Raw genomic sequence first — 987,436 nt, 5'->3', positions numbered from 1 at the left:
TTTCCCCATTATGTATTCTTGCCTCCTTTGTCTAAGATCAATTAACTATAGGTGTGTGGGTTTATTTCTGGACTCTTTATTCTGTTCCATTGATCCATGTGGTTTTGTGCCAGTAGCATACTATTTTAATTTTTGTAGGTTTGTAATATGGTCTGAAGCCAAGGAGCATGATTCCTCCACTCTATTCTTCTTTCTCAAGATTTCTTTGGCTATTAGGAGTCTTTTTTGCTTCCGTACAAATTTTAGAATTATTTGTTCTAGATCTATGAAAAATGCCATTGGTATTTTTTTTAAACATCTTTATTGAGTATAATTGCTTTACAATGGTGTGTTAGTTTCTGCTTTATAACAAAGTGAATCAGTTATACATATACATATATCCCCATATCTCTTCCCTCTTGCATCTCCCTCACTCCAACCCTCCCTATCCCACCCCTCTAGCTGGTCACAGAGCACTGAGCTGATCTCCCTGTGCTATGCGGCTACTTCCCACTAGCTATCTGTTTTACATTTGGTAGTGTATATATGTCCATGCCACTCTCTCACTTTGTCCCAGCTTACCCTTCCCCCTCCCTGTACCCTCAAGTCCATTCTCTAGTAGGTTTGCATCTTTATTGCTGTCTTGCCACTAGGTTCTTCATGACCATTTTTTTTTTTTTTTTACATTCCATATATATGTGTCAGCATACAGTATTTGTCTTTCTCTTTCTGACTTACTTCACTCTGTAAGACAGACTCTAGGTCCATCCACCTCACTACAAATAACTCAGGTTCGTTTCTTTTTATGGCTGAGTAATATTCTATTGTATATATGTGCCACATCTTCTATATCCATTCATCTGTTGATGGACATTTAGGTTGCTTCCATGTCCTGGCTATTGTAAATAGAGCTGCAATGAACATTTTGGCACATGACTCTTTGAATTATGGTTTTCTCAGGGTATATAACCCAGTAATGGGATTGCTGGGTCGTATGGTAGTTCTATTTTTAGTTTTTTAAGGAACCTCCATACAATTCTCCATAGTGGCTGTATCAATTTACATTCCCACCAACAGTGCAATAGGGTTGCCTTTTCTCCACACCCTCTCCAGCAATTATTGTTTGTACATTTTTTATGATGGCCATTCTGACCAGTGGGAGATGGTATCTCATTGTAGTTTTGATTTGCATTTCTCTAATGATTAATGATGTTGAGCATTCTTTCATGTGTTTGTTGGCAATCTGTATATCTTCTTTGGAGAAATGTCTCTTTAGGCCTTCTGCCCATTTTTGGATTGGGTTGTTTCTTTTTTGATATTGAGCTGCATGAGCTGCTTTTGAATTTTGGAGATGAATCCTTTGTCAGTTGCTTCATTTGCAAATATTTTCTCCCGTTCTGAGGGTTGTCTTCTCATCTTGTTTATGGTTTGCTGTGCAAAAGCTTTTAAGTTTCATTAGGTCCCATTTGTTTATTCTTGTTCTTATTTCCATTTCTCTAGGCGGTGGTGGGTCAAAAAGGATCTTGCTGTGATGTATGTCATAGAGTGTTCTGCTTAAGTTTTCTTCTAAGAGTTTTATAGTGTCTGGCCTTACATTTAGGTCTTTAATCCATTTTGAGTTTATTTTTGTGTATGCTGTTAGGGAGTGTTCTAATTTCATTCTTTTACATGTAGCTGTCCAGTTTTCCCAGAACCACTTATTGAAGAGGCTGTCTTTTCTCCACTGTATATTCTTGCCTCCTTTGTCAAAGATAAAGTGACCATATGTGTGTGGGTTTATCTCTGGGGTTTCTGTCCTGTTCCATTGATCTATATTTCTGTTTTTGTGCCAGTACCATACTGTCTTGATAACTGTAGCTTTGTAGTATAGTCTGAAGTCAGGGAGCCTGATTCCTCCAGCTCCATGTTTCCTTCTCAAGACTGCTTTTGCTATCTGGAGTCTTTTGTGTTTCCATACAAATTGTGAAATTCTTTGTTCTAGTTCTGTGAAAAATGCCAGTGGTAGTTTGATAGGGATTGCATTGAATCTGTAGATTGCTTTGGGTAGTAGAGTCGTTTTCACAATGTTGATTCTTCCAATCCAAGAACATGGTATATCTCTCCATCTGTTTGTATCATCTTTAATTTCTTTCATCAGTGTCTTATAATTTTCTGCATACAGGTCTTTTGTCTCATTAGGTAGGTTTATTCCTAGATATTTTATTCTTTTTGTTGCAATGGTAAATGAGAATGTTTTCTTAATTTCACTTTCAGATTTTTCCTCATTAGTGTATAGGAATGCCAGAGATTTCTGTGCATTAATTTTGTATTCTGTTACTTTACCAAATTCATTGATTAGCTCTAGTAGTTTTCTGGTAGCAGCTTTAGGATTCTCTGTGTATAGTATCATGTCAACTGCAAAGAGTGACACCTTTACTTCTTCTTTTCCAATTTGGATTCCTTTTATTTCTTTTTCTTCTCTGATTGCTGTGGCTAAAACTTCAAAAACTATGTTGAATAATAGTGGTGAGAGTGGGCAACCTTGTCTTGTTCCTGATCTTAGTGGAAATGGTTTCTGTTTTTCACCATTGAGGACAATGTTGGCTGTGGGTTTGTCATATATGGCCTTTATTATGTTGAGGAAACTTCTCTCTATGCCTACTTTCTGGAGGGTTTTTATCATAAATGGGTGTTGAGTTTTGTGAGAAGCTTTCTCTGCATCTGTTGAAATGATCATATGGTTTTTCTTCTTCAGTTTGTTAATATGGTGTATCACATTGATTGATTTGCATATATTGAAGAACCTTTGCATTCCTGGGATAAACCCCACTTGATCATGGTGTATGATCTTTTTAATGTGCTGTTGTATTCTGTTTGCTAGTATTTTCTTGAGGATTTTTGCAACTATGTTCATCAGTGATATTGGCCTATAGTTTTCTTTCTTTGTGACATCTTTGTCTGGTTTTGGTATTAGGGTGATGGTGGCCTCGTAGAATGATTTTGAGAGTGTTCCACCTTCTGCTATATTTTGGAAGAGTTTGGGAAGGATAGGTGTTAGCTCTTCTCTAAATGTTTGATAGAATTCGCCTGTGAAGCCATCTGGTCCTGCGCTTTTGTTTGTTGGAAGATTTTTAACCACAGTTTCAATTTCAGTGCTTGTGATTGGTCTGTTCATATTTTCTGTTTCTTCCCTGTTCAGCCTTGGCAGGTTGTGCATTTCTAAGAATTTGTCCGTTTCTTCCAGTTTGTCCATTTTGTTGGCTTATAGTTGCTTGTAGTAATCTCTCATGTTCCTTTGTATTTCTGCAATGCCAGTTGTTACTTCTCCTTTTTCATTTCTAATTCTATTGATTTGAGTGTTCTACCTTTTTTTCATGTTTTGTTTTGTTTTGGTTTTTTTTGGGCAGTACACGGGCCTCTCACTGCTCACTGTTGTGGCTCATGGGCCTAGCCACTCTGCAGCATGTGGGATCTTCCCGGACCGGGGCACGAACCCGTGTCCCCTGCATCGGCAGGCGGACTCTCAACCACTGTGCCACCAGGTAAGCCCTTCCTTTTTTTCTTGATGAGTCTGGCTAATGGTTTATCAGTTTTGTTTATCTTTTGAAAGAACCAGCTGTTAGTTTTATTGATATTTGCTATCGTTTCCTTCATTTTCTTCATTTTCTTAAATGACAAAGGCTTGATATGTGACCCAAGATATGATGTATCCTGGAGAATGTTCCATGAGCACTTGAGAAGAATGTGTATTCTGTTGTTTTTGGATGGAATGTCCTATAAATATCAATTAAGTCCATCTTGTTTAATGTATCATTTAAAGCTTGTGTTTGCTTATTTATTTTCATTTTGGATGATCTGTCCATTGGTGAAAGTGGGGTGTTAAAGTCCCCTACTATGATTGTGTTACTGCCGATGTCCCTTTTTATGGCTGTTAGTATTTGCCTTATGTATTGAGGTGCTCCTGTGTTGGGTGCATAAATATTTACATTTGTTATATCTTCTTCTTGGATTGATCCCTTGATCATTATGTAGTGTCCTTCTTTGTCTCTTGTAATAGTCTTTGTTTTAAAGTGTATTTTGTCTAATATGAGAATTGCTACTCCAGCTTTCTTTTGATTTCCATTTGCATGGAATATCTTTTTCCATCCCCTCACTTTCAGTCTGTATGTGTCTCTAGGTCTGAGGTGGATCTCTTGTAGACAGCATATATACGGGTTTTGTTTTTGTATCCATTCAGCCAGTCTGTGTCTTTTGGTGGGAGCATTTAATCCATTTTCATTTAAGGTAATTATCAATATGTATGTTCCTATTACCATTTTCTTAATTTTGGGGGTTTATTATTGTAGGTCTTTTCCTTCTCTTGTGTTTCTTGCCTAGAGAAGTTCCTTTAGCATTTGTTGTAAAGCTGGTGTAATGGTGCTGAATTCTCTTAGCTTTTGTTTGTCTGTAAAGGTTTTAATTTCTCTGTCAAATCTGAATGAGATCCTTGCTGGGTAGAGTAATCTTGGTTTTAGCTTTTTCTGCTTCATCACTTTAAATATGTCCTGCCACTCCCTTCTGGCTTGCAGAGTTTCTGCTGAAAGATCAGCTGTTAACCTTATGGGGATTCTCTTGTGTGTTATTTGTTGTTTTTCCCTTGCTGCTTTTAATATTTTTTCTTTGTATTTAATTTTTGATAGTTTGATTAATACGTGTCTTGGCGTGTTTCTCTTTGGATTTATCCTGTATGGGACTCTCTGTGCTTCCTGGATGGGATTGACTATTTCCTTTCCCTTATTAGGGAAGTTTTCAACTATAATCTCTTCAAATATTTTCTCAGTCCCTTTCTTTCTCTCTTCTTCTTCTGGGACCCCTGTAATTTGAATGTTGGTGCATTTAATGTTGTCCCAGAGGTCCCTGAGACTGTCCTTAATTCTTTTCATTCTTTTTTCTTTATTCTGCTCTGCAGTAGTTGTTTCTGCTCTTTTATCTTCCAGGTCACTTATCCGTTCTTCTGCCTCAGTTGTTCTGCTATTGATCCCTTCTAGAGAATTTTTAATTTCATTTACTCTGTTGTTCCATCTCTGTTTGTTTGCTCTTTAGTTCTGGGTTCTTGTTAAACGTTTCTTGTATTTTGTCCATTCTATTTCCAAGATTTGGGATCATCTTTACTGTCATTACTCTGAGTTCTTTTTCAGGTAGACCGCCTATATCCTCTTCATTTGTAAGGTCTGGTGCGTTTTTGCCTTGCTTCTTCATCTTCTGTTTGTTTCTCTGTCTTCACATTTTGCTTAACTTACTGTGTTTGGGGTCTCCATTTCACAGGCTGCAGGTTTGTAGTTCCCGTTGTTTTTGGTGTCTGTCCCCAGTGGCTAAGGTTGGTTCAGTGGGTTGTGTAGGCTTCCTGGTGGAGGGGACAGGTGCCTGTGTTCTGGTGGATGAGGCTGGATCTTGTCTTTCTGGTGGGCAGGTCCACGTCTGGTGGTGTGTTTTGGGGTGTCTGCGGCCTTATAACGGTTTTAGGCAGCCTCTCTGCTAATGGGTGGGGTTGTGTTTCTGTCTTGCTAGTTGTTTGGCATAGGGCCTCCACCACTGTAGCTTGCTGGTCGTTGAGTGGAGCTGGGTCTTGGCGTTGAGATGGAGATCTCTGGGAGATTTTTGCCGTTTGATATTATGTGGAGCTGGGAGGTCTCTTGTGGACCAGTGTCCTGAAGTTGGCTCTCCCACCTCAGAGGCACAGCCTTGATGTGTGGCTGGAGCATGAAGAGCCTGTCATCCATACAGCTCAGAATGAAAGGGAGAATAAAAAGAAAGAAGGAAGGAAGAAGATAAAATAAAATAAAAATAAAGTTATTAAAATAAAAAATAATTATTAAAAATATTTTTTAAGTAATAAAAAAGAAAGAAAGAAGAGAGCAACCAAACCAAAAAACAAATCCAGCAATGATAACAAGTGCTAAAAACTATACTTAAAAAAAAAAAAATGGACCGACAGAACCCTAGGACAAATGGTAAAAGCAAAGCTATATAGACAAAATCACACAGAGAAGCATACACATACACACTCGCAAAAAGAGAAAAAGGAAAAAATATATTTATATCGTTGCTCCCAAAGTCCACCTCCTCAATTTGGGATGATTCGTTGTCTATTCAGGTATTCCACAGATGCCGGGTACATCAAGTTGATGGTGGAGATTTAATCCACTGCTCCTGAAGCTGCTGGGAGAGATTTCCCTTTCTCTTTGTTCGCACAGCTCCCAGGTTTCAGCTTTGGATTTGGCCCCGCCTCTGTGTGTAGGTCGCCTGAGGATGTCTGTTCTTTGCTCAGACAGGACGGGGTTAAAGGAGCAGGTGCTTCAGATCCTACCGAAGCCCGAGCCTCAGCTCCCAGCCCCCTCTCAGGCTGGTGAGTGCTGGTAGGCACCAATCCTCTGTGCGGGAATCTCTCCGCTTTGCCCTCCGCACCCCTATTGCTGTGCTCTCCTCCAAGGCTCCGAAGCTTCTGCCACCCGCAGTCTCCACCCATGAAGGGGCTTCCTAGTGTGTGGAAACTTTTCCTCCTTCACGGCTCCCTCCCACTGGTGCAGGCCCCGTCCCTATCCTTTTGTCTCTGTTTTTTCTTTTTTCTTTTGCCCTACCCAGGTACGTGGGGACGTTTCTTGCCTTTTGGGAGGTCTGAGGTCTTCTGCCAGCGTTCAGTAGGTGTTCTGTAGGAGTTGTTCCACATGTATATGTATTTCTGATATATTTGTGGGGAAGAAGGTGATCTCCACGTCTTACTCTTCTGCCATCTTGAAGCTCTGCCGCCATTGGTATTTTGATAGGGATTGCATTGAATCTGTAGGTTGCCTTGGGTAGTCTGGTCAATTTAACAATATTCTTCCAGTCTGTGAATGTGGTATCTTTCCATCTGATTGCATCATCTTCGATTTCTTTTATCAGTGATCTTATTTTCAAAAGAACTTATTTTTATAAAAATATTAAGGCATTTCTGTCATTTTCATTTTCTCATGGGTATGCTGTGAAATATTCCACAGGTTACATGACACGTGATGCCACAACAAACTAAATGCAGAACTGAGAGTCTAGCTGTCTTCTATTGTTAAACTTTAAAGAGATTTGCAAAAATGTAAAACAATGCCACACTTTTCACTGAATTGTTTTATGTGTTATCTTCCACTAAAAATTTTGTTTACATTAACATGTAATGGATTCATGGTTGCTTTAAAATAAATATTTAAATGTTCTCACTTCATATCAAGCATCATGAATATCAATAGATAAATTAAAGCTCTTTGAGGTCCTCAATTTTTAAGAGTTTAAAGGAATCCAGAAAGCATAAAGTTTGAGTATTAACTGCCCTAGGATGTTTCCCTCATATGTAAGGTTGAAGTGGGCTCATACCATGTCCATGTTCCAGGTGAAGGGAAGGGAGGCAGAGGAAGTGGAGAGAAAGCAACTTTCATTAAGGATATTGCCCAGAACCTGCTCTCAGTGCTTTTGCTCACATCTCATTGGCCAGAATATCATTCCATGGCCATGCCCAGTAAGGAAGAAGATTGGAGTTTTGCAGCAGCAGAAATTGCTAGCAAGCTATCTGAAGCTAGGAGAGGCATGAAATAGATCCTCTCCTCACAGCCCTCAGGAGGAACTAGCCCTCCTGACATGCTGAACTAGGACTTCTAGCTTCCAGAACCGCGAGAAAATGAACACCTATTGTTTAACCACCCAGTTTGTGGTATTTTATGGAAACCCTAGCAAACTAATACAGAATGTAAAGTAGCTTAAGAAAACTGCCCACTCAACCAATGAAAACAACCAGACATGGCAGAGATGCATTGGAGGAAAAAAACTTCTATGTTAAAAAAAAAGTCTTTAATGTCTGTGTGTGTTCAACTGGCTTGTTGATGACAGAAAGTCATCTGAATAACACCACTCTACTGGTCATGCATATTTATACTTATGTGCATTGCTTTGCCTCTTCTCTGGCTCCCAGACTAAGTATAAATGCAGGAATTGGATGTCTCCTTAAGGTCCCATTTATCTGTGCTCAGTTTCCTGTCAGGAATGTAATGGATGACACATGCTAATATATTAAGTGCTCTCTCACTATAAACATGTTATGCTAAACAAGCATAACTGAGCTTCCAAAGCAAAAAAATAAACTCTTTTTATACATGAGAATGTGCCTGGTAAAATGTTTTTCTTCTGCTACTCTAGCACTGTCATTTTAGATTCAATATTATTTCTTAACAAGGTATTTTCTTTGTGATTGAACCTTGTAAAATTATAAGCCAGCATAAAAAGTTTACCATGTAGATCACTTCACAAGGTGTATGTATATCAAGACATCAAGTTGCTAGACCTTAAATACATATAATTTTTGTCAGTTATACCTCAAAGCTAGAAAAGAAAAAGAAAAATGTTTACCATGTAGTCAGCTACAAAAAGCGTGTCAAATGTGAACTGATCAGGTACCAGTGGTCAGCTTGGTGGGTTCATTCAAGGGTCTATCATTCGGGACTCTGGAAGAATCACAGTTAACATGATGCATGATTATACACTGCCTCCGTGTATCATTGAGGTATTCCCTTTACTAATTCCTCAGATGACTCAGCATTTATAGAAAACCAGCAAGTCACTGGAGTAGTATGGGAGGGATAATGTAGTTAAGGCTGCCACACCTGTCACAGTAAAGAGAAGGCAGCATGGCACAGTGGGAAGATCATGAGCCTGAAGGTAAAATTATTTAAGTTCTTGCCTTGGCTCCGCCCCTGCCAAGCTGTGTGGGATGCAGGCCCTGAGCTTCACCTCTCTGGGCCCGGCTTTCTCCATATGCGAACAGACAGGACTAGAGCATAGAATTTCTCAGATTCATGACTTCTGTCAAAATATTCTCCTGAATCTGAGCTCTCAGGCCTTATAATGTGTCTATTATTTGCAAGAGCCAAAAAATGGGAAGACACATTTTAAAGAGCTTAGTTTGACTCTTTTCACTGTTGGTGAATAAAAGGAGGAATCGATGAATATTTGGTGGGTGTCTACTTGTTTGGCGTAGCCCGTAATTAGCTTGGAAAAACTCAATTACTATGTCATCTCCAAAGCTTGCTTCGGTTCTATGTTGGTAATTGAGATTGTGGATGAAAAAGCAGATGTATAGCTTCAGTTCCATTTATGCACGATTCTAACAAAATGCTTTGAACAGAAAAGCAGGTTTATGGTAGACTTTATGGTGGACCAGTTTAGATTTTTTTCTTTCCCCTACTCTTTCAATCAAAACTGAAAATCCTGAACATTTATGTTCCTTTTAGTTAAATGGAGAGATTTTCTGGCTAGACATTCTTTATTTCCTAAAGTTCTATATATCAGTTTCTTTTAAAACATCAAGGATTCTTGGTACTCAGTTTAGGTGCTGTATAGAAATAATTGTTGGCTGTACACATTGTAATACAAGCAAAAAGTACATATCCACCAAAATATACGTAGACCTAGTTCCAGGCTAGGATGGTAGGAATAAAATAAGAGTGAACAGCGCTCTCTATTTAGGATTGTCACAGACAAAAGGCTTAATGCCTTCACTAGAGAACAGTGTTTCACTACCACCTGGTTAGTTTGGCCTTTTGAAGTTGAGAAATATTGTACTTATGTGACTTTTCAGAAAAATTAAAATACTTGGAAATATATATGCTTCATTTCTGAGTTGTGGGCTCTTGTGGTTTTCATTATGGATTGATTTTTACATCTTGTGTTTAATAGTTTTTTTTAAAAAAAACACCCTGTGGCAGCTGTACCACATAAATAATACCAAGAGAAGTATATGGAGTAAAGAAATTCTTCAAGAAACAGTCAAATAGATCCAGGGCATTTTATGGGTAAAGAAAAAAATTAAGAGAACTTTCACTCTTTATTTTTTCATTTGTTCATGTCTTGTTTTATAGCCTTTCTAATTCAACTTCCTTTCTGCACTACGCAATGGCATGAATCCTTATAAAGCTTACCGTTAAAGTCGAACATATACTTAATTTTTAAAGACATGGATCTTCTCCAGAAGCCCTTCCAAATTACAGCACACTAGGGCAATTACATCCTGTCCCTGTTCAATCAAAGAGAAGCATTTATCTGAGAGATTTCCCAATTTTTACCCAAATTATTCATTTTCACATCCCTGAAAGCATTTGGCAACAGAATTGTAATGTTCATTCACATTAATGTATTCTGAAAACATTTAAGGAGACAGCGTGAGTCGCCTAAACCCTATATCAGTGCTACCAACTAATGACAACTCTCTGGGTTCTTGCTTCAGAAAACATTAGCTTCACTTTGTGAAGGAAACAGACTGAGACTTTGCCTCATCTGCTTGGCCTTTTATTCCTTAAAAGGGACGAATGGTGAGGGTGCTTTGCTAAATGACGATAGAAAGGCAACTCTAGAAATTATCAAAAGAATAATGTCTTGATCGAAAGCCAGACAAAACTTGTGATAAACAGTCTACCTTAGACTAAGAATAAACACTTTTTATTTCCAAAAAAGCTCATCTTACTCCTCCTATGTTAGTGAAATATACATCCCAGTGAATTCAATTATTTTTTATATGAACCCTTTTGTCCCCCACCAAACACCTTTTTTATTTATTCAACTATTTTTTCCAGTTTTATTGGGAAATAATTGACATGTACCATGGTATAAAGTTTAAAGTGTACAATATAGTTTGATTTACATAGATTTTGAAATGATGACAATAGGTCTAACATCCATCATCTCACAGACACAACAAAAGGAAAAAAATTTCACCTGGTAATGAGAACTCTTAGGGTCTACTCTTTTAACAGATTTCCTATACTGTATATCATACAGCGGTGTTAACTATATCATGTTGTAGCTTACATTCCTAGTACTTGCTTGTAACTGGAAGTTTATACCTTTTGATCAACTTCCTCCAATTCCCCCTCCCCTCACCCCTCATTGTCCCTTCTAATAACCAGTCTGATCTCTGATCTTTTTGTATGAGTTTGGTGTGTTAGTTTTTAGATTTCCTGTATAAGTGAGATCATACAGTATTTGTCTTTCTCTAATTTATTTCACTTAGTATAATGCCTACAAGATCCATCTATGTTGTTGCAAATGGTAGAATTTGCTCATTTTTTAAATAGCTGAACAATATTCCATTGTATATGATACCACATCATCTTTATCCATTCATCCCTTGATGGACATTAGGTTGTTTTCATGTCTTGGCTGTTGTAAATAATGTTATGAACCTGGGATTACAGATATCTGAGTTAGTGTTCTCATTTCCTTTGGATATGTTCCCAGAAGTGGACTTGCTGGATCATATGGTAGTTCCGTTTTTAATTTTTTGAGGAAACTTCGTACTGTTTTCCAAAGTGGCTGCACCAATTTACAATCCCACCAACACAAGGGTTCCCTTTTCTCCACGTCCACGTCAGCATTTGTTTCTTGTCTTTTTGATAATGACCATTATAACAGGCATAAGGTGATATCTCATTGTGGTTTTAATTTGCAATTCCCTAATTACTAGTGATATTGAGCATCCCTTCATGTACCTATTGGCCATTTGTATATCTTATTTGAAAAAATGTCTTTTGAGGGTTTTTTTTTTTTGCCCATTTTTATATTGGATTACTTGGTTTTTTGCTAAACTGTATGAGTTCTTTATATATTTTATAAATAACAGATACATGGTTTGCAAATATTTTCCTATTCCATAGGTTGTCTTTTCACTTTGTTGAGAGTTTCTTTTGGTATGCAGAAGCCTTTTAGTTTGATGTAGTCCGTGTATTTATTTTTGCTTTTGTTGCTTGTACGTTAGGTATGACTTCAAAAAATTCATTAACAAGACCCATGTCAAGGAGCTTTTTTCCTGTGTTTTCTGCTAGAAGTTTCATGATTTCAGTTCTTACATTTAAGTATTTCATCCATTTTGAGTTAATTGTTGTGAGTGGTATAAGATAGGGGTCAAGTTTGATTCTTTTACATGTGAATAATCTATTTTCCCACTGCCATTTATTGAAGAGACTCTTTTCTCCATTGAGTATTTTTGGCTCCATTGTCAAATATTAGTTGGCCTTATATGATTTATGATGTTGGCTGGGTGCTTGTCATTTATGGCCTTTATTATGTTGAGATATGTTCCTTCTATGCTTAATTTGTTAGGCATATGCTTGATTCGGTTCCATTGGTCTCTTTGTCTTTTTTTAATCCCAGTACCATACTATTTTAATTACTATAGCTTTATAGTATAGCTTGAAATCAGGAAGTGTGATGCCCCCTTCATTGTTCTTCTTTCTTATTATTTTGGCTATTCAGGGTTTTAGGTGGTACTAAACAAATTTTAGGAGTGTCTTTTTCTATTTCTGTAAAAAAAATGCCATTAGAATCTTATTTTTTTAACTTTTATTGAAATATAGTTGATTTACAATGTTGTGTTAGTTTCAGTTGTACAGCAAAGTGATTCAGATATATGTACATATATATATATAGATAATTTTTATTTATATATATTTAGATTATTTTCCATTATAGGTTATTATAAGATATTGAGTGTAGTTCCCTGTGCTGTACCGTAGGACCTTGTTAGTTATCCAATTTGTATATAGTAGTGTGTATATTTTAATCCCAAACTCCAGGGATTGCATTGAATCTACAGGTGGCTTTTGGTAGTACTGACATTTCAACAATATTAATCTTCCAATCCATGAGCATGAATACCTTTCCATTTATTTGTGTCTTCTATTTCTTTCATCAATGGAAATGTAATTTTCAGAGTAGAAATTTTTCACCTCTTTAGTTAAATTTATTACTATTTTATTTTTAATGCTATTATAAATGGGATTTATTTATTTTTCATAAAATTCATTGTTAGTGTATAGAAACGCTGCTGATTTTTGTGTTAATTTTGTATCCTGCAACCTTACCAAATTCATTGATTAGTTCTAACAGTTTTTTGGTGGAGTTTTTAGGATTTTCTATATATAAAATCATGTCATCTGCAAATAGAGACAATCTGACTTCTTCCTTTTTAATTCTGATGCCTTTGTCTCTCTTGCCTGACTGCTCTAGCTAAGACTTCCAGTACTATGTTGATTAGGTGTGGTGAGAGTGGGCACACTTGTCTTTTTCCTGATCTTAGAGGAAAAGCTTTAAACTTTTCACCATCGAGTATAGTATTGGCTGTGGGCTTGTCACTTGTTGTCTTTTATTATGTCAAGTTATGTTCCTTCTAGGCCTAATTGTTAAGTGTTTTTATCATGAATAGATATTGAATTTTATCAAATGCTTTTTCTTTGTCCATTGAGATTATCATATGATTCTTTTCTTTCATTCTGTTAACATAATGTATCACATTGATTTACGTATGTTGAACGGTCCTTTCATCCCAGGGATAAATTCCACTTGATCATGGTGGATGATCCTTTTAATGTGCCTGCTAAACTTGGTTTTGCTAGTATTTTGTTGAGAATACTTGCAACTACATTCATTAGGGATATTGGGCTGTAGTTTTCTTTTCTTGTAATGTCCTTATCTGGCTTTGGTATCAGGATAATGCTGGCCTTGTAAAATGAGTTTGGAAGTGTTCCCTCTTCAATTTTTTGGAAGAGTTTGAGAAGGATTTGTCTTAGTTATTCTCAAAATGTTCAGTAAAATTCACCAGTGAAGCAATCTGGCCCTTGGCTTTTCTTCATGGGGAGGTTTTAGATTACTGATTCAATTTCCTTACTAGTAATTGGTCTATTCAGATTTTCTATTCCTGATTCAGCCATGGTAGGTTGTATGTTTCTAAGAATTTTTCCATTTCTTCTAGATTATCCAGTTTGTTAGCATATACTTGTTCACAGTATCATCTTATGATCTTTTGTATTTCTGTGGTATCAGTTGTAATGTCTCCTTTTTCATTTAAAATTTTGATTTGGATCCTCTCTCCTTTCTCCTTGGATAGTCCAGCTTAGAGTTTGTCAGTTTTGTTTCTTTTCAAAGAACCAACTCTTAGTTTGCTTAATAGTTTCTATTTTCCTGTTCTCTGTTTCTTTAATTTCTGCTCTAATCTTTATTTCCTTCCTCCTGCTAACTTTTGGCTCAGCTTGTTATTTTTCAAGTTCCTAAGGAATAGAATTAGTTTGTTTATTTGGGATCATTCTTGCTTCTTAATGTAAGTGTTTATTGCTATAAACTTCACGCTTAGAACTGCTTTTCTCTGCATCCCATAAGTTCTGATATATTTTGTTTACATTTTGCTTTGTCTCAAACTTTTCTATCTTTAATTTCTTCTTTGATCCATTGGTTGTTCAGGAAAGTGTTTAATTTCCATGTATTTGTGAATTTTTTCCAGTTTTCCTCTTGTTATGATTTCAGTCTTATTGAAGAATTGTTTTATGGCCTAACATTTGGTCTCTCCTAAAAAATGTTCCATGTGCACTCAAGAATAATGTGAATTCTGCTGTTGACTAGCATGTTCTACATATGTCTGTTAGGTCATTTGGACTGTATTGTTGTTTAAATACACTGTTTCCTTGTTCTCCATCAGAATGATCTATCCATTGTTGAGAGTGGAGTATTAAAATCTCCAACTATTATTGTATTGATGTTTATTTCTCCTTTTAGATTTGTTAGTTTTTGTTGTGTGTATTTTGGCACTTTGATGTTGGATGCACAAATATTTACAATTGCTATAACATTATGGATTGACTTTTAAAAAATTATATAATGGATAATGACCTTCTTATTTATTTTTATGATTTTTAGTTTAAAGTCCATTTTGTCTGCTGTAAGTATAGCTACCGCCACTTTTTTTTGTGGGGAGTAGGGGGGTTACCATTTGCTTGGAGTGTCTTTTTCCATTCCTTCTCTCTGTTTGTGTGTGCCTTTATGGTTAAAGGGAGTCTCTTTAAGGCAGCATATTTTTGGAGCTTGTTTTCTTATCCATTCAGCCATTCTGTGTCTTTTGATTGGAGAATTTAATATGTTTACAGTAATTATTGATAGGCAAGAACTTATTATTGCCATTTTGTTGTCTTCTGGTTGTTTTGTAGATTCATTGTTCCTTGTTTCTTACCCTGCTATCTTTTTTCATGTTTTGATGTCTTTTGGCATCAGTATTCTTTGACTTCTTTATCTTGTTCTTTTGTGAAATTGTTACTGATTTTTCCTTTGTCATTACCATGAAGATTACCTAAAATATCTTAAAATTATAACACTCTATTTTAAATTGATAACAACTTCATTTCAGTAGAATTCCTAAACTTTACACTTTTACTTCTCCTATCCCTCACATTTTAGATTATCGTTAAAATTTACATGCTTTTACATTGTAAAACTAAGAACAGGTTTTTGTATTTATGGGTATTTTTACTACATTTATTTTTAACTTTTAGTGTTGTTAGTATATTATACACCCCCATTAATATATTGTAGACTCTAACTTTCACTACATATTTATCATTACTAGTGAGTTTTATGCTACCTTTTTATGTTTTTATGACACTAATTAGCATCCTTTCACTTGCAATCAAAACTGCCTTTCACCATTTCTTGTAAGACAGGTCTAGTGATAATGAACTCCCTCAGCTTTTGTATGGCAAACTATTTATCCTTCCTTCATTTCTGAAGGACAGCTTCAAAGAGTATAGAATTCATGGTGAGTGTTTTTCTTTCAACATTTTGTATTTGTCTTCCCATTCTCTTCTGGCCTGAAAATTTTCTGTTGAGAAATATGCCAGTAGTCTTATGCTGGCATATTTCTCAGCAGAAACCCTTTGTGGGAGTTCCCTTGTATGTAACTCCTCCGTTTTGCTACTTTTATTTATGTTCTTTTATTTTTTATCAAGGTATAGTTTAAAATGTCATAATAGAAAAATATCACAATAGTTTCAGGTGTTCAACATAGTCATTCAAAAATTTTATAGACTATACTCCATTTAAAGTTATAAAATATTGGCTATATTCTCTGTGCTGTGCAATATATCCTTGTAGTTTATTTATTTTAATCATAGTAGTTTGTACTTCTTGTTCCCATACTCTTTCCTTTTTTTAAAAAATTTTTTGAATTTTATTTATTTTTTTATACAGCAGGCTCTTATTAGTCATCAATTTTATACACATCAGTGTATACATGTCAATCCCAATCGCCCAATTCATCACACCACCATCCCTACACCCCCACCGCTTTCCCCCTTTGGTGTCCATACGTTTGTTCTCTACATCTATGTCTCAACTTCTGCCCTGCAAACCGGTTTGTCTGTACCATTTTCGTAGGTTCCACATACATGCGTTAATATACGATATTTGTTTTTCTCTTTCTCACTTACTTCACTCTGTCATACAGAGTCCATCCACGTCTCAACAAATGACTCAATTTTGTTCCTTTTTATGGCTGAGTAATATTCCATTATATATATGTACCACAACTTCTTTATCCATTCGTCTGTCAATGGGCATTTAGGTTGCTTCCACGACCTGGCTATTGTAAATAGTGCTGCAATGAACATTGGGGTGCATGTGTCTTTTGGAATTATGTTTTTCTCTGGGTATATGCCCAGTAGTGGGATTGCTGGATCATATGGTAATTCTATTTTTAGTTTTTTAAGGAACCTCCATACGGTTCTCCATAGTGGCTGTATCAATTTACATTCCCACCAACAGTGCAAGAGGGTTCCCTTTTCTCCACACCCTCTCCAGAATTTGTTGTTTGTAGATTGTTTGATGATGCCTATTCTAACTGGTGTGAGGTGATACCTCATTGTAGTTTTGATTTGCATTTCTCTAATGATTAGTGATGTTGAACAGCTTTTCATGTGCTTCGTGGCCATCTGTATGTCTTCTTTGGAGAAATGTATTTCTTTGGAGAAATGTATTAAGGTATTCTGCACAGTTTTGGATTGGGTTGTTTGTTTTTTTAATATTGAACTGCATGAGCTGTTTATATATTTTGGAGATTAATCCTTTGTCCATTCATTTCTTTGCAAATATTTTCTTCCTTTATGAGGGTTGTCTTTCTGTCTTGTTTATGGTTTCCTTTCCTGTGCAAAAGCTTTTAAGTTTCATTAGGTCCCATTTGTTTATTTTTGTTGTCATTTCCATTACTCTAGGAGGTGGATCAAAAAAGATCTTCCTATCATTTATGTCAAAGAGTGTTCTTCCTATGTTTTCCTCTAAGAATTTTATAGTGTCCGTTCTTACATTTAGGTCTCTTATCCATTCTGAGTTTATTTTTGTGTATGGTGTTAGGGAGTGTTCTAATTTCATTCCTTTACATGTAGCTGTCCAGTTTTCCCAGCACCACTTATTGAAGAGACTGACTTTTCTCCATTGTAAATCATTGCCTCCTTTGTCATAGGTTAGTTGACCATAGGTGCATGGGTTTATCTCTGGGCTTTCTACCTTGTTCCATTAATCTGTGTCTCTGTTTTTGTGCCAGTACCATAATGTCTTGATTACTGTAGCTTTGTAGTATAGTCTGAAGTCAGGGAGTCTGATTCCTCCAGCTCTGTTTTTTTCCCTCAAGACTGCTTTGGCAATTCGGGGTCTTTTGTGTCTCCATACAAATTTTAAGATATTTTGTTCTAGTTCTGTAAAAGAATGCCATTGGTAATTTGATAGGGATTGCATTGAATCTGTAGATTGCTTTGGGTAGTATAGTCATTTTCACAATATTGATTCTTCCAATCCAAGAACATGGTATGTCTCTCCATCTGTTGGTATCATCTTTAATTTCTTTCATCAGTATCTTATAGTTTTCTGCATACAGGTCTTTTATCTATCTCCCTAGGTAGTTTTCTTCCTAGGTATTTTATTCTTTTTGTTGTAATGGTACATGGGAGTGTTTCCTTAATTTCTCTTTCAGATTTTTCATCATTAGTGTATAGGAATGCAAGAGACTTCTGTGCATTAATTTTGTATCCTGCAACTTTACCGAATTCATTGACTACCTCTGGTAGTTTTCTGATGGCATCTTTAGGATTCTCTATGTATAGTATCATGTCATCTGCAAACAGTGACAGTTTTACTTCTTCTTTTCCAATTTGTATCCCTTATATTTCTTTTTCTTCTCTGATTGCCATGACTAGGAGTTCCAAAAGTATGATGAATAATAGCGGTGAGACTGGACATCCTTGCCTTGTTCCTGATCTTAGCAGAAATGCTTACAGTTATTCACCATTGAGAATGATGTTTGCTGTGGGTTTGTCGTATATGGCCTTTATTATGTTGAGGAAAGTTCCCTCTATGCCCACTTTCTGGAGAGTTTTTATCATAAATGGGTGTTGAATTTTGTCAAAAGCTTTTTCTGCATGTATTGAGATGATCATATGGTCTTTCTTCTTCAGTTTGTTTATATGGTGTATCACATTGATTGATTTGCCTATATTGAAGAATCCTTGCATCCCTGGATTAAACCCCACTTGATCACGGTGTATGATCCTTTTAATATGTTGGTGGATTCTGTTTGCTAGTATTTTGTTGAGGATTTTTGCGTCTATATTCATAAGTAATATTGGCCTGTAATTTTCTTTTTTTGTAGTATCTTTGTCTGGTCTTGGTATCAGGGTGATGGTGGGCTCATAGAATGAGTTTGGAAGTGTTCCTTCCTCTGCAATTTTTTGGAAGAGCTTGAGAAGGATGGGTAATAGCTCACCTCTAATGTTTCATAGAATTCACTTGTGAAGCCATCTGGTCCTGGACTTTTCTTTGTTGGAAGGTTTTTAATCACAGTTTCAATTTCATTACTTCTGATTGGTCTCTTCATATTTTCTATTTCTTCCTGGTTCAGTCTTGGAAGGTTATACCTATCTAAGAATTTGTCCATTTCTTCCAGGTTGTCCATTTTATTGGCATAGAGTTGCTCATAGTAGTCTCTTAGGATGCTTTGTATTTCTGTGGTGTCTGTTGTAACTTCTTTTTCATTTATAATTTTATTAATTTGAGTCCTCTCCCTCTTTTTCTTGATGAGTCTGACTAAAGATTTATCAGTTTTGTTTATCTTCTCAAAGAACCAGCTTATAGTTTTATTGATATTTGCTATTGTTTTCTTTGTTGCTATTTCATTTATTTCTGCTATGATCTTTATGATTTCTTTCCTTTGGCAAACTTTGGGTTTGTTTGTTGTTCTTTCTCTAGTTCCTTTATGTGTAAGGTTAGATTGTTTATTTGAGATTTTTCTTGTTTCTTGAGGTAGGCTTGTATAGCTATAAACTTTCCTCTTAGAACTGCTTTTGCTGCATCCCATAGGTTTTGGATCATCGTTGTTTTCATTGTCATTTGTCTGTAGGTATTTTTTGATTTCCTGTTTGATTTCTTCAGTGATCTCTTGCTTATTTAGTAATGTATTGTTTAGCCTCCATGTGTTTGTGTTTTTTAAGTTTTTTACCCTGTACTTGATTTCTAATCTCATAGCGTTGTGGTCAGATAAGATGCTTGATATGATTTCAATTTTCTTAAATTTACTGAGGCTTGATTTGTGACCCAAGATGTGATCTATTCTGGAGAATGTTCCGTGCGCGCTTGAGAAGAAAGTGTAATCTGCTGTTTTGGGATGGGATGTCCTATAAATATCAGTTAAATCTATTTGGTCTATTGTGTCATTTAAAGCTTGTGTTTCCTTATTAATTTTCTGTTTGGATGATCTGTCTATTGGTGGAAGTGAGGTGTTAAAGTCCTCCACTATTATTGTGTTACTGTCGATTTCCTCTTTTAGAGCTGTTAGCAGTTGTCTTATGTATTGATGTGCTCCTATGTTGGGTGCATATATATTTACAGTTGTCATATCTTCTTGGGTTGATCCCTTGATCATTATGTAGTGTCCTTCCTAGTCTCTTGTAACATTCTTTATTTTAAAGTCCATTTTATCTGTTATGAGTATTGCTACTCCAGCTTTCTTCTGATTTCCATTTGCATGGAATATCTTTTTCCATCCCCTCACTTTCAGTCTGTATGTGTCCCTAGGTCTGAAGTGGGTTTCTTGTAGACAGCATATATATGGGTCTTTTTTTTGTATCCATTCAGCAAGCCTGTGTCTTTTGGTTGGAGCATTTAATCCATTCACGTTTAAGGTAATTATTGATATGTATGTTCCTATGACCATTTTCCTAATTGTTTTGGGTTTGTTTTTATAGGTCCTTTTCTTCTTTTGTGTTTGCCTCTTAGAGAATTTCCTTTAGCATTTGTTGTAGAGCTGGTTTGGTGGTGCTGAATTCTCTTAGCTTTTGCTTGTCTGTAAAGCTTTTGATTTCTCCATCGAATCTGAATGAGATCCTTGCCGGATAGAGTAATCTTAATTGTACGCTGTTCCCTTTCATCACTTTAAGTATATCATGCCACTCCCCTCTGGCTTGTAGAGTTTCTGCTGAGAAGTCAGCTGTTAACCTTATGGGACTTCCCTTGTATATTATTTGTCATTTTTCCCTTGCTGCTTTCAATAATTTTTCTTTGTCTCTAAGTTTTGCCAATTTGATTACTGTGTGTCTCGGTGTGTTTCTCCTTGGGTTTATCCTTATGGGACTCTCTGCTCTTCCTGGACTTGGGTGGCTCTTTCCTTTCCCATGTTAGGGAAGGTTTCTACTATAATCTCTGCAAATATTTTCTCAGGTCCTTTCTCTCTCTCTTCTCCTTCTGGGACCCATATAATGCGAATGTTGTTGCATTTAACATTGTCCCAGAGGTATCTTAGGGTGTCTTCATTTCTTTTCTCTTTGTTCCACGGCAGTGAATTTCACCATTCTGTCTTCCAGGTCACTTATCCGTTCTTCTGCCTCAGGTATTCTGCTATTGATTCCTTCTAGTGTAGTTTTCATTTCAGTTATTGTATTGTTCATCTCTGTTTGTTTGTTCTTTAATTCTTCTAGGTCTTCATTAAACATTTCTTGCATCTTCTCGATCTTTGCCTCCATTCTTTTACCGAGGTCCTGGATCATCTTCACTATCATTATTCTGAATTCTTTTTCTGGAAGGTTGCCTATCTCCACTTCATTTAGTTGTTTTTCTGGGGTTTTATCTTGTTCCTTCATCTGGTACATAGCCCTCTGCCTTTTTCATCTTGTCTATCTTTCTGTGAATGTGGTTTTTGTTCCACAGGCTGCAGGATTGTAGTTCTTCTTGCTTCTGCTGTCTTCCCTCTGGTGGATGAAGCTATAGAGGCTTGTGCAAGTTTCCTGATGGCAGGGACTGGTGGTTTGTAGAGCTGACTGTTGTTTGGTGGGCCGAGCTCAGTGAAACTTTAATCCCCTTGACTGCTGATGGATGGGGCTGGGTTTCCTCCTTGTTGGTTGTTTGGCCTGAGGCAAACCAACACTGGAGCCTACCTGGGCTCTTTGGTGGGGCTGATGACAGACTGTGGGAGGGCTTACACCAAGGAGTACTTCCCATAACTTCTGCTGCCAGTGTCCTTGTCCCCACTGTGAGCCACCGCCACCCCCTCCACCCCACCCCCCCACCTCCCCGTGCAGGAGACCCTCTAACACTAGCAGTTAGGTCTGGTTCAGTCTCCCCTGTGGTCACTGCTCCTTCCTCTGGGTCCTGATGTGCACACTACTTTGTGTGTGCCCTCCAAGAGTGGAGTCTCTGTTTCCCTCAGTCCTCTCAAAGTCCTGCAATCAAATCCCACTGGCCTTCAAAGTCTGATTCTCTAGGAATTCCGCCTCCTGTTGCTGGACCCCCAGGTTGGGAAGCCTGACGTGGGGCTCAGAACCTTCACTCCAGTGGGTGGACTTCTGTGGTATAACTTTTCTCCAGTCTGTAGTCACCCACCCAGCAGTTATGGGATTTGATTTTACTGTGATTATGCCCCTCTACCATCTCATTGTGGCTTCTCCTTTGTCTTTGGATGTAGGGTATCTTTTTTGGTGAGTTTCAGTGTCTTCCTGTCAAATGATTGTCCAGCAGCTAGTTGTGATTCTGGTGTTCTCACAAGAGGGAGTGAGAGCACGTCCTTCTACTCCACCATCTTGGTTCAGGGGTCACTTCCACTCTCCCCATACTCTTTTTTGCCCTCACTCCTCCCTCTCCCCACTGGTCACCACCAGTTTGTTCTGTAAATCTATGACTTTGTTTCTGTTTTATTATATTCATTAGTTAGTTTTATTTTTTAGATTCCACTGTAAGTGGTAACATACAATATTTGTCTTTCTTTGTCTGACTTACTTTACTAAGCGTAATACCCTTCAGGTCCATCCATGTTTTTGCAAATGACAAAATTTCATTTTTTTCTAAGGCTAAATAGCATTCCACTATGTGTGTGTGTTTAATATATATCTATATTTAGATATAGATGTCTCACATCTTCACCCATTTGTTGATGGAAAGTTAGGTTGCTTTCATGTCTTGGCTATTGTAATAATGCTGCTGTGAAAATTGGTGTGCATGTATCTCTTCAAATTAGTGTGTTTGTTTTCTTTTGATCTATACTCAGGAGTGGAATTGCTGCATCATTTAGTAGTTTTATTTTTAGTTTGTTGAAGAACCCCCATACTGTTTTTGATAGTGGCTGCACCAATTTACACTCACACCAACAGTAGACAAGGGTTCCCTTTTCTCCACATCCTCGTCAACTTTTGTTATTTGTGGTCCTTTTTGATCATAGCCATTCAGACAGGTGTGAGGTGATATTTCACTGTGGTTCTGATTTGCATTTCCCTGATTAGTGATGTCAAGCATCTTCTCATGTGCCTGTTAGCAATCAGTATGTCTTGTTTGGAAAAATGTCTATTCAGGTCTTCTGCCCATTTTTTGATTGAGTTTGCTTTTTTGATATTTAGTAGTATGAGCTGTTTATATATTTTAGATATTAACCCCGTTATAGTCATCACCTGAAAATATTTTCTCCCAGTCTGTAGGCTGTTTTTCATTTTGTCAGTGGTTTCCTTTGCTGTGCAAAAGCTTTTTAGTTTAATTAGGTACCATTTGTTTATTTTTGCTTTTGTTTCCTTTGCCCTAGGAAACAAAAAATATTACTGTGATTTATGTCAAGGAGTATTCTGCCTATGTTTTCTTCTAGGAGTCTTATGGTTTCTTGTCTTACCTTTAGGACTTTAATCCATGTTGAGTTCATTTTTGTATAAGATGTGAAGAAATGTTCTAATTTCATTCTTTTACCTGTAGCTGTTCAGTTTTCTCAGCACCACTTATTGAAGAGATTGTCTTTTCCCCATTGTAAATTCTTGCCTCCTTTATCATAGATTAGTTAACCATAAATGTGTGGGTTTATTTATGAACTCTCTGTTCTTTCCCTTTGATATATGTGTATGTTTTTGTTCCAGCACTATACTGTTTTGATTATCGTAGCTTTGTATTATAGTCTGAAGTCAGGGAACGTGATACCTCTAGCTGTGTTCTTCTTTCTCAAGATTGTTTTGGCTGTTCAGGGTCTTTTGTGTTTACATACAAATTTTAGAATTATTTATTCTAATTGGGTGAGATATGTTCAGTATTTTGGTAGGAATTTCATTGAATCTGTAGATTGCCTTGGGAAGTATGATCATTTTAACAGTATTAATTCTCCAAGTCCATGAACATGGTATATCTTTCCATCTGTGTCATCTTCAGTTTCTTTCACAGTGTCTTATAGTTTTCCAAGTACAAGTCTTTTTATCTCCCTAGTTAGACTTATTCCTAGGTATCCTATTTTTTTGATATGATGATAAATGGGACTCTTTTTAAAATGTCTTTCTGATTGTTCATAATCAGTGTACAGAAATGCAACATATTTCTGTATATTAATTTTGTATCATGCAACCTTGCCAAATTCATTGAACTCTAGTAGTTTTTCAGTGGTGTCTTTAGGATTTTCTATGTATAGTACCATGTCATCTGAAAACAGTGACAATTTTACTTCTTTCTTTCCCATTTTTCTTATCTGATTTCTGTGGCTAGGACTTCCAATACTGTGCTGAATAAAAGTGGGGAGAGTGGACATTCTTGTCTTGTTCCTGATCTTAGAGGAAATGCTTTCACCTTTTTATCAGAGTATGATGTTGGCTGTGGACTTCTCATATATGGCCTTTATTACATTGAGGTGTGTTAACTTCACAAAGTGGGTATAAAGGATTAATCATAAATGAATGTTGAATTTTGTCAAAGGCTTTTTCTGCATCCATTGAGATTATCATATTATTTTTATTCAATTTTTTAAACAGTCATAATCAACTTCTATTGATTTTTACATAAATAGATTATAGAATATCTTTGCAAACCATGTTTTCCCAACATATTTGTTGTAACACATGACATTTCTTTATAAAAGTATTTGTTAAATCGTTTTGTAGAGGAAATGGGGAAAAGTGAAGAAAGAGGAGGGAAAATAATATTTCAAAACTAATCTTCAGTGATAGGCCTAAATATTTGGCAACTATTTCCTTTTATGGAAAATCATAGGATTGTAACTTTGAAACATAAATGCATCAATTTAATTAAAAAGTCAGTAGGATCAAATATATTATTTGGGCATCAAATTTCCCTTTCTAAATATATTCAGTCACATAATTTTACACTTATTAAATAATGGTTTAAAACAGTAACCATCAAAATCTTTAAATAATCCCAGATCTGGATTAAATCATCAGAGTATTAATATTTTCTAAAATTTCAATTTATTTGTTCATCATTAAAATGTAATATTTGACAGCGTCTCCAGAAAATAAGTTTTCTATGCGTAGGAAGACAATAATTTTATAACACCTGCTATTAATCAGGCCATTGAGCTGCTAATACATTATATAACAATTTTTTTCACACCAGTGTTTCCACTTGAACAAAATACTACAAGTAGTCGTTATCATACAAATACTGAATAGTTAGTCATTCCTGAAACAAGGAACAATCTTTATATTAATATTTCTTTGTTGTGGTGTTTAGTCTTGATACCATTAAGCACAATGAATTTTACTTAATGAATATGGATGAATTAAGGCAAAAGGGCATAACCTAGTCCCCTTGATAATTTATCCTCTATCTTTTAAAAAATCATTGTTCAAGCTATTCAAATTACAGATCTGCTGGCTAGAAAGACACAACTTGTCCCTTAGACCAACGTCCATTATTTCAAGCATGAGGTTAAAATCTTGGTATTCACGACATGTTCCCTTGACCTACCATTATGATTATTACTCAGCTATACCCACAATACTGATTTTCAAATGATACTATTCACTTGCTATGCCTCTTGGCTGTATGTATGTAGATTATTTTTCTTGACCAAAAATATTTAATAATTGGGCAATAATCTACTCAGTCTTGTAAACTCTACATTGAATAATTTTTCATTTTTACAACCATTTCCTGCATGGCTCTTGCTCTCTTCTTCTGTCATCTTCACATGACTAATTGGTCCATTCCCTTCAAAGGAGGAGGGATTTTTGAAGGAGCCTCCAACTCTATCCCACAATGTGAAATACTGTCCATAGTTATGGTCAAAGAGCATGTGGTTGTCTGTATGATGAGCTGAGCCACTAATAAATGGCCTTAAGATTTGGGGAACATGAAAGTCACCATCATGAATGGAAATTGTCCAGATATTGACCAAGACATACAAACCTAAATAAACTACCGTGTGTAAGGGGAAAATAAAAAGGTATATGTGGCAAGGCAGACTCTGAAGGACGCCAGCCAGATGGTGAAAAGCATGACTTGTAAATGGAGTCAGAATCTTCCAGATGTGATGAGGTTTGTGTAAGCACTTATATACAAGTCTGTGATGAAGATCTCTGTGAATCCAGTAGATCAGCATGTCAGTGAAAAAGAGAAAGAGCAGGATAACAGCAATGAGTCAAAACCAGCCGTATGGAAACTCTTTATGCTGTCATACAATTTGCTGTAACCTCTATCAGGAACAGTGAAACTCTGGGGATGCTGATCCATGGCATTGACTGGACAGAGTGCATAATCTCTTGATAGACTTGATTCTTGAAAGATTGTGAGTGTTTCATTAATGAATGATCATAGACAAAATAATAACTCAGTGTTGCAAAGAAGAAATAAAGGTTATATGCACTGAGATTTGTTATAATCAGGAGACTGATAGCTTGTTGGAAGATGTCATCCTCTGGCCATGTGGCCGAATATATGTATGGTGTAAAAAAACAATTGGGTACAAGATCCATCTTAGGCCCTAGAGAGGGTCCACTGCCAGCTGCCAATTTGGTTCCTGCAGGGCTTCAGCTGCTCTGGCTAGTCTTTTATTCAATTTTTTATGTGATATGTCACATGAATTGTAGATATTGAACCATTCTTGCATTCTTGGGATAAATCCCATTTGATCATATTGTATGATCCTTCTAACATATTGTTGGATTCAGTTTGTTAATTTGTTGAGGATTTTTGCATCTATGTTCATCAGTAATCAGTAATTAGACAGTAAATTTCTTTTTGTGTGATATCTTTGTCTGGTTTTGGTGTCAGGGTGATGCTAGCCTCATAGAAAAAGTTTGGAAGTGTTCCTTCCTCTGCAATTTTTTGGAATAGTTTGAGAAGGATAGGTATTAACTCTTCTCTAAATGTTTGATAGAATTCTCCTGTGAAGCCATCTGGTCCTGGACTTTTGTTTGTTGGGAGTTCTTTTCTTCTTTATTACTGATTCAGTTTTATTACTGATAATTGGTCTGTTCATATTTTTCCTTTTCTTTCTGGTTCAGTATTGGGAGATTGTACATTTCCAGGAATCTATTTCTTCTATATTGTCCATTTTATTGACATATAGCTGTTCACAGTAATCTCTTGTGATCCTTTATATTTCTGTGGTGTCAGTTATAACTTCTCTTTCATTTCTAACTTTATTGATTTGGGGCCCCTTCCTTTTTTTCTTGATGAGTTTGGCTAAAGGTTTATCAGGTTTGTTTAGCTTTTCAAAAAACCAACTCATTTTTATTTTTTTAATTTTTATTTTATGTTGGATATAGTTGAATAACAATGTTGTGTTTCAGGTGTACTGCAAAGTGATTCAGTTATATATATACATGTTTCTATTCTGTTTCAAATTCTTTTCCGATTTAGGTTGTTACAGAATATTGAGCAGAGTTCCCTGTGCTATACAGTAGGTCCTTGTTGGTCATCTATTTTAAATATAGCAGTGTGTACATGTCAATCCCACACTCCCAGTCTAACCCTCCTCCTCACCCTTCCCCCTTGGTAACCATAAGTTTGTTCTCTAAGTCTGTAAATCTGTTTCTGTTTTGTAAATATGTTCATTTATATCATTTTTTTAGGTTCTGCTTATAAGCGATATTATGCAATATTTGTCTTTCTCTGACTTACTTCACTTAGTATGATAATCACCAGGTCCATCCATGTTGCTGCAAATGGCATTATTTCATTCTTTTTAATGGCTGAGTAATATTACATTGTGTGTACGTACCACAGCTTCTTTATCCATTCATCTGTCGGTGGACATTTAGGTTGCTTCCTTGTCTTGGCTATCGTAAACAGTGCTGCAATGAACATTGGGGTGCCTGTATCCTTTCAAACCATGTTTTTCTCTGGATATATGCCCAGGAGTGGGATTGCAGGATCATATGGTAGCTCTATTTTTATTTTTTTAAGGAACCAAAGAACCAACTCTTAGTTTCATTGATCTTTCTTATTGTTTTTTAGTCTCTGTTTCATTTATTTCTGCTCTGATCTTTATGATTTTTTTTCCTTCTGCTAACTTTGGGTTTTGTTTGTTCTTTTTCTAGTTAGTTTAGATGTAAGGTTAGGTTGTTTGAGATTTTTCTTATTTCCTAATATAGGCTTGTATTGCTATAAACTTGCCTCTTAGAACTGCTTTTCTGATCTGTGTCCCACAGATTTTGGATTTTTTTTTTATTTCATTTGTCTCCAGCTATTTTTTTATTTTTTTCTCCTTTGATTTCTTCAGTGCTCCCTTGGTTGTTTAGTAGCATGTTGTTTAGCTTCCACTTGTTTTTTGCAATTTTTTTTTCTTTGTAGTTGATTTCTAGTCTCATAGCATTGTGGTCGGAAAGATGCTTTATATGATTTCAGTTTTCTTAAATTTACTGAGACTTGTTTTTGCGCCCTAGCATGTTATTTATCCCGGAGAATGTTCCATGTGCAATTGAAAAACTGCATTCAGCTGCTTTTGGTTGGAATGGTCTATATAGATCTATTAAATCCACGTGGTCTAATGTGGCATATAAAGGCCAGTGTTTCCTTATTGATTTTTTTCTTTTTTTGGTCTGAATGATCTGTCCATTGTAAGTGGGATGGTAAAGTCCCCTACAATTATTGTTACTGCCAATTTATCCCTTTATGTCTGTTAATATTTTATGTATTTAGGTGCTCCTATGTTGGCTGCATATATACTTGTAATTGTTATATCTCATTGTATTGATCCTTTGATCATTATGTAATGTCCTTCTTTGTCTCTTGTTACAGTCTTTGTTTTAAAGTCTATTTTGTCTGATAAGTATTGCTACCCCAGCATTCTTCTGATTTCCATTTGCATGAAATACGTTTTTCCATCCCTTTGCTTTCAGTCTGTATGTCTTCCGATCTGATGTGAGTTTCTTGTAGGCAGCACATATATGGGTTTTGTCTTTGTATCCATTCAGCCACTCTTTCCTTTGATTGAAGCATTTAGTCCATTTAAAGTAATTATTGATAAGCATGTACTTATTACCATTTTGCTCATTGTTTGGGGGTTGTTCTTTTTTGTCTGTTTCTTCTTTTGTTCTCTTCCCTTGTGATATGATGACTACGGTACCTCTAGTGTTATGTTTGGATTCCTTTATCTTTTCTGTATTATAGACTTTTGGTATGTGATTACCATGAGGTTTAATACACACATGATTATTTTAAATTGCATATCTCTCAATTTCAAAGGCCTTTTAACAACCCTGCATTTTTACTCCCCTTCCTCCATGAATGTTTTTGACATAATATTTTACATCTTTCTGTTTTGTTTTGGTTTTTTCTTGGCTGCGCTGCAGGCAGCTTGCGGGATCTTAGTTCCCCAACCAGGGGTTGAACCCAGGCCCCAGCAGTGAACATGCGGAGTCCTAACCACTGGACCTCCAGGGAATTCCCGACATCATTTTGTCTTGTGTATTCCTTAACTACTTATTGCAGATGTGTAGATGGTGTTTACTGCTTTTGTCTCTTAACTTTCCTACTAGCTTTGTATGTGGTTAATTTATAACCTTTTACTGTATATTTGCCTTTACCAATGGGCTTTTTCCTTTGTAATTTTCATGTTTCTAGTTGTGTCCTTTTTTTTTTTGCCTAGAGAAGTCCCTTTAATATTTCTTATAAAGCTGATTTAGTAGTGATAAATTCTTTTAGCTTTATCTTGCCTGTAAAACTTTGATCTCTCCTTCAAGTCTTAAAGTCTGGCTGGGTAGAGTATTCTTGGTTGTAGGTTTTTCCTTTTCATTACTTTAAATATATCATGCCATTCCCTTCTGGAGTACTGAGTTTGTGATGAAAAGTCATCTGATAGCCTTATGGGAGTTCCCTTATATATAACTTGGTTGCTTTTCCCTGCTGCTGTTAATAGTCTGTCTTTATCTTTAATTTTTTACAATGTGTCTGTGTATGTTCCTCTTTGGCTTGATTCTGTTTGGGACTCTCTCTGCTTTCTGGACCTGAATGCCTATTTCCTTCCCTAGGTTAGGGAAGTTTTCAGCTATTACGTCTTCAAATATATTCTCTGCGCCTCTCTTTTTTCTTTCTGGGACCCCTACAACGCAAGTGTTAGTACGCTTGATGTTGTCCCAAAGGTCTCTTAAGCTGTCCTCATTTCTTTTTATTCTTTTTTCTTTTTTCTGTTTGGCTTCAGTGATTTCCATTACTCCCTCTTCCAGCTCACTGATCCATTCCTCTGTATCATTTAATCTACTGTGGATTCCTTCTAGTGTACTTCTCATTTCAGTTATTGTATTATTCATCTCTGTTTGGTTCTTCTTTATATTTTCTAACTCTGTTTAAAAACTTCTAACTTCTCACTCTGTTCATCCATTCTTCTCTCAAGCTCTTTGATCTTTTATGATCATTGCCTTGAACTCTCTATTGAGTAGATTGCCTATTTCCACTTCACTTAGTTATTGTTCTGGGGTTTTATCTTGTTCCTTCGTTTGAAACATGTTCCTCTGTTACCTCATTTTGCCTAATTGCTGTTTTTATTTCTATATATCTGGTAGGTTTACATTTCCTGACCTCGGAGAAGTGGCCTTTCATAGGAGACATCCTATAAAAAGGATGTATGTAGCTGGTAGGCTACATACCAGTTGCACACTCCCCTCTGGTCACCAGAGGTATATGCTCTAGGGATATCCCCTATGTGGGCTACATGGGTCCTTCTCTTGTGGCAGACTAACTACTGTGGGTGGTCTGGTAGGTGTCACTGACCTCCAGTCCAATTGGTTTTCAGGACTTATCTCATGCTGAGGCTTCCAGCTTCTGGTTCTAGGTTTGGGAAGTTTTCAGCTGTTATTACTTTAAATATACGTTCTGTCCTTTTAACCTTCTGGAAATCCCATAATGTGAATATTGTTTTTTCAGTTGTGTCCTATATGTCTTTTAGGCTTTCTTCATCTTTTTTATTTTTCTTTTTGTTCCTCTGATAAGGTAATTTCAAATTCCTTGTCCTCTATTTCACTAGTTCTGCATTTTCAAGTTTGCTTTTTAAACTTTTTATTGTATTCTTCAGTTTAGTTATTATATTTTTCAACTGTAGGGTTTCTGTTGGGTTTTTTTTTTTTTTAATGGTTTCTACTTCTTTGCCCAGCTTCTTGTTTTGTTCATGCATTTTTTTTCTTATTTTGCTTAGTTGTCTGTCTGCATGTTCTTATAGTTCGCAAAAAATAAAAAAGGTCACGAAGAACCTAGGGATAAGACAGGAATAAAGACACAGACCTACTAGAGAATGGACTTGAGGATATGGGGAGGGGGAAGGGTAATCTGTGACAAAGTGAGAGAGTGGCATGGACATATATACACTACCAAACGTAAAATAGATAGCTAGTGGGAAGCAGCCGCATAGCACAGGGAGATCAGCTCAGTGCTTTGTGACCACCTAGAGAGGTGGGATAGGGAGGGCGGGAGGGAGGGAGACGCAAGAGGAAAGAGATATGGGAACATATGTATAACTGATTCACTTTGTTATAAAGCAGAAACTAACACACCATTGTAAAGCAATTATACTCCAATAAAGATGTTAAAAAAAACAAGAAACAAACAAAAAAAGGATTATTCTGAATTCTTTGAAAGTTCATAGATCTCCATTTCTTTCGCAGCAGTTGTTGGAGCTTTACTTGTTTCCTTTGATGTCATGTTTACATGATTTTTTGTGACCCTTGAATCCTTATGTCATTAGCTGCACATTTGAGTAATTAGACATTAGAGGTTTGCATTGACAGAGACAGATTTTCACTAGTCAGCTCAGTTTGGGTTGTGGGTGTGTCTGCTGGTAATACTCTTGGGCAGGTGGGACCTGCTATTATGGTTTATTTGGGGGCAAGGCAACTGTTCAAGCTCTTTGACTGGGGATGGGGACCTATTAGTTGAGTACTGCTGGCTTGGTTCTCAAGTGAGGTTATAGAATGGGCTCCATGTTTGCCTGGATTCTCTGGTCAGGCTTTCTAGATCGTTGGGACTGACTACTATATTCAGTAGTAGATAGGGCTATAAATTAGCTTCCTTGCTATGGCAGGGCAGTAGGATGGGGCCCAGGGCCTCTAACACACATTGTTTGGAGACCCATGTCAGGCAAGAATGTACACTTAATTCCCTGGTCAGGTTAGGTCACCAGTTTTGTCCTGCAGACAGGGAAAGCCATGAGCTATGCTCTCTGTTCAAGTGTCAGTGTAAACAGGCCTGTTGGATGGGCTACACTGCATCCCATGTGCTCTAGTTAGGTTCCTGGTTAGGCAGGCTGAAGGCAATGAGTGGTATTCAGCAATGAGTGGGGCTATGAATTTGTTTCCCTGCCCAGGAGCATTGGAATAGCAGCTCTAAAACTGGTAAAACTCTTTATTTGTTGCCTTAAGCCAACCCATGCCCCAAGTTCCCTGGCCAAAAAGGGCCACTGGCTCTGCTCTGCACATTATTGGCTATGCCTCCCAGTCCCTTAGCGCAAACTTTGCTGGGTTATGCAGGCTCCAGGTGTTCTCACCAGCCCTTCTTGACAGATGGGACCAGGAAACACCTTCTACAGCAGGTAGGGCTGCTGTGTTTCCATTCCCTTGTCTGGCGGAAGAGAGAGGGGCCACTCCAGGCCTCTCCAGTTTTTTCCAAGCAGGCTTTCTGGTTGCGAGGGGTTGAGCCACCCTCAGCCTTGGCTATGAATGAATCCTCTGCCTGGGCGTAGTGGAAGAACTCCCTGTATTGGCTTTGCTCTGTGGGCAGTTGGCTCCCACTCACCTCTCAGCTAGAGCAGTGCTGGGCTACCCAGCTCCTAGGTGCTCTTACCAACCCCTCTGGCCAGATGGGGTCAGGCAACACTCTCCCCAGTGAGTGGGGCTATGACTCGGTTTTTTTCATGGGTGTAGGCAAACCAGACTGTACGAATGGTAAAATTCCTCATTTGAGGACCTAGAGGCAGGCAGATCTGCCTCCCAGTGGGTTCCCTGGTCAGAGTGGACCACCAACTTGGGTCTACAGGTGATCAAAGTTGCTGGTTGATAATGAGCTCCATCTGCCAAGATCCAAGTGCTGGTTGTTGTGAGTCCCCTCCCCCTTCTCTATCATAGTTTCAGATTCCCAGTGATTCCCCTGCAGTCCGCAAGGGGTAGACCAGAGTAGGGGCTCCCACAAAGTGACCCGCAGTGTTGGGAGAGAGGGTTGAAACCCCTGTGCTCTTTTCCCATTGGAGGAATCAAAGGCACCAGGGAGACTTCTCAGCAGGGTGCTGGGCTGGCCCGAGAGAGAGGCAATGCAGTCATGTGTAACTGCTTCTCTTATCCTTCTAATGCAGTATCTCTTGGTCTCTGTGGTGGAGGAGGGTGCTTCAGCCTCACCCCCATGTTCTAGGATTCCCTTAGTGCTGTCTTGTTCACGAAGAGTTGTTGTTCTTGTGACGGGGAGCACAGTCAGGGATGACCTATGTCGCCCTCTTGATGCCTTCACTCTCCAGGTATAACCTGCAGCCCTCTCCATGTGAAGCTTATGGCACTGAGCAGCAGAGAAGAATGTATGTTTCCTGTGGGCAGCTGGTTGCCCAGGTGGGAGGAAGAGGTGGGGTCCACACCACTCTTCTTGTCAGAGGGCTTGATAAGAAGACAAAGATGAAGGGAATTCTCAATCTGAAAGCTGACTCCATGCTCTAATGGGGGAAATTTCTAGTGTAAAACAACTATCTTGAAATCCTCTCTCTAGACAGTGCCAAGAGACCCAGATACCCTTCATGGTTCCTCTGTGGGGACAGTGTAATGAAGTGAGGAAGCACATGCATGTTAGCTCAGCCACTCATTTGGGCTCTGATTCTGCCCCTTCCTTATTTTGGGAGCCTGGGCAGATATCCAATGAGATATTTGTTTTCATCTGTAGAACAAAGATAACAGCCATCTCTAGGGAGCTATCATGAGGATCAAATGCAACCTTACATATACAGTGCTTGACAAGGAGTACACATTCCATAAATGGCAGCTGGAATAATATTCCGTAAATATTATTTATTGTAGAAGACTTTTAATCCAGAAGAATCTGCAGAGGAATTTTCAGCTTTTCTGTAAAGACATCCCTCCATTTGACTCACAGGGACACAATGCCTTGAGAGTCAATAGCTTTCTCATCCTATCCTTTCTTGTTTTCTCAAATCTCAAATTGCACTACAAATAATCATTTGGTATCCAGGAGAGATGGGAGGAAAATGATTTCATTAAGCTTCTGCAGCCTTAGAATATGAATAACTTTAATGGCCACAAACTTTTAAGCTTGAGTTCAATACACCACGGCTTATACCAACCCCACACAGCCCCTCAACCATTATCCCAAAGTTGTTTGGTTCAGATCTTTGATTGGTTCTGAAACCCCTGGACACCACGGACTGATGTGTTGACTCTGAAAACAGCTTGACTGTCAACCATCTAACAGCCATAAAATACCCATAAAGTGAAGTTTGTGTAGGCTATAATGTTTATGTTATTCACGGCAGCCAAATAAATTATAGAAGTGCCGCAATGTTGGGCGGTGAAATCTGGATAGCTAATCAGCTGGACCAGCCTGTAGAGAGCTGCAAGGGAAACACAGAACCATTCTTTCTAGATGAAGCAAATCTGATAAGCATTTTTAGCCTCTTGGCGAGAGACACAGTGAGAGATCCAGGAAACCAAATGACCATCCCTGTTCCCATTTATTCCTTTAAACAAGCTCCTGCTGGGCACATTTTGGGAAGTAGGCTCTACTTGGCCAACAGAACTTACTGATTTAAGGGAAGAGGTCATTGATCTAAACAACTTTTCTTCGAGGGATTTTTGAAAAGATCATCACAGAAACTAAACATTAATACGTAAATGTGGATTCCCATCCCTAGAGGCTGAGCCCTATTATACTGCCTTAAACCTACCCACTTTGGTGCCCACCGAGGGCTTCCATACTCCCTAAAGTCATTGTGTTCCAAAATGTCCTAGCTTCCTCTACCATTCTTGTCCTCATCGGGAAGCTGGTCTCCATTAGAAACTGGGAGAGAGTGACTGAACTCAAACTGATTCACAATAATGTATTAGTAACTGACAGTCCTTAGCATGAACACCACAGTATTTGCATTTTAAAAGATAATATCCCTTATATGGAATCTAACAAAGAAAAAAAAAATGGTTCTGAAGAACCTAGGGGCAGGACAGGAATAAAGACACAGACGTAGAGAATGGACTTGAGGACACAGGGAGGGGGAAGGGTAAGCTGGGACGAAGTGAGAGAGTGGCATGGACATATATACACTACCAAACGTAGGGTGGATAGCTAGTGGGAAGCAGCCGCATGGCACAGATCAGCTCGGTGCTTTGTGACCACCTAGAGGGGTGGGATAGGGAGGGTGGGAGGGAGACGCAAGAGGGAGGAGATATGGGGACATATGTGTACGTATAGCTAGTTCACTTTGTTATAAAGCAGAAACTAACACACCATTGTAAAGCAATTATACTCCAATAAAGATGTTAAATAAAAGATAATATCCCTTATGTCAAATAAATCTATAATTGGTAAAATTTCAGGCTGAGTGGAAAGAGAACATAAAAAGCTCCAGATGGAGCTCCCTTGGTTAGCTTCTCTGAGCTGTTGCTGTTGTTTCACAGCTTTTCCTAAGTTTTTTCTTAAGAATTCATTCGTTTATTCATCAACAAGTATTTGCGAACCTATAATATCATTACTGTTCTGGGAGTTTTAAATGCATTAGTAAACAAAGATCTTTAACCTTGGAGGGCAGAATGAGAGAATATATACTAGACCTAATAAGTACATTTTATAGACTGTTAGAGGGTGATACGTGCTTTGGGGAAAAAAGTAGCAGAGCAAGGGGGATTAAGAGTGCCAGGTAATTGGGTTGAAGGTTGTAATTTTAAATGTGGAGTTCGGGGAGGCCTCATTAGTAAGTAACATTTATGCAAAGACTTAGAGAGGAAGAGAGAATTAGCCAAGGGGGTCTGGGAGAACCCTGTCTCTGAAGGAATGGATAAAGCAGTGCCTGGTGTGTTAAAGGAACAAATAGCAGGGAGGCCAATGTGGCTGAAGTCAAGAGAGCATAGAGGAGGATAGTAAGAGATGAGGTCATAGAGATGATGGGAACCATCATCTTCAGGCAGCTGAAGGATCCTTAGCTCTCCACTTCTACTCCCAGGACAGCAAGGGGGTCTTTGGAACAAAACACGAATGGGGAAAGGGAGACAGAGGATTCAACTTGTATGGAAGAACTTTTTTTGTAGACCAGTAACTATCTTCTCAAGATCAGTAGAAGGTAATAAGAGCTTTATATCCATATAAGAAAAGGAAGTTGAAAAAATATTGAAATCGACACTTTCATCCTCATGTGTTCTGAGCTAGGTGGACAAAATGCTGCTCTTTGAATAATGTGTTTGAGGAAAAAGTCATCACAGATGAGTACTTGGCTCTCTTTCCTCATTTTGGACTGGCTTTGGTCAATGGGCTCCTTTGAGGTTGGCTTTCCAAATACGGCCACCTCATCGTCATCAGCTGCAAACTCAAGGATAAGGAATGAATTCAAAGCCTCAACAGTCTTCAACACAGAACATGGGTGTAGGGAACTTTCCCTTGCTCAGTCATTGTTGAAAAATTAATCGTTTCTCTGCAACTAAAAGCTTCAAGGTGATTTGGTGAAACTTTATCAAATTACGTCCCTGTGTACTTATGTGCTTATTCCAGACCAGGAGTTTCTGGGGGTCATATTTTGGGTATCACCTTACATTTAACGTATTCTCTCTGATTAAAACCTTCAAAAACACAAACCCTGGCCCACTCAGAAAACTGTCTGGTCTCCTGTTTTCAAGCTCTTTCTCCTTTAATAATAAGGGAAATTCTTTTTATATAGAGTATAAGAAATACAATGCTGGGAGTTAGAAAGCTTGGGTTCCAAGGATGATTGCCAGGAGATTAGATTAGATGATTCCGAAGTCCTGTGATCTTTTAAGAAGTATATTCAATGAGTCTAAATTTGAGAGAATTGGTATAAGTCAGCCATGACATTCATTCATTCAACAATTATTGCATAATTACGCTAAGTCTTGTGTGTAAAGTTGTTAATAAAATAGGCATGAGGCTCTTGTTTTCATGGCTTAGCTCACTTCACAAGTGCCTAATTAGTCGGGGTTGTCTGAATTGCTGTGTTGAAAAATACTGAGGCTCAATGAAGATAACTGTGATTGATTAGCCATGTCTACCATGAGCAAATGCAAAGTCTCCTTGTACAAATGGAGCCCAGTCACTGATGAGACTCTTTTTCAGAGGCAATCCCAAACTATTTCCTGAAATTTACAGAGCTCTACCATATAGAGCCCATATAGAGCCCAACAATATAATAGCTCTACCGTAGCTCAACAATACAAAAGCTCTACCATATAGAGCCCAACAATATAATATGGTAGAGTCTCCTAACCAGTCTCCTATCTTCCTGATGAAGGGAAAGAGCTATATACAGGAGACAGAAGTGAGTTAGACTCAAAGGTCGTCTTTGTATGGTAGTGAGCATTGTCCAGGTGACACTTCAAGGAGAAGTTTAACCTTATTCAGTATAAATATCCCTGCTGGTTCTGAGAAGTTCAAGAAATACTTGACTGATCTCCCAAAGTGGCTCTAGTGATGGACAAGTCAACTCTTTCTCTTTTAACCCACACTGAAGTATCATTTTATGTTTCACAGTTCTGGGCTGATCTTCTTAGCAATTTGCTACTTCAATTCTACTTATCTGTCAATCACTCTTAGATTCATTTTGCACAGCTGACTGTGGTGTCATCACAGTCTTCCTTATACTAATGCATTTAACGGTTGTGTGGCTTTGAAAGGCTGCCAACATAGAGGAACAGCTGAAAATGCTACTTCCCAGCCAGACTGTCCTTTTCTTGATCAGCCTGCAACTACCATTCGTACTTTTTATAGCTTGGATTCTTTGCTGGTCTGACTGCAGTCATTGGTTTTCAACAATATATTTCTCCTGATGGACTTTTTTTTTTGGATTTTCCAACACATATTGAGTGTAAATTGTACCAGACAATTTAATATTACAAGCTTCAGTTGAAACAGCCCCTGTAAGAAACTTATAATCTACTGGATTGAAAGGCAATCAAATAACATTTTAAGCAATACAGGGAAAAATGCAGATTTAACTGAGAGGCAAAGTGATGTGGTAGGAAGATACAGGCAAGTTCAAATTCTGGCACTGCCGTTTACTAGCTGTTGACCTTGGATAAGTTACTTAACTTCTCTGAATTTCATTTCTTTTATCTGTAAATTGGACATAGGCATACCTACTTGGCATAGTTATAAGATGAAGATATAATATGTATGAAAAGCACCTAGAATATGGTTACTTGGGTTACTATTTTAGGTAATGGTAACTATTTTTAATAATTTTAATATTAACTATTCAGAGAACAAACATGTTAGAAATATTAGGAATATGCAATTTCAAGACTTTGGTTTTGACTTAGATCCTGGGATCAGTAAGGATGCCATGGCTGTTGTTATTCAGGGTTGGCAGGGTGTGTGGTTGGGATCATTTGTTAGGTGTCTCCCTCCCTGCCTCTCCTTCCACCATACGTCCTGCCTCTTTTCCTGTAAGGGGAGCTCTGTGGAGAAAGAAAGGGCTTGGAGGAATGGCCCCTGCGGAGTGCTGTGTGCTTAGGGTATAGCTCCAGAAATGTAGATATTTAAAATATTTTAAGACCATGTCCACTGGCTAATATAACATTCAGAGAAAATACTTATGAAGATAAAGTGCCCAGAGCTCAGTGATGCTTCCTGCAGCCTGAAGATTGTGCTGTCTCCTTCCCACCAGCTCTCTTCCCACCCATCAGCTCTCAAGAGGCTCCGGGGGAAGAATCAGAAAGCATTAAAGCTGCGTTGTAGAACAATGACCCTCCACCTCTTTTTTTGCTCCCCAGCTTTATGGAGGTGTAATTGACAAATAAAAATTGTGTATATTTAAGGGGTACAACTTGACGTTTTTGATATACACATACGTCATGAAATAATCACCACAATCAACTTCATTAACATACCATCCTTGTAACTTCCAGTAGGTGAGTCCTGACTCCCTACACGACTCTTTGCTGTAACAAAAGATCCTAATTAGCTGATTAGAATGTTGAAAACCCAATTCCACCAACAGCTCAACTGTTACAGCTGAATGGATGGCCAGTTCAGTCAAGCAGCAAGCGGTTTATTCGTTCCTCGCCTCAATTAGGTCCCTAGAATGTTCAAAGTTAATGATTAACTAATTAATTCCCCTCAATCTAAAATTGAGTAGGGACTTCCCTGGTGGCGCAGTGGTTAAGAATCTGCCTGCCAATGCAGAGGACACGGGTTCGAGCCCTGGTCTGGGAAGATCCCACATGCTGCAGAGCAGCTAAGCCCATGCACCACAGCTACTGAGCCTGCACTCTAGAGCTCACAAGCCACAACTACTGAGCCCTCATGCAACAACTACTGAAGCCCGGCGCCTAGGGCCTGTGCTCTGCAACAAGAGAAGCCACCGCAATGAGAAAAGCCTGCGCACCGCAATGAAGAGTAGCCCCCACTCACCACAACTAGAGAAAGCCCATGTGCAGCAACGAAGACCCAAAGCAGCCAAAAATAAGTAAATAAACAAATAAATAAATAAAATTGAGTAGACTGAGGCTTAGTGGAATAGAACTTGGGTGAGGTCATGCTGACAGTCAGCAACAAAGCCTGAGCAGAAGCCATTTTGGTTTTGATATTTTATTAATGTAAAAAGAATGTAATTTGTTTTCTTATTTTGGGTTTTTAAAGACTTTAAGATAAAAATCAAACTGAAACTGTCCCTTCTCAAACAACTATTTCTGATTCTTTGATCCTGGGAAAATTACTTACCTTCCTGGATTCGGAAGCCACACCACAAAAGGTTCTGATGAACATAAAAGTTAGTTATAGTACAAATCATGAATGTAAATCAAGTGCAACATCTATGGCTCAGGGGCAGAATTACCAGGAATAATCTTCAGGTCCCTTTGTGTGACTCAGTACCTAATTTTCCATGAATGATTTTGCACACAAAACTTAAGAGTTTCCTACTCCAAAGTGTATACACTTCAGGACCCACAAAATCTGAATTTGCCCTTAGGCATCTCTCTAAGGGATATAGTGAGAATGCTTTGGAGTCGGACAGACTTGGGTTCAACTCCCCTCTGTCACTTACCACCTGGCTGACCTTGGAGAGGTTACTGAAGATCTTGGTACATTTATTTCCTCATTTATAAAAGGCGGATAATGAAACTGATTTCCTAGAGCTCTTGCATGGCTTAAGCAAGGTAAGGTGGGAAAACTCTTTGGTTTAGTGCCTGGGCCAGAGCAAACCTGCAATAAAGGCGCTCTCGTATTATGTAGGGAGGTTGTCTGATATAGCGATGAAGAAAGTGGGCTTTAGAACCAGATATACCTCTATTCAAATTCCTGCTTTATATTCCAATACTTACTGTATTATCTTGGGCAACTTAGTATTTCTGAGCCTTAGTTTTCTCATCTTTAAGATGGGGTATTAAAACCTAATCAATAGAGTTGTTTAAGATTAAGTGAGATGTTTAAAATTAAGTTTAATCAATAGAGTTGTTTAAGATTATGATTAACATATTTTTCTCTGTCTGACTTATTTCACTAAAACCTAATCAATAGTTGTTTAAGATTAAGTGAGATGATATAAAGTGCTTATCAGAGTGATTGCTTTTGGCTGCAAGTAACATCAAGAACAAACATTTAAAATAGCTTAAAACAGTGGGTGTTAACTTTGTGGCTACAGCCCACAATAAAAAATAGATCTTACATTGTTTCTCAGTGTACAAATGCACTTTATCACAGGACTAATGTGTGAATCAAATTTGATTATATGACCAAGCTTCATACAATATTCTAGAATGGGAAAATAAGAGTGTGGAATCCGAATTCAGGCTTTCTCCAAAATATGCAAGAATAGCATTGGCAACCCAGTATGTGATATGCTCACTTACATTTTTATTGAAGTATAGTTGATTTACAATATTAGTTTCAGGTGTACAACATAGTGATTCAATATTTTTATAGGTTGTACTCCATTTAAAGTCATTATAAAATATTGGCTGTATTCCCTGTGCTGTACAACATATCTTTGTAGCTTATTTTAGTTTATACATAGTATTTATTTGTACCTCTTAATCCCCTACCCCTATTTTGCTCCTCCTGCCTTCTCTCTCCCCAGTGGTAACCACTAGTTTGTTCCCTATATCTGTGAGTCTATTTCTGTTTTGTTATATTCATTCATCTGTTTTATTCTTTAGATTCCGTATATAAGTAATAACATACAGTATCTGTCTTTCTCTGTCTGACTTATTTCACTAAGCATAATACCCTCCAGATGCATCTGTGTTATTGCAAATGCCATATCCAAGTTGCAAATGGCAAAATTTCACTTTTTCATGGCTGAGTAATATTCCATTTATCCATTCAACTATTGATGGACACTTAGGTTGCTTCCATATCTTGGCTATTTCTAAATAATGCTGCTATGAACATGTATCTTTTCAAATCAGTGTTTTTATTTTCTTTGGATATGCATCCAGGAGTGGAACTGCTGAATCATATGTTAGTTCTATTTTTAGTTTTCTGAGGAACCTCCATGTTGTTTTCCATAGTGGTTGCACAAATTTATAGTCCCACCAATGGTATATTAAGGTTCCCTTTTCTCCACATCCTCACCAAAATTTGTAATTTGTAGACTTTTGGATGATGGCCACTCTGACAGCTGTGAGGTGATATCACATTGTGATTTTGATTTGAATTTCTCTGACTAGCAATGTTGAGCATCTTTACATGTACCTGTTGGCCATCTGTATATCTTCTTTAGAAAAATGTCGATTCTGGTCTTTTGCCTACTTTTAATTTTTTTTTTTAATATTTAGTTGTATGGGCTCTTTATATATAGTTTAGATATTAACCCCTTGTCAGTCATGTCATTTGGAAATTTTTCTCTCATTCACTAGGTTGTCTTTTCATTTTGTTGATGGTTTCTTTTGCTGTGCAAAAGCTCTCAAGTTTAACAAGGTCCCGTTTATTTGTTTTTGTTTCCTTCACCTTAAAAAGAGATCCAGAAATATTACTGTTTATGTCAAAGATTGTTCTATGTATTTTTCTAGGAGTTTTATGGTTCCTGGTCTTACATTTAGGTCTTTAATCCATTTTGAGTTTATTTTTGTATATGATGTGAGAAAATGTTGTAATTTCATTCTTTTACACATAGCTGTCCAGTTTTCCCAGCACCACTGTCTTTTCTCCATTGAATATTCTTGCTTCCTTTATTGTAGATTGACCTTAAGTGTGTGGGTTTATTTCTGGGCTCTCTATCCTATCCCCTTGATCTATGTGTCTGTTTTTTTGCCAGCACCAAACTGTTTCAATTACTGTAGCTTTGTAGTGTAGTCTGAAGTCTGGGAGTGTGATACCTCCAGTTTTGTTCTTTTTCTCAAGATGTCTTTGGATATTTGTGGTCTTTTGTGGTTCCATATAAATTTTAGGATTATTTTCTCTAGTTCTGTGAAAATGTCCTGGGCATTTTAATAGATATTGCATTAAATCTGTAATTTGCTTTGGGTATTATGAACATTTAACAATATTAATTCTTCCAATCAATGAACACGAAATATCTTTCCATTTCTTTGTACCATCTTCAACTTCTGTCACTAATGTTTTATAATTTTCAGAGCATAGGCCTTTCACTTCCTTGGTTAAGTATATTCCTAGGTATTTTATTTTTTTCATGTGATTTCAAACTGGACTGTTTTTTTGCTTTCTCTGAAAGTTCATTATTAGTGTATAGAAAAACAACAGATTTCTATATGTCAATCTTGTATCCTGCAACTTTACTGAATTCATTTATTCTAATAGTTTTTTTGTGGCAACTTTAGGGTTTTTTTATATAGAGTATCATGTCATCTGCAAATAGTGACAGTTTTACTTACTTTCCAATTTGGATGCCTTTTATTTCTTCTTTTCCTGCCTAAGTGCTCTTATATCGAATAAAAGTGACGAGTAGACATCCTTTTCTTGTTCCTGATCTTAGAGAAAAAGCTTTCAGCTTTCCACCTTGAGTATGATGTTACCTGTAGGCTTGTCTTTTATGGCCTTTGTTATGTTGAGATACGCTCCCACTCTACCCACTTTGTTGAGAGTTTTTATCATAAATGGATGTTGAACTTGGTCAAATGCTTTTTCTGCATCAACTGAAATGATCATATGATTTTAATCTTTTGTTAATGTGGTGTGTCACATTGACTGGTTTGTGGAGGTTGAACCTTCCTTGTATCCTTCGGATAAATCCAACTTGATAACGGTGTATGAGCCTTTTAATGTATTGTTTAATTCAGTTTGCTTAATATTTCTTTGAGGACTTTTGCATCTATGTTCATCAGGAATATTTACCTGTAATTTTCCTTTTTTGTGGCATTCTTATCTGGTTTTGGTATCAGGGTAATGCTGGTCTCATAAAATGTGTTTGGAAGAGTTTGAGAAAGATTGGTATTAATTCTTTTCTGAATGTTTGGTACAATTCCTCTGTGAAGCCATCTGGTCCTGGACTTGTGTTTGCTGGGAGTTTTTATAAAATTAAAAATTCAATTTCATTACTATTGATTGATCTGTTCAGATTGTCTATTTCTTCCTGATTTAATCTTGGAAGATTGCATGGTTCTAGAAATCTACCCATTTTTTCCCTAGGTTATCCAATGTGTTGGCATATAACTGTTTGTAGTATTCTTATTTTTTTTGGTATCTTTGTGATATTTTCTCTTTTTCCTCTTTTATTTCTTAACTTACTTGGATCCTCTCTGTTTTACTTGATAAACCTTATCAATTTTGTCTTAAAAAAAACCCCAGGGCTTCCCTGGTGGTGCAGTGATTGAGAGTCCGCCTGCCGATGCAGGGGACACGGGTTCGTGCCCCGGTCCGGGAAGATCCCACATGCCGTGGAGCGGCTGGGCCCATGAGCCATGGCCGCTGGGCCTGCGCGTCCGGAGCCTGTGCTCCGCAACGGGAGAGGCCACAACGGTGAGAGGCCCGCGTACCGAAAAAAAAAAAAAAAAAACCCCAAAAAACACAGCTCTTGGTTTCACTGATCTTTTCTTTTCTTTCTTTTTTGTCTCTATATTATTTAGTTTCTCTTTGAAATTTATTATTTTCTTTCTGGTGACTTGGGGCTTTGTTCTTTTATAAATTATTTTAGATGTTAGGTTGTTTATTTCTAATTTTTCTTGTTTCTTAAAGTAGGCCTGTTATCACTATAAACTTCCCACTTAGAACTGCTTTTGCTGCACCCCATAGATTTTGGAAAGTTGTGCTTTTACTTTCATTTGTCTTGAGGTATTTTCTTATTTCCTCTTTGATTTCTTCATTTACCCACTAGTGTTTGTTTGTTTGTTTGTTTTTGAAGTATAGTTGATTTACAATGTTGTGTTAGTTTCAAGTGTATAGCAAAGTGAATCAGTTATACATATACATACATCCACTCATTTTTAGATTCTTTTCCCAAATAGGCCATTACAGAGTATTGAGTAGAGTTCCCTGTGCTATGCAGTAGGTCCTTATTAGTTTATCTATTTTAGTAGCATGTTGTTTAGTCTTGATGTGTTTGTGTTTTCCCCATTTTTCTTCCTGTAATTGATTTTTAGTTTCATACCACTGTGGTCAGGAAAAAACTGTTTGATAGAATTTCTATCGTCTTAAATTTATTGAGACTGGTTTTGTAGCATAGGATGTGATATGTCCTGGAGAACATTCCAAATGCACTTGAAAAGATTGTGTATTCTGTTGTTTTTGGATATAATGTCCTATAAATATCTACTGAGTCCAACTAGTCTAATGTGTCATTTAAAACTACTGTTTCCATATTGCTTTTCTGTTTGGTTGATCTATCCATTGATGTAAGTGGGGTATTAAAAATCTCTACAATTATTGTATTATTGTCAATTTCTCCCTTTATGTCTGTTAACATTTGCTTTATATATTTAGGTACTCCTATAGTAGGTGCATATATATTAACTAATGTTTCATCCCCTTCTTGTATTGATCCCTTTATTATTATATAATGCCCTCCTTTGTCTTTTGTTGTAGACTCTGTTGTAAAGTCTACTTTACCTGATATGAGTATTGCTGACACAGCTTTCTTGTCATTTCCGTTTGCATGAAATATATTTTTCCATCTTCTCACTTTCAGTCTGTGTGTGCCTTTAGCTCTGAAGTGACTCTCTGGTAAGCAGCATATACATGTATTTTGTCTTTTAATCTGGTCAGCCATTCTATGTCTTTTTTCCTCATTTTACAAATTTTATTTTTGAATTTTAGTTTTTATACAGCAGGTTCTTCTTAGTTATCTATTTTATACATATTAGTGTATATATGTCAATCCCAATCTCCCAATTAATCCCATCCTCCCCCACTTTCCCCCTTGGTATCCATACGTTTGTTCTCTATGTCTGTGTCTCTATTTCTACTTTGTAAATAAGATCATCTATACCAATTTTTTCAGATTCCACATATACGCGTTAATATACAATATTTGTTTTTCTGAGTTACTTCACTCGGTCTGACAGTCTCCATGTTCATCCACGTCTCTACAAATGACCCAGTTTTGTTCCTTTTTATGGCTAATATTCCATTGTATATATGTGCCACATCATCTTTACCATTCATCTGTCGATGGACATTTAGGTTGCTTCCATGTCCTGGCTATTGTAAATAGAGCTGCAATGAACATTGGGGTGCATGTGTCTTTTTGAATTATAGTTTTCTCTGCGTATATGCCCAGTAGTGGGATTTCTGGGTCCTATGGTAGTTCTAGTTTTAGTTTTTTAAGGACTCTCCATACTGTTCTCCATAGTGGCTGTATTAAAATGATTATAGATACATATGTACTTATTGCCATTTTGTTAATTGTTTCCTGGTTGTTTTATAGTTCTTCTCTGTTCTTTTCTTTTTCTGTTTCTTCCTTTGTGGTTTGATGATTTTCTTTAATGGTATCTTAGTGTTCATTTCTCTTTAGGTTTTGTGTATCTATTGTAAATTTTTGATTTGTGATTATTATGGAATTCATACATGTTGACCTATACCTATATCTATTTGTTTTAAACTGGTAGTCACTGAATTTCAAATACTTTCTAAAAGATCTTTTTTTTACTCCCCTCCCCCCCATTTTGTGTTTTGGATGTCATATTTCATATCTTTATGTTTTAACTGTTTGTTGTAGTTATAGTTGATTTTACAATTCTTTGTTTTTCAGTCTTTGTACTAGCTTATTAAAGTGGTTGATCCACAGCCATTACTATGTGCTTGCCTTTACTAGTGGGATTTTTTCCTTTCCTATAGATTCTAACTTCTTGTTATATAGCCTTTTCTTTTCTACTTAGAGAAGATCCTTCAAAATTTCTTTTAGGGTTGGTGTAGTACTGATGAGCTCTCTCTCTCCTTCAATTCTGAATGATAATCTTGCTGAGGAGATTATCCTAGGTTGTTGGTTTTTCCCTTTCCACACTTTAAACATGTCATGCCATTCCCATCTGGTCTGCAATGTTTCTGCAGAAAAATCATCTCATAGACTTATGGGGGTTCCCTTGTATGTGACTCCTTGCTTTTCTATTGCTGTCTTAAGAATTCTCTCTTTAACTTTTGCCATTTTAATTTTGATGCCTAGGTGTGGATCTATTTGGATTCATCTTGTTTGGGACTCTCTCCGCTTCCTGTACCTGGATGTACTTCCTTCTTCAGATTCAGGAACTTTTCAGCCATAATTTCACTGAATACATTTTCAACCCCTTTTTCTCTCTCTTCTCCTTCTGGGACCCCTATAATGCAAATGTTGGTACACATGATGTTGTCCCAGAGTTTCCTTAAACTGATTTCATTTTTAAAATTTGTTTTCTTTTTGCAATCCTGATTGGGTGATTTCCACTATTTTATCTTCCAGATCACTTATATGTTCTTCTATATCAGTTGGTTTGCTGTTAATTCCTTCTAGTGTGTTTTTCACTTCAGTTATCATATACTTCAGTTCTGATTGGTTCTTTTTTATTTTCTAGTTCCTTGTTATAATTCACACTGTGTTCATCTATTCTTTTCCCTAGTTCAGTTAGCATCTTATTATTAATGCTTTGAACTCTTTATCCGGTAAATCATTTATGTTTCATTCATTTTTTTTTTTAAATTATTTTTGGCTGCACTGGGTCTTCGTTGCTGTGCGTGGGCTTTCTCCAGTTGTGGTGAGTGGGGGCTACTCTTTGTTGCAGTGCGTGGGCTTCTCATTGCGGTGGCTTATTGTGGAGCACAGGCTGTAGGCATGTGGGCTCAGTAGTTTTGGCTCGCCGGCTGTAGAGCGCAGGCTCAGTAGTTGTGGCACATGGGCTTATCTGCTCCACAGCATGTGGGATCTTCCCAGATCAGGGCTTGAACTCATGTCCCCTGTGGCCAGTGGATTCTTAACCACTGCGCCACCAGAGAAGCCCCAATCTCTGTTCCATTCATTTTTTTTCAGGTTTTTTTCTTTCTTGTTCTTTTATTTGAAACAAACTCCTCTGTCTTCTCATTTTGCTTATCTTTCTCTGTCTCTATGAAATTAGATGAAACAGTTACCTATCTTGGTCCTGACGGGGTGTCTTTGTGTGGGAGTATCCTTATGCAGTCTGCATGTGCCCAGTGGCTTTTGTGGGTGAGCTGGATCTGAAGTGAGCATGAGTCACATTCCTCTTCCAGGTGTGCTGGCAGCTATCACCTTGCTAGGAGGTGGAACATGGAGATGGCAGAGATGGGGGAGGGCTAGAGCTAGAGCCAGGTGTGACAGGGGGTTTCTCCTCTGCCCAGTGGCCAACATCACCCTATCGAGGGAGGGGGCGGGTCTAAAGTTGCTGGAGCAGAAGCCCTGAGGGTCAGGTAATGTTCCCTCTAAGTGTGTGCTCTCTTCCCTCCCAGCATGGGCACCTTTGCCCTGCAGGGGAGCATTGCGGGAGTAGGTGTCCCGTGCAGGCCAGGGTGTGAGCTGGGGTGTTCCATTGCTTTGACTGTTCCACACCAAAGCTCCAGATCACTCCCAATCTGCTGCCTCTGCAAGTGCCAGTGATGGCCATCCTCACCCTGTTCAGCTACAGTGCTGGGTCCAAGCTGGTTCCATCCTCCACGACTGTATACTCTGCCCAGCAGCGGCAGCCTTTGCCTTAGTGGGGAGCTGTGCTGTGGAGCAAGAGGGGCCACAGTGTGCGCTGGGGTGGTCCCGGCACCAGTCAGAGCACTGATCTTTCACCCCTGTGAATACCAGGATGGATGCCTTGCCAGGTCTGAGCAGACTCTGTCCCTGACAGCTATGCACTTAACTACAGCAGCCTTTGCCCTAGTGTGGAGCTGCTCTGCAGAGCAAGAGGGGCCACGGTGGGTGCTAGCTTGGCCTTGGGCCTGCAATGGGGCAGTTGCAGAAAACCAGCCAAAGTCCTGGGTCATTTCAATCTGCTTCCACTGCCTTGTTGAGGGAGTAAGCATGCATGCACGTTTCGTAAGAGTAGTCTAGGTTTCTGGCAGCCCTGCTGTCAGTCTCCTTGGCCTTCAAACCTGCTAAGGGGATCTTTCCTCCCAGTGTTGGACCCCAGGGATGGGGTGCCTGATATGTGGTTCAGACCCCTCACTCCCCAGGGACGATCTCTGAGGCTGTGTAATCCCCCTCCTCTTTTGTGTCCCCTCCCAGGGGCACAGGTCCTGACCTGATTGCTTCTCCCCTCTTCCTGCCTGACTCTGTGTGGATCTCTCTCACAGCCTTGGTTGTATAAGTCATTCTGCCAGTCTCCAGTTTGTTTCTAGTGAGAATTGCTCCACATGTAGAGGTATTTCTGATGTGTTCATGGCGGGGAGGTGAGCTCCGCATCCTCCTACTCCGCCATCTTGATCTCCTCCTCTTAATTCACTTCTTTCTTTCTTCAGAATCCCATAGAGTTTGCAGAGAGAAGAAAACTACTTTTGTATGTGAAAAATCTACCTGAATGTACTCAATCTCACTCTGAGCACCTGCTAATTTTGAACGTAATGTTACTTTACACATCTAAGCGCTGCTGCCAGAATCGTTCAATACCAAATTGTCCATCTGGGTGGAGGTTGGACTGGAGTGTTGTTTATACCATTTAAAAAAAAATTTAGTTTTTAATTTTTGGCTGCGTTGGGTCTTCACTGCTGCTTACGGGCTTTCTCTAGTTGCGGTGACGGGCTTCTCATTGCGGTGGCTTCTCGTTGCGGAGCACAGGCTTCAGTAGTTGTGGCACGCAGGCTCAGTGGTTGTGGCTCACGGGCTCTAGAGCGCAGGCTCAGTAGTTGTGGTGCATGGGTTTAGTTGCTCCGTGGCATGTGGGATCTTCCTGGACCAGGGATTGAACCCATGTCCCCTGCATTGGCAGGCTGATTCTTAACCACTGCACCACCAAGGAAGCCCTCTATACCATTTTTTAAAGGGCGCTATCCTACTTCTTCCAGATTATAGACTCATTAGTTTACTGAACATTTTACCTAAACAATAATACCTGTCTTCATTCTGTAGCAAATTCAAATAATAGCATAAGATGGTAATTTTAAATAATATTCCTTGCCCTTTGAGTTATAAGCTGCATTATACAGGTTCAGCAAACCTCTTCAGCCAATGATGCTCATTTTGTATGCTACAATTCATGTGGGGAAGTTTTATGTACCTTTCTTAGCATCCATTGGTTTGACATAGATGCACAGTAGCTGGTATGCTAACAGTGCAAATTTTTCTCCTTTTTTTTAGGTCCCCAAACCAGCCATACATGCTGAGCAAGGTATAAGAAGACAGGTAAAGAAACATCACTGTTATTGGACCACGCTTTTTCTCTGTGGCAAAATAGCACCGAGGCAACCACTGGGACCTTCTGGAAACAGGTACTTTTGACTGTTTTTTATGGCGTGTCTATTCCAGTGGAGTGCCAGCTCCTTTCATGTGGTGTTTTTGGGTGTTGATATTGTGTCTAGGGTCCCTGAGGGAGTCAGTCACTTAATATTTTTAAAATATGCCTTTACAGTCTCCACTCTTTATATGCATTAAATATTTTACTCATTCTTGGTAGTGCACATCCTAAGCAGCTAATTCTAGCAAGTATTGCATCAGCTTAAAGGAAACACTCTCGTATGATCAAAGCTCATTACTTGAAATTTTAGTTCATGCCAATATACAATGGAAACTGTCACTTGAAAACCAGTTGTTTATGCCTATTTGGCCTAGTAATAGACCTCTTGAAACTTAGAACCCTAGAAAGCATTACATAGTTCTAGGTTGGGACATTCTGGCCCTAAGGGTAGTTTCTAGTACCACCCACCCTGGCACACCACTTATACTTAAACCCAACCTGCCCCTTAATGTCCTGGTGAGAGTATGAAGTGGGCTAGGATTTCCTAACAAATTAGACAATAAATGTGTGCAGCAGAAAAATGGGGATATATTTGAGTTCCTTTAATTGTATCATAATTGGCTAAAGCCACTTTTGGATGAGCTAGAAGCATGCTCTCTGCTATATGAATGGATAAATATTTTAAACTGATCGTATGATTGTACTGTCACAAATTTAATGGGCCTCACTAAGTGACAGCTTCTCTTATCAAATACACCTCTAAGGCAAAAGAAGACCTAAGATTATTTACTATCAAATGCAAATCCTAACTGGGCAGAAGTCCTCCAATGTTAATTAGCTCATGTTCATCATCTCTGTAATTTAATTACTTAACTGTAGATTCTGCTTACCAATTTAACTTGGAGGGTTCACCAGGAAGGTATATTGCTCAACACAAAATAGACCACAGGTGCACTGTTGAGATGAGTGAAAATCCTGATATAAAAATTCCCCATGCTAGGATCCTATATGGGACTAGATTTGTTTTTTGAGAGAATTCTTGGCTCTTCCCCTAAAGACTGCTACTTCACCCTACTCCCACATGAAGAAGAGGCAAGAAGATAGACCATATTTACCAGCATGTATGTAACAACACATAGGGAAATTTATAACTTTACACAGATAATTATTTGGAAAAAGAAATTAAGTTTTCATCACACACGATTTGTAGGTGTCTCTAAAAGCTGTCTTATATACAGAAAACCATTTTGTTCATACAAGAACAATATATTGGGGCTTCCCTGGTGGCGCAGTGGTTGAGAGTCCACCTGCCGATGTAGGGGACACGGGTTCGTGCCCCAGTCCGGGAAGATCCCACATGCCGTGGAGCAGCTGGGCCCGTGAGCCATGGCCGCTGAGCCTGTGCGTCCAGAGCCTGTGCTCCGCAATGGGAGAGGCCACAACAGTGAGAGGCCCGCGTACCACAAAAAAAAAAAAAAAGATAATGATAACTTCCTTCTATTTTAGATCTTTGCAAGTTGACCACAGTAGAGACACATGGGATGTGGGACAGTTTTTGTATATATTTAGGTATGAGATGTGAGTGCCTTGATTTTACGAAGAAATGTAAACCCTCCTGTTTGTCACAGCATGTGAAGCTGTCCAAATATCTGTGTTAGCGAAGTTTAGGTCTTTGCCAGTGAGCACAATCACAATGTGTCAGGTTTAATCAAAAGCCTGATTGATTAGGAGAAACAGTCACAGAGCATTGCCTAAAGGAAACGTAGCCCACTCATTCCACTCAGTTTTAAATGTGTTTTATCTTTCTAGACCACAAGTGAGAGCAACTGCTTGGATCACACTCAGCTCCTGGCTGACCAGCATTTCCTATCATATACCCTACCCATCTGGGCCCCCACAGAAAGTACTAGAAAGGGTAAGTAAGTGTTCAAAACTTGCGATATATGTATCAATGCTTTGAGAGTTTTTAAGTTTCTGAATACATAACTCAAACTTCCAAGAAGAATTTCATCTCAGGGTTTAGTACTAGGAAAAATCGTGTTTCTCCTTGAGAGAAAAGAAAAGTGTTCCTCTTCACTGTTGCTGTGTTGGAAGCTCTAATCCCAATCTGTGTGCTGCTCTAGCAATGGTGCAGGACCTCATCATGAACTTGTGTCCTAACTTCATACTTGCATTCATCTTGTTAGCCAAATCTTACTGACCCTTCATCCTAATTTGTTTATGTGTTTGAAAGTCTGTATCTTGGTATATAAATATATGTAAGCTCACTCAGATACCATTAGGAAACATATGGGAATATGGGCGTAAAGAAAATATAGCATTATTCTTTACTATATTGCAAAAGAGAGCGCTACAGTTCCTCATGTACGTTTTATTCTGAGAAGAATATGAGGGTCTTTTCTTACACTGTTTTTTGGCCACAAGTTGTGCAGTGGATGTCAGGAAGCCAGGGCCCTAGGAGGCCAGCTCTGCAGGAAGCTCTGAAAGGCCCTGGACAAGTCCTATAACCACTCCTGCCTTAGCAGTTGGAAGGAATTCTTCTCACTTGTCCCCTGCAGCCCTGTGGTTTTTGACTTAAAGACAGACTGTCTACATGGAGCGTGAATGTTTGTCTTTCATTCTTTTATCAAGCAATTGTCATACCTGATTTTCTGTGACTGGACGGATGCCTGATGGATGCCTTAGTCTTCCTCCGGGGCACTTTTCACCAGTTAATTCTCACTAGGCATTTTATGAAAGCACTAAATATCACTGCAGCAATGCAGACACTGCCTAGAGGAGGAATGAAACAATGTGACACTACCTCTTTGTGCAATAATACACTTTTATTTTCCTTTTACCTTTGCAGTCATCTTTGAGTAATTGTTGTGTAAACAATAGAATGGAATGAAATTACATTAAATTGTATGCAAATGGCTCTAGAACACCTTAACAATTATGACAAGGCAATTATAAATAACTTTTTTGTCCTTAGTAATATATATTTGCTTTTTAAAGTACATTAAAGAGCTGCCGTATCTAGGGTTAGCTAGGAAAGAGCAAATGCTACCATCTGGGAGCCACCTCCCTGAAAGTTTAGACTCCAATTTTGAAAATCCTAAGGTTTACTATTCCATAATGTACAGTCAAGCAGAGGGCTATTTGGGTTGAAAGTATTTATTCTTGAAACTTAACAGCGTTTTACCTTTTGGTCATTGCACAAAACCCTTTCTATTATTTTTTCACTCCATCTGGGTATTCTGCAGAATTTCAAGTAAAACACGGATTCTGGTATATGTTCAAGTTTATCACCTTTGGAACGACAGATCCTATCACTTCAGGAGATGTCAAATCAGAGGTGGGTACATAATTAGCAAGCTAATAGAATGGCAACGTTTTATATCCTAAACGTCCCAGTGAAGCAAAACTTACATATGCCACTTTATGTAGAGGAAATTTTAGATCTGAGACTATTCCAGAGTAAAGCAGCCTCAGGCACATTCTTAATGTGAAAGTTTTTTTGTTTTTTGTTTTTGCAAGGCACCTCCCTCTCCCAAGAGACAATCAGCTTGTGGACTGGTTTTCAGGCAAACCAAAAAGAGTAAGCATCCTAGTTCCTAATTCAGTCATTTCAAAAAATCACAAGTTATAAATACTCCAAAGATAGACCTGAAACTTTTTGTTTAAATAACGAGAGAGTAACTGCAAGAAGCATATATAATCAAAAACGTTTTTCTCTTTCTTCTAGCTAAGGTGTGTAATGCATAAATATATGAAAAATAAAATTCACAGTCAGTTTTAAAACTAGAATTCAAGTTCGGCTAATAAATCTTAATTTTATATTAATTTCTAAATACAACAGAAGAGGCAGTATTGTCAGATGTACAATAAAGTATTATAACAGAAAGGAAGGACAACAATGAGAGAAGAAATAGGCTTCTGATAGAAAAAAATTCCTTTCGTTGCCAATAAATAGGACCACCTGAGTGTGTTTCAGATTCTTTTCACGTAAGGGAGATCCGAATTGACTGCTGAGGGTATTAAATAGCTTTTGGAAAAATGAGCAACAGTCGTGCAGCTGTGGTGTTTGCTTGTTCTCGTACTGTGGGTTGCTATAGAATAAAGCAGAACTCAGTGTTGTTAAGTTTAAAAAAATTCTTTTTTTATCCCGTTATGTTGAAGCCGGCCTCTTCACAATCCTCTGATTTTGCTAGGGGGTGGGAGGAAGTGGCAGGGGAGGGAAAGGTTGGGGGGAGGGCACGGCGAGGGGGAGGCATGGCAGATCAGGGCGACATCAAGGGACAGACATCAGCTGACACTCAACTGAGCAAACCCAATCAGCTTCACTTCGTCGGGAATCTCCGACCCATCACAGCCAGAAGCCTGAAAAGGGAAAAAGAAACGCTCAGTGCTGGTTGGTTGCTACTGGTTTTTTACAGACTTGTTCGTGTGACGGCAGATCCAAGCACCGTCTTCATGGGGCCACGTGTCCCATCTCTTCCAGGAGACATCCTAAGAATCACTTTCTTCAGTGACTACTGGGCGCTAACGACCCTGAGAAATCTGGACCTCCAGTACAGAGGGGATTTGTTACCCGTGAAACCACCACCACTGGAACCACCGATGAACCACAGGACTGCGCAGAAGGTACATACACAATCTCAACAACTAAGTAAAATGCTTTTAAATATGCTTTACTTTTAAAAGAATATTATGAAAGTGAGCAGAAGAGATCTAACAGGTCACACTCAAGGGTAATTTGGTTTTTATCAAAATCACTTCCTTTGTCAAACTGGCCAAAAAAAAAAGTGGTCACCAAGTAGTGGAACAGCTCATGACAGACAACTGTTGTTTAAATATGTGTAATTTTTACACGGAAAGGTACCATAACAAGTTTTTCCATAAACAATTTATAATAATCTAGGACATATTATTTATTACCAAGTTATAGAGTGCCAAATACTTTATCATTGCAAAATCCAAAGAAACTGCAAATAAGCCATTGCCCATCAAAGCTTTCACTGGCCCTAATTCAGCTTATTCTCCTCTTTTTGACCTCCCTCTCCTACACACGCACACAGAGTACTCAGATCACCATTCTAAGTTGCCTCTTCACTCTGTAGTACAAAAATCACAACTGGACATTATGTAAGTACTACGAGTGGGGGGAAGGAAGTTTGAATGCCTGGGAATGGGCAATTAATTACCAAAGGGCCATACAAACCTTTTCTTGGCCTAATGCCTGCTAAATTATTGTTGAAACAATTAGTTTCCCAGGGTACGAAGCCCTTTCCAAAATCATCACGGTGAAGCTCTTAGCATTGCTCCAATAAAATAAGCAGCTAATTAGAACATATAACTTAATATTTTAAAATAATTATCCTTAAAATAACTGTGAGCAGTTATGCTTAATAAAATCCATAGCCTAAAGAGTAGGAATATTAACAAACTTTGTGTCTGTCTAACGATGTCTCTAGCTTCACTTAAGATATTCAGTAAAATACCATTTCCAATTTCCATTGTTTGCATTGCCAGGGTCAGAAGGGTCAGAAGTGCTTCTTTCCTTATCACTGAACAAAGCAGGCATACTGATACTGTAATGCTTACCATACCACCCCACCAATTTTCTCCTTCTACTACCTCTGTTTCTTGATCTATCCTCCCTTCCCTAAACCTATCCTATCCTTCCCTAAACCTTCCCTTCTCTCCTTGTCGCTATTGCTAACAAACAGCGTCATTTACTCAGCCCACTGATGCGGGCAGAGACAATCTGTGTAGACAACTGACAAACATCTGAGGTCAAGCTATTGCTGCTGCTGTTGACAAAGGTCAGACTAGCAAGTGTGAAGCACGTCAGTGCATTTGAAAGCTACATCAGAAATTTGTAAATGTGAATAGCAGGAGGTTAAAATGGCTAGAAATAAAAACATTAAAATCCTTCCAGTGAAGAGTAACAGAAGTGAGAATGTGTAGTCAGTCAAACCAGTGATTATGTGGGTACACGGCATAGGGGGCCCGCGTCCCGTCCTATGTTCTGTTTCCTGGCAAAGAGGCACAGGCCGGGGGTTTGGCTTTGCTTCAAGGCACTCAGCCCTCCCTCCTCCAACTATCTTGCTAGCTCTCTCTTAAGGCCAAGTCCTTGCCTCTTGGCGGCTTGCAAAATGCTCACGAGGGCAACATGCATCTAGAGAAAAGTGACCAGAAACCCTTAACGCAGCAGTTCTCAAACTTTATCAAGAACTCCAAACAGTTCTGTCTCTGTGGGTTACATTTATTGTACCGACTTAGAGATGTTAAAAAAATTATTTTTATAAACAAATGGGACAGAGCCAAACTTACAAGCTTTTGCACAGCAAAGGAAACCATAAACAAAGCGAAAAGACAATCTACAGAATGGGAGAAAATATTTGCAAACAAACAATGCCACCGACAAGGGCTTAATTTCCAAACTATACAAACAGCTCATACAATTCAACAACAGAGAAACAAACAACCCACTCAAAAAATGGGCAGAAGACCTAAACTGAGATTTCTCCAAAGAAGACATACAGATGGCCAACAGGCACACGAAAAGATGCTCAATCGCTAATTATTAGAGAGATGCAAATCAAAACTACAATGAGGCACCACCTCACACCGGTCAGAATGGCCAGCGTTAAAAAGTCTAAAAATAACAAATCCTGGAGAGGGTGTGGAGAAGAGGGAACCCTCCTACACTGTTGGTGGGAATGTAAGTTGGTGCAGCCAGTATGGATGTTCCTCAGAAAACTAGAGTTACCATATGATCCAGCAGTCTCACTCCTGGGCATATATCCAGATGAAACTAATCCAAAAAAGATACATGCACGCCTATGTTCATAGCACTATTCACAACAGCCAAGACATGGAAACAACCTAAATGTCCATCAACAGAATGGATGAAGAAGATGTGGTACAATATATACAATGAAATACTCAGCCATAAAAAAGAATGACATAATGCCATTTGCAGCAACATGGACGGACCTAGAGATTATCGTATTAAGTAAATCAGAAGGAGAAAGACAAATACCATATGGTATCATTTACGTGGAATCTAAAATATGACACAAATGAACCTATCTGCGAAATAGAAACAAACCCATGGACATGGAGAACAGACTTGTGGTTGCCAAGGGGGAGGGGGTTGGGGGAAGGATGGAGTGGGAGGCTGGGGTTAAAGTTATTATAGATATAAATGGAGAAACAACAAGGTCCTACCGTATAGCACAGGGAACTATTATATTTAGTATCCTATGATAAAACCATAATGGAAAAAGAATGTATCACTTTGCTGTATAGCAGAAATTAACACAAAGTTGTAAATCAACTATTTCAATAAAAAATATTTTTAGTAATGTTAAAGTACTAAATATATTTTAAAACATAAAACATGTTTATGTAGATTATCTGCTACTGACCATCTTAGAAAATAGTTATTTCTAAAGTATTCATTTACTGATTCATTAAACATTATAGAAATAAACCCACTGTGTGCTAATAAAATCTTCATGAAAAATAAATAATCAAAACAAAAATATGAGAAGAGTGGCACTACTTCTTCCATTTTTGCAAATCTTTAATCTTTTGCTTAATAGAAGATGGCTGGCTTCTTACACCTGCATCTGCATTCACTCTATTGCTCTATTGCTCTAGTGTATAAAGAAAATCCAGTCTTTCACAAAATAGGTAGTTGGAAAAGGGAAGAGTATCTTAATAGCTTTTCCAGATAATTGTGGATATCATTTGTTACTATGCCGAAACTTGCCAAGTGGTATTTTCTTTTTTCTTTTTTTTTTTTTTCAGATTCACGTTCCTTTTTATTCAGGAGCACGTCTTTTCATAAGGCCAATGGTGAGCATTGTCAAGATCCATTCATTCATCAGGGGCTGCAAAATGATGATATTCTATCATTCCTTCCTTATTTGCTAGCTGAATGCTTCTACAAAAAGAAACTTCTCCTCATCAACTATTTGGTTACCCTTAATGGCAGTGTCCATATATACTCCAGTTGCTGAGGCCTCCATGGGCTGCGAGCCTGCAGACAGTCGCCGTCACTCCGTCGTGGAGGTGGGATGGGGGAGGGAGGTTCGCTGCTGCTTCAAGGCCCGGGCCCAGCCAGTGGGTGGCCATTGAGAGGACGCCGGGGGACACAGCCCTGAGCCTGTCCCCGGGCCCCTCAGCTCCCCTGCTGGCCCCGAGGCAGGAGGACCTGGAGGGCCCAGGGAAGAAGGCCGGATCTTCCTCTCAACTGCACTCTCTGCCATGGGGACCACTGCGAGGCTGACTGCCAAGTGGTATTTTCTTAAAGCTTAGTTGCAATGTAGAATGTGAAACCATCACATTCAACTTTTCATAACTCTATTATAGTAAACAGTGGTCTATTTTACCTTTGAATGGATCTGTTACCTGTGTATGATGTTTTAGCATCACTGAGCTATGCAAACCTTCCAAATGTTGACATTAAACAATATCAACAAATCATATTTATTAATATTACCCATCCCCAATCTCATCAGAAATGCCTTTTAAGTACTGGGGGTCGGGCGGGGGGTGTTTCTCTCAAGCTTACCATGGCAGATACAAGTTTTCTAAAATCCTGTTTTTGCTTGAAATCTGAAGTTTCTTATCGACAACAAATATTGTCAGTTGTTTTCCTTAAAGTGTCAGGCTTACTTGGTTCATTTCGAAAAACAAGTCTGCCAAATCCCTAGTCTGAATAGCCAATGTCTGTCAGTTGTTCTTCCAAGTAAAAGTGATATTCCATGAAAAAAAAAATGTGGCTAGTTCGGCTCTCAACTCAAACAACTCACCAGTGCTCTTCCTGGAGACAACCATCATACTTCAGTACTGAAGAAATGCTTCCCGCCTCATCACACAGAATACTAAAAAGATGTGTTCTCAAGTGGGGACTTGAGCCAGGTCCACTTATTTCTTAAAATTTTATTTACTTGCTGAGTGATGGAATGAGTGCTTTGAAGACGATGCCTACTACTACGGTTTGATGTTCCTGCCTTGATGTGTGCCAACATCAGTAGCTTTAACCACAATGGCTTTTACACCAAATGTCAACACAATGGAAAAGGCCAAGTAACACCTTAGTATTGCTATGAAAAGTTTTGACACTCAGGGTCCCTTAAAATGGTTTCAAGGAATCCCAGAAGTTCAGTACCCTCACTTTGAGAACTCCGCTTCAAAGGAAAATGTATCCGTTATCAGGACTGTAGCATGATAGTGTAACACCACTGCTCTCACTCAAGTGTCTGTACTGATTCCTGAAAGCCCCCACTTCCCCATCCCTCCTGACACACCAGCAGGTGTGGCCCACATCCTGCGGAGGAGTTGAAGATGCGGTTGTCCAGCATCGATCATAAGGATTCCTCACCACCTGGAGAGTTTCTGACCTCCTCAGGTGATTCAAAGGTTCAGCAGTTTGAGAACCTCTGTTCTACCCTAGTGTGCCACAAAGTGTGAACCTCCCTTTCCTTTAGAACGGGGGTTCTCAAACGTCAGCATCAGAATCACGTGGGGAGCATGTTAACACATGGATTCCTGTGCCCCATTCCCCCAACATTCTGATTCCTTAGGCCTGGGATGGGGCCCCAGAATTCACATTTTTATCAAGTTTCCAGGTGAAGCTGATACTGTCCATCTGGGGACCACACTGCAGAACCATTGTTTCACACTGAACAGGAGACAGCTGCTATGCTACATGGACCTTCTTGAACTGACAGTTTCAGCAGGGGGAGTAAGTTTAATACTCTCAGCTAGTTTTTATATCATTTCAGTCCTGGCTTTACCTGTACTTTGGGGAATGTTGCCTTAGTTGTGCAGCCTCGGGAAATAAGGCTCTTTAGTCATTAATTACCAATGCTTATAAAATTGCTATCTGCTGCTCACCGTCAGTAATTACTAGAGAAATGCAAATCAAAATTATAATACAATGAGGTAACACCTCACACCAGTCAGAATGGCCATCATTAAAAAGTCTACAAATAACAAATGCTGGAGAGGGTGTGGAGAAAAGGGAACCCTCTTGCACTGCTGGTGGGAATGTAAGTTGGTATAGACGCTATGGAGAACAGTATGGGGATCCTCAGAAAACTAAAAATAGAGCTACCATACGATCTAGCAACCCCACTCCCGGGCACATATCTGGACAAAACTCTAATCCAAAAAGATACATGCACCCCTATGTTCATAGCACCACTATTCACAATAGCCAAGACATGGTAACAACCTAAATATTCATCGACAGATGAATGGATAAAGAAGATGTGGTACATATATACAACGGAATACTACTCAGCCATAAAAAAGAATGAAATAATGCCATTTGCAGCAACATGGATGCAACTAGAGATGATCATACTAAGTGAAGTCAGAAAAAGAAAGACAAATAACATATGATATGACTTATATGTGGAATCTAAAATATGACACAAATGAACCTACCTACAAAACAGACACAGACTCACGGACGTAGAGAATTGTCTGGTGGTTGCCAACAGGGAAGGGGGTTGGGGGAGGGATGGAGTGGGAGGTTAGGGTTAGCAGATGTAAGCTTTTATATATAGAGTGGATAAACAACAAGGTCCTACTCTAATAGCACAGGGAACTATATTCAATATCCTATGATAAGCCATAATGGAAAAGAATATTAAAAAAGAATGTATATATGTGTAGAACTGAATCATTCTGCTGTACAGCAGACGTTAACACAACTTTGGAAATCAGCAGTTTTTTAAATTGAAGTATAGTTATCTGCAATCTATGTGATTAAACTTCAGAAACTAAAATCTGTACGGCTCATGTAAATGTGTACCAACTGGATGTTAATTACATGCACAGTTGACCCTTGAACAATGCAGGGGTTGGGGGTTCCAACCCTCCAAGCAGTGGAAAATCCAAATGTAACTTATATTTGGCCCTTCTTAAACATGGTTCCTCTGCATCTGCGAATTCAACTAATCACAGCTTGTTAGTACTGTTGTAGGTGTTTACTGAAAAAAGTTCGTGTCTAACTGGATTTGTGCAGTTCAAACCCATGCTGTCCAGGGGTCAACTGTACTTACAATTTGTGTTGTTTCTTCAAGAACAAATTAAATATTTTACATTTTCACTAACACGATTTTAAAAATCCCACACTGAAAGCAGCCAAGACTTACCTACTTTACAAAACTGCAAGGTAGCATGACTTAAAAAAATTTATGAAGACTTGCCTTGAGGCTTACAACGATAAAACCATACTGATATGTCAAACTCAAAGCACATAGTACTTGAGCTGAAATGCCGCCTATGCCTGAACCACTTTGTTGAAAGTGTTAAGAAGGTTTACTGATCTCCCGGCTCCCAGCCACGTCAACAACGGAAATCATACTTCACTTATTATCTTACCTGTCAAAGGAAGCTAAAGATCTCATTGGGTGGAGGAAAAAAAGTACATGTACTTCTTTAAATAACCAATATCCTTGCCCCTCAGGCCACTGTCCTTCTTATATAAGCAGATATATAAGATAAGAGACACCTTTTCAAGCCTGAGGCCTTTTCAAGCCTTTTCAAGCCTACATTGTGGTGGGAGCTGGGAGAGGAAAGAGATTGGAGAAGGAGTCATCTACAAATAGAATGCTTCCCAGCCTCGGCTAAACACTGGAATCATCAGGGGCGCCTTCCAAGTTCCCAGAGCCCAGACTCCACGAAAAACAATTAAATTAGGCTATGTGGAACGGGACGCAGGCATTCGTAATTTTTTAAAGTGTCTCCACCATTCCTTGAGTGAAACCACTGTGCAGCCAGGTGAAGAACCACAATACTAACTACTACTCTTTAGATAATTTTCAGGCCCCTTACATTCTCCTTTAGAAAGCAAAGAAAGCGCTGAGATTAAAATGATAAACAGCTGAGAGATGAAGGGCTATAAGCAGTAGCCGCTTAGGAGGAAAAATGCTTCCGAAACACTTTGATCTTTTAGTCTTCAATAAAATAACCAAATTGGATCTCTATGGTTTTACCAGGATGTTATTAGTGTCCGACAGAAGATTAAGGCAAGGAGCACTTCAAATGAGCTCCGTCAAATGGGTCTCAAACTGGCTGGCAACCGACAGCCACAAAGAAACCCTCTCAGGTTTTAACTAGGGATGGATGGAGAGTTAACTGACAGAAACAGAAGGTCACTCCTGAGTTTGGCTTTATTTAACACCTTTAACTGTCTTTGGGGGGAAAGCCATCAATTTCCATTTACTGAGAATGCCACACATTCCGATCCATTCTCAAGCTATAAGGGGAAAGAAAAACTTGCACGGCTTCTCCTGCAGGTCTCCTGCGCCAGACAGGCCAACATTACTCACTCTGCTTAAGGTACAAAGGAGATCTGGTCTCAACCAGTGTAAGTGTGTCTAGTCATCCAAAAGGTGAATCCACAAACAGAAACCTGTAAAACCATAAGGCTGCAAGGTCCCGCCTGTAAGACTGAATAGTTGTTGAGCTCTGGGCCGTGATGCTAGATCAGGGTTGAATTCCCAGCTTCTGCACTGCTTGATCCTGGGCAAGTTAACCTCACAGAGCCTCTGATTCCCAAGACATAAAATGGACCCAACGACATCACCATCTTGGAGGCTCGTGAGGACTAAATTAACTGAGCTGAATGAAGTAGGTAAAACACCTCATGCAATGGCCCGCAAACGGTGGATGCACATGAAATAGCAGTGATTCTTGTTATTTCTGCAGGCAAGGCCAAGGCATTTTGAGAGAAATTTTCCTAAATGAGGTTTGTGCTCTGATATATTTTATTAATTATGATCAAGTCCCTACTACGTGCAGGGAATCCAACAGAAGTCCCTGCCTGCCTGGAGCCTCTAAACTTATTAGAGACACAAATAAGATTCTACACAATTTCAATATAATATAACCTTTCGGGGAGAGAATACAGGAGGAGCACCGAGGCCAAGATCGGATGCCAGAAAAAAGCTTGCTGGAGAAGTGAAATTAAGGCAGAAAACTGGAACTTGTCTAGGTGTTGGTGACACAGCGAGCAGGCCTGGAGAAGTTGGGAGAGAAGGGTATTTTAGGGAAGAGTACATACAAAGGGTCAGCTGATGAAAATAGGAGGAGAGAGGACTAGGGGAAGAAGTGAATGGGGGGATAAAGAAAGGTGGCGCAGGACCTAAAAGGAAGTCTGATTGGGGAGGACTTCCTTTAGCCATGATCAGGGTTTGAGTTTCAGAAGAGGACAGTGGAGAGCCAGTCAAGTATTTGGGGCATTTTGGAATTAAGGAAGAATTACGCGGGCTAGAGCCCCAGTGTAGTAAACAGAGCTGGAGGCTGGCAAGTTGTAGGCAGGAAGCTCAGTTTGGGAAGATAAGAGGATCCCGCTAGGGGGCTGAGAATGGGGATGAGAAGGACAGACTCAAGAGAGCGAATCCAGGGAACTAGTTTCACAGGGACAGTATAGTGGGTGTTTCTACAAAACCTTCAGTACTATGAAAGGCCTGGGGTTGCTACTCCTATTTTATAGGTAGGCGAGTTTAGAGACAATGGGAATAAACCAGCATAAAAGTTTTAATCTCTTATCTCTAGGTTTACATGTTCAAAATTGGGAAAATGTTCAGGAGGTGGTATGTTGTAACTTCTTTTTTTGCAGTAGAAAAAAACCGAAGAAACATTACTACTGGCTTGAAATGCAGACACAGGGTGTCATCTTTCTCATCCATATATCCTCATATAAGTGAAACATGTTTGTGAAGATGCAGGTGAATTAGAAACATAATAGAGGTGACAGAGGAGCCCCAAGCCAGAAGATGAATTTTTCAGTTTGTTAATTTCTCACTCTTTGTCTGACTAAAATGTTCTTTTGTTATCAAAAGAAAATGAATTTCTTCAGCTAAATTCTTTCTGTGAAAATCTTTGTGTTTTTCTTTTATCACTCAGCCTGGCCCTCTGAATTTAGCTGAGGAGCAAGACCCAGAAAGTTAATTAGCACCAGGTTAACATTTGCTGTAACGAATCATTTAGCATTTTCTGGCCATGCACATTTTCCATTAAATTTTCACGAGAAATAAAAAAGACAGACCATCAACGTATGTTGTGCAAAAACAAAGTGTTGGTCATCTAGATCTTAAATTGCTTGCAGCATTCAAGACTGGCCCTTGATAAGAATAATTTATAATTTAAAAAATGAGTCATTTAACATCCTGCTTGCAAAAACCTTCAGGAAAATCGTCACTTTTGACTACTTGGACTTCTCTCCATTTCTGGCCATGATCACAATCTCTTAGTTTCACAAGGACCTCAGAATGCTCAGTATCTGTATCTCTATGGCTACTCTAGTTCTTACATTTAAAATCTGCTAGTGCAGAAAAACTGCTGGAATATCTCCTCTCCACAAGAATCTGTTACCGTGATTTGAAATGTGGAGTTAAAATGTTATGTCATTGCTCACTAGCCTTCAGAGGGCTGTTCTACAATCGCTTCCAATTACTTAAACCACTTCTACAACAATCGGCCTCAATTTTTAAACGTTAGAACCACTTGGCTTTTGCTTCAGGAAAGCTTTATTAAGAGTGCTGCTTCAAACTCAGTTTAATTTTGTCTTTATGGTCAAGTTGCCATACAAACTGGAAGCAAAAGGGTACAGACTTCAAGACTTCTCAAATGGCCACTCTTATTAAAGATGTGATGGTAAAAGAACAAGCTATGCTCATGGGAGAGGAACTTTCCAGTCACGATCAGAAACTGTTCCCAAGCCATAAAAAAGAACAAAATAATGCCATTTGCAGCAACATGGATGGACCTAGAGATTGTCATACTGAGTGATGTAAGTCAGACAGAGAAAGACAAATATCATATGATACCGCTTATATGTGGAATCCAAAAATAAAAAAAGGGTACAAATGAACTTATTTACAAAACAGAGTCACAGATGTAGAAAACAAACTTATGGTTACCAGGGGGGAAAGGGAGGGGAGGGATAAATTGCGAGATTGGCATTGACATATACACACTACTATATATAAAATAGATAACTGACAAGGACCTACTCTGTAGCACAGGGAACTCTACTCAATAACCTATAATGACCTATATGGGGAAAGAATAAAAATAAAGTAGATATATGTATATGTATAACTGATTCACTTTTTGCTGTATACCTGAAACTAACACAACACTGTAGATCAACTATATTCCAATTAAAAAACAAAACAAAACAAAACACCCCAGAAAATCTTCCCAAATGTTGACCAGGTAAATGACGAATGCAAAAATGGACGCCCACCCCCAAAACCAACAGCAGAATTACGGGACAGGTTAATAATGATATTATTCCTTATTGGCACAGCATGGCGAAATATTTACCTTCGTTCCATAACTTTCCACTTACCAACTTAAATGTCAATGTTTTTAAAGCTTTGGGATCATCTACAATCTTCTGTAAATTAGCAGCCACTGTAAAATACAAACATGGAGAAAAAGCGTCCAAATTATTTCCAATAACTGGATTTTCACATCAATGATTCAGAAAATCTGACTAATGATGCAATAACCTGCAAAATCATCTCTTTCACAGTCATTACAAAGTCCATACAAATGACCAAACTACTCTCATAAAGACGTTTTCTATCACAACCTACATCTTCAGCACATCTGAATTAATCACTATACACTGACCCCACGTTTTCTACAATAAAATGAGAAATTACTTTCTAGTGGAAAGTAGAAATGATAGTAGCCCCCCATTGTTTCCACCACCTGGTTTTTCTCAACACTCATTATTAAGAGATCTGTTAGCCAGGAGAGGGCAGTACAAAGCAGAGGAGGGGTATCACAACGACCCATTTCTCTGGAAATAATAGGTCAGCATTTCGAAGGCCTGTCCCTATAAATTCACTCAATTCTCTGCACCCATTTTTATCAAAGCAACAAAATACAGTGGATAACCTCTACGACTCAGGCATGTGTTTTAGTGCTTTCAGGGCACGATGATCTGTCAAAGCAGTGAAGTACCACCTTGAGCAACCCAGGAACTGGCTGAACAGGGTCAAGCACTAGAGGCTGTCCGTTTGGAGCTCAACAGTGCAGCTATGTTTTTAGTATTGGCCAGATTCATCAGAGACCCGATCCTGCTCTCTGTGGCGCCGTGACGTATTTGAGGCTGTCACAGAGAAGTCAGCCTTTCTTGCTTTGGGTACTGTTTATGAACAGAATCCTCAACAGGCGATGCCGATGGAAATTTAACACCTTCCTCTTTCCACGACCAAACCTGAACGTCAGGTAAGTACTATTGGTCAAAGAAAGTGAAGTTACTACTATATTGAAGAAATTAGGAGAGAGGTCCTCTTCATCATTTTTATTTTTCATGAGGAAAACCCCCTGCTGCTTCAGTAATTAGGCATCTGAAAAGTTATCTGAATATTTTAAGGAAAAAGAAAACCAATTTAGGAGAAAATAGTAAACATATAAATATTTTGAGAAGAGTGTTTCAAGTAGCAAGTTTGTAAGTAGAAAGAAATCTGTGCCAATTTTATTTTTCTCTAAGGTTGACTGAAAACAACCCAGACACAAGAATTTCTCGGCAGATTAGTTTCATTTAATCCATCTGCTGTGGAGGGAAAAAAATTATATATTCAATATGGCCTGTTTCTCTTTTTTTTAATTTTTAAAATTTATTTTATTTATTTTATCTTTGGCTGCGTTGGGTCTGTTGCTGCATGGGCTTTTCTTTAGTTGCAGCGAGCGGGAGCTACTCTTCACTGCAGCGCATGGGCTTCTCATTGCGGTGTCTTCTCTTGTTGCAGAGCATGGGCTCTAGGCACGCGGGCTTCAGTAGTTGTGGCACACGGGCTCAGTAGCTGTGGCACACGGGCTTAGTTGCTCTGCAACAATGTGGGATCTTCCCAGACCAGGGCTCAAACCCGTGTCCCCTGCATTGGCAGGCAGACTCTTAACCACTGTGCCACCAGGGGAAGCCCTGGCCTGCTTCTCTTCATAAACCACAATTACAAGCACCATTTTATCTTCATCTGTTGCCCTCTTAATACTTCCAATCTTAGTAACAAAGTTTCATTTTTGTTAACACCCGTCTCCCCCACTCATCTTTTTCTCTCCCTCGTTTTTGCCCACGCAGCAAACTTACACACATCATGTACAGACCCTGGGCCACCAACCTCAATCTTCTTTTGGCCTCCTCCACAGTTTCCTAAACTTATCTCAGATACTAAAATCATCTAGTAGTCTACACAAGAAACATTGGCTCATGGAGTGAAAAGCTCTGCTGTAAAATCCTGCCCACTAAAGCCAGTACTGATGGTGTCAGGGCATTCTGACTATATGAAAATTGCAGCAACTGAGCAGAGTCACCCTTTTCTTAAAGCATGAAAGTGTTCTAATAGTTCCTTGGATTTGGGCTGATTTCACGAGTGGCCGTAAAGTCTTCACATGAATTTCAGTTCTTTCATCCCCGTAAATGTGGATGACTTACTGCCTTGTTCTGGTCATCTATTTCCAGTCTGCTCTCTAATGTTCCACCCAAAGCAGAGCTGCGTCCTACACTAATTCACAACCCTCTCTCTGGTGGACACGCATCTGTGGTAGGGCCAATTTCTAAGAAACATGGCTACAAGCAAGTTGTAGCCTGGAGGGCAACAATGACCTGCTGGCATCTTAAACAGTCATCCCAGAAACCATGTCCCCTTCTGTGAACCCTACACCTCGGGGGACATTAGAAATTCAAATTCTGTCTTCAGCTCAAAGCAAAAATAGCAAAACTGGCCACTTACCTGATTACTCATCCCAGGTGCTACGCTTATTTTCAATTTCGTTGATTCTAATTTGTTATAAAGTGCTACAAAATACCTTCATTTAACTGATGTCACATAAAATTCAGGGTGATGCTAACTTCTCTTCTAGTAGCAATGCTCATTAAAAAAGATGGGTGTCACTGTTTCCTCCCTTCTCCTGACTGCACCCGGATTTCTAAAATAAAAACGCTCCTTACCCAGAACGTGAGCTGAGAAGGAAGGGCTGGGTAGGGCTGGCTGTTACTTTAGAGCTCCTCAAGTATATGCTTAATGTTTTAAGATACCCTAGTTTCCAAAAATAAATTATGGGGCTTCTGAACCCTGCTTACTCAGTGGCCATCAAGTCATTTCTGATCCCTCCTGGCTTTCCCAAATAAAACTCATTCCCCTTTATTCAACATAGTTTTGGAAGTTCTAGCCACAGCAATCAGAGAAGAAAAAGAAATAAAGGGAATCCAAATTGGAAAAGAAGAAGTAAAGCTGTCACTGTTTGCAGATGACATGATACTATACATAGGGAATCCTAAGGATGCTACCAGAAAACTACTAGAGCTAATCAATGAATCTGGTAAAGTTGCAGGATACAAAATTAATGCACAGAAATCGCTTGCATTCCTACACACTAATGATGAAAACTCTGAAAGTGAAATTAAGAAAACACTCCCATTTACCACTGCAACAAAAAGAATAAAATATCTAGGAATAAACCTACCTAAGGAGACAAAAGACCTGTATGCAGAAAATTATAAGACACTGATGAAAGAAATTAAAGATGATAAAAATAGATGGAGAGATAGACCACGTTCTTGGATTGGAAGAACCGACATTGTGAAAATGATTCTACTACCCAAAGCAATCTACAGATTCAATGCAGTTCCTATCAAACTACCACTGGCATTTTTTACACCTAGAACAAGAAGTTTCACAATTTGTATGGAAACACAAAAGACCCCAAATAGCCAAAGCAATCTTGAGAACGAAAAATGGAGCTGGAGGAATCAGGCTCCCTGACTTCAGACTATACTACAAAGCTACAGTAATCAAGACAGTATGGTACTGGCACAAAAACAGAAAGATAGATCAATGGAACAGGATAGAAAGCCCAGAGATAAACCCACGCACATATGGTCACCTTATCTTTGATAAAGGAGGCAAGAATATACAGTGGGGAAAAGACAGCCTCTTCAATAAGTGGTGCTGGGAAAACTGGACTGCTCCATGTAAAAGAATGAAATTAGAACACTCCCTAACAGCATACACAAAAATAAACTCAAAATGGATTAAAGACCTAAATGTAAGGCCAGACACTATCAAACTCTTAGAGGAAAACATAGGCAGAACACTCTATGACATAAATCACAGCAAGATCCTTTCTGACCCACCTCCTAGAGAAATGGAAATAAAAACAAAAATAAACAAATGGGACCTAATGAAACTTCAAAGCTTTTGCACAGCAAAGGAAACCATAAACAAGACCAAAAGACAACCCTCAGAATGGGAGAAAATATTTGCAAATGACGCAACTGACAAAGGATTAATCTCCAAAATTTACAAGCAGCTCACGCAGCTCAATAACAAAAGAACAAACAACCCAATCCAAAAATGGGCAGAAGACCTAAATAGACATTTCTCCAAAGAAGATATACAGATTGTCAACAAACACATGAAAGATGCTCAACATCATTAATCATTAGAGAAATGCAAATCAAAACTACAATGAGATATCATCTCACACCAGTCAGAATGGTCATCATCAAAAAATCTGTAAACAGTAAATGCTGGAGAGGGTGTGGAGAAAAGGGAACCCTCTTGCACTGTTGGTGGGAATGTGAATTGGTACAGCCACTATGGAGAACAGTATGGAGGTTCCTTAAAAAACTACAAATAGAACTACCATACGAACCCAGCAATCCCACTACTCAGCATATACCCTGAGAAAACCATAATTCAAAAAGAGTCATGTACCAAAATGTTCATTGCAGCTCTGTTTACAATAGCCAGGACATGGAAGCAACTTGAGTGTCCATCATCGGATGGATAAAGAAGATGTGGCACATATAGACAATGGAATATTACTCAGCCATAAAAAGAAATGAAATTGAGTTATTTGTAGTGAGGTGGATGGACCTGGAGTCTGTCATACAGAGTGAAGTAAGTCAGAAGGAGAAAATCAAATACCGTATGCTAACACATATATGTGGAATCTAAGAAAAAAAAAATGTCATGAAGAGCCTAAGGGTAGGACGGGAATAAAGACACAGACCTACTAGAGCATGGACTTGAGGATATGGGGAGGGGAAAGGGTAAGCTGTGACAAAGTGAGAGAGTGGCATGGACATATATACACTACCAAACGTACGGTGGATAGCTAGTGGGAAGCAGCCGCATGGCACAGGGAGATCAGCTAGGTGGTTTGTGACCACCTAGAGGGGTGGGATGGGAGGGTGGGAGGGAGGGAGACGCAAGAGGGAAGAGATATGAGAACATATGTATATGTATAACTGATTCACTTTGTTGTAAAGCAGAAACTAACACACTATTTTAAAGCAATTATACTCCAAAAAAGATGTTAAAAAAAACTCATTCCCCTAGTTTCTGATGCAGGCTCTGTGTTATTCCTTGAACTTGTCCCTTCCGTGCTCCACAGCCCACTGTCTTTGGTCTCAGTGCTTTCTCTGTCTCTTGACCACACAGGACACAGGTGACACTCACTAAGGCCCCAGGGACTGTGGGCCTCTTGCCCTACCACTGGGAGTACATGATACCTTTGTGTGAGCCATCTATTTCTTGCTTTTTTTTTTTTTTTCGGTACACGGGCCTCTCACTGTTGTGGCCTCTCCCTTTGCGGAGCACAGGCTCCGGACGCGCAGGCTCAGCGGCCATGGCTCACGGGCCCAGCCGCTCCGCGGCATGTGGGATCCTCCCGGACCGGGGCACGAACCCGCGTCCCCTGCATCGGCAGGCGGACTCTCAACCACTGCGCCACCAGGGAAGCCCTGTTTCTTGCTATTTTTGTGTCCCTGCATCACACTTCAGGCTTGAATCTCTGTCAGGGCTGGAAGTCTCTGTTTGCTCTTTTGGATAACATTTGGCCTAATGTACAGTAAGTACTGCCCTTTATGAAGCTGTAATAATATCATTAACAACCACATGGAACAAGATGCTGATGCTCAATACCCTCCTGAATCTAAACAGAGAAGGAAATAGAGAGTCTCCCAGGGTTTATCTACCAGAGGCCAGGCAGCAGAGGGGACATTTCTCTGGCAAACTAAGTCAGGCATTCTCCAGACACTGTTTTCTCTACAGTCTCCCTGTACTACTCCAATTCTGCACATTTTGACAGTTAGGAAAAGTAGCATTTAGATAATGACTATTTACAGTTTGTGTTTGTATTCTGAGTGATCATTCAAAAGATACACTTTTCTCCCTACGCACCAGCGTATTCAATCTCATATAGTACTGATGTTCTCATGGAGGTGACTGAATTTAATTTGAGCTCTTCTCAGACAAAAGCTGTGGGGAAAAGCACACCAAATGAACCCCAAGGCTGATGTATTCCCCTAGTAAGAAATTCTAAGGTGAGACAAAAGCGTAGACCTGGGTTGCCTGACGACGATAATGTCACAATGTGTTTTACTCAAAGACACACTCTGTAGGTTGCATTGGTGCAGAAAGGCAGCATGAAATTGCGAAGAAAGAGACATGGGTGCCAAAAGAGAATCCAAGCTCTAAGGAGAAAAGGAGAGGCTAGGAGAGTGAGTTTCTTATGGATACTGCTATAACAGTAATGCAAAATTAGGGCTAATTAACAATTCAGTTTGGGACAAAATAAAAGAGATTTGCCCTTTTATTTCCCCCTAATCTCTGGCGCTTATCTTCAGGAGATGCAGTGTAGCACAGTGTGCAACAGCCTGAATTCTCCAGCCAGACTGCCTGTGTTCAAATCCTCCTGCTTAGAGCTGTGTGGCCCATGAACTTGGGCAAGTTTCCTTGGCCTCTTCGTGCTTGAAGTTATACATCTGTAAAATGTGGATATTAATGGTGCCTACCTGACAGCGTTGTTTTGAGGATTAAGTTACTAACAAAGCTCTTAGAATAGTGTTTGATTTATAGCAAGTACATAATAAACATTAGCTTATTGCCTCTACCCTGGACAACTGTGAATCTTAACCGGTTTCCTTGCTTTCAGTCTAAACTTCTCAAGAGCCCTGTTTCTCACACCTGAGTTACCTGGAGAATTTAAGTCATAAATTGGAACGTGTTGCCTCCTTAGGTAATACTGTTTAACTGTTCCCATCAACTCTGGGATAAAGCTCAAGTTCTTAATGTGGTCCAACAGACCCTCTATGGTCCTACCTCCCTGGTTTACTTTTTGTCATTTCCTACCCCGAATTTCCCCAGGAAGGGTTCTGTAACCCCCATTCTCCTCTACACCTCTACCACTGTGTGCTGAAATTATCTGTTATAGACCTGATTTCCCCACTAAACTCTTTGATAACCCAGGCAAAATCTTACCCACCTCTGCAAAAGGTTTACCTTTGACATATATGTGTGTGTGACATATATCCACATACACAGAAACTGACGATTTCTCACCACCTCCACTGCTACGACACAAGTATAGCCACCATCATCCTGTCGAGATTCGTACAATCACCTATCGTCTCCCTGCTCCCATCCCAGTCCCTCAAGTCTGGCCTCCACCCAGCAGTCCGATGAGCCTTCTAACATATAATAAGACCACGTGACTTCTCTTTTCAAAGCCCCCTGCCAGCGGTGCAGCTCAGACTAAAAACCACAGTCTCTACAATGAGCAAGTCTCCTGGTCCATGTCTGACCTCATCCCTCACCATTCTTTCTGGCTGCCCCTACTCCAGCCACAATAGCCTCTGTGCTGCTCCTTGAGTGTTCAAAGCAGGCTTCCACCGGAGACCCTCTGTACCTGCCATTCCCTCTGCCAGAAACGCTGCTTCTCCATGGCTCTCCCTTCCAAGTTGCTGCTCACATGTCTCTGGCCACCCTATCAACACCCCTCCACAGCTGCACTCTCTACTTCTTTACCCAGAAGTTTTTTCATAGCACTTATCATCACCAGACATGCTATATATTTATGACGTTTTGGATATGGCTTTTCACTTATCCCCGCACGAGGCACATAAGCTTCGATGAGTCCAGGAACTCTGTCTGTTCACTGCTATGTTGCTACTGCCTGCCACATAGTGTCAATATAGAGGGTTCTAAGATTCTAAAAACCCCAGGTTAATATCCTTTTATAGAAGAATTATTCATATCTTAGAAGAAGTTCTACAAATGTGTCTCCTGAAATAATCTAGTTTATTTTCCCAAAGCAAATCAATTAACTCTTGGCTCATCTCAAATGAATACTGAGTATCCTAGGCAACCATGACTTTGAAGACTGGCTGTCAACAGGCACATGAAAAGATGCTCAATCACTAAGTATTAGAGAAATGCAAATCAAAACTACAGTGAAGTACCACCTCACAGCAGTCAGAATGGCCATCATCAAAGTCTACAGATAACAAATGCTGGAGAGGGTGTGGAGAAAAGGGAACCTTCCCACACCGTTGGTGGGAATGTAAGCTGGTGCAGCCACTATGGAAAACGGTATGGAGGGTCCTTGAAAAACTAAGAATAGAACTACCAAATGATCCAGCAATCCCACTCCTGGGCACATATCTGGACAAAACTGTAATTCAAAAAGATACATGCACCCCTATGTTCATTGCAGCACTATTCTCAAGAGCCAAGACATGGAAACAAATGTCCATTGACAGATGAATGGATAAAGAAGATATGGTACATATATACAACAGAATACTACTCAGCCATAAAAAAGCACAAAATAATGCCATTTGCAGCAACATGGATGGACCCAGAGATTGTCATACTGAGTGAAGTTGAGTCAGACACAGAAAGACAAATATATGATATCACTTATACGTGAAATCTAAAAAAAAAAAGGTACAAATGAACTTATTTACAAAACAGAAGTAGAGACAAGGATGTAGAAAACAAACTTATAGTTACCAGGGGATAAGGGGAGGGAGTGATAAATTGGGAGATTGGGACTGACATACACAAACTACTATATATAAAATAGATAACTAATAAGAACCTGCTGTAGAGCACAGGGAGCTCTACTCAATATTCTATAATGGCCTATATGGGAAAAGAATCTAAAAAGAAAAAGTGGATATATGTATAACTGATTGACTTTGCTATACACCTGAAACTAACACAACATTGTAAATCAACTATACGCCAATGAAAATCTAAAAAAAAGAATGAAATAATGCCATTTGCAGCAACATGGATGGACCTAGAGACTGTCACACTAAGTCAGTCAGAATGAGAAAGACAAATACCATATGATATCACTTATACGTGGAAACTAAAATATGGCGCAAATGAACCTATCTACAAAACAAACAGACTCACAGATATAGAAAACAGACTTGTGGTTGCCAAGGGATGGGGGGTGGAGTGGGAGAGGGATAGACCGGGAGTTTGGGATTAACAGATGCAAACTATTATATATAGAATGGATAAACAACAAGGTCGTACTATATAGCACAGGGAACTATACTCAATATCCTGTGATAAACCGTGATGGAAAAGAATATAAAACGAATGTTTATATATATGTTTAACTGAATCACTTTGCTGTACAGCAAAAATTAACACAAGATTGTAAATCAACTATAATAAAGATTAGCCATCTTTAAAAAAATTGAGATATAATTGACATATAGTACTATATTAGCTTCAGCTGTACAAGGTATTATTTCAATGTATGTATATATTATGAAATCATCGCCACAAGGGGTCTAGTTAACATCCATTATCACATGCTGGGCCCTGGCTGTAGCCACGGTGAGTCCCGTAAGCCCTCTGACAACTGTTTCTCAGTCCACTATAGTCTTGTGTGTCTTGCAGACACCAGCCTTTCAAAGCTAGATGGTCTGGGGGCTCATCTCTCAGGAGCGGGTCTTAAAATCTGGGGTGCCAGGTGTGGGGTTCAAACCCTCTGCTCCTCAGGGAGAAGCTTGGAGTTCAGTCCCCTCCCAATGTGGGTCATGGCAAAATTGTGTCTCCACCCCTTCTACCCGTTTCAATGTGGATTTTTCTCATTTGCCTGATATGAAGCAGTCGCTCAGCTAATTTTGGGGCTTCTTTCAGCGGAAATTGTTCCACAGGTGGCTACAGATTCAGTGTGTCTGTGGGGAGGAGGTGAGTTCAGGATCCTCCTGTGTCAACATCTTGAACTGGAACCCAGGATTTATCTTGACCTATTTCTGTCATCTGTTACGTCTAAGCCATCCGCAATTTCCTACAGTTTTGCCATTAATACAGACGTGCAACGGTTTACTTCTTTTCATCTCTGCTACCTCCACCCCATTTCATCTACAAGGAACCACCAAGATTGGCCGTTTTGCATTCATTTTTTCCAGAGAGGAGAGTCTAGGTCACTCTCCAGGTAAACCAGCCAGACTAGCATGGGGGGTCCCCAGACAAAGAAAATCTACAGTGGGTAGTAGAGGATGGACGTGGTGAGTATCACTGTGACCTCAAGACCAGCTGCCACAGTGGGGACTAAAAGTCACACCACTAACCTTCCCTGTTTCAGCTCTCCCCCAGGAAATGAGACCAAGCACTCCTGGAGGAATGATTCCCAGGTGGGTCCACGCAGCGCCAGTGCAGAACAGAGTGAATACTATTTTGTGCTGTCCAGATCTTCTCGTTAGGAATGAGGCAACTGTCCTCCTATCTGCGGGGGTTATTGGTGGCTCATGACCCTCAGCCTCGCCCCTCTTTGGGAATTCCCTTTGCCAAAGAGTACTATCTCACCCCGAGTCTTTGCCCTCTCCCCAAACGCTGCCCGCATCAGTGACTGCCCACGACAGCAGAAAAGGCCCTGGTGCCTCGAGGCAGGACAATCGCAAGAGTCAGCTCAGATCCAAAGCTCCTCGTGGGATTAGCGGAGGGTTTGGCTGTGGTTGAATCCTAGTTTGAATTCCTCCATCTGCAAAATTCTACTTCCTTTACGCCCTCACAGACGTCAATCATGAAAGCACTCCTCGAAAAACCACCTGCATGCAAACCTATGCCTCCGAGTCTTTTCCCTGGGAAACCTTAAGACTCCACGCACGGACAGACATGGTAAGATCACCTTAGAAGGCGTTTTCATTAACGAAATTTTAAGACGGTACAAACGATAAATAAAATGTTCAAGGAAAGGGGGGAAATCAGTGTGTCATACGACATTTTTCTTTGCATTTAGCTCAGAATCAGGATCCTGGATGATGAGAAAAAGCAGTAGTTGGAAGAGATTTTAGGAATGTTACAGGTACTACAAGCAAGCAACCTTTGAGGTCAAAATTTTAAACAGAGCTGAGTATTAGTGTTACTTACATATAGCAGGAAGGGATTACAGGATATAAAAGAAACAGAAATACCCTTGCCGTCCTCCTTAAGGTTTGGGCAAATTCCAGCTTGTTACTATTATCTTGGCGTAATGGGAAAGTCTGAAACAGTATGGAATAGCTCAAGTGGCTGGTATTCAATGTGTCCTCTAAAATATAATAATAAAATTGGCATTTTTATCCTGAATTTCCTTTACTGTGCCTAAGGTAGAGTTTTCTGAACTGGACAACAGCATGGTAATGAAAGTGTCCAATAAGCATTGTTATTATTGTTCATTTTGAAAGCAATGAAATGGTACCATCAATGAAACTGCAGCCTCATTCAGCTGGTGGAGGTCACGTGCCAGTACGTTTATAGTTAACCGTGAAGAACGGCTAAACTTTACAGTCGTGCTTGCCAAGAATACCCAGCATTCATCTGAGATGAAGGTAAGAATTAATTTATTTGCTTTGGAAAAGAAAAGAGGATATTGCTTAGGAGACACAGTTGTTGGGAAGTGCTTTAGTTCTTCCAAAAATAGGAAGAATTCGATAGGTGTCTTAACCTGGGGCTTTTAGTCGTGGACCCCTCTAAACTGTAGGCAAAATTTTGTGACTACATTACTGGAGAAAGGGTGTTTACCTTTTACCAGATTCTTATGGGGTCATGTGCTTTATAACCTTAATAATCACTGTTCCAAATGCTTACTACCATCTTTTCTTACACTAACGCAGGCAGCTTGGAGGTGGGGCCTTTTGTTTCTCTTTATAACAGCCTTGCTGAAGTATAACTGACATACAATAAACTGCACATATTTAGAGTACAACGTGGTAAGTTTTGACACATGTATACGCCAGTAAAACTATCACCACAAGCAGGATAACGAACATGTTCGTCACACTCCAAAACTTCCTCAGACTCTTTATGATTCTCCCCACCTTCCCCTCTTTTGATTCTCTCCAGGAAACCACTATTCTGTTTTCTGTCACGGTAAACGCGCTGTTTGCATTTTCTAAAATTTCATTCCAGTGGAGTCTTAGAGTATGTACTCATTTTGTTATGAAATAATCATCATTATTTTGAAATCCGTCCATGTTGCAGCGGTATCAAAAGTTCTTTCCTTTTTATTGCTAAGAAGTATTCCATTGTATGAGTATATGGAAGTTTGTTTATGCATTCACTTCTTGATGAACATTAGGACTGTTTCCAGGGTTTGCTGTTACAAATAAAGCCGTCATCAACATTCAAATACAAGTCTTTGTAGAGACGTACTTTCTCCTTTCACTTGGGCAGACACCTAGGAGTAGAAAGGCTAAATTATATGGTAGATATATGTTTAACTTTTAAAGTGGTTGCCAAAATGTTGCGGAAGGTGATTGTGCCACTTCTGTACTCCCACCAGCAGTGTATGAGAGATCCAATTTCTTACACACTTGTCAACACTTAGTATGATCGGTCATTTTAATTTTAGCCATTCTAATTAATGTGTAGTGAAATCTCACTGTAGTTTTAAATTGTACATATTTAGTGAGGTTGTGTTACAGCCACTTTCTGACAATGAAAGTATTTAGGAGTTCCACAAATACAAGTGTGGCTTTTCCGGGTTAAGTCGAAGGCTTTTTCTAAAAAGAATCAAAAGCCTTTGTTGAGGAACCATACGCATTTCTTCATCTGAGAGGTAAGATATGCAGAGTGTCTATCAGATCTTCTTCTAGATCATCCAGTAAATGAATAAAAAGCATTTATACAGGTATCAGAGCGCAGGCAGTACCAGCCCACGTCTTGGAAAATCTAGAGCTTCCTGTACAGTGCAGAAACCTCAGCCCTCTTCCACTAGGGATTTTTTTTAATGTGTAGGTCGTTAAGTCTGAGTTGAATTAAAGGAAAGAAGGAAATGATCATACCATGGAAGGCAGAAGACACAGGAAATTCATCCAACTTTGATTTCTAGAGGCATCAAGAAAAGCCTTTCCAGGTCTACAGCAAAAAGGTTTTACTGAATTATCTAGATGTCTGGATTCCAAGAGAAGAGTCTTACACCCAGGAGCACATTCTGGAAATATTAACAAGACTACGTGTGTATAAAGCACGAAGGCAAAACATACTCTGGGATTCTGATGACAATCTCTCAGCCACCGTGGAGGGAAGACTTGTAACCCAGCAAGTATTAACTAAGGACAAACTAAGACAAAAGGGCGACTGCTCTCCAATGTGTGTAAGACTAAAAACAATTTGTGTCTCCCTCAGTGCCTATAATCCCTTGATTAAAAACAAAAACACTTACAGAAATAAGTCTGTACAACCTAAGTCTGTGTATGTCTTTAAGCTGTCTTTACAACCTTGTAAAATCATACACATTTTAGAAAAATTCTCATCAGCCAGAGGAAACAGGCCAAAGGGAAATAAAACACTTAACTTCATAGGACTTTTTCTTATTGTCACTCTTGCTTTACCTTAATCTGTTTTAGAAAGAGGTTTTCCAATAATCGTATATTAATAAGGCGCACACAGCTTGAGATTTAACCCAGTAGCTTCTGAACTGGGAAAAGCTTTGGAAAAGTTAAAATTAATGAGACAGTAAACACACTGATATGAGGAATGCTACTTAAATTATGGGCCAATGCAGCCAACTGAGGCAGAGCCATCTGGCATGAGCACAAACAGCAGTGAGATCTGAAGGACTCTGAGCCTGGAACGTGGTGGTAGCCTTCCAAAGACAAACATTCCTCACACATGTGGCCCGCCCACGCAGAGGAGGAGCGAGCTGGCCTTCTGTTCACATCACCTGGCACTGCTCCAGAGACGGACACCTCTTTTGTCTTCACTTCTTGAGGTTTCTTTCTTTACTTGTGGTATGTTCCAAAGCATTTAACGTAAGGGTTTAGTAGCCAGTGAAAGGTACAGAGCAAAGTTGAATAAGTTTCTTCTTTAATAATAAGAAATCAAAGCAATTCATGGGTTGACTGGGTCTTCACTCTAGGTTAGGCCATAGCCTAAAAAATAAAGGACATGGTCGCCCTACTTATTACAAGGGAGCTAGACTGAGGCTCCCTGAAAGCAGACACCGTCAAATCACCTGTAGATCTCCAGTCAGTACCCGGCACTGGGCCTAGTGCCCAGCAGGCACTAAACGAATGAACAAAGGAAAGATTGGAAAGTGCCCTGGTTGCCATGATTAGAAAGTATTTTTTCAGAAGCTGATATTTTCCCCCCACAAAGATGAAGAAGATAAGCAGAGCTGATCAGGATGAAGTTATAAAAGCTTGTTGTATCAGACCTTCCCCCTTCCACTGTACATGACCATCTCATCCCACAGAAGTCACCTCTTCGACCTTATTAGGTGCTTAACAAACTCTTCCCTCTCCCCAAGTGGCAAAGGCCAAGGAGGCATGGAGAGAGAGAGACAAGGTCTGTTTAGCTCACTGTTGTACACCCAATACCCAGCACAGGGTCTGCCTCAAAGAAGGTGCACATAACTAATGATGGGATGAATGAAAATAAACTAGTGGCGTAATTTTTTTCAAAGATAACATGTTAACTCTTCTAGGAATCTGCAATTAAATCTGAGCCTTGATTTCTCATTATGGATAGGACAGATTTCACAGTAAGGAAATGTTAGGTAATCAGAAATGAGTGGAGATGGAATTATTCTCCTTTATTGTGGAAGGAAAGGGTAAAGCTCACTGTTGTGGCCTCTCCCGTTGCAGAGCACAGGCTCCGGATGCGCAGGCTCAGTGGCCATGGCTCACGGGCCCAGCCGCTCCGCGGCATGTGGGATCCTCCCGGACCGGGGCACGAACCCGTGTCCCCTGCAACGGCAGGCGGACTCTCAACCACTGCGCCACCAGGGAAGCCCTCAAGTGTACCTTCTGATTATAGTACACTGAACTTGAGACATCCCCGTCCCTGCCTCCTAAATTAGGTCTCCCAGATGCTGGAGGCTGGGTATGACAGCTCACACTTATCCCACCTTCTAATTATGCTAGATATGTAGCCTAAGGCCCAGAGGTCTCCTCTCCCTGAACCATAATACGCGACTTGGACTATGTTCTCCTACTTCCCTGCGCCTGCTCCCATCCCAACTTGAAAGCTCAGAGCCTTCTGGACTCTAATTTCTGCTGTTTTCAACCCTCCAGAGTCTCGAGGGGGGAGGGGGGAGCAGTAGTACTAACTCAAAGATCCTTCAGATGTATATTTCATCATCAGAAAGTAGCTCACGAGGAGACAGGCTATTGAGAACTCAGCTCCTCTGTGTTGTAGGGCAAAGGCTGCGGGGGGAGGGCACGGAGTGTGAGAAGCTGGGGATGAGAACATTCAAGTTACTGCCTGTTAAAATCCGAGACTTTTTAAAAGCAGGTGTGTGTTCCAGCCTGTATACCGTAAGCACTGCTAGTAAACTCATTCTTACAAAAGTGTGTGCCCCAAGCTGGTGTTCCTGCTAGATTTGGGGGAGGTACAGACTAGAGTAATGCAGACCTTGCCTTGCTTAGTGTATGGGCAGATTCATAAAGGAATGGCTACATGAGTGCTGCTGGCCGGGGAGGAATACAGAGCAAGGACGGCACAGAGGCCAACTGCCTGGAGAGTTCTGGGCAGGATTCTAGGAAGAGGTGATACTTGAAAGAAGAGGAGGAGTTTGCCAGGTGACCGGGAGCATTCCAGGCAGAGGAAGAGCACGTGAGAGGCGGGAGGGAGCACAGCAAGGCTGAGCGCCGAACTGCAGTGGTCCAGTGCCCCGGAGCGAGCCTGGGCTGAGGGACGAGGGGAGACACAGGTGAGGAGCTGGCAGGGGCCAGTCGTCTACGCCTGGTCCACCAAGGAGTGTGGACTTCATCTTGTAGGAACAAGGTTTTAAACATGACACCAGGTAATAACGATGTTAACTGTACTCACTCATTATTTATGAAAGTCTGGAGAAATACAAACTTTGGGTTTGGCTTTGTAAAAGGAAAAATATTTTAACAGGCATGTGATACACGCTGATTAGAACTGAAAATATCATTAAATATGTCAACTTTTTAATGCATTTTTAAATGCAAAGCTTTATACATGTACAGCAGTGTTCACATTTACTGCTCATGGAAACTGATGTTCTCACATAGACTGCGAAAGAGGTTCATAAATAAAGTACACTGTCTGGGTTAAGAGAAATTGAAGTGGGCATTAAAATACCCGACTTTAGTACTCTCACGCAGGCAGCTCTGCCTCATATATTCTAAGATGCCTGTGTGCAAGGGATGTGGGTTTTAACGCAACTAATCTTACGTAGAGGAGCTTTTTTCCTCCAGACGATTCATTAATTGAGAAATCACCGTATCTCGCTATGTTAGTTGCCCTAATTGGACAGATAAGAAACCCCCTATGAGGGAATTCATTTTTCTTTCCTGATATTGTTCTCTTACCACCAGGGTAATGGAGAAGTAAGAGCTATCATTATAAACAGATAAAAAATAAACAGGAGTGGGAAAAGAAATCTTCGGTGGAAGAAGTTCGGAATTTTTTGTTTGTACATTTGTTTGTTTTACCACAATACTGTATGAATAAAGGTGTCAGTGGAAAAGCAGCTTACAGCGTGTCCTGATGTGAGAAGGGGCATCCAGGCCTTTCTTCTTCAGGCAGGATTGCTGTACATCATTCAAGACTGGGAGGAAGTTGTTTATCCTACATCTGAGATTGACTACCATCAGAAGGACGTTCTGATCCTTCTTCATTACCCATTTTCATAGCACACCAGTTACAACTTTATGACATGGTAGTGCATCCTTTTTTGTTTTTTAACATCTTTATTAGAGCATAATTGCTTTACAATGGTGTGTTAGTTTCTGCTGTATAACAAAGTGAATCAGTTATATGTATACAGATATCCCCATATCCCCTCCCCCTTGAGCTTCCCTCCCATGGTAGCGCATCTTAATGAAACCAGCAGCCTTACTGAATTCTTGGTGGATAAATGACATTAATTTAGGGGGAACAGTGGCTGTCTAAATAGTAACACATAGCCTCAAGGACTCCACAAGTGCATTACTATTATCAATAATAAATATTAAATTGCATGCTTTGGGGTATCAAGACATTTGTTCAGCACCTACTATAATCCCTAAGAAGGTACTTTTAAAAAGTAAATATCGTAAAAATCCAACAGCTTCAAAACAACCTTATATTGAAAATTGTTATAATGGGCCTGAACTTCTATCTTATTCATTAAATAAAATGCAGTATTTGGGGGAAGAAAGAAAATACAGAGTATGCCAGACACTTATATCACAGAGTCCATAATCACAGCCTTTCTAAATCTTTAAACCACTAATATTTCTCTAGACTGGAATTCACCAGTTATAATGTGCACAGCCAGCACTGCCTGCTTGCACAATACACTGATCTATGAGACATTCCAACCCTGTTTGGGGTGGAGAAAGCAGAGATAATCTTAAATGTATGCTTCAGGAACATTGCTTTTAATGCCAACCCCAGTCGAGATAATTATCAAAAAGATACTTTTTGTTGCTGTTATCAGAAATTATTTGAAAGAATGCCAGGGGAAATAAGACAGCCCGCAGGAAGGATGTGCTGGGTCTCTAAGGACTGAAGGGGGACTAAATCATTCTTATGCTTAAAAACAGCAACCCAAAGCAATCTGGGAAACGACGACGGAAGTTTTTGCTTCGGTCCTTGCAATGATATTGGAACTTCTGAAGGAGAAGATTATCAACCTTTCAGAGATGTTATACATTTATAAAGGGGTCAGCTGTCACAAGTTCCTTGCACGTACATGAAACATAATAAAACGAACTGAATTTCAGATTTCCATCCTGTCCCCAATAAAGAGAGAAGAGATCAACTTGCTGTCTTTCAACCTTAGCTACCTGAGCACAACAAATGGATTTCGACTTTTACGACAGATAGCAGGTAAAAAATAAGCCGAAGAGATATCACATTGATTTGGGGAACAAAAACTGGAGGGAGACGAACAAAACACTTTTGGCAAGGGAACAGACAAGAAAGGAACACCGTGAGGTCATGAAGCGCAGGTAGCTTACTATCCATATAAATAAGGCTTCCGATTGTCTTTGCGTTTGTCAGAGGACGCGAGCGGGGGCTCACGCTGAGTGCCGTAATGAGACCGAGGACTCAGAGGAGTCACAGACAGTCAAAATACAGAAGAGGAGCCAGAAAAGAGATGCTGACTTGGGGATGATCATCAATAATGCACTAAGGAATAAAAAATCAGAAGAATGTTTGGCAGCAGTGAAAACAGCAAACAAGACTGTGGACTGTGTGTGCAGCCTCGGAGAACAGGTCTGTGCTACTTATTCCGGGGCTGTTTAAGGCAGCAAGATCTCATTCACTCTGGGCAGGCCTGGCTTTTCCTACCCACTGGAAGAAATCGAATGAAATGCTGCGAGATGCAATGAAAGTCGATTCCAGGTTCAAAAGACCGGGGTTGGGGGCGGGGGGGGGGGGGGAAGGGGGGCACGGCGGGCACGGGGCCGCAAGCAAAGACAATGCAGTTCCCAGCCTCACTGTAGTTTTACTACAAGCCCTCTGTTCCCTTTCCCTTCCCCGGGCTTATCATAATCCTATACTTTTAGGACGTGAAGAAGAGGGTTAACAGACTTAGATTAGCCAACTGTGAGAAGAGAAAGGTCGTACAGACTGCAGCCTTTGTAAACTCTGTGATAACATCACTCTTCATAGAAATTTCTACGGCAGCAGAGCATGCATGAGAAAAATATGACATGCTAATCCTGAGGCAAAAGGTAAATAATATTTCTCTTTCTTACTGGTGTATTTTGTTCATGACTGTCCAGTCATTTAGTAGAACAGATCATTAAGGAGATGATCACTGAACTTCTAATCAGGTCCTGGGAAGGGCACGGCAGAGGTAAACCCCAGCTGGCTGAGATCCTGATGTTTTCACAATCAAAGAGCATTCTGCAACTAAGCCACCCAGGGAATACTGAAACCTCCAAATAACGCCCAGTTAATCATGACTTCCTGTGTTCCTTTTAATGAGATTTTAATTTCACTGATTGCTAGCGACCACTGGTTGAACGAGCCCCGGAGCTGCTTTTGACTTTGAGGAATTCTGCAAACTGGAATAATGAAGTGGTTCTATTTCTAAACTATTATTAATGATAACATGTTTACTGAGATTTAACATGCTCTATATGTAACAACTTGTAATCCTCGCAGGCGCTTGCCCTGTGAGGATGGAACTAGCATTTGCCCCGTTTTACAGAGGACACTGAGAGAGAAAGCACTGCGTGCCCAAGGTCACGCAGCTAGGGAGGGGATGGGGGGAGGACCTGAACTCCAGCAATATGGCTCTCCAGAGCTCGTGTACACAGCCACGGTGCGTGCTGCCTCTCAGATAGCTACCTCCTTAAAACATACAGTTACTGTTTGAAGATACTTAAAACCTGGGATTATAAGAAGCACTATTGGTGCCCTTCACGTATGGATCCTCTCCCCTACATCAAAGAGCAGGCGCCAGTGAAGCTTCCAACTCATCGAAAAGCCAATTTTGCTACTGCAAAGCAATCACGAGGCTCCTATGAAGATCCCCTTGGGGATCCAAATAGTGAACCAAGAGAAGCAGCAAAGCAAAACACACATCGCAAAGCCCTCTGTGCCCTCCAGCTTGACTGTTCTAGAAAGAATTGGGGCTAATACTTCCCAACAGAACATACCATCATCTTTTTGATCTTAGTGTCTTTCAGCCAAAAATTTTCAGATGCCTCAACACTGAAAACACTCGACAGCTGGTCCCAGTTAAAGTAGTAGAAAAGTAAGCTTTGAGGATTATTTTGTTATTGATGTTTCTATGTCTTTTTTCCTGTTTTAAGAAAAACAAAACAAAACTTTTTCCTTAGATGAAGGCTTCATCTTGTCAATGTAAGGGGGAAAAAAGTGTTGCCTGAATAGAAGATGGTAACAGAGTCGATTTAGTTTACATTAAATGACAATCTTTAGAAATTCACACATAAAATTCGTGAGAGATGAGTGTGTTTAAAACCACCTAAAAAAAACTGTGGTATTTGTATATATTGAGAAAAATGCCTCTAGCAGGCAGAGGGGGTGAGGAGATAGGCAGCTTCACTGCTTGCTTATGCTCTGTGCGAGGGCAGCCACACTGATAAATAGGGTGCAATTAACAACCTATGGCTTTCGCCTAGAGCACACTGAAGACCTCACCATCCTCAGACCAGAGTGTTCAACGCCCAAAGACCCAGGGTGAGAAGTACTCCCAGCTGTTACTTTTCTTCCTCAACACTGACATCCCTTAGTTAATACGGCTGAGACTAGGCTAGGGCAGGGCTGAGGATGTGACCAATGGTCCATCACTCATTAGCTGCTTCAGGGCTTTGAACCCACTCCCAGTCATCGTAAGGAGCCACCATATGGACGGATCATCCTCTAAGCAATAAAGCCAGTCATTCTCCAAAACAAGGAATAAGAAAAACTGTGGTGAACGCAGGATCATGCGTGTGGTTTTGAAAGTCCAGTGCTTGGTAATAACATCAGGGAACTGACCCTTACAGCGAACTGTCAGGTAAATTGTCTTCACTAAATAGCCATCCTCTGGTGGAATTCCCTTGCTACCCAATACATTCCTGTCCATCGTCCCTAAAGAACCAGCAGCAACTGGTTCAGGGAATTTGTCTGCTTTTTATGCAAGAACAAGTAAAACAAAATCAGGATGCTAAACATTCAACCAATGCTGGAAGAGAGGGGGGGTAAATTCGACACCTAAGAGGTCCTTGGCAAGGATGGCCAGGCAGCAAGTGGGTAGTGGAGTGACTGGGACTGAGTTGAAGGTTTGGACTCCAAAGTGCAGAATGGTTATTCAAGAAACTTCAAAAGGATATTGTTTGTAAGTTTTCATCCCTATTTATATATCCAGAAACAGGTATTTTTTTCTAGAAGAGCAAAAATGAAATAGTCACCTGGTCCCATTAAATGTTATTTCCATCATAGACATTAGGGACAGGGACTTTTTTAAATTGCAGGAAACTCTGAACTAAAAAAAGAAAACACATCAATCACCCATTAGAAGCATAACTAAGTAAACAGGGTGTTAGGCAACAGGAAAAGCATGATCCAAGTTGCCCACGCCGATGCATAAGAGAACTTATTTTTAAATGTAGTGATGGTAGATTAAATAATTTCTAGCTGCTATTAGAATAGAATTGAACGTGAGATATAATACCAAGTCTAACTGAAAAGAAGCAATAGGTTGAAACCTTAACAACAAATTAGAAACATGGTCAAACACCAACTAAATGGTTATTAGAAACTAAACTAAAAAAAAAAAAAGACAAAACCTCATCCAACATATATTTCAATAAGGTAAGAATGCAGCTAATGACAAAGTAAAGGAGGACAACTATATCTCTTCACCAATGCACCTTATCCAAGATGCAGCTGCCTGGGATTACAAAAGAGAAGCAGAAAAGACTGCAGGGCCCTGGCATTTGATATGCAGGCTCTCATAAGACAAATGAGGCGCCCTGTTCACAACCAAATGACATTGTGGCAAGATTATACAGGGGATTTATTTCTGGCTGGCTGGAGGTCAGTCAAATATATATGTTTTCCATTTCCCAAAAGTTGATCTGCCATAGGCCCACAGTGCGCTGTTCGAACATACATTCAATCCTTACTGTAGCAGAGTCCGAAATTTGGCAGTGTTCTAGATGAGATACGGGCATGAGGCTTTTAATGAGAAATGGTGAGATAAAAATGATGAATTCATTCTTGCCTGGGTAATGCAGTAAAAAATGATTGCCTTCCAGCTTCTGGTTTCCGAGACATAAAGCTCCAGGATGCCCATCCGGCTTAGCCCATGAATCTGAACAGTACAAATGCAGACCCCAATTTCGGCTGCTGACACATGCCGGCAATTTGACTGAGACCAAAACAACCCAACAGCAAAGAAGAACCTCATACATTTTTATAGCATGTACACGGGTATGTCTTCAGTGAACTCGATCATTCATTCATCCAAGAAATCAACAAATATTTACTGGTATCTACTAAGCACTCAATATTATTTTATTCTTCTAGTGTTCTAAGGTACACCTGTCAAGAAAACAGAAGAAAACCCTGTGTGCATGGAGCTGGGTCCAGTAATGAGTGTACTTTCTCAGCAGAGCCACTGAACGCCCAGCATTTTCCAGAAACTACCTTTTACCAGGCATTACTAGCCACAGTGCCCAAACAGAGTCCCAAGTGGCAGAAACCTAGGAACCTGGACTAGGAGGGGATGCCATAGTGAAATAATGGAGAGGAACTAGCTTCAGTTGTAAGGACCACCCAGATTACCTAGATGGGTAAAGTAACAAGCACTTACTATCTGGGATTACTGAGTGGATGTTATAAACACTTTCAAAACTTGCTGGTCTGCACAATCCTATTAATCATAAAAGTGTTATAAATCACTACTGGGAGAACATAAGAGTTTCCTTCAACTTACACACTTCTCCAGTGATGGAACTTCCCACGACAAACATCTAAATCAGACTAGAAAAACAAAGCCAAGAACAGAGCATTACTCTAAGTTGTGTGCCTGGTCTGAGACTATCATTAGCGTTGGAATATTCAGCTCCTGGTTAGGAAGTGGGAGAATGGTGACCTAAGAAATGACAGTCTGCCTAAAAATAATCTAAAGGGATGTGAGTTAGAGTTTCAGTACGAGTTTGTCTGATGGGGGTGGGAGAGGTCTTGGAGGTAGTTCAAAACTATAATCCTCAAGAGCAATCAGGGGATGTTAGGATGACACTGTAATCAACGTTGAACAAGAACACCATGTGTTGCTGCTGCCGCCTGATTACCGAGTCACAGGAGTACGGCATGTAAGTTCACGCTGCAGTTTTACATGTCAGATGGGGAGCACATACTGATTGAGCTCTATCAATAAAGAATTAATGAATGAGCAGGGAATCTGTATAGGAGACAGAATCCCAGGAGGGGTGACCCCACAGTGGGGGTTCTTACAGGGGGTGCTCCTGCAGGCACTGGCTGCGACCGACCGAGGGCCTGGCCCCCTGAGAAGTCTGTGTAAATCCTCGTGATTACAGATGGCTCCTCCTCCCTTATGGGAAATGGTGTAGGACTTTATGATCTACTGGTTCGGTATTAAATCGTTTCCCAAACTGGCCAATTAGGTGCCTACTGAATTCTTCTGGTCCAAGATCACATCTAAGCATGATGCTGATTTCCAACGAGTTATAAGGGAGATGCGAGGCTTTAAAAAGCTGTAGAGCCTTATGTCAATAGCCTGCTTCAAGAGGAAACAACTGTACCTGTATTTTGCTCAGAAAACTACTCTTAAGCTAACTTTATCTAGGTCTGCAGAGCCGATATGCTATGATGAAGGAAGAAAACAGGATGGCGCACTCTACAGGGGTCAGAAACTCAGATGTCTCCAGGGGCCAGGGAGATCATGTGAGTCATTCAGAGAGGAGGGGGCAGAATTTTTCCATCTAGGAATTTATGCCAGTTGTTTTCAGATCTGGTTTTTCTAAGACAAGCCAGAAGTGGACCTTACGTCCACTCTCTCTCTATATTTAAATGTTGGCAACTGATCCCCCAATTTAATAACATTGTCTAAGCCAGACAGAATACATTTGTAGGGAAGATCCAAGCCTGGGCCACTAGGTGGTAACCTCTGCAGTACAGCAAAAGGAAAAAAAAAAAAAAAACAGAAGGAACTGCTGGGAACCGGAGCCGGGGCAGAAAAAAGGATGCGGGATGGACTAATGACTAAAATGTGGTTCCGAGGCTCTGCAGTAAAAACTTGAAGCTCAACAGATTTCAATTTTGGGATGCCAACAGAGGAAAAAAATTCCACAGGCAGAGAGACACTCAATTAAGACTGCCTAGGCTCATTTCCTCAAGAACTGTGATTAAATTAAGACATGAGATAGAAAATGCAGGCTGAAGTAATTTTAAAAATCAGTTTTTCACAGTTTGGGACTTATTTTTTAACATATTCCAACACAAGGCGTCATGGTTTAAAGTCAGGGGAAAGTGTATAATACATAATGAAGGTTGAGCTTTTGCATACCAAATGCAGTTAAAGAAATGGAACAAAACAACACAGTCAGCAGTGAGGCACCAAGTGTGCACCAACTTGAAAAGAGGGCTTGTCTATTAAAAAAAACCTATACAGCATGCAGAATCCCAAAACGGGTGCATACACAACCTAGATTCTCCTCTTCTGTCAAGTATGAGGCGCTCACCAATGAAATATGAGCACAAAGGAAGGCACATTTTGGTTCTTCTTCCTCTTTAATATTCCTTGCTTTTGAAAATGGGCTGCAAATAGCACATCTCAATAGCACATTTGAAAGATATGTTACGCTACCATGGCATAACCTAAACACAGCACGATAAATATTTCTTGTCTACACCAAGAATGTAGACAGTTTAAAAGAAGACAATTTTAAAAGATAGAAGATGGGGCTTCCCTGGTGGCGCAGTGGTTGAGAGTCCGCCTGCTGATGCAGGGGACACGGGTTTGTGCCCCGGTCCAGGAATATCCCACGTGGCACGGAACGGCTGGGCCCGAGAGCCATGGCCGCTGAGCCTGCGCTCCGCAACAGGAGAGGCCACAACAGTGATAAGCCCACGTACCGCAACAACAACAACAACAAAAAGATAGAAGATGGGCAAGAATACCACAGGGCCAGCAGTGGCTACTGTGGCTGATGCCCCACAATCAGTTCATGGGTATCTCAGCGCCCCACCCCCATGGGGCCTGTTTAGGGCTGGGCAGATGGATGGTAAGCCAATGTGGACCAATGACAGAGGGGGAAAGGCTTGCTGGGGGCTTCTAAGAGAGAAACTTTCTTGCTCCTTAGTAAGGACCACAAAAAGCCAAATGTGAAGTAGGAAACATGCAGCACTTTTTGCCCCAGACAGCCTCTTAGGACAGTGACTTGGGATAAAAGTCAAAGCTGTGGAGAACCGGGCTAAGAGAGGAAAGACCGGAAGGTCCTGATTGATGTTGCTGCGATGCTTAACAACCCTGAAACCTTCCCTTCCTCTAGGCATTTCCAGTTGTATAAGCTAGGAGTCCTTCTTGTGAAAACCATTTTAACAGCCTTTTCTGCTACTTGTAGCTTAAATCACTCCAACTGAAAATGCACTTTCCCCTGGAGAATCATTCAAATTCTTCAAAATGTTAAGAGTCCATTTTCACCCAGTGTGGTTTCTGGGTGAAAATCAGTGATAGGCACTGATTTTGTTCCTACAAAAACATAGAACTACAGAGAAGAAGATTCCCTTGGTCTTATCAGTTTCTTAAAACACTGTAATCTGCCAGGAATGATGTATTTTATTTGGAAATGAATGTCAACAGGCTAAATACAAATGGAGCCATTTTTTCACACTATCCGAGAGAGATTCCTTTGGAGTCTCCACAATGGAAAACCTTCTGGGTTTGACCCAACCAATTTCTTTTGCCAGTTCTGGAATACAGTCTTACACCAACCCGTGAACAGCTTAAGTGAATGGCAAGAGTACATACCAGTACCCAAGACATTAATAAAGACAGAACTTTCATTGCTATGAGCGCAAGGAAATGACAGCCTCAAATATTATACGAACATAATTTGTTCTTAAAACACTATCTACAAGAATTGCTACACCGTCAATAACCATCTTCCCACCTACCAAGAAAAAAGCAGTACTTGAGGTTAGGTGTGTAGTAAATGATACTCATAATACAGTTACTAGTAAAGAAATATCAACATTGCTGATTTCAATATTTATACACAATGCTCAATGCAAATATTTAAATATCATTTCATGGGCTTTTTTTTTTTTTTTTTTTTCTTTGCGGTACGCGGGCCTCACTGTTGTGGCCTCTCTCGCTGCGGAGCACAGGCTCTGGACGCGCGGGCTCAGCGGCCATGGCTCACGGGCCCAGCCGCTCCGCGGCATGTGGGATCTTCCCGAACCTGGACACGAACCCGTGTCCCCTGCATCGGCAGGCGGGCTCTCAACCACTGCGCCACCAGGGAAGCCCTGTTTTTTTTTCATTGAGATGAAATTCACATAACAAGTAACTCTTTTTAAAGTGAATAATCTGGTGGTATTTAGTACATTCAAAATGTTGTGCAACCACAACCTCTATCTAGTTCTAAAACACTTTCATTTCCCTGTAAGAAAACCCCACACCCATTAGGCAGCCACTCCCCATCCCCATCTCCTGGCAACCACTAATCCGTTTTCTGTCTCTGTGGATTTATCTATCCTGGATATTTATATGAAATGGAATCATATATAATATGTGACCTTTTGTGTCTAGTTACTTCAGTTAGCATAATGCTTTCAAGGTTCATTTCATAGAATTTAAATAAACTTAAAAATTATGCCAGAAAGAGTGTTCATTTTAGAACTCCCACAGCTACAGAGACCCTGTATGGGCCCAAACAAAGAAAACTAATAACAGACAAAGTTAAAGCCTTCAGGTCATAAAAATCAACTGTACAAACGCAGAATAAGAGCACACTGGGTAAGTAGCATCCGGAGGGAAAAAGATTTTAAAAGGGGATGCAGGAAGGGAGTGACATGCAATAAATATGTCAAAAACAATGAGATCTCAGTGATAAGTGCGTACGTCTACAGTAATTTACAGACTTCTCTGGATATTTGAAATAATAATAAAAACATGAAAAAAATTAAAATAGAGTAAATAGTTTTTTGGCTGAGAAGTTCAATGTAAAACAATGACATCTATTTTATTTAAATTTCTCATATAGTATTTGATGCCATTAGCTGAAATGTAGTATTCCCCTCACAAATGAGGCGTCCCCAAGCCCTGCAACCCCCCTATCGCATTAGGAATTGGGAGTGCGTATACAATACTGACAGGCACTACCCTTCAGGAGGATTCAGAAAAACTACAGGGCATCAAGAGAGATGAGATAGAGGCGGTTTTAAAAAGGATATTGCCACCCAAGAAAGTTCATTAAGAAAAGGAGATAAGGGGAAGCTTTGGCAGTTTTAAATATTTGAATAAATACTTGAAAAAGGGATTAGATGTGTTCTGCATTGCTCCAGAGGCCAGAAATTAAAGAGACTGCATCTGGCTCGGGATAAAGACCTTCCAACCAGTAATTCACAACAATGGTGCCTCTCACCAGGGGAAGCTCCTCAGCAGTAGAGACAGTCAGAGAGCTAGTAAGCCCCTCGACCACCTCTCCTTCCCCGCCCCCTCGGCCCGTCCAGACACACAGGACCCCAGGCTTAGAAGGGCTCTGTGCTTGTTTTAATGCTCCGCAGTCACCATTTTGAGCTTATTAATTTTAGAACAAGGGACCCTGCATTTTCATCTTGCACTGGGCTGTGCAAATTATGTAGTCAATCCTGTGTGTAGATGCAGAAGAAATACTATAATATGACGAAGTTGGCAGTGGTATTTGGTTGGTTAATGTAAAAAGGCAGTTTAAGCAGGGAAACATAAAACTGTGATACAAATAAACCTTAAGATTAATGTTTTAACTTAAATCACATTAATGTACACTCCTTTACCAATATCCAGATGTAGGGTCAAGGCCATTTAAAATATCCTAGAGGGCTTCCCTGGTGGTACAGTGGTTGGGAGTCCGCCTGCCGATGCAGGGGACACGGGTTCGTGCCCTGGTCCGGGAGGATCCCACATGCCATGGAGCGGCTGGGCCCATGAGCCATGGCCACTGGGCCTGCACGTCCGGAGCCTGTGCTCCGCGATGGGAGAGGCCACAGCAGTGAGAGGCCCACATACCACACACACAACAAAAATCCTAGATTTAAAAAATCTCTTCTTTTACAATTATCTTTTCTATACAGAATTTAATAACAGTTTGTGCTTAACAATTTATCTTTTTTTCTTAATGAATTGTTTTTTGGTTTTTTTAAAAAATATTTATTTCATTTATTTATTTTCCCTGTTTTTGGCTGCATCGGGTCTTAGTTGTGGCACACGGGATCTTTGTTGAGGCATGTGGGATCTTCTTCGTACGGCGTGCGGTCTGCTTGGGTTTCTCTCTAGCTGCAGCATACGGGCTTCTCTCCACTTGTGGTGTGTGGTCTTTCTCTAGTTGTGGCGCGCAGGCTCCAGGGTGTGTGGGCTCTGTAGTTTGCGGCACGCGGGCTCTCTCTTTGAGGCGCGTGAGCTCAGTAGTGATGGTGCATGGGCTTAGTTGCCCCGAGGCATGTGGGATCTTAGTTCCATCACCAGGGATCGAACCCGCATCCTCTGCATTGGACGGTGGATTCTTTACCACTGGACCACCAGGGAAGTCCCAACCATTTGCCTTTTTAAAAAATAATTTTTATTGGGGTAGAGTTGATTTACAAGGTTGTATTAGTTTCTGGTGTACAGCAAAGTGAATCGGTTATACATATATCCACTCTTTTTTTAGATTCTTTTCCCATGTAGGTAACAATTTGCCTTTATTAATAGATTTCCCCAAGCATCCCACTTGGTTTTTTGAACAAACAACTCACTTTTGGAACTAATCTTTTATCACTTATTTAAATGATATAATTTTAGTAAGAAGTAAACCTGCATAAACAAACATGGGAACAAACTCTTGTTAAACATGGACCTTCCCTGGTGGGAGCTGACATGGGGGTGGCGCTGGGGGGACAGACTAGAGTGTCATCTCCCAGCAGTGAGCGGCCGGCACGCCCTGGGCATCACCAGTGCATTTTACAGAGGGAACTGCGAGCACCACTTAATTCAGCGGGTCAAGTTCATGGAGGCTGGCTATCCTTCTGCAGAAGCATCAGGCTTATTGCACTGTCTCCCGTTTGGGCTGTCCTGCTGAGGCTGATGAACACCGCCACACGCCCATGAGAAAGCAGTGTGTTTCCTTGAGGCAGGCGTGTAAACTCCTCCTGAAGCTGGTGGACATTCCTGCCGCCAAGTTCAGAGAAAGAGGTAGGTCTTTGGTGAAGGAACTATAACTCAAAAGGTGATGGAGAAAGAGGCAGCTCACTGCTGTGGAAATAGAGCTCAAAGGCAAGCTTCAGGGAGACAAGGGAATTCACATTTCTCTCTGGACCTGTCTTCTTAGGCCACCCGGTACACATGTGTGTGACGTCTTCCCAGGCAGTAGGAATGAGAAACTTCAGTCCCAGGGAAGCAGGCAGAAAACTCAACAAGGAGGTGTCCTCAGAGTCACACACCAGGCTGACCTCCAGTAAACAACTGGGTAGGACCAGTTATCTAGTTGCCTGTTCCTGCGTGTCACTGTTCATTCTGTTGTTTTTACACCACTTTCTAGCACTGCTTGGGCCAGAGCAGTAACGGGGGAAGGTAACTCCCAGTGCTAGCACAGAGGCGGCAGAGGTGACCAACAGTGACTCTCATGAACCCTATGTAGACCGCAGTGTTTCGGTCATTCTCCCCAAAGCGGAGTTTCTACCTCCAGCCCCCGCCAAGGAACTCCCATCTTATTCTGGGAAACTGCAGGACTGCCTTACATTCTCCGACTGGCATTTCACAGAAGAAGTATCATAGTGGATAGGAGGCCAGATGAATTCACTCCAAAACAGAAAGAGGAAAGAACTTACTGAGTGCCTCTGTGGGCCCGCTATCACACCAACCTCTCCACGTAATCAAGTAACACTCATAACAGCTCTACGAGTTAAGTGGGTCCCTCTATGGGTAAAGAAGAAACTGAAGACTAGAGAGAAGAACTAACTTCCCAACGTCACACCTAATAACTGACAGAGCTGGGATCTGAACTCGAATCTGTCTAATTCGAAAGCGGTCACTCCCTTCCCTACACCACGCGGTCTCTATATGCTTCGGATTTGGAGAGTCTAAGCAATAAGATGGAGGATGTTTTATGAGCTTAATCACAAAAAGCAGGGACTGTGGAAAGCAGACACTCAAGAGACAGGTAAAATTTGATTTTACCCAAATTTACCAATAACCAATCTGAAATCGGTTATTTAAATAATTATAGGAGATGTCGGTAAAGGAGCCTGGAAGCTTGTATAGTAATTTCTATGCCATTTAATGTTTTTATTATCTCTACTTCTCAGAAGTTTGAAAAGATTTTTTCCTAGAAAGAACTCCATAGAGAATAAAGCCAATAAAGGGGAGAGGGTAAAAAAGGCACGACCAGCACCGTCAGACAGCTTTACTAGTTGATAAACACTCTAGAAATCGCCACTGTGAGAAAACAGTCACAACTCTATAGCCAGTTTACCAGGACAAAGGGTAGCTAAACAAGAAGTTATTTTACCACGCCTGCATTCTGAACATGAGGCCACCTGAAAGCCTACTTTAGGTATTAGAGTATTAGTCCCTGAAAACAAATTTACCGAGTTCAACTGCAATTAATGGACTTGAAATGGCAAGTTTTCTTTAACCCAATGAACATGAAGATTTTACGTCTTCTGTACTCTATTATAATGATAATAGTTCTACTGTATGTATAGTACTATCTCAGCCCACTCCATAATTTGTGTGAGAATTAGGCAATATTATAAAATGGAAAATATACTTCATCCTCTTTGGGAATATACATGAAGGCCCCTTGGTTACAATTAACATAAAGAAAATGTCTGCAATTCATATCCAAGTTTTGTCTTTTCTAGGAATCCTTATTTCCCTTTGATGGAATAACTGGATTCAGAATTACTGGAAGATATCTCTGAAATTCTCCTGATCCCCAAACAATAAATCACAAGTCACTTATCTGATGCCCTCAAACTTAAATGAACCTAGAATGTTGAAACACCATTCAGTTTTTATTTCTCAAATCCTCCAGGGCTACTGTCCTTTCCTTCTGTGGTTCCTACTCACTTTGGTCAAAATGGGCACCAAGTTCAGGCAGCAAAGGGATCCAAACTTTCGTAAACTGCTTAGATTCCCTGGCAGAATAAATGAGGCTAAAGGAAAGCATTTATTTGCCCTGATAGGAAAAAGGCAAGAAAGGCGCAGGATTTCTACTTTACCTACGTAGAGACAATCGAACTTGAACAACTAGAACTTGGTATTCACAAGGCGTTATGACTAGTGGCTACTTACAAGGTCCTACACTATCCAGCCCTCGCTCCTACCTGGCTTTATTTCATATCACCCTCTCCTCGCTCACCTCTTCTGGCCACACTGGTCACCTTTTACAAAGCTCATCATCTTTGCACAGGCTGTGTGTCTGCCCGGGATGGCCAGGCTAAATCCAGGACTTCACTCAAATATTTCTCCCTCAGAGTGGCTCACTCTGCTCTTGAATCTAAATGAGAAGCACCCCCAGACCCCCACTATTGGTTACTGTCTCTGTAGCACATTGTTTTTCCTGCACACTCCTCACAATTTGTAATTTCACTTCTACCTGTGTACTGACTTAATGTCTGCCTTTCCTGTGAGACTGGAGGCTTCATGCGGGACAAGAACCCCGTCTCTTTCGTTCACCTGGTGTACCCAGCACAGCGTAGATGTGACGCTTTATTTATGGAGTAAATGAAGGAGGGCAGCTTCAGGGCCTGGATGACAAGTGTGGTAGAAGGCGCTTCTCCCCACTTCTGCATGAAAGCAACCACCACTCTGGCTGAATCGCAAGAAGGCCCCTGGGGCCTTCTGGAAGCAGCACCCCTGAGGTGAGCACTCAGGCCCTCATGCTGGCTGGTGACGCTGGTGAGGCTTCTTCAAGAGTCTCTTGGGCAGGGAACAAGTGGGAGCCAATGAGCCTGCCACATGGTAACCAGCACTAACAGAGCGATTTAAGAACCCCTGGGACACATTCCTTTGGAGACTCCCAGTAATATCCCAGAGGAATATCTGTTATTATTGGCTAAGAACTATTTAGTCTGCAGACATCTGATCTGCATGGATATTTCAGGGTACGCCAACAAGCCTGAGCTGTTCTATTTAATTATTGCAGATGAATCATGTAAACCCACTGTTCAGAGCTCTTTCAAGTGCAGAATTCTGTATTTATGATGTTAAAAAAAAAATCCATCCTGAAAAAAAAAATCAAGTTAATTTCTCATCCCCATTCCTCACCTGATGACAATTTTCACGAGCACTAAATTAAAAAGCCAACTTTTCATCTTTTTGTTTTTTGTTAAAACTCCATGTGTTTTTATTTTTTAAATTATTTATTTATTGGCTGCGTCAGGTCTTCATTGCTGTGCGCGCGCTTCCTCTAGTTGTGGAGAGCGGGGGTTACTCTTCGTTGCGGTGCACGGGCTTACTTGCTCCGCAGCATGTGGGATCTTCCCAGACCAGGGATCGAACCCGTGTCCCCTGCATTGGCAGGCGGATTCTAAACCACTGTGCCACCAGGAAAAATCCCCAACTTTTCAGTTTTAAAGAAATCCTTAGAGCTCCAGTCTACTGTGCCAGGGCCAAGAATCCCATGAGTCAGATAACCTTTGGCATTTTATGCTTCCCAAGAGTTGTGTTGTCCAAATCATGTCCTCTCACCTGTATTCTACCTTTCTGTTAGATACCAGATTTCCAGTGTATGCCATTCTCACCTTATCAATCAGTCCCACTGACAACTGCAAGAATTAGAAGCAGAACAGTGAGAAGTCTGTGTGAGGAATGAACAGTCAGCTCACAGGGGAGGAAAGCAAGGCTACTGCCTATGCCATTTGGAAGTCTCTCCTGTCCTTCTGACCCTGCGTATCACAGACAGATTAGAAAGTGCAGAGACCTGGCAGCAGAATTCTGACCCCGGATCCATCCCTCCAATGAAGAAAAGGATCACGAGCACACTGAGTTTCTAAAGACCCGGCTAACAATCACAGACCGGTAAGGAGGCTCAAAATCCATTATAAATCAGACCTCCTGGGGGCCTATTACTGAAAAGATGCTTTGAATCTGGCATTCTTATTTCAAGTAACAATCTTCTCATGGCTGACCAAGTTCCCTAAGGGTGAAGATTAAGGCATTAATCTTTGCCTATTAAAAAATTCGGCAAAATTTTTAAAAAAACTACCCAAACCTGTCTGCCAGGTCTAATGGACAGCCTCTTCTTCACTTTCTGCCATAGTGTACTCTGGCCAGAAGGGGCATGGAGCCAGCCCGCCGGTTTACACCCATGGCTATTCAAATGATATCCTGACAACAGATTCCTGCTGGGTGGGTCTATGGCTCCTCAGACATGGGCGTGTGTCTATTAGAATGTGACCAATCAGGGCCTAACCTTGTTTTAAATGAATCTGGGGTGAAACATTCTTAGACACCTTTTGGATGCTAAACGTAAGTAGTGCAGGATTAAGAAGAAGGTATTCTTAAGAGTCAGCAGGAAGGAACTCTTTGTTTTAGAAAAATGCTAACCAAATACAAGATATAGGATCAAGGTTAAGAGTGTAATTGGATATGAAGCCAAAAATAAAAGGATAATAAGCCCACATTTCGTCAAAAATGTTGACCTAATTTTCTTTCTTGGCTTTAAAATGTTCTTGAATGGATCTACAAGTTTATTTTCTGTTATAGAAGAAATTAGGAGGCAGTGTCTTTTTTTTTTTTACTAATAGAGTAAAAAATGCAGCAGAGATTTGGCTTGGTATTAAGAGATCTGCTTGTCAATGTACTAACAAGCACAACTAAGAATCTACTTATATCTGCAATATTGTACTATTGATGGAATAGTTAAAATTCCATGGGCCAGAGATTTCTGAAGTGGGTAAACACACACACACACACACACACACACACACACACACACAAACACACTACAGCCCAAAACAGATCAATCTACTAATGAAATAGGTTGTTCAGCAAAAGAGCCATTTCCTTTAAATCCTATATACTTGGTAGTGTTAGAAAAATATATAATATCAGAAAAACTAGGTTTCCTGCACCAGATTAAACCTACTTTACTTCCACCAGAAAGACATTCTCAGTACAAGTAGGGATCGGTATTTGGGGTTTATGGTAATACTTTAGTCAGAAAGTTTGGCTGGATTGAACGTAATCCTCAGGCGTTATCTGATTCTAGACTTACAAGACAGATTAACATAAATTAAAACAGGACAATTTAAAGTAATCGAAAACAGCAAGACTCTGACAGTGGATGTCTAAAACTAATCCACTAGCAAGCTCTTGTTTCACTTAAGTGAAATTAAGCACAGATCTTAACTGGAGTCTAACTTTATCAGTGGTTTTAAAGAGGATCCACAACTCCTAACTAAATAAAAAGTGACAAAGTTAATTAGAAAATCAGAGCTTACGGTGTGGTCTACTGATGTACTGATTCACAATCATGTGATACAGAAACTGAGAACACCTTTGGGGGTAATTACAGATTTTATGCTTTTTAGAACTTCCTGGAAATAACCTTTGCCCACATTTTGAAAAGTAATTTTGAATCACCCCCCACACCCCCCAAATCAGATGTCTTTGTAAACAATAAGTCTGCCAACCCTTATCAGGATAGTCAGTCATTTTCCATTGGAATCTGCAGATAAGTAAGCAGAGGGGGTGGCTAAGGCTGGCAGTGGGTTCAGCCATAGGAGTAGGCAGCTTCTTTCAGGGTTCTGATTTGGTTTGCTAGGAAAACTTTCCTTATGTTTAATTTCCTTGAATTTTGGGGGACAGGAGGAGTATGGTCAAAAAGACTATAAAAATGATACTTTGTTAAAACAAAAATTGTATTTTACTTCAGTCTGTCTTCCTGTTGCACTTAAACAAACTTAAAAAATGTATTAACTTTTAGGTCTCTGACCAAATTAATGCTGAGTGTGTGTATGTGTACGGGCTTGTTCTTTGCATATTTATTCAGGCCTGGCTCCCAGCGTTCGACAGAGCAAACAGCTCTTTAAATATTTAAACAGCAAAACTGTGATTCTACCACCTTGCCAAAGAGTACAAATGCTGAATAAGATGGTCAGTCATCTAATGCATGGTATATTTTTTATATATATTAGATGGTCCAGCCTACCACTTGTAGATATTTTAAAATAATTTCTGTACACTATTTTTTCATATTAAAATTAAAAATAAATTTTCCTACTTAGGCATTAATACCTCAATAAGGATTTTTTTTTTTTTTTTTTTTTTTTTTTGGCGGTACGCGGGCCTCTCACTGTTGTGGCCTCTCCCGTTGCGGAGCACAGGCTCCGGACGCGCAGGCTCAGCAGCCATGGCTCACGGGCCCAGCCGCTCCGCGGCATATGGGATCTTCCCGGACTGGGGCACAAACCCATGCCCCCTGCATAGGCAGGTGGACTCTCAACCACTGCACCACCAGGGAAGCCCTCAATAAGGATTTTTTAAAGAAAAAATGGTATTTGGAAAACCAGGAGCAATGAGCTACAATCAAATGGGCAGTGGCACATTTTTGAAAATGGTAACCCTGCGCCATATCAAACTGTTCAACATTTCTAGTAAATATATACAAGGAAAGTAATCAGTATAGTTCTCCCAAGCCACTTATAGTCCCTAATTCCCTAGCCTATTAAACTTAACATACAGACAACTTTTAATCAGGAATCACTCGACTGTACTTATTGACATCATTTAACTAACACTAAGCCTGTCTAAACCCAGGAAGGGCTTACCGAATTTTCTTCCTTTTTAAAATTACCTGCCACCATTTAAAAATCATAGTACAGTTAGTTAACAGAGACACTATTTTTTAATGACAGTTTTCCTTCATTGAATTTCAACATCAATAAACATCACAGAATAATCACTGAACTGAATGTAAGATAGAATATGTTCACTCTTTTCCAAGACTTGCATTGTAAAAGTGCGCGGCTGCTCAATAAGTCCTGGATCTCTCACAACAGACTTAAATATCCCTGGCTATAGCTGGGGGAACAAAGCACTTCACACATCCAACCATATGCTCACGAACGAGCAAATATTCTGTTGCTTGCATACTTTGGAGCCTAAAGATACGTTGCCATTGTAGAGAAACATAAAAGGTGAAGGCCACCTGGAAGACCTACTGCACCCCAAGCAACAATAGTTTTAATAAAACTGTAATGACTCATTATGGTAAAAATTTATACCAATGAGGCTCCTCCACGCATCTACACCATTTATACACACACAGTTTTTAAAAGTTAACTGGCACAGTTTTAAAAGAGACTCCTAAAGGGAGAAGAGAATCCAGGCAGAAAAGCAAAGGAGATTAGTGAGACTGAAAAGGAGATACAGATGATAAAATGAGCTAAAACAGTCTCCAAAGTTTACCACAAGCAGAACTGAAGAAGTAACCACAAAATTCTACTGTGTTTAAGAATCACATGGGATGCTTGTTAAAAATGCAAATTTCCACCCTCTATGCTCAAGACTCCAGATTCTATAACTCTAGGCTGGAATCAAGAAATGTGCATTTTATGGGCTTCCCTGGTGGCGCAGTGGTTGAGAGTCTGCCTGCCGATGCAGGGGACGCGGGTTCGTGCCCCGGTCTGGGAAGATCCCACATCCCGCGGAGCGGCTGGGCCCGTGAGCCATGGCCACTGAGCCTGCGCTTCCAGAGCCTGTGCTCTGCAATGGGAGAGGCCGCAACAGTGAGACGTCTGTGTACCGCAAAAAAAAAAAGAAATGTGCATTTTAAATACGTACCCAAGGTAAGATTCTGATGCAGGCCATCTCACAGTCTATACTTCTGAGACAAACATTGTAACTCCAGCAAGCACTGGAAGACAGAAGGCCTTCGAGAGCAACCACATTTCCTACCCAAGAGGCAAGACTCAAAAGTCATGTGAAAAGTCAATTCTTAAGAAAGAGAGAAAGAAGGGGAAGGTGGGCAGAGAGAGAGAGAAAGAGAGAGAGAGAAACCAATCATGGTGAATTACTCTTCAGTTTTGAGAGGGTACAATAATATTTGTGTTGCCCAGGTCATCAGTTCATGAACTATTCCAGTGTTAAATTGCCCAAATGGAATTAAAATTATTCATTTATCCAAAAACATATTTAAGTGCCTATGTGTGGCAAGGATGGTAGAGATTCAAAAAAATAGAAAACAGGCCTTTCCCTAAAGGTGCACTCAACCTCCTCACAAAGAGAAGGTCGGTGCCAGGAGCAGAGAAGGATGAAAGACACATGTTGCTAAAGGTAAAAATAGTTCTCTGGTGTTCAGGCCAAGAAAAAACTGTCCTCTAGATTTCGTTAGGGAGGGGGTGAGCATCAGGGAAGGCTTCCTGGAGGTGGCATTTACAGTGAATCTTTGAGGGCAGACAGGTTTTGAAAAGGATTCTCCATGTGCAGGAAAACAGCATGCCAAGGACATCAACAGAATGTCCAAAAGTCCACTGAGAGAGCTTATGGGAATATATATAGCTAATATTAGATTCCAGGGCCACGCTAACTAGTTACCTAGGCACAAAATCCCTCAAAGGACAATTGTATAAATAAATGCAGAAACAGAGCTCCCTTCTCAGGACACAGAAATTCCAACATCTGGTTCTCAACCCACTAAAGGGGAAAAGAAAAAAAGATATATGTTACAAAGCCAGGAAACGGTGGTGTAAAAACCCAGCAAAGAGCCGTCAGTAGGCACTTTCTCAAAAGGAAGCTGCCAGCGGCTACCTCTTCCACATTCACTCACTGTCAAATCTTGGACCCTGGAACGGGCCATGGAGATAGAAGGAGGAGAGGTAACCGGCTAGCTTAACACACTCATCAGCGTTCCTTCCACTGCTGAGGTCCTAACACTCATTCAACAGAGACTCAAAAGTATCACGTAGCATAAGACGTGAAGAGAATTCAGAACTTTTGCTTTCTTTTCTACATGAATTTGTTTTTAATTTTCTCTCCTCTCTGCTTCTACTGCTGAGAAAACTTCAGATGGGCTGTTTCTGAACTAGGAGGCAAAGGGACCAAGTATCTCTGCTGCCTCACTGAGGGTCCCTCTTTGAAACAAATGGATCAAGGACTCACATCTGGTCTATTTGTCAGCCATCCCAGCAAGGCAAGAGAAGCAAATTCATACATGCATCAAGTTTTGCATCTTGCAAAGTTAACTTACTTTAAACCAACACCCACCCAGGAGGGCTTGTCATTCTTAGTTCTGATTTACACAAGGCCTAGATATATTTTCTGTTTCTTGCCTAAGGTAGTGCTGCATTGAAGCACAACTGAACTGGGTTTATGATTTCAGTCTACAAATGCTGCATTTAATTTCTGTGCTGCTCTGCTTGTGTGAGAAAGCAATCACTCCATGTCACTAAACTGCTCCTTCAGTCTAAATTCTGCTTTGTGAAGGCTGGCACTAAAGGCAGATTACCCTGAAGCTGGATACTGAAAAAATTTTTTGTAACATTCTGTCTGCCACATTATAGTAAAAGTCATAACACTCACTGCACCGTAACATATACTATTGCTTTATTCAGTTTTTTTTATATTGCCCGAAGCATTTACTCTGATTCAAGAGGAAATTCTGGTGGGGGAAAAAAAGGAATGTTTAATCTATTTAAATGTTAGCTGTTTTATATTATGGAAACTGAAAAAATACACACACAAGAAATCACCCAGACCTCTACGTGCCAATGTTCTCAATTGAACTGGACTATTTTTGATGCAAACTTTGTCAAGTGAATGTACTTCGTACTTGTGAAATGCCACTCGAATTCTGTACTCTTGAAAGCAAGATTCTTAAAATAATGGAATCCTATACTTAAAATAGCCTTCTTTAGAAAGTGTTAACGAGATATCTCTATATTTCAAGGTAGTATTTGTTTATCTCTAACAAGTTACTGAGTGGCTACTACATGAAATGTAGTTTGGGGCACTGGGAAAATAGCACTTAACAAAACAAAGATCCTGGCCTTCAAGAAACTCATGCTCAAGGGAAAATCCTATATAGTTAAATAATGAATAAATGAAATATAGCCTATTAGATGGGGAGAGACTAGGTAAAGTACTTAAGTAAGGATGGGGGTAGAGAGTTGGGAGCGGGTTGCAATTCTAAGTAGCCGGGCAGGGAAGGCCCCTTTGAGAGGCAGCATTTAAGCGCTAGGAGATACCCAGGTGTACCTGGGGAAGGAGAATCCCAAGTATAAAGGCCAGTGTGGCTGGGGTGAAATGGGGAAGAGGGAGAGCCAAAGAGAGGGAAGGGTCTGAGAAATGACAGGGGACAGATCATATAGAGGATTGTAAGCCACTGAGATGTGGGATGGAAAGCTATTAGAGTTTGATTTAAAGCATTAATGTGATCTCGCTCACACTTTTTTATTGAGATGTAATTCATATATCATAAAACTCACCCTTTTAAAGGGCACAATTCAGTGGTTTTTAGTATAGTCACAAGGCTGTACAACCGTCACCACTTCTAATTCCAGAATGCTTTCAGCACTGCAAAGCGAAGCCCAAGACCCCTAAGCAGTCACTCCCCTTCTCCCTGTCCCTCTCAGGCCCTGGCAACCACTACTCTATGTCCTGACTCTACAGACTTGCATATTGTGGTCATTTCATATACATGGAATCATAATATGTGTGGCCTTTTGTATCTGACTTATGTTTTACTTGTATCTCTCTGGCTGCTGTGATGAGAATAGGCTGAAAGGAGGCAAAGTCATAAGCAGGGAGACCAGTGACTAGATGAAGGCAATAATTCAACTGAGAGATGAGAGGGGTTTGAAACAGGATGGGAGATGGTGAATAAGGGCTGGGTCTCGGGTACATTTAGATAGGCTGGATATTGACTATGAGAGAAAGAAAAGTCAAGGACAACTCTTAGGTTTGGGGCTTATGCACCTGAAAAGATGGAGCTGACATCAACTTAGGGTACAAGGCTGCTGGAGGGGCAGATTGGGAGGAACAACAGAGGCTGGTTCTTGGAGATGTTAATTAAACCTGGGACAGTGATTAGCCTTCTATGTGAAGATGCCAAAAAGAGAGCTGAATATGAGTCTGGAATTCAAAGGATAGGTCTGTGCTGGAGATACAAATGTGGGAGTTAGAGAGTGGAAGGCATTAATACCATGAAACCAGATGGTATCACCAAGGATGTGAGTGACTAAAGAGGAGAAATCCAGGGAAAGAGTCCTTGGACATGTCAATATTTCTGGGTCAGAGAGATGAAGAGGAACCAACAAAAAAGACTAAAGGGCTTCCCTGGTGGCACAGTGGTTGAGAGTCCGCCTGCCAATGCAGGGGACGCGGGTTCGTGCCCCGGTCCGGGAAGATCCCACATGCCGCGGAGCGGCTGGGCCCGTGAGCCATGGCTGCTGAGCCTGCACGTCCGGAGCCTGTGCTCCGCAACGGGAGAGGCCACAGCAGTGACAGGCCCGCGTACTGCAAAAAACAGATGCAGGAGGGGCTGAGAGGGGTTAGAGGGGACAGAATTAAACACATTTCACCTGTCTATCAAATAGTCAACAGTTAGAATATAAATCATCTACTGATACAGGAAAAACAGGGCAAGCTATTTTTTTTTTTTCCCCCCAAGAGACACCGAAACCAGTTAAAATTATCTAGGTCCCTTCTTCAAGGCTAAAGATATTGGATTAATTGTACACAGAGTGTCAGGTTCAGGATTAGGCTCTGGGCTTGGAATCACAAGATCCAAGTTCAGGGACTATGACAAGTTATAATAACCCAGAAACTTCTTTTGACCTCCCTTTTTTGTCCATAAAATATTGATTAAAACCTGTCCTTTCTACCTTATAGAATTGATGTGATGATCAAATGAAATATGCAGACATTGTAACTCTTAGGTGAGCTGTCCCTGTGAGGTGTGGTCAGTACTGCTAGATAAGGAACAAGTGCACACGCTCAGTCTCACTCCAACACTCTACACTTCAGCTCTAAGAAGGGGAAAAAGGCAAAATAAAAAATTTGGGGAAGAATAAATACAGCATAGAAAAACAGAAGCTTTCTGGTTATTTATTTATTATTATTATTTTTTTTGCGGTACGCAGGTCTCTCACTGTTGTGGCCTCTCCCGCTGCAGAGCACAGGCTCTGGACGCGCAGGCTCAGCGGCCATGGCTCACGGGCCCAGCCGCTCCGCGGCATGTGGGATCGTCCCAGACCGGCGCACGAACCCGTGTCCCCTGCATCGGCAGGCGGACTCTCAACCACTGCGCCACCAGGGAAGCCCCAAGCTTTCTGGTTATTTAAATCACACTCAATAATTTGGATGTGAATTATGCCTTAATTTCCACTTTTAAAAAACTCAACAATCCAAAATCCTCTAGCTTAGCTGAGCCTGGGGCGAAAAAAGAAGTACACTAAATTTGACGGTAGGCCTGAAGCAAGATCATGCTTAAATAAAGATGTGACCTGATACTTCTCCACGAATCTCTTTCATTCTTCCTGCGCCCTACCACCTGCCACGATGACCTCAAATCAAAAGACCACGTGCTCCTCAACTTTTTTGCCAAATAGGAGACATTAGTGGGTGTTTTAAAATTATTTTTTATTTGTTAATTAATTTTAAATTCTGGCTGCTTTGGGTATGGACCATAGCTCTCTTTAAGGAAAATATACCAATACCTTACAGGGTATCGTGATCTAGCCGTTAACTTTTCTCCTTATTTCTTCAGGTAAACTAAGACACAGAGGTGTGTGCTCATTTTTTCAAATGAGAGAATCTACGTTTATCAACTGTTAACATAAAGAATTCTGAGATGGAACTTACTGATACAATAGATGCCAAAGTTGAATTGATCTTATTACTCATCTTCCCCTCACTTTGATCAGAAAACTGAGGGAAGAACTCAGCTGGCCATGGGACCTCACAAGGTTTTAAAGTAAAGTATGAAAGACAATATACAAGGAAATATATACACACACCTGTAGGTCCATGTGCATGTCACTTTCCTTTAAAATATGTCTCTATCTCTTTACACATGTACCACTTGGCAAAGGAAACAGAGCTCCCTTGTGAGGCCAATGTGTACACTTCATGTGTAATTAATCAGGAAAAGCTTACTTTTTTCTAATTACAAAGATATCTTTGTACCTACATTTATGAATATTTGTATACCAATAACATATTAGGTACTAATTCTTTAGTCAGAATTCCAATCTCCCACTAAACTCCCTGTTACTCTTATTTACATAAAACAATTCACTTTATTTTTTAATAAATTTATTTATTTTTGGCTGTATTGGGTCTTCGTTGCTGCGTGCAGGCTTTCTCTAGTTGCAGAGATCGGGGGCTACTCTTCATTGTGGTGCGCACCCTTCTAATGGCGGTGGTTTCTCTTGTAGCAGAGCATGGGCTCCAGGTGCACGGGCTTCAGCAGTTGTGGCACATGGACTCTAGAGCGCAGGCTCAGTAGTTGTGGTGCACGGGCCTAGTTGCTCCGTGGCATGTGGCATCTTCCCAGACCAGGGCTTGAACCCGTGTCCCCTGCATCGGCAGGCGGATTCTCAACCACTGCGCCACCAGGGAAGCCCAAACAATTCACTTTATAATGATGTATATTATAGAGATTCTAAGAACAAACTATTCTTTTTTTTTTTTTTTTTTTTTTGTGGTACGCAGGCCTCTCACTGTTGTGGCCTCTCCCGTTGCGGAGCACAGGCTCCGGATGCGCAGGCCCAGCGGCCATGGCTCACGGGCCCAGCCGCTCCGCGGCATGTGGGATCCTCCCGGACCTGGGCACGACCCCATGCCCCCTAGATCGGCAGGCGGACTCCCAACCACTGCACCACCAGGGAAGCCCAGAACAAACTATTCTGATGGGTAAGTATATCTACCTCAAGCTCCCTCTTAGTGACACACTCCAGTATTTTGGGGGAAGGATTATTTCAAGTATGTGATTTTTTTAAAAAGTTAAAACATATCATTTAAGGGGCCCAGGCTATTTCAGGGATTGGTTTTGATTTGAATATTTTTAAAGAAACTTTTACCATAATACTATTATAGTGTTATTATAATTATATATAATTAACAATATAATGAACATAATGTCATAATTAATATTAACTCATCCTTATTACTTAGGGTCTTCATTACCAATATGCAGTAATAGGCTACATTATAAAATCTTCATAAACTCAGAATTTGCTGAAGAGTGTGGAGCCCTTCACCCTCACCCTCACCCTAGGTAGAATCAGGCTATGCTTTTTCTTAGATGACACTTTCTGCCTCTACACAGCTTTTCTGCCTTGCTTGGCCAGCAGTCATTTCTTGCTCCTGTCAGCATGCCTAGAGCTAGCAGGCTCCCCTAGTTCCAACGCAGCCTTTTCTTGATTCTAAAAGTAGTAGAAAGAGCCACAGTCTCAAAGTGTGGTGGTTCTGCCACAACCCAGCTGCATGGCCCTGGACAAACCACTGAATCACTTTAGGAATTCGCTTCCTGGTCTACACAATGGTGGAACTGGCCTGAATGATCGTTAAGTCCTAACCAACCTTAAAACTTTATAATGAATGAACCTTACTAAGAGCTAGGAAAAAGAATAGAGAAACTCAGAGAAAGGACCTCAGAAGTTCCCATACTTTGCTGCATGGAATTTATAGTATCTTGGGTTTGCTATGTCATGGACGTTTCGGTCTTCTAGGTTCTTTGTTTTATCTCCAATAAGTGACGTTCTGCATTGGATAAATCACATCCAGACAAATGGGACAGAATTACATTTAAGAGCTTTTGAAACAGGAAGTTAAATATGACTCTTAAATATACCTATTTCACATAAAAGATAAGAATTCAAGAAATTTTCAGAAATTCACAGAATTATTCCTTTATGAAAACTTTTGTTTCTAAGTGCATTTCCATTTGATGTATCAACAAAATGACACTACATGCATTAAAAAGTGACTTACCTATAACTACATCATGACCATCGACTAAGCCAGCAGAGAAGAGCTCCTGAGAAACGCCGTCTGCCGTATCTGCCCAAACGTGAAATGAAGGTGTATCAGTAACCATACGATAAAACCCCAAAATCCAGTACAATGTAAAATATAGATTTTTCATTTAGAAAAATCATCCATGTGTGTTTCAATTCAACAATTCAGATTCTATCAGGAGGAAAAATCAGAAGCAAAATGTGAAATACTTTTGCCACGTACAATTTGCATCCTGCTCTTTATTCAACAGAGGTTTTACAAACTTATTGTTTCATTTTTGTTGAACCAAAAAACTATTACCCTTTGTCTACTATCTGAGTTATTCTCAAATGCCCCTCTAGAAGTTAGCTCATAACTGTTCCCTATGAACACTGCTCTTCTTTCTTGCCAAGGTAAACTCCAGCCACCATCAATCCTTTTCTATCATTAGTAGCTACTGAGTTAGAATTTATGGCAAACGTTGAAGACGTAGCATTTGATACAACCTTATATTTGGTACAAACAGCCTATGAGCTTGTTGGACTATTAAGATGAGCTCTTTAAATTTATGCTATTAAGAAAATCCTTTAACATGACTTTGATCATTTGATAGCAACAGACTCATTCTCTTAGAAAATGTGGTTGGATAAAAGAATGTAGTTTCTCAATGGTAAGTGACAGGAGTTAGCAATCTCATAAAGATGGGACTGAACAGGCTGTAGCAAGTGAATATAACTGAAATTACTTAATTGAGAGGTTATAGACGAACACGACAATAGTGAGAAGTCTGTATGAAGACTTTGTAAAGGGAAATTGATAAATTGCCATGTGCTCAAAGAACCATTATGAACCCCTATGTTTTCACAAGGGAGATGACATGGTCTCCATGGCGGCCTGATATTCTCACAAATAGCCCATACTATAGCTGGATAAGAAGAAACTGGGAAAGCATAGCTCCTGAATCAAACAAGCACCTAAACTGAATTGCAGTTTGCTATGCTGAAGCCTGCCCTCAACACAGACTGGGTTTCCCTGCTTAGCCTGTGTTTCACATGTGGTGATTATGTAAGTGGGCTCAGGTAGGGGGTGTGTGTGTGTGTGCGTGTGTGTGTGTGTGTGTGTGTGTGTGTGCGCGTGCGCCTGCGTGAGCACATAGCTGAAGGTATAATTATCTTTCACACTGGGCTTTAATGTGCTTATTAGCCCAGGGTCTGACTCATAGTAATTACTCAGCAAATGGTAATTGATGATGATGAGGCAGCCAAAGGTCACGTGAAATGCTGCTTACACCCTTGTGCTCTTTCTCCCTCATACATGGCCCTATTTCCTAAATCTCCAATAAAAATTTGAGAGCTGATATATATTCTTTGTACTTTCAGAGAATCTGTGGTATTCTATCATTTTACTCATTCAGTGAAATGGAATGAAGAAAATGGAAAAGAAAAACATAGGACTCTTACTAAACAATGAAATTCCATACAAGGTGGGCTTAAAAAAAAAAAAAAGGTGGGCTTATCTTGGGCCTTGTCCTTAACTGTCAGAAGTACAAGAAACACCTTATAAAATTCTCTCAGAGATAAAACCTCTCATAGCATGGAACCCAAGGTAGCAGAATGAAAGGCTCTACTCTGAAAATGATGTAGCTTTAGAACATTCAGCCTCACAATCGCCATCTCCCTGGATGCCACTAGAAACTGCAGGAAAAGAAGCCTATTGAATTAAAGTGCCTGCCTCGTAGACACCGGGCACAGAGTAGTCAGTGGTTAAAAGCAACTGGATGTGTTACCACCATCTCTAAAGTATCAGTGAGATCTTACACTTGAGTAAGGAGCTATAATCAAAGAAAGTAGTTGAGAATGGAATAATCAACAAAGTCACATTGAGGGCTAGCACTAAAGCCGTACGGAAGCAAATTAACGTTCCCAAATGAGCAAAGTGTACAGCACCTCTGACTATTTTCAGGACTCTTGGGTACCAAATGAGTCATATTAAAATAGCAAAAGGGTTGTGCTGGTTGGTCAAAATGGAAATATTCCTTGTCTGTGTGTGTGCCATTAAGCAGTTATTTTTCATGCAAGTTAAGTAACATATCAGTAATAGTTTAGAACAAAAACTTGAAGGTAATTGGTAATTTATTTTTCTTTAAGCTGCTTGACGTTCCTAATGTGTAAACGGGTTAAATAATCATAATCACGTACGCCCTGCTTTCTAGATCATTACAGCAACATAGTAAACACAAAGGGCTTGCCCTCAAATGACGACAGAATATTTGATATGTTCATATTACACACTCAATGACGTATATATTTATCTGTGTATACGCCAGAGACATAGTACACATGGTATGCATGCACAGATCGAGCGCAAACAACATCTCAAATGCAGACAGCATCAGTAATCACAGAGGTACAGTGATATAGCTATGGTGTTTCTGAAACTAAACGGCTGTGCTCGCTCCCCAGGGAAGGCCAGCTATCATCAGGAAGCGAGCACTATGGTTTCTGTCTGGGCCACAAAAGCAGAGACTCTGAATCTAACCATGGCAAATGAGGTTACCAAAGCTAGCACAAAGGGCCAGGTAACGCTGATAAGGCCGTCTTATCCCCAGCAATCCTCAACTCAGAAATTCATTTCCTTGGTACCTTTGAAATTAGAATTGATTCTTATTGCCACTGTCAATCTGACACAATCAGATGAAAAGAAACCCTTAAAATAAGAATTCTTTTACTTACTATACTTGAAACATTTATTATATAACTGCTAGATTTTATTACAGTATTGGCTGCTCCATATCTTTATATTATGACAAAACAGCTTTTTGATAACAGCAACCGGCAACTGTTCAATTTCACAGACTGACTCTAAATTGTCAAAGACTGCCCCCGGAAAGAAAGATCAGTTAGCAAATTCACCAGGGCCTTATTCACATTTCTTTTGTAAAAAGATATGTTTAATTCAAATATACTGGAAATCATGAAATCTTTGTGTTTACAGGGGACTAGACATCAGGGCCAATGAATCTATGACTGACCACCTATGGCCCAGGAACATATTTTGTTTGGTGGGCACTGAACCCGAATGTATTTAGACTGAACTCTTTGGTTTTCTGAAGTTCCCACCATTCACTTTGGCTCCTGTAAGCATTTGAGTTTGTGGCTTCTTACAGTTGATAATAGCAGGGAGGTCAAGCAGTTAACTGACTGACTAGCTATCAAGCTAGAAAGTTTCGGGTTTTCAAAATTTTAGCAAATACAATTTATTTAATTGAATAAAAATTTACGTGGAGTTCTAATACATAAAATAGAGAATGTTATTAGCTTACATATATTAATATGTTCAAATGTATAAGACTAATGAGACATCGAAGCTGTTTTCATGTATATAAAAGTCTGAAACCAGAGATCAAGGTCAACAGCTCCAGTCTTAGCATTAGCATCTGTTTTTCACTTCTCTAGATTGTTTTGGTTATGCACTAAAGAGTGCAAAGAGCAATTTTTGTTTAACAACTGATGTCGTGATCTCCAAAGCCTGTATCCAATAATTAACCAAAATGACTTGAGATTCTCGTGCATACCAGGCACCTGCCAGGTGCTAGAGACACCAAGAAACAGGACATGGCTCAATGACTTCCAGGCATCCAGGCGCTAAAAGAGCAACCAGTCTAGCCTTGAAACTATTTTAATAACTACTCAAAATACTAAAATTATATTCAGCTGCAAGACTAGCACTGTTCCTACCAAGTTTCCTAGCGGTGCCTGCAGCAAGTAGAGGCCCAGATACTCCTCAGCACAGGCTTCGTGTAATCTGAACCGACAACAGAGAGGCAAAGTATGCTACCTTTTGGTCTGATGTCACTGTTTGTTGCTCAACCCTAATTAAGACTGCTACGCGCGTCTCATCACACTCATCATAATGTCCTTTAGGCCCCGAATCACCACGCCAGCACTTCTTTTCATGGTTGAGCTCACAGATGTAATTTATAAGTGCGTATATTCTGTGCAGCACGTGTCACTGGAATTCATGCAGTCAGTAGTGGGTTCGGTTTGGATTCCCCACAATTATTGCAAATCCTTCCTTTCTTCCTTCCTGCCCTCCTTTGTTTTTAGAGAACACATTTTTGAATAGCAAATTATAACCACATGCTAGTAATCAATTTCTGAAATGCTCTTGGTAGCAATAAAATGATAATTTCAATTAAAGCTTACCTCTTCCTGGAGTAAACTCAAATCGTATATCATTAAGTTCCTTTCTGGAGTTCCTGAAATACATAACGAATAGCACATTAAAATCTAATGAAGCAGAGTTTAACCAAACTAAATGTATTCCAATTTTTACAAGATGCTACTGACATATAGATAGCATTTAATAGTTTTGGGTTACTTCTAAATACTTCTTCCACTAGAAGAGGCAGTTATGACAAGAATAAAGGGAGATATTGTTTAACTGATTGAATTTACCTTATACAAACATGATTGTATCACAAAATTCCAAAACTAAATGTTCCTTTTATAAAATCTACACTAAATCAGTAATCTTAAATTTAATTCCATAATTAAAAATTTCAGAAGCTTTTAGTCTAGCATAAATAGTATTCAATACATTTTTCATATTTTTTCCTGGGAAAATAATATTTTATCAAATTATTTTTTTTAAGTTTTTTTTTTTTTTGATGTGGACCATTTTTAAAGTTTTTATTGAATTTGTCACATATTGCTTCTGTTTTTTGTTTTGGTTTTTTGGCCGTGAAGCCTATGGGATCTTAGCTCCCCGACCAGAGATCGAACCCACACCCACTGCATTGGAAGGCAAAGTCTTAACCACTGTACCACCAGGGAAGTCCCCTCAAATTATTTTTAAAAGTGAAACAAACAAGGAAGATAGCCTTAGCGATAAACTTCACAACAGCACTGTACATTAAATCATACAACAAAAATGTCCAGAATAAGATGTGTATTTTGTTGTTAAAAATTTTATCTAAATAAATAGAGGGGGACCTCTGAATGTTATGAAATTGCCCACTGAATATATAAAACTTTTAAGAAATTTAAAACGCTTACATAAAACTACAATAGACACATATATGTACATTCAATCAAAATATCAAATGACACTGGGGAAATATGGAACAAATAAGTATCTAAGATACAATTTTTCCATTCATATTAATTTCAAGACATAACAGTAAGGGCCCGTGAGTTATGATTAGAATGGCTTTATTTTCTCATAAGAACACTAAAATATTATGAGTAACTCTCGACAGATGCTAGAATTAAAGTTAATTAAAAAAAAACTTTTAAGAAACTGCAGTAGGACATATGAAATAGTAATTTCTGTATGCATTCAACCTTTTGCTCAGCTGCCAGGAGTGCCAGAGACAGAGACAGAGATGGTGTGAACACCAAGCCCTGAACATCCTCCTTCCAGTGCCAGGCAAGTCTGATCAAACCCTTTGATACTCTAAAACTCTGGTAATATCTCCTGGTCTCTAGGTACAGTGCCCGAATCTTGATGATGTCAGTCTATGGGCCCTTTTTGGTCCATAGCCTGATGGTGGTTCTTGATGTCCTACCACATCCTATGACACAAAGTGTGAGGAGGCCCAGAACGATGACAAAGGCATGGTACCAACTGAGAGAAAGCCCTTCTCCCAGTGCCTAGAGAAGCTGACCCAAGTCTAATACCTCCCACAACCAGAGAGGTAAAGGGTCAGGAACTCCAGAGACAACCAAGCCCAGGCTACCGACATGAGAGCCTGGAACCTCAGAATCTCCTCTCGGGTGTCCGCACCACGACTTTATCGTTACTCCTCTCGAAGACAGAATGGGAACTAGCGGACATTAGCAATTCCTATAGCTGTGCTTCTTTCAGGACCTTCTGAGAATCTGAAAACTGTGAAAATTGTGAATGCTCCCACTAAAAAAGCAGACACATGACCGACACGTGAAATTGCAGGCAACTGTAGATGGTTCAGAGATCATCTTGGACCCCAGGGAAAGCAAGCCTGCCCTGGAGGTGGAGTGAGCAACCAGTGCCTGCACTGGAAGGGCTGTCTGCATGTTGCCTGAATTTTCTTCATAAACTACAATGTCACCACACATTACACAGTGTTTTCATATCCGTTGGCAGTTCTCAAACTTTTTGGTCTTAGGACTCTTTTACATTCTTAAAAAGTATCAAGGACCCCTAAGGAACTTTTGTTTATGTCGGTTGTATCTATCAATACTTACTGTATTAGGAATTAAAACTGATAAGTTTTAAAATATTTATTAATTCACTTGAAAATGAAAATAATCAGCCATCACATGTTAATGTCAAAAAAAATTTTTTTTTACATAAAATTATTTTACTTTCCAAAAGAAAAACAAATCAGTGAAAAGTATGCATTGTTTTCTATTTTTGTAAACCTCTGTAATGTCTGTCTTCAGGTAGCTGGATTCTTATATTTGCCTTTGTATTCAATCTGCTGCAATATCACATATCATGTAGCCAGCTACTGGAAATTCTACTGTATGTATGTGAAACAATGAGAGAGAAAAAGGCCGATACTTTCTTAATATTATAAAAATAGTTTCCACCTCATAAGCTCCTTGAAAGGGTCTCAAGGACCCCCTGGGGGTTACAGGACCACACTTTGAGAAATACTGATACCAGATTTCATCTGATCCTGATAATAAACCTTTGAAATATACAAAGCAGGTATTACTTGTTTCCCATTTCTTGGTGAGTACATTCAATGGTTTTGTTTTACAAAGTTAATGAGTGGCAGAGTGAGGAGCAACAATTCCATACTGGAAATACCTAATGCAAATACAAATGTTCGATTCCCTTTAACTTTTGAGTGAAAACAAATATTCCCCAACATTTTACATGCTACTGTAAAAAGATCAGCAAGCATTCGTTTACACCTTCGTTTTGTGTGTTGTGCATCAGCAAAGGTTGAATTAGGACAACAATTCAAAAAGAAAAAATAATCACTAGGAAAGCAAGTATTTATAGTGTGTTTAATAATGAAATGACAGAAGGAGAAAAAAAAGAAAAGGAATTAGGTGTGACCATAATTTATGCCATTGTTCCTTTCCTCTTTTTCTTTTGATCAGGCTTGTCTAAATTAGTTTGTTCTACTAAGGTCATGAGCGGAGAGGTATGAGAACCACATCCAACATATCATGATGCACATCCTTATTCTTTACGTATCAATCCCACAGAAGTAATACATACCCAACATCCATAATCTTGATCTACATCAACGGTGGCTCAAGTTATGGAGGTTGCCTAGTCACGTCATTCTTTTATGACCCTGAACCTAAAATACCCACCTTTGAAAAGATCACAGTGATTCATTGTGTGTAGTAGACTTGTCCCATCAGGATGAAATATAGTTGGAAAACTGCCTAATTGGATCTAACTACTGAAGGTCATCCTTTCACAAAGAATTAATCTTTTTTGGACTCATACTTAACACCTTTAATTGAAAGGACACTTACTTTAATTGATATGGCACAAGATACTCCTGATGTAAGGGAAGCTGAAAATAGGTATGATTTAAAGCCAGACACTATGTCTGTGCAACTTTCCAGAGGAAACGTTAATAACTTGAGAGCAACAGTTTCAAGACCCAGGGGACCTTTAATAACTCTTATTAAAAAAAACTCTTTCAATCCTAAAAAAAAGTCCCAAAACAACCAACTCTTAAACTTGGTAAGGCACAATCCCTTATTTCTTATTGGAGTATACACTGCATCACAGACGCAAATGCCTACAGGGCTCAGGCAGAAAAATTTCTTTCTTAAAATAGGTAATACAATCATATGGCTTAAGAATCGCTTAAAAATCAAAAAGTACAATAGGGTATTCCATGCAATCTAGCCCTCTCAACTGCTGTCACTCATCTTCCTGGTCTACCTCACAGAGGCAATCATGCTGTAGGCTTTCTGTGCATCCTTCCTGAGATTTTCTACGTGTGCTCTAGCAAATACACATACAGAGTTCCCTCTAGCCTGTTTAATTCAAGTGGGAGATGGCAGTAGCATTCTATATGCTGCTCTGCACCTTGCCTTTTATTTAACTTAATAATATACCTTGGAATTTCTCCGTATAGGTTCACAGAGAGCTTTCTCATTCTTTTCTGCTCGTTTATAGCGACGTAGTATTCTGTTGTATGCCATATCCTTCTTTAACCAGTTACCAGTCTATGAATAGATTGTTTCTAGTCTTTCACTATTATAAATAATGCTTCAATGAATAACCTTGTTCTTATGTCACGTGGCAAATATGTGAGTATAAAAATAAATTTTCTAGAAGAAAATTGCTTGGTCAAAGGATACATATATTTACAATTTGCTAGATACTGTCAAATTCCCTTTCATTTACGTTGTATCAATTTATACTCTCACAAGCAATTTGAAAGCACTACTGCAGGAACGTTAAAGGAGTATGGCAGAAAGTGTATTTAAAACAAAAACCAGGGAAATGTGGGGACTACGCCAGCCGGAAAACTTATTCCCCACTGAAAGGGGGCAACCTCTACTCAGCACCACCCGGTTACGACGAAGCAGGATTGGGGCTTAATTTCGTTAAATTTTATTTTTTGCTATGTCCATTCAAAGTGAGAAGTTCCAAGATACAGACTGGCATGCGTAGGGGTTTTCTTTTTGCTCTTTCAATTCATCTGCAAGGGACACAGTGAACACTCAATGGAGGCCTCTGGCTAAGAGGGTGGTGACGACAAACACATGAGTGAACACGTACCCTTCCTGGTGGTGGAGGTGCAGGAGGCCTGGACAGTTGAAGTATATATTTTCCAGGATGTAGCACTTTCCTGCACCTCTTAATTTACCATGTCAAGACAACCTGAAAGAGTTACTGCTTTTGGAGGGCTCCCAAACTAAAAGGCCAGCTCAGAACTATTTGCATTCCTCAGCTGCACATGAATGTCTCTTAGTCCGTGCCAACAAACACATGGGGGCGCATGCACCCCCCCCAAGAACCAGATGGAAGCAAAACGCTTAGAAGTCCAAAGACCACTCACTGCCAAAGGGCATCATAAACTCTAAGTGCCATTGGCGCTGTGTATCCTCCATCACAGGGTGCTCTGGAGTGAGGCTGAAAGTCAACCAGTTCCCCAAGCCCTGAAGTTGAAGGATGTAGTTGGAGTAACACCACTCAGGATCCCTGTAAGGGCAGTAGGTACAGTGTTTCCCAGGATCCAGAGGTGGCCCCTCCCTCCTAAGCAGCAGGGGATTTTCTTAGCCAACAACATGCCAGGTGAGGGGAAAGTTGCTGGTGTCCAAGGAAGTCCAGAGGGACTCCTGGACCCCTAGAGCGTCTCCCCCTCTCGGGAGCAGGATGGGGACCTTTCAAACATGTTGGGCTAGGAGTCAGCTGGAGCATCACTCAGCTTGCTTCTTTCCTACTCTTGGCACTGAACTGACATCCTGACATCCTTTCCCACGGGTTTAGGAAGAGACACAGGACACCTCTCCGTAACAGGAGGCAGCGAGGTGCTAAGGAGGTGAGCCTGTGAAACTGTGGAGAGAGGTCTGAGCTCAGATCCACCTGCTGCTTGTCTGGCCTCTGGAATCCGTTTCCTCAACTATGAGGTGGGGAAAATAATCATTAATAACATTTACAACCTGCTGGTACGTGCTTCGGGCTTCACATGTGTCACCTCATTCCATGCTCAAAACAACCCTTCAGGTAGGGATGACTATTACCCCTATTGTTTTACAGATGAGGAACTGGAGGGGGCTCAGAGAGGGTAAAGGATATATCCAAAAGCAGGTGTCTGAACAGCACGTCTGGACTAGATCTAGAACTTAATAAACGTTACACATCGTCTTTGCCAGCGCACAACCCTTACCTGAGGCTCTATCAGCCCCGCCCTGAGTCTGCAGGGGCTCCTAACTGGTCTCTCCACATTCAAGCTCACGGTCTCCAGAGGAGAGGAGAGTCAGCTTGTACCTGAAAGAGTCAGCTTGTACCTGAAAGAGTCAGCTTGTACCTGAAAACCCAGTCAGGTCACTCCCTTGCTGAAAAACTCCATTTCCGTCTCCTTATTCTTAAAGCAAGATTCCAAATCCTTAGCATGACCCTCTGAGACCTGCTCTTGTCCGTCTCCCCACCATGACCAGCCACCTGCCATGACCCGTGGGCTATACCTTCCTCAAGTTTCTCAGGTCATCCATTTCTCTAAGACGCCACTACTACTGACCAAGGGCAGGTCACCACCATTATCTGCTGCACATGAGAATAAATGGTTTAATGACCAAAGAGTATTTTATCCACACTCACAGGCACCATGCAGATATACACAGAGAAAGCTGCTGCTAAAACTAAAGATGTACAGCAGAAGGGAAAAGGGCCACAAAAGGTGAGAGAGCTAGTACTCAGGGTGTGACCTTTGGTAGATGAATGTGTAGCCCAGGAAGAAAACTGCTGTACTTCATGAGATGTGAAAAATGCCAACGTAGCGATAAGTTGAAGGACACCTACAGCGTAAGGCCAGTGACAAAAGAATCAGGAAGAGAAAAAAGAAGCTTCCTATGGCCAGGCCACGTTTACCTCACCCCGGGCTTTCCCAGAACGGGGTCTTTAAGTCAGCTAACTAGACTGCCGTAAAAGCTGGAGCCTCACCTGGACTCATCCAAGCTCACTTTGCAGTTCAGACCCTCACCAGCTGCTTCCCCTGCCTCACCTGCAGTTTCCTCAGCTTCCCTCACAGATTAAACGAACTGTGTGAAAGCACCACGTGGCTCCCTCACGCCACTAACAGGCATTGTGATGCCTTAAATTTTGAGGCACACAGAAGTGGGCAGAAAGCCATGGTTCCAGTCCTGAATGAGTTTACGATCTGCCCAGAGAATGACAGCTGATCTACGTAAAATCACCGGGAAGACCCCAAGGTAAACGCGTGCTTTAAAAATAGGGGCATAAAAGGAAATATCAGACTGATTCAGAGGAAGGAGCATCCCCCACCTCTTGGCTCTCACTCTATCCATCCTTCATACTCCTGTCAAATTAATCTTCCTCTGGGGTAAAGGTCCAATCACAGAATCATATAATTTTACAACTGAAAGGGGCCCTGGAGGTCATCTAATCCATTTCCCTCATTCCTCGGGTGAGGAAACAGAAGCCACAGAGATTAAGTGGCTTGCTTAAGGCTACACAGCTGGTTAATTCACTCAACACTCCCTAAATCCGTATTGATCACCTACTAGGTATCAGCCCTATCTTAGTAGCCACTCGTGGCGGAAAGGACACCCAAACCAGGGACTGAGATTCCTAGATGACTGCTCTTTATTCTCCACCTGGTGGTTCTCAAGCTGCAGGCAGGGGACGGATGCACAATCTCTAAAGAAAGAAGTTTTTGCCCCCAGTAACCCCCTGCCCCTAGTTAAGAATTACTGCATGCAATGACAGTGTTGTTGATGGGAATTTGTTTCACGTATGATGGATGTGATGGCAGAAGTAAAGGTGGAGAGCCACCGCTGTACCCACCAGCACCGTGCCCCAAAGGCCTGCCTGAAACCAAAGCTCTCCTATACGTATGTATCTCCACGTACCACAAGCCACATGCTCCAGGAGTGTGAGAATAGTAACTGAGTCCTATACCTCCCTCTCCCCTCCAACCCCTGGCCTTGCATTTGACTTGCCTCAAAAGAGCCTTTTAGACCAGTGAGTGTCCTAAAAAGTGAAAGTGAAAATTCCTCTCAGCCTTATACCTCGACACCCAGAATTATGCCTATAGTCTAGAAAGTATATAAGTTCGTAGCATCCAGAATTCTAGTCTACGTGAAGCCATGCAGCATCACATAGCTCATGATCAATGTCAAATAGATCAGGATATCATACTGTTCCCTTTAACCAAAAAAAAAGAAAAGAAAAAAAAAAAACAAGAGCGGTGACAAACATACACATGCATATGTGCAAGCGGACACACCTGCACACGCACAGACACGGGTTCCTTTAAATAAGGTATCTTGACACACCAAAAAATGTGACCTTACGTGCTGGTTGTCTGCAGGTTTTTCTGCAACTAAAACCACAGGCTAAGGACTCTGAAGCCTCCCACTGCTGTGGGGCGTGCTGAAGGACCCTTTTAGATTTGCAGCCCGCAGGGAGCAGACAATCTGGCTGCCTATGATTTCACACAGCAGACACTTAAATTAGAGGTGCATATGCAGAGCCTTGCATACAGAGATTTCTGATGCTCTCTACCAGGCTGACACCTATGAATAAATCACATGCAAAAAATTATCATAAATAATCGCCTTTCCTGTCTACAAACAATAGTTTTCATCTGGCAAGAGTCCACACTAGGTTAAGGTTTTGTTCTTTAACAGAAACCTCTTGAAAATCTCCATGCCCGCCAAGAAGAGGATACAGCTGTTCCCTCTCCCCAACCCGATCCACTCTCCAACCTACACACACACATCTGGTCCGGTTTTCTCCAGTACATGCTTTCAAAAATCATGACAGACACAGAGGATAGTGCCAAGAGTAACAAAACAAATACACATGTACCTACCACCCAGAAATTTTAAAATGGTAACATTTTTGTCATATTCTCTTCAGAGCCTAATCGTAAAATTTTAATAATGTTTGACCTACACAGTACAAAATCAGTTGTGTTACATCTGAGCTGTGGTAAATCATGAGCAAACAGATTCCTGTGTAAGGGCTCTGCTTCCTGTCAAGACTGTGGAACCATATTTCATGGGTAGCAGTCCTTTTCAGCATTCAGAATGTCCGGCGAACATATTTACTGAACCCATGTTCACCCACAGGGAAAAGGGAGATGCAGTGTAGGGCTGGTGAGAACAGAAACTTAGTCGAGTCGGAGTTCACGTGTCTTAGTAGCAGGAAAAAAATATTAAGCACACTTCTTACTTAGGGGTTTTGTGTATGCCTCTTGATTATAATCCACTGATGTAAGTATAGAAGCAGCCTTTGTTAACATCTGTGCCTGAAAGTTTGAAGTGTGTTAGGGTTTACTGCAGAAAACCCAGACTCATCAATGTTTTTGTGATGGAAACCTCTCTTCAATGAATCAGGATCCTGCATCAACACGCCAAGTCAATTATACAATAAAAACATAAAGGTACCCCTAAGACATGAATTCAATAAATGTGCAACTGGGCTCTAGACATCAGGTTAAGGCAGGTGTATTTATGCAGTTGGATATAGTATGTGGGGAGGTGGGCGGGGCTGAACGTATTTACAGGGTTCCAGAATGAGTAAATTTGCAAGACAATGGAAGCTTACTTCTTTAAAGCACCAAATGCTACAAACTCTATTATGGCCAAGTATCATCTCCCTTGCTAACTATTGATTTGGTTCGTTTAATTCTTGCAAAAAAAGGATGCAAGTACTTTCAAAATAAATCAAGTATGTAACCAAACATTTGATTATTGAAAAGAACAGAAATTAGTTAAAGGGAACATTACACATGCTTGAGATGTCAAGTACTCCAACAGCGCACCGAACTTAGCTCTGTTTGCTTGCAGCTAAGACGAAAAAAGGAAATACTGCATGACACAGTTCTTAATTTACCAAAAAGGAAACATGCAAGGCACATTTCCCCCCCTTGGCATTAATATCACGGAGACATTTTTTATGAAAGCCCCTTTATCAGGGACACTGAGTAACGTCTTCAGATCTATGGTGTAAAAGACAGAAACTTTTTTTCATACAAATGTCTTCAACTATGTGGTGCAAAAGATGGGATTTTTTTTCTCCCATGTGCTGAAGGCACAATATTAAATCTTACCTGAATGATGGCATTTCTGCTGGGAGCTGAAATAATATAGCCAAGGTACATTGTTTCCTGATGATTTACCTCAGTAGAGGGAGCTCAAAGAACCTGGAGAAATGAATGGCCTACGCGGACAGCTTCCTGATGCCCCCAGAGTGTCTTTGCCAAGTACTGCAATGGGCGATTTCATGACTGAACTCTGGCAAGTACTGGAAGGAGTCTGATGGTCTGTGTGCTGATGAAACACAGATCTTTCACGTGAGCTAAAACACACATGGGAAGCAGAGGTAACACTCTGCTGTGAACCTGTAGGAGACTGACTTATGTCCTCCCCATGAGAGCTGGCTAACTAGCTGCTAAGGCAGGTGGGCTGCAGGCTGTCTGAACTTCAAAAGGAAGCTCTGTGTCTGGCCAAGAACTTGCACATGTGCTGAGCTGAACACCAAACTTTGTTGCTTCAGAACACAGAAAGGATAACTTTTTGCTTAAAAGCTTTAAAGAATTTGTGCTACTAATCAAGAGAGTCAGCCATAAAAGAACATTAGTAGAGTTGCAATAAATATAAAGTGAGTAGATGAAAACAGAAGTCTTTAAACCTTAGGGGATCACAAAAGGAGCAAGAACCACGCTTTATTTTAACTTTCCTATTCTTGTAATGTTCCTATTGATTTATATGTATAACTGAATCCAGGGAAAGCTACATTAAAGATTAGCAAAACAAGCAAAGAAACAAAACAAACCCAAGCTCATGAACACAGAGAATAGATTGGTGGTCACCAGAGATGGTGGTGCGGAGAATGGGTGAAGGGGGTCAAAAGGTACACACTTCCAGTTATAAAGTAAATATGCCATGGGGCTGTAATGTACAGCAGGGTGACTATAATTAATTATACTGTATTGTATGGAATATTACTCAGTCATAAAAAAGAAGAAGAATGCCATTTTCAGCTACATGGATGGACCTAGAGATCGTCATCCTCAGCAAACTAGGGCAGAAAGAGAAAGATAAATACCATATATCACTTATATGTGGGATCTAAAATATGATACGAATGAATGTATCTGAACAGAAACAGACTCACAGACACACATAACAGACTTGTGGTTGCCAAGGGGGAGGAAGGGGGGAAGCATTGGTTTGGAAGTTTGGGACTAGCAGATGCAAAGTACTGTATATAGGATGGATAAACAACAAGGTCCTACCGTACAGCACAGGTAACTGTATTCAATATCCTGTGATAAACCATAATTAAAAAAATGAAAAAGAATACATATATATGTATAACTGAATCACTTTGCTGTACACCAGAAACACAACACAGTAAATCAACTATACTTCAATAAAATTTTTTTAAAATAATAATACTCTATTGTATATTTGAAAGTTGCTATGAGAATAAATCTTAAAAGTTCTCATCACAAGAAAAAAAAATTCTGTAACTATGTACTGTGACAAATGTTACTGTGGCGAACACTTCACAAAAATATACAAATATCAAATCTCTATGTTGTTGGGGCTTCCCTGGTGGTGCAGTGGTTGAGAGTCTGCCTGCCAATGCAGGGGACATAGGTTCGAGCCCTGGTCTGGGAGGATCCCACATGCCGCGGAGCAACTGGGCCCGTGAGCCACAGCTACTGAGCCTGCACGTCTGGAGCCTGTGCTCCGCAACGAGGGGCCACGATAGTGAGAGGCCCGTGCACCGTGATGAAGAGTGGTCCCTGCTCGCCGCAACTGGAGAAAGCCCTCGCACAGAAACGAAGACCCAACACAGCCAAAAATAATAAATAAATAAATAAATAAATAAATAAATAAATAAATAAATAAATAAATAAAAAGCTGATGCAGCCATAGATAAAATAAATTAAAAAAAAAAAACCTCTATGTTGCACACCTGAAACTAATATAATGCACGTCAATTATACTTCAATAAAAATAAAACAAAATACCCATCCAATGAAGGAGAAAACTATAAAGGCCTAGTGAATAATAAGTGTTAATTCCAGTGTCCTCTAGGTTAGAAATGTAAGCATAGTTCTCCTTGGTTTTTCCACAGGTAAGATCTGAAGACAATTATATTTAATGATAAATGAGGTTGAGCAATATTTCCCCTTTTGATCCATTTCAGAGAAATGGCCTACAATTAAATGTATTTACAAGCTAGTGTGGATGACCCTTTGTCAAAGATAGCATAAATCCTCAAGTTGGACATTTCTGAAATTACTTCCGCAAATGGCTCTTTATAAAATACACAGCTGCACAGAAAATAATCTTGTTACTAGGCATTTGATAGGTTGTTGATGGGCATCTGAAGGAAATAAATGTATATTAGAGTACATCAGGCCACACTTGTCAGGAGGCTGGATTAGGACAGGACCTTTGTTCAGGGTAATGTGAAAACAAAAATTAAAAAATTCGAAACCTCTCTCAAGGCCAAAAAAAAGCAACCACTTGTTGTGTTCTGAGACTTGGCATTACGTGATTCTCCAATTCTTGGACCTAATAGGGCTGAAACGGCACAGAGAGCAGAGTGTGAGAGGCTTCATTCAGATTAACATATTCCAAAAAGGCAAAGGGCTGTGAAGGAGTTCATTATTTGCATGATATGACTTAAAGTGAGGGTAAATACCTGGAAGTGTTTACAGGTATTTTTACAAAATTGATTTTCTTTTTTAAATCTGAAGATCGCCACGAGCAGGAAGACGGAAATCTGTAGTTGATCTTATCTGCTTTCCATGGACGCCCTTTTGAAAACCCCCGTGATGCTCTTGAATGCATGACTCTTATTACTGTAAAGTGGCCCTTAAAACGCAGCCACCGCGTGATGCCTTCTTCCTTCTCATCTGATCCTGGCAAATCTTTAAAAGTTAACATTTACAATAAACTTTAGCAACCACTAAATTTGTTCTTGGCCTCTGGAGCACTAATGTATGGCACTCATTACAGTGTTTCAGGAAGAAACCATCCCTTCAACAGTCCCAGAGAAAGTAAATAAAATGGCACTGATGACCCAGAAATCCAACCGTCCTTATTGGAAAATTCCAAGTATCCGCAGTTCACCAAAATTGGAAAGACCCGTAGCTGAATCATGGAGGCTACCCTGCAATGGTGCCACGCTGTCTCCTCCACAAAAGGCATATCTGAGGACAAGACTCAAAAGCAGACTGGTGTAATATATCTTATTCCAAATGCTCCAAACAGTCGTTGGCCAGGGTTCAAACACATGCTGTACAAATCGTCAAATAGTAAAACTGATTTTCATGTGTGAGTCTTGGAACCATTTGGAGCCATAACTCAAAATTCAGTGATTCTGAAAAACATGCTGGGAATGTTTATTAATCAACACCCACGTGTGTAACTGCACCACAAAGTGAAGGACTTAGCGTGACTGCAGGTTTCATACATTTTCCGTATCTTAGAATCACTGATTGAAAAGATATATCCAAGGATTTCCTTCACGATTTTTTTTTTTAAGTGACTGATCTTTAAACCAGGTCTGTTGATCTTTGACAAGTTTTTGGGACTGACTTAGCTTTTTAGATCTCTTAAGTAAAAATACAATAAAGGAGGTCAAGGGGCTTCCCTGGTAGCGCAGTGGTTGAGAGCCCGCCTGCCGATGCAGGGGACACGGGTTCGTGCCCCGGTCCGGGAAGATCCCACATGCCGCAGAGTGGCTGGGCCCGTGAGCCATGGACGCTGAGTCTGCGCGTCCGGAGCCTGTACTCCGCAACGGGAGAGGCCACAACAGTGAGAGGCCCGCGTACCGCAAAAAATAAAAATAAAAATAAAAATGAAGGAGGTCAGGCTGGATAAAGAAGAGTTCTCACTCTACAGAAATATTTATACGGTACATCCTGCAAAGTACTTGCTGTTTGTTTTTTTACTGTAAGGTGGACAGATGTGCTTTTCATAAAGGAAGTCCAAAAAATAAGTGCCGCTACACTAGGGAGGGGGTAGGGGTTCAGAAAGAAAAGTCAAGGGGCCCTTTCCAATATGATTAACGTATCAGGAGAGCCTCCTTCCATTGGTGTGAGGCAAAGTAAAATAATCATTGATTATCTGTCAAGTGTAATGTAATGTCAGAGAATTAGTTGATAACAAAAATAAGCAAGCCACTAAATATCCATAAGAAAGATAAAGAGATGGTAAAGGTGAACAATCATGGGCGTTCTAAGCTAAAGAACAGAATCCAAAGGATGGGCCAGAGGAGCCGTGATGCGATGTCATGTCTTCCCCATGGTGTCTGCCACGTAAGTTCTCAATAAATATTCAGGATATCAAACTGACTCAAATGGTACACTATTCCTCCTTACCAGCTGCATGACATTGTATTAAATGTAAGTACACCTGACAAAACTCCTAGGTATGGAGTTAACCAACCCTACGTAAATATCCAAATAACCTAAAAAATGAGCTTCTGGGCTGTGGGCATTTAAGTAGCTATGTGGGCCAGAGCTATGATTAAAAGAGCAGATGTCACGTTAGGAATGAATCTGGGAGAGGGAAGCAGGGTCTGTTATACTGAAGAGATTTCTGGCCAAGAAGCTATCTGTCGTGAGCAGTGAGCCAACAGTCAGCATCCAGGGGGTGGGCTCAACCTGGACAAGACTCACGTTAAATACGAGCTGTGGGCTCAGCTGCCTGGCGCCAAGGCTCTGGGTGGCGGAAAAGTCGTTAGGAAATGCTGCTGCTACGGCACCTGTGCACTGTGCTTCAGGCTGCTGTAATGTCAACAGCAGACTTATTTGTATTTCAGTAAAAAAAGGCAAGGGAGCACGTCTCCTTATAACTGGCTTCTTCTCTACCTCATGTCCTTTCCTACCCTCTATCTGAAATCTGAGTTGGTTTCATGGGGAGTCAAAGGGCACAAAACATACTTTTCTTGCTTGGTCCACTAAGCCTATCATAGCTTGGATTCTGGAGACAACATTCTTGAGTTCACATGTCAACTGTAACACTGACTTGCAACACTGACTACTTATGACATCTTCTGGCAATTCACCTAACTATCCAAGTCTTAGTATCGCTCTCTGTAAAATAAGGTAGAAACAGTAAGTACTTCGTAGGAGGATCAGAGAGAAGGCATGGGAGGGCCGGGCACACAGCAAGCATTCTAGTCAGTATTCGTTAAATATCAACAACAGTAGTAATAAGTACACTCTTTCGCCATTGAGTTCTTTATGTCTGTTATTAGCCCCTGCCCTGAGATCTGTTCTTTCTTATGCCTTCACCTAACCTGAGCAGTAGTATAGGTATCCAGTCCTCCACTGAGTCCTACAGTAGATTCTAACCATAAGACCCAACATACATAAGAAGATTTCATTCAGTGGGGTAAAAGTCTCTATTTCTCCTTAAGAATCCCAATAATGCTTGAATCGATGGGGAGGAGGAGACTGGCACTCTCCAGCTGAGCTTTTTTTTTTTTTTTTTTTTTTTTGCGGTACACGGGCCTCTCACTGTTGTGGCCTCTCCTGTTGTGGAGCACAGGCTCCGGACGCGCAGGCTCAGCGGCCATGGCTCATGGGCCCAGCCGCTCCGCGGCATGTGGGATCTTCCCGGACCGGGGCACGAACCTGCGTCCCCCGCATCCGCAGGCGGACTCTCAACCACTGCGCCACCAGGGAAGCCCTCCAGCTGAGCTTTTGAAGGAGACAAAGCGACTGGTAACTGGGCCTGCTTTGGAATCCTCCATAACCCTCAGAAAGTGAAATAAACCCATGAAGAGCTGAGAATTCTCTTGATAATCCAGCCCATATCTCTTTCTCTTCTGAATAATTTAAATTCTCCACTTTGTTCGGTTAAATCAAAGATCACAGTTTACGTGAAGGTAGAAAGACACGCAGAAGAATGAAACAATGCCTAAGGTACGCAATCCTGTCTGTGGGATTAGGGGAATTTCCTGAGGAAGGAGACACGACAAAAGCACCCATTTTGCAGATGCTTTGACCAGCATTTCTGACAACTTTCTTTCCTTTGCACCAGGAGACAGCACACACATGTCATTCGTATTATATACTCTCCACCACTGAGGGCCTCCTTGGACTCAGGAAGGCCTGAAGGAACAGTGCTCCAAGCTCAGAGTGCTATTTAATTGTGACTCTCATCATCACCGTTATTACAGATCTGTCATCGGAAACGCTCTCGGCTATCAGTGAGAGCATGGCGCGTTATGAAGATGACACTTCCATGTTTTGTATTCTCAACATTAAAAACCAGTTTGGCTCACCAAGTGAGCAGCGGGTGTCAAGCCAATTATATAACTTTTTAGAACACTAATAGGATCTCCCACTGAGCCAACTGGGAGGGGGAAAGAAATACAACACTAATTTTTATCTGCGCCTCAGCAAACGGATCTCCTCCAGCCCGTTGATGTGGCCATTAATAAAAATGACCTGAAAGGCTTCCTACGAACTAGAGCCTCAATCTGGCTGCCACACAGCTGTGTATGTGAAAGACTTGGAGTTGGTATCAAAGTTGGCTGTTGATGATTCAAGCTTGTTCTGGGAACCTCCTGTGCCCAGAAGGTTATTCATGCTTTTGATTGGTTACGGATGAAAAAATGATTCCCACTCTTGAGGAGTTTTAAAAGCTGGAAATAAGGATGCCTGTGATGACGGTCTCGCTTTGCTTGGGATGCATAAAGACTTGATTTCATTTCACTCCAGTTATCTTACATGTGATCACCAGCATGCTTTCTTACAAACTCTTGTTAATGTTAGAATAATAAAGTAATATTACTACTTTTGCAATTCTAAAACATCCTAGTGGGGAGTTCTTGAAAGCAAACCAGAGAGAAGAGTTTGATCCTTTCTTACCTCGCCCTCCCTTTCTTCTGACAAAAATAACATAAGTAAAAATATGCATCAAATATGTAATTCTTTCAACTTCAAACAATATTTTACAGGCCATTTAACTGAGAAGATGTGATCAAATGTATCTGGGTGAGTTTTAAATGAGGCAAGCAGAGAAATTCACTCATTCAACTCAGATACACATAGAGGACACACGTAGGCAACGTGGAGTCTTGGGAGGAGAGAGCGTACAGAGACAAAATGATGAACAGACTGTGCCCAGTGGGTTTACGACCAGTCACAGCATTCAGAGCTGGAGAGAAACTCTACAGGTGAGCGAGCTGAGGTGCATCAAAGGTGTCTGATGTGCTGTCCTTAAGAGAATTCCCATCTCAGACGTTGGGACCAGGAACACCTCTTTCTTTACCTTCCAAATGCCTACCCCATTCTGCTACTCTCCATCCCTACCACCCTCTCCTTAAACACACACACTTAAATAGCAAGGGAACTGCTGCTACTATGAAGGCAGCGGTGACAGAACGGAGGTCATCCCCAGACTTCACATTTCCTAAAATAAAGTGGCAAATAAATGCTCAAGCACAGAGAAAATTCAGATCTCTCAAGCCAGGAAGAAAATGACTAAGGAATTTCAATACCCCTTTGCGGGTTTCTTACGTAAAACCAGACAAGGGCAGGTTTACCAAAGATCAGTGCATAACTTCAGAATATTTTTTCTGTGAGATTAGCCCAGATCTGTGTGGCTACTGTGCCGTGAGCAAAACTGCGGTACTGTGAGGGCTGCACAGGGGAAGGACTCGCTGCCCGGTGGCAAGAGGATGAACAAGACTCACAGAGTGGGCTCCCCACCCTCGCCCATTCCAGTGCTTGTTAGTCATTTGGAGGTTACACTCCAGGACTCCATCAGAGTCAGAAACATGTCGCCATGTGCCTTTGTGGGAAAACAGATGCCGTATTGTTTTCTCCGTGGCATCAGGCAAGCCTAAAGATTCTGGCCCTAGAGTGGAGAGCTCTGCTAAGCTCTGTCTGAAACTGGGCTTACAGTTCTTTTTTTTGTGGTACGTGGGCCTCTCACTGTTGTGGCCTCTCCCGTTGAGGAGCACAAGCTCCGGACGCTCAGGCTCAGCGGCCATGGCTCACGGGCCCAGCCGCTCCGCGGCACGTGGGATCTTCCCGGACCGGGGCACGAACCCACGTCCCCTGCATCAGCAGGCGTACTCTCAACCACTGCGCCACCAGGGAAGCCCTGGGCTTACAGTTCTTAAGTGGAGCAAAACTGTCTACCCGTATCAACAGACAACAGGCTCAGGAGCAGAGATTTTAAGGGGAGAGGGTGACATATAGTTCCAGGCTTATCTGGGTATCTCTGTCTGGTTGAGCGCTCGGAAGAGCAGTACCCCCGGATACTCGTAAGTCAAGGGCTTCCCACAGATGCCCTGCTTCTGCTTCCTAAAAGCCCGCAGGGAAACCTAGCCACTAGATTCCTACTGCCCACTATAGAGGAAGGGTGAGGGCAAGAGCACGCACACTGTCTTTTTAGGGAAAAGTTAGGAAAGGAGAGGGAACAAAGAGACTGCTATGGAGAAGCTGCTCCTCCACATTTCGTTATTAAAGGGATAAGGTGAGAGCACTCAACGATCGCTGGACTTCAGCAGGTAAATCGCTAAGAACAGATAAGTTCGGAATAACCTAATTTCTTTTCTTTGCTATTTTAATAAACTTTTCAATTTCAAGGGAAAGCCTTAGGCTTGCTCTGTTAAGACTAAAACACATTTTGGAAGGTGGTGTGAATTCTTTCAGGGTAATAATAGAAATTTCAATTTCTTCTTATAAAGGGGTAAGTTATTTTACTGGGCTTGGACACCCTATAGCAATCAAATGGTCTTTTCATGCCCTCCCTGACTTTGTCTACCTGGGGATTTTGAGATTTGGCTCAACAGAAATGCAAACTAAAAATCCAATTACTACTTTTTTAATCTACCAAATTAAATTAGCAAAGCGTGAAACGCTTGCAAAGATACAGCCCGTTAGACTTTCTTTCACTGCTATTGGGAATATAGATTGATACTCTCTTCTGAGAAGGTTGTTTGGCAATATGTTTACAAAATTTCAAAAATACCCCTTGATCTACCAATTCTACATCTATGAATTTGACATACAAAATGAGAAAGTTGACAGTTTTCTGTATAAGGCCAGTCTTTACAGCATTTTGGGTCCAACAAAAATCTGGAACCAAACTAAATCCCCAATGATAGGGAGACAGTTAAATAAACTGCAGTGGAATAACCACAGGATGCAATATTATGTAGCTATTAAAATGTTGTCTGTAAAGGATTTTTAATGATATGAGAAAATGGATCTAATGTAATATTAAAAGCAGTATTAAAAGCAGAAAACAAAACTGCATATGTAGCATAATTGGAACAACAAAAAAATATATGTGCAGAGTAAAAGAAGTAGAAAGAAATACACCAAAACCTTAATTGCGCTTATCTCTGAGTGATGGGCAATCATTTTCTTCTTTATAATGTTCTGCATTTTTCAATTTTCCTCTAATGAGTGTGTATTACTTTTATAATGCAGGGGGAAAAAAATCTCTTTAAACGATCCACTAAGATTTGAAAGAGATGATGTGCTACAAGAACTCATCATCATTTGGGTAAAAAAGACTTAAAAGAAAAGGCAGAACTGAGCTCAAACTTAAAAAATAAAAGCAACAACTAGGTAGGTATTTTTGGTCACCAATGGAAAAAAACAGTGAAATAGGGATCCTTGAGTGAGGTTGAGATGATAATCTAAAAACAATTGGAGGAATGTTACCTGAAGCTAGGTTACAAAGCCATGTCTATGGCAATAATTAAAAACACATATGCAAGCAGGGAGATAGTGCTTGAAAGAAAGACACCAACATGTAGGTGTATGGTTTAGATGGGAAACAATCTTTCAGTTTATTCTTTTGAACCCTCCCCCCCCAAACATTATTTTTATTATGACAAATAAACTTTTGACAAATGTTCAGCTCATCGAACAAATGAGGCTGTAACTGTGTTATCTGTAAGAACAACAAAGATGAGAATTGACCTTTACCTTACACCATACACAAAAATTAACTTAAAATATCCACAGACCTAACGGTAAAAGCTAAAATGATAAAACTTCTGGAGGAAAACAGGGTAAAAACAAGAAAATATCTGCAGCCTTGAGGTAAGAATTTTACCTTGAGGTAAACAGTTATTCAAAAAGCACAAACCATTAATAAATTGAACTTTTTATCAAGATTTAAAACTTTTTTTAAAGGACACTATTAAGAGACCAAAAAGCAAGCCAAAGTATGAGAGAATATAATCACAATACATATATTTGTCAGAGGACATATTCAGGACATACAAAGGATTCCTACAACTCAGTAATAAAAAGACAATTCAATAAAATACTGACACAAGATTTTAAAAGATATACAAGTGGCTATTAAACACATGAAAAGACGCTCAGTGCCCCTAATCAGAGAATGAAAATTAAGACCATAATGAGATCCCACTACGCACCTATGGCTAAAATTTAGAAGACTGACCATACCATACAGCAGGGCTGTAGTGGAACTAGAACTCACATATACTGCTGATGGAGTACAAAATGGAAAATCCACTTATGAGAACTGTTTTCGCAGTTTCTTAAAAAGTTAAACAGAAACCCACCATCTGACCCGACTGTTCTACAACTAGGTATTTTCCCAAGAGAAATCAAAATATAGTCCACATTAAGATTTGTATATGGATGTCCATAGCGGCATTATTCATAATAGTAAAAAAAAAAAAAAAGGGGGGGGGGGAGAAACAAATATTCATAAGTAGGTGAGTGAATAAACAAAGTGAGGTATATCCATTAAATAAAATACTACCCAGCAATAAAAGGGAGTGAACTGTTTATACATGCAACACGCGTGAATCTCAAAATAATTAAACTGAGTGAAAAGAGCTTTCTTTTATTACATGGCAGCTGCTACCTGATAAAGGTGCACAGGTCCCATACACGTGCCCCCTTATATTTTATGTATAATCGAAATGGAAAACACAGTATATCTCCTAATATAACCTAACATCGATTTCACTCTCAGAAGGGATTCTTTCCAATTTCTCTTTCATTAATACGTCTAAATAATGCCTTGGTTTTTAAATTTTGTGGTGTCGTGCCCTTTTAACACAGCATAGAGGAAGGTAAGAATCTGCTTCATTTATCCTTTTAACAAGTGTTTTAATAAGCTCTTCTAATGGCAGGAATGTGTGAGGCACAGAACATACAGAGATGAACAAAACAGACCTATAGTCATGGTGACTAAAGTTAATCTCGATAACTAAAGTTAATAATACTGTATTGTATACCTGAAAGTTGATAAGAGTAGATCCTGAAAGTTCTCATCACAAGAAAAAAAATTGTAACTATGTGTGGTGACGGATGTTAACTAGACTTCCTGGGGTGATCATTTTGCAACACAAATATTGAATCATTATGCTCCACACCTATAACCAATATAATGTGTATGTTAATTATATCTCAATAAGAAAATAAAGTGAATGTTAATCATATACACAGGTGAATGCTTAGTTAAGCATTTAATGTAATTTAAATAAAAAAACAGACCTGGTTCTTGTCTGCCTGGAGCTTACTGCTTGGTAGGAAGAAGCCAGGATTGAAATTACTAGGAGCCTCCCAGAGCAGATGATTCTTTTCATTTTGTTTAAAAAAAAAGGATTCTAAAACCAACATGGAGTGTTTGTGATGAACATTTGCTAACGCTAAAATAAAAAGTATGCAATCCTTCCGACCCTCCGGCAAAACTCTTGGAGATGTATTGAAACCACAGCATTTAATATAATCAAAGTTCTAAAGGATGTACCTTAGGCTTATAGAAGAGGAAGCCATTAATCACATCTACTTGTGAAATAATTTTGCTCCAGTTAAAAACACTTCTTCTGTATTGTACGGTTCAGAATCATGGAGTATAAATTGAATACTTGGGGGAAAGTATTAGAGGCCTTTTGTTCCTTCTCTGCAGCAGGTTTGCAAACGAGGACTCCTCCATATGGGTGCTGTACAAATCAGCTTCTTGAATATTCCTATGAGAATGGCAACAGTGCTAGTTGCACATCTAATATCTATACATAAGAATTTTCTTTGAACAACGCGCTGCAAAGGAGCACTCCGGTTGTCAGACTCTTAACTTGGACTAACTGCTATCCTCTCCCTGCCAAAAGCATCTCCTTAACTTCCCTAAGCTCAGGGCCCTCTCTGAGCTGATGAGCAGAAAGAATATAAACCTGAACCTGGTTTAGCCCCTGAAGAGATAACTTTATGCTGTAATTCAAAGAGGACAAGCCCTTGACTTATAAGGAGGGTCTATCTAAGAAAAAAACAATTCAACACCACTTCTTGCACTTTTTGCAAAAATACAGGGAGTCGAGTTTTCTGCTCTGTTATCCAAGGTTCTTTATAGAAAGAACCATGAGATTAATTTCTCTTGAATTTAGTTTCAAGCAAAAGCTTACCTCTCTATATAATCTTTTAATGGTACAGGTTTACTTTTATCAGGAAAGGAGAACTACATAGACTACTATAATTTCCTGGTTGCTAAGAAGTTGAGACCTAAATTTACCTCTCAATGGTTGTAATTATATCACTTTGGGTTCCTGGTCCAATTCTCTTTCCACTCTCAAAATAGTTTTAAAATCTCATTTTAGTTTCATTTTATTTCTCCTACTTGATGTCTTCCTATTTTAAGTTATCTCAAGTCTTCTCTGGAAAAAAGGCAAGGTAGAAATAAGAAGTCATTCGTGTATATCATGTGGTTAAACCAACACTTGAGTTCTGGTACCTCTAAATATCTCTATGGCACATGACACCAATCCCCCTTTTCCAAGTCACTATTCAATACGTTGTTTTCCACGAACATCACAAAGCTCCTCTAGTTAAGTAACTCTTGCTTGGTTTAAAATGACACAATTTAAAATTATTTTTTTTCTCACAACGTTTACTCCCCCATTTCTAACAGGAGATATACTCTCAAAACATATTATGTAGCACTTATGGGCCTATTCATAATTTTACATGAATTACATGTCCAAGTCCACCAGCACTCCTTCCATAGAGAACCTGGGGACTGGCCCGTGTGGGATGTTTCTGTTCTCTGACAAAGGAGGACACAGATCCAGAGAGGAAAGTAGAGGGGAGAATTAGGCAGGAACCAAAAGCAACTCAGGAAGGAAGTCCAAGGGGCTCACCAAAACCAGATCAGCCAAAAGTAAGTTGAGAAGCCAGAGTGCGACCTAAGACTCTGGGAATGGAGTCAGGGAAGAAAGCAGTAGACCTAGAGCAAATGGGGATGGATCCTGGGCAAAGGCCTACAGTGGAGACCACTGACTGAAGCTTATGGGGCTTCAGTGGGCGCCTGGATTCAGTTTAAATGCATGGGTTTTACTGGAGGATTTTAAATCTCTCTTCATGCATCCTGGCTTGAATCGGTGCTTACATCCTTCACTGCTCCATTTTTCACAAATACCTAATTGTTTCAATGAGCAATAAGCAGTTCAAACTGCAAAGGGGTCAAATGCACAGAACTTATTTTCTGAACACTTATGGCAGTGTCCATTCATCTGTTCTGCCACTGCGTTAATATCACCCCATCGATCTACCTACCTATCGCTATCTATCTATCATCTACCTACCTACCTATCAAAGAGTTCTCTCTTTACAAATCGCATTTGCACATAGCCTATACTCTATGGTAGAAGTGAGCAATCTTCCTTTTGCACATTCAAAGCAGCAAACAAATATGTTATGACATAATTAATATTTCAACTCAGGTTAACACAGTTCAAAGGTAGGGGTTACAATGGAGCCTGGACATTCACAGAAAGACAACAACAACAGTAACAACAGGTTATAAGGATTCTAATTCTAGCTCCCTGCTTTCTAATCGAGGAGACCTGTGGCGTCTACGAAGGGTTTCTGAGCATCAGCAAACCCACTTAAACTGCATGCAAAATGCTGCTAAATATGCACATTGGGGTGGGGGGGGGAGCAGCCCATAGCTTGAATCTGATTTTTAAGTCTATAACCATCCCGAAAATGGTTAAGAGCTATTACCCTTTCGACCCCTCTGGCCCCCACTGCCCAACTCCACCTAATCAATCTGCAACTACAGAATCCTGACCACAAATACAAAACATAGCTCAAAGGCCACTTTCTACTCAGAAACCAGAGTATGTTTCCATTTATCTTTTGGCTTGTTTTATTCATTTCTGTCTGCCTAGCACAGTGCTGGACATATGGTGAAAACGAAAAAAAGAAAAAAAATTGTTGAGCAAATAGAATTAATCTGAGGAGTTCTATGTATTAGTCACTGATAGCAAAGAACCACTCACCAATAACTAATAGTGATAAGCCTAATCTGGAGTCCTAATTTTTTAATTGAAAATGAATATAAACCATAGTAATAGGAGCAATTAAGTGTGTATGTACAGAAAAGAGGCAAACAAACAATCCCCTAGATATAACTAAACAATATTTCCCTGCTTGATTATGTCGTGTTGCAGCGGTTTCTAAACCTTAAGACACGGAAGCAATGCAAATGTGGATTTCCCCTGCAAATTCTCCTTGCAAGAGTGAGGCAGCAAGAAGGGGTACATGAGCTTACAATGAAGTCAAAGCACAAAGCAGGAATAACTTTTCACCACCGTCAAAGATGCGGGCCACTGCTAACACCACCACAGTCCTTTTGCAATCCTTTCCCTGGTTTCTCCCCCCACCGCTGTCAAAAGCACATCCTGGAGGATGAACCAAGATGGCGGAGTAGAAGGACATGCTCTCACTCCCTCTTGCGAGAACACCAGAATCACAACTAGCTGCTGGACAATCATAGACAGGCAGACACCGGAACTCATCAAAAAAGATACCCCACATCCAAAGACAAACGAGAAGCCACAATGAGACAGTAGAAGGGGCGCAATCACAGTAAAATCAAATCCCATAACTGCTGGGTGGGTGACTCACATTTATACCACAGAAGTCCACCCACTGGAGTTAAGGTTCTGAGCCCCACGTCAGGGTTCTCAACCTGGGGGTCCAGCAACGGGAGGAGGAATTCCTAGAGAATCAGACATTGAAGCCTAGTGGGAATTGATTGCAGGACTTCGACAGAACTGGGGGAAACAGAGACTCCACTCTTGGAGGGCACACACAAAGTAGTGTGCGCATCAGGACCCAGGGGAAGGAGCAGTGACACCATAGAGACTGAACCAGACCTACCTGCTAGTGTTGGAGGATCTCCTGCAGAGGCAGGGGGTGGCTCTGTTTCACCATGGGGACAAGGATCCTGGCAGCAGAAGTTCTAGGAAGTACTCCTTGGTGTGAGCCCTCCCAGAGTCTGCCATTAGCCGCACCAAAAAGCAAAGGTAGGCTCCAGTGTTGGCCTGCCTCAGGCCAAACAACCAACAGGGAGGGAACCCAGCCCCACCCATCAACAGTAAAGTGGATTAAAGTTTTACTGAGCTCTGCCCACCAGAGCAACAGTCAGCTCTACCCACCACCAGTCCCTCCCATCAAGCCTCTTAGATAGCCTCATCCACCAGAGGGCAGACAGCAGAAGCAAGAAGAATTACAATCCTGCAGCCTGTGGAACAAAAACCACATTCACAGAAAGACAGACAAGATGAAAAGGCAGAAGGCTATATACCAGATGAAGGAACAAGATAAAACCCCAGAAAAACAACTAAATGAAGTGGAGATAGGCAACCTTCCAGAAAAAGAATTCAGAATAATGATAGTGAAGATGATCCAGGACCTCGGAAAAAGAATGGAGGCAAAGATCGAGAAGATGCAAGAAATGTTTAACAAAGACCTAGAAGAATTAAAGAACAAACAGAGATGAACAATAAAATAACTGAAATGAAAGCTACACTAGAAGGCATCAATAGCAGAATACCAGAGGCAGAAGAACGGATAAGTGACCTGGAAGACAGAATGGTGAAATTCACTGCTACGGAACAGACTAAAGAAAAAAGGATGAAAGGAAATGAAGACAGCCTAAGAGACCTCTGGGACAACATTAAATACAACAACATTTGCATTATAGGGGTCACAGAAGGAGAAAAGAGAGAGAAAGAACCAGAGAAAATATTTGAAGAGATTATAGTTGAAAACTTCCCTAACATGGGAAGAGATTATAGTTGAAAACTTCCCTAACATGGGAAGGGAAATAGCCACCCAAGTCCAGGAAGCGCAGCGAGTCCCATACAGGATAAACCCAAGGAGAAACATGCCAAGACACACAGTAATCAAATTGGCAAACACTAAAGACAAAAATTATTGAAAGCAGCAAGGGAAAAATGACAAATAACATAGAAGGGAAGTCCCATAAGGTTAACAGCTGATTTCTCAGCAGAAACTCTACAAGCCAGAAGGGAGTGGCATGATATACTAAAAGTGATGAAAGGCAACAACTTACAACCAAGATTACTCTACCCGGCAAGGATCTCATTCAGATTCGATGGAGAAATCAAAAGCTTTACAGACAAGCAAAAGCTAACAGAACACAGCATCACCAAACCAGCTCTACAACAAATGCTAAAGGAACTTCTCTAAGTGGGAAACACAAGAGAAGAAAAGGACCTACAAAAACAAACCCAAAGCAATTAAGAAAATGGTCATAGGAACATACATATCGATAATTACCTTAAACGTGAATGGATTAAATGCTCCAACCAAAAGACACAGGCTTGCTGAATGGATACAAAAACAAGTCCCATATATATGCTGTCTAAAAGAGACCCACTTCAGACCTAAGGACACATACAAACTGAAAGTGAGGGGATGGAAAAAGCTATTCCATGCAAATGGAAATCAAAAGAAAGCTGGAGTAGCAATATTCATATAAGATAAAATAGACATTAAAATAAAGAATGTTACAAGAGACAAGGAAGGACACTAATAATGATCAACAGATCAATCCAAGAAGAAGATATAACAATTATAAATATATCTGCACCCAACATAGGAACACCTCAATACATAAGGCAACTGCTAACAGCTATAAAAGAGGAAATCGACAGTAACACAATAATAGTGGGGGACTTTAACACCTCACTTACACCAAAGGACAGATCATCCAAAAGGAAAATAAATAAATAAACAGAAGTTTTAAATTACACAATAGACCACATAGATTTAATTGATATTTATAGGATATTCCATTCAAAAACAGCAGATTACACTTTCTTCTCAAGTGCACACAGAACATTCTCCAGGATAGATCACATCGGGGTCACAAATCAAGCCTCAGTAAATTTTAGAAAACTGAAATCATATCAAGCACTTTTTCTGACCGCAACGCTATGAGATTAGAAATCAATTACAGGGAAAAAAATGTAAAAAACACAAACACATGGAGGCTAAACAATACGTTACTAAGTAACCAAGAGATCACTGAAGAAATCAGACGAAATCAAAAAATACCTAGAGATAAATGACAATGAAAATACGACGATCCAAAACCTATGGGATGCAGCAACAGCAGTTCTAAGAGAGAAGTTTATAGCTATACAGGCCTACCTCAAGAAATAAGAAAAATCTCAAATAAACAATCTAACCTTACACCTAAAGGAACTAGAGAAAGAAGAACAAACAAAACCCAAAGTTAGCAGAAGGAAAGAAATCATAAAGATCAGATCAGAAATAAATGAAATAGAAACAAAGAAAACAACAGCAGAAATAAATAAAACTAAAAGCTGGTTCTTTGAGAAGATAAACAAAATTGATAATCCATTAGCAAGACTCATCAAGAAAAAAAGGGAGAAGACTCAAATCAATAGAATTAGGAATGAAAAAGGAGAAGTTACAACACACACCGCAGAAATACAAAGCATCCTAAGAGACTACTACAAGCAACTCTATGCCAATAAAATGGACAACCTGGAAGAAATGGACAAATCATAGAAAGGTATAACCTTCCAAGATTGAACCAGGAAGGAATAGACAATATGAACAGACCAATCACAAGTAATGAAATTGAAACTGTGATTAAAAATCTTCCAACAAGCAAAACTCCAGGACCAGATGGCTTCACAGGTGAATTCTATCAAACATTTAGAGAAGAGCTAACACCCATCCTTCTCAAACTCTTCCAAAAAATTGCAGAGGAAGGAACACTCCCAAACTCATTCTATGAGGCCACCATCACCCTGATACCAAAACCAGACAAAGATACTACAAAAAAAGAAAATTACAGACCACTATCACTGAATATAGATGCAAAAATACTCAACAAAATACTAGCAAACAGCATCCAACAACACATTAAAAGGATCATACACCATGACCAAGTGGGATTTATCCCAGGGATGCAAGAATTCTTCAATATACGCAAATTAAAAAATGTGATACACCATATTAACAAGTTGAAGACTAAAAACCACATGATCATCTCAATAGATGCAGAAAAAGCTTTTGACAAAATTTAACACCCATTTATGATAAAAACTGCCCAGAAGTGGGCAGGGAAGGAATCTACCTCAACATAATAAAGGCCATATACGACACACCCACAGCCAACATCATTCTCAATGGTGAAAAACTGAAAGCATTTCCTCTAAGATCAGGAACAGGACAAGGATGTCCACTGTCACCACTATCATTCAACATACTTTTGGAAGTCCTAGCCACGGCAATCAGAGAAGAAAAAGAAATAAAAAGGAACACATATTGGAAAAGAAAAAGTGAAACTGTCACTGTTTGCAGATGACATGATACTATACATACAGAATCCTAAACATGCCACCATAAAACTACTAGAGGTAATCAATGAATTTGGTAAAGTTGCAGGATAGAAAATTAATGCACAGAAATCTCTTGCATTCCTATACACTAATGATGAAAAATATGAAAGAGAAATTAAGGAAACACTGCCATTTACCATTGCAGCAAAAATAATAAAATGCCTAGGAATAAACCTACCTAGGGAGACAAAAGACCGGTATGCAGAAAACTATAAGACACTGATGAAGGAAGTTAAGGATGATACAAACAGATGGAGAGATATACCATGTTCTTGGATTGAAAGAATCAATACTGAGAAAATGACTATACTACCCAAAGCAATCTACAGATTCAATGCAATCCCTATCAAATTACCAATGGCATTTTTTACAGAGCTAGAACAAAAAATCTTAAAATTTGTATGGAGACACAAAGGACCCCGAATAGCCAAAGCAGTCTTGAGGGAAAAAAACGGAGCTGGAGGAATCAGACTCCCTGACTTCAGACTACACTACAAAGCTACAGTAATCAAGACAATATGGTACTGGCACAAAAACAGACACATACATCAATGGAACAGGATAGAAAGTCCAGATATAAACCCACGCACCTATGGTCAACTAACCTAAGACAAAGGAGGCAAGGATATACAATGGAGAAAAGACAGTCTCTTCAATAAGTGGTGCTGGGAAAACTGGACAGCTACATGTAAAAGAATAAAATTAGAACACTCCCTGACACCATACACAAAAATGAACTCAAAATGGAATAGAGACCTAAACGTAAGACCAGACACTATCAAACTCTTAGAGGAAAACATAAGAAGAACACTCTTTCACATAAATCACAGCAAGGTATTTTTTGATCCACCTCCTAGAGTAATGGAAACAAAAGCAAAAATAAACAAATGGGACCTAATGAAACTTCAAAGCTTTTGCAAAGCAAAGGAAATCATAAACAAGACAACCATCAGAATGGGAGAAAGTATTTGCAAACGAATCAACGGAGAAAGGATTAAATCTCCAAAATATATAAACATCTCATGCAGCTCAATATTAAAAAAACAAACAACCCAATCCAAAAATGGGCTGAAGACCTAAATAGACATTTCTCCAAGGAGGATATACAGATGGCCAAGAGCACATGAAACGCTACTCAACATCACTAATTATTAGAGAAATGAAAATCAAAACTACAATGAGGTACCTCCTCACACCAGTTAGAATGGTCGTCATCAGAAAATCTATAATCAACAAATGCTGGAGAGGGTGTGGAGAAAAGGGAACCCTCTTGCACTGCTGGTGGGAATGTAAATTGATGCAGCCACTATGGAGAACAGTATGAAGGTTTCTTAAAAAACTAAAAATAGAATTACCATATGATCCAGCTATCCCACTACTGGGCATATACCCAGAGAAAACCATAATTCAAAGACACATGCACCCCATTGTTCATTGCAGCACTATTTACAGCTGTCAGGTCATGGAAGCAACCTAAATGCCCATCGACAGACGAATGGAATAAGAAGATGTGGTACATATATACAATGGAATATTACTCAGCCATAAAAAGGAACGAAATTGAGTCATTTGTTGAGATGTGGATGGATCTAGAGACTGTCATGGAGAGTGAAGTCAGAAAGAAAAAAACAAATATCGTATATCATATATTAAATAAAAATGGTATAGTTGAACTGGTTTGCAGGGCATAAGTTGAGACACAGATGTAGAGAACAAACATATGGACACCAAGCGGGGAAAACCATGGCTGGGTGGGGATAGTGGTGTGCTGAATTGGGCAATTGGGATTGACATGTATACAATGATGTGTATAAAACTGATGACCAATAAGAACCTGCAGTATAGACAAACAAACAAACAAAACAACTAATAATAAAGTTTCTTTGGGTTATTTGTATGGAATGTTAATATAATGTTTCAGACATTACATGAAATTTCTAAAAATCTTATATTTTCTGGTATAATGTTATGTCATAATTCTAGTTATTACTTTAAAATGTATATCTCAGAAATAACTAAATTTCCTTGTCAACTGAATTATTATGAACTTTCATCAAATCTTTAACCGTGGCCATTTTTAAATCTTTTGTCATTTACAGACAGTTCTGTGTGAAGTCTGATGCTTTTGCAAATATGTTCCTATAAAAGGGTTTCATCTTCAAGGAATTCATGGAAAAGACTCCAACAAGTACAGGTTTCTGGTAACTGACTATATTGCTGAACTGAATGAATAAGCATTTTCAGAACTCGAATGGAAAACTGATGAATTCATAAAAGTGCTAACAAAAGATCAAGATAAAAAAAATTACATGGGAGTGAGTGAACTGATGAGTACGATTATAATTTTTGTGACTTTCTGTTTGAATTAAAAAAATTTGTATTCTCTATTCATTTATTCATTACATATATTTAAACTGTTAATCATGTTATCAAAATTTATAAATTTGATATTTATTTAATCTTATATGAGGATGATTTGTTAAAGTCAACAACTATTTATTTTTCTTGTCATTTTTTTAGGTTCTGTTTTATGTATCTGAGAGGAATTTATTTAGTGTACATGTATTTCAAAATAAAATCATCTTCTTAATAATAATAAAAAAAAAGCACATCCTACTACTTTGTGAAGATTTTTACGTTCTCCAAATTTCTGACCTTGTAATTTTGGCAGATTATGTATACTTGAAAACTAGAGGGTTCTAATTTCCATTTTTTAAGTGACTTCAGGAGGGTGCAGATTAACCAGTATCGAAATCCCCTAGAATGGGGATCTCAGCATTTTATAAAAATTCTTATACCTTTCTCTGGAGAGGCTGTTTTAAAGCCGCAACGTGTTAAAATGCACTGTTTATTTATTCTTCTTTGACTCAAGTCATTATCTTTAAATTTTCCATTCAATTTATTTAAACCCATAAAACAAAACAGAACCATAGTTCATCAACTTCTAACCCTCTCCAGCTCTTGCAACCATCGGTCAGTTCTCTGTATCTTTGACCTTGTTATTTGTTTGTTTGCTTTAGATTCCACCTATAAGAAAGATCATGTGGTCTTTGTCTTTTTCTGTCTGACTTTTTCACTCAGCATAATACCCTCAAAGTCGCAAATGTTGTCACAAATACCAAGATTTCATTCTTTTTATGGCTGAATAATGTACTGTTGCATGTATATACCTCATCTTCTTTATCCATTCATCCATTGATGGGCACTTAGAAGATTGTTTTCATATCTTGACTACTGTAAAAAATGCTGCTATGAATATGGAGGTGCATACATATTTTTGAATTATTAGTTTCATTTTCTTCAGATGAAAACCCAGAACTGGAATTGATGAATCATATGGTAGTTCTATTTTTTTATTTTTTGAGGAAGCTCCATGATATTTTCCATAATGGCTGCATCAATTTACATTCCCACCAACAGTACACAAGAATGTCTTCTCAACATTCTCAAGAACACTTGCCATTTCTTGTCTTTTGGATAACAGCCATTCTGACAGGTGTAAGATTTTGGTTTTGGTTTGGTCTCATTATGGTTTTGGTTTGCATTTCCCTAATGACTGATGATGTTTAGCATCTTTTCACACACCTTTTGGCCATCTATAAGACATCTTTGGATAATTGTCTATTCAGTTCTTCTGCTCATTTCTTAATGGGATTTTTTTTTGCTATTGAGTTTTATGAGTTCTTTGTACATTTTGGATATTATTAGCCCTTCATCAGGTATGGTCAAAACTTGGAGATATTGCAGGTTCAGTTCCAGACCACCACAGTAAAGTGAATATTGCAATACAGCAAGTCATACAAATTTTTTGGTTTCCCAGTGCATATGAAAATTATGTTTATACAGTAGTCTATTAAGTGTGCAATAACATTATGCCTAAAGCAATACACCTCCCTTAATTAGAGAAGACTTTATTGTTAAAAAAAATGCTAACCATCATCTGACAATGCAGGGTTGCCACAAACTTTAATTTGTAAAAAATGCAATATCTGTGAAGCACAATAAAGCAAAGCAAAATAAAACTAGGTATGCCTGTGTATGACTTACAATTATTTTCTCCCATTCAGTAGGTTGCCTTTTCATTTTGATGATGGTTTGCTTTGCTGTACAGAAGCATTTTAGTTTGACATAGTTCCACTTGTTTATTCTTGCTTTTGTATTGAAAAGACTGTCCTTTCCACATTATGTATTCTTGGCTCGTATGCTGCAAATTAACTGACCATCCTGTTCCATTGATCTATGGGTCTGTTTTAATGCCAATACCATACTGTTTTAATTATGACAGCTTTGTAAGATCATTTGAAATCAGGGAACACAATACCAACAGCTTTGTTCTTCTTTCTCAAGATTGCTTTGGCTCTTTGGGTTCTTTTGTTCTTCCATACAAATTTTAGAATTGTTTCTTCCATTTTTGTGAAAAATATCATTGGAATTTTGATAAGAATTGCACTGATTTTGTATATTGCTTTGGATAGTACAGACGTTTTAACCATATTAATTCTTCCAATCCATGAGCACAGGATATCTTTCAATTTATTTGCATCTTCTATTTCATTAACATCTTGTGCTTTTCAATAGACAGGACTTTCACCTCCTTGGTTAAATTTATTCCTAGGTATTTTATTCTTTTTGATACAATTATAAATGGGATTTTATTTCTCTTTCTGACATTTTGTTATTAGCATAAAGAAATGTAACAGGTTTTAGTGTACTGATTTTGTATCCTGCAACTTTACTGAATTTATTAGTTCTAACAATTTTTGATGGAGTCTTTACAGTTTTCTACATATATCATGTCATCTGCAAATAGTGAGTTTTACTCCTTCCTTTCCAATTTGAATGCCTTTTATTTCCTTTTTCTTGCCTAACTGTTCTCCCTAGGACTTCCAATACGGTGTTGAATAAAAGTGGAAGAGTAGACATCCTTGTGTTGTTCCTGATCTTAGAGAAAAAGCTTTCAGCGTTTCACTGTTAAGTATGATGTTACCTGTGGGCCTGTCTTTTATGGCCTTTAGTATGTTGAGGTATGTTCCCACTATACCCACTTGGTTGAGATTTTTTAATCATAAATGGATGTTTAATTCTGTCAAATGCTTTTTCTGTATTTACTGAGATCTATGCTGCATCTACTGAGATGATCATATGACTTATTTTTTGTAAATATGGCATATGACATTGACTGATTTGCAGAGGTTGAACCATTCTTGCATCTTTGGGATAAATCCAACTTGATCATTAATGTATTGCTGAATTTAGATTGCTAATATTTTGTTGAGGACTCTTACATTTATGTTCATCAGGAATACTGGCCTGTGATTTTCTTTTTTGTGGCATCCTTTTCTGGGTTTGGTACCAGGGTAATGCTGGCCTCATAAAATATGTTTGGAAGTATTCCCCTCTCTTTTATTTTTTGGAAGACTTAAAGAAAGATTGGTATTAATTCTTTTTTCAATGTTTGGTAGAATTCACCAGCAAAGCAATCTGATCCTGGACTTCTGTATGTTGGGAGGTTTTTGATTACTGATTCAATCTCCTTGCTAGTAATTGGTCTGTTCAGATTTTCTATTTCATCTTGATTTAGGCTTGGCAAGTTGTATGTTTCTAGGAATTTATCCATTTCTCCCATGTTGTCCAACTTCTTGGCATATACTTGTTCATAGGAGTCTCTATGATCCTTCATATTTGTTTGATACCAGTTGTAATGTCTCCTCTTTCATTTATGATTTTATTTATTTGAGTTCTATCTCCTTTTCTCTTGGTGAATCTATCTAGAGGGTTGTGAGTTTTGTTTCTTTTTAGAGAACTAGCTCTTAGTTTCATTGACCTTTTCTATTGTCATTTCAGTCTCTATTTCATTCATTTCTGCCCTAATCTTTATTATTTCCTTCCTTCTACTAACTCTGGGCCTATTTGTTCTTCTTTTTCTAGTTTTCTGTGGTGTCAAGTTAGGCTGTTTGAGACTTTTCTTATTTCTTTATTTTAAAGTCTACTTTGTCTAAGTATAGTTATTCCAGATTTCTTTTGGTTTCTATTTGCATGGAGTATCTTTTTCCATCCCCTCACTTTCAGTGTGTGTGTTTCCCTACACCTAAATTGTGTCTCTTGTAGGCAGCATATAGGTGAGTCTTGTTTTTTATCCATTCCATCACTCTATGTCTTTTGACAGGAGGATTTAGACCATTTATACTTAAAGTAATTATTGATGGGTATGTGCTTATTGCCATTTTGTTAATTCTTTTGTAGCTGTTTTTGTAGCTCCTCTCTGTTCATTTCTTCTCTTGCTCTTTTTTGTTGTTTGATGACTTTCCTTAATGGTATGCTTGTATTCCTTTCTCTTGATCATTTGTACTTAGTATAGGTTTTTGCTTTGTGGTTACCATGAGACTTACATATAACAACTTATAGCAGTCTATTTTAAGTTAATAACAATTTAAAATTGATTCCATTCTAAAGCTCAACATTTTTACTCTCCCCCACCACATTTTATGTTTTTGATCTCACATTTTACATTTTTATCTTGTGAATCTCTAACTATTGTAATCATGGGGTTTTTTAAAAAACTACTTCTTCTTTAATCTTCAAACTAGCTTTATAATTAACCCACTACCTTTAATGCATATTTACTTTTTTCAGAGAGATCTATTCTTTCATATGTGTTCTTGTTACTGTTTACAGTGTTCTTTCTTTTCAGCTTAAACAAGTCCCTTATACATTTCTTATACAGCCAGTTTAGTGGTGATGAACTCCTTTAGCTTTTGCTTGGGTGGTAAACTTTTTAATCTATCCTTCAGTTCTGAATGATAACTTTGTCAGGTAGACTATTTGGGGTTGGAAGGTTTTTTTTCTTTCAGCACTTTGAATTAATTGTGCCACTCCCTTATGGCCTGCAAAATTTGTGCTGAAAAATCGTCTGAGAGTCTTATGGGAGTTCCTTTGTATGTAAAAAGTTGATTTCTCCTGTTGCATTTAATATTTTCAACTTGTCTTTAACTTTTGACAAGTTAATTGTATCATGTCTTGGTGTGGGTCTCTTTGGGTATTTGAAATTTTCTGGGCTTCCTGAATCTGGATGTCTGTTTCCTTCTCCAAGTTAGAGAAGTTTTCAGCCATTATTTCTTCAAATAAGATTTCTGCCCCTTTCTCTCTCTTCTCCTTCTGGGAGTCCTATGATGCAAATGTTAGTCTGTATGATGTTGCCCCATAAGTCCCGTAAGCTATCTTCACATTTTTTCATTCTTTTTTCATTCTGCTGCTCTGATTGGGTCAGTTCCACTGCCTTGTCTTTGACTTGAGTGGTCCTTTCTTCTGTTTCATCTAGTCTACTACTGACCCACTCTATTTTTCAGTTCAATTATTGTATTTGTCAACTCTGGGACTTCTACTTGGTACTTCATGTATTTTTTGTCTCGTTGTTGAAGTTCTCACTGTGTTCATCCATTCATCTCCTCAGTTCAGTAAGCATCTTTATGACCATTACTTCAAACCCTTTATCAGGTAAATTAACTTATCTCCATTTCATTGAGGTTTTTGGTACCCCCCTGAGGTTTTATCTTGTTCTTTCATTAACATATTCCTCTGTTTCTTTATGTTGCTTGACTTTCTGTGTATACAGAAGATGAAACAACCATCTCCGCCATCTTGAAGGAGTAGGAGATGAACTATTTTGCCCAGCCATGCCCCGGCTCTTCATCTCTTAAACCTCTGTGCTTGACCAAGCAGCCTATTATATTTTTAATGGCTCCCAGATGTTGAGGGTGTGCCAAGACCTGTCAGTGTCCCAAAGGGGAGGATCTCAGCACCTAGGCTCATGCTGACTAGAAGCCAGACCCTCAGGCAGTAGCTTTTAAAAGTATACACATATATACAATTCTGAGGGGCCACAAGTGTAAGCCCTGCTGGCTACCTGAGCCAGACAATCTGAAGGTGTCCCCTGGACAGCAGTCACAAAAATTAGGGTTCCAGACAACTGTACACGCTCTTTTCTGGGTGTTATCGGCAAGCTGGAGCAAGGCCGTGGGGCGAGTGCAGAGACGGTGTCCACAGTCCACCTTCCACTTTCCTTGAGAGCAGCTCCACAGGCCACTAAATGTATCCATAGGCTGTTTAAAGTGTATCATTTTTATGTGGCTCCTTTCTTCTGAGTTAGGCAGGAATGTCAGTAAATAATAATAGCTGACTTTTGAGGGACAGAGGAAAGGTCCCTGAAATACTATTGAGGACATCAAGGGTATTGTCGGGGTAATGGCTGAGATAGACTCCCTTTAAGGTAAGCTTAAACTTAATGAACCTTCCAGCTTCAACAGTAGTAATACAGTAGAGAATAAAAGGGGGAAAAAAAATGTCTTTTCCTTATCACTCAACACACAACTTGAAGTCCAAGGCCACTAAGATAAATCTCGAGTCCTTAAAACATGGTGATTTAATGAATGTCATAAATTCAATTCTAGGCTTAGAGAGGTTACCGAGCAGCAGCTTGGTTTGTCTTTAAGGTAGTCTGGATACAATACTGGAATATGACCCAAAGGCTGTTTTATATAAAAGATGACAACAATGAAGAGAGTAGCCTCTAATAATTCTCTAAGAAACAAAAAGGAAAGGACAGAAAGACCAGGAGCTTACAAAAAGAAAAGAAAGCGGAAGAGTAAAAGGTACATGCTACTAAGTCCATCAACACCCCGAATTCATACACTGTCTCTGCTGCACTGTAGTGGGGCAGACTCAGCGAAACCAGTGACAGCTTTTTTAGGAAGGACAGTGAAGACTGTATCAAGTGAAAGGAGAGGTGATAAGCATGTTGGGCATGGGTCACAGAAGACAAATCAGACTGGGGGAAGGAGGCCGAGAATGCAGCAAGCCGCAAACCGGGGGCAAAACCACCAACCGTATCCGAAAACCCAAGCACAGTGACAATTTTAGCAGAACCATTACCAAAGAGGGTGGGCATTTTTCATTCCCTATCAATTAAATACAGTGAAAAATGAATCAGTACACCGCATAGGAATACACCTGGTAACAGAGACAGGCAAGAAAAGCAGTGAGCAAACAGCAAGCTCCTTGCAATTTCTATTAAAAAGGAAAAGCAGTTCTCAAAGGTACATTTCTCATTCGCACCTTCGCAAGTATGACAGACCCCTCTCCCCCGCCGAAAAAGTTGCAACCGAGAATGTAATAATATTTCAAAATTCAGCTTGCTTTTTTTATTTTTAAATCAAGTTAGTCTTAAAACTGTGCATTAGGGGGCTTCCCTGGTGGCGCAGTGGTTGGGAGTCCGCCTGACGATGCAGGGGACGCGGGTTCGTGCCCCGGTCTGGGAGGATCCCACATGCCGCAGAGCGGCTGGGCCCGTGAGCCATGGCCGCTGAGCCGGCGCATCCGGAGCCTGTGCTCCGCAACGGGAGGGGCCACAGCAGTGAGAGGCCCGCGTACCACAAACAAAAACAAAAAAAACTGTGCATTAGTACCTTTTCACATTTCCTCTTTCACTCCTCCCATTCCTCATAGTCTGTAGAGCACAGCTAGCGGCTGCACAGCACAGCTGGAAGGCACCCCACACAGTCACCTCCTCACTCACCCCCTGCCACAGCCCTTGTAACAGGTCAGAGATGTGGTCTTGGTGGGCTAATCCAGTGGACACTGCACCACTGCACCATTATCCTCAATTACTGCACCATTTATCCTCAATTACATTTATTTGAACAATTCATCACACGATGCCCGATACAGCTACTTAATATTTCCTATGTTTCTATTTTTATTTCCTTAAATTAAAATGTAATATGATCCTCAAAGGCCAAGGGTTATGTTTCATGATATTCCCTAGGTAACTTGCCCAGAAGTAGTTCTACATGGAGATGCATGCCTGTATCAGCAGACATTGAGTGGATCTCTTCCTGTTACTCCAGAATTGGTTCCCAGGATGCTAAGGCAAGGACAGACAGGCATCAGAAACCACGTATTCTAAAGAGTGCTGCAAATATTAGAGGTCAGCCACTCCAACCCTTATTAATAACTTACCACAATCACTCTACTAGCACCAGTCATGACCTATGACTCCCTCGACCCTTACCTATATGAACAAAATTCGAGGGTGTGGGTGCAGAAGGTCAAACAATCTTCAATGGTGAATTACTGGTCCAGAGAATGTGCTGGGACAGCCCCAATACCAAGCCAACTACAGAAGTCTCCCAGAGCATCACTTAACACATCAGAGGTGCCTGTAAGGAGGAAAGGTGGGCATCTCACTCCACATGTTTATCTGCTTATGGGGCAAATGTATCAACTTTATCAGCCTACTCCTAACTCCCTGAGCAAAGAGAAGAGAACTGGGGAGACACAGCAGCGTGGAGAGAAGGAGCGGCCGTAGAGCCTGTATACACACTCACGCTTGGTTTGCCAAAGGAGTCAAGGGGAAGGCAGCCAAAACCAAGCCATCCTGCCACGGTCCTACTCCTGAGGACCTCCTGCCCACCCGCCCAGGTGAAGGGAAGAAGGGGCTGGATCAGAACTCTTCAGAGAGTCCCAGCAGGGTCCCCACCAAAGAGGACGCTGGCAGCCAGTTAGCGTTTTCGAAGCAGTGACAACCGAGAGGAGAAAGCAGTGCAGAAAAGGGAGGGTGGAATGGGCGAAAGAGCTGAGTGTGTCCCCTACTCAGCCAGAGGGGACAAGTGGGGGAGGGGAGGAGACATAAAGGCTAAATTGAATAGAGACTGAAGTTTCAACTAGACTTGACTTTTTTATGTCATAGCTCACCGGAGAATTATGGCCTACAGCCCAAGACACCATTAAAAGATGGCAAAGGAAGACTCAACGAAGCCCTTTGAAAATGGTGACGAAAGAAAAGTAAAACTTTCATTTTTACCCCAGACGGTACTGAGTATTCAACAATCTGATTAAAAAGAATGAAGGAAGGATTATTAAATATCTTCTAGCCCTGCTTTTTTCACCTCCTCATTTTCTTCTAGATTTTCTGAGAGGGGGTAGTGAGGGAGACAGAATATTTTGAGAAAGGAAAAAGACTTATCTTAGCTACTCGCATATTGCTCAGGGAACTCTGAGCAAACACTACACTTTCCTGCCACACAGCAGGTAGCCTAATGCAGGCAAGAGGCCCACCTGCGGAGGATCGTTGGTGTGACTTACAACGCAAGAGTTTAAAATGGTATAGTCCTTGCTGTGGTCGTAAACATTCATTTTAAGCCTTTTAAAGGACTAATACTTCATCTGAACATTCTCAGAGAAAGACCTCTCTTTGAGCGAGGGAGCAAAATGGTTCAATCAAGCCATAAAAAGAGAATGGATCAAAGTACAAAAACTCCAATACCTTTTTCACCGAGCTGACCTCGTACCCACTCCGCTGCATGAAAATCTAGAACCAACTCCAGACAAATGTGCAGTTTGATTTTAATGAATCCCCAGAGGTTCTCCATTCAGACAACAAAGGCAACCAGCTGGCAAGTGGGCAAACCTCCATTCAGGAAATTGACGAGTCATCACAGAGAACCCACCGAAGTGGGCTCTGACTTACACACGACGAGCACAGGTAGAGCCCCAAACCAATGGGCGTGAGAGGGGCAACCCCTGGTCCTGGGGGCTCCCTGTGTCGGAGAAAGTGGAAACCACCCAGGGCAGAAGCCCTCCACCACTTCCTTGATAAGAGACATACCTCTGCAGATAAAAAGGAGCCGAGGGTGCTGAAGAAGACTTACATAAATATGTTGTGGCCAGATGTGCTTTCCAGCATCTTCAGTGTCCAAATGCATTCAAAACTCCACCAAAACTCATACTTTCTTCTGGAGATTAAAGTTACTTAACTACATACCTCACTGGGAAAACTCACAGAGCTAAGCAGATTATCAGAGGAAAGGATAGAGTTTTATTTTCTGAAAAATTTTAAGAAGACTAGTTCCCGTATTTGGGTAACGGTCCGATTTCCACGTGGCCCAGAGGCTGGGAACTCGGAAGATAATCTCTAGTTTCTCTATGCAGTGAAATTCTGATTAAATTAAGAGCCTTATCACGTGACGAGCTTTCATTTTGCTGTGGTCCCCTAAAATCTAGTGAGTATTTTCTACCTCTTTCTCAGACTATGCTTTTAAGTTCAGGTAAGTTAATGTTTTTCATCGTCTTTCATAAACACTGGGCCAAGCTTAGCCATTTGTGAAAGGCCACCTCCAGCCCCTAGCCACACACCTTCCTTTACCTATGTTACAGTCTCAACAGCAGCCCTCAGACTAAACATCGTCAACTCCAGCAAACAACCCAATACATCATGCTATTGAGAAGATGATTTTTTTTTTTTAATCGCCATTTGCAAAAGGAGTAACTAGTGACAGCACTGATAACCTGTGGTGACTGAGCATCTTATAAACAGGCAGGCCCTTGCCCAGATGCTCTGTGAACTGTCAGCTGATGCAGAGTCAAGGAGAAACAGTGTGAAACAAGCACTGCAGAACACTCCAGGTCTATGAGAGTGAACTGGAGAAGGCAAAGACTCCCCGAGTTAACCAATTCCCTCCCAGCCACCGCTTAATACCTAGGAAACATAAGTAATGTTGGATAATGACATAAATGAAAGCAGCAAGAAAAATAAACTCCAATTTCTGAGTAAGTGAAAGCCCTGATGATCGTCTTACTAGTTTGCATCCTGGAGATGACCTTGGGTATGGTGATGCCTATTTAGATACAACACCAAAGGCACAGTCCATGAAAGAAATAATTGATAATCTGACTTCACTAAATTTAAAGACCTCTGCTGTGCGGAAGACAATGTCAAGAGAAGGAGAAGACAAGCCACAGACTGGGAGAAGATATTTGCAAAAGATGTATCTGCTAAAGGACTACTGTCCAACATATACAAAGAACCCTTGAAGCTCAACAATAAGAAAAATAAAAATGGGCCGAAGACTTTAACAAACACTTCAAAGAATATACACAGATGGCAAATAAGCATAGGAAAAGATCCTCCACATCACATGTCATCAGGGAAATGTAAATTAAAACACAGATACCACTACACACCATTAGAAATGGCCAAAATCTGGAACATTGATAATGACAGCACCAAATGCCGGTGAGAATGTGGAGCAATAGGAACTCTAATTCATTGCTGGTGGGAACACAAAATGGTGCAGCCACTTTGGAAGACAGTTTGGCAATTTCTTACAAAACTACGCATACTCTTACCATACGATCCAGCAATCATGCTGCTTGGTATTTACCCAAAGGAACTAAAAACTTATGTCTACATAAAAACATACACGTGGATGTGTTATAACACCTTTATTCGTAATTGCCCAAACTTGGAAGCAACCAAGATGTCCTTCAGTAGGTGAATGGATAAACCAACTGTGGAACATACAGAAAATGCACAGTGCTCATGGCTACAAAGAAATGAGCTATCAAATCATGAAAAGACGTGGAGGAACCTTAAATGCACATTCCAACTATATGACATTCTGGGAAAAGCAAAACCACAGAAACAGTAAAAAGATCAGTGGTTGCCAGGAGTGTGGGAGGGGGCTAACAGGCAGAGCCCAGAGGATTTTTAGGGCAGTGAAAACACTCTTCGTGGTACTATAATGGTGGATACATTTGTCCAAAATCATAGCATGTACAACATCAAGAGTGGACTGTAATGTACACTACAGGACTTTGAAGAATACGGACATGTCACTGTAGTCTCCCGGACTGTAACAGATGTACCACACTGTTGGGGGTGTACACGGGGAAGGCAGCTAAGCATGTGTGGGGTCCAGGGGTAAATGGGACACTTCCACACCTTCCTCTTAGTTTTGCTCTGAACCTGAAACTGCTCTTAAAAAATAAAATCTTCGGCTTCCCTGGTGGCGCAGTGGTTGAGAGTCTGCCTGCCAATGCAGGGGACACGGGTTCGTGCCCCGGTACGGGAAGATCCCACATGCCGTGGAGCGGCTGGGCCCGTGAGCCATGGCCGCTGAGCCTGCGCGTCCGGAGCCTGTACTCCGCGACGGGAGAGGCCACAACAGTGAGAGGCCCGCGTACCGCAAAAAAAAAAAAAAAAAAAGTCTTTAAAAAAAAAAAAAAAGTCAAGGAAACATATTCTTCTCTAGAGGCTCCTGAAACGGCACAGCCCTGCCGACGCTGTGATTTTTTAGCCCATTGAGACCCATGTAGACTTCTGACTTACAGAACTGTAAGATAAGAATAAATAATAAAGATGATAAATTTGTGCTGTTCTAAGCCACTAGGTTTGTGGTAATTTATTACAGCAGCAATAGAAAACTAATACAAAGACCAATCAATGAATTTCACTGGGCAGCAGAGACTTCCCACGACACCACCAGTTAACAACTGTATCAATTTTACAAGAAGAACAACGTTTTCTAGCACTCTGAGAATTGCAAAATAAAGTTGAAAGTATATTCCAGGGAGTCTGGTTTCAATGGGGAAAGAAAAGTTAATGCAGAGAAAGCCTCCAAACTGAAATATGCTTGTTGCTTTTCCAAGACTCAACATTTTGAGGAAGAAATCTCACCGCCCGTTATCTCCAGGAATATGGTAACTGAAATAACTTTGCAAACAGACCTCAGAATTATTCAGCTCTGATCAAGAGGACGCGTCCTAAGAGAAAACCTTCCGTGATAAAACTGGAGAGGAGAATTCTTAGAATGCTAAGAGCATCAGGTTACGTCATCAGCAGCTAGGAAAGGTGGAATATAAAAAAGGATAAGAGACAGACTCTGCAAAGTGACAGAAAGGATAACTTAAAACACTCAGGTGTTTGCTAAAATTTCAGGCTATTGCCAGCCAAGGTATCTCAGGTAATTAACATTGACTTAAATGACACCAAATCTTCTTAAGGTACCCACTATTTTAAGACATTTTCTCTTCATGCCTATCTGTTCGATGACATTAAAAAAGCTCATGAGAAAGATGCAAGAGTTCAGGGGAGACGTGTAAGTCCCAGAAATGTGACCAAACAATTGGTCCAGCAATTAAGACTGACTGCTGGCCAGAGCATGGCGGAACTTACGATGAGGGAGAGGACGGCAAGGAGGCAACCCCTCCGCAGGCTGATTTTGGGGTTCTATTCTTGGCACCGATAGTGACTGGTCACGTGACACTGCACAATTCACTGCCCTTCCGAGGTTAGATGAGAGCTGCCCTGAAAACATTCTGCAACAGAGCTGCAGTTGTGGGTAAGCTCCACAGAGACACGCCAGCTGCCACCTTGAAGCTGCCTGTAGGACTCAGGAAGACTTTTTAACAGGGAAACTTCTACTAGAGAGGAGTCTGGAGGAAGAAGCGTAACACACCGACACTTCAAAACTCACAAGTTGAGACCTGGTGCTGAGACCCAGAGGCAGGTATGGCCAATGGATGCTGGTGACAACCCTACAGGAAGTAATCCAAGCTGGATACATAGGCAGGGCAGAGGATGCTCCTGTAAGGATCCTCTTTCAGCATGACTTTGTTCACATCTCTGCCACAGAAACCATCTTGCAATTCTTATAGCACGGAGTCCGTATGTATTTTAAAAAATAAAATAGATTATACCTAAAGTATTATCTCACGTGGGAATTTCTGTAGAGAAAATCTAGTAAAGAAGTACTTTTTGTACACATTTCCACTATAACATCAAAAACTATTGTTCTACTGTAACATCTTTAGCCACATACATACATACAAATCTTGGGAGGCATCTTGATATTCAAAGTTTGTGGAAAATGCCTTTAGTTAAGAATCATTCCGTTGGCACTTGTGCAATACACATGTATTAAGGGTCTATCGCATGCTAGGCACTGTGTAAGGCTCTAAGAGAATAAAGGCAATCTGTCATCTCCTCCAACAGTTACGTCCCACACACATGTCACTTCCTCTAATCCCAGGCTGCTCACAGCAAGCAGCCAAGGGAGGATTTCTTAAAGAACATGCACTGGAGGGAAGAACCCAAAAGAATGGCTGCAAAATGGAACTCGGTGTTTGTGTTCTACTGTTGTTAGCATGTTACACTCAGGAATCATTCATTTTGATGGCTTCTCAGTGCAGTGCCTAAGAACTCAGCCCTAACGAAGAGTAAGGAAGCAGTGTCAGCTGCCACATGGACAGTGACACCTCTGGCTGGCCCAAGTGCCACAACCAGCCCCTAGAATCCCCAGGTGCTTTGATACTGGGCTTACTCCGTTTTATATCTCCAGGTTTCTCAAAGTCTGAGAGCACTTCATCAAGGTCAAAATCCAATGCTAAAGGGGATTTTTCCACTGGGCAGTTTTAAAACATCATTTTTGCACATATAAGGTTTCATATACTGCCATACTGAAAAACTGGGAATTCCGTAAATATCAAATAATACTTTTAAAGTAACATGTTTTGGCACACTCAGTCAAAATATAAAGAAGCCATCCAAAAGGACTGTGTAGATTTATACTCAAAGATATGAAAAGATATCAAAGACATTACTAAATAAAGCAGACCATAAAACATTATGTGTTTTGTGAAATAAAATATTTATACTAGGGCCTTCCCTGGTGGCGCAGTGGTTGAGAGTCCGCCTGCCGATGCAGGGGACATGGGTTCATGCCCCCGTCCGGGAAGATCCCACATGCCGCGGAGCGGCTGGGCCCGTGAGCCATGGCCGCTGAGCCTGCGCGTCCGGAGCCTGTGCTCCGCAACGGGAGAGGCCACAGCAGTGAGAGGCCCGCGTACCGCAAAAAATAAAAAAATAAAAAATAAAAATTTATACTATAACATTATTAACCTAAGTGTAGAAAAGAGTAGAAGAATATTTGTCAAGAGGCTAGTAATGACGTATCTCTGGGTAGTGAGATATAGAAGATTTTATTTCTTGTTCTTTTAATTTACTTTGATTTTCTAAATTTCTAAGATGACCATATATTGCTTGAAAATACAGAACTCTATACATTCCCTATTGCTGAAAGTATTTGCACTTGCAAACATCTGCTTGCTCCACTGTCAGAAAGAAAATGACATTATCTCACAATGAATGGCTTTTAATTCTTCTATTTTGCTTCTCATGCATTACCAAATTTTTCGGAATACAAATCTTCCTTCCTTTAGCATGTTTACCAGCAGAAGGATTTTGTAAATGCAAAAGATCTACACCCTGCACTACCCTGTATCATCTCTACTTATACCATCTACCTATACCACACCACCAATAACACTGGATTAACATCAGAAGACCCAGTCTCCAGCCTAAGTGTACTATCTCTGTGACTGCAGGAAAGTTACTTAACATCCCTGATCTTGCTTTTTCACCTGTAAGCAGCAAACACAGGATGAAAGAAAAAAATTAAATCAGGCAAGTGATGTGACCGTGCTTTTAAAGTTGTAAGACACTACAGATGCTGACTGCTGTTTTCATCATCAACTTTAGTATCTCCTCTAAAATAATATTTTCAGGTATTCCTGTCATAATATTTAATGATGGGCATAACAGGAAACACTGTTAAAAGAATACTTAGGTAAAATGTCAGTGAGAAGACAGGTAAATGTAACAATCTTAAAAATACATGGGTTTCTAATGGCATTCAGAATGGAACTGAACAGAGCACGGCCACGGGGTCAAGTGGTAAACAGCAAGGACCAGCATGCTCAACAGACCCAGGTTCAAGACCCATCTCTGCTTCATCTGAGCTGGAAGGTATTGGACAAGTAACCCCCACGACTTTACGCCTTAGTCTCTCACCTGTGAGATGTCAGAAACAACAGTATCGACGTTGCAGAGGTTTTGTGATGATTAAACACGAAAATGCATACACAGTGCTTATCGCTGTGCCTGGTCCCTTGTGGGAACCTCATCTTTCTGAAGGACCTCACTCACAATATAGCCAAGAAGTACAACAGCGACTCCAATTCTCAGAGGAAAGGAAATTACCGGAGGAGAACATTCCAAAAAAATTAAATGCTAAGTATTTTTCATACTAAAGAACAGTATTTCTAATAACTTGGCACCTACATAATAATACACACCACTCTACTGAAAAACAAACATAGTCTTCTCAGGAATCATTTAAGTCTGATAAGGCCTGTACCAAAGACCACAGCCTGACACTGCCCCTGGATTCAACCCAACCATTACTCTTCGCAAAACGTGGGTGTTGAAAAAAATAAACACTGGTTACTATGGGAACAAGTAATCCAAAGATAACATTCAGACACAAGGGCTCTCACCTTCCTTTAACTACCCAGAGCTCTTCTTTTCATCCGTCTTCTTATGGCATTTATCACTTTCTACCTTGTGTTAGAGTCATTTGTGCAGGGTCTGATCTATCTGCCTACACAGTAAGCTCTTCGAGTGCAGAGACCCTGTCATATTCAACTTTGGATTTTCAACAAAGCCTTGCACAAAGAAAGCCGTAAATAAGTAGTTTGTTGGGGGGGGGGGGAAGACCATGTACTAAAAAGCACTGCCACAATTGGTCACTATGACTACACTACTTAACCTTTGGGGGAAAATTTAATCAAGCCCCCCAACCACTTGACGAGAATTAACCTGATTTTACAGACTAGAGAATCATTTAAGAATTCTAATCCCTCCTGAATGACGATAACATGGAATTAGAATTCAGGCAAACTAATGCTAAACAACATTGTTTTTAGCAGCTTCAGCCTTCTTTATGAAATTATAACTTACTAACTCTATAGTTTACCCATATCTAAGTTCACCTTTTAAAAGAGAAACTAAAGTAATAAGTCAAAGTAAGTAATACTGTCATGCTAAAGGATTTTTGTAAAATAAATATCCTATTCCAGAGATCCTCTTCCCCCACAAAGAGGAAAACTATTTTGTTGGTCTAGGGTCTTTAATTGGCCCATCAAGGTCTAATGATATTCCTACATAATAACCAATTAAAGTCATTATTAGCAAATTGATGGGATAGACCAAAGCATCTATGTGTGATAACTGTCACAGTTGCCTTCAGCTAAACTAACTGCCATCCACCGGGCTGCACGGTCAAAGCGTGAACAGCACCCAACACAAAGGAATTAACAATTTAACTGATAAGTTTATCATTTTTCCAAATCACTGAGCCTGACTCTAAGAAAACATGTTTTATGCCAAATATGACTATTCTATTTTATGAAAAATATACTAATGACAAAATATTTGTGCAATGCCTAACTCAAACCAGAAACTGTAATAACATCTACAGACAGTTACATAAATTATGAGGTGGCTCACTTGGGAGCTGGTATTTTTCTCCTCAGACGTAGAGGATTTCCTTATCTTGTACCTAAATTTATGACACTCATTTTTTTCGACAACATTACCATACACACAATGGACAAGAGAATATTTGCAGAAAAGTACATACATGGAAAAAGAAAAAACTACATTTTAACTATGTTCAGCATTTAACATGGAGATGTAAGGTCTAATCCTTTTTCTCCAACCTTACATATAACAGATCAGTTTTAAAAGCAAGTTAAAGCAATATTATATTTTTTCAAAGAAGAAATTAGCCTTTGTCTCCTCAGTCTTTTGCCTATGATCACCAGAATGAGAAGTGGAGAAATAAATATACTACTTGTAGCTAAAATGTATTTGTCTTTTCTTTTCAGAAGGTGGCGTTGTGAAAAGTATTTCCCAGTTTCCTACCTAGAGAATGAAGGTGAGGTTTACCCAGCATCTTGGAGAAGGAAGCCATATCCCTAGCAGGTAGGTCTATAAAATGCTATTTCAAAAAGAAAGTCAGCGTGACCTTTCCAAGAGATGGAGAAAGCAGCCATCCAAACAGCATTAGTTAACAACCGGTGAAATGCTGGCATGAAACTGTGTCTACTCACTAGCCTGTGGAGCACGATACACATACATGTCATGCCCAGATAGCCTCAGGGGATAAGAAAGGCAGGCACGCTGTTTCCTAACACCCAATAGCCACGTGTTGTCTAGACCAGTGACCCACAAGGACAGAGTGAGGGTATATTTGTGTGTGTGTGTGTATATGCATATGTTTGCGTATGTATATAAATGTGTCTATATATGTACCATATACATATGTCAGAATCTTGTGGTCTAGATGGAAATGAATGAAAAGGGTACAAAACAGCACATGGATTTCCTAAATCCGATCCACACTGGCCAGAACAACCTTCCAGCTTCCTCTCACACAGGGTGGTACAAGTGATCCAGAGTAGGTTGCACATGGGGACTGGGGTGTGCAGAAATTGTATGGCAGGGACCAACACCAGATGGCAGATTTTGATACTCAATGAGCATGTAACGTTGAAGGTTCTAAGAGAAGCTGGACCTATGAGGGGGTGCTGGTGGTAAAAGAAGAGGCCAGGAGACTGCCACCCCGCACACAAGAGACCACTGAGGGCAACTCTATGACCTGTATTTGTTCATGATTTAAAAAGTGACTCAAGCTGGGGCCTGTGAGGGTGTGCCCATAGAACCCTCTAGGAATGTTTTTAAATGCTGTGTTTCCATTTAGATGATGATCACACTCACACGCACTTATATTCTGGGACATCAGGATAATGTCCATTTCAGGGAACAAGCTACTAGTTCACTTTAAATTCACAATCCCTAACCTCAAGTGATCACCTGTGAAGCCTGTTCATCCTATCACATCTCCCTGGTGAATTGACTCTCCAGCTCTCCTACACAATTATCTCCTCATTTCTCCAACCTTGAACATCTTTTCCTTCCTCACTCTCAATGATGATATTCCTTACCTTACTGAGAGAAGAGAATTAACAGAAGAAGACTTCCACAAGCCCATACCCCAAATCACCAAGCTCCCTGCACCTCTGCCTGCTCTTCCATCACTGCGGCTGCAATGTCAGACATCTATCCATTCTCCTGTCTAAGGCACATTCCACATGGATACCTGGGCATCACCCCTTCCCACCCACCTGAGGACATCAGACTTACAAACGTCCCGTCTTTCATTCCATTTTCCTTCTCTATTGGATCATTTCCAATAAACAATACTTTAAAAAAAAAACCCTCCCTTCATCCCATATTCTCATTGAGCTAACACCCCATTTCTTTGCTCCTCCTGTACAGCAAATTTCTAGCAAGAGTTATCCATACTAACAAGTCATCTATCTTTGTTACATTGTGCTTTCTCTCACCACTCTGTCCTGAATCCAGTTCTATCAAGCATTTATCCCCACCACTCCACTAAAATAACTCTTGCCAAGGTCAAGAATGGTTAAGAATGTATTGATATTTTGCCAAACACAATGGCGAATTCCCAGATCCCATTGTACTTGATCTACTGATAACAACTGATGCAGCTTTTCACTCCTCCTTTCTTGAGACTTCCTCTGTTTGACTTACAGGACCACCGTATGCACCAGTTCTCAAATTTCTCTCTCTAACCCAGAAATGTATCTCCTTTGAAATCTAGGCTCGTGTACCTGAATGCCTACTTGACATCATGAGATAGATTTCCGCTAGACAACTCAAACTGAACTTGTCCAAAACTGAATTCTTGATTCTGCCCAAACCTGAGATTCTAACTGCCCTCCTCATCTCAGAAGATGGCAACTCCATTCATCTGTATTTTCAGGCCCAAACCTTTTAAGTCCTCTCTCCTCCATCCAGAATCTGATAATCGCTTGCCACCTCCATTACTTCCCTCCCTGGTCCAGGTCACATCATCATTTTTTGCGCCAGGGCAATAGCCAGCCAATGGGCCCTCTGCTTCCACCCTGAATGGTCTCTATATGGCCTAGTCTCCACGTTGTAACTCTTCTGCTCACAAACCTTCCACCACGGTTTCCCATCCACAAACAGTGAAATCCAAGGTCTTCACCACAGGCTATATGGCCCTACGTGATTCAGCCCCTGCTAACCTTCAGACCTCACCCCCCACCACCACTCTGGCCATACTGGTTCCCTGGCTGTTTCTATAACTACTTAGAACATCCTTCCTGCTCAGAATATTTGCAATCACTGTTTGCTCTGCCTAGAACTTTCTTCCTCCAAGCAACCTCATGGCTTGGTTCCTCACTTCTGTCAGGGGTCTGCTCAACTATCCCTTTAACTAGAGAGCCCTTTTATGGTATGTAGAATTCTATGATGGCTTCCAACCTTCCTGTCCCCTGGTGTACACGCCCTACATAATCCTCTGCCCTGAGTGTGACCCGGACCTTTAAATATGATGGGCTGTCACTCCTGTGATTAAGTTATGTTTTATGACAAAGGTGCAGGGATTTTGCACATGTAATTCAAGTTCCAAATCAGTTGATTTCGACTTAATCAAAAGGGAGATTATTCTAGATGACACTGGCTTAATTAGGTGAAAAACCTTTAACAGAGGGACTGGGCCCTTGGAGTGCAGGGGAAATGTTCTCCAACTGCCCCTGAAAAAAGCAAAGTCAGGCTGTGAACTGTCTGGAGTGGGATGGCCTGTAGGAGCCAAAGATCTCAGTCCACAACTGCAAGGAACTGAATTCTGGCCACGCCCAAATGAGCCTGAAAGAAGACCTCAAGCTCCAGGTGAGCAGGTCTTAACTGCAGCCTGGTGAGCCACAGCAGAGGACCCAAGTAGGCCGAGTCCAGACTTCTGACCTACAGAAGCTATGAGATGATAAATGGATGTTACTTTAAGCCACGAAATTTGTGGTAACTTGTTACATAGCAATAGAAAACTAACACGCCTTCCTTAATACAGAACAGCACCCTCAGACTTTCTAGCCTCTTGATGAAGCTTTTCCTTCAGAGAACCTGATACATCGTATCAGTAATGCTCGTATTTGAATTGCTCCTCTCCCTACCTCTAGAATGTAAGCTCCTGGAGGGCAAGAAATTTGTCTTTTGTTTTTTTCCCTTATTGCGTCACAGGGCCTAGAACAGTGCCATGCACAAGGTAGGTGCTTGATAAATATCTATAGGATGAATGAGAGTAGCTGCTGCTTACGTTTATATCAGCAGAGAGTGATCCCCAAAACTTAATAGCTTTTAACTGTTAACTTTCAAAGGCTATTTCTCAAATTAAAGTACAGTTGACCTGCAAACAACAGGGATTTGAACTGTGCAGGCCCACTTATATGTGGATTTTTTTTTCAATACATACATACCACAGGACTACACAGCCCACAGCTGGTTAAATCTGTAGATGTGGAACTGTGTATAAAGAGGGCCAGCTGTAAAGTTATAAGCAGATTTTCAGCTTCGCTGGGGGTCAGTGTTCCTAACCCCTGCACTGTTCACAACTGTACAAGGATTGACCTTAAAGGGGTCCAGCAACATATTGAGAGATTCATGAGTTCTTAAATGTAAAAAAACACGAATTTAAATAAATACCTTGTAACCACTGAACAACAAAAAAGATGCATATAAGCAATTAGGCATAAACATGTGTTTGCTAAAAATAAGTTATACTAAAATCCACTTCCATTTTTTGAAAATATCATTGATATGTCTTAATTTCAGAAATACTTTTAATGGATCCTGTTATGATAGCCTTTTGAATAGTCAGTTAAATGTTGACTAAAAGGCAGTAGAGTCAATAGGATTTGTTTTTGATTGAGCAACTATACCAAAAAATACTAGTTAATTATTGAAAGGCATTCAGAAAGTGAGCAGTTTCTAACAGATGCCAGAAGGTTCTGTCCTACTTGAACTGTTGAACACGATAATCAATGTTCTGGATAAAGGTGCAAAAGACAGGGTCATTAAATTGACAAGGGATGTATATACAAACATTGTAACTAATATAACACATTGACAGTCAGGAGTGAAATGTACGGTGGGCGAGCAATGAGTCAAAACCACCAGGTCCACTCTTATAGTGACAAATGCTAAGATGTGCACAGAGTTTTAAAACATAAGTTGCAGTTCAGAGTCAGCCTTGGTAGCCCTTCAAATGGAAAAAACACAATCAGAGGTTTCTGTTTGACTGCTGGGTCATGCTAAATTCATCACCAAAGTACACAGGTATTTCAAAAGGCAATGAAAACTTGGACTGATTTAGGAGAAATTTATAAATTTCTCTATTTAGGAGAAATACAGTGTGAACTGCAAAAAATCACATGATCTAACTACTGTATTCTAGCCTGCTCAGATCACATCTGGAGACCTACATTTAAATATGGGTGCTCCATTTAAAAGGGACAAGGTTAAACTGGAAAATAATACCATGAAAAGAGTTCTGAAGTTGAAGAGGTCTTAGAGTAAACAACGTTAAACAAATTCCTCTCCTGCAGAACTTCTTAGAACCTTTAATGTTAATGTTCCTTGTGATTTCCAAAAAAAGGTGTGTGTGTGTGTGTGTGTGTGTGTGTGTGTGTGTGTGTGTGTGTGTATGTGTAATAGATGGATATTACCCGTTGTTTCTTAACTTATTTGAACATGGAACTCTTTCTTCATGGAGAATCTTTTAAGACTAGTGACCCAAGCCACGAACTCAGGAAAACCACCACCTAAGCCCATGAGAAAAAGGGTAACAAAAGCAGATACAGACTAAAAGTCAATAGGAGTAAACAAGGATGATTGTGAGGGGGATATAGAACTATATTGTGAGAAGCAAGGCTAAAGTTACTTTTGCTGTTTTGCCTAGGAAAGGAGAAGAGCAAGACTGGCAAACAACAAATGGCTCTCAGAAAAATGAGAGAAGGCAACTGTTTTATATTGTCCCAGTACCTAGAGCAAAACAATATTTGGAAATAAGGTTTAAAGTATGCATTTTAACACTCTTCAGGAGACTTATCCAGAGAACCTGATATGTGCTCTAAGGGTCAGAATTTGAGCCCAGAATAGGAAGGTCAGCTAAATCTTCAAGAGGACATAGCAATTAAAGCTTTTCAGTATCACAGAGGTGATCAAAGAAAAAGAGTGAACTGAAGTATGCACGGGGACTGGGTAAATACCCAGCAGGGGCACTGAAGAAAAGACTCCTGCGTATGTCCAGTAGGAGGTTGGATGACTGGGCTCTAAAGGTGACTTCCAACACTGCATGCTCAGCGGGCTAGCCTGTAACCTCCGTAGTCTCGCTCACCCTTGCGTCTCAAAGACAAACACTGAGCCCCGCACAGAATTGCTTTCTCAGAAAGATCGGTGAATATTTATAAGTGAATAAATGAACAAGTGAAAAATAAAAGGAGTACCTGTTTCCAAAGTCAAACGAAAAGGGAAAGGGCTATTTCATTCTCTGGAGACTGCTAGATACACTAACTGTGAATCACAAGCAAGGTTACTCTCAAATAGAAGGAAAATAGTCTTGTAATAATTTCACATCTTGACTTGGAAATCAACTCTGAATTAAACTGCACCAAGGGTCACGGTGAGGTTCCCACAGTAAGTATGGGAAAATGCACTGCAGATTGTGAATGACCATCAGGAGGAAGGGGCGATTATGGCGAAGATAATCTACCCTGACAGATTATGATAATTCAGAGGGCTGGAAACTAACCTTGAAAATGAATCCACCTTTTATAGCCATGGCTCTGAAAAAGGCCCATTAGCCATGTGTTCTATTCGTTTAATTGTCAAAGGAGAACATATTTTAAAATGCCTTCAAAAATGTGACAGGGAACTCTACTCAGTGCTCTGTGGTGACCTAAATGGGAAGGAAATCCAAAAAAGAGGGGATATATGTATACGTATAGCTGATTCACTTTGCTGTACAGTAGAAACTAACACAACATTGTAAAGCAACTACTCCAATAGAAATCTTTTTAAAAAAATGTGACGGTGATTGACCTGGTAAGTTCAGCTATTTACAATTAAGTTCAAGCAAATTTCTTTTGTCTTGAGATTCCAAATTCTTAACAAAGAATGCACATTCAATTGACCTTATTTTTAAAAATCCTTGAAATAGAAAGCTTTCATTCACTAGATACAAAGACTAGACTGTCAGGCACCATATTTGTATCCATTTCCTGGAAGACTAAGGGTTCTTTCATAATATATCTATCATTTCAACACAGTGGCTGATCAAACCTGTCACTGAAGAATGTTCTGAACAGGCAACTTGTCGTACAAGCATGGTTTATTTCTGTCAGAGACTGACTGCTGAAGTGAGAAAGAAACTCATTAAAAATCTCTTACTGTGATCTAACGTAAAAAAAGAAAAGAAAAAAAAGAGAAAGAAAAACCCAAGGAAGAAAAGGCAAGGAAAAAAAACTTAATGAACGGTACACTGAGCCTGCAAATACACTCACATGGTGCTTTTCTTTCTTATTCTTCTTGGGGAAGCAACTAGAAGAGAGCAATTAGTCCTGGGAATACAGCACCCACAGGCTATTTGGGGAGATCAAACAAGGTAACAATTTTATTTTATGCTAATATTATGAAAAGCTACGGAAGGAGATCAGAATATTGTACTATACGTAGGGAAAGTGATGCAAAATAAACAATATTATTTACCTTAATCTTAAAACTAGGTTCACGGCACAAGAAGCTTCTCTGTAGTCTTCACTAGCATTGAGTAAGCCCTTTAAAAACAAAACAGCAAACTGTTATAAACTCGGGAAATACATGCATAAAATCATGATAGCCCTTGACTCATAGAGCCCTTTCTTCCTGGAAATTTCAAATCTAGCTCTTTACACATGCAGGTCTTATTCGTCCATATAAGACCTCTGTGTGAACACTAGAATGGTGTCTACTTCCCATCACAACTGTGGATTCAAATGTTTCATACAGAAAGCCTCAGTAGGAGGACGGGCCCTAGGAACAACTGGTATAAGCAGCAGTTAAGTCCAAAGGAAAGCCATCTAGAGGGGAACCTTGCAACCCGAGCCGTGGACTGTACCGACTGGGCCTGGGTGACGCACAAAGGTTGTGCACTTTAAACCTCATGATGCAGAGGATGGAGGAACCTAGTAGGTGAGGCCACAGTTTACCTTTCTCGCCTTTCTCCCCTAGAGTCTATTTCCTTGAACACAGATCATCAGTTATGACTGCCTCTGCTACACAGCCTCTCCCTACTCCTACCAATTCCTGGACATGAGCCATTCCTACTGGAGTAGAAAAATAACGGATTTTAGGTCAGGACTTGGCTCTGCCGCTGACCAGCTATGCGACTGTGGGCGAGTCATTCTCCGGACTCGTTTTCTCATTTACAAAACGGGGATAATACCTGCCTCAAAAGTTTCCTGGGAGAACAAAATAACGTATATGAAAATGAGTCAAACTGTACCATGTTACTTACTACTAGGTATCCTTATCCCTTTTCCTGTTTCCTTTACTCTTTGCCTTGTGACCTGTTGTTACCCCTACCTTTCCTTTTATCATTCAACCAATCCCTACAGTTTACTTCAAGGTGTTTTACTGAGTTGCCCAATACAATGTAAAGGCTCTGCCTCTAAGTAGTTGTGCAACCTCGGCTGAGCCACTTCACCTCTGCAAATCTCTGCTTCCTCAGGTATAAAAGATAAGGGTCAAGGACTAGATGTCTAACCTGCAATCATGAAATCCCATCACTCTCTCTCCTCTGCATACAGCTGTTTCATAAAATACAGATCAGGTAGAACAGAAATACATTTAAATGGAATATGCAGCTTTGGAGGGAAGATGTGATCCTCCGGCTGGTGATACTTGAAAGTGTAACCACTTTGAGAGCTGAAGGGCTTGCCTATTAATTACACAGCAAAACCAGAACGGGGGCCTGCATTCTGGTTCTATGTCCACAGCCCCTGCCCTGGATAGCTCAGCATCCTTCATCAGCACCCGACACAACTCGTGGCACACGTGTTCCGTCATATAACTTTTAATATGAATTCATTCACGGTCACTGGACTATTATTTTTACAAGGCGAGTTGTAGAGATAAATTGGCCCATAAAATTCAGTGATAAAAGAATTATAAAAACAGTTTAGAAATCCAACCAGGAGCAAAAAAGAAAAGTATCAATTAATTATAATGTTTTGTGGCTGGAATCTAGCAGAATGGTGAGTCATTTTCTTTCCTTTTCTCATTTCACACAGTACCAGCAATTTCAAAAGCAGTCTAGTAATCAATTCTTGCTCTTGAACCTATCATTTAAAGGTTGGAGGCCCTGAAAATCACAGTCAATAGTGACAGTCCTCTCTTCTCCATACTTATTTAAAAAGTGTCTACAAGCCCCTGCTTTGGAAGCACCACCCTGATATTGTCTATCTTTCTAAAATGTCAGGTTTTGTTAAAAGAAAAAAGAAAATCTGTCTACAACATAAATGACAGGCAGAGAAACGTACCTGAGGGTCCTGCACAGACAGGGACTGTATCTGCTTGGGTATGCTGCTGGCGTTCACTGCGATCTGTTAACAGAGCCACCGTTACAGCACGTAAGAACACCAAAATAAGACGTTAAGCTCAGTGTGGTTACAGTAAGTCTCACTTATCAGAGACAAAAATCTTAAATAATTTAAGTAATTTTAAAGCACCATTTCCCAGCGTGTGGTCCTTTGACTACTTGCATTGGGATCACCTACGACACACGTTAAAGATTCCGGGGCACCATCCAGCCTATGATTCAGAATTTCATGGAGACAGAAGAGAATCTGTATCTTTAATAAGTGCCCCAGGTGATCCTTAAGCTTTTAGAGAACCACCAAGCTAAAGTGAAAAGGCAGGGACTATTTGATATTTTAAACCTGATAACAGAAAGATGCCCAACGACCATTTTTTTTCTTGTCACACAACTTCATCGCAAGTTAAGGGCCCCCTAATGAAAGGATGTTAGGATTAGCACAACCTGCCCCTTTAATCATTACTTTGAACAATTTATTCACAGCACTGGATTTCAAAAATATGTAAGGGTAGCTGGATTTTTAAAACACATTTTCCCCAAAAGAAAAGCTAGAGTAATAGGTTATATTTTTCTCTCCAAGCTGGAAACCTGACCCTCATGTGATACCCAAAATATTTCTGCCTCAATCCCTACTTTTGTGAACTCTGCCCTGGAACAAAACTTGAAAGGCAAACTAAAAGAGAAACAAGCAACATTGACAAAGAATGAAAAATATATATTATTCCCTAAACTTACTAACGATTCTAAAATTATCAGAAGTCATCAGAAATTCTTTGTGGCAAGAGTTTTCTAAAGTTTAAGAGCGTAAAATTCTTACTCTCTCTGCTTCTGCGAAAATAACTCTGTTAGTAATGAAGAAATAAGGGGAAGTATACCCACGTCTGCAGTTTCCTTTGAACTGCATCCAAAAACAAAGACCGACAGATGAATAGATGGCTGTGCATGCGATGAAGTATAGTAATGGCAGAATCCAGGTGATTGCTGGGTGGATGTTCACTATAAAATGTTTTTAATGTTGCAATATTTTGGAAGTTTTTCATATTAAAATGTTGGGGAGAAATGACTATGTTAGAAGAACAAACAACCTGTGTTCATTAACCAGCCAGAGGGCCTTGGTCTATCCCAAATGATCTCTTGTAAAGAATTTTTCAGACTGATTCCACAACCTTTTTTTTTTTTAAACTTTAATTTTTTTCTTTTTATTTTTTATTGAAGTATAGTTGATTTACAATGTTGTGTTAGTTTCTGATGTACAGCAAAGTGAGTCAGTTATACATATATATATTTTTTCATATTCTTTTCCATTATGGTTTATTACAGGATATTGAATATAGTTCCCTGTGCTACACAGTAGCACCTCGTTGTTTACCTGTTTTATATACAGTAGTGTGTATCTGCTAATCCCGAACTCCTCATTTATACCCCCCCCTTCCCCCTTTGGTAACCGTAAATATGTTTTCTATGTCTGTAGGTCTGTTTCCGTTTTGTTAATAAGTTCATTCTTAATTAAGGTTTGAGATACTACCAAAAGCCACATCACATCACCTACAGAATATCCTACCTTTAGTCAAAGAAGGTTTGTAATACGGAAAATTCTTAATGGCATTTACCAGAGGTGACAACTTCTCTTTCCCCTGGGGAGGCCCATCTCATGCCCTGTCCCTTACTCCCGGACAGTTAGGGGCACAGAGAGCTATTACCGTGCAACCTCACTGTGTAGATGTAACCCTGCACGTGATGAAGAAACCAGTCTCCGGCTCCCACTGGGGCAGGAAATGTGCAGAGTGGACAGGAGTGCTGGAGAGGGAGGTTCCCTGAACAAAACATCTTCCTTGACAACCAACTGTAGTCTGCCAAATTTCACCATTATGGACCCCATTCTACCAGTTTAGGGCATGACTTCTGGGCATGCATTTTTAAATGTAAAAACGTACAAGAAACCTAACACATTAAGCAGCTGTCATTCATTAACAGTATAATATAAATTTGTCTATTGGAATTTTTAAAAATTTTAAACAGTTTGCTATTAAGAAGGATACTTGAGAGAATGGGTGTTTTGATAGCAGGGGAAGAGAAGAATAACAGATTAATGTTGGACACGGCCCTGGAGACAGGCCTCTGGGACTGAGTGAAAGAGGAAAGCACCTTGGAATAGAGACAAAAAAGGGACAACATCCACTTTCTAATTTTTCATAGTGCTCTATCTAATCTTCTCATTTTCTGTTTTTAAAAATACTGCAGCTAAATGCACTGTGTTATCCTGGATTAGATCCTGGGACAGAAAAAGGATGTTAGTGGACAAACTAATGAAATACAAATACAATCTGAGATGTAGCGGATAGTAATGGAGCACTGATGGTTTTTAGTTGTGACAAACACGTCAGGGCTACGAAAGAAATTAACGGTAAAAGAGCATGGATGAAGAATGTACAGGAACCCTACAGAGTACACTATCTTTGCAAATTTTCTGTAAACCTAAAATTACTCCAAAACAAAAGGTTTATTTTCAGAATTACAGGAGATTCTAAGTTTAACAACAACTAGTTGGAAAGCCAGTCACCTGTAATAAGAACACCTTTTACAAAGTGACATCATAAAAGCATCAAGCAAAAGCCGTCTGTGATCCAGTACAATCAATTTGGAGGGAGAAATCAAATCTTTGCCTCCAACTACAAATGGGTATAAGACAACATGAGAGCTGACAGGCGTCTGGAAAACACAATGTCATCAGAAATAATTTCAAAAAGCTAAAGGCAGTTTTAACAATCATCCAGCAATAGCACTGAGTAACATAAGCAATGAATTTAGCTTTCACACTGTGTCTAAGCTCTGGTAAAATACACTCAACCTAAATCCAAACCAAATGGATTTTCTCCTCAGAACAAAATATCAGAGTTGGGAAACTATTAACCTAGCCTAGACCTACAACAAAATTCTTCAATATACCTGTCATGGGCCCTACAGGGCTTCTGTCATCAAACCTTCCCACCTGGCACCATTACACTTGATTAAATAAGGACAACTTTTCCAAGGGATTTCTGAAATGTCTTAGTCGTTTTGTTTTTTTGTTTGCTTGTTTGGGGTTTTTTTTTTTTTTTAGACTTCTGATAGGCAGGTATTTAAAACAAATCTTCAGGTATTTGCAGCACTCAGTCTTCCTGGATTCCAGTCTGGGCTTTTGGATTCAGAGCGACTAGTGCGGTTTTCCTAGTCAGTGGGTCCTTCATCCTAGTCACGTATCAGAATCACATGAACAGATTTTTTAAAAATCAGAGTTGCCTTGGACATCACCCCAAACCACCAAATCACAATTTGATTTGCTGGGTCTAGGGATCCGCATTTTTAAAGCCTTTGGTTTTTCTGATGTGGAGCCAGGATTGCAGACCATGTTTTCATGACCCCTAACAGAAGGGCTACTATAAACCGAGTGGTTCCTTAATAGAAGCCTTGGAAAATGTCCTCCTCACTTAAATGAAACCAAAAGAAAGTGTGAATTGAAACATAAAGTCAGGGCTTCCCTGGTGGTGCAGTGGTTAAGAATCTGCCTGCCAATGAAGGGGACACAGGTTTGAGCCCTGGTCCGGGAACTTCCCACATGCCAGGCAGCAACTGAGCCCGTGCGTCACAACTACTGAGCCTGCGCTCTAGAGCCCGCGAGCCACAACTACTGAGCACGAGCCACAACTGCTGAAGCCCACGCACCTATAGCCTGTGATCTGCAACAAGAGAAGACACCTCAATGAGAAGCCCACGCACCGCAACAAAGAGTAGCCCCTGCTCGCTGCAACTAGAGAAAGTCCGCACGCAGCAACGAAGACCCAATGCAGCCATAAATAAATAAATTTAAAACGAATAAAAAATAAAGTCAGTTTTACTTTTATATAAAAAATTAAGGTATAAAAATTGCTTAAAGAATTATAAGACGTGTACTGATTATTTTGGAGACTGACAAAAGGATTCCAAAATCACTGGTCAAAAAGAAGATCAGGGCCCATGAGCCATGGCCGCTGAGCCTGCACGTCTGGAGCCTGTGTTCCGCAACGGGAGAGGCCACAACAGTGAGAGGCCCCAACAGTGAGAGGCCCGCGTACCGCAAAAAAAAAAAAAAAACAAAAAGAAGATCAAACCACAACAATGAAAATTTTTTATAAAGCAAAAAAAAGAAATCAATAATGAGATAATAGTTGAAAGGTTTTATATAAGCTAGGATGTTGTATCAACTAGGAAACCCTACCTAAGAAATACCACTTATTTGGTATTTGTCCTTGCAAATACCACTCCCGAGCCCTACCCCCAAAGAGATGAGCAGCTTCTGGAGAGAAGGCCCTCTTCTGTGCTTTTGTATAATTCCCACAATGCCACAGTGCCTAACGCAGCTCCATGGGAATCAGACCCAGATTAAACATTTGTCCAATTAACTAACTTCTTTATTATTGTTATATTATTAACCTTTAGTCTCCACTGGCTTCCACCATCCAAGTGGAATAAGATACTAAATAAATGAAATTAGCATGAATTATTTACTTATTACAAACTAATAATTACTAGTAGGTGACAAATACTTTGCAAGGCTATTTCTTAAAAACCAGGTTAAGAACACACTAGGACCAATTTCTCACTAAGTTTGGCTACGAATCTCATTAGACAAGTGGTGTAACTCTGGAACTTTACATTTTACACTGGAATTTCTCATCTCCAAATACGGTCCTGTACCAGGCACATCTACCCAAGGTCCCTCTGGCAAATACCCAACCCTTGCCTTCTCAGTCTTCTCCAACTAGTGCTGTAATACCTGGACATTCTGCCTATACTTCCAGGAAGCCCAATAGCCCCTCACAAAATAAGCATTTCTAAAATGCCCCTTCTTTATTGCAGCATCTCACTCTTAAGTGTGGAACTACTAAGACTACTTTTTCTGAACTTCAGCTCGATTATAAAACATCTTCTGATCCTTCCCCCACTTCTTACCTACTTATAAATATGACAGACCTATTCAGGCACTTGTTTAGAGTCTGATTCTCAGTGCATAGGTTTCCATGTCACCAACAAATACATATAGCATGTCTACTAGATGCTAAGGGAACATGGACATGAAAAAAATACTATCCCCAGTCACCTAGTGGCTTATAGTCAAGTAAATATCTCAACTGCAATTTAAATGACATATATTACTGGAAAGCTTATTACGAAGTAAACACACTGGCATTTCAATGTGCCATTTAGTACATCTTTTCCCTTTAAAAGATGTTTAAAGGTATAAGGTACACTGTCTGCGACTGTATACAGCCTTTTTTCCCAGCTTTGAGGTATAACTGACAAATACAATGATAAGATATTTAACATGATACAGCTTTTGATAACAGCTATAAAAATCCCAAATCAGCAGATTCTGTAAATCACAGTTCTATGTACCTATGCTTTATATATATGTGCGCCCCTCAAAGTGCGTACACAAAAAATGTTAATGGAATACAGTTTGCAATAGCAACCTAAATGCTCAAGAAGAAAGAAATGGTTAAATAAACCATTTTGACAGGTAATACTCCTCAGCAGTTAAAAATAAAGAGGTAGATCTATAGCAACTACTGTGGAAAGATTTCCAAGATATAAGGCAAGATGCAAAATTTTATAGTTTTTATAATCTCATTTATATTTTTAAAATGATATGCTAGACTTCTTTATGTACATATTTGTATGTGAACGGGCAGGAAAGGTCTGGAAGAAAACATTGCAAACTTATAACCTCTGGAAAGATAGGACAGTCATAGGGGTAAGAGCGGTAGCAGGATAAAAGTGGTCCTTCAGAGTTATTTCTATTTAATTCTCCCATACCTTTTTACAAGTCCTTTTTTTTTTTTTTTTTTTGCTGTACGCAGGCCTCTCACTGTTGTGGCCTCTCCCGTTGCGGAGCACAGGCTCATGGCCGCTCAGCAGCCATGGCTCATATGGGATCTTCCCGGACCAGGGCACGAACCCATGTCCCCTGCATCAGCAGGCGGACTCTCAACCACTGCGCCACCAGGGAAGCCCTTTTACAAGTCTTTATGTGCCTCTCAGTAAGGCCTATCCAGACTAACCCTTTTAAAATTATAAACCCCTACCATACTACCTCACCCTCTACCCTATTCTATTTTTTTCCATTACTCCTATTCCATTGTAACAAACCACATAACTTACTTACTTATGAAGGCTATTGGATATCGTTTATCTACTCCCATTGGAATGGAAGCCCCACAAGGACAGGGATTGCACTCTGTTTTTCTCACTGATGTATCCCTAACCTCCACTGAAACAGTGCACACAGTACACACATTTTATATATATAATTTATATTATATATATATATATTTATTTATATATATATATATAATTTATGTTTATATCATTTATATGCTTTATGTTTGTTGAATATTTACATATTCAACCATTTTAATTCCCTTTATAATAGATTAAAAAATATTTTTTGCTTCACATTCAAAAAGTGACTTGGTGTGACTGGTAAATCAGGGGGCTACTTTAATCAAAAGCTGAAAGGACACAGGAACCAACACTGAAGAGATTCTGAACACAGCTCAGGATGCTGAAACGCCAGCCTTGCGAAAAATACCCCCCAAAAAACAAAAACAATAAAATGGCGTGGGAAGCTGTGTAATAGCAGAGAGAGCTGGTGATTCCTAAAGTTTGGGGGGAGTGTTTACATTCAAACTAATGTATCCTTCCACAGAAATAAGAAGCTTATCTATATGCTTCCTTAATTATAAGCCAGTATGGGAACACACATATGCCACTGGGAAATCAAGCGAGTCTAGATACAGTAAGGTGCCTAAGACTTTCAAATTCCACTCAAGAAGGTTGACAGGGATGTTTGATGAACAACTGACAGCATGCTATACACTACTCTTTTTCCTGTCTACGAAGAAAATACGTTTGCCAGAAAGATACTGCTATTATCCAAATAACAGATCAGTTATCAGAGCAATTGCAACGAGTACAGAGTAAGATATTCTCAAAATAAACTTAACAAATCCTCATGAGGAAAGACCTACAGCCATCAGCCTATACTAGTAAGGCAGAATTCCAGTGAATATCTTCCAACGAAAATGTCCTGCAGTGAACCAATAACGAATGATTTCTGAGTCAATGACGCTACTTGAATCATGTTATTTTGTTCTATTTCTAAGGAGAACTGACACTTTTAGTTAGAGTCACTCTTAGAAATAGATGAAAAACCTTGATGTGCACTTCACTCTAGATAAAACAGTGGGCAAGAAGACGGCAGAGTTCATGATAATGGGTTAAGATCATTGCAAAAATCCAGCAGGATATGTGTGTAGCCAACATGTCCTACTGTGGAGCACACCACCATCCTTCTAACTTCTTGATCAAAGCTCATATTTGATGTACGAAATAGAGAGATTAATTCATATGATAAATATAGGAGGAAACAGGATCTGAAGGAGAGTTACCAGTAGGAGGCAGGCAGACTGAAAAATCCCTAGGAAAGGCCCATCAAGGAGGCATGAGAATGAAAAGAGACTAGAGCCAGGGTGGGGGAGAATGACAGGGGGAAGAGTGGCTTGTAGCTCTGATGCTCTCTTCTTAGATGGTGCAGCTGGTTATTGCCACTTAAAGCAGAACGATAAGATTTACTCCATTTAATTAAAAGGAAATTTAAAAAGAAAGTTGGGATGGATATCATCTGTAGCCCGAAGTCTTCTGTTTTCTTAAAGAGAATTTATCAAAGTACACATTAAATACTAGATTTGTAAAATACTTGGAACTATTTAAATACGCTTAAACTTCCTCTAGGAGAATGAGGAAGTCCTTTGAACTACAGTCATCATTAGTCATTAGAATAATTAACCAGTGGAGGAAGTGAAGTTAATCAAAAGATGACCAGTTCTCAAAGGGAGGCTGAGGAAAGACTGTTCCTTGCCTACTAAGTTACCCGGGAGATTTAAAAATCAAAACCAACAAATTTAACCTAGAGTTCCTAACCATGTTAATATCTTGCTTTATGGTAAACTAAAAATCTAGGAGACATTTTCCTGTATGCCTAGTATGTTCTCTAAGTGACAGTAATCCTAAGAATTAAGATGAAGTGAGTAACTAATTTGTGCTAAGAACTCCACTGAGTGCTTCATGTATGTGATTTTATCAATCCTCACAGCAATTTTACAAGTATTGTGATCACCCCCATTTGACAGAGGAGGAAACTGAGGCTCAGAGAGTAATCTGCCCCAATATATACAGCTCCAAAGTAACTCAGACAGTATCAAGACCCGCAAAGCCTATGTGCCTTTTCTTTTTTTTCTATACCACGAGAACAAAGTTTGAAGGTTCTTCCCCAAAGAGATCAGACTGATACTTGTGGGAGGAGGCTGGGGGGGAGACGAGGCAAAGAACTAAATAAATAACCACCACTCACCTCTGGATTTTCTTCTTTTACTCTTCGTGACTGTAAAACAATTACATATTCATTAGTACACACACGCCCCCAAAAACACAAAAATAAAATTGACACAGGTTAGAAAATCATCATCAATGTCATTTTACCTTTTCTTGAGAAAACGCAGCTTTCCCTTCTTCACTTTTTTCATCCATCTCGTCGTCACTCCACTCCCAGTCACCGTCTTCGGTTTTATGAAGGTGACCGCTTGACCCCGGAACTCTTCTCACCTGGACCAAAACAAATCCACCCAATTCTTCACCAGCTGAACACAACCTGTGTTTGCGGGTGCAGCTCTTTGGGTTACACAACACACACTTACCTTGAAAGTAACCTGAGGGGTTATGAATTCAGGGGTAACTAGCAGTGAATACCCCAAAAGACTACACAGCCTCCAGACTCCTACACTCATCCTCTTTCCAAAGATATTAAGTTCTTGAAATGTTTTACTCTGTGTAGAATAAAATATTTTGGAAGAGTACAACACACGTCAGCCATGAAGGATCAAGCCCATTTTTCACTTTGGCTTCAGTTAACACTGTATGAATCACTACACGTGAAAGTCCATCCACGTGGTAGGTTTCAAAACTGCTTAAGGAAATGCATGCAAGCAAGAGACTAGGACTAAGGGAAGACAAGGGACTCAGGCAGCCTAAAGAAGCATACTAGTCTAGGGCATCAGCCATCTCCAACCTATATCAAAAACGCAAATATCCTTCTGTTGCCACCTTGCTCTTTTTCAGAACCTGACGTCGTGCTTATTTTCCCAGGATTCTGCTCAACCTACTTGAGCAAAACAACACAACATCAAGGCTATTCTTAACACGCCTTTCACGATTGCCAGGAACACAGCAAGACAACCAGCAGCCGTGTCAGATGAACTAAACAGATGATAACAATTTTCTGCCATTATTTCGTATTTTTTTGAGCTAGGGTAGAGATGTGGTCCACGGGGAATGCTCTCCACGTGTCTCTGTGGTTGAAAAGGCAAAACTTTTCAAAGGAGCGGATGACTGAGAATAATGAGCCTCTGACCAAAGTAATTTGCTTTAAAAAATGGACGGAGATGACTTATAGCCACAGAGAACAGAGTTGTGGTTGCCAAGGTGGGGGAAGAGGGGGAGGGAGAGGGAGGGACTGGGAGTTTGGGGTTGGTAGATGCAAACGGTTACATTTAGAATGGATAAACAACAAGGTCCTACTGTATAGCACAGGGAACTATATTCAATAGCCTGTGATAAACCATAATGGAAAAGAATATGAAAAAGGAATGCATATGTGTGTATAACTGAGTCACTCTGCTACACAGCAGAGACTGGCACATTGTAAATCAACTCTACTTCAATTTAAAATACAGAGCAAAACATGGTCTGAGACGTGGTTAAACAAAGCAACGTAGCAAGCGAACATGACGTGAACATAACAACCAGTGATCCACTGATTCAGAGAAACCGCAAGTGGAAAGGGACCCTGGAGACTGTCTAGTCAAACCCCCTCACTTTACAGATGGGAGAACGAAGGCCCAGCAAGTGACCCAAGATATCACACAGGTGTAAAAGCAAAATGAAGGCAAGAAAAAAAGCCTTCAGATTCCTATTCAAATGCAAGTTTTCCTATGCCACTGAATGGTAACTGTGAAAAACCAGCTGTCTAAAAATGTCCTGTGAAGACTTTGAAAGAGTATGACATGAAGAAAGACTATTTTCCATAATAGAAACTATCCAGTTATACCACAGGAAGTTCATGAGTTCCAAGGGAAATACCACAGGATTTAGGTGTAAAGTAATCATTCACACATGTTGGATCAATGTGAAGTCATAAACAATGCAGACCTGGGGTTGGGTTTGATTTGAAGGCATTACCATGTGGAACCTGTACAAGTAAGCCTGACCACTTGGTCTTGAGCTGCGACGTAGAAACTTAAAAAACAAGCAAAAGGTTCTTATTCATAATTGCAAACGGTTGTGCTCAATTTTTTTTAAAAAGCTTTTTTCTCCACTAATTCACCTTCAAAACACTTAGCACTTAGTAAAAACTCCTTCTGTGCTTGGCATAAGATACTTTTTCCACTTGCATTTTGAGTCATTGGAAAGACCTATTTAATGACAGTGATTTTAATGATGCTTATAGATGTTGGCAAGGTACTGTAGAAAAGACGCTGAAACGCACTTCAGGATTTTTTAGAACAGACTGCTCATTTTAAAGCTACAAAGAAATGGATAAAGAAGAGATTTTCTGTTGACATATACAGTAAAATTAATTATTTTCTTAGCAACACTAATCATGACGAGAGCAATACGGAGGAAAATCTGATAATGACTACATTAAAAGAAAGCATTTAAAGCCACATCTACTACAAAACATACTATTAACTAAGAAGTGAGAAGAAAAGTAAAATTGTGGATTATAAACAGAAAAAAACTCTACCTTCACTCAGACTGTAAAACCCAAGCACGGCTGACGAATTAGTATTCTTCAAGTACTCATTCAAAAGATCACAGCAGGGAAATCTCTCTTTCTGAAAAGAGATAGGGCAGCTTCACACCCTAAAATTTAGTTTATGTTTTTTCCCCTCGCTCTATGTTTACAAAAGCTGTCCGTTTTGTTTCTTCAAGTGGGATCCAACTACAGACAATAAAATGGCCAACTTCTATTTCTATTTTATTTTATAACCCTGACTGTGTCCCTCCTCTTAGTTTTATTTGCTGGAAGAGAGAAAGATAAAGCAAAATGTCTAGGATTATAGCCTCAGGCATTGAAAGAAATGGTGGGATGGGCCTTTAAGTAGTAAATATTGATTAAACAAATAAATGTCGAAATTAAGACAACGAACACTCAAAAATCTAGGTAGCATAAAATACTGGTGTAAGCGTAGCAAGAAAAAGAATACAAATTTATTCCTTAAGACTGTTGTCTCCGTTTATTGGAAAGGAAAAAACTCGCAGCATAATGTGAAACCCAGGTTTCACAGTGTATTTATGCGACATTGACCTCTGCGGAAGAGACCAGAAAGCAATTTTACAAAATTACATCCTTGTAGGGAGTTTGTAGGGATGACAGGAAGCTTTTAGGTCTTGAGCCAAGGCAACTGAGTTTCATATAGTTTAAACAAATGGGGTTTTTATTTAGGAACTGAAGAATAATCTACAAAATAGATGCTTCAAAAGAAGATGCGTAAAAGCTTCTATCCTCCCCCATCCGCTACCGTGATGAGCATGGAGGTTACCCACCCTCAGAACTCTGACTGCATTCCCGTTACGTTGCTCTTATTCTATTAAATGGCTCACTCACTGAGTAAAGCCAAGAGGTGGTTAAATGAAATTTTTTCTCTGTTGGCGATTTAAAAAAATAACCCAGTGCTTCTCAGAGAAATGAGCTCAAGTGACAGCTAGAGCTATTCATAAGCCCACAAATTCCTCAGGTCAGAGCTGGCAGTAGCGAGGTTAGACCAAGTTTTACATGCAATAACATTTATTCCCAAAACTGGGAATAAAACACAATTGAGCAGTTCTATTTATACCATACCTCTGAAAAAGGAAAGTAATATTATCTTCTCTTCCTTGAAACAGCATTTTTATGAAAATCCATTAAAGAAATGAAGTTCTGATTCCCACAAAAAGTCAGGCTCCACCAGACAGGTAGAGGGAACAACGGTGTGGTTCCCCGGCCAGTTCTTGTGGCCATGGGGTCAGGTCAGAGGCAGAGCCAGGATGGGGAGGCCAGGGAGAGGGAACGGCAGCAACAAGGGACACAGTCCCTGGATCTGTTCCGGGACTCATCTTCCCAGGGGTGCCCCTTCGAACAGGAGCTGTCTATAAATACCAGGACCCAGGACCTCCATACAGTATCTCAGGATGCCACCTGGCCCCAGACACCAGAACAGGAGGAAGGATGTATACAAGAGAGTACAAGAGAGCCAACGGAAGCACTTTCTATACAAGGGGTTAAATATGTTAGAAGTGCAAGTGTGTTTCTCTAACACACTCCTGAACAAAGGATGAATGTGACCCAAAGAAATACTGACCATAGTTTAGTAGAATTCGTCTCAGTACTGCATGCCCTTCCTCCCAAGGCACCGGCCAGCTACTTCCACTGCCACATAACTTCTCCCTGGAGTGGTATTTCAGGAGCTCCTTGGAATGGTTTTCCCATCTCTGGGAATCCTGTTCTCCACCTCCCCTCCACCTGCCGGACAAACTACGTGCCTGACTGTATGTAGCCTGAACCCAAGATGGGGAGCCCACCCACCTCACATCTGCCCACCAAGGACACCCTGGACATGGCAGGAAGCAACACCCAGTAACTTTTCTCTCCTCAGGCATTCTACTAACCAGAAGTAGGAAACCTGTTTCTAATCAACTGCCCTTTATAATGTCCTTGAGGCACAGCCAAGCAAACAAAAAGCCTTCTAAGTCATCAGAAATTAAACACCAAAAAATAAAATTAGACTCACCAAGTTTTCAGCAGTAAATATTTGCCTGTCCCCATAGCTTATACTCTGGCATTGGCCCCTGCGCCCACCAGCTCTCAGGCACCTCCGTCCCACGCCTACTGCCTGGCCTTACTGTGCTCTCAGGCCCTCGGTCTGCTTCCGCCTCTTCCATCAACCCCGCCTGGCTTCTCCCGTATCATATAAAGCCTCGAGCCCACAGCTGACGCTCTTGAGGCTGCACTTGTTAGTTCCCCATGAACCCGTGCCCATTCCTGGCCGCCCCACACCTGGAGGAAAGCCTGGGCTCAGCCTGAGCCAATGGAGAGGAGGCACACTGCCTGGTGATGTCACAGGGGACCACTGGCCGCTCCTAGTCGGGGCAACAGTCCTGCTACAACGCTGCCACTAAAGCGTGGTCCCCAGATGAGCAGCAACAGCATCACCTAGAAATGCTGAATCTTGGGCCACACCCCAGACCCACTAAATCAGTATCTTCCTTTTCGCAAGCTCGCCGGTGATTCACATGGTCCCTCAGGTTTGAGAACTTGTGCTCATTGTTAGTCTGGTCCCTCAGGTTTGAGGAGTTGTGCTCATTGTTAGTCTAAGTCCGCCTCCCCAGCCCTTGATACCAGCTGTTACTCATGTACCAAAAGTGACTCAGCACTTGAAACATATTAACTAATTTAACCTTCACAGTAGCCCTGGGAGCTGAGAACCATTTTATTCCCCCCGTTTTTTCAGAGGGAAAACCGAGGTGCAGGGGAATTTAAACAACCGGCTGGAGCTCAAGCAGCTGGGAGTGAGGGCGTTGGAAGTCCCACCCCAGACTCCAGGCCTATCCCCTGCTGCCGCTACTCACAGGAGTGCCCATCCCGCCCTACCCCACTCACCCCAATAACTTCACCTGCGACCCTGAGAGCAACAGGGCCATCCAACTTATACCCCAAGCTTTCTATTCCCAAGAAAAGTCTTCACACCCTCACCCCCCCGAGCCTCTTTCCCTCCAGTGTGTAACGAAAATGGATTCCTTTTCCTTTACAACACCAACGCCTCCTACTGTGCTCATTTATTCATTCACTCATTCATTCCTTCAAGACACAAACAGCCAGGCTCTGGATCCTCTACATCCATCACAAACATGTGTAAGTATCTCCTATACTTCTTCCCCCAACAAAAAGGGCGGGGAGGGGGCTCAGTTTCTGCTGCTTCCATCACTCCATCACTCTCCCCTCTCACTGTCAACATTTTTCTAAAGAGTATCTCTGATTGCTGCCCTCACTTCCTCAGTCTTTAGTCTCATACAAAATGTTATCTGTCCGCATTTGGCCACGAAAACTGCCTGCTTTCTCTCCCCAAGATTTAACAACGTCACAACTGTGTGATTCAGCACTCCTCTCTGTTGCTATAATGTGATCCTGCAGACACAGCTGAAATCCATTCTTCCGTTGTTTCACACTCTTTCCAAACCTGTGTTGGTAACCTTTCTCCTCCTCCTCTCTTGTCCTGCTCTGTCTCCCGCTGTTCTCTGTCTTTAACACAAAAATGGTTGCTCTTAGCCCACTACATGCTCTTAGCTCACTAGACGACGTTGTCTAGTGACCTAAAACACACAGTCTCCAGAGCCCCCTCTCTCCATGGAAGTCAATGACCTTGGAGACTTCATCTCTTAGTCCTGTTTTGCAAATGCTCTGTTGGATATGAACATCTGATCAATTTCTAGCTCGCCATCTCCAGCCCATTTATTAATGCTCCACCCCAGCCTCACTCCGACACTTCTGCAGGGTCGCCTGTCTTAGTTAACACTTCCGGGGTGCAGCTGGCTCCTGCTAGCTCAGGAGAGCCCACTGTTAGCATTTCAGAAAGTTTACAAGACACCTGACTTCACAAGGCTCACTTAAATTGGCCAGGGTAGGAAATAGAAAAATAGTACAAATTAGGATTTGCACTCCCCCCTTACTGCCAAAGTGGCAGTTCTCAAGGTTTACAAGCACGCCACTGACCATAAGACTCAGTTCACGGAAACATTTTAAAATTTGACAACATTTCACAAGAACTTAGTAGTTATTCCTGGAAATAACTACTTTCCTTTGCAATGGCAAATATCTCAATTTTCTTACACAAGCCTCTCAAATCTCACCTTTAAAAGCAACACAGTAATTGATTTTTATATACCAAACATATACCAATATAAGTACGGGAGCAGGGGGGAAACTATCTTAACATTTCTCAAACTGATACATATGGCTTGGGATAACACTTCTTATGAAAGCATCATGAGGAAACACAGGGCTATATATTTTTTTAATGTAGATAGAAGTGAAAAGGGCGTCCTCTGAAAAACTGTGTTAGATGATGCAAACATTGGTTTTATGATAGTTACTGCCAACACTGCAAGTCAGAGCGTAAATAATACTGCTTGATACACAGTAAGAAAGGAGAACAAATGGTGTATTTCTAAATAAAAATGTTTTGCGCAAGTTATTTAACAGTTATATATAGTTATCCTAATAAATTATTATGAGTAGATATTCTGTTATTTCACCTATGTCCATAAGTGTTCATAAGTTCAAACTGACCAGAAAACTTTTTTTTTCTAATCTTTAGATTTGTAAAGTACAGTATCACAGTATTTTCAAGCTTCCTTTGTATCTAGGAATGCATGATAAATTTTACAAACAGGATCAAAAATTTTATACCTGATTAATTTTTCTGCAAAATGGAAACAAAGATCCTTCTAGTTAAAGCATGAAACTAGGTTCTCAAATCTCCTGTAAATATTAACATGACAACAGATCAATGGTAAACGTAAATGTCACTGAAAGATCATTCATTTTGTTTATAACAATTTGGAACCTTGATTATTTGATAGATTATTTGGGAGAAGTAAAATGGTGAAAGATGGAGAACTACCAGCCTAGTTGACATTTCTGTCTGTACCTTCTAATCCCAGAAGAAACAGAAATACACACATAAATGTATTATTTCTACAGTGCATGGGTATGTATGTGTGTGTGTGTTTGTATATACATATAAAGTTTCTGCATGAAGCATTCACTGGATAACAAGGCACATATTTCCTATAAATTTTTTCAATTTAAAATAAAATTCCATTTTGGGTTAAAAAAAAAAAGACCTCTGAAACTCCCCCACCCCTGTCATTTTGGCCAAAGGGGGCACAGTCATATAAAGTTTCTAACGTGATGCCTGGCACATAAATAAACACTCAAGACATGACAGGTGCTATTATCATGAATATTATCACCTTTCTCACAAGCCAAATCTATCAAACACTATATTCTGCAGATTTCACCTCCTCAGCTACCATTGTGCTGGATCAGGTCCCCTTCAACGCTGATCTCCTGTCTCTCCTATTAAAACGAACGGCTAATCAATCCTCTGGCCTCTACACTCTTGCCTATTTTCTCCTTCATATTGCCACAAGTCACAGATTAGAACTTTCTCTAAAAGAAAAAAAAACAACAAGAGTTCACTATCGCCTACAGAATGAGTTCAGATTCCTTAATATTCCAGTCTCTCCATACCCTTGCTCCAAATTACCTTTTCAAGACTTATTTCCCACCATATGCCATCAGACACCCACAATACAGTTTTGAACAAATTAAATACTTACACAACTCTACCTTTTTACATGTGTATCACATACATATCTTGGCCTGATCTGCCCTTCCACAATCTCTACTTACCTCTTTTCTTCCAATCCAAGAAGCTTCACTGGTATTCTGCCTGCACCTTTATATCATTCTACTCTGTGTTACATTTAACAGATGACATACTGAACTGTATACTCTTACAGGGAAGAGAGCTAGCTTTAGCCTTTTCAAAGAATCATTTATTCAGTCAGTCAACAAAGTCTTACTTAATACCTGCCTTGGTGACAAGTTCTAGACAAAAGACAAATAAAATAAAAGCCTACATCCTGGAGTAGCTCACAATCCAGAGAGGTGGACAGACATTTAAGCTAATAATTTCAAGAAAATGTGAATGCTACAACAGAGATACAAACGCTGTGAAATCTCAGAAGAGAGGATGACCACCTGTATAACTCACCAGGCAGAGGAAGTGGAGAAGTTATTCCACCCAGTGGGAAGGTATGAACTTATAGAGTTCTGCTGACTCATGTGCCAGGGCTGGGTCACATGGGACTGGGGCTGGTCTAGGGGCTGGGTTTAAGGAAACAGCTAAGAATAAGGCTGGAAAGCTGTGTGGAACACTTGTACAATAAGAATGGCCACTTCAAAGGCCTGCAGGAGCCAGGTAGGAAATGGAAAGCAGACCCAGTGAGGACCTGGGAGGTCTGGACAGGGCCAACCTCATCACCACCACACACACCCAAAGGGAGTGCCCAGCATGAGCTGACTGCTGCCACAGGAAGGTATCCCAGTGTTGCCAGGTCTTCTGATTCTTCCAGAGAAGTGGATTTTTATGTGAATGCTCTTCATTTTTTTTCATGTTAACAAGTGTACATCAAGATAAAATAAAATTCTCCTGCACAGCCTAAGAAATGATGTGTCTGTGGGATAGTTTTGGCCTGTGAGTTGTACCCTCTGTGGTCTACCAAGTCAGGGGGCTTAGAATTCAGACAGTTGAAAAGCAGAAAGGCTTTCCAGTGGCCACGGGGGGTGGGGGTGCGGGGAATGATCCAATCTGGATTCCTGAAAGCAGACGTACTGGGACTTCAGGGTGACAAAGGCCAGAAAGAAAACAGTAGTGTTACTGGTTCCAGGAACTACTGACATGTCACTAATCACACTCAAACTGTGTGACTTAAAGCAACAACAGTCCCAGGAGCCTCCAGGGCAGTCAGACTGGCTTCCTTGGTGGCCTGGGTTCCTAGCAAAAGTGCTTCAGCTCCACTCTGACCCCAAATCAGAACAAGCCCTTCCTGAATTCCTGACACGCAAGATAATGGAAGATAATGAAAGGACTGTTGTTTTAAGAAGGTGGTTAGTGAGGGCGTAAAGGAAAGCGAGGAGAATATTACTGGACGTTGGAGGATGAGAGGACCCGGCTGTGCAGTGACAGAGTTTGGCAACACTGATATCTGCGGTAAAGCGGGAACAGAAATGGACCTAATGATCTAGCTGAAGAGATTTCCAGGCAGGGTACTCGAAGGGACACCTGGGTGCTGCTCGCTGCCTGTGGTAAAACGTGAGCAGAGAGAGATGAGAGAAAAGGACACACGGTTAAATACAAAATGGTTCCTCATCCCCAGCCTCTCCGGACACCCAGCAGTTCTCAAACCCAGCCAGGGCTTCAAGGCAAAGACCAAATCCAGGGTGTGACTGTGTGACACTCTGTTAAGACTTCAGAAAGATCTAAGGCGGTGCCTTCTGGACGCTTTCAAACAGACCTAAGGCTTTCTAAGGCTCGGAAGAGCAAACCTTGCAGAAACTCTGCATTACATAATAAGGCTTCTGAGAATCTTAAGGGTGTGGTCCCTCAGCGTCACAGGGAGCCCAAGGTAGACAAAGCGTCTTGAGGTCATGGCTCTTGTCTAAGGCATGAACCCATCAACAGTCAAAGAAAACCCACAAAGTTTTTTAGACATTTGTACTGTGAAACTACTGCCAGGTTCGACTAAAACAGAGAGAGTACAAAATGAAAAGAGCATTCAGCTCCCGAAACTTTTAGGGGCAGGAAGCAGTCTGAGAAGGCTACTCAGCTGCAAACACTGGCTCTTTCTTTTTTTTTTTTGCGGTACGCGGGCCTCTCACTGCTGTGGCCTCTCCCGTTGCGGGGCACAGGCTCCAGACGCGCAGGCTCAGCGGCCATGGCTCACGGGCCCAGCCGCTCCGCAGCATGTGGGATCCTCCCGGACCGGGGCACGAACCCGTGTCCCCTAGCATCAGCAAGCAGACTCTCAACCACTGCACCACCAGGGAAGCCCTGGCTCTTTCTTTTGAAAAAGGAAGGGTCACTTAAAAAGTATAAGTAAGATCCCAGAGCGTGGAACCAAGAGCCAAAGAGAGCAGTGGAAGAGGAACAGGCAACAGGCAACTGGCCAAATTCCACAACTGTCATGGTCCCATGTGCCTCTGGTTTTCCCTCTTTGGGGCAGACCTTTAAGAGGCCTATCCTCCTGTCGTGTTCTGGGTGTGTGTCAGGCACACGATTAGAGGGTAAGGCCCTTGACTTTGAGCCTGAGCCTGAAGCCATAATGGGATGAGACTTCTGGAGGGTTTTGGAAGCGCAGAGTGTATTTTGCATGTGGGAGAGATGTGAATTATTGTGGCCAGAGGGTAGACCAGGGCAGACTTCTTCTCTCCAAAGATGCCCATATCAGTACCTCCTGCCTCACGTGTTCTTCCAGAATCTTACCACCCTCACTGTCAAGAGACGGAGTCCAGTGTCCTCTCTTTAAACCTGGGTGGGTCTGTGCCTTGCCTGTAACCGACAGAACCAAGCATCAGAAAAGGTGATGCCGTTTCCACCTTGCTCACTGGAATATGGGCAGCAGATGCCTGCAGCCACTAGATAAGCAGTCCGACGGCCCTGAGGCCTCCATGCTGCCAGCCTAGAGAGAACCCATGAAGACAAGGCCTGACCATCTGACTGAAGCTGCACATGACCAGAGGGCAGCCTGCTAACACTATCCCGAACCCCTGACCCACAGAAGCTTATTAAAATGACTGTTACTGTCTGAAGCTGCTATAATCGGAATAAAGATGGTGATGAGGTTATTTATTGAATTTCATTTCCATTTTTGTGTAGTTAGGAATTCTTTAAAAATTCGTAGGTCATATTTGATACCCCTTCCCATGACAAATGACAGGCTCTACCATACTTTGCTCCTTGGTCAGTGTTTTCTGACTGGATTTTCTGGGCATCTGAACCCTCAGATTTTAATTTATACTTACACATTTTTTTCTGTCTGACCCTGTTATTACTCATTAAAATACCAAGAAGAAAAAAGTCCATCTCTATCAATGACAGATAACTGGCTACAGCTAAATCTTGGAACTTTTGCCAGTGATTTGCATTAACTTTTTTTTTTTTTTTGACCTCTTGGAATTCAATGCTTATCTGGTTCTGCTAAAATTTGGCATTCCCTTTTGCTAGAATGTAAAAGGAGAGAATTGAAATGTTCTATAGGCAACTGGAAGAAATTCTAGAGAAACAAAGACTCTTAGAATTCAATAATAACAATTCAAAACACCGGGCTAGTTCAGTGAAGGACACACTTGTAGCGACTTCTTATAATGCTTGAACAGTTTCCAATGTGAAAGAATCCAATTTGATAAATGTCGCTCTTCAGATAATGACAATGGAATTTTGTAACTTCGGAAATCCAACATGAAAGGGCAATGCCGTGAGAGAGAATGTTCTGGAAGCTGGAAGGGAGCTATTCTGAAGCAGCAGCACAAAACAAAAAGTAATTAGATTTCTTATTCTGTTTGAGTCCTATCAAACCTCCAATATGGCATTTCCCCAAGTTAGGGTGACAAAGAACAATAACAACAGCCAGAAGCCGAGAGAGCAGCATCCAATTTTGCAGCTACCGTCTTTGAGAAGGAAAGCTCCTGCTGGAATGGGTGCCAAGCTGATCTGTGACTTCAGCTAATAAAGAAAACAATGGGAACGTTCTGTCCTGGTAAGACAAATAACACAGATGAGAAAAACCAAAGGGTGAAAAGGGAGAATAAATGTTTGGCAGTGGAGCAGAGCCAAAGATGCTCTGGATACAGCAATGAGTTACCAAGTTAACTTAATTGCAGGGGGAGGAGGCGTGGGAACGAGAAAGAAGAGCATACGGCCAAGTGCACGCAGCTCCAGGCAGGCAGCAGAACTGACCACGAGGACCAGAAGAATTCTAACAAGCCGCAGAGAGACACACTGTGATGGCTGGGTTTAGGTGTCGACCTGGCTACGCTACCGTCCGCAGTTATTAATCAAACACTAATCTAGGGGTTGCTCACTCCATCAGCAGTAGAGAAGAAATGTTCCCTCTGCCCCTTCACACTTTTGTATCTTCTGAATTTTTAATCATTATTATCTATGATGCTATCAGTTGGAAAACAGGTATTTAAAAATGAAAGATACACATATGTTTTTTAAAAAAAAATTCAAACAACATGGGAGTGTATAAAACAGAAAGTAAAAGTAACCACTTCCTACTTCTAAACGATGTTCAAAGACAATGACTTTTCCAGGAGGGGAGGAAGTGATGGAAATACGAGCTTTCAAACAAATTCTCAAGACTGAAAATGATGAAACCTTCTAAAACCTTGATGTGACAATGGGATCAACTTATGTGCACCTGCATTTACTACAAGTGTAACAATTTAGGATTTCCAACATTTTTAATGTTTGATTTTTATGCAATGAATTCTGGAATGAAGACTCACCATTACAGTACACTATTTGGTCAATGAAATGATCGTCAAATTTTTGCACACACAGGACATGTACTGACAGGAGCTGGTCCTTGTCAGTGCGCTGCCTTTACATTTCTCTTAGCCAAGTGGATGAGTTTGTGTTCTTCTATATTATGTCCAGAGCAATGGATTCTGCTGTTTTTGTTAATCTGGTATTTGCTACGAAATTCCAAAGATATTAAGAAGATGTTCCAGCATGCAAGAAAATCTGGAGCTGGGAAAGCACGTGGCCTGGTGGTAAGACACAGTTCAATCTATTCTGAGTCCTTATATATTTAGAGTATCTTTTATTTAGTAGGTGACAAATATATATTTGCTAAATGCATAAATAACATTTTTTTGCTGCCCAAAAAATAGCTTTGCCAAAGCAAAACTCGCACCAGGAGGGAACTTCTCCCCATCCTTTTCTCACCATTTCCCCTGGAGAGGGATGTCAGGGGCGGCAGACACAGCATCATGGGGTTGCTGAAGGGATATGGGGGGAAAGGCATGACATCCTGACATGACATGGATGTCATGACATCCCCATGACATCCTGAAACCCTTTTAGCTCCTCACGTCCATAATCCCTAGAGCCAGAACATACCTGAAAATTGCTGCAGTGAACAGAAAACCCGGCTCTGTGAACCAGCACCCAATACAGACTACTACTGCATAACAGATATTTAAAACGTGTTAGTTGGACAAATGAACGAGTTAAATCATCCTTGGATAAAACATACAGACACAGTAAAGTTCTCGACCAAAATATCTCAACCTGCAGCTCAAAGGCATTTTATCACGACCTCAGAAAGCTACTACCCTTTGCCATCATGGACCCTGTCATTGTGGTGACATGCTTAACAGATGCGTATGAGGAAGCTGAGGGGCTAAATTTCTTCCTCCTGTTTAAGGAAAGCAGCAGCTGGTGTCAAGGAAACTCTGGGCTTTCCTCGAAGCATCTGAAGATCTTGAGACGAAAGGCATAGTTCTAAACGTCAATTAAGAGCAAAGCTGGTGATCAAAATGGATGGGCCCATCTGCCTCGGAGACAACATATTAACAACCCACTGTGCTGGGAATAATTCAAAGAAGCAAACAAGTCCGTGGTGATCAGCTGAAATCGTGTGCCCTTTGTAATGGACTCAGTTCGCTACCCTGCTGTCTGCAAAGGGCAGAGACTTCAGATGGGGGTTTAGTTAGAAAACAAAAAATACACACACAGCACTGACTTACACTTTGGTTTGAAAGTGTGAAGAGTCTGATTCCAGTACAAATTTGAACTGATAAGAAAGAAGAGCCAACAATTACATCATAAGGTCTCTATGCAAAAACATACCTCATGTTGAAATCTCTACTCTCATCCCCTTCCGTCTGTCTTTACAGACCACTCCACCCAAGTTATCATCTCATGTCTTACTCAGTCTAAAGTTTCAAAAATGTAACAGGGGACAAGGAATACCCTGCATGGTCATTTTTCCACAAGGGGCTGAAGCCTCTGAGAAGGATGAGATAGGAACTGCCCAGACCACTGCCCGAGTCCCGGATGGTGCGGTGTTACAATCACAACAGCACAATCTAACGGTGGTGCTATATTCCTGGATTCTCGGGTCAAAAAGGCAAAACGATGACCACTGTATGTGCAGAAAGAGCGACACGCGTCCACAGGAGTGTCAAAATGGGGTGAGAAGCAGACCTTCAACTCCCTCCTGTTCCTGGCTTCTACATTTTCCTACTTTCGCCTTTGTTAAGGCTTTTTTTTTTTAAACGAACTGTCCTGCCATTGCGATTTCATCTTTACACCCCAACTCTTCACGCTTCAGTATTCTCAAAGCAATCCTTAGACTTCATATCATTTTACCTGTAAATACTTCAGCACACATCTCTAATAGAGAAGAACATTTCAAAACACGATCACGATATTTTCATGAACAACAAAATCACCAATGATTCCTTAGTAGAATTAAATATCAGTCTAGGTTCAATCTTGTCCCACTATCTCAAAAATGTCTTTTTCAGTTATTTATTCAAAAAAGGATCTAAACAAGACCCATATACGATCCACACTCTTAAATCTGTAATAGTTCTCATTAGGGTCTCTCTTAAAAAGCACGCCGTCGGGGCTTCCCTGGTGGCGCAGTGGTTGAGGGTCCGCCTGCCGATGCAGGGGACACGGGTTCGAGCCCCGGTCTGGGAGGATCCCGTGTGCCACGGAGCGGCTGGGCCCGTGGGCTGTGGCCGCTGGGCCTGCGCGTCCGGAGTCTGTGCTCCGCAGTGGGAGAGGCCACAGCAGTGACAGGCCCGCGTACCGCAAAAAACAAAAAAAAAAAAGGCACGCCATCATACCCACTGAAGCAGGCTCTGACTTAGATGCCGCTTTTTCAACTAAAAAGACACCGTAAGAGCCTCATTGTTTTCTTATTGCTAACAAGAAACACCACCTCCAGCGGGAGAACACTCACTTCCTTTACATCACCAGGAAAATTAATTCTCAGTAATAAATTTTTAGAAGGCTACAATGAAGGCTCCAGCATAAAAATGCTCCAGACAGGAGTTTTATTTCTGGGGCAAGGTCTCAACTGTGTTTCAATTCAATGCTGAAAAGGCCCATAAATTCTATTTTTGTTAGTTCATTTAGTACTAAGAAGAGATTGCCAGAGCAGCAAAGTAAGTAACATAGATTTCCCTGTGAAAGATTCCGAAAAACTATATATTCTAATTCATGTATTTGCCAAAGACAATTATCTGTCCAACCACCGATTTAAAAAGCAAAATAAAAGAAAGAACATAGTTGTATATTCTCATGGGGTTAATTTTTTTTAAAAAAAAGGAGCAAGGAGCTCCTTTTAACACCAAGGAGCTTTGGTGTCCTTGGTAAGGGCCAGGGGACGGGGTGGGGTGGGAGCACGCGTTGAAATATAAATGAGTTTTACAAGTAATCCAAGTCTTATTGTGGGATCTGACGCTCTTCTTCTAAGGATCCAAACATCTCATACCATCTGCTAATTGGTAGTAAAGCTAAATATATTTGGATGCCATCATTTTTTTTCTTTTTCTGCCTAATGCCAGTAAGAGTCCAATGTCTAACCTGTAGATAGCTAAGACTGGAAAGTTAGAAGGCACCCAGAAAATTCAGAAAATGTATCATTAGTTCTTGAGTCGAGAGGCTCTGCGTGTGTGTGTGTGTGTGTGTGTGTGTGTGTGTGTGTGTGTGTCTGCGTGGGCTCCACACTCCATGGTATCGTCTGCATACACTGGTCTCAGCTATGGCTCCTGTGCTGAGAGTGTTCATGTTTCTGTCTCCAGGCCACACCCTCCCACGATTTGCTGACACGGACACTGGTCTACTCTCCTCTCCACTTGATAAGAGGCATCCCATGAAGCTCACCACATTCTAAACATTCAGCATCTCCCCCAGTAAATGTTTCTTCCTACCTTCCAAACAGTCTCGATGTCAGAAAGGAAGTCAACCTCACCTTCTCCTGAAACCTCCCCCTCTCCCTCTCCCTCTTAACCTCCCCCTCTCCCTCTCCCTCTTAACCTCCCATCCCCATGAAAATCTTTCAAATCCTCAGTCCCGCCCACTCTGCTTCCTAAGTGTCTCCTCTGCCTGTTCTCTGCCTGCTCTACCTTCAGTGCCCACCGATCCTCGCCTGGACTAAGCACTAGGTTCCAACCTGGCTGCTGCCGCCAACCTTGCCCCCAAGCCATCCTCCACACTGCTGCCAGGGCGGTCTTCCTAAAGGCAAACTACATCACTGCACATCTCTGCTTAAATTCTTCTCACAGTTCCCCAAAGCTATCAAGAAAAACAACAACTTGCAAATGTAAAAGCCTAAACTCCTCATCAAGACACATGACTTTTTTTTTTTGCGGTACCCGGGCCTCTCACTGTTGTGGCCTCTCCCGTTGCGGAGCACAGGCTCCGGACGTGCAGGCTCAGCGGCCATGGCTCACAGGCCCAACCGCTCCGCGGCATGCGGGATCTTCCCGGACCGGGGCACTAACCCGTGTCCCCTGCATCGGCAGGTGGACTTTCAACCACTGCGCCACCAGGGAAGCCCCACATGACATTTTTTGTTCCGGCTCTTGTCCACCCCTCCAGCTTCACCTGGGAGTATCTTCCCTCTACTTCAATCACACAGACAATCGCTCTTCCAATACATTTCCAAGCATGTGCCCAGGTTGGCTCCCAACTTGCAAGAAGCTTCCTTGCCTACTGGCGAAGGAGCATATATCCTACCCAGGACAACAAAAGCACCACGTCCTCGATGAAGTCCTTGGCCGCCTTGCCCTCCGCCCTCCTCGACACGGGCTGGCATCTGTGCATCGTTTCATCGGAGCGTTGATCCTGATGCTCCACTGGCGTTTCCTGCCCACGTCTTCCCGTCGTCTGTGGGGCTGCCACCCCTGAGTCATCCAGGCTCAAATCCATACTGTCAACTTTCATCCTTCTCTCGGGATACTTACAGATGAAGGCTGAGTCTTACCTCTGGAGCCCTAGCACAGTCCTGGAACTTGATACATGAAAAGTCAGTGTCTTTGGAACCACTGCCCTCTAGATTCCTCTGTGACACACACCAGGCCTCCTCCACATGGAGCTCTGGAATATATACAAGTCTCCAGTGACCTCAAAGTCTCCTCACATCCCAAGTTATGATGGTCTCTTCCTGCCCTTCACCATCAAGCTTTGAAACATTACCCACTTGCACTTCATCACCATCTCTTTACTCATTAATCTGAATGTCCAGCTTCTCCCCTTACTATGAAAACTGAGCTAAATCCAATGTCCTTTGAGAAGACCTCATTTTCCTTTCCCTCTCTGCAAAATTCAAAACTGCTGACCACTTCCATCTTCTTGGCTCCTGTGACAGCACTTTCTTTCTCTCCATCCTCCACCTGCTCCATAACTGCTCCCCCAGGCCTTCTCCATCACCCCTGCAATGTCCTCCTTGGCAATCTCACCTGATCACATGGTTTCCACAATCACCTATGTGGGGAGAACTGCTAAAGCACAGCTCCTGCAGTCACAGTCTCTCCTGAGCTCCACATTTCTGTCTCCCTGCAGGACACCTTCAAACGGAAGCCCCAGTGGCGCTTCAAACTCCAGTAGATGCCAACAAGCCTGGCATCCCTCTTCCCTGCTCAACTGCCATCCTGCTAACCATACAGCCTCAATCTCTTTCTGTTGTCTCCCTTCTGCGATTTGCCTTCCACCTCCATCAGTTGCCAGGCTCTTTCAACTCTGACACTTCAATAGTGCTTATTCATGTCCCTTCCTCCCTATACCTCTGCCACGGTTCTAGTTCAAACCCTCATTATCTCATGCCTCGAGGTCTTTAACAGCTTCTGCCAGCCGATAGCTCCTCCTTCAGGCTGCCCACTGCTCTCCACCGCTTCCAATCTGACTTCTACAGCTGTTTCTGGCTCACAAGGTGCCCCTCATCGGCTCCCCACAGCTTACGGCACCACCAGACCCATGCCTTCTGATTCAAGGCTCTTCACGCTCTGGACCCAACCCAACTTTAAAATCTCATTTCCTACTGCTTGTCTTCATGCAGGCTTTCCTCTCACCCAGGAGTTCTCAAATATGACTAATCATACAACTTACCCAGATCATTTGTTAAAAATGCAGCTTGTCAGGTCCTATCCGAGACCAAATGAGGCAAAACCTCCAAGGGACCATTGCAACTAGCTCCATGCCAAAAAGGATGGATTTGTGGGGAGGGGGGATTAAAGAAACAGCCTAAAATTAGCTGATTTAATTATCTAAATTAATTTGTCTCTCACAGTACTGACAACTGCTCCTAAAATCAAATTATGGTGGTGGGGCACGAGAAAGAAAAGGGGAAAAATGCTCAAATCCCCACTATTACCAGAAACTTTACTGAGTCTTCTAGCCACTTAGGTATCTCTCTTCCTTTAATCATCAAACTCCCTCAAGTATCACCTATAATCTTTCTGTATACATAAATGTCTACAAAGAGGAAGGAAATGCTTTTCTTGTCCTTGCCCTAAACACGATGATAATGAAATAAGAAAATCAATTTAGAATCTGGGGGTAAAGATCTTAAATCAATAGGTTTTATCTTCCCAAGAAAAATAAATGAAGCAGAAACTTTAATACTTATATGTCTACTACATTTTAAGAATTAATTATAATACCTATCTAATTGCTAAATACAGGGGTGTAATGTTCAGATTCATGTAGTTTTATATTTTTCACATCACACGCAAAAAAATGTTTTTTAGTCTAACTGCATTACGATACATGTTTAAATGGTATTGGTTGAGATTACTAGCATATAAAATTGATTCACATTTACTATAGAAAATTTGGGAAATAAAGCAAAGAACGAAGACGAAATTAGAATTTTTCCTCTAGGTGATGGTACAACACAGCAGATGCCAACAAAGGGGCTTTTACGTCAGAGAGATCTGAGGCTAAGTTCCAACTTGACCACCCACTAGACGCCAATACTTATCCTAAGTGTCTGTCTCTTCACTGCAAAACCGAGTGATAATATCTACCTCACCAGCTTATTATGAGGACAAATGAGAACGTGTATAAACCATTTTTAGGCCAGGGCCCCAAAACTTGGCAGGTGTTCAAAAAAGGTTGACTTCTTCTCCAGAAAAAACCAAAAACTGGGCATATCCTCAGCCTCAAGAATTCTCAGAGAATGAATCACTGTGGACTACATCCCAATATGTGGAGTTTTAAAACCTGCTGTAGACTTACCTATTTTCTTAGAAATATCCGGCCCGATACAACTGTTTTTGGATATTTGAGCTCATCATCATAAACACTGTTAATAAAGAGTGGATGAAGATGGCATCAGGCCGCAAATGTCCTCTAAGGCCTCCATACGGGAAGAAAGATGTTGGACTCAGGTTATAATGTAATAATGAGATCTAAAGTATTAATGATACAATGTCTGAGTTAAAGATAAACTCCCTTATGAGACCTTTTCTATATTTATATTCTGAATTATACTCTTATAAATATCTATGTTGAATCAGTGAGCATAGAAAAAAATCTTGCATAGGATATAACTGTGCCCAAAATACCCACAAGGGAGACAGAACAAGCTATTAACTTATTATTGTAGGGCCCTTTCTTAACACATGCTACTGTGTCCTTGTCCTACTAAACCTGGGTTCTGAACACCAGCCTGCGTTAAAGTTGACAAGTACCACCAAGTAGACCATTTCTCCAGCACTCTGAAACTATTCAGGCAGTACAATGCACTCAGCGATGACTTCTTTGAAAATGCCAGAGTTCTACTGCATCATTGCTGACTGCTTTTTAACCAGTTGAAACCCCTTCCATACCGTATCTGTCTGAAAGAGAAGTACCACCTCCGAAACTGCACACAGTTGGCTACGTGTGCTCATGTGGCCCTGTCACCTTTTCACTAAGTCATATGCATTTTTGGATCCTTTTCACAGAGGAATCCTCCTTATGTAGGTTCCACAGAACAGACACTTTGCCCAGCTTGTTCTTCCCTGAACCCCAGAGCCTGGTACTCTGGCACGTTCCGGATGTTTAACCAAGAGTAGTGTAATGAAAGAAGGCAGACTCAGTAAATGCTTGAACTTATGCCAGAATTTATGTCATATGATTCTGCTTTGGAACACGTGGTGGGATCACAATCTATACAGGTGCTAAACTCAGCATGTATTAAGTGCTTCTGTGTGCTTTTCATTTTCCAAACATGTCTCCAACACCTCCAAGTGCTGTGCAAATGGGCACTACAGATAGAGTCTGAAAAAGAGAGTCTCAGCGAAGCTAAATGATTTCCTGGAGGTCTCGTAGCAAGCTAACAAGAATGCTCTCTCAAAATTCCTGTAGAGTAATTGAAACAGCTGTGTAAAACAATCCAAAGTAATCACTAGATTTACTCATCTTCACCCTTCAAATAGCCCAACCTAGAATAGTGCCTAGCAAACTGTAGGCACCCAATAAATATTTGATCCTTTTTATCAAGTGCACATATTTTAATAATCAAAATAAATATCTGGGGCTTCCCTGGTGGCGCAGTGGTTGAGAGTCTGCCTGCCGATGCAGGGGACACGGGTTCATGCCCTAGTCCAGGAAGATCCCACATGCCACAGAGCAGCTGGGCCCGTAAGCCATGGTCGCTGAGCCTGCGCATCCGGAGCCTGTGCTCCGCAACGGGAGAGGCCACAACAGTGAGAGGCCCGCATACCGCAAAACAAATAAACAAATAAATAAATATCTGTTGCAAAGGAAACAGGGAATGAGAACAGACAACTGTTAAGTGTCCATTTTCTCATTCGAGGGCTGCATGATCATTTCTTTACTAGTATCTTTTACTTCCCCTTACAGGAAGACTGGAAATCCCCATCTATCACGAGGCGATTCTGATACTACACTTATTGTACTTTACCACATGCCATCCTGGCCAGCTTATTACGGCAACTAGAGTGTGGGCCTGCCGCCTCCCAGATGCTGAATGGGATGGGTTACTATGCCTTGTACTCATGACTGAGATACTATCAAGGGCACATCCTTAGGTGTAGACCCTGTGACTGTGGGGCCAATAAGCATCAGGGACACCCTATGCACCAGGGCTTCCATCCTGCCTCCCCTATCCCTCCATCTGAACCATTTCATCTCCCGCCTTTACCTCCCACTCTCATTTATGCTGTATGCAACTCACTGTTGCCATACCACTACCAACCCCTCGGGTTCTTCTTTTTATTTCTTGTCTCCTCCTCCCATGATTGCCTTTTACTGAAAGAGTTGACCACACAGATGGTGTTTTTCAACATGATCATGAGACTTCCCATCCCATGTGCTTTTTTACAATGCGTCATTGACACTTATCCCATTGACGGGTAGAGTTCATGTTCCCTCCTTGTGAATCTGGGTCAGCCTGTAACCACAGAAGCAGCAATGTTACCTGGCTTCCAAGGCTAGGTCATAAAAGCCATAGACCTTCTGCCTGGCCCACTGGGGAAGCTCAGTCCTGGACCCCAGTCACTATGAGGAGAGACCACACGAAGAGGCCACGCGTGGTCCCAGCTGAGGTCCCGGACAACAGCCATCTTCAGTTGCTTCCAGCTATGTGAGCGAACCAGCCTCAAGAAGCCATTAGTCACTGATGGCTTCAACTACATGAGATAGCCCATCAAGTTGCACCTGGCTGAGCCTATCATGCCCCAGCACCATGAGAGAGAATAATAAAATGGCTGCTGCTAGGTTACATCACTACGTTTTGGGGTAATTTATTACACAGCAATAGATAACCAATAAGGGAATGTAAATTGGCGCAGTTCATACAACTCAACAACAACAAAACAACAACCCAGTCGAAAAGTGGGCAGAAGACCTACACAGACATGTCTGACATGTCTGAAGAAGACATACAGATGGCCAGTAGGCAGAAGAAAAGATGTTCAACATCGGTAATTATTAGAGAAATGCAAATGAAAACTACAGTGAGGTACCACCTCACACCGGTCAGAATGGCCATCATCAAAGTCTACAAATAACAAATGCTGGAGCGGGTGTGGGGAAAAGGGAACTCTCCTATACTGTTGGTAAGAATATAAACTGGTGCAGCCACTATAGAAAACAGTATGGAGGCTCCTCAGAAAACTGAAAATAGAATTACCATATGATCCAGCAAGCCCACTCCTGGGCATATATCTGGACTAAACTATAATTCAAAAAGATGCATGCACCCCTATGTCCACAGAAGCACTATTCACAGTAGCCAAGACATGGAAACAACCTAAATGTCCACTGACAGATGAATGGATAAAGAAGACGTGGTATATATACACAATGGAATATCACTCAGCCATTTAAAAAAATAATAATGTCATTTGCAGCAACACGGATGGCCCTAGAGATTATCATACTAAGTGAAATAAGTCAGAAAGAGAAAGACAAATACCATATGGTATCATTTATATGTGGAACCTAAAATGTTACAAACGAACTAATCTACAAAACAGAAACAGACTCACAGACATAGAGAACAGACTTGTGGTTGCCAAGGGGGATGGGAGGTGGAGGAGTGATGCACTGGGAGGGAGTTTGGGATTAACAGACGCAAACTATTATATACAGAATGGATAAACAACAAGGTCCTACTATAGCACAGAGAACTATATTCAATATACTGTAATAAACCATAAAGGAAAAGACTATGAAAAAGAATATATATGTATAACTCAATCACTTTGCTGTACAGTAGAAATTAATACATTGTAAATCAACTATACTTCAATAAATGTTTAAAATGTAGATAACCAATAGATAATAATCAATAGTGACCAAACATATCAGAGTGTGCCTTCACATCTACAGAGTGAAATTACCAATCCAAACATAAGTGGGGTTGTTAATGTGAAGAGTTAACCTCTGTTAACTTTTTATTCATGTTTATTACTTGGAGGTTACTTTTATGCTCCAAAGAAGGGTCTTACTGCTTTATTCCGCAACTACTTCTAAAGGGAAAGCTGTTCTGGAAACCTAAGTATTCTTGAAATCTAATTTTCAGAAAGTTTCCATTTCACTGTAATATTTGTCAAGCCCTCAGCTATACCCTTTAAAGCCCTAAGCTTTATACAAAGTTAAACATGCACATTGTTTAAGTTATTGATAATTTATATGTTCCTTAACACTAATCAACAACAAACTGATATAATTCAAATCATCTAAAACTCTGTCAATTTCACTGGATTGAGACTATCAGGTTGACACTGAGCTCCATAATTTTTTCATGTCTCAACGACCAGTCAACTCCTAAACGCAGCGGCCAAAAAAAAAAAACAAAAAAAAACCCCATGACATAAACATTTTAAAAAAAATTGTAATGGGAAACCCAAATTTCACCTGACACCAAAACTACAGCTTCAAAAGTTATGCCAGATTTGCTACTGAGAAAACTCGAGAGACGGGTCTCCATTGCTTTTGACTGCCCAGCCTATTTCAAGAGAGAAGTTTGAAAAGTGAAATGGCTAAACACAGGCTGCATGGAGAAAAAGTTAAAAAGCCAAGTGCCTGGGGGCTTCCCTGGTGGCGCAGTGGTTAAGAATCCACCTGCCAATGCAGGGGACATGGGTTCAAGCCCTGGTCCGGGACAATCCCACATGCCACAGAGCAACTAACCTCGTGCGCCACAACTACTGAGCCTGTGTGCCACAACTACTGAGCCCGCACACCTAGAGTCTGTGCTCTGCAACAAGAGAAGCCACTGCAATGAGAAGCCCACACATCACGACAAAGAGTAGCCCCCCGCTCGCCGCAACTAGAGAAAAGCCCGTGCGCAGCAAGGAAGACCCAACGCAGCCAAAAATAAATAAATTAACTAAATTAAAAAAAAAAAAAGCCAAGTGCCTGGGTAACTCTGAGCCAGGCTACTCAGTCTCTGAGAAGTCAATAGCAGGCAGGGCCATGAATCAATTTAAGCAGTTTATCATGGTTAGCTGAAAATTTTGCTGACTCTTTCACAGTTTATATTGCATCCACAATTGGGAAACTCAAAAATCCTTTCAAGATGGAAAGGTTCAAGGTCAAATGAAGGTCAACTGAAGTCAAAACAATCCAAGATCTCCTTAGAAGAAACCACAGGGTCTCTACGGCTGCTCTCCTGAAGAAGGAGAGAACTCTGATTTAGGTGCAGGAGAACCGGGCTCTGGTTTAGGCCAAGGGAGCCACCTGATTAGGATAAGGCATTTCACCTCCCTGAGCCTCAGTTTCATCATCTGTTTGAAAAAGAAAAGGCTACATTGATTGAGTGTTTACTCAGTATACTGCTTATTGCACTACACTAAGAACTTTGTCGTGCGTTATCTCTTGTGTGTATATACATATATGCATAAATAATATAATTCACCTACGATACAATTCACCTATTTAAAGAATACATGTCGGGGGCTTCCCTGGTGGCGCAGTGGTTGAGAGTCCGCCTGCCGATGCAGGGGACACGGGTTCGTGACCTGGTCCGGGAGGATCCCACATGCCGCGCAGCGGCTGGGCCCGTGAGCCATGGTGGCTGAGCCTGCGCGTCCGGAGCCTGTGCTCCGCAACGAGAGAGGCCACAACAGTGAGAAGCCCGTGTACCGCAAAAAAAAAAAAAAAAGAGTACATGTCGGGGTTTCCCTAGTGGCGCAGTGGTTAAGAATCTGCCTGCCAATGCAGGGGACGTGGGTTCGAGCCCTGGTCCGGGAAGATCCCACATGCCGCGGAGCAACTAAGCCCGTGCACCACAACTACTGAGCCTGCGCTCCAGAGACCGTGAACCACAACTACTGAGCCCGCGTGCCACAACTACTGAAGCCCACGCACCTAGAGCCCATGATCCAAAACAAGAGAAGCCACTGTGCCATAAAAAGAAACAAAATTTGTAATGAGGTGGATGGACCTAGAGTCGGTCATACAGAGTGAATTAAGTCAAAAAGAGAAAAGCAAATACCGTATGCTAACACATATATATGGAGTCTAAAAAAAATGGTCATGAAGAACCTGGGGACAAGACGGGAATAAAGACGCAGACGTACTAGAGAATGGACTTGAGGACACGGGGAGGGGGAAGGGGAAGCTGGGACAAAGTAAGAGAGTGGCATGGACATATATACACTACCAAATGCAAAATCGATAGCTAGTGGGAAGCAGCCACATAGCACAGGGAGATCAGCTTGGTGCCTTGTGACCACCTAGAGGGGTGGGATAGGGTGGGTGGGAGGCAGGGAGATGCAAGAGGGAGGAGATATGGGGATATATGTATATGCATAATTGATTCACTTTGTTATAAAGCAGAAGGTAACACACCATTGTAAAACAATTATACTCCAATAAAGATGTTAAAAAAAAAAAAAAAGAGAAGCCACGGCAATGAGAAGCCCGCACACTGCAAAGGAGCCCCCACTCCCCGCAACTAGAGAAAGCCCGTGCGCAGCAACAAAGACCCAATGCAGCCAAAAATAAATAAAAATAAAATAAATTAAAAAAGAAAAGAGTACATGACACAGAGTAACCATCACCACAATCAATTTTAGAAAAACTGTATCACTCCCAAAAGAAACCCCATGTCCCTAGCAGTTATTCCCTACTTCCCCCATAGCCTCCAGCCCGAGACAACCACTAATCTACTTTCTGTCTCTAATCATTTGCCTTTTCTGGTCATTTCATATAAATAGAATCATGCAATATATTGTCCTTTTTTCCATTCATTAGTTGATGACGTTTGGGTTGTTTCCACTTTGGGCTCTTACGAATAATGCTGCTATGAATATTTGTATACAAGTTCTGGTGTTTTCTCTTCAGTACACACCTAGGAGTGGCATTTCTGGTTTATACGTTAACCTTCTGCAGAACTGCCAGAGTGTTTTCCAAAGCAGCTGCCATTTTCCATCCCCACCGGCAGTGTATGAGGGCTCTGGTTCCTCCACATCTCCACTAACACTTATCGTCTGTCTTTCTGGTTACAGCCATCCTCATGGGCACCAAGTAGTAGCTCATCGTGGTTGGTTTTCATTTGCATTTCCCTCCCTTGCATTATCTTAATCCTCATGACAACCTCATGAGGTGAGAACCAGTCCTTACTCCTATTTGGTACACAAAGAAACTGTGGATTGGAGAGGTGAAGCAACTGACTCAAGGTCGGGTCATAGGCAGACTCTGTTCCCTCCAGAGTCCCCTGAAAAGCACTACACAACTACAAGGCCAATACAAGGCCTCACACGATCCTAAGAAGGTTGAACAGGACGGCCTCTTAAGGCCTTTCCAGCTGTGATATTCTGGGTTCCTGAATTTACACTGTTTAAAAATCTCCTCTCTAGGTGAATTTTCACTTTGGCCTCAATATCAGGAATATTTGACTTCTTCTGAGTAGGAGGGTTGTGTTCTGATCATAACAACGATGAGGCTACAACCCCACACGCCAGCTCAGGGCCAAACCTGAGGCCCCTCTCGAGCAAGTACACATGACTTAATATTGTGTTTGAACCATACAAAAGTGCCCAGGTGCAACTATTCTACAATGCCGAAGATAGCAATTTCATCTTGCTTGTGTATTTTGTGAACTATCCTTAGTTAGTGCTTTCTATGCACTTTCTATGCACTTTCTTACCCTCATTTCCCTTTACCTCCGTTTCCTCATCTATCAAATAAATTTTATCTAGCCCATTGTTTTCATCTTTGTAAACCATCTCAAATCTTTGCTGAAATAAAGTGGAGTAGTAAAGGAACATATCAGAGTGTTTTCAAGTAGGCTTCAAAATAGCCCACAGCTGCAGGCTCTTTTATCAGATTGTGTACTTTCCTAAGCAAACTATTCTCCAAGAAACAGAAAACACTGCTCTTCTCTGTACCTTGGCAGGAGAGAAAATGCTTTTACAATATTCTAAATTAGACAAGCTTTCCAAAATAGTTTGGGGAAGGAGAAAGACAGGTAGTCACTGCCCTGCAGGATAAAAGGCAGAAAGCAATGATTCTTTTGTACACTCATGAATACATGCAAGGTTATTTCTCCTAGAGTACCTCTTTGAGATTTTTTTTCCTTTTATTTATGTATAATATTTCACAACACTTTTTGATGACTGAATGCTGTACTGAAGGCCACAGCTAACTATCAGAATTTGACAGCTGCCTAGGAAAAAGTACTCAACGCTGCTTTAAACTTTCTTCTCTTCTATGAGTAATTATTTAGATCCCATAAGATTTACCCATGCTTTAACACAGTTTTTTCATTTCCAAGACTTTACCTTACCTAAAGAGATCATCACACTAGTACTGACAGATGCGCTGACTCAGAGAGAAAACTGTAACCACAAAGGTCAATCAGTTCAGTACTGGTTAAATGAACTACCATGTGTGTGTAAAAACAACTACTATATAGCCATTAAAAATTATATAGAACCATACCAGCTGACATGGGGAAAGATCTAAATCTTCTATTGAAGAAAAGCAAGGTACTTAATTATTGGAACACTGTGAGGTCACGTGTAAAACGGTGCACATCTATCTGTAGATCTGTATATTTATCCATCAAGAGAGAACTGGATGTGTGACAACATGTCAAGAGTAGCTATCTCTGGGGCTTCCCTGGTGGCACAGTGGTTGAGAGTCCGCCTGCCGATGCAGGGGACACGGGTTCGTGCCCCGGTCCGGGAAGATCCCACATGCCGCGGAGCGGCTGGGCCCGTGAGCCATGGCCGCTGAGCCTGCGCGTCCGGAGCCTGTGCTCCGCAATGGGAGAGGCCACAACAGTGAGAGGCCCACGTACCGCAAAAAAAAAAAAAAAAGAGTAGCTGTCTCTGGGTAGTGACAGTTCAGGGAGTTTTTCTATATCTGGCACTTTTTCGTACCATTTTTTTTCCTCATAAAAAGCAGGTGTTTTTAACCAAAACAATAAATCTGTTTTCCTCAGAAGATTAGAAAAGAATCCCACAATGGCACTGTCCTAGGCACTAAGAAGTATACAAAATGTGAAAAAGAAAGCTAAGAGCCCTCCTCCTGCTGATAAACCTGCTGGGAAGGCCAGACCTTGCAAAAGAAGCAATTAAGTTGCAAGTAGTATAAGATGGATTTTCGAACTGAGTACAGTGTGTACACGCCATAAACATTCAGAAAAGAAAAGCAACATAAACTGTGAGGCTGTGAGCCCATAAGAGAGAAGGGTTTCCTGTGTGTTTGGGAAGGATTTGTGAAGGTGTGGAGTGGAAGGAATAGAAGGAAAGGATGTTTTGAGAAAGTCAGAAAATAGGTGAAAATCTTTATCAAGTTTTCCAGGGCCACTAACTAGGGCTCCTAATTAGTTTAACTGAAGCCTAGCATTCTGACTGCAGAGTAATGAGAGGTGAGGGGTCTAAAAATCATGACGGTTTGGAAGACGACTGGGCCATATCTACCCACATGACATACACCCTTTGATCCTGCATTTCTAGTTTTGAGTATTTAACCTACAGAAAAACTTAAATACATGCAAGATGACATGTATACAAGAATAATTAATGAAGCAATGCTTGTGATAGCAAAAGTTTAGAAACTTACCCAGATTTCCAACAATAGGGAACTGGTTAAATAAATTATAATATGCCTTGGAACAGAATATTAGGTAGCAATACAAAAGAATGGGGAAGTTGTGTACACACATGAAAATATATTCAGTGAAAAAAACCCAAGGCAAAGAACTGTATAACATGCTGCCTTTCTGGGTTAAAATGAGTGAAAACTAAGAATCTGTGTCCGTACTGGGCAGATAAACATGTGAAAAACTATTTTTAAAAGGTGAGTCTGACAGTGGTAGGTAGGTTGGATTTTCAAAGTGCTTCTTCATTATAACCTCTAATTATGGCCAGAAAACTCATTAATATGAGAAAAAGAACTCAGTCCACCTTACTCATTCCGATGAACTTCACAGCTTCCTGTGCTCTCCCTCCAACCTGATGCTCTCTGGGAACAAAACAAGGCCTGGGCTCCATTAGGGACAACATAACTCAACGATTCAGCAAACTGCAAACCAGATCCAGCCCACGCAGGTACCTTGAAGTCATTTTATAAAACAACGGAAGTCAACAGATCAGACCTCGGAAAGGCAGATGGCCACCTTGTTTCAGTGGGCATACTTCAGAAACTCCCCACAATACGACGTTATCTAATTAGCATAGAAATAAAAGGTCTGGGCTTATCAATCGATTTCAAAGGCAAGCTTACGCTGACACAGTGCAGCCATAAAACCTGGAAAATTAAAGGGAAATTTTTAAATAAGCAAACACCATTTCCTAGAGGAGCTTACATATACAGGAAATACCAATCATGTCTTAGAGGGATTGTGTGGAGATGTACACATTTAATCGAAATTTTTAAAGCCAGGGTTTGCAGGCTTCATAACCAAAAGGGCAAAACTTTGTGTGAGTAATGACTCCAAATTCTGAGAGAAATGAAATCGGCTGTGTCCTACTGAAGGGCTACGTTTATTCCAGAACCTCACTTTAGCAATGAAATTCAAGATAAGAATTCCGTCTTCTTTTAAAGAACAATGATGGTTTCGTTTAAGGCAGTCTTGCCTTGCAGTCCTAGTGTACAGACATTGAAACAGTGATATAACAAGTCTCCAATATATCTGTAAAGTAATGATGCTCAGTGTGGAGGCGGAACTGCATACTCTTTTTAAACATCAGCTTTAGAGCTAGGCTGCCTCTGTACACATCCCCACCCTAACACTTACCAGCGGTGAGATTCCACATAAAATCACATTTTATGCACCTCAGTTCCCTCATCTGCAGTATGGAGATAGAACAGTACCAGCCTTATAAGGATTATGCAATGATTCAGTGAGATTTCAGGGAAGCACTTAGCACAGTATTTGCCTAGTTTAAACTCAATAGAGATTAGCTATCATGGTTATTATTCCTGTTACTGTTATTGTTGTTATCAATACTTCCTCTCCTATTGACTATACCTACGTTAGAACTAAAATTTAAAAAGAACAGACTATATCCCGGATTAAGTTGCACCTAGGTTGAATCTTAAACTATAATCCAGAATTACATGTAATACATAATACAAAACTCACTCAAAAAAAACTAAAGCAATCGTTTTTGATCTTTTTTTTTTTTTACAATATATGAGTCACCTGGAGAAGGGCAGTTGTCTCATATGACAGCTTTGAATGTAAAAAACTATCTCAGCTGATTATTTTACCATAAACATCTATTTAGCATCAAGGTCACTGCTTACAAAATACTTTTTAAATAATTGTTAATTAACTTCAGGGCCATTAAACTGGACCTCAGAGGTGACTATGATTTTATCCTCAGGTCTTATTCTCAAATATTCTAAACTTTGCTTTTTTTCTGAGTCTAATTTTCAGATGATGAATTACAACATGATGAATTGGTCTTTTAAAAACCCATAGGTCTTGGACTGGACCTGCTATAGGAAAACCTTTTCAAAGATTTTAGGAATCTGAAGCTTTTCAGAGAGAGTCACCTCGCCATGTGCCTACTTGAAAGAAGAAAGCACCTGTCCTAAAAGACAGAAGGATAATTATACTTCATTCACAGTACACACAACATACCTGCTTGTCAGCCTCTGTAAAGCATTTAAATGTGGAATTAGTTCAAACATCCCTCATCAGGGAGTTGCCACAAAATAAAGGAAATCTGGACTGACTCGCTAGTTCACCTTAAAAAAAAAAAATCACTTTACATCTATGTACCTATGTTCAACTTTGTAACAGACTGCTTAGTGGAATATGTGGCCTTTTCTCTGCCACAGTTACACTGAATAGTAAAATGAACATATGTGTAAATATAACCAAACATTGGGGCATTATTGGAAATTTTACACATTTTCACATTCCTTATTAATCCACCGAGTGGTAACAGCTACGATAACACTGTTCTTGGTGATATGTCTTGTGACCACACAGAAAAATTTTTATACTTTCCTACGCTCGGGGTAACACGCCACGTTATACAGCGACTTCCGCTCTTCCACCAATAATGCCATTCTTGACGAATCCAGTTTAGTGCTTCGCAATGTGTGCAGTCAAAACATTTTCAAACCAACCAAATTTTAAATGCTCTCTTTCTAATTCTAGCACAACTGTTTCAACAGCCCTGGCAAAATCCTACTTACTACAGAATATACATGCCAGTTTAAATTATCCGTTGGAATTGGAATTGCATTTTACATTATAAAATGTCTTCTGGAGTTACTGAGCTCCATTCATACCCACTGAAGTTAAATGTGACTACTTCTAAGAGCACAATGGGATGTCTGTTTGGGGATGTCTTGACCCCATGGTGTATGAACCTGTGACCCACTTTTGGAAAACGGCCTTTCTCTAATGTTCTCACGCTGTACTTAAGAAATGATGGAACACTTTTGCTAATATTCCAGAATTTACAAGACTTAGCGGGCATAAAAGTTGCTCCTCCTTCCAGAAGACCTCTTCTTTGGTCTGTCAGAGTCAAGGAATCTCTACTAAACTCATTAACCCTTCTGAGTAAATCAACATGTATTATTTATGCATATTGTGAACATCTCATTTCTGCCGTACGATCAGAAGGGCATTCTGTGTGGGAACACTGTCTACTTTAATTCTAGGTGAAGTATTTAGCATCACATATCATGTTTTAAGAATAAGATAATGAAATAAAAGCTAAATATACTACACACTTACTCTGTATTTGGTACTAACTTGAGCCTAGTGGAGTCCCATTTAATAATCACAACAGCTCAATGATATAAGTACCATTGCTATCACCTCATTTTTCAGATAAGGAAACTGATCTTTGAAGAGGTTAGGTAACTTGTCCATGGTTGAACCTTTAGTGAACAGAAGTACCCTAACAGGAACCCAGGTTGTCTGGCTCTTTATCTTGTTGCTATATGATTTTTGATACATACAAATGAACATATGTGCCATATATGTAAGTTATAACGCAAAATAATAATAATATCCAACTTAAAATACTGCTACATTGACACTTGTTCCTGCCCTGTCCCAGTCCTGGTCACTACCACAAAACTTTTGCTGTCATTTATTTCTTTTTTAAAAACAATATTATCTCAAATACCTATCTCTACACATATCATTTAGTTTTGCTTGTTTTTAAGTTTTATAAAAATGGTATCGTTCTGACTAGTCATCTGCATTTTGCCTATTTTCACTCAATATTAAATTCTGAGACTCACCTACGCTGCTCAATTTCACAGTTATATGATATTCTGACGTGCATGTAGACAACATTTATTCATTCTCCTATGTAAGAATATATGGGTTATTTTCTTGTGTTTATGATTACGAGCATAGCTGTTCTGAACATTCTCATAAATGTCTCCTGGCATGGGTGTGCAAAAGGTTTTCTGGATATAAATTCCATAAGTGTAGAATTGCTGGGCTATAGGACGTAGAAACAACTTTTATAAGAAGGTGCCACATTCTCTTCCAAATTGGTTGTACTACTTTTCACTCCCACCAGCTATTTATAAGAGGTGCAGTAGGTCTACATCCCGAACAAAACATGGAATTACCAGGCTTCTTAATTTTTGCTGATATAATAGGGATACAACAGTACCTCATTGCTTTTCTGGTTTACATTTTGTTGAATATTTATGATGTTGAGCATCTTTTGCTATGTTTCTCGGGCACTTGTTTTTAATATTTATTCATCTGGGAAATGCCTGCTTGTGTGTTTATATTCATTTTTCTACTGATTTGAAGAAGTCTTTTGTATATTTTAGACAAAAATCACTTGTCTGTGTATGTCTTAAAAATATCGTTTCCCGGGCTTCCCTGGTGGCGCAGTGGTTGAGAGTCCGCCTGCCGATGCAGGGGACGCGGGTTCGAGCCCCGGTCTGGGAAGATCCCGCGTGCCGCGGAGCGGCTGGTCCCGTGAGCCATGGCCGCTGAGCCTGCGCGTCCGGACCTTGTGCTCCACAACGGGAGAGCCCACAGCGGTGAGAGGCCCGCGTACCGCAAAAAAAAAAAAAAAAACCAACAAAAAAATATCGTTTCCCAGTTTGAGGTTTGTCTTTTCCTTTTTATGTTTTTTGGCTGCGTTGGGTCCTCGTTGCTGTGCGCAGCATTTCTGCAGTTGCAGCAAGTGGGGGCTACTCTTCGTTGTGGTGCACGGGCTTCTCATTTCCGTGGCTTCGCTTCTCTTGTTGCAGAGCACGGGCTCTAGGCACACAGGTTTCAGCAGTTGCAGCACGTGGGCTCAGTGCTTGCGGCTCACCGGCTCTAGAGCGCAGGCTCAGTAGTTGTGGCACACAGGTTTAGTTGCTCTGCGGCACGTGGGATCTTCCCAGACCAAGGATCGAACCCGTGTACCCTGCATTGGCAGGCGGATTCTTAACCACTGTGCCACCAGAGAAGTCCCTGAGGTTTGTCTTTCTATTACATTAATGGTGCCCTCTGATGAACAGTTGTCCTTAACTTTAATGCAGGTGACAGTCTTTTCTTTCATGGATAGACCTTTCCAATCTTACTTTAAGAAAAACTTCCCTGCTCCAAAGTAGTATGTTGTCTTTTTCAAAAAGTTTTCAAGTTTTGCCTTTACATTAAATTTCTGGTTAGTCAGGAATGAAGTTATACATTTGTGTATTGACAGAAAAAAAACTGTTTTCCATAGGGATGTGTATCTTGTCCCAGAAATATTTACTTAATTATTCCCTCTTTCCACTCAGATCTGCAATACATCTCTGTCATTTACCAAGGGTCTGTTTCTGAGTTCTTTATTTTATTCCATTGATCACCTGTCTATCCCCAATATCACAATGTCTTATTGAGCTACATTGTATATTCTTGGGCCTTAGTTCTTCAAATAAATTTTAGAATAAAGTTTCTCAGAAGTCTTTGTAGAAAATCTGATGTGGAAGAGCACTGACTCCATCAATCAACCTGAGGATGACTGGCTTCTTCATTATACTGAGTCTTCTTACGGATGAGCATGGTTTGCCTGTCCATTTATTAGGTTTTCTTCAAAATCCTCCAATAAGTTTTATAGTTTTTCTACTTAAAATTCGTATACACCCTTTGTTAGAATTTACTTAAGGTAATAGAAATAATAAACAATAATCTGTCCTGTCTGTTAACCTATAAGACTTCTCAATTTTTCATTTTCTTACCTTAATTTTGTTCAGTGACATTTTTCTTAGAATTTATCCATCTCCTCTAGATATATGGCATACAGTAATTCATAGTATTATTACAGTTTCTTTTTAATCTCTGCTAAAACTGTAGTTTATTTGCGATATAATTTTGTTTCCAATTTCACTAATTTTTTCTCATGTCTTTATCATTCCTTCCTTCTACTGTTTTCATATTAACATTGTTGTTTTCGTAGTTCAAGTTTGATGCTTACCTCGTTTTCACTTTTCTTCTTCCTGAATGTTCCTTCGATGTAGGTTCATTAAGTATAAATTTTCTGGTTTTGTTCATTTTAAAGTGGCTTCATCTCATCTTCAGTCTCAGAAATTTTTAATTTTCTCTCAAAACTTTGAAGATATTAACTGATTCCTCTGGCTTCAGGCTTTGACTGTTCCTACTGAGGTGTCTGCTGTCGGTCGGGTTATTATTATTCCCTTATAGGTGATCTGTTCTACTTCGCTAGCTCACTTGAAGATCTTCCTTTTATCTCTGGGGGTCTGCAATCTTAGTTCAAAATACCAAAGTGCAGATTCCATTTATTTTCATGGTTCAAAATACTTTTCCTCTGTCTGTGGACTGCTATCTTTCAAATCTTCTGGGTTCCTCTGAGGCTATGACTGGATTTATGTCATAATTTCTCATTCTATCCCGTACATTATTAACCTCTCTGTCTGATCATTTTCATCTTCCTATCTCTCCATGTTGCATTCTCGGTAATTTTTTCAATTTGGCAGTTCTCATCCGTGTCTAATCTGTCTAATCACCAAATATTTTTTCATCTAAGACCTTCCACTGATGTTCTTTATTTATTTGTTTGGTTGTTATTTTTATTATTTTAATTAACAGTTATAAGATTCATTTCTAAAATCTGTTTCTTTTTCAGATCTGCTGGTCACTTTTGATATTGTGTTGCTTGTTCCTTTTTACGATTCTCTATTTTTTATTTCTTTTAACATTATATATATGATTTTTAATAGAATGCATAATATAGATAATTCTAACATCTGAATTTCATTGGGAGGGTGCTACCTAAATTAGTTGTTTATTTTCTTTTAAGATTTATTTATTATTCATCTATTTTATTTGTTTTTGGCTGCATCGGGTCCTAGTTGTGGCATGCGGGATCTTTGTTGAGGCATGCAGGATCTTTTGCTGGGGCGCACAGGCTCTTTGTTGTGGCACGGGGGCTTCTCTCTAGTTGTTACATGCGGTTTTCTCTTCTCTAGTTGTGGCGCACAGGCTCCAGGGCGTGTGGGCTCTGTAGTTGTGGCGCGCAGGTTCCAGAGCACGTGGGCTCTGTAGTTTGTGGCACGTTGGCTCTAGTTGAGGCGTCTGAGCTCAGTAGTTGTGGCGTGTGGACTTAGTTGCCCTGCGGCATGTGGGACCTTAGTTCCCTAACCAGGGATCAAACCCACGTCCCCTGCACTGCAAGGCAGATTCTTTAGCACTGGACCACCAGGGAAGTCCCTAGTTCTTTATTTTTAATGTTTTATTTATATTTGGAGGAAAGTGTTCCTTCAAAAAATATTTGTGTTTGCCTCTGCCAGAAGCCAAGAGGCACCATCTACATTTTAGCCATCTTTCAAGTTGCAAGGTTATCAGCTAATTCTGGAGTCCTGGGCACAACTCTGAACTAGGGTATGCTGAAGGCTCATACATCCATCCTGCCACCAGAACATGTGAGACTGCCCCACACCTTCCAGTATTACGCACCAAAGAAACCAGCATTATGGGGATGGTAGAAACAAGTGCCTACATTAATAGTGCCAGTAAAATCAGAGCACCCTCAAGACTGACAGGCCCACTTAAATAGTGGATATAAGATCTATTATGCAACACAAAACGAAGCCATGGTTTAAGAAGATACCACAACCCTACTTCACATGGTATAGCCCTGCTAGCAGCTGATGGAATGCAGATAAGATAGGTCTGATGTGCAACAACTATGAGGGGCTGCTCCAGTGGAGCTCAGATTGTAAATGACAGAGAGGAGAGGACAACACTGCCGAAAGGTGGGTAGGAAAAAGGAGAAAATCAGCGGATGAAATATAGGCATTTTAATTATGGGTAAACAATTAGGAAAAAGGACTATTAACTTTTTAAAAATTTTAAAATTTTATTTATTTTTTTATGCAGCAGGTTCTTCTTAGTCTTCAATTTTATACACATCACTGTACACATGTCAATCCCAATCTCCCAATTCATCACACCACTCTCCCCACCGCTGCACGGCTTTCCCCCCTTGGTGTCCATACGGTTGTTCTCTACATCTGTGTCTCTATTTCTGCCCTGCAAACTGGTTCACCTGTACCATTTCTGTAGGTTCCACAAACATGTGTTAACATAAGATAATTGTTTTTCTCTTTCTGAACTTACTTCACTCTGTATGATAGTCTCTAGATCCATCCACGTCTCAACAAATGACCCAATTTGGTTCCTTTTTATGGCTGAGTAATATTCCATTCTATATATGTACCACATCTTCTTTATCCATTCGTCTGTCGATGGGCATTGAGGCTGCTTCCATGACCTGGCTATTGTAAATAGTGCTGCAATGAACGTTGGGGTGCATGAGTCTTTTTAAATTGTGGTTTTCTCTGGGTATATGCCCAGTACTGGGATTCCTGGATTATATGGTAATTCTATTTTTAGTTTTTTAAAGAACCTCCAGACTGTTCTCCATAGTGGCTGTATCAATTTGCATTCCCACCAACAATGCAAGAGGATTCCCTTTTCTCCACACTCTCTCCAGCATTTGTTGTTTGTAGATTTTCTGGTGAAGCCCATTCTAACTGGTGTGAGGTGATACCTCACTGTACTTTTGATTTGCATTTCTCTAATAATTAGTGATGTTGAGCAGCTTTTCATGTGCTTCTTGGTCATCTGTATGTCTTCTTTGGAGAAATGTCTGTTTAGGTCTTCTGCCCATTTTTGGATTGGGTTGTTTGTTTTTTTGATATTGAGCTGCATGAGTTGTTTATATATTTGGAGGTTAATCCTTTCTCCGTTGACTCATTTGCAAATATTTTCTCCCATTCTGAGGGTTGTCTTCGCGTCTTGTTTATGGTTTCCTTTGCTGTGCAAAAGCCTTTAAGTTTCATTAGGTCCCATTTGTTTATTTTTGTTTTTATTTCCATTACCCTACGAGGTGGATCAAAAAAGATCTTCCTATGATTTATGTCAAAGAGTGTTCTTCCTGTGTTTTCCTCTAAGAGTTTTATAGTGTCCGGTCTTACATTTAGGTCTCTAATCCATTTTGAGTTTATTTTTGTGTATGGTGTTAGGGAGTGTTCTAATTTCATTCTTTTACATGTAGCTGTCCAGTTTTTCCAGCACCACTTATTGAAGAGACTGTCTTCTCTCCATTGTCTATCCTTGCCTCCTTTGTCATAGATTAGTTGACCATAGGTGTGTGGGTTTACCTCTGGGCTTTCTATCTTCTTCCACTGATCTATGATTCTGTGTTTGTGCCAGTACCATCATTGTCTTGATTACTGCAGCGCTGTAGTATAGTCTGAAGTCAGGGAGTCTGATTCCTCCAGCTCCATTTTTTTCCCTCAAGACTGCTTTGACTATTCCGGGTCTTTTGTTTCTCCATACAAATTTTAAGATTTTTTGTTCCAGTTCTATAAAAAATGCCATTGGTAGTCTGATAGGGATTGCATTGAATCTGTACATTGCTTTGGGTAGTATAGTCATTTTCTCAATATTGATTCTTCCAATGCAAGAACATGGTATATCTCTCTATCTGTTGGTCCCATCTTTAATTTCTTTCAACAGTGACTTATAGTTTTCTGCATACAGATCTTTTTTCTCCGTAGGTAGGTTTATTCCTAGGCATTTTATTCTTTCTGTTGCAATGGTAAATGGCAGTGTTTCCTTAATTTCTTTCAGATTTTTTATCATTAGTATATAGGAATGTAAGAGATTTCTGTGCATTAATTTTGTATCCTGCAACTTTACCAAATCCATTGATTAGCTCTAGTAGTTTTCTGGTGGCATCTTTAGGATTCTATATGTATAGTATCATGTCATCGGTGAACAGTGACAGTTTTACTTCTCCTTTTCCAATTTGTATTGCTTTTAACTCATTTTCTTCTCTGATTGCCATGGCTAGGACTTCCAAAACTATGCTGAATAATAACGGTGAGAGTGGACATACTTGTCTTGTTCCTGATCTTAGAGGAAATGCTTTCAGTTTTTTACCATTGAGAATGATGTTTCCTGTGGGTTTGTCATATATGGCCTTTATTATATTGAGGTAGGATCCTTCTACCTCACTTTCTGGAGAATTTTTATCATAAATGGGTGTTGAATTTTGTCAAAAGCTTTTTCTGCATGTATTGAGATGATAATATGGTTTTTATTCTTCAATTTGTTAATACGGTGTATCACATTGATTGATTTGCGTACACTGAAGAATTCTGGCATCCCTGGGATAAATCCCACTTGATCATGGTGTATGATCCTTTTAATGTGTTGTTGGATTCTGTTTACTAGTATTTTGTTGAGGCGTTTTGCATCTATATTCATCAGTTATATTGGTCTGAAATTTTCTTTTTCTGTAGTATCTTTGTATGGTTTTTGGGTATCAGGGTGATGGTGGCCTCACAGAATGAGTTTGGGAGTGTTCCTTCCTCCACAGTTTTTTGGAAGAGTTTGAGAAGGATGGGTGTTAACTATTCTCTAAATGTTTCATAGAATTCACCTGTGAAGCCATCTGGTCCTGGACTTTTGTTTGTTGGAAGATTTTTAATCACAGTTTCAATTTCATTACTTGTGATTGGTCTGTTCATATTTTCCATTTCTTCCTGTTTCAGTCTTCGAAGGTTATACCTTTCTAAGAATTTGTCCATTTCTTCCAGGTTGTCCATTTTATTGGCATAGAGATGCTGGTAGTAGTCTCTCAGGATACTTTGTATTTCTGTGGTGTCTGTTGTAACTTCTCCTTTTTCATTTATAATTTTATTGATTTGAGTCTTCTCCCTCGTTTTCTTGATGAGTCTGGCTATTGGTTTATCAATTTTGTTTATCTTCTCAAAGAACCAGCGTTTAGTCTTATTGATCTTTGCCACTGTTTTCTTTGTTTCTATTTCATTTATTTCTGTTCTGATTCTTATGATTTCTTTTCTTCTGCTAATATTGGCTTTTGTTTGTTCTTCTTTCTCTAGTTCCTTTAGGTGTAAGGTTAGATTGTTTACTTGAGATTTTTCTTGTTTCTTGAGGTAGGCTTGTATAGCTATAAACTTCCCTCTTAGAACTGCTTTTGCTGCATCCCATAGGTTTTGGATTGTCGTGTTGTCATTGTCAATTGCCTCTAGCTATTTTATGATTTCCCCTTTGATTTCTTCAGTGATCTCTTTATATTTAATAACGTAGTGTTTAGCCTCCATGTGTTTGTGTTTTTTATGTTTTTTTCCCTGTAATTCATTTCTCATCTCATAGAGTTGTGGTCAGAAAAGATGCTTGATATGATTTCAATTTTCTTAAATTTACTGAGGCTTGATTTGTCACCCAAGATGTAATCTATCCTGGAGAAGGTTCTGTGCACACCTGAGAAGAAAGTGTAATCTGCTGTTTTTGGATAGAATGTCCAAAAATGTCAATTAAATCTATCTTGTCTATTGTGTTATTTAAAGCTTCTGTTTCCTTATTTATTTTCATTTTGGATGATCGTTCCATTGGTGTGAGGTGCTGAAGTCCCCCACTATTATTGTGTTACTGTCGATTTCCTCTTTTCCACCTCTTAGCTGTTGCCTTATGTATTGAGGTGCTCCTGTGTTGGGTGCATATATAATTGTTATATCTTTTTATTGGACTGATCCTTTGATCATTATGTAGTGCCCTTCCTTGTCTCTTGTAACATTCTTTATTTTAAAGTCTATTTTATCTGATATGAGTATTGCTATGCCAGCTTTCTTTTGATTTACATTTGCATGGAATATATTTTTCCTTCCCCTCACTTTCAGTCTGTATGTGTCCCTAGGTCTGAAGTGGGTCTCCTGTAGACAGCACATAAATGGGTCATGTTTTTGTATCCATTCAGCAAGCCTGTGTCTTTTGTTTGGAGCATTTAATCCATTTACGTTTAAGGTAATTATTGATATGTATGTTCCTATGACCATTTTCTTAATTGTTTTGGGTTTGCTTTTGCAGGTCCTTTTCTTCTCTTGTGTTTCCCACTTAGAGAATTTCCTTTACCATTTGTTGTAGAGCTCGTTTGGTGGTGCTGAATTCTCTTAGCTTTTGCTTGTCTGTAAAGCTTTTGATTTCTCCATGGAATCTGAATGAGATCCTTGCCAGGTAGAGTAATCTTGGTTGTAGGTTCTTCCCTTTCATCACTTTAAGTATATCATGCCACTCCCCTCTGGCTTGTAGTTTCTGCTGAGAAATCAGCTGTTAACCTTATGGGAGTTCCCTTGTATGTTACTTGTTGTTTTTCCCATGCTGCTTTCACTAATTTTTCTTTGTCTTTAATTTTTGTCAATTTGATTACTATGTGTCTCGGCGTGTTTCTCCTTGGGTTTATCCTCTATGGGACTCGCTGCGCTTGCTGGACTTGGGTGGCTATTTCCTTTCCTATGTTAGGGAAGTTTTTGACTATAATCTCTGCAAATATTTCCTCTTGTCCTTCCTCTCTCTCTTCTCCTTCTGGGATCCCTATAATGCGAACGTTGTTGAGTTTAATGTTGTCCCAGAGGTCTCTTAGGCTGTCTTCATTTCTTTTCATTCTGTTTTCTTTATTCTGTTCTGTGGCAGTGAATTCCACCATTGTGTCTTCCAGGTCACTTATCTGTTCTTCTGCCTCAGGTTATTCAGCTATTGATTCCTTCTAGTGTATTTTTCATTTCAGTCATTGTATTGTTCATCTCTGTTTGTTTGTTCTTTAATTCTTCTAGATCTTTGTTAAACATTTCTTGCATCTTCTGGATCTTTGCCTGCATTCTTTTTTGAGGTCCTGGATCATCTTCACTATCATTATTCTGAATTCTTTTTCTGGAAGGTTGCCTATCTCTACTTCATTTAGTTGTTTTTCTGGGGTTTTATCTTTTTCCTTCATCTGGTATATAGCCCTCTGCCTTTTTGTCTTGTCTATCTTTCTGTGATTGTGGTTTTTGTTTCACAGGCTGCAGGATTGTATTTGTTCTTGCTTCTGCTCTCTGTCCTCTGGTGGATGAGGCTATCTAAGAGGTTTGTTCAGGTTTCCTAATGGGAGGACTGGCGGTGGGCAGAGGTCAGTAAAACTTTAATCTGCTTAACTGCTGATGGGTGGGTCTGGGTTCCCTCCCTGTTGGTTGTTTGGCCTGAGGCAGCCCAACACTGGAGCCTACCTGGGTGGGCTCTTTGGTGGGGCTAATGGCAGACTCTGGGAGGGCTCACACCAAGGAGTAGTTCCCAGAACTTCTGCTGCCAGTGTCCTTGTCCCCACGGTGAACCACAGACACACCCCCACCTCTGCAGGAGACCCTCCAACACTAGCAGGTAGCTCTCGTTCAGTATCCCCTGGGTCACCACTCCTTCCCCTGGGTCCCAATGTGCACACTACTTTGTATGTGCCCTTCAAGAGTGGAGTCTCTCTTTCCCCCAGTCCTGTAGAAGTCCTGCAATCAAATTCCGCTAGCTTTCAACGTCTGATTCTCTAGGAATTCCTCCTCCCGTTGCCGGAGCCCAACGTTGGGAAGCCTGATGTGAGGCTCAGAACCTTCACTCCAGTGGGTGGACTTTTGTGGTATAAGTTCTCCAGTCTGTGAGTCACCCACCCAGCATTTACGGGATTAGATTTTGCTGTGATTCCGCCCCTCCTACCGTCTCATTGTGGCTTCTCCTTTGTCTTTGTATGTGGGGTATCTTTTACTGTGAGTTCCAGTGTCTTCCTGTCGATGACTGTCCAGCAGATGGTTCTGATTTTGGTGTTCTCACAAGAGGGAGTGAAAGCACGTCCTTCTACGCCTGCATCTTGGTTCCGGCTCCTCTTGGCACTGTTTCCCCATTCTGCGGATTGATACTGCTCTGCAGAAGAGGGGTCTTCTTATCTCTAGCCCAGCAGCTTTGTACCAGGACTATTAACTTTTTGTAAAGTGTGCTTAGCAATATAATTTCCTTCCAAACCTGGAGACAGACCAGGTTTGTCTCGATCCCTTGTATAACTATCAGCTGACCTGCTTATGAAAAATGCAGCATCCTGGGTAATGGCCCCAGACCTAAGAATGTGGATCTCTGGTTAAGGGACCTGGGTGTCTACACAGGAAGTTTCAGAACAACTAGCTATTAAGCTTCTGTAAAGAAAAAGGACAGGAGAACATCTCTCGAGGTGGTAAATAAGAGAAAAGCAGGATGGTCCCACGGAAGTAACATTCAATTACAGAAAACATCAGTGGTGGAGGGGCTGGATTAGACATCATTTATTTCACAAAACTTTATAACTTCGTTCTAACAGATAAACTCATTATAGTTGTTAAAAATGCATTAAATAGGGAACCTTTCTAATTATAACTTAAGTCTTCATAAATAAATGAAGAAACTAGAAATCTTAATATTAAAACAAGAATAAATAATAAGAGTTCTAGCTAAACTTCAATAATTTGAAGTCCTCAAGGAAACTAGTAAGACTGTGTGTGTTGGCAGAAGGAGGAGCATAGTTTTATTTGAAGAACAAGGGTTAGCGGCTGGGCCTCTACAGAGACAGGAAGAGGGAAGGAAGGAGAGGGATGAAATTCTCTAATCTTAGACTTTAATTTCCTTGACAAAATAAAAAACAATCCTCACATGACATTTAAATACTTCTTCCTGCTCACTTAAATAACACTCTCCTTCCTTACAAAACCTTCCCTGATGCACAATGAGGAAAGGGAGATAAGGCAAAGGCAGTTATGAATCCCTGTTATGTTACAGATGCTGCAAAAGCATTTGATATAAACTGTCACACTGAAACTTTACAAAACCCTCGGAGTTTGGGAAGGTGAGAAAATCGAGGCTCAGAGAAGCTGGGTGACACCCCGAAGGTTCAAAGCCAGCCAAAGGGCAGTTGATGGGAAGTATAATCTCAAGGTTAACTTTACTTAAAACATGGCACACAATGATTTTTTTTTTAAATGGGGTTTACAATTTTACAATTTTAAAAGCTGTAATTGGTTCTGAACCAGAACACTGGTATACAACAAAAGCAAACAAACAAAAAACAGGAAAAGCTCAGTACCCAAACTGTGTAGTACCACCCTTTGAATGTAGATGCTGGGCATGACCAACACCTTGTGCAGCACAAATGACTGACATCAGACCTCATAATGAGCACACTAACACCATAAACCAAGGGATAATGAAAATGGTTTGATCGTTACGCACAGGCTGGCAGCTGCTTTGTCATTTGTTTGTTCTGGACAGAAGAGATCACAGTCACAGAATAATGGGCAAAAACACCTCGTAAACTGTACACTCAAGCCCAGTCCTAACACTGAAAATAATTCCTTATCCAAAAACAAGCCACAGAAGAATCGGCCTTGTCATGCTTTTTCACCACCAATGGCACTCTCTAAAATACCTTTAATGGCCTTAAGACTTTAGGACCCCAAGCTGGGACCTCCATAATAGGCTCTCTATCGATCAGCTTTTAGTACATGGTACATTCTAATCTCTCCTAAAGTTAGTGTATGTCTCAAGGTTGCAAAATTGCTAGAAGCCCTCCAATACTCTCTACAAAATAGCTGACTGCAGATCTAAGAAAGAGTGAAATAAAATAAATGTACGTGGAAAACATTTCAATACCAAAAATACATAAGTAATAATATTAAATATCAAATGCCAGGCACTGGGCTAAGCGTCTGTGTGTGCGTGTGTGTGTGTGTGTGTAATATATTATTCACAGATGAGAGACCTGAGACTCAGGGAAAGACCTGAAATACAAGGCCTCCCATTTTAGACATGACTAAGCCAAGGGACATCAGTAATTATAAGGCATCCACTCTTTGACCAAGCTGACCAAGCAATTCCATCCCAAGGAACATACCCTAACAAAATAGGTAACACTGTATGCAATACTGCACATACAATGATGCTCATTCCGGTACGGTGAAAAATTAAAAAAAACTGGAAACAGGGATTGTTTCCTTAATTTCTTTCTGATCTTTCGTTTTTAGTGTATAGGAATGCAACAGATTTCTGTGCCTTAATTTTGTATCCTGTAACTTTACAAAATTCATTGACTACCTCTAGTAGTTTTCCGATGGCATCTTTAGGATTCTCTATGTATAGTATCATGTCATCTGCAAACAGTGACAGTTTTACTTCTTCTTTTCCAATGTGTATTCCTTTTCTTTTTCTTCTCTGACTGTCATGGCTAGAACTTCCAAAACTATGTTGAATAATAGTGGTGAGAGTGGACATCCTTGTCTTATTCCTAATCTTATTGCAAATGCTTTCAGTTTTTCACCACTAAGAATGATTTTGCTGTGGGTTTGTAATATATGGCCTTTATTATATTAAGGTAGGTTCCCACTATGCCCACTTTCTGGAGAGTTTTTATCATAAATGGGTGGTGAATTTTGTCAAAAGCTTTTTCTGCATCTATTGAGATGATCATACGGTTTTTACTCCCTAATTTGTTAATACGGTATATCACATTGATTGATTTGCATATATTGAAGAATCCTTGCATTCCTGGGACAAAACCCACTTGATCATGGTATATGATTCTTTTCATATGTTGGATTCTATTTGCTAGCATTTTGTTGAAGATTTTTGCATGTATGTTCATCAGTGACACTGGTCCGTAATTTTTGTTTTTTGTGATATCAATGTCTGGTTTTGGTATCAGGGTGATGGTAGCCTCGTAGAACGAACATGGGAGTGTTCCTCCTATGCAATTTTTTGAAATAGTTTGAGAAGGATGGATGCTGGCTCTTCTCTAAATGTTTGATAGAATTTCCCTGTGAAGCCATCTGGTCCGGGAAGATTTTTAATTACAGTTTCAATTCCATTATCTGTGATAGGTCTGTTTATATTTTCTAATTCTCCCTGGTTCAGTCTTGGAAAATTGTACCTTTCCAAGAAATTCTCCGTTTCTTCAAGGCTGCCCATTTTATTGCCATATAGTTGCTGGTAGTAGTCTCTTACGATCCTTTGTATTTCTGCGGTGTCAGTTGTAATTTCTCCTTTTTCATTTCTAATTTTAGTGATTTGTGAAAATTAAGGAAACAATCCCATTTACCATTGCAGCAAAAACAATAAAATACCTAGGAATAAACTTACCTAAGGAGGCAAAAGTCCTGTACTCAGAAAACTATAAAACACTAATAAAAGAAATCCAAGATGACATAAACAGATGGAAGAATATACCATATTCCTGGATTGGAAGAATCAATACAGCGAAAATCACTATACTACCCAAAGCCATCTACAGATGCAATGCAATCCCTATCAAATTACCAATGGCATTCTTCACAGAATTAGAACAAAAAATTTTACAATTTGTAGGGAAACACAAAAAAAAACAAATAGCCAAAGAAGTCTTGAGGGGAAAAAACGGAGCTGGAGGAATCAGACTCCCGGACTTCACTGTACTACAAAGCTATAGTAATCAAGACAGTATGGTACTGGCACAAAAACAAAAATATAGATCACTGGAACAGGATAGAAAGCCCAAAGATAAACCCACGCACATACAGTCACCTAACTGATGAGAAAGGAGGCAAGAACATACAATGGAGAAAAGACAGCCTCTTCAATAAGTGGTGCTGGCTGCTGGTGAGAATGTAAATTGCTATAGCCACTACGGAGAACAGTATGGAGGTTCCTTAAAAAACTGAAAATAGAATTACCATATGACCCAGCAATCCCACTCCTGGGCACATAAACTAAGAAAACTATAATTCAAAAAGACATTTGCACCCCTATGTTCGTTTCAGCACTATTTACAATAGCCAAGACATGGAAACAACCTAAAGGTCCATCAACAGAGGAATGGTTGAAGTAGATTTGTCACATGTATTCACTGGAATATTACTCAGCCATAAAAAAGAACGAAATTGGGTAATTTGCAAAGGCGTGGACAGACCTAGAGACTGTCATACAGAGTGAAGTAAGTCATTAAGGAAAACAAATACCATATGCTAACACATATATATGGAATCTAAAAAAAAAAGTCCTGAAGAATCTAGGGGCAGGACAGGAATAAAGACGCAGACATAGAGAATGGACTTGAGGACGTGGTGGCAAATGGGTAAGCTGGGACTAAGTGAGAGAGTGGCATGGACGCATATACACTACCAAATGTAAAATAGATAGCTAGTGGGAAGCAGCCACATAGCACAGGGAGATCAGCTCGGTGCTTTGTGACCACCTAGACGGGTGGGATAGGGAGGGTGGGAGGGAGACGCAAAAGGGAGGGGATATGGGGATGTATGTATATGTATAGCTGATTCACTTTGTCATACAGCAGAAACTAACACACCATTGTAAAGCAATTATACTCCAATAAAGATGTTAAGGAAAAAAAAAGTGATGCTGGGAAAACTGGGCAGCTACATGTAAAAGAATGAATTTAGAATACTACCTAACTCCACACACAAAAATAAACTCCAAATGGATTAAAGACCTAAATGTAAGACCGCACACTATAAAATTCTTAGACGAAAACATAGGAAAAACACTCTTTGACATAAAACACAGCAAGATCTTTTCTGGCCCACCGCCCAGAGTAATGAAAATAAAAGCAAAAATAAACAAATGGGACCTAATTAAACTTAAAAGCTTTGGAGTAGCAAAGGAAACCATAAACAAGACAAAAAGACAACCCTCAGAATGTGGGAAAATATTTGCAAACGAAGCAACAGACAAAGGATTAATCTCCAAAATATACAAACAGCTCATGGAGCTCAATAGCAAAAAAAACAAACAACCCAATCAAAAAATGGGCAGAAAACCTAAACAGACATCTCTCCAAGGACTTACAGATGGTCAAGGGGCACATGAAAGGATGCTTAACATCACTAACTACTAGAGAAATGCAAATCAAAACTACAATGAGGTATCATCTCACACCAGTCAAAATGGCCAGTAGCAAAAGATCTATAAACAATAAATGCTGGAGAGGGTGTGGAGAAAAGGGAATCCTCTTGCACTGTTGGTGGGAAAGTAAATTGATACAGCCACTGTGGAGAACAGTATGGAGGTTCCTTAAAAAACTAAAAATAGAACTATCATTTGACCCAGCAATCCCACTACTGGGCATATACCCTGAGAAAACCATAATTCTAAAGGACACATGTACCCCAGTGTTCAGTGCAGCACTATTTACAATAGCCAGGACATGGAAAAAACCTAAATGTCCAACAACAGATGAATGGATAAAGAGAATGTGCTACATAGATACAATGGAATATAACTGAGCCATAAAAAATTTTGAAATAATGCCATTTGCAGCCACATGGATGCAACTAGAGATGATCATACTAAGTGAGGTAAGTCAGAAAGAGAAAAATAAATATCGCTTCTTAACGCATATATGTGGAATCTAGAAAAAATGGCACAGATGAACCTATTTGCAGGGCAGGAATATAGACAGACAGAAAATGGACATGTGGACACGGCAGGGAAGGGGAGGGAGGGACGAACTGGGAGATTAGGACATATATACACTACCATGTATAAAATAGATAGCTGGTGTGAACATGCTATAAAGCATGGGAAGCTAAGCTTGGTGCTCTGTGACAACCTAGATGGGTAGGATGGGAGGGGGTGGGAGGGAGGCCCAAGAGGGAGGGGATATATATATATGTAGCTGATGCACTTCACTGTACAGCAGAAACTAACACAACACTGTAAAGCAATTATACTCCAATTTAAAATAAAAATTTAAAAAAAGAAACATATGAAGAAAACAAACAAAAACAATATATAAAAATAAAAAAAGAATGCAACAAATTCTCAAAAAAAATAAAATTTAAAAATTGGAAACAATCTAACTGTCCATCAAGAAATAACTTATTATTAACTGTAGTCATTCTTACACTAGAATATTGTACAGACATTAAAAATGATTGTGTAATCACAAGTAATGAAATGGAAACTGTAATTAAAAATCTTCTAACAGGGCTTCCCTGGTGGCGCAGTGGTTGAGAGTCCGCCTGCCGATGCAGGGGACACGGGTTCGTGCCCCGGTCCGGGAAGATCCCACATGCCGCGGAGCGGGTGGGCCCGTGAGCCATGGCCGCTGAGCCTGCGCGTCTGGAGCCTGTGCTCCACAACGGGAGAGGCCACAACAGTGAGAGGCCCGCATACCACAAAAAAAAAAAAAAAAAAAAAAATCTTCTAACAAACAAAAGTCGAGAACCAGATGGCTTCACAGGTGAATTCTATCAAACATTTAGAGAAGAGCTAACACCCATCCTTCTCAAACTCTTCCAAAAACTTCCAGAGGAAAGAACACTCCCAAACTCATTCTACAAGGCCACCACCGCCATGATACCAAAAACAGAGAAAGATACTATAAAAAAAGAAAATTCCAGACCAATATCACTGATGAATATAGAAGCAAAAATCCTCAACAAAATACTAGCAAACAGAATCCAACAACACATTAAAAGGATCAAACACCATGATCAAGTGGGATTTATCCCAGGGATGCAAGGATTCTTCAGTATATGCAAATCAATCACTGTGATACACCATATTAACAAACTGAAGAATATAAACCATATGATCATCTCAATACATGCAGAATAAGCTTCTGACAAAATTCAAAACCGATTTATGATAAAAACTCTCCAGAAAGAGGGCATAGAGGGAAGCTACCTCAACATAATAAAGGCCATATATGACAAACCCACAGGAAACATCATTCTCAATGGTGAAAAACTGAAAGCATTTCCTCTAAGATCAGGAACAGGACAAGGATGTCCATGTTCACCACTATTATTCAACATAGTTTTGGAAGTCCTAGCCATGGCAATCAGAGAAGAAATACAAATTGGAAAAGAAGAAGTAAAACTGTCACTGTTTGCAGATGACATGATACTATACATACAGAATCCTAAAGATGCCACCAGAAAACTACTAGAGCTAATCAATGAATTTGGTAAAGTTGCAGGATAGAAAATTAATGCACAGAAATCCCTTGCATTCCTATACACTAATGATGAAAAATCTGAAAGAGAAATTAAGAAACATGGCCATTTACCATTGCAACAAAAAGAATAAAATGCCTAGGAATAAACCTACCTACGGAGACAAAAGACCTGTATGCAAAAAACTATAAGACACTGATGAAGGAAGTTAAAGATGATACAAACAGATGGAGAGATATACCATGTTTTTGGATTGGAAGAATCAATATTGAGAAAATGACTCTACTACCCAAAGCAATCTACACATTCAATGCAATCCCTATCAAATTACCAATGGCATTTTTTACAAAACTAGAACAAAAAGTCTTAAAATTTGTATGGAGACACAAAAGACCCAGAATAGCCAAAGCAGTCTTGAGGGAAAAAAATGGAGCTGGAGGAATCAGACTCCCTGACTTCAGACTATACTACAAAGCTACAGTAATCAAGACAATATGATACTGGCACAAAAACAGACAGATAGATCAATGGAACAGGATAGAAAGCGCAGATATAAACCCACGCCCCTATGGTCAACTAATCTATGACAAAGGAGGCAAGGATATACGATGGAGAAAAGACAGTCTCTTCAATAAGTGGTGCTGGGAAAACTGGACAGCTACATGTCAAAGAATGAAATTAGAACACTCCCTAACACCATACACAAAAATAAACTCCAAATGGATTAGAGACCTAAATGTGAGACTGGACACTATAAAACTCTTTAGAGGAAAACACAGGAAGAACACTCTTTTACATAAATCACAGCAAGATCTTTTTTGATCCACCTCCTACAGTAATGGAAATAAAACCAAAATAAACAAATGGGACCTAGTGAAACTTAAAAGCTTTTGCAAAGCAAATGAAACTACATACAAGACGAACAGACAACCCTCAGAATGGGAGAAAATATTTGCAAACGAATCAACGGACAAAGGATTAATCTCCAAAATATATAAACAGCTCATGCAGCTCAATATTAAAAAAAACAAAGAACCCAATCCAAAAATGGGCAGAAGACCTAAATAGACATTTCTCCAAGGAGGATATACAGGTGGCCAAGAAGCACATGAAAAGCTGCTCCACATCACTAATTATTAGAGAAATGCAAATCAAAACTACAATGAGGTGTCACCTCATACCAGTCAGAATGGGCATAATCAGAAAATCTACAAACAACAAATGCTGGAGTGGGTGTGGAGAAAAGGGAATCCTCGTGCACTGTTGGTGGGAATGTAAATTGATACAGCCACTATGGAGAACAGTACAGAGGTTTCTTAAAAAACTAAAACTAGAATTACCATATGACCCAGCAATCCCACTACTGGGCATATACCCAGAGAAAACCATAATTCAAAAAGACACATGCACCCCAATGTTCACTGCAGCACTATTTACAATAACCAGATCATGGAAGCAACCTAAATGGCCGTAAACGAATGGATAAAGAAGATGTGGTACATACACAGAATGGAATATTACTCAGCCATAAAAAGAACGAAATTGGGTCATTTGTAGAGACGTGGATGAATCTAGAGACTGTCATACAGAGTGAAATAAGTCAGAAAGAGAAAAACAAATATTGCAGATTAATGCATATATGTGGAAACTAGAAAAATGGTACAGATGAACCGGTTTGCAGGGCAGAAATTGATACACAGATGTAGAGAACAAACGTATGGACACCAAGGGGGGAAAGTGGCGGGAGTTGGTGGTGGTGGTGGTGTGATGAATTGGGAGATTGGGATTGACATGTATACACTGATGTGTATACAACTGATGACTAATAAGAACGTGCTGTATAAAAAAATAAATAAAATGAAATTCAAAAAAAATCTATTTGTGGAAAATAATTGAAATATATATATGTAAGTATCTGAATCACGTTGCTACACACTTGAAACATATAATATTGTAAATCAACTATACTTCAATAAAAAGAAAGAACTATTCTTTTTCTAATAAAAAAAGAAAAACGAAGTCATCATGTAAATCTATGTTTGTTGACACAAAAAATGTCCACAGATATTTTAAATGAAAATGCAGGTAGATCATAGAGCAGTAAATACAGCATGATTCCAATTTTGTTTTCTGGAGAAACGACTAAGCTGAAATTGAGGTCTGCTGAAGATGGAGGGGCTGACCCTTCCGAACACACGGGAAAGCAGCACCTGTAATAGCCTTGTTAGGCTATTACAGCAGCAGAGTCCTCTACCCCACCACACATGATTTTCAGGCATGTGTACCACGCCCTCTGCTGGCCTCAACACATTTCCAGAATGACCATAATGTAGGTAGGAAATAGGGCAAAACATCTGCGTTTCTTCCGTTGGCATGGAGTTCTTCCTTTCTGAATTATGTACAAAAGTTCCATTATTTTCTGTCTCTTCTATCCTTCCCTTCTCCAAAATGTCATACATGTTTTAAAGATTTACAGGATCTTGATATAAACGTTAAGTTTAAATTATTTCCCCTAAATGAAGAGATAAGTAACAGGTAACCCAAAATGAGAGAGTACTGAAAATTAATTTAAATCTAGTTTAGAAATATATTCCTAATTAGATGTGGCTTCAGGTAACAGGAAAACTTATATGCATACTGGCTGGGTGAAGAAAATGACAACATAGAAACATGCTGAATGCTAGGGACAAAATTTTTGCTGCCAAGTAATCCAAAGTGGATAATGCCCAATTGTTAGATAATAAAATCTAACCATTCTATTTTGTAAGGCGGCAAAGGTGAATAAAATTAATTGGCTCACCCAAAACTCTTAGCAAGTTGGAGATAACAAAGGATTTTAAACCTGGGATCAGAGAAACTCTGAGTCTTAGACCTGAAATACAAGAACACAGCACCAACCGAAAAACATCTTAGCAATTCTCCGTTACAACTAAAAGCAGATTTGCTTTGCCTCCCCTCGTGCTCTCACGTCAACCCCTACATAAGTTGTCATCATAACTTCACAGCCCTGCTCGCTGAACTTCAATTCCAGAGGTACTTATGGATTGACCAAGACACTGTGCTGGGTACTGGGCACTGGGCACATGGGGGATAACAAGACACCATTCCTACACCCAAGGAGCTCACAGTCTGGTACAGAGGGCAAAAGTGCGAGGAAATAAACTACCAACGGTGTAACGTGCAACAAGGGAATTATGCCTGAGCTTCAGAAGCAGCAGGAAAGAAGGACGGATGAACCGTCTGGGGTGCAGGGCTCGGGGTATGGTACGAGGAAGCTCCACTGAAGAGGCGCTAGCATTGGAAAGCTACAAGCTCAGGGAGAAGCCAAAACAGAGGGACCAGTACGTGCACCTTCATGGAGAACACGCATGGGATTTCAGGAGTGTATTGGTAGGAAAGCAGAATCAGTAATTCTACAGGAGTGTGTCCAGGGTGAGGTGGCAAGTGGATGAATGAAAGGCTGGAGACGAGGCCCAAACACAGATCACAGGAGCTTTGCGTGGTCCTTATCCTGCAAGTGACATGGACCTTAATCTATCAGCAGCAGGAACTTGAACCTTACCCTGTAATTGACAAGAGGCCACTGACTGGTTTTAAACCAGGGAGAAGGAACAATCAATCATATTACGGTTTTGACAAGATCAAAAAGGCATCTGCTAAGTTTTTATCCTAGTTTTTCTGCAACCATAGACAAATTCCTTTCCATTCTTCGTGGTTTATTTACTTTTAAGAAACATGGTATGCTAGCATTAGAGCGAGCTATGAAGCTGAATAAAGACAAGCCACCTTAACGACAGTCAGTACCTTGTATGCTAACAGTGATGCTCAGTGAATACCGGATGGGCAGACAGTCAGGGCCCCTCTCCTAGCACACACATGCCAGTTAAGTTTCCAAAAGTTAGGTGAGGCACACAAGCTTGGGAAAAAGTTAGCAAGTTTCCCAAAGGCAAAAATGAAGCACATAATGCACTTGAACACACAGGTCTCAAAAATCCAGCTGGATGGGAAATAAGGCCACTGATTCTGCCTATTCATTTCCAGTAACAGAAAACAATCAGTTCTCTACAAACTAAGTTGTACAAACACTATCTCTCACAATATTTTCAGAATGTATGTCATTATTTTTAAATTTCCAAAAGTGGATCTCCGAGATCTGTAAAAGTTTAAAACATTCTCTTAAGCAGTTGGTATCTTTAAAAGATACCTCAGGGCTTCCCTGATGGTGGCAGTGCTTGGGAGTCCGCCCGCCAAAGCAGGGGACACGGGTTCGTGCCCCGGTCTGGGAAGATCCCACATGCCGCGGAGCGGCTGGACCCGTGGGCCATGGCCGCTGAGCCTGCGCATCCGGAGCCTGTGCTCCGCGACGGGAGAGGCCACAACAGTGAGAGGCCCGCGTAACGCAAAAAAAAAAAATACATCAACCTGAAAATACAGACATTCGTCCTAAATTGGGCCGCCAGAATTAGCAAATCACAATTTCCAGAGAGGATCCTTTCTGCTCTAAGTCAAATGCCACCAGAAAGAGGCCACTTACCCAGAATATACGCATTTTTAAATTCAATTCACCAACTGAACTGAAAGTGATTTATGATGCTTTTTCCCCCTTGCTCTTTCCTCTATCCTTCCCTCTGCCTAATTCACCCCCAGCACAAACACCACTCAAGTTCCTTACAGCAGGCATAGAGCAAAAGGAAGACATCCACAGCTGCAAGGGTTTTTATAGACGAGGAAGCAATTCCTGTCCACAGAGACTGAGTAAATGAACTATTCTGATAGCGCCCCCTAGTGACCAAAATCACTTTATGAACTCTGCACGCTAAACTGATGAAAAGCAATGCATTTAAAATTTTAAAAATAGCAAACACATCAGTGAGCTTACCCTCTGGGAACACCTGTCCAGTTAAACCAATAATGTTAACCTCTGGCCAACTGTTCTCTCAGCTCTAAAATAGGAAAACTAACATCCCCAACCACCCTAGTCCTCTCCCCTGTGAGCATGTGAGTTCCTCAATAAGATACAGTCCCAAGCACATACAGTTGTTTTTAAACAAGAGGAAGCGGAAAAGAAACACAAAGCAATAAGAGGACACGCACCCTCGGGCCTACCTGGATCATCAGGAGTGTTTCTGTTAAACGCATAACATACCTGGTGACGGGTACAGAGTTCTGTTCACTTCTGCTTCACAGGTATATACACTTTGACTCTCTCCTTCCCTATTTTACTGGCTCTGAGGAGGACTGCAGGGACCACTGAACCTTCTGGAACTTTCTGCCACCACCCAGAACGGTATTAGTTTGACCACAAAATACTGGAAGCTCTCAAATCATATCTTCAACACTGAGATTTTTCTTTCTGACATGAACTATGTAAAACATAAATGTTAGGTTACTGTGATATGTTCATAGAAAGTGTAATTTAAAATGAAATTGGTGGGCTTCCCTGGTGGCACAGTGGTTGAGAGTCCGCCTGCTGATGCAGGGGACGTGGGTTCGTGCCCTGGTCCGGGAAGATCCCACATGCTGCGGAGCGGCTGGGCCCATGAGCCATGGCCGCTGAGCCTGCACGTCTGGAGCCTGTGCTCCACGGCGGGAGGGGCCACAGCAGTGAGAGGCCCCCATACTGCAAAAAAAAAAAAAAAAAAAACTGAAATTGGTAATAACAAGAAGTACTTAAACCATCACCCTTCAACCTCCTGCCCAGTAAAACAAACAAACACCCCAACTGACTGAGGTGCCTAGTACTTGGTGCTAGTACCTAGTAGTTCAGTAGGGGCCTAACATACTTTGGATCCTTCTACTCCAACCGAACCTGAGACCTTCAACCAAGCTGGAAACTTTTGCTCAGCTCCCGTTCCACAACCACAGAGAATTAAAAGCCATTGCTGCCCTCTACTGGGCAGACTTGAAACAAAACTAAAAATCCACCCATCAAGCATTTGACATCACCTAATTTCTTCTCTGGTTTCTTGATAATATATAACCTTCAATATCTTATAAATTAATTATAAGATTCCAGGAGGGAAAAACAGAGCAAGTTTGCAAAAATTCAGTCATTTTCCCTCTTTATCGACTAAAAGGAAGAGACTAAATGATAGCAAACTGGGAGGCTCGCTTCGGATTCAGCCACTACATGACAGCATGACCTTGGTCGGGGCCCAACCACCCTAGGTCTCAATTTTCAGGCCTGCAAATTGAAGGATTGCAAACCAGGAGACATTTATGATCCTGGTTGCTCTTTTCTATTCAGATTTCAAAATATTCATAGCTTTTTCTTATTTTTTATTTTATTTTTTTTTGTACACAGGCCTCTCACTGTTGTGGCCTCTCCCGTTGCGGAGCACAGGCTCCAGACACGCAGGCTCAGTGGCCATGGCTCACGGGCCTAGCCACTCCGTGGCACGTGGGATCTTCCCGGACCAGGGCACGAACCCGTGTCCCCTACATCGGCAGGCGCACTCTCAACCACTGTGCCACCAGGGAAGCCCCATAGCTTTTTCTTAACCCGTCTTAATAATCTAACATGTGATATCCTCTGTCCTATTACTTAGGACTTCATTGATTATTATAAGTCTTCAGTAATGAGATAGATGTAAACCAAGTGTTTTGCATGTGCATGAAGGCCCACAGTAAGTATGAGTTTCCCTCTCTCCCCTCCCCAGGTGCCCCCATTGACCAGCTCCATGACCCTTTCCATTCCTGTAGTACATATTCTATGCCCATATCCTAAAGTATTTATTCTCTGCTACTCTTTCAATTTTCCAGGTCTTGTGATGCACTGTGTCCCCCACTGAAAGGTGAGTTTCACTGGCTGGACTGTGTCCTTTATCTGTCTGCACCTCAATGTCCACTACTGGTAGCAGTGGTTGTAATGGTAGCAGCTGTTACAGCAGCAGCAGAAACAGGAACAGCAGCAGTTGGTGCCCCAAGCAGCAGTGAAACAGGTTACAAAAACTGGGGCTTCTCTGGTGGTGCAGTGGTTAAGAATCTGTCTGCCAATGCAGGGGAAATGGGTTCGAGCTCTGGTTCGGGAAGATCCCACATGCCGCGGAGCAACTAAGCCCGTGAGCCACAACTACTGAGCCTCTGCTCTAGAGCCTGCGAGCCACAACCACTGAGCTTGTGTGCTGCAACTACTGAAGCCTGTGCACCTAGAGCCCGTGCTCCGCAACAAGAGAAGCCACCGCCATGAGAAGCCTGCGCACCGCAACGAAGAGTAGCCCCCGCTCGCCGCAACTAGAGAAAGCCCGTGAGCAGCAACGAAGACCCAACGCAGCCATAAATAAATAAATAAATTTTAAAATAATAATAATAATAATACCTGCCCTGTCTTGGAGCACAGTTGTTTAAAATAAATAAGGAAGCATATACGAAAGCAATCTAAAAGCTGTGAAAGGATAACAGCTCTGTGTGCATTTAATTCTTACTATTCTTAGGCGCTTTACAAACACACATCCTGCACTTCACCCAGTAGAGGGGATTGCTACAGAGAGGGAACACCCTGGCCCTTGCCCACTGTCAGTACTTTGATCGGGCAGAAAAGAACACGCGAAGACAGGTGAATAGGCAATGGTGACGAAATAACGAGCGTCATTCTTTCCTTCTTTCTGTAGGCTTCCATGGGCTCTTACTCCATTCCACCCAAAGCAACAGCAATAGAGAAACAGCCACATCACCCATCCCCACCTGCCCGCTACCAGGCCGCTTTCCTCACTCCCTGTTTCACTACATGTTTCTAAAATGCCTGTCTCCTATACCCGCAAAAATTATTCTCCTTATTTACATGATAGTCACGGCATCCATTGTTGGACTGAGCACCGGCTAGGAGTCAAACACAGCACCAGACTCTCTGGGCAGATCATCTCTCACCCCCAGGGCAGCACAACGTCCTTGTCCTTGGCTCCATTTGACAGATTAGGATCAGAAAGATTAGGCAGCTCACCCAACAACGGACACAAATCCAGCTGTTTCTGCTTCCAGACCCGGTGCAGACTGGAGCAGCACCAATGCCACCTCCCACCTCAATCTGAACGTCACACGCTAGCAAAGGGTTCCTTGTCTGCAAGATTGCTCAGAAATCATGGAAATCCTATCATTAACCTCCTATGAATGTACAACCATAATGACACCAAGCAGATATGTTTCCTTGAAAAAAGACTAATGACCCAGGACATTCACTTTACTTTTTAATGTTTAATATAAAGAAGGAATGTAATATTAATGAATTCTTCCTATTAAGAGGTAATTGTGTTTACAGTGAAGAAGCTGGCAGATACCTCCTTACGCGTGTGCCAACATCACCAGTAAAGGACTAAATCAACATGATATGCCAAGAGGAACGTGGCATCACTTCCTAGATATTCCCGTCAAAAATGCATACACTGAATCTAATCGTAAAGAAATATCAGACAAACCCAAACTGAGGGACAGTCTATAAAATAACTGTCCTGTACTCTTCAAAAGTGTCACAGTTGTAAAAGGAAAAGAAAGACTATTCCAGATTAAAGGAGACTAAAGGAGACATAACAACTACATGATTCTGGATTGGATCCTGGACCAGGTAAATGACCAATGGCAAAATTGGTATCAGATCTGAAAATTAATCCTGTCACTGTTAATCTCCTGATTTTGACAATTATACTGTTATGTTAGAGAATGTCCTTGTTTTTAGAAGATACACACTGAAGTATATTTAAAGATAATGGCCATCATGTCTATAGTTTTGAAACATTCCAAAAAAAAGAGTGAGAAAAAATATATACAGAAATGTTTGTACTATTTTGGTATCATTTTTGTAAGTCTGAAATTATTTCAAAACAAAAAGTAAAAACAGTAGAAGTTATCAATGCATGTCAAGTATTAAATAAATGTGAATTGTAATATTCCTACCTACTGATTCCTAAGCACACACACAGGAGGATCAAAAGGAACCAACAGGGCTTCCCTGGTGGCACAGTGGTTGAGAGTCCGCCTGCCAATGCCGGGGACACGGGTTCGTGCCCCGGTCCGGGAGGATGCCACATGCTGCGGAGCGACAAGGCCCGTGAGCCATGGCCGCTGAGCCTGCGCGTCCAGAGCCTGTGCTCCGCGGCGGGAGGGGCCACAACAGTGAGAGGCCCACGTACCACAAAAAAAAAAGAACCAACAGCCTTGCGTCCTTAATATGAAAGCAATCTTAGAGACTGATATAAGAAATTCTGGTACCCACAAATACCACCCTAGTTTTTCCAACTCACAGTGGTTCCGCCCAAATGTAGCAGTGACGCAATATCCCTTTCCTCCTTCTGATAATCACTAACTGTTCCTAACTTCTCAATTTCATAATTAAGAAAATTCAAACCAAAAATCCTCCAGTGACTCCACTTCCCATGAAAACACAGACCACCATAATAAAAAGATACACTGTGTATTACGTTTCCCCACCTCATCCCTTCTCTGGCCAATACACGTTTGGCTAAGCGGTTGGCATTTAGACATCCCTTTGCCCCTGCCCTGCCCTGCATCGATGGGTTTTAGCCACAGAAAAGTATATGATATGAGTGTGAGTGTGGTGACTCAAGGTTCATTTTGCAACGTAAAACAGAGACATCAGCCAACTCGGACACTTAGATGTTCCTACAGAAAGTGCACACAGCCTGAAGAATCTGCATTTGATTCTAACAGAATGACTTACACCTTCTCCACCCAGTGATTCCAGTAGCGTAAATGGTGGAACACCTCGCGGTCAAGCTTTCAAACCTCAAAAGATGGCTGGAGACAGGCCGCTAAAAAGCCACATGAGAAGGACTAATGGCTATGAAGCCTTTTCTTCTCATGCACAAGGATAAGCGAAAAGTTGAAAAGAAGTTATACAGCTGAACTTCACCCTGTTCTCATGGGTCATTATTAGCACTCTCTCATTTACAAGTTCCAGAGTGTGCTGAGGTCCAGAAACATCAAATCTCCCATTACCCTTTATCACATTCCTAGGGTCAGACAGAATTTCTATTTCACAGACAGAAAAATCAAGGCAAAAGAAAATTAAGATGATCCCTAAACAACACTACCTTTTAGCAAAAGAACCCAGAATGGACCAAATACGCTACCTTCAAAAGAAAAGAAACAAAAAAACCCACAAATATCCCTGATTTCTGCAATTAATACATCCAAAAAAAATCATTTTATGTCACTAAATTACCAGAGAAGCCACACTGGCCTGTTTCTATTTTTTAATATTTTTTTCCTGATTTACAGGAGTCATTGTGGATGCAGGGAAGATCACATACCCACATGGAATTATGTGGCTCTCAACTAATGCTTCACATCCTGGGCAAACATCAATACAATAAGCCTCTGTCTCTGTCACACCAAAAGACCACATTGACGGGCTCCATAGGCCCTCCTGAGAGCAGCTACAATACCAGTCCTTTTCCCTCTTAAATATGAGAGTTATTCATGTTACTGAAAAATAGCTCTTAATACTGATTACCATAAAGGAGGAGAAGCAGAGACTATGCTTTATGACAACAAATTTCAAATCAACATGGTTGCCTAAATGTCCCGAGCTTGGTCAACAGGCCCAGCTGTCACGGCAACACTGGAGTATCAATGAACTGTCTGTTCCTGTTTTAAAAACAACAAATTGAGGTGACCAAAGTCAAGGGACCAACATCGACAGTTATCGTCTAAGGAACAAATGCCCACCAAGAAACTAGAGCACCATCAACTAGTGGGCACCACAGCAAACAGGAAGGGAGACAGCTGAGCAGGTGCCAATCAAGACAAGTCCAAGGGTGAATAACACAAATAACACTGAGGACTCCCCTGTATCAACTTTTAAATTAAATTTACCTAAACACCGTAAGGACCTAAGACAAGGAAAGACATAGCGCCACAAAGGTTTTCAACGCACATGGCAATTAAAATAATATTTACTTCCTAGTGGCCAGTAAGCCCGAATGAGGAGTTTCAAACAAGGAAAGTATGGTTGCTTATCAACATCACGAGTCCAGGGGAATGAGGGCAGTCTGCCTATTATTAACAGGAAGCCTAGGAACAAGTATATGCCAAGCACTTGGGAGGTTCAAGTGATAGACACACAGCGTTTCAAATGATCTTTCCTTGGTCCACTGAAGCATGTGTTCATTGAGTCAGCAGACATTTTGTGGGCACTTACTATGAACAAGACACACACTGACTGATGCTGACCAGGACGGTGTACCTGCCACGGAACCTACTGGCAAGGAGTAAAGTATAGCTGATAACCAAAGTGCACTTTAAAATGAGAATTATGACAGGAAAACAGCCAACTTAATGAAGCTGGAGAGCCAGAAGAGCATTATTATGGGCCCCTGTCTTCTCTACTAAGATGGTTAAAGAACTAATTTATATTCTCCCTTTCCTCCTTTGTGTGACTCTCAGATGTGTGGCCATTTTCCATTTGAAGGGATGGATGACAAAACAATCCCTGAGGAGCTAGTAAAAGGACAGAAGACACGCTTGGAAAATCATAATTCCCGAAACTCCGGCTGCTTATGGTTTAAGATACGTGCAAAATGGAATCTGGAATGCACAACACACTAATATGTAATAAATAATCTAAATTTAAAAAAACAAGGAAAGAAAACAAAGTGAGAGCCTGAACAGATTCCTCATTGATGGAATCTCAAAGGAAAGTATGGGTTATGTAGTAAGAACTATAGACGGTTCAAGTTTCGCTGGAGTTTAGAATATAGTTGACCCTTGAACAACACGGGTTTGGAGAGCACAAGTCCATTTATACATGGGTTTTTTTCAATAGTAAACACTACAGTACAACACAACCCACAATTCATTGAATCCGCAGATACAGAGGAACCACACATACAGAGGGCCGACTATAAACTGTTCTCTGATTTTTGACTGTGCAGAGGGTTGGCAGGTTGTTCAAGGGTCAACTGCATAAGCCGGGAAGTTGAAATGGTGCCATGAATTCAAGGCTAAGGGGCTTGGACTTTATTTGATAGGACCCTTTTTTTTTTCCCCATTTATTTCCTTTTGTTTTTGTTTAATTTTGGCAACCACTTTTGAGCAATTAAGCGCCACGATTAGAAAGTTAATCTTGCACTAGTGTCTAAGGAGGAATGGGGTGGGGGAGGAGAGTAGTTAGAAATCCACTGCAAAGGTTCAATTAAAAACAGGAGGGGGCTTCCCTGGTGGCGCAGTGGTTGAGAGTTCGCCTGCCGATGCAGGGGACACGGGTTCGTGCCCCGGTCCGGGAAGATCCTCCATGCTGCGGAGCGGCTGGACCCGTGAGCCATGGCCGCTGAGCCTGCGCGTCCGGAGCCTGTGCTCCGCAGCGGGAGAGGCCACAGCAGTGGGAGGCCCACATACAGCAAAAAACAAAAAGAAAAACAAACAAACAAAAAAAAAACAGGAGGAAACGTTCCAAGCAACGTTGCAGAGGGAAACGTGGAGAGGACTTGGAGTGGGTTTAGATGGGGAAGACAAAGAAGGAGGCCTAATAATCACCCCCGAGCTCTGAGGTCGGGTGGCTCAGAAAGCAGCAGACAGCACAGGGAGATGAGGTTTGGGAGGGAAGACACACAGTTTGCAAACGCTGCACAGGGGGCTGAAGGTGTGAGGTTGGAGCTCTGGGAAGGATGCAGGCCTGGGAAAGTTCCTCCCGGGAAACAGCGACAGGATGAGATCAGAGGGAAACCAAAAACAATGTCCTTTGGGGACACATACTGTCCAAATCAATGGCTTTCTTAACAGCTTTCTTCAACTCTGGTTGGCGTTTTAGTTATCTGATCAAAAGGCCCCATTGCTAGACTCCGACACCCCAGAGAAGTGCTCCAGGCACCTCCTTCAGCCCTCTGGATGGAGCCCTCGCACTCGGTTGGGCACTTTGACTTTCTGTTGCCTCAAACTGAAGCTTCAGCTTCTCCGCGCTGCCCCGTGGGATGTGCCACTCTGATGGACCATCGCTAGAGGTTCACTTTTCCCTCTGAGCTGTCCCAGAGGCCTACTGTGGCTCAGGGCTGCACAGTCAGCACAGCAATCCCCCATTCCTGGCCCAGGCCCACAGCCCGGGAACTAGCCCACTCCAAAGGATTCTGCAGGTCCAGGAGAGGGGCTCGATACCCACACAGAATGGGTCATTTCTTGAAGTCTATTTTAAAATCTATTTAAAGCAATTCTAAAGCATCAGCTAAATGTGTTCCATATCCAATGTTTTCGAAAGGGCAAATGTCTGGAAGTTAACAGTCCAAGTTACCCACACCTAGGCATGATGAGATGCAATCTCTCATGTCTATTTCTTTGTCAATTTTATTTACAGAGCAGACAACTCAGATTCATATCACCTTTCCCTGTAACTATTAATTGTAAAAAGGAAAACAAAAAACAAAGAAGCTTCCTCTTTCTAAATCTGTTGACTACGTCAATATTTTAAATTATAAATATCTAATATAATTTTCAAATCAAACTAAACCAAACCAAACCAGAGGTTAAATTTTGTTAGGTTTCATACCATGATGAAATCTGTAATAACAAATAAATAAAACTCTGGGTAAAAATACATAAATAAATACACTCACACATACATACCACTTAAAAAAAATCTAAATACTAGAATGCAAAGTTTTTCAGGTAATTATTAGCATAATTTAGTTCACACAGCGTAGACTACAAAAAAATACATGGGTCTTTTATGAGGAAAGAACCTATATCCCACAGATATTTAAAATAACCATTAAAAACAAAAGTTTTGGGCTTCCCTGGTGGCGCAGTGGTTGAGAGTCCGTCTGCCGATGCAGGGGACACAGGTTCGTGCCCCAGTCCGGGAAGATCCCACATGCCGCGGAGCGGCTGGGCCCCTGAGCCATGGCCGCTGAGCCTGTGCTCCGCAACGGGAGAGGCCACAACACTGAGAGGCCCGCATACCGTAAAAACAAAAACAAAAAAACAAACAAAAAAAGTTTTGTTTTTCGTTTTGTCATTTCAAACTGATTTAAAATGACTGTCCCTCTTCAGTAAAATCGCCCCCCCCCCCAGGGCTTCCCTGGTGGCGCAGTGGTTGAGAGTTCGCCTGCAGGGGACGCGGGTTCGTGCCCCGGTCTGGGAAGATCCCACATGCCACGGAGCGGCTGGGCCCGTGAGCCATGGCCGCTGGGCCTACGTGTCCGGAGCCTGTGCTCCGCAAAGGGAGAGGCCACAGCAATGAGAGGCCCGCGTACCGCAAAAAAAAAAAAAAAAAAATCCCCCCCCCCCAGCCCCAAAAGATATTCAAAGATATTTTACCTTTGCAGTGTTTAAGCCTCAACACAAGCCCCTCCCCTCTGACCTTCCTTAAACAGGCTGATAAGTAGAAAGTTGAAGTCATTTGAGCTTCACACCCAAACACACAGCAGCAGGCTGAGATAACCAAAAGGCTCAGTTATCTGAGTAATCGCTGGTCAGATAACCTCTACATAACATATCCGGAGTATGTGAAATCGTTTTCCTATTTTTCTGTAGGCTCCATTTCCCTGGATGGGGAGCAGCTCCCACTGCGGCAGGAGGGCTCATAGCACTTACCTTTTTGGCTCTTTGGGCTATGTCTGGTGTTCTTGTAAGCAGCTTCTCAATCAGGTACTCTCTGTTCTGCAAAACAAATATTCCCAACAGTTTAACATCAAATACAAGACACTGAAATTCACAGTGATTTCAAAATAGCAGATTTACTTGGGTTTTTAAGCATGTTACCTTGGCTTTCTGGAAGAATTTGCATTTTAAAAGTTCTGCTGCTGTGGGCCTGAAAGATCAATAATAAATTAGAGTTGAAACAATGACCGCTCAATAAAGACACTGCCTTGACGAAACAAGTTAATCCTAGAGTCTTTCTGGAAGACCAGTTTCAGGAATAGCAAAGCCACAGACTAAATTACTCATAAGCGGGCACCAAATGAAATGGTGCCAATTTTCCGGTTCCTTCCAGACGCCTCTACTGCAAAACTCCTCCTCTACATAAACTCCTGCAAGTGAAATACCTGGGGCATGATCGACCTTCCATCCTTCATCCTTACACTTCACTAAGTGAATTCAGTGTTTCTAAAAGGTGGCAGACTGACACGTCTGTGAGCTGAATCCCTGTATTTATTAAGAAGCAGTACAAGCTGCGATATGACCCTATTGAAGAAACTGTGTCCACAGTGTTCTATGATTCCCCAAGAACAGAAGTTTCTGCAAGGGGACCACGCAGCATGTGTACGAGCTCTGTCTGGCCACCGAGTAACCCGGTCTCAAGTGTCCATGGACTATTGTTTTTCAGGGGAAGGTAATTAATAGAATGGTGATTAACAGAATGCAAATTCATTTTAAAGCATTATGGGATTGGTCTGATTGTTTCCTCGTGGTGTCATTTAACTTGTTTCTCTGTACTGTATTTCCCATAAAACGCAAGTTGGGTCTGAAGGCTTGGCTAGGTTGACACAAGCATTTGGGGGAAGAACATGTCGTAGATGACACACATCTTACTGCAGCATGGGGGAGGCACATAATGATAGGTTATTTCAGCGGGAGGGATGCTAAGTTTAATAACCGCGTGGTCCCCAGGCCCAAGATCTCTCCACGGTAAAGGTAAGTTTTCGCCACTGCAACTGGCAAGTATTCTGTTGGATGATACATTGCCACGATATGAATATCCTGTTCCGGAGAAACTTTCACCTGATGATTTTAGCATCTTTGCCTTAAATAATTATTTCATTGGAGGTGGCAGAACACTGATTTTCTACTTCTCTCATTCCTTCTACGTTTAATAACTGGCACTCTTCCATAAAGAACAGCTTCTTTCATCAATAGTTCCCGCAGCCATGCAGGAAGAATCACATATACCTAGAGGATAGGACAGTCAGCAAGACAACTGGGCTGATCTCTTCAAAAAGTCGGTGTCATAGAAGAAAAGGGGAGACGTGAGGGGACTGTTCTCGATTAAAACAGACTTAAAGGAACATACAACCAAACGCAACACATGCCCCTCTCCTGAGTCCTGATTTGAACAGGACGGGGAGAGGCTGCAAGAGACATTTAGAGATAGAGATAGGTGAGTGTGCCAGGTATAGGACAATTTTAGGAAATGACTGTTCATTTACTTAGTGTGGAAAAGCATTGTGGTTACGTAGGAACGCGTCTGTATTTGGAGGGAATGCAAGCTGAGGTATTACATCTGTTACTTATTTTCAAACTGTTCAGCAAATAAAATGTGGGTAATAGGGACAGCAGATATGGGAAATGTGAATAACTGCTGAATCTCAGTGTTGTTGTAGAAGCAAACACTACAATTTTTGCATCTTTTCTGTATGCTTTAAATTTTTCATAATAAAAAACTGGGAGGGAGGAGGGAAGCATGACTGAATATCATTAGGTCTCCTCTCAGGCAGTGACTGCCAAAGGGATCATGACTATTGTGTTAAGCGGATCCAAGTTTAAAGGGAGTCCTCACACTTGAAGATATTGGAAACCAGTGCTCTGAACCAGGAAGCCCCACTAAAATGTTTCCAGGGACAAAACCCACGCGTATAAAAGAATTAGGAAACATCATTAAGTGCAACGGTATACAAACTGTGTAAGTCTGCAGGGGCCATAAACCGTATTTCTGTGCGAAGAAATTTTCTCTTTCAATTGTTATTGCTCTTTTCCTCAATTTCAAGTGGAACACTGGTTAGGGGTACCTAACAAAGAACCCCAAATCGCCATAGCCCTGCAACCAAGAGCCCCTAATTGCTAATTGCTTGGAGTAAACAAAGGTCTAAACAACAGGTGGGCCACGCTTTACATTTTGTGTTCCGTATCCCTTGGTAAGCTCGTTCAAATTCATGAATTTGTACCTTGGACCTTGTTTTTGGACCTTGTTTACCACGCACTAGAACTAAAAAGGATAACTGAAGTGACTTAACTTTGGTTGTCTCTTTAATGTAGACTACTCTTAGTGATGATTGGCAAAGTTTTGGGCTTCCAGCTACTCCAAACTCATCATTTCATTCTCTCAGTAAATATATACTGAGCATCTGCTGTTTGTCAGGCATCATGTTAGGCGCTAGGCCCACTCTAATGACTATGACAGACAGAAATACTACGCTCAGCAACTTACAGTCTGGCAGATAAGAGTTAGAGTGTGCTGTCAGACTGGAAGAGGAAGGTCAGAACATTCAAACACATGAATTGTGTTTGGGGAAAGGAGAGGGCTACTGAGAAAACATATAAGAGGAACCATTACACAAGGGACTGACCATGTGTGGTACCTTACCACATGAAACCAAATTTTAAAAACCAAGAGGCATACAAAATAACTTAGATTTAACTTTTTAGAGTGAAAAGAAAAGAAACCGAAGAAAATCAAGATGGTGAAGGAACTCAAGGCCACTCTTTTGGTAGAAACCCTCATCCCCTCTGGTCAACAGCGTTACGAAACAGCCTCCCGGTGAGTCTGTCTGCCACTTCTCTCTTCTCATTCCAACCAATCACCCACACTGCTCCCTAGCTGGCTTCTAAACGAAAACAATTTCTTATCCCTCCTAATGGATTCCAGTGGCCTGAGACCCCGACTCCTCCAGCCCCATTTCCCATCACGGCCCACATGAACTCTATCCTCCAGCTACAGTGATGGTCTCCGCCATCTCTTGCTCTTTCACGACAAAGCACACACTGCTTTTCTTGCTTTAGAATGTTTTGTGACCAACTGGCATATCTTTGCTCGTCAGTCAAGAACCCATTTAAATGCCATCCGTCTTCAGAGGTGTTTCTCCCAGGCCCTACAAGTAGCGGAATTCATTGCTCCCACCTTGGTGCTCACACACCAATCCACCACACTTTGCAATAATCTGTTTCTGTATCTCCCTGCCTCCACCCCACTAGGTTATAAGCCTTTCCAAGAAAGGGACCACACAGTATTCATTTGTTATATCCCCAAAGCCTAACACAGAGCACAAAACTGCTACAGCTCAGTTTCATGCTATCATCAAATATGGGGTAAAAATGATGCCACTAGACATTGGAGCCCCAAACCACAGCTTCTGGAGCCAGAGTTAGTCAGCACTCTAAGCATCTACTCAATATGGTAGAGAGCAGGAGAATGATGTAATGAAAACAAGACTCAGGCTAACAAAAAAGAAAAGGCGAGGGATGCGTCTGTACACAGGAGGCACTGAGGAGGGGGGCCACAGACAACCCCCTCTCTCCTCCGCACCCCACCTCCTCCCTCCTCAACCCAGGGTCAAGTGTAGGACCCATGTACAGAGAAGGCTGGGAAATGCCAGGCATACCTGGAGACAAAGGGCTGGGAATACTTTCCCTTCCCCAGCAAGGTCATTTCTATAGTAACCAAAACTGTAAAGGGGAAAAGCATGCTGCAGAGAAAACTCTTTCCTTTGGACTCCACCCTCAGCCTTCATCAACAGATACAGAAACACAATGACATGAGGAAGGAGAAGTGGTTTAAGAAGCCATGCTCCTTTTTTTAACAGGCTTAATATTTATGTTAAATAATAGGTAATTTCTACTCTATACAGAGAACTAAATAGCAGGTGTTGAATTTTGGAGTTGAATCCTACATGTGCCAAACTATCTCCATAAAAAGCACGGAAAAGTGGAAGTGGAAAGAATGAGGAGAATGAGGAAGGGAAGAAAGTGATTAGAAGGTATGAGAGAAGCCAAGATGTGTGCTGCCCATCTGATTTTAGGGTTTTTGCGTGTTTTGTCTGTTTTAGTCTTATGCTATAGAAACTACTAGTGTAGGGTTAATGTGGAACCATCAGTGCTGCCTGTCTCTTAGCCAAGTACTACAGACGAAAGAATTCTGCAAGCACCATTCTGTCTTACATGTCCACTACCAATTATCAAGCAATACAATATAATGTAAACACAAACACCATTTTACAAGAAATGCTAAAATGCTATATACCAGCAACCAAAATGATGGCCCAGACTTTGAATAATGATTCAATTTTAAATCCTTAAAAACAATGCGGAAGTCTGCAAGTACCAACATTCTCAGAAGAAAATCCCTTAAAGGATTCCAATACATATGGATGAACCAAAGTCCACTGAGACTTAAAATAATTTTCAAAGGATTCAGGATGAATGTGATACAGTTTAAATAGGAATTAAAATGCAAATTTCTAGAACAATACATTGACGTCTGGCAGAGCTGCGTTTCTCACCCCACCCCTTCCCTCAGAAGAAATATTCCAAGTTTTATTTGTTTCCAGTGGATTTATCTATGCAACAACCACCCCTTTGTTGCTCCAAAAAAAATGATAGTTACTTTTATAGTTGTCATCCATATGAAGTATATAACCTCCAAGATTAAGGCTCTTTTTTTTTAAGAATAGCAAAGTGTTCTGCTGTGCAAATATAAGCAAATCTTTACCTATGCAAATGCAGGGCACAGACCTGGATGAGGCAAACAGCTCTGACACCCAGCTCTCAGGCAATAGGAAAGTTCCACGAGCTCTCAAGGTTGACAGAAAGCACAGTTCCTTCTCAGCTAGCTTGAGGGCTCCAGCATAGGAATGATTCTGTCCTGGTCACTGTTCCCCTGTGATATATGTTTTCATTCATTGCTAAAAAGGTACTCAGCAAGACCAGGATTTCAGTACTAGTCAACTGCTTTTAGATTACAAGCAGAGGATCTATATGCTGGCAACAGAAATAAATACAATGATCGAAACTCTTGCCTTCACTCCTCAACCCACTCCAATCTGGTCTGGTTCCGAAACTCTTTTCAATGAGTCCAAATCATCCCCAAATTGCAAGCTCCCAATTGTTTGCAGGTGTTCAAGAAATACCACTGAGTACGTAATACAGACCAGTCACTGTGGACAAAAAGAGAGACAGAAAGATGAGAGGCACAGATTCTCCTTCTAAAAAACTCAGAAACTCATGAGGAAATTGAATATGTAAGTCAATAAATGTACACAGTGTGATAAGTGCTACAAGAGACATATCATCAACATACTGCAGGAAACTCAAGGTTGCAACAACTCTACTTGGTCAGGAAGAAAAGGCAAATAATGAATGGCAACCCCAATTTCCTGAATACTTAGGAATGCTCCGGCACTGTTCTCTGCTTTAAGGGCATCATCTCCATCGTCATAGCAACCCTATGACGTGGTGTTATTAGGCCCATTTTACAGACAAGGAAACTAAGTCATGCAGATGATGTAGGGCTAGGAATCGCACCCAGATGTATGTACCTTTGAGAACCTGGGGCCTTTGAACTAAGTATTGAAAGACAGGTAGAAGGGGGACAGGAGAAGAGGAAAAAATCTTTGGACAATATAAACAAAGGCAGAGAAGATAAGAAATACTCACAGGTTTCTTTCAGACCTGAGCAGCAATTAGATGTTTACTTATTAATTCAGTCATGAATACATATTTTTTAATTGCATCCTGTATAATAAATAATTCAACAATTATAATATTGCTTTTTTCCATTCTCACATTTCCTGAATCTTTTTTCCCCAAACTTCCCACGTCGTGTCTTTTCATTACAAGAAAAAATCACCTGGGAAGTTTGTACACCAGTGACACTCTCTGTTTGTTATAGAGGACAACTGCACGATAGTGAGAACAGATTACATTATACAGAAAGTATCTAACAGAAGTTCTTAACCTATTAATACTTTGTAAATCAATAATGTTACCAAGAGAATACTCTGAGGGAAAGATGTTGTGAGAATTCGAATAAATTCTGTATGGCTCTCTTCTAAAACTTTTGCTGTTATTATTGTTGTTGTTTGGTGGGGTGGTGGGAACCTGATATTTGAGCTCATATAATAAATAAAAACTGGAAAGACTTTCAAGATTATTGAGAAGTAAGGATGGCTTGTTAAATATAATGTATGACGGTCTAATCTAATTTATTTTGACCAAATTATAAGTCTCCTAAAGAAATATATTTATCAGTTAGTACACTAACAGTTCTACCTACAGAATCCTTTTTGGAAAGAGCTGGAATCGTGCGGCATTACACATCACCACTAGGTGGAATCTCAACTATTTTGAGAATCACAAAGACCAGAAGTCACAACCCAGTCCTTCTAAAGGGGAAAACAAGTTCTTCTCTCACTGGGCTTTAGAGGATCAAAGTCTGTCTCCTCGGTGATGCTAAAAACTTACGCTTGGAGATGACACCAAATACAAGCAAGTGTTGCACCCCTTTTACAATAAATAATTTCAAAATGCTTAACAGCAAAGAGTCTTTAAACTGGCTCCATGAGAGAGGTAACTAACTGATATAGAAAAGATTCAAGGCAAATTCAGTAAAATGTAAAGGAATGAACAGAGCTCCTACAGAGAACAGGTATAATAATGGAAACTATGTTTATTCTAGAGAAGGGTAGCCTGCTCAAACAGTAGATCGCTGTGCGAAGGCAAAAGGCTTAAGTTTCATCAAGAACTTAAGGATAAAGGAATCCTTCGAAAAGCAGGGTCCTTCCCTGAAAAAGAAAGTTCCAAAAGAGAAGCCAGCTTTTATGTTTTAGAACGTTAGGTATCAAGTTGGAGTCCTGGGTGGATCAGGGTAGCCAGTAACTTCTCAGCAGCCTCTCCAGGTGTGTAATCCAAGTTCACCTTACGTTAGGACAATGCAGCACACAGACAAGCACTACAAAGGGCCTCTCCCCACCCAAGGTGTATGCTCAGTTCACGTCCTTAACATTCCCCTTCAAGTGACAAAGGACACTGGGCTCTACTATCACCACCCAGGATATTTCAAACTCACAGAAATGAAGAAGAAGAAACAAAACTCAGAAAAAAACAGACATACCTCAGTGCAGGGCAATAACCCAAGAATAAAGAGGAAATACTAAAGTTAATTTAAAACCATTTGCTTCTATTTATACGATTAATCTTTCGAATGTAAAAATGTTAATCTTCTTTACTGATAATCTTTTAAACAGCACAAACAACTTGTTCTGCGGCTCAAAGGAAGCTCATGCAAAATGCAACAGCTCTGCCTGGTTTAGACTGGAGCTGGCAGGATATTCAAATCCTGAGAGGTCAGCGCAACCTACACAGTGCAGAATATTAGCTCAGCTTCTGAATTCACCACTGCCAATTGCTTTTGATTTCTGTTTTACTTCACTTCCTTTGATGACGGAGCCCATACCTAACAAGCACCACCAATCTTATTAACACGGAAAATTTTCCTCTGCCTCTCCCTCGTCCTCACTCACTTCTCTCCCTTTCGGACCCAAGCTTCCACTAACAGGTTGGAAATCTGGGGACCAGAGCTGGATTTCCCTTGAACTGGATAGAACTAAACTTCAGGACTCCTCACACAGCCCTTCCCCATCCACAAACCAAGCTTTGTCAGGACCCCACCCAGTCATGATCACTCACTCATCCACCCAGTTTGACATACCTTTTGGAGGGATCTTTCTGAAGACACAGTGAAAGTAATTTTCTAAAGGACTTGCCGTACTTTTTCATCATCTCCTTATCCTCTACTCCTGTTTCTAAAGTGGGTGGATCATTTTGCAAAGTCAACATCAACACCTGCAGCAGAAACAAACAGGAAGACAGGATCTCAGGACAGCAGTTGCTACAACTGAGTTTTTCATTTTCCAGCAAAGCCTCAAAGACCCTCCTTGATTAGGTACAAACGTGCTTCCCCATGATTTTCATCTTCTAGAAAGTGTGCAAAGTATTCAGTTCCCTTTGCAAACCTGTTCACGTGCCCTTTCACCTTTTTGTTATTCCATTGACAGAACTTACAAAATCTGCTCTATGTGTTAAGAGTGCTCTCCCAAAGGGGCCAGGACAAGGGCTTCCTGGGAACTAGCTCTCACAAGGCCTGCAGGAGCACATAGCTCCAGCACCAGCTTAGTGCAGGCTGTGCTCTGGCTGGGAAAGGGGGCAGTGGAGGGTAGAGAAAGAGAGGCCCAGAGCAGCAGGGAATGTTCACGTATACAGGTTATTCCTAAGGAAGGGACCGCCTGTACTCAAGGCTTCTGTAATACATTACCAGCCCTAAAAATAAATCCACAACGTCCCAAGAGGTAACACATGGTCTCCCTTTTTCTTTTTTAAATGAAAAAACATACAGAAAATTGCTCAAAGGCTTGGCAAAACTGAGACAGTAAGACACTGAAAGATAGCTGGGACACAAGTGAGTTACTAAAAACCATAACCAGAACAAAAGTCCATGCTGCTTTTGGAAAGGGACAAAACAAAATCAAAACACAGGTTTCACATCGAAAAGGTAAAAAATTCCATTCTTTCACACTAACGTCAAAATTATTTGTTTTTTTAAAAAAAGTGTAGAATTTGTAGCAAACTATTGACCTATAAAATGAAAAAAAAACTCATTAATGCATACATCAGCCTTAATTTATGCAAATGCTATACACGCCAAGACACTGTTCAAACGCTTTCAGATGCGTGAACAGATGAAGGATTAAAGTGACAGTATATTGTTTGTGGAGGATAATAGCAAACCGAAGAAAAGTGGGAGATCTGTGAGATTTTAAGAAAAGTCCTGCAGGACTTTAGGCTAGAATTAGCAATGTGACTGGATTCAAGTGGAAAACACTAAAAAGTAGGGAAAGAAAGCAAACAAGAAATAAGAAAAAAATAATAGAGAAAAACCAGATGAAAGAAAAGTCCTCAGCGCTGTTTCAGTGCTTTTTCCCCAAAAGGTCACTTCAGTTGTTTACACCTCAATTTAAAATTTTCTGCTGACAAAATCAGGTGTGTACACACAACCCCCAAATCTTAACTATTTAAAAAATATGTATATAAATATAGAGAGAAAAACAGTGTAATAACTACACTAAAACTTTAATAGGGATTGTCTGTGGTTGATGAGATAGATTATGGATGAATTTTCACCTTTATTCTTATTTGGACTTCGAATTTTCTACAATAAGAACGTATTAACTTTTTAATCAGTAAAATCATTTAACTTTTTTTTTTATCCTCAGGTCTTTTTTTTTCTAAATCCTCTTAAAACTTTCCCAATAAACTCCTAGGAAAAAGTTGAAACAAACATGGACCATATTCTCTGTAAAATACCTTCATAATTTCCATTCCACTATTTCAGCCACAAAACAAAATCCATTTGGGTAAATTAGCCCTGACCCCACCACCTCAAAACTAAGAGAAATAATGATGTAGGCTAGTTAAAAGAATAACAAAAATAGGGACTTCCCTGGTGGTCCAGTGGTTAAGAATCCATCTTGCAGTGCAGGGGATGCCAGTTCCATCCATGGTCAGGGAACTAAGATCCCACATGCTGAGGGGCAACTAAGCACCACAACTAGAGAGCCTGTGTGCTGCAACTAGAGAGAAGCCTGCGCACACACCGCAACGAAGTGAAGAGCCCGCAGGCCGCAACTAAGATCCCATGCAGCCAAATAAATAAATAAATATTTTAAAAAAGAATAACAATAAAGGGTAACTTCCAAAAAAATAAAATAACAAAAATCTAAAAATGGTATCCAAATGTATGTTAGTTCCTAAAAACACTGGGCTCCCTTATTTCAGATGAGTCACCAACATGACACTATGAGAACAGGAGTGAAATGTTACAGACCATGGGGAAAAAAGGCCTGAAAATTTGGGAAATCCATCTGTAAAGATGATATCACTATAATCTATTTTTAGATTTTTCTTGGGGAGCTGGGGGTATTCGGTGATAGAGAGAGTAATGACCAGCATTTGTCTCATCTATCAACCTCCATCGACCAATCTGATCACATTCTTCTGTGCTAAGAACGCAAAGCAAGCTTCAAAGCCGGCAACTGTGCTACTTTTGTCCCATTCTGTCCGCTGAGAGCATCAGCTAATATTTAACTTGGCTGCATCCCTCCATTAATTCCCCTTGGGTCTAAGAGAGAAATGACTATGTTTAAGAGAATGGATTCTGTTAAATCATATTTCAAACTCGACATAATATTTCCAAGAGCAATTACTTTCATAGGAGGATATTTGTGATAAGGCGCTGCTCCTGTGGCGAGTTCAATGGCAGTTATTCCAAAACTCCACATGTCAGCCTTGAAGTCATAGCCTCTCACCTAAGAAGGGAAGCAGGGAAAAAAACACAGTTATACAGCCGGCATGTTATACATGACGGGGTCCATATTATGTCAGAAGTCCACGGCCGTGTGTGCACAACCTTGAGATTACTTTGCTAAGGCCCAGCAATCGGGAATTAAATCTTGCATGACGCATTCTAGTAAAATGATTGATTTGAACAAAATGTTAGTGTACTAATGACATGTATTGTACAACTATACTATGTCAATCAAAACATCACTTTTATTTTATTTATTAATTTATTTCACCTGTTCCATGACTTCAGGGGCCATCCAACACGGGGTGCCAACGAATGTTTTTCTTACTTTATTCCGGGTAACATCACCCCCTGTTGCTAAGAAAGCACTTACCCCAAAATCTGAAAAGAAACAAAAAAAAAATCACCCTTATTTTAGGTAAGACATTATGGCTTACAAATTCTGCCTTTAAGAACATCTCTTTTCCTGATGGGCCTCGCAATGGTGATGACTTGCTCCAAACACTGTGGAGCTCTCTCAGCCATACAGCAGGGCAGTCCTGCCACCCGCCATCCCCTACACCAGCGTTCCCCAAACTTTTTGGCACCAGGGACCGGTTTCGTGGAAGACAATTTTTCCCCGGGGGCAGGGACGGCCGATGCTTCAGGCGGTAATGCCAGCCGGAACAATGGGGAGCGGCAGATGAAGCTTCGCTCACTTGCCCACCCGCCCCTCACCTCCTGCTGTGCGGCCGGGTTCCTAACAGGCCGTGGGCAGGTAGCGGTCTGTGGCCTGGGGGTTGGGTACCCCTGCCCTACACTTCAGAGAACGCCCTCATCACAGGTTATGGGTCAGCAAGCTCACCAGTCCAAAAGCTCAGCATATCATTTTTATATTTTCTACCAAAAAGGTATCACAAGTCATAACTAACCATAAAAGACCACAATAAAAATATACATACATATATTTAGGGCTTTCCAAAGCCCTAAATTAAAGGATCTTAGCTTTTAGCTAAGATTCATTTTAGAAAATCATTTATAAGAATAGCATCAATGGTAGTAAAACTAGCATGTGTTTCTTTTTATGTTTTCTTTTATTATGATTATTTTCTAGCCTCTTTAATCCCACATCATCAATGTTTGGGGAGCGGATTTCTTCCTTGAAATAAAGCATGAATAACACACAACTTCCACATTCCCATGCCCTTCCTTGAACAGTGCTCGGTAACACTTTAGCCAAAATCATAATGGCAAATCCACAAACCCAGGTACCTAAAGCCAACATGCCCAGTTTTGCCCACACGTAGCAATCAACACAAAGGATAAGCCCAGTCAGTAAAGACTGGGTTTTTTTTCAACGTTTGCTTTCTGGATAATTTTCATAGATATAGACGGAAAGGTTTGTAGAATGAAATAATACTCTTCTTGACATCCATTATATATTAGGAGTTCTTCTTGTGAGGACATGAATTAATTAAGCATACTGTATACGTGCATGCATTTATGCAAAAATTATGTTTGTATATGTGAAAGTAGAGAGGGAATACCCAGTGATTATTAATGCATGCATCTGTGCTTAGAGTTTTACTAATGGTTAAAATTAGTTAGTAAGTTAAACTACCAACTACTTAGGGCTAGTACAGACCTACCAGTAAGAGCCAACTCAAGGGCACCTCAATAGAAAGCTGGTGAACAGTTATAAAAAAGGGATGTCAACACCTCAAAACACTGCAGCAGATTATGCAGTGTGGACCCCTTCAAACTGCTCTCACATGACTCTCCTTTGCTGGCCCCCTTCGGTGACTGCCAGGATGATGGCAATTATCAAAGAACAGCGTCAAGTACAAACCAAGGTCAAATATTAGCATTTGCGTTGGATCTACATTATTAAGTTATGCAATAACACTGGGACCAGTTCCCCGAGTTGAAATCTGTTGCCTGTTCCATTTTATTTACGTTTAAATTCACTCAAATCCCAATAGGATTACAACTTCAAGTCAAAGGAAAAATTGACAAAGGGTGTCTTTATTCCAACTGCTACTCTCGTGTTAATAGTGAGCAAAAGTATATTCTGAAAATGCTATATAATTTAATTTGCATGTATGTGCTGAACTCTATTTGAACTCTTACATTACAGTCAGAAAAATCAAGCTTTCTGAAAAGAAACCACTGAAATGGTCTCCTTCAGGTAGGAAGAGATAAAATTCATTCTCTTACAGAAGAGCTAGGTCAACTTAATCATTTGTAAGTATCTACTATATTTGGCTAGAGGAAGAAACAACATGATAAGGCTTTCGAAAATATAAATTTCAACCTCATTTGTATTTCGGAAAAGAAGTTTAACAGTGAATCCAACATTCTGTTTTTATTAAAATAATTGTGTAACATGATAATATTAAATAAATACATATCATCTGTAAATAATTAAGGATATGGGTAAAAGTTGTTTTAAGGAAAAATAAATTCTTTTCCATGCAGTTGAAGCAATTCTACACCCCAAATATACATATATCTTCCTAAAAGATATAATCTAGACAAAAATCCATTGTTAACAATAATTGTTTTTAATTCCTTAAAAATACCATCTGATGGGACTTCCCTAATGGCACAGTGGTTGGGAATCCACCTGCCAATGCAGGGGGACACGGGTTCGAGCCCTGGTCTGGGAAGATCCCACATGCCGCGGAGCAACTAAGCCCGTGCACCTACAGCCCGTGCTCCGCAATAAGAGAAGCCACCACAGTAAGAAGCCCGCGCACCACAAAGAAGAGTAGCCCCCGCTCGCCGCAACCAGACAAAGCCCGCACGCAGCAATGAAGACCCAAGGCAGCCAAAAATAAATAAATAAAAATTAAACAAAAAAAACCAAAAACATCTGATTACATTACACCTTTTAAAGCTGCAAAAACTGCTGAGAGAGATGCATAGTTGCAATTCATTATTGACAATGCGTCTTCAATGTATTTTCCTGATTCACATTTGTATTCACAGACTCCACTTAGAACACTCACTTTTAACTCATAAACAGACGGTTAAACATCTTTAAAGCTCAGAAGAAAAATTCCAGAAGCAGAAAACACCAATCCTAACATCTACTCACCCTATGACTACAGAATAAATGTACAATTTGCTCATACGTATGGCCAGTGTATATAGAAAAGGATTTATATGTACTGTGAAAGAGAACTTTTGGACTGAACTTTGTAGGGTGCTTGTGTAAACAGGAAGATGGGTGTATGCTGTGGAGGCAGCTTACATGTGACAAGAGCAGTGGAGGTGGCAGAGCAGAAAACAGTGAAAAGTGCCCTTGATTGCTGAAGGGGACCTCCAGACAGCCCAGGGGAGTGGAGGCAGATATGTGTGGGTCAGAAACCATGAACATTTCTCTGGCAACATGGAATCAAAGGCTACACATCAAGTTAGTCAGCCTCAAGGAATAACTGCATCTCAAACCAGAAAGAGTGCGGTCATCCTGGTAACGAAAAGGCTCTCACATCTTTTGAATCCATCCAGTTCTCTCCTTCCCCAGCCCAAGAGTCCTGGGGCAGCCTCCGAGGTCACCACCTCCCTGCTTTCCCCAGACCAGCCTGCAGCAGCCAGGCACTTCTATGTCACAGGCCTGACGGCTCCTTAAAAGTCTTTAAAGGCTCCCTGCTCCCCCAGGATAAAGTCAGAATCCCTCAGAACAACATGCAAATCTGACTCCCCTTTCCTCTTCCGCCTCATCTAACACTACTCCCAAATTCCAACCTTGGCATCATCCCAGTACATTGTTCCCTCCACTAAGGGGAGGACCATCAGCAGAGGACACTCTGCTGGTCCTTATTAATGACAGAAGCGGGCTTCCCTGGTGGCGCAGTGGTTGAGAGGCCACCTGCCGATGCACGGGACGCGGGTTCATGCCCCGGTCTGGGAGGATCCCGCGTGCCGCGAAGCGGCTGGGCCCGTGAGCCATGGCCGCTGAGCCTGCGCGTCCGGAGCCTGTGCTCCGCAGCAGGAGAGGCCACAACAGTGAGAGGACCGCGTACCGCAAAAATAACAACAACAACAACAACAAAATGACAGAAGCATCTTTGGCATCCTGACTCTTGGTGCCTTGTATGGTTAAGTTTGATGTACCCTCATCACCTTTCCCTCATTTGTGGCATACGATTTAAGTGACTTTGGGAACTGTCTTGTTTTGATATGTGAACACTAAGCCCTGCGGAGGACCTGCAGGCGTCTGGGGTGCAGCTACCTGATTTAGCAAGTAGCAGATCTGCCAGGAAATCGCACAGCCCTAAGGAACCAAGGCAGGATGCTCAGTGGTTAGGCTGAAGACTAAGCTATTCCCCAACTGTGTGACTCCAGCAAGGCACTTAACCTTTCAGGCTTCTTGGTTATGCCTGTTCTTACATTATTTTCACATTTATAACACCCCTCTACTTCTTTTTACCATGGATAAATAGGCTTTATAATAATTGTTAGGCAGATCAATAAGCTACTGTTCTCTGCCTTACAACTGGGCTGAGGGGATAAGCATGAACGTTTTTACAGTGGTAGATATAAAATACGAGAAGAACATGCTTCCTGACCTTAAGAATATTACCATCAAGGAGGGAGAAGGCATGAAACAGAACGTGTAGAATCAAACGCTATGCCCTGCTGTCCATGTAGAAGTGGAAGAGTTAGGACTGTAATAGCCATGAAAGACTCCATCTCGAAGTGGGCCTTGGACCTGGCCTTGAAGATGAGGTTGAGTGTTGGACAGACGAGCCCAAAAGGAAGTGACCTTCCAGACAGAGAAGCAGCACGAGCAAAGCACAAGTGTTGAGTCAAGAAGAAAAACTGTCTGACAGCTGCATGGCTCAAAAACTCAAATACTTACAGGGGCCCAGGCAGGAATAAGAAGGAGGGAAGGGGGTCCTGCAAACCAATAGCTCCATCTCAATGGTGAAGGGCACTTGATATCTGTCTCAGCACAGGGGGACATTAGGAAGTGCAGGGCCCTTCCCAGGAGCCCATCCCCAAGTCTAAAGCAAGCTTCTGCTGTTCCGCTGGAAAAGAAAACTGTCATAGAGGAAAATGGCCCTGTTTTTGCAGATGCCCCAATTTTCCCACAGAAAGCCAAACACTGAGATCTTGATGTAAAACCTCTCGTTTTTGCTGTCGCTGGCAACAAATTCATTTAAAAAAAAAAAAAAAAGTGGAAAAGCAAGATAAAGCAATTCCGCCTGCCTGATTTAACCTGCAAAACTAGTCTGCCAACTGTGTTGTTATATGATGTCTAAAATTTACCTACAATACTTCAATATACACCGTGTGATATTATATTTGTGGTACTGCAACCCAGGTGGTCAACTGGTGTTCTGAGCCAGAATGCCCAGCGCTAGAAGGGTCTCGCAGCACTTGATTCACGATGCCAGAGGCAGCTGCTAGAAGTATTTCTGTTATCCGTATCTAAGTATAGATAAGTATGAGCCAGGTGAATGCCCAAAAGGGACTACTGTTGGGGAAAAGAGTCACCTGCTGATAGGCAAGATGCATGTTAGAAACAGGCTTTCACTGGCAAAAGTCAAAGTAGTGAGCACACAGAGAGGGGCTAAAATATTTTAGATATACTCCCCATCTGGCATGAACAGAAAGAAAGAATCCAGCCAGGCCCAAGAGGAAGCTAAACCCCTAACCAGTTTTCTGCCTAGTTAGATTCTAGATGGCAAGCGCAAGTGTACGAGAAAACTGCATCTGGAATGTTGGCATGTCGGCTTCGAGTGAATTTTTCATTCACCTAGAAGGACAGAGAGCAGGAATCTCCTTGAGCTTACGGAATAAACTGGGAGAAATCTCTAGGGTTCTTGCTTGCTAACGAAGGGCAATATTTGGTCTGAATCTTGATTTCCTTAAAACCTGGGAGTGACGCTGTAGGTGAGTTAGCCGACCCGAACCTACCTCAAACATCTATAAAATCTACTAATATCTGTGAAAGGGAACCTGAGTTGTGCATGGAAAAAAAAAATGGCTTAGGTCCATTCCATACTTGGCTAGAGAGTAATAGAACCAACATTTGAGAGCTCAGAGCTTCCTAAATCATATTCAAAATGGGTTGCAACAGATACTGATCCTTTAGACCTCCGAGTGGCTGGTTGCAGGTCTGGGGCAGCGAGAGTCACAGTGGCTACAGGGGCCCCTGGTAGTTCCCTGCCAGAAGCAGCCTCTCTTTCCCAGAGGCCATGGTCTGGAAAAGGGAAGAAGCACTGAGCCTGTCAAGGAGCCCAACTACAGAGTCTGAGTTGCAGGTAAAGGAAGCTGTACTTGATCCAGTTACTACCCTGGACTACTGTTGCTTTCTCTCTAGTCAAGAGGAGAGCTGGGGACAAGAAATCATGCAGGGATGTTCAGGAAAACAGAAAGGCTAGAAGCAGGAAGACCACAGCCATAGCCCAGGAGTAAAATCAACAGGGCCTATATTTGAAGAGAGACTCTGAAAAACGAAAGCATGAGACAAATCCTTAATGAAATGTGATAATTTAGTGAGTACTGGAATTAAAAAAGAGGAAGGAATAAACAAGATGAAATAACTTGCCAAGGACCATATAGCAAGTTACTGAAGGTCTGAATGAAATCCACAGTCCTTCACAGAGGAGTTTTAGCCACATAGCCCCAGGCTCCTTTTTGGGAAAATTCGGTGTATTCTTAGGTACCGGAAACACAAAAAGGAATAATGGGGTTAATATTCCACAACTCCTACACTCTTCCCTGAGTAAAGATCAAGTTGTGATCACCCAGCATAGAAAAACTGGCTTGAGGTTCTCTGGTTAATCCTAAATGTCATATTTATATCATCAAAAACAATCCCTGCATAATTTGGTTTGATTCCCAGTTGTTGTTTTTTTCTCATGAGAGAGTCAAGACTTTACTGGCAAAACTGAAATGTACTTCTGAACACCCAGGAAACATTTTCAGGGCTGCCAGCATCCGGCCTTCGTGAGTCTCACAGGTGTCCTTAAAATGTTATACATCCAATGTTGGTGAATGAAGAAGCCTATAGAGAAGCACATTATGATTTAAATTATGCAAACTATGATAATGGGTATAAAACAGAAGCAAATATTTTCTTAATTCTGTTAGGAACTGCATGAACAGTTGTTTTGCTTTAAATGACGTATTTCGTTCTTTTCATGTTGTTTTTATAGTAAAACGTGTGTCAGTGGTGCAGCGCCCCCGTAGGCACAGTAGTGTCCAACCGGCGTGGGTGTCGCTTTGATTTTGCACAGCTTTGATTCAAACACAATGCCAGCCTTCTAGTGAGAGCTAACATGGGAAAATATGACATTAATTGAAATAGAGTGACTATTACATGACCTAAACAACACGAATAGAAGAATTATGTTAAGGTATCATCTTCTGTTTGCTGGTAATTTCAAGGTGTCCTTTCTGCCCCCAGATTTTCTTGGTGAGAGAGCAAAGACACAGACCAGGATAAGTGAAGGCTTTAGCAATTACAGAATCAGAGGCATGCCTCCTCCAACTGCAATCCAGACTTATTCCATGCAGATTACTCTTCCTAAAGCACAGTTCTGATCACAGCCCTCTCTGGTCAAACTCTCTCCCCACATGGCATCTGAAGAATAACAAGGCAGAATCCCCGGCCACAATTCATCCTGTATGTAGGAGCCAACAGTCTCCCAGTATTCTTTCCTTCTGATTGCAATGTTTACCCCATTATCACATCCTTGAGCACAGTGCTTTTCGCTTTTTTAACTGACCTAATCACTTGTTTCTCAATTTTACTTTTCTTTAATGTATAATTAAACCCAGCCTTTTCTACCAGTTTTACTGCTTGTTTTATTTCTGTTTGTAAATTAAACAGGAACAACTCTTCACTCTCCTGGAGGCTTGCCATCTTCAGGGTGTCATCAGACCTCCAGGCAATAAGAAGCAAGTCTGCAGGGGCAGGACGGTGGGGAGGCAAGGGCAGCACTGCCTCGTGCCTGCTGGGAACCCCTGAAACCAGGCAGGAGAGAGCGCAGGGCAGCACTGACTCAGAGGTGGCAGAGGGGATGCCTCAAGTCCTCCAGGAGGACGCGGCGCCTCCAGGTACCTGCAGAACTCAGCAAACCCAGAGCAAGAAGCAGAGCCCAGAGCCCAGCGGGCCAAGGCAGGATGTGGCGAGACCTACACAGTGGCCGCCAACGTTCACCAGGCTGGTTTCCTTCTTGAAGGAATGTCACTTTACTCATAGGCGAAGTTTTCTCTCTACTCTAACAGTGGTGTGGGCATAACTAGTAAGAGGCCAAATAGTGACACACTTGGTGTGGGATACGTGGCACACCATGGGGTCCTGATCGTTCCCAGTGTGTCCCCATCAATGATCCCTGAAGCTACAGGGGAGAGGAGAGGCACCGAGGGAGGACACAGTGAGTAGCAAGGAACCACATTTCCACCCCGAGAAGGTACTTTGGAATCGAACAGGCCTGCGTGTGATGCCATTTACACTCCCCGCTCATCCACTTCACTTCCCTGAGCAACAGTTTCACAAGCTATAAAATGAGGGGCACAGAATGCATATAGTAGTTTCCTAATAATATTAAGTCCCTGGCAGCACACACTGGTGATCTGCTACCCAACATCCATACCCCGATCTCTACCAGCATCCTGATTTGGTGTGCCGGGCCCCAGGGGGATTAACTGTACAGATCTAAGGCAATCATGGTGTCTGATTCCTGGGCTGGTGAATGGTCTGAGGGTCTGCCCTAGTCCTGACCCATGGGATCCAAGAGGAATACGGTACAGACACTTGTGGGGATATTTTCTGCCTAACACAAGAACCACCCTACCAGGGTGGTTTCCTCCCCACTCCCCCTGCCTGTTAGGGACACTGTCACATGAGGATGTGATGCCGGGAGCAAAGGAGCCCGTGGGGACATGGGCTGCCTGACATGACTGAGGTGCAGAACAGAGAGTAGTAAAGAGCCCAAGACCTCTGTGATACCCTGGGCTCCTGCACCAACCCTGGAACAGTATACCCCAGACTGATGCTACGTGAGATTGTTAAACGTCCGTATTGCTTCATCCCCTGACGGTCAAGCCCTCTGGTATTTGTACCCAAAGGCTTTTTAATTTTTACAATCCCCTGTCTTTCCCCAGTCCAGTCATGTTTATTCATACTCCCTAACTGTTAACAGTTAACCACTGCATCAGAGGCCAAAGTCGATGCCATTCCCAAATGGGCTTGGTAAAAAGCAGCAAGAAAACGATTTGGCACACAGCGCAATTCTGGAGTTTTAAACAGTTCCAGTATTAAGCATGGCTTTTAATACCAGGGGCACAAATCAAAACAAATAAATGCACCAGCGTCTCAAGGGGGAAAAAAAAAAAACATACTACAAGAAGAGCCTAATTCACTTGTTTGCCAATAGTTCTGTTTGGGGCTACGCTTACATAAATGTTCCAAAAATGGAACAATAATACACTTCCAGGAAAATAGGAGAGAGAGGTATCTTCAACATTCTCGTCTAGGTCCTTGCTACTCAAAGTGGGGTCCATAGACCAGAAGCATGAGCATCACCTGGGAGCCTCTGAGAAACACAGAATCTTGGATCCCACCCCAGACCTAGTGAACAGAATCTGTACTATAGCAAGAGCCCCAGCTGATTCGATGCGCAGTGCAGCTGAAGAAGCGCTGCTCAAGGGCACCGTCTTCCTAGCAGGCACCACGGCACGATTCAGTATGACCGGAAGACCTCCAAGTACAGCCAGCTCCACGGCTTCCCTCCTTCACCTCTTTGGCGAAGAGAACCACAGCAGTAGAGAGAGAGTGGCTTGGAGAAAGTCGAGTGCACATTCATGTATTTTATGACAAGTAAGTACAAGGCCAACACTACAAACGAAAATCATGTCCTACACAGAACTGTCTGGCCCAGCGATGCTAATGTGTCACGCAGGACAAATTCACACACGTGGCACACCTCTGTGGGAATGCTCAGATTTGTACAAAATCTTTTTATGATACATTTCCATAAGTTAAAACCACAAAACTTATTAACAGTCCGTCCGTAAGAGCTGCTCACTGGAGGTGCCAGGGCATAGAAGAGCCGGGCTGCGGGTAAGCATTAGCCCCAGCACAGGTTATCTGTAACACTAAACCTCTCTCTCCCCCTCATGAAAGCTCTGAAATGCAGTTGTGTGAGGGTGATAGCATTATAATATTAAAGTGATAACACTGAATCCACTCAATTTTTAGGCAAGTCAATAAGAAATATGTCGGCACCTTATCTGCTATTAGTAATCAATTATTCACACACCGCCTCACTATGGGGGGGGTGGGGGACACCACCTGTCCTGCTCAGGAGGGAGGGACCCCAAGAGGGACCAGATAGAACCAAAGAGAGTTTTCTGAAAACCCTTGCTTTCTACCCAAACTTCTTTCCTTGAATCAGACTCCTGGTTTTCAATTCTATTTATTCCTTCTCGTAAGCAAGTGGTCTCAATGGCCTGGGCTGGTTCTACAGACTGCAGCCCCACCCACATGTGGCACGGTGTCCAAGGCGTTCAGGATCAGAAAACAGGATCTGCCGTATTTCCAGAGCCTGGGCCCTAGGGAGTCACTTCTAGCTGCTCTGCACAAGTCCACGTTTCCCATCTATTAATGAGGGAGAGGCAGTCCTGACCGTGTTTGAAACATCAGAGAATAATAATTTCACGGCCTTTTCTGATGGCAAAAGAAGAAATTAGAAGACATCTTTTTATTCCCTAAAGCTAGAGTTTCACCTTTCAAAGCACACACACAAAACAAACCCACAAAGAAGCAAACCTTCCCAGGGCTGGTATTTCATGTGGGCAGACTCTCGAAATTACCGTCAACAGGGTTCCTTCAGATGTGCTACATTTCTACTTATACAGGAAGAGCTCTTAGCACTTATCTGTACTTCGTCCATGGAGTCAACAACGATCCACAATGACACACACAAATTATATTAAAAATTCAACAGAGGTATTCTTGGTAAAAATTTGGAGGCTACGCAGGCTGCCAGTTCCTCAACCATTCTCACAATCAAGACAACACAGGCTTAAAAGAGACAAGAAGAAGAATAAGTGGTGGCTGGTGTCAATTCACATTTGGCTCACAGTTCTGCTGACTAATACAGCCAATTAGCCCCAGCGTGAAGGAGAACACTAGTTTAAGACAATGGCAAACTACCGATAATCTGCCCATCTATGTCAGAGTCGCTGAACCCTCCCCCAAAGCCCAAAGCAGGTGAACTTCCTGGGAGACATGAAGCCAGAGGCCACACCTGGCGGGGCAGCAGCAGAAGAAAGGGGGGCCAGGAAGGCTGGAGCAGTAAACCCAGACCAGGTGTGCTGCAGGTGCAGGCAAGAGCCAGCTTTTTCAAGTCTAAAGACAGACACAACCAAGAGCCCACTCGTGGTCAACTTTCTATCAACTATGATAATTACAGTGAGCAAAGGAGAGCCACAGATACTCCCCAAGTCACAAACTCATTCTCCCTGGCTCCCCAGTGGGAGTGGGAGGGATAGTTTAAAGATGCTCTGGTGAAAGTAGCCACAGGACAGATGCTTGGCTTACGCTCTGCTCCATGCCCAAGATCACCCTCTGCTGTGAATGCTTTCACACAGGACTGAGAATGCCTTTAGTGAGTGAGGCTAATGAAGGGACACTGAAACACTCTGATGCAAGATAGATCCTAGGAAAACATCTTGTCAACCTGCCTTATTTTTCAGCTGAGAAACTGAACCCCGGGACCGCTGAGCTGTCAAAAGGCATAGCGTGGGCTTCCCTGGTGGCGCAGTGGTTGAGAGTCCGCCTGCCGATGCAGGGGACACGGGTTCGTGCCCCGGTCCGGGAAGATCCCACGTGCCGCGGAGCGGCTAGGCCCGTGAGCCATGGCCGCTGAGCCTGAGCGTCCGGAGCCTGTGCTCCGCGAAGGGAGACGCCACAGCAGTGAGAGGCCCGCGTACGGCAAAAAAAAAAAAAAAAAAAAAGGCATAGCGTGAAGAAGCAGGTGGGGGAGGGGGCAGGGAGCCTAATGGCGAGGAAGTCAGCCGAGGATAAAAAGCGAAGTCTGGGGAGGTCTGGCGTGATCTGCTTTTATGACCTTCAGAATGACCTCCAACGAGGCCACAATCACTCAGCAGTCCTCAGTACCCTCATCTGTAAGACCGACTCTGCTGAACTGACAGCAGAGCGAGGGGAACACTAGGTAAGCATATCATACAGGGATCATCATTTCCGAAGCCAAAGGCGTGCTCTGCAGTCGCTGGGGGCTCCTGGCTGGCCATACCCACAAAGACTGGCACAAGCAACTCAGATCAAAGATTAGTGAGTCTAAACTTCCAATGCAATATTCATATACCTCCAGGTGGTCTTCTTCATACAAATCTCCACGCAACTAGCTCGACTATCAGAAGCTTCCAATAAACCAGAATGACCTATCTGTACACTTTTAAAGAGATGGTCCCTACGGGAGATGATTAAAATAGCACAATTCCAGTTGCCACAAGTATTTAAAGCAACAATTCACGTCATTTGCACAAAGTTTCAAGAAGGATTAGTCGGGGATAACGCAATCTTCGAAGATCTGCAGATTTTTAAATCTGTGATAAAGAAAACCTCATATTTAAAACTCCTAACACTGAGCAGAGTCACTAAAATATGAGGAACATACATTAAACTCTATTACTCAGTAGTCTTTTTTTTTTTCTTTTTTTTTTTTTTGCGGTACGCGGGCCTCTCACCATTGTGGCCTCTCTCGTTACGGAGCACAGGCTCCGGATGCGCAGGCTCAGCGGCCATGGCTCACGGGCCTAGCCGCTCCGCGGCATGTGGGTTCCTCCCGGACCGGGGCACGAACCCGTGTCCCCTGCATCGGCAAGCGGACTCTCAACCACTGCACCACCAGGGAAGCCCCGCTCAGTATTCTTTTAATTTAAATTTCCTACATAGTCACATGTTCTTTCATTCATTCGACCACTATTTCCTCAGCTCTTACTAAGTACCATTTCCATTCTAAACTCTAGCATCAGGAACAGAAACCCCTGCCTTCATGGAGCTGACTTTAAGTCGGGACAGGGGTGGGGAGGATAAAATTATGAAGCACAATAGACAGCAGTGGTTCTCAGACTTTAGTGTGCATCAGAATCATGAGAGGGCTTCTTAAAATATGGATTGCTGGACCCCACCTCCAGTTTCTGACTCAGCAGAAACTAGGGATGGAAGAGGACAAGAACTTGCATTTTTATCAAGCTCTTATGGTGATGCCGATACCGCTGATTTAGAATCACACCTTGAGAACCACTAATGTAGAATACATTAATGTGTACAATAAAGATAAAAAGATCAGGGGATGGAGAGTATGGGACAGAGGCACTGCAATTCACCACAGGATGCCATCCATGGAAGCCTCACTGATGGGACATGTGAGGTATCGAGTACAGCATTCCAGGTAGAGGGAACAAGCCATGCAAAGGACATGAGACAGGAGCATGAGTGGCAAGGAGGCCAGTTTGACTGGAGGAAAGTAAGGGAAAGGAAGGGCTAGGAAATGAGGTCAACAAGCTAAGGAGGAGCTAGATCTTGTAAGGCCCAGGAGGCCACCACTAGGACTTTGACTGAGGTGGAAAGGCATTACAAGGTTTTGAGTAAAGCCCTGATACAAGCTGGCTTATTTTAACAGCATCACTCTGGATGCCGTGTAAACAGCTGAGCACACAGGGACAAGGACAGAAGAGGACCTCTTAGGAGGCTACGGTAATAATCCAGGGAAGAGATGATGGTGGCTTGGACCAGGATGACTGCAGCGGAGGTGGTGAGGCGTGGTTCACAATAGCATTTGCTGACAAATTGGACAGGACATGGGGTATAAGAGAAGAAGGGTCAGGAACACTAGATTTCTGCCCTATTACATAGGATAGAGCTGCCATTAAAAGAAGCAGGGAAGACTGTGAGAAGGGCAGTTTGTTGGGGGGCATGGGGGTTACAGAGTTCTTCTGTACTGCAGTTATACAATTTTTAGAGCTGAAAGGAAACTGGAGAGCCTAAGAGCCTCACTTTATAGGTGATACATGGCCAGCAAAGAACTTGAGGGAGGGCACAGGGCAAGTTAGTGACCTGGGGGCTAGATAATCCTTGATGACTGTGTTCTCAAGTGTACTCTGTGAAATCAAGTGTTAAATTATATTACATAGAGTGTAAATACATGTTAAATCTATTTAAATTTCCTAAAAATCTCTGATCTACATATGATACATGCAGTAACTTATGAGACGTTATTGATCAAAAATGCCTAGTCCCAAATTACTCATATGTACAATACATATTTAAGATTTATCCCCAGGACAACATATTAAACTAGACCTAGAGTGGCTAACTTAAATTCCTCGGGTATATGCATTTCTCTCCACTTACAAATTTTTTAAATTAAATGTCATAGCAAATTGTTGATAGCTGTCTGTTTCACCTGAGCCGTAAACTCCAGGACAGCAGACACGAAGTCTCCATTGCTGACGACAGATCAGCTCAGAGACTGTGCCTGGAACATAGTAAATGTTCAATAAATATCTGTCAACTAACCACCCCAGAGGCATTGAACCCAAGCACCTAACGTTCACCTTTTCACCAGGGAAGGACCATTTTTGTTAGAACAATTGAAGGTTCTGGGAAACAAAAAGTCAACGAAAACAATAAAAATGAGCCAGCAAAGCACGGAGTTGAACTGCTCTGCTCTCAGTCTAAAAACTCTGGAGAGGGTGTGGAGAAAAAGGAACCCTCCTAGACTGCTGGTGGGAAGGTAAACTGGTGCAGCCACTAGGGAGAACAGTATGGAGGGTCCTTAAAAAACTAAAAATAGATCTACCGAAAGATCCTGCAATCCCACTTCTGGGCATACAGCCAAACAAAACCATAATTCAAAAAGATACATGCACCCCAATGTTCATTGTAGCGCTATATACGTAGCCAAGACGCGGAAGCAACCTAAGTGTCCATGGACAGATGAATGGATAAAGAAGATGTGTGTGTGTGTGTGTGTGTGTGTGTGTGTGTGTGTGTGTGTATTCACTGGACTCTTAGCCATAAAAAAGAATGAAATAATGCCATTTGCAGCAACACGGATGCACCTAGAGATTATCATATTAAGTGAAGTAAGCTAGACAAAGACAAATATCATGTGACATCACTTATACGTGGAATCTTGAAAAAATGATACAAATGAACTTATACAAAACAAAAGTAGGCCCGCAGACTTAGAAAACAAACTTATGGTGACCAAAGGGGAAAGGGGGTATGGGGAGGAATAAATTAGGAGTTTGGGATTAACATATACACACTGCTATATATAACATATATAACCAACAAGGACCTCCTATCAATATTTTGTAATAACCTATAAGGGAAAAGAATCTGAAAAAAAAAAAAACAGGTACATATGTATGGATAACTGAATCACTTTGTTGTATACCTGAAACTAAGATGATATTGTACACCAACTAAGCTTCAATTAAAAAAAAAAACTCTTGTTTTCCCCAGACCTCAGCAGCTTGTGCTAATACATGAAATTTAATTTAATAATGACAGTGCAGGCCATTAAAGACAGGAAGAAAGAAGGGAAGGGAGGAAGAGAGAGAAAGGGAGGAAAGGAAGGGGCAGGGGAGGGGAGAAGGGCGGACAGAGGGAGAAGGGTCCTCCTGCACTCTTCCTTGAAGCTCAACCCTGTCCCCCTGCAGCTGAACGTGCACAGCTGAGGAAAGATTCCAGCAGGCATACAGAGCAAAGTGGTCCTCCCCCATTGAGTTCACTCAGTAAGATTTCCTTAGACTGCTGTTCAAACAACTGCTAGCAGCTGTTAAAGGATGGGAGGCTGCTGAAAATCTCCCCAAGTATTTCTCCCCGATGGTATACAAATGGAAAGGAAAACTAAGTTTCCAGAATTGATTGTATACGTGGTTCACACCAGAGGGTTCACCAAATGGTACCGTTTGTCTAGATCCCGAAATTCAGGAAGCCACATTAATTTGTTGTCTTTATTTACTTAACTCCCCCCAAAAAAGGAATAAATGAGAATTTTGGCATAATTTGTTAAACCGTAATTCACATAACTATCAAACTTCCTGAAACCCAAAACATATTTTGGTTCACTATAAAGCAATTTATACCCTCTCCCAAGATGTTAATTTGCACTGTACTCTATTTTCTGAGTGTGCCCAATGTCTCTTAAATTCACGCTTCTGCTCCACGCTTCCTTGACTTAATTAATCATTTCATCGCCAGCTGGCTACGGCAGAGCTTGCCTAAAATCAGAGCTGAAACGTGTCTGTTAAAAAACTATTTCAGGCTTAATAAAATGGACATTTCACGTGGAATGATAATTCACTTATTATTATAATTGAAACTATATCCTGAATTGTTTAGATGCGTTAGTTGATGTAAATCTCATAACTTTCTGGAGACTGGTTTGGAGAAATTTACTAAATTGAATTATATTTAAAAAAAAATTATTTCAGCCTTAAAAGTATGCATTAGTGTATGTGCCTAAATATTTTAAATACTTTCACCTTCCTCTCTGTTAAGGTGATATATTCTTGCTTGTCTGAACTTTCAGCTGTGACTCACACGAGCACCCCTATCACTGATGGATGCATATGGGTGTAGAGCCCGGTGAGACCGCTCAGGTCACATTGGCCAAAAGGTCGTGAACACCTGCCACGTGCCAGGCACTAATAGGGAGTGTTGAGATGAACACCATGGGGTTTCTACCGCTGGTAAGTTTTGATATACGGTCTGGAGGGAAAAGGGGGACGTAGAGACCCAATTTCACTATCATGTAATAGGCAATCTAGTTGGAATGTATTAAGGGCACTTTCAAGCCACTAGGGTAAGGTGCTTAATGCAGCGAGAACGGGGGTGGTAGAGGAAAGGATGGGAAAGGCTTTCTCAAGGAAAGAACACCTTGAACTGAATCGTGAAGGAGAAGAAGTGAGCCAGGTAAAGAAGGGGGATCACAAAGAAGTAAAGAGAAAGCAGTGGCGGACGAGACTGGAAAAACAGTCAGGGCCTTCATATGCCACATTAGGGAACCAGGGCTTTATTCCATCAGCAAGTTTTAAACTTTAGGCCAGGTAATCAGATGGTGAGATTTGCATTGCAGATTCTTTACTCCGGTGATACTGAGGAAATGGATGGAAAGAAGAAAGAAAGAGGGAGAGCAAAATGATATGGCAGGCGGTCACAGGAGGTGCCTTCAACCTCACTTTCCCGGCCACCTCCCTGTGATCTTAGGACACCTTGCATAATTAAAGGGCACGACCCCATTTCAATACAAAAGCAACACGAGCTCACTAATTCTAAAATGGAATGTGTGTTAGCTCCTTTAACCCTCTGGTATTTTCACGTTGCACAGATGTGGAAACTGAAGCGCAGGGAAGTTGAATAACTTGGCTACAGGGCCAGGATTGGACTCACAGCAGTCAGGTGTCAGAGCCCATCCTCTAGACCAAAGCACCCTTAAATATGGCCACATCATCCTTTCCTGATCCGATGCCTCACGGGCTTCAGAGCTCTCTTATACTAATCAGAGGCTGCCTCCGGTGCACCTAGGGAGCCCAAACCACCTTGCTTGAAGCAGCAGCCTCTCTTCCCTATAACATGAGAAATATTCCTTTCCTCCCCCCATCCAATACACTTTACCAAAGCCAAAGAACACAGAAGGAACACAAAAGAACCCAGCAGCTCTGGGTATAAAAACTCCACCACCTTGCACTTTCCTCTGGTTCCTTGAGAATAATATCTGAATACTGGAAGCAAGTTAAGTCTAGCTGCAAGTTTTCCTGGCAGAAATTTTAGTCATAGAGTTTTCAGTATTCAAGAAACTGACTAAAGCTGAAAATGCATTTGAAGGCTGACTAAGGAAAAAATCTCCCTCCCAGAAAACAGAGATGCTACCCAAAGTCACACCAATGTGCCTTAGACAGTGAAAAACCTAGGGCATAAGCTGATATGTATGGGCTCAGATACACTGAGATAGATGTGATGATAACTTTCTAAATTTCTAGGCTGCCACAGTTAGCTAGAACCAGATTTGATTTCTGTCGTGAAAAACTAGGAATGGGAAATTCACAATTCACTCACATACACACACCTAAAAGGCAAAAGTAAGTGAAAATGAGCATCAGATCTACCTTACATAATGCAGTTGTATGTTTCTGGAAAGTTCTTCAGAAATCAATCGTTTTGAAATTAACATTTTTAGAGTAGATTAAGAGTGTTCACTATTTTTTAAAAATCCTAAGATAAATATATTTGTAGTGACCACCCCAAAGAGACCTGTTTTATATGAATGTTTTAAAATAGCATCTCTCATAATTCTGGACAAACAGCCTTAGACACTTGCCAGACAAAGCACTAAGCTCGTCCTGACAGTTTATGACAGAGCATCATATTGGAAAAGAAAATGCTAGGCCGTGGGAAAAGCATGCCATTCAAATAGCCACTCCTTCTATCATATTGTAGCAAAATCTGTTACACTTACCTAGGCATCTGATCCAAGTTTATTATCAGGAGGTCTCACACACACACACACACACACACACACACACACACACACACACACAGGTTTTCTGAGCACAGAAGATCTAGTAAGAAGTAAAGCATTTTCTTTTAAACCCTGAGTAGGCAATCCTCAGGTTTTAATTCACTACATTTAACCTGAAGTTTTTTAGTCTGAAAAGAGTGTGGTGTCACTACCACGCTTAATCCTGCACCAGATGATGCCTAAGATGATGGCTTCTCCCATCCCCTAAAACCTTACCCCTGATGCTGTGAGCAAGGAGGGAAAAGGTGCTAAATATCTTCCCTGGTCCCAAACAGAATCGATCTGCAGAGATGGAGAAGCGCTAGTGATTGCTATTGGTCTTCCACCAAAAACTGAGATCACTCAAATCCAGATTTAGGGTTGTCTTCCCAGAAAACCCACAGACGTGGCATCACAGGCTCTGGAGCCAAACTGCCCAAAGCTGAAGCCTGACTCCACCACTTACTCTACGTGTGACCTGGGCCACTTACTTCCCTTCTCCGTATCTTAGCTTCTAGCGTGTGAAGTAGGCATAATAAGAGCACCTCCCTATGGGGCTGCGGTGAGGCTGAATGAGTCACGGTGCACTCAGCACATGGAACCAGGCCTGGCACACAGGAAACACTCGATACACGTTAGGTACTGATTTTACAGCCACACTCAATAAAAATATATATAATACCCATGGAATTGGAACTGCTGAAAATAGAACCAAGCATACCAGCGTTATTCACCACACTTGTTGGCTGTATAATAAGGCAAGAGTTTCTAGTGGTCTGAACCTGGCCCCTTAATGTTCCCTTTTCTAATAAAAAGTTCCGAAAAAGAGAATACACGCACGTGCGCACGCACACGCACATATATGTGTGTGTGCGTATATGTACATATAGAGTGAGTGATTTTAATAAAAAATGTTATGTTTTCTATTAGAATAGCAAGAAAACTCTTTTTAAAAGAATACTCGTGTTAATACTCTCAAGGTAAACAAACATTACATTCAAAGAAATAAATGCAAAGTTCTCCCCAGTTTAACTCGTATTTCAAAAAACAGAGCCTAGATAGCATAAAGATGTGAAAGGAAGAGAATACAAATAATCTGAGTAAAAGCAGCGGATTATTTGTCCAAATATAACAGCAACAAAGAGATGGTCTAGCTCTGCTGTTGCTGTGAGTCTCTGCTTTCAACTCTCCCACCCTCCTCCCCTACTTCACCCACCCAAGATGCCAGCAGAAGACCTGAGGACTCCTGGTCCGAGTTTTTCAGGCAGTGACCCACTGCCTGACTAAGAAAGTCAAACTCCTGTAACACGGGGAGAGCAGCAGCATCCAGCTCTTCCAAGAAATCATTACAAATGTTTTTGTTTCTTTTTAATGCAATAATCTTATTTTAGAGCTAAAACCACACAAAAAATTTAAATACTGTATAAACTCAATGTTATGCTCAGGTTAGAGGACACGGAGAACATTCACTGTGAATTCTAGAAAAGCTATAATGGCTCCAGAGATGTATCAACAGAAAGTGGAAACTTACACGCCTGATAGCCGACCATTACTCACCCGGAAATGAGGCTTCCGGGTAACGTCATTACACAAGCATGAAGTCGCACACACAAAAAGGACACCAAGGAAAGCCCGGAATGGCTGTCTATAAAGTCATTTATAGACAGGAGCCAAACATTGCACCCGAACCCAGGAGCCAAACATTGCACCCACCAGCTGGTTCCACTCAACACCACCACCCAGGGTGAGGAAAAAACCCACAGACCTGAGAGGGAGAGAAAAAGTCGAGAAATCTTACCTCGGGGGATCCCAACTGAGAAAAAAGAAAAGCACAATGTGCTCCTGAAGGCCCAGAGAAGGAGCTCGGGTCGGTAATCTGACAAGAATAATGGGATGAGGGCTTCCCTGGGGGCGCAGCGGTTGAGAGTCCACCTGCCGATGCAGGGGACACGGGTTCGTGCCCCGGTCCGGGAAGATCCCACATGCCGCGGAGCGGCTGGGCCCGTGCTCCGCAACAAGAGAGGCCACAACGGTGAAAGGCCGGTGTACCACAAAAAAAAAAAAAAAAAGGGAAAAAAAGAATAATGGAACGGAGTGACTGGCAGAGTAGCAGGTGGTAGAATAAGCCAGGGGCTGACCTGCCTCTGAATTTCAAAGGCAGTTCACTGCTGTTTTGACCCTTTTAGTCAGAAATGATCATTTCATCACAAAACAGAGAAAATTAGCTGTACTTTTTTATCAGCTTAGAGCAAGATTAATGACAAGTTAGCTTCCAAGTTCCATAATTAATAAGCATCCCCTTTTTATAACGCATAAAGCTCCTGAGAGCTGAACCTCCTGCAAGACAAATTTGAGGTACATATGACCTCCAGGCAGTGCGAGAGGGGGTTGGTGCGATCCTGTCAGTTGGAGTAACAGTAGTAGCGGTAGTTAACAGTAGAAAGAGTAGCGGTAATAGGATTAGCAGTAGCAGCTGCTGCTATTTTCTGTGTATCTATAATGTGCCAGCCACTGTTATAAGACTGCTAGATATGAAGAGCCTCATTTGATTTCACAAAAAAAGATGAAGTGGGTTATACCTGTATCTCCCTTTAAGGAAACTGAGTCTTTAGGACGTTGAGCCACCTGACCAAGGTCCCAGAGCTTGAGTGGTAACCAGGGAATTTCAACCAAGCCAGTTGATCTCAGAGATTATCTTCTTAATAGCTAGACTATCTGATGCTGGACGGTTTGAAACTTTCAGTTGTTTACTTGAAGTCTTTTCTTCATAATGTCCCTAGCCTGTGGGATAAAGGCCACTCTCTAGAGGAAGGACAAGATACGCATACATAAGGCACTAACTTAGATGACTCAAGAACAAAAGTCAGCATCAATAATGATAAGAGCCTCCAAAGCAGGGAGGGGAAAGAGAGGTGAATCAAGAATTGGCCAAAGACTGATGAGGACCAAAGCCAGGTGATGGGTACCAGAGGATTCCTCCTACTCTTCTCTACTTTGGGCTACGTTTGATAACTTCCACAATAAAAGGTTTAACAATGGCTCTGACTTATTGCGAGTTCATTAAGTTTGTTGAGTCATTTCTTTTCATTTGCTTTACTAGGTCATACTTCCACATGGTTCAAAATTCAAAATGTTATAAAAGGTCTATACTCAGCAGTCCACCCCTGCTCCCACTGCCATTATCCTTCTAACGTTTCTTCACATAAATACATATATTCTTATTTCTCCCCACTTCTTTCACAAAAGGTGGCATATTATATACATTGTATTTCACCTTGTTGTGTTCACTTAACCACGTAGCCTGGTGATTTTTTTTCATGTCAGTGTACGGAGAACTTTTCATTCTCCATTGGTAGGTCTTCCACAGTGAAGATACACCATATACCATATTTAACTGGGACACCTCCGTCGCTATCATGATAAATAAGCTTAGACTGTCTTTTCCTGTCTATTGCCACTTTGGGGGTCACACTAAGCATTTCTCACATTCATTTACTTCATGCAACAACAGTAAGCAAGGGTGGATCCAGGCTTCATGGGACATAAAACTTATACAATTTGGAAGATCCTCTGTAAAACAGAGAATATAAAATTATGAGTAAAAAAAATAGGTATAAATGTGTGTATTTCTTTAAAATTAAAAATTCAGGGACTTCTCTGGTGGTCCAGTGGGTAAGACTCCGCATTCCCAATGCAGGGGGCCCGGGTTCCATCCCTGGTTGGGACACTAGATCCCGCACTCATGCCACAACTAAGAAGTCCACATGCCACAGCTAAAGATCCCACATGCTGCAACTAAGACCCGGCGTAGCCTAAATAAATATATATATATTTTTTTTTTAATTTAAAAAATTCATTACCAATTCACTGGAGTGTTTTTTTTAAATAAATTTATTTATTTTATTTATTTATTTTTGGCTGCTTTGGTTCTTCGTCGCTGTGCGCGGATTTCTCTAGTTGCGGTGAGCAGGGGCTACTCTTTGGTGCAGTATGTGGGCTTCTCATTGCAGTGGCTTCTACTGTTGCGGAGCACGGGCTCTAGGCACGTGGGCTTCAGCAGTTGTGGCAAGGGGGCTCAGTAGTTGTGGCTCGCGGGCTCTAGAGCATAGGCTCAGTAGTTGTGGCACACGGGCTTAGCTGCTCTGCGGCATGCGGGATCTTCCCAGGCCGGGGTTCGAACCCGTGTCCCCTGCATTGGCAGGCGGATTCTTAACCACTGCGCCACCAGGGAAGCCTTTCACTGGAGTTTTAAAGATTAAGGTCCTTTCTTCTAGGATCTTTTTAGACAATTTAATAAAAATGCCTGTATAGAAATACCTCCCGACTGCAAACTGGCATCTCCTCTCTACCTAGAACACTCGGTAACTCCCAAAAGCACATTGCACTTACAGGGGTCTGAATCCTATGATTCAATAGCTGCACAGGAAATCCACGTCTTCCTGAATGATAGGCATTATCATCACCATCTCACAGATGGGGAAACTGAGGCTTAGAGATGCAATAACTTGCCCCATGTTGCACAGTGGGTAGTAAATTGGGCCTGTTTGATTCCAAAGCCTTTGTGCTTAACTGACACAACAAGTGCCTCCCCAGCGGTCTCGAACTTGACTGAATTTATCTTTTCAAAGGGGAGGACTATTACAAGATAACACTTCCATTATTAGTTCCCTAGGGAAGAAACATTTGATCTGAAACAAATTCTCAGTTTCCCTTTTGTATTTTCAAGACACCTTGTCTCTTCTTTAAAAAATAACTCAATAAGGGTCCCCGTAAGTGTACCTAACTAAATACAGAGCCTACGGTCAGCATCACGCTCGCCATCCAGGCCAGGGCATCATCACCTGACTGGTCCTCTGGTACCGAGAGAGGGGCAAACAATGAAACAAAGAGGTGACTCAAGGCTTATCCTTTGTGTTGAGGGTGGGTTTGTTTTCTGCTGAACTCTCACATTTCTAATAATAACCCCAGATTCTCAGATTTGTCTAGAAACAAGAGTGGGACAAAGAAATGCCACCAACTTTGTTCTAATAACTAGACATGTAAAGACCCTAAACCTATGCTAGAAGGTAGGACTCTTCCACTCCAACTCAAATAGAAGCAGGTTAGGCTGATTCAACATCTTCAGCATTTCGTCAACAACGCAAGCTAGATGGATGATCTTCACACCAAGGATGTTGGGAGGACGTGCTGCTGGTGATATTTAATGCCTGGAAGCCAGAAGGCTGAACACCCTGCGATGACAGGGACAGTCCACTATGGAGAAGGGCTGTTCGGCCAAAAATGCCCAAAGCAATGATGGCTGAGAGGATGCTGAGACAGACCTTCCCAGATCGGGCGTAACACAAGAGTTGGTATGAACATGGCTACATTGTAAACCAGGCCTTTCAGGCTATTCTAGGAGCATTAACAAAATGAGAAGTTCTGCACGTAGAAGGCTCCCGCCTGAGGCTCTCACTCATTTGACCTGTACTGCCTTGCCATGCCTATCAACTGTCAAGAATCACCATGAAGGGTCAAATTTAAGAGCAAAATAAGCCCTAGATTTTAAGAGTTCACAATTCTTTCAGCTACCTCTTGAGAAATAAAAGGTTTAAAATTAATGTGTACAATGGTTTTAAACTTTCAAACTCAACCAAAAACTCTCAAAAGTGCTTCTTACAGTTATATAAATATCACCATTACTCAATCTGGAAGGTAGAAAATATAAAAAAATTAAAAGTAAAATTGTTTTTTATTAAAAGGCCACATTCTAAAATAGCAGGAAAACATGTTATACCTCAGACCGAAACATTCTATGATAGGGCAGCCCAGATACAGTGGTACATACAATGGAATACTACTCAGCCATTAAAAAGAATGAAATTTTGCCATTTGCAACAACATGGATGGGCTTGGAGGGTAGTATGCTAAGTGAAATAAGTCAGACAGAGACAGATAAATACTGTGTGATATCACTTATATGTGGAATCTAAAAAATACAACAAACTAGTGAATATAACTAAAAAGAAGCAGTCTCACAGATATAGAGACCAAACTCGTGGTCACCAAGGGGAAGAGGGAAAGGGGGAGGGACTGTACAAGGGGTACAAACTACTATGTATAAAATAAGCTACAAGGATACACTGTACAACATAGGGAATATATCCAATATTTTATAATAACTATAACCTTTAAAAATTGTGAATCACTACACTGTACACCTGTAACTTACATAATGTTGTACATCGACTATACTTCAATTTAAAAACACAGATTACATGCAATTTGTTCATTTCTTAGGAACAAGTCTACATTCTTTGAAGCCCTAACACTTCTGTAAACAGGTAAAGAATGTTTTATCTTTGCCAGCTTTACCTGCTATTTGTACTGAGCCATCCTCACCCAGAAGAATATTACCAGCTTTTAAATCCCTATTAGAAAAAAAAAAAAAAGAGAGAATTTAATTATGGAGTACAGACATTATATTCACTCAAGGAGACTTTAATACATATCATACAATGGAGATGTTTGACAAAATTATTATTTTATAAATATTAAAATTATACCACAGATTTTAAAAGTTACAAAGGTACATTGTGATTTTATAGTTTGCTCCTGGGGGATGATTAGGATTTTAGTAACGAACAGTTTATGTGATATCATTATCCAGATTTAATTAAAACAATAATGAGTAGATTATTTCATGTTACAGAGTTACAGATTGCCATATACACACAATACTATCATTTTATCGAGAATTAAAGCCCAGTCTATGTAAAGCGGTTCTACTTCCACTTAAATGTGTCTGTGATGCAATTTCCAATCAATCCCCTCAGCCTCTGAAACAATGGATTTGATCAGTCTCTCCTCTGGGGAGAGACTGATGGTAAATACTAATTACAATACTCTGTAACGTATTTCTTCACTATGTAGAAGTTGTGCTGAGTAGTCTTAACACTTAAGAAAAATGACAATTTATAAGTTTGCCTTCTAAAGTAATATTTTTCTAATTATTGAAAGACATAATAGATACCATTAAACATACAGCTCACTTATAGCTCAGGGCAAGGGAATTGCAATATTTATATTAGTGGTAAGTGGTTATTTACTTGCAACAATTCCTAAGGGCCCAAGGAGCACTAACCCATTTGAAGCATCAGGCACTCATATGCGATGCTGTTTAGCTATTTAAAGAAGTAGCATTTTATGCCACAAAAGAGATGAAATTAGTGCCTCCCCTCCTTCTCTTCCACCACCATGTCAAAAATAATTAACATATTAAATGTTTGGAACACTCTCGCCTGCATTAGAAAGTTAGAGATGCTATCCAGTTCAAATGAGTATACTTCAAATGAGTATAAAATGTAAACTGATTTTTTTTGAGTCCCCACAGTACTTTCTGTAGTCTACTCCTATCTCAGTGAAAGCAGATAAACCAATACACCAATATAATTCATCAAAACTTGTTCTCTTGTTTCGTTCTTAAGTACTTTGTTCCCATCTATTTAAACTACCTAAGTTAGAGATATGTCAATACCTACCTGTGAGGTGTGTTTCCTTAGCATTCTTTACTAACTAGGACTGAAGATATGAACAGCTGAATTTAAACATCTCTGCAGGGGTCATACCTGTGAATCTGACCATTTCTGTGTAGATAGTCTAAGCCTTCCAAAACCTCTTTAAGAATTGTTGCTATTATTGCCTCTTCCAGAACTCCGTTCTTGTGTTCTCCTCGGTTAATGATGTATTTTATGATATCCAACATTGAACCTAAGTGGACAGAAAGAAGAATTAGACAACTATATAAGCACCTTCATTACCTTTCCAGAATAGTCCTCCTTATTTAAAAAACTAAACGAGGGACTTCCCTGGTGGTCCAGTGGTAAAGAATCCGCCTTACAATGCGGGGGACGCAGGTTCAATCCCTGGTCAGGGAACTGAGATCCCACATGTCGCAGGGCAACGAAGCCCGAGAGCCACAACTACTGAGCTCGCGCGCCTCAACGAGAGAGCCCGCGTGCCGCAAACTAAAGAGCCCACGCGCCCTGGAGCCTGCGCACCACAACTAGAAGAGAAAGCCCACACGCCACAACTAGAGAGAAGCCACAATGAAGACCCCGCATGCCTCAACGAAGATCCCGCGTGCCGCAGCTAAGACCCGATGCAGCCACAAATAAATTAAATAAATAAATAAATAATATATTTTTTTAAAATCCTTAGAAAAATAAAAAGCTAAACGAGAACAACAAAATATAGCTTTCATTTGTTTATTTAACACAAATATTCCCAAGGCATACAAACAATTGCATGGTAGCCCGTGACCAGAAAAACACTAAATCCAAGTTTGCAAGCACACATCCAGCTGAACTTAATGAGAGGGATTCTGGGTCAGGAAGCAGAAGACTGTCCACGGCCACTTCACAGTTAGTCCCTTTTCCGTAGACATGCAACTGGTTACAGATTAAAAGAGGGTTCGGGATGCCTAAACTGAAAAAGAAACGAATAAGAGGCCTGGAGAAAAGACAGCAGGGAACTGCTGAGAGAAAGAAGCGCAGTTTTTCCTTAACCTCAGGTAGGAGGAGAGAAAAAATGTCTGTTGCCTTTAGACCCCTGCTTATAACCAGAAGATTCCTTTCTGTGACTCCAGGCAATCTTCATTTACATTTACTTGAGGCGTGATGTACAGAGTTTAATAATAAAGAAATAAATACATAGTATTTTGTTACTATAAACAGATTAGTATCCTTGGCACTGTGAATTCATGCTTCAACACATGTTAATTAATATTCCAAACTTCCCGGTCACTTTAAGAGCCATAATTACCTGGGGGTTCAACACTTCTGAAGAGTTACCAAATAGCCTATCTCAGGCTCTCCCTGATTTAACTAAGAGGACTGAGTTTCCCCATCAGATATTACTACACCAGGCTAGCCACCTGCCACTCAGTAAGAGATCTGATGTAATAAAATAATATAGAAGAAAACAAATGCATACCTTTCCCCTCAGGGAGAAACAAACATCTCTTTATTCATTGACTCTTGGATTTGGGGGTCATTTAGAAAACGATACTTCCAAAAACATTTTAATTTTTTTTTTAAGGATATACCATACCAGGCATGCATGCATTTCTGGCCTGCTGAAAGCAAAATGAGCGAGAGGCTACATCTGCCCACATTCCCCTTACCTGTGGAAACCTGTTCCTCTTACCTAGGGCCAGGGGAGACTAAATTGGATTCTTTTAAAAAGACAATGAAATTTTCTATCCAGTCCTTAGGAAAGGGCACAGGGGATATTCTCAAGCTTATAAAAGGTTAATTGGGATAAAAATAAAGAGAGGAATTAAAATCCACAGGGCCCCAGGTCACCAGAATTTCTTGTTTCCTCAGTCAGTGGACCCCCTACAAGGAGAGGCCAGGTTAAGATCATCTTATCAATACAGCACCACCCTCAGCAGAACCAAGAAGCAGTCCTGACACTCAACATTGCGGTAGGCTCCAACGGGCTTCCTTTTTCCTTCCATTTTTCTTCTCCCTTTTAATTAAAAGCCAGAGTCAGCACTCAAGGAAACAATAACTAATAGGATTGACAAGACTGGAAACAGAACCAAACTAAGCTCTCCCAGGCTCCCTACCGAGACCCACACAAGCAGACCCAAGGCGATTACAATGCCTTTGTCATCTCAGTGCAGGGCCTCTGCTGCATCCAAGACAGTTTCTCTAAAAAAAAAAATTTTTTTAATTGTGATGCTGCCTTGATTTAGCCTTAGCTGAACTGGGTCTGCAGATAAAAATGGGCTCCACCAAATAAACCCTGCACTGTCAGTTCTGGCTTCGTCCAGGTACCACCAAATGTTCTCCTCTACTCCTAACCATACTTCACGTCTCAGTAAGATGGATATACAGGAAGGGACGCCCTGCAAAGAGAACACCTGAGAGGTATGGGGATGCTGGGTATTAGGAAGGAATCCCTCGGGCTTTCTCAGCTCCAGTTTTCGGGTCTGTAAAATGAAGGTGATGATACTTGCAGCGCAGGGTAGCTTTTACGTGTCCAGATCCCAGCACTAACAGGCACGACGTGTGTGGCCTTGGGCAAGCAGCCTAACTCTCTTGAGCTCTGGTGTCCTTTCTGAAACACAGGGATCAGGGCACCTGCCATGCAATGGTGTTGTCCAGATTACAATGAAATAAAGTCAGTAAATCACCTGGCACAGGATCCAGCCACGGAGGAAGTGGTCAAGAAAATTAACCGTTATCATTATCCTCCCCTATCAAAGCGTGACGTTCAAAGATTAAAAGAGATAAAATACAGGAATGGGAAAGTGTCTTATAAATTTAATTGTCCGTGGCTTTTTTAACTTCCGTGATCTGAGGCTAGACAGGCAAAGTTCCTTCACCTTCCCACATGCTTTCTTCATGAAATCCACAATCTAAAACTACACTGTCCAATACCATAGGCCACTGGCCACCTGAGGTTATTTAAATGTAAGCTAATTAAAATTGAATAGAAATTCAGTCCCTGGGTAACACTAGCCACATGTCAAATGTTTAAGAGCCACTAGTAGAAACTGGATAGCACAGCCGCAGAACATTTCCATCACCACGGACCTTTAGTAAACCACACTGAAATAACTCATTACAGTGTGTTAGAGACTTGAATAACGTTAAGAATGAAAGCTTTAAAGAGGAAGGATTGGTTAACTTTTCTAAAGAGAGTAAGGGGTGTCTACAGAGAGGATGGGGCCTTTTAGGACTTGGGCACATGGAGAAGGATAGACAGACATCTGGGGCTAAGTAACAACACAGAGACCTCAGAGGGCAGAAGGCATCTGGGGAGTCTCACCCACACCTGGAAGGCCGGGGTAAAAGAGGACACAGATATTCTACAAGTTAAGCTGAATTATGAAAGGCTCTGAATATCAATGTGAAGAAATCCGGACTTTACTCTCTAGGCAAAGAATAAACCAAGAAAACTTATAAATACGGGAGTAAGGGGATCAAATCTAAAGTCTTATTCAATATGCTGACTCGCACAAAAGGAAAAAAAGAAAACAAGCAAACAAACAAAAATGACAAAATCCACTTACCTCCACTTAGTAATTTCATGACCAGCCAAAGTTCATCTTTTACCACGAAAGAGGTGTAATAGGTCACTACGTTGGGATGGCTGCACTGACTCATGGCTTGAATTTCTTTCTATAAAAAAAGCAAAACATGACATGTACCATGGGGCGAAAATCAGGAAGCAAGACACAAGTGCATAGTTGAATATCTGGGTAACTTTCCTACTTAAAGCACACCTGGGCAAGGGGCTGCCTAAACCATTATTTCACAGAAACCACACGAGAACTAACTCTCTCACCCTCGTTATCAACTTGCTAGAATTAGGAAGGCCTCTACAGGAGACCCCAGAGCCCTGAGGACCAGCCACAGGACAGAGGAACTTCAGATCAGCACACAGCTCTACAACCCCCCCCAGCGGCCATATGTGATAAGTGCCTCCTACCTGAACCCAAAGCCTCGACAGAGAGATAAAAGACTGGTGAGCTATTAGGAGACCTGGGTCCTGGTGCCAACCTGAACCCTGGTGTTCCTCACTCATCCAAAAAGGGGCAACAAAACTGCTTGTTTCTGAGCACTGCTGTGATGGTACATGAAAAACTACCTATAAAAATGCTAGAGTACCATTTCCCAAACTATCTTCCACGGTAGATATTCCATCAAGGAAAAAAGCAAGGTGGGGGTGGGAGAGGCAGCTGGTAAAACGAAATAAGCTTGGGCAACATCAGATACTACATCTCAGTTTACAGGCGTCACGTCACAGGGTATGTTAGTACTGTCAAAGGCTCTGAGAAGTCCTGCAGTAGACAAACTGTCATAGTTGAATCCACAGGAACAATGCAGGAAAATAATGCTCTGTGGGTCACAGTTTAGAAAAAAGTTTTATCAAAAGACAAAACAACAAAGCTTTGAAACCAAACACATGGGCAACTTCAACAAGCCAGTTTTCTGCAATACTCAAGCTCATGTTGGTTTTGGTTTGCTGTTTTATGTTACCGCCACATGACTCCTATAAAATGTCAGTGGAGGGCTTCCCTGGTGGCGCGGTGGTTGACAGTCCGCCTGCCGATGCTGGGGACACGGGTTCGTGCCCCGGTCCGGGAAGATCCCACATGCTGCGGAGCGGCTGGGCCCGTGAGCCATGGCCGCTGAGCCTGCACGTCCGGAGCCTGTGCTCCGCAACGGGAGAGGCCACAACAGTGAGAGGCCCACGTACCGCAAAAAAAAAAAAAAGTCAGTTGAATGCTAACCCTCAATCAAAGGTACCAGACCAGTGTAACTCACTTTCAAGGTGCTGACCAAAAGCCACAAGAATGACTAACCTAAGTCATCACAGAAACCTCACTTATGTCATTATGTATTTATGATGAAATAAAAGTATATCTGTGCATCCTGTAAATATTTTCAACAATGAGTGTCTACTTTGCATTAACTGAAAGTTGCCAACCAGAATATTCCAATTTGAGCTGCTATCTTTATATATCCAGTACTACTTTAATCCTCAAATTACTAAGGTGACCCTACATGTCAATTAACTTGGCCTAAATACCATGATATATAACACATATATACATCTTAATACATGCATTTATTTAGGTGCTTTTTATCATGGATAAACTTGTAAGAAAATCACTAATTTTTCTATTTTCCTTGCATTCTATGACAATACTTCCCCTTCATCATTCTTCTCATCCCCTTCACTGATCACAGGTTTTCTATATCTAACACTTTTCAATTCAGCACCTCCTGTCCTTTGAAGAAGATCTGAAACCTAAGGTCCAGTTTCCATCTGTTTCTGGTGTTAGGTTTTGATACCATAAGACGCTTCTGAAGGAGAAATGGAACGCTGACCAGCATTCCTATTTCAAGTGGCTAGCATCTGCTCGGTGTGGGGATGGCCCACTTTGAAGGCCTGCAGCTCTATGTAGGGTCCAGTTTAAACAGATGCCACCGTTATTCACAGAAATGAGAATAATGTGTCTTCCAAGTGTGTGCGCTCTGCATTCTCACCATTTTATATCCGATGTAAATGAATGCCTTTCTAGCTCTCTAACACCAAACTTTTAAATCATTAAAGCATACAATCAACAACCGGTGCTCATATGAAAGGAAATTCTTTTGCATGGAAGCAAAGCCGGGTCAGAGTCTGGAAAAACACGTTTTTTTTAGACCTTTGCATTTAGATGGCCAGTATCACTTCCTACCTAGAGGATCAGATTCTCTGAGATGATGGCAGTGAGCTACTCTGTGTGTGTGTGTGTGTGTGTGTGTGTGTGTATGTGAGAGAGAGAGAGAGAGAGAGAGAGAGAGAGAGAGAGAGAGAGAGAGAGAGAGAGCGGGAGAGAGAGAGAGGGAGAAACTCTTTTAATTAACCTATGGAGAAACTGTTTTAGATAGCCTATGGATGTAACTTATCAAATTCTATTCCTTCAAATTTCAGGGCCTTAGAGGTACCAGCTGGATATTTAAAAGTCCTGAGGATTAAAAAAAAGAAGAGACACAGATACTACCACTACTAATATACCCCTATGAGCAGAGTAAGGGCAGATCAAAGAAGAGGTGGGTCCTGAGAAGAGAGATGGGACTTGCATCAGTCTGACCACTCATAATCTCACTGCCCTCTTCACCGCTTGGCCAGGAGTCCATATCCCCCACTCCTACACCACCTATTCTACCACACAGCCTTTCCATGCAGTAGAGCCTCTAATGTGTAATGACACGATGAAACTTGCCTTAGGGAAAAACACCGGTCACTCTGCCTTGGGATATGACCTGTGCTACCACTGAACCCCCATATTAAGTGATATTTCCACAAACGGGGTACAAATACACTTTTAAAAAGGAAGAAATAGGTGTTATACTGGCCTATCCAACCCTTAAATTAATTTATATATAAACCTTTTGCTTAGTTGCCTTTTACAGAGATACAAAATTTTTATACAGTTTCCCCTTGAACAACGTAGGGGACGCCGACCCTTCGTTCATCAAAAATCCTCCCTAGGTATCCAAGGTTTCATTCCTCCATGTCCTCAGATTCAACCAACCATAGTCATGTAGTACTATAGTATTCACTATTGAAGAAAACAAGTATAAGAGGACCTCCACAGTTCAAACCTGCATTGTTCAGGGGTCAAATGTATTTATAATTTTGCTGTGCTCTGCATGTTTGTGTCCCTACAAAATTCCTAAGCTGATGGTATTAGGAAGTGGGGCCTTTGGGAGGTGATTAGGTCACGAGGGTGGAGCCTTCAAAAATGAGATTAGTGCCCTTATAAAAGAGACCTCAGAGAGCCAGCTCACCCCTTCCACCACATGAGGAAGCAGAGAGAAGTCTGCAGCCTGAAAGAGGACCCCCACCCAGCCAAGACAATTATGTATACATATATATATATATTTTTTTTTTCCCCCCCCGTACATGGGACCCTCACCGCTGCGGCCTCTCCCGTTGTGGAGCACAGGCTCCGGACGCGCAGGCCCAGCGGCCATGGCCCACGGGCCCAGCCACTCTGCGGCACGTGGGATTCTCCCGGACCGGGGCATGAACGCGCGTCCCCTGCATCAGCAGGCAAACTCTCAACCACTGCGCCACCACGGAAGCCCCCTATATATTTTTTATAACTTGAAAAATATAACTATTACTTGAGTCAAATATTCTTTCTACAGAACTACTCTCCCCATTTCCTTTCAACAGTGATGATGGTTGCTGTATGAATCCTTTCTTGGTAACAGCCTATCAACTAAATTATCCAAGCTTTTCCCAGTGCCTTAACTTTACCCACATGGGTAGGCAAAGCCATTTACCCCCAAACATACTCATCCCTTCCATCCCTAAAAGTAACCAAAGTATCACCCAAAGATGAATAAATGGATGAAAAAAGAATTCTTTTTATCCAATTCTTCCTACAGAATAGCTGGGTTCCAACACTCTATTCCCTCAATTAGGACACAATCTACGGAAGATGTGTGACTTAGAGCAGCGCTGCTCAAACCTGAATGTGCAAACAGATCACCTGCAGACCTTGTGAGAATGCATATTCTGATCCAGTAGGTCTGGGGTGGGGGCTGAGATTATGCATCTCTAAGAGGCTTCTAACTGATGCTGATGCTTCAGGTCCAGAAACCAGACTTTGAGTGACAAAGTGGCAGAAGGCAGGCAGACAGGCCCTCGGGTGGCGGGGATGTGAAAGGAAGGAGCACAGACGACTGGCTGCAACCCAGGCCCCAGGGTTGGAAAGAAGGGTAGGAGAACAGGCCCGGTGGCGAGGCCTAGCTGAGTGAGACCTCGTGAAAGGGGTAGGAGGCAAAGCTGGAAATGTGGGAGATCGTGGGATTAAAGTGGTTTGAATTTCACAACTACGGGAAAGGGTAAAAAATTCAAAGCGAGAGAAAAACATGAGGTCAAAGTTGGAAGAACTCACAGAACTCTGAAACCCAGGCAACACATTTGCCAAAACTATAGTCAAGGAATGTAACACAGTGGCTCCCTTGGAAGTCTAGTGAAATCTGACTCAGACATGTCATCAAGTGCCAAACCAAGCCACAGCACGGTATTTAAGCTTCCCAGTGGCTTGAAGAGCTGGATCTGCTCTTGCAGCTTCACCTGAAACGCAGTACAAGTGAAATTTCACAAGAGTGGGAAAAGCGACCTAAAATGGGGCAGCGAGTAAAAACCCGTTCCACCTGCTAACACCAAAGTGGCAGCCACAGCAGCATCTCTGCTGGGAGCGATGTGGGCTGAAGGCAGATCAAAGAGGGACACCCACACACTGCTGCTGGCCCAGCCCGGATGAATTCGCCGAAACAGGACATGACACATCCCTCTTATATGGGACAAACTAGGTTTGGCTGCACAGAAAAACATAAAGCGTCCTACCCTGAAAATGTGATGAGCTGGGAGGAAAAAAACTACCCCCCAAAACTGGGAAGTTTTTTTGTTTTGGTTTGGTTTTTTTGCGGTAGGCAGGCCTCTCACCGCCGCAGCCCCTCCTGTTGCGGAGCACAGGCTCCGGACGCGCAGGCCCAATGGCCATGGCCCACGGGCCCAGCCGCTCCGCGGCACGTGGGATCCTCCCGGACCGGGGCATGAACCCGCGTCCCCTGCGTCGGCAGGCGGACTCTCAACCACTGCGCCACCAGGGAAGCCGGGAAAGTTTTAAATTTAAAAAAAAACAAAAAAAAACTGTGTTTAAATATTTATGAGCAACTTTCTAATATTGTTATATGGCCTTTGTCTAACCATCCCCCCCAAAATTTTTTTCTCCTATTACTATTACTGAGAATAAGCAGGAACCATGATTAACAGGGATGTGAGCCAGCAGGAGCCACTTCGGAAGGGCTGCACTCTAAGACACAGCTGGCTTGGAAGCTTGGCTTTGCCACTGACCACAGCCTGATTACCTGCGCAGGTCATCCAGCATCTCTGAGCCTCAGAATCCTTTTCTGTAATACAAGCTTAATAATGCCATCTACACAGGACTGTTGTGAAATAAGCAGAATGAGATCTATACAACTCCCTGCAGAAGGCCTAGCACATGACAGGAAGGTTGAAAGTCAGTCCCTCGATGTCTCAGTTCCTTCTTTGTGTGTGAGCATGCCCACGCTGATCACTAATCCCATGTGTCCCACGTTCCCGACTGAAGTCTCAGAGGCACAGAGACAGCCCTTAGCGGCAGCCCTCACCCTTCCCCACAGAAATGTCACATAATGAACATGCTCTGCGCCCTGCTGGCTCAAGGAGTGTCCTGTAACACGTGTCCAGGTCATCGGGCCATGAGTTTTTCGCTTCATTCCTAACTCTACAACATCCTCAACTGTGTTTTCCCTTAGTATCTCATCCTGTGTTTAATTTATACCACCTTATCATACTTCATGTATCTAGTATGCTGCCTCAAACGCTTTTGAAATTAAGAAGTCTAAACAGATTATGCAAAGCTTTCAGAACAAAGAGAAACAAAAAAGAGCTTGGAGACATAAGAATTAGGAAAAAGTTAAAGTCTAGTTTCTGTTGTCCTGAAGACGATGCGATTCACAAAGTGCTAAAAGGAAAGAGATTTAAATGGATCCTGAATTCAAAAGAGTAAACTATACTTAACCAAATTAGCATATTTTAATACCTTAGCTAAATCTTAAATAAATCCTTCTTTATCTGATACTGGTGGCAAAATATCCTACTCAGCCTTGGTTGAGAAGTCACACCCACCCAAGTTCCAACATCACGTGCAGTTAAATCTGAGGAGGTGCTACTTCTAACTTTATTCTGAAGTACTTGTTCTCAACCTTGGCTGCCTCGGGAGCTTTAAAAAATACCAATGCCTGGATCTCAGCCCCAGAGACACTGATGTAAAATTGGTTTACGACACAGCCTGGGAATGAAATTTTTCAAAAGCTCCCAGGTGATTCTACTGTGTAGCGAAGGCTGAGAAGCGCTGCTTTCCAGCTAAGCACTGAGATGCATTCATTCTTTCAATGAAATGCTGAGAGAAACATCTACCTCCCAAGCACATTTCCACACTGCAACTTAATCTAAAAAGGAAAAATAAATATATGACCCACAAATACTATCAAATAAAACGTATATTTCCAAATGCAAGAGATAACCAAATACATCTTTAAAATGTATGCAACACCCTCCAAGCATCTAAAGAATTCCTTAAATGATATGAGGGTCACCGCGTTAATTGAAAACACTTTTCAGAAAGTCGTCGTCAGGCTTGCACTTCCATAACATCAGCATCATTATGAAGGGTAAGCTCATCAACATTCATAAGTAACCCAATACTGTAAGTAGCTGAATTTTTTTTTAAGAAAAAGAAAAAAAAAAAACCCATAAACTTCAATGATTTCAAATGTCAGCCAAGAATTGGAAGGAAAAGATGACAAAGCTCTCCTAAGAGCACTGTATTTTTTGGACTGTCATTTTCAATCATGAAAAATGTCATTGTGAGGGTTTTTTAATTACAAAAAATTAAATGCCACATATGCAGCAAACTTCTGCCTCTTTTAAAATAAGAGTACCAATAGGAAAAACCCTACTCAAGGAAGAGTTAAGTCAAATGTTCTGACCTGTACTATTTATGAGTAAATCAACCAATGTCCCTCACCAGTTAGTTTTATAATTATTTTCATATGATTTGGTATCTGTCTATCCAAGTACAGTCCAGATGAAGACAGGATTAGAAATGGGGGAAGTCTAGATGTTTTGAAGACAGGGAAACACTTGTAAGAAATTAGGAAAAGGGAAACAAATTTTGTGATAGCCTTAATCAGTGTTTGTGGAGAAGTATTTAAAACTAGAGAGAGCAGTTGTAAAAGGTAAAGTATCAGGGGAGCTGGAGGTAGGTCTGGAAAATCCCTTGAAATCAGCAGAGAAATCACAATGGGTAAACATCTACTTCCGACAGAACAGAATGCCCATCCCAGGGCCTATCTGCTTGGTTATGAATGATGGTCATTCTGCAAAAACTGTTCCCCAAAAGACTAAAGAATTTTGCTTGGAAATGAAAAAGTCGCCGCCATAGTTATTTTTCACCAAGAGAAAATAACTCTTTCCAAGGAGAGGAAAGAAAGCAAAGAGTAAAGGAGTGATGTGCAAAGTTCAATGGGGAAGAACCATTTTCTTTCAGAGTTGGCTGAAAAAGTTCTTCAGCAAACAGTAACAAGGATGCCTTATGGGTTCTGCAAGCTCTTAAGCTGGCCATCAGGAATCTGAATCAGACTCAGCTGTCAAGAACTGCTATCTGATCATTTAACTGTCCATGATTGGGTATACTGGGGGAAAAAAAGTCGAAGACTTCGTTAAAAACAGAAACACGAAGCATCTTTCTTGTCAGCCAATTAATGCTGCTAGAAACCTCCAGGCCAGTTTTCAGCACTGCTGCTATTTTTGCCTTCATCACCAAAGGATAAGAGTGCGAGGTGAAACGTGTGTTTCTTTTTTGCAGCCTCCCGTGTCCCACGCCTGGGTATGATCTGCAGTCTGGGGTTCTGCCAGGGAACAGAGGCAGAAACCCCGCTGAACACTCTTCAGGCTTCTCCCTGTTTCCGAGTCCTTCTTTTTCAGAGTCAGCTTAATTAATTGTGGAAATATAATCAAACCAAAATAAGAAAGACAATAACATAGGAAAGAACAGAACCATCTGTCTCAACCCAAGCAATAACATTTTCCAGAAGTTTATGAGGATGGCAAAAGTGAAGTATTAAAAAAAAAAAAAAAAAAAAAGATGTAACTGAAGTTGTATTCATTCAATCTGGGAATGTTTTCCCCGTTTTCTCCTACTCTGAAAATGAGTATGTACTGGGTCTCTCTGTTACCAAGCACATGTAAGTCCAGAAACCTGAGGGGCCTTGAAATGTTAATTTCTGTTTACATTTTGAAAAAAAAAAAAAAGAGAGAGATGTTAAACATTTTAGCAAGCCATTTCTAACAAATGTATAAGAATACTTAAAAGTAAATTCAATTAGGATATTTAATTATTATCTGGATCTGCTATGATATAACTTTTAAATTTAACGTTCCAAAAAGAAAATTATTTTTCTCCAGCCAAATTATACATATTCCTAAGCTAATGTAACTTTAGAGCTGTAAAAATAAGTTACTTTTGCATATGTGATATTCTCTAATTTCTTAAAAATGGTACGTCCTGGGCTTCCCTGGTGGCGCAGTGGTTGAGAATCCGCCTGCCGATGCAGGGGACACGGGTTCATGCCCCAGTCCGGGAAGATCCCACATGCCGCTCCCGTGAGCCATGGCCGCTGAGCCTGCGCGTCCGGAGCCTGTGCTCCGCAACGGGAGAGGCCGCAGCAGTGAGAGGCCCGCATACCGCAAAAAACAAAACAAAACAAAACAAAACAAAATGGTACGTCCTCAAATTATCCAAAAGTTTCTCATTTCTAATTCTGCCCTCAATTGGACTATACTTGGGTAAGCACAAACATCAAATCATATGAAAATAATTACAAAGCCAAGTGGCAAGGGACAAATGACACTATAAAATGTAATACTTGAGACTGAAATGCTCAAAATAGTACTACACTCAGTGAAGTAGGCTTATATTTTAACGCTATACCCTTGGAACAAAAGATTCTACAAGAAATAGCCAAATGCAATTTATTACCACATATCACAAGGGATGTGCTGGGATATGAATAATTAATTTACTAATTAGAAAGTTCTTCAGTCCAAAAAGAATGTAAAGTACTTTCACTGACACAACAGAGAAAACACATACATTATAGCTTCCAGCTTTTTAAGCTGATGTCCTCAAACTGGTATAAATTTTTTTCTATAATAAACAAGATTTGCAAAAGTATTAACACAATTACAGAGATTGGGTTAAAATGCACCAGAAGAAATTTTCTTCTTCATTTTTTAAAATCTCAATTAAAAGGGAAAAAACGCCTTCTGACTAGAGGAACTGCTTAGAGGTCCCCAAATACTATAATTTAATTTTAAAAGGAAGAGAGAAGCCTGTGTCAGATAATAAGAGATAACTATTCTCTCAAATGACCATTGGGCAAAGTCAATATCTAGAGCTTTATTCTCTAAAATAACCTACAAATCATAGCTAATTCATTCCTCTAAAGAAATGGAAGGAAAGTATGGAAGGAGTGAGGGGGGAAAAGTAAAGGGTCAGGGGTAGAGAAAGGGGAGTACAGAGGGAACTGCAGATCAAGAGAAAAGCAAAATAATTAATAAAATAGGGACTTCCCTAGGGGCGCAGTGGTTAAGAATCCACCTGCCAATGCAGGTGACACAGGTTCGGGCCCTGGGCTGGGAAGATCCCACATGTTGCGGAGCAACTAAGCCCATGTGCCACAACTACTGATCCTGCACTCCAGAGCCTGTGAGCTACAACTACTGAGCCCACGTGCCACAGCTACTGAAGCCCACGTGCCTAGAGTCTGTGCTCCACAACAAGAAAAGCCACTGCAATCAGAAGCCCGCGCCGGGCGGCGGGAGGAGAAAGAAAGAAATTTATTAAAAAATAAATATATAAATAAAATAGCACTATAGCAGAAAGCAAAATGAGCAGGGCTTCGTTCTGAGCAATGTAAGCACGATTTACTTACAAATACTGTCAGTGAGAGCAAAATATCTTTATAAGATGATACAGGAAGAGAAGGGCAAATGCTAGAGTTGTTCTATTTCAAGACAGAAATTTTTTCATTATGTACATAGGAGAAACAGATGGCCCTCTGTGTACCCAAATCTACGAATTTATGGTGAATTTTTACCGTTACACCACAACACTGGAGTGACTTGACACTATCCTGAATTATAAAGCATCCTGAATTATAAAGCATAATTTGCTAGTAATTAGTGTTTCTATTTAAATGATTTTAAAAGGGGATTTCATTAAAAGAATTAATTTTTAAATACACAGAATCATAGAACTTTTGGTGGTGAAAATAAATTTTTGCCTTCGAGTATACTTCCTTATTGAACAAATGAGGAGACTGTGCACCAGAAGTGAAAGTGATTCATCCCAAGTCCAGGACCCAAGTGGAGAATGCAGGCCCTCTGACCCAGGAAGCAATCTTCCCTCTACCACAAATTGCAGCATTCATCACTGGTGCATAGGTGTTTTTTAAGAAATAAGCACTTTGTCCAAGTCCAGGGCCATGGTTTTTCCTACACGTAAAGCACTCCTGCCCCTAAGAATTAAACTGTAAGATTTGATAGCACTGATGTATATTAAAGAATGAGAAAATGGTACTGAGTTTTCTGTGACTCAGTACCAAGGACAGACTAAAAATATGAGAATTCTAGTCTAGAGAAAAAAAATTGAGAAGGATATGATTAAAATCTAAAAATCATAAAGTCAAGTGAGATGATGACCCAAAATGGTCAACAATCCCTGGGTAGAACTAAAGGAGAGTGTGCCCTGAAGGCTGAAAAAAGTGGGATTTAGGATAAATAAAAGGAAGGACTGTGTCACATTTATGGAATTCACTGTCACCTGGTTTAACAGAGACTGAAAAAGATAGATGACTTCAGAAAAGTCATCTGACCATGGAATAAATTCTCCACCCACGTAATAAATTTTAACGGAAGCCAAGTGTGCCCTCGAGTAGCATCCCTAACCTTTGAGGTTGACCACAAACCAGAGAACCAAGGCCTTTCAAGAAACCTCGAGGCCATCTTCAACAAGAATATACTAGTCTGCATGACGGTGGGTCAGACCCACTTAGCAAGCCTTAAGTTCCTACTGGAAAGCAAGAACTTCCTCAATGGAGTACACATTAGAGAATCTATCAATCTGCTAACCCATTTCTAGACAAATAAAGAGGAACTCTGCAGAAAGATATTCCTAGCTCAAACATCTCACCAACCCAGTACCAAAATGAAGAGACTCACTGGCCAGTCCCTGGGCTCCACAACAAAAAAGACCCCTCTTTGCTTTCCCACCATCTAGCTCAGTGCCTACCATCTAGCAGGGTTTTAATAACTATGGAGTGAACAAATTCTGCTCTAAAACTATATCTTCCAGAGGGTGTTAAGCTAATTATAATTAGTCATTTTTAACACTGTGGGATTAACAAAATATGGGGTTAACAACAAACATGGGATTAACAACTCTCAGAAATTATCAAAGTATCTAGGTTGGGATGGTTAAGAATATAGAACAGACCAGTAAAACCCCTTGGCTCCTGGAAAATTAACCACCAAGATCATCAAACCTAGCAAGATTAGGATGTATAAGCCAAAGTCAAAAACACATAAGAAAATTCAAAACAATGCATAGAAAAATAATTAGTTTAGACTGAGTAGGTTAAATGCTACTCATGTGATGCCAAGGAAAACATTTACTCTAGGATGTTCTAATCTAATTGTTAAAATGAAATGAATTTTTAGTGAGCGTATACCTTTGTCCTCTCATGTATATACCCCAAACTCATCCTTTTTACGGGCCTAAGCACAATGGAGAAACTCAAGTATTCACCAAATAAATTAGTATCTCTGAGGATATTACAGTACTTATTTCAACAGCATAAATTTTATTTAAATTACCAATTGTTTAGCACCAGTGATCTCACTGAACATTTCTCTTCCTCCCTTCATTCTCAGAGAAGATGACACCGTGATTATTACTTTGCTTCAGAAATCATGATACTGCAATTAAAAAATAAATTTAAAAAAAGGAAAAGAAATCATGACCACTCGAATCTTCTTCAGTCAAACCTCGAACAAACTCTATGACCATGGAAAACTCGGACAGCCTCCATCACATACACAAGCAGAGTCCAGGGCCAGTTTTCCAAAACTGTTCTTTGCCATCATACCCAACCTCCATGGGTAAATCCCACCTATGGGAGTCAGGGCAGCGGGGTAGGGACAGGGCAGACAGTAGGGGTGGGAGGTGAGAGTTTCAACAGGGGAGGCAGCTGTTCCTGTAGCCAGCAAATAGCTGATAACTGTGACTTCTATAACATAACACTCCCACAAGATAAGGATTCCAGCGGCCATTGTTTCTTCTAAGGACAATGGTTTCCAGTCAACACAGGGGACAGTTTGTGAAATGACACAAGGCACTGACCTGTATATAATACACACACACACAGAATTAAAGGATTATTAGGATACCGGATGTCCAAACACTGCCAAAATGTGAACCCACAGAGATAATAAAAGCGCGAGCAGCAGCAGGATTAGAAATCGAAAAGGATTACAGCAACTTTGCGCCACACAATCACGGGCCGATAGCTGGGCTACAGAAGCCTGACAACTTTAGGCAGCCTGTACTGTAAATTCCATTTCTTTTTGTTTGCAAAGGACCTGGGAGTTTTGTGTCCTAAACAACCAGAGCCATTCTCCCCATCCCTAGAAATAGCAAGACATCGAAAGGTCAAAGGTTCAAAATTAAGGAAAGATCAGAGCAACAAATCAATACATCTTTTAAAATGAAAAACAGATAATTATGCACATACACTATACTCCATTAACACAACATGGGCATTGCTGGGACGGGGGTGCAGGGGGGGAAGAATGAAAGAAATAAATTAACTGCTAATAAGCAAACTTGTAAATCTTAAGACCTCAGATTAATGGAGCCAAGCACAAAGCCATAAGAGCACCAGTCCTCACACTGACAGCTCTGGCTAAATTACGAGCAACTCCAAATGACACAGCTATGGTTCCTGGTGCCGGGGTAATAGAGAAAATGGCCCGGAATGATAGTCTCTCCCTCATGCCTCCATTAGGACCCTTACACAGCTATCATCGCTGGCAGCCGACTGCTGGTAAGAAGTCAGCAAGGGGAAAACACGGAAGCTTTGGGCAACTGACAGCTTGGTAGGAACCAGAGACCAAAGCATCAGCCCAGCAGGCTGCTTTCAGAGCTGTCAGATACAAGTACACACAAGCCTTACACATATTCTGTATAAATATTCTGCTGGTGGTAAAAAGATGGCTGTGAGACCTCCAACAGAACACCACGATCAAATACAACTGTCATGGGCAAAGTTGTCATGGCCAAGAGTGCTATTTCCAAATAGGGCATAAGTATAAATGTATACTCCAAGGTTTTTTAAAAATTAATGTGTACTTTGTATAGCCACAGAACTTGAGGACTCCTAATGGGATCTTAGAGATCTTGGGATTCAGCTCTTTTTAAAGCGTGCAGAACCGTTAGGTAACTTGACGAAAACTGAAAAACAAGTTAGTGGCGAAAGCAGGACACAGCTCTCTCCACAGTTTGTTTAAAGCTTTTTCCACTCCGGAAAGTGATCTTGAAAACTGGTCCGATGACAAAGGCACAATTTTATTGGTCACCGTGATAACAAGCAACAGAAGTATGCAGTAATAATTTCAGTAAGAGCAAAGCACAGTTGAAATTTCGAAGAGAGTAAAAGCCTTAAATATATGCAAAAAAAAAAAAAAGTTTTTTTTTTTTTGGAAATTAACATTAAGTTGTGGAAGGCCTTCCTTTAATCTGAGGTTTAGAAGGCAATCTGCTGCTTCAATCCCAGTGAAAACTATGCTTTGTGTAGTCCAATTTGAAATGTAAGACCAAATAGATCTGGAAAAGTACAGCTTTATCCTAGTACTTAATTTATACTATAGTTGTGTACTGTAATTATGCCTGAAGTAAAAGCTATATTCTGAGTAAACACAAAAAAGCTCTTGTTAATGACATTCCATTCCCCCAATGTAGGCTTTAACAAAAGGCTTCTTCATCGGGAGCCAACTGTCATTACACTTGGTAGCGTGTATGGAGCTATTGGACTAATATTTGTCCTGGGATTAGTGCTGGGATAACCAATCAGTTAACTCCTCCACTGCAGTATTCTATTATCCTCAAATAAACGACCAAAAGGAAAAAAAAGAAAATTGGCAGGCGGATCGACAACTATATTTATGAGATTAAACTCTCAAACCCTTCACAGTTTGCTGGGCAACTAATAACCATTTGCCAAGCTCTTCATTTAATAATGAGTCAGCTAAGCCTAAAGCAAATGTTCCTTCAACCAACCAATGGTACTACAGTCATATCCACACCGACAAGCTCCAGTTATTTATGTAATGTACTTTATTTAGAAGAAGTACAAGTTGCCCTGTACAAAAAATAAACTCCTGTCATTAGCCAATAAGAATGCAAGCTACCCAGCAGTATTTTGAACAACTGAAATTTATAGGAGATTTTGTAATTTATGAAAGCCAAAATGACCAGCAAATTGTTTAGGGAGTAAGTCCTAGTTGCATCAGGATTCAAGACTGAGGACCAGAAGCTCACCATCTAACTCTGCACTCAGTATCACATTACCTTAGGTCATCTGAGTCTCTGCACTCAGTATCACATGACCTTAGGTCATCTGAGTCTGTTCCCTCATTTCATAAAAAAGAGTGTTAACACTGAGGCCCTCCCCACCTGGGGATTATGAGGACTGAGCAAAATTCTGTTTGTCAAAGCAAAGTAAGCTGTATATTACACAACACAATCATAAGGGGAAAAAAGCCATGTGGGCTGCTTTCCAAGAAATAAGTGTGTCCGAACAGGAGAAAACACCAAGTTGCCTCTGCTCTCTGCTCTCCTGCTTCTCCGGCCCATCTCTATGTATCCATGAGTTAAGAAAAGCAACGAGCAGTATCCCCTTCACTTTTACTTACTAATAGTTCATCCATGCTGGTCTGGCATTTTTCCAAGTTGATCCGCTTTATTGCTACACGTTCTTGCCTGGGTTTACATAGAGCAGCCTGCACCACAGCTGTAGCGCCACTGCCTGAAACGAAATAAAAACAACATCAGCTATCAAGTGGCACGCTGTCTGGTTACTATCTGTGACCCCCTTCACAAATTAATATCTATTTTTTTACGTTTCTACTCCAAGTATTCAAAACGTTATCATTTGACATCTTTTTAAAGAGTTTCTTAAGTCCGAAAATAATTCTATGAAGGAGAAAAAGGAAAAACTGCATGTTTCTAGAGAATACAAAGACAGTACCTGCACTTCAGAGGCTTAACGATCCAGGAAGGTGACCCACATCAAAAGAGCCCATTGCGTATGGGAACATATGTATATGTATAACTGATTCACTTTGTTATAAAGCAGAAACTAACACACCATTGTAAAGCAATTATACCCCAATAAAGGTGTAAAAAAAAAAAAAGAGCCCATTGCAATACAGGGTGTTCACTGCTGCCCAGAACAAAGGCTGAGAAAGTGATGGGTCTCATGTCACAAGAATAAGAGAGGGCTTCCCTGGTGGAGCAGTGGTTAAGAATCCGCCTGCCAATTTCGAGCCCTGCCAGGGTTCGAGCCCTGGTCCGGGAAGATCCCACATGCCACGGAGCAACTAAGCCCGTGCGCCACAACCACTGAGCCTGTGCTCTGGAACCCTCAAGCCACAACTACTGAAGCCTGTGCACCTAGAGCCCGTGCTCCGCAACAGAAACCACTGCAATGAGAAGCCCGCTCACCGCAACTAGAGCAAGCCCGAGCACAGCAACGAAGACCCAATGCTGCCAAAAATAATTAATTAATTATTTTAAAAAAGAATAAGAGACATAAGCATCTAAGCACACCCCTGCGTGGACGCCATTACCATCGTCTCGTGCTGATGCCTTCCCATGTCAGTGCCTTTACAGTATCTCAAGCTCTTCTCCCCCTTCAGCCCAAACCAAACCACTCCAGCCTGAGCTACTTCAGGGCTTCCATGAGATGCTGTGACAACTTATCTACTCTGAGCACTCTGTGAGCTTATGTCTTCCAATTTTGCTCTACAATTAGAAGAACAGGAATCAACCTGAGTATTCTCATGCTGAAAGCAGGACTCTTCAAGGATACCAAGCAAAATGATGCAAATGTGTAATTACAAAAGCTCTCAGCATTCATATGCGTTTCCCATTTCTAAGGTTTCATGATCATTAGCTAATGCACTCAAATTCCTAAGAGGCAGAGTCGTGTCAGCATCCATATTTTATAAGAGCAAACTGCAGACATGTAATGATTTGTGGCAGAGAACAAAGAGCTCCTAAACGGATTTGTATTCCGTAGGGGCAAAAAGCCCTCCAGGTTAAGGCATCTCAATTCTGCAAAGAATACCAAAAATCTCATTCTCATCACATAAATCCTCTCCCTGCAAGACTGCCAAGGAGAGAAACAGCCTGTACTCGGGACTGTGCAAAAGGGGGCAGATGTGACCGTCCACTTTTCTCCTTCAAGTTTTTCTTTGGGTACTCTTTCCCAAATGAGTCACCGAATCTCGTCCAAAGGGCAGGAGGGAGGATCTTTTGTCAATAAGGAGGGGAGACCAGTTTTAGATTTCCTGACACACGTGAGAGAAAGGCACGACACTTCTTGTGCAAATCAAGGCTTTCCCACCCCAAAGAAGCGCCCGAACGGGTGTGTTTAAGCACTGAAGTTCTGCCCTGTGGTCTCATCATGAGCTCTGGCCCCCTGATCTATGACCCGAGCAGGTCACCCTAATGCTCCAAAGACAGGTCTCCAAGTTCACGGCTTCTGTTCCAGGAAGTCCCACCTGTGTTCACTGGGGAAGAAACTCCACAGATACTGACCACCCACTATATAGTCGGCATTTTCCTCGCATAATTCTTGTTACAAGCCTGTGCAGTTTTTGTTATTAGCCTCATTTTATATGTGAGAACACTGGGACTCGGAAAACTTGCCCACACAGTTAACAAGTACCTGAGCCGGGATCTGAGTCAGGTCTACAGGACTCTAACGTCCATGGTTTTTTCCTACCTCCCACAAGTCAGAAGCGCACCTCTCCCTTTCCTTCCCTCTTTTGCCCTTCCTAGGAAAACATTTTCTGCCCTATATGGTTGAAGAAAAGAGAAACAACCTAGAGAACCTCACTCTCTCTAGAGCTCAGTGCAAGGAGCAAACGCCACTGTCACAGGTTGTTTAAAAGGGGCTGCCTGTCCCTAACCTCACTGCTTCTCCATCAGCTGTTACTCCAAGTCCCACTGGATCAACCTCACCGGCCCTGCAGATCGCAGCATGTTGGGCTCAATCCAGAATGCTCCAGATACCAGGGCCAAACACTACAAAGAGCCCTGCTGATAGCAGAGTGTATTTTCCAGTCAAGGTCTCCAGAACAAGAGACCATCACTGAAGGGAGCCACAGAGAAAGTGATAAGTAGCAAGTTAGCGCTGGGCCTGGTACCCAGCAGAGAAATCAACAAAAGTCTTTAACAAGCTGCTGATGGGAAGCTCAGCCCTACCTGTTGTAAATCGCCCCCCAATCCCACCCCTCCATCCTCCATCCACATCCCAGAACATTCTCACATTGGGAAAACTGCAAAACAGGAAAGAAGAAAACAAATTCCCAGAAACGGTAAAATAAGTGTACATGACATGGGACTACCACGCCCTGTCAGTTAAGCCCTTGACTATAAAAGCCTTCTCGTTTCCACAGACAAACGCAAGAATATGGACACAAAGAAGAATTCTAAAAAGGGGAAGGGATGTTGAGTTGGCTTTTGCACAGCAAAGGAAACCACTGACAAAATGAAAAGACAGGGACTTCCCTGGTGGCTCAGTGGTTAAGAATTCGCCTCCCAATGCAGGGGACGCAGCTTTGATCCCTGGTCAGAGAACTACATCGCACATGCATGCCACAACTAAGAGATCACATGCTGCAACTAAGACCTGGCACAACGAAAAATCAATCAATCAATTAATTAAAAAATTAAAAATGGCAGAAGGGGAGAGACAGCACATGCAAAAGAGGGCCTCTGACTGTGGAGCTCCGGAGTTTGGAGCCATATGGCTGACAGAGTCTTGGTGCTCCAGCCGGGTGTCAGTCAGGCCTGAGACTCTGAGGTAGGAGAGCCGAGTTCAGGACACTGGTCCACCAGAGACCTCCCGGACCCACGTAATATCAAACGGCAAAAGCTCTCCCAGAGATCTCAATCTCAACGCTAAGACCCAACTCCACTCAACGGCCAGCAAGCTACACTGCTAGACACCCTATGTCAAACAACTAGCAAGACAGGAACACAAACCCACCCATTAGCAGAGAGGCTGCCTAAAATCATAATAAGTTCACAGACACCCCAAAACACACCACCAGATGTGGTCCTGCCCACAGGAAGGACAAGATCCAGCCTCATCCACCAGAACACAGGCACCAGTCCCCTCCACCAGGAAGCCTACACAACCCACTGAACCAACCTTACCCACTTGGGGAAGACACCAAAAACAATGGGAACTACGAACCTGCAGCCTGCAACAAGAAGACCCCAAACACAGTAAGATAAGCAAAATGAGAAGACAGAAACACACAGCAGATGAAGGAGCAAGGTAAAAACCCACCAGACCTAACAAATGAAGAGGAAATAGGCAGTCTACCTGAAAAATAATTCAGAATAATGATAGTAAAGATGATCCAAAATCTTGGAAACAGGGCTTCCCTGGTGGCACAGTGGTTGAGAGTCCGCCTGCCGAGGCAGGGGACACGGGTTCGTGTCCCGGTCCGGGAAGATCCCACATGCCGCGGCGCAGCAGGTCCCGTGAGCCATGGCCACTGAGCCTGCTCGTCCGGAGCCTGTGCTCTGCAACGGGAGAGGCCACAACAGTGAGAGGCCCGCGGACCACAAAAAAAAAAACCAACTTGGAAACAGAAAGGAGAAAATACAAGAAACATTTAACAAGAAACTAGAAGAACTAAAGAGCAAACAACCAATGATGAACAACACAATAAATGAAATTTAAAATTCTCTAGAAGGAATCAATAGCAGAAAAACTGAGGCAAAAGAACGGATTGGTGACCTGGAAGATAAAATAGTGGAAATAACTACTGCAGAGCAGAATAAAGAAAAAGCAATGAAAAGAATGCAGGACAGTCTCAGAGACCTCTGGGAAAACATTAAATCCACCAACATTCGAATTATAAGGGGGGGGGGTCCCAGAAGAAGAAGAGAGAAAGAAAGGGACTGAGAAAATATTTGAAGAGATTACAGTTGAAAACTTCCCTAACGTGGGAAAGGAAATAGTCAATCAAGCCCAGGAAGCACAGAGAGTCCCATACAGGATAAATCCAATGAAAAACATGCCAAACCACATATTAATCAAATTTTCAAAAATTAAATACAAAGAAAAATATTAAAACCAGTAAGGAAAAAAACAATAAATAACATACAAGGGAATTCCCATGAGGTTAACAGCTGATCTTTCAGCAGACACTCTGCAAGCCAGAAGGGAGTGGCTGGATATATTTAAAGTGATGAAAGAGAAAAACCTACAACCAAGGTTACTCCACCCAGCAAGGATCTCATTCAGATTCAACGGAGAAGTTAAAACCTTTACAGACAAGCAAAAGCTAAGAGAATTCAGCACCACCAAACCAGCTTTAAAACAAATGCTAAAGGAACTTCTCTAGGCAGGAAACACAAGAGAAGCAAAAGACTTACAATAACAAACCCAAAACAATTAAGAAAATGGTAATAGGAAAACTACCTTAAATGAAAATGGACTAGATGCTCCAACCAAAAGACATAGATTGGCTGAATGCATACAAAAACAAGACCCATATATATGCTGCCTACAAGAGACCCACTTCAGACCTAGGGACACACAGAGACTGAAAGTGAGGGTATGGAAAAAGATATTCCATGCAAATGGATATCAAAAGAAAGCTGGAGTAGCAATACTCATATGAGATAAAACAGACTTTAATATAAAGAGTGTTACAGGGCTTCCGTGGTGGCGCAGTGGTTGAGAGTCCACCTGCTGATGCAGGGGACACAGGTTCGTGCCCCAGTCCAGGAAGATCCCACTGGGCCCGTGAGCCATGGCCGCTGAGCCTGCGCGTCCAGAGCCTGTGCTCCGCAACGGGAGAGGCCACAACAGTGAGAGGCCCGCGTATCGCAAAAAAAAAAAAAAAAAAATCTAAAAACAATAAATGCTGGAGAGGGTGTGGAGAAAAGGGAATCCTCTTGCACTGCTGGTTGGAATGTAAACTGATACAGCCACTATGGAGAACAGTATGGAGGTTCCTTAAGAAACTAAAAATAGAACTACCATATGACCCAGCAATCCCACTACTGGGCATATGCCCTGAGAAAACCATAATTCCAAAAGAGTCATGTACCACAATGTTCACTGCAGCACTATTTACAATAGCCAGGACATGGAAGCAACCTAAGTGTCCATCAACAGATGAATGGATAAAGAAGATGTGGCACATATATACAATGGAATATTACTCAGCCATGAAAAGAAACAAAATTGAGTTATTTGTAGTGAGGTGGATGGACCTAGAGACTGTCATACAGAGTGAAGTAAGTCAGGGAGAGAGAAACAAATACCGTATGCTAACATACATATGGAATCTAAAAAAAATTTTTAAAAAAAGGTTCTGAAGAACCTAGGGGCAGGACAGGAATAAAGACACAGACATAGAGAATGGACTTGAGGATATGGGGAGGGGGACGGGTAAGCTGGGACGAAGTGAGAGAGTGGCAATGAACGTACATACACTACCAAATGTAAAACAGATAGCTAGTGGGAAGCAGCTACATAGCACAGGGAGATCAGTTCGGTGCTTTGTGTCCACCTAGAGGGGTGGGATAGGGAAGGTGGGAGGGAGATGGAAGAGGCAGGGGATATGGCGAATACATATGCATATAGCTGATTCACTTTGTTATACAGCAGAAACTAACCCACCATTGTAAAGCAATTATACTCCAATAAAAATGTTAAAAAAAGTAAAATGAAAAGACAACCTACTGAATGGGAGAAAATATTTGCAAATGATATGTCTAATAAGGGATTAATATCTAAAACATGTAAAGAGCTCATACAACTCAACTTCAAAAAACAAACTGATTAAAAAATGTGCAGAAGAACTGAAGAGTCATTTTTCCAAAGAGGACATGCAGGTGGTCAACAGGCACATGAAAAGATGCACAACATTGCTAATCATCAAGAAAATGCAAATCGAAACCAAAATGAGATAACACCTCATACCTGTCAGAATGGTTATCATCAAAAAGAGCACAAATAACATATGTTGGTGAGGATGTGGAGAAAAGAGAACCCATGTACACTGTTGGTGGGAATGTAAATTGGTGTAGCCGCTGTGGAAAACAATATGGAGGTTTGTCAAAAAACTAAAAATAGAACTACCATATGACCCAGCAATTCCACTCCTGGTTATATATCCAAAAACAACAAACATACTAATATGAAAAGATGCAGGCACCCCAATGTTCATAGCAGCATTATTAGCAACTGCCGAGATATGGAAGCAACCTAAGTGTCCATCAACAGACGAATGGATAAAGAGGATATGATACATACCTACATACACACACACACACACACACACACACACACACACACACACACAGGAATATTAGTCATAAAAAAGAATGAAGTTTTGCCATTTGCAGCTAGCAACGTGGATGGACTTGGAGGACCTTATGCTAAGTGAAATAAATCAGAGAAAGACGAATACTGTATGATATCACTTACATGTGGAATCTCAAAAATACAAGAGCTAGTAAATATATCACAAAAGAAGCAGACTCACAGTTAGAGAGAACAAGCTAGTGGTTACCAGTGGGGAGAGGAGGAGGGACAATAAAGGGGTGGAGGAGTAGGAGATACAACCTATCGGGGTATAAGATAGGCTCAAGGGCTTCCCTGGTGGCGCAGTGGTTTAGAGTCCGCCTGCCGATGCAGGGGACACGGGTTCGTGCCCCGGTGCGGGAAGATGCCACGTGCCGCGGAGCGGCTGGGCCCGTGAGCCATGGCCACTGAGCCTGCATGTCCGGAGCCTGTGCCCCGCAACGGGAGAGGCCACAACAGTGAGAGGCCCACGTACCGCAAAAAAAAAAAAAAAAAAAGATAGGCTCAAGGATGTACTGTACAACATGGGGAATACAGCCAATATTTTGTAGCAGCTGTAAGTAGAAAGTAATCTTTAAAAATTGTAAAAAACTTTTTTTTAATTTAAAAAATAGTAATATATTTTTTAAATTTAAAAGGGGGAGGGAGTGTTGGGGCAAGTCTTTTATTAGAGCCATACACCTAGAGGATTGTTACTGCTTTATAACTACAGCTGACTAAAGAACAACTGGCAGCTTCTCATCTCTAGAAAGAATAAATATGAAAGCTTTATGACCTGAGGTGACTGTCACAGCATGAATGGGTTTAACCACCCATTGGACAATTTGGAACAGTCTATTTTGAATCCAAAGATTTCCTTCAACTGTTAAGAGAGATCAAGAACAACTTTAGAGGTGCAGGGAGCCTTAAAGACCATCAAGTCTAGCCCCTCACCACGTGGCTGAGGACAGGAAGGGAAGGGAGGCCAGCTCTCATCAGAAGCCAGATCAGCCAGCACCCTGACATGGACTTCCCGGCCTCCAAAACAGGGAGAAATAAATTCCTGCTGTTGAAGGCACCCATTCTTAAGGTATTTTATTATGGCAGCCCAAGCTGACTAATACAAAACGCTTTCCTTGTCTGTTCTGAAGCCACTCTCCCACGGTCACCTATGCTAAATTATGCCATATAAGTTAGAAGTTCTCAAAAACTTCCTAATTAATTCCAGCAGCAATAAGAGACAAGATACAACTGAAGGGCCTCTGGAAGGCCTCTGTAATTCTCAAGTCGTAGGTCAGTAAGACCCTTGAGAAGAAGGTTAGACAGGGATTCTATCCAACCCTGATACTGATTCCCTCTGTGACACTGGCCCTATTTCTACCTATACCTCCGTTTCCTTAATCGGCATAATAAAAGCTACCTGCAAGGCTTAATAACAATGAGTTTCACATCCCTGGAAAACATCGACTCAATAAATGTTAGGCTCTCTCTCTGGGACTCACTTCTCCATCTGTAACATGAAGGAGATGGACTGGGGAAAAGAGAGAGGGCAAAGTAGCTCCAGGTCAGGACTGAGTTTCATTTTGCTCACCAGGAAGATCCAGTTGGTTTAAAAGCAGGGGAACAGGTGGGCCAAACAGGAAAACCAGAAGACTAAATGACTTCTAAGGTCTGATACAGCATGATGAGTTTAAGCGTCTAAGATATAAGAGAATAACCCAGAGAATTCAGGAACAGCTATGAATTAATATCCTATAGCTACATTTCTCGCTGAAAATGTACTTTGACATCTAGCCAAACAAAATGATTTTAAGAAGTCTTTGTTCATCCAGATTGCATGAGTTCATAGCCTAGCCCTGCTACATACTAACTGCTTGTCCTTGGACAACCTTCTTAACATCGCCATGCCTCAGTTTCTTCCCTTGTAAGATGTCAATAAAAGCACCGAGTTCACAAGGCAGCCGTGAAGATCCAGTGAGTTAATACATGGAAAGCCCTTGGAACCGTGCCTAGCACACAGGAAGTACTAATTAAATCTCAGCTAGAATTACTCCTCAGGGAAATCCCTCCAGGTCAGCTGGTGTCCTGTCAATTTGTCATGTTAACACCACATAGTATTTCATGGTGTTTGATGTACCACAATTTATTCAGCCCTTCTTTTATTGATGAGTACTTTTTTTATGTCCAGTTCCCCCCACATTACAAACAGTGTAACAATAAATATCTGGAACTCTTAAAATACGTATGAGTCGACAAGAACTTTCATGTTAAAGTTAGGACAATTGGTCGATTGTTGAGTAACCCCTTCCCATAAATGTCAGGATTTAAAAAGCAAAAAGGTAAACGGGAGAGGTATTACATTAGCCTGTGACAGGAATGGTGGCCAGGGGAAGCACATTCTGTCATCCTACGCTGCTTAAATGAAGAGCACCAAGCCGAAACTTTAACAAGAGTTTGTGCATCTCTTAGCACCTGAGAAAGCTCCTTAATTATGCATAGCTGTCCTTTTTCAGTGAATAGAGTCCAGAGCTGTATCAGGCTTTCTTTTTAGAGGTGCTGGCTGCTGGTATGCAGTAAACAAAACAGATGACTTTGGTCCAGCTGGTGATTTCTTCCAATTCTCTCTTTACCCAACTTGCTCGAGGTGCCCTATTTATGTCATGTGTCCAACCTCATAGCTCATGAGGCCAATCAGGTCCCAGGAGGACCACAAGCTGGCCAGGGCATGAATGGACACACACGTGAGCTCCACGGGGACACAGCTGCCACTCTGCCTCAGTCCACTGGCGCCATGTGACATCACTGACCTACCGGGGCAAGATTCTGATTCTCGCAGAAAAGCTGAAAATCCAGAATTTTGTGTGAGAGCTCCTAAATTAAGGTTAGCAATTTATGTTTAAAAACATAAAAATATGGTAAGTCACATAAAAGCTTGCCATATGGGCTTCCCTGGTGGCGCAGTGGTTAAGAATCCGCCTGCCAATGCAGGGGACACTGGTTCGAGCCCTGGTCCGGGAAGATCCCACATGCCGTGGAGCAACTAAGCCCGTACGCCACAACTACTAAGCCTGTGCTCTGGAGCCCGCGAGCCACAACTACTGAAGCCCGTGTGCCTACAGCCCGTGCTCTGCAACAAGAGAAGCCACTGCAATGAGAAGCCCGTGTACCACAATGAAGATCCAATGCAGCCAAAAATAAATAAATAAAACAAAGAAATTTTTTAAATATATTTAAAAAAAAAAAAGAAGCTCGCCACAGGCCGTATTTGCCTCCCTGGGTGACTGATAGTTGGCTTCAAATGTGTACCCTTCCTTACCTGAAGGTACAAATTTAAAATTATCTATTCGATTACACATACGAAGCTGTCATTCTTCTAGATCAAAAATGGTCACATTTCCTATGGTTCAACATAATACGCGAATATACTCAGGACATGGGCCCACACTCATTTACAGCAGGTCACCACATGGCCATCCACCGCATCCTGCTACTTCATACAAAGAGAAAGCCATCAGAGCTATTCGGTCGTTTGGTGCGTTCTATGTGGAAGGAACACGGGCACAGTAAACTCTCAAGTCAAACACAAAGAACAGAAACAGTGAGACAGGTGTTATGTGCAATCTGCTGGACAGATTCTTTTACAAAACAGATGCTACTGCTGGCCTGTCAGGATACACCAGGCCAGGCACAGCAAGGCCACATTTCTCACGGCAGCTACAAACAGGTGACCCTCCTAAGCAACCTGGCTTGTGTAACAGCCAAGCTGGTTGAGTTATGTCCTTCTGCCTCGGTCAAAAGAACCAGTGAGCAGAGCCTCCTTCTGGGGTTGTTGGAGCAGATTTAGAGCTTACTATAAAAAAATCATAAAGACCAGGGTGAACTACAGAAATGGTCACTCAGTGAATGAACTTGTGTTTCACCACTGACCTGGATAAACTACCTTCCCTGGGAAAGCCTGGCTTGTTAAAACCTTTAGAGGTCACAGACCTCACCAAAGAAAAGCAAGGCTTGTGTGTAACTCAGCAAGAGCCATCTGATAATACCACAGAAAAACAAAAAGTCACCCGGGGCTCTGATCGTAAGGGAGATACAGGGAAACTGGTGTGTGGAATCAAACTGGAATGAATGTCATATGCTCACCTTGGACCTCAAGCTACACCTAAAGCAACAATTAAATATGTTTTAAAAATTTTAAACACAGCTCTATACTACCCTTACTAAACTCGGAAAGTGGACTGGGATTATCTAACACAAAGAAAATGATTATTAAGGGATACAGGTAAAGTCTAGGTACCTGGTTGAAGAGGAGTGGTATGTATGGGATAAGAATCTGCTGAGTATCAGACTCTAACTTCCGTCTAACTCAATGGGATTGATACTGTGATTTACTCCTAGACATTTTTGGTTTCCTTAATGATACACAATAGATAAAAGAGTCACTCTGTAAATACGATTACTTGCCAGTTTAAAAAACATTTCACAATTACAGTCGTCCCCCCCTTTTTTGTGGTTTCGCTTTCCGTGATTTTAGTTACCCAAGGTCAACCGTGATCGAAAAACATTACATGGAAAATTCCAGAAATAAACAATTTGCAAGGTTTAAAGTTTGTGCCATTCTGAGTAGTGTGATGAGATCCCACTCCATCCCATCCTGGACGTGAATCGGCCCTTTGTCCAGCGTATCCCACTTGTAAGTCACTTAGTAGCCATCTCAGGTTATCAGATCAACTGTCAAGGTATCGCAAGCTGCGATCAGGTAAAGCCTGATCATAGGTAGGTATGTACAGGAAAAAAAAAACATAGTATATGTAGGGTTCAGTACTATCTGCTGTTTCAGGCATCTACTGGGGGTCTTAGAACACGTCCCCCATGGATAAGGGGGACAGCTGTAGTCTGAAGAGCACTCACTTCAAGGTCAGATCCCTTAAAGCTGAAACAGAATAGTTATTCTAAGATTCGAGTTCTAACGCTGACACTAATTCTAATGCTGACCAACAGAAAAGTTGGAGTGAAACATATGATCTCTCTGTCCGTGAATGTGTATTTATTGTTTAAGAAAAAGATCATCCTATTTGGGTGGGGTGGGGGGCTTTGACAACACAGTCCCAGGGATTAGCTATGAATCACTTGAGATGCTGCCTTCTTTAACAGCCCCAGGCAGAGTTAGTCACTTCCTCTCTGCCCCTAAGGACGCAGTCCAGTCTCATGCCAGCACTTAACATGCTCATCGAGTTGGTCTCCACAGCCTTATGACTCTAGAACCAACCCTTCCACTGAGGCCCCTGCCTGGAACGCAGGAGGTCCTCAATAACTGTTTGCTAAGTGGATGAAACTCCCATCCACCTCTCCCTGGGTTGACAAGGTAAACAAGGGAGGTGTAGCTGTGCCCAAAGCTGGGTCTATACAGAGTCATCTCAGCCCAACAGGCTATATAACCTGGAGGCAAGGAGGCAGAGCACTTTTACTCAGTATGCTCACTGTGTGTGTGTGTAAGTAGGTAGCTTTTGGTAGACATGGCAGTTAACGTGGAGGAACAAGCCTTGCAAGGCCATCTGCCTGAAGGCACTTATGGTTTGTAGAACATCCCTTTCAATTCTGGTGTCGTCAAGTGTCACGGGAAAGCTCAGACTGAAGAGCAATGTCCCACCAGAATGGGTTGGGACCCTCAGTTTTGAAAAAGTGAATCCCCTGGCCACTGCTCAGCATGCAGGAATCGTGCAAAATGAGGCAGGCTAAAATAAAGTAGGGTCTTCAATGATTCCACTTGATGACAAAGAGGTGACATCAAACACCTGGTAATGTGGAGATGTGACAGACAGGAGCCGATGACAGTCCTCCAAATCCATCTTAGGAAACACTGCATCAGGCCCTAGACTGCAGGAGGGACACATCCCTACAGAGCAAACTGGATTTTTATACTCAGTAAAGGTCACTTTGAAGTCCTCACCCCCTGTAAACTCAAAACCCCATGATCTGGCAAGACTGAAAAACTTCCTGTTCTGCTCTGAGGGGGTAGCAACTCCTCCCAGCAAAACCCACTCATTTTACTGATTAAATCAACCAAATAGAAGCCAACATTCCACAAAGGAATGTCCATTGCTATTCACACAGATAAACAGATACACCCACTGGCAAAGGCCAAAAGACGCTGAGTGCCCTGGTTCTCATACGGTATTTTAACATGGTATGGGGATGGTCTCCAGCTCCTTCCTGCTCCAACCTTACGCCACCGGGAAGTGGGAAGGGCTCTAAATGCAAAAGGAAGAGCCAGCATCTACACATCGAGGTCGGTCCCACTTACCCATCTCAGCCACATGCATGTTGTCTTTGTAGGAATAAGAAAAAGGCATCCCCCTCACTGGACGGCAAGGCCTGCCAAGTGGACAACACACGACTGGGCAGAAAACTCCTTTCTCCCAGCTGACTGCATCAGAGCTTGCTGCACTGAGCAAGGGTTGGGTGTTCAGCCACCAGGGACCAGGGTACAACTTTGGGGGCCCCTGGTCTAAGCTTAGCACATCCGTAGCCCCAAGCCTGTTTAAGAAAAATAAGTCAAGTCTGTTTCTAAGCCCCAAGACAACCAACCGCCTCAGATCTAAGAAACAGTCCCCATGAGAAGCCCTGGGTTTGGGCAGATTTTTCTCAAAGCCTGCGAGACAGAGTAATTAATAGCTGAACTCATCTCAGAAACACCTAAGATGTCTGTTTAAAAAGCAGATTCCTTGTTTTGTTTATGATGAACTGATTTTATTGTATTTTTTTAATTGAAGTACAGTTGATTTACGTTTCAGGTGTACAGCCAAGTGATTCAGTTATATAGATGTATTATTTTTCAGATTCTTTTCCATTACAGGTTATTAAAAGATATTGAATACGTTCCCTGTGCTATATGGTAGGTCCTTGTTGTTTATCTATTTTCTGTATAGTGTGTAACTGTTTAAAAAGCAGATTCTTGAGCCCATCTCCAACCTACTGAATCAGAATTGTTGCAAACAGAGGCCTGGAATCTGCATCTTTAATACGCTTCTCCAGCGATTTCCCTACGTCCTTAAATTTGAGAACCACAGATGCTGAGTGTCGGCTTCTCTGCCCCTCGCCAGCCAGGGCACCAGGTCTTGGGAAAATTTATCAGCCCGGGGTCAGTCAGGAAAACCAGTTACACGAAGTCTTGTAACAGATATTATTTAGTATAAAGAAGTGTTCCACAGGCGTTAGAGAAATGAAAAGACGAGTGACACAGAGTAGCTGCGGGAAGCAGCTATGTCCCCTAGAGCCGGGGGAATCAGAGAGGGGGCTTGGGGTTATGAGAATTTGACAGCTTAGAGGAGGAGACCCGCACAGCTGGGACCCAGATGTCCGAGGAGCGGGGGCTAACACCTCGGGGGCTCCAAGGAGGGCCTCTCAGTGAGGGTCCACATGGGGCTGGGAGGCCGTCTGATGGCATCTCTGAGGGATGTCAGGAGGCTGGTTCCAGGATGCAGAAAGAAGCTGCAGACCGGAACCAACTGCTGCTAGAGAGTGAAAGACCCTTTCTGGAAGGAAGCTGATAAGGACCGTAAGCAAGCAGGATGAAGCATGTCCTTTCTCCCTCCTCCAGCCTCCCAGACTCCCTCAGCACCCCTCTATTAGCAGAGCTTAACAGGGAACAGCAGGCAAAGGAGGAACGTGGTTTGCCGAGTACCAGCCCAATATACAAGCCGAGTCTAGAAAGGTGTCTAGCGCTTAGAGACAATCACTTAATAAGGAGCCAAAGGAGTTTGATGTGCATCGGCTCCAATAGGAGGATGGGGCCTATTCCAAGCTCCCCCTAACAAAGGCCAGGCTTTCTCTTTTTTTTAATTTAATTCTCATTTCACTCTATTTTCAAACACAATTTCTATCATAGCCCTTTTTAGCATCTAACACTCCCCAAATGTTCACTCTGTACTTCCAGGCCTAGCCCACTCAACTTCCTCCTGGTCATGTAGTAATGACGAGTGGGAACCTGGGGCCAGACAGCCCCAGCAGCCATGAGACCTTGGGCAAGTTGCTCAGGCATTTGTGCCTCAGTTTCCTCAATTACAAAAAGGGAATGGCAACAGTATCCACCTCCACCTCACAGCAGAGCTGTAAATATTAAATGAGATGATACAGGCAAATGTAATCATATAAAGGAACATGCCTGGCACTTAAGTGTTTAATTATGTTCTGACTGTGAATATTATCAACACTATGATTATCCCAGACACCCGGATGGAAACTAGAACTAGACCTACTACAAGCTTCAGAAAAACGCCCTCCCTGAGATCACCTCTGCTCCCCCAGAGCCTCAGCTTCTGCCAGCTTCTTCTCAACTCCACCCCATTAAACCCTACTCCTGGTAGCCAGCACTGACAACCAACTCTTATACCACCATGACTGGGTGTACAGAAAATTATGCAGGGAAATGATTCATTGTTCCAGATCCACTTCTCTGATAGTTAAATATCCTTGGCGACCAGATCCATGAAGCAGCAAGGAACTAAAAGCTTCTCCTAGCTCAAGGGCAGAAGGAAAAGAGTCCATCCCGCTAATGCAAGGACAGAAGGAAAAGAGTCCATCCCGCTAATGCCACCCACCCCTCCCTATGTCTCCATCTGATCTGACTTCACTCATGATCAAACTCCTGCTTATCTGGTCTCCCTGGCAACCTGAGGTTCTCCCCCAAACTACACCATCCAAGAGGAAGTACAGGCAACCCTACAGGGGAAAGGGCTTTCCCTGCCTCTCTCTTGCCTCACTCTCACCCAGCAGCAGGGGGATGATGCCGCAGGCAGTCTGAAACGACAGAAGAAAAGAAGAGGCACAGGGGAAGCAGTGTCCTGATAACCCCATCAGGCCTGAGATCACGGCTGTATGAGCAGGAGGAGGAAGAAGTGCCCCGCGAAGGGCCCCAACGGGAGCAGCAGCAAGCTGTCAGCCCCTGCCTCCGCCAGCCCTACCTCGTGGGTCTTCCTGCAGGATCCCACATTGCCATCGGTGGGGCCTGGCAGGAATTCAGAACTCTCCCTCCCATGGTCTTAAAGCTGGCGGCCAAAGTGTTAGGACTATACAGGAACTGGAAGATGTGCAGATAGCATAAGGTATCTGGGTATCCTGTGAAAATGTAGATGCTGATTAGTAAGTCTGGGGTGGGGCCTGAGATTCTATGTTTCTGCAGGCTCCCCCGTGACACGTATGATGTAGCTGGTCCATGGGCCCCTCTTTGAATTGCTAAAGCACAGGGGATATAGCTTCCCCAAATCACCCCCAAAGGTTCCTGGTACTTACCTCCTAACAAGGGAGTAGAAAGTTTAGAAACTGCCTGACCCACCTCCTAGCCCCCTATGGCTGACTGGGGAGGGAGGTATGAGGCATGGGAAAGCAGATGACTGGGGAGTCAGGGATAAAGGGACCAGCTTGATATATCCGGAGAGAACTCTAATTCAAAAAGACACATGCACCCCAATGTTCACTGCAGCACTATTTACAACAGCCAAGACATGGAAGCAACCTAAATGTCCATCGACAGATGAATGGATAAAGAAGACGTGGTACATATATACATGATGAAATATTACTCGGCCATGAAAAAGAATGAAATAAGGTCATCTGCAGCAACGCGGATGGACCTAGAGATTATCATACTAAGTGAAGTAAACCAGACAGAGACAAATATCATATGATATTGCTTATATGTGGAATCTAAAACAAACAAAAAAAGATACAAATGAACTTACTTACAAAACAGAAACAGACCCAGAGACATAGCAAACAAACTTATGGTTACCAAAGGGGAAGTAGGGGGTGAGGGCACTGGGATAAATTAGGGGTTTGGGATTAATATATATACACTACTATATGTAAAACAGACAATCAATCAACAAGGACCTACTGTATAGCACAGGGAACTATGCTCAATATTCTAATAACCTATAAGGGAAAAGAATCTGAAAAAGAATATATATACACACACACACATATATATACATATATATATATACAAACATACATATACATATATAACTGAATCACTGTGCTATACACCTGAAAATAATACAACATTGTAAATCAACTATACTTCAATTTAAAAAAAAACCCAAAAAAACAGAGGGACCAGCCTGGGGAATGGGCTCCCGGCCTGCAAGACACCAGAAGGAGCAAATCCCTTTCTCCAAGGAACCACACTTAGGAATTTTATGTGTATTTAGCTCTTCAGAAATGAAGATTCAACACTCCTCCCCTTAACATGTAAAGTTCATTACTTTTCAGGTATATTTTCAGAAATTCACCACAAATGAAAGATGAGGATGATTCTCCTTCCCTGCCTCAGTAAACAAAGTGTAATTAAACTTAGAATTATTTCCAGCAACTACGGTTGAAATTAAGTTGGGCTTCAGTTACCTGGAAATTTATTAATCCAGAAAACATGATTCCTCAAATATTATAATCAACTAAGGATACTCATCTGCAAATGCTTTTATTCAATATATATCAGGCCCCTAGTCACATTCACATGAAAAATTAGTCTTTACAAGAGCAATATGATGTCTAAATTCAACATATACATATTACTTAGTATGATACTTCAAGAAAAAGAATCATTACTAATATTGTTTAATTGAAACCTTCTTACAGCATGAGGCCCAGATCCTCATATCTGTGACCATATCTCTGGAAGCAGACGTATATTCTAGGGAGAGCTGCTTAGGATGGCATGAGTTTCAATACGTCTTGTAGTCACTCATTGATTACCTTTTTTAACAGCTGGGCTGAACTGGATTAATAAGTACCTGTTAAATTGATCTTTTAACAGATAAACTTCTTTATTTCCTTTCTGTTTCATTTACTCGACAAATGATAGGAAGTAATTTAGTTTTATTAATTTGCTGTCAAGTTTTTGGTTAACTAATGTTTCTACCTTGAACTCTAAGCTCTCAGTAGGCAGTTACCTACCCTCTTCATTCGCCTCATTCACCACCAAGATGACCCCTCCTGCACATAATTTAATAAAAACCTGCTGGTGATAATGGCCAGGCCTTCAGGTCTAGGCTCTGGGCTGTGGCCTATGGTATGCGGACCAAACTCCTGAAAAAGCCCAAGTTTCAGATTCCATCTCCTCATGTATCATCTAGCTTCACTTTGTTGCTTCAGCCCATCCCGTCCGAGTAAGAACAAAATGGATAGATACGTATAACAACTCCATCACCAATGGGGGGGGGGGGGCAGCAACCGAAAGCCTGATCTACTAACCATGTATAATAATTGTAATAACACCTTCAACATGCAAAGAATAACAGTATCTTGGAGCTGAAAAGAACTTCTATTTATAGGTCATATAATCATATAAGGACCGAGAATATGTACTTGTTTATTCATTCAACAGATTCCACTGAGCTTCCTGTATATGCCAGGCACTATTTAAAGTTCTGGAGGCAGAGAGCAAAAAAAGTGCCTGCCTTCCTAGAGTTTACATTTTAATGGGGGTGGGGACTAGCTTTTTTTAAATCTATGAATAATTTTATTTTGCGGTAAGTGCTGTGAAAAAAATAAAACAGACGTGCGTGATATTGAATGGTGGGGAGAGTCCCGGAGCTGCGACAGTCAAGGAAGCTTCGCTAAGGTGTTGACATCAGGTGGATGAGAAGAAGCCACCATACAAAGATCTGTGGGCAGAGCGTGCCAAGAAGAGGAGCAGCTCGTGTAAAGGGCCTGAGTCAGGGATGAGTTTGGAGAGCTCAAGGGACACAGACAAAGGCAGCGTGGCCAGAACTTGTTGACTAAGAAGGCAGATGGAAAAAGGGATGGTCAGACAGGTAGGCAGGGACCATATGGAGAGAGACTTGTGGACCAAAATAAGTGCTTTGGAGGATTTTGAAAAGAAGAATTAGATGATCTGGTTCATATTTTATCAAGCTCCCTCTGGCTGCTCTACGGAGGTATGCTTGTATGTGGAGAAAGAGTAGACGCAGCAAGGTTGGTTAGGGAGCTGCCATAAATGTGTGGGCACAAATTAATGATAATCTGGGCAAGGATGAGAGCTGATGGATTGGAAATTACCTGGGGGGGAAATACTGAGGTACTAAAGCTAAGTATGTATCGCCTCTACTATAATCATCACTGAATTTTCTAACGAACAGCCTCGATTCTCTCTTCACCCTTCCCAAAACTTGTCCACCAGGACTGGTCTGTCCACCAGAATAAATTCTACTTGCTCCAGATGACATTTAAAAGGCTTGAGCTACCAGGCATTGCTCAATCAACCTCCAACAGGAAGAGCAAAGAAGGCTGAGGATGCAAGGGAAGGAGATGTAAAAACCAAATTGCTGCCATCTCCCATTTACTAAGTGAGAAGAGGCCAGCAAGCAGGGGGGGGGGGGGGGGGCGGGGGGGGGGGGCGGGCGGGGGGTGCGGGGGGGGGATGTGTTTGCACACATTCAGGAGAGAGTTCCGGGGAAAAAAACAAATTGTTCGGTCATCTCTTACTAATGGATATTTGTGGATGCTGACTCCTATGAAGAAGACTTTATAAAACGAAAAGAAGAAATATAAATATTTAGTATTTGAAGGTATTTTTTCCGTCCCACTCTTTTACTTTCGGAGTCTTAAAAGAAATAAACCAGTCAAATGAAAGCTTTTTTCCTCCCTTCCTTAAAATTAAACCATACTAAACAACAAGGACAAAGAATGTTTTAAATAATTTTTCTTAAATCCCACTACCCAAATACAGCTATTTTCATAGTTGCATATTACATTCTAATCCTTATTCATATATACACACACATTTCTATGCACTCACATATACAGTCACAGTAATTATAGCTCTGTATTCTGCTAATGCATTGTGAATTAGATCATAAACATTTTTCACGTTTCTAAAATGTTTATAATTATATTAGTTGCAACACAATATCCCGACACGTTACTAAACCATAAACTATTGCCTTTAACCCTAAAAGTGGGCATTTGAATTCTCCTTTCTCTCTGTTTTATCTAACAATTTCAAAGGGATAACCCACCTTTGGCGCAAATAAACGCTAAAACAATGCCAAATGCACAAGCTTCAAGGCTCTTATAAAATTGCTCTATTTGTTAAGTCATTAAATTGCTAATAAAATCATTTGTCTGTCAATGATTTGCCAAACCAAGTGAGTAAAAAGAAATACATCAATTTCATTCAAGGATTATTTACCTAGGATACAAGAATAACTCACCAACCCAGCAGGAAATTAGCTGAACCTGCACCATAGAGTGTGCACTTTTTTTTTTAAATAAGCGAACGGAATATGGACTTGGAGGAGACATCACGCTCTCTGCACTGTAATTTTCGCCGAAGTCTTAGCTTTCACTAGGTGGCTGAGTACTTACAGGTAAGAGTCCACAGATGAAATGCTGCAGGAGGCAACTCTCTGAATGTTTTAAGAATAGTACTACATTAAAATAGTTTACATTTAAACACGTGCAGGTAACTCTGAACTATACACATGTATATGTATAGCTGATTCCCTTCGTTGCACAGCAGAAACTAACACACCATTGTAAAGCAATTCTACTCCAATAACAAAATAAAAACTAAAAAAATTTTTTTTAAATTAAAAAAGTACACATAGAGATAAATGTTATATATAGCGAGAATACTGTGCTGTGCCTTCCCTTTAAGGCTTCCTAACTCCTTGAGGAGTGACTAAAAAAAAGTGGAACATGCTCATCCGATCGCCAGCTTCCCAGCTGTCCTCCAGATTCTCCACTGTGGCATCGTATTTTAGGCAATGCTAAAAGTATCACAGGGGTGCAGGGCGGGGCTTCCAGGGGCTTTAGCTTCAGGAAATGCTTAAAAGAAAAATCCCATATCCTTTGATACCCTGATCTTTAAAGGGGTTATACCCTTCAGCAGACAAGAGGCTTACACCACTGAAGTTTGTTCTCAGCTTTAAAAGGAGGCCAGCAGCAGCCTCTGTGAAGACCCCCACCGGCCACAGAGACCACAGTGGGACACCTCTTCCACCTTTTTATGCACCATCCTTAACTCACGAGGCCGATCATTTCAGGAGAATGTCTGAAGGAGAAAAAGAGATGGCTATCTAGGCATCAGATCCCATCCTGGGAGAACCTGAACTCCATCCTAGAAAACGGAGGAAGTTGTTCAGTTTTGCAAACTGTATCCTATTTCAAAGTCACTGGTGGAGAAGCACCACTTTATGCTGATTCCCTTTGTAAAGGGAAAAGGGAAATGGGAACCCTGCATCTCAACATTATGTCCATGCAGACTTTCACATCTTCTGCCAGGGCTCACACTGGACAATGACTCCAAAAGGATGTCCAGATTCTTTGGACAACTGGTATTCAGCCATATCAAATATTGCTTGAAATAATTAAGCTGTCAGCAGGGCCTTGGAAATGTCTGGGCTTTAAGAGTATCCGGATGTCCTATTATGTTTCATGATGGTATCCGACCTGTATTACAATTCCTCACATTCTCCAGCCAGAACCAAAATGACCAAATATGGCCAGCAAAATAATGTTTATTTTGCATTCACCTTCGTTTCTCTCTTGAACTTTAAAGTAACATTTCCATGCTTTTATCAAAACATATCAAAAACCATATCAAAATATTTAAGAAGTGGGAAAAGGCAATGACTTACGAGACCAAAAAAAAAAAAAAATCCATGGAAATATTAAATGCCACACCATTAGTCTTAGAGATCAGCGCACTTTAAATCTACAAAGAGTTGCCACACCCAACTACTACCTAACCTCATTCCTGACTCTAAAACAAATGTATTTAAAGGATACTACTAGTTAAACTTGGAATGGAAAAAAACTATTCAGTTAAGCAAATCCTTCTTTCTCATTTTTCACTACCATTTAACCACTGAACATTCACCTTTTATTTTTGTACCAGTTTACAAATAATATGTCCTCTATTTGGTTTTATTATGATAAAATCCACAGAAACGTCCACCTGCCATGGGCTCAGGGACCCAACATTATCAAACAAAACAATCTTCTATTAACTCAGAGAAACTAGGACATATTTAACAAACAACTTATATGCAGGACTGAAAAATATCAACCAAAGCAACCTGACTCTTTGGCTTATACACTTTTCATGTAAGAATCATATTCACAGCTTCAAACTCATTAAATTCAACAGACAGGACTTTAAAGGGAGTTCTTGAGGGAAGGAGAGGAGGGGATTCCAAGAAGGGTTTTAAACTTTAAAGGCACATCTCACATGGTTTACATTTTCCAGCTACACTCCCTGGTTGACTTCTGATTTCTACCTAGCACTTTCATTTATTAAATAAATGATGAAAATTCCTTCCAAGGTTTTCTTTTAAAATATTTTGGAGTCGCAGCCTACATTGCAGAGGCCGGACCTTAGCTGGCAACCAGAAGCTGTGCCTGACAGAAAGTGTGGGTAGAATATATGCCACAGAAAGAGATCTGAGAACACACGCAGACCCGAAGCTGCAGCACAGGGGAAGCACTAAAATATATTCCTGGGCATGCCTTGGATGTTTATTTTGTCCTTAAGTCAGGAAATCACAAACATTCATTTCAGGACTTAGCAACTCTGGTCATCAGGGGTCCGCTCAGTGAGCCATCCTCCCACTCCTCAAACCTCGGCTGCAAAAAGAAACTTTTTAAAATACTAATGTGGTCAGTATTCTAGATTGCCAGGCATAACTCAACGAAAGGAAAGATAAACTAGATACGAACAATTTGCAAATGGATGGAACGTGATCATTTTCATCCCATTCCTAAAGGAATGCAGTTTGGAGCCGGGAAGAATCCCGTCCACGGCTCACTTCTTTTTCCCCAAAGCCTTCCAAAACCCCCACTAAGGATAAGCACCACCTCCCTCCAACGTGCCCCTTCTCCACCCCAGATCACAATTCCATCATCCAACGGTCAAGATTTCCCCAGCCCGGGTTCCTGAGCTAGTTCCCGCGAGACTTAGGACTCTGAGTCAAAATAACGTTCGAGGAGACCATCCAATAAAAAGATACCTCCATAAAATAAAAATTAAAAAAAGATACCTCCAGTTACCATTAAAAGCGAGAACAAAGAACAGCTCTGTCCTGCTTGAAACAGCTCTAAAACATTCTTCTTTGTCAATGGCCCCAGAGAAACAGAAACCAACTAGCTGGAGCCAGGCTTCCTGAGAAGGCGGGGGTTCCTCATTCAAGCTCACCTGGTAGCCACTGGCCAGGATTTCGCCAAGTGTTACCTGTGCACCACCGGCATCAGAACCACCTGGGTTACTCTGAAAAAAAACAAATGCCCAGACTCGGCCAAACTTCCCAAATAGAATCTCTGGGGCTGTAGCCTGAGGACCTGCATGCTTGAACAAGCACCCTGGGAACTCTTCTGCACAATAAAGTTTGAAAACCACCATCAAACTCAAACTACCTCTGTAGATTTCCCAATTTTGAGTATCTTCTCCAACGAAAACCATGGACGCAGTTAATTAAAACACCAAGTCCCTACTTATCCCAAGGAGCTAATGATCATTCGTACAGACATCGTCCCGTTCACTTTACACTCCCAACAACCCTCTGAAGTGTTTCATCCCCATTTTATGGCTCAGAAGACTGAGGCCTGTGGCCCGCTTTTTGCACGTGGCAGGGTAAAGATTTCTACCCAGGTCTCCCTGATGTGGAAAAGGACTCCCTCTAATGAGCAGGAGAAGTAGCTGTTTTCTTGCTCTCCTAGCAGTCATTTACCTGGTTGGTCATGATTTTCCCTCCCACCTCGACCAGATCCACCCCAAAGATAACCACTTTCGTCGCATGCGGTATTGGCCAAACTGCTAGAATGCTGCCTCTGGACTGGGTCACTACAATTTGAGACATAATATGAATACCTGAAAAATTTGGAAGACATCTCAAGAGATTAAAAAGAGAGGCAGAAAAGAGGCTATAAGAGGATAAATTTTAAAAGTTAACTGAGATCAGCTTGGGAGAGTATGACCATACTCAGGAGACGGTGAGCACACATTTTCATCTCCACTTCAGAGCAACTAACTGAAGCGTAAGAGACTTAGGCTGGGCTTCCCTGGTGGCGCAGTGGTTGAGAGTCCGCCTGACGATGCAGGGGACGTGGGTTCGTGCCCCGGTCTGGGAAGATCCCAGGTGCCGCGGAGAGGCTGGGCCCATGAGCCATGGCCGCTGAGTCTGCGTGTCTGGAGCCTGTGCTCCGCAATGGGAGAGGCCACAGCAGTGAAAGGCCCGCGTACCGCAAAAAAAAAAAAAAGAGAGACTTAGGCTGGATGTACAGATGAACTTTCTGATAGGGGATGGTGTAATATTGGCATGGAGGTCATATAATGCCATCGATGGGAAGATTTTCCCAAAAAGCACCTTTAAATCTAGGGCAGGGTTTCTCAGCCTCTGAACTATCGGCATTTTAGATCAGATAATTCTTTCTTGTAAGGGCTTATCCCTAGATGGCGTAGAATGTTTAGCAGCAACCCTGACCTCTATCCATGAGAGGTCAGTAGCATTCTCTCAGCCCTCCCCAGCGGGGACAACCAAAGATCTCTGAAGACACTGACAAATGTTCCAGAGGTCCAAATCTCCCTGAATTAGAGGGGAGAGAAAGCAGGTGGGGCGCAAGAGAAACTAGACATTCTTTCCAACAATCAGGGTCCCAGCCAACCCAGACAATGAGAACTGAAATTGCCCGAGGGAAAAATCAAGGAACCTGGATAATTCAGAAACCAGATGATGTGCCTGAGACGGCTAAGAATCGACTGCCCTCAGGAAAACAAGAATAAGGAAGAGATGAAGACAAAAATAAGGGAAGGGGAATGGCCGTGTGCAGCCTAGTTATGTCAAGTCAGGGCTCCACAGACCCCAGTTCCCAGGAAGGCAGTTGGGTTTATGAGAAAAAACAGGTGAGAGCTGTCACCAATGGCAGGACTGAGGCTTCTTATAGTTTTCAGCGGCGCTGACGTGACACCGAGACTGAACACCCTGGAATGTGAAACACGGGAAAGAGGAAGGGGAAGGAGGAGGCACAGAGCCTGCTCTCTCCAGGGCCTACAGCCACTTGCAAACACAAGAAAAGGTGACACGCTTGGTAGAACCAATGCGTGTTCTTAAAATGCTTGTGAGCGGGTACCACGTGCTAGCAGAGGAGAACTAACTACAGGGATTCTGGAGGGTTTAACAGGGACAGGCTCCTCGGCTATCAGCATTTATTAAGGGGCTAAGCACACAAGGTGCTATATGCTGGGAACTGCACACAGAGCAAGGTGGCTGCACCCGGTCTGGCCCCTTAGGATATACAGCTTTAAAAGCAGGCATCGGAGAGATACGAGCCAGAGGTGTTTTCTGTGGCCACCTAGGTCGTCGGCCCACGCCGGCCCTCAACATTCCACCACCATCGCCAAAACAGAAGAAAGAACCTCTCACTCAAACAGGAAGCCACCTAAACTAGCAGGAAATCTGTCCCCAGCAGAAGCGACAGTGCAGTTACAGAGCAGAGCAACAGGGCCTCAACCTCCTGCCCAGGGAAGCCCTAGGCAGAAGCAAGCAGGAAAGCACATTCCCGGGGCCACAGGGCAGCTGGGAGTCAACCGCCTCAACTGGAGCAGAAGTGCTTTTCCTCCCAACAAGTCAATCCACCTTCACTATTTACCAAGTACTGGGGGCTCTGACAGCATTGAGAACCACAAGGGAAAGAAGTATTGGACCCTCTAAAGATTCTCCTTGTCCCCATGCTGAAGTCAGCTTTAGGCATAAAAGCAGATGAGTGAGGAGGAGATCCTTCTTCCTGGTTCTTCATTTGCCACCTCAGATGCTAATGACACACACCCTATTCCAAGGCAAATTTTAGGTCCCTGGATGTCCTTTCTCACTACACCCAACAAAATTCTCTTGGCAAGTTTTCCGGGCCTTCCTTTGTATGTGTTCAGAGAATACAAATTCCTTTGAATATTGGTATAAACAATTATGAAGGTTAACTAGCTTGGTTAAAAGCAATACACTGCACGGAAATTTACTTTGAAATGCAGGGAAAATGCAGTAAGATGGATTGACGGATGAAGAGAGGGGGTGGATGGATGGATAAGTGATGAAAAAAGTATGGTAAAGTATTAATGGTAAAATATAGGTGATGAACATATAGGTATTCGCTGTAAATTTCTTCCAGGTTTGCTGCATGTTTCTTCCAACTTGGCTGCATGTTTGAAAATTTTTCCTGAGAAAATGTTGAAAGCAATTTTTAAATAACCCTATGTCTATCTTAGAATAATATGTAATGACAAGGGGAAATTAATACTATATTTAATATAACAGGTTATAAAATATGTACAATGTAATTCCAATTTTATGAATATACAGTAAACACCAAAATATTGCTTCCTCTTTCGGCCATAGGATTACGGGTGACATATTTTCTTCTTTGTGCTTTTCTACATTTTCCAATTTTTCTTCAATGAGCGTGCATTGTTTTGCAATTAAAAAGTACTTTATAATATTAAAGTTTAAAAAAATAAAATCTCTGAAGCCAAATTTAAAGTACTTACTATTAAGGGACTTCCCTGGTGGCGCAGTGGTTAAGAATCCGCCTGCCAATGCAGGGGACACGGGTTCGAGCCCTGGTCCAGGAAGATCCCACAAGCTGCTGAGCCACTAAGCCCGTGTGCCACAACTACTGAGCCTGCGCTCTACAGCCCATGAGCCACAACTACTGAGCCCGCACGCCACAACTACTGAAGCCCGCACGCCTAGAGCCCGCGCTCCGCAACAAGAGAAGCCACCGCAATGAGAAGCCCGTGCACCATAACAAAGAGCAGCCCGCGCTCGCCGCAACTAGAGAAAGCCCGCGTGCAGCAACGAAGACCCAATGCAGCCAAAAATAAATAAATAAGTTATAAATAAATAAATAAATTACTATTGAGAATTATATGGACTATAATAAGTTTTACTGTAATGGGTTTTTTAATATATACATTCAACTCCCTTAGTAGCAGATCTTTGAACAAGCAACTCAGTCGAGGACAATCCTATAAAAGCCCTACTGTTGACAATTAAGGCAAGAAACGAGGAAGTGCGTTTTAGCAGTCAGTTCCTTTTAAGCAGCTTTGTAAATGTATATAATTCTATCAACCCCGTCACATCCATCTGGTTCGACACCAAGGCACAGCACAATCCCAATCACAACACACAGGACAGCAATGTCCTCACAGGGGCCTTCTTTGGTCTCCAAAAATCCCACAGGGGACATGTTTACCCATGTTTCTCTGTCGGGTGCGTACAGTACAATACCTACTTCCTGGCACAAGCACAAAGAGACACCTGATGAGCCAAGTGCCGTAGCAAAAAGCCGAAAATCAAAACTCTCAATTCCCTGGGGGGCTTTGAGCAAAGCACGTGACCCCTAACTGTAAAATGAGAGTACTTGCCTCCGCACACTACGGGCTCTACATTCTTTCACATTTTATGGTGTTACAGACTATAAGGCAGACCCCCAACATTCCACTCACTTATCGAAGAGAATAAAGGAATGAGAAAACAAGAGCTTTCTTAAGGACATCTTGGAGGATCCAGCGTTCAAAGACGGCGATCAATCCGAGGTACTGAAGGAGTGAGGGGCGGGGGGACTCACACACGTCTCCAAGCTTCTTCTGATGGCCTGGCAGAGGCAGGAAGACCAATGAGGCCCCTCTAAGAGGAAAGGAAACCAACTCCACTGACACAAGTTGGGTCTACAATACGAGCATAACAGTGGGTAAATCCACTCACTTAATGAGTCTCCGACTTCAGGAGAGACACATTTTTTAAATTTTTTTATTTATTGCGGTAGGCGGGCCTCTCAGTGTTGTGGCCTCTCCAGTTGCAGAGCACAGGCTCCGAACGCGCAGGCTCAGTGGCCACGGCTCACGGGCCCAGCCGCTCCGCGGCATGTGGGATCCTCCCAGACCGGGGCACGAACCCGTGTCCCCTGCATCGGCAGGCAGACTCTCAACCACTGCGCCACCAGGGAAGCCCCCAGGAGAGACTCATTTAACACCCCTCTTTTGCCTCAACGGGTACAACTTCCCATAGGCAGAACCAGTCAGAAAGCTGTGAGCCTTGCAAGCAGCTGAGCAGAGAAATGAAAGCCACCTTCTCGGCGACATAAATGACCAAGGTCGTATTAAGCTGTCCTCTGAGCAGTCGTGAACTGCTGCTTTATGATTACTGTTTACGCCATTTGCAGCGTTTTCATTATTTCTTTTGTTTTCCCCCTTTTTGTTACGTTAAAGTTTCAGTTACATAAACAGTGAGAATACACATACATATACACACATCTGTGTGTGTGTGTGTGTATCTATCTATCTATCTATCTATATATATGCTAACTAGGGAAGCAACTCTCCCCTTCTGTCTCATTTTGGGCCAATTTAATCTTTAATTGAGCACCCATTACTTGCACCACACAGGGAAGGCAATGCAGCAGAATCAGCAATGAGTTAAGGATACTCACTGCCCCACAGCATGTTAAGTCTCAGTACATGAATACACATAAAGAAAAAAACAAAATGTTAGCAGAGATCTCAGGCGCTTTGGCAGATCAATGGAGTAAATAACATCCACGGCTTGGTGAAATAATGAAGTAAGCTTTCATGAAGGAATTATTCATGAGTGCCTTGAAATACGGGAAATAATTCTAAACATAGCTAACAATTATCGAGCAATTAAATGCACCAGGTGCTGTAGTATTTTGCATACATCTCTAAACACTAAAAAGCCCATGAGGCAGCCATTTAGCCCCATGTTCCAGATAAGAACACTGAGGACTGAAGAGTAAATTTTGCCCAATGTTAAACAGCTGGTCACAGGAACAAGCTCCAACTGTAGGTCTGCCTGCTCCCAAAGACCATGGAGGGAAGAGTAAAGAGGAAGACTTGCTGAGAAGAAAAAGGGGTGGGAAAGGCAAGATCAGAGACGAAGAATCAGAGCAGTAAACACCCACCAAAACTGGCTCATCCTCTGACCCAGTAGGTCCCTTCTCTGTGGACGTTTTGGGCTTAGTGGCAGAAGTATGATCATACATTCCAACGTCAAGGGCAAGTGATGAACATTCTTGGGAAAAAAGATAGTAGAAAGCCAGTGTCCTCATAATGTTTAATATGCATGAGAGTACACACAAACTCTCTCCTAATCCCATTGAGAATAATAATAAGCATTTTCACCCGCTCACCACCTAAGCTCTGGCCAAGACAAATTGTTGTCATCAAGATTTAAGGACCCTTGGGCTTCCCTGGTGGCGCAGTGGTTGAGAGTCCGCCTGCCGATGCAGGGGATGCAGGTTCGTGCCCCGATCCGGGAAGATCCCACATGCCGTGGAGCGGCTGGGCCCGTGAGCCATGGCTGCTGAGCCTGCGCGTCTGGAGCCTGTGCTCCACAACGGGAGAGGCCACAGCAGTGAGAGGCCCGCGTACCGCAAAAAAAAAAAAAAAAAAAGATTTAAGGACCCGCTAACCTACAAGTTCACACCACCCAAAAGGATCAATCGACAAGGTGCAAGTACACTTTTGGAGGCAGACAATGTAAACACAGCACAGGAATCAACAAAGGACCAACAGAACCTTCCTGACTTCCTTGACAGTGGCAACAGCTACCTTTATATTTTTCTAGGGCAGCATAATACAGCCTAGGTTATGAAGAAAGCGACGTGCAGAGAAACCATCATGGAAAGCTACACCTTTGAGTGCACACAATGACTTCTCTCAAATCCTCATGTCTAGTTCCAATCTCTCCTCCGAGACCCCGTCCTCAATTAGACACACGTGACAGACTTTACGAGGGCTCACCAGTATCTCCTTCCTGAACGCAACAGCACTGCATTACCTTGCAATAGGCAAGGCCACGTGACTGGCAGGACCAATGAAACGTGGGCAGTGACGAGTCACTCTTCACGGCTGAGGCACCGGAAAGCTTCCGAAGCCCCTCCCCTCCTGCGGCAATCAGATGACAGAGCCACAAGATTGAAGCAGCCTGGATCACTGAGTTGCTGCAGGAAAGACAGCTGACCTGGAGCATCTCCCAGACTCGCCAAAGACTCTGAGAACAAGAAGTACGCTTTTGTTGTATTAAGCTTCTACCACGCCACTCGCCCAGCTTACCTGAGAGAACAAGCTTAGCGGACATCCCAAGGGCACCAAAAATCCGTCTAAAACCAAATGTTCCACCGTCTTCCACCTAACCCCGGAGAAGCCCACCTACCTTCTGTTTTGGTTAACCCCCCAAATCTTAGGTTCTGCTCCTTTCCTTTGCATCCCCAGGCATGAACGAAGAAACTGCACTGAAGCAGTTTTGATAAATTTTCATTGATGGTGATCAAAGTCTTAAGCAAAAAAAAAAAAATCAAACGAATTTTAGTTAAGTTAGACATTTAAAAGAATGATGGAAATTATCAAGAGACTACCAAAAGACCATTTTTGAGGGGGGGGTGGGGAATAAGACTCAATCATGAAGCCGAATGTCTACTTAGATATATAACTTTTCTCCTACCATAAGAAACTAATGTAATTGAAAAAAATCCCAATCCCCCCCTCCAAACCACCATGCTGCAAGGGTATGCCAGGTCTGAACTCAAAAGAGCAGATAAAACAGGCAGATAAATGTGCTACATTTTTTAAGGGTCGTAACACTACTACTGAGAACATACTGGAAACTCTTCACAACTATCGCCCACAATTATAAAAATTAAAAGCTTAAACCCACAAAATTGTAATGCAAGTATCAGAAGTTCACTTCAAAGGTCATTTATCACCCTTTCTCCCTCCCCTTCTTGAAAGGGGCCCACACATGCTGGCTCAGAGAACAGCTATGAAAGAAAATATATATCGTGGTTTCATATAATTTTCTATCTTAGGCGTGTTGCAAATTTCATTACCAGTTCCCAGATCATACAAGCTGCAGAGAAACATCAAGACACACACTCCCATTTATTTATCTACCAGTTAAGCAAACTGTCGCACTTTGAATAAAGGATCTAAAATCGGCACTTGGAAAAATTCTTTCATCTCCTTTTTGTTTTCTGTGGGAACACCGGGGTAGGTTTTCTTTTCATCTGAAAGGCAATCTATATAAAATGCTATACAATTTAATTGTTATTCCACTGGTCTTTCTCTGAAGTAAAGCAAAAATGTGCTCATCAAAATCTCAAGCATGAGCAGGAATTATATAGTTCAAAAGGAAAGGTAAGGGGCTTCCCTGGTGGCGCAGTGGTTGAGAGTCCGCCTGCCGATGCAGGGGACATGCGTTCGTGCCCCGGTCGGGGAAGATCCCACATGCTGCAGAGCGGCTGGGCCCGAGAGCCGTGGCCGCTGAGCCTGCGCGTCCAGAGCTTGTGCTCCGTAACGGGAGAGGCCACAACAGTGAGAGGCCCGCGTACAGCAAAAAAAAAAAAAAAAAAAAAAGGGAAGGTAATTAATCAGCCCGTTCTCTCTATGGTCATCTAATCTCACTGAACAAACTGTTCAGTTCCTCTCAAGCTAACTTAAAAATCTTGCATCTTCAGTATTCTGGGCAAAAGATTATTCAGTAGCTGTAAGTCTAGATAATAAGAAGGTTTTAACTTAAATTCACCCAGAAGGCAAAGCACAACTGTTATCTCTCCCATTGCACCTATTTTGTCTCCAGACTGTTACTTAATATAGCAGGATTGCTCAACTTCCCTGCTCAACATAAGTATACACGGCAATCAGAGGGACTAGCCTTCATTTCAACTATATGAGTCAGAAGGAGGAAATAGTAGTATTTATTGGTCAGCACACACCCATCAGGTACTTACCACACATGTGTACCTGTTCATAAGGGTCATTTCTGTTCTAGTTTACACAGAGTTCACCAACCCTGGGAAGAACACAGAAGCTGGCAGTTCTGCCTTCTCAACCATGCCTTGTTCCTTTAACCTCCAAACCAGTGAGTTCTGGGCAACAGGTAGTGGTAGGAAACATTCCTGTCTTAAAGATGTGACTTTATATCTGCATCTGCCTTCCAATATATTCTTTTTTATTTTACTTAGTTGTAAGCAGTAAACCTATGTCTACCTCATAAAGCACCATCCACAACATGCTGTCTTCTGTCCCCAGGTAGCTCCTCAGAGGAAACCAGCATTACCACCGGGCAAGAGGAGAAAAGCACCTATCTTTGTGGCTGTGCGCAAACACCTCCTCTTTCTGCACAGTGCATTCGTGCCAATATCCCTATTCCTGGTTTTGAAAGTAAAATTCAGACACAAACATTCACTGGTTCTGTTATAAACCAAGTTATGCACCATGATCAGGGTGTGGGTAAAGGTGACAGGGCAGGCACTGGAGAAATCCTTGAAGATAAACTGCACGTAAAAGGTGACCAATTGCTCGCTATGCATTTGGGCTCCTGAGAAAGTATGAGGCATCTCAGTTGAAAATAATATCCCCGAGGAACCAGAATGGTCCCTTTAAAAAGTGTCTCTTCAGTCATCCGGAACCCTTGTTTCTCCCACTTCAGAAGAGGTGAAAAGAAGGAAGCTCGAATCCCGACGTGAAGGCCACACACCTTCACTCTACAGAGGAGCGCTCATAAGGAAAAGAGTATCTTAATACCCTGTGCTTAGTAAACAGACCAAACTAATACATTCATTCAGTTAAGTGTTTGGACAAGGAAGTTACTGAAACTCACTGTTCTTGAGAATGTTCCCTCCCCACCTCAGTCAGGCAGCACTGACTTCCTCCCAAACCTTGATTTTCAAAACATTAGCCCTCCAGAGAGAAGTCTTCTACTCCGGCCCATCTCCCCAGCACCACCTCTCCACAGCAAACCTGGCCAACCGTCTTGACCCTGCGCCCTTGGGAAAATCACTTCACCTCTCTGAGCCACCTGACGTGGGGGGCCTGGATTAAATGTCTAAAGAGGGTTTACAGGTACTACTAGGATAACTATTCAGAGCAGGTCTCAAAACACACCGAGCTGCAAAAGACCTCATCCCATGTGCCACGACTAATCTTCATCCATGCATTCACAATTCCAAACATATTCATAGAATACAACAGTAAACTTTACGTAAAGGTCAGGTGTCCAGACTTTTTAAGCAGTAACTTATAATGACAAGTTACACACAAAGACATCCTCCTTATATCAAATCATGACCAGCAAGGCTTGAGGTACCCTCTGACCATCCTCTTCCTCCTGGTCCACTTGTATGTGTTCCCAGTGTCACCGGTGTGGTGTATATATCTTTTTGGTCCCTTCTCTAGACATTTATACACATATCTTTGAAACCATAGAAAACAGAGAGACTAGGAGCGTAGATTCCAGCACAGCCATTCTGGAGGAGGATCTGCCTTGGCCTATATGTCTGAGTACACCCTCCCGTGATCCGTGTATCCTGCTCCTGGACATATGTCCCAGCGACTCCTCCCGCAGGTCCTTGAGGGCACATACAGGATGTGCCCTACAGTCCTGTGCATGGAGTTAGAGGAAAAGATAAGGTGGCACTGATGTCTAGGTAAACACAGCAAGGTAAATAGATTAACCATAAGAACATAGTGCTGAGTTTAAAAAAAAAAAAAGTAAAAAATAGTAAAAGCTAGAACACAAAACCTTTTATATGAATTTAAAACATGCATAAACCTCCTCATGTGCTGTAATAACAAAACACCCCTTACGTGATTCCTGTGAAATGGTAGAAAACACTTAAAACAGTCTGTCACATTTTAAGCACTTAGCAAATATTCACTATTACTAATTAGATAAAAAGAGCTATATATACAATATATAAAAGATCTATCTAGGGCTTCCCTGGTGGCGCAGTGGTTGAGAGTCCGCCTGCCGATGCAACGGACACGAGTTCATGCCCCGGTCCGGGGGCATCCCACATGCCGCGGAGCGGCTGGGCCCGTGAGCCATGGCTGCTGAGCCTGCGCATCCGGAGCCTGTGCTCCGCAACGGGAGAGGCCACAGCAGTGAGAGGCCCGCATACCACAAAAAAAATCTATCTATATAATATATTGTAAACCTTCTATTATAAAACTTCATTTACATATCATCCTTTCTCCTAAAGGGCTTTCTTTTCCTCTAAAAAAAAAAATGCATAAAAGAGATTGGAAAGCTATGTTTAAAAATGTTTATAGTGGTTACCTCTGAGGAAACTCATATATTTGTTTTCACTTATTCTCCTTGCTTGGCTATATTTCCATAATGTATAAACATATATTACTTTAGAATTTTCTTTAGTCCTTAATGGTCCTTTCAATATGATTCATGACACACAAAAAATAGAAACATCCCAAAAATCCATCCCGTCAATGGGGAGATAGTTCTACCACGGTACAAACAAACAGCGCAATATTTTAGAGCCACTTTTTGTCAGTGTGGAAAGACAGCGCGTTGCGTGAGAAAACGTAAGCTCTGGAACCGCACGTGTAAGAGAGCTGAGAGGCCGTAGACAGCAGTGGTCAGCAGCACGGGCTCTGGAGCCGGCCCATCCACAGTCACAACGCTGCTGCAGGGCAATGGAATAGCCTCCTTGAGCCTCAGTCCTCGTCTGCAAAACGGGGGTGCTGTCAGTAAATGCAAACGATGCAAAACAAGCAAACACAAACTACGTATAAGGTCCACTAAGAAATGTGCACCTTTTATTTATGTAGATTAAGCCTCAATTAAGTTGATTCAAAAATACATGCACACACACAAAAGGTCACAGTATTCTGTAATTTCATTTATATGAAATATCTAGAATAGGTAAAGCCTTAGAAGTGGAAAGCAGGGTAATTCCCTGGCAGTCCAGTGGTTACGACTTGGTGCTTTCACTGCCGAGGCCCGGGTTCCATTCCTGGTCAGGGAACTTAAGATCCCGCAAGCCACACGGCATGGCCCCCCAAGAAAAGGAAAATAAAAGAGAAAAGCACACTGGTGGTTGCTAGGGGCTGGGATACGGGAGAACGGAGAGTAACTGCTGACTGGGCCAGGGTTTTATTGCGGGTTGATGGAAGTTTGGGAACTAGGCAGAGGTGGTGCTTACACAGCATGGTGAATGCACTAAATGCAACTGGATTGTTCATTCTTAAAGGGCTAATTTGACGTTTCTGTCATTTTGTTTACATGAATTTCACCTGGGCGGGGGAGGGAAACGAACGCTAAACAACATGTTTGTCAAGAATATATACAGATTAAAAGATGAACAGACAGAGGCAAAAAGGTTCAAAGGGGGAAAGGCATGAGTAAGGGGAATAAGCATAAATGAAAGCCAAAAAATAATGTGACACAGCATAATTTGGAAAAGAGCCCTGCTGACAGTGTTCCATGAACAGACTTCGGAGTGGTTGAACCTTCCTCATCTGGGGTCAAATTCTGCCTTGGTCCGCTGCCATCTCTTTTTTAAAAAAGAAATGGTATTCACCTCGATTCTTCATTTTGCCATGTGATGCTTTTAGCCACTGGTGTATATCTTGGAGCTCTCTTTGTGTTAGGACGTATCATCCTCTGTCATTGTTTCGGAGCTCTAGGGATGTACCATGACCCAAACACTTTGAACCTGCTGTACTTCATCATACATGATATTTTGCCCTTGCGCATACAGAACATGCCAATTAATGAAAGTTTCATAAAGAAAGGTTTATAATAAACACGGTGTGCAACTGCCTGTACCAAATAAAATCCTATTCTGAAATAATGTTAGCGTTTAGAGCTATCTCATCTGCATCCTTCACAGCTAGGTACCTCCCACTAATCACTATTGCTACCACAAAACAAAACAGCCAAGAGTGCAATGACACCCCCTCCATTTCCACACCCTCCAAACCGAAGTTGATTTAATCTGATTTCACAGGGGGAGGAAAATGTTATCTGGATAGGAGCACACTGCACGATTCTTTGCCTCAAAATGGCCCTTCCCTAAGCCCAGTGACTGCCTTGGCCTGGCTGCTTGGTATTAAGTTTAAAGGCTTGGAATTAGTTCAGAGGATACACACAGTGTCAGTAACAAATCCCTGAAGTTCACCTTGGAGCTTCTTGCTCTTCCAACTACGATGCCAAAAACTCTACTTTTTTTCTGGATCGCTTTTCCAAATCCCAAACACCAACATGTCACCTGCTCGATTATACTGTATTGAACAGAATTCTCTGGGATTTTATTTTCATCAAAATAAACTAAAAGGCTGCCCTTTTTAATAATTAGTCACAAACGTCAGGTGCCTCGAGGTGACACAGGAAAGACAAACTTGACGTTTGTGAAGAAACGGCAGCTGGAAACAATCACACAGGGAAAGCACACACACACTCAGGAAAACACCCCCTTCTGGGCTAAGGAAAGACAGTCATTTTAGAAACCTAAAATAAGCCTTTTATCAGAGCTGGGGTAAAGGTCATCCCTGTGGTACCTGGGTGGAGGACAGAGCCACCTCTCACATACACTGTGTCCTGCTTTCACAGGACCTGCCAGCAAGGAGGGTCTGTTCTGGGGCCAAGGGCTATCTGGCATCTCTAAGGACTGGGCAGTTATGCAATACAATTATTTTTTTGCATAGCATCCCTCCCACAGGGCATTCCAATAAGCTTGACAAAGGGAGTCATTCACAAACTTGATAAAAGCAAATCAAGGAGAAACTTTGTAACAGGGAGAAGAGACAGGGAAATAAACAGTTGAGATAGGAAAGGGCCCCCAGCACTTCCCTCCTAGGCTTTCATGTCCCCACCCAACTCATGGGGCAGAGGCAAGAAGAGCAAGGTGACAAAAGATGGAAGGGGACAGCAAATAAGATCAGAGTACGACAGAGGAAAGGCTTCCCACCTCCCAGAGAAGGTACAGCCTCACTGTTGGCAAACAGTAAAACGATCCTCTGTCAACTGACCCGAGATTGGATTTTTGTTTTTGTTTTGTTTTGGGTTTTCTGAGGCCAGCTATTTATTCTACTTGTTAAATAAATAAACACAAGTCCCAAAATGTTTTCCTAATTTATGACTTACCAGCCTGATTTACTTTGACAGAAGCAGAAGTGTGCCTACACACCAAGGCAGAAGTTGTGTTTGGCTGTTTAAGGATGTCCTTGGAATTCCTGCAAGAAATTCCTGGTTCAGGGCAGTCCAGGAGAAGAGGCTAAATGTCTTTTTTCAGGGAGGTGAGCCATCTAATGAAGTGGTGAATCACCATTCTTAGCTTGAGCAAACCTTACAGAAATACGTCTTTAGTCTTTAGGCTGAGAAACGTTAAAGCTGCACTCAAAAGAACGCATCATTTGGGTACTTTCCACCTTCTAAAGGCAAAGCCCATTCCACCACAGCACCTCTTATCCACAGATGAGCTCATGAACAGGAGAGGACTTCAATCTCCCAAGGAGGTCTCAGTCACGTCTGCATCAGGCCTCCCCAGCTGGGCAGCTATCTGCACAGCCCGTCCCTTCTCCGGACCAGGAAGCTTTCCCCAGCAGGGTCTCCTGAAAAAGCCAGCCCAGGTGCTGTGTGGCCAAGGGTGGAGCACCTGGCTGGGATGAGGGATGAGGTCAGCTCCAGCCCTGGCTTCTCAGCAATAGCAGATGCACTGTGTCAGGTAAAGGAGACTTCTCTTAGGCCTGCCCGGGCTGTATTACCACAAGGCATTTCCTTACCAGCCTGAACCAACTCCCAAAACCCAAAGAGGTGATGTGTTTCACTGCCACTCTACCAGTATCTTCAAAAGCATCCCATTCTTCCCACTTATTTAAGAAGAACCTTCCACAAAGGAAGCCTGGAAAGTAACATATTGGAATTCCTTGTCACACGGGGAATGTGTTCCATTACAGATCTACCTTGTTCAATTTCCTACCGATCTTCATATATAGAATGAATGAATATATATATATATTCATGAATATACTCAATGAATAGGTATAGATATAGATATGGAGATGGATGGATGGATGGATAGATAGATAATCAAAGCCAGTCCAGGAAGCGAATGTGTATTAAAAAAGAAGAAAAAGCATTAACTACTGATTTTAAGGTCAAGTCCATGCTAGCATCATGACTTAGAAAAAGCTTACTAGCAGCAAATCACTTAAATTCTCTCCACTTTGGAAATACAATATGTATAGGGATAATATAAACATCTTATAATACTGTGTCATCATTAAGGAGGAAATAAATGGAAGTTACTCTTGCTGATGGGAATCCTGACCAAGAAAGGATTTACACAGCACCAGACCACATAAATTGGAAGAGGGTACCGCAGACGAGTCCTGTGCTCTGCCCAACAAAACCTTTCTCTGGAATCAGCGGCACTGGTGCTGTCCATCACTGAAGTCCCACAGGACAGCAGAAGATTTTGTTTCATTTGTACAGAGGGTCCTGCAGCCTGGCCTGGATGTCCAAAGTAGGTAAGTGACTTGCACAGAACCACAAAAGCGTTGAAAATTCCCAAAAGAATGTCTTGGGAAAGTTCACTTTCACAGTATCAACATGTATCATCTTTCCTGGGAAGCTGACCGGTCAGGTCAAAGTCCTACCATCAGAAACGGTGACCATGGGATACAGAAACGCCACACGTACCAAGGTAAGGGCAGAGGTGCCCACATCCTCTGCCCTCCCCGTCCTCCCCAACGAAGGCTCCCCAAGGAGGGCTGGCAAGAACAAGTCACCTAAAGAACACCACCGACCTGAGAGAAACTTCTCCACATTAGCCTGGAAAGCCTGAGACAAAAGCAAAAAGTGTCACATTTCCCCAGAGGTAATTCCAGGCACAGAGAGCAAAGGCAAGAGCAGAGGACAGACTTCTCCTCCTCCCGCCAAACTCCCAGAAAAGTAAAATAAATAAAAACGGATCCCAAAAGGTCTAAAAGGGAGGTGAGAAAGCCTGAACTGGACACAAACAGGTCAGAAGACTGATGTTCATGCAGCCACTCAACAAATGACCACCGGCTCCTGCCAAGTGGCAAGAACCATGTTGAACGTTACTCAGGATATAAAACCTGGGACAGACATGTTTCCTATTCTCAAGGATTTAAAAGTTACCAGAGCAAATAAGCTTTATGCCCACATAGCTGCATTATCTGGTTATAGGTGATTTTCCCTAAGAACTGAATAAATCAAGAGTTTGCGATAGGCATTTGGGTTGAACCTTGAACGACTCATATAATTTATATACCAGGCGGAAAATAACAGGGATGCTACCACTCTTAGAAAGTAGCCAAAGGAGCAACAGAGGCAAAAAGGTGGGACTAACCATTTATTTTCAGGAAGAAGGAAATAGTACAAGTCTAGAGTAATGAAAGATTACTTGAAAAAAGCAGACTAGGACCAGATAGATCACGGAAGGGCTTAAATAATATGCAAGGAAAAAAAAATGAAATCCTAAAAGAGCAGACGAGCAGGGCTGGAAGTAAGAGGAGCAGAGACACATCACGGCAACTGACATCACCTGCTATGATCGCCGACTGCCCTGTCTTCAAAGTGAAATCAAACAGAGAAGTATGAAATGTGGGATGATCACTGCTTTTCTCTGTTCCTTTTCCATCTAGTACTATTTGTTTAGGGGAGAAGAGGTATCCAATTAGTCTAAGAGATGAGCAAATGATCCCAGGTACCCACGAAGGTAACACCAGTCCCTGGGAGGCACTGCTACCTTGGCCAGGCAAAATTCTCCATTCTCTTACCAGTCTTATGTGGTACCTTAAAGCACCTTGGTGGACCAAACGTGACTCTTTACGGCTATTAAGTGAAAAAAAACAAAAAAAATCGATACTTTGAATGTGTTCACATCTCGGCATATACACTTAACTCTCAATTTGTTGGTCAGCTGCCTTACAGAGCACAGGTAAGTCATGAGTAGGGGGACTTCCTCCCACCCCATGATGAGGAGGTCTCATAGCCCTGTCCCCTTCCTCGGGAGGGGAGGGCTTTTCCTGTGGCTTCTTTTACTTCCCTCCTATAGATCACAGAGGGTTGTTTGTAGGTCTCTGTCCTTCCACTGTCCAAACCCAATGTCTATCAGACAGATGCCCTCAGCTAAAGAAGAAAACTTACCTAGTCCATCGCTGATCTGTTCTCCGAGTGGTCTGTAGCAAGCTAGCACTCCCCTCTTAATGCACAAACACTCTGGTCTCTCGACTACTTTCCTGGCAAGCTCAGTGCTGCCTAATAATGCAGGCTTAGGAACAAAAGAAGCTATTTCTTAGAGTCAACCTTTCAAACGATGAGGCTTCACAGACAGCCTTCCAGGCCATCGCTTACCTTGATGTTATGATGGAGGACAAGTCAAGTTTCTTTAACCTGCTTTTCTTGCCTTCATCTAGTTTTTTATCTACCTATTGCTAATTTTGATTGACTTATTTGCTTTAAACTTTATCATGTAAGCACTATTTTCTTATCTTACCATGGAATGCACCTCAGATCATAATGGCATGCTATGGAGTACTCATGCAGAAAAGAGATGAACAGTCTTCATTTCCTTGTGTACCTGAATAATCGTGATAATCAATGTTTCTCTTTGTTAACAGATTTCAGTGTGAGAAAAAGTAATGGGATGAAACTAAGCGGCTCAATTAACAAGAGCAATAAATGCCAAAGAAAGCATCTCTCTGCAGAGAAGTGACAGTGGTGCAGCTGGCTTACCTGGTGAGAATTCTGGGACAAAGAGAAAGCCACTCTAAGCTGTATGACAATGACGGTTAAGAGTACGGACTTCGGGGCTTCCCTGGTGGCGCGGTGGTTGGGAGTCCGCCTGCCAATGCAGGGGACAGGGGTTCGTGCCCCGGTCCGGGAAGATCCCACATGCCGCGGAGCGGCTAGGCCCGTGAGCCATGGCCGCCGAGCCTGCGCTCCGCAACGGGAGAGGCCACAACAGTGAGAGGTCCGCGTACAGCAAAAAAAAAAAAAAAAAAAAAGAGTATGGACTTTGAAAAAAGAGAAACCAAATCTGTCCTTGGCAAATTTTTGTAATCTTAAGGCTTTGGTTTTTTCACTGGCTTGATATGAGTACTAAATAAAATATGCATGTAAAGTACTGGGAAGAGTAGCTATTAACACAGCACTGATGAAGTGCTGAAGACCAACAACACAGACACAGAGCTTTTTCTCTCACAGAGATGACATGTATAGGCAATGCCAAAAGAGATGCTGAAATCAAAGGCAAGGCATTTCTACTGGATCAAGAAAAACAGTCCATCAAATGAAAGCCAGTATTTCTAGGAAAAGTTCTGGTTCTAAATACTCCTCCACTAAATGCTTTAGTTTCTTCTGGATAAAAAATAAAAAACTTTTTATTTAAACTGTCAAAGATAATATAATTGTACACGTGGGCAACTGAAGGGATTAAGATGATATACCCTGCCTCACTCACTCAAATAGCACCTCCAATTAAATCTAGGCTATAAAGAAGGGGGTATATTTTAAAGAGGGCCACCGTACACAGAAAAATATTTTTCTAGTAAAAGGTTAAAATCTTTGATTTCAAATGCTGATCTAGGAGACAGAGTAGAAACAATAGTTCCTTTTGCTTCCCAAATCCATTTCTTTTTCTTTTGAAATTATTATTTGTTAAGTTGGTTCAACCACAGTGAACTGCTGTTGATTTCGGAGGCGAGGGAACATGTGGGCAGGATGATGGGAAGTAAAAAAATTCCACTACAACCAGGGTATCTTTGTTCAAAGGCACAACTTGATTAAATTCACATCCTGTGGTCGTTTGTTGAGTTTTCAGAACAATGATAAATGTAATTACTGGGAAAACAAAAAAACCATTGTTCCTTTTCATTAGTTCTCTTCCTTGTTGAAAGTTTAAACACTGATTGTCTAAGAGTCCACAGCTTATATACAAGGTAAAAGCATGTTAATACATGCGCATCAAAAAGCCAGACACAGATTCATACATACACATACTTACATATACAGATATTCAACTAATGTTAGTATTTAACCCATGTTTGTATAGACAGTAATAAACTTCAGAAATTGCTTTTTATGAAGAGGATTTCCAAATCTCATCGGAACATTAGTCCTGTCTAACTCTCACCACAATTCTGCCTTGAAACAAACTTTACAACACACAGTAGGTGGCAGGAGTTTCACAACTTGGATTTGAAATCCCTTCCTTTAAAATTCTGACAATACCTATATGACAGGCTGACGGTAAAGTCAGAAGGACTTTGGAGAAGAGGTGATTAGCTCTGAATCTTGGTTACACACGTCCACTACAGAATGACCTCACTGGGGTGTAATCGGTTCCCTGTCTGTTTTCTCCGCTAGACCTTCTTTTTTTGGGGGGTTCGCAGGCCTCTCGCTGTTGTGGCCTCTCCCACTGCGGAGCACAGGCTCCGGACGCGCAGGCTCAGCGGCCATGGCTCACGGGCCCAGCCGCTCCGCGGCATGTGGGATCTTCCCGGACCGGGGCACCAACCCGCGTCCCCTGCATCGGCAGGCGGACTCTCAACCACTGCGCCACCAGGGAAGCCCATATTCTAGACCTTCTAAGTTCCTCAAGGTCAGACCCCAAAGGGAGCTCCATTTTACACCACCAAGATGCAGCAATGCCTGGCACACACCGGAGCTCAGCGAACACCAAATAAATAGGTGGAGGACAATCAACCCACCCTCTGATCAAGTAAAAGCAGGGAGGTGTATAAATTCGGACCTTCGGCCAGCTCACATCGGCTCAGGTCTTTCTAAAGAACAGACTCATCCCTTCCCTCTTCTCTGGGTTCTAAGAACCATCGTTCCACTTTCTTCAGTATTTGCGGAACAACCTTCTTAACCCACACGAGGCCTCTGACTACCAGCCACGAGATTCCAGGGTATTACAGGAATATTTAGAGAGTAGTATGTTTGCACAGGTTTGTTTTGTTTTCTTTTCTTTTAAATGTTTAACAGTCTGCTGTTTTGGCTGAATTTTTTAGTCTGGTTTCAATGTTGGGAAGTACACGAGCGAAGTTCTACAATTTTCTCTCTTCTATAATGAAATGCATTTGAGTCCACTGCCAAAATTCTGTGTTCTCTACAGTTGTCAACACATCAGCATTAATGTTAGTAACTTTTTTAAACCTCCCAAGACCCCTATCATTGATTTAGGTAGATGACAGGCCATGAGAATTGCTGCTTTATGCAAATATTTATTGATTGAATTTGGGGGTACGTTGTATGATAAAGAAGAAAGGATGGGAGGACAGACAGCAGAGGACATTTTTTAAAGATTCCTCATCCTCTCATATAATCTCCAGAGCCCTTTCTATCAACATAGTGACATTACTTTATTTTGAGGACACATAAAAATTGGTTCGGGGGTTTCCCTGGTGGCACAGTGGTTAAGAATCCGCCTGCCAATGCAGGGGACACGGTTAGAGCCCTGGTCCAGGAAGATTCCACATGCCACAGAGCAACCAAGCCCATGCACCACAACTACTGAGCCTGCTGCGCTCTAGAGCCCGCAAGCCACAACTACTGAGCCTGCATGCCAGAACTACTGAAGCCTGCGTGCCTAGAGCCTGTGCTCCACAACAAGAGAAGCCACTGCAATGAGAAGCCCGCGCACCGCAATGAAGACCCGATGCAGCCAAAAATAAATAAATTAAACAAATTAATTTATTTTTAAAAAAAATTGGTTCGGAACATAGGCACTTCTGTCCATGATTTTCCTGTCTGTGAAACGTTTAAATAAGTACTTGAGTTGTAAGATTAATCCTGTTTAACAACACAAAAGAAACCTGTTAAAATATTAGTTATATATGAAACAGTTATCACTAAGATAAAAAGCCTGGAGATAAAATCACTACCTATTTTAATAACCATACAGCAGGTGTTAAGTAAAGTTTATTGAATGACAGTGGATTCTCTAAGTTATCGAATACTCAATTATCCGCACCAATGGAAAGGAAATATAAATAATATTGTGGAAAATATACATAATATTGCTGTATACCTGAAACTAACACAACACTGTAAATCAACAATACTCCAATATAATCTTTTTAAAGAAAATATAAATAATAAAAACAGCCTTGGGACTTCCTTGGTGGTGTAGTGGTTAAGAATCTGCCTGCCGCCATAAAAAGAAACGAAACTGAGTTATTTGTAGTGAGGTGGATGGACCTAGAGTCTGTAGTAAGTTAGAAAGAGAAAAACAAATAACGTACGCTAACAGATATATATGGAATCTTAAAAAAAAAAAAAATGGTCATGAAGAACCTAGTGGCAGGACGGGAATAAAGACGCAGACGTAGAGAATGGACTTGAGGACACGGGGAGGGGAAAGGGTAAGCTGGGACAAAATGAGAGAGTGGCATGGATATAATATATATACTACCAAATGTAAAACTGATAGCTAGTAGGAAGCAGCTGCATAGCAGAGGGAGATCAGCTCGGTGCTTTGTGACCACCTAGAGGGGTGGGATAGGGAGGGTGGGAGGGAGGGAGACACAAGAGGGAAGAGATATGGGGATATATGTATATGTATGGCTGATTCACTTCGTTGCAGAGCAGAGACTAGCACACCATTGTGAAGCAATTATACTCCAATAAAGATGTTTAAAAGACAAAACAAAACAGAAAACGAATCCGCCTGCCAATGCAGGGACACAGCTTCAAGCCCTGGTCCAGGAAGATCCCACATGCCGCAGAGCAACTAAGCCCATGCGCCACAACTACCGAGCCTGAACTCTAGAGCCCGCAAGCCACAACTACTGAGCCCACGTGCCACAACTACTGAAGCCCGCACGCCTAGAGCCGTGCTCCCAACAAGAAAAGCCACCGCCACGAGAAGCCCACGCTCCACAACGAAGAGTAGCCCCCGCTCGCCACAACTAGAGAAAGCCCACACACAGCAAAGACCTAACACAGCAATAAATAAATAAAACAGCCTTCACGTACTGATGACTTTCTATGTCAAACAGGGGTAACTGAAGCTGCCTCATCGGGTTGTTGTGAGGATTAAATGAACTAACTATGAAAAGCGTTTAGTTCAGGGGTTGACACATAACAGCTCCTCAGTGCTAACTACTATTATGATAATCATCATCACCATTATTATTTATTATGCATTATATTATCCTGCAAAGCTGATACGATGGTCCTGATTTTGATGATGAAATACCATGAAGCTCAATGAGGCCCAGGAACTGCCTCGCAGTCACAAAGCTGGTAAATGATGCCAATGGGCTCCAAGCCGAGTTGGCCTAATGTGCCAAGTTCCAGCTTTAATGCCATGTGATGCTGCTTTTAAAGAAGCGACCTTTCTTCTGGAAATTAACTCCTTGTCCTGATAGCTTGAGAATCCTAAAGGCAGATGGCTTAGCAAAAGCAGAGGAGGCAAAGGAAACCCTGGAAAGGGCAGGGGCTTTACAATCAGACATCACTGGGTTCAGATCCAGCTGTGTGACCTTCAAAAGGTAATGCGATCACCCAAGTCTCTGCTTCCTAATTTATAAAACTGGGATAATCATACCAATCCCAGCAGGAATAAGGTAAAGATGAGACATAAAGTATGTAAAGTACTTGGTCCAGTCCTTGGCATACAGTGGGTACTCCATAAATTTGTATCGGAATCATCCTGTCGACTTGAATCATCTTTACATGTCCTCAAGTCTTCATGATATAGAAGGAAAAAAACCTCCAAGAATTTTAATTCTCGACTTTTTTTTTTTTTCACAGATAACTATATCTCAGGGACTTTCCTGGTAGCAGAGTGGTTAAGACTCCAATCTCACATGGGTTCGATCCCTGGTCAGGGAACTAGATCCCACATGCATGCCACAACTAAGAGTTAGCATGCCACAACTAAGGAGCCTGCATGCTGCAACTAAGGAGCCCATGAGCTGCAACTAAGGAGCCCACCTGCCACAACTAAGGAGCCCACCTGCCACAACTAAGGAGCTGGCAAGCTGCAACTAAGGAGCCTGCGAGCCACAACTAAGGAGTCCACCTGCCGCAACTGACCCAGCACAACCAAATAAATAAATATTAAAAAAAAAGATAACTATATCTCAGGAGGTATTAAATAAAATTCTCCGCCAAGAGTCAAATAACTTGCAACACCCCTAATTTTTCTTTGGTCATATGTAACTTTACACCCATATATCTCTCTTCCCTCTATACACATTAAGAAAAAAAGTGATATATAGTCCTATATTCTATATGTAATCGTATTTCTGCCACATTTTGGCACTTCCAAAGGAGAATGAAAAGAATGTAATGAAAATTAAACCAAAACAGAAAAGAATGGGAAATTCTTAAAACACAAAAAAATCCATTTTCCTAGATGAAAGGGCCTCTACACATACATGTGTGTTCACCAGCATTTATAAAATAAAAAAAAAAAAGTGTGTGGGGGGGGTGGATAAACAAAGGGACATGTCACCAAAAGGGAAAACGGTTAAACTTTTCATTTAAATCTGGAAATCAGATGAACAGTCAAATATACTAAAACAACATGTAGGGAAATTCACTTTATCATTTCACAAAATGAAAACCCAAAGAAAGCACAGTTATAAGCACGCTCTAAGCCAGGCACTCAGTGATTTCCAACTCCCCACCAAAGCAATCAAATAGAGATTAGCATGTCTATCAGCTAAGACCAGGCTGTCAAAATGAAAGCTTTAAATTACGCATGGCCTTACCAGAAAAGTATTTAAGAGATTTTTCTCCAAAATAATAAAGAGCATTGCACAGACTTTAATAAAATAATGTTTAATTTTGCTTATGTGCTAAAAGGCATTTTTAATCAGATTAAAACACAGAATTCAAGACCATCAGAAGAAACTTCCCCAAATGAAATAAAACCATTTGGTGTCCTTTCAAAAGGCAAAATATGTTGTTCATCTTTCTCTGACCCAACAAAAATTCCTACAAAATGATAATCAAAACCTTTTGGTAACAGGAGCTTAAAATGCTGCCTCGCAAATCAGATTACATTTCAAGTGATCTGAAACCACACTAAGACAGCATTTTATGAGCATGGTTCTCATTTTTAAAAGTAACACGGAAACTGCCCTTTGAGATGCTGGGAGACATAGGCACCAAAATGAAGGACTCAGGAATTCAAGAGTCACTGAAACATTCAGCCTGCCAGCCTTTACTTGAAGGAGAAGCAAACTGGGGTTAAGGAGGGAAGAAAACAAGAAAAAGGGGATGTGGGTGGATACTTGATAGTAACCCTCAGGAAGAAAACAGAACAGCTTAGAGAAACCTTCCAGAGAAATATATTAGCAACTCTTCACCTCTGAAACGCTGGAGCGCCAAACACCTAACGAAATTAGGAAGAACCCGATACCCTTCTCAATGTACACAGGAAAGATACAGTTGAGATAAAAAATATTCACATAGGAAAATGAGCTGTTCCAGGAGTTTCGGGTTCTAGGTATATTTTTCAGAACTTCACCATCATTACATAAACAGGATGAACTATTTCGTAGCACTTTCAAGTCCAGCAGAAAAGGCAAGACCATATCTCATGATCCAGGCATCAGTATTGCAGAACTGAAGACAATTTACAACTGTGACAGGGCACAATTTTTCCAAATTTACATTCCATATGGGAAAAGGGGGGTTGCTTCCCAGGGAAGTATTTACTAACTTCAATGAACAAACTGCTTTTAAAGCATATCATAAGTATATACTTTTTAATTTTAAAAAAGTGCATTACTCAGGATTACACTCTAGACGGGTTACTTATCTAAGAGTAATGTTACATTAAACACTAACTTGTGGTGCCTGCCACATCCAAGTTCCCTTCCCCGATGGGAGCTTCTGATGTTAAATCCTTATCCGAGGAGCGTACCTGAGCTTAAGGCAGCAGTTCATTGGCTGGGAGGTGTCTATGCAGGGACTCTGGTAAAAACTAGATTCTCAATCTTTGGGATTAAGATTGAGAAACAGCCAGCAATTAGCAGCCGATGCTATGGCTAAAAGGGAAAGAGGAAAAGAGAAGCTGAAAGGGCCGTAAGGATTATGAATGAGCCAAAATCCTGACTCAGCAGAAGAGAGGAACAGGTAGACACAAGCAAAAGCAGACGCACAGTGACTGGCTAAGTCACACCAAGGTTAGAGGATCCGGAAGTGAGGATCCAAAAATTCCTGCTGCTGAGGTCTTGTCCACTCCCAGGGTTCACGAGAACATATTTGACTGCAATTCCCAAAGACCTAGAGGCTCAGTTTTTTCCTGGGCTGCTGCAAAACCTGGGATGATGGATGAGATTCCTGTCTCCCCATCCCCATATCTACCTTTATAAAGAATGCCCTGTAATGTGGGGGTAATTTTAGTGAATCCCGGGTCCTTTTAACCAAATGGGTATATTAATCAATTTAGTTACATTCTATAACCCAGACTTTTCACCAATTCAGAAAGTCTTTCCATACATTTGTCCATGGTAATAAACTGCACGACCTTTTACACTGTTTTAGTTCATAAAGTGATGCAACTTTGATTTCTTAAACTTGGGTGATTATTTTTCTCTTTCCAACCCACCGCCATTTTCTCCTCCTAGTCTTAGATATTGTAGGTCTGGGTCAAGTACGGAATAAGGCAAGATGCCATCTCAATCTAACACTCTTCTATCTTTAAGACCAGAAATGGGAGCAACTAAGAGGGCAATTAATTAACATAACAAGTGCAGGAGATTTTTCACAGTATCTAGCAAAAGTGCAAATGGCAATACCACTAGTCCCTGCAATCCCACTTCTGGGTATCCATCCCACAGAAGTATGGAAACCTGGAGACAACCAATAAGTTAATCACTAGAGGACTGGTTAAATAAAGTACATCCACAGAATAGAAATGGACCCGGAACAGAAATAAATTGGCATATTTTAAAATGAGGGGGATCTATAAGAAATGACTTAGAATGAAAGCTGTGAATATTTATAATATTTTACTACAAATACATATAAAAAATACACAGGAGTAAAATATACATGTAATATATATTACTTGTAGAAGTAAAATCTGATAAGTGGTAGAATATGATGCACAGTTACCACATTTCATGTACAATATTTACATTCAGAAAAAATCTATGTGTATATTTATGTACAGAAAAACATCTAGAAGGATACCCTGTATGGTCAATTTGGCGTGTATCGCTGGGGAATGAAAATTTGAGGGTTGTTATTTTCACCTATTTGACACAAAAGTATTTATTATATCTTTGTAATTTAAAACTTTTTTAATAAAATAAAGACTAGTCGTGCCAACAGGTATTTCATCCTTTTGTTCAAAATGCTATGCAATTCAACCTTAAAAGACCGAAAAGCTCAACATTCAGATCATCAAATTAAATTCCTAGAGATTCCTTTCTCCCACATGTCCCTGAAATCAAAAAGCCAGTTCTACAAAAAGATATCTTACCAATCTAGAAAATTCCCGCTGCCAGCTCGAGGTTTGATATGAAAGGTCAGCGTGAAATCTAAAAGTCATTACTGTGCTCAAACACACCCACAAACAACGGGAAAGTTACTCACTCTTAATTTACTTCTATCCCAGAACTTTCTGTTAAGATGTTTTCACTTCCCATCAGCCAAGTACCAAATACGGTGATCCATAACACATAGAGGACAAAAGCCAAAGGGTAACAGATACTTCTAAGAAATGAACTGTAACACAGACATTAAGATTAGACTGTAAATGTATTCCAAGAACACTTAAGTGTGAGAAAAATACACGTAAGTACTCTGTCCAGTAATCATAAAGTATGCTTGACTCTCAGTATGTACCAAGTTCTCAAAAAACAAATCACTTTTGCCAAGCAAGTATTAATCTAAGACTAGTTTATTTTTCTTGCTCTAAACAAATTAAATGTGAAAGTACCGGGAATGCTGAAAAGCATTAATTTCCAAAATTATCAATTTATGTTTTTCTGCAGTCCTATCCCATTTAAACTTACACTCCTCCAGCAAAATTCAAATAGCATCTAGGGCTTCCCTGGTGGCGCAGTGGTTGAGAGTCCGCCTGCCGATGGAGGGGACACGGGTTCGTGCCCCGTTCCGGGAAGATCCCACATGCCGCGGAGCGGCTAGGCCCGTGAGTCATGGCCGCTGGGCCTGCGCATCCGGAGCCTGTGCTCCGCAACGGGAGAGGCCACAGCAGGGAGAGGCCACAGCAGGGAGAGGCCACAGCAGGGAGAGGCCCGCATACCGCAAAACAAACAAACAAACAAACAAATAGCATCTAGTCCTGGGCCAGGTGGTAACTGGTGATTTTCCCCCCTTTTTATCCACCTGTATTATCCAAACTTTCTATAATGACCATCTATTATTACTTGAATGATATTTTGGAACTTTAAAATAAATTAGATTGGAGGTTTTTTTAATAACTCAGAGGTCTTGGTAACATCCTTTTCTCAGCCTTTCTTCCTTAATGTGAGAAAGCAGTTTGAGCCAACCGGTTTCACATATTTTATCCATGTACAGATCTGTCTCCCCTTTGGAATAAACAGCAAGCCACTTAGCATTTAAATCTGTATATGTATGAAGATAACACCCAGCCCTCTTTCCACATCTAAAAGCATATAATATTTTGTAAGGGCGTTTACCAGAAAGACATTGCAATTTAGAAAATGGTATACTTGCACAACTCCCGTCCTTCTATGATTTCTGCCCTTAGTATATGATGGGCAACTTCTGTCAATAACTATTAATGGGTTTCTAATATTTTTATCCTAATAGGCTGGCAATTCTTTTTTGAAAACTGACTATAAAACGGGCAGTACAATATTGCTGGATTGACTTCAAAGTAAAGAAACTTTCATAATTGTCTAAGCAACAATCTACCTTTAAACTGAGTGATGCATAGAAAATCTGTTGTTTTTAGAGCTGTGATAGACCTACTTCACTGACTTCTATGAGGCAGGAGAAACAATTACATATGCATGCAAACAATCTATATTTTTAATGTGGTGCTCTTGAGTTTTAAGAAGGTCAGTCTGGAATAGAACACCTCAGGGCTAAAAAAGGATCAGCATTACACACACACACACACACACACACACACACACACACACACACACAACACACACCCCTCTGCCCTTCAAATGTTACATTAGAAAAGACATGTTTAGATTTCTTAGAAAGTTATACATTTCTAAAGCCACTTTTCTAGCCAAAATCATGCTGATGGATGGTTCACACAAAAAATTAGTTTATGAAACCTGTAATCAACCACACTATAACAATCAGGGGTAAGGCAGTCAGGTAATTAGCTCCCCTACCACAAGTTAGAAACGAATGTTAAATGAATGACAAACATTGTGTACTCATCACCTTTGAGCTACATAAAGCTGTGTGGTAGAGAGTTTGCAAAGATGGTAATAAGAATTCCTCCCGTCTCTGTACACATGTCCCTTTACCATGTGATTTTACTTTTCCTCCCAGCAAGCAGGAAAATCAATCTCCCTCCCGCCTGAGCCTGAGCTACCCTGTGATGTGCTCTGACCAACTGAAAGAGACACAGTGACGCTTTGTCACCACCAAGCCCAGGCCTCAAGAGTCCTTGCAGCTCCACTCCAGCTACCTTGGAACACAGCCAAGGAATGAAGTACGGGCACACTTGCTTGAGAATGAGGAATCAACGGAAAGAGAGGGCCAGCCAACAGCCAGCACCAACCACCACATACATGTTGAGACCATCTTAATATAGATAGCCCCAGCCTAGCTGGTCAAAGACTGTCCCTAGGCGAGACCAGCAGAACTGCCCAGTGAAGCCCAAACTGCCAACCCATGGAACTGTAAGCAAATAAAAAGGTCATTATATTAAGCCATTAAGTTTTGGGGTGGTTTGTTACACAGCTATACATAGCTGACGCAGAGACCATCAGCACTGAGCCTTTCTGTTCATCAGAGACACCTCCCTTGAAGGCAAAGCTTCAAATGAGGGGCCCACCTCAGCAAGATGCTGCCACTAAAACTTTCTGAGAAAAGTTACATTGTCCCTACTTGCCTTGGCCCCTTGCTGAACCCCTGCAAAACGTGGAAATGTCCCTGAGTCCTTACTCTCCATCTTATTCACTCCTGCTCAGAGTCTTTTGGTGCCTCATGCTAGTCTTTGTCTTCCAATGATCCCATCTTGTCTCTGGCTTCACAGATCTGGTTTTGGAATCTCACACCCAACCCCTCTATTACACATCCTCACAGTCCCTCAGCTTTTGCTATTGCTATCCCTGCCTCTAGACAAATTGCTCGTTGTAATTGCAAACCACAGTCCCAGATAATCTCATTACTTCTATGAAGCAGTGATGCAGAATCTATTAAAAATAACAGTAAACAAAACTGACTTTAAACAACTAACAGCACTGTTCAGACGAGAGTCATTGTGTAAGGCTAAATAACGATTCTGATCAAGCTACAACTGATAAAAACAGCTTGGGCAATACCTCAAGAGCAAATTAATGTCACATTAGAAAATCAGTCTCGTTTCTTCATTAGAGGGCTGATAGAAATGGGTAATTTTTTAATTTAAAATAAAATGTCGCTATAAAGTATAAGTGGACCCCCTTCCACTATGTCCCCTTGAAGGAAACAATACTTCTTGTGCATATCAGTCCTGATATGATTAATTTTAAAGTTGGTCAGACCCCATAAATACCACCTTTTCACATTTTTGTCACTCCCTTTCTTCCAAGGAGCTCCAAGAGAATATTTCATTTTTAAACAACTACGTATAGCTGAGAACAATGTCACTCTCCTTTTTTGGCCATGCCACACAGCTTGTGGGATCTTCCCCAACCAGAGATTGAACCCAGGCCATGGCAGTGAAAGCCCAGAATCCTTAACCACTAGGCCACCATGGAACTCCCAAAAATGTCACTCTTAATACAGGAGGCTAAATGGACCATAACCTATAAGCAAAAGCCAAACAAGTGCCTGACTGCAATGTTTACCTATCCCAGTGACCGCACAGCAGTTACCCTCTTTGTCTTTAAGACTATTTAAGCAAATATATAAGCTACAAAGCCGCCTATGTTGCCTATTTTTAATGGGCTCTGCAGAGTAGGACATGAAATTATAGCCTTTAAACAGTCTTGCTGCTTCTATGGAAACAATCAGGAAGATGGCTATAGATGAACTAAGAGGCTCATTATCTCTTCACCCTAGAGACTGTCACTTTTTTTTTTTTTTTTTTGCGGTACGCGGGCCTCTCACTGTTGTGGCCTCTCCCGTTGTGGAGCACAGGCTCCGGATGCGCAGGCTCAGCAGCCATGGCTCACGGGCCCAGCCGCTCCGCGGCATGTGGGATCTTCCCGGACCGGGGCACGAGCCCGTGTCCCCTGCATCGGCAGGCGGACTCTCAACCACTGCGCCACCAGGGAAGCCCGAGACTGTCACTTTTTAAACAACCAATGAGAATTTATTTTAGTAAAGATATACAATCTAGTCCTGATCTAGACTTATGCCAAAAATATCACTATTCTTAAATTTGTCCTAATGATCATTAATTTGAAAATACACAGAGACACTTCCCCTAGTACTATTTCAGCCACCCAAACTGCCATATTAAAAATGTTTCCGCAACGGCCCTTGTTGAAGGTCAGGCACTGGATTTAGGACTCCAGAAACTTGAAAGGGCATCTACGAGGAAAAATAAAAAAGGATTACATAGTAAAGCATTTTCTGTGGCGGCCCCAGTCACCCTAGGGACACTAAACATAAGAAAGTACAAACTGTTTCTGAATTGCCCAAAATTAAACCCAGTTAATCTCCCTACACAGATATTTGTTTTCACCCACCCCTATGTCATTAATTCCCTCTCCTAACAAAAAAGGTGTCCTAACCAAACAGTGATGACTGAGTTTGAATTTCTGTTAAGGTACTGACTTCAATACTGAACGTTTTATTTGCTTTGTGTTATATAACTTAGACTAAACTATTAAATCCTTTAATTACTCAATTACCGAAATGTTTTAAAATCAAGGGAAAAGAAGGGACCATGATTCAAACTCACCATTTAAGTGACTAAAACTGACACAGGTATCATTTTTTTTCTAAGTGGAGTTAATTTCACAACGTCTTTGTAATTTCACCAAAAAAACTATTTTGTCAGTTCTTTCTTACTTCATTACATAAAAGAAGATAAACTGAAGTGATTCTGTCTACCACATCCAGCCCCAAGACTCTGAAGTGATTTCTCAAGGAAATGTAACATTTTGATACTTCTGAAAATACTGGATCTCATTCGGGAGGATTCCGTGTTTACAGTAATCACAAGAATATCCTAGAATGAGTTAAGTGAGTAAGATAAAAACTCATACTTCAAAACTGTCTTTCTACGTCAGCAGGGGTATCTGTTTCACCATACACAAAAAATAACTGTCCTTCTGAAAATATGAATCAATTCGCTTTCTAATAGAGCACAGGGTGAAAACAATTTTTTTTTTTTAATCAGGTTAGCACTGTTTGTCTCCTTTTGTACTTCTAAGTCAGTGGCGATGCCTTAGCATGTTATCAGGAGGTAGCCTCGGGATATTTACAGCCATCATAATAATATTTAGTCAGTTTCTGAACATTTCTGAGAAATTACCATCCAGCACTCTCCAGTAAGACTTTTTGTGGTGATGGAAGTAATCTGTATCCGCACTATCCAGTAAGGTACTTTACTGGACAGTGCAGGTTATAGACCTAAAATTAAATAAATAAAATACAGCTCCTCAGCTGCAGTAGTCACAGTTGGCTGCACTTGAAAATGTGGCTCGTGTCACTCAGGAACTGTATGTTATTTCATTTTTAAAGACTTTATTGTTTTAAAGCAGTTTTAGGGTCACAGCAAAATTGAGAAGAAGGCAGAGACTTCCCATGTACCCCCTGCTCCCACACATGCACAGCCTCCAGCATTACCAACATCCCCCAAAAGAGTGGTACATTTGCTACAACTGATGAACTTACACTGACACATCCTTGGCATTCAAAGCCCACTGTTTACGTTAGGGCTCACCCTCTGTGTTGTACATTCTGTGGGTTTGGACAAATGTATGACACGTATCCATCATTATGGTATCACACTGGTATATGGTATCACACTTTCACTGCCCTAAACATCCTCTGTGCTCTGCCTCTTCATTCCTTTCCACCCCAAAATTTATTTAATTTTAATTAATTCAAACTGAAATAGCCACATGTGGCTAGTGGCTACCATTCCGGACAGCTCAGAACTAGACACTGCTAGGAATGCCGTTGCTGCTCTGACTGCTATAAAGTTATCAGCCTGGCAGCAGGGACCTGGCTCTAGTGCAGAAGCTCTGCTCCAGCTAATGATCAGCCCTGAAGTACATCTATTTCCTGCTCCTCAACCTTTTATTTGCCATTTCTCTCTCTCTCTCTCTCTCTCTCTCTCTCTCTCTCTCACTCACACACTCTCACACACACACACACTGACAGGTTCCACCTCACTGACAGGTTCTAACTAAGGATTAAAAATATAGTCTAGGGCTTCCCTGGTGGCACAGTGGTTAAGAATCCTCCTGCCAATGCAGGGGACACGGGTTCGAGCCCTGGTCCGGGAAGATCCCACATGCCACGGAGCAACTAAGCCCGTGCGCCACAACTACTGAGCCTGCGCTCTAGAGCCCGCGAGCCACAACTACTGAAACTGCACACCTAGAGCCCGTGCTCCACAACAAGAGAAGCCACCGCAATGAGAAGCCCACGCACCGCAACGAAGAGTAGCCCCTGCTCACCGCAACTAGAGAAAAGCCCACGCAGCAACAAAGACCCAACGCAGCCAAAAATAAATAAGTTAATTAATTTTAAAAATATATATTTATAGTCTATTCTAACAGCCAGGCAAAAGATGATAGGTGAAATGAAACTTTTATGTTTATATATCACCTGGTTTATGTGTTAAATAAACATGCTCTAATGAAGAAAGATATATAAAGATCATTTCAACCCCTCTAAAGAAAGATTTTTACTATAAAATCTATACGGTAAATATGTTCCCAGATAAGATATATATTTACTTCATTAAAATGGTAGTTATAAAATTCACTGAGTCGATAACATTTCTAACTTCCTCCTTCCCACCAATGAGGAATCAACATGATGTAAGTAGAAGAAAACACTGAACTGGGAACTTCCCTGGTGGCGCAGCGGTTAAGAATCCACCTGCCAATGCAGGGGACACAGGTGCGAGCCCTGGTCCGGGAAGATCCCACATGCTGGGGAGCAACCAAGCCCAAGCACCACAACTACTGAGCCTGCGGTCTAGAGCCCACGAGCCACAACTACTGAGCCCGCACACCTAGAGCCCACGTTCCACAACAAAGACAAGCCACGGCAATGAGAGGCCCAAGCACCGCATGGAGAAGCCGGCGTACCGCAACAAAGAATAGCCGCTGGTCACCGCAACTACAGAAAGCCGCGCAGCAACGAAGACCCAACGCAGCCAAAATATAAGGAAAAAAAGAAACACTGAACCGGGTAGGAAGCATCGGCCTGAGATTCTAAGGACTTCTGGACCACAGGCAAATTAAGTTAGGTTGTTAGAATCTTCAGTTGTAGAAACAAAGGAACAGGAATGGACTTTCTCTTCAGTTTCCTCCAAAATTAAATTTCATTATCCCCCTATATTCCTATGCTATTCCTCACTTAGGAGCTGACCTTAAAAAGCCAGCACTGACCTATCATTCCTACCCCTGGGCACTCTCTTCCCCTGCTTTCTTGAGTCATCTCATAATTAAGAAAGGGGCTGGTGACATTGCCAATTTCAAAGGAAGGAAGAAAGGAAAGGAAGGGAGGAAAGGATGAAGTGAGGGAGGGAAGAAGGAAGGACAGACCAAATAATTCAAAGTAAAATGTCAACAACACAAGATACGCCAATAGGAACCAATCCATAAAATGAATCCTTTTCAATCCCCAAACAAAACAGAGCAGGAAAGAAACCAGTAGGGATGCCCCTTATTACAAGCCCCGGTACAAACTGATGCTACCGTTCAAAACAAGATCACAAGTTCTTCTAAGACCTCAACCATCAAATAGAGTGATTGTGAGAAGTTTCAGAATTGTCACAGGTCACTGGCTTCTAAAACACTCCCCCAATGAAGATCTATCATTCACATGATAGAAAGTCATCCGTCTCTACTTACCATACTAGTTCTTCTGGTACATCAGTGACTAAACGTTGGAAACCTGAACCCCATAAATGTCACAAGGATGTGTATTTTCACCTGAGCGAAGAAGTGAATGAACACCCAGACTAGGCCTCTGAGTTATACTAAATGCCACTTACTAGGAAGAAGTTTGAAGATAAAACTATTTTAAAATGATGTTTTAAGTTCTATCTTAAAATGATGTTTTCCCATACATCAAAATATACAATTAGTTTAAAAGGTCAATTCATCTAATTCCTCAATGTCCAAGAAGTTTTTTAAAGCTTTAAGTGAGAGTTTATTCCCAAATATTTGTTTGGCAAATGGGAAGAAACTTGAAATACATCAGCATTTACTGACATCAGGTTCCCAAAGTGTTTATGTAAATCAATTCTGAACTAAAGCTCTGCCGATCCATTGTCTAAAGGACTGCTATTTCTCCTCTACTTTCCAGTTAAGCCGAATCTAAAATGCCTTTCTAATTAACATACTGAATTCTTCTTTAGCAGCAAAAACTTGACCAATGAACAGCGGATTTGGAAAAAGAAACACCTGAAGCACTTGAATCACTTCAGCCATCTTGGAGTTGTTTGGGGATAATTTAAGCAAAACTGTCCTGGAGGAAAACGTAAAACCTCACTTGATTACATGGAGAATTTTTTTTTTTAATGGGGAAAAAAACCTTTCCCAAAAATACACCACAGAGGAATTACAATACCTATTAGACTGGTTTTGACTTTAAAAGATCCAGTTCTATGGTCTTAGCATGTACCACACCAATCCTATCACCCCCCAGTCCCTTGTCACTTATAAAAATACAATTCCTGCCATCGTATCAACCTTTGAAAACCACCCGTCTGATATTCTGCTGCTGTGTTTCACCTGTATCCCTGATCTTCTTCAACAGTCCTGATTTCTACACAGCAAGAAGGCCCACAGATCTTCAAGGTTGGGTTATATATAACTACACAAACAGCAAGAGAGAGCTCATGGGTACACTCAAGAAAGGAAAGCTCTGAAGAAGAGGAGAGGCGCGCTAGGACTTCCCCCACCCTGCTCTGCAATGCCTGAGTGAAAGGACGCAGAGACTGTGGCAGGGAGCTCCGGGTCCTTTAATCTGCAGAGGCCACCTCGCAGAACAATGACCTCAGGAAAGCCAGGCCTCTGGCTGGCTGCCTGCCTGCCTGCACAGCACAGGCAGGTGCAAGTACTCAAAGTGCTTACTCTTGATCTGGGAGGATTAATGAGCTAATTTCTACAGAGCCCTTTAAGCTGATTGGCCCAAACGCAACTGAATAAGCATCATCATTAACCACAGGCAAGATTAAATCTTCAGGATCCAAGGAGGCAAATATTCAGAAGCGAGGCAAGGTTCCTCTTCCACAGGGGGTGGGAGGGCATTTATCCCTAAAATTCAGACCTTCATCCAGAAAACACTTAGCGAATCTTTAATAGGAGGTGTGGGCTATGGAGGCCAAAGGCCTGTCCTCAAGGAGGAGTGCCGGGATGGGCAAGGAGGCAAACCATCTGCACAGGGTATGAGGACCACCAGGGGTGAAAGAGACAAGAGAGGAGCAGAGGGGAAGGCGGTTCAGGGGCAGAGGCTGTTTCTGTGAAATCATTTATTCCGGGTCTTAAAAGGGAGACCGGATCAGGGTGGGCTCCGTTTATGGACACGCATCAAGCTATACATTTATGACATGTATACTCTTCCTTGTGCATATTATACTTCAATAAAGGTAACGCTTAAAAGGAGAGACCGGAGTTCTCTGTTAAATACATGAAAATGGAACGGAAGGGGTGTGCAAGGGTGTTCCAAGCACAGGGAAAACTTGCCTAGCAGGGGCTGAGAAAGCATGAAGCATTTCAGCAACTGCAAAAAGGTTCCCACTGGCTGCGAGTCTGTCCTGAGAATAGAAATGACAAAGGGTGTGGGGCAGAGGGGGGAAACAGTGAATGGGAGGCAAGAGACAATTCCCGAAGGCCTTAAACACCTGCTCAGAGTTCATCTTAAGGATGATGGAAGAGCCACTAAAAGCGTTTAAGCCTAGGGTTAACTGATAAAACTTTGGGTACAGCAGTATCGCTTTGGTAGCACGGCACACTAGAGCTGGAAGCAAGGCTGCAGACAAGGAACCTGGTCAGGAAGTCATTACAGTCATCCAAGTTAAGAACTGATAAGAGCCCGAACTGAACTGGCAATGGCCAAGAGGAAGAGTGAGAGACAGATCAGAGAAGGGATCCAGCACGCAGAGTATTGAGGACTGAGGACCAATCAGATGTGGGAGAGAAGGGAGACGGGCAAGCGCAGGCTGAGCAGCATGTTTCTGCTTCACACTCAAGGGTCTTGTGTAAGATGGAGAACGTTGAAGGAGCAGGATTACGATGAAGCAAAGGTGGCGAGGCAGTGAGTTTCACTGTGAGTATGAAGTTCTGTGAAGTATCTAAACAAAGATGTTTAAAAGACAGCCCTCATACCAGTCCAAAGACCAGAGAGGCCCTGGGCATTTTAGGCAGTGGTTGAAGCCTCAGACCCATAGAGAAGTGGATCCTGGAGCAGAGATACGCGGGGAAGGAGCAGGAGAAACGGCAGATGGTGCCGACTCCTGCAGAGAGAGGAAGAGAGGGAAAGCCTGCAGTGTCCACTGGCTGCAGCCACAGAAGGTCACGGTGACTGTGGACATTCCAATTTTGGCTTCTTAGCAAGAGGGCAGACGCCAGATTGCAGTGAGCTGAGAAGTGGATGGGAGGTTCTCCACTGGGAAGGGAAGGAAAGAGATAAGGCAGGAGCTAGAGGAAGAAGGAGTAGTGAGAGTGTCGGTGTTTTGTTCTCTTTTGCTGTGAATGATTAGAGGGAGACGAGAATATTTATAAGTAGAGGGAAGAGCAGCAAGGCAAGGAAGGAGACAGGAGAGCAACAGTGATGACCTGATCTGCAGACAAATGCCCCGTCCCCTGACCCGCTGGGGCACACAGTGACCATTTCTTTTAGTCAGCAGCATTTCCTGCCAGCACGGCAGCCTCCGCAGGGCGGATGCAGAGGTGGGAGAAAAATGCAGTCGGAGCAGGTTGCTCACAGAGCCCTTTCGCGACGGGCCGTACCTCCAGCAACCTTCCCGCAGGATGCTCTCACCACTTGTCAGAGGGCCATCTGGCACCCGAGGCCCCGAGCTGTCCTGTTCCACAGGTCTCTGCAGCTACCTCCCCGCAGGGGCCTCAGGCTGCCCCGCCAGCAGCCCACTGGAAGGCGCCGCCCACTGAAAGGCGGGGGCTCGCGGGCCAACTCCCCCTCCTGCAAACTCCCTGATGCCAACTGAGCAGAGAAACTCTACAGGACGCTCCACAGTCTGGCCAGAGTCAGGGCAGTATTCTCTGCCGGTAACTCGGAGCTGATCAGCCGGCGCAGCGCACGGCAGCGCAGGCTCAGACTCCCGGAGAGCTCGCCCTGTGCCAGGCACTGTTCTAAGTGCTCCAGAGTCTCCCTTTCTCTGCAACCCTATCGTTATCATCTCCAGGTCGAAAATGAGGAAACCGAGTACAGACACCTCCAAATAACTGGCTCAAGGTCGCGAGGCCAGCGACTGCCACTGCCAGGCCATCTCACTCCAGAGCCCGCCACGTTTTAATTTACTCTCCAACACCATCAAAAATGGAGGATGCAACAGACTTATAAGAGACAGGGGGAAATTTATAATTTTATCTGTCACAAAGCAAATGCATAAAGTATTATAGAAATTCTAACATTAGCTTCTCTTAACCCAGAGATTTTTCCCACATGCCAGTTTGAACAGCACATTTAAAAGCATTTCTATTGAATTAATTAACACCACCGAACTGTACACTTAGAAAATGGTTAAAATGGTAAGTCTTATGTTACCTATATTTGTATATTTTACCACAATAATGAAAAAAAAGAAAAGAGCAGTTCTATATACATTTTTCTCTTTACAAAAAAAAAATAGTGAAACGATATGAAAATCAAAACACCTGCGCGAAGCTAAGCATCTCAGGACTCTGTTTCTTCTAAAAAAAAAAAAAAAGCCAACATGGGACTTCCCTGGTGGTCCAGTGGTTAATACTCAGCGCTCCCAACGCAGGGGGCCCAGGTTCTATCCCTGGTCAGGGAACTAGATCCCGCATGCATGCCCCAACTACGAGCCCACATGCCCCAACTAAGGAGCCCGCATGCCCCAACTAAAGATCCCGCGTGCTGCAACTAAGACCCAGCGCAGCCAAATAAATAAATAAATAAAAGGCAAATTAACAACTGACAGCAACAGCAAAGCAGCCCGGCTTAAAGGTCTGGGAGATTAAAATACACACTCAGTGCTCCAGGCCTCTGAGGTCCTGTGCAAAAGAGTGTGACGCAGTATGGTTCCACTGTCCTCAAGATCCCTCTAGAACATCTATAAAACCAGTTCTAATCCCTAAACCACAGAGCTCCACAGAACCTCTGAGAGCACAGATCAGAGCTCTGGGCTACTGCTCCTTGAAGACCTGGAGAGTTGCCTATTACTTGTGCCTGGGGAAGATACACCGGAATGGTTAAACAAAGCTCCCGGGAGAGAAAACAGAGTACTTGAGAACCCCTCTGTCAAACTACAGTTAGGAGTCTAGGAACCAAATTCTTTTTGTTGACTAGAACCAGAAATGCAGCAGGTGGTACTTTTGGATCACTCTAAATGACTGCCCAGGATAAAAGTGAAGCAACGCTGAGAAATAAGGTGCAAAACTACAGACAGACTCATCCTGCAAAAAGTATCTAAGAAAATCAAACATGCTCTGAGGCATGGGTCTATTTAGTGTTTCTCAGAGGAAAACCAACAAAGATAACAGACCCTGCTAGAACTATCCGATTCTAATAAGGAAACTGATACTGCATTGAATATAACTCTTTGACAGGAAAGTTCCTTGAGGCTGTTCAATCGATTAAGGAAGCCCAAGTCAACATTTACATGATTCACTTTTTGTTCTTTGTTTAGCAAATCAAAGTGATAATATTAATACCACCAACAAATAAACTAATTTTTCAACTAGCATATCTTTGGGTGCCCCATATACTTCTAAAGAGCGAATCTGAGAGATGGCGGGGGGGGGGTTGAGGAACAAGGATTGATGAGGCTGAAGAGTATTAAGCTAGAACACCTCCCATGACCAGTTATTTCTATAGGAGACAGAAATATTTGAAATCTACTCATATTGATGGCTAAAACAAGGAATTTAATCATTTCATAACATGGTTAACCCCTAAGTATAAAGCTCCCTCCAATAGATTGTACATCATTTCCAGGTCGCACACAAACTTTAGAACCAGACTACCATTACAAACTCTCCACTGATCCTTCACCACACAAGAACAATATAACAAAGAGAAAACTTTATTTTTAGACTTGCAAAATCCTGTGTTTATTTTTCTAAAACAGAAGTCGAACAACTGAACCTGCTTTGTTTGGACTTTAGTAAGCCTCTTCTCCTCTAATCTTGAGACCCCCAACCTCTGCCAGAAGGAAACGAAGAAGAAAAAGTGCTCGGTGCCACGCTGCAAAGCTAAAACACCTTGCCTCTCTTGGCCTTCTGCTCAGGCACATCTGAGCCTCCTGCTGGTCACGGTTCACACTGTCGCAGCCCTATCATATGACACCTGCCTTGTGGCCGGGAGAGGCCAAGGCTGTCCAACCGCACTCGTGTCGAAACTGGTCCAATGTTTGAACTACTAACTTCTGCGTGTAATGTTTAAGCAGAAGTGCTTAACTGCAAGTTCACTCTTCATTACTTAACAAGCATTAAACGCTAAATGGAAATGGGTTTGTAATTCCCTATAAACATTAAGACCCTGGAAAGCCCTATTCCAGCAACTTGACTTCAACACGGCCCCCCCACAGGCCATCTCTTTCAGTTGGAAAATTACGAGATAAATTTTAAATGCAGAAAAGCCCTTTCCACACTGTGAATGCGCAAAAATCAATGTAGAAGTAATAAGCAGGTGTTTCTGCTTGAAAATTCCTCAGGTAAATTTCTTTTTAATTAAATGGACCAACCATAATTAACAATGCTGCTACTGCAAGCAGAAGGAAGCCCTGCAATCAATCCCCTCACCTTAATTAAACTAAGATTTTCTTCAGTTTAGTTGACAAAACTGATCAGCTCAGAACATTGTTTTAAAAAAGCAAAGCTTGCATACTGACCCTAATAATTAACAAAATAAGCATATAAATTGATTATAAGTAAGTGCTGGTCCTGACCCTATGGAAACTATGTGGCTGATACCATCATTCAACTTGTATGCATCATCCCTATGTGCTGGAGACAGAGGGAGAAATAAGACCCTGGAAGAGTTCACAGCTAGGAACTCCTAGCTAGGAAAGGCAGCAATGGAAATAATCAGGCACCTTACAAACTTACTCAGACTTCAAAATTCAGCTCAGATGTCTTCTGTGGAATACCCTGTTTCCTTATTTCTCCTAGCAGTCAATCCCTCCTTTGTGCTCTACCAGTGCTCACTCATCACATCTTACAGAGTCGTTTACTTGGGAAGTCCTTGAAGGCAGGGACAATTTTTATTAATTTCTATATTGCTAGCACCTAGCACGATGCTTGGGACATAGTAGGCCTTTAGATTTTGTTGACCACATAAAAATTATGGAGTTACATGCAGTGAGATATAAAAAGAGGGGCAGAAGCCACCACACTTTGCCTTGGGAGAAGGAGAAGGTTTCTCAAGAACATTCACACTGGCCTTGAAAGCTGAGTAAGATTCACTACAAAGATGGGCACTTAAAGAGCCTGTGAAAGGCAACAAGGAATGGAAGGCCAGACGGGTCCTAAGACAGCTGACTATTCAGGATACAATCAATGCAATCAGAATATGAGAGGGGGCAAGCCAGTTGAGAGCAGGCCTTAAAACTGGGAAGACGAAGGGGCTTAGCTACCAGGTTAAAGGAGTTTTCACTAAATACTCTAGGCTTTGAGAAGCCCTTGAAAATATTTAATCCACGCAGTGACAGGAAGACTCATGCTTTTAGGGTCTTTGGCCAAAAGTTATGAAAGTTCTTGGTTTTCAAAGAATTTTATGTACAGATGCTTATTTTAGGTTATTTGGAGCTTTTATAGCCTAGGTTAGGGTTAGGGTTCTGCCCTTCAGTATTTATTTCAGTCTATGCTGTTTCATTCACACAGTAGCAGATGATAAAGGCTCGTTTAAACACCTAATGAAATTCTTAGTATCTGTTTTAATTTTTTTTAAGGGAGGAGTGGAGCATTCTTTTTAATGAAAAGAAAAAAAAAAGTTTAAGAGGAATATCCTGAATTCCTTTTTCATCACCGTACTTAAATATCAAGATATGGGAAGGCAGCATCCCATCCCAGCGCCAGTAAGGTTAGAAGCTGAGGGCCCACTTTACCTGGTGGGTTCCCTAACTGGGTTTAACAAGCCTCTCAGACGAGATGATCCAATAAGGGCCAACACAACTCTCCTGGTCCTTCACGTGTTTGGCCCAGGGAAAGGTAATGCCGGCTTCTTGCCATTCGACTTTGCCAAGTTTTTAAAATGTAAGATAAGGTGGTATTTGTGGGCCGACTAGAAGGCACCGAAAGGCAGAGAGCAGATCACCGACAGCCTCGGCTTTCATTCTTGCAGCTCGGCCTTGGACCAGAGGGAAGCATCGGCCCGGCGCAGGGCAGAAGGCCAGGGTGCCTGCTTTCCACGGGCGACCGGGCTGGGCAGTAGGCGGCGCGCCCAGCTACCGAGAGGCGGGTACCCGGGAACGCCGGGCGGCGCGGAGAGCCGGGCTGTGAGGCGGGCGTGGAGCAGCGGCTGTCAGAGAGGCCAGCATCCTCCCCGGCCTCGGGAAAGAACCTGGGCCTCCGCAACTCCTACGTAGCCCGGTTACCCACGCCGAGAGGCTGCTGACGGGAGACCGAGGCGCGGAGCTTGGAGAGCAGAGGCGCGGCTGCGCCCGCTGGGTCCCCCAGGACGCGGCCCCCAAGGCGCGGCGCGGGGGCGCTGGAAGCCGAGGGCGGCGCCCCCGCAACCCCACCCCGGCCGCGGCTCGCGTGGCCACCGACCACAGGCTGCGGGCCCGGCGCGCGGGAGGAAGAAAATGCGGCGGCATTGCCGGGTCCCCAGTTCCGCCGCCCCAGCGATCGGGGAGATAAAAGTTTGCAGCATGCGGCTCGTCTGCAGTGCGAGTCACATCCGCCGCGCCGCCTCCTGCAGCACCAGCGCTCACGGAACGAACAAATAAATTAAAAAAAAAAAAAAAAAAAAAAGCTGTTGAAGCCGGTAGGCCCAGAAGCCGACCGCTCTGCCTCCCGGGCGTGCATGGAGGCAAGCCCAGCATCCCGCGTCCCCTCCCGCCCAGGTCGCGCCTCCCGCCCGGCCTCAGCGCCCAGGCTGAGCCAGCCCCGCCGCGCCCGCAGCACTGACCGATAACCTCCTGCAGCTCGTACGCGTCCCTGCAGATGGGCCAGCCGACCGCCTGCGCCGCCGGGGCTGGGGCCCCGGGTGCCACCGGAGCCGGCGCTGCTGTCGCGGCCGCCGGGGCCGCCGCCGCCGGTGTCACCGGGGCCGCCTGCTGGGGCTGCTGGACGTGCACGGGCGAACCGCTCGGCTCCGCCATGATGCTGCCGGAGGAGAGCGAGAAGACGCGCCGGCCGGCGGACGACCTTCCACTTGAAACTTCCCTTCCCTCCCCTCGCCGCCGACACCTCTCGACCGGCGCACGCCCTCCCCGCCCGCCGCCGCCGACGCCGCCGCTGGAGCCAGCCACGAGGGGAGGGAGCAAGGGAGGCCGAGCCGGGCGGAGGGAGGAGGCAGCGCCACCGGAGGCGGGGAGGGGAGGAGGCGGCGGCTGCCGCGCTCGCCGCGCGCCCCGCGCCTCGCGCGCGCAGTTCTCTGTCTCCGCGAGGGGAACCGCCGCCCCGCCGCCCTCTCCCGCCCTGCTTGCGGCCGGGGAAGTTTCCACCGGAGGGGAGCGAGGCCGGGTTAGGTTAGCTTTCGGGGCCCGCGTTCCTCGCCCCCTCACTCCCTGCTTTCCGTGCGCCTTCGCCCCAGACAGTCGGACTCTCCGGAAGATGTCCCCTGGGGACCCCGAGGACGGGGTCGTTGAACCGCCGCCAGGTTCTCAGGTTCAGAAGTCTCCCCAAGTAAAGAGAACCTGAAGTTCATTTACAAGTCAGCGAGTGAGACACCTACACGCCGGCCATTTGTAGGACGCCAGTTAAAAAACAACCCGAGTTGTAACTTTCCGGCCACCTACCTGCCAATATCCCTTTCCCCACCTTGCCTAATCTAATCGCAGCCCTTCTGGTTTTTTCTTAGTGAAACATGATTCCTTAGGTCTCTGGCTGTTCACAGACTTTACTCATTTGTTCCAAGCCGCTTGGATCCGAGGGAGGTGATGAAAGGGCCTGTGCAGCTAGAATAAGAAGTGTAAGAAAACTTTGGACACTATTTCAAATTTTAGACCCTTAATAACAAGCCACATTAACCCGTTAGGACAACAGATAGCAGGCATTTCTTTTACAGAGCATACTGGTTGTCAAAGTTTGTACCGCAGCATAAGTAAACTGCGTTGGAAACAATTGCTGCTGTTCATCTCTCCCAAAATTACCTCATCCTTAAAATTGCTATGGTATAACCATAGGTCTTCCTAATTACAGGTGTCATATTTAACGCTGAATGTTCTGTGTGTTCCCCTGGTATAGATGACCAAGATTGCACCATCCTTGTCTTAAGGTGAAACGGTGCAGTGACCCAATGGTCATAATGGTCATTTGGCCAAAATTATCTTGTGTCGTTTTCATGATGAGGACTACTGAATAAGAATAATGAGCATATTAAAAAAAGAAAATCAGATTGTGATACTTTGTCTCCCGTGTTTATATACAAAAATCTCCTTAAATTTTTTTTAAAGATAATTCCGATGAAACCCAGAAATTCATTAGGAGAAACGTTGTATGTCTAATCAAAATACTGACGGAAACCGAACGGTGAGTATGCTTAATCTCTCACAGCATGATGGAACACTTGGGGTAAAGCAACTCCTGTGCTCTGGTCTACACACAGAAATTTATGCTGAACTGAGAAGTTGTACATTCTTTTATGAAGGAGTGTTTGAAAACTGTATTAATTTTAATGTCTGTCAAGAAACAGACAACTTCAAGAACAAATAAATTCTAGGCCTCTGATGTTTCAAGGGGGAAAGAATAGGGAACAGGAATGCTGTAACTGTTCACCTCTTAAAGTGCTACTCCCAAGCCGAAGAACATTTAAGGACTATTTTTTAGGGAAAAGAAAAATGATTAAATGAATATGACTTCCATTTTGTCACATGAATTTATATTTTGACTTTCAAACCATGAAGGCCGGGAAACTGTGAAGGCCAGGAAAGTTCTTGGAACTTAATAAGAAAACATAATGTTGTCAAGACCAATAGCACAGATTTGAATCAAACACAGATCACTTAGTTTCCCACAAAGAACAAGTGTTCTGTAGTCATATACCAGATATCTGTACCCAGCAGACTACTTTCCAAGTGGCTCCTAGGATGATGACTTGTAAGAACTGATGACTGAGTGCAGACCCATCACTACTGCCAGTAAATCAGTTTAAAGAACATTTACTATCAGTGGCCTTTGGCATCATTTTTATATATGAAGAACAGAGCATGAATTATATTTTTAAATTATATAAAAGCATTGGATTCGAATTTTAAGTTAATGTTTCCATAAACAACTGAGTAGAGTGGTACTTAAAACTAGGAAATATATGTATTTAAAAAGTATTTAACTGATATGCAATTTCCCCTGAAAACCTATTACTAAATTTAAACTGAAAGGTGGCAGGGGAGGAAGCCTTTAAAATGTAAACAACGATTATTTCAATACATATCTTTATTCTTTATTTATCTTTATTTACATTTAGTCAGAGACTTTAAAACATTAGAAAGAAAAAATAAGAGGCCAAATTTTGTTAAGTGTTTACAACTACCTCATTATATGTCAGGGTTTCTTAACTTGAGCAGTTTTGATATTCTGTGCCAGGTTATTCTCTGTGTTGTAGAGGTCTGTTCTCCTGGCCTCAACTCACTAGATGCCAGTAGTACCCCCGCTGTCAGTCATGACTATCAAAAAGGACCCCAGATGTTGCCAAATGTCCTCTGAAGAGCAAATCACTGCTTTAGGTAAACTGAATATACAAAATTGTCATTTTATAAACAGATTATTGCAGTGGTTATTTGCATTACAAAGAGTTTAAATAGAGTTTAGTTATTCACAAATCCTGAAGAGGATCAGAATATGCTACCCCAAATATGCCACTTTGGCATAAGAATTATTTTGAGCTGAAGGCAATTAAGACACAATAGACACAGGAAGAGTTCTCTTCCCTCCCCCAGTCTGCCTAAAAACATGGCATAAATTGCCCTTTTGTAAATGAAATTTCCATTTATAAAGGAAATTTCCATTTGCAAAGGTGCCCCCTCTCCCATACCAGGAATGTTATCATGGAGATAGTGCTGAGATGAGTCTGCACAAACAACTCTTATCTACCAGTAGTTTCCCCCATACATTTCCTAGTTACCTTCCCACAACTTACCCATACCCCCAGAAGCCCAAACTCCCTTTTCCTTGTCTAGTCACTTCTCCATAATTTATCACCCTTTGTTAAAATGGTATATAAGCCCCCAATTCTAACCACCCCTTTGAGATATTCATCACTGAGTACTCCCACACAAATGTGCATTTCACATGCAAATAAACTGTGTTTTTTCCTCTTGCTAATCTGTCTTTTGTCAGTTTAATTCACAGGCCTCCAGTTACTAAATTTGAGAAGTTAAAGCTTTTCCTCCTATACAACCTTTTGAACATCTAAAAGAAGATGTGTAGTGTAGTGGCCAAGACCTTGAAGAAAGAAAGTGCCAGATTCAAATCTTACCACCAACAACAATTTTTTTTTTAATCTCTGACTTTGGACTGACTTTAACTTTCTGAGTCTCAATGTCCTCATTCACAAAATCAGCATCATAACTTTGACATGGGTTGTTACAACATAATTTGTATGTAAACAGCTTAACATAATGGCTGACACAGTAAATGTTCAATAAAATGAAAACCCTTATCAATGTCTTCATCATTATTCCTATCTGCCAAGATTTGTAACAAAACATAGAAGAGAAAGATTTATAATAATGGCAATCATGAACTGTACAGACTATAAGCTCCCTGAGGGCAGGCATTTTTGTTCCTTTGGTTCATTGCCGTATCCCAGTGCCTGGAATAACATCTGCCACAGAATATCCTCAGTAAATATTTGTTGAATGAATATCACACTTTTTAAATGGATAAAAACATGCTTTTAAGCATCAGAATGAGTCAGCCATGCCAAGGGTGGATTAGATGGGAGGAAACTGGAGGCGGAGAGACGGATTTGGAAGCCACTGCAATAAAGTTAGAGAAATGTGTATATGAATAAAGCCATGATATTGAGGATAATGACGAGGGGGTAGATTTAAGAATTATTTAAGGAGCAGAAAAATGGAACTTAATGACAGATGAGTTTCCTTTAAAAGTCAAATTGCCCAAATCCATTAAAAAAGTAGATGAACACAAGTACAATGTATACAGTGTTTTAGAAATACTTCTATTGAAGGAATGAGAGGTTCTCTTGATTGACAGGTGGTCCTTCTCCCATGGCTAACCTATAATCTATTGTAAAGTCACTTCCATTGCCTGGTGAGAAAAGGCCAGATGTTCTTGGGTGTGAAGAATATCTATAACCATATTTCCCATTTTCAACTCTCTTATAATTCCTGTTTTAGTAACTATGTTTGAGGGGAAAGTTGTGACAGAGCTGAACATTTATTTCAACAATTGCTTCCAAAGACAAGCACCCAATTTTTTTGAGTTAAAGTGATAGCAGGGCCATAGTAGAAAAGGTATGGGTTTAAGTCTGTAATAGTTGGATTTACATACTTGATCTGCACTTACTAGTTGGCAGCTCAAACTCTCTGAGCTTCTGTTTTCTTAAAATAGGGACAATTATCCCAGGATGATTGGGTTGCAGTAAAGATGAAATGAGTTGGTATGTGTAACACACCTTACCCACAGGGACACACTTTAGTAGTATAGCAGTGGCTCCAGAATTTCCTCCTGGGAGGGACTCAAGGGTGGTGGTCTCAGGTTGAACTGCATCGCCCCAAAAGACGTGTCAAAGGCTCAAACCCCAACACTTGTGAATGTGACCTTATTTGCAAATAGGGTCTTGGCAAGTTAAGATTAGGTCAAAATAGATTAGGCTGGGCCTATTCCAATGACCGGTATCCCTACAAGAAGAGGAAATTTGGACCCAGGGATACAGGGAGGATGCCATGTGAGGAGAGAGGCAGAAACTGGAGCGATATGTCTGCACGTGAAGGGATGCCAAAGATTGCCAGCAGCAACCAGAAGCTAGGAGAGAGGCATGGCACAGATTCTCCCTCAGAGCCTCCAGTAGGAGCCAACACTGCTAATACCTTGATTTTGGACTTCTAGCCTCCAGGCTGGGAGAGAATCAATTTCTGTTGTTTTACTCCACTGAAGTCTGTGGTACTTTGTTACAGCAGCCCTAGGGAAGTAATACTGCGGGATTATGGGATTTGTTCTTTAGCCAACTGCATTTCATTTGGACCAAATTTAGCAATGAGCACCAATGGAAATAACCACTGCTTTGGAGCCATCACTCTACCAAAGCCCTGGACCTTACGCTACAACTTGTTTTTAATCCAATTTTAAGTGGGGGGAAAAAAAACACAAAAAAGTGCAGAGTAAATATCTGAATGAATTTTCAGCACAGATGTCAAATGTCCATCTGAAAAATGCATTTGAGAACATATGAACCTTTCCAACTTTGAAGACCCAGGCATCCTACAATGAGCTTACCCATAGAGATGTCATGTGCTTGCCACTGACACAGCTGATGATATCTGTTACCCCAAGTCCAGAGCTGGTGTGATCCAGTTTTCTCAGGTTAACACAATTTAATGTTAAGGAGTCATTGGTGCCTATTTCCCAACCATAAATGGAAAGAGAGGCTTAAATCTATTTTAAGCTAAATGATTGCAAAGACACTGCTTTTTAAATTCATGTGATTTAAGGAATTAAACTTATATGAATTGTAACTTCCAGACACGTGTTTTCATTTATTTCCCAACCTACTGTTGAAACTGACTTTCTATTGCATTTTATGTTACAGACAAAATTGCTCTGGTGACAATTAATGCCTCTTCACTTACCTTAGAGGTTTCTGACTATGATTTGGGTCCTGATAGAAGTCTCACTAGAAGCCCTACTCTCTGTATGCATAGGGAAGACCTCCATATTTAGCAAGGCTTGCCCTTTGCTAAAACATCCAAAGGCATTATCATAAATCTGTGGCATATATATGTCTTTTAACCTGTCTAAAACCTGATAGTCTTGTCCCAGGCAGACTGACATAAAAATGTAATTAAAAGCAATTTGATTCTTTATTGCTGTCTCCACTGAAGAATCTCAAATAGGAATCCTGTTCATTACACAAAACAGCATTTTCTGAAAATTTTTGTTCAACCCTTCTCAACTTCAAAATTTTCCAAACACCAAGGATGTCTCAAAGCCTCTCTTTTCCTCTCTATTAAAAAAATCCTCCCACCAAAACTATCAACAAACCCTGAACACTCTTTCATCTCTGCCTCTCCGGCCTCCATGCCAGCCTCAGATCTTTATCAGAGAGGCATGTTGAGTTACCTGTATTCTGAAAAACAAAAGAGGGTCAGGGGCTGCCCTGGTTTATAAGGGGTATGTAATAAAACATTTAATAATTTAACTTACTAATATTCTTTCATTCAGTAAATACATTTTTAGGGACTATAATTTGCATGACACTTTGCCAAATGCTGTAGAAAAATAAAAGACAAAACTGTAAGGAACGGCACCAAGAAACGGAGGAGAGCTTAAACAAGCTTTATTTGGGAACACTCCCGGGCGAGGTTCACTGATCTGAGACAAAGGGGCCAGAGAAGGCGCGCCCGGGCGAGGGTTTGGGCAGAATTCATAGGGGAAGAAGGGAAAGGGGTGTGGTGAATCCGGGAGGGCGCAGGTTACTCCTTATTTGGTGGTCTCTTCGGGTATCGTGGCAATATCCGGTGCCGGTTGCACCAGTCTTGGGACCGTTAGTCCCGCCCCTCGAAAGGCGGGAAGGCTGGGCCGGGTGGAAAAGTCCCCAGGTCAGTTCCTGGAACTGGGTGGTCCGGAAAGTCTCCTGGTCAGTTTCTGGAACTGGGTGGTCCGGAAAGTTTCGGTCTGATGCAACCTGTGAGTCTGATTGCGTTCCCCTGCCTCGGGCCAGTTGGCCTTACAAAAACTATCTCAGCCCTTAAGAATTGTATAACCCATACAATCCCATTTTATCCAGTGTCCAATCTTCCAGCACCCCAGCTGCCCCCAAGTTACTGAAACATGTAAACAACACTTAAAATAAGGAGACTAGCCCAAACCAGAGGTCCCAGAGATGCCATATGATGGGTTGATTTGCTGATCAAAATAAATCACTTCTCTTACTATTGACTGGCAAAGTCTACAAATCAAAACCAAAAAACCCATGCCCTACTGCTGCTAAAGGCAAGAACTCTAAGAGAAATGGCAGGAAATAGCAAGAAAATGAAAATGAAAACCAGACGAAAGAGGGAATTCATGACGGTCCAATGGTTAGGACTCGGCAATTTCACTGCCATGGCAGGGGTTCAATCTCTGGTCGGGGAACTAAGATCCCACAAGCCACACAACATGGCAAAAAAATAAAATAAAATAAAAATGCAACAAAACAGCAGAAGGAGAGGTAGATATTAGAGGCAGCTAGAGAGGTAGATGCCTTTGCTATTAAGCAGTTAGGAGAGGACGGCAGAAATGGCCTTGAAGAAAGCAAAGAATCATGACGGAAGGAAGTTCAGTATCAGGGGCCAGACCTGCATCCAAGGAGACACAGCCCAGGTGCAAGCACATATGTCTACACAGTGTGAGCAGTGGGACAGTGTCACACCGACCAGCGTTGGCCCAGCATGGTATACCATCATGCCAGAAAGCTCGCCCAGTGCTGCCAGATCTTCTGGTTGTTTTAGGAGAAGCCAACAAATCTGATTTTATGTGAAATATTTCCATTTTTAAATATTGGCCTGACTTTATAAAAGACTGCACAGAATCTGATACCATATACGTAATGTTTCAAAACAAGAAAATGCTAAACACAGTCTTTGAATAAATACATAGTGAAACATGGGCCTGAGCGATAAACTTCAAATTCTGGGCAGTGGTGATCCCTTGAGAGGGTAGGCAGGGGAGAGGCACATAAAGAGCTTCTATGGCATCTGTAATGTTTTATTGCTTTAATAAAAATCTGTAATAAATATAGCAAAATGATAAGATTTGTTAGACTAGATGATAGGTCCATGAGTTTCTATTACATTAGTGACCCTACTGTTCTGTACGCTTGAAATATTTCACAATTATAAGACAATAATACTGCACAGGCCAAACATTTTTAGTCCACATCAGACCAGTGGAGCAGAATTTTGCAGACTCTGCATAGCATGATTCAAAAGGCATAGAGCTCACACTCAGGTTAGACCAGGGTGAGCAGACTTTGGTCACCCCTCCCCCCAAGAGTAAAACATAGGTGGTCCAGGTGGTTTTCAACCTGCTTGGACATCAGAGTCACCTGTCCAGCTTGTTAAAACTTCCCATGCCTGGGTGTCACCTAGATTCTACTAAATAATAAGTTGCATCTAGAAACTGGGCAGCGTGGGGATTCTAATGTGCAACCAGAGTTGAAAATAACTGTGATAGTTCTGAGAAGATTACTGTGACACAGGAAAGCCACAACTAGAAAAGCACCTGAGTCGGGGGGGGGGGGGGGCTCCCAGATAGGTGACAGCTTTAAAAATCTCAGTGGTCACTGGTGGCTTTCCTGGAATTAGACATAACAAATGACAATGAAAGCAAAATACTCATTAAAAAGGACTAAGTCTTTTTGTAATAAGAAAATTGAAATAAGAACTATTGAAAGAGTAACTATTTAAAAAAATATTTTCATTGAAATGGTTAGAATAAAATATTATTCAGTACATTACTTTAAAGAAACAAACTGTGTACCTACTGTGTGCAAGCTTTCTGCATAGAGTTGTGGAATGATGGAAAGATGGATGAGCCCCATCCCTTACTCTCAAAGAAACAACATCTAATGGGGCAGACAGACATGTCAACAAATAATTTGTCGTTTTGGGAGACGGAGACTGGTCATGTGAGTATGACTGTAGTTTTGACTCAAAGACTCCAAAACTAGAGCATTCAAGTTATTGGGTCACAGGGTCTTATTTTAACCATTCTCTGATGGCCTGGGTTTGGTGGAGAGACCCCAGAAGCTGGGAGAGAAGAGCAGAATGGAAAGGAATCGTCTCAAAATGACTTTGACTTCAGACAGTGTTAAATATATGAAGGGTTCAAAAATGATGCCTTGACATGGAAACAACCTAAATGTCCATTGACAGACGAATGATAAAGAAGATGTGGAACATATATAAAATGGAATACTACTCAGCCATAAAAAAGAATGAAATAATGCCATTTGCAGCAACATGGATGGACATAGAGATTATCATACTAAGTGAAGTAAGTCAGACAGAGAAAGACAAATACTATATGATATTTAGTATTTACATATCCTTATATGTAGAATCTAAAATGTGACACAAATGAACTTATCCAGAAAACAGAAACAGACTCACAGACATAGAGAACAGACTTGTGGTTGCCAAGGTCGGGGTGGGTGGGGGGTGGGGGCGGGGGAGGGATGGTTGGGAGTTTGGGTTTAGCAGATGCAAACAATTATATACAGGATGGATAAACAACAAGGTCCTACTGTATAGCACAGGGAACTATACTCAATATCTTGTAGTAAACCATAATGGAAAAGAATACAAAAAAGAATATATATATATATATATATATAAAACGGAATCACTTTGTTGTACACCAGAAACTAACACAACATTGTAAATCACTATACAGTAAGTCCCCTACATATGAACCTTTAAGTTGAAAACTTTCAAAGATGCAAACATTCATTCTATCAACGTCAGGTGTGAGTGAAATTGCAGCTTGCCCTCCGTCTCCTATTGCTGACGATCTTTCAGCTCTACCACCTCCCACCTCCTCTCCCTCCACCAGTCAGTAACTCTTCATGCCTGTTCACTTGATGCCAGCCCCTGTATGCCAGCTGTTGTACTGTATTACTGTACTCTTCAAGGTAGTGTACTGTAAGATTAAAAATGTTCTTTATTGTTTGTGTTTGTTTTTTATGTATTATTTGTGTGAAAAGTATTATAAACCTATTACAGTACAGTACTATATAGCTGATTGTGTTAGTTGGGTACCCAGGCTAACTTTGTTGGACTTATGAACAAATTGGACTTACAAACGCACTCTCGAATGGAACTTGTTCGTATGTAGGGGACTTACTATACTTCAATAACATAAATTTTTTAAAAATGATGTCTCGAAAGACTATTCTTACTATAAGTTAATCAGGTTAATCCACAAAAACTTTTTTCTTTTTTAAAAAAAATACTTTTTATTTATTTATTTATTTATTTGGCTGCACCTGGTCTTAGTTGCGGCATGTGGGATCTTTTAGTCATGGCATACAGGATCTAGTTCCCTGACCAGGGATTGAACTCAGCCCCCCTCCATTGGGAGTGTAGAGTCTTAACCATTGGACCACCAGGGAAGTCCCACAAAAGCTTTGTTCTTGATACAAAGAAATTTTTTTTCCTTTGCTATAAAGAAGACTTTGGTATGACTTTCTCTTTCAGAACCCCACATGTGAATGAATCACTGAGTGAATGAATAGAATTCAATCCTCATAACAGAGATAACATTGAATCATAATATACTCCTTTAGGATAATTTTCAGGAATGTCTATGATTCAAAGCATTTCCTTTTACAACAATAACAATAGCTATAGTTTATGGATACACTGCACTAAGCATTTTTAGATACATTCTCCTGACTGATCTTTACCTACAACCTGCTGAGGTAGATCACATTATGTGCATTTTTATAGATGGAGAAATTGAAGGTCATGATGGTTAAATAACAAACCGAACCCTAATCTCAGTTTATCTGCAGCAGAACCAGGATTCAAACATGCTCTGACTCCAAAGGCTAAAACTTAAACTCAGCACTATATTCCTATATGACAAGGCATATTCGCTATTATTACATTAAAACTTTTAAACAAAATTTTATTAATTAAATTAAATTTCAATTTTATTTTAATTAAAAATGCCTACGGAGGTACTATGCAGTTTGAGACCATTTAAAGCCAGAAGGTAAGGCTGTAGATAGCCAGGAGACAATCACTAAGAGTGGAGTGTTCTTTCTTCAAGCATCAATTTTTGGTAATTTTGAGTTAAGAGACAAATATTCCATATGTGCCTGTATTCCTCCATCCAAATATTATAAATATTAATTCCAAAACTACCTTTATGCACCTGCAACAATACTCTGTGAACGATGGCTGTTGTTAATCTGTGTTTTAAAAATGCTAAAGTAACCGTTAATTTGAATAATCAATATAAATAATTTATTAGTTTGGTCTCCAAATCAAGTAGAAGCTATATGACAGTATTTCACAGCTCAATGAAGCAGATAGTTCAGTCAAGTAGTCTTCAAATCTGTTGTTCCTTAAATACAAAGAAGAGTGGTGTATATATAAGCAATTCAAGAGACTAGAAAAGGCCAGGTAATGTTACAGAATTTTGACACATATTTCAATAGACAATCCAATAATGTTTTCATTTTCATGAGTTTAACTCTTTAAAATTCCACTAAAACATAAAAGAAAGTTTTGAAAAAAGAGAAAAAAAATCACAGTGTTTTTGGTGTTATTTTCAAGTCATTTAATGCACACATTATTTGAATATTGAGCATTACAGCCGGCTTACCACTTTGTGTTCCCGTGACTGGGCTGTCAAAGGAAGCCGATCATTGCCTTAACCAGCTGTGTGCATAAAGAAAGGCCATTATTTTTTCCTTTCTCATGAAAATGCATGGCCCATTTTGTATTGCCCAGATACTGCCACAGACGGATTTAATTCAGCAAATGAGGTACTCGCTATACTAAAAGAAAGAGCTTATGGAGGTAATATCATGTCAAGAAAATATTATTTTATTGGGACAAACATTTTTTTCAAAGATAGCAAGAATGTTTATTGTGAGGTGGAAAACAGTAGCACAGTAGAAGCCCAAAGAGTTCATGTATCTATTGACAGGTTTTTTCTTTCAGATAAGCAATTAATCATGGGAATAGTGGCTGATGACAAATTTAGATTATGAAAGTGCTTCATTAAAATTTTTTTTCCTTTTGAATACATAAGTAGATGTACAAGTTATAAAAATTGAAAGTAGGAAGGGTATAAAGTGAAAACTGTATCTCCCTCCTGCCTTTATCTTTCACCCATGTGGTTCTCTTTCCTAGAAGCAACTACTATTACCTTGTTCTTGCATCCTTCAAGAGATAGCCCATGCCTATGCAACCATATTTATATGTTGTTTTCTATACTAATAATAACATACATACTGATCCATAGTCCCATTTTTTTACTTTAGCAAATGTCTTGGAAAAGGTGTCATGGAGTCCTAATTTTTTTTTTTTTTTAACCTAACTCTATGCTGTCCATGTTTCTTTTTATACTGGGGTAAAATTTGCACTTAGTAAAATGCTAAGATTCATTTTCATACATTTGGAGAATTGAATACAAGGGTGTATCCATCTCTCAAAGCAAGATTTAGAATATTTCATAATAATTCCTGAGAGCTAATTAATATTCCACTGCATGGATGTGCCACGACTGATTTAACCAAACCTCTACTTTTGCTCTCTTTTGCTGTTATAAATAAGTTTGCTGTGAATAACATGTATATGTATGATATTGCATGTGTCTAAGTACACCTATGGGATATTTCCTAGAATTAGGATTGCTACATCAAAGGGTATGTGCATTTTTAACTCGGAAGGATATTGACAAATTACATACCATAGGGGTTGTACACTCTGGCTGACAATTTATGAAAGTTTTTTTTGCAGTATACTGTGGTTATTAAACTTCTTGATCTTTGCCCACTGGTAGGTGGATAAAGGGTGATTGTAGCTTTAATTTTGTTTCTCTCATTCGGAGGATGCTGAGCATCTTTTCGTGTGTTTAAGAAGCATTAAATAGTTTCATTCCAAGGCTTCCCTGGTGGCGCAGTGGTTGAGAGTACGCCTGCCGATGCAGGGGACACCGGTTCGTGCCCCGGTCCGGGAGGATCCCACATGCCGCGGAGCGGCTGGGCCCGTGAGCCATGGCCGCTGAGCCTGCGCGTCCGGAGCCTGTGCTCCGCAACGGGAGAGGTCACAACAGTGAGAGGCCCGCGTACCGCAAAAAAAAAAAAAAAAATAGCTTCATTCCAAAAGAAAATCTGAGCCAAAGCAGAGGTGCTGTGAAGACTGCCATGTATTTGGAGTGATGAACAGAAACACAGAAGACTTGACATTTATTCTAACCTTTCAAGAGAAGTTGGACAAAGTAATGTGTTTCTGAGGACAATAGAAACCGAAGGAAACTTGATATTTCAAGTATCACCTGAAAAGAAGATGCCAAACTCTTGAATGGAAAAGTCCAAGAAACCAAAGATCTAAGAAAGTATGCCTGCCTGAATCACAAATGAAGACAATGTTAATTTGTTTCATCAACATAAATGGTATTGTCCATGCCGAATTAATCTACAAGGTCAAACGGTCAGGCAAGCTTATTATGCAGAAATTCTAAAACATCTGTGGTATTGTACACTGCACAAATCACTGCTTGATCATCCACTTTATTTACTACACTTTGCTCTGGACAACCTTTGACTAGTCTTTAAAATCAGTGCCATTCTAAAAGGGAAAAAGCAACCCAAAAAGGAAAGAAAACTTGCCATTGAGGATATTCAAAAGACAGTGACTTCAGTTCTAATGGTAATTCCAACAGAAAACATTCAAAATACTTGGGGCAATACTTGAAATCACTACATAGCTCCCAATGTGACTTATTTGGAGGAAACAATACTCTCTTAGATTTAGAAGTTCTTATTTTAAGTTGGTTCCATTGCTGGATAATTATATTATTTATGCCATGTTAATCTAACAATCAGGGACACTTAAAATCCTTCAACTACCCTTTCCCTCTCCAATAAAGTACTTCATGGAACAATAGAATTATAGAAAAAAAACCATTATTGTTTAATTTATTAGACTCCCACTTATTTGCTGCAAAGTATTATTAAAGTTATGCCTCTTACCTGGGCCTCAGTTTTCTTTTCTGTTAAATTCAGATAACAAATTATAGTGCCTAATTAACTAATAAAGTCTCTGTCATATAGTAGTCTCTCAAAAAATCCTGGTTCTCGGGCTTCCCTGGTGGCGCACTGGTTGAGAGTCCGCCTGCCGATGCAGGGGATGTGGGTTCGTGCCCCAGTCCGGGAAGATCCCACATGCCGTGGAGTGGCTAGGCCCGTGAGCCATGGCCGCTGAGCCTGCGCGTCCGGAGCCTGTGCTCTGCAACGGGAAAGGCCACAACAGTGAGAGGCCCGCGTACCGCAAAAAAAAAAAAAAAAAAATTCTGGTTCTCTTCCCCATATCTGTATCTGATTAGGACTTTGTCGATGGACCCAAAAGTAGCAATTAAAAATGAAACTCTTGAGATTTCAAAGGACTGAGTATGAAAGATTTAGGTTTCAAATAAGGAAGAATTTTCTTTTACTGACACCTGTGATTAAAAAAAAACCTTCAGTGGAACACTTAAGGAAAAAATGTACAAAAATATATTGTCTGAGTTCATTTGCGAAGAATAGAATCCACTCTAGCTAGTTTACAGGATATTAAAAGACTTTCAGATTTTGGAGGAGGGATAAAGGGACTGAGTCTGGATTGAACTTTCAGGAAAGATTGCCACAGCTACATTTCACTGTTGAGGCACTATACTGGGTTGAATACTATCCCCCCAAAAGTCATATTTACCTGAAACCTGTAAATGTGACCTTATTTGGAAATAGGATCTTGCAGATGTAATCAAGTTAAGATGAGGTTGTACTCGATTAAGGTGGGCCTTAATCCAATGTCTAGTGTCCTTAAAAGGACACTGACAGAAGAGACACTGACACATGAAAAAAGGACATTTGAAGCTGGAGGCAGAGATTGGAGTGATGCCTCTATAAACCAAGGAATGCCAAGGATTGCCAGCAACCCCCAGAAACTAGAAAAGGCAGGGAAGGATTGGCCCTAGAGCCTTCAGATAGAGCATGGCTCTACTGATAACCTGATTTTGAACTTCTAGCCTGCAGAATTGTGAAAGAATACATTTATGTTGTCTTAATCTTCCCCAGTTTGTGGAACTTTGTTAGGGAAGCCCTGGCAAACTAACATAGGCACCAAGGGAGCTGCTGAATCTTTCATAATCAGGGATCCTCCAGTTCCAGAACCTTAATAGTTAATAAGACTTTAAGATCAGGAAACTACTACAATCAGGAAACCAACAGGATCAGGCAACCTGCCATGGTCAAGGAATGTCACTACTCCTGGTTCCAGCATTGTGGCACACCTCCTACAAACAGTCCACACCTTGTCTTAAGGCATACTGCAGCGTTCTTTGAACAATAGGACTTTAGCTGATACTCCCACAGAAAAAGCAAACACTTCCATCATCATTTTTTCCAGCAGTGGAGGAAGAAAATGCAGCAGAAGCACAGCCTATGCCTCACAGTGGCAAAAGCATCTGATTGGTCAGTCCTAAATCACATCCAGAACCCTAGCTGCAAGGGAGGCTAGGAAGTATAGTTATTCGTTTTCCAGACAACACAGTACAGGAAGATAAAAGAGATGTTAAGCACCAATCCACCATATTTACTACAGATAGTTCATGCAATTATTCCTTTAATTCAGAAATTACCAGCATTAAATGTATTAAATCACTTAATTTCCTGGATCTCAGCTATCTGTATAAAACTAAGATTGAAGGTGATCTCCAAGTATACCCTTGATTTAAAAATTCTAAATTTTTAAACCATATATAAATCTGTATATAAAAACATACTTTCCACATGTTTATTTACATAGTTTTCTAGACTTTCTTGAGAAAAGATACTGGATAGAAATTCTACAGCACCTACATGCTAACACTATGTAAACTTTTTTTTCTTTTTTTAATTTTCTTTTTTTTAAATTTTTATTGGAGTATAGGTGAGTTACAATGTTGTGTATGTAAACGTTTAATTGTCTTCAAAGAGGTGCAGAGAGTAGATTTACTCTTTGGAGGGGGAGAATTTGTATAGGAATGTGTGTGTGTGTGCGCCCACGTGTATGCATTGTGCATGTAAATGCAAGTCAATTAAAATCTCTCATGAATAAAATTTCTCATGACTAGGTAAAAGCAAACTGGCAGAAATTCAATACATATGGTAAATATAGACAATGAAGTAGACTCTACTTCACGTTTTTGTCTGGTTTTGAATTCTTATATTTGCTTCCCACATTTCTTTTTTCTAAAATGAATCAGGCTCATTAAATTTAGCATGACTAAGGTTTTCCAGATATAAAAAAGAATAGCAAGTTGTGGATGGGCTTTACCATGTTGAATAACTACTATAAAAGTAGAATTTTATTAACTTTTGTAAGTAATTACATATGAATTGGTTGATTACTTATAATTTTATCACTAAAAATCTTTTATTTTATTTATTTATTACTTTTTCTTTTGGCTGTGTTGGGTCTTCATTGTAGCACACGGGCTTCTCTGTAGTTGTGGTGTGTGGGTTTTCTCTCTCTAGTTGTGGTGCGTGGGCTCAGTAGCTGCGGTGTATGGGCTTAGTTGCCCCATGTCATGTGGGATCTTAGTTCCCCGACCAGGGATCAAACCCACATCTCCTGCATTGGAAGGTGGTTTTTTTTACCAATTGACCACCAGGAAAGTCTCCATTAAAAATCTTTACATATTATTCATACCCTTAACAGTCAGTATATTATCTTTTTATAACATAAGGGCTAGTGTTCACTATCATAGATTTGCAAAAATGGCCACAAATTATTCCCCCCCTGTTATCGAAACTGCTACATGATGTGACTTTTCAGCTCACTTTATTAACAGGTGGAGTCTCTTTTTTACCTCTAGTATCGAAGCTGGTCTTGTAACTTGCTTTGGCCAATGGAATGCTACAGAAAAAATGTGTACCAATTTCACCAGGGCCTCGAGAGTCCTTGCACACTTCTGCTAGCTCTGTTGGACACTTGCTGAGTGACTTTGTGAACAAACTTAGGCTAGCCTACTAGAGGATGAGAAACAACATGGAAGACTGCCAAGACACCCGAGTCAATAGCCAGCCACCCCTAGTCAATCTGGCAGCTGATCACAATCATATGAGTTACCTCAGCTGAGGCCAGAAAAGCCACCCTGCTAAGCCCAGCCCACATTGCTGATCCACAGAATCATGAACTAAATAAATGGTTATTGTTTTAAAAACTAAGTTTTGGGGTATTTGTTATGCAGCAAAGTTAAATACTGTTCTCAGTTAACCTTGTTTAAATTTTCTGAGTGCCTCAAATATCTGGATTACTTCCTTCCAAGAATGGCAAGTACTGGGGAAGTTTCCAAAATGGCAGAGTAGAAAGACCCTGAGCTCACCTCCTCTCACAGGCATACCAAAATTACATCTATTTACAGAAAAACTATTGATGAAAAAGACCAGAACCTACCAGAAAAGGTCTTCTACAATTAAATATATAAAGAAGGAACCACAACAAGACAGGTAGGAGGGGTGGACTCATGGTATAGTAAAGACCCACACCGTGAGATGAGAAACCCACAAAGAGGAGAATAATAACAATTGCAGAGTTTCTTCCCAAGGAGTGAGGGGTTTGAACCCCACATTGGGCTCCCAGCCCAGTGCTCCTGTGCCAGAAAGACTGGCCCTCAGAATGTATGGATTTGAAGGCCAGCAGGACTTACTTTTGGGAGACCCAGAGAGCTGGGAGAAATAGAAACTCCACTCTTAAAGAGTGCACACAAAATCTCACACACTCCGGGATCCAAGACAGAAGCAGTAGTTTAAAAGGAGCCTGGGTCAAGCCCACCTGCTGATCTTGGAGAGTCTCCTGGAGAGGCAGAAGGCAACTGGAGCTTACCCTGGAGACACAGATACTGGTGCCAGGCATTTTGGGGAGCTCGTTCTACCATGTGGACACTGGTGCTGGCAAAATCTGAGTTCAGCATCACAAATCAGCTTTACAGGAAATGTTAAAGGAATTTCCCTAAGCAAAAAAAGAAAAGGCCACAACTATAAACATGAAAATTATGGCAGGAAAGGGCTCATTGGTAAAGGCAAATATACAGTAAAAGTAGGAAATCAACCATATCCAAAGCTAGTAGGAATGTTAAAAGACAAAAGTAGTAAAATCATTTATATACATAATAAGCAGTTAAGGGATACCCAAAACAAATAGATGTTAAATATGATGTCAAAAACAGTAATCATGAGGGAAGGGGAGTAAAAATGCAAAGTTGTTCAAATGCATTTGAAATTAAGAGATCTGCAACTTAAAATCATGCACACACACACACACATATGGCTATGTATAAACCTCGTGGTAAACCACAAACCAAAAATCTATACACACACAAAAAAGGCAAAGGACTCAAAAATGCAAACATAAAACCAGATAATCATCAATTCACAAGGAAAGAGAACAAAAAAAAATGAAAGGAACAAAAAAGAACTACAAAAACGACCCAAAAACAATTAAAGTGACAATAAGTACATACCTATCAATAATTATTTTAAATGTCAATGAACTAAATGCTCCAATCAAAAGATTTAGAGTGGCTAAATGGATCCAAACAAGACTCATAAATATGCTACCTACAAGTGATTCACATCAGATCTAAAGTCACACACAGACTGAAAGTGAGGGGATAGAAAAAAGAATTCCATGCAAATGGAACTCAAAAAAAACCAGGGTAACAATACTTATATCAGAAAAAATTGACTTTAAATTAAAGACTGCTACAAGAGACAAAGATGAACATTACATGATGATCAAGGGATCAGTCCAAGAAGAAGGTATAACAATTGTAAATATATAGGCACCCAACATTGGACCATCTAAATACATAAAGCAAATATTAACAGACATAAAGAGAGAAATTGACAGTAACACAATAAAAGTAAGGGACTTCAACACCCCACTTAATCAATGGACAGATCACCCATACAGAAAATCAATAAGGAAACATTGGTCTTAAATCACACACTAGACATGATGGATTTAATAGGTATGAAGATTCCATCCAAAAGCAGCGTTCTTCAGGATAGATAACTTGCTAGGCCACAAAACAAGCCTCGGTGAATTTAAGAGAACTGAAATCATATCAAGCATCTTTTCTGACCACAGTGGTATAAGACTAGAAATCAACTATAAGGAAAAGAACTGCAAAAAACACAAACATGTGAAGGCTAAACAAGATGCTACTAAGCAACCAATGGATCACTGAAGAAATCAAAGAAGAAATTAAAAAATACCTGAAGACAAATGAAAACAAAGACAAAACAATCCAAAATCTGTGGGATGCATTAAAAGCAGTTCTAAGAGGAAAGTTTATGGCAATACAAGCTTACCTCAGGAAATAAGAAAAATCTCAAATAAACAACCTAACCTTACATCTAAAGAACTAGAAAAAGAAGAACAAACAAAACCCAAAGTTAGTAGAAGGAAAGAAATCATAAAGATCAGAGCAGAAATAAATGAAATTGAGACTAAAAAAACAGCAGAAAATATCAGTGAAACTAAGAGCTGGTTCTTTGAAAAGATAAAATTGATAAAAATTTAGCCGGACTCATGAAGAAAAAAAGAGAGAGGGACCAAATCAATAAATCAGAAATAAAAAAGAAGTTGCAAGTGATACTAGAAAAATACAAAGCATTATAAGAGATTACTATGAACAATTATATGCCAATAAAATGGACTATCTGGGAGAAACAGATAAACTTCTAGAAATGTAAAATCTTCCCAGACTGAACGAGGAAGAAATAGAAAATATGAATAGACCAATTACCATTAATGAAATTGAATCAGTAATTTAAAAAAAACCTCTTAACAAATAAAAGTCCAGTATGAGATAGCTTCACAGGTAAATTCTACCAAATATTTAGAAAGAGTTAACACCTATCCTTCTCAAACTAGAACAAATAATTTTAAAATTTGTATGAAAACACAAAAGACCCCAAATAGCCAAAACAATCTTAAGAAAGAAAAAAATGGAGCTGAGATATCACACTCCCTGACTTCAGACTATATTACAAGGCTACAGTAATCAAAACAGTATAGTTCTGGCACAAGAAACAGACACATAGATCAATGGAGCAAAATAGAGAGCCCAGAAATAAAACCACACACTATGGCCAATTAATCTATAACAAAGCAGTAAGAATATACAATGCAGAAAAGACAGTCTCTTCAATGAGTGGTGCTGGGAAAACTGGACAGCTACATGTAAAAGAATAAAATTAGCACATTCTCTAACACCAAATACAAAAATAAACTCAAAATGGATTAAAGACTTAAATGTAAGACCAGAAACCATAAAACTCCTATAAGAAAACACAGGCAGAACACTCTTTGACCTAAATTGTAGCAATATTTTTTTGGATCTGTCTCCTAAGGCAATGGAAACAAAAGCACAAATAAACAAATGGGACCTAATCAAACTTAAAAACTTTTCCACAGCAAAGGAAACCATCAACAAAATGAAAAGAAAACCTACTGAATGGGAGAAAATCTTTGCAAATGATATGACCAATAAAGGGTTAATATTTAAAATATATAAACTCATACAACTCAATAACAAAAACAAACAACACAATCAAAAAATAGGCAGAAACACCTAAATAGACATTTCTCCAAAAAAGACATACAGATGGCCAACAGGCACATGAAAACATGCTCAACATCACCAATCATCAGGGAAACGCAAATCAAAACCACAATGAGATATCACCTCACACCTGTCAGAATGGCTATCATCAAAAAGAACACAAATAACAAATGTTGGTGAGGATGTGGAGGAAAGGGAACTCTTATACACTGTTGGTGGGAATGTACATTGGTGCAGCCACTGTGAAAAACAGTATGGAGTTTCCTCAAAAATCTATGATCCAGCAATTCCACTTCTAGGTATATATCCAAAAACACTAATTTGAAAAGATATATGTACCCTTATGTTCACTGAACCATTATTTACAATATCCAAGATATGGAAGCAACTTGTCATCAACAGATGAGTGGATAAAGAAGATGACACACACACACACACACACACGTCCATCAACAGATGAATGGATAAAGAAGATGACACACACACACACACGAATACTACTCAGCCATTAAAAAGAATGAAATTTTGCCATTTTCAACAACATGGATGGATGCGGAGGGTATTATGTTTACCGAACTAAGTTAGACAGGGAAAGACAAATATTGTATGTTATTACTTATATGTGGAATCTAAAAATACAATGAACTAGTGAATATAAAAAAAAAAGAAACAGAATCACAGATATAGAGAGAAACCTAGTGGTTACCAGTAGGGAGAGGGAAGGCGGGAGTGGCAAGATAAAGGTAGGGGTTTAAGAGGTACGAACTACTATGTGCAAAGTAAATAAGCTACAAGGATACATTGTACAGCACAGGGAATATAGACAGTATTTTATAATAACTATAAATGGAGTATAATCTATAATATTATTTTGAATCACTATGTTGTACACCTGAAACTAAAATAATATTGTAAATCAACTATACTTTAAATAAGTAAATAAATAAATAAATAGATAAATAAATTGCACTTTTTTTCTATTCAAAATTAACATATTAACTGTCAAAAAATTGAAAAACACTGAAATTCAGAAAAAGGAATAAAATTAGTATGTGATATTCTACTGCAAGACAATGCCTCATAAAATTTCTAAATACTGACACAAAATGTTACATAATTTGAGTTACTCTCTATTTAACTAAAATTTTTATTTTCAGACATCTTATGTCTGAAAATAAAAATTTTCAAACATTTCCACATAATTGATATTCTATAATTTTTAATAGTTTGCTTAAGTATTCCACCTCATATATATAATTAACTTTTAAATATTTTCAATTTAAAAATTAATTCCAGGGCTTCTATGGTGGCGCAGTGGTTGAGAGTCCGCCTGCTGATGCAGGGGACACGGGTTCGTGCCCCGGTCCGGGAGGATCCCACATGCTGCCGAGTGGCTAGGCCCGTGAGCCATAGCCGCTGGGCCTGCGCATCTGGAGCCTGTGCTCCGCAACGGGAGAGGCCACAACAGTGAGAGGCCCGCGTACCACAAAAAAAAATAATAATAATAATTCCAATTACTTAGATTTGTGAATAACAATATAGTAAACATTATACATTAACATTTCCATCAGTCATGTATAACAGTGCCCCTTTCACTGAACCATAGCCAATACTGTATATTTACATTGAAAATAAACACAAACTTTGCTTCCTTGATAGGTAAAAGCATATTTACTATTTATTATATTTAATATATATTTACTATATAGTAACTACGTATGCATATCAACTAGAGTTCTATATTTGTTTAAGAATATTTTCAAATTAAAATTTATATACTGTGAAATATCCAAGCCTTAAGTGTGCCATTCTAGAAGCTTTGACCTATGTGACCCAAGCCCTTATCAAGATGTAGAAAATTACCACCAACCCCATAAAGTTCCTTCATCCCCCTTTTAGTCAACACTCACCCTCATTCTCCAGAGGAGACCACTGTTCTAACTTTTTCTATCACAGATTAGTTTTGCCTGTTCTAGAACTTTATATAAGTGTAATGATATCATATGTAGTGTTTTGTTTAAAACTTCTATCAAATAGCATAATGTCTTTTTTTTGTTTTGGCTGCATTGGGTCTTCGTTGCTGCATGCGAGCTTTCTCTAGTTGTGGTGAGTGGGGACTACTCTTCGTTGCCATGTGCCGGCTTCTCACTGCAGTGGCTTCTCTTGTTGCAGAACACGGGCTCTAGGCACGTGGGCTCAGTACTTGTGGCTCGCGGGCTCTAGAGCGCAGGCTCAGTAGTTGTGGCGCACGGGCTTAGTTGCTCTGCGGCATGTGGGATCTTCCCGGACGAGGGCTTGAACCCATGTCCCCTGTATTGGCAGGCGGATTCTTAACCACTGTGCCTCGAGGTAAGCCCCAAATAGCATAATGTCTTTTAAATTTATCCATACTGTTGCATCTTGGAGTAGTCTCTCAGTTTGCTTGGGCTGCTATATGGTAACAAAAATACCGTAGATTGCATGGTTATAAACAACAGAAGTTTATTTCTCATAGTTCTGGAGGCTGGGCAGTCCAAGATCAAGGCACTGGCATATTCAGTGTCTGGTGAGAGCTTGCTTCCTGGTTCATAGAGGACTGTCTTCTTGCTGTGGCTTCACATGGTGGAAGGGGAGAGGAAGCTCTCTGAGGTCTCTTTTATAAGGCTACTAATCCCATTCATGGGGACTCAACCTTCATGACATAACAGCTTCCCAAAGACCCCACCTCCAAATACCATCATACTGGGGGTTAGATTTCAACATATAAATTTTGGTAGAACACAAACACTCCAGCTATAGCAAGTATTAATAGTTTCTTCTGTTTCCTTACTTAGTATTCCATTATATGAATATACCATGATAGGTTTAGCTGTTCTTTTGTTGATGAATATCTGGGCTCTTTCTAGTTTTTGGCTATTGAGAATAAAGCTGTTATGAACATTCTTCTATAACGGTCTTTTTTTGTGGCCACATGCTTTCATTTCCTTTAGGTAAACACAAAGGAATGAAATCATTAGACTGTTGGGTAGATATATGTTTCATTTTATAAGAAACCACCATAACTTTTTCCAAAGTTACCATTTTCCAATTCCTTCCACCAACAGTGTGTGAGAATTATGGCTACTCCACATCCTCTCCAGCACTTGGTGCTGTCAGTCTTTTTTATTTTAGCCATTCTAGAGATATATGACCAGTTGGCTTTTTAAGTATTTGATTTAAGGAATAATTACCATAGTCGTCTAGTTCAAAATTCAAAAGGTGCTAAAGACCATACTAGAAGGGAAGCCTTTGTCCAGGCCTTTACCCTACCATGCAGTTTCTTCCAGAGACAGTCTCTGCATATTACAGTGCATATGAGTGTGAATACTTTTTTTTTTTTTTGCGGTACGCGGACCTCTCACTGTTGTGGTCTCTCCCGTTGCGGAGCCCAGGCTCCGGACGCGCAGGCTCAGCGGCCATGGCTCACAGGCCCAGCCGCTCCGCGGCATGTGGGATCTTCCCGGACCGGGGCGTGAACCTGTGTCCCCTGCATCGGCAGGCGGACTCTCAACCACTGCGCCACCAGGGAAGCCCGAGTGTGAATACTTTTTAAAGATATTTTCACACAAAATGGTATCTAGTTTTCTTAACCTAACAATATTTCAGATATTTCATCTCAATATATATAAAATACTTAACCAGTCCTCTGTTTAAATTTAGGTTGTTCCTAGTCTTTGGTTATTATAAAACAATGCTGCAAAGATTTTCCATAAATATGTGTGTATACGTATAAAATTTTACATGTGCAAGTATATTTTTAGAGTAAACTTAGAAGTGAGATGGGTGAGTATGATGGTTAGTTTTATATATCACCTGGTCAGGCTATAGTACCCAGTTCTTTGATCGAATAGTAATCTAGGTGTTGCTGTGACGATATTTTGTAGATGTGGTTAACATATATTCAATACAATCAGTTGACTTTAAGTAAATGTTCTTTGATAATGTGGATGGGTCCCATCCAATCAGTTGAAGGCCTTAAGAGAAAATACTGAGGTTTTCCAGAAAAGGAGGAATTCTGCCTCATGACTGTAGCATTAACTCCTGACTGAGTTTCCAGCCTCCTGGCCTGCCATATGTATTTCGGACTTGCCATCCCCCCTAATCATGTGCACCAATTCCTAAAAACAAATTTCTTTATACATACATCCTATTAGTTTTGTTTTTCTGGAGAGTCCTGACTGATACCGTGAGTTGAAGGGGATGAGTATTTTTCATTTTCTTGGATATTGCCAAAGAGTCCTCTAAAGGGCTTATACCAATTTATATACCCACAAGCAATACTTAAGAGTTTCTGTCTCCCCTATACCTTCACCAACATAGTGCAATTTCAAACTTTCCATCTGGTAAGTTTAAGAAAGTATCTCATTTTAATTTTAACTTGCATTTCTATCCATTAACTATTTTAATATTTTAATCATTCTAGAAAATACTATTTTGTTTGAGAGGACAAAATAGTCCTACAAAATAGTCCTGTATTTCCTGTAAAATAAATTATCCAAGTTCTATGAATTCAATAAACTCTACCTTTTCTCACTATAAATTGCCACTCCTGTCATGAACTAAAAACGTATAAATAAATATTTGGGATACCCATTCATACATATCTCTGGTCAAAGCATATGAATATTTCCAAGGGTATGGACCTCATTTATTGACTAAACCCTTCATTCTCCACTATCTTGAAATGACCCTTTTATCATATATTAAATTATTTTACATCTATACCTCTGAATCCATGTTTCCCATTGTGTTATATTGTTTCATCCTCCTATTCTGGCGTCACTACTACAATGTTTTCATTTCTTTCTCTTCTTTGTTCATATAATATATACTAAATCAAGATCCCAATTTTTTCAGAATTTTCATGGCTATTTTTGCTCATAGTTGAATATTAGGATAGTTTTGTTGCATTTTTTTCTAAAAAACTGCTTTGAGGTTTTAGTTTAATATCTTTAACTACATTAGGCTATGGAAAACTGGCATACTTATAGTTAGGTGTTTCCCATGATTCTTTCAAGCAAGTTTATTTCTCTAAAAAGGCATTCATATCTATAAATAATGGTAAATTTGTACCATTCTTTCCAGTATTTATCATATTTATTTTGATTTGGGGATTAATTGCACTGGTTACATTAAATAATAGTAACAACTGATTGCATTGAATGTCTAATTTTTCCACATCAAGCATAATACCAGTTAATAGTAATATGAAACACTCATATACACATATATTCATATTTATAAATACAGCTATATACGGAAGTGTGGGGAAGACTTATTCTTGTTTTCTTAAATATATAAACATTCCATTTTAATTTTACTAATGCTGATGTCTGTATCCAGCTCCATCTAATGTTTCCTTTTATGCAAGGTCAGTGCCAGGATCAGGGAAACAAGCTGGATTCAAAAAACACTTGCTTTAGTTACATTGTTCAAGAGCTTCTACTAATACAATGCTTCTTTTAGCATTTAGAATTCACCTGGAGTGCTTATTAAAACACAGATTCCTGTGCCCCCATCCCCTCCAGAAATTCTGATTCACTAGGTCTGGAGTGTAGTCCAAGATTTGCATTTCTGAGAAATTTTCAGTTGATGCTGCTGCTCTCAGTCTACAGACCACACATCAAAACTTAATCTTAAGTAAATCATTGGGGCAATTAGAAATGGTGCCTAAATAGTTGTCATAGTTGTACCCTTTGTTCCAATTTGATGAACTACAACTGTGTCTCATTTTCATGGTTGCAGGATTAAAAACAAGCAGTTGCCTCCTTCTTGTCCTGCCAGTGTCTTCATACGTCTAATTGACCAATACATGTTCTCATAAATCCACTAATTTAGTACATTCTGCTTCTATTGCCACATATACATAATATGTCCAAGAATAATTATATAATTATCTGCTTATAAATGCTCTAGAAACAAATACATTTATGTAGTTACCATTAACCTAAAACTTTTTTCTTCTGATCGGTTTTGTCCATCATTTTCCCATCTGTTACATGAATCTAAATTTCTTCTCTTCCCATAAAATAATCTGGCTCTTTCCCTCTCTTCTTCCCCTATTCAATATTAGCCTACAGCAAAACTAATAAGCAATTGTTTATTGATTTATAAATATATCTCTATATATTTTGAGTTCAATCTTACCATGTCTTCTCTAAGTTTTTTCACATTTGTAATTATTAAATTGCCTATGGACTAACAATTAATATTCAAGGGAAATACATACTCAGTAGGGTGTAAATCTCTATATGTGTGTATGTGAGTGTATAAATAAAAAGTGATAGACTTTAGGTTACAATCTTATCTGATAAGAGGCTTTGAAAAGAGAATAATCTGTAGGTGTAAGTATTCAAATGCTAGGTTGAAATCATTCTTTTTATATTCATTTATATTCAGGTGGCCACAAAGAAATAGTAAACAACAAGCACCATTGGAGATGGCCTGGGGGAGCCATAAGTTTATATCTATATGTGCTCTGTTTCTTGTTAGGGTTATTATCAGTTCCTATTTTTATGTTTGATGATAAGGAAAGGCAGGTGGATTTTTGTGATACTTAACTGTTTACCTATAAAGTTTTAGTTATGTCTCCAAGAATGCACTGTTTATCAATGAGACTTTAGTGACCAGAACGCTTGTTAAATTTGTTCAGTAAAAAGGAAAATGTGCTTGTTATCTAAGTCATTAAGTGCATCAGTCATAGGTTGGAGTCAACTCAGAGGGCTTGTGAGAGCCAATTGGGTGTATGTCTCCCCAACTCGACCTTCAGTAACTTCACGTTGTTAGCGTGAAATCAGCCATGGTGGGAGTATTTACACCACAGAAATGCACAAATAGTACAAAACAGAGTCCCTTTTTCCCCCCTGGATTGCTGATTGTAAAACCTTTGCCAGCACACTGGTATTTGTTGTAAGAAATTGAATTTGCTCACTTAAGCTGTACATGAACTCATCAGACTTATGCTAATTAACCCACCATTTTAGCTGCTGTTTCCTTACCAGATATAGAGCATTTGAGTCACTCTCTCTTATACATCTAGAAAAACTGAAGTGACCTCGGGCAGAGCTGATTCAAAAATTTTCTCTGTACTTTTGTAATTATACTGGCTTTTTCAGTTTCTCCATTTCCTTGATTAATTTTGTAGACTTCATCTTTAGAAACAGAGGGAGGTATATTCTCATTAGTGGTTTCACTTTGTATCTGACAATTGTTTATATATTTTAAACGTATGTCATTTGGCATATAGATGTTATTAAATATATTTTTGTTGTGGATTTTACTTTTAATCAATATAAAATTATTCTTTGTTCCATTTAATGATTTTTGTCTTAAGTTCTATTTTGATACAAATAATGTCACTTTTTCTTTCTTTATCTTTTGTGCATAACCTTCATTTTTAACTTTTTACTGGTTTGTTTGAATTGGGCCTTTCATTACTAGCTTACACTTAGAGGTGCTTTTAATTCAATCTGAGGATCCTTTTCATTTTATAGTAGAATTTACTTGGTTGCGTTAGTATGCCTGCTTTATTTTCTCCCTTTGGTGATCTGAAATTTTAATTTTGTTAGTGGTTATAGTGATAGGCAAAATACTGCCCTCCTCTGTCAACTCCAAGAAAAAAATATCAGGCCTAATCCCTGAAAGCAATAAATGATACTCTATAAGGACAGGCCTCTTAGATAGCCTCATCCACCAGAGGGCAGACAGAAGAAGCAAGAAGAACTACAATCCTGCAGCCTGTGGAACAAAAACCACATTCACAGAAAGATAGACAAGATGAAAAGGCAGAGGGCTATGTACCAGATGAAGGAAAAAGATAAACCCCAGAAAAACAACTAAAGGAAGTGGAGATAGGCAACCTTCCAGAAAAAGAATTCAGAATAATGATAGTGAAGATGATCCAGGACCTCGGAAAAAGAATGGAGGCAAAGACTGAGAAGATGCAAGAAATGTTTAACAAATATCTAGAAGAATTAAAGAACAAACACCTAGAAGAATTAAAGAACAAACAAACAGAGATGAACAATACAATAACTGAAATGAAAACTACACTAGGAGGAATCAATAGCAGAATAACTGAGGCAGAAGAATGGATAAGTGACCTGGAAGACAGAATGGTGGAATTCACTGCCGCAGAACAGAATAAAGAAAAAAGAATGAAAAGAAATGAACACAGCCTACAAGACCTCTGGGACAACATTAAACATAACAACATTCACATTATAGGGGTCCCAGAAGGAGAAAGGACCCAAGAATATATTTGAAGAGATTATAATCGAAAACTTCTCTAACATGGGACAGGAAATAGCCACCCAAGTCCAGGAAGCACAGAGAGTCCCAGGCAGGATAAAAGCAAGGAGAAACACACCGAGACACATAGTAATCAAATTGACAAAAATTAAAGACAAAGAAAAATTATTGAAAAAAACAAGGGAAAAATGACAAATAACATACAAGGGAAATCTCATAAAGTTAACAGCTGATTTTTCAGCAGAAACCCTACAAGCGAGAATGGAGTGGCATGATATATTTAAAGTGATGAAAGGGAAGAACCTACAACCAAGATTACTCTACCCAGCAAGGATCTCATTCAGATTGGATGGAGAAATCAAAAGCTCTACAGACAAGCAAAAGCTAAGAAAATTCAGCATCACGAAACAAGCCCTACAACAAATGCTAAAGGAACATCTCTAAGTGGGAAACACAAGAGAAGAAAAGTACCTACAAAAACAAACCCATAACAATTAAGGAAATTGTAAGAGGAACATACATATTGATAATTACCTTAAACATGAATGGATTAAATGCTCCAAACAAAAGATACAGGCTTGCTGAATGGATACAAAAACAAAACCCATATATATATATGCTGTCTACAAGAGACCCACTTCAGACCTAGGGATACATACAGACTGAAAGTGGGGGGATGGAAAAAGATATTCCATGCAAATGGAAATCAAAAGAAAGCTGGAGTAGCAATACTAGCAATACTCATATCAGATAAAATAGACTTTAAAATAAAGAATGTTACAAGAGACAAGGAAGGACACTACATAATGATCAAGGGATCAATCCAAGAAGATATAACAATTATACATATATATGCACCCAACATAGGAGTACCTCAATACATAAGGCACTGCCAACCGCTCTAAAAGAGGAAATCGACAGTAACACAATAATAGTAGGGGACTTTAACACCTCACTTACACCAATGTACAGATCATCCAAACAGAAAACTAACAAGGAAACACAAGCTTTAAATAACACAATAGACCAGATAGATTTAATTGATATTTATAGGACATTCCATCCAAAAACAGCAGATTACACTATCTTCTCAAGTGCACATGGAACATTCCCCAGGATAGATCACATCTTGGGTCACAAATCAAGCCTCAGTAAATTTAAGAAAATTGAAATCATATCAAGCATCTTTTCTGACCACAAAGCTATGAGATTAGAAATCAATTACAGGGAAAAAAATGTAAAAAACACAAACACAGGGAGGTTAAACAATATGTTACTAAATAACCAAGAGATCACTGAAGAAATCAAAGAGGAAGTCAAAAACTACCTAGAGACAAATGACAACGAAAACATGATGATCCAAAACCTATGGGATGCAGCAAAAGCAGTTCTAAGAGGGAAGTTTATAGCAATACAAGCCTACCTCAAGAAACAAGAAAAATCTCAAATAAACAATCTAAACTTACACCTAAAGGAACTAGAGAAAGAAGAACAAACAAAAGCCAAAGTTAGCAGAAGGAAAGAAATCATAAAGATCAAAGCAGAAATAATTGAAATAGAAACAAAGAAAACAATAGCAAAGATCAATAAAACTAAACGCTGGTTCTTTGAGAAGATAAACAAAATTGATAAACCATTAGCCAGACTCATCAAGTAAAAGCAGGAGAGGATTCAAATCAATACAATAAGAAATGAAAAAGGAGAAGTTACAACAGACACTGCAGAAATACAAAGCATCCTAAGAGACTACTACAAGCAACTCTATGCTAATAAAATGGACAACCTGGAAGAACTGGACAAATTCTTAGGAAGGTATAACCTTCCAAGACTGAACCAGGAAGAAATAGAAAATATGAACAGACCAATCACAAGTAATGAAATTGAAACTGTGATTAAAAATCTTCCAACAAACAAAAGTCCAGGACTTTTTTTTTTCCTTCTGTAGGTGTTTATTCTACTTCAAGTAACAAAGCTATGAAGTTCCATGTTTTAATGCACAGTGATATAACACTTTGCAATACAAAATACAATTTACAGAAATTTCTATCAAGTAAACCTAAAGAAACACACTTGATTTTTTACATTTGTTGTATTTAGATTAGAAAAATTTTGTTTTACACCTTAAAAAAACCCTTCACATCACATTAGATGTTGGAACCCGTCGCCACTTTAATGTAACCTACTGACAGGGTCTATAACAGCAATCACCCCAAATTGCTAAGATTTCCATGTTCTGATAACTTAACTGTTTGTGCTAGAAAGTGAAAAGTCTGTTGTGATGTACAATGGAACAGACTCCACAGAACAAATGAAATTCTCTAATTTTATATTTGCAAAAGTACGTTTATGAAAATATTTAAAAAATTATCAAAGCATATTCGTACAGTCAAATATATTAGCAAGTATTTTCTCTCTTTTGCACTTCAGAAGCACTTGGAAAATACATGACAAGAAGCAGTATACTGTGTCTCACAGTGAAAAGCTTTCTAGTTTGTAGTCCTTAAGCTAATATCACTATTTTCATCTCAGGCTTTATACAAATATTGTTCCATTTCAATGACAAACGTTGAGATTTGTCACCTGACAAGTATCACAATGTGGAGCTAGGGCACTTTTCCTGGGACATAGAAAGAACTGCTCAGATGGTAAAGTTCAACAAACAAAATGTTCCTGATTATTCAAATCAAAGAAAGCTACTCTCTCCACCCACCCTGCCTTTTAATTGGTTTATTTTCTCACTTTCTTTAGGCTGGTAAAATTTAAACCTTTTAAAATAAATTGTTACTTAAAATCCAACAATTTCTATTCAGATGTTGCTTTTAATCATCTTTGGGGGAAAAAAACATGTAAGGTGATACATAAACACTGAGTAAAACCAAGAAACGTGTTTTGTTTCCTGGTTGAAGTTTGTAATTCAAATTTCTTTACGACAAGAGAAAGATGCATCTGTAAGTTTGCTGTTTCTCAACATTCCAGAGATGAGCTGACACAGCCACGCAGAGAAACATGCAGCCGCCCGCCCCGAACCCTGTGAAATCAGCTTCTGGAAACAGATACACAGATGAGACATCAGGAAAGGTATGGCTCTGAGGTCCACTAAACTCCCTGAAAATTTACAATAGCCAAGTTATTAGAAAAGATAACTTTATAATCTGAAAAAACAACATGATTTTGTAGGTACTTTCCCATTTTAGTACAGTTAAGGGGAAATGTTAAAGAGTTCTTAGTTTTTTTTTTTTTATTTAAAAAGCATCAGAATTGTAAAGGTGTGAAATCTTGTAAGAAACCATTATACACAAAATTACAGTAATTACTCAAGTCCAGAAGGTCCTGTTCTGTGTGTGAGCTCCCAGCTCTTTTCAAGACGACCTGCTCAGCAGGTCTGAGGACGGCTTCACAGGCAGCTTCACAGGTGAATTCTATCAAACATTTAGAGAAGAGGTAACACCCATCTTTCTCAAACTCTTCCAAAACTTTGCAGAGGAAGGAACACTCCCAAACTCATTCTATGAGGCCACCATCACCCTGATACCAAAACCAGACAAAGATACTACGAAAAAAGAAAATGACAGACAAATGTCACTGATGAATATAGATGCAAAAATCCTCAACAAAATACCAGCAAACAGAATCCAACAACACATTAAAAAGGATCATACACCATGATCAAGTGGGATGTATCCCAGGGATGCAAGGATTCTTCAATATATGCAAATAAATCAATGTGATACACCATATTAAGAAACTGAAGAATAAAAACCATATGATCATCTCAACAGATGCAGAATAAGCTTTTGACAAAATTCAACACCCATTTATGATAAAAACTCTTCAGAAACTGGGCATAGAGGGAACCTACCTCAACATAATAAAGGCCATATATGACAAACCCTCAGCAAACATCATTCTCAATGGTGAAAAACTGAAAGCATTTCCTCTAAGATCAGGAACAAGACAAAGATGTCCACTCTAGCCACTATTATTCAACATAGTCTTGGAAGTCTTAACCATGGCAGTCAGAGAAAAAGAAATAAAAGGAATACAAATTGGAAAAGAAGAAGTAAAACTGTCACTGTTTGCAGATGACATGATACTATACATACAGAATCCTAAAGATGCCACCAGAAAACTACTAGAGCTAATCAATGAATTTGGTAAAGTTGTAGGATACAAAATTAATGCACAGAAATCTCTTGCATTCCTATACACTAATGATGAACAATTTGAAAGAGAAATTAAAGAAACACTGCCATTTACCATTGCAACAAAAAGAATAAAATACCTAGGAATAAACCTACCTAGGGAGACAAAAGACCGGTACGCAGAAAACTATAAGATACTGATGAAGGAAGTTAAAGATGATACAAACAGATGGAGAGACATACCATGTTCTTGGATTGGAAGAATCAATACTGAGAAAATGACTATACTACCCAAAGCAATCTACAGATTCAATGCAATCCCTATCAATTTACCAATGGCAATTTTTACAGAACTAGAACAAAAAACCTTAAAATTTGTATGGAGACACAAAAGACCCCGAATAGCCAAAGCAGTCTTGAGGGAAAAAAACGGAGCTGGAGGAATCAGACTCCCTGACTTCAGACTATACTACAAAACTACAGTAATCAAGACAGTATGGTACTGGCACAAAAACAGAAATATAGATCAGTGGAACAGAATAGAAAGCCCAGAGATAAACCCACACACCTATGGTCAAGTACTCTATGACAAAGGAGGCAAGGATATACAATGGAGAAAAGACAGTCTCGTCAATAAGTGGTGCTGGGAAAACTGGACAGCTACATGTAAAAGAATGAAATTAGAGCACTCCTTAACACCATACACAAAAATAAACTCAAAATGGATTAGAGACCTAAATAAAAGACTGGACACTGTAAAACTCTTTGAGGAAAACATGGGAAGACACTCTTTGACATAAATCACAGCAAGATCTTTTTTGATCCACCTCAGAGAGTAATGGAAATAAAAAAAAAATAAACAAATGGGACCTAATGTAATTTAAAAGCTTTTGCAAAGCAAAGAAAACCATAAACAAGATGAAAAGACAACACATCAGAATGGGAGAAAATATTTGCAAACGAATTAACGGACAGAGCATTAATCTCCAAAATATATAAACAGCTCATGCAGCTCAATATTAAAAAATCAAACAACCCAATCCAAAAATGGGCAGAAGACCTAAATAGACATTTCTCCAAAGAAGACATACAGATGGCCAAGAAGCACACGAAAGCTGCTCAACATCACTAATTATTAGAGAAATGCAAATCAAAACTACAATGAGGTACCACCTCACACCAGTTAGAATGGGCATCATCAGAAGATCTACAAACAACAAATGATGGAGAGGGTGTGGAGAAAAGGGAGCCCTTTTGTACTGTTGGTAGGAATGTAAATTGATACAGCCGCTATGGAGAACAATATGGACGTTCCTTGAAAAACTAAAAATAGAATTACCATATGACCCAACTAACCCACTACTGGGCATATACCCAGAGAAAACCATAATTCCAAAAGACACATGCATCCCAATGTTTATTGCAGCACTATTTACAATAGCCAGGTCATGGAATCAACCTAAATGCCCATTGACAGACGAATGGATAAAGAAGATGTGGTACATATATACAATGGAATATTACTCAGCCATAAAAAGGGACTAAATTGGGTCATTTGTAGAGACGTGGATGGATCTTGAGACTGTCATACAGAGTGAAGTAAGTCAAAAAGAGAAAAATACATATTGTATATTAATGCATATATGTGGAACCTAGAAAAATGGTACAGATGAACCAGTTTGCAGGGCAGAAATTGAGACACAGATGTAGAGAACAAATGTTTGGACACCAAGGGGGGAAAGTGGCAGGGGGTGGGGGGTGGTCGTGTGATGAATTGGGAGATTGGGATTGACGTGTATACACTGATGTGTATAAAATTGATGACTAATAAGAACCTGCTGTATAAAAAAAATAAATTAAATAAAATGCAAAAAAAAAAGAGTATCCCAAGTATTTTAGGTTTTTGATCCTATTGTAAAATGTATTTTTTATTTTAATTTTAAAATTGTTACTAGTATATAGAAATAGTTGACTTTTATATATTGACCTTTGTCCTGCAACAATGCTAAATTCATTTATTAGCTCTAGTAGTCTATTGGCAGAGTATTTAGAATTTTCTGTATACATGATCATGTTGTCTGTGGTAAAGACAGTCTTATATCTTCCTTTTAACCCATATGTCCTGTATGTTTTTCTTGTCTCCCATACAATGTTGAATATAAATGGTGAGAACAGATATCTTTGCCTTGTCTTTGATCCTGGGGGAAAGTATTTGTATTTCACCATTAAATATGTTAACTGTAGAGTGTTCATAGACACCTTTCATCAGATTGAGGTAGTTTCCTTTTATTCTGGTCTGCCAAGAGTTTGAGGGTTTTGTTGCTGTTTGATCATGTTTTGTTTTATCATAAATGGGTTTTGAATTTTATCAAGTACTTTTCCTGTGTATGTTGATATAAACATGTTTTTTTCTCCTTTATTCTGTTAATATGGTGACCTATAATGATTGACTTTTTTAAGAACCTCTAAATACTGAAATATATATTTCCTTAAAACAAGAACATTCTCTTATATAACTATAGTACAGTTATCAAAATTAGGAAATTAATATTGATACAATGATATCTAATTTACAGACATTATTACAATTCTCCATTGTTCCACTAATGTCCTTTTGGGGGTCCAGGATTCAAGGTATGATCTCATTTTTTGTGAACTGTCATATTTCTTCTGTCTCCTTTAGCTTCTAACAGTTCTGTAGTCTTTCTTTTTCTTTGTCTTTGACACTTTTGAAGAATATTGGTAAGTTATTTTATTTATTTTTTTTGCGGTACGCGGGCCTCTCACTGCTGTGGCCTCTCCCGTTGTGGAGCACAGGCTCCGGACGCGCAGGCTCAGCAGCCATGGCTCACGGGCCCAGCCGCTCTGCAGCATGTGGGATCTTCCCGGACAGGGGCACGAACCCACGTCCCCTGAATCGGTAGGTGGACTCTCAACCACTGCGCCACCAGGGAAGCCCAGTAAGTTATCTTTTAAATTGTTCCTCAGTTTGGGTTTGCCTGATGTTTCCTCATGATTTGATCAGGTTATGCATTTCAGACAGGACACTAAAGAATGGATATCATGCCATCCCAGCGAGCACATCAGGAGGAACATGATGATAATTTGTCCTGTTACTGGTGATGTTAACTAATGACTGCCAGGTTCCTCCACTGTAAAGTGTCTACCTTTTCCTTTATCATTCATTTGTATCTTGTAGAGGAGACTTTGTGAATAATCTGTTTCTCACCGTACTTCTGGCCACTAATTTTATCACCTATTGGTGATGCTTGCCTGAAACAAATACTACTGTGATGGTTGACAAATAGTAATTTTCTAACGTTTATTACAGGGTCTGGGATCCATCATAAAAAAGAGCTTTCTTTTGTTCTCCATTTATTTATTCGTATATATGTATATATCCATATACAGCAATATATATAAACATGTATATATTTCAGTATATATGTATCAGTAGGTACAATATATCAGTACCAATTCATATGTTCTTATTTTATTTTATTTAATGGATTTTAGCCTATTACTCTTATCTATTTTGCTCAAATTGATCAAGACGAAAGGAGAAGATGCCTTTTCGAGATGGCAGTTCTATCCATCTGACATCATTTTTTCAGAACTTCCTTACTTTTTGGCACAAGATGTTTAGACCAGGCAGAATTCTAAGATGATCCCTGAGATTTCTGCCCCCTGATGTACAAACTTGGTATAATCATCTCCCCTTGGAAGGGGGCAGGATAGTGATTCCCATGATTGTGTTACATGATATAAAACTCTGTTACATTATAAAAACATTATATAAAACTCTCTGCAGGGATTGTCCCGCTGGCTCTGAAGAAGAATGCTACCATGAAGTAAGAGGGTCATAAAGGGCCTTTGGGTGGCTTTTGGGATCTGAGAGAAATCACCACTGCCAGCCAGAAAGAAAATGGGGGTTTCAGTCTTCAATCACAAGGAACTGAATCTTGCCAACAACCCGCATGAGCTTGGAAGAGGACTCTGAGCCCTAGATGAGAACATAGCCTGGTTGGCCCCTTGATTTCAGCCTAGTGAGATGCTAAGCAGAGATCCATTTGAGCTATACCTGGACTTCTGACCTACAGAAATGTTGAGATAATAAATGGGTGTTATTTTTAACTGCTAAGTTTGTGGAGTTTTGTATGAAGCAATAGCACACTAATACAGTGTTCCAGGCTCCCTTGTGCTCTTCCTGCCCAAGCCCTGGAATCAGTCATTTTTTCAGGGAGTCTTCCAACAATGAAAAAGCTGGCTATAATTTCATATAAATAATAAGCTTGGCTATAATTATATATATTTATATTCACACACACACATACAGACACACACACTCTATGTATTAGAACAAAAATACAAACCCAGCTATCTCTCTATCTGCATATGCCTCTAATCCTCTTTTTCTCTTGCTTAATATTTTATTCTTTTGCCAGTTTTTAATGGTGTAATTTAATTCATATCTATTGTCTATACAATGATTAATCAATGTATTCAACTTTCCTCTTTCCCTTTTCAAAAACCATCTTTTATTTATTTATTTATTGGCTGCACCATGCGGCATGCAGGATCTTAGTTCCCTGACCAGGAAAAGAACCCTCGTCCCCTGCAGTGGAAGGCAGATTCTTAACCACTGGACCACCAGGGAAGTCCCAACCATCTTTTAATTTTATTGATTTTCTCTATTGTTTGCCCTGTTTCTATTTCACAGATTTCCTCTTTTTTATTAATTTCCTCTATTTTTTTGGCTTAATTTACTCTTATTTTATATCTTCTTGAGGTAGAAACTTGGATTTGAAAGAAATTTTTTTCTATATAAGCACTTAAAGCTATAACTTTCTGTCTAGTTATTGCTAATCCCACAAATGTGGATATGTTGTGTTTTCCTTATAATTTGGTTCAAATATTTTCTAATTTCCTTTATGACTTTTATGACTGATGATTATTCAGAATATTTTTTAATTTCCAACTATTTGGGAAATTTTTGATATTTTAATTAGTAATTAATTTCTAATTCCATTGTAACTGAAAAACATTCCATGTGACTTTGATCATTATAAATTTATTGAAATGCATCCTGTATTTCAGCATATGACTTACCTTGATAAAAGCCAGTACCTTACTGCCTTGATTATTGCTGCTTTGTCATAAGTTTTTAAATAAGGGAATGTGAGTCCTCCAGCCTTGTTCTTTCTAAAGATGGTTTTGTCTAATCTGAATCCCTCCATTTCCTTATGAATTTCAGGATGTTTGTCAATTTCTGCAAAAGAAGACAACTGGGATTTTGATAGGGATTGCGTTGAATCTGTAGGAAAAGTTGGGAAGTATTGTAATCTTAACAATATTAAGTCTTATGACCTACGAACATGAGCTATCTTTTCATTTATTTAGGTCTTCTTTAATTTCTTTTAACTACATTTTGAAGTTTTAACAAACTACAAAAATCTTATACTTCCTTTGTTAAAATATTCCTAAATATTCTTATTATTTTGATGCTATTACAAATAGAATTGCTTTCTTAATATGATTTTTATTTTATTTTAAAAATTTATTTTATTTTATTTTATTTTTTTGGCTGCATTGCGTCCTCATTGCTGCGTGTGAGCTTTCTCTAGTTGCGGTGAGCAGGGGCTGCTCTTCATTGTGGTGCATGGGCTTCTCATTGCGGTGGCTTCTCTTGCTGTGGAGCATGGGCTCTAGGCATGCGGGCTTCAGTAATTGCAGCACATGGGCTCAGTAAGTTGTGGTGCACGGGCTTAGTTGCTCCGTGGCATGTGGGATCTTCCCGGACCAGGGCTCTAACTTTTTTGGCTTCCTTTTCCCCTTTATTCTATGCCTTTTTATAGGTTGAATTGTCTTAGAATTTTATTTAGCTTTCTCTATTGAACTATTATCTATACCTCCACATTCTTTTTTTTTCCTCCAGTGACTGCTCTAAGGTTTACAGTATACATATTTAACTTATCACAACCTATCTTCACATAATGTTATATCATTTCATACATAATATAAGAACCCAAATTACAACAGTATATTTCCTATTTCCCCTCCTCATGCTTTTTCTTAATTGATTTCTTGTTAATTTTATTTCGAAAAATGTGATTAATCTCACAAAATTGTCATTTTTTGGTACAGAAAATCAACAATCCTCTGCATAATTTTAAAATGGTAAAATGTATTTTATATTGTACTACATATTAACCATTTATGGCATTTAAAAAAATTTACTTATTTTATTTATTTATTTTTGGCTGCATTGGGTCTTTGTTGCAGTGTGCAGGCTTTCTCTAGTTTCAGCGAGTGGGGGCTACTCTTTGTTGCGGTGCACGGGCTTCTCATCACGGTGGCTTCTCTTGTTGCAGAGCACAGGCTCTAGGCACGTGGACTTCAGTAGTTGTAGCTCGCGGGCTCAACAGTTGTGGCTTGTGGGCTCTAGAGTATAGGCTCAGTAGTCGTGGCACACAGGCTTAGTTGCTCAGCAGCATGTGGGATCTTCCCGGACCAGGGCTCGAACCTGTGTCCCCTGCACTGGTGGGAGGATTGCCAACCACTACGCCACCAGGGAAGCCCCTGGCATTCTTTATTATTTTGTATATATTTGAATTTTTATTTAGTATTATTTTGTTTTAGCCTGAAGAACTTCTTTTAACATTTTTTGTAGTACAAGTTTTGCGGACAAGAAATTCTTTCAGGTTTGTTTGTCTGAGGATATCTTTATTTTACCTTCATTGTGAATGATATTTTTATAGATTTCTAGTTTGACAGACATCTTTCTTTTGGCACTTTGTAAATGGTTTTCCATTATCTTCTGGCTTGCATTGTTTCTTACGAAAAGTCAGTTTATTCTTAACTTCAGACCCCTGTAGTCTTTTTTGTGACTATATACATTTATTTATTTATTTTTGTCTGCGTTGGGTCTTTGTTGCTGCGTGCAGGCTTTCTCTAGTTGCGGTGAGCGGGGGCTACTCTTTGTTGTGGTGCACGGGCTTCTCATCACGGTGGCTTCTCTTGTTGCAGAGCATGGGCTCTAGGCATGCAGGCTTCAGTAGTTGCAGCACATGGGTTCAGTAGTTGTGGCTCACGGGCTCTAGAGCACAGTCTCTGTAGTTGTGGCACACAGGTCTAGTTGCTCCGTGGCTTCTGGGATCTTCCCAGACCAGGGCTTGAACCTGTGTCCTCTGCATTGGCAGGTGGATTCTTAACCACTGCACCACCAGGGAAGTCCCCAGACCCCTGTAGTCTTTTCTTGTCTAGCTAATTAAAAAATGTTTCTTTATAATAATTGTGATTTTTGTAACAATTTGATTATAATGTGTCTTTGCCTTGGTTTTCTTTTTTGAAGTATCTTGAGCTCTTTAGATCACTGGATTAATATTTTTAGTTAAATCTAGAAAATTTCAGCCATTAAAATTTTTTTCTCTTGGAAGTGATGGATGTGTTTATGGCATTGATTATGGAGACGGTTTCATGGATGTAAATTATCTCCAAACTCAAGGAGAGTTTGGAGATACATCAACAATACATCAAACCTGCTTTTTTGTTTTTGGTAAGTCAATTATACCTCAATAACGTGTTCAAAATTTTTTTCTGACTTCTCCCTTTTCTGAGGTTCAAATCACATATATGTTGGCACTTGACATTGTTCCTTAAGCAATGTATGCTTTGCTGTTGATTTTTTAAAATACCTTGAGTTATGATTTACATACCATAAAATTCACTCATTTTAAGTGTATAATTTAACCATGGGATTTTTTAGTTTTGCAGAGATGTGCACCATTGCCACAATTTTAGAACATTTCCAACATTCCCAGAAGGAATCTTGCACATTTTTATAGTCACCCTCCATTTTTACCCCTAGACCTAAGCAATCACTAGTATATTTTCTATCTCTATGATTTGCCTTGTCTTCACTTTTCATATAAATGGGATCACACAACATTTTTTGTTTTGTGTCTGGCTTCTTGCACTGAGAAAATACATTAGTATTTGAGGTTTGTCTTTTTTTTAATCTCTTTTTCTATTCCTACTTCAGTTTTGATAGTTTCCATTGCACTGTCTTCAAGTTCACTCATTCCTTTTTCTGCAGTGTCTAGTATATTAAGTTCAGTGAATTTTTAATTTCAGATATTTTAATTTTCAGCTCTTGAAATTTGACTTGGCTTTTTTTTTATAATGTCCATTTCTCTCTTCATTGTATATGTTTTCCTTAAATCTTTAATTATATTCATTAAAGGTGATTTATAGTCCTTATCTATTAATTTTATTGTTTCTGTCAATTCTGGTTATGCTTCCATTAACTGACTTTCTGCTGGTTATGGGTCACATTTTCTTGATCCTTGCACTTCCAGTAAATTTTTATTGTATGCCTTCTATTGTGAATCTCATCTTATTAAGTGTGTGAATTTTGTTATCTTTCTTTGAAGAAGGTTGGGTTTTATTCCTGTGAGCAGTTAATCTATGGCAGCTCCCCTTAATCTTTTTGAGGCTTGTCTTACAGCTGTGGTAGGGCGTGTGTGGCATAACCTGTATTGTAGTGGTAATTCAGCTCTAGTCTTGGCAAAGCCTTTCTGGAGCCTCTACTGAATGCCCAATCGTTCAAGGATGTTTCTCCACTCTAGCTCGAGTACAGAAGTTGAATGTCTTCTAATTCTATGGATACTCTAGTGGTTTTTCAGTTTATAGTTTCCTGGTAGTTATCTTTGCCTGGTCTCATTGAGTGTGACCCTATGCAGATACAGGTAAGTATTTAGCTAAAGACTTAAAGGGATCCCTGTGAAGATTTCTGGAGCCCTTATTCTGTGTACCTCCCATTCCCTTGTTTTCTGTGCCACAGATTCTAGCTGCCTCAGCCCCCTTTGCCTCTGATCTCTGTCTTTTTGCTCAGTGAGACTACTGTGCTTTGCTTGGGTTCTTCCTTCCATCCCCTGGCTTGGAAGGTGCTTCCATGCAGTCAGTCTGGGTAATTGTAGGTTTACTTTGCTTGTTTTCCTTCCCTCAAGGATAATAGTCCTGTACTGCCTGTAGTCCAATATCTGAACACAGTTGTTTCAAATATTTTACCCAGTTTTCTAGTGTTTTACCATAGCAGAATTGGTCCAGTATCAGCATACAATCATAGCAAAAACCATAAGTTCCAAGACTGTTCATTTTTAAACCAGAAATATTTTTTTCCAAGAGGTATTTTATCAGTTTAAAAAGTATTTTTTAATGATTTTTAAATTGCCAAAGTGATATTAAAGTAAATTGAAAAATAAATGTTAGAAATCACCAAGGTATTTAACTGTGGTTACCTTTATGCAGGTTGATGAAAAACAAAACTTTACAATCCAAGTAGTAATTAGGAGCTTATGTCAAGATTTTTCAGTGAATGTCCCTCCCATTTTTATCTCTTCCTTCATCTTCCAAAGATAAGCCATTCATTTGCAAAATATTTTTCTTCTAAAAAGAAACTGTTTCCAGAGGGGTTTATATTTGATTTAAGATAGTTATTTGGAGAATATTTAAGTACAAAAAAATACATCTTAAAATATTCTCTAAGTGGAAATTGTATTAGCTAGATAATTACATGGGTTCAGAATAAATGTAAAGCGTTTCCAGCTTCTCTCTACCAATCTAATAAAAATAGTAATAATAGGGCTTCCCTGGTGGCGCAGTGGTTGAGAGTCCGCCTGCCGATGCATGGGACACAGGTTCGTGCCCCGGTCCGGGAAGATCCCACATGCCGCAGAGCGGCTGGGCCTGTGAGCCATGGCCGCTGAGCCTGTGCGTCCGGAGCCTGTGCTCTGCAACGGGAGAGGCCACAGCAGTGAGAGGCCCGCGTACCGCAGAAAAAAAAAAAAAAAAAAAGTAATAATAATAATAGCTAATACTTATATAGATTTCATTATGTGCCAGGTAATCTGAGTGCTTTATATATGTTAACTTGCTTAATAAGCCTGTGAGGTAAATATTATAATTTACGTCACTCTACAGATGAATAAACAGAGCTACAGAGAGATTAAATAATTTTTCCAAGGTCACACAGCTAGAATGATTCAAATGTATTCTGAATAAATTTTGGAGAAGGTGCGTCTGACCTAGCCAAAAAGCAGACTTCACTAAATGAGGTAATCATTTAAATGTACAATCCCTTTTGATTGCTGGCTCAAGGCCCAAACTCATACTCATACCTAAGGAAGATCTTGCCAGATGAAGTCAACTGGAGTGATGACTGTGTTCATTGTGTAAGACTTGTATCATCATACATATCCTGTAACTGAGGCCAGAATTTTGGGCCTATGAATTCTTTCAATTTGGATCGAGAAAGCTGAGGGTTTTGCTAGCATCACAATGGTTTTATTTAAGACACTGTTCATATCTGTCTAAATGAAAACAAAATTCTGGGTTGGTTCACTGAAAGAAATTTTACCTTTTCTTACAGGGTTAGCGGTTGAGAGACTTGGAAAGTAGCTGTGCTTTTTGAACTCCTGGCAGGAGACAAATCTTTCTTTCAGCACATAAAATCTTAGTGATTGAATTATGCATGTGTTTAAAGCCCCCAGAAGAGAATTGCTCATCTTATTAGGTAGAGAATCTACTGATAGAGGCAGGAAGTAGTGGCTAAGAGGAGGGAAAAAGAAGGTTACCCTGGCAAAGATAGGGGTTCCAATTGGGAAAGGGGTGACCTGGTGATACTCACACCTTCTTTGGAAAAGAAGGAAGTGTTTTCTGGGGCCCTGGCTCAGGCTCACCTAGTATATGCTGAGTTTCATTCACACCCAAACCAGAAAGAAATGCCAGTTTGGTGGGTGAAATCTCCTAAGAGCCAGGTTATGGTAGGTTGGAAAAAAAAGTCTATGAATTCTTCTAATGATAGTGGAGACATAGAGACCTGGATTTGTCAGGAATACATAAGACATCTGGACAGGGGCCTGAAACCCAGGGGTATGTTAGGGTAGTAAGTACTACTTCCTTGGGAATTTCCTCCCATCTGAGTCCTTGGCTGGCATGGCTGAGGACATATGTTCATTACATCTGAACAGAAATGCACTATTGCCTGACAGATATGGCCTGACTTGCTGGTGGAAACACATCTCTTTTGGATACTATGAAACCTACTAAAGTTGTTGCCCTTAGAGCCTCTACCCGTTGGAAAATATGGTGCCCCTTTTCCAAAACGTACGGATAAAAATTAAAATAATATTAAGCTGGAATATGCACAATTTACATTAAAGAGAAATTAAAATACTTTTTCCCCTGGATTTTCAGATTATAATATTCTGGATAAATTCACTGAAACTGAACTTAAATTTCTTTCTCTTTCTCACTCATTTTTTTGGTGCCCAAGCATGTTTAATCTGCCCACTTAGTAATTCAGCAAGTCCACTAGCCAGCTCAAATGTGAAAGTTTTTTTTTTTTAATATCCCATCTTTATTTTAGTCTTGAACTTACTTGCCAGTCATTCTCGACACCACACAAAATTGAATAGTTGTATAAGTATGTAGCTATGTCTAAGACAGCAATTTTGTAAACTTTTAGTAAAAAACTGAAAGAGAATTACTATAGCTCTTTTGCCTTTTATCATCATCAATATCCTGAAACCAGGATTTAAAGTGGGAGCGGCAGACTTTGGAGATAGGGTGGGGTTGAGTGAGGCTCAGCATACCCTATCCGAAAACATATTTTGATAAACATTTCTTCTGGGAAACCAGGGAACTGCACAATTAAAAACTTTCATATGGTACTAGTCAGGGAAATGTCTAATAGCTACAGCTAATAAATTGGTTTCAGGGAACTGGAGTACACAGTGGAAGAGAAAACATTGAAATGTTATGCATATTAATACCAATCTGATGCATTTGTAAATTTGTGACATTAATAATCTATGTACAAAAATTAACATAATTTTATAATTATAAAAGGAGCTAAGTTTCTAAGAAAAGCATGTGAATTAAAATGAGTCAAATATTTCAAATCATGATCATTTAAAAAGTTATGACAATTATGAGAATATTTTAAATTAACAGAACTATTTTCCAAAACCTAAGTAAAAGCAAATTCTATTTTATTCTATTCTAGAAAATCCCACAATTTTGAAGATGGGTTAATTCATCTGAAAATAGGACAATTTTTGCCATGAATTTTAACACACAAAGTCTGTTATGTACAGAATCATACACAGAAACCAATGATTTGCAAACCTGCCTAAAGAACTGAAAAAGTTAATTTAGAACTTAATAAACAAAAAGTCCATATTTTCAAATATGTTATTCATTGAGATATTACGGGTTTGAAAATTGTTAATAAAAATTATAACTTATGGGAATTTAAATATATCTTTAAATTTTTTCTTATTTACTCAAAAAGTGTTTTAAAATTAACTTCACTGGTTCACTCTCTGAATTAAGTTTTCTCAGCAGATGGGCATGTCTCATCTGCTAATTTACCAGTTATTTGAGTTTCTTGCCAATTGAAGTATTTCTAAACTTGGGATATTTATACAAACTGCTCAGGGGTGAGCTGTTAGCCTACAGCTGTCCATGTCTTCATGAGAAAAGTATTAACTACTCTACTACATGTGGTTCAAGTCTAACATCAAGTCTATTTTCATTTTCCCGAGGTAAATGAAAACTGCTTAAACCTCTTCACGCCAGATGGGAAGGAAATCCTAGAATACACTCTTGGGGTTCCCACAATCCCTTTGCTCATCCAAAAATTGTGGTGGCTTTCTATACAACGAAGAGGGCAATCCACTTTCACGTCCATCTGGGGAGGAACTTTGTGTCTTAAGATCTGCTGTGTCTTGTGGTCACCATTCCTTGCTGCTACACACTGCTGCTTCTGCGTGTCCACTTGACTGTCCAGAGCTGCAGGGAAGTCACCCTCAGCCAACTTCTGCCACAGGTCATCCTAAGCTTTCAAAGGAGGCCACATAGGTGGGTGGCTCAGCTTGATGCAGGATTCCTTCCCTTGAGGTCTCTGGAGATCACTTAAGTGCCCAGGCAGCTAAGTTCTGCCCAGAAGTGCTGTGCTTGAGCTGATTAGAGAGGGTCAGTCCATCACTGAATATGCAACTACTCTTGCCAGTCTCAGAAATTCGGGGAGGCTGGGGAGGGGTTGGCCAACCTCCTGTCCTTTCCAACTTTCAGGACATCGAGTATTCATTCCACACGCTTCATCAGAAAACAGAGCTTGCTTGCCTTTGATTGGGTCAAGATTATTTTTAATGGGAAATATCAATATTTTCTCCGCTTCCCTGATCAGTCATCCTGCCCAGCATAATTCAAGGGGATCTCTGGAATCTATCTTGCTAATGCCACAGGTAAATAACCACCACTACTACCAACAACGACACAATTCAAAACAGAAGTTAAACCTTTGGTGGGTCACCCCACTACTTTTATACCATTATGTAGCATGAGAATCTTCAGGTGCCTCCCTATCTTTAAAATATCTTTACTTTTTCCAATGAACTCCTATATCTTCTCTTAGGTACTGAATTTAGGTAACAATTTTATTATATTTTAAATTTTTAAAAATTAAATTAATTTATTTATTTATTTTAAATTTTTGGCTGCGTTGGGTCTTCGTTGCTGCGCAAGGGCTTTATTTGTGGCGAGCAGGGGCTACTCTTCATTGCGGTGCGCAGGCTCCTCATTGTGGTGGCCTCTCCCGTTGAGGAGCACAGGCTCCGGACGCGCAGGCTCAGCGGCCATGGCTCACGGGCCCAGCCGCTCCGCGGCACGTGGGATCTTCCCGGACCGGGGCACGAACCCGTGTGCCCTGCATCGGCAGGCGGACTCTCAACCGCTGCGCCACCAGGGAAGCCCCCCTAGGTAACAATTTTAGGTGGGACTTATTTTTGTCTATTCTCCAGGTGGGATATAGAGCAGTGCTGTTTAGTAAAACTTTCTGTGAAAATGAGAATGTTCTCTATCTGTGCTCTATAATGTGGTAGCCACTAGGCCCATGGGGCCACTGAGCACATGCGACTGAGAAACTGAAATTTTAATTTTATTTAATTTTAGATAAATTTAAATAGCATGCATGGCTCATAGTTAATGCACTGGACAGAGTATTTGCCTTAGTTACTCTTTATGAAAGAAATTAATCAAAATTCATTTCCAGAGTGAATTTTTTTCTTAACTCTGAGTTTAAACTCCTTTTCAAACCAAACTAAACAAATGCTTCATCTGGTATTTTTCAAAAACACACATGCTGAAAATGTGTATTTTTGTTCTTTTATCAAAACAAAAGATTATTATAAACATTAGAACCAGATATTTTTGCTGCATAAGCCTTACCCATCAGCCTTTCCCTCTTCCACAGCATGGCTTTTATAAGTTAAACATTTGCAATGGTAACATAAATATTTCTCTCCAAAATTAACACACACTGAATTTCAAGTGCAGAGAGACATTCTTCAACCCCACAACCTATCTTTCTGTCAACATAACCTGTCTGACAAAGCTGTTCTATGAATTGACTCATTTATGAAATGTGCTTTTTTGCCTCTTAAGACTCTACTGTGTAGAGAAATTGGAAACTAAAAATAAATGTGAACTTATGTTATTTCTTCGGGCTTACTATCTCTTTGACAACTTGCCTTCAACTAAAACAGGACTGAGACTGGTTAAGAGTCTCATCTAACAGACTCAGGTTTCTGTCCTACCCAAAACACTAAATATATATGAAGCTCCGTTGTCTTCAGTAGGAGGTATTTTAATTTACCATGCGGGCACCGTTTGCCCATGGTTATTTTTAGAAGCCTGTTCATATTGGACAATTGTATACTCTGCCACAGGGTCTGAAGTTAGTTGCCAAAGATCCTTTTATCTTCTCTCTCACTCACTGGGCCCCCAGTCTCTAAAATTATATATTAAAAAATGCCTGACCACTCAGGAATAATTCCAATGTTCAAACATCATACATTTTTTGGTAGCTAAAAAGTGAATCTGCAAAGAAAAATGACTCACTTTTGCTTCTGTGACCAAAAGGCTAAGGAAGTTCATTGGAAAAACGACTATATTTAGGGAGTCTAATTTATGCAACTTGTGGTCAGAAGGTCTTTTAATAAACGATTGGCATACCTGCGTCTTCAGTAAACATGGTTTAAAAGGGGGCTCTGGAGGAAACTGTTTGAATAGAATTACAATTCAAATGTATTTACTCATTTGCCCAACAAATTATTTTCTACTGGAATGAAAAGTTACAGCTGATTTAAAGAATGTATTTTTCCCCTCAGCTGTCTAATATAGTGGCCTAGGTCATGTGCCATGACTATAATAATAATTTATTCAAGAATTCAAAGCTGCTGTATAGTCTATACAAGTATCATGGAAAAATCATACTTCACTTAAAATTCTTGTATTGAAGAAGAAAGTCATACATCAGAATGTGCAACAGAAATGTACCAACAGGGATGTGTAGTAAACAAATGACAGGAAACTAAGGCTGATGGCTTACACTTTTTTCTCCTGTGGGTCTAAGCATTAAAAAGAATTACATACTGAAGGAAGCATACTTGTACCAAACGGTAATAACACTGCATCACTGGGTTGGTCTCTGAGGCCAAACTGGGATTGATTAATACTCTCACCCATGCACTATGGCTAGGAACAAGCACATGAGAAATGCATAGATATACATTATTTATTTCTGTTGTACTTAGCACAGTGGGATCTGTGCCCTTTAAAAATTAATTACGTAGATGCTGAAATGGGTAATTTGGAGTCAGTGAAGGCTTTGTTATACTGAGCATGTTTCCCAACTTCACCAAAGAAGTGATAAGAATAAAAGGACGCAAATCATAGCAAGAACTTTGCGGGAGGGTGGAAATTAACTTCCTAAACAAAGTAATGAGATGTGAAAACAACTCTGGGAGAATTGATACAATCTCTGTCCCTAAAATACTCAAAAATAGGGTACTTCCCCTTTGTCTGATAGGAGTGCGTTAAATGCAGCTTCTTTAGAAATAGGGGCTGTTCTGCAACTAAGGCTGGGAGATGCCCATTTGTGGCTGTATGTCTGGGATGTAGCCATTTTCTTCTGTCCACAGATGCTTGTGCTGCATACCCTGCCACAGACTTTGCTTTGCAACTGAGCCAATAGAGCTCAATAATTATTTGTTGGGTCAAATGAATCAATGTAGGAAGAAATTAGGAACTTACTTATCTCTTACTACGTAACAACAGTACCTTGTAGTTAGCAGCTTACAACACAAACATTTATTATCTCACAGTTCCTGGGGATCAGGAATTCAGGAATGGCTCAGCTTGGTGGATCTAGTGCAAGATTCCTCATGAGTTGCGGTTAAGATGTTGGCCGGGATGTGGAAGCACAGACTAGGGCCCCTCTCCTATCCGAGTTTGGGAGCTGAAGGGCCATTACTAGCGGCAGGTGGCAAGCACAATGAAGTAAGGGGTGGAGATCCCAAATTGAGGGGTATCTGAAATTCAGCCAGAGGACATGGAACTATATAACGAAGCACGAGTTGGAGTCAGAATGTCAAAGCAAACTGAAGAGGAGTGAGGGGGGAGCCGCAGAGCAAGCAGATAGTACGTGACTTGAAACAGAGCGGGCAGCACGGCTGATCACGTTGCGAGGAAAGAACGAGGCTGGGAAGCACCAGCCAGAGCATCCTGATTTGGGCTCTCAGTAGTTCCAGGTGCTGCGCTTGCTCCCCCGGGTGGCAGGGAGGAGTTAACAGATGGGATAGCTGGAGAAGGAGTTTTCACCCTGAAAGCAGCCCTCTGTAGGCAGTTGCCTGCTCACCGTGGTGTAGTTCAAGCCCTGCTTCTCTCTTGTGTTTCCATTAACACCCCCTCGGTCCAGCTCCTGACCTTGCTGGAGTCTCCAAGATGACATCATGCTACTGCTTCTGTCATCATGGGATTCTGAAAATATTTATTCACAACCCTCACAGACTGAACGGAAAATCAATAAACATTAGGTTCCATCACAGTCTTTGAAGATATGTCACCATGAGAAATGTGTAAAGAATTTCCATACGATTGAGAAAATGGACCGGGTACCAGATAATATTAAGTAGTAATTCTTTTTCTTTTTTTTCTTTTAGGTGTAACAAGGATATTGTGGTTACTTAGGAAAATGTCATTGGTGCTTAAAGTTCTAAAGCCCTAGACTGTGCTCTGGATACAATCTCACTAGAAGATCGCTACTTTTTACTGATCTTGATCTGAAAATTCTTACCCATGTAGTTATGATCATGTGTTTGACACCCTCATACCAGGCACAGTCGTCACCATGATTCACTCCCCTTGCCTGCCTCACCCTCTGGCTCTGGAGCTGTGTCCAATCTTCCAGCTTCTGACATGGTTACCTGTTAGCTAATGACAGCCTTGCCTCATTCCTTAGACCTGAAATGAGGCACTCCATTTCTGGCTTCAGTATTTTGCTTCCTTCCTCAACTATGATTCAAGCTCTCCTTCTGGTTCTATGACATGAGTTTTCCTAACATATATCTTTGGACTTCTTCCCAGTTCAGAGTGTGTGTCCTTGCTGGATTTGTCACAAATATGAGACAAGATCTTCACATTGATGACCATGTGGACGTGCATGAAACCTGTGTGAAACACATCAGCTCTTCTTTTCCTATTTCAAAGTCCATGTCCCTCCTTGGAACACCCACTAGGTTTACTTCCTGTCTAAAGGATGCTTCCTATAGTAACTCACTGTCGAGTGAAAATGACTGACATGCACAAAATCCAACGAATGACCAGCTTTATCCTGGCTTGGCAGATCAACCCCACTCATGGCTCTTTAACAACTTATCAGTCATGTTACCCCACATGCCCACTTCTTTATTTTGCCCCTGTATATCATCGAATTATGCCAGAACTTCTACTAAATGTTTGCAGTAGTTTTAGAGAGAGTGCCTCAGAGAACACTGGGATTGGGAAACTTTTGATCCTCACAGACTCAGAATGTAAATTTCCAAATTACAATATAAAAATTCATATAGGGGGCTTCCCTGGTGGCGCAGTGGTTGAGAGTCCGCCTGCCGATTTAGGAGATGCGGGTTCGTGCCCCGGTCCGGGAGGATCCCGCGTGCCGCGGAGCGGCTGGGCCCGTGAACCATGGCCGCGGAGCCTGTGCTCCGCAGTGGGAGAGGCCACAACGGTGAGAGGCCCACGTACCAAAAAAAAAAAAAAAATTCATATAGGGAATTCCCCAGAGGTCTAGTTGTTAAGACTCTGCTCTTCCAATTCAGGGGGCGTGGGTTCGCTCCCTGGTCAGGGAACTAAGATCCACATGCCGTGCTGTGTGGCTAAAAAAAAAAAAAATTCTTAAAAAGAATGATCTCAATCAATTAGTCACCCCACTATTAAATAGTAAACTCCACAAACCTGAGAGCATTTTAGAGTAAGTGACATCTTTAGGAGTTAACTCACATGTGTTCTTCCCTTGGCCAAGAGAATTTCCAGCAACCCCTGTGGGTTCACTCAGCTCCCAGCTCACCCTTCCACTGTATTCTGGGACCCCTCTCCAGGGAACACTGCTTATTGGAGCAGCATAACCTGAGGCTCAGGTAAAGAGGAAACTTCTCATCCATTTTTAGGAACCTAGGAAATGGCTTATATTTACTTGACCCTAATTGAATTCAATTACAAATATTTACTAAGTTTAATTTGGTCTCTAATTCATTTTACCAGATTCTGGGATGCTGGAAAGAATTTGTTTTTTTAAAATTATTATTTATTTATTTATTTTTGGCTGTGTTGGGTCTTCGTTGCTGCACGCAGGCTCTCTCTAGTTGCGGCGAGCGGGGGCTACTCTTCATTGTGGTGCGTGGGCTTCTCATTGTCATGGCTTCTCTTGTTGTGGAGCACGGGCTCTAGGTGTGCAGGCTTCAGTAGTTGTGGCACGTGGGCTCAGTAGTTGTGGCTCGCGGGCTCTAGAGCTCAGGCTCAGTAGTTGTGGCTCACGGGCTAAGTTGCCCAGCAGTATGTGGAATCTTCCTGGGCCAGGGCTCGAACCCGTGTCCCTTGCATTAGGAGGCAGATTCTTAACCACTGCACTACCAGGGAAGCCCCAGGAATTTGTTAATTAAAAAAAAAGAAATCATCCCTAACCTCAAGGGTGTGGAGAAAAGGGAAACCTACTGCACTGTTGGTGGGAATGTAAATTGATACAGCCACTATGGAGAACAGTATGGAGGTTCCTTAAAAAACTAAAAATAGAATTACCATATGACCCAGCAATCCCACTACTGGGCATATACCCTGAGAAAACCATAATTCAAAAAGACTCATGTACCACAATGTTCATTGCAGCACTGTTTACACTAGCCAGGACGTGGAAGCAACCTAAGTGTCCACTGACAGATGAATGAATGGATAAAGAAGATGTGGCACATATATACAATGGAATATTACTCAGCCATAAAAAGGAATGAAATTGATTTATTTGTAGTGAGGTGGATGGACCTAGAGTCTGTCATACAGAGTGAAGTCAGAAAGAGAAAAACAAATACCGTAGGCTAACGCATATATATGGAATCTAGAAAAATGGTGCTGATGAACCTAGTGGTAGGGCAGGAATAAAGATGCAGACATTGGGAACAGACTTGAGGACATGGGGGCAAAGGGGAGGCTGGGACGAAGTGAGAGAATAGCATTGACATATATAACACTACCAAATGTAAAATAGCTAGCTAGTGGGAAGCTGCTGTATAGAAGAGGGAGATCAGCTTGGTGCTTTGTGACCACCTAGAGGGGTGGGATAGGGAGGGTGGGAGGGAGGCTCAAGAGGGAGGGGATGTGGGGATATACATATATGTATAGCTGATTCACTTTGTTGTGCAGCAGAAACTAACACACCATTGCAAAGCAATTATACTGCAATAAAGATGTATTTAAAAAGAAAGAAAGAAATCATCCCTATCCTCAAGGAGCTGTAGCTTAATAAAAATTTACATATATAATTATTATATAACAGAGAAAGGTAAGAGCTCTGAGAGTCCGAGAAGGTCCTAAGCTGGTTTGAAGAAAGGAGACATTTGGGCAGTTGGGCAGAAAGGGGTGTGTGTGGCTGTATTTAGTATTTAGCACAGGCCTGCAGTAATAAATGTGATTTTCATGGCAACAGTAGAAGGAAGGGTGTTCTCTAGGCAAGGGGTTGGCAAACTTTTTCAGTAAAGGACAGAAAATAAATACTTTAAGGTTTGCAGGTCACATCCTGTCTCCATTGCATACTTTTACACTCCTTCTCCTCTAGCATTAAACATGTAAAGCCATTCTTAGCTTAAGGGCTATACAAAAACAAGCTGCAGACCCAATTCCACAGGGCAGAGTGTGCCAACCCCTCCTGTAGGCCACATGGACAAAGATGTTGATGTGAGAAGCTGCAGTATGTTACCTTTTGGCTGAAGGTTATGGAAGTTTGCAGGGGGGAGGAGAGAGTGGGAAATAGGATTGAAAAAGTTGGCTAAAGCTCTAGTTTGCAGAGCCTTGGATGCCAGTGTAAGTTCATCAGGCAAGAGAGAAAAGCTGAAGGTTTCCAAGGAAAATGATATGACAGAGCTTCAATTTTGGAAGCTTAATTTGATGAGCATAGAGAAGGTGGAATCGTGTGGGGAGATGGCAGTATACAAGGGAAAACACATAGGGTCTGCATTATATGGTAGTTATAGTGTTTGGAAGATGGAGACAGACAGAAGGGACCAGGTGTCTTTTTACGAAGAAAAGAAATAAGCATATTGTTACGGGAAGTACCTTTGCATAAATAAAGCATGGCATGATGGATGCAAGGCTTGATAGAGCCAAATCAACCATGAATACAGTCACTAGTCAAACAAGATTTCACAATGTCTCTGTCAAGTTTTACTTCACCAGTTGAAATTTTGATTCTCAGGCTGCTGAATGCAGCATAGTAATTTCCTGTCGAATTGACACCTGGCCCAGTGAGAGTCTTTCAGAGATCTCCTATCTGATGGTTGACCGAGGAGTTATTAAAGACTGTTTGTCATTAGAGCTGGCCATGTCTCAGGAGAAGAGCAGACAAGAGTCATGTATGGAAACAAGTTTGGGGGAGAAAGAGAAATTCAAATGCATGTCTTAAATATGAAGAAGAAAGCAGCTGAAGTAAGGTTATTGAAATTAATTCACAAAACTAACAAACTTAATTTCTCTTTAGCAAAACTGTGCAGAAAAAGAGAATAAAAATTGAGATCCCCCACTCCACAAGTTCTGATATTTCCACAGGACCACCTAGCAATCCCAAACTTTCTCATAGACATCAAATTATTTCCCTCTTTAGAAGGAATAGAAGCTACGCGCCTGTACTGTTCTGCCGTCACTACAATGAATGCCCATGGAAATTCCTTTGTATAACTTCAGATCTGACCTTGAATCAGACAGCGCCCCAAGAAGAACACTCTCCATCAATAGCAGTAAGTACTCCAAGGGAATACAGGAGGGGGTTAAAGTAGAGACCTAGAGCTATGTATGTAATAGTGAAAATAGTTCTGTTGAAAAGATAAATAGAAACTAGTGAGCGCTCCAAACATTCTCATGGGTATTTGAGACCTCTTCCTAGGACTTAGAAATGATTGAGTCTTTAGAGACGTAAACTGGAGTCATTTCCTTGAAGGTTCTAAATGGTTATTGGCTGTTGTGATCACAATATGTAAATACCAGGTGGTGATTCCCTTCTTGAGCTTCTTGAACAGAGGATCTAAAAAAAGTTCTTAGACTAAGCAACTCCCTGCCCCCCGACCCCTGTATGCACTGAGTAGTTTTTGAATTTCATTTAGTGAGAACAGTTTCCTTTCATATATCAAGAAATCGTATTCAATAGCATAATTTTAAATATGATGGCTTTTTCTAGCTAGCCTGTATAGCTAAAAATGGCCAACTTAAAATAACAAACATGTTTTTCCTGTCACTGTATGCAGCTTGCAGATTTGAAGCAACACTACAGACTAGTTCCAAATGCAGAACTCTCAAAGAATTATGCCTTTTTAAAGAAATAATAACACCATCTTTAGTGTTTGAAATATTGTAAATTATAGGTAATGATGGATGACAGGAAGTCTGTGTTTGTAGCCCAAAGGGTAAAATTTTTCAGAATCTTCCCAATTCTGTTCTTTCCTTTTAGAGAATTCATTGCAAATGAGTACATTCATTATTCTCTACTGAGTACACTTAGCTGTCAATTACGTGAAAACGTATTATAAAAATAATTGCTTTTCATCCTCATTAACCAACTATTAGGAATAAAAATGATGGAAAAATCATTCAACATTTTATTAATTCTACAACAGTATTTCCAATGAATCCTCTTATCAAGTTATGTGTAGAAAAGCATTTCCCTCCCCATTTTCTAGTGAATTAGGCAGCACTTAAACAAAAAGATAGACGTTCCCATTCCAAACACATTACAGCATTCCCCACAGACTACAGAGGCTCTTCAGCCTCTGGGGGAAAATTAAATCCCTCCTTCCCACCGTTGCTTCTCACAGGCTTTGTAGAAGATTTAATTGAACCTGGCACACTCTCCTAGATCTTCTACACAAAATTCACTATTTATTCCTTTTAGAGTAATTGCGAGGAAGCAAATGCATCCTTTAGATTCTGTGGGCCATAAAGCTTGAAAGAAAAGGGAAGGGCTGTCAGACATTTCCATAAGTCCACAGGGAGCGAGCTAGGGAACAAAAGCCTTGCACCTGTGCTTTGCTGCAGCCCTTTCGCTCTGATGGTTGCAGGCGGCTGATTCCCCAAGCCCACTACCCATCTGTGGCTACAGCTGAGTCTCTCTCATTTCCTGAAAGAAATGTTTATCAGCGTGCCACCTGACTGACGTTCACACCAGTTCACAGCACCCACCTTCGGCTCAGGGCTGTTAAGTCATGGTGGGATTTCTGTCTGAAAGGTCTGGTTCTCATCAATGATTTAGGACTAACAACATGGCACTCTAGCTGGTCTGAAGGGACCAGGGCTATAGTCTGAGGAATTCCTTAGCTTCCTTTAAAATCCAGTAGAGGATGGATGAACAAGGCTCTACTGTATAGCACAGGGAACTATACTCACTCAGTATCCTGTGATAAACCATAATGGAAAAGAATATGAAAAATTATATATATGTATGTATAACTGAGTCACTTTGCTATACGGCAGAAATTAGACACAACACTGTAAATCAGCTATACTTCAATACAATTTTTTTTTAAATCCAGCAGAGGTAAAGTGAATCTGCTCGAATCAAGAAAATGTAGTCATTACCTGCCATGTGCGAGAAAGAGAGGATACAAGCCAGTACGGGATGAACTGCCAAATGGCTCGCAGAAAAGGGCCCATTCGAGTGCAGAGCTACGGGAGGGATTTCCCACTGCGTATTCAACCGAGGCTCTGTGAAGAAGGTAGCAAATGACTTGGGGCTTGGAGGCCACACAGGATTTGAATGGGCAGAAAGAGGGGGTAATCTCTGCCAAGTGGGATAGTGTGAAGACAAACAATTGGCAGAGGAGAAGTGTTTTAGGAAGACTATCTCAAGTTGCTTGGTAATAGCAGCGGTTCTCACACTCAGAATCACCTTGAGGGCTTGTTAGAACACAAGCTGACAGGTTCCACACCCTGCGCCCTTCCTCATTGCATAGATCTGAAGCCAACTGAGAATTTGCATCTCTAACAAGTTCCCAGGTAATGACGATGCTGGTGGTCCAGGGAGCTTACTCAGAGAACCCCTAAGCAAGAGGACAGCTTTTCTAGGGGAAGAGGAGGCTGAAAAGATGAATGGAGCCCAACTGTGAATCGTTGTAAGGTTTTGGAAGAAATTGGGATGGATTTGAAAAATGAGAGAGGTGTTTTAGGAAGCGTCCTTTGACCACTGTGCTGAGAATAACTTGGAAAAGGAAAAGATTCATCGCAGGAGATTCTCATAGGAGGTGAGGCCCAAGGTTTTAGGACCTTAACATGGATGTGGAAGAGGGAATAGCAAAAGAAAAGAGACGGTGCAAAAACCCACTCATTCATTCCCCTTTAAACTAAATTTCAAGATACCTTTGCACAGACTTGACAAAACAATTAACGAGGAAATCCTCTAAGCTAGTGGCTATCAAAATTTAGGGCAAGAGGCTCACTAGGGAAGTTCACTAAAAATGCAAATGCATTCTCAATATATATGCAAAAGAATTGAAAGGGACTCTAACAGGTATTTGTACACCCATATTCACAGCAGCATTATCCACTACAGCTAAAAGGAGGAAATAACCCAAATGTCTATCGATGGATAATCAAAATGTTGTATGTATATGTATATATATATATATATATACGTGTGTGTGTGTGTGTATATATAATGGAATATTATTCAGCCTTAAAAAGGAAGAAAATTTTAACACCGCGGCAACATGGATGAAACTTGAAAACATTATGCTAAGTGAAGTAAGCCAGACACAAAAAAACAAGTATTATATGATTTCACTTATGTGAGGTACCCAAAATAGTCAAATTCATAGAGACAGAAAGTAGAATAAAGATTAGGGCTGAGGAATAAAGAGAAAGAAAGTTACTTTTTTTTTTTTTTTTGCGGTACGCGGGCCTCTCACTGTCGTGGCCTCTCCCGTTGCGGAGCACAGGCTCCGGACGCGCAGGCTCAGTGGCCATGGCTCACGGGCCCAGCCGCTCCGTGGCATGTGGGATCTTCCCAGACCGGGGCACAAACCCGTGTCCTCTGCATCGGCAGGTGGAGTCTCAACCACTGCGCCACCAGGGAAGCCCAAGAAAGTTACTTTTTAATGGGCATGGAGTTTTAGTTTGAGATGATGAGAAATTTCTGGAGATGAGTCATGGTGATGGTTGCACATCAGTATGAATGTATTTAATGCCACTGAACTATCCACTTAAAATTTGTTAAAATGGTAAATTTATGTTATGTATGTGTGTATGTATATATATGCACACATATACACGTGTGTACATCTATACACATACACACCATATATTTTAACACACATGCACGCACACACAAACAAAACTCAAATGCCTGAGGCAGTCCTCCAACTAGAGAATGTGATTCAAGTGGCCTGGGTAGGGCCCAGGAATCTGGAACATCCAGCCCAGCGTGCTCCAGAACAGGTGTCGGAAGAACACATCCTCCATCTCAGCTCTAGGGAAAATAGCTCCTTTGCAGTAAAGTCTTATGTGAGTGAGGGGTTTGCTTAATGGGAGAGTTTCCAGGCACTCTTTTTCCTGCAAGGCCACAGAAGTCCATAACATTTCTGACTGTAAGAAATCTGAAAAGAAGCCTTCATCCAGGGCTCTACACCTCATCTGAAGGAAGCCACATGGGAGAGTCACCCTTCCTGTGATTCCTGCATTGCATGTTTTCTGTAATAACTACTAGAAGCAGAAAAAGAGCAACACAAACACAGATGATGCATTTTTGTAGCTGCAGAGAATGCCTGAATTTCATGGCTTGAACTTTGTACAATTATTGACGGGCTGAGAGCTCTCTACAATGAGTATTAATTAATGTGAGGCAGGAAACAGAATGGAATATAGATGAGGATAATGGAAGTTGGAGACACGGAAGCAGGATAACAAATGTGAACTAGGATCTGCATTAGGACCAAAATGGAGATACCATTCAGCTGCTCTCTGATGGTTTAAACCTGGAGACCACAGGGGTTCTGCCTCCCCGGCCTGAACTTGTGCATTATAAATTCAAGTATAATGCAGATGTACTTCTTTGAGTCCCTTTAGGAACTGAGAATTATAGGATCAAATATATGTGACTCTCCAGTCACTCCAAATAGTAATTTAGGAAAACGATTCTGAGCTCTGATGAAACCAGAAAGGCAGACAACAAAAAAGAAGAACGAGCCTTAGTATGCATGCTATCTGGCAGTAAAACAAAAGGAATTTTAAAGTACTTTTTAAAACCGAGAATGTGGTATGGCGTGGGGTGATGGTTAATTTGATGTGTCAACTTGGCTGGGCCACAGGGTGTCCAGATATTTGGTCAAACATTATTCTGGGTGTTTCTGTGAGGGTGTTTTAGATGAGATTAACATTTAGATCAGTGGTCTTTGAGTAAAGCAGATTGCACTCCATGGGGTAGGTGGGCCCCATCCAACTGAGCACAGGCCTGAAGAGAACAAAAAGAGGCCTCCCTAGAGCAAGAGAGAATTCCCCTGCAGATTGCCCTTGGACTTCATCTACAATATCAGCTCCTCCTGGTTCGAAAGCAGTCTTCCATCCTTTGGCCTAGAACTGCAGTGTTGGCTCTTCTGGGTCTCCAGGCAGCTGGCCTATCCTGCAGATTCTGGAACTGTTCACCTCCATAACTGTGTGAGCCAATTCCTTCTGAAACAGTTCCCAACACAGGGGTTAGGGCCGCAGTCCGTGCAGTCAAAAATCCTCATATAGGGGTTTCCCTGGTGGCGCAGCGGTTGAGAGTCTGCCTGCTAATGCAGGGGACACGGGTTCGAGCCCTGGTCTGGGAGGATCCCACATGCCGCGGAGCGACTGGGCCCGTGAGCCATGGCCGCTGAGCCTGCGCGTCTGGAGCCTGTGCTCCGCAACAGGAGAGGCCGCGATGGTGAGAGGCCCGTGCACCGCGATGAAGAGTGGGCCCCGCTTGCCACACCTAGAGGAAGCCCTCGCACAGAAACGAAGACCCAACACAGCAAAAATAAATTAATTAATTAATAAACTCCTACCCCCAACATCAAAAAAAAAAAAAAATCCTCATATAACCTCACAGTCAGTCCTCTGAAGATAGTGTAGTACTGTGGTATGTACTTAGTAAAAAAAAAATTCTCTTATGAATGGACCCAAACAGTTCAAATCCGTGTGACTCATGGGTCCAGTGTATACATATATACACACATGCTATTGGTCTGTTTCTCTGGAGAACCGTGCCTAATACAGGTGGCAGATGAGATCTAGAACTATTTCTAGTAAGTTAGGAGAGGTAAAATGTGTGATTGTGGTGGTTTTTAAACAGTCACAAACTCTTTGACATCCTTCCCATCAAGAGGTGAGGTATGTTCCCAACCCTTGAATCTTGGGTGAGCTTGTGCCTATTTTTTTTTTCGGTACGCGGGCCTCTCACTGCTGTGGCCTCTCCCGTTGCAGAGCACAGGCTCCAGACGCGCAGGCTCAGCGGTCATGGCTCACAGGCCCAGCCGCTCTGCGGCATGTGGGATCCTCCTGGACCGGGGCACGAACCTGCGTCCCCTGCATCGGTAGGCGGACTCTCAACCACTGCGCAACCAGGGAAGCCCGCTTGTGACTATTTTGACCAGAAAGTATCGCAGATTTTCACTATGTGACACCTGAGACTATGTCATAAAAGCCACGTAGCTTTCTCCTCATTCACATGCTCTTGGAGCCCTGGGGGCCACGTAAGAATGTTGATCATCCTGAGGCTGCCATGCTATGAGGAAGCCCAAGGCATGACAAGAGGCCCAGCCTTCAATTCATCATGGCCCATGTGCCAGACACGAGACTGAAGAAGCTTCCAGGTGATTCTAGCTCCCACATACTAGTCTTCCCAGCTGAAGGCCCAGAATTTGTGATGAGAGACAAGTCATCCCTGCTGGACCCTCTCTGTATTCTTGATCTGCAGAATTCAGGAACTTTATAAAGTGGTTTATGCCACTAAGTTTTGGGGTGGCTCGTTACGTAGCAAGAGATGATTCAAACAATGACACTACTATTTAAGATGCATAAGTGTCACTGATTTCTCCTTTACTTAGCTGTAGAATCTACTGCTTTATTTTAGTGAACATTAAAAAGTTTTTATAGATTTTATAGATGTACCCCTATCTTGGCCCCTAATCTAATTCTTTCTTAAATTCTTTTCAGTGACATTTTCTACTTTGGGAATCTTTAAGGATATAATCTTGGAAGATGAGGAGAGAAACTTAATTTTTAAAAAAATTTATTTATTTTTGGCTGCATTGGGTGTTCGTTGCTGCGTGCGGGCTTTCTCTAGTTTCAGCAAGCTGCGGTGCCCGCAGGCTTCTCATTGCAGTGGCTTCTCTTGCTGTGGAGCATGGGCTCCAGGCACACGGGCTTCAGTAGTTGTGGCACGTGGGCTCAGTAGTTGTGGCTCGTGGGCTCTAGAGCACAGGCTCAGTAGTTGTGGCACATAGGCTTAGTTGCACCCCGGCATGTGGGATCTTCCCGGACCAGGGGTCGAACCTGTGTCCCCTGCATTGGCTGGCAGATTCTTAACCACTGCACCACAAGGGAAGCCCGAGAAACTTAATTTCTAATACATATTTGTTAGTTGTTAGCAAACTGTAAATAGTTAATTCCAAAGTCTATTTTCTGTTTTTCAACCTTTCTTTTTGTTGTATTTATAAAATACGAAATTTTAAAAATTCATATAATTACTACCAAGGAGAGCTAGCTGATCTGCCGTGGACCTTACTTGTATTTGAAAATACCGTCTTGTTGCCTATTTATCTGATTGGGTAGAAGAGGTGAGCATAGATTTTTAACAGGGTTTTATAAACCCAAGTGATCTTAGTACTTTCAACTACAAAGACAGATTATTAATATTGTTCAATGCAAAAAATATTAATCCCTGTAATAGGCAAATTTAGGGCTTAAAATAACTGAGAGAACAATTACTCTTTTAAAGCACACAGCCACTATGATAAGGTATTCTAGTATCATAAAAGGGTAGTTACGTAATCACCAGTGGTTTATAAGAGTTCCTTGAAATTAAGTTAATTCAACCATATTCATAAAGTTTTTATAGTGTGTCATTAATTCTCCTAAAGTATGTGATGAACATTTTGAAAGTTCAAACAGGGGCTTCCCTGGTGGCGCAGTGGTTAAGAATCCGCCTGCCAATGCAGGGAACACGGGTTTGAACCCTGATCCGGGAAGATCCACATGCCGCGGAGCAACTAAGCTGTTGCACCACAACTACTGAGCCTGCGCTCCAGAGCCTGTGAGCCACAACTACTGAAGCCCGTGCGCCTAGAGCCCGTGCTCCACAAGAGAAGCCACTGCAACGAGGAGCCCACCCACCGCAACGAAGAGTAGACCTTGCTCGCTGAAACTAGAGAAAACCTGCACGCAGCAACAAAGATCCAACGCAGCCAAAAATAAATAAATAAATAAATTTAAAATTAAATTAAATAAAAAGTTTGTATATATATGTGTGTGTGTGTGTGTGTGTGTGTGTGTGTGTGTGTATATATATATATATAAATACATGTCACTGAATCGCTTTGCTGTATACTTGAAACTAATACAACATTGTAAATCAACTATATTTCAATAAAGATTTAACAAATTAAAAAAGTTAATATATAGAACCTGACCTTGTGAATCTTCTAGTCTAGTGAACACAGTAAGATTTGTTCACTTGAAACCACTAGGCAGGAGTGCTTGGTGGAAAAAGGTACATTTAGATGAGAATCCAAGAGAATTACCTCTGACTACAGAGCCTTTATGTCAGACAAGAAGGAAGTAATTCCCTAAATGATAGGAAATGCATGCTTTCAGTTCTAAGGCATTGTAGTCATTTAAATCTGGCAAGGTCCTTTCTGTATTTTCAGCTTGGTTGGTCACAAAACAAGGAAAAACAATGCAAAACAGAATAACAAACTCCCCACTGAATTGGCATATACTAATCTGGACTCTTGGATTGGACAATTTTGTATTATTTGAAAATGTTATTGAACTGTCTCTCGCTGTAATTAAAATTTTTTATGAGAATGACTGCAGTAATTTAGTAAACAAAACAATGCAGCCTACACAAAAACTTCTTTTGTTTTTCTCTTAATTCTGTTTAATACTGTGAGCTAAACTAGGCTTTCTTACTGCCTACTCTTCATATAAATAACTTGGTCCTGAGAATTCCGCCACCCTCGGGATCTCAGTCATCTGCAATTCTCTGTTTCATGTCTCTCTCCTATGATTTCCAAAAGCAGGGGGTTGCGCAAAGAAGCTGCAAGAGAGTTGGATTTTGGTAACAAAATCACATTAACCCCTGTAACATATGTATTCTACATTCTGAGGGGAAAAAAATATAGCGGAACAGTTGTTGCCTTCATTAAACTTGAAATTTAAAAGAAAAGAATAAGTAGTAGTAGTAGTAATATATGAACACTCCAAGTCTTATAAAGTCAAGTCTTGTAAAGTCTTACTACAACTCATAAACTTACTGGAATTCAAAACTCTTGCATTGTTTCATCTTATCTTTACACAGCCCCCTATGCTTTCTCTGTCTCTCTTTCTGTCTCTCTCTTTCCTCCTGGCATCCTGATGGGTCCTACCTTCTGCTCGGTCTCTGACAGTTTCTCGTCTAGTCACCTGCATGGCCTAGGTGTGGCAAGTGGCCTCGGCCCACTTCTGGTGGGCTAGTGTGAAGTGTGTCCAGTGTCTAGGGACATGCTGAGTGTCAGGTAACCTTGAGTCATCTCCCTAGCCTTCTCCTTCTTAGGACTCAGCCTGATGAGTTACCTAATAGCCCAATCTCCCTTTAGGATCACAGCTCTTCCCTGAACCTCACCTGCTTTGGAGTCTCTGTCTCTTGCCAGTAGGTTCCTTTTCAACTATCTATTGCTGCAGAATCAATCAACTTCCTCAAAATGCAGTGGTTTCAAACAATCGTGATTTCTTCGTGTGCTGCCTCAGTGCCCCCTAGGCCTTCTCTTTCTCTCTCTCCTCGATCTCTCACCCTGCCACCCCGCCCAGGCACATCCTTCAGGGCCTAGTGACAGCACGGTGGCTTGGCCTTCTCATGCATGAAGGTTTCAGAGTAGGTGGATTTCCTACATGGCATCTGGCTTCCTCAGAGAGACTGTTCCAAGAGATAGGATTTGGAAGCAGCTAGTCTCACAAGGCCTGGGCTCAGAAACTGGCACAGCATCACTTCTGGCAAATTCTATCAGCCAAAGCAGTCATAGAGTCTGCCCAGATTCAAGGGGAAGGGACTACACTCCGCTTCTCAGTGGCAGGATTGTCAAAGAGTTTGAGGCCATCTCGAATCTGCCGTGACCCCTTTCCCCTGAAGTCCCTGTGGCTTCAACCACTGAGAGGAGTCCTGCTGTGGTTGACTGGACCATTAGGAGCTACTACACATAGCTGTGCTTGACTCCATTTATGTCCATGCTGCATCCAACAGGTCGTGCACCAGGACGGATGATTGCCTAAGCCTTTCTCGTGAGCTTGCCGTACCCTTTTGGGCATTGGCTGCCCCAACGCCCCCCTGTAAGCAGGGCAGTAGACAGCTCAGTTCCCCATCCTGCACAGCCTCAGCCCCCTCTACCCTTGCTCACTCTCTCTATGACAAAGTTTGCTCCATAATCACAGGCACCTCTGTGTCTGAGATTTAAGAGAGCCATTTCCTTAAAATGCATCACTTCTTCCATTCATGGTGCCATTGCTGTTTGACTTGTGATTTGTTTATGAAGACAAATACTTACTAGTCAAACCAGATAAATATCACTTTCTAGAGGCTCAGCTGTCTCTATGTACTTATGCGTTAGATGGCTGTGCAGGGGATTGCTGAGGTGTTTGCAAGAAAAAGAACTAAGGGATATCAATGCTCACAAAAATCTAATATTTGTCTACTTCTTTACAATTTACGAACAACTTGTATATACCTTCCCTTCTCGTGAACCCGATCATTGGTATTATTATTATAAAATCTGTTTTGGAGAAGATAATATTATTAATAACAAAACAGTGGTAAGTGATTGACATGCATGATCCCCTTTATTTTCACAACTATAATTCATTCATTCATATTCATTCACTGATTTATCGAGTGTTGGGTGCTGGAGATAAAAGGGTGAGAGAAAACAGATGTGTTAATTCTCAGGGAACATATAGTCTATTACAGGAGATGGATGTTAGTTAAAGAATCTCACATATCAATATAAATTTAGAACCGTGAACCGTGCCCTGAAGGTGAGGTAATAGTGGTAGGAAAGGGACATTGGCCTAGTCCCTGAGGACATGACCACTGAACTGATACCTGAAGAAAGGGTAGGCATTTACCAGGGTAAGGGGTGGGGAGGGACACTCTGTTCCACTGAGAGGGAATAAATTCTGCAAAAGCCCTGTGGTAGGAGGGGGGCATGGTGCCTTCCAAGAACTGAAAGAAAACCAGTGTGCCTGGAGCAAAAGCCCTCTACGGTTGGATTCATACTAAACCCATTTCACAGATGAGGAAAATGAAGACCAGTTACTGGACTTCATTTGTCTGGTACGCCCACTTAAGTTCGACACTTGCCATCTGCCTCTACAAGGATAAAACCACAAGCCTGCTATAGCTGCTGACCTTCAACACCCCCTGAAAGGAGTTCAGGGTGGAGATCAGGAATGAGGCACTCTGCGTTCTGGGAAAAACTGGCAGCACAGGCCTTCAGATAGTTAGATATTTTCAGGAGAAGATTTTATGAACCCAATACTTGCATCTCCTCATATCCAGAAAAGCACTAAAATCCTTCACGGTGATGTCTGCTCCTCGTGACTAGCAGAAAACTTCTGCAAAAATGTGTACTTGATGGATGTACCCCGCCCCCCCCGCTTCACCAAAATCACATATAGACTGACCTTCCCCCCTACCTGTTCGGAGTATTTTCCCAGAGCTATCTGAAATACTGCCTCCCAGGCTATAGTTCTCATTTGGCCCCAAATAAAATTTAACTCACAACTCTCACATTGTGCTTTTTTTTTTTTTTTCTGTTGACAGTTAATACAGCCAGGAGGTGGCAAAGCCAGACCTTGAACAGAGTTCTTCTCATTCCTCATTTTCTGATCCTCCCCACATGGCTTGCTGTTTGAGCCAGGTCAATATTAGCAGTGTTTTCTCAAAGAGGGTAAAAATGTAGCAGGGCCAGGGTGGGAAACCCACATCCCAGGCAAGGAGCATGACTATTAAGGAAAGTCTGGAGGAGTTGCAGAAAGCAGGAGCTGAGAATTTTAAGTAAGGGAGCTGAGTGCCTGTGGAGAGCTCAGAGAAAGAATGACTAAGATCAAAGCATTAAAAAAAAAAAAAAAAAGACAAGGAGGGTGGGGGGAGGCTTGTTTTGTGATTAACATTCTGGATTTGAAATAATTGTAGGTCAACTAGATGAGGTTAATCTAATCACAACAGAAGCTAATTCTGTGTTTGAGCAGTCTAGTTTGTGACACTTCTACTCCCTGGTGGTCTTCTGAAATAGGATCAATGTTCCTCTGAGTAAAGCAATTCTGCTTTTCTCCTCTCTGGAGGGTGGGACTGAAAGGGCTCCAGGACCTCTCCAATTCCTAGTGATTGACAAAATCGAAGGTTTCCTAAGTGTGTTGTGAAATATAGCGTTGGGTAAAGCAAAGCCTACTAGGTCTACGAAGAGGCTGACCTCTATCGTCTAGGTAATTAAGGACTTGGGAAATGGAGAGAACCAACAAGAGGAATAAAGCCCTCCAAACAGTGCTGGTTAAAATGCAAATCTCCAGGGCTTCCCTGGTGGCGCAGTGGTTGAGAATCTGCCTGCTAATGCAGGGGACACGGGTTCGAGCCCTGGTCTGGGAGGATCCCACATGCCGCAGAGCATCTAGGCCCGTGAGCCACAACTACTGAGCCTGCGCGTCTGGAGCCTGTGCTCCGCAACAAGAGAGGCTGCGATAGTGAGAGGTCCACGCACCACGATGAAGAGTGGCCCCTGCTTGCCACAACTAGAGAAAGCCCTCGCACAGAAACGAAGACCCAACACAGCAAAAATAAATAAATTAATTAATAAACTCCTACCCCAACATCTTCTTTAAAAAAAATGCAAATCTCCAGACTCCCCAGAAACAGGGCCTGGGAAGTTGAATTCTTAACATATTTCCTAGGAGCCAGTTAAGGATCTAGGCAGTGAATGAATGATGAATGAAAAGAAAGATGCTTCCATCAGACTTCAGCCAAATGCAATTGACCCCCATTGAGAACCACCCAACTGAGCCCAGTCAATCCACAAAACTGATAGAGATTATGATAAAGTGTCGATTACAATGATAGAGATTATAATACAGACTTAATCCACTAAGTCTTGAAGTGGTTTGTTACACAGTGATAGTCACTGAAACACAACCTCAAAGCCCAGAAAAGGTGTTTCTGGTTGGCAGGGGGTTGCCTTAACTCTCTGATGACCCAGAGGTCTTCCATATGAAGCTCCACCATTTTCAATATGGGTTTTCCAAGATCACTGTGAAAAGGAAAAGAACCTGAAGAACAATGCAGAGGAGATCTTTATGTACCAGACCTGGAAATGGGATAGATCACTTACATCCACATTTTGGGGGCCAAAACTCATTCGCATGGTTGCACCTCACTGCATAGAAGGCTGGGAAATATAGTCCATGAGGAAGGGAAATGGGTTTAGTGAACAAGCTGGTTGGTCTGTGTCTGTCTCCTGAACTAATGTTCCTTCTCGGTCTCTTTCCCATTGGATATGGGGGTAGAAAGAACTAAACTAGACAAATCTCAGTATATTAGTCTCTTCTGGTTCAAACAGTCTTTTTAGATTGTATTTCTTCTCCCTTCTGCTGTTCCTCACCAAAATGGTATCTGGGTGTTTGGGGTTGGGGAACAGGTAACCTTGGGGCTTGGGAATAGGGAGGCCTCAGATCAACACATGCAGGTTCTAGCGAAAATTCCTGTTTTGCGTCTAGAACCAGAACCCTGGCATAGAGTCTGGTCCTTTTTGGCACTTACGGATGTTATGTTCTCGACTTCAGAGGTGAAGTTGATGGTTTAGCCCATCTCTGCCTTTGGCAGCCTCTTGGATACAACCTGTGGTCACTGGCAGTTCAGGGGCCCTCTGAGGACTTCCATGTCCCCTCAGTGGGGACATAATGGAAGTTCTACTTTCCCTCAGCCCCCAGCCCCTCATGCCTCTTATAGGCTTTGGAGAACATGGAGCCCTTTGGCTTGGATCCATTGGCTTGGATATGATCTACAAAGAAAAGCGGAAGCCCAGTACAGCCTAGAAGGAAATGGAGAAGAAATAAAAAGAATCCATGGGACCTCAGTGCTTCTCCTTAGAGCTGTCAGCATGGTTAGGTCACAGAGGATAGTACCTATTTCTCTATGGGTCCTAGCATACTACTGGGCACTTCAGTGTGTAATATTTACATAATCAGAATATATTTGCATTGAGATGGGGCTTTACATTTTTTGAAACCTCTAACAAACACAGAAGACCTAATTAGAGAAAAGTATAACTGTAATTAACCTAAATAACTTAAAAATCGTAATATAGCTAACAATTAAAAGAGGGAGGCTGAGATCGCAAAAGTATGTTAAACTTCCCAGCTATCACTGAGGCAGGACAACAGTTTGTTCTAACACAGAAAAATCAAGAACTGCAAGCATCTGTATTTAATTCAGTTGTAAGGTGACATACCCCGAAGAACAAAAACAAAAGTAACAAAAATGACAACAACAAAACTCTAGGGAGTGGGAACTGGAATGGAGGGTGAGAGAAGAGAGCCTTCAATTTCCATCTCAGAATTTTTCATGGTTTAAATTTGAAAACTCACATGTAGAAAATACTTTAATTAGAAAACACTAATATTGAATTTCAAAATGAAACAAAACAGGGCCAGCCTTATCAATAAGGAAATGTCTAAAAAAGATGTAATATAGTCATCAAATTGAATATACATATTAGAGGTAAAAATGAAATAAATGTATAGATTCTGATAAGGAAGGATATACATGATGTAATGTTAGGTGATGGAAGTGAGTTACAGAATGATATAGTTAGAATATCCATTTATGTAAAAATTATAGATGTTCACATATACAGTTATATGTCATGTGTGTAAATACACATTTGCATGTACAGGGAAAAATGTCTATAGGGATATACCCCAAACAGTTTGGAATGTGCAGAAGGGAAGACATTTATTTGTTATATTTCATACTTCTCTATTATTTTTTTACTTTTTAAAAAGCACACATATGTCTAGTTATAATTTTAAAATGTGAGCTTGCATTTTGGCACTGCCTTTTCCAAACTGTGTAATGTGGAGAAGTCACACAACCTCTCTGCACCTCGGTTTCCCCGTCTTTACACAGAACTCCCACCCTTCGCATGGTGGGGTGTGCAGATGAAATGCACGAATGTATCCTGGCAGCTTTTAGGGATTTTAGACAAATTACACCCTTTCCTTTTTCTCCTTTCCTAGTGAGAAATGGCCATCTGGGTGACTCAGGAAGAAGGGTGAGTTGGAGGGTGGAAAGTGGAGGATGCGGGTGGAGGGAGGCTTCAGACAGACAGTATTTAAAAACAGCCCTCAGATGTATATGTACGCATTCATCTCCAGCCCCGAGATCACACCCTCCCCTTTCCTATAATTGTCTTCCCACTCCCACCCCCATCCTTTTCTTCCTAGACTCCTCTTAATCTTTATTTTAACCCAACATTATCTGTATAAAATGTTCCAAGGTTATTAAACTATTCCAAGATAGGAATAGCCTTTTTTTAAATGCTCCCCTAAGTCATCACACTAGTTAGTGATGAGTACCTGACCCATTAAGCTCCTGAAGAGTACAGACATTATTTTGTAATTTTTTCTCTAGTGCCTTACACCATGCCTGCCACCTTGCATTTACTCAATAATGTATATTGAATGAATCCCAGGAAAAACTTTCTTGGTCCTTTCTGTAATTCTCATTGCTCCCATGCCAGAATCATAGCTAATTATACAACAAAAACATTTTCAAGGAAGTAATACATCTAAAATATTCGAGATGCATTTGTTCATTAGCACAAATGCACCTCTAATAGGTAAAAGTCCAGACTAGAGTATTGGATTAGCCATGTGTGGAAGGAGGAAAATGGAATATTTCTGAATCATTGAATTTTTTTATATTAAAAATCTTTTATTTTTATTGTGAAAAATGCCATACAACCAAAATTATGAAAGTATAAGTCTCTTAAAGAATAATTTGAAATGAAGTATTCCTACTGTGAATCATTGAATTTTTACCCCTGTAAATAATGGCTACTTTAAGCCAAACCAGTCCCAGGACTCTAAGATTCTGGCTTATGGTAACTGTTCTGAGCGTTCCTTGTTGGTCTTACATCAATGGAAAAGAGACTGAGAGGATGGCATTTGGTTGGGAGCCAGCAATCTCAACAACCAGAATCCAATTCTTCCTCAACCTTCCCCAGCCACTGAGGAAGACAGCTATCTGCACAGAGAGCAAAGTCAGACGATTTCACACTTTTTATTTCCATGAGGATTTCACCTCCACTCTCAGTTCAGACCCCAGGTGAGCTAGACTGGACCACATTGATGATGCCTTGTGGTAGTTAATGGTAGACATAGACCAAAGGACAGTGCACCATGGGAAGCAGGCTGGCGGCCTCTTCGTAAGAGCAGCTTCAAATTCTCCATGCGCTGTATCTCACCAATCCAATGTTGAGGAAAGGAGAGCCTCCCAAACAGACGCAGCCCCTCCAACACAACCCGTCAATCTCAGCATTCTTCTCCTTGGAGATGCAGTGGGGGAGGGGCAGTGCAGGTGTTGGGGAAACACTGACTGAAACCGCCTGCCCTGGCCGGTCAAGATAGTAGCCACTTGCATGAGTTATCTTACAACAGGAAGTCCTGGTAAGCAACACGGAACTAACAAGCTACCACCAACCGGAAAAATTCAGGAAAGGTCAAAAGGAGAGAGGAGATGCCAGTCCACATGCCCTACCAACCTCCCAGAATCCTTCTTGTTGGAATCCATCTTGGCTGAGGGATGCACGCGCCACCAGGAAGGACCCTGAGTCAGAGCAATTGGCCAGAGAAAACCCAGAAACTAACAGAATTACCACGAACCTGAGACTGCGAGCCATGCGGCAGAGCAGTTCTCCTGGGTTCACTTACCCTGCTGCTCTCCGCCCGGGCGCCCCTTCCCAATAGTCTCTTGCTTTGTCAGCACGTGTGTCTCCTCGGACAATTCATTTCTGAATGTTAGACAAGAGCCCACTCTGGGGCCCTAGAAGCAGTCCCCCGTCCTGCAACACAGGGGTGAGGAGCTCCAAGGGGCTCACACACTTGTCAGCTGGGACCTCTTGAACCACCTGGACTATGGTTGCTAGAGAAGTGGATGCAAGGAAAGGACTTAGCCTCCTGGTTTTTCAATCCAGGATTCTTCATAGGAACTGCAGAACAGCTTCCTGCTGTAAATTGTCTTCCCTACAGCTGACTGTGGAATCACTTGGTTTGGCTTTGTTGACATGACAATAATTACAGTCATTTTCATTAATTGCTCCCTATTTTAGTCTAATTTCCATGGAATATAATAAAAATTATGCACATCATTCAATGTGCCATATTAACGTCAGATTTTATTTCATTATAACACTAGATTTGGTTCACTTTTACATATTATTGCTCACGTGACTTGGTTTTATACACTTTTTTTAATAGAGAAAAAGAAATATTTCAATATGCCAAGTCAATGAAACCAGCCGAGGAAATTTATGAGGGATTGGGACCAAGAACGAAAAACTATCCTCGTTGCCTTTCTCTGTGCTTTTTGCTTTATTCTTTTCCTTTCTCCTGATCATCCTTTTTCTATTTCTCCATGCACAAGGCTCCTCCACTGGGGGCCCCTGAGTTTATATGACCTCCATTTAGGTAACCAGCCAGACTGGAGGTTCTCTTTGAATCCAACTCCAAATTCCCAGGAGAAAGAATCTGGGTAGCCCAGCTCGGTTGACTATTTCTGTGGCCAGTTAATGGGGTAAAGTAGTTCAAGAAAAACTTTAGGGGCTCCCAACCTCTGGCTGGGTGGGTGACAGTAGGGGTGAAAGAGCTCTCAACTTCTTTAAGTCTTTCTGTAAACTGGGAGTGTGGGTGATAACGTACCAAACTTTTCTTTTAGGGTGTTGGTGAGTGTTGCAAGGGGCAGGGTTCACAGAGTATTTTTGCACGTTCCTGGCACACAGAAAACACTGAATATAATGTTTACCATTATTGTTGTTGGTATTATCTCTTTGGGTCCTTAAACCATTTATTTTGAGCTGTGGGGGCAGATATGATTTGAAAACCCATAAACCACACCTAAAGGTTTATACAAAAAATCTGAGAAGCTTGAAGAAATCATCTAAAAAAGCTATATTTATTCCCTTCCCAAACTCGCCAAAACTGAACCGCAGTTAAGGCATCTTTACAAATTAGATCCAATTTTGGAGAGCTTTGAAAACGTGCAATGTAATATTCCACTAATCCAGCAGGAGGCATGCTTCACAAATGTAAACGCTCTGTACTGCAGAGACCTTGCTCTGTGAAAAGCAAAGGTGATTCCAATGAACCAACTTCAATATAGCAACTGTTGACTTTCAGTAAAGCAGTAACACTACTATCTTCAAGAAATGTAGGAAGGGGAGACCTTTAAGTTGGTGGAGGAGTGAGATGTGGAGATCACCTTCCTCCCCACAAATACATGAGAAATACATCTACATTTGGAACAGCTCCTACAGAACACCTACTGAATGCGCGCAGAAGACCTCAGACCTCCCAAAAGGCAAGAAACTCCCCACGTACCTGGATAAGGCAAAAGAAGAAAAAACACAGACAAAAGAATAGGGACGGGACCTGCACCAGTGGGAGGGAGCTGTGAAGGAGGAAAGGTTTCCACACACTAGAAGCCCTTTCGCGGGCGGAGACTGTGGGTGGCGGAGGGGGGAAGCCTCGGAGCCGCGGAGGAGAGCACAGCCACAGGGGTGTGGAAGGCAAAGCAGAGAGATTCCCGCACAGAGGATTGGTGCCGACCAGCACTCACCAGCCCGATAAGCTTGTCTGCTCACCCGCCGGGGTAGGCGGGGCTGGGAGCGGAGGCTCGGGCTTCGGTCGGATCGCAGGGAGAGGACTGGGGTTGGCTGCGTGAACACAGCCAGAAGGGGTTAGTGCACCACAGCTAGCCGGGAGGGAGTCCGGGGAAAAGTCTGGACCTGCCAAAGAGGCAAGAGACTTTTTCTTCCCTCTTTGTTTCCTGGTGCGCGAGGAGAGGGGATTAAGAGCTCCGCTTAAAGGAGCTCCAGAGACGGGCGTGAGCCGCGGCTATCAGTGCAGACCCCAGAGACGGACATGAGACTCTAAGGCTACTGCTGCCACCACCAAGAAGCCTGTGTGCAAGCACAGGTCACTATCCACACCTCTCCTCCCGGGAGCCTGTGCAGCCCACCACTGCCAGGGTCCCGGGATCCAGGGACAACTTCCCCAGGAGAATGCACAGTGCGCCTCAGGCTGGTGCAACGTCATGTCGGCCTCTGCCGCCGCAGGCTCGCCCCGCATCCACACCCCTCCCTCCCCCCGGCCTGAGTGAGCCAGAGCCCCCGAATCAGCTGCTCCTTTAACCCTGTCCTGTCTGAGCGAAGAACAGACGCCCTCAGGCGACCTCCACGCAGACGCGGGGCCAAATCCAAAGCTGAGCCCCTGGGAGCTGTGAGAACAAAGAAGAGAAAGGGAAATCTCTCCCAGCAGCCTCAGGAGCAGCGGATTAAATCTCCACAATCAACTCGATGTACCCTGCATCTGTGGAATATGTGACTAGACAACGAATCATCCCATATTGAGGAGATGGACTTTAGGAGGAACAATATATATATATTTTTCCTTTTTCTCTTTTTGTGTTTATGTGTATGCTTATTTGTGTGATTTTGTACGTATATCTTTGCTTTCACCATTTGTCCTAGTGTTCTGTCTGTCCGTTTTTTGTGGTTTCTTTAAATATAGTTTTTAACACTTGTTATCATTGGTGGATTTGTTTTTTGGTTTGGTTGCTCTCGTCTTTTTTTTTTTTTAATTACTTTAAAATTTTTTATTTTTAATAATTTTTTATTTCAATAACTTTATTTTATTATATTTCTTTATTTTTTTCTCCCTTTTCTTCTGAGCCATGTGGCTGACAGGGTCTTGGTACTCTGGCCGGGTGTCAGGCCTCTGCTTCTGAGGTGGGAGAGCCGAGGTCAGGGCATTCGTCCACCAGAGACCTCCTGGCTCCACATATTATCAAATGGCAAAAGCTCCCCCAGAGATCTCCATCTCAATGCTAAGACCCAGGTCCACTCAATGACCAGCAAGCTACAATGCTGGACATGCGATTCCAAACAACTAGCAAGACAGGAACACAACCCCACCCACAGCAGAGAGGCTGCCTAAAATCATAATAAGGTCACAGACACCCCAAAACACACCACAGGACGTGGTCCTGCCCACAAGAAAGACAAGACCCAGCCTCATCCACCAGAACACAGGCACCAGTCCCCTCCACCAGGAAGCCTACACAACCCACTGAACCAACCTTACCCACTGGGGTCAGACACCAAAAACAATTGGAACTACGAACCTGCAGCCTGCAAAAAGGAGACCCCAAACACAATAAGTTGAGCAAAACGAGAAGACAGAGAAACACACAGCAGATGAAGTAGCAAGTTAAAAACCCACCAGACCAAACAAATGAAGAGGAAATAGGCAGTCTACCTGAAAAAGAATTCAGAGTAATGATAGTAAAGATGATCCAAAATCTTGGAAATAGAATGGAGAAAATACAAGAAACGTTTAACAAGGACCTAGAAGAACTAAAGAGCAAACAATGATGGAGAAGCAGGAAGAACTACAATCCTGCACACTATGGAACAAAAACCACATTCACAGAAAGAAAGACAAGATGAAAAGGCAGAGGGCTATATACCAGATGAATGAACAAGATAAAACCCAGAAAAAAAACTAAATGAAGTGGAGATAGGCAAACTTCCAGAAAAAGAATTCAGAATAATGATAGTGAAGATGATCCAGGACCTCGGAAAAAGAATGGAGGCAAAGATCGAGAAGATGCAAGAATGGTTTAACATAGACCTAGAATAATTAAAGAACAAACAAACAGAGATGAACAATACAATAACTGAAATGAAAACTACATCAGAAGGAATCAGTAGCAGAATAACTGAGGCAGAACGGATAAGTGACCTGGAATACAGAATGGTGGAATTCACTGCTGCAGAACAGACTAAAGAAAAAATGAAAAGATATGAAGACAGCCTAAGAGACCTCGGGGACAACATTAAACGCAACAACATTCGCATTATAGGAGTCCCAGAAGGAGAAGAGAGAGAGAAATGACCAGAGAAAATATTTGAAGAGATTATAGTTAAAAACTTCCCTAACACGGGAAAGGAAATAGCCACCCACGTCCAGGAAGCGCAGCGAGTCCCGTACAGGATAAAAGCAAGGAGAAACACACCGAGAAACATAGAAACCTAATTGGCAAAAATTAAAGACAAAGAAAAATTACTGAAAGCAGCAAGGGAAAAAGGACAAATAACAGACAAGGGAACTCCCATAAGGTTTACAGCTGATTTCTCAGCAGAAACTCTACAAGCCATAGGGGAGTGGCATGATATACTTAAAGTGATGAAAGGAAAGAACGTACAACCATGATTACTCTACCTGGCAAGGATCTCCTTCAGATTCAATGGAGAAATCTAAAGCTTTACAGACAAGCAAAAGCTAAGAGAATTCAGCACCACCAAACCAGCTTTACAGCAAATGCTAAAGGAACTTCTTTAAGTGGGAAACACAAGAGAAGAAAAGGACCTACAAAAACAAACCCAAAACAATTAAGAAAATGGTCATAGGAACATACATATCAATAATTACCTTAAATGTGAATGGATTAAATGCTCCAACCAAAAGACACAGGCTAGCTGAATGATTACAAAAACAAGACCCATATATATGCTGTCTACAAGAGACCCACTTCAGATCTAGGGACACATACAGACTGAAAGTAAGGGGATGGAAAAAGATACTCCATGCAAATGGAAATCAAAAGAAAGCTGGACTAGCAATACTCATATCAGATAAAATAGACTTTAAAATAAAAATTGTTACAAGAGACAAGGAAGGACACTACATAATGATCAAGGGATCAATCCAAGAAGAATATATAACAAGCATAAATATATATGCACCCAACATAGGAGTACCTCAATACATAAGGCAACTGCTAACAGCTCTAAAAGAGGAAATCGACAGTAACACAATCATAGTAGGGGACTTTAACACCTCACTTACACCAATGTACAGATCATCCAAAATGAAAATAAATAAGGAAACAGAAGCTTTAAATGACACAATAGACCAGATAGATTTAATTGATATTTATAGGACATTCCAACCAAAAACAGCAGATTACACTTTCATCTTAAGTGTGCACGGAACATGCTCCAGGATACAACACATCTTGGGTCACAAATCAAGCCTCAGTAAATTTAAGAAAATTGAAATCATATCTATTCTGACCACAACACTATGAGATTAGAAATGAACTACAGTTAAAAAAACGTGAAAAACACAAACACATGGAGGCTAAACAATATGTTACTAAATAACCAAGAGATCACTGAAGAAATCAAAGGGGAAATCAAAATATACCTGGAGACAAATGACAATGAAAATGATCCAAAACCTATGGGATGCAACAAAAGCAGTTCTAAGAGGGAAGTTTATACATATACAAGCCTAACTCAAGAAACAAGAAAAATCTCAAGTAAACAATCTAACCTTACACCTAGAGGAACTAGAGAAAGAAGAACAAACAAAACTCAAAGTTAGCAGAAGGAAAGAAATCATAAAGATCAGAGCAGAAAAAAATAAATAAATAAAATAGAAACAAAGAAAACAATAGCAAAGATCAATAAAACTAAAAGCTGGTTCCTTGAGATGATAAATGAAATTGATAAGCCAGACTCATCAAGAAAAAGAGAGAGAGGACTCAAATCAATAAAATTAGAAATGAAAAAGGAGAAGTTAGAACAGACACTGCAGGAATACAAAGCATCCTAAGAGACTACTACAAGCAACTCTATGCCAATAAAATGGACAACCTGGAAGAAATGGACAAATTGTTAGAAAGGTATAATCTTCCAAGACTGAACCAGGAAGAAAGAAAATATGAACAGAACAGTCACAGGTAATGAAATTGAAACTGTGATTAAAAATCTTCCATCAAACAGAAGTTCAGGACCAGATGGCTTCACAAGTGAAGTCTATCAAACATTTAGAGAAGAGCTAACACCCATCCTTCTCAAACTCTTCCAAAAAATTGCAGAGGAAGGAACACTCCCAAACCTATTCTATGAGGCCACCATGACCCTGATACCAAAATCAGACAAAGATACTACAAAAAAAGAAAATTCCAGACCAATGTCACTGATGAATATAGATGCAAATATCCTCAACAAAATACAAGCAAACAGAATCCAACAACACATTAAAAGAATCATACACCATGATCAAGTGGGATTTATCCCAGGGATGCAAGGATTCTTCAATATATGCAAATGAATCAATGTGATACACCATATTAACAAATTGAAAAACAAAAACTATATGATCATCTCAATAGATGCAGAGAGAGCTTTTGATAAAATTCAACACCCATTTATGATAAAAACTCTCCAGAAAGTGGGCATAGAGGGAAACTACATCAACATAATAAAGGCCATATATGACAAACCCACAGCAAGCATCATTCTCAATGGTGAAAAACTGGAAGCATTTTTTTCTAAGATCAGGAACGAGACAAGGATGTCCACTCTCACCACTATTATTCAACATAGTTTTGGAAGTCCTAGCCATGTCATTCAGAGAAGAAAAAGAAGTAAAAGGAATACAAATTGGAAAAGAAGAATTAAAACTGTCACTGTTTGCAGATGACATGATACTATACATACAGAATCCTAAAGATGCCACCAGAAAGCTACAACAGGTAATCAATGAATTTGGTAAAGTTGCAGGATACAAAATTAATGCATAGAAATCTCTTGCATTCTTATACACTAATGATGAAAAATCTGAAAGAGAAATTATGGAAACACTCCCATTTACCATTGCAACAAAAAGAATAAAATACCTAGGAATAAACCTACCTAGGGAGACAAAAGACCTGTTTGCAGAAAACTGTAAGACACTGATGTAGGAAATTAAAGATGATACTAACAGATGGAGAGATATACCACGTTCTTGGATTGGAAGAATCAATACTGCGAAAATGACTCTACTACCCAAAGCAATCTACAGATTCAATGCAATCCCTATCAAATTACCAATGGCATTTTTTTACAGAACTAGAACAAATCATCTTAAAATTTTTATGGAGGCACAAAAGACCCCAAATAGCCAAAGCAGTCTTGAGGAAAAAAAATGGAGCTGTAGGAATCAGACTCTCTGACTTCAGACTATACTACAAAGTTACAGTAATCAAGACAATATGGTACTGGCACAAAAACAGAAATATAGATCAATGGAACAAGATAGAAAGCCCAGAGATAAACCCACGCACCTATGGTCAACTAATCTATGACAAAGGAGGCAAAGATATACAATGGAGAAAAGACAGTCTCTTCAATAAGTGGTGCTGGGAAAACTGGACAGCTACATGTCAAAGAATGAAATTAGAACACTCCCTAACACCATACACAAAAATAAACTCAAAATGGATTCGAGACTTAAATGTAAGACTGGACACTATAAAACTCTTAGAGGAAAACACAGGAAGAACACTCTTTGACTTAAATCACAGCAAGATCTTTGTTGATCCACCTCCTAGTGTAATCAGAATAAAGACAAAAATAAACAAATGGGACCTAATGAAACTTCAAAGCTTTTGACAGCAAAGGAATCAATAAACAAGACGAAAAGACAACCCTCAGAATGGGAGAAAATATTTGCAAAGGAATCAACGGAAAAAGGATTAATCTCCAAAGTATATAAATAGCTCATGCAGCTCAATATTAATGAAACAAACAACCCAATCCATAAATGGGCAGAAGACCTAAATAGACATTTTTCCAAAGAAGACATACAGATGGCTAAGAAACACATGAAAAGCTGCTCAACATCACTAATTATTAGAGAAATGCAAATCAAAACTGCAATGAGGTATCACCTCAGACCAGTTAGAATGGGTATCATCAGAAAATCTACAAACAACAAATGCTGGAGAGGGTGTGGAGAAAAAGGAACCCTCTTGCACTGTTGGTGGGAATGTACATTGATACAGCCACTATGGAGAACAGTATGGAGGTTCATTGAAAAACTAAAAATAGAATTACCATATGATCCAGCAATCCCAATACTGGGCATATACCCAGAGAAAACCATAATTCAGAAAGACATATGCACCCCAATGTTCACTGCAGCACTATTTACAATAACCAGGTCATGGAAGCAACCTAAATGCCCATTGACAGATGACTGGATAAAGAAGTTGTGGTACATATATACAATGGAATATTACTCAGCCATAGAAAGGAATGCAACTGAGTCATTTGTGGGGACGTGGCTGGATCTAGAGACTATCATACAGAGTGGAGTAAGAAAGATAAAAACAAATATCATATATTAACGCATGTATGTGGAACCTAGAAAAATGGTAGAGGTTAACTGGTTTGCAGGGCAGAAGTAGAGACACAGAAGTAGAGAACAAACTTATGGACACCAAGCAGGGAAAACCGCGGTGGGGTGGGGATGGCGGTGTGCTGAATTGGGCCATTGAGATTGACATGTATACACTGATGTGTATAAAACTGATGACTAATAAGAACCTGCAGTATAAACAAACAAACAAACAAAATAACTAATATTAAACTTTCTTTGGGTTATTTGTGTGGAAATATGTTAATATAAACGTTTCAGACATCACATGAAATTCTAAAAATCTTATATGTTCTGGTATAATGTTATAAGTCATAATTCTAGTTATTACTTTAAAATGTATATCTCAGAAATAACTAAATTTCCTTGTCAATTGCATTATTATGAAGTTTCATCAAATCTTTAACCGTGGTCACTTTTTAAGTCTAGTCATTTACAGACAGTTCTGGGTGGACTCTGATGCTTTTGCAAATATGTTCCTATAAAAGGGTTTCATCTTCAAGGAATTCATGGAAAAGACTCTGACAAGTACAGGTTTCTGGTAACTGATTTTACTGCTGAACTGAATGAATACACATTTCCAGAACTCTAATAGAAAACTGATGAATTCATAACAGTGCTAACAAAAGATCAAGATGAAAAAAAAAATTAATTACATAGCACTGAGTGAACTGATGAAGATGATTATAATTTTTGTGACTTCCTGTTTGAATAAAAAAAAATCCCGCAAGGATTAAGAGGCAAAAAATATACAAATCAATTTTCACTGCAAAGTAAAGGAGCTGTTACAGTGGAGGATTACGGGACTGAATGTCAATATTATGACATAGTATGAGTGTGTTTCGTGTTTGGTAATTGCAATCATTCTTGCTTTTTTTGTGGTCATCCATTTACAATGCTTGGTGTCAGTTTATTTATCATTTGTAAAAATAAAATACAGTGTGTGTGGAAAAAAAATAACAATGATGAACAACACAATAAATGAAATTAAAAATTCTCTAGAAGGAATCAATAGCAGAAAAACTGAGGCAGTAGAACAGATAAGTGACCTGGAAGATAAAATATTGGAAATAACTGCTGCAGAGCAGAATAAAGAAAAAACAATGAAAAGAATGCAGGACAGTCTCAGAGACTTCTGTGACAACATTAAATGCACCAACATTTGAATTATAGGGGTCCTAGAAGAAGAGAGAAAGGGACTGAAAAAATATTTGAAGAGATTACAGTTGAAAACTTCCCTAATATGGGAAAAGAAATAGTCAATCAAGCCCAGGAAGCACAGAGAGTCCCATACAGGATAAATCCAAGGAAAAACACGCCAAACCACATATTAATCAAATTATCAAAAATTAAATACAAAGAAAAATATTAAAAGCAGTAAGGAAAAAAACAACAAATAACATACAAGGGAATCCCCATAAGGTTAACAGCTGATCTTTCAGCAGAAATTCTGCAAGCCAGAAGGGAGTGGCAGGACATATTTAAAGTGATGAAAGAGAAAAACCTACAAGCAAGATTACTCCACCCAGAAAGGACCTCATTCAGATTCAGTGGAGAAGTTAAAACCTTTACAGACAAGCAAAAGCTAAGAGAATTCAGCACCACCAAACCAGCTTTACAACAAATGCTAAAGGAACTTCTCTAATTAGGAAACACAAGAGAAGCAGAAGACCTACAATAACAAACCCAAAACAATTAAGAAAATTGTAAGAGGAACACACAAATCAATAGTTACCTTAAATGTATATGGATTAAATGCTCCCACCAAAAGACATAGACTGGCTGAATGGATACAAAAACAAGACCTATATATATGCTGTCTACAAGAGACCCACTTCAGACCTAGGGACACATACAGACTGAAAGTGAGGGATGGAAAAAGATACTCCATGCAAATGGAAATCAAAAGAAAGCTGGAGTAGCAATTCTCATATCAGGCAAAATATACTTTAAAATAAAGACTACTACAAGAGACAAAGAAGGACACTACATAATGATCAAGGGATCAATCTAAGAAGAAGATATGACAATTGTAAATATTTATGCACCCAACATAGGAGCACCTCAATACATGAGGCAAATGCTAACAGCCATAGAATGGGAAATCAACACTAACACAATCATAGTAGGGGACTTTAATACCCCACTTTCACCAATGGACAGATCATCCAAAATGAAAATAAATAACGAAACACAAGCTTTAAATGACGCATTAGACAAGATGGACTTAACTGATATTTATACGACATTCCATCCAAAACCAACAGAATACACTTTCTTCTCACGTGCTCATGGGACATTCTCCAGGATAGATCATATCTTGGGTCACAAATCAAGCCTTGGTAAATTTAAGAAAATTGAAATCGTATCACGTATCTTTTCTGACCACAATGCTATTAGACTAGATATCAGTTACAGGAAAAAAATCTGTAAAAAAAATACAAATACAAGGAAACTAAACAATACACTATGTAATAACCAAGAGATCACTGAAGAAATCAAAGAGGATATCAAAAAATATCTAGGAACAGATGACAATGAAAGCATGACGACCCAAAACCTATGGGATTCAGGAAAAGCAGTTCTAAGAGGGAAGTTTATAGCAATACAATCCTACCTCAAGAAACAAGAAACATCTCAAATAAACAATCTAACCTTACACCAAAAGCAATTAGAGAAAGAAGAACAAAAAAACCCCAAAATTAGCGGAAGGAAAGAAATCATAAAGATCAGATCAGATATTAATGAAAAAGAAATGATAGCAAAGATCAATAAAAGTAAAAGCTGGTTCAATGAGAAGATAAGCAAAATTGATAAGCCGTTAGCCAGACTCATCAAGAAAAAAAGGGAGAAGACTCAAATCAATAGAATTAGAAATGAAAAAGGAGAATTAACAACTGACACTGAAGAAATACAAAGGATCATGATAGATAACTACAAGCAACTCTATGCCAATAAAATAGACAACCTGGAAGAAACTGACACATTCTTAGAAAAGCACAACCTTCTGAGACTGAACCAGGAAGAAACAGAAAATATAAACAGACCAATCACAAGCACTGAAATTGAGAATGTGATTAAAAATCTTCCAACAAACAAAAGCCAAGGACCAGATGGCTTCACAGGTGAATTCTATCAAACATTTAGCAAAGAGCTAACACGTGTCCTTCTCAAACTCTTCCAAAGTAGAGCAGAGGAAGGAAAACTCCCAACACATTCTACGAGGCCACCATCACCCTGATACCAGGAAAACTAAAAAAAAGAAAACTACAGGCCAATATCACTGATGAATATAGATGCAAAAATCCTCAGCAAAATACTAGCAAACGGAATCCAACAGCACAGTAAAAGGATCATACACCATGATCAAGTGGGGTTTAGCCCAGTAATGCAAGGATTCTTCAATATATGCAAATCAATCTATGTGCTACACCATATTAACAAATTGAAGGAGAAAAACCATATGATCATCTCAATAGATGCAGAGAAAGCTTTTGATAAAATTCAACACCCATTTATGATAAAAACTCTCCAGAAAGTAGGCATAGAGGGAACTTACCTCAACATAATAAAGGCCACATATGATAAACCCACGGTCAACATCGTCCTCAATGGTGAAAAACTGAAACCATTTCCACCAAGATCAGGAACAAGACAAGGTTGCCCAGTCTCAGCACTATTATTCAACATAGTTTTGGAAGTTTTAGCCACAGAAATCAGAGAAGAAAAAGAAATAAAAGGAATCCAAATCAGAAAAGAAGTAGTAAAACTGTCACTTTTGCAGATGACATGATACTATACATACAGATTCCTAAAGAGGCTACCAGAAAACTACTAGAGCTAATCAATGAATCTGGTAAAGTAGCAGGATACAAAATTAATGCACAGAAATCTCCTGCATTCCTATACACTAATGATGAAAACTCTGAAAGAGAAATTAAGGAAACACTCCCATTTACTATTGCAACAAAAAGAATAAAATGCCTAGGAATAAACCTACCTAAGGAGACAAAAGACCTGTATGCAGAAAACTATAAGACACTGATGAAAGAAATTAAAGGTGATACAAATAGTTGGAGAGATATACCATGTTCTTGGATTGGAAGAATCAACATTATGAAAATGACTATATTACCCAAAGCAATCTACAGATTCAGTGCAATCCCTATCAAACTACCAATGGCATTTTTCACAGAACTAGAACAAAAAATTTCACAATTTGTATGGAAACACAAAAGACCCTGAATAGCCAAAGCAATCTTGAGAAAGAAAAACGGACCTGGAGGAATCAGGCTCTCAGACTTCAGACTTTACTACAAAGCTACAGTAATCAAGACAGTATGGTACTGGCACAAAAACAGAAATATAGATCAATGGAACAGGATAGAAAGCCCAGAGATAAATCCACAGACTTATGGTCACCTTATTTTTGATAAAGGAGGCAAGAATATACAATGGAGAAAAGACAGTCTCTTCAATAAGTGTTGCTGGGAAAACTGGATAGCTACATGTAAAAGAATGCAATTAGAACACTCCCTAACACCATACACAAAAATAAACTCCAGGTGTCTTAAATACCTAAATGTAAATCCAGACACTATAAAACTCTTAGAGGAAAACATAGGCTGAACACTCTATGACGTAAATCACAGCAAGATCCTTTTTGACTCACCTCCTAGAGAAATGGAAATAATAACAAAAATAAACAAATGGGACCTAAGGAAACTTAAAAGCTTTTGCACAACAAAGGAAAACATAAGCAAGAAGAAAAGAACCCTCAGAATGGGAGAAAATATTTTCAAATGAAGCAACTGACAAAGGATTAATCTCCAAAATTTATAAGCAGCTCATGCAGCTTAATATCAAAAAAATAACCCAATCCAAAAATGTGCCAAAAACCTAAATGGACATTTCTCCAAAGAAGATATACAGATTGTCAACAAACACATGAAAGGCTGCTCAACATCACTAATCATTAGAGAAATGCCAATCAAAACTACAATGAGGTATCACCTCACACCAGTCAGAATGGTCACCATCAAAAAATCTACAAACAGTAAATGCTGGAGAGGGTGTGGAGAAAAGGGAACCCTCTTGCACTGTTGGTGGGAATGTGAATTGATACAGCCACTATGGAGAACAGTATGGAGGTTCCTTAAAAAACTAAAAATAGAACTACCATATGACCCAGCAATCCCACTTCTGGGCATATACCCTGAGAAAATCATAATTCAAAAAGAGTCATGTACCACAATGTTCATTGCAGCTCTATTTACAATATCCAGGACATGGAAGCAACCTAAGTGTCCATCGACAGATGAATGGATAGAGAAGATGTGGCACATATATACAATGGAATATTACTCCACCATAAAAAGAAATGAAATTGAGTTATTTGTAGTGAGGTAGGTGGAAGTAGAGTTTGTCATACAGAGTGAAGTAAGTCAGAAAGAGAAAAACAAATACCGTATGCTAACACATATATATGGAATTAAAAAAAATGGTTCTGAACAACCTAGGGGCAGGACAGGAATAAAGTTGCAGAGGTTGAGAATGGACTTGAGGCCACAGGGAGGGGTAAGGGTAAGCTGGGACCAAGTGAGAAAGTGGCATGGACATACATACACTACCAAATGTAAAATAGATAGCTAGTGGGAAGCAGCTGCATAGCACAGGGAGATCAGCTCAGTGCTTTGTGACCACCTAGAGGGGTGGGATAGGGAGGGTGGGAGGGAGACGCAAGAGGGAGGGGATATATGTATACATATAGCTGATTCACTTTGTTATACAGCAGAAACTAACACAATATTGTAAAGCAATTATACTCCAATAAAGATGTTTTAAAAAATAAATAAAAGGAAATGTAGGAAATAAAAATCACCAAAACATCTTTAAGACCAAGCAGAATTCCTGGCTGTGTGACCACAGAAGCTTCTTGTCACCTGCCAGGTCTGGTTGACTAAAAGCTTGGGAAATAAACAAAAGTCATTACTAGTGTACCCAACCACCCTTCTCTTTACCTTCTGGTCTTCTGCCCCCTTTCTCCCCGTGTCTCCCTACTTCTTATTTGTCCCCTTATCCTATGAAAATGTATCTTCAGGAAAAATAACTGTGATTTAAATTTTAAAGAAATAAAAATCCTAGCAATTTTAGCTCACTGCCCACACAGTCAAGAGAGTGACAGTTACTAAAAATGGCATTTGGATTTTCAGATGCCCTCCCAGGACTATTTTAAGGTGCGTAGAGTATTAGTGGTTTAGAGCAAGGCCATTGAAGCCAGATAGGTCTGGGTTTGCATCCTGGCTTTGGTTATATACATATTACTATCTCTGTGAGCAGCTAAGTAACCTTGGGCTAGTTACTAGGTTTTCTCCTTATCTGCGAAATGGGGATAATCATAAAACCTGTCTTAGTGTTTCATGGGGATTAAAAAGGATACTGCATGTAAAGTGTATCGTTTTCGGCACATAAAACACATTTAGTAGTATTTGCTATTATACTGTAAGCTTTATGACAGCGACATTACATGAATGAATTACTATGGTGATAGGATGTTATAGTACTTTATTATTATATTTTTATAATGGTCTCATATTATCCCACTCATGAACAAAACGTAATAATTTGCCTTACACATGTTGCCTTTAGGCCTGAACTGGATGAAGACGGCACATTTTAAATGGAACACCCATATGTTAGAGAGAACATAGAAGAAAATGGATGGAGACAGCTCTGGAAACTACTGTATGAAAAGTAGTTGACAGAGTTAGGACTATTTAAACTGGAGAGTATAAGATTTATGGGGGACATAAGAAGCATCTTCAAATATGTGAACGGCTGGAAGAAATTCTGAGAGATTCGGACAAGCACCTCGTCTTCCAGAACAAGTGGGTTTTGCATTTGTTTCTGTTAGCTGCCCAAGGGGAAGTACTGCCCCCACTTTGGTTTATGATAATTTCACAGCTTGAGTATTCTTGGAACTAATGTAATGACAGACCCATGCTTACAAATTCTCCAGGGAAACTTTTTCCCCAGAGCCCAGACCAAGATAGCAAAGCATCCTTATTGTAACCCTGAGCCACTGGGAGTATTTTTCCTGATTCACTCTTTCCTTATGGTAGTCCTTCTAGCTCTATAATATTTTAAAGAGTTTTTCTTCCACAAATATTTTCTTTGATTGTCACAAGAACTTCAAGTAATAGAGATTATTGTCCCCCGGTAATGTGTCTAAGGGTACACAAGTAGACAAGACAGGCCTTGAATTAATGCCTTAGGCCAGATCGTGTGATGCCAATTCTTTTGTGTGAATTGCACCCACTCCCAAGTCCCTGACACACCCCTTTCCATGTCTGTAAGCTAATATCCTTAGTTGTTTCCTTCAGAAGCTCTAGGTCTCTAATACAGAGTCTTTGCTCTTACTTGGTGTGTCTGACTGAAATACATCTTAGAGAAGAAGGTAACTGAAAGGAGTCCGGTTGTATTCAACAGTCCTTGTATTCAAAGGACTCTTTGTTGTATTCCATGGTTCAAAGACTATGCGTTTGGTACTTGGGTGCTAGATTACAGCCACAATCAGTTATATTTGAATCACTGGACTAACCTAGAAGAAGCATATTGTGGAAAATAGTAGCACCAGGGAGAAAAATTGGGGCTTGGGCCCATTCTTTCAGAAATTCTTATTGAGATAAGTAGGATAGGGAGCAAATTTTAGTGCCCAACTAATTAGGTGAGAGCAGCAATCATCAAGCAAGTCAAAAGTCTTGAGGTTCTAGGGCTTTCCTGGTGTCGCAGTGGTTGAGAGTCCGCCTGCCGATTCAGGGGACGCGGGTTCATGCCCCGGTCTGGGAAGATCCCACATGCCGCGGAGCGGCTGGGCCCGTGAGCCATGGCCGCTGGGCCTGCGCGTCCGGAGCCTGTGCTCTGCAACGGGAGAGGCCACAACAGTGAGAGGCCCGCGTACCGCAAAAAAAAAAAAAAAGTCTTGAGGTTCTTTAAATGCAGGTTTGCAAAGCAGCTTTCAGTAAGCTCATGTAAATCCCCCCCCCCCCACACTCTTTTCTATGTGCCAATCTCAGGTAACTGTGCATACCCATTATAAAGGTCAGGGCACTATGTAAGGACATAAGAGGTTGCCCTAGTTATCCGCCATAGTCTTTTTTCTGAGGCTACTTCTCTGTATAGGATAGAAAGTGCTGGCCCAGCACTGCAATACATTATCTTGCATTTATTTCTTCCATGTTGATTTCACAGAAAGGATCTGTGTGCCAATGGGATCTCTAACCTTAAGCTGGGAGATAGTCATTAAAAACACTGTATCAGTCTGTTTTTACCAGCTATCACATGTATTCTTGTGATAAACACTATTACATATTTTCCCCTAGAATTCACAGAAAAACATAATAAAATCCAGAAATAATTAGAGGTTGCACAGAATAAAAGGGCCCATTCTGGTTAACAGCAAGAGCCAGTGAATCATGTCAATAGCCCTTTTACGTCTCTGACCTTCATTGTGGTGCAAATATTATGGCGTCAAAAAGTGCTAATAATCACTAATGATATTACCTATTAAGGCAGAGGCAAGATGGGATATCCTCATTGTAGGAAATAAAGAGGTTTCTTTAAAATCTCATGACTTTCAAAGCAGTCATGTAATAATGACGTGAATTCCAAGATCTCAGTCGTTTCTTTCCAGGGCAAAGTTATCAGAAACAAACAGAATATCAGTAAAAGTTTTCAGTCTCAAAGAGTATAAGTGTATAAATATTGTAGAAATGACTTTCGGAAGAGTGATAAGCATATTCCTATTCCATTTACCTCAGCTGAAAAACCCAACTAAAACATTAAAACACCAATTACCCCCTCTGATGGCCGGAAGTTTTATAACAGGGAGGTAGGATGACTTCAGTGAAAGTAGCTGCATTTATATGGTGGGAGCTGAGCCAGGACTTGAACATTCATTCATGCAACCTTGCCACCTCAGCAGCTCCAAGGCCTGGCCCTCACTTCTCTGATCCAGAGTAAAATTGCGAAGTTTGTCTATGAAGCTCTCATATGGTTTCACCCATATTCTCGATGGAACTCTCTGGTCCCACTCAGACATTTCTCAGCTCTCAAGAAAACTAATTTTTACTGAAGTGTGATGTTGGAAATAGTTTCAATATCACCTCTTTACCTCTCCTAGGGGAGTTACATTTAAACAGGAATCACAATTCTAAGCTAAACATGGAGCAGAAGAGTGTTATTTGTGTGCTATCTTCTTTTCTTTTTTTTTTTTTTTGTGGTACATGGGCTTCTCACTATTGTGGCCTCTCCCGTTGTGAAGCACAGGCTCCGCGGCCATGGCTCACGGCCCAGCCGCTCTGCGGCATGTGGGATCTTCCTGGACCGGGGCACGAACCCGTGTCCCCTGCATCGGCAGGTGTACTCTCAACCACTGCGCCACCAGGGAAGCCCTGTGCTATCTTGTGTATAAGAAAATATAAAATCATATCTGCCTGTATTTGCAAAAATAAGCAATGAAAGAGACAAAAATCTAATACAAATGGTTACCTATACAGGAAGAGAGGGAACCAGATGGAAAGGATAGGTAGAAGGCAATCCTTTTCTCAATGTGCTATGTTTTGTGATTTTGACTTTGGAAGAGAGACGTGCTGGAGCCAGGTCAAACCAGCCAGCAAGAATCAATTGTTAAATTTTCAAGAATTTTGTGAGCCAGTTAGTCAATAGCCATTAATAAAAATTAAGTTATAGGGCTTCCCTGGTGGCGCAGTGGTTGGGAGTCTGCCTGCCGATGCAGGGCACGTGGGTTTGTGCCCCGGTCCGGGAGGATCCCGCATGCCGCGGAGCGGCTGGGCCCGTGGGCCATGGCCGCTGAGCCTGCGCTCCGCAGCACGAGAGGCCACAGCACTGAGAGAACCGCGTACCGCAAAAAAAAAAAAAAAAAATTAAGTTATATAAACTTAATGTTAGATAAATTACATTAAAAATAAAGATAATAAATACTCAAAACTCATCAACCTGTAATTATTTTACTATTATCTATGCTACTGAGATTATTCTATCTGTATGGTAGAAATACTATATAATGATATGTGACTGCGCATCTCCCAAACTCTGCATTCAATGACATAACTTTAGTAGCTTGAAATCGGTCATGGTAATATCTAAACCACAGAAATTAACAAAATCAGGTCTTTTATCCCAGGGAGCCAGTTGTCAAATATTTACCAGCACATTGTTACTATGGAACCATGTTAATATTCACATGATTTAAAAGTAAAAGTAAACTTTAAAAAGAGTAATCACTAAAAATAAAAAAGAAACTGAAATAAACAAATTTATCAAACATATATCATTTAGCTGCCATAGTAATAGAAAGAAAAATTATTTCAATTGACTTTAAAACAGTGGTTTATTTTAAACATCTTTATTGGAGTATAATTGCTTTACAATGATGTGTTAGTTTCTGCTTTATAACGAAGTGAATCAGCTATACATATAAATATATCCTCGTATCTCTTCCCTCTTGCATCTCCCTCCCATTCTCCTTGGATTTATCCTGTATGGGACTCGCTGTGCTTCCTGGACTTGATTGATTATTTCCTTTCCCATATTAGGGAAGTTTTCAACTATAATCTCTTCAAATATTTTCTCAGTCCCTTTCTTTCTCTCTTCTTCTTCTGGGACCCCTATAATTTGAATGTTGGTGTGTTTAATGTTGTCCCAGAGGTCTCTGAGACTGTCCTGAATTTTTTTCATTGTTTTTTCTTTATTCTGCTCTGCAGTAGTTATTTACACTATTTTATCTTCCAGGTCACTTATCCGTTCTTCTGCCTCAGTTTTTCTGCTATTGATTCCTTCTAGAGAATTTTTAATTTCATTTATTGTGTTGTTCATCATTGGTTGTTTGCTCTTTAGTTCTTCTAGGTCCTTGTTAAACATTTCTTGTATTTTCTCCATTCTATTTCCAAGATTTTGGATCATCTTTACTATCATTACTCTGAATTCTTTTTCAGGTAGACCGCCTATTTCCTCTTCATTTATTTCGTCTGGTGGGTTTTTACCTTGCTCCTTTATCTGCTGTGTGTTTTTCTGTCTTCTCATTTTGCTTATCTTACTATGTTTGAGGTCTCCTTTTTGCAGGCTGCAGGTTCGTAATTCCCATTGTTTTTGGTGTCTGTCCCCCTAGTGGCTAAGGTTGGTTCAGTGGGTTGTGTAGGTTTCCGGGTGGAGGGGACTAGTGCCTGTGTTCTGGTGGATGAGGCTGAGTCTTGTCTTTCTTGTGGGCAGGACCACATCTGGTAGTGTGTTTTGGGGTGTCTGTGACCTTATATGATTTTAGGCAGCCTCTCTGCTAATGGGTGGGGTTGTGTTCCTGTCTTGCTAGTTGTTTGATGCAGGGTGTCCAGCACTGTAGCTTGCTGGTCATTGAGTGGAGCTGGGTCTTAGCGTTGAGATGGAGATCTCTGGGAGAGCTTTATGCCATTTGATATTATGTGGAGCTGGGAGGTTTCTGGTGGGCCAGCGTCCTGAACTCAGCTCTCCCACCTCAGAGGCAGAGGCCTGACAGCCGGCTGGAGCACGAAGAACCCTGTCAGCCACACGGCTCAGAAGAAAAGGGAGAAAAGAAAGAAAGAAAGAGAGAGAGAGAGAGAGAGAGAGGGAGGGAGGGAGGGAGGGAGGAAGGGAGGAAGGAAGGAAGGAAGGAAGGAAGGAAGGAAGAAAGAAAATTATTAAAATAAAAAGTAAAAAAATTATTAAAAATTAAAAAGTAATAAAAGAAAGAAAGAAAGAAGAGAGCAGCCAAACCAAAAAACAAATCCACTGGGCTTCCCTGGTGGCGCAATGGTTGAGAGTCCACCTGCCTATGCACGGGACAAAGGTTCGTGCCCCAGTCTGGGAAGATCCCACATGTCACAGAGTGGCTAGGTCCGTGAGCCATGGCCGCTGAGCCTGTGCGTCCAGAGCCTGTGCTCCGCAACAGGAGAGGCCACAACAGTGAGAGGCCCGCATACCGCAAAAAAAAAACCAACAACAAAACAAACAAACACAAATCCACTAATGATAACAAGCACTAAAAACTATACTAAAAAGAAAAAGAAAAAAAAATAGACAGAACCCTAGGACAAATGGTAAAAGCAAAGCTATACAGACAAAATCACATAAAGAAGCATATACCTACACACTCACAAAAAGAGAAAAAGGAAAAAAAAATATATCTATATATTAAAAAAAAGGAAGAGAGCAACCAAATCATAAACAAATCTACCAATGATAATAAATTCTAAATACTAAACTAAGATAAACATAAGACCAGAAACAAATTAGATGCAGAAAGCAATCCCAAAGTCTATAGTTGCTCCCAAAGTCCACCGCCTCAATTTTGGAATGATTCGTTGTCTATTCAGGTATTCCATAGATGCAGGGTACATCAAGTTGATTGTGGAGATTTAATCCGCAGCTCCTGAGGCTGCTGGGAGAGATTTCCCTTTCTCTTCTTTGTTCGCACAGCTCCCGGGGTTCAGCTTTGGATTTGGCCCCACCTCTGCGTGTATCACATACATATTATATATGTATGTGATAGTTTCAAAGTAACAGTATAATTATTACTACTAGTATTAAGACTATTTAAACACACGTATTTATATATTTATTTTATATATATGTTTATGTGGTATGTATATGTATATATATGATAAAGCAAATAACTAATACCTTTCTTATTAGGAACTAAAAATTTTTTTAGCATGAAAGGAAAGACTACAAATATAAAACCCAAAAAGTTAAGTAAAACTCTATAATCTTATATCTAAATATCAGTATGAATTCATGATGTGTTTTTCTCTTTCTATAAATACTTATTCCTAAGCTCTCCGTTGAATAGCTTAGAAATAGTGACAACCCAGGAGAAAGAAGCAGTCTTAGCACCCAGATTACGGCCTGTAAATACCATTCCCTACTACAAAAGATTGAGTGCTATCTAGACAAATAGTTCGTTCCATGTCTGGGTCAGGAAATATGCAAGATGAACCTGGGATATTGTGTTTTTTCAGAAAGCAATGAAGCTATCTAAGACTACTGAAGTAATGTCAAAAGGACATAGAAACCTATCTGAAGGGACATCTTGGTCATAGATAGAACAGTTTGAATATTTAAAAAATTTTAAGTACATTAAAACTCATCAAATATATTAAATTTCATGAGCTCATAATAATAACTTAAATACATTTTTTTGTAGTGAAAATAATAAAGGGAGAGGACTTCCCTGGTGGCGCAGTGGTTAAGAATCTGCCTGCCAGTGCAGCGGACACGGGTTTGATCCCTGGGCCGGGAAGATCCCACATACAGTGGAGCAACTAAGCCTGTGCACCACAACTACTGAGCCTGTGCTCTAGAGCCCGCAAGCCACAACTACTGAGCCTGCATGCCACAACTACTGAAGCCCGCGTGCCTAGAGCCTGTGCTCCACAAAAAGAGAAGCCACTGCAATGAGAAGACCACACACCGCAATGAAGAGTAGCCCCCGCTTGCTGCAACTAGAGAAAGCCTGTGTGCAGCAACGAAGACCCCACGCAGGCAAAAAAAAAAAAAAAGAAAGAAAGAAAGAAAGAGAGATAAATAATTGGGGCAGACAGGAAGTGAGCTGGGGTGGAAGCTGAGGGTCTCCTCCAACTTCCTCCTTAATCAAACCCTGTTCTTTGTGGGCCAGGTAGCATGAAGGCAGGCGGACCAGCACTTCTCTGTTCCTCTTTAGCCTTTGTCCTCTGCACCTATGTTTCTTCCCTCCACAGCTAGAGTCTTTCAGATTAGATTTCCACCTATTACAAAAGGATAATATAACACAGGATAGAAGAGATGCATAGGGCAAAGTCAGAGGATAGAGTGCAGTGTCCATGCCTTCTCTAAGCCTGCTACTCTGCCCAAATCCCCATGTGTTCACCAATCTGGAAGCTCTTAAATACAATTTTTAAAAGAAACTCACTGATTAGCTTTAGAGAATGCTACTGAAACAGCTAATTATTCTGAAAACTGAAAAACATAGGAAGACAGCACTTATTCTTCCTTTTCTTTATAAACTATACTATTAGGTAACAAACTGGATAAGGCAGAAAGGATCTTTTAAAATAATTCCATCTAACAGATGCAGAAATAGTGAGAGAATTAAATAGCATCAGTTTATAACCCTTAATACGATAATGGCTCTAGGACTTGAACATCAATGATTGATGAAACAGTTAAGTGAAAGGCTGATGGATTATGACACCAAACATCAGATAACAAAGGATAGTGTTCTCTAAGAGATGGCAAATAAATGAGGTGAACCCTACAGTTGCCACAGTTTGAGATTACCTTGAGAGAGTTTCCAGGCCACAGGTCAGGGAGACCGAAGCCAAGTGAATCTTGGTAGATTCCTTGAGTAAAGGAGTAAAAATACTTGGTATTATCTCAGTAGTAGAAAATAATTAGCTTTAGACTGAACACAGCTCTTGTCCTGCCTACAAGTCATAAAAAGCAAGATCTGAAAAGATCAAACTGTTTCCAAATAATTTAACTGTGTCCCAGAACAAAGCTCAGGCATATTTATGGGAAGATAAAAACATCCAGCACCCAACACGGCAAAACTCACAATGTCTGGCATCCCACCAAGCAGGCACGCAAAGAAGCAGGAACATATGACCCATAATGAGGAGAAAAATCAATCAAAGCGGGCTCAAAACTGACACAGAAGTTAGAATTAGCAGACAAGCACATTAAAGCAGTTTTTATAACTGTATTCCAAATGTTCAAAAAATTAAGTAGAGACATAGAAGGTAATTTTGAAAAGACCCAAATTAGACTTCTGCACGTGAAAACTACAATGTCTGAGGTAAAAACAAACAAACAAACAACCCTGGATGAGACTAAATATAGAGGAGACATTGCAGAAGAAAAGATTACTGAACTTGAAGAGATAGCAATAGAAACTATCCAAAATAAAACACAAAGAGAAGAGGGAATGTTACAAAAATGATCCTCAGTGAGCTGTGGGCCAGTTCCAAGTGGTCTAATTAACACTTGTGTAATTGAAGTCCTTGAAGGAGAGAAAAGAGAGGGGTGGGAAAGAAGAAATGTTTGAAGAAATCATAGCCAAAAATTTCCCAAGTTTGATGAAAACGATAAACTATAGTTGCAAAAAGCTCAATGAACCCTAAGCATACGAAAAAAACCACATCAAAACACATTACTGTGCTCAAAATCAGCAACAAAGGGGGAAATTTTAAAGCAGCCAGAGGGGAGGAATAAAGGTATGTTAGGTACTGAGAAAAAAATAAGGATGATGGCAATTTTCTCACTGGAAACAAGGTAAACAAGAAGATGGTGAGTAACATCATTAACGTAGTGAAAGAAAAAAACATCATCCTAGAATTCTATATGCAGCAAAAATAGAGTAAACATAGCTATCATTCTCAAAATTTTACTCTTGACTCTGTCAATCCTCCCTCCTGCTAACCCTTGTCACTCCCTTGCCCTCAGTTCCGAGGCAGTCACTGATCCTCTCTCTGTCACAGCTGATTTGTTTTCATTCTCTAGAATTTTATATAAAAGGAATCATATGGTTTGGATGATTTTGTCTGACTTCTTTCACTGGATATTATTTTTTGAGATTTATCCATGTTGCGTGTATGAACGGCTCACTCCTTTTCATTGCTGAGTAGTGTTCCATTTTCTGAATATACCACAATTTATCCATTTGCCTGTCAATGGAGACCTCGAGTTGTTTCCAGTTTGGGCTATTACAAATAAAGCTGCTATGAACATTCCTCTATTACATCTGACTTCTTTTCTTTTGAATAAATACCTAGGAGTGGAATGGCTGCATCATATAGTAGGTATATATTTAACATTTTATGAAACTGCCAAGCTATTTTTGAAAACTTCTCAATGACCTTGTAAGGTAAGAATAATTACTCCCAGCGATGAGGAAATTCAGACTCAACAACATCATGCTGATTTGCTCAACGTCACTCAGCTAGTAACTGGTAAAACCAACCAACCAACCAACAGACAAAACAAAACAAAACTTAGTTCTCCCAACTCTTCACTTACAGTAAGCTTCCATCAGCCCAAAGACATTCCTGAAAGCCTAAAGTCTCACCACTTATCTTGCCAGGATTGATAGATTGTTACTAGAGAAATAGGGACTTGGAGACCTGTTGTTAGGACAGTGTTTCAAAATTCATTCCACGAAATTTTAGTCTACAAGATGATGTGTGACACAAGGGTTCCATGGCCAAGGAAGTTCAGGAACACATTAGCCTCCTCTTGTGTCAATACATCATTCCATTAAAATATGAAGGAGATGAGAAATTCTATAGTAACAAAACCCATTTATATTTGTTTAATCAACTATTTTCTAGATATATAACAATAATAAACGTGTGTTAGAGATGAGATAAACTTAACAAAATTTGAGTTAGGACTTGCTAGTCAGGATAACAGTACAGGCTCCTTTTACCTGGCCCCTGAGGCATCATGAAAGACACAAGCAGAACCACAAGTCTTGAAGAAGTAAAACTCCTGCACCCAGGCATCAAAGTGAGGTTTCTATATTGATTTCCTAGATATCAGAATAAAATAATTTTATTTTCATACTGAATTAAAACCTTTTGGAGCTTGTTAATTTCAAGCTGAGTTATTCTTTGACATTTTGAATTTCACTAAAACAAAGAAAATCTTCAAGCCATTTTGGAGCAGAAGAATAAATTGTCAAGTTGTAAGGACATGTCTTCTCTTGGGTTCCTGTAGATTATGGGGCCTCGATGCAATGAAGTTGAAAGAGTTAAGAACAATTTGTTGACTTCAATGGCCTTTGTCTGCAGGGATCAAATTCTATTAAACACTATGTTCCAAGTTGTATTTCTGTTTTAGAAACAAGGCACCAAATCCTTTTTTTTTTTTAACATCTTTATTGGAGTATAATTGCTTTACAATGGTGTGTTAGTTTCTGCTTTATAACAAAGTGAATCAGTTATACATATACATATGTCCCCATATCTCCTCCCTCTTGTGTCTCCCTCCTACCCCTTCATCCCACCCCTCTAGGTGGTCACAAAGCACCGAGCTGCTCTCCCTGTGCTATGCGGCTGCTTCCCACTAGCTATCTATTTCACATTTGGTCGTGTATATATGTCCATAAGGCACCAAACCTTGATCAGACTGCCCAGGTTGCCTCTTTAACCTGCTATTGTCCTTGTTTTGACTGTGATTTTTTCCTTCCATAAAGGAATTTGCCCCAAATCTAAATAGTATTGCAAAATCCAGGAAGAATCAGTTTACCAATTCTTCCTGTCCACTCACATTGTCAGTCACATCACAGAGTGATGAAGAGGTGGGCAGAAGGGTGGCAGAAGGCTGTATAGAAAGAACCTCTTTGAGCAGGTTATTCTCCATTTGCCACTTAGATCCATTCTCTGTCTTCTCCTTCCTGCTCCGTGCCGAAGGAGGCTGAGCTCCACTGACTTTAGCACTCCTATTCCCTTTCCCTCTGGCTTCGGACTGGGATTAGCCAATGGGAAATGCCAACAAGGTATTACTTCGGGACTCCTTCTGCCACCCCCAGGGACCTTCCTTGCCTGGCTGTGCTTCAGCTGAGGTCTCCTTCCCCTCCCCTCAGCCACACTCCTGTCGGGCAATCATCCTCCCACAGCCGTACAGTGCCACTCAGGTTCTGGCTCACTTCACCTCCCCTGGTCCCTTCAGACTCAGCAATGCTAATGGCTTCACAGTGCTGCTAATCCTAGGCGCTTCACCATCCCCTATCTTTTCCCTTGACCCTGATCTCACCTCTTTCAATAGTCCCCTTATTAAACTTCCACCCCCTTTGAGCGTGCCAGCTGTTTCCTGCTGGTATTCTGACACATACTCCTGTTCTGATGTCAAAATTCCTACCCAATTTCTCAACATCATGTTATGGTTAAAAGCTGGGATATGAAAGTCTTTCAAATTAGAAGTCCTGCTTTGAAACCGGAATCTTTTTAAATGTAGAAGTTTAACATGACTAAAGGTATTTGGTACTAAAATGGTGGATCCTTATCTTTTTTCTCAGTGCATCTTGGGAAAGCATTCAACTAATTAGACTGGATGTCAAAAGTGTATTTTGTCTCCTGACTTTTCAAGGTATACTCATGAAAAGTTCTGGGACATGCCGGTCCCAACTTGGGCCTTCTTGTCCCCATCTACCCGGTCTTAAGACTCCACTGAATAAAGGCCAGCCAATTTGCTTTATTTACTTCCAAATACATCTGCTAAACTGGGGGAAGTCAAAGAAGCTGGTATTCTAACACTCCACACCGCCTGCCAAATTCTCCTTTTCCATTTCATCCCTATTCTCTTTCCCACCCCTTTTCATTTCCTATAAAAATGGTTTTTCTTCCTTTCCCTTCCACTTTCCCTCTTATTATTTGATGACCTAAATTCCAAGGCTGTAAGTCTCAATAATATGTGAGGTGTGTCACAGTAATGTATAACTGATGAGAACTAAAGTTCTCAAGTTGGCAAATATTTTAAATTTAAAATATTCATTTGAGTGGATTCAAGATTACTCCCCCAAATAACATAACTCTCAATCATCTAAAATCCATAATGCTGTCTTGAGTGGGAGAAAAAGATGTGGAATTACCACTAATGTATCAGGAATTAAGTGTAACTGGCAGTCTTGCCTATCCATTACTGATCTACATTTAATAGCCCTGACCATTGCAAATAATTGTAGTGCTTTATTTCTGCACACAAAAATTGTTTTTGATTCATTAAAACCTGGGCATGCCTGTGGGAGTGTCAAATATTTACATGTCATCCATCAAGTGAGTTGTAGTACAAAAATGTTTGAGCACAGCTGCTCCAGGGAACAACTAAGACAAGTCCCATTACTGTGGAAAATCCCCAATGGACGCCTTTATATGATGTGAGAGAAACTCTCTATTGTAATAATTGCATTATTATATGCATGGCTCTTGAATGGGTCCTGTCTTTTCTGCAATATCTGTTCTTTAAGGCCATTTTTTTTTTCTGTAGCATCTGAAAAAAATTCCAGACAGGGTAAGGTTGTTAATTAGTCCATTTTGCTTCATCTCTTACTTTCTCTCAAGTGGAACAAAATAAATTACCCTATTTTCAATCTTTTGAACTCATCAGTCCAGACTTTATGATGTTGACACATTATAATTGCTTGAACATAATGTGTATGATGACATTAATTTTTTTCAAGCAAAGAGGAAAATGCAATTTAATGGGACCCATTATTAAGATGCTGGGCTGTGTCTGCACCCACCGTGCAAAGGAACACGCTACCAAAGATAAAAGATACATGTGATTCTTGTCTCGAGGACTGTGGAACTAAGCTTTTTATTGCTGTTTGAGGTTTTAGATTAATGCTTCTCTCTCCTCCCTTGATTTTAGTGGCTTTGACATCTCAAAAGAACAGGTGGAGGTGGGGGGATGGGTAAAGGAAGTTACAAGTAGGCAGGTGGAAACGGTCTTCAGCCTTATTTTGTAGAACCACCTAAGTACATGTCAACCCACTACCTAGAATTAATTTGGTTTTTAGTGATAAATTTAAACAATATTTAGCACTTCATTTTCACAGGTAGAGCTATTCTCCTCAGTATTCAAGGGGAACGCCAAGCCTGTGTTGAAAAGTAGTTGTGCACATGGTTTCCAAATTGCAGTGTATGGTTCCCCACAAGCTGACATCAGGAGCTGCAGTTCTGAGAAGAGACTTATCAGGGCCTGGCTTGACTGGTTGCAGCGGAGGCCTGGGAAGAGCCCACTCTGTAAGGAGGGCCCTGGCTGAGAAGGGCCAGCCAGGTGGGCTCCAATGAGTGGCAGACTCAGGGAAGGGGCTAGCGTGGCAGGCAGGACATTGTGACATGTGGGTCATGTTACAGATTGGAGGTATTGTTGAGAACAGCAAATCGCATCAGAGAGGGCCAGCAGAACACATCCCCACAAGAGCACTGCGATGGGAAATCAGGGAGGGGCAGGTCTAACAAAGCTACACACAGGACAGTGGCACAGGGGATACTGCCTTCCTACAGCTAAGCCCTGGAGCATGTGGGAGGGAAAAGACAGAGCAGGCCTAAAGGGACTGGGACCAGACAAGTGGATCAGGCGCTAGAACCAGAAGAGCCCTATTTTCAGAACTGGGTGAAAACTGGGAACTGGGGCTCAGATATGGATCCTGTTATTAAAGTGGGACATGAGAGCAGAGTTGGAGAAGCAGGAAAGCCAGCAATGCAAAATCCAGAGTTTCAGGACACAGCTCATTTATCCCTTCTGCTTCAAGTCTGATTTGATCCTGAAAGTGAAGGCTGTGTCTTCAAACCTGCAGAAACTTCTTTCTCAGGGCTTTAAAAAATAATAATAATTATTATTATTTTGTTCCCCAAATTTGCCTATGACACATAGCATTAGTCAGGATTCTTGAAAGCAGGTGACAAAAATCCAATTAAAATTAGCTTTAGGGGCTTCCCTGGTGGCGCAGTGGTTGAGAGTCCGCCTGCCGTTGCAGGGGATGCGGGTTCGTGCCCCGGTCCAGGAAGATCCCACATGCCGCGGAGCGGCTGGGCCCGTGAGCCATGGCTGCTGAGCCTGCGCGTCCGGAGCCTGTGCTCCGCAACGGGAGAGGTCACAACAGTGAGAGGCCTGCATACCGCAAAAAAAAAAAATTAGCTTTAGGCAATCACAATGAGAGGAATTTACTGGTTCATGTAACTGGAGAAAACAAGGGTGGATCTGGCATTATAAATACTGCTGGATCTGGGGGCTTAACACTGTCCCTCAAGCTCTTTTTCATCATTCACTTCTACTTGTGTCTGCCTAGTGGTGGGCTGGAAATGTTCAACAACTAGGTCTCTGAAGAAAAAGAATGTATGTATGCATATACATACATAAGCTTATTGTAAATTTCACTACTCTAAAGGATGTTTAGCACAATTTACTACTAATAACAAAATATATCATCCTCTTTATATAAAGTTGATACAGCTAATTTATTCTCATAGAATGCTTTTGTTGATTTTTGTCAAACTCTTGTACTTGTAGCCAAATGTCGTGGTTACTGAAGAATGAGTGTAGTTTTGAATGTTAGCTACTATTTTTATTAATAAGAACGACAATGTTATGGACTGAATTGGGTCTCCCCACCCTAAACTCATGTTTGAAGTCAGTTATGGACTGAATGTGTCTCCCCAAAATGCATATGTTGAAGTGTGAACCTCTAATGTGATGGTATTAGGAGGTGGGGCCTTTGGGAGGTAATTAAACTTGGATGAGGTCAGGAAGGTGGGGTCCTCATGATGGAATTAGTGTTCTTATAAGAAAAGAAACAGACTAGAGCTCCTCCCACAGCCACACCCACCCCTCCACCAAATGTAAGGACACAGTGAGAAGGTGGCTACCTGCTAGCCAGGCTCTCATTGGAACCTGATCATGCTGGCATTCTGATCTCAGACTTCTAGCCTCCAGAAGTATGAGAAAATAAATAGTGTTTAAGCTACCAGTCTATGGTATTTTGTTATAGCAGCCTGAGTCAACTAAGACAAAGCCCTAACTCCCAATGTGACTGTACTTGGAGATAGGGCCTACAAGGAGGTAATGAAAGTTAAATGAGGTCATAATCAATCCTAATCTAATAGGACTGGTGCCTTAAAAGAATAAGAAATGGGCAGAAGACCTAAATAGACATTTCTCCAAAGAAGCCATACAGATAGCCAAGATGCTTATCATCGCTAACTATTAGAGAAATGCAAATCGAAACAACAGTTAGGTACCACTTCACACCAGTCAGAATCGCCATCATTAAAAAGTCTACAAATAATAAATGCTGGAGAGGGTGTGGAGAAAAGGGATCCCTCTTATACTATTGGTGGGAACATAAATTGATACAATCACTATGGAAAACAGTATGGAGGTTCCTCAAAAAACTAAAAATAGAGTTGCCATATGATCTAGAAATCCCGCTCCTGGACATATAACCAGACAAAGCTATAATTCAAAAGGATACATGCACCCCTATGTTCATAGCAGCACTATTTACAATAGCCAATACATGGAAAAAACCTAAATGTCTTTTGACAGAGGAATGGATAAAGAAGATGTGACACATATATACAATGGAATATTACTCAGCGATTAAAAATAATGAAATAATGCCATTTGCAGCAACATGGATGGACCTCGAGATTATCATACTATGCGAGTGGTTCAGACAAAGACAAATACCTTATGATATCACTTATATGTGGAATCTAAAAAAACGACACAAATGAATGTATCTACAAAACAAAAACAGACTCACAAATATAGAGAATAGACTTGCCAAGGGGAGGGGATTGGGAGAGGGATGTTGGGAGTTTGGGATTAGCAGATGCAAACTATTATATATAGGATGGATAAACAACAAGGTCCTACTGTACAGCACAGGGAACTATGTTCCGTATCCTGTGATAAACCATAATGGAAAAGAATATGAAAAAGAATATATATATGAATAACTGAGTCACTTTGCTGTAGAGCAGAGGTTAAACACAACATTGTAAATCAACTATACTTCGATAGAATTTAAAAAAAAGAATAAGATATCCTTTTCTCTCTCTCTTTCTGCATGCACACACAGAAGAGGTCATGTGAGCATACAGTGAGATGGAGGCTACTTACAAACCAAGAAAAGAGGCCTCAGAATGAAACCTACTTTGCTGGCATGTTGATGATCTTGGACTTCCAGCCTCCAGAACTGTGAGAAATACATTTTTGTTGTTTAAGCCATCCAGTCTATGGTATTTTGTTATGGCAGCCAAAGCTGATACAGATAAGATGAAAGTGAAACAATAAATATGTATGTGGGAACTCCTTTTGCAAAGCCTGATTTTGCTGAATCAGACTATAATTTTTGAATACCTGGATAGTATTTCCTCATGTCTTTATGCTATGTGATATACCTTCCTTAGACATGACACACTTTTATGTTTAATCTGTATAATTAACATTTGCTCTACAACTTTAGAGACAGGATTAGCAAACTATGCCTGTGGTCCTAATCTGGCTTGTAGCTTGTTTTTCTAAATAAAGCTTTATTGGAATGCAGCCACATTCATTTGTTTATGTATTGTCTATATGTGCTTTTGTACTGCAGTGGTACAGGTGAGTAGTTTTGACAGATGATACGGCCTGCAAAACCTGAAATGTTTATTATTTGGTCCTTTACAGAAAAAGTTGGCTGACCTCTGATCCCAAAAATCAATAAAACAAAAAATCCAGCCTCGATTTGTAGTGTTTATCAATTTCTATAGTATAAATACTCCCACACTGGCTAATTTCAATCTACCAATGTAAATATCACTGAACACAGAACTGGGAAGAGATGTGCAGTAATGCACCATTATCTAGTACTTCCACTATTTAGAGAACAATAGCTGTAAATAGTCCCAAGAGCACAGATAATAATAAAATGTAGTAAAATAATTAGGAAGAAATGAGTTTTGAATAGGTATTACCTTTGTTTTTAATTATAATTTACTTAAGTGTATATTTATATAATTTATTTTTTAGTAATCACTGTCTTTAAAAGGGAACCCTCCTACACTGTTGGTGGGAATGTAAATTGGTACAGCCATTATGGAAAGCAGTATGGAGGTTCCTCAAAAAACTAAATATAGAGTTGTCATATGATCCAGTAATCTCACTCCTGGGCATATATCCTGAGAAAACCATAATTCAAAAAGATACATGCACCCCAATGTTCATAGCAGCACTATTTACAATAGCCAGCACAGAAGCAACCTAAATGCACATCGACAGATGAATGGATAAAGAACATGTGGTATATATACACAATGGAATATTACTCAGCCATAAAAAAGAATGAAATAATGTCATTTGCAGCAATATGGACGGACCTAGAGGTTTTCATACTAAGTGAAGTAAGTCAAATACCATATGATATCACTTACATGAGGAATCCAAAATATGACACAAATGAACTAATTTACAAAACAGAAACAGACTCACAGACATAGAAAACAAATTTATGGTTACCAAAGGAGAAAAGGGATGGGGGAGGGATAAATCAGGAGTTTGGGATTAGCAGATACAAAGTACTATATATAAAATAGATAAACAAGAAGGTCCTACTGTATAGCACAGGGAACTATATTCAATATTCTATTATAACCTATAATGGAAAAGAATATGAAAAAGAATATATATAAAGAATATGAAAAAGAATTATATATTATTTATATATCTATATCTATAAAACTGAATCACTTTGCTATACAACAGAAACTAACACAATGTTGTAAATCAACTATATTTTAATAAAAAAATTTTTTAAATAAAAACTTAAAACTAGGACTTCCCTGGTGGCGCAGTGGTTAAGAATCCGCCTGCCAATGCAGGGGACATGGGTTCCAGCCCTGGTCTGGGAAGATCCCACACGTCGCGGAGCAACAAAGCACGTGCACCACAACTACTGAGGCTGCGCTCTAAGCCCGTGAGCCACAACTACTGAAGACCGTGTGCCTAGAGCCCGTGCTCTGCAACAAGAGAAGCTACCGCAATGAGAAGCCTGCATACCGCAACGAAGAGTAGCCCCCGCTCACCACAAGTAAAGAAAGCCTGTGCGCAGCAACGGAGACCCAACGCAGCCAAAAATAAATAAATTAAATACATTTATAAAAAAATAAAAATAAAATAAAATAAAAAGTAACAAAAAATGGCTGCCTTTAACTACTGGTTCATAAAATTTCATGAAAATTTAAGAGTTGGCTCTCGTGAGTCAGTTTGAGCTGGCTGTAACATACCACTATCTCTGCTTCACATGCTGATCTCACTCTCCTCTGTAGGCAACAGGCTCCTATGGCCAGATAATTGGTACCCGGCTGCCCCAAGCCTACATCTTACAGCCTATCATAACAAAGATGAAAAATTCTTGAACCTCAAATACACAAATCTCATCAGTCCCTGAACTAATCTCTTTGGACCAAAGACTAGGGAGGGTACAATGATGGATAATCTCACCAGGACCACATGGAATAAAGGGGGGCTTATTTCTTTTTTGTAAAAAGGGGTTCTGGGTATATAAAAATTGACTTAGTTCCTTGCAATTCCATTTACCTTACTCCAAAATACTTTCCATGATGTACCAAGAAATAAATATAACATCTGGATGAGTTGTGTTGGGGGCAAAGTACAATTGAGACAAGTACTACCCTAGATGTGGACATCGTTACTCTATTAATGCAACTTTAAAATGCACTGACCACCCATGGTCCCAAATAAAATTTATTGGCTTCTTTAATCTGGTCCATGTTGACATTCTTTTCAGTGTAAACACTTGACATTTTTCACAAGACCTGCTCCTAAGATATTTTCCCCATGATCTGGATTTGAAAAACCTGACTTTTTTTCAGGTCTAATGTGGGAATTTATATTTCTTTTCTCAGGTATCATTTATTTCACCCCACTTTATCAACTGATTGTGACAGTTTCATATTTTGACTCTGCTATCTGGTATATTATTCCCACCACCTTTATTTTGCTTATATATTATAATTCTTTATGTTTTTCATGTCTTCATCCTAGTCATCTTTAAACAATTGTTAATAGGACAGCTTCCTTTGAGATAGTCTTTGAAGCTTCTTTTCACATTGCCATCCATCCACAAGTCATTATTCTTTCCAATGAGTATTCAAGTTATTACAAATCCAATCCTTGCATCATTATTGTGCAGAAGCTCTGTCTTGTGCATAAAGAGATCAGGAGGGACCAGTGTCATAGCCAACTATATTTACTTCTTTGAACAACAGTCTAGAAGAACTGTATGCAATTAATATGACTAGGATTTTGTTTCCTCTGAGAAACAACTAGGATTAGCAATTTATGATGTTGACTATGATTCTAAAGTAGGTCATAGTAAGATATGTAAGACCCTTTTCTAGGAGATAAAAATCTATGTTGCAAAAATGGAAGAGACCATGTAATGACCACCAAATTTCTATGAGCAATTCCTTTGTCTAGAGGTCACCTGAATTGAGTTTGATAAAGCATAGCAAGAAACCTACCCACTGAAACTGCCTAAGATGAGTTGACAATAGGTGGTGATGGCTTTATAGCTCACCATTTCTGCCCTAGGGCTCTTAATAAAAGGAGTCAAATACCTCCTTTCCTTGTGGTAGTCACTTGACCATGCCCTGGAGTTCTTGTGTGTTTGAGCCTGGTAAGGGTTGTTGTTGGCAATGGGTAGGGAGTGGTCTCCTGGACTTCATGTATAATCCAGTGAAAAAATTCACCTGTAGTAGAAATGTCTTTAAGTAGTCTGAGTAACATTTATTATTGTTAAAATTATCTTAGAGAAAAAAGAAGGTAGTAAAAAATTATTCATTTCTTCAAGTAAAAAAAAAAAGACAAAATTGATTTCTGAAATTTTCTCATTGATTTTAAAAAGAATCAAACTTGGCATAGCCATGGGGCAGAGTGAGTCAGTATGGGGTTTGGGGGTATCTCTTATTCTGACAAAGCTGTACAACAAAGCAGGTCCCAGAACTGAACTACATTTTCTTTGGGTTGCTGCTGTTACAATTCTCACTCGAGATAACAGGGGCCTTGTGTCTAGCTTGCTGATGAGGGAGAGTCACAAGGTAGCAAGAAGTCTCCAGGGAAAACATCATAGTTAATGTGTCAAAACAGTGTCTTTCTCCATCAGCATATATAGGCTGATTCTTGCTAGTCTGAAAAGATTGCATCACTTTTTTAGGTGCCCTTCACTTTGTGTCCCAGCTTGCATCTTTTCCACACAGCCTTTCAAAATCAGAAGTCCTCAGAGTATCTATGTACCTGCATTGGTCTCTATGGCCATCTCCCCATTCTCTTTCTACTCGAGATAATTTCTAATTACCTTCTCAGTTTAACTTGGTAGAACCTCCTTCTCTCTTTTAGTCATATTCCTTCTTAGTCTCAGATGATGGATCACATGTACATTTCCTTTGAACCTTCTACAGGTCCCTTTCTTACAGTTCAGGGAAGTGCTTAGCCACTCACAACTTCTCCCCCTTTGTTATCATCATGTACTGGAACCACTTTCCCTCATGACTCCTGCCATTTCCATACCCCTGACCAGTCTTCCAGGTTGGCTAGAAGTACAGCCAACACAGCTGTTTCCTCATTGCTTTTCCTACCCTAACAGGAGAAACTGTCAGCAAGCTAAGTCAAGGATTTAGTAGATGTTCCTCTTTGGGCAGGATGACGCATGCAGAAGAAGTATGGTACCTTCTAACTCTCTCCTAATAAATAGAGCCAATGTGTCCTTCTGAATTTCATGCAGGGTTTTATACCTTCTCAACAGATCTCTTCCATTAGATACTTTCCTGAACTAGGTTTCCCTTCCAAAGCCCCATTCCTAGTTGACAGTCTATTCCATTGGGATTTTGTAACACCAATGGTGTCATATTTACTTTTTTCTGTGGAAAGGTCATATTCATTTTACCTACTACCTATGCTCTATAAAATTATTTATCTTTATGTTACCGCATTAACGAGTGCCTGACACATGATAAGTAGTCAATAAAGGCGAGTTGAATAGAAATAAGTAGGTATAGACACATATGAAGGCTTAAATAATTTTTAAGACTCTTCCCCTTAGCTGTATTTTCTTGAGAATAACTGGGCTCCTTCTTTGTTATTTTTCTTTTCTCCACATGTCATGGACTTATGTTTATGAGTTTATAGATTCTGGAACTTGTGTTTGCAGCCCTAATATGTGGGCTTACTAGGATTCACAAGCACCTTCTTGCTCTCCCTCAAAGAACAATATAGCATTGATACACAGTGAGCCCTAAATAGAAAGCCAAAGGTGAAATTTCATCATAAAACAGCGAAAGAACATTACTATATATAAAATAGGTAGCCAACAAGGACCTACTATATAGCACAGAGAACTACACTCAGTAACCTATAAGGGAAAATAATCCAAAAAAGAATATATATATATTATATATATGTATTATATATATAATATATATATACACACATATAACTGAATCACTTTGCTGTACACCTGAAACTAACACAATATTGTAAATCAACTATACTTCAATAAACAAAACAAAAAAACAGCCAAAGAACCAGGATTCCCATTATTCCTTCAGGACAAAAAGACCTTTTTAAAAAAATGCATTCTTTCAAGTTGTCCCATGAGAAATGTACTTACTATTCAGAAGGCTGTCTTATATATTTGGGCCTGAAAGAAACAGGAGAGAAGAGGGAAAAGAGAAGTTTGAAGATTCAAAGCTTTTATCCTAAGATATAGGGAATTCCCTGGTGGTCCAATGGTTAGGACTCCGGGCTCTCACTGCCAAGGGCCTGGGTTCAATTCCTAGCGGGGGAACTAAGATCCCACAAGCTGGGCGTCGTGGTCAAAAAAAAAAAAAAAAAAAACGAAAAAAAGATTAAGATATAAACAAGCCACTGTGGACAGTGTTCCTAAGAGACATGTATAAGTAACTTTTATAGGTAAATCATCAAGAACCTAATTGAAGATTCAGAAAGAGCTAATTGTTCCCACCCACAGAGAGAAAAATGGCACGGCAATGCAGAGAAAAGAACAACTATTGTTTTAGGTTTAGAAATGAGTAGGTAAGTCAGAAAGGAAACATGGTATTTTAAAATAGGTTGAAGAAGAAAAGAAGGACTGGAAGGAATAGTGGAAATATGGCAAGTATCTGGCCAGAGGAACATGTTCAGAATACTGCTTGTGGCCAGAACACACTGTTTCTTCCTTGTTCCTCATCGGCAAATGGTGTCTTTTAGAGTTACATATTTTTACAGAACAGTGTTCCAGGAAAGCATTTGGTCTCAGAGCAAAAAATTACTGGAAATACTAAAAAGGAAAGCTTACATGATTCAGAGTGAACTTCCAAGTTATTAATTGAAGAAACGTCACCGTCATGCCCCTGTCTAAATTTCCTCTGTTATTGATGATGCTGTCTGATGATAACTTGTTTTCAACAATTTCCCTCTCCCTGCCTGCTGTCCAGGGGCATCAGCAGAGCCCAGTCCTTGGCTTACTGCTCTTCCCTCTTTTTTTTTTTGCGGTACGCGGGCCTCTCACTGCTGTGGCCCCTCCTGCCGCAGAACACAGGCTCCGGACGCGCAGACTCAGCGGCCATGGCTCATGGGCCTAGCCGCTCCGCGGCATGTGGGATCTTCCCGGACCGGGGCACGAACCCGTGTACCCTGAATCGGCAGGCGGACTCTCAATCACTGAGCCACCAGGGAAGCCCTGCTCTTCCCTCTTGACACACTCTCTCTGAAGTCTCATTGCTGCCCACAAAATTGAGCACCCCTTTCTCTATAGTTGACACCCAAGACTTTATCTCTAGTTCAGACTCATACCCACCACTTCCATCCTCATAACTGTGATGGTTATTGGATACTTCCCACTTCCACATCATGCTGTGACCTCAAACCCCTCAATCAAACTCATGCTGCATCTTTCTGCCCTGCCACGTGGCCTTTCTCCTTGGCAGGCAGGGAGGACACCCAGAATTAATTGGTGTACAAGGGGCAGAGAAGAGGTGTTGCCAGGTGCAAGTAGGGACTTAACGGACACATGGAAGAATGTTCCTTGATGCTTGAGGACTGTCTTTTCTGGGCTCTTATCCTGAGGTCTTAACTCTTCCCAGAATCAGTCCATTAGTCTGACCCTGCCTGGTAATTCTTCACTTTGTTCATAAGTCAGTATACCATTAAATGAAGAAAGAGAGTATATCTTATATATGTTTGTACATTCACAGAATATTTCTAGACAGACATAAAGGAAATTAGTAAAAATATTGCCTCTAACAAGAGAAATTAGTTAGTTGGGGGCCAGAAGAGAGAGACTTACTTGTCAATGAAACCCTATTATACAGAGTTTTTTTTTTAACCATTTACATGTATTATATACTTTAAAAATTAAATGAAAAAGTATGTGCTCTATAGCCCAATGGCCATCCTTTGTCCAATCAAAAAATAATCAAGTACCTACTGTATGCCAGCCTGTGTTGAATAAGTAAAAATAGAATTACCATATGATCTAGCAATTCTACTTCTGGATATCGTACCCAAAAAGTCTGAAAGAAAGGACTTGAAGACATTTATACACCTATGTTCACAGCAGCATTATTCACAATAGCCAAAACGTAGAAGCAGATTTAGTGTCAATGAATGGATGAATGGGTAAAAAAAAAAAAAAAAGTGATCTATACACACGATGGAATATTATTCAGCCTTAAAAGGGAAGTAAATTCTGGCACATTCTACAACATGGGTGAAACTGGAGGACATCATGCTAAGTGCAATAATCTGGTCACAAAAAGATAAACACTGTATGATTCCACTTACATGAGGTGCCTAGAATAGTCACATTTCTAGAGACAGAACACAGAATTATGCTCGCCAGGGGCTGGGGAAGGGGAATGGGGAGTTATACGATGGGTATAGAGCTTCAGTTTTGCAAGAGAGTTCTGCAGCTGGGTGGTCATGATCACAGCACAACTTCGTGAGTATACTTCATGCCACTGAACTTAAAGATGTTTAAGACGGTACACTTCACGTTGTCTGGGTTTTGCCACAATCTTAAAAAGTCAATAAGTCAAGTTCAGAGCGTAAGCAGTGTGAGGAAAACAAAATGAGGTGACAGGACAGAGGCAACGGGGTGGGTAATAGAGGGGTGTCAGAAGAGGCCTCCCTGAGGAGAGGCCACCTGAACATGATGGGAATCGTGGAAACGCACCAGCCAGTAGAACGTCTGGGGAAGCACGTCAGGCTGAGTGGGCAGCAGTGTGAAGACCCCCGGGGGGGAAAGAGCTTTGAGTGCTTGAGGGGCAGGAAGAAGGCGGAGGGAAGCAGGGCAGGCCTGGCCCGGGGCGCTGAGAGGCGCTACCTCGCAATTCCAGTCAGTGCTTGCAGTCACCTCACCACCCTGTCCTTCCTCTTTCTCATAGATGGCTTCGAATTCCTCACAACGCCTCCCCCTTCTTGCAGGAAATCAAGATTAAAATGTCTTTCTGACGAGTTTTCTCAAGAATCTAAATGTGAGCCCATGTGGAGGCCTGAGGCCTGGGATGATCCCAGGTCCAGAAATGCGGGTGGGCAGCGGGTACCGATTTGACTCAGTTCTGAGTATCAGAAGACCAGCTTTTGAGTTGAAGCTCAGATGCTTTCTAACTGTGTGCCTTTTAGTTATTCTGCATTGCTGAAGCTCAGTTTCTCCATCTGTCACAGTGTTATTGTGAGGATCAAATTAATTATGAATAACTAGTAGTAAACTAGTGCTATTTGTGTTAGTTATTATTATGCCATTGATTTTCGGGTACTGTTCTACCTCACTTTGGACTGGTTCGAGCTATTTCAAGGGTTTTCAGAATAAAAGTAAAGAACGTTTTTAAAAGAAAACGTAACATGCAGTAGTTTGGAGGGCATCCCAAGAGGAGGGATGGCATGATATAAAATATTGACTCTAGAAAGGTTTTCTTTTTTTAAATTTATATAGGAGTTGAGTTGATTTACAATGTGGTGTTAGTTTCAGGGGTACAGCAAAGTGGCTCAGTTATACATGTAGGGCATCTGGAAGGGCAGACCCTGGGGATCACACACAACGGCTCCTATGAAGCCAGTCAGTCTGCCTCTGCGGGCGCAGCTTCCTGAGATCACAGGCTGTGCAACTTGTCTGCTCTTCTATGATTTGCTGGTGATAGAAAAGAAAAAGCCTTAAAAGAAATGAGCTGTTGAGATTTTTTGAGTTTGTTCAGAGAATGAATTTTTTTTTTTTTTGGCTGTGTTGGGTCTTCGTTGCTGCACACGGGCTTTCTCTAGTTGTGGCGAGCGGGGGCTACTCTTCATGTGGTGCTCAGGCTTCTCATTGCGGTGGCTTCTCTTGTTGTGGAACACGGGCTCTAAGCCTGCGGGCTTCAGTAGTTGCAGTGCGTGGGCTCAGTAGTTGTGGCTCGAGGGCTCTAGAGTGCAGGCTCAGTAGTTGTGGTGCACAGGCTTAGTTACCCCGCGGCATGTGGGATCTTCCAGGACCAGGGCTCGAACTCGTGTCCCCTGCACTGGCAGGCAGATTCTTAACCACTGCACCACCAGGGAAGTCCCCAGAGAATGAATTTTAAATGTCCCAAAGAACTTCATAGATAGAGGGAACTGAGAAACAGTAGGATGGATGAATGGAAAAGACTCCTTCTAATCCTGCATATTTTGACTATAGAATAATAATGTCTTTTGGGATTGGGTAATGCTTTGGCAATCTTTCAACATATTGCAAATAGTGTTCTCAATTGCTGTATTAGCCCCACCTAGATAAGCTTTTGAACTTTATACAGTGTGAGCAAGTTGTCATAAGACACATCTAAGAATATTATCTATGGAAAAGTATGCTTTGAGCAAAATATGGTTGGACAGACGGCAAACATCTTGGGCAAATCATTTGTTCAAAGAGTGCATGTGATGGCACATAGCTGACTTTTTTTAAAATTAAAGTATAGTTGATTTACAGTATTATGTCAGTTTCAGAGGTACAGCAAAGTGATTTGGTTATACATGTATATGTATGTGTTTATAATCTTTTTTTGATTCTTTTCCATTATAAGTTATTACAAGGTATTAAATATAGTTCCCCGTGTTCTACAGTAAATCCTTGTTGTTTATTTTATATGTGGTAGTGTGTACCTGTTCATTTTATACTCCTAATTTATTCCTCTCCCTTTTCCTCTTTGGCAATCATAAATTTGTTTTCTATGTCTGTGAATGTGTTTCTGTTTTGTAAATATGTTCATTTGTATCATTTTTTTTAGATTCCACATATAAGTGATAACATATTGTATTTGTCTTTCTCTGCCTGACTGACTTCACTTAGTACGATAATCTCTAGGTCCATCCATGTTGCTTCAAATGGCTGACTCTTAATTAGGGTGTAAATTCCGTGAGGCACAGCCCATGTCTACATTGGTCACTCTTCTATCTCCAGAGCATGTCAGTGGCACATACTAGGTTATCAATATTCTTTGGAAAAGAAAATGAGTGAATGGATTAATGAAGTGGGGTATCAGCAATTTCTTCAGTTTGCCAACTTCAATGAAGAGTGATTTTTCTTCTTGAAGTGGTGGTTTCAATCATGAATCTATTGAATAAATGCCCCTCATTTCAAAGGATGTTGATTACTCAAACAGACTTTAATCAGAGAGCTGCCTCACAGATTGTTGGGGGAGAGGAAGGAGAGGCCAGGTGCTGTGGGAAAGAGAAATCCTCAAATATTCCAACCCTCTTCAATCAGGATAGCTCTCCTTTCATTTGGTTTACACACTGAGAATATGTAAATTTTTTATTGGAAAAGATTTTGGCCAGTAAAATAAAAACGTGAAAAACTACTGCTTTGCATAGCTGACATCAAATGGTTTAACTGGACCATAGGCAATAGACACTTAATAAGAACCATGTAAAATAATGATGAATAAATACATCTATATGGAAAACTATGCAACATTCCCTAAAGCTTTCCTGTTGCTTCTTTTCTTTGATGAACTTCAAACCATGAACTGTTTACAGTGTGCTGCCCTCCAGGCATTTTTCTCTATCACTTCTCTTAATTGGTCCTTTCCATTTAAAAATTACACTTCATGAGTTCCCATACCTTTAGTGTCTGCTCTCTGTTTAGGTAATGTGAATGATGATAGGTTTAACTAGCCCCAAAGATTAGCTACTAATCCTAAAACATCTTTACCAGAAAGCCCTTAAGGAGTGGTTCTTCTGAACCTTGGTCAGAGAAATATGTGCGACCAAGGAGCTTCCCAGACCCCTGAAATCATTCCAGTTGGTCAGTTGCCCAGAGTGTGCAGGGAGGGCCTCAAGTATGAAGCAATAATCTTAGGGGAATTTCAACTCTCTATAAACCTGACTTCTAACTACTCTACCATTAGGAGAAAAATATTCTAATTAGAAAACTTTTGCACGATTACATTCTTTCCTATGAATTAAACCATTCCTTACATTTTCCCTATGATAACAGACCCACCTATTAACATTATGATCATTTCTGCCAAGATTCTATAGTTCAGAAAAAAAAGAAGTCTTCATACAGTTTCCCAGGAAAGTAGAAGGTTGGCAAGATATCATTGGGAACAACATGAAAATCGTGGGCGGTGAGAGGAGGTGGAGAGAGAATTCTGTAACAGAAATTCAGTGGAGTCAAAATATACCCACTATGCTCCTGAGGTTCTGTGAAGGCTGGAGAATGACCTACACCAGAGAAATAGTTACGAACACACAGGGGGAAGGCAGATGCAAAACACTGCCAAGCAAAGGAGGCTGGCTGAGCAGGGAAAAACAGCAACACATAAAGACTCGGAGACATGAACTCGTGGAGCTAAATAGTAATTAGTGACTGGGTATTGTACAAAGACTTAATGAATATTCCTGTGTTACAAAAGAACACCTGCAAGGCATTGCACACTCAACCCTCTAATGATCATGAGTTCATATTGGGCTAGTAAAAGAAAAAGAGAAATTGCTCCTGTCATTTGCTTTTAAGGCTGGTTGACAAATGAAAGCTATGTTGTCTATTTTTTTTTTTCTAGCTGAGTTATTTAGCAAGCCCGTTAATCACATTTATCCTTGGAGAGAGCATCCCTAACTGTACAGATTGTTATTAGTGAGTATTTTTCCATCAGATATTCTGTAAATCAGGAGATGGCGATTTGATATTATTTTATATAACAGCAACAGAAACTGAGAATCCTTTTACATTGGAAGAAATATTTCTTTCCCAACCATTAATAGTTATAGGTAGTTAAACAAAAATATATTAATCATGAATTTCTGTTTTCAAGCATAAAGCACACTTGAACTAGAAATTATTCTATTATTATCTACCATTTGGGCCAAATTTTAAAGGCATCAAAAGCCGTATATCTTTAACGTAAATATTAGCATTTGATGGTTTATTTATTGAAGTATAGTTGATTTACAATGTTGTGTTAGTTTCTGGTGTACAGCAAAGTGAATCAGTTATACACACACATATATATTCTTTTTCATATTCTTTTCCATTATGGTTTATTACAGGATATTGAATATAGTTCCCTCTGCTATACAGTAGGACCTTGTTGTTTACCTATTTTATATATAGTACTTTGTATCTGCTAATCCCAAACTCCTAATTTATCCCTCCCCCACCCCTTTTCCCCTTTGGTAATCGTTAAGTTTTTCTACATCTGTGAGCTGTTTCTGTTTTGTAAATAAGTTCATTTGTGTCATATTTTGGATTCCACGTATAAGTGATATCATATGGTATTTGTCTTTCTCTTTCTGACTTAACTTCACTTAATATAACTTCACTTAATATGATAATCTCTAGGTCCATCCACGTTGCTGCAAATGGCATTATTTCATTCTTTTTTATAGCTGAGTAGTATTGCGCTGTGTATATATACCACATCTTCTTTATCCATTGATGAATTATTACTTAAAACAGTAGAAACTAACACAACATTAAAGCAAATATACTCCAATAAAAATTAATTAAAAAAATAAATGAAAGGAAGGATACAAAATGGTTAAAAAGGGACTTCCCTGGCAGTCTAGTGGTTAAGGCTTCGCCTTCCAATGCAGGGGGTGTGGGTTCAATCCCTGGTCAGGGAGCTAAGATCCCACATGCCTTGTGGTCAAAAACCCAAAACATAAAACAGAAGCAATATTGTAACAAATTCAATAAAGACTTTAAAAATGGTCCACATGAAAAAAAATCTGAAAAAAATTTGACCAAAAAAATGGTAAAAAAAAGTTACTATCTTTGTTATTTATATTATTGTTAATGGCATTTTTTGGTATATATTCATTGACACTTAGCACAATATCTATCTTTAAGAAGTGAGAAAATGGATTCAATGTCAACCATACCTATACTGAACAATACTTTCAAGACATTTTGTCAAATGAAAAAATGTAACTGTGATATAAAAAAAGCCACAGAGAGTAAAAAGAAAGGAAATACGGGGAACTATAAATTCTTTAATTTTTAGCATTATCTTGGGTTTGAAAAAAACATATTATTTTTGTAAAAAAAAAAAAAGAAAGTGACAAAAATGAAAACTAATCATTTAATCTATTTGGCTTAAATACTGCACTCTAGTTGAGGCTTTGTAGGAATTTTACAATTACACTATAAAACTATTAAACTATTGAGAACAAGGCTTCAAGGGAAAAAATAAATTCTCAATAACATTAGATTGTTTTTAGAATGTGTGATAGAATAATGGCCTCCTAAAGTCCTAATCTCTGGAACCTATGAATATGTTAACTTTCATGGCAAAAGGGACTCTGCAGATATAATTAAGTGAAGGGTCATGAGACAGGAAGATTTTCTTGGATTATCCAAGTGAGCTTGATGTAATCACAAGGGCCTGTGAAAGAGGGAGCGAGAGGATAAAGTCAGAAAAGGAGATGTGATGAGGGGACCAGAAGTTGGAGTGATGTACTTGGAAGATGAAGGAAGAGGTCACACTCCAAGGATTGTGGGTAGCATCTAGAAGATGGAAAAGGTAAAGAAAACAGATTCTCTCCTGCAGCCTCCAGAAGGAAAACAGCCCTGCTGACCTCTTAAGCCCAATAAGGCTCATTTAAGACTTCTTTTTTTAAAAAATATATTTATTTATTTATCTATTTTTGGCTGTGCTGGGTCTTTGTTGACGCCTGTGGGCTTTCTCTAGTTGCGGTGAGCAGGGGCTACTGTTCGTTGCAGTGCATGGCCTTCTCACTGCGGCGGCTCTTCTCTGTGGAGCATGGGTTCTAGGCACGCAGGCTTCAGTAGTTGTGGCACGTAGGCTCAGTAGTTGTGGCTCTCAGGCTTGGTTGCTCTGCAGCATGTGGGATCTTCCCAGACCACGGCTCGAACCCGTGTCCCCTGCATTGGCAGGAGGATTCTTAACCACTGTGCCACCAGTGAAGTCCCTCATTTCAGACTTCTGACCTCCAGAATTGTAGGATAATAAATTTTTGTTGTTTTAAGCCACTAAATTTGCAGTAATTTGTTATAGCAGCAATAGGAAACTAATACATAAAGCTTATGGGAAAAAAAACAAATAAAAATTATCTCTTTATTCCTGTCTCCCACTGAGGGTCACCATGAAGTTCTGCTGTGTTTATATTTACATACTGTATATATTCACAAACACGAACCTTTCAGAAATGGGGCTATACTTGGGACTGTTCTTCTATCTAGCTTGATGTTGGGTTTTCATGCTTTTTTTTCTTTTTAACTTAAAACTGTGTCGCTGACATTTTTCCAAAACCATTAACTTTTGGCAGAAGAGGGGGTGGGATGGGCAGTGGAAGAGACAAGTGTAGCAGAGTTTGTCTTAATGTGGCCAATCCAACTGGTGGATATTTAAGGTGACTTTTCTTCCCACATGTTTTACTCTTATAGGCAATGTTTGATGAACGCTGTTCTATATCAACAATGCCTTGAACCAAGAAGTTCAAATGGAATGCAGTGAAAAAAACTTCAACTACCACACCAGCAGAACTGCTCTACAATTATTCAAACTGCTACTGCGATATGTTTCTACCAGCTTTTTGTTGGTGATCTTTGAATAATTTTTGGTCTCCTCTCTATTTCTTCCTTAATCCATCTTATATTTTAGGGTCCCTTTGAGGTGCTCATTTAAAGTTTTGCATAAACTCCAGGTGCATCAGTCAGGTTTCTTGATAGCAAAAACAGAAACATTGATCATACAGAGAATAATTTAGTCAAAAAAATATTGGTAGCTCAAAGAATGGCCAGCAGAGCTGAAAAGCCAGCTTGCAAACTATTCAGCTAGCACCCCAGCCATAATCATATTTACAACCTGGTCCCACATTGACTTCATGGCTGAACATACATCAATAGGCTGTATACGCTGAAGCTGAACTCAGATACTGACACCACTGTCACTGTCTCCCACTGTATTCCTCCTCTCCCTTCCCTACCCACAAAATGGACATGGCTGCCAGAGCCGCTGCATCCACAGCAGCCTCTCTGTATCCGTTCTTCTTTGGGTCACCAACTCCTTTTTGCAATCTGGGGCAGGTGTGTCTCATGGCTAAGCCTCCATTATGGCCATGGCTCTAGATACAATAGAGCTGGAAAAGAGAGCTTCTGCATTTTCAGCTCCTGCAGTGGGAAATAGATTTTTCTTCTATGATGCTTCAACGTGTAGAAGTCTCCAAAGACAGAAAATGGTATTCAGATGCTAGGCAGACAAAAATAATTATGTGCGTCTCCTATATATGACAGTGAATCTTCACCTTCTTGACTTTGTTTTTCCAATAGATTGACTACTAGTCTTGGTTAAAACTGTGCTCTTATCTTTCTTGGGCTAAAATGAGAAGCTATGGTGAGCCAGTGGAATCAGGAAGCACATTTAAGATGGGAGTGACTTCACCACTTTTCTTTAACATTGATTTACTGCCTGTTTCAGACTACAACTCTTTAAACTTGAGAAGAAATTGTATATTTACAAATGAAATGATATGCTCTCTTAGACACACTTCAAGATTGTATGAAAGGGTGTTAAGTGGATGATGTATAGATGAAATAAGATTGACCATGTGTTGATAGTGGTTGAAGCTGTGTGATAAGAGCTGAGGATTCATTAAAATGATCTCTCTCATTTTGTATCTATTTGAAAATTTCCATGAAAGAATAAAGAAGAAAGTGTGTAAAGTCATGTTTATTTAGGGACATATCAGGTTCAGTCATTCTAGGAAGGTAAAGAAACCTGGAGAGGTTTTCGAGGGAAGAGTTGAGTCAGGCCATTTCCATGGGTACTACTGTATATGTCACAGTCTAAGAACCATTTGGCTTCCACTTGGAATATGATAACTTGTGCTTGGTTACTCCCTATGCCTGATTTTTCCATATGATTTAAAAAGTAAATGTACCTTTAGCTTCTGAAGAAAGCAATTACCATAGATTGGCTTTCTGCCATTCAAGTTAATGCCATCAGTCTCAAAAATTTGGTCAACATACTTGTCTTTCCATTTTTTAAAAACTAGAACTTCCTTTAAAAAGCATTATTCACAACACTCATGGTTTCCTTCACCCATATCTATTTCAACACCCATTCCAAGTATACCAATAGCCAAGCAATTGTAATTTTACATGTTCTTCATGGGGAAAATATCCAAATTTTCCACTCTCTTTTTTTCCATTTCAGTTCAGTTACTAATGCAAAAAGATGAATTTCTTTCTTGTCAAGATCATTGTCTTTCTAGCTCAAGGATTTTATAACCTAATAGAGGAATGAACATTCTGTCCTTCTGATTCTGGTTTGAAATTTGACAAACACTTTTACCAGGAGAAAATATTTTATACACATTGAAGAAGGAAAAGTAGTTCAATCCTCTTGTGTTTTCTTTGAAGAGAGAAGGAGATGATTTAATTTGGACAGGGATAATGCTCATAGGAATTCTGATGAGAAACATTCATCAATGGACAGAGAAGTGAACAGACTTAAAACTTCAGTACAATTTCCTGGCTTTATTTTTAATCTACTTTGCATTTGATTAAGAAGGTGGTAGATAGGGTTGAGAATTTAGAAATTTTTAAAGTAATACTATCAAAGACTGAGGTGAATCTTTAAAACTGTATACAAAAATAAATAAATAGGGACTTCCCTGGTGGTGCAGTGGTTAAGAATCTGCCTGCCAATGCAGGGGACATGAGTTCGAGCCCTGGTCTGGGAAGATCCCACATGCTGCGGAGCAACAAAGCCCATGAGCCACAATTACTGAGCCTGCACTCTAGAGCCCATGAGCCACAACTACTGAAGCCCACATGCCACAACTACTGAAGCCCACGCGCCTGGAGCCCGTGCTCTACAAGCCACTGCAATGAGAAGCCTCCACATGGTAACGAAGACCCAATGCAGCCAAAATTACAATAAATAAGTAAATTTAAATAAAAAATAAAAGGAGGAAGGAAAAAGGATTTACTAAAATAACTTGCAAAAGCAATGTCTCTGCGTATGAGTGCTCACAATCCTATATTCACGAAGTAAAACTTAATCCGAAGAGGCTCCACCAGACATCTTTGGAGGAAGAAGCCCAAAGAGGATGTGGTTACCCTCTGGTGTATAGATTTCTGCTTGAGGCTGAACTGGTTTGTATGCAAAGGAAGAGCTGGTAAAATTATGGAGGATCAGAATGGGAAAGAGAGGAAAGAATTTGGAAATGTCACAAGATGGTAAAGGGACCATGGAAAACCCCTGCTAACACGTTATACTCTGTATTTGAATTAAAATGTATCTAGGGCTTCCCTGGTGGCACAGGGGTTAAGAATCCTCCTGCCAGTGAAGGGGACGTGGGTTCGAGCCCTAGTCCGGGAAGATCCCACATGCCGCGGAGCAACTAAGCCTGTGTGTCACAACTACTGAGCCTGTGTGCCTACAGCCCGTGCTCCACAACAAGAGAAGCCACCGCAATGAGAAGCCCACGCACGGCAACTAAGAGTAGCCCCCGCTCACTGCAACTAGAGAAAAGCCCACGCACAGCAATGAAAGCCAACGCAGCCAAAAATAAAAATAAATAAAATAAATAGATTTATAAAGTAAAATAAAATGCATCTAAAGGACAAGTGAACCAGTAAAGAGGTCAGAACAAAGAACTGCACAGTTTTGACAAGTGGGGAACAGAGTAGAGCTAATCCAGTCTTGACCTCCAAGACAAAGATGTAATGCAAAAAGTGTTGTGGCTAAGAACGTGAGCTTTGGAATTGGAGACATCCGGCTCCAGTGGTTGCTAGCTGTGTAATCTTGTGCAAATTATTCAATGTCTTAACGATCTTGGCTTATTTATCTATAAAATGGAAGGAATAACTCTGCCTACATTGTGAGAAGGTTTTGAAGATTATATATAATAATGCTTAGAAGACTGCTCAGAGTTGAGGGCTCAGCAGAAATTAGCTACTTTATTCCTATCATTATTATTATTTCTGGCCTCTACACTGGCTTCCTTATTGTTCCTTGCCCAAGCCAGACATACTTCTGCTTTGGAGGCATTTGTACAGTGTGTTCCCTCGACTTGTAATTTTTTTCCTCCAAATGTCCCTGTGGTTCACTTTCTCAGATCCTTCACAATTTTGTTCAAATGTCTGCTGACCAAAATATTTAAAAATGCAAACAACATTCCATTCTCTTTTCTCATTCTGATTCTTTTTATCCTACTCTATATTTTTCTCTGAAGCAGTTATCACCTTCTAGTGCTGTAAAGTTTATTTATCTATCTATCTATCTATCTATCTATCTATCTATCTATCTATCTATCTATTTTTTCCTTACCAGGATGTAAGTCCACAAGGGATTTTTATCTGATCATTTTTATTGATGTATGCTTTGCATCCAAAACAAAGCCTGAAACATAAAAAGGTGCTGTTAATGGAGTAACCAATTTTGTCAAATAATGCTATCATCAAAGTAAAATACTACTCCATTCTCTTTTCCTAGTCCATTGCTTTTGGGGACTTAATTTGCCTTCAAGTTTGCGACTCATGTTTAGTTTGCATCAGGAATTGAGCGATAAGCTATTCATCCTGTAAGTGACCATGCCTCATTCATTCCTCTGGCTGGTTATCATTTTATAGAAACTATTCATTGCACTTATTGAGCTTCTGAACTGATTACTAAGCAAAGATGGTGGTTGCTTTTCTATGGCAAGAGAATTAAGACACGCCAGGTAGATAGGTACCCTCTTTCACTGCCAAGAGACCCCAACTTTCTAACCCTAGAATATAAAGCACAAGAAATATAGAGAAAACACATCCATTTTAAAGGAATTTGGATTAGGTAGAGGTAGGGGGATGGAAAGGGATGAGATGCAATTACAATGGGGCAATAACAATTGCCAACCATTTTTAGACAGTTTACTGTGTCCCAGCAACCATAGCTAACACTTAAATTACATCATTTACTCAAAAATCCTCACATCGGCCTGATGATGAAGTTACTATTGTTATCACGATTTTATGGATGAGGAGGTGAATCCTAGAACCTTAAGAACTCCTTCAGTGTCGCACAGCTGCAAGAACCAGAACCAGGATGCAAACCCCAAGCTCTCTGACCTCGGAAGCTGTGCCCAACCACTGTGCTATCCTGATGGCTACAGAGGATGAAAAGGAGCCAGACATGCCTCAGACAGAGAGCTAAGAGAAGATATTGCTTCAACTCAGACAATTTTATATTTCTTTTTACTAAGAAATATAACATAATTTTATGCTGGAATACAAAGCAAAGGTAAATATAATAATTACTAAACAGACATGTAAACACTAGAGGAAAAACAGAAAATGCCAGGTCCTTCCAAAATACTCCCATCCGTAGCTCCTTCTTGAGGTAACCACCAACCTGACGTTTTAAAATTGTGGTAAAATACCCATAATGTAAAATTTATCATTTTAACCATTTTTAAGCATTCAATTCAGTGGCATTAAGTATATTCACATTGTTGTGCAACCATCGCCACTATACATTTCCAGAGATTTTTCATCATCCCAAACTGAAACTTTGTACCCATTAAACAATACCTCTTGGGTTAGTCTTGATTAAGAATTGCCCAGATTTTCTGGAGCTCTTTCCAAAGATAAAAAGGTTTTAAAGCAACTTAGTGATTTGTGCACGTCAGTGGAAGGGAGAAAGCTGGGAGGAAAAAGTTTGAAGATTTTGAATATCCATGGTAGCCTTAAAAGAGAATGAAGGCTGAAACTGATACCATTTTTATGTTGAAAAAAAAGAAAAAAGGAACGGACTCCAAACGCCTAGCACTGGGAAGTGCCAATGAAGTCTCCTTCCAGAAGCTTTCTAGAATCAGGGCATGTGCTGCACAACAAACTCTACCAGCTCCCTTTTAGGGCCCTAGAGTTGGAGCCACCAGCCCTCAGTAACTGAATCCAAAGAAACTACAGCAGAATACACTCTACAGTTCAAAAACATAATTCTTACTCCCAGATTCCCAACCTTTTTTACTTCTCTGAGTGAACTAATGGAACGTTCACAACTCCCCCATCTGAGGAGCTTTTCGTCATAGATAAGAATTGCTATTTTTTCTCTTGCCAACCACGTAAATAATGGAATCTGTTCTCCTACTTACAGAGTCTAGGATCAGAGAAAGGCCCAGACAGGGAAAAGGTGAGTTAGAATTCCATGAGGTGTAAGAGAAAAGATCACTCAAACTGGGACTGGCGTACTAGGTAGAGGAGGGGATGGGTGGAGGTAGATGGAGGCTGGCACCAAATACCATCTCCTCCTCACACATTGTTTTATTTTTATTTTTATTGGAGTATAGTTGCTTTACAATGTTGTGTTAGTTTCTGTTGCACAGCAAAGTGAATTGGCTATACATATACCCCCTCTTTTTTAGGTTCCCTTCCCATTAGGTCACCACAGAGCACTGAGTAGAGTTCCTTGTGCTATACAATAGGTTCTAATTAGTTATCTACTTTATACATAGTAGTGTATATATGTCAATCCCAATCTCCCAATTCATCCTACCAACACTTCCCCCCTTGGTATCCACAAGTTTGTTCTCTACAGCTGTGTCTGTTTCTGCTTTGCAAATAAGTTCATCTGTACCATTTTTCTAGATTCCACACATAAGCAATATAATACGATATTTGTTTTTCTCTTTCTGACTTATTTCACTCTGTATGACCATCTCTATGTCTATCCATGTCTCTGCAAATGACAGTATTTCATTCCTCTTCATGGCTTAGTAATATTCCATTGTATATATGTATCACATCTTCTTTATCCATTCCTCTGTTGATGGACATTCAGGCTCCCTGACTTCATACTATACTACAAAGCTACAGTAATCAAGACAGTATGGTACTGGCACAAAAACAGAAATATAGATCAATGGAACAGGATAGAAAGCCCAGACATAAACCCTTGCACCTGTGGTCACCTAATCTATGACAAAGGAGGCAAGAATATACAATGGAGAAAAGGCAGTCTCTTCAGTAAGTTGTGCTGGAAAAACTGGACAGCTACGTGTAAAAGAAAAAAATTAGAATTGCTTCCTAACACCATACACAAAAATAAACTCAAAATGGATTAAAGACCTAAATGTAAGGCCAGACACTATGAAACTCTTAGAGGAAAACATAGGCAGAACACTCTATGACATAAATCACAGCAAGATCTTTTTTGACCCTCCTCCTAGAATAATGAAAATAAAGGCAAAAATAAACAAATGGGACCTAATGAAACTTAAAAGCTTTTGCACAGCAAAGGAAACCATAAACAAAACAAAAAGACAACCCTCAGAATGAGAGAAAATATTTGCAAACAAAGCAACTGACAAAGGATTAATCTCCAAAATATACAAACAACTCACACACTCTTTTTTCCCCAGAACACATGCCTTTGGGGAAAACCTAGTTCCAGTGAATACCAAGGGCAGCCTGTAATCTGAGTAGGAGAATATCCAAGTGCATGGTGATATTCTTATAATACTATTTGTCATAGATGTAACTACAGGTAGTTCAGGTGAACACAAAGAATCAAAATACCAATCATGTCATTATCATGACAATTCCATTCTGAAATACTTTCCCTCTGCATTAATTCACCAAGGCTACAAACTTAACAAAAAACGGGAAGACCTAAGGCCATTAAAGGCCATACCAATTCTGGCTTGAGAGACCATGTCCATATGTTGTGTTATTCTGAAAAAATAAAGCTTTCCATTCTCAAATATCTGAGGTCTCAAGAGTCTCTAGAATGAAGTAGTTTTGATTGCATTTGAATATCTGAAGACAATGGAAATTCTGTGATAGTTTAAAAGGAATCTCAGTTCTTCTGCTTAACCTAAAGAGAAGGTCCAGAGTTACCATATTCTTCATTAGCACTACTCAATCTCAAAAATTTTTTGAAATAAAAAAAATCTCTACCATTCTCCAGAACTCTCAGTTTCAAACGTGATATAATTACTGAGTCACCATGTCTCCTATCCCGTTAAAATTCCCGCAAACTCCAGGTCTTTTTGCCTTTACTTCTTAAAAGATTTGTGCATCTCTGCTACAATTTGTTCCCACTGCCACAGCCCTTTCATTCATCAGACCCATTATAATAACCTCCTGTTTCTTATCTCTTTACTTTTTAGTATTTATCAGTCTTCATTATTAGAGTTTTCTTTCTCTGGGAAAAACAACCCATCCCATAATTGTATTTTCTTTAAGCCTTTCCATTTAAAGAGCTTCTTCTCTCTCTCTTTTTTAACATCTTTATTGAAGTATAATTGCTTTATAATGGTGTGTTAGTTTCGGCTTTATAACAAAGTGAATCAGATATACATATACAGGAGATTGGTTCAAGATGGCGGAGTAGAAGGACGTGCTCTCACTCCCTCTTGTGAGAACAGCAGAATCACAATTAACTGCTGAACAATCATCGAAAGGAAGACACTGGAACTCAACAAAAAAGATACCCCACATCCAAAGACAAAGGAGAGGCCACAATGAGATGGTAGAGGGGCACAATCACAATAAAATCAAATCCCATAACTGCTGGGTGGGTGACTCACAAACTGGAGAACTTATACCACAGAAGTCCACCCACTGGAGTGAAGGTTCTGAGCCCCACATCAGGCTTCTAAACCTGAGGGTCTGGCAACGGGAGGAGGAATTCCTAGAGAATCAGACCTTGAAGGCTAGTGGGATTTGATTGCAGGACTCCGACAGGACTGGGGGAAACAGAGACTCCACTCTTAAAGGGCACACATAAAGTAGTGTGCACAGTGGGACCCAGGGGAAGGAGCAGTGACCCCAGGGGAGACTGAAACAGACCAACCTGCTAGCATTGGAGGGTCTCCTACAGAGGTGGGGGGTGGCTCTGTCTCACCGTGAGGACAAGGACACTGGCAGCAGAAGTTCTGGGAAGTAATCCTTGGCATGAGCCCTCCCAGAGTTCACCATTAGCCCCACCAAAGAGGCTGGGTAGGCTCCAGTGTTGGGTCGCCTCAGGCCAAACAACCAACAGGGAGGGAACCCAGCCCCACCCATCAGCAGTCAAGCGGATTAAAGTTTTACTGAGCTCTGCCCACCAAAGCAACAGCAAGCTCTACCCACCACCAGTCCCTTCCATTAGGAAACTTGCACAAGCCACTTAGATAGATTCATCCACCAGAGGGCAGACAGCAGAAGCAAGAAGAACTACAATCCTGCGGCCTGTGGAACAAAAACCACATTCACAGAAAGATAGACAAGATAAAAAGGCAGAGGGTTATGTACCAGATGAAGCAACAAGATAAAACCCCAGAAAAACAACTAAATGAAGTGGAGATAGGCAACCTTCCAGAAAAAGAATTCAGAATAATGATAGTGAAGATGATCCAGGACCTTGGAAAAATAATAGAGGCAAAGATCGAGAAGATGCAAAAAATGTTTAACAAAGATCTAGAAGAATTAAAGAACAAACAAACAGAGATGAACAATACAATAACTGAAATGAAAACTACACTAGAAGGAATCAATAGCAGAACAACTGAGGCAGAAGAACGGATAAGTGACCTGGAAGACAGAATGGTGGAATTCACTGCTACAGAACAGAATAAAGGAGAAAGAATGAAAAGAAATGAAGACACCCTAAGAGACCTCTGGGACAACATTAAATGCAACAACATTCGCATTACAGGGGTTGCAGAAGGACAAGAGAGAAAGGACCAGAGAAAATATTTGAAGAGATTTCCTTCGAAAACTTCCCTAACATGAGAAAGGACATAGCTACCCAACTTCAGGAAATGCAGAGAGTCTCATACAGGATAAACCCAAGGAGAAAAATGCCGAGATACACAGTACTCAAATTGGCAAAAATTAAAGACAAAGAAAAATTATTGAAAGCAGCAAGGGAAAAATGACAAATAATATACAAGGGAAGTCCCACAGGGTTAACAGCTGATTTCACAGAAGAAACTCTACAAGCCAAAGGGGAGTAGCATGATATACTTAAAGTGATGAAAGAGAAGAACCTACAACCAAGATTACTCTACCTGGCAAGGATCTCATTCAGATTCAAAGGAGAAATCAAAACCCTTAGAGACAAGCAAAAGCTAAGAGAATTCAGCACCACCAAACCAGCTTTACAACAAATGCTAAAAGAACTTCTCTAAGTGGGAAACACAAGAGAAGAAAAGGACCTACAAAAACAAACCCAAAATGATTAAGAAAATGGTAAAAGGAACATACATATCAATAATTACCTTAAACGTAAATGGATTAAAGGCTCCAAACAAAAGACACAGGCTTGCTTAATGGATACAAAAACAAAACCCATATATATGCTGTCTACAAGAGACCCACTTCAGAACTAGGGACACATTCAGACAGAAAGTGAGGGGATGGAAAAAGATAATCCACACAAATGGAAATCAAAAGAAAGCTAGAGTAGCAATACTCATATCAGATAAAAGAGACGTTAAAATAAAAAATGTTACAAGAGACAAGGAAGGACACTGCATAATGATCAAGGGATCAATCCAAGAAAAATATATAACAATTATAAATATATATGCACCCAACATAGGAGCACCTCAATACGTAAGGCAACTGCTAACAGCTGTAAAAGAGGAAATCAACAGTAACACAATAATGGTGGGGGACTTTAACACCTCACTTACACCATGGGACAGATCATCCAAACAGAAAATTTATAAGGAAACACAAACTTTAAATGACACAACAGACCAGATAGATGTAATTGATATTTACAGGAAATTCCAACCAAAAACGACAGATTACACTTTCTTCTCAAGTGCGCGTGGAACATTCTCCAGGAGAGATTACATCTTGGATCACAAATCAAGCCTCAGTGGAGTTAAGAAAATTGAAATCGTATCAAGCATATTTTCTGACCACAATGCTATGAGATTAGAAATCAATTACAGGGAAAAAAATGTAAAAAACACAAACACATGGAGGCTAAACAATATGTTACTAAATAACCAAGAGATCACTGAAGAAATCAAAGAGGAAATCAAAAACTACCTAGAGACAAATGACAATGAAAACACGATGATCAAAAACCTATGGGATGTGGCAAAAGCAGTTCTAAGAGGGAAGTTTATAGCAATACAAGCCTACCTCAAGAAATAAGAAAAAATCTCAAATAAACAATCTAACCTTACACCTAAAGGTACTAGAGAAAGAAGAACAAACAAAACCCAAGGTTAGCAGAAGGAAAGAAATCATAAAGATCAGAGCAGAAATAAATGACATAGAAACAAAGAAAACAATAGCAAAGATCAATAAAGCTAAAAGCTGGTTCTTTGAGAAGATAAACAAAATTGATAACCATTAGCCAGACTCATCAAGAAAAAGAGGGAGAGGACATAAATTAATAAACATAGAAATGAAAAAGGAGAAGTTACAACAGACACCGCAGAAACACAAAGCATCCTAAGAGACTACTACAAGCAACTCTATGCCAATAAAATAGACAACCTGGAAGAAATAGACAAATTGTTAGAAAGGTATAACCTTCCAAGACTGAACAAGGAAGAAATAGAAAATATGAATAGACCAATCAGAAGTAATGAAATTGAAACTGAGTAAAAATCTTCCAACAACCAAAGCCCAGGACCAGATGGCTTCACAGGTGAATTCTATTAAACATTTAGAGAATAGCTAACACCCATCCTTCTCAAACTCTTCCAAAAAATTGCAGAGGAAGGAACACTCCCAAACTCATTCTATGAGACCACCATCACCCTGATACCAAAATCAGACAAAGATACTACAAAAAAAGAAAATTACAGACCAATATCATTGATGAATATAGATGCAAAAATCCTCAAAAGAATACTAGCAAACAGAATCCAACAACACATTAAAAGGATCATACACCATAATCAGATGGGATTTATCCCAGGGATGCAAGGATTCTTCAATGTATGCAAATCAATCAATGTGATACACCATATTAACAAATTGAAGAAGAAAATCCATATGATCATCTCAATAGATGCAGAGAAAGCTTTTGACAAAATTCAACACCCATTTATGATAAAAACTCTCCAGAAAGTTGGCATAGAGGGAACCTACCTTAACATAATAAAGTCCATATATGACAAACCCACACAAAACATCATTCTCAATGGTGAAAAACTGAAAGTATTTCCTCTAAGATCAAGAACAAGATAAGGATGTCTTCTCTCACCACTATTATTCAACATAGTTTTGGAAGTCTTAGCCACAGTAATCAGAGAAGAAAAAGAAATGAAAGGAATAGAGGGCTTCCCTGGTGGTGCAGTGGATGAGAATCTGCCTGCCGATGCAGGGGATGCAGGTTCGTGTCCTGGTCTGGGAAGATCCCATATGCCGTGGAGCGGCTGGGCCCGTGAGCCATGGCCGCAGAGCCTGCATGTCCGGAGCCTGTGCTCCACAACGGGGGAGGCCACAACAGTGAGAGGCCTGCGTAACGCAAAAAAATTTTTTAAAAAAAGGAATAGAAATTGGAAAAGAAAAAGTAAAACTGTCACTGTTCTTCAATGACATGATACTATACATACAGGATCCTAAAGATGCCACCAGAAAACTACTAGAGCTAATCAGTGAATTTGGTAAAGTAGCAGGATACAAAATTAATGCACAGAAATCTCTTGCATTCCTATACTCTAATGATGAAATATCTGAAAGAGAAATTAAGGAAACATTCACATTTACCATTGCAACAAAAAGAATAAAATACCTAGGAATAAACCTACATAGGGAGACAAAAGACCTCTATGCAGAAAACTATAAGATACTGATGAAAGAAATTAAAGATGATACAAACGGATAGAGAGATATACCATGTTCTTGGATTGGAAGAATCAATATTGTGAAAATGCCTCTACTACCCAAAGCAATCTACAGATTCAATGCAATCCCTATCAAATTACCAATGGCTAGGGAGGGTGGGAGGGAGGGAGACGCAAGAGGGAAGAGATATGGGAACATATGTATATGTATAACTGATTCACTTTGTTATAAAGCAGAAACTAACACACCATTGTAAAGCAATTATACCTCAATAAAGATGTTAAAAAACTATTACCAATGGCATGTTTCACATAACTGGAACAAAAAAATCTTAAAATTTGTATGGAGACACTGAAGACCCCGAATAGCCAAAGCAGTCCTGAGGGAAACTAGAGGAGATGGAGGAATCTGACTCCCTGACTTCAGACTATAGTATGAAGCTACAGTAATCAAGACAATATGGTACTGGCACAAAAACAGAAATATAGATCAATGCAACAAGATAGAAAGCCCAGAGATAAACCCACGGACCTATGGTCAACTAGTCTATGAAAAGGAGGCAAGGATATATGATGGAGAAAAGACAGTCTCCTCAATAAGTGGTACTGGGAAATCTGGACACCTACATGTAAAAGAATGAAATTAGAAAGCTCCCTAACACCATACACAAAAATAAACTCAAAATGGATTAAAGACCTAAATGTAAGACTGGACACTAGAAAACTCTTAGAGGAAAACATAGGAAGAACACTCTGACATAAATCGTAGCAAGATCTTTTTTGATCAACCTCCTAGAGTAATGGAAATAAAACAAAAATAAACAAATGGGACCTAATGAAACATCAAAGCTTTGGCACAGCAATGGAAACCATAAAAAAGACAACCCACAGAATGGGAGAAAATATTTGCAAATGAATCAACGGACAAAGGATTAATCTCCAAAATATACAAACAGCTCATGCAGCTCAATATTAAAAAAACAAACAACCTAATCAAAAAATGGGCAGAAAACCTAAATAGACATTTCTCCAAAGAAGAAATACAGATGGCCACGAAGCACATGAAAAGCTGCTCAACATCACTAATTATTAGAGAAATGCAAATCAAAACTACAATGAGGTATCACCTCACACCAGTTAGAATGGGCATCATCAGAAAATCTACAAACAACAAATGCTAGAGAGGGCATGGAGAAAAGGGAACCCTCTTGCACTGTTGCTGGGAATGTAAATTGATACAGCCACTATGGAGAACTGTATGGAGGTTCTTTAAAAAACTAAAAATAGAACTACCATACGACCCAGCAATCCCACTACTGGGCATATACCCAGGGAAAACCATATTTCAAAAAGACACATGCATCCCAATGTTCATTGCAGCACTATTTACAATAGCCAGGTCATGGAAGCAACCTAAATGCCCACTGACAGACGAATGGCTAAAGAACATGTGGTACCTATATACCATGGAATATTAGCCATAAAAAGGAATGAAATTGGTCATTTGTAGAGACGTGCATGGATCTAGAGAGTATCATACAGAGTGAAGGAAGTCAGAAAGAGAAAAACAAATATCATGTATTAATGCATACATGTGGAACCTAGAAAAATGGTACAGATGAACTGGTTTGCAGGGCAGAAATTGAGATACAGATGTAGAGGACAAACGTATGTATAGCAAGGGGGGAAAGCGGCGGGGTGTGGGGGTGATGATATGATGAATTGAGAGTTTAGGATTGACATGCATACACTGATGTGTATAAAATGGATGACTAATAAGAACCTGCTGTATAAAAAAATAAATAAAATTCAAAAATTCAAAATTAAAGATACATACAGAAATATAGTAGTGAAAAAATATATATACATATACATATATCCCCATATCTCCTCGCTCTTGCATCTTCCTCCCACCCTCCCTATCCCATCCCTCTAGGAGGTCACAAAGCACAAAGCTTATCTCCCTGTGCTATGCGGCTGCTTCCTACTAGCTGTCTCTTTTACATTTGGTAGTATATATAAGTCCATGACCCTCTTTCACTTTTCCCAGCTTACCCTTCCCCCTCCCCATGTCCTCAAGTCCATTTTCTACGTCTGTATCTTTATTCCTGTTCTGCTCCTAGGTTCTTCAGAACCGTGTTTTTTTTTTTAGATTCGATATATATATGTGTTAGCATACAGTATTTATTTTTACCTTTCTGACTTACTTCACTCTGTATGACAGTCTCTAGGTCCATCCACCTCACTACAAATAACTCAGTTTCGTTTCTTTTTATGGCTGAGTAATATTCCATTATATATATGTGCCACATCTTCTTTATCCATTCATCGTCTATGGACACTTAGGTTGCTTCCATGTCCTGGATATTGTAAATAGAGCTGTAATGAGCATTATGCTACATGACTCTTATTGAATTAAGGTTTCCTCAGAGTATATGCCCAGTAGTGGGATTGCTGGGTTGTATGGTAGTTCTGATTTAGTTTTTTAAGTAACCTCCAGACTGTTCATAGTGGCTGTATCAATTTACATTCCCACCAACAGTGTAAGAGCGTTCCCTTTTCTCCACACCCTCTCCAGCATTTATTGTTTATAGATTTTTTTTTATGATGGCCATTCTGACTGGTGTGAGGTGATATCTCATTGTAGTTTTGATTTGCATTTCCCTCATGATTAGTGATGTTGAGCATTCTTTCACACGTTTGTTAGCAATCTGTATATCTTCTTTGGAGAAATGGCTATTTAGGTCTTCTGCCCATTTTTGGATTGGGTTGTTTTTTTGATATTGAGCTGCATGAGCTTCTTGTAATTTTTGGAGATTAATCCTTTGTCAGTTGCTTCATTTGCAAATATTTTCTCCATTGTAAGCGTTGTCTTTTCATGTTGTTTATGGTTTCCTTTGCTGTGCTAAAGCTTTTAAAATTCATTAGGTCCCATTTGTTTATTTTTCTTTTTACTTCCATTTCTCTAGGAGGTGGGTCAAAAAGGATCTTGCTGTGATTTATGTCATAGAGTGTTTTGCCTATGTTTTCCTCCAAGAGTTTTATAGTGTCTGGCCTTACATTGTGGTCTTTAATCCACTTTGAGTTTATCTTTGTGTATGGTGTTAGGAGTGTTCCAATTTCATTCTTTTTTTAAAAAATAAATTCATTCATTCATTCATCCATTCGTTCATTTATGGCTGTGATGGGTCTTCGGTGCTGTGCACAGGCTTTCTCTAGCTGCGGTGAGTGGGAGCTACTCTTCATTGTGGTGCGCAGCCTTCACATTGTTGCGGCTTCTCTTGTTGTGGAGCACGGGCTCTAGGTGCACGGGCTTCGGTAGTTGTGGCGTGTGGGCTCAGTAGTTGTGGCTTGCAGGCTCTAGAGCCAGGCTCAGTAGTTGTGGCACACGAGCGTAGTTGTTCCACGGCATGTGGGATCTTCCCAAACTCAAACCCGTGTCCCCTCCATTAGCAGGCAGATTCTTAACCATTGTGCCACCAGGGAAGCCCCCAATTTCATTCTTTAACATGTAGCTCTCCAGTTTTCCCAGCACCATTTCTTGAAGATACTGTCTTTTCTCCATTGTATATTGTTGCCTCCTTTGTCATAGATTAGGTGACCACAGGTGCAAGGGTGTATCTCTGGGCTTTCTATCCTGTAACATTGATCTATATTTCTGTTTTTGTGCCAGTACCATACTGTCTTGATTACTGTGGCTTTGTCGTAAAGTCTGAAGTCTGGGTGCCAGATTCCTCCAGCTCAATTTTTCTTTCTCAAGACTGCTTTGGCTATTCGGGGTCTTTTGTGTTTCCATACAAATTGTGAAATTTTTTTTTCTAGTTCATGAAAAATGCCATTGGTAATCTGATAGGGATTGCATTGTGTAGATTGCTTTGGGTAGTATAGTCATTTTCAGAATGTTGATTCTTCCAATTCAAGAACATGGTATATCTCTCCTGTTTGTATCATCTTTAATTTCTTTCATCAGTGTCTTATACTTTTCTGCATACAGGTCTTTTGTTTCTTTAGGTAGGTTTACTCCTAGGTATGTTTTTCTTTTTGTTGAATGGTAAATAGGAGTGTTTCCTTAATTTCTCTTTCAGATTTTTGATCATTAGTGTATAGGAATGCAAGAGATTTCTTTGCATTAATTTTGTATCCTGCTACTTTACCACACTCATTGATTTGCTCTGGTAGTTTTCTGGTAGCATCTTTAGGATTCTTTATGTATAGTATCATGTCATCTGCAAACAGTGACAGCTTTTCTTCTTTTCTGATTTGGATTCCTTTTATTTCTTTTTCTTCTCTGATTGCTGTGGCTAAAATCTCCAAAACTGTATTGAATAATAGTGGTGAGAGTGGGCAACCTTGCCTTTTTCTTGATCTTAGAGGAAATAGTTTCAGTTTTTCACCACTGAGAACGATGTTGGCTGTTGGTTTGCCATATATGGCCTTTATTATGTTGAGGTAAGTTCCCTCTATTCCTAACTTCTGGAGGGATTTTTTTTTTTTAACATAAATGGGTGTTGAATTTTGTCAAAAGCTTTTTCCTCATCTATTAAGATGATCATATGGTTTTTCTCCTTCAATTTGTTAATATGGTGTCACATTGATTGATTTGCATATATTGAAGAATTCTTGCATCCCTGGGATAAATCCTACTTGATCATGGTGTATGATCCTTTTAATGTGCTGTTGGATACTGTTTGCTAGTATTTTGTTAAGGATTTTTGCATCTATGTTCATCAGTGATATTGACCTGTAGTTTTCTTTTTTAGTGGCATCTTTGTCTGGTTTTGGTATCCGGGTGATGGTGGCCTCATAGAATGAGTTTGGGAGTGTTCCTCCCTCTGCTATAATTTGGAAGAGTTTGAGAAGGATAGGTGTTAGCTCTTCTCTAAATGTTTAATAGAATTCACCTGTGAAGCCATCTGGTCCTGGGCTTTGATTTTTAATCACAGTCTCAATTTCAGTGCTTGTGATAGTCTGTTTATATTTTCTATTTTTTCCTGGTTCAGTCTCAGAAGGTTGCGCTTTCCTAAAAATTTGTATATTTCTTCCAGGTTGTCTATTTTATTGGCATACAGTTTCTCATAGTAATTGCTCATGATCCTTTGTATTTCTTCAGTGTCAGTTGTTACTTCTCCTTTTTCATTTCTAATTCTGTTGATTTGAGTCTTCTCCCTTTTTTCCTTGATGAGTCTGTCTAAGGTTTATCAATTTGGTTTACCTTCTCAAAGAACAAGCTTTTAGTTTTATCGATCTTTGCTATCATTTCCTTCATTTCTTTTTCATTTTTTTCTGATCTGATCTTTATGATTTCTTTCCTTCTGCTAACTTCGGGGTATTTTTTGTTCTTCTTTCTTTAATTGCTTTAGGTGTAAGGTTAGGTTGTTTATTTGAGATGTTTTTTTTCTTTCTTTCTTTTTTTTTTTTTTTGCAGTAGGCAGACCTCTCACTGCTGTGGTTTCTTCCATTGCGGAGCACAGGCTCTGGAGGCACAGGCTCAGCAGCCATGGCCAATGGGCCCAGTCGCTCCGCGGCATGTGGGATCTTCCCGGACCGGGGCACGAACCCGTGTCACCTGCATCGGCAGGCTGACTCCCAACAACTGTGCCACCAGGGAAACCCTGTTTCTTGTTTCTTGAGGTAGGATTGTATTGCTATAAACTTCCCTCTTGGAACTGCTTTTGCCATATCCCATAGGTTTTGGGTCGTCTTGTTTTCATTGTCATTTGTTCCTAGCTATTTTTTGATATCCTCTTTGATTTTTTCAGTGCTCTCTTGGTTATTAAGTAGTGTATTGTTTAGCCTCCATGTGTTTGTATTTTTTACAGATTTTTTCCTGTAATTGATACCTAGTCTCATAGCGTGTGGTCGGCAAAGATACTTGATACGATTTCAATCTTCTTAAATTTACCAAGGTTGATTTGTGACCCAAGATATGATCTATCCTGGAGAATGTTCCATGAGCACTTGAGAAGAAAGTGTATTCTGTTGTTTTTGGATGGAATGTCCTATAAATATCAATTAAGTCCATCTTGTTTAATGTATCATTTAAAGCTTGTGTTTCGTTATTTATTTTCATTTTGGATGATCTGTCCATTGGTGAAAGTGGGGTATTAAAGTCCCCTACTATGATTGTGTTAGTGTTGATTTCCCATTCTATGGCTGTTAGAATTTGCCTTATATATTGAGGTGCTCCTATGTTGGGTGCATAAATATTTACAGTTATTATATCTTCTTCTTGGATTGATCCCTTGATCATTATGTAGTGTCCTTCTTTGTCTCTTGTAATAGTCTTTATTTTAAAGTATATTTTTTCTGATATGAGAATTGCTACTCCAGCTTTCATTTGATTTCCATTTGTATGGAGTATTTTTTCCATCCTTCACTTTTAGTCTGTATGTGTCCCTAGGTCTGAAGTGGGTCTCTTGTAGACAGCATATATATGTTCCTTGTTTTTGTATCCATTCAGCCAGTCTACGTCTTTTGGTGGGAGCATTTAATCCATTTACATTTAAGGTAGTTATCGATATGTATGTTCTTATTACCATTTTCTTAATTATTTTGGGTTTGTTATTGTAGGTCTTTTCCTTCTCTTGTGTCGCCTGCCTAGAGAAGTTCCTTTAGGATTTGTTGTAAAGCTGGTTTGGTGGTGCTGAATTCTCTTAGCTTTTGCTTGTCTGTAAAGGTTTTAACTTCTCCATCGAATCTGAATGAGGTCCTTTCTGGGTGGAGTAATCTTGCTTGTAGCTTTTTCTCTTTCATCACTTTAAATATGTCCTGCCACTCCCTTCTGGCTTGCAGAGTTTTTGCTAAAGGTCAGCTGTTAACCTTATGGGGTTTCCCTTGTATGTTATTTGTTGTTTTTCCCTTGCTGTTTTTAATATTTTTTCTTTAATTTTTGATAGTTTGGTTTATATGTGTCTTGGCATGTTTTTCCTTGGATTTATCTTTTATGGGACTCTCTGTGCTTCCTGGACTTGACTATTTCCTTTCCCATATTAGGGAAGTTTTCAACTATAATCTCTTCAAATATTTTCTCAGCCCCTTTCTTTCTCTCTTCTTCTTCGGGTACCCCTATAATTCATTTGTTGGTGCGTTTAATGTTGTCTCAGAGGTCTCTGAGACTGTCCTCAATTCTTTTCATTTTTTCTTTATTCTGCTCTGCAGTAGTTATTTACACTATTTTATCTTCCAGGTCACTTGTCCATTCTTCTGCTTCAGTTATTCTTCTATTGATTCCTTCTAGAGAATTTTAAATTTCATTTATTGTGTTGTTCATCATTGTTTGTTTGCTCTTTAGTTCTCCTAGGTCCTTGTTAAAGTTTCGTGTATTTTTTCCATTCTATTTCCAAGTTTTTGGATCATCTTTACTATCATTACTCTGAATTCTTTTTCAGGTAGACTGCCTATTTCCTCAACATTTGTTTGGTCTGGTGGGTTTTTATCTTGCTCCTTCATCTGCTGTGTATTTCTCTGTCTTCTTATTTTGCTTAACTTACTGTATTTGGGGGTCTCCTTTCTGCAGACTGCAGGTTCGTAGTTTCCATTGTTTTTGGTTTCTGCCCCCAATGGGTAAGTTTGGTTTAGTGGGTTGTGTAGGCTTCCTGTTGGAGGGGACTGGTGTCTGTGTTCTGGTAGATAAGGCTGGATCTTGTCTTTCTGGTGGGCAGGACCATGTCCGGTGCTGTGTTTTGGGGTGTCTGTGACCTTATATGATTTTAGGCAGCCTCTCTGCTAATGGGTGGGGCTGTGCTCCTGTCTTGCTAGTTGTTTGGCATAGGGTGTCCAGCACTGTAGCTTGCTGGTTGTTGAATGGAGCTGGGGCTTAGCGTTGAGATGGAGATCTCTGGGAGAACTCTTGCTGATTGATATTACGTGCAGCTGGGGTGTCTCTCGTGGACCAATGTGCTGACCTCGGCTCTCCCACCTCAGAGGCACTGGCCTGGCACACGGCCAGAGCACCAAGACCCTGTCAGCCACACGGCTCAGTAAAAATATTTAATTATTTTACTGTCTTATGTTCTCTTTCTTAGCACCTTTACTGTGAACCCACTCCTCAACCCCAAAGGCAGCCGCCGCCACGCCATCTGCAGCTCCTAAAGAACTTGTTCTTAAGCCAGTCTTCCCTTACTTCTCCATATTCCATCATCATCATCATCATCATCATCACCTCTGTTATTTTTTTTCTTTATATGCCTCAGATTTTGGCCATTTAAGTTAGCAAAGAGTCCTGGAAATACAGTTTTGAAATTTGATGAATTATAGCCCCAACCCTCCTTCCTTAGAAGAAATAAAAATGGATAACAAAAATCTGGAGTGCAACAGAGGTGGTGGAAGGCATCTCCATTGCTAGAACAAGATGTTTTGTACAGGCAAAATTATCGCCATGTGGTTAACTCAAGATCTAATGTAAAGAGACAGATTTCATGATATTTAAGAAGACTTCTGTGTCAGAATAAGGTCAGCATGTTTTTTTAAATTAATTAATCAATTTATTTTTGGCTGTTTTGGGTCTTTGTTGCTGCGAGTGCACTTTCTGTAGTTGTGGTGAGCGGGGGCTACGCTTCATTGCGGTGCGCAGGCTTCTCATTGCGGTGGCTTCTCTTGTTGTGTAGCATGGGCTCTAGGCATGCGGGCTTCAGTAGTTGTGGTACATGGGCTCAGTAGTTGTGGCTTGTGGGTTCTAGAGCTCTGGCTCAGTAGTCGTGGCGCATGGGCTTAGTTGCTCTGAGGCATGTGGGATCTTCCCAGACCAGGGATCGAACCCATGTCCCCTGCATTGGCAGGTGGATTCTTAACCACTGTGTCACCAGGGAAGCCCTAGTCGGCATGTTTTTAAACTGAGGTTCAAATAATCTTCTCTTTCTAATTCATTTTTTGCAGTTACGATCTTGACAGTGTAGACTTTTCCTTGCTCACTACTGCCAAAAATGTGAAGGCATAAGGCATCTATCATATTACAATGTGATTCATCAAGAATAACAATTAAGCTGCCTTCCATATATGTGATAGTCAGGCTTTGAGTGCTATGGGGCCAAGTCTTTATTTTTCCACAATCTTGAGTTTTTGACAGGTAATTTTTATTTCAAGAGACAGCCAAGTGCTGAATTTTGAATTCCATTATAGAAAATGCTTAATTGTCAACCAACAGATGATCATTTGCAAATATATAGATAATCACTTTGTTTACATAGCACCCAGAGAAGTCTTTTAAAAACAGAAAACTGCTCCTGTTATATCCCCGTTGAGTAAAGCCTCAAGACCTTGAACTGGGCACAGGGCCCTGATAACCTGGCCCTTCTACCACTCAGTGTCTCCTTCCCTCTGTCCTGGCCACTCTCACCTTCTTTCAGTTCCTCCAGTGGGGCAGTCCTCAGAGCTCTTGCCCACTGCTATTCCTCTTGTCTAACTCTTGACCTGGCTAGTGTCTACTCAAACTCCAGATCTCAGCTAACATATTACTTCTTCAAAGGGGCTTTCCCTGACACCTGCTTCCCCAATCTAAATTAAGGCACTGTATTTGTATGATCTCACTGTAGCTCATACTCCTCCTTGAAATCCCTACCAAGTGGTAACTGTAGAGTATAGTGCACGATTCTTTGAGCAATGTCTGTCTCCCTGTATCACTCAGATTTGATCAGAGAAACAGAACCACCCTGAGTAATATCAAAAGCAAGAAGTATTATAGTGATTAGTCCTTACGCAATTGTGGATGCCGGTGAAGTCTATGGAAGGCTGTTGTCTTGCCTCTGGTGGCGGGCCTGAAGTCTCCATAGGTCAGCAGGATTAGCAGTTAGGAAGAAATGCTAGGCATGAAGCGGGGAGAGTAAGGATAAACAATAACCCATGAAGACAACCAGAACCCATGTTCATCTCACACCACCTCTGTCTTAGCGTATTCAGGTTGCTATAGCAACATACCATAGACTGGGTGGCTTATAAACAATAGAAGTTTATTTCTCACAGTTCTGGACTTTGGGAAGTCCAAGATCAAGATGCCAACAGATTCAGTGTCTGGTGAGAGCCCACTTCCTGTTTCGTAGATTCCCATCTTCTCTCTGTAACCTCACCCGGTGGAAGAATGGGGAAACTCTCTGGGATCTCTTTTATACTCATCATCTCTCAAAGGCTTCCTCTCCAAAAACCATCAAGTTGGAGATTAGATTTCAACATATGAATTTTGAAGGGACACAACCATTCAGTCTATAGCAACCTCCTACCTTCATGATGTGGTAAACGTGTGGAAGAAGCTGGTACCCTTCTCCATGGAAATACACAAATATCTGGCCCAGGACTCAGAAAAGCAGAGGGAGTCTGGGGCAGGAGTAGCAGAAGCTGCCGGCTGGCTGCTGCTCGATGCCAACAAGGTGAGCCAGCAGAGCAGTGACAACGTGTATGAGGGCAGCAGTGCCTGGTGCCTTACACCTACTTCCCCTTCCCCTTCCCTTCCGAATTTCACAGTGATGATGTTTCTTGTGGCCAACATTAAACCAGAACTATACACAAAAGGGGAAGCTAGGCTGATACAGTACAAAACTACCCATTCCCTTACACGCCTATAAGTTCCATGATGGTGGGGAACATACTTTGTGCCCAGCACCTAGTACAGTTTTCAACTCATGATGTCTTGAATAAGTTGTCATTCAAAGGATGCATCTTTTAAATGAACAAATTCTACTTTTGTCCATGAAAAAAATGAATTTGCTCATTTTAAAAAAGCACCCTTTGAATTAAAACTTATCCAGGATTTAATTGTAAACTGGAATTGTAAAATTGACAAACTTTGAATACCATGCGATTTTAGCAATGCATTAAATAATTTTAACCACTATGGGTAGCCTAATAATTGGTGGAAATTTGCAACTGCCTCCAATTATTTTGGGATATTAATATAGTAAAGTAAAATTAATTAATTTTAAAATGTCACTACTGGCAAAAGGTGGCTATTCCTTTTCTTAATGATGACATGTTTACTACTAAGAAATCAGAAAAAAAAATGTTTTGACAATTCCCCAGAACGTCCTCAAAGGTGTAATTAAGGGCAAAGAATGAGATTACCTTTAGTCAACTGTTAAACACTCTGGAACTAGCCTAAATGTCAACAATTGTGTTGAAAATTAGGAACCTTTGGTGAGAAAGGGAATCAGAGAAACAAGATACTGTCCACAGAATTCCTGGTACCTTCCAAGGAGCTGTGGTGTGAAAGGCTGACTGCCTCTCTCTATTTGACTAATCTCCAAGGATCTGGAGGCCCCATCCAGAGCTGGCTTTTGGCACATTTATCTTTGGCCTTGAAAAGTCAGTGTTTACCAACTCTTGAGTAACAATCATTGCTTAATTGTGCTTTGGTTTGTAGGATGCGTTGAAGCATGTGAATGTACAATTTCCCATAGATGAAAATGGAAAAAAATACTTACTAGGCGGTGTGTTTGTTTCAGTAATATTTAATTGCTAAGTTTAGAAAACTACCCTGATTAGTCATGATGTGCAGTGTACTAAGTGAGGAGAAAGGGGGTTCACTGGGATTTATCCAGTCTCAGGGACTTCAAAGAAATACTTTGGCATATCAGTCTAAGTAGGGGAAGATATTGGAAAAAGCAGCCTAGTAACGAACATTGAGTTGTTATATCAACATCTGGCAAGTTTTAAACAGAGAAAGACCCTGGAACATCATCAGCTTTCAAACTACTATTTATTTAATCATGTATTCATTCCACAAATAATTTTTAAAGTGTCTACTATGTACTAATTGCAAGTTAGGCCCCAGGATTACAGCAGTGAGTTAAACAGATAAAATCCCCTGACCTTATGGAACTTAAAGCCTAGTGGGTGACTCGGTCAATAATCAACTTCATAGATAACTATGTAATTATAATACAGGGTAGAGTGAGAGGGCTAACAAAGGGCTCTAATTTAGGCTGGAGTTCAGAGAAGTTCCCCATGAAGAAAAGATCGTTTACTTCTCAGGTATTTAATAAACCAAAGGGGCAAAATTAAATGGAAGTGTTTAAATGAACAGAGTTAGGCACCACTTTTTTTTTTTTTTTTTTGGTGACACGCGGGCCTCTCACTGTTGTGGCCTCTCCCGTTGCGGAGCACGGGCTCCGGACGCGCAGGCTCAGCGGCCATGGCTCACGGGCCCAACCGCTCCGCGGCATGTGGGATCCTCCCAGACCGGGGCACAAACCCGCGTCCCCTGCATCGGCAGGCGGACCCTCAACCACTGCACCACCAGGGAAGCCCCATAGGCACCACTTTTAATTACATACATACATATATACACACGCATAAAATAGATGTCAACTTTCTAAATAAATTATAAGTAAATTGAACGCAAAATTTGTTAATAATGATAAAGTAGTACATATTCCAGAAATAAAGTCACGATCAGTAGCAAAAAAATCTAGGTACTGTTAATGTTATCACATTAATACATGTTTTAATGGTGATTTCAATGGCTATAGAAAAGGCATTCTATGAAAAAAAAATGCTTAGTAAATTAGTAAAATAAAGAAATTCCTTAACCTAACGAGAGAAGGATATTTTTAAAGATCCTTCAGCAAATATATTTAATGATAAAACTTTAAAAATATTTCTGTTAAAGTCTGGAGACCACAACTATTGCACAGTGTTCTATAAGTCCTAGTCAATAGAATAAGAAAAGAATAAGCAGTGTAAGAATTAGAGAATGTGTCAGAGAGATTGCACATCAGTCCATCTGTTGTGGTTTGGAAATTTAAAAAGTTAACCACGTTGTCCACTTCTGAAAGGAAGAGAAAAATTTGTCATTATTTGCAAATGATATGATAATCTTATCAACATCAAGGAACAGAAAAACTATGAATAAGATAATTCAGCAGAATTTTCCAGTAAGATAAAAAGTCAGCATAACAACTCAAAAGTATTTCTTTTACCAATTTTTTTATACCAAGTCATTCTCAAGAGCGGCAAATATAAAATGTCAAGAAATTAATTTTTTCAATGTTAGATTTTTATAGAGAAATTCTGAAAATTTTGTGAAGGGCATAATAAGAAAATCTGAATAAATAAAGAATATTTTCAAGGATGAAAGGGCACATTTTAATAAAAATATCTCCTCAAGTTAAGCTACATATTTAGTAAGTTCCAATAAAATTACAAAATGATTTCTTCAGCAAATTTGATAACCTGAATCCAAAATTCATGTAAGTCAAAGTACATGAATAGCTAAGGCAATTTTTGAATAGGAAATATAGTGGTCACACATGTCTTTAAAAGAGGCAAAAGGGGGCTTCCCTGGTGGTGCAGTGGTTGAGAGTCTGCCTGCCGATGCAGGGGACGTGGGTTCGTGCCCCGGTCCGGAAGATCCCACATGCCGCGGAGCGGCTGGGCCCGTGAGCCATGGCCGCTGAGCCTGCGTGTCCAGAGCAATGGGAGAGGCCACAACAGTGAGCAGCCCGCAAACCAAAAAAAAAAGGCAAAAGGAGCAACCCAAAGGAAAAAAATTGACTACATTAAAAGGTCTATATAGTTAAAAACACTGAGCAAAGTTAAAAGAGAAGCAATTGACTGGGAAATGTCTTTTCAGTAATAACAATTAGAAAAGGACTAATATTTGTATTATATATAGAACTCTTACAAATTTATAGAAAAAAAGACAATGCAATAGAAAAAGACAAAGGATATAAATAAGCAATTCACAAATGAAGCAATCTACATGTCTAATACGTTCATGAAATCATACTCCTCCTCAGTAATGTTAGGAGAACATAAATTAAAACAACACTGAGATACTACTTTAAACCATCAAAGTAGCAAAATTTCAGTCTGAAAATATCATTACTGATCAGGATTTGGAGAAAAATATACTTTGCTGTTGGGAATATAAAGTGGTATTATATGGCAGCATCTAATAAAATTGAAAATACACATAACCTGTAATTCACTAATTCTATGTCTCAGTATACAGTCTCGAAAAACACATGTATGTACGCAGAGGCGAAACATCAAGGATGTTCACGGAAGCACTGTTAATATTAGTAAATAAGTGGAAAAACCTTAATGCTTATCAATAAGGGAATGGATGAATGAAATGTATTATATCCATGCAATCCACTATTCAACGACAGCTAAAAGATCTCTAAATCTATAAATATAGATATAGATATCAAAAGTGATGCTGAAAAAGAAAAGCAAGATGGAGGTTGATACATATAGTATGATGCTATTTGTGTGTATTAACCATATACATATACAAAAGAAAATAATCTTACATGTATTTATTTATTTATTTATTTTTGCGGTACGCGGGCCTCTCACTGTTGTGGCCTCTCCCGTTGCGGAGCACAGGCTCCGGACGCACAGCCTCAGCGGCCATGGCTCAAGGGCTCAGCCGCTCCGCGGCATGTGGGATCTTCCCAGACCGGGGCACGAACCCGTGTCGTCTGCATCGGCAGGCAGACTCTCAACCACTGCGCCACCAGGGAAGCCCTTACATGTATTTTTATACTTATCTTTTACATACAGATAGCATTTAAAAGCATAGGCATATTATATGTGTATATTTCTATATGTAGAGATATGTAAAACTGTATGTAAACCTATTTGAAGACAGACTGGAAGACATTAGACAGCACTACAAACACACCAGAAGAGAGGGGTGTGGGGAATGGGAGGGAATATGATGGGGATATAGTTTAAGGGAGGCTGACCTAGATCTGTAGTGTATTATTCCTTAACTAACCAATAAACAAAAAACTGAGAGTCAATGAGACGAAATATTGACAATGTTTAATTCAGAATGACTGAATAAGATATCTGGTATGTTACTCTTTGTAATTTTTTCTCCTTTGACTCTCTCAAAATTAAGCACAATTTTAAAGATGTACTTATAAATTCCTTCTTACATAATGCAAACATGCAGATCAAATGCCCAAAGTGTCTTTGGAATTTTCTTTTCTAAAGGTCTCTGAGGAAATGAATCGGGTCACCTTGCTGGTTAGGTATGGAAAGGAAAATAGAAGAGAAAGTCCAAAAGCCAAGTTCATTGCGAGAATTCCCTGAATTCTTTTAGAAGGACCTGATTCCCATGGTGGGGGTAGGAGGGGGCGCTAGAAGGGAAAGAGAGAGGTGGGAGAAAGGTTATCCCCAGAGACTTCTCCCTACACCCTGGCAAACAACTCCATCTGGCAGAGCACAGGCATAACAAATAACAAATGAAGCAGGACACATAAGTCCCTTGAGGCTTAGGTAAGACATCATTGTTAAGGAACATTTACACACTTCCCGAGTAAGATGCCAATAAGGTGAAAAGCTCTAGGAAGCCACAACATATGTGTCCCATAATGGACACATCTCTTAAGAACTCATCCAAAGAGAAAATATAATACATCAGGAAAGAAGAAGGAAAGAATGGAGTCCATCACTCTAGAAAGTCTTCTTGAGCTCCATCAGTGCACAATAACTTCAAACTCTGAACAACGGTAGTAGACTATTCAACCAAGTATCCATCACATGTCATTATATTAATAGGATTGTAGAGCCTCTCAGAGGGCAAGAGAGGTTTGGGTCACTTCTATTTTTCTGAGGCTCCAGCATATTAAAAAAATGATGAAATACAAGATAGACTTAGAATAATTGTACATAAACATATAATAAGTTTATAATTAACAATAGTGCTTTTAACATAAATTATCATAAATCCAACTATGCTATTCATCACAACTACAAATCATGAAAAAATATCAATTCATACTGCACTGTGGAAGTCTGTTCCAATGAAGGGACAAAAATGTAAAGTTCTACAACAAATGTCTTTGTCTCTTAACCCCATTAGTATCTCTGTATGTAATACCTCAATAGAGCATAAGGCTAAAAATCTACAATTGAGCCCCTTTGTGAATAAGGGATCAGGCCCAAATGGATTTTTTTTGGCATCCCCCTCCCCTCTCCCTTTGTTTTAAGTTCTGCTCATGCGGAACCCACTTGAGATTCCAGAATGACTGTGTCTTGTAAGTCAAGGGGAACAACAGCAGGACTTTGGCAAGACCAGTGGAGAAATGGCACATATTACAAGTCAACTGGATGGAAAGTTTGAGTTCAGAAAGGATGACGTAAATCAGGGAGAGGCAGGAAGATGCCGTAAGTCTAGGCAGGGAAGATGCTTAGAGCAGAGACTTGTGCCTGGTCTAACTGCCACTGCATAGAGCCTGGTGGTTCGTGGAATGATGGTAGGGTGCAAAATGGATGGGCGGGCTGAACTTTAAACCACCTTCTCTATGCAACTCATGGTCTGATCACCATGTTTCATTCTTATATTCACTTCTCTAAAGGCTTTATTTCTCAGTCTTAACAATAGTCATGTTCGTATTTACTTGGAGAAATTGTTGAAAATGTGCCACTTTGGGGAAATGTGCTCAAAGACAGTGGTGGCTTCCCTCATGACTCTTCCACCCCTGAAAACGCACACCTCCATCCAACTACTCTTCCGACTTCAAGTCTGGGGAAGGCAGTGGCAAGGATGGGGTACTTCGATTATCAGAGGAGGGCCTAGAAAGAAGGACGAGTGAAGGAATTGGGAGTTCTGGACAAGGAGAAACAAAATCCCAAGCCCAAGTCTGTGAACTATACAATGAAGATCTAGGCAGAGGGCACCAGCAGCTGAGGGTGGAGTTTGAAACTCAGCAAGGTTTCCCTTTATCCCTCCAGCTCAAGTCAGAGGTGGTCCTGAATGCGATGGGCCTAAAGTGCAGGTGGAGGAAACATGTAATTCCCACAATGGACACATCTCTTAGGAACTCATCCAAAGAGAATATACTACATCATCAGGCCTATCAAAGGTGCTCCAGTAAGAAAAAAAAAAGTGTTATTAAAAGTACAATGGAAACTCTAAAAGGTCAGAGCCTACAGGGACTGTGTATGAGTGGACCGTTAGACAATCTGGCCAAAGGGCCTTCACAGCCATTTGTCATTTGATAATATTTTCTTCATCTGGAAACTCAGAATGGTACACTATTATTAAGAGAGAATGGAAGAGAAAGGCCTAGGGCACTCCATTCCCAAGAGATAATTTATATAAGTTATAACAAAGAGAAAGAGAATGAAAACATAAGATGTTCTTCAGTCTTGGTCTTTTGCGAGGTCAAGAGAAATTGTTGCGTGCTTGCTACTTCGTTGTTAGAAAGTAGAGAACATTCTTCTTCCAGTGCCCCCAAATGAGAAAGGAAAGTCATACCTGAATGCCATCAGTGTGTCAGGAGGCCAGTAACATCAAAGAAGAAAAGAGGGACCAAGTTATGTCACCAACATTTCAAATTGGTGAACCTTTTTTTATCAGTCTCTCCTAACTTGGGGAGATGGGACAGGAGGAAAAGTGGGAGAGAGAGACTAGGAAGAAGAGCCTCTAGGGACTCAGGAGAGAAAAATTTCACCTGTAAAAGGGGAAACAATGCGAATTCTATCTGATTATAATTTAATATAATGTTAAAAAGAGAGTAAGCAACTTTGATCAAAACAAAACATAAAAGCAAACTATTTTAATTAATTTGGACCCTCATTAAGAAGAAGTTCTCTCTTGACCTTTGGCTAAAAAGTCCTCTAAAAAACAGGCAACCTAAAAAGGAAGGTTATGTTTTCAGGGAAAGTTGCTGTAAAGTCTTTGAAGAGTCAGTTCCTAGTCAGATTTTAACAGAAAAATCCCCTGAAAGTCTAAAGTTTCTCCCTCTGTGTCATTCTGAGTTGCTTTCTTCTGCCCCCAACCCCATTCATATTAATCAACATGAGAGGATTTGGGGCTATTTCTGTCCATTAATTTATTCATTTTCATAATTTAAAACACCCTCATAAACAAAAAATTAAAGCAAGTATATTCCAAGGATAGTAAAAGGTTAAAAAAATTTTTTCTAAAATGATGGCTTCTTTTAATAGGAAAAATTCCTCAAAGAGCTTTGTGTAAAAAAATTCATAAATTCACTTGACCTCTTATCAAGTCACACTTTTTTTCTATGAAGCCATTGAGATCATACATTATTTTGAAATCACTAAATTACAAAAATTCTGTAGAAACTCTTCTTCTCCATTCTCCCTCCAAAGTGAGTGTGGACAGAAAGGCAGAGGATGTGATAAAATATAAATATATTGCTGGAATTTAAATTCATAGAGTGCTCCAGGTGGAAGAAACTGCACAAAGTAATTAGATCAGTGGGTTTCACATTTAGATGCACAATAGAATCACCTATTTAATATTATTCCAGCCTTTTATTTCAACTCAGATTTCTTAAAATACATCTTTAGTTATTTCTTCTATATCAAGTCTGCTCATCTGCTCCTCCCATCCTATCACCATTGCCAAATCCAGCCATAGGAATACCTATACTTCTTAGGATTGATTTTCATTCTCTATCCTGTTTGGGATCAACATCTCTCATCTCTTTATCTTTTTTTTTTTGCAGTATGCGGGCTTCTCACTGTTGTGGCCTCTCCCGTTGCGGAGCACAGGCTCCGGATGCGCAGGCTCAGTGGCCATGGCTCACGGGCCCAGCCGCTCCGCGGCATATGGGATCTTCCCAGACTGGGGCAAGAACCCGTGTCCCCTGCATCGGCAGGCGGACTCTCAACCACTGCGCCACCAGGGAAGCCCTCTTTATCTTTTTGTATGAACTCCTACTGGGCTTTTCAAGATTCTCTTCTATTTCATGGTTTCAAGTGCTATAATACTTACTGCTTCTAATGCACAATGTAATTAATAACAACCTGCATTCATTTTATTATGTTTGTTTTCTTTTTAAAGGTTAATATGTTTATCATAAAATAATTTAAATATTAAAACTTAGTAAATATAAAAAGACACAATAGATAATACACAGAAGAAGCCACATATAAGAAAATGTTCATAAGGCCAGATACTGTAAAACTCTTAGAGGAAAACATAGGCAGAACACTCTCTGACATAAATCATATCAGTATCCTTTATGATCCACCTCCTAGAGTAATGAAAATAAATAAACAAATAGGACCTAATTAAACTTAAAAGCTTTTGTACAGCAAACAATAAACAAAACAAAAAGACAACCCAGAGAATGGGAGAAAATATTTGCAAACGAAGCAACTGACAAGGGATTAATTTCCAAAATACACAAACAGCTCACGTAGCTCAATATCAAAAAAACAAACAACCCAATCAACAAATGGGAGGAAGATCTAAACAGACATTTCTCCAAAGAAGACATACAGACGGCCAAAAAGATGCTCAACATCACTAATTAGAGAAATGCAAATCAAAACTACAATGAGGTATCACCTCACACGGGTCAGAACGGCCATCATCAAAAAATCTACAAACAATAAATGCTGGAGAGAATATGGAGAAAAGGAAACCCTCCTACACTGTTGGTGGGAATGTAAACTGGTACAACTAATATGGAGAACAGTATGGAGGTTCCTTAAAAACTAAAAATAAAACTATCATATGATCCAGAAATCCCACTCCTGGGCAAATATCTGGAGAAAATCATAATTGGAAAAGATACATGCACCCCAATGTTCATTGCAGCACTATTTATAATAGCTAAGACATGGAAGCAACCTAAATGTCTATCAACAGAAGAATGGATAAAGAAGATGTGGTACATATATACAGTGGAATATTACTCAGTCATAAAAAAGAACAAAATAATGCCATTTGCAGCAACATGGATGGACCTAGAGATTATCATATTAAGTGAAGTCAGAGAAAGTCAAATATCATATATCACTTATACGTGGAATCTAAAAAATATGATACAAATGAACTCATTTACAAAACAGAAACAGACTCACAGATCTTGAAATCAAACTCATCGTTACCAAAGGGGAAACGTGGGGGGAAGTGATATATTAGGAGATTGGGATTAACATATATACACTACTATATATAAAATAGATAACTAATAAGGACCTATATATAGCACAGGGAACTCTACTCAGTATTCTATAACAACCTATATGGGAAACGAATGTGAAAAAGAATGGAGATATATATACATATATATATATATATATGTATATATACACACACACACACACACACACACACACACACACATATATATATATAAAAAACTGATTCACTTTGCTTCACACCTGAAACTAACACAATATTGTAAATCAACTATACTCCAATAAAAATCTAAAAAAAGAAGATATTCAAAGACATAAAATTACTTAAATATTATTTTCTTATGTATTAAAGTAGCAAAGACTCTTAAATGCACAATGTCTAACAAAATAAAATAACCATTCTCAGGACTTTTGTGTAGGACTATAGATTATTACTGTGCTTTGAGATACAATTTGACAATATATATCATTTTCAAAACCTAGCATTCATTATCCAAAAAAAAAAAGTCAGCCATCCTATTTTGCATCTTTTTCTTTCCTTTATGAATTTCTGCTCCCTTGTCATAATAGCAATGACTTTGACCATCCTATTAGGACTTTAATAAATGTTTCATGATTTTTTTGTCTAGTTTCTGTATTACATCACCCTTGGAGTAATACATATCTTCAGAGTCTTCATCAAGGAAGAGTCCCTATTTTCATAGGCTACAAAGTGAGGGTCATAATAGTACCTACTTCACAGTATTATGTAAATTAAATGAGTTTTACGTGGAAGATTGGGGTTAACTAGCTGGTTGGAAGATTTCTATCAGCTCAGTCTGTAATTGAAGCCCAAGTTCTTGATTGTCTGTGAGGCTGGTATGATGTAGTCAGTAGTTTGTTTGCAAATTTTCTCACATTGCAGGGAAAAGTAATCATGGACAAGTTACGTTCTGAGTACGCTCTGTTACTGGGAGCAGAGCAGAGACCTAGAGAAGAGAAAATGGAGGAAGGCCAGAGCATAAAGACTATGGCTTTAAAGGGAGACATCTCCCTGTTTCTGCTAGGGAATACCAGCACCAAAAGGCAGGTAGCAACCAACCGAGACTGGGGCAGTTACTCTTGCATTTGGGGGCTGGTGTTGTGAAGATCATCTAGGCAAGAAGGAACTGCTGAGCTGTGACCTTAGCTGACTCCCACAAACTATCTCAATGTTTGGTCGTATTTGCCCTACTTCATGGACTCTTCCTAGCATTCCAGGTCAGGGCAGATTTGTTCCATCACAAAGAGCCTATAAAGATATACTGGGACTTCCCCGGTGGCACTGTGGTTAAGAATCTGCCTGCCAATTCAGGAGACACGGGTTTGAGTCCTGGTCTGGGAAGATCCCACATGCCGCGGAGCAAGTAAGCCCGTGCGCCACAACTACTGAAGCCCGCATGCCCTAGAGCCCACACCCCGCAACTCCTGGGCCCGCGTGCTGCAACTACTGAAGCCTGAGCACCTAGAGCCTGTGCTCCACAACAAGAGAAGCCACCTCAGTGAGAAGCCCGTGCACCACAATGAAGAGTAGCCCCCACTCACTGCAACTAGAGAAAGCCTGCATGCAGCAATGAAGACCCAACGCAGCCAAAAAATATATATATATACTGTTCCTAGACTTGTGGTTGCCAAGTGGGAGAGGAGGTATGGGAGGGATGGATTGTGAGTTTGGCATTAGCAGATGCAAACTATTATATATAGGATGGATAAACAACAAGATCCTACTGTATAACACAGGGAACTATATTCAATATCCTGTGATAAACTATAATGGAAAAGAATGTATATATATATATATATATATGTATAAATGAATCACTTTGTTGTACAGTAGAAATTAACACAACATTGTAAATCAACTATACTTCAATAAAATAAAATTTCCAAAAAGATATACTATTGCTTTTCATCCATCCCAACTTAGCATCTTTTAACTTAGTTCAGTTGACACAGAGTTGGAATTTTTCAAAAGAAACCAGATGGCAACAAGAAGGGAAAAAAAAGCTAACAAAATAAAAACACACAGAATGGGCTCGTTTACAGAGTTTCCTTTAAGATTTTCCCTCTCTCTCTATCTCCCTTTCTCTTTCCCTTCCCTTATTATTTCCTTTTTCTTTTTTTCATTTAATAAACTTTTTGAGCACTATTGTGCTGGTCAGTGGGAAGACGAGGATAAAGAAGAGGCTTGACTTTCTTCCCCTAATTTAGTTACAGCTGAGGCAAGCAGTGGCTTCACTGCTGCAGGTTGTAGCACACGAACCCTAGAGCCATTTTCTAGCTTCAATCCTGAGCATGCCAAGTCTCATTTCAGCTCATTTTAGTCTAAGCCCTTCTTTGAACTTCTCGGTACCCATTCCACCTAACATTTTTCTGTGACATTTGTGCTGCAGCTCAGCAATGTACTTGCATTACTCTTAACTGCCACCAGGTGGTGTCTAACACTGGAGCCCATAGTTTAAATATTTTGTTAATTTAAAAAGAATTTACAGGGACTTCCCTGGTGGTGCAGTGGTTAAGAACCCACCTGCCAATGCAGGGAACACGGGTTTGAGCCCTGGTCCCTGAAGATTCCCACATGCCACGGAGCAACTAAGCCCGTGCACCACAACTACTGAGCCTGTGCTCTAGAGCCTGTGAGCCACAACTACTTAGCCTGCGTGCCACAACTATTGAAGCCCGCGCACCTAGAGCCCGTGTTCCGCAACAAGAGAAGCCACCACAATGAGAAGACCGCGCACCTCCGCTCACTACAACTAGAGAAAAGCCCGTGCGCAGCAATGAAGACCCGAGGCAGCAAAAAATTAATCAATTAATTTTTAAAAATGAATTTATGGTGAAGTCAATTCTGTTTTCACTATAAAAATGTACCTTTAAAATAAAATGTAAAGTGCTTAACCATTTACTAACCACTTGATTTCGCATAATCACAAGGATAGTCATTTGTATCCTGCCTGTTCATTTGCAAAGTGTGTTCACATTAATTATTCCTTTTGATGTTTCCAATAGTTCTTCGAAGTCAGTTTGGCAGGTGTTTTTAGTTGCTAAACTTTACAGATGGCCACGCTTTATATAACCAAGGTCACACAGGTACTAAGGCCTAGTCCTCTTATTTAATTTTCAAGCAACCTGTTTAATGCTGTGCTGTAAGGACATGAACAGAGAACAACATTAGGTACAGGTCCTGTAAATCATTGAACTAAAGTCCCAGTGTTATAAATCTCTACTCAATTATCATACTCCTTATTGCTTTTAGGAAACTGTTGAAGTTATATTCTGGGTTTAGCACTGAGCCACATAGCACTCACCTGTCTACTTTGCAGTTTTAGATGAAGTGTCAATTGCCATTGTAACCTTCAGTTTCTCTCTCAGTTCAATACAGTGGACCAGTGAACAACATGGATTTGAACTGCGTGCGGCCACTTTCCCTGAGACAAAAAAACCCTCGGATTTTTTCCAACAGTAGATACTGCAGTACTACACCATCTGAGGTCGGTTAAATCCAAGGATATGGAATCGCAGATACGGAGGAACCGCGTATAAGGAAGGCTGACTAAATTATCCAGGGATTTTCCACTGCAGGGAGAATTGATATACCTAACCCTTTCATTATTCAAGGGTCCATTGTACTTTCTTTTTGTCTCATTTTGTGCAATGAGAAACTGCCTCCCTCCTTACTTGACTTCCTTGAACAGTAAGGATTCCTAAACATGACACACATCTAAAATATGTTAACACATAATCATTTCTTCCTCAGTTAAAAAAAAAATTCCCTAGTAACCAAGTTGCTACGTTCCTTAGGAAGCTCACCTATCATCACTGAATGCTCAGATCTATCTTTTCTTCTTGAAGGATCAAGCCAATTCTTTTTTCCTTATGGGCAACTTAAGGATGATTTTAAAATAATTTTAAAAAGCAGTTAAAATATATTTCTTTATGACCATCCACTGTGGCCTAATTCATGGCAAGCCAGCGAGATTATACATGAATTTAGAAAAAAAATCATAGTCATAGCAAGTTACATTTATTGATCACTCACTGGTTAACAGACGCTCTGCTAACCATTTAAAATTTCTTACAGCTCATTTCATCTTCATAAGAACGTTACACAGTAGATACATTTATTACCTGCATTTTCCAGGTAAAGAAACTGAGGCTTCGAGAAGTTAAGGAGTCTAAAACCAGATTAAGCAATGGAGCTGGGATTTAAAGCTGGATCTTCCAGAACATGAATCTGTGCCCACCTGATTTTATGTGTGCTCCTCTCCAGGCCTCCTGGAACTGAGGATAAGCCAACTTGGTTCTTTATTCTTCTAACTAATTAATAAGCATCCCTGTTGCACTTCTTTTGTTTTTTTCAACTATCATCACTCCACCTCTGAATGCCCCTTTTAGCAGGGAAAATCCTGTGTAAGACAACTCAGGGGAAGTGGTGTCTGGTGGATTCATGCTAATGACTTGCTCTATAATATTGGACTTTTAGGGAGTTTTGATGTCAGGGATTTACCCCTTGTATTCCCATCATCTTAGGACATGGGTGAGAAAGATATCTCAGGGAAGAAAGAAACTCTATGCTTATTAGCCTTTACTCCCCATTTCCCCTTCAGTAACTTAAAAAGGAAAAGGGGAGCTATCAGCATACAGTATAGCTCACAGTCTCATGAAGAGCTGAGATACCAGGTCTCAGGAAGGGCAGGAAATATAGGAGCCCTGAGGTGCTGAGCAGCAAAAAAACAGGTGGACTTTTTTCACTGTGATGCCAACTGATGCTCAGCACTCACATCTTCTTCAGTGTGTCTCTGCTCAGGTGTCCGATTCCAAAGAAGGAAACTCAAGAGGTCTACATTGGCTTCTGTGTATGTCCCCTCTGACTGTGACCACCAGGGGAACTCTGGTCAGGAATGCCGGTCAGAACAAACAAACAAGCAAACAACAACAACAAAAACCCAGATGTCCAATACATTGGTCTGGGGGAAGCAGTTTCAGCAAAGACACCATATTGCATCAGGGAGTGAATGGGAGGTAAGAAAGTACAGACAGTACATGAAGCCTTACCCTTTCAACAAATCTGTGCAAAGGGAAAAAAAGTGAACTGGCAGTGTGTGGGTTAGGGGTAGAAAAGCCTTTTCATGTGTTGGTTTGCCTTTAAGATATGGTGCCCTTGAACATATTTGTAACCTGAGAGACATAGGAGACAAAAATAAAGGTAGTTGATGGAGCGAGTTACGGAAGAAGGTAGGTGGGACTGGTGTTAGGAGCATGGGAGGAGAGCTTAACTTTGAAAAGTCGGAGGTACACTTTTCTCAATAGAGAGAGGTTTGCAGGGTGAGGGGAAAGGAAAGATTTTCAAACCATTGGCCTCTATTTCTCAGTGAAATATGAGACAAAATGACCTTCAGATTGAGGGATCTAGAGAGTGAGGACTTGAGGTGGGTGGTGAATGCCTCTGACACCTGCTACAAGGTCTGTTCCTTAAGGGCAGCAGAGCAGGGGAGAGGTCCAGCCAAGCTTGAAACCAAAGATTACTTATTTTTTCCATTTTCCTCCCATTGCCTGCTTTTTTTCTGACATTTTTTTTTTTTTTTTTTTTTGCGGTACGTGGGCCTCTCACTGCTGTGGCCTCTCCTGTTGCGGAGCACAGGTTCCGGACGCGCAGGCTCAGTGGCCATGGCTCACGGGCCCAGCCGCTCCACGGCATGTGGGATCCTCCCGGACCGGGGCACGAACCCGTGTCCCCTGCATTGGCAGGCGGACTCTCAACCACTGCGCCACCAGGGAAGCCCCTTTTCTGACATTTTAATGCCTGTTGGTCTCTCTCTCAAAGCGTGAACAAAGAAAGAAAATAGAAATTGGAAACCAAATGTTACAGCGTACTGGATGGCCATACCTTGAAATTTCTGCTCAAGCTTTGGTGGGGATGGAGGATGTACTGGAGACACAAATGGGTTGTTACATCACCATTGGACTCTGTTGTCCATTCTTCTCCATGATGATCCCTAGATCTTGGATATTGGTTTGTATTACCACTCTCTAGGACTTGGAGCCTCCGGTTCAGAGAATGAGACAAGAGTGTAGCACATCCTCTCAGGGGTAACTTTATCACACAAGGATGTACCAGGTACTGTCAAGGAGGTACCAAGGAAGGCAGATTATATCACCTCAAGGCAGAGTTGTCCAACAGCCAAACAAAAATGGCATAAAGACTATAGTAGCATAGTTAACTTCCACTACTGCAAAGGGCGTCCTTGGCAAGATGAAAGATTTGTTGATTTAAGCCAGGTGATCCTGAGTGAGATGTCCAACAAGACTGGAGAACAGAATGGAGTCTCCTTAAAAAAGCTGAAAATAGGGCTTGGCCGCTGAGCCTGCGCGTCCGGAGCCTGTGCTCCGCGACGGGAGAGGCCACAACAGTGAGAGGCCCGCGTACCACAAAAAACAAAACAAACAAACAAAACAAAACAAAACAAAGCTGAAAATAGAGTTAGCATACGATCCATCAATCCCATTCCTAGGCATATATCCAGAAAAAATGAAAACTCTAATTTGAAAAGATACATGCACCCCAATGTTCATTGCAGCACTATACAACAGCCAAGACATGGAAGCAACCTAAGTGTCCATGGACAGATGGATGGATAAAGAAGATGTGGTATATATGTACAATGGAATATTACTCAGCCATAAAAAAGAATGAAATATTGCCATTTGCAGCAACATGGATGGACCTAGAAATTATCATACTAAGTGAAGTAAGTCAGACAAACATCATATGATACCACTTATATGTGGACTCTAAAAAAATGATACAAATGAACTTATTTACCAAACAGAAACAGACTTATAGACATAGAAAACAAATTTATGGTTACCAAATGGGAAGGGGGAGAGGAATAAATTAGGAGTTTGGGATTAACAGGTACATACTACTATATATAAAATAGATAAAGAAAAAGGACCTACTATATAGCACAGGGAACTATACTCAATATTTTGTAATAACCTATAAGGGAAAAGAAAGAATATATATATATATATATATATATATATATATATATATACACACACACATATATATATATCTGAATCACTTCGCTGTATACCAGAAAATTAACACGACATTGTAAATCAACTATACGTTAATAAAAAAGTAATAATAATAATAAAAGATCTGCTTCCTTTGAGTTCTTTAAAACTGAGTCTCAGAGACTCTTGGCTTCAGAATGGCTAGAACCAAAATATCACAGAACTTCTAGATAGCACAGTCAATAATTTCAGATTACACTCTGTTGAGAGAAGCCACTAGATCATGTGGGAATTAGATAGACAGACATGAGTCAAAACCCTTATCCCACCACTTCTAAATTGTGTGTCATTGGGCAAATTATTTATTCTCTCAGATCCTATTTCTTCATAAATAAAAGAGTAATTTGAAAATAACATTAAACATGGAGATGAAAGCATTAAATAGTGATCCTGGTACATGTTAGGTGTGCAACGAGTGTTGGAAAAAATGGATTATGACACCTAGTTTGATTAAAAGTTGCAGGTGGGGGTCACTCTTAGAATCAGCTAAAAGATACTTGTGAAATTCCTCAGTGGATACAATGTAATACAAATTAAAAGTATAAAGGAGTTAGCCTCTTTATCAGAAAAAAACAGCAACAACAGTGACAAAAATAACAAACAACAAACAAATAACCAAAAAACCTTCAGGCTCCTAGCAATTCATAAAAACAGGTCTGTTCCCCTAAAGACTAAGAATGAGATTCAAATTGACAAGGACATTATTTTTTGATAAATCAATAAAAGTCAATACAGAAAATATGCAAATACTCTCATCAAACACAACTTTGATTACGTCAAAACGCTGTTAAACAAACTCACCAAACTTCTGCATGCCATTCCTGTCCCTTCTCTCCTTTCACTAATGACTCCCCGTGGAACTCAGCTCCAGTGAAATTGGACTCCTTTGCCTGCACTTGTTTTCCCAGTTCTGCATACTTGTTCATGTCATTCCATCTCTGGAGAATTCCTTCTCCCATCCCTACACACAACCATATTAATTTCCTCATCCTTCAAGTCTTGATCAAACCTCACCTCCTGTATAAATCCTTCCTTGCCCATAACTCCTCAGAGACCACTCTCTACTCTAAAACCCCATGGGACTTCTGCAGAACTCATTTGGCCAGCTAGAGTGGGCACTGGTCATTCTGGTAGGCTGTCCAGCCTCTGAACCCTTTTCTTGTTTTGGAGGAAGCAGAGCCTGCCTCCCACTCGAGAAGGTCAAGATGTTTGTATACTTTCCGAACCTCCCTTTCAGTTAAGACAAGGACATGTGACAGAGGCTGAGCCAATCAGATTCACTCACCACACTTCAAAGGCGAAAGCCAGCGGCGTGAAGCAGCAGTCACCATGTGGTCCTCAAGCAGTACAGGGTGATACCTGGGAGACAGCTGTGTTCTCTTCCCAGGTCAGTGGTGGCAGCTGCACACACTGACTTGTCTGCGCCCTGTGGTGGCAGTGGCAGGGTCTTCACCAAACTAGCTTCATGGCATGATTTGGGGCATTGTTCACGGCTGATGCTCTCCAAGCCTGATTCACCAGCTTTGCGAGAGGTCTGGGCCTAAGAATAGGAGACTTCAGCATAGCATAAAACAGGAAATGGCGTTAAGACCTTAAAATGGCGTTAAGACCCTAAAATGGCGTTCAAGGTCTTAACCTTGAACCTATCTCAAGCTGTGAGATAGTCTCACATAATGAAGAATTGTCTGGCATCTCCTGCCACTTTCAAAGTTCCCCTGGACACTCATGTAGGTAAAAATAAATCCTGTTATCTGAACCTAGCACCTGACTCTGAGTTATATAAAAAAACAACATATTTTTGACTTTTTGAGGGATGACTGCATTTGGTTTGGAACTTCCCCAAGAGTTGTTCACTATTTCAGGACATCACATCAGGATGGCAACATTGCTCAATGCAACACACAACGGTTCAGGGTGCAGTTGTCACCAGTGTGTTTGTTGGATTCTAGGATCAGCGCAGGCATCTGATTCCATTATGGACTTTCTAGTGTCCTCTTAGCCAAACATTTGCGTATTGAATACATATTTTTATGTATTTCATAAATTGCTTCCTTTTTATTGCTCCTGTATACTACAGTTAGGGAAGTACATTGGATTTTTAGAAAAGATTATTTGAATTTCATTTCAGAATAGTCAAGGTGGCAGTCTTAATTACTTATTATAAAAATGAGGTGTTTGATCAAAAAGGGTGGCAAACCATGGCCCTAAAGCCCTCTCTTATTTTCCCACAATCTTCTAGCCTACTCTTCCCCACCCCCTTCCACTGTTAGGGAAGATCCATTAGTGTAGAATGTAGAACGCTATCCAATTTTTTTAGATAACATAGTTTTCTTCCTGTTATATACACAAGCACCTTTAGAAAATGGCTTTATTCTTGCTAAGCTACAACCATAGCATCTTGGGTTGATAACGATTGAAGATCTAATGGCCCATTTCAACGGCTGATAAAAGGGGGTGGGATAGGCTTTAACACTAGCAGCCTCCTGAGAGCTCAATTCTGTAGAAAATTAATTGGGTGTAAAGGGCATATGGAAACCCTACCCACGCCCTACTCTTAACCACCCTGTGAGGGAAAAAACTTTCCCTTCCACCCTGGATGCTTAAAAGAATTTGAATATAAATTAGCACGAGATTTGAAAAAGAAGAAAAGAAGTTGCATTATATCTCACTTTTCTGTTACCAACCATCGAACTCCATTAGTGAAACTTTGAGCAGACTGAGCTACCTGGCAATAATCACCTCATGGTGAGACCACAGAGAGACACCTCAGGACAATGTCAGCTCTGAGTGCAGTCAGATGAAGCTCTGAGTGCAGTCAGCTCTGAGTGCAGATTTCAGATGAAGCCCTGCTTCAGCCAACAGTGTCCAGAGGTTTCCTTACCTGTTGCGGGCCTCCTCTTGAAATGATAATAACTGTGAGGCTGATATTCCAGGGAGAATGTTTCTTGACATTAAAAATCCCCAAACTTCTGGGCCTCATATTTTTTTTTTTTGCGGTACGCGGGCCTCTCACTGTTGTGGCCTCTCCCGTTGCGGAGCACAGGCTCCGGACGCGCAGGCTCAGCGGCCATGGCTCACGGGCCCAGCCGCTCCACGGCGTGTGGGATCTTCCCGGACCGGGGCACGAACCCATGTCCCCTCATCGGCAGGCGGACGCTCAACCACTGCGCCACCAGGGAAGCCCGGGCCTCATCATATTTTATGAGTGGCCTCTCAGCTGGTGATGGTCTTAGTCCTACATGTTTTTGCCGGAAACCAAAGGACATCAGTAAAATGCCTTTTCCAAACGTTATTACTTCACAGGCAGAGGGAGCGTCTGAGGATTTTCTGCATTCAATCCACCTGTATGTCCTGAAAGACCCGTATGTACTTAAAAGGCAAGCTCTGATTTTAAAGAAGACTGCATTTTAATCACTTGTAAACTATGAATTGACATGATTTCCAAAATCAACAGCCTGAGACTTTGATTGTATGACTCCAGAAATCCTCGACAGAAGGTTCCTGGGGAGTGACACAAAATGTCCCAAAGAGTTTCATCAAGGGGAGGTAATATATACAAAAGTGAACTCTAAAGTCCTACACAAATGAAAAGTATTTTAGGATGTGTCACTAACTTTCACAGCCAACTAGGAAAATAATTGAGTACAAATTCACAAACAATACAGTAAATACACTGTGAAGCCATATTCCCATATAGTAAGAGCTACTCACTGGAAAAAGAAAAAACTGGTCAATACTTAAGACACTAATTGACAACTGATTTTTTTAATGGATACTACCTGTTGGATTTTGAGTCAGATATAACCTGAGTGGCCCAAAAAAGGTTATTTTTTCCAAATATACCACTTTTATATGCTCAAGATGTGTTTCAAGTGTGTAAGCCACACCGGAGAGATTTAAAGAATCCTTTCACACTAAGTATCAATTACTGCTCTATTATTTTCAGACGGTTGAGTCACTTGGTAACCTCTCATCACCATGTGTTTGTCTCGTTTTCTTTTTTTGAAGGATCACCAGAAAGTGATCTGGGGCTTTGTCTGTCTTTTGTTTTCATAACCCCCATAGCATTCTCTCTTTTTCTTCCTTGTCAGTTTCACAACTTCAACCTCAAGGCTGTTTTGCAGCTCTCTGGGCATCTTGCAGCTCCTAAGACTACGTGGTGGGAAGATGACTTTGTGAGAACTACCCATGCCTTGATGTGGGGCAGATACTTCCCTTCTAGGAATCCAGTAAGGTGCCAGTACTTGTGTTCTTGACTCACATGTTGACTCAAACATTTATTATGTGATATTTGGGAAATACAAAGATGAGTTTGTCTCATTTCTTGACCTCAAGAGACTTACTTTACACTGAATAAAAAGGAAATGACATGGGCTAAATGCTATAGAACTGCACAGTCCAATAGAACAGCCACTACTTATTGATCATTGGGCATTTGAAATGTGGCTAGTTCGAACTGAGATGTACTGTAGGTATAAAATACACACCAGATTTCGAAGATTCAGTGCAACAAATGCAAAGCATCTCATTAATAATATTTATATTGACTACATGGGACACGATAGTATTTTGGATACGTTGGGTTAAAGTATATAATTAATTTCACCTGTTTCTTTTCACGCTTTTACGTGGTTACTAGAAAATTTAAAATTACACACGTGGCTCACATTATTTCATTCGGCCAGCGATGCTATAGAAGTTTAGAGAGAAGTGAGTGGGAGAGATGTCCTGTGAGTGTGTGTGTGTGTGTGTGTGTGTGTGTGAACAGAAAACCATGCAAGAAGAGGTGACACTTGAGCTGAGTCTTGAAGCAGCCTTTGCACATGCAGAGTGGAGAAGCAACCTCAGCTAAAGTTAGTAATGGGCAAGGCATGGTCTTTGGATCCCATCTCAGCTCCTCTTAGAAGCTGTTTGACTTCTGTAACTCTCAATTTCCACAAGAAAAAATTGGGGTTTGTGATGCCTATCTCATAAGATTGATCGTGATGGGGATTATAATGAAGTAATGCATACAAAGAAATTAGTATAGTGCTTAGAACAAGGAAAAGCACTCAGTAGATGGTGTCTAAATTTACTAGCACGTGCCACATCAGTAGGGTTAAAGGATGATTTAAAGGATGTTAAAATGACATTTAACCTAAAAACCATTTCCTCAGCTACTACGCCAGAGACACCACCATTAAAGTCTTGCCTCTCTTTTCAAATCATTGCTTAAAATAATTGTTTATAAATCTGAAATAATCCCAAATTTTACACAACACACCTTCAGGAACAGAGGGGGAAAAAGATATATTTTCCGGTGTCCTTATTCTGTTACTGACTTTATAATACTTTATAACCTTTTTTTGTGTGTATGGGGGAAAAAGATTAGAAGTATAAACTGGCCATTGTCTTTCCTTTTCCTGTTGATATCCTTGGTCATTGGAAACACTAGGAGAATATTCAGTGGTCCACATCTATCTTCATCAAAATGATGGATGGCTCTTGAAACTAGAGCAAATTTTGAGGATGATGGAGTTCTTGTTACCTTAGTGATACAGGACAAGCTTGACATATCTCCTAGTTCCCACTGAAGCAGTCCTTACAGAAGGGCTTTATGACAGTCTGATACCTTTCTGAAATATGCCAAGAAACTAATATTAGACCTGCATGTACAGGTATAGGTTACTTGGAGAGTAACTGACTAGAGAGGTCATTGTAATTACATACAGAAGCTAGCTTCTCTTAAATACTGGTGCTCACCACAGGGTGGTGGGCCAACCACTGTGAGGGTGCAGATATGACAGTGGCCCCGACACATATATTCTCTCTCCCATCCTGAGGTTCTGGCTCCAGGAATTTTAAGAGCACTTCTTCCAGAGAGGGAAAACCAAATCTTCACGTGAATTTATTCACGCACCAGCTCCACAGATCTCTGCTTCTAGCGTGGGTTCCTCAACAATTTCAACTTCTCTTTCCCCTGGTTATCTGTTAAGACACCCAGAAAAGGTCTCTTGAGAGCCCTCATTTCCCTCAAATTTTTGCTTAGAAACTGCCTTTTTTTGTTATAATAAAAGCATCTGACATTTTTGAGCCCTCACTGCTGTGCTAAGCTTTGTGCTATTTCTTTAAATTCTCATAACACCACCATGGATTACATACCATTATCTCTCATTTTAGTTACCTATTGTTGCATAACAAATCACCACAAAATTTAGGGGCTTACAACAACAATAATCTTTTATCATCTCTTATGGTTTCTGTGGGTCAAGAATTCAGAAAGAACATGATAAATTTGATTTATCTCTGCTCCATGAGGTCTGGGATCTCAGCTGGAGGATTTGAAGACTGGGCTATGGAATCATCTGAAGAATCGACCACTCCCATGTCGAGAAGTTAATGCTGGCTGTCAGCTGAGGGTCTGGTGGGGATGTCAACAGGGACACCCACACATGACCTCTCCATGTGGCCTGGGCTTCCTCACAACATGGCGATTGGGGTCTAGAGGCTGGGAGAGAGACAGAGAGCCAGGCATGGAAGCCTATTGCCTGTTATAACTTAGCTGGAAGTCACATCACTTCTGCCACATTCTTTTGGTTGAGGCAGTTTCAAAGTTCAGCCCAGATTCAAGGGAAGGGATTACTGGTCCCATCTCTTAATGAAAGAAGGTCAAAGTCACTTCATGAGAACAGCATGTGAGATGAAATATATACCGGCGCAGCTGTTTTTGGAAGATACAATCTGCCACGCATCTATATTTTACAGATAAAAAACAGAGGCTTAAAGAGGGTGAATAAATTGCTTGTGATTACAGTAGTAAAAAGAAAAGCCAAGATAGAAATATGCTGATTTCCAGAATCCATTCTCTTAAAAAAAACCACTACGGGCCTTTCTCACCTTCTGAGATGGCCCACATTCTGTCTGTGGGGTGTGTTTCTCTCTCTCTAAATAAATCCACTTATTACCTATCAAAAACAAACAAAAACCCCACCATGCTATGCTATCTCCCACCCCAAATTCTTTCTGGCTTTAAATTAAAAAAAAATAAATTAAAAATAATAATCCATTTTAAAACCAAATATTTATTTATTCAAATAGCATGCCGCAGATTTTATAAAACTGGAACTGGGGATGGTAATATGAGGTCACAATAATTTTAACATCCAAGTTACAAGAGCTCAATAAGTCACGTCCCTGACCTCACTCTTCCCAGAAATGTTTCCCTTTCTTCCCCACTATTTCTATAGTTCCTAAAGATGCCCACCAACCCATCTGTGCTTCAGGCCACTACATAACAGCTACCGCGTTCTTAGTTTTCTCTGCCAGTGGTTGGACTTCTGAGAGCAACAGTGACAACAGAGGTGGGTCTTCTTGCTCCAGTAGCTGCTGGGGGAGGCAGAGGGGAGCTGGTTTTGCAAAGAGGTGGGAGAAATGACTCTGTTCCAACTCTGTCTTGTCACCTGGGCAGAGGAACGGCACTGCCCTTCCCAGAGGGTGACAAGGTTCTATGAAAGGCCGCCCTTCAACTTCACCCCAACATCAGTCTCCTTTTCCTGCCATTGATGCTGATAAAATAAAGCAAAACAACTCACATCACCTGGCTCCCAAGCCCAGTGCTAGCTAGGACAAGCAAGAATTCAGCCTGGCTCTCCAAACTCACTCCTGCAAGGCTTAGAAATATTTTTTTCCTTTACACACACACACACACACACACAAATTGCAACAAAGTCTACAGGAAGAAGCTCACTTCAATAATACAAGAACTTACACACCAAACATCAACTCTGAGTGCTAAACATGGGTCTTCCAATTATTGGTGACCTCACGGTTTCTAGCCAAACAATGGGTAAACATTTACTTTTCATTTGTATGTCTCAAAGAGCTAGTGAGGTAGTTTTCTCAAACAAAAGAGGGGTTAACCCAAAGACAAATTCTCTCCACTCCAAGATAACAAGGCCACATTTCGGTGACAGTTACAGTATTCTTTGCAAGAAGGAAAAGTCTTCCTAAGACATAGCCTAGAGACGGAGCCCAGCTGTGGGAGAGGTAACCAGGTTTATAGTCCACAGCTGGCCTTCCCCTTATGGTATTAAGATAGCAAGAGGAGGAGTAATGAAGCAAAGGAGGAGAACGGGGGAGGGGAGAGGCAGGAGGAGAGAAGTAACACGTATTGAATTCTTACCAAGTGCTAGGCCTCGTGCTAAACGTGTTTATCTAGTTCTTCCAATAGCTAGATGAGGTAAATACTTTTATGTATTACAGATGTAAATATACCCCATTTTTTTTCAGATGAGGAAACTCAGGCTTAAAGATTTAGTTAGTTCCAAGGCCATACAGCTTGTAGGAAGTGAAGCTGGGATTTACAGGTGAACTTCATTCTTACTCCTGAACTCTTAACAATTCATATCAACTGTCTCCCACCCTAAATTAGCTGTTAGAGGCTGTTCTCCTAAGAAATACAATTAGACCAAACTTTCTTAAATACCTGCTATGTGCAAAAATCCCTGCTAGGCCCTGGGGCAATAGCGATGAAATAAGAACTAGTTCTGCCCTAAAGGAGCCAGTGGTTCAAGAGAAAAGACAACCTGCCTGGTGGAATGCCCAACGTTAACCCCAGGTAGGGAGGGATTCGTTCTAATTCTGATGTGATCTAAATTTCAGAAGGTGGTTTTTGAGACAGAAGTTAGCTTACAAATACAATTTTGATGGGTAGAGAAGAAAGGGAAAGGCATTCTAAATAGGAGGAAATAATATGAAGAAGAAAAAAACTTGTTTAAGTACACATGTGAGAGAGGAAGGTTGAGTTGTCGGGATGGGTACAAAGTTCAACGATTTGGATTAGGAAAAAGAGATGGAGAGTGAACTGTTGGATTAGGAAAGAGAGATGGAAAGTCAACTTGTGGGCCCTGCTTACCTATGAAGGAGTCTGGATTTGTCCTGTAGACAAGGAGAGCCAGGCAGAGGCTCTTGCACAGAGTAGCGGCAGATTGCGTAGGTGTTTCAGATACCAGGCAGGCCCTGTATTCCCTCTAATGGATGAGTCTTCCGGATCCACCTCTTTTACTGCCCAGCTGGTTGGGGCAGACCAAAGGGAAGGCCAGATGCATTGGGCAGAAATCCATGGACACCTTGCCAAAATCTTCAGGTTTTATTTTGTTTCCTTGAGTTGGATATTTGTGGCTTTGTCTTTTGGATGGCTCTCATGTTACTTAGACATTTTCTAATGGTGCAGGAAAAGGAAGGCTGAGATTTGTCCTTAAATTCTCAAGCAGAGGCCAAATGTTGACCATGGGTCATTCCTGGAGAGGGCAAAGCTTTGCAAGGGGGAAGAATGCATGTGGGAGGAAATCCGCCCCTTGTCTGAAGGTGACCTGGGAAAAGACAGCAAGATGGGAAAAGTGTTACTTCACCATTAGGGCCTTTTTTTCTAGGCCTTTTCAGTGGTGTTTGTTCATATTTTTAGCCCGCAAGAATTGAAACAAATTCCCATTACTTGACGCTTAAGACATGAAGTTTTTCCAAATGATTTGTTATTCCCTTTTGATACTGAGAAGAGGTCTTCTTCATTGGGATCTATGAAGAGTTGTGTTAACTAGTATTTCTGAGGATGGTCTGAAATCCAGAAAATCGATGTCTGCCCTGACTGTATTGTCTCTTTACCGTGGGTAGCCTTGGAAGGCCTGAGCAAATGACTCTATCTGTACCTCCTGCTCGAATATCAAATCTTGCAAGGAGATAAAGCAGGCTTTTTGACTCAATGAAATTTTCTCTTTTCAAACTGACTACAATTTACAAATGGTCTAATTCCACACAAGCTACTATGTTTCCCCGCAGGTGCTGTGTAGCTCTGGCCTGCAGCTTGAAGGTTAGTTAACCCCTCAAAAGAGTTATTGGTTAGAGACTAAATTAAGGGGGTAGTGAAGGCACAGAAAACCATATCTATATGTTTGGCTAAGTTAAGATTAATTGAGGAGATAATACATACATGCACTCCTATGTAAACTGTTCACCAGCCCAGTGGAATGAACTCCTTGGTTCTGTGGCCCAAACAAAATTAAGAGGAGAGAAGTAGCAGAAGTACAGGTGTACATTAGGACACAGGTAGGCCCAGGGTCTGTGCAGGGCATTTGGCCTAGTTTTCCTAAGTTTAGGAAATGCCTCACACTTGACCTTATCAAATGTAGGTCAAAATAGGGTTAGACGGAGAGTTCCAGAGATTCACTGACAGCTCCAGAGGGAGGAGATAGATGAGGGTTAAGCTGATAACATTCCAGCCCAAGAGAATGATAACCCTGCAAGTCCTGCCAAGTGATCAATTGATCGACCGATTCTGGTCAAACTCGCTTGAGCGGACAGCTTCGGTGCAGAGGTTTGGGTGTGTGCAGGGAACTTGGGTCCTCGCACATTATCCTGATTAAATTCACGGATTCCAGGTTGCTGCCACAGGATATCCAGCTCCTTTCCTAGCTCAGGCTCCAGAATAAATCTTTTTTTGATTGTTAGAGGGGTTTGACATTAAAAAAAAAAAAAATCTACACTCCCCTCCTTTAACAATGATTTACTGAACAGCCATCATGACCCAAGGGCTGCTCAAAGCTTGGGGTACAGCAGTGACAAGGATGGCCAGGGCCCTGCTCTCCCAGAATGCACGTTTGAGGTGGGATGACAGGAACAAACTGGTAGATAAGTAAACCCACGAGAAGGTATCAGATGGCTGTGAGTGATGGGAAGACTGTAAGTGGGGGATGTGACAGAGTGACTGGGCAGCAGCTTTAGATTGGGTGGTCAGAGTTGGCTACCAGAGGAAGTGACATTTGGACTCAAGACATGTACCTACATTTAGAGCTTTTTAGTGTGTCCCATAGCTACATGGGGATACCTGATTCAAGAAGAATTCCAGGAGAAACAACAGTTACCTGGATAACACTCAAGTTTATTTCTCAAGATAAACAGCCTTGTATATGGTTAGTTCTCTCTCAGTTCAACCAAAATCTTCTGAGGACATCTGATTTTTGCTTTTCTGGAAAGCGCAGGCTGCTAGTGGGGAAAGTGTCAGGGCTGGCTGACTGCTTCTGGTGGTCAGAGCTTAGAATTGCCTGATGTTTAACTGTAGCTCTTTCCCTCTTTTCATTTTTATCGCTATACATTTTTTTTCTGGAAGGTTCTCTCATGTGAGGGATGATGATATTAACGAAGCTGATTTCGCAAACCACCAGGGAAAATTTGTCTTACTGTTTTACTGCGTCATCGAAAAATCTTCCTCTCTTTGGCCACTGCTGTAGCCAACGAGTAGAAGAAATATCTTCAAAGTGGATGTTGACTCAGAATCAAGCAGTCCACTGCTATTTAAAGATTCAGGGCATTTCTGAGCTTTCCATAAGGGAATAATTAAACCACTGCAGGTAACAAAGAATTAATTTTGAGGGATATTAAGTACCCTTAATTAGCACATTTGAGTTTCGTTTCCCCACAGGGAAAATATTCTCATGGCATCTTGCCATGTCAAAGCTTCTAAAACTTCTCCTTAAACTTAGAGCTGAAGTCCATTTTACAATGCAAATGAGGACTGCAAAAACCTTTAAGCCAAATCATTCACAAGCATTAGGAAGCTCCAGGGCCGCTGGATTTTGTTAATAATTCTGTGGCAACCACTGGGGAGGCCTTCTGAAAAATATATGGCTGGTGAAATCAGAGTACCTAAATCTTCTCATAACTCATATCTGTGTAGACTTCTGAAAGCTTGTTTTTTCTCAATCTTGATTATGCTGTATATATATATATATATATATATATATATTTTTTTTTTTTTTTGAAGAAGATGTTGGGGGTAGGAGTTTATTAATTAATTAATTTATTTTTGCTGTGTTGGGTCTTCGTTTCTGTGCGAGGGCTTTCTCTAGTTGTGGCAAGCGGGGGCCACTCTTCATCGCGGTGCGTGGGCCTCTCACTCTCGCGGCTTCTTGTTGCGGAGCGCAGGCTCCAGACGCGCAGGCTTGGTAGTTGTGGCTCATGGGCCTAGTTGCTCCGCGGCATGTGGGATCCTCCCAGACCAGGGCTCGAACCTGTGTCCCCTGCATTAGCAGGCAGATTCTCAACCACTGCGCCACCAGGGAAGCACGATTATGCTGTATTTTAATTGCATTTTAAAGTTTAAGTGAATTTAGGGATCATAAAAATGTGAGACAAATAGAAACATAGCAGCCTAGACACAGCCATCACAGGGAGCTGATTGCTTACAATGTCACATGTAATTAGGGCAGCAGAAGGTATTACAATTTATTGGTCTCAAATTCAATTAAATGAGATCAATTAATTCCTTGGAATATTTACGATATGATTCTCCTATCTAGGTATCTACTCTGCACTTAATTTAACAATGAAAGAGGGCTGATCTGTTTGGTTATTATGCAGATTTACATATTTTTTAATTCAAAGGGAAAAACTTTTAAAACTATGTGTACTTTCCAAATATGAGCACGTAGAGTTTAATTTAATATATACTGAGATTTCCTGGTAATGATTATTTTAGACATGGACGTGAACATTTGCCTTAGATGCAGTTCTGAAGGCAAAACTAAATGATTGCAAGGAAAGGTTATCTTTGAAATTCTACCCTCCTTAGATCCACACGAGGATGAACTTAAACTCTAACAACTAATGAAGGAAAGGAAGAACACAGTCATCTGAGGTAGTATCAGTTCTCAAATAGCATATAACAGAGTAATTTCTGATGTCTAATTTCCCACTACTAAAAACAGCACAGAAAAATGTTCAAAGTGCTAGGGATGGAAGCCGGTAACTAACAGACTCTGCCAATATAACCATGTGGCCTAAGTCCTTTGATTTTGTTTTCAACTGGGATCCTGCAGGCAGCTAGCAACATACTCCAGCCCTTTTAGGCTTTATCAGAACATTTTAGCAAGAAGTGATCTATTATTTTGGACTTTTAAATTTCTCTTTCTAACTTTTGAATGTATTTCTGTCCCACGGTAATTACCTTCTGTTTCTTTCTTTCCTCTTCCTTCACTCCTTCTTCCCTCTTCCCTCTCCCCTCTAAGAGAGTAGAAATTTAGTACGGAAGAGGTCCTAAAGTATTAGGGCATTGCCTCATGTCTTCTTCCAACTGCAAAAATTCATAGGGCAAGGCAGATTCTTCTCCAAATAGTGTTTTCTGTTAGCTCCAAAGTACTAAAGGGAGCTTAGAAGGCATCCATTTCCAAGTCAGTTTCAGACAGGAATGCTTTCCCAACATATCTAACAGGTAGACTCCTGCCTGAACACTTCCCATGATAGGAAGTTCCCTGCTTGATGAGACCGTTGATTCATTTTTGGCCAGCTTTGCATATTTCTTCTACCGAGATAAAATTAGCCTTGCAGATATTTAAGCCAATTGTTCCAAGTTCTGCCCTCTAGATCCGCACAGATCAAGTCAAACTGCCCCCACCTGACAGCCCTTCCAATCTTGGAACGTACATATCAGGCCTCCCAAGAATCTTCTTTCCCCTAGTTTCTGCCATGGTCCACAGGGTGACTGGATACAGCTATCCTTGTGGACTACACCGGCTGCTTAACACCTGACTCAAATTCCAGCTTCTTGACCTCTTGAGATTTAAAATACATCTCCACAATTTTTCAAATTCTTTTCGGCTTACATCCTCCGGCTTTCATGTTTGTACAAGCCGCTTATATCAAAACTTGGTGTCTTTACAAGTTTCTCCCAAACATCACTGGTTTTCAGCAGTTTGTGTCTAATACGTTATGGCAGCTTAGCAGCAAAAACATCAGGAAGAATCTCACGCAGGGTGCACAGGCTTCTGAAATCTCCCTCCACTCCCCTGTCTCTCCCTTCCTGACATCATCCTCACTTCCCCTGCTGAGTGAAAGCTAATTCCACTAATCTCAGAAGTAAAGGCCTGCTCATCCTCAGATGTGAAAGGCTCAGCCTGCCGTGAAGGTAAATTATCCCAGCAGAGTCTGATCCTTCTTCCCCTGAAACAATGGAATTTTCACCACATTGCGACAGTACATAATAATAATGGTAACCACCTCCATATAATTGTTAAACACTTTACATGATCTCACTTAAATCCTACCTTAACCCCATGTGGTAAATAGTATTATTCCTTTTGTACATGTGAAGAAACTGAGATTTTAAAAGGTTAAGTAATTAAGAACTTTTTCTAAGGAAGAATAGGCTATTATTGGCAAAGCCAGCACTTAAACCTACATTTTGTAAAACTCCAAAGTTAGTGCACTTAACATGTATACTAAATGTCTCCTCAAGATTTCCATATCCTTCACTATCTTGCCTGTTGTTTTCTGCATAAAGTCCATTTTAAGATAGTATTGCTTTAAAAATATGGCCTTCTAAATGAATACAGTCCCTTAGGTGTGAAAACAAGGAAGTAACTGAAGATTGTAAATCTGGCCAACAGATGTGCTTCACTTGCTCATCCATTGTTTTTCATAAAAAAGCAAAACAGGGCTTCCCTGGTGGCGCAGTGGTTGAGAGTCCGCCTGCCGATGCAGGGGACACGGGTTCGTGCCCCGGTCCGGGAAGATCCCACATGCCGCGGAGCGGCTGGGCCCGTGAGCCATGGCGGCTGGGCCTGCGCGTCCGGAGCCTGTGCTCCTCAACGGAAGAGGCCACAACAGTGAGAGGCCCACTTACCGCAAAAAAAAAAAAAAAAAAAAAAAAAAGCAAAACAAAACATGCACTGTGCATGGGTATAGAGGTTATTAAGAGTTTACGAGCCCTTTCCCATATATTATCTCATGTGAACCTCATGATAGTCAGGTGACATAGGCAAGACAGGTACTTGCAGCTTACGCAGGAGGGTGTTCACATGCTCTTAGAAACTAAGTGATTTGTGCAAGATTCACAGATAAGCCGTGAGTTCTCTTTCCAGGGTCCAACAAAAGCTATCTTTCAAAATGTTCCTGAAATCTCACCACCTTCTCAGAGTTGATGAATAGGAGAGCAACATGATCTTAGTTTGGCTTCTCTAGAAAAAAAGAGCATTTCCAGGGAGGTGTAATTTCAGGGAAGCAGGAATGAAAGAAATGGAGAGTGAGACAGAGAAAGAGAGGAAATACAAGGCAATTCCTGAGCTGGCCACAGTTTTGAAATAAGCTGAGCGCTGTGTATCACAGGACATTTTCAGAGAGGCTGTTTGAAGCTACTGTGTGTGTCCCAGGGCAGGGGAGGGAAAAGAATGAAAATGTACCACTGGCTTCCATTGCCCAGGATCAAAGTTCAGGTCCCAGGGCACTAAGTCACCAACACTTCCTCATATATGTGTGTGTGTATGTGTGTGTGCGTGCGTGTGTGTGTGCGTGTGCATGTGTGTATGTGTGGGCACACAGTGGGTCTTTCGGGAAAGCAGAGAAGGCAAGGTCCTGTCAGGTCATACATGAGAGTGACATGAGGAACCAGTGGCAGCCGTGGAGGGGGTTTGCCTGGTCCAGAAGGCCAGGGTCCACCATGACATGACCTTTTGCCACAAAGGTGGCAAGAGACCTTAATAGAACTCCTCTCTGTGGCCTACAAGAATGCATTTGGTGTCAAGGCATTTTCCTGGAAAGTCACCAGTAACAATGAGCAGTTGGGTACATGGTCTCAAATGAGGATGGTGATGAACTACTCCCTGATGAACCCACTTCAAGGACACCACCCCTACCCCACTTTAGAACTGATGAAGCCCTTCTTTATGCCCACACTATTCTTCACATGAATTTATAAACATTTAACACTATTATTTATTCAGATTTTTTCCTCTCCTAGAGATTTTTGTGAGGTTAGAATAGTGTTGATTCATTAATTCAATAGTTTATTGAGTACCTACTATGTGCTGGCACTATTTTAAGTGCTAGGGATAAAACAGCTATAGACACAAATCTTTCACTTTCAGAAGCTTACATTTTAGTGCGTGTGGGGAGACCAATTGAAAAAAAAGTAAAAAATAAATTGTGTTAGATGGTGATAAACGCTTTGGAGGGAAACAAAGCAAGAAAGTTGATTAGGAAGAGTAGCGGTGGGGAGTGACAATTATAGATTAACTAGGGTGTCGAGGGAAGGCTTTACCGAGTGAGTGGCATTATAGAAAGAGTGGACATGGATACTTGAGGGAAAAGTTCCAGAGACAGAGCAAAGCAAGTACAAAGGCCCGAAGGCATGCTGGGTGTTTTGCTGGAAGGGCAGGGAGGCCAGTGTGATGAAAGCACACTGAGTAAGGGACAGGGAAATGAGAGAGGAGAACAGATGAGGTCAGAGAGGTAACATGGAGCCACATCTTTGGTCACTGAAATGACTTTGGCTTCCAACTGAGGAGGAATGGGGAAGCAGTATGGTTTTAAGCACAGAAATGATTTTACTACATTTCAACTGGATCACATGAGCTGAGAATAGACTGTAGAGGGACAAGTGTTGAAATTGGGAGTTAGGAGGCTACTAGGGTAACTCGGAAGAGAAATGGTGGTGGTTTGGACCAAGATGGTTGCAGAAGAAGTGGTGAGAGATGGTGTCATTCCGGTTTAAAGATGGAAGTGACAGGATACGTGATGGATTATAAAGGAGATATGAGAGAGAAAAGGAAAAAAGGTGACTCCAGACAGGAGGGGGAAAAAATTAGGGGGAAGATTAGTAGTTTGGACAGGAAATGGCTTTTAGACATCCAAGGGGAGTAGTTGACTTGATAGTGGACTTAGGAGGCTGAAGTTCAAGGAGAAGTTCATGGCTAGAGATACAAATTTGGGAGCAATCACTATGACACTGAAAGCCACACAGATGGCATTGAAAGCTATGGGATTGGAGAAGATCACCAAGTAAATGAACACAGGTGGAAAAGTGAAGAGGACAAAAGACTGACTCCTAGGCCACACCAACTTTAAGGAGTGAGGAGTAACCAGAAAGGAGATTCAGCAAAAGCGGTCATGAGGTAGGAGGAAAACCAGAAAGAATGTGGATTCTGGAAATCAAGATAAGAAAGTGTTTCAAAAGGCAGCTACTGACAAACTTGGCCAAATGCTACTGATAAGAGGTGTTGAGAACTGACCTTTGGGTTTAGCAGCATGGAGATCATTGGTGACCTTGAACAATTCAGTGCAGCAAAGAGGGGCAAATGCTCAAACAGAAGTTCGAAAGCGAATGCAGGGGAGAGAGTGGAAGCAACAGATATAGGCAGTTCTTTAGAGTTGCGCTTTAAAGGCAAGGAGTGAAAAGAGGGTGGTAGCTGGAGGGGGAGGGAGGGTAAAGAAGTATTAAGAGCCTGTTTATTTTCCTCTTGGAAGGGTCCAGTAAAACTTACTAGCAGAACCAGGCAGGAAATGAACGTTTGTGAGAAAAATCAACAAAGTATTCCCTGGAACCAGGTTCTGCATGTACCACCTAATTGATCCACACATGGTTTCCCTATCAGTGAGGAAACGTATCGTGGGAGTCAAGGTGCCTGGGTTAGGCCTCAAAGACTTAACACCTTAAAGGTTTCCGATGCAAAAGGCGTTAACAACGAGCCCATCAAGTAGCAGAGTGCAGGTTCACTACCCATGGGCCAAGCCAAAACGGGGTCGGGAGCCATCTTCTGAGAGGTTCATTTAGTGGGGCAGTTTTACAGAAGGCTGCGGTTGTTATCATCATCAACATCATCTCATCGTTATCAAACAGCAGTTAAGTGCCTAATTTCTCTTACCACCTCATAAATTAAAAGAGGGCCTTTTTCCCTGGGGTCGCGGATTGTGCTGACGAGCGGAGTAAAACCAGGCTGGAAGGTCAGAGATGGGGAAAGACGGGCGCGGCGTGGAGGCAGACGCCTCTTGCCAAACCATCCTGCCCCAGAACCCGATTTTCCCCCTCCTTCTCCAAGCGCTGGAGTGGATGACTCTTTACCTGCTATTTCTTCCTCCTTTGCTCTTTGCGCCCCCTACTTCTCCTTCTGCTGTTCTGTCTCGGCGCAAGGGTGGATCTGAATATCGCCCCGACCCCTACCTGCCTCCCCAGCGCCTGTACGCGCACGGGAAGCCGACCGAAACGCCTGAAACTCCAGCGCGGCAGAAGCCGGCGTTCTGAGCATGTGCGAGCAAGCCCCGGGGCCGGAACGGATTCGGGCGGCCGAACCCAGGTCGCTGCCCTAAGCGCCGCTCGAGAGCACTGTGAGCGCGAGGCCGGGCGGCACTCCCCAGAGCGGTGCCCTGGCGCCCTGAGCGCAGCGACTGCGCCCTGCCCTCGGGGCGTGGACTAGCCGGCCGCGTGTGCCTGGCTGCTTGACGCGAGGACGAGCCAATCAGGGCCAGCGGCCGTGGCTGCCATGTGACGGGCGAGGCGGCTCCTTTTCCCAACGCGGCCAGAGGGAGGAGAGAACCGGGGCTCGCCGCGAGCCTTCGAGAGCAGCGGCCGCGGAGGAGGCGGCGGCGGCGGCACAGGCTCTAGCCAGCCGCGCGCGCATCCCCGGGCGCCCTGCGTGGCGGAGATCTCGGCGGGCCGCGGGAGCCCAGGACGGGACTGGACAAAGCAAGATGGCAGGAATCTTAGCCTGGTTCTGGAACGAGAGGTTTTGGCTCCCTCACAATGTCACCTGGGCGGACCTGAAGAACACGGAGGAAGCCACCTTCCCGCAGGCTGAGGACCTCTATCTCGCCTTCCCCTTGGCCTTCTGCATGTTAATGGTACGGCTCATCTTCGAGAGGTAAGACGGGCTGGAGCGCTCCTCCCCTCCCCCTACACACACACACACACACACACACACACACACACACACACACAAACACAAACACACACAGACGCACACCCTCGCGCGCACACCCTCGCGAGCGCTCCTCCCCTCCCCCTACACACACACACACACACACACACGCACACCCTCGCGCGCACACGCACACTCGCGTGCTCTGTGGCGCACGCACCCGCGCCCCCAGCGCTCGCGCTTACGCCTCCCAACCTTTGTGTTCGGGAAGGGGTTGCTGACCCCTCAGCCTGGCTGCGGTTGTGGGAGCCGGAGCGGCTCTGGCTTGCCTCCGGATTTCCTCCGGGGCGCTGGGGAGGGCCTGCGGAGCACTGGGGTAGCCCCCCGCACTCCTGCCTGGCCCGCGCTCTCCTCCTCGCGGAGAGGGCGGGCGAACAAAGGTGAGCGACTGCCGGCCTTGGGACGCGCCACACTCTGCCGGGCTGGTCCCTCTCCGCCCCGCGGGCACGCTGTGCTGCCAGGCAGCGCTTCCCTGCCGAGCCTTGTCGCCACCCACCTGACAGCCAGGAACGTTCCGGACGCGCGGCCCGGAGGGCAGAGGAACCGCGCACACTTCCAAATGCTTTCACCCGGGCGCACGGCTTGTCCGGACTGTGCTTTGGACAAATTCACCAGGGACTCCTTGGCTTATGGCCGCTATTTGGTTTCCATCAGTGACACTGAGTATCAGGACCACAGTGCTGGGAAATAGGTGACAGTAGTTTGTAGGTTTCCAGGACTCCGGGCCATTAGCGATTTCTTTCCAGGACGGGTGCGCAGCCTGCAAAATGGTGATATTAAATTGATAGATGTTTCCTATGAAATTTAATAAACAAACTTTAATTTGGTACCCAAACACAAACAATTTAAAAGAATTAACATATTATTGTTTGTGTAATTGCCGGTTTTGGTTGGGTAGCTCCTTTGTGTCATAAACAAACTTGTGTTACTCACTGAATCAGTCTTAGTCACCAAACTAGATTGTGCCTGCCACGCACTCTCCGGGTGCTATTGAAACAAAACCGGGACAGCAACACACTTCTTTTTCTCAACTGAAAACCTCAACCTCCCATTCCTTTCCCCTCCCCCGTCCCCCATTCATCAGTAGGGGCTGAACTTCTTAGATCACAGAGTATAGATTCCACTTCTCACTTCCACTCCACCTCTCCTCTACCCCCAACTCACCTTGGTCTTGTTTCTTGAGCTTTTGCTCTGTTTTTTTGGTGTTTCTGTTTGTCCAAAACCACTCTTGAGGATGGCAGAATTTGTCTTTTGTGTCATTTGTTGCTGGAAATGGCAACAGACAATGCTTCATGGGAACAAAAGGTATCTTTTGTTTAAGGAAGGTGTATTTTTCAATGGGCAGTATTGTTGCTTGAGAACTAAGTCAGCTGTTCACATGCAGAGATTGACGTGCACAGAGGAACAGATTTAAAGACCTGTTTTGAAATGATTGGAATCTAGCACAGATACGTCATTGATCCTCTCCAGCGCTGAGACTTAACTGTGAGAAAGTGGGTGTGTTGTGTTTGCAGGGTTAGAGTTGCTTTGTAGAGCAGATGTTTACTTACAGAAAATGGGAACTCATATCTGACCTTGCAATCTGTCCCAAAAGAGCCTCTTGGGAACGCCGGGTGCTCTGTGGAGACTCATAGTAGGGGTTCCACACAGTTGCCGAATGACATCTGATCAATTCTGGCTGATCATTTCTGGCTGGGCTCACTTTTAGCTGGCTAATGCATTTTGAAAGAGATGTGTAGTCCTATGTTTTGGAAAACAAAACCACGTCAGCGATTGACCTGTGGGCAGAAAGCTGATTCCAGGCTGTTCATTTGGTTGGAAAAAATGCATGTTAGAGAATGGAGATAGCTTTGTACTTTGACTTTCTCTGCTTTAAAAAAAAAAAAAAAAGCTAATTTCATGGTTGCAAACTGGAAGTTCATTTTTCCTCTTCCTGAACATTTTTTTCTTCCTTTGCACAATCCCATGACTTAGAATTTACACAAAGGGGTCAGCTGCCTTCAACCATCAGTCACAGCAAATGTCCTCATATTGATATGTAGAGAGTTGGTGGGTTTCTTTCAGGCCATTGATCCAAATTGAAGTGATTTAATAGCTTGTATGGAAAGTGAAAGTTTATGATTAATGTTCAGCATAATAATCCAGTATGGCCCATATACCACAGGATGCTACTGACTTTTGGAAGGGTGTCTGTTTCTTTCTGTAGTAGTGACAGCTCTGTCTTTAACCATTCGGGATTCTCTCACTTCTCAGAAAATACAAGGGTATAGTTGTATCCAGAATTACAAGTTCTGCATGTTTCTTCTCTTCTCAAACCTAAATGACACATTCTGGTATCCAACCTGTGGCCTTCATTTCAGCACCCATCAGGGACCTGAATCAATATAACTGAACCAAGCGATATTGTTGGCAGTGGTATGACTCAATTTCGGTACCCTTCTAACATGTTGTGGGTAAATGTTTTTCTTTTGCAGTATTCTGTAACGTATAACATGATTTTAAAAAGCTGGTTGTAAATCTCTTTGAAAAATGAAATGATTTGTAATGGGAAATCCCCCAGGATTTCTTTCCCCCAGGATTCTATTCCTTTTATCTCCTACTGTCATTTATTTCAGAGCTGAGAACATATCTATGAAACAGCTGATTATCCAAGACCTTGATTTCTATTAAATGGGGGTCTTTAATGCCCTGTTGAGGCAAAAATTGTGAATTTGAATTCATTCTCCTCAGTCTTACGTATTTCTCTCTGTAAAGAGAAGCACTAAAGAATTAATTGAATCGGGCTTTGCCCATTTGGGCTTTTCCCGTTTTCACCCCCACTGTTTGGGTGTTGGCAGTGAAGGCACTGGTGGCCAGAGCAATGCCATGTTATAGTACCATATGGACAGCAATATGAATGTCCAGCATGATTGGTTAAAAATGGAGCAGCCTAAATTCAATGACTTTTTGCTGATTCTGTGAACAGCCTGAAGTCTGGTGGTTTTTACATTAGTCTTTAAACTACAATTAGCTCTGGGTAGGGACCAGAAAGATCACCATAGATATTACCTGATTGACTGAGTAAAATATCTGTTTTTTTTAAAAATAATGGGATGGTTTCTTCTAGAATGAAAATTGTAGTGTGTACTGTTATGTTGTTGGCTTGTTGACAAGGAGCAGAATATTATTGAATAATGTAGCATTATCATGTCTTTGATGAATTGTCTTGATTTAATGCTTGTTTAGCCACAGTGAGCCATTCTCTGGAGTTATACTAAATGCTTCTTCTAAATTCATTAAAAAAATGTGTGTTGCTATGGTATTCATAAATGTGGGATTAAAGTTCTGCAGAATTTCTACTTGGGAATAAAAATTTTTTGAGTTATTGTTACAAAAGATAACATTAATGCATTTTCTCTCTTGTGGGTTTAGGAGAGAGATGCAGAAAGTACTGATGGAAAATCGGAACATTCGCATTCTAGTCAATCTTACCTCACGCTGGGGCAGCCACCTAATTTCTCTCTGCCTTATTTTCTCATTTATGCAGTGAAGCAGATGGTCTTTGTAATCCAAGGTTGCTTGCACTTTCCCAGTTATCTCATTCCTGTAGGGATGCTATATATTTGAAGCTTACTAATTGTTATCTCATGAAACTTTGAAGCAGGCTAAATGTTATTTTTTTGCAGGTATAAATTAGTCATCTAAGAATAAAGAGATTTTTTTCATACAAATATCCTAGCTAATCGTTTTGTTTCTTGTATTTTTCAATTACGATTTGAGTTAAAAGAATCATTTGGGCTATTATCATTTGTGATCCAAATAGCGACACTCTTTCAGAATAACCAACAAAGAAGATTCTCCAGAGAAAGCAATTGCTGTCTTTCCTCAGACCTTTTTTAGATGGATCCCAGAGTAGATCTGCATCTCTTGTGATGTCTGGGTAAGAAATGAGCAGCTCATTCCTGTCAGGTTGCTTCTTCAAGTGCCAAGCTATGGGAGAGCTGTCATTCTTCAGAGGCTGACACCAGTCTTACCTGGCTCATTCAGCCAAATAATGACCTCCTGCCACCAAATCCTCAGAGAACAACAGTGTCTCAGTTGTATCAGAGGGCATGTCTGGCCAGTGGGTCAATTTTTATCATGCGTTTACTTAATATCTTTGCCTTAGCAGCAGCCTTGGGTGAGGTCATTGAGGAGAGGAGAGGAGAGGACAGAGAGAAGACGAGTGAGAATGTATTTCTGATGGTTAGAGGAGAGAGGGGAGGTGTGAGTGAATGACTGCCAGGAAAAAGTGGGGTGTCAGGTGTTTCATAACTGAAGGATGTTCCTATAATGTAGCTTGTAATGGAGGCTGATATTGTCAGATATATTTTAGAAGACTGGAGTGTGCAATGGACTGAAATGTTCATGTGCCCTCAAAATCCATAAGTGGTGATCCTTATTCATAAGTTGCAAATGCCAAGGTGATGGTAGTAGGAAGTGGGGACTTTGGGAAGTGAATAGGTCATGAGGGTGGTGTCTCATATATGGGATTAGTACCTTTTTCAAAAAGACCCCAGAGACCTCCCTCACCCCTTCCATCATGAGGACACAGTAAAAGGATGGCTGTCTGTGAAGCAGGAAGATTGCCTTCCCCATACACCAAATCTGCTGGTGCCCTGATCTTGGACTTCCCAGTCTCCAGAACTATGAGAGAAATTTCTGTTATTTATCAGCCGCCCAGCCTACGATATTTTGTTATAGCAGCCAGAATGGCCCAAGGTGGAGTACTTGAGAACAACTTGCATACAAACATGCTTTTTTCATGCAATCCATCCTGGATGTTTAACTCCATAAATGTACCTTTTCTGCTTGTTAAATGATTGTGTGATTCAGATTAAAACTACAGATACCTGCTTTGCCAGACTGGTGTAAGAGGCAAGAGTAAGAGGTGTAAGAGGCAGACACAAACAGGTTGACGCCTACAGTTTCTGACTGGGGTAGAAAAATTGGATTACAATGGATGTTTCATTGGAAAACAACCTAAAATCAAAGGGGTGGTATTCTCTGCAGAACTTCCTCAATTCCAGTCCCAAAGGTATTTCAGAAGTGTTTTGTCTTCTGTGATGGGGAAGGGCAGGTGGCCTTGGCAAGATAATGGAGTTTCAGATGAATTTCTTCCATCATCAGACCAGTCCCATGGCTTTATAGGAGATCACTGCACCTGCCTCAGGCTTTCTTTACCTGTTTTACTCACCTGATAGCACTTCGTTGGTGAGCACTAGAATCTCGGTCCATGTTGTACATAGAAGATTTTAAATGTTTATTACACGCACTTAACATTCCTTCCTCCATCACCAAGCAAACCAGATTTTCTAAAGCTACTGGTCATCTATTTCTTACAAAGCCATGACCCTCAAAATTATATTGTTTTTCTCCCCTCCCATCTTCATTTGATCGATTTATTTCTTAAGCACTTTGGAGTCAGGATACCAAAGTTGCTAAATTTTGTTTGCTAGTAACTAGTGTGCCACTTAATGGTGTTAGGGGGGTATTTTTTTTTTCTTTTTATTTGTAAAAATAAGAGGTTAGCAAGATTGCCACTCGTATTACAAGGATCCTTCTGTATTAGTGATGCCCTGAAAATCTTTATGCCTAAAGTTATTCTTTGGTCCCTTCTTTCCCACATCCTCTCTTTTAAAAAAATGGTTTCATAAGCTCTTTTGTCATCTTTTTCCTGCCATCATAGTTTCTATTGACTTCTCCAAATGCCTGTGCTATGGCCAGATTGAATACAAAATGGTGATTCTCGCAATGCCTTTTCTGGGGTACTGCTGTGGATGATGGCGTACCCAGGGCATGTGGTCTGCAGTTGTAACTTGGAGCTCACCATTTGTTTTGTTTTATGTTGGACTACTGCAAGTGACTCCAGTTTTTAGTTTTAATTAAAAAAATAACAACTAATATTTATTTCCTAGTATGAGTTTATTACTTTACGTGGTTTACATCGTATAATCCTCTTATAAGCCCTGTGTGGTAGATATTAATCTTCCCAATATTTTACAGATGATACTAAGGATAGAAAATTTAGGAAATGCACCTAACTTGACACAGCTTAAAATAACAAGGTAGGCATCTAGAACCAGGTTTCTTGATCTCCTAATAATTTCTTTGATCTCCTATTTTAAAGCAAGTATCATGAGCTCATACTGTATATATATATGGTTTTATATGCCGCCTTTTGCTATGTAATGATATAATCTGAACATTTTCCATGTAATTAAACTTGTTCAAAAGTGTTTTCAGTGGCTGCACATTATTCTACGCTTTGGATATGCCATAATTCATTTCACTAGTCCCCCATTATTGTTGGATACTTTTAGGCTGTTTCCAGTTCGTGTATATAAATCTTCCAATTACTGATGACTTCCTAAGGAATGTTCCCCAGAGGTGGCATTTCTAAGCCCAAAGATAAATATTTTAATGTTCTTGATAGATACAAATCACCAAATTCGTTTTGGGAAAGATTTTATTCATTTGTATTTCCTTATTGGCATGCAGATTATTATTATTTGAAGAAATCTTTTTCTTTGAAAGTTGAAAAAAATGTTACTCTTGTAATGTGTGTTTTATGTTACTCATGATGAACTTATTTCAAATATTTATTATTAATCACTTGTATTTCACTTTCTGTGAATTCATGTGTATTTTCCTACTGGGATGAGCTTCTCAACTTTTTGGGTAGGAAATGGTGGCCTTTGATTTTTTTTTTTTTTGCGGTACGCGGGCCTCTCACTGTTGTGGCCTCTCCCGTTGCGGAGCCCAGGCTCTGGACGCGCAGGCTCAGAGGCCATGGCTCACGGGCGCAGCCGCTCCGCGGCATGTGGGATCTTCCCGGACCGGGGCACGAACCCGTGTCCCCTGCATCGGCAGGCGGACTCTCAACCACTGTGCCACCAGGGAAGCCCTGATTTTTTTTTTTTTTTTTAATCGGGATGGTTTCGTATTGTCTGTTTCTCTAGTCATGTGTTTATACTCACTTCTTTCTGCCTCCTGCCTCTCCTCCACAACCTAAGTCCTCATCATCAGGAAGGAAGCTTCTCAGATTCTGTTAATACATACTGGAAAGGATACATGCAAGAGGATGAAGTAGATAATATCCTGACTTTATTATGGAAGATGAGGCAGAGAGAAAGGGCTTGGAATAAGTTTCAGGGATTAAGAATGAATGGGTTTTGGGACTTCCCTGGGGGCACAGTGGTTAAGAATCCGCCTGCCAATGCAGGGGACATGGGTTCGATCCCTGGTCCAGGAAGATCCCACGTGCCGCGGAGCAACTAAGCCTGAGCGCCACAACTACTGAGTTGCACTCTAGAGCCTGCAAGCCACAACTACTGAGCCCACGCACCACAGCTACTGAAGCCTGTGCACCCTAGAGCCTGCACGCTGCAACCGCTGAGCCCATGTGCCACAACTATTGAGCCCGCATGCTGCAGCTACTGAAGCCTGTGTGCCTAGAGCCCATGCTCCGCAACAAGAGAAGCCACCGCAATGAGAAGCCTGCGCACCGCAATGAAGAGTAAACATTGCTCGCCACAACTAGAGAAAGCCCGCGCACAGCAACAAAGACCCATTGCAGACCAAAAAATAAATAAAAAATTAAAAACAAAACTAAAAAAAAGAAGAATGAATGGGTTTTTATGAAGGAAAACTCAGAGATAGAGCCTAAACACCTTTATATTGTTTCTCTGAACATTTGGATAAAAGCGACTTAGTAGACTAAACATTAGGGAAATGCAAATCACCCCACAAGCGTTAGGATGGCTACTATAAAAAGAAAAAGAAAAGAAAGGAAAATAACAAGTGTTGGTCATGATGTGGAGAAATTGGAACCCTTTGCCTTGTTGGTGGGAATGTAAAATGGTACAGCCACTGTGGAGAACAATATGGAGTTTCCTCAAAAAATTAAAAGTAGAATTACTATATGATCCAGCAGTTGCACTTCTGGTATATGCCCAAAAGAATTGAAGTGCGGGTCTCAAAGAGATATTTGTATACCCATGATCATAGCAATATTATGCACAATAGCTAAAAAGTAGAAGCCACCTAAGTGACCGACAGGTGAATGGATAAACAAAATGTGGTATATACATGCAATAGGATATGATTTAGCCTCAAAAAGGAAGGAAACTCTGACACATGTTACAACATGGATGAAGCTTAAAGACATTATACTAAGTGAAGTAAGCCAGTCACAAAAAGACAAACACTGTAAGGTTGCACTTATGTGAGGTAACTTGAATAGTCAAATGCATAAAGACAGAAAATAGAATGGTGGTTGCCAGGGGCTGGAGGGAGAGGGAAATGGGGACTTATTGTTTGATGAGTATTCTCATGTACTTTCATCAGTTTTGCAAGATGAAAGAGTTCTGGAGATCAGTGGTGGTAATGGTCGCACAATGTGAATGTACTTAAGGCCACTGAACTGTACACTAAAAATGTTTACGATGGTAAATTTTATGTGTATTTTACCACAATTAAAAATAACAATAATAGAAAAAAAGAAAATTCACTGACTAAAGAAAAAGTCATTTACTAGAAATACCTGATTTCATTTTCTAAACTTGACAGTTTTCTAGTTATTAATAAGTATCACTTCCATGAAGGGTGATGGAAGGAAGGTTGAAGGCCAGAGAGCACTCGTGTACCCTGGGCCTTTTTTGAAAGGTACTTCAACCAAACAACCTCCTACAATCTATTTATCGATATAACAGTTTAATAATTGGCATGTCCAGAAGAGGAGAGCAAAGTGTCTTTGGAAAAGCACACTGTGTAGTTTCAGAGGATCCCTCGGACTAAAGTAAAGGGATCCTAGTGAGTTCACGATCCATTTAAAGCAAACCAGGAAGATAGGATCAAATTCTAGTAGGCGAGTGACCTAGGCCAGAGATTCTTCCAATGGAAGCTTTTGCCATGGAAGAAGAGTAGATCTGACCTTCCTCTCTATTTTTTGATTTAATTGCACAACGATTTTTGTAAGCAAATGATTTAAACACCTGAAAATTTGAACATAGTTTTTCCTTAAATGCTGTATGCTATAAGGCAATCGATTGTAAGCAGTGGCAAGTATATTATTGAAAAGTAGTTTTCAAAGTTGCATTGTACAAAACACAGCTTTCTATGATTCATTTATGAGAATATTTTGGGCAGGTTTTTGTTTTTGTTTTTTTTAAGGAGGACTTTCTTTTCCTCACTACTGGTCTTCAAAGTGAATTTCTTTCGGACCACTCCTGCTTCCTATTCCTACTTTTGCTTTTATTTCCTCACAGTTGGCTCGTGGCGGTTGTTTTTGGCAGGGGTGGAGCTGGAGACATCCAGATGGTTGTTTTTTTTTTTTTTAAGGTGTACATGTGTTAATTTTAATTTTTTTTAACATCTTTATTGGAGTATAACTGCTTTACAATGGTGTGTTAGTTTCTGCTGTGTAACAAAGTGAATCAGCTATACATATACATATATCCCTATATCTCCTCCCTCTTGCGTCTCCCTCCCTCCCATCCTCCCTATCCCACCCCTCTAGGTGGTCACAAAGCACCCGAGCTGACCTCCCCGTGCTACACGGCTGCTTCCCACTAGCTATTTTACACCCAAATGGTTTTTCATTGCAGGGAAGATACATGCCTTTGCTAGGTGGCCTTTTTCACACAGTGACCTAGGAGTAACATTTTGTGACTTGCCACTGCCTATATAAATGCCACATCTTATCTGTGAGGTTTTCAGGTTACAAAGCTATTGTTGCTGTCCTGAAGCTGTAATTGTGATTCTTTTTTCCTTCCTCCCTCTTTCCTTTCCTCTCCTTTCCTCTCCTTTCCTTCTTTTTTCCCTCCCTCTCCTTCCCTCCCTCCCTTACTTCTCCTCTCTTTCTTCTTTTCTCTCTCTCTCCCTCTCCACCTTCGTTCCTTCTGCTTCTCATTGTTACAGATCCTTTAAAAACACAGGGAGGTTTAGTTTAGAGAGCAGAGGAACAGCACAGAGTTAAGAGTGGGGGAGGGAGGCAAAGAAAACCATCAAAAATCTTGTCCAGGGACACAGTTTGGCAAGTATCAGAGTAAAAGCTGCCAGCTAGTCTAAGTGGCTCTGTAGATCACCATTTCAAAGCAGAATAAAGTGACTTGGTGCTCTAAGCAGAGTGGCAGTTTTGGACACAATAGCTTGAGTGAAGGAAAATTGAGAATCAGTCACTTAGGCATGCTGGAGATTAAGAGAATATAAGGGCATTGTGTGTCAGTGGGAGTGTGGATATCTTTGAGTGCTTGGATACACTGGAGGGTGACAGTGCATTTAAATTATGTTACTGTTGTGTACTTTTATAGGACTTAATTAGAAATGTGTAGTCCTTAAAATACTGTTACGCCACCTAACTTGAGTACAGCAAATTGGTTTTAGGTTTTAATGGAACTGATGTAAAATGATACCCCATAAAAAAAAAGTATTTGTGTTTGGTTTCAGAAAAAAAAAAAGTATATTCCTAACTAGAATTAAAAGGAAAATGGAAGAGGTATCAGAAAGACTGGAAACTTGGGTTTAAATCCAAACACTGCCTTTTCTCAGCTATTCAGTAGTGAACAGAATACTCTGAAATTTGGTATTCTCACTTATAAAATGGGGAATGGGGCTACTTTGTGATATTAGAAGACTATCTGCAAAAATGTAGTTGAAAGAGACTCAACTGCTTCCTAAAAATATACATTGTGTAAAAAATAATTGATAACATGGTACACTACAGTATTTAGCATGACTGAGAAATAATATTCTGTAATGTGATTTCATGTGTCGGGTATGTGTTTTCTGGGGCAGGGGGTGGGTCGGGAGAGGGTATGGCTTATAGAGGCAGTAGAATCTGTTTATGTATTTGATCCTGGAGCTGGAGGATTTACTTGTTCTGTTGAAGAGTAAATATTTAGAGTTTTAAAGAGGCATTGAAGCCCCAATCTCTTCAGCGCTATGCCTATTTAGGGAGGAGAATGCTTCTTAGCCTTTTCTTCTCAACAGTTAATAGTGTATTGTAGGTCAGAGACTTCCTTGTATTTGGTGGCAGAAAACTATGGTAGGATTTCTAATGGTAGGATTTTAGACAAGTGATGGGCAGCTGTGTACCACTTAGAGCCTGAAGCTTTCTCAGGGGGCTCAGCCTTTAGAGAGAGCCCAGGAAGATGGTCTTCCACTAGATGGAGTTTTCTCTGGAAACTGCCTTTCAGTGGAGGGATGCCTTATGCAAATATCCCAGTCTATCTCCCATTGCCCCATCTGGCCCTGATGGTCGTTTTTTTTAATTGCACGTGGTCTCCAGGGAAAATTGATTGGGTCTTCAACCACTGGTAATGGCAAACATCAAATTCACCATTTATATTGATTTAAGACCTAGACTGGATTCTGGCCGTGCCACCTACTAGACACAGATCTAGGAGCCAATTACTTAATCTCTTCATGCTCAGTTTCCATTTGAAACTCTTAGGGTTGTTGTGAAGATTAAATGAGAGAAAGCATGCGTTGCCTTTAGGGCAATGCCTAGTTCATGGAGGTGGTAGTTACTTGCTGTTCAAGTTTATTGAAGGTTTCGAAATGAGACTTTACCATGAGATTTCTGAAACCCTTTACTAGCGTTACCTTTATGTCATGAATGTGTATGTCAGGCTCCATTCCTGCTTTCAGTAGCTGGGGTTGCTGGCATAGCCATTTGAGTTTTATTTTCCCTATTTCTCCTCTTCTGTCTCTCTCTCTCTCTCTCTCTCTCGCTTTTTTTTCCCCTCCAAGGAACATTCTGATTCTTCCAACTGTAGTCAGCAGAAAACAATCCCAGCAGGTTAGTGAAGAGCTGGGCCGTATGTATCTCATAGTCATGTAATGCACTTTGCTGAGATTGTATGTTACCATTTAGACAGCTCAGACATTTTCTTTTTCTCATAAGAGCCTCCCAGAGAAAGGAAAGCCTTGAGACTGACGTTTATTGATTTCTTTCAGAATTTTAACCCTCGTGGATTGTCTTAATTTTAGACTTAAGAAGAAATTCAGTCTAGAGTCCTTGTGAAGATGCAGACATTCAGAATTAGCTGAAAATAATAAATATGTGTATTTTTTTTCCTTAAGAGAAACAAATCTACACCCCCAAATTTGAACTTCCTTTGGTATGAATACGGCTAACCTAGCCTGACCGAATTCGTTCAGAAGGGGGTTGTACCTGATTTCTACTAAAGGCACTTTTGCAGCTCTGCGCAGCTTAAGCATATCATTAAGTTTGCTGTGTAAATAGATTAACAAGCCTGCTAGTTTCTTTAGGCTCTGATAGAGGGCATCTTAGGATGATCAAATACGACATTTTTGTGGGTTGTCTTTTAAATGAGGAAGTAAGGCAGAGATGAAACTACAGTGCTGTGGAGTGACAAATTACCAAAAACTGCCTCTATTTTAATTCAGTAATAGTTTAACAGAGTCACAGATTTTCTGCTTAGAAAGGAAATTGAAAACTTGTTCATTAAAACATATTTGAGTCTATCATGTGTTACACACCAGTGTTGTACCGAAGTAGGAGGGGAGGGGTGGTAGTGGTGGGAGAGGTCTGCCCTGGGTGCAGGCAGTAAGGGGCTGTATTACCTACCAATAGATTTAAAAGAAAACAATAAAATTGACTAAAAGTTGGTCTGCTTCTTATTAGCACCATGTGAAGCAAATTCTAAACATAGAATTGATAGAGTGAAAAATACCCCCCGCAACCAGAGCACACTGTTCCTACCACCCCTATCCCACCACCTCTTGGAACACCTCTGCCAGATGCTATTTCAGAGCACAGATGTTCTGAAAACCACACTTTGAGAAATACTGGCAGAGCTAGGAATCTCTACTTCCCATTTTCTGTATCAGGACAACAAAGCCTATAGAGATAAATGAAGTAACTTGCTCTGTGCCACCCACCCAGGTCCAGGTCCTGGGAGAGCACGGCTGCTATGGGATGCTCACAGTGCCATTGTAGGGTGACACCCTGATCCCAGTATATCTGGAACTATGCAAGGAAACGCCTCAGCCCAGGAAAAACGGGAACAGTTGGTCACCCCACCTAATAGTCTGCTCTGTAACGCCCAAGTTGGTCTGGTCACCAGCCAGGAGTATTTCTACAATAAAAATGGCTACTCTTCCTCTTCCTACAGGTAAATGAGGCTGGCTGTGGGGAGAAGCATCCCGGGTGATTGAGATGTGTTGCCTGCCCCACTGTCAATGTACATTTCATGGCTTTCTAAAAAAACATGTGATTGGAGGGCTCCCCATTAAATGTGGGTTGGAGCTCCTGAGAGCAGAACTCATTCTGCAGATACCCAGGACCAGTTCTTCGTGTGGTGATGGCTCCCCAGCACGTTTGTCCTGTGTTACTGAGACCACGCACCCAGTTTTATTTTCCTCCCGCTTTCAGCCCAGCGCGGGTTAAGCACCCACACTTAAATGGCTGCTTGCAGAATTGCAAAGGGACTGGAGAAGAGAACAAAAATAGATATACAGGTGGCCGTCATAAACTCGGCAGTTATTTCTAAGGAGTGTTCAGGCGATCAAGTGGTTTTCTGTGTGTGTATTTTTTATTCATGGTTTTATTGAGTTTTGTAAAGTATACAGCTTTCTTTTGCTGGTGGTAGGTACCTGTGGTTTATTGGAAAGAACTGGGCTCCTGAAATAAACATTGCAGTGAACTGTATCTTAGAGTTGAATGAAGGAAGTGTTAGGAGAGTCCAGTACTCTGACCTAGCCTCCCTCAGAGGCAGGCTTTCGCCGTGGGGCTCTACGCAAGCAGAAGGCTTTCGCCACACTCAGTACCCATGCTGTGCCCCTGCCCCCAGCCGGCCCACACCTCGGAGTAGGGTCAAGACATCGACGATGGGGTAGAGGGCAACTAGTCACCAGCTTAAGACCAGGGCTTATCACTTCTTGTAACTGCTGGCTTCTTTTCACTTAGTGAAGATTCCACATCTTCTGTTTACCACTTAGATCCTCCTCTGCTTCGAATTGAAGGTAACCTGGGTAAACTGAACCTCCTGATTCGTTGACCCCCTGGTTTTTTGATCTTGAGCTCCGGTTACCAGCTGTTCTGTCATTACTCACATTTCCCAGGGGAATAGTGAGTTTGAGCAAAATCCACTTAGAAGGATGGTTACTAATAAGAGCTATCACCTCCCATTGTGCTAACTTCAGTTTTTTGTTTTTTTTAACATCTTTATTGGAGTATAATTGCTTTACAATGGTGTGTCAGTTTCTGCTTTATAACAAAGTGAATCAGTTATACATACACACATGTTCCCATATCTCTTCCCTCTTGCATCTCCCTCCCTCCCACCCTCCCTTATCCCACCCCTCTAGGTGGTCACAAAGCACCAAGCTGATCTCCCTGTGCTATGTGGCTGCTTCCTACTAGCTAGCTATTTTACGTTTGGTAGTGTATATATGTCCATGCCACTCTCTCACTTTGTCCCAGCTCACCCTTCCCCCTCCCCATATCCTCAAGTCCATTCTCTAGTAGGTCTGTGTCTTTATTCCTGTCCTACCCCTAGGTTCTTCATTACTTTTTTTTTTCTTAGATTCCATATATATGTGTTAGCATACGGTATTTACTTTTCTCTTTCTGACTTACTTCACTCTGTATGACAGACTCTAGGTCCATCCACCTCATTACAAATACCTCAATTTCGTTTCTTTTTATGGCTGAGTAATATTCCATTGTATATATGTGCCACATCTTCTTTATCCGTTCATCCAATGATGGACACTTAGGTTGCTTCCATCTCCTGGCTATTGTAAATAGAGCTGCAATGAACATTTTGGTACATGACTCTTTTTGAATTATGGTTTTCTTGGAACATTCTCCAGGATAGATCATATCTTGGGTCACAAATCAAGCCTTGGTAAATTTAAGAAAATTGAAATCGTATCAAGTATCTTTTCCGATAACTTCAGTTTTTTGGTGTGTTTAAAAAATAAGTAATAAACAATATGGAATAAATGTTCTTTCTGTTTTCAAGAATAAGTTCATAGTTTCAGATTCCTTTTTATGATTGAAAAAAAAGAAATAGAATTTGTTATTACGTCTCACAATTATAAAGCAAGAGTTTATTGTTTGGCAAGCAGTTTTCCCCCTTTTGCAGAATTGAAGATGAGTTAAAAATGTTGCATTAAAAGGAGAACCAAACGTGGTTAGCCTTTCTCTCCATTCCATTTTCCCAGCTAATATCTAATTCTTTACTCAGGGGTCAAATCTAAGGAATTTCAGTCCTTTCAAATTGTCTAAAGCTTTTCTGAATTAGATGCACTTAGCTGCTAGAAACTTCTTACTGCCCTATGTTTTAAAAGCCAACTTTAAAGAGTCAGGAGGCTACTCTGAATGGGAACTGCTAAAAGTAAATAGTGTATGAGGATACATTTTGGAAGTTGACACAGATTATACTTGTCTTTGCAGGTGAAACTAAACAGTCTTTTTGGTCCTGAGGAGTGTTTAGATTTGTGGAGAGACTAAGAGTGAGAGTGAGAGGTAGAGAGAGAGAGAGCTAGAGAGAGAGAGCTAGAGCGAGGGAGGGAGGGAGGGAGGGAGTGACTCTCTCTCTCTGCCATATGTGTACAACAAAAGGGAGCATAGAACCCTGTCTTTGGCTTAAAATTCCACCTTGGTGGAACCCCAGTTCAGCTAATTCCCTAATGGGTATTTGCTCTAAACCCATCATTCAAGTGTACAATCATCAGTCGCTTAACAAATATTTATATGGTGTTGTTTGAAAAGTGCTTTATTTTTCTAACGTAAACTTTTTATTCTGTGTGTATAGCATACATACAGAAACATGCACAAAAGTACACGTAAAACCTACAGCTTATTGAATTATCACAACAAAGTAAACACATCCATGCATTCACTAATCAGAATGTGGACCTAGAAATAGAACGTTACTAGCACTGTAGAAGCTTCCTCCTTATTAGTTTTTACCCATTTTATAAATTAAGGAAAAATTATTTGCAGTGTGAAGATGAAAGGCAACTTTAATTCCTAATCTATGCAGCAATACCCATTCTTCCACTTAAGGTCATTGGTTCCTTATAGAGAAAAACATAAGCTCTGCTCTGGTACTTGCCCTCACGCATGGAACTATATTTCTTCTCTTTGGGTTAAGTTTGTACACATGCTTGTGTAAAGGTGTGTGTGTATTTATATACCAAATGGGTTAGTATTTGGCTATAAAATTTAATATGTTAAAGAAACTGTTTAGAAAGGAATAGGATGTAGGGAAAGTGAGTGAGAGAAAGAACTGTCGTCAAAAACATTCATTTTCTTTCCCATCTTATTTAATTAGTGAGAATTTTTTTTTTTTTTTTTTTTTTTTTTTTTGCGGTACGCGGGCCTCTCACTGCTGTGGCCTCTCCCGTTGCGGAGCACAGGCTCCGGACGCGCAGGCTCAGCGGCCATGGCTCACGGGCCGAGCAGCTCCGCGGCACGTGGGATCTTCCCGGACCTGGGCACGAACTCACGTCCCCTGTATTGGCAGGCGGACTCTCAACCACTGCGTCACCAGGGAAGCCCAGTGAGAATGTTTTATAAGGATTAATGAAGGGACAAAATACAATGTCTTTACTTTAAAAAGAAAACATTAATGATGTTAAACAGGGGATATGTGTGTATGTTTGGAAAGCTTCTATATCCTGTTCGTTGACTGTAGAAGGTCTGAGAGGATTTGTAGTTTGAGACAAGGGACTCAGACTTTGAATTTGAATAAGCCATGTATTTTGAACACTAAGTGTTTGTGATATAGAAATACTGTGTTTGTTTTGAAAATAATATCTTTAAGACTTGCTGTGTTTTGAAAATTATACTTACCTTAAAAACATGTATATTTTAATCTAAATATTCCTAAATAGTACAAGTTTTTTTCTGTTCCATATTTGGATATATCTTCTATTCCATTTATTCTCTTCTTCAGGAATACCAATTATACATATGTCAGATTTCTTTGGTCTACCTTTCATACCCTTTTCTGTACAATATTTTAATATACTTTATTGCATGTGGTTTTATTAATTTCTGTCAAACCTACCAGCCAGGTATCCCTTTCACTCAGTGTTTATTCTGTTTATCCTCTTGCTCTTAACGTTGCTTTAATCTTTTAAAAAATATTTTCCCTCTGTTCTACTGGTCTCTCTTTTTACAACTTTTTAAAAATTTTATAATCACTTTCTGAATCCTGGTTTCTCTTTTCTGACAAGCAATCATGTAGCCTGCAATTTCTTTAAAATTTTTCTTTGAAGCCTTCCTATGTTCCTGCGGGTAATTCTTTTTCATTTGCTTTCTGGTTCTTATTATTTTGTGATTTTTGTGCATAGATTCAACTAGTTCATATCCATATGTTTTAGTCTAAAAACACAGAAAATATTGGATCACTTTCTGCTTATTTCTATAAAGAGGATATCTTAAAAGCAGCTTGGTTAAAATCTATTGTTTTTGGACTCACAGAATAATAGAATGGTTTTCTTTAAAAATAATATATTTCATTGATAAAATCTTCAGTGCTCTATGACTACCATTTCATAATCTTAAATGTTCAAATGACCATGACACTGCAGTTGAGGGACAAAGTTTTCAGAGCTTTTCTGAGAGCTATGGGGAGTATGGTAGAACAATATTCTTCCAAATTATGCATTCTAGAGATAATGGGGTTTTCACACTAGTTTTAAATGGAGCTTCTGAATTTTCCCCCTAGTTTTCTTGGAACTGTAATAACACAATATACTGTGAACTCTTGGTGTAGTATTGTCTCAGCAGTAACTGTTTGTTAATTTCTAATGTATTGATATTCATTTGTGGATTTTTAAATGTTTTGGTATCTAAAATGATTAATCTACAAAACAAACAGTATTTGAAACATTTTGAGCATTTAAAATTATAAAACCTCTTCCATTTTTAAAATCATTAAAAATATTACCTGATGTTATATGTCTGTAATCTCATTGGGAAACTCTCAATGCAGAAAAAAAGCAACAACTTTCCATTTTCACTCTGTTTTCTCAATCCAACTTTTTTCCTTAGATGTGATCAGAATGAACAGTTGATACATATGTTCTTCCAGCACTTTTTCAACGCATTTACCTACACACTCACACACACACACGCACACACACATGGAAATATAAATTTTGTTTAAAACATGAATGATGTACTCTAAGTGCTATTCTGAAACTTATTTTTCTTTTTACTTAACATTATGCCTTGAAGATTTTCCAGTGTTGGTGAATGTAGAACCCGCTTTATTCTTTCTAATATGATAATAATATCCCATTGTTTGGGATTATTTGTTTACGAATGCTGTTAGAAACAATGCTATAACATCATTCCTATACAGACTTCTTTGTACTCAGGTGTATTACTGTAACCTAACTTATAGAAGTAGAATTGCTGGGTCAGAGGATGTACAAAGTTAAAATTTTAATAAATGCTGCCGAAGTCTTGCACGAAAAATCAAACCAATTTACCCCCCTCTTCCAACTGTATGAGAAACCGCCCCACCCTGACTTAACCTGCTGCAAATTTTGATGTGATATTGACACACTATCCTACTCTATAAAGAAAACAGCTGTTTTAACATGCTGTTTAACAAAGAAGAACAGATTGGGGCTCTGGGTAGGAAGGAAATTTAATAATATCTGCCGTGAAAAGACATTTTGCTGCTCCTTCTTTACCTGAGAAATAGGAATAATAATCCATAAAACACAAAAAGAAATTCATTCAAGTTTATAATATTGAACTTTCGGACATCTACTGCAATCATTTATTTAACAAACTTATATATCTCATATGTTTATACCCTTTTCAGCATTTGTTATATAAAAGAATACAACAAAACACTCACTATTCCTGTTAAGTAAGCCCAAGGCAATAGTATTTTGTTATATTCTTTCATAACAAATAAAAGTCATTTATAGATATAGTAAATGTTAATCACCTTGTATAAGAAATCATGAATGAGGGAAATCCCTCCTTGTATGAGGTTTTCTAATAATCTGTTATTTGAGTAGTCACCTTATGATTAAGCTATTCTGAGGGTAGAAAGATTTTTATGCAACGAGTCACCAAGTAACAAGTAACCAAGATTCAACAAGTAACTGAGAATCTAGAACTCAAGAGAAATTTTAAAATCTAGAACTAGGTTATTCTTCAGTACAGCTGTCTGCCCACCCCATCCTACCTCCCAGGCATCGTATTATCTCCTCATGCTTTTCTGTTTAGGGAAAAGTTATGTTCTTATACCTGTAGAATAGCATATATTAAAATTTGTTGACTTTTATGAAAATGTTCAAATATACAGGAAAGCTAAAAAAATGACATGAATACTAAACTTTCTCATCACTGGAATTCAATGATTAACATTTTTTTGTCTCTCTCTATTTTTTTCTTCTGGACCATGCAAAGTAAATTTCAGATATTATGACACATCATTCTTAAATACTTGAACACGCATCTGTTGTGCAAGAATAAAGACATTCTAGGATGACTTTTTAAAAGTAGCTCTTTGAAAAAGAATTTTACACTGTGGAATTTATTATTTTTAAAAAACTTTTGAAATGTATGGGCTCAAAGCTATATGGATTCTGGATTTGGTTAAATCATAAGATAAGGGAAAGCCATAAATTTAGATTCAGTGACTAAATTTAATGGTGGTATAAAAATAAGGCTTGAGGTGATACTTTAATGAAAAATACATGGACGATTATATGTAATATCTTGCTTGCTATTTCATGGGAGTTGTGTCCAAGATTTTGAGCTAGAAAGCCATAAGTTTACAAGGAGTAGCTCTGTAGTTATTCATTAATAATAATTCATGGCATTTGAAAATCAATGTGAAGTACATTGGCTCATAAATCAAGTTGTTAGACTCATTTCCATCAGTCAAACATTTCTCAAGATTGCTGACTCCTGCCCCTGATGTGGTAGTGTTTACACTTCTGTGGGTCATGTTTGTTCTTGTAGCATGGTGAGTTCAAGGCTCCAAAGCAGATTTGGAGTACAGTTACCTTCTCAGAATGCAAGTCCAGACTCACCATTTCTGTTGGCTAAGTAAGCCTAAGGCAATGAGTTGGACAGGGTTTGAAATACGTAAATGAGATATAAGTTTGTTAAATAAATAGTTGCTGGCGCTGTTGCAGGCCTAAAATTATACACTAAAATAAACTTGTGTTTTATTATTATTATTCCCATTTCTCAGGTACAGAAAGAAAGAGTAGCAAAAGAAGTTAACATCGCCCCCAAACCAATTCTCAGACAGAAAAAGGAGTCTCAGCTTCCAGGCGCCACATTAACTGTGCTCCTCTCTAGAATCCTCTTTATCTTATCATCCTATTATCTTCAACTTGCTTGTGTAATTCTTGGGAAGGAAACTGATTAAGAAAAAAATCAATACAGGCTTATTGTGGAAAAACTGTCAAATGGTAAAATGCTGTATTTAATGCAAATTAAAACTCCCTTCTCAGAGACGAGCATTTGCAGTTGTTTCCTGGAACTTTTTCTGTGCATATCCAAACATATATGTCTCTCTATAAATGTTATATCTTGTTCCTTTGTAGTTTGTCACTTAAATGGTTGTGTAGAATTTTAACACATAAAATATATATTTTACATATGTAATACACAACAATATATTTCTCATAATTTCCGTAACCAATCCCCTATCACTGCATCTTTAGTTCAGTTTTAGTCAGATGCTATTAAAAGCAATGCCACAATGGCTATTTTTGTGCATATATCTTTGTTTACTTGTGAATGTTTAAGATAAACTCCTAATAGTCTGAAGTGGCTGGGTCATTTTTTTTTTTTTTTTTTTTTTTTTTTTTTTTTTGCGGTACGCGGGCCTCTCACTATTGTGGCCTCTCCCATTGCGGAGCACAGGCTCCAGACGCGCAGGCTCAGCGGCCATGGCTCACGGGCCCAGCCGCTCCGTGGCATGTGGGATCTTCCCAGACCGGGCCACGAACCCGCGTCCCCTGCATCGGCAGGTGGACTCTCAACCACTGCGCCACCAGGGAAGCCCCAAGCTGGGTCATTTTGAATTTTGATAGGTATCATCAAACTATTCTCCTAGGGGATTATACCTGTTTATAGTCCCACTAAGGAAGGTTTGTAATGTGACATGTAACAGAACTTTCAAATGTTTGCCAATTGGCTATGTGAAAAATGGTATCATTTTAATTTACCTTTATTTTTAAGTGAAATTCAGCCCATTTTCATATGTTTTGAAGCCACTTAAAAAATTTCTGTGAATTACGTGATGTTTTTGTCACTGTGAGGAGTGTTTGTGGATTTATGAAAGCTCTCTACGCAAAAATAAATCAGCTATTTTTCATGTGTATTATAAACATCTTATGTTTTTTGTCTTTTGACTTTAATTATGATTTTTTTTCAGGACTGAAGATTTTAATTTTTATGTGGTTTGAGTAATCAGTGTTTTCCCTTCAGAGTACAGCTGACCCTTGAACAACACGGGGCTTAGGGGCGCCGACCCTCTGTGCAGTTGAAAATCCACGTACAACTTACAGTGGGCCCTGTGTAACCATGGTTCCTCTGTATCCGAGGATTCAACCCCTAGTGGACTGTGGACTGTAGTGTTTACTATTGTAAGAAAATCTGCCTGTAAGTGGACCCCTGCAGTTGAAACCTGTGTTGTTCAAGGATCCACTGTACTTCCTCTTAAGTTAGTCAGTTTCCCTAGAGAACAACCCTCTTCTTCCCTGCCTGAGGGCTTATGAGCCTGCTGCCTGCATCCTGAGAGCTGTGCAATGAAATGGAGCTGCAGGTCCTATATAGTTTACATATTTTCACTTAGTCCCCTGATTTGGTCACTGTGCTCAGTGTCCCAGTGACCAGGTCCTCTGTAACTCACTCTGTCCAGGAGTAAATCATCCCTCCTCTGCTGGGGCTAGAAAGAGCAATCATCTGGCTTTGAGGACCAAATCTGGAGGTCTCCCTCTTCCTTCTACAGACTTAGGACCAGTTCTTCTGCTCCCCCAACCTCCAGAGGTTTCTGATGCCAGTGGGTCTCAAATGTTTCTGGCATCCTCTGCGCTAAAGCCTCACTACTCAAAGCGTGGACCCCAGAGCAGCTGCCTCCATCCACATCGCCACGGAGCTTGTTAGCAATGCAGCACTTCAGGCCTCATGCCAGGCTTACTGAATCAGGATCTACGTGCTCTTGGGATCGCCAGGTGGTTCTTGTCACATAAGAGTGGGGTGTCTTTCTTTGACTTCCATCATTGGCAAGCACGTGGGCTTCAGCTCTCTCCACTTGGCTGGATCAGTCGCCACTCACTTTTTTTTTAATATATGAATATTTTATTGTATTTTCCATATAATACCAGTTTTTTTGTTTGTTTTTTGTTTGTTTGTTTGCGGTATGCGGGCCTCTCACTTCTGTGGCCTCTCCCGTCATAGAGCACAGGCTCCGGACGCGCAGGCCCGGCGGCCATGGCTCACGGGCCCAGCCGCTCCACGGCATGTGGGATCTTCCCGTACCGGGGCACGAACCCGTGTCCCCTGCATCGGCAGGTGGACTCTCAACCACTGCGCCACCAGGGAAGCCCCATATAATACCAGTTTTAAAGCTATTGAATAATTGTATATTTCTACAGCTTTGTAATATAAGCTTTGTAATATCAGACATTCATATATACACAATCTATATCCAGATCTAAAGTAGTCTATTTCCATGCTAGATACTGTCACATTTTAGTCACTGTAGTTTGAGAGTACAATTTCACATTCAACATAGTAAATGCCCCCTAAAATTTAATTAGTTAATTTACAACAAGTATTCTACCATGTGAGATACAGAATTAAATTGTCAAGGGTTTCCATAACACTACTGGAATATTTGTCAAAAATTTTAGCTAGAACATATATCTCTCCCTTCATTTGAGCCTTGTTTTGTAGCTTTCAGTGACAGTTTAAAAATTTGTTTTCACACACACATTATTTTATTTTTACAAGAGATAAATAAACTAACACGAAGCATTGTAAGTGGATGACCACAACAAAAGCAACAATGATTGCAATTACCAAACACACCCATACTATGGCATAATATTGACATTCAGTCCAGTAATCCTCCACTGTAACAGCTCCTTTACTTTGCAGTGAAAATTGATTTGTATATTGCCACTCACTCTTTTTTTTTTTTTTTTTTGCTATACGCGGGCCTCTCACTGCTGTGGCCTCTCCTGTTGCGGAGCACAGGCTCCAGACGCACAGGCCCAGCGGCCATGGCTCATGGGCCCAGCCGCTTCGCTGCATGTGGGATCTTCCCGGACCGGGGCACGAACCCGTATACCCTGCATCGGCAGGCGGACTCTCAACCACTGCGCCACTAGGGAAGCCCCGCCACTCACTCTTGGTGATATCTTTTATCTGTTATTATGGTCTTTTGTCCTTTTGGAAGCTTCCCTTGTTTATTCTTTATAGTGATTTTTGGGGGGTTTCAAGAAGGCTTAGAGATAAAACATTTACTTTATTTACTATGTTTAATGAAAATTCTCTCTTCTAGTATGTTATGTTTTTTTTTATGTTTAAATCTTTCGTCTTGAATTAATTTTGGTGTCAGAAAGAGGACTCCAGATTTAGTCCTCCCCACTCCCAATTGGCTAGCCAGTTGTCCTAACATGATTTATTAAATAATCCCTATTTTCCTCTCTTACTTGAAATGCTATCCCTATCATATACTAAATATCCATTGCATTTTGGCTACTTTTTTTATTATAATTATTATTATTTTTTGACTGCATCAGGTCTTAGTTGCAGCATACGGGATCTTCCTTGTGGCACGTGGGAACTTTTGTTGTGGTGTGCGGGTTTTCTCTCTAGTTGTGGTGTGTGGGCTCCAGGGCACGCAGGCTCTGTAGTTTGTGGCACGCGGGCTCTCTTGTTGAGGTGCATGAGCTCAGTAGTTATGGTGCGTGGGCTTAGTTGTCCTGCAGCATGTGGGATCTTAGTTCCCCGACCAGGGATCGAACCTGTGTCCCCTGCATTGGAAGGCGGATTCTTTACCATTGGACCACTAGGCAAGTCCCTTGGCTACTTTAATTATCGTAACTTTGTATTATTTTTTACTATCTGGCAGTACTAGTACTTCTCCGTTTTTAGAAGACAGTTTAAAAACTGAGTCAAAGTAAATGATTTTTATATTTCCCATTTATTTTCATCTTTATTTTTATTCATCCCATTTTTATGTTTACTTATTCAAAGTGATAGGGTCAAAAACATGTTTTTATTTCTAACTAGGTTTTTAAAATATATGAAGTAGAGATGCTTTGTCTTATGTACATATGTATGATTTTTTTTCTTACAGACTTTTTTCACATATGACAAATTTGAAGCCATTCCTAGGAAAACCTGTTTCTGCCCATCTTTTGAGAAGGGTACAGCGTAAACACTGTTAAATGCGATAGAAAGCTTTACTGCGTGAATATGGTATAACAGACAGTGTGTTGTGATTACCTCTATCCAAGACTGAGATATTAAAGGTTCGTTCAGCTCCTTCCAGTGGGCCAGCCCAAAGCACACCACCAACTTATCGGAGCTGTGATTCTGGATACGTTAAGGAATCTCTCTGATCTTGTGAAATGGAGATCCTATTAACCTTTCAGATGCAAGGATTGGAGTTAAATGCAGGAAAGTGCTTAACTAAATCCCTGGGCCATAGTAGGTACTCAGCCAGTGGGTTCTGCTTCTTTAGATTTGTGAGAGAAGTTGATATGGATGGTCTTTCGGAGTGCTTTTATCAACAGGAGCATTGAATTGCTCACTCGGATGTGCTGGTAGAATAAAAGTTGATATGGGAATTTTTCCCAATGTCTTTGCTTTAGAGTACATGATCAAGTTTCAATTGTCCACACTCATGGAGGGGAGAAGTGACGTGAGTAAATAACAGTAGATAATATCTTAAGCCTTTCAACATGGCTGGGAATTTACTGGACAATTGCTTTTGCAGAATATATTAACAGAATTTCATAGCTAGAAGAAAACGTTGAGATTACCGTCCTTTAATTTTACAAACGAGAAAACAGACCTAGAGAGACAGTGACTCACCCAAGATCATACAGTGGTGTGATCTTAGTGGCATTAGGATCAGAAAACAGGTATGTTAACTCCCAGTTCTGTGTTTTTTATTTATTCTTTAAAAAAATTTTTTAAATTTATTCTTGAAGATTGTATTTGCTTAGGTACATATCCAAAGCCACCCATGTGCCTGAGAACTGATGTCTAGGATCTCAGCCAAATGTGAGATAAAGGACCCATGAACTTGGAGAAACAGAAACGCTTTTGAGCCTTTGCTCTCTCTCTCTCTCTCTCTGAGTTATTTCAGAGCCAGATACCCTCCTCTGACTCATAACCACAGCTTCAACTGTGTGATATTCGGGTGTGGGCCAGTAGATTTAGGGTGAGAAGCTAGCACTGGGGAAGGTCATTCTTAACAGAGTAGATATACATCTAAGAATAAAAGGGAAAGTGGGAGCCCTCAGATAAGCCACAGTTGGTTGGGGACCTAAGTGCCTGTATAGAAGTCTTGGGTAGGGTGTGGATTCCACATCAACAAGACAGGCAAGAATAAGGACCACACACATATCATGGGCAAAAGCAAGTGGTTAGAAGGCCCGGTTCAGTGACAACGTAGCAAAAAGCATGTAAGAATGAAACATCACTTCAACAAGAGCTGAGCGCCAACCTGAGCCCCATTCCGAGAGGTGGTGCAGTGGGGATCCTGTCCTGCGGAGTTTGTGGTTTGAAAGAGGGACAGTTACAAGCCATCAACAGTGGGCCAGCTTTTCAAGTGACCACCTATTTTGCCTTTGCTCAGAAGTTTTTTTAAATTTCCTGATCAGGTGGGGTCAACTGTAGCTGATTGGGGTTTCTAGGTATAAATATTGAATGGAGTGAATAAAGTAATTCCTGACCCATCATTAGCTCTAGGTCCAAAGCTGGCATTTAAAATATGCAACTCTCTAACTCCAGTTGCTTCATAATCTGACAAACTGACTTTGCTTTTGACTTCAGTGTTGAGAAATAAATGCTTAATCTGTTGTATAAGTTAAGTAGGAATAATATTGGAATCATGGGCAAGCTGACGGAGCAGTTGTTTTCCTCAAATATGGGTTTACTTATTGAGCTAATAAGCCATTTGTATGTAACTATGAACATCTATTATCTTGGGTCTTGATGAATTTGAAATAGTACCAGCATGAATACATTTGATTTAGAAGTAGTTTCAGTTTAGAAGTTATTTACTTTTAGAAAACAACAATTTAAGCTTTAGTTGAATTTTTGATAAGTTTAGAAGAATCATTAAAAACGTTTTTCAAAGGTACTCAAACATTTTGTTATGGAGGCCTCAGAAATTCAGTAAGTACGAACAATCTTTGTAGAATTCGTAGATGAAGCATATAAATGCTAAAATAAATTATGGCATTTAAACTCGAATCGTGATTTAGGGAAAAAATTAAGTGAAGTTTTACAGTTAGACTTGGAGAATATTTTGTTGGGTTTATGTTGACTTAATTGAAATGAATTAAAATGAATGTTAATTTCTCATTTGCTCAGAGGAGTTAACTAATTAGTTATGGTAGATTAGATGAATGGACTTTGAAGTCAGTGGGACAGAAGCCACAAAGAGACACATGAGTTAGTCTGTGCAGTTGTTGAAGTCATTAGCTCCGTGGGCTTTGCTGCTGCACCTCCATAGCTGAAGTTACCCCCGCCATGAGCCTCTCACCTAGTTCAGGAATATTGGCTTCCCAGATGCATAGAACAAGTTGTGTCTTTAGCTTTTTCTTGTACGATGAGTCATAGTCTGAGTGGTCTTCCTTCTGTTCTGCCGTAGTGCATAATTCATGCAAAAAATCTGATTTCATCTGTGTCAACTTCAAAGGGTTGCAATCAGGCATATATCTGGAAGGATTTGCTCAGAGAAGAGTTTCTGTTTTTCATTTATACCACTGGAGACTCAGACTATCTTTGATCAATTTAGTGGCAAGGAGCCGGAGCCAGCTTTTCAATTTGCCAGACTTAGTTAAGGTTTTTGTTTTCCTTGAATCTCAAGCAGCTCTCCGGGGTGAAGGCTGTGTACATTTGACATAATCATCTGGTTTATCTTTGTAAAAGCTAATCTTTAAATTGAAATAAAAATAAAAGTGTCAGGTGGTTGGAATAGCTGCTAACAAAATATCTGTCTGTTATGAAGGTTTTTGATGGTTTAATCTCTTGTAAACTCCACTGTAGCCCAGTAGAGGACGGGATCACGTCTACTGCATAAGCACTCAACATGGGATGGTCTGGACAGTATAAGAACTCTGAAGGCAGGAGTAAAGGAAAACAGTAATAAGTTAAAAAATGCCCACTTACTGGAGCAGTAGTGACTGCAGTGTTGTAACAGCTGGAGTGGTGGTGTTGTCAGGATCAGTAATTATGGCTAACGTTATTGCAGACATGCTAGTGCCAGGCACTGTTCTAGAACCTTCCATGGAGTATCTCCTTTAATCCTCACATAAACTCTGTGAAGTGGGTACTACTTTTACTTCTCTGTTATGGATGAGGCTTATGGAGCTTTAATACTTCATCCAAGATCACATAGCTGTTGTTTCTTTGATGAAGACTGCGTACAGCATCGTGCTTGGCGTGAGCCGCGGAGGCCGTGTACACTTCCTGCTTGGCTGGTCTTGGACTGGTGACTGGTTACTCAGAGTTCTCCGAGCTTCAGCTTCCTTCTCTGTGAAATGTTAGGGGGAGTGGAGAATCTGCATCGCAGGGTTATTGTGACAGCTGAATTACATAGTGTATCTGGAGGTGCTTTGTAAACTGAAAATCATTATCCAGTATAAGATGGAAGTATTGTGGTTATCAAGAAAGGCCAAACCCTTTGGAGAGAGAGACTTTTTTTTTTTACTGAGAAAACAGAGTTCTTCATATGTTGGTTAAGAGTTGGCACTGGATGTGAGTCTTCCTCCTGCCTTAGGGGAGTATGTGAATGTTCTAGCATGGTGGAAAGGTAGGGGTCAAAAGATGAGATTCTTTTTTTTTTTAAATTATTTTTGGCTGCAGTGGGTCTTCGTTGCTGCATGCGAGCTTTCTCTAGTTGTAGCGAGCGGGGACTACTCTTCGTTGGGTGCACGGGCTTCTCATTGCGGTGACTTCTCGTTGTGGAGCACGGGCTGTAGGTGCGTGGGCTTCAGTACTTGTGGCTCGCAGGCTCAGTAGTTGTGGCTCACGGGCCCTAGAGCGCAGGCTCAGTAGTTGTGGCACACGGGCTTAGTTGCTCTGCGGCATGTGGGATCTTCCCGGACCAGGGCTTGAACCCGTGTCCGCTGCATTGGCAGGTGGATTCTTAACCACTGCGCCAGCAGGGAAGCCCAAAAGATGAGATTCTTCACCAGCTGTACTAGTGTTATGAATGTGAGAGCCTGAGCCAGGCTTAACTGAATAATTGGTTCCAGTCAACGTAGAGAAAGGAAGGTAAGACAGTTTCCATGTTTAGGAAGTCTAGAACCATGGCTTTCCAACTTCACTGGGCATCGTAGTCACCTGGAGGGCTTGTGAGGACAGATGGCTGGGTGTCACCCCTGGAATTTCTGATTCAGTAGATCTGGATTAGAATTGCGTTTCTGTGTAAGTTCCCTGGTAATGCCAATGCTACTGGTCTAGCGATCACACTTTGAGAACTACAGGTCAGGAATATCTACGTGTTCAAAATATTGTACCACCATATTCAAAGCTAAAAGTTAGGCCCTGCTTATTAAAAGCGCAACCAGGAGAAAATTCTACGTGTCATTTAACACAACAGAAGTACTGTCTTTTTAGTACCAGGCTTTTTACACATCTTAAGAAGCAGAGCAGAAAACATCTCTCCATTTTAACCGCACCAGTAAGGTGATAGCTTCCTTTGCAGACACATCATCATGAATCTTTCCAAACTGAGCATTCCTCCTGAGCAGCTGAAATGCTTAACTGCTTGTTGATGGTGTTTGTGGGGAGAGTTTATACTTAGCTATTTTTCAAAGTAAGTGAGGGTGTGTGTGTCTCCTTCAGTTAAGAACACGGTCTTTAGTGTCTTTTTACCCAAAATTTCTTTCTTTTGAGGTATTTAACATTTAAGTTGCTCTGTTAGTATCTCTAGCCCTGAGGAGAGTCATTTGAAGCTGTCCTGGCTCCAGGTTTAAGGGGATGTGAAGAGAGGGCTATTTTCCACAGATACATCCTTGCGGACTGAAATAATGCTTCATGATTGCTCACAATGGAATAGAATGCATTTTCTTTATGAAAGTAAACAAATGAACAACTAGGCATTTTGGAAGTTAATGAAAAAAGTAGACATAGAAAATTATAGGCAGGCTTTCATTAGGTGGTTTTCTATTTCAGCTGTTTGCCTCAATACAGTTCTAGCATATGAAATTGAAGGAAATTAAAATATCTTTTGGTGCCATTTAAAAATCTTGATCCATAAGCATCAAACGAGAACACAAAACGTGACACACTGCCTTCCTTTAAAAAAAATTAATAGATTTTATTTTTTGAACAGTTTTACACTTTACAGAAGAATGAATGGAGAGTATAGAAACAGTTCCCATATATTCCCTCATATGTTGTCCCATCTCCCCTTCCCACCGCCCACCTCCACTGCAGTGTTCCTTATTAACATCTTATAGTGGTGTGGTCCCTTTGTTTTAGTTGATGAGTCAACACTGATACATTGTTTTTAACCAATGTCCGTAGTCTACAGTAGGGTTCACTGTTCCGTACATTCTGTGCATTTTGACAAATGTATGACATGTATCCATCATTACAGTGTCATACAGAATAGTTTCACTGCTGTAAAAATCCCTTGTGCTCCACCTATTCATCTCCTCCCCCCTCCCTGGAACCACTGGTCTTTCTTCTGTCTTCATAGTTTTGCCTTATTCAGAATGTCATGTAGCTGGACTCAAACAGTACGTAGCCTTCTTTCACTTAGCAATATGCAGTTAAGGTTCCTCCATGCCTTTTTTGGGGGTATACGTAAAAAAAATTTTTATTTGGAAATAATTTCAAGGTAAGTTGTGAGAACAGCTCAATGAACACCTGTATGCAGTAACACCCAGGTGCACCTACACTTTGTTCCATTTGCTTGCTTTCTTGCTCTTTCTTCACATTCACCCATATTATTCATATTTTTTCTAACCCAGTCACCTCCCAAGAATAAGGATACTCTCCTACACACAGTACAGTTATTTTAAAAAAAACCCACCCCAAACCCTCATCTGTATCCAGCCAACTGTCTGGATTTCAGCCATAAATTGACTCCACACTGTCCTTCATGTCCATACCATTTTTTTTCTCTTGCACAGTATGCAGTCTTGCATGATGTACTGATTTTATTTAATTTATTTCTTCCAGCTTTTTTGAGATATAATTGACATATAACATTTCACAGTGTGTGAAATGATCACTGCCGTAAGGTTAGTTAACACATCCTCTTCCTGGCTTTTTTGTGGCTTGACAGTTCATTTCTTTTTATCTTTGAAAAATGTTCCATTGTCTGGATGTACCACAGTTTGTGTATTCATTCATCAACCAAAGGACTTTCTTGGTCACTTCCAAGTTTTGACCGTTGTGCGCAGAGCTGCTGTAAACATTTGTGTGTAGGTGTTGGTGTAGATGTAAGTTTTCAACTCCTTTGGGTAAATAAACAAGGAGCACAGTTGCTGGGTTATAAGATTATGTTTGGTTTTATGAGAAACTGCTGAACTGTCTTCCCAAGTGGCTGTGCCATTTTGTATTCCCACCGGCAACCACTGAGAGTTTCTTTTCCACGTCCTCACCAGCACTTGCAGCACCGGTGTGAGCGTTTGGATTTTAACCTTTCTAATAGGTGTGTAATGTTACCTCATTGTTTTAATTTTCATTTCCTTGATGACAAATGATGTTGAACATGTTTTCATATGCTTACTTGCCACCTGTATATCTTTTTTCATGAGGTGTCTGTTTAAATCTTTGTCCATTCTGTAATTTGGTTGTTTTCTTATTGTTGAGTTTTAAGAGGTGGTTGTATATCTTGGATACTAGCCCTTTATCAGACATGTGTTTTGCAGAGATTTTCTCTCTGTTTACGGCTTGTCATTTCATTCTCTTAACGGTATCTTTTGCAGAGCAGAGGTTTTTAATTTTAATGAAGTCTGTCATCAATTTTTTCTTTTATGATTGTGCTTTTGCTCTTGTATCTAGAAAGTCACCACTGAACTAAAGGTCACCTAGGTTTTCTCCTGTGTTATCTTCTAGAATTTTTATAGTTTTTGCATTTTAAATTTAGATCTGTGATCCATTTTGAGTTAACTTTTTGTTAAAGGTATAAGGTCTATGTCTAGATTCATTTTTTTCCCTTGCGTGTATATATCTAGTTGTTCGAGAACCATTTCTTAAAAAGCTATCTTTTCTCCAATGTATTGTCTTTGCTCTTTTGTCCAAGATCAGTTGACTGTATTAGTATGGGTCTATTTCTGGGCTCTCTACTCTTTGCTTTTTAACTGCAAATTTGTAGCAGTTGCTTTGGATCTCTCCTCCTGTTGATTTTCCTTAGAGTGTAGGTCAGTATTTATACCTGTGACTGCTGATGGTCCCTGCTTGTCTGTGTAGTTAGTATTTTATTCCTCCAGACATTCCTTGTGATATAGCAAAATAAGGGACCAGTATTTCACCTCTCCATGTCTTTATCCATTTATTTGTCACTCGCTTTCATTGCTAAATTCAAACCTATTCTAGTAAATAATTTTAATAAATTCCACACAGTCCACTTAATGATTTTTTCAGTGTGGTTTCCAGGAATGAACTGTATCATAAAAGTAATGGATGCCTATACTCTTAAGTACTTTTTGTCTGTCTGTTGCCTCATTTGTAAAATAGAAATAATATTCCTCTTAGAAAGAGCAGAATTTTTTTTATCAAATCACAAAATACATGTGAAAACACATGAGGTGGGGGAGTGCAGTGATGGTCCGCATGTACCACAGGGTTCAGTTCTTCACTTTTCCCTATCTTCATTTTATACTTTCTCCTAAAACGATCAGTCTGTTCCCCTAGTTTTAATTATAACTGAAAACTTTGCATTGAAGACCCTGATCCGTATGTTTTAGACAATTGGTGAATTTCCATTGCAGAAGTGTCCACACCCTTGCATAATCACCCCCTCCTCCTTCTTTTTCCCTGCCTCCCTCTCTGTCTCCCTCTTCTCTCTGTCACTTTAAAAAAAAACAACTGGTGGAGAGGAGGTGGGGTGCCTGTAAGGCTGTAATTTCCTAGTGAGAATGCTAGACACAAAATATTGACTGGAAGGACATCTATCAGGTGTAAGCCCTCAAACATTATTTTATCACTGTAATATAAGATGCAGGGCTTCCTTGGTGGCGCAGTGATTGAGAGTCCGCCTGCCGAGGCAGGGGACACGGGTTCGTGCCCCGGTCCGGGAAGATCCTATATGCCGCGGAGCGGCTGCGCCCGTGAGCCATGGCCGCTGAGCCTGCGCGTCCGGAGCCTGTGCTCCGCGACGGGAGAGGCCACAACAGTGAGAGGCCCGCGTACAGCAAAAAAAAAAAAAAAAAAAGATGCAGTGATAGGCATGATCCAACTAATACTGTTGCTAATCTTTATAAGTCTAATAAAATTTTAAGAGGTTTATCTATCTGTGTACTATATAGCCTATGTTTGCTTTAGGCATGCTGAATCAAAACCTACGTTAAGTTGCTTCTGAAAATACATATATTTTTTTCTCAAGCTTCTGGTATGAATTCTGTCTTCCCCAGCATTATTTTTTAAACCACCTAAACTGTAAGTTTAGTGAGAATTCCATGCCATTCTTAAAGCCTGTGAAATCTTCTGTGTATATAGGGAACTTAACACCTTTCCCAAATATGTACTTTAGATCTTTTTGATATATATCAATATAAATAAATATATATTAATAAACTGTTGAATTAATGTTGTCTGTCTCAGATGGTAAGTGCATAAAGGGCAGGGGTATGCTGATATATTTTGTAAAACATTGCCAAACACAGGTTAAGACCCTGGAAATGGTTTTATGAATAATGAGGGAAAAGCCTCTGTAAGTAAATGTATTAATATAGAGGGATTAAAGATTAAGAGAAGCAACAATACAAGATTGGCTGAGATTAATATAGCCATTCTGGTTTTCCTTTGATTATTATACACATGATATGCTTTTTTCATTTATTGCTTTTAATCTCTCTAAGTCATTGTATTTAAAATGGGTTTCTTGTAGGCAGCTTATAGTTGGTTCTTGTTATTTTGAAAAATTCTGACAATCTCTATCTTTACATGGGTATTTTTAGATCACTTACGTTTAATATAATTATTGATATGATTGGATTTACATTTCCCATTTTATTATTTGTTTTCTCAATGTCCCTCTGCTACTTGTTCCTCTTTATCTCCTTTCCTGTCTTCTCTTGGATGATTTGAATCTGTCTTTGTAGTTTTCCATTTTCATTTCTCTATTGGATTTTTGGCACTATTTCTCTGAAAAAAAAATTTCGGTGCATGTTTGAGAGTTCCAATGTACCTATCTAAACTTTCACAGTCTGCTTAGAGTTAATATCGTTCTACATCAAGTAAAATGTAGAAACCTTATGACCGTATAGGTTCCTTTATCCTCCCCCACTTACCTTTATGACATAAATTACATCTGTACATTGAAAACCCTACTAAGCGATGGTATAATTTTTGCTTTTGGCAATTATATACATTTTAAAGAACTGGGGAAAATAGCCTTTTATATTTACCCAGATATTTACCATTTCTGTTGTTGCTCTTTGTGAATATCCAAGTTTCTGGTGTCATTTCCCTTCAGCCTGAACCATTTTCTTTTTAACATTTCTTTTAGAGTAGCTCTGGCAAAAATGAATTCTCTTAGTTTTCCTTTGTCTAAAAACGTCATTATTTAGCTTTCTTTCCTTAGGGATATTATCAAGGGATATAGAATTCTAGGTCGGCTATTTTTTTCTTTCTGCACTTTAAAGATGTTTTTTCACTGTCTTCTGGCCTTTCTCGTTTCTGATGAAAAATTTTCAGTCATTCGAATAATTGTTTCCCTGTATATGATGTGTAATTGCTCTCTAGCTGCTATGAAGATTTTTCCTTTATCTTTGCTTTTAAGCAGTTGATTTTGATGTGTCTAAGGGTGGTTATCTTTGAGCTTATTCTATTTAGAGTTTATGAGCTTTTTGCTTTTATAAATTTATGTATTTTAATAATTGGGAAGTTTTTGGCTATTACTTCTTTAAATAACTTTTCCACCTGTCTTTTTCTCCTCTTTTTCTAGAATTCCAGTGACAAAAATACTAGAAGTTTTAATCTTCTCCTACAGGTCCCTGAGGCTCTGCTTATTTTTCTGAATTTTGTTCTCTTTGTTCTTCAGATTAGATAATTTCACTCACTCTTCAGGCTCACTCACTCTTTCCTCTGTGGTCCCTGTTCTTCTGTTGAGCCATCCAGTGAATTTTTAATTTCAGATATATTTTTTTATTTCTATAATTTTCACTTGGCTATTTTTCTATTGATAGTTTCTATTTCTCTGCTGAGAACTTCGGTCTTTCCATTCATTTCATATCCTCATGGAGGATATTATAGTATTTATCCTCTGGGTCATCTTAGGGTTGGAATCTGATTGTATTTTCTCTTGAGAACTGGTCATATTTTTCCAGTTCTTTGTATATGAATTGGTATTGGATTGTATCCTGGACATTGTGTATATTATGCTACGCAGATTCTGGGTCCTATTGTATTCCTCTGAACAATGTCTTTTCTAAATTTGTTTTTACAGGCAGTGAACCTGGCTAGATTCAGACTGAATTTCCATGTCACTTTCTGTGGGTGGTAGTTCTAATCTCAGTTCAGTTTTCAAAGCCTTTGTTGTGGTGCTTTGGGTCTGTCCCATGAATGCACAGCTCCAGGTGAGGCTGGGAATTGTGCCGCCTTATGTATAGACTTGGGAGATTCCCTTCTCCATCATCTTTCTCCCTATGATTCCACTCATACTCTGGCCTTCAAGGGTCCTTTTCCAGGTCCCTCCAGCCCAAAAGACAGGGTTTCATTTGAAGATTTAGCTGTTCATGCTGCTGTGCTGACTGCTCGCTTGCTCTCTGTGGAACTCTGTGATGGTGTCAGGGTGTGACAGAGGTCCAGAGTAAAAGGAAATAAAACAACCTGGGAAATTCACCCCTTTAGGTCACTTCTCTTAACTTTTGACTCTCCTCCACAATTCACCCTTTTTGTTCACTTTTCAGAGTCCTTAGTAGTTGCTTTTTGTGTTGTGCCCTGAGCTTTTGGTTGTAAAAAGTGAGAGAGAGAGAATGTAGTGTGCTTACCCCAGCAGAGAGGAACTGGAACTCCCTGCTCACAAAGGATCTTGTACCTCAAAGGGGACAATGCATGATGATAGTAAACATGATGCCTATACGTTTTCCAGAAGAGCATGCAAAGAGGATCCATATTTTGCTAATAAATGACACTTCAGCATCAGGGTAACTTAAAGCAGTAATTAATTTCCTTCCTTTCACTGTTTTGTAAGTTGCAGGTTGCGTTAATACTTTGTGGAGGCAGGTAACGTTTTAGAGAAAACTAAAGTCCAAAAGGAATCGGGAGCTATTGAAACCAACAGTGCCTAAGAGGTGAGGGAAGAGGCTTCTGGTCCGCTGGTAGTTGCCAGTCACCCTGAGGTTGGAGTCTGTGACCTGACTCCAGCTAATTGTCACTATCATCTTCTCTTCTCAGATGAATGTTTGAAAGAAGGCAGGGTTAACACCATAGCAAAGGAGATTAGGAGAAAAAAAGATTAGGTCAAAAGTATTTAAAATTAAGGTGTGGTTCTGTCTTCCTTGAAATAGGACTTTGAGCCCACATTTGGCTGTATTTCAGCAAGGTGATCTTTTAATGTTTCCTTTGAATTATTAATTTTATAGTGACAATCTTGGCTTCTTTATATTTGACTTGAGAATGTGGCAAAAGCAACTACTATAATTTTATCACTTATATGAGTACATTTCCTATATTCTATTTCTTATGTAATACTTGGATTTTTGACGAGAATGTGGCAAAAGCAACTACTATAATTTTATCACTTATATGAGTACATTTCCTATATTCTATTTCTTATGTAATACTTGGATTTTTTTTATCGTGAAAGTGATAAAAACTTAGTGTAAATATTTCAAACAGTAATAAAGCCCACAAAGTAAAAAAGTGAAAACTGAACCCTCAGGGTTTCAGTTTCAGGAAATTTCTAGTTCCTTGTATTGGGAGGGGGATATAGTTGAAAGTATTGCCTATTAAAAAACTTTTGTCCTTCCACTTCAGGTAACTTTGTAGCCTAAGCATTGTCACCATTTTTACACATTATTTAAAAATTCTTCCTAAATCTAATTTTGTTTTAATTTTAAAAAATTATGTATAGGAAACAATTGAAAGGTATAAAGTAAATGTTAAAATTTCCTCTATCCATCTCCCTGTGGGAGCCGTTAGTAATACTGTTCCTTTGTGTATTTCCAGAAATGTTTTATGTATAAAAATATATGTATTAGGGCTTCCCTGGTGGCGCAGTGGTTGAGAGTTCGCCTGCCGATGCAGGGGACACGGGTTCATGCCCCGGTCCGGGAAGATCCCACATGCCGCGGAGTGGCTGGGCCCGTGAGCCATGGCCGCTGAGCCTGCGCTTCCGGAGCCCGTACTCCGCAATGGGAGAGGCCACAACAGTGAGAGGCCCGCGTACAAAAAAAAAAAAAAAAAAATATATATATATATATATATATATGTATTAGTCTATAAAGGGTCTTATACCTTATCCATTTTTGTTCTTTTTCTGACTGTAAATATTATTAGAACATGACTTTCTTCATTTGTTAAAAACTCCTCGCAAACATAATTTTTAATGACTGCAGATTTTCTATTCTCTTGATTGTATTTAATTTCCTTATAGTACTTTTAAAATGACAGAATAGCTTTTTTTTTACATCTTTATTGAAGTATAATTGCTTTACAGTGGTGTGTTAGTTTCTGCTTTATAACAAAGTGAATCAGTTATACATATACATATGTTCCCATATCTCTTCCCTCTTGCATCTCCCTCCCACCCTCCCTATCCCACCCCTCCAGGTGGTCACAAAGCACCGAGCTGATCTCCCTGTGCTGTGCGGCTGCTTCCCACACAGACCTACTAGAGAATGGACTTGAGGATATGGGGAGGGGGAAGGGTAAGCTGGGACAAAGTGAGAGAGAGGCATGGACATATATACACTACCAAACGTTAGGTAGATAGCTAGTGGAATAGCTTGTTTTTAAGTCAGCCCCGGCAGCCTCTCACAACCATCTTATCTGAAACATCTGATCTCTTCTCACCATTTGAATAAGATAACCTGTGAAAACACCTAGCCTGGCCCATGGAGTGAAGTCATTAGATACTTGTTTATTATTCTGACTCGTATCTGCTTAACTCTGTAACTCCTCAGCTATCAGGATAGAGCAGCCTCAGGTTAACAATGAGAGGAATTAATTTCAGGTGAGTGCCGCTACCCAACATGCATTACAGTGTTACGTGAGCAGAGTGCTTGGTATTAAATGACTATTGTCAGAGTGCTAACTCTCCTGGATTTGACAAGACACCCAGGATAAATGCTTAAACCTCTCATAGTGCCACATGCAGAAGAGATTAAATTATTATAGAGTTGGCTGTCTGTATCTATGGATTCAAATAACCGCAGATTGAGAATAGCTGGAAAAAAAATTCCAGAGAGTTCCAAAAAGCAAATGAATTTGCTGTGTGCCCAACAACTGTTTACATGCATTTACTTTGCATTTCCAACTATTTGTGTAGCATTAACATTAGGTATTATAAGTTATCTAGAGATGTCTTAAAGTATACGGGAGGATGTGCACAGGTTATATACAAACACTCTGCTATTTTATATAAAGGACTTGAGCGTCTGCAGATTTTGGTATCTGCGGGGTCCTGGACCCAATCCCTTGCGGATGCCGAGGATCAATGCAAAAAGGACACAATTTGTGGAAAGGATCTAGAAGAAAGTCAAGTATGTAGTTTGTTCCTAACAACCAGACCGGTGTTGGGACTGCTTAAACTAGGGGCAAATCCTGCCTCTGGCCTTCACTTCTCCTCTCCCAGCTGGAACTGCCTCATCTCTACAGTAAGAATATTATCGGTTATTTTTCAGGGTTTTGTGAGGAATCAATGAGAGCTCCGTGAATGTTTTCCATCATCCTTTACCCTTCTATGTTGAGATATCCTGTCACTTCTCCATTGTGGCACTCCGATCACTGTAATTCAATTGTTATGTATTGTTTGCTCTTTCCCAATCCCTCCTGGCTAGAAGGTAAGCCCCCAAGAGGGCAGAGACCCACTGATCTTGTTTCCCAGTAGATTCCCACTGCTTAGCTTTGTGCCTTTTGTTGAGCTCAGTGGTTAAGAGCCTAGCTCTGGACTCTGTCTGCCTTAGCTCCCACATTTGTTAGCTCTGACCCTGGACTAGTTGCTTAACCTCTCTGTGCCTGGATTTTCTCATCTGTGAAATGATGACAAAAATGGTGTTTCTCTCTTTGGGTTATTATGAGGATCAAGTAAATTAATACTTAAATTAGGACATGTGTCTGACATGTCATAAATGCATATGCATGTGTGTTAAACAAGATATATAACAACGGTTGCTCAATATCTGTTAAATGAAAGAATGCGTGGGTCTTTATCAGCCCTCTCCTATGAGCTGGGTGGAAGATGTGTTTGCAGATGCTGTGCTCCCCTGGAATATTGTCATCCTTGCCTTGGATTCAGTCACTGCTGTGGCACACACAGTGGCACATGGGATGACTGAACTCTCATGCATAAAATGTCCTCATCTGGAACAAATTATGCAAGAAACATAGCCTTATACTTGCTGTAGTCTGACTCTCAGATTTCTGAATTATATTTAGTCAAAGCCAATAATAGTATTTTACTGTAGAGCAGTAAAAATTGACTCCTTTTACTCTACCCCTCTCTCCTGAAGCTGTGGAACGTTTAGAGTGTTTAATTTCAAGACAGAACAATAACAAATCACCTGTTGGTTTTTTTTCCAGCTTGTATGACTTTATTTTTAAAATTTATTTATTTTAACATCTTTATTGGAGTATAATTGCTTTACAATGGTGTGTTAGTTTCTGCTGTATAACAAAGTGAATCAGCTATGCATATACATATATCCCCATATCCCCTCCCTCTTGCGTCTCCATCCCACCGTCCCTATCCCACCCCTCTACGTGGTCACAAAGCACCGAGCTGATCTCCCTCTGCTATGCGGCTGCTTCCCACTAGCTATCTATTTTATGTTCGGTAGTGTATATAAGTCCATGCTACTCTCTCACTTCGTCCCAGCTTACCCTTCCCCCTCCCCGTGTCCTCAAGTCCATTCTCTACGTCTGCGTCTTTATTCCTGTCCTGCCCCTAGGTTCTTCAGAACCATTTTTTTTAAGATTCCATATATATGTGTTAGCATACGGTATTTGTTTTTCTCTTTCTGACTTACTTCACTCTGTATGACAGACTCTAGGTGCATCCACCTCACTACAAATAACTCAGTTTCGTTTCTTTTTATGGCTGAGTAATATTCCATTGTATATATGTGCCACATCTTCTTTATCCATTCATCTGTTGATGGACACTTAGGTTGCTTCCATGTCCTGGCTATTGTAAATAGTGCTGCAGTGAACATTGTGGTACATGTCTCTTTGAATTATGGTTTTCTCATCACCTGGGTTTTTAATGTTCAAGTGCTTATTAACTCAACCGGGGTCAGAAAGGCTGGTTAGAGTTCAAAAATGCAATCTGCTTTTCTGCTTTCATATTTACCTGTCTCATGAAATTAAAAGCAATTTTTTTTGTGTGAACTTGAAAGTACTGCACATAAGATATTGTTATTTGTATAGTACTTAGTTATATTTCTTATGTTATTTGTTTCTAGTAACAGCCCTAAATTTTAGAGGAATCCAGCATGATCAGAAAACATATATTGCATGTAGGAATTTTCTAGATTAGTTTGAGGTTTCCATTTAATTTCTTAAAAGAAAACTTTATTTTCAGCTTCATGGTTACTAAGTGGAGTTTGGACCCAACCTAACCATTTTCTGACAGTTTGCAACCATCATTATCAACGTTGATTAACATGCTTTAAATAGTGAGATTTTTATACTAGGCTTTTCCTACACTAAGACTCTTCAGACGTACAAGTTTGTGTGCACGTGTGTGTTTTGATCTTATTCCTGCTACTTGTGGTTTTCTTATCGCCTCTCAGGCTGAGAGATATTAATTCATGCTGTTAAAAACACCTGCTTCTAAAGGTCTTCTATCCAATCAGCCATTTCTAACCCAGTGTAGTTAAAGAAATCGGACCTGAATGTTTCATAATCGTGTCTAAAGTGTAAGTAAACCACTGTGAATCGCAGTCTGAAAGGTGCATGGGTAGCCTCAGAAGGCTTACTCTGAATTGAGGCAGTTAGAATACATTTTTAGAGAAAAGTATGGTAGATAGAGAGGATATTCTAAGGATGAAGATGGCGACTGAGTTGTGTTAGACAGTTTTGTCTAGTCATAGTAGAAGTCATTAACTTGGATTGAGCAATTAACAAATACCTTTTATGTGCCCTAAGGCAGTACACCGTGAACAAGTAAAACATGTCAGGTATGGATAAGTACCATAAAAATAAATAACTAAGGAAGGACGTAAAGAAAGAATGAAGGAAAGAAGGAAAGAAAGAAAATAAAGGAAGAAAGACATAAGTACAGAGGGATGGGGGTCCTGCAGGTGAGCTTTTATGTAGGTGGTCAGGGAATAACTCTCTAATAAGGTGATCTTTGAGCAGAGACCTGAAGGCTGAGGGGAGCCAAAATCACGTACAGTGACCCCAGGCAGTACCTGAATGACCTGATCCATGAAAAGGGTGGGGATGGGTGAGTCACCTGGCGATCAGGATGTGTATGTGGCGTCAGGCCAGCCCGTGTAGGGCCTTGGGGATCCTTGTGGCTTTGAAGTCATCAGGATCTAAGGATGCTTGGGTAGGTGGGGATGATCAGTTAGGGAGGTCCTTAAGAATAACAATGGAAAACTGCACCTGATCTTAATGGAAGGCTCCTGGTGCCTCACCTCTGCCACCGGCACACTTCTCATCCCAGGCTGCACCTGAGCACTTCTCAGTGGGCTGATCTTCTAGTGGAGTCTACACATCTCCATTCCTTCCCTGGCAGAGGAAACCTCAAAATTAAAACATTAAACTTTTATTTACAGAGTTCAGTTTTATAAACATCACAATTCTGAAAATAGTCACATGGCTAAAAGATTTGCCAGTGTTTGAAACCATTTTCTAAGGTTGCCAATAACCTGCTTGTCGAACGGAGTGGCCTCTTTCCCTTTCTAATGCCCCTTCACTTCTCAGAACTCCCCTTCTGGCTTCCATGATTCTGGAGCTTTTTATGTCATCCGAATGCCATCTTTCTTCTTTTTTTTTCCTGTGTGTGTCCACCAAAGCCACGTCCTCCAGCCTTTCCTCTTCTTTTTTATAAGTGGTCTCTTGGTGTATTCAGTGCACCTTTAGTTTAATCCATCCTTGGGCAGGGGTCGCAGCTCCCCAGCTCCAGCTCTGACATGGCAGCTCTGTGTTGCTCTATATCTTATTAAAACCAGCTCCCGTCCCCAGTTCTCTTGTTGGTGTTTCCATTCTTCTTGTCTCAAAATAGAGCCCATCCTAACACATTTTTCTGCTCCTTTTCTTTTCCAATCTGTTTCCAAATCTTATAGATCCTTTTTTGGGGAGCGTCTTTCAGGTTTGTACTTTCTTCTCTGAAAACAGACACCTGACAGCCCCAGCCTTACTGTCTTCTTCTTGGAGCCCAGCCATAGCCTGTGTGGCTAATTCTGCTTCCAGCCTCCCTCCACTCTAGTCCTTTCGGTGTAACAGTGATAATTCATTCAACAAACCTTTACTGACTGCTTATTGAATGCCAGGCACTGTTGTAGGCACTGGCAATATAAAATAAGCAGTAGTCCTGCCCTCAGGAGCTTACATTGTGGAGTGAGGAGCAGACTGTGAACCCAATAAACACAGAAACTTTGTATGCTTGGTGGTGTCGGTGCTGAGAGGAGAGAAAAAAAGGCAGGAGAGAACGGTGGGGATAAGAGTGCCAGATGGGGAAGAGGTTTGCGGTTCGAAATGAGGTGGTCAGGGGCTTCCCTGGTGGCGCTGTGGTTGAGAGTCCGCCTGCCGATGAAGGGGACACGGATTCGTACCCCAGTCCGGGAAGATCCCACATGCCGCGGAGCGGCTGGGCCCGTGAGCCATGGCCGCTGAGCCTGCGCGTCCGGAGCCTGTGCTCCGCAACGGGAGAGACCACAGCAGTGAGAGGTCCGCGTACCGCAAAAAAAAAAAAAAAAAAAAAAAAAAAGGAAATGAGGTGGTCAGGAAGGGTTTACAGAGAAGGTGACTTAAAAACATTTTTTATTGATATAAAGTATGTTTAACATAAAATTTTACCATTTTAACCATTTTTGAGTGGACAATTCGGTGGAGTTAGGTATATTCACATAGTTGTGCAACTATCACCACTATCCATCTTCAGCACTTTTCTGCCATTTCAAGCTAAAACTCCCATTAAATAACTCTCCATTTACCCCTCCCCCCAGCACCTGGAAGCCATCGTTCTACTCTCTTCTATATAGAATTGACTATTTTAGGAACCTCGTGTAAGTGGAATCATACAATACTTGTCCTTTGACGTCTGCTTTATTTCACTAAGCATAATGTCTTCAAGATTCATTCATGCTATAGCATGTGCCAGAATTTCAGTATTTTTTAAGGCTAATTAATACTCCACTGTGTGTATCCCACATTTTGTTTATTCATTCATCTGCTGATGGACATTTGGCTTGGTTCCACCTTTTGGCTCCTGTGAATAATGCTGCTCTGAACATGTGTGTACAAATATCTGTTCCAGACTGTGTTTTCAGTTCTTTGTGGTATGTTCCTAGAAGTGGGATTGCTGGATCATACGGTCATTTTAGTTTTAATTTCTTGAGCAACTGTCATATTATCCTCCACAATGGCTGCACCATTTTACATGCCCAAGGTGGTAAGTTGAAGGAAGACCAAGGAGGTGAGGGAGTGATGTCTGGGGGAGAACATTTTGGTTCGAGGTGAGTCCACGTGCAAGGGCCCCAAAGGCGGAGCGTGGCTGCCACTTGTTAGGCTGGGTAAGGAGGCCATTGTAACTGAAAGTGGGGGAAGATGGCAGAAGCAGAAAATGAGGTCAGAGAGTGAACAGTTGTCCAAATTATATACGGCCTTGTAGGCCACTGTAAGGACTTTGATTTTACCTGCAGTGATGTGGAGAGCCCTCAGAAGATTATATCATATTAATCTTTCCTAAATTGTACTATCATCAGGTCAAACCCCATCTTAAAAATCAGTAAGACTTCCCAAATGCTTAGCATTCAGTCCAAATTTCTGTAATTCCACCTGTCCAACTATAATCCCATGGCATCCCATAAGCTTGCTCACGTGTACACTTGGACTTAACTCTCGTCTCCCACCAGTTCTATTCCTTGCTGCCTCTGTACAGCTCATGTGCTTCCTTCTGTGTGGAAATCCCTCACTCGTTTCTCCATCTCATCCACGTTTCTACTGTGAGCTTTTCCTCACTCACTTACTGGTTGCCCTTGTAGTCACTGTTGTCATTTAGCACGAAATTATTTTTGTTTTATGTTTTCATCTCTCCGATTAGGTAATAAGAGACTAGGTCAAGGGTCATTTATTAGAGAGCTCTAGGTCTCCTGTAGTAATAGGGTAGTAATGAGCAATGATCATTTATATAGTTAAACCCTCCTCCAAAAAAGGGTAAGCTGGGGTGGCTACATAGCGCTTGTACAATAAGTGCTTTCAGATAGGTTGATTCTATACTTTTTGGTGAGTATATTTTGATAGTTTATATAGGTGATAAAATTAAGTAGGTGCCAATATGCCTGATTCACTAGAGTACCTAAATTAGCATTTTTAAAGCTGAAATCTACAGGACTATCTTTATATTTGCTGTAACTTTTTTTTTTAAATTAGCTCACTATCATGGAAACTGAAGCATGTCTATTAAGCACTTATCCAATTATTAGAGTTTCAGAGAAAAGCTGTGGATTAAGAATTCTTCATTTTAATTTTATGAGTTACTTAAAGAAATTAACAATTTGCAAAGTTTTAAAGCATTTAAGACAAGTACATTCATTTAAAAGTCTCACATCAAACACTGCAGGAACTGAATTCTACTCAGTTTGAGTTTTCTGCTAGCTTTCCAACCATACAGTCAGGACTAATTTTAGACCCTAGGTATATGCCAGTATTTTGTGTTACATTATATGGCCTGGAAATGATTCAGTGGGTTGTTATCGTGAGTAACCCCTTCTGTGTCAATGTAATTATATAACAAGCATCTTACAGCCACCACCAAGAATAAAAAAATCCCCATTTTGCCACTTTAAGTTGGTGATCTTTTTTCATAAAGGAAATAGAACATCCAGATAAATTTCACTTTGTCCTTTATCTCATTCCCATCTCCCATCCTCCCGTCGATCAACATCATAATTTAGTGCCTCTCCTTCTAGTCTGCTTCTTATAGTTTTGCATATTTAGGTTATGTGCTCATGAACTAAAAACTATTATTTTATTAGCATTTAAAACATTTACCTAGGGCTTCCCTGGTGACACAGTGGTTAAGAATCCGCCTGCCAATGCAGGGGACATGGGTTTGAGCCCTGGTCCGGGAAGATCCCACATGCCGCGGAGCAACTAAGCCTGTGCACCACAACTACTGAGCCTGCGCTCTAGAGCCCGTGAGCCCCAACTACTGAGCCCACGTGCCACAACTGCTGAAGCCCTCGCGCCTAGAGCCCGTGCTCTGCATCAAGAGAAGCCACCACAATGAGAAGCCCGCGCATTGCAATGAAGAGTAGCCCCTGCTCGCCCTAACTAGAGAAAGCCAGCGTGCAGCCAAAAATAAATAAATAAGTAAATAAATAACTAAATTTAAAACATTTACCTGTTGTTATAGTTATCTCCAAAGAAATAGAACCAATAGGCTTTATTCCAGTCTCTTTACATATTTATATTTATTATGAGGATTTATTATAAGGAATTGGCTCACATGATTGTGGAGGCTGTGAAGTGCCAAGATCTGCAGTTGGCAAGCTGGAGACTGGGAGAGCTGATCATGTAAATTCCAGTCTTGAGTCCATAGAAAATTTACATACGTGATACAGTCATTATTGTATAACCTGCTTTTCGGAGGCATCCTTTGTTAGGGATCTAAGTTATTTCACTGCTATAAGGTAAGAAGAACTCTGTTCTCTGACTATAGTGTTTCATTTATCCTTTTACTTGTTGATGAATGAATGTTTTTGTATATCTCTTTGAATGCGTAGTAAGGCCTCTCTATAAGGAAGAGGTCCCTTTGGCAACTAGCTGTTATTTATGGAGTACCTCACATTATTTACAGAGTACCTCACGACTGAGTGGTACACATCACAGTATAAGAGGCAGGGAGCATCTGTTCCAGGCACGGAGGGATGCAGCAGGAGCACAAGGTCCAGTTGCTGCCTTTGAAAGGCTCTGAATCCAGTCAATGAGGCAGACTTGCTGGATCCATGGAATAGACTTTATAGGTCTCCAGGGTCATCTGCTCCCACTTTTGCTGCTTCTGATGCTATTAACCGGCTGACTCTTTTGTCTTAGTTCAGACTCCTCAAAAAAGATCTGATTCGTAGGCCAAAAAAGTAGTCACTTTCACAAGGAATAAAGCATTGTTCCTTTTAAAGTCGAGTTGAGCCAATTAGAATGCTAACGTTCCCTATTGGAAAGTTTTAGTGGCTGAAAAATTAGACTCATTTTCATTATTGACATCCTTCTCTTCAATTAAATATATGACCTAGGTTATAATAATATATATTTTCTCCAATGGCTTAATTTTTAAATGATTAATTTTGAAATGATTTCAAATTTATAGAAAAGTTGCCAAATGGAACAAAGAAGTCTACCCCCAGATTTCTCCTCTGTTAATGTTTTACTGTATTTGCTCCATTGTGTGTGCACTCTGAGTGTGTGTGTGTGTGTGTGTGTGTGTGTGAGATCATCAGTCTTTTTCTTAACCTTAGGAGAGCAGACTGCTGACATGATGTCCCATGTCCTCTACATACTTCAGGGTGTATTTCCTCCAGATAGGGATGTTCTTCTACATAATCAGTAAACAACACTCCAAATGAAGAAGGAAGCTTTGGTGCAACACTACCATTCAGTTCACAGTTCACAGTTCACAGTGTTAGCAGTGTAAACTCAAAAGTGGCTCTTTTCCCTGTCTGGTCCAAGATCTTGTCCAGGAGTAGGTATTGTGTTTAATTCTCATGTCTCTTTAGATTCCTTCAATCTGGAAAAATTTCTCAGTCTTTATCTTTTCTATTCTTGATAGTGTTTAAGAGTACACGCCTTTAATCACGTGGGAGGTAGGATCTTTCTGATATAGCCTCCTGACTAGGTTCAGTTACTGCATTCTGGGGTGGAAGCCCACAGAATGATGCTGTGTTCCCCCCAGGGCACAACGTTGGAGTCGGAGTCACAAGATGTTAACTATAACCACCTGGTCATGTTGGTTTATTCATATTAAATTTACTGTTTTCCTCTTTGTAACTGATTAGTATTTTGTGGGACAGTGTCTCCAAATTTGGCATCTTGTTCCTCATCAAATCTATACCCACCAACATCCACTAGCAATTCCTGCCTAACTCAGCCCACCTCAATGACTTTTGCCGCATGGTGGTGCTTCCTGTTTCCATCTTCTGTCTACATTTATTATCTGGCATTTTGCTCTAAGAAAGACCTTTCTCTTCCTCATCCCCCATTCTTCTTTCCTTCATTCCTTCCATCCGTCCTGCCTTCCTTCCTTAGGAGAGTTCTTTCAGATTCATAACCATTTGATGTTCTAGTTATTGTGCCCTACGCACTGCAGAGAACAGGTACTAGGTAAACTTAACACATATGTAACACATGGGCTGACATAGAGGTCATGCCATCTCTTCTTAGACAGTTGCCTCTGTAAAGTTGTATTACTGAGCCTGAAGGCACTTAGTTCTTGGTTTTCTTATTTGCTCTCATACATCTTCTATGATTGACCTATATTGTGTTGCAAGTGTGTGGTAGAAAAGGAAATGCTTTGTGTTGGGGAAAGCACAGTGGTGATGAAACTTTTCTCATTAACTGATGGCCATGGTTTGGAAAACATTGATTTACAATAGGGTTGTGACATCAGTGTCAGAATAAATTTATAACTTTAGGGCACATAGTATGATATCTGAGGGGGAATCAGCAAAATCTGGGAACAATAGCAAAGCCTCCTAGATTGAAACAGTTGGATTATGCTAAATTAAAATTGACAGAAGATATATAAAAAGATAATAGGGTTTCTTACTTTCTCAGGCCAGCACTTCTCTCAAGTCAAATCCACGTTCTCCCTGGACAAGGCTTGTGTGGACACTTCTAACGCTTCCTCCCAGCCCCACTTCCCCTTCCCACTTCTCACTTCCCCCTTCTATCCTGCCTTAAGCACCGTCTATGTACCCTTTCTTTAGATACCTTAGTGTCTCAAATCAAGTCACTGTCAACTGTTTTTAGGAACCATTTTGGTTCCTTAGGTGACTTTATATGTCTCTTATCTATCTTGGGTTGATTTTGGAGTTTACTCTTTAGATGGTAATTTAAATGGTAATCCCACTTTCTTTATTGCCATCATTGCTGTGCAGACATATTGGCTACAAAAGAGTTCAGACCAACTCAGTCTTGGTAGAGCTGTTCTTCTTTGAAGACTGATTCTATACCCTCAGTTGGCGTATAAATAATCCTGTGGGGTTTGGCCAAATGGTTTCTTTTATTGAACACAAATTCAAACAGTTTTGAACAGTTTCACCACGGAAGCAATTTCTTAAATTACTTTTTATATAGCAACAACAAAACTGTGGAGAGCAGGAACCATTTTCTCTCTTTTTATTGTAAAATCTCCTGAGCGAAAAAATCACCTTTAATTCCATCCCATTGAGACAGTGAGTTTCATTTTTGAACACATTCGTGTATTTCCAGCATTATTTTCCACTTCTGTTTTTACACATCTATTCCAGTCTCCATTTGGAAAATAAAGGAATCTGTGAACCAGGTAACATTTAGAGGGAACAGGGATGATCAGACCTGTGTTGTGGTCCTGCCTCTATCGTTAAGTAGCTTTGGGCCTCAGGGTCTTCACCTATGAATGAGAATGTTGGATTAAGTAATATCTAATGTCTGGCTTTTGTGGTCTAATTATATTCTAAATAGTAGAGGAGACTGGTAACAGATGATGAATCTCCATAAGAGTACGTGGCTGTACCGGTAGAGTTTAATGTAGAGATTTGTTTTGAGGCCAGACCAAAGGCTTTTCTTCAGAGGAGAGCTGTGGGTAGATTTGTGTTGTTGAAGTTTCCATACTGTTCAGCTGTTTATTTCCTCTTGTATAAAAAGAGGGTAACAACAGCAACATGCCTCTAAAATGTAATTGCATGAAAAATTAAGAAAAAGATGTCATATTTAATAATGTAAGTTCAGCACTTGATATTTTATGATTATTGGTAGAAATAGCAATTATTTCTGTAAGAAAAAAGTTTGAAACATGATTTATATATTTTTTGCATACTGGTGGGTAGAAAAGTTAAACACATTTGTTTCATCAGCACACTTACCCCTCAGCAGATTCAAGTAATTTAGGTTAATATTTCCTCTTAATTTAATGTTTATCAAATGCCGATAGAGAATTTTTTTCTATCAAAATGTATAGGATTGCTGCACAGTGGACTTACTGAAGACAAAGCCTGGGGTCCAATACTGTGTATTCAAACAAGCATTCTTTTTAGTCCTTCTTATGAGTTCTTAAATGGTTTAGACAGCAGTTTTAGTGCCATATATTTTTATAAATATTTATTTTATTTATTTATTTTTGGCTGCATTGGGTCTTCCTTGCTGTGTGCGGGCCCTCTCCAATTGCAGCGAGTGGGGGGGTTGAGTAGCACGGGCTCTAGGCCCGTGGACCTCAGCAGTTGTAGCGCGCGGGCTCCAGAGCGCAGGCCCAGCTACTCCGTGGCATGTGGGATCTTCCCGGACCAGGGCTTGAACCCACGTCCCCTGTGTTGGCAGGCGGACTCTCAACCACTGTGCCACCAGGGAAGCCCTGGTGCCATCTATTTTAATTAACAGAAAACATAGGCTAGTTAGAGGATAACTTGCTGATAAAACAGCATGAAGAAAATGCAAAAATTGAAACTTAAGCTATTATGTGAATTAAAAAAAATAGAAATGAATGATAAATAGTATGTTTCTTTAGCTAGCTTGAGAGTTTTGGGGGAATAATAGTAAGATCTTTTTTCTTTAAATTATTCTGTTTTTCTAAAGTAAATCATGTGTGTGGCTAAAAAATTATAGTACAGAAGAGCTTACATAGAATAAAAAGCAATATTTTCCAGTTTTTATTAAAATTTTAAACATATAGAAAGATTGAAAGAATAGTATAAGAAACACCTATTCCCTTCACATATATTTAGCAGTTAATATCTAATTAATGTTTTGTTACATTTGCTATCTCTCTCCTTCTCTGTATGTATGTATATAAAAAACGTGTGTGCATGCACACATATATGCTGTATATGTTTTTCTTGAATCTTTATCTTGAAAATAACTTGCAAATATTGTGGTATTTCACCTCTAAATACTTTAACGTGTATCTCCTAACAATAAAAAATTTTTCTCCATAATCACTATCAGATCACATACAAAATTATAATGCTGTAATATCATCTGATAACCCAGTCCATATTAAGGTTTCCCAAATTGTCTCACCCCACTCAAAAAAAAAACTCATCAAATCCCCACAATGCTTTTGGTTGTTATAGAAGCAACCACTTGAAATTCTTTCAGCTGTTTCTTCTGCCAGTGACCTCCAAATCACTAAATAATAAGCTTATAGAGGTACTTCTTAAATAATCAGTTGATACCTAATATATTGACATTCTGCTCTGATAGCTGAGGATTTACCTTTTTAAATGATTTTTCAATACTCCCTTCCTCCGTCCTACCTATGTGGTTTTTATCTTCCCCCATCCTACCTATGTGGTTTTATTTGTAGTTAAATCAATAATCAGTGTTTATATTATCATCAATATGTAAGTATTTTTCTGTAAAACCAAGAACTATGATTACATTTCCTTTCTTGTTTAGGTTGTTTCCTTGTTCCTGTAGTTTGTGATTTTTAAATGCACTATATTGCGTGCTTTTTCTACCATCAGCATGGCCAACCTTTATTAAGGACTTAAAGTGCCAAGTAATTTCTATGCTTTATATGCTTTGACTGATTTAATCCTCACAACAACCTATGATATGGGAATTATCACAGATGAGGAGACAATAATAGAGATAAGCTATGTAAATTGTTCAAGGTTATACAAGTGCAAAGTGGTGGATCTGGGATTTGAACGTAGGACACTGGGATATAGAGGCCATGCTCTTAATCACTTTGCTGTTCTTTTTCTCCACAGATTGATGTGCTAAATTTCTCAAATCTTTATTTTTCCTGCCTCCCTCCATCCTCCTGTTTCAGTTAGACTAATTGATTTTATAGGTCTGCTACACAGCTGTCTTCTTTAGATATTTTTTTAGGTCTTAATTGTTGAGTCTTCGTTTCTCTTCTGGTTGGATCCACTCTTTCCTTGATCTGGAGCTTCCTCTTGCATGGTTTACTTCTGCATTTTGCTGGAGCACATCAGTAAGTAACTTCCTACAAAAGGATGTTTAAAAAGTAAATGTCCTGGGTCCTTGTGTTTCTTCTGTTTATTTGCTTTACTTATCATCTGATTAAACTGATAGTTTGGCTAATTGGAAGACTCGGGGCCGAAAATCTTTTTCTTTGAAATTTTGAAGGCATTGCTCTGTTGTCTTTTTGTTTCTGTTGTGGCTCATGAGATGTCTTCATCCATTCTGATTCTCTTTTCTTTGTATGTCTTATTGCTATTATGAAGTTTCACAGTGTTGGGCAAGAGTGGTTTTGTTTTCCATTGTGCTGAGTATTTGTGGGCCTTGTCAGTCTGAGGACTTAGAAACTTTACCTCTGGGCACCTTATGCCATCGTTTCTTTGAAAATGTCTCCCTTGATAGTCTTTGTTCTTTATTCTGGAAGTAAAACTCTTTCTAGTTTGTTGGAGCTTTTCAATTAATTCTCAGTTTTTCTTGTTTTTTCTTTCATATTTAGGGTTTTTTTTTTTTTGGAGTTTAAGTTACGTGCAGTATAAGTCACTTCTTTTACTGTACAGTTCCATAAGGTTTGACAAATGTATTCGGTAATGTAACCAATATCGCAATTGAGATATAGGGTCCACGTTAACCAAAAGGTGGAAACAACCCATGTATTCCTTGATGGATGAATAAACATATATGATATATGATATATATATATATGATATATGATATGACATGCTTAACATGGTATATCTGTCTATCCATCCATCCAGCTATCCATCCATCCATCTATCTATATCGTAACAATGGAATATTATTCAGCCTTAAAAAGGAAGGAAATTCTAACATATGCTACAGCATGGATGAAACTTAAGGACATTTTGCTAAGTGAAATAAGCCAGTCACAAAAGGACAAATACTGTATGATTCCATTTATCTGAGGTACCTAGGTAGTCAGATTCATAGAGATAGTAGAATGGTGGTTACCAGGGAGGAGGGGAGAATGGAGAATTATCATTGAGTGGGTACAGAGTTTCAGTTTTGCAAGATGAAAAGAATTCTGGAGATGGATGGTGGCGATGGTCGCTTAACGATGTGAGTAGACTTAATGCCACAGGTCTGTATACTTAAAAATGGTTAAAATGGTAAAATTTTTGTTATGTGTTATTTTACCAAAATTTAAAACAAAAAAGAAATACAGGACAGTGTCAGTCTCATCACCCCTCCCCCACACCCAATTCTTTTTCTTTCATATTTTTAAAATCACTTCCTCCTTTTGGTCTACATTCTGTAATATTTCTATGACTTTTTTTTCAAACCTATTGGTTTCTTGTAAAATTTCAGCAGTTATAATCATATTTTAAATTTCAAAGTACTTTCACAATTTCTGATTGTTCCTTTTTCAAAGAACCTTGCTTGTATATCATGAGTGCAGTATATTCTTGAATTCCTATGAGAATACTACTAAAAATGTTTTTTACAGCTCTCTTAATTTTCTTCTGCTCCTTCTGGGAGGTCATTTTGTTATTGTGGGTTTATATTTTCCTCTCACTTTTATTTTGCAGTTTTTCCTCAGATGTTTAGTTCTCCTTGTTGTCCCACATATTTGGGATTGGCACGGTAAAAAGTTAGTTGGCAGCTGTGTGTACAAGAATGAGGTCTGTTGACTCTTTCAAAAGTAAATTTTCTTTTAGAATACAGAAAAATTGCAAAGATAGTGCAGAGAGTTCCCATGTATCCCACTGGCTGTTTCCCCTACTGTTAACATTACTGTGGTATATTTGTTATAATTAATGAACTGATATTGATACATTTTAGTAACTAAAGTCCATGCTTTTTTCAGAACTCCTTAGTTTTTTATCTAATGTCATTTTTCTTTCCCTGGATACCATTCAAACTGTCATATTACATTTATTTTATTTTTTAACATCTTTAGTAGATGTTATTTGCTTTACAATGTTGTGTTAGTTTCTGCTATATAACGAAGTGAATCAGCTATATGTATACATATATCCCCATATCCTGTCCCTCTTGTGCCTCCCTCCCACCCTCACTATCCCATTCCTCTAAGTGGTCACAAAGCACCGAGCTGATCTCCCCGTGCGATGCAGCTACTTCCCACTAGCTATTTTACATTTGGTAGTGTATATATGTCAATCCTACTCTCTCACTTCTTCCCAGCCTCCGCTTCCCCCTCCCCATATCCTCAAGTCCATTCTCTACATCTGTGTCTTTATTCCTGTCCTGCCCCTAGGTTCATCAGAACCATTATTTTTCTTTTTTTTAGATTCCATACAAATGTGTTAGCATACGGTATCTGTTTTTCTCTTTCTGACTTACTTCACTCTGTATGACAGACTCTAGGTCCATCCACCTCACTGCAGATCACTCAATTTCGTTTCTTTTTATGGCTGAGTAATATTCCATTGTATATATGTGCCACATCTTCTTTATCCATTCATCTGTTGATGGACACTTAGGTTGCTTCCATGACCTGGCTATTGTAAATAGTGCTGCAGTGAACATTGTGGTACATGACTCTTTCACAATGTCATATTACATTTAGCTTTTATGTCTCCTTAAGCTCCTCTTGGCTGTGACAGTTTCTCAGATTTTTCTTGGTTTTGATGGCCTTGACAGTTATGAGTAGTGCATTTGTCAGGTATTTTGTAGAATGTGCCTCAATTAAGGTTCTGATGTTTTACTCATCATTAGACTACGGTTATGGGTTCTGGGGAGGAAGACCACAGAGGGAAAGTACACGCTCATCCTGTCATACAAGAGTTCACACCACTGTTGTTGTTAACCTTTATCCCCTGGCTGAAGTAGTGTCCGCCAGGTATCCCTGCTGTAAAGTTAGTCCTCATTTCCATAGTGTACTCTTTGGAGAGAAGTCACTAAGCTTAGCCCACTTTTAAGGAATGGGCAGGATCTATTGACATTTGATTCCCAAAGTACTTCAGCTTCTTCTTAGAGGGTACAGTACTTCAGTTTTTTTTCTGGAGGGAGATACCAAGGTTTGATCATGTTCTGGGCAGTCTACTTAGATGGTTGGAAGGTTGTTCTATATACAGGGCTTCAAGCACTGCCCCACATCTATGCCCCTCTCTGCTGCACCTGCCTTGGCTAAATCCTCAGAGTGAGCATCTGTGAGGCTGATTAACTCCCGTCTACCCCACAGCCATCTTCCTTGGAGTGCTCCAGGCTGTGGTTTCCTTTGCTTGCTTCTGAGTAGCTGTCTTAAATCTGTCTTCTAGAAATTTTTTGTTGAAAACTTCCACTTATAGATCCTCCTCCCCTAATCCAGTTATTTTTTTTGTTGTTGTTGGTTCTGTCTGTGCCATTTTCATTCCTTTCCTATCATTTTAATCATGGATGTCAGAAGACGTGAAAGAGATCAACCCACCATTTGGAATAGAAAGTCTTTTCTTAAAGTTGTGCTTTTAAAACATGAGGTGGTAAACTACTACCGTTCATTGTTTATTAATATTTGTAATTTGTTCTAGGGATAATAAAATATAACATTATAATGGCTTCCTGCCAGTGGTATAAAAATATCATTTTGATCCTCTAGATTGAAATGAGAAGAAATCATGTAGAAAGTTTTATGGAAATTAGAACTAGTCTGGTCTATGTTGTTGGTTCTAAATTGTCTGAAAAGTTGTATGTTGTCAAGACAAAGAAAACTTTGGAAAGAGTTTCAGAAGGTGACAAATAAGGCTGAATGAAATAATTGCATTGAGGAAGGGTATTCTAAATCTTGACTGACATAGATTACAGGAAAAAAAAGAGAAGAATGAAGTTAAATGATTACTGGTGGGATATGAAAACATCTACTGTTTAGTCTTGTATGACCCATACAGAATAAGATTTTTTTTGTACGTTTTAAAAGTATTTATTTTGGAGAATTTTATATATACCGAAAATTTTAAATAATAGCGTGCCCTTCATGTACCGTCTCCAGTGTTAACATTTTATATATTCATGGTGCATTTGTCAAAACTAAGAAATTAACATTGCTACAATACTATTAACTAATTTTCAGACTATATTTGGAATTCACCATTGTTTCTACCAGTGTTCTTTATGTAATCCAGGGTCTAATCTAGGATACCACATTGCATGATTAATTTAAGTCAGAAAAATTTTTACTTGAGCCACATGCCTGTCCTTCAGCAATATATAGTGTACATATGTTTATATTTCTGAATTTTCTCCCTTTCAGATGTTCTTTTATGTAAATAAATAATTATTGCTCTCTGCTTATATTATAACTCACTGGTTCTGAACATAAGCTTTGGGTGGGCATTCTCAAAATGAGTTTTGTAACATTGGAAAGGAAGCTTATTTTAAAAATTCCAATTAAAACAATTTTTTTTCACTTTGGATTATTTTTATTTGGGCAGTCATTTTCTGCAAATAATAATTTTCTTCCTTGCTTCCTTTTTTTTTTTAACATCTTTATTGGAGTATAATTGCTTTACAATGTTGTGGGAAGCAGCCGCATAACACAGGGAGATCAGCTCGGTGCTCTGTGACCACCTAGAGGGGTGGGATAGGGAGAGTGGGAGGGAGACACAAGAGGGAGGGGATATGGGGATATATGTGTACGTATAGCTGATTCACTTTGTTATACAGCAGAAACACAACATTGTAAAAAAATTCCAATTAAAAATTTTAAATTTTAACTTTTGGAAGAATGTATTTTATATTCAGCATGTGGGGTATATAAAGACATGCGTATAGTGGTACTCTATCAATGTATTATGCTGCAGAATGTTCTCATTGGTGAAAGTAGGGCTCAATAGCTAAATTAAGCTAGAGATGGAACACCCTATTTAAAACTTCCATGGGAGTCAGGGAGTCTGATCTCTAGACGCAGACCTGCCGCTTACTGCTGGGCACTGATACGTAAAATCGAGGAATGTCGAGAGTAGTGTTGGACACCTCTGTACTGGAACCCACAGGTGGTGTAGTCCCTGCCTTAATCTTGTGTTTAAATCTCACCGTAATGCCTGTGACCAGATAAATTTTGGTTGAACACTTCCAGTGATGAGTGTTCTGGATGTTTATTGCTGTATAATGAACCACTTCCAAACGTAGTGGTTTAAAATAACAGTTGATCATTATTTCTCATGGTCCTGAGCTTGATAGGCTCCGCTGGGTGGTTTTTGGTTGGGGGCCTGCACGTCCTTGGCGTCCAAATGAGGCCAAGGCTGGAGATGCCCAAAGGCTCCTTCTCATTACGCATCTGATCCCTGGGCTGGGAAAACTGGGGCAGCTCTCTGTGTGGCCTTCAAATGGCTAGCTAGGGCATTCTCACAGCATGGGAGTCTCATGATAGCTAGGTTTCTCACCTGGTAGTTGGCTTCTCCCAGGGTACTTAATAGACAGTCTATTAAGTCTTGGGCCCAGAAACTGGCACAACATTGCTTCTGATGTATCCCATTGACCAAAGCAGTCTCAGAGCCTCCCAGATCCAAGTAGAGGGAAGATAAACCCCCATCTCTTGAAAGGAGGAGAATCAGAGAATTTGTGGCCTCTTTAATCCACCCACTACCATGGGAAATTCACTACCTCCTGAGGAGCTCAAGGTGTTTAGGTGAGATGACATCTGCTTCTCATAGGAGCATCAATACCTGATGGAGGTTATAAGGTAAATTAGGCCTCTTGTGTTGCAGAAGCCTTTTCTGTTAAATTACTCACTATTCTTCCCTAGAAGCCTATTTCTTAACACACATACACACAAATCCTTACTGGGTCTAGGCCCAAAGGGACCAAATATGTGTACTTTTATCTAGGAACTTCCTTTTTCCTTCAGTTCAACCATCCTCTTCTCCCTCTCTCCCAAATGACACATAAACTTCAAAAGAGTGGCCTTGGTGATACAGTTGATTCCTTAAATGATAGCACTGGGGATTCAAATACAGGTAAAGTATAGCCCTTGCCCCTTAAACAACTGAAGTCAAGTATGAAATGAAGTGCATTAAAGTGGGATGTAAGTGCTGTGATCAGTAAAGTGGGACACATGGGAAGGGGGCAGTGTCGCGAGGCAGCAGGAGTTAAAAGTTTCAGAGAGAAGTGACACTTTTAGCTAGTTTTCAAAGATAATGACAATATTAATAATAACAATAAAAATATTACTAGCATACAACAGTTATTGACCGTTGTGTGCCAATACCATTCTAAGAATTTTATGTATATTGACTCATTTAATGCTGACGGTGACTCTATGAGGTGAGTATTACATTATCCTCACTTTGCAGTAGAAGAAACTGAGGAGCTGAGAGGGTGTCATTCCCCTTAAGCCCACACAGCTAAGTGGTAGGGATTCAATCCCAGGCATTCTAGCCCAAGAAAGTAGCAGATAGAGATGCCAGGCTCTCGGGAAAAGGTTAATGTATGAACAGCTGGGATGCGGTGTGAGGACTCCAGAGACTGCTTCTAGCTGCCAGGTCTCCCAGCTTCCTCCCTCACCAAACCCCTTTCCCTGCTAAGAATACTTAAGGCAGCTTCCATTCCTTTAAAATGCTGCTTTAACTACTGTCTTTTCACCTTTCTTCCATGCTTTTTTTTCTCCTTAAGGTCCTGTATAAGCCCTTTCTATTTCATGAGATATTTTGGAAGACTCTGGTTTGTATTGATCAGTGTTTTCCCTCCCTCCCTTTTCCCTTCATTCTTTCCATCGAACACATCACTATTGTGAGCCTACTGTGTTACAGCTCTGGACACTCTGAATACGAGGAAGAGCAGAAAACACACTAGACTATCCAGTCACTGTGCAAAAGAAGGAAAAGTTGTGATGCTCTCAAGTATTATTAAGGAGCAGCATGGGCTAGGAAGGTACATGATCAAGAAATTTATGACCTTTATTACACTGGAGCATTTGAAATCTACTTGCATTTAATCAATAATAAGCACATGTATTTGTGCATGTGTTCATCGCATTTGCACACTTGTGTACACACAGTCATGTGTGCTCATGACTGCCTTAAAACTTTTTTTCAATTAATAGTAGAATGCCTAGTATTTTGGGGTTATTTATACAATGGAATACTATACAACAATGAAAATAGTATACACTGTATGATTAAATATCCCAAAAATATATAGTTTTCTTGTGATTCCTCATGGTGCCTTCAAGAATCAGTAGGAAGTTTCAGTATACAGTGCTATACAGTGCATTCTGTGATTTCAGATCCCATAATCATTGAAGACTAGAGAGTCGGCCCCACCTATGGCTTCAGAACTTCCTAGCTGCCCTTTGTGGTACGGGCTCCAGTGTTTTGGCCAGATCACCACGCTCAAGACGGGACAAGAGGGAATTCCATGGCAGGACCATCCAAGGGGCAACTGGCAGCAACCCGTTTACCCAACTGGGATGGCACTGGGAAGAGTTTGGGATAGAGGTCTGTGGTGAGTCATGTGGTTTGGGGCCAAAGCTGGACCAGAGGCTGCTAGAGGCAATTGCTGGGGTTTGGTTATTCTTAGAGAAGGTAAATTCTGCTGCTGTGGGGATTCCCAGATTGACAAAGGGCCAGCAGAAAGGGGCTGCAGGAATCTGAGTCACTGGAACACTGGGTCAACAAGAGCGAGTCCCTAGTGAGGTGCCCAGCTCACTTGGCTCGCTGTCTCTGGACCAGTCTCCAAGGTCCTGGCTGTTGTTTCTTCTGCTGCTGTTGGGCAGAATATATCCCTGGAGGTACTTGCATCTCTGCTCTTCGCCTTACCTAGCTTGAGGTCACCTCCGCCCTTTCTTAGGTGGCTGAGTACATGGTATTCTCAAACAGCATCTGCATCATTTGTCGCTATTTCCTTCTGTAGATGGTGGTTTTCCAATTTTCTTCTTTCTTTTGGGAAGAAATGACTAGGATACCACTGGGAAATAGTGGAATTTAAACATGTCTGTGCATTCCTGGCTTTGTTTTTCCCCAGTTATAAACTTTTAAACTGATGATTTCTGAAATGTTGAGTAAAAACTTGAATCCATCCATCCATCTTCTTTCTATAACCTCTGAGTGTAGGTTTTCAGTTTATAGATATTGCTTCCCTGGAACAGCATCTCTTATTGTTGCGTCTCTTATTGATGTCTGGAAAAAATTATTGTGGGTTTTTAGAGTCACTTAAAATTAATATGCTTTTCTACTTCTATAATTAAAAGACCAGAGACTTCAGAGTATGCCCTCATATTGATAGAAAGAAATTTTAAAAGCCCCCAAGTTCATAGCAAAAGGTGAAAACTATGTTTCTAAGGGTGGAAATATTCATTGTATGCAGCATGCAAAATTTTTATAGCTCTCTGGACAGACTTTGCTTCCTACTGCTGCATTGGCAAAAAGAGCCCTGGGTTTAATAGTCTCACCCAAAGAGTAATGTTACTAAGCCATATTTAGCCATTCCTCCTGAAACTTCTTTACATTAGAACAGGTAAGAATTTGTTTCCAGCCTTGCTAGTGAGACAGTGTATTTCTTCCACGTTGCTCTAGTTATTTTTTCCTGGCTCCATAATTAAGAATGCCTGTTACTTGGAAATGTGTCAGGTTGAAACATTTCCTTGGAATGTGGGCTCCTTGAGGAGCTGATCAGACCATTGTTACTTAAAGGGCCTGTTGCCCAGAAGACTTTGATAAGAGCAGAATCCTGATAGCGTTCTGTGCAGAAGTCACTTTGTATAGTTTTTGCCTTGAGTACTGGTGGCAGCTCCTAAAGAAATGTAGCTGCTGTCCCAGCCCTCTCCAGAGGAACAGAAGGAAGAAAGAGCTGCAGGCTGGACCCAGAGGCAACACTTTTATGCCTATCCTGTGTAGGCAGAAGCTTTCTAAGCTGTAATTTTGTGATCTTTTCCATGAGAAACAGAGCATGAAACTGGCTTTGGAGTTGGGATGCTCTGAGTTTAAATCTTGGCTCTGCCACCCCCCAGTTGTTATCATCTTGATCAAGTTAGCCTCTCGGGGCCCACCTTTTCTCATTTGGAAAATGAGGTTAATAGTACTTAATTTCTTACTACATGACTGTTGTAAAGATGATGGATGTGAAGAGTCTTATATAATGTATGACCTGCAGTAAGTACTGTCGTTCCACTCTGTAGGCATTACTTCCCTTCCCTTCCCCTGGAAAGGATGGGCTCTGACTTCAGACATGATGTGGATGAGATCCGACCTGAGCTAGCTTCATGCTATGGGGCTTTCTCCAAGGTGTTTAACCTCTCTGAGCCGCAGTTTTCCAATCTATGAAACGGAGATAGATACACTTACCTTTCAATGGTGTTGAGAAGCTTGTGTGGCATAATGAGTGAGGATGACCTCGCCTCGTAACTATGGTAACTTATCCACAAGTCATCTTTCTTTCTTAGCAACATACTTTCTCTGTTAGTCCTCCTTCCTTCTCTCTCTTCTTTATCTTCCTTTGTCCTGTTGCCTGCCTCTGGTTACCTTTTTTTCTTTATTTATTAGGCAAGAGTTGATTGCTTGCCAAATGAGCTTGTCAAAGCCACTAAAACAGGTGTTACAGGATAGAAGAATCTGCCTCTTGGGTTAGTCATACTCTTTTTTTTTTTTTTTTTTTTTTTAGGAACTAACTTCAGTTAAAGAGAAATAATGGCTAGTGGAAAGTGAAAATGAATCCGTTTCTGGTAGAAATTTATTTCTTTCATTAATGAGAAGGATGAGAAGGGAAGAACGAGAACCTTCTAGAAAGGTTATAGAACTAGAAGGGACCTGTGAGATCATCCAGTCCCTTAGTTTTACAGTTGAAGAAATTGAGTCACAGTGAGGCAAATGGGTTGATCAAAGGGTCAAGACTGACTTAGCAGCATCATCAGAACTAGACCCAAGCACACCTGAATCTCAGTTCTGACTCACGCCCGCACCATAAGTGGACTTCAGTCATGTGTGCATGTCTGCCCACACGTGCATGTGTGATGGAAAAATATAAACTTCTTTATGATTGATTTCTGACATTGGCAGCTGGATAATAGGAATAAAATGAAAATTAAATGTTTTAGACTTTTTCCTTGAAAAGCCTTTAAAATTATGGACACTAATTTAATTCTTTTACTGAATAGTTCAGTTGCCTATATTTAAGCATTGCAGGAAAGCATAGTTTCACAATTTAATCATTGAGAAGTGACAGTCATATATATTTTGATATTTATATTTTAAACACAAAAACCCATAATTTTATTGCTTAAATTAGTGATGTCTGTCCAAGCCTAGGATATAAATTAGTAACGTAACTTTTGATTTTCTCCTTAAAAGTAATTTTTCATAATTGGACCATGCGGTCACTGTGTGGAAAACTTTCTAATATGAAAATTCTTTTAAATTTAAAGATGGTCCAGCTCTAACATCTTTTGAAGCATGAGCATTCTGATCACCAGTGGGAGGGGCATTGATGGGTAAAGTGGGACCCACTCTTAAGTTCATTGCTAAACATGTCAGTAAAATAATGATTCTCTCATTCTCCAGGGCTTCTGGTTCTCATGCTTTTGTCTCAGGAGGAAAGTCATTGGCCCTGTTTAAAGGACAGCTTGACAAGTAATTTTAAGAGACATACTTTGAGCATTACTAACAACAGAAGGAATGAAGTATTTTAGAAGTCAGGATCTGTAGGTTCCAACTTGCTTGTGAAATTGGGCTACTATTTTTAAAAACACAAATCGTGCCAAGAAGGGAATCTATAATGAGGCAGTTTTGTTGGAGAAACTGTACCATTGCTGACATTACTCTCCGGGTTTCAGAGATCCTATCCCTGGTGACTTCTTTGGAGAGACACCAGCTCATAGAGATGTCTGTCTCTTGCCTTACACAATAACAGAAAAGAAATAGAGAACTCACATCCTTTCTGTTGGGCAGTCTCCAGATGGAGCTGGAACTTAAGAATTCAGCAGATGCTTGTACTGACAGCTTAAGCTGCATCTTGAAAATTTAAACAATGGCCCAAGTCTTCCATTTTTAATAGTTTAGTCTCCTTCTTGCAGATGTGGTTTCCAGAATATTCAAAGCCACCTGCATTTTCTTTGGCTGGAGTTTTGTCAGGTGGTAATGGGATTGTGGGACCTGGCCCAGGGAAGAATATAGATCTAAGATATCATAAAGTTCAAAGAACCAGACTGACCTACCATGGAATAATGTCATAGAATGGAAAAGAATCCTAGAGATCATTCTGTAGAGACATCCAGCTTCTGTTTGAACGTGTCTAACACGTTCAGCTTAAGAACAATAATATGATTATATAGACTGTATAATATACATAATAAAAATATTGTTATTATTTTTATGTCAGTGATAATTAACTGCGATGGTAGCTACGATTTTTTTTTGAATGACTGTCGGTTCATGTGCTGTGTACATTATTTCATTTAACCTTTTAAAAGCCTTATAGCAATGGTATAGCAATTAAAGGCACAGATTCTGGAGCAAGATCGTCTGACAGAATCTCAGCTCCCTATTTGTTTGCCATTTGACCTTGGGCAAGTTGTTTAATCGTTTTGTGCCTCAGTTTCCTCATTGGTAAAAGGAATGTAATAGTACCTATCTTTTAGGGTTGTTTTGAGGATTCCACGAGGATGACATGTGTAAGGAGCTTAGAAGAATGCCTGGCCCAGAGTCGTTGTGCTAACTGTTCCCATTTTAGAAATGAAGAACATGAGATTTAAGTTGTTATTTGATATGTGACCTTAGGCGGAAGGACCTGAGAACTGAAAGCCACGTCTGCCCACCTATGAAGCCCAGACCTGCTCTTCCCCTTTAAACATCCTGCTTCACTCATGATATGGCAGCCCATTCCACTTCTGAGCCATTCTTGTGGAAGTCCCATTTTATAGTCAGATGAATTCTGGCTGCTTTTAGCTTTGCACTCTTGATCTCAGGTTTATCAAGGTATAGTACTTTGTACTAAAAGATGAGGAAGATGGGCTTCCCTGGTGGCGCAGTGGTTGAGAGTCCGCCTGCAGATGCAGGGGACACGGGTTTGTGCCCCGGTCCGGGAAGATCCCACATGCTGCGGAGCGGCTGGGCCCGTGAGCCATGGCCGCTGAGCCTGCGCATCCGGAGCCTGTGCTCCGCAACGTGAGAGGCCCGCGTAACACACACATACACACACACACACACACAAAATGATGAGGAAGAGAAGAAGGACAAACTTGGGCTTTTTTTGCCCCTCATTACTGTTAACTAGTGAACTTAATGTTCGATGGCTGTTGTTCAGACTCTGGAAATCTCATGATTTGGAGAAAAGGGAGTAATACCTTGTTTGGATGTTCTCATATAGCCCAAATTAACCAGAAGTGGGTCTTTTGTTGAATCACTTTCTTTTCCTGGTAAAGGTCAAGCTCAGGAGGATGCTTGCTGAAGTTGTGTGCTTATAGATACAGTGGATGGGAGTGGAGGTTGTGGAGGTAACGCTTTAGCTATGGTTTTAGGGAGGATGTCAGGGCCTTTGATACCTCTTGTTTTTTTGCTTTGGGGGCAAAAATAGCCTCAACTTCCACGAAAAGGAAGAGACATAGATGTCTTTTGTGTGTGTGTGTGTGTGTGTGTGTGTGTGTGTGTGTGTGTGTGTGCTGTTAAAGATCCTGTAAAAATTTTTCTTGGGGGCTTCCCTGGTGGCCCAGTGGTTAAGGACCTGCCTGCCAATGCAGGGGACACGGGTTTGAGCCCTGGTCTGGGAAGATCCCACATGCTGCGGAGCGACTAAGCCTGTGCGCCACAACTACTGAGCCTGCGCTCTAGAGCCCGCTAACCACAACTGCTGAGTCCGCGTGCCGCAACTACTGAAGCCTGCATGCCTAGAGCCTGTGCTCTGCAACAAGAGAAGCCGCTGCAATGAGAAGCCCACGCACCGCAACGGAGGGTGGCCCCCGCTCGCCACAACTTGAGAAAACCCACACGCAGCAATGAAGAACCAAAAGCAGCCAAAAAAAAAATTTTTTTTTTTCTTGGAACTGGGATTAATTTCAAAAACTCATACTAACAAACCACAGAGATTGTGGGAGTGTAAGAGATTACTCCCTTCTTGATTATCTGTTGGAAGATAACCTCTAAAATTTTGGAGAGGAAGTGTTCTTTCCACTTTTTATTTGGCAGGGATATATCAAATAGTTAATGTAGTCATACATTTTTTCAGGCTAAAGAAAAAATTAAGATGCGGGTCCTTAAGGCATTGAAGTAGCATGTTAGCATACAACAGTAATATAGCAGAGACATTCTTCTTATGAATAATTCTGCAGTGAATGACTTATCAGCTCGGTGCAACGACGTAGAGGGGTGGGATAGGGAGGGTGGGGATAGGGAGGGTGGGAGGGAGGCTGAAGAGGGAGGGGATATGGGGATATATGTATACATATGGCTGATTCACTTTGTTGTGCAACAGAAACTAACACAGTATTGTGAAGCAATTATACTTCAATAAAGATCTATAAAAAAAACCCACGTGCCCACTTTAAAGGACATTAAAGGATGTGTCATAATTCAGTCGTTGTTCCTGTTGTCATCTTTCATTTACTCTGCATTGAGAATCTAGTTGAAAGTGCAAATCTGAAAATTCAGCTTTATTTTTCCTTCTCTGTGCTATAAAGCAGAGCCGCTGCCTGTATCACATCATCTAAATGTCTCTTCTTGCGTTGTCTGGACCTGCCATACAATAAATTCCTGGAGGGTGGGGAATACTTCTTTGGTTCCCCTTCTCAACAATAGCCGAGGATGCAGTGTCTTCTGAAGTTGTGGTTGAACGCATTACATGGTAAGATCATCATTAAAGCACTTCCTCCAAGAATATAAAAATAGCTCTGCCCATTTGTGAGAAATGATTCTTGCAACTGGGATTTCTGAACATTTTATAGTGAATGCTTAAATGACTTAGTACATACTTTGTTGGAAACCTGTATGTATGGATTTGTCTCTTTTTCTTCCTGCCTCTAGCCTCCCCTGCCCTCCTACTCGCTATGCTCTCCTGCCCTTTTATAACCACCATCTCCCAGGGCTCCTGTCTGGGGACCTATACCAGAGCTCTCCAAGCTGTATGCTGTAATCTGGAGGTTTCAACCAGCACCCCTCTGCCTAACGTCCCTACAGCCGCATCGCGTGGGCCTTTGACCATTTAGTTTCTCTTTTCAGCCGCTCTGTTCCAGCTGTCAGTAAGCACTGACATGTAGAAAAGTGATCAGTTTCTCTCCCTGCAGAACGGATGTCTTTCTAAGTTTCTTTGTTTTGGTCATTAGAAGGGAGTGTCTTCTGAGACTGACCGTTGGTTTTCTCTTTTTAGACTGCCTTCTCTCCCACATGCCACTGTTCCTTATACCCCTTCCCCCAGCCCCAATCCCCCAGTGGACTGTGCACAATCTGGCTGCACATTAGAATTCCCTGGGAGCGTTTGACAAAGCTGATGCCCCGGTCCCAGGCCAGCTGAGTCGTCAGCATGTTTTAAAATGCTCTGGGGGATTGTAACGTGAAGCGGTGTTGGTACCACTGCAGTAGACGTTCAAAAAATACTTGTGAACTGATTAAATAGTAATTTTATGTACATCATAAATACGGGTTAATGTTTTGGTGCTGGTTGATATTCACTAGAATGCTGGCCTTGGTAGCATTTTTCAAATAGTCTTAGTAACCCTACATCATAAACCACAGAGTCTTGGCAGTACTCTGCCACACGGAGAAAAATGTATCGGGAGGTGAGGGGCAGATTTCTCTTCAAAGGGATATTGTCTTAAACTTTTCAAAAGAAGAAATAAATTATGACATGCTTTCAGTTACATATTATAGATATATTTTGGAATGACTTCCAAAATCTTTTCCTCCCTGCTCCATGAATACAATTTCTTTGACAATGTTTATGAAGGCATTAAAATACTGTTTACTATTTCCTATAGATATCTGGATTTCTATTTTCTATTGATTACTAAGTCAAGTTTGACAGAACTGGTTCAAGCTTAATCCTTCAGGGAAGTAAATCTGATCTGGTAGACAAAATTTAAGAATGACAAGGCTGTACAGTCATAACATTGGGAAGCAGCAGAGGAGATCCACATAGTTTCCAAAGCTGGGATCAGGGACCAGCCTAGCTGCTAATCCAGCCTAATAGAGTGGAGCAAAATGTTCCAGTCTAACAGTCAGCAAGGGGCAGTAGGGAAACTGAAGCCTTTATTTTTTCCCCATTGATTTGGTTCAAAACTGGGCCACAACAGAGAGAGATAATGCCCACCCCATAAGCCTGATAGATTTGTCACCAGGATCCTGCGAGATGAGGAGTGTAGTAGTGGCTATGAAGAACTGGCAAGCGTGGAATGGGGGAGGGGAAGAGGGGGAGAGGAGGAAAAGAGGGACGGGGGAAAGGGGGAAGGAGGGGACCGAGATGATGATAGTAATAGAACTCTGAGGGACAGTTCCAGCAAATTACTAAAGGGACTTTTCGGGTGCATTTGAAACGAGACACTTCCAGACAACGTGTCTTGGGTTCTTCTCACCGAGTTAGAGGTGAAGGATGAGATGCTGTCATGTTAAAGTAATAAATGACATTATTAAGGCCAGAAGTTGAAAGGAATTCTGTCTGCAGCTTGGGAGCCTCCCTGCGGAAGGTTTCCAAGGTCTGGGAGTCAAGAGATCACTCGTCTCTGACAGGAACAATGGAAAGATCGAAATTAAAATTGGAGTTGTAGGTCTGCATCTTTATTCCCACTCTGTATGGATTCATCACTTACCGTAATTTCCGGAGAACCAAATTCCTTTAGTTGATAAGGAAACATCTTTCTTTTCAAAAAAACACCAAGCTAATGTATGAGGAAATATAATAATTTTTTAAATCATCATTTTGCAACCCCTAGTGAAATATTGGATTCAGTCAAACATCATCAGTGGGTGAAACAGATTAGAGGAGAATACTTCAAGAGAAGAGGAAAATAGATTAAGCCAATGGGACAGAATCACAATAATTATTTAATATACATAATGGATGTATGTGGCTTATTATTCTCTGCATTTTGCATGTGTTTGAAAAATTTCGTAAAATAATTAAAGAGAATGGTTACCCTAATTAAAAAAAAAGGAATAGCCTTCAGAAACCTTCAGGCGCTAAGGGGCGTCACAGAGCAAAATTTTCTTTGAATGGAAATAGAAGTTTATAATTTCTTAGAAGCAATTTTTCTAAAGTAGAAAATGAGGCATGTAGAAGTTATTCCTGCCCTTCTAGCTCCTTCAACAAAAGCCAGTTTTGCTAAGTGTGTTATCTCTAAATTTCCTGTGCTGGGCAGTGATTGATTTGAGAACACAGTTGGAGAATTTACTGTGAGAATTATTTTTTTGTTGACTTCCCTGGTTTGGATTCTTGCCATCAAGCTCAAAATTTTGCAACTATATGTTCTAACATAGTTGTGTAGCATTGGTCTTGAGTACTGAAAAGGAGCCACAAATCTTTGGCAATTATAATCCCAGATTCTGAGATCTGTGTAATGGGCACAGGCAGCAGAGAGCTAAGTGCATGAGTTTTTGTGGGTTTCTAATGTAACCCAGCTACTTCATTTAGGGCAAAGTGTTGACTATTTTGAAATTTATAAAGTATCCTTTAAAGCAGGTGTCAGAACTTTTTTTGCTCCCTTATTACTGCAAATCTAATTTCTTGTTGGCAACATTTCCCTGTTATTTTTTTTAAATAATTTTATTAGTATGCTGAAAGTGTTAGCATTCAGTTAGGAAGTGGTTTTCCCCTGTAATGTAGGTGAAATTTTGAATCAGGTGGGAGAAAATGGTAGTAGTGAGATGCCAAAGCTTTTGTGTGTTTTCTAACTACTTGAATGAATGAATCAAACTCAATTAAAATACATCTTAATAAATATTCAAGTATTTATTATATGCCAAGAATAATAGTGACTGTGTTAGTGATGCTTTTGGCTAAGTAACAATACCTACTGATATTAGCTAAATGTAAAAGCTATTTATCTTCCGTAATATAGATTGGTGGTTCTAGTTGGGATGCAGTAGCTTTACAAAGCCAGTAGAGACCTGGGCTCTTTCTGCCTTTCTGCTCTGCCATTCTCAATGTTTGGTATTTGTCTTTAAGCTTGTCACCTCTTGATCCCATTATGGCTGTCACTGCTACAAACATGACCTTTTACAATAGGAAGGAAGAGGAAGTAAGAGGCTGAGTGGAAAAATAAATAGTTCTTTTAATATGGGAGAAAAATTTTCTGAGTCTTTTCCACACCTCCAGTAGCTCTTAGGGAAACAGAGAAAGCAGAGGACATTTGGAGGACAAGATTCTGATTTTCATGATTGTCTGAGATCAGTCATAATTCATAAGTAGGCTTTCCAAATAAAAGAGCTTTTGTTTGCAAGAAAAGAGGGGTGGTTGTTGGATGGGAGACCAACGCTGTGCATCATGGTAGCGTGTGCCAGGCTTTCAGAGAAGAGAGGGAGCAAGCCCTGGTCATTGAGGATCTCACTACCTGATGGTAGGGAGAAGACAACTGGCCAAACGTCTGCAGCAATCTGTAGAATGAGAACAGTGTCAAAGAGGTGCGAATACAATACCATTATAGGAGGATTGGGAGAGAGGTGTATAGATTCAAGAAAAACTTGGGGAAGATAGCATTTGAAATGAGCACTGAAGTTTTCAACAGGTGTAGATGGGCAGCCAAATGGCCTTGGGTCATATAGCAGATATCCCAGAAGAGTAATCACTGGTAATTGTGGAGAGCATTTGAAACCCAAACATGTCATGGTGGTTGCTGCATTGCATTAGCAGCAGATGAATGAAAGTGCAACTTAATGTATTCTGAAAGGCTGCGTTGTTATGTGCCAAGTATAGTGCTGGTGTTTTTTCCAAATAGACTTACCTTCCTTGGTAGACGTGTTCATGTCTCTCCCCTCTGTGATCCACTCATTCAAGGGCCACCCTGGACTGCATTTAAAATTGAACTTTAAACTCATGTGTGTTTCCTTCTTTTTTAAAAAATTTTTTATTGGAGTATCGTTGATTTACAATGTTGTGTTGGTTTCAGGTGTACAGCAAAGTGAATCAGTTATACATATACATATATCCACTCTTTCTCATGTGTGTTTCTGAGGTCTGTTGTTTATAATCTGTGGGTTCAGGCAGTATTTTGTTTTACTTAATTTTTAAATTGAAGTATCGTTGATTTACAATGTTGTGTTAGTTTCAGGTGTACAGCAAAGTGATTCAGTTATACATATATATGTTCTTTTTCAGATTCTTTTCCCTTATAGGTTATTACAAAATATTGCAGGTAGTATTTTTAAATTTATTTATTTATTTTTGGCTGTGTAGGGTCTTCATTTCTGTGCAAGGGCTTTCTCTAGTTGTGGCAGGCGGGGGCCACTCTTCACCGCGGTGTGCGGGCCTCTCACTATCGTGGCCTCTCTTGTTGCGGAGCACAGGCTCCAGACGCGCAGGCTCAGTAGTTGTGGCTCACGGGCCCAGTTGCTCCGCGGCATGTGGGATCCTCCCAGACCAGGGTTTGAACCCGTGTCCCCTGCATCGGCAGGCAGATTCTCAACCACTGCACCACCAGGGAAGCCCTGCAGGTAGTATTTTTAAAGAAAGTCCCAGAGGACCTCAAGCCACAGGTCCAGCTTTCTTAATGTGATGTGATAATATCATGCAGTTCAATGAACTGTGGTAGGCTTATAATACTGGTGATTTACGTTAGTTTCCTGATGTTTAATAAATTATACTAAGTTATTTTTGGTACAGTTAGCACAGTCATTGAGCTAGTTTTTCTGGATGGAAAGAAATGAACGAAAAGAAATGGTGATTGTGAAAGAAATAGTCTTCTTTAATGTTTCCTTGCAGATTGCCCAGCACTGCTTCTTAGTGTGGTCAAACTGAAGCAAGACTGGGGGCTCAGTGGAGAGAACTGAGAGACCCAAGTGACCTTTCAAAGAACGGTATTTGCAGAAGGAAAAAATCCCATGGAATAAAAAGATTTAAAAAATATTAGTAATACAGCGCTTATGGATTGACCATAAGCCTGGTGAATGAGGGGGCAGCCAGAAACTTAGTGTTAACTCCTGATTGTTTATGTTTGATTCTAGAATGAGAAAGATGATAGTTTTACTGTTCTCTGAGTTAGTATAAGATTTTAGGTATGGTGTTTTATATAAATAAATAAATATATATATATAATTTATCTAAAATATGTAAATATATGTAATGAATTTCTCTGTATAAAGGACTTATTTTAACGTACAGTGCCCTTATCATACCCAACAAAATTAGTTGTAATGTTTTTATATAATAGTAACATATTTTACCATATTTATATGTATAGTATATAACCAGACTGTATCTATGTGTGTATCTGTGCCTTTGTCGCTATGTAGACATTTTACCTGTAGAAAAGAAGATTCAGAGCTTCATAGCTGTTTTTTTTTTTTTTCTTGCGGTACGCGGGCCGCTCACTGTTGTGGCCTCTCCCGTTGCGGAGCACAGGCTCCCTCCGCACGCGCAGGCTCAGCGGCCATGGCTCACGGGCCCAGCTGCTCCGCGGCATGTGGGATCTTCCCGGACCGGGGCACGAACCCGTGTCCCCTGCTTCGGCAGGCGGACTCTCAACCACTGCGCCACCCGGGAAGCCCCATAGCTATTTTTGAATGTTGTAGGATTGTTGTGTGGAAGAAAGTTTGAATTTTGTCGTCTTTGTTCCTCTTGGTAGGAGAGACCCAATTGGTAGAGTTACGGGGAGACATTTGGGCTCATTTCTAAGGAAGAATTTCCTGAGAGCGCTTCGCATAGGTGCAGTGGGCTGCGTTAGGTCACAAGGGAATTCCTGCATTCCTTAAGACCAGTCTGTTCAAATCTAGGAGTGGTTCTCGGGCTTCAGCATGCATTGAAATACCTGGAGGGCGTGTTCAAACCCAGATTGCTAGACCACCACCCTCAGAGTTATTGATTTAGTTGGGCTGGGGTGGGGTGGGGGGCGGGATTTTCATTTCTAACAGCTTCTCCGGTGATCCTGATGCTGGTCATCTGGGGACCACAATTTGGGAGGCACTGGGCTAAAACATACTTATCAAATTAGGAATCATTTGGGGACTTTTGTTAAAAAGCAGAATCTGAATCAGTTGGTTTGGGACTGGGCCTGAGATTCTGCATTTTTAACCTTTCCCAGGTGATGTCAGTGTACCTGGTCCATGGTGCTTGAGTAGCAGGGCTAAAGAACCCATCAGGGATGATGAGGCTTGAGGAAATTTAAACATCCAGTGGGCGGTTAGACCAGAGGAGATAACTTTGAGCTTCTGCGAAATAATTTTATTTTGTAAATCCCCGAAGGGGACATAGAAAAAGTTGACTTTTGCTTAAAAATGGTTTTTTTTCATGGTAAAATACCCTCTTGTTACAATTATCACACCATAATTACTAACATTTTATGACCCTTCTCTTCAGGTCTTTAAATAAGAGCTCATTTAACTCTAAGCTTTTGCCCCTCAGGAAAATGCCTCATTGATTGAAGCCACCACTGCGCTTTAAATGGAAATGACCTTCATGTTCTTTTATTCAATTGAGCTCTGATGTTTACTTGCAGATTTGGTTATTTCTCATAAATGGTCCCATCGAAGAATTTTGAGGGTTTAATACCATTATGTCCACTCATTGTGGCCATGGAAGGTTGTGGCCATGGAAGGATTACAGTAAATCAAGAGATTACTAATCCTTTAAAAAAATGACATGGATCTATATCCATTGCTTGGATAAGTAAGGTTGCATTAAGAAAATGAAATGTCTCTCGTGGGGAAAGGTATGTTTCCCAGTCAAGAACCAAGGGCATATTTTATTCTGTTTTCTCCTATTTACTCTGTATGAATAAGCTGTGTTTTGCCTTTGCTGCCTTCAGAGTTGTCTCTCTACCTCTTATGTGAGCTTTGATTCTAATCTTGGGAGTTTACATCACTTTGAAGGTTTAGGATTTCTGGCATTAAGGGCATATTCTCATAGAATCACAAGCAGTTCTTAGACCAACTGGAAGTACAAGGTGAAGACCTCAAAAAAGAAAAGCTGATGTTTTTAAAATAAAAACAATATTTTATTCAAATACAATTCTAAACATTTCTTTCATTTAGAATATTTACAAACACTCTATGAAACGCAGGACTGTGTCATCTAGAGTCTAAATTAAAGACGAATGTTAATAATCAGAAAACATTTTTATGTGATCTTCAGAGTTGTATCATTCTTTGGTTTTTCTGTTTCCCTCTTTCATGAAATAAGTGATTACTCCGATATCAGGGTTGTGTTTTAGAAGTCATTGAGTATATACTTTATAACATTGGAGAAAAGCTGATTATTAATAGCTCTTTTAACCTTTTGATATGTTGTTTTTCTCATGCAAAGGGAAGTAAACCAGCATCTGCCTGCTTTATGTGCCAGGCACTTTACGTCCACGTTTCATTTAATTCTTACGGCCCAGGTGGTGTAGTCACATCATTGGGAATCTGGCTCAGCGTGGTAAAATGATGAAGCTAATAATATCCCACAGCTAGTAAGTGGTCAACCAGGATTTGAACCCAGGATGGCCTATCTTTAAAGCCATTTAGTTTCTTTTTATATGATGAGGCTTCCTAATATAAACAGCAGATTCTTTGGAATGCAGGTGTTCCCACATCGTGTACAGTGGCCTGACAGTAGAGGGCTCTGAGTGGGAGAGGGAGGAAATAAGTGTCCTGGCCAGTCAGAAGCTCTTTAGTTTCTTATCCAGCGGCCACCAACAAACTCATATCAGCTGTGCTACAAAATCAAATGGCGGTAGATGACCGTTTGGCAGGAGCATCCTCAGGCTAAAGATTTTGAACAAGTGAGAACACTCTGTGCTGATTATTGAACCACCATCTCTCAGCTGTAAACCCACCCTTCTAATTTTGACTGTGGCTTGGGACTGAGGCTCTAACAACCACATTTCTCCTTTGCTAGCTCTTTCCCTGTAGTTTCTGCCAATATGGGACATTAGAGGGGCCTGCATGGCTGGAGGAGAGAGGTTGGAGGAGGGAGACCAGACCTACTTATCCTCTTTACTTACTTTCTTGCAAGTGTCACCTCAGCAGCAGTTCTTCACCCAGGAGAGGTGGTTTATTTTCAGCAATTGATTCCGGTTTCTTATTTACCCACCCTCACCCTCGGCCCCTGCCTAGAAGCAGCTGTGTTACATCCCCCTCAGAGGCATCATCCCCAGGTGGGGACTGCCCCCTCCTGAGGGCTCTGGGTCCAGCTTTTTGGAGGTCCCTCCCTCATCTCCACTCTCCCCTCTTTCCCTAGGGCTGTTGGCTGCTCTTCTTCCTCTGTGACCTCTCAGGGTCGCCTTTGTGTCTTTCAGTTCTCCTATACCAATTTAACTCATTCCTTGCATTAAATTCTCTCTGTCAGAATAACTTTCAGTTTCTGTTTTCCTGACTAGATCCTCGTGGACGCACACTCTCTCAGAGAGAACTCCTAAGCTGTGCTGAAGCGTGGTGTGAACACACACTGCCCACTGCTGACATGGGGGCGTCAGGCAGAAGTCCTAGCAGAACTTGAGGGATTTGCAGACAAATTTGTTAGGTTCACATTCCTCCCACACAATTCCATCCTGGGACAGCATGTTAAATATGAGAAAGGAATAGGAAAAGGCAGCCGACTGAGAGAAGCTGTCTATCCTAGAGTCCGATTTGCCCCTAGGTTTGGGGATGACATTGTTTCTGGGCCTCTGTTTCCTCACCTATGAATCTTTTTTTAAAAATAAATTTATTTATTTATTTTTGGCTGCGTTGGGTCTTCGTTGCTGCGTGCGGGCTTTCTCTAGTTGTGGTGAGCGGGGGCTACTCTTCGTTGCGGTGCGCGGGCTTCTCATCACGGTGGCTCCTCTTGTTGTGGAGCATGGGCTCTAGACACACGGGCTTCAATAGTTGTGGCACGCAGGCTCAGTAGTTGTGGCTCGTGGGCTCTAGAGTGCAGGCTCAGTAGTTGTGGCGCCCGGGCTTAGTTGCTCCGCAGCATGTGGGATCTTCCCAGACGAGGGCTTGAACCCGTGTCCCCTTCATTGGCAGGCGGATTCTTAACCACTGCACCACCAGGGAAGCCCCTCACCTATAAATCTTCATTAATGCTAATTACGGAGTCAGGTGAAGTTAGGAGAGTAAGAATACTTATGAAAAGTATGAAGCCTTGGATGAAAGTAAACTATCGTGATGATCAAGTAAACACTGCAGTGCTGTCGTTAGGCTTGATCTCTATGGGAAGGAGTTTGCTGAGGCCATAGGAGTCTTTGAGAGATATTGGGGTGGGGGCTTTTGGGGGCTGATGACCAGTCAGAGGACCTGCTCTGACCTGGCACTGTGATCAATGCAGTACGTATATTATCATTCAACTTATACCATTTTTTAGACAAAACTGATTTTGCTGATGTCAAGTCTGCTTTCTCCCTTCCTGTCAGTGTGCGATGGTGGCGTCCAGTCTGTTTTTTACAGTCTTCTTTGCTGGTGAAACAGGCACACGATAGGTAGTTGGTGTTAAAATTGGTGTTAGGCTGTCGAATTCTTCTGGGGGGAATTCTGGCATATTGGTAGATCATGACCTCAAATGAAAACCTTTATGAAACTCTCCTTCCTGAACTGCTCACTCTATTTTGAAATTCTGTTTTGAAAGTCGTTGTATTACTGTTAATTCACCCTTAGGCTCAAGGGCACTGTCTTCGTTACCTTCACACACACCCAGAAGTCTTCAGCGGTAGACCAGGGGTAAAATAAAACCAGGCATGGTTCATTGATGATCAAATCTTGTGGTTTTGAGGCACCAGTGGACAGTCCTTGTGATTCTGATATCTGGGCCAAAGGAAATGTTCACAGACCCGTGAGCATGTGTAACCAACTAAAGACAGAAATATTAGAGAGTGCAGCTCTTGAGTAGAGTAAGAGGGGTCTATATTGCATGCACCTTTACCCCTTAATTTTTAGTTCAAGTCACTGAAACACCGAACTCCTCTTTTGTAAAACAGTGATAAGAAAATCTGCTTGCATATCCCTTGGAGATACTTTGAAGATTGACTGAGAGGAAAGTGTGAAAGCACTTGGTGAATTGCAAGGCACCCGGCAAATGTAAGGAATTAAAGGATTAATGCGTTACAGGAAGGCTTGGAACTCTCCCAGACCTAACGTTTAGCTTTAGGGCCGATTTCGAGACAAATCTACCAGTACCAAGGTCCTGTAAGACAATCTGTCAGCAGACCTTGAAGACTTGCTTCTTGCACCTGTGCTCTCCTCGGCTGGTCATCTGAGGAAGATGAGTGATTAGGGATGCCTAGACCCCGTCACAGAGCCAGGATGAGGACAGTGACAAGGAAGGTGTCTGTAACAGTGCTGAGGGGGACAGTCAGAGGGAATTCTGAAGCACTCTGGCAGAGCTCTTGTTCTATGTGCTGGAAGCAGCAGTAAGAGATGGAGTTGCCGCAGTCGCACTCGGTAAGTTTAAGAGGCATAGCTGACAGTGGCAAATGCTATGAGGGCACCGTTGTATCCCTCACTGAGAGGTCCGGATGGCATCATTTTCAGTGTGCAAAGGAAAGCAGATTGAAAATAAAACCTTCCTCATACGTGTACAGTATTCCCCAGCGATTCACTGACCACTATGGTAATTTTATAAGCATCCTAATGCTGTGATAATGTCTTAAAGACTTTCCTGACTACAAGGTATTTTCGTATATAAATATATGCTGTATAGTTTTTCTTCTAATAAATATCTTAAATACCTTTTGCATCTTATTTTATGCAAAATGCAGGGGTATATTTTCCTTTGTTTAAGAGAAAGACACGATTTCTTTGAATTTTATGAACTTCACTTTTAATGGCTAGATTGTATGTTTCTTGAATAGTTGAACTCATGGTGAAATATCCGAAGTCCAGAGTTTTTGTTTATTTTTTCAGAATCCTGGAAATGTATAGCAAGCGGAGACAATTTTGACATTTTTCAAGTCAACTTGGGCTTTCCAAGAATCTCACTTCTTGGGGTGGGATAGGGAGGGTGGGCGGGAGATGCAAGAGGGAGGAGATATGGGGATATATGTATATGTACAGCTGATTCACTTTGTTATTATACAGCAGAAACTAACACACCATTGTAAAACAGTTATACTCCAATAAAGATGTTAAAAAAAAATCAGCTCTCAGCTGCTGACACTCAGTCTTTCTAGTCTCTGATCTGCACCTCTGATGAGATTGGAGTAGGCTAGACTGATGGGTCCCTTTTACTACAGCTGTTCCTGATTTAGCTGTAATTTTTGGAAAGCCTCTTGTGAATTTTTTTTTAACAATAGCAACAACAACAGCAAAGTCTCTCCCATGATTATTTATTAATAAAAACAGCCATTGTCTAAGGGTCTCTTCTACACCCTTAGAGAAAAGAATACAGTGAGATTCAGAAAAGAACCCTTAAAATGCTAAAAAATAAAAATTTAAAGTGAGGACAGAAAAAGATGGATGAGGAAGGGTTTGTGGGATCTGCACTGTTTATTCTTGAGGAGAGAAGAATGCAGGATGACTTCATCAGTGTTTTCAAATATTTGAGGAGGTTATTGACTGTACCATTTCTCCAGAGGGCTGAGAAAAGAGGAAATGGATTTATATTTCAGCTCGAAAGAATGATGCGGGAAGAACATTTTGAGTCAAACGTGATGAAAAACTAAACTAGGATACCAAGGGAAGATTTTTTTCCCTACTTTTTATTTTGAAATAATTATAGATTCACAGGAAATTGCAAAGAAATGTACAGGGAGGTTTCATGCTTGAAGGAAGTTTTTGAATGATCTCTCTAGAGAGAAAGTTTGGCTTGGAAAAAGGAGGCTGGACCAGGTGACATAGTAAGCTCTTAACTTTTCTGGGTCTTTCATGAATTTTTGCCATCCTTGTGTTTTTCCCATAAGTTTCCCACTACAGCTTACTGAGCAGCACAGACGAGAGGTCCTCCTAATGTGTGAAATGTATGCTCCTTGTAGTGAGAATTTAAGACCAGCCAGCACTTATTGAATATTTTCCAAATGTTGAATACTGTCAGTCTTCGCACATTCTGCAAAGTAGGTTTTATTGGCTCCATTTTTAAAATGTGGTAACTAGGGTTCAGAAATGTTAAAGAGCTTTCCAACATTCCAAGCTCAGAGCAGATTCACTTCGGATATGGGTTTGCTCGAAAGGAATTTTCCTTTCTACTCTACCTAGAAACAAATTCATATTTTTTCCCAAGGAGAGAATTGTCTTCTGCCTGCCTGCTGCTCTGCATGCCATCTTCCCCTATCTCTGTCCCTTTCCAGTTAGTCTCAAGATGCCAATGATTTAGAAATATTTCCCGACATGAACAGAGTGTAATTATGATTTTCATTATATAGATGAAGGAATAGAGAAGGTCTATGGCATTTCCAGGCACAGGCAGAAGCAATTATTTTCTGGAGGCATCTCAGAACTCTCTTGGAGTATTTAGTTAATGTTGGTAACATTTTTCTTGAAGTGATTTCATGCCATTTCATATATTCTGGTGTGCCATTGAACTTCATCCTTTTCTCTACTTGACAAGGTACTGAAATGGCATTTTATTTTTATTCTACATACTGTTCTCTCCCTTGTCTCAGTCACAGCGGAGTCCTTTGCTTCAAGAGGTCCATGGAATTAGCTGAATTGCGGCTGTCGTAGGGCTTTCCATGTTCAGTTTTGGTGTTACTGAGGTTTTGAGTCTTACCTGGCATAGAGACCATTCAGTTCATCTCTATTTTTAAAGCTGTTTATTTTTTATTTTTGGTGTTAAAAGTTTGCATCCTCATTTTAAGATGTTGAAAACCATAAGAAAGCATAAAAAAGAATGTTAAAGTAAGCCACGATCCTATTATCTGGCAATAGCCCATCTTCAACTTCTTTCATGTGTTAGAAATTTATATGTATAGAGAAGTAGTCAGCATATAAACATTATTGTACCTCTTGTTTCTGAGCTTTTTTCCATGTTATTAAATATTCAGTGAACACATGTAAAGGTTGTTTACCTTTAAAATAAATATAAAGCATACATATGACCAAACTTAAATAATACAGAAAAGTATAAAATGCAAATTAAGCTTCCTAACCCCCCAAAATTATCACTGTTAACGATTTCTCACTGCTCTTCCTGAAAACAGTGTTGTTTTTAAGTACACAAATGAGATATTATACTTGTTGTGCTGTATGTTGCCTTCTGCATTGACTATTATGTCTTGAAGCATAGCAGATCTACCTCATTCTGTCTTATGGAATTCCACTGTATGGATGTGCCGTATTTCATGTGGCTCCTTCTAATATCTGTTTCCTGTCTTTTTTGTTATTTTAAGCAGTACCGCAATCAACTTTATTTTAAAAAATGCCAGTATATCTGGGGGGTAAATTTCTAGGAGAAATATAACTAGTAATGCTCACAAGGCCTTAGGCAGTTCAACAATTTGCTAAATACTGGTAAATTGCCTTTCAAAGATTGCACCAGTTTAGACACCCACCAAGAGTTTACCAGAGTACCTGTTTCTTCTTACTCTTGCCAGTATTGGAATTTATCAAATTTAAAAATTTTTGGCAAATGGTACAGTGATAATGGTACAGTGTTTTGATATCAGGTTTTTTTTTTTACTTATCACTTTTTAAAATTAACATGGCTTTTCCAGCATCTGGAAGCCACCTGCATTCCTTGGCTCGTAGCCTTTCCTCCACCTTCAAAACCAGAAGCATAGTATCTTCCAGCCTCTCTCCTCTCTGACCCCTGCTTCCGCCATCTTTTTCTCTCTGGCATTCTTGTTCTCCAAATCCTCGGCTATATGTCGCATTATCAGCCCGAAGGGTATGAAATATTTATTTATTCTCACTGCCCAGATGATTTCATTAGTCTTATGGTTTTATGTGGCATCTGTAGGTTGATGACACCAAATTTGTATCTCTAGCCCAAACCTCTCCTGAACCCCAGACGACTCCATCCAACTGCCTACTTAGCATCTCCACGTATAAGCCTAATAGCTTATAAGCTTAACCTCACACTTACTAGCCCCAGACTAACTCTATCCTTCCAAGGGCTCAGGGCAAAGACCAGTCGGCATCCTTTATTCCTCTCTTCCCGTCTCATCGCACATTCAATCCAGTGCATGCTGTGAGCACAGCATTCAAGATAGTTTGAGGACTTGACCACAGCTCACCACCTCTTTTGCCACCACTCCCTTTGGGCCACTGTCATCTCTCGCCAGGATAACTGGAGCAACCCCCCAGTTGGCCTGGCTGCTCCCATTCTCGCTCCCCTTTAGTCAGTTCTCAGGAGAGGAGCCAGTAATTCTGTTTAAATATAAATCACTCATTTAGGTTTTCTTCTCAGAGTCCTGCAGTGGCTTCCTGCCTCACTCATGGTAAAAACCGAAGTCCTTCATGTAGTGCACGAGGTACGAAGATGTGGCTGCCTTGCTGCTCCGACCCCACCTTTCTCTTCTTGCTCTTCCTAACTCTGCTCTAGCCTCATTGGCCCTCTGGTTGTGTCTTCAACATCTCAGGCATACTCCTTTCTCTGGGCCTTTGCTCTTAGCTGCTGTTCCTTCCAGAATGTTCTTCCTCCACTTCTCTTCCTACTTGATTTCCTTACCTTCTTAGGAATCTGCTCACTTTCTCAGGAGCCTTCCCTGACCAGTCCGTTGAAAATTGCAACCCCACCTCATCCTTCTTAGCAGGCTTTCTTTTTCTCTACAGTACTTTTCACTATCTTGCATCACATGCATCACTTTATTTTTCATCTCTCTTCTTCCCCACTGGAATGTAAACTCCATAAAAGCAGGGAATTTTGTTCACTGCTGCATCCCCAACACTTAAAGCAGGGCTGACTCATCATAGGTACTCAGTGAGTCATTTGTTAGTGAATCATTAAGCTGTTTACCATTTTCCCTATTATAAAATGATGGTGCGTGAAAATCTTTCCATTTATGGCTTTCTTTTCTGTTTGACAGATTTCCCTAGATAAATACCTAAAAGTGAGATTTCTGAGTGAAGGTGTATGACTATATCACATTATTTTAACAGTGCCTTTTTAATCAAGTTTTATTATTTTAGGAAAAGGAGAAAATGTTGTTTTTATTAATAGATTATGTTAGGATTGACCAGGCCTAAATCTTGTCTAAACTATTTAAGTGTTAAGATTTTGAGGAGATCCTTTAACTTCTTTGAGATTTAGTTTATATTTCTGTAAAATGGGACTAAAATTTACTTCGAAGAGTTGTTGTTGGACTAAAAAAAAAAAAAGAATAAAACATTGCAAAGCACTTGACACTTAATAACTATCAATAAATATCAGTCTCCTGTCTCCATCCTGGCCATCTTTCCACTAAATGTGGAAGCAGCTTTATCTTAGAATTGTAGAATACACAGTCCCACACATACACCTACTCTCCCAGGCACATGCACCCATGTGTATCTAAACATGCACCCACGTAGCTTTCAATATCCAATCTATACTGTTCTCGTAAGTTTAACGTTTGTAATACTTTCTGTGACTGTAGCCATGGCACACCCGTAACTGGTTAATGTTGGAGCCTGTGGAGGTGCTGGTGGTCAAGCAATGAATTGAATCAGTCACCCCCTGTTCATTTCTTTTTTCTTGGATGTTCACTTGTTCATACTTAGGTTTCTTTCCAGCACAGTCTCGGGTGGGACATATGTTATTTCTCATAATTGGGTTTAAGTATTTAATCTGTTATTAATTGGTTGTGATTAATTTCAGAGACCTTCCAAGTACTTTTTATTTATCAATATATTGCCATTTCTGATGTTCTTCATTTTTTCCTGAGATCTAAGCTTCCCTCTGATTTTGCTTCCTTTCAGCCTAAAGAACTCTCTGTAGTATTATTGAAGTGGGGATCTGGTGGTAGACAAATTCCCTTTGTTTTCCTGTCACCTTCATTCTTTGAAGAAAAATTTTGCTGGACATAGAATTTTGGCATGACAATTTTTTTGGTTTTGATTTTGCTACCAGCACTTTAAAGGTGTTGTTTCACTGTCATTGAACCTCTGTGATGTCTGATAAGAAGTCCTTTGTTTTTCAAATTATTGTTCCCTGTGTATAATGTGCCATTTTGTTGGTGACTTTAAATATTTTCTCTTTATCTTTGGTTTCCATCAGTTTGACTGTGATTTTGTCTAGATTTTCCTTTTTTTGGAACTTATCTATTTCGGGGATTCTTGAGCTTCTTAAATCTGTATATTTATGTCTTTTATCAGACTTGGGAAGTTATAGACTATTATTTCTTTCTAGTACTAATATTTTCTTCTTCTTCCCCAGTCTGCCTCCTTTTTTCCTGGAACTCCAATTACCCATATGTTAGCCTTTTTGAAATTGTTCCACAGTGTGTGTTTCTTTACTTTGTCATTTTTTTTCTTTCTCTTTCTCAGATTGCATTATTTCCATTGCCCTATCTTCAGATTCACTGAATGTCTTTGCATGTCTTTACCCCTAAAATTGGGCCATATTTTCCTTGCTCTCTGTCAACATGTTAGATTGTATCCTGGACATTGTGAGAGTTATGTTGTAGAGATTCTGGATTTTTTTGCATTGCTCTGAAGAGTGTTGAGATGTCTTGTGTTAACAAGCAATTTACTCAGTTAGATTCAAATTGTAGCCTGTCAGGCCTGCAGTGGGCCATGGCTTCAATCTCCATTCAGTTCTTTAAACCTCAGCTCCTACCTGCTCTCAGTTTACCTTGTACATATGTGGTTTGAGGTCAGCCATAACTTCATTTATATGCAGAATTAGAGGTTGGCTTTTTTCTTTTGTGGTTCTCTAGCCACTATCTGATTTCCCCAGGCTCCTTTCCTGGTCCCTGCAGCTAGACAAGAGAGTGTGTTTTCCTGTCAAAGCTTTATCTGCTGCTGTGATTGATCTCAGAGTTGAGCTGCAAACTAAATATATAAATAAGTAAACGGGAGCTTGTTCTCTGCTGGTTTCCTGCTCCAGCTTTTTACTCCCCTCCAAAGTCTACTTGATTTTATTCCATCTCCAGAGCCCTCAAGTAGTTTGGTTTTGTTTTTAGGGGCTTGGCGTGTTTTGCAGAGTTTTTAAGGATGAAAAATTGATTTATTGGGAGCTCATTTCTCCATGTCAAAAACAGAATGCTTCTTTTAAGTATTTTTTAATCAGTATCTTGCCTGAGATAGCAGTAGATTCACATGCAGTTGTAAGAAAGAATACACTGAGAGCTCATGGTCCCTTCCCTACTTTCCCCCAATGGTAACCTTTTGTAAAACTATAGTATGACATCACTAGCAGGATATTGACATTGATACAATCTGTTAAGCTTACACAGATTTCCCCAGTTGTACGTTGTGTGCGTGTGATTTAATTCTGTACAGTTTTTATCACATGTGTAGGTCTGTGTGTCCACCACCACAGCCATCCAGCTACTTTGACAAGTGTAGGAAATGCTGGAGTCAGGAAGGACTAAGTCTCTGGCCATGCTCCCCACTGAAGATGATTACATAGTATTAAGTGATTAGAACTGACGTGTACCCTGTAAACAATTTTTTTTTTGATCACTCTCTTTTTCCATAGTGTAAAGGTGTTTGAGTGCAAGAATCACTTCATGTTTTGTGTATACCTTTAAGCACACCACAGCCTAGAGTGTACCTTGGTGCTCTGTGTAGAGACATTCAATTCATGTTTATAATACAAATACATGATGTTAAATAGAACTAAAAAGTAGGAATGTTTTAGGTGTTTTCTCTGCTTTTACATTGAGACTAGTATTTTTCAAAGCTTACATCCTTATATTTACTGTCAAATATGTTATACTATATGTAAGTACTTCATAGATGTTTGATCTTTTGAAGATGGTGTTGCTGCCTTTGATTAAAAAAGTAATTAGGTGAGCATTTCCTGGTAGAGGCAGTCATCAAAGCTCAAAAGTACATATTCCCTTTCAACTATTATATTTGTAGGTACTCTACCCCACCCTCTGTCTATCTCATTCTGTTTCTCTCTCTCCTACGACAACCCTTGTGAAAGACAGTTTTTGTGACCTTACTTCTGTTAGAGCCAGCACTGGAGAAAAAAAAAAATCCAGCGTTTCTCTAATGGACCATGACAGTAGGTGTTAAAATTACAGTAGTTTTGTCATGAGTTTTATTTGGTGTCTAATATGCTCTCTTTAAAAAAAAAAAATGCCAGCAGTGATACACAAATTCTTTGGAGAATAAACAAATAAAATTTTTATTTTCATATAATCTTACATAAGATATATATCATATATTATGTATATATATCATATAATACTTTTAGGAAGATAAAAATTATATCTTCTTTCTTCTCTCATTTGGGATTTGAAATTGATGTTTTCTGCCTCTCTTGTGAAATATTTTTTTAATTAATTTTTATTGGAGTCTGGTTGCTTTGCAATGTCGTGTTAGCCTCCACTGCACAACAGAACGAGTCAGCCATATGAATACAGATATCCCCTCCCTTTTGTACTTCCCTCCCATTTAGGTTACCACAGTGCATTAGGTAGAGTTCCCTGTGCTGTACAGTAGGAAGTTTTTTAAATCTTGGAAATTAAGTGTTTGGCTGTCTGTGCTAGATAAGTTGAAAAGAGAATGCCTAGGGAGAGGTTGGTAGGGCTGCTATGACGTTGTAGGGACAATGGAAATGATAGAAACAGCTTCTCGAGTTTGAGTGGTCAGTCTCCTACCCTCTGAGTCCCAAATGAGGACCCTGAGTAGATGTGGGTATTGAAAAAAAGAAGGAAAAAAAAAGGACAGGTATGAAAAAAAGAGGACGGGTACCTGCCATTGTATTTTAGCTGATTTGTTCATTCATTGATTAGGTATTCATTGAGTGCCCACAGTATGCCAGGCATTTCATAAAAATATTCTATGGCATAGTAACTTCTTTCAAAGCATTGAAATGGTTTGATTTATTGTACATACCCATCATGGACCATTTAAACTGTAGAAATCTTCAACCTTTACATTGAGATAAATTCTGTTAAATTTGTCTGTCACTCCTCACACCCCACCCCGCTCCACAAATCCTCAGAACTGGGGACTTAGCTTGGCCAGTAAATTAAGATGGGGAGCTGATGATAACATTGACCTTCCTGGGAAAGAAGTATCCTGTCCTCTGCTTCCCTTGCCCTGGAGGCAGAGGATACTTGCCTCTCTAACCCTCTCTGCAAAGTGCGGGTGGTGATAATCCTGCCTCATCTGGTTGAGGGAGAGTAAGTGGGTTGGTGTGTTAGGGTCCCCTGGAGATGGGAAGTGTCATTAAGGTCATTCCAGCCTCCATGAAAGAGACCACACACACAGGGAAGAGGGATACACATATACATAGCAACTCTTCCTGTGATAAGTGTGGGCATACCACCCTATAGGGCCGTGGAGATTGATGGGGGAGCTGGGGAGGTTTGAGTCCTGAGAGAAGGCCAGGTGTGGATGGGCTCAGAACCTGAAGGCATTGCTGGTGTGGACTCAGGTCTGAGGCTTGATGATGGGGCTTGCTAATTTATTGCCCAAATGGGGAACACTTAAATTATTGTGGCAGAATAGCAAGCAGGGATGCTTTTGTCAGTAAAGGTGGTACCATTAATAATGATTCTGGGACAACCAGACTGTGAGGGTAAACTGAGGTAAGTGGTTACTCTACCTGATGACCCTTGTGTTTTTCAGTTGCCTGTCTTGGTTTCTGGTCTCTTCTTTTTCGCTTGGTACTTTCGGAGCTTATTGAAGGCACATGGCTTGACACAATGTAGCTGAAGCTTAGTGTGTTGCTGGACCCAGAGAGTCACGGTGTGTAAATGCTGTGGTGGGAAACCATACACATGGCTCCCGTCAAAGATTTTAGACAAAGAGACCATGTAACATGGTGTTTTAACATATACGTGTGTTTGTACATACACACAACTTATGTACCTATGTAATTATTATAATTTTTTACATATGAGGACATCGGGCACAGAGAGATTAATTTCTGAAGCTAACTAAGGCTCTGTAGCCAGACAGTAGCAGAGATAATTCCCACCTATCCTTTAGACACTGCTTAAAAAATATGTTTACAGAGCATCATATATATTTGATAATTTTGATTATCAAAATTTCATAAGCTTGATGACCAAGGGATATGCCTTCTTCAAGATGCTGTTGTTATTAGTGCTGGAAATTTAGGGAAGAGTTTCAAAAAAGTGGTTTGAAGTTTAAAAGAGGAGGAGTGAGGTGTAAAACCTTATATTGTATAACATACTAAAAGAACCGCATAGCACAGGGACATCAGCTCAGTGCTTTGTGACTGCCTGGAGGGGTGGGATAGGGAGGGTGGGAGGGAGGGAGACGCAAGAGGGAAGAGATATGGGAACATATCTATATATATAACTGAGTCAGTTTGTTGTAAAGCAGAAACTAACACACCATTGTAAAGCAATTATACTCCAGTAAAGATGTTAAAAAAAAAGAACCTTTTTGAATGCTTTTGTATGTTACTGGGAGATGATAGCAAAGGTGAGCAAGTTGTTTTGAAGAGATTCTGTTGAGTGAATTTCTTGACTCTCCGAGCGTCTGCCCACGCATTGTTGTGGGACACAGAGCGATAGTCTGTTAACTTGTCCACAGTACTCACAACAATGATGGCAACAGTGAAAACACATTTACAGAAGATAGCCAGTTGATCAGATTTCTTGACCCTCTCCTGCGTATGCCTGGCATTGTCATGGCATATTCAGAGATGACGTGATCAGCCTTTGCATTTAGACTCTTCGCTCTTTAGAAGAAGAAAGCAGACCATGTACTAGAACAGGAGGTTGTTCCAAGGATGATGATGCCAAATTCCGAAAGGGAATTTGAATGCAGTGTTTCAGAAGTTGTGGGAATTGGGAAGACGAGGGAGGGCTGGGGAGAAATCCAACAGGGAAGAGTAGAAGGCAACCATTGGAAGTGTTGATTTTGGCTTTTATACCAAGCTAATTTTTACCTTTTTAAAAAAACTTTTGCTGATCTCATGTGTTTTCACACCCCGCATTATACCTTATGATGAAGAGGCAGATAACCATGAAGCAGGAAACTTTGTCAAGGGAACAGGTTCTGCACATTCTTCTGCTCATTGCCCATCAAACTTTATTTCTTTCCACTAGCTACATCCATAGCTCCACGATTACTGTTCACAGTGAAGACCCAAACTTATTTAAAAAAATACTACACTTCTCTTTAAGAAGGTAGGGGCATAGGTAACATGTTTTAGAAAATTTTATGTTACGAAGAACTGAGAATGCAAAAGTTTAGGAAAATTCCAGTTTCTAGATATACATACTAGGAAAGGGTGTTTATTCTTCCTAACTTCGTGCCAGAGAGCCCAATGAAACAGGATTTATATTGCATTTTCTGTGTGTATCTTTCCTGGTTTAGGCTTGCACGTATAGTTCTCCATTCTCCTGTTGGAATACATTTTTTTGTCTTTTACTTGAAATAGAACCCAGTGGGATATTATGTGTTACCATGTATGTAAACATCATTAGTCCCCCTTAAAAAAAATTCCTCCCTTGTCTACTGTTCTTTAACTCATTCATTATTATTAAAGAAGCCTCATCTAAGAATTACTCATGATCTGTTTTGTATATATGTATTTTTAATTTATTTGTTTTTATTTATTTATTTTTGGCTGCGTTGGGCCTTTGTTGTTATGCGTGGGCTTTCTCTAGTTGTGGCGAGCGGGGGCTACTCTTCATTGCGGTGTGCGGGCTTCTCATTGCGGTGGCTTCTTGTTGCGGAGCATGGGCTCTAGGTGCGCGGGCTTCAGTAGATGTGGCGCACGGGCTTAGTTGCTCCGCGGCATGTGGGATCTTCCCGGACCAGAGCTCGAACCCGTGTCCCCTGCATTGGCAGGCGGATTCTTAACCACTGCGCCACTGGGGAAGCCCCTGTTTTGTATATTTATCAGTTGCTTTTGGCCAACATTAAATTAATTTGGATCATACTTTCATATGTTATTATATTATTTGTATTTATAGAAAAAGTTAAATGTCACTACTAGAAAGGAACATGTATCGCACCTTATTTCTGGACCATTTAGTCTAAAACAACTGTAATGCTTTTCTTTTTAAAAAAGTTTTAGAGACATCATCATACTTTTGGGGCTCCATGCCCTCTACCTGCATCCCTCCCATGCCTCGTTCATACATCAAACACGGCCAGAAATGCAGCTAAGTCTTCCTGTTCTTCTTGACATAACCATTTGCTTACAATAAAAACGGTGTAGCTGATGCTTATAACCATTTCAGACTTTTCAGCTTGGCTGGGACATCGTGCTGTTTGACACCTTTCATGATTGTTTATGAGAAAGAAGCAAATAAGCATAGAGAATTTTAAGACGTCCTAAGGAATTGGGTCTGAACATAGCACACTTTGATCATAGAGACAAAAATGGCGAATTTTTGGACTAGGGTTGATCAAAAGCATACTTTCTGTATGTATAATCAGATGGTTAGTAAACACTTTCTTATAGTAAAAATATAACATGACTTGTTAGTAAGAAGAATGTAAATTGTCATTTCAAAATCGTGGTTTTTTGGTTTATGTATCTCACACAGATTTATATTTGTCATTTGATAGTCTTTCTATCTGTTCAGTCTCATTAGAACTTGAGTATCAGGAGGTTTCAATATTTTAAAAGGATTTTTTTTTTACTGTTACTGCTGCGAGATTAAAGGAGGAAAAAAAAAGTTAAATCTGCTTTAAAGGTACTGACATATGAATGTTGACAATGTCTACCCATAAAATTCTATCGACACTTTATTGGGACAGTTGAGTAATGTTTAACTGATGACATTAAGAACATCTATAGAGAGAATAACTTGTGTCTTTTTTTTTTTTTTTAGATTTGTAGCCAAACCATGTGCCATAGCCCTCAACATTCAGGCCAATGGACCACAAATAGCCCAGCCAAATGCCATTCTGGAAAAGGTTTTTACTGCAATTACAAAGGTATGATTGTCCTTTTCTGGGATATGAATTGTCATGACCACTGTTCTCAATCTGAAATCATTCAGTTCCTTCTCTCTTGGGTTTGAGAACTAACATTTGACTAGCCTCGTGTGTGAAAGTGTCCTCTCGGAAAGCACACAGGCATCGTGACTAGACCAAAAAGCGTAGAAGCCAAATACACGTGGGTGTGTTTGAGACCTGATTGTTTACTCCCAAGGTGATGTGAGGAGCTTGTCTGTGAGGCACAGTCCAGATTAGATGGTGGTTGGTCTAATTCTGTGCCTCTTAATCTCACGTGACATGAAGCAGTATGTATGTATAACAGTTGGATGGGACTTTGGGGAGAGCTGAGGAATATAATTAATGTATTGTGAGAAAAAGCGCCGGTTTGCTTATAACATTGTCCATATGTTCTAGCAGTTGTGGTACACAGGCAGGTGAACAAAAGGGAATAATGGAAGGAGAGAAGAGCTGCAATATGAAGACATGAGGAGCGAGGGTCAGGAGAGTTATAAAGTATAGATTCATTGTAAAGAAAACGGGAGAGGAGATGATCGCTCTGGTGAGAGTTAAAGTCCAAAGCAGGAATGGGAAGAGGAGGCAGGGAGGAAGACAGAGGGAAAGATCGCCATCCACTGCCAGCTGGTATTTCCTTAAGAACAAAAAGGGGAGGAAGACATAAGTCAGAAACCCTCAAGCTAAGGCCATAAAAAATTAAGCAAATCACAGCATCCAAAAACCTGATTCTTACTCATATTTCTCTCTTGTCTTACCCTTTCGTGGACAAGAAAGAAGAAAAGGAGCATAACAGTCTATGAGAAGTATCGTGTGTTCCTTTTCCCACTTTCATTTTTCTGGGAGAATTACTCAGACTTCTAAGATGTGATTTGGCCATGTTAAGCAAATTTTATTCCGTTTTTGGTATTTGTATTGCTAACATTTTGTATTGCTTCTCTCTTGTCTTAAGACTGTTAATTCAAATATTCAAACATGTTTGTTTATTTTATGTTCTTCGTTTCTGCCAGGATTCTCTAGGGTTTCCCCCTCTATTCTTTTAAAAATGGTATTTTTCCTGGAAAAGTGGAAGAAAGCACCTGGTGTTCTTAACATCTCTGCTAGGAAGAAGAGTAGAATAAATGGAATTTTAGGAAAAAGAGTAGAATAAATGGAATTTTAGTTTTGTGGGATGATTTTATTTATTTTTTATTTTTGGGGGGTTTAACATCTTTTTTTTAATATCTTTATTGGAGTATAATTGCTTTACAATGGTGTGTTAGTTTCTGCTTTATAACAAAGTGAATCAGTTATACATATACATATGTTCCCATATCTCTTCGCTCTTGTGTCTCCCTCCCTCCCGCCCTCCCTATCCCACCCATCTAGGTGGTCACAGAGCACCGAGCTGATCTCCCTGTGCTATGCGGCTGCTTCCCACTAGCTATCTATTTTATGTTTGGTAGTGTATATATGTCCATGCCACTGTCTCACTTTGTCTCAGCTTACCCTTCCCCCTCCCCATATCCTCAAGTCCTTTCTTTAGTAGGTCTGTGTCTTTATTCCCATCTTGCTCGTAGGTTCTTCATGACCTTTTTTTTTTTCCTTAGATTCCATATATATGTGTTAGCATACGGTATTTGTTTTTCTCTTTCTGACTTACTTCACTCTGTATGACAGACTCTAGGTCCATCCACCTCACTACAAATACCTCAGTTTTGTTTCTTTTTATGGCTGAGTAATATTCCATTGTATATATGTGCCACATCTTCTTTATCCATTCATCTGTTGATGGACACTTAGGTTGCTTCCATCTCCTGGCTATTGTAAATAGAGCTGCAATGAACATTTTGGTATATGACTCTTCTTGAATTATGGTTTTCTCAGGGTATATGCCCAGCAGTGGGATTGCTGGGTCGTATGGTAGTTCTATTTTTAGTTTTTTAAGGAACCTCCATACTGTTCTCCATAGTGGCTGTATCAATTTATGTCCCCACCAACAGTGCAAGAGGGTTCCCTTTTCTCCACACCCTCTACAGCATTTATTGTTTGTAGATTTTTTGACGATGGCCATTCTGACTGGTGTGAGATGATATCTCATTGTAGTTTTGATTTGCATTTCTCTAATGATTAGTGATGTTGAGCATCCTTTCATGTGTTTGTTGGCAGTCTGTATATCTTCTTTGGAGAAATGTCTATTTAGGTCTTTTGCCCATTTTTGGATTGGGTTGTTTTTTTTTTTTGATAGTGAGCTGCATGAGCTGCTTGTAAATTTTGGAGATGAATCCTTTGTCAGTTGCTTCATTTGCAAATATTTTCTCCCATTCTGAGGGTTGTCTTTTGGTCATGTTTATGGTTTCCTTTGCTGTGCAAAAGCTTTGAAGTTTCATTAGGTCCCATTTGTTTATTTTTGTTTTTATTTCCATTTCTCTAGGAGGTGTGTCAAAAAGGATCTTGCTGTGATTTATGTCATGGAGTGTTCTGCCTGTGTTTTCCTCTAAGAATTTGATAGTGTCTGGCCTTACATTTAGGTCTTTAATCCATTTTGAGTTTATTTTTGTGTATGGTGTTAGGGAGTGTTCTAATTTCATACTTTTACATGAAGCTGTCCAGTTTTCCCAGCACCACTTATTGAAGAGGCTGTCTTTTCTCCACTGTATATTCTTGCCTCCTTTATCAAAGATAAGGTGACCATATGTGCGTGGGTTTATCTCTGGGCTTTCTATCCTGTTCCATTGATCTATATTTCTGTTTTTGTGCCAGTACCATACTGTCTTGATTACTGTAGCTTTGTAGTTTAGTCTGAAGTCAGGGAGCCTGATTCCTCCAGCTCCATTTTTCGTTCTCAAGATTGCTTTGGCTATTCGGGGTCTTTTGTGTTTCCATACAAATTGTGAAATTTTTTGTTCTAGTTCTGTGAAAAATGCCAGTGGTAGTTTGATAGGGATTGCATTGAATCTGTAGATTGCTTTGGGTAGTAGAATCATTCTCACAATGTTGATTCTTCCAATCCAAGAACATGGTATATCTCTCCATCTATTTGTATCATCTTTAATTTCTTTCATCAGTGTCTTATAATTTTCTGCATACGTGTCTTTTTTCTCCTTAGGTAGGTTTATTCCTAGACGTGAGATGATTTTAGATTGCCAGTTTCTAACCTGAAGGGGCTCATATCCTATAGTGTTTAAAGGAAGAAAATGTTAAGAAGAAACTTGCATTTTTATTTAATATATCAGTTTACTGCAGCAAACACCTTTTACCCCTCTAGAAAAGCTGATGTGTAGGGAGTTACAAGGTTCATTTTTTTTAACGTGATGACAACATATTTGTATTTACCTTGTGAACTACTCTAAATGCATGAAAAATGAATTTTCTACCCAAATGTATACCTCCCTTTAGAAATCCTGCAGTGGACATTTTATTTCCCTTGCTTTGTGTTTATTATGGTTACTGGGGAAATTTTCTCTATAAAGGTAATGAAAGGATTTTGCAGGCAGGTTGACTGCTCTGGAGGATATTTGCTTCTAGCTAATTTTAATGATCATATTCTCTTGGTTTCCAAGGTGATTCTTTTGGAAGTTTCTACACGATTCAAGCAGAAGCCTCAGGTTTTGGACATAAATGCAGCCAAAGCTGGAACTATTTTTCCTTGAATTCTTTGTAGTTCTCCAGTGTTAGTTGTGAGATGAAAAAGTAACAGATCAGTTGACCAGAATACAAGTAGCAGGATTTGGAGACTTTGAACAGTGCTCGTCCAGCATTCTGGCCTTGGCCATGGTTCCAGGTCACCTTGGAGAAGGGCATGGTTATCATCTTTCAAGTGTGAAAACCCTTAAAATCTACTCCTTACAGGCCTGGCTATGTAAGTTTTGGAGGCCAGTGCAGAACTAAAATGCAGGGCCCCTTGTTCAGAAAGCACAAAAAAGTGCCATTAAAGGCATAAAAATAGAAAGCTTTTTCCTTTCTTGCACAGTCTCTTTCTCTCTTGACCTGTCCAGATTTTTTTTTAATTTGGTATTTAATGCCATGCCCCCTTAGGCATACACAAGAGGCAAGGGCAGATCCTGACAGGTACCCAGGAACGCCACCCTGTGATTTAATGCACACACAGCTGACTAGCTGCTGCTAGTCGCCAGCGGCTAGTTGCTAGCTCCTGGGCTAACATGTCTCCCCTTCTCTAGCCGGGGTAGAAGTTGAGACAGGCCTCTCCCCTTTCCATGGGCTCACTGTCCCAACCCACGGTGGACAGGGGACCTCCCAGTGTATTGCAGTCTCTGCTCCAAGACACACTAGGTACCTGGATTGGGGTAAGCAAGAGGCTAGTCCCCACTGAGCCATCCACCAAACGCACTGGGACACTGCCAGCCCAGGGTGCAGGTGGCATCCCTATACCCCACACTGAGACACCGTGGGGTGTGCATATCTAATCCCATCTCTTTCCGTGTTTGCACCCAGGGCAGCAGTAGTCACTAGGCAGGAGTGGGAAGGGGAAAGCTGGGGTCCCTGGGTAGCGGGGGACAGGGAAGTAAGTTACCCAGACTCATATGGGGGCAAGGCCGGGACTGTGTGTGAGCCAAGACTCCGAACCCCTGACACATGCTCCCCTATCCCAATGGACTTCATAAGCAAAACACCATTCCCATAACAAAATTATCAAGAATTTCAAGATGGCAACCAGAGAACTTTAAACCCCACATGCGAGCCCTTCTGAATCCAGATCCCTTTGTGAGTTCACTGGTCATGCGCCCTGACTGAGCAGTTCTCATCTATGAAATTAGCTGATAAATTTGAACTCCTTCATATTCTCCAGCAGTCTTTTCTTTTGCGGTAACATCTGCTTGTCTTTCTCACTCTTTTTTTTCCCTCTGTAAACCTAAAATTTTATAAATATTTCAGAGAACTTACCTCTATTGCAAAATAGTTGAAAGCATTGGTTTTTGACTCAGACCTGAGCAGTATATTGCAGTGATCCCCAACTTTTTTGGCACCAGGGACCGGTTTCATGGAAGACTGGGAGTGGGGGGAATGGTTTTGGGATGATTCAAGCACATTACATTTATTGTGAACTTTATTTCTATTATTCTTACATTGTAATATATAATGAAATAATTATACAACTCACCATAATGCAGAATCAGTGGGAGCCCTGAGCTTATTTTCACTTGCCACTCACTGATAGGGTTTTGATATGAGTCTGCAAGCAATTGATTTATTATGGTCTCTGTGCAGTCAAACCTCTCTGCTAATGATAATCTGTATTTGCAGCCACTCCCCAGCACTCACATCACTGCCTCAGCTCCACCTCAGATCATCAGGCATTAGATTCTCATAAGGAACACGCAACCTAGATCCCTCACACGCTCAGTTCACAGTAGGATTCACGCTACTATGAGAATCTAATGCTGCCACTGATCTGACAGGAGGAGGAACTCAGGCGGTAATGCGAGTGACGGGGAGCGGCTGTAAATACAGATGAAGCTTCACTCGTGCCTGCCGCTCACCTCCTGCTGTGCGGCCCAGTTCCTAACAGGCCGTGGACTGGTACTGGTCCATGGCCCAGGGGTTGCAGACCCCTGGTATATTGGAACATTGTCTCTGCTGCTTCCTAGTGTTGTGGCCGTGGGCTGTAAGTCGGTTAGTTAATGAGGGAGCATTTATTTGGGCCAGGTGCTCCCATTCTTTAATTTACATTAGGAGTACCTGAGAGGTAAATGTAGATTGCCGCATCCTATTTCTAGAGATCCTGATTCAGTAGCCTTGTGATGGCCCCAAGAACCAGCGATTATGAGTTGTCAGACTTACTTAAATGAATGGAATGACTGTTTCCCTTTAGAGTGAATATTTTTGAGTTCACGTTTCGTAACTGGCTATATCCAGAGTTATCGGAATGAGATAGATATAAATCAATGAATCAATCAGTTTATCTATTGATTTATATATCTATCTTTTGGCACATATTATATCTATAATCCCAACAGCCTCATTTTCTAATCAATCAAATCAGTTCTTGAGCCATTAAGGGAAAAACATACATGTCAGCTGTGAAACTAGGTTTCATGATCTAGAGAATGACGAGATTATCGCATCATAATCTGCATTTGGTATATTATACTGTATTTTAAAAATTATATGCAGATTTCCTATAATTTGTTTTTCCTCATTCTCCTCTTATGCCTATTGCTTTTTTATTTTTCTTTTCCATCCTTGTATGGGTTATGTTTATTAAAATTAACCTAGGTTTTTCTGGTATAAAAATGTCTATATAAGTCAGAATTATTCACTTTTTCCCTTGGAAATCTTAAGAAATGAAAAAAACTATGGAGAAAAATTATAAAACACAACAGTAAAGATATACACACACAAAAAAAGAAGGAAAATCTCACAAATTTTAATTTTGGCAAACTAAGAGATATATATCTCTAGATTTCAAAATATATATAAAAGCTAAACAAAAACAGTTGAGGTTGGACAGAAGCCAAGTAGGAGGAAGGGATGAGCATGAAGTGTGGATGGAGGGCCCTGTGGGGGTAGATTTCAGGAAAGCCAGCAAAAATGACACCTCCTAATTGTGAGACCAAAGCTGTATCACTGTTTGCAACACTAGGTGCAGGAACTGGTGAGCAAGGCTGGCAGATGCTCTCCCAGACTCAGTTTAATTCAGGGAAGTGGAAGAAGTACACAGAAAACCTTGTGGATGGCATATTTTCCAGAGGCAGTGTACCTTGGAGGCAGCTAAACTACAAAAGCACCCTCCTTGGAGCTGATTGAGACAGTCCAACTCACTCAATGTTGGGTAATAAAGAAGAAACACACAGCATCAAAGACAAGAAAAAGAATTCATAGCATCGCTTACTAACAAAAATTATCACTGGAAAAATGAGGCCACAGGGCAACTGAAAGTTGAGATCAAATATTTTACCATAAATTTTAAAAAAAGCAATAACTCTGTAAGGAGGATCACAAAAAAAGAAATACAAGACCTAAAGAAAAAAGCAGTTGGTCAACAGGAAGAGATGCAATGTTAGCTGGTTGGTTCAGGAAAAAAGTACTAAAGCTATCACAGAAATGACAAAAAATTGGAAAGAACACAGGAAACACTAGACACTGCAGAAATCTCAGTGGGGAACATGGGAGATAGAAATAATAAAGCTGAAATAAATGAAATGAAAAAAAGCTAAAAATAATTAGATATATAGACCAAGCAGAGCTAGCATATGTATAATTGGAATCTCTTAAGGAAAAGCAAAGTAGAGTAAGTATTGAGAGAGATATCAAGAAAAATTTCCTAAAATAAATGGAGATTTATATTAATATGTTAATAAAAATGTAGTAAAAGTTGACCTGGGAAGGTTTATGCCAAGACTTATATTATTAAAAATAGACTTGAAATATAAAGGAAATAATTCTTTGAGCAGCCAAGCAAAAAATTAAATCATTTATCTAGGAAAATATCAGCTTGGCTTTAGTCTTATAGCAATATTCTATAGGACAACATTTCCAATATTTTCAAGGAAAATGGGAACTAAGAATTTTGTATTTAGGTAAATTGTTTTGATAGTGTAAAGGCTAAAGACAAAAAGATTAGAACTTGCAAAAATTTGGAGGAGTTGTTCCCGTGAGTCCTTTTTTGAAGAAACTATTATAATCATTCATTTTAGCTGACCAAGAGATTACTGGGAATGTTGGCAAGTTTTGAATACATTTAAACTGTAGAACTAAGATAGAAAGAAATGTGATGATTAGGATGACAGAACAGAATGTAAGCATTATATGCTCTCACAATGTAGAAATGATACAGGTAACAATAACTGAGCAGGACAAGGGAAGGAAGGTTGGAGGTAGAATAAATTCACTAATTGCATAAGCTCTAGTAGCTGGGAGTCAAAGCTTAACTGTTTAAGCAGCCAAACTGAGTAATAGAGGTAGAAGCATATTTAATAGTACAAGAGTAAACTCTAAGAGAGATAAAATTATTGACTAATAGTAGGTGGGGAAGGAAGAGGAAATATGCTAGTTTTAAATATTGCTCCTTTGGAATTTTTATTGACTGAAAATGAATAGAAGAGTATTATGATTGTATGGATAACCACTAGAATAAAAATTACCCACAAAAAACAAAGGAAAATCAGCCATATTTGGTTTGTTAAAATTAAAAAAAAATTAAATTATGAAAACAGAAAACATAATTAATGTGAGGTAAGTATATATCAATGCATGTAAATGGGTTTAACTCATCTAATAAAAAAATAATTCAGATTTGGGTCACATAGTTTATAAGAGACCCCTTCAGATAAAGTAATTATAGATATTAAAAATAAGAGTATGAGTAAAGGTATACAGGCAAATATAAATAATAAAGAAAGTAGACCAAAAGGATGAAGTGAAATGAAGAATTGGCTTTTTATTGCCAAAGGATACAATTCATAATGAAGATTAAATGGTTATGAATATATATGCATTGAATACCAGCATATCCATATACTTATAAAAAAAAGAAGAAATTATTTAATAGTAAGAAATTTTAATTTACCTCTCAGTCATGACAGGTCAAAATATAAAACAGAATATATGAAATATAAAACAATATAGCAATTAATTCTAAGAAGCATAATTAATGAGGAAGATCTGACAGGTACATTTATTTTTTTTAATTTAAAAACTTTTAAAAAAATAAATTTATTTTTATTTATTTATTTTTGGCTGTGTTGCTGCACATGGGCTTTATCTAGTTGTGGTGAGCGGGGGCTTCTCTTCATTGTGGTGTGCAGGCTTCTTATTGCAGTGGCTTCTCTTGTTGTGGAGCACAGGCTGTAGGTGCACGGGCTTCAGTAGTTGAGGCATGCGGGCTCAGTAGTTGTGGCTTGTGGGCTCTAGAGCACAGGCTCAGTGTGGTGCATGGGCTTAGTTGCTCCATGGCATGTGAGATCTTCCCGGACCAGGGCTCCAACCCGTGTCCCCTGCATAGACAGGCAGATTCTTAACCACTGCACCACCAGGGAAGCTCCTGACAGGTACATTTAGAACCCTGTATTCTGAATATAGAGACTATACTTTCTTTTCAAGTGCCTGTTAAATATTTTAAAAATTGAGCTTTTATTATATAAAAAATGGTAATACATTTTAAGAATAGGCACAGTGTACTAATATGAGAAATCAGAAAACAGAAAGACTCTTGCTTTCTTAATCAACTTTTGTGTAAAAATAAAATTTCAGAATATTTAGAAAACAGTGATGAAAGCACTACTATGCTATGGTACTATGCCAAGGTAGTGCTCAGATGAAAACTTATATATATAAGTTTAACCACTTATATAAATATATATATATTTAACCACTTACTTAAACATTGGAAAAGCAACAACAAAATAAATGAAGGCAAACAGAAGGAAGAAATTAATAAAGATAAACATAGAAATTGAGTTAGTAAAACTGTCGTATTGAAAATTAATCCAGAGGTAACTGTTTACTTTTTTTTTAACAGAAAGTCAGCTAACCCAATCAAGAAAAAACAAAGCACAAGTTAACAACATAGCAATTAACAACATAATCAACAATCACATAAATTGAGGAAAATAAAAAGGATATATTACTATTAACATGGCAAATAAAATATAAACACTTGGATAAAATGAAAATTATTCTAGGAAAATATAATTTACCAACTACATATGTGTGTTATCACAAGAAAATTCTAACACTCTTAAAGAACAGATAATAAAATGCTATTTTAAACTATACCGAAGTATAGAAAATTAAGAAAATCATCGATTCTATTTTTATGCAATCTTAAAGTCTGATAAGTATCTCACTAAAAAATAAGACTAGAGACCAATTGTGATTATTATTATTATTGATGAAAAGTCCCAAATAAAAAAATCACAAACTGAACTTTGCAGCGTATTAAAAGAATTATTCATCATCACCAAGTACGACTTATTCTAGGAATGCAAGGCCTTCCCTGTATTCAATATTAAAAACATCTGTTTTTGTAATTCATCATGTTAATTGACATAAAGAAAAAAAGTAGATGATCACTTCCATGGATTCTGAAATCTAACATCATTTTGATTAAAATAAAGCAATCTAACTAGGGATAGGTGGTTTCATTTACATGAAAAATACACTTGTATATCAGCTCCAAATCTGGCCTCTTAATGAGAAAAACGTTGTGATATTCCTACTAAAGTCTGGAACAGATAGGGATGCTTATAAACACTGTTATACATTGTGCTAAGTTTTACATTTCATTAGCAAATAGATAAAAGAAGGAAAATAAAGGCATAAAATTAGAAAGGAGGAGGTAAAGCTATGCAATGTGACAATTTATTCATGCATTCGAGAGGTATTTATTAAGTCCTGACTATATTCTAGGTACTGGTGAAAAAAGACACAAAAAATTTCCTTTGTTTACAGAGCTTACATTCTAGTAATATTCTATTACATGACTGTATACCTGGAAAATTAAGGGAATCAAGTGAAAAACTACCATAAACATTACAAAATGTTAGCACAAAATTAGTTACCATACACACACACATGCACACACACAAAAAGCAGTTAGAAGATATAAGAAAATTTCTTAATTATAATAGAAACCAAAAAAGATGATATTCCTAGGAATCAATGTAACAAGGATGTGCAAGGTATGTGAGGAAAATTTTCAAACATTGTGAAGGACACAAAAGACAAATTCAGTTAAAGATATCAAGTCATCCTATGCTAGTATAAGAACTTGGTATAATCTCATTATAAATACCGACAGGTTTTCTTGTTTTCCCATTTATTTTGAAACTAGACAAGCTAATTCTAAAGTTCATATAGAAAAATAAATAAGGATTTCTGAGTAACCTGACCATATGTACTGGCACATGAATAATAGAACGGTGGGAGAATAGATTTGATTTCTCATGGAGAAAACATGAATGATGGTACTGGCCTATCTGGGTAGCCATTTGGAAAGAATTAAAATTAGATTCATACCTCCCACTGTATACCAGGATATATTCCAAATGTACTAAAGATTGAATGTAAGAATCAAAACTGTAAATGTATTAGAATCAAAGCTGTAAATGTAGGAGAATTTCTTGGATTTTCCGAGTAGGGAATGCTTTTCTACTTATGACCACAAATACAGAAGGTATAACAGAAAAGATTGATAAATTTAAAAAAACTTCTGCAAGTAAAAAACACAAGCAAAATGCACCATAAGCTAATTCTAAAACTCAAGTGACACATTAGTACATACTATGCAGTTTATGGTACAGATATAGGTTTGATCACTCTAATAACTGAAGAACTTCTACAAATCAATAAACAAATTACTAGCAGATCAAGAAAAATATGGGCAGTAGGTATGAAAAGACTGTTCTAAAGAGGAAATACAGATGGTTTTAAAACACAAGAAAATATCCTTCTTTCATAAGAAGAGGAAATCAAATTAAAGATATACTGAGGGGCTTCCCTGGTGGCGCAGTGGTTGAGAGTCCGCCTGCCGATGCAGGGGACACGGGTTCGTGCCCCGGTCCGGGAAGATCCCACATGCCGCGGAGCGGCTGGGCCCGTGAGCTATGGCTGCTGAGCCTGCGCGTCCGGAGCCTGTGCTCCGCAACGGGAGAGGCCACAACAGTGAGAGGCCCGCATACCGCAAAAAAAAAAAAAAAAAAAAAGATATACTGAGATACTACTTTTTATATATCAGGCTAGAAAAAAATGGAAAAATCCAATAACATACTCTGTTGATGAGGCTTTGGGAAATGGGTACTCTTGCTTGTGAGAGTCTGAATTGGTAAAATCATTGGTGATAGTTTTTCAATATCTAAAAAAATTGCAAATGCATGGACCCTTTCATCTCCAACATTCACTTACAGGAACTTATCTCTCTCTATATGTGTATAAAATAACCCATGATAAGGTTATTTATTGCAGCATTGTTTGTAGTAGTAGAAGTTCGGAAGCTACCTAAGTGTGCATTAATAGCGGAGTGGATAAGTAAATTATGGCATGTCCTTAACGGTTCTACAAAAGAAGGAGGACGTTCCCAATATTTTGATGTGGAAATGTTCCAAGATACATTGTAAAGTGAAAAACCCAAAGTCCAGAATAATAGAACCATTTGTGTGAAGGTGGTGATGGGGAGACATAAGAATGCACATTCCAATTTGTTTATATTTGGTAAGATAACTTTGGAAAGAAATAGATTGAATAGCCTGTTACCTGGTAGGAAGGGGAGAGTAGGAACTGAGAGAACAGGAACAAAGTGGAAGGTGAAATTGGAGATAATTTTTATTTTGTGGACCATGTGAACGCTTTACGTATTGAATAGACTTAGAAAATGAATGAAAATTAAAAATGAATTCCTTTAAGAATATGGTATAGCCGAGGTATAGTGTAGGCTGTGCCTTTTCTCTCTCCCATATTTTTAATTGAGAGACACGGAAGGAGAGTGTAGACGGTGTCGTGACTTCTAAGAAAAACACCTCAAAGTACACGCCACCCGGCAAGTTCGCAAATAACTTTTACAGACACAAGCTCAGCACAGTTTATAACCTCGATCATGACACTAAGGCCATTTGCTGTGTTTCCTGTGTGTCTGACACTGAATTTCTTGAGAGGCTTTAAAAAGGAGTCACATGTGCATTCCGCCCTTATGACTCGACAGCTGCTTGGCCTGCCTTCCCTACCCCATTTTTGGTTCTCTCCTCTGATTATTAACATCTCCTTAATTGTAAAGCAAAGGTCGAATAAATAAAGGAGTAGAACTAACTCCGTTTAGTTTTGTTGTACGGCAGGTCGCCCTCACGTAATTGTTGGCGGGATGCTCTCTAAGACACCGAAGAGAGAGGAGGGACAGAACTAACATGTACTGAGATTTGCATACATTTTTACATTCCACCGTTTAGGTGGATAAATAGGCTTCTTTGGAACAGGTAAGGAAACTGAGGCTCGGAGAATTCATCGGAACAAGGAATTGAACCTATGTCTGTCATCTCCTAATGTTATAGAAATGAGAGCGAGAGACAGAGTAATGTCATCATATGGCAGGCGTAAATATCGATAGTTTCTCTTTCTACTTTACCAAGTTTGCATCTTCAGGTAATGCGTAGTCATTGTAAAAAGTTTGATGGAGTTCTGGTCAAAAGGATGACCAAGAAAGGAATAGAAGAGGAATGTGTGAAGAACCAGGGAGAGGGGAGACCGAAGAGAAAACATGGTTGTAAGTGGAATTGGCACCTTAGTCTAAGGTGAGGTATTTGGGGATTATTCCATGCTTTTTTTCTGTCCTGCGTTATCCTGATATGTGATAATGGGTACAGCATTTTTTCATTAGAAAGTGAAATATTTGAGTGATGTCTTTTTGCAAATTCACCTTCACCTAACTCCTCTCCTTGAAGGCTGGTGGAGCTAACTCGGCCAGCTGACTGTTCCGTCGAACCTTTGTTGCTGTAAGAAGTACCAGCATTAGAGTGAGATTCATATTTTTTTAGTGTTGTTTCATGATGAGTAACTTCCCTTGTCCTAAATGGTTGTTTACGTTCACGCTGCTGATGGAAGGCCTCGGTCCTCAGTGGTCAATATAGAAATCTCAGTAGCAGATAGAAAATACAGGAAAAACAGATATCTCCAATATAGACAAGGGCAGATCTGTTCATGGTGAAGATGAAAATGATTTTCCTGGTACTTTGTTTCATAGCATCCTGATGAAAAGAGATTGGAGGGCCTCTCCAAGCAGCTGGACTGGGACGTTCGCAGCATTCAACGCTGGTTCCGACAAAGACGCAACCAGGAGAAGCCAAGCACACTGAAGAGGTTCTGTGAGAGCATGTGAGTTGCTGTTTTTCTTTTTGAAAGAAAAACCTGCCTAAGTTACTCATTCCATCCCTGAGGTGAAAAATAACAGCTCAGTGCAGGCTCCAGCAGCCCCCCAAAAGCATGCCATCTGGTGGAAGAAAGTAGTCCATGAAAAACTGGGGGGTAGTAGTTTGTTGGAATTTGTGATTTCCACTTTGGATGCAGTAAACGAGGTTTGCTTCCTAATGGAGTTTCAACACAGCAGTCAGATTACAAGGGTCTACCGTGGTATTTTCAATCAGCCACCTTTAACATACGCCATGACTTTTGTAGTTTGCATTTTCATAGAGGGGGATTAGTCAAGATGTTCTTTCCACTGATAAAAGCTGAGATACTAGGATATATTATCGGAGGATCATGATGATGGCCTGTCTTTCTGGAGTTTTAAGAAATGGCTGTATTATATTCCTGGGTGAGTTTAATGAAGCATTGCTTGAAGTGGGGGTTGGAATGAAAGTCTCTTCCATTTCTGAAATGTGAACTTCATGGTGTGTAAATTATAAGTCAATAAAGCTGTTATAAATAATAAAAGACCCACAGAGAACTCTTCGAGCACAGAGATATTTTGAAATAGTGACACTCAATATGTATATCTGTAGGAAAGTTAGAGAAAGAAATATTGAAGCGTCGAGCGCATCCCCAACGAAGGGAAGATTCTGCTTTGAGACTTGTTGCTCCATTTGGTCTTCATCCTTTGAGATATGACTGTGCCTTTGTCTAATGGTTCTTTCCTTTGGGAACTTTCCCCTGACACCTGGTCACTTAAACAACAATGCTGTCAGTGTAGCTCTTTCCCTTTGGGGTTAAAGTTGCATTTTCAGGTTTAGCTTTCAATTATTCTGAAAAAATATTTTAGCAATTGCAATCTAAAGCCTAGAGGGGAACCTAATTTTATGGGAGAAACGAATGAGTCGCAGAATAATATCATAAATCCTAGGGTTGGATAAGTATGGGGAGCGTAAACAGGGTCTTCAGGAGGTCAGAATATTTATAAAGCCTGGAAAAACAACCTAGCAGATAGAATCTGCATAAGCCCTTCCTATAATGAACTTAGGGGCAGTTAATGGAAGAAGGATTTATGCATCTGGGTTCCTGATCAAAAGCCGGAATTGCTTCCTGGCCTGGTTGTGCCACATATGCAAAGGGCCTGGGCTCCAACGCTGAGCTGCAGGTCTGAGCAGACGAAGTAGCATCTAAGCACATGCCCGTGCACTGAAACTCATGTGCCATCTTTCCCTCCTCCAACTAACTTCTTTGGTAACTCAGTGCTCTCCCTTTGCATACTGTACTGAGTTGACACCAGTTTCTAGGCCAGTATGCATAGGAGTCGGTCACCTGGATCTTGTTAAAATGCAGATTCTGATTCAGTTGGTCTGGTATAGCAGCTGAAATTGCATTTTTAACAAGTTCCCAGGTGATGCCACTGGTCCATTGACCACACTTTGAATAGCAAGGCTTGACACTGTACTGGTGTATGTGTCTTCTCCCTGAATTTAGCTGGTCTTTATCTGCATACCACAATCACCAGGATGGTCATAGTTAATACTTAGTTAAAACTATTTCTAAATGATAGCTGGAGGCATGGTGATGTGAAGGCACAGTGCGGGTGGACGGTGTGTAAAGTATCGACTGTGATTTTTTCCCTCAAGAAGCTTTGTATGAGATGTGACAGAATATCTGCATATGTGTAGATATTTTAGTTTTTAAATTCCATGATGGATTTAAAAAACTAAACGTATATGTGTGCTGTACGGTTGGTAGGGACAGGAAGTAGAGATTAAAGGAGAAAGATCAGCTGTGTGCTAGGGCACACAGCAGGGTTCCTGGGACTAGAACTTGAGTCCATACCGGTGACCTTGACCTCTCTGTTTCAGAAGACTATGTTGATGAACTTTGTTTTTTTGGTTAATACATTTATTTATTTATTTATTTATTTATTTATTTTTGGCTGTGTTGGGTCTTTGTTGCTGGGCGCGGGCTTTCTCTAGTTGTGGCGAGCGGGGGCTACTGTTCGTTGCGGTGGGTGGGCTTCTCGCTGCCGTGGCTTCTCTTGTTGTGGAGCACGGGCTCTAGGCACGCGGGCTTCAATAGTTGTGGCACACGGGCTCAGTAGTTGTGGCTCACGGGCTCTAGAGTGCAGGCTCAGTAGTTGTGGCACACGGGCTTAGTTCCTCTGCAGCATGTGGGATCTTCCCGGACCAGGGCTTGAACCCGTGTTCCCTGCATTGGCAGGCAGATTCTTAACCACTGCACCACCGGGGAAGCCCCATGAACTTTGTTTTGAAACTCTTTTCCTCCTTGGCTTCTGAGTTGCCACTAGGTTTTACTCTTGCCTTTCTTTGTTTGCATTGTTTATTCTACATTTTCCCTGGGTCTTTAATGGGCTACTTCTCCAGCTTAACCCTTTGTTTTCCTCATCCTGTCTTCCACCCTCTCTGTAGAAGTTCTCTCCTCTCACCAACTTCCAAAGCCATGTGTCCAGTGCAGAGGTTTCTTTTGAGCCATCATTCTGCTGTCTCCCCCAGGCAACTCTGATTTGCTTCTACTCCTGACTTCCCTTTTTCTCCTATTTTTATGCCTCTATTCTGTTACAGCTGGAAACTCAACCCAATTAGCCACTGACTTCCATTAGTTCTTTGTAAAGCCAACTGCTATGGCCCCGATCCTAATTGCTCTCCCAGGTCTCTTCTTTATCTCATACTCATAGATATTTTATTTGCTACAAAAAAAATAATTTTCCTAAAATACTACTGTCTCCATGATCTGTTACTTTAAAACTTAATGATTTGGGGCTTCCCTGGTGGCACAGTGATTAAGAATCCGCCTGCCAATGCAGGGGACACAGGTTCGTTCCCTGGTCCGGGAAGATCCCACGTGCCGTGGAGCAACTAAGCCCCCAACTAGTGCACCACAACTACTGAGCCTGCGCTCTAGAGCCCATGAGCCACAACTACTGAGCCTGCGTGCCACAACTACTGAAGCCCATGCGCCTAGAGCCTGTGCTTCTCAACAAGAGAAGCCACCACAGGGAGAAGCCCGTGCCCCGCAACGAAGAGTAGCCCCCGCTTGACGCAACTAGAGAAAGCCCGCGCCCAGCAACAAAGACCCAACTCAGCCAAAAATAAATAAATAAATTAAAAAAAATACTTAATGATTTTTCTACAACTCTAAGATGGCAAAGGAGAACATTTAGACAACACCCTGAGGAATTAAGCAGAATTGTATTGGTCTATGTGTACACATGTGTATGTCATAGTTATTTGCTTGTCAGTATAAAAAACGATCTGGAAAAGTTGTTTTTAACCAGGGATGCCCTTTACAACCATCTGGTGTGCTTTTCAAAATACACATGCCTAAGCTCCACCCCATGATGTCTGATCCAGTGTGGTGACCCAAGTGGGGTCTGGACATATCTACCTTGGAAGGAATACCCTGAGTACATATGATAACACATGCCTGGTTAAGAAGCACTAATCTGTCCTAAGGAAGACATGACATGTCTTACATGTTTAATGCAAAACAAGAATATGATATTAGTTACTTTTAAGAAATTCTGGCATTGTATGTGCATTTTTGTAGAATTGTTACTGGACTTATAATTACATACTTAACTCTAATCAGGTTTCTGTAAAACTTAAATAAACCAATTCAAAATAAAAAGAAAGAACCACTAATCTCTGAAAGGAGATGACTGCTGTTCAGAAGTACTAAAAATCAAATTAGAAAGGAGGACAGCACAAATCTGGGGCTTGTAGATCTAGAGCCCAAATGAAAAGATTCTATAGTTTTTCTGTTACATAAGTTACTATTTTAGAAACTATAGAATCCCTTCAGGGGAGTCGTAGTTCGTCTTTTGGCAGTGTAGAACAGCACCAGTAGGCATGCCAAACAGTGCTGGTAGCCATCTGCTGGCGTGTCCAATTTTTGGCACACCCATTTAATACAGATGGACCAAGTAGAAATTGTTCAGCAAGTAGTGTGTTGAAACATGGATGTGATTTTTTTTTTTCCTTCATGCCTGATGTCAGTCATCAACAGCTGTGTTAGTTTTGACGAATGTTTCTTCCAGAAGCATTTAAATCCTTACTGGCAACGGAAATAGAGATTTTCAAGAGGGAGTGAAGGATTTGTAAAAATGAGATAGCATGTGAGACATTTTAGGGGAAACTGGTTCTAAGTGGGAACCATTTAGCTGGGGGATCACAGTTTGACGCTACTAAAGCTTGGCTTTACTCCTCCAACAGCTGCATCAAGATAATATAAAAATAAATAATATTTTCAATAAAAAATAAAGTTTTCAGAATAAGTGGCTTCTCTCTCATTGAGGGCACCCGTGCTCATCATTTTTGAATATTGTGCAGTACATTTAATAGCATCAGGAGTACATATTATATATGGCTTTCATTTGATCAGTCTCCAATTGACTGGACAGATAAATCTCTCATATGTTAACCTGAAAGTATAGGGCAAGGAGTATTCACACTCCACAGATTGGTACTACAGTCGACCTCTGAACAGCAGCAGGGGTCAGGGGCCGACCCTCCAAACAGTCGAAAATCCTTGTGTGATTTTCCTTTTCGTCCTCCATATCTGTGGTTCTTCTGCATCCATGGTTCTGCATTTGCAGATACACCTGACCTTGGATAGGGCAGTACTTTAGTATTTGCTGTTGAAAAAAAATCTGCATGTAAGTGGACCTGCGCAGTTCAAACCCATGTCGTTCAAGGGTCAACTGTAATTTACTTGGGTTGCAGTTTGCTCCGTGTGGACTCTTATTGTAAGATGAGGGCCCAAGATTGTCTTCTCTTTAGGAATTCCATTTTAGAGTTGATGCTGATTAAAACTACCCCACACACTGCCATAGTTGGATGCTCTGTTCAGTGGCAGCAGACTGACCGAAATCTGGGACCCTTTTGGAATTGTGACTTTATTTCTGCAAAGGAGCCCCTCTGTGACATTCTTAATTTGTGATTCCACTGAAGTAAGGATAACTCAGCAAAGAGGAAAGAGTGGCTTAACTAGTTACCCTCATGCCACCAACTCAGTCACTATTCTTATTTGGTAGCAGTTTTACTTGGACAGGTCAGCAATGCTGTCTTATGACCTCAGTAAGAAAGTGGAGCCTAATAATTGATGGGGGTGGGGAGAGGGAAGAGGGCTGTTTAGGTCTTTGATCTCAGGAAATTGTGTGGTGAATATATTCAACAAGTTTTTAAAACCCTGCCACCTGTTTGCAAAAAAAACCCAACTGAATTATTGTAAACTGTTTTAGAATCTTCCATGTATTCTACAGTCTGATGATGGGTGAAATTTTGCCAAAGAGAAAATTCAGCTTTGATTATTTTTTCCATCAGATCATGACATCATTTACAAAGTTTACCACCAAAGTTCTCCTGAAGATCGATGTAGTTTTTGAAGGGGAGAATAAGAAAGTATTGTCTTATCTTCTAGAGAAATGGCATCTTCATTTTTTTAGTACTGGGATATATGATAAGCAACTCATTGATGCTGATCCTGAGTCTGGAAAAAATGAATCATAAAATTGAAGGACAACCTCTTAGTTCTTGAAAAGTACAGGGCTGAGTTCTTTTGTTACTGTTGTGATGGTGATTATTTCCCATTAATACACAACAGTCCTTGGATTGATGAACAACTTTTAAGGTATGTAGTTACACATCTAGTTATTGTTCAAATTTGGTCGAGCCCGTGAATGTCTTGGTCAATACTATTCTTGACTATTTTAAATGGTTTTAAATCTATGGCTTGTATCGAGGTCAGTTTTAACTTTGGAGCAGGGAGCAGCAAACTTTTCCTGTAAATGGCCAGAAAAGAAATATTTTTAGCCACATGAACCTTGTCACAATTACAACTCAGCTATTGTCTCAACAAAAACAGCCAGAGACAAAGCAAACGTATGTGGCTGGGCTCCAATAAAACTTTAATTATGGATGTTGAAGTTTGAACTTATCATTTTCATGTGTCCTGAAGCATTATTCTTAAAAAATTTTTTTCAACCGTTTAAAAACTGTTTTTAACTTATGGGCTATATGAAAACAGATGGCAGGCTGGATGTGGCCAGCCAGCCATAGTTTGCTAAATCCTGCTTGAGGATTACAATACTATTAGCAGTTCTGTCAGAGTTTCAAGAAAAAGAATATGGTCTTATGATACCAGGCACAGTCACCATTGCTCAGAGTGTCACTATATAATAGAAACACTAGAACAGTTCTGTATGCCCATCTGTAATATTTCTGGGACACAGTGCCTTGATGCTGTGCTGTTTCGTTAGCTCAGTCAGGCCCTCTTTGAAGTTGTTAGTATTATTAAGACGGTATCACTTTCACTATAGAAATTTTGAAGATTGATGAATTGAACTATAGACCCTTTACTCTTCTGCCTTGAGTAAGCTTTTGAAACCTTTTCCCCTCTTTCTGCTCCACACCTACCATCTGTGGAAAGTGAACTCAGGTTTTCCGTTTAGATCAAGCCTCTCACATTCCTTGATGGTATATGGCTAGGCCTCTAATTCATGTGTACTGGCTAATGAAGGAAAACAGATTTTTGCTAAAAATATCAGAGAGGCCATGCTTTGGCCAAGCTATCTGTATCTGAGGTACTGCTGGTCAGTTTTCTTTAAATCCTAAATTTCTCAAGGCTCTGTAATTTTTCCAGTAATTTGATTCAACATGGCTAGTGATGAAAAGGACAGAGTATATGGAGGAATAACAATTTAGTAAGGCCTACTGTTCTTATTTAATTCTTGTCTGCCAGTTTTGAATTTATATGCCATTTCTTACTGTTGTTTAGTCTATGTTAAAAGATATTTATTTCTGATTTGGAACAGGATCATGAAAATCATTACAATCAAATTTGATTATAGAGAATTTTTAAATGTAGAGATAATGTTTATTAAAAAATTGGGGAAAAAAACACTCCAAAGCCTACCACCCAGATATAAATACTTTAACTTTTTTTACCTATATGGTATTGTATTCTATAGATGTACCCACACAAATACACATACATGCTATGTATCTGAGCTTGGTGCCTGCCCTTCTTAAGATATTTTTTCATAGAACCTGCCTCCTCAGGGTGCCTGAAGAAGGCTGTAGAAACATGATGTTTGATGCTTTATCTTCAGGATCTATAGATCATTTAGATCTATAAGTCCAGCCACTTGTGCTGTAACATGACATATGCGTTCCTAAAAACTGCCCCACTATGCAAAATGGCACCAAAAAACATAACAGCACAATACAGGGCTTATGAGAAAAATGAGTCGAGGCACAGCACTCGAGACATCATCAGGGACACATTTTAAATAAAGATAGGAACCTGATAAAAATAGTAGCACAGTTCTACACATGTTAAATGGTTAAGAAATACATAAAGACTGTAATAAATATGGCACTTATACCTCGAAAAGGATCTGAAGACTGCTTTGTAATTTGGTGTTGTTGGTATATCAGTTTGTTAGGGCTGCGTAACTAAATACCACAGACTGGGTGACTTACACAACAGAAATGTATTTCTTACAGTTCTGGAGGCTGGAAGTCCAAGATCATGTTACAGAGTTGATTTCTCCAGAGGCCTCTCTCCTTGGTTTGCATGTGGTCCCCTTCTCCCTGTGTCGTAACATGGTCTTTCCTCCTGCACATTCATCCTTGGTGTCCCTTCCTCTTCTTATAAGGACACCAGTCATACTGGAATAAGATGCCACTCTTATGACCTCATTTAACCTTAGTTACTTCCTTAAAGGCCTATTTCCAAATACAGTCACATTAGGGGTTAGGGCTTCAACATATGAATTTAGCGGGAATACAGTTCAGTCCAAAACAGTGTTGGAAGGGTTACAGCTCATAAGTTGCTGTGAGGGGGTGGAAGGAGGGTGATCTGAAATGGGAAGGACAGTTGTAACACAGGTGGATGTGTCTCACAACATGTGTGAATTGAAGCAGCTTGGAGATGTTGAGGGGTGTGTGTGTGTGTGGTATGTGTGTGTTTTGTGTATTCCTGCACTGCTTAGGTCAACTCATTACAGTTTTCTGCATTCACCTAGTGTTTCTGGCAGATTAAATCGCACGTAAGCAGATATGAAGCTCATGTTATGCTCACATAATATTGGGAGACATTTATGGTTTCAGCATATGGTTTACAGCAGCATTATGGTGTAGTGAGGTCTAGGAGCCAGGTAGTATGAGTTTGAGTCTCCTCTCTAACATAAAGATGTATGTGGGATGTTTGGGAGAGTTGTTTGACCACCCTACGCTTCAGTTTCTTTATTCGGAGAACGGGCATATGAATAGTGCCTGCCTCATAGGGCCATTGTGAAGACTAAATGAGTTAACGTATATAAAGTGTTTAGAGAGATGTCTTGCACATAGTAAGGGGGTGGTGAACGTTAGCTACCTTCAACATTATTGAATTGTCTGTTAAGTCAAGTTGGTGTAACAGGAGAAGCAACAAATAGTACAGTTGTCCCTCTGTATCTGTGGATCTGTGGAACCCGCAAATACAGAGGGCTGACTGTACTGTGCCACTTTGTGAAAGGGACTTGAGCATCTGAGGATTTTGGTACCCGCGGGGGTCCTGGAACCAATCCTCCATGGTTACCAAGGGAGGACTGTAGCCTGTCACAACCATGCACTGGCCGTGGCATATTCCCTAGCAGAGGTGGCTCTGGTGTTTGAGAGGAGAAATCCAAGGAGAGCAGCTTCTCAGTTTAGAGCAAAACTCTTTCATCCTGTGGAACCCCAAGGGGGCAGGATCCATGTGGGCTCACAGGGATGTCAGCATACAAAAAAGATGCCAAACCTCTATCTGAGTTCAGAGCATTGGGGCCTTTGGCTGGCTGCTGAGTAGCGATGTGACAGAAGTGGCTGAGAAAAGGTGTCCTACTTCAGCAGGGAGCCAGGCCCGCTGTGCCTCTGGAAGCCCAGGCTTTTGAAGCACCACATGAGAGATGTCAGAACACACAGTGAATATCTTCGAACCACAGAGATTTAAAATTTGCCCAGGTGATTCTGAGGAGGACACAGCTTGTTTCTGCCAAGAGGGTGGGAGGAATAAGGCTGGATCCCCTCAGTGCTGGCTTTGGTAAAGCCCTCTCTGCTGGGGCCAGGACAGTCTGAGCAGCCTTAGGAGGTCAGCGTGGCTTCTGGGGACAGGAGTTTGTTGTTAAACGTAATACTTGGTTACTTCCTAAGTGCAGGCGAAGGGGTAAGGGGGCAATGGATCTTGAACATATTTGAGGATGGAAATCAGATGTACCTGGTTCATGTCGTGGCTCAAGCTCCGTTACCCTTAGCGAATAATTTAACTTTCCCAGATGCCTCTTCTGTAAAGGCGAGATGACTCCTATTTATGGGGTCATTCTGGGGATTAAACGAGAGGGTCTGTCAGTGCCTGGTTCCCTTTCAAGTGGGCTGTTTGGGGCAGTTGATTCTGTTATTAGTTCAGTTGTTCATTATCTTAGGTAGGGAGCCATAAGCTGGAATACTTAAGTGATGTGACTCCTTTCTAGGGCCTCTTCCTTATGGCCCTGGCCGTGGGGTTTTCTGGGTCTTGTATCTCAGTTTGCCATCAGGAGAACCGTAGTTGAGACTGTTGAGAAGCAGGCATTTTGTGGCTTCCTCTTGGGAATCCAGTCTGGTTTGCCCTCTCTTTTTCTCTCGTTCTCTTTTGTCTTTCCACCCTACCCCATCCCTTGCACTCACCTACCCCCTCCTGCTGTTACAGGGGCGCTTGCCTTCTGTTTCCTCCTGGCTCTTCGCCCTTCTGTGATTAGCTCATGGTGGCCACGTTCCTTAGCCAGGGGCAGACAGGAGGTTTAAAAGGATCCTCTGTCATTACTAATTTGGCTGTAATTGTCTTAAAAGTTGGGACATGGCATATGACTCCTGATGTTTGAGTATAGCACCTAGTAATATAAGGGGTGAATGTGTTGTATGTCAGGTGGTGGTGGTGGGAACGGTGGGCACTTGGAACAGAGCAACAGGAGGTCCAGCCATGTCCCTTTTGGGAAGATTTGAACAGATTCCAAGTGACTATGGGGGAAGCAAGTCTTTAAGGTTTATTTGCAGACCTCCCCAAATCTAAATTCATAATGAGCTGTCCATAAGATTGGAAAACTTAGCTAAAAGTGATTAGAGCCAATGATTTTCATTCTGAATGCAAGTTGAGCTGCTGCCTGTGTCTGTAGGGCTGGCATGATTTGAGCGAATTAAAGTATTTCAGAAAAATCACTTGAAATTTGGCCGGTTTTTAAAATGTTTCCTATATACTGTCTCAGAGCAGTTGCCAACTGATGGGAGGCTATATACTGTGCCTAGGGCTCAACTGTGTAGAAAGGTAATTGTGCCGCGCCACACACATGGTGCACCGACACCCAGGCCAAGGTTAGCAGCAGAGTTGGCGTTAAAGGTTAGTATACAAGTCTTGGCCATGTCGATGAATTCTGCAGCGTTCTGATAATGCCTGTACTCCGTGTATTTAGCCACAGATGTAATGAAATTGCATATTTTCATCTTATATCTGATTATATCACGATAGGTTTTCTTGTAGATACAGTGAACACCTAATGCTGGTAGGAGAACCAGACCCCCAGCAGGGAGGGGAAAGAGTTGTTTACCGAGGTTATGTTATATTCCGGATTCTGTAATGGGGCCTTTACACTTAACCCTCACAACCACCATCTGTCATATGTTAGGTCTTAAAAGCCTTTCTTACCCATGTAGAAACCAAAGCAAGGAAGGGTGGAGTAACCGACCCAGCACCATACAGCTCATGTCTGGTATTTCCACCATAAGCATCTTTGCTGTAAACATCTTTGCCACAAGCATTTTTGCCACGTAACTAATTAGCCATAAGGCAATTTTGCCTTCAAAGATGTAATAGTGAAAGTGAATAAAAAAATTAAATGAATAACAAAAATAAAAAGACTTTATTGCAAAATACAAAATATTCGAGTACATTTAAAATGTGTATAGATTCATGGCAATGCTGTGCAGATAACTGATTTTATTTTGTGGGTTGTACCTAAGCACTTATCTTTGAAGTTTTTGTTCATAGTATAAATGTTTTTTCCTTATTGATTTGTCTCCTCGTTCAGCATTGTACTTTTTCTTTTTTGCTAAAATTTCTTCCTTCATTAAGAAGAAAGAAAAACAGGATCGTTTTATTTCTTGCCATATTTTCACCTGTCTGTCAATAGCTGTTGCAGAGTTCTATGGGAAATGTGGGTTCAACTCTGTGCCACTGTGTAGACCATTATGAGGGCTAAGATTTATGTGATATAAAAATGGGGGTACTGCATCCATGGAGAAATGAGACCAACTGTCAACCGGTTATTTTATCTTTTACAGCAAATTGCCTTGCCTTACGTACGGCCAGTTAGTTATGCAGTGAAAATGTTTAAGGCAAAGATGTGTCCAGCGTAAGTACCTATAGAGCTCACACAGCTAGTAAGCCACAGAGCTGGGATTTGTACCCAGCGTTGCCTAAATCCAGGAGCTTGTGTTATTTCAACTGCACAATGTTAGAGAAAGCTCAGGAACATTATATGTTACAGCATCCAGAGCAAATACGGAAAGGGGGCACTGTGGTGTTTTATTTGCATATCACAGCCTCTTTTCTCTTTCCTCTTCACCTCCAGTTTATGAAAGCCTGGGACCAGACTTGATTGCTTTCTCTTGGCACTGTTAGTAATTCTGTACTAGTGCACTTGGAGACTTGTTATTTTCACTATTTGCATCTCTCTCTGTTACTAAACTGACCAAGACCATGACTTCCGGGACTATCTTCTTCATCTTTTCATTCCCACAGCTCAGCACATGCCTGGTGTTTTGTGAGACCCCAGGAAATGTCTACTGAAAGAATAAATTATTTGGATCAGTGGCTGGATTGAACCTCTAGAGACTAGAGGACTAAGTTTAATTAGAAGAAGCTCAAGTTTATTGTCTTTCAAATACACTATAGGCATACCTTGCTTTATTGGGCTTTGCATTATTGCACTTCGTAGATACTGTATTTTTTACAAATTGAAGATTTGTGGCAACCCTATGTCGAGCTAGTCTATTGGGATCATTTTTCCAACAGCATTTGCTCACTTCCTGTCACATTTTGTATGTATGTGTCACATTTTGGTAATTCTCACAAAATTTCAAACTTTTCATTATTATTATATTTGTTACGGTGAACAGTGATCTTTGATGTTACTAGTCTGTTTTGGCTCTTTTTAGCAATATAGTATTTGTAAACTAAGATGTACATTTTTAAAGATATAATGTTATTGCACACTTAATAGACTATAGTATAGCATAAACATAACTTACATGCTCTAGGAAGCCAAAAATTCATTTGAATCACTTTATTGTGATATTTGCTTTATTGCAGTGGTCTGGAACGGAACCCACTATATCTCTAAGGTGTACGTGTAGTCCTAGGGAAGATTGAGATGGGGAAGAAGGGGGCAGGAAAGGCTTGCTGGAGGAGGTGACACTGCTGAATTTTTAAGGGTGATTACTTTGGCCAGGAAGAGCAAGAGTGAGGGTGCCAAAGCCTGCTTCAGGAAGTGGAAAACGCCTGAGGAGTATGGTGGGTTTGGGGAACTTCAGCTTGAAGGGTGAGGAGGAGAGGAAGAGCTAAGAGGTGACTGCAGCCCTATTGCCAAGCTGAGGCCCTGGGCATTTCTTCCCACCCTTTCTTCTCTACACATCTAGGGCCATCTGACCTTTTTCTAAAATGTCCTCACTTTACCTTCCTTCACAGGAATCCCATGTTTGCTAAGTACTTGGCTCATTTAAGAATGGAATTGGCTTTTATTAGCAGTGCCTCATACCAATGTATGACTAAGACTGAACCCTTTTGTTTATCTTTTTGTTGGGAAAAAAAAAACTTGCTCATTGAACATAAATCTCTCATTGGTAAATACGTAATAGCGATGATTTTGAGCAGGGACCTTCCTGTGTTCCTTGTGTGGTCTGCCTTCCAACCTTTGTCTGGTCCTCTGAAGAGGATAATATAGTGCATAGAATTGGCATGATGACCTTTCCTCCCCCGACCCCGGTCCTGCCACAAACATGCAAAAATTAAACATCTAAGGGAAAAAGAAAGAAAACCAAGTTAAATTATCACCTCACTATTGGCTATACCAACTGTGTCATATTTTACAGAAAAAAATCAGGGTATGGGACCCATGATAACAGGCTATGTGTCATAAACTCAGCACTCTGTAGTCAGGGTCCAACATTAAAAAAACAAAACAAACCAGGACGTGCAGTCAGGAAAGCGTGACCATGCTTGTATGCTTTTGGGGACAGTGTATGCTTTTGGGAATATTTGAAACCTAGATTGTCCCAGAAAATCCAGAAAAAAGTCATATGCCCACAGGACTTAATTCACTTCAATTTCCCAGATGGTTACAAAGGGTCTTTATGTGGCAGGGGCTAGGTGCTGGGAGATTTACGAGTAAAGAGGACAAAATTGCTGTTCTCTGGTACTCAGAGTGTAAGAGGGGAAAAAGACACAACAATTTAGCAAAGGGCTACATGCGTATGTAGCACTCCCTGGGGACAGGGCTGAGTCATCATGTTATAATGGGTACTTTGGGTTCGCAAACCAAATTTGAGATAAACAAATCTAAGAATTGGTCCATGTAGAGAGTATCTACATACTACAAATGCATTTTATGATGGATTTGAGTGACAGAATTAATATTGAAGTATATAAAATATTGAATTATCTTTATGGAATTTAAATCTTTGGATACCGAGGAACAATATTTATCTGGTGATATCCATGGAATAACAAGTGACCATCTTGTAATGGGGTCCTTCCAGACCTTCCTACAATGGAGTGTGTACCACTAAGCCTCACTGTGGTTATTATTGTTCTGGTTGCTGGGAGAGTCATTAAGTGTGAAGATTCATTACTTATGCTGGATCTTATCTGGTGCTCCTATCAATGGAAACCAGCTTTCATCCACAGCCATCACTGAGCTTTCTTTTAGGTGTCCCTTTCTTCTCTGTGGGTGGGAGGGTGGGGACAGGCATAGATGACCGGCTGGAGGGGGCAGGCATTGTAGAAGTGCTTTCCGGCTTTTCTCAGGTCCAACCCAATGACCTGAAGATTGGGATACCGTTTCCAGGAAAATGGAAACCAAGTAAAAAATTCTCAGTGGTACATGCCCTATTTTGTGAGATAAGGTGTGAGAGTCTTAAATTTGTACCTGTAACACTAGTTGATAGGTCCATACAGACCTCAAGAAGTTGCCAGATGCAGAATTTCCTCCAAAGTTGTTCTTTACGTGTCCTTTTCAAAGGACGCTCTTCTTTTTCTTCTGTGATTCAGTCAGATGGTAGTTCTCATCTGTGATTTTCTCTCCCATTATTAATTTTAGTTGTGAAAATGTGTCCAATTTGAGCTTATTTCCATCCTTGTTGATTCTAATTCTGAAGTAGGACTTGAGCCTGTGTGTATCATTTAAAGTTGATCAATTCAAAATAAAATACTGTTTTTATCTTGAATTATGAAGGGTTTAAATGAATCCTGGCCAAACCTCTGGTGGACTAAAGTCTAAAAGCTTCTCTTGCTTCACGAGTTTAAAATTCTTATTTCTGTTTCTTCCCAATACTTTTGTGGTTCAGTCAACATTTTTGAGCATTTACTACATGCTGGGTTCTGTGTCAGATGTTAGTTGGAAAATTAGGACCTCTTTCCTTGATGGATAAATGACAGTGTTTCTTTACTTCACTCTCTAAACCTCAGTTTCCCTATCTGCAAAAAGGCTAATAATCTTAAAAACTTGGCAGATTTGTCATAATGATTAAATAAAATAAGTTCTATGAAGTACCTAAGACCTAAAATAATTTCTATGTTTCTATGCCTAACACATAGTAAGAGTTCAAGAAAAGTAATTTTCTAAAATAATTATTATGTTTCTATGCCTAACACATAGTAAGAGTTCAAGAAAAGTAATTACTTTTTTTTTTTTTTTGCGGTACGCGGGCCTCTCACTGTTGTGGCCTCTCCCGTTGCGGAGCACAGGCTCCGGACGCGCAGGCTCAGCGGCCATGGCTCACGGCGCAGCCGCTCCGCGGCATGTGGGATCTTCCCAGACCGGGGCATGAACCCGCATCCCCTGCGTCAGGCGGGGACTCTCAATCACTGCGCCACCAGGGAAGCCCAAGTAATTACTTTTGATCAATCTGAATTTCTCTGTGTTAAAGGCGGGCAAAAATGAATTGAATTCCCTTACCTAGTCAAATGCTACTACTCCAAGTGTGCGTAATACCTTAGTGTTCCCATATGCGTTTTATCTAGGCTTTATTTCTATTTTATAATAATTTAAATTATATATAGTAATATATAATGATAATTAAAAACTTCTTCCCTTTAAGAAAAGCTTCTTGGAGATTGGAGAGAGAACATGGTTTTCTGGCTTTCTGACTTTGAAAGTGAAATGAAATTTGGCACCAAAGTCCTTCACTTTTCCAGAACAGCAGGATATGGCCCTTGTGGTGGAATCAGGAGGCTTATATTTTGGCGAAGAAGTCAGGGCACACAGGGCCCAAGTAGACATCAGGGTCTAGGGTGCCCATTCTACCTGCCTGTCTCTATTACTTACCGACTCACCCTGCATCAGTGTCGTGAAACTTAACATGGGTCAAAATAGTACTTCAAATTTAAAATGAGGCCCTAGAGTTTTTCTGGACATATAAAGCACTCACATTTGCAAGCACTTAAATAAACGTTAGCTGTTATCATACTAATGATGATTAGTAGCAGCACTATAGTTGCTTTTGAAGCAAAGAAGGACCTCCTCTGTGTGGACTCATTTCTTGAACAAGTGTTGGCTTTTCTTAAGAATTTCATGAGGATTTATAAAAATCCATCCCTCTTTGGATTGTACTGCTAGGTAGACGTGCCGTGCCGGTTCCTGCCCCTTGGCCTTTGCTCATACTGTTACCCCACACACACACACAGCATGCCCTTTCCCTTTCCTTGTCCTGACAGATATCTGCTCACCCATCAAGACTCTGTTTACTTACCCTCACTGAGCAAATCTGGGCATTTAGTGAGTGAGGAATTTATGGCAGGCACTGTGCTTAGTGTCTAGCGAAAGCAGATCTGGAAGCAAATCGTTATAAGCTGTGTGGCCTTACCTCCTCCACGAAGGGGGCATCATACTCCCATTCTCTTTTTCCCCTAGTAGCCCGGACAGTTCCCACTTTTCTGTACCCCCTTAATAATAACAATGACAGTCCATTGCTCTTACTTATGTTTTTATCAGCTAACCTATAAACTCCTCTAGGGCAAAAGTCCATCTTACCCCTGTTTGAATACCCAGCACGTGGACTGTGCTTGCACATAGAAGGTGCCCAATAAATGTTTTCAGCATGAGTGAACACATTTTTAGTGCTAACAACCTTCTACGGATTATTTGCCAAGTCTTTGTTTCATGCATTGCCCAAATATATTTTGAGTACCTACTGTATGCCAGCAGTCCTGAAGTGCTTGGGACATAGTTTACATTTCACTGGGAGAGGAAACAATGGGCAAGTAAATAAAATATATAGGATATCAGTTGGCTTGGAGCACTCTGGAGGAAAATTAAGCTGAAAGAAAGATCAGGAGTGTGTGTGGGTACGAGCATTTAGGGGTTGTCAGGAAGTCATAGTTGAGAAGGTGGCATTTGGACCAAGGCCCAAGAGGTGAGGAGACCTCTTGAGTGGAGGGGGTGCAGGTGCAAGTACCCTGAGGCAGAGCGTGCCTGGCCGATGTGAGGTCAGGGGTGTATGGGGCTGAGGGCGTGTGGTGGAGAGAGAAGTAGGAGGTGAGGTAAGGGGTGGCCAGATGGTACAGAGCCCTGAGGTCCCTGGAAAGACTGTAGTGTTTACTCTGCGAAAGCAACCAATGGAGGGTTTTGAATTCATGGTGGGGATGTGGTCTGATTAACATTCTAATGTTAATCACACTGGCTGGTGTGTTCAGAATGTATTGTGGGGAGGTAAGAGGGGCATGCATGGGAGACCAGGTAGAAGAAGCTACTGCAGTCATCCAGGGAGAGTTCTCCGTGGCTTTGAACCAATGTAGTAGTAGTGGAAGTTGTAAGAAGAGTTTAGGAAGTTTTAAAAAGTTTTAATTTTGAAGAATTTCAAACATAAAAAAGGGAAAATTTAGCCAACACCCATATATTCATCAACATTTTTGACTTATTTGCTTTACCTATGCCGTTTTCGGTAAACCATTTCAAAGTAAATTACAGATGTCACGAGACTTTGTGCTTCAGCGTGAATCTCCAGGAAAGAAGGATGTTCTCCTACAGAAACAGAGTGCCATTATCATACCAAACTAATAGATAGCTCATATCCAGATTTCCATAGTTGTCATCCCAGACATGCCTTTTATATCTGTTTCTTTCTAGATAGAAACTAATCAATATTCATTCATTATATTTAGTTGTTATGTCTCTTAAACCTTTCTCTTTCATTTTAACTTTCCTATTTTGTAACAAGTTTAAATTTACAGTAAAGTTTTAAGACTAGCATAAGAAATTCTGTATAAACTTTATCCAGATCCAACAGTTGTTAATATTATGCCCTAGTTGCTTTAGTATTGTTTCTATGTAAGTTTCAGATCTATGTAAGTTTCAGGCCAAACAGAATTTGCCAAGAGATTGGTTGTGTTATGTGAGAGCAAGTGAGCGATTCAACGTTGCCCCGCAGGATTTGGCCCGAGCAGGTCGAAGGCAGGAGTTGCCATTTGCTGAGTTGAGGAAAGTGAGAGAGGAGCAGGTCTAGGAGCAAGCTGGGGTCTCAGTTTTGGTTGTGTCAAGTTTGTGCATGCTGGGGGGGTGTCCTAGGCCGCTGGGTATATGAATAGGGAGGTTAGGGACACGTCTGCAGGTATAAATATGGCAACTGTCAGTGAATTATAATAGATGGTATTTACAGCCCAGAGACTGTGAGATCAGAAGGAGAATGAGGATAAGAGGAGAAAGCATCTGAGGCCTGAGCCCTGGGGGTGCGCTCGCGTTAGAGACAGTGGCGTTAGGAAGGAGCTAATAGAGGAGATGGTGAAGGAGGGAGAGTAAGCAGGAGAAAGCCGGAAGAAGAAGGTGCTAGCAACCAACCACGTCAGACACGGCTGACGGGTCATGTAAGTCGAGGACGGAGAAGAGACCATTTTATTTGGTCATGGGTGTCATGAAAGTCGTTGGTATCTTTGACAAGAGGAGTTTGCATGGAGTGGCGGGGGTGAAACCTCAGTCTAAGAAGGCTCAAGAGAAAATGGGAGGAGAGAAAATGGAATATGGGGAACTTCAAGGAGTTTGTTGTAAAAGAGTGGTTCCGGGAAAGAGGGTGGTAACTCAAGGAGGAATGTGGAGTTAAAACTTCTTTTGTTTTTAAATTTTTGTTGATTTGTAAATTAACGTACAGTTGATTTACAATAAGACTTTTTTTAAGGAGGGAAGAATTACGGCATATTTTGTGAGCCAGTGGGACTGATCCAGCAGAGGGGGAGAAATGGATGATGTGAGAGAGGGAGAGATGACGAGAGCTGTATCCCTGCCTAGTCAGGGGGAGCAGGGATGCGGTACCCACGTACCAGTTGCCTTCATTAGGAGCGTGGCCAGGAGGGAAGCCAGAGAACCTGAGCCGGGATGCAGGCAGGTAGAGTCCTGTTGAACCGTTGGGAGAAGTCAAGAGATCACTTCTACCACCTTAGTGAAATAGGAAACGGGGTAATCAGCAGACAGTAAAGAGGGAGGACAAGGTATTGGAATTTTGAGAAGAGAGAGGAGAAAGTGTGAAATAATTGTCTGGAAGTGTATTGATTCATTTCTTTGGATGGAGTATGTTTATCTGTGTGTGGGGTGGCAGGCAGGGAGGGCGTGGGGCATTATAGATTGCCTTTTCTAGGAAAGAAGTGTCAGTAGAGTGAGGTCACTCTCCAGTGCCCAAAGCTGCTGGGTTGGGACACGCCTTCACCGTGCAGTGAATGGCTACTTAAGTGGGCAGCTAGGTAGAAAGCAGAGGTTTAGAGCCCTGGCTCAGGCATCTGGTGGTGCAGCTTCACTGCAGGCGTTTATCAGACCAGACTGTGGAACTGGTATTAACCAGTGTTAAGGACCGAATGTGTGTGTCCCTCCAAAATTTATATGTTGAAGCCCTAACCCCTAATATGATGGTACCTAGAGGTGAGGGCCTTAGGGTTAGAAACGGTCATGGGGGTGGTACCTGCATGGTGGGATCAGTGCCCTTATAAGAGGAGGAAGAGGCACCAGAGCTCGCTCTCTCTGCTCACACAAAGAGGTCACGTGAGCACACAGCTAGATGGTGGCCATCTGCAAGCCACGGAGAGAGCCCTGAACAAAAACCGAATCTGCTGCCACTTTGATCTTGGACTTCCCAGTCTCCAGAACTGTGAGAAATAAATGTCTACAGTGTAAGCCACACAGTCTGTGGTATTTTATAGCAGCAGCGTTGACTAAGACAACCAATAAGCATTTACTAATTATCCTTTCTACATTTACTGTTTAAAGGAGGGAGGGCAAGTCACTTATGTCCTTCAGTCAGTCTGTAACTTTGGAGATACTGAGGGGACAGAACTGACCCACAGAGCCTATTTTGCATATGGTTACCTTTAAGGAAAATGTTCCCATCTTAATAAAGCACTATTATATCTTTTAGTTCATTGTCCTGTGAGCTGCTGAGGTAGTAAATTCTTGTTAAATTGGAGGACGTTGCATTCCAAACTCCCTTCTATCCTAAGAAATTCTGTACCACATGCTGAAGATTCTTAAGCTGCCGCATGGATTCCACTTGAGCTTTGGATGATTTGATGCGTTAGATATTTTTATTTCATTTAACTTTTACTTTTGAGAAACACATCCAGATATGCCCATAGCCAGCCAGCCAGTTTTCTAAATCTGCATATAAATAAAAGAGAAAAAAGGAAAAAAGGCAAGCAGCATTTTCCCCGTTTTTTTCTCTTTATACTTTGTACATTGTATCCTCATTAAGTGATTTCGATCTAAGTTTCTCCCTTTAAAAGTAAGGAATTCGTTAGAAGACAATCAAGCGAATAAAAAACTGGTAAGGGATGCATTTTCATAAAATCCCATGAGTGTAACTCTTTTGATACTTAAAAAGTAGTCTGCTGCCTCTGATAATTATCTCAAATAAAATCCTTTTTCCCTATAAAATTATTAAATGTTTAATTAAATGTCTGCAAGATATGATTTAATGGCTCAACTCAAATCAAAAGTTTTTCTATAAATATAATAAAGTTTTAATCTCAATAGCAAAAATAATCATTCTTTCAGTTGTGACTTTTTATTATAGGAATTTTAACATACGCACAAAAGAAGAGAAAATAGTGTAATGAATTTACCTGTATCTGCCATACGGCTTTAACTACGATGTACACTCTGCCATCTCTTCATGATAACAATTCTTAACCTGAAAGTTATAAAAATTATTAAAACTTTTTTGAACAGACAAAACATTAATATGGGATGTGGGTACAAGATAATATGCCTAATATGCTTTAGGGTGGAGCCTCCAAATTAGAGACCTAGGGCCTGCAAAGGTTTGTAAATAGCCTGAACCTTGGTTCCCCATGGCCTCAAGTTCACAGAGTTCAGCAGTACCTGCTCAATCCCTTCTTTACATGTTATGCTCCAGTCATAAGTCACTGCTCAGAGTTCTGTGCACAGTCTGACTCAGGCCCTGCCCCCATCCTTTTTACTCTGCTTTTGACTCATTCTCATTTCTTCAGAGTCCAGCTCAGGTTCCCACTTTTTTTTTTTTTTGAGGTACGCGGGCCTCTCACTGCTGTGACCTCTCCCGTTGCGGAGCACAGGCTCCGGACATGCAGGCTCAGCGGCCATGGCTCACGGGCCCAGCCTCTCTGCTGCATGTGGGATCTTCTATATATGTGTTAGCATACGGTATTTGTTTTTCTCTTTCTGACTTACTTCACTCTGTATGACAGACTCTAGGTCCAACCACCTCACTACAAATAACTCAATTTCGTTCTTTTTTATGGCTGAGTAATATTCCATTGTATACATGTGCCACATCTTCTTTATCCATTCATCTGTCAGTGGACACTTAGGTTGCTTCCATGTCCTGGCTATTGTAAATAGTGCTACAACGAACATTGTGGTATATGACTCTTTTTGAATTACGGTTTTCTCAGGTTATATGCCCAATAGTGGGACTACTGGGTCGTATGGTAGTTCTATTTTTAGTTTTTTAAGGAACCTCCATACTGTTCTCCATAGTGGCTGAATCAATTTACAGTCCTACCAACAGGGCAAGCGGGTTCCTTTTTCTCCACACCCTCTACATCATTTATTGTTTGTAGAGTTTTGTTGATGGCCATTCTGAACGGAGTGAGGTGATAACTCATTGTAGTTTTGATTTGCATTTCTCTAATTATTAGTGATGTTGAGCATCCTTTCATCTGTTTGTTGGCAATCTGTATATCTTCTTTGGAGAAAATGTCTATTTAGGTCTTCTGCCCATTTTTGGATTGGGTTGTTTTGTTTTTTTGATATTGAGCTGCATGACCTGCTTGTATATTTTGGAGATTAACCCTTTGTCAGTTGCTTCATTTGCAAATATTTTCTCCCATTCTGAGGGCTGTCTTTTCGTCTTATTTATGGTTTCCTTTGCTGTGCAAAAGTTTTTAAGTTTCATTAGGTCCCATTTGTTTTTTTTGGTACGCGGGCCTCTCACTGTCACGGCCTCTCCCGCTGCGGAGCACAGGCCCCAGACGCGCAGGCCCAGCGGCCATGGCTCACGAGCCCAGCTGCTCCACGGCATGTGGGATCCTCCCAGACCAGGGCACGAACCCGTGTCCCCTACATCGGCAGGCGGACTCTCAACGACTGCGCCACCAGGGAAGCCCCCATTTGTTTATTTTTGTTTTTATTTCCATTTCTCTAGGAGGTGGGTCAAAAAGGATCTTGCTGTGATTTATGTCATAGAGTGTTCTTCCTGTTTTCCTCTAAGAGTTTTGTAGTGTCCAGTCTTACATTTAGGTCTTTAATCCATTTTGAGTTTATTTTTGTGTATGGTGTTAGAGAGTGTTCTAATTTCATTCTTTTACATGTAGCTGTCCAGTTTTCCCAGCACCACTTATTGAAGAGGCTATCTTTTCTCCATTGTATATTCTTGCCTCCTTTATCAAAAATAAGGTACCATATGTGCATGGGTTTATCTCTGGGTTTTCTATCCTGTTCCATTGGTCTATATTTCTGTTTTTGTGCCAGTACCATACTGTCTTGATTACTGTAGCTTTGTAGTATAGTCTGAAGTCCGGGAGCCTGATTCCTCCATCTCCGTTTTAATTTCTCAAGATTGTTTTGGTTATTTGGGGTCTTTTGTGTTTCCATACAAATTGTGAACTTTTTTGTTCAAGTTCTGTGAAAAATGCCATTGGTAGTTTGATAGGATTGCATTGAATCTGTAGATTGCTTTGGGTAGTGTAGTCATTTTCAGAATGTTGGTTCTTCCAATCCAAAAACATAGTATGTCTCTCCCACTGTTGTATCATCTTTAATTTCTTTCATCAGTGTCTTATAGTTTTCTGCATACAGGTCTTTTGTCTCCCTAGGTAGGTTTATTCTGAGGACAGTCTCAGAGACCTCTGGGACAACATTAAACACACCAAGATTCAAATTAAAAGGGTCCCAGAACAAGAAGAGTAAAAGAAAGGGTCTGAGAAAATATTTGAAGAGATTATAGTTGAAAAGTTTCCTAACATGGGAAGGGAAATAGTCAAGTCCAGGAAGCACAGAGAGTACCATACAGGATAAACCCGAAGAGAAACGTGCCGAGACATGTATTAATCAAACTATCAAAAATTAAATACAAAGAAAAAATATTAAAAGCAGCAAGGGAAAAGGAACAAATAATATACAAGGGAATCCCTGTAAGGTTAACAGCTGATCTTTCTGCAGAAACTCTGCAAGCCAGAAGGGAGTGGCAGTACACATTTAAAGTGATGAAAGGGAAAAACCTACAACCAAAATTACCTTACCCAGCAAGGATCTCATTCAGATTCGATGGAGAAATTAAAACCTTTACAGACAAGCAAAGGCTAAGAGAATTCAGCACCACAAAACCAGCTCTACAACAAATGCTATAGGAACTTCTCTAGGCAGGAGACATAAGAAAAGGAAAAGACCTACAATAACAAACCCAAAACAATTAAGAAAATGGTAGTAGGAACATACATATTGATAATTACCTTAACTGTAAATGGATTATATGCTCCAACCAAAAGACATAGCCTCGCTGAATGGATACAAAACTAAGACTCGCACATATGCTGTCTACAAGAGACCCACTTCAGACCTAGGGACACATACAGACTGAAAGTGAGGGGATGGAAAAAGGTATTCCATGCAAATGGAAATCAAAAGAAAGCTGGAGTAGCAGTTCTCACATCAGACAAAATAGACTTTAAAACAAAGACTATTACAAGAGACAAAGAAGGACATTACATAATGATCAAGGGATCAGTCCAAGAAGAAAACATGACACATAAACATTTATGCACCCAACATAGGAGCACCTCAATACGTAAGGCAAATGCTGACATCCATAAAAGGGGAAATCGACAGTAACACAATCATAGTAGGGGACTTTAACACCCCACTTTCACCGATGGACAGATCAGTCAAAATGAAAACAAATAAAGAAACATAACCTTTAAATGACACATTAAACAAGATGGACTTAATTGATATTTATAGGACATTCCATCCAAAAACAACAGAATACACTTTCTTCTCAAGTGCTCATGGAACATCCTCCAGGATAGATCATATCTTGGGTCACAGATCAAGCCTTGGTAAATTTAAGAAAATTGAAATTGTATCAAGTATCTTTTCTGACCACAACGCTATGAGACTAGATATCAATTATAGGACAAAAGCTGTAAAAAATACAAACACATGGAGGCTAAACAATATGCTACTACATTTTCTTTTATTTGTGGCTTCTTCTGGTCCACAGTGTGCTTCTAAGTATATCCATGCTGACTTTGTATGTGTAATAGGCAGCAGTTTATTCATTTTCACTGCTGCATGGTATTTCATTGTATAAACGTACCGTAGTATATTGATCTCTTCTACCATTGTTGGATATTTGGGTTGTTTACAGATTGGGGCTTCTGCAAAAAATAATCCTGGGCTTCCCTGGTGGCGCAGTGGTTGAGAGTCTGCCTGCCAATGCAGGGGACACGGGTTTGTGCCCCGGTCCGGGAAGATCCCACATGCCGTGGAGTGGCTGGGTCCGTGAGCCATGGCCGCTGAGCCTGCACGTCTGGAGCCTGTGCTCCGCAACGGGAGAGGCCACAACAGTGAGAGGCCCGAGTACTGCAAAAAAATAAAAAATAAAAAAATAATCCTGTAAATATTCTTTTATACATTTCTGGGCACACTGTCATGAGTTTCTCTACTGTATGACTAGGTGGAGAATTTGGGTATAGTTAAGGTAACCATAAATTAACGTTCCAGCTAAGACATTTTTTTTGTGGGATAAAAACTATATCCCACAATTTTTAACATTTGCATTTGATTATTACTTTATGTAAAATTTTCTGATTTCTAGTATATTTTTTTCTTTCATTCAGTAATTATTTAGAAATGTGCTTTTGTTTTCAAATATGTTGGGATTTTCAAGTTAATTTTAAATGATTTCTGGCTTGTGATAGAAGATCGTTCTCTGTATGATTTTCCTCTTTAGAAATTGTTGAGTTTGCTTTAAAGTCCAGTATATGGTCAGTGTTTACAAAGATTCTTTGTAAGCTTTAAAAGAATGTGAATTCTGTAATTGTTGATTATAGTGTTGTATAATTTCCATTTGTTGAAGATTTTAATCATGATCCTCAAATCTCCTGTATTCTAATTTTTTGTGGAGGGGTCCTGCTTATTCTGTCAGTTACTGAGGAAAATGTTTAAAATCTCCCACTATGATTATTAATTTTTCTGTTCATCCTTGTAATTCTGTCAGTTTTTGCATTATATATGTTTTAGGCTATGCTGTTAGGTATATACACATTTAAAATTGTAATGACTTTCTGGTAAATTGAATGTTTTATTAGTATGAAGTGATTCTCATATCTAATAGTGCTTTTTACCTTAAAGTCAGTTTGTTTCATATTAATGTAGCCACATCAGTTTTATTTTAATGGTTATTTGCATAATCTTTTTTTTTCCAAATTTTTATTTAATCCTGTTGTAATTTTGTGTTTAAATGTGTTTCCTTTAGATAATATATGGTAGGATTTTGTTTTAATTCAGTCTGAAAATATTTGTTCTCTTTCCACTGGAGCTTAGCCCATAATCACTTAATATCATTACTTTTAAATGATTTTAAATCTTCATATTAGTTTGTGGTTTCTATTGCTTTGTCTGTTTTATGTTTCTTTATCTCTCCTTTCTTGATTTTTGCTTTATGATTTTTATGATTCCATTTTCCCTGATGGTTTTGAAATTATAAGTTCAATTTTTAAGTTATTTGGTGGTTACCTTAAAAATTACAATGGATATACTTAAGTTATCAAAATCAAATATTAATCCATTTTTTTACCCTTCTCACAGAAAATCTGAGGTGTTTGGAATATTTTTATCTCCATATACCCACTCCTGACTCATGTTTTTTTGTCATACCTTTCATTCTATCTGTGTTTTTAAATCTTAAGATATTGTTAACCTATGACCACACAGAGTCAATGTTCTTTCAGATTTGCACACATATTTACCATTTTCTTTATTCTTCATTCTTTTTTTTGTCCTTAGACCTTTCATTTTCAGTCATTCAGTTCTTGTCTGAAGATTCTTAAGGTTTGCTACAGATGAAATCCCTTAGTTTTTGTTGTCTGCAAATGAATGTGTTTTCCCCTCATTCTTGAAAGTTGTGTCTCTGAGTACAGAATACGATAAGCAGTTATTTTCTTTCAGCACATTGTTGATATCATTCCACTGTCTTCTTGCTCACATTGTAGAGAAGTTGATGGTAGGTCTGTTTTACTTTGAAGGTAATGCCTTTTTTTCCCCCTCTGTATGCTTCACGATTTTTCTCTTAGCCTTCATCTTTCTGTATTTTCAGTATTCTATGTATAACTATAGTTAAAAAAAATTACTCTTAAGATTCTCTGGGCTTCTTAAATCGATGGATTGCTATCTTTCATCAGTTCTGGAAAATTCTCAACCATAACCTCTTCAAATATTGCCTCTTCCCTATTCTATTTTCTTCTTTTGTAACTGCAATTAAATGTATTTTAGATATCTCATTCTATCTTCCATGTACCTAAACTTTTTTCCATATTTTTCATTTCTTGTTTCTCTAGCTGTATGTTAAATATCATGTGACCTGTCTTCCAAATCACTAACTCTCTTACTAACTCTTTCTAATTTATTATTTCCTTTTCCAACCAGTTTTTAATTTGGTTGTATCTTTTATTTGTAGAAGTTCTATTTGGCCTTTTAAAAACCTGCTTGATCATTTTTATTACATATAAATTTTTTATTGAAATATAGTTGATTTATAATGTTGTGTTAGTTTCAGGTGTACAGCAAAGTAAAAACCTGCTTGGTCATTTTTTATAAAATATTTCCTGTTTTCTGCAGGTACATTTTACCTGTTTTTTTATTTCTTTACCTAGAGTAAGCAAAGCTGTTCTAAAATCTATATTTGTTAGTTCCAATATTTGTGGGTCTCTTACTGACTCTGATTTGTGGTAACTTCTTTCCTTATGTTTTTAAGTTTTGTGCTGCCCTTTGTTCTTAAAAAGTATTGGGGTGAGTCGTGAGGCCTAGGAAGAAGATGCAGTTCTCCAGGGAGTTTATGCATTTGCTTCTGTCAAATATTTTCAGATACTACCACTCTATCACTTAAAAGAAGTCCGTGGTTTAAGATCACCAGGACCACAAAGGCATAGTGAACTGAGGTTTCAGTCATGGTTGTGGGTCTTGATCACAGCTTCTCATGGAATAGTTTTCCCTTTCCTTTTTTCTCCTATCCTTCTTAGTGCGAAAGCAACCCTCCCTATAGTTTCCCACAGTTAGGTGTAGAAGTAGCGTTTATGTATGGTTCACACTCATCTTATGTATGTAATCATTTGAGGTACCATCTTAACATGGACAATGTCTCCTATAATATCCCCCACTTTGTACCTTGATTCTTTCCTCTTCCCTCCAGGAGGCTGCCTAAACAGAAACCCAGATTTACTGACTATGACAGATGCCTTCAAGGTGAAAAGAACTTTGGTGCGCTACTTAGGTCTTTGCGTTCCCAATTTCCCTTAGATTTTTGTCCCAATAGCTTCTTACTATCTTGTCACCCTGTTGCTTTTAGAATTTTTTAAATTGAGAAGTTCAGTTGTTTTTAATAGGTCAGGGTGGCAAGGGATTGGTCTGAATAGCCTAGCTTGCTATTTCTGGAGAAGGAAGTATTAATAAGATCTTAAATCTGGTAAGTATCATGTAATGAAAAAACATTAGGTGTGCTGTGCATACAAAGGTTTTGAATGTGGTAGATAAAGGACTTTGAAAAGTAGAACTTGGATACACTTTTATGTGATACAACATTTTAATGTTGATGTGAAGTTACACAAGGTCAGCTTGGCCTTGTATCCAATATGACTCCCAATTTTAACTGCAGCAATTTCCTAAAACTGCATACTACAACTTTCCTAATGAGCAGTGAAGTAGCCATCTTTGCTAAGTAGCCACAGTGTACAACTGTGGTTTTAGAAAGGTCTTGAGGGACATGGCCTTTCAAAGGCATGGAAGATACAGATTTCCCTACATTGTTCCCTGGTGTGTATTAGGCACGACCTGGGAAAGAGATTTTTGGCTAATATGTGCCAGAAGACAATGTAGGAGCAAGGCTTACTCTCACAAAGTGATGCACAGACAGACGTGAATATAATCAAATTGAAGTGGTGTGGGGAATGTTGGTTATATTCAGCACAGATTGATCAAGTTAGGACTGCTAAGCAAAGTCTCTCTTAGAGGATGGGAATCTTGAGTAAAATTTTAAACCTTAGAAATATACATTGGTGACAGTGTGGCATATTGGTGGAGAAGGGAGGAAAAGAGAGACAGGTACAAACAAGTAGTGTATTAGGACTGATTAGCATGTCATTTTGGCAAGGATAGAGACTCCACCAGGAAAGTGATTGGAGAGCAGGAAATGCCTTACTTCTTACATTCAAGAAACAGCCCCAATTCTATGTGGATGGGGGCAAAGCCAACTGCAGCTAGTTTTCAGCCAATCATACAATCTGTTCAACCTTCCTTGCTTCTTTCTGTGTTTACTTTCTCTTTTGACTTTGAGGAAAGGGCTGCAGTTTAACCAGATACAGTGAACTGAGCTCTTGGGTAGCCCCCTTGGGCCTAAGACCAAACCAGCCATTAGGTCTTCAGAGAATAGTTCAGAAATACCAACTCTTAATATTGTCAGGGTTGTTTGAACTTTGGGAAGAGGATAATGGGCATGAACAGGACCTTCAGAGGACTGGATTGCCTAGAATGTGCAGTTAGTTGGAAGGCTATAAAATGAATTTATTCATGTATTTTATTTGCTCTTCCACTCTGATGTAGCATTATTTGTCATCCATGGATATGGAATGCATTCTCTCATTCAATAAAATGAATGGTGACTCTGTGCTGGGACTTTTCCTAGGCACTGTGAATATTCTCTCTTTGGTAATTATTTCTTACAGCATTTTGCCATCATGACCTGGCCTCTGCCATCATGATAGCATGTAACATTTATTGAATATCTATTATGTGCCATGCTTTCTACCTGTGTCATCTTATTTAATCCTCGCAACACTCCCATTGAATAGATGATTTTACCCCAATTCAGAAAGGTGAATTCATTTGCCTGTGTGTGTGTGTATAAAATGAGATGTGTAATGAGAGTCAATCTGTGTGTGACTGATCCTAACACACCCATGCTTCTTTCTCCTCACAACCACTGAGATTGTAACTAATTGTAAGTAAATTTTATGGAGTTGAATTCCTGAATAATTTCTATCAAAGCCACCTTTAGTGTTGACTTTCTCTAAAGACCTGGGTATTACTCCTTTTTCTTTTATTGCGGAGTCACTGACATAACGGGTATTCCCAGTGAGCTGCAGTGAACTGTAACTTTAAAAGAAAACTGTTTTTTAGGTCTCTCAACTCCCATGTGTTTGGTATTTGTGTAATATCTGTCTATAGAAAATACTAGACCCCTTGCAGTTGTGTTTTTGGTAATAGGTACACAGAAAAACTTCCCAGTGGAGTCTGCATGTATGGCACGTGTGAGACAGACAGACATAGTGATATCAAATTAATAAATCTATGACCAAATTGTAGGAGCACATGTGCCCAGCTTCTGGGGGGGTCTCACCGAGACTAAATTTGGCCACGGTTCCTCATTTCTTTTTACACAATTTTCCCATTTCGCTGGGGACCTCTCCCCTAACTTAGGGTGCTAGGGGCTCATCAGTTTATCCCAGTGACTGTCGAAATAGACAATGGTGTGAATACCTGTGACTTAGGGTTAGATAATACCGTTTGAGTTAAAATCTATTCACATACTTCAAGGCGGCTTTTCACTGAAGTTGGGAAGCGCCAGCTTGCAATTTGCTCTGGAGAATTTGGGGCCAGGTCTTTCCATGTTCCTACCCCGGACATTGACAAACAAAAACAGCTGCAAGAAATCATGTTTTATTTGCGTTTTGTTTTATAGCATAAAATAAAGTGGTTAAGAGCAGGGCTTAGATTATTTTCCTTTGACATGGTTGGAGGAAGTAGAAAATATGTAAGTAAATATCTCTAGAATTAATGGCTGCATTCATTGTCAGTCTGTGGAACACTCTAAATGGAAGAGACTTGCAGAAAGAGTGACCAAGATTTTTAACTCCTGTCTTGAGAGTTTAACAGAAGCAAAGGTCAAATCCATCTTTTTTGTGCTTATAAGAAGCGGTCGATTCTTCTAGTTGAAATGGTAGTGAGCATGTGAGTGGTGTAGGTTCTTTGACCGGTTTCAGGAAATACACGAGACTCACTGCTTCTCTGGGGCCCAGCCATTAATAACAGTGGAGATGCTTGTTCACAGGATACAGAGGAAACAGCACTTGCCTGAGTCCGGGGGGTGATGTTGAGACCAGCTTCTTGGTCACTCTCCATGTTACAGTGGTGTTTCATTCATTTAATAAATATTCGTCGGGCACCTAGTGTTTGCTGACGATAGGTGCCGGAGAGGCCGTGATGGACGGGACACAGTGGCAGCCCCCAAGGAGCTTATGTTCTGCATTCTTTGCCTGTCACTGTCTCTCCCTCGAAAGTTAATGGTCTAATGGTTAAGTGCCCAGACTATGAATTCAGGCAGACCTGGATTCAAGGACTCTACTTACTAGATGCGTGACCTGGGCCAAGCCATTTTTGCCACAGTAAGACTCCTGTTTCTTCATCTGTAACTTGGGTTTAAGACAGATTCATGCAGGTAAAGGGCTGTTCACAGTGCCTGTGGCTCTGAATGTGAACTCTCTCTGCTGTTGTGGTCATTGTTGTGATTATGTTCTGGCCTCAGGGTTTGAGTGAAAGGAAAAGTGTTTGAAATAAATTAGAAGAATGTGGCTGCTAGGTATGCCAGAGGAAAGAACCAGAGGCTCATAGAGTTCCAGCCCACGAGGGAAGAAGATAAGGCTGACCCTTGGCAAATGTGGGACTGTTTGTCTCGCTCTGTAACTTCTTTCCCCTTCCAGGCATTATTTAGATTTGATCTTTTTTATGTTCAAACGTTGGGCAGTTAGAAAGTGAAACACCAGTGTAATTTCCCCTGCTTTTTCTGCCAAGGTAGGCACAGCTGAGCCGGTGCCAGGGAACCCAAAGGGAGAAATACGAAGTGGCTCAACAATCCTTTCAAGTGTGACTCAGCTAATTCAACTTTCCAAGAAGCAGAAAATAATGTTAGGAATTCAGAAGACATTTCCTGACTTAGAAAATGGGTATAATGTTACGTACTTCAGAAGGCAGTGGTGAGCTTTAAATTATACAATGTGTCAAATCTCTTGGTACATTTTTGTGTACTAGGGGTGCTTCATAAATGTTAGTTGAATCTGAATCAATATGTCTTTCAATTCTGATTTCTCCATACAGCTCATTCTGTTCTATCCATACTGGGATGCGTATTACATTTCAAGATATCCTTCTCTGTGGATCTCATGATATCATGTTAAAAATTACCAGGGAGATCATATTCTGTGGTAGTGCTGAGGACGAAGAAATTTTCCTCTCTCCTTCTAGGTTCTTCTGGCTGCTCTGAGAATTAAATTGACAAGAGACAAGGTTAACAGGAGAAAATCAAGCCAAAGTTTAAGAGCATGTATACCTGGGAGAGACTCAGGAAAACTGAGAAACTTGCCAAAATGGCAGAAGCCCTCACCTTAAATACCATTGTCAACTAAAGACAAAAGAGGATGTTGAGGGTAGTGGTTTGGGATTTCAAAGGGGAGGGAAGGTGATTGACATGGAGCTGGAAAAGCAAGTGTTGATAAACAAGTGCTGCTGGACATTGTAGAGATAATGGGACACAGCCTGGACTCTGACCTCTAGGCTCTGCCTAGAGTTTCCCCACCACCCCTTGCCCATATTCTTTGCAGATATGTCTGGTGTTAGCTCTATTATGTGAACAGGCTGTCTGTCTGAATTCTTTCAGGCACTCAAGGGGAAGGTCAGAGTTTCTTCCTGAGTCTTTTGGGCCTTGACTGTTTTTAGCTCAAAATAATTCGCAGGCCAAAGAGACATTTTGTTGAGGCAATTTTACTACCATTTTACTACTACCCCACAGTAGCTACTGAATATGGTAGCATGCTGCGTACTTTGACAGTATTACTTTGGTGGTGGCTGGGAGACACCAATTTAGGAGATAGAGATGGAGCTGAAAACAAGAGCAGAGCAGGGCTTCTCCTTGCCAAAGGCTTGTGTGTGCGTAATAGGGTTTCTTGGCCTCTGCCTCAGTGCCGAGTGATGTCAAATGCTTTTTCTCCTCTGTTTTCTTTTTGCCAGAGGTAGTAGCTAAGTGACAGCTCCTGGCTGTGAAAAACCAATGCCTTGCTGGAGGGGGAACAGTTTAAAGAAAGAAGCTTCACTGAAGGCATTTGATATTCATGCCAAGTTAGTGAGATTAATATAAAATTGTTGAAAGAACTTGAGTTGTGGGTAGGTGAGAATTTTCATCTTAGCCTAGTTGTTGAAAATCTCATTTTTAAGATACAAAAGTGGAATATGATGATAGTTTCACTTTATTTATTACTGTTAAAAACTTTTTTTGAAACAGCAGGTTCTTATTAGTCATCAATTTTATACACATCAGTGTATACATGTCAATCCCAATCCCCCAATTCATCCCACCCCCACCCCCACCCCCATGCCGCTTTCCCCCTTGGTGTCCATACGTTTGTTCTCTACATCTGTGTCTCTATTTCTGCCCTGCAAACCGGTTCATCTGTACCATTTTTCTAGGTTCCACATATATGCATTAATATACGATATTTGTTTTTCTCTTCTGACTTACTTCACTCTGTATGACAGTCTCTAGATCCATCTACGTCTCTACAAATGACCCAATTTCATTCCTTTTTATGGCTGAATAATATTCCATTGCATATATGTACCACATCTGCTTTATCCATTCATATGTCGATGGACACTTAGGTTGCTTCCATGACCAGGCTATTGTACGTAGCACAGCAATGAACATTGTGGTGCATTTGTCTTTTTGAATTATGGTTTTCTCTGGGTATATGCCCAGTAGTGCGATGGCTGGGTCATATGGTAATTCTATTTTTAGTTTTTTAAGGAACCTCCATATTGTTCTCCATAGTGGCTATATGAATTCACATTCCCACCAACAGTGCAAGAGGGTTCCCTTTTCTCCACACCCTCTCCAGCGTTTACTCTTTGTAGATTTTTTGATGATGGCCATTCTAACTGGTGTGAGGTGATACCTCATTGTAGTTTTGATTTGCATTTCTCTAATAATTAGTGATGTTGAGCAGCTTTTCATGTGCTCTTGCCCATCTGTATGTCCTCTTTGGAGAAATGTCTATTTAGGTCTTCTGCCCATTTTTTGATTGGGTTGTTTGTTTTTTTAATATTGAGGTGCATGAGGTGTTTATATATTTTGGAGATTAATCCTTTGTCAGTTGACTTCGTTTACAAATATTTTTTCCCATTCTGAGGGTTATCTTTTTGTCTTGCTTGTAGTTTCCTTTGCTTTGCAAAAGCTTTTAAGTTTCATTAGGTACCATTTGTTTTTGTTTTTATTGCCATTACTCTAGGAGGTGGATCAAGAGAGATCTTGCTGTGATTTATGTCAAAGAGTGTTCTGCCTATGTTTTCCTCTAAGAGTTTTATAGTGTCCAGTCTTACAGTTAAGTCTCTAATCCATTTTGAGTTTATTTTTGTGTGTGGTGTTAGGGAGTGTTCTAATTTCATTCTTTTACATGTAGCCGTCCAGTTTTCCCAGCACCACTTATTGAAGAGACTGTCTTTTCTTCATTTTATATCCTTGCCTCCTTTGTCATAGATTAGTTGACCATAGGTGCGTGGGTTTATCTCTGGGCTTTCTATCCTGTTCCATTGATCTATCTTTCTGTTTTTGTGCCAGTACCATATTGTACTGATTACTGTAACTTTGTAGTATAGTCTGAAGTCAGGGAGTCTGATTCCTCCAGCTCCGTTTTTTTCCCTCAAGACCGCTTTGGCTATTTGGGGTCTTCTGTGTCTCTATACAAATTTTAAGATTTTTTTTGTTCTAATTCTGTAAAAAATGCCATTGGTAATTTGGTAGGGATTGCACTGAATCTGTAGATTGCTTTGGGTAGTATAGTCATTTTCACAATATTGATTCTTCCAGTCGAAGAACATGGAATATCTCTCCATCTGTTGGTGTCATGTTTAATTTCTTTCAACAGTGTCTTACAGTTTTCTACATACAGGTCTTTTGTCTCCCTAGGTAGGTTTATTCCTAGGTATTTTAGTGTTCTGTTAAATGGGAGTGTTTCCTTAATTTCACTTTCAGATTTTTCATCATTAGTGTATAGGAATGCAAGAGATTTCTGTGCATTAATTTTGTATCCTGCAACTTTACCAAATTCATTGATTAGCTCTAGTAGTTTTCTAGTGTCATCTTTAGGATTCTCTGTGTATAGTATCATGTCATCTGCAAACAGTGACAGTTTTACTTCTTCTTTTCCAATTTGTATTCCTTTTATTTCTTTTTCTTCTCTGATTGACATGGCTAGGACTTCCAAAACTATGTATAATAATAGTGGCGAGAGTGGACGTCCTTGTCTCGTTCCTGATCTTAGAGGAAATGCTTTCAGTTTTTCACCATTGAGAATGATGTTTGCTGTGGGTTTGTCGCATATGGCCTTTATTATATTGAGGTAGGTTCCCTCTATGCCTACTTTCTGGAGAGTTTTTATCCTAAATGGGTGTTGAATTTTGTCAAAAGCTTTTTCTGCATCTATTGAGATGATGATATGGTTTTTCTTCTTCAATTTGTTAATATGGTGTATCACATTGATTGATTTACGTACATTGAAAAATCCTTGCATCCCTGGGATAAATCCCACTTGGTCATGGTGTATGATCCTTTTAATGCGTTGTTGGATTCTGTTTGCTAGTATTTTGTTGAGGATTTTTGCATCTATATTCATCAGTGATATTGGTCTGGAATTTTCTTGTTTTGTAGTATCTTTGAATGGTTTTGGTATCAGGGTGATGGTGGCCTCATAGGATGAGTTTGAGAGTTTTCCTTCCTCTGCAATTTTTTGGAAGAGTTTGAGAAGGATGGGTGTTAGCTCTTCTGTAAATGTTTGATATAATTCACCTGTGAAGCCATCTGGTCCTGGGCTTTTGTTCTTGGAAGATTTTTAATCATAGTTTCAATTTCATTACTTGTGATTGGTTTGTTCATATTTTCTATTTCTTCCTGGTTCAGTCTTGGAAGGTTATACCTTTCTAAGAATTTGTCCATTTCTTCCAGGTTGTCCATTTTATTGGCTAGAGTTGTTTGTAGTAATCTCTTATAATCCTTTGTATTTCTGCAGTCTCAGTTGTGATTTCTTCTTTTTCAGTTCTAATTTTATTGATTTGAATCCTCTCCCTCTTTTTCTTGATGAGTCTGGCTATTGGTTTATCAATTTCGTTTATCTCCTTAAAGAACTAGCTTTTAGTTTTATTGATCTTTGCTATTGTTTTCTTTGTTTCTATTTCATTTATTTCTTCTCTGATCTTTATGATTTATTTCCTTCTGCTAACCTTGGGTTTTGTTTGTTCTTCTTCTCTAGTTCCTTTAGGTGTAAGGTTCGATTGTTTATTTGAAAGTTTCCTTGTTTCTTGAGGTAGGCTTGTATTGCTATAAACTTCCCTCCTAGAACTGCTTTTGCCGCATCCCATAGGTTTTGGATCGTTGTGTTTTCATTGTCATTTGTCTCTAGGTATTTTCTGATTTCCTGTTTGGTTTCTTCAGTGATCTCTTGGTTATTTAGTAACGTATTATTTAGCCTCCATGTGTTTGTGCTTTTTACATTTTTTTCCCTGTGATTGATTTCTGATCTCATAGTGTTGTGGTCAGAAAAGATGCTTAATATGATTTCAATTTTCTTAAATTTACTGAGGCTTGATTTGTGACCCAAGATGTGATCTCTCCTGGAGAATGTTCCATGCGCAGTTGAGAAGAAAGTGTAATCTGCTCTTTTTGGATGGAATGTCCTATAAATATCAATTAAATCTATCTGGTCTATTGTGTCATTTAAAGCTTGTTTTTCCTTATTAATTTTCTGTTTGGATGATCTGTCCAGTGGTGTAAGTGAGGTGTTAAAGTCCCCCACTATTATTGTGTTACTGTCGATTTCCTCTTTTAGAGCTGTTAGCAGTTGCCTTATGTATTGAGGTGCTCCTGTGTTTGGTGCATATATATTTATAATTGTTATATTACCTTCGTGGATTGATCCCTTGATCATTATGTAGTGTCCTTCTTTATTTTAAAGTCTATTTTATCTGATATGAGTATTGCTACTCTAGCTTTCTTTTGATTTCCATTTGCATGGGATATCTTTTTCCATCCCCTCACTTTCAGTCTGTATGTGTCCCTAGGTCTGAGGTGGGTCTCTTCTAGACAGCATATATATGAGTCTTGTTTTTGCACCCATTCAGCAAGCCTGTGTCTTTTGTCTGGAGCATTTAATCCATTCACGTTTAAGGTAATTATCAATATGTATGTTCCTATTACCATTTTCTTAATTGTTTTGGGTTTGTTTTTGTAGGTCCTTTTCTTCTGTTGTGTTTCCCTCTTAGAGAAGTTCCTTTAGCATTTGTTGTAGAGCTGGTTTGGTGGTGCTGAATTCTCTTAGCTTTTGCTTATCTGTAAAGCTTTTGATTTCTACAGTGTATCTGAATGAGATCCTTGCTGGGTAGAGTAATCTTGGTTGTAGGTTCTTCCCTTTCATCACTTTAAGTATATCATGCCACTCCCTTCTCGCTTTTAGAGTTTCTGCTGAGAAATCAGCTGTTAAGCTTATGGGCGTTCCCTTGTATGTTATTTGTCATTTTTCCCTTGCTGCTTTCAGTAATTTTTCTTTGTCTTTAATTTTTGCCAATTTGATTACTCTGTGTCTCGACGTGTTTCTCCTTGGTTTTTTTTTTTTTTTCTCCTTGGTTTTGTCCTGTATGGGACTCGCTCCACCTCCTGGACTTGGGTGGCTATTTCCTTTCCTATGTTAGGGAAGTTTTCGACTATAATCTCTTCAGGTATTTTCTTGTGTCCTTTCTCTTTCTCTTCTCCTTCTGGGACCCCTATAATGCAAATGTTGTTGTGGTTAATGTTTTCCCAGAGGTCTCTTAGGCTGTTTTCATTTCTTTTCATTCTTTTTTCTTTATTCTGTTCATCAGCAGTGAATTCCACCATTCTGTCTTTCAGGTCACTTATCCGTTCTTCTGCCTCAGTTATTCTGCTATTGATTCCTTCTAGTGTATTTTTCATTTCAGTTATTGTGTTGTTCATCTCTGTTTGTTTGTTCTTTAATTCTTCTAGATCTTTGTTAAACATTTTTTGCATCTTCTCGATCTTTGCCTCTATTATTTTTCCAAGGTCCTGGATCATCTTCACTATCATTATTCTGAATTCTTTTTCTGGAAGGTTGCCTATCTCCACTTCATTTAGTTGTTTTTCTGGGGTTTTATCTTGTTGCTTCATCTGGTACATAACCCTCTGCCTTTTTATCTTGTCTATCTTTCTGTGAATGTGGTTTTTGTTCCACAGGCCGCAGGATTGTAGTTCTTCTTGCTTCTGCTGTCTGCCCTCTGGTGGATGAATCTATCTAAGTGGCTTGTGCAAGTTTCCTAATGGAAGGGACTGGTGGTGGGTAGAGCTTGCTGTTGCTTTGGTGGGCAGAGCTCAGTAAAACTTTAATCCGCTTGACTGCTGATGGGTGGGGCTGGGTTCCCTCCCTGTTGGTTGTTTGGCCTGAGGCGACCCAACACTGGAGCCTACCCGGCCTCTTTGGTGGGGCTAATGGTGGACTCTGGGAGGGCTCATGCCAAGGAATACTTCCCAGAACTTCTGCTGCCAGTGTCCTGGTCCTCACGGTGACGCACGGTCACCACCACCACCACCACCACCACCACCCCACCCCCACCACCCCACCCCACCTCTGCAGGAGACCCTCCAACACTAGCAGGTTGGTCTGGTTCAGTCTCCTATGGGGTTACTGCTCCTTCCCCTGGGTCCTGATGTGTACACTACTTCGTGTGTGCCCTTAATGAGTGGAGTCTCTGTTTCCCCCAGTCCTGTCAAAGTCCTGCAGTCAAATCCGGCTAGCCTTCAAAGTCTGATTCTCTAGGAATTCCTCCTCCCATTGCCAGACCCCCAGGTTCGGAAGCCTGACGTGGGGCTCAGAACCTTCACTCCAGTGGGTGGACTTCTGTGGTATAAGTGTTCTCCAGTTTGTGAGTCACCCACTCAGCAGTTATGGGATTTGATTTTATTGTGATTGTGCCCCTCCTACCATCTCATTGTGGCTTCTCCTTTGTCTTTGGATGTGGGGTATCTTTTTTGGTGAGTTGTAGTGTCTTCCTGTTGATGATTGTTCAGCAGTTAGTTGTGATTCTGTTGTTCTTGTAAGAGGGAGTGAGAGCACGTCCTTCTACTCTGCTATCTTGAACCAATCTCTATTAGTGTTAAAATTTATTAAGCACTTATTTTGGGCAAGATACTGCTCTAAGGGCTTTAGTTTTTATTTTATTAAAGTTATAAAAAATTGTGGTAAAATACACATAAAATAAAATATACCAGCTTAACCATTTTAAAGTGTGCAGTTCATTGTCGTTAAGTACATGTGTTGTACAGCCATCACCACCATCCATTTCCAGATTTCTTTTTATCTTCTAAAGTGAAACTCTACACCCATTAAACAGTAACTTCCCGTTCCCTCCTCCCTGCAGCCCCTGGAAACCACCACTTTACTTTCCGTCTCTATGAATTTCACTATTCTAGGTACCTCATATAAGTAGAATCATACAGTATTTGTAGTTTTGTGCCTGGCTTATTCACTTAGCATGATGTCCTGAAAGTTCACCCATGTTTTAGTATGTGTCAGAGTTTCCTTCCTTTTTAAGACTGAATAATATTCCATTTTATGTGCAGACCACATTTTGTTTACCTATTCATCCTTTGATGGACACTTCTGTTGCTTCTCCTTCTTGGGTGTTGTGAATGCTGCTGTGTGCATGGCGTAAGATATCTGTTTTTGTTGTTGTTTGTTTGTTTTAATATTTATTTATTTGGTTGCGCTGGGTCTTAGTTGTTGCAGGCGGGCTCCTTAGTTGTGGCGTGCGCACTCTTAGTTGCATCATGCATGTGGGATCTACTTCCTTGACCCAGGATCGAACCTGGGCCCCCTGCCTTGAGAGCGCATAGTCTTAACTACTGCACCACCAGGGAAGTCCCCAGATATCTGTTTGAGACTCTACTTTGAATTCTTTTAGGTATATAGGCAGAAATGGAATTGCTGCATCATATGGTAGTTCTATTTTTAGTTTTGGAGGAACTACCATACTGTTTTCCATAGAGGCTGCACTATTTTACATTTCCACCAACAGTGAACAAGGGTTCTAATTTCTGTACATTCTCATCAACATTTGCTATTTTCCCTCCCTCCTTTCTCTCCGTTTCTGGGTGGTAGACATCTTAATACGTGTGAGGTTGAGGGCTTTATTTTAAATGTATAATTTATTTAATCTATAAGCATCCTAGAGGGAGGTCATATCATCATCTGAATTTGAAAGAAGGGGAAACAGAAGAATCAAAGTGTTGGCTAGTAAGAAGTGGAGCTGGGATTTGAGCCCAGGCACCATGGTTTTGGGGCTTTGGCTCCTAGTACCCTGCTATTACAGCCTCTGTCATTATACAGTCATTGAAGCAAATAAAATAATATTAGAAGTGTTTGTGATAACAACTCAGCTTTCCCCTAGCTCTAATAGCATGCATGCCTTAGAATTAATCTCTAATGTGTATTTCCATGTTTTTGTATATCTGAATATAAGTTTTACAAGGGTTCATGCTTTGTACTTTGTTCTGGTACTTCTTCTGCCCTACTTACTTATTTAGTAAAGACATCTTTCTAGTTCAGTACGTACAGATATACGTCATTCTGACTAATGACTGCATTTGGCAGAAACTTAATTTGTTAGTTAGTTCCTTATTGGCATAAGCATTGAAAAGTGGGCTTCAAGGAACATTCTTCAGTGCGTATCTCATGTTAGTTTTTTTTAGCAGAATAAGTTCTTAAAACTGGAATTTCTGGGTTGAAGGGTGTATACATTTCATGTTTGGTTGTAGAATTAAAAGCTGAGTCACCCAGGCCATGAGTTCAAAGAAGACCTCACTGGCTGAAAGACCTTGACTGCCTCAAATTTGTTAAACAAGTGCAGTCCCTGGGAGGAGACTCTAGAACTAAGCAGATGACTGGAACCCAGCCTGGGAGAGGTCTCAGTTGGGCAAGGCCAGCTTCAGGGGGTCCAACAAATCAGCTAAATATCTGACCTGGTGCATTTGTCCAAATTACCAAGAGCTTTCTTGCTGTGTAATTTCTTTTACCTGGGCAGCTGAAAGAGGTCATGGTCATAGTTAAAAGAAACAGAAGAATAAAGCCTATCCTTTTGTTGGAAAGGCGTGGCTTAATTTGATCTTTTAGCCATTTCTAACTTGAGTAACTAGTTTAAATATGCTATCCTATAAATCAGGTCAATGAGAGAAAAATTACTAAATAAAAATATTTGAATTAACTATCAAACCTATATATACATTATGTATATGTATGTGTATATATTATGTGTGTGTACGTATGCACAGACATTTTAATGCAATCCTCTTTTTTAAAAAATAAATTTATTTATTTATTTTTGTCTGCATTGGGTCTTCATTGCTGCGCGTGGGCTTTCTCTACTTGTGGTGAGCGGAGGCTACTCTTCGTTGTGGTGTGCGGGCTTCTCACTGCAGTGGCTTCTCTTGTTGCGGAGCACGGGCTCTAGGCACGCGGGCTTCAGTAGTTGTGGCACACAGGCTTAGTAGTTGTGGCTTGCGAGCTCTAGAGCACAGGCTTAGTAGTTGTGGCACACGGGCTTAGTTGCTTCGCGACATGTGGGATCTTCCCGGACCAGGGCTCGAACCCGTGTCCCCTGCATTGGCAGGCGGATTATTAACCCCTGCGCCACCAGGGAAGTCCCTAATGTAAGTCTCTTGGAGATGAAGTTTTAAAGTAAAATTGATTGCTTTTTATCCCCATTATATAAGAATATATAAAAATTATAGAAGTTTAGAAAATAAAAAAGTGAAAATGGGGGAATATTTTAATATAATTAGTTAAAGCATTGTTCAGTGTATAATTTTATGTTTTTTACTATAGTTGCAGGATCATATTGCATATACAGTTTTATCTCCTGCTATTTTAAAGCACTAGACTGGCAAGTGTACTATTAGTTAAAGGCCAATGTTGGGCCAAGCATCCCCTGTTCATTAGGGGATTATTAAATCTTCACAATGCTCATGTGTGGTAGGCTCACTTTTTGTGCTCATTTTATAGTCAAAGAAGTTGAGACTTAGAGAATCTAAGTAACTTGCCCAAAGTCCATAACCAGGACGGTGTATTACAGGAATGAATCAAAATCACTTGCTGTATTCTCCACCTGTAGAGGGACAGGTGGGATTTGCATGATGCTGCTTCACATGGCATCAGAGTCCCATGTCAGTGCCCTTCTGTTTAAGTGCTTACTTACACAGCTATATAATATTGCATCTAGTGGATGTCCCAGGGTTTATTTTATTGTTCTCCTATTACCTAGGAACATTCTTAATATATATTTGTTGTTCTAAGTGTCTTAGAGCCATTTGTAATGGGTCAGGTGTCAGGTTTATCTCTGTGAGTGATGAACATCTCTGTGTATGTTTTTCCCCTGTACTTTGGAGTATCCTTAGAATAGAGTCCAAATAATTTCATTGCTTGATCAAAATACCTATAATTCTAAAAAGAGAAAGATGATTTTAAAATTATTCATAAGTCATTTAAAAATATTGTTGGTGCTATTTCCCATTGTCTCTAGAAGACAGTAGAAGCCAAACAATTTCACTGTCTGTGGCATGAAATTTCACATTGTCCCTAGAGGAAAAATAATTTCTTCACTAGCAGATGTGAAAAATGGCCGACAGCAGAGAATTTGAATCCCAAGTTGAGATTACTGGTATTTAAATGATATCTCACGTCTAAATAACTTGGGTTAGCAGTGTTACCTAGTATATGTGTGGCTTATCCTTGAAATACTCTGTAACTAATGCTTATGCAACTACTAGTCTTAACTTCATCCTAAAGTCAACATTATTTATTCTCTAATGCCTTCATTGAGGAACATTTATTGTTTTTCATAGTAGACCTTCTTTTTTTCACAGTCACGTAAATTGTGTCACTTTAACTATTGGCTATTGCAGTGCCCTTTGTTAAATATTTTATTTCCCCTTTAAGAATGTTTGTTGGTTTAATTTTATTGTTTATAAAGATACGTAAAAGCAGGTTCCAAAAAAAGTTTTCGAAGTATGAAACGCTTGAATTCAGAGAAGCATAATTCAAAAGAAATAATAACCTAGGCTTTCCTAAACCTCCTCAGATTTTAGGTAAGGGGACCTTGAAGGGAGAAGTACACACACTTTCTGTAGGAATAGAGTGGTCCTTCCCATGGATCCCCTAAGTCTGGATACAGAATGGCATCTGGTATCCAGACTTAAGTCGGTTGTGTTGGCATCTGTCAACTGGGTATCACGCCAAATATAAGTGAGACAATTTTAATGAAACTTTGGATTTAGGAGCAGGGATGAGGTGAGAATAAAATAAATGTCCCAAGTGAGAGGAATGTATTAATGCCAGGCATTGTGCTAGGCACTTTATTTAAAAGAGGCCATGGGGCTTCAAATGGGGTGAGAGAACAATGTTTTTAAGGATACAGTGGCTTGATAGAGGAAGTGGTGTTTCAGATAGGCCAACAAAATGGATTAAATTTTGTCAGGTGAAAAAGTGAGAATGGGTAGAAAAAGTACTCTAGCCAAGGAAAGCCCTAAGAGCCTGTATCTAGCCCTCTGGCTGGAGCTCAGGCTGTGGGAAGGGAGATGAGGCTGGTGAGGTGGTGGAGCCTCATGGGGGTAGGGTCCTGAAAGCCAGCAGCAGAATCTAGCCAGGGGGCAATGGTGGCCATTAAAAGTTCTGAGCTAGAAGAGTCTTTGATGGGAGGGAAAATAAAGATGAACCTGACAGCAACGTGCAGCGTGGGTTGAAGGCAGGCCTTTGTTGTGGTCCCCTGGAGAATTACTGAGGGAATGGAGGACTGGGGGCAGTGGGATGAGGGATTTCAGGGATGGTGGGAGCTTAGTGTCCATGACTAGTAACTGTTTAGATGCAGAGCCTAGCTTTTACCCCTTCCCAGTGAGGAGGGGGAGTAGGTTTTCCTCGACACTTATGTTACTCTGTGCTGGAGGAAGCGCCTGGGAGCCCATCAGTGTTATGATAAAAATACCCATTCCTTTGTCAGTTGCTTCATTTGCAAATATTTTCTCCCATTCTGAGGGTTGTCTTTTGGTCTTGTTTATGGTTTCCTTTTCTGTGCAAAAGCTTTAAGTTTCATTAGGTCCCATTAGTTTATTTTTGTTTTTATTTCCATTTCTCTAGGAGGTGGGTCAGAAAGGATCTTGCTGTGATTTATGTCATAGAGTGTTCTGACTATGTTTTCCTCTAAGAGTTTGATAGTGTCTGGCCTTACATTTAGATCTTTAATCCATTTTGAGTTTATTTTTGTGTATGGTGTTAGGGAGTGTTCTAATTTCATACTTTTACATGAAGCTGTCCAGTTTTCCCAGCACCACTTATTGAAGAGGCTGTCTTTTCTCCACTGTATATTCTTGCCTCCTTTATCAAAGATAAGGTGACCATATGTGTGTGGGTTTATCTCTGGGCTTTCTATCCTGTTCCATTGATCTATATATGTTTTTGTGCCAGTACCATACTGTCTTGATTACTGTAGCTTTGTAGTATAGTCCAAAGTCAGGGAGCCTGATTCCTCCAGCTCCGTTTTTGTTTCTCAAGATTGCTTTGGCTGGCAAGACAGGAATAAAGACACAGGCCTACTAGAGAACGGACTTGAGGATATGGGGAGGGGGAAGGGTAAGCTGGGACAAAGTGAGAGAGTGGCATGGACATATATACACTACCAAACGTAAAATAGATAGCTAGTGGGAAGCAGCCGCATAGCACAGGGAGATCAGCTCGGTGCTTTGTGACCACCTAGAGGGGTGGCATAGGGAGGGTGGGAGGGAGGGAGATGCAAGAGGGAAGAGATATGGGAACATATGTATATGTATAACTGATTCACTTTGTTATAAAGCAGAAACTAACACACCATTGTAAAGCAATTATACACCAATAAAGATGTTAAAAAAACCCCCACCATTCCTATAATAACAGCTTCACTAAGGTGACCCACTTGGGGTGTTATTACTTATTTTAGTTTCCTATTGCAGCTGTAACAGTTTACCAAAAACTTAGTGGTTTAAAACAACACAAATTTATTATCTTACAGTTTTGGAGTTCAGAAGTCCAAAATGGTTTCACTAGAATAAAAAGCCTTTGGCTGTAAAGAATTTGTTACAACTAGGAAGTTTTTCCTGTGTTTTTTATGTTACAAAACTTTGCAGTACATCCTAACTTTTCAAAGTTCCCAATTCCTTTTCAGAATCTGATAAAAATTTATCCCCAGAAAAATTTATATTTATACATATCCACTAATTTTGCCTAAACTTTCTCTTTTTTTTCCTATTTATTTGGCCGCACCATGTGGCATGTGGGATCCTAGTTCCCTAACCAGGGATTGAACCCACGCCCCCTGCAGTGGAAGCACAGAGTCTTAACCACCAGATTGCCAGGGAAGCCCACTGCCTGAACTTCCTAGTGGTTCATGGGACTCTACACTAAGAGTCCTTTGTCTTAGTACAGAAATGCCTGTTCCCTGGAAACATGAACCAGCCCTAAGTGTTACCATAAACACCTCATTGCTCTGCTTTGTGTGTCAGTAAGCCCTGAGAATGGTATTGCCAGGTTGCTTTCAGTTGTACTTGGAAATTTACCAACTCTCTGATATTTTTGTTTTACTTTAAATCTCTCCAAATTATTTTAGATCTTGTGCCTTTGGGCTTATGTTAATGTTCATGATTATTTCATTTTATATACAAATAACTTCCTGAATATTTGCCTTTAATAAAGAAACAATTATGCTTTGTGAGCGTATTGTTATTAAACTTACAAGAGTTATTTCTATGGCAGTGTTTTAAAATTTCCTGAATCCTTTATTGTTAGTGTCTTATGTAAAAAAGCACTTGTGCTTGCTTGCTTCATTTAGTGACTCACTCGTAATAGGAATACTTGTTATGTAGCAAGACAAGATGAATGCTGGTTAAGTTTCGTTCATTCAGAAATGTGTACTGCGTGTCTGCTGTGCACCCTAGGCATTGTTCTAGCTGATGGGGATGCAGCAGTGGACTGAACACAGGCCCTGCCCTGGAGGATCTTCCATTCTCAGATGCACTGTGGGGTCCCAGGCCCACGTTGTTGCAGGAAGGGGGACCCCTTCCAGGGCCCGAGAGTGGGCTCTTGTCTAACATTTGGAAACGAATTGTCTGAGGAGACGCATTGGTGACAAAGCAAAAGACCTTATTGGAAAGGGGCGCCTGGGCAGGGGAGCAGCAGGGTCAGGGAACCCAGGTGGACTGCCCTGCCATGTCGCGTGGCTTGCAGTCTCAGGTTTTATGGTAATGGGGTTACTTTCCGGGTTGTCTCTGGCCAGTGATCTTGCTTGGCCCATACTTGATCTGATTTAGGGTCCTTCCTGGTGGCACATGCATCTCTCAGCCAAGATGGATTCCAGCGCAAAGGGTTCTGGGAGGTTGGCAGGACAGTATCATGGGCTGGTATCTCCTCCCTCTCTTTGGCCCCTCCCAAATTCTCCCTGTTAGTTTTCTTCGGCAGCACCGTGTTCCTTACCGGGACCTCTGTTGTGAGACAACTCAGGCAAGTGGTTATCCTCACGCCTGGCCAAGGCCAAGGCGGGAGGTTTTGATCAGTGGTTCCCTAACAATATGACCTCCGGCGCAGCAGCTCACATTGCTGATCCTTGGTCTCCTCGTTCATCAGATGAAGAAAACAGTACAAACTCTCAATGAATAGCTCATATATGTAAGTCATGGGCTACAGTGTGGCTCAGAGTAACCTTTCAGTAGTCTTTGGTTTTCTGTATCATTTTGTGACAAGCTGTATCCTGGGAATATGGTGAAGTAACAGTGCTCACATTCTAATGGAGGGGGTTGAGATGTTATAAACACACATATCTCTTTGCCTTACATTCTATTTATTATTTTCTATTTAATTCTTCCCCATCCCACCTCTTCTTCTTCATCCCCTCCTTACCTGTCTGTCCATCTCCACACCGTATGGCCATCTAGAATCTAGGTCTACGTGCTCTCTCTTCTCACACAGCCCCACCCCCTTATCTTCTAGATTAAACAGGTCCCTCACCCTTTGTTGCACATCCCTGCTTATTTCTGGTTCCCCTCCTTAGCTCTGCTGTTCTCCCTTCCTCCCCCTATGTAAGTCCCTCTGATCCTTCCAGGTTCAGCCCAAGTCATTTTGTTACCATGAACCCTCTCTACAGCTCTTTCTCACATGAATCTCTCCGAGAAGACATTCTTCTTTGAACCCTGTGATAATAATAATTACCAGTTGTGGCCATTAGCTACTATTTAGAATTATTCCCTTTTTGTTCCATCTATCTTAGTTGTTTTGTTTTCTCCCCAGCTAGACTGAGGAAATGTATGCTAAGTATGCTTAGTGAATATATGATGGTTTGTTGATTGACTCAGGGTGGGCCTAAGGAATATATTTCCTTCCTTTGAGATGAAGAGAGTTGCCTAGTGCTATTTCAGGATTATGAGAATGTGGGACTACAGCTTGCAGCTAACTCTCAAGTTCAGAGAACTGACCATTGCCCTCAGTTGGAGTTTAAACCATCAATGTTACAAAGACAAGAGCTCCCCTCACCCCCACCCTGCACCCTGCGATGTGGCCCTCTTGGGCTGTTTGGTTGACACTTTCTGGTTTGCAGAGAGTCCCTGCCTTTCTAAGGAGAGTATCCTGCTAAGTAAACATCTCACCTGAGGCGCCTGGGTCAGCACCCAGTGCGATCGATGCTGCCCCTGCCCTGCAGGGGATGTTTTTGAGGACTGGTGGACACCAGGAATCAAGATGCCTAGGAGAGGGCAGACTGCCTGGGTGTGAGCACCCGTATTTTCAAGTCATTTCCTGGTTGCCCTTAGGGAGGTTTGCTGAATCCAGTTTTTCACCAGGGCAAGTGTTTACACAAGAGTACAAGGAGCAGATGTATTCACATGCAGCGCTTCGGAATAATTCCACTCCTAACTCCTGACTGTCTGCTGGTGAGATGTTTGGGAGAACAATTTTCAGTCTGAAGAGAGGAATTATTGTTTAGTCTGAGGTTTTAGCCTGCACTTTCCTTTCATGTGGTTTCTGCTTGAGAGATCTTAGATTTAGACCAAGGGTAAAGGTTGAGGCACTTTGAGAACTGTAAAAATCAATGAATGAAAGACCGAAGTATAAACGCCATAATTGCGTTCATTCATTTCCCCCTTTACTCTTTTTTTCTTTTTAAATGCTCTATTTCCTTACATTGGATTTTTTATGATATCGACTTTGATTTGAGTGATGTCGCACTAAATGTTAAGTTTAATATGAGGCTGATGGTACTTATGAAAAAATCTCTCATTTAACATTATTATTATATATGTTCAGATATAGCACAGCAAATGAATTTTAATGGTTTGAATTGATATCACCTTCACCTTTTCTTCATACAGACGTTCAGTAACATCTCCTACCGTTTGACTTGTATGCATGTTACCTTACAATTGGCAAGACAGGTATGCTGCTGTTTACATAGTTACTTAAGATTTCCTGGAGGAGATTAAAGAGAATTTTATGGGTTCTTATTTTTGACAGCATTTATTGTTCAATGTACATAGACTTAGATGGGCCTCATGTTTTCTTCCAGATGTAAGGGAAAGGTGCCCAAAGTAGCAAGACTTTAAAAATTATTATTATGGGGCTTCCCTGGTGACGCAGTGGTTGACAGTCCGCCTGCCGATGCAGGGGACACGGGTTCGTGCCCCGGTCTGGGAAGATCCCACATGCCCCGGAGCGGCTGGGCCCATGAGCCATGGCCGCTGAGCCTGCGCGTCCGGAGCCTGTGCTCCGCAACGGGAGAGGCCACAGCAGTGAGAGGCCCGCGTACCGCAAAAAAAAAAAAAAAAAAAAAAAAAAAAATTATAATAGCTGCCAGAGCTCAATATTTGTTGGTACGTTTTCACACATCTGGCTAATAGACTTGGGTTCTATTCATGAGTCACAAAGGGAAGAAACGCAGTTTGGTGTAAAATGAGTGACTGCTTTTGATCTCATTGAGGGCATTTGGTTCATTGTTGGTTGTATAATCATGCAAAATGAGACCTTAATAAATTACGTGGCGGGGAGGGGAGTTTGGGCTCTTGGGTCAGTTTTTACCTGACTTCTCAGCCTCCCTCTAGAATGATTTTTTGTTCAGGGAAATGCAGAAAAGTGGCCTCAGCAGAGTACAATGGGAGTGGGAAAATGTGAGGTTAGGAAAAACTCAAAATTAGTTCAATGCCTTTGTTTCTATTGCCTTGATTTACTGAACTTTTGTGTCCCTGTTAGTACACAAAATTTTTAGTTAACAAAAAATGTTTTGGTGTTAGTGCAGCTTTTTGTGTATTTGAGTTTTGCTCAAATAGAAAGTTTGAGTGGGAGAATTCTTTCTTCACAGCAAAAGTGATGAACAGTATCCCCTCTTGTCTTTAAAATACAATACTCTGTTCCCTGTGTCTTTGCTCTCTCTTGAATCTAGTAGCTGAGCATTGAATTCAGTATTCTAACTCATCACTCATTCACTTTCACAGTACTGGGAAATTAGCTTCTGTTTTTTTTCTATAGATGCCCATACATGCGTGAAGGTAGGGTACCCTCAGATGTAAGGCAGGTCCCCAGCTTCCCAATAATAAGATTAAAAATACTTCGGGGCCAACTTGGATATATAAACTTTTGGAGATGGGATAATATGAGACGTACATTCATAGCATATTATTTACTGTCTTTATGTAGAAATAATGTTTTTTTCTATTCACTTTCAGGTAATAATTTATTCAGAGACGACATTTGCATCTTTGATATCATGTCTTTAATGTAACTGAGCTATTTTGAAGTCACCTGGTATAGTGTGCCAGATTCCATCTCTTCACTCCTATCTAAACTGCATAGACCTTCATGTTTTGGGTAGACATGTATGAAGTTATTTCTAAAGTTTATCCCAGTCCCTAGCACACATTTCGGATTTTTTTGTTCCCTGTCTATAGGTGTATATTGGAGAGCTCCAAAATGTAGCCGTTTTCTGTACTGTTTTTAAAGTGATCTTTAAAAGGCTTGTTTACAATGACATCTAATAATATGAACAATTGTGAGCTTACAACCCTATAGATCATGACTAAGCTTTTATTCAGTTTCTTTGCCTCCTTAAAATAGATGATTCCATCAGCTGACCTTTGATTGAGATTGTTTCAGATTTGAGTATCTTCATTCAAAGAATACTTCTTTGTTCCAAATAAAGTACTTGAGAGATTATTCTGTAAACAAAAGACTGTAAGGACTTGAATATATGACACCCTTCTCTTTGCAGGGGAAAGAAAAGAAATCCTTAGTATATGTGGCATAGTGATTAATGAAAGGGTTTTCTTCTTTTTTGGACAACTGATTATTTTCTTGTTATTCATATATATTTTTTAAAACATCTTTATTGGAGTATAATTGCTTTACAATGGTGTGTTAGTTTCTGCTTTATAACAAGGTGAATCAGCTATACATATACCTATATCCCCATATCCCCTCCCTCTTGTGTCTCCCTCCCATCCTCCCTATCCCACCCCTCTAGGTGGTCAGAAAGCACCTAGCTGATCTCCCTGAGCTGATCTCCCTGTGCTATGCGGCTGCTTCCCACTAGCTATCTGTTTTACATTTGGTAGTGTATATATGTCCATGCCATTCTCTCACTTCGTCCCAGCTTACCCTTCCCCCTTCCCGTGTCCTCTAGTCCATTCTCTACGTCTACATCTTTATTCCTGTCCTGCCCCTAGGTTCTTCAGAACCTTTTTCTTTTTTTTAGATTCCATATATATGTGTTAGCATACGGTATTTGTTTTTCTCTTTCTGACTTACTTCACTCTGTATGACAGACTCTAGGTCCATCCACCTCACTACAAATAACTCAATTTCGTTTCTTTTTATGCCTGAGTAATATTCCATTGTATATATGTGCCACATCTTCTTTACCCATTCATCTGTCGATGGACACTTAGGTTGCTTCCATGTCCTGGCTACTGTAAATAGAGCTGCGATGAACATTGTGCTACATGACTCATTTTGAATTCATATATATATATATATATATATATATATATATATATTTTTTTTTTTTTTTTTTTGTGGTACGCAGGCCTCTCACTGTTGTGGCCTCTCCCGTTGCGGAGCACAGGCTCCGGACGCGCAGGCTCAGCGGCCATGGCTCATGGGCCCAGCCGCTCTGTGGCATGTGGGATCTTCCCGGACCGGGACACGAACCCGCGTCCCCTGCATCGGCAGGCGGACTCTCAACCACTGCGCCACCAGGGAAGCCCCATATATGTTTTTTAAAGGTAAAAAAAACAGTTGCAAAGATGTGGTTTACTGGAACAGGAAATTTAAATAGGCTAATGATTTTCATATGGTGCTTGTATAACCTTAATAGTATGTGGCAGTCCAAAAATACAGTGCCGTCATAGAAAATAAAGCTACAGAATTAGTGGAAAAATAGATCTCAGTTCCCCAACCAGTTACAGAAAGCAAAACTAATGACTTTGCTTGTAAGATTTTTTTACTAATCTTCACTTCTCCAATATAGGTCTTTTGATCTATCTTAATTCCATTTAAAAGTGGTGTCAAGTACTGTAGTCAGATGACATAGGAGAATGAATACCAAAATCTGAGCATTTTCTTCGGATAATCTGGTAAGTTTGGGGGGAGGAAGTATATACAGCAGAAGAATCTTACTGGAAATGATCATAACTCTAATTCTCCTCTCTTGAGACCTTTTCCCGGCTCTCTTATTTAGCAAGAGAAAAGACGCGTCAGAAGAGGCTAAGTGGGCAGGTTGTGATAACAGCACTTGACATTTGTATAGCTCTGTATTTTTCAAGGAGTTCCTGTTGAGTGTTATTTAATTCCATCATCACAACAACCCAGAGATGTAGATAAAGAGATAGAAGGATTCCCTCCTCTACCTCCCCTGTTTTCTTTTTACATTTAAGGAAACTGAGGCTCTGACAGTTTAAGCAGATTGACCCAGATTGCCTTGTAGAAGATGGGAAAACAGGAACAGGGCTGCTTCTTTGGGTGGAGGAAGAATACTGGTACACTTGCACTATGTGTGTGTGTGTGTTGTTTTTTTTTTTTCCTGTTCTCCTCAAATCCTATTTCTCACTCCCATTCCTTCTAGGGACACGTAAAACATAGTTATAAATGTGTTTTAGACGTGATTATGCTAGAAATGCTTCCCATGGGTCATAAGTTTTTCGAAGAAGGGCAGTAAATTCTTATCCTTTCTATATTTTGCTCTCTGCGTCTTTGCTTCTGTCAATACTGAGAGTGCAGGTATGCTTAAGAACAAAGAAGACATCGATATATTTTTACCTGAACATTGTCAGAGTAAATCCAACTGTGAACTGCCAACGTTTATTATCTCGTTCTGAAAGACTTCTGAATTTAAGTAGTTCAGTCACTAAGCCCCTCCCCCCAAATCTTTTAGATTAAACAACATTGTTCTCTGGAAGTAAGTTCAGGAAGGAGATCATTTGCTGACAGTCATTTGAGAAATGTGTCATCTGTTTGAGACTTTTATATGTGGTTTTTATATATATTTGAGGTTTTAAGATAGAGCTTGAGAACCATATGAACCCTTCTAGAACATCAAGTCCCACTTTATTGAGAACCTTGTCTTGGACTTTCCATGTGTAACCAGGTTGACAGTCTTGGATAGATTTAATTAAATGTCACAACTATTTATTGAATTCTGAATATGGCACGAAGTGGAGCTGGTGATACAGAGATAAGCTCTTTCCCTTAAAGGGGGTTTAACACACTGGTAGTAGGCATAAGACAAGAATAAAAATGACTTCAGGGCAAAGGAGAATGAATAAATGCAAAAAGAGAAATATAAAGTAAGCCCTTCAAAGGTTCAGAGGGGGCATGCCCATGAGGTTGAGAATATCAGGATGAGCTTCACAGTTTGGGATGGGCTCTCCAGGAAGCGAGGTATTTTGAGATGGTAGGTGGAGGTTTCTGTTAGAGGAAACAGCACGAGCAAAGGCATGGAAGCCGGAAAGTTTAGGGTATATTTGGGAAACTAGGACTGAGTTCAGAAAGTCAGGAAGAAAACACAGTAGGTGATTGTGGACTTGGCACGTTCTGAAGAGTGTAATGAATGTTTTTGTGATCATTAGGTGAATTCTGATTTTCTCGTGGATTAGGGAGACAATTCCTTAAAGGATTTTTGAAGGAAGGTAGGAAAGGAAGAAAGCTAGCTGTGTTTTGAACTTAGAGATATTTTAGCTATGTGAACAAAATACTTAGTACCTGTGTTGGCTACTGTTACGTTGCTTCTACATCAAACTCTATTTGACAAAGAGAGATGAGTCTTTATTGTATCTTGACCTCTCTTCTCTTACCCAGAACCTTCTTGCTACTAAGGACTCAGCATGCAGGAGGGATACAAAAATCTCTTCTGTCTGGCTCTTGCCCTGTTTCCCTCCAGCCAATCCTCTATTAGCCTTCAAAGATACACTTCCAACTTCCTTACAAATTAATTGAGGAAGAGTATTAATACTTGTAATGCATTCATGTGTGATTTGACCCAGGGATGTTTGCATTTTTATAGCCAACCATTCCTTCACCAAGGTTTTCGGTCTCTAGTAGTAGCATTTTCATATACTGGCAACATACTGGTGGAGTGGAGTGGGCTTTGGAGTCAGATTCACCAGGGTTGAAGTCTGGGTTCCCCTCATATGAGCCTTTCTGAGACCCCCTTGACTGGTGATACAGTAAAGCTTTCCTCATTGGGTGGTTATAGCGTTTATAACTTGCACGTGGAAGGCTTCGCCTTCCTTTCACTTCTCACCGTAAACATTATAAATGACAGTGATGTCTTCTTAGTCATGGATACACTCACTCAACTTCTTACCTTGTGATTAGGAAACGACCGTATTCTTCAAGCAAGAGACCCTCAAGATCCGTGTTGTTGCTCCAGACCCTCTTCATATGTCTTCTCAGCCTTGAAGTGTTTCTACTGCTCAGCCACTTGGCTTCTGAAACCTGAAGGCAACTTGATAGGATTTCTCATGTGTCTTCCTGAGTTCTTGACTGGAGGTTCTAGACTGTACATTCCTTAAAGGCATCTTTCCATTTCCTATGGCTTCTAATACAATGCCTTGCACTCAGTAAATTTGAAGATTGAATGAAATTGATCTGATGCCTTTATAATGCTCACATACAACTGGTACCCAAGTCCAGTTCCTACTTTTCTGTGGTACTGGGCAAAGTTAACCACCACCCCGTCTGTTTACCAGTGTACTACAAACTATCTTCGATGTATCTAGAAGCATCACACCCAAATAGACCTCATAGATTGATTTATTTCTGCTCTCCAGAGCAAATGTGGAATTATTACCATGGAATTCAAGGCTTCTCTATCAGTTTCTTCATACCCCTCACCACCCAGTACTTATTATACTTCAGCCTACGCCCTATGATTCAACTAGGCAGATTGGCTACATCTACTCCCCTTCACAAAGGTGGATAAAAATATCCATTGTCAGCTGACATAACAGGTGGCTCTCTCTTACCATCTAGAATTCCATAAAAGATATTGGCACAGTCTCCCACATAAGGTCATGGCCTCATCTGGGAAGCAATTTTCAAGGAGCCCCCAGTACAATTGCAGCTCTCAGTACACCTGATCTATTTCTTTCCTTCATGTTGACTCATGATTTAAAGTTATTTTGTATCTATTGGCAGTATTGCATGCTCATTTGCTGGTCCCTTGTTGACCTCCGCTTTGACCTCCGCTTTCTGAAGAAGACCGGTGGTCACTTCTGATTAAACAGTCTCCTAGCACTAGCATTCACGTAGTCCAGCCACCTCAATTTATAGGGGAGGAAATTAAAGCTTCTCAGGGAGACGCCAATTTCTTGGCCTTATCTTGGTACCTTTTAAAAACAAACTTAATTCACAGGCCTTATATTTGCATGCAAGTTTCAGCTGGAAAACACAGGAACAGAATATTTTAAAGGACTTCCAGAAAAGGAAGCACAGATAAAGTAAAATTTACTGCCCACAAAGTCATAACATACTTTAAATGAAATGCCAAGTCAGTGAAGTTGATTTAGACAGGAGTCTGGGAGGCAGTCAGTATGTTATGTACATATTTTGATGGTAATAGTGAAATTAAAGAAGGTGGTGGTCACAAATACCAAGAATATTACTAATATAGGCATCAGTTCATTCTTTTTATTTTCTTTAATTTAAAAAGTATAAGAAGATTGATTTTCACAACCATTTTCAGATCAAGTGGCATATTAAAAATTAGTTTAGCAAAAATTAAGGAACTTAGAAATATTATGTATTTATTCTACATATGACATTTCTGTAGAAATATATCTCTGAGTGCAACTAGAGAAAAGATACATGAATTACCTGCCTGCTATAGTACTTTATTCCCTATAATTTCAGTATCTTCTCTAAATGTATAAGTGCTAAAATGATGTTGGCCCATTTCTAGAAGCTTTAGTTTAATCCAAGTCTTTAGAGCTTTAATAAATAAAAAAATCACCCAGATCAACCTACCTACATGTATAGACTTTTTTGTACAGAGGACTGTGTAGTCAAATAACATTTTTGAGCTCCCAGAATTATGCAGAGCGAGTTTATACTAAGAACTCAGATGTGTTGTTCGCTCCCAGGGAGCAGAGAAGAATAAGTAATAAATATCTACACATGCAATGCAGTCAATGGATATAACTTAAATTGCATTCATTAGTCTCATGAGTTAACATCAAGGACAGGGAAAAATCTGATCTAGTGAAGTTCAGGGTTGTAGTTATTTGTGTGTGCATCAAGGAATGGAGTTTGGGGTTCGACCTTAGTAGTCACTCCCTGGGATATAGACAATACTTGACTTCCAGCCCCAGCCTCTCAAATCTGAACAGGTCAGCATTCTAGAATAGAATAGAATAGAATAGAATAAATCTCCCTATAATGCTATAATTTAAGGGAAACTCCTTGGGGCACTGAACAGTCTCCAAGTCAGCAGGAAACATGTTGTAGAGAATTTATTCCATGAACTTACATTTTGTGAAATGTATAGATTATCTACTTCTATATAGTTGAGGGACTCCACTTCAACTTTCCCATGTAGTGAGATATTGTAACAATGATCTTCCATCCTATGGAAGGAGAAACAGAAGCTCAGAGTTCCTGACTTCTTTATTAGCTGCTGCTCACTGGGTTGCTCTTTGAATGTCTGGGTGATGTTTGTAATACTGTGATGTATTTGCTGAGTATCTTATCAGTTTGGGGAAAGAGAAAGTGTGCCCAAAGGCACATTGAGGGTGGGGAGAGTATAGACCTTCCCTCCATATTTGAACGTTTCCCTTTTCTCAGCCCCATTGAATCACCCATTTAGATGGCTACTTGTGTTATCTTGGTAAGGGAGGGATTGGAAAGAGCTACTGGGTACCCCAATGAGTATATTTATAAAATCTATGGAAAATACGCACAAGGTATGATTATCAATAGGCACGTAGGTAGATTAGCATCTGGGCATTAATTTTGAACAATAAAATCAAATAATGATTTAGCTAAATAGTGCCTTGATTTTACAAGAGATTTTAATGTTTGTGGATGTACTGGATTTCACTGATGCTCATTTCTCCATGCACTGGCAGCCGCCCTCCCAGCAGCTATGCAGCACCCTCTTAACATCTTTCACCTGTGACCTGGGCCACAGGTGTAGCTCGGCTTCTTCGGGTCCTATTTTCTCACAGATGTCACTGAGAGACCTGATTGTATCTATAGCTTCTGTGATGTGATGTCTTCAGACGCAAAGCCAGGCTACAGTTGTTGGCCTAATTCGCAAAGAACCATGGTCATTAGGAGACTAAGGCAACAGAGGCTCAGAGTGAGGGGCTTCCTCAGAAGGCCTTTAATCCTAGAGCCAGGTAAGTGTAAAAAATGGAGTTTAGGCAGGTGAGCTTCGTCTGTGGGTTGGTTCTGTTCTCTCCTGGCCATAGTCTACACCCAAGTCTGTCTCTAGGTCTTAATATCAGCATTCTATTGACCGAGGCCCTGAGATAAGGAGTGAAACAGTAAACCTGTTTGGTTTATTTGTGCAGTGGAATTATGGAGGACTGTGTTAGATAGGGTTTGAAATGAAAGTGAAAAAAACTTGTTAGAAATCAAATGTGTTAAAAGGAGTCATCCTCAGTCTCTTAGGGAAGACCAAACAAAGATATAAATTTGTTACATTACTTGGAACCCTTCTTAATCTTAATTAAGATTTGCCTTTGGTTTTAGTCCTTTCCTTTAACCTCATTTCCCCTCCACCTTGAAAACAAGCAGCAGCTTATGCTTATAGTAGGTTTGGGCTGCTTAAAAGGTTATGGCTTTCAAATGCACAACTTCACAGAGGTCTGATTCCACATTGCCAGGAGGTCTGCAAAGGTGGGTGGGGTGTGATACGCATGTGTGTCTAGGGCAGGGGTTGGCAAACTATGGCCAGTCGCTTCTGGCCTGCCTCCAGGTTTTGTTTGTCCTGTGAGATAACAATGGTTTTTCCATTTTTAAGTGGTTGCATTTTAAATGGTTATATAAGTAGGAGGTCTGCAAAGATGGGTGGGGTCTGCCAGGAGGTCTGCCAGGAGGTCTGCAAAGATGGGTGGGGTGTGATACGCATGTGTGTCTAGGGCAGGGGTTGGCAAACTATGGCCAGTCGCGCCTGGCCTGCCTCCAGTTTTTGTATGTCCTGTGAGATAACAATGGTTTTTCCATTTTTAAGTGGTTACATTTTAAATGGTTATATAAGTACTTAATATCTTTGATTTTGCCTCTTGGCCAACAAATTCTAAAATATTTATTTTCTGGCCTTCCAGAAAAAGTTTGCCAACCCCTAGTCTAGGGAATGATGTCACAGGCATCTCTCCTAATTTTGATGATAAGAAATATTCATACCCCTTTGTTCCATTCTTTTAAATTCCTCTTCCAGGTTATCAAAACTAGTATCTTCTAATAGAAATGTCTCATATTTTTGCAATCTTTTCAGGAGTCAGGGAGGGGGGCACAAGAGGTTTGGTGCCACATGTTAAAAAAAATCAACCAGTACTCCTCACAATTGGAAGTGTACAAGGAGAAGAGAATTCTAGAGTGCCCTCTTACATGAAGGAGTCAGCTGTAGGGCTCACACTGAGCGGAACAATCCCTAAGTGTTTGCTTCTAGCATGAAATACTTTGGGCACCTTTGTCCTTCACTGCTCTGTGCTTTTGAGTGCATCAGAGAGAGAACCTCAGTTGCGAGCTGATTATCCTGTGGAGGGGACAGAATAATGACAGAGAGCAGGACAGCCAGTTGTGCATTCAGTGAGAGCTGCTGGAAGGGAACCAGGGAGCAGAGGCATTGTTATGTGGTTAACAGCTTTAGTGAGGTATAATTTGCATACTATAAGATTCATCCATTTTAAGGGTACCACTCAGTTATTCTACAGTCAATTTACGGAGTTGTACAAGCATCACCATTCGATTTTAGAACATTTCCATCAGTCCAAAAAGAACACTCGTGCCCATTTGCTGTCATTCTCCCCAGCCACTCACAACCACTAATCTATTTTCTGTTTCAGTAGAGTTTCCTTTTTCTGGACATTTCATATAAATGAAATCATCCAGTGTGTATTCTTTTGTGGCTTGTTCCATTTCATTTCTCGTAATGTTTCTGAGTTTCATGTATCTTGTGGCATGTATCAGTACTTTGGATGAATAGACCTCATTTGGTTCATCCATTCACCAATTGGTGGACGTTCGGATTACTTGTGTTTTTTTGGCTATTAGGAATAATGTTGCTATGAACATTCACATACAGGTCTTTGTGTGGACATGTTGTTGTTTCTCTGGGGTAGATACCTAAAAGAGGAATTGCTGGGCCATATGGTAAATTTAGGTTTAACTTTCTAAGAAACTATCAAACTGGTTTCCAGAGTGGCTGCACCGTTTTATATGCCCATCAGCAGTGTATGAGGGTTCCAGTTTCTCTACATTCTGGAAAATACTTGGTATTGTCTTTCTGATTATAGCCTTCCTAGTGGCTGTAAAGTGGTATCTCATTGTGGTTTTAATTTTTTTATCCCTCTCATGAATAATGATGTTGAGTATCTTTTCATGTGATTATTGGCCATCCATATATTTTGTTTAGTGAAATGTCTGTTCAGATCTTTTGCCTATTTTTATATTGGGTTTGTCTTCTTCTTTTTGAGTTTTGACAGTTCTTTAAATACTCTGGACATAAATCCTTTATCAAGTAGATGGCTTGCAAACATTTGTACCCAGTCTGTGACTTTTATTTTCTTAATGGTGTCTTTTGAAGGGCAGTGCCCCTTGAAACATGAATTGTGAATTCGTGACATGGAAGTAGTGTCCAATATTTTAGTTATTATATTCCAAAACTGAGGTTTGTAGGAGCTTGTAGAACTCCTGCAGTGAATCAGTGAGGGGTTGGGTTGGTGGTAGTGTCACACCTTTGGGGGTTTTGGATACCCACACTGTGCCAGGGCTCTAGGTACCTGCAGGCTGACCTGGTACCTATATCTGTTTACTCCATCGTTTCCATTTAGTTTGTGGCTGTCAAAGGTGGCTTCAAGGACATCAGTAAAGGAGAAGATGGTTAGTTTCAACTTGATGGTTAGTTTCATCTTGAGGATAGCGTAAGGGTTTCATCCTTTCAGACCAAGGAATAAAACTGCCCCTTTGCCATGTCTCTCCTTTCCTCTTCCCACCTCCTCCCAGCACTCATCCCTTTTAACATTTTGTTTTTTTCTCAAGACTTCTCTTTCTGATATAAAAAGAATGATAGGGAGTATAGTGAGAACAGTTGAACATAAGAACTAGCTATACTAGTCTTAGGAAGCAGTTAGATGGTACTATTAGCCAGTAGATGGGGCAGTCTGGTAGGTGGGCTAAGAGCCTGGACTCTGCCACTTAACAAGACATGGGAGCTCAGTCAAGTTGCTCCATCTTTCCGTGTCTCCTTCGACATCTAAGATGGGAGTCATTGTAATACCTACTTCTTGTCAGGATTAATGAATTAGAACATGTAAAGTGCTTAGAAGTGTATCCGTTGGTAATTACTCAGTAAGCGTTAGCTATTATTTTTATTATTGTCATTGTTATTGTTAAATGATAGGCAGAGTGCTGTTGCACAAAGCTCATAGGGGTTTTGTGTCAGACATCCTAAGTACATTTTGAGTTTGGTCCCCCGCTCCTGTATTTACTGTGTGACCTCAGACAAGCCATGTTTGCCATGTGGCCAGAAAATAGTAGGTCATCACTAGGATATTTTTTGTTTTTGTTTGTTTGTTTGCTTGTCTGTGATGTTAAGGAGGGGGTGATAAACAGAGCAAAAGAATCCTGTAATCTTCTGTGGAGCAAGAGTTGGAAAAAGAAGGAAAGTCTTGCAGAGGAGGTGATAAGTGAGGTCTTGTAGAGGAGAGTGGTTTTGGACAGATGATGAAGGGGGTCAAGACAGCAGCAGGCCCAGATCTGATATATCAGGAGACACACACATTGGGCTAGTGGAGACCAAGGTAGGAGTCTAAAGGTGGGATTTGATTATTGAAAGCCTTGAAGGCCAGAGTCAAGTCATAAAAGTGTCTTCAGAATTGTTCTTTTAGGAACCTCAGTCTGGCTAAAAATAGGCAACATCTTGCAGGCAGAGGCCACTTCCAGGAATACTACGGGGTTTAATTATTTACCCCTTTAGAAAGAAGTCCTTGGTTCTGAGAAAATCTGCATGCGATTCTTTCCCTAAGGACCTGCTTGCTTCTCAATCTGTCTCCTTTCTTGGCAGTGCTACCCCAGTTAACCTGAGGTTCTACATGAAAGAGCTTTTATAGCTCCAGGAAATAATGTTACTCTAAAGCATGCAGTGGAGCAGAGAAAGAATGTGTATTTATTACATTAGCCATTACATCCCAAATACGTACAAGTGATTACAAGGAACCACTTGAAAATCAATTTGTCTGTGTGATTGTATATCTCTGCCATGAATTACATAGTATAGATGTTCCAGGAAAATTGTGAATACATTTTATTTTATAACTTGAATTGTTTTCCCTTTAATATTTGCCGTCACCTATGAGTGACTGATTTGCTGTCGTAGCTCTAGTTGTAACTGTCTTACCGACTGCCTCCCTGCATCCCCACCTGCCCACTCCCCTTGCCCTTCCTCCTCTCATTATACCTTTTCAGACTTAAAAACGTCTATGATCAAAACTTTGACAGTGTGATAAACATTTTTGTAATAATTATTTTTATTGTTGTTTCTCCAAGTGTGAACATTAATATACCTTTACTAACCTTTTTATTTGAAAAGGAAAGGAAATACAAGAATATAACAGTTCATTCCGATAAATGTTTGATTATGTCAAGAATCCTTTAGCTCCAACTCCCTTTTAGGTTCAGAAAGGGACCAGAACAGGCCCTGTCACTCTCATATCCCATCCCCATGAGCTTTTCCTCCATTATTCCACTAACATGGGGCAGGGACTTCCAGACGCATAATAAAAGCCCCCTTTTCCCTTGTGTTGGAGCCACTGATCTCCTGACCATTTCTCCTGCTCTGTGTTAATACACAAGTCTTCAGGGGATCTGGACATTGGGGAAACATTGAGGATTTGGACATTGGGCCCAGTGGAACTTTTTCTTGGGTTTTCTACCTGGTTCCCCACTGCATCTCTACTCACCAGTCCCTCTCTTCAGCTCATGGAGAGAAGGGACAGGGTATGACACCATCTCCATCTTCACAAGGTTTCCAGATCTGATGTGAAAGGACTGAGTTTTCCAGACATTTTTGTCTAGTGACACCAGGGCAGGATGATCCTGAAATAAAGATTACTGTTTGGGTATTGTCCCAAGCTGGGAGTGCAGACAGAGGATGTGAATGATGACCTCAAATAGGTAAGGCTTCCTTAGATTTGCAGCTGTAGCCCCTCAAGAAACAGCTTAGTAGACTGTCAGCTCCTTGAGAGAGGGACTGTGACCTATTCATATTTCGATTCCCATATGGCTAGGCATTTCATAATTCCTCAATTTATCCTCCTTAATGAATGGCTGTCTGTTTGTGAGCATAGTTACAAATAGAATTTCTTTGATTTGACTTCTGTCCAGTTTTGGTTGCTGGACATTTTCTAAGAACCAAGCAAGGGTTCATTAGGTCATTAGAGAATGAGGGTGAAATTTTACCCACAAAAATTCCATGCCTCAGGAAAGCAAAGAGTTTCATTCTGGCTTATTCATGTAGTTTAGAGAGTAAGGGTTAGAAATAAAACATCCCACCCATTTCTGCCACATATGAGAATAGAAAACTTAGAGCAACTGTTGTGAACTGGTGACCCCAAGTTGAATCCAGCCTTCAAGATGGATTTTGTTTGGCCTGTTTGGTGTTTTATTTTTCAATCGAGTTAATTGCCAGCACTTATTTAAAAAATCAGATTTCATATAAAATATGTAACATATCAGATTGCCAGCCTTCTCTGAAAAACGGGAAAAATCTGGCCACAGTTGAGTTTGGATTTTTCTTGACATTTGACTGACCCTTATTTCAGTAGGGTATTGAAATTGCCACAGACCTGAGCACCTCCTGTCCCATTGCCAACATGGAAACTGAGTGCCAGTGGCCATTCACCCGGTACCGAGAGCTTAGCCTAACCATCTCCTTGTTTGTCTGACAGGCCTGGTCCCCGAAGAATTTAAGTTTGCAACTTCTTGTTTAGAGGCTGTGGGTTTACAGGTTTTAGGTGATGACCTTGAAGTTCAGATCTATAATTTTGTGGCTATAAAATATCTCAAAGCAAAGGAGTTAAAAAAACCCTGAATAAACATAACCTCATTCTCTTCATCTGTACATGTTCAGTGATTGATTACTCCATGTATCATATTTTATTTATAACACCACATTAGCATGGAAATTCACTGCTGTACTTTTCACTTCCCAGCTCTACTAAATTTTACTCTTAACATTTTCAGAGCTGCTTGTACAATGTTCAGATTTAGTGTAGCAGCAATCTCAAGTGGTTTTGTAGCATTAAATATTCAATAACTTTAAAACTGCAAACAAGGGGAAAAATAAGAAGTCAGCCAAATTCTGACACATAAACTTAATAAAGAAGCAACAGAGAGTCTCATTTACATGACCCACTGACCCACTGCTTAACAACTTCAATAGAATGAAGGCCTCCTCTACCTTTGTATCTTCAAATCTCATACGAAATGTCTGTCCTAAAGTCATGTTGTAGTTTAGTGGTGTGGCTGCACTGGCTCATACAGTTAATCATAAAACTTAATTCAGAAATCATTTATGGGGAATCTGTCATATACATGCTATATAAAAATAGTAAAGATAGTTAAGTTATTGAACACTTGCCATGCATTGAAATGCTGTTCTGTGCACATTACAAGTATTGTCTCATTTAATCCTCTCTCAAACCCTTTGAATAGGTGTTACTATCTTCATTTTATAGACCGGGTGATAGAGTCACAGGGAGCACCCATGCTCACAAAGACTGTTTGAAAATGATGGATCCAGTATTCTAGCCCAGACAGTGCAAACGTAGCCTCCCTAATGTTAGTCCTGGGCAGAATTAAGGCACAGATCTTTCACTCAGAACTGAAAATTCAAATGGTGGTTGGTCTCTTAAAGGATAACTATAATAAATATTAATATTAAAATAGTACATTATGGGGACAAACACTTCTGCCTTGGGGGGTGGAGACCAGGGAAAATTTCAGAAAGGTCATGATAAGTTGAGCTGGATAAAGAGGAAAAGAAGTCCCAGGAGAGAAAGGTATGAGCAAAGAGGCTGAGGCATAAAGGTGAATGGGCTATTCAGAAGATGGAAAGCATCCCTGATACCTGAGAGGTAATATTTGTGAGCAATACATGGAGACAAGTATGTGTTCATTATTTCCAAACTTAGGGTTAAGGTTAAAAAAAAAAAGGAATCAACATATGATGGATTAGAAATGAGATTTGTCAAGTCCCCTTAAAGAGGTGGCTCCAGGCCCGGCTAAGGGCAACATTTGATTAGCTTCACCCAGCTGAGAAGAGGGCAGGGGTGCAGGCACGGTATAATGGGACGTTCTGAGGTACAGGTTGTCTGAGCTTATTAGAGCAGCGGGGAAAAGGAGTGTTGGCTTCTGAAATGGGAAGACATGCTCTTCGGCGAAAGTGCCTTAGGCCCATCTTCAGATCACCAACTCTTCTTGTTCTGTTTTGCAATCAATCTGATGATACCCTGGATTTCTGTGTAGGTTTGCCTGTTGGAAGAGAAACTCTCATTCATGCCAAAGCAAATTTTCTGGACTGTGCGACTGTTCTTTTTCTCATGATTCAATCAATCATTTGACATCCTGGCTTAAATGTCTGTCTGTGGAGCTTGGCAAAGGCTAGCCCACCCTTCAAGAGAGATGAAAACTACATGTGCTGGACCAGAGAATAGAGCAAAGAGGTTAAATGAAAGGAATATTTCCAAAGTAGAACTTTTAGATTTGATGACTTATGGGAGATAGGGGTTGAAGGAGGAGGAGAGGAAACTTAGTGGATAATAATGTCTTTGATAAAGATATGTCAGAAACAGAGTGGATTTCTGGGAGAGAGATAAGAAACGTTTAATCTTGAGTCCAAGGTGCCTGTATTGGTGGAGAGGTCTGGTGTTTGGGTATCCAGCCTTATAAAGCCGGTTAGAGGCAGCTATCGCACAGCATACGGGGAGTGGGTGATTTCACTAGCGGGAGCATATGGAGTGAAAAGGAGGCTGAGGATGGAACCCTGGGTATTCTGACTTTGGAGAGTTGGGACAAAAGAGGAAAAGAGCAACGCAACAGCTTTTCAGGCAAAGGAGAGTGGCCAGTTTTGTCAAATACTGCAGGATCAAAATATGACTAAGACTCAACATATAAGAGTTCAAAGAGACCTTAAAGGTCTGATTGCTTCCCCAGAAAAGACTTGAATTTGCCCAAGGTCATTTTGAGAGCATCAGAGGATGATTACAGTGTCTCCTGATTGGAAATCTCATGCTTATCCCTTTGTTTCATGCTGCTTATTATTTTCTAAGTATAGGTTTACTGTCAGTATGTCATACCATGTAATGCTAGCTAGTACAAGAGATCATGATGCTAGTTTATTTTTTAGTTATTTTCTATTGAACTATAATTGACATACAGCACTATATTAGTTTCAGGTGTACAGACATAATGATTTGTATTTATATATGTGCATTGTGAAATGATCACCACAGTAAGGTAATATCTGTCACCATACGTAGTTACAGGATTTTTTTTTCTTGCGATGAGAACTATTAAGACGTCCTCTCAGCAACTTTCAGACATGCAACACAGTGTTGTTAACTATAGTTACCATGCTGTACTTTACATTCTCATGACTTATTAATTTTATAACTGGAAGCTTGTACCTTTTGATTCATTTTGCCCATTTCACTCCCTTCATTCATTTCTCCCCCTGCCTCTGGCAACCACTGATCCGTTCTCTGTATCTGTGAGCTTGCTTTTGTTTGTTTTTCAGATTCCACATGTAAGTGAGATCATATGGTATTTGTCTCTCTCTGTCTGTTACACTTGGCATGATGCCCTCAAGATCCATCCATGTTGTCAAAAATGACAAGTTTCATTCTTTTCTATGGCTGCATAATATTCGTGTGTGTGTGTGTGTGTGTGTGTGTGTGTGTGTGTGTGTGTGTATCACATTTTCTTTATCCATTCATTCATTGATAGACACTTAGGTTGATTCTGTATCTTGGATATTGTCAATATTGCTGCAAAGAACATGAGGTTGCATATATCTTTTCGAATTACTGTTTTCTTATTCTTTGGATAAATACCCAGAAGTGGAACAGCTGGGTCATATGGTAGTTGTATTCTTAGTTTTTTGAGGAATCTCCATACTGTTTTCCATAGTGACTGCACCAATTTACATCCCTGCCGACAGTATATGAGAGTTCCCTTTTCTCCATATCCTTGTCAATATTTGTTATTCCTTACCTTTTTGATAATAGCCATTCTAATAGGTTGGAGGTGATAGCTCATTGTGGTTTTGATTTGCATTTCCCTGATAATTACTGACAACTTTGAGCATCTTTTCACATACATGTTAGCCATCTGTATGTCTTCTTTGGAAAAATGTCTTCAGATCCTCTCCCCATTTTTAAATCAGGTTGTTTTGTTGTTGTTGTTGAGTTATATGAGTTCTTTATATATTTTGGAAATTAACCCCTTATTCAGTATTGATTTGCAAATATTTTCTCCCATTCAGTATGTTGCCTTTTTGTTTTGATGATGGTTTCATTTGCTGTGCAGAAGCTTTTTAGTTTGATGTCATCTCACTTGATTATTTTTGCTTTTGTTTCCCTTGCCTTTGGAGTCAGATCCACAAAAATATCTCTAAGACCAATGTTGGTGAGTTTACCACCTATGTTTTCTTCTAGGAATTTTATGGTTTCAGGTCTTGCATTCACGTTTTTAATCCATTTTGAGTTAATTTTGTTTGTGGTGTAAGATCATGATCTAGTTCCATTCTTTTACATGTAGCTGTCCAGTTTTCTCAGCACCATTTATTTAAGAGCCTGTCCTTTCTCCATTCTGTGTTCTTTGATCCTTTGTTATAGATTAGTTGCCCATATATGTGTGAGTTTATTTCTGGGCTCTCTATTCTGTTCCATTGATTTATGTGTCTGTTTTTGTGCCAGTACCATGCAGTTTTGATTACTATAGCTTTGTAGTATAGTTTGAAATCAGGGAGTGTGTTGTCTCCAGCTTTGTTATTCTTTCTCAAGATTGTTTTGGCCATTCAGGATCTTTTGTAGTTCCATACAAATTTTAGATTTATTTGTTCTAGTTTTGTGAAATATGCCCTTGGCATTTTGGTAGGGATTATATTGAATCCGTAGGTTGCTCTGGGTAGTATGGACATTTTAACTATTAAATCTTCCAATTGATGAGGCTGGAATATTTTTCCTTTTTTGTGTGTGTCTTCTTCAGTTTCTTTCATCAGTGTCTTACAGTTTTCAGTGTACAGATCTTTCACATCCTTGGTTAAATTTATTTCTCAATATCTTATTCTTTTTGATGCAATTGTAAAAGATTATTTTCTTAATTTCTCTTGCTCATAGTTTATTAGTGTATAGAAATATCACAGATTTCTGTACCTTGATTTCATATCCTGCAACTTTACCGAATTCATTTATGAATGCTAACAGTTTTTGGTAGCATGATGCTACTTGGAAGTGGGCAGCTCAGTGCCACTGTCTTCCAATGCTCATAGTGAAAGGAGGGTTCAGGTTAATTAAAACATGAGGTGGGGGCTTCTCTGGTGGCGCAGTGGTTGAGAGTCCGCCTGCCGATGCGGGGGACACGGGTTCGTGCCCCGGTCCGGGAAGATCCCACATGCCACAGAGCGGCTAGGCCTGTGAGCCATGGCCGCTGAGCCTGCGCATCTGGAGCCTGTGCTCTGCAATGGGAGAGGCGACAACAGTGAGAGGCCCGCGTACCGCAAAAAAAAAAAAAACCAAAAAAAAACCATGAGATGCCACAGTATGAATATAGCTGGTGTGTGGGCAACTCATTACCCTTTCAATCAGCATACAACTCACATGGCATCAACTAGTCAGCCAAAAATTTCATTGTGTGTGTTGTAACTAGGTTCAGTTTTGTGAAATGGCTTGTTTTCTTAAATGGGAGTACAGGTTGACTGACTTTTCTGGAAAATACCTCAGTGATTACAAATTGTTTGTCTGATTATGTTTCTTTCTCTAATAGAGGAAGGAGCAAGAACATCATCCTCCCAAGTAGAGGCTACTAGGTCAGAAGCAAATACAGAAACCTGTATTTGTTTCCAATTGGAAGATCCTTGACATTCTTGGATTTAACTTTTATATGTACATGAATATACATATACATAGATATGTGTGTATATACACATACATAGACCTATATTTACATAATCTATGTATCTATGTGTGTACATACATATACACATACATAAACATCTACATGTACACGTGGGTATTCTTCACAGACAACTTAAAAGTCCAGGTGGAGGGTGTGGTGGTGAACAGGCTGAAGGAGCTGGGGGATGAGAGGTGTGGGTGTGGGTGGAAAAAAGATGAAAAAAAAAAAACCTCCAGGAGGTGAGACATGATTTATGATATTTAATGTTTGCATGGTGAGACTGGTGTGTCAGGGCAAGTGAATTAAGAATGAGCCTAGTTAGCATCCTAGCATCCATTCCTGAGCATCTCTCTCTGTATTTTAATTTTTTCTTTCACGTCTCATTAAATTCTAACAGCCCTAAAAAATAGGTATTTTTATCCCCATTTTCAGATGAGGAAACTAAAGAAATTTTATACTAGAGTTGTAGGCAGGATTTAAGGGTAAGGAGGGTCTCCACCCCGATCCCTGTGAACGGTCTGCTGCTTAGTCTCTCGTCCAGTTATGACATGTGCAGGAGAGCCTGCGGCAGAAAGTTGACACCAAACAGGGCAGTAGAGAGGGGCCAATTCATTTCTTTCTTAAATTCAAAAGTAGGTACCTTTTGCAAACTGAAGTACCATTAGTTTCCATTTGCGTCTTTCCTGTGCAATCACAGCATCTGAACAAATGACTCCTTGTCTTCAGTCTGCTTTCAGAAAAGAAAAAAAATTACATAGAGACTAGGAAAGCACTTGACGTTCAAGGGGCACACGACATTAGTTTGGCGCTAGATGGTAATAAATATTTGGCTGCTTTTGCCTCACCCACACGCTTAAGAATTGTGACATTTGCAAGTGCATGTTCCAAAGTCATATTGACTAATTTTATTTTTGGCAACAGGAGAGCAGTCTTGGTTTTATTCCTTCCTTTATCCTTATTCTAGACAAGTGTTAGCTGGAAAATGCTCATTTATCTTTTTCTGATTTCCACAAATCATGGCCTTTCAAACTTGATTATAAATGAATGGACTTTAAGCTCACAATTATATGTTTAGTCTATATTCAGGGGAATTATAGGAGTAAGGAGAAATATTTTATAGGCAGAATGACCTAACAGAAGTGTACTTTGTGGAGACCGGTTTTTCGCAGATGTGTTTTGAGTAGAGTGTAGAGGCCTGGGACTGGTGTTGGAAAGACTCATGGGAAGGGACAAACACCAGCGATGCTGAGTTCCACCTTGCTGGGCACTTGACAAGGGAAGTCAACCTGGAGATAAAAGAATAGACCTCAATAGAGAACTGAAGAGAGAATCAGTAAAATTTGACTGCTGATAGAACTTATAAACAAAGCGTTAAAAAAAAAAAGCACCAATATCTAAATCATAGCTAAGTCTAAGCAATGGAGCACAGTAGATATAGAAGTCAGCATAAATGCAGACGATACCTGAAACATTTCCAATGGCAATTTTAGCCCTAAAAGCATGAATATAATGACAGGAAAAGAGTAAAATTAGTTATAATGCTTAGAAAAGGATGCTTGGGCTGATGGTACGTAAAGAACAAGCCATTCATAGTTTCTAGGTGTGAGAAAAGAAAAAGACAGTCATTTTATATGTTTTTACTGAACATAATTCTTATTCATGTTACCTTTTTTGTATAATGAAGTATTTTTAAATACAGAGACTGATACAACAAAGACCCTCTGAGCTCTATCCAATCCTGTTTTAAAGGATTAAAATATTACAGAAGCAGCTGAGGCTCCCTGTATACCCCTTCTCTGTCTACTCTACCCTCCAGAGGCAATCTCTATCCTGAATTTGGTGTTTATATTTCCTTCTTTATTTTTATCTTATATATATGTGTGTGTATATAAGTATATATATTCATGAAAGATATAGCGTTATTTTGCATATTACCAAACTTACGTAAGTGCTTAACCTGTTCTTTGAATCAGTGATTTAGTGAAGACAGTTCTGCTCAAATTAAGTTCACCTTTGCCCTGGAAATGAAGTGAATAGGTTTGACCTACCTCCAACCTCAGTGATTGCATTGATAAGACTGTTGCTTGTCAAACAGAGAACCATCTGAGCAGATGAGGAAAACTATTTGGAGTCACAGAGTTAATTATTGATGGAGATAGAAATAATTTCAGGAAATGTTTGCTTTATGGCGAAAACTCAGGTCTGCATAATCAGTCCATGGGATGAGTCACATCTTTTCCCCTAGCTAGAGTTTTTCTTTGGATTCCTAAACTAATGAAAGTTTGAAGGCTATTCTGGGAAATTAGATTGTATACCAGAGTTTCCAAAAAAGGAATCTTTAATCTCACCTTTGTTTCATCCTTTAAGCTATATGGGATGTTTTTCAAACTAAAGTCAATTTACTTTCTCCCTAGTTGATGAACATCTCTATTGTGCTCAAGTAATACAATTAGTGTCCCAGTAACAGCTTGAAAAGGAGAATACTGACTTAAAAATCATTACCTCTTTAAAAAAATGTTCTCAGTTGAAACCTACCAGTTATTTAACTAAGACTTTGGGTCTATCTTAATTTCAAAATCCTGTGTTCTAAATGTAACAAAAACTCATCTTTTGGGGGAGGTATTTTGGCTAAAAGCCTGTGGAACAAGAAAGAAATATGTGTCTGCATCATAAACATGATTCAGTGATGCCTGATGGCTTTGTTAGACTTATTAAATGCAAAATATAATTGAGGGGCCTTATTTTGTTCTACAAACCAAGAGTCCAGCCAACCCACCAACCATCCAAACAAACAAATAGAAGTCTGACACCTGTGGCTTTGTAAAAAAAAATTTAGGTTTTGGCTTAATTTGTGAAATGTGTTGTCTGTGCACTAATGGACATCACACTACCTCCTTAGAGAATTGACTTTAAGGCCATAGGGACACAAGATGTGAACAAAGGAGACCTGGTATGAAAACTGGGGAGACCTCTTTTCTTTCACCAAGTTACCTGGGAATGTAGAGAAGTTACACATTTCTTTGAACCTGATGTTTTCATCGGTAGAACAAGGGTGTGGATGGACTCCCAGGGATCACTGAAGAACAAGGCTGTTCGGTAGAACAAGACTGTTAAGAAAAATTTGTGTTTGAACACGTAAAAAATGGGAGATGGATAACTCTGATTTATAGATACAGAAATATACTGATGTTACAATAAAACACCCATAAGACCAAATCCTTGCCCTCGGTGAGCTATTGTCCTACTAGGATATGCAGCATTCACTCATGACACCAGCTCTAACTAGGACTGTAGCCAAGTCATTTCACCTTGAGTGTGTGCTTTACATTTGTGGAGAAAGGAAGAGAAGACAACAGAGAAAGTCTTACTTGTCCTCCTGCCTTAGTATCGAAAAGGAGCTTGAAAGTGGAGGCTGCAGCTGTCAGCGTAACTCCACTGATTTTGCCTAATGTGATAGGAGTGAGAGCTATAGAGTAATGTTCTTGGCAAAAAAAAAGAAAAAGAACCTTCTATTTTAACTTTTGTGTTAAAATAAAGAGGCGATATTTAGTAGAAAGGAATGTGGTCTCTGGAATCAGATTGCCTGGATTTGAATCCCCAAATTCATTACTTGCTGTTTTTTGTTTTTTTTGCGGTATGCGGGCCTCTCACTGTTGTGGCCTCTCCCACTGCGGAGCACAGGTTCCGGACGCACAGGCTTAGCGGCCATGGCTCACGAGCCCAGCCGCTCCGCGACATGTGGGATCCACCTGGACCGGGGCACGAACCTGTGTCCCCTGCATCGGCCGGTGAGCCATGGCCGCTGAGCCTGCGCGTCCAGAGCCTGTGCTCTGCAACGGGAGAGGCCACAACAGTGAGAGGCCCGCATACCTCAAAAACAAACAAACAAACTAGAAAACAACTCCAGAAAGTTTCAAAAAGCAAAATTTGAATTTGCCACGTACTAGCAACTATTTACATAGCATTTACGTTGTATGAGGTATTCTAGAAATGATTTAAAGTATACAGGAGAATGTGTATAGGTTGTATGCAAATACTACACCATTTTATATAAGGGGTTTTAACGTTCTTGGATTTTGTTATTTGATATTGATATTTGGAATCAATGCCCCATGGATACTGAGGGACGACTGTATCAATATACAAAGTTTATACTAATTTATTTCAAAATATATTCTCATTTATCAAACTCCATAATTTCACTTTGTTTGTAATAATTTGCAAGATATAGTGGCATGTTTATATTAAGTATTAAATTTTATGAAAAACAGATATAAGCCCTACTTCACTCTTCTTTATGTATTTGATAAGCAATGATTTTTTTTTCTTACCTTAGATTATGGAACAGCTAAAATGGAAATGTCTCAAAATTAATAAATTCAATCAGAATCAAAGGAACTATATGCTATTTTTTGTGTGTCCTAACAAGGTATTTTAGTTTTTCACTCAATACAGTATTTTTTTATTATTATTTAGACCATTCCAGAGTTGACTTTCTTTGATTCCAAATTCCTACTGTTTTGGGTCATGTAAAAAATTGTTAGCAGCATTTGGCATGTCTTTTCCCTTTCCTATACATATTTTGCACAGTTTATGGAAACAGTTGATAAAACTATTTGATTAAGGACAATTTTGCTTAAAATAAAGCTAAAAGTAGAGAAGTCAAGGGGAGTACTCATACCATTAATAAAAATTCAGATGTCAATTTAGGAGCTATTTCTCGTAGGACAATCTGTTTGCTGTCAGAAACACAAAGATAAGTAAGATTCAGTCGCACCCACTTGGAACTCACAAGCAAGTCAGAGGTTTGTGGCTGTAATCAAAGACGAGGTAAGGAGGTAAGAAACACACCGTCAGAGAATTACAATGCTTTCAGTGTTGCAACATTGAGAAAAGGTGGCTTTTTGGTGTAACTAGCATTTGACACAAATCCCAAAGGAGGCATAGTGTTGCAGTACATGGACAGGATGAGTGGATAAGATGGAGAAGGGCGCCCGGATAATAACTGGTGACTTTAGTGGACAAGCTCAGTATTGTTTAAGGGCCCTGGTATTGAAAAGAATCCCCAATGCAGTCCTTCCCTGTTTCCAGTTTTGCAAGCAGCCAGTTTCTATTCATCAGGACAGAGAGCGTTCTCATCACGTGGTGTCCACGAATGGCCCCTCGGTCAGAAACACCATTTCAGCTGAATACACTGTCTTCAGTTTTCAGGTGTATAAAATCAGGAAGAGGCAGCAGAGCCTAATGCTTAAGAGCTGGGATGTTGAAGCCATGCTGCCTGGTTCGTAGTCCCCGTGCTCTCCCTCTCTAGCTGTGTGACCCTTGGGCAAGTCATTAAACCGCACTGTGCTTGTTTCCTCGTCTGAAAAAAACTAGGGATGATGTTAATAGGACCTACCTTGGTGTGTGGAATAGTTTCACTAAATGACTTTCTACTTGTAAAGTGCTTAGAACAGCTGCTAGCACAGAGCAAGCACTCCAGAAATGTTGTAAAGAAAATGGCCCATGTGCTGCCTTCCTCTCTCTAGGATGGTGTGCTGAGTTGAGCTCAGGGGGCTGCTCTGGCTGTCTTTCTCTGCTTCCGTCTTCTCTATAGATTAGGACCTGCCACGTGGGTGACACCTGACAGTAAGACACAAGACCTCAACGCTCTGATTCCCTGCTTTTATGGCACATTTTAGTAGTCTTGATTTTCACAAAGAGCCCTTTCAGCCTTGTTGCATAAGGACAATAAACCAGATTCAGTGGGTGGTGGTTTTGACTAGCTTTCCATTCTAATTTTCAGGCCTGATGGATATAAGAGATTTCCATGTCCAAATATATGTAGTGGGACACATCTAGGCAGAGAAATGCACGTGAATTCTGTGGAATTTGAGAGGGGGCTTTCGAGTCAGTACTGCACTAGGTTTGTGTCCTGGTTTTGCCACTTAGCAGCAGTGTGGACTTGGGCAAGCTAATCCCTAAGGCCTCTCTTCCCAATAGAGGTTCCTAGCAGAGTTGCTTCCTCGTCTGGAAGCTTTCTGGGACTCTCTGGTGATTCTGAGTATTCTCCACCCACAGCTTGGGACCCACAGCTCCTGGTTCTGCAACCAGGCTCCAAAATGGGGTGGCTGTCCTCACTCCTGTTTTCTGAGTACTTTTGAGTATATGCTTTCCTTAACAAAATTCCTCTTCTGCCTGTTTAGTGCTACATTCATAAAGGCACACAGGTAAATTCATGCATTCACATTGCCATCTTTAACCAGGCATCATCTTTAAGTTTTTAAAGAAACATTCTTTAACTATATTTCTCTTAGCATGACAATGGTTTCTTTTTTTAAATTTAATTTTATTTTTTTATACAGCAGGTTCTTATTAGTTATTGATTTTATACACATCAGTGTATACATGTCAATCCCAATCTCCCAATTCATCACCCCCCTGACCCCCCCAAGGCTTTCCCCCCCTTGGTGTCCATACGTTTGTTCTCTACATCTGTGTCTCTATTTCTTTTTGTTTGTTTGTTTGTTTGTTTGTTTGCGGTACGCGGGCCTCTCACTGTTGTGGCCTCTCCCGTTGTGGAGCACAGGCTCCGGACGCGCAGGCTCAGCGGCCATGGCTCACGGGCACAGCCGCTCCGCGGCATGTGGCATCTTCCCGGACCGGGGCATGAACCCATGTCCCCTGCATCGGCAGGCGGACTCTCAACCACTGCGCCGCCAGGGAAGCCCTCTCACTCATCTTTTGAACAGTCACTAATTGATGGGGTGGAGGGATTCTCCGGCTGCCTCTAAAAGTATCATTCATGACAGAGAGTTGTCTAGGTTTCTGACTGGCAGATTTTTGCATTTCTGTACAAATGGCAGAAAGTGGAGACAGGAAGATATACTAAGATTTTCCTACTTCCTTTTTTAACACCCATAGCTTGTTTCTTGTTGCCTCTAATTACATTTTTTAAATCTAATTTTATTCTTTTTTTCTGCTGTAAAATTCTCTGATTCTTGCAGTAGGCTGAAGGTAATTTCTTCCTTTTTTGTGGTTGCATCCACCTTTATTTACCTTTCTTTTCATAGATATTTTAGTGGGAAGTTGAGAGAGGCTGTATCAGGGGCTGGTAGCTAGACACCATTTAAAACTGTAACTTACATGAAACTACACAAATATAAAAAGGACTTTCCGAATGTGGCAAAATGCTTGAAAATTTTGCTTCTGTAGATATTTTGTGGAAATAATGTCTGCCTCATAGATATTCATCACAGGTTGTTATTCAAATGATGGAGGCATTCATGTTCCTGTAATACAACCTATGTCTTATGAAAGCGGGGTTATTTTATGAAAGAAAATGTAGTTACATGAGTGATTGTAGGGATTTCAGTGACTTCCATAAAGTTTTTTGTTATCCATAAAAACTGCCTGATCTGAGTGTCTTAGAGCTGAAACAGCTGTTATAAATCATTTAATCTAGGAGTTGCAAATTCACTTGTCTTCAGGGACCAGAAAAATGACTTGCAAATGCATGAAGTTGGTTGGTTTAATACCATCAGGAGTGGGAGGGACTCAAGAGAAGTGGAGATTACTTGTTCCACCAAATCCTTAGGCCATCAATATATCAAAACAGTGTAAATATCAAAAACAGTACAATAGGGCTTCCCTGGTGGCACAGTGGTTGGGAGTCCGCCTGCCGATGCAGGGACACCGGTTCGTGCCCCGGTCAGGGAAGATCCCACATGCCGCGGAGCGGCTGGGCCCGTGCGCCATGGCCGCTGAGCCTGCGCGTCCAGAGCCTGTGCTCTGCAATAGGGGAGGCCACAACAGTGAGAGGCCCACGTACTGCAAAAAAAAAAAACCCCAAAAAACAAAAAAAACCCAGTATAATATAAACCCACTCTCCCATTATAGAGATGGAACTGAGGTCAAGGGATATTAGTGATTTGCTCGAAGTTAGGAGAATCTATGTATCTCGACCAGAACCAGTTATATAATTTGCAAGGCCCAATGCAAAATAAAATATGGGGCCCCTTGTTCAACAATTATTAAGAATTTCGAGATAGTGACAGCAAAACATTAAACCAAGCATGGGACCCTGTGTAACTGCACAAGTTACACACCCTTGGAGCCATCCCTGGTCTTAACTTCTGATTTAGAATTTGTACATCCCAACAGAAGGAAGCACACAGATACTTTCACCCATAACCACCAAAAATTGATAATGGAGATGGGGTTAAAATTAAGTCCTTGACATATATACACTACCAAACGTAAGGTAGATTAGCTAGTGGGAAGCAGCCGCATAGCACAGGGAGATCAGCTCGGTGCTTTGTGACCGCCTGGAGGGGTGGGATGGGGAGGGTGGGAGGGAGGGAGACACGAGAGGGAAGAGATATGGGAACATATGTATATGTATAACTGATTCATTTTGTCGTAAAGCAGAAACTAACACACCATTGTAAAGCAATTATACTCCAATAAAGATGTAAAAAAATATATATCAATAATTAAAAAAAAGGATAATACCAAAAAAAAAAATTAAGTCCTTGACTTTGATACTGCAGTATATGAACTGCCCTTCCTTACAAGAGGGCTTTTGTAAGAGGTTTTAGAATCGTTGCTTTTTGTTCCTTCCTGAATTCAGGCTTTATGGATGATTAGTTGATGATTTTCAACCCTGCAGTTCAAAGCTCTTCTCTCAGTGTTAGTTCTGACATGAATTCCAGCATGTTTGAATACGAGACTTTATATAACTTATATACATAGTGTGTGTATATATACGGTTACTACAAAAGAACTCTTACCCTGGTACTCAATTCCCGATTTTAGTTCTTATATTTTCTGAGTGTGAATAGCTATGCCTTTAAAAACTGATTGATTTCACTAAATAGCATTCCTGAGGTGTTCATGGTACCTTGGGCTACAAGTTGTAAATGAACACAAAGGAGAACGAGACTAGTCAACTTTAATTTGTCAGGAGGCAAATTGCTTTTTGTGTTTGCAAAGTCTCGTATTTTAAAAGATTTAAACATTCAATTCATTTGGCATTGAAAGGGAACTTAAAATTTTTTCCTCATTAAAAAAGTGAATGTCTAACAGGTAGACATAGAGTTTGGGATGGTATAAGGTTGTTGTTAACAGTTGCACGTCAGATGAATGATTTGGATTCCAAATGGGTTCCCTTAGCAATATCCAGAAAGATGCCAATAAAAATTAGTTAAAAGATGAAGGAAAAATATGTTACCTGATTTAAAAATGTTATACCTTTTATTTTTAAAACAAATATGAGCAGAAGTTAAGTCATTTACTTAATATCTGAAATAGGCAAAGAATTCAAAGCTATCTTGTATACCTTCATGTTTGTAAAATCTGTTCGTTCATGAGCGATGAACAAGAGGAAATTCACATGTTGGTAGAAAAGAAGATGGGTAAATACAATAACTGAGTGCAAGAAAAATTTTTATGAATATAATTATCAATATTTTAAATATTTGCAGTATGCCATGCACATAAGTGTATGTGTTTAGCCAGAACTGAAATCGCTCATTAAGTTTAATCCCTGGTTGGGGCAGAGGTGTGTGTAGGGGGGGTTCATTTAACGGACTTTTTTCACTCACGTGTTTCAAAATGTGCTGTGAAATATTTAAATTGAATATCATAGAATTTTTTTTAAACTTTCCACAGGTGGAAATTTTCATTTGGCCTTTATGTATTTACCTATGGAGTCCGGTTCCTGAAAAAGGTAGGCTCTGTCAAGTTACTTTATGTAATTCTTATGTAACTGTAAGCCTCTATCTCATTTTTTATGTTGTGGCAGTAGTAGAATTGTAAACAGTCATAACACACTTGCTAAGAATTATTTGTACATTTTTCTTTGATTTATAAAAGTATTGGCCGTTCATTCTTTGTAGTAAACAACTTTCAGGCATCTGCCGAAAATAACTTTTGAAAATAATTTGTTTTTCCAGTGATAGATGTTACTAAGTGTATTGACCACGCTAGTTGGTTATTTGCTACCTATGGGCATTAGAACTTTATAAAATCCATCTCAGTCTTGGAAGGAATTTCGAGTTTCCACATCGTACATCACACAACTTGAAAAAATCACTTTTGGCATTTTGTGTTATCGCTGTAGCCTTTATCAGTAGAAATTAGAGTTTAGTGTCTTGCAAAGCTACCAACAGGGTAACACCAGCTGCCAGTGGAAAATTCAATTCCTTTTATAGACTGTGTTCCCTGGCTGCTATGTTGCTTTTCTGCATGAACAAAGGCACCTTTACCTATGAAAGCAAGTCTTTGAGGGCGTCATCATCTTTTTCTTCTTGATTTCAGTGCTTAATGGCACTAGTAACAAGTTAGGCTGCTTAACTTCAAGTCTCACGAAGACGTTCTCACAGTCATGCCATAGTGAGTTGGCAGAAAATGGGAAAATATTTTTTAGAATGTTTTACGGTATTACCCTTTAAAGTGATATCAGTGTTATCTTTATTTAGCAAAAAAATTTCAAACTGGGGCATTGGGCCAAGTGGCACGCCTTACTAGTAAATTCTCATGTCAATGTTGATATGAAAATTGCAAATACGTTTTCATTTTTCAAGTCTGAGTTGTAAGATATTGTCCGCCCGTGGCAAATTCTATTATAAATAATAGTTGTTTCCCAATATCATATTTTCCTAGAGGAAATAATTCTTTTTACTTGTCTTTTCCTTTAGTAACTGCAGTTATTTTTCACTTAATAAGACTACATGGCCCAGAGGTCACTTGAATAGATTTAAAAGAATGGACTTCACTCTGTAAGATTTCTAAGTATGAAGACATTCTCAACTGGGGTAAATAAATGTGGTGGAAAGTGCTTATTTTGGAACCCTACTGTTCTAGTTTTCAGATTTATGTATCTAGGGGAAAAAATAGAAAGAATGGCTGTAGAGCTTTTATGCTTCCAACTTGACTACCTTGGAAGAGGAAATAGCTTTGGATGGAATTCAGCTGACATGGGAGAGCTGGGCTTCATGGGAATGTCGAGTTGCTAACTGAGGTCACGGTTTGGAATTCACGTCGGGTTCTGTTGGTGAAGGGCTTTGATGGTGAGCAAGGAGAGATGGTGAAAGCCAGGAGCACTTCTTTGCCCTTTTGCCTAGATCTGCAGGATGTGGTCTCTTTTAAAAGCTTTCATTCAGCAAGCCTGGCCATCTGTCATCAGAACAGGAAACGCTTTGACACTTAGCTCTGCTTCATTCCGTCCCTACACAGACTGAATGGAATGAGAGTAGTTTTCATCCCCTAGTCCTCCGTGGCTCTGTAGAAGGCAGTAAAAGGGCTTGTCAATAGAATGTTTGCCTGGAAATCGTTGTTCCTTAAACTGTAACAGTTTCCTTTCAGCTGCCTCTAGATATAACAAATGCTTAAAAATGAAAGGAGAAATAGATGTTGTTCTTCTTGTTGGATTAATTTGTATTTGGGGTTTCTTCCTTTGATACTATCTAAGAAGCACTCAGTTTTGGATGAGCTGTACGGTTTAGTGTCTAGTCATACTGTGAGATAGAAAAGTGTACATAGACTCCGTATGAGCTAACTGTGAAGGACTTCATAAGCTATCTTGTCCAGCTCTTTCATTTCACAGCTGAGGAGGCAGACGTCCAGAGAGGGTAGATGGCATTCCACAGGTCATACAGTGAGTTTAGGAAAGGGCTGAATCTCAAGTGAAACGCACACTGCTATCTCTTATTCTAGTACTTTCCCCACTTTCCCAGCCCACCTTAACCTCATGACTTCCTTTAGTTAAGTTAGCAAACTTAACCTAATGTAGTCGTTGTTTCTGTTTTGAACTTTAAATACTTACCTTCACGGATATTTAAAATATATTTCTGTTAACTTGTTGGAATGGACAATATATTTGCCCATCTAACCAAAAGGAAAAGAAATTATTATGAAGGCAGCCCCAGAAATAGTCAAAACAAGGTAATTCCAATTTTCACAATACCCTGAATGTTTTAAAATAAAATAGCAGGGTAGTGGACCAATTTTAAAATATCAAAGGCCACAGCTGCTTCTTATTCCCAGCATCCAAAATGTGGATCATGACATGTGCTGTTAGAAAAATACCTAGGCAACTTGCACTGTCCAATTTTCTTCTGCTTTTAGGTCAAATGAATCTGATGCGTCTCATCTTCTAGGGTGTAATAAGTAACCTTAGGTACCCTTTCTACCCTGAAATTCTGTGCTCCCGTTAAAGAGATATTTACCAAATGCAAAGTACCATGCACCCATGATAGAGAATCTTAAAAAATAAAAAACAAATCAATTAATAAAAATTTTTGAAAACCATAGAATTTTAGATGGAAAAGTTATCATGCCTCTCATCGAAATACCTCATTTTATAGATGAGGCTATGAGGTATCAATCTCTAGTATAAGAATAGCTTGAGTTTTCTCTGCCATATTCAAATACATTCAGGCTGAATACTTAAATTTTATTAAACGCTGTTAACCTTTCCAATTTGAATTGGCTTAATCCTGTGGGGAGAACGCATATATTTTCCTGGGTTTACCAAGTCATCGTAGATTTTCAGTGTATATATATGACCGATTTAAGTGCCCTCAGTTTAAAAATATTCTTTGTATTGAGAAATAAGGCAGTTGAGAGTTTTTAAATACATATAAACTAGGTTTATGTCAGTACACGCTTGTGCTGTCTTAGTCTGAACCCTCTGAGAAACAGACACCAAGAAGAGATTAAATGTGTAAGAAATTGATTAGGGGAAGTGTCTATAAGAGAAAATGGGGAGGAAGTTGGCCGGGAGGCTGGAAGAGCCTTCAGACCACAATGTATGTCTGACTATGTGTGAGGGGGAGAGGGAAAAAAGGAAAGTGTGGGTGAGCCTCTAAGACTGCTTGCTGTGCCTTTCTAAAAAAAATTCAGTCAGGCCACTGGGCAGTCCTGGAGCCACAGTTGATCATCAAAGGAGACCTGTGTCTCCAAGAAATGGGCTTGCTGTAGTATTCCTGTTGTGCTCAGTCATAGGCTGCCAGCAGCCTGTGGACAGCAGGGCCTTCATGCAAATACTGCTGTGGATTTTACTGCACAGCAGCGGGGCCCTGAGTCAGCCACACTCCCACCAGTACAAGATCTAACAGGTGCATTCTCATGGTTGCCATGTGTGCTTAATTTTTAAAATATTCCAGCTTTTCTTCAGAAAGGGTACATCATGGAATAAGACCTTATGCCACATAGAAATGGTTTTCATATGCAAGGTATCTAGAAGCATAGAGAAATATTTATCTGTTGTCCTTTTTTTAAATTTTATTTTATTATTTTTTAATACGGCAGGTTCTTATTAGTTGTCTATTTTATACACATCAGTGTATACATGTCAATCCCAATCTCCCAATTCATCCCACCACCACCACCCCCACCGCTTCCCCCCCTTGGTGTCCATACATTTGTTCTCTACATCTGTGTCTCTATTTCCGCCTTGCCTTTTTATCATTTTATTTACTGTGCGTTGATTTCCCCTCCATTATGTCATAATTCCTGTAGTTGATGTGTGAATGTATCTTTGGAGCAAGACACAGGCTGACTTCACACATGAGTTGTCTCAGGGTCCCGGGCACTTACCTCCCTCTTGTACTGATCCAGTTTGGGTGATAAGTTATATGGTCATCCTATGAATAGTTCTGTAATAAAGGATGAAATAATTGGCCCCATATTTTCAGACACCCTGTAAAGAAAGCATGTTTGTGTGTCATGTATATGAACTCAACAAAATGTTTTCTGTGACAGATAATGTTTTCATGATGACAGATAAGAGGATGAGCCTCATTTATGGTGAGGGGCTAACAGGTGTACATATATGTCGTCTTTGCTTTCTCAGCTCCGAGCCCCCTTTACAGATAGCAGTTAACTCTGATGATGGAAGTGGACCCTAGAAGGCATTGATCTTACAGACATGTCACTGAACTATTAAGTAAAGTCATTGTTGGGTTAGTAGGAAATATTTAAATAGTTGAAAGACATAAGCCTGTCTCAATAGTCTGCTCCTGTAATTGCTGACCCAAGTGACCCTTAGCCCCATGAATATGATTAACAGAGACAAGTACTTTCATGAAAGAAGACCCAGAATTACTTCAGGTGCTCTGAAGTCCCAGAGCACAAGGTACTCATACAGAGTAACACATTTTTCTAGGTCTTGAAAGGGACCATATGTCAAGCCTTTAAAAATAGAGTAAGTTATCTCTCATTTACTGTTACCTTTTTTTCTCGTTTGTAGATGGAAGTTTATATTGAGTGGAGTTCTTTGAATACTTTTCTTTGGGTTCCTTTACTTATTTTTTAAAACTATAGTGTCACAGGAAGGTCATTAGATATAGGTGCAATTGGGACTTAGGTAAATATTTTTTTCCATGTAATCTACATGTTAGGCTAATATATTTCCAGCTTTTTGACCATATGGTGCATTTTATATCACAGTTTTGTACACATGCATGTGTATGATTAAAATAAAGGTTACTCAAAATATATCTATACCTAACCTCTGTATCAGTCGGGGTCCACGTTAGGAGACAGAAAGTACAGGAGTGATTCTTGGGGCGACTGTAATGTGAAGAATCATTCACCAAGAGGGAGCCACCAAGACTATGTTACTCAGAGCAGTCGATCTGCTGTTTGCTACCTGTCTGCCATGAGATAAGGAGCTTGACTTGAATGTAAATCAACTCACTGCTTCTTTTTTGGAGAGTCTACCTCTGAAGGAAAGTCAGCTGAAATGAACAGCGCTCTTCACGATATAGTTAATTGACATTCTAATGAAACAGTAACAAACGCTTCAAGGACGGGCGCTCATCTGCCCACAGCATTTTGATCAGCGCTGCACTGAGGTATCATGGACGTGGTAATGGCAGGAAGAGGCTACGGCTCTGAGGACAGGGGCTTATAGGAAGAGGCTGGAGCTATTGGAACCTAGATGCTCCAAGGAGGAGCCGTGGAGCTGGACAAGAAAGCGCTGACCAGCTGGTATGTCTCAGAAACCACAATGAGGCTGGTTCTGAGAATGAGGAAAAAGGGCAACCAGCTGCTACCACTGGGATGAACTGTCACTGCTGGGGTGCAGATGCATTGCTGGAGGGCCCAGTTGGGGTGGGGCTGAGGGACTGGTGGTAAGAATGGGAAGCAAAACAGAGAGGAGCACATTCGAGCTTCCTCTTGCAGTCTTCCCCCTCCCTCTAGTGCCTTCCTGGAGTCAGAGCTCAGCAAGGGACTAGCTCCTTGGAGCCAGCTCAAGTGTCTCCACAAGATCTTTTTTTTTAACATCTTTATTGGAGTATAATTGCTTTACAATGGTGTGTTAGTTTCTTCTGTACAACAAAGTGAATCAGCTATACATATACATATATCTCCATATCTCTTCCCTCTCGCGTCTCCCTCCCTCCCACCCTCCCTATCCCACCCTTCTAGGTGGTCACAAAGCACCGAGCTGGTCTCCCTGTGCCATGCGGCTGCTTCCCACTAGCTATCTATTTTACTTTTGGTAGTGTACATATATCCATGCCACTCTCTCACTTCATCCCAGCTTCCCCTTCCCCCCACCCTGTGTCCTCAAGTCCATTCGCTACCTCGCGTCTTTATTCCTGTCCTGCCCTTAGGTTCTTCAGAACCTTTTTTTTTTTTAAATTCCATATATATGTGTTAACATATGGTATTTGTTTTTCTCTTTCTGACTTCACTCTGTATGACAGACTCTAGGTCCATCCACCTCACTACAAATAACTCAATTTCGTTCCTTTTTATGGCTGAGTAATATTCCATTGTATATATGTGCCACATCTTCTTTATCCATTCATCTGTCAGTGGACACTTAGGTTGCTTCTATGTCCTGGCTATTGTAAATAGAGCTGCAATGAACATTGTGGTACCTGACTCTTTTTGAATTATGGTTTTCTCAGGGTATAGGCCCAGTAGTGGGATTGCTGGGTCAAATGGTAGTTCTATTTTTAGTTTTTCAAGGAACCTTCATACTGTTCTCCATAGTGGCTGTATCAATTTACATTCCCACCAACAGTGCAAGAGGGTTCCCTTTTCTCCACACCCTCTCCAGCATTTATTGTTTGTAGATTTTTTGACGATGACCATTCTGACTGGTGTGAGGTGATATCTCATTGCAGTTTTGCTTTGCATTTCTCTAATGATTAGTGATGTTGAGCTTCCTTTCATGTGCTTGTTGGCAATCTGTATATCTTCTTTGGAGAAATGTCTATTTAGGTCTTCTGCCCATTTTTGGATTGGATTGTTTGTTTCTTTTGATATTGAGCTGCATGAGCTGCTTGTAAATTTTGGAGATTAATCCTTTGTCAGTTGCTTCATTTGGAAATATTTTCTCCCATTCTGAGGTTGTCTTTTCGTCTTGTTTTATGTCTTCCTTTGCTATGCAAAAGCTTTGAAGTTTCATTAGGTCCCATTTGTTTATTTTTGTTTTTATTTCCATTTCTCTAGGAGGTGGGTCAAAAAGGATCTTGCTGTGATTTATGTCATAGAGTGTTCTGCCTATGTTTTCCTCTGAGAGTTTTATAGTGTCTGGCCTTAAATTTAGGTCTTTAATCCATTTTGAGTTTATTTTTGTGTATGGTGTTAGGGAGTGTTCTAATTTCATTCTTTTACATGTAGCTGTCCAGTTTTCCCAGCACCACATATTGAAGAGACTGTCTTTTCTCCATTGTATATTCTTGCCTCCTTTTTCAAAAATATGGTGACCATATGTGTGTGGGTTTATCTCTGGGCTTTCTATCCTGTTCCATTGGTCTATATTTCTGTTTTTGTGCCAGTACCATACTGTCTTGATTACTGTAGCTTTGTAGTGTAGTCTGAAGTCTGTGAGCCTGATTCCTCCAGCTCCGTTTTTCGTTCTCAAGATTGCTTTGGCTATTCAGGGTCTTTTGTGTTTCCATACAAATTGTGAACTTTTTTGTTCTACCTCTGTGAAAAATGCCATGGGTAGTTTGATAGGGATTGCACTGAATCTGTAGATTGCTTTGGGTAGTATAGTCATTTTCACAATGTTGATTCTTCCAATCCAAAAACATGGTATATCTCTCCATCTGTTTGTATCATCTTTAATTTCTTTCATCAGTGTCTTATATTTTTCTGCATACAGGCCTTTTGTCTCCCTAGGTAGGTATATTGCTAGGTATTTTATTCTTTTTGTTGCAATGGTAAATGGGAGTGTTTCCTTAATTTCTCATCATTAGTATATAGGAATGCATTAATTTTGTATCCTGCTGCTTTACCAAATTCATTGGTTAGCTCTAGTAGTTTTTTGGTAGCATCATTAGGATTCCCTATGTATAGTATCATGTCATCTGCAAACAGTGACAGCTTTACTTCTTCTTTTCTGATTTGGATTCCTTTTCTTTTTCTTCTCTGATTGCTGTGGCTAAAACTTCCAAAACTATGTTGAATAACAGTGGTGAGAGTGGACAACCTTTTCTTATTCCTGATATTAGAGGAAATGGTTTCAGTTTTTCACCATTGAGGCCGATGGTGGCTGTGGGTTTGTCATATATGGCATTTATTATGTTGAGGTAAGTTTCCCCTATGCCTACTTTCTGGAGGGTTTTTATCATAAATGGGTGTTGAATTTTGTCGAAAGCTTTCTCTGCTTCTATTGAGATGTATCCACAATACCTTACTAAGTAGCCCAAACTTCCCATTATGCTGCATTCTGTGATGTACTCTGACAACTTACTGTAATTTATTGTATTACATTTTAAAACTATGCAAATTGCCACTTATTATGTTGACTTCATCGCTAACTAGGGGTGAAAACACTTTTGATGAATTGACTTGCCTGAGGCAAAAATCGCAGCCAGTCTTGTGGTCTTTAAACTTTCTAGGTTGGTTAAAAAAAAAAAAAGTATTCGCAAACAAGTTTCAAAAATCTAGCAGTTCAAGGAATATTTTAAATTTTTATTAGTAAATTTACCTAACTAAGAAGTACAAGTCATATCATTATGGGAGAACATTAAGTTAGAGGTCAGGATTGAAGTTTCAGTCTCTGTTCTGCCTGTTGTGCTTAATAGGACCTTTGCTCCCTGAAACCTCATTTTTTTCATGTGTGAAATGGGAAGATGATGCTTGCCCTGGCTTCCTCGGCTTGTGTGTAGGGATGCTGTGAAGCTATACTGTACTTGGAAAATGTAAGGCATAACACTAATTAGTACTGATCTAGAGGGGGCTCTGTTGAGAACTATGAATGCCTATGTCTCCTGCAGTGCTTTGACATGAAGCTTTTGAATATTGTGCTGCTGGCGCCACCTAGTCCAGTGAGATCCTTTGTCATGACCATGCTTTGATGCTTGCAAATAAGTAAGTGCGCTTCCTGGAATGGAAATTATCTGGCGTGACCCAAGGAAATTATCCTTCAAGGCTTCTCCTTACTGTATCTGCCTTTTCCCCTTCTACCTACATCTATCCTCTTGAATATTTTTTGATTCCCTCATACCTTTCCTTTGCCCTTCTGTGTCGACTTGTGGCTGGTATCCTATCTGAAGGGAACATTCTGAGGCCAGGGAGACACTGAGGATAATGTGATTCAGTGAGGACATTGAAGAAGGAGCCAGAAGACCTGGCATTAATCAGTTTTGCAACCTTAGGCAGGTTACTTAGTCTCTCTGGGACTGAATCGCTACATCTCTAAAATCAGTAATGTAGACTACGTAACTATTTTTATTATTTTTCATTTGAGTATTTTTTAATATATATATAATGTAACATTTTAAAAACTCTTATCCCATAATTCAGTGAAGATTTTGAAATAGCTGATCATATGGCAAGCTGGTACCTGTTTAGAAAGCAAAATAGCGATATAGAAGAATCACCTTAAGTATGTTCATATACTGTGACTCAGCAATTCAACTCCTATGAATTATCCTGAGGAACAAATTATATGGAAGCAAAAAATATACATGTATAAAGTTATTATTGCAACTTAAAGAAATGCATATGTATATACATACAGATACATTTGCATGCAAATTATAGCAAATCCAAAACAGAATGTAAAACAATCCTAATGTCTAATATTAGAATTGTTTAAATTGTTATCAAAGTGGCAAAATAGCATGCAACTACTTAAAAATAATAACTATAAAATTACTATATTATTTATAGTTCTAGTAAAATATTTAGTAGAACTTTACATGAAAATGAGTAACAAACTCATTTGTACATTTTGCTGTGATAATCATATATATATAGCAAATGGAATGTAATAGGTAAAAATGTTAAGATTCCTTTTAGAGAGGAACTGTGGATGGTTAATATTTTTCAAATATCTTTATTAGTTTCTTTTTTATTAAAAAAGTTAACCCTGGGCTTCCCTGGTGGCGCAGTGGTTGAGAGTCCGCCTGCCGATAAAGGGGACACGGGTTCGTGCCCCGGTTCGGGAAGATCCCACATGCTGCGGAGCAGCTAGGCCCGCGAGCCATGGCCGCTGAGCCTGCACATCCGGAGCCTGTGCTCTGCAACAGGAGAGGCCACAACAGTGAGAGTCCCACATACCGCAAAAAAAAAAAAAAAAAAGTTAACCCTAAAATGTAGGAATTAAGGTGGAAATGATTATGCATAATTTATGAAATTGTGGGTTATGAGAGAGTTTGCAGTTGTAACTTTTAAAAAGGAGAACTTTTGTTTAAGTTGAATTCCACTTAAATGGCAAAGACATACAAAAGTTTCATCAAGAAGACTCCATCCGTTCCCATTTGCCTAGTCCTCACAGCCCTAATCCCTGGATTTTCTCTTGGGGGTTCCCTGAGATCTTATTGCCCATAATGCCCCAGAATGGGCCTAGCATAGACTTTCTAAGGAACTTTTTTAGTCTCCAGTGGGATTCTGGTAAGATTTAAGCTCTTTTTCAGATTTACATGGCCTATATTAGATAATCTGGAATTTTTCTCCATATAGTACTTTAAAAAACTTCTCTTGCAGTGAAAGTCCCACCTCCTTTGGAGTGGGGTAATGCCTTGAAAACACTGTTGGCTTAGTGCATAGCCAGGGTGAAATTTTGCATCACTGATAATAATCATAATGATGATAGCTGTACTGTGCTGAGCACTCACTGTGGGCCAGGCATTATGTTGATCACTTAGCATTCATTCCTCATGTGTTATACAGTGTAACTTCTCATCCTTATGCATGAAGAAACCAAGACTAACAAAGGTTCAGTAATGTGTCCGAGGTCACATAGCTAGTCAGTGGCAGGGCTGAGATTTAAATCCAGGTATATTTGGCCATAGAGTCTACTTGTATCCAGGCTTAATTACTCACTGAGTAGATCTTCTGGGTTGACGAGGATTAACCAGTGACCAAGGAAAAGCAAAGGCTCCGTCTTTGAACTGTATTCATATTCAGAGCACAGAGTTAAATTTAGCGATTACATTCAGAAGGTCCAAATTAAGCATCATATTTGCTTCATTTTTCTGCTTTCAAATGAACTCACTTCGGCAAAGCCGAGAATTGGTGTATTCTTAGTATTTTGGGATCTTATTAGAAACTGTCTACTAATTTTCCAACTGGGTATAGTTGTCCCTTTTTATACAAACAAATAATGTAACTATGCCATACAATTTATTCTCTCCTTCTACGATGCTTAGTTTCTGCAATGTGACTAGCAAACTGTTAATACACTATTCATAATAAGAACTTGGTTGGGACAACTCAGTGTTTTCCGTAGCTTGGGAAATGTGAAATTGTTCATTGCCTAGAATAAATTAAAACTTGTTCAGGTGATAAAACCATTTCATCAGCCCTGAGGTTATAGCTTATAGCTTTTAATTTAATGAGATGGCAATAGTTTGATTTTGGTTGTGTAAACTTTCCGTAAAGAGCATCAAGAAGCCTTTTACCCACGTTTTCGCTTTGTGTTCAGGCTTTGTCTTGAGAGATGGTCATTTCACACCCAAAGCTTTCTTCAGGCGTTGAGGTAGAAAGATTTCAGGACTTGCAGGAGTTCATGTAGCTGATGTGGGAGGAGGTGCTTGTGTGGATTCCCAAGTACAAGTGGCGACTGCTGCCCTACTAAGTGATACTTGCTCTTAGGTAGTTATTTATACAAGGGTTTGTAGACTTCGTGCCTGATCAAACCATGAATCTTATCTTTTCAGCTCCCACAATAAAATATCAACTTTTCAGAAACTCTAGAAATAAAGGGAAAACTAACTTATAGTTCAGAAGCTACTAAAATAACCCTGATTTAAATATGACGTTCATTATTAGACAGTGCCCTAAAGGCATAGACTTAAACTTCTCAAAAAGTTTAGAGCTGAACTTGACTGTGAAACACATTGGTCCTCATTTATATGCTGTAACAGAGCTAGTGCTACAGGCTTCCTTTGGCTGAGGGCAGTGGCTGAGAATTGGATTGCATTGCTATTCCTCTCCTGTTTCCATGGGGAATAGAAATCTAGTCACTCTCAGAAGAGTTCAGGTAGTTTGGTACGAAATATTGATCCATGTATCAAAATCTGTATGTGCACATTCACTCTGCATTAGCTGAAGCCTCAGCTGACACTTAAAGGAAAATTCTTTACTGAATTCAAAAAAGAAATTATTCTTTTTAAGGTTTGTTTTACTAAAATTTGAGAGCTAATGGCTTTCACATACAACGGTCATCATAATAAAACATTTTCCTCATCAACCGTAATGAAACAAACCAGATGTTCTTTGCTTAAAAACAACAGCTTTCTGGGAGAAGTAATGAGATGTTCTACTTCTGCAACTGGTGTTTTGTCTCTTCGGGGAAGACCCAGTCTTGGCTGTGAGAGGTGGGGTGAGGGTACTTAGGACAAGGACATGGAGCAGAGCATCAGGCATTCCGAGCTGACCGGCTCATGCTCTAATTATAGCTGCACGTGCGGCTCTGAGAAACTGGCTCAAGGAGCATCTGGATACTGGCTCAGCTACAGTTTTCTGTAAGGTGGGACAAATGGCTTAGGGTTTTGTTTGTTTTTTGCTGCCTTCTCCTTTATTAATGCACGTGAGACTAGGCCTCCCTGCTAGAGACCATTGCCGTCGTTGTTTTAGGAATTTTTGAGCAGCAGTCTGGTGATACCAGTCACCTCGGAATGACTTTTCCAAAGCACAGGGAGGATGGCCATTTTGTCCTCAAGGAATTCAGGCTTCTGTAAGGCAGTGAACCGTGGAAGGAATAAAATAATTTTTTCAGGCAGAATGAATCTGTAGTGACAGAGGTAGTTGTATGGGAGTGGGCAGGAGAGAGCCTGCTGGAGTGGTAAAAATCTTCTAGATCTTGGTCTGGGGGGTGGTGACATAGGTGTCTATGTCCTGACTATGTAGACAGGTGATGTTAAGTGTATACACATATAGACATATGTCAAGTTTCTGTACACTTAGGTTTGTGCACTCTAACTGGATGTCAGTTACACTTCAGTAAGAAAACTTAATAATGGTGTCTGGTCTTCCTGTAGCTGCCATGTAAAGCAGCCACTGCATGTTGCTGAGTGCAAATGTGGGCACAAGGCATTTGAGGATCAAAAGATGTTATTTAAAGGGCTCTTCCAAGAGCTTCTGCCTATTACTGATGGGAGATACTGATCTCTGTTCATTTGTTCATTCTTTCATTCAGTATCTGTTGAGGACCTACCTATGACAAGGAATATGCTAAGCCTCATGGATATAACAGCAAGGCAGTCTGGGTCCCTGAGCAATATTATTACTGTTCTTCCCTTCTCTGGGCTCATCAATGACATAGGAATTTAATTCAACTTAGCTAACATTTATTAAACGTCTGCTCTGCCAAGACATAGTGGCTGGTGGAAGAGGAGAGGGAAGGAATAATCCCTGTCTTCCAGGATGTTATATGTATGGTAGAGGAGTTATAGTATGGTAGAAGAGTTAAGAGTTCTCTTTAAATACTTACGATATGAGACTTTGCGATAAATGATAGAAGTACAGAGTTCTGTCTGAGCACGGGAAAGGGATCCAATTAAGGAAATTGAAGAAAACTACAGAGAAATAGGATTTAGTCTGAGCCCTAATGAATGGGTTGCCATTGACAGGGGGGTTAGTGAAAGCATTCTTAGGCGGAGAGAACAGAGTGGGAAAACTGGAAAAAACAAAACAAAACAGGGTCTGTTTGAAACTACATGATGGAGAAATTGGGAAATAAAACTGGTAATGTGTTTGGGGAGGACTTGACTGTTGTTTTAAAGAGATTGGCCTTTACAGCTGAAGAGGGCTTAGTTCTTCTCCGTGTCTTCATTGTAAAGAGACCTGGTGTTTGTGTGGAAGGGGCATCCGGCCTCCCCGCTGACCCGATCTACGGCCTCTCATCTTAGTAACACGTGACGCTACCTCTTCCTCATGTCTTCTTCGTGTTCCCTCCCCTTCTCTTCCACATACCCCAAGGGGTGAATGAATGGAGTGGGGAACTCTAAGGATAATGGTTGAGAGTCGGTTCAGTTACCTTCACCCTCCCAGCCTCATCCATCTATGAATGGCGGTGAAATTATATCCTTAACCCTCTCCAGCAGAGCCTAACCAGACACTGACATTACTATTCCTTCCATTACTGTTCTAACCCTCTGCAAGCAACATGATTGCTCAAACCACTCATCTTCCCCTGTAGTCCCACTTCACCCCTCTCTGCCCAACTTGCTCACTGTCAGATTCCAGGGAGGTATCCTACCTATTGGAGTATCATCTCCTTTTAGACATTTCTTTCAATTAAACTGATTTTAATCAGTTTAACTGATTTATTCTCATTTATTTCTTATTTTATTTTCATACAATTATTTTTCATTGAAGTATGATTGACGTATTAAAAGTCTGTACATATTTAATGTATACATCTTGATAAGTTTGAAGATAAGTATATACCCATGAAATGTCACCATATACAGTGTCCTAAACTTATCTACCACCTCTAGAAGTTTCCTCCTTCCCCCTCTTTTTTTATAAGAACATTTGACATAAGACCTACTCTCTGAAATTTTAAAGTATAATATATAGTACTGCTAGCTCTGTGTACTATGCTCTGCAGTAGATCTCTAAGACTTATTCATCTTGCATAAGTAAAACTATGTACCCCTCTCTAATTTCTCCTCCCCCCAGCCCCTGGTAATCATCATTTTCTCTGCTTCAGTGAGTTTGACTATTGTAGATTCCTGGTAAAAGTGAGATCATGTAGTATTTATTCTTCTGTGTCTGGCTTATTTCCCTTAGCCTAATGTCTTCTAGTTCATACGTACTGTTGAAAATTGCAGGATTTCCTTCTTTTTTTAAGGCTCCAGTGATATTGCATTGTATCTGTATACATTTTCGTCATCCAGTCACCTGTCAGTAGATATTCGTTTTCTATTTCTTTTGCTATTTTGAATAATGCTGCCGTGATCATGAATATGCAGATATCTCTTTGAGGTCCTCATTTCAATTATTTTGGGTATATACCCAGAAGTGGGATTGCTGGATCATATGATGTTTTTGAGGAATCTCCATACTTTTGTCCATAGTAGCTGTACCAGTTTACATTTCCACCAGCAGTGCACAAGGGTCCCCTTTTTTCCACATCCTTGCCTATTAGGACGGTTATTATCAGAAAAACAAAAGATCTTTTGTTTTTCTGATAATAACCGTCCTAATAGGTGTGAAGTGATACCCCATTGTGGTTTTGATTTGCATTTTCCTGATGATTAGTGATATTAAGCACCTTTTCATATACCTGTTGGCTACTTGTGTGTCCTAAGAGAAATGTCTATTCAGGTTGAATAGAGTTTTTTGCTATTGAGTTGCAGGGGAGTTCCTTACGTATTTTGGATTTTAACCCTTTATTTATTAGATGTATGACTTACAAGTACTTTCTCCCATTCCGTAGGTTGCCTTTTTTACTTTGCTGATTGCTTCCTCTGTTGTGCAGAAGCTTTTTGGTTTGAGGTAGTTCGATTTGTCTATTTTTGCTTTTATTGCCTGTGCTTTTGGTGTCATAACCAAGAAATCATTGCCAAGGCTAGTATTAAGAAGCTTTGGCCTTGGATTTTCTTCTAGGAGTTTTACAGTTTCAGGTCTTACGTTTAAAGCTTTAATCCATTTTGATTTTTGTGATGATATAAGGTAAGAATCCAGTTTCATTCTTTTGCATGTGGATATTTGGTTGTCCCAGCACAATTTATTGAAGAGACTATTCTTTCCCCATTGTGTATTCTTGCCTCCCTTGGTTTATTTTTGAGGTTTCTGCCCTAGCTTCCTGTAGAGACTGCACTGACTCCCCAGCTTTTCCTCTGGTTATCAGCACCTCTGACAAAGGCAAACAGGACAAAAAACTGTCCCATAGTCTCTGTGTTTTTCCACTGCTCTAACCACTTTTGTCTTACTCTGGCTGGTCCCATTGCTACCACTGGGTTCACTTTTGTAGCATCACTTACTTAGAATGACCTTCCTCATCCTAACTCAAAGCCTACCAGCCCTGATTCTTCACAGATCCACCTCACAATGGAAAACCTATAACTTAAAGCCCTTTAAATCTCTCATTTAGTGCACATATTGCATATATGTAAAACACCCAGCTTGGTCCGTGAGCCATGAAAGGTGTTCAATAAATAGGAGTTATTGTTATCATTATCGTATAATATCATCCAGTACTTAAGTAGTAAGTGTCTTATCTGTGCACTTTCATCTCAGATTTCTTTCCATCTAGTTCTATAAGCTGCTCATTTCCCCATGCTGCCTAATATCCTGCTAAGAATACAATAGAGAGTTCACAAAAACTTGAGTAATAAAATTAAAAATATGCAACTTTGCTATTTCATAACAGTTTTATTTAAAAGTTTTGGGGAAAAGAACTTAATGACTGAAATCAAATATGGAGATGAGCTGAGAATTTTCACTGTTTGTGGTTACCCTGTTTCCCATTAGTATTGTACAGAGGGTTGGCAGTAAAATTTAATAAAATTAACTTCTTTCCCTGAACTGGTAGGTAGTTTGAATTCTGGCCAAACTCTCTCTCTCTTATGTGATTAGTACATCCAACCAGATCTACCCTTAGAGTGTTAGTTTTGAGTAGTTGGTTGGGGATTTCCAGTATTTTTGTCTTATGTCTAAAGGAGCGTGTGTGTGTGTGAGTGTGTACAATCCAGTTAGTAAAGCTGTGGTGACTGATACCCAGGGTCTCACTGCTAGGAGCTGACTGAAGGATGCGCCAGGAAGTCTAAGGGATTCCATTACTACAGTGTGTGAACAGTGTATGCAGGTGCATCAAACTAATTCTCAGGTCCCCAAACTGAAAGATCAGGTATTCTCCACTCTCCTTTATAGTACATAGTATCCTCGTGATACCATGAAATGGCAGAGTGGAGAGTAACCATTCTCATTACACTTTCCCTTCTTGTCTTTAATACAGTCGGGCCCATCTTGCTCAAGGTAAATTGGTAATATTCTAGCAGTTGTTTCTATGGTGACTTGGGCACTAGTGGGACATTTAGTAACCACAGTATAAGTAAACATAGTCTGTTTTCCCAGGCAATAGCACTTTTGTGAGTTGCCATCTTCTCCTTTGGATGTGTTCCTCTCCGTAGCAGATCCTTGATTAGGGAGTTAAAAGTAAATATAAAATATCCTAACAGAGATTCTTAACAGGGTGCATGGTATTCAGCATAAGCAAAAAAATTATATTTGGCACCAGCTATTCCAATACAAATGGAAGTAATAACTAGACTGCAATGCTCTGTGTGTGTGTGCGTGCAGCTGAGCGTCGTTGGTATATGAAGTGTGCACATGGGCGTGCACCTGTGTGTGCATGCATCATTGGTATATGAAGTATGAATCAAGAAATAGCTCTTCTCACTTTGTTCTTAATCATGGCTCCTATCACCCTCACCTCAGCTTTTTTCTTAAACTAATGGTTGAAGCTGTGAAGAAATTGAGAAAAAGTGGTGCTTTGCTAATTTTCTTGATTTCATGTGAATTATGAAAAAAGGGCCATGTAAAAATGAAATTACTAAATGCTATGGATGCAATTTGATTTGGGACCTGTTGACCTAATTTACAAGGTCCAAGGCTGGGAAATGAGTTCCCACTAGCCTTCCTTATTAACCAGTCTTTTAACCTCTGACAGTGGACTCCTCTACTTGATTTCTGTGTAATGCAAGAAGTACTGATAAGCACAGAGTGTGGTCAACAGAGATTGGCAAAATTATGATTGCCAGCTACTACCACAAAGAAAAAGAGTGCTACAGATTCCTTACATAACTTCTGTAGCCCCATAGATGAGAGTGTAGGAATTAAAAACAGAGTTTAGATTTTGATTCTAGTTGATTATTGTGATCATCTTTTATCAACATGTGACACATTAATTAGTCATTCAATCAATAGATGCTTGTATTAATAGTATGAAGTCTGGCTTTCTAAAAAATAGGTGTCATGTAGTAATATTGTGCAAAAGTTGTACCTAATGGCTCTTTTTAGGTATCAGTTTGGAAATGCTATTCTTTTCCTTTTATAAGTTCCTCCTGACATACATTTGAATTAAAAAAATCACACAGTACAACATTGAAGGTTTTATCCTCAGGTGTTGAACGTGGCGATTCTAGGCCAAGAAATTGATAGAAGTACAGAATGGACTCCTTCTGAATGATAGAGAAATTGTGAGAAAAAGTACTAATTTGTGATTCCATTAATTTTAAATCTATTTTGCTTGCTAAGAAAAAGTATTTTATTTAGTAGCTAACTCCAGTGATTGTATTCATAATCGACTGCTGCTGGTTCAAACATTTAAGCACAGATAAAATAGACTTTAGATTGGTAATAGCTTCTCATGTTGTTATTTCTTTTTCTTATTTTTTTAAAATTTATTTTTATTGATTTATTTTTGGCTGTGTTGGGTCTTTGTTCCTGCACGCAGGTTCCTCTGGTTACAGCGAGCAGGGGCTACTCTCCGTTGTGGTGCGCGGGCTTCTCGTTGCGATGGCTTCTCTTGTTGCGGATTTTAAGACTTTTTTGTTATTTGTGCTACAGTGTATTTAGGGTGTGCTTGCTGTTTTTCACTTTGTGTTCCTATAACATTTGTTTCAAAGAAGTGATATTCTATTCGATTATTTCATCCTGTTAAAATATAGGACACCCTATATTAATTACCAAGTTCAAAGAAAAAATGTTCCAGGAGTGGTTCTCAAACTTGAACATGTCTCAGAATCACCAGGAGGGCTTGTTAAACCACAGATGGCTAGGCTTAACCCAGAGCTTCTGATTCAGTAGGTTTGGATGAGGCCTGAGGATTTGCATTTCCAAGTACCCGAATGGTGATGATGGCAATGCTGGTCCAGAGACCTCACTTTGAGAACTGCTGTGTTATAGTGTGGTACCCAGAAAAAGCTAAATACTCACTTACCAGGTGTATTAGTTTTCTATTGCTGCTGTAACAGATTACCACAAACTCAGTGGCTTAAAACGACACAAAGTTAATCTCTTACAGTCCTGTGGTTGGAAGTCCAAAATCAGTTTCACTGGGCAAAAGTCAGGGTACATGCAGAGCTGGTTCTTTTGGGAAGCTCTAGGGGAGAATTTGTTGACTTGCCTTTTCAGCTCCCATTGGCTGCCTGTATTCCTTGGCTTGTGACCCCTTCCTCTTCTTCAAAGCTTATCACTCCAGTCTCTGCTTCTGTCATCATATTGCCTCCTCCTTTTCTGTAGTCAAATCTCCCTCTATCTTCCTCTTATAAGGATATTTGTGATTATAGTCAGGAGCCATCCAGATAAACCAGGGTAATTTCCCCATCTCAAGATCCTTATCTTAATCATATCTGTAAGTTGGTTTTGCCATATAAGGTACAAAGTTCAGGAATTAGGACTTGTATATCTTTGGAGGCCATTATGCAGCCTATCTCGCTGTGAAAATCTTCTACTTTTCTCTCCTGATCTCTTGGAAGGCAGTCACTAATCTATTCAGAAAGAAATGTCATTTGGCACATTTAAATTTGGAGTCATTTTGCATTCATTGCTTCTTATATGAAAGTGAAGATGATTTGCAGGTGGTAACACATCTGCCTCTGCAATAAATGTTCATGTTATTCTACTATCTTAAAAAGTCATGAAGAGAGAATTTAATTAAATTTTATAACACAATTTTGATTTTTATTAAGAACTGAGATAGCACAAAATCTCAAGTGTCTCTGTGGAAGAGACACTTATCCTTATCCTTAAAGAGTTGACAGGCTAATGGAAAATATGACCTGCTCACAAGTATATGACATCAGGTAGCACATGAGAATTTTTGACAAGGTGTTCAGGGAAGACTGCACTAGGGTGTGGTGTTGAGGATGAAATATGGAGACTTCCGCTGATGATGGTGATGAGCAAAGGAAGTGGAGGGAAGAACAGTGTTGGGGAAGAATAGAAAGTGGTAAGGCTGTAACTTGAGGAGCGGGGAGTGTGTCTGGGCGCAAAAGAGAAGGGGGCACAGCAAGCATGATGATGCTGGGAGGCAAATGGGACAGACAGTGAAAGGCTGTGTTTGCCAGGTCAAGAATTGAGCTTCTGTTTAGTTAGGAAAGAAAGAATAAGGAGGTGACAGACAGTTGAACTAGAGAAAGGCCACCTGGCTGCAGTGTGAGGAATGAATTAGAAGTGCAAAAACTGGAGGCAGGGGGACCTGTGTTGGCCACTGTAACAGTCACGACAGCCATTGTCCCTGTCATTGGCCCCTATGTTGGAGAAATGGGCTCTGGTGTCTCAGCTGTAGATTTTTGTGTCAGGTACTCCCCCCAGAATTATCAGTTTCAGACAGGTAAAGCATTTCCTGCTTGTTATAAAGGCTTATCCAGTACTGAAGAGGTAGTGTTGACTTTTTAAAAGGAGAAAAGAGGAGACAGAATCTTCTCAGTTGCATTTAAAAGTTGCTTCTAAAAGGGGTCGGGGCGGGGGAGCGGGAAACAAGTGAATGTTTAAAAAAGATTTCTCCTGTTTCTTTTCCAGAAGAATGGCTGCTACTAACCTGCCTCCCCCCCAAATGTAGCTATTTCTGTTGTGATTTGTTTTCACAGGGGTAGAAAACACTTTTTTTCTCTTCCATTTAGGGTCTCTAACTTAGCAGGAAGAGAAAAAAACCAAGGGATATCCACATTTCAGTGAAAATAGTGAATCCTTTTATTTTAAGAGACAAAAACTTCTCTTTATTTTTTTAAAGTTATACTTAGTCCATAATACAAATAATTTAAAAATATACTTTTAGTTCTGTGATATTTAGGGGAGAGAAGGCAGCTGACTTTGAAGGAATGAGAAAGAAGGGTATTCAGCCCTGGCAGGCACATGCTTCTTCAGTCTCCTGCCATGTGCTGTTCTGTGCTAAGCCCTGTGTTGTGGTATTTAATTGATCTTCTCCCTGACCTTCTGATGTGTGTGTTATTACCCCCATTTAAAAGAGAAAAGAAACAGTTTCAAAATGGCTAAGTAACTTGAAGTGGCAGAGCTGGCGTTCAGCCCCAGGTCCTGGGATTCTTTGCCCACATTCATCACTGCTAAATGGCCTCTCAGTAAAAATACTCCGTTTCCATGTTCAGTCAGATCCTTAAAAGCAACCTTATTCACTGACATTACATTATGTCTTCCTGTGGATACTTTATAGCAGGAAAGATGGGAGAGAAATGATAAAATGCAAGAATATTTTTAGTTTTAAAAGTATTTAAGTTCTACTAAAATTTATATGAGCATAAGGTTTCCAGAAGTCCTATTTTTATATAGCTTTTAACTTACTGTGCTAGAAAGTAGAACATTTCATTTTGTAATGGGAAAGATCGGCTTTTGCCCCCTGCTAACAACTCTGTTTGTTTGCCAGTGGTTGACATCAATGGTATCACCCCTTCTTGACCTAGTTGCCTCCTACAGATTACGTTAAGCCTTGCTCAAGCTTCGCCCATCTTCCCTTCCCTTCCCCTTCCCCTTCCTCTCCCTCTCCTCCCTCTGGGCTGTCTGTCCTAAGTCCCTACCTCCCCTGCCCCATAACACCCTGCACCTCCAAAGTGGACTCGGAAGAGCTTGATTGCTGTACTTGTCACATGGCTACCAATGTCCTTTCCCAGCCTTACTGAAAGCACCAAAGGTCAGTTTCTGAAAATACAGTCTCAATAAATAGTTGTTGAACCAGATCTGCTATTTGTCTGTGAGGTCAATGAGATTAAACTGATGGCTATGTTAAGTAAGGTTATTGAGAAATGAGACATTTCAAAAATAGAGAAGGGAAAAAAGAAATAGGACTGTGAACATTCTTTAACTTTTAAAAAAGGAGCTGCTGTTCTCCATACTAATATTTTATCTGTAGTTGCTTACTTGCTCCAGGTTTAATTCAGACATTAGGGGAATAGATGGTAAAAGCCAAAGAAGGGCCTCCCTGGTGGCCCAGTGGTGGCGAGTCCGCCTGCCGATGCAGGGGACACGGGTTCGTGACCCGGTCCGGGAGGATCCCACATGCCGCAGAGCGGCTGGGCCCGTGAGCCATGGCTGCTGAGCCTGCGTGTCTGGAGCCTGTGCTCCGCAACGGGAGAGGCCACAGCAGTGAGAGGCCTGCGTACCACAAAAAAAAAAAAAAAAAAAAAGAAGCCAAAGAAATGTCTGTCCATTTGGGTAGGATACAGTATATCGCGATTTTCCATTTTCTTTCCTGCAGGCATTGGAGTTGGTGCGAGCAGGGGAGGGGCAGGAGCCACAAATGCCAAGGAGTGTGGTAGTCCCAGGAGGGAGCCAGGGGGAAGAGTGCCCTCCGCCCTGTCGTCGCGTCTGTCCATTCACCACCAAATCATTAACAGAGTTTATTACTTGATTCCTACAGCCTTCCCTCCTGCTCTGAGCAGTGAGAGTGGCTCATCAGTTTCTTTGTACGTCTTTGGCCCTCCAAACAAATATCAATGCCGTCTTTAAATGAAATAGCCTGACTCCTGAAGCACTTAAATCACCACCAAATTAATTCACAGAGAGTTGCTGGGGCGATTTAAAGTACCTTTTTCGCTTTATCTATTTATGACATTCCAGAAGCAGTATCTGGTTGCTTTTCTCTACTTTACTCGACTTCCACAGTTTGTGGATTCTACTTACTAGGTCTATGCCGTTGGCCACTACATGGGCATTAATGTGGGCCTTCAGTTATTTTGTCAGTCTTTTTCACAGGATTTCCGTACAGTTGTGAATATGCATTTTTATTCTTCCTGCTACCGAATAAAACCATCTTTGCGAAAGCACCAACAATTACTCATTTCCACATATCTCATTTTTAATCAGTATCATCTTCTTGAACAACACAGGTAAAAATGGTCCTTCTGCTTTTAGGACTGTGGCAATCCTGTGGACTGGGCAGAGTGGGAGTGGGCAGGAGTAGCTTGAGGAGATTGGGTGGGAAGAGAAAGGGAAATGGGGATACTGGGGAGAAAAAGTTTCTATTTGTAAAGGAATGAAGGGGTCTTCTTGGGAAGCAAATGCTTAATCTGTGCTGTAATTTTTCTTAAATGATCATCATTAGACTTGGTAACTAATTTATATATAGCAGCACTGAGATGACTAAAGAGAAGTGGACTTGTGATGTTTTACAGTGACGCCTGTCACAGGGATGCAGTTTTGTATGGCAGTCCCAGCTCTATTTTTACCTAGGTTTTCATGTCATATTAAGGCAGCACTTTCTCTTCCTCCTCTTAAGGATAATGTGTTAGGGCCAAACGACGTTTCTTTTCCAAAGTGATCATTTATGCTCACGTTAACTATAGTCTCCATAGCCTTTGGAACAATGATAAATTAGTTCTGTGAATTAAAGAGAAGAAGGAGGAAGCAAATCACTTAATTAGGATTTTTAAAGTGACTTCGATTTGAGGCAGGTCTAACACATCTAAGCCCTGGTCCTGTTTCCAAATATGGGTCTTTTGAAAGAATGGTTGCTACCCCAGTTATCAGGCACAAGGCCCTGCTACTATAGCGACTGATAATTTATTAGCTGGTAAATCAGTTCTGTGCAGTATATTGTTGTTTACAAATCCCCTTTTCCTACGTTATCTCACTTTGTTTTTCTGCAGCTTCATGATAATCCTCATGTCATCCGCCATTGGCCATCGCGTGAGACCTGTTAAAAAATGGTTGTTAAGCGACTGTAAATTGTGATTGCATTTGCTGACAGCCAGGAATGATGCTAATCAAATAAGAGAACTCGGTTCATAGAAACTAGTCATTAGGGTTGCCGGTGGATCTGTGGCCAGAAGCTTCATTAATTTGAAAAATTTCACTCTTGGAGTCCAGCTGACCTCTGAATTTTTGCCTCTGCTCGCATTGATAATCAAAATGTTACCTCTAAAAACGGACTACCAGCTAATGAAAGGAGCAAATTTATGAATAACTAGTTAATATCAAGGACTAAATGTTAATTTAGTTACTAATTTATTGCTTGAGCATACGGATTAAGTCACGTGGTCGTTATCTCAGCTCTGATCCTCTGCTTTCAAAGGAAACTCAAGCACGTTCAGTAAACCGCATAATACGTTAATGGTCTGTAAGTTCTGAGTCCTTACCTGCTAAGTAAACAGGGTGGGGTGTTAAAAAAAGGAAAAAAAAATAATGAATTGCTATTTGTTTTTTAAACCATCCTTATATTAGTTGTAATTCAAGTTTAGTCAGACATTTACAAATAGGTAAAATAATGTGAGGCTACCAATAAGTGAATAAATAAATAAAATAACTAAAAACCAATTTATTGTTACATAAGCAATGACAAAAATATCCTGGGAGCTCTGGCTCTTCCCTCATCCCCTCACGTTAAGCACTTAGGGAGCCAACTGAGACTGTCTTGAGGGAATCATACTCTTCCTCTTGATCTGTCTCACCAACACACAGACACACACTGTTTCACATTCATTCAGTTTCATTCCTTGTAAGAGTAAATGAAAAATCATGTCGGAAAGATAACTTGGATCCCTGTTTTAATTCTGTGACCAGTGGACTGTATTCTCTTTTTCCATTTGATATTGACAATATCCATAGACATCTGTGTCCAACCCTCAGCCTTTATATGTGTAGTGTATTTAGATACATGGAGTGGATAACATGAGCACGAAGTCTGGCTTCTTTAAAGGTAAACTAGGCAGTAGCGTAATCAGGTCATTGAAAGTAAGGTAAATATGAAAGAACTTTTTTTCCTTCCAATTCTATTGAGATGTAAGTGACATACAGCACCCTATAAGTTTAAGGCATACTACATAATGATTTCACTTACATACATCATGAAATGATCACTACAGTAAGCTCTGAACATCCACCATCTCATATAGATACAAAATACAGGAAGAAGAAAATATTTTCTTCCTTGTGATGAGAACTCTTAGAGTTTACTCTCTTAACAGCATTCATATAAAGCATACTGCAGTATTAATTATATTAATCATGTTGTACATCACATCCCTAGTACTTACTGACCTTATAACTGGAAGTTTGTACCTTTTGACCATCTTCATCCAATTTCCCCTCCCCCTGCCTCCTACCTCTGGTAACCATAGATCTGATCTCTTTTTCTGTGAGTTTCTTTCTTTATTTGTTTAATTGGCTTACAACAAACACTGTGTTCTTGGTACACAACATAGTGACTCAATGTTTCTGTACATTACAAAATGGTCACCATTATAAGTCTAGTTACCATCTGTCACCATACAAAGGTATTACATTATTATTGACTATATTCCCCACATTGTACATTTCATCCCTGTGACTCATTTATTTTGTAACTGCAAGTTTGTACCTCTTTATTTTCCTCACCTATTTCACTGATTCTCCCATCCCCCTCCCCTCTGGCAACCACCTGTTTGTTCTCTGTATCTATGACTTTGTTTCTATAAAGAACCTATCAACAAAACAAAAAGGCTGCCTACTAAATGGCAGAAGAGATTTGCAAATGATGTATCTGATAAGAGGTTAATATCCAAAATATACAAAAAATCCATACAAACTCAACATCAAAAAAAAAAGACCAATTAAAAAATGGGCAGAGGACCTACATAGACATTTTTCCAAGGAAGACATACAGATGGCAGACACATGAAAAGATGCTCAACATCACTAATCACCAGGGAAATGCAAATCAAAACCACAGTGACGGCTTCCCTGGTGGCGCAGTGGTTGACAGCCCGCCTGCCGATGCAGGGGACACGGGTTCGTGCCCCGGTCTGGGAGGATCCCACATGCCGCGGAGCGGCTGGGCCCGTGAGCCATGGCCGCTGAGCCTGCGCGTCTGGAGCCTGTGCTCCGCAATGGGAGAGGCCACAACAGTGAGAGGCCCGCTTAAAAAAAAAACCAAAAAACCCACAATGAGATATCACCTCACACCTGTCAAAGTGGCTCTCATCAAAACAACAAATAACAAGTGTTGGCAAGGATGTGGAGACAGGGGAACCCTTGTACACTGTTGGTGGGAGTATACATAGGTGGAGCCACTGTGGAAAGCAGTATGGAGGTTCCTCAAAAAACTAAAGCTATAACTACCTTACCATACAATCCAGCAATTCCACTTCTGCATATTTTCCCAAAGAGAACTAAAACACTAATTTGAAAAGATACATGCACACCTATGTCCATATGTTCACTGCAGCATTCTTCACAATAGCCAAGATATAGAAGCAGCCTAAGTGCCCATCGATAGATGAATGGATCAAGAAGATGTGGTGCACACGTGCGCGCACACACCCACCCACACACACCCGGAGAATATTACTCAGCCATAAAAAAGAATGAAGTCTTTCCATTTTCAACAACACGTATGGCCCTAGAGGGAACTATGCTAAAGGAAACAAGTCAGACGGAGAGAGACAAATACCATATGATTTCACTTATATGTGGAATCTAAAATAAAACAAGTGAAAGAACGTTTTTAAAGAAAATCATTTAAAGGTTTGCAAGTCTCTTGGGAGAACAATGGAATATACTAAATATTCTGTTTGTAAATGACTGTTTTCCTAATGAAACCCTGAAGGGGAGAGATGTAAATGCCAGGCTGCACCCCAGCAGTCTCACCGCAGCCATTTCCAATGGCTGCTCCACCTTTATTGATGGGGGACCTTTTTCAACTGGATGGATGTGATACGGTTAATGGCCATCTAGATCGCATCAGGGGGCTAGTTATGAAACAAGGATGTTCATATGCAGATGGAATTTTTTCCCTGCAATACAAAGAAGGATTACAGTTCTCCTTTGAAAGAGAAGACTGAAAAACCTTGTCCTAAAATTGCATGGCCTGAGGACCTTTCGTGGTGTGCTACACTAGTTTAATTATCTTAAATATGTGTGAGTTATTGTTTTCAATGATCTGTTACATGTTTAAATCTTCATCACTGTTATTTGGTTCCCCTAGTTTTTATTACTAATCCGGGACATCTCTTCTGCGGACTACTACAACAGAGAAGTGCTGTCACAGCCAGCAGAGCTAACAACTGTGACAGTAAAATTCTGCCGGAACCAATAAACGCCTTGGAACTTACAAATCCCTGTCTTAGCAATAGGCCTCGGGACCTGGAAAATATTTCTCTTTAATAAATAGTTAGAAAGTCATCTGCTTGGAAAGGGTTGTCAGATGGCCCTTTTGGCACTGTGTTAATGTTGGAAAGAAAAGTCACTGGGAAGAGATGATTCTCATTATTAGCCATTATGTAATGTATCTCTCTCCACATATCTTCCTATGAATTTTAAAGTTGTAAACCTTTGGTTTTAAATTACTAAGCACTTACACTCGTAAACTCAGATTCTTCATGCATCTTGGGAATCAAAAACGCTGAAGCCTAGGGAAAGAAATTACAAGTTGATATAATAATATCGTATGAAATATCATATAAAATGATTTAATTGAATTTTGTTCTTAGTCACTGGAATAAGGTGTTGCCAGAGTCACGGTTATAGGTGTTGTTTGTCTTGAAGGTCTGTGACTTTACTACACATTTTAAAAATGTATGCTGTAGGGCTTTCCTGGTGGCACAGTGGTTGAGAGTCCGCCTGCCGATGCAGGGGACACGGGTTCGTGCCCCGGTCCGGGAAGATCCCACATGCCGCGGAGCGGCTGGGCCCGTGAGCCGTGGCAGCTGAGCCTACGCGTCCGGAGCCTGTGCTCCGCAACAGGAGAGGCCACAACAGTGAGAGGCCCGCGTACCGCAAAAAAAAAAAAAAAAAAAAAAAAATGTATGCTGTAACTCAGAAGGCAAGACATATAGAAGCATATGGATGAATCATGGTGGCCACCCCAGTGCAAAACCAGCTCTGAGTATGCTCTGGCCATCAGTGAGTGGTGGAATTTCATGTGAAAGTCGAATATTTTATGTCATGACATTTCAGTCCTGTTACTTGAAGATAAGTAATGATCCCAATGCTTAGCTCATGCTTTTATAGGACACACTTAATTTTATAAAGCACAGAGAATTATTCTTATTGATCATCTCAAGAACTCTGTGGTAGGTGAAGCATCTGAGGGCCAGGGAGATTAATATGACCAAGGTCCCTTCTTCAAACATCTAGGCATAACCAGGGTTTTAACCTAAGCCTGCCTGTCCTAAGTTGGGTGTTACATGCTGCTAGACCACAACCATGTACATACGTATCCTTAATCATAAGGGCAGTGTGCATTTTGGCCTCCAAGAGAAAAGCACCAACTTGCTTGTGGGCTTCATGTTGAGTGTTAGTCTTCTCGAGGTTGGTAGAGCTTTCCTCCTAAATAGATTCCCGAGGGCTAGAAAGAGAGCTTTGATGGTGGAGCCTCTTATTCCAAAGCAGTCATTGACCCAAAGGTGTTGATAGCACTCATCCTGAATTGACTTGTGAGCAAAGCGAGAAATATGTATAATAAATGCACATTCGGGAGTTGCCAACAAAGAATATTCTCAGGAGTTTGGGATTCTGGATAGTGTGTCCTGTTTACAGAGGATGAGTTTGCATGATAGATCCTGAACTCCTCTGGCTTTGGGTTTTTCCTTCTTTTAAAGCAGCTGAAAGACCTAGACCTATGGTTATTTATACATTAAAAAAAAAAAAAAAGCCTGTCTCAACCTGGATAAACATTAAGTTTTCAGAATTGATAAAATATAGAATCAAAAGAAAAGTCAAGAGTACATAAAGTCAAAGTTCAGAAAATAAGACTGAAGGAACAAAATTCCAAGATAAACTTCTAGATTTCCAAGAGTTTCTTCTGACCACACAGTGCCAACTGGTTCACCTGTCACCTGTTTTACTTGCTGCTGGACAGGTAACAGTACTTATTTGTACATACTTGTATGGCTTATCATAGTATTGTGAACTTTTAGAAAAATCTGTATACTATTTATATTTCATAGGTTAAGATGACTGAAGGAGAATTTGGAATTATTCTCATTATACCACTTTCACTACGTCTCAGTTTATGCTTCATCCTTAAGGCAATTGAGTGTACTTTCCAAATGGAAATGTCAGGGCATTGGCAGAGGCGTGGGCAGGTTGCTAATTTCCCTAGAATGGCTATTCTGAACTTCACCATGGTGGGCAAGCTGTATCATAAACCAATGTTCATGTTTAGTGGAGAAGGAATTTTTGATGAGTAAATACTTTCTCATTTTATCACTTCAGTAACCCATGTGAAAGTCCCAAAAGGGTATGGCTTGTCTGATGTGTTCAAAAAGAGCAAATTGCTGTATGTGAAATAGAGGACAAAGGGGAAAAACAATTGGAGAAGAGGAGGATTGCCTTCTGAATGCTTTCCTGAACATTTAACAGGGCTGACTGGAGAAAAATAATTAAACAATTTAAGAGTCATCTTGCCGCTCTTTTCTGCACCCTTATTTCTTTCTTTTCCTCAGTATTGGCTCCATACCTAGCCTCCTGGGGACACTGAACATGTTTCCAACCAAAAACAGGACACATGAATTAACAGCACGAAAAAATTTATGCTTTTTCTAAGAGTAACAGGCTTTCTGGGAAATACAGCTTGTATATTAGTGTTTTGGAATTTTGAAGACATCTTGATGGTTTCTAAAATATTAGTGCAGAATTTTTGATGACCAAAAATGCAAGTAGGCACCCATTGCTTCTGCAAGTACATACCCATTTCTTCACTAAATCTTCTATTAATACTTAAAAAAAATTCCTGGAAGGCCTTGCTTTCAACTGTCATTAAGGAAGCCTCTGACACCAGAGTGTCGGTGGCTGATTATAGTTTGTATTACTCTTCCTAGGACAATTGGCTTTTCCTCTCTTTCTTTCTTTTTTTTTTTTTTTTATAACTAAATGGATGATATTATCCTTAAGGAATGGATCCTTAATAGTGGGGTTTTCTGACTTGGTTAGTGAGTACATGGGAAATACTGTGCATATTGCCGGGACCGTTCTTTCAAGAGTAAGCTGTGTGGGGTACGTCTCAGGCAGTGACTCATCCAATGGCTGATATCTTTGGGACAACCATCTGTCTGATGAGGTGTTCAAGGTTTGGCAAAAAAAAAAAAAAAATTCCGAGCTGCCATAGCTATTTCCCCCACTAGGAGTTCCTCATACGCTGCAAAAGACCATGATATAAATTATCACAATAAAAAGCACCTTCATGGTTTGTGTCCTATCTTTTTTTAAATATAGGAAGAATTTTGAAACAATTGGTAGTTATTATGTTGGAGAACTAACTAGAAAATGTGTGTGAAACTTGACTTTGTTGTAGATTAGATTATGGGTTGTTTTTAATTGAAATGTAGTTGACATACAATATTATGTTAGTTTCAGGTGTACTACGTAGTGCTTTGACATTTGCATACGTTATGAAATGATCACCCTGATACGTCTAGTAACCATCTGTACCCATACAAAGTCATTACAGTATTATCGGCCATATTCTTTGTGCTGTATATTATATGTGGTGGATGTTTTGTAACTTTGATCTGTGTAATGCGTGGTGTAATACAGTGCCACAGTTAAGAGAGTAGGCTTGAGCCAGTCTGCTGGACTGAATGGAGTCTTGGTTCTGCCATTTATTAGGTGGGTGACATGTTGCAAGTTACCTTCTCTGTGCCTGTTTCCTTACCTGTAAAATCAGATGATAATTGGACCTACCTAAGAGCCTTATTATAAGAATTAAATGAGCAATGCTTAGTCCATAGTTTATACTCAATATAAATAATACTAATAATACAAACAGAATATACACAACTCTGTGCAGCAAGTTATCTCTTTTAGGGTCCTAGAGGGGATCCCAGGGAAGTAGACTTGAGCTGTCCCATGTAGTAGAACCTTGAGGCCTCTACTGCCTTCATCTTAGTGTGTTGAAACATATTCATCATATTTTCTAAGAAATAACCTGACCTTGCTCCCGATTACTCCCTTACTCATGTCAGGTTGTAGGTGGTCCTCTCTGGCTTCTGCTCCGTGCTGGGCTCCTGACCCTCTGCAGAAGAGGGAACACTTTACTGGGGCAAAGGAGCCTGTACATGGCCAGCAAGGACCACAGTCCCCAGGACTGGGCATGCTTAATGCCCTATTAAAGGTTTAGGTGAGAGAAAATTCAAAGACGTGTATGTAAACAGCCAGTGTGGATTGTTTGCGAAAATTTATGTATGTATTCATTCATTTATTCCTTACAAAACCCTATGGGGCAGATAAAGAAACTGAGGTGCAGAAAAGTCAAGTAATTTGCCTAAGTTCTTATAGAAAGTTATGTGCTGGGACCGTCATTTGAACTCAGGCCGTCTGGTTCCAGAGCCTTTACACTGAACTGGCCCCCTTCAGAGATGCTTTTGTGAGTTACATTTGGTGCGTTGGGTGTCATTATAAGCAGAAGTTGTATGAAATCTGTCACTGTGGATATTATGAGCATATTATCAGGATATTCTGTGTCACTTGGTATCTTCCTCTTGAGGACTGCTGGGAGAAATCTCTCTCAGTTCTTAATAATGAGAATAGGTAAACTCCCTGAGCAAATTACTGGCTTTTATTTCCTGGACATTATAAACTTTACCTTTTTGAGTTGATCACTAGAAAGCTAATAATCATGTTTGTAGCTCACCTTTGATTTGTCATTATGGTTTTGTCACCCTTGCCTTCAATCTCTCACTATCTTTTCTTTTTATTTCATTTCACGTTTAAAAGTCATTTTTAACTTCAAATTATACATGCCGTATGGAAAACATTCATATGGTATAGAAGAGCATAAAAATGAAAAATCTCCTTCCCTCTACCCCACCAACTCCTACCCTTAGTTTTTTCAGTACTTCTTGTGTATATGGAAGATATTTTATGCATAAATAACATATGTGCATTATTTTAAATCACAGAATCAAGCTAATATATGTCGTCGATCACATTACTTTAAAATTTTTATTTTAACTAGAGAAACTATCATAAGATATGTAAATAAAAGAAAGGTTAATACTAACCCCCAACCACCATTTCCCATCTCTTCAAAGTATGCAGTGTTATCACTCCTCATGGTACCTAATGTTATTCTAATACTATCTTACTATATTGTCTGGTTTTTCTAAAAATTACCTGAGCTGTGAACTCGTTGCCTGGGTTGTGGCCTGTTCATCATAATGTCCCTGGTGACTGACACAATGATTAGCACAGAGTGAGCATTCAACATATAATTAAGACAATCACCCACATGAGAGAACATTTAGATGAAGAAATGAATGCCATTTTCTTTGTATAGAATATTCTAGAAAAGAGCCAACATGGAACTTGAGTCTTGCATTGTGACACAGAGTCCAGAAAACAGATTATTTTCTATTTTAATGGAGGGGAAAAGTCCATTATGGAATAAGAATGTGGAAGTGCTCTGCTTGAAGTGAGCATATGCTTTCTGTTGCCAGGACAACAGCGAGGGCATGGAGGTCCTTATCCCTGCACGTGGACAACTTGTGGACTAGAAATGAAATTCTGTACATATGTACATGGCTGGCTGGGAAATTCACTCAGCAAAACATTCAACACATCTATTGCACAGCCTTTATGTGTGAGGCACTGGGTTGGGTTCTGAGGGCACTGTAATGAGGTTATGATTTCTGCCCCTAAGACTTCTACAGATAAGAGAACCTAGAACCTCGCTTCCTCCCTTCCCCAAATAAAGGAGGTTTGAGAGACCCTCCTCTTTATGTTACCACTTGTTTGACCAGCTGTTATCTAATGAGTTTTCCCCTCTACTTTCTAGCAATCTTGCCTTTTTGTAAGGTCGCTGGTGATGTTTTCACCTATAACTAGTAATGCCTTGTCAAAGGCATTTCTTTTCTTTTTTTCTTCTGAGGGGTGTGATTGAAACAAATTTAAAAACGTTTATCTAAATGTTTTTAAACTACGTTCTAACCTCTGAAAGAAATATAAAACAAACATACGGTAAGAAAAGTTTTGTTCATAATACATCCTGACCCCTATCTGTGACTTTCTAAACACATTCATAGGAATTAAAAAGGAAGTCTTTGAATAGCATGTCTCCTCTGTGAGTAAAACAGTACCAATGCTATCATTATCTTTGGGTGTCCATTTTCTCTAAAGATTTCACATAGTCTGTCACTGTCACATTATCTTTTTCATTATTTCCTCTTTGCTTCAGTTTGGTTCTGAAGCCCTTTGAAAGAAAAATTCATCTCTGTCTTTTTTTTAATAGATAATTTTGTTGCATGGTGGAAAAATAAATTTGACCCTGAAGCAATTTCAAAATTGACCACCTCTGTCCTAGAGTATATGCTTTGATCCCTTGAAATTTGATGTTGATTCATAGAGGCATAATAATTAGAAATGTCTCCTGATTTTCATGTAACAGAACAAAGAATGGTGTGTTTAAATAAATCTGTAGGGGGTTCCTATCTGGAATGGAGGTAGGGGTCAAGGATCCTGTGTGGTCAGAACAATCTGGGTTGCTTGTTAGCATCAGCAGTTCTGGGGTGTCTGTGTCTTGAGAGGATGCAGGTATGACTCAAGAAAACAAGGGAAAAGGAGAAACTAAATTAAATTCAAGTATAGTTGTATCACAACAATGAACATGCTAGAAAAATGCTTATTTGAAATTTCCATCATTGATGTTCTTAATTATGGTTTTTAAATGAAATGAAGATTAAGAAATCATTTCAGTTAAGCATGTAAGATTACCTGCTAGACTATCAGCTGGAGAATTGTGAAGTCTATTAATTATAAATAATTTCCCAAGTACCAAATACATCATTTGTAGACAGGCTGTAATTTACAAGTTATGGGCAATGAGTGGAAAGGAGCACAGTGGTCCCCTATTTTCATCTCTGACAAAACCTTTCTCCACATTTAAGGTTTCAGGAAGACACTTGACAGTTCTTATCTTCTGCTTGTATTTCCAGTTATTCATTAGTAGTTCAGAGGGTTATTGTTTCTCTAGAGCGAATTTAATCCTGACATTTTCACTCCTCAGGTTTAGAATTAGATTTTGTCTTTCTTGCATGCATTAGGGCAGCAATGTAAAGTTACCAGGGATATTTAGCTAAGAATCACCAGCACCTTTGAAAACCAGAATCCCTGCAGAGAGCCAGATACAGAAAGCAACAAGATACAGAAGCATCAATACTGTGGGCTTCCCACTGGGATGCAGTACAAATGTCTGCATAGGACGCTACATGCAGCTGTGCTTCATGGAAAACGTTACATTGGTGGTACCTTTGGGCTTCTTTTTTTTCTATCTTTTTGTATTATATTGCTAAGGATCAATGGATGTAGTTTTTAGGTTATTTTTACCAAAAGATTTATGCAAATTGATTGACTTACAGTTTTATTGATGTTTCTTTTAGATAAGAATATTCTGTTCTCTAGTTACAAACAGTTGGCAACGCATCGGGACAGACCATTACAGTCACTAAATTCTCAGTTATAATTATTTTTGGCTGAGATCTTTGAGTCTCGGTGTACCATTCAATGCTCTGTTTTTAAAAATTATATACAAATTCTCATATTCCTATAAACCTGACTTTCGTTTTTTTTGTTTCTGTTTTTGCTAATTAAAATATACTTTTTCTTACCAACTTTAAAAAATCATTTTGGAGCAACATATTTTGCTATGTTTTATATTATACTAAATGATTCCTGGATTCCACACAACGGTTTCTTTTGGCCAGTACAGTTGTACAGTTAAATAGTAAATGAAATGGTGGGGAGGAGATGCTGTAAAAGGAGGAGCAGAGTTTGTGACAGGATGGCTACAAGGCAGCCGCTGAAAGGGGCAGCTGTAGAGCAAACACCCTGGAAAGAAAGCTAGACTCAGCCAGGCTCCCCTCGCCCAGGCTCCCACGCGGCAGGGAACATGTTGTCAAGTCTCAGGAACCTCCTGTCAAACGTGTGGCTGACACATAGTAGATACTTAACAATTATTGAAATGAAGATTGAAATATGCCATCTAGAGTGGTCAGGCATAGACAAAATTATCAAAATAAGGCTGGGGACCAAAAAAATATGTGTTATCCCAGTGATAAATGAAAGCCTGAAATTGGATGAAAAAGGAGCATATTGTTAGACTAGAGTTTCCTGGTAAAGATGGGACCCGCTTCAGCTCAAATCTTTAGGAAGTTGATATTGTTTCACATTTATTTAGCACTGGGTGGTTTTCTTCTTTGAAAACCCAGTGCTTTTGAGCTACTGATTTGTAGTAATGCTTTCACACATCATCCAGTTGAACACTTAAGGAGTATTTTCCCCCCTTCTTCCCAAAGTTAAAAGTGATAGTACTTATTAAAGTACATTATTAGTTCGTTGGTGATTCATAGCTTTTGGAGTTTTGAAATTCTATACTATTAAGGATCATAGTTCTAAAATAATGCAGAAGATCATAGGAAAATGCAAAGGCAGTCTGGCAGTTCAGAATTGCTACTGCAATACAGACTTTTGAAAACAACTCTAATTTAAAATTCAACATATTTTCTAAGTAGAGATTTTGGAAACTATAAAATTAATTTATGTTGATTTCTTCACTGTAATTCATATACATGTGTCGCATAGTTAACATTATCTTGTACGTTGCCTTTTCACTTATTACATGACAAGTATTTCCCCATGTCTTTAAATAATATTTGACAATGTTATTTCAACAGTTGCATAATAAACCATTGTGTGTGTGGATTTACCATAATTTGCTTAAGTATTCTTGTAGTATCATATATAATGCAAACTTAAAAATCTAAATCTTTCTTCAGTCCTAAAATTTATTGGAATCTTTTTGTCTTTGATAGATTTGGGGTCGGTTTAAAAAAAGCAAACAGGGCTTCCCTGGTGGCGCAGTGGTTGAGAGTCCGCCTGCCGATGCAGGGCACGCGGGTTCGTGCCCCGGTCCGGGAAGATCCCACATGCCGCGGAGCGGCTGGTCCCGTGAGCCATGGCCGCTGAGCCTGCGCGTCTGGAACCTGTGCTCCGCAACGGGAGAGGCTACAACAGTGAGAGGCCCGCGAACCGCAAAAAAAAAAAAACACCACACACGCGCACACACACGCACACACACACAAAACAAGTCTACTTTACAGTAACAAGTAATTACCACCAAATTGCCCTTCTCTCTGCAACAATGCAGAATCTGTAGAGAGAAAGGATCCTTCTCCCTTCGCGTGGGAGTCATGGGAGCTCCATCCAGCCATTCACAGAAGTGGCGTGCCCCTTATGCTTCACCCCTCTGAAAAGGCACTGTCACCTCGCAGACCCCATTCCCCTCGCATCCTAGCTGGAGGCAATGTTGCCAGCCAAACAACCCTTGCCCTCCCTTGCAACCAGGAGCCAGGACAACGTGTTGGTTAATAGCATGCGTGAGAAGTGCTGTGGGAAGTGTCTTCTGGGAAGTCTCTTTGAAGGAAAATTCGAGCACCTTCCTTATCTCTTCCTGCTTCCTGCCACATAGATGTGATGGCTCTGGAAGCTTTCTTGGACCGTAGACACTAGGCCCACACCCTAGGAGTGGCAGAGCAGTGAGCCAGAAGGAATCCAGGTCCCTGATGACTTTGTGGAACCATGAGACCAGTCCTGGATGGCCTAGCTCCAGACTTTCTATGTAACCAATGAGCGCCTGCCTTGTTTTACATCTCTGTTGCTTTGACTTACTCCGTTATATACAGCCAGTCTGCACAAATACAGTTACCAATATCTTTTCTAGGATCTGTCCATGTGATTATATGATATTTCTTGGCAGAGGTGAGAAGAAAGGTTAATAAAGAAGTGGGTTTTACTAGTAAACAACCACAAATTCAACAAGTGCTTGTTTCTCCTGAAGTGTATGAATTTTGGACTTCCCACGATAATTGCTTCTACTATAGCAATTCAAGAAAAAAAAAATCAGGAAATAAAATATGGTGGGTATGATAAAAGTTATTCAAAAACGTGCTGCCGTTTCCTAGCAATAATCATAGTAATAAGAGGTCACGTTTACTGACTGAGCACTTTCTGTGTGCCCAGCACTACTGAAGCACCTTACGTGGGCGACCTCCTGGAACCCACAGCACCCACAGGTGGTGGGAACTATTACATCCCCTTCAGCAGATGAGGAAATTACTCCCCAGCCCCACCTTAGTAACCCTGATGCCCCTTATCCCCTCTCCTTTTTCTTTTTCCTCTAGCACTCGTCCCCTTCTCACTTTCTCTGTTGGTTTATATTTTATCGTCTGTCTCTGCACAGTAGAACATACGTTCTTCAAGGCCAGCTATCTTTGTGTGTTCACTGCCATATGCCACATACCTATCACAGTGACCGGCATACAGTTTTGCTCAACGAATTCTCACTGAAATGAAATAGAGCATGCCACTTGCTCACGAAGTTATATGTACTCTGAATTATTATGCTAGATTATCTTCTAAGCTGCTTGCTTTCTCTAACTGTTGACCAAGTGCTGTTCTGAATTAGTTATTAAATGACTTGAAGCTTGTAAGGTAATGTTCTCTTTTCAAAGAAATTTAATTGCCTATTTTTTGAAGAATTTTAGGTTTAGAGAAAAGTTGAGCAGGAAGTACAGGGTTCCCCTGTACCCACTCCCTGTTCCTCCCTCCAGTTTCCCCCGTTTTAGCATTTTGCATTAGTGTGTTCCTTTTGTTACAGTCGATGAGCCATAGTTTACCTCAGGGTTCACTCTTTGCGTTGTGCATTCTGTGGGTTTTGACAGGCATGTGATGGCGTGTATTCACTGTTACAGGATCATACCAAACAGTTTCACTGCCTGAAAAGTCCTCTGTGCTCTGCCTGTTCATCCCCCCCCCCACCCAAATCCTGGCCATCACTCATCTTTTTACTGTCTCCATAGTTTTGCGTTTTCCAGAATGTCTTATAGTTGGAAACTATAGTACGTAGCCTTTTCAGACTGGCTTCTTTCACCTAGCAATATGCATTTAAGGTTCCTCCCACACATTTTGTGGCTTGATAGCTCATTTCTTTTTTATCACTGAATGATACTCCATTGTATGGATATACCACAGTTTATCCATTCACCATTGATATCTTGGTTGCTTCCACATTTTGGCAGTTATGAAGAAAGCTGCTATAAACTTGCGTGTACAGGTTTTATGTGGATGTAAGTTTTCAATTCATTTGAGTAAATACCAAGGAGGGTGACTGCTGGATCAAATAATACTCATTTTGTGTCTTTATAATGAGGCTGCATTGAGAACCAACACCCTGACACAGGTTAAATTTGAGTGAGGAATGAGTGATGCTGTGAGTTTCTTTTTTCCGATTCTTCTCTTTTAAGTGTCTCCTAAAACCACATTCCAGGGCCATGCATAAAAGACATGAAAGATGTGTGTAAAGTATAAATATACTATTTCACAAGAGCTCAAATCAGCTCTCATGTTGTCAGTACTTCATAGTTCTAATAAGACATAATCTTGCATTTATATTGTATGGTGTCCCACTAATTAAAAGGAACGTACACACGTTCAATAATCCTTGTAAATTCTCAGCAAAAATAAGAGTATGTGTCACAGAGAGCTGGCAGAAACTTTCACATTTGACATATAAAGCTCCTCTGTTTTCTACACTACAGTATGCCATTATTTTATTTTTCCTTTTTATTCCAAATTGGAGAAGCTAAGAAATTTATATATCTGGATTGGGACTGGCTGTGTCCAACAAATGGTGGAGTTTGTGATGACCTAGTGGCAGGTAGAAAACCTTTAGGCAGGAAAAACCGAGACCTTCTCTAGCAATGAGCTTTGTCAAGTTTAGAAGCACAGCTGAGGACCAGCGAGGAGAGTGACACATCCATTTGCTGCTGATGGAGCTAGCTTATAAGTGAAGTGGCTCTTGTGTTCTGGTGGCCTGGGAAGGATTCCTGTCACGCTTTTCTGGATCCAGCCCACTCCTGCCTCTCAAGAAACCCGGTGCTTTCTCCCTTGTTGTACTCCTGCCCTCCTTTACTGAGCATGAGCTATCCATTCCGCACTCTGGATGTCTTTTGCCCCGTGAGGTAAAAGTCATGAGACTTGAGTGCATTTGTTTCTTCTTTTCTTTATATAAAACTCCCCTACTCCTGCTAGCTGTTGGACATTTTTTTCTATCCTTTTCTGATCTGATCTCTCCAGATAACAGGCACCACTGTATTATTTACGCAGCCCTGACCACTCGGGGTCATCATTGATTCCTTTCCATGTCCCAGATAAGGAAAGCAGAGTAAGCAAAAACATGGAAGCTTGGCGCGTGAGCCTCTGTTAATTAACCAAGTATTGGAGTGCTTATCTCTTCGATGTGCTCTATCCAGGATAGTTGGCTAGGTCCTCAAATAGTTCTGTCCCATGTGGGACAGACAGGTAAAGAGATATTTGCAGCGAAGTTGGATATGTGTTACGGAAGAAATATGAAGCTTGTTTGGGCAAAACCATGAACAGTTTTATGTGACCTGAGCATAAGGTTTGCGTTTGTGTTTGGTGGGGCCTTGTGGGCAAAGAGAGATGTTAAAAGATAAATCTGAAAAGGTAGGTTGAAGCCAGGTGGTAAATTACCTTGAAATCATGGTAGGGAACTCAGGCTTCATTGAATAATTGCTGTGGAATCATCAAATATTTTTTAAAAGCAGAATAACAAGTGAACCTGGATTTCTAGACTGTTTTCTAACTTTCTCCTGGACTTTGCACTTATATCCCATAAGCATCTCAAAAGCTCTTCAAAGTCAAAACCAAACTCGTTTTCTTCCCTTACCCTTTATTCCTCCTGTGGCGTTCCCCATCTTATTTATGGACGTCACCATCTGCAGCAGTCAACCAAGCCAGAGATCTTGGGGTCTTCTTCACTTCCTCTTTATCCCCTACACCATGGTCAACAAGACAGCACGTGTCAATGACTCTTCCTGTGACCTGGCACTCTAGTTCATCTCCTGCTCTCCACTTTCAACTCTAATCTTTTCTTACATTAATTATTCTTCAGTGTACAGAGATTAGGTAAATTATTTTACCATATTGCTTCCACACGAGGCTGAAATGCTATTAAATCTTTTTACAAGCTTAGAGTTATACATGTGCAACCTGCTTTTTTAAGGATATTAGAAACAATATCAGTGTATTAAGAATTCACAGGATGGGTACTATATACCACTGAAATCGCTCTCTGACTTTGTAAGTCCCTTGGTGTTCCTCTTTATTATATTAGTTAAGATTAGCTTTGGAGCATATAGCTAATAATAATAATAATAATAGTGGCTTACATAAGAAAAAAGGTTATTTCTCATATAAAATAAGTCTGGAGGGAGGCAGTTACAGTCTGATATGATGGCTCCATCATGTCATTAAGGATAAAGGGATAGTCTGTCTTTCTGCTACAGTACCCTAGTACACAGCTTCCATCTTCAAGATTACTTACTGCTACAAAATGGCTGCTAGAATGCCAGCCATCACTTCAATGAAACAGTTCCCCCGAAGAAGGAAAGGTGAACAGGTAAAAAGTTGCTTGCCAGCTGAATCACCTCTCATTAAGGAGGCTCTATGGACATCTCACACACCATTTCTACTTCATAGGCCAGAACTGAGACACAGAGCTAGATACTTAGCTGCAAGAAGGCTTAGAAATGTCTCTCTCTTTTTTTTTTTTTTTTTTGCGGTACGCGGGCCTCTCACTGTTGTGGCCTTTCCCGTTGCGGATCACAGGCTCCGGACGCGCAGGCTCAGCGGCCATGACTCACGGGCCCAGCCGCTCCGCGTCATGTGGGATCTTCCAGGACCGGGGCACGAACCCGCGTCCCCTGCATCGGCAGGCGGACTCTCAACCACTGCGCCACCAGGGAAGCCCATGACTCTTTGTTTTTCCAGGAGACAGTGTGCTCAACTTAAAATTGGGGTTCTACCACTAAGGAAGAAAGGGGAAAATAACGTTGGTATGGGCAACTGCTCAGGATAGATAAAACTGTCTTTGTAATGGGCAGAATAAGCCTATTATCACTGGTCCTATCGGGTGTTTCTTTCATGTCTCAGATACGTATGCTATATGGTTGCCATTCTAGAAAGTGTCTTTATTAAAATAAAGGGTAAAATCACCTTCCAAGTTTCACTTTCTGCTCCCCTGCTTTTCAAGTCACATGAAGTATTGATACTTAGAACCCGAACACCATTCTTCACAGAAAGGTAGGAACGTGCAGAGCAGCTAAAGTAGGTGGTGACCAACTGCTTTTCTGTAGAATCCCTCACTCGGCACATTATGTGTTGTAGGTTTTGTAGGTTTCAGCAGCTTACCTCAGTGCAGTAGTTCTAACGCTGCATTAGATCTGAACCACCCAGCGAGCTTGCTTACACTAATAACCCCCCAAAGGTTCTGTCTTATTCAGTCTGGAGTCGATCCCAGGAATCCATAAGTTAAAAATAAAAGTGATTCTGGTCATTGCCCTCATGTATTTGCAGCATTTGATGAACAGAGATTATTCCCCTTATGTATTTCCCAGGAATAACAACCACTGCATGAAGTCATCTGCTCCTGGGTTATTCTGAAACATAAAATGGGAAATTGTCATAAAGGGTCTGGATCAACATACGGGATTGTATGAGGAGAATGTGTTGTATAGGAACAGCAGATTTGTTTTGTTTTGTTTTGTTTTTTTGTGGTACGCGGGCCTCTCACTGTTGTGGCCTCTCCCGTTGCGGAGCACAGGCTCCGGACGCTCAGGCTCAGCGGCCATGGCTCACGGGCCCAGCCGCTCCGCGGCATGTGGGATCTTCCCAGACCGGGGCACAAACCCGTGTCCCCTGCATCGGCAGGTGGACTCTCAACCACTGCGCCACCAGGGAAGCCCGCAGATTTTTTTTTAAAGACCTGAATGATTAGATATACGGGTCAAGCACACAGTATTGAAGAATTAAGTATTTATCATGTAGTATCTTCAGTGTAAAAACAGTTTCAGAATCCTGATTATACTCCCAGTCTGATGTCTCCAATGAATTCACTTTTATATTCCTCCCTTTGTTGTTGTCTTCTGTTATCACAGTATGTTGTGAGGTGGGTCAGCTAAGAAATAAAATCAGTGACTTCCATTCCTAAGATGTTTCTTCTTTTAAAATTCTTGCCTCTATATATATTCAGTTTCATAAAACCTGGTACTGTGATCATCATGGCCATTTTTTACAGCAGAGAATTGAAACAGAAAATCGCACTATTTTTAGTTGACAGCTGACAACATGTCAATTTAAAGGAGGAAGCAGTTGCATGCAGTAGGACAGTGGATTTATCTGCAGTGGTTTTTTTTTCCTTTTCATCCTCTAACTTGGCAGAGAATGCCAGCCTTGCTGAAGATCTGGGTCTCAGTAACTATCACCCCCACCCCATCACATCACCCCCATTTCAGTGCTCTTTTCAGCAAAGTCGTAAATGGAATTAGCCAGGACCACCCGTGAGGATGCAACTTAATACTCACAAAAATGACACACAGACTGATAGATTTAGAAAGCAGTGGAAAAGCTATTACCAGTTAAAAGCTAGATGTCCCTCTCTTCTCTCCTTATTCATGCTTTCTCCCCCTCTGTGTGACTGGTTTACTTTATTTACATATAACTGAAGGTAGAAACTAAACGGTAACATAGTCAGGACAGAAAAGTGAAAGTTACAGTGACAGAATGATTTCCTTCAAGTTTTTACTCAAAAGTCCCCACTTGAGTGAAGCCTTCCCTAGCTGCTCGATCAGTGTCATCTCCCCGTCACACCCTCTGACGTTTCATATCCTTTTTCCTGCTGGATTTTCTCTCCTTAGCCTTCGTCATATATAACATACATATTTTTGTTTATTTATCTTGTTTATTGTCAGTCTCCTCCACCAGAAAATAAATTCTGCAGGAACAGTGATTTTCTGTTTGTTTTGTTCACTCCTAAATCCCTGGTGCCTAGAATATGACCAGGCACAGAGCAGGTGCTGGCTAAGTGAATATTGTTGCATGATAAATAATAAGAATGTATTAGGAATTTAATGGTCTCAGCATTCAGTTTATTTTTTACACCACTTATTAAAGTGGTATCATTTAGATAAGTGTAATCCTAAACTAAGGAAATCCATGGTACAGCTGATCTTCCCTTGTGGTTTCCTCTTGTTATTATTGGAGCTTGTTACAGATGCCCATTTCCCCTATATTTAGACAGTTTTTGGTTACTTCCTGTTTGAACTAACTGTAATTTTCCTCTCCTTGGGTGTCCTCTTAGTTTTTCCAGGGACAAAATTACAGTCAGTCCCATTATAAAACAGTTTGATGTTACAGTTTCTATCTTAGATTACATTTTGTTCAGTGGAACAGTAACTACATATAATACAATGCTCTTATAATACTGTTGTATTATAAAGATAATAGATGTATTATTAATAGAGGCAAAAGATGTACATTATTTCTATTTGTAACCAATGGTGTATAAAAAATGGGGCAGTTTTCCAGGGTGTATGTTCTAGAATCAGAAGGTAAATTGATGGATTCTCATTCAGTTTATATATAAAACACGTATGTATGGAACTGGTCCCTAGTAATATTTAAGCACTCCAAAATGAGATACCCTATAGAGGAGAAGATACATTTATAGTGGCAGAACCCCTCCATTAGACTATCTTGGAAACTCTAATTGAAGAGCCAAAATACCATTGTCATTTAACTCAGTGATGCATTTATTAAAGGATAATTACACTTCAGCTTGAAGTGAGTCTTCTAGATAATACTTCCCAATGATAACAGAATAGTGTGTGCTCTCAGCTCAGTTACTAAAGTTGCTTGTATTGCAGCAAGTAGAATGTCATTGTCTGTGGCTGTTTCCCATTTAAAGATTACCTCATGCATGTTTTCTGTGCTGTAGTCCCTGGAACTGTGGACTGAAATCATGAAGTCATGTGTATACCTTTGCCTGGAGACAGATGGCTCCAGCTTGGTTCAACTTCATAGCCTTTTTCTGCATTGCCAATTTCTAGTACAATAAATGGCCTTGTTTTTCACTCGTTTACACAGGCAAGTTCTGTAACTGATAGTGTATGTGCTTGAAGAATCAGGTGTTTGGCAAGTAATAAATATAACCTCATGAGAGCATGAACCAAACTACATTGATGGATTAATAGCATAGACATCAGTGAACTCAGAAATTCATAGGTGCTGAGGTAAGCAAAACAAAGAAGCACTTCAAAAATACAGGCATACCTTGTTTTACTGTGTGCAGATATTCTTTTTTGCAAATTGCAGGTTTGTGGCAACCCTACGTCGAGTAAGTCTATCAGTGCCATTTTTCCAACCGCATTTGCTCACTTTATGCTTCTGTGTCACAAATTCAAAAATTTTATGTCACAAATTGGTAATCCTCTAAATATTTCAAACTTTTTCATTATTATTATATTTGTCATGGTGATCTGTGATCAGTTATCTTCGATATTGCTATTATATAATTGTTTTGGGGATCCACGAACTGTGCCCACATAAGACAGCTGAGTTAATTGGTATCAGTAAATTGTGTGTGTTCTGACTACTCCATTGACAGGCTGCTGTACCATCTCGCTCCCTTTCCTGGGACCTCCCTATTCCCTGAGACATGACAATATTGAGGTTAGGCCAATTAATAACCCTACAATGGCTTCTAAATGTTCAAGTGAAAGGAAGAGTTGCATGTCTTTCACTTTAAATCAAAAGCTAGAAATGATTAAGCCTAGTGAGGAAGGCATGTGGAAAACTGAGGTAGGCCAAAGGCTAGGCCTCTTGCACCAAACAGTTAGCTAGGTTGTGAATGCAAAGGAAAAGTTCTTAAAGGAAATTAAAAGTGTTACCCCAACGAATACACAAAAAGAAAGCAAAACAGTTTATTGCTGACGTGTAGAAAGTTTTAGTGATCTGGAGGGAAGATCACACCAGCTACAACATTCCCATAGACCAAAATCTAATCCAGAGCAAGGCCCTGACTCTCTTCAATTCTTTGAAGGCTGAGAGAGGTGAGGAAGCTGCAGAAGAAGAGTCTGAAGCTCACAGAGGTTGGTTCATGAGGTTTAAGGAGAGAAACCATCTTCGTAACATCAAAGTGCAGGGTGAACCAGCAAGTGCTGATGTAGAAATTGCAGCAAGTTATCCAGAAGATCCAGCTAAGATAGTTAATGAAAGTGGCTACGCTAAACAACAGATTTTCAGTGTAAACAAAACAGCCTTCTCTTGGAAGAAGACTCCACCTAGGACTTTCATAGCTAGAGAGGAAAAGTCAATGCCTGGTTTCAAAGTTTCAAAGGACAGCCTGACTCTTTTGTTAGAGGTTAACACAGTTGGTCACTTTAAGTTGAAGCCAATGCTCATTTACCATTGTGAAAATCCTAGAGCCCTTAAGAATTGTGTTAAATCTTCTCTGTCTATGCTATAAATGGAACAACAAAATCTGGATGACAGCACACCAGCTTACAACATGGTTTCCTGCATATTTTAAGCCCACTGTTGAGGGGGCTTAAAATAGGTCTCACTGTTGAGACCTATTGCTCAGAAAAAAAGATTCCTTTCAAAGTATTATTGCTCACTGACAATGCACCTGGTCACCCAAGAGCTCTGTAGATAGTGATTCCTCTGATGGATCTGGACAAAGTCAGTTGAAAACCTTCTAGAAAGGACTCACCATTCTAGATGCCATCAAGAGCATTCGTGATTCACAGGAAAAGCTCAAAATATAAATCTTTACAGGAGTTCAGAAGAAGTTGATTCCATCCCTCATGGATGACTTTGAGGGGATCAAGACTTCTGTAGAGGAAGTCACTGCAGATATAGTGGAAACAGCAAGAGAACTAGATGTGGAGCTTGAAAATGTGACTAAATTACTGCAATTTCACGATAAAACTTTAATGGATGAAGAGCTGCTTTTTACGGATGAGCAGAGAAAGTGGTTTCTTGTGACGGAATCTACTCCTGGTGAAGATGCTGTGAAGATTGTTGAAATGACAATAAAGGATTTAGAATATCACCTAAACTTAGTTGATAAAGCAGTGGCGGAATTTGAGAGGATTGAGTCCAATTTTAAAAGAAGTTCTGTGGGTAAAATGTTACCAGAACAGCACTGTATGTTACAGAGAAGTCGTTTGTGAAAGGAAAACTCAATCGATGGGGCACATGTCACTGTTGCCTTATTTTAAGAAATTGCTACAGTCACCCCAACCTTCAGCAACCAGCGCCCTGCTCAGTCAGTAGCCGTCAGCCTTGAGGCAAGGCCTTCCCTCAGTAAAAGGATTATGACTCACTGAAGGCTCAGATGATGGTTTGCATTTTTTTAGCAATAAAGTATTTTTAAATTAAGGTATATACATTGTTCTTTTAGACATAATGCTATTGCACACTTAATAGACTACAGTATAGTGTAAACATAATTTTTGTATGCACTGGGAAACCAAAAAATTCATGTGACTTGCTTTGTTCCGGTGGTCTGGAACTGAACCTGCAATATCTCCAAGTTATGCGTGTACAACAGAAGGTAAAAAGGAACCTGGTTCTATTTCCATAGAAAGGTCGGTCAGTGATATACTGTGACTACTTGGCCATCTTGTTTTTGCTTCCAGATAAATAGATAATTTAAGATTACATTTTCAGTATCATGCAAATTTCATTAATCACCCAGCCTTTCCACCTCATTGATTTTTAAAAGCTCTCTAGGGCTTCCCTGGTGGCTCAGTGGTTGAGAGTCCCCCTGCCGATGCAGGGGTTCGTGCCCCGGTCCGGGAAGGTCCCACACGCTGCAGAGCGGCTGGGCCCGTGAGCCATGGCCGCTGAGCCTGCGCGTCCGGAGCCTGTGCTCCACAACGGGAAAGGCCACAACAGTGAGAGGCTCGTGTACCGCAAAAAAAAAAAAAAAAAAAATGCTCTTTTTATTCATCTAGGGAAAAACTTTATCTTATATTCAGCAAACCACTTCTAAATTGCCGGTTCAGCCCCTTGATATAATTCAGTTGCATTAATCTATCCAACTTATATCTTTCAGCTTCCCCTCCCCCCAAAATAATTACATATCTTTGGAAGATCAGAAGCTGGGAAGACAGGAAAACAGGCTTGATTAACATCAGAAACTTAACTGCATGAAGATCAATTCCTTCTTTGCAATTAACTCAGCAACTCAGAGGATAATTTCTCTGTCATAATTAGAAGATAAATAATCTATAAGGATGTACCACTTATTTAAAGGGTATAGTCTGATCATTTGTCCTATTAGTAATGAGTAATGGTAAACTGAATTGTGAATTCCCTTCTGAATTTTAATATATGAAAGTGGCCGTAAGCAAAGGGAGTAATTATTTGCCTAAATTAAAATATCATCATCAAATTTTCATCAGTGTTTAATTTAGAAAATTTTAATCTTCAATACCAGACATAATATAAACCTTGAGCCTCACAGATAAAGGACACTGAAAAGCAATTACTCAACTTTATAACTTTTATTCACACATCATCAAATTGGGCAAAATGAGCTTTTTATTATATTGATTACTAATACTGCTCTGATTGTGTTTAATAAGACTGACCGAGTTTTGTCAGTGATTCAAAAAATCTAAATTGCAGTGGGTAACTGGAGTTTCTTCACAAAGAAGAAAAAGGGGGTTTTCTTCTGATATTGGGTTTCCATTTGTGGGGTGTCAGAGTCTGCAACAAGATCAGAGACAGCAAACCAGGATTTTGTCTTTTGGGAGAAAAAAAAGCGGGGGCAAAGAGGATGGTGAAATTTAGGGCTTGAGGTATCATAAAAACTATGCAGTCCAACTCCTAATTTCACACATGAGCAACCAGATGGGTGAATCGACTTACCCAATGTCACTCAGCTGGTTAACGGCAGACTGAGGCCAGACAGAGGGGCTCCTATGTCCTTTCTGATTCTCTCTTCCCCATCATGTGTTCTTTCAGTGACTGCAGGGGTTGGGAAATTAAGGAACTTTCATTTCTCTATTTCTAGATTCCCCTGCCTTTCAAAAAGCGGTGTTCTCAATTAACATAATTGAATGTTACAGGGACTTGGCTGCTTTGCAAGTATCTGAATTTTGTGTTTTCTTGCAGCTTTCTCAAATAATGATAGCGTGATACAATTTTTTCTTCTAACATATTTCTCATGTAGAATATGTGTCTTCCATAGCCATTTATGGTAATATCTAGACAGAAGATTACTGGCAGTTTAGGAGTTCAGGAAACATACTTAATATGTTTGGATTCATGATTCATAGAATATAGCCTATTATGGGTTTTCAGATATAATACACAGACATGGTGACAAGATAACACATCAAAAAGCAAGTCAAATTTCATACATAAGAAAAATCAAGCCTGAAGTGCCCAGTACTTTTAAAAGAGAGCAAGCAGTGGCTTTTCACTCTTCTCTTATGTAATTCCCTTAAAGTGTTCTCAGGAAGACGATTTGTAAGTAGATAGACCTTAGCTCAAGGTAAATTCATTAAAAAAAAATTGATGACTTGTGAAAATTCTGAAGGTCTCTTCAACTGTATTGTCTCAAAGGCTAACCCTTATTCTCTTCCCACCTCTGGATTATCTGATTAAATATCGTATCACTTCCGTGATCCCACTCACCTGATTTGACTCGGTAGCTTTGAATTCTTGAGACTTATTTTAGTGTGTTAAGGACTGGGTAGTGTGGAGGAAGAAATGCATCGAGTTGAGTATCAGATACAGGTGATGGGGCATTCATTGCACATACTGTGGTTGTTTAGTCAGGGAATAGATTTAAAGGAACTCGTTTACTGGGAACCAGGGCTCTTCCCAGCGTGTATCTGTTGCCATATGTGCCTTGAATTGGTCAGGATGAAGACTAAGCTACAGCAGTAATGTAGCAAAGAGAGCCAGCAGCACAATGGCTTAAAGAACAAAGTGCATTTCTGCCTCATGTGACAGGCCCAATATCAGTGGCCTGGGCCAGCGGGGCAGCTCTGCTCCACACCATCTTCAGACAACTTGGTTCTTTTCGTTTTGTTGATCTGCCGTCCTTGGTGCAGTGGTTTTCAAACTTTCTGGTTTCAGGACCGCTTTACGCTGGTGGTAACAATCATACAGGACTTTAAAGAGCTTTTGTTTTTGTTAGTCATATCTATCGATACTTATTGTATTAGAAATTAAAACTGGTAAATTTTTAAAGCATTATGAATTTAATTAAAATAGCAAGAAATCATTACATGGTAACAAATAACATTTTAAGAAAAATAACTGTATTTTCTAAAACAAAATTTAGAGGTTTTTGAGATAATCTCTAATTATGATTTAGTAGATGAGAGCTGGGTTCTCATTCCTGCTTCTCCATTCAGTCTGTCACAGGTGTGTGTGTGTGTCTGTGTGGTTAATTTATATGGTGACTATCTGGCCTCACAAAGATATGAAATTGTAAAAGGTAGAAATATCTTAATAGTGTTTTCCAGAAAACTGTAGATTTTCTTCTTTGATATGATGCCAAAACTCAAGTCATTTCTTTAATGTCAGTGAACTTCTTGTACTTGGTTACATTAACATCCATTGGTTACTCTTTCCCTTTCATCCACGTATGATTGTTTAACATCATGCATTGGTCATTTGGAAAGTATTGGTTCACTGAGTTATACAGATCTTACAAGTGTTGACATGTTATTATAAATATCAAAAGCAAAAACAGAAGCATATTTGTCACTGTTTTCACTAATCTCCTCTGAAAAGTTTTTAACAAATGGGAAGCTATTAGGCATATAGTAGCCTATATGTATTTTCTAAAATACTAATTTTTGCTTGAAAGCTTGAATTTTATCAGTGGCAGCAAATGCTATCATTTGAGTTTCTCGAAGTCACAGGCTCACTTTGTTCATTTTCGAGAAAGTGTCTACAAATACTCAATTCAGAATAAAAGCCATTGTGAAGAAAAATAAACAGCCAAGTTTTCATTCACATTTCATTCTTCTAAGTTCAGTGTTTTGTTTTTTCATGTTTTCCCCACCTTTGTATTATTGTTTCTCTCTGTCCTGAATAAATGTTAAAGGTAGGAGTGAGAAGACCTTTGTATACAGGACAGGTACACTTGTATCACCAGCCCTCCATTCCTGGTGGGGCTAGTAGCCTCTAGGAGGTTGTGTGGCCCCAGGAGGCCAACAAAATAGCACCTGGAAGACTGATGAGGAGGCAGTGAGGTGGGGATGACAAGCCAGATACAAGGTGCCGGAGTAGTTAAGGCATGGAGATGGGAGTTAATGGAACACACACAGCAAGGTGCTTGGTCTGAAGAGAGCAGGCGCTGCTTATTGGGAAGAGTGGACTTAGCCTTGCCTGGTCACAGTGGACAGCCAACCTAACAGGAACATGGACAGCCAGGCAGAGACATTTTACCTTCTGAGTTGGAAATGAGGAGAAGGCGTTTAAGGTTTGTTTTTTTTTTAATCCTTCAGAGAACAACGCAAGGAAAGGGATGATTAGGAAAAAATGATGTTGGAAATATGACATGGTTCCTGAAAGATAAAGAATTCAAGTTCTTCTTCCGTCTCCATTCACCATCTTCTGCTTGTCCTTCTGGCCTCAACTACTGTGGCACCACTAGTGGAGCTGTCCCCTCCCACTGTCCCTTCAAGACTGGGCTGGGTATCTTTTTATATCTACTCCTCTGTGTCCTGTGTTTACCTCTCCTATAACTTGTCATTATTTTGATTACCCAGGAGATGGTAAGTTCCTGGAGGATGGAGAACTTGGCCATTGTATCTTCATGCCTAGCAGAATGTCTGATTTATGGTAGCCACTCAGTACTTGAAAGAGCAAGTGAATGAGGAAGGTGCAATAATATTAGCACAAAGATATTAGGATGTAGGCAAGTTGGTTTAGAAGTGGTAAGAGGTTGATAAGGATCTTCAGAATGAGAATGGGTGGGGTGGGTGGCAAAGATTGATCATCACTGTAATTAGTGCAAAGTTTATTCTGTATTATTTTTTCATCTTATTATTTTCCCCTTTGCACTTTCTCTTAATGGAGAATTTAGAATTAAATTATTGATGATTGGTTTATACTTGAACATCACTGTCAACATGTAAATATTCTGAAGGCAGCTATTTCACGTACTAGCTTTTAGTTTAAAATTAATTAGAATTATTGGGCTTCCCTGGTGGTGCAGTGGTTGAGAGTCCGCCTGCCGATGCAGGGGACACGGGTTCGTGCCCCAGTCTGGGAAGTTCCCACGTGCCGCAGAGCGGCTGGGCCCGTGAGCCATGGCCGCTGAGCCTGCGCGTCCGGAGCCTGTGCTCTGCAACGGGAGAGACCACGGCAGTGAGAGGTCCACATACGGCAAAAAAAAAAAAAAAAAAAAAAAAAATTAATTAGAATTATTGAATAATTTGAGGATTTTAGTAATTAATACCATTAATGTTATTTGTGAATATAGAGCAAATGTGTGTTTTTTTAATCAGGCCTATTAAAAGTACATGGACTTAGCTTCTTTTTATTATTCGAATAAGACCTGTTCATTGTAGAAAATTACAGCTACAATTATTTTGTGTAATTTAATATTAAAATATCAACATGTTTTTAAAAAGTAAAAAGCATTCAAGATAATCATTACTCAGAGATAAACACTAATTAACTTTTGGTAAATATCCTGCCAGGCATATTTTATGTGTGTGTGTGTGTGTGTGTGTGTGTGTGTGTGTGTGTGTCTCTAAATATATATCTACTTTAAACATAAGGCACACTGTATATTCTACTTGTAACTTGATTTTAACTGAAAATATGAATATGCTAGTTACGTCCCTTTAGCCCATCTGATATTCGCATGGCTGTAGTGGACAGTTCCATGCACTTTGACAGTGTCCCACATCAGATATAAGCTGTGCCACATCTTTGCTCTGCTTTCTCCAAAGCTGCAAATGCTACCTAGACACAGGAAGGTACAACCTAGGTATATGGAGGCGTTAATACTGGAACCTCACCAGTGGGGTATGAGAGTTGGTGGATAAATGCCACAGCTCCCCGTCCTGTGTTGGGACGGTTATAAGATACATGCTCTGTAATTCTGCAGAGGTCCTCAGCGGAATTGAGGTGCAATAACCAGCTCATTTCTGAAAACCATATTGGATTTTCTCCTTCATCCATCTCACTTTCTCCATTTTTCCAGTTCTGTTTCCTGGAATCACCTCTCAAATACCCAGCCAGCACCCAAGTCTCAGAGTCTGCTCCCACAGAATCCCAGCTAAGAACGTGCCAATGTTCAATATTATTGAACAATTAGATTTATTTCAATTTTTCATTACTAGAAAAGGAATTGCAATGGAAATCCACATACGAATGTCTTTACTCTGAGTCTGATTTTTTTTTTTTTACAATAAATGCTGGATTAAAGGATGTGCAGATTTTAAAGATCAAATAACTTTTTAGAAAGCTTATTCCAATTTGCAGAGTGTTGGTTTCCCTATACACTGCTAACCCCTGGGTATTAACCTCTTCAGATAATTTGCCAGACCAGGTTAAAAATTCTGTCTCGTTTTAACCTGTAATTTTTACATATGTTTTTGGTCACATATTCTTTTGTTTGATGTGTTCCCTGTTTGTATCTTCCCCCTATTTTTCTGATCAGATGTTTAAATATTTAAATCAATGTTTGTGGGCTCTTTACATATTAGAGATCTTAGTCCTTTGTCGTATGTTATAAATTGTTTCCGTAAATGATCTTTTGACTAATTTTGTGCTCCTTAATAGTGTTGACTTAAAGAAAAACACACAGCATAAGAGTTTTGAGGTTAAGTTTTATTCAGGGCCTTACTGAGGACTATAGCCTGGGAGATAGCTCTGAGGAACTGCTCCAAAGAGGTGGGAGGACCCAGTTTATATATGATTTTTTTTTTTTTGGCTAGGAAATACATGCTGTCAAGCATACATCTTCATAAAAGATTATTACTAATCACAAAGAATAGACATCTCAAGTTCATTATTTTAGTGTTTATGTATGGGAAGATGCAAGAATCTGGGGTCATTGAAATTCTTCCTGAGATATCCATCTAACTATCCATGGGGTCTGTTTACTCAAAAGCACAGAGCGCCTCATCCTGTTTTCATCCTGAATTCCTCTCAGGGTTTTACTGTGTCGGTGGGTGACTGCAGTGAGTCGCAATTCAGTGGGTGGTGAGCAACGCTCTTTTGTTCTTCTTTGTTTGCAGTAGCCACTGTAATTGGCTTCATTCCCACATTCTGCACTGGCCTCCCTCTCTACACGTCTCTCCCCCCACCTAACCCACTCCCCGTGTTGACATTCTCACCATTTTCCTTTCTCTATAGGTCTTTCCACCTCATTTTCTTTCATCTTCTCTTTTCGTCATCTGGTTCCTTTATCCCTAATTTCTATTCTAAACATGGAATTAATCTGTCCATTCTACTTTGCAGTGATTCTCACTGGCCTGGAGGAGAGTACACATCTGAATCAATAAGAGATGTGCCTTTTTAAGCTTCCTGTTTCCCAGACTCTTGAGAATCACAGCCGTAGTTACTGTGAGGTATACTTGGAGTCCCTCAGCTGAGCAAAGGCAGAAAAAGTTGGGAACCACTGGCTGGAAGGTTTTAAAAGGCATGGAAATGCCACTTAGATTTCTTTTCTCTTTGGCTGTATGATGAAGCCTACAGAGAGACCCTTTGAGCTTAGAGCCCATCTCTGAGGAACTCCTTCTATTTTTTGTATGCTTGGCAGATCTGCAAATTACTTTCTAAATTGATTGCCGAATGTGCTGAAGGCACATACTTGACTAGGTCCTGAGGACTAGCATCTGTTTTAAAGTCTGATCAATATGAAAAGCTGCTATCTTTATATAATGCCATGGATGGGGTCAAGTCTAAATTACATTTGCACATCACAAGAGCTTTCAAAGCTAATGCAGATGCCAAGGGCCTCTAGGGAGGGGTCACCACTCTGCTTTGTAGATTTACAGTCGCATATCTACTGACCCAGGAAAGGAGGAAAGTGTACCCCTTGCATGCTGGGGAGCGTTCTAGTCTACTCATCACTGACCAGCCGCGTCTTCAGGCTGGTCAGAGACTTCTGGCTTCATTCTTTTCATCCCAAATACAATTTTTTTTTACATTTATATTAACATATTTCCATACAAATAACCCAAAGAAAGTTTAGTATTAGTTTTTAAATTTTATTTTATTTATTTTTTTATACAGCAGGTCCTTATTAGTCATCAATTTTATACACATCAGTGTATACATGTCAATCCCAATCACCCAATTCATCGCCTCACCCCCCCCCCCAACCCCCATGGCTTTCCCCCCTTGGTGTCCATACATTTGTTCTCTACATCTGTGTCTCAACTTCTGCCCTGCAAACCGGTTCATCTGTACCACCAAATACAGTTTATTGATCAGTTTTTAAACTCACAAAGCACAAAATATTTCTTTCCATTATGAGTTACTTAGAAATATGTATTAAATGAAAACTGTAGATTATCATTTTGAATGGATTTGATTTATATTCATTGAAATCATACAGTTCAACATTTCTAAAAAGAATTTGCAATGTTTATGTAATAAAATTATTAATATAGATATTACCATCAAAAAGTTACACACAAAATGAAAAATAAGCAAAAATGTTGAGACAATCATAACTGCAGTGACTGAGCTTCAGAATTAGATCTCAGCTTCCCAAAACCATGGTAAACGATAATGGGGTAACAGGAAACATACAAAGCATTCACGATGGGAAGTATTTTTCCCCCCTGGGTTAAATTTAAAAGGAAAAATATCATTTGAATTTATGTATTTGAATTTAGTGGTTACCTAGTGGTAACCTTTCCAATATAAACTCATTGCAGACAAGGAAACATTTTTCTCATGTTTATTTCTTACAGTAAATCTTCAATATAAGCCAAAGGTATAAGATTTAAGTATAACTCAGTGAAGGTGTTTTCAGAGTAGTTTCAGTGAAAGAAGTTTCAGAGTAGTTCAGGGATCTAGCTTTCTGGCATTTAAAAACATAATGCAAGGCTCTATGTATTTCATACCTAAACTATTCAGAGGCCAGTATGTCTCTTAGGCTGTATTCCTTCACTGTTAGTTGTCACACCAGGGCTTTATGAAAGCCATGTAGGAGTTTGGATGGAAATAGTGAAAGATGAAAGTTTGCTTCTAAGATGCTGACTTCAGGTAAAGACCCACACATTTTTCACATTTTTGATGAAGCAACGAAATGCTTTTAATACTTTATATGATTCATGTTCTTTTGTTAAATCAAAATATTTATTAATTCAAAGAAACTACTATTCGTTCTGCTGTAGGTACCTACTGATTCTTGGGGGAAAAACAGTGTGTATGTGTATTTATATTTCTGTTTAATCATTGAACACTTGCCTGGTTAACTGAGCATCCTTTTGTCTGGTCTTTTGCTTCGAACTCAATTATTCCTTTAGTTCACAGTGACATGATAAATGTCAGTGATCTGAGTTAGCCTTGATTTTTAAGACTTCATTTTTTTTTGAACAGTTTTATGTTCATAGAAAAATTGAGGTACAGAGATTTCCCATGTACCCCTGTCCCCACACATGCATATTCTCTCCCACCATCAAATCCACCACCAAAGCGGTACATTTGTCACAACTGATGAACCTACACTGACATATCATAATCACCCAAAGTTCATAGTCTACATCAGGATTCACCCTTAGTGTTGTATGTTCTATGGGCTTGGACAAGGCCTTCTTGATGTCAGATGATCGATCCATCATCATGATAGGTGGCATGGAAACTGAAAGGTACATTTGTTGTTTTTTAACTATTATTTTTAAGAAGTATATCAAATGGAACTTAAAAACAATAAAATAAGAACAAGCCTGTCTTATTCCAGATGGTGAAGTGAAATGATCAGACCTGATCTATTTCTGCTAGTTCTGTTCACTATGAAACCTCTACAGAACAACTGATAAAAGAAGCAACCTGATAAAAAAAAAAAAAAAACACACATTTACTGACACTTAAAAAAAAAAGACTTCTCTACTTTAAAAAAAAAAAAAAAAATCACAGAATGCATAGCACTCAGGTCTTATGCGTTTGGTCCAAAGGCAAATGATGACTGCTCGGTGACCTCCAGCAGCACATCTGACCTCCATCCTGGTGCTGGGGTTTGGTTTGCTCAGGGTGAGAAGAGCCTCAGAAGCCTCCCCTGGGACACTGTGTTATTGATGGATGTGCTTGTGGCCAAGTTGTGTCTCACGTGATGTGTCTGGGAGCAGATGTGCCTATACTGTATAATGAAAAATCCCATTATACACTGTGATTTAAATCGAGAGTGTTAGAAGTCATTTTGTATCCACTCTGTTACTGTCTGTCTTAGTCTTGTTCAGATGTTTTGTAAGTCTTCTTAAATTGAAATTAGTTGATGTGTACCTTAAGAGCTTTATAGAGAGTTGTCTTACAATGCTGTGTTAGTCAGCTTGGACTGCCAAAGCAAAATGCCATAGACTGTGTGGCTGAAACAACAGAAACTTACCTCTCACCATTCAGGAGGTTGGAAGTTCCAGATCGAGGTCTGGCAAGGTTTGGTTTTCAGTGAGAACTCTCTTCCTAGCTTGCCTCTCTTCCTGATCACTGCAGTCCTCACGTGGCCTTTCCTCTGAGCATGTGAAGATAGAAAGCACTCTCTCACTTCCTCTTCTTATAAAGCCACCAATCCTATCGGTTTAGGGCCCTATCCTTATGGCCTCATCTAACTTTAATTATCTCCTAAAGGCCCTGTCTCTAAATACAGTCACGTTGAGGATTTAGGGCTTGAATATGTGAATTCAGTCCATAGCAGATGCTAAAACAACAAAAAAACTTGGTATAATTTCTGTTGACCAAAAAAAAAAAAAAAAAAGAAAGAAAAAAAGTAGGAAGTAAATCTGAGGGATCTTGTGAATGACCTATAATCATGGAACTCTTTAACAGTGAGAGGCATGGCTAGCCATCTGGGACATGTGATTTCTTTTGTAGCTTAAGCAGGATTTGGAGGTCCTTTCTAACCCGAAAATTCAATATTTTTAGGTAATAGCTCAATTATTGATTCTTAGTTATGGATAAATCAATTCCAAATATCCATGATTTTCTTTCATTATGCATTCTTTGTACATCCAGAGTACCTTGGGAAGTTATAATGGAAGAATCTGGCTGGCCTGAGTTTGTGTCCCAGCTTTTCTACTTACCAGCTGGGTAGCCTTCAGTTAGTTATGGTACCTCTTTGAGATTGCTTTTTGTCTATAAAATAATCATACTTACCTTGATGCGTATACAGTCAGCCCTCTATATCCACGAGTGCAAGAACCCGTGGGTATAGAGAGCCGACTGTTCATGCCATTTTATATAAGGGACTTGAGCATCCTTGGATTTTGGAATCCACGGGGGGTCCTGGAACCAATCCCCCGAGAATACCTAGGGATGACTCTATTAATGAGAATACAGGCTATACTACTGTGTACGTGTGTATGTGTGTGTGTATATATATATATATATATATATATATATATGACAACACAGTAGTTTAGATATGAGAGGATGATAGGAATTTATCTGTGTCACACACATAATCCAGAGGTAAGCAGACCAGGGCTAGTAGGAGACCTCCAACATCAACTTCAACAGAAACTTCCATCCCAGGGTGAAAGATGACAGCTCCAGCTCTTATTATCTCCCTCCAGTGGGAATGGAGAAAAGGTGAGAAGAGCTCATTCACATTTACTTTTAGGGGCAGCATCCATGTGTCAATTCTGCTCACATCTCTTCCACCAGAGCTTAGATGTGTGGTTCTAGCAATCACAGAAGTTGGTTGAGAAGCATTGTCTCCAGCTAAATAGTGTTTTACTAACAATTTCTGCTTCACATTTGGCTATTGTAAAGATTAGAAATAATTTATTAATTTATTCACCTAACAGTGAATTGTGAAATATTATAACAAAGTGCCTAGCAAGGTGCCTCACACCTGGTAAGTACCAAGTTGGATCACCCTCCTTACTTTCCTCTAGCACCTTACTACTCAAAATGTGGTCCAGGATCCAAGCATCACCTTGAAGCTTGTTAAAAATGTAGACTCTCAGCCCCAAGCCAGACCTACTGAATCAGATCCTGTGTTTTAATAGTTTAAGGAGCCTCCACAGCAGCATATTCTTTGTCTTTTATGGTACCTGCACGCTATGTTATCTTGAGCACTTACAATGTTGCTATGAGAATTAAATGAGATAATATGTATAAAATACTGTAAAATCTGTAACGTGCTTCATATCATTATTTAACTGTATATGTCTGAGGGAGAATAAAGTGAATCTTAAGTTATTGAAATGCCAAGATTTGAGAATCATTGGGTTTTGGGATTTTCCAATGTTGATAATGTCCCCTGATATTGTAATGCCATGTAAAAAAGGCATTTCTATTTTCAGAAGACGTGCTTGAATCACCTTGCACTGTCCTAGGTACAGAGCTTTTCTCTAATTATGTAGGAAGATGCTAGGCCCATCCTTCTAAAATGAGGGTTTTCAGTGTATTTTTTCATAACCATTATTCTTTCTTGACGTCTAAATATTGCAGCTTTTTATGTTCTTAATTATGTTACTACCTATACAGATTTTGATATCAAATGAACATGGAAATGATTCTTAAAAAGGTATCTGGAAAAACTGATTTAAAAAGCAGTAGGTTTATGGTATCAGTTGAAACTATAGATGCTATACCTAATGCATTAAATATAAGCAGCCAATCCAGATTCCTATGTTAGTGTTGAGCTATTAGAAATTAGGAGAATCACCATTTCATGGACTTATCTTCTCGTCTGTAAATTGGGAAAGATGGTGTTTGTTCTGTCTCAAAGAGTTTTGGGAGCCATAACATGAGATCCTAGAAAAATGTAGCACATAGAAGATGATATTAATATCTAGTATTGTCAAAGTAGGAAGTATATGTGAACACGCATTGTGAAATAAGTATGTGAAAGTGCTTACTTAAATGTTTAGCAAACAAGCTTGCAGGCTGAGCTATGGCCTTGGTAGCCCCATCAAATTCTCCGTGTTCTTTGCTCCTGCTTCAAGTGGGTGGGACCCACTGAGAGACAAAGACTCGCCCACTGTTTCTGCAGGTCAGTCGGGTTTCTGCACATGATACAAGCATGTCTAGGTGATGCACATCTGATGCATTCAGGGAAAAGCCTGGGTGTTAGAAGAAAACCAAGGAGCCAAGAAGCTCCCAGAGGAGGGAAAGCTCTAAATGATGGATTTTCCTGGGTCACTGGGAGTCGCACCTTTGCTCTCCCGCCTGTGATGGGAAGGATGACTGTATTGGAGGAGATTTCTGCTGTGTCTTTAGAGGCAAGCATGCACATGCCCTGTGGGCTTGGGACTGATGCATTCAGAAAAAAGACTACGAGGCTTTTTACAGGTGTTGCATTTCATTCTGCATTCCTTCTCATTAGCATTCAGTAATGAAAGCTGAACTGTCAATTTGAGTGTCTCATCCTGGAGGGATAAACGTAAGAATATGACATACGTTTTCCTCAGGGACTTTCAGCTAATTGTAGAGATAGTAAACAATTTTATCAGAGAGGAAGGTAATAACTAACATTTGTACTCTAAAGTAGATTTTGCTATGTTGTGCCCACATTTAAAAATAATGCATATAGGGCTTCCCTGGTGGCGCAGTGGTTGAGAGTCCGCCTGCCGATGCAGGGGACACGGGTTTGTGCCCCGGTCCGGGAAGATCTCACATGCCGCGGAGCGGCTGGGCCCGTGAGCCATGGCCGCTGAGCCTGCACGTCCGGAGCCTGTGCTCCGCAGTGGGAGAGGCCACAATAGTGAGAGGCCCGCGTACCGCAAAAAAAAAAAAAAAAAAAAAGAAATCTATCCATATCTGCATGTATATCTATATTATATAGAAAAAAAGGCCCCAAATGGGCTGTACATTAAAATAAATGTTAATAGTGATGAGAATTCAAATTATTTTTTAAATTATTTTCAGTATTTTCTATATCTTCCTCAACAGATATATGTCGTTTATATAAGTCAATAACCGATTAAGCTTCTGAAGCCTCTGCAGCATTTTTTTTTTTTTTTGCGGTACGCGGGCCTCTCACTGTTGTGGCCTCTCCCGTTGCGGAGCACAAGCTCCGGACGCGCAGGCTCAGCAGCCATGGCTCATGGGACCAGCCGCTCCGCGGCACGTGGGATCTTCCCGGACCGGAGCACGAACCCGCGTCCCCTGCATCAGCAGTCGGACTCTCAACCACTGCGCCACCAGGGAAGCCCCATCTGCAGCATGTTTATACATGCTCTCTCATTTGATCTTCACCATCACCCTGGAGGTCAGTCACTCATAAACCTCAGTGTCATGGACATGAGAAATGGAGGACACAGACAGACAACTCAGGCACCAAGGAAGTTAAGTGCAGAGAGATTACGTGATACGTACAGCGTAGCACAGGTAGCAAATGGCGAAAGCAGGAGAAATGGAAGGAGAATCGGGAGTGCTTGAATGAAAGGGGACTGTAAAGATCCCTGGACATCATTAGGTTTAGGGCAGGGCATGGCTTTTTATTTCAACCTGGCTCCCTAAACTGAGTCCTGGTTCAGTTTTTATCAGACTCAAAGTTAGGGTCACAGTGGCTATGTTCGGCTTTGAGACCAGACAGTCTGAGTTTGATTTCCAGCTCTAGCCCTGCCTCGCTAATTAACCTGGATGGTTAATTACGGACTCAGGGCCTCAGTTTACCCATCTGTAAAATGAGGCAAATACTACTACTAGTTACTGTAAGGATTAAATGAGTTCATACATGTGAGATCCTTTATATGGGACAGTCTAAAGAGAAACAACTTTTTAATTGGTTAAATAAACAACAGATCATGAAGGAAAACCCTCATAAAAAGTGTATGGTCATAGGGAGGACTCAACAAATAGTAGCTAATATCCTCCACATCTTCATCCGCATCGGTGCAGGGCTGATGAGGACCATGGCGGGTGGAAGGATATCTCTGTGGCTTTCAGAGAGACAACTACCTTATCCCACTGCAGAGGCAGCACCTTTTGATCTTACAGGGCCTGGGACAAGATACAGAGGCTAGGTCAGTACAAATATATCTGACATTAAACTCTCAATGACAGTATTATCATTTTGAGATATATAAACACAGATTGTAGTAATGATAGATTATGTTTCTTAATAGCTAGAAACATACTGATGTGTATCAAATGTGTATAGATGTATACCACCAAGTGCTGATAGCTATAGATCAGGAATGCAAAAAGAATGATAAAGTTAATACAGAAATATGAGAAAGTTTGTGCTGGTATTATGGGATGGTTCAGCTCTCTATTCAAATCCATACCAACCCCTCCCTCTTTATTACAGATGTTTGGAATCTGTGTGTATACTTAGATGTTCTCTCTGATTTTACAAGGTGGTAAGGCAAGTGATTGCCGTTAAATTAAGAAAGATTGTTTTGTCTTCGAAAGACCTTGACCATGAGTCTGAGCGTGGGGTGTACTGTAAGGGTTAATTCCCTCAGAACTGGAATTAGTCAGAGCTGTCCTACTGAAATAGGAGTACCTGCCTGCTGTTGACCCCCACTCAATGCATGAAACCATTGATTAATAATGTTGCTTTGTAAACATTGAGTTGGAGGCGTTTCAAGGAGATTTGCACCAACTGTCAGCATTGTTTATTGATAATAGATTGATGATTTGCAGCTGGTCTTGATGAGACACTTGAAGGGCTCTGCTGTTGAGGCTGGTTACCTAGCAGGGATGTGTCTACAGGACCAGCAAAATATTCAAAAACACCAGCTAGGACTCTATCCCGGAAGTGGCCTGAAATACTGCGGGTTGAGTTTAGAAGATTACTCAGAGAGAATGTATGATGGAATCCTCATGGCTTTGCTCTCCTATTCCTAATTATACTGAGTCCTTCAGTTCTTACACAGGTAGTTTGTTGAAATCCCCAAATACTGGGGGGCCAGAACCTGTCATAAACATCCCTTCTCCCGCTTCTTTTCCAAAACATGTGAAATGTGTTTCTTTGTCATGTTTTACAGACCCCCTGGCTGTGGAATACAAGACACTGCTGGTACAACTACCCCTATCAGGTAAGGACACATTACCGTCTGGGTTTTTACACATGTAAAGTACCTTTCTTAGGTCAGCGCCATGGTTTCAGGCAGGTCCCAGCAGGTTGGGCAGCCACTTTGCTTGCCTCCCCACCCCCCCCCCCCGCCATACCCCCTGCTGCTTAATGGTGGACACAGCCTAGTGAGAGAGGTAGTTTGTGTTAGAATCAAAGCTTGAGCAGATGGAGGAAGTGTGGAAGGTGCATTTGCTGGAGAGTAAGATACAGTCACATCAGAAAGTGGATAATTCCTTTTCTTTCTTTTTTTTTTTTTTTTTTTTTTTTTTTTTTTTGCGGTACGCAGGCCTCTCACTGTTTTGGCCTCTCCCATTGCGGAGCACAGGCTCCGGACGCACAGCCTCAGCGGCCATGGCTCACGGGCCCAGCTGCTCCGCGGCATGTGGGATCTTCCCGGACCGGGCATGAACCCGTGTCCCCTGCATCAGCAGGCGGACTCTCAACCACTGCGCCACCAGGGAAGCCCGGATAATTCCTTTTCTAACAGCCAGTCTGCTTTGGGTCACTGAGGACCGGATAACAGCCCTGGCCTGTCTCGGCACCTAGCGGGCAGAGCTCAAGGGAGGGGCTGGAGCTGGCGTGCTGAGTTTGGTTCACTCTGTGGCTTAGGAGCGGCCTCTAAAGATGTAAATAAAGCACTATTTCCTTGAACTCAGAAAAATGGGCTTGTCCCATTACATGTAGACAAAAATAGCATCATTGAAAATGAGCTTAAAATCATATCCCAGACAGGGAGCATTTCAGATCCCTGCCCACAGACATACCTTTGCCTCTGTCCATGAATTCAGTAATATTAGCATGTGTTGTGGTCCCTAGCTCAGTTACTATTGGAATATTAAAGCTGGGACTGTTCTTGAAATTTCTTGCTGAAACATTTCTAGAATTTCTAGTTCATTTGGGATATATTATTTAAGGGAAACAAATACAACCAGGTATTTTAGTGATAAAGAGACGGACATTGTGATAAGCAATTTGGATTTTTGAGTTTGGGATTCTTTGGGTTGTCTTTTTAGATGCGTTTGGTCTAACAAAGTTAATGGGAGCAGGTGTGCCCTGCAAGTTCTCTGCAAGTTGCAATAGCGGGTAGGGTTTGGTGTTGGCTACCCCTCGGGTAGGTTCAAGGCTAGGGACATGTTGAAATGGGGATTCCAGTTTGCATTTCCATCTCTTTCATGTAGTGTATTCAAATTAAGAAAGACTAAATCAGCAACATGACATGGTCAGAGAGAGCTGAACATTCCAGGGCTATCTGATCAAGACTAAAGCAACGTTGAAAGCAATGACTTACTGTACACACTTGTAATTCACAGGCCCAACTGCTGTTTACTATCTTAAATACTTGGAATATTGTCATTTACCCCTCTCTTTGTGCCCTGCAATGGTATACTGAGTGGAGAGGATCCTGTCCTCCTGTGTTTTGTCGACAAAGATGAATGAGGGGAACAACTGTTTTTCTTGATGTCCGCGCTTAGAGTTGGTAGTCAAGTGATTGCTCACTTCTTGCGAAAGTCACTTATTATGCTGCTATTGGTTTACAAAGCATTTCAGTTTCAACACCTTGTGTGCAGCGGTGTGGAGGTGTTCATGTAATGAGTTTCAGAGGTCTTTCATTCATCCTGGGAAAGCAAGTTGTTTCATTACAACTCAATGAAACAATTAAAAACAACTCACCAAAAATGGTTTTTTAAAACTCTGTTTTGTTTTTATGGATTTATGTGCAAAATAAATATTACTGACTTCCACTGCTTCCCTGAGCTTCTCCCCATTCCTGGACCTGTGAGGCAGGTAGAGCAGGTGTTACCTCCATTTTCCAATAAGTAAACGAAGGCCCTACTGAAGCTGTGGAGCGGGGACTCAAACTCAGATTCCCTGGCTGGGTGCCTAGTCTGGTATCTCTTAGCAGCTTCCTTGTCCCCCTGACCTTTTAATAAATGTTTTTGAATTATCTTTTTTTTTTTAATATTTACAATGTACAGAACATTTCCTAAAGACAAGAAAGCTCCAATTAAGGCAGAATTTGAAACTATGTCTCAGTGACCCATAGAGTACTCCAGTTTCTTTCACCTTCCCTGGTCCCTGTGCTGTGGAATCTCACAGGAGTTGTCCAGAGTCACTCTTTCCGTGTATATGTTAGAATTTTTTTTCAGGTTGCCTAAAGGAATCTTTAGAGACTCATGTCTAAGTACCATAAATGCAATTGTTAAAATGAGTGGTGAATCGGGTACCAATGCCAGACGTTCATACTGATTGACACTTTTTTAGTTGGAGATGAAACAAAGCTAATGACATCAAGCTGTGGATTACAGGCGTCCTTCAAAGCTCCCTTATCCACAGAGAGAATGGGGCCAGAATTTGTAGAGGCGTAAGACAATGTCACTTTTCAGTACTGAGCTTGAGATGTTTGACACACAGATTTGGTTTCCTATTAATTATTAATCTTGCCTTTTTCTCTTTGATCCTCAGCCACTCACGCCTGACCTTCACTACTATTATATCCTGGAGCTGTCGTTTTATTGGTCTTTAATGTTTTCCCAGTTCACTGATATCAAAAGAAAGGTAAGAGTGGGTGTGTTGTAAAGGGATTGTAAACAGGTGTCTTTCATGGCCCTAGGCAGATGGATATAGAGTCTCAAAGGCACTCACTTCTGTTCTCCCATCAGTACTGCATTAGTACAACTTTCGGCATTATTACAGAAAATTCTCTACTTTTGTTTGTGCTGTTTTATATTTTATTCCCATTGTCTCTTCACTCTCCCCCCCCCCCACCAAACCTAGTGTTCTTTTCTCCATGAAAAAGTATAACAGTGAATCTTAACAGCATTAATTTCCTCTCAGTCTGATTCACAAGTCCCTTTGTTCTCCAAATTAAAGAAGAAAAATTGGGGCTTCCCTGGTGGCGCAGTGGTTGAGAGTCCGCCTGCCGATGCAGGGGACACAGGTTCGTGCCCCGGTCCGGGAGGATCCCACATGCCACGGAGCGGCTGGGCCCATGAGCCATGGCCGCTGAGCCTGCGCGTCCAGAGCCTGTGCTCTGCAATGGGAGAGGCCACAGCAGTGAGAGGCCCGTGTACCACAAGAAAAAAAAAGAAGAAAAATTGTATCTGTAGCTCCTGGGGAGAGAGTAAAATCTCAGTGTTCCAGCCCTATAGAATGAAGATTTCCCCAATTAAAGAGTTATCTAATGTCAAAATACATTAGGAAAACACAGCATTCCTAAGCGAACTGTGGTCTGGTTTTCACCCCTCCCCTCCGCTGGAATAGCTTTTGCTGAGGGTACTCTTAACCTCTTAAGTGTTAGACCCACTCATTCTAGTTCTCATCCTACCAGCTTCTGGGCAGAATTGGCACTTTTGGCTATTCACTTTTTTTTTTCCATGAAGCTATTTTCTCCAGGTTCCCATATTTGGATCATTCCTTCAAGTCATCTTTGCTGGTCTCCACCCCAGTGCCCCGTGCTCTGCATACTCGCGTGCACCAGGGTCTGGTCCTAGATTACAGGACATCATCTTCCTGGGTGATCCAGGTTCATACCCTCCAGCACTGTCAACCATAACTTCTATACCAATAACTCCCAAATGGTTCTCTCCTGTCCCAAATCCTCTCTGGGTCCACACTTCCGCAAATCTAATCTTAAGTGATAGTATTGTGTTCTTCTTGTTATTTTATCATTTAATCCTCACAACCGCCCGAAGACTGATCACTTGTTATTACTTATTATTTATAAGTAATAATAAGTAATAACTGATTGCTTATTATTTATTTATTTATTTTCCTTTTATTATCACTTATTATTTATTTTCCTTTTATGAATGAGGAGACTGAACCTTACAAAGTGCTCCCGACCGAACACATCATCTTGTCCTAGTCTTGTTCTTCCTCCAGTAATCTTTATCACAGGCAGTCATGTAAGCTAGACGTTTTCCTTCGCTCTCCTCTTTGCCACCCCTTGTACCTACTTCCTTAGTATCACTGACACGTTTAGAGTCCTCTTTACTTTGGCTTAATCTGTTACAACGGCCTCTTAAATGGCACTCCTATCTAAATAGTCATTCTTGTCTTCCTGCCATCTAAGAATTCTGTTTCTCAAACCTTAAGTCAAAGCCAAGCTACTTGGAGTGATATTCAGGGTTGTCACCACGATTCAAACCCACCTCTGTAGTTTTATCGCCCACCCTTCTCTCCCTCTTTTGACACACACACATGTCTTAGTTACAGATATCTTCTCACCATTGTTCAAACACATTTTTTTCCCATAACATCTTTGTTTTTTACAAGACCTTGCCTGTGGCTAGAATCTACTCTATTCCCCTTCCTCCTAGACCAGACCAAGCCCCAAAGCAGTCTCTTCTTTGAAGCCTTCTTCATTCCCATGGTTTTTGACCACTTCTTCCTCTGTGTTTAGTTTACCAGTGCCCAATACTTACCATATTGTACTTTTTAATGGTATGGTGACCTGCCTGTCTCCCTTCACCAGACTTGGAGGGCAAAGAGCAGGATGTGTTCATCTTTGTATCTCTCGTGACTGTCAATGCACCTGCTTATGGTGGGACTCAGTAAGTTTAGGGTGAATGAATAAAGGGACTCATCAGAATGTCTTCTCCCTTACTCATGGCTATCTCCCAGGCTCCTTTGCAAACAGGACTGTGCATTGTGATAGAATGAAATACTATAACATTCCATTTCTTGGTTACATGGGTAATCTGCCAAATTGTAAAATATCCATGTGGCAGCTGAAAAGCATTTAGGAGTCTACAGCCCTCGTACCTGCATCGCCTCCCCAGGTACGCTCCTGCCGCTCTCCTGTGGCAGTGGCTTACTTGGTTGGCAAAAGGCTGTCTTTCCTGACAGCATGGTCTTAATGTGGTATATGTCACCTGATTCTCAGAAGTGGACGGTCCCTGCAAGAGCTAAGGCTTAGGCGTAGCAGATAACTCATTGACACGCAAAGTTTGTGGTTCCCTTACTCATTGCGCCAAATGCTCTGGGTCCATTTCTCAAAACGTTTAAAGATCCTTGAGTGATGATATGCCAATTAGATCTCATCTCTCTTATATGAGGAGCCTTGTTCATTCCTGTGGTCAGTACTTGTAGACTGATGGTCTCCACTGTGCCAGGCCCATTGTGCATTTTATTTATTTATTTATGTTTGAAATCTTTAGTTGTGGGAAAAATGCAAAACATAAAATTTACCATCTTAACCATTTTTAAGTGTGTAGTTTAGTAGTGTTACACACATTCGTGCTGTTGTGCAACCAGTTTCCAGAACCCCTTTCATCTTGTAAAGCAAACTCTGTATCCATTAATCAACAGTCCCCCATTCCCTCCTCACCCAATCTCTACTCCTGGCAACCACCATTCTACTTTCTGTCTCTATGAATCTGACGACTCTGCGTACCTTATTTAAGTGGAGTCACACTGTATGTGTCCTTTTGTGACTGACGTATTTCACTTAGCATAATGTCTTACTCATCATGTTGTAGCATGTGTCAGAATTTCCTTCCTTTTTAAGGCTGAAGAATACAGATTGTATTTTCTTTTGAGGAGCATTTTTTCCAGGTAGTCACAGAAAACAGTTGTATAACAAAGAAGGAGTCTTGACTCTTCTTCTGGTCTTGTAGTTGGGAAAATTGATGTCCGATGAACTTATGTAAAATTTTCAAGGTTGTGCCATGTGGGAATCAATTAGAGCCCAAGTTTACCAAGCGAAGGTCCATGATTCACTCATAGATGAGATATTGTCCACAATTCTTGCCTTGTGTTGCCTGGCCATGCTCCTGACATTAGAGATAGTAGGCCTTCTGCAGTTCTTTGCCATTTTATGAGTTCCTCTTTTGCTTAATGAGAATTAGGGATGCCATCTCAAGTCAAAGAGATTAATGAAGGCAAAACTGACTGTTACTGGGCCCCCAAGAGCCTAGTCCTAGGGAGCCGTTGCTGCACCAGAAGTCACCAAGCCCCTCTGCTTGCTTGAGCTTCCTAACATGCATTTACCATGTCTTTTCACTGAGCCACGAGGACTCATAGAGGCTCTGTTGTTTTAAGCCAAATGACCATCTTCTTAATAGTTACTATAAGTGGATTATTTTCAAGGGTCAAAGTGTATAATTTTCTATGGTTTTAACTTACCTTGCGTCAGTGTAGAGAAGGCCTTCAAAAAGGGGCATTTTTGCAGTGAGGTCCACGGAATTGATTTAGACCTGTACATATTGTCAGTGTTTATAAATTAATGATACATACGTTTTCCTGGTCAACGCTAATAGCTTATTGTAGCCATCTGGCACCCCTCCCTTCTTCCCTTGGTCCGAGTACCTTTGCAGGTTCATGGTGCAGCTGGCTTATTCTTGTTTCTTGCACAAAATGGGAATTTGGCTACTACCGTACGTGCTTGTTACTCCACACAGGTTTTAATAAGGAAGGCCTTCTCCTCTGTTGCCACCTCTCATTAATGAGTTGTAGCCCATGCTTTTCTCCTTCGCGTCTTGCTGACTGTTACTGTAGGTCCCTGCTGGTTCCCTCCTCACTGCCCTCCCACCCAGAGGACCTGCCATTCCAGCCATCAGCGAGGATTTATGGTATATTGTCCTGCCAAATACATCCCCACCTTCTATGTGGCAACTGTTAACTAAACCCTCACCCTCTAAAAACAGCCCGCCTCCTAATTATAGAATAGAGATGTTTGAAGACATCCATTGACAACAGAGCATGGAAATCAACTTCTGAAGGCTATCCGTAGGGTTGTTAAATAGAAAGGTTATGGGGGGGCTTCCCTGGTGGCGCAGTGGTTGAGAGTCCGCCTGCTGATGCAGGGGACACGGGTTCGTGCCCTGGTCTGGGAAGATCCCACATGCCGCAGAGCGGCTGGGCCCGTGAGCCATGGCCGCTGAGCCTGCGCGTCCAGAGCCTGTGCTCCGCAACGGGAGAGGCCACAACAGTGAGAGGCCCGCGTACCGCAAAAAAAAAAAAAAAAAAAGAAAGGTTATAAAAATATTTCTACAGTTGCCTTATTAAATGACAATGAACTTGAACAGCCATTTTCAAATAGCCACCAGAATTCATAAACGTTTGATCCAAATGCACGCCTCCAGCTGTTAGAATCAGTACCTTAAAATATGAAGTTCAGAAATAACTCTTAGTGACTTAATTGGTTCATGAGTCTTTCTAAAAATGGCTTTTATATTCACAAACTCTTCCCCTCTAGAAACGTCCTAGTACTGCCGTCTTTTTTTTTCTTTTAAGTGCTCTGTTTCCAAATAGAATCTGGAGTTTAAAAATGATGGTGGGATAGGAAGGGTGGGAGGGAGGGAGACGCAAGAGGGAAGAGATATGGGAACATGTGTATATGTATGGCTGATTCGCTTTGTTATGGAGCAGAAACTAACACACCATTGTAAAGCAATTATACCCCAATAAAGATGTAAAAATAAAAAATGATTGGAGAACTTTCATCCCTGTGGTGACAGAATGCACTGTCTCTCTTGATCATTTCCAGGGTTGGTACTTATTTGGTCAGTGACGATATACATACTGTTAATCTCCGCAGAGGGAAGGGACTAGCTAAGATGTAGTCATTTAATATAATGGAATTAAAATTTAAGTATTCTATTATATGCCACCAAGGTATATATATATATATATCTTTGAAGATTTTTCTTTCCTTCCTTACTTTTTACTTCTTTTTTCTGTCCATTCCTCTCCTTCCTTCCCTTCCTTCTTTTGTAAAATGAAATAGTTAAGGTACCTTATTCAAAAACAATAGGTATATTCTTGGGATTCACTATTGTTTGAATCACCTTTTATTTCCCAAGGCTTAATATTTATTAAGATTCTGTCTTTTAGCACCTGTTTACCATGAGTATTTCTCCCGTACATCTACATTTTCTAATGGAAGCTAATAAATATGACTGTGATGGAGCTCAGAACAGCTTGCTTGTATCCAAGCCCTGTGTCCCTTTTAACTAAGCTGCTGTTGGGCTTGATGGCCTGGGCCCTTGGCCAGTGAACCTTGCTCGTGTTCGGGGTCCTTTGCAGGAAATCATCTATGGCCGAGTTCCAGGGCCCAGCGGGTAAAATCAGCTTGTTGCTCTTTTGGTCTTTAACCTGAGAGAAAATCTACATCTCATAAAAGATCCCTAAGAGAGAGAGAAGATGATGATTAAGTTTAGCAAGAAACTTATTGACAGGCTTGTGTTTGCTCTTTAGTAACTTGCATAGAAAATAACTGGTGTTCATTGCTATGAGCGCTTCAGCTGCCTTTTGAGGGCCTGCCATGCTCCAGATCTTTCCTGCTTCAATTAGCTTTAGGGTAAAAAAAAAAAAAAAAAAAAAAAATGCATGTTTTGATCATTTAATAAGGAAGCAGTATGGCATAGAATTAAATAAAACAATATCCGTGAAACCATCTAGTACAATGCTTGACAGAGCTCAGAGCAGTACCTAGCACATAATGACCAAAATTGGGTTGAATCAAAACATAGTGCTAAGACCAGAAACAAATCAAAAAACCTCCCAAACTAGTGCTCGCAAATTTTCGTATTTTTGGTCAATTAAAGTGAACAAGATTAATTAGGAAAAGGGACTAACTTAAGGTTGCCAACGTTTTACTTTTCCTAGTAAGGAAATTTTAAAAGTACCTACCACTTACTACCATCAATTCATAAAAGAAAGAACATGTTAATATTTTAAAGGAGAAAAGGCACCTTGTAATAAAGGACAATCCTTTCCATTTATCATTATGAAAAAGGTTTTATCTCTCATTTTGTTCTAGACTGGGGAAAAATTATGGGTAATATGGCTTCTTAGAGGGTAAAATCATGGGCTCTGGAGTCCATCTACCTGCCCAGCACCACTTCTAATTTGGTGTGACCTTCAGCAAGTTACTTTCCCTCTCTGTACCTTTGTGTCCTGATCCAAAGAATAGAGTTCATATAACTGACCTCATGGGAGTGTTGAGAGCATAAATAAGTGACACATGCTGTTGAAACAGTGCTTGGCACATAACAAATGCACCATGTATGTCAGCTGTTAACTGTAATCATTAATATGATTCACCAAATATTGCCAGCTCTCTACTCTCAGGCACATGGAGGATTGTACTCAGCCTTGCCCCTTCTTGTGGTTGGATGGGGCCGTGTGACTGGTAGGCTGTAAGCAGAACTGACTCCAGTCAGTAATGTAATGTAATTGCTGGTGTGAGACCCACTAGAGTCTCTTTTCCCCTCTAGTACAGCGATTGGTAACATTTGAGATGGAGGCTGCTCCATCAGTCTGGGTCCCTAAGTGATGGTGATAAACAGAGTGCCCTTTGTCCAGCCAATTGGTAACACGTAGTAAATAAGAAACAGGCCTTTGGTATAAACCACTGAGATTTTAAGGGCTTTCTTTTTGCCTCATAACCTAGCTTATCCTGACTGTGCAGCTATTATTAATAAGCTGATTATCATCTCCTAGAACAATTTTTGAAAATCATTTGTCTATATAGCAGTTCTCAAAGTGTGGTCTGCAGACACCTGGAGATTTCTGAGACCCTTTCAGGAGATCTGCAACATTAAAACTGACTTCATCATAATACTAGGATGTCATTTGCCTTTCTTACTGCATTGAAATTTGCACTAATCGTGCTAAAGTAACGGCAAAACTGCTAGCAGTGGCACCAAACAGTATGAGTAGTTTTGTGTTCCTCGCTGCCGTGCGCTTGCAGGAAGAAAAAAAATGTCAGTTTCACTTGACAGTGCTCTTGTTGAAGCAGTAAAAAGTGTTAATCTGATTAAATCTCTATTCTTGAGTATACATTTTAAAAATTAGTTTGTGTGATGAAATGGGAAGGAGGCATAAAGAGCTTCTGTGGCAGAACACTGTACAGTGTGCTCAAGAAAAATCATGTGTAGTTAGTGGTTTGCATTGAGGGACGTACTAGCTGCTTTTTTCCCCCAGAGAATCTCATTTTTACTTGAAAGAATGACAAACTATGTTTATTCCAACTTGTGTATTTGGTAGACGCATTCTTGAAAAGCACAAAGTGAACTTTTCAAGGTTGTTTCAAGTAAAACCATTGACATTATTTGTTGTCAATGATACAACTCAAGCTTTCAAGAAAAAAATTAGATTTTTAGAAAAGCTTATGTCCAACAGCAAGACCTTGATAGCGTCTCAATGCTTAAAGACTTTTCTCATGAGATTGATAGTGATGTTAGTAAATGTGATTTTTAAAATACTATGTGACAATCTGTCTCATTAACTCCGTGAGCCAGTATTTTCCAAGTGACAATGCATGATGCTCCAGAATTATGCCTGAGTGAAAGATCCACTCGAAGGTCAAGACAGACCAAAGGATTTTATGGAATAGAATATGAAAAGTTTATTGATATAGTTTTCAATTCCACATTGCAACTAACCTTTAAGAATATCCCTCTTGTCAAGTTTTGGTACAGTATCAAGAAAGAATATCCTTAACTATCTGAAAAGACTATTAAGGTACTTCTGCCTTTTCCAACTGTGTGATACCAGATTTTCTTTATAGACTTTAACCAAAATAACAGGGAAACATATTGAATATATATGCAGTGATGAGAATCCAACATGAGTCAGACATCAAAGAGATTTGCAATCATGTAAAACAAGGCTACTCTTCTCATGATTTTTTTTTTAATTTTGGAAAATACTTTTCGTAAATATATTATGTTAATTAATATATAATGAACTTCATTTAAAATAAATGAATAAATGTGTTTTACATGTTTTTTAAATTTCTCAGTTTCCATATCCAATGTAAATACCGATAGATATGACCCACATAAACGAACACTTTCTGGTGTCCTCAATAATTTTTAAGAATATAAAAGACTCCTGAGACCAAAACATTTGAGAACTGCTCATCTAGATTATTTTTAAGTCTCTCCTAAGGAGATGACTCTCGGGTAGTGCCTCAGATTGTATCAGCGTCTCTTTTCTTTGCTTGAAAAGCTAAAATCATGCCAGATGACATCTGAACATCCCGAGAGGGATGGCGGATGATGTAGAATTCTCTCTGTGTAACCCCAGTGCTGCTACTTGCAGACACAGGCAGGCAGGCCACTTAACCTCTCTTTCACAGAGGCACCAAAGTGTTCTGTGTGTCCACTTGTGACTGGAGTAGCAATATCCTGCCCTTGAAGCTTAGGTTTCTTCCGAGGCATATATTCCTGACTCTGGGTCCTCTGTCCTGTTTCTCTCTCACTACAGTGACTTCAGAATCAAAGAAGGGAAGAAGAGGCAGTTCATTTTAGTAAGCCACCATTTGTGATCAAAGCATTGCAACCTAGGGCTGTGTGCAGGCTGGTGGGCCAACAATGGAACAGCATTGTCTGGGAAAGAAAAAATATTGTATGGGGCAATTTTATGAGATTTTATTCAAAGGCTGCCTCAACTAGTAGCTTATTCCAGCAATCAAACTCCCAGGTGCCTGGCCAGGCGAGAGGCTCTTAAGTGTCTTTAGATCTCACAGTTAGATGACCAGCCCCTGGATAGCCCTGGGGCAGTGCAGTGGCACATACTGCTCTCCAGGGCATGAAGGGTGACAGCAGGAACCTCTTCTTCCAGCGTGGTGCAAGGGGCCACATCATCACCACATTACAGAGAGACGACTCCCAGGGCCACACAATGCTGCTGGTCCAGGGCTCTGGGTCCTTAAGTCTGGGGCCTCAGGGATCCCACCCTCTCTCAGGAGGTGCCACTGATGCTTGGAAGGTATCACTTTCATTGGGAGATTTAGTCATTCTGCTTCCTTTGGGGAGTTTCCCATAAGTCATCCTAGGAGTCTTGGGAAAACACCTACTTTGGCTTGTTATGGCTCTAACTCCCTGACTTGGTGAATTCCCTCCATTTCTATCCCCTTAAATATAAACAGACCCATCTCATATCGTTCTCTTTGGCCTCCCAAGAGGAGAAAGCTCTTCTACTCATGGCTAATCCTCACCTTTGCTCTTAATCCCCCTTTTCTTCCTGCCTTCTAGAAGTGACCTTGTTCTATTTGGTAGTCTCTCACTTACATGTGTTTTCAAAAGTGTCTTTGGGAGAGGACCTTCAAGATGGTGGAGGAGTAAGACGTGGAGATCACCTTCCTCCCCACAAATACATCAAAAATACATCTACATGTGGAACAACTACAGAACACCTACTGAACGCTGGCAGAAGACCTCAAACCTCCCAAAAGGCAAGAAACTCCCGAACGTACCTGGGTAGGGCAAAAGAAAACAGAATAAACAGAGACAAAAGAATAGGGATGGGACCTGCACCTCTGGGAGGGAGCTGTGAAGGAGGAAAGGGTTCCACACACTAGGAAGCCCCTTCACTGGCGGAGATGGGGGGTGGGGGGGAAGCATCGGAGCCACGGAGAAGAGCGCAGAAACAGGGGTGCAGAGGGCAAAGCGGAGAGATTCCCGCACAGAGAGTTGGTGCCGACCAGCACTTACCAGCCTGAGAGGCTTGTCTGCTCACCCGCTGGGGCGGGCAGGGCTGGGAGCTGAGGCTCGGGCTTCAGAGGTCAGATCCCAGAGAGAGGACTGGGGTTGGTTGCGTGAACACAGCCTGAAGGGGGCTAGTGCACCACAGCTAGCCGGGAGGGAGTCCAGGAAAAAGTCTGGACCTGCCTAAGAGGCAAGAGACCATTGTTTCAGGGTGTGCGAGGAGAGGGGATTCAGAGCATCGCCTAAACGAGCTCCAGAGACGGGTGTGAGCCGTGGCTATCAGCGTGGACACCAGAGATGGGCATGAGACGCTAAGGCTGCTGCTGCAGCCACCAAGAAGCCTGTGTACGAGCACAGGTCACTATCCACACCCCCTTCCAGGGAGCCTGTCCAGCCCGCCACTGCCAGGGTCCCGAGATCCACGGACACGGATCCCGGGAGAACACATGGCGCGCCTCAGGCTGTTGCAATGTCATGCCGGCCTCTGCTGCCGCAGGCTCACCCCACATTCCGTACCCCTCCCTCCCCCCAGCCTGTGTGAGCCAGAGCCACCTAATCAGCTGTTCCTTTAACCCGGTCCTGTCTGAGTGAAGAACAGACACCCTCAGGCAACCTACACACAGAGGCGGGGCCAAATCCAAAGCTGAACCCCAGGAGATGTGTGAACAAAGAAGAGAAAGGGAATCTCTCCTAGCAGCCTCAGGAGCAGCAGATTAAATCTCCACAATCAACTTGATGTACCCTGCACCTGTGGAATACCTGAATAGACAACGAATCATCCCAAAATTGAGGCAGTGGACTTCGGGAGCAACTGTAGACTTGGGGTTTGCTTCCTGCATCTAATTTGTTTGTAGTTTTATGTTTATCTTAGTTTAGTATTTAGAGCTTATTATCATTGGTACATTTGTTTATTGATTTGGTTGCTCTCTTCCTTTTTTAAAATATATATATATATTTTTTTTTCTTTTTCCTTTTTGTGAGTGTGTATGCTTTTGTGTGATTTTGTCTGTATAACTTTGCTTTTACCATTTTTCCTAGGGTTCTGTCTGTCCTTTTATTTTTTTAGTATAGTTTTTAGTGCTTGTTATCATTGGTGGCTTTGTTTATTGGCTTGGTTGCTCTCTTTTATTAAATTATTTTAACAATTTTTTTTATTTTATTATTTTTTTCTTTCTTTCATTTTTTCTTCTTTTCTCCCTTTTCTTCTGAGCCATGTGGCTGCCAGGGTCTTGGTGTTCTGGCCGGGTGTCAGGCCTGAGCCTCTGAGGTGGGAGAGCCAAGTTCAGGACATTGGTCCACCAGAGACCTCCCAGCCCCTTGTAATATCAATCAGCAAGAGCTCTCCAAGAGATCTCCATCTCAACACAAAGACCCAACTCCACTCAACGACCAGCAAGCTTCAGTGCTGGACACACCATGCCAAACAACTAGCAAGACAGGAACACAACCCCACCCATTAGCAGAGAGGCTGCCTAAAATCATAATAAGTTTACAGACACCCCAAAACACACCACTGCATATGGTCTTGCCACCAGAAAGACAACATCCAGCCTCATCCACCAGAACACAGGCACCAATCCCCTCCACCAGGAAGCCTACACAACCCACTGAACCAACCTTACCCACTGGGGGCAGACACCAAAAACAATGTGACTATGAACCTGCAGCCTGCGAAAAGGAGACCCCAAACACAGTAAGTTAAGCAAAATGAGAAGGTAGAGAAGTACACAGTAGATGAAGGAGCAAGGTAAAAACCCACCAGACCAAACAAATGAAGGAGAAATAGGCAGTCTACCTGAAAAAGAATTCAGAGTAATGACAGTAAAGATGATCCGAAATCTTGGAAATAGAATGGCGAAAATACAAGAAACGTTTAACAAGGATCTAGAAGGACTAAAGAGCAAACAAACAATGATGAACAACACAATAAATGAAATTAAAAATTCTCTAGAAGGAATCAATAGCAGAATAACTGAGGGAGAAGCACGGATAAGTGACCTGGAAGATAAAATAGTGGAAATAACTGCCACAGATCAGAATAAAGAAAAAAGAATGAAAACAATTGAAGACAATCTCAGAGACCACTGGGACAACATTAAACACACCAACATTCAAATTATAGGGGTCCCAGAAGAAGAAGAGAAAAGGAAAGGGGCTGAGAAAATATTTGAAGAGATTATAGTTGAAAACTTCCCTAATATGGAAAAGGAGATAGTCAATCACATCCAGGAAGCACAGAGAGTCCCATACAGGATAAATCCAAGGAGAAACACGCCAAGACACATATTAATCAAATTATCAAAAATTAAATACAAAGAAAAAATATTAAAAGCAGCAAGGGAAAAACAACATAACATACAAGGGAGTCCCCATAAGGTTGACAGCTGATCTTTCAGCAGAAACTCTGCAAGCCAGAAGGGAGTGGCAGGACATATTTATAGTGATGAAAGGGAAAAACCTACAACCAAGATTACTCTACCCAGCAAGGATCTCATTTAGATTTGACGGAGAAATTAAAACCTTTGCAGACAAACAAAAGCTAAGAGAATTCAGCACCACCGAACCAGCTTTAAAACAAATGCTAAAGGAACTTCTCTAGGCAGGAAACACAAGAGAATGAGAAGACCTACAATAACAACCCCAGAACAATTAAGAAAATGGTAATAGGAACATACATATCGATAATTACCTTAAATGTAAATGGATTAAATGCTCCCACCAAAAGACATAGACTGGCTGAATGGATACAAAAACAAGACCCGTATATATGCTGCCTACAAGAGACCCACTTCAGACCTAGGGACACATACAGACTGAAAGTGAGGGATGGAAAAAATACTCCATACAAATGGAAATCAAAAGAAAGTTGGAATAACAATTCTCACATGAGACAAAATAGGCTTTAAAATAAGGACTATTACAAGAGACAAAGAAGGACACTACATAGTGATCAAGGGATCAATCTAAGAAGAAGATATGACAATTGTAAATATTTATGCACCCAACATAGGAGCACCTCAATACATAAGGCAAACACTAATAGCTATAATAAGGGAAATGGACAGTAACAGAATCATAGTAGGGGACTTTAACACCCTACTTTCACCAATGGACAGATCATCCAATATGAAAGTAAATAAGGAAACACGAACTTTAAATGATACATTAAACAAGATGGACTTAATCGATATTTATAGGACATTCCATCCAAAAACAGCAGATTACACTTTCTTCTCAAGTGCTCATGGAACAGTCTCCAGGATAGATCATCTCTTGGGTCACAAATCAAGCCTTGGTAAATTTAACAAAATTGAAATCATATCAAGTATCTTTTCTAGCCACAATGCTATAAGACTAGGTATCAGTTACAGGAAAAAAACTGTTAAGAATACAAACACATGGAGGCTAAAGAATACACTACTAAATAACCAAGAGATCACTGAAGAAATCAAAGAGGGAATCACAAAATACCTAGAAACAAATGACAATGAAAACACGATGACCCAAAACCTATGGGATGAAGCAAACGCAGTTCTAAGGGAAGTTTATAGCAATACAATCCTACCTCAAGAAACAAGAAACATCTCAAATAAACAACCTAACCTTACACCTAAAGCAATTAGAGAAAGAAGAACCAAAAAAACCCACAGTTATCAGAAGGAAAGAAATCATAAAGATCAGATCAGAAATAAATGAAAACAAAATGAAGGAAACAATAGTAAAGGTCAATAAACTAAAAACTGGCTCTCTGAGAAGATAAACAAAATTGATAAGCCATTAGCCAGACTCATCAAGAAAAAAAGGGAAAAGATTCAAATCAACAGAATTAGAAATGAAAAAGGAGAAGTAACAACTGACACTGCAGAAATACAAAGGATCATGAGAGATTACTACAGGCAACTGTATGCTGATAAAATGGAAAACCTGGAAGTAATGGACAAATTCTTAGAAAAGCACAACCTTCCGAGACTGAAACAGGAAGAAATAGAAAACATAGACAGACCAATCACAAGCACTGAAATTGAAACTGTGATTAAAAATCTTCCAAAAAACAAAAGCCCAGAACCAGATGGCTTCACAGACGAATTTTATCAAACATTTAGAGAAGAGCTAACCCGTATCCTTCTCAAACTCTTCCAAAATATAGCAGAGGGAGGAACACTCCCAAACTCATTCTACAAGGCCACCATCACCCTGGTACCAAAACCAGACAAAGATGTCACAAAAAAAGAAAACTACAGGCCAATATCACTGATGAACACTGATGCAAAAATCCTCAACAAAATACTAGCAAACAGAATCCAACAGCACATTAAAAGGATCATACAACATGATCAAGTGGGGTTTATTCCAGGAATGCAGGGATTCTTCAATATATGCAAATCAACCAATGTGGTACACCACATTAACAATTTGAAGGATAAAAACCATATGATCAATAGATGCAGAAAAACCTTTCGACAAAATTCAACACCCATTTATGATAAAAACTGCAGAAAGCAGGCATAGGGGGAACTCATCTCAACGTAATAAAGGCCATATATGACAAACCCACAGCCAGTATCTTTCTCAATAATGAAAAACTGAAACCATTTCCACTAAGATCAGGAACAAGACAAGGTTGCCCACTCTCACCACTATTATTCAACATAGTTTTGGAAGATACAGCCACGGCAATCAGAGAAGAAAAAGAAATAAATGGAATCCAAATCAGAAAAGAAGAAGTAAAACTGTCACTGTTTGCAAATGACATGATGGTATACATAGAGAATCCTAAAGATGCTACCAGAAAACTACTAGAGCTAATCAATGAATTTGGTAAAGTAGCAGGATACAAAATTAATGCACAGAAATCTCTTGCATTCCTATACACTAATGATGAAAAATCTGAAAGAGAAATTAGATAAACACTCCCATTTACCATTGCAACAAAAAGGTTAAAATACCTAGGAATAAACCTACCGAAGGAGACAAAAGACTTGTATACAGAAAACTATAGTACACTGATGAAAGAAATTAAAGATAATACAAACAGATGGAGAGATATACCATGTTCTTGGATTGGAAGAATCAACATTATGAAAATGACTCTACTACCCAAAGCAATCTGCAGATTAAGTGCAATCCCTATCAAATTACCAATGGCATTTTTCACAGAACTAGAACAAAAAATTTCACAATTTGTATGGAAACACAAAAGACCCCGAATAGCCAAAGCAATCTTAACAAAGAAAAACGGAGCTGGAGGAATCAGGCTCCTGGACTTCAGACTTTACTACAAAGCTACAGTAATTAAGACAGTATGATACTGGCACAAAAACAGGAATATAGATCAAGGGAACAGGATAGAAAGCCCAGAGGTAAACCCATGCAAATATGGTCACCTTATCTTTGATAAAGGAGGCAGGAATATACAGTGGAGAAAAGACAGCCTCTTCAATAAGCAGTGCTGGGAAAACTGGACAGCTCCATGTAAAAGAATGAAATTAGAACACTCCCTAACACCATATACAAAAGTAAACTCAAAATGGATTAAAGCCCTAAATGTAAGGCCAGACACTATAAATCTCTTAGAGGAAAACGTAGGCAGAACACTCCATGACATAAATCACAGCAAGATCCTTTTTGACCCACCTCCTAGAGAAATGGAAAAAAAAGAATAATAAATAAATGGGGCCTAATGAAACTTAAAAGTTTTTGCACAGCAAAGGAAACCATAAGACAAAAAGACAACCCTCAGAGTGGGAGAAAATATTTGCAAACGAAGCAACTGGCAAAGGATTAATCTCCAAAATTTACAAGCAGCTCATGCAGCTTAATATGCAAAAAAAGAAACAACCCAGTCCAAAAATAGGCAAAAGACCTAAATAGACATTTCTCCAGAGAAGATATACAGATTGCCAACAAGCACATGAAAGGGTGCTCAACATCATTAATCATTAGAGAAATGCAAATCAAAACTACAATGAGGTATCACCTCACACCTGTCAGAATGGCCATCATCAAAATATCTACAGACAGTAAATTCTGGAGAGGGTGTGGAGAAAAGGGAACCCTCTTGCACTGTTGGTGGGAATGTAAATTGATACGGCCACTATGGGGAACAGTATGGAGCTTCCTTAAAAAACTAAAAATAGAACTACCATACGACCCAGCAATCCCACTACTGGGCCTATTCCCTGAGAAAACCATAATTCAAAAAGAGTCATGTACCACAATGTTCATTGCAGCTCTATTTACAATAGCCAGGACATGGAAGCAACCTAAGTGTCCACTGACAGATGAATAGATAAAGAAGATGTGGCACATATATATAATAGAATATTACTCAGCCATAAAAAGGAACGAAATTGAGTTATTAGTAGTGAGGTGGATGGACCTAGAGGCTGTCATTCAGAGTGAAGTAGGTCAGAAAGCGAGAGAGGGGCATGGACATATATACACTACCAAATGTAAAATAGATAGCTAGTGGGAAGCAGCCACATAGCACAGGGAGATCAGCTCGGTGCTTTGTGTCCACCTAGTGGGATGGGATAGGGAGGGTGGGAGGGAGATGCAAGAGGGAGGAGATATGGGGACATGTGTATATTTGTAGCTGATTGACTTTGTTATAAAGCAGAAACTAACACACCATTGTAAAGCAATTATACTCCAATAAAGATGTGAAAAAAAAGAAAAAAGTGTCCTCTTTTACTGCCCCATTCCATATTGTTGTCTTTCCTTCTGTGCGTGTTTCTGAGAAGCAGCCCACAGTGATCGGAGCCTGAGCTCTGGAGTCACACAGAACTGGATGCAGACCTGCCTGTGGCCTGTCCTTACTGTGTAACTCTGAAAAAATTACGTCACTTTTCTGTGCCTCAGTGTCTTTATAAATGGCGTTCGAACAGTACTTACCTTATGTGGAGGTTGTTGAGAATAAATCTCAGTGTCAGAATCTCTGAAGCCTGAGAATTAGTAGGCAAATCTCAGGGTAGATAGAAGTTCACCAGGTAATCAAGTTGGAGTGGGGCTTGGAGAAAAGAAGAGAATACACAAGAATTCCATCCAGGAAAACAGAAACAAAGACAAAAAAACCCTGAAGGGCCAGAGGCCTGCATGGGGGCAAGAAAGTTGGCAAGTGAGTTCTGCACGTAGAGTTCTGTCTGTGAAGGGAGTTGGGGAGCTCAGGCTGCTGAAGGAAGAGGGATTAGAAGCGAAGACTGATGACAATAATAAGAGTTTCCCGTCACCCCTCCTGACAACTTACAACATAATCCCAACCTGGCTGACCTAAAGGAGACTTCTTCCATCTTCCATCTAAAGCACCAAGTTGAGACCTTGATGGCGTATTGTCATTTGGGACCCCAAGGGCGTTACAGTAGATATGAGGTTGATGGCTTTTCCGTCCTGATTTTAGTTGAACACAGTCTGCCCCCTACTGATCATTCTGGACGTTTTCAACCTGAATGGGTTTACTTGATATTAAGTGTTGCCCTTGCCTTTTTCCTCCTGAAAAAAAAGAGTAAAGTTTGTTAACCTGCATATCACTTAAGACTGTTATGTTGAGTATATTTTAAATGTCTCAGAAGTGACCCTTCTGGCATTAAAAGCTGTACAAAGTAGTGTGGCTGGGCCAAGAGTAGTTATTTATTTATTTAGTTTAAATATTTATTTATTTTTGTCTGCGTTGGGTCTTCGTTGGTGCACGCGGGCTTTCTCTAGTTTCAGCGAGCGGGGGCTACTCTTTTGCGTTGCGCGGGCTTCTCGTTGCAGTGGCTTCTCTTGTTGCGGAGCACAGGCTCTAGGCGTGCAGGCTCAGTAGTTGTGGCTCTCGGGCTCTAGAGCACAGGCTCAGTAGTTATGGAGCATGGGCTTAGTTGCTCCCCGGCATGTGGAATCTTTCCGGACCAGGGCTCAAACCCGTGTCCCCTGCATTGGCACGCGGATTCTTTTTTTTTTTTTTTTTTTTTTTGCGGTACACGGGCCTCTCACTGTTGTGGCCTCTCCCGTTGCGGAGCACAGGCTCCGGACGCGCAGGCTCATCGACCATGGCTCACGGGCCCAGTCGCTCCGAGGCATGTGGGATCCTCCCGGACCGGGGCACAAACCTGTGTCCCCTGCATCGGCAGGCGGACTCTCAACCACTGCGCCACCAGGGAAGTCCTGGCACGCGGATTCTTAACCACTGCACCACCAGGGAAGCCCCAAGAGTAGTTTAAACAGAGCCCAGATGATGTATATAAGCCCAGATGATGTATATAACGGCCTGCAACTTCTGGAGCTTGTAATTTGGCAAGACTTGTAGTTATGGAGAACATCTCAATACAAAGATTCAATGAGAAAAAAGACGTGTGTATAATTAAGGAAAATAGCTACATCATTTGAAAGCAGAGTGCATTTGGAGAGTGTACTTTCAATGGGAAGAGGAAAGGAAAGCAGGGAGGAGGACTCCAGGGAGTTGTAAATTAAGTTCTGAGCTCTGGCCAGGCACAGTGGAGGGTATTGGGGGCACTGTCTTACTGTGTTCTATTGTGCAAATAAAATTTTATTGCATCTTTTTCCACAGTAATAAAATCAATTAAAGATTAAATATCAGCTAAATAATTCATAGTAGATGAGATTATATGACTTCTTGATGTTAAAATGTGCCACAAATGTTACACAGGAGAAAGATTGGGTAAACACTGCTTACGCAGAAGTACTTTATTTCATTTATGTATGTTCCCAGAAGCTCTGAAGTAATGGCACATGTAGCAGTAGAGAGAGTAATATATTGCATCCGGACAGGCAGCTCTTGTTGTTACAAAAGCTCAAGCTTTTTCTGAAGAAGCTCCTCGATTTTAAAATGATCTTGAAGTTGTAGTTATAGTTTATCATGAGAATTTTGATGGAGATACCTGCCAAAACTCTTTTTATTTTAATGATTTATCTGAATTTTGAAAGTAATAATGGGTTACTTCTGAAGAGCTATGAAAATTAAACCTCTTACATATTCTGTATCTAAAGAAAATGTGATGAAGCCAGCCTTGAGCCTATGCAATTGCCACATCTCAAATTACATGGCTGAGTTTCCCATGTTATGCCTTTTGATGTGGCTCTAAGGCAGGGCTCATCAAACTTTTCTGTAAAGGGCCTGCTAGTAAATATTTTAAACTTGGAGGCTGTATAGTCTCTGTTGCAACCACTTAACTCTACCACTGTAGCAAGCACACTGCCATAAACAATAATTAAACAAATGGATGTGTCTGTGTTCTAATAAAACGTTATTTACAAAAACAAATGAGGGCCAGATTTGGCCTGGGGGCCATAGTGTGTCTTTCTCTGCTCTAAAGTTGAGTCACCTGTACACACAAATTTGGTGAACAGTGAGGATGTCAGCTTTGAGAATGGCTAGTAGAGATATTCACATCACATCAGTATATATATATATATTTTTTTAATTAATTAATTAATTTATTTTCTTTTTTTTTTTTTTTGCGGTACACGGGCCTCTCACTGTTGTGGCCTCTCCCGTTGCGGAGCACAGGCTCCGGACACGCAGGCTCAGCGGCCATGGCTTACGGGCCCAGCCGCTCCGCGGCATGTGGGATCTTCCCGGACCGGGGCACAAACCCGTGTCCCCTGCATCGGCAGGCAGACTCTCAACCACTGCGCCACCAGGGAAGCCTATCAGTATATATTTTTAAAACATTTTGATAGTAACAGTAGCAAGTTTAAAGTCTTTAACCAATTAATTTCTTAGCACTTACTATTTTTAGAATTATATTTGTAGGAGACAGGTATCTCCCTCAAGGACCTAAATCTGTATATATTTAGGCCCAAAGGTGGAAAATCTAGTCTATTGGGGGAAAAAAGTGTAAAAATAAATTTGACTTTAGATTTTGTGTGAATGAGGTTTTGTTCATGGACTGCTTTTAGAGATGAGATAATTGAATCATTCCTGCCAGGACTCCTCTACTTTATAATTAAACGTTTCCCAAATAAATCACAATTTTTCATCCATTTCCAGATTTTCCCATAAATATTTACACCAGAGTGCATAGGCTATACATGAGAATGAGAGCGAACTTTAGTTACAATTTTTGAAGAACTTGTTATTTGAAATACCTTTCTTTAAATGGCACATTTAACTGGTTCTCTTTAGAGTGAGCCAAAACTCAAGGCCAGCTAAAAATATAACCAAGTAAATGTGGGAGATTCCAGATACCCAAAGGTTGACATTTACATTTACATACATTATATGAACTCCTTGCATCGTGCACTGGTAAGAGAAAGGTATAATTTTCAAGTTGCCTAATATGGGGCAAATCAGAATCAACTGATTTTTATAAATCACTCTGAGTATACTTTCATTGCAGTCATTGTCTTTACAACCTGGACAGTTTTGTAGTCGTTTGTTTCTTTGCTTTTTAAGAGGAATATATATATATATATATATATATATATATATATACATACTCTTAGTCAGGACTTTAGCTATCCATAGCCAGAGGTTGAAAATCTATTATATTTTCATATTCCCTCAATGGGAAAAGTATTTAACTACGATGATTCTTGTCACACGTAAGTTTTATCTGAAGTTCTCCCCATCTCCGTGAGTGGAGGGGGAACCTGAGTGGACACTCTCCCCTGCACGTTTCCAAGTTACAGGCTTGAAGTACACTTCCTGCACAGCCACATTGCTCCCCATCATTCTGAGTTTTACCGCCGGGTTGCACAATCGCCAGGGAAGAAATAGGGAGAGTGTTATTGAATCTCTAGAAAAAAAGAGCATGTTACTCTGTTAAAAGTCCTACTAATTTCTTTGTACCTTGAAGACTCAAATAAGAAAACTGTTGTTTTAAAAAAACAAAACACACAGAAATGAGAGATTTCTATTACTGCTATAGTTGCCATAAAATGAAATCAGTTTCAAATTATGTTTCTGTCCCTCTGTTCCATAGAGAGTTTGAAAATCTGTTAAATGGTTGACCTGGTATTACCTGATTTCTATTCATGAGTTAGAGTATGTTTATTAATGATATTTATTTATGATATTTATTAAATTTGGGAAAGCTGGCACATGTCATTTGCATTCAAGAAAGAAGTCTTTTCTTTGTCTTGCATAGTGGTATGTCATATTTTTCACCATACGTGAGCATCTAAATCAGCCATCACTTAAAACCTTCGTCTTCTTACTTCTTTTTGAGAAGGTTCACCAGTGCTTTTCTTTATTGTTACAAAGATTATTCCCAAAAGAAACTGCATAAAATTGTTAATACTTTATCCAGCAAATGAGAATTTAGAGAACAAGTTTCTTATTTGTAGTGAGTTGTTTAAAAATGAGAATAGAGTTAATTTTGCTCTCATAAAAATATGTATATCAAGGTGAATTTCTGGTGCTTCCTGAAAAGCCTGGTGCTTTCCTCAAAGCCTCTTTCAGCCTGACCATTGCAAATGGAGTTGCATCACATAGAACATCAGACTTATGTCTTAATGAGAGGGTGACCTCTCTGGCCCTTTGATGCCGATCTTTTATTGTGCAGAGAATTCCCCTGGAGAACTGAGTTAAGGATGCCGATTCTCATTCGATTCTCATTCTAAGAGTCGGGGATGGAGCCCAAGTAGCTACAGGTTTACTTGCACCTACGAGTTTCTGATGTGAAAGCTACACAGAACAGACTGAGACTCTGTTCTGGGTTCGCTAAATGTCATTCAGAAATATAATAAGGAAAAAACAGCGTTTTCTTACCAACTTCTGGTATTAAAATGAATGGCTTTTCCTTGAATCTTTTCATTTTAGGCTTATTCTAATCGTGCTTGAGTCAAGTCCATATCTATTTTTTCCCCTTGTCTCTGATAATTAACGTAGGAGAAGCCACTGGAATGAGGGGCTGGGGTCAGGGTAAATATCAGGAAGGGAATGTAGAAGGACCCCTTGACTAGAGCTATGAATGTATCCAGAAACCATATGGAGAATGACAGGAGGTTGGGGACCACTGATGCAGGTAGCCAGGCCAGTTGTCAATTTTGTCTAAGGACTTTGGGATCTGTCTTCAATATGAGGGCCAACAAGAAATCACAATCTCTACCTAACTGATGCTACTGAAAATGGAAGGAAATATTCTCAGCCTAAAATGCTAAGTTTCCTGCCACTTGCCTGTACCCAGTCACTTTCAGCAGTAACAAACATGAGGATGGGCATTTCCCACCATGCACTGATAAAGTGTAAATTGACAATTCATTTAAAAACTGTTATTTGGACCAGATTCACTGCCTATTCAAAAAAATGTGTCAGGGTGAGGGAATGAGAGTAACAAAAAATAATGATTGCAGGGATTTTATTAAAGGTATTTCATTGTGTATAATGCTTTCTGAAGCAGAAGTGTAAAAGACAAAATCCATTATTCATGCTTTTCATGTTCATACAGATATGACAGTATAATGAAAATTGGTCTTCTGCAATGAGCATAGCTTTGAGCCCCTCAGTCATAAATGTTTTCTAGGACCAGGGGATTTATATGCAAAAATCATCTTCACAAAGCAAACTTTGTCTGAAAAATAAGGCTTTTGTTTTTAGGACAGCCTTGCTATATTGCCAAGGGCATTGTCTTATTTATTGACATATATATCAGATACATGTTAGGAAACTGAATTATAAAATGACCCTAATCCTCCATACGTGTTTTAATCAGTTTATGTTTATTCATTTTAAAATTAAATCGAGAAAACCTCTTCTCTTTCAGTGAATCAAGAGCAATCATTTAGGGCTAAACAATGAGAAATGTGGAAAGTTAGGTACTCAGCTAGTTAGACTTTAAAATCTGTGAATTCAGCATGGGCGAATATAAACTCAGTGAACTGTTGAATTAGCACTCTGTGTTTTTATTTAATTATGTTTATGAAACAGTATAAAATATCAGTTGATAGGTTAGCTCCACTTTAATTGATCCATTGTTTTGAAGTAGCTATTGTCTGGTAGATCACTCTATGCCAGGTGATACATTTCTGATAACAGCCTGTAGTGAAGAGATTTCATCTTCCCGTGGGAAACGTTATCAAAGCAATTTTTCTCGTATGCCTTAGGCATTTTGGTATTGTTCAACTCTAATGCTTTAGGAAAATCCTAGACACTACAAAAGCATCAGAGAAAATCAAGAGAAGTAGGTAAAACTGGTAAGTTGAGTCAGATTATCATTAGTTACTTTCAGGATCTAAACAAAAAATATTGTTTAAATGTTTTAAAACCATTTTAAAGTCATCATAGTTGACCTTTCAGACCCCAAACTGTTTGACATCAACAGCATATGTATGTGTGCACACACTGGCTCTCTTTTTCTCTCTCCCTCAGTTGCAAAATATGCGTCTCATTTTGGCTAATTTATCTCTACATGAATGGCCCATAAGAGAGTAGTCCTCTTTCTCCATGGTTTCAAGTAGATCATCATTAGGGCTAGTCCTGGCATTTAAGCCCCAGAGAAGTTCAAGTTTACTCTGGGAGAAATTCAGATTAAATAAGAGTAAAAATATCAGTAAGAGAGACACCATTTCTAAGCAACAGAAATTCCATGTTACAATAAACCAGGTGGCCAGAAGATACATCAGTACCAGAGAAAGATGATATTTTCACATGGGCCAAGAAGCAGCTCCCTTGAAGTTGACCAAAATGAGGATGGCCAGCTTACCATTACTTTTGCCAATTATTTTTTTCTAATGACTGTAGATGGATAATGGTTAAAATTGAGAGCTTGTTTGTGTAGGACCCATCAGAAAGGCCAACATATTATGATTCTTATTTTAACATCTCATTGGGCATATTCCAGGAGAAGGATGCCATATCTCCATCCACTCATAGTCAGAGAAGTGGTCTAGTTGGACCTGCACTGCTACCCAAAAGATTTTCCTAAAGCACAAATCCAAGTAATACCTTCCTTTGCTTAAAACCTGTTGACTGAAAAAAAAGGCACAACCTAAAAGTTGAGAATTATATAATAAAACATAATTCTCACATCGTCAAATAAATGACGGACAAAACTGAGTCCTTAAGCTGGGGACAGAGCATCTCCAATCACTCTGAGAGATTGCTCCGAAGAGACAAAGGGGGAGCCAGAATATATAGGGTTTTTTGCAACAAACACCAGGTAGTCGGAACATCAAAAGATTACTGTTAATGAAAGAAAACCAGATACCTCAAGTTAAGGAATTTAGCTCTTTTCTGTATATGGGAAGATGCAAGAGTCTGGGCTCCCTGGAATCGTTCCTTCGATATGCACCTCAGCTATCTGGGGCCAGTATCCTGTGCTTTCTCATCCTGAGTCTCCTCAGGGTGCACTGTCAGGGGTGGCTGCAGCAGCTGACTGCTAGATGGGGGGCATCCTGTTTCCATCCTGAGTTTTCCCAGGGCTCACTCTAGGGGAGGCTGTAATGTGATGGCTTGATGGCTACAACATCCTTTGTTTACTGATATGGCAGGCAATATTTTTCATTCACCAAATCCTATGGCAGTTTCTCCCATAGCTTCAAATTCCTTGGCTTCTTACAAAACACGCTTTATGATTTGGCCTTAGTCCTGGTGTTGATCACATTTTCCACAGTCACTGGTGTCCTGTGTTTCTCTCCCAGGACTCAGTAAACTCTCAAAAGTGTAGAACTATCTCTTACTCACATTAGTGTTCCCAGTGCTGGGCCCATAGAGAGCCTTAAAATTATTGGATGAATGGTTGAATAGATGAATGGAAAAGCTGCGTTGCTGCGAAGTCCTAACTAACATGCCTGTGTCTTCTCCTTCCCAGGACTTTGGCGTCATGTTCCTGCATCATCTTGTATCTATTTTTTTGATTACCTTTTCATATGTCAACAACATGGCCCGAGTAGGGACCCTAGTCCTCTGTCTCCATGATTCAGCCGACGCTCTTCTAGAGGTAAAAGTTTTCTTTCTTCTGTAAGAAGACAAAATCTGGAATTCAGGATATCCTCCAGATCATCAGTTTTTCTAGGGTCTGATAGATGGTGCTGGGAGAAGTTAGTACATGACTGCTTTGAAACTGTGGAGTGTTTCTTTGTAGGTTAAATTGGTGAAAGTGAGACTTTAGTATATAAAGTGGTGTGCAAAAAACGTTCACCAAGTTAGCATTCTTTATTAATAGAATAATAAAAACCTTAACCCTTCCACACCTAAGAAATGAGTGTTTTACAATAGGAAAATTACTATTTGAATAGGTTTTGTTTCTAGTGTTACAGGTTTCACACTGATTTATCTGGGAAGCGTATATAGCTCAGTTTAGTTAGTAATAGTACATCCTGATGAAATTAATGAGTAGTCATAGTTTTTATTATAATATATATATTATCCTAGTATTTTTATAGTGAAAGTATATATGAATTACAAATTTTATATAAAAACTATGTTTTCTGTGCATGTAAGTATTAAGAATATCTGAGGAAATATTGGTTGCACTTTGATTAAGTTTCTAAACCATTATCACTTAAAATTACTAAAGTAGCAAAAAAAAAGAAAAAGAAAAATGCTTCTAGCATATTTCAAAAGATAAAATCCCAAGTAAAATTTTGATGCGGTATTTACTTTTAATCATGGCCTCCATGAAGAGACATACTCAATAAGGTTATATAACTATAGTGTTTTTCATTTTAGTCCTAAGAAATTTATATAGCTGGTCAAAAATGAACTTACCAGAGTACAAATTCCATGTAGAAATGGATCTTAGAATCGGTATGTTTATTTTTTATTCCTGTTGGCTCACAGTTCTGCCCCTTTGAAGCATGTGCTATCACTGTGAATGTAGAATAGAGATGCCCTCAAGTAATTATTTGTTATTCCAATATAAGCAGAAATTCCAGGCCATAAAATTGAATCTGCTATAAAGGCAATTAGTCAAGGTTTGAAGTGTATACAGCACTTCATTAAAGACTCTGGTCCCTATAAGGTTATGAAACAGAAAAGTAGTCCTAATGGGTTGGATATGTCAGATGATAGTTTGGCGCTATGGTTTTTAAGTGAGTCAAGCTAGATTCTATTCAGCACATTTTTTTTTTCTTTCTTTTTTGCGGTACGCGGGCCTCTCACTGTTGTGGCCTCTCCCGTTGCGGAGCACAGGCTCCGGACGCACAGGCTCAGCAGCCATGGCTCACGGGCCCAGCCGCTCCACGGCATGTGGGATCTTCCCAGACTGGGGCACGAACCCGTGTCCCCTGCATCAGCAGGTGAACTCCCAAACACTGCGCCACCAGGGAAGCCCTCAGCACATTTTTTTAAAGGAGAAATAAAACTAGTATAAAGGCAATTTCCTGAAAATCAGTTACCATGTGGTTAAATCCTAAGTATGCTTGAAGGTAGAAATTTATATAGCAATATACAGTTTTAAAGTCAATCCTGTATAATCTGCCACCTCTAATGTCTGGGGAAATGGATGGCATAGTGCTTGGCAGAGCCATAATTCAGAAAATGTGGGTTGAATCATCATCCACCACTTTTATCTAGAAAAGAAAAATAATCCAGAAATCCCAGTCATGTGGCTTAAAAGCAAATGTTCTTCATCATTTGGATTCTCTTTGACATCATAAAATAATGCTTGAGAATATCCAAATAATGAGATATGTTGACTCTTCAAAGTGGAATCTATGGCTTAGACATTTCAGAAAAATGGATGTTTAATGCTTTTTTTATTGAATACTGGTGAATGAATGTAAAAGAAAGCTACGTGGTTTACGTAGCCAGAAGGAGGCAGAAGATGCTTTTTTTCTTTCTTAGTATAAGTTGTGGTGTCACATCCAAAGTATGCATGAAATTAAAAGTTCATAATCCTGGCTTCCACTCAGTTAATAGATATTTCCCCTTAGGAATATATTTCTCTGGTAGCTTTTTATTTTACTTAAAGCTATTAAATTACAGCTTCTGTGGATACTGTCAACAATCCTTTCAAGTTTGACTCAGCTAATTTAACTTTACAAGAAGTAGAAAATAATGTTATGAATTTAAAAGACCTCTTCGATTTATAACCCTGTGTGTGGGTACTGTGAATTATATGTGGAAATGTAAAAAGCAGTAATCAAGGACAATTATGTTTTCAGTGTCACCTGTTCTTACTTAGAATCATCTATAAAAAGTAGATGGCAGGGACTTCCCTGGTGGTCCAGCGGTTGAGGCTCCACGCTTCCAATGCAGGGGGCGCGAGTTCAGTCTCTGGGCAGGGAATTAGATCCCGCATGCCACACCTAAAGATCCCACAGGCAGATCCCGAGTGCCATAACTAAGACCCGGTGCAGCCAAATAAATAAATAAATTTTTTTTTTTAAAAGTAGATGGTAGAGAAAGGGATGCATTTCTTCCTTCGACTAATTTATAATATAAAAAGTGGTCCCTTAAATCACTACCATAAATTATTAGTGTACTTCTCACAGACATTCTGAACATGAGTGACTTTCATCTAGAAAATGACCCATTCATGTAAATTTGAAAATTATACCCAAGTGGATTCGCTGAAATAATGTGATCTTGACACATTCATTTCTAAATTTGTGAGGATAAGCCAGGAAACTGTCTCCCCAGAGCACTCCTTATACCTGTTTAAGGAAAACCTATCATTCTAAGTAGAAAGGGGGAGAAAAATGCAGGAAGGCTCAATATTCTCTATAAAGTTCGTGACCTTAGTGTTTGGGACTCATTAAAAGTTTAAAGGATTATGTAGCAGTTTCTGTTTTGACCTCTTATGCCAAATTCCTGTTTTGGCGTCTTTGGCTTGCTAAGATCATCTGTAATGCAAGAATTTCATATTTTTCTGTTTTCCTGAAATCAACCATATAATTGAATTTTTCAGGTTGCTGAACATTTTATTAAATCTCTGACAGTCAGTAGTTCTACTTATGGTTAATATCACATTTCACTCGACTTATGGGTAATTTATAAATATGATACATGATGCATGACATTTCAAAGTAGCAGGCAGTTTTATGCCTCTGGTAGGTTATATCTTAAAGGAGACTCATGCATATTGAAAGAAGCTTTTCATTTATCAATTTAACTAAATTAATCTGTCACATTTCTTCCTTTCATAGGCTGCCAAAATGGCAAATTACGCCAAGTTTCAGAAAATTTGTGATCTCCTGTTTGTTATGTTTGCCATGGTTTTTATCACCACACGACTGGGTATATTTCCACTCTGGTGAGTATGCCAGTCTTCTTTCCAATAAAGGCGCCCCATCCAGATAGGTTTTATGAACCATTTTCCTGTTGAATTTCACTCCAGATACTTAGTAAGAAGTTTAAAGAAAGCGAGGGAGGGACTCAAGAAACAGCTTGATTTCTTCTTCCAGAAGGGGGTTGCATTCTTTACGGATATTTTCCACAGGATCGTTAGAGAAGGATGTGGCTTATGTAGGTTCTTAAGCCACAGGAAGCTGTCTGCCATTTTAGGCTCCAATGTAGAGTATGATTCAAAAACCTTAGCCATGAAAGTTTGAATTAAGAAAGGAAATATGGTGTTGCAGTCAGTTAGATATCAGGGATCATCCTGTACCAGGGGTTCACCAAAGGTTGTCCCTGGACCCCCAGCAGCAGCAACTGTCACCTCTGGACTTGTTAGAAATGCAACCTATTGGTCCCCACCCACCCCAGACCTACTGAATCGCAGACTCTGGAGATGGGGCCTGGCAATCTGGATTTTGATACGCCTTCCTGATGATTCTGCTACACATTAAAGTTTGAGAACCACTGTCCTGTATAATTCTCCTCATCAGCTGCATTTATAACTAAAGCAACTGGAAAGTATAACTCAAAAGTAACCCTTAAAATGATCTCTGACCCCTTAATGTCTGGATGTCATTAGCTAAGAAAAAGATAATGACAGATTTGGATGGAATTTGACAATCCTTTCTATAGAAAATAGGTCCACTGTCATTAATTTTTATGGAAGGCTATTACTTCTAGAAAAAAGTGATCCCTCCATATCACTTAAAGTCTACCATTGATGGCAGATTTCTTTCCATTTTGAGAAATTGATCTGAATGGGAAATGACAGCAACGGAAATTGGAGAAAGTGGAGAAATGAAGGGCTGCCTTTTCAGTCCAATAGGAAATTACAAAAATAAAGTTGGGGCTTTTAAGCGAGTAACATCTATCACTGAGGTTCCGTAAACAAATTAATCTCACACACACACACACACACACACACACACACACACACACACACACACACACCTTCTCCTTGAGGCTGGCAGCTCTTTCTCATACTTACTTATTATGAAAATCGTATCCCAGCAGCAGTGCTGTGTATTGGCAACAGGCATATATAAAATGTCATTATAGTTTTATATGATTGTAGGTAGCAAACATTGAAGTAATTTTGAATATAATGCATCTATAATTATTTCAGGATTGGAGCTCTTTCAAGATTACTAGCAGAACTAGTGGTAGGAATTTAAATAGAAGGAAGTCAAGCAAAATCCAGGAAAAATATCTCAAAAGAATAATAGAAAACTTTTCCTGCTTAGGATTTCTGAGAGAACCTGAATTTTAAAGAAGTAAGAATCACTATCAAGTACTTTCATTTGCTTATTTCCCTGTAAGGATGGAGTTAACGTTGAGATGTATCTCTTCTCCTCCTTTCTAGCTAAGGTGCAAAAGCTCTTCAGGTTTAGACAGCAATGAGTTACCTAGAGCATAAACTCAAAATATAGAAATTACGTAATGCTGCTAATGAATAACTCACGGGTATGCCCTGTGATGATGATATAAACCAGCTGCTTAGAAAAATCCTCGTAACCAAATACACAACAAGAGCTGATATTGCAAATGCTGGAGGGCTTCTGCTACCACGGCCCTTAGCGCAGCCAAGTTTTTCAAAAAGCAACTTGTGGAGGGAAATGTTTTATTGTTTGGGAGACAAGAAGTAATTTCTGTATACCTGCTGCCATTGTGGTTGTGCATCCAGTGAATGAAATCCTTGTCAGATATGTCTCATAAATTATGTTAGTGCTTGGATGACCTTTGTTTTGATCCTGTTTCTATTTCTGGAGTGTAATGGGCATAGAGAGTATTTAAACTAGTAAGGTGAATGACAATAACAAATAGTGTTTTAAATATTTGTCTTAATCCTATGAAATTATTCAAAAGTTCCTTTTAGATTAGGGAATACTAGAATTGGGAGGGACCCTATAGGTTATTGGCTCCAAACTGCTCTCCCACACCTCTGCCCAGGATAGGAATTCTCTCAATTTCCTGATTAGGAGTATTGCTTTAGAGGTCGAGGGAGAAATAAGTTTTTAAATTTTTTTTTTTTTTTTTTTTTTTTTTTTTTTGGTATGCGGGCCTCTCACCGTTGTGGCCTCTCCCGTCGCGGAGCACAGCCTCCGGACGCGCAGGCTCAGCGGCCATGGCTCACGGGCCTAGCCGCTCCGCGGCACGTGGGACCCTCCCGGACCGGGGCACGAACCCGTGTCCCCTGCATCGGCAGGCGGACGCTCAACCACTGCGCCACCAGGGAAGCCCGAGAAATAAGTTTTTAATACGAAACAGAAACCTGGGTCTTTATAACTTCTAAGCTAGGAGTTCTTAATCTGGTTCAGAACCCCCTGAAACTGTTTGTAAAACGTATGTGTGTACATTTTTTTCCTGGGGGGCAGGGCCCGTGGCTCTATCAGATTCTCAAAAGATCTGTGACTCCCTCCCCTTCTCAGAAAAGTACCTTCTGGGGCTTCCCTGGTGGCGCAGTGGTTGAGAGTCCACCTGCTGATGCAGGGGACATGGGTTCGTGCCCCGGTCCGGGAAGATCCCACATGCCGCGGAGTGGCTAGGCCCGTGAGCCATGGCCGCTGAGCCTGCGCGTCCGGAGTCTGTGCTCCGCAATGGGAGAGGCCACAACAGTGAGAGGCCCGCGTACCGCAAAAAAAAAAAAAAAAAGTACCTTCTGGAAAACAGACAAAGTGTACGCTACCACTTCTGATTGAAAACTTTTAAGAACGTGAAGTTTTCTAATATATCATCTGTAGGCCTTCTCTTCAGAAAGCATCTCTAATCCCTTCAGTTATTCCTGCTTGTTCTCCTTTGTTCCTCAGAATCCTTGTCACGACGTTCCAAATGTGGACTGGCTGATAGAAAATATAAGACCACTAACAAAAAGCTGTATTCGGAACTGCATTTCTTCTGATACAGCTTGCCTTTGCATTGACATTGTCTAAGGAGCTTTCACCTCGCACTGGTGGCGATCTGATAAATAGCTGAGCTGCTGCCAGACCAAATTGCCCTCATCCTACATTTATTTCATTTTTATGTATTTTTATTTCTAATTATGATTCATTTGTATACCTAATCATACCACCTACATTTATTCCTGTTAGATTTCATCATGCTGTTTTCAGATATTCTAGCCCAATTAGGGTCTTCTGAACCACATCCAGTGTCACACTTATCCCTGCTACTTTTATGGTACTTGCAAATATGCCTTTCATGTTTCTCCCAACTCACTGAAGAAGAACGTTGACCCAGAGGGACTCCTGGTACACTGTTTCTTTAAGCTGACCTCAATCTCTCAACCACCAGTCTGTCTTTATGATTTTTCTACTCATTACCATCTTAGAACTGCTGTGTCATTATACCTGCTATTTCTCCATATTTTTAAAAGGTGTAATAAGAGATTTTGTCAAAGGTCTTGTGAACATGAAGATTTACTCTGTTACTTAAGTCATTTTCTGCACAAGTGGAGGTGGGGTGAATAAAGAATAACGGCCCCTCTGGGTGACTTGGTTTTAGGAGGCCTTTTCTGGCTCCTGGCTCCTCATTTCTAAGTGCTCACCCCCATCTGTTTGATGATCCATCTGCAGCAGTAGGCTTACCAGTCTAAAATTTCTGGTTTCTGCCTTTTCCGTATTGTCTAGGTGTGGACTTTTACCTTCTAATATACTACCACTTTTTATGTATTTAATGAATATTTATTGGGCACTTACTGTGTAACCAGTACTGGGCTGGGTGTTGAGACTTCAATGAGACATGGGCCTCCCGTGGGGCACTTGCAGTTGAATCCCTACGGGTCCTTTCAGTATTCTGGTTGATGATTGTGTGGGGCGTAGAGACTATCAATTATTTTCTGAACATTTATTGGAAGTAAATAATGTAAGTGGATTGTCAGTATTAACTAGTTTGGTTGCACGTACCGAGGAGCTCTGTCAGCTGAATGAAGCATTGTTCTAGGGAGAGTATATGTGTGTAAAATAGTCACTCACTGCTGGAGGGAAGGTGCTGGAGGTACACTGGACTTCAGTTCTAACAAGCATTTCATAGACTTATTTCTCCCTCAAATATTTGCGCTTCAGCTGGAAGGAGAAATAAAATGATTCCTGTGCCCTCGCTTCTTTTAGTTTTCAACCCATTTGCTTTGGAATCACCAGCAATACCTTGCAGGTTCCTCCTGACTACAGTTGTGTTCCCACGTAAGCCATCAGAATTTTTGTGATTTGTGTGTTTGATGACACTTGACTCATTCTCTCTTGTATCTTTGGTCCACGCCTCACAAAGTCATCATACACCATGATTAGCCTTTTCAGAACCATACACTGCCCGGACTTTTCTTTTGGCCGTAATACGTCTTCTAGAACAACACTATCCAAAAGAAATATGATAAGTCAGGCTTCTTAGTCATTTAAAATTTTCTAGTAGCCACATTAAAAAGTAAAAAGAAACAGGTGACATCTGTTTAAATAACGTTTTATTTAACTCGGTATATCCAAAATCATATGATTTGAACATGTAATCAGGATTAAAAATTGAGATATTTCGTTCTTTTGCTGCATACTAAATCCTTGAAATCAGGTATGTGGTTCACGTTACTGCATCTACTCAAAAGTCTATGTATTTTAGCCTTTACGTTGTAACTGGACAGTGAATGATTTGCTCCTTTTTGAGAGTAAGCCTATCCATCGTTGTAAGCTGTTACCGTGTTCGTTGATCTGCACCTGCCTTTCCTCAACTCCGTTTGTCTGTGATCCCTGAAGTTCCTAACAGCTTTCCATATTTTATGAAGCTTTGGTTTCCATTGGCGTAGGGTAGTTTGTGCTTAATCCCATTATAGCATCTATCACAGTGCTTAGCTCCCAGTGGCTACTCAGTAACTATTTGTTGAGTGAATTAGGTACTATTTAATCCTAAATTGTCTCACATCTGTTTTCTTAGTTGAGCTCCTTAACTCATTGTGAAGTAGGTAGGTGCAGTTTTTCTCCTATTGTACAGAGAAAGCCAATTCATTTAGTCAATGATTTACCTAGTCTCTCTGGACTCTGGTCTCCTGACATCAGTTCAATTTATCAGGTACTTACTAAATTTTAATTGTCCTCCTACAATACAGTGTACTATATTATTTAAGAATTAGGCCATAAAGCTGTTGATGAGGCACATTTCCGGTAGTTGCTACATAAAAAAAGAGTCATTTTTAAATCACTGTCCCTATTATTCTGTCCCAACCAAGACACTGCATTGTAAGCATCATCATTTTTCAGCCATACATTAGCATCTGGTATCGAAAGAGGCAAATCCACAAAGATCCTGAAAGGGAAGGGGCACGGTGCAGTCAGTAGAGAGACTGCTTGCTTTGAGTCACGGTTCTTCTCCTCACTGCATGTCAGGAAACCAGCTGTGTAGCTTCTCTGCATCTGTGGACTCATCACAGAAGAATGGTAGTAATTGTTCCATCTACCTTACCAGGAAATGTTAAGGATCAAATAAACTATTGTTTGTAGCAGTGTTCTAGAACTATAAAGTACTTTATAACTATTAAGCATTTTGTAAAAAGGTGTTATATTACTGTTAGAGATGGAAATTTCCATTATGGCCAAGTGGTCAGAAATTTTTATTGCATTTTAAAACCTCCAAGTAGTCTAGATTAAGGAACCATAAGCATAGATACTTTTGAAATAAAATTCTTAAATGCTCTCTCCAATTATGAGAGGCAAAGTATCTTGTTTTAGTCACTTCTGTTCTCAGAGCATGTAATAATGGACATGAGCTGGGTTGACTTAGTCCCTCAAATCCTAAGTGACTGTTCCTATCCTGAGCCAGCAGAAGTAACCATTATTGTTCACAGAATGTCACAGAATTTCACAAAATGCAAGTATATGTTAGGCTAGTTCTTTTTTTCAACATCTTTATTGGAGTATAATTGCTTTACAATGGTGTGTTAATTTCTGCTTTATAACAAAGTGAATCAGTTATACGTATACATATGTTCCCATATCTCTTCCCTCTTGCATCTCCCTCCCTCCCGCCCTCCCTTTTCCACCCCTCTAGGTGGTCACAAAGCACCGAGCTGATCTCCCTGTGCTATGCGGCTGCTTCCCACTAGCTATCTATTTTACGTTTGGTAGTGTATATACGTCCATGCCACTCTCTCACTTTGTCCCAGATTCCCCTTCCACCTCCCCGTGTCTTCAAGTCCATTCTCTACACTGCATCTTTATTCCTGTCCTGCCCATAGGTCCATCAGAACCTTTTTTTCTTTTTTAGATACAGTATTTGTTTTTCTCTTTCTGACTTACTTCACTCTGTCTTTTTCTTTTTTAGATTCCATTACATATGTGTTAGCATACAGTATTTGTTTTTCTCTTTCTGACTTACTTCACTCTGTCTGTCTGATGGACAGTCTCTATGTCCATCCACCTCACTACAAATAACTCAATTTCGTTTCTTTTGATGGCTGAGTAATATTCCATTGTATATATGTGCCACATCTTTTTTATCCATTCATCTGTCGCTGGACACTTAAGTTGCTCCCATGTCCTGGCTATTGTAAATAGTGCTGCAGTGAACATTGTGGTACATGTCTCTTTCTGAATTATGGTTTTCTCAGGGTATATGCCCAGTAGTGGGATTGCTGGGTCATATGGTAGTTCTATTTTTAGTTTTTTAAGGAAACTCCATACTGTTCTGCATAGTGGCTGTGTCAATTTACATTCCCACCAACAGTGCAAGAGGGTTCCCTTTTCTCCACACCCTCTCCAGCATTTATTGTTTGTAGATGTTTTGATGATGACTATTCTGACAGGTGTGAGGTGATACCTCATGGTAGTTTTGATTTGCATTTCTCTAATGATTAGTGATGTTGAGCATTCTTTCATGTGTTTGTTGGCAATCTGTATATCTTCTTTGGAGAAATGTCTCTTTAGGTCTTCTGCCCATTTTTGGATTGGGTTGTTTTTTTTTTAATATATATTCAGCTGAATGAGCTGCTTGTAAATTTTGGAGATTAATCCTTTGTCAGTTGCTTCATGTGCATATATTTTCTCCCATTCTGAGGGTTGTCCTTCCGTCTTGTTTATGGTTTCCTTTGCTGTGCAAAAGCTTTGAAGTTTCATTAGGTCCCATTTGTTTATTATTTTTTTTATTTCCATTACTCTAGGAGGTGGGTTGCTGTGATGTATGTCATAGAGTGTTCTGCCTATGTTTTCCTCTAAGAGTTTGATAGTGTCTGGCCTAACATTTAGGTCTTTAATCTATTTTGAGTTTATTTTTGTGTGTGGTGTTAGGGAGTGTTCTCATTTCATTTTTTACATGTAGCTGTCCAGTTTTCCCAGCACCACTTATTGAAGAGGCTGTCTTTTCTCCATTGTATATTCTTGCCTCCTTTATCAAAAATAAGATGACCATGTGGGTGTGGGTTTATCTCTGGGCTTTCTATCCTGTTCCATTGATCTATATTTCTGTTTTTGTGCCAGTGCCATACTGTCTTGATTACTGTAGCTTTGTAGTATAGTGTGAAGTCCAGGAGCCTGATTTCTCCAGCTCTGTTTTTCTTTCTCAAGATTGCTTTGGCTATTCAGGGTCTTTTGTGTTTCCATAGAAATTGTGAATTTTTTTGTTCTAGTGCTGTGAAAAATGCCATTTGTAGTTTGATAGGGATTGCACTTAATCTGTAGACTGCTTTGGGTAGTATAGTCATTTTCACAATGTTGATTCTTCCAATCCAAGAACAATGGTGTATCTTTCCATCTGTTTGTGTCCACTTTAATAGGCTAGTTCTTTACTGCAAGTGACAGATTCACAAGTCATTGTCCAGCCACGAATGGGCATACCACAATTGCCAGAGCCTCCTTCTATGGCCTAATGTTGACTTTACACATCCCCAGTCATGTCCCACCAAGTGCCCACCCCTTGGCTACAGGAAACTTAGAATCAAATATGTACCTTCAGTGGTCTGCTGCTATTCAAACAGAAGCACGTGGCTTCTCAGAATGTTACTTTCTGTGGATTTCTATCTTATAAAGTAGGGGAATCATTTGCTGATTTGTACTCTCTGAAAGTCTCTGCAGTTAAAAAGAAAAATATTACAGAGGAGCCTAGATCATTCTTTTACCATTTTCCATAATAAGATTTGAAATTCATCTGGATACATATGAGAATATCATCTTCTTCTCTGATTTATTTTTCAAGACATATTTTACCAAAGTTGTGTGGCTTATATGCTTTTCTGAATATCTTATAAGATTAGTCTTAGAGTTCACAAATTTGGACAAGCTGGATTTTTTTTTTTCTAGACTCTTCTTGACAGATTTTCTCTGAAATTTTCCTTGATGCTGGTCTGTATTAAACATATTTGAAAGGTAAAGGATGAAACCTAAGTCTTTTGGCTGTTAGGTATTTTGGCATGTTTATAATAATACGTATATATACTAGTATCAGTTACTACCTTCATAAAGTGAGGTAGAGTTGGATAGAAATAATGTGTGTTGAGATGTTTTGTTCTTTTCATGTAAACATAATAATTTTAATATAATTTTAATATTGAAGGGCTAGACCAGGGGTCAACAAACTATGGCCTTTGAGACAAATCAGCCCATCGCCTATTTTTATAAATAAGGTTTTACTAGAACACAGCCTTGTCCATCTGTCACATATTGCCCTTGTCTGCTTTCTGCTACACTGGCTTGAGTGGTTGGGACAGTGTATGTGACCCGTTAATCCTAAAATATTTACTAGCTGGTCCTTTACAGAACAAGTTTGCCAACTCGTAGGCAAGACCATTAAGAATTAGCCTGATGACTTGTGGACACAGGAGGGGAAGGGGAGGGTGGGACGAACTGAGAGAGTGGCACTGACATATATACACTACCATGTGCAAAACAGATAGCTAGTGGGAAGCTGCTGTATCGCACAGGGAGCTCAGCTCGGTGCTCTGTGATGACCTAGAGGGGTGGGATGGAGTGGGGGAGTGGGAGGGAGGCTCAAGAGGAAGGGGATATATGTATACATATAGTTGGTTCACTTTGTTCTACAGCAGAAACTAGCACAACATTGTAAAGCAATTATACTCCAATAAAACAAACAAAATAACTAATTATTTTTTAAAAGTCTGAGATAGGAAAAAAAAAAGAATTAGTCTGATGAGTAAAAATGAAGCAATGTGGGGAGTGGTATATTAAATGTTTTCAACCTTTGGGTGTTTTCTAGAAGTATTGTCTACCTTAGGCGAAAAACATGAAGATATTCTTAGTATTACATGTGGGTATGGGATATGCAGAATATGCTCTCAATTAAGTAAGCTTTTCTGCTTTTGTGACTTGAGTCAACAAAAAAATGTGGCGTCCTAGTAACACTCTCTCCACAGAATTAATGTCTTAAGTGTTCCCTCCCTCCAGTCACTGCAGAGAATCTTGCTGGGGGAAGGAGGAAAAGAACAAAAAGATTGTTTGCTCTAAGTATTATAAAATGTGTTTACATTAGCATCTATGGAAAAAATTCAACATGGCCATTTCTTCTGTTTAAAAACACCTGAGTATTGTAATAAAGTCTAATGCCAAGGCCAGAGATAGGAAAATTTGATCAAGGGTCTCACATATTTGAGAGTGATGCTTTATGGAAAATGCAGTAACAAATGAAGGACCCACATCAGCTCTGTTTCCATTTGCTTATGTTACCATAAAGGGCAGTTGTGTAGCAGGCTAATTCTCTCCTCCAGCTACACTCACCTCCCTGACTCTGGTCCCTGGGTCTCTGTCAACTGGCTGTTCTGTTCATGCTAAGCCCCTTGTCACAGTCCTGAGCTCAGCCTTGGGCCAGCTTGTGACTGCTCATTGCCTACTTCCCAGTCTGGACCATTACCTGAGCTTCCCAGAAACCCTCCCTACACAATCCCAGTACACAGGGCTCTAGAGCACTGTCAGTGGAGACCACCCTGGCTGTGTCCTTTCATTTTCAGAACTTCATCCATGCCCCTGTCGCCTCTGGGATGACAGTGTAGCCAAAAATACAGAACCACAGTATGACCAGCATCTCTGGAGTCATCCTGTTCCTTGGGGGGATATATCTTACCGTGTATTATTATTTAACTTTTTTATGTCTTTAGGGCCAGGGAGCAAAAACTTTGCAAATTCCTCCTAGACAAGGAGCCATTTATTCTTTACAGATCTGTTTGATGCACTTCACTGTGAGCCTGCTATATCTCAGGCAGAATGTGGGTGTTGGGGACATAGGTAGTGATTAGGTCATGAGCCCAGGAACATCCAGCACTGCAAAACTACCAGTAAATATTTGTTAACTGAACAGCTGAGATTTTAGAATTTCCCGTGTGGTTTGGCACAGTCATGACCGAGACTCTGCAGCCTACCATCTTTCCTTATAAGACAGAATAGGCCAATCCAAGAAGACAAAGCTGGGAATGACTCAGTAACTTTTAAAAGCAGGGGGGCATTCCAGCCACTGAATCATTTTGCTCAGACAGAATTTATGGAAACAGAATTGCGCAATCATTTAATAACTGCTGCCTTTGTCCACAGCAGATAATAAGACAGAAATGCTTAATTTGGAATGCTAAATGTCAAAGAGTTGGAAATATAAGAGTTCAAGATATATAAGGAAAATCATAAAACGTGTAGATATACTGAAACTGCAGGCTGACTAGGAGCCTGGTGGTGGGCGTGGCTCCTCATTAGGGCAGCGTGAAGAGAGGACGTTGTCCAGAGGTTCCAGGGCAGTGTAGGAAGGGAGCAATTGTCCATGAGAAGAACAGATAGAAAAAACAGATAGAGGACTTCCCTGGTGGCGCAGTGGTTGAGAGTCCGCCTGCCGATGCAGGGGACACGGGTTCGTGTCCCGGTCCGGGAAGATCCCACATGCTGCGGAGCGGCTGGGCCCGTGAGCCATGGCCGCTGAGCCTGCGCGTCCGGAGCCTGTGCTCCGCAACGGGAGAGGCCACAACAGTGAGAGGCCCGCGTACCACAAAAAAAAAAAAACAAATAGAGCATCTTTCCTACATCCATGGGACCACCAAAGAAAGTAAGCAGGAACACACAGAACACCGTCCCAATGTAGTAATTAATTCTGTCCTAGTACCCTGGACAGTTGTTCCCAGCCACCATTGGGGACCTATGTCAGGTGCCCAACCGCAAAATCGTAGCAAACTCTGCGTCTCTCAGAGCAGCTTGCACTAACCTAACTTAGCTGTCTTGATTCCTTTTGTTTTGAATGGACAGCATATAAACACAGACCTAATTTTCACTAGTGTCTTAGACTACTTTGTATCCCACACAATCCCAACCTATGCCTTTCAATAGTTATCAGGGTAGAAATTTTGATTTGTTTGTTGCTAATACATTGTATTATACTCTTTGAGTTATATATTCAATAATTTGAAGAAATGTAGCATGAAGCATTCATTGAAATACTTATGAAAACATTTTGAAGACGTTATTCTGAATACATTCTGCTTTTTAATGGCATATAAGAATAGCCAGACTGAAACAATTCTGAATGTTTTTAAATTCTTAGGTAAAGAAGTGCTATGTTAATTACTTAACATTTTTAGGTTGTCTTTGAATTGAAATGTAAATGTAATAAAATGTATTTACTGAAATGGAATAGTCTATTAACTGTAATCTTACTGCCCAGTAGTGTATGAAAATCAAATAAGGAAATATTGGGGATTATTTCCCAAAATAGCCTCCAGGGAGTGACCTGGGTCTCCTGTCTTCTCACCTGTGCTCTGTAATCATAGTTAGTGGTAAGGATGTTAACTTGAAACAGTACATCATTATGAGCCATCAAAAATTAGTAAAATATTTTCAGTGACTTTTTATTATGCGCTTTGACCCATAATAAATGAACAAAACAAAATAAGGAAATTTTTCTGGTTATCATTAAGTTAACTAGAGTATTTCTATGACTCAAAATTTTAGTCCACCACATTTTCCTTGTTCTTATCCCATGAACATACACTGGGATGTTCTGTCTTTTGTCTGCTACTGAAGGGCAAACACCTTGATACAGCAGTGAATAAGTTGTTATTGAAGTACAGTGTGAACACACCCTATTCAGCCAATTCAGGGGCTAACATGAAGTACTGAAAGCATTTTTCTTTGTGTACAAGCCTCTTAAATTACTTCACTTTCCAGAACACTACCTTATGTGAGGAGCACAATTTGCAAAGTCAGCACTTTATTAAAAAGGCTCAAAACCCTGTCCTAAACATTAAGTCTACAATATCTTCCAGAAATAAGTCAGGCGCTTCAAAAAATAGGTTAAAGTTGCCGTGACGAAGTACAGAAGAAACAGAGCTTGACTGTCTCTCTCAGTAGTGAACTATTCATGGAGCTTGATCCCCCTTTGCTCTTCTAGCCATAGGATTGCATTTATTTCAAATTGTGCCCCCCTCGCCCCACTCAAAAATTTAATTAGATGTTTGAGTCCCCTGCCCTCAGTAGCAATCACGTGGCGTTCTCCAGAGGTGCTTCTTCTGGTGCTACTGTTTGGTATTCATTTCCTTGTTGCCCTTCTCCACTAGGGAGTGAGTTCCAACAGGGCTGGAACCATGTTTCCTTCTCCATTTGTATGCTCAGTACTGTGCGCAATACTCAGTATGCTGTAAGTTTGCTGATTTATCTCACAATAGATCTCTGATTTATTCTAGGTCTAAATTCAGAATTCACTTTCATGAAGGTGCTCTCCCCAGCCAGGTAGTTTGTTTACTTTTTCAATATAATAGAGTATCATTCTTTTTATTTTCTTTCTCCCAAAATCAAGGAGAAATATTCATAATGCCAGAGTAATGCTTACTTAAATTCCCTCCTTTCTTGAGCCCACATGTCTTAACTAATCCCCCTACATGATTTATCCACCCAACGTGCTACCCTTGTAGCTAGTGTTTGGGACAGGCCCTCTTTCAGGCATAGAGTGTAGGGGGATTGGACTTTGGGTGGCCCACACCAGACATACTGGCGTGACTGTTCTCTTTTTCTTTTTAACTTCATTTCTACCCATCCTTCAAAAGTCTGGGGAAGATGATGAAAGATTGCCTTATTCTGAAAATAACTGCATGCACAACTAAGATCATTGCTTATTTTTATCTTCTGGCCTACTTTTTTCTAACAAAAAAAGAGGTGAAATAAAGCGATGCTCTCTTGTGTATATGTGAGATGGACAGATAGATAAATAAATGTAGATAGTTGATAGATATGGATATTTGATAAAGATATTTTATATATATACCTTATATTTATCATATATTTCTTGTTTTATATATTTTAAAACTATATTTGTGCATATATATTATTTATCATATATAAATATATGTGAAATATTTATCTTAAGTAAATATATATTGTATAGATATTTATATATTTTATATAAATATATCCTATAGTAAAATTTTTACTTACTCTTATCAACATCAAATAAATATCACACCAGCTGCTTTCATGAGTTCATGCGGCTTCTCTTAGTAATTAAGAAGCAGGGAGGCTATTGATTGCTGCCTGCTGCAAAGGGAATAAAAGGAATAAAATTGAATGATATATTTTCCACATAAATTGGCCATAATGGCTTTGAGATTTCTGATAAGGCAGTTCCCTTGCATTTACATGAAAACCTAACAGTTCCATTAAAACTGTACTTTGCTGGCACTTTTTGTACCTGGAGAGTCTTGATGTTACAAATCTGTCTAAAACACGCACACCATCGTTTCTACCCATCCTCAGGATATATCACTATTTTGAGAGCCTTGAAAAATAGCCGGTAGATTCCCAAACCACTGCAGAACAGATCCAGACTGTTTTCCCCCAAGCAAAGAGGGAAGAGAAGTTCGTTTTTCGTCTTCAAATTAACACTCTATCCCTGTTCTGGTGGGTAACGATGACCTGCTTCTCCTCCTTACTGTTCTGACATCTGAGAACCGCTTGGCAGTGAAAAATGATGCATTTTCCTTTCAAAGAAAGGAGAAAAATGTTTGACAGTAAGGTATGTTACTTCCTAGAGTCATCATTTAACCAAATGAATATCTTCATTTATAGTAGAAGAGCAATATATAGGGTTTTTTTCCTAAGGAATAAGCAGCTCAACTCCACAGGAGGGAGACTAAGTACATTTCTGTTAAATTCTTCCAGCAATAACAAGAGCCTCTAATGATTATGAAAACAGCTTGAAAGTAACTTGAAATCCGGTTATAGTAGAGGGGTAGGTAGGGGGTGATAGGCATCTCACCCAAGAATCTGGATTAAAACAAACACATGTGAATAGTCATCTTGTCTTTGTGCCTGTTGTAGTTTATCCTCAGGAAATTTTCAGGCCTTCTCTTTGAGCTGATCAGAAAAAAAAAAAAAAAAATCAGATGGACAAGATTTTATATTTAACATACATTGTTCAGAAAAAGGAAAGTATCTACAGTGTCAAATGCTGCAAGGGGAATCAAGGCAAATGAGACCACTGGTGAAACTGTGCATGTGCTCTTCTTCATCTGTAAAATGGGAGACTTGGGATAAATGTCAAAGATGTCTTCCAAAATGTTTAGATTTTATGATTTCACAATTTCAAGAGGGTTGGTAACCTTCCAGTGAGAAATTTATTTATAGAGTGATCCCTGCAAGGGATTCTGAGCAGGGGACAGGGGGGGTGGTAGGCAAGAAGAGAGTGGACATAGATGCCTTGTTTAAAAGGTTTGTGGTGTGTAGAAGGAAAGAAATAAGATGATTATTAGATTGAATATAGTGTCAAGTAAAGATTTTTATAGAATGCTAGACATCTGTAATTCCTTTGTAAAAACAGAGGAGAAAGAGTACTTGGAGGTGTCACTGAAGTACCCATGATTAAAGAAGAGACTCCTGCTTTACAGAGAATTGAAGGAAGGGAGGCAAGTATCCAGTGTTGGTTCCAGTTAGATGACTTCTCAAGCACCCATGATTCCTTGAGTCAGTGCAAAGGAAGAGACCGATGATACTGATGATGAAAGAACACTGAGCAAGCAGAGTCCCAGAGGGTTAACAGTCAGGTGGAAGGGCAGCCCTCTAAAAGTAGGAAACTTGTCCTTCTGAAGCTTGAGACAAGGGAAAAAAAGAGAGAATGAAAGACTGGACTGGAAGGGGTGTGCATGTAGTAGAAAGCTATATCTGATGGTCTGTAGTTTCTTTTTAACAAAACCATGCTCATACCTGACAAGATGTGGGAATTGCATTGGGATTGGGGTGAGAGGTCCCGGGAATGGTAACAGAACAATGACATGAACTCATTGCCCTTTGAGCCAATGGTCAGTGGACTGCAGTCACTTCCTGGGGACCTTGACCATTTAATACCAATGATTCAGTTCAGGTACTGTGTTGTGACCACCCAAATTGGTATATCTGCTCTCTCAGTGGGTAGTAGCAAAATCTTCCTGGTGTCCTTGGGGCCCCAAACCAGTAACCATAAGTGTCTCCTGTTTTACAAGACCTCAGAGAAAATCGAAACCCAGAAGAGTTAAGTGACTTTGCCCAGGGCCACAGTGAGTTTTCATCATGAGCAAGAATAGAAATACACCTTCTGTTTCCTTTCCTAGTGTTCTCTGCTTTAGTTCATTCTGCCCAGGGGATCAGTAAGGCAGTGTGGTCTGAAGAATAAAACCCTAGAGTGGGCTAACTTTGGCCTTATCCTTGGCTCTGCCACTGACCTTAGTATCTTTAGACCTCATCTTCCTTACTGGTAAAAAATTTCCAATTTAATATCCTAGGTCTGAAAGAATGTACAGCAACTTTAAGGACTAATTGAAATTAAGTACCAAGGTCCTGGCTACCTGGGATTTTGTTAACTGGCTCCCAGCAGTTAGGGGATTATAGAAGGAAGAAAGTTCTTTATTACAAGAAAGGATTTAGTGATGAATAAACCACTTAAAAGATTAGTGCCCTCTCATATATTCCTCTCTCGTGCCATTAATGCCTTCCTCACCAGTCTAGTGAGATGAAAGACGAGTGTCAAAGGAATGCAAGTTACTTGCAAAGTGAGAAATTGTATCTGATGCCCAAGGTGCAAGATTTCTTGAAGTCAATGAAAGTCATGTTAGATATCTGCACAAAACATACCTAAGCCATGGCCAAAGGAGTTGGCAGACCATATTCAATATTGAAAAAAGGAAAATCAACAAGGATGGTGACATGATAGGTACTTCAAAAAGGAAAGGTGTGAATTTCAAAGGCTTGTGAGAGACGCTTGATAAAATGTTAAAGCCATCGAGCCTTCTTACATCTTCTTTAAAACTGTCATATACTACTACGATTCCATTTGGAAGAAAATTATGTAACCCTCCCAATCAGTGCTTCTTTCATTTTTAGTTTGGTCTAAGAATTAGAGCATAATTGCAATTATAACCTAAATTTGATTAAATGGAAGATAAAAGAAATTCATTTTCATGAATTTTATTTCATTTCTCAAAAAACAAAGTCTTGATGGACCCTTTTATTCACTCTTTTCTGTGAAATTTATGTGCTGTTTTCAGCGGATTCACTTTAAATGGCTTTTTCTTGGTGGCAATGTTCCTTTGAATAGAATGACCTCCTGTACTCAGAATTTAAAGTGGATATAGTGTTTCTCTGACTTTCTAAATCCAGTCTAGGTAACCTGGGAATAGGACAGGGAAAGAAAATGAGTGAGGGTTGAGCAGGTAAGGATTGCTAACAGTGTTCATGACCAGCCTCCAACCAAGGGGGTCAGGGGAGCCTGTGTGTTATCAAGGACTCTGTTGACATGACTGGCCATGGGATTCAACCATGGGAGAAGTTCAGAGATTCCCAGGATGGACCAGGTAAAAGGAAGGAATCCAGGTTTTATATTTTCTTCACGGTTTTATTTTTTGTTTTCCTTTCTGAGTTTACCTTTGTTTGCACGTTCTTTATGGCAGAAGGAAACATGGGTCCTTCCATCCCCCTCCCACTGGGAAGGGTGTAATACGTTCTGTTCTTCCCTCAGCAGGCAGTGAAGTGCTTGGAGTGGGTAAATACTTGGAAGTAGAGCATTTTGCTTGTCCATGGAGGCAGAGCAACTGAAACACATAATTTGAAAATAGCCAATTGGTTTAAATTAGTGAATTTACAGGGATTCTCTTTCATATGAGTGCTTTTCCTTTCATCAGCTTAATTCCCCAAATCTCACGGGGAAATGGCAATTAATATCTTTCAAGGCAGCTCATCCTGCTGTTCAGAGGAGTCTTTTCCTAACCAATTTCTACATCACTTGAAAGAGAATAAAGCTAATCCTCTTTTGGGATTCTCACTAGCTGTGGACCTTACTAACCCTCAGGGTCCCAAGAGATGGTTACGGTTACTGGTTTGAGGCCCCAGGGACACCAGGGAGATTTTGCTACTGCCCAATCAGAGCAGACGTACCAGTTTGTGCTATCACAACACAAATATGAACTGAGTTGTTGGCAGTGGTGGTCAAGTTGTTGGCTCCAGCTCACGGGCCACTGGCTCAAAATGCAGCATAAAATTTTTCACTCTTCCCATTTTGGTGACAACATCTATATGTTGTCTATCAGTTGGGTCCCCTGAAAAAAAGATGCTGAGATGAAGTTAGGAGGGCCAGAGGTTTATTAAGTGGTTATCCTTGCCAAAGATAAAGTGAAGGAAGCAGGAGTGGGGCAGGCAGACCTTCAGACAGTGGTGTTGATCTGACAGTCTCAGCCAGCCCCACAGAGAGCTCCAGAGCAATGAGTGCCCATTAGAGGAGTCCTGGTTTGGGCAGAAATGGGTAGCCCCTATTCCTGCTGCATGTTCACTTGTTGGCTAAGCACTGCCCAGGCCTCATCTCAGACACTGTGGCAGATTCTGAAGGCCCTGCCGCTGGAGCCTGCCAGCTAACTGCACTTCTCACCGCTGAATGGGAAGTTCTTCAAGAAGAAAGGAGATGTAAGCAGCACACCTCGTTGGTATAACATAGGCCACAATAAACAGGAAACTAATACTAAACCATTCAAATGAACAAATCCTTCAGGAACAAAAGACTCACACATCAAAATGGCAGCGTTTGGCAGCCAATCAGTTACAAATTTCAATAGCAAACAGGGTTTATCAGATTGTATTTGGGGAACCTACATTGCTTTGCTTTCTGATAAAGTTAACTTTATTCTGAAGGACAGTAATGATAAAGAACTTATCCTATACCAGTTTAGTTCAAAAAGTTGCTTAGCAGTGAAGCAAAACAAAAGAAAGAAACAACGAGGTTTATGTTTAGTGGTCTATCTCTATGCATCTGGAGCACATTTCTGGAATAATTCAAAAGGGCCGATCCATTTCATGCCTCCTGCTGCTAAATGAACGTGGGAGTCAAGCTGCTGTTTTCACAGTGCAAGACATTTATTGTTGATAAAAAAAAATCTCCCACTTATATATAATCAGTATCCTAGCAAAGGACACTGTAGAATTTCAGCTCCTTAAGCCTAGAAAGTGGAAGAATCTTGAAAAAATAAAAATCAGGCCTGTGAGCTAAAAATTAAAAACCAGTCGGTCACAAATCTCAAAGTATTGCAACACTTTCGTTCTGCTCAAACAGACCAGTTCTTTACTGAGTGTGTGTCTTTTCAGTTGACAGGACTGATCTTTACATGTCACCCCTCCTCCGTTGAACAGTACAGCACTTTGATTATTCAGTCAGTATGGGACCAGTTAGCTCTGTGTCTAGCTCATTCGGAGCTATCAGTGTTAATGTAACTTAATGTCCTCTAACGCTTTTAACAAATTTCACCTCTATTCCCTCTCCCCCAACCCCCCAAAAAGCATATAAAATCAAGAACTAATTCAATTGATGTTATGGTAGATTTAGGTCTACAAATTACTGTACCCTCCTTAGTCATTTCTCCTTCCTAAAATTGTATACAAGAACAGTTTCCTCTTGAGGTGTGTCAGGGGTGGAGGGTGACACCCTAATCTGTTTCTTCTGTTTAGATTAAATGTGGAAACATTTATTATCAGACTGCTTTAGGCCTCTTAAGAGTGTGATCCTTGGACTGAAATGGTTTCTGAGTACAGAGCATGAAATGCTAGTGAGACCTTGTCACTGGCAGCACTTAGGAAATATTTTTTCTAGGCTAACAGAGCACAGAAAGAAAAGAAAGGAAGTGTAGAAAGGCTAAATAAATTCATTTCCCACTGATAGCTTACCATCACCTGGTATATCATAGAACACAGTAAGAATGTGTGGACCCCCTGCACTGGGCCCAGCATTGTGCCAGGTGACCGTTGAGAATACAGACTAGGATTGCAGACATGTCCCCCACGCACACCCGTGTGGATGCCAACACAATCAGAAGTGAGAACATTTTCTCCCAAAGCTGGAGGTTATTTGCCATGGAGAGTAGAAGACATTTGGAGGACCTTAGCTGATGACTTGAGCTGACCTGTAAACTGAGGGTAGACGTTGTACCATAATAATGTAGGTGCTTTTCTCAAGCAGCTTACTCTCAAAAACTAAATGGAGGAGTAATTTTTTAAAAAGGAGGAGGGGAAGGTGGACGCATGTTAAAATTCTGTGAGGTCTTCTTTTCCCTCTTGCTTCCTGAAAATAAATCTGGAAGTAGGTATTTACAGCTTCATCAGAACCATTCAGTTAGACATTCAGCTGTGGGTGTTAGATCAGGATATTCATAAGTCATTTATCACCATAGCTCTGAAGCAGGGTTTCTCAACTTTAGCACTATTGACATTTGGGCCAGATAATTCTTTGTTGTGGACTATCCTCTTGATTATGGGATGTTTAGCAGCGTTCTTGGCCTCTGTCCACTAGGTGCCAGTAGCACACACGCCCAGTTACGACAACCAAAAATGTTGTTAGATGTTGCCAAATGCTTCCTGGGGGCCAGAATCAGCCCCCCTTGCGCACCACTGTTCTAAACCAGAGATTCTCAAAATTGTTTAGGAAATGAAGACCTAGAAATAATGATGTGCTTTATAGGACACCATAAGATACTGTCATCTTTAAAATGCTATTGTTTCATTTCTGAATGATTTTCCTAGAAGCAAATGGCTTTATAACATATAAGCTATAGAAAATTATAATCTCCAATACACATGCCTAGGATAAATGATTAACAATTTCCTTGTATATACCTTTAAGTTTAATTTAAGTAAATGACAAAAGTTTACAGAAAACTTGAGAATTGTCTTTCCTACAACTGAGAAAAGGCAAATTTCACTTTAGCTCTAGAATTTCCATGCTTTTATCTAGTTATAAATTTCCTAAACTTTGGCCACTTCCAAACTATAATTTGTGCCAGAATCACATACTATTATTACTTGCTTGAAAGTTTTCCTTAATAGACTCACTTCCTTTTTTTTTTTTGCGGTACGCGGGCCTCTCACTGTTGTGGCCTCTCCCGTTGCGGAGCACAGGCTCCGGACGCGCAGGCTCAGCGGCCATAGCTCACGGGCCCAGCCGCTCCGCGGCATGTGGGATCTTCCCGGACCGGGGCACGAACCCGGGTCCCCTGCATCGGCAGGCAGATTCTCAACCACTGCGCCACCAGGGAAGCCCCAGACTCACTTCCTTTTATTTATAGAAGTTTTTTTTTTTAATCTATATATTACTACAGAAAATTAAACAGGATGAGTTACATTTTGTAAAATAAACATTCACATAAATATATAACTCATACATATTCATCTCACACCTAAAATCATCTTCATACCATACTTTGGAACCAGTGAACTAGACAAGCACCCATATTCTATTGAAGTTTTATGTGAGGTTAGAAGGCTCAAAAAACTCCAACACTTTAATACTAAGATACTTCCAAACCATTTATCAGGTGTCCGTATTTTTATATTCAGCATAGATATTATTCAAGGATAGAAGAGAAAAGGAAATTGTGTCCCTATGCATATGGAATTTGTCATCCAGGATTGTACAATGTAGGAAAGAAAGGAAAAGTCGCATTTACAGAGCACCTGTTACCTGCATTGTGCTAAGCTCTGGATAATTAATTCTCAAAACAGCAATGGTTCCACGTAGTTGACAAATATTTACTGAGTACACACTATGTGCTAGTATTTTGTTAGGGCTTAAATATGTAGAATGCACTTCTTACCCTTAAAGTATAACCTAGATATAGCCCCAATCTTTACAATATAATTACGATTTATTTCTATGCAGTAAATGTTAAGACAGAGGATGTACAGCATGTTATTGGAGACTATATAAGGAACGTCTAATCGGGTTAGGGTAGAGGTTAATCCAGGGGTAGCATTTAGAAAATATCTTGGCTAGGTCCCCAAGGAGTTTTCCTGCTTTTCTGAGGCTCATAGAAGTAATTAACTTTGCTGAAGGTCACAAGAGTAATTGCAAGTAAAAGCTGGCACCCTTTTCATTACACAGGGATCATCGATTATCTAGCTCCAAGAAGAGATGTTTGTGTTCTACCATTTCCCCTTTAACTACCCATAGCAGACATTGCCAGTCAGTCAGGGCATGATTTTTCCGCTGGGCCAATTCCAGGGCCAAGAATCTTTTTCATTCCCAGTGCTCTAGGCAACCACTACTTTGTCCATTCTCTTAATTTTCTAATGAGAAAAATAAATGCCAGAGAAAGTCCTTCAGACTCAGACCCAGAGCTCTTGACAGTCATCTTCTTGCTAAATGCTTTTTCTACCAAACTGCACAGCTTCTCAGAAGAAGACAAAAATAGAAACACTTAGCCATCTTCTGCTTACCTGCCCTGCTCGCCTAGGTGAACAGACACTCCTTTTCCCCAGTAGAGCAAACCCATGGCATTCAGACAGCTCGTGATGTGCTCTCTGCTCTGTGGAAGATGCCTGAGAACTGCTTCCAGTGGTCAGGTCACATGCCACCCAAGAGTCAAATGATTGTCTGCAAAACTCTTTGTGCCACCTGTGTGTGTGATTTTATCGTTCAATATAATAAAATATTGGGGACTTCCTGGTGGTCCAGTGGTTAAGAATCCGCCTTCCAGTGCAGGGAACGCAGGTTCGATCCCTGGTCAGGGAACTGAGATCCCACATGCCATGGAGCAACTAAGCCCACACGCCACAACTACTGAGCCCATATGCTCTGGATCCCACATGCCACAACTAGAGAGAAGCCCACGCACCACAGGGAAGAGCTAGCGCACAGCAACTAAAACCTGACACAGCCAAAAATAAATAAATATTAAAATATAATATTAAATGATGTATTAACATATAAGTGTAAAAGCAAAATAGCTTCTTCTAAAACTATAAAAATTAAATGCTTTGTAAAAACTAAAAAGCCGGTGTAGCTGGCCCTCTTTACCCTTGGTTTCTGCCTCCATGGGTCAACCAACCACAAATTCAAACTGCTTATTGGTTGGATCCAGAGATAAGGAACCCATGGATACAGAGGGTGGCTGTACTATGCCATTTTCTATAAGGGACTTGAGCACCAGAAGATTTTGGTATCCATGGGGTCCTGGAACCAATCCCCCACGGAGACCGAGAGATGACCGTATCTAAGAGATTGCTATCAAGTTGACTGTCGATGAAATAACTCTAAAAGACTGGGAGGAAAATTATAAAAACCCAAAAGCCTTCTGCACTCATATCGCTTCCAAGTGGCTTTTAGTTTTCACTCTACTTTAAAGAAGCCCAAAGTGGAAATTGTAGACTTCGCGTTTCAAGAATGGTGTATGCGAGAAAGGCCAACCAGAGAGCCAATATTCGAAAGTAAAACCCTTGGCCCTACATAAAGAAAAATTGATGAATAAAGGTATGTGTGTGTGTGTGTGTGTGTGTGTGTACACACACACACACACACATACGTACATATATGTACGCACACACACAATTTGGGGTACATATGTATCATTTTAATTATTATCCTATTTCACCTACTTTTTCAATTATTAAAACCATTCCTCCCAATTTAATCAGATAATAATGACAAAGCAACATATATGAATGTATGAGTGTATGTGTGTATGTATAGAATGCGTCATTGAACTTGCATCGACCAAGGATATTAGAAAGCTATTTCCCAATAGTCTGGAGGGGCTGATTGTTTTTCAAAATTGCCTCTTAAGTGAGATAACGTGGAAACAATACTGGACTAGGAATTAAGAATCCTGTTCGGGGGCTTCCCTGGTGGCGCAGTGGTTGAGAGTCCGCCTGCCGATGCAGGGGACACAAGTTCATGCCCCGGTCTGGGAAGATCCCACATGCCGCGGAGCGACATAGGCCCGTGAGCCATGGCTGCTGAGCCTGCGCGTCCAGAGCCTGTGCTCCACAACGGGAGAGGCCACGACAGTGAGAGGCCCGCGTACCGGAAAAAAAAAAAAAGTTCAAGTTTTCATTTTGATACTAGTTTACTTTTAGTGAACCTGATCATATCACTTGCCTTCTCCCTTCTTTTGCTATCTCGACTGTAAGTGAGTGAAGTGTGAGTGTAGTAAAGCATTCTTTGGCAGAGAGTTTTCATGTGCATCAATGAGAGTGCATGTAAAAGTATCTTAAGTTTAAAGCGCTAGGTAGCACTGTTTCTAGCTCATTTGAAAATAATGGCTCATATATGTCGATGAGGACATGATCAGACACAGGGGGCTTTAGGTGGGGAGTTTAGATGGGGGTACTGAGGCAGAGGAGGATTCTTTAAGGAAATAAGGCTTAAGTCAAGAAAAAGTCCGACTATTTAATATAGAACAGGGAAAATTGCAAGTAATTCAGCTGCAGCATTTAGACAGAGACAGGGATTTTTCTCCTGATAGCTAGCCTTTCCCTTCCAAGTTTTCAGATTGAGATGACGCATGTGTGAAAACAACCCTGGTATGGCAGGCAGCATGAAGGCCATGCCACTAGTGCTAACCCACCCCACAAGCTCCTTGACTCTCACTGTGCCTCGCCCTCAGAAGCCATTAAAGAATTCTGTTATGTTCCCTTGCCTCTCTTCCTCATTGGATAAATGTGTGGATCTGACTGTATGCTTGGGTGAATTAGTCTAGAATATGTGCTAAGGTTATTAAATGATGGTTGTACTATCTCTTTCTCTCCACCACTATTTTTCTGTCCCCTGTGAAAAGCTATTGCTTCCTGTGTCTGTCTTCCTTGACCTCTTTTTGACCTGATAGTATGCCAGCCACTTAAGAGGTATGAGCAATTGTGACAGAGACCAGACTGAGTAATGGGATGACAGCATTTTCCATTAGAGCTATACTCACTCTGAATGCATCTGTAGTTCATAAGAGGGTCTGAGGAAAAACACAATGAAAACCTTTCAAGACTGATTCAATTAAGAGCCTCCCAGGAGTGACTGAGCACCAACAATGGAAAATTCAATATTGGGCTCACAGTAAGACACTTCACTGCATGAATGTCCTTTTTCTCTAATGTGTAAGGAAAAAACTCTGCAGCAACCTTTTGAAAAATATGGCATTTGTTTTTTGTTTTCTTTTTTAAAGATCTACCTCTTTCAGATTCTTTAATACCAGTATTCATTAGGGGAGATGTGAGATTATAAAATGAATGGTTGCAGTGTCTAAAACCAATTGCTCACATGTACAGTTGAAGCCCAGCATGAAATTATCTGCATTTGTGACCCTAGGCAAGTTTGAAAGAATGGCTGTGGGCGCCAGTGACTGTTTTCTTTACCTTATAATAATGAGGAATAAAATATGCAACCCCTTCCCAAAAACTGAGTTTAGTATTAAGCAGCATTCAGGGAACAAACTGTTTTCCTTTGCCCTTCAAGTAGCATTGTATAATCAATCACCATGTGTACAGTTTATAAAGAGCTTTTCAGCTGCTTACAGGGAAATATTTAATGAGATCCATTTCTGCAGCAGAACCAAAATGGGCTCAATGGGTGAATGTGAATTATTGTTCATGTCTTTAGGTGTGACGATTGCATTGTGGTTAGGGTTTTTTCCCAAGAGTTTGAAATATTTATAGATTAAATAATATGGTGTTGGGGATTAGTTTCCAAATAATCGAAGGTAAGCAGGGAGAGGGAGATAGGGATGAAAACACATTGACCGTGAGTTGATCATTATTGAATACATGCTGAGCGTGTATTGAGGTGTCGGGTCTTTATATTATTGTATTTCTCCACATGTATGGATTTGAAATTTTCAGTAATAGAAGTTGAAAACCAAAATATGAAACTTAGTTCTATTTTATATACAGGATGAGAGACTTATATTGTGAATTGGTTGACTTAAGTTTAGCTTCCCTCTGTGAAAAATGAAGCTGGGCATGAAAGTCAAGTGTTGCTCTTTGCTAACATTTATCTGGGCAGGGCTCGTTACATCTGACCAAATAGAAGCGGCGTGAATCAGCTTTGCTCTGCCATGTAGTTTTTGACAGGTGGTGTGAAAAATTCAAATGACAGATGGTGGTAATTATTAAACAATAAACAATACCAGTTTATCAGGAACCAAACAGAAAAGAACTACTTTTAGTTTCTGGTGATGTGTCTAAATTGTCCTTTGTTATATAATCGGTATTTTAACATTGTGATTGGTGTGCTCTGCTAAGTATGGAAGTTTAGAACTTCAGGAAGTTTTGTTTCCAACTTTCTGCTTCTCCCTAATGTTCTTTTTTTTCTTAATTAAAGTAGATTTACAATATTATATTAGTTTTAGGTATATAACATAGTGATTCAATATTTTTATAGATTACACTGAACTTCAGAAAGTTTTAAACTCTGGCTTAATGTTAACTATCATTCCTCAGAATAAAACTTGAATATATTAAATTAAACAATCCATTGAGGGGATGAACTTTGAAGCAAGCGTGGAACTGAACATCATAACTTAGAATTTGTATCACGGATGTTTTAAGAGGTTGTAAGTCAAAGAAAATTTCATGAGGTTCTGTTTTTTACCAAGTATAAATTATCAAAAGCTTACTCAGGCTCTGGGCTACCCACCAGGGATACAAAAATACATATGATGCCTCTGCTGAAGGAGCTTTTGTTCAGTTCTGACATTAGACAGCTGGCAGCAAAAAGTAGTAAAGAGAGGTATAAAATTTTGTGGTAGGGGCACAGTAGAAGCTTTGATTAATTCTGATCAGGGATGCAAGGATGGTTTCACTGAGGAAGTGATATCTGAGCTGGGCCTTGAGGGATAAGTAGGTGGTAAATGGGAGGAAGGACAGGCCATCCTAAGGTACCACCATGAATGAAAGCAGAGAAGAAAGAACACAATATGAAATGCAATAGAATGTCACCCAGGGACTAGGTTCCAAGGTTAGGTCCTATGGTAAAAATTGAGTGTATATTCCTAAATTTAGGATGCATGTAACAAGATGGTCTCATTTTGAAAGGCAAGTAAGGTAAGAACTGAGAGTGTCCAAGGGTACAAAGGATTCATGTCCCCTAACTCCAGTGAGTTAAGAAAGTGACAGATGGGTTAAATTATTTAAGCACATTATTTAAATTATTTTTCTTTTGTTCTCAGTTATTTTATGCTGTTATTTTATGCTTGCTAAGTACAAATAGCTGGATCCTCAGTTTTATATTATATAACACAACTGATTCTACTGTCTAGCAAGGTATGAAGAGGATGGGAAACCATGTGCGAAAGAGAGGAGGTTGGAAGAGCCAGCGTTTAGGGGGATGTGGCTTAAGTTCTCCAGGTCAAATTAGAAACTGATGTTGACAAGTTCAATATGGCAAAAAGAGTGAGAGAAAGATTAGTCTTGTGTCCTTTTCCAAAATTTGTGCATATATGTTGCCTAAAGAGGGCAAAATCCCATGGATTTTCAATCACATATACATGATTTAAAGGCACTTTCCACAAAACTTTGGTTCTCAACAGATGAAAATAAATGTTGATTAGCCCAATTTGAAGAAAAAATGGAAAGGAATTGACTTTACTTTCTTAACTTTTTCTAGATAGCCTGAAATTTCTATGTGGTACATATTACCTTCAGAATTAGAAAATATTAAAGCCATTCTAATTATGGAAAATTTTCATTTATCCTACACCTATTTCAAATCCTACCATTTGCCAAACACTCTACTAGGTATTTGAGACCAGCAGTGAAAAGGTAGACATTTCAGTCCCTGCTCTTATGAAGCTTTCAATCCAGGGAGGCAGATACCAGTCACACAGCTGCAGTGGTGAGTACTGTGATGACGTTCGGGCTGCTGTGAGGATCCGGCCTATTCTGAGGGTCAGAGCATGATTCCCTAAGGAATGACTTTGAAGCTGCCGTCTGAAGAATGAGTCTGGGTCAGCTTGGGCACTCAGGGCTCACAGATCTACTCAAGAACTGAGAATGTGTTTTGAAATGGTTCACAGTGATAATCTGAATTTTTAAAATATATATAACCTGGATTATCTGATGACCCCCCTCCTGACCAAATACTGCCACATGATTTCATTACTCGCATTGTCTTTTTGTTGTTTTTGTTGTTAAAGTGTTACTTTATTTCTTGGGTTTTTGTGGTATTTATGGAATTGGTAGTTTTGTTTGTTTTTTATTTAAATTTTTATTTTATATTGGAGCATAGTTGATTAACAGTGTTGTGTGAGTTTCAGGTGTACAGCGAAGTGATTCAGTTATACATATACATGTATCTATTCTTTTTCAAATTCTTTTCCCACATAGGTTATTACAGAATATTGAGCAGAGTTCCCTGTGCCGTGTGGTAGGCCCTTGTTGGTTAAATACAGAGGGCAAGGGTAAGGGGGAGGGATAGATTGGGAGTGTGGGATTGACATGTTCACACTGTCTTTTTGTTTGTAATCACCTTGCAACAAGATCTAGGTTGGACAAATCTAGTTAGAATCCTGTTACAGTAACTTCCTAGGTAGGAGTTGATGGTGGTAGAGAGTAGTAGTAGCAGTGTAGACAGAAGTAACTGGATTCCAGAGGAGTTCAGGAGATTGACAGGGTGTATAGCCACATTGGTGATAGAGGGGATGGGTAAAGGGTGACACCACAATTTTGACTTAAGTAACTCAATGAGGGCTAACGCCATTTACTGAAGTAAGGAGATGGTGGTTAACAGAATGAGCTCTGGATAAACCTGGTATATGTTCAGATCCTGGGTCTGTCACTCTGACTGTATGACTCTGGGTGGATTACCTACTCACTCTAAAGTCTTCTGCAAAATTTGAGGATGAACACGATAGTATGTCCCTGGAGTTATGACGGTTAATAATAAGAGTGGCAGTAGTTGTGGCAGTGGTGCTACATTTAATAGGAATAGGCTTGGGGAAGATATAAATTTGGTTTTGGAGGTGCCTCATAAATATCCAAGAGGGGGTGCCATGCAGGCGTGTGTGTGTGTGTGTGTGTCTGTGTCTGTGTGTCTGTGTGTGTGTCTGTGTCTCTGTGTGTGTGTGTCTAGGAGCATTTCAAAACAAAACAAAAGAAGATAGACTTGGCTGGAAAACCAAACTGAAGAAAAGAATCACAAGCATGACATTGAACGTGTGCTCTTTTGTTTCATGAGCTCAGGCTGGTAGTGAGATCAAAGTTCACAGAGACATCAAGAAAATTGTTATTTCAGGACCACAGCTTCTAGCTTAGGCAGGCACACTGTAAAGGTGTGTCACTCTTCATATCCAAAGACCATAAATGTGACCGCTGCATTCAAGAGCAGCAGGGGTAACATTCTAAGTATTGGTTCCTTGGTACAAGGGGCATGTGAATAACATAGCAGTTCCCGGGTTATACAGTTAGCATCTGAAAACTTCAATCTCAGCGTAGCATTTGTTTCAAAGGATGAGCGCATTCTTGGCAGCTCCGAGGTTGTTGAGGACCCAGGCTTTAAGGGAAAAGGTCAGAGCTTTAAGGACAAAAAAATTGAGCTTTGACTTCACTGTCCTTTCTCTTGTTCTGCGGAGAAAGAAACAAATCACAGTGGATAATGATAAAAATGCACATTAGCATTTTGTTGGTATTGCAAATTGCTTCGGTTCTGCATGTTATAGTGTTCACTTGAAAAGGCTTCCAGAGCCACTCTGTGTTAGTCTCAATGTGAGATATCATCTCCTTTATTGCCTAACATCCTAATAATTTTATTTTCAGGGGCCTAATGTTCTCATTTTTTTTTTTCTGTTGCGTGTCTAATGCTGCTGCTAAAACGAACATCTTGGCAGTAAACAAGCCCAAAACAATTATCATGGCACAATGCACTGAATAATTACGCCTATGGGTATAAATATCACAAAGCAAGTGTGAAAAGCAGCCCTGCTCTATCGGTACTTGTAAATCAGTGTATCCAGCAGGAATACTCTGGGGACTGCTGAAGTGAGGGCCACGCCTGCTGTCAGTTTTCTTGGAAAGGGAACTGATCAACCATCCCCCATTCTCAGCACCTAATATTCTGTAAAGTGCCTTGGCAGATCCAAAGCAGGTCAAATGCACACAGTCATTGCACTCTTAGAGCTTATGCTTTAAAGCGAGAGGCAGTGAAATCATGGGAAAATATCTAAAATGAAACAGACACACATTAAAGAACAAGTCATAGGAAGAGGCCAGGCATAGGAAACTGCGAGTGCCAGCACCCTGAGGTGGGAACAGTGTTGGCCTATTTCTGGAACAGAAAGCTTGATGAACAAGAGAGAGATGGTCAGAGTTGAGGTTGGAGAGGTAGGAGAGGTCCAGATTAGGAACTTTTATGGGCCTTGGGATGTGTTTGGGATTTTATTCTTATTGTAGTGGGCCGTGATTAGAAGGCTCAAAGCAGGAGAGTGATTCAAACAGTTATGATTATTCCTGAGACCTTTCGGCAACACTGCTACAGAGCAGTAGAATGGCTACCTGCTGCCCCTCGACACCCTTCTCCTTGGGATGGATTATTTGGGACTTCGGTTGCCTTTCCAGGCAGACTGATTTTCCCGATATCCTAGGTGAGGAAGGGATAGTTTGCCTTCACACACTACTTGGGACCATTCCTAACCCTTCCAGTTAGAGAAGTAGGGTCATATTTGTGTCCATATTTATATTTTCCATCCTGATGGAAGGGGCAACTTGAGGTAAGGTTGAAGAGACAGTGAGTTACTAGCTGGAGCCGTGTGAGAGTTGCTTTTCAAAAATGAACATGAAAATCTTTTATATAGTCTCCTCTGGTGTTTTAAACATAACAAGCCCAGTGATATATCTTAGGAAACTTGATGACATTGACTGAAGCTAAAGGGGAATATTCTTATCAAATAAAAATCTATAATGAACACTGCTCTCTCTTTAGCAACATGGTTGTTAAGTGACCCAAGTCATTGTAACTGGGTGATGAACCACAAACACTCACCAAGGACGCTCCATGCTGGGTGCCTAATAGATCAATTAAGTGTGTGCTTAGGACACAAGCAAAGTGGGCCATAAGCATTTTTTTTTTGTAGTTTTACATTTCAACAAGAATTGACTTGATTCCCCATGCCAAAAGAGAAAAAGATTTTGAGGGATTTTCTTATTGTTTTGTGGTTTGGAATCATTTTTAATATCAATTATATGTGGGCAGGGATAAGGACGCCATCTTCTTTTCCAGTTTTGGGCTTCTTGATCTGGTTCTGTGGACACTCTCCCTCCTTTTCATCAGGCTTTACTTATTGTCTGAATGAGTTTACAAGCTCATGCTTCAGACCCTTTCTTCGAAGGACAATTTCTGCAAAATCCTGGGAGGTCAAACATAAGCTTTGTGTAGCCCAAAGGAGGGTAAGCAAGGGGCTGGGAAGAGTGGGGTCCTCGACTATCTCTGAGTTGGGGCAGTTTGAAACCTCAGAGTTGGGGGTTCTGATGCCAGGGTGCTATTGTTCTCATTAAAGTGGGCGAGGGGACAAAATTTTAAACATTTCATGCACAGCCTGGTAACTGTCATTCAGCCACACACAATCATAAATGACCTGCAGTCATCACGTCTACTGAGAGCAGAAATGGATCATCAAAAGTTATTCAGAATTGTTTGTAGATTTAAAAAAAAAAAAAAGTACAAAAGGGAATTAGAGAGCAAAAGAGGGAGTTTCCAAACTTGTCTGCACATTGGAGTCATCTGGGGACCTTTTAAAGATTGCACCACGCAATCTATGCCCCAGACCGTCTGAATTACAGTCTCTGGAGGCCGTCCCAGGCATCAGTACTGTTAATGCTCCCCAGGGAATTCCAGTGAGCAGCAGGCCTGGGAACTGCCGCCCTGCAGAACAGCCTCACTGAAGCACGTGGCACAAGGTGGGACTCGAAGAAACCAGGTTTCTAAATTCTACAGATTAAAGGGAATTAGTTTAAAACTGGAAAACACCATTCTGATTAAAAACTGATTTTGAACATTGTCAATGGACATGTTATACATATATATATATATATATATTTATAGAGACTCCAGAAATCACATGTATATTTACTCATTAACCTAAAATATTTGCCAAAAACTTGGTATTTGTGGAGCACCTGCTATATGCTTCACCCTAGACTCTTCACCCTCACATTGGGGGTCCCAGGACAAGAATGCAGGTGGAAGGCCATGTCTTGCCATCATGTTCCAGGTGAGATCTCAGTCAAAGGAAGAGTTGGGCAGAATAATCGGGAAGGTCCATCTGACCTCCTGGGATTTTTCTTCTTGGATTTGTTTCTCTAGTACCATCTGAGTGCCATGCTAAGGATACTCGCTCATAGAAATGTGAATCCTAAAACCAACAGGTGTGGCTCAGGTTCGAGTTCCCCTCCATGTGTACACCTTGGGCATTCCTAAAGGTGTTCAGGCCCCGACACCGAAGATTCAGCTTCACCTTTTCCCCCGCTGAGAGTGGAACACAAATAGGTATTTTTGAACTAACTTGAAAGGGTTAAAGTGTTTTAGACCATCATCCTTGAAAAAAGTTCTTAAGTGTTTTCTCTAAGAATACTACATACATGTAGAAAATCTTTTATTTTAAATTCCTAGAATCAGAAGTAGCCAATGTGAACATTTTAGAATATGTTCTTTTAATCACAATTTAATCGCATTTTATATACACATGTATTAACACATACATATGAAAACTGGAGCTCATACTGCATATGATTTTAATATGATTTTTTCACTTTTCATTAAATTGTGAGGATTCTCCCATGTTATTAAATAGAAGAGATGATCTTAATGTATGAATAACATTCTACCATACAGATACACATTTTAACCATTTATTTGTTTCTTTTTTGCCATTAAAAACAGTATGTTTTTAAATCTGTTGACAATGTATTTATTTAAAGATAAAGATAGATAACTGGAAAAGTAAATTTATGAGGATAAACAATCATTTAAAAATATTTATATGTATGGCCAAATTTTCTATAAAGATTTCACCAATTTACACTCCGACCAGCCACTTACAAGAGTGTTGCTTTTATTTTATTTTTGGCAGCACAGTGGTTTATCTTCTTTTTTACATGTATTTGATAGTTTAATTATATAAGCTTCAGGTATACAGCATTATAGTTTAACATCTGTATACACTACAAAATGATCACTACCACAAGTCTAGTTATCATCCAGCACCATATAGTTGGCCCCCTTCATCCACTTCGCCTACCCCCTTCCCCTCTGATAACCACTACTCTGTTCTCTGTATCAAGGAGTTTTTTTTAATTTTGTTTTGTCTGTTTGTTGTTTTTTTTAGATTCCACATATGAATGAAATCATACAGCATTAGTCTTTCTCTATCTGACTTATTTCACTTAGCATCACACCTTCAAGGTCCATCCATGTTCTAATCAGTATAAAGTTTGAAGATTATTCTCAGTAGGAGACAGTGTATGAAGTTAGGGGTGTCTGAGTTCAAAGAAGTCAGAGGCAATTAACACAATCTTAAATACAGTAAGTTATAACAGTCTAATTTTCACAATCACAGAATTTCTAAGGAGTTATTTGCTTGCAAGAAATGTCAAATAGTATGTGACTTGAATAACAAATGTTTACTCATTTAATAAAAACCGAATCGTTTACTCTTCAAAAAACAAAAAAACGTCCATCCATGTTGTCCCAAATAGTAGGATTTCACTCTTTTTCATGGTTGAGGGATATTCCATTGTGTGTGTGTGTGTGTGTGTGTGTGTGTGTGTGTGTGTACACCACATCTTCTTTACCCATTCACCTATTGATGGACATTTAGATTGCTTCCGTTTTGCATGTATCTTTTCAAAATAGTGTTTTCATGTTCTTCAGGTAAATACCCAGAAGTGGAATAGCTGGGTCATATGGTAGTTCTATTCTTAATTTTTTGAGGAATCTCCATACTGTTTTCCATAGTGGCTCCACCAGTTTATAGTCCCATCAACAGTGTTCAAGGGTTTCCTTTCCTCCACATCCTCTCCAACACTTGTTACTCCTGTCTTTTTCCTGATAACCATTCTGACAGGTGTGAGGTGATATCTCACTGTGGTTTTGATTTGCATTTCCCTGAGGATTAGTGATGATGAACATCTTTTCATGTGCCTGTTGGCCATCTGTATGTCTTCTTTGGAAAAATGTCTATTCAGATCCTCTCCCCATTTTTTTTTTTTTTTTTTTTTTTTTTGCTGTACGCAGGCCTCTCACTGCTGTGGCCTCTCCCATTGCGGAGCACAGGCCCTGGACGCGCAGGCCCAACAGCCATGGCTCACGGGCCCAGCCGCTCCGCGGCACGTGGGATCCCCCCAGACCAGGGCACGAACCCGCGCCCCCTGCATCGGCAGGTGGACTCCCAACCACTGCGCCACCAGGGAAGCCCATCTCCCCATTTTTTAATTGAGTTGTTTTGTTGTTGTTGAGTTGTATGTGTTCTTTATATAGCTTGGCTATTAAGCCTTGTCAATTGTATGGTTTGCAAACATCTTCTCCCACTCAGTAGGTGGCCTTTTGTTTTGATTTTATTGCATTCTTTGTTTTAAAGTCTGCTTGGTCTGATATGAGTATAGTTACTTGAGCTTTCTTTTCATTTCCATTTACGTGGAATATCCTTTTTCATCCCTTCACCTTCAGTCTCTGTGTGTACTTACTTCTGAAGTGAATCTCTTGTAGGCAACAATATAGATGGGTCTTGTTCTTTTATCCATTCAGCCACTCTATGCCTTTTGATTTGATAGTTTAAACGTTTTCTCTTTTAATTTAATTTGTTAGTTTGAACATGTCCAAACCCACAGAGAATTTGAAAAAAATATATAATGAATACTCATATACTCCCACCTGCCCTCATCAACTGTTACCCCTTGCAGTACCCACTGCATTTCTTTTACATACATGCATTTCTCTTACATTTGTCAAATCATCTGAAAGTGGGTTGCAGATGTCATGACACATCATTCCAAAAACTATGGCCTACATATCTCTTGTTTTAATTTTGTATTCATTGGATTATAAGCACCGTGGAACATTTCATGCATGTTTTCATAAGTCATTTGTATTTTTTCTGTGAACTGTCCATATCCTTTGCCTACTTCTCCATTGATGATGTAGCACTTTCATCATCAACATCTATGATGCATGTGAGTGAAAACTGCATCAAATGCTACCCAAATACCACTCAAACCTCCTAACAAGGTGCTAGGCCCAGTACACACGGATAGCCAATGGTGTGTAAGAAATGTTCCTTGTGATTTAAGGTACGGTCTTGGCTATTGCTATTTCTGTCAGTGAGAAGAGAAGGCTTATATTCATCTCATTGACTGTAAACATTCTCATGGCCACGGACTATGGAAAGAAGTGATTGAGGTTGAATGGGTAAGCACCGTTAAGCACACTATAGCTAGTAGGAGCAGAGAGAGTGTCTTGTCCTGTCAGTTAAATTGGTTTTTTGCCATTTAGATGAAGCCCCCTAGGACAGGGGTCCCCAACCCCTGGTCCGTGGCCTGTTAGGAACCGGGCCGCACAGCAGGCGGTGAGCAGCGGGGGAGCGAGGGAAGCTTCATCTCTATTTACAGCCGCTCCCCATCGCTCACGTTACCGCCTGAACAAACCCTATCGCCCCCTCCAGCCCCGTCCGTGGGAAGATTGTCTTCCACGAAACCGGTCCCTGGTGCCAAAAAGGTTGGGGACCGCTGCCCTAGGACACTGTATACTGTATTCGAAGATAAGTTTTACAAAATAAAACCACTGTCTCGAGGGCCACTATCTTGATATGTTGGCAGTTGGGATTTCTGCAAAAGAGCTGTTTGCTATCCAGCTCCTGAGTCTGCACACCCTTGCTGAACAACTGTCCTGGGACCACCTGAGTCAGATGGGGTGGCGGGGGAGGCCTCTGGGTTTGCTGCATTTCAGCCGTCCTTCTCTCCAAAGCAGGGTTTGTATTTCTTTCTTCCTCAGTAAATTGTTAGAATATGTACCTGCGCTGAGTTTGCCAGCAGATAAATCACACCCGGCAGATTCCCAGCCCGGCAGTTACAGGTGGAAGAAGCTTTTGAGTTCCAGGCCCTGAGCTTTGCACAGCCACTTCCCCCTCCTAAGTTCCAGGGCACAACTATTTGTCTTGTGGCTGTCTTTTTATTAGTGTAATATGTAATCCCAGAAATGGTGTGGTATTAAATGTCGTGCAGAGTTTGTGCAAGGCCTGGTCCTGATTCAAGTTACAGACATGAGCAGTGCCTCAGGGAAGCAGGTCCCCTGTCTCCTCGTCCCCTCTGTCTGCCCCCGTTTCCCATCCGCCCATTCCCCTTCTCTCTCTTTCCTTTCCCCTTCCTCGTTTCTGTTTCTTCCTGCCCCCAAGACAAGATTTGCAGGTATTGCCCCCATAGTTTCCAGAAGCTCTGTCTTGTATCTTGCAAAACACATTTCTTCCACAGAATCATGAAATAAGAAGGTAACAGAAGGAGAGTGCAGAGATCAGGCAGGTTTCACAGTTCTTAGGCCAGTTATTAAGCTCTAACAAAATCAGGGGACTCTGACAAAAACAGCTCCAAACATGCCAACAAAGCCCCATTCCAGGGACAGAAGCGATCAAATGTGCTTATGATGTGTGTTCAAGTTGGCCTTTCTACCGTCTCAGAATCTCCACACCCGTAACCACGAATGAACCTAGAGAGCTGCTTCCTTTGTTCAGAGGGAATAAAAGCATCTGTCTTTGGAGGCAGCGCTGTGAACAGACCTATCCCAGAGAGGCAGGGACTTTGCCGCCACTGGGACGCCCTGCTCTGCCCTGCGAGCAGCTCTCCTCGACCCTCCCAGGAGCCAGCCATCCCCCACTCACATAAAACATGCCAGCCCGAGGGGACAGAGGGCACCAGCTGGTGTGACTACAGACAAGTTCCGTCAGTCACTGCCTTCTTGTCTGGAGCAGGACGCTGGGACTTTGAGGAAAACCGCGTATGGCCAAGCCAGGCCGCCCCTGTGCGGCTCTGAGACTTAGTGAGGTAGCTTTTGGGAAATGCATCCAGCTCTGCGAACACCTGTTGCCCTCCTTGCCCTAGTTAAGACCTTTGGAGGCTTCTGTTAGCACTTGGCTATCTATTATCATTCTCCTATGGTCTCCTCAAATTTTAACTTAAACTGATATTTATTTAATAGGGATTATATACATGTTATACTTAAATATTCATTACAGAAATTTTATGGAATATGAAACACCACAAAGAAGAAAACAAAATCCCAATCCCATAATTCGGAAATAACCACTGTTCATAATCTGACGTCTTTGTTTCTAACATTTTATATGCTTAAAATTACATCTTTTTCTTTACCAAAATGCGATCATTCTGCACATACTGTTTCATAGCTTTGTCTTTCTCATTTAACGTACTATAAGCATTTTTCCATTTCATTAAGTATTCTTCTATAACATAATTATATCGGTTACAGAATATTCCATCTTCTGAGAAGGTCATGGTTTATTCATCAGTACCCTATTTGTAAACATCATCTAGGATGTTTCAAGTAGTATGCTACTATAAATAATATTTAAATGAACATCCTTATGGCTAAATCTTCCAAATCCCTGAAATTCTTCCTTTGGACAAAAGGTTGGAAATAGAATCATAGGCTCAGTAGGTATGTACATTTTGATACATGTGGTGACATTACCCACTAAATACAATGTGCCGATTCATATTCCGTCCCCAGCTCCCCAACTAGATTATGAGTTCTTTGAGGCCCACGAATATGTGTCCCCAACAGTGGGGACAGTGTTGGGCATACAGTACAAACCTGTACTTCAGTTTCTTCATCTGTGAAATAGACATCATAATACCTACTTTGAAAAAAAATAGCATTTATCACATAGGGTTTATTTCATGAGGATTATGCGTTAGCACATTAAAGCCTGAGCCCAGTTCCTGACACATAAGGCTCAATAAATATTAGCCTAGTGTAAGAATTCTACTATATGGGGATTCTTCTGTATGAGGTGTTGAAAGGATTAAGTAAAACAATGTATATAACGTGTTTGGGCCAGTGCTCAACACATACTAATTACTCAATAAAGAGCAGTTATGGGGACTTCCCTGGCGGTCCAGTGGTTAAGACTTGGCCTTCCAGTGCAGGGGGTACGGGTTTGGTCCCTGGTCGGGGAGCTAAGATCCCACATGCCTTGCAGCCAAAAAGCCAAAACATAAAAAACAAAAGCAATATTGTAACAAATTCAATAAAGCCTTTAAAAATGGTCCACATCAAAAAAATCTTTAAAAAAAGAGCAGTTATTGAGAACCAGACAAGTCTGTTTTAGGGGCACGTAGGCAACAAAGAGGAGGGTTGAAAGTGTAAGTATGTTGGAATCAGGATACAGCCTGAAGGACATGTTCTTCTCTAGGGAAACTCAGGGTGGGAGATGAGGAACATAGAAAGGCAGACCAGGCAGTGGAGGGGTTGGGAACTCAGGCAGACAGACAGCAAATGGGGCACCAAGAGGGCAATGACTCATTTTGAGAAAAACATCCACCCCAGCCAGGAAGTTACTAGTAACAAACTTCCTGTGATATAAGGGATCAGTGTCTAAGTCTGGCCAGGCTGTGACCTAAAAGTAAAAATAAATGAGTTGATCCCCATGTCTTACTCAGATAACAATATGACAGAACCGATATGCCCATTGCTAGAGGAAAGACAGATGGTCCCTCTGTGTTCAAGTTCAGCTTCCTTTCAGGGATAGAGAAGCTACTTCTGTGTCTGCTACAGGCTGCAAATCTATTATTCGAGATAATTAGGCATCCAGGCATTGTGAGCAAGGTTTGCGGCTGTCTAGCAGCCTTGACTACCCAACGCTTGACCAAATTGTTCTTAAGTCTGGAGCTTTTATTACTTTAGAAACACCAGGACAAAGAGCATTGCTTATAACAGTGAAATAATTACCTGACGTTTCTTCTTCAGGTGTTAAGTGTCCATGGTTTCTGTTGAGAGTACATTTTAAATGCTTTTCTGTTACCATCTACTTTAAAATGAGCAAAACATGCCGGTAGATTACGGATAAGCTTTAGGTAGAATCTACTTTTCATTTATGTTTTGTGTAGGTCAAATGAAAGTAAATGCCAGAGAAGCACACACATCCTGAAATATACTGCGGTCTGTCTGGGAAAGCAAAGTCAAGACCATTCCAAAGCTCTGAAGTAAAGAACACCTTAATTTTGACTGTAAACCAAGTTTTCCTTTTTAATCTACCCTCACTGGCATCATGCAGCAGTTCTCAGCGTGAGGCCCTGAACCTGACTCTCCCTGAGAAGCAATCTTGGCTCTCTTTGGATATTTGACATGGATCTAATTATTGTGGTTTTTCTATAGATCATTCCAGAAACACACAACCAAGGCTCAGGTGGAGCTCTTCGGTGGGGGTAGAAGAGGAAGGGACGCAGGCAAAGCTTATGATTACTTGCCATGGCCTTATCGTAAACGTCCACCTGTAACTTCATTCACACAGTGAGAGCACCTAGGCCTCTGTCATCTTTAATAACTCAACCACCATTATGTGATCTTGCCTCTAAATCACTGGAATATTTTAAAAGTAAGATATATGGAGCGGAAAGGAAGGATATTTATCTAACTTTGCATACTAAAGATAAACTTTTGAGTTGGCGGTCACGATAAAAATGAAAAAAAAAAAAAAGCATTGGTTATAGCTTTTCTGAATGAGACACCAGTGGAGATCTTTTCACACTGTGCTCTATGACAGTAGAAGACTTCTGGACTTCTGAGGTTTAAGGGGCAAGCAGAAGTCACATTGATGCTTGGAGTATGAATGAGTAAAGCCTTAAATATAGTATTAAAATGAGACTACTCTGACTTTGCTTTGCTTAAGAAAAAGTGGCTAACCTTTTGTGCATGAATGTATACATTCCCCTCCTCCTATCCCCACATAGCCTATATATACATATTTCTGTGATCCTCAAACTTAAGATGAAAAATCCATAAAGGGTAAGCCTGAGCAAAAGTAACTATAGGGCAAGTCAAATTAAATTAGGATTCATTAAACAGCCATTAAATAACCCATCAGGGCTAAGCTGTTGGGGTGGTAAGTGGTGCATCTTTACATCACCAGTGGATTGCTTGGAGCTTTGCCCTGCAGGCGTCGTTTCTATTGGGAATCACGCAGGAAGAAAGAAGCACCGACGGGAGCCTCTTCATTCCATTGTTGGGGAAGATTCTTAGAAGGGAAGGTGTAACCTGAAGATGGAGTGATTTCTGTGCTGGGACCCAGACTTCGGCAGAAGGTTCTGGCAGAATAGACCTACTTGAGCACGCTTTGTACATGCGTGATGCGCCATCTAGTGGTTAAGTGATCCTAACATTAATGAAAAGGAAAATGGTCTTTTCTGGCCCCTTATGCTTCCAAACTCTCCACCACTTGATTGGAGCAGCAGGAGGTTTGATGCTGTAGGCTATTTTGGGGGAAGAAAAAAATCTATTTTCTTAGAAGCCATATATTGACCCCAAACTAGTGGGGAGGGGGGTAGAAACACTGGTATTATAGTAATTATGCAAGCCAGAGGTTGCATATTGGCAGTGTTTGCCCCAGAGTACTTTTTTCCATTTTAGTTTATTGAGGTGTAATGCGCACAGTGTCGTCCACAAATCTTCATGATACATTTTTACATTTGTAAAATTTTGCATATGTATAATCTGCATAATCACTACCTGAATCAGGATGGAGAATGTTTTCAGCATGCCAGCAGCCTCCCTCCTGTCCTGTCCCCTCAATCCTCCCTCAGAGATACCACTCGTCAGAGCCCTGTCACCATAGATTTGTAATGACATCATTAAAGTATGTACACCTAACCCTAACCTCTGGGAAAGGATAAAATCCTGTAATCACCATTTTAATAGTTTGCCCCAAAGAGGACAGTTTTCTCATCAGAAACATTCTGTGGCTAAACAAAGGCGCCATTTCCTGGGTTTGCTGTTTTTCAGAATCCAAGTGGCATCATGTCTCTCTCCTCAATCTCAATTCCTCACATATTGTTTTCCTTACCAAGCTTCTCACTGAGAGATATAGCTCTTTGGTGCACTGATTGTTTTTTCTCAATTGTCTCTGCAGGCAGCCAAGTCAATTTTCAAAGAAATCCCATTACTTTTGAGTGGCATTTCAGAGGTGCCACTGATTTTCATGGCAAAGCCTGTAAATTCTGATGCAGTGTTTCAGAAATTAATGTGAATATCATGTCACCAGCGACTGCATGACACTCTGTTCATAATAAGCCAAGCAAACTGTAATGGTGAGAAAGGTTCTCAAACTTATAATTCAGCAAAGGCTAATTTATAACGCGTAGCATCACGCAGTCGTGGTTGCCATTTCTACAGGACCCCTTTCTGTTCAAATGAAACTGAATTCCCTCTGAAGGTCAACATGTTTAATATGTCAAGAAGCAGAGCTGGTTCTGAAATAAAATTATTGTAATTATTCCCGAGTTGTCTTGTGCATATCTATTTATTTGATTACTGAACAAACACACAGTCAATCAGCCATCAGGTCCGGTGAGCAAATTACTTTGCAGTGTTTTGCAAGGTGCTGGAGATAGAAAAGCATAAGGTGTGTAAGTCCTCCCTTGCTGTCGTGGAGTTCACCTTTGTTTAGACCTGTTGTCCCGTAGCCTGCAGATTGTGTGTAAAGACATGGCTGCCTCTTGGGATAACAAACAAGGCAGGAATATAGGCATTATCCTAACTTATTCCTTTTTATAAATTACTTGTACTTTGTCCTAATTATTTGTCATGGATTTGGAAAAGAGAAGAATATAAAGAAGAAAATACAAAATTCCCTAATCCACCAAAGAAAGAAAGTCTATAATGGCTTTAATTCCTTCCAATGAATTATAATTCTCTTACTTTTTCTGTGTGTATGTGCAAATATATATTTATTTTATGGAATTGAGATATTATGATTTTTCTCTGTCCTGTTTCTCTGACTCTGTTTGTCTCATTCTGGTCTATGAATGCAGGTTGCTGAAATTGGGCATGGAGAACCTGTTTATGTCTATTATTCATTCTCTGTTTTTTCTTTACCTCTTATCCCACCTCAAATCAATGTGTTTTTTTTTCCTTTTGTGAATTCACTAAGTACTTTTCTTAACCTCTCTCGAAGTATTCATCACACTCTTATACTAAAATTTTCTGTATATGTGCCTTCTGTTCTTGTATGAGTGGTCTGTGTCTTACATTCAAGAGTTTTCCATCCCTCCCCCTTAGTCACTGAGTATTGTCCACCTAACCTCTCCTGAGGGTCCCGGCAAAGCACTGCAGGGACAGTTGGTGGAAATACACTTCGATGAGTTTTGTCAGTCCACTTAGATCTCCAAACCAGCCCATCACTAAGCTAAGGAGGAAAGCAAGGAAGTGAGAGTAATTCCAAAATTTTGTGGCTACCGTGCTTCTGTGTGGCAGCAGTGTGAGTCCAAAAGGCATGAATCAACTTCCAAAGGCTTAGGAGCAGATACAGCAAGGATGAGAGCCAAGCCCTGAAACCAGCCGTCCTGTATCTGCCCCAGGTGGCTGCTCCATCCTGGTCCTGATGGTGGATAACAGAGGGAACCAATTACTTCAAATACGTTCACCTGCCTCAAGTACATACTCTTAAAACTACGTATATTCATTATATTCTAATAATTTTTAAAAAAACTCCTTCCAACACTCATCTCGAGACATCACTTCAATATGATATCTTTCAGTTGCCAGTTCTTTCCCAGGGGAAGGCTTACAAAATTCAGGACCCAGTACAGGCTCCCCTACTAGACTATAAACCACTTGAGGACAGGCATTAGGTCTTAAGTATATTCTAACTCACTGTGCTAAGCATATAGTTTAAACTTAACTAGTGTGTCTGGAATTAATTACTCTTTTTTTTTTCCTTGCAATGTAATATTATTAAATGGTATTCCTCACACGTATTTAAAGGCCAAAAGCAACTTCAAGGATGATACAGGCCTTTTAACCAGTAGTGAGAAATAGAATCAATTGAAAACGTAATGAAAATTAACGGGAGAAATGACAACAAAAGTGAATGGGAGCACAAGTACACTATTCAAGCTAGAATCCAAAGGAATGTTATGCCACCAGGGGAATCGTTCCGGTGATGACTCTTCTAAGTACCTTGTCAGCCTTCAGACCATCCTTGCAGGGAGTAGTCAGTGGATATCATTGACTTCGTGCTTCTTTGCAGTAACTAGAGTTCCTTTGAAGGCAAAGTGAAAAGCTGTGTTCAATGATTACTTTCTCCTTTTCCTTAGGGTGTTAAATACCACATTATTTGAAAGTTGGGAGATTGTTGGACCCTACCCTTCCTGGTGGGTTTTTAACCTACTGCTGTTGGTAATACAAGGCTTGAACTGCTTCTGGTCTTACTTGATCGTAAAAATAGCTTGCAAAGCTATTTCAAAAGGCAAGGTAAGATAAAACTCACCCTTTCTAATATGTCCCAGAAAATTATGGTTTTGTGTTCTTCTAATCAACAAGAACATTATTTATTATTTAGAATATCATCAAAACTGTTTTTTCTCCTTCAAGGTTTAGCATAACCTCTTGGAAACACAATACAAACTTGCATTTTCTTCTGTCTAGTTGATTTTTTTACATGTAGCATCGCCTTGCTGAATGATCTGCATTTATAATTTTAGATTCAATGGAGGTATATTATTTGTTGTGTTCCTACTCTCCCTTTCTCTGTCTCCCTTGGTCCTCCTCTGATTATACTTATACCAGACAGAAATTTAATAATTCTTTTATTTTATGAGAAAGGGTTGCTTGATGCAGTATGACCATTTATGACTTTGTCAGTAAAAATTCAGTTAAATCCCTTTGGTTAAAAATGGGCTCATGAAGCTGATTTGAATAAAGGTTCCCAGGCCTCAAGCCCTCTGTGTAGAGCAGTGACTTTTCTGGAACGTCCTCTGTGACATTTTCTTACTTTCATTGTTCGTTCTCTTCCTTCTGCCAACCTGGAAGTCTGGGAAGTGGAACCCTCTACATGTAAGTTTCTCACGCCTCTCTCTCTATGCCAGTCCTGGGTCCCACGTTAGCCCGTTGGAGGGGCACTCTGATGCTTTTGTTTCCATGCATATTGTTCTGTCTAATCTGTTGGCACTGCCTGGAGGCTGTAACCGAGGTGTGGCTCCCACCAGCTGTGAGGGATGCTAGGGACAGCTCAGTTAGTGACCTTTTGTGTGAGCTTTCATTCTGCTAAATTTTGCATGATCCAACGAAGGAGATGGATTTCTTTAATTGATGTTCAACATGTCAGCTAAAAAACAGAAATAGACCAAAGTGAAGTATGAGAAACAGAACTAAGTTGGGGAGAGGATCAACGCGGTCCGGAAGGGAGGCCAGAGCATCGGCTCTTTGCCAGGGCTGCCCTGGGCAGCAGAACAGCACGTGACCGCTTTGTGAGCCCCTTCCGCCGGGGCTTGGGACATCTAGTCACGTACTATGAAGCCAATTCTCCGCATCAGCTCCTATGTAAATACAAAATATTTTTAGCAATGAATTGTTTAAAAGCAAGAGTTCATTTTTTCTCTGTGACCTCGTACTCTTTAAAATGAGCATGTATTTCTATTTTAAAAAACGCTCCTGTTCTCATTTGGATACAAATTAAATCAATGTGCACAATACTGTCAGTATGATAATGGTAACTGAAGATGCAGGGAGGCTGTAGATTAGATGATTTGTGTCCTTATTGCATTGCTATTTCCACCAGATACGCTGTCTTCTCTCTAGTTTACTTCTTCAACTTTATTAGGAGACAGTCAATTTTATTCCAGACCTCAGGCTTCAAAATATCTTAACTGCCTTTGCTGTTCACCTAGGGCAGTAAGATTCATCTTGGCCATGAGTTATGGACTCTACTTTCCTGTGGTTTATTTTGAGATATTCTAAATTGTTCCTTCCTTTGGAGGTAACATAAGTATAGATTTTTTTTCCCAAATGCAATTAAAAATAATCTTACTAAGCATGCAAATGTAAATTAATCGCTCTCTGACACTGGAGTTTTCTTTCCTATTAGCAGCTTAATTTATGACTAATGGATTTCCAAACGTAGTGGAGCTTTTATTCTAACGCTGTCTTTGTGACCCATGTTTTTTTAAGTTAAAGTATCCTTATAATCTAGTCATTTTGGTGTTTCAGTATCTAAATCTTCTTGGAGATGGTCCTTGTGAGTCTCATCTCATCTCAAGGGCCATTGGAGTGAGATCCATTTTTACATATTTACTCAGTCATCTCTGCTTAGGCTGGAGCAGCAGTGCTCAGCTCAGGACTTTCTCCTGTCCCCACCTCACCCCACCCCACCTGACGAAGGTGACGTTCTCCTGCAGTGATGGTGGCTTCTCAAATTGGGAGGGCAGTGGATTCCAGGGTTCTCCGGTTGGGGGTAACAGTGACAGAGAGGATGAGATGTGGAACCCAGTTCATTCTGAAAAGCCTCCCAGGAGATTTTGCCGACTTCCCAAGCCACCTCTTAGAGAATCATAAGGGACTAGACTGGGAAACTTTCTATGAAGCCACCAGGTCCCTATTGCTACCACCACCCCCCTTAGACAATAAGTAAACAGCACGCAGTTACTCAAAGGTCTTAAGGCCTGTGGGGTAAAAATGTTTACCATGATGTAGACATAGAGTAGGAGGTTCAAACTCTTTCAGTTTTATAAGCAGTAGAGTATTTCTGTAATTTCTTCCTACATTACCTCCTTGTGAGACAGTCTGATTTTTTTTCATCCTTTATGGTAACATATAGATTTATATCCTGGTGCCTTACTCATGACTTGTAGAGTCTGAATGGAGGAGGGAAGAACCCTGGATGATGGGAGCCAATTCATGATGATCGAGCCAGTAGATTTTTCTTGGGAAATATTTTCAACTAGACCTCACCCAGCAAGTGCCCCAGATGCCTCCTGCTGCCATTAGTTGTTATGTGGTATACAAAACAAAATTTCTACTTAATTCTAGCAGACAAAAAAGAAAAATTAAATCATCAACGAATGCATTAAAAAGCCAAATAAGGGCTTCCCTGGTGGCACAGTGGTTGAGACTTCGCCTGCCGATGCAGGGGACACGGGTTCATGCCCCGGTCCGGGAAGATCCCACATGCCGCGGGGCGGCTGGGCCCGTGAGCCATGGCCGCTGAGCCTGTGCGTCCGGAGCCTATGCTCCGCAACGGGAGAGGCCACAGCAGTGAGAGGCCCACGTACCGCAAAAAAAAAAAAAAAAAAAAAAAAAAAAAAGCCAAATAAGAATGATGTTTTAGTGAACAGAGCTAGTGAATATCTCCATTAGTGTAGTTAATTAAGAGCTGACTTTAAATGATTCTCAGAGAGAATGTGGTCATCCGAGAATAAATGGATCCATTTGTACCAAATTCCTATAGTGCCATTCCAGCAGTACCATATGCTACTTTGCCAGTAAGAGTGGGGTTCATGGTCTAGTACATTCTCAGTATCCAAAGGCACCTTAAGGAAGTCAACAAAGCTAGCCCCCTGCGATGCCTAAATCCACCTGCATTCCTTGATAACTGACTTAGTCACCCAAATGTCTATCTCCAAAGAAGGGGAACTTATTACTATGGCAATGTTCCTATCCTCTTCGATGTTTTCAATATTTAGATCTGTTTTTCTTCATGTGTGATTGTGCATATACTTCTGAGCATGCCATACCTTAACGGTTCCCTCAGAGCTGGCTGCACTCACCTTCTCGTGTTCCACAGGTGTCCAAGGACGATCGAAGCGATATTGAGTCTAGCTCAGATGAGGAGGACTCGGAACCTCCGGGGAGTAACCCCCATGCCGCGACCACCACCAATGGGACCAGTGGTACCAACGGGTATCTCCTCACTGGCCCTTGCTCCATGGAAGATTAATTACTCAAAACTACAAGTCCCAAATAAAGTGAACTGTTTGTTCCTGGAAGTATTTAATAAGTTGCAAATGCAGTTCCTTTCATAATCTCTCAGCACCAGAAACAAAAATTAGGATTATCAAAGCATTTTGAATAGTGCACTGCCATATGTCCTGTCTGTGAATGAGGAAGAATTACCATTCTGTATATGTAGGCATGCTTTATGTAATTGGCACAAGGGAACAGTATTTGCATTTGTACTGTCTTAGAATATTATTTATTTTTTTGTATTTGTTTGTGAATCTGTGGACAAAAGAGGGTTTCCTCACTCCTTTTTACTCTCTGGGTTCATGACAGTGAGGGAGACGCTCCACCTGCTTCTATCCCTTTCTATTCCCCTAAGCCAGTCCGCTAGGAGCCTTAGCTTAATTGGTCACTTAGAGCAAGCAAATCCCAGTGCAGGATTCTCGTACAGCTCCAAATAGGTTTGCTTTCTTTGCGTTACAGTGCCTGTTTCGAAATGGCCTGTACAGTCTCAGTGAGCTTTGTCCCAGTGTAAAGTTGGAACAGGATGAGCTCAGTTTTGTAATTGTCACTCTTCGTGGTCGATTAGCTGTTGCAATTAAAGAGTGTGGTTATTGGAGGACTTAAAAAATTTGTTTTGTAGTATATTGCTTTGGATTAGATGTCATTTCTTATTCACACAGCCAAGATTTCTTCAGTGAGAATGGCAGCTAGCTGGGGATTAACTTTGGAGGTTACAGAGATTTTTTTATTCTCTGTTACGGGGTCAGTGCGCCGGCTCTGAAGGAAGACTTAAGGTCATGGTTACAAACAAAGAAGTCACTCTTCCTACTGGGAATTTGTCCCATGATCTGAGAATAATACAAAGAGAGCAGCAGATTTCAACCAGGTTTTACCACTACCCCTGTAATTAGCGCCGTCTTTTGCCATGTCATGAAAAAAAGGAGCTAAGTATATTTTGGAACAGATAAAGGAGACTTCCAAGAGTTGGCAAAAGTCACCTCAAATGCAAAGCACTTTACCGCAACCAGCTCTAAAGAAAGCGCCCTATCTAGTATTTGATCTTGATATTTTTATTTTTCTGAGCAAAATAAAGCCAATGGGAGAAAGACTATTTTACCGTTTGTCTTTTCTCCTTAAACATAACCCATAACATAACAGAATTTCCTGTTACTAGAAACTGAGCAGTGTTACTCTCTAAGTCCTTTTGTTTGCTTCTTTGAAGAACTTGCTCAGTTTCCAGGAATTTTTGTTCAAAGGGAGCTATTTCCAGAAAAAAAACAATAAAAATTCTACTCAGCAATGAGAAAGATTACTGAAAAAATAAGTTTCCATAGTCTCCTACAGGGCAGTGTTATTTATGTATAGATAAGAAAACCACACACATAAACCAAAGATTTTATCTCTTTTCTTGAAACCAACTTTTAGTAAGAGGGAATAAAAAGGTATTATAAATACTTATTTCATAAATCAGAAAGACCATCTTCTAAAAAAAGAGCCCCAAACCACAATGCAGTGATATCAATGTGCAAGTCAGGGCTAGTGAAGGGAACAGCAAAATACTAGCAAGTGCATGTCCTGCCCAAAACCATTCGTATTCAATTCAATTTTTTTAAAAATTGAAATAAAGCTTTGTGCCCACAGTGTGCAACGTGAGTGTTAATACTTCCAAACAAAAACCTCACGCTGTAATGTTAACCCTTTTCCCACCTATTTATAAAATAGTGTGTTTTTGGTATGGTCCATAGTAATGATTGAAGAGCCTTGGAAATATGTCTGCTTGTTTATTGAAGAAACAGTATAACTAACTCTTCTTGTAAAGCCTTATTATTTTATTTCACAGAACAGGGATATGTCTAGGAGTGTAATTTGTGGATGGTCGTATTTGTAAGACCTATCATTAAATACCAAATATACTTGTTAAGTCATCTGAACATCTGCTAAAATGCAGATATATAAAAAGTAAACAGCATGCATGTTATAGCTGAAAATTTTTGAGAAGGTGAAAGTTTCTTATCAGCTAAAATGTGGAACAGAAGAATGACTCGTGCCTTGCTTTAGTGTCTAGAGCAAGTCCCCTGATGGGTGAAATAAACCAGAGAACCACAGTGTGTTCAACTTTGGATCATCTGACACTTTTAGCACAGAAAAATAATTTCAGAATATCAGCTTGTAAATTAAAGTTTAGAAGATTTGCATGAAATGAAGAAAATTAAGTCTGTCCTTAGCAAAGACATCTGAACAATCTTCTGTTTTTCCCAAAAGTCACTTAGAAGGATTGAGAATTCTCAGAGCCTCTCTGACCAATGGCAGTAACTTAACGCAGTCCTCCGTGTATCTGTGGATTTTTATTTCATTTTACATTTTAAGGCAAAGAGTTCTTTTTGACTAATCAGAATGGTGTTTGTAGGGCTTTTGAGATGAAGAATAATATATCTTGTCTACTGCTCTCCCATGGTGGCCTGATAAGGCTGAGAGAGGAAAATATGTGAGATAGCCTATCTTCTACCTGTGCCAAGCCATAGCTTTGGAAGTGGATTTTGTAAAGTAAACTGTAGGTTTAGTAAGAGTGTTGTTTCCCATTGATTAACTTAGCCTGTCCTGGTCATATTCAAACCTTCCCAAGGTACAAAGAGATATGTAGGAAGGAGTCTAGAAAAGGTAATATCTTATTCTCCAATTCTATAGCTTTTGTAGATTGATTAGAAGGAGAAAAATGTAGAAAATCAAGTAGAATTTGGCCTTGGGTCAATAAATGATATAAAAATGTGTGATCTATGTATGTACCTGTATGTTTCTCAAAAAAACGTGATAAAACCAGAATATCACTGACTGGTCCTTATCCATATTTTTTTCATGAAAACCATCTGCCATGTGCAATAGAAACTTCCCACCTCCTTCTCCACTTCCTGTTCATGGCCCCCCGACAGCTGAGAGTGGTAGACTCCTTCAGCCTCTTTGTCTCAGAGCTAAGATCATGGAGGCCCTAAAGTCAGCATCTAAGTAATTCGCATTTCCAAACTAAGTGATACGAATGTTGAGAATGGGGGAGCAACTACTTTGGATTATTAAACTAAGTGTTGGAAAAAATGCACATGATTTCTGCTTCACCCCAGGATTTTATTAACATCCAACTCCTGCTAGGCTGCTAGACAGATGGTATCCTGAGGTACCATCAGATAATGAAATAGGCATCTAACAAAGATGAACTAGGAAAAAAGATAGGCTCTCCAAAGAGAACAAGCAATTGGATGAGAGAAATAACTCTTTAGTGGGATAAAATCAGGTCACCTTTAGCCAAAATGGTGGGTAAATCTCAAAATGTCCAGTTCTATTCCCAAACTTTCCGTTCTGAGTATTGGATGGCGTTTGAATTTGAGCAAGCTAAATGCTTGCACCTTGGGTAGAAAGGGCCTGAATCTTCCACTCTATATTTTTCAACCTCATTTATCTGGGCCAAAGTAAAAAATTACATTTCATTCCAAGTTACCTGAGTCTTTACAAAAGAGCTCTTCCAAGAGAGCTTTATGGACACCCGTGATTGTTCCCAATCTATTCATGATTTTTGCATTGGTAGTTATTTTTGTCCCCTTCTTGGAGATGTTAATGCCAAAGTTGCCTGAATATTTGAGTATTTTTTTCTTAATTTGAAGTATGAAAAGTATACAGAATAATTCTGAAGGTATTAAATAATTCTCTTTATCAGTATGTGTGATGATATCATTATGTCCAAAGAGGTTTCAAGAAATCCTTTGGAAGTAAGAGGTTAAATGTTTACATTTCATGTGCTATTTGAGATCTTAAGGTTCTAATTAGCTCACTTTTTTTACTTTGTCTTTGGCTCATTCCTGCTTTGTAGATAAATATTAGTAGCCCTGAAATGTTCCTAACGTTAAAATAAGAAAAGATCAAATGAGATCAAAGTCTGCACTTGTGTGCTGTCCACAGAAGGAGTACTGTCAGTCACAAACAGTTCATGCAAAATGCAGCAAGATATTTTTTTAAATGAAGTTATTGTTGTCCCCAGAGCAGGGATAAGTTTCTCTTGGTTAAATGAAATTGTACCATTATCAAATTACCAGATAGTAATTAGCACTGGTTCGCTGTGGCCACATTTTTATTCTTCATTAGTAATAGGCCAGAAAAAGGCCCTGTGGTTTGCATTTGTATGCATGGTCCCCTCCCGTCCCCTAGGGGCCGCTCAGTAGATGCCGAGGAGGCCTGTTCACTGGGCCACTCTATGCTGTTGGAACACCTCTAACGTGCGCTCAGAGGGAGCATACCTGATAATGGTTTTTATGGAGAAAATTGTGTTAGAGAACGTAAAACATCATAAGTAACTGTTAATAAGATCTGTAGACACCCAAAGGAGAACTTTAGTCTTTCCAACGTGAGTTCAACCTGAAGCCTTTGAAAGGAGCACATTACCAAATGGCCACAAGCTGAGACCCCATCCGATCAAAGTCTCTGCAGGCAGACGGCCCATCATATGGTGTCTCCACAAGACTAGACAGTCTCAAGATAGCCCAGGAAGCAATGGGAGGGGACCACTAGCCTAGGATCTGTCTTGTTTATCTTTCACTCACATTCCTTTAAGTCTCCTGGGACTCTTAATAAAAGGAAGCCAGAATATTGTCACTTATCTGCTATCAGTTTCCCAATAGCCTTTGGATCAGTTGTGTACCATACTTCCTTCTATGCCTGATTCCATTTTTCCTAAAAAGTATTGTGCCCACGTGAGCCTGTTTTCCTTAACACAAGTCCGTGAAAGCTTGGCTTCCTATTTCGGTATATGTTGCATGGCCTGGAAACCAGGGAACAACAGCTGTTGGTATGATTTCTATGTTAAGTGAAAAATTAGATTTTATAAAGACATCTTTTTTTCTTTTGGATCTACAGTAATTTTTTAAAACTGTCATTGTAAAACTGCTCTTAAAAATGAGGGGTTTTTAAAGATTAGTTGCCAAAGAGAAATTAGCTCTGTAATAGGAATAGTTATGTGGTGATTCTGGAACTTAGAGCTTCATTAATTTAAACCTGGAAAACACCCTCCAAGTCTGATTTCCCAAAGTTTCATAAAGCCTCTAAGCTCATGATTTTCATCACCTCTTTACCCACCTGATCAGTTACCTCCATAGCCATTTGGTGTCATGCAAGGGGAAGGTGGTTAGTTTGGGGATTTGATTTTTTTCAACTTGCCGTGAGAAATAGAATAGGTGACAAAACCTTTACTTGTTAAGACAATTCAGCGCTTGAGCATCTCTGTCAGAAATGGAATGATGTACTGTTAGCCAATTAGAATTACTTTATGTATTGTTATTATGTTTTGCTGATTTTTATATGAAAATATAATTATTCATTCTTGATCCCTGGAAGCAATCATTGTAATGAGGATCATTTTACTTTGAAAACACTTTCATAATAAAGATAAGTATTAAGAGTACAGTGTAAATGCCCTTTTCTGTAAGCACTACCGAGCTTGTGTTGGTAATATGTCACATCTTCCTGGACAAGATTTATCCTCACATCATCCTATGAGTTTCTTGTAAGCCTCCTCAAACCCCAGTAGTCGCTATGATTACAAAAAAGGATGTAATATTTATACGTTCCATATAATGTTCTATTTATACGTTATTTTGTCGAGAATTTAGCTAAGCTACTTGATGGTGGTGTTGCCTTAGCAACCATTTTGTTTGCCACGCAGCCTGCAGGGACCGTAACTTGACACTAGCCCCTCATACAGGTGCATGTCCAGAATAGCAGCCCAGAGTCACAAGCAAATGTAAGTCCCCGATATATGACTTCAGCCCTTGTGATCAACAGTCTCTCCTGCCTCCCAGTGCTTGTATGCCTTATGCATCCCTTAGATAAGACCCCCCCCAGGGGGCTTACCAAAACCTCCCTCTTTTGGCTTGAATTGACTGATCTGGCCATAGCCCAGGGACCCCAGAGCACTCCACGTGTGGACCCTGATAAAAGCATGTACCCCAGGTCCTGTTTCTTTCTCTCTGTCTGTACCCTGCCTTGACCTCCCTGTGTGGCCCCTTCAGGTGTGCCATTTACTCCCCCCAGGACCTGTGAATAATAAACCTCTCTGTTTCAAGTTCTCTTGTGGTCTGTTGAACTCTGTTGTCGGTTCACCATCCGACACCCTGTGCTCCACTTAACAAAGGTTAATTTAACAAACTCATATATATATATATGTGTATATATATATATATACACACACACACATACATAACATATATCTATGTTATAGTATCTCTTTGCAAATTAAGATATAAAAGCTTCAAGTTAAGTTTTATGTAGTACTTCATTCTGGAAAAATGTAATTTATAAAGATATCAGATCAAATATATCAGACTGTATTTCCAAACTATAAAAGAGGCACTTAGGATGCACAACACACACAAAATGGTCCCTCAGAGTTTGTGCACTCTTAGGAGCTTGGCTGACATCATCTTTGTTAGACCCCACTTTGTTTGCCCCACTTTGTTAGACCTTCTCTCCCTCTTTGTCTTTCCTGTGTAACTCTGTCTTCCCCAGCTGCTCTTCTGCTTTAAGCTTATGTCATCTCATATCTCAAGAGCCATAAAAATAGCACTGACATTCAAGCAGACATGCCCACCACCACCAGCATTATAAAAAATAAAGCAGACAGCCTATTAAAAATCTTACAAATATTATAACCACCCCCAGCAACATTCTGATTCCAAGCATGAGTTATTGTAATAAATTAAACCACCAGAATTTCTCTGAGGTACAGAAAGATAGACTATAAGCAAATGCATCATTTGGGGAAACCAAGAACTCTTCCAGTTCTGTTAACACCGCAGAGTCTGACTCTGCAAGCATCTCTACCAAATAGCCATGATGCAACTCAGCTTCTCTTGGGTTCCCTTCCTTATTGCTGGGCCACATCCATCCAAGGCACATGTGACTTCTGCCCCCTAATTCTGTTTCTACCAACCCTGTACTTGCTTCACCTGGAGCAGTGGCAGCAGTGTCCACAATGGTGAAAGATGGCAGGATAACCCAACAGCGGGGTCACGCACCAGGATCTACTAGGGTGCAGGGTGGTCCCTCAGAACTAATCACCTCAGCGACGAGCCTGAGGACCACATCCTGGATTATCCCCACAGCCGCTGTAGCATGAGGAGAGAAAAGTTACATCATTCCTAAACACTGTAGTTTAAGAATTATGTAAAGTGTGTTTCAGAGTCCAGGCAGGAAACAAGTCACTAGTAGATGTTTGAGTGGAAGAAACTTCAACCGAAGGACTATTTTCAGAGGCCTGGGCAGGACTATAAGGTCAAACTGGATGGTAAGGCACCCAGAGGCCAGCAAGCATGGGAAGCTGTTAGCCCCCTGGGCTGTAACCAGAGGCCAGTGGGAGGGGGTGGATGGAGAAGCTGCCTTATGGGAGCTGGAAACTTGGATGGGGAGTCAACATCTCTGACATCTCTCTCTTCCTGCTTTCTCGTGCCACCACTGGCTGAACTCCGCCAGAAAGCTGCCAGTGGGCACCCAGGGAGATGTGGGTAGCAGAGGTCCACCTGCCACGTGTAGAGCAGAGATCTGGTGGGAGGGGGAGCTGGAGGGCAAACAGTAACCAGCATAAAGCTGGTGGTGTTCCTGGAGCCTCACGTAGGGCCTGGCAGGTAATAGGGCACAGAGAATGTTAGCAGAATGAAAGAACCCGCTTAGGAGACTGCTGGTGAGATCTGAGCTATCAACAATAACATTCCATCTCTTAGGAAACAAGGTGAGCATGAGATCACACTTTGTCTCCAAGTCTTTCTGAACTCGGCATTTCCCTGTGTGGGGGCCACCTCCCCTCACTGGTGCTGGGGACAGGAAAGCTGAGGGGTTTTGTGGCAGGACTCAGGTAAGGGAAGCCACCTGCGGTACCAGCTTCCCAGACCCAGGCATGCAGGGCATCTGCGGAGAAAGATACAGGCTAGAGAAGTGTCTAGAAACAAACAGAAGAACTGAGTAGAGAGGGTGTTGGAGAGCTGGAGAATTAATCAAATGGAATTGTGAAAAATATGGGGTGAGAAGGTCTAAGCACTGGGACTCATGACTTGAGTCTTGAAGCAATTCTTTAGGCAAGAGTTTTGTTTGTTTTTTAATTAATGAGTAATGAATCTATTGGCCTAACCAGAGATAACTTGAACAACAAAGTCTCAGGTTCCTGGCTGCATCATTCAATCATTTAAAAATATTTATAGAGAGCCCATTAGGTGCCAGGAATTGTTGCAGGCACTAAGAATAGAATAACACAGATATGGTTCCTGCTTTCATGGAACTTCCAATCTAGTAAGAAAAGGAAAAAAGAAAACAAAGAAACGAGGAGCATTAGTTTGCTAGGGCTGCCATAACAAAATATCACAGACTGGGTGACTTAACAGAAATTTATCCCCCCTGCAACTCCTTTCTCTACAGAGGATAGAAGTCGGAGATCAAGGTGTCAGTAGGGTTGATTGTTTCTTTGGCTTGCCTTCTCACTGTATCTTCACATGGTCATTTCTCTATGTATCTGTCTGTGTCCTAATCTCTTCTTTTAAGGACAGCAGTCATACTGAGTTAGGGCCCACCCTAAGGGCCTCGTTTTACCTTAATCATCTCTTTTTCTAACCATCGATGAAATTTTTATCATGTTAATCTCCTTTTTCCAACAAAAGGGAAAAAAATTTCAAGGGTATCATAATTTGGCAAAAAGTTAACATCCTCCATCTTCAATCAATGACTGATTACACTGATTCATACGTGTAATCTATTTCTGGGGCTTTTAGGGATATGTACATAGAATGCGTGAATGTGAAAGGTATCTTAAGGCCTCTTTAAAGGCCTCACCTCAAAATACAGTCATCTCCTGAAGTATTAGGGGTTAGGATTTCAACATGAATTTGGGGGGACACAACTTAGCCCATAAAGCATGATAATTTCACATAGTGACACAGGACAAAAGTAAAGAAGAAACAAAGTGATTGCATGCCTGCCAGGGCTCTTCAGACTGGGTGGTCACAGACAACTTCCAGACAGGGGATTTGGGCTAAGATGTAACTGACAGAAGGGGCTGGAGGAAGAACTTGGACAGCTGCAGACCAGGCAGCAGGAGCCCGAAACACCAAGCTGCTGAGGGAACAGGCTTGGAAGTTCAAGGAGCACCGAGAAGGCCAATGTGATGAAGCAAGATAGATGAGGAGAGAGCAGGTGACGACATTCGAAAGTTAGGGAGGGACGGGTCATACAGGGTCTGTGTTCCAGGGTAAGGAGGGCAAGTTTTAGGATAAGAGTAATGGGGAACCTTTCAAGGACTTAAGCAAGAAGTAGCATAATCTGACATGTTGTCTTTTTTTTTTTTTTTTTTTTGTGGTACGCGGGCCTCTCACTGCTGTGGCCTCTCCCGTCGCGGAGCACAGGCTCCGGACGCGCAGGCCCAGCAGCCATGGCTCACGGGCCCAGCCGCTCCGCGGCATGTGGGATCCTCCTGGAATGGGGCACGGACCCGTGTCCCCTGCATCAGCAGGCGGTCTCTCAACCACTGCGCCACCAGGGAAGCCCCATGTTGTCATTTTTCATGAGAAAAAGAACATGGGCTAAGTAATGCCCATCCTAACCATTACTGGAAAAACTGCTCCAACTTCGAGCGAGTCAGCAGTGTGTGCAGGGGTGTAGTGGGCATCACATGACAAGGCAGGGTGATGGCCACATGGCCATTGGAAGAAATAAAGGACTAAGCATTGCTGAGGATTCAACCCATAGGCGACAAAGTAAGTCTGGACAGAGAATGAGAGGTGGAAGATTTTACTGTAAGATTTTACTGATGCTGAGCTGTGGGACAGGAAAAGCCTCCAGTTTCCTTTAAGGAAAGCAGCTTGAAAAAATATGACATTGGCAATCATCAGCCAGGGAGAACCCTGGCGGGGAGGGCAAACTTCCTGACTGAATGTAGTTCTTTTGTGTTGTCAATGTTAATACATTTCTTTGTGTAGTTCAAAGGCATCTCATGGACTGCAAATTGACAGATGATCACAATTTCCAAAACACCTCCCCGAAGGAGCCGAGCATCCAACAATAACAATACTTGCTGTTTGTACATTTCATAACTGATGGTAGCGTCTGAGCTAGCCTGCCTGGTTTAGCACAGCACTCCCCAGACAGGGAAGGCGAGCTGTGGAAGAGAAGGGACCTCTTAGGGCTTTCCTACTGTGTGCAGGCATCATGCTAAGTGCAGAACTATCTCAATCAAACCATCCCTGAAAAGGTAGATACACTTGCTTCTTGTTACTCACTGGAGTGATGTTCTATAAACTCAGTGTGAATCATCGCTCCTATGAGAAGCACAGGGCTGGGTTCCTGCGAGCCTCTGTTCACAACAGTTTCATCAGCTGATCAATACATAACTTTGTTTTACACTTGCTTTTGTTTAAAGACACTTTTATGTAATACATATTGTAAATTCATCAACACTGAACTCACAGCTAAAAGCACCGAAACATATGCCTGAACCAAGCTTGTACGAGCTAATTGTGAAATATTCTGAAATTTTGCAAACTGGTTATTAAACAGCCATTATTAAAAATTATATAAACTGGGGGCTTCCCTGGTGGCGCAGTGGTTGAGAACCTGCCTGCCAATGCAGGGAACACGGGTTCGAGCCCTGGTCTGGGAAGATCCCACATGCCGCGGAGCAACTGGGCCCGTGAGCCACAACTACTGAGCCTGCGCGTCTGGAGCCTGTGCTCCGCAACAAGAGAGGCCGAGACAGTGAAAGGCCCGCGCACCGCGATGAAGAGTGGCCCCCGCTCGCCGCAACTAGAGAAAGCCCTCGCACAGAAACGACGACCCAACACAGCCAAAAATAAATAAATAAATTTATTTAAAAAAAAAAATTATATAAACTTACAATTTAAAATTATATTTTAAAGTATAGGTAATTCTCAAAAAAATCCCTTTCTAATTATTTGCCTACATTTTAATATGGCCTATGCTCTTGAATTAAGATGGGAATACTATATGATGATGTGCTATTATGCATTTCTTCCTGACCCTATGTTCAGTGACATTAAATAGGCAGCTTGAAATCAGCTGTGGTGGAAGTATTCACTCTATGGCAATGGGCAAAACCTGAAAATTGCGATGTTTGTTTTTATGATCCAGTTGTTAAATATTTACCAGCGCGCCACAATCACCCACGATTTACAGATGCAGAAACTAGGACTCAGAGAAGTTATGGATCTCTGTCACCCAGCTATCGAGCAGTAGAGGTGAGATTTGACCCTAGACCTGAGTGATTTCAAAACTTAGACCTATGTCTTTCTAGTACATTCCACTTCTTCCAATATTTGCCTTTGTTTGAAGACTTGGGATGCCCAGCTTTCTACCACATTCGAATTGTCCATTGGCTTTTTCTTATTACCACCTTTAATTTTTCTTACAGATTTCAAAATTTTACCCCTGTAGTTTTCATCCCTGTTTTCCCTCTTTTCAATGTTATATTGTTTAGTGCTCTCAGCTACATCAGGGGCCCTTCTTAGGGGAGATTCTCAATAAACCTAATACATCAGCGATTGAACTCAATTTTCCAAGTTCACTGCATCTTTCCAGTTCACAAGGCACATACATCTTTCCCCAACCTAACCCTGGGAGCTTGTAAGGGCAAACATATAACACAGAACATATAACACAAACATATAACACAGAACACAGGTTTACAAGGAACCAATTCAAACAGTTCAATAATTTAACACATTGCAGGTTAGAAGGATAGAAGATATCTAGGTAGTGGAACTAGTTATTCAGACATCTAGGTTTTAAGACTCTGCTGAAAATCTCATAGGGAAGTACTCCTAAGGGTGAGCAGAGATGGAGCTAGAGAGAGAGAGGAGGTTATAGGAAATAAAAGGGCGATTACCAGCCTTCCTTTTTTGAGTTGCAGCAATTAATTAGATTATCAGATTTAAACTCCTGTTTCCTATTAGTTTTATTGACCCAGGCTACTAGTAACTACCCAGTAAGCCAGCCAGCAAGCAAAGTGTAAGATGCCGGGCCATTTGGAGCCATACCATCGAAGATGAGTTCAAAAGGGTCCCTAAAGTTTTTAAAAGTAATGAGTGTTTTTTTCTCTCAGTTGAGGGCACTAGATGGTTCATAGAACAGAGCCCTGACATAGTATACTTCCAGTGCTGCCATTTCTTAGTTATACCACTTACAAGTCATTTCTGAGCATATATAAGACAATTTATGCCATGCTAGCTAAAAACACTGCAATGCTAATGAATTCAATAAAATTCACATCAATATTAAGACAATACATGTCTTGAGCACCAGTTCTCTATGAGGCTTTCTGGTAGGCATCGTGAGAGATATAAATAAGACAAAGGCAAAACTGCTGCATTGAAGGAGATCTCAATCTACTTAGAGGGGCAGGGCACAAGCAGTGGTTATTTTAATGGGTCAGGTAGCTATAAAAGAAATAACACTTGTTCTAGTATGCAGATCAAACTTTAGGATAAAGGTAAAATGTTTCTGAAAACTGTAATTACTCTACATATATAAGACATTATTATCGTCATCATATAAAATACAGCGTAGTATAGTCATTGCCAGAAAAGTTCAGAGGAAAGGGAAGTTGCTTAAGGATCAGATAAGAAAAGGTTTCAAGGAGAAAGCCAACGAGAATGGATAGGATTTGGATGAGCCAAGTGGGAAGAGGAAGGGCATTTGAGACAAAGGGTATAGGAGAACCAGTGAGTAAGCCCTTAGCAGTGCCCCCTGAACCCTGTCACCTCTCACTCCAACCTCATCCCTCCCCATGGCCTCTCTCGACCTAGTTCTCAAGTCCATAGCCTCAGAATGTGCTCTGTTGTGTTATATCTCTGGCATTTTGGCCATACTACTCACTCTGCCCAGAAGGCCATTTCCCTCTTCTCCATCCAGCTAACTCTTGTATGGTCCTCCTGTTAGAAAGGTGGAACGTGGGACTCTTCCTAGAGGAGAAAAGGTGCAACGATTTCACTCCATCAGGGTGCTTATCACACTACCTTCCTCACTTGATTGTAAGCATCTTGGGGGCAAAGACTTTGCTTTTTACATCTGGATCCTTAGCCACCACGCTTGCTGCATAGTAAGCACTCAATAAATTCTTGTAGAATGAATGTATATATTTACAGAAATAGGAAATTCAGGAAGATGAAGATGCTTTGTAAGGGAAAAATGAGCTGATTTTTACATTTTGAATTTGAGCTGATGTGAGCCCATTCATCTGGAAATGTGTGCCCAAAATTGGAAAGATGGGTCTATAACTAGGTACCATTATTATTTCCACTTCTTCAGATAGAGAGACAGATGCACAAAGAGGATAAGAACCTTGTCAAGGTCTCAGAGCCAGAAAGCAGTAATGCAGATAACTTAGTCCAAGCTCTGAGTTGTTCCCCTCTTGCCTACTGAAGCAGAACTTTGGGAAATGCCCAGAGTAGACAGATACAAGGAAGAAGATAAGCCAGGAAAGAACTCACTGATAACCAAGATAGAAAGAAATACAATGATGTTAATGATAATGATGACCTTCCCTTCTGCCTCTTTCTCTCTTCCTTTCCTTCTCTTCCTGACCTGTTCGGTCCTAACACCTAAGATGGGACAGAGCAGGGTGATGTTTGTGCCAGGTGAAGGAGTCATGATGGCCCAGAGTTGGGTGCTGGAGGCCAAATGGGCTTGTGGACATTTCTGTAGAGGGAGGACAGCACCGCATGGAGAACTGGAGGTGGATGGGTGAAGAGGGTGCGCATACAAGGTGGGGCCCAACATAAGTCATTGAGCCTGAGCAGCAGGATGAGGGCATCCCCGCAGAGACGCAGCCTGGCATAGAAAGTCAGAGTGGCTGCAGTGGGAGACTGGTTACATGCAGGGCAATTGATCAAATATATAATATATTAAGGATAATGGGAGCCACTGTCAGAAAAGGGAATTGCAAATATGGAGGGGGAGAAAACTGAATGAACTTAGTAGTATTGGATTAAAATTATAAATATAGGGCTTCCCTGGTGGCGCAGTGGTTGGGAGTCCGCCTGCTGATGCAGGGGTCGCGGGTTCGTGCCCCGGTCCGGGAGGATCCCACGTGCCGTGGAGCTGCTGGGCCCGTGAGCCGTGGCCGCTGGGCCTGCGCGTCCGGAGCCTGTGCTCCGCAACGGGAGGGGCCGCGGCAGTGAGAGGCTCGCGTACCGCAAAAAAAAAAAAAAAAAAATTAAAAATACATGGAGAAGTTGATTTGTGAACTAGGTGCCCACTTCTCCATTCTTTGACCATTGAATAAAGCTTGTGTTGTTCCAGCCTCAAAAAAAAAAAAAAGAAAAGAAATTATAAGTACCCATGTAAACTCAGGGTTTTCAATATATAGATAGATATCAAGATAAATATAAATATATAATGAATATATCAAATAGATATCAAAATAAATATAAATAGATAAAAAAATAAATGTAAGTATATATCTGTGTATATGTGAGTGTATTTATATTCTACATTCCCTAGGTGTCCACCTCAGGGTCTGGAACCAGTGACTCCCCAGTGAACACAACTAGTGCCCCAGGTCTCTAAATCCATCCTAAATCCATTCTCCACTGACAGGAACCAGGGCTTCATGAAGAAGTGGCTAAATCCAGGGCTGGGCAGGAAAGCACAGACTGGAATGGAACATTGTGTCGAGCCAGAAAGCAAGGAAATGCTCAAAGAATGATGGGAAAATGGTATAAGGCACAGAACCAAGTTGATGGGACTCTCACTGGCCAAAGTTAGGACATTTTGTGCATCAAAATTAATAATAGTAACTGATTATGATGCATTGAATAAAATGGGAAACTGTGAAGTGAGTTCATATACATTAGTAAATGAATAAACTGCAAGTTTGATGAGGAATGAGGTGTTTGCATAGTTTCAAGGTACATCCCTGCAACATGTTTATTAACCTCAAAGGCAAAAGTTGTAATTTTACAGCAAAGAAGCCTGGCAGACACCATCTTAATTAAGTAAATGCCATCAGTAATGGTACAAATGGAATCTTGAGTCACTTGATTGGATGCAATAAGAAAGCAGCATCACTTCTGTTGATATTCCTGCCAAGAGGAATCATATATATGATTAGATGCATAACCTGAATCTCATCATGAGCAAATATCAGATAAATGCAAATGGAGAGGAGTTCTACAAAATAATTAACTGGTAATCTTCAGCTCAATGGCATGAAAGTCAAGCAAAGACTGAAGAACTCTTTCAGAGTGAAGGAGACGAAAGAGACTTGACAACTGGATGCAATGCATGATCCTGAACTGCATCCTGTTGCTATGGAGAACATAATAGGACAATGGGTGGAACCGAGCAGTAGATGGTAGTAATGAACCGATGTTAATTTCCTGCTTTCCATGGTTGTATTGTGGTTTTGTTGAAGAATGTCCTTGTTTGTAGGAAATACACACTAAGATATTAAAGCATGGAAAAAAGAAAAAATTCTGTGTACTGAACTTGCAATTTGTCTGTAAATTTGAGATAATTTTTAAAATCAATATATTTGTTTTCAAAACCCTAACAATGTCTCAAGTGAAATTTTCAGATATTTAGATGCAGCAATATCACTTTTTAAAAATGAGAATGCCATCTTTGAGTTCCAAGAGCAATAAAGCAATACAAACTGTCTCAGCCACTTAAAGGGAAGTTTAGAGAAAGAAGAAAATACATTAGCTAAAACTTCTTGAGAATTCTAAATTGTTTAAGTAGAATAGTCATGTTAGGTTTTTGCAATTTTTGAATTATAATAGTTGCAGTTTTCAATGTTTTATGTGTATAATACAATCATCTTTAATAATGCCTTACTTTATTTGGCAAAAATAAATTAGAACGATAATTAGAAAGATAACAGTAATAGTAAACAGCTAGTGTTTATTGAACATTTATTATGTACACTTTGCTATGAGTTATGTGGTATATCACTTCCATTTTACCTATCAGGAAATTGAAGCTTAAAGGGGTTAAGAAATTTCCCCAAAAATTAGCATATTAATGTATAGTACAGCCAACTTTTAAAACCATATTTTTTACACTCCAAAGCCTATACTATTAATTCCTGCCCTCTAGTGCCTCCCATGGAGGCCATAGAGAAGGGAATCTTTGGGAAGATATCAGAAGCCTAGGCTTCATTCCAGATCCAACCATTCCTTCATTGTTTACTCCCAATCCAATTCATCACTGAGTTGTCCTGGTTCCATTTTAAAACTCTATCCTTTCCTCTCCACGTAAGTTAAGGACTCGCCATTTTTCTCCTGGTTCCTGGCAACAGACTCCCAGTCTTTCTGATCCTTATGTCTTCCTTTTCTAGAGTCTCCATACTGCTGTCAGAGTGATTGGTCTGAAATGCGCCTCTGAATATCACAAATATGCTTAAAATCTTACGTGGGAGAAGACCCCTGTGTGGCTCCAATTACCTTTGGGTTAAAGTTAAAACTTGGCACCTAAGGCTTCCCATGTCTCGTGTCTGAGTATCTCTTCAGCCTCAACAGTAATATAACGTCCCACGCAAACTGTGTACTCAAGGCACTCTTCTGAATACACCAACACACTCTCTTATGCACAGATAATTAGTCTGTGCCCTTGAAGCATCAGCAAGAGTGACCGTCTCTTGCCATCATTTTCTGGCATTCTCCCCTTCCCCAACCAAGCTGAGCCGGGTATGTCTTTAGAGTTCCCATCACATTTCTGTAAAGACCTCTTTCATATAACCAATCACAATGTAATATAACCTTCCTTCATCACACTGAGCTCCTTGAAAGAAGGGATTGGAGTTTATTTGTCTTTGTGTCCCTCAGAGTGCCTGGATCAAAGAGGGGGCTACATCAGACCTCACTGAATGACTGAAAGAACGAATAGGCATCAATGAATTATCAGTCGTACAAGATGCTTCCGAGAAGCAAAAATGAAAGAAGCGGTGATTTTCAGGAGAACCATTTCAGAAGCATTGCGGGAGAAGCCGAATAAGGGGTTAAATAATTTGAGTAAGAGGACAACGGGAAGATTTTAAACAAGGACACAGAGGGCTGGTTGACTGAACCTAAGTTCTGAGTAAACCTGTTTATATACTGCGTGCCCTCAGTCTCAGGGATGAGCAACGGCCTTAAATAATTAGTTTATACTTCTGACTAGGTAATGCAAGCACATCATATAAAACTCTAAATGTGAAAAGGGAAATAGTAAAGCTCTTCCTCCTCTCCACACCCATCCCCCAGCTCCTAAGTTCCAGTTGCAGAAGGAATCAAGGTAAATAACCATGTGGAGTGCTTTTGTTTTCTAAGATTCTATCTCCATAACCTGGCAATGATTTATAGGAAATGACTATAAATCGATGATTTATAACGTAGAAGTATAACCATGCTGAAAAAGGCAAATAAATCCTGGGTGGCACTTTATTTACATAAGCAAAAATGCCAAACTCATACTGTGCCCTGGAGACAAGCAACCCTCTGCTTGACGTTCCAGAGTGCATTTTAATTGGAATCTGTAAGTTTGGTCCTAGATGAGCTTAGGAAAATGTAAGTAATAGCACATGAATATTAACATAGGTGATCCAATGAAGATATAATGTAATTCAGACTAATCTGCATTTGTAAAATATTTTTCTTAGGCTTTTTTGGGGGGAAGTCAAGCCATAGATCATGGCTGTAGGATGACTTGATAATTAAGTTTTCATTTCCTAGGGCTTATTGGGGAAGAGTAAATTTACACTAATTTGTTTTATGCAAATTCATCTATTTGATTTCTCCTTTATTCTCCATTAGCACCTGGAGATTTTAAATTAATATATATGAAACTTGGACACGCACAACAATGAAAATTCAGCCCTAGCACACTGAATACAGGTTTGTATTTATAAAGTAAGTTAATTGTGACCATTTGGACTTTAATTTAAAAATTCGGTAATTTTTATGAAGTAGAAAGTGGTAAAAAAAAAAAAAAAACCTATTTTGTGCAATTTTAAAAACCACAAGACAATTAGTATAAACTGAGCGTAAACAGTTACTTTAGATGCTACAAATTAGGCTGGCTGTTAACAATAACGATATCCGGGTGCCCGCCCCCCTACCCTTCCTCCACTCCTGCTATAGTTTAAAACACTCATTAGTGCTTCTAAATTAGACAGATTGTTTTTTTTTTTTCTCATCCTCAGGCTTTGGGCATAGGTACATTTTTTTTTTTTAATGTATGCATTAAGGCAAGGCTTTAGAAATGTTTCTTCCAGGTTTGGAGAGATATGGAAATTAAGGAAACTAATCACTGCAGCAACCAGAGACTAAAAATAAAAGGTTGTTTAGTCAGAATGAGATTGCTTCTATAGTTCCCTCTGAGGGTGATTGGTGGAAGTGATGTCATGTCTTGTAAACACTGTCCGTGGCTCTCACGTGCTTAGAATGGCTGCAGAGATGGTACTGGTCCTCTGTCAGCTCAAACAGTCCAGGGAGCTGGGGCTTCGTCCAGGATTCAGGAAGCAGGATGTGTGAAGGCACAGTGAGGATGTGGCACGCTGGTGGCCAGCCTCTCTGCCTGACCCTCTAACCCCTGGAGCCCAGCAACCTGACCAAGCGCTCCTGCTTACTCTGTCGTCAGAAACAGAGGCCAGCAGCCCCAAGCCCAGATGCTGTCCCTTTATATTCTTCTTGCTGTAGATATGGTAAAAATTATCTCAGATGTTCTTGGCACACTTTGCAGAACTTGGCTTATTTTAGACTCCAGCTTTCTTAAATTTATTCTTAGCATTAGGCCACCCTTTGATTTTATCCTTGGTCCCAAGACTTTTCTTATCTCCTATGTATATATTTTTAACCAACTATTCTCCAAGAAAGTTCTCTAAGTGGCCCCTTGGGATTCTTCTGATTCCTTCTCAGTTTCCTGCTTGTCAAGGCCATTTTTAATCAGAGCAGTGGAGTCTCCCAAGGGCATTGGGCCCATTTCCCATTTTAGAGTTCCTGCCCGGTCATACTTATCTTTGCTCTCAGTGTTTTGAACTCTGCTTCCCAAGAGCTGAGGATATAGGCCTACCCATAAGCAACATTCTCTGTCTTGTGGATGGAGAGGAACTAGCTACCGGGGCCACTTTCTCAGAGTTGAATTCAATTAAGTGAAAACAATTATTTATTGGACATTTACTTTGCTCCACGTACTTTATATAAAGAGTTCACTGAGTAGAGTGGGAGGCAGACCATGAAAAGAATAATCGCAACACAATGGGGTAAATGAATCAAAAGAAGGGCAAGCCATGGATAACGATAGTACAAAGGCAAGAGTGTACTGTGTCTGGGGAAAATGACACAAGCTGGACTTTGGAGATAAACGAAAGCCCACGAAGGCCGCGTAAAGGTAGAAGGAATTCTAGGTAGAAGGAACCAGCATTACGCAAAGTCCTGAAGATATGAACTAACGAGGCCTGCTGTCACCATTTCACTTATTAGTTCTAACTTTTTAAAAGATTAAAGTTAGCATAATTGTCATCCTTTTAAAAAAGTGTTATTTGTCTTGTTTGTTTTCTAAAGCAATACATGTTTGTTTCAAACGTTAAAATTATATAGAAATGTATGACCTAGAAAGGAGGAGTCCTCCACAGTCCCATCCTTCAGAGATATACTAGTGTCTGCCTGGTGTATATCTGCCTGGATATTTTTTCTTATATAGGTACCAAACTACACTCATACTCATTCTTTTGCAGCCTGTTTCTAAGTATATACAACTAAATATTTTATATTCTATCCTCATTGTTTGGATCTGTTTTTTCCCAACATCCAGGTTGAGTGGCAGTGCAGCATAGTTATGAAACACGGAAGCACTGGAATTAGATGAATCCCAGCTCTCTCACTCCTAACTATGTGACCTTAGGTAAGTCACTTAACCATCTTGTGCCTCAGTTTTCCTATGTGTATTATAAGGATCTATATGGATCTATCTCAAATGATTGCTATGATGATTTTAAAAGTTAATATTTGCAAAGCACTTAGAATATCTTTACAAATATTACATATTGGCACATGGTAAGTCCTCTAAACGTGAGCCCATATTACCATAAGTTATTTAAGCAGGTCCCTACTGATGGATGTTTGCGCCATTTCCAATTCTTTGCATGCTTTGGCTACTAAAGAAACTTCAAGGCAAGTTTTGAACGGTCCTTAACCTCTGTTACCGTTGGGGTCCTTCTTACTAACTTACTGGCGCCAACATCCGCTTACAGACACTCAGCAGATGTGTCCTCTTTGGCGGAACGTCCTCTTCGGCGGAAGCACACAAAGGGGTCGGTGGGTGGGATGCGGCCAAGTGTCTTCCAGATCAGTCCGCTGCAGGTTTTCTTTCTGCAGAGAGGCCATGCCAGCAGGCAAATGCTGAGCACACACAGGGAAAGAAAGCAGGAAGACGAGGATCCGAATGATCGGACGGTAGGTCAAGCTGGAGGCCTGGACTGGAAAGAAGCCAGAGAAGGAGTGCAAGCCGGGAACATATGGCCAGAGACAAACCTGAAGTGAGAGAACTCAAAAGGATGCCTTGGGCACCAGCCTTTTGAAAGAAGTATAGTATACGTTCTTTGAGATGCTTCGCTATATATAGTTCTCATCAACCTGTAGATACAAACGAGGTGATGTTAATATCAATTCCAGAACTATAACCCCTTCCCCTTTTGTGCACACAGGAACTCACTTTCCTCCTCCCAGTCTCCCTGGGCCATTTCTGGGAGTCAGAGATTGGGGATTCTCATATGCTCAAGGACAAACCTCCTTGCCAAGGTGCCTCACCAGCCACAGCCTCAGGCGCTGCAGTCACCTTGGAGAACCTGCTCTGCTACTTCGTCCCCACCCCTACCCTCCACAGCGGGGGAGGTGTGCGTGGCAGAGTATGTGTAAGATGGGATGCGGGGTCAGAGGGGAGAATGACCCTATCTCCAAATCTGTGTCTAGAGTCTGTCGTGAACTTAACTCCCCTCATTTCTCTCCCTGACCTCAATCTGCTGAAGTTCCAGACAAGTCGCCTGAGGCTGAATTGAAGAAAGGGAAAGGCTGACATACTTCAGCCATCCCCCTCCGGTGTCCTATCTGCTTTATCTCTCGAGTCACTGAAGAACAAATATTAACTGACGACTGCAGTGGGTTGAATGTAAAAGAAATCCCAATTCTCTGCCCCTTTCTGTGTGTGTGCCCTTTGCAATGAGACACTCAGCTCCTCCCGTTAGGATTGGAATCTCCCACAGCCCCTTGAATTTGGGCTGGCCTGTGACTGGCTTTGGTCAGCTGAATGAGGCCGAGGTGATGGTGTGTCGGTTCCACGCCTGCACCTCGAGAGGCCTGAGCACTTCCATTCACTCTGTTGGTTCCTCAACACGCCCTAGAACAGCCTGGCTTAGATTTCAGGCTGAGGAAGGCTCGCCTCAGCTCGCAGCCAGCCACCCGACCAGCAGACCCCAGAAGAGCCGCCCTGCCAAGATCAAGAGACATTTGTAGATGACCTGCTTTCGCAAGAGTAGGGCCAGGGAGACCCAAAGAATCACCCAACTAAACCACACACTTGCGAACCAAATAAAGTCATGTGAAGCCACTGGGTTTTCTGTTTATTACACAGCATTACTGTGACAAGAGGTGACTGATACAGCCCTCTTTCTAACCTCCAAAATCAAGGTTTTGTTGCAGATTCCAACACCCTTCTGAGAAGCTCAACAAATAGCCAAACTCTGATTCTCAGTATGAATTCAGCCAGGACCCCCTGCTGCCTGTACAACGGTCTGTGGGAGGAATACTGTAGTAAGATGGAGTTACTTCAATTTCTCCAAGAGGACAAAGGGAAAGCTAGTTAGCCTGCTGGGAGAGACACACATGAGGAGTATGGGTGTGAGCATGTCCTACCAACCTCCCAGAGGGCCACAGAGACCACGGTAAGCTTGGTGTCATGGCATTTCTCGTGGGGTTGGCAAGGGAGGCCAGTCTCCCCATTCTGAACTGAGTTGGGCCTGATCTGAGACCAAGCGCATCAGGAATTGGGGGAAGACACGGAGCTGCCCCAGGCCCTGGATCCAAGGCACCAGCCAAGTCTATCTACCATCTCTGAAGGCAAGGAAGCCCTCCAGTGGGACATATCTGGAGTGACATATTACTAACCTCACTTTACAATCTGTCGATAGCTACGGCTCCACGTGGTAACCTACAGTGATAACGTTCCTTTGCAGAAGCTCAGGGGAGAACCTTGTTAAGTGTGTGAATGGTGATCCCTGACTAAAGACCCCTCCCTCAGATTACAGGGCAAGTCCTCCTCCCTCATTGTCTCTCCCTCTTCCTGTGTTATTTCCAGGGACTGTGGATGGAACTTGCACATCAAGGGCAAACGGGTGGAGTCTGAGTCACCTGGGCAGCTCTGGAGTGTTCCCCTGGGCTGTGTGGATGGAGCTCCTTCTGGGCTGGGGACCTGTCTGCCGGCAGCGCAAAGCTGCCCACAGACCAGCTCTCACAAGGCAACAGGCCATTGGCTGGAAATCTCAGGATTGACCCCTGGGCCACAGGTGCAGAGAAAGCAATAAAAAATAAGTTGCTGATGGCTGATTTCCGGTTCTGTTTATCCTTTTGAGTGATTTTTAAACATGAGGTTGAACATAGGAAAATCCTCCTTGACTTGATAGCTTAGCCTCTTGGTCCTCTTGGGACAGTAGTGAGGGTTCTGTTGTGTTAGGCCCCTCGAGGTAGTTAATGTATGCCTGCTCCCTGATAGCCTTTTCTGGACATTTTCCACTATAGTCGTGGTTATATAGGGGTGGTCTTAGTTGTTTGGTACCCTGGCCCTGGGGTGATTTGGGGCAGGGGGACTCTTGGCTTGGTGTGTGAGAGGTAGATAAGGGAAGTGATTGGGGGTCTGAGCTCTGGAGGGTTGGATCGCATATCAAAGCCATGCTTATAAGCTAGTTGTCTACTATCTCTAGGAATTAGCTAACCCTGGAAGGAGCAGTCCCTCCTCCCCAACCCAAAAGACCCCAGTGTGTCACAGCAACTGAAAATACAGAAAATAAAAACAAGGTGAATATGGCAAGCTGAGAGAATCCCTCTACTCTCAGCCCTGAGTGACTGAGTTACCAGGAACGCTTTATAACCTCTGGGATTTCTTTCAAGGCCACGCAGTTCAGGACACAGTATTCTGACCCCCTAAGTATTTACAGGAGTCATTCTCACCATCTCACTCCAGCTCTCTTGACCCGGAGCCATTCTTTGCTTTTTCAGAAAACAAACGGGATTAAAGTCCAGGGCTGGGACTTCCTCCTTGGGGTGTTTGACAAGGACTGACGTACTCTAGGTCCTTTGAATCCCGGAAGTCCAGGACACACCCAACCTTTGGTGCAGCATCCTGTATGCCGGAGCATAGCTAAAAGGACTGAAGCAAACATCTCACCATGAGGGACCCACTGACAGATTGTTCGGTGAGTAGCTCAGTGTGGTTTGCCTGTGTGTGAGAGGGCGGCTGAAGAGTAGATTTATGTATTAATGGATTTGAACTTAAGAAATTTGGGACACTCAGAAGCCAAACATGTTTAGATATTGGCACTGGTACAAAAGTCTGTGGTTTTTCTTTGGTTCAATTTAAAACAGAGCTCTTTCTAGCAAATGACAGGGCAGGTAATTGTCATCTTTTATTCTCACATGCTTGAAAAAACTGAGTGTATGTAGCATTATATTTGCATGCAGATGGTGGCTGTTTGGGAAACATTCTTCAAATGTATGCCAGTGGTGCCAATATCGTGCATACTGTAGACACACAAATGTGCAGAATATCTGCAGCTAGTTTGGGGCTCTGGGAATGAAGTCAGGATGCAAGGGTTTTGCGTATTTTCCCATATCATTTAGAGCCCAGAACTGCAAGGGCCGAGGGAGGAAGTACAGGCTCCGCGCTCTGTCCGCCCTGCGGTGGTCCTCGGACACGTTTACCAGCGTGTTTGTTTCAATCCTGGGAGCGTACCAAAAATAGAAGGGTGGTCAAGTTGTGAGGTCGTTAGCCACAAGAGCAGAGATGTAATTTAGGAAATGAGGAGCAATTAAAATGGAGGGGGGAGGAAATAAAGTAATCAAAGATTGTCAGTGTGTTATCCCAAGAAATGGTGCCAAAAAACTAAAACTGGTGACATCAGAAGCAAGGGGTTGCATTCATCCTTCAAGTATTTTATTAAAAACAAACAAACAAAAAAAAACGTGGAGAAGCAGATAAACAGGGGCTGCCATAAACCCATAAAGAAAAAGATCAACAGAGAATTATTGGTTTCGTTTGTGTTTATTCAGTGGATGTGGAAAGCACAGGCTTAGCAAAGATGAAACTGTATCCACCATCCCGCAGAATGAGTTCGGGAATCAGACGAGCTAAATGAGATAAAGTCATGGTGGCTAGTGATATTAATAATGACAGCATAGTAGCAGGCTCTGCCTACTTTTACTTTTTAAAAACACAATAGTCTCAGAGGCAAAAAATATACAAATCAATTTTCACTGCAAAGTAAAGGAGCTGTTACAGTGGGGGATTCCTGGACTGAATGTCAATATTATGACATAGTCTGAGTGTGTTTCGTGTTTGGTAATTGCAATCATTGTTGCTTTTGTTGTGGTCATCCATTTACAATGCTTGGTGTCAGTTTATTTATGTCTTGTCTTGTAAAAAAAAAAAAAAAGTCTGCCTGCCGCAACTAAGACCTGGTGCAACCTAAATAAATAAATATTTTTAAAAATGGTAAAAAAAAAAAACCACACACAATAGTCACATGTGTCTAAGGTAAAAAGAAATTCCAACAATATGGTTGTATACAGATTTTAAGGGCAAAACCTCCTCCATTTGATTTCCTCCACCCCAATCTTATCTCTATTGGTAAGCTAACAGATAACTTTTCAAAAAGTCTTTTCTCATTTATGTATTTGTTTATTTTTCACTCCTTGCATGTGCTCCCTTACCAAAATGTTGACTCCTCTCCTTTCTCCTGATAGGTTAGCGATAATGTTTTTGTATAGGGTGGGTGAGTGGGACGGGGATGGGATAAGTGGAAGCAAAACCTTGGCACCAACGGTCACCAAAGAAGAAATCAAGACCAAGGGAAGAGTGAGATAGTGGAGAGGAAAACTGAAGCCAGGATAAGTTAAAACAAAAACAGAAACTAAAAACCAAAAGCCTAATATCCCTTTCTAAGGCTGACTTCAGACCTGGACCTAGGAGAAATACTTCCTTTGAGCAGCTCCCAAGACAACCCATCACCATATCTCTACGTCAGCTTAATGCTCCCTCCCTGACATGTGGAGCCCTTTTCCCTGTGCTTAACTATTGCCCCAAGGACTCCTGTCCTTGTCCCCAAACTTGAAAGTCATCTTTCTGGGCCCACTGCCACCAAATGTAGTCGAGAGCGGGAGGATATTCCTTCAGCCAGGGTTTCTGAATCCTCTGAAGTCACAGAATCTTTATTTATTTGCAATTGTTTCATCTTCAGCAAGTGTTCAAGTTGATTTCCTGGTGCAGTCCTAGTTTGCGCTTGGGCAACAAGGCTGTGTGAAGATGAGGCTGCAATTTGGCAACAGAATAAAACAAGGGAGTGGACTGCAAAAGAATGCTTCATGAAACAGGTAGTTTCATGAAGAAACCAAAAAGAACGCAAAGCTTTAACTTTCTGCAAAATATTCCATTTCATGAGTCCCTAGGGTTACACGGAACACAACTAATTCATCAAGCCTTAGCTTAGCTACAGTTCTTAACTTGGTCTACCCCAGCGGATCCACATATGGAAACAGTGGTTTGTGTGACCTTCAATGGGAAAAGCATGACCTATTTATTTGTGTTAGTTTCTAACTGCAATTTAGAATTTCCTCCAATTTTGGATATAAGCAGCAAGCCCTAGTACAACTGCAGCATCTGTGACTTTGTATATTTTTATATAACATTACATTTGTTTACAGATATCTAGAAATACTATTTACTCACACTCAGTGTGACTTAGAAATTTGGGTAAATCTTAAGACTCATTATTTAGTATGTTAATTAAAAAGCATATAAAATATGATTTAAAATTATATTTTATAAAACACATATCAATGTAATTAGTTTCCTTTATAATCCTGTTATTTTGTTTTATGCATTTGAAAATATTTTTCTGAGTAAAATACGTCTCACCAGACTCCAGAAAAAATTTAAAAACCTCTTCTTTTATGTCATGATCCAATGAGTAAGATAAGCTGATAGCTGGGCCATTCTACCTCAAAGAGCTGGGTTAGTGTCTATGCACAAATTATCAGTCACCAGGGTAGCACACAAGATTGCTTGAATGCTGTGTAGGACTTTTAACTAATCTCGAGAAAGTCAGAACTTATTTGAAGGAGATTTTTTAAAGTTCTCTTTTTGAAAAAGACAAGAATTGGCTCTGGGCCCTGATGCCTTAATGCCTGTGAGCTTAGCTTCTAATCCTCAAAATATGCCAAAGGAAATCATTTACAAATCCATGTGCAAGGAAACAGGATCAGATCATCTCCAAATGAAATAATCTAATCATTAAAAAAAAAATAGCACCTTCCTAAGAAACAATGCCATAGAAATCAAGGGCAAATAATTAACTATAAGCAAGGTTTTCCTTTTACTCACTCCTTCAGTATCCAGGTAGGGAGCTGTCAAAGCAGGCTTCCCTGGGTCCACATAGTCAGCCTCTTCTCTTAACTTCATCAGCTGTCGAAACAGTACTGTGGGGCTGCTCCTTCAGCCTGGTTCAGACACCAACCCGAGCATCCCATTTCAGTGGCTCAGCCTGGGTCCGAAGATATTAACTGGCACTAATATAAAAGATGCTGGGGCAATGGTCCATGGCTCCTGAGGGGTTCTGGGACACTGCAGAGATAAGGAGGCAGCTTGGGTCTGGCTTGGATGTCGGCCCACAGCATCCCCAGTGTGCATCTGTGAGATGTGTGATGTACCATTTCACATTTTGTGGGCCTCTGTTTCCTCATCTGTAAAGTAAGAGGGGGAGAGGATGAAGTAGACTATGTTCTTTAATGTATCTCACAATCTATGACAGCCTGCCATGGAGATTCTAAATATTACCTAGGTGCCTAATAAATACAATTTCTTAGTTTACAAAAGCAGTACTTAGAAATAGTACACCACATGAAATCAGTAGCACAGGGCCTGGCATGTGAAAGGCATCCAACAAAAGCTTATTTGATTAACATTAAGTAGAATATCATGGTTTGTTTAACACTATGAGGGTCATCATTACTCCCTGCCCACCAAAAAAAAAAAAGCAAACTTTTCATACTTGCACCTAGAATGAAAATGGATTTTTCTAGAGTAATTGAATTTAACCTTCTTAATCATTCAGATCATGGAAAGTCAGAAAGAGCAGCTAGGCCAAGGTTGATAAAGTGAATTTTTTGTTGTTCACAAGACCTCTGTCTAATCATTTCATGTGCCAATTGCCTAGGTTACTAAGTTTTTTCGTAACGATAATATTTATCTGACAGAATTTGCTTATAAGTGCTGGGCAGAAGCATTTTCTTAATGGCAGAATGGGACATCTCTGTGTACATTAGTTATCTACCTGAAGGGATTTTTAGATTCTCAGAAAGATCCCACATATTTCTCCACCAGCCTGCAATCCCTTTATCAGGGAACAAAAAAACATGTCGTTTTTTCCTAGTACTTAATGACGTTATGGAAAAGCAGCATGTCAGTATAAATTCAAATGGAGATGTAAGATCAACAGTAGGTTCTTTCCTGGAGTGAATATTTGGTAGGGGGTGGGGTATTCAAAAACTCAATAAGTGGGAAAAAAAACAGGAAAAATTCATCTTCCACGACTCTGAGTAGAGCAAAGCCTTCTGTGCTGGTTGATGACATTGGCGAGCGATCTGCCCTGCTCATAATACTGAAATGTAATACCACTCTGAGTACACTTAGTGTGATTATACTGATTAGCTATTTATAAATATATTTATTTCTAATAGATTCTCTAGTTGATTTGCTCACTTAACATTTCTAATCACAGTTCTGTCTCTAACTAATGAGGTTATCTTTTGCTGTTACGGCCTTAACTATAAAATAAGAGGATTGGACTTTAGTGGTTTCCAAACTGTGCTGCATGGAATCCCTTCAGAGCCCCTGTGCTGGGTGAGAGTGGGGTGGGGAAGAAAGATGGGAGAGGAGAAGGAGAGCCAAAGCCAACGTCAAGAGACTTCATCCCCTCAAAGCAGATAAGTTCTAAGATTTTCTGATCACACACACACACACACACACACACACACACACACACACACACACACACACACACTGGATGAGATGGTCTCTGGGGTCTGCTTTGATGTTTATGCAAGTCTGCTTTTGCAAGACAGCTTTTGTCTTCAAGTCTGAGTAGATGGCACAAGATGAAAGGTACAGAATCATTGCATCAAAAAAGGGGTTATGCTGAAATAATGGAACCATTCTTAGTCACTCTTTTATTTATTGATATCACCTTTACCTCAGTCTGGATCAGGGTTTGTCATGGAGTGTCCAGTACATTATATGTAGAGTCAACGATAAAGATTCTCCCCATTGCTGTAATAAGCAGAACGTCCCACTCTTATCTGATCATTGAGTTAACAACAACATAATGTATCGAAGAACTTCCTGACTTGTGTGTACCTGGGCACACAAGGGCCCAGGGGTCTGGGGGATGAGTTACAGGGGGGGTGTAGCTGGGGGGCTGAGCTCATGGGCCAGTTGCCTCTACCTTGAACAAATTTGTCCATTTACCACATTGTTTCAGTACAAATATCATTTTCCATGTATATCATGATGTGAAAAAATTAGGAAGTTAGAAAGTACTAGCCTATTAAATGACAGGAAAATCCTTCCAAAATCCAAAACGGGGAGCCCCAGGGGCAACTGATGCCATAAGATGTGCTTCTTGCTTAAAAAAGATTCTTGCTTAAAAAAGTTGAATCTGAATACCTTAGGGAAAGACAGGTGGTCTCCATACTGCCACAGCTCACCCACTCTCCTCTAAAAGCAACCGAGTTTTGAATCATTGGTTTATAAACTTTCCAGGCTTTCTGGCTTCCTAGAACTAGTCCTGTGGAGATAGTATTTTAAGAATGTGTCTTGGAGAGTTTTGATGGCTTGATAAGTTCAGGAAATGCAGTAGCCCCTGCAGCCCCAGGACAGGGAAAAATTCTCAACTAGTTCTGCTCATTTCCACTTTGTTTAGGAGCAAGTTTTCCCCTACCTTCCTCATCCTCATACATGGTATCTGAGGCACCCTATTCTTTCCCCAGGACTATTGGATGCAAATCGCCTCTTCTGGTGATGGTGGGCTGATGGGGGTCCGCGTCCTAAGACAGCTCATCTCAGAGTCCCTTCCCTCCCCTCCTAGTTTTCCTGATGGGAGTTTCTTCTCTCTGCTGCTCGGAAGGCATCCTTCCATCCAACTCTCTGCTTTGTCTTCTCCCAGCCCCAGCCTTAAGTGTTTGAGAACAGAAAAATTCACTTTGCAAGCATGTATCCAAATCTTTCTCTCCTGCACGTGGCCCCCTGATGTTTTTGTTTGGTCTTTGTTTCTGTTTTGGTGTAAGCTGGAGAGAGAAACAGGTAAGACACTATTTTAAAAGATAGCTTAATAGTGTGTAATACTGTGAGATATTTCTAAGTAAATAAGAATGCTACAGGACCTATAAAGAAAACCATAAAATTTTATTGAACATGAAATAAGATTTGAACAAATGAAAAGACTTACTATGCCCGTGGGTGGGAAGTCTAAATACCATAAAAAAGTTAATTTCCTCAAATTGAGATATATAGATGTAATGCGATTCCACTTAGGATCTCAACAGGGATTTTTTTAAATTGTAATTAGATAAATGTTGATACAGAAGAACAAATGTGCAAAAATAGTCAAAGAAATTAAAAGGAAAAATTGTTATTTAAAAAGAGCAGAAGCAAAGTGTCAGTATCTCTGTAACTTTGGTAGTGAGAATATAATGTGTATCATAATTATTGTTTGTATCATTCTTATTTATAAAACATAAAAATGTTTCATAATTTAAAATAAAAAGTTAAAAGACTGTGTATGAGTTAGAACTATGTTTACCTGCATATTTAGAAAACCCAAAATAAAAGTGGCTTAAAAAAGCCTACTGTTATATTTCTCTCATACATAAAATAAGTCCCAAAGTAGAGAGTTGGGGGCTTCTGTGGTGGCCCCCAGGGCATCAGGGACCCAGGCTCTTTCTCGCTTTCTGATCTAAGATCTTAGCATGTGGCATCCATCCTCAAGATCACCTTACGGCATCAGCTGTCATTTTAAGTCCAGGTTTCAGGAGAAAGGAGGAAGGAATTTTCACTAAAACCCAACACAAAACTTTCACCCATACCTCTTTGGGAAGCATTTAGTCACATGGCTACTACAGCTACGGGTGAGAGGGGCTGAGAAATGACTTTATTCCAAGGGCATGTGCCTGCCCAACATGTCTCTATTTTCTTCTCATGATACCTACGTGTGTTTTATCGGATGTTATTTGGTGTTATGGGAAGAAAATGAAAGCCTTAAGGGACAATTTAGTGAAAGTGTTTAGGTAACAAAGGAATAAAAAAAAAGCTAAACAATTTAAAACTGCTTACCAAACTCTTCCATTGTACTTGTAAGGGGAGGAAGGAGGCCTGAAAGTATCACATCATTCATAGATGACAACTTATGTTTGTGGAAATAAAAATGAGAAAGCTTGGTTGCCCAATAGTGATTTTACTCTCATGGCTTAGAGGAGAATCATTTCTTCATGACGGAGGCTGCACTTGGATTGCACTACAGGTATGTTTTGCTTGCTTGGCAAAGAGTTGAAAATTTTGTGAATTGTTTGCTGCAAAATTTTAAAAGTTATGTTTCAGATACCAATCCTCATTTCAGCTTTTTTGCACAAAAAAAGCTGGTCCATGATCCAGAGTTGTTGTGGCAGCCGTCTCTCCAGTTCACTGTCCCCACCCTGCGCCTCCCTCATCCAGGTGCCTATAGGCACCGAATTTTTGCAAACCTTGCTTTAGGAGTTAACAATGTCCTTCTAAAGAGCTTTGCCCTCTCACAGTTGTTTTTGTGTCCCAGCCAGTTTCAGTGAAGCTGTTTGCTCCTATTGTGTGTCTACCAAATCCTGTCATGGCTTTCTGTGTTAAATTCAGGGGAAAGTTAAACTACTGCATAAAGAGGAAAAGATTTGGTATCTATAGGATTATGTTTCTACGTCCTAGGTATTGGTTGGTTCCACCCCTGAAGGTAGGGACCTGGCTTAGGTCATTTCTTTAGGTCTTTCTACCTCTGTGCCCTATGTCCTCTTTGCTACTCTGCTAGCTGCTTACTCCAGGTGCTATAGCTGAAAGGTTGCCTCAGCTCTGAGGATTCATATAATGGGAACATGCCTGCCCTATAGTAGGTGCTCAGGAAGTGTGAGTTTCCCTCCCTTTCCCTTTCTCAACAAGTGACCAGCACCATGCCCGAGACATTTGAGGGCTGGAAGAGGCTGGCTCACTGTTTGAACAAAGAGCCACCACACGGCACTCAGTCTACACAGAAGTTGCGTCCTCTTGTGTACAATCTTATTTTGAAAAATGTGATGGGCTATCGCATCTCCCAGATGGAAACGTTGAGACAGTGTGTTTGAGACTTGATCACCTCACTCATCCACTCTGTGTCAGGGGAGCAGCAGAATCAATTTTCACTTGCCCTCTCCACCTGGGCACTTAAAATCTATCGTCATCAATGTCTAGCCTTACCAATACAATTTTCAGAATAACATTGTGGAGTTTGAAGTCACATGACAAAATCTTTTGACTGATTTTTGTGTCTACAGGCTAAATTCATATATAGATACATTTATAAGGTTTGGTTCAACCAAAATGTTCAACTCATTATTATAACATTCTTATTACTAGAGTTAAATGAGACATAGAGGGGCCTAGGAGAAATTTTATTACCAAATTATTCACTTACATTTTCTATCTCGGCCAAGAAGTACTCACTTTAATGGTTCAGGGTTTGTCATGAGGTCCAGGGATAGTATTTTGGAATTTGTGGGGAATATGCAGTGTATTTCAGAATGTACTTTTAGCCTTCCTGGGAATAATAGGGGTGACAGGAACCCAAATGCACCCCACTGTTGAACTGTTTGCATTTGGCCTAGGAAGAGACAGGTAGACCAGCTTTATTTTTAAAAAGTTCTCCAGGATCTTTCACATCCACGCAGAAGAGACTTCATCTTTATTTTAAGAACTCACCCAAAAGGTGTGCATTCTGTAGCTGCGTGATCATTTACAGCGACAGTCATCATTACAGCACCGTTCTGAATTTATAGGAGTTCCGTCTTTGGAAGTGCTCATAAACCTTCTGTGCATCTTTTTCAGTATAATAAAGTATACAAGAACCTAAAGGAGTTTTCTCAAAATGGAGAAGATTTCTGCAAGCAGATCACATCCATTCTTCAGCAAAGGTACAAAATGCATGTTTGCACGAAGCAGTTCTCCCTCTTTAGTTGCAGCAAGCGATATAAGTGGAGGAGTGATTACAGCTGTCCTACTTTCCAGAACACAGCATTATATTTTGGTACTTGAGAAATTGCTTTGAAGAGTGATTCTCTGTTATTGCACATTTATCATTGGGGCACCATAAGAATAAGGAAACAGGGCTTCCCTGGTGGCGCAGTGGTTGGGAGTCCGCCTGCCGATGCAGGGGACACGGGTTCGTGCCCCGGTCCGGGAAGATCCCACATGCTGCGGAGCGGCTGGGCCCGTGAGCCATGGCCGCTGAGCCTGCGCGTCCGGAGCCTGTGCTCCGCAACGGGAGAGGCCACAAGTGTGAGAGGCCCGCGTACCGCAAAAAAAAAAAAAAAAAAAAAGAATCAGGAAACAACAGGACGTACTTCTGCTTGGGAAGGCTCAGCCAGGTCCCTTCTGATCACTGCCCTCTCCTGGGGCCCACCATTGTACCGATGTGTACTCTTCCATTAGTGCGCTCCTCACACAGATGGCAATTATTCGTTTACATTTCTGTCTCCCTAGCGAGGGTAGTGGCTGTGTCTTACTCATCTTTGTACGCTGAGCTCTTAGAGTCTGGCCTTTTGACTTCTTCAGTGTCTGTTGAATGAATGCGTGGATGAATGAAAAGTCACCTTTTTCAGTATCATCTTCTCTCTCTTTTTTTGTTATTTGCTTTTTTTTTAACATCATTATTGGAGTATAATTGCTTTACAATGGTGTGTTAGTTTCTGCCTTATAACAAAGCGAATCAGCTATAGATATACATATATCCCCAACACTATCATCTTCTCCTAATACTAGATACGATCACATGTAAAGCTGTTCACTGTGGTGAAATGAACACACTGAACTCAGGTAAGAAAGTTACAAAAATTCCTGCTTAAAATTAGAGTCCACGAGGACTGAATGGGGCCATCAAGGGTGCTTAGGCCATTTCCCTATGTCCAGACAGCTCTGTAATAAACAACTCCAAAGAGACCTTCGAAAAAGATTGTTTATTCTTTCAAGGGAACCCATTTCAAATTTAAAATATTGCGTGTGTACCGTAAGAACAAAGATGCCTGAGTTGATTGCATCCTGTATTAGTAGGTCAAGAGCAAGGGAGAACATTAGCTTTATCAGGACTGATGAATGAGGCCAAGGAAAGATACAGGAGAGTTCAAATGTGCTTTTTTTAAAAAAAAATTATATTTATTTAACGAATGCTTGTAAAGAATTTGGATTACCTTTTGTTTTAATATTTATTTATTTATTTATCTGCGCCGGGGCTTAGTTTCAGGCATGCGGGATCTTCATTGCCCGGTGTGGGATCTTCGTTGCGTCGTGCAGGATCTTTAGTTGTGGCATGTGAGATCTAGTTCCCTGACCAGGTATCGAACCCGGGCCCCCTGCATTGGGAGCGTGGAGTCTTAACTGCTAGACCACCAGGGAAGTCCCCAAATGTGCTTTTTTATTCGCGGTACACGGGCCTTCCACTGCTGTGGCCAATTGTGGCCCGCGTACCGGAAAAAAAAAAAATGCATTCAGTAAATCCTTGTAGATTGAATGAATAAATAAATGAAAGATAGTTAAGGGTTTATTTTCTTATTATTACATCTACATTATTAGAACAGGGTCTTTACTATTGTTGTATATTAACAATTCCAGACACCTTGCTTAAGAATCCATTGGAATGTGGTTCTTCTAACACTTCTGTATTAGCTTGTGGCTACAAGGGACTGCATCCCAATTAAGCTTCGAGACCAGATAATGGTTTATTTCCAATCTCAGCTGCCTTCTTGCATTTGTTCTAATTGGTGGTGATAGAAAAGTATTGGTATTGAAACACCATTTTGCCTGGAAATTCTGCAATTCATGGTATTGCTTAGCTTCTTTTATCCAATTAGTTTCTCCAGTTTCTTTTTTTATAGTAGTAACTCAGATTTAGCCAGAAACACACAGCAGCTCCTAAGATGCCTAATGTCAAAGTCATCAGGTTCATTTCAACACAATCACAGATCAGATTCAAAAAGACAAAGGCACATTTCCAGAAACGATTTAAGTGTTTGGTTCCCTGCACCCTCACAGCTAAGGTTTAAACAGACTTTGATAGGGAAAGTCAATTTTTTCTCTCTAAGGAAACTTAAGGTCAGGTTTTCAAATGGCAAGTGCCACAACTCTGGACATAAAATTTTTTTTTAATTAAAAAATAGAAGAAAAGAAAAGAAAAAAACAAAGAAGGAAATTTAGTTGGTCATTATTCCATCTACAATTCATTGCAGATGCTGTCAATGAAAGATAAATGACTAAAATGAAATCTTTGTTAAATTCTTACCTTTTCTAGTCTACCCATAGCCTGAGTGATCTTAATTCCCATAACTTAAGCTCTTTTTTTTGCATATTGATGACTCCCATATATACATTACTAGGCAGTATGTCTTATCCATACTTCAAACCATATATCCAACAGTCTATTGGACACTTCCAGCTGGACGTTCCATGAAACCACAAAGGCAGCCTATCCAAAACAGAGTTGATCGGCTTTTCCCAAAAGCTGGTACTCCTTCTGGATTTTTAACCATGATTACTGGTACCTCTGCCCACCCAATCAAGCCCAGTACCTCAGAGCCACCCATGACCCCTTCTGTCTCAACTCATGACCAAGTCTGTATATTTCTCTCTTCCAAACACCTCTTATTCCTATAGCTTTCTTTTCATTTCATGGCCTCTGCCATTGTTCTGACAGAACTCTTAACCCGTCCTCCTGCCTGGGGTACTACCTTGCAGCTGTGCAGTTTGTACACTGCACAAAATCACCTGGCTGATGGGCAGAGTGAAGGCAGACATCTAATCCACTCTCAACCCTCGAGTCTGGTACATGGGCTCAGAGCTCTGTCCCTTCAGAGGATCTCCTTTTTCTAGTCCAAGCAAGTTGCCTCAACTAGGGAGCATCTAATACATCTTCTACTCTGTGGCCAGGACCCTGTTTAAGACCCTTCAAAGACTCCAATGACCTTTAGTATAAAATTTAGCCTTTGTAGTATTTCATAAAAGGAACTTTGAGATCTGGGCCCTGCCTTCCTATCCAGCTTGTCTCTCTCCATCTCTGCATGACCCCACATCTCTCCATCTTACCTACAGTCACTGCTTACAGAACCACTTGCAATCACCCCCCATGGCTCCCTGCCATCCCTCCCACCCGCCTCCATGGGTCCCTGCATTTGTACCTGCTGTATCCACTGCCCAGTAGACACTTCTTCACCTGCATTGCCAGCCTCCACTCAATGCATTCTTCAAGATTCAGTCATCCCACCCTGGTGGGCCTTCAAGTCAAGATTCCAGTCCCCAGTGTCAAAAGAGTGCTCCTCAGAGATGTACAGAACCAGTGCTTACCTCTGCTATCACTCTACTGCCTACACTGTTACTTTCTGTTGACTTGTCTGTCTCCTCCACTCCTTGAGGGTCTTTGTATCCCACGTGACTAGCACAGAGCAGGCATTCAATAGATGTTCACTGAGGGAATGAATGCATTCGTGTATGAGCGACTCTGTGCCTCAGGCACTCATAACTTTTAAGAAGTTTAAGTTAGGCTCTTTACAAGGAGCAATAAATGAGTGTGTCAAAGAAATTTACTTACATCGTGTATAGAATGTTATTTTGAACAAAAGCTAGAAAAGAATAATAAAATCACAGAAGAGACCATTTATCCAGCACCATCTAGAGATCAAGCACTGCGTTAGATGTGTCGATCCTTGGTCTCTTTTACTTAAATTCTCAGAACCCAATGCAGTGTGCGAATACTCTCATCCACCCCTGATTTACAGATAGGGGTATGGAGAAGGTGATACATTTTGACTTCTACCCAGCTCTACCCAGGCTTGTTGTAAGGGCATCTTCCGAGTGGGCAGGCACTTTGGGGCACTGCTGTGGGAGTCCCAGCACACTCAGGGTCCTGGCCCATCTCCCTTCACAGAGGGTTTTCTATGGGAAGGGATACCAGCGGTCATCAAGCTCAGTGGCTTTCAAACCTGGTAGCACAGGGGTCTGTGGGGAGCTCTCAAGGGCCACTTCAGGGGGTAGGATGAAATTAAATGGGCAGGGCTCAGAGCCCTTGTCCCACTTATTCAGAACATAATATCTATATGATATGGTGGGATGCTGTATAAAATTTTGTTTTCCAGCTAAAAAGTTTAAAAACCCGCTCTTCTTGTCCATTTTACCTGACTTCCCCCATGACAACACTCCTTCCCACCCCACATAAACTCACTCAGTTCAGGAATTAACAGACACAGAGGATCTGAAATGCTACACCTACCTTAGCTGTGCCTTCCCTGGGCCGGAAGTGAGCAGTGACTCAGTGGAACTCCCAGACTGGCCCAAGACAGGGCGACCTCCAGGTCTCATCCTCCCATTTCTCCTTTTTTATACTGCCGTCAGGAGCCAGAATTAAGGCAATGAGTAATGACGAAGTGGGCGTTGTGGGCTAGCCAGAGAACCTAACCACTCAAGAAACAGAGCTGCTGTGTAAAAATGTCTTTCAGATTGTTAATAACTAACTTTTAAACACAAGCCTATTTGTATGAGCTTGTGACTCTTTCAAAAGGCAAACTGATAAAGCTTGGGTGGAAAATGTCAGCATACCAGGCCCCAAGAAGCTGTTGCTGATAGAAAGTAGAAGGGCAGAGACGGGGGTGTGAAACTGCAAAGATTTTCAGATTACTAAAATTTCTTCTTAATTCGTAGTAAAGGGAGGGCTCAGTCACCTGCTGTTTTCAAGCTTAAGAGAGCCTTAGTTCAATTTTAATTAATTCCTCATAGACACAGGGGCCAGCTACAGTGTTCATTTTCTATCACTTTTTATCATTTTAATTTTCTTAGAGCACGGTACTCTAAAATTTATTACCTGGTCACTTATAGTCTTACAGTTTAATTTGTGGTCTGTCTAAAATATTGAATCTGATATTTTCTATCTCTCCTTTCTTTCAAAAATATAAATATAATTTATTTTCAAATCTAAGACAAATGTTAGTCTTTGACTTATTGGTCGGTCTTCATTATTACTAATGAAAATTTATTGACCTGCCTCCACATGCTGGGAGGAAATTAGAATATAAATGGATTAAAAGTCAGTGCATGCCATTTCCCTGGTTAGGGATCTTTAAGACTCACCGGAATATTCTGAGACTGAGTTACCCATCCAAAGAAATATATATCATCAATTTCACATGTGCCAAGACAATTGCTTGGAGAATCTCAACTCCTATTAGATGTAGTAGCTGTAGGGCTAGAACATTAAGCTCAATGTTCTTATAAACTCTTTTCTGATTATTTTAATGAGGGGAAAAATTTCCATGTCTCAGTTTGAGATTAGCTCTGCCTTTCTTCACTTCTTTTGCATGTGGTGCTTTTTAGGCCAGAAACCATGATAAAACAGCTCCCTTAGAAGAAACCAGTGTGCTTGGAGGTGCAAATTGCCACCTCTGCCTTGGGAAAAGGTGTCCCTTTTGAACTCTGTCCTTTCACTTCTGTTTAGCAGGAATTCTGAAAGGCTATCTATTCTGCTTCATTAGACCCTAAGCACGGATAAGCCACACGGCAGTGTTTGTTCCAACTTACAAAAGTGACAGCTCTCTCCACGCTTGCCAGTTGGAACGTGGCTTCTTAGAGCGATTTCCTCTGGGGAGGAATTTACCCATTAACCTGTGCTAAGATAAAGGCCATTCAGGGTCAGAGGCCAGAGAGTTTTTCAGTTGTAGGCAAACTCACCAGAAAAGAAGCCGAGTGACGGGTTCCACTCCTCACGTATCCAAACTCATCCTTCCGACTTTATCATTTCATTTCTTTCTGATGTGTGGGGTAATCTGCTGAGGATTCTGAAATGGTTATTAGGGTTGAAAATGCAAGAGAAAATGATTGCAGCCTGTTTTGCTTGGTTGATTCTAAAGCTGGTTTTAAATATGAAATATATAATATTTGTATATTAGGGTCACTGATATAGTTTTGAAGGCGGAGTTGAAGGGTACAATCATGCTGCTCAGAGAGGCCGTGTCTGGTCTCAGAGGGCTACCTTGGTGACGTTTGATATCAGAGCCCCCTCTTCCCCACTTTTCTAGACCCTCAACACGTCCAGGAACTGCAAAGATGCTCTTGGAAGAGGCCCCGGGAAGCTCGTTCTGTCTACACAGAGGCTGCTGTGGATCCCGTTTCTAGCTGCTAAGCCGTCAGAGTTGTGGTGATTCAGAACACCGCAATTAAAGGCAAAGGGAGAGGCGGTGTCAATTTTAAAAAGCACTTGCCTTTGACTCCCCCGCAATTCTCCTTCTCCAGCTGCTTCCCCACAGTTTCAGAGGCAGGAGAGTGGAGTGCTGGGCAGGCAGGTTCTTGAGCCAGACAAGGGTTTGAATCCCAGAGGTCACTTCTCCATGAATGACCTCGGAAAAGTTGCTGACTAAACTCCGTGCCTTGCTGTTCCCCTCCATGAAATGGGTAGAGTAAGTGTGCCTTCCTGTTAGGAGGTATTGCAGGTTAAATGACGAAATGTACTTAAAACACTCAGAATGGTGCCTGGCACATTGTCTACAATAAATGTTGGATGTCACTAGTTTGTGTGTAGACAGAACACACAAGGTCAAGCATCAGCAACATGTCACAAAGGTGATGGGAGCACATTTGTTGGGAGAGAGAGCACAGTTTGGACACGAACTTCATGGGCAGGACTACAAGAATTTTTAAGCTGTATACCAACCTGTAAAACTACACATGCTCTTACTGCTCTGAAGCAAGAAATGCTCTGTGGTAATTGCCTCTCTCTTTTTTTTTTCTTTTTTCTTCTTTTTTTACATCTTTATTGGAGTAAAATTGCTTCACAATAGTGTGTTAGTTTCTGCTTTATAACAAAGTGAATCAGTTATACATATGTTCCCATATCTCTTCCCTCTTGCGTCTCCCTCCCTCCCACCCTCCCTATCCCACCCATCCAGACGGTCACAAAGCACCTAGCTGATCTCCCTGTGCTATGCGGCTGCATCCCAATAGCTATCTACCTTACGTTTGGTAGTGTATATATGTCAATGCCTCTCTCTCGCTTTGTCACAGCTCACCCTTCCCCCTCCCCATATCCTCAAGTCCGTTCTCTAGTAGGTCTGTGTCTTTATTCCTGTCTTACCCCTAGGTTCTTCGTGACATTTTTTTTTCTTAAATTCCATATATATGTGTTAGCATACGGTATTTGTCTTTCTCTTTCTGACTTACTTCACTCTGTATGACAGACTCTAGGTCTATCCACCTCATTACAAATAGCTCAATTTCGTTTCGTTTTATGGCTGAGTATTCCATTGTGGAATGGAATGTACAACGGAATACAATATTCCATTGTATATATGTGCCACATCTTCTTTATCCATTCATCCGATGATGGCACTTAGGTTGTTTCCATCTCCGGGCTATTGTAAATAGAGCTGCAATGAATATTTTGGTACATGACTCTTTTTGAATTATGGTTTTCTTAGGGTATATGCCCAGTAGTGGGATTGCTGGGTCATATGGTAGTTCTATTTGTAGTTTTTTAAGGAACATCCATACTGTTCTCCATAGTGGCTGTACCAATTCACATTCCCACCAGCAGTGCAAGAGTGTTCCCTTTTCTCCACACCCTCTCCAGCATTTATTGTTACTAGATTTTTTGATGATGGCCATTCTGACTGGTGTGAGATGATATCTCATTGTAGTTTTGATTTGCATTTCTCTAATGATTAATGATGTTGAGCATTCTTTCATGTGTTTGTTGGCAGTCTGTATATCTTCTTTGGAGAAATGTCTATTTAGGTCTTCTGACCATTTTTGGATTGGGTTTTTGTTTTTTTGATATTGAGCTGCATGAGCTGCTTGTAAATTTTGGAGATTAATCCTTTGTCAGTTGCTTCATTTGCAAATATTTTCTGCCATTCTGAGGGTTGTCTTTTTGTCTTGTTTATGGTTTCCTTTGCTGTGCAAAAGCTTTGAAGTTTCATTAGGTCCCATTTGTTTATTTTTGTTTTTATTTCCATTTCTCTAGGAGGTGGGTCAAAAAGGATCTTGCTGTGATTTATGTCATAGAGTGTCCTGCCTATGTTTTCCTCTAAGAGTTTGGTAGTTTCTGGCCTTACATTTAGGTCTTTAATCTATTTTGAGCTTATTTTTGTGTATGGTGTTAGGGAGTGATCTAATCTCATACTTTTACATGTACCTGTCCAGTTTTCCCAGCACCACTTATTGAAGAGGTTGTCCTTTCTCCACTGTACATTTTTGCCTCCTTTATCAAAGATAAGGTGACCATATGTGTGTGGGTTTATCTCTGGGCTTTCTATCCTGTTCCATTGATCTATCTTTCTGTTTTTGTGCCAGTATCATACTGTCTTGATTACTGTAGCTTTGCAGTATAGTCTGAAGTCAGGGAGCCTGATTCCTCCAGCTCTGCTTTTCTTTCTCAAGATTGCTTTGGCTATTTGGGGTCTTTTGTGTTTCCATACAAATTGTGAAATTTTTTGTTCTAGTTCTGTGAAAAATGCCAGTGGTAGTTTGATAGGGATTGCATTGAATCTGTAGATTGCTTTGGGTAGTAGAGTCATTTTCACAATGTTGATTCTTCCAATTCAAGAGCATGGTATACTTTTCCATGTATTTGTATCATCTTTAATTTCTTTCATCAGTGTCTTATAATTTTCTGCATACATGTCTTTTTTCTCCTTAGGTAGGTTTATTCCTAGATATTTTATTTTTTGTGTTGCAATGGTAAATGGAAGTGTTTTCTTGATTTCACTTTCAGATTTTTCATCATTGGTGTATAGGAATGCCAGAGATTTCTGTGCATTAATTTTGTATCCTGCTACTTTACCAAATTCATTGATTAGCTCTAGTAGTTTTCTGGTAGCATCTTTAGGATTCTCTATGTATAGTATCATGTCATCTGCAAACAGTGGCAGTTTTACTTCTTTTCTGATTTGGATTCCTTTTATTTCCTTTTCTTCTCTGATTGCTGTGGCTAAAACTTCCAAAACTATGTTGAATAAGAGTGGTGAGAGTGGGCAACCTTGTCTTGTTCCTGATCTTAGTGGAAATGCTTTCAGTTTTTCACCATTGAGGATGATGTTGGCTGTGGGTTTGTCATATATGGCCTTTATTATGTTGAGGAAAGTTCCCTCTATGCCTACTTTCTGCAGGGTTTTTATCATACATGGGTGTTGAATTTTGTCAAAAGCTTTCTCTGCATCTATTGAGATGATCATATGGTTTTTCTCCTTCAATTTGTTAATATGGCGTATCACGTTGATTGATTTGCGTATATTGAAGAATCCTTGCATTCCTGGAATAAACCCCACTTGATCATGGTGTATGATGTTTTTAATGTGCTGTTGGATTCTGCTTGCTAGTATTTTGTTGAGGATTTTTGCATCTATGTTCATCAGTGATATTGGCCTGTAGTTTTCTTTCTTTGTGACATCCTTGCCTGGTTTTGGTATCAGGATGATGGTGGCCTCATAGGATGAGTTTGGGAGTGTTCCTCCCTCTGCTATATTTTGCAAGACTTTGAGAAGGATAGGTGTGAGCTCTTCTCTAAATGTTTGATAGAATTCGCCTGTGAAGCCATGTGGTCCTGGGCTTTTGTTTGTTGGAAGATTTTTTTTTTTTTTTTGCGGTACGCAGGCCTCTCCCTGTTGTGGCCGCTCCCGTTGCGGAGCAACAGGCTCCAGACGGGCAGGCTCAGTGGCCATGGCTCACGGGCCCAGCTGCTCCGTGGCATGTGGGATCCTCCCGGACCGGGGCATGAACCTGCGTCCCCTACATCCGCAGGCGGACTCTTAACCACTGCACCACGGGGGAAGCCCTGTTGGAAGATTTTTAATCACAGTTTCAATTTCAGTGCTTGTGATTGGTCTGTTCATATTTTCTATTTCTTCCTGATTCAGTCTTGGCAGGTTGTGCATTTCTAAGAATTTGTCCATTTCTTCCAGGTTGTCCATTTTATTGGCATAGAGTTGCTTGTAGTAATCTCTCATGATCTTTTGTATTTCTTCAGTGTCAGTTGTTACTTCTCCTTTTTCATTTCTAATTCTATTGATTTGAGTCTTCTCCCTTTCTTTCTTGATGAGTCTGCCTAATGGTTTATCAATTTTGTTTATCTTCTCAAAGAACTAGCTTTTACTTTTATTGATCTTTGCTATCGTTTCCTTCATTTCTTTTTCATTTATTTCTGATCTGATTTTTATGATTTCTTTCCTTCTGCTAACTTTGGGGTTTTTTTGTTCTTCTTTCTCTAATTGCTTTAGGTGCAAGATTAGGTTGTTTATTCGAGATGTTTCCTGTTTCTTAAGGTAGGATTGTATTGCTATAAACTTCCCTCTTAGAACTGCTTTTGCTGAATCCCATAGGTTTTGGGTCGTCGTGTCTCCATTGTCATTTGTTTCTAGGTATTTTTAAATTTCCTCTTTGATTTCTTCAGTGATCACTTCGTTATTAAGTAGTGTATTGTTTAGCCTCCATGTGTTTGTATTTTTTACAGATCTTTTCCTGTAATTGATATCTAGTCTCATAGCATTGTGGTCGGAAAAGATACTTGATACAATTTCAATTTTCTTAAATTTACCAAGGCTTGATTTGTGACCCAAGATATGATCTATCCTGGAGAATGTTCCATGAGCACTTGAGAGAAATGTGTATTCTGTTGTTTTTGGATGGAATGTCCTATAAATATCAATTAAGTCCATCTTGTTTAATGTATCATTTAAAGCTTGTGTTTCCTTATTTATTTTCATTTTGGATGATCTGTCCATTGGTGAAAGTAGGGTGTTAAAGTCCCCTACTATGAATGTGTTACTGTCGATTTCCCCTTTTATGGCTGTTAGTATTTGCCTTATGTATTGAGGTGCTCCTATGTTGGGTGCATAAATATTTACAATTGTTATATCTTCTTCTTGGATCGATCCCTTGATCATTATGTAGTGTCCTTCTTTGTCTCTTGTAATAGTCTTTATTTTAAAGTCTATTTTGTCTGATATGAGAATTGCTACTCCAGCTTTCTTTTTGTTTCCATTTGCATGGAATATCTTTCTCCATACCCTCACTTTCAGTCTGTATGTGTCTCTAGGTCTGAAGTGGGTCTCTTGTAGACAGCATATATATGGGTCTTGTTTTTGTACCCATTCAGCCAATCTGTGTCTTTTGGTGGGAGCATTTAGTCCATTTATGTAAGGTAATTATCGATATGTATGTTCCTATTCCCATTTTCTTAATTGTTTTGGGTTCGTTATTTTAGGTCTTTTCCTTCTGTTGTGTTTCTTGCCTAGAGAAGTTCCTTTAGCATTTGTTGTAAAGCTGGTTTGGTGGTGCTGAACTCTTTCAGCTTTTGCTTGTCTGTAAAGGTTTTAATTTCTCCATCAAATCTGAATGAGATCCTTGCTGGGTAGAGTAATCTTGGTGGCAGGTTTTTCTCCTTCATCACTTTAAATATGTCCTGCCAGTCCCTTCTGGCTTGCAGAGTTTCTGCTGAAAGATCAGCTGTTCACCTTATGGGGATTCCCTTGTGTGTTATTTGTTGTTTTTCCCTTGCTGCTTTTAATATGTTTTCTTTGTATTTAATTTTTGACAGTTTGATTAATATGTGTCTTGGCGTATTTCTCCTTGGATTTATCCTGTATGAGACTCTCTGTTCTTCCTGAACTTGATTAACTATTTCCTTTCCCATATTAGGGAAGTTTTCAACTCTAATCTCTTCAAATATTTTCTCAGTCCCTTTCTTTTTCTCTTCTTCTTCTGGAACCCCTATAATTTGAATGTTGGTGCATTTATTGTTGTCCCAGAGGTCTCTGAGACTGTCCTCAGTTCTTTTCATTCTTTTTTCTTTATTCTGCTCTGCAGTAGTTATTTCCACTATTTTATATTCCAGGTCACTTATCCGTTCTTCTGCCTCAGTTATTTTGCTATTGATCCCATCTAGAGTATTTTTAATTTCATTTATTGTGTTGTTCATTGTTGTTTGTTTCATCTTTAGTTCTTCTAGGTCCTTGTTAAATGTTTCTTGCATTTTGTCTATTCTATTTCCAAGATTTTAGATCATCTTTACTATCATTATTCTGAATTCTTTTTCAGGTAGACTAACTATTTCCTCTTCATTTCTTAGGTCTAGTGGGTTTTTATCTTGCTCCTTTATCTGCTGTGTGGTTTTCTGTCTTCTCATTTTGCTTGTCTTACTGTGTTTGGTGTCTCCTTTTTGCAGGCTGCAGGTTTGTAGTTCCCGTTGTTTTTGGTGTCTGTCCCCAGTGGCTAAGGTTGGTTCAGTGGGTTGTGTAGGCTTCCTGGTGGAGGGGACTAGTGCCTGTGTTCTGGTGGATCAGGCTTGATCTTGTCTTTCTGGTGGGCAGGTTCACGTCTGGTGTTGTATTTTGGGGTGTCTGTGGACTTATTATGATTTTAGGCAGCCTCTCTGCTAATGGGTGGGGTTGTGTTCCTGTCTTGCTAGTTGTTTGGCATAGAGTGTCCAGCACTGTAGCTTGCTGGTCGTTGAGTGAAGCTGGGTGCTGGTGTTGAGATGGAGATCTCTGGGAGATTTTCTCCATTTGATATTATGTGGAGCTGGGAGGTCTCTGTGGACCAGTGTCCTGAAGTTGGCTTTCCCACCTCAGAGGCACAGCACTGACTCCTGGCTGTAGCACCAAGAGCCTGTCATCCACACGGCTCAGAATAAAAGGGAGAAAAAGTAGAAAGAAAGAATTAGTAGAAGTAGGAAGAAAGAAAGAAAGAAAGAAAGAAAGAAAGGAAGGAAGGAAGGAAGGAAGAAAGAAAGGAGGGAGGGAGGGAGTAAGGAAGGAAAAAAGAAAGAAAGAAAGAAGATAAAGTAAAATAAAATAAAGTAAGATAAAATATAATAAAGTTATTAAAATAATTATTAAGAAAAAAAAGAAAAAACAAAAACAAAAAAAGGACGAATAGAACCCTAGGAGAAATGGTGGAAGCAAAGCTATACAGACAAAATCTCACACAGAAGCATACACATACACTCTCTCAAAAAGAGGAAGAGGGGAAAAAATCATAAATATTGCTTTCAAAGTCCACCTCCTCAATTTGGGATGATTCGTTGTCTAAAGGAGGGAAGGAAGGAAAGAAAGAAAGAAAGAAGATAAAGTAAAATAAAATAAAGTTATTGAAATAAAAAATAATTATTAAGAAAAAAAATTTAAAAAAAGAAAAAAAACGGACGCATAGAACCCTAGGACAAATGGTGGAAGCAAAGCTATACAGACAAAATCTCACACAGAAGCATACACATACACACTCTCAAAAAGAGGAAAAGAGGAAAAAATCATAAATCTTGCTCTTAAAGTCCACCTCCTCAATTTGGGAATGATTCCTTGTCGATTCAGGTATTCCACAGGTGCAGGGTACATCAAGTTGATTGTGGAGCTTTAATCCGCTGTTTCTGAGGCTGCTGGGAGAGATTTCCCTTTCTCTTCTTTGTTCTCACAGCTCACAGGGGCTCAGCTTTGGATTTGGCCCCACCTCTGTGTGTAGGTCGTAGGAGGGCGTCTGTTCTTCGCTCAGACAGGACGGGGTTAAAGGAGCCGCTGATTCGCGGGCTCTGGCTCACTCAGGCCGGGGGTGGGGGGAGGGAGGGGCACGGAGTGCGGGGCGGGCCTGCGGCGGCAGAGGCCGGCGTGACGTCGCGCCGGCGTGACGTCGCGCCGGCGTGACGTTGCACCAGCCTGAGGCGCACCGTGCGTTTTCCCGGGGAAGTTGTACTTGGATCCCGGGACCCTGGCAGTGGCGGGCTGCACTGGTTCCCCGGAAGGGGAGGTGTGGATAGTGGCCTGTGCTCGCACACAGGCTTCTTGGTGGCGGCAGCAGCAGCCTTAGCGTCTCACGCCCGTCTCTGGGGTCCGCGCTTTTAGCCGCAGCTCGTGCCCGTCTCTGGAGCTCCTTTAAGCAGCACTCTTAATCCCCTCTCCTCGCGCACCTGGAAGCAAAGAGGGAAGAAAAAGTCTCTTGCCTCTTCGGCAGATCCAGACTTTTCCCGGACTCCCTCCCGGCTAGCCGTGGCGCACCTGCAGGCTGTGTTCACGCTGCCAACCCCAGTCCTCTCCCTGCAATCCGACCTCTGAAGCCCGAGCCTCAGCTCCCAGCCCCACCCGCCCCGGCAGGTGAGCAGACAAGCCTCTCGGGCTGGTGAGTGCCCGTCGGCGCCGATCCTCTGTGCGGGAATCTCTCCGCTTTGCCCTCCGCACCCCTGTTGCTGTGCTCTCCTCCGCGGCTCCGAAGCTTCCCCCCTCCGCCACCCGCAGTCTCCACCTGCGAAGGGGCTTCTAGTGTGTGGAAACTTTTCCTCCTTCACAGCTCCCTCCCACTGGTGCAGTACCCATCCCTATCCTTTTGTCTCTGTTTATTCTCTTTTCTTTTGCCCTACCCAGGTACGTGGGGAGTTTCTTGCCTTTTGGGAGGTCTGAGGTCTGCCAGCGTTCAGTAGGTGTTCTGTAGGAGTTGTTCCACGTGTAGATGTATTTCTGGTTTATCTGTGGGGAGGAAGGTGATCTCCAAGTCTTACTCTTTCACCATCTCCCCCTCCTCTCGTAATTGCCTCTCTTTAGGCTGGTTTTCAACTGTATTTAAGAGAAAGCCAGCAGAAATACAGGGGTTCAAGAATAAAGCCAGGTTCAAAACAAGAGCCCATCAATTCAAAGAGAGCAGGACCCTCTCCCTTTCTTGACACCAAAGCCCAACTTTTTTCTAGAATCAGATTAAGTTAACGATGTAGGGGAATGCCACACTTCTCTCTCATCATTGTCCTTTTTATTTCTGCTTAGCCTCTGAGCCATTTTGTAGGACCTGCAAGAACAGGGTAAAAGTGAAACTGAATTCTGAGGAAGAGGCTGTCCCTGACAGCATTCCCTTTCCTGTGGGAAGCCATTCAGGATTGTTCTAGAGCTGATGGATGAGAAAAATGTGCATTCTTTCCCCCACTTCTCCCCATCTCTGTGTATTTCTGAATGTTTAGAGATCCTTTTGGATACATACTCATAATAACATTAGAAAAATTAATATTTATTAAGAAATTTTTGGTGCCCAGCACAAGCTGAGCACGACAAATGCATCATCATATTTAATGTTCTATGTGCTGCTTCCAAGCAAGAATGGAATGCTGGAAAGGAAAGTCCTAAGGAACCCTCTGGTTAAAGACGGGTTAGGAGAGGGTTTAATGAGTCTAGCTATTGCAAGTGCTAGAAAGCCACGTACGCTGACATCAGAGCTGAGCACACCTCAAACCTGTGGGACTGAATTTAAATACTTCAGCAGTTTAAAGTTTTCAAAAGTGGTGAAATGAGAACAGACTTGTAGTGGAGACTGGTTAAAAATTCTAACCAAGACCTGATGGGAAGTCCATTCATTCATTCATTCATTCAAGAAATACATGCTGAGCACCAGTAACATGGCAGGCACTGTTCTAGGCCTCGGGATATAGCAATGAGCAACACAAAATCTTTACCCTTATGGAGCTTACACTCTAGGGGTATTCACAGAAGCACAGTAAAAAATTATGTGATGTAAGATAGTGATAAATGCTAGGGCATAAATAAAGCTGTAGGGAGATAGTGACAAGAATGCTCTTTTCGATAGGGTAGCCTCTGAGGTGGTGATGTTTGAACAAGACTTGTTGGGGTTGACGTGAAGAAGAATGCCATGGGGTTATGTAGCAGAAGGAATACACGGCAGAGGCCATAGCAAGTGCAAAGGCCCTAAAGCAGGATGACATTTGGCCACTAAGCAAGAGTACCATGAACAAGGGGATTAATAGTAGGAGGGGAAATCAGAGAGGGAGCCAGGGCTCGGGTTGTGCAGATCAATAAAAATCATTTCAGTCTTTGAGCCCCTGTTGGGTTTGGGTGATTACCACATTTTTTAAATTAATTTTAATTTTTTAAAATTAAAAAAAATTAATTTAAAAAAATTAAATTTAATTATTAATTTAATTAAAATTTTTAATTTTTTAAATTTAATTACAATTTTTTAAATTTAATTTTTAATTATCATAAACCCCCTTGAGGTAAGTCTGATTAATTCATTTTAATGTTGCCCAAAGCCACCCTACTGAGCCGTAGCGTTCTCTTGGGATTCTAGAGCATCCAAGTTCATTGAGGGTGGCAGTCTCTCCCAGCTTGCTGCTGACCAGGACTTTCTCTCTCCATCAATCACCACATATTCCTAGAGCAGAAAAATCTTTTTTAAAACACTATGAGATATTTCTTTACCATCTTCACTATTTAAAAATATTTGCCCTAACCTTTTCTTATACTTGGCCAAGGCCTGATGCCAAATGGGTATTTTCTGCACCTAGGCCTTAACATGCATCCTACAATGGTTTTCTTTCTTTTAAAAGGTGCTAAAAATAACTTGGAGCACAGCTGTACTAAAGAGGAAAAATGAAGAGAATCTTAGCGATAGGTCCATAGCCCACGATCTCTGGGTTCCATTCATAAAAGAGGTCTTTCCTTTTTTGGTCTATAACACTGAGCCTAATCTGTGTAAAAACATCCAAGGATTAAGTTAATTACTGGAGAGTCCTGGGATTGTTCCCCAAATGAAATGGAGTCACAAATAATTCTAATGATGTTTTATAATAAAAGTAGAATTAAAAGACTGAAAAATATGCAACAAAGACTCTCTGGTCCATATAAAGATGAAAAAAGTAGTGTAAATTGAACTTAATATCCTACATTTTTATTATTTTCATTGAAAAGTGAAATGAATAAAAATGTGTCTTCATTTTAGCTATAGATGGGCCTAAATTAGGACATGGAAAAATCAGCTTAAGCTAAGAGTGACTCAATCCATCCAAAGAACTAAGTTTTCTTTGGGAGGATATGCCCAGATTCCCTACTGAGTCTTGTCTTGCATGGAAGGTAATGGGAATTCATTTTCTAAATCTCGTGCTGGCCCATTAGAAAGTTACTCTTTGGTTAATTCCATCATAATGTATTATTGTATTGCCAGCTATTATAATCTAGAGCTAGTCTGATGGTGCTTGTGTCTCAGGATAAGTAGGAAAGTAGCTGGATTAGTTTGCTAGGACTGCCATAACAAGGTACTACAGACTGGGTTACTTAACTTACACAGTCTCTTACTGTAGCTTAAACTACAAAAACATATTTTCTCACATTCCTGGAGGCTGGAAGTCTGAGATCAATGTGTTTGGTCAGGTTGGTTCCTTCCGAGAGCTGTGAGGGAGAATCTATTCCGTGTCTCTCTCCTAGTTTCTGGTGGTCTGCTGACGATTACCTTCGGCATCCCTTAACTTATAATACATTATCCCAATCTCTGCCCCTTCATCTTCACACAGCATTCTCCATGTGTGTGTGTGTGTGTGTGTGTGTGTGTGTGTGACTGTGCCCAAATTTCTCCCTTTCATAAGGACACATCCATACTGAGTTCTAGCCAATCCTAGTGACTGCATCTGAACTTGATTATTTGCAAAGACCCTATTTCCAAATAAGGCCACATTCACAGACAGCAGGGTTAGGACTTAAGCACCATTGTGGGGGAATATAGTTCAACCCATAACACTAGTGTACAAGAAGGTTAAATAAAAACTTCTCTCCTTTTGTAGGATTCTCTTGGATATCCTTAAAGATTACACCGAGGACAGGAGAATCCTTATAGTCGACAAATCATATCTTTATTCATTGCATTATCAGCCTGAGTCCTCCTTCATATATTTGTATCTCTCTGTATGTGTGTGTGTGTGTGTGTGTGTGTGTGGTTTTGCTTGATTTCCAGCCGTTGTATCCTATCTAACAACTATCCCTTTGCTAACAGGGCAAATTTGGAGATCAGTTATGCCAAAGGACTTCAGAAACTGGCAACCAAACTCAGCAAAACATTACAGAGCACAAAGAAAAAGTAAGTATATGGAAGAGATAAGGCAAAATCACTCCTAAAAGTAATAAAAAGCGACATATGTTCAATTCCAGCTTCCTCATATAAATGTGGTAAGTCCAGAGAGTCAAGCATGGCTTCCAGTTCTTGGGCTCTTACTGTGTGCCAGACACTGTGTTAAATGCTTTCATAGATACTCTACATTTAATCCTCACAACAATCTCTGAGAAGTCTTTTTATGATCCCTATTTACAAACAAGGACTTGAGGCTTGGAGAGTTTAAGAACCTTGCCTGGTCACACAGATAATGAATTTCAGAGCTGGGTTCATCCTGTGTCTTTGTGACTCCTAAGCTCATATTCATAAAAGGCCTTGGTGAGGATATTAACTTGGGAAGCGGTGTTGTTAAGTCGGAAGCTCTTGAAATCAGGAAGTGTGAATCCTGCTTTATCTCAAATTTATGACCTTCAGCAAGCAACCTGGCCTCCCTTGATTTCCTCCTCTGTTATGTGGAGTAACAAGATGTGCTCCATTGTGTGTATGTGTGTGTGTGTGTGTGTGTGTGTGTGTGTGTGTGTGTGTGTGTATCGGGGGGTGCATATTAAACGAGGTAATATATGTAAAGATATTGGCACATCAGATGCTGAAAAAATGTTGGTTCACATTTTTTTCAATTCAGTTGAGAATGAAGTCAATTACTTCTCTTCAGGGAGAGAAAAAAGGTATTAGTATTCTAAAAATGGTCCATTAGTGATAATTCCTTACAAAGATTTTTGACTAATGCTTGCAGATGCCACCCAATGGCCGTGCCATTGCAAAGACCCCTTCTGATGGTAAAAGAAAGAGGGAAAGAAAAAAGGAAGGCTTCTGGAGCCCACATTCCTACTCCCTAGGCATTATCCATAACAGCAAATAATGGCTTTGAAATTGCTCTGACTTTGAGCTTGATTTTTAGGATGGTATTTTAGAAGCCTGCAAAGGAACCAGTAGAGCACAGTGGTTGAGTATAAATAGACTTTATTTAGACTACCCATGTTTAGATTCTGGCTCTACCTCTTAGCAAGTAGGTGAATTAGGACAATTTATTTTACCTCTCATTGTGTATTTAAAATGGAAATAAAACACATCTCATATAACTCCTGTGAGTAGTAAATGAAATAACACAAGAAATGTGTTTAACACCTGGCTGGAGCCAAAGCTCCCTAAGTGTTCATTATGATTTTAGTTTTGATTACCTTCTAAAGGATGAGAGGTGTAGGTGTAGGGGTGTGTGTCTTATTGTGTGGCAACCCTAGAATCCAGCATAGTGCTCCCAAGGAGTTGGCATGAACAGAATGCTTGGTTAACCAGGGTTAGTGCAACAATATTTAATAATAAGCATTAACTGAACTTTTATCTATACCAAAATCTGTTAGGTACTTGTATAATAACTCAAATTGTTTCTCTTCTAAAAGACCAGTTAAATGAGGATCAGTGAAATCAAGTGATTCTTCCAAGGTCATGCAGGAAACAAAGGGGAGCTTGTGGATTCAGACACAGAACCTCTGAGGCCAACGCCTTCTCCTTCCTGCTCTGCTGCCCAGCTCCTCCCAGGGGCAAATGTCAGATTCTCTTCCCGAAAGTGTGCTTGGGCTTCTTTTTTTTAAAAAAAAACAACTCTATTGAGATTTAGTTTACATGCAATAAGACGCACCCGTTTTGAGTATATGGTTTGATTGATTTTGACATATGTATACACCATATATCCACCACCAAAATCAAAATATACGTATTTTCATCACCAAAAGACTCCTCATACCTGTCTACAATCCATCCCCCAACAGAGTCCCAAGGAAACACTGATCTGCTTTTTTTCAATCTAGATTGTTTTGTCTTTTCTGGACTTTCCTATAATTGGAAGCATACAGTGGGTACTCTCTTGTGCCTGGTTTTGTGCCGGGCTTTGGATACACAGAAAGTCTGACATCCTTTGATCTAGTTCTCCCATTCTCTGGCTGCCAGGTGCAGCCTAAGTCATATGGAGGCAAACCTCTGCACCGTCTTGCTCTCAGTATGGGCACCGATCTGTCCCTTCCCCTCCATCAAAGTCTACACTGGCTCTGTCCCAGAGGTTTATTGATACAATGGGCTTCCTGTTTGAAGGCCAACTATATGTAGGAGGAAAATAGCGTCATATTTCCTAATTCTCCCTTTGTGCTGCTAGGGTCAGGGCAGAGTTACCCTTTTGTTAAATTGAGATATACTCACAAGACAGTAGAACATCTGAGTGTTTTTCCTAAAGGCCAGCAGGGAACAGGACCTAGACCCCAACCCCAAGAGCAGCACGCAGAACACGACCAGGGCTCTGGAGTTCTCCATAACTTAACTTTTCTGAGCCTCCGTTTATTCATCTGTGAAATGAAGAGCCTGAAAAGATTGTCTTTAAGGGTAGCATGCTCTCTCCTGCCTGTTCTAAGTGGCTTCTCACCCTTGGCTACTTTATTTCCCTGATTTTCTACACACATGAAATGAAAAGTGGAAATCAGGATGAAAAATGATTGGGAAAAAAACGCAGTTTATGTAATGACAATAGTGCAAATAAATGTGTTGGCAGAATTTAATCCCATGGAGAAATTGAAATAGGATTAGGGATATGAGTGCAGTTGCCGAATGCAATGGCTCAGACATGATGCTTTATTTCTCAGACTCCTGGGAAAATGACACCCACACTTGTGCTCCCTTGTTTTTGCCTCCAGCTGTGTTGTCAGTGCCTGGGCCTGGGTCTCGGAGGGCATGAAGTCGGCAGCGGACCTGCATCAGTGAGTACGCACACGCTGGCCTTGCTCCAGCCCTAAAGGGAGTCATAAATATTTAAAGTGGGTATGCTACAAATACTCCACTGCAAACTTGCACTGAGTAGATAATGCCTAACACACCATTTTATTTCCCCAGAAAATAATTCGGAAAGTAGATATAAATCCTAATACTAGGCTTGTGTGTCTTTCATGTTCTATTTCCAGAAAACTTGGCAAAGCAATTGAGTTGGAAGCAGTAAAACCAACTCATCAAGTCCTGAGTGCACATGAAAAGAAGAGAAAATCAGTGAGTCAAAATCTTTCTTTTCTCCCTGTTAAAGCAAGATTTCTGTCTTTGGCTCAAGAAGTAAAAGGTGATCTAAAGGTGCTCCTACATTTCAGGAATTTATCATAAAAATAAACACAAACCCAAAGATTTATGTACGAGGATGTTTGTTAAAGCATTGTTTATAGTAGTGAATAAATGGAAACTTCTTCATCATCCAAAAATAAATTACAATGAATTCAAGCAACGGAATACTATGCAACCATTAAAAATCTTATTGCAGCAGAATTTAATGACATGGGGATGTAGTGCTAAATTAAAAAACAAGCTGAGAAAATCTAACAATATAACTGCAGTTTTGTAAAATAAATGTGTGAATATATGCATAGAAGCACCTCCCCAGAATGTTGATAAGAATTATCTCTAGATAGTGGAATTAGAGGTTATTTTTATTTCATTTGTTTGTACTTTTTTGTATTTACATTGTTTTACACTGAATAGATACACCATTTGTAAATAGAATTATAAACGCAATTTTTTAAAGGAAATGCTTCTCTATACTTATAACCTTGGAATTAGGTAAAAGAAATACTAGGTATAATCATCAAATAGCCTTAAAATTGAAGAAAAATAACTAAACAATTCTTTCAGGGCACCTGGTCCTCTTGTATGGCATATTCTCTGGTCTGTCTGTGTACTTTTCCTTCCAGAACAATTTCATTTGTGTTCCATTTTCTTTTTATTTGCGTGTAATACAGTCAGTAAGCACTTTAAAATATATTTTCAGGCAACATGAAGAGGTATTTAATAAACACTGCTTAGCTCTGATAGGGATGGGGTCATGGTCATTATCTGTGTCAATGACAGGTACAGGTGAGAAGTTCAGAGCAGTAATAGGAGGTATTTGAGAAGGGCAGGGGCAGTGGCTAAGGGGAGTTTCAAGTGATCACAGCCAGATAAAGCAGGTCTTAAAGGTGGTAAGTCCATAGGATGAGGGGATTTGTGAAAGCCCTGATGGAAGAGAAATGATACCAAAAAAAATTTATTCAAACGTATGAAACTGAGTCAGGAAATGGAATAGATGTTTAGTGGGCATCCATGTATTTTTACCAGAATGGATGTTCTCCTTAGGGCTAGGGTGATGGGGGAAGTTTACAGGAATTACTAGAAAGTAGTATAATCTTCTGCCTTTGCAAACCAACTTAATAAAAGCCAAACACTAGTCTATACTTCATTAATAACAAAATATTTTCATACCACATAATAATATGATAATTACTAGAATTTCCTTAGTACTTACTAAATTAGTCACAGTGCTATGATCACAGTGCTTTAGATAATTAATGTCATGGTCGCCTCAGAATGCTGGTCCAGTTTATAATCTTCTTTTCAGCATTTGCCCCTCTCTGTTGCACCCCTATCACCCTGCCACATTTTCTCACAAAAAAGTCGAATTTTTTAAAGTGAACTTGTTCCATATTTCGGCAACATAGAGTCAAAAGTGACATAGTGCATAAAATTATTTTAATTGTATGTGTTGTGCTAAACCACATATTCCAAATTCAATGAACTGAAAAAGAAAAAAGTACAGCGTTGCTAGATCTCAGAGTGGTTGAGTAATGGCTGATCTGTGGGTTTTGAAGAAAGGTCTATGGTTCAGGAGAAAAGGTTCTGCACTAACTGAAGTCTGATCTCCTCAGGAGGTTGCCTAGTTCCATTTTCATCATTTACTGCCCCATTGGCTATTTTAAAGTAGGAGAAAAAGTTAATTATGGTTAATAATTCAATCTTTTGGAAATTAAAGCAATATTCACTTTAGAGGCAATAAGACAGTTAGTAAAATTAGCACTGCTAGGACTTTTACTGAATCTCATGGTATTAAAATTTGGGCCACATGGAATAATGCTGAAGAGGAAGTAATGGGACTGGAAGAGATACCAAACTATGCAAGATACTCCTCCACACAGATTGTACCCATTTATATTGTTTCTACAGAGTTATATATTAAAAATAATTATCTTACCAAATACATTCAGGGTAAATCTTGTGAAGAGATTCTTGACCTGAGGAAAAGAGACTCGACTACTTTTCTCAGGAAATATGTCCTCTATAGGATTTTAAAATTCCACTTAATTGTGCTACTAATTGTACCAGAATTAATAAGCCAGCACTGTGACTCAACAAGAAGACAGCAAAAAAAAATTTTTTTTTCTTTTTTTCCCTTCTATAGCTTGATAATGAAGTTGAAAAGACAGCAAATCTTGTCATTAGCAACTGGAATCATCAAATTAAGGCAAGTATACACAAATATCATTTGTGTAAACCCAATTTTCAGGATTGAAGCTTTTGGCTTTTGTACAAATGTGATCGTGTGTTTTAGTGTCAGTATTTCTAAGTGCTAACTGAAAAGCAAAATGTTTTCTCGTCTGAGTTATTATATAGATATATCTTTCAACTAAATCAATAGAGGAGCAGAACTCTAAATATGACTTTTATTTATAGCTAACATGTGGTGTTTATTGTATGTCAAGTGCTATATATTTATGTGTTGAATCATCACAAAAACCAACCAATGTGTTATATGACCTTGTGTTGTCCCATTTTATAGATGAGTGGGGAAGCAGAGACACAGAGGTTAATAATTGCTTAATGTTACAAAGCTGATTAATGGTTGAACCAAGAATTATTCCAAGTCACTGGGCTCCAAGGTCACTGCCCTTAAGCATTACCTACACTGACTGCCTCTCTGTATAATTTGAAACTTAGGGCAAGATATGAATACTGAGTTTTGGTTTTATCTTTTATAAGAGCATTTATGATCTCTGTCTCACCAGTGAGAGGAGCACAGTGACGGGTGGGTAAAGATGTGTAAAGGGGGATTCCTGTATTGGTTTCACAAGTATGTACGGCCCATTCCTTGTGCACCACACTGTACTAAGACATGGTTCTTGTTTCCATGTAATTTAAAATTTAGTTGGCTAGATAACATGTGTGCAGGAAAGAGTGAATGACTTCTAAGGAGAGGAATTATGACCTGGTGTGAAAATTTAGAGCATATCATTACAGGGTCTTAAGCAGAGATAATCACAGGTGGTGCCCCTCTCTCTCTCTCTCTCTCTCTCTATATATATATATATATACACTAGAACAATCCAGTTTAGGAGGAATTCATTTCTAGTAGGAAGGACTAGAAGCCAGTGGAAAGGGAATCTGCTCGGAAAACCCAATGATTCCCTTTGAGGGGACTTGTGCTACCAAAGTTGAAATTCTCTCTTTCATCTCCAAAGGGTTGGTGCCCAAAGAGAACTTTCTTTCCCAAGTAGATGGCCATGAGTGCAAAAAAAACGGAGACACCCTCAGAAACAGGCAGCCGCATCTCAGCCCTCAGTGTTGCCTCTGAAGCTCCTACTGGAACCAAGGACCCCATAAGACAAGGACATTAATCAGAAATGTTTGAGATAAATGAATTTCTATGCCCATAATAACAGTCCTGTTAAAGGGATGCTCACAAGAATCACTTTTATAGTGAATATTTAAAGGTCCCATGAACAAGGGTCCAGTCGTTTGTTTTCAGTTTTGCTCTTGATTTTATGAGGTTTCTTAAACAGAATTTGTTTTTAAAAATACATTCTGTAAATATTCAGCTTTCACAGGAAATGCAATACAATGGACCAAAAGAGAAACTGCTCAGTAACTGCTGCTGCTTTCAGGAACAAAAAAAAAAATCTTTTTTTATTTCCCAGTTTCCATCAAGTAATTTTTCTAAATAGAACGATTTTATTTTTTGTGAAGATTGACAGAGAAATTAGAGAACATAAAATGCTTGCACTATAATAGCTTTCTCTCCAGTTACAATTCAAGGGATTCAGCATGTCAGTAATGCGGTGTAGTCTGTTTTGGAGACTCGAATGAAGAGCCTTAAAGAACCAAATGCTCCTGGCTCCTACTCTCATTTATCAGCAGGCATGTGACTGACAGAAGGTGGAGGGGAGGGTCTCTGAGCTTCTTGTTCCTTGAAATCCATTTTGTAGAGGTTTCATATGTTTAGAGACCTTCAGAAGGCTTTGCCTCTGACTTCCTAGGGAAAGAAAGACCTGGACTTTTCCCTTCATTGTCTGGTTTTACAGTCATTGCAACTTGAGGTGAAAAACCATACCATCTTCCAATCAACCCAGTTCCTGAATAGGCTAAATCCAACTCAAACCAAATGCTGTTGGCTTTATCTCTGGAGCATCCTGTTCTGCCAAGCTGGGACTGTATAGGGAATGACGGATCACCCATATCATAACCCAGGCCAAGGCTGGAGGCATCAGCAGAGTAAGGGACTTTGAATGCTGCTTCCTTCCTGACCCCTCCCTCCGCCTGCCCACCACAAATGCAGGGTAGTTCACGAGATGCCAGGCAGATGCCCAGCTCTCAAGCCCAGGCATCAGGGAGCAAAATTGTCCTTTTGCTCTAAGTTTTAAGAGAGCATCTTAAAATGACCTCAATTGTGGCCAGGTAGATTTAAAAGAATGATGCCAGCAGTCTTCCATGTTTGTTGTGATTTTTTTGGCGGGGGTACGGGGGGTGGTAAAGCCATTGCCTTCCGTTATGCTAGCTAGAACAATGTTTTGGAAACTCGCAAGCCTTCGGTGATTTAAAAAAATGTATAACCCTCTTGAATGAACTCAGTGTAATGAAAAAAATACACAGTGGTTCTCAGGGCAAAATGTTAGCCACTGTGATATTTTAGGCAGATTTTGAGGTGAGGGCAGAAATGAAGAACTAAACATACACAATCATTCAAGCTAGCACGTGAACATGACTTGTTCCAGAACAGAAGAGTTTTTCTCTTGATAGCAGTTTCTGATCCTTTTTTGCTTTTTTTGTATGTTTTTGACTCTAGGCCAAGAAGAAATTGATGGTTAGTACCAAGAAGCATGAAGCGCTTTTCCATCTTGTAGAAAGCTCCAAGCAAATTACGACCGAGAAGGAGAAGCAGAAGGTAACCTCTCATGGCCGGCTGAGTGCATATGGCTTAGAGATGGATGGGCTTCCTGCCCTTAGCTATGAACACAGGAGAAGTGGCTGATTCCCCCTCTGTGCGGGGTCTCTGCAGGGCTGTAGTGTGGCAGAATATGAGAAGGATCCTAAGTTATTCCTGGTCTCCATATATATATATTTTTTAAAGATCTTTTCCAAAACAATATTTATTTATTTTGGCTGCTCTGGGTCTTAGTTGTGGCACGCAGGATCTTCCTGGTGGCATGCGGGCTCATAGTTGCGGCATGTGGGCTTCTTAGTTGCAACATGCAGACTCTTAGTTGCGGCATGTGAACTCTTAGTTGCTGCATGCATGCGGGATCTAGTTCCCTGACCAGGGATCGAACCTGGGCCCGCTGCATTGGGAGCTCAGAGTTTTACCCACTGGACCACCAGGGAAGTCCCAGTCCTCATATATTTTCAAAAGGTATTATTGACAGATGACAAATTAAACCAGTGGTGTCCAATATATATATATTTTTAAATTATCTACTGTGTGCTGGGCACTGTGCTAAGTTCTTTTTTTTTTTCTTTTTTATTAATTAATTAATTTATTTTGGGCTGTGTTGGGTCTTCGTTTCTGTGCGAGGGCTTTCTCTAATTGTGGCAAGCGGGGGCCACTCTTCATCGCGATGCGCGGGCCTCGCTATTGCGGCCTCTCTTGTTGCAGAGCACAGGCTCCAGACGCGCAGGCTCAGTAGCTGTGGCTCACAGGCCTAGTTGCTCCGCGGCATGTGGGATCTTCCCAGACCAGGGCGTGAACCCGTGTCCCCTGCATTAGCAAGCAGATTCTCAACCACTGCGCCACCAGGGAAGCCCCTCCAATATTTTTGATAAGGAGCCCGATTAAACACCTCTCAGCTCACACCCCAAATAAGTAAAAAATATATACACATAGCATAATGAATTATATAATGTACTTTACCTATCTTGTATATTATATAGAATACTTTTTATATTAAACTAATGTTATGAACATTATACAACATAAAAAAGTAGAAATATTTGAAGGATGTGGTAAAAATGAAATAATATTTTCAGTGATTAGCTAATCATGATGTCTTCATATAGTGATTAAGGGACATATACAGACAAAATATACATGTGGGGCAAGGCTCACCCTTACCCATAGTAAATATAAATTTGTATTTCTAGTATGTCTTCTTGATAATGTCAGTTTCTTGGTCAACTTCTCATCAGCTCTCACTAGATCATGCCAGTTTTTGCCTTTTCATGTGGGTGATGATGCACCTGTAATCGGGAGTGGGAGAAAGCGTCAGCTCTGGCGTTTTCCTGTGGCTTTCTTGTGCTTGCATTGTTTGTATTAACATCAATCTACAGCTTCGTAGCAGACATCTTTTTAAGGCATGTGTTCATTTTGTGTGTGTTAACCTAATTAAAGTGGATAATAAATCTGTAAATCCGTATGATCCAGACTCCTGCCGATGGGCACATGTCCCAGGATGTTGAGAGTGAAAGCATTTGTGGGACCCACATCAGCTTCTCATGTTATAAAATGCCCACTCTCGCTCCAGAACACTTCAGAATCCTCAACTGTCCACACATGGGCACCAATATCAATTCATATATTGAATAAGAGTAAGCTTGAACACTCTTTTTAGGCAAAAATGAACACAACTAATATTGGAGTATTAGATTATCTTGGACACCCCTTATGGTATGTGCCCCAGATTGGAAACCTTTGAAATAGTCAATATCTTCCGCCAGAGATGGAGTCCCCCTAAGGAAGTGCAGGCAGCACCACTGCAACCCAAAACATTCTTAAAAGAAAAAGAGAATTGTCATTGCCAAGTAATTCTATTATTTCATCTGAGGAAACTATCAGTTGAATAACTTAGATTCATTGTTAGCAAGATATTACAAGGTTCTTGTGTCAATCTTCACAGTTTGAAATGACCATAACAGGTACTGAATAATGAGACAGCTTCCGAAGAGGAGGCAAAACCAAAGTAAGTTAAAAACCTAAGCCCCAGGACCTCGTTGTAGGCATTTGGAGCCCTCATTAGAAGCTATTCTTTATTGATGTCGAGGAATGACAAAGGCAAAAGCGTGGGCAGCTAAGTGGTAAATTTTTGCTTCCTTCCCTCATTAGCAGCCTCCCTGGGAGGCGGAAGTTCATGATCCTCCCCTGCCCTCCTCCACCTGGTCCTGTCAACCATAGCCCTTGGCTGTCATTACAACACAGACCCCTACCATCGTCATCACTTTATCTGGTAGCTTTCTCTTTTTTAGTCCTAAAGCTCAACGCCTAAGGCGGCATTCATTTTTGCATCTCACACAGACGTGCCCATGATCTCCCACTTGAGCCGGGCTGGTTTGGTGCTGCTCAGCAATCCTTCCTGTTTTCCTGCTCAGCAGTCCTTGTTCTCACCAGGAGCTTATCTACATCTCCATTCTTCTCGCTCCTCCATCCTCACCACCCACTCTCAGCAGACCATCTTGCCTCCAGCGTCACAGAGTAAATAGAAGTCAGTACAGCCACCTCCCTACTGAAGTCCTGTGTGCAATGCGACAGGCCAATTCTTCATCCTGTGCTCTGATTCCCATCCCAGCCTCCTCTCAGAGGCCCTTCCCTGGATTATTCCCTTCTCTCCTGTATCTCTAAGGGTTGCTTCCAATCAGCCTTTTCAACTTCCCTCTATCTTGGGAGAGTAGGAAGAATCAGGGAGACACCCTTTGTCTCCCTGATATTCCTATTCCTGCTCCTCTCCAGATATCATCATCTCTTTCTTTTTACAATAAGATTTATTGGAAGGGTTATCTGTGCTCTGTCTCCACTTCATCTCCCATTCACTCCTCAAACCACTGACCAAGCTTTCCCCACCAATTCGCTAGAAATGTTCTTACCATTGAATACGTGGTCCTTGTTGCTAAAGCTAATGGGTGCTTTCCAGTTCTGACTTTATTTAATTTCTTAGAAGCATTAAGCATCATTGACTTTCCCCTTCTAGAAACATTCTCTTCTTTTAACTACAACGCCATCTTACTCTTCTGGTTTTCCTTTCTGTCAATTTTTTCTTAAGCTCCTTTATGGACTTCCCTCGTTCTGCCTGAACTTTCTATGTTGTTGTGCCTGATGATTTCTCTCCTGGGCCTCATTCTGTTTTATTCGGCATCATATCTCCAGCGTCCCACACAGTACTCTCAATATCAAGTGTTCAATACATAGCACGTACTCAACAAATATACTCTCAAGGCTTTGGCTACCATGTCTCTGCTGACAATACCCAAACTTATATCTCCAGCCCAAACCAGTCTCTGAACTGCTCTCTGGCATCTCAAACTCAATATCCAAAATCAGAACCATCACTTCCCTCTACCAAAAATATTTTTTATTCCTCTGTTTTTTATATATTTGAATATCACCATCTACCATATCCTCCTAATTCTAAGTCCTAAACCAAATACTTCCTGAATTTATCTACTTATATTTATCCCCACTGCCACTACTCTCTCCCAGGCCACCGTCACCACTGCTTGGGTTACTCCAACTGACAAATTGGTGTCTTGGCTTTCAGTGTTTCCTCTCCTTATCCCCCATACACAAGCCAAGCTGACTTTTCTGGAACTCGAATCTGAGCATATTATTCTTCTTTAAAAAGCCTTCAAAGGTTTCCAGGTGACCTCAGGATAAAGCACAAACTCTTTTATGTGGCCCTCAAGACCCTCCCTGACTTGGCCCTTGCTTAACTTTTCAGCATTTTCACTTGCTATTATTTCTCTCAAACTGTGTGCTCCAACCTCACCAAAATATTTTTTGGTATCATGTCATGCTATTTTGCCTCACCAATTCCTACTTTCATTTTAGGTTTATTCACACAGGGATCATTTCTGTGAGCACCCACTCTGTGACACCTGAATACTTCTATCATCTTGGGATCTGTCAAACAGGATAACAATGGCCTGTGTGGGTCCTTGACTAGAGAGGAAGCCTATCTAGTTCCTTTATCTATTCCCAGTGTCTAGTACATGACACAGTGTGGCAGTCAAGAAATGTTTGATGAATGAATTAATGAATCGATGTTTGTTCCAAGAGAAAGAAAAGAGGAAAGAAAAAGTATTTATCTTTGACAAATTTTAGGAAATTTTCTGAGAAGTTCCTTAAATAAGAATATAAGAGTCTCCATTCTTCTTCTGTATATGTTTGGGGTTATTTGCTGCAAATTTGCTGAGCAGAAACTTCTAGTCAATAGCTATAGAGTGTAGGCTGATGAACGTGAGTGGTGAGAAGAAGCAAGTACAGATCAGGAACCTCCAACTCAAGACTGTAATCTACCAATGATTCCTGTACTCTTATTCTGTAAATCCTTCAGGCCTTGGCATTTCTTACCAGGACAGGTAGAGATTTGTGCAATCAGTCTCCAGATTGACTCTGTTCTCATTGCTGGGCACACTCAGTAAGAATCAAAGAACAATGACTTAGCCAAGTATAGCCATGGTACACATTCAACCCTTTCTCTGTATCATTATCAGGCTAAAATTCACAAGCTCATATCTCTATAGATAAATGGCTCATTACATTTGATATACAAAACCATCCGTGTCCTGGGTAGGTCATACATCAGAGCTGAGGGACAGTTGAATGGCTAGCATATCAACTGGAATAATAAAGTGAGTGGTGTTAATATTCAGCATTTTGGACGAATGTTCTTCACTACTGAAACTTTAGTCAAAATGTCCTTAAACATAAAGAGGAGCATTCTTAAGAACCTTTATCTCTGTCCTTGAAAATCCTAAACTGCTTAAATCACAGGGCTCCTTGGTACTCCTTGGACTGTGGCTTGAGGACCATTTGCATCAGAATCATCTGAGGAGGCAGTGAAAATTCAGATTTCCCGATCCCACTACCGAGCTACTGAATCAGTATTGCTATTGGTGGAACCCTGAAAATATGCAATTTTCCAAGAATCTCTGGTCATTCCTAGGCATATTAAAGTCTGAGAATCATTCATGTAAATACAACTTCTTCCTTTCTCAGAGATGTGAAATTATGTGTCTGAGCATTTTGAGAATTCAATTCAAACTACCCTGGTCCAGAGAGTTTTGTATTACTTTGATTTTCACAATCAGGATGGCCAATTTTGGTGACTGGCTAGAAGGGGCTCTTTGTGAAGGAGCGTATCATTGGGGGTCAGGATAACAGGAAAGCATTTGTCAAGCTGTCCATAACTTGCAGTGAACAATGGCATGTATCTCAGGCTCTTTCTTTACTAGTAATAGTAACACTCACTAGTCTTTGAGTGCTATACTAACTGTCAAGCAGTGTGCCCTGTTCCTTACCTGTATCACCTGCTTGATTCCTCAGAGCAACACAGTGAAGTGGGAGCATCGCTGTCCCCGTCACAGAGATGAGAAAACTGTGGCTTTTGAAATTTAAGTAACTCACTCGTAGTCAGAACCAGGACTCTAATCCTGAAGTCTGATTCCAGAGTTATAATGCAGAGTTTAAATAGTGAAAGTGAAGTGAGAGGATGGTCTCCAGGCCTAATGCTAGTTTTATAAATTATCTGATTGTGCAAATCTCTACCTGTCCCGGTAAGAAATGCGGAGGCCTGAAGGATTTACGAAATAAGAGAACGGGAATCAATGGTAGATTACAGTCTTGAGTTGGAGGTTCCTGATCTGTACTTGCTTCTCTGCACCTGTCATTTGACCTCTTCCTTCATCTGATGAAAGTGGGCATATCACATGGTATTTAAGGACCTCCATTTCCTCATGTGAAAAATTGTAGGAATCCTATTGAAAGGCTCTTAGGTTTCCTTTCAGTTCTGACATCCCTGTTTTCTGAGAAAGGTCTTTGATTTTGTCATCTCTCGTCACTGTTTATGACTTTAGCTGGGAGATGAGAAACCATCGTTGGGATGCATATAATTCTTTCTCCAGAATTACAAAGGGCTTTCATAAATGCGTTCATAAATATGTGACACTGATGTTTTACCTTAGCTCCTCAATAAACTGAAAAAATCAACTGAGAAGTTGTCAAAAGAAGATGAAAATTACTACCAAAAAAACATGGCCAGCTGTTCTACCAGACTGAAATGGGAGAACACACTGGAAAATTGCTTCCAGGTAAGTTATGCATTCAAGTTTTTTTTTTCTTTCTTTCTTTTTCCAAAGAGCTTTGTGTGGGAGAGAAATCACTGCTCGCATTCTATCTTCTAGGCACCCTTCAAGGGCTATGAGAACAACACTTAACCTAGATGTCTCCATCCGTCTCATTTTTCTATCTATATCACAACAACAGGAGATAATTATGATTCTTACTGGTATGGCTGCCAGGATTCCTGGTGTAGCGGACGTCTAGCTGGCCTTCGAGATGTGTTAGGTATTGCTGTTACTAAGGACCCTTATCAGAGGCTCTTACTAGGTCTCTCCTTCCTTTTTCTCAGTGTCCTTTTCTCCTGTTAGGGACCTCCTCCACCTTCTCCTTCCACCCCAGCCTGCTTTCAGCAGTCCCAACTTTTATGTTGAAACTATGGAAATTATCTTCTTTGCTTATAAGGTCTTCGTGATGGTGACAAGATGTATATCATTTACCTTTCAAAAGAGCTTCTTTCAACTGAGCTTTAAAAATATTTAAGACTCTAGGTTTTTTAATTAGAATCCAAATCAGGTAGAGAATCTACTACAAGTCAGAATCTCCATAAAAAAAGAAAGGTTCCTTTCATCCTCTTTGTTTCCTGGTTTATTGCTACCACCATGCTGGAGGCCACTCGTATTTCTCCCCCCTCTTCCTTTGAGTTCACACAGTTCCTCTTACTCCCATAAGAGTTCTAAGTTTAAGTTCTAAGCTTATCCTCTTGCTTAGAGCTAGCCTCTGCCCCCTGAGTGCCAAACCAAGCCCTACTAGACCCACTTGAGATACTCCTGTCGAGTCATCCTTGCCTAACTGTAACCAATAAGGATTCCCTTACTTAGTATTTCGTTGGCTTGTACATACTCAGTCTATACCAACAAGTCATTGACTCACATATTACACTATGTATTCCTCATTCTCTGTTGTTTGCAAACAACAGGAGTAAAATGTGATATTCATGAAGACACATAACAAAAGTGGGCTGAACTCAATTAAAATGGAATTTTATTAGAAGTGTGGAAAGCTCAGTGTGGCCAAATAGTAATAACGATAATGATAATAATAGCCACTCTATCAAAAGTGACCACAAATCAAATGTTTGGTACTGTTAGTATTTACTAGAGGAATTATTTTAGAAAGCCTTTTGCAATAAATGCAAACAGCCTTAAAAATGTTCACATTATCAACTAGTGTTCCTCATCTGAACCACGGAACACAGAAAATAATGTGAGTGACTGTTTTCTCAGTTCCCCAAGGATGGTAGTGACTAATAGCCTCTAGATGCAGAGAAGCAATGGTAACTCATTGCAGATAACAGATGCCTTAGGACATTAGGGTTTAATTCTCTCCTAGAACCTCGGTTGAAAAACCTAATTTCCTTTCCATAAATCCATCTTGAGGAAGTAGATGAAAAACAAAATACAGATTTCTGTTAAAAATACATTAAAAGTAAAAGGGAAGAAGTAATACAAATGGCCAAAATTAAGGAGATGACTAAATAAATCAATACACTCTACACAAGGCACTATTAATTAAAATGGTGTTTTGGAGACTAGTGGCATTGGAAACTGCTTATGTATAATGTTAAGTGAAAAAACAGGATACCAATTTGAATAATTTGGTTGATAACTAGGAAGATAAAATCATACATACACATACCTCGACAGACTAAAATACATCAAAATGTTAACAGTGGTCATCTCTACGTGGAAGAATTATAAATGATTTTAAAATTTATTTTCTTGTAGCCCTTTATGGCCCCAAGACAATGTCAAGGGTGCTTGTTAAAATTCAGATTCCTGAGTGCCTTCCTAGACGGGGTAAGTCAGAACTTCTGAATGATTTTAGGAAGGGGTCTAGGTGATCTCTAGACGTACTGAAGTTTGAGAGTTCGTGCTATAGAAAAAACAAGGTACTTCTTTGATCAGTTTTATGAAAACAATTTAGATGAAAATGAAGTCATTCCAATCTCCCCGGGTAGTACAAACCGGAAGGTCAGGACAGCAGGAAGTGAAAAGAATGAATGAAGAGTGTGCATCATCATGAAGCCTGGGCCCCAGACAGCCTCTCCATTTACTCTTCCTTGATAACTCTTTGATCCCACTTTCCTCTCATGTGCTATTATGAAAGCACAGGAGGATAATTTGAGGTCCTCCAGAGTATCTTGCTTCTCTATGACCTATTTTATACAAAAAGAACAAAATAATAGAAAGCAATAATTCATTAAATGAGATACGGATTTCCACTTCCCACAGTGGAATTTGTCTCAGCCTCTCTTCACGAGCAGACATAGAAGATCATCTTAATGATTTCCCTGAAATGAAATTAAAATCTTTTAAATATTGCCATCGCCACCAAGGGACACTGGTTATTCTAGTCTCAGATTGATGCTAGTGGCTCAGCACTTATCACAGTAAAGAAACAGCTGCCCAGCAGGGATGTGTGTTCCCCAAACCTGGCTTTTGTTTTCTGTCCTGTCCTTTGCTCATGGTGCTAAACTAGAACAGCTGCTTTCTAGATCTTTTCCCATAATATAAAGACTCTTTCTTTTTGATGACTATCCCACTTGAGGTCTAAGACACTGAGCAGAATTTATTTTACATATTTGTTAGAGGAGGCATATGATTCATGCCCTTTGATGAAGCATTACATTTGCTAGGCTACTCTTCTGTGTCTTTAAACCTGTACCTGGGGGACAGAGGGCACATTTAAATGGCTGGTACTTGAGATTTTGGAGAAGAACTCAGGAGACCAAGAGCAGAAACAAAGGTATTTCATTCCCATTGACTTACAAAAATTATGCAGCTTCTGACTAGACAAAAAAGGTAGCCATGGGGGAACAGAGCTCTAGGCTTCCCGATTCAAATGTCAGGACACTTGGTACAGAATTGAAATCTGCATGTGGTTGACACAGATGTTCACAGTTACTGCCAGCTTCTTACCACTTGCATTTAATAGCAGCATTAAAATGACTATATACTAGTAAACAACCTGTGGTAAGTACAGACAATGGAACATTATTCAGCCTTAAAAAAGAAGGAAATTCTGACACAGGCTACAATGTGCATGAATATTGAAGACTTTATGCTAAGTGAAATAAACCAGACACAAAAAGACAAATATTGTATGATTCCTCTTATAAGAGATACCTAGGGTAGTCAAATTCATGGAAGACAACAAGTAGAATGGTGGCTGCCAGGGGAGATGAGGGGAGAGAGAATGGGGAATTATTGTCAATGGGTACAGAGCTTCAGTTTTGCAAGATGAAAAAAGTTCTGGATATGAGTAGTGGTGATGGTTTCACAATGATGTGAATGGACTTAACTGAACTGTACACTTAAAACTGGTTAACAGGTAAACTTTATGTAACTATTACACAAATAAATTTCTTGAAAATTTAATGATTATATACCATAGATTAAATAACAGCAGGATGTGAACGCAGTCTACACACAAGGGTATAAAGGAACACCAGGCTGGACAGGCTAGTGGCCCCTGCAGGTGTGCTGAAAGACAGGATGGGAGAAGCCAGTGGCCTTTGTGATGTCTCCCCACCTCCACCCTACCAAAGGCCTTGAGACACAGTCCGCCCTTCTTACTTCCACGATAATGCCACCCACCAATTTGCCCAAGAAGGCTTTCTTCTTCAGGAAAGACTGTTGATGAGTACTCTTTACTGTGTGGGAAGAAGCAGGGTGGGATGGCGGGTATGAAAGGAACCAACCTAGCCTCTGGATAAAGGGGGAAAGCCCAGGCCTTGTCCTTACAGAAACGGGATGAGGCATGTTGTCTTGGACTCTTGCCACCTCTGTCGAAGCCCATGGGCTTCTGGGCACATACCCAGCAGCCTCCTATGGCCCTCACAAGGCTTAGGAATGCCCCCTGCATTTCCACTTGACCCAGCCTTCTTGAACAATGCCTAGTTGCTGAGCGTCCCTGTATTTCCTCAAAACAAACAGTCTGTAGCTCAGCTAGCAGTGAGGGGTGAGAGTCAAATAACTAACTTTTTCTAAAATGTTAATGGCTGACAAGGCAAATGTGACCTCCCTTACTCTATTTACTCTTCCTAGCTAAAAGCCATAAAACTCTAAAAGTGGAATTTTTGTCATCCCGCATAAAACAGGGAGGCTGTGTTGCCACCTTCCAAGAGTGGTCTCTGACCCCCAGGCCTAATTTTAGGTCAGGATGATGAATTGATCAGACTTTAAGCTTCTGCTCTCATCACATAATTTCCTTAAGCAGAGAATTTGCATCTCATCATCGTTGTCCCTGCCGGAACCGGCAGAATGCCTTGTATGTGCTGCAAACAATTCTAGAAATACTTAGTGTCTGACTGCATTTCCAAGATACAGACGTGGGTTTTACTGGTCTTCATTCTTTTTTTGGAACCCACAGATTCTTTTCAAATGATTCCTTTCTCCCCCTTCTTCGTGAACATCAGGTAACCTGTGGCATCAACCTATGTGCTTTTTGGCCCACAAAAGCCTGGAGAAAGTGTGTGAGTTAAATTGATCCTAATGGAGGATAAAATAAGACAGACATCAAATCACATTCCTGTCCTGGGAAACTACCCCCCTCCACAGTGTGCATATAATGTAATCAAGAGGCACAGACAGGACGGCTCACTCAGACTTTCTTTGTTGTGTTTGTGCTTAGTGGGTGACTTCAGTTTTGTATAACAGTGGGCTGATCTAATCTCATTTTTCATCCTTCTCAGAGCATCCTGGAGCTGGAGAAGGAAAGAATTCAACTCTTATGCAATAACTTAAACCAGTACTCACAACATATTTCTGTTTTTGGCCAAACCCTGACCACAGTGAGTAGTAAAGAATTCGCCATCTCTGGTATTCATGGTAAGAACTGGCGGGAAACATGTCCTCTGCAACCTTGTTCTGCTTTCCTCGGCATTGCAGTGCCACACGCAGATCCACTGCGCCATCAGCAAGATAGATGTCGAAAATGATATCCAGGCTCTCGTGGAAGAAACCGCAGTTTCATCTACAGAAAATAAATCTGAGTTCCTATTAACTGATTACTTTGTAAGTATGGGATGGAAGGAAGTTTCATTCATGGGAAACCTTAGTCATATACTGAGGGATTCATTTTGAAAAGAATTGAGAGCAATTGTAAAGGAAACAAAAATATTGACTTTTTCACAGTCCGTATAAATTTAAAAACTGTGTGGTTTACAGACTGGGCAATGCAAACCTGTCTTTGGTATTCTCTGCAAGGGAAGAACTCCAAACAGGGTTTTAGCCTGAATCTTTTTTTTTTTTTTTGAAGGAAATATTTCATTTCATTTACTTTTTTAATTTAAAAAATTTTTTTAATTTTATATTGGAACATAGTTGATTAACAACGTTGTGTTAGTTTCAGGTGTACAGCGAAGTGATTCAGTTACACATATACATGTATCTATTCCTTTATAAATTCTTTTCCCATTTAGGTTATTACAGAGTACTGAGCGGAGTTCCCTGTGCTATACAGTAGGTCCTTGTTGGTTATTTTAAATATAGCAGTGTGTACATGTCAATCCCAAACTCCTGATCTGTCCCTCCCCCCAAGACTGAATCTTCACACTCTATAAATACTGTGTATCACATTGGTTTGTCTATTGCTGCATAACAACTTACCCCCAAACTCAACAGCTTGAAGCAAACATTTATTATCTCAGAGTTTCTGTGGGTCAGAAATCCAGGTGTGGGTTAGCTGGGTGCCCGAGTCCCACACAGGGCTGTAATCAAGGTGTCAGCTGGGACCGCAGACATCTCAGTGCTCTACTGGGAGATGATCCGCTTCTAAGCTCACTCACGTGGCTGATGGCAAGCCTCTGGTCCTGGGGAACGGTTTTAGCTGGAGATATCAGTTCCTTGCCGTGTGGGTCTCTCCATCTATGGAGAGCTCACAGCATATCAGCCTGCTTCCCCTGGAACTAGCAATGCAGGAGAGACAGAGCCAGAGTGTCCAAGATGGAAGCATAGTCTTTTATAAGCTAATCTCAGAAGTGACATCTCATCAGATTCTATTTGTTAGAAGCAAGTCAATAAACAGCCCACACTCAAGGGGAAGGGATCACACAGAGGCATGAATCTTAGGAGGTGCAAATTATTTTCTGGTCCTTGCCTTTGAAAAACTTTAACCTAATTAAAGGATTATATCTTTTCTTTTTTCTTCTGGTTTTATTGAGATATAATGAACATACAGCACTGTATGTTTCAGGTATACAGCACTGTATGTTTCAGGTGTACAGCATAATGATTTGACTTACATACATCATGAAATGATTACACGAGTTTAGTGAACATCCGTTCTCATATAGATAGAACCTTAAAAAAATAGAAAAAAAAACTTTTTCCTTGTGATGAGAACTCTTAGGGTTTACTATCCTAACAGCTTTCATATATAACACACAGCAGTGTTCATTCTATTATCATGCTGTGCGTTACATGCCCAGTACTTACTTATCTTGTAACTGGAAGTTTGTACCTTTTGACCACCTTCATCCAATTCCTCCTCTCCCCAGCGCCCACCTCGGGTAACCACAAATCTGATCTTTTTCTATGAGCTTGTTTGTTTTTGAAGTATAATTGACCTACAACATGATGTTAGTTCCTGGACCACAATACAGTGATTCGATATTTCTATACATTACAAAATGATCACCATGATAAAGTTAGTTGTTATCTGTAACCCTACAAAGTTATCACATTATTATTGACTAATATTCCCCACAATGTACATTTCATACCTATGATTCATTTATTGTGTAACTGAAAGTTTGTACCTCTTAAATCTCTCTCACCTATTTCTTTCTTCCTCTACCCTCTCCCCGTCAACCACCTGTTTGTTCTCTATACCTATGATTCTGTTTTTGTTTAGTTGTGTTTGTTCCTTTGTTTTTTTAGATTCCACTGTAAGTGAAATCATGCAATATTTGTTTTTCTCTGTCTGGCTTATTTCATTTAGAATAATACCTTCTAGGTCCATCCATGTTGTCACAAATGGCAAGATTTCATTCTTTTTTGTGGCTGAGTAATATTCCATTATATATATGACAAATCTTCTTTATCCATTCATCTATTGATGGGAACTTAGGTTGCTTCAGTATCTTGGCTATTGTAAGTAATGCTGCAATGAACACTGGGGTGCATATATCTTTTCAAATTAATGTTTTTGCTTTCGTCAGGTATATACCCAGGAGTAGAACTGCTGGATTGTATGGTAGTTTCTACCAACAGTGTACCACAGTTCCCTTTTCCCCATATCCTCACCAACACTTATTTGTTGTCTTTTTAATGATGGCCGTTCTGACAGGTGTGAGGTGATAGCTCACTGTGGTTCTGATTTGCATTTCCCTGATGATTAGTAATGTTGAGCATCTTTTCATGTGCCTGTTAGCCATGTGTACGTCTTCTCTGGAAAAATGTCTATTCAGGTCCTCTGCCCAGTTTTTAATTGGGTTGTTTGGTTTTTTTGATGTTGAGTTGTATGAGTTCCTTGTATATTTTGGATATTAACCCCTTGTCAGACAAATCATTTGCAAATTTCTTCTCCCATTCAGTAGGTAGCCTTTTCGTTTTGTTGGAAGTTTCATTTGTGTTTTGTTGACGTTTCTTCCACTGTGCAAAAGTTTTTAGTTTGATGTAGTCTCATTTGTTTATTTTTGCTTTTCTTCCCCTTGCCTGAGACATATTCAAAAAAAATATTGTTAAGACCAGTGTCAAAGAATGTTCTGCCTGTGTTTTCTTCTAGAAGTTTTATGGTTTCAAGTCTTACATTTAAGTTTTTAATCCATTTTGAGTTTATTAATTTTTTATTGAAGTATAGTTGATTTATAATGTGTTAATTACTGCTATACAGCAAAGTGATTCAGTTATACATATATATATATATTCTTTCTTTATGTTCTTTTCCATTATGGTTTATCATAGGATATTGAATATAGTCCTCTGTGCTATACGGTAGGACCTTGTTGTTTATCTAGTCTGTATATAAAAGCTGACATCTGCTAACCCAAACTCCCACTCCATCCCTTCCCCATCCCCCTTCCCCTTGGCAACCACCAGTCAGTTTTCTATGTCCATAATTCTGGTTTTGTTGTTGTTGTTGTCAGTGTTTTCATTTTCTTCGTTTTTTCAATATATATTTTTTTACATCTTTATTGGAGTATAATTGCTTTACAATGGTGTGTTAGTTTCTGCTTTATAACAAAGTGAATCAGTTATACATATACATATGTTCCCATATCTCTTCCCTCTTGCGTCTCCCTCCCTCCCACTCTCCCTATCCTACCCCTCTAGGTGGTCACAAAGCACCGAGCTGATCTCCCTGTGCTATGCGGCTGCTTCCCACTAGCTATCTATTTTACGTTTCTGTTCTGTAGATAGGTTTATTTGTGTCATATTTTAGATTCCACATATAAGTGATATCATATGGTATTTGTCTTTCTCTTTCTGACTTACTACACTTATTATGATAGTCTCTAGTTGCATCCATGTTGCTGCAAATGGCATTTTTCTGTTCTTTTTATGGTAAGTAGTATATACATTGTATATATGTACCACGTATTCTTTATCCATTTGTCTGTCAGTGGACATTTAGGTTGTTTCCATGTCTTGGCTATTGTGAATAGTGCTGCTGTGAACATAGGGGCGCATGTATCTTTTTGAATTACAGTTTTGTCTGGATATATGCCCAGGAGTGGGATTGCTGGATTATATGGTAATTCTATTTTTAGTTTTCTGAGGAAACTCTATACTGTTTTCCACAGTGGCTGCACCAACTTACATTCCCACCAACAGTGTATGAGAGTTCCCTTTTCTCCACACCCTCTCCAGCATTTGTTATTTGTAGACTTTTTAATGATGGCCATTCTGACTGGTGTGAGGTGATACCTCATTTTAGTTTTGATTTGTGTTTCTCTGATAATTAGTGATGTTGAACATCCTTTCTTGTGCCTGTTGGCCATCTATATGTCTTCTTTGGAGAAATGTCTCTTTAGGTCTTCTGCCCATTTTTGGATTGGGTTTTTTGTTTTCTTGTTGTTGAGTTGTATGAGCTGCTTGTATATTTTGGAAATTAAGCCCTTGTTGTTCGCATCTTTTGCAAATATTTTCTCCCATTCTGTAGGTTGTTTCTTCGTTTTGTTTATGCTTTCCTTTGCTGTGAAAAAGCTTGTAAGTTTGACTAGTTCTCATTTGTTTATTTTTGTTTTTATTTCTATTGCCTTGGGAGACTGACCTAAGAAAACATTGGTACAATTTATGTCGGAGAATGTTTTGCCTGTGTTCTCTTCTAGGAGTTTTATGGTGTTATGTCTTATGTTTAAGTCTTTAAGCCATTTTGAGTTTATTTTTATATATGGTGAGAGAAAGTAAGCCAGTTTGATTCTTTTGCATGTAGGTGTCCAGTTTTCCCAGCACCATTTTTTTTTTTTTTTTTTTTTTTGTGGTACGCGGGCCTGTCCCTGTTGTGGCCTCTCCCGTTGCGGGGCACAGGCTCCAGATGCGCAGGCGCAGCGGCCATGGCTCACGGGCCCAGCCGCTCCGCGGCATGTGGGATCCTCCCGGACCAGGGCACGAACCCGCATCCCCTGCATCGGCAGGCGGACCCCCAACCGCTGTGCCACCAGGGAAGCCCCCAACACCATTTTTTGAAGAGGCTTTTTCTCATTGTATATTCTTCCTCCTTTGTCATAAATTAATTGCCATTCCAGAGGCTTATTTTGAGGACATTTAGGTGATTACTATCACATGACCTTCCTTGCTAAAAACTGATCATTGTCCCTGGTCAGAGCCCAGACATCTTGCCTGTTTGCTCTCTTGGGCTAAATTCTCTATCTTCTTGGGTCAGGTCATGCCTCAAAGATTTTGTCCTTCACTCCCCTCTTGTTAGTTTTAATTGTAGTGTTCTAGATGCTGATCGTTAATTACCAAAATCTGCAGGAAAAACTCCTGGTTGCTCCTTCCTGAGCCCTCTGCTGTATTTCACTCAACTTCCAAGGTCCAGTCTGGGAGGCTCACCCCTCTCTCTGTGTAAAACTGGACCACTGGTCATGTCCTCCTATAAAAGTATAGCCAAAACCAACATCCCAGGACCCCCACTCAGGGAACAAGAGATGAGGGGAGAGGGGAAGGCAGTTAGATCTGACATAATAATGAATTCTGACCGGCTTTCTCCTTCCCACCATCTAAACAGCAATAAGTGGCTGGCTGTTTCTTTAATTGAATCTTTTTTTCCGACCCTGGCAAAGGCAAAGCAAATTAGCAATAGCAATGTCTGTTAAAGCGGAAACAAAGGTAGAGATGGAAGTGGAAAGGAAGATTTGATTACATGGGGAAAGTACTTTTTTTTTTTTTCTTCCAAACCATGTAGGTGATCACTGAGATGGGAAAATGTACAATAAAATATATCTATTACTTTCTTGTAAAAATGCGTCTATCAGCTAACCTGTCAATAAAATAAGGGTCATTCTCCTTGAAAATTTGACTAAGCTCCTATTGAAATGTAAAGAAGTAGCCACAATGGTTTATCTTATTTGATGTGCCCATGGGAATTTTTGGTTTCTATGCCATTTCAGTGCAGCAGAACTAACGACTATGTATCTGTTGTCTAAGAGAATGGACTGTATCTCCAAATGGGTGAATAGGATTGTCCTAATATTCTTAAAGCAAAACACCTCCAAAATCTGACTTTATAGTCATTGGCAATAAGTGTAGACTGGCTTTTATAGAGTGCTATGAAATGTACATGGACGAGGGTAAGACAGGAGAACTATCTGAATGTGAATATTGGAGGGCTGGTGATCAGTGTGAAAAATATTTGTAAGGTTACTGTAAAGGCCATGTTCAAAAGATTGTATCTGCAGTTTAAATGCCTCCTCTGGTTTTGATCTTCTTTCTGACAAATTTTTGAAAGAGAAGGACAAATTTAAGTTAACGACGGCAGTTTAATGTGTCTCAAGTTGATCCAGTAGTGATCTATCCGTGGAAATACATTTGTGAACAATATAGGCATCCCCAAAGAAACCAAATGAAGTCTTGGACTGGCATGAGAGTCAGATTATGAGGTGCATTCCTCCAGCAAGGAAGGACTGAGGGTTGGACTGAAGCATCCTTGCAGTTCACTCGGAGCTCACCTGCAGAGGTAACGTCAGCTTGGGCCTCAGCCTCAGGCAGACATGTGAAGGAGTGGACTCTGGTGGAGAATTGGGAGTCACAGGAGTTGGGTTTCATCAGTAATTACTTACTAGCTGTTTCGTCTTGGGCCTTCATTTATTTCTGAGTGTCACAGGTAAAATGGGGAGAATAAAACCAATCTCGTCCAGTTGTTACAAGAATCACAAAGAGTCGCATGTAATAAAGGATATAGAGAAAATTTTTATAATATATAATACACAGTATGTATATTAAATATTTTAGTCTCTACATTATATTTTTGTAAAGGCTATTATTCTCTTTGCTCTAAATCTTCTCTTCTCTTTCTTCAGGACAGTCTATCTAAAGCTAATCTCTCCACCAATATTCAGGGTCCTCGCTTTTCTCCTTCCTACCAGATAAGTCCTGACTCCTGCACTTCCATCTTCAGTCATCAGTTTTCCCTTTCTCCAAGGTTTCTGTCCATCTACTGCACTTCTGTTCAGCCACCTCCCAACCTGACCCTAACATTCTTTTTCTTTTTTCACATAAAGGTTTTAATCATTTTAAATTGCATATCACTGTAGGATATTTGCTTTGACTTGTTACTAGGCATTTAAACTGTGTCCTAACATCCTTTTTTTTCTTTCAACTCTGGAAATAATGTATATGAAAGCTCTGCTATTGTTAATGGTTCTCATAACCTACATGATAAAATCCCTACTTCAGCCTGAAAATCTGACCTAAACTACTTAGACAATTTTTTCTTCCACTACATTTGCTCAAGCAACTGGTCTGTTTATTGTTCCCCATACATTTCACACAACTCTCCCTCTGTCCTTTGCTTGTGCCATTTCTCTGGCAAGGAGTACCCTTTGCCCTCCTACCCCTCAACTGAAATGTGCTGGTTAAGTCAGCTAGTCTCCTTGAAGCTTTCATGCCCCTTCCCTTGGTGAGCCACATGCTCCTATGAAATAGCCATAGTAATGTTCACCCTCCAAGAATAATTTTTATCTATTAAAGAAAGTGCTCAGCTATACACTTACAAGTTGTAAACGAGGAGCTGTCTTCTTATTCAGTAGGTCTAGAAAAGGTAGACCAATCTGTAGAAAACCAGAGGTTACCCTGCTTTTATTTTTTTTTTCTTTTTTCTTCCATCAAGTTAAAATTGAATACAGTCAGTGAAAGTCTCAGTGCAACTAGGAGTAGCAACTCTTACTTTTTTCCCTTTAAATTGTTAAACTTCCTTTTTTTTTTCCTAAAGGAAGAAGATCCTAAAAATGCAATGAGTAAAGAGCGACAGGCATCTTCAATAAAGTCAAAACTGTTGAGACTGCAAAAAGATATTGAAAAAGCCTCGCGAGACCAGGAAGGTGTGTAATTACCTCTTTGACTGGCCTGGTAAGGGAAAGTATTCTACTCGGAGGTTTCATCCAGAGTTAGGGTGATTCTGCTTTTGCTGACTGGTGCAGAGATCATCTCATTTAAAAGACCAAATATAAAACCTAATTTGTGTGAATAAAGAAAAATGAAAAAGCAAGGAGAGAGCAAAAAAAATTGAAAATGACATTCTGGTCTGTGAGATCTATACAAGTACTATACCACCATTTCCAGAAGTGTAGCATTTTACAGTGTTGCTGAAATTGGCTGATATGAGGGACAATTTGTTTGGTTTAAAACACAGTAAACCTCCTGTGTACAAGGCTTTTCATTTTCTTGTGTTTATTTATTTATTTCCCCCATATTTATTTTATTCTATTGGGGGGTGCTAATAGGTTGTTTTTAAATTTTTTAAATTTATATAAATTTTTTTAATTGAAGTATAATTGACGTACAACACTACATTAGTTCTAGGTGCACAACATAATGATTCAGTATTTCTATACATTACAGAATGATCACCACTTGTTTGTTTCTTTTTAAACTAACTTCCTGAATGATGTGAAAGTCATTCAAATTAAATCCTATACTTAGACGTTAGGTATGTGAGAACGTGAAGCAGCTCTGAAGTGTTACAGGTAATAAAAACAACTCTACTTTTATGATTCTGATATGTAGAGCTTATTTTATGTGGACCAGAGAACCCTGTTGCAATGTAATACTTGAGAGGAAATCCAAGAGAGCAAAATGTTTAGAATGTAAATATCAGTGGAGGAGAGCTTAACATGGGGGTAAATGTTAGGAATCCACCATGGAATGGGTCAACAAGGAGGATGCAAAATCTCATCTTGAAAAATAACAATCAAGACTCCTTAAGCACCTGCATTTCTCAAATCCCATTAAATGAAGGTACAGGTCACCCATTCAGTAAAATTTAGTAACAACTACACACAGAAACAGGCCCAGCCATTTGGGAAATGCTCCCGGCATCACTTCTGGGCTCAGGCTCCCTCCGAGTATAACCACCTGCCAGTTGTGTCCCACTAGGACCAGAGGAACAGAGACTGACAGCCTTATTTCACTTTCAGGCCTGGAACGAATGCTGAAAGCATACTCCAGCCACCCCTGCTTCTCAGACACAGAGAGCCAAAAAAGCACAGCAGCCTTAATGGACGAGGTAAACATTTGCAGAATGCCATTTCCTAGATTTAATGATGAAGGAGCTATTTTGGGAATGCTTGTTTTCTGGACCATTTGACCTCTGTTTGCCTTTCCTTTCTCATGACATAGAACAGTCTAGTCAGAGAGCTTGTACACTCAGCTCCTTGAAAAGTGGTTTGAGGAATCTGGAAAAATCCAGCTACTTAGAAATGTTTGATTTAGTGTCCTCCCGGGGGGGAAAAAAAGGTGCCTAAAATAGAATTCCCCCAAATAGAATCATTCAAGTAAGGTCTGAAGACCATGTGTACTTTACTCCAGTTAACAGATGTGACCAAAAACACAGCGTCTGCATTCAGAGAGGCCTGCATCTAGCTCTGCCTTTTACAGGGACCTGGGACAAGTTTAGTTTTCTCATCTTTAAAGAGGGATGTTGCTACCTAAGGGGTTTTGTGAGGATGATGCATTATTTAGAAAATGCTAGCACAGGGCACAGAGGAGAATTGAAATCCTGGTAATTATCATTGAGATGCTGTTTTCCATTCATCCTTGAGCTAACATCAGGGTCTTCCGAGTATAACAGGGGAAAGGAGAGATGTGGCCACACAGAAGGAAGATGGCCGACTGGGGTGTGAGGCAAGAGCTTCCAGGGAAACAAGGAAAAAAACTTCAGAGGCCAAGGTTGTTTTGAAGGAAGGGGGACATACTGTCAGCGGAGGGCAGGGAGAGGCACCTCCGGGCCTTGTAGCTGAAAGGCTGGACTGCGGCAGCCCCGAGACATTTGTTGGGATTTGTGGGCAATGCAGCCTCTTCAGAAGAACCCACATTATAAGGGCAGTTAGTAAAGGCCCATGAATTTTAAACAGGAATAAAAATGAACAGATACTATGACCTATGTGTACAAGATACAGGGTTTCTGCTGTGATTGGAGAGGAAGTTGACTGCGGTTAATCTGAGAAGAATTCAGGAAGAGATCAAAATTTTATCAATGTTTTGAAGGATCCAGGAAGCTGAACCAGCTTTCCTTACCTTGCACGTAGTCTAAACAACTCTCTTGTAAAAGTAGGTACCTAATAATTCTGTCCAAATGAGCAATTTCAGTAGTTCTTTGGTAAAAGTAGACAGATGCAGCCAGGTACAGTTTATCTGTTTTTTTAGCAGTGGCTTCCTTTAATGAAGGTGGTGTTGCAGAAATAAACCTGACACTTTCTGTGAAAAGACAGGCCTGAATTCTGTTCACTTGGGAACAGAGGTCTAATATCCTTGCAGTGACATATGGCTACAATTTTTATAAAATTATAAAACAGGCTGTTAGACATTTTCTGTGACAGCATAAAATGTTTAGTTAATTAATTCGATGTAAATGATATTTACCAAAAGAAAGTCATATGGAGCATTTTATGATGGCATTAAGATTTATTTCTTTGGGTTCTTGCATAAAATTTTGTCATTGACATAGAACACGTTATTAGGATCATCTTGGTACACAACTGGCCTGATTCACACAGTGGAGGATGCAAGATGGGAGATGATCTGACCCCTGAATTTATGGTGTTTATGATCTAGTGATGGAGCAAATAAGAGCCTTCAAAGAGTAGGTGCCAAATATCCGTGTAATTCGGTCACGCACGTCCGCCTCTAATGGAAGGAAACTCATGATAGTGGTAGACTGATTTTGTGTTACGCAGAGAAGGTTTCTTGCAGGGAGAAGCTCTGTTTCACAGAAATGCTTCCTAATTCATTGACTCTTGGTTCTTGAAGTGCTATATTTGAAGCAAGAATGTTGGCAAGCCATATTCTCCGGGAAATTGTTGTGGAAACTGGAGGTATTTAGAGCAGATATTGTCTTTGGATACCAGAAGGAGCACCACAGAGCAGAGAGACTTGATCTGTGATGCTCTCAAGTGCAGACTAGATCTGAGGCTAGAAGCTATGGGGGAACTTTTGATTTCATCCTAGCTGAGTCTGCCCACCATCCCACCTTGGATTGTTCCAAGGATTAGAGCCCTTCCCCATCGATTGGAGGTGTTTGGTCCATGGCTGTGACCCCCTGGCCGGGATGTTAGGATTAGAAACCCCCAGGCGGGAAGTGTGGAAAAGGGAGAGACAATGGTGAGGAGAAGATTGGATAAGCAGACCCCTTCCAATATTTAGATTCTATGATTGGATTTACAACTTGACAGAGAAGTCATTATAAAGTTTCTAGCTCAAGGTCAAATCAGAACAGGAGAGACTAGGAGAATAGCTTTAGTTTCAGTCTTTATTTTTATATTCAAATACCCCAGAATATGGTTTCTAGTTTCCAGAAGTGTTACTGCAGACTTTCTGGGTAATATAAGACCTCACCTCTTCAAGAAACAATAACATAAACAACAAAACCCTGACTCACATCATTTTAGTTTGATTCTATTGATAAGAGTTCACTTCTGTTCTTTATGTTAAGTGCCCATGGCACCATTGCCTTTCTTCAAAGCCTTCCGAAAGCCTACCTTCTGCAATCAACACTTATTATTCTCTACCTCATTCCTCAGCAGAAATTCGAGTAAAGCGATTCATTGCCACAAAATGCTGAGTAATATACCTATCAAGGTTTCTGGTTTACCTTATTTACAAGGGTCTAGAATACGACACACTCAACAACTAAGGCTTTCCTCTAGACTACTTAAAGTGTCCATTGTTTTTCTCTCTTCAGCATTTTCTGCATATGAGTTGCAAATGAGTTGAATGTGTATTTTTCTGGACCTCTTTGTCATTTTGGAAGTTATCCTGATATCCCTTTACCCACGCAGTTGTGCCTCAAAATTTTCTAGAAGTTTACTCATATGGTCAAATGATGTATCCACAGAATAACTTGAAACTAATGCTTTTGCAAGCAAACGCCTATAAACTGTCATCCGTCTTAGCAGAACTTGAGCAAAGACCTCAACCCAGCCATGTCTGTAGTAACTCCATCTTCAAGTGGAAAGAAAAGGTAAGCATTTAAAAGGTTGGCTATAATTTCTGGACTGGGCTTGCTGGGTGGAATGGCTTAAGGCAGCAACAGGCCAAAAAAACTGTTACGAATTATATATGCCATATGCTCAAATCCCCAGTTGCACTATTTTAAGATACATTTATTTATTTTTTGAGCACAGTAACAAGAGCTAAACACAAATGAATACATGCTTTGTATTCATATATAAATTAATGAGTTAAAAACACTTTGGGTTCCTTCTTCCTTCTCATACTTCTCACTTTATCCTTTGAACATGTGGTTATAGTAAAATTTCTATTAAATCAAAATCTTAGTATTCATACAGACCTGAATTGTAAGATTTTGTGATATGCAGTAGTCTCATCCATTTAACATAGTTCCTAATGTAGAGAATGCGTGTGCACAATTTGAAAAATTCACACACATGAATTTTCCCAGTGTTACACTCTAGGAATTGATGAGCGTGTGAATATACGCAGGTAGCTGTTTTCCATTTCCTACAAGAAGAAGGAGCTGTAACCACCTTGTGATGAAGGGACAGTTTTCTTTCTAAGAGACTCAAGCTCTAAAAGGGTCTCAGTCGTTTACACAGAGTCATGATCATTTCACTTGCTTTAAAACCAAGTTGAATTTGTAGAAGTAATGCTGGAAATGTTACTATTTGGCCTAGGGGTACAGGTCAGAATTGCAAATACAGGCTATAAAATATGGTAATTGTCTAATTCTGAAAATATTAAGGTCTCAGAAACAAGAATGTGTTAGAGTAGGGTTTAGGAATGTATTGAATTTTTTCTTTATACCCTCCTCCCAACAATTGAAAAACAAATTCCTGAGGAAAACAGCTGCAGAATAGTTACTTTTCGCATACTTTTGATGACAATGTTGTAAAGAATGACTTTTTTTTTTTTTTTTTAACTATTCAAACAGCAGCAGACACATAGTTCTGTAAAAATATCTCGGCCTTTTCTGACAAAGAGATTAGAGAATGTTGTGAGCAGGTCATCTTCTGGTGGGCAGAGAATTCCAAGTTCTTCATCTACAGGTAATCTCATGCCCAGAATAATGTGGGGCTGGATCCTATCAGTAAAGCACGTTGCCAAAATTATATTTTATTTTCAGAGCCACATTGACATAAATTGGCTCAAAGAAATTTACGTTTCAATTAGGACTGATTAATTTGTTAAAATGTGTAGCTTTCTGTGCAAATGTCATCCAGAAGGTGGGAAGGACTCAAGAAGATTGGAGGGTTGGGAAAAGAATTCTCTAATATGAGAAGGTACCTCCACTCACTGGCCTCCATGTTATTCAGACAGCCTGCAGTTTGCTGCCCACACACTCAGCCTGGAAACATTGGGAGGACTCTACAGTTTTGTCTCCACAGACTCCTCCAAAGTGCCATGCAAATCCCAACCTCTTTTCAGGAAACACGGTGATCCCAAGGCCTACCCGCCCCCAGTGTTCAGCCACCTGACTTTGGTCATTTTCCATCCACACCCCCACTGCCTTTTACCTTTCAACACACACATACATGCAAGCACCTGTCATCCATCATTGTTCAACTATAGTAACCATAACATTGACTCTCTAGATTCTTGATTAGAACTTGGCAAAAAAGTTTCAATCAAACCCAGGCCATTGTAGTCCACATGGTATGTTAAAGACTCGTGGTTGCATCATTGAGAAACAGTTCCCTAAGTACCTGGGGATGATGGAGGAAGCACCTGCTCCAAGTGTCTCCTATCTATTCCTGATTGGCAAAACTGGTGCTGGTTTTCCAAAACATGAATACAGTTACCGCACAGCTTAGCTAACTGATGTTGATTAAGCTCACGTGGGAAACAGTTTAAAATTGTCATCATTATTAATACTACAGTAACTTTTTGTCCAGACTTACTTTCTATGTTAGAGCTTTTGATTATGTAATATACACAGTTCGTCCACATAGTATGTACATCAGAAATGGTTACTGAATCAAAGAATGAATGCTATATACAATTATAAACTTTCCTTTTGGGAAGATTTCAGTATATTTAAGCTCTGCAGTACACGGCTGAAAAACTAGACCACTTCCCACCATGTTCACCTTGCCTACTGACCCCGCATTAGTCATTATAACTTGATCCAACTTTCAGCCTCCGGTGTGACCCAGCTCGGCAATGGGCTTTGCAAGGCCTTATATTCTTTCCAAGCCAGGCAAGATGATGAACTGAATTTGGAAAAAGGTAAGAATCATTCTCAAATAGTTGAATTGCCTTCCCATGTTGAAATTTTTAACTTGAAAAAAACTCTTGTCTTAGCCTTAAAAGTTATTACCAGGTCATGCATTCATAGCCTGGCTGTTAACAGACTAAGTTCAAATCTGTTATTGGACTGACTACTTATTCTTTCGTTTCTTCTTCCCTCTTAGATGTTTGCTGAAGAACAAAGATAAATAAATAATTGCAGTTTGTCTTAAAAACAAGGATATGTATTACTCTTAACCAAATGAATATCTCTTATATATTAATTTTTTATCGAAGTATAATTGATTTGCAAGGTTGTGTTATTTTCAGGTGTATGGCATGGTGGTTCAGTTACATATACATGTATATATTTATGTGTGTATACATGTATAGATATATATACACACATATATAATATACATCTGTATATATACACACACATACATGTTCTTTTTCAGATTCTTTTCCATTATAGGCTATTACAAGATATTGAATATAATTCCAGGTGCTATACAGTAGGTCCTTGTTGTTTATCTCTTTTATATATAGTAGTGTGTATATGTTAATCCCAAATTCCTAATTTATCCCACCCCCCTTCCCTTTCGGTAACCATAAAATTGTTTTCTATGGAAAAAAAAAAGTTATTACCAGGTCAAAGCAGTTCAGGTTTATAATCACTCTTCTTAGAAGATAAAGATAAAGCACATCAAAAAGAAAGCTCACATGATAAAAATAGCTAACACATATTTGGTGTTTACTAGGGGCCAGACATTGCTGCAAACACATTGTCCAATTTAATATTCCTAAAAACGTTTGAGGTTGGTATTATTTATGCCCATTTTATGACTGAGGCGACTGAGGCACAGAAGGGTTAAGTACTTTGGCTAAAGTCACCAGGAGTAGTGGCACAGGATTTGGACTCAGAAACTCAGAGTCACGCTCTTAATCACAGTGCTCCATTGGGGTAGAACGTCAGTAATGGAAAGTTATCAGAGAGGTAGCCCCGCCTTTTTCCTTTTCAGAAAGTTACTCATACAAGAATGTGAAGTGACTTCCTCTCATGGCTTAGTCTAAGTGCCAGTTCTAAACCCGGTCAAAGGACTCCCAGCTTAGTATTTCTCATGCTTCTCTCTCAAAAAAGGGTTTTATGCCCAATTAAAGGAATCAGACCCCCTTCTTTGTGTCACAGATTTTTGTTTAACGTGGAAAGGTTATTATATGATGGATGGTGTAGACCCCAAGATTATTAAACAAGAAAAAGTCACCAGCCTCAACTTTCTCTGTGTGTCCAATTAGCAACCACATTTGGATGGTAAGCTAAGGCAGGGATCTGGAAATGAAATGGTTAGTGAGAAAGAATTGTGTCATAGGAGAAAATTTATAATCCATGACCAGGACATGGTGCCCAGAACCAACAGAAAGTTGAGATGGATTTTGCAGCCAAACAACAGGGATACCATGTATTTGCTATTGGTTCATAGGTGCTTCCTTTTCAGTTTGCCAGTCAGAGTTCTCCAGGCAGTTACTTTTCCTTGTAGCTCAGACATAAGTAAAAACAAGAAAAAAGCAAAGTAGACTCTCTCCTGCATGCATCTTAAATCAATGTTGCCTTTAATTTAAAAGTTTTCAGTGTTATAGAAGTCAGTTCATTACTCATCATGTCATCCTAAGGCTGCCTACACCAGTGAGTAAATGAAATGCAGTAGTCCCACTTTCCATATGAATTAAAACACACTTCCCAGATGCCACCTAGAACCCAGGGTCCTGAGTCTGAGTTACATAGTTAACACAAATTGATCATCTTGTCTTCAGTTCTGTTGGTTGCAAAGCCTACTTATACATTATATCCTGTGGGTTCTTTAAATGGAACGAGTTCGTTGGAGGCTTAGGGAAGCTGGTGATAAAATTTTAAGTTATTCGTTTGAATTCCGATAGTAGGCTGTGTCAATCTACTGACCTGAGAGAACTCATTAGATGGAGACCTTAGCCTGAGAGTGATCTCCTGCAAGAATAAATAGTGATGTGACTAAGGAGAGATAGAAGGGGGATCAATGGTCTCCTTTGCCTTAGAAAGAAAATTACTGGGGAGAAGAATGAAAGAAAGAAAGACTGAAAATGACCTCATGATGATGCTTAAAGATCAAGTAGCTCTTGGATCCTTAAGGAAGTGGATATTTCCACTTTGATGTACAGGAAGCAGCCAGAGAGAAAGGACTCTCTCTTACAAGACAGGGAATAATGTGTTTTTTTTCTTTTTAATAGAGAATTAGAGAAGAGCCATGGGTTTCCTAGGAATTCTGTTTATTTGAATCATTGCTTTAAAGGAGTATTTTCCTCAAATTGATATTTTATTCAAATTATCTACATTGTTGAATAGGGAGTTATATTGTCATGCAAAGCTGTGAGTTGGAACTTTGGACTCTGAAGCTGGCTCATATAATGGAGAGAAGCTGCCTCGATCTAAAGAAAAGTCTGGAAGCTTGAGACATACTCTTAGTAGTCAACACACCAAACTATTTTGGCCACCAACATGAGGAACCCTTAAAGCACAGACACCAAGAAAGAGTTTGGGGATGACCCATCACCTCTATCCAAAGTGAGCCAGGCAGCACGAGGACATAGGATCCAAAGTGATTTTGTTTTTAATCCAACTATTTTATGGCACAACTTGTTGTCCATTACCTTACTCTTTTTAATATTCTCTGCATTCTGCCTGCTTTGTGCAGAGGTGGTCAATAAATTTTGCTTCATCTGAATCACATGCAGAAAAATGATGCTACCACGTAACTCCTTGAAAGCAGGATCTCCTTAAAAACTGTCTTACTGATCAGACTCGGGCACATGCTTAAGTGCAGAAACCCACTTGTTTATATGTATGTGCATTTTTACAGGTGACATTGTGACTATACACAAGAAGAAAGATGAAGGATGGTGGTTTGGTTCTTTAAAGGGAAAAAAAGGCCATTTTCCTGCTGCTTATGTGGAGGAACTCCCTTCAAATGCCGGGGACACATCTTCACAAGCGTAAGCAAGATTCTGAAGGCATCGCCTTACACTCTGTAAATTATACAATGTGGTGCAAATAAAGACAAATGCTGTGATCTTCTGTCTTTCTAACTGGGTGATGGTGATGTGACCTGCATGTCACAGTGCTTTGCACTTAGTTCTTTGAAACAGAGTCAGAAGATTGAGAGTAAAGGGAGGTGGGAAAGAGGCCTGATGGCTCCTAGAGTTTTCTAATTCTAAGAGACCCTAGAGATAACCTAATACAGCCTCTGCTCACAGAGAGAGAGAAAACTGAGTCCAGGCAGTTCAGCCTGAAGTCAGTCTTCTGGTAGCACAACAGAGATTAGGACACAGATGTCTTTTTTCCTGGGGTCTTGGGTGGAAATAGCCACAGTAGGCCCACCAGAGGTCAAGCAGTGTCAGGGAGATGGGGAAGAACACAGATCAAGTCCAAGAAGAAGAGCATAGCAGAGACAGGCAGGCAAGGCACCAGTGAGACAGACCCAGGTTAAGGACGTTAGAATAAAGGACCAGAAGCCAAGGCAAAGAGGCGGTGTGGTCGGAAGAGAGGGTGGTAGACGAGGACCATGTACCAGGCAGAGGATTTCAGGGTAGAATGGAGTACCATCCTGAGCCAATGACCTTCTGAGGTACCCTCTACCCACAACCAGAACTGCTCTTAGAGTGAGGTCAAGTGTGAGCCAGAGACGGCTGGGGATCAGAGGATAAGAGCAAGGCAGATAGGAAAAGGTTAGGAAGGAGACAGTGCCAGAAATTTCATGCCTCCTTGCCCAGTTGGAAACTTCATACGCCAATTCAGAAACCAGGAATTCTGCACTTCCCTTCCAGGTCACGATGAAAGGAATACCCTAAGCAACTTCCTAGTGAAAGACACTTTAAGTGCTAATGAGTCTCTAGTTTGGATGGAAAGTTCTAGAAACTAGCATTTACTTGTCAAAATGGAAAATTTAGAGAGATTTATGCTGCTTCCTCAAATGCCCTATAACGGGAAAAGGTTGAGAATGAGAAGGTTCCCCTCTTCCCGAGGGGAACATTTTAGAATGAAGAGAACTGGTACAGCAGCATCTTTCAGAAAATGACCTAAGTCAGTCTGGAGACCACACTCTCCATTGAATGGAAGGTCAAGGTACTGATGATAATACATCTGGGCAGATTTACTTTTGTGCCAAATAGACAGTCTGGCATTAAAGGAGTAATTAAAACCCATTCTATTACTCTCCTGCCCTCTACCTCTGTTTATTTTTTTATCCTGTCAAATTTTATATTTTCACAAAGGAAATTTTCAAACCAAGGTACATATATTTTTTTATACTCTGCACCATTACACTCCTATAGCAGGATATAACTAACACATAGAGATATTTATAGATACAGATATCAGACCCGAAGGAGCACAAGTAAAATTTGTTATGTGAGACATAACCTACTTACAGCCTAGAACAGATCAGAAGTTTTAACGTCATCCTTAATGGTGTATTAATGAAGACTTTCCACACGTAGAAAGTAGGCTGAATAATAGGCCATTAGACCATGAACTGAGATTTTGAATTTACATCTCCTCTTCATCTGACTTCTTTCCATTAAGCCTTGATGGATAAAAAATTGTATAGCAATTGACTGTAGCCTACACTCGATCATTTGTATAGAGAAAGTGATGATAATGGTGGTTGGGCCCTGAAACTCTTTAGAAGTAATTTTCAAAGAAGGGGGGGCCTCTCTTTCTTCATAAAGCAGTTTTACTTTGTAAAGACATACATGGTTTTCCTGGTTTAAAATGTTGCTGCAAATCCTTTTTGCATCTGTGATGATATGTAATTTTTAAACTTCAAAGAAATACTATAGTCTTAAACCAAATAAAAATACAAATATTGTTGGGGATAACAGACTTGGATATCTTTTTAGAAGGGGAAGAACTTTCTGGCAGGACAGGTACGGATGGTACGCCTTAGATTTAGGTAAAAATTAAGTGCATATTGGTAAGAATAATGATGTGCCCAAGTCTTCCACAGAGACTAAAATAATTTTTAATATGAATACTTTTAAACTTTTAATTGGGCTTTCTTAATTATACTCCACTAGGCAGTTTTCATGTCAGGAAGTTTTTAGCAACACTAACAACCTGAAATATAGGCAGTAGAGGGAGGTCTGAGCCAGATTTTCACTAAAAATATCAAAAGCATTACTCTGTCTTCTTTCAGGTAGAGTAAAAGCTTACTATCCATTATCCTGTCAACCAGAAAGATTTTTTTTGCATTTTCAATTACTCATAATAATATTCACAATGAATATTATGATCCATTTGGAGCCATCAAAAAGTAATACAATATTTAGTTTGGGTTAAATTTTATTGTACAGTATCTTTAGGCTTTAACTGATTAGTAATTGGAGCATAATGTAACTTGTTCCAGCTTCCAAGAAAAAGTCTCCCCTCCCCCAAAGTCTTGATGGCCTTGGGGGTAATCAGCCTAATTTGGAGAATCAAAATAACAACACATCCCATTGCCTGTGGCAATGTTAGTAGGAAAAATGTCTAACTCAGGGAAGATGGGCCTGGGGGCAGGGGATCACGAGAAGGTGGCATTTTGAAGGGCAAACAGAAGTTACCATACAGAGTGGCTGGGGCACTATCAATCACTCTGTCACTTCAATACTAAAAAGACAATGAGCCCTTTTCCTCAGAGAGCCCTTAGTCTCTCTTCTGAAAGGGAAACAGACCAGTAAACACAATACACTGTGATAAATGCTATAATAGGAGTATATCAAGAAGGTTATGAGAACATTTAGGAGGGGCATTAATTAGGATCAAGGAAGTCAGGGAAAGTCCAAACTGAGCAGGAGTCAGGCAAGTGGGAAGGGTGAGGTGGATGCTGTGGGCAGATAAGAAAGTACTGCACGTAACCCCTGGAAAATACACACGTAAAAAACTGATTACATATGAGGCCACAAAGTAAGACTCTAGAAACTGTGTGACCACAATGTAAGTTAGAAATCATTAAGAAAAGGTTAAGTGAAAAACCCTGTGTGTTTGGAGAACACATATGTATATGTCCCTGCACACATACAAATGCACATGTGCACACACTTCTAAATAACACATGGACAAAGAATAAATCTTAATGGAAAATTTTAAATGTTAGAAATAAAAAATAAAGTTACTACGTATTAAAACCTGTAGTTTCAGGAAAGCAGCTTAAAAAAAGTACTATAAGGAAAAGGAGAAAGGCTAAAATTAATGAATTAAGCATCCTAATTATGAATTTATGAAAACATCAGAAACAACCTAAAGCAAATAAAAGAAATGAAAAAGATCAGAAATTAATGAAATATAAAACAAAATAAGGGGTTGAACAAAGCTATCCATTGGTTCTTTGAAAGGATTAATCAACTGAGCAAACCTCTAGCAAAATTAAGAAAGGCATAAATAAATATTACTTCTAAGAAAAAAGGAGACATACTACAGATGCAGTAGATATCAAAAACTAAAATTATATATTATCAACAACTTTATACCAATTAATTTGCAAAGAATGTCAGCAAAAGAAATAAACTTCTCAAAAACGTATGCCTTATCAAAACTCAGGAAGAAATAGAATAACTGAATAATTCAGTGACTATTAAAAAAATTTAACGAGCATTCTAAAAAGATCTTCCTACAAAGAAAACATAGGCCCACATAGTTTTATATGTGAGTTCAAAAACAGGAAGTCTTATTCAAACTTTTTGAGGAAACAGAAAAAAAGGAACACATCTCAACTATTTTCAAGGGTCTAGGACCTAGGATAACTGTGACTCCAACATCCCATGAAGTTTATACAAAGGAAAATTAAAAGCCAATCTAATTCATGGCTATAGATGTAAAAATTTAAAACAAAAGTTTCACAAACTGAATCCAACGTTATTAAAACAAAACAAAAAGGATTGCACACCATGACTAAGTTGGATTTATTCTAGGAAGGCAAGTTTAATTCAACTTCTTTTTTAAGCCTATTAATATAAATCTCCTCATTAGCAGATACAAGGTGAAAATCTATAAAGATACAGAAAAACATAAAATCCAACAAACATTCATGATAATTACTTTTAGTTAACTGAAAATAGAAGAAAACTTTCTTGGCCTGGTCAACAAAAAAGAAAACAGCAAGTTTGGGAAACTACACATAGTGCAGTCTGGCCTGATAGAAAATTGATGCTCAGAAGATTAAATGACTTGCCTAACATCATGTATCAATTTTAATAGTAGAGCAAAGACTGGACCACATCTTAATCCTCAAATCTTTCTACATTACCAATGTTGGGGCCAGAAAGCAGAATTTTTCACAAAAAAAAGAGTATTCAAGATTTACCATTATACCGATCACATTTATTTGATCTCAAATATTGCCACTTTCTGAATTTTTGTAAAAATCCATCCAACTGAGTAAAATAACTTCATCCCTGAAGTTTTTCCCTTTGTTGGACCTTAGCTTCAGCAGCTACCTCCAGCTTGCTTGGTTGCTAAGGGAAAATGATAACATGTGTCTAAACTCCAAACATTCTTCACATATTTCACCATACATTGTTCACACTTCACACTACAGTATGTTTAACAATACCAAGAAAGGAGCTGATTTAAACAGCTCATATACTCTCCAGTTTACTTACTTAACTGACGGACTCTCTTTCTACTTAGATGAAACCCTTGTCTTTATTCAGAAAGAGTCTTATTCTCAATTAGCTTTGTCATTTAGTCAAGAATTGCCTGCAGAAATATCTTTACCTTCTAAGAATTTCTGGACATCTCAGCAACATGCCTGTAGGTATTACTGAACAAGTCAGCTCCTTTTCAAAGATGTAATTTTAATTTCCCATTAAATAATCCTATATTGAGTCTAGAAATGTGTTTGACATTAACAAATACTTACTAAACTTCTACTATGTGTTAGATACTATGCTAGGGTGATACTAGGCACTTCACTGTCATGGTACACAAATTAAAATATAACTAATTGTCTCTGTACAAGAATCCTCTGAAGTGGAAGAGAAGCAACACATTCTAATCCTCATTACCTGGGAAATCAAAACTTTAAATCCACTAGCAGTACATTTTAGCAGATTTTGTGCTGATTCTGTTTTTTTAACTTAATTAGTGATTGAGTTTAATTTTAGAGGGCTTGTTGTTCCATTTTATTACAAAATGTGGAATAGGTTAGTCCACCCGATTTGGATTCCAGTTCAGTTTTACTACTTGTGTGCATTTGTTTCCCATTTAAGAAAATCTCTTACCTATGTATCTTGTGCTTTATTTCCGTACCAGTAAGACTGTAAATGCTTAAAAGTATTATTTCTTATTTACAACATAGCATCCTAAATAAAATGGATAGAGCAAATTTAATGGAATAGCTTGGTTTACCTTTCGCATGTATTCAAAGCGCAATTTTCATAATGTATCAAACTTTAAAATTTAAGCTAATATACTAATAACGTTGACTCCAGAATATTCCTAGGTTGGCACAGAGCAAACCTCAAAAATTAGGGCATTTATATTTGATTGAACAGATAAAGACTTACGCATAAGTCAACAGTCCTCCATCCACCATTTCCATAAAGACCTGGGTTGATAAGTGCAGTCTGAATACCTAGAGATGGTTCTCAGTGAGTCACTTGGGTTCTGAAGGCCAGGTACTAAGGATCCAGACAAAACATATTCCCCTGTTTTTTTTTTTTCTTAATCATTATACTTCTATAGAAACAAAAAAGCAAAATTTTATTATAAAAATTCAAATTTGTAAAAAAAAACAAAAAAAAATTCATATTTGTATAGAATCTTTGTTAAGAACTCTGTCTTCACATACTTTCTCTGCAATATAGCATAGAAAGGCATAAGGTAGAGTCTAGGTGAAGTTCATGGGTTAGGTGCCAGACTGCCACCTGGGTTTGAATCCCAACTCTAACACTTCCCAGCTATCTGACTTGAAGTTACTTACACTCTCTGTGCCTTGGATTCCTTATCTGTAGAACTAGGTTATGGATAGTACCTACCTCACAGGTTGTTGAGGGAATATAAATGAGGTGACATCTGTAAAGGGCTTAGAACAGTGCTGGGCACATAAGAAGAGTTAAGAAAGTACTATTATTCTAAGGTGGCCAACCCTAACCAATTCCCAATTCCACTTTTAGAATGAATCAACTTTCCAGGTGAGAAAACAAACTGATACAAATTTCTATGGCTTAAGGCCCTTTGTTTGGTATGAGAGTGCACTTTATTCATACGTCTGACCTTGGATCCCAGCTGCAAAGCTGGTTCCTATGCTATCCTTTTGTGACTTTCCTGCTACGTGGTCTCATTCAGATGTCTTGTCCCACCTCCACACCCCAGTTAGAAGAAGTGAAGAATGGTGGTCCTTGAGGAGAAATGGACCTAAGTGCGGAGCTACCCATTTAGTCTCTCATCCCCCGTCTTCATTTCTCTAACTTGCAGGTGAAGAGGATCTTTCAGAATCAATGCCTCGTGCCTTCTCGCTGTATGGTTCAAAACACTGTATCAAGAATTTGTGGTATGAGACATGGTTTTCCTCTAGTTTCAATGAATAAAAACATTTTCTTAAGTTCTGTTTGTTCCTTGAGAATATATTTCAAGCAGTAAATATGTACTCACTATAGCAGTCATCTGCTATTTTTTTCTGTTAAACATGTAGTGTCTATTTCCATTTAGAGAACTACAACATCCCTACTCTTAGCTCAGTTTTCGAGGTTAATCTACCTCCAGACCTGGGTTTCCTAGGCATGAGAGGCCACTGAGGGAGAGTACTCTGAAACTCCCTCCAACCCTAACTAGACAACTGGTCTAAACATTTCCCCCAGACTGCAAGGAGGAGACACCAGTAGCTGGAAGCACAAAGGCCACTGCTCCATGGCTTTTAGGTGTGCCCAAGATATCCTGAGAGGTGTAGTATGTGCCTTCCACTAAAGCCAGCAGACCTAAAGACAACCAAATTTATAAAGAAAGAATGGTGACAAAAATGAAATCTTAGAAGAAGTTGATGGAGTTCTAGTTCGTATTGAATAGACTCCAAAGATGGCAAATTTGTATCCAGACCACAACTAGCCAGTATAAATATTATAAGATGAAAATTGGTTATAAATTTTCTATATTTGGATTTTCAAAATTAGATTCTTTTCTAAAAGACATTTTAGAATACTGCCAATCTTCTTCTGATGTAAAGATTTGTCCTTTATTTTAACTGTAGATCCCACTTGGTTTAAGATAAAAATATTCTCTCCTTTATGATATTAGGATAATATTTATTTTGTGAAGTACATTTTAAAAATTGCAAACCTTAGGTTGGGCCCACACCCCCTCATTTTTTATTATTACTGGTCCATGACCTCCAAAAGCTTGACTTTATAAATCTTTCCTAAGATTTTAATTTAAATAATTTACAGAAATAGCACACAGAAATGTTACAAAAATACAAACGGATTATAGACAAACAACAAATAATGAGACCTTTTTTAAAAAGATAAACACAATAGGATAACGGTTTTTATATACTATTTATACATTAATTATAAACAATAGCAGTAAAAGCTTTCCGAACATTGGCAAGAAAAGCCGAGAAATTGTTGGACTTCCTTACATTTTCTTGAAATTCTGCTAGGCCCTCAAGATGAGGAGCACTATCTGACACTAGAAGGGGGAAAAAAAAGGAAATTTGAATGAGTTTTTTAATAGAAGAGAAGTATTTCTAACTTAGATGTTCTCATCTGATTCAAGTCATTTCGATTCCATTTTATTGAAATGCTTTCAGCATAGAATGATAGATACACTTACTTGATTTTCGTATCCTGTCTTTTAGACCTTTCCTTTGTTTAATCTCTAAATATTCAAATGTTAAGTACTATAATCTTGCTTTAAATTTAAACAGAAGGTAATCAAGGGATTGAAGAGCTTAGAGAAACAGAACAGCATGCCATTTCCCATACATTTTGTTTTAACTGTTTAAAATATTTTAACAATTTTTTTTTGAACTGTTGTCAGTTTTCTCTGCAAAATTTGGCCTCAATTCTAATTTCTGGTCACTGGATTAAAAAAAGAACAACTTTCAATGGCAACCCTTAATAACTTACAGCTGTGGAAAGAAATATCTGAAGTTTTACAAGTGAAATGGGGGTCATTAGAAAATGTGGTTGCTATTCCCAAAGTGGTATTTACATGGACTAGTAATGAAATGAGACTCAAAAGACAAAGAACAATATGACCCTCGAATGCAGTTGCACCAGCTGGTACACACTGGGAGCAAGTCTCCAGTAAAGGTGGTCAAAGGAAAGGAATGATCCAACTTTCTCTACCATCAATCTTGTCCTTTGTCCAAGGAGAAGAAATTCAACCATGTCAGATTTCCAGCTCTTTGGTAGAGACTGCTTAGGAAACAATGCCCATGACCAAAGCAGAGAAAGAATAGCAAAGAGTGCTTGGTTCAAAATTGATACTGTAGATTCTATTTTAATACATTATCAAATACTGTGACACTACCTAGCAATAGAGGCTATCCAAGTTGGTGAAAACTGAGACGCTAGGTAGGAGGTTTGGGGGTTTGCTTTTTAAAATTTAGCACCCATTATCAGACTAGAAGATATTTACCTATAGAGTAAAAAATCAAACACTTCTACCTGAACTAGATTCCTAAAATATAAATTTCATTAGAATAGGAATTGAGTCACTAGAGCACATCAGGGAGCCAACTCAGCAGTTTACCTGAGCGTCTGTCTGCTATAAACGCTTTAGGATGAGAACATAGGTATAAAGAGCTAAGACCCATTTTTCTGAATTCCAATAAGTTAAGGACTACTTTAAAGGGTGCCTTAGAATAATAAAAAGAGATAAATATATTTCCATTCTCTTCTTGTTCACACTACTGCCAAACATATATATTTCCCATGCATCAAAGCCCTTCTGGCCTGCTGGAGAATCAGTAACTAAGCTAAATTATCAACGTTCGGGATTTTCAGGATAGGATAACTTGGGGGGAGCGGGGGTGTTAAATGATCACATTCTGACTTTACATTCAATTTTAAAACCACCTACTTAGATAACTTACAATATCCACATTTAGGCAGTCATAACCTTTATAGCTTTAGCTTTGTTTTAAATTCTCTTAAGAGGATAATTCATACTTGCATATGAAATGCAGTGATCTTTGGTCTTTTAAGTCTTTTAGCCACAGTGGCACTGTGTCATCCTGAAGAAAAGTTACTTATTAAGGCTCCTGGATAATATCTATAAAAAAACTATACTCATTGCCTTTAGAAGACAATATTCCAAGAAGCAAGACTGGAAAAAAAGCAACAGCTTGTGGGAATATTACTTGCCTTCACATTACTTTATATTCTAAGTCAAATAACATTCTGGGATGCCAATCTTAAGTACCAGTTAAGAGACAGGAGTACATACCTTCATAGTCCCTCGCTTCATTTAGGCTCAGGGAAAACATAAAGGGGCTCTCAGGATGCTTAGGGTCAATATTAGTGAATATAAACTGCAACTTATCACCTGAAAAAAGGGATTAAATTATTTAGTATGAGAATTATTTTATTGTGCCAAAGCTCTCAATGGAGATGAGCTTTCTTACCTCCATCTCTGATCAATATCTACATTGCTAAGTACATATATTCACTTAACCAATGTCTCCAAACGTACAAGTTACAAATTAGCTTTGAAATGCACTGTAGTTTCAACATGACCGAAAGCACAAGCAACAACAACAAAAATAGATAAATTGGACTTCATCAAAATTAAAAACTTTGCCCTTAAAAGGACACTATCAAAAGAGTGAAAATACAACCCATGGAATGGGAGAAAATATCTGCAAATCATAGATCTGATATGGGTTTAACATACAAGATATATGAAAAAAACTCCTACAACTGAACAACAAAAAGAAAAACCCAATTCAAAAATGGACAAAGGGACTTGAATAGGTATTTCTCCATAGAATATATACAAATGGCCAATAAGCACATGAAAAGATACTCCTTACCACTAATCACTGAGAAAATATAAACCAAAACTACAATGAGATACCATTTCACACCTACTAGGATGACTATAATAAAATAAATAAATAACAATGTGGGCAAAGATGTGGAGAAATTGGAGCCCTTGTACATTGCTGGTGAGAATGTAAAATGGTGCAGGTGCTGTAGAAAATACTTTGGCAGTTCCTCAAAAAATTTAAACAAAGAATTACATGACCCAGCAATTCCATTCTGCGGTATATACTCAAAAGAACTGAAAATAGAGACTCAAACAGATAACTGCATGCAATGTTCACAGCAGCATTACTCACAGCAGCCAAAAGATGAGAGTAATCTGGTGTCCACCAACAGATGAACACATAAGCAAAACATAGCGTATATATACACGATATTATTCACCCATAAAAAGGAATGATGTTTTGATACTTGCTACAACATAGATGAACCTTGAAAACATTATGCTTAGTGAAATAAGCCAGACACAGAAGGACAAATATTATATGATTCCACTTATATGAAATACCTAGAATAGGCAAATTTGTAGAGACAGAAAGTAAATAAGATGTTATTAGGGGCTGAGGGGAGAGAGGAATGGGAATTATTTAATGGGTACAGAGTTTCTGTTTGTGATGATGAAAAATTCTGGAAATGGATGGTGGTAATGATTGCACAACACTGTGAATGCAATTAATGCCACTGAATTTTACAATAAAACAGAGTTAAAGTGGCAAATTCTGTTATATTTAACCGCAGTAAGTTTTTATTGTCATTTAATAATTTGACAATAAATTTAACTTGACTTTTTCTACACAGTTATCTGGACTTAAAGCCTAGTTTTCAAAAGACCTCCAAATGCTTACTAAGGAGTAAATACTCAGTAGAAATTCAAAATGGCAGCCACAAAGTAGAAATTCACATGCACTTCAGTTTTACTCTACAGCATAAAAAATGCTTTTAATTATAAAAAGAAATCTTCAGAAACACTGAAAAAAATTTGTCTTGCATTTAAATTCAAAATGAAGTAATTATGTCAGTATACCAGATTTTTTAAACTGTTAACAGTAATGGGAGGTATGCATGCCAAAGAAAAGATTTCATAAGATATTAAGTTAGGCAAAATGAAGAGTTTAATTTGTGTTGTCTCTTCTTTAAAACATTATTTCCTGACCTTGAGGACTATGAGAAACTTCTACTTTAAATATAAAAATAATTTTAAAGCTTTAAAACTGGTTTTGAAACAAAACACAAAAAAACACCTCAGGATAACAGTGAATATAAACTTAGAGACCAATGGATCAAAAGTTCAGAGCTGGACCTTATGTTCTCCTCTAAGCAAAGGTTAATATTTTGTATTAAAAACTCATTCTGCCAGATAGGAAGAAAAACAAAAACCAAGGCAAATAGATATATGAATAAAGGGCCCAATCAATCTCAGAAAGAAGTGTAATTAGTAAACAATGGGAAAAAATGGTCACATTTTCATTAATAATTAAAGAAATGCATTTAAAAAAATAGTTTCTATTATATCTAGTCAACTGCTAAAAAACAAAATAAAACCAAAAAACTTTAAAAAAACTACAGTTCTGGCACAAATACAATGCAATGGGTACTCTTTACATTGTAGACAGATTGCACAGAAAAGTTAACATAGCAGGCCTGAGACTGCTATCCCCAGAAAAGGCCTGCTTGCAAGGCTGGTCCTTGCCTGGTGTGTCAGAGATCCCCAAGGCCACCACAGGTTTGAAAATTCACTAGGAGGACTCAGGACTCATCATATGGTTATACTCAGTGCTATGATTGCAGTGAAACGATACAGCAAAATCAGCAACAGGAAAAGATACCTGGGGTGAAGTCCACGGAAAACCAGGCACAAGCTTCCAGAGTCTCTAATGAGCTTCCCCGGTAGACAACACTTCACACGTACTGTCACAATTCGATGCTGAAGGGATTAAGTACGTCCTGTGTGACTCCACTGGGTTAGGACTCTTAAAAACTTGTGTCTGAAAAGCTCGTTTTCTCTAGATTTTGCCCCATGTGCCTTTTTTCTTTGGGCTGATTTTGTTTTGTATCCTTTCACCGCAAGGAATCTGAGCCCTGCTGAGTCCTGTACACTTTCCAGTGAATCGCCAAAACTGAATGTAATCTTGGGAACTCCCAACACAATAAATATTTCTGTAAATTGGCACATATTTACATAATGGCTACAAAAATATTCATATGCTTTAACTCAGTAATTCATTTCTGGAAATTCCATGGAAATTGTGTCAAAAAAATGGAGAAGTCTACCTATGTTCACTATAGTACTTCTAAAACTGAAAAATGTAAAATCCAAATGTTAACTTAGAGTAATATGGGTTAAACAATAGATATAAGTTTGAATAAGTTATGCTACACTTATGGAATGAATTATTACACCACCATTTTAAAATCACCATTATGAAGGCTATAGCAATTAGAGAAATACTAATCATACAATGCTAGTAAGAACAAGGAACAAAAATTATTTGCATGTTGGCAACCATGCCTAAAATACATTAAAATACTGGATGATAAACAACCAAGGATCAGTAATTACATTAGGGTGATAAAAATTTTGTAATTTTTTCCTACTATCTAAAAAGTTAATAATGTGGCCATTATTTTACTTGAAAATATTTTTTAAATTCTTTTCTACTTAAGACAGACTTTTCTAATATCCTATGTTTTACTTACATTAATATACTTACCATAAATTTTTCGAATTTCTAGTCCAAGTCGATCTGTATACAGGTCTGCAGATTTCTGTAGCCTTTTCAACCTCTCTTCATTAGCTTTGTTAGCAGTGGAAATAGCTATGATTAAAAACACAGACACGGAGTATTGAATATTTTAAATAACATTCAATTAATGTTATTTAATTAAAACAAACTTAAAAACAACTATAAAAATGATGCCAGGCAAATGAATCAGCTTATATTTACATTTGTTACAGTTTCTATCTCTACCAATTTGCAAAAAGGGGCTTCTGCTCATTCAAGCTGGAAGGAAAAAATGCATGAGAAAATACATACAGGTAGTATGAGGAATAAGTTTTATTCTATTTTATTATGAAGTAGCATGAATAAATAGGCCAAGGGCTTGCATGACTAGCACAGAAACAGAAAGACTTCTTGTACACTATTTTGCTTTTCCTGGTTAGCCAAAGATATATCAATTGCTTCACTGGAAAAATATTCTATTCTTTAAAAATAACTACTTCTCACAAGAAGTCAGCCTTATTTCACGCTAGTTTAGAATTTTTTTTTAAATTTAGTGCAATATTCCCTAAGTAATACTTAGCAGATGAGAAAAATAATGTTGACTGGTACATAAACTCTATAAGGAAAAGCAGTCACAAAACAAACTTTGCTATTTTCAAGAGATTTTAGAATTGATTATTTCATTTGTGGGCAAATAAGGCTCCTATCCAAAAGAAGCACCCTTTTTAAAAAATGTGAACGGGGCTTCCCTGGTGGTGCAGTGGTTGAGAGTCCGCCTGCCGATGCAGGGGACGTGGGTTCGTGCCCCAGTCTGGGCAGATCCCACATGCCGCGGAGCGGCTGGGCCCGTGAGCCATGGCCGCTGAGCCTGCGCGTCCGGAGCCTGTGCTCCGCAACGGGAGAGGCCACAACAGTGAGAGGCCCGCGTACTGCAAAAAAAAAAAAAATGTGAACGTCTTAGACAAAGAGGCTTTGCAGTGTGAAGAGCATGCTTAATAGTTCCTGACAGAGAATGTATGATCAATAAATTTGTTGCATAAATTACACTATGGTTTCTCCCAGGCAAATCTTATTTAGTGAAACTGTCTCCCACTTTGCTTAATTAAACTCCCATATCAATTTCATTATTCTCTGGTTCTATCAGAAATCAAAAGGATCTTTAAGCAAAAGAAGGAAAATGAAACGCACTTAGCAAACTTCACAGACACCTTGCAGAGAGGTGAGTGGCTGGCTGTGACCGTGACGTATGTTAGCCACCTGTGGCGGTGAGCTGGGGAGAAGGCAAGATGTCCACACTGTGAACCATCACCACTTTGAAATTTAGGTTGTTTTAAATACATGTACAACTGGAAACTTACTTTCCCTCTTCCTAGCATATTCTTGCTTAAGATCCTGGATATTTGCGGTCAGTGCGTCCAATTCCTGCTTTTTGTCTTTTACTTCAGCAATCAACTTCAACAAATTCTCTTTCTTTTCTTGAATGAGCTTATTCTGCCTGCAGATCTCTGTAAGAAGCACAAAGTATTAGCTAGAATCTATATGCTTTCCTTGTCAACATGTATCTAAGAGCAAAATACTTTCATAAAATTAATAAAGAATGTTTTAATTGATAAGCATTTCCCGATGATTGTAAAAATTGTAAAGGAACAACAAAAATCCATATCTAGTCTTTCCTGTTTGTCTTTGAAAGCAAAAATGAAGAGACAAAAATGCTTATTAAAATGAGAATACTAAATTAAACCACAAAATACAAAATCAAAAGATCATGATCTTTGCAGCTCTCCCCTCCAAATAAATACATGAATAAAACCTACCACCAAAGGCAACCAAACTCTAGAAGATGGCTTTGCAGATGCTTTGAAGAAATAGCTAATTTTAATGTCATATAAATAATTCTGGAATATACCACAAAGAAGAAATGAGAGAGGAAGAGAGGGAGGTAGGGAGGAAGAAGAGACCTACAGCTCAGTTAAAACAAAAAAAAAATTCGAAAACAAATGTTGGTATACTTAGCAAATTAATATGATAAATATCGTAAGAAGTAGATTGTTCCCCAAACAAATTTATTAAATATTTAAATGTAAAATGAAATCTTATGAAACCTAAAAGGCAGTATCTGTGAATATAAAACTAACTATATGGGGAAAGACTGTTTTACTCAAAGGCAAAAAGAAATCAAAGAGAAAGGCAGGCAAGCAAATAAACTCATATTTGATTCAAATAAGCATAAAAACTCTACTATATGCTAGATACTGTGTTCTTACATTTATATAAATTTACTTAACTTTCACAGTAATACAATTACCATGTACATCTTACTCTTTTTTAAAAGAAAAAAAATACTATATATAAAATAGATAACCAACAAGGACCTACTGTATAGCACAGGGAACTCTACTCAATATTTTGTAATAACCTATGAGGGAAAAGAATCCGAAAAACAATAGATACATACATATATATAACTGAATCGCTTTGCTGTACACCCTAAACTAACACATAGTAAACCAACTATAACTTCGATTAAAAAAAAAGAAGGAAAAGACTCAGCAGTTCAATAACTTGCTCACAGCTTTACTTGCTAGAATGCAATCAACAGTAAGACCTGGATTCAAACTCAGGTCTTAACTTCAAAGGTCATGTTTTGTTTTGTTTTTTTTTTTCCGGTATGTGGGCCTCTAACTGTTGCGGCCTCTCCCGTTGCGGAGCACAGGCTCCGGACGCGCAGGCTCAGCGGCCACGGCTCACAGGCCCAGCCGCTCCGCAGCATGTGGGATCCTCCCGGACCAGGGCACGAACCCGTGTCCCCTGCATCGGCAGGCAGACCCCCAACCACTGCGCCACCAGGGAAGCCCAAAGGCCATGCTTTTGACCATTAAACTATCCTCTCCCAACAAAGGTAATTATTCTTAATCTAAAGAAGACACAAATATAAATTCCTAAGAAAAAGACCAGCAAAGGAATGAACAGAGGAAACACAGAATGCAGATGGTTCTCAAATACAAAAGATGATTTAACCTCAGTAATCATAGAAATGCAAATAAAGCAATAACACACTAATTTTCACTTATTATAACAATGTTCACAAAAATAATAGCTAGTGTTGAGAAGAATGAAAATACTAGAGTCCATGTGGAAATTTTTTTTTGGAAAATATTTTTGACATTGCAAAATAAAAGTCTTAAGGATATTCATATCCTTTGATCCAGTAATTTCATTTTTACAAAGTTCCTCTAAGAAAAGAAGATGTGTGCAAGTATTCATATACAAAAAATTATTTTCAGTGTTATTTATAATGTTGAAAAACTGAAAACATTGTATATGACTAATAAGTAAATTATTAAACACAGTATATCAATAAGGTGTAATGTATTTTCAAAGAATTCAGTAATGTGGGAAAATCCTGCCATAGTAGATAAAAGAAAAAAAAATGATACAAAGTTATATAGATACCATGAACACAATTATCTTTTTTTTTGAACACAATTATCTTAAAAAAACCTAGATAGCATATGAAAAATAAAAACTACAAAGTCTTCTGTTAAGTGTGGTTCTCAACATTACAGATATTTTTTTATTTTTCTGTATTTTCCAAGAATTTGGACATGATCACATTATATCAGGTGTAATTTAAAAATAAACATCTTATCAGAATTACCAGAAAGAAAAATGCTACTTTTTAAGGATAATTAAGTAGAACTGTACTGCAAAAGAGATACAGTTTTAAAGTCAAAAGTTCTCAGTTCCCATCTGGCTTCTCAGTTGTTACCCAAGGACCTTGATCAAATCACAACTTTGGGGCCTCTTTTCCTCATTTGTAAAATGAGAATAATAATGGCTGCCCATTTACTTTCGCTACAGGGTTAGGGTATCCAATGATAATGTGAAAAGTTTTAAACTATTAAGTGGTACATAAATACCATATATATGAGCGTTTTTATTCTAACATTTGAACAATTGTGTGGATTTGTGCCAATACAAATGTAAGGGCCCTCAGTATTGCATGACTATATGTTTATAGTCGGCTCTTTTATTCGCCAGGGCCAATATTTCAAACTTTCACTACTCACCATGGGAACCCGCTCTTACATTTTCCCTTGTACGTGGAAAGGTGAGATGGTACACTGGAAAGAGCACAGACGTTTCAGCTGCAATCCTAGACCCTCTATCTACAAAATATATGATCTTAGGCAAGTTTCCTAACCTCAGTGAGCTTTTAATTTCTTCATCTGCAAAATAAATCTCCTCTGCCCAGCACATAATGTACTTCATCATCTGACCAGCCACTTCTCTGCCACTCCCCATTCACACTGTACTCTAGCCATCGCACAACTCAACAAGCTCTCATGTTTCCACCACATTCCATATGCTCTTCCCTCCTCTAGAATAGGGGCACTGACTCTGATGGACTTCCCCATCCCTCTTCTATGTGACCTTCTCCAGGGCAGTGTGACAGACTGTGCACATTCAAATCATGTTTCTGTTGATTACCAGCTGTCTGACCTTGAGCAACTTACTTAACCTCTCTGTGCCTATTTCCTCATCCATAAGGTAGGATTAAAAACAATAAACATACCTCCCAGGGTTGTTGTGAGGATTCAGTGAATCGCTATATGTAAAGAGCTCAGTATAGGGCCTGGCATGTGGTGTATAACGTAAGGGTTAGCTGTTAAATATTTTGTGATCCTCACTGGAAAATTCAAGCTCTCCAGATTCTATGTCAATAAATTCCCATCCCATCATTATAGCAACTATTACAATGTATTTTAATTGTAGTTTTCCTACCTATGTCTTCCACTAAATTGTGAGCAGTGTATAGATTACATCTTACTAATTGTGGCCTCCTTGGTGCTTGGCAAATAGCAGTTAAATGTTCAACGAATTAATCAAACTTATGTAAATTATATTTCTGTTCAAGTATAAACTGATTTTTTTAAAGAAAAATAATTGATAATGCTTTTAGATTTTAAACTATTTAGAACACATCTTCACACTACAGATAATCATTCAGAGCACACTTTGAGATGAATTGTAGTTTTTGAAAATTTATAGTTTCAAACTTAATTTTCTAATCCCTAGGGATTCTACAAACCAAGAGTGTTTAAAGGACCTAAACTCAATATCACTCTTACAAACACACACACGCACACGGTTTTCCTTCCTGCTACTGGTTACAGAGGGAATGAGAAGCAGTAAAAGGACATGGAAGCTTCAGGGCAGCTTAGAAAATAAACACGGGTAGAAGTCTACCATAACAGCCTACCAGGTTTCCAAGATCAAATGCCTTCAGGGTCCAGATAATGAGTAAACTAAGTGCTCAAAGCAAAGCAGAAGAAACAATCAGGGACTGTGGCATATTAAGCACATGTGTCCCACATAAAGGCACTCTGATTTAATAGTGTTCAAAACATGGTGCAGCTAAATTTAGTATCTCCAGTGGATCTCGGACTGTGGCTATATGTCTGTGGTCTGTGTGTGAGAACTCAGTAAAAGCTGCCGATCCATTCTGGACAATCTGCAGAGGCGCAGTAAAGAGAAGGCAAGAACAGCAGTAAAAATATGGAAAGAAAAACTGTCAGAGTATTAACCCTACACCCAAAGAGCTGAGGGAACTCCAGATTTTCAAACCCTAGTCTGTGAAACTCATTTTAAAAAAATTCAGGCATTTACACATCAGTATAAATGAATCTCACAAGCATAATGCTGAGTGAACAAAGGGACAGAATACATACAAAATGATGCCATTTATATAACATTCAAAAACTCAATACTAAATTAAAATATTGACAGATTAGTTCTAGAAGGTGAGAGAAGAGGAAGGTATAACATAGGATGTTCCATTTATTAAGCTGCATTATGGGTACACATATGTTCATTATTTTCATATGTGTATACACTATATATCTATAAATACATTGTTTTACTTGTATGAGGGATTTCATGAAGATGTTTAATTTAGAAAAAAACCCTCTGTGATCCATTTCTACAGATTGTCACATACGATTTTGATATTCCAGAAACATCTCAACCATTCGTTCTTCTTCCTTTAATTTCACAGACAGCTTTTCTGAAAGAGAAATTGGGAGGTGAAGTTTCAATTCAGCTGAAATTACACTAAAAAACAAACAAAAACAGCATGTTACAAGTTAAACTTATGTACCTGCAAATGCTTTAATGGAATCCTTGTAGGTATCTCTTAGGCCCACCATCTGACAGGAGGTGTCACTGACAGTGCTTCTGAATTTATTCCAAAATTCATTTATGCTTTTATCGAATAGTGCCAGTTCGTCCTCTACCATTTTGTAAGACAATGCTAGAAAACAAATCGGACACATTATATTTTTTAAGTTATTGAAACCATATCAGCCACATATTCCAATCAAGTATATTTTGGCAGTTTGATCTTTGCTAGAAAATGGTTAGCAACTTACTTTTTTTTTTTTTCCTATTGAAGTACAGTTGATTTACAGTATTGTATTAGTTTCAGGTATACAGCAAAGAGATTCAGTTATATATATGTATATATCTATATTTTTTCAATTCTATTCCATTATAGTTTATTACAACGTATTGAATATAATTCCCTGTGCTATACAGTAAACCTTTGTTGTTTATTTTATATAGGATAATGTGCATCTGTTAATCCCCTACTCTCATAACAACTTACTTTTAACTCTAGATATTCCAGGGCAGATCAAGCCTCCTAGACTTAACTACGGTCAAGGTGCAGCAGGAAATCAGGACACTCTACCTCCCAGGAATTCGTTAGTAGTGTGACCGCACATAACACTTACACACTGTCTGACCTTGGGGAAATGACTCTGCCTCCTTTTTTCACAAGTAAAATTGGTGACTTCTAAGGCCCCTTCCAACTCTGACCTTTCTGATTCCACCCTGGATTGTCAGGTCCCAAATGACAGGGCCCCTATCATAGAATAAGATCCCACACATCTACACTCCCTCTCCCTCCCCCACCCCCAGACCGGGAAAGATACCAGTAAAACGGAGACTGGAAGGGAGTTTAGTGGGCTTAGTCCAGGACTAGTACTTGACCTCGACTCTCTGGGCCTCAGTGTCCTCCTCTGTAAAAGGATGTCCTGTAAGACTCCAGGACCCACCAGTTCTTTGTAACGCTAAAACCTTCCCAGTGACGTCAAATCTTTCCAGGAAGGTCACAGACATGTCTTGGCGAAACCCCAAACCCCTCTGCCTCGTCGCTGCCCACCCTGCAAGGCCCAGACGCCCAAACAGCAACAAGACGTGCATTTCAGACTCCGCCCCCGAAAACACGCATTCCGCCTCCAAACCCACTTTCCCCAATCGCGACAGGCGGGTTTCGGAGCCCAGCTCAATTACCACCTTCTCCGGCAGTCCTGAGCCCGACCACCTGCCCCACAAAGACACGAACCGATACCAGCCAACAGCTGGTCTCCAGAACCGGATCCCGCAGCCGCGCCAACTTTCCTATTTCAAACCTATGGCGCCTTCCGCCTCCCGCCTTTGGGCACCTTTCGCTTTCTGATTGGCTGATAATATAGTCTCTTCATGAAGGGATTGGGTGAGCTAGCCCTCCGGGATTCTCGCGGGAAAGATGGAGAAAAGGGCATTCTGGGATAGGTAGTTCATTCTGAGAGCGGCTGGACTCTCCGCTCTCCTTGGGAAAAGTATCAATAGTTCCCGGAGGACTGGCCTGACGGACCATTCATCCATTTCAAATAAAAGTTTATGTAACAAATATAAATATTGGACTTTAATTGTATTCTGTTGCCAAGTATATAGCCTCTTCTTTGATACTACCCGTAGCTTAAATAAAACTACTAAAACTACCATTGCATAATCTGTCTCATGGTTTAATAACTCTCCATTGGGAAGTGGCTGAAATATTACTGTTTACTGGCTTCTAATAATAACAAATTCCAAAATTTCTTCATTCTCTGTTTTTGATCCTGTAAATTAAAGCAAAGACATTAAAAGGCAGTACCTAGTACTGGTAGTCCCTAACCCAGTAGAAATTCAATGACACAAAACTTTTAATAGCCAGGAGAGGGGCAAGATAGGGGTAGGGGATTAAGAGGTACACACTACTATGTATAAAATAAATAAGCAACAAGGATGTGTTGTACAGCACGGGGAATATAGCCAATATTTTATAATACCTTTTTAAAATAAATTTGTTTTATTTATTTATTTTTGGCTGCGTTGGGTGTTCGTTGCTGCACGCGGGCTTTCTCCAGTTGCAGTGAGCGGGGGCTACTCTTCGTTGCGGTGCGCGGGCTTCTCATTGAGGTGGCTTCTCTTGTTGCAGAGCAGGGCTCTAGGCACGTGGGCTTCAGTAGTTGTGGCACATGGGCTTAGTTGCTCCGCGGCATGTGGGATCTTCCCGGACCAGAGCTAGAACCCGTGTCCCCTGTATTGGCAGGTGGATTCTTAACCACTGAGCCACCAGGGAAGCCCTATAAATACCTTTAAATGGAATATACGCTATAAAAATATTGAATCATTACGTTGTATACCTGAAACTAATATAGTATTGTTCAATACTATAAAAAAATAAATTAAAAAAAAATTTAATAACTAAGATTCTTGCTACCTGCTGTCTCTGATTGGCTGTATTGTATATAAAAGTGCAAGGAGAGACGTAAGCCAGAGGTAATTTAAGGTTTGAGACAATGGTGATACTGCTGGCAGAATTGAAATTGCCTTCACAGTAGGTTTGGTGTGTTGGGGGAGGGGTGTTGTGGAGAGGCAGAAGCATCATGAGTTATAATTTTAATCTGTTCAGTTTCAGAGGATATTGTTGTACATATTAACCAAGTGCTAATGTCCTGTAGTCAATTTACTTCTTCAATTAATTACACAGTGGGTAACAGCTTCAACTCTCTAGTAAGACTGCCTGGGTTTGACATCCAGGCTCCATCATTTGATAAGTGTGACGGCGGGTAAGTTACTTGGTCTCTTGAACCTCAGTTTCCTTATCTGTAAAGTGAGGGTAATAATAATAATAACAGTAAGAGTAGTATCTTCCTCCTATACCCAATGTGAAGACTAAAAGAGAAAGTAAATGCAAATACCTTGGACTAGGTCCTTATAAGGTAAGTACTCAAAATGTCTTCTTGTTTTTATGATTTATACACTACCTACTTCCTATACAATAGGTTGTCATATTAAAACACATATAAATAAGACTTTAAATAGAACAAAATCTAAGTTAGCAAAGAAATAGAGAAATTGTTGCAATTCATTACTAACTTTAGCTAAGGCGATGCATGTAGCTCCCAAAACAAGACAATCACACTACTTGTACAATTCTTTTTTTAAGGAAACATGCATTCTGCTATGTCTGGATAAATACAGAATGCAACCCTTCCACCCCAATCCAAGTTGAATTAATTAATCAGTTAGGTGTGGTTATTTAGCATTATCCATTTAATAATTTGCCAGTGTCTCACAAATACAATTTTAGTTTCAGCATAATGAATATTAAATTTTTAACAATAATCAAAAAACATTTTCAGCAATTTCTTTAGGCCATTACTAGTTCAAGATAATAAATTATTTCTTCAGATTAGAATAATGCTTGCACCATCTCTCTAATGTATTTTTGATGGAATCTGGACGCGCATGACTGATCCGTGAGCAAAATGGAAAAACTGCTCATTAGCAAGGCTTTGAGATAATCAAGACTGACACAGGCTGCAACTACGTCTCTTAGACTAAGGTGAACATCTTGTACCTGACATTTTTTTGCCCTCTTTAGTGGACTATTTTTGTTAGGTTGACTTCTAGTATGAGTGGGCAGAAACATCCAAAAGATCCTCACAGAAGCAAATTCCTTATTACACATGTATACACATCCTCTTGGTTCTGTTTCTCTGTAGCACCCTGACTAATACATATGCATATACATTTTGTTTCTCCATTCATCCATTGATGGACATTTGGGTTGTTTCCACCGTTTGGTTATTTAGAATAATGCTGCTATGAACATGCGTGTACAAAGAATATTCAGTTTTTATTTCTCGTAATTTAATTTTGGTCTAATTGTTATGGGCAGAATAGTTGATGCCACTAAGCTAAAGTACCTACACGAAGGTGAAGTTTTATACTTTCTACCTCTCTACTAGTCCCTTCTCTGGTTCCTCTTCTCTTCCCTAATCCCTAAATTTAGATGCTTCCCAAAGTCCTTGACCCTCGTTTCCCACCAACTTATTTCCCAGGGCAATCTCATCCCATCTCATATAGTTGTCTCTCAGATTCAGCTTGTTTTGCCCACTTTTCTGCATTCCAGTCACAGATTTCTAGCTATCTTCTGGTCATATCACAAAGATTCCTCACTAGTAACATTTCAAAAACAAACTTTATTATTTTCTTGGTAAATATGCCCTTTTTAAAAATTTTATTTATTTTATCTTTGGCTGCGTTGGTTCTTCGTTGCTGTGCGCGGGCTTTCTCTAGTTGCGGCAAGCGGGGGCTACTCTTGGTTGTGGTGCGTGGGCTTCTCATTGCAGTGGCTTCTCTTGTTGCGGAGCACGGCCTCTAGACACTCGGGCTTCAGTAGTTGTGGCTCACGGGCTTAGTTGCTCTGCGGCATGTGGGATCTTCCCGGACCAGGGGTCGAACCCGTGTCCCCTGCATTGGCTGGTGGATTCTTAACCACTGCACCACCAGGGAAGCCCACAATATTCCCTTTCTTTTAATGGCACTGGAGTTCTCCCAGTCCTCCAGTTCAGAATCTTGGTATCTTCCATGACTTCTTTATAGTTAACTGGTTGCCAACACCTACAGATTCACCTATATTCCACCACCCCCACCTTCCCTTTTTTCTATTCTCTAGATCTCTATTCAGGCCCTTACTACCTGGTCCTTACCTTCAGACTCTTGCCCTCCCAATCAGTTTTGCCTACCATTGCCACAATAATATTCTCAAAGTGCACTTTTTTCATATTATTTCCCTGTTCAAAACGCTTTCAGTGTTCCTTCATTATCTTAAAAATATAGTCCATATTCCTTTGTGGCATTCAAGTCAAATCATTGATTGACTTGGTCTCAAGTTACCATTTTACCCTTATTGTTCAATTGTTTACTTTATATTCTGATAGAAATAAACAATGAGCCCTGCACTTCTTTAGGTTAATTTTGCTCATATAGTTTCTGTTTTTGAAAAATTTTATTATGAAGAATTTCTAACATACACAAAAGTGAATAAAATAGTATAATGAATCTCTCATGTACTCGTCACAAGGCCCCAGCTATCATCAACCACTGGCCAACACTGCTCTATCCAGACCCCATCCACTTTCCCAGACAGCATGTAATATCACCCACAAATATCTCAGTATGACTTTCTAAAAGTTAGGGACTCGTTTTGACATAACCACAACACCATTAGAACACTAAAAACATTAACATTAATTGATTAGCATATTGCATTAAAAATCTGTTTTAAAAACACAATTTTGACATTTATGAGACAATTGAAAATTTTAACAATTTCAAATTTTGAATTGTCTCGTAAATATCAAAAAAAGGGGATTTTTTTTTACAGTTTTTAATGCAATATATTTCAAATGGAATGCATTTCTCCATTTCATCCTGCTGTCTTGCATTTCTAAATTCTACCCATCAGTCAAGGCTCAGTCACTTGCCACCTCCTCCACAAAGGCTGCCTTGATCTCATAAGCTGAAAGTTAAATCTGCTTTTCCTCTTGTCCACTTACTCTATCTGTTAGCCCCTAAGGACACAGCAGTATGTCATTTACATAAATATCTTCCCTGCGAGACCACAAGCTCCTTGAGGTATGAGTTAGCCCTGTCCTGACCAGTACAGGTAAGAATTATGTCTTGCACCACTAGTGCTGCTCAAAAGTGATGTTCCGCATGCACCCAACAATATCACCCTCATCTAGGAATTTGTTGGAAATGCAACTTCTCAGACTGATCTCCATTCCCACTGAATTGAAAACCCTGGGTGTGGGTCCCAGTAATTAGTGCTTTAGCAAGTCATCCAGGTAATTCTAATGCACACTGAAGTTTGAGAATACACATAGTAGGAATTCTATTTTTTTTTTTTTTTTTTTTTGTGGTACGCGGGCCTCTCACCGCTGCAGCCTCTCCCATTGCAGAGCACAGGCTCTGGACGCACAGGCTCAGCGGCCATGGCTCACGGGCCCAGCCGCTCCGCGGCATGTGAGATCTTCCCAGACTGGGGCACGAACCCGTGTCCCCTGCATCGGCAGGCAGACTCTCAACCACTGCACCACCAGGGAAGCCCACAGTAGGAATTCTTTAGACCATCTACAAAATATGAACCCAGCTATAAAGTATCTTAACTCTACTGTTAAGAAAATGAATAGTATTGTCCAAGGGTAACTCCACTGGGTCCTTTGGTGATCCAGGAAAAAGTTTATAAATGTATAGTTCATGATCATTTCTAGGGAAGAATGCATAATGAGACTCATGGAGGGGGTACCTGGAACAGATGTAGCTGGGTCACTTATAATAGTGTCATTATGGAATGCCAGTATTCCTGGGATGCTAGCCAGAGTGGAGGTAATTATTTTCTGAAAGTCACTAGGGTATAAACTCGGTCTGAAATAAATCCATTTTACATTGCAAGGTGACACTGGAGAGATCTTAAATACAATTTATTTTGCAGGAGGCAGATAAGCTTGTGGTAAAAGGATAACGACCATGCACAGAGACATTAAAGGTCAACACCTCCAAAAGAAATTTTTGTTTATTGCCTCTGCTCCAGTGACACAAGCTAAAATCAAATATCTCTGAACGATGTTGAATTGCAGTGAGTGCTATAACTCATAGATGAATGGTTCATGTTATAAGAATATATCTTATGGTTATATAATATTTGGCATGGCAAAGCATATTGAAGAAATTCTAGCCTCTGTCCTACAGGTTGCAATCTAAGTAAAACAGGCAAGATTTACTGAAAATCAAAACCTCAGGAAAATCTAAATGAATCAGAATAAGAATGTTCTGGGAAGAACTGGAATCATTCAACTACTGGAATTAACTAAAAATAAGGCAACAAGTACAGGGTTTTGAGACTGGCTATCGGGTTAAAAGATTTTTTTTTTAATTGAAATATAGTTAATTTAAAATGTTGTGTTAGTTTCAAGTGTACAGCACAGTGCTATGTTCTTTTTCAGATTCTTTTCCATTATAGGTTATTATAAGCTATTGAGTATAGTTCCCTGTGCTATACAGTAGGTCCTTGTTGTTTACCTATTTTATATATAGTAGTGTGTATATGTTAATCCCAAGATCCTAATTTATCTCTGCCCCCCAAACAAAAGATTTTTTTTAATCTAGTTGTTAAGAGGAAAAAAGGCATTAAGACAAACAACTTGTGCTGAGGAGACTGGAGGACTGAAGATATTTCTGAAGAGACTGAGGAAATGAGGGGATCCTGGGCATAAGCACCACGGACAGTGAGTGGATGGGATCCCAGTGAACCTTATGTTCTACTTAACTTGTCTGAGTCAGGGATGCCGTTGAGAATCTTGTGAAAGCTATGGCCTTCTTCAAAGAAATGTGCACATGCACTAATATTTTGCATATGATTTCAAGAAGTTCAACGACCTCTAAATAAATCAAATTCAGGTAAGGGACTCTTAGCCTACTGACCAAATTTGGCTAATATTAGACCCCAAAGCACACACTCCTAAAGATTTCTTTTGTTCATACATGCTGTTACTGGCACATGTCAGATGACTAGCAGAGTTCTAGTCATCGTACAAAACATGAACAGAACATGTTAAATGCAGAGTTCTACCACAGCAGGAAGAAAAGGAATTGATCCTAAAGGGGATGGTGGTTGGCTGTACAATTTTCTGAAGCCCCTCATTATGTGGAGCACACCTGGCTTGATTCCGAGATACAACGGTGAACAGTACGGATTTGGGTCTGCTCCCTTTGAGTTGTCTTTGCTCTCAGGCTATAGGAGAAGGTTGACGTTTGTGACCGATTCAAAGAGTGAGCTCAATAAGTATTTAGTGTGAGGGTGGGACAGAGGCAAGGAGAGAGAGAGAGGAAGAAGGAGAGAGGGAGGAAGAGGCAGAGGTGTCACAGTGCAAAGGAGAAGCAACAGAAGAATTGAGTGGAAGACTGGAATTTTATCACTTTGCCCTACTTCTACTCTACTCTGATCAAGAATCTCACAATTGGAAGTCAACTCCATTTATACACATTATTTGGCAAAATAAGAAAAACTAATGTTAATTATAGGTAAGATTTTTGGGGTGTCTACCATGGGCCTTAGATAAAAAAAGAAAGAAAATGAGATTATAAAAGGATGAATGCCAGAACACACTAAGCCTACATCCACGGGAAAGAGTGGGATAGTATAGGCCCCAAATAAGGTAATTGAGAGAAAATGCCTTAGGGTAGAAGTGAGAAAGTTCTATAAAGAAGGGTAAACTACACATAGGATGCAGGATGTACAGGAAGAGTATGGTGTCTTGTATCAAGGGAGAGGAGAATTAAGATGGAGCTTCTAAAATTTAATGCGCATAAGAACCACATAGGAAGCTTACCAAAATGCACATATCTGGACCATGTTCCCAAAGAGTCTGATTAGCTGATCTGGACTGCGCCTGGTAATCTGCATGCAGGTGGTCCATAGACCACACTTCGAGAAAGACAACCTGAAAAGGAGGAAGAGGAAACTATCCATTTTTGGATCTTGATCTACAGAGCTTAGAAATGGCTTTGCTCCATCACTTGGTGAATCGATCTGGGAGAAACCTTGAACTCTACCAACCTTTACTTCGAAATGACCCAGCTTATCAGGCAGCCTCTGTTATTGGTGGGAAAAATCCACTCGAAGATTATTAGTACCAAAAAGAACCAACCTCCTGAATCTCCCTCCTGCTGTGACCCACATAGGAAAAGTTCTGGGGAGCATCTCCACCCCAAGCAATGGGTGGCAGATGGCAAACTGAGGAGGACCAAGGAAATGCTTTAAAACAGGGTTCCCACAGGAACAAAATCATAAACACGTATAAGTACTGTAGAGCTGGAAGTGAATAGTTTACAGGTACAATGGGTCAAGTAAGCACTGTTCTCCTTTTCATCATGTGTTCCATTTTAAAATTTTGTAGGAATTGCTTTTAAAATTGAATTTAATTTTATAATTATGTAAACTATTTACATGGCTTCTAATTCAAATCTAAAAAATAAGTGTATTGGAAGAAATTTAGTTTTTCCCATTCCCTATACTCTATTCCCTTCTCTCCTTTATAGATAACCTTAAAACATTTAAAATTGTTTATTCTTCTATTATCTTTAAACATAAGCAGATGCTTACAAATATTACTCTTTTCTTGGGTAAACATTTTACATAATTTTCTCTACCTTAAAGGAGCTTTCCTGATTGGACACCTGATAACATTGTCTCTGTGGAAAAATGCATTCGAGTTTAGGTTAACTGCCTCTGTATAAGTTAGCAGTCATATCAAGTTTTGTGACTTAATAAATCCATTCATTCAAGAAACATTTACTAAATAACTATAACAGGCCTAGGGTTAGTTCCAGATCTTGTGGGATCTAAAGCTTCTCTAATATTGGGTCCTCTCTTTAAGAAAAAGACTATAAAATTAGTATTACAACTTGCAGCAGCTCTCAGCAACAACCTGCCCTGCCAGGGGCCCACGCAAGATTCTCCAGCATCATGGGAAATCAGCCCCTGCATGGGCTTGTGCTAGGGACTGTATTGGTGGTTTGTATACACAGCAAACATGATCCCTTATTTTGTGGAGCTTGTACTGTGGTGCAGGAGCGAGAGATTAAACACATAAGCTCAAGACAAATATACAATTACAAATTGTAATTAAATTCCTGTTATGCGCTAAATTGCATCCCCCCAAATTCATATGTCGAAGTCTTAACCCACAGTACTACCGAATGTGACTATTTGGAGTTAGGGTATATAAAGAAGTAATTAAGTTAAAACGAAGTCATTAGGGTGGGCCTTAATGCAGTACGACTGTTGTCCTTATAAAAAGAGATTAGGACACATTTGTACAGAAGGAAGACCGTGTGAGGACACAGGGAGAAGGTGCCACCTGCTAGCCAAGGACGGAGGCCTCTGAAGAAATCAACCCTGCCAACACCTTGATCTCAGACTTGTAGGCTCTAATTTCTGTTATCTAAACCACCCAGTCTGGACTTCCCTGGTGGCGCAGTGGTTAAGAATCTGCCTGCCAATACAAGGGACACGGGTTCGACCCCTTGTCTGGGAAGATCCTGCATGCCGCAGAGCAACTAAGACCGCGAGCCACAACTACTGAGCCCGCGTGCCACAACTACTGAAGCCCACGTGCCTAGAGCCCGTGCTCCGCAACGAGAGAAGCCACCGCAATGAGAAGCCTGTGTACCGCAACGAAGAGTAGCCCCCGCTCACCACAACTAGAGAAAGCCTGCGTGCAGCAACGAAGACCCAACACAGCCAAAAATAAATAAATAAATAAATAAAAAACGAAAACAAAACACCCAGTCTGGTACTGCATATATTAGCCCTGGAAGACTAATACAATCCCTAAAAGAAAAGAGTGTTGGAGAGAAAGCACTATTACAGGAATGGTGAGGAAGCTGATCAGAGAAGGCAACTCTGAGAAAGTTCATATAAGCTAAGATGTGAAAAGACGAAAAATGATCAACTATGGGGAAGAAACCGATTTTGCAGATCCTGTTAAAAGGCAAAAGAAATCAAGGTGCTTTGCTCTGGTTAATTATCCCACAGTCTACAGAACCAGATGGTCCCCAGGCGACAGTCTTCTAAAATTATCCACCTAAGATGAAAAGCTAATGTGCAGCCAACTTCCATACAGTCCACAGACTCTGAAGGACTGAATGAGCAGGAAGTTGAATTTTTAATTATAAGACACGATGTATTGATATCATTCACACCTTGATTTAAGGATGTTTCTGAAGAAAATGCATATGATGAAATATGTAGCTCAAACACTTCTTAGAAAAAGAATAAAACAATGTCCTTCCTTATGGTTCATTAAAGAGATTATGGAAATTATAGAACCTGAATATGCTAAAACAAAAAAGCCAGGAGCACAGACTCAGATTAGTCAAGGCTAACGCCTCACAGAGTAGTGATATACTTGAATAAATTGATTTGTCCTTGGCGAGGAAGTGTATGTCTTCATTTTAACTCAATGAATAATACGAATTATAGAATCACAGGATAGACATGGGAGTCCCTTATTTCTTGGTGGGATGCCACATAAACTACTTCTGACATATGCTTATTCAATTTGTCTTGTGAAAGACTGAATATACAAACGGACAATGGCTGGACCAAATATGACAACAGAACTTTGACCACAGCCTCTGAAGCAAAATGCCAAGAATGGTCAGGACTTGGTCAGTGACTGTTAGCTTCCCTATTTTTTGCCCCTGGCTTCAACTCAGGACCAACCAGAGAAAACAAAATATGTTTCCCAAACCAATCACCTAAGATGCTCTGTTTCTTGTAAACTCCTCTCTAGCTTGCCCATGCCAACAACCTCTTATCAGAACATACCTGAGGCCTTCCTTCTTTTCACTATAAAGTGTTTCCACTCCTCTGCCCATTTTTGAGTTTGTGTCAGATGCATGAGATGGTGGCTGACTCTTGCTATAGTGAGCAGAATAGTAAATAACCTCTGTTTGCTCTCATTTGGGTGGCTTTAATTTATTTCTATACATGACTGTTCCCAGAGAAGAAAACGTGTGCTGGGTCCCAGGGCCATCAGCAGAGGATGGGAATCAGAGCCCCCTTCAAGCCCTGAGGTGCCCACTTTCATGCCGCTTGATATTTCCTTCAGGGAAGATGTCAGTGACTGGGAAGGTAAGAATAGCCACTGAATCCCCACTGTGTCCCTGCTGTCAAATGATGGGATAAGCCAGCCAACAATTCAAAGTGGTGAATGTATCTGTGAAGTTCTTAGTGATCAAGCAGCTGGCCAGATGTGCTTCAGTGTCAACCAGTCATGATCCAGGTAAACTGGAGCTCTGGGTGGTTGAAAGCATTTGAAACAAGCTGGTTATAGCATCAGCTTTTATTCAGTTTGCAGCTGTTTAAAAATCTCACCAATGTTGGCCTTGAGCAACCCAGCCATGGCTTAGACTAAGAAGAAACATTGCTCTGGAAACAAAATTTCATCTCCAAACAGGGCTCCTGCACTAAAGAAATGACCTGGGGCAGGTTACTTGTTCATTTCCTCATCCCCAAAATGAGGATTACTAGACCTCTGTGAAGGTAAAATTGGATAATAAGATGGAGTATTTTTAAAGGTAAATAATTGGCAGAGCATAAATGCAAGACATTCTAAAGCACAAATGAGTTTTCAGCACAATTGATTTTATCCCAGCGTTTACATCACTTGGATTCAGATTAGCACACTACTGGCAGAAGGAGGGTGAGTGTAATTCATGGGCTGCCTGAGGGAAGAGCAAAATGTGGGGAGAGCCAGGGCTGGCTGACTACTCCCTGGTTCTCCTCCCACTGCAATAAGAATAATAAAGGAGACTGGTAAGGCTCTCACTGTGGACAGAGATTAATATTCACTTCCTGGAAGCCTTGTAAAGTCACTTTCTGAAAAATGACCTGGTGCCATTTGCCATCCCACTTAGTGACTATCAGACCCGAGTTCTCATCCACAGAAACCAGGCTGTATTTTAAGCTCCTTCCAGGTGAGCAGCCCAGGAAACTCAGTGAGCAAAGTTGCCATCATTACGTCCTGTTTTATGAGGAGTGCATTTCAACTGCCACCATTGCTTCACCTCTTCTGGAAATTAGGGTGGTTTATTCTTTAATTCTAGAGATAGATTCTCTGAAGCCTTGATAACAAGATAAATCACTTAGTGCAAAAATCGAATTTGACAGGAAATCCAGTTACACCCAATAGCTGACATATTAAATGTCACTGAAGTTTCTTTCAGGTTGACTTTTGGCATAGAGAGGGGCTTAAGATCAAAAGGAGAACAGGTTATATATGAATGCTTTATCCCAGTGATTCTTAACCCTGACTGCACATTGCAATCATTTGGAAAGTATTTTTAAAATGCCAATGCCTAGGTCCCATCACCAGAAATTTAATTTATCTGGGGTAGGACAAAGACGTGAGATGTTTGGAAGCACCCCAAATTGACCCCTTGATTAATGGTCAATCAAGACATTTCCTCTAGGAGAAGCCACAGAGCCTGGGGAGGTACCTGTAGACACTGGATCCCCGTAGCAAGATGCCGTTAAATGATGGGGCAGGGCTCCAAGAGAAGCTCAAAGTGATACTTACAGCCTGTGAAGAAGATGCCTAAGTGGCTGGGAGTAGCAAAGACAACACTATGAATGGTAAAATAAGTCAGGTTACCTACCTCCACCTTCCGCCACCTGGTGGGGCTTGATAGCTTTCACAGGCATCCTCGCAGAGAAAACTTTGCTGTCTGAAATCCAGCATCTCATTTCTGACTTGGATTCATAGTTCCTTTTGAGCTGCCCTTCTGTTTATTCCCAATCTACACGTTTGTTTTGGTGCTTCCCAGGTACTCGTAATGCACGCTCTGTTTTCAGCAAACCATTTTCCTGATTGGTCAAAAGCCCTTTGAAATCTGTCACGTGAGCAACTCTCCCGTGGTCTCAAGTGTATTTTCTAGTCAATAAAAATATGCCTCATTCCTAACGGTTCCACTACCCAGGAGATCTACTACCCAGTGATCTCTAGCTCTGCTTTCTGGCTTCATGGTCAAAAAGCAACACATTTACTTCCAGATTTCATATATTCCATGTATTTCCTTCTCTGTTCCATATCCATCATATTATTCTCTTTGCTAAAGAAATCTCAAAATATTTTTTATTTAAAAGTCTGCAATCAGAAAACAATCTGTCGTATCATATAAATTTTTCATGCCCAGATATTTACTCATCCATTTTCCTGAAAGACCCAATAAAATAGTCAAAGGGCCACAGTCTATTTTAAATTAAAATGCATGGCTTTAAGGGCTATTTGACATGCAGTAATTATTTGCATAGTCTTCTAGCCAAGCATAGAAATTGCTAATGTCTCTGCCCTTGAAGGAAATGAGCTGTGCAAAAAATTTCAAGCAAACATGATCCAACTGTTCACACAAAAGAGAGATTGCATAAGAAATGCATTGTGTCTCTACCCAAATTTCTCCTCTACTTGTCACAGATCAGCATGTACTTCACCTCTTTGGCACCAGTTAAAATCATAAACAGATGAGCTTTTCAGTAGAGGAGGGCAGACATGCCCTCTCCACAGATGGTCAGTATCACATGCTGCAGTAATGGCTGGACACGCCATGAAGGTACCATATAAAAACAGTGGGACTCAGAGAACTTTGGCTCCACTTGCTCTATGTGTAGAATTGCCTCTCTTTCAAGATGGATTTCTTTCATAGGAACGGAGTGCTCATTATTCAGCATTTGCAGAAGGACTACCGAGCTTACTACAGTTTTCTAAATTTTATGTCCAATGTTGGAGATCCCCGGAATATCTTTTCTATTTATTTTCCACTTTGGTTTCAACTTAATCAGGCAGTTGGAACCAAGATGATATGGGTAGCAGTCGTTGGGGATTGGTTCAATCTTATTTTTAAATGGTAAGCCTTCTGTTTTGTTTCATTTTTCCTAAAGCTTATTCTTAAATTTGTAGCTTGGTCTTAATGATCACATTTCAGATGTGTATAGTTTTACTTGGAAAATCTTTCAAACATACCAGTTAACTTGAAACATCTATTCCTAAATAGAACTTACATAAAGGCATAGAAATGTATACTTGATCTGACTTAGAAGAAAATTCCAAAAGCCTGTTACATATATGATGTGATTAACCAAGAAGTGAGTTAAACGAGCAGCATCATAATGAACACTGATAATTCCAGGAACCACTCTGATATTTCCAGTCTAAGTATCCTAAGCACCCAAGGACTTCCCCTGCGAGGAAAAATGTCCCTGTTTTTATTGGAACCTAGGATGCCCAAACTCCAAATGACTGTCATCCTCTGTATTGAGACACAGGCCAGAAAGCAAGTTCTTTCAAAGTCTTTTAATCACGAGTTTTCCCCATCAATGTTCTGCTTGACTCATTTTTATAGGAGAGAATCGTTGGTCTCCAATTAAGTAATAGTTGTATATTTAAATATATATGCATATTTATATTTCTTTAAATACAGGATATTATTTGGTCATCGGCCTTACTGGTGGGTCCAAGAAACTCAGATTTACCCAAATCACTCAAGTCCATGCCTTGAACAGTTCCCCACTACGTGTGAAACAGGTCCAGGTAAGCAATTATAGCAGCTGCAGGTTAATTAAAGATATTCCAATAGAGAGCCATTGGGCATGATGATCAGCTAATAACTGTACGATATCATAAAGCGTACTAAAGAAAATGTCATGCATGAGGATGCTAAAAGTTCATAAACAAAAATTGCTAATGAAAAGGACAAAAGTTTTATGAGTAAGAAAATTTCATTTTTTTTATTTGTAAAAGGGTTAATTAAGAGAATATTCCCCAAATGATTTTTTTTTTTTTTTTTTGCTGTACGCGGGCCTTTCACTGCTGTGGCCTCTCCCGTTGTGGAGCACAGGCTCCAGACGCGCAGGCTCAGCGGCCATGGCTCACCGGCCCAGCCACTCCGCGGCATGTGGGATCTTCCCGGACCGGGGCATGAACCCGTGTCCCCTGCATCGGCAGGCGGACTCCCAACCACTGCGCCACGAGGGAAGCCCCAAATGATTTTATAGTTGGTGTTTTTTAGAAAAATGTCATGGTTTGATACTGAAACAAACAAAAAACAATTAGCTAGAACAAATTACCCCAAAACTATATTAAAATTCTAGAAATGTAGCTTTATCTGCTGCTGTGCAATTTTCAAAGTTATTATAGATCTTCTGAGAATCACATGAATGAGGAGACAATAGACACAGTTTCTGTAAGAAAGATAAGGACTTCCTGGTATTACTATTGCCTATAGAAATTCTCTCTAAGCTTATAATTATTTCTTTTAAATTTCTTTTTTCTCTTGTGTATACAGTATATAAGTAGACTTCTTGATCCATTTTCTTTTTTATTATAAGTAAGATTCTGTATGAGTGTAAAGTCTTTACTATGGGAGTTGAGTTTAAGATTTTTAAAAAGGTTTTTAAATATATATAAAGGTAAACTACACGTTGTTTTAATTTCTAAGACTGTGTTATATTGTACCTCACCACAATTTGTTACATAGACTAAAATTCTTGGCATTTGACATCCTGAGACTAACCCTGAATACAGTCAATGTGTAAGTTCCTAATAAGTTTTCTGAATATATTTTTTGCTCTCATAAGAGTAGACATCCATCTGTTATAGTACTTATCAAACTATATTATAGTTAATTCTTTAATATCTGGCTCCTCCAATAGACTGTGCATTCCATCATGTCAGGGTGGTGTGTATTTTATCTTTGTGAAAGCAATGTGGGATGGATGGATGAATGGATGGATGGATGGATGGATGGATAGCCTTTCAGACAATTGAAATGGTACTTTGGTTTACCCCAGAACTTCCCAGCATGTGTTCTGTCTTATGAGACATTTTCTGAAAAAAAGAAAAGAAAAGAAAAGAAATAATACGTTTTACATTCACTCCTTGAAGATTTACAAGTCATGAAGCATATAAAAGGCTCTGAAAATTCCTGTTTAAGAAATAGACTTGAAAGAAACAGATCTATAAGAAATAGATTAGTCTTTATTTAACTTAGTGTTTTTCACAGATACTGGTGTTGGGCTTTCCTGGTGGCGCAGTGGTTGAGGGTCCGCCTGCCGATGCAGGAGACGCGGGTTCGTGCCCCGGTCCGGGAGGATCCCACATGCCGCGGAGCAGCTGGGCCCGTGAGCCATGGCCGCTGAGCCTGCGCGTCCGGAGCCTGTGCTCCGCAACGGGAGGGGCCACAGCAGTGAGAGGCCCGCATACCGCGGAAAAAAAAAAAAAGAGAGAGAGACTGGTGTTTAACCTGAATGAATCTCCCCTTGGTAAAAACTCAGGGAGGACATCAAAGTAAAGTGATTTTTTAAAAAAGATCAAGCAACATGGGAAAGGCATTCTGGGAATAGAAAGGCTACCTGTCTGCTGATTTCTTCTGCCAGGATTAATACCCCTTTATAGCTTCCCTCATCCTTTTAATGACAAAGACTCCTTCTGCAGCGGCCAGCCAAAAGATAGGCATGGGGGTAGCTGTTGGTACCCAGCAGTCAGTTGGTAAATCAGACATAGCAATGATAGCCTTTAGATGTTTGACTTTTCAACCCAAGGAAAATAAGCTGATTCAAGATCCAATCCAAGTACTCCAGTTTTCTCATCAATTAAAAACAATCAGATATGAAGAATGACTAAGGATGTGGCAGATTTTCTGATACAACTGCCTGAGTTCTTACTTACCCTTGAACATTTTGATTTCTGGACTTTGATGAACTTGAATAACCTGGGGAAAAATTTTGAAATAGTATTTTGAGGCTCAATTTGATCAGTTTTCTTTATTTCTACCTATTTCTAAACCTTACATAGAGCCTGTGCCCTGTGGCTTTTTTTTCTGAGTTATTTGTAATTTTCATGGCTAATGTGCTATTCTATTGTCCATTTCTGATAGTGATACTCTATTAACCACCTTTCAAATGGATTGCCACTTTCTTGTTGCAGGAAGTCCATCTGGCCATGCAATGGGCTCATCATGTGTCTGGTATGTCATGGTGACAGCTGCCCTGGGCCACACCATCAGTCGGATGGATAAGTCATTCCCCACTCTGCACAGGTCAGCTTTGCTCCAGTCTCTGTAGCCCTGGAACATGACAGTTTCAAACACAGAAAGTCTTTTGAAAAATTCAGCTTAGTGTATTTTTAGTTATTGAAATGTGCTTATTCAATTCTGTCATATCCAAAATAGCAAAATGAATAGAAAATTAAGATTCTGCTTTAAGATAATACCTTAATTAGTTCACGGCAATTACATTATAGGGTTGGATATGTTTAATTGACTAATGACTTTCTAAATGTGCCTTTGGGTACATTAATACAATAATCCATAATACAATAATCACTTTGGTAGCTCACAAATAGATCACCTAAAATTATATAATGATGTATTTTTGCATGCACATTCCCTTGCTTTAAGATTAACTAGACATTTGAGAAGCATCATTCCCCTTGAATGTATCCGTTACTTTCGTATAATTATGCTTTCTTCTTTGAACAGCCAATGATTTTGAAGTCAATAAAACATATTCTAGCTTTAAAGACTATGCAACCTTTTTAATTAAAAACATTCTAGAGACAAACTTAAATTTGAATGTTAGTAGATTTAATGTTAGTAGATTAACATTCCGAAAGGCCTAGACCTGTAAGATTATTCAAAATTTTTGTAGAAATTAGACTTTTTCCTTCTTTTCTTTCCTGATATACTTTATCATTAAAACAATTCTGAGCACCACTTTAATCATAAATTATTAGGCTACCTGAGATAAGATTTGTCAGTTAATTGCATAAAAAATACTGAAACGTACACCATTATATAAGTTATTTATAATAAAAAATTTCCAAGATCCATCTCATATTCTACTTTTTAGAGTAATATTGGGTAATATACAAAACAAGTAACCAAAGGAATTTGGGTATCTTTAAAGTTTATCCTGATGAGACTGTGACCTGTATGCCTTAAGGTATTCATTATCTCAAACAACAACAGTAGAGAGTTGTTGTAATTTAAAGAAATTAGCATTTTCTATCCGTAGACAGTTTTTCAAAGTAGGAATCTAGCTAAGCCTCACCTTTTCTCTGTTAGTTCATTTGCTCCTCCAATTCCCAAACCTGGAAAATCATTTGTTTCTTCTATAAAGAAATTCTCTTGACTCCTCTTTGATTCTTATAACTGCAACATCTCCTTCAGCCATCAAAATGTACTGAGTGCCTACACCTTACCTAAACATTACCACACCCTTATTGATTCTTCTTCCATATGGATAACTCCTGCTTACTTTCTCTTTGAAAGTCTTGTTTCTCTCTATTCCATAATTTTTCAGTAATCAAAGTTTGGTCCAATTATCAGGAACAAATCATTCAGAACACTCAAGGATTCCTAGAACTCATTATTGCTAACTCTTTTTTTATTAAAATGATGAGCATTGCTTGGATTTAAATATTTTTATAAGTTTTCTGCACACTGCTGCTTCTAATCCAAGACATATAACCCATCGGTCACTTTTCTGTTCCTTATTTTCTATGTGTCAAGAAACAAGGAGCCAGGACTCTTGAGAGTCTGTGAAATTAAACCCAGTGAAAACTTGCCCTTGATGGAATGCTCATGTGTTTCCATCAGCGTGGCAGCTGCCTCTCCAGTGAGTTTTCTTCAAGCAAAGAGAGGCTGAGAGAGGAAAGAGGAAGCACATATGACAAAGAGCAAAAAGTATATATAATTCATTCTTGATCGCTGTGGACATTAATAATTCCCCCAAACTTGAATTTCCCCTACTTCATTAAAATAATTATCAGGATGCCAAGTTGGCTTCCTTTTATAGCATTTATTAAAATCTCAGGATATAGCACTGGTTAAGTTTAATGCATTGATGAATGTAGAAACATCTGTTAAAGCTTTTCAAATCCTATGGAGTACATAGAAAAAATTTTTGGAAGAAAAAACTCTAGAATCATGATATTATATCACAGCTAGAAGATTCCTCTGAGAAAGATCATCTGGTGTCACTTCCCCCGCCCCCCGCATTTTTATGAATGATACAATTTCTTTGCCTTTTATGCTTGTATCTATTCTTCCATCGTAGACTCACCTGGTCATTTCTTTGGAGTCTTTTTTGGTTGATTCAAATCAGTGTCTGCATCTCCAGAGTATTCATAGCAACACATTTTCCTCATCAAGTTATTCTTGGAGTAATTGGTGGTAAATATGATCACTTACCTTTAGTTGTGTCATTGAATGCTTTAGTGTCCTTTGTTTTATGTTGACTCTCTCTGCTAATGTTCCCCAATCTCAGGTAATCCTATCAAGCCACTGATACTTAATGCTACCCTGGGAGCTTAAGGGGTTCCACACACCTCTCAAATTCTCCATGGACACAATGGCACATTCTCACTCAGTAGGATAAACCCATTACCTCTTCATGAGATGGGCTTCTCTGAAGTGTGGCTAGAGCTGAGTCCAAGTCTTAAACCACCACTTAGGACGGCGTGCTTGTGTCTCAGTCTGGGGGACTTAATAAGGCCTTCCAACCTGCACACCACGCCGTTCTCTCTGAAACACCTGCAGCGATTATTACCTGACCGTGGACTTCATTCAGCAGCTGCTTTGTATTTCCAAGGCAGCGTTCACCATGACTGAGTTTACACTGTTCAGCCCCATGTACCTTTTGAAGGCTCTCTACGTTAATTGGCTGTGGCAATTGAAACATGAATTGCAAGCACCTAGATCAGTGCTCTGCCTGTGAAGTGGTTGTCACTCAGTGCCCTGGACTCCTGACCCATGCCCCTGCACTAATGTGGATGGTGAAAAGACACGGGGCAAGTGTGGTTTTAGTTACTGCCTTAAAAAAAGGCTTTGGAAAATGGATAGAACCTAGGTTTCTACAGCCCTTTATCATTGAAAACTATGGCTAAATTCTTTAATGCAGAGAGGAATAATTCCTGAGAGGTTCAAAGGCAGACAGTTATCTTCAGTGTCTCTTTCCAATCCCCAGGCATGCTTGTGGCAGAGGCCTTTGAACACACTCCAAGGATCCAAACGGCCAGCCTGAGCACATACTTGAAGACCAACCTCTTCCTCTTCCTGTTTGCACTTGGCTTTTACCTGCTTCTCAGACTGCTTGACATTGACCTGCTGTGGTCTGTGCCCATAGCCAAGAAGTGGTGTGCCAACCCTGACTGGATCCACATTGACACCACGCCTTTTGCTGGACTCGTGAGAAACCTTGGGGTCCTCTTTGGCTTGGGCTTTGCAATCAACTCAGAGATGTTCCTTAGGAGCTGCAGAGGGGAAAACGGCTATAGGCTGAGCTTCCGGCTGCTCTGCACCCTGGCCTCGTTGACCACACTGCAGCTCTACCATTTCGTCAAGATCCCGACTCACACGGAGTATTTATTTTACATGCTGTCTTTCTGTAAAAGTGCGTCCATCCCACTGACTGTGGTTGCCCTGATTCCCTACTGTATTCATATGTTAATGAAACCAAGTGAAAAAAAGATTAATTAGAGTTGTGCGGAGGGTTAGTGCCGTGTGGCCCCAGGGTGACCCTCCTCCTCCATCCTCCAGTGAGACCATAGGGCAGGGAGAGACTGGAAGCTTCCATTCGGAGGTCACAAAATGGCGGCCATAGGACCCAATCCATTCACATGTATGATTAGTTTGGCCTTCGGGGTGGTCTTTTTTTTTTTTTCCTATTTTAGATTAGTTGCCAACATTTAAAACCAGGATATTTGACACAAAAACCTGAATTTCTGTATTTTCCCAAAAAATCTGACAATATGGTAACACAGGGCCTGCATTCCCACCTGGAGACAATCCACTGTTGCTGACTGCCCCCAGTAGGAGACGTGCTCTTTGCAGGCTGTCACAGTTTTCAGTACCCTACAGGCCCCCCAGCATATCTTAAAGTCAGGCTGCTTCTGGCTCCTGTGGGCATTTTAACGGCAATCAAACCTGATCCCCTCAGTGTTCAGATAAGGAAATAGAGGTTTATTCAGGTGAAAGAACTCACCGTTATCACACCACCGTCAGAACAGGAATTAGAACCCAATCTTCTGACATGTATTTCCATGACACCATGTTTTGTTTCTTCAAGAGGTAAAAATCTGTAAGAATGAATGCTTTTACATAGGTTCTATGATGTTTGCCATGTAAATCAGCTATTTTTTCAGAAATGACATTAAAATACCATATGCTGTTTGACTTAGACCATGCAAGCAGGGTCTTGATGGGGCCAGCAGTAGCTCTAGTTATGGTTACATATCCACAGGAAAGGAAACAGGCCAGGTTACTGTCTGGACTTGAATCTCTGCTTAACTCCTGGTCTCTGTTTTATGGTAGTGCTTTCCAATATTTTAATAAATTCTGCTGAAGATGTTCGGCTTAGAACATTATTTACCCCCCAAAGGGTTATCTCTTCACTATGACATCCTTATACTTTATTTTTAGGAGCTAATCTTTCAAAACCAGGGAAATCAAGTGCCTTTCTTAAGGTCATGCTCTAAGCCAGGAAAACTATGAAATGCTTATATCTATTAGCTTGGTTCTGTGTGTACTGAACTGTGATGAAAAGCCACAGCTTTATTTCAGAAAATTATTATTGATGGAATATTAATATACTAAAAATTTTTCAGTAAAGTTTTTTTCCCCTCATTGGACCTAGTAATTCTGGACTTTAAGTTGATAACTAGGGAATTCCCTGGCAGCGCACTGGTTAAGAATCCACCTGCCAATGCAGGGGTCACGGGTTCGACTCCTGGTCCGGGAAGATCCCACGTGCCACAGAGTAACAAATCCCGTGCGCCACAACTACTGAGCCTGTGCTCTAGAACCCGCGAGCCACAACAACTGAGCCCCTGTGCCACAACTACTGAAGTCCGCGTGCCTAGAGCCCGTGCTGAGCGACAAGAGAAGCCACTGCAACAAGAAGCACGCGCACGGCAATGAAGAGTGGCCCCCGCTCGCCACGACTAGAGAAAGTCCACACGCAGCAACGAGGACCCAATGCAGCCAAAAATAAATAAATAAATAAATAAATAATAAAATAAATTAAAAAAAAGAAAGAAACCGCTTAGGCAGCAAGAAGAAGAGCTTCTCACAGCCTTGGCGAAAATGCCTGCCTTTAATAATGATGGAAAAGACTCTTCTGCTTCCAATTTATTTGCCAAAACTAAGTGGAATTGAGCTTATTTGACTTAACTGTAACTATAACCATATTTTCATAATGTCCACATATCTACATATTCAGAAGAAAAATGTCAATATCATGAGCTTTCAAGACGAGAAAATCTAGACAAGTGACTTGAGAAACATACATTTGAAAAGATATGCAAATTAACAAGAAGAGTGTGGAATCCCTTCCCTTTGACAACATTTTGAATGGGTATCTGCCTTAGCGGGTTAAGCTGATGCCTTCTCTATGCCTATTTCAGTACAACAGAAGGGTGATTTAAAAAATTACTATAAGGTGCCCTTTAAACTCAAAGTTATATCTCTAAATGCTTTATATTTATTCACACCCTGTAAATAAATTCAAGATCAAACTGGTACATATACATACAAAAAAAACTTGGTATAAGAGAAAGTCAAAAGACTTGGTATTTAAAATGTGAGTCATTTCTTAAGGATATGAAGACTGTATATTCCAGCACGTCAATTGAACTTTCTGCAATGATGGAGATGTTCTGTATCTGTATGGTAGCCACAGCTATTAAACTCTTGAAACACAGCTAACACAACTGAGGAACTGCATTTAAAAATTTTATTTACTTTTAATTAATTTAAAGTTAAATAGTCATATGTGTCTGTGGCTACTGAATTGGGTAACACAGATCAAGTCCCAAAGTGCTTTCCCTAAAAAAAAAAATTTTTTTTATGTTGTCACCTGTACCACATTCCTGTGAGACAGCATGAATCGATGTTAACTGCTTTATTCTATATGGAGAAACTGAGGTGTCAGTGGTTTGTTGGCGGAACATGGACAAGGTATGTTTATTCCAACCAGGAGATCTTTTGATTAGCCCATGGATGTTACTTTCCAGATGAAAAAAATAATAGTTACTGTCAACAGGTTCAAAACATGCATGGTGATAAGTAATTCCCATTGTGATCTTCACACATTTTAAAAGAAATTTTAACATGTGTGGTAACTGACACAAAACATTTCTGGGGCTCGAAGGATTAAAGTGACCATAAAAAGTTAATAGTAAACTCTGCTACATTTTCGAGAGAAATCCTCTGCAGATCTGGGAGTCTCTCTCTGTGCAACTCTCTTGTCTTACTCTGTCCTGTGAGCTCTGACTGCTTTGGTGTCCCAGGACTCTTAGCTCTGTCACCTCAAATCAGGGAGTCTGAGTTCCCCCTCCCTGAACTGTGCCCCAGAAACCCTTGAAGGGTGACAAAACTGAGTGGAGCTTTATCCAATATTCACATGGCTGGATGACTTTCTGACCAAGTTTTCTCGTTTGTCTGGGTCTCTCATACCCATATGCTGGATATCAGTACTTCTGAAGATATTCAAAATCTATTCAAAAAGGATCGCTGGTATCTAGTTGCACCTGAGGATTTGGCCCTTGTTGACTGACTGTCCTAGCCTCTCTGGAAATTGCAAACAGCTTTCTGGAAGAATGGACCTCAACGCTGCCAAGAAACTAAGGTGGTGTTCCTAATTTTTCCTTCCCCTTACCTTTAAGGCTTTCTGATGGTGATTCCACACTGAAGGTAAAGTAGTGCTACTTGTTTATTTTTTGAAGTCTTCATTTTGTTTTTCTTAAAAAAAAAAAAAAAAACAGTTAACAACAAGAAAGGTCTGTAAGAAGCAACATTCCAGCAACTTCTGCCAAATGACAGCAACTCATAAGAAAATTCTAAGAATTAGAAACGCTTCCTTTTAGCTCTGCAGAGGACAAATGCAATTTATGTCAAATGTGAGGCTGATGTGGTGTGGAGTACTAATTACTGTCTTTGCTGTTCTTTGATGGAGATCACAGTAATGACTTGGAAGAAATCGCATCTCATTTCTTTTGGTAGCACAGATGTGATTGCACTCAAGGAGGGAAGAAATTCAAAGGTTGGGGTTATAAAGGTTAACACAAAGCTGACTAATTATTTGGTTTTTAATTTCTTAGAATCTTTTCTTCGAACATTTTGCCAGGTGATTTCTGAATCTATCTTCTGCTTATAAACTGTGATATTTTCCCCTCAATACACTATGTCCTGAAGAAGCTGCTGGGACCCAGGGAAGGTAATGAGACGAGTGGCAGCTGTGGTCCTGCCGAGCGGGATTTGTGGCACAGACCGGGGGCTGCCAACAGGAGCGATTGCTCTCACCCACCTTGGCCCATTTCCAGTGCTGGCCCAAGTGAGAGCAGAAACCACTGCCCTGGGACAATCTGGCCACTCCACAGGAGGTGCAGTCCACATATGTGCCTGGGAAAGTAACCCAGAGCTGATTAAGATGAAGAGCTTCCTTCTCCTCTAGCTCCCCGCTGCCTTCCATATCAGTTGGGCCAATCACGCCCCAACTTCTGTTCAAAGACTTGACTTCTTCTTGAATTCAGTCTTGGGAACAGTACTGGCCAGACTGTCATCCCTGCTCACATGCACTGCCATTAATGGAAGGGGTTTTCTAAAGGTGGGCATTGAGTTCACCCATCACTGCCTTTCTTAGATGCCACCCTTGCCCTCAAACTCAGTAATTCTTCATTGAAAGCATCTGATCCTCGAGATCTCTTTTTCTACAGAATCATTCCAAACTCCGCCTTTTTATAATTTTTTTGAGTGAAAGAAATTGTAGAGGCCCTGCTGCCTTTCTATTTGAAGATTGCATTGACTTAACAAGGGGGAAGTCAATGTTCCTGTCCGAGTTTCTGAGATTTTTGTGTGCATCTTATCCTTTTAGCGTTGGAGTATCGGTGCCCTGCTCATGCTGGCCAATCAAGAGATGGTACCGCACATCCCTATATGGATCCCAAAAGGTGTCAGAACTCAAGGGGGCAGGTGCTAGAGAATTCACAGACAGATAGATGTACAAAAGACTTCTTGGAGTCTGGCAGCAAGCACCCGGGATGGAGTCCTTAGACTGGGTTCTAACCTGTCTCTGCATCTAACCACTGGGATACTGGGAGTCCATTTAATGTTAGTGGATTCAGTTGACCAGTTTCTAAGATGAGGGGCTTAAAATGGGCTTAGAATGAAAGGTTCCTTCCAGCTCTGACATTCTGCAACTCTGAGGATTTCATTCAATAAAACTGGAAGAAGAGCTAGAGTACATTAAATTTTACTTACATGCAAATGAACAAGGCTGTAAATTCTAAAGTGTACTCCATTTTGTAATTTGCTACTTTAATAAACAATTTTAGACTTATGTAATACATTTAAGTCTTTAAAACACCCTATTCCTATTAGTATCTGAATTGTATCGCTATGAAAGGAGATGCATGGAGACGTGAAATAATGTAACTGATCTTAGAGGGCAAAATTATTCATATGAAAGTATTCACAGACTTCCTGCTCGAATATCTTAACAAAAGAAATCCTGTAACTAAATCACCAGCTCCATTTCCCCTTCCTTAACATCGTAAAGAAGAAATTCTTCTTGCTGGAAGAGATACTAATGGGGTATGTACAGTAACAGGCTGAGTGAGAAGGGAAACAAGAAAATTCACTCTGTGGGAGGAAGGGTTTAACCAACTTGCTATGTGAGGAAAGTGCTAGAACTTTGAAATAGCATTTTAGTAAGTTTGTTGTGGACTAATTGTGGATCTCTCAAAGAAATAAAGATAATATTTATTTTTTAATTCTATATGGCTGTTGAAATGTACTTCTTGAATACAACAAAAATTCTAACACCAAATTTTATGATGCCAAGGTTTCTGAGGATGACCGTGCTAAATTAAATTAGAGATTCAGTTCCACGTAGCTTCTAAAATCTTCTCAGACTCAAATAGGGCCCCTTCGGTCTTTGCTCTTTTTTGTCTCTAACCCCCTCTGTCCACTCACCTGAAAAACACTTATTAAATGCCTTTAGGTGCTAGAGAATCAAGGATAAGGTTCAATGTAGGCCTTTCCCTGGGGTAGATCTCCACGGGCTCCAGGCTCTGGGTAGACTCCAGGGATATCTCTGGCTTGTGGGCTTGGAAGGTTTTGGATTGACACTGTCTCCAGCTACAAATTAGCTGGTAACATTATTCCCCGTCTCTTCTAAACCCCTGCCTGCCCCCCTTTCAAATTCATCTTCTTCTTGAATCACTTTCTTTTCGACTCTGGCTATATCTTGCCAATGGAATCCAGATCGTTCCCAGTCTGAGACCAATTTTATAATGGGAGAGGATGAGAAAGCATAATCACAAAACACTAAGTTTCTAAGTAAAGGCCTCATTCACTTAAAGTGTAATAAAGCAGGGTATATGGTATGTTCCCGAAAAACCACTAGAATGAGCTGCAAAGGACATCCATCCAGTGACATCTCCTTCTCATAGCAGTGACTTTTGCAAAAAGACTGAGTAATTTCTTCTTTCACTCAATGTTTTTGGAATACTTCTGGATATAAAAGTCATACTTTGAGGTCATTTGTGCACACATCAATACTTCAACATTGCTCTATTGTCTTTATACTTATGTTTCAACGTCTTTTATTAATAAAAATCTAAGTGTATCTACTGAGTGTGTTAATCCATAATCAACAACAAAAACTACAACTATGACAAACTACTTCAGTAGCTTATACAAGTGAGAGGTGTTTTTTTCTTGTGTAACAGGTTGGCTGGAGGTGGGCAGTCCAGGCTGCAACAGCTGCCTAAGGATGTCCAGGAGTCAGGCTCTGTCTTTCTTCCTGCTCTGCCATCCATAGTGTGTGGCTTCTATCCAAATGGCCACAGCATGGCTGCTGTGCATCCAGGAAAGAAGAGAGGGGAATGCAAATGGGCTTTCTTAACCCAGGCTTTGTTCCAGAAGGGAAAGCCTCCATAGAGACTTGTGTCTATATTTCATTGACCAGAACAGTCACATGGCTTACCCTAGCTGCAAAGGAGTCTGGGAAGGTAAATATTTTACTTTCCAACCTCTGAGACAGAGGCCCCTCTATCTCAAGGGGTAAGCAAGGGAAGGGGTGTAGGATTGGGTGTCAACCTACAACTTCTTACGTATATAACAATGAATGCAACTTACAGCTGCCTTCCTCCTCTGCAACCTACTAAATGGTTTCACAATAACACACAAAAATTATGAAGGCAAGATGCTTTCTAAATAATGAAATGGTTTGTGAATGTTACTATGGGGTATATTTAAATGATTAATTGAATTTTCAAACTCTAAGGTTTTTTTTTTTTTTTTTTTTTTTTTTTTTTGCGGTACGCGGCCCTCTCACCATTGTGGCCTCTCCCTTTGCGGAGCACAGGCTCCGGACGTGCAGGCTCAGCGGGCATGGCTCACGGGCCCAGCCGCTCCGCGGCATGTGGGATCCTCCTGGACTGGGGCACGAACCCGTGTCCCCTGCATCGGCAGGCGGACTCTCAACCACTGTGCCACCAGGAAAGCCCTCTAAGGTATTTGATGAAAACATTGCTCGTCTCTTACTTTGATTCCATACTTGATATACCAGGAATATATACTCTCAACCAGTAAGATAGCACAATTTTCTCTCTTTTCTGTAGTCATTCTTAACTGTAGACACTAGCTCTGGGTCACCTTCAGTGAACAGCTCCCTTTCTATCTCCAGCTATTCTGTTCTTCTCACATCTATCTCTTTGTATCTGAGAGTAGGAGCTGTACCTGAATTAC

General features: G+C 40.3%; 5 protein-coding genes, 2 long non-coding RNA genes and 1 pseudogene across 23 annotated transcripts; 5 read left to right on the top strand and 3 right to left on the bottom strand.

Moving 5' to 3' along the window:
* Positions 1–21,387: 21,387 nt before the first annotated feature.
* Positions 21,388–53,111, bottom strand: LOC141279182 (lathosterol oxidase pseudogene; annotated as a pseudogene).
* A 138-nt stretch (positions 53,112–53,249) lies between these two features.
* STK39 (serine/threonine kinase 39) lies at positions 53,250–535,902 on the bottom strand. 4 transcript variants are annotated; one of them, XM_033860055.2, is made up of 20 exons: positions 535,759–535,902; positions 526,789–527,245; positions 519,181–519,435; positions 296,599–296,711; positions 281,519–281,627; positions 278,064–278,205; positions 276,811–276,866; positions 252,186–252,295; positions 251,814–251,915; positions 249,263–249,396; positions 241,606–241,654; positions 241,438–241,503; positions 177,500–177,622; positions 177,372–177,401; positions 168,888–168,950; positions 167,077–167,144; positions 112,571–112,623; positions 108,360–108,428; positions 64,834–64,898; positions 53,250–53,822 (listed from the first exon to the last, which is right to left on the bottom strand). In XM_033860055.2, the coding sequence occupies exons 3-20, from the start codon at positions 519,224–519,226 to the stop codon at positions 53,748–53,750; spliced, it is 1,473 nt and encodes a 490-aa protein (XP_033715946.1). In that variant the 5' UTR covers positions 519,227–519,435; positions 526,789–527,245; positions 535,759–535,902; the 3' UTR covers positions 53,250–53,747. The 4 variants fall into 4 exon arrangements, with proteins under 4 accessions (XP_033715946.1, XP_019777874.1, XP_019777873.1 ...); XM_019922315.3 differs by lacking the exons at positions 519,181–519,435; positions 526,789–527,245; positions 535,759–535,902 and adding an exon at positions 417,948–418,093; XM_019922314.3 differs by lacking the exons at positions 519,181–519,435; positions 526,789–527,245; positions 535,759–535,902 and adding an exon at positions 361,721–362,160.
* Positions 402,838–412,729, top strand: LOC141279183 (uncharacterized). Its single transcript, XR_012333103.1, has 3 exons — positions 402,838–403,462; positions 407,324–408,025; positions 411,782–412,729. It is a non-coding gene; the product is annotated as an uncharacterized lncRNA (long non-coding RNA).
* Positions 414,860–424,409, top strand: LOC117312974 (uncharacterized). 2 transcript variants are annotated; one of them, XR_004527420.2, is made up of 3 exons: positions 414,860–415,808; positions 415,984–416,116; positions 417,902–424,409. It is a non-coding gene; the product is annotated as an uncharacterized lncRNA (long non-coding RNA). The 2 variants fall into 2 exon arrangements; XR_012333102.1 differs by having other exon boundaries at positions 414,860–416,116.
* A 291-nt stretch (positions 535,903–536,193) lies between the features above and the next one.
* On the top strand, positions 536,194–859,077 carry CERS6 (ceramide synthase 6). 4 transcript variants are annotated; one of them, XM_073807612.1, is made up of 11 exons: positions 536,201–536,554; positions 624,379–624,484; positions 638,169–638,299; positions 715,043–715,100; positions 750,538–750,738; positions 776,746–776,796; positions 779,298–779,390; positions 804,025–804,153; positions 807,305–807,411; positions 850,019–850,175; positions 853,483–859,077. In XM_073807612.1, exons 1-11 carry the CDS (start codon positions 536,385–536,387, stop codon positions 853,633–853,635), a joined length of 1,356 nt encoding a protein of 451 aa, XP_073663713.1. In that variant the 5' UTR covers positions 536,201–536,384; the 3' UTR covers positions 853,636–859,077. The 4 variants fall into 4 exon arrangements, with proteins under 4 accessions (XP_073663714.1, XP_073663715.1, XP_073663713.1 ...); XM_073807613.1 differs by lacking the exons at positions 850,019–850,175; positions 853,483–859,077 and adding an exon at positions 845,816–848,606 and having other exon boundaries at positions 536,194–536,554; XM_073807614.1 differs by lacking the exons at positions 850,019–850,175; positions 853,483–859,077 and adding an exon at positions 810,302–810,986 and having other exon boundaries at positions 536,195–536,554.
* Positions 859,078–876,943: 17,866 nt separating this feature from the next.
* NOSTRIN (nitric oxide synthase trafficking) lies at positions 876,944–954,081 on the top strand. Of its 5 annotated transcripts, none has more exons than XM_073807608.1 (18): positions 876,961–877,113; positions 884,326–884,487; positions 886,068–886,153; positions 904,014–904,097; positions 906,809–906,871; positions 907,073–907,154; positions 909,364–909,426; positions 912,022–912,120; positions 918,123–918,248; positions 922,973–923,071; positions 923,169–923,294; positions 930,655–930,763; positions 931,859–931,947; positions 934,774–934,899; positions 935,830–935,944; positions 937,035–937,124; positions 940,016–940,148; positions 954,048–954,081. In XM_073807608.1, the coding sequence occupies exons 2-18, from the start codon at positions 884,374–884,376 to the stop codon at positions 954,064–954,066; spliced, it is 1,623 nt and encodes a 540-aa protein (XP_073663709.1). In that variant the 5' UTR covers positions 876,961–877,113; positions 884,326–884,373; the 3' UTR covers positions 954,067–954,081. The 5 variants fall into 5 exon arrangements, with proteins under 5 accessions (XP_019778708.1, XP_019778707.1, XP_073663709.1 ...); XM_073807610.1 differs by lacking the exon at positions 954,048–954,081 and adding an exon at positions 946,609–946,745; XM_073807609.1 differs by lacking the exon at positions 954,048–954,081 and having other exon boundaries at positions 940,016–946,338.
* Positions 947,527–960,421, bottom strand: SPC25 (SPC25 component of NDC80 kinetochore complex). Of its 6 annotated transcripts, none has more exons than XM_033860050.2 (8): positions 960,312–960,421; positions 959,064–959,216; positions 958,905–958,970; positions 956,974–957,027; positions 954,262–954,408; positions 952,892–952,996; positions 949,582–949,680; positions 947,527–947,817 (listed from the first exon to the last, which is right to left on the bottom strand). In XM_033860050.2, exons 2-8 carry the CDS (start codon positions 959,200–959,202, stop codon positions 947,693–947,695), a joined length of 735 nt encoding a protein of 244 aa, XP_033715941.1. In that variant the 5' UTR covers positions 959,203–959,216; positions 960,312–960,421; the 3' UTR covers positions 947,527–947,692. The 6 variants fall into 6 exon arrangements, with proteins under 6 accessions (XP_033715941.1, XP_033715940.1, XP_033715944.1 ...); XM_033860049.2 differs by having other exon boundaries at positions 960,263–960,410; XM_033860053.2 differs by having other exon boundaries at positions 960,260–960,407.
* A 12,475-nt stretch (positions 960,422–972,896) lies between these two features.
* Positions 972,897–981,084, top strand: G6PC2 (glucose-6-phosphatase catalytic subunit 2). Its single transcript, XM_004323529.4, has 5 exons — positions 972,897–973,534; positions 974,108–974,217; positions 976,612–976,723; positions 978,744–978,859; positions 979,653–981,084. Exons 1-5 carry the CDS (start codon positions 973,317–973,319, stop codon positions 980,162–980,164), a joined length of 1,068 nt encoding a protein of 355 aa, XP_004323577.1. The 5' UTR covers positions 972,897–973,316; the 3' UTR covers positions 980,165–981,084.
* The last annotated feature ends 6,352 nt before the right edge of the window (positions 981,085–987,436 follow it).

Source organism: Tursiops truncatus, chromosome 7, assembly GCF_011762595.2.
Source record: "Tursiops truncatus isolate mTurTru1 chromosome 7, mTurTru1.mat.Y, whole genome shotgun sequence".
Lineage (NCBI taxonomy): Eukaryota > Metazoa > Chordata > Mammalia > Artiodactyla > Delphinidae > Tursiops > Tursiops truncatus.
This window is presented reverse-complemented; position numbering and strand designations above follow the sequence as displayed.

What these genes read in the sequence shown, in the direction of transcription:
- STK39 (XM_019922314.3), bottom strand. Translation starts at nt 361,913, where the DNA reads ATGGCGGAGCCGAGCGGTTCGCCCGTGCACGTCCAGCAGCCCCAGCAG. An exon ending in TGGCTCAGTACAAATAGCAG is followed by an intron (nt 252,296 to 276,810) that starts GTAAAGCTGGCA and finishes GTTTCTTTTCAG; the next exon opens with ATTTTGGGGTAAGTGCTTTC. An exon ending in AAACATTGACATTTAAGTTG is followed by an intron (nt 53,823 to 64,833) that starts GTAAGTGGAAAG and finishes TTCCCTTTTCAG; the next exon opens with GCTTCTGGCTGTGATGGGTC.
- CERS6 (XM_073807612.1), top strand. Translation starts at nt 536,385, where the DNA reads ATGGCAGGAATCTTAGCCTGGTTCTGGAACGAGAGGTTTTGGCTCCCT. An exon ending in GTACGGCTCATCTTCGAGAG is followed by an intron (nt 536,555 to 624,378) that starts GTAAGACGGGCT and finishes TTTTTTTTTTAG; the next exon opens with ATTTGTAGCCAAACCATGTG. An exon ending in GGTACAACTACCCCTATCAG is followed by an intron (nt 776,797 to 779,297) that starts GTAAGGACACAT and finishes TTTGATCCTCAG; the next exon opens with CCACTCACGCCTGACCTTCA.
- NOSTRIN (XM_073807608.1), top strand. Translation starts at nt 884,374, where the DNA reads ATGTTTGTGGAAATAAAAATGAGAAAGCTTGGTTGCCCAATAGTGATT. An exon ending in CAGCAGCCTTAATGGACGAG is followed by an intron (nt 931,948 to 934,773) that starts GTAAACATTTGC and finishes ATGTATCCACAG; the next exon opens with AATAACTTGAAACTAATGCT. An exon ending in TCCAAGTTCTTCATCTACAG is followed by an intron (nt 935,945 to 937,034) that starts GTAATCTCATGC and finishes TCCAACTTTCAG; the next exon opens with CCTCCGGTGTGACCCAGCTC.
- SPC25 (XM_033860050.2), bottom strand. Translation starts at nt 959,202, where the DNA reads ATGGTAGAGGACGAACTGGCACTATTCGATAAAAGCATAAATGAATTT. An exon ending in GTTTCTGGAATATCAAAATC is followed by an intron (nt 957,028 to 958,904) that starts GTATGTGACAAT and finishes TGCTCTTTCCAG; the next exon opens with TGTACCATCTCACCTTTCCA. An exon ending in ATATGCTAGGAAGAGGGAAA is followed by an intron (nt 952,997 to 954,261) that starts GTAAGTTTCCAG and finishes TTTTAATCATAG; the next exon opens with CTATTTCCACTGCTAACAAA.
- G6PC2 (XM_004323529.4), top strand. Translation starts at nt 973,317, where the DNA reads ATGGATTTCTTTCATAGGAACGGAGTGCTCATTATTCAGCATTTGCAG. An exon ending in TTCAATCTTATTTTTAAATG is followed by an intron (nt 973,535 to 974,107) that starts GTAAGCCTTCTG and finishes CTTTAAATACAG; the next exon opens with GATATTATTTGGTCATCGGC. An exon ending in TACGTGTGAAACAGGTCCAG is followed by an intron (nt 974,218 to 976,611) that starts GTAAGCAATTAT and finishes TTCTTGTTGCAG; the next exon opens with GAAGTCCATCTGGCCATGCA.